Source organism: Panthera pardus, unplaced genomic scaffold, assembly GCF_024362965.1.
Source record: "Panthera pardus isolate Hobbes unplaced genomic scaffold, ASM2436296v1 HiC_scaffold_3, whole genome shotgun sequence".
Taxonomy (NCBI): Eukaryota; Metazoa; Chordata; class Mammalia; order Carnivora; family Felidae; genus Panthera; species Panthera pardus.
In genome coordinates, this window is record NW_026526876.1 from 39,410,640 (window position 1) to 40,564,072 (window position 1,153,433).

Genomic DNA, 1,153,433 nt, shown 5'->3' on the forward strand with positions numbered 1-1,153,433 from the left:
TTTTTAAATAGTGGGTTGGATTTCCCCCCAATTACAGACAGATGCATACTCACTATAGAAAATGTGCTCAGTGCAAAAAAGCACAGAGAAGAAAATTAAAATCACCCATACAATCCCATCTTCCAGACATCATATGGTTAACATTTGGCAATCTATAGGGCGATCCAGGACATCTTCAATGTCCTTGGGGAGAGGAGTCCAGTATGTACAAGGGGACTTGTTTTCTCTGGAGTAAGTAAGCATCCAGTGAGACTAGCTGCAAGAAACCTGAATTTTGGTCCCCACTCTACCCCCACTCCCTCACTTGAGTCTCCTAAGTAAATAGATGAGAAAGAAATAGATTAGAATTTTAGGAAACATCAGACAAACCCAAAGCCCATTTCCAAAAGTGTTTAAAAGATTTCATTGGGGATTACACTGCAAATTCATTTTGGTTGAGAAATTAATTTTGACACACTTATTAACAGGCATGCTAAGGAAAGGAATGGAGATGAGAAGAAATTATGTTTTCTAAACGCCAATTCATTTGTGTATATTATTTGGAGGAAGTTCTCAGTGATCCCAAACAACACTCTTGAAATTCACCATCTTTGAGAACTCAGTGCAATTCAGCCAACATTTGTTAGTAAATGCTGGGTCCTGTGCTAGACCCAGGGTGAAGGTTCTAGGCCAAGATTAAGATAAATACCTACACCCAGGAGTGCCTGGGTGGCTCAGTTGTTTGGGTGGCTCAGTCCAACTCTTGATTTTGGCTCAGGTCATGATCTCAGGGTCGTGGGATTAAGCCCTGTATCAGGCTCTGTGCTCAGCATGGAGTCTGCCTGAGATTCTCTCTCTCCCTCTGCCCCTCTCCCCCACTTGCACTCTCTCTCTTTAAAATAAAAATTTTGGGGGGGCACATGGGTGGCTCAGTTGGTTGGGTGGCCGACTTCAGCTCGGGTAATGATCTCGTGGCTTGTGGGTTCGAGCCCGGCATCTGGCTCTGTGCTGACAGCTCAGAGCCTGGATCCTGCTTCAGATCTGTGTCTCCCTCTCTCTCTGCCCCTAAACCCACTTGCATTCTGTCTCTGTCTCTCTCAAAAGTAAATAAACATTAAAAAATAATAATAAAATAAAATAAAAATATATTTTTTAAAAAGATAAATCAGGCATGGTACTTTCCCTTAAGATGAGCAGCCTAGGGGCGCCTGGGTGGCTCAGTCGGTTAAGCGTCTGACTTCGGCTCAGGTCATGATCTCACGGCTTGTGAGTTCGAGCCCCTCGTCGGGCTCTGTGCTGACAGCTCAGAGCCTGGAGCCTCTTCAGATTCTGTGTCCTTCTCTCTCTCTCTCTCTTCCCCTCCCCCACTCACACTCTGTCTCTCAAAAATAAATAAACATTAAAAAAATTAAAAAAAAAAAAAAAGATGTGCAGTCTAGTGAGGGAGGCAGGCCTGGGAAGCATAAACCACGTGCTTAGTGCAATCTAAATATGTACAAGGTATGGTGATGGTAAAGAGGGAAGAAAGTTCTCTCTGGAGGTTATTTAGGTGAAGGTATCCTGGAGGATTTTACCAAGGGGAAAGTAATCTGACAGAGATTTGACTAGGAGGTTAACTCACAGATTCAGATAAGCAGAGAAAAAATGATTTGTCTTGTCTGAACCTAAGCTGACCTACTTCCTGAGACCTCACTCACAGAACAGACCTAGGTCAAATGAAAGCTTGGTCTAAAGGGATTATTGAAACAGTCCCTTTAGGACCTAAGCGTGTGTGGTCAACCTTGCACAAGAATACGGAGACTTTTAGCTAACTCCTCCCCTGCCTGGTCGTCCCCTTAGGAGTCCTTAGAGTACGAGGGAGAAGCGTGTCTTTGGCCCACTTGATGGGCCAATTTCTTTTTTTTTTTTTTTTTTTTTTTTTAATTTTTTTTTTCAACGTTTTTTATTTATTTTTGGACAGAGAGAGACAGAGCATGAACGGGGGAGGGGCAGAGAGAGAGGGAGACACAGAATCGGAAACAGGCTCCAGGCTCCGAGCCATCAGCCCAGAGCCTGACGCGGGGCTCGAACTCACGGACCGCGAGATCGTGACCTGGCTGAAGTCGGACGCTTAACCGACTGCGCCACCCAGGCGCCCCTTGATGGGCCAATTTCTAAATGCCAATTCATTTGTGTATATTATTTGGAGGAAGTTCTCAGGGATTTGGAATCCACACAGGGACCTTTGCTCTCAGTCTTCTGGTCTCTTGCTGGTCTCAAGCAAGTGATATTCCTTGCTTTCCTGGTCTCTAGATACTCAGCTGGCCTTTAAAGTTGAAGTTTTGAACTACTGCAACTCAGGCCTCCCTCCCCACCCCCCCATGTATCACTCCCGGTCTCATCTGGCCTCTTTTGACTCCGATGTTATGTGAGATGTCTCTGAAGTCCGGCTGTGATGGCAGCCTTCCCTGCAGCCCTCACCTCAGAGCCACCTGCTGCCTACTATCCACTTCCGCCACCAAGTTCCCAGGCTAGGCTTGCAAAGCTAAGCCTAGCTTGCAAAGCTAGGCCTCCCAGGACCTAACCACGCAGCACAGGCAACTTGATGCACTTGTTCCCCAGGTTGCTATGGGGGGTCTTCAGGGTAGCATCTTCCTGAGCCCCAGAGGAGAGGAGGGTGGAGTCGTCAGTGGTACGTTCGTTTATTCGACACACCTCTTACTCCCTGGGACAAAACGTGGACTTCGAAAAATGTGGATTCTACATCTGATAGTTTTATTTTCTTCACACCTGTTCTCCTTCCCTCCGTCCTACCAATCTTCTAGTCCGAATAGTGAGGACTTTTCCCCTATGTTCTTTTTCTATCTCAACTCCTGGTTAAGTCTTAGCAGTGATTAAAAGTATTTTTTCTCGGAGCGCCTGGGTGGCTCAGCCGTTAAGCGTCCGACTTCGGCTTAGGTCATGATCTCACTGTTTGTGAGTTCGAGCCCCACATAGATAGGGCTCTGTGCTGACAGCTCAGAGCCTGGAGCGTGCTTCACATTCTGTGTCTCCCTCTCTCTCTGCCTGTCCCCTGCTCACACTCTGTCTCTCTCTCAAAAATAAATAAATGTAAAAAAAAAATTAAAATAAATAAATAAAAGTATTTTTTTTCCATCTTGGGAGCTCTGCAGGTGAAGCTACTGATATGTTGAGGGGGAAGCAGAATACTGTGGGTAGGGGACAAAAATGTTGTCTGGTTTGCCAGCTTAACGTCTTGGTGTATATGCTTCAACTGATCTCAGATATTTCTCTTAGCATTCCATCAGTATCTGTCTAATCTCCCTCCCTGCCTCCCCATCCCCATGTTAAGGTAATGGCAGTGGTTATGGGTGTGCAAAATATGTGAGAGAACCAATGGACAGAACTTGCTGGATTTAGAAGGTGACAGAAAGGGACTCACGGGTTTCTGGCTTGGGCAAATGAGTAGATGGTGATACCCCCAATCAAGAGAGCTAATTCAGGGAGGAAGTTTGCTTTTTAAAATAAAATGTTTGCTTTGGACACTTTTATTTGAAGACCTTCTGTACTGGATCACAAAGAAAGATGATAAGGGGAGGCACCTGGGTGGCTCAGTAGTTGAGTGACTCTTGGTTTCCACTTGAGTCATGATCTTGCAGTTCATGAGGTTGAGCCCTGCATTGGGCTCTGAGACATTAGTGCACCCTGCCTGGGATTCTCTTTCTTCCTCTCCCTTTGCCCCTCCCCCTCCAAAGTAAATAAATAACATTACAAAATATATTAAGTGGGCATGTGGGTGGCTCCGTTGGTTGAGCATCTGACTCTTGATTTCAGCTCAGGTCATGATCTTGGGGTTCATGAGTTTGAGCCCTTCATCTGGCTCCATGCTGACAATGTGGAGCCTGCTTGGGATTCTTTCTCTCTCCCCGTCTCTCTGTCCCTCCCAAATCACTCTCTCTACTTCAAAACAAAAACAAACAAACAAAAACAAAAAACAAAACTTAAAACATATATATATATATATATATATATATATATATATATATATATACACATATATATTCTAAAAAATAATAAAATAGAAAGATTCCCTTAAAACAAGACGTTACTTTACAAATTGCCTGGGATGGATCCTGTCCTGATAAGACTTTACCACCCTTAAAGAATGCCGGGAACCCATCGTCAGATTGCCACATCACCAGAGGCATGGCTGACTATTCCAAAGAAACCATGCATATGTATATATGCATATGCAATCACTGTGCAAACTATAAAGTTCAGTTACAAATGCTGTTAATATCAACCTCTGTTCCTCAGAAAAGCTAAAAAATAAGGACAAGGCCAATCCACAAGCAGAGAACAGGATATGCACAATCTAAAACATAATAACATATGGTCAAATATTTTTTCTATTTGAGGCATATGGCTTATCTGAAGTAAAACAAAAAAGAGGGGCTGGGTGTTGGGAACAAGGTGTGGTATCTGGTCAGAAGGGAAATCATCGTACACAGAGCCTCTATGACCTTTGTCACTTTTTTCCTCCACATATTCATGTATGAAAATGACTCAACCCCAACACTGGCAGCTTATTTTTAGTAGGGGCAACAGAGCCAGTGAAAAACCTAAGCATAGTAACCATTGCCAACTGACAGTCTCACACATCAGAAGCAGGGAACAGATACTCATTTGTTCATTTCAATTTGTTGTGTGTGACTCAAGGGGCACCGGAGAGCAGGCCTTTTTCAAGATACATGTTTGCTCTTTCCTTCTGCCGCAGTTCCCGGGAAACCCCCCCGCAGAGAGTTACTCTTTTGGACGTGAGATCTGAGCATTAGGAGATCCCTTAGCTAGCGCAGGGTGGAATCCAATGCCCTCCTTTTACAACTGAGGGATCACCCATGGTCACGTGTCAGCTTCTGACTGCATTGGACTTAGTATCCGGAACTCTGGACCCAGTTCAATGTCACATTCGACCTCTGTTTTTTCAAATTCTGAAGTCAGAAGCCAAATGATACGGTACATTGGATACAAGCTCATAAGTCTGGAAGAAGAGGACCTATGTCCCATTCTACTGCTGTGTAAATGTTGCTATAAGGGAATAATATTATTTACTATCAGATTAGCAGAAATCAAGACTGAGAGGAAGATATTCTTTACTGCTTTGTAACAATGCTAAAATTCAAAATCTTGGCCACGCACAAAACCACGAACCCCAGTGACTGAGAGAGTCCGAGCGGTCTGGAATTCGTTGCTGGGGTCTGAAATGTGCTACACACCAGCTGTGGCTGTCTTAGACAAGTTACTCTCTGCACCTCAGTTTCCTCTTCTGTAAAATGAGGTTGAGAATAAGAGTCCCCATCCCACAGGGCTGTAGTGAAGGTTCACTGAGATAATGCACACAAAGCGTTTTTGAATGGCGGCTGGCCCAGAAGTACTCGGTAAACGCGAGCTACATTATTAATTCCTGTTGAGTTATTTTTTTTTTTTTAATTCCTGTTGAATTATTAGCAAGGAGCCAAGTTCAGTTCCATCTCCTATGGGCATCTCTTCTTGTGACAAGTCCTGTGTCAAAATCACACCCTGTATGTCTATAGCAGTGTCTCCATTCTCTTGGAAGGATTTCTATGGGATTATATCCATTGAAAACTACAGAGGCCACGTATGTCCAGGGGACAAGTGGCACGGTTGGAGTTGGAACTTAAAACATGGACACAAGGGGCACCTGGGGGGCTCAGTGGGGTAAGCCTCCGACTCTTGACTGCGGGCTGAGGTCGTGATCACATGGTTTGTGGGTTCGAGCCCCACTTCAGGCTGCCAGCTCAGATCCTGCTTGGGATTCTTTCTCTCCCTCTCTCTGCCCCTCCCCTGCTCGCTCTCTCTCTCTCTCTCTCTCTCTCTCAAAAATAAGCATTAAAAAAAACCCAAACTGGCCACTAGAAGGATGCTCGAAGTAACTAAACCTGATTACCCTACTGAAGACAGCTTTTGAGGAGATTCCTTCAAATAGCATGTCCTCTACAGGAGGACTAGAGGTAGGATTATAAACAAACCTGTGAGGAAGTGCATTTTTTTCTAAGAAAAAAACCTTTAATTAAAAAAAAAACAACACCTTTTTTTTAAAATCTCAATAAAGCTGAAATTTATTTTTTTACTTTTTTTTAAAGTTGGAATTTAAAACAAAAAAGAAAATTTTTTTGAGTCAATAGAAGTTGTCCAAAAATGGCTTGGGAGCGGGGGTCCCTGGCTTGGAGAGAGCATGTGACTTTTCGAATTTTTTTTGATTTTTACTTTGTTTAAAGTTTATTCATTTTGGAGAGAGTGAGAGAGACAGAACGTGAGCAGGGGAGGGTCAGAGAAAGAGAGATACAGAATCTGAAGCAGGCTCCAGGCTCTGAGCTGTCAGCACAGAACCCGACGCGGGGCTAGAATTCACGAATGGTGAGATCATGACGTGAGCCAAAGTCGGATGCTTACCCCGCTGAGCCACCCAGGTGCCCCTAGCACGTGAATCTTGATCTCAGGGTTGTGAGTTCAAGCCCCACATTGGGTGTAGAGATTAAATAAATAAATAAATAAATAAATCTTTAAAACAATGGTTAGGGGGAATCTTGAGAAATAGCGGAGTCGCCAGCACTGGGGCTCTTCAAGCCTAGTGTGGGCAGCACGTATCAGGGATGCTGGAGCTGATGCTCAGGGCTATAAGTGAATGTCAAATGGATCTCGGAGTCATTCACAAGTTGGGTCTTGCTGACTGGGGCAGTCCTCCTTGTTAGAGGGGGAGTTTTGGTTCCCATCAGGGGATGCTTTGCCTTCAGGGTCTTCTGCCTGAGCCAAGAGACAAGCTGGAAAGAAGAACCCAAGAAAGTCTGAAGTCAAAATGGAGGCAGCCAGGGTCCTCCTTCAATATGGTCAAGGGAAACAAGAAGGGAGCTGGAATGGGTGAGTTTCAAGATCCTGTTCACTATATGTGTGATGTTAAAATTATTAGTCTGGCACAGGGCACCTGGATGGCTCAGTCGGTTAAACATCCAACTTGGGCTCAGGTCATGATCTCGTGTTTCGTGAGTTCAAGCCCCGCGTCAGGCTCTGTGCTGACAGCTCAGAGCCTGGAGCCTGCTTCGGATTCTGCGTCTCCCTCTTTCTCTGCCCCTCCCCCTCTCGCACTCTGTTGCTCTGTCTCTCTCAAAAGTAAATAAACATCAAAAAAAAATTTTTTAAGAGTCTGTTGTTTTAAACAATAAAATAAAATAAATAAAATAAAATAAAATAAAATAAAATAAAATAAAATAAAATAATTAGGCTGGCACGGGGCACCTGGGTGGCTCAGTTGGTTAAGCTTCCAACCTCAGCACAGGTCATGATCTCATGGTTTACCAGTTCGAGCCCTGCATTGGGCTCTGTGCTGACAGCACAGAGCCTGCTTGGGAGCCTTTGTCTCCCTTGCTCATTCTTCTCTCTTTCTCAAAATAAATACATTTTATTTTTTTTAATATTTATTTTTGAGAGAGCAAGAGAGAGAGAGACAGAGACAGACAGAGCGCTAACAGGGGAGGGGCAGAGAGAGAGGAAGACACAGAATCTGAAGTAGACTCCAGGCTCTGAGTGGTCAGCCCAGAGCCTATCACGGGGCTTGAACTCACGAACCCAGAGATCGTGACCTGAGCTGAAATCGTATGCTCAACCAACTGAGCCACCCAGGCACCCCGAAATAGATAAACTTAAAAAAAATTATTAGGTTGGCAAAATTTGCTTTTGGAGTCCACCATTTCCCTTTTTCCACTACTTTTAAAATTCGAATATTCTACTCTCATTGGCCCTCCATTCCCCAAGGCCCAGTGACTGCATGCTGCCATGGGCTACCCAAAGTCATATACCACAGTACTTCACAGAGACCCACCAGCTGCCTACACCTCCTTCTGTATCCAACCTTCAGTGATCCCAAGCAGCTGTTAAAAAAAAAAAAGGCTCCCCAAGCTAATTCTTACTAAAATATAAATGACTAAGTCATTCACTTTATGTGTTTTTTTTCTCAGTGATACATCCGTTTAAAAGAATTTGTTTGCAAGGTTATGGTCACTACGGTTGTTTATTTGTTTGTTTGTTTGTTTGCTAAGATATGTTTGGTATAATCACAAACATGTTGGGATGCCTGGCTGACTCATTCGAAAGAGCATGTGACTCTTGATCCCAGGGTCTCCATCTCAGGGTTGTAAGTTTGAGCCCCATGTTGGGTGTAGAGATTTCTTAAATGTTTATTTACTTATTTTTGAGAGGGAGAGAGAGAGTGTGCGTGCAAGTGGGGGAGGAGCAGAGAGAGAGGGAGACACAGAATCCAAAGCAGGCTCCAGGCTCTGCGCTGTCAGCACAGAGCCTGAAGTAGGGCTCGAACCCATGAACCATGAGATCATGACCTGAGCCAAAGTCGGACGCCCAACTGACTGAGCCACCCAGGCGCCTCTGATCTGTATTAAACTGTCCTAAGGAGGGGCGCCTGGGTGGCTCTGTTGGTTGAGCGTCCGACTTCGGCTCAGGTCGTGATCTCACGGTAGGTGAGTTCAAGCCCCGCGTCGGGCTCTGTGCTGACAGCTCCGAGGCTGGAGCCTGTTTCAGATTCTGTGTCTCCCTCTCTCTCTGACCCTCCCCCATTCGTGCTCTGTCTCTCTGTCTCAAAAATGAATAAAACATTAAAAAAATTAAAAAAAAAAAAACTGTCCTAGGGAGATAGTTGGGGACCAGGGGTGACTCCTGGCTCTGGCTTCCAGGCTCCGGGCTCTGGGCTTTCCACCCGTTTTTATCTTTTCAGTGTCCCCTCCATCTCCTTTTCTTTACTCCACTGAGAAAGAATGTTTCTTAGGCTTAATAACTTCAGGTGTGTTTTGGTTTTTTTTTTAGTGTTTATTTATTTTTGAGAGAGACAGTGAGAAAAAGAAAAGAGCAGGGGAGGGGCAGAGAGAGGGAGACAGAGAATCCAAAACAGGCTCTGCACTGTCAGCATAAAGCCCGCTGTGGGGCTTGAACCCATGAACCGTGAGATCATGACCTGAGCCAAAGTCCAATGCTCAACCGACTGAGTCAGCCAGGCACCCCAATAACTTCAGTTTTGATTTTAGAAAGTTTGGGGAGGTCTTTCCAGACCACTCTCGGAGGTGTGGCTCCTGGAAAATGACTAGATGCAAAATGAGACATGGGGATGAAGGAGAAAACATTCCGATCACGAGGCATATGCCAGGGAAAGGGCAGAGGCAGGGTCACTTGGCAGGAGTTAAAATACTCCAAAGAACAAGAACTGGAATAAACTATAATTTGTGGATTTAGAGGTCGAAGGTTAAAGTTCAAGGTACAGGCTGATGGCTGGGACCAGACTGGGAAAAGAAGAGATGGGATTACACTGTAGGATACAGGAATGAGAAGAAGGCAGAGACATTTCCTGCCCACAGAATGCTGTGTGGTCCTCCGTATTTTCTAGGGGTCTTAGAGTTATAGGGCCAATCGACTAGTTCTGGGGAATGGGTCGGAAGGAGCAGTGACCTCCAGGCCAAGGCAACCACTTTCTTTTTGTTCTTTTTTTTTCTTTAGTGTTTATTTATGTTTGAGAGAGAGAGAGAGATTGAGAGAGAGAGAACACAGGCCAGACGAGGGGCAGAGAGAGAGGGAGAGAGAAGCGGGCTCTACACTGACAGCAGAACTCATGAACGGCGAGATCATGACTTGAGCCAAAGTCAGGTACTCGACTCCTAAGCCAACCGTTTAAGAGCTACTGTAAGACACCCCCCACCTAGCTATCTCTGCCCTCTTGTGCTGCGTATAGGCTTTGTATTGAGATGACAGATTGGAAAAAAAACAGGTTCTCAGAATCCCTAGAAGAGGGGCATCTAACTGCAGAGGTGCTAGCCCTGCAGATTTTGGGTAAGTTTGGTTTTGTTCAGGGCAATGGAATCCATGTTTCCTCCAAAATTCATATAGTGAAATCTTAACCCCCCCAGGTGATGGGATTAGGAGGTGGAGCCTAGGGGCGCCTGGGTGGCTCAGTCGGTGAAGCGTTTGCTGGACCTCAGCTCAGGTCACAATCTCGTGGTTTGTGGGTTCGAGCCCCGCATCAGGCTCTGTGCTGACAGCTCAGAGCCTGGAGCCTGCATCAGATTCTGTGTCTCCCTCTCTCTCTGCCCCTCCCCCACTTGTGCTCTGTCTCTGTCTCTCTCAAAAATAAACATTAAAAAAATGTTGGGGGGCGTTCCTCGGTGGCTCAGTTGGTTAAGCATCCGACTCTTGGTTTCAGCTCAGGTCATGATCTCACTGTTTCTTGGGTTCAAGCCCGGTGTCAGGCTCTGTGCTGGCAGTGCTGAGCCTGCTTGGGATTTTCTCTCTCCCTCTTTCCCTTGCCCCTTCCCCACTCCTGCTGTCTCTGTCTCTGTCAAGAATAAATAAACATAAAAAAAAAAAAAATAGGAGGTGGACCCTTTGGGAGGTGATCAGGCCTGAGGGTGGACCCCTCATGAATGGGATTAGTGGTACAGGGGCCACCCCAAGGTGGACCATCTTAGCATGAATCTTTTTCTGAGCTGAAGGCAATATTGAGAGCCTGCAGGCTCAAGAGAAACTTTTTGCCCTTCCCTTAACTACATGGAAGAATCTAAAAGAAAAAAAAAATTCTAAAATTGGGGGTCTTTCCCAGAATAATGATTAGAAGCAGAGATAAATTTTATCTGAGTGACTCATCTGTAGGGCAAACATTTAATTAGCAAACATCTCTTTTTCTTACAGCCCTATAAATTGCATTCCTACTCTTCAAAGTCCCAGACCCCCTCCCCCTTTCTCCTGAGTTCAGGCTGACATATATACCTCATTTTGCCTGACTGTCTTTGGAGTTTCCATGTCTGTGTGGATTCCCCGTAGGCATGAAATGAAATTTGATTTTCTCCTCTTAATCCGTCTCGTGTCAATTTTGTTCTTTGTCCAGCCTTCAAAGGACTTTTGAAAGGGACAGGAAATTCTTGCTCCCCAGCAGTGCCAGTGTAAAAAAACCTCCTCGGAGAGAGCCCTCACCCCTTTTACCACGTGAGGTTGCAGTGGGAAGGGAAGAAGGGGCCTCTCACCAGACCACATGTAAACATTCAGTCCACTGCACTGAACTAAACCAAACTTACCGGAAATCTGCTGATGCTGAATCTGTCAGCATCATGATCTTGGACTTCCCGGTCTCCAAAACTGTGAGAAATGAAGTTGTTTGTTGTTTAGCAGTCACCCAGTCCATTGTGGTTTTTTATACAAGTCTGATGGACCAAGGCATTAAACCACTGAGCCTTGTGATTGATTTTCGGCTGTAGCACACGGTAGCCTATCCCGACAAATACAAAAGGCACTCCAATCATAGTATCAGAGGAATTACAGATCATGTGACATTCAACCGTAATCTGGAGAGACTGGGGAGACAAATCGAACCAGTCCCAGTGTCATGGTCATTGACAAAAGACACCAGGCCCGTGTCAAAGACTCCCACTAGGGGCCCTGGGGAATCAAACTACAAGAAAGCAAGAGGGAGACTAATGTGAAATCGCTGCTCAGAATGTGGAGCCTCTTCAGCCATGTAATCCTCCCCCCCAGAGAGTTTTAGTCGGAAAGACTAGACCCGGGTCAAGGCAAGTGGAAAGACTGTTACAGGCAAAGAGCCCATGTCTTTGCTAAAGGCTTTATTATATCTAAGTTTAGAAAGTGGAAACAAGAGGAGGGTTGTAAGAGAATGTAAAAATAAATGGGATTGAGGAGCTTACGGAGAAAGAAATCAATGGTATTAGAGTCATTGCTCGTAGTCAAGAGCAGAAAGTCGGAGGAAGGCGGTACAGTTGAATAGAAAGAAAAGAGATGACTGATATAATTTGGGTTGCATTGTAATCCTTGTGGTCTCACTGGGCCAGGGAAGTGTATAATTTCTGAGGACATGATGTCCCATGGCACAGCGTGGTAGTTAAGCATGTGAGCTGGAGCAAGAGTGAGATAGAGTCACAGCCAGTCTCTGCCGCTTAGGGGTTTTGTGGCCTCGGGCAAGTTATTGAACCTTCCTGTGCCTCATTTTCTCCATTTGTAAAATTGGAATTAGAATCAGACCCACCTCATACGGCTGTTGCATCAGACTACGTGAGAAGTCCCTTACGACTTCCTGTCCCCATCAGCAAATTTTGCAGGTTTCCCCCAAATCGCCTCCCCTCCCTCCCTCAAGGATCAGCACGTCGCTCAGAAGATTGAGGAGGCAGTTTTCTTATGCATATTGTAGAGCCAGAGACAGACAGATGACCTGTGTGTAGTTTTTGTGAAGCAGAGGCAATTACCTTCACTGAATGATCCTGCTGCTTGATTTGTAGTTTGACTCTGGAGTCAAAAGTGGGAGGCTTCATTCTTCATTCTTGATTATGGGCAGTGAAGATTCCCTCGGGACTCATTCCTAATTAGTATTATGAATGGCCTCTCTTTGCCCTGCATCCCAAGATGCCTTTCTGTTTCTCACACGTGGGCATAATGCATTAGTTGCTCTGATTCCATAAATCATTTATAGCAGGAAAGTCATGATCTGAATCAGTCCTATTCTTTGCCCCGTGTTAGAACTAGCTATCTCACTGGTTTCAAATTATGATTTCTTTGCACCTCACAGTGACTGGCTTTAAATCCTAGTTCCATTCCTCCTAGCTGTCTGAACTCGGGCAAATCACCTACCCGCCACGAGCTTCAGTTTCCCCACCTAAAAAAAATAATATTAACCTCATTATGCAGTTGTACACATTACAATACACAAAGCACTTTGCGCCTGGCACAGAGCAATCTTCTTCCAGTAAAGGTTGGCCATTATTACTCATGTTTGTGTAACGAATGGTAATTATTACTTCTTTTAAGATACTTTTTTTAAAAAGTTTATGTATTTATTTTGAGAGAGAGAAAGAAAGGGGGAGGGGCAGAGAGAGAATCCCAAGCAGATTCTCTGGGGCTGGATCTCATGAACGGTGACATCATGACTTGGGCTGAGACCAGGAGTCTGAGGCTTAATGAACTGAGTCACCCAGGTGCCCCCTAAGATACTGTGTAATAGGGGCACCTGGCTGGCTCAGTCGGTAAAGCATCCAACTCTTGATCTCAGGTTCATGAATTCAAGCCCCACCTTGAGTGTGGAGCCTACTAAAACTAAAAGATAATTTTTAATATCACAGGTCACCTTTTTTTCTAAGACTATTTTAATAGCAGTATAATTAATGTCAGTTTTATTTATTTTTTAATTAAATTTAAAAATGTTTATTTATTTATTTTGAGAGAGAGAGAGAGAGAGAGAGAGAGAGAGAGAGAAACCCAGAATCCGAAGCAGGCTCCAGGCTCCGAGCTGTCAACACAGAGCCCAATGTGGGGCTCGAACTCACAAACTGCGAGGTCAGGACCGGAGCCAAAGTCAGATGCTTGACCAACTGAGCCACCCAGACACCCCTGTCAGTTTTAGATAACGTACATTAGAATAGTAAAATAATTTAAAAATTTTTAGTTTTTTAAGTTAAAAAGTTAAAAAAATTTAAGTTAATTTATTTTTGAGACAGAGAGAGATAGAGCATGAACGGGGGAGGGTCAGCGAGAGAGGGAGACACAGAATCTGAAACAGGCTCCAGGCTCTGAGCTGTCAGCACAGAGCCCATTGCGGGGCTTAAACCCACGGACTGCGAGATCATGACCTGAGTTGAAGTCGGACGCTTAACCGTCTGAGCCACCCAAGCGCCCCCCAAAATTATTTCTAACATTTATTTATTTTTGAGAGACAGAGAAAGATAGAGCGTGAGTGGGGGAGGGGCAGAGAGAGAGGGAGAAAGAATCCAAAGCAGGCTCCAGGCTCTGAGCTGTTAGCACAGAGCCTGATGCAGGACTAGAACTCACGAAACGTGAGATCATGACCTGAGCCGAGGTTGGATGCTTAACCGACTGAGCCACCCAGGTGCCCCTAAAATAATTTTTTTTTAATAATTTCACTTCTAAAAGACTCTAGGCTCAGCAAATTATAGCACATAATGTATAATTGTATAAATGTGACATCTTGTTAGTATGCATGTTAGTTATAAAATATCATTGGAATTCATACCTGCACAACCACAAAAAAGTCTGCCTTTAAAAAAAAAAAAAGAATCTTGCCAATGCTTTGTGTTTAGCTTCAAGGCATTTACAGATCACTTTTATGCAAATAATCCCCTCATGTCTCTCCTAAGCCTTAGCGTCGCTTCTGACCCCCAGATAAATGTCTCCAATTGATTACTGTATATTTTCTCTCTTGTATCTCCCTGCATCAACTGCATTACACCAAACTCATTTTCCTCTAGCTGGCTTTTTCTAGTCTTCCCTATTTCTGTTAATATCATAATTGTCACAGTTCTTAGGTGTAAGATTCTGTCACCCTGAGCTATAAAAAAAAAAAAAAAAAAAAAGCCCAAACAGCTGACATTTATTATATACTATGTGCCAGACACTGCTAAAATTTTCATTGCATTACTTTATGTAATCCTCACAATACTCTCAAGATGTTGTGACTATTCTTACTCCCATTTAACAAACAGAAACTGAGATTTGCTTGGTGATGTTGAATATCTTGTCCAAGGTCACATAACTAACATGTGGTTGAGCTAAGAAGTGCCTCTACATCTTTTGAGAACAGATTCATAACCTTCAGCACTATCATTGCTGGGATAGAGTTTCTCTCCATCCTTTGTTAATTGTACTTAATCAGTTCCCAAATCTTGTGGGTTTATCCTATGAATTTTAGCACACACATTCCTTTGACCACTTCAGTCCTCATATCTTGATTATTGGTGATGCCGGTATCTTCCTTATGGGAGTCTTTGCTTCCAGCCTCTCCCCGTCCAATCTACCCTCCCAACTATAGCTAGATTCTTCGCTGTTCTAAAGCAGAACTTTCCCCATAAACACCTGTAATCTAGAATAAATTGAGTCATCTCTTTTGGTCTGTGTGTATCTCTGTAAAGGGAGTGAATTAGGCAGCTATGACGGGTTTTCTTTTTCTTTCTTTCTTTCTTTCTTTCTTTCTTTTTTTTTTTTTTTTTTGAGAGAGAGAGAGTGAGAGAGAGACAGAGAATGCATGCAAGTGGAGGGAGTAGAGAGAGAGAGAGAGAGAGAGAATCCCAAGCACGCTCTGCATTTCAATGCAGAGCCCAATGCAGGGCTTGAACCCATGAATTGTGGATCATGACCTGAGCTGAAACCAAGAGTCTGATGCTCAAGTAACTGAACCACCCAGGAACCCCTGAGTTCTAGAATTTTAAGATGTTTCTCGTGTCACTGTTTTACCCTCAAAGATTCTGTGAATTTCCATTAACTACAGTCCCAACTTTTTTGTAATGTTTATTTATTTTTGAGAGATAGAGAGAGACAGTGTGTGAGCAGGGGAGGAGCAGAGAGAGAGGGAGACACAGAATCTGACAGGCACCAGGCTCTGAGCTGTCAGCACAGAGCCTGACATGGGGGTCGAACTCACTACCTGTGAGATCATGACCTGAGCCGAAGTCGGTCACTCAACCGACTGAGCCACCCAGGCACCCCTGATTTTTTTTTTAAATTTTTTAACGTTTATTTAGTATTAAAAATTTTAAAAATGTTTCCTATTTATTTTTGAGAGAGAGAGACACAGCGTGAGCAGAGGAAAGCAGAGAGAGAGGGAGACACAGAATCTGAAGCAGATTTCAGCTCTGAGCTGTCAGCACAGAGCCTGATGTGGGGCTCAAACCCACGAAATGAGAACATGACCTGAGCCAAAAAGTCACGTGCTTAACCGACTGAGCCACCCAGGTGCCCCATTCCTCCTCTATCAAGGGAGCCCAGTGACCACTCTTTCCTTTCTCCACAATAGTTGATATCATTAGTGCAGTTCACTAAACATTACTCCTGTTATTAATTTGGGGGGCAGGTGAATATATTCAATTTGCAAGTTTATTGTTGTTGCTGTTTAAGCAAGGGGAGGGTGGAAGGCCGGGGATCAGATGTCTGAGGTAGTGAATTCCTATTCTTGGAGATTTCAAGCAGAAACTGGAACCCTTTGCCAGGGTTTCTGGAGAGATCGATCCATATGCCCATTCAGATTACTGTTAGTTTAGGGGCGCCTGGCTGGCTCAGCAGAAAAGCATGGGATTCTTGATCTCTGGGTCATGAGTTTGAGTCCATGCTGGGTGTAGAAATTCTTAAATGAATAAATAAAACTTAAAAAAAAAAAAGGTTACTGTTAGCTTTAAAGCTTGCTGTTTTCTGATTTGGTTTGCTGAAGCATTTACCTATGGAAGCCTGAAGGGTTGGGTTGGGAAAGGAAGGTGAGGCTGAGTCATGTAATTAGGATGGCTTCCAGGAAGAGATGAGATCTTCACATTTTTTACTGCCCGTTCCTCTTCCCCAGCATCTGCCTGGGCAAGATCCTCCCCACCTAATAAGGCTTAAACGTCTTTAAAAGAACCTGGCTCTAGGACACGGTCTTGTAGAGTTTATCAGTCAACAACATTTGAATCATCAAACTCTCAGGCTTCACTCTGGATCTACTGAATCAAGAGTTTGCATTTTAACAATTCCACAAATGACTTGTTTGTACATAGAGGTTTTAGAAGCATTACTGCACTGGACCCCAGCCACTTAAGAAGGACCTTTGTAGATAACTCTATTGAACTCATATTTAATGCATCCCTCCAAATAAAAGAAAAAGAAGAAACCTAGGGGACACCCGGCTGGCTCAGCCAGTAGAGCTTGTGACTCTTGATCTTGGGGTTACACATTCCAGTCCCACATTGGGTATAGAGATTACTTAAAAATAAAATCTTAAGGGTGCCTGGCTGGCTTAGTCAGTGGAGGGTGTGACTCTTGATCTCAGGGTTGTGGGTTTGAGACCCATGTTGGACGTAGAGATTGCTTAAAGATAAAAAGTTTAAAGGCAAAAACAAAACAAAACCACCCTTTAAAAAAACTAAAGTAAGGGTACCTGGGTGGTTCATTTGGCTAGGAGTTCAATTCTTGGTTTTGGCTCAGGTCATGGTCTCACGGTTTGTGAGTTTGAGTCCCACAATGGGCTCCAAGCTGACAATGCAGAGCCTGCTTGGAATTCTCTCTCTATTTCTATCTCTGCCCACTCCCCCTCCAAAGTAAATAAACTTAAAAAAAAAGTATAAAAAAAACTAAAATAAAATTGGGATGCCTGGGTGGCTCAGCTGGTTGAGTGTCCTACTCTTGATTTTGGCTCAGGTCATGATCCCAGGGTCATGGGATGGAGCCCCACATCAGGCTCTGCACTGAGGGTGGAGTGGAGCCTGTTTAAGATTCTCTCTCCCTCCCCCCTGCCCCTTTCCCCAGCTCACACACTCTCATTCTCTGTAAAATAAAATTTTTAAAATTTTTTAAAAAGCTTAAAAAAAAAAAAAAAAGGAAAGAAAACTAGGAGCCAACATCCATTTCCCCCCCCTCATATCCCATATCCTATCCATCAGTAAGACCTATGGGCTTAACCTTGAATATATATCCCGCACCAACCATTTGTCTCTCTCTCTCCTTTGTCATAACCATCATCTCCCACTTGGATTAACAGTGTAGTCTCAATCAGTTTTTCTCATTCCATTTAAAGATTTTTGGTGGTGGGGGGGACACCTGGGTGTTTCACTTGGTTGAACACTCTTGATTCAGGCTCAGGTCATGATCTCACAAGTCATGGGATCGAGCCCCACTTCAGGCTCTGAGCTGAGCATGGAGCCTGCTTAAGATTCTCTCTCTCTCTCTCTCTCTCTCTCCTTCTGCCCCTCTCCCAGCTCAAACTCTCTCTCTTTCTCTTAAAAAAAAATCAAAATATTACAAATAATTTTTTAAGTTCCCTTCTTTTTTAAAAAAAATGTTTATTTATTTCTGAGCAGTGGAGGGGCAGAGAGAGGGGGGGACAGAGGATCTGAAGTGGGCTCTGTGCTGACAGCAGAGAGCCTGATATGGGGCTCAAACTCATGAGCTTCAAGATCATGACCCAGGCTGTAGTCAGATGCTTTAACCAACTGAGCCCCAAGCACTTTTTCTTTCCTTCCACCCACCCACCCTCCCTCCCTCCCTCCCTCCCTCCCTCTTTTCTTCCTTCCTTCCCTCCCTCTCTTCTTTCTTTCTTTCTTTCTTTCTTTCTTTCTTTCTTTCTTTCTTTCCTTTCAATTAAGTGAGTTCTATGCCCAACATGGGGCTCAAACCCATGACCCCAAGCTCAAGAGTCACATCTTCTACTCACTGAGCCAGTCAGGTAACCCTAAGGTTTTATTATTTAATTTAATTTAATTTAATTTAATTTAATTTAATTTTATTTTATTAAGTTTATTTATTTTGGGGTCAGAGGGAGAGAGAGAGAGAGAGAGAGGGCTCGAACTCACCAACCCATGAGATCATGACCTGAGCAGAAACCAAGAATCAGATGCTCAATCAACTGAGCCACCCAGGCACCCCTAAGCTTTTATTTTTATTAAAAAAAAATTTAACATTTATTTATTTATTTTGAGAGAGAGAGAGAGAGAGGACACAGTGGGGTAGAGACAGAGAGAGGGAAACAGAACTCCAAGCAGACTCTGCACTGTCAGTGCAGAGCCAGGCTCAGGGCTCGAACTTATGAACTGTGAGATCGTGACCTGAGGTGAGATCCAGAGTCAGACACTTAATGGACTAAGCCACCCAGGCACCCCTCTAAGCTTTTATTCTTAAGTAATCTCTACATCCAAACTGAGGCAGCTCAAACTCACAATCCCAAGATCAAGAGTCACATGCTCTTCCGAGCCATCCAGGCACCCCCTTTTTTTAGTTTATGTATTTTTCTTAGTAATCTCTACACCCAATGGTGTGGCTTGATCTCACCACCCTGAGATCAAGAGTTGCACACTCTTCTAACTAAGTCAGCCAGGTGCCCCTGTAAACTTTAAAATTTTTTTGAAATAATTATAGATTTATGGGAAATTGTAGGGTGCCTGGCTGGCTCAGTCAGTGGAGCATGGGACTGTTGACCTCAAGGTTGTGAGTTCAAGCCCCATATTGGGTGTAGGGCTCACTTAAAAAAAAAAAAAAGAAAAGAAAAAGAAAAAAAAGAAAAGATTTATGGGAAGCTGCAAACAAAACAAAACAAAACATGTAGAAGGAAGTCCTATGTATCTTTTTTTTTTAACGTTTATTCATTTTTGAGACAGAGAGAGAGCATGAATAGGGGAAGGTCAGAGAGAGAGGGAGACACAGAATCCGAAACAGGCTCCAGGCTCCAAGTTGTCAGCACAGAGCCCGACGTGGGGCTCGAACTCACAGACTGCGAGATCACGACCTGAGCCGAAGTCGGACACCCAACCGACTGAGCCACCCAGGCACCCCAGAAGTCCTATGTATCTTTCACCCAGTGTCTTCTGATGCTAACATCTCGCATAACTATAGAACGATATCAAAACCAGGAAATTGACATTGGTATAATCCACAGAGTTTATTTGGATCTCATCAGTTTCACATGCATTCACTTGAGTGTGTGTGTAGTTCTATGCAACTTTATCACATGTGTAGATTCATGTAACTGTCACCACAATCAAGCATCAAGATACAGAACTAGTCCATCACTCCAAGGCTCCCTTGTACTACCCCGGTAGGAATATACTCATGCCTTCTCTCCCATCCTGAACTCCTAGACACCCCTCATGAATTCTTTATATTTAGAATTTTGAGAATTCAAGAACCTTATATAAATGCAATAATATAGTGTATGACCTTTTGTGATTGGCTTTTTTTTTCACTTAGCATAATCTCTCTTGAGATCTAGCCAAATTGCTGTGTGTCAATAGTTGTTTCTTTTTCTTTTTTCCTTTTTTTATTATTGAGTAGTGTTCCAGGGTATGGATGGACTGTAGTTTGTTTAAGCTTTCACTTGATGGACATTTGGGTTGTGTCTAGTCCTTGGCTATTACAAATAAAGCTGCTAGGAACATTTAAATACAGGTTTCTGTGTAAACAGAACAAAAATCTTTAATTTCTCAGGGATAAACAGCCAAGAGTGCAATTATTGGATCATGCGGTAAGTGCCTAGTTTTATAAGAAACTGCCAAACTTTTCTAGAATGGCCATACCATTCATTTTACATTCCCACCAGCAATATATGAGTAGGTCCAGTTTCTCCACCTCCTGGACAGCATTTTCACTATTTCTTTTTCTTTTTTAAAGTAAACGCTATACCCAATGCGGGTCTCAAACTCACAGTCTCACCACAGCGATTATCAAGAATGTCATGCTCTACCCACTAGGCCAGTGGGGCACTCTTACTATTTTTTTATTTTTTAGCCATTAGGATAGGTGTGTAGTGATATTTCATTGTGGTTTTAATTTAAAGTTTATGTATTCATTCTCTGAGAGAGAGAGAATCCCAAGCAGGCTTTGCACTGTCAGCACAGAGCCAGACTTGGAGCTGGAACTCACTAACCTAAGATCAAAACCAGAGTCTGAGTCTAAATCAAGAGCTGGAGGCTCAAGGGACTGAGTCACCCAGTCGCCCCTCCAATGGCATTTTCTATTACTGGATGCGCACTGCGATACTCTGCTGTCAGATAATCACTAGGCTTGTTCCCTCACTTCATGCAGCTCTATTCCATTGTCACTTCCTCGGAGACATTTTCCCCAACCAACCTTTTAAGATAGTCCACTCCTTCAATCTTTCTCCCTTGCCCTACTTTTTCTTAACAGCGCTAACATAATGCAAAGTATTACACATCAATTTGCTTATTTGTTTATTCTTTGTCCCTCACTCCCTACCCCGCCAGAAGCTCCTTAGAGGGTTTACTGTCATGCCCCCAGGCCGTGGAGTAGTGCCTGGCACATAGTAGGTACTCAATTAATAATGCAGTGCTTGATAGGCTGGAAAAAGTGAGTAAATGTAAAGTGAGAAAGACATGTCTACTTCTAAGTCAGGTGCCCGTTCAGACTTCATGCAAAGTGGGAGCGCCACCTCTCGGGAAGCCAAGTGACTCCAGAACGAAGGAAGTGAGTCACAGAATCTTAAAAAAAAAAAAAAAAAAAAAAAAAAAAAAAAGCAGCATGCCGGAAAAGCAAGAAAAAGCAGTGCCGGAAGTTAAACGTCGGAACGTTGCTCCTTAGAATGACACCCGACCCTCCAGAGGAAGCGTGGGCGAGTGGTGTTCTGCCAAAACGGACTCCCCGGCAGCCGAGCCGGAAAGAAGCGTTCCGCGCCTGCCGGCGCCAGGAACCACGTGGGGCCGGGGCGTGTTTCCGGTGCCGGCTTCCCCAGCCGGAGTTGCAGCTCGAGCATCTGGAGGGGTGAGATGGGTTCTGGGTCCTGAGAGGAGGGGGAGATCAGTGGGGTCGGGGTCGGGGGAGGCCAAGGGGTCGGATGAGTCCGGCTCTGAGAGGTGGCCAGAGGGATCGGTTGGGAGGGAAGGGCGGGGCAGCGCCGGTGGACAGGTGCAGACCTGTCAGCGCAGGTCCCACGCCACGTGGACTCGCCTTTGTCCGAGGCTACCTTTCCGAACATCGGGCCGCGACGACTGGGATTGTGCCTTATTTGTCTGTGTCGCGTGCAGTGCTGGGCACGGAGTTGGGGCTCAGTAAGTTCTTGCTGAATGAATGAATGAATGAATGAATGAATGAATGAATGACGGGTGTGTGTCTGGGTTTCTCCGTAAATTCTCCGAATTTATAGGAATTCACCGTATGGGTATAAGGAGTATTTTGGCTCCTTACCCCCATTTTCTCCTGTGGAATCTCTGCCTGTCTCGAGCTTCCATTGGGAGTTCTCCGCCAGCCTTTGGGCTTTGTCTCTTTTTCTCGGAGGTGCAGGGTGATTACCATTTAAGATATTTTCTTTGCTCTTATTGAGTGCTGGGCCAGGAGGCTAGGTGCCAGGGACAGACACAGCAGTAAACCATACGTGTATACAGGCCGCAGACCAGTGGGGAGACAGACCCACAAACAGAAAATTCAAATATGTTAAGGTGCTGTAATAAGAGGTTAAAGTACAGGAAGAGAGAGCCAGGAGGTGGTGTGGCGATCCACATTAGGGATTGTCTTTCAAGGTCAGGGGCCTCCTCCATTCTCATCTTGGGTAGACAGAGCAGGTCATGAGCCCAGTCTTCTCTGTAAAAGGCGAGGTCTGGGATAGACATTCTCTAGGCCTCTTTCCTGCACGATGTCCCATTTCACGTGGCCCTAGTTCTCTCAAGATCCACCTTTTACTGGTTTGTCAGAATCTTCATGATGTCTTATGATGGAGCATAAATTGCATCGGGAAATTGGGAATTTGGCCTTCATTCTGGTGCCCTAGATTTGTTTTCTCGTTCGTAAAATGAAAGGGATTCCAATGAAATAATCTCTAAACCCCCTTTCAGTCCTAATACCATGACTGTGGTAGTAGGTCAGACCGTTTCATTCTGCTTTTTGCCTGACACCACTTTATCCCTCTAGTTTCCCTTCTCTGGATTATTCACAAAATGTCTTCTTCCTTTTTTTTTTAACATCCCCTACCTTAGTTCTGCCACAGTGTTGGATACAAAATAGATGCTTAATGGAAGCTTATTAAGTCAAATGCCATAGAAATTATATGGTCCCTGCTTTTGCACGCTCCCCCATCCTGGGATATTAGTTCAGAATTAAGGGCACTGAGGAGGAATTGGGTTTTTGGGTTTCTTTGTTTTTTCTTTTAGGGAAAGTTCTTTTTTCCTTTAGGTACTTTTTTTTTTTAACAAAATGTCCTTTTTTTTTACATTTATTTTATTCTTGAGAGAGAGAGAGAGAATGAGTAGGGAGGGGCAGAGAGAGAGGGAGACGGAACCTGAAGGAGGCTCCAGTCTCTGAGCAGTCAGCACAGAGCCAGACAAGGGGCTTGAACTTATGAACTGTGAGATCATGAGCTGCACCAAAGTTGGCGCTCAACCGACTGAACGACCCAGGCCCCTCTCTTTTTAATTTATTTTGAGAGAGACAGAGTGCAAATGACGGGACGAGGAGCAGAGAGAGAGGGAGAATCCCAAGCAGGCTCCACGTGGTGAGCAGACAACCTGATGTGGGACTCGAACTTATGAAACTGAGATCATGACCTGAGCCTGACTGACTCAGGTGCCCCCTTTAGGAACATTTTTTATACGTGTGCTCTTCTAGAGTATTTTCAGTGCGGCACTTGTGGTGAACGCATTTTTTTTTTTACCAAAGAGACTTTTGGAGTTGGCTTGACAGATATAAACCAGCTTTATGGGGTAATCCGCTTGAGAAGGATAATGATGTAGGCAGGATATTCAGTGCTGTTTCATCCCTGCAGCTGTCTATCCTCAGGACCATGGCCAACAGCGAACGCACCTTCATTGCCATCAAGCCTGATGGGGTCCAGCGTGGCCTCGTGGGAGAGATCATCAAGCGTTTTGAGCAAAAGGGATTCCGCCTCGTTGCTATGAAATTAATTCAGGTAAGTGGACTTCATTCTTCATATTTCTGTTCTCTCGGAGTACAGGGCAACGTTGTACGTTAGCCTCTCGGATTCTCCCTTCCCCTCCTTTGTAGTCTTCCCCACGAAGGGTGAACACAGATGTCCTGAGACCTGGAAACAACTCGGTGGCTGGCGTTGTGGCTGAGTCTTGCAACAAACCAATTACTGGGACTTTGGAAATAGCCTCCCTTTCCCTTTAGCAATGCAGAGTTCCATATGTTACCGCAGCACTGTGATTTCTGACTCAAAGCCCTGGGCATGTTTGAGCTCCTGGTCTTGAACTTCTTGAGCAGATTATTTCAGAGAGCTTCTCCCCTCCCCCACCTCCCTCTCTGAGGCAGGTTGTTTGTCAGCAAGGAAATCTTTCTGTCCTTACTTACCGCCCACTTAGTGTGTAGCATATATTAGGCGCCATCAGGGGATGTTGGGGGGAAAGCTGTGGTTTTGGTCTTGGGGGAGCCCCCCCGAAAACAGTAGAGAACAGACGCATTTGCAACACACCTGCCAAGCAGTATTCCGGAAAAATGAAAAGAATTAATTGGCCAAGAACCCTTTTTCAGACAGGCCTGGGAAATGAGAATTCAAATTCTCAGAGCAGATAAATTAGGGGACAGTCTTTTTTCCCAGCACTAGAGTCATCTTTGGACTCTGCTGGTGCATTTTAAATGGAATTTGGTTTGCAGTGTAGTTCCCGCGTGGTGTTTTGGGAAAACCGCTTTAGTGTAAGGGGCGGGGTGGGGGGGGGGTAGATGGGTGTTAATGCAGAGGGGGGTACGTGATGGAGTCGTTAGTGCCGGGTATCGGGTCAGTACTGCTTTCCAGAGAGTTTGCATATTAAATTAGGTTTTGAAGGTAAAGCGAAATGAACAGTATTGTTGATCACATGTGCTGGACGCATGTGTTTTCTGTAGCCCTCACGATGACCCAGAGGTGTACTTATCTCTATGCCTGTGGTCGTTGGAACCTGGGGCTTGGAGAGGTTAAGTAATGAATCTGAAGGCATGCAGTCAGTGATGCAGGGAAGATTTTAACCCGGGTCTCTCTGACTCCTAAGTGTGTGCATTTTTCCTGTTATACCAAGTTCCCATCCAGGGTGTGGGCTTGGTGAAGAATGGGTCGAGGGATGACTGCCTTGAGTCTAGGGTTGTTTATAGGTGACTTGGAGGAGGAAAGACCTGATGTCCCCTCCTCCAGAAAAAAAAAAACAAACCACGCTGTAATCTGTTCTGCAGATTAAAGATAATCAGAAGCAATGACTAGAATTAAAAGAGTGTTCTGGTAAGGGAAGGTCAAGTCAGTGTGTCCGGAGGCTACCCCTACCAGTCTTCCATTTGGATTGGGGGTTGGTGGGAGAGGGTGAATTGCTAACATGGCGTGATCATGCGGCTGTGTGATTTTACTTTGGCAAGTAAGTATCAACCAGAGGCTGAGCGGCAGGATGTTCTGAATGTGCTTTTTGGCAGCAGATGTCCACGCTTGTGGGTATCCCTGCAGTGTGCCCTCCACAATGCAGTCCTACAGAACTGGGAAAACTAAGGGTCCTTGTTAGACCCTGAACAAGTGTGTGCGCAGTGGCAAAGAGAGAACACAGCTGGGTGAGTCGGGATTGCTAGGCAGGTGGTTTCCTCCCCAGCTAATTTGATTTGGTCCCACATACCGTCCTTGGCAGTGTGACAGTTTCTAGTTCCTTCTTCATCAAAATTATTTATTGCTAGATGTCATCTTTTTCCCCTCCCTTTTTTTTAAAGTTTTATTTATTTATTTTGAGAGAGAGACAGCGCTAGCAGGGGAGGGGCAGAGAGAGAGAGAGACAGAGAGAGAGAGAGAATCCCAAGCAGGCTCCATGCTGCCAACGCAGAGCCAGACGTGGGGCTCCAACCCATGAAACCGCAAGATCATGACCTGAGCTCATACCAGCAGTCAGACGCTTAACCATCTGAGCCACCCAGGGGCCCCAGATGTCACGCTCTTTTGAGTGGTTTGTGTGGAAATCGCATAGTTGCCATACCCGCCTTCATCTTCTGAATAAATCTGAAGTATCCCTGAGAAGTGGCCGGGTTCAATTTGCTTCTCATCCATTGCCAAGACCCCCCCAACCCTGACTTCCTTTTCACGTTTTAGTTGAGGCTTGCTCTCAATGAATGGAAATTCATTGTATTGTTAGTTTTCCTGTCTGAGTTGGGATGGCTGGATTCAATTCTAATGTTCTGTGGTTCTGTTCTGATCAGCCAAGGCCAGTAGGGGGGACATTGGTACAAAGCTGACGCACTTTTAGTCTCTGGCACAGCTCCCCTCTGGTAGTGTTGGGAAAGGTTTGGTTTGTAACAGAATCAGTGCGCTACGAGCTCACGTTTCAAACAGCAGCGAGTGGGAAATAACTAGATGGCTGATCCTTAGATAGTTTGAGGGTCAGTTCTCATCCTCTGTTCCGTGAAATAGGCTTCCGAAGACCTTCTCAAGGAACACTACATTGACCTGAAGGACCGTCCATTCTTTGCCGGCCTGGTGAAGTACATGCAATCAGGGCCTGTGGTTGCCATGGTGAGTGCCCACGTGTGGGGGCATTGACGCGAATGACTCAGTTGGGAGCCAAGAGTGTGCGCTGTGATTCTCGCCTCTGACACCAAGTCCTCACTTAATACAGAGGGAGTGGGGGCTGGGAGGATTGGACAGTTAGGATGTGAGTTGGCTCTCTGACCCACCAAACACAAAATACATTTGTTTGCTGAACTGAAGACTCATCGCGACTCAAAGCTGGGAGCGATCGGCAGAGTCTGCCTGATTCTGCACTTCTGGAGGGAGGCAGATTGTCTCTTGTTTATTGCAGTGTATATGGGTTGTCCTCATTGTGCCACACTCTCTTCCAGACGCTGGGGATATAGTCATGAATGAGACAACACAGGAACTTATTTTCATAGCTTTCCTTGCCTATACATCTTGAAGGGGAAGATGGGCACATAATGAAGAAACATATATACATATATATATATATATATATATACATATATATATATATACACATATACATGTGTATGTATATTTATTTATATTCATATATATATATATATGTATATCTATTAGCTAGTGATCAGTGATTTGCACAGAATGAAATAGGATGATGTGACAAGTGACCGCTTTAGATTGGGTGGTCAAGGAACATGCTTTTCAAGCTGAGATCTGAGTGAGAAGGAGCCAGACGTACACAAAATCACACTGAAGAGCATTCTCAGCAGGAAAACAGCATGTGCAGAGGGCCTGGGCTCTTGAAGGACAGAAGGAAGGTTGGGGTGGCTGAAGCCTGGTGGGTAGAAGAGAAGGTCAGATGACATGAGTTCAAAGATACGGGCAGGGGCCAGATCAGGCAGGGCTGTGTCGGCCATGTACTTCATGGGCTCTGGGACGAATGCCTGGGAGGTTTTACACTGGGCATTTTTAGAGACTGCTCTGTTCAGAAGGGATTATAGAAAGGCAGGAGTGGAGGCAGGGAGACTGGTATTCCCGTTGTTGGGATAAGCAGATGCTCCATAAACGTTTCTTCAATGTTAAGGGGGCTTTTTTGTTTTCTTGTTTTGAATTAATAGTTTTCAGATTTTCTGCTGAGATTGGTTTTCTTCCTTGACCATTTGTTCTTTTATCCTTGGAGGTCTGGGAGGGGCTGAATGTGGTGAAGACAGGCCGGGTGATGCTGGGAGAGACCAACCCTGCGGACTCCAAGCCCGGGACCATCCGTGGAGACTTTTGCATCCAAGTTGGCAGGTGAGAGTTGGTGCTTTTGCCTTCTTCCAAAATCTGAGTTAGGTGACACGAGAATGTGGGTTCCTCGGGTACCCGGCTGGCTCAGTTGGTAGAACATGTGACTCTTGATCTTGGGGTTGTAAGTTGGAGCCCCATGTTGGGTGCAGAGATTACTTTAAAAAAATCTTTTAAAAAGGCGGGGGTGGGCACCTGGGTGGCTTAGTCAGTTAAGTGTCCAACTCTTGATCTCAGCTCAGGTCTTGATCTCACAGTCGTGAGTTCAAGCCCCATGTTAGGTTTTGCACTGGGTATGAAGCCTACTTTAAAATAATAATAATAAAAAAAAACATTTGGGTTCCTGAGTCTGGGATGGACATGATGCCATATGCAGATGAATTTAAAATAAGTTCATTGTGTTTCTCCCTCTGAATTTGGAGTCTGGCCTGGTGAGCTCCCTGCCACCGGCCATCGACATCACTGTGGTTGTGCCTCTCTCGAGAGGGTAGGGCCTGGGACAGCATACCTTGTTGGCCGGAGCCCGTTCACTGCTGGCATCAGTGTTGCTAGGAGGGCCAGATATGGGGAGGGCATCCTTCATCCTGACCTTAACTGCAGCTGTGGGCTTTTTCTTTTAACACGAACTAATGTACACGGAGCTTTGGTTCTTTCTGCTGCAGTGGCTGCGAGCTGTCTGGCAGTGGGTGTCAGGGGGAGCTCCTGGGCAGTTTAATCCTTTGGGTCTCGGTAACGTGGCCATCTCTTCCCCCTTCCAGGAACATCATCCATGGCAGTGATTCCGTGGAAAGTGCGGAGAAGGAGATTGGCTTGTGGTTTCAGCCTGAAGAGCTGGTGGATTACAAGAGCTGTGCTCAGAACTGGATCTACGAGTGACGAGAGAGCAGACCTCAATGCTCTGCCCGTTCCAGCCCCTCTCCCTCCCGTGAGCAGGGGGCCAGCCTCTAGCAAATCCGGTTATTTTTGAGAACTTCCTTGTAATGCGGAGGGGAACTCCTGGAGCTGGGAGTGCTCCCTGAACAGTATTATGTACCACCATCAGATTAAAATATCTCATCCCAGTATAGGATCCATGGAGTTGGTTACTTTGTATCGCCTTACTGCTTTGGATTCTTTTTTCCTTTTCACGTACTCTGGATAACTGAGCTAATAGTGTAAATACTATATAAAATATTTTTATTGGCCTGAGAGATCTCTCTCTCTCTCTCTCTTTCCCTGTCCCTCTCTTCACCCTGTATCCCATCCACTTTTGACACTGAGCCAGTCAGCAGCCATCCAGGAAGGATCTGCTAGGATCTGCAGAGGATTCATTGGAAATAAAAGCCTTTCTGCTCTTGAGAAGCTCTCAGGGACTCAATGGATGGGGAGTGTGAGAAGTTGTAACTACTCCAAAACAGAAAGGCTGTGTGGACAGTGGGCCTGGGTCCCTGGGATGACCTTAAAAGAAGCAGGCGAGGGGCGCCTGGGTGGCACAGTCAGTTAAGCGTCTGACTGTTGGTCTCGGCTCAGGTCCTGATCTCACAGTTTGTGAGTTCAAGCCCTGCATGGGGCTCTGTGCTGATGGTGTGGAGCCTGCTTGGGATTCTGTCTCTCCTCCCTGCCCCTCCCCCACTCGTGTGTATGCTCTCTCAAATAAAACTTAAAAAAATTTTTTTTAACTTTTTATGTTTTTATTTTATTTTTGAGGGAGAGAGACAGTGTGAGTGGGGGAGGGAAGACAGAATCTGAAGTAGGCTCCAGGCTCTGAGCTGTCAGTGCAGAGCCTGACGTGGGGCTTGAACTCACAGGCTGCAAGATCGTGCCCTGAGCCGAAGGGACGCCCAACTGGCTGAGCCACCCAGGCACCCTGAAACTTAAAAAAATTTTTTTAAAAAAGGTAAAATCTTGTAAGTAGCTTTGATTTGTTAGGGCACTGATTTGGTTGCTTTAATGGGCAAGCTGGAAATTTACTTACCTTTTTTTTTTAATGTTTATTTATTTAAAGTTTATTTTTTATTTTTTAGAGAAAGAGAGGGGAGGAGACAGGATCCCAAGCAGGCTCTGCACTGTCAGCACAGAGCCCAGTGCAGGGCTTGAACTCAGAAACCATGAGATTATGACCAGAGCTGGGACCGAAAGTCGACGCTTAACCCACTGAGCCACCTAGGCGCCCTGGGACTTACTTACCCTTTTATTAAAAATGGACAGCATTGTGACTATAGTTCACAATACTGTATGTATACTTGAAATTTGCGAGGAGGGTAGATCTTAAGTGTGCTCACCACACAAAAATAAAGAGAAATGGTAACTATGTGAAGTGATCGATAACGTTCATTAGCTTCATTGTGGTGATATCACGCTAGATGTAAATTGAAACATCAAATCGTATACCTTAACTACATACAAGTTTTATTTGTCAGTTATACCTCAGTAAAGCTGTAAAAAGCCCAGAAAGTCCACATAGCTAAGTGGAGGCAGTGATGGTGAGGTTATGAGCCTTGAGGGGGTCCGGTGACTCCTTTCCTTCTAACCAACGTAACGTGGGTTACCACCCATGCCTAACAGCAAGTTGGGAAAGGGAGTGGAGCGTTCTTTCAAGAGGGTAATCCTGGATTTACCCCCTTTGCTCCCCGCCCCATCTCATTGGCCAGAACTTAGTCACGGGCAAGTGTCTCCCTGTAAGAGAAAGTGGAACCTTTTTTATTTGGTTTTTATTTGGGCGACCTTGTGCTTGGAGAATACTCAGAAATTCTCTGAGAAGGAGGCAAGTGAGAACAGATGTTGGGGACTATGACTTTTGCCACAAACTTGAGCGGCTTTTCTTTCTTGGTATTTTGCCTGTGCCCTGGCTTTGGTAGAGAGTAGGGAGGAGGGGAGTTGGGATGGGGGCTTCCGTGTCCTCCCAGTTTCCCTGGGGCATCCCTGACAAAACTAAGATTATTTAAAGTGCGCAATGAGAGTTGACCTTTGCATACTTCGTGGGAGGATTTCCTCCACGAGGGGCTACTGTTTTCTCGTCCAGCTGAGGACTAGAGGCATTTCTGTTGCACGCAAAGCCTGGCCTGTTTGTTTTGGGGGGAGTGAGATGAAGTGCCAGCCCTTTGGGGAATGAGTATATGTGTCGTGAGGCAGGGTCAGGGGTCACACCTCGCCCAGTTAAGGGCAGTCTTTGCAGGAAGGACAGAAAAGTGAGCAGAAGGCTGCCCCTGCAGGGAGGTATTAGTGACGGGGCCAAAGGGGCAAACAGCTCTCCAGAGAATTGTCCGGTGAGATTCCCAGCCTCCTTCCCACAGTTGACATTGGATAACTCCGAAAAAGAAGTCCAAATTAGGGCTTGGCCTCGAAGCCACAGGGAACACTAGTCGTCTCTTCTCCAGAATGAGGGCTGTGTGTTCATGCTCTGCGACCAGAAGTTTGGGAAGCCAGCAAGGTGTAACAGGGCTGGACTGTCTGTCGCCTTGCAGTCAGGACTCACGGGTGCAAAGGCACCCAGCTCGGAGGGGCCCATTCAGACCAGGTTCCACACAACCCAAAGGCAGAGGGGAGTCATGGTGAAACAAGAATGGGGTTTATTCCAGGGAGGCCACCACCAGGAAGACAGTGGACCCTCTCAAAGACTGTCTCCAAAGGACTGAAAATACCTTCCAGGTCTTATGTTGTTTTGCTTTTTGTTTGCTTTTGTTCTTTTAAACATTTTTTAGAAGTTTATTTGTTTTGAGACAGAGGGAGTGCGGGAGGGGCAGAGAGAGAATCCCAAGCGGCCTCCACGCTGTTAGCACAGAGCTGGCAGTGGGGCTCGATCTGATGAACAGGAGATCACGACTTGGGCTGAAATCAAGAAGCAGAGGCTTAACTGACCGAGCCACCCAGGCACCCCATTCATTGCTTTTTTGTTTTTAAAGCATCCACACACAGCGTGGAGCCCAGTGTGGGGCTCAGACTCACGGCCCTGAGATCAAGACCTGAGCAGAGACCAAGAGTTGGACCCTTAACCGATTCAGCCCTGCTTCTAGGTTCACATAAAGCTTACGTGGGACAAAGGTTGGTGCGTACCCACAAGTGAGCAGCGAAGGTCAAATCACTCACTGTCTTGCAGTCAGTCACCCTGGTCTTGCTGGCTCAGGGCAGTTCTTGTTGCTTGAGGGGGTGGTTTGTTTCCATCGCGGGATGCTTGCCTGCAGGGTTTTCTGTCTGAGTGAAGAGGGAAACTAAAAGGAAGAATTTAATCAATTAGCGAGTTTGAGGTCAAAATGGAGGTAGTTGAAGCCCAGTTTCAATCTAGCAGGTACAGCTTGTCAGTGCAGTGCCAGGAGCACTAGGGTGAGGACATAGGGCTCCTCTTGATCAGCTCACTGTCCTGAAGGGAGACAGACAGATACAGGGCTCTCACCATCTCGGGGTACAAGCGCTGCTGGATGGGGGTCTGGAAGGGCCGAGAGGAGGGGCCCGCCGCCTCCCCAGGGACCTGGGAGCCCCCCCAAGGGTGGAGAGCCCTCCGCAAACATGACAGGTCTGCTGTAAGACACTCGAGAATCTTGTCAGGGGTAGGTCTCAGGCTGAACTGGAGAACCTGACCGGAGTGTGTGTGCGTGTGTGTGTGTGTGTGTGTGTGTGTGTGTGTGTGTGTGTGTGTCGGCAGAAGGTACACAGTGTGTGTGCGTGTGCGCGCGCACGTGCCCGCGTGTGTGGCGGCAACAGGTACCGAAGGGAGGGTGCGGACTGGACGTGCGTAGCTGCGCCCCGGCCGCGGGACACCCGGGTGGAGAAGCCACTTCCCGCTCCGGAGACCCCACCCACTGCGGGCGAGCCCGGGGCGTGGACAGGGGCCCCGGGCCCCGGCGGCCTCGCGGGTTGGGCGGCGGGGCGTCCGGGGTGTGGCCGTCGCAGGGCCCTCCCCCCGAGCGGCTCCCGACCCCGCTGCCAGCTCCACGTCGCGCCTCCCGCCCCGCAGCGCAGCCAGCTTCCCGGTAAGACGCCGCGGGCGCGCTCCCCTGTCGCCCCCCGGCCCCTCCCCGCAGGCGCGCTCGCCCCCCCCCCCCCCCCCCCCCCCGCTCCTCTCCCCCCTCCTCCCCAGGCCCGGTGCCGGGTCCCTTCCGGCGGGGCGGCGGCGGCCGGGAGGCGCGTGTCCCCGCGGAGCGGGCGGAGGGGCCGGGGCGCCCGCGGGGTGGGGGGAGGCGCGGGCTGCGTCCCTTGTCCGCGCGGCCGCCGGGCCCTGAGCCGCCCTTGTCGCCCGCAGGCCATGGCCCACCAGGAGCGCACGTTCATCGCCGTCAAGCCGGACGGCGTGCAGCGCGGCCTGGTGGGCGAGATCATCAAGCGCTTCGAGCAGAAGGGCTTCCGCCTCGTGGCCATGAAGTTCCTGCAGGTAACGCGGCGCGCCGCCGGGGTGCTCCTGCTTCCGCTCCCCGCCGTGGCCCTCGCCTCCGCGGCGACACAGCCGCCCGAGCCCAGCCCCGAGGCCCGCGAGCCCCGGCGCCCTCCGCAAGGTTAAGCGGAGGTGACGTGTCGCCTGCCCGGGCTCGCTGCCTGCGGGGGAAGCCCGCCCCCGCCCGGGCCTATGCCCCGGCCCCCGTGGGCTGCAAGTGTGTGTGTGGGGGGTGAGGCTGCAAGTGCCCGGGGGGGGGGCGGTGGCGGGGGGAGCCCTCCCGCAGCCGGCTCCCTCCAGCTTAGGGCAGTGCCTGTCACTTCCACGCCACAGGTGGGGGCACAGATCTGGACCTTAAGGGATAAGTATTGAAATCTTAACCAGACCCATCTGGGAAGAATAGAACGTTCTCGGTTAACATCTGAAATGTTTACAAGGACACTGGGAACGGACCTCTCTCTGGCGTATTTCCTTCAACGGCAGACCCTCCACATCTAGATTTTCTTTTTCTAAAAAAAAAAATTTTTTTTTTTTTAACATTTATTCATTTTTGAGACAGAGAGAGACAGAGCATGAACAGGGGAGGGGCAGAGAGAGAGGGAGACACAGAATCTGAAACAGGCTCCAGGCTCTGAGCGGTCAGCACAGAGCCTGACGCGGGCTTGAACCCACGGACTGCGAGATCATGACCTGAGCCGAAGTCGCGGCTTAACCGACTGAGCCACCCAGGTGCCCCCCACATCTAGATTTTCAAATCACCTACTCTTTAGGGTTGTACCATCCCTAATGCCAGGGACATTATGAGGGTATCTTCATGATCTGAACAGTCTTTCTACTAAAAGAGTGTCAGGGTTTGGAGAGGATAATTATTTTATAGATATACGTGTATATATCTATACACATGTATGTATATGCGTATATGTATGTGTATATATATATATATGCACACATATTGCATACATGTATACACACTTACATATGAATGCGGGTTAACATATAACTGGACTTCTAGAAAAGCCGTCCTTTGAATGGGGGGTTCTGGGGATGGGATGGATCCATACTTGAGCCTCTCCAGTTTACTTCCTAACTGCAACCTCCTGTTCAATGCCAGGCCTCGGAGGAACTCCTGAAGCAGCACTACATTGACCTGAAGGACCGCCCGTTCTTCCCTGGGCTGGTGAAGTACATGAGTTCCGGGCCGGTTGTGGCCATGGCAAGTGCTTTTGGGGGGGTATGGAGGAAAATAAGGGCTGGTACAGGACTGGGCTTGCACAGTGCCCGTGTGTCTTTTTAGACATCGGCCCCAGCTACTCCAAATGCCTTGTTTTACAAACGGAGCCTGCTGGAGTTACTCAGTCGACAGAGCTGCTAGGAGCTTGGGAGGCAAAAGCAAGGGGAAAAAGTTGTCTAATCCAGTGCTAGAAATAGAGCAGTCGATTTCCTCCTGTGACATTTGTGTCCAGTTGGGAAGGAAGAGAACAGGGGGTACAATAAGGAGGCGCAGAGTCGTGGAGAAAGTGCACCTCCTTCCTGTTCTCTGAGGATGGCTTTGTTTCTGCTCTTCCCTGCAATGCACTTTTTGTTTTCATGCAAACCTAGTGTCCCGTGCTAAGAGTCTGATGCCCATCCCACTGCCCCTGTTCCAGTCTGATCACTTTTCTCCACCCTTCCGTCACCGTTTCTTGTCCGTGTTTGTGGCTGCAGAAGGGCCTTCAGTCCTGTTAGCCTTCCTCTCAGGCTGGGAAGTTCCTGGGTTGGGTAGGTGGTTTCTCTGTCTCCTCGCAGCGTGCCCGGGATGGAGTGCAAGCACCTTACACCGGCCCCTGCTGTCTGCTGGGGCCGGCTGGTTGGCCATGTCACTGACTGGTCTGATTGAAGTGTGCCATCAGGCAGGGCTGAGTGTTTGTTCCCGGTGGCCCCAAAGGACAGATCTGATGCAGTTCCTTTTCCCTCCTGTCCAGGTCTGGGAGGGACTGAACGTGGTAAAGACGGGGCGAGTGATGCTTGGGGAGACCAACCCAGCAGATTCTAAGCCCGGCACCATCCGTGGGGACTTCTGCATTCAAGTTGGCAGGTGAGTCCCGAGGGGGCGCCAATGATGTGTCCTCAAAGCCACTTAAAAAGGGTGGGGGGTGGGTACAAACCATTTGGGGCATATCCCAATTTTAGGAAGGCTTGAACTTTTAAAATTAGGTGGTAATGATCACTGGATGAAAGCTCCCTTAAAGAGTTACTTCCCCCTGGGCTACTTAAAATTTTAACCAAAACTTCACAGAAGGGAGCTGCATGTGGTAGGTCTCAGGGGACACAGCCAAAGAGCCTCTGCTCTGTGCGGTGCTGTGTCTGTAGGCGTGTCATTTAACCCTTTGGTTCCCTTGCTGTATAAAATCTGGGCAAAAACCTTACAGAGTTTAAGATCCAAGTGGAATAGAGGGGTTGGGCGTGTGAATGTCTTGGCGGAGCTTTGCAAATTAGTGTTGTAAGAAAATGCAACAGAAATGGCCCCCGATGGTGAATGTATCCCATCTCGTCTGGTTCTCGGTCTGGTTCTCCCTGTTTTTCAAAATGAGAGAAGTAATGTTTTGTGGCACAGCAGTCTTGGGGTACAAACACTCGTTTTGGAAGCGGGAGCATAACAGAGCTGATCCACGGGATGCTTTTGATCCAGTACTCTTAGAATTTTATAGTTGCTTTTAAGAGGAAATGCCTTGGGTCTCCTGCTTCAGGTGGCAGTTTGGCGGGAAAGGTCTGCAGCGACCATCCTTTGCTTCAGCCGCGAACAGACTTTTGCACTCTAAAATGTGGTAGCCAGTGATTGTTGTCTCTCTCAGGAACATCATTCATGGCAGTGATTCAGTAAAAAGTGCAGAGAAAGAAATCAGCCTGTGGTTTAAGCCTGAAGAATTGGTTGACTACAAGCCTTGTGCTTTTGACTGGATCTACGAATAAAAGGTGGATGGAGCATCAGTCCCCTTCGGCACCCCCTGATGCGTCCCCGGACACTGCTCTGCATTCCACTGACTTGGAAGCCAGAGAATCAATCTTTCTTTTCTAAAACTTACTAATAAAGCCCTCGGAAACTGGTGCAGCCTCCTGTGCTTACTTGATGCCAAACTGGAAGAAGTGACTTGGTCCCTTGGCTTTCATAGCATTATCCAGAAGCAAATGATCCTACTTGCGGTGGAAGAACGGTCTGCCCCTTGTCAGCATCTGGGTGCACTTGTAGACTCTAGGAGGGAAAGTAGTGAGGCGGACGAGGACAAGTGTGGCACTGGTTGTGTGAGTACGGAAACTGAAAAGGAAATAATGAAAATAAGTATCGCAGCTGCCTTAGAGGATGTAGAAAAAGGTGGGTTTCCGTACACAGAATTTGTTGAAACTCGCCAAGGGTGAAACGCGGACCAGTCAAGTCCAGAGTTACATCTTTGTTGACTGAAAACTGGGCGAGTTATGTCTGAAGAAATGGAAGTCTAAGGACATCTGTAAGAGGAGGATGATGCCCCTGCAATGCAGGTGTAAAAGAATGTGGGGCACCTGGGTGGCTCAGTCGGTTGAGCGTCCGACTTCGGCTCAGGTCACGATCTCGCGGTCCGTGAGTTCGAGCCCCGCGTCGGGCTCTGGGCTGACGGCTCAGAGCCTGGAGCCTGCTTCCGATTCTGTGTCTCCCTCTCTGTCTGCCCTCCCCCGTTCATGCTCTGTCTCTATCTGTCTCAAAAATAAATAAAACCTTAAAAAAAAAAAAATTGGAGGTTACAGGAATATGTGGGTTTATGAATAGCTATGTTCTGTTAGGCAACTGGTGAAAGTTGATATGCGACTTGCATATAAAAGACTCCGTATTATTTAAGAAAATTTTTTTTTCCCCTCGGGGCGCCAGGGTGGCTCAGTCGGTTAAGCTTCTTTCTGACTTCGGCTCAGGTCATGAGCTCACTTTCGTGAATTTGAGCCCCGCGTCAGGTTCTGTGCTGACAGCTCGAAGCCTGGAGCCTGCTTCGGATTCTGTGTCCCCTCTCTCTCTGCCCCTGCCCTGCTCGCACTCTGTTTCTCTCTCTCTCTCAAAAATAAAGATTAAAAAAAAATTAAAAAAATTATTTTTCTGTATTCTTTTTGAGAGAGAGTGAGAGAGCATGAGCAGGGGAGGGTCAGAGAGAGAGGGAGACACAGAATCTGAAGCAGGCTCCAGGCTCTGAGCTGTCAGCACAGAGCCCGACGTGGGGTTTGAACGTGCGAACCGTGAGGTCATGACCTGAGCCGGAGTTGGATGCCTGACAGACTGGGCCACCCAGGTGCCCCATTGTTACTTTTTTAAATGCATATTGCTAGACTAGAAAACAATGACAAAAATACATTGACAGTTTGGTGCAAAAAATGTTACAAGTCAACGAGTTCAACATTTTCTAAATTATTTTTCAGTGTCACATTTAATGTTTATATACGCTACGTGCTCTCACTACATTAAGTAGAAGTTTGATTATTAAAGTTACAGATGGGACAGTCCCGAGGTTCAGCATTTTTTTTTTTTAATTTTTTTTTTAACGTTTATTTATTTTTGAGACAGAGAGAGACAGAGCATGAATGGGGGAGGGTGAGAGAGAGGGAGACACAGAATCTGAAACAGGCTCCGGGCTCTGAGCGGTCAGCACAGAGCCCGACGCGGGGCTCGAACTCACGGACCACGAGATCATGACCTGAGCCGAAGTCGGCCGCTTAACCCACTGAGCCACCCAGGCGCCCCCCGAGGTTCAGCATTTTAATGTGTCCCCCGGTGATCCCTCTGCACACGGGCTGAGGTACTTGGATTAGCAGCAGCAGTTAATTATGGGCTTATTTTGTGTGAAGGCTGTTCTAACAACTTTACATCCATCAGTTTATTTACAGTCTTCACAACTCTTAGGAGGTTGGTATCCTCACTTTACGACTGAGGAAACGGAGCCAGATTACAGACTTAACCAGTAAAGGAGTAAGGTTTCAGTGCCGGCAGCTGGATTCGGACCCCACGCTCTTGGCCACTCTGCTTTACCTAGTTTTCCTTCCAAGTGACTCCAGAAAATTATAAGGTTGGAGGGTAACTGGAGTCAAATTTGGAGTGGGGAAAGCTGTGGACTTTACGGTGTGGACTTAAGGACTTACTTTGGTAGTGAATGAGAAAAGGTGGACTGTGGTGAGGGTAAATCCTATATACCAGCTAGGTGTGTGAAAGCAGTTAACTCCTTCAGAACCTTTTATGATTTCAGTACAACTTTTATTTGAACGTGTATTACACGCATTGTTTAAAATGCGTTACTTTAGGGGCCCTGGGTGGCTCGGTTGAATGTCCGACTCTTGTTTTTTGGCTTAGGTCACGATCCCAGGGTCATGGGATTCAAGCCCCACATCGGGCTCTGTGAGTGTGGAGCCTGCTTAAGATTCTCTCCCTTGGGGCGCCTGGGTGGCTCAGTCGGTTAAGCCGCCGACTTCGGCTCAGGTCATGATCTCGAGGTCCGTGAGTTCGAGCCCCGGGTCGGGCTCTGTGCTGACGGCTCAGAGCCTGGAGCCTGCTTCTGATTCTGTGTCTCCCTCTCTCTGACCCTCCCCCGTTCATGCTCTGTCTCTCTCTGTCTCAAAAATAAATAAACGTTAAAAAAAAAAAAAATTAAAAAAAAAAAAAAGATTCTCTCCCTCTCCCCTACTTGCTTGCCCTCTCTCTAAAATATATATACATATATATATATACACACATATATATGTATATAAAACCTTTAAAAAACCAAAATGCTTTATTTTTTTCATCATAATATGTTCTTTAATCTCCACCCCTTGGTTCCCTCGTGCCCCCACCCACCTCCCCTCTGGTAACGGTCAGTTGTTGTCCAGAGTTGAGTCTGCTTCCTGGTTTGTCTCTATTTTCCCTCCTTTGCTTGTTTTTTAAATTCCACATTGAGTGCAATCGTGGTATTTATCTTTCTCAGATTTATTTCACTTAGCATTATACTCTGCTCTATCCATGTTGTTGCAAATGGCAAGATTTCATGCTTTTTATTTATTTTTAAAGTGAGAGAGAGAGAGAGAGAGTGGGAGTGAGAATCTGAGCTGTCAGCACAGAGCCTGATGCAGGGCTTGATCCCACAAACCATGAGATCATGACTTGAGCCAAAATCAAGAGTCAGATACTTAACCAACTAGGCCACCCAGGCACCTCCCATTATTTTTTATAGTGTTTTATTATTTTTATTTATTTTTAAATTAAAAAACATTTTTTAAATGTTCATTTTAGAGAGAGTGTGTGTGTGAGCAGAGGAGGGGCAGAGAGAGAGGGAGACAGAATCCTAAGCAGGCTCCAGGCTCTGAGCTGTCAGTACAGAGCCCGACATGGGGCTCAAACCCATAAACTGTGAGATTATGACCTGAGCTGAAGTCAGACACTTAACTGAGCCGCCTAGGTGCCCCTATTAATTTATTTTTAAAGTTTATTTATTTTGAGAGAGAGCACACACAAGCGGAAGAGGAACAGAGAGAATCCCAAGCAGGCTCCACACCGTCAGCACAGAGTCCGACGCGGGGCTCAATCCCACAAACCGTGACATCATGACCTGAGCCGAAATCAAGAGATGCTTAACTGACTCAGCCACCCAGGCGGCCCTTTTTTATTTTTATGGCTGAATAATACTCCATTGTATTTATATATACACTGTATTTTCTTTACCCATTTATCTATGGATGGACACTTGGGCTGCTTCCATAGTTTGGCAATTCTAAATAATGCCGCAATAAATAACGGTGCGTGTATCCCTTTGAATTAGTGTTTTTGTATTCTTTGGGTAAATACCCAGTAGTGTGATTGCTGGATGGTAGTGTAGCTTTTTGTTTTTTAAGTTTATTTGAGAGACAGAGAGAGGGAGAGGTGGTTCTAGTTTTAACCTTGAGGAGCCTCCATACTGTGTTCAGTGGCTGCACCAGTTTGCATCCCCACCAGCGCATGAGGGTTCCTTTTTCTCCGCATCTTCGCCAACACTTGTTTCTTATGTTTTTGATTTTGGCCATTCTGACAGGTGTAAGGTGATATCTCATCGTAGTTTTGATTTGTATTTCCCTGATGGTAAGGGATGATGAGCATCTTTTCATGTGTCTGTTAGCCATCTGTGTTTCTTCTTTAAAATGCATTACTTTTTTACAGGGTTATTTGCTTTTTGTCAATAGGCAAACCCTATTTGGCCTGCTTGTGAGACCGGCCAAAGAGGGTTACGCCAGCCTCAGCAAGTCTGTAAGAGGAAATCCTTTACTGTTCTCCCTGATCTCACAAGGCTGGGTAAACAACACAGGGCTAAAAAGTTACTTATTTCTGGGAAACACTTGTTACTCTTAATGCATATGCTGGGCATAAAGCACACCAGAAAACTAGTTTCCTAAGAGGCTTAAAGAATAATATATATATGTTAAAGCTCATGGGACTGTAAATGAGAGCCAAGCTGGGAATTCCCATGTACTAGGCAACTATTCAAGCCATTTAAGGTAGAAAGCAGATACTGTTTTTCTTGGAATGTGTTCTATATTTCTAAAGTGTGATGATGAAATTAACCCGGGAAGAGACTCAATCCATTATCTTACATCCATAAAATTCTCTGCAGCTTTTTTAGTAAATGTTGAGTAACTTACCAAAGAGACTGTTGGTAAAGGAGGGTGTCTTGCATTTCCTCTTCATGTAAACAACAAGAGCTAGCTGGGATAATTTTTAATTTTTTTTAATTGATTTTTAAAAAAATTTATATCCAAGCTAGTTAGCATATAGTGCAACAATGATTCAGTAGATTCCTTAATGCCCCTTGCCCATTTAGCCCACCCCCCCTCCCACAACCCCTCCAGTAACCGTTTGTTCTCCGTATTTGTATCTCTTTTTTTGTCCCCCTCTGTTTTTATATTTTTGCTTTCCTTATGTTCATCTGTTTTGTATCTTGAAGTCTTCATAGGAGTGAAGTTATATTTGTCTCTCTAATTTCGCCTAGCATAATACCCTCTAGTTCCATCCACTTAGTTGCAAATGGCAAGATTTCATTCTTTTTGATTGCCGAGTAATATTACATTGTATATATACCACATCTTTATCCATTCATCCATCGATGGGACATTTGGGCTCTTTCCATACTTTGGTTATTGCTGATAGTGCTCTAGCTGGGATAATTTATATACAGCCTAGGAATTCTGTCTGCTGTTGAGGTTAAGGGAGCTTAGAAAAAAGTCCCCCATGGGGCACCTGGGTGGCTCAGGCAGTTAAGTGTCTGACTTTGGCTCACGTCATGATCTCACCGTTCATGGGTTTGGGCCCTGTGTCGGGCTCTGTGCTGACAGCTCAGAGCCTGGAACCTGGTTCAGATTCTGTTGTCTCCCTCTCTCTCTGCCCCTCCCCCACTCACATTCTGTCTCATTCTGTCTCTCAAAAATAAATAAATGTTAAGACTAAAAAATAATAAAAAATGAAAAAAAAAAAAAAAAGTCCTCTAGCAAGCATGCCGAGGCTGAAACAGCATGTTCTAAAGTGACGAAACCTCCCTGCCGGCGGTCGCACTCCCCTCTGCCCATGCCGTGCTTTTGCCATTTACCTTTCTATGAAATCCTGGCTCAAATGCAGCCACATCCACATATCCATCCATATTCTGTTCCTCCCTTGTCAGCTACCAGCAGATTCTTCCTCACTCATGTGCTTGCTTTCCCACAAGGGGCACAGGTTCTGGGAGGAAGGAACTGACCTGACTCTCTCAGAGACCTGTGATTGCTTACAGAAGGCACTAAGTACTTTGAATAAAAAAATGACACCCTTCAAAGACTAAAGCGTATTAAAGAACCGCTCCGATACGACTCAACTTTAACATTTTATTTTGTGTAAAAAAGGGCAAATTTAGTGAATTATTTTCATCTTGTACACAAAGTTATAATTTTAATGCTTTTCACATCCATGCTGAAAATTTGCAGTTTGGTAAAAATGAAAGGAACATAAGTTTCTCTGAAGGAATTTTTCACGCCATTATATACACTTCCTGAGAAAGTCTCAAACACTTTCTCAATGATCACAAGTTACCAAGAAAATAAAAGATTAAATTTGTACAGATATTGATCTATATATCAAATACATACAGAAATGATGTAAAAACCTTATGCAGTTTACTTTGACCTCTGTCCTCAAAAGATTTGCCCAGGGACAGATGCTTTTCTTTTGTATAAATGACTGTGGCTTTATTTAAAATATGAAAATCAAAGGAAGCAACCCAGTTTAATCACAGTATTTTTAAAATCCCTTCCCAATAGTAAAGGATCATTACCAAATATATAGCACCATAATACAAATATTGATGGGAGAGGGTATTCACATCACGCAAAATTAATATAATAAAAACAAACAAACACTGAAAACCCGTGTTAGTATCCGTAGAAGTTGTTGATAACAGCTTTAGCTTTCCTCATACACAGCAAGGAAAAGGTTAAAAGAGTTTAAACTACCAAAAATCCCCAAATAATCCTAACAGGAAAAAAATGAAAGCAAACCCAAGGTCAGCAGTACATTTTGAACCGTAAAAGAGAATGGGGCTATTGGGTTGTACGACTGGAGTTATGGCTAAGACACCAATCTCCTCTGCACTGACTTATTTCCTGTTTATCAGCGGCAGGAGTTAGAGCCTGAATGATGAGGAGGGCTTCAGATTGTGTTTAGGCTGCTAGGAAGTCCTTGCCAACCTTTAGCTGTTGGTCACGGGGTCAAGACAGGAAACACTTGGCGAACAGGTGGGAAATTCGAAAACACTCAGAGCCTGGTTTTGCTATATAATTGGAAGCTTACAGGACCTGGCTACAAATGAGCATTGTACACAACTCATTACCAGGCTCCAAATCAAATCCCTCCTGGGTTTCTCAGGTCCCTGCAGAGCCCCAAAGCCCAAGGTACTGGCAAAGCGCACCATGCAGCTGCTTCCTGTGCCCCTGTCACGTGTCATGGAACCAGAGCCTGAGAACGAAGGTCGTGGTAAGCCCTGCTTTGGAAGTCTTCCAGGCTTTAAGTTTATGGGAAGATTCTTTAAGTTAAAGATTTGGGAAGTGTGAGGATGTCACATTTACAGTAGGTCCCTCTCAGTAAGGTTGTTTAAGATAAATATCCAGTAACTTAACAGCTGAATTCACATATATTTGACACGTGAGAATCAACCTGGCGTTGATATGATCTGCATTTATGCCCCTAAAGAGTCAGTATTAAGAAATGTTGACATGCGATTCCATACATTCTTACACTATAAAGTAACAAATTTTACTTCCAGTAGCAACTACAAAACCTTATGTTATTAACCCCTCTTGCATAGAATGAGGTAAACCTGTGCGTATTACCAATGCTATTTATTCCCAAAAGTAGAGCAATATTTTAGAAAATAAATTGCTGGTTTTTAATGTTCTATGCATTTTAAAATTCAAACAAAAATCTCACCTAAAATGGTCTCCTGGGGCTTTCCATTACCGTTTTTTTAAAGCATTCCATAGGCTGAAGGACTTTAGAGGTTAATCATTTTGATTAATTTCTAATTAGCCCTACCTATATTCCAGAGGAGATGGCCAATGTTACCACTCTGAAGAGGCCAGGCTAAGACCCAGAAGCACTTCTAGAACAGATGCAATTAATTCCTGAGAGTTTAGTTTATGAACCTCACTGGTAAACGCTAGAGCTCTCTCATTCAGTCACAACTCAGAAGGTCTGAAAAATGCAGAGAGCAAACCTTTCACCAATTTACCCTTGTATCCTTTTTTTAAAGGAAGCCATGTGAATTTTAAAATAGGGAATGTCTGAAATGGTCCAAATCAGTTATTATTGTTAAAATTAATTTTGAATACAATTAAAAGACAATTCATACTATATATATATATATTTATATTTATATATATGGAATTTTAAGAAAATTAAATTCTCTTTCAAATTAGTTTTCTAACAAATCCAGGATAGTTAAAAGCAGAGCTGGAATGATTTTGAAATCTAAACGGATTTTTGGCTTTAAACAACTCTGAATTTGATTCCACTGGTAATACAGCAGAACATCTGTTTTGGGGTGTGGTTATACCAAGTATCATCTAACTGATGGAGGGAAACGGTAGAGGCCTGACCAGAATCCCTCATGTGGGGTATCTTTAGTAAGGAAAATAAAATGAACTACGGACAATATTGCATTTTCCCCAACCCCTCGACATGTAGACTGAGATCCTGTATATCTTGTCAACCATTCCAGTTTAACACTTTAGTGTTAGGATAATTTTAATCTTTTTTTTTTTTTAATTAAAAGAGAACATATAAAAGTATCCAGAGTTCTTCCAGTTTCATATAGAACTCCAAATAAATTTTCACAGAATGAAAAACATTTCTGTACAAACATTTAAAATGGGCTGCAATAAAATGCCAACAAGCAGAATTAATTACCCCTTCCATGATCCTATGTGGTGATGAACCCTCCCTGGGAGGGGGGTTCAGTTGCATATTTCTGCAGCAAAGGAAGCTGGAGATGTGACTGGCCTAACTTCTAAAATCCCAAAATCTCCCAACAGGTACCAAAAAGGTTCATTTGTAATGACAGTTCATTTGCATTTACAATTATATCCTTCTTTTAAATCATTTCCTTCAATCCTGCTACCTAAACTTTAATCTTACCAAAAAGTTAGAATTTCAGTTGTTAACAATGCACATAAATCCAAACTTGGAAAATATTACAAAATTCTTCCAAAAGCTTCAAATACAACACAAAAATTGTCCATCTTTATAAATTGAAAAATTTCCCCCCACGACTAAAATAGTTTCCCCACCCACCTGAAAAATCTGGAACTGAAATTTTCTATGTTTAGCAAAATGTCCCAGTGGAATAGCCCCGCTGTACAGCTCGGTTGATTATAAATCAGTCCTGTGTAAAACCCCTCCCCTCCCGCCCCTGGGTCCGGAGCCCGCCTCAGGGCTCCTGTTTGATGTAGAAGCTGGCAGAGCCATTGCTCTCCTGATCGGACGCTCCTTGGAGGAAATTATAATCCTCTCCATCTATCAACTCCTCCTTCAGCTGCAATGTAGTCACTGCATGAGAGAGATAAATGCGGGGGATGTGATTAAGCCTTTCTGGAAAATTCAGATTACTTTCAGTCTTCAGGTTCCACCAGCTTTATACAGTTAATAAGACTTCTTCATGTCTTCCGTAACTCTTAAAACTAACCCCCAGAAGTATGAACCTTTAATTCACTTTAATTCTTAAAATATATTGGCAGTTAAGAAAGTCCCAGAAAGGAACAATGCCGTAATCTAGACACTGCACAATGAACCTCTTCAATGAAGTGGTCAAGTTAATAGTGATCGCTGATTTGATGAGAATAATTTGAATTTTTCTTATAAGTAAGTATTCACTTTTATGTCAATGTCTATACAACAGTGACGCATTTCTTGCATGATTCTGAACTCTAATATTTAAAAGAAGTGACGTTAATAAATGACTTCAATATAATCTTATCGTCTCCAAGGAGTACCTTCATTAAAAAGACTCCCTGTAGAAAAAAGATATAAATTTGGTAATAATAGTAAAACAGTATTATAAATAATATAAAGTATGATATCATCTATGATAGACATGTTATGTTTATACATAATTTTCATATTCATAAAAATAAGTCATAAATCTGATATTGGATCAACACCTATGTTAAAACTAAAATCATGGAAAACTTGAACAATCATTTTAGGTAAAATAAAACTTTACTGACATCAGCAATGTGAAAATCATTGGTGCAAAATGGCTAATGATGGCAACAGCATCACCTAACAGCAGTACTGCCTGAGTCCTTATCGGAGGATCTGAGGACTTCCTTTTTTAAAATTTTAAGTAGGCTCCACGCCTAACATGGAACTTGAACACATGACCCTGAGACTGAGTTGCATGTTCTACCGACTGGGCCAGGCAGGTGCCCCTGATGACTTCCTTTTTAATGAAGACAAACCCAACAGTCTAGGCGGTCCTCGATTCATAAACAGGCCATGTTCTAGTAAGTCTTTATTTCTGTGGACAACTGTTTTTAAGTTTCTAGTATTTTCAGTGGGGTTTAGATTTCTTGACAGCCACTGAAGTCATGCTAGTCAGAGTCGTTAGGGACAGGAAGGCTTCTTTCTAATGCATGGGCAAAGATGAAGAAAAAATTGTCTTCTTTGCTGGGCCCAGCAGTGGCCTTGGGCAAAAACTTGAGGCTACTTAATACTGAAATTTTCCTTTTTTAAAAAAATAAATCCCTCTGAAGTTACTGTCCTTCAACACAATTATCCAGTAACTTCAGATTCCTCTGAATCCTTTCCTGGAGGTTCATGGTCTACCGTTACTTCCTACAGAACTCTCCTTCAAAAAATTACTTCCCTACTTTTTAAATAAAAATGGTCTCAGCTAGGTGCTAAAAACTAGTCTTAGTAACCACCAACTTCTCAGAAAGGTATTCAGGTTTCTTAAAGAAGTTACCGTTTAACCAAAACTGGGCTGGTCAAGCTCCAAATACTGGAAAGAATGGGTGGTCCTGTATGCTAACACACTGACTGGGATCCAATCCCACGGTGAGCAGTGCTCCCTTCCTTCTCCAATTTCTTCAGCACAAGGATGTGTTAAATCAGAGGTCACAAACTGTGTCCTTCCCACTCCCTCCTCCCATGGTTCTTTTAAATTTGACTGAATATTTGGAAGCAAGAGATTTCCCATTAAGACCCTGGAAAGTAGGGACACTTGGCCACAGACAGCCAGCTTTTCCAGGGGCTGTGGCTGGGGGAGCTGACTGCCAGCGCAAGCCTCCCTGGGCCGCGGTGCCTGCCACAATCGCGTTTGAGCAACGTGTGACTCCCACTCGTGCTGGCTGTGTTACTCTCTGAGATAACTCGTCTTCAAATCAAAGGTGCAAGTTTTGTTTTTTCCATTACGGATCTTTTCATTACAATTGGAACAAGACGATGTGCACATATATGGAATGGAAACTGGGAACTGCTTATACAGAAAGAAAAAAGTCCATTTATGAGAAGAATTAGGGCTCAGAGAGTATTTAGATGAACAGTAAGCCAACTGAGTTTACCTGAATCACTAACTAGATAGTACCACCATGTGGAACAATATTAAAATGGTTATATTTTTAAAGTCAAGTAGTGCAGTCACAGAAAAATACTTTCTTCCTGATCATATTTACAAAGATTAGTTTAAAAAATAGTGGTCTTTCGGGTGCCTGGCTGGCTCAGTTGGTAAGGCAATGGACTCTTGATCTCGGGGTGGTGAGTTTGAGCCCCACACTGGGTGTAGAGATTACTTAAAAAAAAATCTTTAAAAGAATAATGGTATTTGATATCTTAATAATTTAAAGAATACTCTTTTGAGAGAGGTCAATTCACTTCATTTTACTTTGGTATTTGTTTTGGTAGTGGTGTTAAAAAATTCAATAGTCCAAAGACAGAAAAGCGAATACACTAAGCCTATAATAACAGCAAAACAAACACCAATCAGATTGTTGGGAAACTCAAAGTAAACACGACTGTGCAGTTCTTCTTTTGCGTAATATAATTAACGATACTTTTATGGAGACTATCAAGAATATAATGGTTAACCTTTAAATCTAACCAACACATATTAATTGTTAAGGACATTTGAACAATACCATGAAAATAAATACATGGAAAAGAAAAAAAAAAAAACAAAACACAACAAACCATGTTTCATTAAAGGTGCAGTACCCACAATAAAAGGTTGGTTAAAACAGTATCTTGTTCTAGGATGATCAGATGGCTAAATGAATGAGAAAAGAGTTCCTGTGCTTCAGACCAAACGTTCCATTCAAATGGATGTTTGTTTTTTTGAAATGGGACAAAGGTAAGTCGAGATTCTAAAGCACATCCTGAAACTATCTGCATTTACTATAAACAACAAATTTCTGGAGTATGCTTCCACTCATGTTAAAATATGGAAATAATGTGCTTAAAAAAAAGTAACTCAAGAGAAAGGTGAAAGGCTCACTCAGATGTGGAATGCTTTGATGCACAGTCTGACGGTTTTCATGGAACCTAAAACAATGCCGGTCTGGTATCTTCACACGAATCATTTCTCCTTTCTAGGCCTTATACTCAATGAATGATGGATGAAATAAAATAGATCCTGTGGCTGAATGTGGCGCAAGTGCATTTTTCTAGCTCCGTTCTTAAAAGGAAGTCACTTTGCTGACTCTCATCACTAATATTTCAGGAGATGAACTAATGGAAATCCTATTTTCCTAGCTGGAAGTCCAGAAGTAATAAACTCTGAGTAGCTAATCAAACTGTAGCTTCCAGGTAGTTCAGATAGCAATGTAGTACCACAGTTTCACCAGAGTAAAATCACACCAAGTCCCACATGATGTGCCCCCAGCTCAGAAGACACTACAGACACCGGTGGAAGAAGGAAGTCACTTAGGAGACCCTGTGGTTTCCATCCCATGCATATACTCTTAAGTTCTTGGGTTCTGCCAATCCTAGAACTTAGGTTCTATTATACATGAATTAGTAACATCTTACAAAATGTGACACGCACCTTCTAAATTAGTCTAATTCTTAAAACCCGATAAAAATGCCAATAAATCCAACAAAACCCAATAAAAATTCAAACGTATTCAGAGCTCACAATATCTACAGTTAATTGCTTAAAGACTATTTCATAAATAACAAGGTCAAAACAAAAGAGACAAACAAGAAAAGAAACTGAAATGCTCTTTAGATAGACTTTAAATGTTTTTCCATTAAAGAGCAGATAAACTCATATTTGCAGTCCTCATCTACTTTTTATACAAAAGAAAGTAATTTCTTCTAGAAATAAGGATATTATTAGAGTGATCTTCAGAAAGACAGAGTAGGAAGAATGAAGATGACCTAATACCCTGGTAAGGAGACTAAAGCTAAAGAACGTATCTTAAAAATGGCACTCCTGTCCCCCACCCCCCAAAACCCCCAAGTCCCCCAAAACTTCAGGTATAAAGATATTACAAACAGAGGAGGAAGAAGAAGAAAACACAGCTAGGTATCAACACCCATCAGGGTTTTCAACATACAAAAGGCATTTTAAAGAATACAGATTAAATAAAACAAGGGAGTTTAAAAGCAATAATTAGGATATGGCAGAACATATGCCAAGGCTAAGACAACTCTGGCTTCTAAGTGCTCTCCTCCGCACTCCTGTCTGAGGTTCATCACACGCAAGTGAAACCTTTCTAGTATTTTATGGTGCTATGTTTGTTCTTAGCAATTACAAAGGGCAAAACATTTTGCATTCCTTACAAGCTAGTAGCTTCGCCAAACCAATTAAATTCAAATTAAATGTCACTTACTTAATCACTGTAAGTACATAAGCGTGAAATAATGGGAATTAAATTTTACTCAAATTCAACACCGAAATTACACAAGACTGTATTTCCAAGTCCATGTTATTCAACTAAGATTGTGGTAAATGTTACCACCAGAACCAAAATTCCATGGGCATGCAAAGCCTCATATTTGGCTCTGATTAATCAGACTGATCCCTAACGGTGTGCTTCTCCCCTGGTCAAGCTACATGGAATTCTGCAATGGAAAATGTTCAGCCATTTTAATGAAACCACGAACCAGGACATGCTGCCTCTCAATTCCACCAACTGGAATGATGAGCTTTCTCCTCATCTGAAGCTCAGAAGTGGTTTATAATAAAATAAAAACCCCTCCCTGATGACTTAACTTAGTGAAGTGACTACCAAGGACTAGTGAAGATGAAGTTTTTAGTTGAAAGAAAAATAAAAATTTAATGAGTCAGCATCTGTCACGCCAGACCATGCTTTGTCTCCCACCGCCCTGCCCAGACTTTCACCCCCTGTAGTACCTGAGGTGCTGACGGGACTATTACCTGTTTTGAGGCTGGGAATGAACTCTCGGCTAGTGCTGGGAGGTGGGAAGGCCTCCGGGGCTGTCTGTGCTGGAGGAGGAGTCAACTCTTCGTCACCAGAGAAGCTCCTCCGCACCCCACCTGTCATGGGCAGGCTCGACAAACTGACAGGCTTCTTCCCAACTGGCATCTTCCTCTCTAAATATCAAGTCAGACTAAAGTAAGCTTTTACTTACATGCGTGGTAAGAAAAGTGCAATATAACTAGGAAAGATTATGTTGCATAGGATACTCTGAAAAGAGAACCAACTATGCAAGGTCTGTGTTTCTGAAAACAAGGAGTGTGAGTGTGTGTACACGTGGGTGTGTATGTTGGGGGTGAATGGGGGGGGGGGGAGATTATTTCTGGTCTCTGAGAGCCTGGTAATCCTGGTTCCTGACTCTCTTCAAAAAAAAAAAAAAAGGATATACACACACGCTAATACGTAAATAAATTATATATATATATATATATATTTTTTTTTTTTTTTTAAATGTTTATTTATTTTTGAGAGAGAACATAAGTGCAAGTGGGGGAGGGGCAGAGAGAGAGACACACAGAGAGAGAGAGAGAGAGAGAGAGAGAGAGAGAGAGAGAGAGAGGGGGTGGGGGGGGGGAAGAGAAGGAGACAGAGAATCCAAAGCAGGCTCAGAGCTATCAGCGTAGAGCCTGAGGCAGGGATCAAACCCATGAACCATGAGATCATGACCCGAGCCAAAGTCAGACGCTTCACCCACTGACACACCCAGGTGCTCCTCTGGTTCCTGATTCTTAAATCAATTTAAAAAAACACAAAGCACGGTGCCTGGCTGGCTGTCAATGAAGCATGCTGACTCTTGATCTCAGGGTCATGAGTGTGAGCCCCATGTTGGGTGTAGAGATTACTTAAAAATAAAATACTTAAAAAAATATAAAATAAAACAAAATGAACTACAGAGAGCATTTTGTGTGGGGAATAGCTGGCTAACTTCCTTCAAGAAAATTTTAGCTTGAGGGGGTTGACAATCCAACAGGAGAGAAAGAAGGTTTTAAAACCCGACTGCAGGGTAGCATTCCACTGCCCAGACAAGGCCAAACACTGGCTTTCAGGGAGAATCAGTTGAATAAATGCAGTATCCAGGTGGCAGGATTGTACTGATATGAAATGTGCTCCCCTACCTTCTGGTTTACAGTCTAGTCTTTTAGATAACACTTGTAATTCTTACACTGAAAACCATTTCTAAAATATAAAGCTCGTTGCCCGCAAGTACTTAAGCAATCTAATATCTTCTGAAACGCCCTTTTGATTATAGTTTTCCTAAGCAAACATAAGCCTTCGAAGACTTATACAATGCTTTCACCAGCAAAAAAAGTACACTAAACTTTGCAAATAGTAAACCACCAACATATTCCATTAGTCAGGTTGAAAGCTAAAGGATACTTACATATCTCTGGGACTAGAAATTATACCTATTTTCTTCCAGAGTACACAAATGACTCAGGCAAGAGCAATCAGAACTTAGGCTTCATGAAATCAGGGCTACAAGATAAATCTAAGTTACACAGTACCTCCTATGTAAAATGGTCTGATAACTAAGCTAGAAGTAATCGCAAGTACACATTCAACTTGCAGCTGCCAAACCAAAATCATGTGCAGCAATCGTTTAGGCTTTTCCTCATGTCCCACACACATGCAAGTTAAAACGCAAGGAGGTTCTCCAACTCTCTCCTACCTATAACAGCCCCTGAAGATGGTTCAGAAATTAGTGCTGGGTTTCCTGCTCTAGAATTACTAAACCCTGAAAAAATTAAGGCTTTTCAGATTGGACAGATCACATGCATACAACGGTCTATATGATCCTCTTGGCAGAACATGACTCTATTTTCTAAAAGCACTAGAAGTTGTCCCTCTATAGAATGAACACAGATCATTACAAAACAAGCTAGAACAATGAAGCCAACCATCTATTTCTGTTTAAAAAAAAAAAAAAAAGACCAAACAAAAACACAACACTACCAAAGAACACACTGATGGAGGATTTTCAGGACAAAAAGACCAAAGAGCTAGAAGATGAAACCACAGAGCTGTAAGGAATCTGTAGGCAAATTTAAAAACAATAGGGTTTGTGGCCAATCTGCTGTTGACATTGCATATGCAATGGACAAATTAGGTTCATGGACCCCAAAATCTTTCTTATTGGGGCAAGTAAAGTTTTGTGGGAAAAATTTCTAATCAACTATCTGGTGAGCATTATAAAAAAATAAAAGGAACAGAGAGTACCCTCACAATGAAGACTGCTTCTTCTTCATTCACATGGCACTATATTCCTTATCCTCAATTCCAAAATCCACAGTTTTTCTGTAAAACTTTGGCAACAAAACCAGATCTCACTTGGTGATACTATTTATAATCTTTATTTGGCCCACTTAATGTAAACATTTACATATATTTTGTCTCAGAAAATGTGCCAGAGTCTGTAAGCAGTGTTACATAATATATGCTACATACTACACTTCTTTTCTAAAATCTGAAAAATTCTGAATTCCAAAACACATCTGGTCCCAAAGGTTTCTAATAAGGGACTGTGGGTTTATAGTCCTTTTCCTTCATATGTCCAAAGGACAAGTTAAAGGCATCAAAGATGATGCCTTTGCATTCAATATTGCTCTCAATATTGAGAGCTCTTGCAATGTTACAGTTAAAGAACATGTTATACATTTAAAGCTAAATTCCTTTTTCCAGCTAACCCAGAAATGTGGTACTATTAAATGTCACTATAAACTGGCATACTGATATCACTTCATTAGTTTCTTACTTCTTCCCATGGCCCATTAATCCAAAATAATTAAACCCCGTAAGCTGGAAACAAACCCGCAAGAGTCACAGTGAGGGAGGTGTGTGAATTGTGTACCCAGTGCTCAGAAATTAGTCCTAAAAATTATATGTCACATAGCCACGGAGTAATAAATGTTTGTAACACCTTGGGAAAAAAATTCTGAAATCTCTCTCAGTCTTGTCCAATAGAAAGTGAGGAGACAGGCCAAAGCAGGCTGTGCTATCCAATCTCACAGAAAGCTTAGGGATCACATGTGCTATGGTTAGTCCACTGACAAAGCTGCCTTGTGAATTCTTCCTCATCATTTCCAGATATGTTGGGGATCGCTTCCATCTGCCTGTCTGGCAATGCTCTCTAAAGTTCTTTTAGGTGAATATCAAACATGGCAAGCAGCTAGTGGGCAAAATAACTATGGGCAAATGGGAAACCTATACCTCTAATATAAAAGAGAGTGCGAGAGAAAGGCCTGGAGGTTATCCCTGTTGAATCTGACTTGGGTTCCATGCCGGGAGGACATGAGAGCGCCATGGCAGTGGGTGGGGAAAGTTTGTAGTCCCCAGTGAGAAAGGAATTATACATAAATGACGATAATCAGAAAGTAAGGGTATATTTGGTTCTTCATGCTGCTTCAGTCTCTTGGTTGTTAATGAGACAGATTAACACTTATTTGAACATATGGCAAGTCAGCTTGAAAAATCTGTTTTAGTTTTAATCCTCAAACATACTTGTTACTTTTAAAAATATCCTTACATAAAAATAATCTGATCTCAGAACGAAATATTCCATGACAAGTTTCGTGAAGAGAAAAACTTGTGGTTTCCTATGGTGGGGGACTTTGAAAAGAATCATATCTTTAGATATGATTACAGTTATCAATGTTATCAATAGAGTTATCAATATCAGTATCAGAGTTATTAATAGAGTTATCAACTCATATGAATAGAGTTATCAATATATTTTATTATGTTATTTTGGCTATTAATGGCCATAATCATTCACTGTAAGGTAAAACATAATGTAGAAAACACACTTTAAAAAAACATTCTTAAGCCTGACTTTGTTAGCCATCAACTTGAGTTTTATGTAAGTCTCATTCTAGAAAGATTGTTTTGGTTTATGAAGGATGGGTTTCCTAGGCTCCAAGTCTCTTGTAAGTATCAAGCATTTATTTTTTTAAAGTTTAAAAAAAAGAATTAATTTTCAGTAGGTTTGCATATTATTTTAAGAACTACTTGTATTCTCTTCTTTACCATATAGGTTTTAAAATATGATGGTAATCATGTTTCTTGTCAACTAAAACATAAGTGTTTCTCATTACTGAAAAGGTTTGCCTTTTATGGCATACTGCACCTTTAAGCATAATTTACATAATGCACAGTCATCAGCTCTTGTATGGTATATTCGTTTCTGTGCAAGAAAACCATGACCCCAACTGGTTAATAACTTAGAAAATGTATATAAACACCATGTGGTGACCCACTTTTCTTATGTCCTTTGTATTGCTGGGACTTAGCCTTTTTCTTCTGTTTTGATGAACCTGATTGGCTTTCTCTTGATGCTGAAAAATAAAAGGGAAAATTGGTACCAGATAAGCACTGCAAGCATACAACTCTAGATACAACTTAGATAGATTATCTTTACCAAGGCCATTATACTTATAAAAGTACATGATGCTTTGAAAATAAGGGTGCTTGTTCCTGTAAAACCCATGATACCACAGATTCCACTACTTAATCAATAAGCACTTATTTTATATATATATGTATATATATATACACACACACACACACACACACATATATGTATACCAATAAATTTTAGCTTATACTTTCAAACTCGTTAAAACAAGTCTAATTTGGTGGGTGCTCTTACTGTCGTGTCTCTACAGTCATCATGTAACCGACTACTGAGTTCACACTGCCATGGTACTCATGGTCTGATTCTGGGATATTGTTGGTGAATCTTAAGATCTTACCTGGCAACCAATCAGATAAAGGAATATTCTTGTCCTGTGAGCTCACAAGATGATTTATGTGAAATAGTCCTCTGGAGAATTGCTGATTTTTACAAAAGGACACCTTTTCTGTATACCAACTTACACTGTGATGCTGGAGGCTGTAGCTGATATCCAGTTAATTGACACCACCCTACAGGATAGAGGTCAGGGGACTCACAGTCTACCCACTGATCATACTCTTCTTCCCATCCATCAAAATGTATCCTCAAGAGACGATGAATAATTCGAGTGACTGTGGCTACACATATTAACCGTGGCTCCATGAGATCTACTGCTTCTAATTTCATTCCTACACGAAATCCGTGATTTGGAACATCCTGACATGGAGAAGCACAACAGGAACACTGGTGAGAAGAAGTATGCCCGAGTCCACCATCACTAAGAAACAAAAGCAGCGACGGATCCAAATAACCTAATTTAAACCAAAAAAAAATCGCAAATTCTTCTCTAATTATTAAGGCATGTGAAGGTGAAGCATTTCAGAACTAGTCAGGAAATGTATTAATTTCTGTTTTACTCAGATTAAAAATGAAGCAAAGTTTGAAAACAAGCTTCATTTCCTAGGTAAAGAAAATATATTGTTCTGTTTATACTAATCTCCATTAAGAAGTTCTAATATAAAGCAAACACATTTTGACCAACAATGATCTGCATTCGTGAGGCATCAAAAAAATTCCACATAATTATGCCATTATTTAAATTTACCTTATTAAATAGTTTTACTGGTGCTGCAATGGAGCCAGTTTCCCTGAGGTAGTCAAACCATTTAAAAGGAAGTTTTGTGTAACCTGAAAAAACACACCTGATTTAACTGGCAGTTCATTTAAAATTACCATCATATTAAAACGTAGATATAAAAGGTTAACTCAGTACACACTAAAATCTCGGGACTTTAGATTATATAATAAACTTTAACTCTTGCACTCACATTATTTAATGCAATAATTCCTCCATGTTATAAGGATTTCTTCTTTTTCTAGACAGACACAGGTGCACCTACTTACCCAATGCAAGAGTGTCTCTCTCCTGTCTACCAGAAGAATTATAAACTTTTGCTTTTGTAATCCTACGCTTAGGATAGTCTAGCATTTCATATGTCACAGTGATATTTTTCTGCTGGGCAAACGCTATTTTATAGGCCTCTGTTTTTAGTTTTCCCCCCTTCTTTTCTGAAGAGAAAAACCCAACGCTCAGATACTGAAATTAGGAAAGTCACTAGTTAAGACTTGAGAGCTATTTAAGGGTATGCCTTTAAAAAAAAAAAAAAAAGCCACATGGTATTCTAAAGATGGAAACTTGCTTTCCCTCAAAGGCTTTAGCCTGTATCTATTTTTAAAAAACGTTTATGTATGCCATAACCTACATCACCATCTCCACAGGGCTCGAGAATACCAATTCATATTACAAAATGTACAGATACACAGGAAAAATTCTATACTAATATAATTTATCAAAGGTAGCTAGAATATAGTGCTTTATGTGTGTATAGCACCCCACAGCTCTTGTTATGTGTATGTATGTTTGCATACAGGAACACATGTAAGATGTCCACACAGCAAAAAAAAAAACCCAGGGCTGTGTTAAATGATGTAAATAGATACCACGTAAAAAGAAGGCAAGGATAAAGACCCAGCGTTCACATTAGGATGAAATACCTCTAGGTGGAGTAAGTTCAATCATGTTAATTTCACAGAAACCAACAGGGAAAATAGAAGGGGAGGTTGCGTGATAACAGAACCAGTCAGATCCATCTGCTGCTTCTGAGCCATCGATCCCAATCATCAGGAATCCGTCAGCCAGCACCTTTCAAATTAAGAGAATTTCAAGTATTTGAAATTAGACACCACTATTGTAAAAGTGATCCTTTAAGTGACACTCTACAAGAAATGAAAATCTACCACATAACGGTCTCCTCACTGCATTACGCTAGCAACTCGAACGGGAAGAACCTATGCGGACTGCAGTGTGCACCAGCAACAAAAGCAGGGTTACACAGAGTGACCTCAGAGGCGTAGGAAAAGCGGTGCCTTTGCGGATGGCTGAGGTGCTGGCTGCTGTGGCCCATGAAACAGGGCTGAGTGCTCCTCTCCGATTTAACCGTCTAGTCTCAGCGCGGCTCTGCGTCCTACTCGGTAACTCTACTCCTTTCCTTCTGATTTCGCAGAGGAGTTTTTCCAAACCTTTTCTACCTTCGTCAAGCTTTCACTTTCCCTCTCCTATGCTACAGATACCCACGCTCCCGTATGACAGAAACGAAGGCCACCCCGTGCAAGGGTCCCCATATTCCTTCTTTGGCACCCCTGACTATTTTAAGAGGTAGTACCCCATCCCACAAAGTAACTTTTCCATCTTGTGCTATTACCACTGGTACCTGGCTCCAAAAACACTACCTTGTATAATCTAACGTCTCCCAATTTTCATTGCATTAAAAATATTGAAAAATATTTAATTTTGAAACAGTTCACACTTACAGAAAAGGTACAAAAATAGCACAGTGAACTCCTATATACTTCACCCAGAGACCCACTTCAAGGTTTATACTATGTAACTCTTTGCAGTCTGATTTCTGTCCTGATCCTGCTAAAATGCCAAATTTCACTAGTGACCTAGTTTGTCAAATCCAGAGCCTTTCTCCCAACACTTATCCTCCTCAAACCTCAGCCTCCCTGAAATATCTGATATCCACTGACTACTCTCAACTTTCTGCGACGTTTTTTCCCAGACTCTCATTACATTACAGTCTACTGCCCGACCTTCTCACCTCTTCTGATTGGTGAGGCTTCTTTTGGTAGTGTCCTTTCACATCCAATCCTTACATTTCTGATATTAGCCCTTTTCTCTCTGTTTTGCTGAGATCACCCACACCCAGTGCTTCAATAACTGACCTCTACACCCACAATTCCTCCATTGAAGTCAGGAGTTTGTCTCCCTTGCAGGGTCTCAGTCCTGCCTTTTCCCTGAGTGCTGCACACGCCCTCTCAGAGTCCATGCAGGCTGTCAAAGTCACCTTCAGAGGTAAGCAAGCACCAGACCCCACAACTCCCCTTAATGTTAGTTCCTCTCTCTGTGCCATGAATTCTGTCTCCACTGCACTGTTTGAGATCACTGCTTTCAGGCTTCCTTTTCGGACATTTCTCCTCTTACACAGTTTAACTTTCCTGTGTTATGACCTCTATTCACGCCAGAAAGCTTCTCCAACTCACCTGTTCACCAGAGAAAGCTCAGATGGTCCGACCGAGTATTCAAAGCCTGCATGCCTGGTTCTAAATCATCTTTTAGTCTCTGCCCCCAAGTGCCTTTTTTCTAGTGGTTTCTACTATAGTGGATGTGTATAATAACTTCCTCTTCCAGCTTAACAGCTCTGCCTATCCCTTTGGCAAGAGCTACCTCCATTCAGCACGGATTCTTTTTCCAAATACAGCTGACTGGGCTGGGGGCTAGTATCTAACCTTTAGGGGACGAAGCCAAAGGCTGGGCTCAGCTAGAATCTCTCGCAGTAATTACCATTAACAGACATAGAGGCTATTGTCAAATCATGGGTCAGAACTGGACCTGAAAGGCTGTGATACAGGATGGAGCTAGCAGCCACACAGGGAGACGGAGTGAGAGGAACACCAATCACAAGAGTGAAGGAAAATGGCAGAGACTCAGAGCAGGAAAGAGGTGGGACAAAGAGTCCCCAAGAGTTGGGGAGAATAACACTAGGTTTACAGCTTTCCAGTTCTTATCCCTGTGTCCTTGCATGTCTGTCTGTGAGACTGCCATGTCCTTAGGGTAACTTTCTTAGAGCTAACTTGCATGGGTCTCTGTTCCTGATGAAAGAAAAGCCTTGACCACCATACTCAGTATGACTTGTTTGATGTGTATTGTACGAACGACTCAGTCTCTTCCTAAACCTGGCCTGTGCTTTCCTATCTCGATGCTTTTGTGCACATTCTCTTTCCACAACAGTTTCCTCCCTGCATCTCTGCTGGGCTGTTTTTCCCAACCTACAAGGTGAAGTTTTCAAATAGCCTCCCTTCTATAGAGCTTTCCCCGATTCCTCTGAGACAATGTGCCCTTTTATGTGAATCCCAACAGTATTGTGTACATGTAAGTCATAGTCAATCCTGTATCAAACTTATTTTTATGTATCTTACCTTGTTCTACAAGACTGTAAGCTTTTTATTTAGAGTCCAAACCAAACCTAGTGTGGCGAGCATGAACTAAGTAATTCCCGCACGAAGTCTGACGCTCTACTCACTGGACGCTTCATTCTCATTTCATGGAACAGAGCATGGCATAATGGACGGGTTCCCAAACCTGACTGTCAGAATCACTTAGACAACTTTATCATTTTTAAAACAAATACATTATCCTGTGTAATACTTCTTGTGATTCCGCTCGAGTAGGTCTGGAGTAGGTCTTGGAAATCTATGTTTGAAATCATACCAGGTGACTCTGATCACTGGGTCAGGTAAAGAGGAAGAACAAAAACTTGGAGCCGGTTTGGTCTAGCTGTGTGACCTTGAGCTCAAGTGCCTGGGACACGGCAGCAACCATAACTGTTTTTAATTCTTTTGGCTCAAGGCTTTAAACTGTGCTGAATGCAAATCACAATTTAAGCTCCACCCTTATATAGGTAGACTCTGGACCAGTGGTTCTTAACCATGGCGGAACTGGAGAATTACCTGGGGACTTTTAAAAAATGCCAACGCAAGGGCCCCCCACCAGACTGATGAAATCGGAACAGGGTGGGGTAGGCATTTAAGAAGTGTGGTCACCTGTATTTTTTTAAGTTCCCCAGGGTGTTCTGATGCCTACTGAGAACTGAGAACCACTCTTCTAGACCTTTTCATAAACGCAGCTTCAGAAGAGAGAAAAAAAGAAGAAGTAAAGTACTACCAAAAGAAGAAAAAAGGCACAAAGGGAAAAACAGTAAACTGAAGATAAATTTGGCCTTGTTGCAATTCTGTGTTGGAGTAGCTTTGACCAGAAGTAATTTAGATAAATATTCTTCCTCTAACTCAGGATACATATTTCCATAACTAGAGGCAGCAGACTCAAGATGACAATCTTGACAACAAGCTACGTAGAAAGAGAACCACTGATAAGAGAACTGAAATTTATTTCAAAATTACTACCAACCCTCTCCCCAGTGAAGATCCAGATACATACATTTTATGTCAAAATGAGTATGTTAAGGGCCTCCTTCTCCTATTACCTTAAACCCGGTTCTTACAATTGCATTTCTATACTTTAAAACCTATTGTCTTACCTTTCTAATAGTCGCGACACATATTGTGGAAAGATTTAATGGGTCTATAGCTTCCAATTTCATTCCTTCCTTGAACCATTCCCCACTCTGGTCTACTTCTTTTACCTAAAGAATTACATGAAAGCACATCGGCTGTTACAAATGTTATCATTTTAATAATAAATATTACCACTTTGAAAATGTTTACCAGATGAAAAAACCAAATGCCTTCTCCTACCTACCTAGTACTGTAACTCAAACCTCCGTCGGAGGATAGAGAGAGTTCAGGCAAATGGACAGAATTTAAGAATAATTATAATCAATAGTTGTGACACCTATGGATCACAAGGTCTTAATCCTTTTAAGTGAACAAATGTAATTGTGATTTCCATAATGTTAGGAAAAAACCCACAACCCTCTTTCAAACCTAATTTACAAATGAGGGTTCTTATAAAAACTTCTTACCTTAGCAAATAAATGTGGTGGTGTATCAAAATGTCCATCCTGTTTCTTTGTAATATCTACAAGGAAAAGTTACATACTAATCTGTCAGCATTTGTGAGAAGACCAAAAACCACGTTTCTTTGAAGGTTTCAAACTCACAAGGTATGTATATTCTAAAACATGGCAGAAATACATGCCTTCTACATTTATGGTGAAAAATAATTCTTTAATAGAATGCTCTCTTCAGAGTACATGTGCTATGAAATACGCTCAGCCAATTAGAATGCTTGCAATTCCCTAGTGAGGGAATCACAGCTTCAGAAGTATGTTTTAATGTGTTCAGTATTAGGTCTAACCACATATAATTTTGCTATTTTGATTAAAACTGAATGCAAATGGAAAGGCTACCTTTGGATCTTCCAAATGGGCTGGATAAGAAAAGTAGAAGAGAACAAAATGTAGTTGTGACCAAAAGTGCATTATATTTTAATTGAGAACAAATGGAAGGAATATAAAGGAGTTAGCCGGGACACTCATATTCTGGTGTGAACATCCCCTAATTAAGGTAGAATAAGCAGCCCAGACAACTAGAATGCTATTTCGGATCTTTGCTATTCTGTAAAGAAAGATAACCACGGTAGTACAATTCAGCCTCAATGATGTTTTCAATAGGCGGGCTTGTGACAGGTGCTTACCAGATCTTTTGAATCGATGGCCTATGCTTCGAGACCAACCAATATGATGGATTAATGGGCTGTGCATATGGCACCAGAAGTCATCTGTTCTGTCTTCACTTTCTTCGTACACTAGTCTTAATCTTCCTCCGATGACACTTTCCACCACTGCCACTCGTGTGCGACACAAATGCCTCTTGTCAACCACTTCTACTCTCATGCAAGGTTTGAAAGGATACTGCATGCTCTCTGAAACCTTAAACAAAAGCAGACAAAAACTGTTCGGAATTCATGACAGAACTCTACAACTGATTTCAATTTTGTACCATTAAAAATACTGAGTGCACTCGATATTTAACTAGATCATCTGGCTCACTAAATGAAAACAATTCCTTTAAAAACTTCCAGGCTATTCCTTTTCAGAGCTCTCAATTGACACTTCAGTCCTTTCTAAGATCCTGTCTTTACCTTCTGTGAGAAATCGGGAGGAAGTGTTTTGGCACCAGTAAGTCGTTTCACTAGAAAAGCTTTCCAGTTTGTATACTTATGCTGAATAGCTAAAACAAAAGAAATAACCAGTTACACTTTAGCAAAGAGCAGAATTGCTTCATAAACTATTTTTAAAAAAATAACAATTTCCCCCTGCAATTCAGAGCATTAAGGTTATGAAGAAAAGTCACAAAAATAAAGAAAACGAGCATGTTTTGCCATCAGACAAGTTACTTAAAACCAAAAATGATTACTTTAATTTCTGTATCACTTGAATGTTACTACGTGTGACACTGCATTAAAGTACATATGTTTCAATGACAGTGAGGGTAAATAGGCCACCTACTTCTGGGAGGGACGAGAGGTTTGCCACTGGCTGCACACCAACCAACGGGATGGATGTCAGAACCACAGATATTGCACCAGAAGTCCAGCCCAGAGTCATTTTCAAATCCTTCATATCTTAAAAGGGCATTGTAACCTGAAACCAACAAATCAATCACCACACAGTAAGAAAAATGGAATGGGATCAAACAGGACACAGCTGCTGGTAGTGGGTGTCAAGTGTCAGGGTGCACCTGCAACAGAACCACGTGCAGGGCGCGTTAACACACGGAGGGCTGGGCCCTACCCCCAGGGATTCTGAGTGAGTCGATCTTGGGTAAGTCTGAGAACACGCATTTCTAACAAGTCCCCAGGTGAGGTACGATGCCAGTAGTTTAACTGTTTTCAGACATGGCTTCCCCCCTTAAATATTGAGTTCAATTTTACCCATAGTTTCTTAAATTTTCTAGAAAATAAATTCTTAGTGAAAACAAGGGTGGGAAAGTCCTACTAGAATATGTAGTTTTGAAAATAAACGAAAAAAGGTTATGGTTAAGTTAGGAAAATCTTGTCAAGACATCATAGAAATCCAGTTGAAGTCATTTCAAAGAAACTGCTTTGTCCAGCTGATTAGATGACCAATTATTTTGGGATGATTTGGATGTGGCTACCTCAAGAGCCCAAATTTTTCTGTCCTATTTATCTGGAAACAGAATGTGAAAATACTAAGTAAAAAAGTTCAATAAACACCAAAGAAAATATGTGAAATGACTTATTTCTTAGGAAGAACAAAAAGTGTATGATATATCCTATTTATAATTTAATAAACCTTCTGTTGGCAACATTACAGTTTAATTTAAGGCCCTCAGGGGAATAAAAAAGGCCCAACAAACTTATATTCCAGGCAGGGAGCTCAGTTCAGCAGCATTTTCACGTGTTAAGATCCATGGAGACAATTTATAGCATTAAACCTTTAGTTTCAAAATTCAACAATTTACAACATAATTCATGAGTTTGCCAACTGTTGCCGAGCTCTAGTTCATGATTAACATCAGGCTCGATTCTAAAACATCATTAAAGTGGCTTAAAATAAGATACATGGTGCAATGAGATAAAACAGAAATGTAAAATTGGAGATGGAAGGTAGAAATAATTCCTGGATATTAAACGCATTGATCTTTAGAGCTATTTAAATGCAACTAGCTTAAACATCTAGAACAGAAAGATTATGTTGTTTTAAATTATAGTATAGAGAATAATGCAAGATTTAGAGAAGGCTTAAACAGCCGGGGGAATGTTTCAAGGGAAAGGTGGGAATTGAACTGGGTAATATATTATGTGCAAAGGCACAGAGGTGACAATGTGTTCTATGAGGGAGGAGGGAGAGAACTAGCCTCATCGGGACATAGACAGCATTTATGGTGGGGAGCAACCAAAAATCTGGCTAGTGGTCTATGGTGCAACTCATCAATAACTGTAAATGCCAACCATCTTGATCCTTTAAGGACAAAGAAGCCATCAGAAGTGCTCGAGCAGAAAAACAGAAGATCATGTTTAGTAGATCAAGGCTGTCAGCAGTACATAGTGAGCAGTGGGCAGGGTGTTTGGGGGAGAATGGCTGGAGAGAAATAGGAAAAGTAGGATGCATGAGATATCGCTCACTAATTTAAGGACAACTTCTTATCTTTTGAATGGCTGTGCACCCCCACACGCCTGCCTGCCATAAAGTGCTACAGTGCCCCGAGCACCTCATCATAAAGGTAGTCCGCGTTTGGCAGATATCAGGTCATGGAATAAACTAGGTTTTACACTTCTGCACATCACTGTGCATCATCTCTAACACAGTAGACACCTAATGCATTTATGTGATGAGCCAGAGGGTAACAAGGACTAGGGTACATGGAAAGCAGTGGGGGTGAAGAAAAAGAACCTAAGATGTATGAAATTATCAACACTAGTTTACTTTTGGGTTATGGACCTTACCACTTTTCTTAGCACTTCAGGTTTTTGTTACCTTTCAAAGTATTTCCCTATACCAGAGGTTGGCCCACAGATCTGGTCTACTGTCTGACGTGACGTGTTTTACACTCTGCCATCTAAGAATGGTTTTACATTTTTACTTTTATTGGTTTTACGTTTTTAAATGGTTGCATGTCTTGATACATGACAGTTCTATAAAATTCAAATTTCAGTGCTCATAAATAAAGTGTCACCAGCTCACAGCCACGCCTATTCATTTATGTATCGCTATGGCTGCTTTCATGCTACAACTGCACGGCGGAGTAACCGTGACAGAGATTGTACTGCCCACAAAGCTAAAAATATTTACCACCTGGCTTTTATAGAAAAAAAATTTTTTTTGCTAACCTCTGCCCTGTTATCATATTTATTATTTATTTGGCAACAATTGCAAAATTTACAAATACGCTTTCTTAAAAGTTACAGATATAATTGGCATTTTCGGGTAAATTATTACATGTGCTTTCACCTGCTAATTTTACAATTCCAGCAATCCAGAAGACTTTGGTAGGTAGGCTGCAGTCTGTATTGGGAACTTCTACTCTCACATTTTCTGAGATATCACCCCAGCAGGTCCCCATAGGTGCCTGTCATATAAAAATTATTCAATTATCATCTTATTAACATAAAGCCTAAAACACGTTATTTAAAATAAGCATTACCATCAATAACGGAAATATTAAATTAAAAATGCCATTTAATTCATTCATTTTTCTCTAAAAATATAATTGTTATTTCCCTTTTCACAGAATTCTTTTGGGAAAAAGCCAGTGTCAGGGGCAAGCTCAAGATGAAGAGAATTCACATATATTAAAATAGATCCACATTAACTTCAAAATCCAATACTGTTCTAATATAAGACTTGAACAGCAATTTTTATAAAAGCTGAATCACAAACTCAACAGATTTCACAGGATAAAGCCGATTTAAGAAACTTGTTATTTTTAATATACACTCAATGAATGCACTTTACCTCAACCTCTAATTTTAAAGGATCTGGCTAATGAGCAGAAAGAAAAATAATTCCAATCAGCATGTGGTTTCTATTAACAGGAGAAACAAAACTTATCTATATTTTCAACTTAAGTTAAATTCGTAAAACAGAAATAGAGTCTGTTAAAACAGGTATGGCAAAAACATTGGCTAAAGTTATTAAAAAAGGTGGAGTTGAAGAGTTTTTGGAGCTGCACACCGTGGTAAATTGTCAAGTAACTTATTATTTCTAAATTTCTCATGCAGGAATTACTACAAACAAGAGAAAACTTTCAATGTTAGAACTGGTAATCATTAGCCTCCACACCACATGGTTATGATGGGGACTCAGGAAACTGATTAAAAGAGCATCATGAAGAGACTTTCCCAAATCTACCATGTTCCCAAATTATAATTTCCATTACATTTTAATCCTTACAACTTGAGGCCATTTACAATTATTTGAAGTTTATGCAATAGCTAATTAAGTCAAATAAGTGAATTTAGGAATATAAATGCTGATAATATTAAATAGTCTCTGTGGCCTTGATAATTGGCTCCTCATTAAATATAACTTAGAACCCTGAACACAGAGAAAAGGACTGGGTGAGGTTATAAAAGACCTGATAATATGAACAAATCAGGAAAAGACAAAACAGCTTCAGAGCTCAGAGATGACTAAACAAAGACATCTACGAGTTACACGATCTAGCCAATTTGAACAGTGGGCAAATGTCTTCCATGCAAGGCTTCTTATACTTTGGTAGATGCCAACCCAATAGGAGGATTAGCCTAAAACAGTACTCAACCCCTATCCTCTCAACAGTTCTGACGTTTCTGAAGGAGAGGAAGAAGAGGTCAAATTAATACCGAACTAGAGTAAGTCTGGAAACCAAAGACAGAATCAAATTATGGTGATTACTTTAAGTAGCAAGCAATGAATATACCTTAGTAACTTGGAGACAGTGGCCTACCTCAAATATTTGTGATTCTGGAAGAGTACATGTAAACTATCTCCCTGAGCCGTGCAAAAATAAAACAATACATCCAATACGACTACCTCTTGCTGCTGTTTTTGAACTGAAAGACTGGACTCTTCAGGTTCTGCTATCTCCCCCTATATCATTCTAGACTGTAGGGCCATCCCTATTGCCAGCAGATACGATCAGAAAAGGAGAGGCTGGAAGGATGATAGGTAACGTGGATTAAGCTACGATATAGTAACACCAAGACCATGTATTCATTTCTGTGAGGAAGAACCAATTAGAGCAGATAGATGCAGCTAAATGTATGCACTAAATTAAGGTAGGGTATCAATCCCTCTTTGTTTGGCTGCCAAATCTTGTGGAATGGGTTTAGTTTTTGTTGAGAAGAAAGAAGCATGGTTATGCCGATAAGCTGGGGGTGAGGTTGGCACACTGTTAAGTGAATTTGGCATACAGCACTCCTCTTTGAGCTAGATATGACAATGTCATACCAACTTTTTTTTTTTTTTCTCAGCCTTAACAATTGTTTGGAGAAAATAACTTTTAGTTACATTTTATTAAAGAAGATGAAGTGTCAATATATTGCTCACTTAAAAAATAGGTTAATATTCACTTTATTGGGGGATATTATGTTTTTGTCCCTACAGTCTGGATTGGTATAGGAGAAAGTAGCAGAAAGTGACATTTGTTCTTGCCTGTAAGGTTGTGGTTCTGCTAGGCCCTCTTAAACCAATCCATATGGTTCACTCTGAGAAACAAAACACGAAGAAACAAGAACAACAAACAAGAGCACCATAGTTACTACTACATAGTGTGTGCTCAACGTGTTGATATGATAAGGTAATTTCATAGATATATCTGCCCTTTTGTTTAAAATGAATACTCTTAAGTGTGGAAGACTAAATGACCCAGGGCTTGACAGCCATCTTCATCCAAGTCATCTGTCTTCTCTTGCTGGCAGGAGGGATACCTCTGAAAGTCTGGATTGGCATAGCATGAACTAGCAGAACCATAATTTACAGGTAACAACAAATTTACCTTCCAGACTCAGGACGAGAGGTCCACCTCAGGCTCCTCCCAAATCAGGAAGATCTGCTTCACCACTTCCTGCTCCAGGGCCACTCGTGAGGGCTATCTGGGAGCGACTCTCCTTCCCTGCAAGGTAAGCTGTCATCAGGTCCTGCAGGACATGGCCAAATCCACATGCTGAGGGCTCCCCAGCACAAATGAATGATAACCTACACCTGACTGTTGTCTGTCAAAAAACAATGGAGCGGGAAGTTTTATTTTCTGCACTTCAAGAACATTCCCAGATAGGCCAACAGCCCAGATGGCTAGTATTTAGACTCTCAGAGGGCTGATACACTGCCCATATATGATGTTTTATGGCAGAAATACAATTTCCCTCCACAGAACTGCCAACCTACTTTGATAACCGCCCACAAACTTCAACAAGTGGGCAGACGTTAGCCCTGAAATTGCACATAAGTAACCAAGAAAGAATCTATCCCACTGATGGATGATATGGCAAATGTACAAAAAGCCACCACTGAAACATCTTAAGACTAACAGGCACGTGATTATTAAAGTTCATCTAGTACAGAAAGATGAAATACTGTTTGGCCAAAAAGGGGAGAAAACATTACTGGAAATTAACTGGAAGGAAATTAGAACTCCTGAATGCTGCTTGGCTGGAATTGGTAGGAGATCGAAACAGGAAAAAAATTGTTCCCTCTTTCTCCAGAAAGTCCACTCACCTTTTGATTTGAGACCAGAATCTACTCTATGAGGTGGTGGCAGCAGCTGAGGGAAGGGTGCCAAGAGTATAAAAGGAAAATGGGATGCGTGGGGTAGAAGGTTAAGAATGGGAGAAGGCTATGAGTGTGTAAAAAGGGGTAGAAAGCAGTGACTGCTAATCTGAAAGGCATACAACAGTCCACAACTTAAAAAAAAATTATTAAACCAATACTGTTTAAGAATCAGGAGATCCCAACAGAAAAACAAGAGCCACTTTAGAAAACAGAGCAAAATTAAAATAATCTAGATTCTTTAGGCTTTCTTTAAAACATAAAAAACAGGTGAATTTTATAATACTAGAGCCCCCTGCTTTCCTGCAGAAACTCTACTTCGTGGCAACACCCACGACAGCTAAATCAGATGGAGCGCTAACAAGTACTGGGAACACACTGAAGTTTGATTTCCAGTAGGAAGAAATTCTGTGATCCCGGGTGACATACTGAAGGCTCTAACTTCAGTTAAAACGGACACGAATACTGGTCTCCAACTTTCAGGTAAGTCCTGGGTATGCGTAGTCAAGGCCAGGGAAAAAAGTCAAAAATAATTTTACTTGAAATGGATTATTTTAACTAATAAACACATACTTGAGAAGTTGAGAAGTGGATTATGAGTTTTTACGGTAAAGAAAAACTACCGTTGCTGTTCATACACAAACGAAGGACTTTCGCTTTTGACCTTAAAATACAAAAATATGCTTGTGATATATATTGCAAAGAAGTGTGAAGAAACACTTGTCTTCTCAAAACACCTGGCACACAGGTCAGGCGCCAGAGGATTAGAATAGAACACGTAAGTAATAGCAGGAATATCTGTGGAGGCAGGATGAACAAGCATAGTAAGCTCAGGTTTAAAGTGATTCCATGTATGTGTACAAAGGACCTTTTATTAAAAAAATCAAAACTGCAACTATTTTCAAGGGAGAAAAATGTAGGATGATTTTTGGTCTTAGTAAGGAGTCAACAAGACACCAGAGTACACAGTCCGGGTATCAAACGAAAGAAATCTTAAGTCTGTGAATATGTGTCTGAAGGACTGTGATGTATATGTTTCACGACCACTTGGGATTAGTGCATTTTGGCTTGTGCTGTAGTGTCTAGGAAAGGAATGTGTTACTCGATTTTATAAGGCAGATAATGGGAAACAGCACTGCTTCAATCTTAGACTACAGTCTTTAAAAAATTAAGAATGCTTTAAAGCTCAATGTTGTACATACACAGTGACCAACCGGAGGCTCTCTTGGTTTCAAACACAAATTACTAGAAGAAAATCACCTTGAATTTCATTAATGCCATGTACCTAACTGGCATGTGGTGCTGCAGTACCGTTTTGGGTTTTTCCACAGTTAGGATAGATACAGATACTGCTTTTAGGAGCTGTGAACCGGTAGGAAACAAAGGTAGGAAATACGTATCTGTATATCAGTCTCTGCCCCTGGTTCCTGGCACAGAGCTCTTAAAACCTTTGTAACTTCCTAAGTGGTAAGAGCACCACAAGCACCTTATGTTCTCACGTTTGGTCTCTGACCCTGGATCCCGACAAAGAGCTCCTAAATCCTTTGGAATCTCCTGAGTGATAGGAGCATCTTTTGTTCTAATGAGGAGACTCTGGGTAGGCTCCTAGATGGCCTCAGGATGTGGGCCGGTCACTAGAAAGACCGGGCTAGGAGTAGAAGCTTACAACTTTCAGCCCCAGTCCCCATCCTCCAGGAGAGGGTATGGAGACTGACTTCATGATTGATCATGCCTGTACGATGAAGCATTCATCAGAATCTCAAAATACAGGCTTCCCCTGCCATCTAAAAGTAGATAAAACCATAACTATAACCTTAAAAAAGCTGAAGAGGCATAATGTGAGGAAGCAGTAACATTCCCTAAAAGCAAAAATCCTTTTCTGATTTCGTTCTTAAGTGAAAAAATGTACTAACGCAGGCCTTTCGTAAAAGTAAAGTGGCATTAAGTCGACTTTCAGATGGCAAGAGAAATCTGTATATGGGATTCAGAGAGCTTCCAAGTTGGTGAGCATCTGGCAGTGCTGGGAGACGGATACGCCCAGAGAGGGTATGGAGGCTCTAGGTCCCTTCTCACAACCTCGCCTTACGTATCTTTTCATCTGGCTGTTCACCTGTATCCTTTATTATAACCTGTGTAATAAATGGGCAAATATTAAGTATTTGTTTTCCTGGGTGCTGTGAGCCATTCTACTGAATGGCTGGAATTACTGAACCCAAGAAGCAGGTCATGGGAACGCTGATTTAGAGCGTTCTGAGCTTCTGATTAGAGTCAGAAGCACAGGTAACAACCTAAAACTTTTGACTGGTATCTGAAGTGGGGGTAATCTCGTGGGACTGAGCCCTTAACTTGAGGGTGTGATGAACTCCAGGTAGACCACATCAGAAGTGAGCTGAATTTCAGATACCCAGCTGGTGTAAGAGAACTGCTTGATGTGTGGAAAACCTGCATATCTGGGGTCAGAAATATTATGTGGCGGTAGTGTGTGAGTAAAAGACAAACTATAAGAAAAGTGGTTTTCCTATAAGGGCTTAATTCAAAACCACATTAAAAAAATAAAATACTTTGCATTAGGAAAAGCAGGTTAAACCCCCACACTGAAATTATAATCCAGCTACTGAAAAAAGTAGCAAGAGTTTCATTTACAACAAGAGATGAATCAGATGAGCTAGATGATTTTTAAGACATTTTACAGTGTTGCGACATGATTTACGATTAATTAAAAGCGTTTTTACATAATTCAGTGGTTTCCAACCTCAGAGACTGCCACGGAAGGGGAGAGCCCAGGATCAGGGGCCAAGGCTCTGGCCACCCCATCCCACTCTTGCTAGACCGACTGGTGCAGCTTCCTCTTATCCCACCTAGACTAAGGGAAAAGAGCAGTAATTCTGAAGCTTAAAAAAAAAAGAAAAAGTCTCACAACTACCAAACTTTCACCTAGACAAAATGAAAGATATTATTAGTAGACATATTTATAACAGTTGAGACTCAACTTCCATTGCTAATTATAAAAAATGCCAAACATCGCTGTAACTGAGGGCCTGAGTATAAACCACTGCATAATTACAGCAATTACCAAAGAGGACCCAGTCCTATGCTGTACTTTGCAGAAACTTCGTTCTCAGAAGCTGAAAGACAGTGGAAAAGAGAATTCCTCTCTTGAAATCCTGTGATTTTAGAACAAATCACAATCATACTTAAGTGCCAGAAAATATAAAGTGTTTGTTTACCTGTGATCCTTACTCCAGATGAGGGTGGGTTGTGTTAGCGAAGCAAGGTAGTCAGGGCCCTGACACTGCTCCCACCCCTAATTCTTGGTTCATTCAGAACAGCTCTGCTTCCATGTTACACACTGGAGGTTTCTTAAAATTATTTTTTTTTAAGTTGATTTATTTATTTTTGAGAGAGAGAGAGAGAGAGAGCGCGCGCATGTGAGTGCACGCTGGGGAGGGGCAGAGAGAGGGGGGAAGAGAGAGAGAATCCTAAGCAGGCTCCATGCTGAGATCAGCTTGGGGCTCAATCTCAACAACTCTGAGGTCGTGACCTGTGCCGAAATCAAGAGTCAGATGCTTTACCGACTGAGCCACCCAGGTGCCAAGTAAAATTATGTTTGAAAAAGAATCTTCTAGGAGCAGGAAAAGGCCCCCAACCTGTGCTTCAGTTGGGGATAAGGCAGATGCAGAGTCTGGAGGAAGTGGGCCCTACTGATGAACCAGTGTTAGGGTGGGTGGTCTGACTCTTCGCAGAGGGCGGATGAAAAAAGGCAGGGCCTTGTGTTCCCAGCAGCTCCTGGCAACAGACTTTCTAAAGCCAAAGCCAGTGACTCTCCTTGGAGATCTAGAAAACTATTTTTTTTTTCCCTAATATTTATTTATTTTTTGAGAGACGGAGACAGAATGTGAGCAGGGGGAAGGGCAGAGAGAGAGAGGGAGTCACAGAATCAGAAGCAAGCTCCAGGCTCCCAGCTGTCAGCACAGAGACTGACGCGGGGCTTGAACTCAAGAACCATGAGATCATGATCTGAGCCGAAGCAGGATGTTTAACCGACTGAGCCACCCAGGCGCCCCTAGAAAACTATTCTGGGGAAGAACCAGGAAGCGTCAGCTCTAAAGGATAAAATCAACTGTAGCATGAGGTCTGACATAAACCAAATGGCTTCAAGTGAAGATGCTGGTTAAGGCAATAAAGCAAAGTCATTTGTACTAAAATACACTCATAAATTACCAGTATTAGTTGCTTTTCTACTTGGTGAGAAAAAGGCAGTAAAGAAAGACAAGTGGAATAAGAAGACAATGGGGGACAGATGCTTTACTTCTGAGCTAGAGACAGGAGCCTGCATGGTATCATTAATAATACAGTGAAGGCTAGCTGCTCTAACCTATATGATGGAACATTTTAATCTTAACAGCAAAGTTGAAAACAAAATCAATTTTGTTATTATAAAGGAGATTTTCTTATAAGGAACTTTAATATAGTATTATTCAAAGACATGGGCATGAAATAAAATATGCTTTTAAAAAAATACCTTGACTACTTACATAACACAGCTTTACATGGTTTATGACAGCAAAACAGGAAAAAACCGAAATATTAAAGACAGGAAAAGAGATAAAGACTATTCAGAAAGAGACAGCAAAGGTTCCAGGTATTTGGGATAAAAGAGTTATTATAACAGAACTTAATCTGATTTTGAGCTTCTGAAAAGCAGAAAGAAATATAGAGAGAAGAGTTAAACATTTGTTTTGCTGTTCTCTTTAATGTTGCTGTTGCCACGTATGTAATGTATTTCACAAAGTGACACTACTATCCACATTATGTAAAGCAAATTATCTACTTTACACCACGATAAAGTATCTAAGATTCTACTTAGCTTGGTTCAGAGGGTCAGCATGCCACCACATAAGGGCTGAACACTTATGCTTTCAGGAAAGAAAACTAGCAAATTAATGAACTCAAGCTTTATTTTATATTTCTACCACTGATTTCATTAGCTCAGGCTTGATCAAGATCCTTTATTGGCCGTGAACAAATGAAAATTCACTTGGGTTTCCACAGCAAGAACTCAAGGTCACTTGTCCACATGCTGTTATTTAAAAGTAAAGTGCTAACTTAACAAAATGTTTAGTATAAACAAAATTTCATTCATTCATTTTCCAAATTCTCTTTTCTTTTTGTACATAGTCAGTAGCAGATAGAACCTTTAAATACAAATTAAACTTGTAGAAAGGTACAAAAACGTATGGGAGAGAATCACAAATAATTGAATAAAAAGGAAGAGGATCAAAAGGAACGAACCTACTATCAGATAAAATTTTTAACATAATTCTGAATTACAACATATACTCTCTAAGAATCTACTTGCTAAAAAGAATATCCTGCAAAGGGGTTTCCACGATATATCATGTATTTCAGCCCACAATACTATGCTTCTAATAGTTCTTTTTTTGTTTTTCTGATTTTACCCTTGAGGACAAAACATAACTGGAAGAAAGATCCCTCCCTTTCTGAATTATCAGGTCAGATCACAAAGATTTAGGTAACATGCACGATGGATGCTTTGTGTTACACTGAACCACGTGACATTGCCAATACACATGATATACAAAACCAGCACTGGATATGGTTCAACTTAATATGAAAACTGGAGGAGACTAGTACTTTTCCCTATTCAAATAATTTCAAATTGTAATTTCTTTATAGGACGCGTTTACTTGTACAATCTCTACAAGTTATTACTAGGTACTAATAAGTATTATTTAAAAATTAGCACTTTTATGACAATGTCTAAAAAAAGAGATCTTCTAAAGGTAAGATGCTTAGGTGTTACTGTACCTTCAGATTTAAACAATGACAATGCATTTCAGTACAAGGTGAGAAATTCCATACTCACATGTTTAAAGCAGGTAACTGGAGCTGCTATAAAGCTATTGCTGTTGATGTAGTTACCCCAGCTGAAGCCTTCCATGGAGACTGCTGCTGAAAAAAAATAAATTTAGATCTATTACAATGCTCAAATCTTTTATTTATGAGAAAATGTGAAATGACATAAAACTAACGTATCATTTGGAGCACCTGGGTGGTTCAAGTGAGTTAACGGTCTCTTGGTTTTGGCTCAGGTCACAATCTCACGGAGAGATTGAGCCCCATGTTGGGTTCTGTGCGCAGCACAGAGCCTTCCTGGGATTGTTCTTTCTCCCTCTCTGTCTGCCCCTCCCCTGTTCTCTCTCTCTCTCAAAATAAATAAGTAAACTTAGAGAAAAAATAACATCATCTTGAAAGTTTTCTTTTCTCCTACAAAATTTTAAGAACTTTTCTAAATAAACATGAACTTTCACATAGATCATATTTGAAAACTAATATTAGCTTAAGTCTTCCATGTTCTAAGCAGCAAAGAACAGCTGAGCGCAGAACTGTTCAGAATAAGAAACACTACCATGGCTGCTTTTGGGTTTTTATTCCCATGTAGCTTTTACTGGGCATCTCAATGAGATTTCTTTCTTTCTTTTTTTTTTTTTTTTAAGTGTTTTTTTGGGGGGCACCTGGGTGGCTCAGTTGGTTAACCATTTGACTCTTGATTTTGGCTCAGGTGATGATCTCAGGGTCATGAGATGGGAGTCCTACAAAGGGCTCTGTGCTGGGCATGGAGCTTACTTAAGATTCTTAAGATTCTTTCTCTCCCTTTCTCCATGTCTTTTTTATAAAGTTTTATAAAAGTTTATTTATTTATTTTTGAGAGCGAGCACGAGCGAACATGAGTGGGGGAGTAGCAGAAAGAGAAAGAGAGAGAGAGAGAGAGAGAGAGAGAGAGAGAGAGAGAGAGAATCCCAAGCAGGCTCTGCACTGTCAGCGAAGAGCACAACATAGGGCTTGAACCCACGAACCATGAGATCACAACCTGAGCTGAAATCAAGAGTCAGACACTTAACTGACTGAGCCACCCAGGCTTCCCCTAAATTTTAAGTAATCTCTACACCCAATGTGGGGGTCGAACTCATGATCCTGAGACGAATAGTTGCCACTCTTCTGACTAAGGCAGCCAGGTGCCCCTTTCAGTGAGATTTCTCTCCAGTATCTGCCACTAATACCTTACCTTCACTAGGGTTTTTCATTGCTTCAGTCCCTACTATACTTCCTTGCTTCTGCCTTCCTGTTAAGAATCTTCTATCAGGGGCCCTAGATGGCTTAGTCAGTTAAGTGTCCGGCTCTTGGCTTTGGCTCAGATCATATCTCGTGGTTTGTGAATTTGAGGCCCCTGGCAGGTGCCGCACTGACAGCACAAAGCCTGCTTGGGATTCTCGCTCTCTGCCCCTCCCCCACTTGTGCTCTCTCTCTCTCTCTCTCTCAAAATAAACTTAAAAAAATCATTAGAAATGATCCTTTCTCAATCTCTTCCTTTTATGACTCTCATCTCGCCACTACCTTTGAAGCCTGCTAAACGTCCTATCATTTTGCTTATTATCTTCATAATGCTCCCCACCAGCCACAGCATAGAAGTGGAACACAGAAAATAACCAAATAAAAAATGTTTTTGAAATTATTATTTAAAAAAAATTTTTTTTTGATGTTTATTTATTTTTGAGAGAGAGGGCTAGCGAGGAGGGGAAGGGCAGAGAGAGAGGAGAGAGAGAATCCCAAGCAGGCTCTGTGTTGTCAGCAAGGAGTCTGATGTGGGGATCGATCTCACAAACTCTGACATAGTGACCTAGGCTGAAAGCAAGAGCCAGACGCTCAACTGACTGTGCCACTCAGGCACCCCAGAATTATTTTTTTATTTATTTTTGAGAGAGACAGGTGTGAGCAGGGGAGGGGCAGCGAGAGAGGGAGACACAGGATCTGAAACAGGCTCCAGGCTCTGAGCTGCTGGCACAGAGCCTGACGCAGGGCTCGAACTCACTAACCATGAGATCATGACCTGAGCCAAAGCTGGATGCGTAACCAACTGAGCCACCTAGGTGGCCCCCCAATAAAATACGTTAAGGATATTGCCACAAGCACTGTGAAACTGCCAACACAATTACTCTCTTCTAGAATTATTTGTGTATTTATTTATTTTTATGAAGTTTATTTGAAAGAGAGAGAGACAAGGCGAGCAGGGGTAAGGCAGAGAGAGAGAGAGAGAGAGAGAGAGAGAGAGAGAGAGAGAGAGAATCCCAAGCAGGCTCTGAGCTGCCAGCGCAGAGCCCACTGTGGGGCTTGAACTCTGAAACCGTGAGGTCATGACCTGAGCCAAAATCAAGAGTTGGACGCTTAACCGACTAAGCCACCCAGGTACCCCTAGAATAAATTACTGAAACCAAAACCATCATCAGGAAGCCTAATGTCATAATGTACTAGTAGGACAGAGAAATAGCTTAGTTAACAAAATTCAAAATTTAAATGTTGACTAAAACTAGGCGAATCATTATCAAACATTTCACTTCTACTATATTCACCAATATTACCTGCTTTAGTCTTTGCTTGATTTTGCAAGGTAGCTTGATACTGAGCATATGCAGCTAGTTTAGCAACTAAAGGTTGTTTCTGAAGAACTTTTGCTTTCTTTGTTGGAGGCTTACCCTAAAACAAGAAGAGTTAAGTAAATAGGATTCTTTTTCATTCATCCCCCTCCACCGAAAAAATTAACTTGATCGCATACTACTCATTCTGCTTAAGTAAACATCAAGGGTTTAGAAAATTATTAAAGCAGAGGAAACATACAAGGAATTTTAACATGAGAACTGTTTTTTGGAGTTCTGCTACAATGTAGACATCTATTATGGGTAGCAGAGCTGGCACAGACTAAAACAGCAATATGCAAATTAATATGTTAATAAAAAATTATATCCCATAAGATGTTAAAATATAGGCTGTGGTGGATACTTGATTCCTTCTTATACTAGATAAAACCAGTGGTTATTCACTCATGCAGGTTGCCAAGCATTGCTATTTTTATGGTAAGAGAAGATAATTTAATGTTTAAAGAGCAAGTGACCGAGGTTTATACCTTTAGTGCTAACGCAAAAGATCAATGACAAAATGATCATGGGCCAAATTCACAGTGTGACAAACTGCCATCCATTTGGGTACAGACCACTGCTCAGGATCTTAGGTACTGTCTATCTGAAATATAGAAATACATCTAAGTGATGTATTTCCTTAATTTGGGGAATTTTTATAAATCCTTTCAGTGTTATGTAAGGATCACAATCAATTACAGGAGAATAAGAAAAATGTGATCACTCAAATAAAATATATTACAAAAATCAGTTAAATGCCCTTAAAAACACTGTTTATATGCTACAATAGTTAACAACTTAGTCAAATGGTCGAATCTCCATTTTGTATTGTAGGCATTGATGTACATTTAAAGAAAGATGATTTTCTTTTTATACCATGAACGTTTTCAAAAAGGTTAGTTGGATTAACCAAACACAATCGTTCAAGGTATCAAATAGGCTGCAATCAAAAGTACAAAGCAGATATGATGGAGAAGTAGAACCACAGGGTATATCATTTCCCCCCAAATGCTGCATTGATTCTACCTTGATGTTAACTCAAAAGGAAACCAGGGGGGAAAAATGGCTTCAATTTCTGTATATAACAAGGCGTTTATTATATTTATACTTATTTAGAAAAAGAGTGTTTTTAATTCACTTAAACAGTTTCATCGTTTACTTTGGATAGTATGCCTTGTCTATTATAATAGCTGTTCAATTTTACAGGCTGAACAAACTTTGGGGATCACGTATTTCTGAAAAAATGTGGGGTATAAAATGGTAACTGGCCAACTGGGTAGAAGTGGAGTGCAGTGAATCACAATCCAATGACAGATAAACAGTGAAAGCCATAGAAATAACAGATATAAAGAAGAAGAAGGTTTCTGTACCGTTACCTGAAGTCTGGCCAAAATGCTTGCCTTCTTGGAGTTTGACGAATAGCTTCTTGAACATGAAACACTACAGAAACGCTTTGTTTTGGAGTAAAAAGCATCTCGCACACCAACCATCCCACACATTTCGCAGGTAGCTAATTAAGAGAACAAAAACAATGGTGTTATTATGATCATATAATAAAACCAATTTTTATCTAACAGTTTAATAATTACTTAAGTGTTAATTTAAATATTTGCCTTCTAACAGAAAATTTCTTCTGTTATACAAACGACAGAAAAGCCCACACAAAAGTTAGAGAAAATACTGGTATGATGCCATGGCCACGGCTCCAGAGGGTCTGACCGCAGCTCAAGGTTTAACAGAGGGTCTAAGCCCACAAACAAATCAGATTCAACTTACATTTCCTTAGTGCTCACTGTGTGCCAGGCATTTTCCTATACATTAAGAGCTCCAGCCTTTGAAAGGATTATAAACAAAAGAGGAAAAGAAGTGCAATGCAGCTAAGGAGTAACACAAAGGGCAAGCTAAAAAGAGCCAAGTCTTGGAAAAATGTTAAGGGTCATACAAAGATTCTTTCAAGTTATGTTCAGAGGACAAGGAGGAAAGGAGAGGGTCAAAGCCTGAGGTAGGTGCTTGATTACTCACTGATAACAGGAAAACAAAACCCTATTAATGTGCCTCTTTTGTAAATTAGCATAATAGACAATGATCTGAAAGGCAGAATTAGAAGAAGGGTCACAAGAACTGAAGTTCAGAATAGGTAAACAGATATATACGTGGGACTGGGACTGCTAGGTCATGACAGTTCTATTTTTAATTTTTTGGGGAACTGCCATATGGTGTTCCATAACGGATATACCAATTTACATTCCCACCAGCAGTATATAAGAGTTCCCTTTTTTCCACATCCTTACCAACATTATCTCTTATCTTTTTTTTTTTAATTTTTTTTTTTTAACGTTTATTTATTTTTGAGACAGAGAGGGACAGAGCATGAACAGGGGAGGGGCAGAGAGAGAGGGAGACACAGAATCTGAAACAGGCTCCAGGCTCTGAGCTGTCAGCACAGAGCCCGACGCGGGGCTCGAACTCATGGACCGTGAGATCATGACCTGAGCCGAAGTCGGACGCTTAACCGACCGAGCCACCCAGGTGCCCCTCTCTTATCTTTTTGATAATAGCAATCACAATAGGTGTAAGGTGGTATCTCATTGTGGTTTTGATGGGTATTTCCCTGATGATCAGTGTTGTGGAACACCTTTTCATGTACCTGTAGGCCAATTGTATGTCTTCTTAGGAAAAATGTCTACTCAGGTCTTTTTCACTTAGATTATTTGTTTTTTTGCTACTGAGTTGTAGGAGTTCTTTATCAGACATGGTTTGCAAATACTTCTTCCCATTCTGTAGGTTGGCTTTTCAATTTATTGTTTCCATTGCCGCGCAGACCTCTTTAGTTTGACGTAGGCCCATTTGTTTTTGTTCTCTTATCCAAGGAATCACTACAAGACCAGTGTCAAAAAGCTTTCTCCTATGTTTTCTTCTAGTTTTATATTTCTAGGTTTTACACTGAAGTCTAATCCAATTTTTAAATTCTTTTTGTTCTTTTTAAAGTTTATTTATTTTGAGAGAGAGGGGAGAGAGAATCCCAAGTAGGCTCTGCACTGTCAGCGCAGAGCCCAATGTGGGGCTCAAACCCACAAACCAGGAGATCATGAACTGAGCTGAAACCAAGAGTTGGCCCTTAACCAACTGAGCCACCCAGGTGCCCCTAAGTCTAATCCATTTTAAGTTAATTTTTGTTGAGTGGTGTAAGACAAGGATCCATTTTCATTCTTTTGCATGTGCATATCCAGTTTTGCCAACACCCTTTATTAAAGAGACTGTCCTTGCCCTATTCTGCATTCTTGGTGCCCTTGTCAAAAATTAGTTGACTGTAAATCAGTATCTTGAACAGATATCTGAATTCCCATGTTCACTCCAGCATTAGTCACAAGAGCCAAGAAAATGCAAACACTTAAATGTCCTTTGATAGCTGAATGGATGCATAAAGTGTGATATACATATATGAAGTATTATTCATTGTAGTGGAATATTATGCATCCACAAAAAAGAAGGAAATCCTGGCACTGTGACAACACGGTTGAACCTGGAGGGCAGGGCATATGCTAAGTGAAATACTGTATGGGATCATTTTCATGTGGAATCCTTAATAAAAAAAAAAAAAAAAAAAAAAAAAGCCGATTTCATAGAAACAGAAAATAGAATGGTGATTGCCAGGGATTGGGGGGAGGGGGACAGGTAGGTCAAAGGGTACGACATTTTAGTTATAAGAAGAGTAAATTATGAGACTCTAACATACAGCATGGTAACTACAGTTAATAATACTGTACTGCATACTAGGAAGTTGCTGAGAGTAGATACTGTGTTCTTCCCCACCACCCCAACACAAAGAGTTAACTATGTGAAACCATGGGTATTATTTATCTCAATCTTGGTAATCATCCCACAATGTATATCAAATCATCACACTGTACATGTTAAACATATGCAACTCTCTTTGTCAATTATTCCTGAGAAGAGTTAGGAAAAAACAAAAAACAAAAAATAAAACACCAGAAAGTAACAGAGCGAAAAACTGCCGGAGTGGGCTCAAATCTCCACCCAAACAGTTAAACTTAGAAGGGCTTATAGTTTTAACCAGTACTTATAAATCTATTGAGAAATCATGAAAGAAAGGTACCACAGGATTAGAGATGAAGAAAGGGTGTTTAAGGAGAGAAAAAAACTGAATGGTTTTCTGTTGAAAAAGTTACAGGGGTGCCTGGGTGGCTCAGTCGGTTGAGCATCCAATTCTTGATTTTGGCTCAGGTCACGACTTCAGGGTTCATGAGATGGAGCCCCTGCGTTGAGTTCTGTGTGGATAGCACGGAGGCTACTTGGGTTTCTCTGTCTCTCTCTCTCTCTCTCTCTCTGCCCCAACCCTGCTGGCACACACGTCCTCTCTCTCTCTCAAAATAAATAAGCATTTAAAAAAAAGGAGGGGCTCCTGGGTGGCTCAGTCTGTTGACAGCCTGTCAAGATCTCGCGGTCTGTGAGTTTGAGCCCCGCGTCGGGCTCTGTGCTGACAGCTCAGAGCCTGGAGCCTGTTTCAGATTCTGTGTTTCCCTCTCTCTCTGCCCCTCCCCCGCTATTGCTCTGTCTCTCTCTGTCAAAAATAAGTAAGCATTAAAAAAAAAGTTTAAAAAAAAGGAGAAAGAGTTATAGAACAGATTAAAAAGGTCTGTGACCATCTAGCTAAAGAAGCTGTGACCCAAAGGGGATAGTGTATCTTTGGCTCCACCAGGGCAGGGACTATTCTATATTGTTTTATCTCTGTATCTCTAGTATTTAAAACAGAGCCTGGCACATATAAAGCTTCAATAAACCTTATTTCCTTTTGTTATAATATTACTGGACTGGTATAACTAAACCATGGCAAGAGTAAACAATCGACCCTTGAACAACAGGGGTTTTGAACTGCATGGGTCCATCTATATGTGGGTTTTTTCCAATAAATAAGATACAGTGTTGTCAATGTGTTTTCCCTCTTACGATTTTCCTAAAAATATTTTTTCTTTACCTTACTCTATTGTAAGAATAGATTAAATAATACAAAAAACAAACAAAATATCATGTGTTAATCGACTATTAGTGTTACCAACAGTGGGCTATTAGTAATTAAGTTTTTGTTTATTTATTTTGAGAGAGAGAGAGAGAGAGAGAGAGAGAGAGAGAGAACCCCAAGGAGGTTCCACGCTCTGTGCTAACTCAAATGCCATGCTAGATCTCATGACTGTGAGATCATGACCTGAGCAGAAATCAAGGGTCAGACACCTTTCTAAAAAATATTTTTTATTTATTTTGAGATAGAGAGCACAAGCAAGGGAGGGGCAGAGAGAGAGGGAGAGAGAGAATCAGCACAGAGCCTGATACACGGCATGAACTTAGAAACCATAACTTGAGCTGAAATCAAGAGTTGGATGCTTAAAGGGCTGAGCCACCCAGGTGCCCCTAGTAATTAAGTTTTTGGGGAGTCAGAAGTTACACATAGATTTTCAACTGCATGGGAGATTGGCATTTCTAACCTATGTTGTTTGAGGGTCAACCATATATTAATAGGAGTTAATATGGGTTTTAAAAAAAAATTTTTTTTTTTAGGAGTTAAAACATTTGATAAAATCTCTCATGCAGCTTTGTCAATAAAGATTGAGAAATTTAAGGTCCTGATAAGTGAGTAGAAACTTTTTTTTTGTTTTTTTAATGTTTATTTATTTATTTATTTAGAGAGAGAGCAGGGGAGGGACAGAGAAAGAGGGAGACAGAGAATCCCAAGCAGGCCCAGCAGTGTCAGCACAGAGCCCAACGTGGGGCTCAAACCCATGAACCGTGAGATCATCACCTGTGCTGAACCCAAGACTCGGACTCTTAATCAGCTGAGCCACCCTGGGGTCCCAAGGAATTTTTTTTCTTTTAAAGTTTATTTATTTATTTACTTTTCAGTAATCTCTGCATGCAACTTGGGGCTTGAACTCACGACCCTGAGATCAAGAGGTGCACGCTCTTCCAAGTGAGTCAGCCAGGTGCCCCAATAATGGGAAGTATTTTGACACAGCCTACAAGATTCTGTACCAGGCCCTGTGCTGTTCAACTTTTTAAGACTAGAATACCTCCAGGGCATTATTATCAAATCTGCAAATGACATAAAACTAGAAGATTATGTAACACAACCTTCAATGTTAAATGAGAATTAGAAGTAAACAATTTCTAAGAAGATCAAAATTCAGTAAGAAAAAGGTTACATGGGATAATTTAAAGTTTTAAAAAATCCACTGCAGCTGGAAAAGGGCTGGAACTTAGCAGGTCTCAAAAGGAAAGCCCCCAGAAGATTCTTGTCTCCAGATCCAGAGCCTGTCCTGTTGCGGACTGAGGAGGTGCCTAATTCTCACCAGATACCTGCCACACTCAGGGACAGGCTTCCAGGACAGCACAGTGTGTAGCTCAACCAGTGTCCACAGGGGAAACCTCTGCAGCCACACCTGCTGTCCATCATCCTGGTGGACGGGCCCGGGGACGTCCACACCACTTTTCTGCCCTCAGACTGCGTCAGCCAGGCCTCTTAACCTGGCTTTGGGCTGCTGAGGTTCTAGGACAGTTATTCCAGCACGGATCACCTCCACTCCATTTCCTTTCATCAAGAGAGCCATTAAGAGAAACGTACAGCTGATTTCATCTATTAGGTCCACCTATAGGCCCAACTTGGGAGTAAGCTTGAAATCGCTCCTGGGCCCTCTTCAGGGCCCAAATCGTTTTTCAATTTTTACAATCAGAATGTTATCATGGCAGACTCACTCCTGAATCTAAGTGGTATCAAACAAGGCTGGATCCTGTTCTCATTCAGTATTCCCAGGCATCCATGGTGTAACTGCAGCCCCAGCTGGAGTTTTTGGGGATACTTTCTCTTATCCTTGTCCTCCGGCCACCCTGCCTAGCAGGTACCCACATCCCAACCGTACAGACGGAAAAACAGGCTCAGTGAGTTAGAGGCCTGCCCAAAGCCAAAAACTTAACTCCAAATCTTCCTGATCCACCTTCTTTCCCCTCTTCCCTAGTCTCTGCGATGTCCTTGGAAATGACCTTGTCTGGCTCCCAAGTGAAGTGGGAGCACGTCCTTCCACTTTTGCCAACAGGAAGCCTCTCTGCTGACGGCAAGTACCAGATGCCTGGACCCTGAAAGAGGCCCTCGGTGAACACTGACTGATTTAAAAATAAGCTTCAGACACTGCATGCCCAAAGACGGTTGTACCACCAGACCTTTCATCTCTCTGCAATGTTTCGTTTGGACAATCACTTACGTGCCTGCCACATCTGAATGGCTCAGCATGATTCCTTCAAAGTCCTACTTCCCAATCTTTGCTAGTATAGTTCCCTTCTTCCACAGGGTTCTCCCACAGCTTCCACCTTTGTCCTTCAAAGCCAGCTCAGATCTGCCTGCCCTGTGAAGCCCTCCCAGATTAGAATTCATCGCCTGCCCTTCATGTTCCCATAGCCCTTGCTCGTGCCTCTCCTAAGGTATTATTCAAATCAACCTCATATCGTTTATTAAAAAATAAAAAGTCGGAGCATCTGCCTGGCTCAGTCGGTGCAGCACGTGACTCTTGATCTTGGGGTTGTGAGTCTGAGTCCCATGTTGGGTGTAGAAATTACTCACAAATAAAATATCTTTTAAAAAGTCAACTGCTAACAGACAAGACTGGTTTAACTGGTTTAGTGGTGAATCTGTAGTAAAGACTAAAGGGTTTCAGTTATACATGAAATCAGTATTACTTTCAAAAAAGTTAAAGCAACTCTGTGGCCTACCTGCTGCCCTAATTACACAGGTGACCAGCTGCCCTTATTACACAGGTGACTAGCCATTTGCCTGAGGTGCTTCCCAGGATATGGGATTTTCAATCCTAAAAACAGGACAGTCTTGGGCAAGTCATGTAAGCTGTCACTCCAGCACCATGAAATCTGAAGCATGCCCAGAGGAAAGTGAGCAGGCTATTGAGGAATTAAAATCATTGTCACACTATGACAGATCGCTGAAGCAATTAGGGTCACTTGGGACTGTTCTGGTGTGAACAGTTATCATCATAACAAGGATTAGAATTCTTCTCTGTACCTTTAAGAGGCAAAATTAAGACCCAAAGACAAAATTGAGAACAAGGATAATTTTGGTTCAATACAAAGAATAATCTGGTAATTAGAGATACCCTATCATTGGAAGTGTTAAAATAGAAAGCTTCATAATCTTATAAGGAATTTTTGTAGAGGAGAGAAACTCATTCTGCAAGTGTATCAGCTCTATAAGCCTGTGATCCTACACACTTTCAGTTACACTGGGATTTATTACCTAATTACTGAATTTACGTCCACATTGTGTTTCTCAATAGCCTTTTGTTTTTATTTTGCTCTACTTGCTTTCTGCCAGAACACGGCAGGTAGGCAAGATGGATCAAATGGGAATCTAGTGATCTCATCTACAACTGTAAGTTTCAGACCGCGTTTCTTTTTCCCTTGAAAAATTCCAAGGAAGGGAAATGAAAGAAGAAATGAAATCAGAACATATCCTCCAATAAGAAGCTGCCTAACAGTGAAAGGCGGAATACTCACCCATGCCAGATTTGCCATCCGGGTATGTGTAGACTTGTCCATTGTTTTTGATAATTGGGAGGTTAGAAGGTAAAGGAGCAACTTCTTCTTCACTCTCCTCGGAGCTGGAGCTGCTACTTGTGTCCTCACTGCAGCTATCATAACCGTCAAACATCCCGAAAGAGTCTCTTCTTTTCCTTTCAGGGCGTGAAGAATGTTCAGTCTTAAAAGTAGAAAAAATCAATAATACATGACACAGCACAGATACACAACCACCACCCCAAAGAATTTAGTTCAAATTGTGATGATATTTGGAAAACGAAGATCTAGCCCTGACAAATGATAATTTTACTTTGTAACAAAATGTTTGTTTCAAAATGGAGCCTTTCCTTTCTACAGGGTGCAAATTTATTAGCCACCATGTTAGCTAATAAGAATACCGATGACAACAATAAACACGGAACACAATCAGAGGATCACCATGCAATTCAAATTCAAATAGTAATTGCTATAAACTAGGTAGGTCACTTCTCTATAGAAAGAATCAGAGGGGTGCCTGGGTGGCTCAGTTGGTTAAGTGTCTTGGGTCATGATCTCACAGTTCGTGGGATCGAGCCCTGCACGAGGCTCTGTGCTGACAGCTCAGAGCCTGGAGCTTGCTTCACCCTCTGTGTCTCCCTCTCTCTCTGCTCCTCCCCCCCTTGTTCGTGCGCATTCTCATGCTCTCTCTCTCAAAAAAATGAACATCAAAAAAAATTTTTAAAAATTAGATGATTTTTTTAAGTTGTTGTGAAATACACATAACAGATGGTTTCTTAATTTACCTTTCATCTCTAAAAGTGTAGATTTTTATTATAATTTAGAGCATCCAGGAAATATATAGATGCTTTTAAAAATCGCTGTGAATGGGGCGCCTGGGTGGCTCAGTCGGTTAAGCGTCCGACTTCGGCTCAGGTCACGATCTCGCGGTCCGTGAGTTCGAGCCCCGCGTCGGGCTCTGGGCTGACGGCTCAGAGCCTGGAGCCTGCTTCTGATTCTGTGTCTCCCTCTCTCTCTGCCCCTCCCCCGTTCATGCTCTCTCTCTCTCTGTCTCAAAAATAAATAAACATTAAAAAAAAAATTAAAAAAAAAAATCGGTGTGAAGAGTTCTGGAGTGATTAATTGGGAATTTTTAATTTTAGAGTTTTTAGATATTAACTATTTCAAATACTAGAGAAGATAACATTTGTACATTTGCAGTCTTATCTCATTTTTTTCTTTAGCATAAACAATGGTTAAAAAAACTCCAAGTATCTCAAGCTAAACATTATTTCCTTTTCAAAAGAAAAGCTACAAAGACACTACATCATCTTCAGTGAATGATACATGTTTGCTCTTCCAAAAGATATGCTCTCTCTCAAGCTGCCTAAATCCCCAAAAAGTAACACTGTCAACTCAACCTGTCTTGAAATAAATTGCAAAACTTCAAGTTTAGGGAGAAGAAACTAAAAAGAAAATAGGAAATAATAAAGAGGAAAAAAATCTCCAGAAAAAAGAATCTATAAGGAAACAGGACCAATGCAGGGAGCAAAGGAAAACTTCAAAAAAAAAAAAAAAAAATATGCGATGGGGCAACTAGAGTAAAAATTATCAGCTGGCACATTTCAATGTTTTGCTGCAGTTAGTATTTTTTGGTATCATTTTACACTTTATGCACAATGTCTCTTCTGGCTAGGGTAACTTCCTCCCATGACCAATACAAAGCCGAAATCTGTTGTGTAAAGTTTGACAAAATAAAATCATCCAAATGCATCTCTTAGTTTGAGAAGAGTAAGCTGTCTTTTTCAGAAGTGCAGTTACGAAACATTTGCAACTAAAGTGGACAACTGATTTTTCACTTGAATCAAGTATAACTATGAAAGCAACAAAAGTAGTTCCTTAATCCACACAATGGAAATATTTTATCCCCAGATGAATACTATCTTTTAAGAAGTCCCCTCATGAGGCTCTATTCGTGTTCTAATGCTGTTGCCACAACCTCCAACTTCTTACAGTATTCTTCCTTTAACCCAATTTTAAAAAGAAAACCCTACTGTTTCTGGCTACTTTGTAATTAATCCGTTTCCCTCAACAGTTTTCCCTAGCTTGACTACCCATCTTATTTAACAAATTTGGTTCTGAATAACTTGCAGGTATTTAAAAAAAAAAAAAAAAAAAGTCAAATGTGTTTTCAGGGTGCCTGAGTAGCTCACTTGGTTAAGCATTGGACTCTTGATTTCAGCTCAGGTCAAGATCTCATGGTTTGTGAATTCGAGCTGCAAACTGATGACAGCACAGAGCCTGCTTGGGATTCTCTCTCTCCCTTTCTCTGCCCTTCTCCCAATTGTGTGTGCTCTCTTTCTCAAAATAAGTAAGTAAACTTATAAAAAAAAAAATCAAATGTATTTTCAAAGAATCAAAATCGGCTACCACTGGATTTCAAAAGAATAAAATTTTGAAGGTGATGCCAAAAGTCAAGTCTAGCAACATTCTGAACTGATAAGGTGATAAGGAATGGGAGAGTCCTTGTTTGAACGAAGTGTGGTGCCAAGAGCTCGGAATTCTGATAGCCCTAAGTCTGAGTCCTGGTTTTGCCATTTATTAGCTGTCAACACTGGGCAAATTATGAGTTTCTTCTCTTACTCGTTCAACATTCAACAACTATCAAGCATCTGTGTGTCTCACAGTAGCAGAGGCTACAGATCGAGTGGTGTACAGAGCAGACAAGATGCATGCTTTTCACCAAGGTGACAGTTTACTGGCAGGAGGAACCCAAGTTAGACCATGTGAAGGCAGAGTCAAACTGAGACAGGAGTCGTCGACTCATGTTCAGTGGTGAGGAAAGGCACTGGTGAGTTAAGACCTCGAGGCCAAAAAGGGCAGCTGGGATGTTCTAGGCAAAGCAAACAACAAGACAAAGGCTTTCCAGTAGGAATATCCCTAGCCCATTGAAAGGCCAGTGTGGCTGGTGCCCAGAGTGACAGGTGTAAAAGATGAGGTTGGAGGAGGACACAGTGAGAGAACCCCAAGCAGGCTCTGCGCTGTCAGCACAGAACTAGTAGGACATGAGGGTCCTTGAAGGCCAGGGTATCGATTTTTTTTTTCCCCCGAGGGCAATGAAAAGACATTGTGAAATATTTATCACAGTGCCTGGAATACACACTTACAAACACTGGCTAGAATTCTAGTTCTAGTAGATTCATATAGCCTACTTCCATGCGAAGAAGATCTCTTGCAGTTTTCGTATAAGCTCGTCCACTTTACAGCCACCTCGGTTAGCAGCTAATGCATATTCATTGACCCTCAAATATCAACACAGAATATCTTACTCTGACTCTACTTGTCAGCAAATATAACCCTGAAATTTCAGGGGGTCAATAATTACGAACATCTTTGTTTCAATATTATAGACTGTTAACATTAAAAAATAAAAGTATTATGGTCAAATAAGAAAATTTTCCTTATTTCAAGGCCTCTTTAAGCTTTTAATATGCTTGTGAACATTATGACAACTTAAGAGAGACATATAGTATTCAGTCTTCTCCAAAGCAACTCCAAGAACTAATGATCTAGAAAAATGCTAACCTTTTGCATAGTTCCAGCACGCACAGAAAATGATCATCTATACAATGCAAGAGAAGTTGGCCCCTGAATGCACCCAGCCTGAGGCCTCAGACGGTCCCAAATATTGCAGGGATGAATTATCTTGACAAATCTAGAACACACTAGTTGGAAAGCTATATTCTACTCAGGAGAAAATGTTCCCTCAGCATTTTTTTCTTAGATTAGGACAGAATACTAATGAACTAATTCAATGTATGAATTGTAATCCATTTATTCCATGTAAAACTTACCGTTTACTGCAGGGAATGGAAATGCCTGCATCAGACCGAAACCCCTAAGAGGGCTACAACTTCAGTCAAAGGGCAGGTAGGAATCAAAAATCTGACTACATGCAGGCAAAATAAGACCTACATGTGGGTCTTTTCTGCCCATGCTCTGGGTGGAGAGGCTACTCTGAGATTGTATAATCATGGGCCTGCCCTTCTGAGTGACTCTGAGGATATACCTTAACTTGCCCTAAATGGTCAGAAAATACCCAGATCAAGACCTTAAAGGGCCACTAGTGCCCCTTGACACGCAGCAGAAGCATACTGGATCACTTCAGGAAATAATCACCTACACTTCAGGCCTTTCAGCATTCCTACAGATTTGATCAAGTAGGAGCACACAATCAATAACAAACATACAATAAGCAATCCGTCACAAGTGTCAGTAGACACAGATTAGGAATCCCAAATTGTTAGGTACTGAAATTGCCAGGCACAGAGTATAAAAGAACCATTCAAGAAATGTTTAAGAAGAAACAAAAATATTATTGAAAAATGGAATAAAGAAATAAAAAGCAACCAGGCAGATCTGAAAAGACCCAAATGTAACTTCTGTAAATAAAAAATGTAAGTGCTATAATTAAAAAAAAAAAAAAAGACACCACCACTAAAACACCTCAATGGATGGGATGAATAGATCAGCCATGGCTAAAAAAGAACTGGGGAAATGATAAACATTAAGAAAATACCCAGAACACTGCAAAGAAAAACAGAAACATAGAAAATAAGAGGTTCAAATGGCATAAAACATAAAGATCTAATAAAATGTCTAATAGGAATTCTCAAAGGAGAGGATACGGAGATGCTGAATGAAAGACTGGCTAAGAATTCTGCAGAAACACTGAAAACACAAATTCAGACAGAACTACCACATATATTAAACACAAGAAAAAAAACCACATTTAAATAGATCACAGTACCAGTGTAAAACACTAGGGAGAAGATTTAAAAAGGGACAAATAAAACCAAAAAAAAAAAAAAGTGGAGGGGGGCGCCTCAGTGGCTCAGTCGGCTCGGTGTCCGACTTCGGCTCAGGTCATCATCTCATAGTTTGTGAGTTCGAGCCCTGCGTCAGGCTCTGTACTGACAGCTCAGAGCCTGGAGCCTGTTTCGGATTCTGCGTCTCCCTGTCTCTCTGCACCTTCCCCACTCACACTGTCTCTCTCTCTCTCAAAAATAAACATTAAAACATTTTTTTAAAAAGGGATTAATTGCCACAGTGAATCTCACTAGTCAAAAAGCTTAACCTCCAGCTCATTCAGTCCAATCAGCTGCTTAGTAACTAATCCTTAGATATGAATAGACAAGTGAGGATCACCTACCATTTGAGAAAGACCTCTAAAAATGTGAAAGGCCAAGGGGTGCCTGGGTGGCTCAGTCGGTTAAGCACCCGACTTCGGCTCAGGTCATGATCTCGCGGTCCGTGAGTTTGAGCCCCGCGTCGGGCTCTGTGCTGACAGCTCAGAGCCTGGAGCCTGTTTCAGATTCTGTGTCTCCCTCTCTCTGACCCTCCCCTGTTCATGCTCTGTCTCTCCCTGTCTCAAAAATAAATAAAAAAACGTTAAAAAAAAAAAATTAAAAAAAAAAATGTGAAAGGCCAAAACAAACCCTCAGGAAAAAATAATCTATAAGGAAACAGAAGTAAGGCAGGGACCAAAAGAAAACTTCAAAAAATGAAATTAATTCTCCAGGGACATAAGGGTAGGATACCACTGGTGAACAAGATCTTGGAATTTAAAAACAAAAAAGGCAAAACAATAACTTCAATAAATGGACAGTAAAACCAAGGAAATCTTTCAAAAACCACGAGTGCATGTGTGTGGAGTGTGTACATGTGACAAAAAAGCTAGAAAATAAGAGAAAAAATAAGGGTTAAATCCAGAAGAACCAAAACCCAAAGCATAGAGATATACATGAGAATGAGAAACAAGTTATATAAAGAAAACACACACACACACACACACACACACACACACACACACACACACACTTCCAGGATCAAAAAACAGAGTTTCTATACTAAGACCAAGGAAGCCCAGCTTAATGACTTAAAAGCCTCGCCCAAACACCAAAACTACACCAAGGTGCATCATTATAAAAATTACAGAACTCTGCCAATGAAGATACTAAAAGCTTCAAGAAAAACACTATGCCATGTAAAAAAAAAGGTGGGGGGGGGAACTGGAATATCAGTGGGCTTTTCAACAACAGGATTGAAAGCAAGGCCTTCAAACTTTTCAAGGGAAAAAATATATAATTGGAAAATCTATACTTAATGTTTCAAGTGAAAAAAATCAATGAAATAAGAACAAAAAAAGATAAAAGCAAAAGTTGGTTCTTTGAATAGGTAAATAACTCTAATAATTTGAATAAAGAAACTAAAATCTTCACACAAAGAAAACCCCAGGCCCAAATGGCTTCACCGGGGAAGTCTACTTAAAAACTACTACTGGGGTCAAAAAGAATGAAATCATGCCATTTGCAACTACATGGATGGAACTAGAGGGGTATTATGCTAAGTGAAATTAGTCAGAGAAAGACAAAAATCATATGACTTCACTCATATGAAGACTTTAAAACACAGAACAGATGAACATAAGGGAAGGGAAGCAAAAACAATATAAAAACAGGGAGGGGCACAAAACAGAAGAGACTCTTAAATATGGAGAACAAACAGAGGGTTACTGGAGGGGTTGTGGGGGGGGATGGGCTAAATGGGTAAGAGGCATGAAGGAATCTACTCCTGAAACCATTGTTGCACTATATGCTAACTGACTTGGATGTAAATTAAAAAAATTTAAAAATAAATTAAAAAAATACCACTGGCGCACCAGGGTTGGCTCAGTCAGTTAAGCGTCTGACTCTTGATTTCTGCTCTGGTCGTGGTATCACAGTTCGTGGGATGGAGCCGCACCTTGGGGTTTATACTGACACCATGGAGCCTGCTTGGGATTCTCTTTTTCTCTCTTTCTCTCTGCTCCAAACCCAGGTGCACTCTTTCTCTCAAAATAAATAAACATTAAAAAACCCCTATAGCAACTTGTTCAGAAAACTGGAATATAGGCTAGTTTTCAACTCATTCTCTGAGGCTAACATTACTGATCCCAAACTAGACAAAGCCCTTACAAGAAAACTACAGAACAATATCCCTCATGTATGCAAATGTTCTTAACAAAATTTTAGTATCTAAATCAAACAATATATAATAATAATAATAAAAGTGACCAAGTGGGTTTATTCCAGGAACGCAAAGCTAATTCAACATTTGAAAATCAATACATTCATGGGGTACCTGGCTGGCTCAGTAGGTAGAGCATGCAACTCTTGATCTTGGGGTCCTGAGTTTGAGCCCCAAGATGGGCATAGGGATTACTTAAAAAAAAGGAAAGAAAGAAAATCAATACATTATATTAAGCCTAAAAAATAAATAAATAAAAGCCATAGGATTATCTCAAGAGATGCAGAAAAAGCATTTGACAAAATCCAACATCTATTCCTGATTAAAAAAAAAAAAACCCTCAGCAGAAGAGGAATAGGAAAGAACTTCCTCACCTGATAAAGAGCATTAGGAAAGTCCTAAAGCTAGCATCATATTTAATGGTGACAATATGGATGTTTTCTAAGACCAGGAACAAGATAAGGTGTATCTGCCTTTGCTACTTTTATTCAATAGTGTACTAGAGATTCTAAGACCATGTAGTAGGCAAAAAAGAAATAAAGGAATTCAGATTGGGGAAAAAAGTAATAAATAAATCTTTATTCCCAGACAACACTGTAGAAAATCTGATAAAATATACAAAGAGCTGCTTGGCTATATTAAGTGAGCTTAGCAAGGATACAGGATAGAATGTCAATATACAAAAATCAACCATATTTCCATATATTAGCAACAAGCAACCAGAGATTGATTAGAAAATACCATTTACAAAGCATCAAAAAAATATGGAATAAGGGGTGCTTGGGTGACTCAGTCGGTTAAGCATCCGACTCTTGATCTCAGCTCAGGTCTTGATCTCAGGGTCGTGACTTCAAGCCCCACATTGGGCTCCACGCTGGGCGTGAAGCCTACTTAAAAAAAGAAAAAGAAATAATTTGAGATAAATCTGGCAACAGATGTGCAAGGCTGATACCTTGAAAACTACTAAACGTTGCTTAAATAATTAAAGAAAGATCTAAATAAACGGGAAGATGCATAGTGTTCATGGATCAGAAGAACCAATAACGTTAAGTGATATTTTGGTGTGCCTGGGTGGCTCAGTTGGTTAAGCGTCCAACTCTTGGATCTTGGCTCAGTTCATGATTTGTGGTTTCGTGGGTTTGAGCCCCGTGTCGGGCTCTGTGCTGACAGCATGGAGCCTGCTTGGGATTCTCTGTCTCCCTCTCTCTCCCTCTCTCCCTCCCTCCCCCACTCATGCTTTCTCTCTCTCTCTCTCTCAAAATAAACAAATAAACTTAAAAAAAAAAAATTCTCCCCAACTTGATTTACAGATTCAACACGACCCAATCAAATCACAGATTTTTTTTTTTGTGGAAATCAACAAGCAGATTCTAAAATTCATATGGAACTGCAAAGGACCTAGAAGAGCCAAAACAAATTTGAAAAGAACAAAGCTGAAACACTTAATACTTCCTCTCCAAGGTGCATCATGAAGCTGCACTACTTTGACATAAAATATAGATAAACAGATCAACAGAAGGGAACGGAGCCCAGTAATAGATACATACATGTACGGTCAACTAATATTTGACAACGGTGAAAAATCAATTAACAGCATTGTATGGTGACAGATGGTAGCTACACTTATGGCGAGCACAGCACAATGTATAGAGAAGCTGAATGCTGTACACCTGAAACCAAGGTAACACTGTCAACTATATTCAAAAAAAAACAATTAAAAAGAAGAAAGAGGGGCGCCTGGGTGGCTCAGTTGGTTGGGCGTCCGACTTCAGCTCAGGTCATGATCTCGCGGTCCGTGAGCTCGAGCCCCGCATCAGGCTCTGTGCTGACAGCTCAGAGCCTGGAGCCTGTTTCAGATTCTGTGTCTCCCTCTCTCTCTGACCCTCCCCCATTCATGCTCTGTCTCTCTCTGTCTCAAAAAAAAAAAAAAAAAAAAATGTAAAAAGAAGAAAGAAAAAAACAAGAAGGCAATTCAGTGGAAAAAAGTCTTTTCAACAAAAGGTGTTGGATCAATACATTACTAAATTAAAAAAACAAAACAAAAACCAAACTCTGATCCATACCTCACATGTATAAAAATTAACTCAAAATGGGACACAGACCTAAATGTAAGAACTAAAACTATAAAACCTCTAGGAAAAAAAATAGGAGAAAATCTTCATGACCTTGGGTGGGCACAAAATTTTTAGGTATGACATCAAAACATAAGATCCATAAAAGAAAAATATTGACAAACTGGACTTTATTAAAATTAAAAACTGGTCCTAGGGAGCTACTATTAAGAGAATAAGACAAGCCACAGACTGGACAACAATATTTGCAAATCACGTGTGTCTGACAAAGGACTGGTATCTAGGATACATAAAGAACTATCAAGGGGTGTCTGGGTGGCTCAGTCAGTTACGTGGCCAGACTCTTGGTCTTGGCTCAGGTCATGATCTCACGGTTCATGAGATTGAGGCCCAGGTCTGACTCTGTGCAATCCAAGCTTGCTTGGGATTTTCTCTCTCCCTCTATGCTCCTCTCCCTATTGCACGTGCACACGCATTCTCTCTCTCTCTCTCTCTCTCTCTCTCTCTCTCTCTCTCTCAAAATAAATAAACATGAAAATAAAATAAAAAAATATAAAGAACTATCAAAACTCAGTAACTGAAACAATCCAATTAAAAAATAAAAAAGCACAACATCTAAACAGACAATTCATTTATATATGGATGGCAAATAAGGACATGAAAAGATGCTCAACATCACTGGTCATTAGGAAAATGCAAATTAAAACCACGAGACACTCTTATACATCTATAAGAATGCCTAAAATAGAAAAATAAAAAACCCTCTATGGTCTAGGCAGCAAATGGAACTCTCAAACACTGCAGATGGGAAGGTAAAATACTATAAAAGCATTTCAGAAAAGCAGTTTGCTAAAATGTTAAATATACACCACCAACTACCCACAGCATTTCTATTTGCCTAAGATAAATGAAAAGATACATCCACATAAAAACACATATATCACATGTACACACACACACACACATACACACAGGAATGGTCAAAACAGCTCAAAATTGGCAACAACCCAAATATCAACAGGTGAATGAATAAACAACTTATGGCATATCCATACAGTGATTCCATCTTGCTGCTCAGCTTAATAAAAAGTAATGAATTGATATATACAACAGCAGTAAGTCTCAAAATAATCACACTGCATGAAAATCCAGACAAGAGCACATGCTGTATGACTCCCATTTATATAAAATTATAGAAAATGCAAACTATTTTTGCATTTCCTTCATTTTTACTTAATGTTCTATTTCTATTCCAAGATTCCACATTACATTTAGTTTTCATGTCCCCTTAAGCTCCTTTCGGCTGTGACAATTTCTCAGGTTTTTCATGACCTTGACAGTTGTGAGGAGTACTGGTAGGTATTTTGTTGAATGACCCTCCACTGGGATTTGTCTCCTAATTTTCTAATGACCAGACTGGGGTTGTTTTTTGAAAAAAGATCAGAGGTACTGTGCAGCAACCTTTGTATCCAATTATACAAAGAAACATGTTATTAACCTGAGTCATCACTCTTGGTATTGACCTTGACCACCTCTACCTGAAGCAGTATTTTTTCAGGTTTCCCAGGTTACAAGATTACTCCTAACCCCTTTTCCATACTGTACTTTTCACAAGTACAGTGGCTTTGTGAAGCCCACACTTCCGAAGTAGGGAGTTACGCTCCCTCTTGACAGTGGCGCATCCACAAAAATAATTTGGAATTCTTCCACATAGATTCCCTCTCCTTTTCTAAAATAAGTATTTCCTCTTTCAGGGTTGGAGGTTTTTCTCTCAGGTTGTATATCTCCAGTTGAAATACCATCTAACTGATGCTCTCAGGGTAGCAAATCCAGATTACGTGATTTCCACCTGCCTCTTACCGGTGATGATACGTTTGAAGTACTGGTGTAGGTGTGGTCTGGTTCTCCATTGTTGTCTTACTATTTTCCCTTTTAGTAAGCAATCTGCAAGGAGATACTTAAAGACCATGCAAATATTCTGTTCAGCAAAATTTCACTATAGATTGAATACTCAGTGAGGATTTGCCCAATCCTATGACTTTCCAGGCTCAGAATTTCTTCATAGTTTCAGCTGGCATTCTTCTATAGGGAAGACCCCGCTCTTTTTTTTTTTTAAATTTTTTTTTAATGTTTATTTATTTTTGATTCAGAGAGAGACAGAGCATGAGCAGGGGAAGGGCAGAGAGAGAGAGGGAGACACAGAATCTGAAGCAGGCTCCAGGCTCTGAGCTGTCAGCACAGGGCCCGACGCAGGGCTCGAACTCACGGACCGTGAGATCATGACCTGAGCTGAAGCTGGACACTCAACCAACAGAGCCACCCAGGTGCCCCTCTTTTTTCTTATTAAGGGCATCAACTCATGGATTACTACTTTTATAATTTATAATTCATGATAGTCCTTAATTATCTGCAAGCTCAAACTGTCCCAGATTTAGCCGATGGGAGCCCCATCAAGCTGACTCCTGTGTCATTCTGACAAGCCCCTATCATTGTTTCAGCAATTCCTTTCTGGAATAGGAAGATATTCAAGCATATACTAATTTTCCTGTCCCAAGCCTAGAATCAACCATTTCTCCAAAGAGCCTTGGTTTCTTTTAGTGGAGAGTATTAGAAATAAAGATGTACGTACTCCACATGGTCATTGCTATTGAGACCTCTGTCTCTGGGCCCTTCGGTAGGCAGAGATGGAATATACATGTGTAGATATACGTATATATATGCATGTGACATGTCGTATGAATACACACATGTACCTTAGAATATCATGAATTCATATTTATAACTCCAATTCCTTTTTTTTTTTTTTAATTTTTTTTTTTTTAACATTTATTTATTTTTGAGACAGAGAGAGACAGAGCATTAACAGGGGAGGGGCAGAGAGAGAGGGAGACACAGAATTGGAGGCAGGCTCCAGGCTCTGAGCCATCAGCCCAGAGCCTGACGCGGGGCTCGAACTCACGGACCGTGAGATCATGACCTGAGCCGAAGTCGGACGCTCAACCGACTGAGCCACCCAGGCGCCCCTGTAACTCCAATTCCAACGCATCCCACAGGACTTTTTATTTTCCCATATCTGTATTTGTATCTCTCTTCTGCCACAGTAAAAACCTTGGCTCCCGCCCAAATTACATGTACCTATTTGCTCAATTCTTTCATACATTTAAATAGTTTCAGGAGCACTACTGCTAAAAAAAAAAAAAACAAACTTATGAGTCCAGAATTTCTTTGTAGTTCTATCTCCCTAAACTGAAGGACAGAGTATTAAGAGTTACTTGGGGGGCACTTGGGTGGCTTGGTTGGTTGGGCGTCCGACTTCAGCTAAGGTCGTGATCTCATGATCTCTGAGTTTGAGCCCCGTGTTGGGCTCTGTGCTGACAGCTCAGAGCCTGGAGCCTGTTTCAGATTCTGTGTCTCCCTCTCTTTCTGCCTCCCCGCCACCCCCTGCCCCCCGCCAACACTCTGTCTCCCTCAAAGATAAACATTAAAAAAAAAAAAGTTACTTGGATTATTTTCTCCTTCCTTCAATGTGACTGTTAATGATTTGAAGTAAGTTGACTTTGGTTTTTAGTCTTCCCTGCTATCCTTATTGAATTAATTTCATTTCTGGAGACTATCTAAAAAAATGGCTTTGCTTCCAAAGATAAAGAACTATATAAAAAGTTGTAACTTGGAAACATGTTGCTCCTTCCCTGCTTCACCATCCACCTTTGCAGGCAGGTCACCAACTTTATTGCTTTCTGGTTCATCCTTCTTGTGTGTTTTGAAAAGGTAAATAGGTATATTTTCTTATTCCTTCTTTCTTATAGAAAAGGCCACATGCTAAATTTCTCTGTCCTTTGCTTTTATTAACTTAGAAATATATCCTGGAAATCATTCCATTTCACAGTGCACAGACATCTTCTTCATTCTTTTTTCAACTGCACAGTACTCCACTGTGTGCATGTTTATTCTATCTTCTTTGGACAGTTTTCAATGTTTTACAATTACAAATACTGCTGCAATGAATGAACTTATGCATGTGTGAACCTATGTATATCTTTAAAACTGAGGATCACCTTCAGAATATATTCTTTGGGTAGAGGAGTGAATGTATATGTAATTTAGTTAGGTATTACCCAATTTCTTCCCACAGAAATTTTACCATTTTGCATTTGCATCAGCAACAGTGAGAGTGTGTGTTTCCCTACAGTCTCAGCATGTGATTTCTTTTTGCCAATATAACAGATGAAAATGGTATGTCTGTGTAGTCTTTCTTTTTTTTAAACTTTCTACTTGGAAAGAACTTCAAACTTCTAGGAAAGTTGGAAAAATCGTACAGTGAAATCCTGTGTACTCTATTCAGATTTGCCAACGACTAACATTTTGCCTCGTTGGTTTCATTCTTCTCTCTAGATATACTGACTTTTACTAAAACATTTAAGAGTAAGTTGCATAGATCACATCTTTTTGTCCTCCCCAAATTCAGTATGCATTTCCTAAGAATAAAATTGTTCTCTCATAACTACAGCATAGGTATCAGCTTCAGGAAATTTAACATTAATGTGATATTCTCCCCCAATTTACCATCCACAGTCCAGTGAACCCAATAATGTCCTTTATATAGCATTTGTTCCTTTCGGTCTCCAGGATCACATATCGTATTTGTTTGCTTAGTTTCTTCAATCTGGAAGATTACTTTTGAATAATGCAGGCTCCCTCCCCACCTTTAAAAATTTTTTTTAATGTTTATTTACTTTTTGAGAGAGAGAGACAGAGTGTGAGCAGGCGAGGGGCAGAGAGAGAGAGAGAGACAGACAGACAGACAAACACAGAATCCGAAGCAGGATCCGGGAGCACAGAGCCCGATGCAGGGCTCGAACTCACAAGCTGTGAGATCATGACCTGAGCTGAAGTCAGATGCTTAACTGACTGAGCTACCCAGGCGCCCTGCCTCCCCACCTTTTTAATAGACTGTTTCTCATTTGAGGCTCATGTTTCTCATTTGAGGCTCATGTTTCCTCATTAGATCAGGTTATGTATCCCCGTAATACTACATAAGTGATATAACCTTCTCAGAATATTACATCTAGAGGCAAAAGATGCCTATCTGTTCCTCATCGCTGATGCTAATTTTAATCATTCTTCAAGGTGTTGAAATTTTACACAGTACTTATCATATTTCTCCTTGCAACTAGCAAGCAATCTTGTAGACATATTTTAAAGTATGTGAATACTGTTTCTCATTGAAATCTCACCCCACCCAATCCCATCCCTAAATTTAACGTCCAATAGCTCTTGCCAAACCAAACATTACTGTGATGGCTGAAAAATGATTTTGTAATTCTAGTACTCTTCTACCAGTCAGCATAAAATTCTTCCATCTTCTCCTTAGGTTTACCTACCTACCTACCTACCTTTATAATCAGTATCAACTCATACTTCTTTTCTTCCCCAATGGTTTATAATTCACTACTGTCCTATTTTATTTTGGAGCTCAAATTATCCCATACTCAGCTACATGGATTCTTTTTAAAAAAATTTTCTTGGGGCGCCTGGGTGGCGCAGTCGGTTAAGCGTCCGACTTCAGCCAGGTCACGATCTCGCGGTCCGTGAGTTCGAGCCCCGCGTCGGGCTCTGGGCTGATGGCTCGGAGCCTGGAGCCTGTTTCCGATTCTGTGTCTCCCTCTCTCTCTGCCCCTCCCCCGTTCATGCTCTGTCTCTCTCTGTCCCAAAAATAAATAAAAAAAAAAAAGTTGAAAAAAAAAAATTAAAAAAAAAAAAAAATTTTTTCTTGTATTTATTTTGCTGGGGGGGTGGGGTGGGTAGGGGCAGAGAGAGAATCCCAAACAGGCTCCGTGCTGTTATTGTGGAGCCTGATATTGGGGCTCAATCCCATGAACTGCGAGAACATGACCTGAGCAAAAATCAAGAGTTGGACACCCAACCGACTGAGCCACCCAGGTGCCCATCAAACTACATGCATTCTTTTGAACTTGCTCCTGCATCATTTTCACATGATACAATCAATTTTTGAGTATTGACTTTCTGGCACATCAAGATATTCCAGGATCATTTTGTACCTACATTATTCCAGCCCTGAAATCAACCATTTCTCCAAGGAGCTCTCATTCTTTTCAGTGGGGAATGGTATTAACCACCAAGATGTGCTCAGCTGTTTTACACAGAGCCATTTCTATATCTTCTTTTCTGCATCTGTGTGATGTGTGTTCTTTTGTCCTTTTATCTTTAGGGTTTTTCGCCTTTTAAATATTTTTTTCAAAGTTCTTTGTATTTAGGAATTGACCCTTTGTAACATATGGCAAAATTTTATTTTGCTTATAAAGTGGTCATGAAATTAATTTTGTAAACACAGTAATATTTATCACTACTTTCATTGCAACTTGATTTTGACTCTTAGAAAATTTTTTCTTAGAACCAGTGTATACAAAAGTTTACCCATATCTTAACATATTTTTTAGTACTTATTTTTGAGAGCGTGCATGTGTGCAAGTGGGGGAAAGGCAGAGAGAGAGAGGATGAGAGAGAGAATCTAAAGCAGCCTCCACACAGGCAGACCAGAGCCTGACATGGGGCTTGATCCCACAACTGTGGGATCACGACCTGAGCCAAAATCAAGAGTCAGATGCTTAACTGAGACACCAGTTGACCCACCCCACTTTTTTTCTGGCTTACTTTTTTTGTTCTTTTTCCTTTCTGAGCTGGGAATTACTTATTTTCACTCTTTTGTTTTTACTGTGACAAAGTAACCAGATTATGGGCACCCGGGGGGGGGAGCTTAGTCGGTTAGGTGTCCAATTCTTCATTTTGGCTCAGGTGATGATCTCATGGTTCTGGAGTTTGAGCCCCAAGTCAGGCTCTGTGCTGATAGTGCAGAGCCTGCATGGAATTCTCTCTCTTTGTCCTTCCCCTGCATGTACACACATGTGCACTCTCTCTCTCTCTCAAAAAACAAAAGCAAAAACAATAATAATAAAATAAATAAATAAACAAAATAACCCAATAAAGCCTAAGATTTGCTCTGGCTAAGCCATCTCAGTAAATCAAGATTTAGTAACCAAGTTTCTATGCTCACCTCTGTGTAAAAAGGCAGGCTTATGTAAACTATCAGTGCTCACCCACTCAGCACACATTGCCTGACCCAGCTCTAATACTTCCCTTTGCTCCAGTAAGAAAACCAACCAGCAAAATGCCCAGTGTAACTTCCTTGTTCCTGCTTCCACTTTGGTCTACTATAAAAATCTCTTGCTTTGTAAAGCAATTTGGAGCTCCTTTCTATCTGCTAGATTGGATGCTGGCCAATTTATCAACTGCTAAATAAAGTCTGTAAGATTTTTAAAAAATTACTCAGTCGAATTTTGTTCTTTAATACGACAGAATTAGGACTATGAATTTTCCTCTGCTCACTGCCTTACATGTATCTCATAGATTTGTATATGCAGTATTTTCATTATCATAATTTTTTAGAAACTCTGTAACTTGTTTACAATACTCCTTGTACCCAAGAGGTTTTTTCCTTGACTGAGGAATAATTTTGAATGTGTATCAAGGCGCAGAATTTTTCTGTCACTCTAGAAAGCACCCTCATGTCCTTTCCCAGTCAATCCTTCTCCTCCCCCATTAAAGTTCTATTACTACTGGTTAATTTTGCATATGCTTATTTAAAAAAAATTTTTTTTAATGTTTATTTATTTTGGGAGACAGACAGTGCGAATGGGGGAGGGGCAAAGAGCGAGGGAGACACAGAATCTGAAGCAGGCTCCAGGCTCTGAGCTGTTAGCACAGAGCCCGACACGGGGCTCAAACTCACGAACTCTAAGATCATGACCTGAGCTGAAGTTGGGACACTTAACTGACTGAGCCACCCAGGTGTCCCTGCATATATTTATTTAAATAGAATATAACACCACGGACATTTTTATAACTAATTTAGCTCACTCAACATAGTATTTTTTTCAGCATATTTGAGATTTATGCATATTATTACACATGATTGGTTCATTGCTTTTTACTAATACTGCACTTTAACAATATTTGTTTATCCATTCTCCATCTAGATTTGACTACTTTGAATAAAGTCTCTATGAATATTCTCGAACAAGGCTTTCTAACATACAACAGAAGGCTTCTAAGTTTCGAAGTGGAAATGTCCTTTTGCTTTTTGTTTTCTTATATGGGACCTACTAATGTTTTCCTAACGTATAAACTATTTTTGTGAATATTTTGTGGTTGAGAGAATGTACAGTATTCTGGTTCTAGGATGCAGATATACTGGAAAATCTGCTTCATTAAGTTTTGATCTTTTATAGTCCTACTTTCTGTCTACTGTACCTATCCTGTGTTCAGTGTCAATCTCCAACTTAAAGTGCTTTTTATGATTTGCATTTCTCATAATTTTTGCTTTATAAAGATGGTTGCTGTATTTGGTATAGAACTATTATATCTTTGTTATGAATTATGGGTTTTAGTATTACAAGCTATCCTCCTTTGTCATTTAATGCTTTTTGGTTTGACTTCTAGTGTGGTATCAGCACTGCCGATCCTGCTTTCATATTACTTCTATTTGCTTGGTTTACCTTTGTCCATCTTTTTATTTTTCGCTGTTTTAAAGATCTCATGTTATAAAGTTAGATTTTGATTTTATTCTTATATAACTGACATAGATTAGTTTGTTGGGATTTGATTTTTGAGCTAATCTGAAAATCTTTTTATTGGTGAGGGAATCCTTACTGATATGACTGGTATGTTTGATTTCAATTCTGTCATATTATTTTGTTATAATTACTACGTGCATTATGGAACATTCATCACATGATTTTTCATGATGGTTTTCTTTGGCCTTTTAAATTAAATTTGCAGTGTTTTGAAAGGTTTATTTTTTTCTAATGCTTACCTTTGAATATTTTGTATTTCTTTAAAAACTTTTTTTAAATGTATGTTTATTTTTGAGAGAGAGAGACAGAGACAGAACCTGAGTGGGGAAGAGAGGGAGACAGAATCTGAAGCAGGTTCCAGGCTCTAAGCTGTCAGCACAGAGCCTGATGCGGGGCTCAAACTCACAAACCAGGAGATCATGACCTGAGCTGAAGTTGGATGCTTAACCGACTGAGCCACCCAGGTGCCCCTCCCTCTTTCATATTTCCATGTATCCTTTTTCTTACCTAACCTTTTTTTTCAGCTTCAAATGGTATCATTTTAATCCCTTGTAATAGTTAACCTACAGTCAATAGTGTTACTCTAGTTTTTCCCTCCTAGTTTTTTCAGCTCCCTTCTTTCCACTGTCGGATCCTGTAACATTTATGTACACCATTCCGCTACCTACACCCCTACTCCTGATTTTAACCTTAGTTCAAAAAGACATGGAAAATACTGTCAAACTTTTTGCAGAAAATTTCCCAAATATCTCTTTTAGATGCAGCTCATCCTTTAAGTTTCCTTGGGAAGGGCTCCTGAGAACAGTATTCTCTAAATTCTTGTCTGTTTAAAACGTTTTCTACAGTCTTGACATTCAAAAGACAGTTGACTGGATATAAAATCTTTGGTTAGAATTTTCTTTCCTTTTGCTACCACATTATTGTCTTGCTTTGTAGGTGATACCAGTTGAATTCTCTAGACCTTGTAAGGCACTTCATCTTTTACCTGTAAGCTTGGAAAATTTTTCTGTTTCTTTAAACTCATACAGCTTTACTAAAACACAGCCTGCAGTTCACCTTCTGGTATGAACTTCTGATGTATAGACCTAGATCTCTATAGCCAGAAAGTTTTCTTGATTATGGTTTTATTAAAAGATTTTATTAAAAAAAATCCCCCCCAATGTTTATTTTTGAGAGCGCACTTGCACACACACACGTGCAAGTGGGGGAGGAGAGAGAGAGGGAGTCACAGAATCTGAAGCAGGCTCCAGGCTCTGAGCTGTCAGTACAGAGCCCGATGCAGGGCTTGAACCTATGAACTGTGAGATCACAACCTGAGCCAAAGTCAGATGCTTAACCAATGGAGCCACCCAGGCGCCTCTAAAAGATTTTTCTTTTTCTAAAAAATATTTATTTTTGAGGGAGAGAGAGCTCAGGTAGGGAGGAGCAGAGAGAGACAGCGGGAGATCAAGGATCTGAAGCAGGCTCTGTGATGACAGCAGAGAGGCTGATAGGTTCAAACTCATGAATGGTAATGAGATCATGACCTGAACTGAAGTTGGGCGCTTAACCAACTGAGCCACCCAGGTGCCCCCCCCCCAATTTTTATTTTTTAAAGTAATCTTTACACCCAACATGGGGCTTGAACTCACAACTCTGAAATCAAGAGTCACATGTTCTACCAACTGAGCCAGTCCAGGTGCCCCTATTCTTTTTCCTTATTGAGGGACACTAAATACATGTTACTTTTTGGACCCCTCTTCCATTTAAAGTATCAGTTAGAAAAGAATTTCATTTTCATTCTCTTGACCATTTTCCTGCTTTGCTTCAATCTCTTTCATTATGTTTGCCTTTAAATCTACTGTTCGGGGAATACTTTATAATTCAGTCTTCATCTGATAGGATTTCTTCTTCTTTTCTCTAAGTGTAATCTACTCTGATTTTATTTCTTCCTGTTTTTTTTTTTTATTTTCCTTTCTTAGTTTTAGATTTCTGAATCATGGTTTTCTTTTCCTTGTATCTCTAACCAATGGTTTGATGGCGTTTTATTTCATTTTGAGTGTTGTGTCAATTTTTTTCTGCGTTTTTCTGGGTGGGGGAGAGGAAGATTTTCATTAGTTGAGATGTTCTGATTCACATTATTTTTTCCAATAGTTCTGTCTGCATGTATTCCACTCTTTCCTATTTCTATTTATTTCATGGTCAAGGGTTCCTGGTTCCAGAACACTCCTATGTTTACTTTCTCTTTCTTTTTCTGTAAGAGTTGTTAGTTTCTCCTTTTCCTTCTTTCTCTTCACTGCCATGTCTCCACCTCTTCCCTACGAGGCACTGGTTACTTTCAAGCTCTTCTCCATCGCTGAAGCTGCAAACTACCAAATTTCAAACCTGTGTTCAGTATTTTGGAACTTAGTGTTGGAGTCTTCTCTTTTGGAAGCGATACTCTGTGCTTCATCTAAGTGTTCCATGGCCTAAAACCCTATCACTGAACCCATTAAAACCATTAAGCCTTCTCTCTCTCATTCTTCACATCCTGCAGGACTTGGCAGAAGGAGCTCCTGGAATCTGACTATTTCCCTTAGAGGTAATCTGAAGGTTGTGATAATCTGCTTTTTTTTTTTTATTTAAAAAAAAAAAAAATTTTTTTTAACGTTTATTTATTTTTGAGACAGAGAGAGACAGAGCATGAATGGGGGAGGGTCAGAGAGAGGGAGACACAGAATCTGAAACAGGCTCCAGGCTCTGAGCTGTCAGCACAGAGCCCGACGCGGGGCTCTAACTCACGGACCGCGAGATCATGACCTGAGCCCAAGTCGGATGCTTAACCGACTGAGCCACCCAGGCGCCCCTGATAACCTGCTTATTAATAATGCTAAAGGCATGGGTGGTGTCTGATTGACATGTACTCTTTGTTGGCTTTATATAGATTTATAGAAAGGTGGGTGGGGAAATTGGATCAGGCTGCTGCCACTGTTCTCCAAAACTGAAGTTTACACATACATATTTACTCCTTTTTAGAAATACTGGTTTTGCCATTTTTTGAAACAGTTTGTCCTCATCAGATTCACTTTTTGTATCACCTAACAGTTTTACAGAGTAAGTCTTCTCCATATTTATCAAATCTGATTCAGAAGCACATTTTGCTGTATGGGAGTTTATTTTAAATTCCATAGAAATCCCTCACTGGACTGTTTTTACTAGTGATTTGTAAAGGTCTATTATGATTAATACAATACATACAAGATGCTTGGTATGTGGCAGGCACATTCTAAGCACTTGATGTGTAGTAATGCATTTAATCCTCATAAATGTTATTACTCCCATTTTACAGATGAGGAAGCAGAGGCTCTAATAGGCTAAGCAACTTGCCCAAGGTCACACTGCTAAAATGAACACTAGCCACATGAATCAAGAAAATAATCTTAAACCTATGTTAAATTTTAACCTGCTTTCTCTCTTTCTTCCCTTTAATTATCGTTGTCAGCTAACTTCTGTAAGCACAGATAACAAGGATCAAATAAAACTATTTCCAGTAGTGTGCCATTTTTTTTTTTTTTTTTTTTTTTTTTTTTTTAGCACTTTGCTCTTCAAAACGAAACTGAAAAATCATGTTCATTTGTTTACTATCTATTTGAGACCTTGAGTGTAAGGTGATGGGAAACTGCAGGTGGGAGAATATGTTACTTGGTATTTGGGCAAATGTGAAAACTCCTCACTCATCACAGAGAAAGTCAAAATATCTAGGATTCATACACTGGGTGATATAAGCCTAATCAGAATCATGGGAGATACATTCTAGGTGAAAAAGCTAAAGAATTAAAAGGACTTGTTTCATGAGAGCTATATTGGGAAGAGAAAGAGATTGTTATAAAGGATGCTGTTTTGGGGGCACTTTTAGCATGGTTTCACATTAGGCGCATGTATTATTCTTATAAAAATAAAGGTCAATTTCTATGAAGTGTAAATCACCTTCTTAAAATTCATTAAGCTGGTAAAAATGGAGAGGTTGATGATATTTGGCATTGGCAAATGTATGTGTGAAACAGCCCTGACACACCCTTCATAGGAGGGAAAATTTATGCCACCTTTTTGGAGGACAATTTGACATTATTTCTGAAATCTTACAAAAACAGGAGTATGCCTTTTGACCATGTAATTCTGCTTTTTGGAATCTGTCCTTCAGAAATACTCAAAGGACACAAGAATCTGTGTGGAAAAAGGTTTCTTGCAGCAATAATGTAGCAGTGAGAAACTGGAGGCAATCTAACCACCAGTAGGGAAATAAATACTAATAGGTAAAGTACTGAGGAAAAAAGCAAATTGCACGTAGGAATGGCATGACTCACTTTTTATTAAAAGAAACAATATATGCTGGTATGTGCACAGATTGATAGATCTATGTTTGTTTGTATATGCATTTAGGAAGATCCTAGAAGGAACAGCTAAACTATTAACAGGGTGAGAATGGGATGGAAGGATTATTAACTTTTCTATGGTTTTCATTTTCCTTTTTTTTTTTTTAAAGGGGGGGGAGGGGGCGGAAAGAATCTTAAGCAGGCTCCACGTTCAGCATGGAGTCCAACGTGGGGCTTGATCCCACAACCATGAGATCATGGCCTGAACTGAAATCAAGAGTCGGATGTACAACCAACTGAGCCACCCAGGTGCCCCCATTTTCCTTGTTTAAACAAAAAATGTGTAATACTTCTGTAGTGAAAAAAATAAAACAAGGTTTCTGTAGTGACAAAACGTAAGCAGGAGTGACAAATCACAGCAGAATTTCATTTCCCTACTGTAACTGTCACCTGATGAACCTCTCTCCCTATAAAGTCTACAAAGGAATTATAAAACTTTTCTAGGAGAAATTTTACAGAAAATATTTGAGATTCTAAATGCAAGCACAGATAAATATACAACCAGGTAATAGTCTAATTTCAATATGATTAAACTCATCATAAGTTAATCAACTCTCCATTATCCAAACCAACAGGGTACAGTAGCCCACCTCATTTTCTAGGTTTTATAGTCATGAAGTGTAAGTTTCCTAAAACCTTGCGTTTGAAAGCTGTGTGTGTAAACTCACAAAGTGAAAACTAAAGGAGTTAAGAGATCTATGATAACTGGACTCAGTAGGAGCTAGAGAGCTCTTTAGCCCTTGCTGGTTTTCCTCATTCTGCCATCAGGTGAAAAGCTGTCTGGCATAGGGCTACAATTCACTGGCCTAAACCGAAATGCATTTATTCTTGCTCAGCTTACTATTAGGAGGAAGATAAACGGTGAGGACTTGGGATTACTGGGCTTCTGTTTTCCACAAGTTCAATGAGAAAGAATAAATTCATGTCAATGATACAATCAAGAGGATACTGAAAGCAATAATATACTGAATCACCTTTTTAGACTGAAAAGTACCCTGGGAATAACAGCAGAGGACAATATTCTACATCCAACAGTGAACAAAAGAAAGCTGCTCTTGGATATGTAAGAAATACAAATTTCTATCTTTTGGGGTTCAAGTTCTGGTTCTACCACTTAAGACTTGGGATGGTAACAATTACTTTGGTCTCAGTTTCCCTCTCTTCTAAATAAGGAAAACATCACTTACCACACAGGAAGGATGTATGATTAAATAAAATAATTCACATGAATGGGCTTTCAGTTCTTCAGAAGAAAGCTATGAATCCTTAAGTATGAACCTGAAAAGCTAATTAAAAATAAGATGACCATGTCAAAATTAAATATGAAATGCAGTAGCCAAGACGGTCTTTAATATCATTACCAGCTATCTATTCTATCACAAATAACAGAATTCATACTAAGGCTGGGACTGTAGTACAAATGCAGTTTGAGCAATCAAATGAGATCATTTATTAATATGTAAATATGGCAAAAAAACAAGTTAAACAGCATGATGTTGATTTGATACAACCCAAAACACTGATGTACGGGCGCCTGGGTGGCTCAGTCAGTTAAACGTCCGACTTTGGCTCAGGTCATGACCTCACGTTTTGTGGGTTCGAGCCCTGCATTGGTCTCTGTGCTGACAGCTTGGGGCCTGGAGCCTGCTTCAGATTCTGTGTCTTCCTCACTCTCTCTTTGCCCCTCCCCCATTCATGCTCTCTTTCTTTCAAAAATAAACATTAAAAAAAAAAAAAACTTAATAAAAACACTGATGTAAGAAGATATTTTCTTGGTGTTTATCTTTTGAAAATATATCTGGAGCAGGTCGTACAAAAGATATATTATCACTGAACACTAATAACCATTGGGTATTAATAACGATACAATTAAAATATGGTTAAACACATATGTGTACATAAGGGGATTATTTCCTTGGTGTATAAAATAATTTGCAACCAGCTAACTAAAGTTTTGAGGTCTAAAAGTAAAGCAATAGATGACACATCAGCCAGTATTTATTGAGCAATATAGACAAATCATTATGCTAAGCAACAGAAATACAAAAATGTTTTAGATTTACTATGCATGTCCTACACACAGACTGCCAACTACGGAGAACAAGAAATAGTTGGGAGAACAAGAAATTACTGAAGTAATGAGTACTGCATACAATCTGTTCCATGAGAATAAGAGTAGTAATAGGTAACAGTGAAAAAAAAAAGAAAAAGGGATTTGGGGAGGATACTTAATACTTTACCATTCATAGCACCTTACAGTTTCTTATACACTGGCTGGTTTACAGAAATCTTGGGATTGAGGCAGCGCTGAAGCTCGGCCCACATTCAGGTGAGAAAGATGAAGACTGAAGCGGTTAAGCAACTTAAGATCACAGGTCAGAAGCAGCAGAGTGAGAGCCTGGCCAGTTTGCCAACTTTTCCCAGAAGCTCATTTCTAACTACACTCTAAGTTACCAACACTGAAGTGAGAACTAGGAGGGAGCCCAGAAATATTCAAATGCAGTGTTTCCCTAATCAATCTGAAAAAGTTTCTGGGGCATGCGTTAAAAACAGAGGCCCCACTGCACACCTACTGAATGCTAACCATCAGGAGAGAGGTTTTGTATTGCTGCAAGGGCCACAAGAGGTGGTTTTAATGATTAGTTAAGCCTGGAAAACACTCTTTATATATGCGTGTCCAACATGGCAGACTTGTGGCTATTTAAATTTACACTACTTAAATCAAAATAAAATACCCGGTCCTTCTGTTGTACTAGCTACCATTTAGGTGCTCGATAGCCACATGTGGCTAGCGGCTGCCATACTGCACAGCACATGTATAAAACATTCCAATCACTGCGCAAAGTTCTGTAGGACAGTGCTGATTCTAGACCAGCCCTTCAACAGGAGGATGAGCAAACAGAGCACAGGATCTCGTCTGACAAGTGCTATGAAGCTAGTCAGTGGCAGAACTGAAACGCTAACCTAGTCTGCTAGTGCCTCTCTTACTGTGTCGCTTCATCCCACCTCAAACCATGCTTTACTCAAATGGGAATTACTTTCTTTCCACCCCTTCTTCTCGGTTCCAGCAAAGAAAGAAAAAAAGTCTACATTTGTGTGTGTGCATGTCAGGGGGGAAGGTCATGAAAAAATCATGATTAAATCTAAACCAATCTGCAAATTTGTATAAAACTAAGAGTAGTGTCTGACAGTTAAGAATACTCTGGTGTTCGGAGGCATTTCTTAGCTTGCTTTAACCATTTTAACTCCTTCCTGGTCTACTGACCCGTTGTTTTTATCTTTCTCTTGGACTTGAAATCCTGAAACTAATGTTACATTTTAACTGGCTTACCTTAAAATTATAAACGTGAATAGGTTACATCTTATTCAGCAAACGTTTTAAAGATGAAAACTGAGAAATAAGGAGCAACCAAAAAATAGTACTTGTCTAATTTTAGAATGTGGTCACTCAAACCACTGAGCACTCTTGGCTTTCAGTAATCTAGTGGTTTCGTATTTATGACATTAATATGTTGTTTTCACTTGCAACTTACAGCTCTACCTTCTTTTGACTACTATGTTATATTTTCAAACAACTCCAGGGACTAGAAGCAACTGAACTGCAGGAAGATTTAGACACCAACATGTAACCACCCATTAAAAAAAAAAAAAAAAAAAAAAAAAATACAACAGTGTCTTCTTTAAAAATAAAACCAGTTGTTCCTGTCTAGTATGTTCAGAACGCAAATGTCTCCTAAGTCAATTTAAGTCATGACAGTTCATGTTTAAAGCAAGCAGGAAAATAACTTGGGACTCCATAGTAATTAAAACTTTAAAGACAGAATTACACAGCTCTGTCAGCTTTTTTCAGCACCTAGTATTCATTTCCATGTTAAATTCTAGTGACTACATTTGGATGAAATAGATGTCAAACTCTATCTGGATTAAACTAAAAATTAAAATTAAAAATTTGAAAGCTCAAAAACATGGCCCAATATAAAATACTTATGAACAAATACTTATTCAAGAGTTTTACCGTAATTTACAAGGCACCCAGAAGCCCTGAGATGGGTTCTATATAAATAGAAGCTACTTGTTATTCAGAGAAAGAGTGCAAAAAAAGACAGCTATTTTCTTTCTAAACACTCATTGGTGTTGAGGTAAGCAAATGAAAAAAAAAAAAACCAAACAGTCTAAGTAAGCATGGCAGAGAACAGCAAGAGTCTCTAAGTCAGAAGAGGGGGAGAGAAAAAAATGTTTCAATATTTTAAACAGGGCACTGGGAGTTTAAAAGGAAATTTATTCTTTGGTTTTTACACCAGATTCATTATTTCTACATCTTAGATAGTCTTGACTCCATTTCACTGTATTAGGAAGAGGAATGACAAGTGCCCTGCAGATTCTAATGCCAACAAAACTACTTTTGGGGGCAGCACAGCTCACCAATTGAAGGACAACATTAGGAAAACGTTAACTGACAACAGCAGAAACTGAACTATCTCAGCTCCTGAGTGATAAACAGCATACACGAAAATGAAGAACATAAAAACTAACACAAACTGTAAACAAATACGCAAGTGCTCCAAATCTCGTATAAGAACTGCACAAGAAAATAACAAAGAAACGAGAGCATTGCGAGGGAGGGGCCTTGAAAGGAAGCCCGGTTGGAAAGGAAGACACAGGTCAAAGTTGGGGGGAGGGGGGGAGTGGCTCTGACCACGTCTGCACCAGGAGATGCTTCTAACAGCTTCAGTACTATCCCCAAAGGCAATCTGAGGAATCCTTAGGGAGAGTGATTTAGGCAACAAGCTAATGTGCTTTGAGAGAGGAGACATAGAGAATGAAGCTGAGTTTTCCAAGTACAAAAAAGATGCACTCTAGTGACAGAGAACAGCCATGAAATCCCAGACTGTAATTCCCAAGCTTCCTGTAGAAAAATATCAACCGTCCTCAGACATGCAAGCCAGTGCATCTGAAAAATGACCCAGCAAAGTTTTCAGCTGGCCCTCACTATCTCCCAAACCCTCCTTCCTCCACTTCCCTGCTGTTCTTTCCTGGCACACAAAATATAGGCCAATGAGCGGTGGGTGGGTGAGGAGGATGTGAGAGAAAATTTGAGAAGTAAAAAAGGGAGCATCTGAACAAGGGCATGAATGAGACTGGAAGGTCTAACAGGGGCAGGCGAACAACGATACGAACGGCTGGAAAAGCGGAAGGGCTTTCCCGGGCGGCAGAGAGCGGTCAGGTTTGGGAAGGGTTTAGGCACAGGCCAGACTACCTACCACTTGTCAGAGAGGCTGCAGAGGGGACGGCTGCTTTGGGTGACCTCTAATGTCTCTTCCGACTCTGAAATGTTAGGATTCTTATTTCACAAAAGAGAACGCAACGGTCCCAGAAGCCCATCGACCTAGAACCCTTTTAAACAAGCGGCCCAGGCGGCTGCTGCCCAAAACACCACTCCCACCTCTCCCTCCCACACGTGCCCACCCCGCCCCCTTTCGCTATTTTCACCTCCACGTGCGAAATGCCTCGCGGCACTCGCCCCGGAGGGGACAGGCACCTTCCCCCGCAAAGCACCCGAATCTAGCCCCCGCCCCCGGGGCAAGTGAGGACTCCACTCTCCCACCCTGGACGGCTAAAAAAGGAAAAGTCTCAAACCCAGTCTCCCTCCCCCCACCAGCCAGGGCTGAAGGGGGAGGGGGGGCGGGACGCAGAGAAAAACTTTCTTCTAAAATTTTTCCTCCAAAGAGCGAAGGGAGCAGAGAGAACCCCGCGGAGTCCGGGGCTGAGGGGTGGGGGGAGGGGAACCCCCCGAATCGTTTAACGGCCGGTAGGGGGAGGGGGACTCTGGAGGTTGAGGGGGCGTGGGATGGAGAAGCAGGCCTGGGAGCGGGGTCAGGGAGCTGCAGGGGTTCCTGGGGTCGGGGAGCTGCAGGCGTCCCCCCCACCTGGCACACAAAGCGGCTGCCGCGCTCGGCTCTCACCAGATCCTTTGTGTTTTCCATCAGGGCCTCATGGGTAGGGGTTGTCCGTGCTCCCCGGGCCCGCGGCGCCCCCTCCCCGAGCTGGGGGCAGGCGCCTCTCCCCAGGACTACGGCGACTACAGGGGAGCCCCCGCTGGGCCCAGACCGGTGGCGGCTGCGGCAGCCCCCGGATTTCCCCCCTTTAACTCGGGTGGCCCCAGGATATCAACAACATTAGCATAGCCCTCCCTCCCCAGCGCGCCTGCGCCGTGACCCGCGCCCCGATTGGCCCACTTCCCTACATACCCTCCTCTCTCTCTCCTCCAGCGTGGGACCCTCTGCAGGCTCCGTACTCCAAGGGCTGTACCAAGACGAAGGGGTGGGAAAGGCAACCGCGGCTCGTGTGAAGTCGAGTGGTTAAAGAGTCAGGAAGAAAAGTAGAAGTTTGATTCAGTCATCCCACTCTATACTCTGGCTTTCTTGTGCTCCTTCCAATCAGTTGCAGCCGCGAAGTTGTGTTGGAAAAAATTTTCCACTCCAGTCACGCCGCTTCCCCCTCCACCCGGAAGATTGGTCCTCCCGGAGGAACTCCCCTACGGGGAGGGGTTGGTGAGGGGAGTGGGCGTTACGTAGGGAGAGAGTGTCGGTCACGTGCTAACAGGCCGCGCAGGCTCCTTCCGACCCCGCGGGGCCTCAGCGGCCGCGGAAACCGAACCGTCTCGGCGCACGCGCAGCGAGGTTCCACGTGAGCGCCTGCGTTTCTTCTCAAACCCAACGATGCCGCCGGAACGTAGAAGCCGAACGAGACCGGACCGGAGAACCGGAGTGAGGCTGGGCCGGAAGAGCCGAATGAAGCCGGACCGGAGAGCCGGAGCAGGGCCGGGCGGGCCGCCACGAAAGGCTGCTCCTTCATCCCAGCGGAAACCGCCGGCCCGGCCGAGCACAGCGGCCGCTGCGATCGCAGTCGCGGCGGAGGAAGAGAGACGGCTCCGGCAGCAGAACCGCCTGACGCTGGAGGAGGACAAGCCGGCCGTGGAGCGGTGCCTGGAGGAGCTGGTGTTCGGCGACGTCGAGGACGACGAGGACGCGCTGCTACGGCGTCTGCAGGGCCCGCGGGTGAGGGAGGCCGCGGCGCGCGGACTGGGCGCGCTCGGGCGGGGCGCGCGGTGGGCGGCGAGCCTCCGGGGGCGGAGCCTGGGCGACCTGCGGCGCCGGGAGCGCTCAGGTCGGCGGGCGCCCGAGAAGGCGGGCGCCGACGGGTGCCAGACTGGAAGTCTCAGCTGGGCGGGGACATCGCCTTTCTCCGCCCCCGGGGCAGCCCCTGCGCCTAGTATCCAGCAGGCGCTCTACACGTACGTTGAGCGAACTGCAGGCGCGAGCTTTTTTCGCGGCTCAGCCCCACCTCCTCTCCCCCAAATCATTGTTTCTTTCCTCGTCGTTCGATCCCCTGCCTCAGTACCTTGCCGTGATTTGGGAGTTGTGGAATCAGAATTCGTGGGCCCGGGCCTGGGAATGTGCGTTTTAACAGCTTCCCAAGTGATTGACTAGCCAAGTTTTGAGAATGATCGTGTATTTGCCTGCTGGGTCGTTGTTAGCCTGTTGGGAACCACGTAGTTTTCCTGGCAGTGAAAATCTTCCGTTCTTTTCATCATCCCTTTTCCTTTTGCACACTTTTTTATCAGTTTTTTTTTTTTTTTTGCACATTTGTAATCATCCCTTTTATGCTATAACTTTTTTTTTTTTTTTTTTGAGATAAGGAGAGTTCCAGAAATTGTTCTAGTCAGTGGAGGAGACACAGCAACGGACAAAACCTGACAAAAATTCCTGCTGTCTTGGAGCATGTGGACTAGAAGAAGATAAAATGCAAACATGTCAGGGACATGTGTTGAAGAGAAAAAAATGAAAGTACTAGGGAAAGGAAGATGAGTGTGTGTGGAGAGCTGTGAAATTTTACGTAGGATGGCCCAGCAAAGCCTCACAGAATACTCAGTTTGGGAAATGAATGCAGACCTACTAAGTGGCCAGTGTCAACTGATTGCCAGAATCTCCTTTGGGTGCTTATGAGAGAAGCTGCAGAAAACTAGTTGGGAAGTAGAGAACTGTTACTGGACAAATGCTGGCGGGTGGGACAGTTTTATAGTCCAGAAAAGGGACATTATGTGCGAGGTGGGATTTGTTGAGCTTTGAAGGATCACAGGCTGGTAATAGACCAGGGAGAAGTCAAGTGGACATGTCTAATATGGTCTTTGGAAAAGCTCAAGCTCATTTCTGGGAGCGTTCTATGGTCTAGATTTAGATTTGATAGTTGAGTGTAAGTTTTCTTTTTTTAAAATAAGCTAGCATGAGCAGGGGAGAGGCAGAGAGGGAGAGAGAGAGTCCCAAACAGGCTCAGTGCGGTCAGCATGGAGCCGGACACTGGGCTCCATCCCACAAACGCTGAGCTCATGACCTGAACTGATATCAAGAGTTGGACACTTACCCAACGGAGCCACCCAGGCACCCCTCAATCACGTTTTTGATGCTAGTCTGTCTCTCATCCCGTGATTTCTGTAGTTCCCGGATTTTTCCTGCTCCTTTCCTCACCTGTCAACTTACCTTTTGTGGTTCTTGTCTTACTTGATCTTTTCCTTTCAGCATGTCCGCGTGCTCTCATCCTACCTGCCCGTCCATCTTATGGTGCCGTTCTCTAATCTCTGCATTTTATGTTCTGTCTCTAGCATTTGCTTTGGTAGCATTGTCCCATTATTTCATCAGAGGGCCTACAAAGCATTCTTACAAGACATCTAACTAGTCTGCTGAAAAACTCGTGTTTGAAGGCAATTTTGTCATCTCTAGGTTCGAGTACAGGAAGACTCCGGTGACTCGGAAGTGGAGAATGAAGCAAAAGATAATTTTCTATTTCAAAAGAAGCCAGTTTGGGTGGATGAAGAGGATGAAGATGATGAAATGTAGGTTGCTGAGTTTTTCTTCCAGAATTCCTCTGTGTACTTTAAAAATTATTTTGCAAGTTTTAAAGTTTTCTTTTTTTTTAATTTTTTTTTTTTTTTTTTTTTTTTTTACCATTTATTTATTTTTGAGACAGAGAGAGACGGTTGGGGGGGGGGGGGTGGTCAGAGACAGAGGGAGACACAGAATCTGAAGCAGGCTCCAGGCTCCAGGCTGTCAGCACAGAGCCCGACGCGGGGCTCGAACTCACAAACCTTGAGATCATGGCCTGAGCCGAAGTCGGATGCTTAACTGACTGAGCCACCCAGGCGCCCCTTAAAGTTTTCTTTACAAGTTGGTGATTATGTGAAGATTTGAAAAATACTGTAAAGCAGAGAAAAGAAAAAGGTCATTCATGATCCCACAAGCAAGGGAGAACCAGTTAACACGCTGGCATTCTTTCCTGCTCTCTTCTCCTGTGTGCCGTATGGAATAGCAAAGAAAGCACGGTGTTTGGTGTCGTGTTTGAGTTTGCCTTTTTATTTGGCCACTTCCTAACTGACCAAGGGCAAGTTTGGAACTGCCTTTTCTCTTTTGAATGGAGGTAACAATAGTAACAATATCAGAAGGCTTTTGAGAATAAATGAAACGGTATATGTGAAGCTCTTAGCGCAATGCCTGAAACGAAAGGCTAGGGACAAGCACACAAAATATCTACTTTAATAAGTGAGAATGTCTTGTCTTGCGAGCATTTCTCCCCACTTAGGAGTAAAAGCTTTGTAAACATTTTAAAATGGGTAAAATACAGTCCATTTTGTGAACTAATTGTAATTTATCAAAGTATTATTGTTGGACAGGTAGGTTTTCTTATTTTTTCCTTAAATTCATAGTGAGACATATTTTTCTGTATAAATCTTTTTCCAGTTTCTAATTATTGAAGAAAGATTTTTTTGAGGTAGAATTACTTAAAGAGCATAGGCACGAGTATGGTTCTTGATAAATACTGCCAGATTGACTGTGAGGTTCTACCAACATACCTTCCCATTGAAAGGTGTGCATTGCACTCCATTCTTACAACCAATGCTTATCTTTTTTTCAGACTTTGTCAGTTTAATTGGGTGGGAAATATCTACTTAATCTGTGTTGAGAAAACATTTTTGTCATTAATCATTGGTATTTTTTCAGAGCGTTTTCTATTACGTGTATTTATTTTTTTAAAAAATAAACGTGTATGTGATGTTCCACACCTTACGAATGTTTGTATTTGGTTAAATGTGTTTTCAAATTATTAAAGGCAACAACTAGTTAGGACAAATCCTTAAACATCATTTAAAGTGTACTATTTTGTTTTTTATAGGGTTGACATGAAGAACAATCGGTTTCGGAAAGATATGATGAAAAATGCCAGTGAAAGTAAACTTTCAAAAGACAAACTTCAAAAGAGACTTAAGGAAGAGTAAGTGTGAAATCTTTTCCATGTGATTTACCAAGCTGTGTTTATAATCAGTGGTTTATTTGGATTCCCTGAGTCTTTGGCTCTCACAGCTTCTTGGGTAGTGAGATTTCCTTTTTTTTTTGGTTAGATTTCCATTTTGAAGATAGTAAGAGCACTGCTGTTGGAAGAAATGATTAAGTTTTAGTATTTTTATTTTTATTTTTATTTTTATTTTTTTTCCAGGTAGAAACGGTAGCATTTATTCAGAAGATGCTAACTTTGTCAAATTCTGGTATAACAAGATCTTTGGGACCTATTTAATATGTACTTTTGCAGGGCATCTGGGTGGCTCAGTCAGCCAAGCCTCTGACTTCAGCTCAGGTCGTGATCTTGCCGTTTGTGAATTCAAGCCCTGCCTCGGACTCTGTGCCGACAAGTATTTTTATTTTTTTAAGTAGGCTCCACCCAACGTGGAACCCAACACAGGGCTTGAACTAATGACCCTTAGATCAAGACCTGAGCTAAGATCAGGAGTCGGACACTTAACCGACTAAGCCACCCAGGTGCCCCAAGTGTTAGTTTTTTGGAGGGAGAGGGATTACAAGTACAAAAAAATTTTGGAAAAATTTTGTAATCCCACTACCCACTTATAAGCAGTGATAATATTGCTTACTTGCTTGTTCATTTCTATATGGTAAACTAAACTTCTAGGCTTTTAGTTGATCACAGCTGGGAAATGCACATATATTTTACATTTTATTTATTTTTGAGAGAGAGAGAGAGAGACAGAGCACAGTGGGGGAGGGGTAGAGAGAGGGAGACACAGAAGCCGAAGCAGGCTCCAGGCTCTGAGCTGTCAGCGCAGAGCCTGATGGGGGCTCAAACTCACAAACTGAGATCATAACCTGAGCTGAAGTTGGATGCTTAACTGACTGAGCCACCCACCCAGGTGCCCCAAATATACATATATTTTAAAATAATGATTTCATCTTGATTCTTCCAATTCCAACTTACAGATCTTCAAAAATATTTGAAAAATGAAAAATTTTTAGGGGCACCTAGCTGGGTCAGTCGGTAGAGCACGTGACTTTTGATCTCAGGGTCATGAGTTCAAGCCCCACTTTGGGTATAGAGCCTACTTTTAAACAAATAAATAAATGAAAATGAAAATTTTTACTTGTATTGACAACTTTTTTTTATGTATTCATATAGGTTCATTGTATTACTCATTTTTTTAAAGTAGGTTTATTGTATAATTTACATTAGGCGAAATTCATCGTTTTAAAGTATCTTTTTATGAATTTTGTTAAACACATATGGTAATGTAAATACCACAACAACTAAGATAGGGAATCAAGATACAGAATATGGCCATCACCCCAGAAAGTTATCTTATATCTCTTTGTAGTCAACCCTCTCTCAACTTTTTTTTTTTTTTTTAGAGGGAGAGAGTGAACAAGGGAGAGGGACAGAGAGAGAGAGAGAGAGAGAGAGAGAGAACCTTAAGGAGAAGGACGGAAAGAGAGCATCGTAGGAACGCTCCACACTGAGGGTGGAGCCCGAAGGAGAGCTAGATCCTACGATCCTGGTATCATGACCTGCGCTGAAATTGAGTCAGTTGCTCATCTGACTGAGCCACCCAGACACCCCTCTCCTCAACTTTTAAGTCTCTAGCCCCTGACAACCACTGATGTGTTTTCTGTTCTTACAGATTTGCCTTTTCCAAAATGTCACATAAGTGAAATCATACAGTAGATCGTCTTTTGAGGCTGTTAAATTCATTTAGTAACTCTGTTTTAAATATTACATTTTTCAGCTTTGGAGAAGGTCTTTTCAGCTTGAGACCTTTTGTTCTGGTTTGTTCCTACTTTCCCTTTTGTTATGTTCATATATAATTCCTTTAAATACTTAACTATATTTGTATTGGCTATTTCAAAGTCCTTGTATGCTAATTCTGTCACCGCTATCATTTCTGTGTCTTCCTATTGACTGATTTTTTTTCTGGTCATGGTTCATGCTTTTCTGCTTCTCTGCGTGTTTAGAAATTTTGATTGGATTTTTGGCAGTGTGAATGTTGGTCAGTGTCTGGGTTTTGGATTTTGCTTTTAATGATTATTGAATGAGTACTTGTTTTGAGGAGAGAGAGGGAGAGAAAGAGAGTGAGTGAGCAGGAGAGGGGCAGAGAGAGAGGGAGAGAGAGAATCCTAAATAGGCTCCGTGCAATCAGCACAGAACCCGATGAACTGTTAAGATCATGAGCTGAGCTGAAATCAAGAGTCAGACGCTTAACCAACTAAGCCACCCAGCAGCGCCCCATATTTTTTTATGTTTTTATTTTCATTTTTTTTATTTTTACTTAAAATTTTTTTTAATATGTATTTATTATTGAGAGACAGAGAGACGCAGAGTGTGAGCAGGGGAGGGGTAGAGAGAGGGGGAGGCATAGAACATGAGGTAGGCTCCAGGCTCTGAGCTGTCAGCACAGAGCCTGACTCAGGGCTCGAAGTCACAAACTGCAAGATCCTGACCTGAGCCACCCAGGCACCCCCATATTTTTTTATGTTTTTAAAGTATTTATTTAAGTAATCTCTACACCGAATGGGGGACTCAAACTCACCACCCCACGTTCACAGTTGCATGCTCTACTGACTTAGTGAGCCAGGCGCCCTGAGTGAGTGCTTTTAATGGGTTTGTCTTGGTGGACAATTAATTGGCTTGGAGATCAGTTTGATCCTTTCAAGGTTTTTTTTTAGCTTGCTTGTAGAGTAGCATTTATTCTAGGCTGGTTTAGCTCCATTTTTAAGGTATGATCTCTCTGCCATCTCTACTGAATGCCCTGAGTTTTCAATAAGGACCTTCCCTTGACGGGTTGGAACTCAAGTGTCTCATCTCTGGTGTTGTGCAACTTACAGCTCCGTTGTAGTTCTTTGCCTGACCTCATGGAGTTTCATCCTGTGAATGTGCAGCTTATTATTCAGCAAAAATATCTGTGGACCTCTGTGCAGATTTTTGGAGCTCTTTTTTTTCTTCTGTCCACTGCCCCTCAAATTCCAATTTTCTTAGCTCCTCTTAAGTCTGACTGTTTCTCATTGGTTCTGTGCCAGGGTCTCACAAAATTGTCTTCAGGGTAAAATTCCTGGGATAGAAGGGCTCATCTTGTTATTTCCTTCCTCCCAGGGATCACAATCCTTTGTTGCCTATTGTCCAATCGGAAAACAGTTTCATATATTTTGTCTAGTTTTTTAGTTTATGGCCAGTAGGCTTGAGTTTGGTGGTCTTGTCTATATTTCTGCATTAAACAATTAGAATGATTCTCTGCACTCTTCCCAAAACTAGCCCTTTAGAATATGCTTCTCATGCTTCTCTTTAAACTTACTTTTTCCAGAGTGAAATGCTCCAGTTTTATTCAAAGGATTGTGTTTTGTATGTCCTTACCAACCTGGTCATTTTCTTTCAGATGTGTTTTATCAAGTACTCTATTACTGTAGCATTGGTTTGTAATCACAGAGAGCTTTTACTTTGTCCCAAGATCTGAGATGCATTGATACAAGCAAGTGAGCAACCATGTAACTAGATGAAAGTAACTAACAAATATGTATCCAGGTGTCCTATATCTGAGAGTAGTTTATACGGTTAGAGAGGTTTATGAAAGTTTCCTGAATAAGTTGGGACTACTCTGTGTGAGTTGCCCTTTTGTTCTTAAAAGATAATTTCCGGGGCGCCTGGGTGGCGCAGTCGGTTAAGCGTCCGACTTCAGCCAGGTCACGATCTCGCGGTCCGTGAGTTCGAGCCCCGCGTCAGGCTCTGGGCTGATGGCTCGGAGCCTGGAGCCTGTTTCCGATTCTGTGTCTCCCTCTCTCTCTGCCCCTCCCCCGTTCATGCTCTGTCTCTCTCTGCCCCAAAAATAAATTAAAAAAAGTTGGAAAAAAAAAAAAAAAAAGATAATTTCCTTGGCAGAGATTCTATACATGCTCTAACGGGTGAGCTAATGTATACCATTTAAATCTCTCAAGCTCTGTGAACATTCATTAGTTGCCACAGAATTTCATTTTTGTGTTTTTGCTTAGATTCCAGCATGCCATGGGAGGAGTGCCTGCCTGGGCAGAGACTAAGAAGCGGAAAACATCTTCAGATGGTGAGTATTGATATTTCTGTTTAAGTTAGTAAATAAGCCTCTGTTCCTGTTTTGTTATTTGAGCTTTCTTATGAGGCTCGTTAAAACCTGGTGTTTCAAATATATATATTTTTTTCCCTGAAATGTCTGGTTTCGAAGTCTGCCATTTCTCTGAGGGAAGCCTTTTCACAATAGCGTAAGACTCATTTTATCACGTGTTCTCTGTAGTACGGACAGTAACTGATGAATTTTATGTTTCATTTTCAACAGAACTGTATTGCATTATGGGATTAAGGAAAGATGACTGTTATTCTTCATTCAGAGCCCCTTCTGAAGACATTGGCAGCTAGTCTAGCTTTCTACTAGGAAATGGGATATCTAGGGAGCACATGTCAGGTCAGGCCCAGATGATTAGTCACTTTGTAAAAACCTATTTTTCAACTCCAGGTTTTAAGTTTGGTTTGAACTATAATTGCTCTGTCCTTTTTAGATCCTTGAGTTTAGAGATTATAAATATGGATGGCTTACCAAGATTTGATTTGTGTGCTTGGAGTTACACATTTTAGACTTGGAATTGACTTTGGAAATCCTTTAGGGAGTCCAGAGTATATTCTCCCTCATAACGTAGGAGCTCTTTCCTTAGCATCCTTGATTTCTGATGAGCTTTTGTTCGATTGCCATCACCTCCCCTCCACCTCCTCCCCACCCCCCGCGTCCAGTCCTAATGATACTCCAGTACAGGGAGCCCATATAAAGATCCAGCTTTCTGTAATTCTGTTAGAAAACTCAATCTGTTATTAAGTCAGAATTTACCTTCTGATTTCCAGCCAGATACTTTTAGAGGTTGAAGGAATCTTAGTGATACAGCCTGACTTTATCCACAATGAGAATCTTCTCTACAGCATCTGTTAGATGGTAATTTAGTCTCTGCCTAAACATGTCAGATAATGTACTCTTTACTGGACTGTTTTTTCCTCTTTAAGAACTAACTGTTAGAATTTTTTCCAGTTTTGGGGCACCTGGGTGGCTCATTTGGTTGAGTGTCCGACTCTTAATTTCAGCTCAGGTCATGATCTCATGGTTTGTCATTTCAAGCCCTGAGTTGGGCTCTGTGCTGACACCACAGAGCCTGCATGAGATTCTCTCTCTTCCTCTCTCTGCATCCCCGCCCGCCCTGGGAACATGCTCTCTCTCAAGATAAATACTTAAATTTTTTTTTCCTTGGTGCCTGGGTTGCTCAGTCAGTTAAGCATCCAACTTTGGCTCAGGTCATGATCTCACAGTTAATAGGTTCGAGCCCCCCATTGGGCTCTGTGTGAACAGCTCAGAGCATGGAGCCTGCTTCAGATTCCGTGTCTCCTTCTCTGTCTGCCCCTCCCCCATTCATGCTCGCTCTCGCTCTCCCTCTCTCTCTTTCTCTCAAAACTAGAACAGTAAAAAAATTTTTTTTTAAATAATAAAATTTTTGCCCCAATTTTGAAATTTACCTCCTTATACTCTGTAGTTCTACTCTTTAAAAGTGTACAGTTTAAAAAAACTTAGAAATAAAAGTATGCAGTGTTTCTTATCTCTACTTAATGTAAAACTGTTGTTATTGGAGAAATGTATTTTCAAGTTTGTTTTTTAACAAGTTTCACATCTCTTATCTTTTAACCTTTTTTTGCGTTGAATGATTTCTACACCCTTGGTCACCAGTTTGCCCTTCTAGATGAAATGTAATTTTATTATCCATTTTAGAATGCTGCATTCATAGAATATTTTAGATAAGGTTATGCTAGCTGTTGAAACAAAACCTCTCAGATCTCAGGAGATTAATCCACTGGAAGTTTTTTTCTCATGCATGTGAAATTCCAGAGGTGAGAAGGGGATAGTGTCCTTTAGGGACCCAAGAGGTTCTGTCAACTACACGCTGGGTTTTTCAAAGTTGCCCAAGAGGTTGACATCCAGGCATCTTACAGGGGAAGAGTGAGCAGCTCATCCCAAAGAGATTTTTATTGGCCTGTCTTGGAAGAGGTACATGATACCTTGACTTAGATTTAATTGGCCAGAGCTCAGTCACATTGCCATACTAAGTGGAAATGTAATTTGTCTTTGTGCCCATTAAAAAAAAAAAAAAAAAAAAAAAAAGAAATGGGTTAGGTCAGCAATTAGCCAGTCTGCTACCATCTGGGATATCCCAGCCTTATACCTTTCCTTTATAGATGAGGGGAGTGAGGTTCAAAGAGGTAACAGTGACTTGTCCAAGGTATACTTCTCACTGGCACGGTGATGACTAGACCCCATCTTCATGGTTGTCCCAGCACGTTATTTTTATTGGTAAATACTACATTGGCTATCTTTAAAAGAGTAGTACCCTTCTCTTTAAACATAATTACAATATTATTGTCATAGACTTTCAAAATTTATCAACAGTAATTCCTTGATACTCTGGATTGTTTTATTGTTGCTGTTTTGTTTGTTTATTTCCTCCCCCCACCCCCCAGATCATTGTAGCTTTTGCTTTGTATCCTGCTTGGTCTTCACCATGCTTTTGAATCTGGCCTGATGTCGTTTTGTGTTAAGTTTTGGAAATTCTTCTCGACTGCCTTTTCAAACATTGTTTCTGTTCCAGTCTTCCTTTTCTTCTGGGATACCCATTACATGTATATTAAATGTTTTTATTTTTTTAAACATGTTGTGTCATTTCCCCCCCCCCCCCCCCCCCCCGCATTTTCTGTCCTTCTTGCTTTCTGTACCTTTGTCTGGATATGTTTTTCTGATCCGTTTTCCAGACCACTGATTGTCCCTCCATCTAATTTTTGTATATTGTTAAACACGACCACTGGGATCTTAATTTTAACTACTGTATATTTTAGTTCTAGAGTTTGCATTTGGTTCTTTTTTAATAGTCCATTTCTCTGGTTCAAGTCTGAATATTGTCTTTCATTGTTTTTGAACATACTAAACATATTCCTTTAGAAGTTTGTGTCTGAAAATCTGTTATCTAGATCTCCTATGGAGATTGTCTGTTATTCCTTAGGTTTTCATTCAGGTTACTTTATGTTGTCATTATTGACCTAGTTGTATTTCATTGAGTGTTGACACTGTGTGTGAAAGAATACTATTGTTTAATAAGAGGACGAGGATATCTTTCTCCAGAGAATTCGTATGTTTGTTTCTGGGTAGAGGCTGGGTAAGGGGCACTGGCAGTCCCAAGCATCTCCAGTGAGAGATTGTAAGGATTCAAAGCTGGGTTTCAGTTTATGGAGGATTTTCTTATGATTCTTTAATTTCACCCTTGATCCTTGGTGTATGTAGCCTTTTATGGCCCCATGCTGAAGCCTGGTGGTTTATTAGACTCCCTTCAGAACCTCAGAGGACTTTTAGTGCTGGTTTTTGCCCTCATCCCCATGAGTGTTTTGGAACTATTGCCCAGCTTCTTGGCTCTCTTTGCTAGAATCATCAGGAAAAAATCAGCCCTGTTAGGTCTCTTTGAAGTTATGATACACAATTTGCTGACCTTGATCTCTCCTACAACTAAAAGTGTTAATCTTTTTTCATGTGAATTAAGCTAGATCTGCTGTCTACCTTATTGCCAATTTGGCTGTAATTGTGAATTGTCCTTTTCAAATTGAATACTGACTTTTATTTTTTGCATCCTGTTTTAGTCACTGTGTGTGAATGTGTACCTTTCGTTCCAGAGTCAGGCTTTTATTTTAACCGTATAATTGAATTCTCTGTCATCCCCCCACCCTCAAATTTATTTTGCTGTTTTACTTTTACTAATTGCAGCTTAAATAAAGGGATTGAGATTGGAGGCTGGAGTGGGGGGGAATTGAAGTTTGGAATGCAGATGTTTGCGGAAGGTACTGGCCATCTCATTGATTCTAAAGATCAGCCTTGTGGGTTTGTTTGACTTAGATGAAAGTGAAGAGGATGAAGATGATTTGTTGCAAAGGACTGGGAATTTCATATCCACATCAACCTCTCTTCCTAAAGGAATCTTAAAGGTGAGAGTTGGTGAAGTTGGGTCTCTCCCGCCCAGTGTGCTTCCTGCTACAAACGTATGGATTCCTGTTATCTGTGGGATTAAACGTGTTGCTGTTATTTATTTTGCAGAGATGGTCAAGAAGATCAAATTATATCCCCAGGGATCTTTTGAAAGTTGTATTTGATTTCTCCTTTTGGGTTTCTCTTCATTTCCACGGGCACTAGCTTGGTTCCTGCCCTGTCCTCTCTTGCTTCGTGACTGGTTTCCTACTTCACTTTATTCTTCATTTAGTAGGAGCCGGGGGGGGGTCTTCAAAAAATGAAACCTCAGTCTTGTCACTTTTCCTTGCTTTTTGAAAACTTCTGAGCTCTTTATCACAGTCTACACTGCCCTTCGTAATCTCGCATCTGCCTACGTCTGAAACTTCATGTTAGAAGTTTTCCCCTTATTTCCTACCCAAGTTCCCTAGGCCTTCTTTCTGTTTCTTGAACATGCCAAATACTTTCTTGCCTCACACCTTCACTCTTCCTCCTGAGTGTCTGTTCTTTAAATACTGCTGGTGGCCAATCGATTTGTACCTTCCTCGTTAGATGACACTTACATCCTTCCTGGCTAGCTTGTCTGAAGTGGTCTATGTTAATTACTTTCCAACTCATCACTGTATCTAACTTGTTCGTTGCAGTAACGACGTGCCTACCCAACACAGTGCTTAAGTGTCTGTTAAATGACCAGATCCGTCTCTGCCATAGGTATTTTTCCCCATTATAAAATGGTGGCATGCTTTAGTTGGGGGAGGGAACCCTATTATGGCAAATCACTAGGAGACAGAGACTGTGTTTCCCCCCACCTTGTGAAGACAATTCATTCAGCTCTTCATATGGTAAATTTACCTCCACTGAAAATGCAGTTACATAAAAATCTAACTTCATTTGTTACAAACAAAACATCCATATAGTAATCGCTTTATTGTATTGTATACTTGTATGTATTGTATGTATACTTGTATAATTGAGTTTTTAAAAAAATGTTTAATTGTTTTGAGAGCGAGCGAGCAGGGGAGGGGCAGAGAGAGGGAGGGAGAGAATCCTAAGCTGACAGCACAGAGCTTGATGTGGGGCTTGAACTTAGGAATCATGAGATCATGACCTGAGATGAATTCAAGAGTCAGACGCTTAACCGACTGAGTCACCCAGGTGCCCCAGGATCATCGCTGCTTTAAACTAGTAACCCTGTTGGGGTGCCTGGGTGGCTCAGTTGGTTAAGTGTCCGACTTCAGCTCAGGTCATGATCTCACAGTTCATGAGTTCAAGCCCTGCATCGGGCTCTGTGCTGACAGCTCAGAGCCTAGAGCCTGCTTCGGATTCTGTGTCTCCCTCTCTGCTCCTGTCCTGCTCATGCTGTGTCTCTCAAAAAGTGGATAAATGTTAAAAAAAAAAAATAGTTTAAACTAGCAACCATGTATGCTGAGAGGAGAACATAAGCTGTCCATGCCAACCATAGAACCACGGGGATGATTACATAGTGCCTCTTATTTTGTGCCATGATTGCAAAGACGCTAGAGTAACGTTAGATGTTACTCTAGTAGACACTAGAGTTTTAAGTAAAATATCCCTGGAAGTCAAAGTCTGGTAACCTTTATGGGTATATCATGAGGAAATGACTGTATCCTGGTGCTCTAAGACCATAACGATTTCATCCCCTCACTTGAAAGATGGTAAAAATGGATCACTGCATAGTAGAATGACTTGCTAGTTGGTAGAGCTGGGGTCTTCTGGTTACCGTTCCAGTGCACTTTGTTCTATGTTATAAGCTATGTTACTGTATTTTTCCTCCATGCTTTGAAGAATGTAATGTCCACCCATTTGAATTGATAAAATTCCAGCTTTATTTTTCCCCAGATAAAGAATTGTCAACATGCTAACGCAGAACGTCCGACTACAGCCAGGATTTCGTCTGTGCAATTCCATCCTCGTGCGCAGGTTGTGATGGTTGCTGCTCTGGATAATGCCATATCGCTGTTTCAGGTGTGCATTTTTACGTGAAAAACTTGTAGTGAGACGTATTGACTCCCAGGATACAGTCTGTGGAAATAACCAAAAGGAATGTTTTGCATTTCCTTATAGGTTGATGGAAAAACAAATCCTAAAATCCAGAGCATCTATTTGGAAAAGTTTCCAATCTATAAGGCTTGTTTTAGTGCTAATGGAGAAGAGGTTTTAGCCACGAGTGTCCACAGCAAGGTTCTTTATGTTTATGATATGCTGGCCGGAAAGTTAATTCCTGTGCATCAAGTGAGAGGTAAGGTTTCTATTGAACAGGCAGCCGGTCACACACCTTCCCTGCCAGCCCACGACTGAGTTCACTTAACAGAATTTACAATCACTTCTTTCCCATAGGATTCTTAAAAAGAGTGCCATTAGTTTGGTATTTGGGAAATGTTATTGTGTTGAGATGATACGTTTGAATGAAAATAGGGAACTTTTTATTGAGCGCTTACAGGAAAATCATAATTTAGAAACATATGTCCCCCAGACCTGAAAAGCAGTTGCAAATACTTGGCTATAAAATTAGCAATTTATGCAGCTGAAAGAGCCTGGGAGCTAGAAAACCTGAGTTCCACGTCCTCGGATAAACTTTCTCCTCTCTGGTAGTCGGGAAATTTGGATACTCTTCTTGTTCTTCCAGTGTCTGTAATAGATTTTTGGTTTACGTTTAAAAGAAATAAAGCACTATTTTTGGAGGTTGCGATATATTTTATTTATTTATTTATTTATTTTTTTGATGTTCTACTCCTGTTTTATTTTTTTTAATGTTTATTTATTTATTTATTTATTTAATATATGAAATTTACTGTCAAATTGGTTTCCATACAACACCCAGTGCTCATCCCAAAAGGTGCCCTCCTCAATACCCATCACCCACCCTACCCTCCCTCCCACCCCCCATCAACCCTCAGTTTGTTCTCAGTTTTTAACAGTCTCTTATGCTTTGGCTCTCTCCCACTCTAACCTCTTTTTTTTTTTCCTTCCCCTCCCCCATGGGTTTCTGTTACGTTTCTCAGGATCCACATAAGAGTGAAACCATATGGTATCTGTCTTTCTCTGTATGGCTTATTTCACTTAGCATCACACTCTCCAGTTCCATCCACGTTGCTACAAAAGGCCATATTTCATTTTTTCTCATTGCCGGTTGTGATATATTTTAAAAACTATTTAAAAAATCTTTTAGGTGAAAATTTATCTTCCTCTGCCTTACCCATTCTTCCCCTGCATGCCCGACCCACATCACCACAAAATGCAGTGATGCAGTCATGAACCCTCTGTGAACTTTGGTTTCCCTCGTAGTGAGGTTGGCTGGGTTAGCATTTTAAGTCTTGAGAGGTGGTGCGAACAGCGCTGTGGCTCCATGACCATCTCCTTGTTAGACTGCGTGTATGTTTGGGGCTGTAAAGGACCGGGGTGGCTCTGTGTAGTCTTTTTTCTACTAATGGTTCCAAGTGAACAAGGCCAGCTTTAGAAACATTTATGGTGTTTGTGTTCAGTGTGCCCAATCTTCTGTTTCCTAAGTTTCCAGACACCTTCAGTGGATTCTTAGTTTAAGAATGCTTTAAACCAGTGGTTCTCAGACATTAATGTGCATATGAATTACCTGGGGATCTGGTTAAAGTGCAGATTGTGGTTCTGTGGGTCTGAGGTGGGCCTGATTCTGCATTACTTACAAGCTCTTAGTTGATGGTGCTGGTGCTGGTCCATGGACCTCACTTTGAGTTGAAAAGCCTTAAATAGTCCCCCCATGTTGTAGCAGAAAACAACACGTAGTGTTAGTGTTTTTACTTATTATTCCACTTATGAAAAGGAGTGGGCTTTTGTCCATCCTTGCCTTGCATCTTCTTGGGAAAAGCAAGCCCAGGGTTGGCCCACAGGCAGTTAGTGATGGTTACTGTGGATCTGCTGGTGCACAGGAGTGTGGATCTGACCACTAACTTTCTTCTAAGACGTGGTATTTATCTTTTGCTCTCAATATTTCCCCTCCTCTTTCCTCAGTAAGCATAACTTGGCGCATTAATGGTGATAATGATAAATTAAACTTTTTTTTTTTTTTGGTGGGGTTGGTTGTTGAACACTGTTTTCAGTCTATTACTATAAAACTGTAAATAACTCAAGAAACTAAGGACACTAGAATTAGAAAAATCACTGACTGGTTAGAATGTGCAAACTTATACACCTCAGAACTCTTTCATTGTCTTTTTTTTTTTATTATCTTTTTAATGTTTATTTTTGAGAGAGAGAGACAGAGCGTGAGCAGGGGAGGGGCAGAGAGGGAGGGAGACACAGAATCCGAAGCAGGCTCCAGGCTCCGAGCCATCAGCACAGAGCCCAACGTGGGGCTTAGACTCACAAGCTGTGAATCATGCCCTGAGCCAAAGTTGGACGCTTAACCGACTGAGCCACCCAGGCACACCAAACTCATTCACTGTCTTAAATGCAAGCTTGAAAAATGAAGAATGCAGAATTGGTGCATTCTGAAGAATTTTGAATTGATAGTTCCATTAACCGATGGGGTTCATAATGTCGGGTCCACGGACTCAAAATTCTGATAGAATTCAGGGGTATGTAAAATCAGATGGGAAAAACGTTACGTCTTTATTTTCACTAACCTATAACTGAAGTTTAGCATTTCCTTCAGTTAGAAAGTTTTGAACAACTGTTATTTTGAGAGGGGGATCATACGCTTCACGAGACTGACACACAAAAATTTTGAGAACCCCAGATTACTAGTTCAGATTCCAGAAACAGTTTCTGTTGATTCATTTATAAGGGTAATTCTTACGAGAGATATCTTGTTCCAGGTAAACGCATAAGGAATTTGACAATTTGGGAATTAAATTAGTTGCTCAGGCAGCCATTTTGATTATAGGCACTATGGTGTGTGATACCTGAGCTTCAGTTTTTTCTTTCTTTGAAATAGAGGGTCCTAAATATTGAAAGATACTTTTTTAAAAATTTTTTATTTTATTTCGTTTTTGTTTTGTTCTTATTTTAATTCCAGTTAACATACTGTGTTATATTAGTTTCAAGTGTACAATACAGTGATTCAACAGTTTGATACATCACCCTGTGCTCATCACAGGTGCACGTCTTAATCCCCGTCACCTATATTACTCCCTCCCCTCCCCTCTGGTAGCCTTCAGTTTGTTCAAAAGAGATAATTTTTTATAAGCTCCTAAATTAGCACCTGCCACATGGTAAATGCTCAGTGGTAACTGCCGCCATTGTTTGGAGCAGCATATCATTTATCTGATGACAGATCACAGCGAAGTCCACTTTCCATCCTATGGAATTTGGCACTATTATAATTAAATTGGCCTTTCCTTTTCTTATCAGTTGCTTATTAGTTGGCCTAAAAATCTCATTCACCGATCTATAAAAAGATTTATATCTGACACCTTTAAAGCATCGTATCTTCTTTCTCAAGGCCATTTTATAAATTTTATCTGGTTTCTATTTTGGAAGGTTCACCATTTGTAAGAAGCAATTGCAGTATTGATATTAGCATTTATTATCACTTTTTTGGGGGTTAAAATTAAAGTACTGTATACATATAGCTAGTATACTGCAAGTTTTGGATGAAAATATAGTTGTGTTTCTTATTTTCCCAATTAATTGCTAAAGCAGCTACCTATCCTTATTTGTTCTAAGTCCAGTATTTCCTTCTGGAAGACACTCCCCTCTCCTGAATTCCCTCAAAACAGCAAGCTTACTCAGGCTAAATGCATAAGGTCTTCTAGCCACCTATGTAATGAGCCCGCTGGCACTTTGCCACACTGGGTTTCTCTGCACAGTATGAGGGAACTTTGTTCTCTGTTGCTCTGATGATGCATGTGCAGTCCATATCCTTCCGTGGTCTGGTGGCCCTCAGCTGTAGGCTTTTTAGTTTTCTCTTGCATTTCTTCCACCCAGTTTTGTGTCAGTAGGATTGGGTCTGGGGGGGAAAGGGTTCCACCTGCAGCCTCACACTGTGCTAGAATCAGCCTCCCTTCCTGTTTCATCATGTAATGGTATTTTCCTTCTGTTTAGAGCTGTTTCTGTCTACGGTAGTCAGAACCTAAAGTTTGCCCAGATTTGGGGATGAAATGACCCTAGGTAGGAATAGGTTCATAGTTAAGAAGACTGGTCATCCCTAGCAGGAGTAACTCCAGTAATTGGAAATATGTGTCTGGATTGATTTCCATCAAGGAATATAGGGTATAGTCTGTGGAGGCAGGATTAGAGTAGGAGGCCCAGTTTGTAAGATTGTAAACCATCTGGATAAAGACTGTTAAAAGGGTAGAAGTGGTCTGTGGGAGCTTGCTAAACCAGCATTTTCTGGTAGGGGAACAAGGGTCTTCACTAGGTTTTTCTAAATTTATTTATTTTGATTAATGTTTTAATTTAGCAACTTTAAAACATGTTTTTCATTTTATTTTATTTATTTTTGAGAGAGACAAAGTATGAGCTGGGGAGGTGCAGAGAGAGAGGGAGGCACAGAATCCGAAGCAGGCTCCAGGCTCTGAGCTGCCAGCACAGAGCCTGACGCTGGGCTCGAACTCACGGACCATGAGATCATGACCTGAGCTGAAGTCGGACGCTCAACCAACAGAGCCACCCAGGCGGCCCTCATTTTATTTATTTTAGAGAGAGAGAGAGAAAGCGTGAGCCGGGGAGAGGGGCAGAGGGAGAAAGAGAATCTCAAGCAGGCTCCATGCTCAGTGTAGAGCCTGATGTGAGGGTCAGTCCCACAACCATGGGGTCATGACCTGAACCTAAATTGAGTTGGATGCGTAACTGACTGAGCCACCTAGGTGCCCCAAACATTTTTTTAAATCATTTTTTTTTGCGGGGGGTGGGTGCTTGGGTGGCTCAGTTGGTTAAGCACCCGACTGTGGCTCAGGCCATGATCTCACAGTTTGTGAGTTCAAGCCCCACATCAGGCTCTGTGCTGATAGCTCGGAGCCTGGAGTCTACTTCCAATTCTGTGTCTCCTCTCTTTCTCTCTCAAAAATAAATAAATATTAAAACGATTGAAAAATAATATTTTTTTTGACTAAACGATACATTCAAATGTACAAAAATCCAGTACATAGGAAAGAGCAGACGTGAAAAGTCTACTCCACTCTATCCCCCTGGCCACTTGCTTCCCTTCCCCCAGTTGTACCTATTCTTTAGGTATCCTTTCTATTAGGCACTTTTTTATTAAGTTTGTTCACTAAGCAGTCTTGTCGGAAAGAGTCTCTTGAATGGTTAATCTGAATCTTTTAGGCATGGAAAAGGAACATATCCCTTTGTAAATAAGTAAATTGACTCTCTGGTTTATATACTTAGCTCATGTGGTTTGGTTACATGAGTCACATTTTGAGAAGCTGATCGACCCTTGAATACAATGACACTTCGTGATTTTCTCTTTTCCTTTTTTTCCTTTTTGGATCCACAAAGTTAAGGACTGGACTCATTCATCATGGGATGTTTAGTAGGTGGCCAACAACTAGTTTCTATATGTTACTATGTTTTAGCAGTCTCTGATGTCTGTGTATTTCTCTTCTGGTAATGAACTTTGTGAGAAGGAGGTATAATTTATCCTTTTAGTTAATTACAGATGTCACCGTGTACATTTGGAAAATTAGTTGTTATGTTTACTGTTTGGAGAGCTGAATCTCTAGCCAGTCATTCAAATGGTGAATGTTAAACAAGACAGAGAAGAAAAGTGAGCACTTTGTAATGACCTTATACTTGGGTCATACTCAGTGATGCATGGGGTCAGACTTCTTCAGAGTCTGACCCTAGCTTTTTTTTTTAGTTTGAGGCACTTTTTATTTTAGAAGGTAAGGAACTCTCAGTTGCTAGTGAAAGATAATGTAACTGAAAATCATATTAATCCTTATTGATTCATCTCCTCTCTTAGGCTTGAAAGAGAAGATAGTGAGGAGCTTTGAAGTCTCTCCAGATGGGTCCTTCTTGCTGATAAATGGTGTTGCTGGATATCTTCATTTGCTGTCAATGAAGGTGAATGCTTATTGGTGGTTGCTTGTTCTTTTAGGATAAGACATTAGTGGAGGGATGGTCTTGAATCATCTCAAGCAGAGGGCAACAGTAGGACTTGGGGAGAACTTTTGACTATAGGGAAAAACAAAGTCAAATAGTTATAACAAAACAGACCTACATTGTTTTTATTCCCAGTGTGATTCTTCTGTGTACCTCCTAACAATTTGATAAGTAATGTTGTTTTTTCAGACTAAAGAACTGATTGGCAGCATGAAAATTAATGGAAGGGTTGCAGCATCCACGTTCTCTTCAGATAGTAAGAGAATGTATGCCTCTTCAGGTGGGTTAATTGACATGATCATCTAAAGCTTTTTTGAAGCTTTGGATATGTTTCATTTCAGATTTAACCAAAAACAGTGCTTGATTTTAGACTTTTTTATGTTAGTAAGAAAGTAATTTTTTATTTTTAGGATTTGTCATTACCATTTGCCTTTTTTAAAAAAAAACAATTTTTTTTTAACGTTTATTTTTGAGAGTGAGAGAGACAGCGTGTGAACAGGGGAGAAGCAGAGAGAGAGGGAGACACAGAATCTGAAGCAGGCTCCAGGCTCTGAGCGGTCAGCAGAGCACAGAGCCTGATGCAGGGCTCCAGCTCACAAATCATGACCTGAGCTGAAGTTGGCCGCTTAAATGACTGAACCACCCAGGCGCCCCCCATTTGCCTTCTTATTTACTGACTAGTGATAGTGAAGGGCTACACATTTAACATGCTAACATGTTAACGGTGAGGGGCCGGGACTCCTGGGTGGCTCAGTAGGTTAAGCATCCGACTCTTGATTTCGGCTAAGGTCACGATTTCACGGTTCATGCTGACATTGCAGAGCCTGCTTGGGGTTCTGTCTGTCCCCGTCTTTGCTTGTTCCCCGCTTGCACTCACACGCTTGCGCTCTCTCTCTCTCTCTCTCTCTCAAAATAAATAAACAAAATAGGGGCTAACCATATTTAATCATGTTAACATGTTTGGGGAGAAGATGGGAAGAAAACGCTTACTTAAAAAATGATTCATTCTCAGACTCCCTTTCTTTTTGAAAGTTACTTACAATCCTCACCTTTTTTCTTTTAACAGTACATTTTCACTTGGGTAATGTCTTGAATGTTCTTCATAATTGATTGAAAACAATTCAGAGCTCACCCTCTGACATTTCTGTGGTACAGTTGGCCAGTTGTCAGTCATCCTTGACAGACTCTAATCTTGCACTTTCCTGCTCTTCTGCCTTTCTGATCATCCTGTGCCTTTTTGGACTCTTGCTCCCTTTCCCACAGAATCTTGGGGCCATCCTAATCTCAGTGTAGCTCATGCTGCTGGGTAGGGGGAGGCATCAGGGTGGTTGTGTCAGTACTTACTCTGCAATCTCTGTGGGGCCTTTTTGCAGAATTTTTGCTATACCTCAGCTAAGAGCACTTGATAATATAGCATTAGTTTTGTTGTTTTTTTGAGGTGTAATGTGACCTATAACATTAAATTAGTCAGGTGTGCAGCATAATGATTTGATACTTGTATATGTTGCAAAATGATGACCACATTGTCTGGTTATCTGTCACCACACATAGTTAATTTTTTTCTTGTGATGAGAACTTTTAAGATCTACTCTCAGCAGCTTTCTTTTTTTTTTTTTTTTTTAAATTCTTTTTTTTTTTTTTAAATTTTTTTTTTCAACGTTTTTTATTTTATTTTTGGGACAGAGAGAGACAGAGCATGAACTGGGGAGGGGCAGAGAGAGAGGGAGACACAGAATCGGAAACAGGCTCCAGGCTCCGAGCCATCAGCCCAGAGCCTGATGCGGGGCTTGAACTCACGGACTGCGAGATCGTGACCTGGCTGAAGTCAGACGCTTAACCGACTGCGCCACCCAGGCGCCCCTACTCTCAGCAGCTTTCAAATAGGTAGTTCTGTGTTATTAACTATAGTCACCATGCTGTAAAGTACATCTACTTGACTTACAACTGGATTAAAAAGTTTTAAAAGCTTTTTTTAAAAAAAGGATTAACATTGGCATTAACTTTTGTTTAATTTTTGTTCTGTTTCTTTTTTCCTTTTTTTTTTTTTTAATTTATTGTCTGATAACATGCAGTGCAGTATTAGTTTCAGGAATAGAATTCAGTGATTCATCACCTACATACAACACCTGCTGCTCATCACAACAAGTGCTCTCCTTAGTACCCAGCACCCATCTAGCCCATCCCCCAGCCACCTCCCTCTATCAACCCATAGTTCTCTGTCATTAAGAGTCTCTTGTGGTTTGTTTCCCTCTCTTCTTCCTCCCCCTTCCCATATGTTTATCTGTTTTGTTTCTTAAATTCCACATGAGTGAAATCAGATGGTATTTGTTTTTCTCCTATTGACTTATTTCACTTAGCATAATACCCTAACTCCATTCACGTCATTGTAAATGGCAAGATTTCATTCTTTTTGATGGCTGAGTGATAGTCCAGTATGTGTGTGTATGTGTATGTATGTATATGCGCGCGCACACACACACACACACACACACACACACACACACCCCATATCTTTATTCATCAGTCAGTGGACATTTGGGCTCTCTCCATAGTTTGGCTATTGATAATGCTCCTATAAACATTAGGGGGTGTGTGCACCCCTTCGAATCTGTATTTTTGTATCCTTTGGGTAAATACCTAATAGTACAGTTGTTGGATTGTAGGGTAATTCTATTTTTAGTTTCTTGAGGAACCTCCATACTGTTTTCCAGAGTGGCCACAGCAGTTTGCATTCCCACCAACAGTGTAAGAGGGTTCCCCTTTCTCTGCAGCCTTGCCAACATCTGTTGTTTCCTGCATTGTTAATTTTAGCCATTCTGACAGGCGTGAGGTGATATTTTGTGGTTTTCATTTGTATTTCCATCATGATGAGTGATGTTGAGCGTGTTTTCATGTGTCTGTTAGCCATCTGGATGTCTTCTTTGGCAAGGTGTATATTCATGTTTTCTGCCATGTTCTGGTTTTGTCCTAGAATCAAACTTTCACAAAGTTGAGTTACTCACATTTGTATTTTTTTAATCAACTATTGTAATAGATTTCATGAGAGGTAAGGAATAAATACTGGTTCAGAGTGATGTTCCTAATGTAATGGCCCTTGGATCCTGAGGGGCCAGAGTCGGGGAGAAGAGGTGGAGGGTCAGAGATACTGAAATTTGGTATGTGAATTAGGTGCAGATGTGAAGTATTTACAAAATTGGTCATGATGGTGGAGGTCTTATTTTCTATAACAAAGGTCCTGTAAAAGCAGGGGGACGAGTAATCAAAAGTCCAGCTTTGGTAACATCTAGATGACCTTTCTGCCATCATTCCCTTCTCTTCCCATTTTAGTGTGTTGCTAGCTGGGCTAATCTGTAAATGCTTTCCTTTATCGTAACATTACTGTACAGGCAAACACAAAGAATTTCATGTTTGACCTTGTTCAGTTTTTCCAAATATATTTTATTACTGCTTAATCTAAACCTTTATGCCAGCCTGGAAAATCTTTGTCAAGGAAATATTTGAAACAGTGAGATTAATTGAATTCTCATTGGGAGGAGAAGAGTATAGAAAAGTGAACTTTAGCACAATATCTGCAGGAAAGACAGAGATGAAATGGGTGAGTGAGGAGACACTTTTGAGATAAGTGTAGGATCATTATACAAATCTGTAAATGGGGAGCCTGGGTGGCTTAGTCAGTTGAGCATCTGACTTCCGACTTGGGTCATGATCTTGCGGTTTGTGGGTTCAAGCCCCCATTGGGCTCTCTGCTGTCAGTGCGGAGTCTGCTTTGGATCCTCTGTCCCCCTCTCCCCATGCTCCTCCCCCTCCCTCTCAAAAATAAATAAAGATTAAAAAAAAAATCTGTAAATGGGTATGAAGAAGACTGATCATCAGTATTGTGCTTATAGGAGAGAGAAAAAAGAATAAGGACTGATTTTGGCAATAGTCCTTTCTTTTTATTTTTTGAAGTTTATTTATTTTTTTTAGTAATTCCTTTACCCGGTGTGGGGCTCAGAACCATGATCCCTGAGATCAAGAGTTGCATGATCTTCTGACAGCCAGCCAGGTGCCCCGATGGTCATTTCTATCATGAAAATATTTGTGTTCTTTTCAGGTTTAACATCCTCCTTGATCTTACCCACATTCTTCTTTCTCTAAACTATTTGTGTTTATTGCTCACAGTTAGCGTGTTAGCGTTTCTTATCATTTAAGTGACTTGGTAATAGATACGCTGTATGTATCATAAATTATAAATTTCTTGTGGTCTGGATCAGTTTATTTTCCGCTTTCTCTGTCATTGCCATCATCATCAGTTTGATATATTAATCAACTTACCCTACAAATAGGTGCTCTGCCTATTGATGGATATTGGAACTTATGATGATAAGTATTTTGTTTTTTGTTATTTTAAGTTTTTTGCTCTAATAACTCATCTGAGTGAAATGTAGAAGTTCTGTCTGAAAGCTCAACTCAAGCCAAGAGTTTGTGGTTTTCACTCTAAACTTAAAGATACTGTTTATTAATGGCTATTTGAGGATGCATTTTCTACATGTAGAAATGTATACAAGGAATCCTTTTAGGTCAGTTTTCTAGACCTAGGACATTTATAGGGAGTTTTTGTTTGTAGTCTCTTGTACTGTTAAAGTGGGGCGAAGAGGGGGCGCCTGGGTGGCTCAGTCAGTTAAGCGTCTTGACTTCAGCTCAGGTCATGATCTCACAGTTCATGAGTTCGAGCCCCGCATTGGGCTCTGTGCTGACAGCTTAGAGCCTGGAGCCTGCTTCAAATTCTACGTCTCCCTCTCTCTCTGCTCCTCCGCTGCTCATGCTCTGTTTGTCTCTCCTTCAAAAATAAATAAAAACATTTAAAAAAAATAAAAAAAAATAAAGTGTGGCTAAGAATGAATGGTCAGTTCACTTGGCTTTCAAGTTTAAAGCAACATTAACCAAACCCTTTTGGCTCTTTCTTTCAGGCGATGGGGAAGTGTATGTTTGGGATGTGAACTCTAGAAAGTGCCTTAACAGATTCGTTGATGAAGGCAGTTTATATGGATTAAGCATTGCCACATCTAGGAATGGACAGTATGTGGCTTGTGGGTAGGTAAAGAGAGGTTCTTATAACCTTAATCCCATTGTACTAATGAGAAAATATTAAAGAATTGAATATACTGCATGATGCTTAAGTGGTTTTGTTTATAAACTGTTCAGTAATAGAAAATCAGTAGACCCAGTTTTTTTTGCATTCTTAATGCAGTGTTTAGTAATGGTGGTTATAGCACTACTTTATATCATTGTAGTTTTTCTTATATTTGAAATATTCATTTGATCACATCAAGTTTTCTTGCTGTTTTAGTTTTCTTGCCATTGACAAGGATACAGAACAAGTTAAATTTGAAGCTACTTAAGGCATAGTTTGTTTTTTTTTTTAATTTTTTGTTTAATCTTTATTTATTTTTGAGAGAGAGACAGCGTGTGAGCAGGGGAGGGGCAGAGAGAGAGGGAGACAAGAATGCGAAGCAGGCTCCAGGCTCTGAGCTGTCAGCACAGAGCCTGACGCGGGGCTTGAACTCACAAACTGAGAACATGACCTGAGCTGAAGTCAGACGCTCAAGCTACTGAGCCACCCAGGCGCCCCTTAAGGCATAGTTTTCTTTGTCTGGCTAGTGGTATAAAGCAAATATATGTTCCTTAGAAATACTGTTTGTTAATATCGTAGACACCTCGAAAATACTACCTAGAGCATGCTATTGTATTATCATTGGGAAAAAAATGGTTATTACACTCGGGAAAAGATGACGCTATTCTCCTACTTGATTCTAAAGCTGCGTGGTGGGAGGAGGCATTGGATACATCTTACCTGTGTTTCTAAATCATCTTACCTACCAAACTACTCATTAGCACCTGTAACTTTAGAGCTTCCAACAGTGGATTTTTATGACTTTCTTAGACTGGACACCACTTCAGTCAAATCCTTCCTGAGTGAGAGATGAAGCGGGTCTTACCATCTGGAAGCACAGCATATTCCCCATTCTTTTTTCACTTCATTCCCTTCAGGGTTAAAATTGGGGAACATGCCCACCACCATTTGAAAATTGGTTACCTTTGGGGCCTGGAGGAAGGGAAAGTGGGACCATGCTGTGGAGCTTGGAGACCCAGCCGAAATAAAGGCTTAGAGGAAGGCCCCTCCCTGTCCTGTGTTCTCCCTGGTCACCACCCCTGTGGCACCTGTAGGGAGGGCTGTCTCAGTGTGAGCCCAGCATTTGTGCAGAGTGTGTGCACTGTGGCAGCAGTCGTGGTAAGCACAACTTCTGGGAATGAAGCTCCTTTAAAGCGAAGACTAGCATTGTCAAAATACTAATTTTGAGTAATTTTAAGCAGAACTGCCCAGAAATGATCTTCACTTAAATTTGTGAAGTTAGTGTTTTTCTGATCCTTGCCTTTTTTTTCTCTTTTCAAATTTTTATCTAAATTCTAGTTAGCGTACAGTGTAACATTGGTTTCAGGAGTAGAATTCAGTGATTGATCACTTACATACAGTGCCCAGTGCTCATCACAAGTGCCCTCCTCAGTGCCAATCACCTGTCTAGCCCATCCCCCACCCACCTCTCTCCATCAGCCCTCAGTTTGTTGTGTGTCTTTAAGAGTCTGATGGTTTAGGGCACCTGGGTGGCTTAGTTAAGCGTCTGACTCTTTATTTCGTTTCAAGTCATGATCTCACAGTTCATGATTTTGAGCCTGTGTCGGGTTCTGTGCTGGCAGTATGGAGCTTGCTTGGAGTCCTCTCTCTCCCCCTCTCCCCGCCCCCCTCTCCCCCCCCATTTGCTGTCTCTCTCTCCAAAAAAAAAAAAAAAAGTTCCTTCATGGTTTGTTTCCCTCTCTCTTTTCCCCCCTCCCATATCTATTTTGTTTCTTAAATTCCACGTGAGTGAAATCATACGGTATTTGTCTTTCCCTGATTGACTGACTTCGCTTAGCATTATACACTCTAGCTCCATTCACGTCATTGCAAATGGCAACATTTCATTCCTTTTAATGGCTGAGTAATACTTGATTATATATATGAATATACACACATACATGTACATACACTACACATTTTTTTTTTTAATGTTTTATTTTATACATAGAGAGCGAGCAAGTGAGAGTGTGAGCACGCAGGGGAGGGGCAGAGAGACAGGGACAGAGGATCCGAAGCAGGCTCTCTGGCTCTGCACTGACAGCAGAGAGCCCGATGCAGGGCTTGAACTTGCAGACTGTGAGATCATGACCTGACCTGTGACCTTAAGCCGAAGTCGGATGCTTAGCCACCTGAGCCACCCAGGTGCCCCACACCACATCTTGTTACTCCATTTATCAGTTGATGGACATTTGGGCTGTGTCCATAGTTTGGCTACTGTTGATAATGCTGCTGTAAACATTGTGGTGCGTGTGCCCCTTCGAAAAAGCACACCTGTATCCCGTGGATAAATGCCTAGTAGTGCAATTGCTGGGTCGTAGGGTAGTTCTGTTTTTTAACTTTCTGAAGAACCTCCATACTGTTCTCCAGAGTTTGCCTCTCTTTTTTGAATCACTTTTATCATTTTATTCATTGGGCCCTTTGAAGGACCCAAATAGGAAAAGTCTAATACTAGTTTAAACTGATTTGAGTTGCCCTCAGTGTAATGGAACTCTGATGTGCTTGGTCCAAGAACATAATTAGGTTGTTATTGTTATACTTGTAAAGCAGGGCCTTAATCTTAGAGGAATTTCTGGAGTTATTAGGGAGGTTGGGGAAGAGTTACTGGTGGTGGAGAAGCCAGAGGCAGGAGAGGCAGAGCCCCACTGGTGAGGTGTTGGCTCCCTTTCTCTCCTTTTCTCCTCCCCTTTCTTCCCGTCTCTCTGCCTCTCTTCTCCTCTCTCTGCCCTCTCCCGCCCTCTCCCTCCTCCTGCTGTACTGGTGTGAAACTCCTCTGTCTTGGCTCCTGCTGTTAGGAATTAACTCCTTTGATCTAAAAACTCATCTGTTTGTATCTGTTAATTCTTCTCATTCAGTGTCCTGACAGAAAGTAGATGCTTTCTTTGCTTTGCAGTTTTGCTCTGACAGAGCAGTAGGAAAGCTGAGTATGCTGTAAATAGAGATCACTTTTCACTTATATTACTGTTTTTTATGGCATTTGTTCCTGTAAGGAATGCTATATACTTTTAGAAAATTTGATGTTAATTCACACAGAACATCATTGTTAGAATGTACTTGGGACATCTCTGGACTGTCCTTCATTCTATAGACAGGGACTGATGCTCTGAAGCGTTCTGTCAGAGACCACTGAAAACATGGACAGAGTGGGGTCTGGAGGCCTGTGGTCTTACTTTTTCAGGTGCAGTGCCTCTCTCACTCCACTGGGTGGAATCTGTGGTTAAATCGTACCTTTGCTGCATCTTCTGTAAATGCAGTAGTGTTCTGTGACTTCCTAGCTGGTCTGGAAGTCCATCAGTAAAAAAAAGAAATAGACATATGAACGTCCTCTATGTACAAAGCACTGTATATTGAAGAATGGGAAAGAGGTGTGACAGCCCTTTGTGTGCAGAGGCCCTTATGACCTCACCAAATTCAAATGACCTCATAATGTGACTTGGAGAATCTCCTTTGTTTTATTTTATTTTCTGTGCTTACCATGAGGAAATTGGCAATGTCTCCTGTTGCAGCTGTGGCACAGATCGCTAGCTTAGGCTCCTGCCTTTACTTGGGGTGCAAGCTACAAACCGCTTTGGGGTCTTTGCATTTTGAGAATTTTAGGCGAACGCTATAGAAATATGTACTTTTGTATTTTCAGATCAAAGTCCTATCAGGTGGTTAGAGATTTGTTGATTCTACTCTTCATCAACTTCTTATAAATATACAAAATTGTCTTTTTATTATGGTTCCCATTTAAGTAATTTCAAACTTTGAATAATAATTAGAATAAAAAGATCGAGCACGAGCAGGAGAGGGAGAGAGAGAGAATCCCCAGCAGGCTCCGTGCTGTCAGCACACAGCCCAACATGGGGCTTGAACTCATAGACCATGAGGTCATGACCTCATGAAATCAAGAGTCAGATGCTTAACCAACTGAGCCACCTAGGGGCCCCTTACTTGCAAATGTTTTCCCAGCATTTACCATGTGCCAAGAATTGTTGTTTTCCATATGTTATTATACACGTATGTATGTGCGTGTATGTTAACTATACACATATATGTGTGTGTACATATATTTTTCATACGTAAACTATTTCTCATTTTCTACTTCACAGTATAGGTCCTACTGTCACCACTTTACAGGTGGAGAAGGGCGAGGTACTGGGAGTTAAATTACTTGGTTAAGGTCACACAAATAGTAAGTGGTAGAGCCAACATTACAACCCACATCTGGCTACAAAGCCTGAGCTCTTAACCATGCTGCTGCCTTTTTTTAAAGGTGTACCTCTCTGTGTTCATGTTTTTAAATATATGAAGGTACAGTTACTGAGAGTTCTGCTAATTAAGAAATCTCACAAGAAGAACATTTACAGTCCAGTTTGTCTTGTGTATGAATCCTTTTGTGCCAATATATAATCCCTTTGGAAAGTCGGCTTCAACCATTCGGTGCTTCAGCTTTTACATAGCTTTATCTTTTATCTCTTTAAGTCTCTAAATGACCTTGGCTTGCTATTTCTCCTACTTAAATCTGGATTTTAAACCCTTAGCTTAAGACTTGCTTCAGGATTTTTGTGATTTCAGTAACCTCTCTGGGTTTGAAGAATGTGGGAGCTAGTCTTCTGTAACTTAAAGCTAAATAAACAAAAGTTTTTCTTTCATCTTTGTATGGTAGTCTGATCCTGCATGTCCATCATGGTAGCCACTAGCCACATGTGGCTTGTTCAATTTAAATTAATTAAAATAAAAGTTTGTTCCTTTGTGACGCTAGCCACATTTTAAGTGTTCAGTAGCTGTGTGCATCTAGTGGCTTCCATCTAGGACAGTGCAGATACAGAGCATTCCCACCATCACAGAAAGGTGTAGACAGTGTGAGTCCAATCTAGTCATTTGAGCAGTAAGGAAACTGAGGCCTAAGAGTTGGGAATTTTAGTTTTGTTTATTGGTTGTTACTCATTAAACTGATTATTGGCAGAGCTGGATCTGGAACGCAGCTTGTCTGGTTCCCAGTTCAGTGTTCTTTCCACGCTGCCACTCCCCAGATATTTGGATTTTATATTTAAAAAATACTGGATAATTCAGGACTCCAGAAAAATACGAAATTCATTAGGTTTTAGGGCCTGGAGTTAATAGTTCTTTTATTTTAACATTCCCATTGAACATATGAAGTGGGTTTCATTTTACTTCATCTAGAGAATCTTCAAGCCATAGATGTTTTACAATGTGAGGAAAACCTGTTTTATTCGATGATGTGTTTCTGCCTTGGTTTTCTCATTTATAAAAACATTTACCATTTAGCTAGGGATTGTGAGGTAGTTAGTGGTCCCATGGTGGGGACACATGTATCCATGTACATCATGAGTCATCAAGAGGTCTGCAGTTGAGATGGTATTTCTTAAGAGTGTAAGGAATACGGGTGCTTGGTAGGCTTAGTTGTTAAGCATCGGACTTTGGCTCAGGTCATGATCTCATGGTTCATGAGTTTGAGTCCCACATTGGGTGAGCTCAAGCCCTGCTTCTCTCTCTCTCTCTCTCTCTCTCTCTCTCTCTCTCTCTGCCCCTTATTCACTTGTGCTTTCTCTCTCTCTCTCTCTCTCTGTTTCTCAAAAAATAAAAGACTGTAAGGAATGGTGAGGGCTGTTGTAAGGGCCATCAGGAGAGGTGTCATTGTAGGTATTGGCACTCCAGCTAAGCACTTGAGGGCCAGGTAGGGTTCAGAGAAAGGCACGGCAGGAAGTAGAAAGGAAGGGTGTGGAGGTGAGAAAGTTCCGGTTTGGATTCTGAGTGGAGTGCAGATGGATGACTCCTGAGGGCTTAGGCCACAAAGGAAAGCAGGAAGGGGACAACTTTTACCCTGTGTCGAAGAGTGTGGACATTATATTGAGTGGAAAGAGCAACCACCAAGGGTTTTTCCATAGAGGAGAATTGTGGTCACATCTGTATTTTAGGGTTTGAAGTAGATAATTCCCATGACAGCCTTTAGGGGGGCAGCAGAGATACAGGGAGCCTTGAAGTCATTGACATAACCTGGGTGGGGCCATCACTGGGGACAGTGGGAGCGGGAATATGGGAGAGACAGGAAGTGATGTTTGTGATGTATGTCATAGCTGCTTAGAAAATTGGGGTGGGAGAGAAGCAATGACACTCTCAGGCTGCAGGCCTGAGTGGCCAGAAGAGTAGACTTGTCATTGTATGAGGAGGAGGAGGAGTGGTGTCGGGAGAGGTGCATTCATGTCTACAGGCAGGTAGAAGTGTGGTGTGGTGTAAAGATGCTGATTTGGATGTGATAGGAGATGGGTGGCCCGTGGCCATAAATAAGGTGAGTGAGACATTAGAGGCAGGTGGCAAAGAGAACCTTGGGGTAAGAGTCCGTGGAGAAGGGTAACTGAGAATGAGACTAAACTCGGTAGAGTTCAGTCTTAGAGAATTCAACAGAGGAGAGCATTTGAGTTCTGTATTCAACCTGTTTGCTTTAAGTTCTGTAGGACATCCTTGGCTAAGGTGTCCCCCTAGTTGTGACCATTAAACTGTCTCCAGACATTGCCAAGTGTCCCCCCAGGGGCAGAACTGTTCCTGGTTGATAACTACTGTTCTACCTTACGATATCTTCTTGCTCATAATATTTATTTGTGGCCCCCGTGTGCCCTTTCTATGTGTCTTTTTTTTTTCTTTAATGTTTATTTAGCTTTAAGAGAGAGAGAGCAGGGGAGAAGCAGAGAGAGAGAGAGAGAGACAGACAGACAGACAGACAGAGGATCCGAAGCGGGCTCTGTGCTGACGGCAGAGAACCTGACGTGGGGCTCGAACTCATGAACCTTGAGACCATGACCTGAGCCGAAGTCAGACGCTTAACCGACTGAGTCACCCAGGCGCCTCTCTGTGTCTTTTAGCTTTGACACCAACTACCACTACCACCATCACCGTCCCAGTCCTAATTCATAAGACAAACATTGATCTGGCTAATTGCCACCATTCCTGTTTGTGGAGATTTTTGTGGGCCAGGACTCTGTGGTTGCTGATCTGCTAATGGGTTTACTGTCCCTGATTCAGGAACTTGCTTCTGCTCTGGTTGTGTGTGACTTGCCAGTCAGCTATGGTTGTGGGTGGAAGGATAATTATCAGGTCTGTTTCTTTAGTTACGAGTTCGGGGGTAAGCTAGTAAGCATGCTTATTTCTCTGTTTGTTCCTGTTCTCCTCCTTATCTGTGATACCTTGTTCTGTTCTGTTCTGTTTTGTTTTTTCACTTCATGTCTGCCTTCCCCAGCCTAAGTCCTTTGTCTTCCACAAAACTTCATTTGGCTGCAGCTTCACCTCATGCTGATTTTTCCTTTCTTCGAGGTTCTGGGTCACATACAGAGCTTAGTGTGCTGTGTTATATCCTCTTGTATTTCTGGCTATTTTATGCACGTATATTTTTTTCTGGGATAAATTCCTTTTGATATTCTGTATTCCTGTATTGCATACTGTTGGACACACAGTTCTCATTCAGTAAATACCACCCACTCTCAGTGGCATATTAGAATTAGTTATGGTCTTTGAGCAGAAATACCACTATAAGTAAGTTTCCATACATCAGAATGGTTAACATGTGCCACTTTTGTTCCATCAATTTAAGCAATAGTCAAATAAGAATGAATAGGCATTGTATAAGGAGCCTCTGATGTTCATGACGGTAAGATTTGATCTAAAGTTGATATTTAGAAGAGAGCCGTATGGATTATAACTTTTTGTCCTTAATTAAGGTGGATTTAGCTGTAAATTAGTTTTCAGCAAATAAGAGATTTGGTGTAAAATAAGTACAGTGAATAGACATTTTGATCCCAGCCAAAAATACAAATAAGGAGAAGAGGAAATTTGTCTTAGTTTGGGTTGCCATTGTAAAGACCCCCATAGACTAGGTAGCAGAAATTTATTTCTTCTATTCCTGGGGATGGGGAGTCTAAGGTCAGGGTACCACTGTCACTGGCTTCTGGTGAAGACCCTGTCCCAGGTTGCAGATTGTCGACTTCTTGTTGTGTCCTCGCATGGAAAGAGGGAGAGAGCCTCTGGGGTCTCTTTTAGGAGGGCTCTGATCCCATTCACGAGGGCTTCACCGACATGCCCTAATCGCCTCCCTCAGGCCCCACCTCCTAATAAAATAAGGTTTCATCATAGGAATTTTGGTGGGGCACAAATATTCAGTCCATAACAAAATTAAATCAAGGATGTATGTGGTGTCTCTTGAGTGGTTAGCATGGACTACACACGGTTAGCTCTACCGAAAGCGTTCTTAGGATCAAGTGAGAAAATGTGTATGTAAGGAATTTGAAGACTCGAAAGCACTACCATACTGTTTGTGTGGTTGGCTGTCGTTTCAGGCTACAGAACATGTGTGAACTGAATTGGTCTTGTTCATGCATCGTATCTGGTTCAGTGTAGGCAGTCGGTACACGTCTGGTAGGAATGAGAACACACTTCGTGGAATGCGTGTGTGTTACTCTTGTGACTTAATGTGTCACTCTTGTGACTTAATGCATCTTTCGAGTTTGTGTTGCATTTGCTGATAAAGTTTGAATTAAGTATCTATGTATTGCAAGTCCTTTATCCTTGTTCCTTATAAGTGGTGCCCATAGCAGGAGGTAGTCTGAACACTGAGGTCAAAACTTTTCCTGAAAGTTCTTGTCTCGGAGTGCCTTGGTGGCTCAGTTGGTCAAGTGTCCAGCTCTTGATTTCGGCTCAGGTCATGATGTTACAGTTCGTGAGTTTGAGCCCTGAGTCAGGCTCTGCGCTGACAGTACGGAGCATGCTTGGGATTCTCTCTCCCCCTCTCTCTGCCCCTGCCCGGCTCTTGTTCTCTCTCACGCTTGCTCTCTCAAAGCAAATAAATAAACTTTTTTTAAAAATCTTAAAAAAAAAAGTTCTTGTCTGTGAAATGATTCTGTTAATGGTAAGGTTGTCAGGATTTACTTTTTTTATAAATTTTTTTGTTTTAACATTTATTTATTTTTGAGAGACAGAGGCAGAGCATGAGCAGGGGAAGGGGAGAGAGAGAGAGAGATACAGAATCTGAAGCAGGCTCCAGGCTCTGAGCTGTTTGTTAGCACAGAGCCCGACACGAGGCTCAAATTCACAAACTGCAAGACCATGACCTGAGCCGAAGTCGGACGCTCAACCGACTGAGCCACCCAGGCACCCCGTCAGGATTTACTTTTTATGAGTATTGGGTGTAATTTGTTGCCGGTAAATATTTCTGTAAACTCAGAGTGCACATATTCCCAGGGGAGTAGAACGAAGAGACCTGCTGTTACAGCTGCTACTCGGCCGTTTTGACGGTTCCCACAAATATGATAGAAGGAAAAAGAAAGGCGCTCTAAATAGGGGAAGGACAGCTCTCAGGCACACTTCCGCATGTTAGGTTGGCCATACACACTGTGGGAGTGGCAGGCTTAGTCTCTCTTGTTCACCTCTGCACTTAATTCTGGTGCCTGGCCTAAAGGTGACATTCAGTGAGTATTTATTGAAGGAATGAATAATGGAGAGTCTGTGCTTTCTTGGGTTTTCTAGCTCGTAGTTGAAAAGCTGTCAGACTTAACAAGAGTTTAGGAAGGCTGCAGTAGAACCGGTAGAATGGGTCTAGTTTTTGCCTGGGAGGTACTCTTCAGCCCTGGTCCCTTTGTAACACAGGACCATACGATTCCTGCAAAAACCAGTTTGTGCGGTTCAATCTGTATTGATTTAGGTTGTGAAAGCCCTTCTGCTTGTTTTTTAATCTGTCGTATTCCCTTTTCTCTTTGCAGTTCTAATTGTGGAGTGGTAAACATATACAATCAAGATTCTTGTCTCCAAGAAACAAACCCAAAGCCGATAAAAGCTATAATGAACTTGGTTACAGGCGTTACTTCTCTGACCTTCAATCCTACTACAGAAATCTTGGCAGTTGCTTCAGAAGAAATGAAAGAAGCAGTCAGATTGGTAATATGTCTTTACCTTTAAAAACATTATTGATAATCTTAAAATGTAAGTTGAAGGCATGGAAGGATGGGAGGAAAGGGGCGTGTTGGGTTATTTTAAAAAGAGTAGCTTCTTTTGATGTAGACATTACTAGTATTGTGGCTTTTGGGTGTGGTTGTAGAAATGATGCACAGTAGCCACCAAATTTGTACTAAGGAACGTATTTGAGGCAAATTCTTCATGTTTCTACAGTTTTCTTTCCTTATCTCTGCTTTTTAAAGCGTGATTTTCTTAGATTTTGAAAATAAACTGAGCTTGAAAATAAATTATGTAAAAAGATTGCAGTTTAAAGGGCTCAGTACTACTTGTGAATATGCCTCTGTGCCAGGAGTCCCCAGGACCTTCTCCAGGTTTGGTGATTTACTAGGACTCCCAGAACTCCGTATATGGTCTTATTCACAGTGAAGAGTTATTACGGGGAAAGGATACACAGCGAAACCAGCCAAGGGAAGGGTGCATGGGGCAGTCTGGAGGAAGCCAGGCACAGACTTCCAAGAGTCCTCTCTTAGTGGAGTCACACACGACACGTTTAATTCCTCCGACAAGTTGTGTCCACATGTGTTTGGTGTTTTCTTCCGGGAAGTCCCTCATTAGGGACTTCGTGCCCAAGGTTTTTATTGCTGGTTGATCACGTAGCTACACTCTGCCTAGCATGTACCCAGATTCTAGGCTCCCGGAAGGAAAGACAGGTGTTGAGCAGAAACCGCATTATACAAATGCTTGAGGCCTGGTGAGCCATCCTTATCACTTAGGGAAAATGTCGCATCAGTGTAGGGAAACTGTTTACCAGTCAAGTTCCCAGACATGATCTAAGAGCCGTCCGTGCGAGCATGCCTTCCTGAGGATAGCAGCCTCGGGTCTGTGTTAACTCTTTTCTGCCCCACCTCAGAGCCCATTTTAAATGTCATCGCGTCTCTGTGAAGTTTCCTACTCTTCAGGCAGAACCAGTTTCTTTATTCATTTCACAGTTATTTGCTCTAGGCCCCAGGTAGACAGATGGCACAGAGCTTTGAATGGCAGCACTGGCTTGTGTTGTTACGTGTATGCTATCGCGTTATAAGCACTTTGCAGAAACTATTATTTTTACCTTGTTGACTTAGCAAAGCTTCGACCAAGTGTAATAGCGTATAGTTTCCAAAGGTTTATAAAGACTTCTCAAAAAAATGTTGAGCCAAATAACAGTCCTCAGAGGATTAACTCCCCCAAAGTCAGCAGCTAGTAAAGGGCAGAACTGTGCTTCTGGATTCTCCGTTCTTCGTAGAACTTTTGTGGTTTTCCATCTGAAATCCTCTGACCCCTAGAATGTGTGCAGAACTTGAGATGGCAAGTGGGGCAAGGAGGAGGCCAAGCTCTGCCTGTATCACATAGAGCAGCTCTGCTCTGATCTGTGCTGTATATTGGCATTCTGCATAAGATTTTCTTGGAAGGAAGAAAGAATTCTGTTGGAAAAGAGTGAAAAAATACAGCACTGTGTTTTATTGCCTCTGTGTCGAATGAATTGTTTGATAAATGAGAAGGTTCTAATTCAAGTCAGCTTTAAAATCCCCACTCCTCTAATGGGAGTGGTGGTCTAGCACACATTAACCTTTTATCATTTTAATGGTAGTAAATTGTTTTTAGAAAACCATGGGATCTATCTCCTGTTGACATAATATATTCTGCAAGACGCCTAGTAGTTAGTTCTGCCTAGTTTGCTTCAGTGATCATGGCAACATTTATGGTTCTTTACTGTGGCAAAATCACACAAGGAATTCATTAGTAACAGCCAAATCCCATTTTTTAAATGGTAGTCAACCATAATATCTAATGGAAAGTAGCCAGGCATAGCAGCTTCAGAATGCCTCGGTGAAACAGCGTTAGTATCATTAAATGCAGTCTCTTATAATGATCCAAACAGTTCTGTTATCCCAGCACAAAGCAGTGAATATAAATCTAAGCCATTGCACCAGTAAGAGACACAGAAGTTAAATTGTTATTGCATCTACAATCTTTGATGTAGTAGAAGGTTGTGGAACTGGTTATCCATTAAATTAAGGATGACTGAGCTTTTCACTTGTTGAATTTTGTTACTGGGGCCCTTAAATGTGATGACAGAAATGGTGTTGGAGGTAAAGGGAACTTTCTGAGGTAAAGAGGTTGGGTTTTTATGGGCTTTTTCTTCATTAACAGTTCACCTATAGTTTTGGATACAAGGGCCGTAAAGAGAGGTTAGAACACAGCTGACGTCTAAGCATGTGGGTGGGAGCCATTGGTCTGAGAAGAAAGTGCTAATGCAGTGAGAGAGTCCACTGGGGGACCTCACAGATACATACATGTGAGTCTCTTAGGAGACTGTTGTAAACGTGGTTTTGCTCCTCAGAATCAAGTCAATACAGGAGATAAAATATAAAAATACATTGTTGATAGGTTGGTGTTTGTCCTCCATTGGAAAAACACACGGTCCTCTTGTGTGAAGTCATGGCCACTGTATACGGTTGTGTAGGCTTTTTGTTGCCTGAGGGCACCGCATCTAAGGCGACACCGTTTACATCTTAAACTTTATTAAGAGTGTGTGTTTACCATAGTATTTCTGGCACTCTCTTCTCTTTATTTAGCTACAAAAATAAACAGCTCCCGTCTGGTGGAAATGAGCTTTAAAAAATTGATATGTGTCTTGTGCCCCAATTTTTGCCCCACAGTGAGCTCCCTGTTTGTAATAACGAGTTGACTTAAGTATGAAGTTACATTGAATCCAAATTAGGAGACTGTTTTTTCCAATTTAGGTTAGAAAATAAAAAGCATGATTTAATATAATTATCTTTAAGAAGTCATTCAAATACAATGGAATACTACCTGGCAATGAGAAGGAATGAAATCATGCCATTTGCAGCAATGTGGATGGAACTGGAGGGTATTCTGCTGAGTGAAATAAGTCAGTCAGAGAAAAACAGATATCCTGTGTTTTCACTCATATGTGGATCTTGAGAAACTTAACAGAAGATCATGGGGGAAGGGAAGGGGAAAAAATAGTTACAAACAGAGGGAGGGAGGCAAACCATAAGAGACTCTTAAATACAGAGAACAAACTGAGGGTTGATGGGGATGGGGGGAGAGCAGAAAGCGGGTGATGGGCACTGAGGAGGGCACTTGTTGGGATGAGCGCTGGGTGTTGTATGTAAGCCAATTTGACAATGAATTATATTTAAAAAAAAGTCATTGAAGTAGAAAGGTTGGTTCTGGTGTATTTTATTTTGGAAGAGTCACAAAAGACTTCAAAGTCCTGCCAGCAAAGTTAATGAGCAAGTGTCTGGAGCACGGTTTAAAAGTACCAGGTGACACATAGGATGGAGACCAAAGTTAGGTATAGGACAGTTCTGTTCTTGGCACTCGTAGGAAGTAGTTACTTCCTGATTTGCTCCTGTGATGCCTTGGATCACCTGTTCAAAGTTGGTGCGTGCCTAGAGGATGCAGACTTACAGTGGCCTAAGCAAAATGCAATTGAGAAGCCAGACCGCTTATCAAAAATGCATGTAATTTCCACATTTCCAAACTAAGAGTAAAAAGATTTTGCAATGTTCATATTGTGGCTCCTCTCCTAAAATAACTAGTCTGCTTTAAGTTGTTGTTGTTCTTTTTAAATATATTTTTCAAGGAACCTATGTAAAGAGTGGTGTTTAAGAAGTTTACAAGTTCGGATCAAGTCTGCCAGCTTCTTAGCTTTAATGGGTCAAGACCACTTCTCATTAGTACTAATGCCTGTGCATTGATGCCGTGCTGTGCAGGCAGAACCTGGTTCCTGGGAAAGTTGAGAATAATTGAAATTGCTTGCAGATCCGCAGTAAGCTTTACTTTCTTGACAAAATGGTCAATAGGTATATACCAGAAGGAATAGGGCCTAATAAGTGACTCACTGAAACCTGTTCCACAGACAGATGTGTACATCACTGGGTTTTACCTGGGGCTCGTCTACGAAATCACCTTGTTTGGACGGTTTAAAGCCTCATTTAAAAGTGTGGAGGATGACAGACTGCCAAAGGGAAATAGCTGAGTGAGGGCTCTCCACACATACTGGGACACTAAGGTCCTCTATTTGTTGGAAGAGCTGGAGAATCTTTGAAAGTGAGAGTTGTTAAAATCCTAGTGTACTTCGGGTAACTGCTTCCATGCTGGGGTTTTATTTACCCACAAATCGAGTGAGGACTGGTTGCATCGATCTTGGACTTGGCTCATTTTCCCCAACAGTGGAGTCTCTTGGAGAAAGAGACAGTGCCCCTCCTCATGTTTAGGCCTGGTGGTGAGCGTTTCATCTCTCTTTAAATCAGAACACAGTTTTCACTTGACAAACCAGGTTTCCATGATTTTGTCTTCCATGAGGGGAGATTGGAAAAGGCAGAGAATATATCATAAAGCAGAAAAGTAAAGTATGGAAAATAGATTATATGATACTGGAAGAATTTGTATGGCTTTGCTGGGCTTCAGTTACATAAAATCAGACTCTTTGTAACATTTAAAGTATCTGTTCCCTGTGACCAAATTTGAGTATTGTTTACTGTGGTCATTAAGTTAGAACATTATTGAGTACTGCTATTGAGTTTTTACTTTAGTGTATTCATTTATTTAGTCAGCAAACATTGGAATCTGGCAGGCGCCATGCTAGATGGTGCATTAGAAGCATCAAAGAAATGCTTTCTTCTCTTCCCTCCCTTCCCTCTAGGTTAATAGCACATTGAAAACCAAATTTTAATTTCAGAACACTCTGCTCCATTACGAGAGTTGTACATCATGTGTACTACAATCAAAATGAACTTTTTGTTCCAGCAAACAGGTAGAATGAAGACTAAAATTTAAGAAAGAAGAGTTTGCAGTTGTTGTGATTTAAAGCTTCATATTATTTCCTACAGGTGCACCTTCCTTCCTGTACGGTATTTTCAAACTTCCCAGTCATTAAAAAGAAGACAGTCTCTCTTGTTCATACCATGGATTTTTCTCCCAGAAGTGGGTACTTTGCCTTGGGGAATGAAAAAGGCAAAGCCCTGATATATAGGTGGGTGTTATTTATGTTTAAACGTCAGAAATACCCATAACGTTCTTTTGAAAGTATGAAGAGATACTCTTGTTACATTCCCAGTTCTCCACTTAACACGCAGTGTCTTAATCAACTACAATGATAAATTATTAATTGTAGAGTGTTTAGCCTGACTGTCCTCTTCATTATCTAACAAAATGCATTTCTCTACCATAAAATGTGACTAGAAGAAAAGTTCACCTGAGGATTTATTTATTAATTAAAAATAACTTTATTTATTTATTTGGGAGTAGTCAAGAGTAGCCACTTTAGTTTTTAATTTTTTTTTTTAAGCGTATTTATTTATTTTGAGAGAGGACAAGCAGGGGACGGGCACAGAGGATCCCAAGCAGACTCCATGCTGTCAGCACAGAGCCTGATGAGACTCAAACTCCCCAGCCGTGAGATCACGACCTGAGCTGAAATCAAAAGTTAGTTGCTTAACCGATTGAGCCACCCAGGCACCCCCAGTGTAGCCACTTTAATAATATTGCGGCTTTCTTGGTGCCTTATGTCTAGATGGACCTTTGTTGATCTGTTAATTCACTACCTACTTCACTTGATATAAGTGATTTTTTTTTTTTTTTGAAAAAGGTGCTGCTTTCTCTGTAGCTGTGAGCTGTAAATAAGAATGTCAGCCACAGAGATGTCTAAAAGTTACATTCTGTCCAGGTTCTTTTCTGCACTCAACTCACTTGGTTATAAGGCGGGAACAAATAAAATCTAACTGCACAGTTGCTAGAAGATGCAGGTGACAAGGTGGCTCTTCTGGGGTTGCTGACAAGCTGGAAGCTAGTGGCTTCCATCACAGCCCCCTGTCCCTTCTCCCTTGTGTTGGTGGCAAATGTGTGTAGGACCCTGTGTTTATGTTTGTATGCTTTAGGGAAGGCCTGCTTTCACAGACCTGGAATCTGGTTTGAAGAAGAGAAATGTAAATCAGTTTTAAGGAGATAGTTGTGAAGAGAGGTTATGGCAAAGAGTAATGGGGTCTCAAGTTCTGTTCAGAAAGGAAGATGGTTACACATTCCATCATTCCACCGTTGGAATGGTTGGTACATTCCATCATTCTCGCTTGCTTGCAGTCGTTTTTGGGGTGATTGTTTCAGTTTGGGTGTTCAAGAATGCAGATTCCTACTGCACTTACAGATTCTCTCCCAAAACTTTGGTTTATCTAATTGTATTTTCTTTTCTGAAGTTTAAGCACCGGAGGCCATTCACATTTTATCCAGAGCATTGCTGAGTGGGGAGACTGTTTCTAGCAAGTGTGTGGGACTGACAACCTTTGTGTTGGGTGTGGCTGGTCAGGTATTTCAAAGACTCCAATTCGATGCTTTGGAGCAAGCTTGATGCTTTTAGTAAAACCTGAGGTAGTAGCCTTAGGATCCTTCAGAATGTCACATTGAGGAGTCTTAACCTAGCTGCCTGGTGAGAATGATTATGAATACGTTGTTTACCCCCCAAAAATGCTTCTTCAGTGCCATTCTGTGATCTGATTGACCATACTCTGGGTAATCACAAAGTTGTTTGTTTAGATGATTTGTCTTTTACTTTTTCAGGTTGCACCATTACTCAGACTTCTAAAGAGATTATATGAAGTAAGAAAATCCTTTTTGATTGATTCTTCAGGTTTTAAGGTTACACTCGTTGCTGTCAGTTGGCAGAGGGACCACATGAGCTGACCTTTGTTTCCTTGCCCCAGGGTTGCTGTATCTTTAGATAGGGGAGCGGGATGGAAGTAGATCAGGAGCAGCGCAGTTGGACCTGAACCTTCCCTGGGAATTTTTATCCCAAATCACAACAGTCTGGTTCTCTCTTTCTGAGGTCAGATCTCTAATATACTGTTCAGTAGTGGTCATCAAAATTGTTATTACTGAACATTTAATCCACAAAGGCTAGACGTAATAGTGAGAGATGACGATCTTCACATATAATTGTAACTTCCATGAGCTCACACCCTCTTATTTTGTATGTGTTTCTTGAGAAATTAAAAGTGGCCTGCCCTGTGGCTAGTTGGTGGAAGCTTGTCACAGAGCTAGTTAGTGGCTGGTCATTAATTTTGCTGCCTAGTATTTCAAACAGTAAGACGTGCTTCCCTTTCCATGGCTTGATCTTTGATGTGGAAATATAGTAGTTCTGAGGTTGAGCTTTGCAGTTGGCCTGTTCCTCACAATTGACTAAGTTGGTCTTCTCTGAGATTCTTCCATGTTGAGGAGACTGTGGGAGTGCGTATCGCTTTACTGTTGAGCAAAACAGCCAAGAGGGGAAAACAGTCTAGGTTTCCTGCCTGCCCAAACTGTATAGCCAGCACATGTTTGTTGATGACCAGCAGCTATGAATCAAATGTATAATTTCTTCTGTTCTTTTCTCAGATCCAGTTGAGCCAGAAGAGAAGCCGTCTTGATCTTCCCAGAAACTTTCTGAATGTGTGATAATATATGGCTAATGATTTACTGAGCCAGCTGTATTATTTAAGTTAACAGAAACGTCTTAATAAACACATAGCAACTTTTGTTTGAAAACAAGTGTAAGTTGTTCTTCCCTTCCTACCTACACACAAGCACACTGACTTGGATGCATTTCTTTTCAGACCACACAGAGATTGGAAACACCTGTCTGCAGCCAGAAATAACACAGACAGATACTCTATTTCACAGTTTACCCTACTTAAGATTTCCCCCTTTCCCAGCATAGAGCTCTCCATGCTAAGCGAGGTTCTGATGAGCGATGGAGGTCAGTTGGCTTGACATGAGAGCAGTGAGGGCTCATGGGATTAATTTTGAACTTGCAAGTTTTCTTGGAAAGGTGATGATGGAAATGAGATTTTCCTGGGCTTGGTACTTCAAGTGGTTGTCATTGTTATTTGCGGGAGAGGGTCTCATAAGAGCCTGGTACTTGTGTCCTACTGATTAGCCACTCCATTCCCTGGAAGTATTTTTTTGTCTGTCTATTCAAAAACATTTTTTGGTTTATTTATTTATTTTGAAAGAGAGTGTTTGGGGGAGAGGCAGAGAGAGGGAGAGAGAGAATCTCGAGCAGGCTCTGCACTGTCAGCGCAGAGCCCGATGTGGGGCATGATCCCACAAACTGCAAGATCGTGACCTGAGCCGAAATCAAGAGTCGGACCCTTAACCAACTGAGCCACCCAGGCACTCCCTCTCATGTCAATTTAAATGTTTCATTTAATTTAGGTTCCAGGGTCGACAGTTGGTTGCATAATTCAGTTGTGGCATAACCTTGCTTTAAACCAGTCCCTACGTTTCTTAGGGAAAGCAGACACTAGACCATGTATCTAAGGAGGATTCGTTGTGAGAAGTATCAAGTAGGTGTGAGAGCCCTCACCCCACCTCCTTTCGGACACCTGGGAAAGTCCGGTTAGAGGAGGAAGTTCTCCCAGTGATGAAAAATGGCTCTGACTCTGCCCAAAGAATTAACAGATCCCACTTAACTCTAGTCCAGCCAACAGCTCAGTGAAGGGCATCTTCAGTGTCTTCAAGGTCCCGCCAGGTCTGCTGGCAATGACCTAGAGCAGCTCGATAGATAACTGTGTTCACGTATGCCGGCATCTTTCTGAAAACGCCTTTTATTAAGATGGGCTGTTGCTGTGTAATTGTAGAGGCCCTGCCCTGCCCCCCCCTCCACCCCGCAACTGCTTCCATAGTAAAAATGCTGGAGTGCAGTCCTGAAACCGGTTGGCTTGTCAGGGTTGATTCTCTCCTGAAGTGCTAGAGGGCAGCATTGGGCCGTGAGTAATCAAAGGCAAGGCTCTTGACAGCAGTTTACCATCTCTCTTAGCTACCTCATTGTTTAGCTCCGATACGGATACCGAGCCTTATATGTGCTTATTTTGGATACGATTTTCAGTTCCTAAGAGTGTAAAGATTTTCAGGAATTTACCATTCTAGAGAAAATGATGGAAGTAGGAGTTGAAATTTTAACTACTTCTTAACATCTCTACATCATTTTTATACTCTGCTAGAGACAGAGGAAAGAACTCCCAGTTCTAATCTCCAAGAGAGACAAATGTGCTATTTGTTCTACAGACAGAAATGCTACCAAACCTGTGTCTTGTCTTTTAATGTTTATTTCCCCTCGATGGGAGTTGGGGATTTGAGTCAGGGTCTCATTGCTTCTCATAGCAAGTGCCAAGTTAACTCCTCGAGGAGGTGAGAGCCACAGCCATGATCTCACTTACACAGTTCTTTATTGGCACTTGCTGTGATAGTGTGAATGTGGCTTATCTCTGTTCCGGGCGGGGGATGTGGTGGGCTGTGAGGTGATAGTTTGCCATCCAGAGCCTCATGGGACATAGGTTTACCCACAGTGACGACTTGTTGAAATCTGGTGCGCCTGCTCATTTCTCCCCTATCCCCACTAATAGGAAAGTAAAGAATTACTAGCCTATCGAAATTCTTCCTGTTGTTTGAACCAACTACAGGTGAGAAATCTTACGGGCATGTGTGTTGTCTCCGGTGAGGACTTGGAGACCTTCGTAAGTCTGCACAGAATGAAGTGACCTGCTACGGGGCTTGTGACCAGCATTTCTGGACTTTAGCTAAGGGGTGGGGTGGGGGGGGCAGGATGAAAGCAAGCAAATGCCCATGGAAGGAAGTGCTTGCCCACACTTGCAGTCAGCTAGCTCTTAGGCCTTCTTGGCATCCCGTTGACATGCATCTCCAAACTCATCTCAAAGAAAAGTCACGTGAGACACGAGCATGGTCTGTTCTGTTACTCTAAGGAGGAAATGGGCCTGGGGCAAGAGGTGTGGGGGAAAGGTAGAATGTGGGGTGGGAACAGAATTTCTGAGCCCCTGGCCCTGTACTTTTACCGACGTCTGTATGTACATGTAATCCCACAAAACTCTCCTGGTTCCTTTGTGAGGAAAGTAATACTTTCTTTTTACAGGAAAATAAATCGAGGGTCAGAGAGGTTGAACATGCCAGTCCCTAAAGCTGTCATCCTCACAGTGACCACTGATCCTCAACGCTGGGTGTGCACACTCTTTAACAGTAGACAGCTCATTAGACGGAAGGAATAGAACTCCTGTGCCGTGCATAAAGTATTTGTGCTACATATCATGTAGATGATTTATAAATAAATAGGCTTACGTGAGGGTATGTGCTCAAAGATTTTCTACGAAAGGGCCACTGGTTTGGAGACCCGGCCTCCTGCCACACCAAACTTGACACATCCCAAACTGCACAGGTTGCCACACCCTCTCCTCCATTCTTCCCAAACTTGGCTTTGTATTCTTTACAATGTTAATAGTTCCTCCACCATTAACCTAGTCACTTAAGCTAGGTGCCTGGGACTGACTTTAAACCTGAGATTTTTCTCTACCTCTGCTTCCCACCACAACGAGGAGTTGCCGAGTGCTTTTATTTTGCTCTCAAAAAGTCCTCCTTTTTTTTTTTTTTTTTCCCTCCTATCCTGTGGCTTCTCTGGCTCTAATCTGCTCTCACCTATTAATCCCCTGACTTGCTTCCCGCTTTTCAGTTGGATGTCCACACTGCAGCCAGGATTTTTTTTAACATTTATTATGGAAAACTTCAAACATATACAGAAAGAGAGATACTAATATAATAAACTTCTTTGGAGGGATCACCCAGCTTTGGCAATAATCAGCTCCTGGAGATTTTTATGTCCCCACCCACACACTCTCTGGTTATTTGGAAGCCAAGCCAAAATGTATCACTTCATTTGTAAATATTTGAGTATATATAGAGATGTGTTTTAAAATTACAAATCTCAACATGCTACTCTTGCTTGAAATCCTTCAACGGCTCCTCTCCCAAACCCTTTCGTTTCCCCATCTATGGAATAGGCGTAATAATAGACCTGCCTCGCAGGACTGGTTATCAGGCTCAGAACAGTACCTGGCCCAGAGCAAGCTAGCTCTCAGTGAATGTTAGCTGCTGCCATTATAATCATTGTGACCACAGTCCTGTACAAGATGATACTCAAGCTCCTTCCCTTGGTAGAGAGGCCCATTATCTCAGCCTCTTCCCTTCTCTCCAGCTTTCTCACTTACTTTGTGCTCCAGAAATCTTGAGCTACTTGAAATTTCCCTGAAGGAGCCAAGCTATTTTTCTTCCCCCTTCCTTTGTTCTTGCTGATGCTTCCTCCTTGCCTTTTCATTTTCTGCCTTTCAAATACTGTGCATCTAGCACGACAGAGATGAACTTCTATCATAGTACCTACACCCTTTGTCGCATTTGTTTCTTTGTTTATATGGTCTTTTCATGGAAGATTTGAAGTGGCTTTCCCAAACACAGTAAAGAGAAAAAAGAGAAATGAATCAGGTTCTGGGAAAATGAAGATAAGACCGGAGAAATTAGGACCCAAATATGTAGGCCATACGTGGTTAGTAAAGTTGAACTGTAATTTTTTTTTTTTTTAATTTTTAGCCTAAACAATGCTCAAATATATTTTTTGGAAAATAATGTATTTCAAGAAGAAGTGAAAGTTGTCTTTTTCCTCCCTATCCAAGGGAGCCTCTATTAATAGTTTGATGTATATCTTCCTAGTAGGTTTTGTTTCTGTCTTTGTCATTGAATCAATTATGTGTTTACATGCGAGACACAAATCCTGAAAAACAGTGGCTTGAATCATAAGGGTATTTAACGTATTTAAGATGTCTAGAGGTGGCTGACTGGCTTCGGAATCCATTTGGTGCCTCACCCATGTCCCATCTTTGGTCAGTGTGGTTTTGGTTCTCTTTGCCTGTTTCTCATGGTTGCAGAATGGCTGCTGTATACCTCAAGTCCCACATCCTCTCACAACACGAGAGCACCCTAAGCCAGAGTGAAGGGGATGGAGGAAAAACAGTCTCATTCCTGGCAGGATTCTTCCTTTTGATCAAAGGAGAAAGTTTCTCTAGAAGTCTCCCTGCAGACTTTCCCTAATGTTTCCTTGGCAGAACTGGGTCACAGGCCTCCAGACCACTGTCAAAAAGGAGGAATTTTCCATAAAACTGTTCAGGCTTCGTCCCAGGGACGGGCAGTGGGGCCTGCTGTCTCTGAGCACATAGCTATCTGCCTGTTGCTTGAAAAAAACAAAAACAAAAACAAAACTCTAGGCGTTCTGTTTGTAAGAGGAAGCAGAAGTAGGGAATGACTTTTGGGAGAAAAACAGCAGCGCTTGCCACAGGTACATGCGTGCCTGCTTTTTAATTTTTTAACATTATTGGTCCCAGATTTTAATATTCTCCAACAATTATTTTCATTTAATTTCACTTATCCGGTAGATGGGGTAGATAATGGATTTACCTCATTCTTAGACGTAACTTTTGCACAGTAGTGCAAATAATACTGGAGTTACTTTCTTTAAAAAAAAAATTTTTTTTAATGCTTATTTATGTTTGAGAGAGAGAGACAGACAGAGTGTGACTGAGGAAGGGTCAGAGAGAGAGAGGGAGACACAGAATCCCAAGCAGGTGCCAGGCTCTGAGCTGTCAGCACAGAGCCCGATGCAGGGCTCGAACCAATGGACCGCTAGATCGTGACCTGAGCCGAAGTCAGATGCTTAACCAACTGAGCCACCCAGGTGCCCCTGGAGTTACCTTCTTATACAGGTCTCTTTGTATGTGTGTATTTCTCCACAAGAGATACCTGAAGTAGAATGGCCATTTAAAATTTTGATTCACAATTTTGATAGGGGCACGTGGGTGACTCGGTTGAGTGTCCAACTTCAGTTCAGGTCATGATCTCGCGGTTAGTGAGTTCCAGCCCCGCATCAGGCTTGCTGCTGTCAGCACAGAGCCCACTTTGGATCTTCTGCCCCCCTTTCTCTCTCTCTCCCTCTCCCCCACTTGGCCTCTCTCAAAAACAAATAAACATTAAATTTTTTTAAATAAAATTCTTTTCTAAAATGGCTATGACAATGACATTCCCACCAACAGTAGATGAGAGAATCCCCTCCCCTCTTTCCCTTTGACATCCAAGCAGTGATAAAATTTTACCACTAGATATTATAACCTAATGAGTGAAAAATGATAGCTATAGTTTTAGTTTGCTTGTGCTGTAATTTTTATTTCTTCCATTGGAAAAGGGACAAGTTATATAATTCACAGTCTCTAAAAGAAGTTAATACTTCCATCTTTCTTGACTGTATTTGTTAATCTATTTCTCTCCTGTTAGCACTTTATTCATCTTCGTATCTTCAACATCTGCTTCAATGCTTGCTGCATATATTAGATATATAATTCTATGAGCTTAAAAAAAAATCTGACTTGATTATGGAGAGAACAAAGGGTAAATATGGGGGAATAATGACCAAGAGCGCATTTCCTGAAATCCAAATCAAGATACATGGATTGACTAAGGATTTTTGTGCCACTTTCAGATGTGAGAAGCCATCCTGGAGGTATAATATGAAATTAGAAATGATGAAACTTCTTCTAAGGTATTTTGATGGTTTGTACAGACAGCAGCAGGTCAGAATTTTTGGAACCGGGACTATTTTAGAGGTTAAATTGTAAAGTAGAGCTTAAGAGAGAATCCTGAGGCATAAGGAGAGATGAACTATAGGTAGCCAGAGGCGAAGCTCAAATCAGTAGTTTTTAAAATAGATGATGAGTTGAGAATAAACCGTGAAACTTTGAATCGGCCAGCAGCCGGCAAATGCATTTTCGCATTGACAGCCAAGCGGTGATAAAATTCCCCCATTGTAGGTCCTGCCTCTCCATCAGAAAGCACACATGGGCTTGGCATAGTAAAATGAAATAAAATTTCCAGAAGTTCCAATAAGATGGCCTACTGTTATTTTATATGCCGCCGTTCTCCCTCCAGCCCTTGCTTCTTCAAATGTAATTTCTTCCTCCTGTTGCCTTCACCTGGATTTTCAGATCGTCCATCCAACTCCTTACCTCCCCACCCATCCTAACCCCCAAGGAACCTCAGTTGAGCGCCTGTGTATGTCAGACACTATGTTGTTCATGCCGGCTTCCCAGCAGTCACGGGCGGACACAGTCCACGCCCGCAGGGAGGGAGACTCACACATTAGACAGGGAATTACAAGTTCAACCAGTGTGGCCAAAGGGGAAGGGCCGAATACTTGGGGAACATGGAGCAGGGAAACTTGACCTGGCCTGTTGGGTCCCTGAGGAGGCCATGTCAAAGTTGAGTTCGGAAGAGTGAGTAGGAGTTGGCCAGGGCAGGAGGAGTATTTCACCCCCGCCCTTCCAGTCTCACTCCCCTTCTCCCCGGGGCCTGCCTTCCATCATGTTCTATGGAATTCCCCAACTTTTTGTGACGACTCCCTGTGCATTCCCTGACTGCTTCTCCTTATGTGGAACCCTGGTCCTTCCTGAAACTCCTGAGTCTCCCTTGGACCTGAGAAAGAGAGAGAGAGAGAGAGCACACGAGGTGGGGAGGGACAGAGAGAGAGGGAGACAGAGAATCCCAAGCAGGCTCCACACTGTCAGTGCAGAGCCCGATGCAGGGCTCGAACTCACAAACTGTGAGATCATGACCTGAGCCTAAACCAAGAGTTGGAAGCTTAACCGACTGAGCCACTCAGGTGCCCTGGACCTCTGCCTCCTCTTTGATGGCTCTGCCCCACCTCGCCCCCCTCAGTTTGCTGAGGAAGGACTCTTGCTGCAGAAACTCTTCTTGGACGAGGCCTTAACATGACTTTGAAAGGGCATGGAGTAATCATTTTGTTTTATTTCCAAGTTTCGGATAACTTGCCTTAAGACATTCATAAGGCACTTTAGCACTGGGTCCGACACAGAGTAAGCTCTTGAAAAGTTTTATTACTGCTATTATTTTTTTTTTTTAAAGACTCAGATGGTACATCACACATTATAGGCACATCATAAGATCTGGGTCCCTTCATCTGTCCCAGGGCCCCATGGCCCAATCAGGGCAGGGAAGATGGGGCCATAGAAGTCATATGTTCAGTAGGGACCCTGGAGCTCGTTGGGTTTCAACAGTGGATGTTTAAAGTCACCTAACTTGTTAATGTCACATGAGACTTGGGACCAGTTCTCAGCTTGCATATAATTCACTTTCTACTGCAGTATCCCATGCTCTGCAGTCTCTGTGGGGATTGTTGGTGGGGCTCACCGTCTCTTATCACCGGAAGAGTAACAAAGGCCTTGGGTCTGAGCTCTGAGAAGGCTCCTCTTGTCTCCTTTGCAAAAAGTTGGCTCTCTAGTGCAGCCCCCGGAAATTCTCTCTTCTCGGGAGAGCATTGCTGGCTGTCTCTTGGGGAGGGGGTGGGATGGGGAGAACATACAGTGGCTACTCCGGACTGTTTGCAAGTCTGTCCAGTCGTGAGGGTCTGGAGGACCTATGTTCTTGGAGCTCCCTACATCCCTTAGTGTTGGCTTGGAGGTGTTTTTGAAGCCTCTCTTCAGCTTTGCTTGTGGAGAACACTTGTGTCTTTTGTCACACAGTTTTATTTATTTTTTTATTCTAAAAAAAAATATTTTTTTAATGTTTATTTTTTGAGAGAGAGAGACAGAGCATGAGCAGGGGAGGGGCAGAGAGAGAGGGAGACACAGAAACCGAAGCAGGCTCCAGGCTCTGAGCCACCAGCACAGAGCCCGACACGGGGCTTGAACCCAAAACAGTGAGATCATGACCTGAGCTGAAGTCAGACGCTTAACTGACTGAGCCACCCAGGCGCCCCCACTGTTGTACAGTTTTAAAGACACAGGGCCTTTTGGGGTGCCTGGATGGCTCCGTTGGTTAAGCATCCGACTTCAGCTCAGATCATGATCTTGTGGTTCATGAGTTCGAGCCCCGCATCGAGCTCTGTGCTGACAGCTCAGAGTCTGGAGCGTGCTTCGGATTCTGTGTCTCCCTCTATCTCTATCTCTGTCTCTGTCTCTCTCTCTCAAAAATAAATGAACATTAAAAAAAAAAAAAAAAAAAAGAGATACAGGGCCTTCGTAGAGATGTGCTCCGGGAGGCAGTATGGCATCATAGTAAAAAGCACAGAGCCCAGAGTCAATCAACTTGCTTTTATTTTATTTTTTTATTATTTATTTTTAATTTTAAAAATTTATTTATTTTAAGGGGGGGAGGGGCAGAGAGAGGGAAAGAGGGAATCCTAAGCAGGCTCTGTGCTGCCAATATGGAGCCCAATGAGGGGCTCTGAGCTTACAAACTGTGAGCTCGTGACCTCAGCCAAAATCAAGAATTGGGTGCTCAACTGAGCCACCCGGGTGCCCCAATCAGCTTGCATTTAAATAGCCCAGATCAGGGACACTCTCCAAGCCTCAAATTCTTCACCTGTAAAAGAGGGACAACAACAGAGCCCCTTCAGAGGGTTGGTGGAGAATTAAGAGGAACTACAGCATATAAAGCACGGGCCCTGTTGTCTGGCACGTAAATGCAAGCTGTTATTATTTTCTCATCTGGTTCCACAGCAGCTTGGGGAGGTAGGCAGGGCAGGTGTTATTAACCCTTTTATACCCTGGGAAGGCTCCGTTTCAGAAATGTTAAATGACTTGATCTGAGGTCACAAATGCAGTAAATGGCAGTCAGGACCCCAGGTGTCCTGACTCTGAGTTCAGTGTTCTTTCTGCTCTCAGAATGGCCTCTGGAATGAATGGTATTTCTCTTGGGGACCTGCCTGACCCACTTCCATGTCTGTGAATTCTCTCTTTTCTGCTTCTCCTCTGACCGCCAGGATTCTGTCTGCTGCTTGTCTGCAGAAATCCAAGGGCCAAACTTAGGCCTGTCGCTCAGAGGTCACCAGGATGGGATGCAGGTCTCTCTTAGGACAGATCAGGAAGAGTACTCAGTGGCCACGGCGCAGGTAGGTTCCCCCAGACAGAAGGGGCACGGAGTCCTCAGCTGGGCGTTCACTTAGCTGTCTGTTAAATGGAATTACTTTGAGTCCCTCCAAAGACCTATCTATATGTTCATGCATTTGAAGTTTGCAGAATTGTTTAATTCCTTGTAACAGATATTGTAAAATACATATACGAAATTGCTGAAAAGATACAAATGAATTTTACACCGTTGCTCTTTCTACAAAGGATCATGCCTCACGTAAGACCTCTGGCTTCTTGCATGTCACCAAGAACATGCCATTTTGTTTAATAAAAGCCTTGGGTTTCATCCTTCCTCGTTGCTTGTTGCATTGACGGGCAGATGCCAGTGTTTCCTTATTCTCTTACCTCTGGAGTGTTAATTTCTAAAGTGAAAAGTTCTTTCACCTGTTGGGTAGGTGACTTCGGGTAAGTCACGGAACCCCTCTGAGCCTTTGTTGCCACACTGGAAGGGATGATTATCTCGCAGAGATCATGTAAAGGGTTCAGTGAGAGGATGTGTCTAAAGTGCCTCCCGGGGGCGCCTGGGTGGCTCAGTCGGTTAAGCGGCCGACTTCGGCTCAGGTCACGATCTCACGGTCCGTGAGTTCGAGCCCCGCGTCGGGCTCTGGGCTGATGGCTCAGAGCCTGGAGCCTGCTTCCAATTCTGTGTCTCCCGCTCTCTCTGACCCTCCCCCGTTCATTCTCTGTCTCTGTCTCAAAAAAATAAATAAACGTTAAAAAAAAAATTAAAAAAAAAAAAAATAAAATAAAGTGCCTTCCATAGCACTGTCCCTGACATGTAGTGAGTACTCGCTTAGCCTGAGTTCATCTTTATCTTGTATTTCTGTAGACTTTCACATGTATTCATCCATAGCCACATTCATGATTGTATTTGCTTCTGACCCTGTGAAGCACAGGGGACCAGTGTTAGTTTGAAATATTGATAGATATGGTAAACGGCCTTACAAAAACCTTTATTGGTTAACACCTTCGTCGATCCTGCGTGAAAATCCCCAATTTGCTATCTTAAGCATATCGTAATTTTTTATTGAAAAACAGAACACAGAAAGGAAAAGCCACACACAACAAATGTATGGCTTCATGAATTATCATAAGGTCAACACCGCCCAGGTTAAGAAACAGAATTTTGCCCCCACTCCAGGGACCCCTCCACGTGCACTGTCCCAACCCCGACATCCTCTCTTCCTATAAATAATCTCTCTCTCAATTTGCATAGTTGCCACTTTTTTGCTTTTTTTTTATTAAAAAAATTTTTTTTAATGTTTATTTTATTTTTGAGACAGAGAGAGACAGAGCACGAATGGGGGAGGGTCAGAAAGACAGGGAGACACAGAATCCGAAGCAGGCTCCAGGCTCTGAGCTGTCAGTACAGAGCCCAATGCGGGGCTCAAACTCACAGACCATGATATCATGACCTGAGCCGAAGTCAGACGCCTAACCGACTGAGCCACCCAGGCGCCCCAACCACTTTTTTGCTTTTTTAAAGTTTTATTATACAAATGCACGCTCTGAGACAATATCGGTTAGTCTAGCCCATTTAAAAAAATGTGATATTTCTGGTTTGTGAGTTCGAGCCCCATGCCAGGCTCTGTGCTCACAGCACAGAACCTGCTTGGGATTATTTCTCTCCCTCTCTCTGCCCCTTTCCAGCTCGTGCTGTGTCTCTCTCTCTCAAAAATAAATATATAGATTTTTTTTAAATGAAAAAAATGTCATATTTCTTGTAAGTCTCTTTCAATCTGTAAGTTCCTCCTTTTTTTTTTTTTTTTTCTTTACAAGGATTGTAGAGAATTCAAGCCATGTGACTTGCAGAGTTTTGCACAGTCTGGGTTTTGCTGATGGTGTGCTCATGGTACAATTAAGCATATTCCTTGGTCTTCTATATTTCTTTTTTCTTTTTCTTTTTCTTTTTCTTTTTTTTTTTTGGTCTTCTATATTTCTTACAAACTGGCAGATAGATCAGAAACTGGCTCAGAACTCAGGGTCAGTTTCTTTAGCAAAACTGTAGGTGGTCTTAGACATGACTATGGGAGGTGGGTAATGTCTGATTTTCTTTTTATGCTTATGTTCATGAAAAGTTGCAAAATGGTGATATTCTAATTCTGTCATTTCTTTTTCATTTATTAGTGTTTATTTTTGAGAGAGAGACAGAGTGCGAGCAGGAGGGGGGCAGAGAGAGAGGGAGACACAGAATCTGAAGCAGGATCCAGGCTCTGAGCTGTCAGCGGGGCTCGAACCCACAAACTGTGAGATCATGACCTGAGCCAAAGTCGGACGCTTAACCGGCTGAGCCACCCAGTGCCCCTTTTTCATTTATTAGTTGGAATACCTTTATAAAGAGATACCCTCATTTACTATTTGGTTACCAAGTATTGGTAACCAGTCATTTAGGAATGGCAGGATAAATGCTGGATTATTTCCGTTTACTGACCAGTTTTCAAGACGAGTTAGTTTCCTATCATGCTCTGATGGTGACTCGTAGTTTAAAAAAAAAAAATATGTACATATTATTACAAACCTATGAACTTAAGTATCTGATGGGTTTTAATCTATTGCATTTATTGTCTTGGAGCAGTGGAAGCTTCTTCAAGTTTGTTGTGAGCCCTAGAGACATGCTCTAGTGGTTTTTTAATTGTTTCCTCGCTATTTGGTATGACAGGATGTTCCAGGTTCACCTTGCATATTTGCTGCCCCATACCTGGAAGGAGCCGTTTCTCTGAGAATCACTGATTTCTTTGAGTGAGACATTGTATTTCAGAACCACACACTCTGGTTGCCAGTGATGATCACTGCCACTGAGGTTGGTTACTGTGTCTAAACATTTTCGGTAGATAGAACTGGGTGGGGGGGGGGGGGTGGCGAATCTATTCCATGTTGATAAGTTTTGTCTGTGCCTTTGTTGGAAGAGGTCATGGAGAGGACATGACCACCGGTTGACCCAGGAACTGAACTCTGGTAACCGGAGGCTCGTCACCCCCTCCGCCGTCCTTGGAGTGTGCTTCCTGCTTGCGTTCCCCACGCTAGAAGCTGTCTGCAGGATGCAGCCCTGACTCAGCATCTGTTGGAATCTGGACGATCCATGTGGTTGAACCCCATCAAGGCCTCCACAGAAGCAGCTTTACAGATGCTGGTGGGTGTAGGTTGATATGGACTCTTCTTGAAGCCACCCTAGACCAGCCTGGGAAGTAAGTTCTCTTGCTTGTTCACCCCGCACCTGCCCAACTGGAGCTGCCTGCCTCTTTCTTCCGTCTCTCCTCGCCCAACCCGTCTGGGGGCTGGTTCAACTCCCACTTGGAAGCTCCTGGGTTCGACCACCAACAGCCTTTTCCACTTGAAGGTCAGTTTTACTAGATACAAAATTTTGGCCTCATACTTTCCTTCTGAGTATCTTAAATATGTTTCTCCTTTTCCTTTCGGTATAAAGTGTGGTTAGCAAGTCACATGTTCTTATTTTCTAGATGGTTAAAGAAGTTGTTTTTTTTTTTTTTTTTTTTCTTTTTTTCTTTATAAGTCCTGGGTAATTGTACTGGACTGTCTTGGTGCTAGTCATTCTGGGTCTGCATTTTCAGGTATGAGGTCTGCTCTTCCAATGTGAGGTTTTGAATTTTTTTTTTTTTATTTCAGGAAAGCCTTTCTTTCTTTCTTTCTTTCTTTCTTTCTTTCTTTCTTTCTTTCTTTCTTTCTCTTTCTTTCTTTTTTAAAAAAAATTTTTTTTTCAACGTTTTTTATTTATTTTTGGGACAGAGAGAGACAGAGCATGAACGGGGGAGGGGCAGAGAGAGAGGGAGACACAGAATTGGAAACAGGCTCCAGGCTCCGAGCCATCAGCCCAGAGCCTGACGCGGGGCTCGAACTCACGGACCGCGAGATCGTGACCTGGCTGAAGTCGGACGCTTAACCGACTGTGCCACCCAGGCGCCCCTCTTTCTCTTTCTTTCTTTCTAGCACGCAAGTGAGTGGGGAAGAGGGGCAGAGAGAGAGGGTGAGAGAGAGAATGCCAAGCGGGCTCCATACTGTCAGCATAGAGCTTGACGTGGGGTTTGAACTCACGAACAGTGAGATCATGACCTGAGCCGACATCAAGAGTCAGTTGCTTAACCAACTGAGCCACCCAGGTGCCCCTTTCTTTCTTTTTTTATTAAGTGTTATTGTTATTAATTAGGTAATTAATTAATGAATTGTATTTTAATTCCAGTGTAGTTAACATACAGTCTTTTATAAGTTTCAGGTGTACAATATAGTGACTCAGGAAAGTTTTCTTGAATTATGCTTTTCAGTATCTGTTTTGTTCCCTTGTGTGGGCTTTCTTCTTCAGGAGCTCTACTGTCTGTCTGATATTCTTTGCCTGTCTTTAATATTTATCAGTCTTGTTTTTGTATTTATTCTTTATATCTTTTAATTTTAATCATCCCCTCTCCCCATTTTCACCTATTTCTCTTAAGAAACACGTTGTGTCTGTCTGATCTTGTGTTCCCTCTGGTCTAGTCTTCATTTCTGAAATGGAGTGTTTCTTTCGTTTTCTGTTCTTTCCTGGGTATCTGTCACCTCACTTCTGAGTTTTTCCAATTCTGATCTATAATGTTCTTTTACGTCTTGTTGTTGAAAAATGTGTTTGAGCTTGATTGGAAACAGTCATAGTTTTATTTTGTTTTAAGGACCTGTCTTTCTGTGTGCAGTGTTTCCCGGGTATGGAGCCCCATGCTAGAAGTAAGCGAGCCCTCGGTCTTTACCGCAGACCCCTTCTGCTCACCCAGGGTGGGAGAGGGCTAGACTCTTCCCCATTTCAGCTGCTGTTTTGAGAAGGGCCCTCCATGTTTCCTAGAGAGGATCTGCGGCCTCTATCAAGGCGCTCCTGTTCTTGGGTGCTCCCCGGTGACTTCTCTGTACTGCCTCCTGCACGGATACTGATAGTGCTCAGGTCTTGTGGCCTTTGTGGTTTATCCCCACTCATTTGCATTTTGGGGTTCATGAGTACACCTGGTCACACTTTGATGTAAATGTTGTCTGTGTTTGATTTTGTTATTTGGTTGCTTTTTGTTTATTTGTTTGCTTTTGATATGGAGATAATTGAGAAATTATGATCCTGTGGCTGCCATTTTCCTAGAATCCTCTTTGTAACAATTTAAACATTTTCATGTTATATCAGAAATTAGGCCTGATGTAAAAAGAAATATGTATAAAATAGATATAAAAAGGTATCATATGTAACAATAATTATATAATATATAATCATATAATGTATGTATATTTGTAGACATATATACAATTTCACACTACAACAAAATGTGACAAAGGGAAAGAAAACAAACACCCAAAGCCCCCAGTCCCTGAGATGATTTGTGTTCTTCCTCAAGTCTTTGTCCATCGGATTTAGTGTTTCATGTCATACTTCACTTAGATTTAAAAATTTTTGAGAAAGCAGTAATATGCATGGTTTAGAAATCAAGTGATACCAAAAGTTTACAGTGAAAAAACGCCCCCTGCCTCACCCCTCCTAACCCTCAGTCCTACTTCTTGGAGGCTGCCATTCTTTTTTTTTTGTTTGTTTTTAAGGTTTGTTTATTTTTGAGAGAGAGAGAGTTGTGTGCAAACTGGGGAGGAGCAGAGAGAGAGGGAGACAGAGGATCTGAAGCAGGCAGGCTCTGTGCAGAAGTCAGGCACTCTACCGACTGAGCCACCCAGGTGCCCCTTGGAGGCTGCCATTTTGAGTCCCTTTAGCCCTTCCCTCTGGTAGTTACTTCTATAAGTAATACGCTCATGCTATTATTTCGTGATCTATCATCCTTAGACATTTTCTGTTTTCTTCCTGCTATAACAAATGAGGATTAGTATCTATTGCACTAGTCTCCCCTCCCCTGTACAATTCTTCCAATATGGCAGTTTTGTTATTTTCAGTTAAAGGGTATTTCCATTATTATGACTAAGTAAATATTATTTACTACAAAAGGAAGGGGTGTATTTTGATTACATTTAATTTCTTGCATTGCGTTCCTTTATATTCACCCCACCCCCACCCCCATCCCATGCTGTGCCATTAGATCAAGTATCTGCTTCCTGGGACCTTTCCTTCTGCCCTCATCTGGAATCTGGGATTCTCCATCTCCTTTCTTGGTTGTTATCCTCTGTTTCCTGGTCCCACGTCTTCCATTTTCTTGGTTTGGTTCCTTGTTTTGCTCTAGCACATTCTCAAATAACTTCTTAAAGTAAGGTGTATTAGATATAATTGTTTTAAGTTTATTTCTTTATTTCTTTTTATTTTTTTACTACATTTATTTATTTATTTATTTAAAAATTTACATCCAAATTAGCATATAGTGCAACAATGATTTCAGGAGTAGATTCCTTAGTGCCCCTATCCATTTAGCCCATCCCCCCTCCCATAACCCCTCCCGTAATCCTCAGCTTGTTCTCTGTATTTATGAGTCTCTTCTGTTTTGTCCCCCTGTTTTTATATTATTTTTGTTTCCCTTCCCTTATGTTCATCTGTTTTGTCTCTTAAAGTCCTCATATGAGTGAAGTCATGATTTTTGTGTTTCTCTAACTTCACTTAGCATAATACCCTCCAGTTCCATCCACATAGTTGCAAATGGCAAGATTTCATTCTTTTTGATTGCTGATTAATACTCCATTGTGTGTGTGTGTGTGTGTGTGTGTGTGTGTGTGTGTATGTGTATATGTATACCACATCTTCTTTGTCCATTCATCCATCGATGGACATTTGGGCTCTTTCCATACTTTGGCTATTGTTGATAGTGCTGCTATGAACATTGGGGTGCAAGTGTCCCTTCGAAACAGCACACTGTATCCCTTGGATAAATACCTAGTAGTGCAATTGCTGGGTTGTAGGGTAGTTCTATTTTTAGTTTTTTGAGGAACCTCCATACTGTTTTCCAGAGTGGCTGCACCAGCTTGCATTCCCACCAACAATGCAAAAGAGATCCTCTTTCTCCGCATCCTTGCCAACATCTGTTGTTGCCTGAGTTGTTAATGTTAGCCATTCTGACAGGTATAAAGTGATATCTCATTGTGGTTTTGGTTTATATTTCTCTGATGATGAGTGAAGTTGAGCATTTTTTCATGTGTTGGTTGGCCATCTGGATGTCTTCTTTGGAGAAGTGTCTATTCATGACTTTTGCCGATTTCTTCACTGGATTATTTGTTTTTGGGGTGTATTTCTTTTGAGAGAGGGAGAGTGCATGCGTGGGAAGGGCAGAGAGAGAGGAAGAGAAAGAGAGAATCCAAGCAGTCTCCCCGATGCAGACCTGGAACTCACAAATCATGAGATCATGACCTGAGCTGAAACTAAAAGTTGGATGCTTAACCAACTGAGCCACCCAGGTGCCCCAAGATAATTTTTTTTTTTAAGAATGTGTGTGTATGAAAATATCTACCTAAGTCTGAAAATTAACTCCTTTAGTATTTTGGGGCATTGTTCTTCTGACATACAGTGTTATTACTGAGAAATAGGATAATATTAAAATTCTATTTACTTTCAAGTTAACTTAAAAAATATTTTCCTGTGGGAACTTTTGGAGTACATTATTTTTGGTAAAACAGGGCTTTATAATGACATGCCTTGGTATGTGGCTTTTTGCATCCCTGTTCTTGGTACTCAGTGGAACTTTCTGTGTAGAAACATTAAGTCTGGGAATTATCTTGAACTATTCCATTAATAATTTCACTCCCTCTAGTTTCTCTGTTCCCCTTTTCCAAAACTCCTAAGTCAATAGGTAGACTTTGGACCTTTTGAGCACTTGCTGGGTCCAGGTACTCTGCTAGTTACTGGAGATAGTGAGGGATATGAGGTACCCCCCCCCCCCCCCCCCCCCCCGCCATTAAGAATCTCATTGAAGGCTGGGTGCCTGGGTGGCTTAGTTAAGCATCTGACTCTTGGTTTTGGCTTAGGTCATGGTCTCACGGTTTGTGGGTTTGAGCCCCCCACATTGAGCTCCTTTGACAGTGTGGAGGCTTCTTGGGATTCTCTCTCTCCCTCTCTCTGCCCCTTCCTTGCTTGCGATCTCTCTCAAAATAAATAAATAAACTTAAAAAAAAATCTCATTGAAGGCAAAAACCTTTGGAGAGGAATTTATGATCATATAGAACTTCTTGGAAGAAATACTAATAGGGAAACCCAGCAGCTCACCAGGTACTGTCTCATCAGGTATCTCGTTTGGGCATGTTCAGGGTCACAAGCCAGTAAGTGGCATTTGGGCATTGACTCCTAATTCCAAAGCATCACTGTTCCTAATATAATTCATTTACTCTTCCTGAGGACACCTGTTCAACTGTGGAGTCTTGGCCAGCAGGAATAGACTTCCTGGGTGTTCTCATGGTCTGATAGAAATCACTTGAAAAGGGGATTTATCTGCTCCCATTCCTCAAGAAGAAGTAGATCGGAACATGCCTTTGTAAAATAGCTTCTGGATATTTTCACAATTGGAAAGGATCAAGTTTTGGTGGTTCTGAAGACTCCACTTGGATTCTATTCTCCAGCTCTCAGGAATCTCAGGCCACCCCCACCCCCTTTCTTCCTGGGTCTCATTGTTCACTTTTTCCTTCCATGATGGGGAGGGATGTCTCCCCACCTCCATCTAGCCTGTGGGACACACTGAGCTTGGGGGAGGAAGCTCTGACCCGTAGTTTTGTGATTGGAAGCTGTGATCACTGCAAACCCTGGGGAGCTGGAGGAAGGTGGGGGGAGTGGGTGGCAGCTCTGTTAAGAAAGATGAAACATATATAATTGCCACTGACATTTGCTGCTACCGTAAATCCTCTCAGAGAGATACTGCATCCCTAATGGGATGCCTTCACAGGGAAATGGCACCCAGCTTGATGAATCAATTGTGGCTTCATTAGTCTCCCCCTGATATGTAATGGTAGCTGATACCTAGCCCTCCAGGGGCCAGTTCTGGCACTGACACCAAGGGGAAAACGTCAGGCTGGGAGCGTTCAAGTCAACAAGGGAGGGGGCTGGTTTTCCTCCTGTTGGGAACAAATCCATTTTCGTGCATCATCATTGAATCCGTTGCTACAAGGGAACATTAAATACAAAGTAAGAGAAACAAATGAAAAACAAAGGTAGAAAGACAGACTGTAAAAGCAAGAACAACTGGCACATGAAGCACTCCGGTTTCTCCCGAGCCCACCTATCTGGACTCTTCTGGAACTTGTGTTACAAACATCGCCTCACTTAATTTGCACCAACTTTCTCTGATTATCTTCATTTCAGGGAGAAGAAATGGAGACCCAGTGAGGTTAAAGATTTTGCCTGGCTTCCCAGGTGTAAGGACTATGGAAAGGCAGAGTTTATGTTCTTTGAACTATTTCAACATACCCCATCCTATTGCTCAAACTCAGAGGTGGGCAAACCACAGCTGCCAGGCTAAATCCACTCAGCTGCCTGTTTCTGGGCCGCTATGATCTAAGAATAGTTGTTACATTTTTTAATGGCTAAAGAGATCAAAAGAAGAATATTTCAGGACACATGAAAATTACATGAAATTCACATTCTGGTGTCCATAAACAAAGCGTTGTTGGAACGGGGACCTAGTCATTTGTTAATAGGTTATCTATGGCTGCTTTTGCCCTACCGTGACAGAGTTGAGTAGTTGTGGCAAAGACACCATGGCTAGCAAAACATAAACTATGAAAAAACATAAAAATCTGGACTTTGATAGAAAAACGTTGCCAACCCTGTTCAGTAGATTCCCGGACACCCTGAGTGACAGAGGCAGAGACAAATTGAGTTCAGACATGGATGCACACTTTATTGATAACCGACTTTGTTAGACATAATTAAGCACTTGCAATTTCAGAAACACCAAACGCTGTTCATTGCCAGCCAGGAATGGCCCCGTAAGGATTTTAGGATTTATAAGCATCATTAAATATTGCAGTAGAGATTGTTCAGCCACTTCAGTGATTTGCCTTGAAGGTACTTAATATTTTCAAGTAAATGACAGGGATGGGGTGTTGAATGTAACTTGAAGAGTTTGCTAATTTCTTTGTCTCTTGATTACGCTTGTGTGTGATTGCTGCAAAAAATATTTGCTTTCCCCAAATGTTGCTCAGCTTATGGTTTGTGGCTGTCTAATTTGTCAGTGTGGGTGGTATATATCATGTTTGTCCATTGCAGGTAAAAGGGGGAGCAAAGGAATTAAGAAACGAAGGCAACTCATCATAGGCTCCTACCAGGTCTTGGGTTTGGTCGCAACACACTTTGAAAAGAACATGCATGTGTGAATTGTCTCACTTTCCAATCCAGGAATGTTTGATTCCTCTGTGATGAAAAATACCCTACTTGACAGGAAACCACCCAGAGAGGAACATAAGGAGAAAATTCTTCCTGTCTCTCTATTTTCCAATATGGTTTCCTTTGATTTCAAGAAAGGCTGTCTTTTGTCGACATCTCTTTCCTGCTCCTGATCCCTGTGAAGATCACAGGTTGACTGTATTTGTCCCATGCCCTCTTCAAGTTTTACTTCTTCTGTGACTCTCTTGGATTCTGGATAAGCCTTCTTCCTCATGGTTGCCATTCTATCTTAAAAGCCCAACTGCCTTAAGGTACATGTCTTATCATGATACTTGTCTGTTGACCTAGCTGTTCCCACCCCCACCCCACCATGGGCTGCTTCTTTTTATTTATTTATTTTTAATGAGAGAGAGAGAGAGAGAGAGAGAGTGAGTCTTAAGCAGACTCCATGCTCAGTGTGGAGTCCCAGACAGGGCTTGATCCCATGACCCTGTGGTCATGACCTGGGCCAAAATTAAGAGTCAGAGCCTCAACCAACTGAACCACTTAGGTGCCCCCTGACCATGGGTTTCTTAAAGCATGCTGTCTTTAAAAAATATCTGCACCCCTAGCACCCAAATCATGGCCATCACAAAACTGATCCACACTAAATATTCACTGACTGAATGAATGGGTCAGGGTGCCTTGCCAGGGAGTGACCCTACTGGGCTGAAATTCTGGGACTGGAATGCATCACTCCCTTCTCCTCTGGATGAGAGAGAAGAAACAATATCTGTCAGGCCTCTGGAAAAGTCTTCTGCAGACCACAGTGCCCTGTTGAACAGAGGGCAGAGGAAATATGTCTGAAGAAGGTGGACACGAGGACAGAGGCTTTAAAATGAACCCATAGCCCTGCTGGCAGTAACGAGACCCGCTTGTGTGCAGTGGCTTGTGGTTGCCACAACCCTACGTGGACCTCATAATGACTTTGTTGGGTGGATGTTTTTTCTGTTTTACGGAGGAAAGAAACCAAATTCAGAAAGACTATCTAAATTCCCTGATACTGTTTACTTAAACAAACAGCTGAGTGGGGACTCAAGCTTGGTCTTCTTCTAGAACCTCGTAAATATTCCTTCACGAGAACATCTACCTGTCTTCACAGTGGTGATTTCACAGAAGAATGTAAACACTTTTCATTCTTGGGGCTCCTGGGTGGCTCAGTTGGTTAAGCGTCTGACTTTGGCTCAGGTCATGATCTCACGGTTCATGAGTTCGAGCTCCGCGTTGGGCTCTGTGCTGACAGTTCAGAGCCCGGAGCCTGCTTTGGAGTCTATGTCTCTCTCTCTCTGCCCCTTCTCCGCTCACAAATTCAGAAAGACTATCTAAATTCCCTGATACTGTTTACTTAAACAAACAGCTGAGTGGGGACTCAAGTCTCTCTGTCTCTCTGTCTCTCTCAAAAATAAACATTAAAAAAAATAAAAAAAAAAAAAAGCACTTTTCATTCTTGCTTTCTGGTAATCTTGAATGATGTAGATAATTGTCACATTCTCACACATTTACTGTTCTTCCCCCAAAACAAAACTAAAAATGGACACACTCATGTTCTTTGTCACAGGGATTTTAATCGCTCTCTTACAATTGTCTTAATTATAGAAGCCCGCCCTGTAAGGATAGTGGAAAGGGCCAGAGCAAGAACAGAGTCTGACCTCATGGTGTGCAAGAAGTGACACCAGAGGGGCCAAATACAGTCATCAATGATGCAGGCCCTAGATGAATGGATGATATGGGGGGAGGGGCGGGCAATGCATGAGAAGCTCATGGAAATTGGGACAGGATGGACGCTGACAGCAAGGTCACAAAAGTCAAAGGGGCTGAGACAGTGGCTGCAAATGGGGTTGTGGGTCAGCATGGGAAGGAAAGTCCTTTTCTGTTCCGTCTACTCTGAATCCAGAATGGGGCCTGGCATTTTCTGGGACAGAAAGAATGTGAGATTCCCTCTGGCTTGGGTTACAAGCACAGTCCAGGGAGCAGTGATAGCATCCAGTTCCCCAGATCCAAAGCCAACCGTTATCATGGCACCTCCTGTCACCCTCTGGTCAATGACATAACTGTGTCCATTGTTCTCCCCCCTGTAGCCATCACCCTTATCCAGGGGAATGTCACCTTCCTCTTGGAGTTCTGTGATAGCCTCCTGTCTGTTCTCCTCTTATTTCCTGGAGCACACACCCTCTCTGGCTGCCACCTTTCCCGACCTTTGTCCCAGAGCCTTTGTTCCAGCCCCATTCTTTAGATCTCATCTCTAACTTCACTTTCTCCAGCTGGGTCAGGTCCTTCTGTTATCTGCTTTTAGAGCACCATGGATTGTTCCTTCCAAGGCCCTAGCATGACTTCCTCATTTTATATATATAATATATTTATATATATATTTATATATATTATATATAATATATAAAAAATGTATATATATATACATGTATATATTTATGCATTTATATATTTATATACTTATATATTTATATGTAAGTATACTTTATATATACTTTATATACTTTATATATTTATATATTTATATATATTTATATACATGTATATATGCATATATTTATATACATATATATATACAATGTGTATATATATAAATATATATATAATATGTGATTAATATGTGAATAATATGTGATTAATTTCTTTCTCCTCCTCTAGACTTTAAGTTCCACAAGGAGAAGGATATTGTTTATTTTTTGCTCATCTATGACCATGTTTCCCAAGCAACCAACACAGACTATGACTTGGTAATTGTTAAATAAATAGATAAATACATTTTAGTGAATGAGGGAATTAACCAATAAATGAGTGGATGATGCAACAGGGAGCCTTGACTCAAGGCAGCATGCTGTGTGGGGATCAAGGGCAAAACTGAACAAGGCAGAACACCCGGTTGAGACCTCTTGCCTCCTGCAAGAAGATGGAGACTCATTTTTGAAGTACTTACTTAAAAACATGTTTCATTATTTTAAGATGCTTTCCTGAATGGATGCACTGAACTAAAACCAGGAATCACATAATGTAATCTGACAAAAAAAAAAAAAAAAAAAAAGAAGCAAAGTGGTTCCTACCTAGGCAAAAATAAACAAACTGGAAACTGAAATGTAACATTCATGGATCTTCTAGAACGGAGAGGTGGGGAGAGTGGGAGAGGAAGGCAGGCGTGTAAGATGAGCTTGTGCCGTCTCGTGTGAACTTTCTTTAGCCACTTGGCGCTTGAATGATTTTGGCTTCGGACCAAATGCACTTGCCTCGTGTGCTGCACCTCTCCAGAAACCACCTCCGCCCTCTGCCTGTGCGTCTCTAGGGTTAATTGCCTGCAGGGACGGTTGAGTTGACCACGCTTTAGGTTTCCGAATGGGACCACTGAAGCTGAGCCAGCACAGAAACTGGGTCAGAGGCAACAAATACATGTTTTCTCCCCAGTCCAAAGCCTCCTCAGGGCATACGTGCCACTCCATAAATGAGGACCATTCTTAGCTGTACCCTGGAATCCATCACTTCTTACCATAGCTGGTGGGGAGAAGAAGCACTCATCCCCCAAGCCCCTTCTATGTGTTGGTGCCCAAAGGACCGGTCTAGTTCCTAGCCCTGTTTCTCATCTCCCTTGAGTCGGTGCTTCAGCAGCAGCGTGGGAAGGGGATGGGTAGGGAGGTGGAGGGGTGGGGAAGAGGGGCACAGATGTGTCAATGAGTATTGATGAGGTGGTAGGAAAAAAAAATCCAAAGGCTTTGGAGGCAGAAACATCTAGGTCCAGACCACGGCTTATCTTGTGGCGATTTACTGACCCTTTCTGAAAGCTTTTGACTTCTCATCTGTGAAATGAGTATAATGAGAAATGCCCTACAGGATCCCTGTAAGCACTGAGCGTGCAAAGTGGCCAGCACAGACACTGCGCGTAGAGTTGGGACTCCTTCGTGTTTGCTCCCTCCTGTTTCTGTCATCTCTCCTTTAGAAAGTAGAGTGGTGCAGAGGACGGGTGTGAGTTTTGCAGCCAGACGGACTTAGCTGAGATCCTGGCTTGGCCGTGGACTAGCTGTGTGGTCCCGCGCCCGTGGCTTAACCTCTCAGACCTCCCTTTTCTCATTTGTGACGCGGGGACAGCAGGTGGGGGAAGGTCCCATGTCGCATGTTGAGCCTTATGAAAAATAATGCACGTGCAGTGCCCGGTGCGGAGTTGGGGGTGAATGGATTATATGCAAGTTTCCTCGTCCACATTCCTTTGTGGACTGATGGAGTGAATCGTGGCTATCCTTACAACACACACACATTTGCAGAAGGAAATGTGAGCCCAGGAGCAGCTCCGCAGAATACTGAGATGTCTGCTTTCACAGCCTGTCTGCAGACTGCTGTTTGTGGAGTCCGCGTACGTTGGTATGCCAACCGTGTACCAAAATGACGCCTCTGTACGAGGTGGAACTTCTGCTGTGGACGAACTCGGCTCTGTCAGACCCATGCAGCTTCCGAGATGTCCTGATGACAAAGCTCCCTCTCTGTTATTTCAGAAAGTGTAGCTCCTTTCATTTCATTTATAAAAAGGGCTATTAAAAGGAAACCAAACCTCCCACCCTAAGCTAACCCTGAGGGCATTTTTCTACATTTGTCCACCGATGGGATAAAAACGTTCCCTTTCTAGAGGTGTTCTTGGTGTCATGGTTTTTTCTGAAACGTGGGAAGGATGGAGTGTCCCACGTGCTGAAGAGGCAGGTGCCTTCCTCTCGCAATGCTAGTTCTCCAGAAGCTCCCAAAGCATCCATTTTTCATCACCTGTATGTGAAGGCAGAGAGAGGGGAGAGGGTTTCTATTAAACTTCTGCCTGCCCCAAACTGCATGTAGATGAATCCTGGGCTTTGGCCTCAGACCCACCTGCATGTAGAGTCTCGCTGTACCGTTTCCTTACCTTGAGAAGATGCCTTAATCTTTGTGAGCCTCCGTTTCCTCATCTGTAGAATGGGGGGAGGGAAGAGAGCATGGAACTGTGTAGCCACTGGTAATGTTCCTCCGTCCTTCCCCTCGTTTCTTTCGGGTCTGTTGAAAAGGTGAACTAATTAGGTGTGATGATGCTAAGCTGCCTCAAACAGGGAATGATTCTGGATGGCCCCTCAGCTTAAGAAGACAGCGGCTCTCCAGTTCATTTCTGGGCAGCACCTGCAGGGACTCAAGGCCCGTTTGGCCAAGCAAAGCAAAAAGGTAGGAAAGTTATGATTGCGTATGCCCAGACACAGGTCCCAGGACGCCTTCTCCCCTGCTCACCAGGCCACATGTCCCCACCCAGCCTTTCTCACCACACTCACTTTGTAGCAGTGGCCACTGGGGTTGAGACTTCTTTCTTTCCCACACTGCTCAGGTGACATCATCTGGGCCCTGAGGGCTCTGGGGTGTGGGGGGGGCGCTGGCTGCATTCTGATGGGTTGAGGTTAAAGTCATGCACAATGACCCGTCAACTGATGCTTCCTTCAGCCTATTTCTTCTCTACTGCCCAGGCTCAGCACTTTTATGTGTGACTTCTGACAATTATTTAGCCTTTCTGAGCCTCCGTTTCCTCGTCTGCAAAATGAAGGGAGTATACCTGTCTCAGGATTTTCCCAAAATGTCTTCTGTGGGATCCTGGTTTGGGAAAAGGCTACAGGTGTCACGTGAACAGAGTTATGTGATCAGGTAAATGTGGGCAAGGTAAAGACTCCTCTTTGCTATAAGACTTCTCTTCATGCAATTTGAATCTTCAAGAGGGGCCTGTAATATTCAACATTTTAAATTGTTCTTAGCCCTCGAATATCCCCTTAGACACGATAGGTGATGCAGTGTCTTGTAGTGGGGGAAGGATATGGACTTGGGAGCCAGATTCCCTGAGCCTAAGCCCCACCTTTGCTACTTACTAGTTGTATTCGTTATTTGCTGGTGTGACATATTACCACAAACCTAGGGGTTGAACATAACACAGATTTATCATCTCCCAGTTTCTGTGGGTCAGGAATCTGGGAAAGCGCAGCTGGGTCGTTGCTTCAGTGTCTCCCACAAGGCTGCAATCAAGGTTTTGGCCAGGGTTGGGGTGTCAGCTGAAGGCTTTGCTGGGGAAGGATGTGATTCCAAGCCTGTGTGGTTGTTGGCAGGATTGAGTTCCCTGGGGGCTATTGGCTGGGGGATGCCCTCAGTTTCTTACTATGCCTGCCTCTCCAGCATGGCAGTCTGCTTCCTCAAATCCAGCAGGGGAGGGGTGCCTGGGTGGCTCGGTTGATTCAGCGTCTGGCTCATGGTTTCAGCTTAAGTCATGACCTCACCGTTTGTGAGTTTGAACCCTACCTCAGGCTCTAGGCTGGCAACGAGGAGTCTGCTTGGGATTCTCTCTCTCTCTCTCTCTCTCTCTCTGTCTCTCCTCTCTCTCTGCCCCTCCTCCATTTGTGCTCACTCTCTCTCTCTCTCTCTCAAAATAAATAAATAAACTTAAAATAATGTTTTAATGTTTATTTATTTTTGAGAGAGAGAGAGGAGAGACAGAGCACAAGCGGGGGAGGGGCAGAGAGAGGGAGACACAGAATCAGAAGCAGGCTCCAGGCTCTGAGCTGTCAGCACAGAGCCCGACATGGGACTTGAACTCATGAAGCGCAAGATCATGACCTGAACCGAAGTTGGACGCCTAACCGACTGAGCCACTCAGGCGTCCAAATAAATAAATTAAAAAAAAAAAAAAATCCAGTCGGCTAGCGAGACGGAAGTCACAATCTTACGTAGCCTAATCGTGGAAGTGTGCATTTGCCAAATTCCCTTGGTTACAAGTAGTTACTTGACCAGCCCACACTCAAGGGGAGAGACTATGTAAAGGCACGAATACCAGGAGGCGGGGACCATCAGGGGCCTTCGGGAGTTCTGCCTGCCTGCCACCCTAGTTGTGTGACTTTGGACAATAACTTAACTCTGTGCTTTCATCTTCTCACCTGTCAAATTGGGGTGGCGATGCTAATATCTTCTTCATAAAGTTGTATTAAATGAGTTAACATATAGAGAAAGTGTGTGGCAAACAGCAGGGACTTTCTCTATTTGCTTTTACCGTTAACAAGACCAGTGCCTGGCGCAGAGAATACACAGTATACACACAGGTTGAATGAATGAATCAAGGACTGGGCCTGCACCACATGGAATGTGCTTCGGGGACCGCTGGCCTCCTCGGGGTGCTGTAAAGATTGGAGGCAGAGAGCCTGGCACTGGGAGCCCCGTCGATGGTAGTTTCTCTTCCCACTTCCCGATTCGGGCATCCAGTCTGGGACTTAGAGCCTCAGAGCGCTCCGGTCCAGTTTTCCCCTCCGTTCCACTCCCTGTACCTCCCGCCCCCCACCCCCTTTCTCCCACACCAATAGTAATTTTCTCGGTACAGTGGCTGGTATGGTGCCATGAGCAGTTAAATGCTTCTTAGGAGCTCTGGATGAGGCTGGCAATGACAATTAAGTGCATTTGAGGTGCCTGAGCAGCAATGGAAATGAGGTGAATGGGGAAAAAGAGAATAAAGGTCTAAAGAAGTGGAAAAAAAAGAGCCAGAAAGGACCACTTTGAAGAGCAGCGCTATTTTATTCTCAGTGTACCTAGGAGTTTGAGGTGTTTTAATATTCACACTTAAAATCTTAAAAACACTCTCCTACGTTCTTTTCTTCCCTCCTAGCTGCTCTTAATCACTGTATTCAAAGCAGGTATTCCTTCCCAGGCTTCTCCTCCGCAAATGTCTGCACAGCATCTACTTTTAAGTGAATTAAAATTGATTTGCTTTGCAACTTTCATGACACCTCCTGAGTTCATAGAAACAACTAGCATCTGCCCAGTGCTCTACATTTACAAAGCGCGTGGATGCACTTGTCCCAGCTGAACTTTGAAATGACCGGGTGAGGTTGGGGATTGCTACCGTTTTCATTTGAGGGTGGGGAGAAAACGAGGGCTGCTGAGATGAACGACCTTGAGTAGATGTCAGCACCACAACCTATACCACAGCTTCCACTTCCAGCCAAGACAGTCCTCTCATTTTATTGTCCACAGGCAGTTGATGCTGATGGGAGGTTAGTCATAAATGGTGGGAAATGGATGGAGGTCATTGTACAGCAACCTCACTTGTTGCCATTAGAGGAACAATCCCTTTTGAGGAAGAGCCCTGAAGCTCTTTTCGCTGGGCCTCCCTGAGTCTTCCAGGACATGTTGCTACTTTTTTCTTTTCTTAATTTTTTTTTAAATTTTTTTTTTTTAACGTTTATTTATTTTTGAGACAGAGAGAGACACAGTGTGAACAGGGGAGGGGCAGAGAGAGAGGGAGACACAGAATCTGAAACAGGCTCCAGGCTCTGGGCTGTCAGCACAGAGCCCGACGCGGGGCTCGAACTCACAGACCGTGAGATCATGACCTGAGCCGAAGTCGGCCGCTTAACCGACTGAGCCACCCAGGCGCCCCTCTTTTCTTAATGTTTTATTTATTTTTGAGACAGAGAGACAGAGACAGGGCATGAGCAGGGGAGGGGCAGAGAAAGAAGGAAACACAGAATCCGAAGCAAGCTCCAGGCTCCGAGCTGTCAGCACAGAGCCTGATGTGGGGCTCGAACCCACGAACCTCGGGATCATGATCTGAGCTGAAGTCAGATGCTTAACCAACCGAGCCACCCAGGTGTCCCTACTTTTTTCTTTTTTTAATGTTTATTTTTGAGAAAGAGGAGGCGGGGAGGGGCAGAGAGAGAGGAAGAAAGAGAATCCAAAGCAGGCTCTACCCTGTCAGTGCAGAGCCTACACAGGGCTCGAACCTGCGAACCATGAGATCATGACCTGAGCCAAAGTCGGCTGCTCAACTGACTGAGCCACCCAGATGCCTCATACTTTTTTTTCTTGCTTTTTAAAAGTAAACTCGGGGCGCTGGGGTGGCTCAGTCGGTTAAGTGTCCAACTTTGGTTCAGGTCATGATCTTGTGGTTCGTGGATTCAAGCCCCCTAGTCGGGCTCAGTGCTGACAGCTCAGAGTCTGGAGCCTGCTTTGGATTCTGTGTCTCCCTCATCTCTGCCCCTTCCTTTCTCTCTCTCTCTCTCTTTCTCAAAAATAAACATTAAAAAAAATAAATAAAGTAAACTGTACCCAACATGGGGCTCGAACTCATGACCTCAAGATCAAGAGTCACGTGCTTCACCGACTGAACCAGACAGGTACCCCTCGATACCTTTTTAGTTTAAGCTGCCTTTCTTCAATAGCACAGGAACGGTTGGTAGGGAAAGGGGAGAGGCTCCCTGGGATGGTTTCCTGGGCTTGTCAGGAGGGCTCCCTGACATCTGTCGGCTTCCATTCCCCATGATGGCTGCCCACTAAGAGCAGGTGCACTGTTAGGATGCCAGCCACTGGGCAGCATGTCCAGGGACTCAGGCTACCCCTGTTCTCCTCAGTGCCCAGACAAGTGACAGCCTCTGAATACCTTCCCCTTTGCTGTCTGGGAGAGGCCAGTCCTGAGCACAGTGTTCTCTTGGAGATGTGCTAGATCCAGGGACCTGGCCCATATTGCTTTAGTCCAGTGGTTCTCAACCGGGAGTGATTTTGCCTCACTTCCTACCCTGGGGACACTTGGCAATGTCTGGAGACGACTTGTGGGGCAGTGGGGGGTGTGACTGGCATATAGTGGATAGAGGTCAGGGAAGACAGTGTACAGGACAGCCCCGCCCCAACAAGGAATTACCCAACCCCAATGTCTGTAGTGCCAAGGTTGAGAAACCCTGCTTAGCCCTATTCTCTTAGGAGGTTCAATGAGACTAGGGGTTTGGGTAGAAGGAAACAGGATACCCTGTAGGGATGGGCTCCGGCTGCCAAGTAGGTACTTGTCTCCGGGGCACCCCATCACTCCCCGCCCCCTCCACTTATCTAGCTTTCCCTAGTTTGTTCTAATTCTGTTTGAAACCAGCGCTGTTTGACAGGGCAAAAATGCCTTCCCCGTACTTCCTATGCCTGGCCTGCTTTTGGCCATGGCCTTGAGGCTCTGGTTGGGAATTCATGTGTTACTGTTTGGAGAGAGTCATATTTTTTACAGCAACATAACCCATTTTACCTTTATAGTAATTGTTTTGGAATAAGAAGTAATCATCCAGGACTGACCAACTTGCTTTACTAAGCGTTCCTTTCTCACTCCTGGCAAATTGCTTTGAGAATTGAACAAAGCCCGGCTCAATCATGCAGGATATCCATTCCAAAGGATGCCGGGGAAGTAAATCTCTGTTAAGCCAGCCCGAGTCATGCCTCCTCCTCCTTCTGCCCAGAGATCAAATGGTGAGTGTGAGTTTCATTCCGCATGCCTGTAGTCTTGGGGATGGGCGCCTTAAGCCTGGGGCTTGACCGGGGCATTTGTGATGCTCATGGGGCCGCATAGGAAACTTGTAGCAATAGACTGTTCTATTAAAGAGCTTTTGGTCCTTGGGGCTGATGTCAGAGTGGGCACTCTCCACGTGGCTGTTGAAATTAATTTATGGCAGTCTTTCCCTGACATGGTTCTGTGGAGTATTAAATAGGTATGGCATGAGAAAAATAGTCGAATGATTTTGGAGAGCCCCTGTTCTTTACTGCAGGACTTATCAGGGTGTTTAAATTGTTAACAAGTTGTGAATTGTCAAGAAGAGGATATAACATGTGGTGTTTCCCATTTTATTTGGGTTCAGAGCTCTTATCATTATGGAGTGTTTTCCATGATTAGTGATCTGCAGAACAGAATTTTGGAATATTGGAAAGGGGAGGGATTAGATCTCTTCTCCTCTTTTTTTCTGCCCATCCCTGGCATTTATTTGGAGCCTAAGAAGAGGATGGTGATTATTAGGAGGTTGTAGAATGATGGCAAAGCTGGGAGTAGGTGACAAACCCCATTCATCACAGAGTCCTGTGCTATGTGTAGCTCTCTGCCTCCACAGCAGCCTCTGCCCCTGCCCGAGGGTGCAGGGAAAGAGCACTGGAAGGGGAGTCAGAGGTCCAGGGCTCCAAGCTAAGTTTTGAATACCTTCTCAAGGCCTGAGGTCTGTGATTATGCGAGAGCTGTAACACCTTGATCTCCTGAGTGAATTATTTCAATTTCTATGATCTCCCCACAAACACTATAATAGAGCCTGCTGTCGCCTTGGCTGTTAATTATGTGACTGGGGGTCAGAATGAACAGGTATAGCACGAACTAACCTCTGTGCATAAGGATTATGAATCAAATCTCAGCAGCCCCGTGAGCCTATTTTCTCCGGACGCTGCTGAAACCACAGCTGTTCTGTTCGTTCAGCAGATACTGCCTTGAACCTGAGCCAGGCTCTTTCCATGCTGGGGGCAGAGGACTCAGAAATGAATAAGACCCCTTCCTACTCATCCTCCAGGGGCATCATCCTCCATTTCTTGAAACCAGAAACTCTACTCTCTCCCCAACTGCAGCTCTAATCTGCAGCCAGATACCAGCAAACCTCTGGAATTCATTCACTTTCCATCTCTGCTCCTTGTTATTCTAGTCCATCCCCCCAGGCTTCTTGCCTCAGTGGTCCTGCCTGTTCTTTTACAGGTGAAGAAATTAAGGGGCTCTTTCTCTTTCTCTCCCCAAGTGCTCACCTTGGCCAGTAGTGGAGGGAACTTCCCCATCAGGGCTCTCCGCTCAGGAGAGTGAGGCTGTGGGAGCACCTTTGCCCTCTTACTTGTTTTTCTTCACCAAGGATTGGTTTTGTCATGTTATACTAGTGGGCAGGGTTCCTGGTGTCTCCACTCTGTCTTTTTGACCTGTCCACCCCAGGAACCAAAGAGCTCTCTTCTCAACCCATGCCTGGCCAAAGAGACATCCTCCTGTCCTGTGGGTTCTAAGCTCTAAATTTGGGAGGAGGTGGGAGGCTTCCACTTTGGCCTCTGTCCAATTGTATTTGCCCTTCCAGCTTTGACGGAGGGCTCTTTCTTTTGGGAGTTATTGGGTACAAAGCTGGCCATTAAGAAATCCATACCCTGGGATACCTTGGTGGCTCAGTCGGTTGAGCGTCTGACTTCGACTCAGGTTATGATCTCACGGTCGAGTGAGTTCGAGCCCCGCGTCGGGCTCTGTGCTGACAGCTCAGAGCCTGGAGCCTGCTTCCGATTCTGTGTTTCCCTCTCTCTCTGCCCCTCCCCTCCTCGCTCTCTCTCTCAAAAATAAATAAACATTAAAAAATTATAAAAAAAGAAAAAATCCATACCCTAGTTTTTCATGTGTCTTTGGTGGCTGGCCAGGTAGAGAGGAAGAAGGGAGGGTGTCAGTGTTCCAGCTCCACCCCTACGCCAGATCTCTAAACTCAGAGGCAGAGAGAGTGAGGGGCTCGCTCAAGGTCTTGGGGACTCTTGGCAGATGTGGGACTTGAACTGTGGTCTTCTGACTCTTGCCTGGTCCTCTTTCCTCGACATCTCCCTCCTCCAATGAGCAGAGTTCATCAGTGATGCTCTGCTTGCTGAAAAGAGAACGCAGCCGTCTAGATATAATAATACAAAATGGGCTCTGGACCTGGGGAGACCTGGATGTCTGACTTTCCAATCTCCCCCTTCAGCTCAGTTCTCTCCTCTGGAAACAGGGGTAGTAATGGCGCCTCCCACGTGGTGTCATGATAAAATTAGACAATCCACGTCAAGGGCACAGCACAGGGCCTGGCACAGAGTAATTGCCCAATAAATGTTACCGACTTTCATTTCCTACCAAATAAAACAATAAAAAACTTTCAAGACAGACAAATCTATGCCAAGAAAGGAAAAGAGAATCCAGCTGATGTAAGGTAGTAGCTGAGGTGTTTAACTGATGAACAGTAAGTATATCAGCTAGGTGTGTGAGGAGCTGTCATTCCCATCTGGAATTCGCCTGGGTATTGTAACTGTTCCCTGCTGGCTGTGTAGTGCAGGCCGAATGCTCTCAGTATATACATCTAGAACACCACAGGCGCTAATATCTATAAATAGGGAGGAAGCCATAAATGAGAGCTCATTAAGTTCTTACTGACTGCTGAAAAGTAAATTAGAAAAAATAAACGGAGCTGAACATTTGTGTAAACCTCAATCTTTTTGATGTTTTTCAATTAGCAGAGCCATTTTTCATGTGAAAAATTAATGGCTGTCATGTGCCACCTGGCTATAGAATCAAGTGACAAATTTATTTTAATGACCACTGTCATATCTCTGGGTTTAGAGAGGTAGGACTAGTTACAGGCCATCTGGGGTGGGAGGAGGCAGAAGGGAGGGGGTTTGCCTTTAGGGAGCACTCCCTATGTGTCAGACACTGCACCAGGCTAGGATGCACACCATGCCTTGAATTTTCTCCATGGCCCCGTGAAGCTGTTATCTTTATTTTATTTTATTTTATTTTATTTTATTTTATTTTATATTTTATTTTATTTTTTTAAAGTTTATTTGTTTGATTATTTATTTTTGAGAGAGAGATAGAGCATGAGCAGGGAAGGGGCAGAGAGAGAGGGAGACACACAATCTGAAGCAGGCTCCAGTCTCTGAGCTGTCAGCACAGAGCCTGACCCAGGGCTTGAACTCGGGAATGACGAGATCATGACCTGAGCAGAAGTTGGATGCCCAACCGACTGAACCACCCAGGTGCTCCAAAGTTTATTTATTTTGACAGAGAGAGAGACATAAAGAGAGAAAGAGCAAGCAGGGTAGGTGTAGAGAGACAATCCCAAAAGCAGAATCTTCATGCTGTCAGCTCAGAGCCCCACATGGGGCTTGATCTCACAAACTATGAGATCATGACCTGAGCTGCAACCAAGAGTCAGACGCTTAACTGACCGAGCCACCCAGACCCCCTGTTATCCTCGTTTTATAGATGAGGTTCAGAGAGGTGAAGGAACTCACCCAAGGTCACATAGTAGATGGACAGAGTAGTCTGATTCTATCACTAAGTTAACATGCTGCAGAAGGAGAGAGATTTGGCGGGAAGGCAGGAGGTGTTGGGTGAGCTCTGGCAGGCAGCCTGAAGCAGGGGTGGGGCTGGAATGAAGGGAAGAGGGGTGAAGTGGGCAGAATCCCGCTGCAGGAACCCTGATGTAGGAGATCCCTAGCATTCTGCTGGCATGGTGGCCTCCCGCTGAATAACAGAGCATCTTCCAGCCAACGGGGGCTCCCATCTCCGGGAGAGGGATGGCAAGAGCAAGGCAGGAGCCAGGCAGGATAGGGTGTCTGTTGGAGGAGGGTCCTGAGTCAGCAGGTGTTCAGGAAACATCCAGTAAAGCTATGAGGCTATTTATGAGAACAAGGTATTGCAGGCACACACGGGGGTCAAGGCCCACCCCCAGTGCTGGGACGACCCCGCGATGGGGGGATGGCAGCAAGGAAGGCTTGGTGGTGAGCCTGCTATTTCAGTCTGGAGCTGCCTTCACTCTGGGGCGTGAGGGAGGCATGGAGCCTACCCATGGTGCACATGTAGACTTCCTCAACTCGTGTGGGGCTGCTGGACCTGACCGTGGCAGCTCATTCTTCCTTTTGGTAATGCACCACTGGGTAAGACCGGGGATCTGCCAAAGGGATCCTTTAATTTTGGAGTGTTTCTGCAAGGCTCAGGGGTGAGCCTGTGGGACCTGAGCAGTAGTGAGCATCTGCCTTGGGGGAGGGTGGTTAGGAACAGCTCTGCCATGAGGCAGGGCTTCACTAGTGACCTTGGTAGGATTTCTTGCAGCTGCAGGCTCCTCTCAGTAGTTTCCATGATGGGTTTCAACTTGACTTTGAACCTGGTGGTAGATAGAGGTGTTAGGGTTTTTCATAGGTCTCTCTTTCCATTTGGCTTCCTCTTCTAACATTTTTTAAAAATGTTTATTTGTTTTTAAGAGAGAGAAAGAGACAGAGTGTGAGCAGGGGAGGGGCAGAGAGAGAGGGAGACACAGAATCTGAAGCAGGCTCCAGGCTCTGAACCATCAGCACAGAGACCGACGCAGGGCTTGAACTCACAAGCCGTGAGATCATGACCTGAGCCAAAGTCAGATGCTCAACCGACTGAGCCACCCAGGTGCCCCTATAATCATCCTGTTTGCCATTTTGTAGTTTGGTGACTGTTATTTTTTGCTGTTGCTATTTCTTTTGGCAATTCGCATATTTTTTGCTGGATACCCCAGTAGGTTCCTTGCAGCCACACTGTTCTTCCTGACATTTCTGGAGAGACAGTGTTTGTTCCAGCTCTGGCCTTGCAAGTTTCCTCTCCCTGTTTCTCTACCTCCTTCCCTCCTGGTATTATCTATCTACCAATTTATCCATCCACAGATTCCATCATTCATCTATCTAATCATTCCTCTATGCCTGCCATTGCTCTGAATTTGCAAAGGTTAAGATACTTAGTTAAGGGACAACCCTTGCAAATCACTCATGCTTTCCCGTGGTCGTAGAAAGCACAGAGAATTAAGAAAAAAAAGAAAGAAAAATTCAGCTAATCTTAAACTTTATTTGAATTTATAGACTCTTTTGCTTCCCCTAAAATGTTCTCTTCTTGTCTGTTGAAGATGGGGAGGAAGGAAGTCAGATTTATGCTGCCTGGGGTTTTAGTTGCATCTGTGGGAGGAGGTAAGCTTAGGTCCCCCTATTCCGCCATCTTCCCAGCCTCCTTTGTGGACTGGGGTTTTAGACCTCATATGTGAAGGTCAGATTTATAAAACTGAAGAAAGGAGGGGAGTCATCCAAAGATCCTGAGGTAAGATAATCAGAGGCCAGAGTCACTGTGAGGAACGAGGCTTGTTGATTTCTCCTGCCTGCCTGCATGCTAGGCCTCTGGGTCTTGTGCCCTACGTGAGGGTTTGGGAACCATTGGTCAAACTTGACCAGCTTGTCCCTGGTTTTTAGTATAGCTCCTTGATATATATTTCTGACTCTGCGACAAGTAGTCTTGGACCGGGAAACTCATGGAACCCTCTCCAGGCGTGGATCTGCCTCTCCTCATGGCCCAGCAAGAAGGCAGGACAATCCTAGGGGTTGTGGTTTCTTGGCTTCTGTCTGTTCTCCCAGAACATGCTGAGTTGAATGAAATAGTGTTACTTTATCTTTCTATTTCTATCAACAAGTGAAGCTGGATTTTATACAATGACTATTAAAAAAAAATCTTAAATATGTGAACTCTACTTCAGACAGTTTTGCCAAATTTAAAGCCCCATATTGTTGTTTTTTTTTGATAGTATAATATCAAAAAATAAAGTTTTATGGTGTAATTTTCTGCAGTTGAAAAAAGTGTATCTCTTTTATAAATATGTTGTTTAAAGTTGCAAACAGTTGTTTCTTGAAAGGGATCATTTTAAGAGTGAGGCTTTGAAGTCAGATCCTTCGGTTTCAAACCTTGACTCCACTTTTAATTTGCTGTGTTATCATGGGAAAATTACTTAACCATCTCCATGCCCCAGGGTCCTTGTCTGCAACATATAGAAATAGTTCTAATAACTGCCTCGGATTGGCTGGTGATGCTGTGGTTTAGCTTGCTCAATCTCTATTCCACCCTCCTTCCAGGCTGCCTTCCTGTACTACAGAGCTTGGAGAGCTCAAGTCTACATTCTCCAGATGCCTCTGCAGTGAGGGTTCACGTTGCAATGTAGGGTCTGCTAATTAGAGACCCTTGCCAGAGATATGGATGGCTAAGTGAGGAGGATGTGCAGAATTTCTTCCTGACTCTTCTGCTGGCAAAGCGAGGATATGAGAATGCAAGGTTTTGGGGCAACATCCTAGGGTCCTGTCACTAGCCTCTTGGGCCGAATGGTAGTTGTGGAGGCAGCAGTGGGGGCAGAGGGTCCTGGATTCTGGCTCATTGTGACGGGGCTGCGCCATGGACTCAGCGTTTCTAGTGTCAGCCTCAGGGAAGTCTCTCCTGACATTGACCAGTTCTTACTGTTCTAGAAATCAATTTTGGGCACCTAAAGGAGAGCCTACTCATCTCGACCTTCCAATGACTTTGCAGCATCGGATTTCCTTTGCGAGATCCCTCCCTCCTTAAAAGATCCAGAGTTGTTCCAGTTTCTTGTACCGAACCCTGACTGATCCAAGCGCCTCCCCCAGTTGGTGTGAAGATTCAGGGAGGTCACGAAAGAACCAAGTGGCCAGCTCGGCACATGGCGAGCAGAGCCAGGTTTAAGAAGCATCAGTTAGATCACTATCGCAATCATTATCATTCCATCCCAAGTGCCTGTCCTACCCGGCCCTGGGGGTGAAGCTGAAAACAGGCTTCATCCCCTGAAACATCTTACGATCCAGAGGACTTAAAACTTGAGATTCACTTTTATGAATTGATTTTAATGATTCATAGTGGTTCTTTAAAAAAGTTACCATATTCCTTTTATTTATTTCTTCATTTAAAAAAACCTGGCCAACCAATATCATCAGTTCCCATACTTTTTATGTTTAGAAAATTTTTTTTTTAATGTTTATTCATTTTTGAGAGACAGAGAGAGACAGAGCATGAGCGGGGAAAGGGCAGAGAGAGAGGGAGACACAGAATCTGAAGCAGGCTCCAGGCTCTGAGCTGTCAGCACAGAACCCAGCACGGGGCTCGAACCCATGGATCATGAGATCATGACCTGAGCCGAAGTCAGACGCTTAACCAACTGAGCCACCCAGGCGCCCCATGCAGTCTTTATTTTAAAATCTAGATCATCTAATAAAAGTATGGCTACTCCAGCTTTCTTTTGTTGACCATTAGCAAGATAGATGGTTCTCCATCCCCTTACTTTCAATCTGAAGGTGTCTTTAGGTCTACAGTGGGTCTCTTGTAAACAGCATATAGATGGATCTTATTTTCTTATCCATTCTGTTACCCTATGTCTTTTGATTGGAGCATTTAGTCCATTGACGTTTATAGTTAGTACTGAAAGATATGAATTTATTGCCATTAAGTTGCCTGTAGAGTTGGAGTTTCTGGTGGTGTTCTCTGGTCCTTTATAGTCTTTGTTGCTTTTGGTCTTTTTTTTTCTCCCCATATTTTCTCCCCTCAGAGAGTCCTCCTTAAAATTTCTTGCAGGGCTGGTTTAGTGGTCACGAACTCCTTTAATTTTTGTTTGGGAAAATTTTACTCTCCTTCTATTTTGAATGACAGCCTTGCTGGATAAAGGATTCTTGGCTGCATATTTTTCCGATTCTGAACATTGAATATATCCTACCACTCCTTTCTGGCCTACTAAATTTCTGTGGATAGGTCTGCGGCAAACCTGATCTGTCTTCCCTTGTAGGTTAAGGACCTTTTTTCCCTTGCCACTTTAATGATTCTTTCCTTGCCTGAGTATTTTGTGAATTTGACTATGATATGCCTTGCTGATGGTCGGTTTTTGTTGAATCTAATGGGAGTCCTCTGTGCTTCCTGGAGTTTGATGTCTGTGTCTTTCCCCAGGTTAGGAAAGTTTTCCTCTATGATTTGCTCACATAACCCTTCTACCCTTTTTCTCTCTCTTCATCTTCTGGGACCCCTATGATTCTGATGTTGTTCCTTTTTAATGGGTCACTGATTTCCCTAATTCTTAAATAGTGCTCTTTTGCCTTACTCTCCCTCTTTTTTTCTGCTTCATTGTTTTCCATAAGCTTGTCCTCTATATCGCTGATATGCTGCTGTGTCTCATCCATCCTTGCCGCTGTGGCATCCATTCGAGATTGCAGCTCAGTTAAAGCATTTTTTATTTTAACCTGACTAGCTTTTATCTCCGCAGAAAGGGATTCTAATCTGTTTTCAACCCCAGCTAGTAATCTTATTATTGTGATTATAAATTCTGGTTCAGACATCTTGTTTGTATCTGTGTTGATTAAGTCCCTGGCTGTCATTTCTTCCTGTTCTTTCTTTTGGGGTGAATTCCTTCATTTCATCATTTTGAAGGAAGAAAAGGAATTAATAAGGTAAAGAAAAAATTAAAATTAAAAAATTAAAAACGACACAAAAAATCAAATAAAGGGTGCTAGATCCTAGGTGTGTTCTAGTCTGGTTGTTGAAAGGAGCTTGATAGATTAGAGAAAAAAGGGAAAGATTAGAAAAGAAAAAAAAAAGGAAAATATTTAAAAATTTGAAAAAATGAATACAATGAAATAGAATCAAATGAAATGATGGAAGTAAAATAATAGAATTTGAAAAATTTACATAAAAGTAACAAATTTAGTAGAAAAAAATTAAAAAAATATTTTTAATAGAAATGGAAAATAAAAATAAATTTTTTCTCTTTCTGTATTCAAGAAAAGAAAAGAAAAAAATTGATAGATGGACCAGTAAACAGACTGAAGTACGATTGAAATAACATTGGTTTCGCCTAGAAGTTGAACTATGAAACACTTTATAGTCTGTAAACTAAGCAGGCAGAGAGACTTGTGGTGTTCCTGAAAAGCGAGGTTGGCCCAGTTGGTTGGGGCTTAGTGTAACAGCTCTGCTTTCCACTGGATGGTGCTGCTTAGCTTACAGGGGTGGATTGTCGTGCTCGTAGGTGTGTATGTGCATGCGTGGGAGGGGTGAAAATGGTGTCACCCAGCTACCCAGGCTCTAATATCGGAACTCTGTTCTCCCAAATCAGCAACTGTACATCCGTCCTTTGTCTCTGGCTTCTGTCCACTCCCCGCTTTTACACTGTGACTAAGCAGTCAGGTTGCCAGGCAGAACCTCCATTCTGTGTTTTATCTCAGATGTGGATGTGTTTCCGGATCCCTCACTTCTGAGGGACTGTGGGTATGACCCGCCCAGACCTTCTGGAGGTGGTCTCACCAAGCAATGGATAGGTGCCGGCCACACCCAGGAATGTTCACAGGACTGTGCTGCTGCCGACGCCCAGATACTTTGGCCAAGCCGCTGGCCCGCCCCAGAAAATTTCACGTGATTGTGTAGCAGCAGTGTTTCATGGATTATAGAAAATCACAACACACATCTGGCGCAGGGCTTCCCCTTAATGTCCTTGTTCCAGCACCAGTGAATGTGGTTGTTCTCCAGGATCCAATGGGACCTTTGCCTGTGGGGAGTCCGCACAGCCTCTACCAAATGTCCTCCCAGCAGGGGAACCGCCTCTCCCAGTGTGACCCAAGGACCCCCGGACTTCACTCTGCTCTTGGGAATTCGCCCTTCCCACCAGAGCACTGCCAGGTATCGAGCTGCAGAGTTTCAGATTCTGTGCTCCCCCTGTTTATAGAGTCTTAATGGAATTTAAACCCTCTCCTTTCTCCCTTTTTTGTTCAGTCCCTTGCATGCTCTTTCTTTTCCCTCCAGCTGCTTTGAGGCAGGTGGGATGCATTCCGTACTCTCCCCTCATCTCCATCCTCTCTCTGCAAGCAAAAACAATTCTCTGCCTTCCATGGCTTCTCTCTCCCCAAGTTCACCTCTCCGTGTGCCATGTACCTGCTGAGTTCTCTGGTTGAGGTTGTGAAGATTGTTGTGTTAATCCTCAAATCAGTTTTTTAGGTGTGCAGGATGGTTTAGTGTTGATCTGGCTGTATTTCAGGGATGAGAGCTGCAAAAAAACCTTCCATGCTCTTCCGCCATCTTGGCCCCTCCTGAGCTCTGTATTTTTTAAAGGCCTTTTGATTCCCTGCCTCCCACCACCAGCCTTACTAATCACTTCCTGCAGGACCCCACAATAACATGATTAACTGTAGGTATGTTAATCCTGTTAGAATCCATTGCTGTGGTCCCAGAGTCATCTGCTGAGAAGCAGCAACATTAACCAGTTTGATTTTGCTCGTCTTTCATTGCCTTTTCCACCCTTGGAGGGGTAGGCATCACAAGGTGTGGGGTGAAGATCCAACGACCCAGTGAGCTTATGGAGGTTCCCCTCCACTCCACTTTGAGTCTGCTCGGGGCCTTCACTGAGATAGTCCTTCTGGCATCTGCCAAAGAACTTGGCTCATTCTGACTTGTTGGGACTGGCAGGAGGGGAATCCTTGGGAAAGATGACCCCCTGCCCCTTGGGAACATGTAGACATCCTGCTATTACTGTTTAGGCATGATTATCACTGGAGCCTTTCATGTGTTCCTAATGCAGGGTGAGGAGTAGCTTTGCCAAGAGTCTGAATATTTGCATCTTGCTTCGGCAGGAATCTCTGGTTCTGGGAGGTGGCTCCCTTCATCTGTGAAGCTTGGTGGGCAGCAGCTGGAGTCTACTCCAGTCGCTGGAGCTAACCTTTTGCACCCGCTTTGGTGGGGGACTGGGGAGTCAAAGGTGGATAAGAGCCAGTTTCTGCCTCCTAGGCATTCAGGAGCCTGGTCCAAAAGGGCAGCAATTACAGGGAAGCTATGGCAACTGCCACCCTAGACACATTTATAGGGAAAGGCAGGGGTAGGGAGAATTGACTCACTCTTTCCAGGTTGAATAAAGCAAGAGTCTTAAAGGGAGAATGGACATTTGCCAAGTGCAGAAGGAGGGGAACGGCATGTCCAGCAGAGGGAACAGCATTGACAAAGTCACAGAGGCAAGGTGTAGGGTACAAAGTGGGAGGCACAGTAGCAGAAGTGGGAAGGAGCCAGGTTATGAGGATCTTTCCAGTCAGGCTCAGGAACTGGGATTCAGTCCTGGGGGAATGGGGAGCCACAGAAGGTGTTTTAAGCAAGGCAGTGGCATAATAGGATTTGCCTAATGGAGAGGTTCCAGGCAGAACTGGTGTGGCAGAGAGGCACAGGTTTGGATTTAGATCCCCCAGGTTCTTATCCTGGTTCTGCCGTGTAACTAACTGTTCTCAGATTAGTTGCCTTAACCACGGTGTCCTATAAAATGGGCATGACAATAAATTATAATATCTTCCCAAGGCTTCCAGAGGTCCCAGCAGGACATGTAAAGGGAATGTGAGATACTGTGTTTGAGCAATCAGGGCTATTCTTGGAGCTGAGATCCAGGGTTTAGAATCCTTCGCATTGCCAGAAAGGAAGAGGCAAAATGTGAAGTGAGCCAGCTCTGCTTGGTACAGGAGAAGGTGTGAGGCTGTCTAAATTCCTGTAAAATCCTCTCCACCCGTTTGCCTTTGTAAGGCTCCTGTCCCACAAGGTGGCTTGTCTGGGCCTTCTAGGCAGAGTTCACTTCCAGGTGGCACATTTTTCCTTCCCCGAGAGGGGTAGTGTGTGGGCAGTCTCCCCTTTGGAGCTTTCCATGACATGATTGTCTAGCCTGGTGTGACGAAGGCGTAAAAGGGATGTGCATGTGCCCAGAAGAACTTTATCATTCCAAGGATGCTTTCATCAATGTTAAAGGAAACCCTTGAGCTTCTGGATGAGGCCAGTGGTTTGTATTGTCACGCATGAGCCAGGGTGGCATGGGGAGGCCTCGTGGGCAGGTGGGACTGCTCCCATTTAGTCACACATCCCCATGTGAGGCATCATCTCAAGCTCCTGTCCTGCCACCTATTTTCCGTGTGACCTTAGGAAGGTCCCACAGCCTTTCTGGGCTTTTGTTTCTCCATTTGCAAATGGGGGTTTTGAGACTCTTTGTTGTTCTAATGATCTTTGATAAGAATAACTTCCCCTAGTAGTTGGAAATAACAACCGAACTTCAGGAATAAGAAATGATACACAAATGAAGACCCTGGAAATAATGACACCATTTCTTTTAATATGTTCTAGGGTCCTGATTCTTCACTATTTTCAATTCATCTCCCCTAGTCCTCTGAAAGGTCTCTAATTAGCTCATAGGCCTTTGGTATGATCCGTGATTGAACCCAACTTGTGTGAGAGGCATTTAGGCCCACAGAGAAGGGGGCCCGGTGGTTCTCAGATGGTAGCAAAAGCATCAGAGCAATAAATACCCAGTACTTGAGGGGGCCTAAGGGAAAGCTTACCATATTGACCTGCCAGGGCTGCGGTAACAAAATGCTACAGACAGGGTGGCTACGACACAGACATTTATCTTATCATAGTTCTGGAGGCTGGAGGTCCACATCAAGGGCTGGGATGGTTGGTTTCTCCTGAGCTTCTTCCCTGGGCTTGCCTCCACTTTCTTGCTGTATTTTCCCATGGCTTTTCCTCTGTACATGCCCTCTCCTGCTATCTCTCCCACTTCCTATCATGGACCTTATAAGGTCTATTGGATTAGGAGCCCACCCTAATGGCCTCATTTAACCATTCATTACCTCCATAAAGGCCTTACTCCAGGCATAGTCACACTGGGGGGTTAGGGCTTTAACCTGTGGATTTTGGGAGGACACATTTAGTTCATAACACCTGCAGCCAAAAAAATAGAGCTTTGTGCGGAAGTAGAATTAAAGCCAGAAGACCCGAGTTCCAGTTGATTCCATCCCTGACTCAGCCCTGCTCTTGGGAGAGCTCCTTCCCTTTCTGGGCTTAGCGTTCAGGGCGAAATGAGGGGGTTTGAGCAGAAGTCCCCCAAGGGCCCTCCTGGCCCAGCCATCCCAGCATCCTAAGGGTGAGGATGCAATCTAGGGTGGGGTTTCTTTCACATGCCCATAGCTTGATGGTTTGAGAGAGTCACTCCCAGTCAACCCAACTTGGACGCGACAATCTTATAAAGGCAAGGGAAGGAAGGGTTCTTCCAGGAATCCTGCAGCAGTCTGGGGCTTGGAAGTCTTAGGGCTTAGCTCTGTTGCATATTTACTTATACAGCCTTGGGAAGTCTTCCTGGCTTTGGGCCTCAGTGTCCCCATCTGTAAAATGATTTAAGTGAGCTCACTGGCCTCTCAACAGTGGGAATGGGAGATGGTTAGATGGGATATGGTTTATTGAGATACACAGTCATCTCCCTTTATCTGCAGCTTGTCACCTGTGGTCAACCATGGTCTGGCAGCAGAGGATCCTTCTGACATATGGTATGAAGGTCAGTAGTAACCTAACACTATGTCACAATGCCTATGACACTGACCTCACTTCATCTCATCACGTAGCATCTTATCATCTCACATCCACACAAGAAGAAGGGTGAATATAGTGCAGGAAGATATTTTGAGAGAGAGAAAGACAGCACATTCACACGACTTTTACTGTAGTATATTGTTATAGCTGTTCTATTTTATTATTAGTTGGTGTTAATCCCTTATTGTATCTAATTTAGAAATTAAACCTCACCGTAAACTTTATGCATAGGAAGAAACATAATACATATGAGGTTTGGTACCCCCTGTGGTTTCAGGCATCCGCTGGGGGGTCTTGGAATACGTCCCCCACAGATAAGGGGGAAGGCTACTGTAATCGACACATAACATTGTGCAAGTTTAAGGTGACACTTACATACTGTGATATGGTTACCACTGTAGCGTTAACACCTTCATCACATCACATCACATAACTACAATTTCTTTTTTATGGGGAGAACATTTATGATCTACTCTGTTGATAACTTTCAAGTACATAACACAGGATTATTAGATCTCCAAAACTTATTCATCTTGTAACTGGAAATTTATACCCTTTGACCAACATCTCCCCATTTCCCCCCTAACCTTACATAACCACCATTCTGCTCTCTGTTTCTATGAATCTGGCTTTTTATTTTTAATTTTTTTATTTGAGAAAGAGAGAGAGACAGAGAGACAGAGAGCTGCAGGGGAGGGGCAGAAGGAGACAGACAGAGAGAGAGAGAGAGAGAGAGAGAGAGAGAATCCTGAGCAGACTCCACACTCAGTGCAGAGCCTGATGCAGGGCTCACTACTAGGATCCTGGGATCATGACCTGAGCTGAAATCAAGAGTTGGACATTCAACCAACTGAGCCATCCAGGCACCCTGAGTTTGGATTCCATGTGAGTCCATACAGTATTTGTCTTTCTCTGGTTTATTTCACTTAGCATAACACCCTCAAGGTCAATCCATGTTGCTGAAGATGGCGAGATAACCCTTGCTCATGGCTGAATTATAGCCCACTGTATATATACCGCATCTCCTTTATCCATTCATCCGTGGACGGACACTGAGGTTGTTTCCATGTCTTGGCTATTGTGAATGATGCTGCAGCAAACATGATGGTGTGGACAGGGAGCCTCCTTTCACTGTGAATGTGTTAAGATTCTTCACTCACTCTAAGAGCACTTCTTTGCTCTTCCGATTCAAATATCCCTTGCATCTCTTTTCTCTTTTACCCCATCCAGTTGGCATCACTCAAAATTCCTTTTAAGATTTTATGGCTTTTCAGAAATTATTTTCCAACTCTGACTAGCTCTTTGATCCAGCCTTTGTGCTCTCCTTTGGCTGTGTGGGCAGGAGGGGGAGTGGGCTGTTCAGGGTGAAGGCTTCCTTCAGGTTTGCTGACAGTTGCTGTGGCCACGCAGGGGTCTCCTTGCCGCCCCTATCTCTGCACAGGCAGAGTTAGGTTTTGATCATATTGCCCTGGTTGGAGAGCTGTTGTCTGGCTGCTCATCGGACAAGGACTTTGAGTTTCTTCATGTATTTCCCTGCAAAGAATGTCCCCTGTCACTTTGCACTGGACCCTCTGCTCTGAAGGAATGGGCACCCACAGTGCCGTCATGTCTATGTAACGACAAAGGACTAGAAGGTCAAAAATTGGGATACAGGACATGATAGCCCTGTTTTATTGATACTTCCTATTTGTGCAACTCTCATGTTAGCGCCCTAACTCTTGAACCCTACTTATATTGGTTTCTCAGAACTGCTATAACAAAGGGCCACAAAGCGGGTAGTTTGGAACAACAGAAATCAAGGTGTCACAGGGCCACATTCTCTGAAACTGGGAGGAGAGAACCCTTTCTTGCCTCTACTTTCTAGAGGTCTGTGGCGGTCCGTGGCGTCCCTTGGCTGACAGCCACATCACTCCGATCCCTGCCTCCTTTGCCACATGTCATTCTCCCCTCATGCAACTGTGGTGTTTTCTTATAGACACCAGTCACATTGGATTAAGGGCCCATCCTACTCCAGTATGACCTCCTTTTAAGTATTTACATCTGCAATGACCCTAATATCAAATAAGTTCACATTTTCTGGTACTGGGGTTTAGGACGTGAGTATATGTTGGGGGTGTGTGTCACAACTGAATGCATAACATCACTATAAGCAAGGGTCTGATTTTTCTAGTTAAGAAAATAGAGTCAGAGAAGTTTATGACTCCTATAAATTCATATGTGTGACAAGTGGCAGAGTCAGAATTTGGGGTGTAATTCAACTGATCCCAATGCCCCTTTCCCCTCCACTCTAACAGAACGTTTCCTTTTCTTTTTAATTTTTATTTATTTATTTTGAGAGAGTGTTAGCATGTGCATGTGCGAGGGAGGGGCCGAGAGAGGGAGAGCGAGAATCCCATGCAGACGCTGTGCTATCAGCACAGAGCCCAGCATGGGGCTTGAACTCATGAAACTGTGAGATCATGACTTGAAGTGAAATCAAAAGTCAGCTGCTTAACTGACTGATCCACCCAGGCACCCCTAACAGAGAATTTCTACTCACAGCCTCTGGATCACCTGGATTAGAAGCACCTGAGGCAGGGAGTGCTTGTTAAACACATCTGTGCCCTGGGAATTTGTAATTTTTTTTTGTTTTATTGTTTTTTTTAAAATTTACATCCAAATTAGTCAGCATATAGTACAACAATAATTTCAGGAGTAGATTCCTTAATGCCCCTTACCCACTTAGCCCATTCCCCCTCCCACAACCCCTCCAGCAACCTTCAGTTTGTTCTCCATATTGAAGAGTCTCTTCTGTTTTGTCCCCCTCCCTGTTTTCATATTATTTTTGTTCCCCTTCCCTTATGTTTATCTGTTTTGTCTCTTAAAGTCCTCATGTGAGTGAAGTCATATGATGTTTGTCTTTCTCTGACTAATTTCACTTAGCATAATACCCTCCAGTTCCATCCACGTAGTTGCAAATGGCAAGATTTTATTCTTTTTGATTGCCGAGTAATACTCCATTGTATATATATCCCACATCTTCTTTATCCATTCATCTGTTGATGGACATTTGGGCTCTTTCCATGCTTTGGCTATTGTTGATAGTGCTGCTATAAACATGGGGGTGCATGTGTCCCTTCAAAACAGCACACCTGTATCCTGTGGATAAATGCCTAGTAGTGCAATTGCTGGGTCGTAGGGTAGTTCTATTTTTAGTTCTTTGAGGCACCTCCATACTGTTTTCCAGAGTGCACATACATCATCTAGCGATCTTGTGACAATGCAGATTCAGATTCAAGAGGTCCAGGGTGGGAACTGTGTTTCTGCATTTCTAGCAAGATCCCAGGTGACACTGATGCCAAATTTCCATGGAGCACACTTTCAGTCGCAGGGGTCATAGGGGCCGTCCTAGATGAATGAAGAATGGAGTCTCAGTTCGGGCTGTACATTTGGACCCCTAGTGAATTTTTGACATACCAATCTCAAGGCCCTGTCCCTAGAGAGAATTGGTATTTTGTAAAAGCCCCTTAGGTAATTCCATTGTGTGGCCAAGATTAGGGACCACTATTTTATTTTATTTTATTTTATTTTATTTTGTTTTATTTTATTTTATTGTTTGTTTATTTATTTATTTATTTATTTATTTATTTATTTATTTTTATATGAGATTTATTGTCAAATTGGTTTCCATACAACACCCAGTGCTCATGCCAACAGGTGTAGGGACCACTATTTTAAAACAAGGTGAGGTGCGGGACGCCTGGGTGGCTCGGTCAGTTAAGCGTCCGACTCTCTTGGTTTCGGCTCAGGCCATGACCTCGTGGTTGGTGGGATCAAGTGCTGTGTCCGACTCTGTGCTGAGAGTGCAGAGCCTGCTTGGGATTCTCTTTCTCTTCTTCTCTGCCCCTTCCCTGCTCACTCGAGAGCTCTCTCTCTCTCTCAAAAAGAATGAAAAGACTTAAAACTAACAAACAAGCAAAACCCAGGTTAAGTGCATGAGAAGTCACATGCAGAAGGGGATGCCAGCGTTTTTGTTGCACTGCACTTCTTCCTTTGGAGGGTCCTGGTCTGACCCCACCGACACCTGCTGCTGTCTTGAGGTTGAATTGGGAACCAAGGAACAAGGTCTGGTTCACCTGGCTGGAGGTGATGGGGCGAGGGGCTATCCCTGTACCCTACTGGTGTTTACGGCAGACCAGTGGGGCCAACTTGCAGGCTGGTGGGCATGTGAGTTTCCTCAGGGGTCCCGGAACTCAGAATATTGTTACTTCCTGGCTGGAGTCCAGGTGTCTGATTATCACTTTGAGGTATCACCTGCCTTGTCCACCAACCCTCCCCTCTCACATCCACCAACTCACTCCCCCCACTCTTGTCCCTGGGCAGCTTCTCAGATGAGCCCCACCACACCCAAGTGGTTCACGCTGGGTGGAGGCTGTGCCAATGTGCAATATACGGATTGTGATGCTTTAACACCTCTCCCTAACACCCCCAGCCCCAATTTACCTGGATTTCACCCCAAAGCCTCTGGTGTTAACCATCGTGTTATACTAAAATTGTGGGATACCATAGTGGGAAGTGGCTTAGAGCGGCATTTGAGAGCTTTGGCCTCAGGCCAGTCTCGGTTTTCAGCCCGGCTCTGCCTCTCTCTAGCTTGTGGTCTCGGGGGGACATTTTCAACCTGGGTTTCAGCTTCCTCGTCTGTAAAATGAGGCTAGTGGTATCCCTCTCTCATAGGGATAATGAGAATCGAGTGGGATGATTTATGGAAAGCATCCTTAGAACGGTGCCCATGCATGTAAATATGCGATTGTCCTCAGAGCACCCTCTGCCAGAGCCTGGGTGAGGCAGATCTTAAGAACCTGCTGCCCCAGTCTCAGGACACTGCTTCTCTGCTTCTGTCCCAGGAAAATGGCAAAACGGGCATGTTTGCGGAGGGGTCTTTGGGTCAACTCCTTTCTCATAAGATCCATTGGTTTCTTTCCGCTTTCCTCTCCTCTGCTTTTATTTTTATTTATTTATTTATTTATTTATTTATTTATTTATTTATTTATTTATTTATTTATTTTGTAAACCACACTTCTGGAATAAATTGTCACTCGGTGAGACAATATGGTATAGCGGTTAAGAACATTTTCTCTGGAGCCCACCATATGGCCCTGCCATTTAGAAACTGTGTCATTACGGGCAAATTCCTAGCTCCTCTGTGTCTCATACTCCTCATCTATGGAAACAAAGATTATAATAGTTAATACCTGTCTCCTAGGGTTGTTGAGAAAGTACAGGTAAAGTGCATGGGGCAGAGCCTGGCTCTCAGAGAACATGGTCTCTAAGAGCTTTTATTAACCTCTGCAAACCCTCTGGCAGGCCTATAATACATGGCTTCACATTTCCTTCAAATCCCTACCTATGAGGTAGGAAGTATCATCTCATTTCGTAGATGAGGAAACAGAAGATTAGGGATTTGGGAAAGTGACCCAAGGTCATATACTAGTAAGTGGTAGTGAAAAGACTTGAGCCTTGGACTCGTAACTAAAAAGCCCAAGGTCTTTCTTCTTAGGTGTTCTTAATCTGGGGTCCAAGAACACCTAGTAGATTATTTGTAGGTTTCATTGGGCTTGGGGATTCTTTGAAATAGTTTCAAAATCGGGTGTTTGTGTTTTGGGGGGACAGGGTCCATTGCTTTCTTTAGCTCCACAGAGCAAACCATTGCATTATGCTGACTTTCTTATAAGATAGAAAAGTTATTTAATTAACTCTAAATATATGAAACTGCCATTGCTGAGATCATGCAAATAATTGGGCTCTAATGCATCTGGATCCCTAGAATTAATAATTTCTGCATCCATACTCTGTGCATACTACCCTAGTGCCTCTAGCGCCATTTTGACCCCAGTGGTTCTGGGAAGTCTGATTCAGAAGATAGGGTGGCTGGAAAGCCTGAAGTCACTCCTGGAGGTAGACCCAGAGTCCTGGACTTCACTCGCAGACTTGCCTTTATCTTCCAGGGCTTTATCTCCCTTGTCTGTAAAATGTGGGGAATGGTCAGATGGCTACCAAATCTCCCCTGACCTTCTGTGGTCCATTTTGCTTATGTCTTTCTTCCTTTTTCTTTCTTTCTTTCTTTCTTTCTTTCTTTCTTTCTTTCTTTCTTTCTTTCTTCCTTTCACTTTCTTTCTTTCTTTCTTTCTTTCTTTCTTTCTTTCTTTCTTTCTTTCTTTCTTTCTTTCTTTCTTTCTGAAAGTTTATTTATCCTGAGAGAGAGAGAATACAAGCAGGGGAGGGGGAGAGAGAGAATCCCAAGCAGGTTCCATGTTGTCAGTTGCAGAGCCCAATGTGGGGCGCAATCCCACGAAGTGTGAGATCATGACCTGAGCTGAAATCGAGAGTTGGACACTTAACTGACTGAGCCACCCAGGCGCCCTTGTTTATGTCTTCCTTGTATGAAGTCAAGACAAAGATCAGGAGTCTCCTCCTCAATCCAAGTGCAGGCACATTTTGGTAGACAGGGTGAGTGAAAACACAGCCAGTCAGTCATTCATTTGCTACATCTGGGGACCAGCTCAGGTGAGCAGGAGACTCACATATAACTCCTCCTCTCCTTTTCCCCACTATGGTCACCACTGAGGACTGTGGAGTTAGATTTGGAAGAGGCCTGGAGGTAGGTCTTTGTTTATCCTCTCGTGCTCCCGAGCAAACTGAGACCCAGAGATGGGGAGTGCCTTGCATAAGGTCACATGGTTAGTAAGTGGCTGGATTGAGACTTGAACCCAAGTTTTCAGACTCCAGATCCAATGTCTGTTTACAAAGCCAAGTTAATAGGCAAAGAGATCTAGAGGCCTTCTCAGGGCTATAAATGTGACAAATCTGTGGGCCAGTGGGATTTCTAGGGATGTTGTTCTTCCCTTCCTGGTGTCTCATCATATGGATGTAGTCTTCGACTCAATGGAGGGAGGGAGGCAAGGATGAAGGGGCAGTATTAGCCCCAGGGAGTGTGTTCCTGTCCTGGGCAAGAGGGAGTGCCCACACGCTCAGCCCCTGGGGCTGTGAACAATGGCTGGCCATTGTTAAGAGCACATTTGTGTGCCAGTCTCCCTTTATCATAGGGCTAGGGGAACCATAAGGGGAACTGGATATAATCTTTCATGCCCCATTCCTAGCTGTCAGATCTCAGAGATCAGGGAGAAAAGACCCCCCCCCCCACCCCGCCTGCCCACCTCACCCCAGGAGCTTTCCTTCCAGCTCTGTGACTGTTCTGAGGGCCTCTTTTTCCTGCTTTGGAAACTCTGGGTCCATTCTACACGTTCTGGTTTGGAAGCTGGGGAGCTGGGAAGCACACTGGCCCCATTGGTCAGCTCTGCATCAATTGGCCATCCTGCCCACTGTTCAGAGTGGGAATGGGTCCGATCACCTGCCTCTGGATTCTAGGGTGGACAGAGCCAGGGAAGGCCCATGTTACACTTGGGGCTGGGAGGATACCTGCATTGAACCAGGCCCTGGGCAGTGGATGAGGGCCCTGATGAGGTACCACATACAAGATGCCTTTCACAGAGACAGGAATGACCCGTGATTTCTTTCACCCTCCTTGGCAACTTTGAAGCCATTGGACAGAGCAACATGTGGGTCTGGGTAGACTTTCTTCATGGATAGACTTTCTTCTAGACATTATTCCCTGAAGGTTTGGTTATTCTCCATCTGTTCTAAACAATTACCAGACATTTCTTGATCACCTATTGGACACCTGTGAAGGTGACCTAGGCAGCGCCCATTGTTTTAGCTGAACATGAAGGAGGGCATGATTAATTTTGTCCAAGTGGTATCAGAGAGAGCTTTCCAGGGGTAATCGTGTTGTTTTCTTTTTTGCTGGGCTTTGGTGTTTCTCAAGGAATTCCTGGTGTAGAAAATGGAAAAGGACTTCCAGGTAGAGGGAACAGCTTGGCTAAAGGCATGGGCTTATCCTGAGGAGGGTGTGCGGATGCGGTGGGTAAGGTAAATAGTGCAGGCTCCTGTGTGTCATGCAAGGGGTCTTAGGCCTTGTTCTTTAGTGATAGGGAGTCAAGGACAAATTTTAAGTGAGACAGTAAGCAAGGCGGGCTCTATGTTAGAGAAGGTTAAGTTATTTTGGTAGCTGTTAGACACTGAATGTTTGCGTCCCCAGTTCCGATGTTGAAACCTAATTCCCAATGTAATGATATTTGGAGGTGGAGGCTTTGGGAGATAATTAGATAATCTCATGAATGGGATTAATGTCCTTAAAAATTAAAAATTAGGGACTCCTGGGTGACTTAGTTAAGTGTCCGACCCTTGATCTCAGCTCAGGTCTTGATCTCAGGGTCATGAATTCAAGTCCCATGTTGGGCTCCACACTGGGCATGAAGCCTATTTAAAAAAAAAAATTAAAAGTTAGTGTCCATAAAAGGAACCCCAGAAAGTTCCTTTATGCCTTCAGCCTTGTGAAGACATAGTGAGAAAACAGCCATCATCTGTGAACCAGGAACTAGTTCTCACCAGAACTTGACCATAGTGATACACTGATCTTGGACTTCCAGCCTCCAGAACCATGAACTATGTAAGCCACCCCATCTATGGTGCTTTGTTATAGCCGCCCAAACTAAGGCAGTGGCTGTGTTAGCAATAGATTGTAGAGAAGAGAACAGAGGGAGAGGGTCACTCCTGTATCCATCATAGTTGCTTAGATGATCTGTGGTGACTATTTTTAATACCACTGTTTGAAAAATTTAGGGCTACCTCTTTGGTATGACCCAACTAACCAACCCACCCCAATTTCATAAGGACTCTAGATGGCCAAGATTTTACTCTGCAAGGTGCTTGTCAAAAGATGTAAGGATCAAAAAGCCAGCTTCTAATCGCCCTGGGATTCCTTGGCTAGACTGATTGTGTGTTGTGGCCAGATGTGGAAACTTCACAAGCAAGTGGGTTGATTATCACTTTCCCTTTGCTGTAAGAACAGGAGCAGTTGGAAGAACTTGGGAGGCAGACAGCACGGATCCTGAATTTAAACCCCAGCTCTGCTACTTACTGGCTATGTGCCCCTAAGTAAGGTTCTGTCTCTTTGACCCTCAGTGTGCCCAACTGCCAAATGGAGACAATAACATCTAACTCAGAGGTTAAGGTGACAGGTGTATCTCAGGTACTTCCTGCCAGCATTGGTCGGGAGCTCTCTATTATGGCCGACGTGTGTTAATAGAAAGCAGGAGTTCTGGCAGAGTGACTTCTTAGTGGGGAGCATCCCCTCGAGTGACTCTTTAGGTCTGGCCTTTCAGGTCCACCCGCCAGTCACTTGTTCCTTCAGTACATGCATGTGGCTGAGCATCCACGATAAGCCAGGTGAAGAGAGAGGAGCGGGGGCGACACGGTGCGTGAGAGCCAGCGTCCGCCCTCAAGGAACTCACAGATTTGTGCCGGCAGCACGATGGGTTTTCTCTCCCAGTTCTGTTTCTCCCTGGTTGGTTTTTAGCACTCCTTGTTCCTCCCGAGTGGGAATTGCTTAAGTGGGTACTGCTCTTGCTGGAGGCAGCATCCCTGGGGGCTTGCTGGTGGCTGGGGACAGAGAACCAGCCAGGAGACACATGGTTGGTCACCTGTGGACCCAGGGGGATTCAGGTACTCAGTTCTTAGCCTCTCCAATTATGGAGTCCCTATCCCCGCCTTTCCATGGTTCATCCTTTAAAAAAATTTTTTTTAATGCTTATTTATTTTTGAGAGAGGGAGACAGTATGAGTTGGGGGAGGGACAGAGAGAGAGGGAGACACAGAATCCGAAGCAGGCTCCAGGCTCTGAGCTGGCAGCACAGAGCCCAACGCAGGGCTCGAACCCACGAACCACGAGATCATGACCTGAGCTGAAGTTGGATGCTCAACGGACTGAGCCACGCAGGCACCCCCGTCCTTTTGTTTTTATTGCAGATAACATTCTGTCAGTTTCAGAGGCACAATATAATGGTTTGATATTTGTATATATTGTGAAACGATCCCCATAGTAGGTCTGTTTGCTGTCCATCCCCACTCATCCAGATTTTTGTGTGTGTGATGAGAACTTTTAAGATCTACTCCAAGCAACTTTCAAATATGCAATACAGTATTATTAGGTAGAGATGCCACACTGCACATCACATCTCCATGCAAGTCACATCTCCATGACTTACTTATTTTATAACTTTTAACTTATGTTATAACTTTATTTTTACCCCTTCACCCATTTTATGCATCCCCGACTCCCTGCCTTTGGCAGCCACCCATCTGTTCTCTGTATCTACGAGCTCGTTTTTGTTGTTTGTTTGTGGTTTTACATTACACGTAGAAGAGAGATCATACAGTATTTATCTTTCTCTGTCTGGCTTATTTCACTTAGCATAATGCCCTCAAGACTCATCTATGTTGTTGCAAATGGAGATTTCCTTTGTTTTTTAGTGGTTGAGTAATATTAAATTGTGTGTGTATATGTGTGTGTGTATATATATATATATGCAAATGGAGATTTCCTTTGTTTTTTAGTGGTTGAGTAATATTAAATTGTGTGTGTATATGTGTGTGTGTATATATATATATATACACACACACACATATACATCACATTTTCTTTATCCATTTATCTCTTGATGGACACTTCGGCTGTTTCCATATCTTAGCTATTGTGAATAATGCTGCAACGAACATGGGAGTGTGTATGTCTTTTCATTTTCTTCAGATTAATGCCCATAAGTGGAATTGATGAATCAAATGGTAGTTCTATTTTTAAATTATTTTATCTTATTTTTTTAAAGTGTATTTATTTAATTTGAAAGAGAAAGAGAGAGAGAGCTGAAGGGGCAGAGAGAGAGGGAGAGAGAGAGAATCCCAAGCAAGATCCCCACCATCAGGGCAGAGCCTTATGTGGGGCTCAAACTCACGAACTGAGAGATCATGACCTGAGCCGAAATCAACAGTCGTGAAATCAAGAGACGCTGAACTGACTGAGCCACCCAGGTGCCCTGGTAGTTCTATCTTTTTAATGCAAAAAGTAATGTACATAGTTAAATCTTCTTCTCCTAACAGTCTACCTTGCTATCTGCCTATTCACCCATCCACCATAATGATGGCTGACATTTGAAGGTTTCCCACGGACTGGGAACTGTGCTGAATATTTCAGGGTTGATTCCTCACAGTAATGCTGAGCGGGAGATGTGACTATCACCTCTGTTTTTAAGATGAGAAAACGAGATATACAAACGGTAAGTGGCTTGCCCAAGGAAGTGGCACAGCCAACCAGGGACCCCTGCAGCCTGGCGCCGCGGCCCAAGCCCTGCTAGAAGCCAGGCTGTTTCTCTCTTTGTGGGTAGCATGGAGAGACACCTACGGCGGCTTCTCCCAGGTACTAATGCTGGTGATTTCTGAGCGGTGGATTTGGGGTGATTTGTGACTGTCTTCTTTAAAATCCTCAGTCGTGTTTTAACTTTTGAATAAAGTGCATGTATCATTTTTATAACAATGAAATAAGCTAAAAGAGCTAGTTGCAGATAATCTGCAAAGCATATGATTTGCAGGAGGCTAAACAGGAAGCAGGCTTTTTTTTTTTTTTTTTTTTTTTTTGCCAGGCAAAGGAAAGGGCTTTGGGAGCCAGTGAGAAGAAGCAACATTGATCTTGGCCGTTGTCTTCTGGTGCTCTTTGGAGGCTGATTATCTGTTGGGTCCTCCCGAAGCCTACCAGGGACGCTCCACTGCCTTGAGCCCTTTCTGCCACAAGATGGCAATCACAGCACAATGAATGGACCAGCCTGCAGGCTCTTTGAGGGACACTGGAGCCTCCCCTGTGCACAGTGGGAGGAAGGGGCTTTTAGATAGGGACCAGGAAGCCGACATGCCCTGCCGACCCAAACCCTGGGCAGCCAGGCAGATGTGTCCAGACGCAGCAGCCGTGACTTCCCCTGAACAAGGCTGCATTATCCATTTTGCTTTCTGATGAAAGAGACATAGAGACAAAACAACATAGAGGTTTCTGGGCACGGAATGAGTGCTGGCGAGCTTGGAGAATGGGTTATTTGTAGTCTGTGGGGCTATTTATCTTGCGACTTCTGTAGATTCTTTTTTGCTCCATGGAAAGAAACTGGTGCCGGCCCTCCAGGTGCAGTGGCTACTGGGCGCGTCCCAGGACAGGAAGCTGGTAGCCTTCACCTGAGTCTTCCCAGGTGAGAGGCTGGGTGAAGCAGCTTCAGTTGAGCCTCAGCTTGGGGGCCAGTCCCCAGGGAGGAAGACTGCCAAGAACAAGACGGGGCCCCGGGCTCTGTGGTGAAACCGGTGGACACGCGCAGGTGACCAGGGATGGAAGCCTGGGGTGGAGGGGCCACTGCATTTCTACCATCTGAGATGCCCAGGAGGGACTGGATTCAAGGTGGGAAGTGGGGTCAGGATCCCTGGATCAGTCCACACTAGCTGCTGTAACAGATGTCACTTCAAATCTCAGCGGCTTACCACAAAAGGAGTTCATTTCCTCTTTGTGAAATGTTCAAAATGGGGGATCCTGACCGGCCAGGAGATAGCTCTTCTCCAAGTGGTGATTCAGGGACCCGGCCTCCTTCTAACTTGTGGCCCTGCCATTTTCAACACGTGCCTTCCAAGGACTCTTAGAAGCAGGGGAAGGAGCATGAAACAGCATGGATGGGAGGGTTCACGGGCCAGGCCCAGCCTGACACATTTTTCCCACCTCTATTCCAGTGGCCAGAAATGAGTCTTTGCCCACACCTAACTACTAAGGAGTCTGGGAAATGTAGCCTAGTGTGTGCCCAGGAGGACGAAGTGCGTTTTGTGTATGACTAGCCGGTCTCTGCCCCGAGACTCATTGTTGAAATAGACCATAGAGTCTATCCCAAAGAAATCATCAGATTTGCACACCCAGATATTCAAGCATGAAAATGTTCATTGCTCTGTTATTATAAAAGTGAACATTCAGAATCGACTTCAATATTTAACAATAAGGGATCAAAGACCTTACGGTCTGTTCACGCAATGGAATTCTATGCCGCCGCTAGAAATTGTGCTGTGGAAGGATGTGTTTTGGGCCCATGGTCATCAAGTGCTTTCTTCAGTAGTAATTCCAGGATGCCCAAGGCTCACGGGAATCAAGGATAAAATACGGTCAGGCATTATCTGTTAAACGTTCTACCACTCAGCGTCACATACAAAATATTTACCTTAAATGTAACTCTTTAAGAGAGTCTCTCTGCATTTTTAGGAACACAGTTCCTCAAAAGCAACGCGTACAATTGAATTATGCTGCAGACTTTGTCGGAGACTATTTCTCTTCTTATCTCCCTGGTTCAATGTCTGTCCCCCACCCTGAACCATAAGCCTCACAGGGCAGGGACTGTGTCAGGCTTGTTTACTGCTCTGCACACAGTGCAGGGCCGATAGTAGGCATGTGGCAAATATTTATTGACTAAGGTTGAACTGAGTGGGATGACGTCAAATGAAAAACAATTTGTGTGAAAAAAGCCGGAAAAAAAATCCCCCAAACATTCAGCCTGATGCCAGCTATGTGAAAAGAAGTTCATAGATGCGTAGAAAAAGATGGCAAGAGTCTATCTGTATACGCACATTGTGATTGTGTCCTGTTCTCTTATTTAGAATTTTCTCCATTTCCTATTTTTTTTTACAGTGAATCATTTGCCTCATCATTCACATCTATCCTTTGCATAGTCAAGATTAAAAGAAACAGTTATTCTTAGCCAAGACTGCTGTAGGGACCAGAAATGCAACTCCAAGACTGTGCCTTGGAGAAGATGGCATAGGGCGAGGGACCCAGTACCTCCTGGCAGTGACGGGTGAGGTGTGGGCAGCTATTTAAGTCACTTACGCTTAGACCCTTGGTCCGGGTGCTGGGGCAGAGCCCAGCCTGGGTGTGAGGAGCTGAGGAACACGGAGGTAGGGGATGCCGTGAGGAGCTGACACTTTTGTCTCTCGGATATCCATCCTGAGACCTTCTTGACGTTCTCTCTGAAGTGTGAGCGTGTCCCTCATCTGGGCTAAGAGTTGTGCTGGTTTAGTGTCTGATGAGAGACGTGGGGTAGGGGAGATGTCACCCCAGTCTGGGTAGTTGGTTCTGTATCTCTTCTGGGAGCTTCCCCACACTCTTAGGGTTGCTAGATAAAACGCAGGAGGCCCAGCTACACTTCGATTTCAAATAAACAATGAACCATATTTTAGTATAGACCTGGCCCAAATACTGCACCCTTCACATAACCCTACCAAGCTCAAGAGCCTTGTTTTGGTGATGTGGCCTGTTTTATAGGAAGGAAGGGAGTTGGAGTGTCTCCTATCATTGTGGAGACCTGAAACCCAGTAAAATTAACTTCCTCCCTCTCCTTATGCACTTCTTTTCTCTCTTCCCAACCTATGCCTTCTTCCTACAGGACTGCCAGCAGGGATGTCTAAACCCAGGGTGTTGGGGCACCTGGGTGGTTCAGTCGGTTAAGCGTCCGACTTTGGCTCAGGTCATGATCTCACAGTTTGTGAGTTCGAGCCCTGCGTCGGGCTCTGTGCTGACAGTTTGGAGCCTGGAGCCTGCTTCGGGTTCTGTGTCTCCCTATCTCTCTGCTTCTCCCCTGTTCATGCTCTGTTTCTCTCTATCAAAAATAAATAAACATTAAAAAAATAAAAAAAAAATAAAGTAAACCCAGGGTGTTCAGAGTGTTTTCCCTGGAAAAGCCTTCCAGAGGGGAATCAGACCTTGCAGACCCTTCTGGGAGTCTTTTCAGGGCTCAACCCTTTTACCACCCTTCTTCTGGTGGACTCGGCTCCTTTCTGGGTTGCCATCTACCAGGTCTCTCTTCCCTGGGTCCTCAACGAGGTTGCGAGGCTCCCAGCTTCCCCCTGAACCTCCTTTCCCTGAAAGCAGCATGCTGCCTATTTATCTGAGGCGTTCTCAAGACTGCCCACGTTTTTAGGAGAAGAGACCTGGAGAAAAATGACAAGCATTTTCACTGTGATACATTTCTGAGGCATTTAAAAGCAGTTGCAAAAGCCGTCCTGTGGTGTGTTGGTACTGACTGGGGCATAGCCAGGGAGTGAGGGAAGTGGAGGGGGCGGATGGAGGCAAGGGAGACACCCCCAGGCTGAGAAGCCGGGAGTGGGAGGGGGTCGCAGGCTGGGTGAGAGACCTGCGCTTGGATCCGTGGCTATGGTGGGGAGATGTGATAGTCTTGCCAGCAAATGGAGCAAACAGGGGGTCAGAGCAGAACCTGGAAGGGAGGGTCTGACTTGACTCCAGCAGGTGCAACGTCTAAAAGGCCAGCTGTAAGTGCAGCCCCCGCCCCCCTCCCTCCCCCGCCCACTGCAGGAGCCGCCAGGTCCTGGGTGTAATTGGGAGCAAGGCCTGCTTCTCCCAGGCCCCCCGTCTCGAACACTTGTCAAAAAAAACCCAAAGAATTCTTTTGTGTTGCTTGTTGGTTTTGAAAAGCAGATCTTCAGAGGAGGGTTGTGAATAAATCATCCACAAATATGGAGTTTTCCATTTTTCAAAAACATCAGGTCAAACCAAGTGAAATTGCCAGTAGCTTTGGACTTACAGAAACAGCCACTTAAATGCCATAATGATAAAACGATACACGTACACAGATACACACATGCACATCAACACGTACTGTCATGTACAGGGAGACTTACGATCCCGGGGGATGGCAAATGGGCTCAGAACGACCAGTCTGGCCACAGACAAGTGTTGTAGCTGACATTGTGACAGAGTATCTCCTGGCATTTTCCTCAGAATTGCAAATTGAATTGAACAAGTTTGCACAGTCTCCTCTGCTCACTTAGTGCCTTCTTCTGGAGAAACTTCTGGGGTCAAGTTCTCTTTGCTACAAAGCCTCTGACCCCTGGGGGTGTCCATGAGGGAGAAGGAAAACAGAGACAAGGCATCCCTGAGAATGTGGGCAAGATGTAGCAGCCCCATCCAGGCTGGTAAGGCAGGGTCAGGACCCATGCCAGTTAAAACAGCAGGAGGCACAACGTTTCAATGAGACTGAGAGTAGAATGATCTGGAAATTCCAGAAACCTGGGCAGGAGGGTGTGTGGTCTATGTGCATTCATGTGGAAAGCAGTCTGTTGGGATGGGGTGATTTCTTCTTTAACTGTCCCACCCTAGCTCCTTCATTTGCAAGCTGTGTGACCTGAGGTAATTCCTCAGCCCCTCTGAGCCTCAGCTTTCTCATCTGTAAAATGGACACAGAGTAATTCCTACTTCACAGAGTGGCAGTGAACATCTGATGAAGAAAGGTAAATGGAAGCATGTTATAAGCTCTGAAAGCTGTGTGTAAATGTCACGTGCCATGAACAGTGAGAATTCCATCCGTGGAGGGTAGATAAGGGCAGGCAGAGGTAGTTTCTCTGAGGCTTTGAGAATCAGACTATCAGGGAGCCATCCCAGTAGCCTAAGGAGGAAGAATGGACTGCAGTTCTGGTGGGTGGGCAGGGAGGGAGCAGAGTTGCTAGGGAACGAGGCTCAGCCCTGCTGGGATGAAGGATGTGATACAGGGCACCAAATGTTCATGATCAGTTCAGTCTGTTCTGAGCTGCCAGCGTTGACTGAGGGCTCTCCCTGCCCTCCCAAGACTGTGATGTGGCTCCAGCCTGCTGTTCTCCCAGGTTTCTGGAAACACCGAGGCCCTGGGAGTATCCGCCTTACAGACTGTTCTCTGATGGCTTACGGTAGGCTGTGGTGTAGTGTTTCTCAAGCATCATTGACCCTAAACATTTTAGAAACCATAATGTAGTGATTTACTGCAATAGGAGTTTGAGCATAAGTGTTCAGTAGTCAATACTGAAATCTCGAATATGTATGTAAATTACAGGACAAAGTACCTCATACAACCTGTGATCTTCACTGGATGCGCCTGCTGTGAGCTTCTCTGACACTCCCTACTTTACTTGCTGTAACACTTGTCCTCCTTCCAAGGAAAGAATCTTCAATAAGAGTGACGCAACACGGGGTGCCGGGGTGGCTCAGTCGCTTGAGTGTCCGACTCTTGATTCCTCCTTGGGTCACGATCTCGAGGTTCATGAATTGGAGCCCTGCATCAGGTTCTGTACTGACAGCATGGGGCCTGCCTGGGATGCTCCCTCTCCCTGTCTCTCTGCTTCTCATGAGAAGCAACTCATACATGCACTCTTGCTCTCTCTCTCTCAAAATGAATAAATAAACATTAAAAAAAAATTTTAAAGTGATGGACACAACTCAAACTAGCAATCCAAAAAGAAGAGACTTTCTTGGCTCGATCACTGGAAACATCAGTGGGGTAGCTCATTTCAGGGCTCCAGGTCTCTCTCTCACTTTCTTGGACTGGTCATCTCCACTGATGGGCAAGATGGCCAACATCCAATGCTTGCATCCTTCTGCTTAGCAACGTCAGGGCAAAGACAGGGTCTTTCAGGAGGGCAATGGCAGAAGAGTTCCAGGGAGATCTGATTGGCTCATGTTCTGCCATGTGTCCATTCCTGAACCAATGATCCTGGTGGTCAGGAGCACGGGGTTACCCTGATTGACCTCTTGAAGGAGTGGGTGGGCAGAATCCGCCTCCTTTCTGTACCACAAGGGAATGCATTCCCTGCTGGGAAGGGGGGTTCTCCTGCTGGAAGAAAAGGAAGAGCGGGTGCCAGAGGACAAAGCACTGGCCCCCCTGCTATACTCTAATGTTACAGCTTGTTAACTGTCCACTGCAATCCCTCACCACAGCACCCTCTGCCCAGTGGCATGCAGTCAACACTTAATATGTATTTGTTGAATTAACGAATAAATGAACAAATGAATGAGATACTTCAGCCAGTTAGGTGGTAAATTCTGCATCTCTAACGGGACTTCCAGTTATCCGTAGGTATAGCATACTGTTTCCTTTTGTTTTGTTTTGTTTTGTTTTTGAGGGGAAATTTACATAACATAAACATTAATCCTCTATAAAGATGTACAATTCAGTGGTATTTAGTACATTAATAACAGTGTTGTACAACCAGCACCTATATGAAGTTCTGAAACATTTTCATCACCCCAAAGAAAACCCCCTACCTATGAAAGCAGTCACTCCCATTAACCCCTCCCCTCCAGCCCCTGGCAACCACCAATCTGCTTTCTGTCTCTATGGATTTACCTGTTCTGGATATTTCATAAAGACATACTGTTTCTTAAGCATATTTATGGGGTATTTTTCTTATAGTTACCAAACTAATGGAAGAAAAGACATTTTTTTTTAGAAATTAAAAAAAAATGTTTATTCATTTTTTGAGAGAGAGAGAAAGAGAGAGAGAGAGAGAGAGAGAGAGAGTGTGGGGGAGGGCAGAGAGAGAAGGAGACAGATTCTGAAGCAGGCTCCAGGCTCTGAGCTGTCAGCACAGAGCCCGACGCAGGGCTTGAACTCACGGACTGTGAGATCATGACCTGAGCTGAAGTTGGACGCTTAACCAACTGAGCCTCCCAGGTGCCCTGAAAAGACATTATTTCTAATATTTGGCTGCAAACAACACAGATAGATCAGCTCGAGCCAGCTTAACTGAGAAAGGGGGGCGGATTCCCAACCCACCCGAAGTCAAGCCCAGTCAGAGGGTCTGGTTGCCAGGGTGTAAAGACTTGCCAGAACTCCCTCTTTTGTTTCTGCTTCTTTCCACCCACCAGCTGCTCTCTCTCTGCTCAGATGGGTTTCCTCTGCTTTTTTAGAGAATGTGGCAGGAGATACCCTCTCCCCAAATGCCAGGTTAATATCGCTTCTGTTCTCACCATTCAGAGGCTCTGTGTCTACTTTCTAATTTCTGGGAGAGGGAATCGGGGTGCACCGTGGACCGGGGTCTCACCCCATCCTGCTCCCAGCCCTATCACCTGCTGAGGGTCTCGAAGGCAGGGCCATCCTACAAGCTGACGTAAGTGCTCTGTGGAGGGCAGAGGGTGGCATGGATCCCAGTCAGCAGGGAGCTGACCAGCAGCCACTCAAAGGCCAGGGCTCCTCGTCTGGAGACCCGCCTGTTGCTCTGAAGCCAAAGGGCTGCCCTGGCCTCCCAGAGCCTGGCTGTAATTGATTTTGCTTCAGAGGATTTCCTGACCCTTCTTGAGATAATAAAAAGGACGCACACGAAATTCTCCCAAACAAAATCAATTGCTTTCCTTTTCCCACCAGCATTCAGAGGCCGTCTCTTGGTTCGTCCGAGTGAGCCGGCTCCTGAAGCGTGGAGCCCTGGGGCCCAGGGGAGGCAGGCTGCCTGGTCTGGGAGGTGTTTTTGCCGGGGCGAGACAGGTTTCAGGTGGTGGTCAGAGTCACGTGGGTCTGAGCTGCGCGCCCCTCCTCGACCTTTGCCCCATTTCTGCTTGGGTTTGATTTTCTGCACCCTCTGGCGGAAGTCTCTGAAGCTGGCTGGCTTCCCAGTGCCAGAGGAGGAAGGGGTGTGCATCGGAGGCCCGGGCGTGGTGGGGACTCCAGCTACTCCGTTCATCAAAGGCACCTTGTGGGCAGCGGTCAGGAGGATAGCCTCAGCATCTTCGAGTGGGCAGCAAGCGTCCATGCAGCTCAGCAGCAAGAGTTCTCTGCTCCGAAGAGCAAGGACCAGATGCCCGGCAGCCTACCTGGAACCGTACTTCCAAAATCCAGATGACCTTCAGCCTCCAGGCCGGGCCAACTGCGTGCCTCTAGGGACTCTGCACGTCAAAGAAGGAGAATGAGCATGAGCTTTGGAGCCAGGCGAAACTATGGACTCTGGTTCTGCTTCTCACTCGTCGTGTAACTTGGACAACTCAGTCTCAGCTTCCTCATCTATAAAATGGGGCTACGAATGTATGTCTTTTGTTCTATCGACATAGGATCGTATAAGGCCCGGGGCTTAGCTTGGGGATACAAGGGAATTATGTTTATCCCAAAGAAACAAAAAGTGTTACTATATTATTGTAGTCCGTTAGGAACCACACCCGCTGCTTTGGCTTATCCTGTGTCTCTCTTTGTCCTAGCTCAGACCTTGAATTGCTGGTTGTCTCTGGGCAAGGAGCTTCAACTCTTTTGGCCTCAGTTTTCCCATCTGTAAAATGAGGTTGTGAGATAAGACCATTTCCTAGGTCCCTCCTGGCATGAAAGCCCAGGTGCAGGGGGTCCTCTGGGAGAGAGCATGGGCTCCCCAGAGCCTAAGCCTCCCAGATGGAGCAGTCACAAGACTGCTAGAAGCCAAGGGTACCTCCCTCTGAATCCAGCAGCCTGGAAAGACCCAAGCAGGACGGAAGTGTTTTGTCAGTGTGTGTGAAGGAAAGAGACTGCCTTGCCGTTTGATTTTCCAGATTTCGTGCTCTGCTTATATAGCGTGAAGTTGCTGGTCCAGGAAGACTTGTGGATTATAAAGTGTTTTCCAATATCAAATGCCACTTGAATCTGATATCAAAGACGGCTTGTTCATACTGGCAGTTACTATGAGTATAGGAAATTATCCTTTTATAATGACTTTTCCATGCAGTTTCAGAGTGGAAAATCCAATATTGCAGAAGAGCGTTGACCAGAGAGCCTAGAGTAGCAGTGTTGCCTTAGCATCGTCTTTTCTTTGGACATCGATGAACCTTTGTTTGCAATACGCAGGAGATGGGTTTGGGTTTGGCTTATGCAAGAGCCAATTCATTTACTCCATGCCTCATAAAGCTCAATCCATGGTAGTCTTGTGATGTGGTCAGTCATTTTTCCTGGGACCCTAGGCTGACATCAAGCCTCTTGGCGTAGACTGTGTGTGGTGATGTAGTCATGTGTGTGCTGTCTGACCGGAACTTCTAGGCGCTGAATGAGGAGGCCACCCCATGTAGGGGAGAGCACACCAGAGCTGGAGACAGAAACTTTGTTTTAGTTCCTGCACATCTCCTTTTGCTGTGTGATTTTGGGCTAGTGACTTCGTCTCTCTGAGCTCCAGCTTCTCCGTCTGTAACACAGAGAGAGAGAGCCTTGTTATCCCTTCCCTCCCGTGGAAGGTGGTCAGGAGCAGGGCGTGAGGTAACTCTGGGCATGAAAATGCTCTGCAAAGTGTAAAGCTCTATACTTATACCTATTCTATGAGGTATTCTGTTTACTGCAATCACTGTTGCTAGTTGATTATTGTAGTTACTTGTCAGTGAGGATATACTGCCAATTTTTGGAATGAAAGCAAGGGTTCTGGGAGGATTTGGGAGGGGCACTCGGGGAAGGTTGTTACTCTGTTACATCATTTAATTTTTTTTAATGTTTATTTATTTTTGAGACAGAGAGAGAGCATGAGTGGAGGAGGGGTAGAGAGAGAGGGAGACACAGGATCCCAAGCAGGCTCCAGGCTCCGAGCTGTCAGCACACAGCCCGACGTGGGGCTCGAACTCACGGAGTGTGAGATCATGACCTGAGCCGAAGTCAGATGCCCAACCGACTGAGCCACCCAGGCGCCCCACTTTGTTACATCACTTATACATGGTCACCCAATGAGGAAGTGGTGGGGTCAGCCTTTGACCTTGCCTACACCCATGCAAACTCAAATTCCCCAGTGGTTTTTGAACTATGCTCTGTGGAACCTTCGATTGCTGTAGAGACTTCAGGGATTTCGTGAATATCCGATCATCATTGCTATAGAAGCTGGGGATATATCTGGTATTGTTACTTAATGCCCCAGTGATGGTTCTTATACCAGCTGGTGGAATTTGAATCCACAGGCACCTCTGTGTCCTTGGTTACCCCCAGATATGAATGTCCTGGAATGTCCATAGGCATCATGTTCAGGAAAAAGCCTCCAGACATCTCTGAATGCATAGGATTCCTCTCCTTCTCCCCTTCATGGGGTTTGGTGATCACAGGCTCAAACGATGCTGCTCTGAGTTCTTCAGGCAGGCAACGTCGGGAGACAGCAGAGCACTAGCTGGAAGCTTGTCCTTGCAAAGTGCAGGGGTAATGAACGTGGCCGGAGGAGGGAGTGGGGTAATTTGGACCTCATCACATGGCAGCTGTGCCTCCTGAGAATACCTTGTGCTTTGGGAAATGACCCTTTAGGCTCACTGTAGCATTTTTCTTTGAATAAATGACAAACATCCATCATGTAATACATCCCTTGCAACATTTCAGCCTGTCACTAATGACCTTATTGGAAAGAACATTTGATTTAAGATTTAAACCTTTCACGACAACCTCTCTTAGCTTGGATACATACATTGGAAATAAAATTAATATGGTTTTAGCCTGCGGTCAAGTAGTAAATCCGTGACTTTTCCAGAAAAGAATCAGCAATCTCCTCTCCCCACCTTCGATTCCTTAAAACAAATGTGCTTAAATCACCCCCCACCCCCTGGGTCCTGGAAATGGTTAGATGACTTCATCCATTTTTGACCAACTGATGGTATATTCTCTGAGGTGTCAAAAGAATTATTATCTTATTTTAGGAGTCAAGGTTGGAGCAGCTAGTGCCTGTTATTCTCTCGGATAGCTGTACATCAGACTCTAAACTGATGGTCTCTGTGGCTGAGGACATGATTTAAGTCTGGGGAAAAGACACTGAATATTGTAGTGGCATCTGATAGCTTCTGTTAAGCTGAGGAGATGCTGTTGCTTCTGATAGAACTTTTGCTTTAATATACATCCGTTTGCAACACCTTCGTGCAAATGTTTTAAATCTCCGATGGGAGAGAGGTGGCCCCGACCTTGGTATTCTTTGCTGAGGACGTGCAAGTGTGTGCATTTGTTGTTTCCCAGCTAGGCCTGTGTAGGGGTGACAGGTATACCAGTGTGGTGTTTGTCTGCCTTTGTGAAAGTACGGCCTCTTCTGGCTTCCTGCCAGCTCCTTGGGGAGGTCTCTGGCCCTGGAGGGCAGTGATGGTAAGGTACCTTCCCTGCGGAAGGTCCCTTGTTGACATGGGATTGAAATGGGGAGAGTGCCTGCACTTGTACCACGACGTTCTGGTTCTGTGCCAGGCACTGCTGCGGGTGCTACGCCTATACCAGTGGACGAGGCTGATGTGGTCCCCGAGCTCATGGTGGTGACGTCCAGCGGGGGAGGACAGATGAGTCAACAGGCAGTTGCTGGAAAGTTGATGAACTCAGAGAAGGAAGCATAGGGCCCTGTGGGAATATGTGGCAGGGGGAACTTAGCTAGTCTGGGGTGCCTGGAGGCCCTCCTGGAGGAGGTGACATTTATGCTGAGGCCTGTAGTCTGGATGCATGGAATGTAGGCTAAGAGGCAGAGCTGGCTTCTGCTCACATCACCTTGCAGAAACTGCCTCATGGCTCTTATTCCAGCCAACTGCTTTTCCCAGGGCTGTGGCCAGAAATGCCCCCCACCCCCAACCTTTCAAAGAAGTTTATAGACCTCACTTCCTCTTTTCTTAGGCGGAGATCCCTATCCCCCCACCCCAGGAGGCCCCCGTTTCTTCTTTGCACATGGATTGCTGGTGGGGTAGTGTCCCTGACTCTTCAGATTTTCCAGATGGACCTGAATCCTCTCTGCTGAGCCATTCTGACTAGGACCTCTGTCCCAGATGAAGAAAGCATACATCCCTGAGAGCTCAGACTTAACCGTCAGGTTATGGGACAAGAAGACTAACAGAAGGTCATCAGGGGCCTCACCGGGGAGGCTTTGGGACTGGCTGGGCCTAAGAGATGTGGCCAGGGTTGCATGGCCCCACAACAGCCAGCAGGGCACATATGCTTGGGCCATATGCAGGGCACATATGCTTCTTCAGGGCACATATGCTTGGGCCAGATGGTCCTTGGTTGTGAGGTTTTGCTGAGTTTGGGGTGCAGTGTTTCTTCTGTGTGGAGGAGAACAAATGGGGAGGGGGAGTTAAGATGGCGGAGAAGTAGGGCGACCGGGATTTCTCTCGCCACTCAAACACAGCTGTATTGAGGTCAGATCACTTGGGACACCCGGGAAATCAATCTGCGGAGTGGCAGAAGGATCTCCACAGGTGGAGGGAGACAGCTTGGCAGGATCGAGATGCGTGTGTGTGAATTGAGGGAGATAAGATGGCACAGGCACAGAGGGGAGGGGACACTTTCTGTGCAGACACAAAAGGGAGAGGAAGACAGAGGGGCCGTGAAATTGCAGTATTGAGTTAGCACAAGAGGAAGAACAAATGGGCCCAGCCTTTCAGAACTGATCACAAATGTTTATCCTGAGTCAGCCGAGGACCTCCTTTGCAGGCAGGCCATAGAAAACCCTCACTGCCCCGGGTAGGTGGGGGGGTGGGGGGTGGGGGGTGGAGGGATCGGGGCAGTCTTCTCCACGACCTTTCCCCAAGGGGCTTATTGCCTACCCTTGCCTTCCATCCTGCTTGGGCTCTGTCCCTGCTCCTTGCTTCTATTGGTCTGGCTTTTCCCTGGATTTCCAGTCACGCTCAAGTCCTGGAATCTGACACCAGGCCCTTCCCATGGCCAGCCCTTCATGCTGAGCCTCCAACCCTGTCCTGAGCATGGGGTCTTTGCTCTGGGAAGCCTGCGACAAGCTCTTGGGGACCGGTCACAGGCACGGGGTGCTGAGAGACCCCAAGTGGCAGAAGAACTCCGGGTGAAAGTGAGCACCTGCCCTGGAGACCCAGATGGCGGGGAGATGGGGACGTGGGGAGTGGGAGCAGGAGCTTGGCCACCAGAGGGCGCCGCTGCTGAGGAAGGGGCTGCGAGCCGAGGCTCAGGCCCAGGGAGGGAGGAGCCAGCGGGGAGCCAAGGGAACAACTTCTGACCCTCCAAGATGGGGCTCCTTCTTCCTCACCTGCTCCCCCTCTCAGCTCCAGCACACCCTCATTCGCTTACGGCTGAAGCAGGGGGCCTCCTTGCTGCGCCCTTCCTGGCCCCTCCCACATCCAGTCCATCCCTGGACTCTTCCCCAGAAGCTTCTGGAACCTGGTCACATCTCTTTACCCAGCTGCCTCTGGCTTGGCCCGCATCTCTGTCACCGTCACCTCTCCCCAGCCACCTGCCTGTGGCAGCCTCCTACAAGCCTCTGCCTCTCTGCTGCATTCTCCACTCCGCTCCCGGAGCGGTCTTCGCCAGGTGCAAACGTGCCCATGCCGATTGCTTTGGAAGCTTTTCTGCTCCTGTCACTGAGAATAAAATAGGAGATCCCCCTGCTTGGCCTAGGAGGCCCTTACAGTCTGGTTCTTGCTCATCTGTCCAGGCTTACCTCCCGGGGCCTCTCCAGCCACATTTTTCATTCCGCGTTTTCGTTTTTCTATCCCAAGAGGCCTCCTCAGTCTAAAGGAGAAGTCTTGGTTCTGCTGCCTTGTGCCAGCCCATCCTTTTCCTCCGTTGCATTTACCGTAATTCACAATAATATTCTCATTGGAGTGATGATTGTCTTGTCTCACCTACCTCTGTACACTTGGGACTAAAAAGACCAGGGGTGTTTTATTCAATAGCCCTGAACAGAACCTGGCACACAGTAGACCCTGATGTTTATAGAACGACAGACTGACTTAAGGAATGCCACTCGGCTCCACCATTCCCTACAGTAGGCACTAGCCACTCGTGGTTATTTACATTGAATTTTTTTTAATGTCTTATTTATTTTTGAGACAGAGAGAGACAGAGCATGAGCAGGGGAGGGGTAGAGAGAGAGGGAGACACAGAATCCAAAGCGGGCTCCAGGCTCTGAGCTGTCCGCGCAGAGCCTGATGCAGGGCTTGAACTCACGAACTGTGAGATCATGACCTGAGCCGAAGCCGGACGCCTAACCGACTGAGCCACCCAGGTGCCCCGGTTATTTACATTTAAATGATTAAAGTTAAATAAGATAAAAAGATGGAGTTCCTCACACCCATCGACCACATTTCAAGTGCTCTTCAGACACTTGTGACTAATGGCTACTGCCTTGGGCAGGTGCAGAATCTTTCCACCTGCAGAAGGTTCTTCGGGCCATGCCGAGAGCCAGTAGGATCCTCGGTCCATTCACACGGGTGGCTAAGAAATGTACTTTCAGGGGGTGCCTGAGTGGCTTAGTCGGTTAAGCATCTGACTTTGGCTCAGGTCATGATCTCACAGTTTGTGGGTTCGAGCCCCGTGTCGGGCTCTGTGCTGACAGCTCAGAGCCTGGAGCCTGCTTCGGATTCTGCGTCTCCCTCTCTCTCTGCCCCTCCCCCATTCGCTCTCTCTCTCAAAAATAAATAAACATTGAAAACAATAATAAAAAAAAAAGAAATGTAGTTTCACATTTGTGTGGCCGAAGTTAATTTTTAGCTCAAGCCCCTCTTCTGTTGGGTAAAGGACACCTTAGGTTCTGTTTGGGGTTCCTCTCCCTTTTCCCGTGATGCTAGGCGTCTCATGTAATGTCAGAGTTTCAGGTGGGGACTTGGTGCTGTCCATGCTGTCATTCTCGGGGAGTCCTCCTCTCATCTGGGTCCCCTCCCCATGAGAACAAATAGTGCTGAAAGTCTTGCAATGAAAAAGAAAAACACCAGCCTCCATCTCCCACTCCTTGACTTCTTCTCCTCCCCCAGAGGCATCCTTTTCCATTTGTAAAAAGCTCTTTTTCCAGGATCATAAATAATATGTGTTCATGGCTCTCTCTTGATTTGTCCACTTTAGACATTTTTTGCTTAATTCCTATTATGGTAGTTGAGAGGTTTTTTTGTTTGTTTTTTGTTTTTTGTTTTGTTTTTGTTTTTCTTTTGCTTTTGTTTGTCTCCTTCAACTTTCCCATTCTTTCAATTTTCTTGTGTTAGAGATTTTTTGTTTTTTGTGTTTTGACAGTCCAAGGTGTTCTTACACTGTTATTGTTCACTATTGAATGCACTATGAACCTATGTCCTTTTTTGAACAGCTCTTTTGAAAAGTTAATAATTGTGGCATTTTATTTGTTTTCTTGTTTTCTTTCCATTCCTGGCAAAACCTACTCACAGCCTCTAATAATTCACAGCCTCTAATAATTTGTACCAGTTTTTTAGTACGAATTTGCATATAAACCTTTATCCTCCCCCCTGCCCCCCCCCCCCCCCCCCCCCCCCCCCGGAGAAGAAAAGAGACTCTTAAGAGTCCTCTGTGCTGCTGTTCCACCCTGTCCTGGCCCACTGGATGGCCATCCTCCTGGGGTTCCCTTTACTTCTCACTTGTGCTGGGAACTCTGTTTCCTCAACCCCATGGCTCTGTTTGTCATGATTTAGTCCTTCACCTTGGCCAAGTACAGCTTCTGGTAGTTGTTGAGACAGGGGTACACGGAGGTAAACTTTTGGAGTCTATGAAGGTCGAAAAGTATCTTTGTCCTAGCCTCACACTTGATTGATAGTTTTGCTGGGGCAAGAATTTTAGGCTGAAAATAACTTTAAGTCAGAATGTTAAGGTGTTGCTTCATTATTTTCTAGCTTCCAGCATTGCTGTGAGAAGCCCCAGACTAGCGCATGGGGGTAGTGGTCTTTTATAACCTAATCTTGGAAGTGATTTACCCTTGCTTCTGCCGTGTTCTACTGACCACACAACTGAACCTGGTCCAGCGTGGGAGGACATAGTGCAAATGTGTGGGGAGCAGTGGATGGGGATCATTGGGAGCCATCTTAGATCGTGGCTATTATAAGGTCTATGTGTTCTTTATACAGATTTTCAAGAAGTGTGTCATTTCTGGTACCCCATGTTCCAGGCTATCTTTTGCCTTTGCTTTGGGTCTGAGGTGATGAACTGGTGTGCTTCTCATGATCTCTTGCTCTGGCACTCAGCTTTGACCTTTCTCTGTCATGCCATTTTTCACTCCTTTATTGTTCTCTATTTCTATATGTCATGGTTTGATTTTACAGATAACTTGTAGCCTCATTAACATGGAGTTTCTGTTTCTATATCTTGCTTTCCTTATTATCTTGGGATGATTTTTGAGAAGGGAGGGCGGGGGATAGAAAGAGTTTTGCTCTACCATTTTAAAGTCTGAAGGCTTTCCGGGAAATCCCCAGCAAGTCAGTGCAGCATGGTTCTTCTTCATGTGTCTTCTGTGCCCCAGATCCACTCAGGATTTATGAATTTTCAGTTCAAAAGCCAAGAATTGACTCCCTTGCTCTCTGTATTTTGCTATATGATCCTTTCCTGGAGATGGTTAGCATAAAATGAATGCTCAGATTTGTGAAGAGAAGAGGACAAAGGGTAAAAGAAGTGTACAGAGTTGGGGCATCCTGGTCATTTGTCAAAATGTGTTATTCTGTTATAGGAGTTAAAGATTAGAAAAATTAAAGATCGGGAACACTGAAAGCTTCAGAGAGAAGTTGGGCACTTAGTCATGAGAGAGACTTTCAAATTTAAAATGGACACCACAAGAAAACTCCAACTTGAATGTTAGAAACTATGAGAAGGAGAGCCTGGCAAGTTAATTATGGAACTCTAAGAAACCTTGACACGCCAGGGTTTGACGACTCAGGCAAAATCTAGCAAAGGCTAGCTATTCCACTCACTTTACAAATGGGGAAAACTGAGGTCAGGGAAGGGAAGGGACTTGACCAAGGTCGCTGAGTCACTTAAAAGCAGAGATGGAATCTGAACTTTGGTTTTAACTTTGGCGCTCTTTATTATTGTACCGTTAAGACTTTGACATTTTTGTGATATCTCTCCTTTCTTTATAATTTGGGAATGCTTTTGACAATTATCTATCTACCTCTTTATTTCTGAAGAGCAAGAACATAATTTTTACTGATATCCAGATGGCCTTTTCTCTGCCATCAGTCTTGATAATGGCAGTTGTGTGGAGGGAATACATACAGAAGTTTGGGAAATGCGGTTTAAAGGTAAACAGTCATCCTTATGGCAGGACCTCTCAGAGCCTTTACCTCATCAGTATATGTGGTAACTCTTTAAGGGATAAATGGCCAGTATATTAGTCTGCTTTGGCTGCCATAACCAAATACCACAGACCAGGTGGCTACACCAACAGAGATTTATTTTCTCACAGTATGTAGGCTGGAAGTCCAAGATCAAGTTGTTATCAGGGTTGGTTTCTTTCAAAGCCTTTCTCCTTGGCCTTCAGATGGTGACCTTCTTGCTGTGTCTGTCTTCACATGGTCTTTCCTCCGTGTGAGTAGCTCGGTGGTGTCTCTCTGCATATCCAAATGACTTCTTATAAGGACACCAGTCAGATTGGATTAGGGCCCATTGTAAAGGCTTCATTTTAACTGAATCACCTCTTAAGAGCCCCGGTCTCTAAATGCAGTCACATCCTGAGGTACTGGAGGTTAGGGCCTCAAAATAAGCATTTTGGAGGAGACGGAATTCAGCCCCTCACCATCAGTGTTTCCCCATCATAGTGGGTGGCAGAATCCTTTGTGGTGTTGAGGAATTTGTGGTGAAGGAACATTCTTCAGGAAATGGTGCTCTTGGGAAACAAACAGGCCACAGCTGAGAAGATGCATGACCTGCACCAATGTCCAAAATTTGCTATGACTGGTCTCATGATGAAAGTCAGAAGCATATGATGGTGGATGTCTAGGGGAAGGGAGCTGGCTAGAGTTGGCTAGAAACAACAGCTTTTTAAAAATTTTATTTATTTATTTAGTAAGAATATGGAGTAGTACATAGAAGGGAAGGCTGGAGGAGTGCCTGGGTGGCTCAGTCAGTTAAGTGTCCAGCTTTGGCTCAGGTCATGATCTCACAGTTCATGAGTTTGAGCCCTGCATCGGGCTCTGTGCTGATGGCTTAGAGCCTGGAGCCTGCTCTGGATTCTGTATCTCCCTCTCTTTTTGCCCCTCCCCTGCTTGTGCTCTTTCTCTCTCCCTTTCAAAAATAAATAATAAATAAAATAAATAAACATAAAAATAAAATAAACATTAAACAAAAATTAAAAAGAAAAAAAAAAAGAGGGGCACCTGAATGGCTTAGTCAGTTAAGGCTCTGACTCTTGCTAAGGTCATGATCTCCCAGTTCGTGGGTTCGAGCCCCGTGTCAGGCTCTGTGCTGACAGCTCAGAGCCTGGACCCTGCTTTGATTCTGTGTCTCCCCTTCTCTCTGCCCCTCCCCGGCTTGTGCTCTGTCTGTCTATCTCTCTCTCAAAAATAAACATTAAAAAATATTAAAAAATTAAAATTAAAATTAAATCACGGTAAAATGTACAAAGCATAAAATTAAAAAAAAAAGAAAAAAGAGAAAGCTGGACACCAGGAACTGAGGCCCTATTTCTCTGTCTCTCTAGGCCTCTTGGTATCTCTCTGATCTCTACCTCTCTCTGCTTGGCTTATTTGGTTTCATTCTCTTTTTGTGCAGGTGACTTTCTCCATGACCCCCCCCAAACAAGAGAGTATTTCTTGTCAGATCCAACATAAAAAGATTCTCATGGCCCCAGCTTGGGTCTCATCATGGAAGGATATTTTGTTCTTTTATTGGCTGTAGGCTGGATATAATCCAGAAGCAGGGAATGAAAGAGTATGGGGCAAATAAAGGAAACACCCAGTGCAGAGAAGGTAGAAAGCACCTTATCATGTTGCAATGACACTAGAGGAAGGGCACAGTGATCCACTCCTGGGGTGTGCAGAGCTGTGGGGGAAGAGAAGTCTCTTTCGGCATGTATGTTGTGTGAGTCAGAGCTTTTTGTGTGTGTTCTTTAGGTGACGGTCAATCAGGAATAGCCATGAGAGGAGATACAGGAGAGAGAGGCTCAGGAAAACAGTATATTATGCTCATAGGTCACAGAAATAGGAGGCATGTCATGCAAGGCCAAATGAGAAGGCACTAGGCCAAATGAGAAGGCACTGGTCGTAGTCAGGAGGTAGAAGGGCAGAAGCAAGCAGAAAGCCAAGGCCATGGCCTTTATTGGAGTTTCCATGGGAAAGGCAAGGCAGGACAGGATAAGCAGGTGAGGATTGGCTAGTTTAAAAATGTCGGTGGGCTCCAAGCTATAGAGGTAGTCCTTAGTTGCCAGGTACTGGGATGATTACAATAGAACCTTGCCTCCTGGGGTGTATGGGTCAGATAAGAGGGGGGATGGCTTTGGACAGGTTAGTTTGCATATCAAAGGTATGTTCCTGGCTGGTCCTTTGCTATCTCTAAGATTTGGCTAGTTTAGGCAAGAGGGTGGGCCCTGATAAGAGAAAATAAAGGCAATGAATTTCTGGGTAGCAGGTCAAAAACACTTTAGGTGCCAAAGAGTGGCTCTAGACAAAGGATTTGTGGCTAAGCTGTGGAGGGTCAACAGTTCCTCCCTCCCTTCCCTTCCTCCCTCCCTGCCTCCTTCCTTCCTTCCTTCCTTCCTTCCTTCCTTCCTTCCTTCCTTCCTTCCATTTTCTCCGTTCTTGTCTTCCAAATCCTCATCATGCTCAATAGCTTCTAAATTAGACAATACCACTTTCCATCTTTCTTTGTATCCAAGGGTAGATGGCCTCCATCATTCATCCATTCAACAGTTTTCTGAGAGCTGATTATATCTTCGGCTCTGTAGGAGGTTTTGGGAATACAGTTCTGACCCTTGGGAACACGTGATCGAATCAGAGGGCAGATCAAGTCTAGTGGTCCTGTTCAGTGGGGTGTGATTTTGGACTTTCTCTTAGTCTCCATTGCCATTTTCAGACCATTTCTCATTCATCCTCATTGAAAAACCCTTTCTCCTTCAGGGTTATCTTCATCTGGCCAAAATGCCAATGAAACTTTAGAGAGGAAGTGTCAGAGTGGCCAGTCCTGGAAGGATGGGTGGTTCTTCCAGCTGACAAAGATTGGGGGGTGGCTAAAGAGGGGCCATTGAAACAGAACAAAGAGTAGGTCAAGTATATCATTAGAATTTTAAGCTGCTGGGCACAGCCCTATCTCCCTTGGTTTCTAGTGAGATTACCCTCCTGATGCCAGAAAAATGCCCTGTTGCCCATCTCCTGGGAGAATATCTTCGAGTTGCAGCTTTTCTCAATCTACTTTGCAGAGTTGAGTCTCCTAGTAACCCTTTTCTAGGAAATTTTGTCCTTCAAGGCAGCAGAGAAAGAAATCAATGAACTGCAGGGGTCCATTTAGCATTGAGACCAATTTAAAGTGGGAAAAGTACAAGGATAAATGTCTTTGTGCAATTTGGGGTTCTTTTTCACAGTTATGTTTGCGTAGATGGCTTGTGGCCAAAGATTTCCCTCCAGAAAAGATCGAGTCTTTTTAAAAATATTTTTTGATTGATCAATCCCAGAGGAAGTGTAATTGACATGAAGTTTGTAGGTTCACTCAGTAGTCTAACCCATTTATCAAAGCAGATCGTAAATTAAAAAAAAAAAAAAAACACGGTTTGATATTTTCTGACTTGTGTGGTGGTTGATCACCCATAATTTCAGGAACACTGATGCAGTATGCAAGAGAAGAAGCCTTTGATTAGATTTAAACGGACATCTTGAATAGAGTCTAAAATGGGAAAAGAAAGCAGAACTGCCCTTTGATTCTACAAAAATAAAACCAATTTGCCTTGAAAAAACTTATCTCATTTTCTTTCTCTTTTTATGTTCGCAAGTTAAATAGGATTAAATCCCAATCAGCCATTCATTCTACACTTGCCAAATATGTAGACTTAGACCTGGCGGAGCGTCAGATCTCCTCATGGCCAAGTTGAGTGTCAGGTGCTTTGATTTACAGGGAACTTTAGGAGCTGCTTGTGGCATCATCTTTTCCTACTCAGAAAATGTGTCTTTTTTCCACCCCTCATAATTTAGAACTCCGTCTCTCACATCTGTAGACAGCATATCACTTTTGAGAATGCAGAACATGACCAAAGACATTAGAATGCATAATGTGAGGCACCGTAAAAGGAATATATAAATTCAAAGTATCTAAAATCAGTGGCTACTCACCACGTTCTAATGGTCTGTATTTTGATAATCATTTTAACTTCTATTACAATTTTGAGACCCCATAGAATGAGCATTTCATTTTTTTTTCTAAATGGAGAAGAATGTTTTGAAAATGAAGCGTCTGCTTTTGTGGTGGCCAAACTCCAGTGATAAGTAAAGTCCTTTCCTAACTTGGTCACCTGCGGACTGAGATGTCACAGTAGATAAGCTGTTTGAGAGGAAATGAAATTTCATCAACCACTCTGTGCCTCCAGAGCACGGTCAGATGGTCTTTATTGGATGGAAATAAAAATGGCTCTATCTTTTTTTTTTTTTTTTTTGGCATGAGAATTTTGGCTAAAATAAGACCAGGAGGACCTCTATGCTGAGGACGTGGTAAAGGAAACACAGGGATAAATGTACATACATAGCTGGTTCACTGTACCCAGAACTTGTTCTCTGTATTCATAACCTGTGACTGCCCTAAAGGGACAGATTGAAATTCAAAGCATACAGATCCTTGGCTGTTTGATTTCAGACACAAAATTGGAAACGGCCTGATAAACATACACAGCACGCATCCCTCATTCCCTCTGTGTTCCATTACACTGTGCTCAGCAGAGGCAGGGCCCTGTCAGCTCTGGCCCAGAAGGGTCCCCCCCTTTCCTCCCTGATGGCAGGAGTCTGGCTGTTCCAATAGAGTCTCTTAAACTATCTCCGTTTCTCCAGTGTGTTTGAAACAGGTGAGGTCTGGATGGAAGCAACCTCACATTTATTTCACTACCTTTCCATGGGCTGGGTGAAGCAGGGGAGGCTTATTCACACAGGGATATCCCGCCTCCCTTTTGGGAGAAGAGTCATGTGGTCATGAGACTCACAAGACCTTAGTGATAAGTGACACCATTGGTACTCTTACGACACACTGACTCCATCCCCCATGATTCAAGGGTGTGGCTAAGGTCTTTCATTGATCAGATTCTTTCTTTTTCTCTGCCTGCCTTTTAATTTTTGGCTTTCTGAGTTCAAGACTTACCTCCATATTTCCTTAAATGGGCAAATTTTGCATTAATCATTGAAAGCTCAGACATCAAGGCTTAGGTTACTTGTTTTGCTGGACAATGACTGTCTTAGGTCTAAGAGTATAATTTTTTTTAACGTTTATTTATTTTTGAAAGAGAGAAAGAGAGAGAGAGAGAGGCAGAATGTGAGCAGGGGAGGGGCAGAGAGAGAGGGAGACAGAATCCGAGGCAGGTTCCAGGCTCTGAGCTGTCAACACAGAGCCCGACGAGGGGCTCGAACTCATGAGCTGTGAGATCATGACCTGAGCGGAAGTCAGATGCTCAACTGACTGAGCCACCCAGGCACCTCAGGTCTAAGAGTATAGAAAGATGTTCCTAAAGTTCTGCGATCAGGCACTCTCATCCATGTTTTGAGGTTAATGGACCCTTGGAGGAAATGGACAACTTTGCTTTTACGGACAGAGCAGCCAGCAGCTTTAGATTCTGGGCCCTGTTGGTGTCTTTCCTATACCAGGTAAGGGCAAGGAAGTGGAGATTGTGATGAACAATTCATGGAGTTCTCATTCTTAATGACAAGGCAGTTTATTATTAATGATTCTCAGGTGTTCCAAGCACTAATGAAACTAATGATTACATTTGAATATTAGCAGAATTATGTGTCCCTTTTAGAGATGGGTGGTTGTCAGGTACATATGCTTTATAGTGAGTGTCCAGCCCAGACTGCCTTTTTGGAAACTGCTCTCTCCCCTTCTAAGAGCCTGTGATCTTGGCCCCTTAACCACACAGCTGATTGAATCTCTAGTGTACTCCTAACTTATGGAGATTATTAGGGACTGAGTGTGTCCCTACCAAAATTTGTGTTGGCTGTCTACCTCCCAGGTACCAGGAGGCAGATCCTTTGGGAGGTAATTGGGGTTAGATGAGGTCCTGAGGTGAAGGCTTCATGAATGGGATTCATGCCCATATAAGGGTTACAAAAGAGCTTGCTTCCTTCCTCCCTGCCATATGAGGATACAATAAGTAGTTGGCCCTCTGCAACCCAGAAAAGGGTTCTCACCACAGTCCAACCAGGCTGGCACCCATCATGGACTTCCAGCCTCCAGAGCTGTAAGAAAGAAATTTCTGTTGTGATAAGCCACCCAGGCTATCGTACTTTGCTACTGCAGCCTGAACTAAGACAGGGATCTATGATGCATTGGGCCAGTCCATTATTTCTATTGGTAAGTTGAACAAAGGGCTGTAGAGACTGGCTGGATGAGACACTAGGCAAAGGAAAACCACACGGTGTTGGGGCCAGAGTCGGTGCCAAGGCCAGCCAGACCCATGGGCAAGCTAGAGAGACTCTAGAGCTGGTCTTTGGGGAGCATGAACAGAGGGAAGTAGAGCTGCAAGAGCACGTGGCCCAGAGGGAGGGTTGTGGGGAGTGCCCTCCGTTTCCCGTGGCCCAGTTTCCTGTCCCTGGATGCTCCCTGCTTATTGTTGTCCTGCAGTGACCCCATCTAGTTTGAGTGTTTCTCTTCCTTGCAAGCAAATAGCTCCTGACCAGAAGAATGGCTTCTGATGGCCAGAGGTGACTCATCACAGGGCCAGGAATAGTCAGTCTCAGTAAGAGGATATGCAGCTTCCAAATGGGCCATAAAAGTCTGCATTGGTGCTGAAGTGCACCATTTACCCCATGCAGTCAGGGTAGGGCATGCCAGGTGACCATCCCTCTGGGCACAGGTGTCATATGTGAGGAGTGGGGAAGAGATGGAAAGTTACCATGGGCCTTTCGGATACCAGAAACTGTGTTAGGTGCTTTGCACATGTCTTCTTTTGTCCTTTATGGTTATGGTAGGTTGAATAATGGTCCCCCCCCCGCCCCCACCACTGTGTGTGTACATCCTAATCCTCAGAGTCTATACAATTTTATATGGTAAAAGGGACCTTGCAGATGTGATTAAGAATCGTGAGATTCTTTTTTTTTTTTTTTAACGTTTATTTCTTATTAAGAGACAGAGCATGAACAGGGAATGGGCGGAGAGAGAGGGAGACACAGAATCGGAAGAGTCTCTAGGCTCTGAGCCGTCAGCACAGAGCCCGACAAGGGGCTCGAGCTCACAAACCGCAAGATCATGACCCGAGCTGAGGTCGCACACTTAACCGACTGAGCCACCCAGGGACCCCAAGAATCGTGAGATTCTTAACCACACTGTCCAGGTGGGCCCAATGTAACCACAAGGGTTTTTATTTTTTTAATTTTTAAAAGTATTTATTTATTTTTGCGCATGTGAGAGAGACACAGCATGAGCAGGGGAGGGGCAGAGACAGAGGGAGACCCAGAATCTGAAGCAGGCTCCAGGCTCTGAGCTGTCAGCACAGAGCCCGAGACGGGGCTCGAACTCACAAACCAGGAGATCACGACCTGAACTGAATTCGGATGCTTAACCGACTGAGCCTCCCAGGTGCCCCACCACCAGGGTTTTTATAAGAGGGAGACAGTCAAGTCAGAGGCAGAAAAGGCAATGTGAGGAATCAGAGGTTGGAGTGATTTGCTTTCAAGATTGAGGCAGGGGCCACAAGCCAAGAAATATAAGCAGCCACTAAAAGCTGAAAAAAGCAAGGAACTGGGTCCTCCCCTCAGAACCTCCAGAAGGAACCAGTCCTGCTGACCACCTTGACTTTGATTTTTTTATCAAGTTGTAAATTTTAATTCCAGTATAGTTAACATGCGGTGTTATATCAGTTTCAGGTGCCCAATATAGTGACTCAGCAAATGTATACATTACTCAGTGCTTATCACGGTAAGTGTAGTCTTTAATCCCCACCACCCCATCACCTAGTTCACCCATCCCTTCATTCACCTCCCCTCTGGTAACCATCAGTTTGTTCTCTGTAGTTAAGAGTCTGTTTCTTGGCTCGTCTCTCTCTCTCTCTCTTTTTTTCCTTTGCTCACTTGTTTTGTTTCTTAAAGTCCACATATGAGTGAAATCATATGGTATTTGTCTTTCTATGAGTGACTTATTTCACTTAACATAATACTCTCTAGCTCCATCCATCTTGCAAATGGCAAGATTTAATTCTTTTAGGTGGCTGAATAATATTCCATTGTGTATATATACCACATCTTCTTTACCCATTCAGCTATTGATGGATACTTGGGCTGCTTCCATAATTTAGCTATTGCAAATAATACTGCAACAAACATTGGGGTGCATACATCACATTGAATTAATATTTTTGTATTCTTTGGGTAAATACCCAGTACTGTGATTGCTAGATCACAGGCAGTTCTATTTTTAACTTTTTGACGAACCTTTATACTATTTTCCATAGTGGCTGCACCAGTTTGCATTCCCACCAACAGTGCAGGAGGATTCCTTTCTCTCCACATCCTCGCCAACCCCTGTTGTTTCTTGTGTTTTAGATATTACCCATTCTGACAGGTATGAGGTGATATCTCATTTGATTTGCAACTCCCCGATGATGCATGATGTTGGGCATCTTTTCATGTGTTTGTTGGCCATGTAGATGTCTTCTTTGGAGAAATGTCTGTTCATGTCTTCTGCCATTTTTTTAATTGGATTATTTGCTTTTTGGATGTTAAGTTGTATCAGTTCTTTATATATTTTGGATACTAACCCTTTTTTGGATAGGTCATTTGCAAATGTTGTCTCCCGTTTAGTAGGTTGCCTTTTAGTTTTATTGATTGTTTCCTTCATTGTGCAGAAGCTTTTTATTTTGATGTAGTCCCAATAGTTTATTTTTACTTTTATTTTCCTTGCCTCAGAAGATACCTCTAGAAAAATGTTGCTACAGCCGATGTCAGAGAAGTTACTGCTTGTGCTCTCTTGTAGGATTTTTATGCTTCCAGGTCTCATATTTCAGTGTTTAATCCACCTTGGATTTAATCCACCTAGACCACCTTGACTTTAGCCTAGTGAATCAGAGTTCAGACTTCTGACCTCCAGAACTTTGAGAGAGTAAATCTGTGTTGTTTTAAGCCACTAAATTTGTGTCAGTTTGTTATAGAAGCAATTGGACACTAACACGATCATATTCTTACATTCCCCATTTCTACAAACAAGGAAGCTCAGTGTGCTTGAATAACTTTCCCAAGGACTCACAGCTAGTGAGAGATGGAACCAAGCTTTGGTTCCAACGCTGTCAGACTCAGAACCTGTGTTTCCTACCCTCTGATTTTGCTGCCTGAGGAGTCATCTTTCCGAAGTACACCTTCGAACACATCAAAAACTCAATCTGTGTGCAGCAGGTTAACGCAGGGCTACCTGGAGACAGAAAATAGGTGCGATGACCTCTCAATATCCTTCCTTTCAACATTTCCAGGAAGTGTATATTTGCCAACTGTGCAGAAGTGCATGTGATCCCCTGTGGCCCCACGGCTGGGCCCTCTCGGCTAGATCTGGCATCAGGGTCTCATAGGTGCCTGCTTCTTTGAGGATGCAGGAGAAGGTCTGATTTATTATGGTGCCTTCCCCAATTTCATGCCAAATGATTCAATTACGGTCACCCTCAGCACTCAGGAGAGGTTTCCTGCTGGCTTACAAAGATGAGACCTGGGTGGCCTGGAGCATGTTGGAAAATTTCACCTTATTATTTATTGGAGGGGAAGGTGGCATTTCTCCCACTTTAGAGTAGGTTAGTTAATCACCACGTATGGGAGAAGAGGAAGGAAAAAATCTCCGTTTCTAAAGCGAAGCCAGGTTTTAATGAGGAAATATGGCAGTGTTTTTACTTTATTTTCCCTGGCCACCCCATGCTTCTCAGCTTAGAGTTATTTCTGCTCTGCTGAAAGGGGTGAACGTTTATTGGCTTCTCACTAACATAAAAACAATGCTTTCCATTTATTAAGCACTTACTATGTGCCAGGCACGGTGCTGGGCAATTTACAAGTACCTTAACCTAAGCCTGCAAAGTAAGTATTACTATGCTCATCTCATAAATTGGGAAGCCAAGGCTCAGATAAATGAAGGAATCTGCCCCAAACACCCAACAGGTCAGCTACGATTCAAACCTACTTTTTTCTAAGACTGGAATGTTCTTTACAGAAGTGATGGCATGTTTTTTCACCTGGGTATTTTAATGCTCGCTGCTTTGCATCCTGCGGGTCTCAGATATCCCTTCCTTCATGTAGTCTGACCCCTCAAGGCTAGTCCTCCTTGGTACTGGGTGCTTGTCTACTCAGTGCTATGTTTCATGCTGTATTGTGATTGTCTGCTCGTTATCTGTGTCCCCACTCTCCCATAGACCCTTGAGGGCAAAGCCTTTGTCTTTTTCACCATTGCATGCCATGTGCCCAGCACAGAGCCTGCACTCAATAATTGCTTGTTGACTGTATAAAGGAATGTATGCCACACTCACTTACCCAAATGCTGTCACGTGAACTTTAGATATTATTTGGGGAAGGCACCATAATTTGCAAAGTGCATTCAAATATTATCACTTTAAAAATGTATGGAACTCATAAAATGTGATAGAAATGACTCATTATGATGAGTTTATTGGAACCACTTTTTGGCGTTCAGCTAAACCTTAAAAGACTTAGGGTAATTACCACATGCAAGAAAATTCCCTGCTTTTTGATGACAGTTTATCAAATTGGTTTCCTTAGCACCAAGATTCCCTACAGACTGGTGTAAAAAGGCTATAAAAAACATTACCTTGTTCCCAGAGTATATTTGGACATTTGTTTTCAAGGCCACCTTTTGGATGTGTTCATCCCAGTCGCTCACTCCATTTCTGGCTCCAAAGGCATTCCTCTGGGCCCATGTGAAAGCAAGTGCATTAAAGGCAGGGCTCTGTCTTATTCCCTGCCATGTGCCCCTGGCACCTAGGATGTGCCTAGCTCATAGGAGTCTCTCAATTAATATTTATTGCCTAACTGATGGGCTTTTCCTATTTAATATAGTGAAGAGGTCAGAGAAGGGAAAAAGGTCGCCTGCAGGAGGTGGGAACTTGTCAGGATCTCATTCCCTAATGTAATGGATGCTGCTTACCTGGTTTGTCTACTATCCCAGCCCACCCAGCCAGGTGGAATCATCCACCTGCCATGCCCCATACTCCTTTATACCAAACAAGTCCTGAACGCCAGCGTGTTCTAGGGAATTACTCAACTCCTCTCTCATTGCTCACTTTTGCCATGGACCTCTCCCTTTCATTTTGTCTCTTGGTGCCAAACTTCTGGACATGGCTGTAAGCTCTGGGCCTCAGCTTTATCCTGGCCCATGGTCTTTCATTGGAGTCAGAGTGCCTGAGTTTGAATTTAAGCTTGGCCTTCTGTCCAGCTGTGTGGCTTTGGGTAAATTCCTTCACCTCTCTGCTCTTCACTTTCCTCGTTAGTAAAATGAAGATAATAGGTGTGCCCCCTCAAAGGGCTGTTGAGAGGATGAGATGAGTTCATGTTTGTAAAGTGCTTAGACCAGCACCCAGCACACGGTATGCATCAAATCTCTGTTTGCGGTTATTATAATCCCTATTGATATTATTATAATAATGTCCTTCTTGAGCTCTCAATAGGCTGTCACAGAAAGGCAGGCAGAGTGTCAGCGCAGGAGGGAACCCTCGCTAATATCCATGACATCTGCAGGGGTGTGGTGATGCGGACTGTTGCCAGAAGGAAATTCTTCCCCACAGCCAACCAAGAAGAACACACCGAGGGCAAAAGCTGTTTCCTTTGCTGCTTTATTGGATCATTTCTCAGTCCACACTGAACTCTTTGTTGCCTGGAAGGCTCTTCTGTCTCTGACTGTCCCCCTTCTTCTCTGCTTCCACTCTGGGATCCTCCTGGTCTCTTCAGGTTCTTGCTTCTCCCCACAGAGTCCCGACTCCATCCTGAAGGGCCTCATCACGGTCCCAACCTTGGCCCTTCAGGTTCTGCTGAATCATCAGAGTGAAGCCTCCCGAAGACCAAAAACTTGTGCTTTGCATTATAGATGGCCTCTTACAGGAGAACCGGCGGCGGGTGTGGGGGGGGGGGTGGTCATTTGTCCAAGCAAAGTGCCTCTTTTTCTGCCTTCCCAAGGACCCACACTCAGGAAGGGATTAGAGTGGGCAGAAGAGAATGAGGGCACAGGTAAGGCAGTCCCTTCCCATCTAACAGAGCACAGGAAGAGAGCTTTCCTGGGGGTGATTGTGGGGGTGAGGTTTTCAGCCTGGAGGGGGTGAATTGTGTGGGATCAAGCTGCACCCTGGAGTTTAATTTCAAGCCATGCAGCTGGAGCCTGACTCTGCTACTAAAAACCACCTGCTCTCATCACCATGCAGACCCTGATGAAAAGAGGCATTAATTTACAAGAAGGGCATGAAGTAGCAGACGTGTGTCAATATGCGACTTTCGACTCAGGAGAGGAAATAAATCTCATTTTGGAATTGATGTCATGATTGACTTTAGAGCATATAAACTTGTTATGTAATTGATCTCTGAGCAAAGTGAGAATGTGGCGAGCAGGTACGGGTTGCTCGTCTGACATTTTGTTCGTGGCCTCTCTTCCCCATTTTGGCCTCTTTTCCTCTCTCCTGGGAAAGCTGGCCTGGACTAATGAGAACGGATCTGTTTTTCTTTTGCTTTTCTTTTCTTTTTTTTAAGTTTATTTATTTGTTTTGAGAGAAAGAGAGAGGGAGAGAGAGCACATGCATGCAAGTGGGGGAGGGGCAGAGAGAGAGAGGGAGAGAGAGAATCCCAGGTAGCCTCCACACTGTCAGTGCAGAGTCCAATATGGGGCTCGAACTCACAAACCATGAGATCATGCCCTGAGCCAAAGTCAGATGGTTAACTGACTGAGCCACCCAGGTGTCCCTATTTTTCTTTTTAAAGATATCCTGGGGAAAGGTATGCCAAACTAACTTTGACTCCTTAGTCTCCTGTTTGACCCATTGTTCTGGCCACCAACTTATGCTCTAGGTTGGCATCCTGCATGCTGTGTCCTGGGTCAGTTTCTATTAGTTTCAAATGGCTGAGGGGATGAACGGCGGTAGGTCTGAGTCCTTGAAAGGCTGTAGCAGTGGTTGTCTTGTGGTCTGTCCATCCCTAGACACATCCACCACCACTACCACCATCGTGCCCCTCCCTTCTGCTCACGGCCTCCCTTACTTCTGCCGTGATCCTTCTCACCCCCCCATCTTCATTAGACCGGCGAGCGGCGACAGAATAGTTGGGTCCTGTGGATGGGAGCATGGTGTTAGCTGTGAGGAGAAGCAAGCCACTAAATTTTAGGAGTCTGAATATCTTGGCTTTGAAGCTTGGTCTGATTTATTTATGGGCTGGCCTCTGTCACCAAGAGTACAGCATTATATCAGCCAGCGTGCTGAAGGTGCCCCCAGTGGTTTATGGCTGTGATAATGGAGTTGTTACGGGCCCCAGTGAGCTGAAATTTATCAAGGCCCAGGTTCTTCCCTGTGTGGCTGGCTCTGAGATGTCCCTTAACCTCCTTTAACAACAATAACGGTAATCATAATAAATAACAATAGTGTAGAAGTAATCATCATGATGATGATTATAATTATAATAATAAAATATCTCAAGCCTACCGATGTATGCCTGGCACATACATTAACACTTATACATTATTTTATGCTCCTCAGACCGTCCTTAAAGTAGACATTATTCGATCACTAACTTACAGGTGAGGAAACTGATGCATGTTGAGGTTAAGCAGTGTCCCCAAGGCCACGGAGTTGGTAGGATTTGAGCTGGGAATTTGAATCCAGTGGTTTTTATTTTGTTATTTATTATTGTTTTTAAAACTTGTTATGGGTATTATTCGGAGTGCTTTATTTGTTCCCCAGACCGATAGCCTCTGTGGAGATAAACGAAGATTCCTGAAGTGAGAACAAATGCTACTTCTGGACAGCAGCAGAGTCTGCCCCCACGACCACTTGCATTTGGCACTGCTCCCTTGGAAGCCACAAGGGTTCCTAATCTGAACTTTGTGTGCTCTGATAGCAAGGAGAGTTGTGTGCTGGTTAAGGGACCAGAATCTTGTGGTTACAAAAAGAGGAATTCTCACGTCCCCCCCTCCCCCCCTCCCCCCCCCCATGAAAAACAGGCATTCTGGCATTCTGATTTATAACTAGTTCGTTGTGAGTTTGGTTACTGGGAGTCTGTCCAGAGTGACGAGTTCACCAGCTCTTGGCCCTGCAAGCTGAGGGCCAGACCCAGAGATGTGGTGGTGAGGTTGAGGACCAATCTGGCCAGAGCTGGTCAGCTGCTTGCCTGCTGTGGTTTCCACTCCAGTATGGCCTTGGATCAGTCTAGAGAAGAGGTTGGCAAACTATGGTCCTGGGGCCAAGTCAGGCCCTTTGCTTGGTTTCGTAAGTAAAATTTATTGGCAAACAGCTAAGTTCATTCATTTTCCTATTGTCTATGACTCAGTAGCAGAGTTGAGCTTGAATGGCCCACAAAACTTACAATTTCTATTATTTGGTCCTCTGTAGAGAAGTTCACCAATTTGGGGTATAGAATGTCATTGCCTGCTTGGGTGGGAGGAATTTCAGAGTGGGCAATCACAGAGTCAGGAAAGTGAGGAAATCCCAAAAGGTTGAAGAGGAGAAGGATTGGGAGAAAACACTGGCTTCCAGAGAAAGGAGGGAGGGGAGTCAAAGGAGAATATAGACCTTCAGCAGACCTGGCAATAGCCCCAAAAGACGAGCCAGGAAATATTAGGAAATCGATAAATCTGCTCCCTTTAATTCCTTTGTCTCTGCTGGGGATGCAAAGCTGTTTGCAGAGATTATGTGAAAATATGTGTTGAATGTCTGGCAAAAGGCCAAGTCTCGAGATGGTCCTTCTGAAAGCCTGGCTGGCGACAAGTCTCTCATCTACTATTTGTCTTCTCTGCCTCTGGGCTCTGACTTTGGGACCCTGAACTTGATGTTTCTTGGAAATCCATCATCCTCTATAGCCAACTGGTCCCCAAACCCTGTCTACTCTGACTCCTTAAATATATCTTCAGTCTGTCCCTTCCTTTCCATCTCCACTGCCATAATCCTAAGGCCTCATCATCTCTCACTAGGATTACTATAATTATATCTGCCTGCCTATTTATCCATCCATCCATCCATCCATCCATCCATCCATCCATCCATCCAGTTGTACTGAGTGCCTGCTGTGTGGCATGTACTGAGCTAAGCCCTGGGATAGAATGCTGAGAACGATACAGTCCTTGTCTTCAAGGCCTCATAGCTAATGGTCTTTAATAACTGAATTTCTACTTCCAGACTCACCTCCACCCAGGTTTTTCTTCTTCCCTGTTTTCAGGGTGCTCTTTTGAAAGCACACATTTGATTCTGCTATTCTAGTTAAAACATCTTCATAATTTCCCAGTAATTTGCCTGTAGGACAAACTCCCCAGTCCTTAGTGAGGCTCCTTTGCAAATTGATCCCTATTTATCTTTTCAAGCTTTTCTCCCATAAATCTAAACTTTAGTGAATGATTTCCAATTATAGTTCAAGCCCAACAATGATGTTTAATACTGTGTTAATCAGGGTAAGTAATGCTGGGCTCTGCAGAGGTAACAAATAAATGCTGAAATGTCAGTGCCTTAATGCAGTAAAACTTTATATACCACTTATATACAGCCCGATGTGCTGTTCCTGGTTGGGTGGCTTTCCTGGGCAGCTCTCCTCCAAGCAATGACTTGGGGATCAAGGTTTCCTCTATCTCTAAAAGTGTCTGCAAACCCAGCCCAGAGTCATCCAACCAATAGCAGAGGAGAGGATGAAAGTGCCTGGAGGGGTACTCAAGAAGTGTTAGGAACCAGATCATATACCACTTTCATAGGCTAGAGCTCAATCACGTGACCCCAGTTAACTGCAGGGGATCCTGGGCAATGTAGTTTAGCTGTGTGCCCAAGAGGATGAAGAAATGGATTTGATGACTGAAGAGCATTGTCTCTATCATTTAAATCTTTGTGTCCTTGTCCCTGGTGTTTCTTCTGCCTAGACTCTCCTTCCCCTGCTGTTCTTGGCATGTGGACATCTCCTTATCCTTCCAGGCTTTGCCTCACATCAACACTCCTGGGAAGACGTTCCTGGCCCCACATGGGCCCTGGTCCATTTCTTTGCTTCCCCAGTGCTTTGTCTAATGTTAACACTGATCAGATTTTTCTATGTGCTAGACCCTGTTCTGAGCTCTTTACATGCATTAACCCTTATGACCCCCTCACACAAACTCTGTGAAGTAGGTACTATTATTCTCCCCAACTCAAAGATGAGGAAACTGAGGCTTAGGAGATATCACAGTTCATGGTTCTGATTCATTTTCCTGTCTGTCACTCCAGTGGAACCATGAAGAGGCAGGAGCCTGGTTTTATTCATCTTATTGCCTGAAAATGGTATGTCCTCAGCAGCTATTTATTGTACGAAGAAACATTACCACTCAATACATTAATATATATTGATGAATTTATTTCATATGGACCCATGATGGGGTATGTTCAACAAACGATCATTCCCGGTTGGCTCAAGAACTGAGTCATCAGTCAGTGATGGATAGCTCATTCCTTTAGAAGGAGCATATGACCAGCTGGACACTCCAGTGGTGTTTGCAGATGCTGCAGCAGAAATTGGCTGCTGACACAGCACTTGCTTTGCAAGCTGTTCTCTCCTGGTTGTTGGGGGCTTTGCATGGTGATCTTCAAACAGCTGGGCTCCATCGTGATCCATCACGTGCCAGGCTCACTCGCATTTGCTCCTGACCCCAAAACTTGAGACAAATCAGGTGTCAGTTACATGCCTTTAATTTGACCTTTGGAAAAGCCTTGGTTCCATCATTTTATAAGGTAACCAGCAGCACTTTTTGGCTCAAAGAACTAGCAGTGCAGTTAAATGGATCCAAATGAGCCGAGCCTGAATTATGTGCTAACCCTTGAGTGAGGTGTTGGTGATATGAAGATGAATAAGGTGTGTATGGTTCATGAATTGTAAGTGCTCACAGCCTGGGGCCAAAGGAGGAGATAGACGAACAATAATGCCTGTCTGAGAGGGTTGTTGTGCAGCCGCAGGTGGAGCCTTTGCACAGTATTGGACACATTAGTAAGTGCTCAATGAGTATTAACTGTTATATTATTATGAATAGGTGATGAATGTTATCTTGGTGACATGTATGAAACACTTTTGGAGCCAAATATCCAGTTGTGCCTGGGGAGTTCTGGGAGGCATTCACAGAGGGAGTAAGATTGGAATATGGCTCCAATGGGTGAGTAGGAATGCTTTTAGGAGAAGACAATGATAAGGGTGGGGACGGGCATTGGAGGCTGAGGAAACTAGGGGTATAGAACATATTTTCTTTTTCTCTGAGGACAGCAGGTAGGCTTTGGCAAAAAGTGTAGTGGGTACTATGGGAGAAAAGGAGGGGAAATGAGAAGTATGGTGTGGCAAGCAGAACATGGCTCCCCTGCTGTCAAATGCCTGCATCCTAATCTTTGGTACTTTGATTATGTCACCTCACATGGAGATGGGGAATTAAAATTGTCAATGGAATGAAGGTGGCTAATCAGCTGGTCTTAAAATGGGAGATTATCCTGTATTCCCTGGGTGGCCTTTGTATAATCACAAGTGTCCTTAAAAGCGGAGGCCGAAGAAGGAGTTAAAGTGATGCAGTGTGAGAAGGGTAAACAAAGGAGTCATGAGCCAAAGAATGTGGTGGCCTCTGGAAGCTGTAAAAGGAAAGGAAATGGATATTCCTCTATAGTCTCCAGAAATGAACCACAGCCCTGCTCACATCTTGCTTTTCCTTCCATGACACCTGTGTCAGACTTTTAACCTTCAGAATTGAAAAATAATAAATTGCAGTGTATTTGGACCTCATCAAGATAAAAAGCTTCTGCACAGTGAAAGAAACAGTCAACAAAACTAAAAGGCAGCTTACAGAATGGGAGAAGAGATTTGCAAATGACATATCAAATAAAGGGTTAGTATCCAAAATCTATAAAGAACTTACCAAACTCAACACCCCAAAAACGAATAATCCAGTGAAGAAATGGGCAAAAGACATGAACAGACACTTTTCCAGAGAAGACATCCAGATGGCTAATGGTCATATGAAAACATGCTCCACATCACTCATCATCAGGGAAATACAAATCAAAACTCCAATGAGATATCACTTCACACCCATCAGAATTGCTAAAATTAACAACTCAGGCAACAACACATGTTGGCAAGGATGAGAAGAAAGGGGAGCACTTTTGCACTGCTGGTGGGAATGCAAACTGGTGTAGCCTCTCTGGAAAACAGTATGGAGGTTCCTCAAAAAATTGAAAATAGAACTACCTTATGACCCAGGAATTGCACTATTAGGTATTTATCCAAAGGATACAAAAATGCTGATTCAAAGGAGTACATGCACCCCATGTTTATAGCAGCACTACCAACAATAGCCAAGTTATGGAAAGAGCCCAAATGTCCATTGATGGATGAAGGGATGAAGAAGATGTTGTACATGTATACAATGCAATATTCCTCAGCAACCAAAAAAGAATGAAATCTTGCCATTGGTGACAACATGGGTGGAACGAGAGTGTATTATGCTAAGTGATAGAAGTCAGAAAAAGACAAATACCATATGATTTCACTAATATGTGGAATTTAAGAAACAAAACAGACGGCCACAGGGGAAGGGAAGGAAAAATAAGATAAAAACAGAGAGGGAGACAAACCATAAGAGACTCTTAAATACAGAGAACAAACTGAGGGTTGCTGGGGGAGGGTGGCAGGGGATGAGCTAAATGGGTAATGGGTACTAAGGAGGGCACTTGTTGGAATGAACACTGGTGTTGTACATCAGTGATGAATCACTAAATTCTACTCCTGAAACCATTATTACACTATATGTTAACCAACTTGGATTAAATACAATTAAAACAAAACAAAACAAGACAATAAATTTGAAGTGTTTAAGACACCAAGGTTGTGGTAATCTGTTACTGTCACAGTAGGACATTAATACAGATCAGGAAGACAGAATGAACGAGAGGAGTCTGAGAGGTGGGCCGGGCCAGGTTATGAAAGGCTTCCTAGGTTTCATTATCTTTCCCTGTAGGACAGAGATTCCAAACAAGTGTTTTGTCCCTTGACATGCTCTGAGGTCCAAAGATCAAATAACTTTGGGTATCATCACATACTCTAGCCCTCATCTGAAAATTCATCATGAACATTCATAATTTAAAGTACCCAAGAAGTTCTTAACCAAATATTTCCCAAATTTACTTGATCATCAACTTCCCTCTCTCTCTCTCTTTTTTTTTTTTTACCTTAAGATCTGTTACCATCCCTGTTTTTTCACATAGGATCTGCTACTTTGGAAAATCCAGCTATAGATGATGAGAACCTATCAGAATTTTAATTTTAAGAAGTTAATTTGTTTGTTTGTTTTAGTTGAAAAGTAGTGTAACCTCATTATGAAAAATAGAGGGGCACCTGGGTGGCTCAGCTGGTTAAGCACTGAGTTCAGCTCAGGTCATGATCTCTGGTTCATGAGTTCAAGCCCCGCACTGGGCTCTGTGCTGACAGCTGAAAGCGTGGAGCCTGCTTCAGATTCTGTGTCTCCTTCTTTCTTTGCTGCAACCCTCCCCGCCCCCCCCCCCCCGCCACTCTCTCTCAAAAGAAAGAAAGAAAGAAAGAAAGAAAGAAAGAAAGAAAGAAAGAAAGAAAAGTAGAGACGCCTATTGTATAGCAGCAAGTTAAAGAATCATGACCTGGAACTGACCAGGGTTATGGCTGATTAGCACAGATCCTCCAGGAATGAGATGAACATCACAGAGTCACTTACTGAGGATGTCAAGACCCATATTGCAGGTAAGCAAGGAGGGAGGGAAGGGTTTGTTCTTTACTTTTGCCCCTGGGAGTAGGCATTGCTCTCTAGGGAGTAAGGTCTTTATAAGAGAACTTAACAGAATTTAAAAATCATTTGGTGATGAGGGTACAGTCAGCGGATGGCATGGCAGCCCAGAGAGGGTGTGGGATGATTAAGGACTGTGCCCAGTATGCATCTGTCTGCTCTGCTGAGGGGACCAGACAAAATCCTCTTTCTCAATTGTAGTGCGGGTGGCATGACCTTGGTGGATGGCATCTTGGATATTGAAATTTTGGAGCCAAACTGCTGCTAAAAGTATTGAGTCACAGCCTTTGTTTGTTTCCATGGGGTTGGCAAAAAGATCAAACCTGAGGTTGAGCAGCACTATCCTGTGGTTGAAGTAGGAGTGGGGGCTTGTGTATTAGTGCTTGACCAACTTGCTCTTGTGGATTCAGAGAGGTGTCAACTAAAAGGTCTTGCCTTGGGGCACCTGTGTGGCTCAGTCGGTTGAGCTTGGTTGAGCTTGGTTGAGCTTGGTTTCTTGACTCTTGGTTTCTGCTCAGGTCATGATCTCAAGGTGGTGAGATCAAGCCCCATGTTGGGCCCCACGCTGAGTGCAGAGCTTACTTAAGACTCTCTCTCTCTCTGTCTCTCTGTCTCTCTCTCTCTCTCTCTCCCCTTCACCTTGTTGTGACTTATCTAACCATCAGCAAACAATTTACAGTGCACCAATGAAAATACCTTCAGTGTATCTGTGTAACTACCTACATTGTACCAGTGCAACTGCCTACCATTGTAGGTAGTGTAACCGTCTACAGCGTCCCGGTGTAACTACCTCGAACGCACCAGTGTAACTATCTACAGTGTGCCAGTGGAACCAGCTAGAATGTACCGGTGTAACTACCTACATTGTACCTATGTGTGCCTACAGTGTGCCAGATTTTGTGTTTACTTCTGGGGATTTTGGAGGATGAATAAGGCATAGGCATCCTGCAAAGATCTCAGAATCCAGGATGCCTAGAAAATCTAGGAAATGGGGGTAACAACTTGTCTGACAAAGCTCTGGTATTTGGAGGACAAGATGGGGGCATGTAACATAATGTGGGAGTGTTGGGGAAGGTTTCCTGGGAGAGATGATGCCTGAACTAGGTTTTGAAGGATGTGCAAGCAGTAGCCAGAAGCATATTGGCAGATGAGCATAAAGGGGATTATTATTTTTTATATTAAATATAATTTACTGTCAGATTGGTTTCCATACAACACCCAGTGCACATCCCAACAGTGCCCTCCTCAATGCCCATCACCCACTTTCCCCTCCCTCCCACCCCCCCATCAACCCTCAGTTTGTTCTCAATATTTAAGTCTCTTATGGTTTGCCTCCCTCCCTCTCTGTAACTTTTTCACCCTTTCCCTCCCCCATGGTTCTCTGTTAAGTTTCTCAGGATCCACATATGAGTGAAAACATATGGTATCTGTCTTTCTCTGCCTGACTTATTTCACTTAGCATAATACTCTCCAGTTCCATCCACGTTTCTACAAATGGCCAGATTTCATTCTTTCTCATTACCAAGTTGTATTCCATTGTATATATAAACCACATCTTCTTTATCGATTTGTCAGTTGATGGACATTTAGGCTCTTTCCATAATGTGGCTATTGTTGAAAGTGCTACTATAAACATTGGGGTACAAGTGCCCCTATGCATCAGCACTCCTATATCCCTTGGATAAATTCCTAGCAATGCTATTGCTGGGTCACAGGGTAGATCTATTTTTAATTTTTTGAGGAACCTCCACACTGTTTTCCAGAGTGTCTGCACCAGTTTGCATTTCCACCAACAGTGCAAGAGGGTTCCTGTTTCTCCACATCCTCTCCAGCATCTATAGTCTCCTGATTTGTTCATTTTAGCCACTCTGACCGTGTGAGGTCATATCTCAGGGTGGTTTTGATTTGTATTTCCCTGATGAAGAGTGACACTGAGCGTCTTTTCATGTGTCTGTTGGCCATCTAGATGTCTTCTTTAGAAAAGTGTCTGTTCATGTCTTCTGCCCATTTCTTCACTGGATTATTTGTTTTTCGGGTGCGGAGTTTGGTGAGTTCTTTATTCTTTATAGATTTTGGATACTAGCCCTTAGCATAAAGGGCACTATGGGCACAGTTGAGAACAACAACGTTGAGAGGCAAGACAGTGAGTGGGAGACCAGAGGCTTGTCTACGTTGGTGGCAGGAAGTGTGATGTGGGAGAGGTGCAAAGTGAAGCTGGAGAGGTAAGAATCAGCTTATGAGGGGTCTGATTACTGTTCTAAGGAACTGGGGCTGCCCTTAGCCTGTGGTTAGTGTTTTTCAAAGTTTGATCCCCATGCCCTCTGCATCAGAATCATGTCTTAGGTGCTTGTTAAAAATTCAGGATCCACTGGATTAGAGCCTTTGGAGGAGGCATCAAGAAGTCTGTATTTTAGAGAAGCTCCCAGATGATTCTGGTGTATCACTTCAGGAGATAAGAGTCATTGAAGAGTTTCAAGTGGTGATGTTGTTGTTCCTGTGGTTTAGATCACTTGTTCTAGAGGGGAGTGTAGGGTGGATTAGATAAAAGCAAGGAGACTGGTTAGGAGTCTCTTGAGACTTGTCCAAGTTAAATAAAATACATTAGAAGGATGCATGTAGATGGTGAGAATCACCAACTAGCAGGATGCCTGTGGACACACATGTGCATGAAGGAGCAGAGGACGCCATCCTCACTTATAAAAGGGAAGAGGCTCAATGTTTATGGAAAAGGTTAGAGACTTCCCATGGGGAGAATGGGGCAAATCAGAATGAGCCTAATGCAGAAGTTCCCAAGTGGTGGGATCCAAGTTCTCTTCCTCCCCTGTCAAGCCCAGTCTCCTCTCAAGATGTATCTATTGTGAACAGTTTGGTGTCTAACCTTTCAGACCTTCTATGCATGTATGTATATATACTTCTGTGCAAATATATAGTTTTATTTTTCACTTGAAAAATATTCTTTATGGTCAATGTAAGAGATTTTCTTTCCTTATTAAACAATTCCCCCAGTTTTATTGAGATATAATTGACATATGACATTGTATTAGCAGAAGGTATACAAGGTGTATAAGGATTTGGTATATGGATATATTGTAAAATGATCACTACAATAAGTTTAGTTAACATTTATCATCTCACAAGTATAATGTTTTTGTTGTTGTTGTTGTAAGAACTTTTAAGATCTACTTTCTTAGCAACTTTCAAATATATCCCACAGCATTGTTAACTACAGTCAGCATGCGACACATTACATCTCTAGGACTTATTTATCTGGAAATTTGTATCTTTTTTTCAACTTCACCCAGTTCCCCTATTCTCCTCCCCACCTCTGGCAACAACCAATCTGTTCTCTGTTTCTATAAGCTTGGTTTTTTTAGATGCCTCATATAAGTGAGATCATAATAGTATTTGTCTTTTTTTGTCTGATTTATTCCACTTAGCATAATGCCTTCAAGGTCTGTTCATTTGTCACAAATGGCAGGATTTCCTTCATTGTTGAATAATATTCTATTATATCTCTATATATCCATATAGGTATATCATAACTTCTTTATCCACTCATCTGTTGATGGACACTTAGATTATTTTCTATGTCTTGGCTATTGTAAATAATGCTGCAATAAATGTGGAGGTACAGATATCTCCCTGAGACAGTGGTTTTGCTTCCTTTGGACATGCACTCACAGTTGGAGTTGCTGGAACATACAGTAGTTCTATTTTTAATTTTTTGAGGAACCTCCATACTGTTTTCCATAGTGGCTGTGCCAGTTTACATTCTTACTAACAATGCACAACAGTCCCCTTTTCTCCACACACTCGCCAACATGGATAGCCATTCTAACAGGTGTGAGGTGATACCTCATCGTGGTTTTGATTTGTGTTTCCCTGATGATGATGATGATGTTAAGCACATTTTCCTGTACCTGTTGGCCATTTGTATGTTTTCTGTGGAAAAATGTCTACTCTGTTCCTCTGCCTATTTTTAAATTGGATTATTATTATTATTATTATTATTATTATTATTATTATTTGCTATTGGGTTGTATGGGTTCTTTATATGTGTTGGATAATAACCCCTTATTGGATATATGATTTGCAAATATTTGCTTCCATTCCATAGGTTGCCTTCTCATTTTGTTGATAGTTTCCTCTGATGTGTAGAAGCTTTTTAGCTTGATGTAATCCCACTTGTTTATTTTTGCTTTTGTTGCCTTTGCTTTTGGGCCCAAATTATTGTGTGTCTTTTGCATGCATGGAATAGTGTAGATAAGTAGATAAACTGCAACTGGCTTTTTCTTTTCACAGTGTGTTTTGGAGATGTTTCCATGTTAGTTTATGCAGATCTGATTCATTGTTTTAAAAATGCTCCATTTTCCTCAGTACGGAGCTACCACTTTTCCCTTCCTTCCTTCCTTCCTTCCTTCCTTCCTTCCTTCCTTCCTTCCTTCCTTCTTTTAATTTTAATGTTTATTTATTTTTGAGACAGAGACAGAACATGAGCAGGGTAGGGACAGAGAGACAGGGAGACAGAATCCAAAGCAGGTTCCAGACTCTGAGCCATCAGCACAGAACCTGATGCAGGGCTCGAACTCATGAACCGTGAGATCATTACCTGAGCTGAAGTTGGACGCTTAACCAACTGAGCCACCCAGGCACCCCAGGAGCTGCCACTTTTCTATTTCATACTCAAGGCTGATCCAAATGCAGAGCACCTTCCCTTGCACCAGCTGGGACCAGGAACATCCTTGTCCTTTCCTCCCCATATCTCCCCTGACACCAAAGCTACGGTTTCCCTTCTTATTCCCTGAGATCTTCACCTTCACTGCAGTTATACCTCTTCCCCTGGCAGCCAGCCAAACCATACCTTTGAGATGCCACCTGGGTATATCTGAATGGGAACAAGAGGGCTTGATGTCTGCATTCCTGTTCTTGAAGAAAGCCCTCATGGGGAGAGATTTGGCGATCCTATCCATGGCGTGTTGACTTGTGATGTGCCTTCACAGCCATGGGGCTTTGAATATACACAGTATATCTGGCACATTCTCATCTGAACTGAGAAATCCCATTTCTATTCTTTTGCCACTTACTTTTCTGTAAGTCCAAGAATCTGCTAACAGAGAAAAGCTATTTATTGGAGAGAGAGCCCACTAGGAGAAAAATGAAAGGTACTTGATAAAGTATTTCATGATTTAGAAAAACATATTTATAATTTCCACCCTTGAAAGAGATGTTAAGGTTACAGCAGATTTGTCCTAACCACATCTCCTCACACAGATACTGGTGCAGGTTACTTATAATAATACCAGGCAAGGAGATGAGATATTAACTGAAAATAATTGGAAGGTCTAAGCGAACCATGGAACAAAGGTCACTGAGACATCTCTGGCTTCTCCACCCACATGCTAATGGAAGAGTTTTGTGGGATTTAATTTAATTGAACCAGTCAGAATTGAAACTGCTGAAAACCTGCTGCTTCTATTTATTCTGTGGGTTTCTATGGAGAGATGAGCTCTGAGTGGTGATTCTTCTCAAGAGGGCCATATGAGGAAAATAGTTCCCTGGTGGTCTGGGAGGACTTAGACTTGGGTGGAGTAGGCAGCTGCATTCAAAGGGTGATTTGAGGGGTGCTGTGTGGTGATGGGAAGGGGAGGAAAACAATTGATGTCCCCTTGAGTTTTGTTAATAATAATGAGAATAATAAAATAATAATCGCTCATACTTTTTAAAAAGTACCTACTGGGTTCTCTCACTGTCTTGCTTAATTCTCAGATAATCTAGAAGCGTTTTTCCCATTTTACTAACTGAAGCTTAGAAAAATTAAGTGAGTTGTTTGAGGTCACACAACTGGTAAGAGACAGTGCCCAAATTTGAAAATAGGTTATGTGATTCTATAACTTTTGCTTTTAATGTCTATGTTATATAGCCATAGATGTAGGAATCCAAATTAAGGGAGGAGAAAGCACAGAAGGACAACAAATTGACTGTAGGGGATCAGATTTAATCGACTACAAGGTTGTCGGTCATCATTTTGGACTCTCTGAATACACTGGTGGACAGGTGTGCAAGTCTCACAGTCAAGGAGCTTCTTCTAGGGGCTTGCAGTATTTCACTACCCTCTCCCACCACTTGACATCATGAGCAGCCTGGAAAATGTATTTTCCTTAGAGGTCATGGCTCAGGATTCCTGAGTTGTCCACTTTTTTTTTCTTATGAATCAGGAAGACATGAGAACTAAAGCATCTTGAAAGGAGTGTTTGACCATTCTGGGTCAGAGGGAGGCCCTGTATCATGTGGACTCAGGCAGCGTAGCCAGAGGTAGCCTGGCAACATCACAGAAGCAACATCATATCCAGGAAGGTTTTAAGTCTGAAGAGGGAGGAGAGAAAGAACAATGAGGTCAGGAGGACTTGGGATTTGGAGGAGGTTGGGATGGGGTGTGGGTGGAATAGGCAGTTCTGAGGTATGAATGGGCAGTGGATGTGAAGGATGTGCCTTTGATGGTATTGGCTGCATGTCATGGGAGATGGGATTGCTCCCTTAAAGGGCTGAGTGGGTGGACAGGGTCCAGGACAATGCCTTAAACACAACATTAATTATGCCTGCTAACTGTACGGTGTTTTAAAATTTCCAAAATAATTCCATGCAGTATATTTGCTGCATTAAACTGAATGAAGGGAGATCTTTGTTTTAAGGTATTACTTGAAAGTTCTCATGTGTCCATGACCATTATGATAATTTTGGAAGAAGTCACTGACTCTGATGAGGTTTGTCACACACCTCAACTTCAACTTTTGCAGTAGCTTATTATCGTGAAACAAAATGGCAGCAGGCGTGTTCCTGTAACTGCACTGGAGAAAGCCTACAGTCCAGAGAACCACAGAGGAACACACTAAGGCTGTCTTCTTCTTGGTGAGAGATAGTGAGCAGGCTAGAGTTCAGAACTACCTTTGATGCAAAAGGGAGATAAGAACTTCCTGGCACACTGTAGTCAACGGAGGGACAATCCCTGTCACTGGTGACCTCCTTCATCTCTAACTCCACCAGCCTTTCATCTGGTACTCTCTCTCTCTCTCTCTATGTTGAAGTAGAAATTCCTTGTTTTGGGCCCACACAGGCCCTTTCCTTCTTTTGGTAACAGGACCCAGAATTTCCTGTGGCGATCCTTCTCTCCCACTTTCAAGCACTCAAGCCATGGCTTTGGATGATGATACCTCCATTGCTGGCTTTGGAAGTGGGTCATGCGACCACACCTGGACAATCAGACCACTGAATTATTCTAGCTCCAGTGATTGGTTCGGGGATGGGCATGTGACCAGAATGTAGCGGGTACCTCACGGGCGAGAGGTACTCTCCATTGCCTTGCGCTGTGATGGTGCGAGGGTGGGAGGCTCTAGAGGCCAGTAGCCACCTTGCCCTGTGAGGAAAGATGGAATATTCAGAAGGGCTTAGATGAAAAGAGGCTAATGTCAGGACTATTTACAGAAGCGTTGGCAAGGTGTGGGGGTGGAGGATTAAGGAAACTGAGAAAGCACAGTGATTTACCCAGGGACCAGCAACAGTGGGGAGCTATTGGTAGCCTTAGTACTGAAGGGGTGACACAAGGGAGCAGTGTTATCAGAACCTGACCAGAGCTGGAGCCAGGGAACAGGGAATCAGTCGCTGCCAGACTGACAAGGCAGAGAGGAAGTGGGGATGCGCTGGGCGGAAGTAAATACTCCGACCTCACCCCCCTCAAGCCCTCCAGTCTCTTCTGCTGGTACTTGCATTGGCTGGGCACAATGAAAGAACGAGATCGAGCCCAGGCCAGCCTCCTGGATGCAGAGCAGGGGAGAGAAGGGCAGAGAACAGATCTGGGGTGGGGGCGGTAAATGGAGAAAACCCACACAAAGATGTTCTTGAGGGTTTATTAGTTAGGATAAACCCTTTTGCTTTAGCTGGGGTTGGGTGGCTGATCTCTCATTTGTACTGGACAGTCCCATGTGTAGCATGAAGCTTACTAGTTAACTATTGTAGTTAGTGGTTACATAGTCCTCCCCTCTCCCTGCACCTCCCCCCTCCTCCCCCCCCATCCATGGTTTTGCTTTGCATGGTTTCAGTTACCTGTGGTCAGCTGTGGTCCAGAAGCAGATGAACCTCCTTCTGACGTATTGTCAGAAGAGCAGAAATAGCCTAATGCTACATCACAAAGCCTCGTCATCCAGCTCACTTTTTCTCCTCAGGCAACATTTTATCTTCTGACACCATCACAGGAAAAAGGGTGAGTATAGTATAATAAGATCTTTTGAGAGTGAGGGAGACCACATACCCATAATTTTTCTTACAGTATATTGTTATAATAATTCTATTTGATTATTACTCATTGTTGTCACTCTTCTTATTGTGCCTAATTTAGAAGTTAAACTTCATCGTAGGTATGCATGCATAGGAAAACACTTAGTATTGATAGGGTTTGGTACTCTCCATGGTTTCAGGAATCTGCTGGGGGTCTTGGAACATATCCCTCCTGGATAAAGGGGGCTACTGAATGTTTCGTCTTCCCTACTGTATTCTCAGTGACATGTCTGGCCCAAAGTAGATGCTCCGTGAATGCGTGCTGAAGCAAATCAAACGGAATCCTAGGGCAGAGGGATGAGTTTATGCAAAGACACAAGGCACCCCCGCCGTGGCACACCTCCATGACAGTAAATGTGGGTGTTAGAGTGGGTGGCACTTAGTTGCAAGGTAGGAAGACATCCTGGGCTGCTTCACCCCTGCTGTGAAAGCAGAGAAGACTTCAGCGCCTTGAAGAAGAGTTTGGGCAAGAGTGTAGGAGGGTGGGAGGGGGCAAAGAGAAGAGCATCTGTGTTCCAGGCTTTGGCGGGGGTGGGGTGGGGGGGGGGGGTGGGTTGTAATTCAACCACATGGACTCTGATGTGAGGGAATCTCACCGGGACAGTGAAGTGTTCAGTAAGAAGAATTGGAGCAGCGCTTCCATGTTAAAAGAGGCTACAGAAATCATGATAGAATCCCCAACATGTGAACTGTAAGGGTGGGATTGAGGTGGGTGGGCAGGAGGAATGACTCTAAAGTGCCCGCATAAAGTTGATGATGCTAATACCTCAGGAGCAAAAGAAATTGCACGCCACGTGAAAAAAAGTGAAGGGAGGGTTCTGATTGGCCTAGCTGGCTCTGATATCTGTCCGTTCTACCAATCACAGAGGCCAGGAGATTGCAAGTTTCTTTCTGCGCCAGTTACCAGAACAGGTGGGGGAAAGGGAGCTGGGAAGACACAAACTATACCTGTTCTGATACTTTGAACCATTTCAGTCAGTCGGGAGCCAGTATGTGCATCTTGTTTTTGTGCAGATAGCATTGCTGAGATTGCATACCAGAGCGGGTAGTCTGGGGTTTTAAGGGACCGTGAAATGCTACAGGCAAGAAAGATGTGGGATATTCTAAAACAGTTCGTTGGAAACAGGAAGGAACACAGTCAAACCCTGAATGCGTTTTGGGCATTCAAATAAGTATGCTTAAGGCAATGTTTCGCCAAGTGTGGTCGGGGGATCCCTCGGGGGACTCTGAGACCATTTCCGTGGGTCCTCATGGTCAAAATCGTTTTATAATAATGTAGGGTGTTATTTGCTTCTTTCACTCCCGTGCTGTCACGAATGTACAGCGGAGAAGGAGAGCGAGATGTTCCGGGGACTGTGTGGCTTGTGATAATGCTACCCATCGAATGCAGAAGCAGGGATGAGAATCCTGTTCTATGAAGCCACACATCAAAGAAATCTGCAGGAATGTAAAACAGGGCCCCTCTTCCCTGTTCTTTTTTGTTTCCTTGTTGAAAGTGGTTACTGTACATAAAAATGAATTATTTAGGGGCGCCTGGGTGGCTCAGTCGGTTGAGCATTGGAATTGAGCTCAGGTCATGATCTCGCGGTTTGTGGGTTCCAGCCCCACGTCAGGCTCTTGTGCTGACAGCTCAGAGCCTGGAGCCTGCTTCGGATTCTGTGTCTCCTTCTCTCTCTGCCCCAACCCACTTGTGCTCTGTCTCTCAAAAATAAATAAATGTAAAAAAAATTTTTTTAATGAATTATTTATGTTAACCATGCAGTGGGTTCCTTGTTGTTATTGTTGAGATTAGTTGATCTCTCTCTCTCTCTCTCTTTCTCTCTCTCTCTCTCTCTCTCTATATATATATATATATATATATTTAAATTCTTAGTTTTAATTTCTCATATGGTAAGTGTTAATAGATATAACCCACGGAAACAAAAGCTCTTTGGAGTCCTCGTCAATTTTTAACAGTGTAAAGGCGTTCTGGGACCAAAAAGTTTAAGAATCATTCGCTTAAGTTGGCATTAAATCCCTGGTAATGAACAGGGGAGGGGAACACATGCTTTTCCAGCTCGCATTTTTGTTGCTGGTTTGTTGTGATACTGAGGTTACCCTGAAAGAATGATGAATACCTGTCATCCTGTGGAGATAGTCCCATGCAGGGAGGAGTGGAAGGATCACATATGGAATTTAGTCAGCCTATTTTGTCTTTAGCTTCCTGTTCCTTCGGGGGAAGGATCACGATCAAATTACTTACTGTTTCTGAACTCCAGTTTCTCATGGCTAAAACGTGGATGGTAACAGCTGCTCATCTCACTGGAATCTCACAAAGATGAAATGAGGTGTTTGTGGAAGCATCTAACCTGTTGCCAGGAATAACAGGTGTTCCGTAAATATTAGCCCCCTTTCCTCCCTCTCAGGTGACTCAAAGGATCAGTCAGTTCAGAGTCTCCAAAAAGAATTCTTGGTCTAAGTGGTTCCCAAAGATAGTTCTGCCTGTGTCTGGCCTTATCTGTCCTCATAAGTCTCTTGCCTCTGAAGAATCAATTCACTGGCTTGTGGGACCTCTTTTTTTTTTTTTTTTTTTTTTTTTTTTTTTTTTTTTTTTTAAACAAGGCCAGTGCCACTGCATTGTATTTCCTGGATTTGCGTACTCTTGGTGGATATAGTGAGGCCACAAGGGGAGTTTTACATGTAGCTATATCTTCAGTGGATTTTGCACAGCCACCTCGTCCTCTTCCTTTGGGATCCATTATTGGCCTGGAGGGGAGGGGAAAAGACCCCCAGAAAGTTACCTAGCAACAGTTGAAGTTCAGGTGAAATCTGCTAATTAGATTGGTATGAAGTGTGGTTGGCGAGGGATTGCCTAGCAACCAGCAGCTTCCTGGACCTCACTGCAGATTTTGGTGGAGGGGTAGCCATAACTTCCATAAGGGTTCCCCCCAAGTTGCCTGCTCATGGAAGATTTCAACCAAATTCATCCACCCTGACAGTCTTTCTCTGGTTCTCTTCATCTCTTTCTCTCTCTTACCCCGTCCCCCTTTCTCTGTTTCTCTTCATCAGTCAATCAACCTGGCAGCTAAAAGAAAGTTGGATTTTGGGGGGGGCACCAACAAGGTCTAGTGGGAAGAGCGTAAGTTCTGGAGCCAAATAAATACGGATTCCAAACCCACTGTGTCACTTAACTGGTTCTGTGGGTTAGATAAGCTGCCTCATCTCTCTGTGTGAGTTTCTTCATCTATGAAATAAGACATAATAGAGCCAGGCTCAGAAGGCTATGTTGGGGTTTAAATTAAATAAGACCCAGACTGCCTGGCACATGGTGATACTCACAAAACATTTCTCACTAAACATTTCTGCCGTGCCCTCTCTTTGCAAATTAGATATTCCCGACTCTGTTGGGGATCAATCAGAAGGATTAAAATATTAGAAATACACGCCTAAGGCATAAACATTACAGAGGAGATACGATAGTTATCCACACACAATACTATATATAAATATATTGAGAACGACTTCTCCCACCTGATCAAAACTGGACCTTCAGAAGTGGAAAGAGAGAACAATGTATGTTCCAACACTGGTGAAGGTTTTTTTTGTTTGCTTTTGTTTTCGTTTTGCCGTGTCCACAGAAGATGCTATCAGATCATGGATCTGCTCACATCAGAAACAGTAGGATGCTGTGGTAGATGGCAGAGTGGTCCCCAAAGATGCCCACATCTAACCCCCACAAGCTGTGTGTAGGTTTCTTTCCATGGCGAAAGGAATTTTGCAGGCGTGTTGAGTTAAGGAAATTGAGGAAATTATCTTGGATTGTCATCAGGGTCCTTACAAGGGAAAGAGGGAGACAGGAGAGGAGAGGACAGAAGCTGCTGCCGTGCTGGTTCTGAAGAAGGAAGGGGTCACAAGTCAAGGAACGCCGTGGCGTCTAGAAGCTGGAAAAGGGAACCAATTCTCCCCTACAGCCTCCAAAAGGAATCCAGCTCCATTAATGACTTTAGCTCAGCGAGAGTCCTTTTGGACTTTCCATCTCTGGAGCAGTAAGATAATAAATTCATGTTGCTTTTAAGCTAAGTTTACGACAATTTGTCACAGCAGCAAGAGGAAACTAATAAGATGCCTTTGAGAGGCATTTGAGAATTTGAGGGGCTCAGACACCTGGAAGCATGACCCCGCTGGGCTCCCACATCTGCCCTTGACTACTTGAGACAAGTTGATTGTTTTCTCTGAAGTTGTTTTTTAAAGCTGTTTACTGAAAGTATTGGACTAAGCCAGCATCTCTCCTGGGCCCCTTCCGGTGTGACTTTTGTATGGCTCTGTGCTCTGGGACTGTCTAGTGGAGACAGTTGCGCTGCATAACTAAAAGTGTTGCTAGGTTCTTTGGAGGGCTTGTGTTCATTCAACAAACTGGTTCTTAATAGGTGCCAGGTGCTGTGCTAATTGCCGGGAATATAAAGACAAATAGCCTGTTTCTGCTCTTGCGGAAATCATTGTCCAGTGGGAGAGGGAGACGAGGTAGGACACAGGTGCTGGGGCAGGGGGATTCATGGATGGGGGGTGGGGGGCTGGGGGCTGGGCTAAGGCACCTGACTTGTGTGAGGGTGGCAGCAAGACTGCCCAGAAGTGGTGAAGGATGGGGCCTGTTTAGCAGGGGTGGGGGGAGGAGGGAGGGTGTGTCCCATAGAGCCCGTGCAAAGGCATCGAGGCGGGGCGCTGGCTGCTGGGTTTCCGCAGAGGAAATTCGGCCAGATGAGTGGAGGAGGGTGGTGGGCTCAGGTGGGGGTCGGAGGCCTGGAGGGCCTCACAAGTCACACCAAGGGCACCAGGGAGCCAGGAAAAGCTTTCCATGGGGAGTGGCAAGGTATCTTTCATGCGCTGTGGTTATTTTTCACTTCGATATTTTAAAACTAGAGAGAGTATGGGATAAAGAGACTTGCCAACGAATGGCTATTCCATTGCAGATATTAAAAAAAGGGAAGACCTGGAGAAAAATCTTCAAAGCATTAACTCTGGGGCTAACATGCCTGGGTTTAGATCTAGGTTCTGTTGCTTGCTAGCTGTGTGACCTTGGGCAAATTGCTAAGCTCTTTGGTGCCTCAGTTTCCTTGTTTATAAAATGGGATAATAGCAGAATGCTTCAGATGATTACATGAGTATAATAAAATGCTTAGAACACCGCCTAGAATGTAGCTAATGTTCTATAAGTCTTTGCTGTTATAATTTCTGATAGGATCTTGCACATTAGAGTCCTTTTGAACATGACCCTCAAAAGCATGCTGTTTGGTAGTAAGGGAGGTGGTTCTCTGAGGCCACATCCAAGGGGCCTCGTTACTGCATATGGTAAGGTTACCAGGAAGGTCCTTGTTAAAATACCAATTCTCTTTTAATTCTGTTTGGCAGCAAAGACACCAAGGAGACCATTAAAGTGACACTCTGGGATATTTCAGGAATGTTGTCTGTATCCTGGTGCCCCCAGCTGGACCGGCCTGCCAGGGTAGCCCAAGGCAAAAGCTGTTTGGAGGCCAAGCTTACCTCTGGCCTCCTCTCCTCTCCCTTGAGAGGGTCTGCCAGGCTGTTTGACCTCAGGCAAGGCACTCCACCTCTTTGACGCCTAGCTTCCTCTCCCACAAACAGGGGATAATGATAATATGACTTTACCTAACTCAAAGAACCCGTCCTTCATTGTATTAGTTCCTACTGCTGCATGCCAAGTTATACCAAAATGTAGCGGCCTAAAACAACAAACATTTATTCTCTCTAGGTTTCTACTGGTCAGAAATTTGGACCCAGCTAATTGGGTGGCTCCGGCTTCTGGTCTATCATGAGGTTGTCATCAAGCTGGGGACCAAGGCTACAGTCATCTCAAGGCTCAACTGGGGCTGGAGAATCTGCTTTCAAGATTGCTCCCATGTCCTTGGTTCCTGTCTTAATCTGCTAGGAGTGCCGTAACAAAATGGGTGACGTCAACAGCAGAAATTCATTTTCTCACAATTATGAGGGCTAGAAGTCTAAGATCAAGGTGCCCGCGGGTCTCCTTTGTTCTGAGGCCTCTCTCCATGGCTTGCAGATAGCTGCTTTCTTGCCGTGTCCTTACATGGCCTTTTCTCTGGGTGCATGTGCGTCCTTGGTGTCCCTCTTTCTTATAAGGACAGCAGTCATATTGGGCTAGCGTTCCACCCTGTTATTACTATTTTTTTAAATGTTTATTTATTTTTGAGGGAGACAGAGACAGAGTGTGAGCAGGGGAGGGGCAGACACACACACACACACACACACACACACACAGAATCCAAAGTAGGCTTCGGGCTCTGAGCTGTCAGCACAGGGCCCGGTGAGGGACTCAAACTCACCAACTGCGAGATCATGACCTGAACTGAAGTCCGACGCTTAACCGACTGAGCCACCCAGGCGCCCGTCTTATTATTACAATTTAACCTTAATAACCCTTATTATTTTTTCACCTTAATGACCTCTTTAAAGACCCTATCTCCACATATAGCCATATATTAGGCTATAATAACTCAAACCTTGAATTTTGGGGGAACACAATTCAGTCCATAGCAGCTCCTCACAACATGGGCCTTTCCATAAGCTGCCTTGGTGTTCTCACTACATGGCAGTGGGGGATCCTCGAGGGTCAGAAAGTACACCCCGAACACAGTCTTTCTGTGACCTCATCTTGGAGGTGACCTCTTGTCACTTCAGCTGTATCCTATTAGTTAAAACTGAGGCACTCAGTGCAGCCCACACTCAAGGAGGAGAGATTACATGAGACGTGCAGACCAGGAGGAGGGATACACAGGGATATATTGCCAATCACAGTCATTCATACAACAGAAATTTACTGAGTGCCTACTATGTCCCTCGGTGCTGCAATAGCACGTAAGACACACAAGCATTCTGGTAGGAGAGATAGGCTATATATCTATAGCTATATCTAGAGAAATATCTAGATCTATATCTACTTCTCTAGATACAGATCTCTAGATAGAGCTAGATCTATCTACCTAGGTGTAGATAGGGATCTATCTGTATTTAGGGTCAGGCAGCAATCAGTGCTCTACAGACATAGAGAGCAGGATAGGGGATGGTGTAATGGACAGTCTCTTGTTGGGATGACAGAGGCCTGCATTAAGGGAAAGCGGGTATCTCGGAGGAGGAGCCTGTGCTGTTATGCTGTGCAGCTGAAGCAAAATCGCGTCTGAGATCATCAGTGGAGAAGGGTCCCCCAAATGTAACGTGGCGGTATTATTATTGTTAGCAGTTGCTGCCTGCCCGCTCACTCCCCACTTCATCCAGACTGCCTTGCTAAGAGATTAGCTAATAAATGCTTAGATGGTTATTTGTCCAGAGTTATTGATTTCTTTCTCCCTGTAGAGAGAACATCTTTGTTGTTTCTTCTGATTACATGATGATGCATACTCCGTATACATTGTAAACCAAATTCAAACAATATAGGCAGTTCAACTGTCAGAAGGATTTTGTGACCGACAAAGGCCTTGGCTAAATTTAGAAGAGAAATGAAACGTACTGGATGCTGCCGATTCTGGGCGCTGCTTAGGTAGAACATCACAGGTGAGCTTCCCCATGCTCTGAGAGCTGCGTGCGGTCACCCCGGCTTTACAGATGGGGCCAGGGGGGCTCTTGCACTCCACGTCCACAGTGTTGGGATGCAGACCATGGTGGTCTCCATCCATGTTGCTTCCTCCAAATGGTGCTGCTCTCAGTGAGTAGATGTCTGCAGACACGGACATGGGCAAGAGGTTAATTTGAACAGAGCTGGGCAGGGGACTTGTCAGTTCCCCTTAGCATTGATCTGCCCTCAGCTGGTCTCTGCTTCTCCTGAAAGGGAGACGGGAGGAAATGGCAGCAAGGTTTTACAGTTCGCACCCTGTTTTCTGATTTCTGATTTCGCCTAGTGGTTTATCCCCATTAAGATGTTTTCTGTTATTGTTCATAGAAAAAGACAGAAATCCTTAATGGGGGTGGGGGGTGATCACACTACTTGATCTGCTGTACAAGGTACATCATTAAAATACGAGACCATACAATACAGTGGGAGGGCTTGACTTCACCAAATCATCTGGCCCCTCTGCCATCAGCTCCTTTCTTTTGAAATAATAATTGTCAACATTTATTGAGCACACACTGTGTGTGCCAGGCGCTGTTCTAAACCCTTGTTAGGAATTAACTTATTAAGTCTTAGATAAATGCCTACAGATGGAAAGCCTGGATTAGAGGATAGATATATGTTTAAGTTTTTAAGAAACTGCCAACCATTTTTCTAAACTGGTTATGCCATTTTACATCTCACCAGCAACATATGAGAGTCCTGGTTACTTCACATCTTCTCCAACTTTAGGTGTTATCAATTGTTTTCATTTTATCAATTTTAGCAGGTATGTAATGGTATTTCATCATGGTTTTAGTTTCCCTGGGGACTAATGATATTGATTATTTTTACACGTGCTTATTATTTGTGCAAAATTCATTTTTAAATCTTTCTTATAATTAAAAAATAATTTAAGACTATGAATTTTCCTTTGAGTATAGGTTTAGCCATATCCCAAAGGGATTGAAAAGAAGGGCTCTAAATGTTTTTAGTCCTAAATAATTTTGTCATTTTATTTCTAATAATTGTTTCATTTGCTAAGTTATTTAAAGGATATTTTCCAGATTTACTCAGTGGTTAAAATGTTTTGCTTGCTTCTCTTTAGTATTTGCTTCTGAATTTATGACGTTGTTGTCAGTGAGTATGACCTGTAAACTATTAACTTCTGAGAAAAAACGTACAGTTGTGGCCAAGTACATGGTCACTACTTTTCAATCTTCTATACGCATGAAGAATATATTCTTTTTTTTTCAGTGTATATGATTCTCTTTCTACATCTCTATAAATCAAGATTGATAATTATGTTGTCAAAATAATTTACATACTTGTTCTTTTTTTTGTCTGTTTGATTAAAAAATTTAAACAGAGGCATTTTAGAGTGTCTTGCTGTGCTTTTCTTCCTTCCTTCCATCCTCCCTCCCTCCCACTTCCTTCTTTCCTTCCTTTCTCTCTCTTTTTCTTTCTAATGTTTATTTATTTTTAAGAGAGAGAGAGAGAGAGAGAGAGAGAGAGATAGCGCCAGCAGGGTAGGGTCAGAGACAGAGGGAGACACAGAATCTGAAGCAGGCTCCAGGCTCTGAGTTGTCAGCACAGAGCCCGACACGGGGTTTGAACCCAGGAACTGTGAGATCCTGACCTGAGTTGAAGTCAGATGCTTAACTGACTGAGCCACCCAGGCACCTCTTTTCTTTTCTTGTCTTGTCTTGTCTTGTCTTGTCTTTTCCTTTCTTTTCATTTTTTCCCTTTCTTTCTTTCTTTCTGAATTCTCTTTGCATTTCTAAGAGCCATTGCCTTGAATATTGTTTGCTGTATACATTTTCATGTATTTATCATTGTAGCTTCTTCATGGAGTGACCTTTCATCATTTATAATATCCTTCTTTAAACTGTTTAAATTTTTGGCCTAACACTTTCTTTGTAGCTCTTAATATTTATACCCCTGCTTCTTTTTGTTTGCTTTTATCTAATATCTGTTTGCTCATTTAATGTTTTACAACTCCGCTGTGTCATTTTGTTTTAGGTTCATCTTTTTTAAACAAAGCATAATTCCATTTTTGTTTTTCAAACCTGTTCTAAGGATCTTGAGTTTTTTATAGTAGAATTCAACTCTCTTAACATTTATTTGGCATCCAGGGTGCTTGGTCTTATTCTTGCTCTTTATGTTCTCTATTTATTATACTTTCTATTTGTTTTCTTATTTCCCCATTATTTATTTTTATTAAATTGATTAAATATTCTTTATTTCTTTTCTTTTTCTTTCCAGTTGGAAATTGGAAGTTCTAATATGCATTCATATTCTACTAGCGTTTATATTTAACTATTTAATATACATATATTTTTAAAAATGTTTATTTTTGGGAGAGAGAGAGAGAGAGAGAGAGAATATGAATGCAAGTATGAATGCAAGAGGGGTAGGGGCAGAATTACTGAGACACAGAATCTGAAACAGGCTCCAGGCTCTGAACTGTCAGTACAGAGCCTGATGCAGGGCTCAATCTCATGAACCATGAGATCATGATCTGAGCTGAAGTTGGATGCTTAACTGACTAAGTCACCCAGGCACCCCTGTTAACTCTTTTTCTTAGAGTATGTCTTATATTTCAGGAATTCATTAACAGTTGCATTGCAGTTTTAAGTCACATTTTTATTGTTTATTGAGATTAATTATTAAATTTAACTTAATAATTAATTAATTACTAAGAAATGTTTATTCAATTGATTGTAGGGGGCATTTTGGCCTCTTTGTTCATCTGCTTGAGAGTAGGGACCATTAAAAAATAGTTTCTTGGGGTGCCTGGGTGGCTCAGTTGGTTAAGCAACTGACTCTTGGTTTTGACTCAGGTCATGATCTCATGGTTCATGAGTTCGAGCCCCATATTGGGCTCTATGCTTGCAGCGTGGAGCCTGCTTGGGATTCTCTTTCTCTCTCTCTCTCTCTCTCTCTCTCTGCCTCTCCCCTGCTCACGTGCTCTCTCTGTCTCAAAATAAATAAACTTAAAAAATAGTTTCTTATATTCCCCCAGAGCCTTACACACAGTAAGTGTGACGTAGTGTGACATTGGAGACCAAGGATTGGCTCTGAAGCTTGACCCGTGTTTGTCTCAACTCTACCACTTGTCGGTGTCACGAGCTTACATAAACTATGACCTCAGCTTCCCCAGCTCTAAAATGGTAATAACTTGGCAGGCTAGTTAACAAGGATGAGAGGGTCAAATCTGCAATGGTTTTGAGATCCATTGTGTGCAGTTGCTCGATAAACCAATGGATGTGTGGGAAATGAAGAAAAACAGTCATAGCCTAGAGACTCAGATGTATCCTGAATGGGAAGACCTCTCCCTTGAGCCCTTCTCTGAAGCCTCTGCTTTTCAGGTGAAAGTGTTTTGGGTGAGCTTGGCCAAGAAGTGGCTGCATAATGTAGGTGGAGGCGTTGGCAAGAGCGTGGGGCTTTGTGAGCCCACCTTCCAACCCCGTTTATAGACAGCCTGCTTACCATGTGGGATGCCAGCCTGTGCTGTCCTGCTGTTCACTGGGGGTCAGGCTGGCAGAGAGCTGTGACTTGAGAAGGGTGACTTGGGGGCTTAGAAAGGGCGTACTTGGCTTCCAGTGGGTTTGGGCGCTCAGACTGATTTCTGCTTCTCCCTGACCTGAGGAGACTCCATGTTTGTCTTTCTCCCCTCCCCACCGTTTGTTTGCCTGACCCCTTGACTCTATTTTTAATGCTACTTTAAAATGTTAAGGTTTTCCTTTATTAAAAGACTCCCTCTTGTTTCAAACAGAGAGGAAGGCAAACCATAAGAGACTCTTTTTCAAAGAATTTTTTTAATGTTTATTTTTGAGAGAGAGCGAGAGAGTCAGAGCACGGGGGCGGGAAGGGGCAGACAGAGAGAGAGAGAGAGAGAGAGAGAGAGAGAGAGAGAATCTGAAGCAGGCTCCAGGCTCTGAACTGTCAGCACAGAGCCTGGTGCAGAGCTTGAACTCATGAGCACAAGATCATGACTCGATCTGAAGTCAGACACTCAACTGACTGAGCCACCCAGGCGCCCCCACCCCCCCCCCACCCAAGAGACTCTTAAATACAGAGAGCACACTGAGGGTTGATGGAGGGGTGGGGTGAGGGGAAAATGGGTGATGGCCACCGAGGAGGGCACTTGTTGGGATGAGCACTGGGTGTTGTATAGAAGTGATGAATCGTGGGAAGCTGCTCCTGAAACCAACACTGTGCTCCTGACACTGTGCACACTGTATGTTAGCTAACCCGATGATAAATTATATATATAAAAAAGCTCCCTCTTTCTCTCCATCTATATATGTGTATATATATGTATATACAAAATATATATATTAATATATAAATATCTAAAATATATTTATATACACAATATATATTATATGTTTATATATATCTTATATATTTATATATAGGACATAATATATATTATGTATTTATATATAAGATATATATTATGTATATACTGTATATATATATATTTTAATTTTTTTTAACGTTTATTCATTTTTGGGAGACAGAGACAGAGCATGAGCGGGGAAGGGGCAGAGAGAGGGAGACACAGAATCTGAAACAGGCTCCAGGCTCTGAGCTGTCAGCACAGAGCCCGACACGGGGTTCGAACCCACAAACTGTGAGATCCTGACCTGAGCCAAGGTCAGGCGCTCAACCGACTGAGCCACCCAGGAGCCCCAATACCGTATATATATTTTAATCTGGGAACTTAGCACCCAAACTGGTCCAGCTTGATGTTTATTTGCTTTCTGTTTCTCACCAGGAAGAGTGAAATCCCCACGGCAGGGAAGACACAGCCAGTTGACCTCCCTTGGCTTTATTGCTGGTGTTGCTTGCTCACCCCAGTATGTCTGTGCCCCTCCTTTTCCTTCTCTCTGGCATTTCTGCCGGAGTGCTTCTAAACACTCAGGGGCTGAGCGACCTTGAGCTAGATTTGCTATCCACTGTGCCTCACGTGAGCCTCCCGTTTACCCATTCTGCCCTTGGTATCAGTAGGTGGTACATCCTTTGCTCTACTTGAGACTCCCCCACCCCCCGATGAACTTTTAATTTTGGATCATCAGAAAAGTTGCAGGGGTGATATAGAGAGTTCTTTAATACCCTTCACGCAGCTCCTGTTAATATTAGCAATTTTTGGCCCGATATTATTGGCTAAACTACGTATTTCAGAATTCATTGGGTTTTCTGCTAACACCCCTTTTGTGTTTGAAGATCCAGTCTACGATTCCACGTTGCATGCAGTTATCATAGGCCCTGAGCCTCCTCCCATCTGTGATAGTTTCTCAGTCTTTTATTCCTTTTCACGATTTTGAAGGTTTTGAAGAGTACCTCATTGTAATTTAGGGGAACTCAAGTTCTCTTGCATTTAGAAAGGAGGAAGAACAATTAATTCATTCTTTTCCACGTTCTCAGATGAGAAATCTCCTCTCTTAAGCCATTTTCCTTGTAGTGGCATCAACATTCTCAGAGGATTACTTGCAAAGCATTTGGGGCCATAAGTTTCTTCCCTATCCGGAAGTTTGGGCGGTATTTAATTCTTTACCTCCATGACCCTGACTTAGTGTGTGAACAGAGAGTGCGCAGCGTGGACGGGTTAATGATGCCCCTGCAAGATGTTATGTATGGTTTTGCCCACGCTCCCCATAGGTTGCATATCGGGCTAGGATTTGCAAAGACCAGTATCTTTACAGGGACCACCTCCCTGGCATCTGGGGATACATATATTTCCCTCTGTCCTCACCCTGGCAGGTGGGGACACATATTTTCCTCTGTCTTCGCCTCTGTGGGGATGGAGAGTCTAAATTAAGACAACAAGCCATGGCAGCCCAAAGTTCACAATCTAGAAGACCAAGAGTCAATAAGGCTAGCTTTATCTGAGTGTGGCACTTGGGGATGTCTCATGGAGGGCACCCCAGACTTCCCCACATCAGGAACCACAGGAAAATGTGGTTATGGTGAACATCAAGGCCCCTGAAGAGGAAAGGATGGAAATGTACAACAAGGAAGCACCTCATGAGCTTGGGAGGAATATGGAGAAGGAGAAATGAGTGGAGAGCAATCCCTCTTGCCTTTCAGGTCCAATGTGTGCACATGGCTATCCTGCAGCTGGCCAAGGTTTCCCACTCTCTGCCTCCCCTCCACTTGTGCATGGCTGGGTCCTCAGGAGAGGGAGGCCCTACAAAGTCCAGAGTAGGATGATTGACCTGATTTTCTAGAAAGATCTTTGGACCTGCATGGAGTCCTGACTTGGGGTTTGGAATGGGTGGCAGTGCTTCTGGACGGTGAGTGAGGTTTCATACTGTGCAAGAAGCACTGGGTGGTGACGGCTGTGCTGCTAACTGGTGGTGACATTTGAGGTCACTCACTATCCTTAGTTTCCTTGTTTGTAAAAAAGAAAGGGGGAGTGGATAGATAATTCTCAGTTTCCTTCAAAATCTAGCAAACTGTGATTCTTTTTTTAATGTTTATTTATTTATTTATTTATTTATTTATTTATTCATTCAGAGTAGGGGAGGAGCAGAGAGAGAGGTAGAGAGAGAATCCCAAGCAGGCTCCACACTGTCGTCTTGGAGCCTGATCATGACCTGAGCTGAAATCAAGAGTTGGATGCTCAACCGATTGAGCCACCCAGGCGCGCTCCACAAGCTGTGACTTTTATTTAGCTCTGTCACACCCAAAACAGCTTGGCTTACCTCTCACTAAAGGACTCCTTTTCTCTACGTGCCATGAAGTGAGGACTTTGGGAAGCATCATGGTAGTGGAGGGGTTGCTTTTGGCCATCCAACATCCACTTTCCATTCCTAACAGCACCCCAAAATCTTTTTGGACAATTACCCTTCTCCAGCGACTTTAGTCTAGTGGCATCCTGTCCTTCTCTAAACATAGGGACATGTGGCTCAAACCAGGTCAATCAGATGATCCCTTTTAGGAATTTGAATCTTGACCAAATAGGAAAATGCTGCAAATGCCTGGTGTTGCCCCCTCCCCTGGTGGCATCTTAGTCTGGCCATTCCTCTACTTCCTGCTTCCAGGAGCTGTCTATGCCCTAGTGGTGTCCAGGCCTGGGTCCCAGCTCTCCAGTTGACTCTGAGAGGCCCTGATCTCCTTTGGTGTTACTCCCTTTTGCTTAAGCTAGGCAAAATTAGTTTCTGTTGTTTGCAACCATAGACCTGTAAATAGTAAAGGATTTTCTGCTTGACTTCTTAAATGTGTACTGATAGCAAGAATCTTTGCTTTGCATTTCAGATATTTTCAAAGTTTAGGGAAGTACTGGGCATGCCACCCAGTGATATTCAGGCTCTGGAATTAACCAGACCTAAGCCAAATTGGATGTGACATCTAGTGACTCCTTCGCCTACTGGTATCCTTGGATACACTCTCTGGAACACCCTAAGCCTTGGTTTTCTTGTCTATTAAATGGGCATAATAATAATACCAGTCATATAGAATGGTTGTAAAGATTAAAAAGATGTTTGTAGTAAGTTCTCAATAAACATTGAATCTGTTTTTGACTACAATTGTGAAAACGTGGGTGGATTATGGTGCTGTGTTGGATCTCATCCCCTCGACTTTACACATGAGGAATTGAGGCGTAGAACAGTTATATAACTTGCTCAAGGCCTCCTGGAGTACTTGATGTGCTCTGATGTTTTCTGACAGAGAGAAGGCTGGGCAGGCAGGCCAACATCACACGCACACTGTGGGATCTGTGTTCTTTCTCTGCATCCTTCTCCAGGTCTCGGGGAAGGCACTGCAGCTGGAGTCAGGGAGGGAGGCAGCCTCATCAGTAGGCATGACTCATAGCCTGTGCTCCTGGATTTGTTCTTGAAGTGAATTTTCATTGTGTTTATTGCAAACAGTCAGGCAGCTCCTGTTTCCCGTTGGCTCAACTTCCTTCTCATTAAGTTACCAAACTTCAAGGACTGGGGAGGGTGAACAGGAAGGGAGGGGAGACAGGGTTAAAAGAGGACTCTGTTTTCAGCAAGTAATGAATTTCCCAGCAGCTGTTCGCACTTAGTCCGGATGTATTGACAGGATGTGAAGATGGGCTTCATTGCTCTGCCCTGGTTGCAACTCTGAAGATAAAGATCAGCTCTTCTCTTGGGGAGCTGGCCCAGGGACTAGACATCCACTGCCAAGGCCAGAGGGAGGACTGGCCAGGGCTCTGGCCGCAGACTGGCACAGCCAAGAGAGCTGGAGCAGAGCCGTGGGGTGGGAACATGGGCTTGAACAAGTTGTCTAGTCAAGCAGCCAGAAGGGGCGGCATACTTAGAGAGTGGGGAGTGGCAACCCAACATCCACAGCCTGCTGGGAGAGGGAGACACAGCGACAGTCCCGTTCAATACTTACTTCAATTAATCTGCATGTCACCCCCTCCCCCCCGCAAACTTACCTTATTGTCTTACTCTATAGACAGGAAACCAAAGCTTGGGGCGATTATGTGAATTTGGGAAGGACATCTGGCAGAGTCAGGATTCTAGTGCAGATCAGCTTGACTCCAGAAATGTACCTTTCCTTTGGATCCTTGATAGGATGGCTGGGTCCTTTCTGCTATGATTTCTATCTCTGACCATCCCTTAAATGAAATACAAGAATGCAGATAATTGGCAAGACCCACAGATAGAGGGGTCCTTGTGTTGGATGTGGTTGTTGGAGAGGACATGACAGCTGACGTGAGGGGGTGTCTGTCTCAAGCATGAGAAGCCTGGACCAAAAGCTTGGTGCCTGGGCTGGAGATGCTGAGATAGGTTGGGGGTCCTTAGAAATCGTTTGGGGCAGTCGTTCTCAAATGGTGGTGATTTTGGTAATGTCTAGAAATGTTTTTGCTTGCGATGGGGGTGGAGGTGTGCTAGCCTTCCATGGGTAGGGGCCACAGATGGTGCTGAACATGTTACAGGGCACAGGATAGCCCTCCACATCACAGAATCATCTGACCTAGAAGGTCAATGGTGCTGAGACTGAGAAAGCCTGGTCTTGGTATTTACAGGTGTGTAAACAGCTTCCAAGAGGTGAGGTGTTCCCCACCCCCAGCCCCCCTGCCAGGTAACACAGCTCATGGGAGGTAGAGATGAGACCAAAGGCTGGTTTACTGCACCCCAGTGAGTGATGTTCATACTGAGCTGAGTGGTTTCAGTCAAGGAATATAGGAAGGGGCTTTTGATGGGAACGAGGGGGTCCCTTGTGGCTCCTTTCAGATTGCCAGGCTGGGTAGGGCCTGTATAGGTCTCTTCTTGGGGAAGAGATGCTTCCAGTCTGCTGATTTGTCCACTGGGCCAAGGGCCCATGGGAGGCAAGGGTGCTGTGGGGAGTCCTGGGAACCAGTGTGAGCTTGATGCTACTGAGAGAGGCTGGTATGAGATTCCAGTCAGATCTTTCTCACCTGGCCCTGAGATGCCACTTCCCCTGCTGGCCTGCGGTGACCTTTGTGTCCATCTGGTGGGAAAATGGGAGCCACTGTAGCCTTCGACTCCTGAATAGCTCTTGATAGCTAGAAAGCACTGTTCTTTTTTTTTTTTTTTTTTTTTAACATTTTAATTTATTTTTTGAGAGACAGAGAGAGACAGAGTATGAGCATGGGAGGGGCAGAGAGAGAGAGACACATACAGAATCCGAAGCAGGCTCCAGGCTCTGAGTTGTCAGCACAGAGCCCGACGTGGGGCTTGAACCCATGAACACAAGATCATGACCTGAGCTGAAGTCAGATGCTCAGCCGACTGAGTCACCCAGGCGCCCCCAAAGCACTTTTTTTTTTATTAATTTTTTTAACGTTTTATTTATTTTTGAGATAGAGAGAGACAGAGCATGAACGGGGGAGGGGCAGAGAGAGAAGGAGACACAGAATCGGAAGCAGGCTCCAGGCTCTGAGCCATCAGCCCAGAGCCTGACGCGGGGCTCGAACTCACGGACCGTGAGATCATGACCTGAGCCGAAGTCGGACGCCCAACCGACTGAGCCACCCAGGCGCCCCCCAAAGCACTTTTTAACATTGGGTCTCCTCCTTGACTGAATGTGCCTTGCCACAACTGTGTGCGGGAAGGCAGAACCCGCATGATTATTCCCATTTCAGAGACGATGGAAGTAGGGGTTGGGAGTTAACCCGCTGACCGCATCTCTCTAGAGGCCCTGCTGAACCAGAACCCCCGCCTTCTGAATCATGCCTGGCGCTCTTTCAACTATTTAACTGCTTCTGTCCGAGGGGGGAGATTTTGGGTGAGCACCATGCTAGGCCTTGCCTGGCTTTCTGTCCTGCTTTTCTATGTCCCTGTATGTCCTCTGTTTCTTGAGGGTGTGAATAGCTCAGCCTTCACACTCTAATTAATGAATACATTCAGTATTTAATTTTCTTTTTAATAAAGGAATCATGCAGTTGAGACATTGGGGTTTGTGAGGCCTGATGCAGCACAGCAGGGACACTGGGCTGACCGAGTGATAGTTCTGTCTCCTACACGCTCAGAGCTCGGGGAAGACAGAGACAGAGACGGAAATAGGCAGCGGTTGGACAGTAAGCAGAGGGGGCCACAGAATGGAGGTGAGCACCCAGCTCACCTTTCCGTGGCGGAAAACCACTGACCTCATGTTATTACTTTATAATTTGCCTTGTACAAACCCTTCCTCAGGAGACCTTACGCTTCCTCAGGGCAGAGAGCATTTCTACTCACTTCAGCCTCTCCAGCCCGTAGGAGAGTGCTTGGCATACTGTCGTAGCCTAATAAATGCTTGTTCCTTCCTGTTCCCTCCCAGGGGCAATGCAGAGCAGAGCTTTTGGAGTCTCGGTTCCATAATGTATTTGCTGTGTGACTTTGGGAAAATAAATTAATCTCTCTGAGCTCTAGGTTCCTCACTTGGAAAACGGGGATAGGAACAGTGGCTACCTCAGAGGCTTCCTGTGGAGATGATCTGCGCAAAGCATTCAGCACTGTCGCTGATGTGACACATGGGAAGATGTCCACAAGTGCAGCTACTATATTAGCGATGACATAATTGGCGTGGTGACGTCTATGCCTGCTCAGCACATGCACCAGCACTGCCTAGATCCTGATAACTGTTGGTTGATTGGAATGGTTGTAAGCATGTGGATTTCACTGCTTAACCCACTGACAGTGCTTTACAGTTGGAAGTGAGATGACTCGTTGATATGCTAAGAAGTGCCTTTAATGCCCCCCAGAACCCTAAAAATTGTTGCTGAACCGCCTTGGAGATGGGTCTGCTGCAGCTGAAAGAAGCCGGGGCCAGAAAGTCTTAGATCCACGTCTGGGGCTTGCTGCTTACTGACTTGCCTGTCCCTGCTGCCTGAACCTTTGAAGCTCATCTCTCATCAAGATATTCGAAGTGCTGAGTTCCGGAGTGCCCGGCCCCTGTGGGTGCCGACAGCCAGCTCAGGGGTAGTTCAGATACCCTGTGTCCTCAAGGCCTGGGATGCTAACATTCTCTGTCCATTTCTGGATCTGCCACAGTCCCTTTGCTAAGCACCGGAAGACAATTTGCCTGTTGGTCTGTAACCATCTCCACGGGTAGCCAAATATGAACAGGATTGCTGATTCTGGCTAAGTCTGTGCTGGGAGCCTTCTGACAGAGGTGCTGACCTCTCCCCACTCCCCTGAATCTTGAATGTCCAAGGCAGAACCCTAGAGGCCTGGTCACACCACCTTGATGCACCCGGGGACGGATGGCCGTCTGGAGCCAGTTCAGAATTCCCACACTGTCCCCACCAACTGTTTTCTGCACACACGTACAAAGAGATTATTTTCTCCTCTCTGTTGGTACACAGTCAAAATGTTAGCATCTGGGTGCCTGCTTCCCTCTGCATTTCCAACCACCTGTTTGAGTGTTGTTAGGCAGTCCGCCATGGGGACTGAGGCATTGAAGCTCTAAGGCAGCCATCGACTTTGAAGCCAGGGACTTGGAGACTGGCTGTCAGCAACACGCCTCTGCCTGGGGGCCCCGCCAGTGTTGTAACAACATCCGCAGAGCGTGTCTAACCACACGTTACAATGATCCTCTCTAGACCCTGCGCTGCCTTTAGTTAGGATTTCCCCTGTGTCTGTAGCATGTGTCTTCTACTGATGAGTCCATCGAGCCCCTGATTTCTTTCTGCACCTCATCAGCCAGTCTCCTCAGACGTGTGCCTTGGCAGGTAGAGCTGGGTAGGGATTTTTGATCAGTCCCAAACAGACTTCAACTCTTCAAGAAATCCTGTGTCTGATAGATGCTGATTTTTATGGCCAACTTCCAGGGGCTTCCTTGCCTGCCTTTACCAGAGGGAATTTTCTGGACCTCATACTATTCATGCTTGGCCCTTGGACAGGTTACCCATACCCACCTCCCACCTCATGCTCCCCGCCCCCCTGTTGTATGGTTGATCTCCAAGGAGTTTCACAACTTCCTTCTGATTTTTGGGAGATACTCCTATGGGGAGTTTCCAAAATGGTAGGAAAAAAGGGAAGGGAGGTGGGGTGTGGACAGTGAAGATGAAAATGAAAGAGGGACCAATGATACTCTTGAATGTGGAATCATACTTCCTGGGCACCCAATGATCTGAAGCTAAGTGTGGGGCCCCTTGGATGAGTCAATTGAACGAAGGCTTCTATGCAGATGAAGTAACATTAATGTCAGTGGCTGGAAAAAATCCCTCCAGAGGGCAATGAAGCAGGAGAGATGTCTCTATAGGGAGAGTTAGAAATTCATCCTTTATCTTGAATCAGTTTTAGATCCCATGAAGAATGAGATGAAGACATCATCCACATAGACCAGTGTTCTGGGCACAGTGGTCACCCTCTACTTCCACCTTGAGGCACCACCTGGGAAGTATCTGGATGCTTCAGCTGTACAGTGTGTTTTGGGGCCCCCAATATGTTACCATAAAGATGAGATCCAAAGAACATGACATTTTGTTGGGCAGAGTCTGTAAGTTCTCACATATACAAAGTAAATATGAGGAGGGTCTTGGGAGATACGGAAAGTTCCAGAGACTTGGCTGGAACCTTGAATCTGCTGAGAAAGGAATGAGGAAAAACCCCCACCGCTCGAGGGGGAGTGGCAAGGAGAGACCAGAGGATTTTCAAGAATGGGGATTTTTTATATGAAATTGCAAATCGTCTTTCTGTGAAAGAACTTCTAACCCTTTGCAACTGAACCCTCAGCAAATTCTTCTTGACATGTGGGTTGGGGTGGGGTTTGGGGCTAAGTCAGGAAAAAGGAACCCTGCTGCATGTTAGGATTTGTGTGAGTAGAGGAAAGAGGACGTGGGGGAGGGGATTCATAAACAGGATGGAGAACGTGGTCAGAGCAGGGATGGAGAGCCAGCAGAGGTCATGACAATGTGTTTTGGGGGATTCATGGAAATCTTGGGGAAGGCATTGGATCTCCTGCAGGATGTAAGGGCAGGTGCTGGTGCCAATTTTACTTAAATCCTAAAGCTGAGAAAAACCTTATCTAATACTTGAGTGTGTAGGGTTGCACATAGACAAAGGGCGAGAAGAAAATGTTCAGGAAGACCACTGTTCAGTTGCATTTGGGGAGTGTGGCTTTATGTGAGTGACTGGGAAGGTGAGGAACCTTCACTGTTCCCACCACATATACTTTAGTATTATTTCATTTAAAGACATGTGAATTTAAAAAATGGACCATGTTATAATTTAAAATGAAAAAAAAAGGTGCAAATTGCCCATGATCTTACTGCCCAGATGTGATAACTTTTTTTTTTTTTTTGGTAAGTTTATTTATTTATTTATTTGGAGAGAGAGAGAGAGAGGGAGGGAGAGGCAGAGAGAGAGAGAGAAAGAGAATCCCAAGCAGGCTCCATGCTGACAGTGTAGAGCCCGATGTGGGGCTCAGTGTCACAAATGGCAAGATCATGACCTGAGCTGAGAGACGGATGCTTAACTGACCGAGCCATCCAGGTGACCCCCAGATGTGATAACTTTCAACATTTGATGTGGATTCTTCCTAATGTGTTTCTATCCATGTGTAAACACGTGTACATTTTTGTTTAAAAAATGAGATCATACCAGCCTTTTGAAACCTAATAATAGGCCTTAGACATCTTTTCATGCCTTTGGAATATAGTTACATACCATCATCCTTTAATAGATGCATGATATTCCATCATATGTGTGTCCCATGCCTGATGGAACCGACATTAGGGCATTAAGGTTGTTTCCATTTTCCCCTACTATACATGGGGAATATCATCAAGGATGCCTCTTTTCACATTTTTAGTTCTGTCATAGAAAACATCCTGAGAGGTAGACTTACTGGATCAAAGAACAGAAATGTTAAACATTTTGATACATATCATCCAATAATCGCCCAGAAATGTCCCAGTTTCCACCTCTACCAGCTATCAGCTCTCACATATTTTTTGAGCTCGAACTCTGTTCCAGACAAATAGACATTATTTTTGCCCTGAGGGGGTTTACATTCTATTAGGTGGCTTGTTAGCATGTGCTAAGGTTCCCTCTGTATTTGACAGGCACTTATACAATCCTTACAATGTGTCAGAGAGTTTTCTGAGGACCTTAACATATTAAGTCATTTAATCCTTATGACAACCCTGTAAATCAGTAGTATCATTATTTCCATTTTACAAATGAAAAAGCTGAAGCAGAGAAGTTAAGTAGCTTGCTTAAGGTCTCACTGGTGATGACTGCCAGACCCAGGAGTCGAACCTATGAATCATCCTGGCTATAGAATCTGTGTTGTTAATCCTGTGCGCAACAGATAATAAACTTCTCAGCATTGAGATGTTAAACCAGCAGCTTGGAAACCCTACATTCAATCATGGAGGCTAACATGGAGATGGGCTTCCAGCTTGCCAAGACCATCCCTTTAGGGACAGAGCTGAAAGGGGCCTCTAGGAGCTCAATTGCCCCACATCTGGGCAGTTCAGGATGGAACAGAGGAATGAGGATCATGGAGTTTTCCCTGGAATTTTCCATTACAAGGGTAGCATTGGAGGAGACCCAGGGATGGGTAAATGACCTAGGGCCAGACACAGGAAAATGAACTCTTTTTGGAGGTCTGAATGGTGCATTGGTTGTGAAGAGGGAAGAGAGCTGGAGTATGATGAGGAGAGAGAGAGAAGAAGAGGCAGAGAGATAGACAGGATCAGGTGGGAACTCCAGCTTGGATGGAAGCTGGAAGGCCAAAGGGCAGGGTATGAGGGCGAGTTGTCCTGGGAAGGGATGATAAACCAATGGCTGGAAGCAAGCCACAGATGGGTTAGGTGGGACATAAGGAAGGGTAGTTGGTTTCAAATCTTGGAAAACTCTGAGCCCAGGCAAGAGGTTGGACTGAGGACAATAGAAAGCCATTACATTTTAGAGCAGAGATATGATGTGACCAGAGGTGTTTAGGAACATCTTGCAGAAAATATGGAAAGATTTATGAAAGGATGGACAGACCGGGATGAGAGATCACTGCAGCAGTCCATGCTAGAGGCATTTGGGGTTCCATTTAGGGAAGAGGCAACTTGAGCAGAAAGATGGGGATGATGCAAAGGCCACATGAAGCTGAGACTGAGAGGTTTGCATGACTGACTTTTGTGAAGCTGGCGGGTGAGTGAGTAAGGAGAAAACACGATCTTGTGATTTTCAGCGTGAGCATGTGGGAGGCTGCTTCTGCCCTTATCTGGGATGGGAGACCCAGGACGAGGGTAGGTTGAGGGTGTGGAGGAGAGAAAAGAGACTCCTGTTTTGGCTTTGTTGGTTCAAAGCTTTGTGAGCTATCCCAATGAGAGTGCCGAGCAGTAGAAGGATGCACACGTTTGGAGCTAGGGATGGAAGTTCATCCCAAAGGAGAGTCCTGGAGTCACCAGCCCAGGGGATGGCTGTGAAGCAATGAGTAGGGATGAGGTCCCACAGGGACAACATGCAGAGCAGGAGGACAGAGGGCTGGTCTTTGAGAAGTACTTTTATTTAGGGGAGTGGTTCTCAACCTTGGCCCTACATTGGAATCACTAGAGACTATAAAATCTCCTGATGCCTGGGTCCAATGCCAGATATTCTGATTTCGTTGACTTGGGAGGCAGTCAGGGCATCAAACACTGTAAAGCTCCCCAGGTAATTGTACTGTGCAGTTATTGATAGAAGGAGAGCTATTGATCGAAGGAGATGACAGGAGGGGGAATAAGATGGAGAGCCATCTCAGCAGAGCAGGTGAAAGTTTAGAAGTGTTTTCATTTGTTCAATAACACTTGCTGAGTACCTAATAATAATAATAACTACCTTGTATTGAAGGCTTTGCTCTGTCAGGCCCTGTGCTGAGTGCTTTACACACATTATCTCATTGGAATGCTTGCACAATACTATGAGATCGATATCTTTACCCACTTTCGCAGGTCAGGAAAGTAAGAATCAGAGAAATTCAGGAACTGTGGAAGGTCACACAATGTAAGTGGAGGAAGCAGGAATTAAATCTTGTATATTGATATTGTATATCGTCAAAAGCCTTGGAGTTAATCACTGTGCTACACTGCCCACCACCTGCTGGGCCTTGTGCTCAGAACTCTCCAGGGCCTTGTAATCTGATGGGTATTGGAACGGTCACTCATGATAAGGTAAGTGCTGTCACGGAAGAATGTGCAAAGTGTCATGGGTAAGCGGGGGGCGGGGGGAGTAAGCTCAGGTCAGTCTGGAGGCTCAAGGGAAGCTTTGCCTATGAGGTAACGCCCAGGACAACATTTTCTATTTATTCCTGCACCTACGAACAGGCTCCACAGCTTGAAGGGAGGGTGGCTTGTGTGTGCAGGGAGGAAGGAATTGATAGTGGCCATGCTGGAGTTACACAACTACAATCTTGATCAACACATGGGCACTTTTGAGAGAGGCTTGGGGACAGGGCTAACTTTCCTTTCAGACCCTTTGACTTCATGAAGGTGACAAAGCCTCTCTGGTGGATGGCAGCCCAATTGCTTTCTGTCTGTTTTTAAGTAGCCTTGGAACAAGAGCCACAACCACTGAGAAGGGGATTCTAACCTCAGTAACACTGAAAAATTCCACAAGGGGAGAGCAGCCAGCTGAGTCAACTGACCTAAGGAGAGAACCTCCTTGATAAAGTTTGACATCTGTCTTGGGAAGATGTCTTCTAAGCCAATGTGAATTTACAGTCTCTGGAAGGAGAAAGGGCACATGTAGGCTTTCGGCAAAGGTAAGGTAATAGTTGTCATCCTCTTATATATCAACATGGAGGTTGTGCTGATGTCATTCTTGACTACATGAATCAGAACACGATAAACTTTAAAATTGCCAGACCAAAGGTAGATGCTTAAGCCTAGGATTTATAACAAAAATAACAAGGTGCTTCATTAATCCCTCCACTGCCCATTTGCATCTGCATGAAACTCAAGGGGGGGGGGTGTGGGAAGAGAAGCCAAACTCTTTGTTAGACATGGTCAACAAGACTGTGGTTTCAGTGGGAACCAGGTTCACTCTCTACGTTTTAAGATCTGGTCCTGGGCATCTGGTCTTGACTGACAGTGACACCTCCGGGTTAATTACACTGACCCCTCTCTCTGCTCTGTCCCTGAAGCTTCTCAAGGGAATCAACTGGTAAACAGGTTTAATTGAAGTTCCTGAAAAGTCAGGGAGTGGAGAACTCTTTACCTGAATGCAATAACTATATCAATTTAAGACACAATTAGTGACTAAACATACAATCTGATACAAGTGGCCATTCCCAATTTGCAGAAATGTTTTTATTTAACTTAGTGGAATCATTCGAGGCTAAGAGAGAAGACGTTCAACACTAGGGATGATTGAAAGATGGTAAAAACATCATTATATTAAAATTAATCAGATATACACAGTGACAAAAATATAAATGAGGATAAAACTTCAAGGGATTAATGCAAATTCTGATGATTTTTCATCAAGTGATTCATGATTTGAAAAATCTCCCTAAACATTTTTCTTAACAGTCAATCACTGGGTGTCCACTATGGGTCACACACTGTGCTAAGTGCTGGAGATCCTGGCATGAACAAGATAGAAAGGCCCTGCCTTCAGGAGGCTTATGGTCCACTGTGGGAGAGCAGGAAGAATGGAGCCTTGTGAGGGGTACAAAATGCTATGATTGTTGAGAGGAGGGGCGTCTTCTCTGAGAAGAGACTTTGAAAGAACCACGTTAGATGAATGGTGGGAATGTGGAGGGTATTGAGGATTTACAGGGGATAAGAGCCAATGGACAACCCTTTTAAGAGGTTTGAGGGAGAGGATCAGAGGAGAAAGATAAGGGGGTCTTTGGAGGGGCATATTAGGAGGAGGGAAGAGGTTTGTTTATTTATATATTTATGTTATGAAAATGACATTTATTTATTTATTATTTATTTTTAATATAATTTATTGCCAAGTTAGCTAATATACAGTGTGTACCGTGTGCTCTTGGTTTGGGGAGTAGATTCCTATTATTTATCACTTACATACAACACCAAGTGCTCATCCCAACAAGTGCCCTCCTCAATGCCCATCATCCATTTTCCCCTCTCCCCTGCCCCTCCATCAACACTCAGGACGTTCTCTGTATTTAAGTATTATGCTAAGTGAAATAAGTTGGCCAGAGAAAGACAGATATCAAATGTTTTCACTCATATGTGGAAGTTGAGAAACTTAACAGAAGACCATGGGGGAAGAGAAGGGGAAAAAATAGTTACAAACAGCGAGGGAGGGAGGCAAACCATGGGAAGAGGGTTTTTTGAAGATTCTATAGGCTTGAGTGCATTTAAGTGTAGATGTGAAGGCGATAGGAGAGAGGTTGAGAGAGAAAGAGAGCACCAGTGAGCATGAGAGATTAATTGTAGGTCCCAAGTTGGTGAAAATAGTGGATAGGTCCGAGAGGATGGCATCTGGTGCATAGGTGGAGACATTTGTTAGGATGCTGTGGTTGTAATGCCCCCATGTTGCCTTACTCTCTTTCCTGCTCCATCAGCTGTAAGGGTTTGGGGCTCTTCCTGCCATTGCTGCTTCTAAGACATCTTAGAATTCCCTTTTGTCATTTCCAGTTACTTAGTTAACAGTTCTTTATGGTAAATTCTCTTTTGTACAAACAACTGATGTGGTTTGTGTCTTCTCCTGATACATTAGCAGACTCTTTCAGGAGAGCTTCAGGGTTGGTTCTGGTTGGAACTGGGGATTCTGGGGCTGGGGCAGACTGCCTTTCAAACCTTCCACTCCAGAGCCATCTTGCCACTTGCCATGGAAATCCCTGGTCAAGGGTGCCAACCAAGACTCAGCTTCTGTGGCCCTCTAGCTTCCCCTCCACTGGGCACAAGGGATTTTCTGGGTATTCTCCAACTGAGGTGCAATTGGCAAGGAACCAGGGGACATTCTTTGCCATTTCCTGTCTGGAACACCTGCTGCCATCTCTTCACTGTTACGTCCATGTCTTGTGCTCTGTGTGGCATTAGTGGGACTCTTGGTTTCTAATGTCAGTCAAGAAAGAGCACCTTGGTTCACCCATTTAAAGATAGACTCAAACTCCTGGGGATTCTCTCATAGTTTTCTTCCCTTTCCCCTGATTTCTTCTCATTAACTGAAAATCTCATCCACTAAACTCTAACTTGCTTCATCTTTTGTCAACCCTTGTCTTTCATTTCTAGCCCTTTCTATCTTGCCTTTGGGCAGAGGGAGGAAAAAAATCAATTCTTCCAGAATTTATTGGAATTGAATTGAATTGAATTGAATTGGATTGAAAAATCAATTCTCCCAATGCTCTCCACAAATTTGTCTCAGTGGCTCCCTGTCCACTGTATCTAGCACCTGGAGGCATACCCCACCCACTTTTTAAAAAAGATTCTTTGTAGGGGTTTTCTAGAAACATGATATTTGATGTCTTAGTTTACCAGTTGGCCACAAATGAATATGCCAGGTAGCACTCTGCTTTTATTATATTATGCTTTCAATGGTGGTGAGCAAGACAAGAAGTAGAAAGAAGGCCAGTGTAAGCCTAAGAATGTAGCAAATCTGTCACATGGGGCCTTACCTTTGGGTTCTGCCAGCCTGCTTCTGTGGATTTCTCCTCACTGTGGCAGAGCCCCCAACAAGATTGCAGACTCAGCTCCCCGAAGCACCCTAGCCAAAGCTCAGCCCTCCATTCCATCAGACAAAGTCCCCAGCTCAGCCTCTTTTCCACAGCACTTCTGCCCCAAATGCTAATTGCTTTTAACTAATCCACAAATGAAAGGTCCACACAGAATTCCATTTTAATTAGCATACCACACTCTTTGTGCAAATTTGCTCTCAGAGGAGTCCCATCGCAACCGCGTGGAGACAGTAATGGCAGGGCCCTGTGATGTTTTCCCGATAGCTTTTATCTGCAAAAGTGTTTGGGCACCATTCCATGAGTATCCTGTCCCATTGTATTACTGGGGACTACCTCATTGGCTACAAGTTTGTCCTGCTGCAACTTTCTGACTTTCTTCACACTTACTCTTGAACCCCAGATGTGCCACTTCTCATGAGGATGCCCTGAAAGGTAGCAGGATCCAGGATGAAAAGAAGAATCAGGCTATGGACTATTTTCTTTCCTCTGGGCCATGAAATTCCAACGCTGAAAAGAGGCTTTAAAATTCTTTTGTTCATTTTAGAGTTGGGAAAACTATGGTCCACATTCTTTTAGCTTGGACTGGGACTAGAATTTCCATTGAGGGTTCTCCCTGGTGGCTCTTGATGTTGGACACACAGTAGAGTCCCCTGGGAGTATTAAAAAAAAGTGCCAGTGTCCCACTAAATCAGGTTTTGTCGGGGCCCCGGTATTGCTGTTTTTCAAAGCTCCATATTATGGGTTGAATTGTTATCCCCTCAAAATAGAATAAATGATTGGGTCGATTTGTCCACGGACCATGAGACCTGAAAGGGATAGAGGGTCAGAGATTGGCCAACAGTGAAAACTCCAAACACATAGCTGACCAACTGCCTGAATAAATGAAGGAAGCTTACAGATAAATTGGTTCAATCAATTCATTTCATAGATGAGGAAACTAAGATCACATTCTTCAGAGGAGTAGCTGTGGCTCATCTTTCCATCTAAGTGAGTAAAGGGAGGTCATTAACACCCAAATTGAATATAAAATGCAAATACTGCAAGGCCCAACATCTATTAACACACAAGGCCCTTTCACTGGAAAGCTTCACGAATGCACGCGTTTGAGCAAGAATGCCTCTAGCAGCCCAGCCTTGGAGAGTGGAAAGATGGCTGAACTTGGTGACAGAAGACGTGGCTTCTGCTTGTTGACCTGTGACCTTGGGCTCTCTTTCACCTTTATCTCTATTTTTTCTAAACAAACAAACAAACAAACAAACACACACAACAAAACAGCAGAGGGTTTGGTCCTCCACTCTTCTCTCACTGTGGGTGTCGCCCAGGTGGGCATGCCTCCTTCCTGCTGGATTAATTCTATTTGTGAAAGGTCTCCGAAGCATGGTAAAGCCTTAGACTCACATGAATTCATCGCAAGAAAAAGTATGTAGCCTGCAGCTGTAGGAAGTAGAAAGACACTGCTTAGCCCGGGAGAGAGGGATGTGCATTGTACTGCAACGTTGGTTCACGTCTCTCTGTCCGTGCAAAGGGGTCAGCTAATGATTCGCTCCCAGGAGTCCGAGTTTGCCCATCCCCTAGGCAGTCATGGTACTTTTGTAGAGAAACGTGTGCCAACTCCTAGAATGATGGTCTGCAGAAACGGTCGCAGTGTCTGGCATGTAGTAGGTACTCAATAAATATTTGATGAATAAAAGATCCATTTGGGGTTTCTTTGACGATTCTCCTCACTCCGCCTGGGGAGACAAATAGCTGTTTCCTCTGCTGTCACTATGCAATTTGTGTCTGAGTGATTGGCCTCACGGCCCGCTGCTGCTTTTCACTCACAGAGGGAGGGTTTGAAGAAGTAGGTATGTTTGGGGGTGGGGTCAGGGTGGGTGCAGGGGCTTGGAGGGGCCAGGGTTCATACACGGGTTTCCTTGGAAAATCCCAACTACCATCAGTCTGAGAAAGGAAGTGGCTCTCATGAGAATCTCTTGAAAAGCAGCCTCTTCCCCCCAAAATACCTAGATCAAGCAGTCCCCCTTCAAATGACTTTCTCACTTTTTCTCCCCCTTTCTTTGTAGTATGTGCACATACTAATAAAGTGTGGCATAATATAGGCATCACCAGCGCTAGGTTATTCTATTAAAACAAAGTTCATCAGTGCCCCTTTCTTCACCGTGTGTCAATTATGATTGTGCATGTGGCACAACCAATCTCCCATTGGAAAAAAGAATTACTTGAAACACTAACACCTGAGGAATAACCATAACTGATTAGGAAGATTCCGGATCTCCCTCCAGCTTTATTTTTTAAAAGTTCTGATAAAAAACACATACTATAAACTTTACCATCTTAACCATTTTTAAGTGTACAGTTAAGTATATTTACATTATTAGTAACAGAGCTCTAGAACTTTTTCACCTTGTAAAAAGGATACTCTTATATGTCCCTTATACTTTTTAAAAAAAGTGTTTATTTATATGTATTTATTTAGAGAGAGAGAGAGAGAGATTGAGGCAGGGAGAGAGAGGGAGAGAGAAAATCCCAAGCGGGTTCTGCACTGTCAGTGTAGAGCCCGGTGTGGGGCTCGAATTCACAAACTGCGAGATAATGACCTGAGCCGAAATCAAGAGTTGGATGGCCAACTGGGATGGCCATCCAGGTGCCCCTATATCCCTTCTACTTTGAACACTGGAAAATGCATGAAAAATATGTTCTGAAGGGGATGAGTTAAGTATACAAACTTTGTGGGTCTGGTTTTACTCAAAAAGCAGAAAGGAGGAAATTAACCAAATTATTATTTATTGAACACCTGCTAATATTTTTCGAGTCCCCGCCACACAGCATATCCAGGAACTGAGATCCCACACTTCTCATTTTTGTTGATCTTGCTGATATGAGGAGGCTACAAGGGGCTATAATTTTTTTTGTGTGTTTTTGGCTAATGCCTGACTACTTGTGTGATATGTAGAATCTGGGACACTTGTCAGTTTTTTTATTCTTTTTTTTTTTTTTTGCAGGGCTCTGACCACAAGTTTTGTCCACTGGCCCTGTTCACCAGACCCACTGAGAAAGGAGCCTGGGGTGGGATGGCAGTGGTTGGGGAGGCAGGGCTCCTTGTCATAGCATCTGTGCTGACATAGGCAGTAGTCCTACGTTCAAGTCCTGGTTGTATGGCTTTTAACTAATTTACTCCTTGCTCCATTTCCAGAAAGCATTTGGATATGGCATGAGAAACAAATACTCATCAACAGTTTTAATTTTTTTTTAATGTTTATTTATTTTTGAGAGACGGGGAGAGAGACGGAGCACAAGCAGGGGTGGGGCGGAGAAAGAGGGGGACACAGAATCAGAAGCAGGCACCAGGCTCTGTGCTGACAGCTCAGAGGGGCTCCAACCCACGAACTGCGAGATTATGACCTGAGACGAAGTCAGACACTCAACCGACTGAGCCACTCAGGTGCCCTGATCAACAGTTTAAATAACTGATCTGGACATTTGGACAAAGGGGAAAAGATAAAGCAGAGTAAGGGTGCTTGCCATACATCCTGTGGACAGCTTTCTGGCTCTAGGGAGTTCATTTAAATCCTTCAACTCTCTCGTTTAAAAAATGGGAACCAAAGCTTACCTCAAAAGGTCACGAGAATTACACTAGAAATCACTCTATGAATGAATTATGGTTACCAAAGCTGAGATTCTTCCCTGCTCCCCCAAACCAGCCTAATCAGCTTCCACTACAAATGAGTTAGACAAGATTTTTAGGGTAAATTTGGAGTAGTGGGCTACTTCCTGAGCTTTTTTGAGTTATGACTGTTTCTCCTCATTTTAGGCTATTTAGAGAATGATCAGCAGAACAGAATTTACATTCTTTTGACAAATGATACAAAGAAACTGGGAGCAAGTTCTGAATATCGCAGCCTCCACTTTTCCAATATTTCCTGAAATTGTTTTATGGACGCTCTCTACACAGCTCTGTGAGGAAGAGATTTATGTTTCAGTGGAAAAATGTGTGTTGTTTGGAGCATAGCCTTTTAGATTATTTTATTCTGATTCTGTGGGGGCTTTGAGCCCATTATGGGTCAACTTTTGTCCCCCAGTTCCTACCCAATTCATCTGTTGGGAGTCCTAACTCCCAGGACCTCAGAATGTGACCTTGTTTGGAAATAGGGTCATTGTTGATGTAATTAAACTGAAGATGAGGTCATACTGGAGTAGGGTGGGCCCCTGATCCAAAGAGGACAGGTGTCTTTGAAGAAAGGGGAAATGTAGACATAGCCATGCATGGGTATGTCCATGGGACACAAGAAGGCAGAGACTGGGAGGATGAATCTACAAGCTGAGGAATGCTAAAGATTGCCAGCAAACCTCCAGAAGCCAGGTGAGAGGCACGGAACAGATCCTCCCTTACCATCCCTAGAAGGAACCAGCCCTGCTGACATCTTGATCTTGGCCTTTCAGCCTCCAAAACTGTGACACGATATGTTTCTATTTTTTAAGCCACCCAGTTTGTGGCACTTTGTTAAGGCAGCCTGGAAAACAAGTAACATATTTCATTGCCTTTGAGCTATTTTAAGGTCTGTGAATGGTCAATAGCTGATAATGGAAGGCAAAGATATTCTCGTCCATAGATATGCAAATTTTGTCCTGTCCACACAGAGGTTTAATTGGCTTCCTTCCCCTACTGCAAGAGAAACCAGTTTTGTTCCTATTTGCACACTGATGTCAATGTTCTTCATCTTGAAGTGTGTCTGTTCTTTGGTTTATTCTTTGAACTGGATGTAACATCTTACTGGGTTCCTCATTTGATAATGAGTTAAAATCATTAATGCGTGTTTATTTCATATCTGTAGGAGAGTCATGACTTTACTTTTGGGCAGAGGGGGTGGATTATCCTTTACCAATTCCTCATTATCAGTGAGTTCTTCCACATGTTCTATACACTGCTTTATTTAGCATTTTTCTCTTTTCTGCTTTTGATGATCATGTCCCAATGGGGTCAGAGATAGATCTATGCCAGATCGAGGAAGGGCAGTCTGTGGGACACAACAGTTTTTATAAAATACTTGTGGGGTGCCATGTGCAGGAGGGGCAGAGCCATTCATCCCATGGCTCCATCAGCAGCTGTCAGTTACAGGGAGGCAGGTTTGGGCTCCACAGGGAGACGAACTCCTAAATGAGCTCGTCATCACAATTGCCCAAAGACAAAAATGGCTGCCTTCTGAGTAGTGAGTTTTTGTGGTTGGGGTTGTACAGGCAGGTTCGGGTGGCTTTTGGTGGGATGTTATACCAGGATTGAAGGATAATGGATTGGCTTGCAGTTTTAGGTCCCTTCTAGTCATGAGGACTAAGAGTTCAAAGATTTAAGGATATAAAGATACCTCTTTTCCTTCTGCCATTTCTAGCCCTCTCTCGCCTGACCTACAAAATTCCAAATTCCTTCTTCTGTCTCCTCTAGTCCTGTTTCCAGCTTCTCGGGTATTCCGTCCTTCCCCCCTTCAGTCTTGAGATGTCTCTTTTGGGGGAGAGGCCCTGCTTTCTTTTCATTCATTTAGCTTCCCCTGGCGGCTCACCAGACAGAGGAAGGATGGAACGTTTAGAGTCTTCGTCCTCTGGACCTGGGCCTGGGGCCTTCTAGTGCTTATGTTGTGTTTGACAAAGATGTCAAGATGTCACCAGTAAGTGGCTGAGAGACACCGTGGATGGGGTGTTACTGCCTGACACACTGTCTGGGGCTGCAATCTAGCAAAACTCGGAGGGTATAATTAATGCCATACGCATATTGTCTAATGTCATCATCAATCTGCCTGTGATGGCTTCTCATGGGCGTTTTCTGACTCTCGGTGCCAAGCTTCATGAGTCCCAATCACTACTTTCCAGGCATGTCATCATTTTGCAGGTTGTAATTTGCAAAATGAGAGAGACACCTATTAGCACGGAGTCAGTTAAGGTTACACCGGCGACTTCATTATACACCATACACCTTGCAGGTTTGTAATTATGCAGTTAAAAAATGAAAAAAAAAATTGCCAAAGGCAGTCACTTGACATAGATATATGGTTCTAGTCCACAAGAATCATTGATATAATTTTGTTTTGCCTTCTTTTATTTAAAAAGAGAAGATTAAAAAATCAGCGAGCTCTACGTACAGTAGCCCCCCCACCCCCCCTTATCTCTTATCCTCTAGAATATGTTCCAAGACCCTTTGTGGATGCCTGAAACCAGGGATATATACTATGCTTTTTCCTAAGCATACATACCTATGATAAAGTTTAATTTATAATGAATTAGGCACAATAAGAGATTAACAGCAGTAGTAATAAAATAGAACAATTGTAACCATATACTGTAATAAAAGTTCCATGAATGTGGTCTCTCTCTCAAAATATCTTCCTGTACTGCACTCACCCTTCCGCTTGTGTTGATGTAAGATGATAAAATGCTCATGTGATGAGACCGAATGAGGTGAATTATGTAGGCATGTGATATGGCTTCAGGCTCCTGTTGACCTGACAGTAAGTCAGCAGGAGGATCTACTTTTGGATCACAGTTGACCATGGGTAACTGAAACCACGGATAAGGGAAGCACCACTGTCCATGGATATCCCAATGCAGTTTCAATGCCTGAACTTTATAGGTATAACATAGATTGTATCTTGGGTCTTAAAAAGTGCGAATTTGCTTCTCTTGCTTCAATGGAAGTTGAACACCCTCTTCATTTATTGTTGGGGATCTTAATTCTTTCAAGATGCTGTGGATGTAGATTGTATTGCAGATTCAAAAAGGTGATGGTTGAGCTATGCCCTTGACCAGGGGTGGGCAGCTGGTTCTGATTCCTCTCTGGGGGCAAGTGTGGGACTCTGTACCTAAATCCCAGCCTGTGAGCTGGAGTCCCATAGCACAGTGCTGCAAGCCCCCAGATCACCAGCAGGCCATTGAATCAGCCAGAAGACACTTAATCAGCAGTTCCATAGGCAGCTGACTGCCTTCTCTCATCACTTTATCCCCTCTGAGAACCTCTTGTGTCACCAGCCAGGGGTCCATAGTCAGTGCTAGCCCATCAGGGCTCAGTGGCCAGTGGGGAGTCTGCTTTACAGAGTCTTCATGACCAGAGGTCCCCCCTCCCTTCTTTCCTCCTACTCTTTCCCAGAAACTCCTGTCTATCAAGTCTCGGTCCCTGGGTACTTTCCCTTAATTTACTGTTTATTTCATCATGTCTCATTACACCTCAGCTACAATTAGAAAAGTCACTTGGAGGTTTATTCTCCCAGGAGATGGGTATTAAATCTTTTCCTGTGACTTCTGGCTATTCCATCAACTCAAGCAAAATTGCTGGCTCAAAGCATATTCACACTTTAAAACTCTTCTCTTTCTTTCACTTTTTAAATGAATGTTTAACTTAAATCATTATATCAAAAAGAATCATTTTCATATTTTATGAAGACCTAAAAATAAGATATTACACATTTTTGTCTTTGCAATTGGACTATATAGTTATCCCCTCAGGGGCCATGATTCTGAAAAAGCTCTGAGTAAATGGAATTCTTACAAACTATGTGTTATTACACTATGAGTTTACACTATCATATCTGACCTTACATTTTAGCTTAATTTCTCTCTAATGGTCATTCAGTGTGTGCCCCTAATATTCTGCTCCCAGGTCTCACTGTCAAGTAGTTAATGATCTGCCAAGCAGCCCTTTAATTTACCAAACACTTGTATTTTCCATGTAAAAACATTTTAAGGCAAAGAAGTGTTCTGTAATGCAACAGATCATGCCCGATTTCTGTCTGATAAACTCAGATGCATGTTGGTTGGATGTAATGGAATGTGTGAGCAACTGGGTGTCACAAGACCTGGGGTTTTGGCCTGACTTTGTGGCTAATTTGGAATAAAATCCGTATCTGCACATATTTGACATACCTCCTTCTCCTCCCTCTTCTTGTCCATGGCAGACAAAATGATTGGCTAATTGATTGGGGTTACTAGAGATGAAAACTATTTGCCACTCTAGCACAGAGCAATTGTTTCCTATCCAAAATTCTGTTATTGTGCATGAGGTATATCAATGTCCACTGTTTATCCTTTTAAAAAAGACAGAGTAACAGAAAAATGCAATTTCCTCCCATCTGAAGAACTCTCAATTTCCAGGAGTTACAGTTCTGATAGGATCTTCATGGGATAAACTGGAATCTCAGGAACTTGGATCCTGGGGAGGTGGAGGAAATCAGGGCTGAATAAGCAATCCTGCTGGCCCAGGGACCCAGTGGGAGACACTCCCTTCTGCAGTCTTGGACATTCTGAAAGGGCCCTAGACTAGGTCCCAAGCTTTCCAGCCACAGTCTGTAAGCAGTCCAGCTGGTGCAGGCACCCTGTGGGACACACTCCTGTCTGAGCCTCCAGAAATTCTGAAATTGCCCTGTAATCAGTTTCAGCTCCAGTCACTGTCAGGGAGCCATCCAGGCTGTCCAGGAATGCGGTGGGAGACACACCCATCTGTCTCCCAAAGCCAGGTCTGTAGACCTCAGTCATGGCTACCGATCCTAAAACAGCCTTGGGACTGGGGTCTAGCCCCTCTCAACCATGGTTCAGGGATAGTTTTGTCCACCCAGGGACCTACCCAGTGACTTGGCAGGAGCCTTCCCAGAGATGTGGTAGGAACCATACCTGTCCATGCAGCTGGTAATAGGTGAGCTGTTTAAGGACCCAGCTGTGGACTCTGAAGCAGACACTTGTCCCAGGGCCATCTTACTGAACAAGACCCTGGAGGTAGTGCCGCCCGTCCAGGGACTGAATGGGATTCATGCCTGCTTGAGCCTCTAGTGATATGACTGTGAATGCAGCAACAGCCTTGTAAGTCAGCCCCAGCCCAGTATGACTGTGATCCCAGAGGTAATCTCATCAGCCTGGGGAACTGACAGGAGAGGGTCTTTACCTGCCAAAACTAATCTGTAAACACTGGAAGAGGTGTTTGCTCTTACAAATGCACTGACACCAATGCAAGACTGCAAGGGTCATGAAGAATCAGGCAAATATAACACCATCAAAAGAAACTAATACAACTCCAGAATTGGGGATCCAGAAATTAACCCATGCATATATGACTAATATTTGACCAAGGAGCCAGGAATAGCCAATGCGAAGCTATAGTATTTTCTGTAAATAGTTGTGGGAAAACTAGATATTGGCATGCAAGAGTTATATTGGACCCAAAATTAACAAAAATTAACCCAAAATGGATTAAAGACTTAAACATAAGAACTGAAACTGTAAAACTCCTTTAAAAAAACACAGGGAAAAAAACTCCTGGACATTGGTCTTGGTAATTTTGGCCTATGACACCGAAGGTGCGAGGCACAATATATATATATATATATATATATATATATATATATATATATATATATTCTGCACAGCAAAAGAAACAATCAACAAAATGAGATGGCAACCTATGGAATGAAAGGAAATAGTTGCAAACCACCTGTTGATAAGGGGTTAAGGGGTTAATATCCAAAATATATTTGAAACTCATACAACTCAATATAAAAAAGACAACAACAGGTAATCCAATGAAAAAATGGGCACAGGACCTAATAGATATTTTTCCAAAATAGACCTACAAATGGCCAATAGGTACATGAAAAGGTACTCAACATCACTAGTTAATCAGAGAAATGCAAATCAAAACCACAATGAGCTATCAAGTCACACTTGTTAGGATATCTGTTACCAAAAAGACAAAAGATAACAAGCATTGGTGAGGATGTACAGAAAAGGGAACCCTTCTGTACTGCTGGGAATGTGAATTGGTGTAGCTACTATGGCAATCAGTATGTGTTTCTTCAAAAAATTGAAACGGGAACTACCATGTGATTCAGCAATCCCATATCTGGATATATATCCAAAGGAAATGTAATTTCTATCTTGAAGAGATAGCTACACTTCCGTGTTCATTGACGTATTATTTACAGTGGCCAAGATATAGAAATACAACCTAAGTGTCTGTGATGAATATGTGGAAAAAGAAAATGTAACACACAAACACACACACAGACAGACACACACACACACAGACACGCCCAGACATACACACAGTGGGGTGTTACTCAGCCATAAAAAAGAAGGAGGGCATTAATGATAAATAAAGTAAGTAGGACAGAGAAAGACAAATACTGTATGATTTCAATTATATGTAGAATCTAAAAAAACCCAATTCAGAGGAACTGAGAGTTGATTGTTAGTTTCCGGGGGTTGGGGGAAGTGTGGAGGAAAAGGGTTCTGGTGGTCAAAGGATACAAACTTCCAGTTATAAGATAACTAAGTTCTGGAGATACAATGTACAGCATTGTGACTATAGTTAACAATACTATATTGTATATTTGAAAGTAGCTAAGAGATTAGATCTAAATGTTCTCACCACACACACACACACAAAGAAACTATGTGAAGTGATGAATGTATTAACTCACTTTATTGTAATAATTTTGAAATATATACAGACATCAAATCATCATGTTGTACACCTTTTTAAAAAGAGGTTTTTTTTTTTTTTATTTTGAGAGAGAGAGAGAGAGAAGGTGGGGGAAGGACAGAGAGAGAGAGAGAGAGGGAGAGAGAGAGAGAATCCCAAACAGGCTCTGAGCTGTCAGCACAGAGCCCCACACGGAGCTTGAACTCAGCTGTGAGATCATGACTTGACCCAAAGTCGGACACTTGACTGACTGAGCCACCCAGGTGCCCCATCATGTTGTATACCTTAAACTTACATAATGTTATGTGTCAATAAAGCTAGAAAATGAAGACAGAAGACACAGGTCAAGGACACTGCCAAAACCATAGTGAATAGATTCAATAAGGGTGACTTAGAGATCCAACATCTATGTTAAAATGGCCATGAAACACTTGAGCTTGATGGAGCAGGTGTTGGAACTCAGCCTCGTGGACCTGTGAGCAGAAGGCAGCCAAGGATATTCAAGAGGGTAAGGTGCCCATTTTCATATTCCTCCAGAGCAAGTATTCAGTCAGTGAACAGGGACACAGGACATAGGATTTAGCTTCCAGAGGAAAGGAGTTTGCAAATATGAGACTGATGTCAGAGCCCCACCAAAGAGGATGGGCTTGAGTGAGGGTTAGAGTTCAGATGGGGAGCTAGAAAGGAAAAACTGCAATCTCCAGGGAATGCAGGAACTCAGGGCATAGCCCCAGGACACTCAACCCTGGGGCAAGGGCAGAGACACTAAACTTGATGTTAGACTCTACAGGGAGAATCTGAGAAAGCTGGGGCTGTCACCCAGGGCAAGGGTTTCATAACACTCATGTCCTGGGGGTGTGTACACCTAAAACCAAGGATCTGCCTGAGTTGCAAACATCTCCTGCAGTGTTGGGGGTATGGGTGTCTTCTCCAAGCTATTTCAGAGATGCTGAAGTCTGAGGACATGAAGTCTTATACATCTTGTGGGAAAAATTCTTTGATTGATTTGGGTAGGAGATTGAGTCCAATAGGAAGTGTGGATCATGGTTTTCTTTCCCCAGCTGTCTCTTGTGCTCTGGGGACCCAGCTCAATGGAGGATATGGGTCTGCCTGGAACACTTACACACCTTGACATGCTTTTTTGTAATCATTGCCGCTTCCCCCACTATGGCTAGTCTGGGAAAGGACTCCTCCTTTTTTGGACCCAATTTGGTGCTGCCCGATTGGGGTCTGTTTGCACTTGGGGATCAGGGGTCACTACCACATGTAATTGGTGCAGTGAATCTCAATCCTGGCTGCATATTACCATTACAGGAAGAGCTTTAAAAACAATTTTATGATTGAAGTAATCTCTTGTTATCATCCCTTCAACTTCTATAATTTGATTAATGAGAGCCCCAGGGAATTAATTTTTAAAGAGTAATAATATAAAACATTATATTTCTTAAGTATTGTCAGTGAACGTTTCTTCCCTTCCCACTGCTGTATTTTAACATCCCCTCCCTTCTAACAGGATTTCCCTTTCAGATGTTTACTGGGTATAAAGTCCAGAAAGTCCTTAACAGGAAAGTATCCAGTGAATATAAATATTAATATAATTAATATAATAAGCAAATTAGGGGCAGCTGGTTGGCTCAGGTAGTAGAGTGTGCGACTCTTGATCTCAGGGTTGGAAGTTTGAGCCCCACGTTAGGTGTAGAGACTACTTAAAAATAAAATCTTAAAAAATGTATAATCAAATTAGTACAGGCATTGAAAAAAAATTTTTCTGAAAAGAAAGTAAGAAGACCAACATTTGTTAAGTAAATTGAAAATAAAAACATTAAAATGGATACCTGCACATTTGCATTAATTAATATTCATTTTTATAAGCTTTGTATGAAATGGTTTATCTTAAAAAGGTATTTATTTATTTTTAAATTAAAAAATTAGAGAGAGAGAGCATGCACAAGCTGGGGAGAGAGGCAGAGGGAGAGAGAGAGAGAGAGAGAGAGAAAGACAGAGAGAGGGAGAGAGAGAGAGAATCTTAAGCAGGTTCTATGCTCAACACAGAACCCCATGCTGGGCTCAATCCCATGACCCTGCGATCCTGATCTGAGCCCAAATCAAGACTTGGCCACTCAGCCAACTGAGCCACCCAGGCACCCTTGAAAACAGTGGTTAGTTTTGACAAGGGATAGAGTTAATTATATGACAAAAAGATGTTAAAGGAGGCATTGTCCCCTATAGTCTGACCACCCTAATATGATGAGGGACTCATCTGAAACACAGTCAAACTTATTAGAATAAACAGCTTTATCTTATTTTCCCACAGTCTCCCACAGTGGCTGAGTGGTGGAGAAGACATTGTGGAAAAATTGTACTAGGCCATATCATAACTAACTTATTCTCGTGTTTCTCCTTCTTGTTCCAAATCAACACTTAAACCTCCCCCCTTTTCTTATGGTACTTCATTGAGGAAAAATTCACATACCAAAAATGCACACATTTTATTTTATTTTTTTAAAGAAGTAAAAGTTTATTGAATACACTGCAAGGAAGCTGCAGGCAGGACAGCAAAGGAGAGACTGTCTGCTGCACACATTCTAATTGTACAACTAGATGAATTTCTACAACGTGACCCCCACTCAGATCAAGATATGGAATATTTCCATCACCCCAGAAATTTCCCTTGTGTCCCTTTCCAGTTGGTAATAAATCCAGAAGTAACCACTTTCCTGATGAAAAACCTGTTTGTTTGAATTGGTTTTCCCCTATAGGCAAAGTGTTTTTTTCCTCTGGCTGCTTCCAGATTTTTTCTTTGTCTTCAGTTTTCAGAAATTTAATCATATTTCTTAGACTGGATTTCTTGGGGTTGTTTTATTTGGGTTTCACTTAGCCTCTTGAATATGCAGGTTGATAACTTTAATCAATTTTGGAAAATTCTTGACTATTGTCTCTTCAAACATTTTGAACATTCAAATGTTCTCTCTGCTCTCTTTCTGAGGCTCCAATTACATGTGACATTGTTCTAGAGGTCTTTCATGCTTTTTCTCCCCTCCACCCCCCTATTATTTTTTTCTCTTTATGCTTCAGCTTGGATGATGTCTACTGACCTGTCTTTAAGTTCATTAATCCTGTCTTCTGCTGTGTACAATCTGCTATGAAGCCAATCTGATAAGTTCTTTAGTTCATATATTTTATTTTTCAGTTGGGTTATTTTTTGGTTTTTATTTATCTGTGGAAATTCTCCATATTTTCATTCAATTTTTTGGTTTTTATTTTAATTTATTTACCGTATGTATAATAGTTATTTTATTTTATTTCATTTTATTTTATGTATTTTAATTTTTTAAGTTTATTTATTTTGACAGCACTAGTGGGGAAGGGACAGAGAGGGAGAGAGAATCCCAAGCAGGCTCAGAGCCTGATGCAGGGTTTGAACTCACGAAACTGCGATCATGACCTGAGCCAAAACCAAGAGTCAGACACTTAACTGACCGAGCCACCCAGACACCCCTGTGTAATAGTTATTTTAAAGATATTTCCTGCTTATTCTAATATCTCAGTCATCTGTGCGTTTGCTTGCATTGATCGCTTTTTCTCCTGATGATGGGACACATTATATAAAAGAAAATGGTGGAGTATGATAATATTTTCCCACAGAAGGGGGGAAATTTTTTCTCCATCAGGCAGCTTGGTAGAAGGCTGATCTCTTTTATCAACTCAGGAGATGAGTGGGGTTGGGGCTCATTTGTTGCTTAATTAGCTTCAGGTCTCCTCTGGTTTCAAGGGTCTTCACAGTGGGATCAAGTCCCTCCCTTCAGCAAAGTTTTGGAATATAAATACTATAAGTTCATGAAAGATCTGTCCCTGCTTTCCAGTCTAGCTCTTGCTCCTGCACCAACACTTCCTAAGCAAAATTCCCATGGAAAAAATTGGCTGGCTTAAAGAACTAGCTTAGCATGTGGAATTTCCCCATATTCCTATGTGCTCTATCAGCTCACATATGGCATTTGGCTGCTTATTATTATTATTTTCTTTACCCCAGAAAAGTCCCTCAATCTCTGGCTAATCTGATCCTCTCCTGCCCTGCCTTGACTTGGTTGATGCCTCCAGAAGCAAAAGCGATCACCAGTTTTTACTCCTCTAGTAAGGGCTTGTCCTTCTCTGGAATTTAATTCATTCAGACTTTTTGCATTCATAGCTTTTTGATGGTTTTAAAGAGTATTTTCCGATTGTTATGGCAAAAGCAATGGTTTCTACATCCTACCCATCTGTGTTGGGAAAAATTTTAGCCAAAGATCAGTGGACATTCTCTTTTTCTTTACAGTCCTCAAATTAAGTTAATAGATTCTTGAAATAAAGGAGTGAGTGAATGGTTCAGAATTCTAAGATAGAGCTACATAAGTGTTTTGAAATACTTTCTTCATTTTCTGCTTAAGATAATGTTAAATAATCAGGACTTGGCAACAGTGCATTCTCAGCTCTTTGTGGGTGTGATCTCTCTCCTTGAACTGTTTGCGGTATCTGCACAGAGTTGGAGAGCACCTTACCCTAGGTCCATTTTATGAAGGTAACATAGAAGGACAGCCCACCATCAGGTTCTGCAGACACAACCAAATCATTGCTGCCTCTTGATGTAACCTGCCTGTTGTATCCCGAGTGATGTCATCCCATTATAGATTTTTCTTTCTCTTTGGGTACTGAGAATTGATATTTCTGAATTCTCTATTAGAGATTTTACAAATTAACAAGGTCACAAAAGAAAAACTATTGAACTCACAGGCATCCGTTCAATTCCCTGCTGTAACTTATATGAATTAGTCTTTTGATCTAGTGAATATTTTACCAGGTTCACAGAGGGAAGAAATACTGTCTTGTGGCAAGGAGCCAAGGCTTCACAAAAGCCCCCTATATTGTCATTTACTACTTTCTGGATCCTTAGTAGACTTGAAGTTCCTTGATGTCAAGCACTGGATTTGGTTTGCTCTTACATTCCCTGTGCTTAAGTAGGGACTTGGTACATACCTACTGAGTAAGTGAATTGGCAAGAGACTAATTTTACTGTCTAGGAATAGTGATGGATATGAAATCGAGGTATCAACAGTTATGTAATACATGTAAAATTAAAGCTCAGACTGAGAGGGCAGCTGCAGAAGTGGACCAAGCAGCTCTGTACCCCGGAAGCACTATTGTGCATGGACTTTCTGATTGAGGACCAAATCCTATGCACAGGCATATTTCAGAAAAGATGAAACAGCCAAGATAATAACTAGCACATAATAGGAATGTGTTATAGGCCACTATATATTTCTATCCACAGTAACTAGAGAACCAAACATGAATCTGAACTAATCTGGCCCCAAAGCAGGCAAGATCCAGAAGGACACTGTGTTGTCCCAGGAGAAGTCTTGGACACATGTTTGCCAAAAGAGTTTTGAATATATTAGATGCTCTGGATAAGACCAAAAAGCTTATGTAGGATAAATATGTGAAGGTCTAAATTCCTTCCTATAACTGAAACAAGAATGATATGGCCAGAGGGAGTCATCTTACCATCTTAACAAGACAGTTACTTGCCTCAGTGTCCCTTTGTGGCATTTCTTTGTGGTCCCTTTACCCCTTTTCTCAGCCTTGGGGGGCACATAGATTGGGGAGGTGAGTACAAGTAATTAAAAAGCGTTCATCTATTACTTTTTTCCTTTTTTATAGTGTAATATTTTATTTATCATTGTTAATTTTACTGACATGATTTGAAAAAAATTTTTAACGCTTATTTATTTTGAGAGAGAGAGAGACAGAGACAGAGACAGAGACAGAGACAGAGAGACAGAGTGTGTGAACAGGGGAGGGGCAGAAAGAGAGGGAGATACAGAGTCTGAAGCAGGCTCCAGGCTCTGAGCTGTCAGCACAGAGCCTGACACAAGGCTCGAACTCATGAATGGCGAGATCATGACCTGAGCAGAAGTCAGACACTCAACTGACTGAACCACCCAGGTGCCCTACTGACATGATTTTATGCATACAAAACTCAATAGAAGAAATTTATTATTGCTTGCATTTGGCTATTATTGTCACTTGTTTTATTTATGATTATTACTGAAGATAATTTTCTTTTTGTAGAGGAGGGTGGTATTATAAAATAATCTGTCCCAGGTGTCAAATATGCTAAGCATGCCCTGCATAGGAGGAGATGGAACTAGTGAACCTTGGCCTGGCATGTGTGAAAATGGTAAAAAGGAGGAAGAAATTTTTTCTTCTTCTTTAAATTTATTTATTTATTTTGAGAGAGAGAGAGAGAGCGAGCTGTGGAAGGGCAGGGAGGGGGACAGAGAGTCTGAAGCAGGTTCTGTACTGACAGCAGTGAGCCCAATGAGGGGCTTAAACCCATGAACCGTGAGATCCTGACCTGAGCCAAAGTCAGACGCTTTACTGACGGAGCCAGCCAGGTACCCCAGAAGTTTCTTCTGAAGAGAGACAAAAACTTACAGGATTTGGTGGGTCTCAGGGAGTTAAGGTTAAGCCCATCAAGACTGTAGACTTTACCATTCCCAGACAATAATACATGTATGTGCACACAAAGGGTCTAGGGATAACTTATAAAGCAATTTGTTTTTCAAGATGATGAAGACCTATGCTGTTTATTTTTTAAGGGCCTAATACAAAAAGGAAAAATTTGTCAGTGAATGAACGAAGTGATGGAATAATCATGGTTAATTCTTCAGTGTTGTTACCCGGGGGTGTCAGGACATGGATTTTCTGCCTCAGGAGGGAGCTATTTTCAGTATGAACTCCAGGCAGGAAGAGCCCCCACCTAGGGAACATCCTCCTTGTTATGGACTGAATGCTTACATTGTCCCAGCATTCATATGTTGAATCCTTAATCCCTAATGTGATGCTATTGGGAGGTAGGTTCTTAGAGAGCTAATTAGATCATGAGAATTAGTGTCCTTATAAAAGAGGCATGAGAGAGATGGTCTTTCTCTCCTATATGTGAGGACACATCAAGAAGGCAGCTGCCTACAACCCCAGGAAGAGGCTCATTCCCAAACCTGATAATTCTGCCACTCTATCTTGGATTTCCAGCCCCTAGAACTATGAGAAAGAAATTTCTGTTGTTTAAGCTCACCCACTCTATTCTGTTTGTTAGAGCAGCCTGAGGCGACTGTGACACTACCCATCTCCTGAGTAAATGAGGGTGATACAGGGCAATGCCTACATCAGCACAGAGTCCTCGGGTGGGAGCAATGGCCAAGAGCTGCGACATCACAGACATGGCTATCACATGGTAGTGTGAGCTGGGGGAAAGAAAAACCCTTTCCAGCTGCCAGCTAATAAAGACCTATAGAACAGATGTTTGAGATATGTTTTTGCTCTTTGAGGTATGTCTCAAGAGCAACAAGAATCCCCAACGTTATAATGTCTACTTTTCTCCGTAAGTATAATGGAAAAATTTCAGTGACTCTTACAAAAATGATTTATTGCTCACTCATTGAGCAATTTTTACACTGGATGTAATAGGTCCTGAAGCAGTTTTACAAATTGCCTTTTGTTGTTTTTATATAGAAGGCATAGTAGAGTCCTTTCAGGGTGTGGGTGTGGCCAAATTTGACATTCTATCGTACACATATCCAACGTTTTGATCTCTGATAAGAACCAGTGCTTTCCCAGGTATCTTCACCTTTTCTTCATTTTTATCATTAGCACCAGCAGCTGACTTCTGGGAGCTACTTTTCACACAGAAAAAAAACTTAAGTCAGTTCATAAAGTTTATGGCATATAAGACAACAAAAGAGAGAATGAGTGAATTGTGTTGATAATTGGGGATTTGGTTAGGGTTATTCACTAGCTAGGTTGATGACTTGGTTCAGACTACTTATCTTACAGAATATAAGACTGCAAATTTGCGTCTTAAAGACACTACAAAATAATACGTGTTGTGGGCTTTCAGTGCTATTCAAGAATGGCCAAACCGAAAACTATAGAAAGCTTATGAAAGAAATTGAAGAAGACACAAAAATGGAAAAATATTCCATGCTATGGACTAGAAGAGCAAATATTGTTAAAATGTCGATACTACCCAAAGCAATTTACATATTCAATGCAATCCTTATCAAAATAACACCAGCATTCTTCACAGAGCTAGAACAAACAGTCGTAAAATTTGTATGGAACCAGAAAAGACCCCGAATGGCCAAAGCAATCCTGAAGAAGAAAATCAAAGTTGGAGGCATCACAATCTTGGACTTCAAGTTGTATTACAAAGCTGCAATCATCAAGACAGTATGGTACTGGCACAAAACCTGACACTCCAATCTTTGGAACAGAATAGAGAACCCAGAAATGGACCCACAAACATATGGCCAACTAATCTTTGACAAAGCAGGAAAGAATATCCAATGGAATAAAGACAGTCTCTTCAGCAAATGGTGCTGGGAAAACTGGACAGCGACATGCAGAAGAATGAACCTGGACCACTTTCTTACACCATACACAAAAATAAACTCTAAATGGATAAAAGACCTAAATGTAAGACAAGAAACCATCAAAGTCCTTGAGGAGAAAGCAGGCAGAAACTTCTTTGACCTTGGCAACAGCAACTTCTTACTCAACACATCTCCAGAGGCAAGGGAAACAAAAGCAAAAGTGAACTATTGGGACCTCATCAGGATAAAAAGCTTCTGCACAGCGAAGGAAACAAGCAGCAAAACTAAAAGGCAACCGACAGAATGGGAGAAGATATTTGCAAATGACATATAAGATAAAGGGTTAGTATCCAAAATCTATAAAGAACTTATCAAACTCAACACCCAAAAAATAAGTAATCCAGTGAAGAAATGGGCAAAAGACATGAATAGACACTTCTCCAAAGAAGACATCCAGATGTCATGAAAATATGACACAGGAAAATGTGTTCAACACATTTTGACACATGAAAAAATGTTCAACATCACTCATGATCAGGGAAATACAAATCAAAACCACAATGAGATACCCCCTCACACCTGTCAGAATGACTAATATTAACAACGTAGGCAACAACAGATGTTGGCGGGGATGCGGAGAAAGAGGATCTCTTTTGCACTGCTGGTGGGAATGCAAACTGGTGTGGCCACTCTGGAAAACAGTATGGAAGTTCCTCAAAAAATTAAAAATAGAACTACCTACAACCCAGCAATTGCTTTACTAGGTTTTTATCCAAGGGATACGGGTATGCTGTTTTGAAGGGGCACATGCACCCCATGTTTATAGCAGCACTATCAACAATAGCTAAAGTATGGAAAGAGCCCAAATGTCCATCGATGGATGAATGGATAAAGAAGATATGGTATGTATATACAATGGAGTATCACTCTGCAATCAAAAAGAATGAAATCTTGCCATTTGCAATAACATGGATGGAACTAGAGGGTATTATGCTAAGCGAAATTAGTGAGTCAGAGAAAGACAAATATCATATGACTTCACTCATATGTGGAATTTAAGATACAAAACAGGTGAGCATAAGGGAAGGGAAGCAAAAATAATATAAAAACAAGGAATGGGACAAAACATAAGAGACTCTTAAATACAGAGAACACACTGAAGGTTGATGGAGGGGTTGTGGGTGGAGGAAAGGGCTAAGTGGGTAAGGGGCATTAAGGAAGACACTTGTTAGGATGAGCATTGGGTGTTATACATAGGGGATGAAACACTGGAATCTACTCCTGAAATCATTATTGCACTATATGCTAACTAACTTGGATGTAAATTAAATAAATAAGATAAAATAAAGTAAAATAAAATAAAATAAAATAAAATAAAATAAAATAAAATAAGAATGGTCAAGACTGGAGAATGCTAAACCCAAAAGGCTTGTAGATGACAGAAGTCTTCTGTGCTTAGAAATTATATATTGAGTGGCTGTAAAGGTAGAGGATAAGTAACAAGCATCATTTGCCAAGAGCAATCTGAAATATAAACAAAGAGATTCGGGGCAAATATGCTTGCCCTTGAGCCTGCTGGTTGATAGTCACTTACCAGCTTTGCAATGCGGAGGAAATGGGAATTCAGGAGGAGAACCTCCTGCATATCCTGTCGTTTGTTGTGTACCAACAAGCAGAATAATCTGCATGGTGTCCTCACTACAGACAAGGAACTTAGGCATTCTCAAAAAATGATTTTGTCCCCCTCACAAAATTTCAAGTTAAAGAATGTTTTCAGGTATCCTATGCAGATAACCAAGCTGGGTGAGTCTGAAATGATCATTATAGTCAAGGTTCTGATCCTCATAACGATCAAATAAAAGGACCCCTCCCTTCCTCCTGCCCTGCAGAATTCTGCTTCCATGAGGTTTTTTCCTTGCTTGTCTGGGAGACGTAGCTCTTACATATACTCTCCCAACAGCAGGCAGGGTGCAAACTAGAAGCAGTCATTTCTATTTGCGTACTTGTTTGACTTGCTTCCAGAAATTCAAATATCCAGAGGTTTCAAGTTACACACAGTTCAAAGATTATTTATATTACAAGAGTTTCCTTTAAAAAATCATTGCTCTGTTAAAAAAAAATCACTGCTTAATATACTTTTTAAAAACCTTGGCTTACCAAAAATCGATTTTTGAAACACCTTTTGAGTGGTAAACCTTGCATGTTGGGTCCAGGACATGTTGATTCAGTGCTCCCCGTCTACTTCATTTTGGCCCATATGGGCTTCAACTCTTGATGACAATGATGTCAGCTGCCTTTTCAGCCACTCTGTTCTCTCCCTCCCCTCCCCCAAGTTCAGTGTGATTCAGTGCCCTCAATGATTCTCTTCCTGTTCAAGAGTGAGGCCCCAGAGGCTCTGGAAAGGTTTTCTTCCTGTGTGTCCAGGGAACTGCTCTTGGCACTGACTTCTGAACCTTCCTGCTGCGTCTGACCTGCATTTGGGTGGAGACCTCTCACCTTGATTCTGTTGTGGTCTCTCTGCCTGATTCCTTAAAACCAATGATCTAGAAGGCTTCCTGCTTCTGAGAGCTCTTTGTCCTTGGCACGTTGTCCCATTTCCTTCTGTCCTGCTTTTCACCACATGCACCAGCCTTGGCCTCTCACCCATCAGCATGCTCCAGCAGCCCCAGCCTGAGTGGGGGCCTCACTTGTCTGGGAGGGAGCTTAGACACCCTACGTGACCCTCCAGATGCTCGTGGGTTCCAGTTACATTGGCACTTTCCCAGGTGGGCACAAGACCACTCATGAGCATGCAGTTGAGGGAGGTGATAGAGCAGCTGCTCATCTGAATTCCCCTCAGGGGCATTGACCAGGCCGCTGGCAGCACTTAATTCATGCTCATTTCAAATCTGAACTCTGCTGGAAATGTTAAAGTGAATGGAATTCTGTGCCAGGGAGGATGTCCATTCTCAGTTCATTCACAGTGTTTGGATATTTAGTTGTATTTAAGGCTTGGTATGAAGTCAACTCCTCAAATCTTGGGAGAATTACTACCTATGGTTTGGTGTGTGTGTGTGTGTGTGTGTGTGTGTGTGTGTGTGTGTGTTGGAGTGTTCTTTCCTATATCCGAGATTTCATATCATTTCCTTTCCTACTGAATTGTCATGCCTGTGCCCTGGCTGCAAAGAAGCTGGGAAAGCAAGGTTCTGACTTCTCCCCTGGGGAGGCAGTAGTCCTAAGGTGGAAACTTTTCTAAACTCAGGAAGGCTATTCAAACAGTACTGGGTGCCAGAAACTATGAAAAATATCCTTGGTACTCACTGTTCAGGCTGTCGGGTCTATTCTGCATTTCAACAATGACTTTGAAATGGAGATAATGCCTTTCACCCCTCATTAGTGCCTTAGGCTCCTATCATCTTACATAGATTTATTAATATAATTAAAAAAATTACTAGATAGAAGAAAAAGAGCCTACAAAGAAGTCTTACTTTTTAAAGAGAGTATTGTTATTTTTTGTTTAAAAACTACATGCCCATAATTTTAAAAAGTCAAGCAGTGCTAAAAGACTTATTTGAAAAATACTTGGCTCTCCCTTGCTGAACAGCCCTTACTCCACCTCTCCAGAAGCAATGTCTTTGAACTTTTAAACTTTTCTTCTCTTAAATGGCTCTATATTTCTAAATATGGATACACTACTCTCTCTTGATTAATCACCTTTAGACATTATTTATTGGCTTCCCATTATGGGGAAATGAGAACTTTAAATCTCTGCTACTCCTTTTTCTCTTTTCACACTTCAAATATAATGAGAGCACTATACATTGTAACTATAATGAAGTCCATATTTTCCACTTTTTGTATAACTGTTTAATGTTGTCCTCTTCTGGATTAAGAGTATATTTTCTAATTCCTACTTGGGCAAGTTGTTTTTCTTAGAATTAATAGTGATCTCATTGATTTTTTACTTCTTTGACTTTGTGGGATTTCTGGCTAAATCTTCTTACATTTTCCCATAGTTCTATGAAATTCAACTCAATTCAGTTTTCTATGCACACATCTGTCAGATAATCTGTTGGTTAACAATTTAACCTTTCTTGGAGTCTGCTCTCCTGGGGCCTTCTTCCCTTGTTTTAATCATAGCTATTTGTTCCCTGGATGGTTTCCCATCCTGGACCTTCCTTTTGCCTTTCTTCTCTGTTGAATCTTCTATTTCCTGGATCCCATGCGCTCTGTTTTTTTGGTTAACTCCATTATTTTGATGAAGTACATTTTTCTGCAGTATTCTGAAAAAAAAATATGAGAGATAACTTGTATGAGGCTTTGTTTACCTTATTCTACTTTCAAAAAGGATTGATAGTTTAAATGGGTATAGAATTTTCTGTTGGAGATCATTTTACTCATTTATAAGGTATTCTAACTTCTTCCAGCTTATAGTATTGCTGTTTAAAAATCTAATGCCATTTGGGGGACGCCTGCATGGCTCAGTCAGTTAAGCGTCTGACTTCGGCTCAGGTCATGAAGTTGTGGTTCATGAGTTCGAGCCCTGCATCAGGCTCTGTGCTGACAGCTTAGAGCCTGGAGCCTGCTTCAGACTCTGTGTCTTGCTTTCTCTCTGCCCCTCCCCGACTCATGCTTTGTCTCTTTCTGTCTCTCAAAGATAAATAAACATTAAAAAAAATCTGATGCCATTTGGAGCACCTGGGTAGCTTGGTTTGGCTTTGGTTTCAGTTCAGAACATGATCTCACGGTTTGTGGGTTCCAGCCCCACATCAGGCTCTGCACTGACAGCTCAGAGCCTGGAGCCTGCTATGGATTCTATGTCTGCCTCTTTCTCTCTGCCCATCCCCATCTTGTGCTATCTCTCAAAAATAAATTAAACAACAACAACAAAAATCTGATGCCATTTTCATTTCCAGTTTTTTGTATGTGACTTGTTTTTTTCCTCTCTGGGATCTCTTAAGATCTTTTGAGATCTTCCCTTTATGCACGGTGTTCTGAAATTTCACAAATGATGTGCTTTTATTCATTAAGTATTGTATACTTGGTGAGCTCTTTTAATTGGAACAGTTGTGTCATTCAGTTCTGGGTATTTGCTGGCAGTATTTCTTTGAAGGAATTTTCCCTACCATTTTTGTTGTTGTTCATTCTTTTTGCAATTCCTATTAGGCAGATATTAGGCCTCTTGGACTGATCCTTTATTTTTATTATCTTTCCTTTCCTAGTGTCCATTTCTTCATCTTTTTGTTGAATAGTTTAAGGAAGCCAGACATAATATTTAAAATTTTAAGGTCTTATTACTGGAATCTGATTATTTAAGAAGATAGCAGGCTATATTTCTTCATTCTCTGAAGTCATTAATTATAACTTTCTTGAAATTTTTTCTCTTGCTTCATTTCTTTTTGTTTTGTTTTTCTTTTTCTAATGTCTTTTTTTCTGTTTGCTTTTGTCTTTGTCTTTCAAGTCTTCAGCTTTCCCCAAATGCCTAGTGTCCATTCATTTTTAATAATGAGGCACTAAAAAGGTAATTAGGCTTGGTTTGGCCTTGTTGACTTCTCTGGATTTCATGTAGGGAAATTTGTTGGCCAACCAGACTTCCTTCAAATGTCATTATTTATAGGTCTTCTTTCTCCCATGAGGGTGTTTATTTTTTTACATCTTTTTGAGGAATCAAGTTAGATAACAGTGTTCTAAAGCTGGAATAAGGAAGAAGGCTGCAGGTCTTACCTTCAAAATATAGTGTCCAGTTAATTCTTCTTGATGTGAGTCTGGCATCTCATGCACATCCTTCTCTGTGCTTGGCATCCCTGAGATGGAGGCAGTCTGATTTAATCCATCCAGAGAGTCTACATCTATCTCCCAACAAGATGGATGAGGGTAACTGCTTTGTAGCACATGGTGATGGTTTTACTCTTGCCATGTTGGTACTTGATGACTTCAGTTTCTTAATCTTTTGTAGGCTCTTCAGGTCAATTAGTTCTCTCTTCACTGGTTTCTCCCTTTGAAGATGTTTGGGTTTTACTTGACTGCTCTGCTAAGTGCACTCCTCTCTCTGCTTTCTGGATTCATATGTTGTGGTTCTGCTCTACAGATGTCTTCTAGTCTCATAAAAATGGGGCTTGTTTATGTTCCTTTGTCTTGTTCTCTTTGTTCTACAATATTTTCCAATAAGAGGCTCCCTTTATGAACACAAGGACCTTATGTGTCAGAAAACGAGTGTATGAGTTACCAAAATTTATCCCAACATAGTTCTTAGGACTAGGTGACCATGTAATTTGTTATCTGAACTGGGGCACTTTACAATTCATCTGGAAGAGGGAAGAAGTTTCCATCTTGAAACAACAGGTGTACACTTTGACTGTTCAGAAAAAACTGGGGTATATTGTCACCCTATATAGAACTCAAACTTTCCTGTAATCTCTAGAGTAACAACTTTATCATATATATGTTTATATAAACAAATACACACAAATGTGTATATATATAATTTTTAAAAAGAAAAACATATCCCTTTAAAAATTATTCTTTAATGTAGTGTGCAGTGTCCTTCATCTTGGTTTCTGGCATGCATCCATAAGGACTGGACTAGATAATGAGCTGAAAGACAGCCATTATGCTGTGCTCAAAATTGCCCCTCCCTTCCTGACTCATTATCCTCTTTAGTCCAGACTTGTTCACTTCAACTCCTTCCCTTCGGATGAATTATGTCTCAGGAGACTCCTTAGTGCTTCTTTCAGACTGACCCTTGGAAGGTTTGCCCCACCAACCTTCCTCTCATACCCGGAGGTGTTTGAATCACAGTGAATTCAGCTTAGGGTTTTAAGCCTGGACCTCTGTGAGTGTCATGCTTGTACTTTGCCTTGGGATCTGTGGGAAAAAAGGGATGGCAACAAGTTGAATTAACAGTTCCTCTTGGGAAGTTTATACCAGAGCCAGCCACACCTTGCTACCCTGGCTCTCTCTCTCTCTCTCTCTCTCTCTCTCTCTCTCTCTCTCTCTCACACACACACACACACACACACACAGCATTATATTATACTGGGACCTTGAGGGTCTTCTTTCACATCTAGCTCCCAAGCCCATATCACCATTCCTCAATTCAATATAAATCAGTTTATTTAATTCAGATGTATTTCAACACACATCAGTGCCTACTGAATGTCAGACACTAGGTGGGGAATAAATACATGAAGGTGAATTCTTGCTATCAGGGATGTTATAGTCTAGCTGTGTGTAGATGTAAGAGGGTCAATATTTTTAAAGAGACCTTCCTTAGAGGTAGTTCCTTTCATATTGACAGAGGAAGAAGAAAGACTCCATTCTGGTGTGGGAGGAAAGAATTTGGGGGTAGAGAGAAGAAGCTCCCAGAGGGGTTTGGGAAAAACCTAGTGCAGGAAACATCTTCCTTACTCTACATTTTCCAAGTCATAGCCTGAGAAAATTGTGGGACCCTTAGAGATGTTCCACTTTCACTGCCGTGCCTGATAACATGGTGCTGGTTGAGGGAGGAATGTATATTAGAAGTGGCTGGGGAAGTGTCCATATATCTGAACCTGAGACATTTTCCAGTACTCCAGGGTCCATGCATAACATCCAGGGAATCAGAGGTTCCTGAATATCTCAATGGGGGGTGGGGTAGGGTATGCAAATGCTAGAGAAGTGATGGGCTTAGAAGGCCTGATTCTGGGTCAAGGAGGCCATACCTCAGCTGTGAATGCCATTGGCATGCCCCAAATGAAATGGGCAGAATTAATCACGTGGTAGTACATGCCAGTATAGTACTCAGTGGCCAGACCAGGTCAGCCATTCTTAAGAGTATCTCATTCATCACATTAATGGTTGGATCAATGCTCAAGTTTGAGATAGAAGACAAGCCATGAGCTGGCAGATGGGTGTGGTAAGTTCTCATTAGACAGTGGTCTAGAGCAAGAGTACAGAGGAATGGTTTGGGGAACACAGAAGTCATATGAAGTGAGGCGTTGGATAGCAGAAGTATATGGTCTCAAAAAAGAGCTGGTTTGGGCATGAATGTGGGTCTGTGGGATTGTGATCAGAAGTACCCCCTTGGATCCCATGGTTGGATGTTGTTTTAGTTTCCTATTACTGCTGTACCAAACTACCACACACTTAGTATATTGTCTTACGTGTCTGGAGGTGAGATGTCCAAAATGATCTCACTGGGCTAAAATCAATATGTTCGCAGAAGTGCATTCTTTCTGGAGTCTTTAGTGGAGAATCCCATTTCTTGCTTTTCCAGCTTCTAGTGACCATACATTTTTAGCTTGTGGCCCCTTCCTCCATCTTTAAAGCCAGGAACATAGGGCCAAATATTTCTCATGGTGCCATATCTCTGATCTTTCTTCTGCCTCCCTCTTGTATTTATCTCCATGATTACATTGGGCCCACTGGATAATCTAGGTTAATATCCCCATTTCAATGTCAGCTGATAAGCAACCTTAATTCTGTCTGCAACTTTTACTTTCCTTTGCCATGGAACCTAACATAGCGAAAAGTTTTGGGACTTGAACGTGAGTATTTTCAGGGGAAGGCATTGCTCTAATTACCACATATATTCTCCCACAAGGCCACACACATGACTGGTGACTGGCTGATGGCTTTAGGAAAGAGGTGGCAACTTAGCTGTGTTTTGAAGGAAGGGTAGAGGTTAGTGAAGTTTGGAGATGAAGAGATAGAGTCCCAGGTAAGGGAGAAATGTGAGGAAAGTATCAGAGTTGGGAATGTGAAGAACAGAATGCAGGACAGTTTGATGAGAGCAGTAGGTACCTGTGGGGGAAGAGAGAGAGATGAGATTGGAAAGAATGGTAAAGGACAACAGGTTGGTGCCTTGAAGTTAATATGGAAGGCACTGGAGAGCCATTGAAATCTTGCATAGGATCAGGTAAGGAAAGACCACAAAATAAATATGTAAAGATATGTGGTCAGTCATTAAATCATTTGGTTCCCCTCACTCAGGCAATCTTTGATTTTATGCTTGTGACTTTTATTGAAATTGTCCAATAAGACTCACTTTCCATGATTTGCCAATATGTAGTTGAAGAAGCCCATTTTGTAGTTTCCCGAAGATGTGGATGAACTTTCCCTGCAATGAGTGCCAAAGTTTGTCTCTTGACATTTACGTACTTTCTAACTTAGATATTGTGAACGATACCAGCTATTGATTTGTTGCTTGTTTGTTTGGGTTCCATGAAGCTCAGAGCCAAATACTAAGTTAGTAAGTGCCTTAATTCTCTGTCTTGTACATTTATATATTTTCTAATTCCAAGTGGTCTCCAGTTTTTCTTTTATGTCTCTGTTAGGGGTAATGCTCTGAATTCCAGTGGCAGGTGAGGAAAGAAATGCAGGATTGTGTATGGGCTAGATCAGGAAATGGCAGCTAGATCAGGAAATGGCACACGTAACTTCTGCTCATGTTCCACTGACTAGAATTCAATCACACACAGCGCCTCCACCTAATAAGGGAAGCTGAGAACAGTTGACACATTGTGTGCTGGAAGAAAAGGAAACTTATTTGATGAATAGTCAACCTCTGTTATTATGGACTGAATGTCTGTGTTGACATGAAATTCATGTGTTGAAGCCTTAACTACCAATGTGAAGGTACTAGGTGTGCGGCCTTTGGGAGTTAATTAGGTTTAGATGAAATCATGAGGGTTGGTTCCTTATGATGGCATTAGTGTTCTTATATGAAGAGACCAAAGCATCCTCTCTCTCCCCTCACTGTGTGAGGATTCAGAAAAAAAAAAAAAAAAAAAAAGACAGTGGCCTGCACACCAGGGAGAGGGCTTTCACCAGGAACTGGAGCCAAATCAGCCAGCACCTTGATCTTAGACTACCTAGCTGGTCCAGAGCTGTGAGAAATAAATTTAATTTTCTGTTGTTTAAGCCACCCAGTTAATGGTATTTTGTTATAACATCCTGAGCCAACTAAGGCATTTGCCTATCTCTCCTCTGGTTACCAGGTACCCATTTTGTTCTTTCCACACACGGAAAACACTCTCCCCAAGAAAGACCATCCAAATTCTCACCCAGTCATTCCCTCAAACTCCAAGTGCAGGATCTCTGGCTGATGATATGCATTTGTCTCCCTTATGTCTGCAGGTGACTCCTGTGGATCTGAAAAGATGATTGTCATGTCCCATCCCAACTTCCAACATGCCATGTACAGCAGGGACTGGATACCTCACAAAAAAACTCTCATTCAAAAGAGGGCAAGGTGGGAACCACATGTGGCTGGTTCAAAGCAAGAAGGGGGTTTTGTCAGAGACGTGGGGTGAGGCCTGTCACTGCCTATTAGTGGGGAAGTTTCTTGAATTGACCTGACTCAGATTTGGTTGAAGAATTTCCTTATTTCCTTGTTCATTGTCCTGTATAACTCCTACTTCACCCTCTGTAAGAGTCTACCAAGTCCTTTTCCTCCACAGCCTTCTAAAGTAGGCTTTGGAAATTATGGAAAGAGCCTAAATGTCCATCAACTGATGAATGGATAAACTTGTGGTTTATATACACAATGGAATACTACTTGGCAATGAGAAAGAATGAAATATGGCCCTTTGTAGCAACGTGGATGGAACTGGAGAGTGTTATGCTAAGTGAAATAAGTCACATAGAGAAAGACAGATACCGCATGTTTTCACTCCTATGTGGATCCTGAGAAAGTTAACAGAAGACCATGGGGGAGGGGAAGGGAAAAAAAAGTTAGAGAGGGAGCCAAACCATAAGAGACTCTTAAAAACTGAGAACAAACTGAGGGTTGATGGGGGTGGGAGGGAGGGGAAAGTGGGTCATGGGTATTGAGGAGGGCACCTGTTGGGATGAGCACTGGGTGTCGTATGGAAACGAATTTGACAATAAATTTCATATTAAAAAAAGTAAAGTAGGCTTTGGGAGGATGCCCCCTCTTGGGGATTGTAGAGCTTTTCTGGCCTGGTACCCGATCACACAAATCTGGCCAGTCACACTTCTTTGGGGGAAAAAAATCCCCAAAACTCAATCAATTCTCGTCTTGTTTCTTTCCTCCCAGGCAGTCCCAATTACCAGGAGCCGTGTTCCAAATCCTTTCCAGCCAAAATTCCCTGATCTGGCTTATTTCTTTGCATACTTGTCATAATTGGATGCCATCTGCAAAAATATGCTTTGGTGGGAAGGTGCCTCTCCTGAATCTAAGCTTTATCCTAGGGCAGGGTCTTGCTGGGGCATATTTCTTTAAAAATTTTTTTTTGTTCTAAACTATGACTATCTGGGGTCTTGAAATGGTAAGCTTTTTCAGTCTTTAGAGGTTCCAAGTACGATCTCTCTTTCTACCCCCTCCCTCTCTCCTTATTAAAAACCAAAGATATCTGGGTCTTTTCTCAACTACTTATCTAGAGCTACAGGCTCATGATCCTTTGTACCTGATCTGCCATCCAGGTTATGGCATGTAACCATTTTAATGTTTTGCCATAGAGTATTATGGGCCTCACAGATTCCTCTCTGCCTGCCACCGGGTTGCTAAGCCAATGCGGTGTATTTTAGATTTTTGTTATGCCAATATTCCTCTCCAAGTTACCAAGTTCTGTGTTGAGTAATGCTAGCTGCTGTAACAAATAATCTTTCAAGTTCCAGTGGCTTATCACATTAAGAATTTCTTTCTCATGTAAAGTTCGAATGGGTATTCCCAGTCATCAGGTGGTTCTTCCACAAGCAGAGATCAGGGACTTAGGCTCATTCCACTTTGGGGCTTCAGAGTCCTCCGTATGTAGATGGAAGATGGAGAAAGGGTTTGGATGGTCAGGCTAGGGAGGTATTTACGGGCCAGTCCTGGAACTGGTGCACATACTTCTGCTCATGTTTTATTGGCTAGAACTCAGTCATTCCTACTTGCACAGGAGGAAATGTGGTCTAGTTTATATCTAGTAAGAAGAGGAAATGAGTTTGATGAAGAGTGAGCCAGACTTTGCCAAGAATCTTTATGTAACTACCTTGTGCATATACTTTAATATTATGACTTACTTTGGATCGTTTTGGAAACAGGCATGTTATAAATTAATTTTAAAAGACACACAATCTGCCTCTCTTCTTCCAGAATTTTTTTTTTTCCTATAAAATATAAGTCAGGGAAAAATTATTTAATGGTTTGTTCTCCGTTTGGGAAGCCTATCAGTTTGGGCCCACGTCAGTGGTGATGGTCAGACCATCAAAAGCCTTCTGAGCACCTAATTCCAGTTTAGAGGTTTTTCCAGGGTCACATTTCTCCTTCCTTTTTAAGTGGCCTCATTTTTCTGCATCCTCTTAGTCACCAACCAACCTCTCATCTAGCTTGGTTTGGATTCAAGGGTGAGGCTTCGATCTATGTACTTTCATTTTGATTAATCACTCTTCCTTGCAATTTCTTCTTAAACTCACAGCTTGCACCCAGTTAGCCCTGTGTCTTTGGTCCTGCTTATCTGGAGTAAAAGCGTGTGAAGGCTCTGGGGTTCCAAGATGACCTATCCTGGGCACAACCTTTGGCAGGCTGTGAACTAAGGAAGTCTGGTGGATGGCAAGATCCCTGTTCCCTGATCCCTGTTCTGGGCTCATCCTCCCCTCCTCCCCTCCGCCCTGTCCTTTAGTCTGGCTGCCCTTGCAGCACTCAGGGACTACCCAACTGCCTCCTGATGGGCCATCTGTAGGCACATTTGCTTTCTGGCAAACTTCTTTGCATAAGCGGCTTTTAAGCATGATTTGTGTGACTCATCCAGGTTTCTGATTTCAAATCACATCCTGAATATTTACTGTCCTTCTTGTGTTCACTATTTTCTGCAAAACTGGAACCTTTTTATTTCTCTCTGTCAATAGACTCTTCCTAGCCTTTTCCATAATAAAAAGCTCGGGTTTCAGCATTAATCATTGTGATTAATGTGATTCCACTAATAACCTTTTTCTACTTGGGAAGGCTCCAATTATGACTATATTTGTGTTTGGCCTTGGGCCAGTTTCTAACCCAATGATCCAGGTTTTCATTGGTTTCATGATTCCACAGCATGGACATTAACCTCTCCTGATCCACTTTCTCCTACATATTTCAGGCAGAGCCAGTCCTCCAGACCTTCTGCTGACCCACCCTTGGATATAATGAGGTTGACTGCTTGGGGAGGGAAGGTCTGCCTCTCTCACATTCTCAGTATGTTCAAACACAAGCCTAGTCAGTGATTCTTGATGTTTTCCCCAAAGGTGACATCAAGCCACATTTAGGCTTCGTAATTCTTTGGCTTACCATTCACCCTTATAATTAATAATGGAACCCTGCCAAAACTTAGAAAAAAAATAATGTTCTTCAAGGAGAATTTTCAAAGGACTCTTCAGTTTAAATTCTTCAAAAGCTCTGGGCTCCTTTCAGACACAGTAGAGGAAACAGTCTAGCTCTTCAGACATAATAGGGGAAAGAACATGATCTTCAAGGTCAGGATTAGTTGTGTGACCTTGAGAAAATTATTTAACTTCTGTGAGTCTCAATTTCCTCACTTGTGAAATGGGACTATGATTATCTATCTTGCAGGAATAGGATGAGAATTAAATTGAATAATGTATATAAAGAGACTTGTGGTTCCATTTTCAATAATATAATAAACTAAGTAGTCTGAAAAGCTTCCTACTAGAAAATGCCTAGAAATGCTGAGTAGACTATAACAAACATCCTTTCAAATGCCTAAAAAGTAAGAGGAAATTCCCAGGAGCTGAAAACAGAGGGGATAATGACAAGGACTGATGATGGTCCAGCAATGTTGAGAGGTGAGAGTTTACTGTTTCTGGTAAACAAGGGTTTTAGATTCCGAAGCTCACATAGAGACGGGAGATGAGATCTTGGGCTCTTGTGTGGCAGGGAATTGGAACTGAGACCTCTGAAAACATCTGGGGTACTTGAAAGGCTATGTACTTGGAGAAATGATTAGATATTATATTCCATGGTAGAGATACTGTAATGGAATTTATCTGTCTCCCGGGTTCTGAGTGGGGTTAATTTCCTCTTGAGAATTCATAACAGTATACATTTATAATAGACTCCTTGCACAACTTTGGGGTTCTAATGTATACTGCATGCAAGGTCTTGGAAACCCCCAAACCGAAAAATGAACATACCAATTGTTCCATGCAGGTGATACCCTCAGAATGACTATAGTTGCAAATATAAAACTACCTTAGGAAGCTGGGTAGATTTTTAATTCTGCCCACTTGGTGCTTCCATAGATGAAGCTCCACTAGAATAATCTCAAAAGCCAAATTACAAAATGCACAAGGAAGCCATCTGCCATATCTAAGGGTCATCAGGCAAAACATATAGTAGGGATGGAGCCCAGTAACATCCAATCACAGAGCTATTTGATGGAGACCATGAAATGAGTGTACTAAAAAATCATCAAAGTTATAACAGAAAGAAGTGAGAATGTGGGAAAAGAATAAAGCAGAACTTGTAGAAATGAAAAAATGTGGTCATTGAGATGAAAACGGTGGGCAGGATGAAGAGTGGGCTGGCCACAGTGGCAAGAATATGAGTCAACTCATATTGGAATGCTTCCAATCAGCAGGTGCTCAAAAATTTCCAGCAATCCCTTTTTGGGAAACATTGAGGTGTTTACTTTCTTTTCATGGCATACTTGGGAGGTGAGAAGGGGTTACAAATGACCAGGTCTATTTTCAGATCGGCAAATGAAATTGTGAGTTGAATGTGTCTTTAGTGTGGTTGACCACGACTGTGGTGCCATTTTCTCTCTGGTGGCTCTTTCTCTTTCATTTCCCTTCACTCTTAGCAACAACAGTACGTCATGGTATTACACTTTCACTCCACCCACCCCCCTCCCCGCCACAATGCCATCCCAGGAAAGGCGTTACAGATCTACATAGAGCATAGGGTGCTGAAAAGTGTTTAGGATTAGGAATCAGAAAGCTTGCGCTTGAGGTGTGCCTCCATCAATGAAGAGGTATCCATGAAATTGGAACCATATTCCCTTTTCTTATTCTACAGGGTGATTGACAAGACAAGATAGATCCTGTTGTGACAGTATATTGTAAATGGCAAAACATAACACAAAGTTATGAAGTTGCTATTGTGCTGCTCACACCAAGAAATAATTAGAAGGCTCAGGGCTTGTTTCTCTCATGACTATTTGCTTTCAACAGGGAAGTCTGTAAACTAAATGAATAGGTCTCCTATGGTGGGAGTTCAGACATTGGTGGGCAACATGGGAATCATTTTGGGGAGCCTTATTAACAATCCTGAAATCCCACCAAATAGACAATTATCTGCCTTGTTCAATCTGTAGCTCATCTATTTCACGTGTGATTTGGAGGTGGGCTCGTGTGGGGTGATAAGTTTTGGCAAAATGACTCTGAATACCAAAATTTATTTCTGAAAGACAGAGTTGGGCTTAGGGAGGAAAAGTGTGTCTGTTCCTCCCTAGCATAACTGAGCTCTCATAGTTGAGCATTTTAATGTTTGCTTTCTGTTTGTATTACCTACTCAGTGAACAGTCATGTTCTTATTCTTTGCCAGTTTTCTTTTTTTCTGCTGGATTGTTGGTCTTTTTCTTATTGGTTTTGCAGGTGCTTTTTATATATGAAGGGAATTATGTCTTTATCTGTAATACAGTTTGCACATTTCTCTCCAGTTTTCATTTATCTTTTGACTTGGCTAATGTTTCAAAGATTTAGAAACATTTTTACTGAGTTACAACTGGAAGTTATGACTTCCAGGCTTTGTGCCATTTTTATTTTCTCACATGGATTCTCATGAAACTTTTGTGGTTTCACTTTGGTGTGAGATGTGAAATAGTAGTCCAAAAAAGAGTGAAGAAATTCTTTGTATCTAGATGAAGTTTCTGTTATTTCTCTTTCTCTAATGAGTCCTTAGAGGTCTGGGCAATCTCTTTCCTTCCAGAAACTTCAGAGATCTCTCAGATACTTTGGTAGATCTGGTTCTAACGTGTGCAGTTTGCATGGGAAAAGGGCACTTGTTTATTCTTCTATTTGCCGTACTCCTTTGAGGATTATTTCCAGCAGAGACCAGCTTTCTCTCTTATTAAATACCTAAAAAAATTTAGTGGGTGATATAAAGCCACAGATGCATTGCAAAGCCCAATTTGTCAGCTAACCAGAGGCAGCTATGGAAAGTCTCTGTTCACCCATAAATCTGATGCAGTGAGAGGGTGGGTAGGCAGAGCTGAAAGAGGTGGAGGGCGAAACTTCTCTGGATTGAACAGTGTTCACCCACAACGGTGTAATTTTATTTTATTTATTTATTTTTTTTTCTTTTTTTTTTTTATTTTTTAATATATGAAATTTACTGTCAAATTGGTTTCCATACAACACCCAGTGCTCATCCCAAAAGGTGCCCTCCTCAATACCCATCACCCACCCTGCCCTCCCTCCCACCCTGCCCTCCCTCCCACCCCCCATCAACCCTCAGTTTGTTCTCAGTTTTTAACAGTCTCTAATGCTTTGGCTCTCTCCCACTCTAACCTCTTTTTTTTTTTTTTTTTTTTTCCTTCCCCTCCCCCATGGGTTTCTGTTATGTTTCTCAGGATCCACATAAGAGTGAAACCATATGGTATCTGTCTTTCTCTGTATGGCTTATTTCACTTAGCATCACACTCTCCAGTTCCATCCATGTTGCTACAAAAGGCCATATTTCATTTTTTCTCATTGCCACGTAGTATTCCATTGTGTATATAAACCACAATTTCTTTATCCATTCATCAGTTGATGGACATTTAGGCTCTTTCCATAATTTGGCTATTGTTGAGAGTGCCGCTATAAACATTGGGGTACAGGTGCCCCTATGCATCAGTACTCCTGTATCCCTTGGATAAATTCCTAGCAGTGCTATTGCTGGGTCATAGGGTAGGTCTATTTTTAATTTTCTGAGGAACCTCCACACTGCTTTCCAGAGCGGCTGCACCAATTTGCATTCCCACCAACAGTGCAAGAGGGTTCCTGTTTCTCCACATCCTCTCCAGCATCTATAGTCTCCTGATTTCTTCATTTTGGCCACTCTGACTGGCGTGAGGTGGTATCTGAGTGTGGTTTTGATTTGTATTTCCCTGATAAGGAGCGACGTTGAACATCTTTTCATGTGCCTGTTGGCCATCCGGATGTCTTCTTTAGAGAAGTGTCTATTCATGTTTTCTGCCCATTTCTTCACTGGGTTATTTGTTTTTCGGGTGTGGAGTTTGATGAGCTCTTTATAGATTTTGGATACTAGCCCTTTGTCCGATGTGTCATTTGCAAATATCTTTTCCCATTCCGTTGGTTGCCTTTTAGTTTTGTTGGTTGTTTCCTTTGCTGTGCAGAAGCTTTTTATCTTCATAAGGTCCCAGTAATTCACTTTTGCTTTTAATTCCCTTGCCTTTGGGGATGTGCCGAGTAAGAGATTGCTACGGCTGAGGTCAGAGAGGTCTTTTCCTGCTTTCTCCTCTAAGGTTTTGATGGTTTCCTGTCTCACATTCAGGTCCTTTATCCATTTTGAGTTTATTTTTGTGAATGGTGTGAGAAAGTGGTCTAGTTTCAACCTTCTGCATGTTGCTGTCCAGTTCTCCCAGCACCATTTGTTAAAGAGACTGTCTTTTTTCCATTGGATGTTCTTTCCTGCTTTGTCAAAGATGAGTTGGCCATACGTTTGTGGGTCTAGTTCTGGGGTTTCTATTCTATTCCATTGGTCTATGTGTCTGTTTTTATGCCAATACCATGCTGTCTTGATGATGACAGCTTTGTAGTAGAGGCTAAAGTCTGGGATTGTGATGCCTCCTGCTTTGGTCTTCTTCTTCAAAATTACTTTGGCTATTCGGGGCCTTTTGTGGTTCCATACGAATTTTAGGATTGCTTGTTCTAGTTTCGAGAAGAATGCTGGTGCAATTTTGATTGGGATTGCATTGAATGTGTAGATAGCTTTGGGTAGTATTGACATTTTGACAATATTTATTCTTCCAATCCATCAGCAGGGAATGTCTTTCCATTTCTTTATATCTTCTTCAATTACCTGCATAAGCTTTCTATAGTGTTCAGCATACAGATCTTTTACATCTTTGGTTAGATTTATTCCTAGGTATTTTATGCTTCTTGGTGCAATTGTGAATGGGATCAGTTTCTTCATTTGTCTTTCTGTTGCTTCATTGTTAGTGTATAAGAATGCAACTGATTTCTGCACATTGATTTTGTATCCTGCAACTTTGCTGAATTCATGTATCAGTTCTAGCAGACTTTTGGTGGAGTCTGTCGGATTTTCCATGTATAATATCATGTCATCTGCAAAAAGCGAAAGCTTGACTTCATCTTTGCCAATTTTGATGCCTTTGATTTCCTTTTGTTGTCTGATTGCTGATGCTAGAACTTCCAGCACTATATTAAACAACAGCGGTGACAGTGGGCATCCCTGTCGTGTTCCTGATCTCAGGGAAAAAGCTCTCAGTTTTTCCCCGTTGAGGATGATGTTAGCTGTGGGCTTTTCATAAATGGCCTTTATGATCTTTAAGTATGTTCCTTCTATCCCGACTTTCTCAAGGGTTTTTATTAAGAAAGGGTGCTGGATTTTGTCAAAGGCCTTTTCTGCATCGATTGACAGGATCATATGGTTCTTCTCTTTTTTTTTGTTAATGTGATGTATCACGTTGATCGATTTGCGAATGTTGAACCAGCCCTGCATCCCAGGAATGAATCCCACTTGATCATGGTGAATAATTCTTTTTATATGCTGTTGAATTCGATTTGCTAGTATCTTATTAAGAATTTTTGCATCCATATTCATCAGGGATATTGGCCTGTAGTTCTCTTTTTTTACTGGGTCTCTGTCTGGTTTAGGAATCAAAGTAATACTGGCTTCATAGAATGAGTCTGGAAGTTTTCCTTCCCTTTCTATTTCTTGGAATAGCTTGAGAAGGATAGGTATTATCTCTGCTTTAAATGTCTGGTAGAACTCCCCTGGGAAGCCATCTGGTCCTGGACTCTTATTTGTTGGGAGATTTTTGATAACCGATTCAATTTCTTCGCTGGTTATGGGTCTGTTCAAGCTTTCTATTTCCCCCTGATTGAGTTTTGGAAGAGTGTGGGTGTTTAGAAATTTGTCCATTTCTTCCAGGTTGTCCAATTTGCTGGCATATAATTTTTCATAGTATTCCCTGATAATTGTTTGTATCTCTGAGGGATTGGTTGTAATCATTCCATTTTCATTCATGATTTTATCTATTTGGGTCATCTCCCTTTTCTTTTTGAGAAGCCTGGCTAGAGGTTTGTCAATTTTGTTTATTTTTTCAAAAAACCAACTCTTGGTTTCGTTGATCTGCTCTACAGTTTTTTTAGATTCTATATTGTTTATTTCTGCTCTGATCTTTATTATTTCTCTTCTTCTGCTGGGTTTAGGCTGCCTTTGCTGTTCTGCTTCTATTTCCTTTAGGTGTGCTGTTAGATTTTGTATTTGGGATTTTTCTTGTTTCTTGAGATAGGCCTGGATTGCAATGTATTTTCCTCTCAGGACTGCCTTCGCTGCATCCCAAAGCGTTTGGATTGTTGTATTTTCATTTTCATTTGTTTCCATATATGTTTTAATTTCTTCTCTAATTGCCTGGTTGACCCACTCATTCGTTAGTAGGGTGTTCTTTAACCTCCATGCTTTTGGAGGTTTTCCAGACTTTTTCCTGTGGTTGATTTCAAGCTTCATAGCATTGTGGTCTGAAAGTATGCATGGTATAATTTCAATTCTTGTAAACTTATGAAGGGCTGTTTTGTGACCTAGTATATGATCTATCTTGGAGAATGTTCCATGTGCACTCGAGAAGAAAGTATATTCTGTTGCTTTGGGATGCAGAGTTCTAAATATATCTGTCAAGTCCATCTGATCCAATGTATCATTCAGGGCCCTTGTTTCTTTATTGACCGTGTGTCTAGATGATCTATCCATTTCTGTAAGTGGGGTGTTAAAGTCCCCTGCAATGACCACATTCTTATCAATAAGGTTGCTTATGTTTATGAGTAATTGTTTTATATATCTGGGGGCTCGGGTATTTGGCGCATAGACATTTATAATAGTTAGCTCTTCCTGGTGGATAGACCCTGTGATTATTATATAATGCCCTTCTTCATCTCTTGTTACAGCCTTTAATTTAAAGTCTAGTTTGTCTGATATAAGTATGGCTACTCCAGCTTTCTTTTGGCTTCCAGGAGCATGATAAATAGTTCTCCATCCCCTCACTCTCAATCTAAAGGTGTCCTCAGATCTAAAATGAGTCTCTTGTAGACAGCAAATAGATGGGTCTTGTTTTTTTATCCATTCTGATACCCTATGTCTTTTAGTTGGCGCATTTAATCCATTTACATTCAGTGTTATTATAGAAAGATATGGGTTTAGAGTCATTGTGATGTCTGTATGTTTTATGCTTGTAGTGATGTCTCTGGTACTTTGTCTCACAGGATCCCCCTTAGGATCTCTTGTAGGGCTGGTTTCGTGGTGACAAATTCCTTCAGTTTTTGTTTGTTTGGGAAGACCTTTATCTCTCCTTCTATTCTAAATGACAGACTTGCTGGATAAAGGATTCTCGGCTGCATATTTTTTCTGTTTAGCACACTGTAGGTATCGTGCCAAGCCTTTCTGGCCTGCCAAGTTTCAAAGGAGAGATCAGTCACGAGTCTTATAGGTCTCCCTTTATATGTGAGGGCACGTTTATCCCTTGCTGCTTTCAGAATTTTCTCTTTATCCTTGTATTTTGCCAGTTTCACTATGATATGTCGTGCAGAAGATCGATTCAAGTTACGTCTGAAGGGAGTTCTCTGTGCCTCTTGGATTTCATTGCCTTTTTCCTTCCCCAGTTCAGGGAAGTTCTCAGCTATAATTTGTTCAAGTACCCCTTCAGCACCCTTCCCTCTCTCTTCCTCCTCTGGGATACCAATTATGCGTATATTATTTTTTTTTAGTGTATCACTTAGTTCTCTAATTTTCCCCTCATACTCCTGGATTTTTTTATCTCTCTTTCTTTCAGCTTCCTCTTTCTCCATAACTTTATCTTCTAGTTCACCTATTCTCTCCTCTGCCTCTTCAAGCCGAGCCATCGTGGATTCCATTTTGTTTTGCAATTCGTTTAAAGCGTTTTTCAACTCCTCGTGACTGTTCCTTAGTCCCTCGATCTTTGTGGCAAGAGATTCTCTGCTGTCCTGTATACTGTTTTCAAGCCCAGCGATTAATTTTATGACTATTATTCTAAATTCACTTTCTGTTATATTATTTAAATCCTTTTTGATCAGTTCATTAGCTGTTGTTATTTCCTGGAGATTCTTCTGAGGGGAATTCTTCCGTTTGGTCATTTTGGAGAGTCCCTGGCGTGGTGAGGACCTGCAGTGCACTTCCCCTGTGCTGTGGTGTATAACTGGAGTTAGTGGGCGGGGCTGCAGTCCGACCCGATGTCTGCCCCCAGCCCACTGCTGGGGCCACAGTCAGACTGGTGTGTGCCTTCTCTTCCCCTCTCCTAGGGGCGGGATTCACTGTGGGGTGGCGTGTCCCGTCTGGGCTACTTGCACACTGCCAGGCTTGTGTTACTGGGGATCTGGCGTATTAGCTGGGGTGGGTAGGCAAGGTGCACGGGGGCTGGAGGGGCAGGCTTAGCTCGCTTCTCCTTAGGTGATCCACTTCAGGAGGAGCCCTGTGGCAGCGGGAGGGAGTCAGATCCGCTGCCGGAGGTTTGGCTCCGCAGAAGCACAGAGTTGGGTGTTTGCGCGGAGCGAGCAAGTTCTCTGGCAGGAACTGGTTCCCTTTGGGATTTTGGCTGGGGGATGGGCGGGGGAGATGGCGCTGGCGCCTTTGTTCCCTGCCAAGCTGAGCTCTGCCGTCCGGGGGCTCAGCAGCTCTCCCTCCCTTTGTCCTCCAGCCTTCCCGCTTTCCGAGCAGAGCTGTTAACTTATGACCTCCCAGAGGCTAAGTCGCGCTTGCTGTCGGAACACAGTCTGTCCGGCCCCTCCGCTTTTGCCAGCCAGACTCGGGGGCTCTGCTTGGCCGGCGAGCCGCCCCTCCGCCCCTGCTCCCTCCCGCCAGTCCGTGGAGCGCGCACCGCCTCGCCGCCCTTCCTACCCTCTTCCGTGGGCCTCTAGTCTGCGCTTGACTCCGGAGACTCCCTTCTGCTAATCCTCTGGCGGTTTTCTGGGTTCTTTAGGCAGGTGTAGGTGGAATCTAAGTGATCGGCAGGACGCGCTGTGAGCCCCGCGTCCTCCTACGCCGCCATCTTCCGGAACCCACAACGGTGTAATTTTAAAACAGGTTCCTGATGCAGAATGTAATTGGCCCCTCTTGCATGTAACAAATAGAACTCTCACCTTTTCTCCAGCTCACTGGAAAGGGGGTTTAGCTATGTGAGGATGAGGTTCCTGGATGGAGACAGCTTGAGGACAGAAAGCACCGTGGATGCCGTAGGGTTTGTATCTGAGCAAGACTTCACATGTCACCCTAAACTTTTCTCAATCCTCTCTTCTCATTTCCTTCCTGTTTGCTACTTCTTTTCTAGGAGCTTCCCCAGCAGTCCGCGTGCAGCGGTGGTGGCAGAGGTTGGTTCTGTCTTCCTCACTTCCAGCGGAGATCATTTTACCTCTGGCACAGGTGTGCTGGTCACACAGAGCCCGGGGGCCTTGCTGAAATGGATTAGGTATGTCACCTTAGAACCACCACTGCTTTCCAATCTTCTCTGTATAAGGGATACAAGGAGATAATTTCATTTCTCCAAAGCACTATGATTCCTGCAGCGATGCTCCTAGATCCTTGGAAGACTATCTCCCAGGAATAAAGGGTGGGGATCGGGGTTCAGGAGACCAATACCAGAGAACCTGGGTATATACCAGCTAAGGATGTAGCATGGAAGCATAGAATTTCAGGGTCTTTCCAATGATTGCTTTAAGTTATCTCATTTTACTAAGAAATAAAAGTAAATCACTTTGTTGTCCAAGGTCACAGAGTTAGTGGCCAGGCCAGCACGTGATCCCAAGTTTTTTGACTTGAATTCATTTAAAATAGTGACAGATGGTGTATGACTTGAAATCCTCAATTGAAAGCTGAATGATCATTGCTCTAAAAAACACCACGCCTTCTAGATGTGTTAGATGGGGAGGGAATATGGTAGTTGCTTACCCAATAACTCTTCTCCCTTCTTCATTAACCTAACCCCAGCTGAAAGGTAGTGGCATGTCCACTAAAAGAACACATTTCCCAGGAATGAGCATGTGAGTTGTAGACATGTAATGTCTACCTTCTGACTTGATGAAACCACTGTCGGTTGATCTTTCTGTTATTTGCATATTCCTATGATATCATCCAAGAAGAAAGAAATTTCTCCCTCCCTCCCTCTATCTTATCTATCTATCTATCTATCTATCTATCTATCTATCTATCTATCTCCTAATTCCCAGAAAATAAAGGCCCAGAAAATAGTCTTTTAACATTATTAAACAGCACTGAATATGTTAGCAAACAGATTTTTAGAAGGTGAAATTATTTACATTACCAGGAGATTTTCACATTACAAAAGGATCACAAGATCCATTTCAATTGCATGTTTTTAAGTGTTTGTTTATAGATCATTTCATACTTAACAGAGGAGAGACTAAAAGCTGAGTTGTTCCATGCTACTGCTAAGAATCAATCAGAAACAAAGATTAAACCAATCTGAAAGTATAATGTTCAAAAAAAGACATTCTTATTACTAATCAACACTCTTCCTCCTCTTCCTCCTCCTCCTTCCTCCTTTCTCCTTCCTCCTTCTTCCTTCCTCCTTCCCCCACCCCACATTCTTTTTCTCTTTTTTTTAACCAGGCAGGAAACTCAAACATGATGCGTCCTGGTTCAGTGCCAGACGCCTGGCTTTCTAGTAGAGTAAAATCAAATACATTTCTCACCAAGTGTCATTCTTTACATGAAACGTACTCTTCAAGTATTTAATAGTTTCTATTAAAAGCCCCTCTACCCTCCTGGATACCCAGACTTGAAAATCTCCACCTTTTCTCTCCCCACCCTTTGGTGGGTCAGATGGGGCCTAGAGAAAAAGATCCCCAAATGAATTTATTCAGTTGTTCTCTGTAACCTCAATCACACATGCTCTTTGGTCTGACCACTCATTAGCTGCTTGCATGGGAAATATCAATTTGTGTGATGGTGACATTTGAGGCTTACATGATTGCTTTGATATACTAGTTTTGGAGACCAAACATTCCAATTATAGCCAACAGAACACTTTTAATTGGGACTCAGAGGTAAAAGGACTTTCTGTTGCCATAGTTTCAGAGGCGCATATGTGGTCAAGCTGCCTAAAGCTGGATTTATTTTCAGATGTAAGATATTACTGACAGTGAGCTCTGGTGACTAAGGGACATCTGCTATTCTGGTAGGGGTGGGATGTGATCTTGAGGCTCAGCTAAAACCAAACTCTCAGGCAGAACATATTCTGTAACGGTCGCACCTTTCAATGACTTTGATTTCGTATCCTTGAATGGTAAGTATATGTCCGAAAGGGAAATATTAACCTATACCTCTACGAGTACTTTGCCAATAGGCTATTTGTTTTGAGCTTCAGAAAAAGAAAGAAAGAAGAAAGAAAGAAAGAGAGAAAGAAAGAAAGAAAGAGAAAGAGAAAAAGCTTGCCTAGAAGGTGAGTAGGGGAGACTTCTTCAGAATTCAGCAACGCTGCTTCACTCTGAGAGACGCCAACTAGACGCAAGGGTGGGCTGCAGGCAGTTCGTGTCCTATCTGAATCCTGCAAGAACTCATTAAGTGCCTTGTGCCCACGTGGTACCTACTTACAGATGGCACTTGGCCCAGATGTCCCCACGAGGCAAAACACTGGACACTCCCCAGCAACTCCTGGCGGCCACTCCAGCATGGCACAGAAGATTATGAACACAGAGATAAAACTTCCGCTGTGGTATTTTACAGCTTCAGCTTCTTCCCTCAGTCTGCTGGATCTCTGGAATTCTGCAGTAAATCGAAATTATTCTTTCTCCCCTTCATCAGGGTTAAAAGACTGTTTAAAAACTGGGCCATAAAACTGTCTCATGTTCTAAAATAGGGAAATCATGCAGGTCATATTTTCTAAGGACAACATTATTTTTTTTTTAATTTTTTTTAACGTTTATTTATTTTTGAGACAGAGAGAGACAAAGCATGAACGGGGGAGGGTCAGGGAGAGGGAGACACAGAATCTGAAACAGGCTCCAGGCTCTGAGCTGTCAGCACAGAGCCTGACGCGGGGCTCGAACTCACGGACCGTGACATCATGACCTGAGCCGAAGTCGGCCGCTTAACCGACTGAGCCACCCAGGCGCCCCTCTGAGGACGACATTATTGATAAAAAAAGAGTTGAACTAAAAACTCAACCACTCAAAAATTTAAAAAAAAAAAAAAACAAATGCAAAGCATTCACTTAAATAATGCTTAGGTCAGGGGGAATATAAGAGGTACAATTAGAGTATAATTAGACAATAACGACATTAAGGGCACTAGATATTAGAACTTACAGAATGACTAGCATTGTACTCAGAGAAAATGCATAGCCTGAAATACTTTGCTTTTCAATAAGAAATGACTGTATGCACGATTTAATTCAATAATTGGCAAACAAAATAGACTTATGTAAAGCAAACCAAAATTATGGCAGACTTAAAAAAATTGGTAAGATATTAAACAAGTTGCTAGCAACTCAAATCAAGAATTAGGAGAAAACATAATCACAGAAAATGAAGAATTAGAAAGAGGATTTAGTAACTGATATTAAAGTGGGATATTCAATTCCATTACACAGAGACAAATTTGAGATTCTAAGGAATGCACGATTTTCTGAGACAATATTATTTACAATAATCGACTCAAGAAGAAGTAGGGACTCTGAATAGCCCAGTAATCAGGAAGAAGTTTTATTGATTTTTTTTACAGATTTATTGAGATATTATTGACATACAGCATATATGTTTAAGGGACACAATATGATGATATATATCAAAATTATATGATAAAAATAAGGTTAGTTAACAGCTCCAACTTCTCACATATTTACAATTTTTTTTTTTACCTGTATAAAAGAGACTCCAGGGAGCAACCTGGCCCTTTCTGACATGTTGAGGACATAGTGAGAAGACAACTCTCTATGAACCAGAGTGGATTCTCAGCAGACACTGGATCTACCGACACTTTGATCTAGGACTTTCCAACTTCCAGAACTGTGAGAAATAAGTTTCTACTGTTTAAGCCACCTTGTCTATGGCATTTTTATTTTTATTTATTTCTTTTTTTAGAGAGAGAAAGAGCATGAGTGAGAGAGAAGAAAGAGGGGGAGAGAGAGAGAGAATCCCAAGCAGGCTTCATGTTCAGTGCAGAGCCTGATACAGGGCTTGATCCCATGACCTGAGTCAAAAAGAAGAGTCACATGCTCAACTGACTGAGCCACGCGGGCACCCCTATGGTATTTTTTTTTTTTTTAATTTTTTTTATTAAGTTCGTTTATTTATTTTGAGAGAGAGAGAGAGCACAAGCAGGGGAGGGACAGAGAGAGGGAGAGACAGAATCCCAAGCAGGCTCTGCACTGTCAGCACAGAGCCTGATGCGGGGCTCAAACTCACCAACTGTGAGATCATGACCTGGGCCGAGATCAAGAGTCGGATGCTTAACCAACTGCGCCACCCAGGCACCCCCCTATGGTATTTTTATTATAGCAGCAGCCCGAATGGACTCAGACATGGACATTAATGGGGAAATTGGTGAAATCCAAATACGGTCTGGAATTTGGTTAATAGTAACCTAACAATGTCAGTTGCTTAGTTTTGACAAATGTACCCTGGTGATGTTAAGAGATTGACAATGGGGAAAACTGTGGGAGGAATACACTGGAAATCTCTGCACTATCTTTGCAACTTTTCTAGATATCTAAAACAACTATAAAATTAAAAGTTTATTTAAAAATAGAGATGTCACCTTACTTTCACAGATATTGTGACCATTAAAGGTAATACCATAAGTAAGCACATAGCAGATGCTCAATAAGGAATAGCTGTGTTGAGATAGCTTTGCCTTAGGCTGGAGAGATATTTTTTCTCCCCTTTGGTGCCTCTCAGTAAACATCAGCGCAGGGAATAATTGCAATAGCTTTTCATCTCACCTTGAGTTCCTTTCTCCCTACTCCCTCTCCTGCCAAGCCCCTTCCCAAGAGGAGAGCAGTAGAAAACTTCTCACACAGTTCTGGCAACTTTTTAGTAGTTTTGGACCAAGATTTATTGACAACAACCACCAGCTTACTAACAGCTCTTTGCATTCCTTATCCTGCCACTGCCTCTTTTATTCTTTCTTTTCTGTGTTTTTTTTTAGATCCCATATCTAAGTGAGATCATAGAGTATTTGTCTTTCTCGGTCTGACTTATTCACTTAGCATAATGCCCTCAAGGCCCATCCAGGTTGTTGCAGGTGGAAGGATTTCCTTCTTCTTCTTCTTTTGTTTTGATGGCCGAATAATATCCTGTTGTATATAGACCACATTTATTTTCGCATTTGTCCATCAGTGGACACTTAGGTTGCTTCCACGTCTTAGCTATTCTAAATAATGTGGCAGTGAACACAGGAGTGTGTATATCTTTTTGAGTTGGGAGTTTTAATTTCCTTAAAACAAGTGGAATTGCTGGATCATGTGGTAGTTTTGTTTTTAATTTTTTGAGGAACCTCTGTATTGTTTTCCACAGTGGCTGCACCAATTTACATTCCCAGCAACAGTGCAAAAGGGTTCCCTTTTCTTCGCATCCTAGCTAACACTTGCTGTTTCTTGTCTTTTTGATAATAGCCATTTTGACATGTGTAAAGGTGATAGTTCATTGTGGTTTTGATTTGCATTCCCCTGATTATTAGTAATGTTGGGCACCTTTTAATGTACCTGTTGGCCATCTGTATGTCTTGTTTGGAAAACTCTCTATTCAGATTCTCTGCTTATTTTTTAATAAAAAAATTTTTTTTTGCTCTCGTTGTAAGAGTTCTTTTTTTAATTTTTTTTAATGTTTACTTATTTTTGAGAGAGAGACAGAGAGTGAGTGGGGGAGGAGCAAAGAGAGAGGGAGACACAGAATCCGAAGCAGGCTCCAGGCTCTGAGCTGTCAGCACAGGGCCCGAGGAGGGTCTCAAACTCACAAACCATGAGATCATGATCTGAGCTGAAGTCGGACGCTTACCGGCTGAGCCACCCATGCGCCCCTGTAAGAGTTCTTTACACATTTTGGATGTTAAGCTCTTATCTGATATATGATTTGCAAATATTTCCTCCCATTTGATACGTTGCTTTTTCGTTTTATTGATAATTTCCTTTGCTATGCAGAAGCTTTGTAGTTTGATGTAGTCCCACTTTTTGATTTTCCTTTTGTTGACTTTGCTTTTGTGAAGTCCAGAAAATCATTGCCAAGACCAATGTCAAGAAGTTTATCACCTATGTTTTCTTCTAGGAATGTTATGGTTTCAGGTCTTACATTCAAATCTTTAAGCCTTTTAGAATTAATTTTGTATGTGGTAGGAGACGGTGGTCCAGTTTCATTGTTTTGCATGTGGCTGTCCAGTTCTCCTAGTATCATTTATTGAAGGGACTGTTTATTGTCCATTGTCTATTCTTGGATTCTTTGTTATAGATTAATTGACCATATTTGTGTGGGTTTATTTCTGGGCTCTCAATCCTGTTCTATTGATCTGTGTGTCTAATTTTATGCCAATACCATACTGTTTCGATTACTGCAGCTCTGCAGTGTAGCTTGAACTCAGGAAACGTGATGCCTCCAGTTTTGTTCTTTCTCAAGATTACTTTGACTATTTGGGATATTCTATGGTTCCATACACATTTTTAAAAAAATTTTTTTTAACGTTTTACTTATTTTTGAGACAGGGAGAGACAGAGCATGAACAGGGGAGGGTCAGAGAGAGGGAGACACAGAATCTGAAACAGGCTCCAGGCTCTGTGCTGTCAGCACAGAGCCTGACGCGGGGCTCGAACCCACGGACTGCGAGATCATGACCTGAGCCGAAGTCGGCCACTTAACTGACTGAGCCACCCAGGAACCCCATGGTTCCATACACATTTTAAGATTATTTATACTATTTCTAGGAAAAATGACATTGGAATTTTGATAGAGACTGCCTTGAATCCATAGATTGCTTTAGGTAGTATGGACATCTGAACAATATCAATTCTTCTATTCCAGAAAACAGAATATATTTCTTTTTATTTGTGTCTTCTCCACATTGCCTTATAGTTTTCAGCACACAGGTCTTTCACCTCCTTGGTTAAATTTACTCTTGTGTATTTTATTCTTTTTGATGCAATTGTAAGTGAGATTGTTTTTTAATTTCTCTTTAAGTCCCCTTCACTAATTGTTTTCTGTGTGATCTTTAGCAAATTTGCTCATATGTTCAGAACGTGAATTTCATTTTTAAAAATGTGATAATAGTACCCACCTTACAGTGCTATTGTGAGAACTCATTAACGATATATGTTCATGCAACAACTTCTGTGCCTGCTACATAGTAGTCATTGAGCAAGGACAATCATGCCTCATAGACGCACCTAGTCAGATCCACAAAATATTGGTACTGTTTGCATGTGAGAGTATGACATCCCCAAAGGGGGAGGCTGTTAAGTCTGTGCTGCCTTCCAGGGGAGTGGGAATAAAACATTTCCACAAATGGTCCTGTACAGTGGTTGTTCTATGGGAAGAGTCTTGTGTGCAGAGTAGTGGATGTGTTTGTGAAAATGAATAAAGGAAACCTTGTTTAAAAGAGAGTAAAATGGCTGCAAACAGCAGCCTCCTTGGTAGTGTATGCGCCTGTTGATTGTACGGACTGCCCTCAGGGACCTTGGAGACAGCTTTTTCTGGTGGACATTGAAGTTTGGCCTCATGCCTTCTCCAATCTAGGCTCCAGACAGGTGTGTGCGGTGCCTTTGGAAAGACCTGGGGCACAGTGGCCAGGGTCCACATTGACCAAGTCATCATGTCCATCTGAACCAAGTTGCAGAACAAGGAGCATGTGATTGAGGTCCTACATATGGCCAAGTTCAAGTTTCCTGGCTGCCAGAAGATCCAAATTTCCAAGAAGGGGGGCTTTAATAAGTTTTTGTTTGTTTGTTTCTTTTGATTTTTTAAATGTTATTTACTTATTTATAAGTAATGTCTACACCCAACGTGGGGCTCAAACTCACGACTCTGTGACCCCAAGATCAAGAGTCACGTGCTGTTCCAACTTTACTTTTTTTAAAATTTAATTTAATTTTTTAAATTTACATCCAAGTTAGTTAGCATATAGTGCAACAATGATTTCAGGAGTAGATTCCTTAATGTCTCCTACCCATACCCCCTCCCCCAACCCCTCCAGTAACCTTCTGTTTGTTCTCCATATTTATGAGTCTCTTCTGTTTTGTCCCCCTCCCTGTTTTTATATTATTTTTCTTCCCTTCCCTTATGTCCACTCATATGAGTGAGGTCATATGATATTTGTCTTTCTCTGACTGACTAATTTCGCTTAGCATAATACCTTCTAGTTCCATCCACATAGTTGCAAATGGCAAGATTTCATTCTTTTTGATTGCCGAGTAATTCTCCATTGGGTGGAGATATATATATATATATATATATATATATATATATATATATATATCACATCTTCTTTATCCATTAATCCATCGATGGACATTTGGGCTCTTTCCATATTTTGGCTATTGTTGATAGTGCTGCTATAAACATGGGGGTGCATGTGCCCCTTAGAAACAGCATACCTGTATCCCTTGGATAAATACCTAGTAATGCAATTGCTGGGTTGTAGGTAGTTCTATTTTTAATTTTTTGAGTAGCCTCCATACCGTTTTCCAGAGTGGCTGCATCAGCCTGCATTCCCACCAGCAGTACAAAAGAGATCCTCTTTCTCTGCATCCTCGCTAACATCTGTTGTTGCCTACGTTGTTAATATTAGCCATTCTGACAGGTGTGAGGGGGTATCTCATTGTGGTTTTGATTTGTATTTCCCTGATCATGAGTGATGTTGAACATTTTTTCATGTGTCGGTTGACCATCTGGATGTCTTCTTTGGAGAAGTGTCTATTCATGTCTTCTGCCCATTTCTTTACTGCATTATTTGTTTTTTGGGTGTTGGGTTTGATAAGTTCTTTCTTGATTTTGGATACTAACCCTTTATCTGATATGTCATTTGCAAATATCTTCTCCCATTCTGTTGGTTGCCTTTTAGTTTTGCTGATTGTTTCCTTTGCTGTGCAGAAGTTTTTTATCCTGATGAGGTCCCAATAGTTCATTTTTGCTTTTGTTTCCCTTGCCTCTGGAGATGTGTTGAGTAAGAAGTTGCTGTTGCCAAGGTCAAAGAGGTTTCTGCCTGCTGTCTCCTTGACGATTTTGATGTTTTCCTGTCTTACATTTAGGTCTTTTATCCGTTTAGAGTTTATTTTTGTGTATGGTGTAAGAAGGTGGTCCAGTTTCATTCTTCTGCATGTTGCTGTCCACTTTTCCCAGCACCACTTGCTGAAGAGACTGTCTTTATTCCATTGGATATTCTTTCTTGCTTTGTCAAAGATTAGTTGGCCATACGTTTGTGGGTCCATTTCTGGGTTCTCTATTCTGTTCCATTGATCTGAGTGTCTGTTCTTGTGCCAGGGACTTTACTAAGTGTAATGTGGATGAATTTGAAGATATGGTGGCTGGAAAGCGACTCATCCCAGATGACTGTGGGGTCAAATACATCCCTAATCATGGCCCCTTGGACAAATGGCGGACTCTGCATTCATGAGAACCTCATCACTGCCTCTCCCTATTCATGCCCACCAAGAAATCCTGCTTCCTGTCAAAAAGCAAAAAAAACCCCACAAAGAACAAAAAAACCAAAAACAAAACCCTCCCAAACAAACAAACAAACAAACAAACAAACAAAATCAGAGTCGAGAAGTCCTGAAGGGGGAGCTCTCATGCACATCCCACTCATGGCAACCTGTGTGAGCAGCAGAAGGAAGATAAGATTATTTTGACAAGAGAGGACATTTTTCACATAGGAATTTCAAATCCTGCTTTTAGAAAAAGAAGGAAGACCCTTCCTGCCCCAGCAACAATGCACTGACCACCACTGGCAGCCAATCAGAAAACCTCCTCTACCTCAAACGTTTGTCCTTCTCCAATGAACTTTTATTCAGAACAATCAATTTCCTCCTAAAACCTAATAAAAGCTGGCCTTCCATTGGTCTCTTCAGACTTGCCTGTGGGTTCTCCATAGTTTGCTTGTCCCAAATTGCAATTCCTGTGTTATTCCTGAATAAACTCATTTTGCTAGTAAAAGAACTGGCTAATTTAAGGTTGACATGTTTTACCGGCAATGATATAGCTAATAAAATGAATCCCAATTCACAGCACGGTGGGGACCTCCCACATCAAGATGTTTTTCAGTTTTCTCTTAAATTCCACGACATTAGGGAGAGTGTCTTTTTTTTTTTTTAGTGTTTATTTTTGAGAGAGACAGAGCATGAGTAGGGGAGGGGAAGAGAGAGAGGGAGTCACAGAATCCGAAGCAGGCTCCAGGCTCCGAGCTGTCAGCACAGAGCCTGATGTGGGGCTTGAACTCACAAACTTGGAGATCGTGATCTGAGCCAAAGTCAGATGCTTAACCGACTGAGCCACCCAGGCGCCCCATGTGTCTTATTTTTTGATTGCCATTGATCCCTATTATTCTAGCACAGTTCCTGGAACATAGAAAGTGCTCAATCAATAAAATTTGTAGAGTTACATAATGGAATGAAGAGGATGGGGCTGTGAGAAGGGAGAAGTTGACTTGGAGACCTTCTTAGGAGCAAGACTGTACTGTCCAGCTCATATGGATAGGGAAGGAAAATCTCTCTTTTCTTGACATTTCTCCCATCATTTGGAAGCTCAGGATTGTTGTTGGTGGTGTCATTGGTGGTGGTCAGAGGAGGAAGTGGACTGCTGAGAAGTGTTTTCTCACTTTCATCTCCAGAGTGGAGCCAGATGTCACTGGTGACATCTAAGGGCACAGAAGGTTGTGTAGGGACCTTCTCACTCTAGACATGGTTGCAAGAGGCCCTCGCAATCCACAGGTCCCCAAGCAGTGCATCAGCAGGCTTTAGGTCATCACATGATTTGAGTAATTTCAGTTCCAGTAAAGTAGCTTTAGGATTTCCAGAGGATTGCGTGAACTATTTCTTGAAGGAATGAGTATTTTTATTTTTTGTCTTTCCTTTTCTGCCCTTAGTTAACTAAGCACTTTACTTGTTTCCAAGCAGTTATGGCAAAAGGACTCATATAAGGCTGCAGCTCAGCTATTTGAGAGCCATCTGGGTTTCCAAGTGCCTTTAAAAAAAATGTTGTGTTACTGGAAATTGATGGACCAACTATTGTGTTCTTTCATTTGCTGGACATGTGCACCCAGGTGGAACAGACAGTGTTTTTCTTTGAGATAATTGTCCACCTATTCCTTTGTTTTCCATTTATTCTAAGTTGCCAGCGGTTAGAGTGGAACAAGCTTTTCAAGAGACATAATCTGTCAATAGTGTCTTTGAAGGGAAAGAAAACAATATTTTATCATGGGTTTATAATGTCAGGGCATTTTACATGTAACGCAGTCAGCTGACTCTTCCAGCTCTTTTAAGATCTAGATACAATTGATTCAAAATGCTATTCCATGAAGTATGGAACATCCAAAGCCCTCCCCCAAACTTATGAAAATTTCCTGAAGGCTTAAGTTCTCATAGTCTGCTCTGGCTCTGAGCTCATTTTTCTGCTGAAAGTAAGTGTTGGTTGGATCATTCTTGTTGACTGTTAAGCACCATACCAAGCTGGCTGTGGGACAGTTCCCTCCACAGACTCCTCCCCACCCTGAAGTTACAAAGGGCCTTTCTGGGGCAAGAAAGGCAGAAGACTTTACTGAAAGTTGAGGAGAGGAGTTATATCACATCAATGTCAGTCATTTCAAATTTACTATTAAAATTCCCTATTTTTTATCTCTGTTGGCCACTACTATGAGGTTGCTGGCTAAGCCAGGCCACTCTGCACTTACATTCCTGCCAGCTCAAGATTCTTATCTCCAGGTAAGACTCCATTTATTTAAATGGTTTTAAACTTGCTGTTCTCCCTCATTTAATTACACACATGTTATCCCATTTAGCACATGACAACTGCATGAAATATGTACCATTAGTCTATTCTTGTAGATGATATCTTGGAACTCAGGTAAATAATTTAACTGAGGTCACATGGCTCATTGTTGAGAAATTGGATTTCAGAATGAGGTTTATCTCACTCCAAAGTCCATGCTTTTCTGTTTTTCTCTCTGTATTTATAAATGTGATTGCTTTTAAAAGCAACCACAAGAATTCTAAGACCCTACAGCATTTTATCATAAGGAACCCCTATCTTTAAAGTCACTGTTTGAACAACACTACTTTTTTGTGGGTGTGTGAGCTCATTTACCCTTTCATGCACTCATTCAACACAGTTCCTGAGTGCCTCTACCGAGTGATAAGTTTTGTGTTGGATGTTAGATGGACCAAACAGTCCAGAAATGGGACTGTGGAGAAAGGGCTCATGAGTTGGAGAAGATAATGTAAAGTTGGCTTCTTTTGGTCAGCAAAAGATCAACTCATCCTGCACCCTGCCTCTACACAAGACAGTGCATAATCAGAACAAGACCAAAGGGAGAGGATCTCAGTTCTTTAGGATTTTTAGTCATGCATTATCAGAAGAGGGTATAGTGGGCCAGTGGAGAGGATAATTCAGGGTATAATATGAAAGCTATGGTTGGAAGGGGACCCACATTTTTTGGTCAACCTAAGAAAGAGGAACCCTTAACACTAAGTCCCATCCCCATCCTCTCACTGTGCACCATGACTCTACCTGTTGGACATTGCCGACAGGGTTCTCTGAATAATGTGATGCTTTATGCACCAGTCCATAAGCCCTATAGCACAGTGGAAGTAAAAGCTGGATAAACTGTTGGGTACCTGGGCCTTGGAAGGCTTAAAGAAAGTTGAAAGTAGAGTCCTCCAGACAACTATAGGGTAGGAAAGAGGGAGGCCGATAAGAAGTGAGATTGTTTTGCCCGAGAAAAGTAGTGGTGTGACATGATTGACTGGATTCTAGTCCCTTCTTCACCCATTTCTTCAAGATCTTGGGTCAGCTGCTTTGTCCCTCTAAGCTTCAGTTTTATTTTCAAACCAAGAGTCTCTTGAACCCTTCCAGAGCTGACATTTTCTAATTTTCCCACAAGCTTTGGAGACAGGGTTCCTTGCTCACCATTGACTGGGAGCACTTGGCACTCTATTATTCTCTGGACACATTTGTCTTGTTCTCTGGTTGGCTCTTACTTATGCTCTCTTTTCCTTGCTGTCACTGGGTTGGATGTCTTATCTCTCTGCTGGAATTGCTTTCCATCTATTCCCCCCTTCGGTTCTTCCTTCTTTGTCCTCTGATTGACAAATGATGGAGAAACAGGCCCATGGTGGGAATTGGAGCAGCCTGTGGCTGAAGGGGGCTCTGCTCAAATCACCGCAAAAAAATTTTAAACTGTGTGCCTGTGGCAGTATTGATTCTGATTTTATTTTCTCCTTTTGGTGAGGAATCTTAAATGAACTGTGGGTAGTCACGATTACCACAGGCTCACCCCTATTAAGCCCCCAAACACACTCTCTTGAAATTTCTGCTCAATCAATACCACCTAGTTTCAATGAGAAGAGAAAGGTTACAAATTTTATATATAAAAGTGGGTATTGAAAAATTCCTTTGGTTGGCTCCAGGTCAGCATCCAATTCACAGCACTTTATGAGAGTAATTCTTTCAGAGAGAGATTTTTCAGCCCATGGAAGTGACTCTCATGAGATATGGGGGCCAGCTGGGATGTCAGCATAAAACTCTTCTTTGTATAAAAAGCTGATGGAAGTGGGAAGAATCAGCCAGGCCTGTCTGTGTCTGGCTGGGTTTGGAGAGAGGAAGAAGCTGATAGCTGTGTGGTCCCATGGACACTTAGATGGGAACTGCCAGATGCCTGGAGGAAATCTGCTTTTTGTTCCCTCCTCTGTTTTCTTTAACAACCAGAAGGAAATAAGCCTTTACTAAGTACCTCCTAGCTTAATGGTCATACAGGCTCCATTTCATTTCATTCATCCAGTAACTATTGAGTATCCACTGTAAGTCAGGTGAGGGACGTCTGGTGGTGTTTCATCTGTGACAGGAAGCTTAATCCTAAGGACAACCCTATACCTTAGGTATTATCATCTCAAAGACTCAGACTGCTCTTTTGTTGCAAAGCTTGTAAGAACTTTGCTTCCGGAGTAAGATGTGTTAGTTTGGGTCCTTCAAGAAGCAGATGCCGAGTAAGAGGTTCATTGGGGGAAATGAGAAGGGAGCCAGAGAAGGCTGGGAGAGCCATCTGACTGCTGCTGGTCTGGCCTCTATGAAGGAGAGAGGGAAGGATGGGAGGGAGGGAGGGAGGGAGCGAGGGAAGGAGGAAGACTGTAACAGTTCTCAAAGCCAGGTTGATGGGGAATCTTGAGAGTCACTCATGAGAGGAATGCCCATCTCCCAGGAATAAGCCTGTCTTTAGTACCCCTGCCATGCTCAGTCATTGACAAAGAGCAGCCCATGACATGCGTCGCCTTGTATGAAAGCACTGATAAATTCTAGAGTACAGCACTGGGGTTGCTGGCCAACCTCACTCCCAGCAACAGGGGATCTAAGAGGTACTGCCATAGTCCAACCCCCTGCTTTGGAACTCACTATCTGGGTGACTGTGGCCAAGTTAAGTAATCTCTCTAAGCCTCATCTTTCCTCTTCTCTAAAATAAGAGAATTCACATCTTATGGGATTATATGTATGGAGGACTAAATGAGATGATGCATATAAAAAAGCATTTTGCACAGTGCTGGGCACAGAGTAAACTCTTGAATGTTAAATAATCATTAGGTTTTATTAGAGTAAGCTTTTTTTTTTCTTCTCCAAGTAAGTGTTCTTTAAAAATAAACACACACAAAAAAAGTCATAGTGGAAGATTCTACTTGAAAGGGGATGGGAAGCCAGTCTGCTGGGCCTCCTCCCATATTTGTACTGTAGTCTTTGGGGCATCTGTGAGGAGCCTTGGGATTGAAGAAACATCAGGTGGAATCACATCATATAGATATTTTGTGTGTGTCAATGCATTTTTTATTTTTTATGTTGAGGAATTAAAAAGTGTTTTTATGATTAATATGCAGTTAATATTGACCTTTTAAGGGTGTACAGTCCTATGAGGTTTTATTGGGAGGGGGAAGAGAGAGAGAGCAAGTGAGTGAGTGAGAGAGAGAGAGAGAGAGAGAGAGAGTGGGGGAGGGAGCAGGGGGAGAGAGAGAGAAGCAGGCTCCACACTCAGCACTGAGCCTGATGCAGGGCTTGATCCCATGACCCTGGGATCATGACCTGAACCTGATCAAGAGTTAGATGCTCAACCAACTGAACCACCCAGGTGCCCCAGTCCTGTGAGTTTTAGATTTGTACAGATTTGTAGAACCACTACTATGATAGTAATATATAGATCAGTTTTATATTTATCAGTATCATCACAACCTCCCCCACTCTGAATCCCTGGCAACCACTGATTTGTTGTCCATCACTACGCTTTTGTCTTTCTGAGAATGTCAAATAAATAGAATCAAGTAGCATTTGATCTTTTGGGACTGGCTTGTTTCATTCAACAATAATGCCTTTGCACTTCATCCAAGTCATTGTGTGTATCAAAGGTTGCTTCTTCTTTTTTTTTTTTTGCTGAGTAATATTTCGATGTGTGGGTGCACCATAGTCTGTTTATTCATTGTGTTTGGTTGTTTCCAGTTAGAACAATGCCTGGCATGTGGTTGGGGGTCACAAGCAGGACTAAACCGTAACCCTGGCTGTAGCTGAATGCATACCGAGGACTGTAGGGCTGTAGCGTGTAGCACTTAACTTTCTCTCCCAGATGCTTCTAGTTTATATTCTTAAGCCACTCATCAAACAGTATGTGCTTTTATCCATCCCAGCTGACATTTTTTTCAAGCATTTTAGTGACTCTGACCTCATTCTTTATTTAGCAACTTCATCACTTCAGTCCCATGCTGTTAAAAATGTACCCTCACTAATATCAACAATCATTAGGTTTATTTGAATAATGAAGACACAAATACTATTTAAAACTGCAACTGGCATCTAAGGAAAGTGGAGCTGTTTAAATTGAAGTCCTTCCATATTTTAAAAAAACGTTTATTTTTGAGAAAGAGACAGAGAGAGAGAGAGAGAGAGAGTGCAAGCAAGGAGGGACAGAGAGAGAGGGAGACACAGAATCTGAAGCAGGCTCCAGGCTTCAAGCTGTCAGCACAGAGCCCGACATGGGGTTTGAACCCATGAACTGTGAGATCATGACCTGAGCTGAAGCAAGACACTTAACTGGCTGAGCTGCCCAGGAGCCCGAGAAGGTCTTCCCTCTTACTGAACTCCCAAGGGGTTTGGTCTGGCTATTCAAAGTCAGTCTGGAGCAGAGGTTGTTGTTAGGAGCTATGGAGAGTCAAAGACTCTACCTAATGGGATGAGAAGAATTTGGGTGTTCCAGTGGCAATTCTAGAGGTTGAGGACCAGAAGGAATAAAGGAAGGCTGAGCAAGAGAGAAGAACCCATGCTGTGCACTAGGCTTGGGACCGCATAGGATGAAGTAGCCAGTGAAAAATTCCCAGAGGTGAAATTTCACTACTTCTCCTGTTTACTCTGTGATACAGAACACACTTTACTATAGTGTTGGAGATATAAACAATTAACCACCCCTCCTGCCCTCTGGGCTCTAACTGGTTGAGAACAGATATCAGGAGTCAGATGTAGTAAGCATGCTCTCCTAAGGACAAGGCTGTCTGGAGTCCTATTTGAAATTGTTCATATAGACTCCGTTGCTCCCCCTTCTCTTCTTGGACTTCTTAGTAACATCTAACACACACCCACATGGCTTCTGAGAATAATCTTACCCTGGAAAATAGAAGAGCTGGCTCTCATTTCTATGTCAACAGGAAGTAGGGCGGAAAGAGTAGATGTTGGACGGACACAAGATTAATACGCTGGTTTAATCTGGTAATAGCAGGAGTTTGGAACCAGAGAGGTGCAGTTCCCCTCCTTGCTCCCCACTTATTTTCCACCACCAAGAACCGGTGTCATGTTGAGGAGTGCTTTACATTCCCGTAGGATGTGGAATGAGGGATATAATGGACTGAATTGTACCCTCCCCCCGAATTCCTATGTTGAGGTCCTAACCCCCAGTCCTTTAGAACGTATATTTGGAGACACAGTAATTAGGTTAGATAAACCCATAAGAGTGGTACCCTAATCCAACAGGACTGATGTCCTTATAAGAAGAGGAAGAAATACCAGGGACGATGTACACAGAGAAAAGGTCATGTGCAAGAAGGTGACCATCCACAAGTCAACAAGAGAGGCCTCTGGAGAAAACAACCTGCTGGCACCTTGATCTTGGACTTCCAGGCTCCAGAACTGTAAGGAATCAATTTCTACTGTTTAAGCCACTCAGCCTGTGGAATTTTTTTAATGGCAGCCCTAGCAAACTAATACAAGGAATTAGACCATCTTGCCTAGATCTCAAGAGCCAGGGAGCTCTCAGCTGACACCTGAAATAATTTTGGTAAGCAATGATGTATCCATCCCATTTATATAGTGCATGACAAAGGAGAGGCAGCAGAGGTGAAGGGGGCGAGGCACCAAGATACAGAACCAGGAGGCCCGGCTACTCTCTAGGCTTGGACACTCACCAGCGTTTGACCTCGGATAGCAATTACTCTGAGCCCCATTTCCCTCCAGCAGTGGCATGAGGCTAGTAAACCTTGCCATGACTGCTTTATGGAGCTTTGTGGCTTCAGGGAGAGTACACAAAAGCTTGTTATTCCTTGGGAAGAGTGACAACTTTTACCCAGGCTCTAGTGGAATCACTTGGAGGTTCGACCAGGAGTAGTGAGAAGCAAACGACTGTCACTGTAAGGATAACCAACTTGAGAAGTACCTCTGTTATTTCTTATGGAATGAAGACACCCCCTGAATGAAGGATAAAAGCAGAATCCTTTTTGCTGCTAAAGTATGTGAGGACAACCCTCTGAGTTGTCACTAGTAAAGAAGACTCCCGTGTTTTGGCTGTTTTCATAAATTATTATGGCTTCTGTTGGTAAAACCTTTTTCAAACAGCAATATGGAAAAACATATCAAGACCCTTAAAAATCTTTGTATTCCTTGACATAGGAATTCCATTTCTAATAACTTATTCTTTTTAAAAAAGTTTTTAATGTTTTTTTAAAATTTATTTTTAAGAGAGAGAGTGAGAAAGAGAGAGAATGAGCAGGGAAGGGGCAGAGAGAGAGAGAAGGAGACACAGAATCCCAAGCAGGCTCTGAGCTGTCAGCACAGAACCCAACATGGGGCTTGAACTCAAAACCCCAAGATCAAGAGTTGCACACTTTACTGAGTGAGTCAGTCAGGTGCCCCATTTTAATTTTAATTTTAATTTTAATTTAATTTAATTTAATTTAATTTAATTTTATATCTTGTTTAAAACATTTTTTATTTTATTTTATATTTTATTAAAAACATTTTTTAATGTTTTATTTATTCTTGAGAGAGGGAGAGAGACAGACTGTGAGTGGAGGAGGGGAGAGAGAGAGGGAGATACAGAATCAGAAGCAGGCTCCAGGCTCTGAGCTGTCAGCACAGAGCCCAACACGGGGCTCAAACTCACGAACGTGAGATCATGACCTGAGCTGAAGTTGACACTTAACCGACTGAACCACTCAGGCGCACCTCTAATAACTTATTCTATGGAAAAAAATGTGAAATGCAGAAAGCTGTATACTTAAGATGAGATGTTACTTGCAACTTTATTTACTCTGGTGTAAATTAGGAAATATTTTAGATACCTAACATTGGGTGAATAGCTCAGAAGTTGTGGTATATTCATGTGGTAGAAGATTATGTTGTCATTAAACGTATGTATACAAAAGTATATATAGTGAAAGGAAAGAGGCAGAATATAAATGAAATTGGAAGGAAATACAACAAAATAATAGCAGTGCCTGGTGCTAGAATTATGTATTTTTATGTTCTGCTTTCTGCTTTGTTTTTGTTAAATTACCCAGAATTACCACGTATATCTTTTATAATCAGATAAAAAGAAGCAAAGATCAAAGAGGAAGATAAGAATGATAATGTATAAATAATTTCCCTTCCCTGTGACACAGAGACCATTCTGTCTACCTGTATACCTCACAGGAAGTATTGTGAAATTCAAATGAAATAATGGGCAGCAACATTTATTCTCTTCCCACATATCTTCCTCAGCCCATAAGAGGATAAACAGAACACTCTTGCCTAGCTAGCAGGGAAGAGCTGAAAAGAAACCCTCTACTCATTCATTATTCACCTCTTTCCAAGGGGTGAGCAGTGTTAACCTGACTAATGAAGCAGGTGAAGCCACTGACATTCGTTAGCCTAGTTTATCAATTGGGTCAAGTTCACATTTCCTTCTGCCATCTTGGACTAATTGGGAGATTCTCAGCCCTGGTGGCACATTAAAATCACATGGAGGAGCTTTTAAAAACTATTGACACTAGGTCCCACCTCCAGCGATTCAAACTCCACTGGTCTTGGGTGAGGTTTGGGTAGCAATGTTTCCAAAGCTCCTAGGTGATTCTAACATGCAGTCGTGGCCAAGAACCACTGGATTGATGGAATCAGGCTCTTTGACAGTCCAGCCTCTAGAGGGTACACAGACCAGGTAGGACCTGCCTCTTGCTCAGCCTGCAGGTCTTGGCTCTTTCGGTTCCAGCTTCTCAGCCTGTGAATGGTGGAAGAAGATCATGTCAGGTCTTTACCAGAGACCGATTGTCTTCCATTTGTGAGGCAGGGAGAAGAAGGCTTCATGTAGGGCTCCATTCAAGCTATGTTCTCCAGCCTAGTTTTATCATTAATGAGGTTTATTTGACTGTGAACCCCATTTGACTCCTGGTATCTGTTCTCAATCAGTTAGAGCCAAGAGGGGAGGAAAGGGAGGTACTTGACAGTTTATATCTCCAACACCGTAATAAAGTCTGACTACTGTATCACCGAGAAAACAGGGAAATTAATGAAAAACTTTGCAAGGGAAACAAAAGAAGCATTCACCAGGCTGGAGCATACAAACCTGCTAGGCCAAGGAGGTAAAAGAGGAAGGATATTTCAGAGAGAAAGCATGAGGGAGATGTGAAAATCCTTTCAGGGTCCTGGATCAGCAGTGAGTCTTGTGATTGGAGCACAGAGTAAACATTTGGGGAATGTCACACAAGAATAGAAATATATTTTTGGAGTCTTGAGTGCCATGCTAATGAATCTAAATTCTGTCAAGAAGAAGCTTTATAGCCATTAGAAAATCTTATGCAAGAGTCACGTCTGTATTCACAAAGTCACAGGCAGTGGCGAAGGGGACATGGATGCCTGGGTTTTATGTGGGTTTAAAACCGGGTTGCTGTGTGTTGCCAGGCAGTCCTGGGGTTGGTATTTTTCATGTATAGCGTCTCACTTTTGCCTACCTGAAAATTCACTTTCATCTCTCCCCCTCCGTCTTCCTGTTCTTTCTGCAGAAGTTTGAGAAGTAGATGAGCCATCACAAGCAGGGTGCCTTGCAAGGCTGACTCCAGGCAAATCTTTCAAGTGGGCCATTCTGGTGGCACCTTCAGGCTCCTCCAGGCTTTTCACACCTGGTGGGCTCCTTCTCTCTCTTCAGATGGACAATGTACTATCACTCTCTATCAGCACCTTCTTTTTGTATGCATCCACCTGTATGTAAATTAAATTAACTGAGTTCATACTGATTTCTCTGACTTTGAAGTAGAATTACATGGATCATTCTAGCCACTTCCTTGCTTATCTGTAACCACTCACTCCAACAGTGAGAAACCCAGCCCCCACCATCTGCTATCTGTTCTCTTAATTGTTCAGTTCCAGTATTCATGTATAATGGCTTCAAGTTAGCTCACAGTTACATGGGAAACAACTTTATCAGCTGTCGTATACTGCTAATGTACAATTCCTTTTGTCTTTAGTTCTGCAGACAGTATTCATTTCCAGTGATTTAGTTCAACATCCTGTTCTCCCATCGCTTTCAGTGAGATTAATTCATACGTTTGTACAACAATACAACAGATCCATTCTGGGATCTCCCAACCTCCAAAATGAATTTTTAGAAATTTGATATATTAAGATTTATTCTGTGTTGTAAAGCTCTGTGTGTTTTGACAAATGTATAGTGTCATGTATCCACCATTAGAATACCATGAAATAGTTTCATTGCCCTAAAAAAAAAATCCCTTCCTCTTCCTGAACCTGTGATCTGTTTACCAACTTTTGCTTATATGACGTTCTAGGATGTCATAATAATGGAATTGCATAGTATGTAGTATTTTTAGACTGGCTTCTTTCACTTACCATGTGCATAAAGATTCATTCATGACTTTGGATGGCTTGATAGCTCATTATTATTATTATTTTTTATCACTGAATAGTACTCCATTGGATAGATGTATCACAGTTTGGGCAGCTCAGTCTGTTAAGTGTCCGACTTCGGCTCAGGTCATGATCTCATGGTTCCTGGGTTCGAGCCCCACATCGGTCTCTGTGCTGACAGCTCAGAGCCTGCAGCCTGCTTCAGATTCTGTGTCTCCTTCTCTCTCTGTTCCTCCCCTGCTCACGCTCTGTCTCTCTCTCTCGCTCTCTCTCAAAAATAAATAAAGATTAAAAAAAGTAAATAAAAGTAAAAGTAAGGAGAATTGTTATAAAAAATAAAAAATAAAAAAAGGACTATTGCAACTGGGGAGAGAGGTCGACCTCAATTCCAATAAAACACAAGGAGGGAGGATTTTTACATGCTGGGGTTCATTAGTGGAAAAGGAGGGGTTTGTTGGGGGAGATTTTTGGAGGGAGGCTGCTCAGTGTGACTAAGACTTCTGAATTTGCTGGTTTATTGATGTTAGACCTACCCTCCCACAGAGACTGGGAGATAGGGGACCTATCTGTCTTGATGATTACATCTCAATGGCATGGCTCCCACATCCTTGAGAAAGACATTCCTGGGTTGTAAAACTGGCAAAAGGCTGAGAGAAGATTTACATCTCAAAGGAGCAGAGAAAGAATTTACAATTGCAAGTTTTCTAAAGTAAATGCTCTAAGAAAAGTGGGGTCAGATGCTTGAGATCAGGAAGAAATCTGTCTAAAGCCTAGTTGAACTGAGGGGAATACCAAACTATTCTTGGTCAGTGTTTGTATGGACTTAAGTTTTCAAGTTATTTGAGTGGATACCTATGAGTGCAATTGTTGGGTTGTGTGATAAGGCTCTGGATTGTATAAGGCTCCGTCTAGCTTTGTAAGAAACTGCCAAAGTACCTTCCACAGCAGCTGTGACATTTTGCATTCTCACTAGCAACGATTAAGAGTTCCCATGGCTTGACATCCAGCCATTGGCATTGCCAGTTTTTTGGATTTTAGCCATTTAAATAGGTGTGAGACAGATATTCTTTTAAACAGGACACCAGCCTCCAATGCCTTGTGGATTCCCCTCTACCAGCCTCCCCTCTCCACACAGCCTCCTTTCTTCCAGGTGTCTGGTCTTCCCAGGCTCACTTTGTGAACGGCTTCTCCAACACTCTGCTGCTCTTAACATTGAGCCCCCAGACACATCCCTACCTACTCCAAGCCTAAGGCTAGATTTCTGAATGTATCATTTATATGCAGGCCAATGCACACCTCCTGCTGAAGTGAAGCAAAAGACCGTGAGCTGGTGCCTCTGTCTTCATGGAATGAGGGGACGTGACTAAGAGGTTTCTGAATGGTCAGATGAGTGAGGTTGAGGATGGCTGAGCCAAATGGCATGAGCTTTGGGGCAAAATGAGAAGGATAAAGTCTAGAAAGTGGCAGGGGATCCAGTGAAAGTCTGACTTCAATTTGATGTGAAGTGGGCTATCTGGGATTCTTAGGTGAGGGTCAGATTCTCATGAAGGTGCAATCGAGAAGGTTCTGCAAAGAGGCTGAGGATACGGGTGTGTTTGTTAACATTCATGATGGAGTGAGCTTTGCAGGGGGCATAGTTATGAGATTAGTTTGTTTGTATTTCATTTTTAGTAAGCAGGCTCAGGCTCTCCTTTTCTTTGGGTGATGGAGGATGAGATGTCTAGTGGCAGTGGCTTGCCTCCAACTACCTAATTTTGGCAAAAGCCAAAACATCTCACCAGGAGATTTGGTCCCAGGAAGGTCTGAGGATCCCACAGAGTATCTAGCCTGGTCTTGGGAAAGTAGTGAAGGCTGCCGCAGGGCTTGTGGAGAGAGACAGAAAGAGCCTAGTTCTGGGCCAACGTTGTCTCATAGTTTGAGATGTGATAGCAAAGGCCCAGGCTGGGGAAAGGCTCCTACAGGATGGAGCTGCATGTCTCCAGAAAGCTCGCGGGCAGCTGTGGCTGTGGTAGAGGATGTACCTCAAGAGGGTAAACTACAGGGAGAAGTGTTAACTGACAGCTTCCAGCTATAAGTCCGTGAATGTGGAGGCTGCCCGTCCCCCAGGCTGCTTCCAACCAATGATGAGCACAGCAGGCTTACTATTTTAGCCCAGTGCCGGATTCCTCTAATGGGCGGCTTTTGCTTGAGGATGCGCCATTGGGATGGTCAAGATTGTCCCAGAAATGCACCACAGTCTGTGGCTCTTCCTATGCAATTCTTCATTCTCTCTTTCCTTTCACAGATGTTGGCTTTGCACGGTGGACTTGTGTGCACTGCGTTGTTTACGGCTGCATTGCCCCTCATCCTGCACAGCCATTCACCTTGCACATTTACTCCTGGGTCGGTGGCTGCTTCTCAGGGGACCTGAACAGGCAAGGTAGGGGAGGGCCAGGAGGACTTTGTTCTAGGCAGAGCCTGCCTCAGAGGGTTCAGAGGGGCTTATTTCTGTTCATCCATTTGACTTTGTCATCCCCTAACCCTTCACATTTGACACTTGGCATTGTTCCTACAGCTACGACCATGACTTCTGTGCCCTGCATAATTTGTCCTGGGCAGCCTTTACTTGTGCAACCTGGCTGTGGAAAAGTCCTCCTACTTTGGCATCTTATTTGTGGGAGGCATTCTTTCCAACTCACAGGAACCCATGAGCAGGAATCAAATGCTTTTATTGAATGTGTGTAAGTCTTGCAGATCAAGGATTAAAGTGTTCACACCATATCAGCTAGAAGGCAAGCTGGTCCTACCACAGACCTCCAGCAGTCCTACTGCCTAGGCCTTAGGAGGTGGCACACCTTGGAAGGTGATGGGAAACTCTCAGGGGGATGCTGGGACATGTTGTGGTTCTCGAACCCAGTCATCATATTGGCACACAAGTAGGTCCCCAGAATGCTCAGGGGGTCCAGGAGAGACAAAACCCTACAATAGGGGCAGAAAGAGCTTCTCAAAGGACCTCATGGGATGGTTATCCCTCTGTTCTCATCCCCTCCACCCAGGGCCTGTGGTCCGACACCCTCCCAGCAAAAGCAATCGCCGGGGTGACATCTGAGGAATAATAGGGCCACTGATGGGAAATGGGCCACTAATTCAGAAACCACGGTTATTAGGGACAGAGGCAAATGGGCTGGTTCAGGAGCAGTTTCACCAGTTGTGACCCCCATGAAAGCACCAAGTTCTGGTGTACTGGCGGCTGGCTGCAAGCTGTGGGGATGGGCTTGTGGGCTGGAGGACTTGGGGAGGGGCAGAGGAGACAACGTATGCTAAGGCAGCCTGTAAACTGGAAGGGCCGTACAGAGTTAGCATCAAAAGTCCTGGGCCAGGCAGTCACCGGGGGGGGCACCTCTCATGAGCCATGGCACCTCTCTGCTTTGTTCCCCAGTCTGAAATTCTAGCTGCGACCCCTTCCTTCCTTGGAGCGAGGTTGAGAGGAGTCAGTGAGGTAGCAGGCAGAACAGAACATGGTTTTTCCCCTGCTCTTTTCCACAAACAGAAGCTCTGTGCAGACCAGGCATCCGTTACAGAAATGGTTAAAGGCTCTTGAAACAAATTAGACTCCACAGTGTGGGGCCTTTCTTCCTGCCAAGTGCGCAGGTGCGGTGTTGGCCACGTCTGGCCTCTGTGGTCTCCCAGAGGGAATCCCAGGGTCTGCAGAGAGGCCAGGGCAGTGTGAGCAGATGAGGCCACACCGGGCTTTGGGGAAGAGTGAAGGAAAAGATGCTCATATCTGGTGTTTGTTCCTTTCTACCACTTTCTGCCCCTTCATTCCTCTCTGCCAAGTTACTTTTCTTTTCCCCAAAATTATGTGTTCTAAGAGTTGTTATTGAGAAATAATCATAGTTGATATTTATTCAGTGCTTACTCTGTGCCAGAACTGGGCTAAGCACTTTACATGCACAAGGAACATTGGAAGGGAAAATTATTATTATGCCCATTTTACAGATGGGAAAAGTGTAACTTAGAAAACCCAGATAATTTGCTGATGACATAAGCTAGCATTGTAGAGGATGGAAATGACACTTTGCTTCAAAGGCCCTTCTTTTATCAAAATGCCTTAATGCCTTTTCCATGGATAGAAATCTAGGCTGTTATAAAGAGAGAAAGAGGGGCGCCCGGGTGGCTCAGTTGGGTTAGGCGTCTCAACTTCAGCTCGGGTCATGATCTCATGGTTTGTGAGTTCGAGCTCCACGTCAGGCTCTGTGCTGATGGCTCGGAGCCTGGAGCCTGCTTTGGATTCTGTGTATCCCTCTCTCTCCCCACCCTGCTCGTGCTCTCTCTCTCTCTCAAAAATAAAAAAAAACGTTAAAAATTTTTTTTAATGAAAAAAAAAAGAGAAAGAAAAGCATTCACAATTCCATCCATCAAAGGAAACTGTTAACATTTTGGCACATCGCCTTCCAGACATTTTCTATGCTGTTTTACAGTTTTTGAAGTTTTCTTTCATAATACTTTATGGACATGTTTTCATATCAATATATGTCATCTCAAATGAGGATTTTTTTAAAAAACTAACTGCATAGTGTTTCACGATATGAGTGCACCCTATTTTTTTTTTTTTTTTAGCCAATCCTCACTTCCTGGGTGCTGCCAATATTTTGCTCTTATTAACAATGCTGTGGGGTGCCTGGGTGGCTCAGTGGGTTAAGCGGCCGACTTGTCCGTGAGTTCGAGCCCCGCGTCGGGCTCTGTGCTGACAGCTCGGAGCCTGGAGCCTGTTTCAGATTCTGTGTCTCCCTCTCTCTGACCCTCCCCTGTTCATGCTCTGTCTCTGTCTCAAAAGTAAATAAACGTTAAAAAAAAAATTAAAAAAAAAAACCAATGCTGTGATGTACATTCTTGTTCATGTATCTTTGAACATCTGGGCAGCATTTTCCCAGAGCATATTTTGCTAGAAGTGGAATTGGGAGCAAAGTAGCAGTGCACTTCTTTTTTTTAAGTTCATTTCTTTATTTTGAGAGAGAGAGAACCTGCTGTGAGCACGTGGTGGGTGGGGGGAGGGGCAGAGAGTGAGAATCCCAATTGGACTCTGCACTATCAGCTTGGAGCTTGATGCGGGGCTGGGACTCACCAACTGTGAGGTCATGACCTGAGCTGAAATCAAGAGTCGGACGCTCAACCGACTGAGCCACCCAGGCACCCATAGCGGTATACATTTTAAGAGAGACCTGTGGACAGATGACCTTCCGGAGGGGACTTGTGGGTCACATTCCCACCAGCAGAGGGATGCTTTCTGAGAAAAGTTTGAGGAACACCTTTTAGAATGATCTCTCTTCTCTTCCACTTTCGTTGGACTCACTTGTCCTCACTTTGGTATTTTACTTTTCAACTTTGCAATTTTATCTTTGCCCCTTCTGGTTTTGAATCCACCTGAATGTTTTCCTAATGCTGTTTTTGTTTAAAAATGACTTCATTGGGGCGCCTGGGTGGCTCAGTCGGTTGAGTGTCCCACTTCAGCTCAGGTCATGATCTCATGGTTTGTGGGTTCAAGCCCTGCGTGGGGCTCTGTGCTGACAGCTCAGAGCCTGGAGCCTGCCTCAAATTCTTTGTCTCCCTCTATCTCTGCCCCTCCCCTGATCGTGCTCTGTCTCTCTTTCTCTCTCTCAAAAATAAACATTAAAAAATATTTAAAACTGACTTCATTGACGCATATTTTACTTATCACATAATTCATTCTTTTAAAGTACACAGTTCCATCATTTTTTGGTTAAATTTACTAAGTTGTGCCACCATCACCATAAATCAGAATATTCTCATCACTTCAATAGGATCCCTTATGCATTTTTACTGTTAATTCTCCTTTCCCCTCCTTCTCCGTCCTTGCCCCCAGGCAACCACTAATCTACTTTCTGTCTTTATAATGTTGCCTTTTCTGGACATTTCATATAAATGGAATCATACAATATGTAGTCTCTTGTCTCTGGCTTTTTTTATTGAGCATAATGTTTTAAAGGTCCTTCCATGCTGTAGCATATATCAGCGGCCCATTTGTTTTTATCACTGGATAGTTTGTCATTGTACGTTTACACCGCATTTTGTGTATCCATTTGCCAGTTGCTGGACATTTGAGTTGTTTCCAATTTTTTATTGTTATGAATAGTGCAGCAAAGAACATTCATGTGCAGATCTGTGCGCACATATGTTTTTATTTCTCTCGGGTAGATACTTAAGAGGGGAATTGCTAGATCGTACGGCAAATTTGTGTTTAACTTTTTAAGAAATTACAAACTATTTTCCAAAGTGGTTGTGCCATTTTATATTCCCACCAGTAATGAATTAGGGGTTTCCTGTTTCCCACATCCTTACCAACGTTTGTTATTGCCTGTCTTTTCCATGATAGCCATCAGTAAGTATGAAGTGGTATCTTGCTGTGCCTTTAATTTGCGCTTCCTTAATGACTAATGATGTTGAGCATTTTTATGCCCTTTAAATCATTTAAAATGAAAGATACCCATCGCAGAAAATTTAAAAAAAATACAGAAAAATCAAAGAAAAAATACCCCTTTGTATTTCCACAATCTAGATAGAACCATTAACCATTTGATGTTTCTTCAGTCCAAGTACCTGCTGTGCATGTTTTTCGTAAGTTGGTGTCTTACTGTATATACGGTTTTGAAGATTACTTTTTCTCTCCACATTTCTTCACATTGTTAGGTATTCCTCTACAACCTCTCCCTCCTCAATATAATCATTCTTACAAATGAAATCTTTTGTGGAATCTCAATCTACAGGATGGGAAGCAGAGCTTCTCTGGGTAGAAGTTGGGTGCAGTGGCTCCTGCCAGATCACTTGGCCCCCTTGTGTGCTTTTGAAGGCCACGTTTTCAAAGGGCTCTTAGAGATTATTAAAAAAAAATTTTTTTTTAAAAACATTTATTTATTTTTGAGGGAGAAAGACAGAGTGTGAGTAGAGGAGGGGCAGAGAGAGACAGGGAGACACAGAATCCAAAGCAGGCTCCAGGCTCTGAGCTGTCAGCGCAGAGCCCGATGTAGGGCTCGATCTCACAAACCATGAGATCATGACCTGAGCCGAAGTTGGACACTTAACCGACTGAGCCACCCCTGGCACCCCTGTTAGAGGTTATTTTTAATGGCTGCAACGAGTTCTCCACTGTTGAACCTTGAGATTACGAAGTGGCTAACAAAGTAGGAGCCAGCCTGCTGGGGTTTGAATCTCAGCTCTGCCACTTATTAGCTATGTATTCAACTGTGCCCCCGGCCTCAGTTTCCTTTTTTGTAAAATGGGAATAATAATAGTATCCACTGCCATAGGAGAGCTCTAGGGACACATATGCATAGGCTACAATGATTTTGCCTATCTCAGTTTTGAATTACTTAATTTCATATGTTTGCATAACAAAATTTAAGAATGATGACTTAAAAACCTGTCATTAAGTGAACATTCTAACAATCATTGCTTCTTTTGTAGGCCACATGAATTGGTCAATGGGGTAGTACAGACAGAAAATCAGTGTATATTCTAATTTGAATTTTCTGTACACAGATAGGATAGGAGGTCTTGGATAATTTATCTTTAGACCATCATAATTTCTGCAAAGGCATTTTTTTTTTTTTTGGTAACTTGTCAAAGAGGAGGGACTACAAGTGAGAAGGCATGATATTTAAATTCAGGAATGGCATTCAAAATGTAACTGTGTACATAATAAGATATTTTGAGGATAATGTGCCCAGAACACTATGATGCCCCACAGCAGTGATTATTCAAAATTTTCTTTTGAAGAGAAGGGTTTCCTATTAAAGAAGAGTTCTAATGCCAACACGTATGGTTTGTTTCGGAAGGAAATATAGTCTACATTTTTTACTCATTGTGTTTTACTATACATATTAATATTTAAACCGTATATATCCTTTAAATTGCTTCCCCTTTATTTTCTGTGAGACCTTGACTTTTCAACCAAGGGTCTGTTGATGAAATGAATAAATAATGTTATCCTTTATTCATATCTGCTTGTATGTCCCATAGTAACCATTTATCACTTATGTCATATGAATCCTGTATGTTCACTGGATTCCTGGATATTTTGCAGTTTTTGGCTAATATTATAAATGGAATATTTCCCCCATATTCCATTACATTTCCAACTGGTTGCTGTTGCTTTTGTTGATATGCAAATACAGCTGAACTGTATTCAGCTGAACTGCCTCGGGGCAGGTTTTAGCAGTGCCACATTGAACAGAACACAAGGGTGATATTCAAAAACACTGAAAAACAATTAAAATCTTCCCTGAAGGCTCACAGAATGGTGCAAGGGGAGCATTACATCGCATGGCGCACAGAAACACATGCTAAATTCCTCTTCATCTATCTCCCATCATGTCAGCTGTACCCCTCTCTTTCTCCATTTTCTTCTTCCAGATCTATTCTGTTCTTCCTTGGGTAGCTCCACGCCCTTTTTATGTCACCCAAACTAGTTATTTCTAGGTTTATTCCAACTCTATTATTCTGATCAGCACCACCCAAGCCAAGATCCTTGGTGGCTGGAGTGACAAAGAAGCCTGTATTAGTTATCTATTGCTGTGTGACAAATTACTCCAAACATATGCCTTAAAACATTTATTATCTCACAGTGTCTGTGGGTCAGGAATCTGGGAGCAGCTTAGCTTAGTGAATGTGGTCCAGGCTGTCTCATGAGGTTGCAGTCTCGTTGTTGACTGGGACTACGGTCACGGTCATCTCAAGACTCAACTAGGGGGAGGAGCTGGATCCAACCTTTCTGGTGTGGCTGCTGGTGGGCCGTATTTCTTTGCCATGTGGGCATCTCCACAGGCAGAGAGAGAGAGTAGAGAGAGAGGTAGGGAGGGAAAGAGAGAGAGAGAGATCGATCCCAAGTAAGAAGACAAAGAAAGTGGAATTAAGCCCCACCATTTTATTTTATTTTTTAAGTTTATTTATTTATTATTATTATTTTTTAATTTTTTTAACGTTTATTTATTTTTGAGACAGAGAGAGACAGAGCATGAACAGGGGAGGGGCAGAGAGAGAGAGGGAGACACAGAATCAGAAGCAGGCTCCAGGCTCTGAGCCATCAGCCCAGAGCCCTACACGGGGCTCGAACTCACGGACCGTGAGATCGTGACCTGAGCTGAAGTCGGATGCTTAACCGACTGAGCCACCCAGGCGCCCCAAGTTTATTTATTTTGAGAGAGAGAGAGTGCGAGCATGAGAGGGGGGATGGGCAGAGAGAGGGAGAGAGACTCCCATGTAGGCTCCACACTCAGCATGGAGCCAGACGCGGGTCTCCATCTCATGACCCTGGGATCATGACCTGAGCTGAAATCAGGAGTTGAACATTTAACCAGCTGTGCCACCCAGACACCCGTTAAGCCCCACCTCTTGAGAGAAGAGGTATCAAAGCATTGTGGAATATCTTGAAAACTATCATGAATCTTTTCTTATAATGGGTTGGGAAAGAATGAAAACTATTATAGGCTATCTTTCCATACTTCTCATGACTAGGAAAGCTATTGATTTTGCTGTTTGCATTTTTAATTAGCCCGCTTGCTAAACTCTTATTAAGTCAAAAAGCTTTTAGTTAATTCTTTTGGGGTTCCCAGGTAGATAATCATGTTTTTCTTTTCCTTTACTATTTATATGGGTTTTTTTTCTTCTCATTTTCCCTACCACTGACTAGAATTATCTGAATAATAACCATAAATAATAAAGATAAATAATGGTGGTGGTAGTGGGCATCCTAGTTTCATTCCTCACTATAATGGGAATGTCTTTAATGTTTCAGTGATAAGAACAATGTAGGCTGCTCTTGGTTTATTATGTTAAGGAAGCACCTTTCTTGTGCTAGTGTAAGAAGAATTTTTAACTCTTCCTGGTTTTCAGAGCTTGGTTTTACTGCAAGGCTTCAGGCATTGAACACACTTGGATTTCCTAAAGCTTCAAGTGAAGAGTTCCCGGCTCCCAGAGTCCTGGCACCGGGCTAGGCCAGGGCCCATTTCCACAGGGTAAGGCAGGGAGATTCAGACATTTTGCTTTGAACTTAGTGCTCCCAGGTTCCTTTCTTCCTCTGTTCTGCCACTCTCTTTAAAAGAACTCTTTGTCGGGGCACCTGGGTGGCTTCAGTTGGTTAAGCGCCCGACTCTTGATGTCTGCTCAGGTCATGATCTCATGGTTTGCATGTTCAAGCCCTGCGTCGGGCTCCTCGCTGTCAGGGTGGAGATTCTGTTTGGGATTCTCTCTCTCCCTCTCTCTGCTTGGTACTGAGGAAGAAAAGTGAAGAACTCTATGGACAGAAGACTGATCCTATCTTAGTTGACACAGTTAAGATCGGAGTCACCTATGGCAGTGCTCACCCCCTCTGTCTGTCCCCTGGAAGGAGTTGGGTGATTCTAGCTAATGCTGGAGATCCCCTCATATCATTGGGTAATTTATGGATCCCATGGCTAGCAGCATGGTATTCAGGGGAGCCGTGCAGGTGGCTTTTCCTACAAATCATTTTCCAGGAGACTGAATGGTGGGAATCCTGGCTTCTACAATTTGAAGCCTCCATGGTAGAAACTTTCTGTATCCTATCTACATGAACCATGTTAGCAAGTTTAACCGTTGCTATATGGTGATCCCCTCTTTGCTGACTCAGGGGGGAAACATTTGCTATAACAGTTGGATAAAATGACCCTCATGACTGGCCCAATTCAAAGCTGATCTTCAGCCTTTCTGCTCAAAGTGCTGGCCAGCAGCATCAGCATCCTCCGGGGTCTTGTTGGGAATACAGACTTTCAGGAGCCACCCAGACCCACAGAAATAAGAATCTACATTTTCATGAGATTCTGAGGCACAAGAAGGTTTGAGAAGCTCTAGCCTAAAGCACCTTGGCTGTACATCTAGAGAGCTTTTAAAAAAAACGACAGTGTTCACGTCATACCCCAGACCAGTGGATTTCAACCATGTTGATTTTACCTGTCCCAGCTCCCACACTTGCCAAAGTCTGGGGACAGTTTGGTTGTTATAACTGGTTGCAGGTGCTATTGGTATCCAGTGGGTAGAGGCTAGGCATGCTGATAAACTTCTTCCTGTGCACAGGGCAGTCCCTCAAAACAAAATATTATCTAGTCTAAAATGACAATAATACCAAAGTTGAGAATCTCTGCCCTGGGATTTCTGAGGGTAGGGAATAGGGACCACAAGTGTTTTTCAATTTTCCTGATGTTAAGAACCCCCCTGAGATACTTGTTAATTATATAGCTCCTCAGGCCCTTCCATGAATGATTCTCAGCCATTGGGTCTGGGATGGGGTAGGGATTCACAGTTTTAACAAGTTTCCCAGGGGATGCTTATCAGCACGGAAGTTTGGAAACATTAGTCCAGGGCCAGAGAGGGCACAGATGCCAAGTTACAATTAATTTAGAAAACACATCCCTAGATACGTACTAAAATTGAATGTGGGATGAAGATACAACTTGGAACCCAGTCATACATTCTCAGGAACTGGGGTGTAAGGGAAAAACACACTGCTTCTTGTCGAGCAGTTGGACTACATCCTGTATTCCAGCTCCATCTGAGGTGTGTGTGTGTGTGTGTGTGTGTGTGTGTGTGCGTGTGAGAGAGAGAGAGAGACAGATTCACCTAGAAATGGATTCAGAGGCATGGAAGACATGACCAAGACAAAAATAGTTCGGTGTCTAAGTATTCATAGCCTTGACCTCTCCAAGGCTTTCTGGGAGGATCCTGTAATCATCCACCTGGCTCCTGGCCTCCTTGAGCTGGTTAGGGTAAAGGATGGGGAGGCTCAGCAGGAGGCTGAAGAGCTGTTATATTGATTTACAAAGAGAGAGTGGTAGTGAGAGACAGGAGTGATAAACAAAGTAAAGACTTAACATTACTTTTCAGTGTGTATATTTTTTTGGTTACAGATTGGAAGTTTTTCTGAATGTAAAGTTGAAAATGGCCACAAGGTGGCCCTCTTATACTCAAACCCACTCCCGTGCAGGTGGATGATGGACTGCACCGACAGATCCAGGAGGGCCCAGTCACTCACAACATGGCCCTGTTTGAGGGATAGTGGTTGGGCTGGTTGGGGATGGGGGCCTTATGAAGGGGAGGGGTATCACAGTGAATGGCTGAGACACCCATATGGACTATATACACTTACTTCCCTTGGACTTGAGCAGTTCCTACTTTGATACCCATGACTTATCCATTTCTGAGAACCCTTTATACATTTGAAGGTTAAGGCTGCCAGTGAGGTTTCATACAGACAGAGGTAACTGTCCATGCTAGGATCCTGAAACCTTGATGTTGTTGCCATCCTAGGGAGTTTTCACTGGTGTTTAGGGGGATTCCCTGGTGTTTAGGGTGAAGTAGAACCTCTAGGGCTTCTATAAGCCCTTAATTAATCTGGATCAGAGAGGGAGATTAATAAAAGATGGCTTTGAAGATGATGCGACCTTCTAATACCCAGGGATGCCATCTGGAACATGTCCATGGCCTTTCAAAAGGTGATCAACAGGAAGCATTGTGATCTCTGGGCACTGGGATCCTACTGCTGATCTTGAGGACATCCTCAAACATGTTTTGGACCTGGACTTGACTGAACCACTGGTCAGGGAAATCATGAACGGATCATGACAACAGAAATCCTGAGAACCTAATTTTCTGAGGTGTCGATGATGCCTGACAGATCCTGACAGATTCCTGACGGATCTGTTGAGGCAGGACATCCGTTTGGCACTCCTCAAGGAGTCAGTTTTCTCGAACTGGAAGTCCTCAATCCCTCCTTCTGCTCACTTGTACTCTCTGAAGTTCATCTCCCAATTTTCCATGGTCTCTGACCCTATAATGGACTCTATAAAAGGAAGGAGGGGTGCCTGGGTGGCTCAGTCGGTTAAGCGTCCGACTTCAGCCCAGGTCATGATCTCGCGGTCTGTGATTTCAAGCCCCGCGTCCGGCTCTGTGCTGACAGCTTGGAGGCTGGAGCCTGCTTCAGATTCTGTGTCTCCCTCTCTTTCTGCCCCTCCCCTACTCATGCTCTGTCTCTGTCTCAGAAATAAATAAACATTAAAAAAAATTTTTTTAAAAAAGGAAGGGATATTGCAGGAGTTTAAAGCCCTATTTACTTCCATTTGACGCTGAGTCTTACCAAATAACCCACTGACTACTAAGACTGACGTCTCATTCCATGGTGTGGTAGACACAGAGATTCACCACCCAGGTCCCCCCTCAAGGATTTCCTTCTGACCATCAGCAACTTCAGGATCTGTCATTGCCGAAAAGCCACCGTACCTGATATATCTGGTGACTGAGAGAGGTTGGAATATAAGGGGATATCAAGGCCTGGACATGTTGTCCTGATGTGGACAGGCCAACAGGAAGTACACTGTTTTCTCTGTCTGATCCTGCACACCTCCCCTCTTTTGCCAGTGCTGATCCATAATAAACCACTTTCACCTCAAATTTCATCTCAGCATCTGCTTCTGGAGAAGCCAGCCTGGGACACACAGTGTGGACTGTATTGATGTAAGAGAGTGTGTGCCCCTGTGCTTACTTTTTGAGAAAGCTGATCCTAGCTGATGCCCATTTCCAAGCGCAGAGGTGGTAGTCCTGCCCATCAAGGATGTTTTGTAAGGGAAGGCATTTTTTTATCATGATGATGTTCAATGGGAATGTTGTCTGATTCTTGAAGCTGGGCCAGCCAAGGAAAACCCAGAGACCCTCTTTGCTATTAGCAGGTGAGGTGGGCTTTCTGAAACATTTTCCTAATGTAAAAATGTTCCAGAATTGAGCTAGGGGTCATCCCTGACCCTTCTTTTTCTTCTTTCCTTCTTTCTTTCTTTCTTTCTTTCTTTCTTTCTTTCTTTCTTTCTTTCTTTCTTTCTTTCTTCATCCATCTTTTTTTTCTGCCCTTTGTAATTTTCCTAGCCTGTATCCTGGCCTGTATCCTGTTTCTTCTTCCTTCTGTGAGGTGTGTGTATCGTTCCCATTTGCAATTTCAACATGGGATAAGGACTTTTCAAGTAAATCTGGGCTTAGTGAGACAAATTAAAATCCAATTAAAGAAATAAAATAGAGAACGGTGAAGTACCCATGAGAGGTTGTTGGGGGTAGGGGTGGGAGTTTGTTGGAGTTCACAGAAGAGCTGAAAATTACCCGCAGTGGCTGGACTCCACACTGCAGGCTTTTGAAGGCAAAGCTGGGGATGGGGTGATTGAAGGCAAGAGTTGGTGACCCATGCTGTGGAGAAGACAAGAGGAACAGGCAGTGAGGGAAATTCATTTGATTAAAAAGCAACTTAGCCTCTCCAAGAATGCTGATTTGGGGAAGAAAGAAAGAAAGAAAGAAAAGAAGAAAGAAAGAAAAGAGAGAGAGAGGGAGGGAGGAAGGAAGGAAGGGAAAAAGAAAAGAGAGAGAAAGAGAAAGGAAGAAAGAAAGAGAGAGAGAGAGGAGGGAGGGAGGAAGGAAGGAAGGAAGGAAACTATAAAGCTGCCATGAAACTCACCATGAGTTTGGGGAGAGGGGAATGAGAGAGGAACCGTGCAAGCAAATGTACTTGGTTGTATGTTCCCCCAGGAGCTCTCAGAGGCATGGAATTGGGTTTGACCACACTGCTTGAGATCCTGCCCTGTTCTAGGTGCTGTGCTAGGTGCTAGGGATATAGATGCTAACAAAGAAACACAGATCCCGTCCTCAAGAGCTTGCAGGCTGATGGGAGAGATGCCCTCACTCTCTGTTCTCAGAGGGGTGAGGGGTGAGTCTGGACTGGCTCAGGCCACACTCTCTCTGCCAAGCAGATGGACCCCTGAGTATCTGTTGGCAGGAGATGATGCAGGTCTGAGAGGAGGAGGCTTTGTGTGCAGGCTGCTGGGGAAGACACAGTGACACAGAGAAGCAGGATTTGATTAAGGTGCCTTGAAGGAGCTCGTGTGGCAAAAACTCAGGGATTGAGATAAGTAAGAATCTGATGCAACATTTTAAAACATAAAAATCAATGCCAAAAAGTCACGATGAACAAAATATCAGCATTTTAAATGAACATAGAATCAGCATTCATGATCTGTGTTTTGCCTCAGGCTTTAAGGTGGCCTTGGCAAGGCAGTTATTGACTTTGTTTAAAATTTCGGTGTTTTGTACCTCTTGCCATTTTTTGCATCAAATTTGATTTTTTAAAAAAATACAGCATCAAAATATTATTTGTCTTGAGTCCTGAGGTTTTTGGCACCCCCTTAAAATTTGTGCTCAAGGCCAGTCCCAGCCCCTTGTGGTAGATAAATGGTGTTTGACCCCAAGACAGCTCCATTCTGAGCCTTCTGGAGTAAGAAGAGGTATCAGTTTCAGGTGAAAGGACTGTTTTTACTAAGATGTCATGGGATTTGGAAAACAGAGAGGCTTTAGGCCCAGTGACAAAGTGTGACAGAGCTTTTGGCCAGGGGCATTCCCCCCTCTCTTGTAGGAGCCAGGGGGACTCGGCCTGCTAGGAACTGAGGGATACACAACATGTGGCCCCTGGAGGGGTTGGCAGTATTGGGAGCGTGGCCTCCCTGGAGTGAACCCACGATGTGTGGTTAATCTTTGCTGTTGAAGTTCTTAACATGTGGTTGCCACTCCGTGTCCATGCAGTAAAAGTATGAACATAATTCACAACACGTACCATGGTATGATTAGACTTCCTGGGTCCCCAAGAGGAGATTTTCAAAAGATCTGGCTATCTGCAAAAAATGTTATCTCTCCCAGTCCCTGAACTATAAGGAATACTTTTCCACTTTTCAAATTTTAGATCTATAATATAAAATTCACCATTACCATTTTTATTGTAATTTTTAAAATGTTTTTATTTATTTTTGAGAGAGAGAGAGAGCACGAGCAGAGGAGGGGCAGAGAGAGAGAGGGAGACACAGGATCCGAAGCAGGCTCCAGGCTCTGAGCTGTCAGCACAGACAGAACCTGATATGAGCCACCCAGGCACCCCGGCCTTCTGGACACTTTAGACCCTTTGAGGACCCACTGTGTCGTGGGTATTTCATTTGTTGCTGCAGATACAAAATCGACCAAGACATGCCGCTCCTCTCCAAGAACTTGGTTTAATGCAGGTTCAATTCATCAACAAATGACTCTGCTTGGATGTTGTTTTGCTAAGAGAAGCAATTGCTTCCGTTTATTCTTTTGGTTCTTGAATGAGCAGGTAACTCCCGTAAGAGAAGGTTTAGCTAAAGTATGTATTATAAGAAGTGTGGAGTCCTGATCAATATCCTCTTTTGACTTCTGAGATACAGAACTGGTGCCTCTAGTACTGTGGATAGAATGTTCTAATGAGCCACTTTTGGCTCTCCCTGCCCGGGTGGGGGGGGGGGTTTGCAAGTTGGGGAGACGAGGGGGCTGCCTAGGAGGGAACTTGGCCCATGCACCATGCCCCTGTTCTCTCTCGTAAACACACACACCTGTACCCTGAAGGGAGACGAGCTTCAGAAAGTCCTTGAAACCAGGAGTCTGTTGGCTGATTTCACGGGAATGCTTCATGGCTGAGGGAAAACCATCCAGCCTATTAAAAGTCATATACCCTCTTTAATGTGGATGATAAAACTTTAATTAAAGTGGTGATTAGAAACAGAGTAATAATGACCACTAATAAAGTAGTTTATAGGGATCGATAGCTTTACAAAGAGCAGTCCACCCGGGTGCTAGTGGGCGGCTGCTGGACGCCCCAGAGCATGAGCTCTGGGCAGGGTAAAAGGATTAGGGGAAGGGTTTACTGGAATAGAGAGATAACATAAAAGGCAATTTATAATGTGTGACTCCAAGCAATGAGCTAGGGAAAATGGAAAGCTGTGATGTGGATGGAATTCGTTGTACCTTTGCATTATGAATGAGCTTTACAAGATAGCAGGCTATAGCAAGGATTTGGTTACTTGTGTACAAATGAGCGTTATCTGCATTGTTTTTCTTTTTTGTTGTGGTCCACGTATCTTAGAGTGAAGGGAGGCAGAAAACCATGTCTGAGAAAGCCTTTAGCAATCAATGCCGTGCTAATAACGCTAACAGTAATAAAGGCCAGAGTAATAATAATAACAATAACAATAATAATAACAATACAGTGATAATGAGCATCTCAGTGCCAAGCACTTTCATATTTCATTCTTAATTCCGGTGTCTCTTCTGCCAAGTAAGGAATATCATCCTCCCTTTACCAAATGATGCAGAAGTCATATGTTGAGAAACTGGGTTGGAAAGGGAATCCAGGGAAGATTTTCTGGAGGGTGAATTTTTTTTAAGTTTATTTATTTATTTAAAGAGAGAGAGGGGTGGGAGGAGGGGTAGAGAGAGAGAGAGTCCCAGGCAGTCTCTGCACTGTCAGTGTGGGGTGCGATGCAGGGCTCAAACTCACAAACCGTGAGATCATGACATGAGCCCGAGTCAGATACTTAACTGATTGAGCCACCCAGGTGACCCAGGAGGGTGAAATTTTAATTTAGGATCTGAAAGTCAGGAGTGGGAACATGGGGAGGGCATTCTATGCTAGGAAGAATTTCAGGAAGTGCCCGCTTACCATCTCCTGTGCCTCCCCACCTAATTCCTCCTACTATAAATGCAGTGTGGGACATTGGAGTGTCTGATATCTGAAATCAGGCAGATCTGAGGTCAGATACTAACTCTGACGCTCCCTGGCTGCTAGACCCTGGGAAAGGCAGTAGACTCTTTAAGCCTCTGTATTGCCATCTATAAAATGGGGCAAATATTTGTCCCATGGGGTTCTTGTAAGGATCAAAGTAGAACTTCATAAGAGATACTGATAAGGCATTTAGCAGATAAAAGGTGCTTGAGGGTTATTGGTTTCCCAAACTAGTTTCCACTTCAGCTGGAGCAGAGGGCCTATGTCACAGAGCACCATGAATGCATCAGGGGCCCCTGTGGTATGGTGACTGAGGTCTTTATGGCTTGAGGTAGCCATGCTTTACTATCTCGCTGCCCTTTGTCACTTTGTCATTGTTTTATTTCTCATTAAAACTCACTATTCTTAGAGATTTTCCTGTTTACATACCTGTGTCTTTATTGTCTGTACCCTCGCATTTGCAAATAAGCTTTCAGAACAGCCTTGTCAGTTTTGCCAGGGAAGTGTCCTTGACCTTGTTCAAGGCTAATACATCTACCTGAACCCTGGATCCTGTCCTCTCTTGCCTCCTCAGGGACTCTGTTCCAGGATGATCTCTTTTTTTCTCTAGGTAATCGATTTCTCCCTCACTGTGGGGTTATATCCACCAGTACATAAACATACCATAATGTCACTCCTCTTTAAAACAAAAGTCCGTACCCTCCATTGACCCCACATCTCCCTCCAGCTATCATCCCATTTCTCTGCTTCTATTTGTAAGTAAGCGGTGCTGTCTTTCTTCACTGTCTCCAGTTTGTCACTGCCCGCTTTCTTCTCATTTCCCCTTGGTTGGGTGGTCACCCCCACCTCCTCTCCATGGACTCTTCCTTTAACAAGGTCATTAGCAACCACATCCAGCAAAAACCAGTGGTTGCTTCATAGAGACAACTTTATTGGGCCTCTCAGCAGCATCTGACGGGGCTAACCACTCTCTCCAGGCCTCTATGGGACCCCTTTCCCCACTTCACTCTCAGTGCCCTGGATTCTGACCTCAGTGGGCTTCCACCCTCTTTCTTGTGATTCCCTCCGTCCATGCTCCACGTGCTGAGGCATTATTGCAGGGCTCTCCCATGAGCACAGTCTTGTCTAAGTGCCTCCTCCTTGACATCTCCTCTTGGATAGCCAATTGTCATGTCAGAGGAAATGTGGCCAAATGCAGCTCTTGGACTTTCCTCCAACTCCACCCCCACCCAGGTCTCTCCACCTCCAGAAAGAGTTCTGCATCCATTTCATTGCTTAGGTCCCAAACCTGAGCTTTTCTATTCCTTCTCTTTTCATGCACTCACAAATGAAATCCATTAATACATTCCATGGACTCTGTGCCCGTGTTTTTCCATCTCCACGGGTCTTACGCAGTAGAAGTCATTATTATTTCTTGCTGGACTCTTGCAACAACTTCTTAATGGGTCTCTTTGGCTGTTTTTGCCTCTGTCCCCTCTACACCTCAAACCACCTTCCATATAACAGCCAGAATAATCTTCCCAAGGTGGGCATTGGCCATGAACTTTCCTGCTTAAAACCCTTGAATGGTGTCCATTTGGGAATCTCTCTCCCTTTCTCTCTCTCTCTCTCTCTCTCTCTCTCTCTCTCTCACGGATGCACACACACACACACACACACACACATTCTGTTCTATGACCTTCAAGGCCCTATAGGATCTGGCTCCTGCCTACTTCTCTAGTCTTATCTGTCTTTTGTCCTTATTCATCCACAGTGACTTTCTTTCTGGCCCTTGAACATGCCGAGTTCTTTCTTGCCTTTGTCTATACATACCTGCTGTGCCTCATCTAGAATACCCTTCCCTTGGACATTTTCACAGATCCCTTTCCCATCCTTCAGCTTTTAACCCAAATGTTCCATCAACCCTAATTGACCCTTTGTTCTCCCAATTTACTTTTTACCTTATTACTCCATTTTGTTTTCTTGATTGCACTTAGCACCTGAAAGTATTTCATTTACTCATTTTCACTTGTTTGATGTTTGCTTCCTTCTGTTAAAATATGCCTTTTGGGGAGGCTGTATCCCCAAGTTTTGAAATAATTAACACCCTGCACGAAGTAGGAGCTCAGTAAATGTTTGTAGAATGAATGTACAAAGGCTCTTGGAAGAACCTATTTACCCTGTGATGCAATATAAGATTCCTATTCACCTCTAACTATTCCCCTTGACTCTCCATGTTTTTCCTGCCCCCTCCGTATTCATTGAATACAAATTTCATAAGGATTTGGACCACAACACAGAAAGGCTTGGGAGGAAACACTCCATAATCCAGTGATTTTAAGAGTCCCTGAGTTCTAATTAGCATGGTGCATGGCAGTGATGCTAAATGAACTGTAATAGTCTTATCAGGTCAAAACCCAGCTTTGTAGGGCAGCCCAAAATAGAGGCTGTGATCCTTTTGTCTGTAGCAGGGCAGTCCATGGAGTCTTTAAAGATGTATCAAGGTTTAATAGGCAAATAATGTACTTGGTAGAATTGTACGGTGAGAGAGATGCTTGCAAACCCTCTGGGGCGTGGCTTCCGGATATTGAAGTTTCTTTCAGGTGCACTTGGGGCCTGGCTGGATGGTTTCAATTAGAATTCAATTAGCATCAATCAAGGTGAACTCCAGGGGCAGCCAATTCATTGCAAGTGCCCCAGCCCCACTCCCTCTCCTCTCTCAGGGCAGCTTTTTTTTTTTTTTTTTTCCTCAGGGCAGCTTTGAAAGAAGGCCCAGTGTAAGCATGGGCAAGAAGAGGAAGTACCTCTCAGTTCAGATCAGTGTGAAGCTATGAGACCTTGACCATCATAATTCATTGCCCTTGGGGGACCCACGGGCCTGTCCCTCTCTGACCACAGTAACTCTCTTCTAGCCCTTTGCTTGGTTGGGCCTGCTCGGGTTACACAGTCTGTAGCATGTAAAACTGTGCTCCCTGCACCTTCTCCCCATTCACAGCCAGACTTGTGAACCATTTATGGAAGGCATCCCATAACAACTTGCTGCTGGTCTCCCTGGCTTCTGACTTCAATATTGCCTCATTCCTAGATTTGACTCAGAAATCGCCTCTCACAGCTTTTGGGGTCCAGTGTTCCTGGACTTTGTGTCATCCTTAATAAATAACTATATATATGTGTGTGTGTGTCTAACTCTACCAGTGCCGTGTGATTTTGAGAGAGAAGCCTAATCCGTCTGCTCCTGTGGGGACTTTGGCTCCATGGAGCATGTTGCCAGGCATCCTGTCTATCTGGGGACTTTAGAGACCTCAGGGATATTAGAGAAGGGCACTTCAAAACTGATGGTTGAATCTTGGGAAGCCAAAACTGATGGTTGAATCTTTGTTGGTCTCACCAATACCCATCACTGCGGGAAGTTTCTGGCATAGGTTAGAAGTTCCCCTTGAAGGTAAGTCTCCTCTTGTCTTGTCTTGAGACACAGATTACTAACAAGGAGAGAGGCTTTGGGCATGGCAGACAGTGATGCTCAACTATCTTGCAACCCAGCTTCAGATGGAAACTTGTCTTGGGTTTCTTAGTGAAGAACAGACACAATGAGGCCTGTTTCTTGGAAATAGAGTGAAATTGCCTTACTGTTGGCAGAGAGAGGGCTTTCCCTCCCCCATCTCCATGGTAATACAGAAGTGATGGGTCAACAAATGAGGCATTCAAAGGATTTCCTGAAGTATTAGCAGCAGTTGATTATAATACCTTTCAGCACAACAGAGAGGGGCACCCTTAGCACAAGGCAGAAGATTTTAGTGGCCAGGAGGGGATGCTATCTTCCTAGAACCTGCTGGATGAAAGGATCCCATAGATTGTACAAGGTGAGGGTTTAAGGCTCTACTGGATTGCTCTCCCCCTCACCTTCACTATAGCTTTTGGAGATTTCTTAAGCAAGTTTGGCATCATAATGATATACATTTCTGCCTTTGCTGTGGTTGGAGGACTCTGGGTCCACTATCATGCCTGCACAGTTGCTTGTGAACAGAAAGACATCAAGCAATAAATGTATGTTAAATGCATGTTAAAGGCTTTTTGCCCAAGCTTTTCCCAATGCTCTCAGCATGTGTGAAAATGCCAGCTACATAGCTTGAAACGATGAGTCAGCTCCTGAAAGAGAGGTAGAAAGCAAGGGTTAGCAATTGAAGAGGAAATGTCAAGCCAGGCAGGGCGGGCCTGAAGGATCTGTGTTCTCAGTGGTGTAACTGTCCAGATTGAAGCCCTTGGCTGCCAGCCTGGCCCTGCCATCAGGTGACGAGGAACAGCACTCTTGACCTTTCAGTCCTGCAGCAGAGCCCTCTGCCTGAAGAACTGGAAAACCTAATGTGCTCCATGAGCTGAAGCCGCGGAGGGCGCCTGTGGGGACTGGAATTTCTCTCTGGCTTCCTCAGGGACATGTGTTTTCTCTCAGAAGCCAATCAGACCTCCAGTCCCAGAGTGGAAAAGGGTTGACCTTACCCCAGCCCAGGGCCCAGGGTGGTCTTTATTGAGCACCAATAGTTTCATTTATTTTTCTTCACCTCTCATTGGATAAAAGTCCTGTGTGCGTGAGGAGAACCAGCCCGAGATCAGAGGGACTTGGATTTGAATCCTAACCCTGCCGTGTAATAGCAGGATGACTTGGGCACATATCACTCTCAGCTAACATTTTCCCACCTGTAGAATGAGGAGAAAAGTAGAGAAGGGAAAGTGCATTGGTCATAGTGGGGGGTGGGGTGGGGAGGAAGTGCTGCTCCCTTTCCCCTCTTATGTGTTTTTCTTACTGTTATCAGAGCTGGCTCTTGATCCAATAAATGGTGAAGTCACCAGCTTGGCAGGCCTCTGCCTTCTTGCTAACAGGTTCTATACTCCATGTTGTTTTCTGCCTATTCAGGCACCTTCTCTGGCTTTTGGCTTCTTATGTGGAGCTTTCCTGCCCACTGCCCCTCATCAAAGCTGACCCATCCTATCTTGCGTTGTCTCAGATCCTTGGTCAAGAATGGAAATCATGTATCTTATTACATTTCCTGTAAGGGAGTGAAAGCTTCAATCTTTAGGTTAATAGGTAAGAGCCATCCATTTAAGACTTTGTTGGCAGGTAGGTGGCTCTGAGCCCACTGACAATCAGGCAGGATATGCCGAGGAGCTGGAGCCTGTGGCATTCAGAGGCACGGCCTTCCCCTAAGCTTAGCATCATTGCTCATTCTTCTTAGCTATTTCTGCATTGGTTTCCTGATCAGGTCTATTGTTATACTCTGGGGCTAGAGTCTGGTTCTGAATTCCAGTTTTGAAACGGGCTTTGATCCCCTTCCAGGTCTTGCCAACCCTTCCCCTGGAAGTCGGGTCCTCATCCCAGTAATTTCTCACCATTAGATGGGTTCTGTTCCTATGAGGCTCATTGCTGGGCTCTGCGTATTGCTGTTGTCTCGTTCCTCCTGCTGCTTCATCCACACTCTGGGTTTGGCTCCCTTGCATTGCAGCTACAACCCAGCCAAGCCTGAGGCCATGAGGTTCTGCTGGATCATGGCTTTGGACTGATGGCTTCCCCTTCAGCAGCCAGCCCTACTGCTGAGCCACTTTCAGTTCAAGACCCTTTTCATCTTGGCCCCTCCCTTTGCCCATACATCCATAGGGCCAAGTGCCCAGAACGCCTCATGCTTGTGCCTCATGGCTAAGCTCATAAGCAATTCCTACCAATAGCATTGATTTATGATTTATAGCCACTCTCTTCTGCATACACTTTCAAAAGCACTTCAGGCAGCTTTCAGTAAACAGTAGTTAAAATTGGTCTATACAAGACTGAACCACAAAGTGGAAGACGGGGTTGGAGCTGTGCTAGAAGCCTAGATTAAGGATATTTTTATCTTTGAGAACAACATTTTCAATTGAATTTTCTAGCAGCCAAAGCCAAAAAGAAAATGCAATGAATTGTATGGTTCCCTCTTCTGGTTAATGGTGGTTCTCTAAGATCTTGCTGAATATCACTTAATTTTATATCTTTAAGGTTTAATACAGTGCACTGTTTCAGTTAGAATTTCCTGGACATTCTTAAGGAATTATTCGAATGGCAAAGTCTTAAGCATCATGATAGATCAATTTAATTCAACCAACATTGATTTATTCTTTTAATTAAACAAGCTTCCTGAGTGCCTCATCCGTCAGCATGAAACATTATGGCATATGCTCTGGGAAAGAGGATACAGAACCTTTCCTTGAGAGGCTCACAGTGTAGAAAGGGAGATGATAGACACATCTATATGTCACAAAACAAGGTAGGAAGTGATAAGAACTCTAAGAGTGACAGGAACGTGATGCTGGAAAAGTCCAGAAAGGGGACAAGGGGCCCCAAGTTTCATGGAGAAATGTGCTTGAGGTCATTAGGGTCCGTGCAATGGTGAGAGGGACAAGTAAAAGGAAAGGGCATTTCAAGTTGAAGGGATAGTGTGATGTGGGACACTGCTATAAAAATCGTAGCCACCTGGGTGGCTCAGCTGGTTGAGCATCCGACTTCGGCTCAGGTCATGGTCTCCTGGTTTGTGGTTTTGAGCCCTGCATTGGGCTTGCTGCTGTCAGTGCAAAGCCTGCTTCAGATCCTCTGTCCTCCTCTCTCTGCCCTTCCCCCTGCTCACACTGTCTCTCAAAAATGACTAAACGTTGAAAAAGAAAATCAGACATCGTGTTCAGAGAAAAGTCAGTGTCAGGAATGCATGGGTGGTTGACTGGATGCTAGAACATCTGCCTGAAATCTGTAAAGGGAGATCAAGGACCACGAAGGCAGCTTGATAGGATGGAATGTGGAGGGTCTGCAATGCCATGCTTGGAAGTCAGTGAGCTGGTTGGGTAAGATAGGTAGTCTAGGACCCATGTTTCCTGAACTTGGGGTTTTATTCTGCAGGTGAGAGGAGCCAGGGGAGGGTTTTAAGCCAGAAAGGAATGCATCCAGAGTTGGGCTTTAAGCAAATTATTTTTGTCAGTTGAACACTGGACAAACTGAAGCCAAGGAGACAGGGGTGGGGTGGGGGGTGGGCAGGGAGAGCAGGGTTGAGGCTGTTGCTCTAGTTCAGGTGGGAGGTGAGGAGAGAATGAGCTGGAGCCAAGCAGTGAGGACCGAGGGGAGTGAGCGGATTCAAGAGACATCACGGCTCAGCGTCTTTCCCTGAATTCTGATCATGTATTTACGCGCCGTCCCTGCCTTCACTGTGCAGGACAAAGTGTAATGAAGAGGCTGAGGAGATGTGACAGCCAGAAAGGCAGAGGTTCAAATCCCACCTCTACCACTCACCAGTGGTATGATTTTGAGCAAAACAGCTCATTTTTTTCCCCCTGAGTCTCATTTCCAACGTGAGGGTGAGAGCACTGGCCTCACAGGGCTGTCTTCATGATTAAATGAGAGAGTGAGCGTGAAGCACTTCTTCCTATGATGCCTGGCCCAGAAGGTCCTAAATAAGGGGTTGTACCGAAATTTCTCTCTGCCACCCAGATGTTCTCCTGGATTGTGGTCTGCTCTGGCACTTTCCCAGATGCCTATAACTTGCCTGCGTCCCTCACCTTGGACCTGGCCTTTCTGTGTGACGCAGCCTGCCTCTTCCTGGTCTCCCTGGATCTGCTCTGAAGCCTGACTCTGATCTTTGACACCTGGACTCATCTTTGCTTGAGATCTGTGCTGTCTTATATATAGCCACTAGCTGCACGCGGCTCTTGAGCACTGGAAATGTGACATAAGCGTAAGATACACACTGAATCCCAAAGATTTAGTTTGAAAAACCAAATGTAAAAGACCCTTTTTTCCCCCAGATGTGAAATATCTGATAAATTATGTGCTGATATTGATTACCTATTGAAATGATACTTTGAACGTACTGAATTAAATAAAATATATAAAATTAACTTTACCTGTTTCCTTTATTTGAAATGGTGCCAATAAAGCTAAGTTTACTGGGGACTCAAGATGTGCTAGGCGCTGTTCCAAGCACATCACATGGCTTGAGTGATTAAATCTTCCCCCAAGTCCCATAAGTTACTGTTATTAGCCTGATTTTACAGTTAAGAAAACTGGGGTTTAAAGAGTTTAAGATAAATCCTTAAACACCTGTTTTATTTATTTATTTTATGTTTTAAAATCTGGCTGCTAGAAAAAAATTTTTTTTTAAATGTTTATTTATTTTTTGAGAGAGAGACAGAGCATGAACAGGGGAGGGAGACACAGAATCTGAAGCAGGTTCCAGGTTCTGAGCTGTCAGCACAGAGCCTGATGCGGGGCTCGAACTCATGAACTGTGAGATCATGACCTGAGCTGAAGTCGGATACTCAACCGATTGAGCCACCCAGGCACTCCTGGCTGCTAGAAAATTTTAAATTATGTGTGTGTCTCCTGCTTATGGATTATATTTATATTTAAATTATATTTCTGGTGGAGGGTGCTAAACTGCTCGTGTGTCAAATCTGGTTCTCTGCCTGCTTTGATGTGGTCTATAAGACAACAGTGGATTTTACATTTTATTTATTTATTTATTTATTTATTTAATGTTTATTTACTTATTTTGAGAGAGAGAGAGAGAGAGTGTGTAAGTGGGGGAAGGGGCAGAGAGAGAGGAGAGTGAGAATCCCATGAACCATGAGATCATGACCTGAGCTGAAATCAAGAGTCAGATGTTCAACTCACTGAGCCACTCAGGTGCCCCAGGTTTTACATTTTTAAGTGGCTGAAAAAAAAAAAATGAAAAGAAGACTATATTCAAGTTTCAGTGTTCCTAAATAAAGTTTTACTGGGACACAGACACACATATTCATTTATACTGTGTATGGCTGCTTTTGTTTTACAACCACAGATTTCGATGGTGGCTATAATGACCATGCAGCCCGCAAAGCCCACAAATATATACCATCTGGCTCTTTACAGAAAAAGTTTGCCAATCCCTGCTCTAGATCATTCTTCCAATTTTGGGACCTTCCTCTGTCCTGACCACTGGCCCCTGGATCCTATCCTGAATTAGTATCACTTCTCTATACCTTATCCTGGATTCTAGACTTCCCCAAGTGCCTGCCACATTGCTTTTTGGCTCTGAACCCCAATCTGTTTCTAGAGGTAATCCCAGCCTGGACCAAATGTCACTCCCTCTCAGTCACTTGTAGCTGCCACATGAGGCTCACACTAAGGTGACTTGTATGTGATTATTAAGTGAGCCATTCTGCTTTGGGCTTGTGTCCTTAATGGTGCCATCTTGGTGTTTTGCCTCGTGTGGGTGGTGATTTGCCATAAAACAAGCACATGCACTGAAAACACCAGCTTCCAAGGCTCACAAATTGCTGCAGAAGACAGACAGACGGCAATGCTGCCATCGTGATGGGAGCAGCCATCTGCTGTCACCAGTGTGGAGGATGTCGCTCAGGAAGCAGAATGTGGAGAGTGGAATGAAAACATCTGTTTCCAGGCTTGAATGTGGTGCCTCTGAAGAGAGCACAAGACAGTAACAGTGGACAAGAGGAGAGGTTCTGGGTCCCAGGAAAACTTCACAAAGGATACCTCCTTCAACCTTTGTAGATTACTAACAACATAAACTCCCTCCCTCCCTCCCTCCCTCTCCCTTCCTCCCTCTCCCTTCCTCCCTTCTTTCCTTCCTTTTTTCCTTCCTTCTTTCCTTCCTTCCTTCCTTCCTCCCTCCCTTCCTCCCTCCCTCTCTCTCTTCCTCCCTCCTTCCCTCCCTCCCTCTCTTCCTCCCTCCCTCCCTCCTTTTCTTCCTCCCTTCCTCCCTCTCTCCCTTCCTCTCTTCCTTATGTAAATTTCAGTTAGTTAACAAACAGTGCAATATTAGTTTCAGGAGTAGAATTCAGTGATTCATCACTTACATACAACACCCAGTTCTCATCACAACAAGTGCCCTCCTTAATGCCCATCCCCCATCTAGCCCATCCCCCACCCACCTCCCTCTGTCAACCCTCAGTTTGTTCTCTATCCTTAAGAGTCTCTGTGGTTTGTTTCCCTCTCTCCTCTTTTCGCCCCGCTCACCCCTGGCTTCCCATTTTTCATATGTTCATCTGTTTTGTTTCTTAAATTCCACATATGCATAAACTCTCTTTTTTTAAGAGAACTTTATTATTATTGTTGTTGTTATTATTATTACTATTACTATTACTATAATAGAAATACATGGTCATTGTTTTAAAAAAAAAAAGAAGTGGGGTGCCCGGGTGGCTCAGTCGGTTAAGCATCTGACTCTTGATTTTGGCTTAGGTCACGATCTCAAGGCTCATGAGTTCAAGCCCTGCATCAGGCTCTGCACTGATGGCACAGAGTCAGCTTGGGATTTTCTCTCTCTGCCTCTCTCTCTGCCCTTTCCCAGCTTGTGCTGTCTCTCTCACTCTCTTTATCTTTCTTAAAATAAATCAATAAACTTTTGAGAAAAATAAAAAGAAACAAACACCCTATAAGACTTGGATGTCATTTGAGCAGGGAGTGTGTGAGGACCTGAGTTGTATTTTCAAATAGATTATGCTGACTTTTAAATTATCGCCCTTTTTCAATAATCCAAAGATCCCTTACTAGTCCTGGCTTTTTTCCCTGGCTCTATTTCTGTAGGATGAATTCTTTCTCAGGGAATTTTTACAATCCAGTTCACTTAACTTCTCTGGGTTCCTCCAAATCCCAGGGATAGGCACAAATTAGGTTCGAGATTCTGACAAGCTTGGCTGTGAGGCCATTGAGGTCAGGAATTTCACTGTTCTAACTCGGTACAGTGATGCTGTGCCAAACAGAGTGCCGGTCCTTATAGAAGCACTCATATGTATGTGGGACTCTTACCCCCTCTAGATCTGGTGACCCAACCAGTAACCTGCAATTGTCCACATCCAGCTTCATTGTATCTTCCAACTATACATTCTTTCTCCCTTTATCCATTCTTTCCACTCTAATCTGTCCATAGCCTCCATCACCCTACTCATTCTTTCAGGGCACCCCAATCAAGTGCTCCTCTGGTCCTCAGGACCTGTCTCTTTAACTCTTACCTCCCCTTTGTCACACTTGCTCAGGGCCAAGGTCTTGATGAAGGAGTTGGAAAAATGACCAGAAGCTAAATTGCTAGTAAGCCAAATAAATGAAGATGCAACCACAGAGCTCCCGAGACATGGAGAGAATGGCTGTGGTTCCCGCCTCTGTGAAGCCTTACGTTTCTAGTTGCCTGTTGTTTGTACATTTTGAATAAACTCCTCTTTGCAGGGGCCACTTGAAATGGGTTTGTTCCTTGACACTCAATGCGCCTTTAGCAAAGCAATCCACATTCTCCCAAATAACAATAATTTCGGAGGCTCTTCTGTGCTTTTAGGTTTGACTGGAGTCCATTTTCTTTGGTAGTGAGAGCTGATGGTCTTGTTTAGTAGTATTATCCGGGTCAAAGGGAAGTTATCTTGTGTTTTTGTGATGCATCCTCTCTATAGCTCGAGGCAAGCACTTGAAGCTTCTGTTTTCTTCCTTGGAGAGAATGGGATTATCTCAGCATTTTTATCTGCATGGCTTTCTGACCATCTCAATTATTCATTCATTCAATCCTTTATTCGTTCAATGAATATCTATTGATACTGTCTATAAGTCAAAGACTATGCTGGGATGAAGGATACCCTGTTGAGAAGTTTCCAGTTCACGTGGGCATTCTGGTGGATGATGACAAATATTAAACCACAAGAAAAATATCAGGTAGAAATGAGGGAATGCAGAGAATGAAAACAGGGTGGTGGTGTAGTAGGTGGCTCTTTTTAATTGGGTAGCCAGGGAAGGCCCTTCTAAGAAGCCAGTGTCTGAAGGTCAAGGAGGGTTCGGCTATGTGGAGGGCAGGGGAGTTCAAACCTTAAGATGAGATCAACAATGGTATGTTCAAAGGACAGAAAGCAGGGCACTGGTGCTTGGGGTGTGGTGAATAGGGGAAGAGTGGAAAGTGAGAACAGAAATGTGGGTAGGGTCACATCATGTAGGGCTTTGTAAGTCAGGGGAAGACTGACTAAGTACTATGGATACCCTTGGAGGCCCCTTCTTTGTAAAAAACAGTTTTACTCAGGTATAATTTACATACTATAAAATTCACCTTCAGTGTATAATTAAATGCTTTGTAGTAAATTTGCAGAGGTATGCGGCCATCAGCACTATTCCGTTTTAGAAGGTTTTCATTATCCCAGAGAGAGCCCTCCTGCTCCTTTGCAGCTTCCTGTCCCCAGCACTTGGCAACTACTCATCTACTTTCTGTCTCTATAGATTTGCTTTTACCGGATCTTTCATGTAAAGGGAATCATATAATATGTAGTGTTTGTGTTTGGTTTCCTTTCATGAGCTTTTGAGATTCATCCATGCTGCAACCTATATCAGTACGTCATTACTTACCCCTCCACCTTTTTTTTTGACCGAGTAGCTCATTTTATGAATAGCCCAAGTTTTTTGTTTTTTTTTTTTGAAATACATTCACCAGTTGATGGATTTAGGCCTATTTCTAGTTTTTGGGTATTATAAATAATAACAAGTAAAAAAAAAAACCCTGGAAGGTTATATATATATATATATATATATATATATATATATATATAAATATATAATGTTTATTTATTTTTGAGAGAGAGAGAGAGGCAGGGGAGGGGCAGAGAGAGAGGGAGACACAGAATCTGAAGCAGGCTCCATGCTCTGAGCTGTCAGCACAGAGCCTGATGTGGGGCTCGAACTTACTAACCACAAGATCATGACCTGAGCCAAAGTCAGACGCTTAATCGACCGAGCCACCCAGGCACCCCTGTCTTTTTATTTTTTTTTTAAGTTTGTTTGTTTATTTATTTACTTATTTTTTACAGAGCCAGATGCAGAGCTTGAGCCTACCGACCGTGAGATCACGACCTGAGCCAAAGTCCGGCGCTTAACCAACTGAGCTACCCAGGCACCTCTATTTATTTATTTTTGAGAGAGAGAGAGCACAAGCAAAGGAGAGGCAGAGACAAAGGGAGACATGAATCCCAAGCAGGTTCCAGGCTCTGAGCTGTCAGTGCAGAGCCCAAAGGTGGGCTTGAACCAATGAACCAAGGTTTCATTAGGGACTGAATAACGTGATGTGATTTACATGTGGGAAGATCAGCATGGCTATTGTGTTGAGGACAGAGCAAAGAGAGGCAGCAATGGAAAGAGGTAGGGCAGTTAAGAAACTATTGCAGTTGATGGGACACCTGGGTGGTTCAGTCAGTTAAGCATCTGACTTTCGCTCAGGCCATGATCTCATGCTTTGTGAGTTTGAGCCCCACAGAGCCCACTTCAGGTCCTGTGTCTTCTTCTCTCTCTGCCCCTCCTCCCCTACTCTTTCTCTCAAAAATAAATAAATAAAACATTAAAAAAAAAAGAGAGAGAGAGAAATGATTACAGTGGCCTGGACGGGCAAGCATGATAGATTTGTCACAGAGGGATAACATCGTAGATGCAGAGAAAAGTGTATGGACTTGTGGTACACGAAGAATAGCGATTTCGTTTCAGTGCGTTCTTTTTCCTACTCATTGTTTCTTAAGTTACCAAAATTAAAAAACAAGGGAAATTTGTGATTAAGTTGATGACGTAAAGTCATTTTTTATCCCAGTTCCTTTTCCCCCCACGTTTGGAAAAACAACAAAAATTAAACAAAAATTGTAAATTTCCACCTTTGGTGAAATGGAGCCATGGCTGCAGCCCCGAATTATGAATATCAAGCACGCATGCCTTAAATGGAGCAATCTGGACCAAAATGAGAGGAGATGCTACAGTCTAACGCTTTCCCTCAGAGCTCAAGTAGGAAACAAATTGACAGACACTTTTTTAACATTTATTTTGAGAAAGGGAAGTGGGGGAAGAGGGGCAGAGAGAGAGAGAGAGAGAGAGAGACAGAATCTTAAGCAGGCTCCACACTCACCACAAGACCTTGATGCAGGGCTCGATTGCACGACCCTGGGATCACGACCTGAGCTGAAATCAAGAGCCGGGAGCTCAACAACAGGCACCCCGACAGACTCTTCTCTAATCATCTGACTGGAGCCCTGAGGTTTAGAATTCTCTACAGCTACACCAATGCCAGGGAAGTGTCTACTGAGATCTACAAGGAAAGCATGGGGACCCTCAAATTTCATACTCAGCCAAGATTTCTTTCACATATAAAGGCCATAGAGGGAAGGCAGCATATAAACATTTTAAGCCTGCATGAACCCAGTTTGTATAATCTCTCTTTATTCCTTTTTTAAAAAAGTTTGTTTTAACTAAAAATAACATGCATAACACAGCCTCATCTTGTTTATCTATGTGCCTATTTATCTATTCTGTCTGTCTGTCCATCTATCCTTTCATCCATATATATGCATGGTCATTACTAGAAATGATAGTCACCAAATAGCCACAGTGATGAGATGTGGCATCATTTTTAAGCTTCCTTGTTTATAATTCTCTGTACTCTTAATTTAAAAAAACAACTCGGGGCACCTGGGTGGCTTAGTTGGTTAAGCGGCCTACTTAGGCTCAGGTCGTGGTCTCACAGTTCGTGATTTCGAGCCCCATGTCGGGCTCTGTGCTGACAGCTCAGAGCCCGGAACCTGCTTCTGATTCTGTGTATTCCTCTCTCTCTACACCTCCCCTGCTCATGCTCTGGCTCTCTCTGTCTCTCAAAAAATGAAAAAACGTTAAAAAAATTTAAAAAAGCAACTAAATTGCTTGTTTATTTTTATGAAAGAAAAGTAAAATGTAAAATTGGGATGAGCTCAGTAGGTTATAACCACAGGGCGCTACATATCAAACGCAGTGGAACTAGAAGCTAGAAGGATCTAGGACCTTGTTGATTTCCTTCACTTAGCTGCACCAGCCCTGGACCATCCTCTTCTGGACTTCCTGTTATGTGGAAACAATCAGCTCTCTTAAGTTAAACCACGAACACCAGGTTTCTCTGAAATGCAGCACGTTAAGCATTGTCCCACCCTGCAGCCCACATCCTGAGCAGCATGGCTATGCACTACAGATTGATCACAGGGTACCCTAGGCTAGTGGTGAGAACCAGCTCAGACAAATAGGAGGTCACTTACATTCAGTTCCCTTAAACCATATTAATTCATACCGAGCTCTTGGGCCATGTGAACGTGTGACATCCCTCTCCTAAAGACAATAAAAATTCTTACTTGACCCAGCATTGTCACTTGCTTTCTTCTCTGTTCCTTATCTACCTGACCCTAACCTTATGGCTTTGTCTCTCTTTTTCCACCCTGTGCTCACAGCTTGGGCCAGGGCTTCTCAATGGGGGATGATTTTGTTTTCCCCTTCTACCCGCAGGGACATCTGGCAATGCCTGGAGATATTTTTGGTTGTTGCAACTTGGAGGGAAGTGCTACTGGCATCTAATGGGCAGAGCACAGAGTTGCTGATAAACACCCTGCAGGGCACAGAACATTCCCCACAATGGTAATTATCCAACCCAATATGTCACCAGCGTTGGCTTGAGAAGCCCTGCCTTAGACCTAGCAACTGCATCATTTTGGCTTAAATCCTTAAGCCAAATCTGTCTCTTAGCTTACACTCAACTCTGTCCCCAGTAACTCCTGGCTCTGAGGGATTCTACTAAATATAGCCCAGACCTGAGAATGCTACACTATTGGGTTATTGTTCCAACTAACTTGATCCTCGAAAAAGGGACTCAGATAGGGATGAGGTATGCCAGAGTGATTTATCTTGTTTTCCAGGCAAGCCCAGGGAGAAAGAAGCTGAGACAGAAATCATTAAGGTGAAGTGTAAGGGAGCCCTGTTTAAGTAGTAGAGGTGAAATAGGATCTTGACTGTGTCAGGTGGAAGGAACTAGGAGGCTCAGTTACAGGAAAGGATTGGAAGTGGGTAAATGGCTGTAAAAACCAAACCATAAAGGGTAATTGATACACAGTAGCATGCAAAGGAATCAGTTAGGGTGGCTTGATAGGAGATAAATGGAAGGGCAACACTGCTCAAGCTATCACGTTGCACAGAAAGTGGAAGACGATGCAGGGAGGAGAGCCCAGGAGATCTAGAGACAGAGGTGGACATGGGCCGGTGGAGGTCAGAGCGCTTGGAAATGGAGACAAAACTTGTCCTGCAAAGTCTCTAGAACTCTTCCAGGGTAGCAGAGAATAATCACTGGCTGTCCAGGGCCTTATTCGCCCATGGTCTGGAGGCAAAGTCCCCTGTAGGGTAGCACCTGTCTACACCTGCCAAGACCAGCAGTTCTCAACAAAGTCAAAAGGAATCTCCTCTCATCTACTCAGATCTGCTCTATCACCTTAAGTAAAAAGGCTGAACAATCAAATTTTTTTTGTTATTAATTGGACATTTTTGTTTATAAAGAATTAACATGAGGCTGCAGAATGGTGACAGAAGTCCTGGACTTAGAGTCCAAAGACATAGTTCTATTGTTTCTAGTGAGTCACAGCAATTTGCCGAGCTTCACGTTTTGAATTTGCTAAATGGGTGTCATACACCCGTCCTGTCTTGTCGGTGATGATTCAGTGATCAAGTGAGGTGACATGTGGAAGAGAGCTTTGCAAATGTAGGCACATGTATATGTAAGATGCTGTTTGTAGTCTTAACACATACACCAGCCATGAACTGCCAGTTCGAAAGCATTAGAATAGGATGAAGTACACATAAAGTTCAAACTGTGCAGAAGAGATTTTATTTCCTCATGATACAGAACATTTTTTGGTATCATGGAGAGAAGGCAACAGTGGAGAGAAAGTAAACGTGGGAATTCAAAGCCACTGTGCAGGGTTTGGGCTCTAAAGTGAAAAATCAGGAGTTGACCTCCTATTTAGTGAGACACTGAAGATGTTTTAGATCATGCAGAAGTACAGGTCATAGAGGTAAGCTCTTTGCCTAATAAAATGAGAGGGTTTTTGTGTCAGAAGGACCCCAAGAGGGAAGGGGGTGCAGACACTAAGATGCAGGGAATCTTTGGGGACAAGAAGGAACTGAACAACCTGGTGATAAGAAGCTCCTCACGGTGTCAGGTCCTCAAACATGTTTATTACTTCCTCAAATGACTTTAGAGGCTTGTTGTCACGTTGGGGCAGATGGCAGGTGTCACCACAGAAAAGGGGCCGAGTTCCAGATCTGCATCAGTGAGGGGCAGAAGAAAAAGAGCTGCTGTAGATAATAGGAATGAAACTAGATTTTCATCTGGAGCCAGAACGCTGTATCATGATGGAGAGTGACTGCTGGGGACTGTCTTGGTCCACATTCCAGAAAATCCCTCAATTCCTGACAGATCAGGATGATTGGGCACCCTTTTTTTTTTTTTAAATCTATGTATCTATGTATCTGTCTATCTATCTATCTATCTATCTTGAGCGGAGGCGGGGCAGAGAAAGAGGGAGAGAGAGAGAATTCGAAACAGGCTCCACTGTGTCCGCGCAGAGCACAACACTAGGGTTGAACTCATGAACCATGAGATCATGACCTGAGCTGAAATCAAGAGTTGGACTCTTAACTGACTGAGCCACCCAGGTGCCTCTGGGCATGTTGTAAGTGATACTGGAATGAGGAAATTCAGGATATTCAGGTTACTTGGGGGACAGCCATTGGACTCTTTTGCCAGGCAAGGATAGAGGAATGAGCCGATTAAAAAAGTCTCCAAGGACAGGGTGACATCCTGTTTTATACATGTGCCTGAATGGTTGGGTTAATAAAGACATTTGGTTGACAATGGAGGCAGAAGAGAGCATGGTGCTTGCTGTTTTCTCTAATGTTTATTAAATTCCACTAATGCCTGAATTTCCTGGGCTGTTGTTGCCTTGGTTCATCTTAAAAGAAGAACATCTCCAAGGCTCTTGCTTGTGAAATTCAGGGTAAATCAAGTAACAAGACTCCATAGGAACTCAGGAAAACAAGCCCCAAACCAAAATATACCCTTCATTTTATTTGGAAGTAGACTTACAGAAAAGCTGCAAGAAAATAGACTCATACAAAGACCACCAATATATCCTTTTATCTGGATTGCCTATTGTTAACATCTTACCTCATTTGTTTTATAACCTGGGCATTCTCATTTTCTCTCTCTCTCTCTATTTCTCACACACACGCAAGCATGCACATGCATAATTTTTTCTGAGTCATTTGATACTAGGTTGCGTACATCATGCCTTTTTACCCTTAAATGCCTTATCTCCTTAGAATAGAAATAGTCTCTTATATGTCACCTTTAGTAATTTAACATCAGTACAAGCCTTTCCTCCAATATTCCATTTTTGTCAATTGACTCAGTAATGTCCTGTAGAGCATCGCTTTTTTCCTCCAGCACAGGAACAAACGTAGGATCAAGTATTTCATTTATTTGTCATATCTGTCTCCTTGAATCTGGAAGAGTTTGCAGCGGTTTTACTTTTTTGGTCACTTGTGGCATTTTTGAAGGTATACTCCTGTTTCTGTGGCTAATAGAGAGTTTCTCATTTGAGGGTCCATCTGATGTTTCTTCATGGCTAGAATTGTGCATCCTGGATGGACGCTGTGTCTCTCTCAAGGTATCACATCTGGAGGCACCAAGTGTCCGTCTGCCCCTCATTGATGATGTTAATTTTGACTACCCAGTCAAGAGGTTGTCTGATCTCTATGCTGTAGCGTTCTATTATTTCCCGCATATATATTTAATCCATCCTACACAGAGATGTTAGCATCTCGCGTGATTTTCACACCTGCAATTCCTTAGCGACCATGGGCAGGTAGAAGGTGTTGTGCCATGCTTTGGTTTCTATTTGCACCAAAGGAGGAAGTTTTTATATTTTTATTTTCATGTTACATTTAATTTCTGAAGATTGCTTCTTACTTGAGCAAAGAGGTGAGAAATAAAACCGAAGCAAACCCAAGAGCCCATAAAGCAATTCCATCTTAGTTGCTCTGTTCTTTCCACCACAGGAGGTGACTGAATTTCACAGAGCCAACTATCCTGAAAACAGAATTTTGTTTACTGCCTCTCGAAGAGAATTTGACCAAAGATCCTTGGAAGAATGAGAGGGAACTGGGGTAACATCCCAGTGGCTGAACAGCAGAGAAAATATTACATTTCTCCTCGTTATAAGCTGGCACCACTTGTATCATGCTGACATGTGATAGGCAGAACAGCTTTAGAAAAGGTGAATGCAGAGGGCCAGTCTTTTAGTGGAAATGTTTGAGTCCAAGCAAGGATAGTATTGATCCAATATTCTTCCAAGTGTTAATTTGGACCTAGAAAATGCTTATAGATGTTCAACATCATAGAATAAAACATAAAACTGCTACAGGTGCACCTTTCTTTAGTTTGTGCCCTTCATGTTATCTACCTTTTCTATTGTCAGGCTTTTCTTTTATCTAAAATCTTCACCTTGTAGTGTCCTGTGTCTACCCTGGCTTTGTTCCCTGGTGTCTTTTTAAGATTTCTTCCCCTTTCTGTGCAGGTTTCATGGGAATTATCTCTAGGAGTAAGCCCCCTGTTTGGCATACATTGAGCTCATTTGATACTTGTGTATTTCCCCTTGTAGACAGCACAGCCCAACCCCATGGATGGACACCAGATGGGGAGAGGCAAGAAGTGCATTAGATTTTAACCCCTGAGCAGTGGACCATGTATAATTTTTCTCTCCCAAGGTGAAGATGGACAGGAAGTAGGCATACTACTTGGCTCCTGAATGGAATTACATAACAAGGAACCAACATTGCGCCCCCAAACAGTGCAGAGATCCAGCAAGACCTTAGGTGTGTAGTTAATGAAAGGTCACCACATGTGGGCCCAAGATTTAGAATCAAATGGGAGGTCAGAAAATGACAGGAGATGAAAATGTGGAGGGATAGGTTGGAATTAGTGAGCAAGGTGCTGCTTGGACTAATTCTGGAGTGGGGAATCTTAGTCTTGCGGAGTTTCTTTCTTCATGGCCCCTTGATGCCAAGCCACGGAAACAAAGACAGGGTCAATGTGAAGAATGACCAGGAGAAAGAGGATTTTAAGAGGTGTTAAGAAGTACTTCTCTGGATTATACACTGGATCTTTATTTATTTCTATTTTTTATTAATTCTTTAAGTGTTTGGTAAAATTCACCAGTGAAACCATCTGGCCCTGGGATTTTCTGTGTTTAGAGATTTTTTGGTTACTGATTTCAATTTTCTTCTTCTTCTTCTTCTTCTTCTTCTTCTTCTTCTTCTTCTTCTTCTGTTTATTTAGTTTTGAGAGAGAGAGAGTGCACGAGTCGGGGAGAAGCAGAGAGAAAGGGGGACAGAGGATATGAAGTGGGCTCTGCATTGACAGCAGTGAGCCCAATGCAGGGCTTGAAATCACGAACCATGAGATCATGACCTGAGCCAAAGTCAGACGTTCAACCGACTGAGCCACCCAGGGATCCCTGATTTCAATCTTCTTAGTAGTAAATGATTTATGCAGGTTTTCTATTTCTTCTTGACTCAGTCTTTGTAGATACTATGTTTCTAAGACTTATCCCATTTTCTTCTAAGTTGTGCAGTTTGTTGGTGTATAGTTGTTTATAGTAGCTTCTTTTTTTTTTTTTAATGTTTATTTATTTTCGAGAGAGAGAGTGAGACAGAGTGTGAGTGGAGGAAGGCCAGAGAGAGGGAGACACAGCATCAGAAGCAGGCTCCAGGCTCTGAGCTGTCAGCACAGAGCCTGACGCGGGGCTCGAACTCACGGACCGTGAGATCATGACCTTAGCTGAAGTCGGACGCCCAACCGACTGAGCCACCCAGGCACTCCATATAGTAGCTTCTTATAATCCTTTGTATTTCTGTAGTATCACTTGAAATGTCACCTCTTTCATTTAAAATTTTTTGATTTGGGTCCTCTTTTGTTCTTGGTTACTATAGTTAAATATGTGTCCCTTTTGCTTGTCTTTTCTAAGAATTAACTCTCACTTTTATCGATATTTTCTATTGTTTCCTATTCTCTATTTCATTTATTAATGCTAATCTTTATTATTTCCTTTCTTATGCTAAATTTTAGCTCAGTATATTCTTTTTTTAGTCCCCGTGACATTGAGTTAGGTTCTTTGAGATTTTTCTTGTTTTGTTAATGTAGATGATTCTCGCTATGAATTTACCCCTTATAACTGCTTTTGCTGCATCCCATAATTTTGGTATGTCATGTTTCCATTTTCATTTGTCTCAAGATACTTTCATATTTTTGTCTTTATTTTTTTCCTTTGATCTATTCGTTGTTAAGGTGAGTGTTGTTCAATTTCCATGTATTTATGCATTTTCTAGTTCTTTTTAAGTCTGTTTGAGAGAGAAAGAGAGAGAAAAAAAGCAGAAGAGGTGCAGAGAGAGAGAGAGGGAGAGAGAGAGGGGACCCCAATCAGGCTCTGTGCTGTCAGGGAAGAGCCCAACATGGAGCTCAAAGTCATAAACCATGAGATCATGATCTGAGCTGAAATCAAGAGTAGGACGCTTAACTGAGCCACCCAGGAGCCTTTATGCATTTTATAGTTTTACTCCTATTTTTATTTACAGTTATCATATAGAATGTTCTGTAGATGTGTGTTAGGTCCAAGGTCTTTAATTTTTTTCCCCAAGAGATGTATGTAGAGATTAAAATTGTTTTTGGTTGATGATCCATATTTTCTCTAAGACATCATACCATGGTGAGAATTTCCTTCTTTTGGCTTTAACAGTCCTTTTTACAGAATTTAAATTGGTGTTGGGGAACCACAGAGCTCTCTATGTATCACATCCTCTCTCACCCTCTAATACCCCCCATATATGAGCTCCTTGCATGATCCCTTCAAACGACACGATTTACAAGAAGAAGGATATAACAAGACCTGATTAGCCATTTCCCTGTAAGCCAGTGTTTTGCATATTATAGGGTCATGAAATCAATTTAATGGCTTGTGATCGCATATTGTGTTTTTAATACAAAAGAATAGACCAGAAAATAAACAGAATATGTGGCACACAGTGAGGGCAGACATTTGTTAAAGCCTTTGTGTCACTATGTGTATATGAGTGTAGTGCTATTGATATTATATTCTTGTATTTCTTATATTAGTATTTCTTATATGAGATGTTTCTTATTGTGAGTTTCAGTAAGAAACAATTGAAAGTCACTGCTCTAAGTGACCACAAAGCCAATCGTACCCTACGTTTACCTGTGTTTACTCTCCATAATTGGTAAGACTTTCAAGCTTCTCAGCTGACCCTTTGTCACCTGGACTCTCATACCCATGTGGATCTGTACATTTCCCAATCTGACCCAATACATCACCCATCCTGACTTCTCAGACCTTTCCACTCTGCCCTTGGGAACTCATGGTTTGGTCATTAGCAAAATTTCCAGTATTCTCTAACCCTCTTGGGACATGTCCTTCTTCTTGCTGTATCTGAAAACTGACCCTTCCCTGAGGCCACTGATTCCCCTATAGCCTCTCATGTGGTGGTTGTTTTTTCCCCTCACTTCCCACCCCCCATTGGAGGTGGGCCTAGGTGTCCTTTCTGTTCCTTTTCACCACTTCCAGATCACTCTTCCTTCCTCATTCCTAAATAAGCCAGCCTTTCAGACTGTACCACCCAGTACCCTTTCTTGTTGCAGTCATCTTCAGTTCTTATGGTTAAACTCATTCACTGAAAATCAAAGAACCTGGTTTTGTGACTTTTTTTTCCATTGCTAGTCCTGCCATCATTCTTGGTATTTTCAAAATCCACATGGATGATTCATCCATCTTCCTGGTCCCCCTGTTCCTTGACCTTCTCACCTCTATTAATTTTTTTCTTCACCACACTCAGCCACAATCCCCATGGTCATATGTTAGACCTGCATTGTCCAACACTGTAGCTGCTAGCCACAGGTTATTATTTAATTTGAATTCAATGAAATAACATTTAAAAATTAGCCCCTCAGTAGAACTAGCCACATTTCAAGTGTCCAATAGCCATTTGTGACAAGTGGCTACCATATTGGACTATGCAGATACAGAACATTTCCATCATTGCAAAAAGTCTATGGAATAGCACTACACTAAAAACTTGGCATGATAATAACCAGTTTCAAGAATTATGCTTCCAGACCACCATCTTATGTAGCTCACTCCCTCAAGTACCCGACTCTGATAATTCTTTGACTCTGCCAGGACCTTCAATCTACTGACCTCAGCACTTTTCACTGTCCATTAATTTCCTTGACATATCCTCAGTTTCTACCTTACCCAACTTCAGTTTCATGGTCCATCATTTCAACCCCTGGGATAAGTCCTCATCTTTCTTGCTCCCATTTCCCTCTGTCCTACTCAACCAGAAAAACACCACCCCAAGTGAAATCTCTCTTCAAACACCGTATCTACACCCAAGGAGTGGAATGCAGCCTAACAGACATTGGAACTGTACCGATTCTTACTTAAATTTCGGGGCCATGAGTCTCACATTGGCTCTCAGTGAACCCTACTATATGTCACAAGTCAATTCACAAATTTTAGGGTAATTAGAGGTCTGAATCTCAGCCTTGGTGGGAGGGCACGTTTTCTTAGCACTAGGGGCAGTAGCTACTCTTTACATTTTATATTTCTATCTTCTTTAGAGTTCTCTTTGAACTCTTCTAGCAATTAACCACTTTTTACTAGTTAATAATGATTAATATTAATTTTTCTCGATCCTAATTATGGTGTCATTTCTGTCTCCTGACTGTATCTTGACTGATACAGTGGTGTTGACACCAGGTAAGGTCAATAGACCAATAGAAGAGAATAGAGGGTGCCCATGTGGACCCAGGCCATTTGTGGACACTTAGTTTATGAGAAATTTGACCCTGCAGAGCAGTGGTGAGAAAATGGTCTTTTCTATAAATGGAGCTGCTCTCTGACCACACCTCCTACTACGCATCTGGCCTCTTTGTTGCTTGTTGGACACAGAGCTTCTGTGTTGCTATCCCTTTCCTTAGAATGTTCTTCCCTGGATATCTGCATGCTTCACCCTAGGCTCAAATCTCAGTCCCTCAGAAGGACTTTTCCTCTGAAAATTGGGAAATCCAAAATATCATTTCTAGCTACTCTTTAGTTTCTCACTTCATTCTATATTTCTTAACAGTTCTTGGCTAACTTTAAATATTTGTTTGTTTATTGGTGGTCTTGCTCTTAAAAGGTAAGATCCATCAGGAAATAACATTTTTTTCTTTCCTTCCTCTTTGTTTTTTTACTGCAGTATGCCTAGAATTTTGAACAGAGTTTGCAATAAATATTGGTCGAATGAACAAACAAATGAATGAATGAATCATACTGACACTGGGCCATGTGGGCCCTGGGGTTTATTTGAGTTACATGCACATATTCTCTAAACTGATGTTTTAGCCTCACTTGGGAAAACTCTGCTGCTTCCTGGCATCAGGCTCCTTCTCTAAGACTACCTGTCTTAAAGATTGACTGCCATTCTACTGAAGATTTTAAAACTGATGTTGAGAATGCAAATCAGATCATTTCACTTCCATGCTTAAACCCTCAAATGACTTCCTCTTGCATGTGGAGTAAAATTCAAACTCCCTTTCCTGGCCTACTGGTCTGGACACTATCTGTTCTCTTTGTACTTTTCTGGCCTCCTCTTTTACATTCGTTTCAGCTCTTTCTCCTACAGCCATACTTGGTTTCCTTCCATTCTTTGAACAACATCCTGGCCCATTCCTTAGGACTTTTAAACTTGGATTTCCCTCTGTTTAGAACACTGTCTTCAGATTTTCATTTGGGAATCTATTGTTGTTCAGTGCAGATTTCACCTTGCCAGAGAGGTCTTTTTTTTTCTTTTCTTTATTTTTCCCCAAATTTTTATTTAAATTCTAGTTAATCAACATTACAGTATATTGGTTTCAGGGGTTGAATTCAGTGGTTCATCACTTATATACAACACCCAGTGCTCATCCTAACAAGTGCCCTTCTTAATACCCAACACTCATCTAGCCCATCCCCTGCCCACCTCTCTTCATCAATTTGTTTTCTGTCTTTGAGTCTCTTATGGTTTGTTTCCCTCTCAGAAAGGTCTTTCTTTATCTTCTCCTCACCAGCCTGTTTTATTTTCCATGCAGCACTTGTCACATCCTAAAAATTGCCATTTGTGTGTTTAATTGTTTACTCTATCTCCCTTCTTCGTCAGAATCTTGCTTTATTTTATTTACTAGTATATTCCTGGTGTCTAGACAAACAGGACTGATACTTAATAGGTGCTCAATAAATATTTGCCAAATAAATGAATGTTTCATCAGTAATGTCATCTAACGGGTGAAATGCTAGCCTGAGGCAGGGACATTGATCCTCTTAGAAATAATGTGAGCACTTTGGGGAACTTGCTGTTTGTACTAACTTATAGTAAATGGACTTTCACATTCACCCACGCTTTTCTACAAAAGCCTTTCCTTATTAAGAAAGAGGACACTATAATTTCTAGCTTTTGCTTATAAGTAAGGCACATACTCTTTCTTTGAAGCCTGTTTTACTATGATCTGTCCTTATTAAAACATTGCCTCTCTTTTATGATTGAAGGTGGGTTGATATCTGTAGCTCATCTCCCAGGTCTTTTTACTTGGCTTCTGGTTTATCAGCTTCAGGCAGTGTTTGTTGCTGTTTAAGAAGAAAAATATTAATCTTTTTTATTTATTTTATGTATTATTTATGCCCCACCTGCTCTCAAGCCGATTTGAGGCAGCTAACTTCTCTTAATTACTTTCTACCCTGCCCTTTGAAGCTTTCAGACCTGGTGAGGTTTCCCAGTGGTGCCACTGGGTCTTTGATTCCTTTTTGAAGAATACGACGTTGGGTGGTTGGATTGGATGATCTCTAGGCTCTTTTATAGTTGTGACAGTTTGAACCACTCTTCACAAAGTAGAGGCAGTTAATGACCACTCATCTGGGGACCACTCCATACACACACACCCACTTCTTCCTGGGTAAATGTCTTCAACACTTTTAGCTGCACTTCTGAAGAAGACTAAGTTTAAAACATGCTATGTATAGATTTCCTTTTTTTTTCATTAAAATGTGAGCTTTTAAGTTGTTACATATAAAACATCTAATACCACTTGCTGAGTACCTACTATGTACCAGGCACTGTTAGTTACTTTATATAAGCTACTTCAATTAATGTCTATAAAATTTCTCTATGGTAGATATTAATACCCCTATTTTCCAGAAGAGAAAAACTGAGGATCAGAATAATAACTTACACAAGATGAAACAACTAATAAGGGGCAGTACTGGATTGGAACTCTGGTCTCTCTGGTCCCTCAATCAGATAGATACTCTGAGGCTGGCCTCTCTAGAAGTATATATTCCTATGAGGAATTATAAAGGGAGAGAAATTCAACCCAGATGTTGGGTTAGGGATGACTATAGGAAACTGAAACAGCTGTGGAGAGAAAAACTGCCTTCTCTGCCCTGAGTCACACCTGAAGATGTATATCGGACACAACCATTATGGCAACAGTAGGCAACCAAATGGACAGTTGGAGGAGGTCACATCTGACCAGGGTCTGAAAGGCTTCATAAGACTTAGCTCAGTCAACAGGGTGGAAGTTGAGGTGAAGAATTGGCTTTCCAGGCAGAAGAAACAGCATAGATGAATGCCTGAAGACATGATGCACTTGAAAACTGTGTAGTTGGGTGAGACCAGAGCATAGGGTCTGTCTGCAGGTTGGAGAAAGGCCTGGAAATGAGGCTGGGAAGGTCAAGAGAGGCCAGAGCATGAAGAGCCTTTGTGTTTTGCTAAGTAGTTTGGAATGAGTCCTGTAGGTGATGAAGGATCACTGAAGAATTAAAGGGGAGTGACATGATCTGGCTTTATTTCAGAAAGCTTTCTCTCCCTGTATATTGTCTCTAACTCTTCTGACATGACTAGTATCACTGGCCAGATATGCGGGGAGTACCCTTTGGGAGAACACCTTGTCTCTTTGGCGGGCCAGGATTCTCACTGTGCTTAGCCAGAGCCTGTGTATGAAAGGTGATACATCAAGGACAGATAATGTCAGAGCCTGAATGGGGTTCTGTGGGTGGAGGGCCCACCACTCAGTCTTGAAAGGTACTTTTCTACTGCACTTGAGATTAGAGGGAAAGCTGCCTTTGCCTCAAATGTCAAGACATTCTGTGGGTGAATTTTCTGCTGGAGGTAAATTGATGCCAATTTTGATTCATGCAATAAACTCTGGAAAACAAAATTAAATTATTGGCTCTCTTTCCCCTTGAAGCTGAAGTGAACTGAATACTTTGCCTCGTGTTCAGAAACCTGGAGGGGAGGACCAACAGCTTTAGGGGTGAAAGAGAAGTGAGTGGAGGGATGGGGAGAAGACCTGGAGGTGAAGGCTTTGTCTGTAGCTCCATGCTGGAGAGGATTCTAACACCAAACACTTTGGGGGTAGTGTTTTTCCAATGCAAGTGTAACTCACACTTGCAAACTGCCTGTCGTTGGGACAATGTTATACAAACACGTGGCCTAAGGTACTTTGTATGGTGGTCTTCGGTGATTAGATGCTAGAAGGAATATAGTCAAAAATGCTTCAAATGAAACCTTTCGAGTTGGGAATGTTTAAAAATTATTTTAGGGGTGCCTGGGTGTCTCAGTTGGTTAAGTGTCTGACTTCGGCTCAGGTCATGATCTCACGGTTTGTGAGTTTGAGCCCCACGTCAGGCTCTGTGCTGACAGCTCAGAGCCTGGATTCCTGCTTTGGATTTTGTCTCCCTCTCTCTCTGCCCCTCCCCTGCTCATGCTCTCTCTCACTTTCCCAAAAATAAATAGAACATTAAAAAAATTATTTTAGATTTATTTTTTTAAGTTTATTCATTTTGAGAGAGAGAGAGAGAGCATGCACGCAAACAGGGGAGATGCAGAGAGGGGGGAGAGAGAGAAAGCATGTGCGCACACATGATCAGGGGAGGGGCAGGAAGAGAGAATCCCAAACAGGCTCCGTGTGGTCAGCATGGAGCCCTATGTGGGGAGGTGAAATCAAGAGGGTGACTTGGCTGGTTAAGCGTCAGACTCTTGATTTTGGCTCAGGTCATGATCTCATGGTTCATGGGTTTGAACCCCATGTTGGGCTCTCCGCTGTCAGTACAGAGAAGGCTCCGGATTTTCTCTCTCCCTCTCTCTCTGCCCCTCCTGCTCTCTCATGTGCTCTCTCTCAAAAATACATAAACCTTAAAAAAAAAAAAAAAGAATCCTAGCTCGAAAACTTGTGTGTTCTTGGCCAAGTCACATCCTTTCTCTAAGCTTTAGTCTCTCATCTTTGAAATGGGATCAACACTACTTATCTCATAGGGTTGTTCTAAGGATAGAATCAGAGCGATTGTGAAGTGCTCAGTATTATATTTGGCATGTAATAAGCGCCCAATAAAAGGCAGTTGTGATCATTGTTGGGGTTCTTGAGACAGGTTTCCCAGCCCCAGTCCTGCTTCATCCTGATCTGCTATCCACACCTCTCCTGACTCTGGCCATCTCCTTACTGCTGACCCTAGTCCTTCTCTCCATCCTCACCTCTAATAAATACTTCCAGCCCTGTAGCCAACTTGCTCGAGCAGAGTGCTCAACTCTTGAGCCTTTAATTTTGATACTTTAATTTTAGTTCAGCCTTCTACTCTGATATTAGCACTTGCAGGTGTTCTGGTAATGACCCTCCCTGCCTCCATTATTTCCCACCTACCTCCTGCTCTGGCAGGTCCTGAGACCTCCTTCCATGTAGAGTGCCTGTGGTGGGCAGAATAATGTCCTCCTGTTCTGTTCTGATTTCCACAACCTGTGAATATGTTATGGTGTACGGTGAGGGGGAGTTACATTTGCAGATGGAATTAGGGATGCCAGTCAGCTGCTCCTGGATGGGGAGATGGTCCTGGATTCTCTGGGTGAGCCAATGTAATCACAAATGTCCATATATGGGAAAGAGGCAGGCAGGAGAGTCAGATCAGAGGGAGGTGTGTGAGAGAGATTCAAATGGCCATTGTTGTTGGTGATGAAGGTGGAAGGGACTGTGATCCAAGGAATAGGGGCAGTCTCTAGAAGCCAGAAAGACAAAAGAACAGATCTTCCCCTAGAGCCTCCAGAAGAAAACACAGTGCTGTCTCGATTTTAGCAGAACAAGACCATCTTCAGACTTCTGACCTCCAGAACTGTGAGGTTAATAAATCTGCATTGTGTCAAGCCACTAATCTGGTGGTAGTTTTTCACAGAAGCAATAGGAAATGAATGCTCTCTCTTTTCAGGTGAGCTGTGTGCTTTCCAGTGGCTTGGTCCAGTCATTTTTTTTCTCTCTCTTTTTCTACAGGATGCATGCTTTATTATTTTTCATATGTAATTTATTTATTTATTTATTTATTTATTAATATACATCCAAGTTAGTTAGCATATATTCGTTAGTTAGCAATGATTTCAGGAGTAGAATCTAGTGATTCACCCCCTACATATTACACCCAGTACTCATCCCAACAAGTGTCTTCCTTAATGCCCCTTGCCCATTTAGCCCATCCCCTCCACTGACAACCCCTCTAGAAACCCTCATTTTGTTCTCTGTATTTAAGAGTCTCTTATGTTTTGTCCCCCTCTCTGTTTTTATATTATTTTTGCTTCCTTTCTCTTATGCTCATCTGTTTTGTATCTTAAATTTGACATATGAATGAAGTCATATGATATTTGTCTTTCTCTGACTAATTTCACTCAGCATAATACATTCTAGTTCCATCCATGCTGTTGCAAATGGTGAGATTTCATTCTTTTTGATTGCTGAGTAATACTCCATTGTGTGTGTGTGTGTGTGTGTGTGTGTGTGTGTGTGTGTGTTTGTACCACATATTCTTTATCCATTCATCTGTTGATAGACATTTGGCTATTGTTGATAGTGCTGCTATAAACATTGGGGTGCATGTGCCCCTTTGAAACAGCACACCTGTATACTTGAGATAAATACCTAGTAGTGCAATTGTGGGGTTGTAGGGTAGTTCTATTTTTAACTTTTTGAGGAACCTCCATACTGTTTTCCAGAGTGGTTGCACCAGTTTGCATTCTTACCAAAAATTCAAAAGGGTTCCTCTTCCTCCACATCCTTGCCAGCATCTGTCATTGCCTGAGATATTAATTTTAGCTATTCTGACTAGTGTGGAATGGTATCTCATTGTGGTTTTGATTTGTATTTCCCTGATGATGACTGATGTTGAGCGCTTTTTCATGTGTCGGTTTGCCATCTGGATGTCTTCTTTGGAGAAGTGTCTATACATGTCTTTTGCCCATTTCTTCACTGAATTATTTGTTTTTTGGGTGTTGAGTTTGATAAGTTCTTTATAGATTTTGGATACTAGCCAAAATCTGATCTGTCATTATCTGATATGTCATTTGCAAGTATCTTCTTCCATTTCATTGGTTGCCTTTTAGTTTTGCTGATTGTTTCCTTTGCTGTGCAGAAGCTTTTTTATCTTGATAAGGTCTCAATAGTTCATTTTTGTTTTTGTTTCCCTTGCCTCTGGAGAGGTGTTGAGTAAGAAGTTGCTGTGGCCGAAGTCAAAGAGGTTTTTGCCTGCTTTCTCCTCGAGGATTTTGATTGTTTTTTGTCTTACATTCAGGTCTTTCATCCATTTGAGTTTATTTTTGTGTATGGTCTAAGAAAGTGGTTCAGGTTCATTCTTCCGCGTGTTGCTGTCCAGTTTTCCCAACACCATTTGCTGAAGGGACTGTCTTTATTCCATTGGGTATTCTTTCCTGCTTTGTCAAAGATTAGTTGGCAGTACATTTGTGGGTCCATTTCTGGGTTCTCTATTCTGTTCTGTTGATCTGAGTGTCTGTTCTTGTGTCAGTACAATAGATTACAACTTTGTAGTACATCTTGAAGTCTGGAATTATGATGCCTCCAACTTTGGTTTTCTTCTTCAGAATTGCTTTGGCTCTTTCAGGGTCTATTCTGGTTCCATACAAATTTTAGGATTGTTTGTTCTAGCTCTGTGAAGAATGCTGGTGTTATTTTTATAGGTATTTCATTGAATATGTAGATTGTTTTGGGTAGTATTGACATTTTAACAATATTTTTTCTTCCATGGCTTGGTCCAATCTTAAAGACAGGAAGATGAGGTAATATGGATTTCCAAGAAGACATGGTACACAGGCAATTTATTGCAAATAATATCAGTCCAGTGATCACCCCAGTTATCCACCACCATTTTGATGTGGAGAGAAAGAAAACCTTTTATTCTTATGATTTGTCACTAAATACCACATTTCAGTATTTAGTATTAAGTACCATACCATAATCTTCCATATATTCTCTTCTGCCTTTCAATTTTAACGTCAAATATTACATTTTTGTGTGACAATTTTTTTCAAATGATTAAAAAAATTCTCATGGTATAGAAGCATACAATATATTTTAAAAGTGTTATTTACGTAATCTCTACACCCAATGTGGGGCTCAAACTTATGATCAAGAGTCACATGCCCTTCCAACTGAGCCAGCCGGGCACTCTGGAAACATAGAATATCAATAGGGGTTTTACAACTTTTTATCTCTTTAAAGAATGGGTGTCTTTTATCAGATGAAATGTTAGGTGACCGGATAATTATAAAACAGATTATGGCAAATTGTTCAAGTAGAGATGCATTCCCAATGGGGAGAAGATGGCATCCCTAATATCCAGCCTCATCCTCTGTGGCTCCTGAAGCTTCTCACTGGAGCCTCAGAGAAAACATAGTTCTAGACTGGAGCTTTCCATTTGACAGATGGGAAAACTACGGCCCAGAAGGGGACCATAGTCAGCTCAAGGACACATACATGGCCAGTTACCACCAGAAGGACACTCACACCTGGGCTTCTGGACTTGGCTTTCAGATGGAGTTCTTTTCCACTTTGCTACATTAGCCTAAATCCAAATTTTTGTTTTGTTTGATTCCCCCTGCGCCCCCCCCCCCCCCTCACTGATAAGGTGAGAGATACAGGTGTTCTCTGCTGGGTGGGTGGAAGAATGCTTTCAACCAGAAAGTTCAGGTTCAAATGTGTATCTCATGTTGTCATCCTGTCTCAAACATGTGCCAGCTGCTAAAATAATTCCTTCATTCGGCTCCAATCATTCTTAGGTGAGGATACTGGGACTCAGAAGGATTAAGTGATACACCTTCTCTCCATTTTCAGCTCAGCTTTCAATCAGCAAATGTCTCTTCCTATTCGAAGACATGAAAGCCCTTTTATTGTCTCAGTGTGGGGACACCTGAAAGAGAGAGAAAATATGGAGATTTCTCACGGATAGAAACGCGGCCGACCACATTTTGTGCATGTTGGCTTACGTTAGAAGAAAGGCATGCCTTTCCTAGAAATCGATTAAAAATGACTGAATCCTTCAAGAGTTCTCTTGGATCAGGTGGGGTTAGTGATTAGGGCGTACAGTAAGAAGCCAACTTGGAAAAGATGGGGAAGATCTCCAAAACCCGAAGGAAGGAGGATCTACCCCAGGGCAGCACTGAGAGTTATCACCAGCCCTTCCTGAGAAGGAAGCACGAGCTGGTAACAAGTTCACAGCTTCTTCCTGGTCACTCACTACATGCCTACTGAGGAAGTAGTTCTCCCTTCAGAGGGATGCTCCGGTCATTCTTCACAAATCCACCCCGGCTGCTGCTGTGTGTGAGTACTTATCTGGTACACCCTTGTTGCGATTGGCATACCTGTCACTGGCTATTTTGAATAGTCACCCTGATAGAAATACCAGGATCAGTCAGGATTCTGGTCCCTATGGCGAGCCAAGCGAGGTAAGCAAGATCGCTTGTAGAATCTTTCACTAAGTGATTGGGAACCGGGTGCTGTAGCAAGCGTTGGAGCCAGAATCCAAAACCCTTCCTGTGTGGCTCCTGCGGCCCCACGCTCTTCAGCACAGTGTGCCGTGTTTCAAGTGATGAAAAGCATTTTTCAATTTGATGGGTTCCATCTGCATTTTATTAGTGTATTTCTGGAAAAAATACCATTTGTACATCATTTTGCTTGCAGACTTGTCTTTATTATTCCTCTCCCCGCCTCACGTGGTGGGCCGAGGATTTGATTTTCTGTCGGCTTTTGTCACATTTCTCATCCTCTCTCAGAGCAATTTACCCTCCGTGACAGTCCATCCGTTTCCCCTGCCCCCCACTTACGAATACTTTGCCTTTTCCAATTTTCCTTATTTCCTTTCAGTATCACCCACGTAGCGTGCCCTGACCTTTTCTGACTCTTCGGCTGTGCCGTTGTTCCTTCCGCACGTGGTGTGATTGGTTGGAATCCCACAGATGCCCTGACGGTATTTCTTTCATAACTTGCCCTCTCCCTCTCTCTTAACTGTCTCAGTGACCTTTAGTTGTATTTTAGCAGTTTGTGTTTTTCTCTTATTAAAAAAAAAAAAAAAAGAAAGAAAACTACAAACATTAAATGCACAGTCATTGTCTGCGTGTTAGCATTTGAGAAGGGATCTGGCTGTGTGTGTATCTCCCTTCTTGCACCTGCTGGAGCTGGAGGCAGCCACCACGTGGGCCTGTGACCTTCAGGAACCACCTCTGAAGCTCGTGGGGGTTTTTAGATGGGCAGATGGTCATTGTTGATGAGTGTCACCAAGGTGGGGGGAAGTATGCTTATTCTTGTATATCAGGGGTCAGCAAACTTTTTCTGTAAAGAACTGCTTAGTAAAATGTTCCTCTTCTCAAGTCATTTGGTTTTTGTGGCAACTACCCAACTCTGCTGTTGTGCAAAAGGGACCAAAGATGACACCTAAAGGAATAGGCAGGGCTGTGTTCCAATTATTAACAGAAACAGGCAGTGGGCCAGGTTTGGCTCAGGAACCTTAGTTTGTTGACGTTTGTTTTAGAGTAATTTTACCTTCTAGCTTCTTACCTTTCCTTGTATATTTGTGCATTTGTTGTTTGCTGGACTATGTCTTTTCAGACATAGGTTAGCAGTCTATCCTGGGATACTCTCAGAGGTCACCTTGTGAGGGAGAGAGGCAGGGGGAGAGGGAGTCTGGTGCAAGGAGATATCATGTGCTGTGTTTGGGCACTGACAGAGAGGGACCCTCATCCATGCTGGAGGAAGCTGGCCTCCTTTTTGTATTGGAGGTAACCTGAGTTGGGAGATGGAAATTTTAGTTTTGACTCAGGATATTTTCCTCAGGAGCTGGATATTTCAGGTAAGTCACTTCATGTCTTTGGATTTCAATGTTCTTATCTGCAAAATGGGATTATTATTATTGCCATGATCCTTATTATTATTAAATTTATTAAGATTTTATTTTATATCTCTGATAATCAGTTGCTGACTGGCACAAGAATTTTTAACTTAAGGGAGTTTTTGTCTTCTCATATCTTGAGGATAATGTAGTATATAAATTATAATGAAGTCTTCATGTAAGAGAAAATCCAAAAGTAGGGATTATGATACAGGTGTTTATTTTTCTCTCAACCAGTTATCTAGGGCTAATATGGTAGCTTGAGGATGTGAATTGGGACTTGGATCCTGCTATCTTTCTGTCCCACTACTCTCAGTATATGGATTTCATCCTCAAGTTTGCTTCATGGTGTCATTAAGGCCACTGTAGTTCCAGCCATCACACTCACATCCCAAGCATCAGATCAGAGGAAGGGGCAAAAGCAAAAAGGAAGTCTTTTAGGTAACTTCCCTGGAAACTCCACAAAATTAATTCTGTTTATGTGCCAGCAGCCACTCTCATCCTCCAGGAAATGCAGTGTTTTAGCTTGGCACATTGCTTCTCTGTAATATGTAGGACAAAAGGGAAGAATGGATATTAGGAAGGCAGTTTCTGCCACATGTAGATTTAGATAATGGCCCACGGTGAGTAGATAGATGCCCCAAACCACATCTGTGACACAGCATTTCTATCTCATCTTTGACATTTTTTCCAACAAGAAAATAGGTGAGTTTATATAATGGGCAGTGCAATCATATTATGATACATTTCATTAGGGAGGAATTTTATTTTATTTATTTTATTTTATTTTATTTTTTTTTAGAAGTCACATGATAGCTTTATTGTGAAGGATACTAATGAATGAATGATAATACTGAGTGTCTTCTGGGTGCTGTATGTAAGCCAATTTGACAATAAATTATATTAAAAAAAACTGAGTGTCTTTATTACAAGACTAATTAAATAGGGGCTGAGTTGTGGGTTCTCATGAAAAATGTAAGATGGTAAATGCATTTCTTGTTTTGATAATCTTTCTATTTTATATATATGTTTATATATACATATATATAAACATATATATAGGGAGGAATTTTATAAGTCAACATGTTCCCCTTAGTGTTTCTTATTATAGACACCAGAATCTTAACTGATCCTGGTATGCATATCAGGCCTGCTATTAAAAAACTAACCATGGGTCTGTCGTAGCCCTGACCATTTAAAACAGATACCAGCCAGCAAGACACGTAGGTCTATACCTGTTGCTCTAAAGTAACACATGGGAAAGATTTGTGAAAGATGATTGAAACCTCATTCTGGAATAAAAATTATTTACCATGCACACTCGATAGAAATGATCCCGAAAGATACGTAAATGATGCTACCAGTCTAGAGCGCCTCCTTAGGAGAGGGTTAGTAGTAACTCTCAGTGCTGGCCTAGGATGGTTCTTCTTCCCTTAGGTTTTAGGGATCATCCGTGTTTCCCAAATTGACTTCTTGCAAGAGGCTCTAATAATTAATCCCACCTGTTCAGAGAAATCTTTAAGGAGTTGGTCATTTTTCACTGACTTGCAAGGAAAGCAACACTTTTCTGTAATATAATCCAACAAGTGCAAAATGTGGACTGTCTGTGTCCCTATCAATGGGAAATCTTCCTATTTTTCTAACTGACTCTTTTTCTCCAGAGTGCTCAGGTCGGTGACAATGGTCCCTAAACTGTGCCAAAGGAAGAGGGTCTTCATCTTTTTTCAAGGAAGGATCTTTTTTCAAGGAAGAGTTACTCAGGTGGCTTTGAAGAGTATACAAATGGAAGTCTTAGTGGCTACTTTTCATCCTTGGGAAAGGGTATGAGACTGCTTTTGTCACCTAAGGGGCAGCTCCCTGCGGATACCCTTTGATATGCTTGGTTGGTGCTTTAGAAAAGGTGGATCCATTTGCAAAGGGGCGAAGGAGGCTTTGGGAAGAAAGGGGTCAAAGCTCTAGAGATTTCCTTTTTTAAAAAATTGAAATATATTTGACATATAGCCATGTGTAAGTTTCAGGTATACAACATGTTTATTTGATACATTTATTATTTTTTAAAAATGTTTATTTTTGAGAGAGAGAGAGAGAGAAAGAGAGAATCTCAAGCAGGCTCTGCACACTCAGTGCAGAGCCTGATGCAGGGATTGAACTCAGGAACCATAAGATCATGACCTGAGCCCAAACTGAGAGTCACTTAATGGACTGAGTCACTGAGCCCTGCTGATTTGACACATTTATATACTGCAATGTGATTGCCATTATGGGCTTAGCTAACGCCCCTCTCATGTCACATAACTATCATTTCTTTTTTTTGTTGTAGGAATAATTAAAATCTAGAGTCATAGCATGTTTGATGTTTGTAATACAGTATTATTGTCTATAATCATTATAGATAATAATATTTTACATTTAATCTACAGGATTTATTTATCTACTAGTTGCAAATTTGTATCTTTAAACAATATCTCTCCTATTTACCTACCCCCAAGTCCCTGGCAAGCACCATTCTACTCTCTGTTTTTATGAATTCATTTTTTTCTTAGTGATATCATACAGGATTTGTGTTTCCCTAAATTGCCTCACTTAGCATAATCTCCTTAAGGCCCATCCATATTCTCTCAAATGGTAGGAGACATTTTTTCTCATGGCTAATATTCCATCCCACATCTTCTTTATCCACTCATCTGTTGACAGACACTTGGGTTGTTTCTGTATCTTGGCTATTGTGATCAATGCTGCAGTGAATGCGAGAATGCAGATTATTTCTTTGAGATCCTGCTTTCAATTCCTTTGGATAAATGCCCAGAAGTGGGATTGCTGGATCACATGGTAGGCAGATTTTTAATTTTTTGAGGCGCCTCCATATTGTTTTCCATAGAGGCTGCACCAATTTGCATTCCCACCAACAGTGCATAAGGGTTCCCTTTTCTCCACATCCTCACCAGCACTTATTAGAAGGTAACAATAGCCATTCTAACAGGTGAGATGTGAAACTAGGTGCTTCCTTTTGAGGTTCAAAGTTAGTGGACGCTTTCAGATTTGTTGCAGTGGTCCCCAGGGAGATGCAGTGATTGGAAAGAAGAGCCAGGTTTCCAAGAGGTGCTCAAGAGAGATGGGCGTCTGGATAGGGATGGAGACCAGAACAAAGAATCTGTTTGTGAATGTGAGCTACAGATCTGGATCCCTGGGCACTCACATGTGGAGTACCTTAGCTGAGATACTATGGAGGGAGGGAATGGTCCTTCCTCAAAGGATACCCTTGGCTTGAGCAAAGGTGTGAGTCAGGGAGAGGTTCAATGGGGAAGCATCAAGACGAGCAAGCCCCGATTTTAGCAGCAACAGAAGACCAGTGTTTGTCAGAGATTTCTCTCTCTCCTCACGTAGTGGCAGGGAACAGAACTATGTAAGTCTGACCATTCCTGGACCATTCAGGAAGAGGGTCAAGCCCAGGACTGAGAAAATGGGCATTCTGCTAATGTGGGAATGTGCGAGTGATTAACTGACTTCTAAAAAAGCTCAAATAGAACTTACGTGTACCCTAACCTGGCAGGGTGGTTCATACCCAGCTACATCAGAAAATAAATTTGAGAAGAAAATTCACAAGACCTATGATAATTATTATAATACCTCAGCATATATCATCTTCTAGATTTTTCTGTCATAATTATACACATATGATGGGGCCTATTGTTTTTTTTTTTTTTTTTTTTTTTTTAGAAAGGTCGGCAGAGACCAAATCTTTTTTTTTTTTTTTTTTTTTTTAATTTTTTTTTCAACGTTTTTTATTTATTTTTGGGACAGAGACAGAGCATGAACGGGGGAGGGGCAGAGAGAGAGGGAGACACAGAATCGGAAACAGGCTCCAGGCTCTGAGCCATCAGCCCAGAGCCTGACGCGGGGCTCGAACTCACGGACCGCGAGATCGTGACCTGGCTGAAGTCGGACGCTTAACCGACTGCGCCACCCAGGCGCCCCACCTATTGTTTTTTAAATACCTGGTTTTCACTTAATAATATTTTATAAATAAGTCTCTTATCAATGAATATCCTAGCATCAGTTGTAAAAGCTGCAAACATCCTTCTTTTAGGCAAGGTATGTTTTATATACTGAAGGTGTACTCATGCTTTTTTTTCTCTATAAAGATAATTACATTACATTACATTACATTACATTACATTGCATTATATTACCCTGTTTAACTGTGGACCTGAGTTCAGGAAGAAGTACAGGGCAATGGGTCAGAGTAGTGGCTTTGGATTCAGGATGACCTTTGCATTATTTCTGGATCTGCCACTTACGTGCTATATGATGTTAGAGAATTCACTTAACTTCTCTTACCTTGAGTTCACCAGCAGTAAAATATTTATAATAGCCTCAACTTCACAGGGTTGTTTTGAGGATTTGATTATAGCAGGCATGTAAACTTCTAAGCACACGGCCTGACACAAAATAGTTATATAACCATGAGCAGGTGTAATTCATTCATGCATGAGTGCATTTGCTGAATAGCTATAGAGTTTCAGCCACAATGACAAATGCTCAGGTTAAGAAATTAGAATATGGACCCATCCTTACCCTCAGGAAGCTCACCAATAAATAAGAATATAGTTATAGAACAAGGAGATAAGAGCTGTGGAATTGACTAATGCTCACTGGACCAGGGGGTGCTTAGGTTTTCTGAATGGCTGTGTCACATAAAGGACACAGTTGTCATGTACTCTGAGGCATGTTGTTACTTCCTGCTTTCCCCAGGAAACAGAAGAAATCAGTGTCGGCCTCACAAGTGTGTCCGTTGTTCGCTTGCTCTGTGAAGGACCACCCCTCCTTCATCCCCTAGTTCCTTAACTGCTGGAGACATTGTTCAAGGCCAAAAAGAGACTCAATGTTCTGATGCCTGGGTCAGCCATGCTAACCAAAGGGCTATGAACAGACCTGATAGACAGTTCTCATAGGATGGAAATTACTAGAACAGAGCCCCACGAAGGGCCTCTTGGAGTTCTTAAGCCAGGGAAGAGGTCTGTAACTCAACTGAGAAATGGAGGCCCCATAGAGAATTCGTGTTTTTCTTGAGGCAGATGATTTCTGGCACACAGGGAGATAGCCTGTAGGACATTTGGAGGAGAATTAGAACAATCAGTTACATGCACAGAGCATTATTATTTGTATCAAGAAGACTGCATTCGATAGATCCCATTTCTGTTTGAAAGGAGAGAGCGGCTATTGTTTTTCTTTGACAACTAAATATGAATTGATCCACCTGGTGCAGGAGGGATGTTGGGGATAAGATAAACATTAGAGCTGGAACACAATACTGGTGTAGCGACACCTAAAGAAGGACCTCCTGGCCCTCATCTCAAGAGTGAGGATTGAGCAAGGAGTCTTGTACTTTGCTTTATTTCACACTTATCAGATAGACAGCAGGACTGGGATTGTTCTCTCGCACTAGGAGGAGCTCTGGAATACTTACCCAGAGATCACGGCCTGAGGGATGATGTTTCTTTGGACAGGGCCATGTTCACCATATACCATGTGTGTTTCACAGCTGATGTGGCAAATAGGTTTATGCTCTTGGGCCGGTTTGGGTGTATTCAGATTAGCCACCTGGATCGTTGCATTGACACAGATTCAAGGGCCATGTTCAGGCTCAGTGGGTTAAGGAAGGTCATGCTCATTTGGTGAGTCTATCACAGATACAGGAAGTGGCAATAGTGGTACCTATTGAGGGGTAAGTAACATGGGTATAGAAATATTTGTAGAGATTCTTTACATTTTTAAAAAAATTTATTTTGAGAGATAGAGATAGAGAGAGAGAGAGCAGGGGAGGGGCAGAGAGAGGGGAAGAGAGAGAGAATCCCAAGTAGGTTCTGTGCTGTCAGCAGGGAGCCTAGTGTGGGGCTCGAACTCATGAGAACTCACAGTGAGATGCTGACCTGAGCCGAAACCAAGTGTCGGATGCTTAACTGACAGAGCCACCCAGGCGCCCTGAGATTCTTTATGTATTACAAGAAATAATTCTGTATCCATTACAGATGCTTTGTACAGTCAAGCTTTCTGCTTAGGAAGTAAAAGGGGTGATGAAGAAACATATCTAATAGACACAAGATTATTCTTCCTAACATATAACAGACTCCTACAAATCAGTAAGAAAGACAACCCAATAGAAAGACAGACAAAGTGAGCAAACAGGTAACCCGCAAAAAACAAAATAAAGACTGCCAAAACATATTTGAAAAATTGCATACCCTCTCCTAATTAACCAGGGAAATACAAAGTCACGTGATACCTTTTTGAAAACCTCTCAGATCAGCAAATATTAGAAAGTGATCAAGTCTAGGACTGGATGGATTGTGAGGACATATGAAGAGTCATATAGTACAGGTGGAAGTACAAATTGTCTGTCTTAATGGGAGGCATTTTGGTAGTACCTATTAGAATTAGAAAAAAAAATTTTTTTAATGTTTGTTTATTTTTGAGAGAGAGAAAGAGACACAGAGTGGGAGCAGGGGAGGGGCAGAGAGAGAGGGAGACACAGAATCGGATGCAGGCTCCAGGCTCCGAGCTGTCAGCACAGAGGCCAATGCCGGGCTCGAACTCATGAACCCATGAGATCATGACCTGAGGTGAAGTCGGCCGCTTAACTGACTGAGCCACCCAGGCTCCCTGTTACCTATAGAATTTTAATGAACATACCCTTTAACCCAGAAATGCCAACTCAAAATTTTTGTTCTTGAGATATGTCTCTACATGTGCACAAATATGTATGAGGATACTCCTTGCAGAATTGTTGGCAATTGTGAAAAGCAATTAACAACCCCAACGTCCATCACATGGAAATTGATTAAATAATTTAATATATTCATAATATGAAAATCATGTAATTCTTTTATTTTAATTTTTTTTACATTTATTTATTTTTCAGAGACAGAAAGAGATAGAGCGTGAGCAGGGGAGGGGCAGAGAGAGAGGGAGACACAGAATCAGAAGCAGGCTCCAGGCTCCGAGCCGTCAGCACAGAGCCCATCATGAGGCTCGAACTCATGAGCTGTGAGATCATGACCTGAGCTGAAGTCTGATGCTCAACTGACTGAGCCACCCAGGCGCCCCCCAATGTAATTCTCTAGAGTAATGTACAGGCTGGGGAAGATCTCTAAGATATAAAGTGAAAAAATTATTTTTCATGTAATACATGTAGTATCATCTCATTAATTATTTTTTGACATCAAAAAATATATTCATATATATAATATGTAAGTATATATATTTTAATGTTTAAATATTTGTTTTTGAGAGAGAGAGAGACACAGAGAGAGAGAGAGAGAGAGAGAGAACGTAAGTGGGAGAGGGGCAGAGACAGGGAGACACAGAATCTGAAGCAGGGCTCCAGGCTCTGAGCTGTCAAAACAGAGCCTGATGCGGGGCTCAAACCCACGAACCATGCGATCATGACCTGAGCCGAATTCGGACGCTTAACCAACTGAACCACCCAGGCGCCCCATAAGTGTATTTTTTTAAATGTTTATTTATTTATTTTGAGAGAGAGCGAGAGAGCATGTTCACGTATATGGGGGAAAGGCAGAGAAAGAGGAAAGAGAATCCCAAGCAGGCTCTGTGCTGTCAGTATATACAGTGGGACTGTACAGTCCGTACATGGGACTGGATCCCAGGAACCTGTGAGATCACGACCTGGGTGAAATCAAGAGCCACCTGCTCAAGTGAGCCACCCAGCCGCCCCTATGAGTGTTTTTTTTTTTTTTATTTCTAAAGATAGAACCTAAATTGTTATGTAGTTACCTTTGGGAAGAGGACTGAAATTGGGGATCAGAGGTGTAGGGTGAAAATGAACTTTATTTCATTCCATATGTTATTTATTAAGATTTTAATCATGAGAGTGTATTCCTTAATTATTTTCTTAGAAGCCAGAGTTTCTTTTTTTTCTTTTCTTTTCTTTCTTTTCTTTTTTTTTTTTTTTTAAGGAAGCCAGAGTTTTGAGAGCACATGCTTCATTCCAGAAACTACAAAGGGGTTGTTGAAGCAATAGGCTGGCACCAGACTGTGAGAGCCCTGTATGTCAGGCTCCAGTTTAAATTAATTCTGTAGGCTATGGAGAGTTATTGAAGGGTTTAAGAAGAGAAGAAAGGGGATCATATGAGTATTTCTGATGGCTGTCCCTGGCAGCAGTTGGGGAATGGGGACAGGACTGATGCTCAGTATGTGTTTCTTGGATGGACAGCTGAGTGAATGACTGACTTCTTATGGAAAAGCCTGAGTGTGAAATCAGAAGTGCCAAATCTATGACTTTTTTCTCCTTTTCCAAGTCAATTCAGAGAATGTTGTGAATGGCTTTTAGGTAGCTTGAAAAATGAGGAAACTGGATTGAATACCATTCAGGAGGCAAATGTTATATATGCTGCACACGGTGATTTGCAACAGCCAGCTCTTGGTTTCTTGGTTAGGTTTATCACAGCCAATATTTTGGTAGTAACAAAGCAGTAATGCTTGCAAATTCTTTACTTAGTAAATAAAGAGTAGCCTCAAGACTATGCCTATAAAAGTGCCAACCCACTCATGGCATTGATGTGCTGTCTTCAGTGGAGGCAAAGAGATGGGTAAAGGCAGGGTGATTAGAAATCTGGCTGAGGCCAGAACACCCAGAGGAATGTGTCTTACCTGTGGTATGTGTGTTGGAATAGGAAAAAATTTAAAGAACGAACCCTTGTCATTTTTTTTCTTTTTTGAGAAAGAGAGAGGGGGTGAAGGGTAGAGAGAGAGGGAGAGACAGTCCCAAGCAGGCTCCGTGCTGTCAGCACAGAGCTCAGCTTGGGGTTCCATCTCAAGACCCTGGGATCATGAGTCAGATGACTGAGCCACCCAGGCGCCCCCAGGGAACGTCTGTCTTAAGGAAAGGAAAATGGCCCCCCCTGAAACTTAAAGTACCACAGAATTGAGTTGTTTTGACAGCTTCCCTGCCATTCATGCTATTCCCAGGGGATGGAATTCTTGGAACTAAACATGACCCTGATGCTGTGGTTAGTACCAAGCTGTTCAGGGGTGTGCTGGTAAGCTAGAACTCTGGAAACAACAGCACAAAACAAGCTGTGATATTGTGATTTATGACAAATGCGTATTTGGTCTTTGTCCTGTCCTGGCACAGAGCTCCTAATAACTTTGGACTTTCCTAAGTGATAGAGTAATAAATGTAAAATGAGCATCTTTTGTATTCAAGCCCCTTTCAACCACACCTCAGTTTACGTTAATAGGGTGACTTTTGGAAAGCACTTTAGGATGGCCTGCTGGTTGCCAGGGCAACCGATGGGCAATTAGAGGGTCAGAACTTTCAGACCTTGCCCCCCACCCCCAAACCTCTCAGGAGAGGAGAGGGGTCAAAGGTTGAGTCAGTCACCAGTGGGCAATGCGTCAATCGATGATGCTTGTGAAATGATGCCTCTACAAAGACCCTAGCTGAAGGGGGTTCCAAGAGCTCCTCTGGTGGGGTGCTGGGAGTGTGGTGTGTCCTGAGAGGGCAGAGGAGCTCCGTGCCCCTTCCCACACGCTTTGCCCCATGTATCTCTTCCATCTGGCTGTTCCTGTGTCACACCCTTTTGTAATAAACGGGTACTTTAGTAACTAAGATGTTATCTTGAGTTCTGTGAGCTGCCCTAGCAAATTATCGAACCTCAGGAGGGGTAGGGGAGCCTCTGATTTATAGCCAGTGGCCAGACGCACAGGGAACAACCTGGGCTTGCCATTAGAGTCTGACGTGGGGGCAGTGAAGTGAGGGACTGAGCCCTCAACCTGTGGGATTTGATGTTAACTCCAGGTAGGTAGTGTCAGAATGGGGTTAACTGGAGGACACCCGGCGGCTGAGAATTGCTTGATGCAAAAGCCCCAGACATTCAGGGACTGGCAGTGAAGTATTCTGTGAGTAGAGTGTTGTCGTGGAGTGCAGGGAAACAAAGTGCCAGGAGGAAAAACTGAGTTGCACAAACAAACCCTGACTTACAGGATTTGCCCCTTTATATGGTATCAACGCTTTCACCAGGGTCAGGTTTCAAATCATCATCAGTTTAAGCAACTGGCTTATAGAATTCCCGAACATTTATTTATTTATTTATTTTTTAAAAATGTTTGTTTATTTTTGAGAGAGAGAAAGACAGAGCATGAGCAAGGGAGAAGCAAAGAGAGGGAGACACAGAATCTGAAGCAAGCTCCAGGCTCTGAGCCGTCCCCCACCGAGGGCTCGAACTCATGAACCACGAGATCATGACCTGAGCCGAAGTCAGACGTTTAACCGACTGAGCCCTCCAGGCACCCCTAGAATTCCTGAACATTTAAAAATAGATCTCTGTGAGCTGGTAGGGCTTCTGTTCGACCCGGAACTTCATACAGGTGCAAATGAACAGCCTGGATTCTGGTCTGACTTAGGAAATGCCTGGCCTCTGGTTAAGAGGTATTTCTAAGCTACTTCTCTTCTGTATCTCTCCTCTGCTTGGATTCGGGAACTCTTTCCCAATGGCACAATAACCGATGTGGAAATAATCTCATTTTACAAATGAGAAAACTCAAATTCAGGAAGAAGTAACCTGCTCAAGATTCTTTTTTTTTTGTATATATAAGTTTTGTTTATTTAGGTCATCTCTACACCCAGTGTGGGGCTCAAACTCATGACTTCAAGATCAAGACTCACATGCTCCTCGGACTGAGCCAGGCAGGCATCCCACCAAGATTCTATATAAGGTAGTGCATGTGCCTCTTCTGTCTAGAAGAATGAGCCTCCTCCAAGGTGCAAGTGCATCAACACCTGGACAGACCCTTGAGATCAAATGGGGAAACTTGTGGGAGGTCGGTTTGTATGGTTCTCCATAGTTACAATAGCGGTAGGTGTGGCCGCAAAGATTTAATTCTCAGAGCAGCACATTCGCTGTTTATTAAAACACTAGGTGCAGGTGATTTGTTAAGTGCAAAGTGTTGAACAAATGCTAGTTAGTGACGGCTGACAATCACAAATAATCTCATAATCCTCAGGCCTATGTCACAGATAAGATTATCCCCAGGTTGGAAACCAGGCTAACCTGGGGCCTCGTAGCTTGGGAGGGGCTGGTCTGCCAGCTGTGACTTCTAAATCCAGCACGTTCTATCACATTGCTTCTTTGTGTGAGTCCTTTCTCCCCTCCCGTATCACAGCCCCTCTGAGGGGAAGATTCTTCTTTGCTTTGTATTTCACACTGTCAAAATGAGTTTTGATTTCCAGGAGGTTGTTTTTGTCCTGGCCTAGGTAACAGGCTTAGCTAATGCAGTCAACCAACTGATTCTCATACAAATGTTCAAGCTCTCTACAGGGAGAAACCCAGACAAACCTTTTATATCAGATAAGACACTTGGAAATTGCAAGCAAGTAAGAGAATGTTGTTTACTGAGTTCTCCCTGTCTGCATTACTGAAAGAGCACCCTACGTTTCTTGTAATAAGTGGAGCTCAAAGCATCATCTTTTCTATGGATAGCGGTGTGCCTGTCGCATCCCTGACTTGGGATGTCTGGTCCTGTGCTTCTGAGTCACCTGTCCACCCTGACACTGTTTACGGGCCCCATCCCGAGTCACTTGTCTGACCTGCTCACACTTTACTTTCCTACCTACATCCAGTTGATTCTCCAGCTTCTAAATCTGGGGCTCCTTTTCTGGCTCAGGGTCAGTCTTTAACAACCCCGCTAGAAAACAGAAGGCAGGCCAGAGTGTAGCAAGAGACGGGGAGGGTGGCAGGAGGTGAGCCTGGAGAGATTCATGGGGACAGTGTGTAGTGTGTATGGACTTGCATTAGAAAAATTTTTCTAGTATGTACATCTGTTTTTGTAACTATATTTTCAGTTCCTTGGGGGATGGAACCAATTTCTTTCCCTCAGAGTGAACAGCACAGTGAAGAAAGTAAATATTTATTGAGTGAAAACAGTGAGATAAGAGGTGAGAGCTAGCATGGCCCCAGCCAAATCACTTCACCTATCTTGGCCATCACTTTGATAATCTTAAAAAACAAAGGTTGAACTAAAAACTCTCCAGAGCAGCAGAGTCTAAGGCAGGGGTCAGGAAAATTTTCCTGGGAACGTCCAAAGAATATAAATATTTTAGGCTTTGCAGGCCATATGGTCTCTGTGGCAACTGCTCAACCTGGCCTTCCAGCCATCATCCAGTAGCAGGCACAGGAGGAGTGAACATGGCTGTGTTCCAATAAAACTTTATTTACAAAAATAGGCGACAGGCTGACTCTGTTAGTGGAAAGGCTTGAGTAGTAGGCTTAGACCCGCATGAGTTTGACCCCAGCTTGGACCCCAGCTGTGCAGCCTTGGGCAAGTTAATGCATTTTTCGTCTCCTGAGGTTGTTCTGCGGTAGAAATCAGGATGGTGTTCCTTGAGGGGTGGTTGCTGTGGGAATGAGGTGACCGTGCATCAAGTATTCATCCGGGGTCTGGTGGAGGTGGGATTGCAGCTTCTATCATCACTTTTACTCTTCCAGCTCTAATATTCAAGGCATCTAGGAGTTTCTGGATTCTGCTGCTATTTTTAGTTCAGGCTTTTCTGAGGCATACACTGACAGCTCGTAGGTGACATTTCCTCTGAGAAACAATAAACAATTTGAGTGGATTCCTTATCCAAACGGATGCCATGAGGATCGATAAAGAGAAGCTTTGGGGACAGTGTTCCAAGTGTTTTGGGAGCTTTACTTTCTAAAATGCTCAGCCTGCTGTTCCAGGCAGTCTGCACGCCAGGCGGCCTATGCGTCTCTTCCCTCCCGGGGCCCTTGCCTGCCCTCAGCATGTCACTTGCCCTTTGTTGCGTCACCCTGGCCCGTTCTCCTGTCTCAGGTGTTCATTCTCAAGGCCTCCATCAGAGGACCTCGGTCTGGCCTTTTGGGTGATGGGATGCACAGACCTTGCATGGATCAGGAGTTCAGGGAGCCTCACGTATTTTAAGGCAAGGATGGGAGACGCAGGCAAGTCTTTCCGGACCTGGGGAGCAGTGAGGAACCAGCTGATGGTGGTATCACTGAGTTGGGAGGCCTGCTGTGTCAGGGTTGGGTGTATCACTGTGAAGTCGAGTTGCCTGGATCTCGACTGATCTGAATCCTGTCTGCGTTACTGAAAGAGCACCCTACGTAACAAGTAGGAGCTCAAAGCGTCATCCATGGACAGCAGCATACCTGTCGCTGGGCAACAGTGCATGTTGGTTGCCCAACATGTAAAATGGAGGCTGTAATTGTACCCAGGGCACGAGACTGCGGTGAGGGCTAACTATGGCTATCTTCTACATCTAAGGAACTGCTTGATTACCCGCGAGTGCCAAGTGGCTGCTTCCCTCTTGTTCCAGCTTGCACATGACCCCAAATGCTCACCCCAGCCCCAGACTTTACGTGACCATTCTGTCGAATGAGTGAATGTATGTGGCTTGATTTCTGAATTGATTCTCTTAGCAGTCACTGAGTTATTATTTCATTCATTCACTCATTCATTCATTCATTCTGCACCAATTGGACATCTGCTATGTACCAGGCATTATGCCTGGTGCTCCGATGACAAATAAGACACGGTGCTTGTCTCAAAGGCGTTGCTAATCTAGTTGTTTATCTAGACAAGCAAGCAATTCCTGGACAGTACAAATGTGTTTGTGATATAGATACACATAGAGAAGGGCAGGTGGCTCAGCTGATAAAGTCAGGGGGGCTTCTGGGAGGAAGTGGTACTTAGAGTTAATTTTCAGTAAGTAGGTGAGAGGTGGATAAGTTGGGGAAGGATGTTCCAAGCAGAGGGGAAAGCATATACCATGGCTTGAAATACGGTGATTTGCTTAAGGTTTTCTAGGCAATTTGTGTGATGGGAGCATAGGTGGAGAGGAGAGTCTGGCGTCCTGGGATGGGGAGGAAGGTGGGGTAGGATAATGAGAGGCCTCATGCACCAGACTAAGTGGCTTGAGTTTCCTCTTTATTCTGAGGGCAACTGGGGACCTCGAACAGTCCAAGCGAGGAATGGCGAGTCACACGTGTCAGATAAGGGGGTACTACTACCCTGGGACTCCAGGGAAGCCTCCTGGAGGATTCCTCAATAAACCTACTGTTACCAGGGCCATTGGAAGCCCAGAGTGTAGAGCATTGTTGTTTTCCTTTCTTTTCACATTCTTTTTTATTTTTTGGACACACCATAAGAAAATGTCATTTACACTCTCAAGAGTGTTTGGCCCAGGGCAAAATTGGACGTCGGGCCCCAGCTGCCGTATGGTGACAGGTTGCTGTATGAAATGAGGTACTTGGTGTGAATAGGCAATTAGCGGTCCCAACTGTTTGATGGGAAACCCAGAACTTCAGAACTGTGCTCCTTCAGGACACGCTTTTCCATTTCCCAGGTTCATAATTGCCCCCTGCACTGTGCTCCCTTGGCGTGGGGTTCCGTCCTCTGTGCTCTCCCACCTGTGTGAGCAGCAGGTTGTGGGAACCTACGTGTCCTCACCTGTCCGGAAGCAAGCACCAGTCTGTCCCCCACAACACGCTGCAGAGTCTGCTTACACGTGGTAGCTGCTTGATTAAGGTGGTTGTTCCAAATCTGATGAAAACAATTCCTCTTTCTTTTAACAGGTGAGGAATTGAAGAGGGAGGGAGGGAGGAAGCTGACAGTGATCAAAGGCTCCTCTGTGGCTGGCATTGCACTCCATCTACATTGTTCACTGAGTCCTCATGATGGGATTAGGATCCCTCTGTTTTTACAGGTAAGGAAAATGAGACTCAGAGAGGCCAATGAATCTGCCCCTGTTTGTGACACAAAGTAGTGGCCCAAATGGGGTCTAGAACTCAGGGTTCTTTCTAGATCATGTCATTGCTTCCTGGGCCTGAGGCTGCAGTGAGGGGTCCACGTGGCATTGGGTCTTTCAGCCTTGGAGTCCACAGCCAATTCCTTCAGCATCTGGGGCTTTGGCGGGAACATAGCTCCTCTCCTTGGGTAGGTCACCGGATACCTGGGCAAGATAGAACCTTCATATACAATGTCAGTGCCTTAGTCAAGGGAGCATGGCGGACACACTTGTCATGGGCAAGTGGAACATGGGGCTGGGGATGGAGGAGTTGCCCTCTGAGACCAGTAACTCCAGGAGGGCACTGGTCACTGGAGCTGTGGCCTTCAACCAAAAGTGTAGACCCTGTCTGCCTCCCACCCAGGAGAGAGCTGTGGGAATACATCTTTCCATACCACTTCCTCCCTACCTCCAGTCTCCTGTTTGTGACCTACTGCAGGACCCAAATGGAAGTGAGAGGGTCGGGGAGCCTGCTAATGGGTCCCCATGGTCAGCCTCCTGCAGCACAGAGCAGGGTGAAGACGCGTAGAGAACGGATCTGAAAAAGAGACTCTGTGGCACCTGGGGAGGTGAGAGACTTCTGTCGTGGGACCTGTCTAGAGAGGGTGTGGGACCCAGTGTCTGAAGTCCCGTCCTTCCACTTCCACTCCTGGGTTTCCATTAGGAGGGAAGCCTTTGTTGTTATTGGACAGTATCTTTCTTTACACACTATCTTTCACATTCCTGAATTTGTTTTGCCATTCTTTCTCCCAAGGGCATAAAGATAGAAAGAAGTGGGTTGCTGAGATAGGAAACAGAGTTAGAGTGGTTTTAAATAAATGCTTTCTGTGTAGGGTGTCCATGGTAAGTGTACATGTCTCTGCAGAGACAACTGCTTTCACTGGTGTCCCCCCTGTAAGGTGAGTCAACTCTCCCTCTCTGAGGGCTTACACAAGCAGAGGGCTAGGCAAGTTGGTACTGAGTGAAATTCTCTCCTCCTGCCTGGGAGGCTCAGCCTTCTCTCTGTTGGACCAAGAGTAGGCAGAGCTTCTCAAGAGCAGGGTGGGCCCTAGCTGGGCTCTTGTCACAGCTGCTGTGTTTCTTGTTTTATTTTTTGTTTTTTGTTTTCAATTTTTTAAAAAATTAGTTATTGAGAGAGAGAAAGAGAGAGAGAGAGAGAGAGAGAGAGAGAGAGAGAGAGAATGACAAGAAGGCTCTACACCGAGGCGAGGGCTCGAACTCACAAACTGTGAGATCATGACTTGGGCCAAAATGGAGAGTTGGATGCTTACCTGACTGAGCTACCCAGGTGCCCCACAGCTGCTGTATTTCTCAAGGCAGTAGGTAGAGTGGGCTAACCCTCCTCCCTGCAACCCTGCATTGACTGTGTCAGGGGGAATGCCACATGCTTATCAAACCATTTCCATGTTCCTCTGGTCACACAAGGATACTACATTTCCCAGTTTCCCTTGCAGCTAGGGTGGGGCCATGTGACTAGGTTGTGGCCAATAGGATGTGGGGAGAAATGATCTATGATCCTTGCAGGACTAGCCTGAATGGAAGCAAACTGGATCCCTGAGTCACTCACTGCTTGGAGGAGGGCTACCAAGAAGACCTAATGTTGGCATTGAACTATGATGCACGAGAGACATAAATCTTTATTATGTGGAGCCCCTGAGATTTTGCGGGTTGATTGTTGCAGTGATTAGCTTTAATTAACCTCACCAATGTACCCTCCTCCTACTCACTGGCTAGACTCCCTCTCATCTATATCCCTATTGATGATGTCCCAAATGTGTGTTAATGTTGTCCAAGACCGACCTCTGTGCTCTGGTGCAGAAATATGTAACTCAAAGATAGAGTTTGGTATAAAGAAGAAAGATAGTTTATTACATTGCCAGGAAAAGGAGACTGCAGCAGGCTAAAGCCTTCAAAAACATCGTAATCCCCCTGGAAGAAGGGGCTTGGTTGGGGGGGGGGATTTATAGGGAAATTCAGGATCTAGCTGGTTTTGACAGAAATTGCATATAGGCTGCCAGCCTCGTGCTTCATGTCTTTAGGGTGGTATCACGTTCTTGAAATTAAAGGCCAAGAAGGGAGGAGGGGAGGTTTGCAGAAGAGAGGAAAAAGGTTACTTCATTTAAAATCCAGCCTCAAGGAAGCATTAGTGCAGCCATTTTGATTTTTGTTCAACCTTATGCTTTTAAGCAGTTTCATTAATGTGCCCTGAAATGGAGATATTCAGGGGAGAAATATCTACTATGTGTGTGGAGAGATATCACCCCTATTTTGGGGTTCCAGTTACAGGAAAAGATGAAAGTGACATTTTTATAGCCGTTTTTTTTTCATATGCTAGGCATTTTCACACATGTTAGTTCACTTAATCCTTTCAAAATCACGAGAGTTAGATATTATTTAGTATTCATTATTCCTGTTTTGCATGAGAAGACACTGTGGCTCAAAGAAATTAAATAACTCCTATCATCGCACAGCTGGGAAGCCATCAAGTTACTAATAATCTGGAGGGAGAGAGGTGACCCTCGGGTGAAAAACAGAAGAGTTTCAAAACGGCATATGAAGAAGACCAAGGCAATGTGAGGAAAGGCATTATCTGTTAATGCAGAGGGGACCCAGAGCAAAAGAGCTCTGAATTCTCAGCTTTGTCAGGCATCAGTAGAACACGTGTGTTCTCAGTGAAAACAATTTAAGAGAATAGAAGGTGATACCCTGCTGTTGTGGATGAGACACCGGAAGTTCACAGAGAGGAAATGCCACATCGAGGACATCTGGCTGGGAAGATGGGGCACTGGGATGGGAACCCGTGCCCACGTCCTTTGTCTTCTATGGAAAGTGTAAGTTCCCTTAGAAAGTGGTCAGCCCTTAATCAGAACTTCTAGAATCGTTGCAGCTTAATTTTATAAATAACCCACCACATGGCCACATTTCAACATTAGGGGAACCAAGCTTAGTGGTGGTGGTGGTGGGGGGGTGTCTGCATCTGTGATAGGTGGAGGGGGCTGACACATAAAAAGTTCCCAATTCTGACAAATTTCTCCACTCAAATGAAGTCATACCTTCACTTTGCTTCTAATATTTTTCATCACTGATTTAAGAATTATCAATATCAACCATTGACCTTAATTATTTTTTCCCCCAGAATTATTAATTTTATAGCATGTGCCCAAGGAAAGTCCAACCAGCTACATGTCTTTCTTTGGTATCAACATGGGCTGAAGTGTGGGGTATTTGTGGGTGGGGGGGGTTGGAGATTTCTGGTGCTCAGGGTCACCAGACTTCTCCTCATTTTCATCAAATTCTACTATCCTACTACTTCCCTTTTTGTCACCAATTCTTTTCTGGGAAGCCAGGGTTGTTTGCCACTCCGGTGAGGGTTGAGCTGTCTGAGTTCCTGGAATGGGGCTGTTTCCAGTGTTTTCTCCTTGTCAGTGCCCAGTTTCCTCTTGAAAAAATTTATTATCAATTCTTCATCCTCTGCGTCAGCTTGGGCATTTGACAGATCCTTAGTTATTTCCACGCTTTGGTACACTGCAGGAAGGAGTCTGGGTTCTCTCTGTTGCTGGGATTCTCACTGTAATTGGTTTAGGTCTTTAATCACGCAAACTTTTCTTCTGAATAATTCCATGGCAAGAGTGTGGAAGATGGCCGCAATGGTTTGACAGTTGTTTTAATTCACTAGAAACAAAACAATTGCCCTGAGCTCCAATGATTTCTCCTGTCCATCTCTGGTTGGGAAAGAAAATTGGAAATGGCATGGCCGAGCTGCCCACTGCTAGTTCAAACTCAGGCTGGGGGCTCTGGGACACACTGCTGTAGGGAAAATGAGCTCACTTCTCTTTGCCCGAAGGATGGTAACACACTGAGGGGAAGCATTGCTGGTGGTCTGCAGATCTCCCCAGTCCCAGAGTATCCCTGGTGGGCAGGGATTCTGAAGCTCTAGGGACAGACGGAGGAGTGAGTATACTAGGGTGGGCTGTGGCACAGTCTGAGAGACCTGGGTTTGAATCTTGGCTCTGCCAGTTACTAAAAGTAGGCTATTGAGCAAGTTACTCACACATTCTGGGCCCTCACTTGGCTCACTGTGCTTGGGGCCATCATGTGTGTATATTACAGAAGACTGTTGGAGGATTGGCTAAAATAATGTCTGCAAAGTGCTTAGCACAATCCCTCACATAGAGGAGGTATTCAGTGACTGTCAGACGTTGTTATCCACCATATTTTCTCACCAACCAAGTGATGCCACAAAGTTGGGCCTGAATAAGGCCTGTGGTGCACAAGTTAGACACTGGTTAGAATTTCTACACCTTGGGGCGCCTGGGTGGCGCAGTCGGTTAAGCGTCCGACTTCAGCCAGGTCACGATCTCGCGGTCCGTGAGTTCGAGCCCCGCGTCAGGCTCTGGGCTGATGGCTCGGAGCCTGGAGCCTGTTTCCGATTCTGTGTCTCCCTCTCTCTCTGCCCCTCCCCAGTTCATGCTCTGTCTCTCTCTGTCCCAAAAATAAAAAATAAAAAAAAAGTTGAAAAAAAAAAAAAAAAAGAATTTCTACACCTCTTGGGGCACCTGGGTGGCTCAGTTGGTAGAGTGTATGACTTTGGCTCAGGTCATCATCTCGCAGCTCGTGAGTTCGAGCCCCACATCGAGCTCTGTGCTGACAGCTCAGAGCCTGGAGCCTGCTTCAGATTCTGCGTCTCCCTCTCCCTCTGCCCCTCCCCTGCTTGTTCTCTGTCTCTCTCTGTCTCTAAAAAACAAATAAATGTTAAACAATTTAAATTCCACACCTCTCTATAATTCTCTTCCCACTCAAGCAGGTGCCTCCATCCCTAGCCTTGTTCATCCTGAGCTTTGGTTTCCTCCCCCTCCTCCTCTCCCTTCTCCTCCTTCCCCTCTTCCTTTCCTCCTCCTCTTTGCCCTTCTCCTTCCCACCTCCTTCTTGTTCTTGTTCTTGTTCTTCTTTTCCTCCTCTTTCTCCTCCCCCTCCTTCTTTTCACTTTGAAGTGAAATTGATGTAACATAAAGTGAACCATTTTAAAGTGAATCATTCAGTGGCATTGAGTACATTCACAATATTGTACAACCACACCTCTATGTAATTCCAAAACCTTTTGATCACCCCAAAAGAAAACCCTGTACCTGTTAAGCAGTTCCTCCCTATTTCCTCTGCTGCCTTTCCCAAGCCCCTGGTAACCACCAATCTGTGTTTTGTCTATATGGATTTCCTTAATCAGAATATTTAATATAAATAAAATATGTAGACTAGTGTCTGGCTTCTTTCACTCAGCATAATGTTTTCAAGTTTCATCCACGTTGTAGAATATGTCATTACTTCATTTCTTTTTATGAATGAATACTGTTCCATTATTCCATTGCATGGATATACCACATTTTGTTTATTCACACATCCATTGCTGGACATTTGGGCTGCATACACCTTCTGGGGATTGTGAATAGCACTGCTAGGAACATGTGTGTACATGTACTTGTTTGAGTCTCTGTTTTCAGTTCTTTTGGGTATATGCTGGTTACCTATTTTAATTCAGCTCTGCCACGCATTTCTTTTTTGTTTTTAATTATTTTTTAAATGTTTATTTATCTTGGAGAGACAGAGAGAGACAGAGCACGAGCTGGGGAGGGGCAGAGCGAGAGGGAGACACAGAATCCGAAGCAGGCTCCAGGCTCTGAGCTGTCAGCACAGAGCCCGATGTGGGGCTTGAACTCACAAACCATGAGATCATGACCTGAGCCGAAGCTGGACGCTTAAGCGACTGAGCCACCCAGGTGCCCCTGCCATGCGTTTCTTACCAGCACGTTTTCTTCAAGGAGCCATGACAGAGAGGTGAGGTATGAAGGCTCTGGTGCCAGGCTCTCTCCTCGGCTACTTACTAGTTGAGTGAGGGGCTTGACTTCTCTGCACCTCTGGTTCCCTTCTGTAAAATAGAGTCATAAACATTTCTTCCCTTACAGGAGGATTGTGATGATGAAATGGACTGATACCTGTGGAGCCCATAGTCTGTGCTTAGTGAACATTAGTCATCACTGCTAGCCTCTCCTTCCATTACTTCCTTCCTGGTGTCTCCCCCTTAAACCCCAGTTTTTTAGGGGCTCTCATATATTTCCTGGAGTACCAATGGCTGACATTTCTTCTTGGACAAGGTGGCTGAGCTACTAGGCTCTCCCTTAACACTGGGGGTCTTGGGACGCTGGAGGACCAGGGTCTCTGAAACAGGAAGAAGCTTTAGAAGAGGTGGCCTTTCAGTGTATTCCTGCTAGACCAATAGGAGTCTGAAGCTGCTTTCTTCCTCTCTCCCCCCAAACCCCCAGGTCCTATGGCTCCAGTGTATTCCTAGATTCCATATGACTATCTTCTCTCTAGGGGAGGTGTCCTTACTCAGAGTTGCCAGTTGACTCATAACTTTTTCATCTTCTTGTCATATCCCTGCTCAAGACTTATAATGGCTCCCTATTGCCCATTATACTAAGACTATTTCTCTACAACCTGGTGAAGTAGGTAGCTCTGTCCCCATTTTATTTCTGTGTATTTGCTTGCAAAACAAGTGTCCACCCCCCCTCCTTTTTTTTTTGGATGAGAAATCTTCGACTTGGAGGCATAATTGTCAGGGTCACCAGCAAGTAAATTGAAGAGCTCAGATTTGAGCACGCTAGCCAGGCCCACCTGGTTTGTACACAGCCACCCACACTGGCCTTCTGATATCAAACCCAGCTGAATTTTCCTTGGTCCATTTTCATCCAATCTGTACTAAGCCAGTGAAGTCTCATCTTGCAGAGAGCACCTGCCAAGCTTGTTCTAGCCTCAGATCTCAGTGCCAGCTGTTCTGCTTATCTGGAACACCATACCTCCCACCTATGCCAATCCTGCCACCTGGCAGGCCTAATTCAAACCTCTCTTCCTTCACTAAAGTTGCCCACTGAGCTTTTCAATCAAGATGTTCTTCATTTTGGAATCTCCCATCTCTCTTAAAGTTGTTGCCTTTCGGGGCTTCAGCTCTCACAAGCATTGCCTTTGTGTGAGTTACAAGAAAGCATTCTTTCTAAGTTACTGAATTGCAAAGAAGATGTCCCCAATCACTTTCCCAGGTGTTCACTTTTGTGCAGTGTACAGACTGTACAACCACACTTGGCCAACTTGCCTACCAGACAGTTTCAAAAATGATTGTCTTCTGAGTGTAAAATATTCCTAAGTCACATAGATTATAAGAGTTCCACATTCATTCATTGTCTCTGACAACTAGTTTTTAAACTTCTTGAAGGCAGGAACCATAATTTATCCTTCTGTGTCCCACCGCCTCCCCATTTAAGACCTCAGTGTCCAGCTGATGCAGGGACTCAGAGCAAGTGCTGTGTTAACCCTTGGCTCTGAAAGGACCCAGCAAAACTCTTGCAGGTTAGATTTGACTGACACCCACAGGTGAGCTCAGGGACTCTGCCCCACTCCAGCCACATGGGTCATTGCATAGGTTTGGAACACACCTAGCCTATTCCTTCAAGTTCCTTCCTTTCTGGAATGCCGGCTCCTTCTCTATTTGGCCAGACAGACTTGGAGCTTTGTCAGCCCAGATGTCACTTCCTCTGGGAGCCTTCTCTTTCAGAGGCCTCTGTTGAAATCAATTTCTCCCTCCACCAATTCCCTCAGTGTTTTCCCTTCTAACCCACCATTCCTGACTCTCAGAACTGTTTCTTCAGATGTAGCTCAAGTTTTCATTTCTCAAGTCAGTCGAAGAAAGACAAATATCATATGAATTCACTTATATGTGGAATTTAAGAAACAAAACAGATGAACATAGACGAAGGGAAGAAAAAATAAGATAAAAACAGAGAAAGAGGCAAACCATAAGATACTCTTTTTTTAGGGGTGCCTGGGTGGCTCATTTGGCTACGCTTCTGACTCTCGGTTTCTGCTCAGGTCCTGATCTCATGGTTTGTGGGTTTGAGCCCTGCATTAGGCTCCATGCTGATGGTGCAGAGCCTGCTTGTGATTCTCTCTCTCCCTCTCTCTCTGCCCCTCCCTGGCTCTCTCTCTCAAAATAAATAAATAAACCTTAAAAAAGACTTTTTAAGACTTTTTTTGGAGATTTCTTTATTTTCAGAAAGAGAGAGAGAGAGAGAGAGACAACATGAATAGGGGAGGGGCAGAGAGAGAGGGAGAAAGAGAGCATCCTAAGCAGGCTCCAACTGTAAGTGCAGAGACTGGTGTGGGGCTTGAAGCCATGAACTGTGAGATCATGATCTGAGCCGAAGTCAAGAGCCAGACACTTAACCGACTGAACCATCCAGGCACCCCAACCATAAGAGACTATTAAATACAGAGAAAAAAAACCTGAGGGTTGCTGGAGACAAGGTGGGTGGGGGATGAGCTATATGGGTGATGGGCATTAAAGAGGACACCTGTTGGGATGAGCACTGGGTGTTGTATGTAAGTGATGAATTACTGGGCTCTACTCCTGAAACCAATGCTATACTGTATGTTAACTAACTTGAATTTAAATAAATAAATAATAAAGTTTTCATTTCTGAAATCTGTTTGCATCAGGACGGTGTATCCCAAAACACACAGGAGCCTCATCTCCCCTTGTATACTAGGTTTTTTTGAGGACCGGACTTGTGCTGGGCACATAGTAGGCCCTCACTCAATGGCTGTTGAATTCGTTTCCAGCAGAGTGCCCTGGCTGCACACATTTGCCAGCAGTGCATCTTTATTCACAGAACAGAAACATTTGCATCCTTTCTATTAGCATTGCCTGACACGTGGTTGACACATTTCCCAAGTTTTTTTCACCTCTTCTCTGGTTTTGTTTTCACAACTTGTATACTACGTAAAAAGAAATGATTATATCCATTTCACTTGTGAGGCACCTTAAGTCCAGGAGGCAGACTCATTGTCTCACTATCTGGTGACAGGGGCACACTGCCACTCGCTTGGGTGTCGCAAGCCCAATGGACCACTGGGGAATGGTGACAGTTTGGGTCTGGTTTCATCCTAACTCTTGCCTGAAGTTAACCATTCATTATCCTTCGAATTCCCACTGAGTGTGAGCCTTGAGGTCAGGGGGCTGACTAGGCGGGAGGACTGAGTAGCCTTGTCAACTCCGAAATCCTATGAGCACAACTCATTGGAATGATGTGTCAGAACCCTGCATCCTAGGCACCCAAAGGGATCATGCTTTTCTCACATCTACTCTCCATTTATTCATTCTTTTTGAGCATCTCTACCAGGGGCAGGCAGCCTATACGTATTTGGAACTGTTTGGCAAATACCCTGTTATAGAGTGGTGGTTCTGTCTTGGCTGACGGTAGAGTCACCTGGGGCACTTTTAGAACCACCAATGCTTGGCGTCTTTCTAAGCTCCCCCCAGGTGACTCTTAAGGTCAGCCAATGTTGAGAATGGTTCTCAATGCTACTGATGGCCTGCGCTCATAGATACTCTGGTTTAATTGGTCTGGGGATGGGAACCATTAGCAGAACTCTGTGCCTTGGGTCCACTGTGAAGAATAAGGCTAGGGGCGCCTGGGTGGCTCGGTCGGTTAAGCGCCCGACTTCGGCTTAGGTCATGATCTCACAGTTCACGGGTTCGAGCCCCACAGTTCACAGGTTCGAGCCCCACATCAGGCTCTGTGCTGACCACTCAGAGCCTGGATCCTGCTTTGGATTCTGTGCCTCCTTCTCTCTCTGACCCTCCCCTGCTCATGCTATCTCTCTCTCTCTAAAATAAACATTAAGAATAAGACTAAATGACCATGGTCTTAGTGGGAAGAACCTTTCCATTCTAGCCCCAGCTGACAGCATATTCACCTGACGCTTCTCTAGAATCAGCCTTTGCTGGCTCTGATGCTCAACAACTGTGTCATCTAAGGTAACTTTCCCTAACTTCTTTATGTATAAAACAAAGCCAAGAACTACTTGGAAGAACCTCGATGAGCACCCAATAGAATAAAAAAATACATGTAAAATATATTTAAAGAACCCAGCACCATGCCTGGTGTATACCTGGCAGAGAAGGAGCCAAGCAGCCCCGAAGGAAAGGATCAAATCATTATCCTGCTTCTCATAGGAAAATTCTACATATCAACCACCTTTCTTGAGTACCTCCTATTTACAAAGAATAATGATATGATTTCTTTACCTTTTTCTCTCTGTGCATAGGAGGGAGAGATACAAAGATTAATGAAGGGATAATGTTGGAGAACTTTGGAGTGGCATGGGCAGATAGGAAAATACAGAACCACATGAAGTTCTCTATACACAACACACATCTATTTCTGTATCTGTATTTTCTAATACAGACCTGAATGAAGTACATGTGAATCAGACAAAATCAGGCTGTGTGAGCTCAGGGAGTTTTCCCTGGGGAGATCAGGGATGCCCGGGGTAGCATTTGAGCTGGGTTTCTTGAAAGGTGTGCATTTCCACAGGTGAGGAAGGACCAGAAAGCATTCTAAGCTGAGGGATAACCCGGACAGAGGTTGGGAGGCTGAGCTACGAATTTGCAGGCATCTGCTGAGAATCCATCAAGGGAAGGATTTGCCTGCTTTGCTCCAGAAGTTGAATGTTCAACCTGAAAACAAGTGGGGGATATTGGAAGTGGGCATCTTGGAGATGTGCTCCAGTTGGAGATTTCGTTTTGGTTCACTGATCCTAAGATGAGTTGGGAATGTGTTGGAAATGTCTTGGTCAGGCCATGACTCTCAATCTCTTCCTCCCCACCCTGCCCATGGCAGACACCCTATGAAGAGCAGCTGAGCCGATTTCCTGGGTTCTGCTTTCTAATCTGTATTCCAGGTATGACAAACAGGACGTGTCCTCTCGCATTGCTCCCGGAATCTGTTTATTAAATTAGTTTGGAGTGCTGCCCCATTGGATTATCTGCTTAGCTTTGTGTTTTGGTCTCTCTCCTGGAGAGTGTCTTAGATTATCCTCCCTCCCTCCCCCCCGCAGTGTGGACTCAAATTCCCCTGATCTGAGAGCAGAGTGTGGATATTTTTGGGGGTGTATCTTGACCTAGGGTCTTTCACAATTGGGAGACTGGAGACTGACGGATCTGCTGAGTGGATGTTACTATGGTCTGGGCTGAGAAGATGAGGGCAGGGACTGGGGCTTGTCACAGGGCTGCAGGGCTGTGGGGAGAGAGCACTGCATGGAAGAGACACCAAGACGTTGGAACTGACAAGGCTATAATTTGCCTGAGCCTTAATTATGCACCCAGTTTATCTTTCTGAACATCTGGTCTCCTGACTCACCGCCTGTTTTCATTCATTCATGATGGTCTGAAGTCTTGGAAACATTACCTATGATCTGAGTCATCATGAGTGATCACCTAGGGTGGGTTTTGGAAGGCTGGTGTCAAGCCAGTATTTCAATACTGATGCTTCTCTTATTTAAAACAGGGATATTTGTTATTCAAATGCTAGACCTGGTTAGCTGAAAATTTGGGGAAGGAAAACGGCCCGGAGACATTCTGAGACCATCCAAAAAAGTTACTGTGCACAAAGATTGGGATGTGATTCCGAAAAGAGAAGACTGATGAGATAATACTGGTCTCTGGGGTCCCACGGACGCACCTTACAGGCAAGCCTTTCTCTGAGCAGGTCCTTCAGACAACAGGCATGTGGTTCCCAACTTTGCTGCACGTTGGAATCATCTGGGGATTTTTACAAACACCGACAGTTGGCTTCCACTCTGACATTCTGACTTCAGTCGTACCCAGTGCAGCCTGGGCAAACAGGTTTTTAAAACATCCCAGGAGAGTCTAGTGTGTAGCAAAGATTGGAGGCTCCCGAGTAGGAGGGAGTGGAAGTGAGCACTCAATTTCCAGTAGCTCCTCACCTGAGTGAGCCCCAGAATCACCTGGAGGACTTGTGTAAACACACGCAGTTGGGCTCCTACCCCTAGAGTGCAGTGTAAGACTTTGCATTTCCACCCGGTTTCCCTCTGATGCTGAAAGGGCCACACTTGGAGAACCACTGGCTTAAAAGAGCGGGGTCTGGCTTTGCTGTTTATGAGCTGTGTGACCCTGTGTCACCCAATCTTAAGAAGTGCAGTTTCTGCTTTTATAACACACAGCAGCAATGGTGATTATCTGGCGGGTCTCTGTGTAGGTGAAGCGAAATGGCATTTGTAAGTTGTTTAGCACAGGGCTTGGCCCACAGGACACGTGCAGCCCAAGGTAGACTTTATTGGGGTGTTATCTTATGTTCAACCGTGCCAGCCGGTGGATGATGTCCAAGTGAGTTTCTGCTCCTGCGGGTCCTACTTTCAGGCTTTCTGGAAGAGGAAAACAGTCATTCTCCTGAGCTATGAGTGCTCTGGGGTCCAGCGGGGTAAGGACCCACCCTGGGGGCGCTGGCATATGTTAATTGAGGATTCTCGGTCAAACCTTTCGGCCTAAGCTGGGTGCCTATGGGCTGCGATGGGGGACTGCTCTCCTGACCAAACTCCGTGTTACATTCCAGACACATTTAGTGCAGCGAGTTGTGGCTGTCCCGGCGTCACCATGGAAACCAAACTGCTACCGAGGGAGGTGGGCACGAGGCTCTAAATCCTGTTGGACACCACAAAAGTTGTCCTTGAGAGGGGCACTGGGGATCTTCACACCAGGTCTTCTCTTTTTCTCATGCAATCTGCCCAGCGTTCTCTTCTCCATATATTTACCTCCCCTCCCCATTTTGCCAAGGAGGGAACTCGGGCATGGCATGCATATCCCTGCATGTAAGCCTGCAGCTCTGCCCGCAACCCAGCACTGCTGGCCACCTCCTTTCTGAGCACCCACGCACTTCACGTGGATAAATCTTTTTTTGTTTCTTCATGGCTTTACAGGTCAACTCTCACGGGCTTTTTGATATTTTTAAAATTTTTCTATTTTTTTTCCCTTAGAGTGGTACAAATCTAGCTAATCTTTATTGTTTCCACATGGTTTGAGGGCAAAGTACCTCTATTTCCATTTTGTAGTTTGGGCGACCCGGTGAGTGGGGAGAAGGCACATTTGGGACGGGCCCCAGGAGCTGGGAGACCGGTGAGTTCACTCCATTTCCGGTTCTGTGTGGCCAGAGTGAAATTCTGCCTGTGCCCAGGGACCCCAGGGTGCCAGGCCTGGGTTTTCTTCTGCTTTCCCTGGACTGAGAGCTGAATGAGAGCAGAGTTAGGGAATGACAGTGGAGAGGCCATGGGAGATTGCCATGCCCACGTTCTTTCTAGATAAGGACAGTGTCCCAGGAAGGGGAGTTGATTTGTATCAAAGAGGATGCTAGTAATGGAACAGAGTCTAGAAGCCCTGGCCCATCTTCTTCCTCACTGGTGCTCCTTCTGTGCCCTGACACACGTCAGGCATTTACCTATATGCGGTTTGCTGGGTACCTATTACTCTTGTTTGATATTAATTGATGGCTTTTTTGTGACTGGTGCTGACCCCTCCTTGTAGAGGGAGGTATGGTATGGTCCAGAGAAACCCTGACAGGGGGGCCACACACACACGGCCTCTAGGCACCATGTATAGAACCGTCACTGGTATTGGGCTAGCTGTTTAAAGGACCTGTGTTGCATTTAAGCCTCCCACCTCACAGAGGTGGTTACTAGCATCCCCAACATACAGATCAGAGAAGTAAAGCAAGTTGCCTAGGATCACACAGCAGGCAGACAAGTGACAGAGTGAAGGTCTGAAGCCAAGTTTGGTTGATTTACCAATATTCCCCAACCACTATATGAACTGTTGCCTGACCTTGCTGGCTAGGGAAGGTTCCGACTCAGAGAGAAAGCAGCAAGCTGCCACCTGCCTACCCTAAACCTTTGCAGATTTGCTGTTCTGGAAAAATACAATTGCTTGGAAACAGGCTCACATGTCATCACGCCTAAGGCCACCGTCTAACTAACATTGGTGTAAAAAGTGAAAAAAATTCAATTAAGCGTATTATTTCAAGTATGAACCATCTGGCTGTTCTTATTTTTATTTGTTTGTTTATTTTTGTCCTTAATATGGCTAATGCGTCACTTGGCTGAAGCTTCCCATGTGCTTGCGAAGTTTCCCATTCACACAGCCCCTTCATGCCTGTGCCTTCCCTCCTTCAGGAGACTGTGACAGAAAGGAGAGACGCGAGTTATTTTTAATTTCGCCACTGAACGAACATCCAGATCTTCCCTTCCAGCAGCTAAGCTTATATGTTTTCTCAACAGGGTATTAATTACCCGGCTCTGGGAATGGCCAGCCAGGCTGCTCTGAGGCTCTGCTGCCCTGCCAGCCACAGCGCAATTGCTCACGGACACAGCAGGATGCAGAGGCTTCAGCAGGGAGCATCCTCCTGCTCAATAAAGGCAGACATGGGTACCGGGTAACTTGTTAAACACATTTATTGATTTCTTGACAGTAACCAAACACAGTGAGTGACCATTATAAACAAGGAAAGAAAGGCATTCGTTTGTATTTTGTGAGATCCGGCTGCACCTGGAGAGAAAAGACACCCCCTTCCCAGGAATTTACAAGGCAAAGTGCATTCCTTCAAGGGAACATCACAGGGGGGATGGCAGTTTTGAAACGCAAGAAATCTGTCGCCTGCTATCTCAGGCTGAAGCTCACCTTGTATGAATGATCGAGCCATGGAGTGGAATTAAAGTTATACTTGCTTAGCAAATGCATTCCTGATTGCCACAAACTCAGTAAAAACTGGCTGCAAACGAACGGAACAGGTAGATGAAGGAATAAGTGAAATCAAAGAATGCAGTTGCATGGAGCCGAGGCTTCGCCTGTAAGGAAGGAGAACAGACTAAAGCCAGAAAAATGAAATGAACTCGTTAAACACATTTATTGAGCTGTTAACAATAACCAAACACAATGTATGACCTTTGGAAAACAAGAAACAGTGAATGGATCGATTCTGATCTTGGCAAATCCTACTACAGATATGTGACAAAGAGGGGAAATAATTCCATTTCTTTATAGTCTGCAGTGATATATATACAATGTGTATCTCTTCAATGTCTGTCCTTTTCTTTTTAAATTTTTGAGTAAACAGAAGAATCATAATCTAGAAATAAGTGTCCTTGGCCAACTTTGTCCTGGTTCACCTGTCACCAGCACCCTCAGAGGATCCTAGGACACCACCCGAGATCACTTGATGCCAAGAACAAAGTCCACTTGATGCTGTCGGAGCTGTGTTTCCTCCTCTCTCTCTTTTGGAAGAATTTTGTATGTACAAAGGCTGAAAAGTCTCATTGGGTAGATTTATTAGTTCAGGAAAACAGTATCAAAATTGTAATCAGGTTAACTGGTTATTTTCTTCTAAGACCTCTTATGAATGAGCCTGTTTTTTTTTCTGAAACTTGACTTCCCATCTTGGAGGCCATGTAAGTGTGTCTGTGTGTGAATACGTTTGCGTGTGTCCATGTGTGTGTGTGAGTGCTTGTGTGTGTGTGTTGGTGGGTGTGTGTAAGAGATGTGTTCCTCTGGCATGGTGTTGCAGACACTTTTCATGAAGAAAGGGCCAATCCAAAGAGTGGATGAAGCTTGAGGGAGGGAAGGAGAGAGAAGAAAGAAGGGGTATCTAGGTTACATCAATTCACAGTTGTAGCATTTCTTCTTGAGATTCTTCTTGGCCTCGTTCCTTACTTGAGGAGCCATTCATTTACTGGAAAGGAAGAAAAAAACACAGACACACACAGTACAAAACAAGGCATAGTTGAATTAATGTGAATGAAGTTGGGGGGGGGGTTACTCCAAAGGGGAAGGGACAGTTCTGGGAATTGTATGTATGTATCCCAACTACCTCATCCACTTCCTCATAAACCTCTAGGCCTGAGCTGTCCAATATGTTTGTTACCACTCACACGTAGCTAACATTAATTAAAATTAATTAAAATGAAATAAAACTAAAAATTTAGTGTGCATCACCATACTAGCCACGCTTCAAATGTTTGACAGCCACGTGTGGCTAGTCGAGACCATACTGAACAATGTAGATATAGAACATTTCCATAGTCACAGAAAGCTCTAGTGGATGGCAGTGTTCTAGACCAGGGGTGGGCAAATGACAGCCCATGGGCCAAATATAGCCTGTGATCTGTTTTTGTAAATAAAGTTTTATTGGAACATGGCCACACCCATTAATTTACATAATGTCTATGGCTGCTTTCACACTACAACATAAGAGTGTAGCAGAGACCATATGACTCAAAAGCCCAAAGTATTTAACAGCTGGCCCTTTACAGAAAAAGTTTGTGATCCCTGCTCCAGACTGTAAGCTCTGCATGGGTCATATCTGTCTTCCTCACCACTGTATTCCCATCACCTAGCTAAGTATGTGCCTGGCACCTAGTAGGTGCACAACAACTAGGTGTTGAATAAAGGGAACGTTCAATGAATGAGTTGAGTATTTTTCTGGTAGTTCTGGCTAGAAGGGAACAGAAAATTGTAGTTTGGACACTCTGCATATATCTGACAGAGAAAAAAGAGGGAAATGTGGGGGAAGCAGGAGAGCTCAAGTGGGGGACCTCGGGGCAGCAGTGGTAGCTGCTTCTAAAAGCTGCCTGATAACATCCGTAGCTCCCATATTTGGGCAGCACGTTATTGCTACAAAGGGCTTCCCCACCCAGGCTCTCATTTGCTCCTCACAAGTCATGAAGTAGATGGTATAGGGACTGTCATGAAAAAAGCCAGGCCCTGGGGGAAATGACTGTTGGGTTTACATGGCTTGGTAGTGACAGAACCAGGCCTGGAGCTCAGGTGTGTGGATTCCCTGCTGAAGGCATCTGCATGACTTTCTTCTGTCTCCATCTTCCTTTCCATGTTGAGGGTTTACCACAACGGCTGACAGTTACTGAGCATGCATAAGGGAAGAGAGGGAGCTGGATATGGACAACAGGGTTATAGGAGGCAGGAGTCATCTTAAATGTCCTCTTTAGTTGGGATAATAGTCACTTCTAGAAACACAGCACTGGAAAACGATGTGCTCACACATAGTTCCTCGTTGGATCCCATTGGCCTGGCATCCAGAACATTTGCTTGCCTTTTGGGAGAAAGGTGGGTGGAGACCACCGTGCACATAGCTAAAAACTTGAAGGCTTCTAGCTGTCCTGTTCTAACAAATAACACTGGAAAATCAGCCTTGCTGGGCCCTTGGTAAAATGGCAATAAAAACGTTGTCTTATGGCTAAGCAAAATCAGTCAGAGAAAGACAAACACCATATGATGTCACTCATATGTGGAATTTAAGAAACAAAACAAACAAGCAAAGGGAAAAAGAGAGGGGGGTGCAAACCAGGAAACAGACTCTTAACTACAGAGAGCAAACTGATGGTTACCACGGGGGGGAGGGGGTAAGTGGGGGGATGGGTGAAATAGGTGACGGGGATTAAGGAGTGCACTTGTTGTGATGAGCACAGGGTGACGTATGGAAGTGTTGAATCACTATACCATATACCAGAAACTAATATTACACTATAGGTTAACTAACTGGAATTTAAGTAAAAACTGAAAGAAATAGAAAAAGGAGAAAAACCTCCCTGGTTCCCGTAAGTTTAAAGTGATATGGCGCTGTAGATTCTAGAAGCTTGAGATAAGGTCTGCAATTTTGGGAAATGTCCTTAGTGTAATGACTTGTAACTATTTATATAAAAAATGCATATAACCCTACACCAAATGTTCCTTCATGGGAGCACTCTCTTCTTTGTGAAGATTGTATATACCTGGCAGCTGTCCTAACTTGGGCTCCGATAACACTTTCTTCCTTCCTTCCTTCTTTCCTTTTTTTTTTTTTTTTTTTTTAATGCTGTCTTGCTTGAACCAGAAGGGATTTGAAGGTTTGAGCATTCCCCCCACCCCCGGTGCCCCTGCCTCACCTCTCTATCTCTTTCCTTTCTCTTTCTTTCTTTTTCTTTCCCTATCTATCTCTATCCCTATCCCTAACTCTGTTGCTATCTCTAATATCTCTATCTCTACCTCTTTCTCTCTCTCTCTCTCTTTCTCTCTCTCTCTCTCTAATCTCTATCTCTAGTGATATATAGGTTTTACCAACAGGAAAACACGATACAAATGGAAGGTGGTGGTCTCATCGTCATTTGTAATCATGCTTCTTATATTGGGAGCTAACACCAGGCCTTTAAGAGCCAGCCTAAACAAGATGGCTGAGCTCTGGCTGGGGTCGACTGCCCTCGGAGCCACTGCACCCACCTCTATACTGAAGCTTCTGGGCTCGGTTGTTTGGACAGTCCTTCCCCTGTAAACTGAAGTTGATGTTGGTGCGGATGCAGCGGTTATTGAGCGGCTGCACAGGCCTGAAGTTGTCACTCATGCTCAGAAAGATCTGAGATGGCTGATTCTGGCTGAGCAGGCGTAAGGAATGCATCTGTGGAGAGAGACACAGCTGAGTCCGACCCATTCTCCTAAATGCACTAGGGAAAAAGGAGGACCGCGTAGACTGTGGCCACGCCTGGTGGTACTGGCTGCCTGGGAGAGGGCGTGTGAGCCCTGCAGAGACCCTTGTTTCATGGATTCAGTTGTGCTGCAGGCCCACTGATGCCTCCGTGCATGGAGTGAGCCTTGCTTCTATCTGACTAGGTCATACATGGCTCTGAACAAGTCCTTTTGCTCTCTCTTATCCTCAAATACACTCTCTGTCAAAGGAGGAAATCTATCTAGTTGTTCTCCAGTGTCCTTTTTTTTCCTCTGACACCTCATGGTTTGATAACTTTCACTAATTCAGGGAATCATTCCCCCACATGGGTATTAGCCAAACGGTAGTGATTGGTCCCAGGGTCGGAGCTACATTACGCTGGATCAATCTGGTTCATTTTCTGTGATTATCAGGACCAGGTGGCTGGACTGGAGCATTTTCTACCATGTTCCACCCCAGGACTGTGAAGCAAAGGAAGAGTCTCCAACAGAAAAGAAGAATAAAGCATATGTGCAACAAGGAGCAGAGAAGAACAGGGAGGATGGACTTCTCGTGAATTCCTGACAGCAATTTCTGATCTCAACTTCCATGAGATGCCCCCATATCTCTTGAATACATCCTTTTCCCTAAGTTTAAGTCATCTGGAGGGGGTGCCTTGTCACCTAAAGAATCTCAATCACTACAGATAGGATCAGAGCCTTCAAATGGTTCAGACTGTTGGCTTGTGAGAACATATTCTGTCAAGGAGACTGGATAAGGAGATTGGATTCTACTTCCTTTGCTCATCTATCTTCCTTTTGAGTTTTTATAGACGCTCACCATCAGAGAAGTCCAAACTCGAACAGATGTAATTTACCCCCCCTCGTTATAAGGAGGAGGAGTATTCCCTTCACATAAGTGGGGGTGACAGCTTTAGAAGCACACAGTTGAGCCATTAGCAAAGCTGGCACCAGGTGGCCACTGGTTCTCGTGCAGTTCAGAGGAATGCTAGTCCGGTGAGGTGCTCTAAAAAATCCCACATTCAAATAGGTTCGTGAAATGCTAAACATCCCGTGCCTTCCCTTGGAGACGGACACATGTATTATCAATTTAAAGGCCCTGAGAAGTTTCCCAATAAGAAAATCTATTTAACTTTTTTTTTTTTAATCCAGCTTTTTCAAACATATTTCGACATATCCATTTTGCTCACTTGCTGTCTGAACATCACAGCTGTCACACTTTGGGAACCCTGCTCTCTTTTCTCATTCAGACAGGTGGGATGGTTCTATCTATAATTAGTTCACGCTAAGCCTTTTCAGAGGCTGGTTCTTCAAACACAGGTGTGGTGATTTCAATTGTGTACCCCCAGAATTCATAAATTGAAGTCCTAACCCCAGCACCTCAGAATGTGACTTTATTTGGAAATGGGGTCATTACAGATGTAATTAGCTAAGGTCATAACGTGGGCCCTGATTCATTATGACTGGTGGCCTTATAGAAAAGGGGATTTGGACAGAGACACAGAGGAAGAATGCTATGTAAAGATGAAGGCAGAGCGGGCAATGCTTCTACAAGCCAAGGAGCACCAGAGATTGCCAGCAGCCCACCTGAAGGACAGGTGCGGAACAGTTTCTTCCTTACATCCCTTGGAATGGATCAACCCTGCTGACACCATCATCTTGGATTTACAGCTTCCAGAGCTGTGAGGCAGTACATTTCTGTTGTGTAAGCCACCAAGTCTATGATGCTTCATTGAAGCAGTCCTAGCAAACTGATAGAACAGGCGCTCCACAAACCCAGTCGGTCTTTATACCGTCTTCCCCATGAGCTAAAAGACCCCGGAAAAGCTCACCTGCATCCTGGTTATGTACACAGGTTTGTTCATTATTATCCAACTTGCTGTCTCATAGCAGGGTGGGATAGTCATCGACCCATCATAAGTAATGAAACTAGAGGTCTCTGGATATAGTTCCTCTATATTAAGTCCCTGTAGTAAATATGCATCATCTAGAGAAGAAAATAAGAAAGATTTAAGAGTTAGGTTTCTTGAGAAAGTGTGATATTGCTGATAATTGTTTTTTTTTCTTTTTCTTTTCAGACTCCAGAAGACCGTATCTGCTAGGACAGGCTATAGTAATGAACAGCTTCCTGTCCCCACCCCCCAATCTCAGTTATTTTTAAATTTTGTAATGTTGTATTTATTTTCAAGACAGAGAGAGACAGAGCATGAGCAGGGGAGGGGCAGAGAGAGAGGGAGACACAGAATCTGAAGCAGGCTCCAGGCTCTGAGCTATCAGCACAGAGCCTGACGCAGGGCTCAAACCTACGAATGGTGAGATCATGACCCGAGCCAAAGTTGGACACTCAACTGACTGAGCCACCCAGAGAATCTCAGTTATTTTAAACAACAAAGGTTTATTTCTTGCTTGTGTACATGTTCACCCTAGGTTGGCTGGGAGCTGCCTCCATGTCACTGCTGTTCACACTCAGGGACTCGGGCCCATAGAGCAGCTGCCATTTAAGACCCTTGTGAGTAGCAATGATAGAAAGCAAGCATGATGAAGCATATGTTGTCTCTTAAAACTTCCATCCTAGAAGGGACACATGTCACTTCTGCTCACACTTTGGCAGCCCAAGAAGTAATATGGTCAAGGTTGACAACGGGGATTCAAAGAAGCACATTTCTCCAGCAGGATGGGGGCAATGAATACTGGCGAACAGAAATGTGGTCACTATAAGGACACAGGAAAGAACCAAGTCCATGGTGATGGCCCCTGAGACCTAGACCCATAGCATTATAGTCATAATGAAATATACAATTAAAGGCTTCAGGACCTATTGAAACATTGCCTGGTCACCATTCTTATTTGTTTACATTGCTCAATTAAAAGGACGTTAAGAAAACACTTTTAGAAAGAAAAGCAAATCAGGCCAGATCCTACCATGAGATTCAACAGTTAAGTTCAACAATGGATTTCATTTTTGTGGATCTCCTCTCTATTGGGCCCATGTACATAGCCTTTTCTCTTTTTACACGTATTTGAGGTAGTCACACTCATATGTGTTTTAGTATTAAATATGCTTTTTCAATTATAAAAGTGACATAAGTATATATCAGACTATATGGAAAAAAGAGAGAAAACAAGAGGATAATAAGCACCTTGATCAACTAAAAACAGTTGCTGTTTTGGTTTGTTTCATTCTGATTTTTAAATTCAACACACTGGTTGTACTTTGTAAACACTGAATGTACTGAAGTTTTCAAATATCCACAAATTCCAATGAGCCTCTCTCACTCCTATCCTCTATGATCCCTCCCCTTCTTTCCGTGCACTCTTACTTTCTTCTCCTGGCTTCCAAAATGCCATGCTTGGTATTCCTATTTTTTTTGGTCATTCCTTCTCAGGTTCTGTTGCTGGCTCCTGATTTTCCACCTGCTTCTCTGTGTTGACATTTATTGGGGGACATGTCCAAGGCTTTTCCCCCCCCTCACTCTACAGTGAGAAGACCATTTACATTCATGGCTTCCACTGCCCTCTCTATCCTGGTGATTCCAGATCTAAGTGTCCAGGGGTCTTGCATTCCCAGTTTATCATAAGTGTCCACCACTGTGGCCAGTCCAGGAGGCCCAGAGAATGCACGACAGGAACCCAGTGCCTGGCAGGTGGAGGGATGAGCCTGGTTCCTCCAGTCCTCCTAGATCCTCTCATCCACGTTTCTAATGCCCAGTGGAAAAGGACCAACTCTTCAATAGTCGACATCATCTCTCAGGTTTAGTACTGTGCACATATAATGCTAAAAAAAGGACTTTCATATTCAGCTGGAAACTCACAGTGACCTGTAAAACTGGTCAGGCGGATAATAACTCCTCATTGACAAGAAGCTTAAGATCAGAGAGGCACAGTAACATGCCTAAGGTCACAGAGCTTGCTGGTGACTTCAGAGTGGGAACTGGAAGCCAGCTCTCCTGACTTCCAGACCAAAGTCATTCATTCACTCAACAAATGTTCACTAAGCACCTCTTTGTGCCAGGCATAGGGTTAGGGTCTGGGGATAGAGCAGTCAACAAAATAGATGCAGTGTCCACCCTCATTTTATTGAGGAGACAGTGCCCACCCTCATTTTATTGAGGAGACAGACAACAAATGGCAAAATAAATACATGTGGGCTCTTCTATCAGATGGTGGTGAGCGCACCTTGGTCAGGCCTGTTCCTACCTTCTGATCCTGAGAGCATCAAGGATGCTAATCCATTTTCCTGGGCAGAGGCCCCCTACCTTCTGCATCTCCAGAAATTTCTCACTCAAGTTTCTCTGATAAGAAAGAGTCATCTCTGTCAAGGGAACTTGAACTTCAGTGCTCCTTCCCTCGTCAACTGAATTAAGAACAAATCAACTGATTCAGTGGTTTGGAATGATGTAAATAAAACCACCATTTCCCTCCTCCTTCCCCAAATGCTCTGACTGCCCTGATGGGGGGAACTGAACATCTCTAGAGCTTTGTCCACAAAATGACCATAAGACAGACAGAGAGGCCAAGCTGGATTTGGAGACCGACCCTAGGAGAAAGGACTTTCTTTCAATTTCCATTTAAATGTATCTACCTTCCTGTCCAAACATGAAGGAATCAGGACAAGCCCGGAGAGGTGCAATGATTGGAGTATGGCTGGACTGGGTCTGTACCCTGCCCTGTATGGTCAGATGCTTCTCTAATAAAGCCATAGTGTCCAGAGCACATGCCAATGTGATGGTCCTTGAGAGTCAGATCAGGCCTCAACACAGTAAGCTTCTGTTGAATATCCATTATTTGGCTCTCACTGTTTCTTAAGCCCCTAATGTATGTCAAGCACTAAGCTAAGTGTAGGTGAGCAGGATGTAATTAAGTGAATGTAGCAAGGAGCCACAGAGACAGTGACATATATCTGTACTGTGTCCACTGAGAGGTTGTCAGTTCTGCCTAGGGGTGGGACTCGGGAGAGTATTAATGGAGGACCTGACCCGAACTGCATTTTGAATGACAGGAGGTAATCAGTGTAGCTGCCAGTGGGGTGAGTGTCAACGGCACTGTAGGGAAAGAACTGAGGATGGAGAGAGAGAGACTCCCCTTGGAAGAGGGCTGGAGTGCTGGTCAGGTGCAGAGGGAGGGAGGGGTGTTGTGCAAGATGAAGTCGGCCGCTGGCACAGGCCACACCCGGGAGGACCTTCTCTGCACTATTGGGAGTTTGGGCTTCATCCTGTAGGCAATGTGGAGGCACTGAAGGGTTTACAGCAGGGGAGTGGCAAGATCAGATCTGCACTTAATGATGCTTGCTCTGATGGCGGTTTGGCCTGAAGATTAACATACTGAATGAGAGAAGGAAGCATTCGGCACATCTTTATTAAAGGTCAATGCGATTTGTTTAACCAAGCTTGCACGCAGAGCATATTGGGTACTCTAGCGTGCTGCTATTATTGTATTTTATTTTATTTGGGGCGGTGGAGAGGAGGGAAGGAAGGAGGCAGCAGAATGAGTAGCATTGCAGGCATGGCTGGAAATAAGAAAAAGAACATTTATGTTTCTCTGAAACTGTCACCAGGCTCTGTGTTGCATCCATGTTGGAGGAAAGTGTCGGTGTGTGTGGGTGGTGGTGGGGGGGCAGGCTAGGAGCAAGACGCCCTGTTAGTGAATTTAACCCACACAGTAGGGTAACAGTGTGCTTCCAAAATACTGGCATGCCCGTATCCCAACTCCACCTGCTGGGGTCCTGCCAGGAGGTTCCTCTTCGCCCACATCCCTGAGAGATGCAACACTCTGTGAGAGAACTCAGTCAGCTTGTGGGTGCTTCCACTCTGCCCTGCTCCCCCTTTGCTGCTTTCTTTCCACGAATCTTGCTAATATTCATCCTTCACCTTTTGACCTTTTTGAAATAAAGATTTTATTTTCAAGTAAGCCCAAACCCAACGTGGGGCTTGAACTCAAAACCCCGAGATCAGAGTCACACCCTCTACTGTCTGAGCCCTCCAGGTGCTCCACCTTTTGCCCTTTTTATTTCCTCACACCACAGAAGTTGGGAAGACTGAGTGTGAAGCCTGTGAGGACTGGACTCAGACCTGTCTTGGGGAGTGCTGACATCACTGCTCACCTTCTGTGTGGCCTTGGATGTGCAGGTAACCACTCCAGCCTCAGTTTTCACATCTATAGTATGCAGATGGTTGGGGTAACCAATGGACTGAATGTGTGTGTCCCCCCCAAATTCGTATCTTGAAGTCCTAGCCCCTAATGTGACAGTATTAGGAGACAGGGCTTTGGGGAGATAATTAGATCATGAGGATGGGGCCCTCATGAATGGGATTAGCGCCCTTATTAAAGGGACTCCAGAGAACGCTCTCACCCCTTCTTCCATGTGAAGATGCAACAAAATTTCTGCAACCCAAGACAGGGTCCTCGCCAGAATCCAACCATGCTGGCTGGCATCTTGATCTTGGAATTCCAGCCTCTGGAGCTGTCAGAAGTAAATCTGTTTGTAAGCCACCTGTCTGTGGTAGTTTATGATAGCAGCCCAGACTAACTGAGACCGAGTACTTGCCTCAGAGTTGTTTGAAGAGTAAGATCACGCTTTTCGAGTACAGATGGTCTCTAACTTTGGATGGGTCAATTTACGATTCTTCAGCTTTGTAATGGTGTGAAAGTAATACTCATCCAGTAGAAACCATACTTTGAATTGTCCATTTGGATCTTTTCCCAGGCCAGCGATATACAGTATGATCCTCTCCCATGATGCCGGGCAGCGAGCTGAAGCTCCTAGTCATCCTCTCCATCACGAGGTTATGTAAACAACCATTCTGTACCCAGAATGGTAACCGCCAACCATTCTGTACCCAGATACAACCGTTTATATTCCGTTCTCCACTTTCAGTGCAGTATTCAATAAATTACATGGGATAATCAACACTTCATTATAAAATAGGCTTTGTGTCAGATGATTTTGCCCAACTGTGGGCTAATGTGAGTATTCTGGACATGTTTAAGGTCAGCGAGGCTAAGCGATGATGGTGGGTAGGTGGGGTGTATTAGCGGCATTTAAAAAATTTTTTTTAATATTTATTTATTTTTGACAGACAGAGAGAGAGAGACAGAGCATGAATGGGGGAGGGGCAGAGACAGAGAGGGAGACACAGAATCTGAAGCAGGCTCCAGGCTCTGAGCCATCAGCACAGAGCACGATTCGGGGCTGGAGCTCACAAACTGTGAGATCATGACCTGAGCTGAAGTCAGCCACTTAACTGACTGAGCCACCCAGGCGCCCCAATGTTTATTTATTTTTGAGAGAGAGAGAGAGAGAGAGAGAGAGAGAGAGAGAGAATGAGTGGGGGAGGGGCAGAGAGAGAGAGAGGGAGACACAGAATCTGAAGCAGACTCCAGGCTGCGAGCTGTCAGCACAGAGCCTGATGTGGGGCTTGAACTCATGGACTGAGTGATCATGATCTGAGCTGACGTTGGACACTCAACCGACTGAGACACCCAGGTGCCCCTAGTGGCATTTTTGACTTGGGATATTTTCAACTTATGATGGGTTTACTGAACACAGTCCCACGGTAAGTCGAGGAAGATTTGTACTTGGCACATGCTGTACTGGGTAGCATTGATGGCACTCCCGCTTCCTCACCCAGGATGACTACTTCCCCGGGATAACCACGCTTGACCTCCCTGAGGTCTCCTGACTCTCCCCAGCTGGGTTAGTGGTTCATTTTCCACCATATTTGCTGACTCTGCTTGCCAAGAATAACTTACTATTTAAACGTCCCCACTACCCTGTGAGCCTTTGGAGAAGGGCTTCTGTCTTTTACCTCTGAATCCCCAGGCCTCAGCATGAGGTCCACCACATAGTGGGTGCTCAACAAACACTGATGGGATGAATCAGCAAAAACGGTTTCTGCCCAGCAGCTCCACCTGGTAATGGTGCTGGGCAGAAACTAAAGGAAGAAGAGGAAATATCATTTGTCAGATGATGGAGAAAAATCTCTGAGGCTCCAGTTCGTACCATTAGCTTAAATACATACTGCTCACTACTACTCCCATATATATCACACCCCAAGATATCAGGGCGAGAGACCGGTGCCAGTCTTCAGCTGGCATTACTGTGTTTCTACACCAAACACGTCTATACCCTGTATTTACATTGCTGAAATTGGCATGCATTTAACATGTAATGTTTGTCCTCATGAATTCTCACTCTGCCTCAGGCTGCCTTTAAGTCAGGGTTCCATCTTTCAGGGAATAGAGTTTGAGAACCCCAGGCCACATTTTTACAGCTTCTTTTTTCCCCAAGGAGACTTGCTTGGTGTATTTGGCGGGATAAACATAAACAAGTTTACCCAAACAAATTTACCCTCAGTAGCTCAAACTTTTGTAATGTTTAATGTGTCGGCTATATCTTTATAGTACCGAAAGACCCCTTGGATACTCAATAGGTATAGAATAGTTACATGCGGTTCATAGCCCAATTTTATTCTTTCAAATGACTGGAGAAGTCAACAGCTGTGCTTTTTAATTTTATGACATGCCCTTGCTGAATCTGTGATTCATCTTCTACTGAGTTCTTGGTCATGGATACAATTCTCAAGCTGACTTTTTCTTACTTATTTTTATAAGTAAAACGTACGATGATGACACACCCAGGACTGCTTAGTGGGGGAATCGTTCCCTTCATCTGAGCTCCAACAGCAGCCTCTATTAAATGTGTCGTGTTTACTTATGTGGATCACTGAGAGATTTAACATCACCCGGTCCCTGCTTGTGAAGTTCCCATTCAAAGAGAATGACGCCAATGAGAAAAAGGCAAGGTGGTTCCAGAGATCGATCCTGGGCTTGCTTCTGATCAATAAGGAACTATTTGGCAATTTTCTCACATGGAATGACATTTCCTCTCATAATCTGCGGCAAATCCAAGTGAAATGAAAAAAGGCAATTACTAAAGAATAAAGTCATATGATTTTTTGTTTTATACAAACAATCAGTGAAAAACAGGGCCTCTAAGAATTGGATTCATGGAGGTAAGCCCCTCCTTTTCTGTGCCTCGCTTCCCTGAGTTACTGCTTAGATTGCAACATGGCAAGGAGTGTGCTGCATTTCTCATTCTGTGACAACATCTCCAAAGCCATTCTTTTCAAATGAAAGTACAAGTTCAATTAAGCATAGAGAGAGGCACCAGGAGCAATATGCTTAAACTCCCTGGTGATATTTCATCACATTTACCACTGCGTCCCTCTGAGGAGCGGGTGCCTGGAACACTTCCCAAGGAGCTGAGAGGTATGAGGCAGTCACAAGTTGGTCTCTCCTTTCCTATGCATTCATCTTCTAGCCGGGGTCAGGGTAAGGGACCAAAGCAAAGTTTTAAGCAGGAAAGACTGAAAACAGTGTTTTAAGGGGCTCGTACTGTGCGTCAAATCACCATGTTTAAAATCTCTCCTCTAAATGCCTTTGGTTGTGTGTCTTTATTTCCTTGGAGGAAATATATTAGGACAACAGCCAGAACTGTTAAAGTTTGGAATCTGTGATCTTTTGGATTCATAATGGGCTGAAGTTCAGTACTGTATTTACAATCTATGAAATGAATGGACTATGTGAGAGAGAATGAAGCTATCCAAATGATACTCTGTCCTAGGACATCGGAAGAAAGCCTTCATTTATACGTAATGTTCTAATAACTACTCCCTGTTCTCAATTTAAGAAGGCTCTTTGCACTCCATTAGTTTACTGGTTTCACCCTTGAAAATATCATAAAATTGCTTTTAAAAAAATAACACCAGCTTGATGAAGTCAGGTGGATACTAAAATGATAAGAATGTTACCTTTTATGTAATTGGGGCTGCTAATTAATTAACACAAGAAAAATGGAGGGATATTGGCATTCTTACACGATACTACATTAAAAAATTAAAATACTTCGCGTAAATTACTGATATCTCCTCCAGAAAATCCATTCAGAAAATCCATTTTTCAATGTCATGATTCCGGTCTTGACCCTCAATCTATTGAAGGGGAATTTCACTTTAATAAAATGGATTTTCTTTAGAAGACCTTCTAAATTCAGCCTGAAATTAATTCAGGCTGGTCTTTTCCATTGTTGGCCTGGGTTTGTGAGAGTGTTTTCTAAGATTTGCTCAGACATATGAAATCTAAGCTTCCAAGGAAAGTAGAACGTCACTAGGCCATTACTACCCACTGCATGGCTTCATATACAGGAGCTGTCCTTCGCTTAAAGTAAGCCGTATTGTGTGCCCAGCACTGTATTCACTGTGAATATAGTTTTTATTTGGCTTCATAGTGATCTTTCTCCCACTTGTCCTTTGGACAATTTAGGACCACACAAAATAATATAGCTAGTTTACACCAGTCATTGTCTAGGCAACAGACTACCTTGCTTAATCCTCACCCAACCCTCTCAATATCAGTCTGACTATCCTCCTTTTACTGACGAGGAAATCGTAATTTCGGAGATGTTATGAAAACTGCCTGAAGTCGCACAGCCAAGGAAGTGGTAGAGACAGGAGCCCAGGTCTGCTCAGTTCTCTCTCTCTTCACGAGAGCACGTTACTTTCTCTAAGTATGGTGGTTTCACCACCATGGTATCTGGCTTCCAAAATTTCTAGTCCTTTTGGTAAGATTCTCCTTCTGGTTGTCTTTTACCTATTCCCTGGCATTGATTTTCTTAACTGGCTCAATAGAATGACTTTGCACAATTCCTTTTTTCTGAGTCCTCTGATCTGTGACCAACTCAAGCAAATAGTTGCCATTTTGTGGTGATTGCACCCTGTGCTTCCATGCTTGCTCCCACTCACCCGCACCTCTTTAGCTAGTTGATGAGACAGACACACAAGAGCCTCTTCCAGGGTGGGATTTAAAAGATATCTTTAGAAATGATTTGCAATCCTAAGTCATGGGGATTTGAGCTGCTCTTTCAAAAACGAGGACATGTCCCGCCTCTCTTCTCTATTTATTCTCACTCATGATTTCACCCAGGTTTAAATGCCATCTGGATCCCAATGACTTCCACATTTATATCTTCAGTTCTCTCTCCTGAAATCCAGACTCATATCTAACTGCCCACTCCACACCTCTTCTTGGATGCCCAATAGACATCTCAAGCTTAACACATTAGAAAATTCTGATTCCTTTCCCCACCCACGAATATGCTTCATCTCAGTCTTCCCCATCTCCACTGATGAGAGTGTCCTCCCTTCAGTTGCTCGGGCTAAAAGCCTTACAGTCATCTTTGATTCCTCGCTTTCCCTCATATCACAAATCTGATCTATCAAGAAATCTTGTGGTTCTTCCTTCAAAATATACCCAAACATTTCTCACCACCCCATCCACATTGGCCTGGGATTACTATTGACATTGTCAAGTCACTTGGATTGTTGCAAATTATCTCCCAATGTTGACCTTTGCTCCTCTACTGTCTCCTTCCAATGAAGCGACCAGAGTGATCCTTATCAGCAGATGGTGTCACTGCTCCAAGTCTTAGACTGATTTCTCCTAACAATGGCCTCCAAGAGAAAGAATGATGGGGAAGATTGACCCCCATCTGGAACAAATGTCTATGCCTTCTCTGGTTACTCTGTTTGCCAATGATGGCAGTGCTGCTGTGTCCTTCTGGATGACGCTGATTTCCACTGGTGGTCCAATGCCAAGGCATAGGCAAGAGTTGCAGAGAGCTTAGGATGGAATGAACCTGAACTTTCTTTCTTTTTTTTACTATGAAATTCATTATCAGATTGGTTTCCATACAACATCCAGTGCTCATCCCAATAGGTGCCCTCCTCGATGCCTATCACCTGAACTTTCAATGTGCCCACAAGTTCTGTGGCTAGTGTATGTCCCTTCCAAGTGGAAACAAATGCAAAATGCGAGGAGATGACTCTTGACATAGAACCAAAGTTAGAATTAAGAAAAAAACATGCTGATGAGTTTCATGCAATGTGAAAGGATCAGCCTTACAACTAGTTCTAAGACCTCAGAGGTAAGGTTTTTCTCTATCCCTAGAGAGGAAGCATGATGGGAGGATGAGGGCATAGAAAAGTTCTTAGGAGGACTTATGTTTGAATCCTTGTTCCTTCACTATGGAGGACCAGATTACTGTTCAGGGAATGTTCACTCCCTTCCCATCCCCACCTCCATGGGAGGATTCTGAGGTTGGGCTTGGCCATGTCTCTTTCTTTGGCCAGTTAAAACTGGATAGAAGTGACAGTGTGTGAGTTTCAAGCCTACACCATAAGTAACATCACACATTTCTGACCTTCACCATCAGAAGTACTTGCCATGGGTATCTTCCTGATCCCAGAGAAGTGACAGCCAAGCCACCCAAGCTGCAGCAGGAAATATCAATGCTGCTTGTTGAATGTTTGTTTGTTATGCAGAAGTTGCTGACATACACAATCACTTACTAGATGTATGTCCTTGTCAAATCGTTTCACTTCCTGGGCCTTGGTTTCCTCATATGTACACTGGGATAGCAAATCATACCCACTTTGAAGGTGGGTACTTTGGGAACACTAGGTAAGGTGTTGCATGAAAGCTATTAGCACAGAGCCTGAAATGTTGAAGGTACTCAGTGTCGCTTCCCTACTCCTGATACTCAGCACATTGTGGAGTGCGTACCATGTCTAAGTGAGTGGGGCAAGTTGAAGTTATGCTGGGGTGTCATTTTGAGTAGCAGCAGAAGAATGGGCTGGTTGGGAGAGTGGGTGTGGGTCGGGGTCATGTGTCCCTGGGGAGTGTGGTTGGGTGGCAGTGGGGGAAGGGGTTGATTTCTTTCAATCTTACTTAGAAGTACAGAAGCAGGGTAGCCTGATGGATGTCCCTGATCAGGTGGTGGTGTCTCCACTGGAACTCAGCGGCTGATGCTAGCACGTCTCCAGAGCCTCTGGGGAGGCTTCCAGGCTTGTGTTTCCCACCCACTGCCTGCTTCCTAGTAAATGATTCCTGCTTCAGAACATCCCCCACTTGCTACCAGGCCAACTTTCCACAGGCTGGCTGCGTCAGAGAGTTTAGCGGATGGAAGAGTGCTGGTGCTCTCCTGCTGAGCAAATCAATCCCTTTTGGCCACAGTGTCCTGCACATAGCAGCGTCGAGGTCATTCCCACTGGTAGGGCCATCATTATCCCTGTGGCGCCTGATAAAGGTGCTACTGGGAATGCCTCCATTATTGCCCAGAGTGTAAGAGCACAAATACCTGTGATTATGGGGCCAAAAGCAGTTACCTCTCCCCATGTGGGGTCTCTTTATCTTGCTTTCATTCCCTTTCTCTTCCCTTCGCCATGACAGATAGATTATGAGGGACAGAAGGAGAAGGGGGTGCTCCCACTCTCTTCCATTTGCATTTCTAGGGGTGAGGGCGTTTATGCAAATCAGTCTTCTGCAGAAACTCCTCAGCCTGGCATCAAGACCCTTCGATATCTGGACCCAAATGACCTCTCCTGTCACTCTCTCTGCCCCTGTCACTAACACTGCAGGGGCCACTCATTCCTCTATTAATTCAAGCCTAACCCATGTTTATTGTGGGCGCTGCAATGGATAGCTGATGAAGGCAGAGTTCCTTCCTCTGAACCCTTCACAGTCCTTGTAATGCTCTTCTTGCTTTGGATGTGGCCCTCTGTGCTTGGAATGTCCTCCCTCCTTCCCTCTTTTTCCTTTCTGCCATCCCCCCCTCCTTCCTTCCTTCCCTCCCTCTTCCTCTTTTTCCTCCCTTGCTTCCTTCCTTCCTCCCTCTTTTCTTCTCTCCCCTCCCCCCCTTTCCCACATCTCTCTTTCTCCAGCAAAGTTATTCATTGATTCAGTCCTTATTTTAAAGGCACCTGCTTTGTGCACCCGTGCCATGTATTCTAGGCAGTTTTTCCATGATCCCAAAGAGTTCTCTCCAGTTTTTTTTTTTTTTTTGCATTATGTTTGTTACATAAATCTCTATAATGCACTACCGTATGTCTGTCTCCCGACCTAGAGTGAGGACCCTGTGGACAGAAAACACGTCCTGTTGATCTATCTTGTGGCACCTAGGATCCACTCAGTAAATATTTGTGGAGTGAGTGAACAACTGAATGAAGGTCTTGGGTTTTCACATTGTGATCCACTTCAGCTATTGTCAAAGTCGTCCTTCTCAATCCCCACGTTGCTGATGGGGCGGCAGTCAGCAGGGATGCCTCATTCAAAACAGATGAAACTGAAGTTTCCCTTACCCACAAAAGGGCCATCTGTCATTGGTTCTGACAAGATCTGTCCCCCTGGCTCTCCAGCCCCTTGTTTGCACAAGGATTGGTACCGGTTCCTGAGGAAGGCCACCTTTCTGTAGCTCAGACCCCCGTGGAGGGTTTCATTTTCGACAGCAGCCACATCACTTAATATTAATCAGACCTGTGCTGGGGGTGGGTTGGGGGAGGAAAGTCCCACTAATGAGTGACTCTGCAGCTGGCAATCTGTTAGATTGTGTGTTGGGGCTTAATGTGTGATTTCATGGCTTTTCACGGTCTCTAAACTGCAAATTCAAGATTATTTGAAAACATTGTATTTAATTTTCATGCTTTTTTAATCAAAAAAAGTTAAAAGACTAATAATATTTTATGGGCAGTTATAAAATGTGCTCTTTGCACACAAAATAGAAAAGCCTTCCTTAGATGAGTAACTTGAGTGTATACTGAGAGAGGACTCCATAGGGGCTCTGGTGAGGAAGGGCGGGTAGGTTTTGGAGACAACTCATTCTTCCAGGTGATGTCCATCTAGGGGGACTGTGATTCTCCAAGTTCATTCGTCACCCCCACTGCCCCACACCCCAACCTTTTCATATGGAAGTGACTTGGCAATGAGCACTTGTGGGGAGGGCTGGTGTCTGGCCATTTTTATACTTCGGGAGACTTGCCTGGTGTCTGTCATGGGCAGGTGTGTGGAAAATGTTTTCTGAATGCGTGAATAAATGAATGAGGGAAGGGTTCTCCATACTCTCCTTCCAGCAGTCCACGGAGACCCGAAAGCATTCACTCTGTCTTTCCCCCATCACCACTGGAAGCAGAAACAGCAGACAGAGCTGAGCTCCTGGCTTGGCGAAAGGGTGCTCCGCAAGGATGTGGGTATAAGAATGTTTGCATTTTGCTTTTTACTTCGGTGAAGTCATGATCTACCTATTGCTTAATTCAAAATCCCAGACCCAGAAGGACCCTAGAAACCTGAAGTTGAACTTCTTCACTTTATAGATGAAGAAACAGAGTTAACATGAAGAGGCTCCTTGCTTAAGGACAAAGTCAGGACCTGAATCCCACTTTTCTGCTCCTTCCTAATTAATTTAAAAAATAGTTTTTCCTGTCCTACTTCTTTCATCTCGAGGTGTGAGGTATAACTTTTCCTAGACCCTGCAACTTCTGGGATTGCTCTGGGGGACACAATAGTTCCCTTTTCCTTCTTCCCCTTTCAACTTTGCAATGTTCTTTCTTTTCTGCTTAAGGATCCTGGGGAGAAAACATTCTAGAAACCTGAAGGCATGGAAATGGACAGAGTCCTCTAGAGCAGGAGATCACACATAGCAATGAAGAAAGATGCCACCCTGCCTTGGCCTGAAAAGGGACTCAGTGACAGAGAGAGGGAGATGTGGTCCAGCTCTGGAAATGTTGAGGTTGGATCCAAACTACCTGGTGAATGCTTTTTCAATCACATAACTGGCAGAGCCCCAAATGTGGCCAGCTGACATGGTGGAGTTTGTGAGCTAGTGGAGTCCCCCAGCTCATTACCAATCCATGGGATAACGATGACCATCATCATAATAATCATTATCGCCTTAGACAGGCGTGGATGACAAAGACACCCCGGGGACGTCCTTTTGAAATGAGCTGCTTCTTAGCCAACCCTGACTCTCCAGAGTGACTTTCTAGAGAATTAAAGGATCATGAAGCTGAAAGAGGCCCTCTGAGATCATCAGTTCTGGCTTTCTGCCTTCAGACAGGACTAACCTTTATAGAATAGTTGCTGTATAGGAAATTGAACCAAACTTACTTTTATATGTTATTCTTGTGATAGTATCTCTGTTGAGCATTCGATTAAGAAATGGGTTTGATGAATCAGAAACCTAGGAGAGAAAAGAAAATATTAATGACTGGGCAGTACTATCCCAGGATGAACACTGCCTCCATGCATTCACGTATTCATTCATATTTACTGAGTGCCTACCATGTGCCAAACACCGTGGTGGCTGGAAATTCAGACATTAAATACACAGACTATGCTTTCAAGAAATCCCAGTCTAGAGAAAGAAGACAGGTGAGTAAATGAATGGTTATAATAGAATGTAAAGAGTGCTATGATAGAATCACAGGTGTGATGATATTAGAGGAAGTTCACTTACCTGGGGCATCTGGGGAGCTAAGGAATGAGATGAGTCTTGAAGGATGGGTGGAAGTTATAAGGTGCTTTGCTGGTAGAGTGTGCAAAAGGAGGGAAGGGTAAGGAAAAAAATTACATACAGAGAATATGTGCATACGGACATGAGGGAGTGAGAACTAGTTATACTTAGGCAAGTACTTCCGGGGGAAAGATGAAAGGTGAGGCTAGAGAGGTAGGTAGGCAGGGGTTAGCTCATATCAGGCTTTGAATGTCATGTGAGGACATTTTAAGCTTTATTCTGTAGGGATGAGGAACCATCAAAGAGTTTTAAGTAGAGGGTAGGGAATGACATTTCAGGAAAGGGACAGTTAATCTAAGTAGACAGAGAGAAAGAGTACCCAGAAGAGAGGTATTAGGAGATGAAAAAAAACTCTCGAAGACTATAGAACCTTATATCACTGCTTATTATCACAAGAATAAAATATACCATAAGCCATGCCATTCAGTCAACCAATCATCCATCCACGCGTCCATCCATACACCCACCCATCCATCCATCCATCCATGCATCTATCCATGCGCCCATACATCCAATCGATATTTACCAAGTGCTTATTACAAGCCAAACATTGTACTAGATGTTCAGGGATCAGTTCTCATTTTGTACCCATGCCCTCAGGTCTCCAAATTCCTTCATTGGGAGAACAAGGCAAGCTTCGAGGGTCTTAAGCCAGAGGACCACCATTTGGAGACTGTGATGTGCCCTCAAATAGCTGTGCACACTGTTTTATTTACCACCTCCCTTCTACTCAGTCTTTTCCAAAGTATGAGGATTCATCTAGTCATTTCTCTCCTACTTCTCTCAGTTCTGCAATTTACGCCTCAGCTGCTAATTGGATGCTGTGACACATCAGCATTTTAGATTTGATTTATTCTGAGGGCGGGAAAAATTGTAGCAGATGATGATTATTATTATTAGATAAGCAACAGGTAATTTTTAGTTTGGAGAAAGCACAGACTGTTTATTTTCCCTCCATCTGTCTCTCCTTTCCCACACAGTTTCCTGGGTGTGAGACAAACGCACACCGGCGGGGGGCTTGGTGAGTGACAATGCTCAGTGGAGTTCTTCAAAGCCACCCCCAAATGGAGAGAAGTCCCAAAGCAAACACTGCTGCTCCTCAGAAGCTTTTGTGGCAAATTTAGCTTCTCCTTTGACATCCTGTTTGGCCATTTAAAACATAGCTTGAAGCCACCTGTTTGTGCCAATTCACATGAAAAGAGAGATAAAAAGATACCGCCACGGCAGGTAAGGAATCTGCTGTCCCCCTTAAGTGGGTGCCCTGGGCTCCTGGTACCCGGTGAGTCTGGACAGCGCTAACGTTGGGACTGGACCCTTTTGAAAAGCTGATTAAAAATAACTGACAAATTTCCAAAGTGCACACAGATGATTTGTGGGCTCTAGTGTGTTCGCGGCGTGGGAGGGAGGATAAAGTATGTACTGGGTATAAGTGAGCTTAAGTGGGAAGTTAATGGTGTGTGATTGAGCAGTAATTACAGCCAAACCTCAGCTCCCTGTGGTCATGGGAAGGATGGGGGATTAGAAGGGGACAGAGATAAATAAAACCCCCAGACAAACAATTCCCTTATTTTAGCCAACAACTCCAACCTTTCAACGACTCAGCTTTCAGCAGGGTGCCATCTCTAGGGATCTGCTTACCTAGAGGTGGGGGCCTCTCGTTTTCTATGCCTGCCTACCAGGCAGGGAGCTGGGAAGAAGAGGCAGAAAAATCAGAAGGAGGGAAGGACCACCAGAGCCTGTGTGCCCTTAGTGCTAAGGGCTTAGGTTCACCTCATTTCTAGGCCCGTGCCAAGTACAGGACCCGCCTGTGTCCCACATTCAATCAGTGTTTCGGGATGAGTAAATGACAAGTCTCAGCTTGGATAACTCACTGTGAAGCATCTGGGAGTTGATTATGTTGGACAAAGATAGAAATGCTGTGGCTTATTTTGTTTGAGGTCTGGCCAGAAAGTGTCAGCTTTGCTCAGGAAAAGACTGGAAGCATCCCTAGGGGCCAAACTGGCCTGAGAAGGTGCAGGCGTTAGTCCTCACCTTTTCACTGACTGCAGGGGCAGAGGCGGAAGTTCCTCCAGCAACCCGCAGGGACGCAGCCAAGACCTGTGTCAGTATTCTTGGTGCACAGCGTGCTCCTGCCAGAGCTGGTGAAACACGCCCATAGTTTGCTGTTGAGGAGGCTGACTTCCTGGAGTATCAATCATCCTGTCAGCTGTAATGTGCCTGAGCTTCCAGGATGACATCTGCTGACTCAGGTGCTTTGAGCAAAGTGAGGCAGTCAAGGGCCAAGGCTGAAGCACCCACCAAAGGACGGGCATTGTTGGGCAGCCCAGGTTGGCTGACATGGAACCCTGGCATCGGGAAAGCCAATGAAGGAGGTGAGCTCCCAGGCATGCATGATGCAATATTGTGACACAGCAATGAGCATGGTCCAGGATGAACACACTAGCTGTTACCAATGTCATGACTGTGGCTGGTTGAGGGATATGGGAATTGGCCTTGTGCTTGTGGGTAGCATAGGGATGTGGGGGAGATGTTTATGAATATCATGTTCTGTCTTCTTCATCTCAGTTGCTTTCTCCATGCTCTGTTGCGGAGGCATATAGTGTGAATAAGGTCATAGTATTAAAATCAAGGAAGACCTGGTCTCCATTCCTGGATGGGCTGTTAAGAGCTACATACACTTGGGTGGAAAGCCAAGATTCTCTGAGCCATTTTCCTCATCTGCAAGATAAGGACACTAATGCCTACCCCACAGACTCATTATTTGGGTTAAGTAATAAAATCTCTGTAAAATACACATCTCCATTGCCTGGAATTCAGGAATCTGTGTTCATTATAACAGGGTCTGTGACAGCACCAAGAGGTGTAGGGCAGGGACTGGCAGGATTCGTGCTAGGATCAATTTTCCTTGGGGCATCACATCAGGTACTCAGAAGGCATGGCAGCCTAAAAATATGCTTCCTTGGCCAACAGCCCCTTCCTATATTTGCTGATGACAAGCTACAGGAGTTTGGTGGCCAACATGTCACAAATGCCTCTGCCCAATGTACAGTTCTGCCCAGGCCACAAAAAAGGCCTGATGGGAACCAGGTGAGGGAGAGGAACTCAGGAGGTGGCATGGGCTCTGGAGAAGGATGACCAGATGGCACAAAGTGCCTATTGCAAAGGGTGATGCTTTTGGGGAGGGAATAGTGGGTATAGTGCCTGGGGTACCCCCATGCCTATTGTCCTAAGCAGTGATGATGTCACCACGAGAACTCTGTTAAAAACCCCCAGTAGCAAATGCTGGATTTCTATTGATCATATCCACCAGATTCCAAGTTCCAACTGGGGCACCTCCTCTCACAATCTGGCCAAAACTTCCCAAGGGGCTGACACGGCAACTTCCAACTTTTGGAACTGTCACACATGCCTTTTGTTTTTTTTCTCTCTCTCTCTCTCTTTCTTTTTCCAATTGGAAAGACATTTCTTCTTTGTCCATTTTCTTTTAACTGTGCATACCTGCTTCACTCCATATCTGTCAAAATGCTCAAGGGGAGTATTTTTTTTTTTTTTAACAACTTAGAATTTTCACGGCTGGAGATCTGTCGTTGTCGTTGACTGTTAGGGAGGTGTAGAGTCTCCTAAGAATGTCATAAAGTCAGCCATGGTGATCTTTGCTTAATTTCTCCTGGGGATACTTATGAGGGAAAGGGGAGGATGGGAGGTGATGTTCAGAGCATCTTCAGGGAAGCTGGAGGGAGCTGTTCAGGGCAGTGCGGGAGGGGAGGGACATCCCACATTGCCCTTGCATCTCTGTTTCCAAGGGGCAACTGGTGGACAGGAGTGTGATCCTGTGGGCTGTCAGGGAGCCACCCCTCCCCTTCTGTTGCATCCTTTTGAATCTTTTGCATGATGTGGGACCTGAAGCCTGTCCCTGGATCTAGCACGCATTTTCTTTCTGAGACAAAGGCTGCCTAAATCCTCAGGCCCCTGATGCTATGAAATGGAAGAACCATCATTTTGTTGAGTCTTCATGAAAGAGACCTCTTTTTTCATAGATCTCATGGATATAAAAGTCACCACCCTGCAGCTTTTCCTGGGCATGGACATCACCCCTTTTGTTATTTCTAAGATCCAACAGAGACTAAGCTGGTATTCTGACCTGGGGTGGGAATGGCAAGAAAAGAACGAAAGAACGAAAGACACTTACTTTTATAAATATAGAAACTACCACCAATCCATTAGGGCTTTTTGCGGCTTCTGTGACATTTGTGTATAACTCATGGTTATAGTGGATGAGCTGCACCTGGCAGGAGGGAAAAACAGCAGTAAGAACAACAGTCTCACATGAAAAGGTGTGAGGCACAGCATAGCCACCCTACAGAAGGGTTCACCATAAGGTGTATTGTAGAACAATTGTAAAGGCAATCTTGTAATTGAAAGCAATTCAGGGAGGTGTGTGTGTGTGTGTGTGTGTGTGTGTGTGTGTGTATAATGCATGCACACACACACAGAAAAGAACCCATACATATTTGCAAATGTTTTCTGGTAATAATCATGCCTTTAATAAGCTCAGTGCCCATCTGGCTCTGGCTCCAACCCAGGACATTCCCCCTAAAGTGTGTGTAAAGTGAGTTTCCCTTATTAGGAGTAGAACTGCCCTGTAGGGGTGGACGCGCTCTCCCGGCTGCATCCACAGCTGTCACTGGCACTGAGTGAATCTTCCTCATGGCCTTGGGCAAGCAGGGAATGGTTAGGTTCTGAGTTAGCCCAGTGACTCTGAGAGGACAGTGGCCAGCCTATGAAATGTCGAAATCCTGACAGAGAGAGAGTGATGGCTGAAGCTCCTGATGCACCAATCTGCCAAGGTCATCTGACCGTGCGGGACTCAATTCCCTCCTTGCTCAGTGAAAGTCAGCACTCTGCTTGTTGAGCCTTTGTGCCATAGTTAGTGTGGGTAGCACATGGAGTCTTGGATCTTGGCTCCAGAAAACTAGGGTTTCCCTCTTTTACTTAATTTTTTGAAAATTATTTTCTAAGAAATTTTGAAACATAGCACACAAACATGTTCAACTAATGCCCCACCAATTTTTAGCCATATGAATAATTTACTCCACCTCACTGAGACTTGATTGCTTCCTCTGAAAAACAGGTGTGATTTTCTCCTTAGAATTCATCTCAGGCTGTGGTTTTAAAATAGATTTTTAAAAAAATCATGGAGGTATAATATTTGTAACAAGCTAAAAAAAGTTTCCCTCCACCTTTGTGTAATCCTAGCCCAAGCAATATGACTATTAACAGCTTAGCATCTATCCTTCCAGATATATATTTTTTATGCTTATAGATCACACACAGATACACATGTAGGGTTTAAGAAATCATATAGGTCTAAGATCTATAAATTCCTAGGATCATCTAGGATCCTAGAAATTTTCTAGGATTGATAAATTCCTAGAAACACACAACCTACCAACACTGAATCAAGAAGAAATAAAAACCTGAACAGATTAATACAAATAAAGAGAACTGAAGTAGTAATCAATCTCCCACCCCCCAACAAAGAAAAGCCCTGGACCAGATGGCTTTGTGGGTGAATTCCACCAGTCATTCAAAGAAGAACGCATACTGATCCTTTTTAAACTCTTCCAAAAAATTGAAGAGAGAATACTTGCAAATCTGTGAGGCCAGCATCATCCTGATACCAAACAAAGCCAAAAACTTTAAGAAAAGAGAATTATAGGCCAATATCCCTAATGAACACAGAGGCAAAAAACCTCACTAGAATTCTAGCAAACTGAATTCAATAACACATTGAAAGCATTATACATCAGGACCAAGTAGGATTTATTCCTGGGACGCAAGGATGGTTTAACATATGTAAATCAATTGGTGTGACCTACCACATTAACAGAATGAAAGATAAAAACCACATGACCATCTCAATAGATTTAGAAAAAGCATCTGGCAAAATTCGCCATCCATTCACGACAAAAACTCTCAACAAAAGCAGGTATAGAAGGAACTTACCTCCACACAATAAAGGCCATATATGAAAAGCCCATAGCTAACATCATAATCAATAGGGAAAAACTGAAAACTTTTTCTTTAAGATCCATTACAAGGCAATGATACCCAATCTTTCCACTTCTAGTCAACATAGTGCTGAATGTCCTAGGCATAGCAATTAGATAAGAAAAAGAAATAAAAGGCATCCAAATCAGAAAGAAAGGAGGAAAATTATCTCTCCAGATGAAATAATCATATATGTAGAACACACTGAAGATTCCCCCACAACAAAAAACTGTTAGCACTAATAAATGAATTCAGTAAAGTTGCAGGATACACATTCAGCACACAAAAATTGGTGGCATTTCTATACACTAACAATGAAGTATCTGAAAAGGGAATTAATAAAGTCAATCTCATTTACAATAGCAACAAAAAGAATAAAATACAGTTGACCTTGAACAACACAGGTTTGAACTGAGCTGGTCCACTTACATGCAGATTTGTTTTTTTTTTTTTTATAAATACAGTACAATATTGTAAATATTTTTTCTCTTCCTTATGATTTTCTTAATGACATTTTATTTACTCTAGCTTACACAGGTAAGCTTACCTGTTACCTTAACACAGGTATGTACAAAATATGTGTTACCTGACTTTATGTTATCTATAAGGCTTTTGGTCAATAGTAGGCTATTAGCAATTAAGTTTGTGTGAAGTCAAAAGTTCACAAGGATTTTTGACTTCATGGGGGTTGGTACCCTTAACCCTCACATTGTTCAAGGCTCAACTGTACTTAAGAATAAGCTTAACCAAAGAAGTGAAAGGGTTGTACACCAAAAACTATAAAGCAGTGATGAAAGAAAATTAAAGAAGACACAGATAAATGAAAAGTCATCCTGTGCTCATGGGCTGGAAAAATTAATATTAATATTGTTAATGTTCATACTACTATTCAATTAAGTCCCTATCAAAATTCCAATGGCATTCTTTACAGAAATAGAACAAACCTTCCTAAAATTAATATGGAACCACGTAAGACTCTGAAAGAGACAAAGCAATCTTGAATAAGAAGAACAAAGCTTCCTGATTCCACAATATACTTCAAAGCTATAATAATTTTATGTCAGTATAGTACTGACATAAAAACATGTATGGACTGGTGGAACAGAATGAAGGGCCCAGAAATAAATCCATACACTTATGGTTAACAGATCTTCAACAAGTATGCTAAGAATACACAATGGGCAAAGGATAGTCTCTTCAGTAAAAGATGTTGGGAAAATTGGATATCCCATGAAGAAGAATGAAATTGGACCCTATCTTACATCATATATCAAAGTTAACTTAAACTAAAGACTTATAGATAAGACCTGAAACAGTAATATAGTAGAAGAAGACACAGGGAAAAAGCTTCTTGGCAATTTTTGGTCATGACACCAAAAAGTACAGGCAATAAAAGCAAAAGCAGACAAGCAGGATTGTCTCCAACTAAAAAGCTTCTGCACAGCAAAGGAAACAATCAAACAGTGAAAAGGCAACCAATAGGATGGAGAAAATATTCTCAAACCATGTATCTAATGAGGGGTCAATATCCAAACTATATAGGAAACTCATACGACTCATTAGCAAAAAACCAAATAGCCTGGTTAAAAATAGGCAAAGGACTTGAATTGACATTTCTCAAAATAAGACACACAAATGGCCAATAGGTACCTGGAAAGGTACTCAACAGCAACCGTCATCAGGAAAATGCCAATCAAAACCACAATGAAATATCACTACACACTTGTTAGAATAGCTATGGTCCAAAAGACAAGAGATCACAAGTGTTGGTGAGGATACAGAGAAAAGGGAACCCTTGTAGTCCGTTGATAGGAATGTAAACTGGTATATCACCATCATGGAAAACACTATGGAGGTTCTTCAAAAAGTTAAAAATAGAACTACCATTTGATTCAGCAATACCATTCTGGGTATAGATCCAAAGCAAATCTGGATCTCAAACAGACATCTTCAGTCCTATGTTCATTGCAGCATTATTCACAATATCCAAGATATGGAGATAACCTGTTTCTATTGATGAATGAATGGATAAAGTAACTGTATAAAGGAAAATAAGATGGAATATTATTTATCCATAAAAATGAAAGAAATCCTGCCATTTGTGACAACACGGATGAACCAGAAGGACATCATTCTAAGTGAAATAAGGCAGACCCAGAAAGACAAATACTGTCTAATCTCACTTATGTAAAGCATCTAAAATAGTCAAACTCATAGAAACAAAGAATAGCTTGGTGGTTGTCAAGGGATGGGGGAGGGAGGGGAAATGAGAGGTTGGTCAAAGGGTTCAAAGTCTCAGTTATGCAAAATAAATGAGTTCAGGAGCTCTGAGTACAGCCCGGTGATGATAGTTAACAATAGTGCACTGTATACTTGAAATTTGCTAAGAGTACAGTTCTTAAATCTTTATACACGCACGCACAATAGTAACTATGTAGAGGTGATGGATATGTTATTTAATTTGTCTGTGGTGATCTTTCCAAAATATATTCACATATCAAAACATCAAGTTACACACCTTAAACATACACAATTTTTACATTTCAAAGAAAACTCAAAAAGTTGTTAAAAAAATGAATAAACCCAGTAACAATGGGATAATTTCTAAGTATGATTGTGGACTTGATTTGTTAAATTTAAAAATAGTTTGTGGCTGTCTTTATAAGTCAGTGTGTACAGAGCTACCTAAGTCTTTACAATAGCTGTACAATTTTCTGTTGCACGAATGCCCCACAACACATTTAACTAGCCTCTTACTAGCTTTCTGGTTGTTTCAATTTTTTCTTCTCTCTGATAAACAATGTCACAGCAAGCTGAGCATATATCTCTCTGTAGTGGTGTTAACATTTTCCACAGGCTGATTTGAGAATCTAGTAAGATAGTGTATGTAAAATGGTTTTGTGCCTCTGAAAAGTTTAAGTGTATTCATTATTACCAATATCCTGTAACACATTAAAAAAAAGGAAGTGAAGTTTCAGAAGCTAAGGAAGTCAATGATAAAAAAACAAAAAAAAAGGAAAAAGGTGCTTTTCTTTGATTTTTGAAAAAACCGGAGTGCCTGGGTGGTTCAGTTGGTTAAGTGTCTGGTTTGTGAGTTTGAATCCCGCATTGGGCTCTGCATTGGCAGTGTGGAGCTGGCTTGGAATTCTCTCTTCCTCTCTCTCTGTCCCTCCCTGGTTCATGCTCTCCCTCTCTCTCAAAATAAATAAATAAACTTAAAAAGATAAACCACCTCTAACACAGTGGTTTGCAACCTTCAGGGTGCATTCAAATCACCTGGGTGCTTTTAATACCCACCTGTGCTTGCTCCCCCAATTCTGATTTAATTGATTTGGGGTGGGGAAAGAGCTCTGGGATTTGTTAAATGCTCTCCAGCTAGTGGGCAGCTGAAGTGGAGAACCAGTGCAACATAAGCAATGAGCCTCCACATCCCATCAATGCCCAATCGCATGGATAGAACCTTGGATCTGAGAAAACCCTGAACATCTTGAGTCAGTAGAGCTTTTCATGGAGGGAGCACGGTATTGCTGCTCTTGAAATATCCTACGTGCGTATTGCTTTTTCACTTCTTGTGCGTTTTGCCAATGGTGGCAGATGGTCATACAGCAGCTCTTCTGCAATCAGAAAGTCAACCATAGGCAGGGGCTGGCAAGTGTGGTCTGCCAGTTTATCAGGCAGGTTGTTCAGGCCTATGCTTATCATTTGCCTTCCTCCCTCCCACTCACCCACACACACAGCCAGGACTTTCTGCAGGTGGAGAAGTGTTGCCATGTGGAAGAACCAGGAGCTGTAGGGGACCTGCCACACCCCCCTTCAGTGTTGAGTAAGCTTCTTAATGAGAATCAAAACACATCCTGCCATCTGCTAAGATCTTCCCACCAGGTGACCTACAAAGCCACCTGGGGATGTGCCAGTGCTACAGGGTATGCCTCGAAATTTCAGCGTGTTCTGAGAACCTGGCATTGGAGAGATGGGAAGTGGAAGGCAGTCCAGTGGAGTGGTTCTTCTCTCCAAATTACAAGACTGAAAAATGCAGGGAGAAGTCTCTTGAGCCACGAGGAGGCCCACAGGGTGGCATTCTGTAGGGGCCAGGGACTGTGAGAAAGGGGATGGTAAATATAGGTGTGAGGCTGTGCTCTGCTCTAAGCTTAAGTCGACACATCTGGCATCTTGATCTGATGTCTTGCCTCCTCTTTGTTCCAAGGTAACTTGGCTAGGATTCTGAGACCATGAGCTCTGGTTCCTATTAGGAGTCATTGATGGCCCGCTTCTTATGTTAGGTTGAACCATATGAAATTGACTTTTTGATCTACCAAAATGGTGATTTTACAGAATTAATATAATCTTAAAATAAAGCTATTTTGAATACAGCATATTCCCCCTCCCAAGGCATACAAATCAGATGTTAAAAAGATCCATAGTGCTTTCCTACTCAGTGTGTACTGCAGCGACCAGCAGCTCCATGGCCTCCAGAAGGGAACTTGTTAGAAATGTAGAGTCTTGAGCCCTACTCTAGATCTCCTGCATGAAAATCTGCATTTTAGAAAACCCCCAGTGATTTGAATGCACATGAAACTTGGAGAAACACTGGTTTAGCAGACACTGTTTGTTGGCTGGCGGAGCCCTGTCGTGTCTGGCTGTTCCCTGCTCTTCTGGTTCATTTAGACTGGGTTGAGGGGTATGTGAATTATGTATGTGAGGAGATGGGCTGAGTCCAGATCATAGAAGGCCCAGAAGATGACCTATGGAAGGGTTCTGAGCAGAGGGTAAGATAATCAGCATGGGCTGTAAGAAGGCAGATTAAAGCAGGGAGAGCCTGGAGGGAGGGAGGGCATACTTTCAGGAGGCAGCTATTTCAGGCAGACAGTGTTCCGTAGGAGCCTCAGAATGTGTATGTGTTTGGGATGAGTGGGAACTCCCAAGCCTCAGAACTGTCAGGAGCCCCAGAAGACCCTACGAGGCAGCTTGGCAGTGGCCAGGCTTCCTGTTTCCACTTGTCAGGACACAATTCTGGCATTAAAGCAAAGAGCAGAAGATGTATGGGGCCTGCACCAGCTCACGTACCACAAGTAGGGCTTCCCTGTGAAAAAGAGCTACCTTCCAGGTCCCTTCAGTGGCAATTATAGTTCCTGCAGCTGTTGCTTTGTTCGTCTGCAGCCAGGCACCGGGATGCCAATCAAGCACCCACTAACCACTCACGATGTGCATGGTGTGGGTGGAGGTGGGAGAAGAGGGTCTACTGTTGGTCCTGCTGTTGATTTGGGTTGGTGGGGGGAGCAGCCACGTACAGGGTGTAGCTTGCTAGTTAGATTGGCAGGTGGATTCTGAAAGGGATGTCTATGGATTACTTCTTGCCAGTTACAGGTAATATTTTAAAACCCAATGCCTACAAATTTAGAATTTTTAATAATTTGCATGAGCACTCAGGTATGGCCTGAGACTCAACTTTGGCATTTACTCAAGGTAATCAGTGTCTGACATGAAATAAGGGATAGCAAGTGGATGTTTGACCTCTTAGCAAGTGCAAGGACACGAAGATAAGAGGGGACAATGTGGAAACTGCTCACAAAAGCAAACTCTTTGGGGGCTATTAGTGACATGCTAATTAAGCACCAAGTTTAGTTATTCATTAAAGAGATGCCCCAAGGGCTTTTGCCAGCCTCATTGGAATTACCACGTGAAGTGTTAACTCTGGATTACAGGAAATTATTTTATAATCTTGACTTCTTATTAATTTAGATGGGTGCCCTCGTAGAGGGAAATGTAAGGCTGAGAAATAGCTATCTTAGAGGATGAAATAAGGTATTGTTGGTTTTTTCATGATGCTCAAGATGCGGCTCAGAGCCTGACACCAGGGTCCAGCACATTCTCTGTACTTAAGTCCTTCGTGAACTCATGGGACTCTTCCTTGTGGCACTAGCTTGAACCTTGTGTTCTCATCCCAGAACAAGCTGCTTCACTCAGACTTTTACAGGGACCTGGAATTCACTTGTTCAGAAAATCTTGGAAGGCCAACTGCATGCCGAGGCCAGCTGGGTAAGACAGATGAAGTCCTTGACCTCCTGGAGATGATTTCACATAGCATCAAGAGCTTTGAAGGAAACAAACAAGACTTTGGCTTGCAAAGTGGACGGCAGTAGTGGAGGAAATGGGGGCAGGGCATGTGGGAGCGGGGAAAAAGGTCAGGAAGTGTATTGTTGGTGAAGGCTTGTCTGCAGAGGCGACATCCAAGCTGCGTTCTGATGACGAAAAGCAGCTGGGCATACAAGACTAGAGGGAGGCTCCTAGCTGGCAGAGAGAACAGCCTATGCAAAGGGGTAGGGACAAATGGCTGAGTATGGCTGGGAAAGGGTGAAGGACCAGCTCATGGAGGGCTTTGCCGATAATGGTAAAGAGCTTTGATTTTATTCCAAGTGCAACTGGAAGTCACTGGTTTTAAGGAAGAAATCACTTGACCCAAAGTGCGTTTTTGAAAGATTTCCCAGGGCAGAGTGGAGACAGAGGAGATCTTGCCTACCCTTCTTTACCTTACAGCTCAGTTCTAGCCTCAGCTTCTCCAGGAGGACATCCTCCATGAATCACTGACCTTGAGCATCAAGTGCAGCTCCTCTCTGCTCCATGGCGCTCTCATCCAGGGTCAGGTTCAAAATATTTTACAGCTGGGATGGCCTAAGTACTGTGTGATCAGAACAGATGTAAGCCATAGACAGCTGGTACAATCGCATGGGCGCTGGATGTTATTGTTGACATTAGCCACCATCATCATTTGTTGATAATCATCACCAACACTTGCTGAACACTTATTTACGAGAGAGATAACACCAGCAGTAACATCACCTCATTTAACCCTTGCAAAATTCCATGAGTTGTGCCGTTAGGTCCATTTGAGTCATGGGGACACCGGGCCTCCATGAGATGCTTTGCTCAAAGGAGTGGTAAGAGTTGGGATTGCACGTAGTTCCTATGCCTGTAGAATTCACGCTCTACTCACATTCATGCACCATGTTATTTTGAAGCTCTTCTTTTCTCTACCTTTGAGTAAACATCTCATGGGCAGGAATGTCTTTCATCATATCATATCCTCTGTGCCTGCCATGGGACTTGCTTGGAGGAGATGTTGGCAGGTGTTTGCTGAATGAATCCCAATTTGCATACTACAGATTCTTCATCCTGGAAGGGGCCTCAGAGAAAACCCGGGCCAGCCACTTCTTTTAAAAATGAAGAAACTGAGGGGCTCCTGGGTGGCTCAGTCGGTTGGGCATCTGACTTCAGCTCAGGTCATGATCTCTTGGTCCATGAGTTCAAGCCCCGCATCAGGCTCTGTGCTGGCAGCTGAGAGTCTGGAGCCTGCTTCAGATTCTGTGTCTCCCACTCTCTCTGCCCCTCCCCCACTCATGCTCTGTGTCTCTCTCACCCTCAAAAATGAATAAATATTTTAAAAAATTAAAAAAATATAAAAATGAAGAAACTGAAACCAGAGAGGTGCCTGCCCAAGATCATATGGTCAATTATACATTGATTCATTCAAAAGCATTCAATGAGCAGCTACTAAGTGAGGGAGAAGAGTACGAGTTGGAGTTGAACAGGGAGGCAGACCAGACCATGGAGAGCCTGGCAGGCCATGCTCAAGGGTCTGGACTCCACTCTAAGGGTGGTGGAGAATTGTGTTTATGACTATACTCTTAAGACCACAGGCAAAGCTTCTGTGCCTCATAATGGAAGTGAGGAGGCTGACGTGTCTCTGGTGACAAGTATTCTCAGCTTCCAAGCTGGTAGGTCATCTTTACTAAATGAGCAGAACTGCTGCAAGCAAACTTCCAAGTCGACAGCAAGTTGTCCTTGTCACTGGTTAGGCTGAGAGCAGCCTGTGGTGTAAAGGTCTCAAACCGAGTTCACACTTTGCAGCAACGAGGTGACCTGCAGGCGCATGCCAGGCTGCTGCTTGTTCACCCTTCATGCCTCGGCATGGCTGGCCAGCTGTGTTCTCAGACTGACGTAGACACCTTAGTTCGTCTTTCTCAGTGTGGTGCTCCATTATCAGGAGCCCCTCAGTGAACCCAGGAAAGAGCAGCCTTGTAGCAGAAGACGACACACACAGCATTTGGAGTGATAACACCACCACTCTAATTTCCCCTGCTTAAATACCTCAGTGGTTTCCCAATGCTTCCGAGACAAAGACCCAAATCTGAGCACAAGCCTTGTGTGGTCCCTGGCTTGTGCAATCACGTCTCCTTGTTCTATGTGCTCTGGCCAGAGTGACCTTTTAGTCTCCCTTACACACCATGCTTCCTTCTAGGACACCATTCCCTCACCTCTGTGCCTGCCTTTTATTTACAAACTCCTTTAGATCTGAGCTTGAGGGCCACCTCTTGAGAGAGATCCCCATAACCTACCCTCATGGCATCCCGTGCCTTTCCTCTTTGAAACATATCACCGTTTTATTTCAATATATGGTGTGACTGATTAATGCTCATCACTTTCACTAGACTTTAAGCTTCATTCAGGCAAGGATGGTGTCTAATGGGTCCTGTGATGTCCCTTGTGTCCAGCACAGTACCTGGCACATATTAGCTGTAGCAAGGTAGAAACAATTGTAAAATGAGTGAATGAAGCCATGCAGGCTGGAGGTAATACAATCAAATGGGATGTCTGAGGGACAGGAAGAGCAAGGCACCTGGCTGAGCCGGTAAAGGGACAGCTTGGAATCCTAAAGGGTATCTCTAATGGGAACTCACCACTGGGTACCCCTGGGCAAGGCAGGCTCTCATTATGAACAGGGATAATAATATTAACTACTTCACAGAACTGTGCTGAGGATTTTATAAGACAAAATACAGAAAGCATTTAGCCCAAGGCCTGGCATCTAGTAAGCGCTCAGTAATTAGCTCTTCAGAATTACTAAACAAGCAATTGATAATAGAGCCCTCAGCTCCTGCAGAAACAGGGGTGATGTGTGTGCAGCCGCCTCTTCTGGGTCCTGACTTTGAGTCTGTTCACTCAGGAAGCTTGAGCAAGATGTTGCCTGTTCAGAACCTGGATCATTTTCCGATTTATCTTGTTCCGTTCAGACACCCCGTGTTCTGGAGCACCCCGTGTTCCAGGCACTGGATATGAGATGAGGGCTTTTAAAGAGAAACATATTCCCAGTAGCTCATACTATAATTGAGAGGTTGGCAGTCTTTCTGTAGAGTGAGATAGTAAATATATCCAGCTACGTGGGTTATATGGTCTCTGACACAACTCCTCAAGCCTGCTTTTGTATGAAAGCAGCCACGGACAAAATATAAAAGAATGGGTTCCAGCAAAACTCTCTGGGTTCCAGCAAAACTCTATTTTTATAAAAATGGGTGGCAGGTCGTAGCCTGCCAATCCTGCTAGCTTAAATTTGAGAGATGAATACAAAACTTCATGGGCATACGTTACCTGGTAAGTGTTCTATAAAGATAGGAAGAAAATACATGCTGAAGGAATATCAATATTAACCTCTCCTTTCTTTTTAGATGATATTGATTACCACTGTCACATTTCTATAGCCCTTTAAACATTTCAAGGACAGATTCAATTCAGGAGAGTCTGATTCGTTACAGTCAAGACACAAATTCCACCCAGCCTATACGAGACCCCAGGCATCCAGAGATGAATGGCGAATATTCGATTCCCTCAAGGAGCTCACCCATTGTACCCCATTTGTTCCCCAAATAGGCAAAAGATGAAACAAAGGCACAGAGAGGTTAGACAACTCTTCCAAGGTCACACAGCCAAGCGACTCTGGTCCACTTTGCTTTTGAGTGTACAAACATTTTCTTTCCACAAGAAAGGAAAGAGGAAAGGAAAGGTGTTTTGTATTTGAGAGCAGATCACATTTCAATATCAGTTGCTTGGAACAACAATTATAAGCTAGAACTTATTTATAGAGAGTCATTAACAAGTTTGTCTTTATGTGGAAGAGCACACGGTCTGCGGTGGAGAAGGCAGTTTGATATTTACCAACTGCCACATTCTCACCCTAAGGTTTGGCAATTATCACTGTCTGCCTGGTGACTGATCATTTCCTCCATTTTAAGACACAGAATGCAATTATGGCTAAAAATAAAAAGAAGTGCCTATAATTTCATTGACTAAAGACCCCCAAATATGGTCCAGTGATCACAGCAACCTATAAAACGTGAGTGAACTATGGTATTTTCTCCCAAAAGATAACACAACTTGGATTAAAAAATTTTTTTTAATGTTTATTTATTTCTGAGAGAGACAGAGTATGAGTGGGGGAGGGGTAGAGACACACACACACACACACACACACACAGAATCCGAAGCAGGCTCCAGGCTTTGAGCTGTCTGCACAGAGCCCAATGCGGGGCTCGAACCCACGAACTGTGAGATCATGACCTGAGCCAAAGTCGGACGCTCAACTGACTGAGCCACCCAGGTGCCTCTACACAACTTGGATTATTTGGTGTTTTGCACTGAGATGAACGATGGTTGACACAAGTGTTGAGTGCTATGTTTGGTTGCAGGAGGGTGCTGGAAAGGCAGCCCTTTGAATCCAGCCAAATGCCTCTTCTGTCCAAATAACCTCGGGCTAGTTGTCTATTCCCTTTGTGCCGTAGTTTCTTCATGTGTAATATGGGAATGCACCTAAGGATCGTCATGAGAATAAAATACAAAATGCACTACACTGTCTTTCAGGAACTAGGCAGGGTATAGTCAAACATGCAAAATAAACAAGGTGACGCATACAAAGTATCACACATATGAAAGACAGTTATTCAATGTCCCTCGTATTTCCTTCTGTGATGCAAAGACTGGACATACTTTCCTTCTTACTGGTTTCTGGACTTGAAATCTGTTGTCACAAAACAAATGGCATGCCAACAGTCTTCTAGAGAGTTCTCTCTTCTGAAGAGACATATTTCCCGCACCTTTACCAAGAACCAGTAAGCGAGGCTATTCCCTGATGCTTTTCTCCACCCCCTCCCACCATGAAGCATTCTGAAATAGCTGTTTCTAGGAGCCAAACCTTCTTCCCACGATCTTTTTTTTTCAAAGCATCTGTATCCCTTCCAATGCTCATGAAAAGAAGCTGCAGAAAGCCAGAGCAGGATGCTCTCCGGGAATGAGGTCTGGATCCTCCTGGAACTATTAGCCAGTGGTTGCTACCTGCCAGGATGGAAAGTGATGCTTGCAGGTGTGTTCTGAACCTTGGCTGATTTTAATTAATGCTCTCACCACTGGCACCCTACTACTTCCTGCCTGTGCTCCCATGACCTCCAATGCATCCCAGAGAAGGACATGGATGAGGATCATCCACTGGTTCTGGAGTTAAATGTCTTGGGTTCAAGTTCTGGGTTATTTAGTCTCTTTGAGCCTCGATTTCTTTGAGATTTCATTTGATTTCATTTGAGAAAATGTGATTCCAACATAACCTCGCAAAGAGTCAGGATGATTAAATGAGCTAAAGCATGTAAATGAGCTAAAGCAGGGCTTAGATACTGTGCCTGGCACAAAGCAAGTACTCATTAAATGGGAGTTTTGGTTATTACTATTAGACATGTCTGGCTGCTGGGGCTCAGATAAAGGGAAAAGAGGCCCAGAAGGATGAAGTGACTTGTTATATTCCATAGATAAAAGTGGAGCCAGGTCATGAACACTTGGAGACTATATTTCTTGAGGTCGAGGTTGGTCTATTATTCATTTTTGCACCTTACTTTACCTTATTGTCATCTGATGCCAAGAACCTTCTGACAGTCTTTTCTTTCTGTAGTTTGTATGATGAAAATGGTAGATGTACTTGCCATGTTGTCTCAAACTATCTATGCATTGACTCTCTTAGCCTCAACGTCATACTGTGGAAGAGCTTGTCCCCTGGGTGAAAACCCATGTTCCAGTATCTTCAGGTCATTTTTGTTCAATGTTTATTGAATAAGGAACTCCAGAGCCCACATAAATAGTATTAATGAAGGCTCATTTTGTTCTAATTATTGCAGGGATATCATGTTATATAGTTCCTTTGATTAAGACAAGAATCATTTTTCTACTTCTATTACCCAGAGAATAGCCTTGGTCAAATGGGTTTATAAGCATGTTCCATGAGACATTTAAAGGGCAATAGGTCAGTGTCTCTTATAATCATATTTTCAAGAAGACTAAACAAATGTTAGCCAGTGAAAAACAACATTATGTTAAAAATTATTTTTATTATTATTTTACTTTACATTTTTATTTTATGTATTTTGTTTTATTTTTTTATTATGATCAAGTAGGTTTTGTATCAGGAATCAAGAGTAGGTCAATATTGGAAAAAAAACCTTCCGATGTAATTTGGTTGAATGAAGTGGGGGAAAAAAGAACCATGAACATTTCAGGAAGGATTTACCTACATTTAAGTCACATCCATACCAACTTAATACCTATCTTAGTGGAATCATTTTTCATCTTGGCCCAAGAACATGGCTTTAACAGTTGACTCTTCTGACTTAACCAATGTGACGCTGGTTCTTCCATCTCTTAGACACCGTAGAAACTGGTAAGTTACTCCTGTTTTATTGTTATGCTTAAAATGACTTCAGTTTTGAACTTAAAAAAGAAGAGTCCAGTGCTTCAACCTGATGGCCAGCATGTCTCTGTCTGGGGTCTGACCTCTGGGCTTGAAAAAGGAACAGCCTCCAAATTATCGTGTCTGTCTGAGGTCTGATCTCTGGGCTTGAAGAAGGAACAGCCTCCAAATGATCGTGTCTGTCTGAGGTCTGATCTCTGGGCTTGAAGAAGGAACAGCCTCCCAATGATCATGTGATGACTTGAGCATATCCATGGGAGGCTGAGTCAGGCTCTGAAAGCTTCCTTCTCCATTGCTTTGGGGCCACTACCCACAGTGCAACGTGAATGACGTTCCAGGGGACCATGGTGTAAGGTTTCTGTCCTTTTGTAGCTGTTTGTGTTTATGCACTCACTAGTTTAGATATAATTAAGCAGTAGAGACACATGATCCGTCAAATATCCACAGGCAATGACCATTATTAGGTGCCCTGCAGCATGTGCATGCCAAGGCCTTAACCAAAAAGACTTCTGAGCCCCACTTTGCAGTTGGTCCTGGGATGAGCCAACCTCAGATCGGTGAGAAAAAGAGGAGCAATCAGACTCTTCCTGTTAATTAGAGGCAGCTGTGTGGTGCTGGATTGCGTGAGGGCCTCGGAATCTCAAATTCTGGTGCTCAAGATCCAAGTTCTCTGTCTTACTGCTGTGTGACCTCAGGTAATCACCTAATATTTTTCTGTCTCCGTTTCCTGATCTGTGATGTGAGGCCAACCACTTGTGCCTTCTAGGCTTTTGGGGGAAGGATTTGAGAAGTTAACGAATTATACATCTGGCTGTATTTTCAACGAGTGGCACAATGCCTGGCGTATTCTATGTGCTTAGATACTTGAAGGAAGCAATGCATGTATGGAAAATCCTTTATTGACGGTAATGCAATATATGCATAATGAAACATATACACATTTCCTTTTTATTCTGAACACTGGAGGACTCAATCTTTTCAGAAGTCTAACAAATGATTCCTACAGGTATCCTAGTGGGAATAGCTGGGGTGGGCAGGTTGGGGCTACCTGGATGATGTCTTTAGAAGAAAAAGAAGTCCTCTGAAGAATAGTGAGATAACAAAGGTTAAGTTAGGTGAATTATAGAGGCACAGAGCCCTATTGCTCCAGATTCTCAGACCAGAGCAAAGGAACCACCGGGCCAGACTCCAACTCTATAAGCAAGTAACTCTACCAAGACTTTGATGACACATTATTCAGTCACATCTGCTTTCTGCAGAGGCTGTAAACAAGCCATCATGGAGGAAGGAAGATGAAATCCTCACAGACCTCTTGCCAACCCCCCATGTTTAGTCAGTGTTAATTCAGAAGAGTCACTTTCGATGAGTGCTTTCCTGCCTGTCGTATTAAGGGAAATCGAAACACGACATCTCTTAGATAAGAGAGGAAAGTTTTCTCTCCTCTTGTAAATCAATCTGTGAAGCAGTTTGGAAACGACGTTCATAAAACTAGGCTTTATTTTGTACACGTTAATTGTGTAAAGTGTAATACTTCACTGGAAATGCACACTTTCAAAGCCATTAAATAGACATAAACACCATCCACAGTGGATTGACTCTAGGGACGAGGAGTAGAAAGAGCCCCAAGCTGGCAGTCAAGGGCACTGGGTTTCAAAGGACAGTTCTGCCACTCAGTAGTTGGGTGGGTCCTTGCTCCTGTTTAGACCTCAGGGTCTTTATCTGGAAACACAAAGATTTCAAGGACAGGGTTTTGTGCTTTCTAAAAAAAAAAAAGCACATTGGTGGGAGGTGTGGGCTGTTGCCTCCTGAGTTTTTGTCAAAGTCAATTAAGTCCCATAAAATTGAAATCAAATATTTATTTGAAATACTTAAATGAAAGGTTATATGGAATATTTAAATGAAAGTTGCAGTAGACAGCATGTTTAGGCCTGCAGTTGCAAATGGAATGATGATAGGGGGCCATGAAGGTTGACAAAACCAGGGGGATGATAGGGACCAAGATCAAAGAACACCTGTGTGCAAGTCAGGAACAGTTTCTGGGCCTCCTGGATGCCAGTCTGTGACCTCTGGTTTGATAGTGTTTAGGCCAAACAAAATCAAACCCAAGCAAAACAAAATATCACAAACCTGAGAACTGAATTCCATGTCTTCTCTCATTTATTCTTTCAATTATCATTTATTTGTGCCCCCTGTGCACCAGGCACTGTACTGGGCATGAGGTGATAAAAAGAAGGAAGCTGTCAGATGCAGAAGGAAGCACATGTACAAATGCCCTGTGGCACCAGGGAAGCATGTATAAGAAGAAACAGCTGGAGCCCAGGTTAGGGGGATGAAGGTAAAATGAGCCAGGAGAAAAATATAGGGACCACACCCATGCCCAGTCTTGGAGATCCTGTTAAGAATTTTGCCTTTATTCCAAGAAAAATGGAAAGTCACCAGAAGTTTTAAGACAACAGAAGGGGTATGTGAAGGGATGGGGAATGGTGATAACATCAGATTTGCTTTTTGCACAGATCACTCAACCAAAAACTATACAGAGAAGTCTGTAAGCACAGGGGACTCTTCACCAGGGCGCATTTCCTCACTATCATGTCAGACTCTGTAAGCCAGGCTTCTCTGTAAGCCAGGCTTTCCAGATCCTGGAATCTGATCACCGCAACTCAACAGCATATCTCACATCATGGTGCCAGACAAGTTAAAAGTCATTTGAATATGTGCTTACATTTTTTACTCATAAATGGCACTGAAAATTATTTAGTGATTTTTTTCCCTTTAAACATATAGAATTAAAAGAATAACATATCAACCCAGATCACAGGGCACAGGACACCCTCAGACAAGCTTCTGAAACACCAGGAAAAGTATTCAGGAAGATTATAAAAGATGAGTAATGACTACAAAACAACTTTTGGCAAACACAGAAAAGTATTAGCTTGTTCCAAGAAAAAAGAGAAGGTCAGCCAATCACTGAAAAACAAATAGAAAAAAAAAAAACAAAAAAAAACCACCAAGAAAGAGCTAATGCTTAAATGAAAAAGTACAAAAACAATAATTCAGGAACTAATTTGAATGATGCAAGGATGGCCATGTTGGTTCCAGACTCTTGCTGCAACTCACAATGAAACCAAATGCCAGAGGATAATGGGATCTGCTCTGGGGGTTCTCACACACCACACAGGAGGGAGGAAGCCACAGAGATATGGCATGTTGAAGAAGAAGGAAGAAATTACGGGTGCTGAGGGGTTTACTGGCTAGGTTGATACAGTCTTAGAATCCAGCCCTCTCTCTGCTACCCAGGCGGTGTTCTATAGGCAGGGAGCTGTGCACAGTTGGCTCTGATCAAGTCTTCAATGTGTGTGACTATCCCATACATTACAAGGCCTTTACAACCTTAGGGCCCCTCCCACTAATTGCTTGTAGTACCTCCCAATCGTGGTGACAATCCCAAATGCCTCCTGCACTTTTCTGAACAACCCCTCTGGTGCAAACAACTGGAGTGTGGCGGTGGGTGTGGATTGGTGGTACCGCTCTGACTGAGGGTCATGGCTGGGAAAGTCAGTTTCCTTATCTGTCAAGTGGAGCTTATGATGGGGTTCTCATGCTACATGTATGTGCAGTGTCTCAGGGGTGAAGCAAAAATGAGCTTGGGTTGCAATACCCTTCCTGCTACAGCCCTGTGTGGTCTGACTCTCACTCAGTGCCAATGCTTTGCAGGATGCACCTAGTTCCTTCCTCTCCTCTTGGGTCTTGTTTTATAGAAGGGTTCTGTTGTGGAGAGGTGGGTTGGTGCTGACAGTGGAGAAAAGGTGGCAGAGGAAGGGAAGCTGAATTAACCCTCGCTGTACGACAGGGGAGCCCAGATGGTGCTCTTGTCCTAGTCTCCCAAAATACACTCTTGGAGGGGAGCAGAGACAGCATTTTGCTGACAGCAATTGGGAAGAGGCATGTGGGCAGTTTATATTAAGGCTTCAATATCCATTCTAAGGGTTTCTGTGTGCATGTGAGAGCATCTTGGCTTTACTTGCAAACTACTCGGCCTAACATCCCAGGGAGAGACCACATTTCATTCTTTCCCTACTATCCTGTAAGCCAGGCCCAACCATTCAGTGAAGGGTTTGGCCTCAAATCATGGCTCCATCCTGGACGGGAAAAAGTAGTTACCAGCAGAACCAGGTCAGTGGGAGGGGAAGGTTTGATTCTCTTGCACAGTTGGTGTCTGGGACATTCCCAAGGGGGAGTGGAGACAGTGCAGTTCACATCCCCAGAGAGGTAGCACCCACTCTGTACCAGGAATGGTGTCAGGGTGGAGATTCCAAGATGGAAACTGAGTCTTGGTCTCAAGCCGTTCCCAGCCCACAGAGAGAGAAAACCAGCTCACACCTGGAGAGCTTTGTAATTTATCATGGATCTTCATATCCATTTCCTTACTGGACTCACATAATAGCCCTGCTGGAATTAGACCAAGAAGCCTTGAAACTACTTTCAAACAAGAGAGACTGAGGACTCAAAGACACTCAACTGGAAAGTGGTAGATCTTAGACTTGAATCCACGTCTCTTATTTTCCAAACACAGTCTATTTCCCATCCCTAGAATTTTGTTCAAGCTGCTTCTTTCATCTTGTGTAGATTCTCTAATTCTCTCCACCTATCCCTGCCTGGGATGATTATCAATTTAGAAAAGAATTAAAGGAGCTACCATACACAGAGAGTTTTCTACAGGCCAACAGGGTCTAGAATGCCCCATAGACATCATCTCATTCAAATCCTGTAACAGATATAGTGGCAGGAACTGTTGTTCCCACTTAACAGATGTGGAAACTGAGGTCAGAGAGGCAGGATGACTTTCTTGACTTCTCCCAGATGGTAAAAGGTGGAGTTATAGGTCAAGCTGTTCCTGGCCTGGGTGCCACAGGAACAGCTTCTGCTTCTGTAGAATTAGCACGGCTCCTCTGCCTGCTTAGGGCCTCTGGGACACCAACTCATGGGTGCACCTGGGGGAGTCACCTCCTGTAATTGGGCCCTGGTGAGGGGTTGGATGATTTCTGAGCTCCATTCCAGCTCTGCCTTTCTCCAGTTCTCTCTGTAGTGTCTACACCACCCCCAGATTTCTATGTTTCACATCCACAATGAGTAGCTGCAACAACTATAACATTAGTGACCGTTATTGAGCCCTTAGTGTGAACCAGGACTGTGCTAGCCAGTCATGTGCATTATCTCTTTCAATCCTCACAAAACCCTTCTGCACGAGGACCTCACCATTACCTCCAGTTTACAGATATGGTGTAGAGATGTTAAGTAATGTGGATGGGTCACATTAATGGATGGAACAAGGGCTGGTGCCCAATGGCAAAGCCAACATGTGGACTCCTGAGCTCTATAGCCTCCAAATGCATGGAAATGCTTTGGGACTCAGATGGTCAAGCACACCTGAGGAACAGTCTCAAGAAATGAATCCCTGTGGAATGGAGGCCTCATGCACTGGAGGGTTTTGTCTAGTGTCAGTTGCAGAGAAAAAGGCATGGAGGCTCGTTCTCTCTCTCTCTCTCTCTCTCTCTCTCTCTCTCTCTCTCTCTCTCCTTCCTCAGCTCCAGCTTCCCGGCATCCTGTCCTCTAAGGTTGGAGGGAGCTGGCCCAGTGTGTTGGTCACCTGTGAGTCTCAGGTTGTCTCTCCAGGTAGGAGCCACCCCAGATATACTGCTAACCCTTCCCCTGTGAGTTCCAGGCAGGGGCCAGCCTCTTGGCTTTTCCCAATTGTTAGAGCTGCTTGACCTTCCCTGCTCCGACCTCCCTGCCCTCTACTGCCAAATCCCCATGTTTTTGTCCTTCTCTTGCCACTTCTCTACAACATACAACTTATCGTTAAAGGGTTTCCTTTCTCTCTGTGCACATGCCTCATAATTTCATAATGTCTGGCCTTTGCTCAAGCTGTTTGTCTCCATCTGGAATGGCCACTCTTTTTAAAGCTGCCATTTCTGCCAATTGAAAGCCCCTCCTAATGCCAATGGAAAGCCATCTCCTCCATGCTGGCTTTCTGGATTTTTCCTCTGGATTTGCTGTATTCATTCTTTTGAATTCTCATAGTACTAAAATGTGTATTTTCCTGTGCTTTAAATAATAACTTTTTGTGTCCTTGTAGGAATTCCCCCTTAGCCTCTGAGTAGTAGAAAGAGTTGGAAATCTGACCCAAGTCCTGGCACTAAGTCTGTGACTTAAGGCCAGGGACTGTAACCTCTCTGAACTTGAGTTTCTTCATCTTTTAGATGGGGATAATACTACTTATTTTCCAATCATTATATAAATGAATGCATGTAAAACACTTAGCACATGCCAGACTGGCAATAGGCACTCACGGATTCTAATTTACCTTCTATCTCACTTTCCTTATTGCCTCCTCCTCCAAATATACATATACTCTCACACACACACATACACACACCCCACCCCCACCACTACCACGCCAGGAAGATGGCTCACTGCCAGCAAACATGGGACCACCGCATGTAAGAGCTGTTAGACTCATTAGTGGTCCATTGTTTGGGTCAGTGTTTTGCATATGAGTAAGGAACACCTGAGCTGGGGGTCCTTGCTCTCAGTTGCCCTTAGGTAGTATGGCTATACAGCTAACATTTATTGGTATCCTACAATATGCCAGGCATGTGCTTGGTGTTTTACAAGCCTTATCTTATTCGATCCTCCTGATAAATCCCCTAGGAGTTCAGGTAATAACAATTTCATCATCCCTATTTTATACAAGGGGGGAAACCCAAGCCTAAAGAAGTCAAGTTGCTTGGTCAATATCTCATTTTGCTAATAAATTGAAGAGTTAGAATCTGAACCCCAGAGCCCAATTCTAGAGGCTGGCTCTTAACCAGAAGCTTAAAACAAAAGTGGACCCTGGATACCCTGCATTCTTCCCAGAATCCTCTCCAGTGCATCAGGAGAGGATTCAGAAAAAGCTCATTTCCCAATTCTTCTGCCAAGGCTATTTCCCCAGCTCTGCCCAGTGGAGCTGCATTGAACAGAAATGAGTTCCACCAGCCAGACCCCTTGCCCTCCCAGTCTCCTCCCTCAATAGCTAGCATGAGCTGTCCAAGGGCCGGCTGCTTTCTGGTGGGGGGATTCCTGAGAGCTTTGCAGAGGAGGAGGACTGCCCTTAGGCCTGCCAGAGTCAGAGACTCTTAACTCTGTCTTGGGCTGACACAGAACACACACCTCTCTTGCTGGTCATTCTGAGCTGAGCAGGCTTGTGGCCTTAAGACCTGTTGAATTGCGTGGGTGCCAGAAAGGGCCATTCTTTGCTTTCTGGGACCTTGCATACAGAGCTGGGTAGAGCAGGGATAAGCAAACACGGCTTCCCAGTCCCTGCTCTGGAAGCTCTCGTGTTCGTTTTCTTTCTTTGGCATTTGGCAAGCAGGACCCCTGAAGACTGGATGGCTGAGATCCAAAGCTAACTCAAGGCAATCCCACACAGCTGCCGCAACTGGTTGTGGCGAATCACGGCGTATCAGCAAGGGAGACAACAAGCACTTGCAAGGAATTTTATACTCCAAATCTCAAGCTGTCTCAAGCCACACTCGGGGTCCTGCCACAGAACCTCCTTTTGGATCTGCCCCCTCCTGCACCTGCTCTAACAACGCCGCCATCTACCCAGCACCGTGCTTATGAACTTGGGACCTAGGAAGACTCTGCTGTCTTCCTTACTCCAGGGAGCCAATTAGTCACTGCGTCCCATGGATTTCCGTGATCTTTCTAATAGTTCTTGCAACTGTCCTCATCCCTATTTCTAGTGCCGCTGCTACAGTTCAGGGTCTCGCCTAATCTTACCTGGAATGTTTCACAACCTCCTAAGTGGCCTTGCACAATCTAGTCTTTGCACAGCAGTCATTGTGATGGCTCTAAGGGCAGACACTTCACTTCCCTGCTTAGGGAACCCTTCTGTGGCACCTCACTCTCCTTAGGGAAACGTCCAAGCCCTTTTGCATGGGCTGAGAGGCACTTCATGACCTCCAGATTTCACTTTCCTGTCCAACCACACATGCCAGTCACCCCAAGTGACTGCAGCTTCCTGGACAGACCCAACTGCTTGCACATCTGTATCTCTGACTAATGCCTTTCCCTCCACTCAACGTGCCCTTCACCCCTGTGTTCATCTGGCAGACTCTTACTCAGCCTTCAAAATCCTGCTCAGGCTTCACCTTCCAGGTACAAAGGCTCTCATATGCCTCTGTGCCACCTTCGTACCTACAGCATACCTCTAGTAAGGCCTTTACTGCTCTGCGTTACAATGATTGTTCATAAGAACATCCCCCAGATTTTCTAGAAGGCGACTGCCCAGGATCTAGCACAATCCCCGTCACATCATAGGGCCTAAATATACATACACTTTGTTGATATGGATGGTTTCCCCCAAATTGATCAAGCTGATTCCTCTCACCAAGCACAGCCACCATTGGGAAGAAAAACTGTCCTCTTACTTAGGAAAAAGGATTACTTGACATGTCTTAAAACTGTAAAACCCTTGAACAAGCACTTTATCCTTCTTTTTGCAGTTACTTTTTCTTTGTTACTGTGTGGCTGCAGCCTGGATAAGTTGCCTGAGTTTTATTCATTCTCCAAACTCTGATCATTATCTTGGGGGGGGGGAGGGCGGCGGGGGGGGGTGAAACAACAAACAATATATTGTAGCTTTTTTTCTTTCCCAGAGACATATATAGAGCAGCCTCTGAAGAAGTATTAATATTGAGGAAGATGCTATTATCTGCATTTTATTAATTAATCCATACATCTACCTGTCATTCTTTCTTTTCTATGGCCTTCCTCACAGCAGTGGTGCACACTTCTGCCGTTGGTAAATTGGCACGATAAATCTGGTGGGACCACCTCCATTTCCAGCCGTTCACTTAACATTTTATCACGCGGCTGTGGTCTCAGGATTGAAGTCAGTTAAAAAGATTAATACCATTTAATACCACCCAGAAGGAAGACGCCAGAAATCTGTTTAAAGTCTCGTTATTCATGTCTTCATTCCCTTTGTGTGTATATTGTGATAAGCATAGCCATCCTTTTTAGGCTGCTGCTAATAACTACTTAAAATGATTAAGGTAACTAGTTATTTCCTGTAAGAAAATTGCTCTGCTGTCATTAACACGGAATTAGAACGGCTCCCATTTTCATCTTCAGCACACAGTCTTTTGCCCCCCAGTTGCCTTAAATAAACAGAGAACCATCTCAAGGAGACTGTGTGCTCCTTTGTAAGAGATGAGCTCTGACTAGGCAAGGTGGAGAGGAAGTGTAGCTTCGCAGAGGACACGGCTATGGAGGTGGCCGCTGGGAAGGACTACTGGCTGACACCCATGTTGTAAACACATCCCCCTGACCTGCCACGGGGTTTTCGGGAGTATGATTCATATAACTGGCAAAACTGCCATTATTCCTGTGTGGCCTGAGCAATGTGAATGGGATCCGGGACTCTAAAACCTCCCAGTTCTCTGGTCCAGTGGTTCTAAAGTTTTCTCTCTCTTGGACACCTGTGGACATTCACCTGTGATACACACTCCCCTGGGAATCCTCTGCCTTTGGAGAAAGACCCACAGAGATCTTGTCGGGACAGAAAGCACCATGGTCATTTGCAGCTGCCCTAAGTAGTAATGGTAAGTGAGTAATGGTTGGTTATTGGGGGTTTTGGCACAAATAAGTTTGACCAGTGCTACTTAAGGTGGAATCTACAAGCCTACATTCTACGTGTTTGTTTGAGGACTCATTTTCAGTTCTGGATGTATACCTTTGAGTGGAATTGCAAGGTCATATGGCAATTGTATGTTTAACCTTTTAAGGACTTGCCAAACTGTTTTCCTACATTTTTATTTTTATTTAAAACATTTTTTAATGTTTATTTTTGAGAGAGAGAGAGAGAGCGAGAGCACAAGCAGGGGAGGGGCAGAGAGAGAGGGAGACACAGAACCCGAAGCAGGCTCCAGGCTCTGAGCTGTCAGCACAGAGCCTGACGTGGGGCTCAAACTCACAAACTGTGAGATCATGACCTGAGGTGAAGTCGGACGCCTAACTGACTGAGCCACCCAGGTGCCCCTGTTTTCCTACATTTTTAAATAGCACATGCCCGTCCAGGCATTGAGTAAGAATTCATAAGACAGCGCACTTGCACAACAGGAGACCCTCCTCCAGAGGGGCTGGTGGATTCCAAGCAGTCTTTATGTATCTGTCGCATTGTCCTTCTCACTCTCTTGTTAGCTCTTGCTGTCTCTCTCTCTCCCACCTTAACCATCTGCCATGAGTGGCTGCATCCAGCATCAATATCACCTAGGAGCTTGTTGGAAATGCAGAACCTGGGGCCCCATCCAGACCTACTGTGTCAGCATCCCTGGGGGCGAGGACCAGGAATCTGTGTTTAAGAAGCCGTCCAGGTGATTGTGATGATTTCTCAGGTGTGAGAAGCTCTGAGACAGACCTGGGCACAGACTTCCGGCCACCCTTCCAGCAGCAAAGTGAGTGAGGGAGATGCCACATTAGGGACAGCACTGAGTCTGCTCTAATTGATATAAAACCAATCATTTGCAACACTCTCCACTTTGAGTTGACTGTGTGTACCCCACTTCATTTATAATAATAATACCAGACCATTCTGGGCAGTCCTGCATGAAAAGCCACTGACAGTATGCGAGTGTCTGTCAACTGGTCCCTGCAGAAATAATCCTGGATCTTCTTAGTAATCCCAGAGGCTGTGCCCTTCCTCAGCACCAGGCCAACCTGTGAGTGTGATGACTGGTCTGCAGTGGAGTCAAATGCCCCACAGAGGGTTAGCCCTCTGTGGCTTCCTGACAGCCAATGTCAGTGTTGATGTGTGATATCTGGTGCTTGTATTAGGCCTTTCCCATCTCTGCTGGTCAAGAAATGGTTATGTTAGTGGACTGTTGAGACCATCTATTTTGTTGTCAGACAGACCAGGATTCCAACCTGCCACTTGAACTTGAACATGTTTCTTAATTCTTCAGGTAGTCAATACCCTGCCTGCAAAATGGGTTCATAATATCTATTGCATGGACTAGGTGTCCAGTAAATGGTGGTTATTATTGTTATTGATTCTTGCTGATGATACGTGTGGGAGCTCTCCATGGTGCTTCTGTCCTCCCTTCTTCTCTCCTTTTAATAATAAAAAAAGAAGTACATGGAAAGAGGCAGACGGTTAAGGTAAAGTAGAGCAAGAGAGATGCAACCATCATAGAACACTAAAAGCTTCTTAAAGTACTGCAACCCTCTGGTCTCCTCCTATCTCTGGATGTTTTTTCGTTCAAGTGCACTCTCCTGTGCGCTCTTAAACCCAGTGCCTGGTACAGGGTTAAATGCTCAATGTAAACATACAGAAAAACAGTTTGGCCATTCCTCAAAACGTTAAACATACAAATATCATATAGCTCAGCAATTCCACTCCCAGGTATACATCCGAAAGAACTGAAAGCAGGCATCCAAACAAAAACTTCTGCCTGTATATTTATAGCCACACTATTCACAACAGACCAGAGGTGGAAACAATCCGAATGTCCATCGATGGATAAATGAATAAACAAATTATGGTCAACCCATACCATGGAGTATTGGTCAGTCATGAAAAGGAATAAAACCCCCACACATGCTACAACAGAGGTGAACCTCAAAAACATCATTCTGAGTGAAAGAAGCCAGACACCAAGGAGTATACATGGTACAATTCCATTTATGTGCAATATCCAGAAAAGGGAAACCTATAGACAGAAAGCAGGTTGGTAGTAGCCAGGGGCTGGGGGTGGGGGGAAAGCCTGGGGAATGACTATTTAACAGGTATGGGTTTTTTTGGGGGGGGGATTAAGAAAGTGTTTTGGAATTAGATAAAGGTGGTGGTTGCATGACTTTGTTAATGTACTAAAAGCCATAGAATTGTCCACCTTAAAATAGTTAATGTCATGTTACTGAAATTTAAAAATAAATAAATAAACATATATGTCTAGATGTTTAAAGAGCAATAAAAAAATGAAAGGTTGAGCCTGAATGATTGATTTAGGTACTCTTAAAAGCACAGCCATTGAAAAAGATCTTCTGTTTCTGTTGCTTCTTGCTAGAACTAAAAATCCATCTGTCCACGTGGGGAACTCTGGTGAGGGATGTATGGCTCTCTGGCAAGTGTACGTGGTCATAAATTTGGCTTTGCTGGTGTCGGGGATTTCAGGTAAGAATCAGGAACTGCGAAAGTTGTTAACAACTCAGCTGTTTCCAAGACAGGTGAGCATCTAAGACAGGGCCCTGGGCAAGGTTTGAGTGCAGTCAGGAGAAACATGTGAAAGAAATGGATGTAGGCAAGCCCTCCTGAGAGACGGATTCAGGGGCATAAAATTGGCACTTCTTCTCTATTAAGCAATTTAGGATGATCTGAAGTCTTCTCCAAGTTCCTGTCTCTCTCTTTATCTTAATTAGCAAAGCAAAGTCTTAGGTACAGTAAGCTCTCTCCTTCCCTAACGGATTAGCCGGAAAATAGGAAACTAAGATTTTGGAAGAGTCTAATAACCAGGGAGTGAGGGAAAGAGGGAAGGGCAGCTTACAGACTAAGAGCTATGTACTGGTTGGTGAACAACACTTTCCCAACATTAATTCCCATATTAATTCCTTCACTCTCAAAAACAATTGCATTTCTTTTTTGTGTACTCGAAGGAAGCAAAGATATACGTGACATAGTCTCCCCCCTCAAGGAGTTTCCTATCTATCTATTGAGGGTTGAGGGGGAGACAAGAGCACCAGCAATTATTACACAAGCCAGGGTAGCACCTGTCACACTGTACTGCACACCCGAATCACTTGGGGATCTTGTTAAAATGCAGGTTTGATTTATTATGTCTGGAGCAGGGCCTGAGATTCTGGTCTGAGGACCCCATCTGGCACAGCAAGGAACCCATATGTTATAACAGGGTGATGATATAAAGCGGGGTTTGGCAAACTATGGCCTGTGGGCTACATGTGGCTTACTGGCCCATGAACTAAGGAAGGTTAGACATGTTTAAATGGAAAATAAAAGAAGAATGCTATTTCATGACATCTGAAAACTATATACAATTCAAATTTAGCGTCCACAAATAATGTTTTGTTGGAATGCAGATGCACCCATTTCTCTACACATTATCTATGACTGACTGCTTTCTCACTACAAAGACAGAATTGAGTAATTGCAGCTGAAACCATATGGCCCACAAAACCTAAAATATTCACTCTCTGGCCTTTTATGGGAAGTCTGTCTACCCCTGGCATAAAATAAGAAGGGATTTCATGTCAGAGGAAGAGACTAATTCCTGCTGGATTAGTCATGGGTAGAGTTCAAGGAGGAGGGGCATCTGAATGCCTTGACTGTGGGTGGAATCTGAATGGCAGCCTTTTGGGAAGAAAGAAATCCACTAGGTACAAAGTCGTGGACATGGGATACGTAGGAGATGTGACAGCAGATCTCAGTGTTAAAACCATGAACAAGGCCCTGAACAAATCAGGCCACTGTCAGGGTTGTCAATGTGGACTCATCCTGAAAGCTTCCCCCTGAATGTCAAAGAAAAATGGCCTGATACAAAGAAACCTGTTCCCAGCTCCAGGACGATGGAACCAGCTGGGCAAGTGTCTGGTGAACTACGTGTGTGTGTGTGCGTGAGTAACAATGAAGCCTAGGCAGAACGTTAATTAAGTATGAGTGAGGATTTGGGACCCAGTGGTTCTCAAAGTTGGAGAATGACACTGTCCCCCAGGGAGTGTTTGGAAATGTGTCCAAGTGTTTTGGGTTATCACAATAGCTGGGGAACATCTACTGACATCTATCGTCCAGGGAAGCTAAACAGATTTTTAACGAGATGCAGAGGACAGTAGTTCTTTGCAACATCGAACTGGTTTCTCCTAAATGCTGAAAGCACCCCCATTAAACAAAGTCAGGCTGGGGACTCTTCTGTGGTGCATAATGGCCATGGGCTGAGGAATGAAAAGACGGAATAAAAGGAATAAAGGTCCAGCCCTGTTTGGACACTGGCGGATGGAAAGCAGGCAGGAGGGTGTGTCGATGTGAACTGATATGCTTGGCCATTAGACTGGAAATCTTCCATTTCTCCACCAGATTCCAGAACAGCCAGAATGCCAGGCTAATGTAAAAATTCCAAGAAAATCTATGTTGTGGGGATACTTAGGGTGCTTCTTTTCATGATCATTTACCCACCCTACTCTTTCCGCCTTAATCTGCATGGTGGCGAGATTGCTGGTTTTGGAATCAGGAGGATCTGGGTATGATTTCTGCTTTGTCTCTTCCTAGACATTGATCCTAGGCAAGTTATTTCCACTCAACCTTACTTTCTTGACCTGTAAAATGTGTATGGTGAAGGGTTTTTGTAAAAGTTGATTAACATACTCTTCGGGGCAGACTTTGCACAATACTGGGGCCCATAGCGATGCCCAGTAAATATGTTTCCTTCTCTCTTTGCTTCAATGAGCATACACTAATTTCTGCTGCTAACGGTGCTACCATTGGCCAGTTGGGGAACCAGTTTTAGCCAAGCATGGCATTGATAAATAGAAAGCCAATTTCTCACCCTTGGCACTACAGACATTTTGGGCTGGATAATTCTTTGTTGTAGGGGTTGTCCAGTAGCATCCCCCAGTCATGACAACACAAACTGTCTCCAGACATTGCAAAATGTTCTCAGGGAGGCAAAATTGCCCTTGGTTTAAGAACCACTGGTTTAAGATGGGAGAAAAGTAAGTAATGGCTGTTTTGGATGAAGGGAGAAATGTGGGATTGCTTTGTTTTGTTTTCCAAGCAAAAATTCTGACCATAAACCTCCAGACTCTATAGTCTATAAACACTACAACATAGCACATTTCCACTCAATGCCAGGGAATGCACTAGGTCCTGGGGACAGACAGAAACAAGGCATGGTCCCTGCTTTCCAGGCATGAACAACCTGTTCTGCAGAGTCCCATCTGAGGAAGAAGGTTCTTGAAACTCTGGCCACCAAGTAGCCATTCATTTTCTAGGCAGAGTCTGCCATTGGGTCTCTGGAAAACAAGTGAACTGATAAGATGGGAGGCTGGGTGGATTTATGCTGGTGTTAATTTTGAAAGCTGAACCAAGCAAGGCACAGGTTGAACCTGCTGGCAAAAGGAAAATTCCTTTGCCACCGGAGGGAGGCCGGATTTATCTCAGGGGATACGGTTTGGTGACAAGACTGATTATATGGGGTGTATTGTTTATATGAGTGTAATGTACTCAGGGCTCAAGGCAGAAGGTGGGTTTTATAAATCAGCAGATAAGTAAAATAAATGCATTGGGCTAGATACTCCTGCTCTTTGGATAAAGGTGAAAGGAGATGGTGAAATACACTTATTCACAGGAATTCAATAAACTTACTGGATTCTCCCTTAAATGATCAGTTACCACCACTACCCAAAGGCTCCCCTGCACCCCAAGGTCATATTCTCTATGAGAAAGTTCTAGAATGTTGGCATTGGATATAAGATCTTGTCTTCTTGACATCAATGATTGAAAAGTAAAGAAATAGACAGCCAGGACACTCCCTGATGAGGGTGGGGAGAAGAGAGGAAACCCATTGTTTATGAAGAGCTACTCTGTGCCAGATACTTGATATTTACACATACACCATCTCAGTTCATTCAAATAAAAATCTTGTGGAACGATAATTTCCCATCCTGTCTGCTTATAAGAACCACCAGGCATCCTTACTACAAATCCAGAGATGTGTATCCCCCCCTTAAACTTTCTGAATCTGACTCTCTGGGGAAACAGGGAAATCTGTATTTTTAGACAGCACCTTCTAATGATCAGGGTCTCCAATGATCAGGCTAGTTTGGGAAACACTGCAGTAAACTGTAATTTATCATCCCAAAGTTATCGACATGGAAACCGGGCTTTGCCTGACCCCTAATTCTAAAGACTTTTTGTGTCTCTGTGCTGCCTCCTTGGAAATGACAGGTCCAATTAAGACTCAGACAAGACGGGCTTAAAATTTGTCTCTGCTTTGCATATTAGCTCCTTAGAGCTTTGAGAGCCAGCGTAGTGAAGAGGACAAAGCCTGTGACAGGAATTTGAGGACCTGAGTTACAGCTCTGGAGTTTATTAGCTCTGTGACCTTGGGCGAGTTACTAAAGCTCTCCTGGTCAGTTTTTTCATCTGTAAAATGGTGATAAAAAATAATACTTGCTCTGACTACTTCCAGAATCACTGTTCGGATCGAATGAGATAATAGATGTGAAAGAGTTTTGCAAATGGTAAAGCCGTCTGTGAGGTCTTACTATGATGGAGTCGATGCCCAATTATCCGCATAACCGGTTCCTATTTTGTGCAAAGCCTTTGTAAGGGTCTGACCTTTCCTTCTCATCTCTGGATCACTCCCCATTGTGTGGTCAATGTGAGGACAAGGAATTCACACTTACACTGACAGATTAAATTATGCATGAATAGCGCTCCCCGTCAAAGGCGGCTACTCAGTGTAGGCCACCCTCCAAGGGCATGTGTACATATGTTGTGAACTGATATGCCACAGCAAACGCGCCACTGGGTTCACTTAGATGATGGAATATTAACCAGGCCACCACCGTTTTAGCCGGGATAGCGGAGTGTTGCCTGCGTCATGTGAGGTCACCCTCTAGTGGCTGAGGCTGTCAGTGCACCTAGAGAGACCTAAACATGGCTCCACTCCCACCCACCCTACCCAGCCCTTTGCAGGGAGAAGACATGCCCCTTAAGATGTTCATGTTCCGATCCCTGGAACCCGTGGCTAGGTTACCTTACATAGAAAAAGAGACTTTGCAGATGTGATTAAGTGAAGGATCTTGAGATGAGCACATTATCCTGGATTATCCGGGTGAGCTCAATTTAACCACATGGGGTCTTGTAAGTGAAAGAGGAAAGGGGGAGAACAGAGGAGATGGGACGTGGGAGGCAGGGACTGGAGCCATCCAGTGTGAGAAAAGACTCAGCCGGCCATTGCCGGCTTTGAAGACAGACTCTTCCCCAGCGCCTCCAGAGGGAATGCAGCCTGACCAGCACCTTAATTTTACCCAGTGGAACCAATTTGGACTTCTGACCTCCAGAACTGTGAGACAAGAAATTACTGTTGTTTTGAGCCACGACGTTTGTGGGAATGTGTTAGAGCAGCCCCAGGAAACGAATGTACCTCCTCTCTCAGTGTTGAGCAGAGGGGTGCTTGAAAGCATGCCAGTGAAGCCTGGTCCCAAGCACCGTGGGGCACTGAGTACATGTCATTGTGTCCCCAAAGGCCCCATGGTGGGAGCTGGCATTGCCCAGGTTGAAAAGAACAGCTTATATGGATGGGACATCTGGCGGGGAAAAGAATATGTGGGATGGGACATCTGGGGGGGAAAGGAATATGTGAGAGCAGGCTTCCAAAATGCACAATTTAGGAAACACATTTAAAGCTCAATGGTCCTCATTAGCATTATCAGCTCACCACCGGACTGCAAGCTCTTATCCACACCTGCGTGTCCCCTACACATCAGGGCCCAGGGTAGGTGCGCTCTAAGTGTTTGTGAGGAAAATAAATGGGTTCTGTGATTAATTATTTCTCAGGCCTTCAAGAAGGATTTATGATGCCTTAAAATATTAACATGTGTAAGCTGAAAATAATGAACTAAAATCTCATTAAAAGGAGCATAGAGAGAGATGCCTGGGCACCTGGGGTGGGAGGTAGAGGGATGTAGGGGGATTGGGGTCCTGTGTCTGAATGCCACCTTTGGCTTTGAATTTCTGACTGCAAAAGTTAGATGGGCACCACTCACTTACACATCCCTTTGGGTCCCAGGCGGAGGTCCAAGGCGAATCCTTAGGAGGGTGTCAGGAAAGACATGTTTACCAGACATGGCCCCGTGGAGACTCGCACACTGGAAATGCAAATGTATGTTTGATCTTCACAAACGTCCCTTACCATTAGGCAAGAGATGGCTGGAAAACACACCCAGCTTGATTAGAGATAGCCAGAGGCGCGCTGGTGTGAGCGGTTTATTAAATTATTGAGATGTCTGGAGGCTAAGGATGCCGGAGAGGATGACGTGAAGAGTCAGAGTCTGCAAATCACTGGAGATACTCTCGTGTCCACGGCAGGACAGGAGGGGAAGCTGTGGATGGGGGAGGAGTGGAGGGGGCACTAGGTGTCACTGTGTCTTTCAGGCACAGAAAACAAACAAACCCAGGAGCGGTCCCTTGTGTCTCTTCCTGCCTCTGCGAAGCCACCAGGTACAGCTCCTCCGTGTTATTGATGCTAATGACCCACCTAATGGTCCTGCAAGAAGGATTTCAAATTTGCAAATGACAGCTTTTGCAGGCACCACAAATCATGGGGCCTTGCAATCAAACGCAAAGGGGCCCGGATCACTGAAGGACTTGGGATAATGGGTGATAAAATGCAGTTTAATGTGGACAAATGTGGAATAATATGTCTTGGAACAAACAATCAGAAGGGGGAACAGCTGGTAAATGAATTGCTTTGTATTACACTGACCAGGGAATAGAAATGGTCCTCAGCAGCAGCCAAAGTTGACAGAGGGATAGGCTGGAGAGAATGTACAAGAAGCCCAGAAAAGTCAGAGGGAGGAGAATGGCCAGCTTAACACCTGCCTTTCAGGTACTGATGCCTGAGTTAAGTGTTGGCGGCTGCCTCTTGGGCTTCTACTCACCCTCCCAATGTTGGGGTTTGGGGGTGCCCCCAGGCTTGGACCTTGGCCTTCTCTTCTCCAGTCCACTGTCTCTCCAGAGAATCTCAATCAGTCCCTTGACTTAAGTATCATCTACACCCTGAAGACACCCAAAATTTAAATCTTCAATTGACCTCTCCCCAGAACCCTAGCTCAGTGGATCTCAAAGGTTCCTACATATTAGAATCATCTGAAGAATTGTTGTAAAAAATCCCAATATCCAGGCCACACCCTAGACCAAGTAGTCAGAATCTGAACTCTACAAGTGATTCCCACATGTAGCCAAGTTTGAGAACCACCACTCTAGGCTTCTGTACCCAACTGCCTACCGATTTCTCTGACTGGATGTATACAAGTTAACATGGACAACAAACTTGATTATTACCCCCACGTCACACCTAGTCCTCATCATCCACCGATTGCTCAAGTCCCAAATCTAAGCTTTATTCTATTTTCCTCTCTTTCTTTCAGTACCTATACCTAATCCACCAGCAAATTCTTCAGCACCAATGTGAAAACATCCAGTGCCATCCTGTCAACGTCTAAACTGCAACATTGCGACCCTTTGCTTACATTTGACTTCTCTCCAATCCATTCTCCCTCTGGTACCCAAGGCGACCTTAAAACTAAAAACAGACCATGTCATACCTTGCTTAAAAGACTCTGATGGCTTCCATCCTGTGTAGAATAAAATCCAAGCTAATTACTCGGACTTCTGAAGCCCTATTCTGTGAAACCAATGGGGTACTGAGTAAATGACAGCGTGTGACTTCCCAGGCTACATAATAAAACATCACGACCTCCTCCTATGTTCTCTTGGATCACTTGCTCTCGGAAAAGGCGGCTACAATGTCACGAAGACACACAAGCAGCCCCATGGAGAAGAATGTGTGGTGAGGACCTGAGGCCTCCAGACACCAGCCAGTGCTGACTCCCAAGCCACATGAGTGTGCCATCTTGGAAATGGATCCCCCACCCCAGTCAAGCCCTCAGATGACTGAAATCCCAGCTGACATCTGTCTGCAACTTCTTGTGAGATTTCTAGCAGAACCACCCAGAACCCTGACCCATGGAAACTGGGCTATATAATAAATGTTTACTGTTTCAAAGCCACTAAGTTTTGGGATAATTTGTTATGGAGCAATGGATAACTGATATGTTGATTCATAAAAAATCCAAGAATCTGGAGACCTCTGCATTGCTCTAAACTATTCTGAACCATGGTTTGTATTGCTGACCAGTTTTATCACTGAGCATTTTAAGCTTCAGTTTTCTTGTCTGTAAAACGGGTATAATATTCATGCCTATCTCTTACGTTGCTGTGAAAGATTAAATGACATGATGCCTGTGTTTGGAACCATAATTGGTAATAATATTTTTTATCATTATTCTTGTATTTTATTATTGTTATGGGCTGTTTCACGCCTTCGTCAGTTTGTAGTACTGTTTTCTTTGTGTGATCTGCATCTTTCCCCCCATCTACCTGTCTTCTTCCAGAAGCATGTAATCAAAATAACAGCAGCTGTTTATCATCTGCGACATCACATGCTATGCTGGGACTTCACAGAGCAGGGATTTTTTAAGTCTCCATCTACAAATGAGAAACCCAGGGCTTGGGGAGGCTGAATAACCTCATGTGAGGTCCCCAGTGCTAACATGAGCAGCCAGGATCGCAGCCCAGGGCTATTCAATCCCAAAGGCCATTCTCTTTTCTTGACATCAGAGTATGCTCAGTAATTTCTGAATGAATGAGTGAATACGTGAGGGAACATCATTTGTTACACAAACAGCAAAGGGAAAAGGTAGATGATCTGTGTGCACTCACTTCCACTTTGAGATAAATACAATTACATGAGGAAATGGTGTCACAGGAAGTGGAATTTTGGCTTTGTAGCGGACAGCTTTTTGTTTCCTGTGACCTGGTGATTGCCAATGACAATTTCTAGTATACAGGCTGACGTCCTGTACATTCTAAACTGTCCCCACTCTCCACATGCCCCATGGTACAGAATGTATGCCCTTCCTTTCATATCGGCCTGAGTCATTTTCAGAGTTTGCTGAGAAAAAAAAAATCCCAAGTAGTGGGGGTGCTTATAAATGAAATGTGGCTCTGGAAACTTGATGTAAAAGTGTATGTGTATATGTCTATGTGTTTTGGCTATGGAGAATAGTTTAGTAAAGCATGTGATATCGATTTTAGCATACATACACCGGTAGGTTTCCAACAGGGGCCTCTAAGAGGTAATGATGCAATGTATTGGAAAATGCATCATGCTAGACCTGGACTATCCCGTCACCTATGTGTTGTATACATGTGGGCAAATTACTTAAATTCTCTGAACCTCCATCTTCTCATCTGTAAAATGGGGATGGTAACATCTATTTCAGTTTCACTGTGAGGATTAAGCATATATGAAGTCCTACCTGATCTGGGCCTCCGATTCCTCTCTGAGCTAATATCCTATGATACTACCCCACTGTACACCCCTTTTCAGCGGCATCAACCTCCTAACCATTCCTTAAAATCATCAGGCATGTGCCTACAACAGGGCCTTTGCACCAGCTCTTCTCTTTGCTTCAAATATTTCCCCTTCAGATACCCAATGGCTCACTCCTGCGAGTCATGGCTACCATGTCCCCTTTTCCATGAGGTCTGTTCTGACTAATTAGTTTTGCACTCTCCTCCAACCACTCCTGAGACCCCTTGGTCTGCTGTTTCTTTTTGCCATAGCATTCGGCATCTCCTTATATGCAAAGCAATGTATTTATTTATCTATTATTTATGATCCATCTTCTATTGCTAGAATATAAGCCACGCAAGGGCCACAATCTTTGTGCTTTACACACTGATGTATCCCCAGCAACCAGAACAGAGCCTGGCACGTAGTAGACATGCCATAAATATCTACTGCATGAATGAACAAACAAAAAAGTATATGAATAAATACGTGAGTGAAATCACTCAGTGCCATGCCTGCCATATTGTAGACATCCAGGAGAGTTAGGTCTTACTGTTGCAAACTGGATAACCCTAGTATTCTTCACTGCGGAGTTACGAATGGTTTTATATGCCTCAATTTTACTACCTACCAGCCCTGCACAACTGCACAACTGCACAACCTCATCCCTCTCCCCTGATACTCCTGTGCCTTCCAGTCATTTCTAAGACCCTGCAGGGGCCCAGGTAACCCATCTGTTTTGATTTTCCAGCTCCACACTTGCAGTGGGATGAGATACTTGGTCATGTGGAGGTAGCCCCCTCCTGGGTCGTAACCCTCTGTAGGATGCTGCTTCACTGCCTCCCTCCAGGCCCAGTGAGCTCTGGCACTGCTTATGCATTGCCCTCCCCTCCACCCCCGACTCCCCACACAGCAGATGCCACTACTGCTGCTCTACCATTGGCTCCGACCACCATCCCTACGTGCTCCCTGGAATTGGAGAAAATGTTCCCTCCTCTACTCTCTGCTGCGATGACTCACCCAGACCTGAAGCAAAACAGCTTGCAGTCCCAGCCACTGAAGGTTGCTGCTGGACAAAACAACTCCCCTTCAGTTTTCACAGAGGACCAGCATCTGGCAAAGAGACACCAACCTGCTCTCCATTATCTTGCTTTCCCTCTTGTCTTTGCTCCAAGCTTCCTCTGAACCAATCTCCTTCTTCTTCCTTCACCCAGAGGCATGCATGGCCCCCAGGCCCCTGATTCAGGCAGATGCCTGACTGCCAGCACGTGTCCTCTGACCCCCACCCCTCGCCCACCCAATCTTTGCTTCGCTTCAGCCAACACATCCCTCCAGAGCATCAGAAACAAAACCAGTCATCGTTAAAATGAAATTATGAAGCAAAAAAAAGCAGCATCGCAGAACAGAATGCTTTCAATTACTGCGTGTTGGTAGACTGCCGTTCCCTCCAAAGGTCCGGTTGTGCATGACAAGGCTACTGTCACAGCCCAACAGATGGCCCACGGTACCGGAGCAGCGCTGATCTTGTTACAGTGAAATCCATTAAATGCAAAACCCTCCCCAGCAGGTGTGCACATCAGCTTCGTACCCACGTGGGGATGTGTCTCTTCATGAAGACATTGCTTTGTTGGTATTTATCGGCTGATGGTTGTAGGGTGAAGAGAGGGGTGACTGATATTAGCATTAATTGCAATCATTGGCATTTATCTAGTGCTTTATGCTTTTTCAAAAATGCTTCCACAGCTGTTCCCTCATTCGATTCCTGTGATCTCTGTGAGGTGGACATGAGATCGAGGGCGGTGAACCCAGGAAGGCAGGCAAGTTTCCTTCCTTCTCTGTCTCAGAGTAAGTTTGCATCAAGTCCTCTGTGGCCGGAAGCCTGGTCTTTGGGTGGTGCACCTGCAGGCCGTGAGATGCTATAGAGAGAAGCAGAGCGGGAATCCCAGCCCTGCCTCCTCCCCCGCAGGGTGTCCTCGGGAACCTGGTGAAGGTGTCCATGAAGGTGGTGGTACCCTTCGCCGGGTTGTGGCAGGGCTCCCTGAACAGGTCCCCCCACCGCCTCCGTCCTTGCCCTGCTTCCATCTGTTCTCAACGCAGCAGCCAAAGGGAGCATTTCAAATCCTATTTCAGACTGTGTACTGCAGCGTCCCCCTCCCCCAGCCCCCCACCCCACTTCCAGTGAAGGTGGAACACCTGACAAGGGCCTCCCACTCACGGTCTGACCCTGCAACCCTCATGCCCCCGCCCCCACCTCTGCTTGTTCACACTTCTGCCACGCTGGCCTCCTTGGTGCTTCTCAAACACAGCTCATGTCACCTCAGGGCCTCCATGGCATCTGCTCTCTCTGCCTGCCACATTCCGCCCCATCTCTGCATGGCTCCTCCCTCTTCTTCTCAATAGGTCCTGCCCCGGCTTCTCCAGACCCCCGCTCATCTGCCCACCCTTCTTCTTCCTTCCTTATCCCTCTCGCTCTGCTCCGCGTATTGCTTTCTCTCTGTGACGCTTAGCTTCTTTTAACATAATATATGTGTTAACTTCCCCACGTGGCTATAGCGAATTACAACAAAACACATAAATGTATTCCCTCACAGTTCTGGAGGCTAGAAGTCCAAAATCAAGGTGTGGGGAGGGTTAGCTCCTTCTGGTGTCTCCGAGGGACAATCTGTCCCATGCCTCTCTCCTTAGCTCCTGCAGGCTGCCATCAGCCTTTGGCTTGTAGCAGCATGACTCTAGTCTTTGCCTCTGTGCTCATGTGGCCGTCTTCTGTGTGTGTGCGTGTCCACATTTTCCTCTTGTCACAAGGACGCCAGGCATTGGATCAGAGCCCACCTTAATAATCTCATCTTAATTCGCTTTGATGATATTTGCAAAGACTATTTCCAAATAAGGTCACATCCACAGGCACCTGGGGTTCAGATGTGAACATATCTTTTGGGGGAATGTAACTCAATCCCCAACAGGATAAATTTAAATATCATATTATGGTTCTTGGTTATGGTCTGTTTCCCTCTGCTAGGTAAGCTCTGTGAAGACAGGTGCCTTTGTTACATGGACTGGTTAGATCCTAAGATACTCAACTGGCTTCCTTCCCTCAAGATCTTCATCCTTTAAGTATTACTTATATCCCCAAATGAAAGTCTCATAATAGTTAATTCTCAATTATCCACCCATACTTGGGAATTGGCCAAGAAAGGTAATTTCACAGTTGTTTCTAATGTATTGCCAGAAGAACCCTACTCTGACAAATTGGATATTCTATCAAAATGACTGGCTTATATTCAAGTTCCACACACACAGAGGCTACCACAGAAGGCTATGACTTAGGATAGAGTCTTAGGTGTATTGTTTCTACTGCGACCCCTTCCTTCTGCAGACCTTACAGTCACCTGCCCTCCAACCACCTGTCCTGCCCTAGGTCTTGTTCAAAGTTTAGTACCTTGCCCAGATGTCACAAGCTGTTCCTTATAGAACCTGACAACCAATCCAAAGAATCAGATCCCTGTCATCTGAGAGCCAGAAGTTATCCTAGGAATCATTCGTTCATTCACTCACTCCATAATATATTTCTTGAGTACCTACCAAGTGTCAGGCATTATGAGTTTCCCTTTCTGTCCCCTTTAAGCCTCACAGCACCCTGTGAGGTGGGCAGTAGGGTCCCTGCCCTGCAGGTAAGGGCACGGAGGCAGAGGGAGGGTGAGGACTCACTGGGATTACTCACTGGTAGGTGGCAGATTCAGACCCAAATCCAGGATGCTTATGTTTGAAGCTCCTTGAATGACACTGCTTTATAACCCAGCTCCTCACCATTCAGTTCAAAGAGGAGAGACACAGATTCTATTCTGCTCGTCTTTTAGATTATAGATCACTCTCATCCCTGTCCTGGTGACACACTAAATAGCCTATAGAGGGCTACGACAGGTAGTTCTTATTCCCGGGTTAGTAAACAACTTTTTTTTTTTTAATCTCATTTTCCTAAGGTCACTTTGCTGCAGGTGGAACAGGCACTGTGTGACAGCAGACATATCTGCCTCCAGACTCCCTCTCCACCCTTCTCCTCTCTGCCTGGGGAGACTGTCTCTCATAGAGTTTGGCCAGTGGCAGCCACAGGGAGGATATAGGAGGGAGGAGGCCAGGGAGATCAGGGTTCTTCTGCCCTGTGAGGTTGGCTGTGTCCTACAAATCACTGACCCTCTCCAGGCTGCCAAACCCTACAAGAATCTCTCCTTCTAGCTTCTGGTCACTTCTCTTGCCCTTTGTCCCTCTGGACCTCAGGGTAGTAACAAACACGCTGTTTGTCTTATCCCTGGTGGTTCTCTCACACTCACACTGTTATAATTCGCTTCCCTCAAATTATCCAGTTGTGAGGGCACCATGTTCATCCTGTTGGGAATCTGTTGTATACAAATAACTGTGCCCATATGGTAGAGGAGGACCCCAAGGATCAGGAAGACCAAACGTCTTCCCCCAGGCCAGATGTGGAGAAAGCACATGACTGGGGGATGGAATGAAGTCCCTGGTCTAGTACTCTGAGGGCCAAGAGGAATGTCCAGTTGGCCTGAGATAAGCCTCTTGGTGGCACACGAAGCCCACAGAGGGCTGCTGACAGGTGGTTCTTGTTACACCCCTGTATACAGTAGGTTATCAATAAATGTTGGCTGACGACCAAGTTTTTTGCGCTCATTAGTTACGATGATTACGTTCTGAATAACCACAAGTAGGAAATCAGCCCATTTGGAAGATCATTCTCATGGAAGGAAGACTGGAAAAGTCCCTAGTAGGTGTGAGTCTGAATATTGGCCTGTGGTAGGCAAGGCCCTGAGGCCCTGTGCTCTCATGGTCCTTGTCTGTTAACACTGAGCCCAGGCCTCATTCTCCAGCATTTCTGTGAGAATTAATAGAGAAGATACCTGTCAGGGCTGTGTTTTGGCAACAGCCCCCGTGTCCCTCCAAGCAGCCCTGTGCTTATCGTCACTTGTGACAATATTTCTTCAGCATTTCACTCCGCGTCCTTAATGGGGGTGCATGATGAACGGGAGTAGTGGGGTGGCAAAGAATGAGCTCCTGGGGAAACACTTAGGAAACTGGGCTTTCTGCCATTAAAAGAGATAGATCTTTATGGTGACCTAATTAAAGTTTTTAAAATTCAATTTGGACAGTTAGCAAGCTAGGCTCCTTTCCAGGAGGAATAAGGAGTCGGTGCAATGACCTAAGTGATCCCAGGCTGCCTGCCATCTCAAACAGCAGAGTGGGTGTATCTGCTTCTTTCAGGGACCCAGGCTGCCTGGGCACAGTCTTTGGTAAGGAAGGTGTCCTGTGGGATCACACTGATGTCATGGTCCAAGAGTGGCTGCCATGACTTTGAGGAGGTGCTTTATGGGGGAGGAAAGTCATAAAGTACGGTTCTCACCAAGGGAAAAGTGATTTCTCTTTTGTAGCATAAGCCCTGACAGTTATTTTTTTTCCTTTTGTGTAATGCAAGTGCCTCACTAAAGCTTTGATTGCTGAGGCAATCAAATAAACACACGACGAGACAAAAAGCCAGGCCACCTGTCTCCACTGAAGCTCCTTTGTTTTAGAGATCTTGGTTGATTTCAATAACTTGACTATTTGGGCCCCTTGTCATTTCTCTTCCTGTGTGTTAAATTTCCACTCTTAATATTTAAATTCACCAAGAAAGACTGAGACTGTGAAACCCCAGCCCTCACCTTTAACCCCAATAAAAGCAGAACTCCAGGCCTGTGTGTGCTCTCCCTCTACCTGCAACCTGGCTGGGTGGCCCCAGGTGTACTGTGTAATTTCCAGGGCCTATAAGTAATAAGCCTACAGTTTTTCGAAATTTCCTAATGGTTATTGCTAAGCCATAAGGGCTGACCCAGCCACAACATTGGTTATTGATAGGCTGAGAATGATACAAAATATCTTTCCACTGTTGCTATGTAAGTTTATGGAGTCCAAAAGAAACAGCATCCTTCCAAATCACCCATCCATCTATCCTTCCATATTTCTGACCATCCGTCTGTCCGTGCGTCCATCCATCCATCCATCCATCCACTTACCTCTCTGTTCATCCATCTAACACATACTGACTACTTACTCCCATCAAATACTGGAGATACAATACTAAATATAACACAATTTATATGTATTATATTTGAAAGAGCTCAGTCTTTATGCAAACAGTTAACTAAAACAGTGTTTGCAAGCATAAGACTCTGAGTCACAAGACCTGGGTTTGAGTGATTCAAATGGCCACGTGCTCTTGGGCAAGTTGCTTCTCTCTCTACCAAATTCCTCCTATGTAAAATAATGCAGCTGGACTACAGGAATGCACTCAAAGACCTCTTCCAGTCCAGACATGCTAAGATTCTATGTCCAGGGAAATTCACTGTAAAGCAATTCATCTCGTGAGTGTACATGTCACCTAGTAAGGGGTCTCCTCTGTTCACCTCACCCCTCCAATGTGTCTTCTGTTCTTGTTAAAGAAAATGTATCATGTTTCTCTCTTTTCGTTTGTCTCCTGCAGGGTGGATTGCTATCCCTCAGGCTAAAGATCAACATTCTTCATTTTGTAATCTTGCCCAACTCTTCACCTCATTTTGTATCAAGCCTTGACTTGCTTTCTTTGCCCCTTAAGCTCATCATAGCTCCCCTTGCCTCCATCTGGACCACTTATTTTTTCCCCATCCTCCATCCAGGGAGATTTACCCATCCTTCAGATAGTAGCCTGCTCACATTTCTTCAGGGACACTTTCTCTTACCTCTCAGGTAAGGTCTGGCTCCTTTGTCATATATATACATAAAGCCATGTATCTTTCCTTTAGAGCACAAACCCCATGCCTGTTCTAAACCTTAATAAAGGGGTCTCTTGGTTTAATGTTTGGCTCCCCCATCAGCCTATAGCCTCATGAGAGCAGGAACTGAGTCTAGTTTGCTCGCCTGGCATTCCCTAAGACAGTGCCTGGCACATAGGGGGCGCTCAATACCCAGTTTTCTGAACAATAAAGAGACGATGGTTAGTGCCATAGGCTGCTAAATATGAAGTCCACCACACTTGGAAATGAGACCGGGAAATGGTATCTTCATTGGGGTAGTTCACCTGGGCAAAAAATGCCTCAGAAAAAGCCACTCATATGTTTTACACTTGCTGCATATAAGAGTAAGGTGATCACTAAATCCCATCAAATGATTAAGGGTGTCTCTGAAATCTTTTTTTTTTTTTAAGGTTTATTTATTTTGAGAGAGAGAGAGAGAGAGAGAAAGAGAGAGAGAGAGAGGGACAGCATGAGTGGGGGACGGGCATAGAGTGGGAGAGAGAGAATCCCAAGCAGGCTCTGCACTGCCAGCACAGACCCTGATGTGGGGCTTGAACCCACAAAACTGCGAGATCATGACCTGAAGCTGAAACCAAGCATTAAACAGATGCTTAACCTGTTGAGCCACCCAGGCACCCCAAGGGTGTCTTTCAAATCTTAAGGGAGAGGAGGACTCTGAACCACAATGGATGTCACACCAGGTGGGTGGGGAAGCCTGGGGCCCATCACCAGCCATGAAGCCACGGCAGAATGGCAGGCAGAGGATTTGGGCAACATGTAGGAAAGGATGTAAATAGAAGAACAGAGTCAGAATTTGATGAAGGGTCTCTGCCACTGGCAAATTTCGGGGCTGTTTTCAGTCTAGGAAACTGGTTCTGTAGCTTAAAAAACCTTAGAGGAAGAATGGCAACTGATAATTTTTCTTGAACTTGGTTAAAAAATATTGTGAACATGATTCTGAGTAGCACAGTGGTTGGGAACACGAGTCTGGAAGTCTAGCTGTGGAGTCATGGTTCTAGCACTGGGCAAGTCACTTTGCTCAAAGCCCCTATTTTCTCACATGAACACAATGGTATATTTATTACTGGGTTGTTGGAAACGGGAGTGGAGTTACGTAGGCTCAGTGGTTCACACTGCACCTGGCATGTATTTGGTGCTCTGTAAATGGAAACTGTTACCAATGAGATCAGTTAGTTCCTTTGTCATGATTCTGTGCTCACCTACAAGTCCATCTGGTGTTCCTGATTCTTGAGTGCACTCCTGTGCCAGGAGTGGGCTCCCATGGGAACTGTTGGCCTTCACACCCCCAAACCTTGATGCCTCTCCTTCTCCTCACAACATGCCAAGTCCGTCACCTACCAGAGATGGCCCTCTTTTCAAACTGTATCCAAAATCCACTGCTACCTTCTGGTCTAAGCTGCCAGCAACTCTCGCCCCGATGATTACAGTGGCCTCCTAATGGGTCTCCCTGCCTCTGCCCTTAACCCCTACCATTGTTTCTTGGTGCAACAGCCAGAACAAGGCTGTTAATATCTCAAATGGATCCTGCAACTCCTCTGAAAACCTTTCATGGCCGTCACATTTAGAATGAAATCCAAATCCAGACCCTGCCCTCCCAAAGCCTCCTGACCTTCCCAACCCTACTCACTCTCCTGGAACACAGGTCCCAATAACAGTGGCCTCCTTGCCACACAGTGTGCACACTCCTGCCTGAGGGTCAGAAACCTCTCCACCTGCCAACCTTCATGCCAGCCTCCCCATGGAGGGGAGGTCTTTCTTCACATGTTAACATTCTTGGCCAGGCCTTCTCTGACCGCCTTATTTAACACCGCCATCTCCACACAGGACCCTTTTTCTTATCAACTATCTCCTACTTCACTTTCTCCGTCACACTTATCACCATTTGATGTATTATACATTTTGCACATTTGCTGGTTGTCTGTCTTTTCCACTAAGTTCCAATATGAAGGAACTTTTGTTCTTTTTTTGTTCCCTGTGGTAGCCTCAGTGTCTAGATCCTGACAGAGGCAACATGCTGGGTGCTTAATAAATATGTATTGTATGAATATATGAATGAATGAGTGGTCAGCCCCAGTTCTTGAGGTGTGGATGCCTTCTGTGTATACTCAGAAATTGCCTTGGATTATATAGTGGCTGTGTCAGGATCCCTAAGCTTCTTCTTTATAGGAGGGCTCTGATATTGTCAACTTCCTGAATTTTCTGGGCTGCAGAGTCAATCCTGGACCTGAGATGTCCCTCATACCAGCCCAAGCTTCACGCATCGTGACACATTTTCACAACAGCAGAGAATGAGTCAGACTCTGATACAGTATAAATATTTAGCCACTTGCCTGCTGAAGGTGAATTAGTTGTCTCAGGTTACCAGAAGGAGCTCTTGGTTCTCTGACGCAGAAACACACTTTCTGGTGTGCATAAATAGCCAAGACAAGTAAGAAGAAGCTGTCTGATGCTTACCATCCTGGCCACCAAGCATTATGATAAGTGGGCAGGGAAGAAAATTGGATAAGTATGCATACATTTGTTTCTTGTACTCCTATCCTTAAGCAGAACAATGGAATCCCTCCTGGAAGACTGGCTGGCTTAATGTGGGGCTGTACTTCCTGTTTTAGAGAATAGTGGCTTAGCTTGTATAAGAAAATTGGAGGCAACTCTGGGGAAGGGGTAAATGGTGTTGTTGGTGGCACCCAGCACTACTCATCAGGTTTGTTCATGTTGGGACATGTGGTGGTCAAAGGGTGAGCCTTGGGAGATTCATGATAATGGTACTTTGCTGGGGTAAGCACCTAGGCAAATGTTTAAAGGAGGACATCACCCCAGGAAGGACCTGGGAGTGGAGACGAGCAGAAGACGGCACTAAAATTAATGGAGAATCCCAAGACATAATCATTCCTTGCTGCTTTGGTGATCATAAGTGGTCTTCAGTAGTTATTCTAATCAGATTCTACTGATGACCAGTATATTATCTAAATGCTCCTCTTGGAAGCTTAGACGGGAAGGCAAGAAAACAGGGAGGGGGAAATGCCTCCATTTAGGCTTGATAGTGGGAAGGGGTGAGTGCAGATGCAGGACAGTAAAACTTGACTTGCTGGCGATGGCCATGTATAGGACATGTAGGAGAGGACATTAAAATTCTACAGTTAATAGAATTTTTAATATTGATAAATTACTCACGATGTTGTGGTTATATAAATTTGTTGTTGTTGATCAGAATTTGATGATGGTTGTCTGTAAACATATTCTCCCCAGGTGTACTGAATCAGACTATTATCAAGGAAAGTATGCATCAAAAAATAGTCACTTGGACTCTAAGGACAGAAGCTCACTCACTCATTTACTCATTCATTCACTCATTTATATATCCGTTCATTCATTTACTCACCCCCCCAGCAAATATGTTTTGAGTACCTACTATGTATCAATATATGTCCTGATGATACAGAAGTCAACAAGATGAACATGATTCCTGCTATCTTAGAGCTTGAATTATGGCATGGGAAGACAATAAACTAATAAACAAACAAACAAACAACCCCAGAAAAGATAACTTTTGATAGTGATGAATATTGTAAAGATGATAAAATCAATGCATGGTGAAGAATTCTGTTGGTTAGTGTTTAGGCTACTTTAGAAGGGATAGGCAAGGAATCCTCCTTTGGGAAGCGATGTTGGAGCTGAGACCTGAACAATGAGGAGGCCCCAGTCCCATGAAGATCTAAGGTGATGGTTCACATGGAGCTTTTAAAAAAATACTGATGGTGGACTCTATCTCTACAGTGTAATCGACGTGGACATTAAACCCAAGATTATTCTAATATGTACCCAGGATTGCAAACCATGTATGTAGACTATAAGAAAAACTTACTAGATAGAATAGCATATGCAAATGCCCCGAGGTAGGGTAAAACTTGGCGTGTTCTCAAAGCAGAAAGATGAGTGTGGCTGGAAGGGAATAACTGAAGCAGACAGAAGTTAACAGAGAGGATTGGAGGAGGCAGGGATTATATTGGCCAGGGTGAGCTGGCAAGCTTGGCTTTGGAGCTGGACCCCTGAAGTACAGAGGGAAAAAAGGTTCCTGGCTACACGCAGAGGAGGGTATTGTTCTGAAGGCAGCCAGGGAGGCAGGATGGATGCTAGGGAGTGAAATGTGTCCCAGGGACACATTTCACTTCTTCAGTGTCATCAAATAGCAAACTAATCTTAACTGCAGAATTTCTCTGGTGATCAGTTGCCTGTTTTCCTGGGGTGATCAATCTATGAAAAGTTTCCAAATTGTGTTAAAACTGCCAGTTTTTCAGCAAACAGCACAGAGCATACTTTCCAGGGAGAGAAGTTCAATAATTAAAATGAGTCAGCACTGAAGGACTGGAGGGCGGTTTGATCTAGTTCAGCAGCCGACATTTTCTTAGCAGAAAAATGCGGTATCCATAATACATTATTTTGCACCGAACAGAAGTCAACTAGAACAGAATTGTCTCAGGAGAGGCCAACGGCAGCTTGCCAGAAAATCATTTTGAAATCAGCAACAGGAAACCGAGTCTTCAAAAGCTGAAGCTCGGGAGTGGTCTTGGGGGCCACTGTCTCAGGTGCTTGCAGGTCAGAGGTGCTCCCCAGAACTGTCCTGAGTTGCCTCTCTCTCCCCTCTTGCTCCCTCTGGTGGGACTCCAACGGGCACAGAAATACCATCCCCAGGCTGTCTGAACACCTGGAGTTCAAAAGCCTGGCGTCCGTCCTCACTACCAGCAGAAAGGTGTCCTCAGTGTGGGGCAGCTCTTACCCTAGGGGTCAGGTTTGTGTTTGCTTGGGGTGTTATTGCAGGAGGTGGAAGGCGGGGTGATTTTTTTGTTTTCCTGAGACAAGAAGAGCTGTTAAAAGAGAAAAGCGCTTTCTCTGGATGGCATGTGTCCCTGCAAACATCCCCCCACTGAGCTTCCATGAAGAGTGAAATCTGCCAAACCTGAAAGTGGCTTGGCTTGAAGTCTAAGTCCTGGTGAGAGGTTGCAAGAGTCTCTTCCCTGTGCCTGCTGCACAGTCTCTCTTCCTGGGGCTGGCTCTCCAGCTTCAAAGGAAACAGAAATTGGCTCCATTCTGTCCTCCTGAAGTTCATGCAATTATGGGCCCAACTAAATTTGTGTTAGATTATGCCAAAGACTAAGCAACATTTTGCTTTATTTTTTATTTTTTGCTTCACTGACAATAGTCCAAGAGAGGAAGTCTTCAATTAGAGTAGCAGAAAATACTGATTAGAATCAATCAACACCTCTAGAAGTTTAAACACTTAAGTTAATTAAATGGTTCAGTAAACTTGAAGCTAAACTTGCAAACAGAAATCGCAATGTATAAAAAGGATGCTTTGATTAAAAAAAAACCAGATAATTGCCCGACAAGCTCAACATCAACCTCACCAAAGGCTCTGTGGAAATGATCAGACAGTGCATTAATTTCCATTGTAGCTCACGCTTATGCTAACTCCAGTACTCAAAAGCAAAAACCCACCATTCCTACCAATGGGTGTGATGTTCCCCAAAGGAACTGGTTTAGACATAGACTATTGGGAAATTGGTAATGACCATGTGGCTTTTAAATGGTCCTGAATAGTATAAGAGACCACTGTTCCCTCACCTTCAATATAAATAAAACTATACAAACGCAACTAGATCTTGCTGATTTTGTTTAAATTTAGAAGAAGGACCAATCTGAATGTGTGAATGTGGCATGCATATTCTTTTCAAAGACCTGTATTTTGTAAACTCTTCTGCTACAAAATGAAGTCAAACTAGATGTCTTTGGTTGGGTGCCCTTAGATGAAGTCTGAGATGGGAAGTCTAGTTCAAGTGATTTATTGAGGATGTCTTCCCTAGACAAGGTGGGCTGGAGGAGCAGGACAGAGCAGGAAAAAATATCTAAGAAAGGATGTTGACTCAGATGGAGACTGTTTCAGTCTGAGCCCTTACGGAAGCATTGGAGTGTGGGTTATACAACAAGATCAGTACCGCCTAAGGCAAGGTCAACTCATTATGCCCTTGCCCTGTATACATCAGTCACTGACTATGGGCTTCTGCTGGGGATGGGTGGGAGTATTGGGGTGTGGTCTCATGGGAAATAACAGAAGGCAATTTCCCAGGAAGAGGGGCAGCTGTCAGGTTGATATGACAAAGTCACAGCCACTGGGGGACAGACACAGTGGCTACCAAACAGGATCTGGGTAGAGGGTCTACTCTACTGGACCCAGGAACTTCTACCTCATAGAAATCATTGGGTGATCTTAGGTAAGGGCAGGGCTGAAAGTTACCTTTGATGCACAGACCATTCTAGAGTGTGAGCTATACCAGCTCCAGATACTGTCTTGTTCATCTCCAAGCATATTGAGCCAACACATTAAATGAATAATGAATCAATCACTTAGAGTATCAACTTGAGATGGAGCAGTCTTCATGCCCTTTCCAGACATTTCACAAACACCCATTGGAGATAAACTGATAATATGCTACTTGAGGTTCAGTCTTATAAAGATACATAGGTTGGAGTCCCAGTGTAGCTTGTCATTAGGTATCTGGCTTTGGACTGCAGTTGTCAAATCTTTAAAACAGGGACAATACAATGTCACAGGCTCTCATGGGGATTAAGAGAAATGGCACAGGGAAATGTTTAGTAATTTGCTTTTTGTCACAAAATGCTGTCCTTTGACAGAGAGGCTGAAGTGAAGGAACAGAGACACTTAAAGCCAAAGTAGTGGAAGACTTTAATAATAAAAATCTACTGTGTATAGATAAAGCAACACTGGAACCATGCTGTAAGTCAATAGGCGGCATGAATTGATATTGATCCACAGAACACACTTTCAGGAACAAAGCTACTACATAGAGTGAGGTAGACCTAGAGCAAGTGTCTCCTTGTTTTATTTCCCAATCTAGTTTACAGCTTAGGCTCTGAACTCTTCTTAACTAGATTGTGAGTTGTAAGTAAAAGAGTTTCCCATGTGTTGGCCATTTGCAAATGCACAACACTTACTACTCCTTCTCAGACTATGTGGTGTTATTTACTTTTGTGGGTTGTCAAAACAAACACTTCCTACCAACAGTAAAGAAAGCAAAGGGAAAGTGAGAGGGCTTTTTGAGATAGACCATGGTAATGCAGGCACCCCATGCCATGGTGTTGCAGCTGTCTGGTGACCTATCTTGGCCTCGATAGACTCTCCTTTCCTGCCCCTGCTGGGCAACTGTTCATAGGTCCAGAATAGAAGTCATTGTAGAGACTCACCCAAACAATAAATCAGAGATCATATTTTAATTATTTGGGAACATGGAGACTTCAGTTGTCCAACTGAAGGACTTCTCAAGGGAGTTTTTTCCTGCCTATGTTAGAGTTCCTGGTGAATTGAGAGCTGCTACTCAACATGACCTTTTCTCACACTCGTTGAATGTTCTGAACAATGTTCTCCTCATTGACTAAGGGACTAGACTAATGGCTGGACTTCATGCATGGTCAGAAGAAGGAATGACTGGACATTTCTTGATTTGATCATGACCATAGTAAGGGAATAGCTGTCTAACAAGCAGGTGTAAGAGGACAATTAGAATCCTGCATTGACTGAACCTATCAAAGATGTCCATCAAAAATGAATCCATCAACGATGGGGACAATGTGGGGCACCTGAGGACATTGGTGATGGTAAGTCATACGAGAAGAGTATGGTGTGAAAGAATATAAATTTCAGTTCTGTGTCTTTTTCTGAATATGGCTCCCTAGCTATCACGTAGGCCTAGAACCAAAGGCAAGTTTCTGTGACCACTAGACTTACTTAGACTACAGCAAAAGATGGAGTGTGGGTAATGAGGGTTCACTGTTTTCCTGCCCAGCATCTATCTATTCCCCATTCTCTTGATGACACCATCCTTCCCTTCCTTTTGAGAAAGGCCCCTATCTTATTCCATATGGCCACTGGGGAAATGCCAATCCCTGGTACCCTGGCATCCATATCCTCACAATTTAAGCCAGATTCAATCCCCTGGGCATTTGAATTATAAGTGGAGTGAAATATGGATGGAAGATGACTCACTATTTGATGGCAGTACTCAGAGTCAGTCTGCGATCCTTGGTGTTGATCTGATGTTCCTGACCGTCTTGTGGCCCTTGAGTCTATAAGATACCTGGTATCATTTAAAAAAATAAATTTAATCCTTTAATTAGTTTCAGTGGCTTCCTGCTACTTATAACCAAGGAAAATCAAGTGCTCCAGTATAGAGGGCCATGGTGTTCCTAAGGAGAGAAATGTCAGTCTCTTTTTCTCCATCTCTCTTGCTCTCTCTGCATATGTGTGTACACGTGATGGTGTCATTTTGAGAGGAGAGGTGTGATACTATATGTTACGATCCATCTCAGTCTTAAAGAGGCAAAGTCTCATGGTGGAATGAGTACAGTTTTGCAATCAAAGAAAACTGGCTTTGACTGCCAATTCTACCATTTGCAATTCATGTAGCCCTGGGCAACCCTGGGTTATATACCCTTTTACTTCCAGCACCTGCAAAATGGGGACAACAATGCTATCTTCTCACAGGGTGGTGTGAGAATTAAATAAGTTAATGTATGTAAATGATCAAGTATTGTGATATTCCCTAGAACAAGTAATTCCCTCCCACCCTTGCAGCTCTATTGGGAGGTGGGTTGGGATCTTAATCACTATGGTTATTTTCCAATGCTGGGCCTTCTTAGGCTACTTGATGAGGGACACCCTCATTGGTGGGAGTGAGAGAGTCTGGTTTCAAACATGGGAGATAGAACTGAAAAGGTGATATGTGCCCTCGTTAAATGATGATGGGAGAAGCTCAGTATAGAGAAGTCTACAGGTTGAAGGAATCTGCAGACAGCACATTTCCACCTATATCTGGGAGGGACAGTTTCAGTGGTTTGAGAGGGGGCAGGGTGGAATGAGGACTCATGGGTCCCTTTCCACACTTGTGATCCTGGCGACATAAGGTGCTTAATATTCAGAGAATGAAGAACAGCCTAGCCGATCAACACAGAACCCTTTCCTCAAATTCTATTTTACGACTTCTGAGTTCTCAATAATCATACTTCTTTTAGTTCCCACTTTTAGATTATAAGTGAATTATAGCAAAAAGAATGAAGTGATGGCAGGGAGTATAAAACAATTTTTTTTTGAGGGGGACAGTTTCCGAGTAATTGTATTGAGGATTTTGTGTTTGTTGTCCTGAATCAATAAATATTACCCACAATAACGTAAAAAGGCTACTAATTTCTTCTCCTGCTCTCCTCCCGAGGACAGTCCCCAGAGCCACCTCACTCGGGGGTTCTTCCTCCAGGTGTGATCCAGCAAATGCGGTTGAGTGATCCATCACAGCCCCTTAAATCATTTTCAGAGGAATCTGGCTGGGTTGGGGGAAAGTTCTGGGTGTGGAAGTGACCAGTTAGGGAAATGGATTAGTATATTTTGGGGAGAAGGAATAAAAGAACGTCTAAACTGTTCACAGTTCCCTTTTTTGCCTCAAAAAGTGACACTTATTCAGAGATTAAAAAAAAAAAGAAAGAAGGAAAAAAAAAGCCAGGCTGTCCATCCCTTGACTCCTTTCCCTCCTGTCCCTCCTTACTGGAGTAAGGAGCAGAACCACCCCCTCAGGTGATGTCAGTACTGTGGGTTAAGTACTACCTCAACACTTAACTAAATGGATAAACTTGGGGACCTCATTTTGCCACTCTCCATATCTGGTAGGGGCATTACTCAAGCATACGCTGGTCTCCCCCATGGAATTGTAGGTTTCAGTAAATGCTGAATTGAATTCTTTCCCTTATAGACTCTTCAACTTGAGGGCCTGCTGCTGAAAAATGGGTTTTGCATTCAACGGAGAGCCCGAAGTTCACCAGGTTCGTGGTAGGACCAGCATCTGTTCATCAAGCTTATGGTCTTTGGGGCTTTAACTCTGCAGGCAAGGGGATCTCAAGTAGGAGGTGGACATAGAGAAATAATTTATGGTATTATCTGAATAATCTGTGAAATGGGTTGCTGCTGTCTTGGAAACCCATCTCTCTGAGGTAGTCTTCTGTATCTCCTTTTACACCACAACATTGTAAACTGTAAGTGGTGGGCACTTCCAAAAATGGTCACACTTCTTCCTTTGACCTCAACTCCTATCCCTCATTCTCCACTGAGGGCTCATTTGAGCATACTACACATTAGCATGTGCGCAAAACTACATTATAAAGAAGAGGGATTTGATGACTTATAAAATCTCATACAGTACTGGAGAAAGTCCAGGATAAATGAGCTTTGAATAAAATAATGCCACCAAACCCTTCACATAAATGATGCATGACATTGCCTGTAAACTGAGGCATGAAGTCATGAAAGTTTAAACTCCCATATGGCTCCCCCTCTGTTTCTTTTCAGCTGTCTTCACAAAACTTATGCAAGGGCTATATCACTCACCATTGAACTTAGATGACACTTGAACTCAGCCTGTTGCTGAAAAGTGGACTGGAAAGTTGAGTCATTGGGGGTTTGAAGGCAAGGTCCTCATTGTATGTGCCCCTGTAGTCCCAGCACCTCATACAGAATTGGGACACGGTAGATCTCAGTAAGTGTTTCCTGCATATATCTAAAAGGGAAGGAGAGCTGGCTCTAAGAGGGGTTAAGACTTCATCAGCACATGTGTTTCATTCATGATTTAAGGGGTTAAGTATGCACAGATAGGGATAAACCTGGGTTTTTTAGCCTTTTAAGGAGGCAATGAGGTGGGGTTTGAGCCCAGATAGGTTGGAGTTTGGGTCTCATGTCTGAAATATAATAGGCATGTAAATAAACTCGGAGCCCTGGTTTTCCACCACTGAGATGATGATGATGATGATGATGATGATGATGATAACAGCAATAGCTCTCATATTAATAATAATCACCATTATAACCAATTACACCTTCAAAGCATTATTTCAAAGACTGAGCTAATAATGCACCCCAAGGGACGAGCATATGAGACACCATATGCATGCTTGTTCTTGACTTCTCCAGCCTCTTCACTGATTTGGCCTGATTCCACTAGTCCCACTTTTTGCTCCAATATCAAGGTCTATTCCAACCATGTGGATGTGTGACATTTTACTCCTAACAAGCATCTTTTTAAAGGACAGATGTGGGTGTCCCTTTAATCCAGGTCTATTGTGTATGGTTTGAAAATTAAATTGAAGAAATGAGGAAGAGGGACGTACTTTACAGTCCCAGTTCGTGTAAGTGACTCCACTAACCTTTAGGCTCTGGGATGGCTTCAGGGCTTCCCATCCCCTGGCTCCCTTACCAAAATTAACAGGATGCCACGGACCTTCATACATTCTCTTATGTGACATTCATAATAGCCCTGGGAGGAAGTTTGGACTAGACAAATTGCCACTATTTTCCAAATGAGAAAATGGGATCCCAGAAAGACTTGTAATAAAAGAATCAAAGCATATTAAAGCTGGAGGGTGTCCTGGAGATCACGTGGCACAGTCCCGTTATTTTCCGATTGGAAAAGGAAGCTTGGATCAGAAAGTGACATGCCTGAGGCCACACTGTCATTGGTAGAGCTGGGATTGAAACCTATTTGTCTTGATTCTTAGTTTGGTGCTTGCCTTTTGGTTACAACTCTTAGGTCTCAAATGCAGACTTTTTTTCTTTTTTTTATAACAAATTTAGTGCTTAACCTCACCCCAACCCCTTAATACCACCATCTATGAAATACAGGCTCTTCCTGAGGTTAGTCCCCCTCCTTTTGAGACAAAGAGTGGCTAGTTGATTGAAAAAAAAATGTAATTCAACTGACAATACTAACTCAGCTTTATCAAGAAACCTTTCAAGATGCTGCCCTCGTTCTCACTTTTAGGACTGGGTCAAATGGGGATGCCTCATATCTGGGCATGTATTTATTCAAGCTATCCTACAGCATGTCATGGGTGGCAGAACGTGAACTGTTACAGGGAAACCGGGGTTACTGTAGCTGAAAAATTAGTGCCGAATGTCAAGTCCAAAGCATGAGGCTGGGGATAAAATTGGAGGGCAGGCCATGAGGTGATGCCTGGAGGTGATGGAGGGCAGGCCATGATGCTGAGAGGTTCAAGAACAGGATGGATTCAGCACGAAGAACAGTGGTTCAAAGCCAAGGATGTGAATGGCCACCACAAGCTATCAGTGCCTGGGATGTGGTGTGGGGACAAGCATGCTGCCTGGAGGTACCGTGAAGGACTGAACATGTCCAATGAGCAATTCCCTGCATGTCATTTATGGGAAAGACATATCTTTTAGGGAATTAACTAGTCATAATCTTAAAGAATTACATATATATAAAATTTTATATATAAACATATATATTTTTTAGGTGTCTGAGAAAGTTTTTTGAAACTCAGTTCATCTTCCCTTTGATGTGAGAAAAGCAGATTCAGACTGAAATCTTTTTTTCACCTACTTGCCATTCATATGGGGTGCTTGCTGACCCTTTTATCTTTACTGAAATCAGAATCCTTTATGTCTGATGAGTGTGCTTGTGCAATGCTATTTGGGCTTCAGTGTGAGGCTGTGTTCCCCCTCTGTCCCCTTCCCCCACTGACATTTCTGAGTACAGATAAAAGTCTGGCACTCATTAGCTGGGTACCGCTGTAGCAAGCCAGCCGTGTTTACCAGGTGCCCATGGGGTGCACAGCCTCGCCCTGGGCACCTGCGTGAGCAGCCGATGGCCCTGACATCTTCTGCCCTGAATCCTGGCTCCCAATGGTGCTGCAGGGCTGCGTGGGCCTGGTACACAACAGAAGCAGACAGACAGGCCTGGAGAATAGTAATCAGGGTACGAGGTGGCCTGGGAGTTTGGACTTTTGAGGGGGCTAGTGAGGAACAAGGTCTCGGTGGTTAGAGTTCGAAAGTGTGAATGATTTTGTAAACAGCCATTCTAAATGAAAGGAAGTGCAGTTTACATGGCTGTCCTCACAAAGCAGCAGGGACATCCCCTCCCACGCATGCTGTAATTGATACAATAGGAAAGAGTATGGTCACAAGAAAGGACATCCCTAGGTTGAGAGATGTGTTGAGATGATCTGGGCCTGACTGCTTATTTTCTACTTAAGGAAACTGTTTTCCATTCACATGCACAAACATTGGGAATGTGTTTTTTGTTTTGTTTTTTTTGTTTTTGTTTTGTTTTGTTTTGTTTCAGTAAACACTGGTCATTTGCAACAAAAGTGTAGGATGAGCTAAGATCTTCATCTTTTGGATGAAGAAAAAGAGGCCCCACTGCTTCTGAAGAAAACACTGTCTCTGTCTTTGCCTAACGAAATTTCACTCACCCTGAACTTGGGCAATCAAACATGGCTTGATTTGGGGGATGGAGAATTGTGGGCACATTTTTCCTTCTTTTTATTTATTTTGTTTTCTCAGAACATTGTTACGATGGCTGTGTAACGCAGAAAAACAATCACCTGCTCTCTCAAGGAATGAGTTTGCAACTGAAAACATGACATAAGAGAATATTTCCCTTCCTGATTTGAGAATGAAAGTAAACTGTGCCTATCCCTGATGATGTGGAGCAAATTCCATCTCCTCCATGGAAGTCCTCTCTTAAATATCTCTGTGTCTCCCCAGGGCCCAGCACATTGGTGGGAGCCCTGTGGTCATTCAGTGAATACTTGCTGAAGATGAAGGGCATGGTAATAGGGAGTAATAATAATAATGATGACCCTTTCCACTATTGAGTGTCTACCAGGAGCCAGCACTGGTGGGGGCAGCTTTGTAGTTGTCATCTCTGGTCCTTGTGACACGCCAGCAAGGAAGGAGTGACATTCCATTTTACAAATGGTCAGGCTGAAACTCCAAGAGAGTCAGCCTCATGTGGCCTCATGAAGGCCACACAGTTCATAAGTGGCAGGATTGGCACTTGATTCCAGCTTTGCTGGACTCCAAAGGCCCTGCCCCGGGAGGAGATCTTGGTGGCATCCTTGTGGGGACCAAACACGTATTAATGTGGTTGGCGAGTGTGCCCCTCTCTGTTCCCACTTGGATTCATGAGCATGCCAGAACCCCTTTGAAAACAGCTTCCCAATAACCCACATGAGAAAGGCCCAGTAAATCAGCCTGGTTTCTTGGGCTTCCCATTGCTCTAGCTTGAACTTTAATAGAATGCACATCTTCTCCCCTTTCAGTTTCACGAAATGTCAAAGTTTCATTAGTGCGAGCCATGCTTTTCAGGGAGGGAGTATGCACCAGCATACCAACAAGAGTGAGGAGTGCTTCCCTGGTAACCGCCATGTCCAGGTCAGGAGTGCGGCCCTCCTGGGGTCTGCACACATCCTGGCAAGTGGGAGCAGGTGCATGGAGGTACCCCACCACCACTTGCTGGCTGATAGGTGAAGGATGATTTTTGTTTTTTCTCTGCTTCCCCAGCATCAAAGAGGGTATGTTTGCTCATTAACAGGATTATTTTTCTCTTTATTCATCCTGCATATCTGTCCCTTGGGTTTGAGTAGAAGGCAGATGCTGGCAGCTGGTCTTTGCCCATATATTCATTCATTCATTCATTCATTCATTCTAGAATGCCTCTGATTTGCCGGAGATAGAGATATGATAAAGACAGGGACCTGGAACAATCTTGGGAACAGAGAGACTCTCTAGCTGTAAAAGAATGTGATATGCTGTAGGGACACATTTCCACATTCTGTGGGAGCCCCAAGGAGTGGAATTAGTGATGCTGGTGTGGCTGGGGGCACAGAGAAGTCTTCAGAAATGAGGTGCACATCTGAACAGGATCTTGAAGGAGAAGTGGGATGTGGTAGGCAGACAAGTGGGTTAGGAGGGCCAAATCTCCTGGCCAGAGAAACTGTCTATGTGAAGGCCTGGAGATGTAAACAAACATGTTGTTTTGGGAGGAGTGACTGGAAATCTACTCTTCTGTTTTCTGTTTATGTGAATATGATGCGTCCTTAAGGTCCATCTCAGTCTCATTTATGTAAGAGGCTGAGCTTGACTGCCCCAAGAGATACCCCAGCTTTCTTTTAAAATAATTTTATGAAATTATTTGCCTATAACTGTCAAGTGTCTTACGTTGTTACGTAGCTTTCAATGTGTGTCTGTTGTTTTTTTTTTTTTTCTGACTATACTGGTAGCTCTTACAAAGCATGGAGCATATCCTGTATCTGTTCTGTTCCCCTTCTAGGACAAGCATGGCACAGAGCACCTAGAAATATTTAATATACACCTTGAATGACCCAGAAAAAGACTTAGAGATTTTCCAGAGACTTGCCCTCGCTGGATGGAGGAGAGGCCAAGAAAGATAAAGTGAATTGCTTACATTTATGAAACCATTTGGTGGGATCAGAACTTCTGCTTCTCATGTATCAGCTGCTTCCCTATTTGTTGAGTAGATGGGGGGGGGGGGGTGTGTGGGTGGATGGATGGACACAATGGTGCGTGATGAGCATTAGCTGCAGCCTTGCCTCAGTGCTACCTACGCTCCAGCCATTTTCTAAGCCCTTCACCCTTCTCCCTGATGCCCCCACACTACCTTTGGGGAGGAGCATCTCTAGAAGCTGAGACTCTTCATCCATAGACTACCTTCCACCAGAGACTTCTAATGACCCCTTTCATTAGGGGCATTTAGGGGGTGGAGGGCAGAGGGAAGAGGACACAATCATCTGCTTTTATTTTCAATTCTTCAGAAAGATAGGTCTTCCCCCTGTCTTTGGTAAGTGTTTTCAGAAGTAAAAGGGGTGTCCCACACATTCTTAATCAACCCAGATTAACAAGTTATCACCAAGATGATGATTTTTCTTTTCTTTTAAAAAATTTTTTAAAGAAGTTTCTCTTGTCTCAGAGCCTTTGTGATGGAAAATCTTTATGAACAGAGTTGGCTGCATGTCATTGATGTCCAGTAGTGGCTTGATCACAAACAGTGGCTCCTAGTGGTCTTGAGCTAAGCTGTTCCTTTCTGCAGCTATGCCCCAGGGAGTTAGTCTTTAAATGGGGCAGTCTTTTCCCCCCACTAAAAAACCAAAATGGGATAATAACAATATTGTCTTATATTTCTAAAGAGCTACTTGCAAAGCACTTTAGTTGCCCCATGTATTTTTTAAGCTATCATTACTGAGCTGAGTATCCATCTTATTGATTTACCAGATATTTCTTGAGCTCCTATTACTATTCGTTTTTGAAAGTTTTTTTTTTTATTTGAGAGAGAGAGAGAGAGAGAGAGAGAGAGAGAGAGAGAAAGAATGCATGCAAATGGGGGAGAGGGGCAGAGGGAGAGAGAATCTCAAGCAAGCTCCATGCTCGGCGTGGAGCCTGATATAGTGTTCAATCCCACGACCCTGGGATCATGACCTGAGCTTAAATCAAGAGTTGGATGCTCAACTGACTGAGCCACCCAGGCATCCCTCCTATTACTATTCTAACCACCAGGGGCACAGCATTGAAAAAGAAGATGAACAATGTCCCTGACAATGTCTGACATCGTAGTGCTTGCTTTCCCCAGCTCCAAACTTTTTATTTTGAAATTATTTTGTATTCACGTAAGAGCTGTAAAAATAGTACAGGGAGTTCACGTATACCTTTCATCCACCTTCTCTTAGTGTTCCATAACCACGGGACTTTGATCAAAACGAAGACGTAAACATTGGCATAACATTCTTAAGTAGTTGGGGACTGTATTCAGATTCCCCCGGTTTTTACACCACTGACTGTTTTTTCTGTCCCAGGACCAACCTCGGATCCCGCTCCCCTCTGATCTCTGATAGTTATTCAGTCCTTCCCTGTTTTTCATGATCTAAATATTTCTGAAGGATGCTTATCAGATATTTCGTAGAAAATCCCTCCGTTTGGGTTTGTCTGATGTTCTCTCGTGATTATACCATGATTATGGGGGTTTTGAATGCATTTCAAAAGGTAAAGTGTCCTTCACATCACAATCTAGGAGCACCTGACGTCCTGTGGCATCCCTGGTGATGTGAGCCTTCACCGCTTGGTTCGGGTTTCTCCTCCGTAATGCTGTTTCCCCCTTTCCATTCTCTTTCTTTGGAAAGGAAGTCAGTAAGTCCTGCCCACACTCAACAGGGGAGGAATTAATGGAGCTTGCCTTTTAAGGAAGGGGCACAGAAGATATACAAGTAAATCTATACGTGAGGGAAATGGTCAGCAAGTGATAAATTCTGCACCGGGAACCAAAACAGGGTGATGTGACTGTGAGTGACCGCGTAGTTAGGGACAACAGCAGCTAAGATCTGGGTAACAAGGAGTCAGGCATGATAAGGCCAGGGGGAAGAACATTCTCAGGAAAGGGAATGGTTTCTGATGCAGGAACAAGCTTGGTGTCATCAGCCCATGTCACTCTGCTGCAGTGACTCCCTTCTTACCCAGAAGAAAGCCCAAGTCCTCACCTTGGCCCACAAAACCTGCATCATCCGCCTTCCCCGCCCCACCTCTCTGTCCTCGCATCCCTTCGGCTCCACCTCACTGGCTGCCTCCCTGTTCCCTGAATGCACCAGGCCACAATCCACACTTAGGCCTTGGTGCTGGCTGCTCCCTCTGGGGAAATTCTCTCCTGCCACCTGTGCTCACGGTCAGCCCCCTCACCTTTAAGGTTGTGCTCAAATGTCATCTTTTCACAGTGATACCCACCTCCACCTTCTTATTAGAAGAGCAGCATGTACCCACTGCTGGTACCTTCGAGCTGCTGAACCTGTTCTCTTTTTGTGCTTCCCCTTTACCTTGCAACACACACAACCACACGCACCCCAGACGCAAGGAGTGAGCAGGTAACCCCGTCACCAGGAACACCAGCACTGGGTTAGAAGGAAGGCCCTTGTATAGAATCATGTCATGGTCACTTTCTTTAGCTAAAGAGGCCCATGTGACAAGCCAATAGGCCTGCATGACTCTGTAATTTCTACCCCCTTAATACACTTTTCCCTGACAGTTACCACTGCCAAGTTTACCAGCAATGAACCCCCTCTCTCTTTGCTTTAGTCACTGCCTATGGTTCAGGCAATAGTGAATCCTGTAACTCCCTCTTCATTTGCTGGTGACTGAAGAGGCATCTGCTTCATGTTCCCCACCAGCCTATGCGTGAATAAAGCTATTTTGAGGAGAAACTGACATTTTGAGTGGAAGTTTCCAGTATTTCTGAAAGAAGTAAAATCCAGGATTTCTTAAACTTCCTTTAATGGTCATCTCTTCAGTCCATCTCTTGCCCACTCAGCAAATATTCAACTCCTGAAGCCCTCTTTGGAGGCATTCCAGTGGGGTAGACAAGCTGACCTGTTAGAAGCCATGCAGTGATGGCAGAGAAGGGGTGCCCAGAAAGACCGGGAAAGCAGACTAAGAACTACAGCTGTCTCGTGTTGTTCTGTATCATACCATTTCTGCTAAATCTCATAAATCCTCATTTTCTCTAATGATGGGGATACTGAGGTGACATTAATTTTCAGAAAACACGAAGGGTAAGCCAACCCATGTGGTCAGATAAGAGGAAGTAAGTATTCTTTTTAAAATTTTTAAAAAAAGTTTATATAGTTTTGAGAGACAGAGAGAGAGAGAGGGAGAGAGATTTTTGAGAGAGAGAGAGAGAGACAGAGAGCGCACAAGTGGGGAAGGGGCAGAGAGAAAGGGAGACACAGAATCCAAAGCAGGCTCCGGGCTCTGAGCTGTCAGCATAGAGCCTGATGCAGGGCTCAAACTCACCAACTGCGAGATCATGACCTGAGCCTAAGTTGGATGCTTAACCGACTGAGCCCCCCAGGTGCCCCAGAAGTAAATCTTGAATAGACATCTCTCTCAAAGGGCCCACAAATCAGGACAGAAGATGGATCAGTGAGGTGCAAGTTGGTGCCATTATTATTCCCATTTTACAGATGAGGAAACTGAGGCAGAGACTGGTAAATAACTTGCCAAGGCCTAGCACCAGCAGTAGAGCCAAGAGTCAATTCCAAGCAATCTACATGCACTCATGACCCTAGGCCCACAGCTTTCCTCTCTCTTCCCACCACAAGGAGTGCTGTCTCTTAGCACAGAACTCGATAAGAAAGACTGTCAATGTCGCCTTACTAGAACAGAAACTCCCCGAGGATATGGACTGTTCATTATTCACATTTGAACTCAACGGCTGGCAAAATTTTTCACACACTGAAAACTCAAATATGTGTCTACGAGGAATAAATGCAACTCATTATACAGAGTTTTTGGATTTTTCATTATTTTGAATTAGTCATTCTTGTGTTTCCTTGATGAGGAAGTTATTAAACACACCAATCAGACTTTGTCAGACCCTGTGATGCAAGAATTTTTTCTTCCTTGTTGGGCTCCCTTTCTGAACTCATTGGCTATTATTTCCTGGTAGAAATGTTTTGTAAATCTGGCCAGAAAAGCAACAGGGACTTGAGCAAGGTTAAGGGATTAACATGTATTTGCATGGAAGCAAATCATACTACAGCTAGGGAAGTAGCTGGTTTTGCAAATTTAACCCTGATCCCCAGCTCTTAACTCAAGCAAACATTCTTTTATTCTTTTCTGTTGAAAAAGAAATTGAATATATGCCAGTATGAAAAAAAAATGCATCTTCGATATTAAAGGTCCACTGTAAATGAACTTTTCTTTTAATTAAAATGAGCACCAAAATTAAATGATATAACCTACAATGCTGAACAAGCTATGCTTCTGCCTAAGAAAGCCATGCATTTCTCACCTGTTGGCATTTCCAGAACACTAATAATGAGAAACCTATCCCAATGGGGATATTCTGGACTTTGAAATTCAAAAGGCTTTTGGAGAGTGTCCTGTATCCAGGACTCTTTAAGAAGTTAAGTCAACACAAGAGACAGAATAATCTTTGGGTTGTTGCAGTGCCTTGGAAGGGACAGAGATTAGAGACACTTGTCGTAAGCTAATCACCTGTGCCCAGATAAGATGGTCCCTGACCGAGGTTGGGCAACAGTGAGCTAGGATGATTGGTCCCACTGGATGCCTCACTCGACAGGCTTAATACCAAGAAAGTGAAAGTGGTTCCAAGTCAGTGAGTAATTGTGAACAATGTAAACAATTCTTTCTTTTCTTGCTCTGAGTTCTGAAAACTGACAGGCAAGAGGTGAGGACACTGTAAAGGTCCACTGATTATGTTAGAAATGTTCCCATTTTGGGCGGGTGGGGGAGAGTCCTTATTTTAACTATTCTGTTCCATTGTTAGACCACATCCCTCCCAAGCCTGCATATTTTACCCAAGACATCTCATCAGCCCACTACTGGAGAAGACAACAGATAGAGAGGGAAGGGGCTGGGAACAAACATTCTTGATGCACATTCCCTTGTTTTACCCGAACCACAGCCCTCTGAGGTTGGTATTGTTGTCACCACTTTTCTCATCTTGGAGGAGCCAAAATATTTTTGAATGGCACACAGTAAGTGGCAGAGCTGGCATGTAAATGTGTTTGCTTGATGTCAATCCCTGGGAAACTTATTTGAGCCCACCCTGTGATTTATGTATTGGCAGAAAGGGAGGAGAGGTAGAGCAATGCCAGCAGCCAGGAAGGTGAGTGACATGGTTGTGATGTGCCACTGACGTCCCTGTGCTCAGTCAGATTGTTGTTGACAATCACGAGATGCTAAATTCTTTGAGAACACATTATGGGCTGACTACAATTATTCTTTCTATTAACAGGTGATATTCCTATTTGTCTGGGATGCTCTCAGCCTATGTGAGCCACATTCATACTTCTCTTTCAAGATCTTGCTCATGTCTGAAAGCCTTCTCTAACCCCTAGATTTGCATCCAATGTATCATGTGGACTTCATTGGGCTGAGCAGAAAAAAAAAATGATGTTCCCCATCACAGTTGACATTTTTGCAGGTGTCTATGTGGCTTACAGTGACCGCCTTCTCCATGTAATTGCTTTCCCTCCCATAGGGGCAGGTCCCCCAAGACCTGTTTGTCTACATGACCCCACCCCACATGCATAGCTGGTTGGGTCAGAGAGGACATCAGATGTAGGTTGAACAAATCAAACCTCTTCTTTGGAGAATATGGAATTGGGATGAAGAGCCAGTGAGTCCAGGATGGTCTTGATCCCAGGGGGTGTAAACTTGGGGGCTTAAGGGGGGTCATGTATGTGCTTCACATGCACAGAAAATCAGAAAAAAAGGACAGCTTCTGGAGAGAATGAGAATAAAGTGACCATACGGAGATAAGAAGTAGGGTTGGAGTAGTTCCTGGGGTCATGATCTTGTTTCAGTTCTGGATTCCAGTCTCTTCGCTGGCTCAGGTGACCTTGAGTCTTATGACATATCCTAGAGGCCTTCCATAGATTGCCCTTGTAGCTTAACTTAGCTTAACTCACTTGAGTGAGTTCCTGTTACATGTATCCCAAGCACCACACCTAAGATGCCCTCGGGAAGCTGAACTCCAATGAGGACAGTGGCCGGGTTTCTTCACCCGTGCAGCCCTAGGCTGGAAAACTTCTCTGCTCAACTCCATGTGTCTCTGTTGAATTGCACTAACTGATAATACAGCTTTTGTATCTAAGAGATAGAGCTAATACTACCTGGCCCTCCTCCAAACTGTCATATGCTCCAGGAAATTAAAAGAATTGAAACCCAGGGTTGGTTGATTTCACTGAAAGACAGGACTTCGTCTCACTGTTCCATCTCGTTTTCAGTTTGAGAAGGCAGGTGCAGTGAAAGCTGAAAAGCACCCAAAAAAGAGAACAGCAGGAAAAAAGTGACAAGTGAGACAAGCTACGAAGGGGTTTGTTTTGTTCTGTGTGCTTTGGAATCAACTTGTTCTTTAATTAAGGGGAGAAAAATCACCCTCCAGCTAGTAAAGACACCCCTAAGAAAATTAAAATAATGTAAATCAAGCTAAATGAATACTCTAGGAGCAACATTAGAGCTTGGTGGGATTGAGCGTTTGGATGCCCCCGAGGTTTTAAAAGCAAAGCCTGCAACTGTGTTTTGGAGCAGGAACACTCTCCCTTTTGTTTGAAGGCAAAGAGGACTAAATGCTGATGCCAACAGGGATTTACAGAGGAATTTAAGGTGACAGAATCTTCTGGCTGTTCTGGCTCTCTAAAGACCAGAATTGAAACAAAGCCTAAGTGGATGATGATGATAATTCCTGGGGTTTCTTCCTAGGGGTGTTCAGTGTAGAGAAATCACTTAAATTGTAATTAAAATATACAAAGCAAAATGGTTCAAAGGGAACCTCTAGTTTCTAGTAAAATACTCTACTAACCACAGGAGCATTTCACCTGGGATGTAGCTGGATGACCAAAGCCTTATAGAATGTGCGTGTATGTGTGTGTGTCTGTGTGTGTGTGTGTGCGCACGCATGCAGGCTTTAGTACTGCGATTGTGGTAACAGGGATACAAGTAGGAGGTTCATCGTTTCAGGCATTATAACAAGTAAAGGTGACATACCCAAGTCAAGAGAACAATTTCAGCCTCAATTTTTGGTGTCACATCAAATGTTTTAATTTCCTAAGCTTTTGCCTTGAAGGAGAATATGATGGTGGTCACTTACATAGTGTATACTTAACTTCTAGTGGCACCTGTCCAATGTAACATACGTTATTGCAGATCTATCTTTCAGACTCTCTACATGGCACAGTGACCCCTCTCTCTGTCAATGTTTATATGCAATGATAAAATTATGCAGGAAGATTTTACTTCCATGAGCCCCTTAGTTCTGGAAGGGCCCTGACAGAGCTACTCCAATCCTTTAATTTTCTGGATTGAGGGGCAGGAGATCCAGAGAGGTTAACCAGCTTGCCCAAGGTCTTCTAAGTGCAAGGTGACCATATGATTCATTGTACAGAGTGAGGCATTTTTGAGAGAAAAGTAGGTGCTATTTCAATGATACCAGGACCAACTGGTTTCAATCCAGACTGCCCTAGGTGCATGAGATCATCCTGTGTAGAGAGCTCAACGTTTGGCCTCAGACCCACAGAGTATGAGAAAATGTTGTACTTGCTGGTGACCTTTAGGGATGGGGAAAGGCGCTCCCAGAGGCCAGGATGGGAATTGCACTTCCTTGCACACGCTCTAGCTGATACTTCCCCCCACACTTCCAGGCTGGTGTTAGCAGGGGCCTGACTGGCCTAGAAGCACTTGTGTATTACAAGAGATGTAATGCTGAGGACAAACACCTCGGCCAGTGGGTGGCTCATCTGCAGCCCTACTTTAGGGGATATTGATATCGATAAGAAGTCAGCAAGCAAAAAAGGTGAAATGTAGGAATTTCACCCCCTGCATGATGTCACTCTGGATTCTTAGATGGAGAGAGGATAGAAATGCTGACCCTGAAAGACAGAGCTTGAAGAAGCATACTGTAGCCAAAAAAAAAAAAAAAAAAAAAAAGCTACCATTTTGGAGCACTCACTGTGTGCCAGGCACTGTTCCAAGCACTTGACATACATTGACCTTCCTAATCCTACAAACTACCTTATTGGGTGAACCTGTTCTGTATCCTGATCATGATAATGGTTATGAAAATCTGTATGTGCTGAAGTTCAGAGAACTGTATGCCATGCTAGAGAAGCAGTTAATCTCACTGTGTGATCATTTAAAAAATAAAGTAAAAAAGAAAAGTCTACATACTGTAGGAGTCCATTGATTGAAATTTGAAAAAAGCAAAACCAGAGTGATAGCAGACCAGTGGTTGCCAAGGGTCAGGGTTAGGTGGGGGAGGTGATTGCCGAGAGACATGAGGGCACTTTTCGTGGTGATGAAAGTTCTAGATCATGGTGGTAGTGATGGTTACATGACTATATGTTTATGAAAACACATCAAACTACACAGTTAAAATTGCTGACTTTTATCGTATATAAACTATGCCTCAATAAAGCTGGGGAGGGGAACCCTATGGCACAGGCATCGCTGTTAGTCTCATCAGAGGAAACTGAGACACAAGTAGGTTGAGTAACTTCCCCAAGGTCACAGGTGATAAATGACAAAGCCAGATTCAAACACAGGAATGAATAACTCTGTCGATTTTAACCTCTGCAACTAATCGCTGCTCCTGCAGTCGGTCCCAGCTCCTCAGCTGGGGTAGGAGAACACATCAACCCTAGACAGAAAGGTGCAACAGGCAGATGTGTGTGGTCCTCACCGAGGACCTTACAGAAACAGTAGTTGCTCTGGGTGGCCATTTGGGTCCACCACAATGATCGTTCCTGAAGCAGACACAGTTATTTGCTTGGAAAAAACTGGAGCAGGGGCACGAGTCCTGACGCAGGTATCTGGTGATCCCTGAGCCTTCCCCTTTTTCCTGGCTGGGAGGGTGATTTAAAACCTCCTGGCTAAGCTCATTCTGCCAAACAGCTCCTGCAGAATCCATTTTTAAGGCTCAATCCAGAAATTTCTAGCTCAGCAAACAGACCCACTGCAAGAAAATGTATTTCCCCAAGCTACCTCTGAGACCAAGGAATATGGTTTCTCATGCTTTGCAGAGGGAAACAGATGTATTTATACACAAACAATACAATACCTTGCTTATTATATTTCAAAGAAGCGAGAGACAAAAACATCACTGTCCATCTGTATGCGATGTCCCCGTTGCTGTCCATCTGAGAGGGGAAGGTGGATGAATCTACAGTCCTCAGCCGGTGCACAAAATGATGCTGTGTTATATTTCCCATTGTAATTTGTGCCACTTGGAGAAATAGGTTCCTGTCTCCCTTTACAGCCAAAGTGCAGGTTATTCCTAAGGCTGATGCAAAACTGGGAGGGGCTGAAATATCATTTCAGGCAACAAACAGGGCACTTGTGATTACAGAGAATGAACTTGCCTATGATCAAGCAGCTACTTGCAAGCAGAATCAGCTAGCTGCTATGACTTGTCCGAGTTCACTCAATGCATAAAGTCAGAGACCTGGGTTCAAATCCTAGCTCTTCCCTGTATGGACCATGTGATTGAAGGCAGGTTATTTAATGTCTCTTTCTTTTCCTTTTTGTGAAGTGGTGCTTATGAATGCTAGCTCACAGGCTTGTTGTGAGCATTGGGTGTGATAAGGCACTGAGCATGCCTGGGTCATTTATGTGCTCAGTAGATGAAAGCCCGTGGTAGTAATCTTTTGGGTACATTGTGATTATCTTTATGTGTCTTATCTGCAAAGATTCTGGAACAGATGACTGGCACAGCACTTTACAGCTTCAAAGGCCCTATCATAGGAGTGCTTTTTCACACTGCACAATCACCTTATCATGTATGTAGGCCTGGCATTATTAAACCCATATCGAGAGTTTAAAAAGGTGAAGGAAGGCTAAGCGATTTGCCCAGTTCTGCCCTTACTGAGATCACACAGCTAGTGAGTGACAGAATGGGGTCTTGAAGGCAGATCTTTTAAGCCAAAACGTTGCCCTCTATCCGGTGGCACAAGAGTCTGACTCCCAGGCCAACATCCCTTCCCCATGGTGTGCTGGTCTTTGCTTCCCAGCAGCCCTCTTCTGGGCCAAGCAACCACTGCTCTTGGAAACTGCCTCTAACAAGCTGATCCAATGAATAATCATGAGAGCAATCTTACTGTTGCCCTTTTACTGCTGAGATGGGGACAGATTTATAGAGGCTGACTCTGGCTGGTATTTGGGGATGGATAATTACCTTCACTTACTATATCCTAGGTTGCTTCGGCTAAATATTTACTGCCCAGAATTCTGCCCTTTCCAACCAATTCTGAACACGAGCTTGCCACAGGCAACTAAGTGGCATAATTCATTTGGGGCGATCATAAATCTAAGGCTTCCACCAGAAATGATGCAAAAAATTAATGGAACATGAAATCAAGTAAATGGAATTGAGTACAGTAATTAGTTCATATTTTAATCCTCAGGTCTGTTTATTATCCGTCAACTGGTGAGCAATTAAGTCGGCACCATTGAGATGATTAGCTTTGTTTTAGCAAAAGTTTATCGATATGTCAGAGCAAATGAATCTGGGGGTTTTAAACGGTTTTATTTTGAATTGTATAGGAGCACATCCATGGAGCGGCTAGACATCTAATGATTTAATTTTGCAATATTATTATCTAGATCACTTATATTTAATATTACTGAGCTGTTCTAGATGGTTATTAGGGAGAGCGGAAGGAATGGGGGATTCAAACTGTAGAAAAGCATGGCTTAATCTTAGGTTCTCATGAATGCCTTTTCCTATTAAAACCAAAAAAAGGATCTTTAAAGGAATTTTACTTTCTATTTTAGTCTTCCAGTCTTTTGTTTCCACATTTCTTGCAATTGGGCACTATTATGGTTCTCACATTGGTGGTATTTTTGTTGGGAGCGATGCAGTGACTTCTAGATCCATTTCCTCATGGATGCTTATGAGTGCTCATGTTTGTAAAATAATTTGCCAATAGCTTTACCTTTTGGAGGTTGGCTGTAAAAACATCTTTGTGATGGGTTCTGCTCACTAAGGCAGGAAATCTGATTACCAAGCTACACCTCCTCTATGGGGCAACTAAACCAGATGGTCTAGAAAAGGGCCTGTTGAATCTTGGGATTCAATATAATTTAAACTTTTATTTGAAAAATTTAAAGCACAAACTAGGGGTCTAAAAACTTGGGTTCTGGTCCTAATTCTGCCACTGACTAACTCTGCCAGTGACTTTGGCCAGGTCTCTTGTCTTCTCTGGTATCTGATTTTTCTTTTGTACAGGAAGTAGATTGGAGGAGATGACCTCCGCGGGGCCTCAATTTTAACACTTCAGATGGAGGCTTTGAGCAGACTTGTTATTTCCAATAGCAGTTGTATATTTGGAGGTGGGAGATGTGATCTTTGGTGGAACATCTACACATTTTAATGAACTGTTGACAGTGGTCGGAATGGTCGTGAATGGGTCATTCTTACTTCACACATTTCTTTTTCCAACTGATTTTATTCCTGTGGCTTTGGAAATGGATGGAAAAAGTACAGCTAGTTCACAAAAGTGCTGGACCCAGTACTCATCCCCCACTACAATGTCGTTAGTTACTACATAATGGAAGGCCACATTCAACACTTGTAAAGCTGTAGCAGTGATGGTGTCCATGGTGACAGGTTCCATGCTGAAACTTGATCAAGTCCCAGTTAATGCCTACCTCTAACAATGTCTTTGTAATATAATACCTCCTTCCCTGCTTTAGACAGGACACCAGGGGGGGAGATTAGAGTCAAACAGAGGAGGAGGATGGTGGATGTCACAATGCCATCCTGGCAGGACCAGGTCAGGGTTATGATGCAGGTTAGGATGGGAGTCGATGAGATAATGAGTTGACTTCAGCAAGCTGTCTTTAAATGCAGTGTCTTCTCTCTTTGGCTGCCCCATGATGTCCATCTAAAATTGCAATCCAGAGAGCTGCTGACTTGATTGGGTTGTCCCTTCCCAGAAGTAATTAGAAGAACGTCCAAAGGGAAGACTCTTTATCCTGGATCACAGTCCTCATCTGCTTGCTGGTATCATCATAATATGCCCTACCACTATCTGGGCTTCTGCCTTCTATTTGTTGTGCCTCTCAAAGGCCAGTTTGCTCACTCTGAATGGGACTGGCTCCTGGGATCCAGAACTTTGGCTGCTAGCATTGGCAAAGACATGTTCCCTGGTCTGATCCTGGGAGTAATTACAGTGTGAAATGAGCAATCTAAATGAATTATTCTAGCACACTGGCTATCAATTGTCCCATTCCTCCCCCCAGGTACCCTGAAGAATTCACTTACTCCATATTTGTGAATAATTTAACATAAAATGTCTAGAACTTCTGTTGATATTGACATTAACTTTATAAGGTTTGCCATTATGACAACAGAATTTAATTCACTATATACTGGGCATAATTTAGGCACTATGAAAGTTGCAATATTTTAAATTATTTTCAATATACTCATTCAATTTTTTTGATCAATAGTATCTATCAAGTGCCTGTAACATGTATGGGGAGACAGTAACAAGTAGAACTTACTTTGTGCCTGCAGGGAGCTAACAGTCTGGGAAGTTAGGGTCTTCTGCATGGCCTATATATAGGTCTTTGAATTCCCCCACTGGGATAAGGCCCAGAGTAGGTAAGCAGTCATCATTATGGGGTTTATGGATAAACCCTGGCTTATGTTAAGCAATGTTATGAATCAGAAGACCTGAGCTAAGCTGAACCTCAATCATTTATTGTCTGGATGGTGTTGGACCTTAGTTTCTCCAGGTAAGAAGAAGATAATACTAAGGGCAACTTCACTGAGCTAGTGTTTGGTGATTAAATGGGAGAATTTATGTTGTGCCCTAAATTCTCAGAGTAAAAGCCAAAGTCCATACAAAGTCCAGGCAAAGAGGACATGCTATGCAGCAGCCTCGCTCCACTCTTGCCTCTCTTGACTTCTCATGCCCTATCACTTACCCTGTGCTCATGCTGCTCCCCCTTTTTCCAGAACATTGACACCTCTCTCCCACTTCAAAGCCATGGTTCTGGCTGTTACCTCTTCCTGCAACGTCCTTCCCCTAAATATCTCTATGGCAACCTCATAAATGTCATCCTCTCCATACAGCTTACACTGACCACCCTTTTTACCCTTGTAATTCACTACCTCCACTCCTCATGCTCTGATACCTCCCCACCCTATTTCTTTTCCCATAGAATTTATCATATTCTAACTTACCATACACATTTACTCATTTATTATGTTTATTATTTATTATTTGTCCATTCTCACTAGACTGGAAGCACCATACAGGAAGGATTTTTATCTGTTTTCTTCACTGTAGCACATGGTAGGCACTCAATCAATATTTGTTAACTGAATGAATGAATGAATGAAAGCAAATCACAAAGCATGTAGAAAACAATGGCCGGATATTAGCAGTGAGATTCCATAGGCACCTGTGGATGTGACTGAGCAAGTTCTGGATTGTGTTGCATACAAATGTTTTCTCTTTCTTTTCTTTCTTCTCTCTCTCTCTCTTTCTTCCCTCCCTCCATACCTTCCTTCCTCCCTCCCTCTTTCTTCACTCCCTCCCTCCTTCCTTTTGTCCTTTCTTCCTTCTTCCTTCCTTCCTTTCCTTCTCTTTCTTTCTTTCTTGCTTGCTTCTTTTTCTTTCTTTTCCTTCCTTCCTTTCCTTTTATTTCTCTTTCTTTCTTTCTTTCTTTCTTTCTTTCTTTCTTTCTTTCTTTCTTTCCTTTTCCTCCCTCCCTCCCTCCCTCCCTCCCTCCCTCTTTCTCTCTCTCTCTCTTTCTTAAGCAGGCTTCACACCCAGCATGGGGCCCAAAGCATGCTTGAACTCAAGACCTTGAGATCAAGACCTGAGCTGAGATCAAGAGTAGGACGCTCAACCAACTGAGTCACTTAGGTGCCCCTATGTTGCATAGTAATTGATTCAAGTCTGTGCCTTGTTCCTCCAGGGTAACACTTAACAGTTCAATCCTTTTGTGTTCTTTGCCACATTGAGGATAGGGTTAGGTTAGTACCTTGTTACTACATTTTGAATTTCTCAAAGCATAATCCTTTCTCAAAGAAAGCCCAGAATACACCTTAGTGGCTACTGTGAACTAAAATACTCTTCCTCTTTTCCAGTTTCTAATAGAATTTGATGTTTTGGACAACCTTTATTGAAACACTCCATCTTCAATTTAAATGAGGCTTTATATTTGTGGTATAGTCAACAAGACAACACATCCAAAATTCCAGGGGAAAAGCCTATGAGTTTTGAATTCCTAGGAGCCAATAGTCGACTGAGTTATGGATTCAATGATTGAATGACTCATTCCACAAACATCAATTAAGCACCCACTGTATGTTGGGTACTGTGCTAGGTGTATGGTATACAAGATGAATAGCAAAAAAAATCCCCTGCCCTTAAGGAGTTTACCGAGATCATTTATCTTTCATTCAGTAAACACTTAATGAATCTGCCCTCATGTGTTAGACAATGTCCAAGGTGCTAGGAATACAGTGATGATCAGGTACAATCTCTATCAACAAAGAACTACAGTTCCAAGACAAGTGAGAGTGAACAGTTATAAAATCTACAGTGATGGGCAACTTAATAGATTGGGGTCAGCAACATTTTTCTGTAAAAGACCAGATATTTTGTAAATACATTGGCTTTTGCAGGCCACACATGATCTCTGTTGCATATTCTTCTTCTGTTTCAAAAAAAAAACAGTCCAGGGGCGCCTGGGTGGCTCAGGTGGTTAAGTGTTCAACTTTGGCTCAGATCATGATCTCATGGTTCATGAGTTCAACCCCTGCGTTGGGCTGTGTGCTGATAGCACTGAGCCTGCTTGGGATTCTCTCTCTCTCTGCTTCTCTTCCCTCCCTCCCTCCCTCTCTCTCAAAACAAACAAACAAACAAACATACAAACAAACAAAACAATCCTTTAAAAATGTAAACCATTCTTAGCTACACCACTGAATTTGGTTCATGAGCTACAGTTTATGGACTGTTGAAGTAAATAAATATAGAGGATTCTCTGGAAGTCAAGAAAGGAAATAACACGTTCCTGGCTCAGTCTAGGAAAGGAGGCTTGGAATGCTATGGGAGTTGGCGGGGGGTAGGGCTGTGCTGGAATGAGGCAGAGTGAGATAAAGCTGGCCTTCAGGACAGAGGAAACACCTTTACCATGGCACTCAAGTAGCTCTTCCATACATATTACCATGTACCTGTTATTCTTAAACATCCTAGTTCTCATTCCCCTTCAAAACTCCACTTGTACCAATGAACATCTCTACTAGGAGGTCCCAGCCTCCCAGCAAAGTGCTAATTAGATTGCCTGAGTACTTCCCCCCAGAGCCATGTTCAATAACTAACGGGGCCCTGGTTCTCAGTTATGTGCTCCTCAGCACTTTTCATACTCTAGCACACTTCAGGACAATTTGGTGTTGCTTATTACTACAAATTTGTATGTCTTTAGTGAAGCCAGTCTCTAAAGAAGGTAAATAATCCATTCCTTTAAGGGGACAGGGCCTGCATTTCTCAGTTGTTTGCACGGAGATAACTGCTTTCCCTACTCTGGTTCAGAGTAGGGAAACAAACAAACAAACATATGACTTTTATTCCCCCTTTTAATTAAACAATCTTATATACATTACCATAGCAATAGCTGTGGACTGCTTCCCTTGCTCGGATGTGTTTGGGCCGAATCAGTGACTGAAGAGGCTGAGCCTGGAACGGCTGCCATGTTTTTCTGCCTCACCTTCACGGGAGCAGCAACTATGTCAGGCCACACAGGTGTCCATCCATCCTCTCCTTAACACAATCCTAAGAGGGCTATTTCATAATCCCCTGCCAGGACAATCCTCAAATATAACCCATGTTACCCTGTATTTTAACTATATGTATCCCTCAATAGACTGTCTGCTTCTCTGGGCAGGAGCTGGGCTGTGGAGCTCAGCACACAGCAGAGGCAGTAGAGGCAGGTGAAGAGTGGATGAAATAAATGGGAGGATCTGGTACAGGTATCCTGTAAAGTGGCTGGTAGGAATCTCCCTATGCTCCCTTACTTCTCTGGAAAGAACAGCTTAAGGAAGATTTTTAAAATGAGTATTTCCAATCTGCACTCGATAAGAAAGATTCTTTTTGTCTAGCCTCACTACTAGAACTTGATCCATAGACAGGGTTCTTTTCAAATATTGTCTTTTGCCTGGTTAATGTATTTGTTTCTTTTCATAAATACCCTACTTTATAGTGGACATTAATCTAACCACTTAGACATGATTAGCAAGCTAAAGTCTTACTTATTAAAAACGGTTAATTTTCCCTTCTTAAAAAAAATTGAGACATTTGAATCCCTGAATATGCTCATTTATCACCAACCCCCAACAAGGCATCCAGGAGTTCTCCATGTAGGACATGAATAATTTTTACAAAAATGCAGTTGCTGACTGTGTCGTACATCCACACAGCTTTATAAAACAAAGCAAATGATTACCATCAATTACAATAACCTCACTAGACAAGACTGCAATTAATCTACAGCTCTTCAGATAACGACTGTTGTGCTGTGCCAAGGAAAATGCCTGGCATTAATTGACTTATCACGATCAGCAATGATAGATGGGACAGATGGCAATGTGATTATTCATTGTCAACAAAATAAACACACGCTCTGTTGCGAGAAGTGTCTACTTGGGTCCTCTCAGAGGATAGCCAGAAACAGAGACCAAAGGTAGCTTTGAACATAGCACAAAATAAAAGTAAGACATGAACCTACAGGATGGGACATAATTACTTTAACTGGGGCTAACACTCAGTGGAATCCAACTGGAGGACCTTTTCTATAAGGAAATCATAGATTGTGTGGAATTTCAGCACTAGACGATGCATGACAGCTAGTAGTCTACTTGTTCATTGGGATATGAGTCACTTTAATGAAGTCCTCAAATTCCACTCCATGCTTAATAATTTCAGTGATGGGAATTCACTATTTTCAGAGGCAAACTCATTCCATCGATGGATAGCTCTCATTGTTAGAACACATATTTATTTAGCTGAACTCCATCTTTCCAGGACTTTCATCCATGGACCCTAAGTTTTTTCCTTTACATCACAGAGAAGATGCCAGACTTTTCTTGTTCACTAAACTGTTTTAAATATCTCAAAAGCCAATACCTAGCCACATGACATCGTTTTGATGCTTCCAACGTTCTGATTTCTTGCACCTAAATCCACACCGGTTTAGAGACCACTCATACTGAGGGGCTTGGAATGAATTGTAACACAGATGATGTGGTCTGCCTCGGACAAGGTGTAACAGTACTTATGCTGAGGCCAATACTCTGGCTTGCCTTGGGGTAATGGCTGTGTATGGCTGTCCTGCTTGGGAAGCTGTTCCCCCAAATCCCACCAGCCTAGAAAGCACCCCAGCTCTGCCATTTGCAATGACACCTGGGTACCCTTTTTAATTTTTGTGCAGTATGGTTTTATTGATTAAGTCCTCATTGTTTAGAAAACTGGGGTAATTCAGGCAGAGCCTGAGCTAAAATTGGCACAGTGGTCACTAACCAAAATCTCTTGGGGGAATTTTTTACAAATGCTCATACCTGGACCCCACTCCCAGAGACTCTGATTCAATTGCCTTAGGGAAGGGTTCGAATGTAAATATTTTGAGTGTTCCCCAGTTAATTCTGATTTGCAACTCTGTTTAGATGCTTTATTCACTGAGTGTACTACTGAGAGAGTGCTTCACAAACCTAATAATCGACTCTCCTGGGGCATTAAAAATGCAGATTCCTTGGAGTGTCTGATACCTGTGGTCTGGGATTTCTAGGAAAACAAATACTCTGAGAGATCAAATTGTGATATATTTCCCTTAAGGATTCTGGAAACACTCATTTATTCCAAAATTGTAGTGTCCATACAAATTATAAAGCACCCTTATTACACATTGAAGAAAAAGAGCAATTCTAAGGAATGCTAAAACGTATAGATTTTGGCCAAGTAACCACCTACAGACTTTCACTCATTCATTTCATAAATTCATTAATACATTAATTTTTAGATAAGGATCAGAATAGAACAGTTCAGTGAGGGAGAAAGGCAAAGAAATAAAAGCAAATAAATGAGCAAGGAAGCCAACAATAAAATAGTTATAAATATTAAAATAATATGTATTTAAAAAGGAAGCATTTATCTAATTTAGAATAGTCTGTAATTCAGACTGGCAGTCTCTAGTCACTCTCAATTCGTGGATTTTCGCCCTGCTTTCATCACATTCCCTGCTAAACTCTAGCTCAGAATCTAAAACTCCAGGGAGTTTTTCCATTAAGGTGCCTTTGGCAGACACCCCTAATCGATCCTAGCATGTTTTCCCTACAGATCCAGGAAGGAGGCTCATTCCTGCTCAACCCTGTCCTCCTGCAGCCATTACTAATCGATCACAAGTGAGCTCTACCAGCCGCGTCCCCAATAAGCAAGGCCCTGACACACCTGGTGCCCTTAGTAGTCCCGCATTTCCCGCTTTATCTTTGTTGTTATCCACTCTTGAGTGCTCCAAGTGTTCCTTACATCTGGAATCCTACTTAATTTTCCAAAATAACCTTGAGAGTTATCTAAACTCGGCCTCAGACGGATCAAGAAACCATCTCAAGATCACCCAGTAAGCGTGCATCAAAGCAGGAGGTACAAACCCAGGTTCTTTGACTCCAAAGCTGATGTTCTTATAAATGATCCTACACTGCCTCTCTTCTCAGTCCAGTTCAGAGGGCACCTCCTCTGGGACTTCTCCTGACCCCTTCAGGTGAGTTGTGAGTTGGCCAGGGTCCCTCTACACCTCCAGAACAGAAGGGCACTATACTTCAATAGTTTCAATGATTTGAATAATGATTTGCATGAATGAATCAAACCTTTGAGCTCCTCTGTGGTAGGAGCTTTGTCTTTTTTTTTTTTTTCTTTAATTTTTAAACCTTTGTATCCCTGATATCTAGCAGAGTGCCTAGGCAGATTCTCAGTTGACCCACTTTGAACAGTCATTAAAATATGGCCACTGGACTCATTAAAGTTGGGTTCCCTTTCTCAGTGTATGGTCTTGCTATATTAAAAACAAAGAGAGTTCTAGAAATGATGTTGACTGAAAACAAAATTAAAAAGACCAAGTCGATAATGAGATACCTACTTCTGCTATTTCAAAGCTTTCTTGACATCGGTTACTGAGGACTTTGAAACAGAACATAGTTACAGGATATTTAGCATATAAGCACCCCGACCCCTAGCTGATAACCACCCTCAAGCGTAAGAGAAATTAAATGGGACAAATTAACTACACCCCACTTGTCAAGATGTCAGATGACATGTGTTTAAAGTACAACTTTCATCCTATAATTGAACCTGGTTTGGCTCACTGCTGTGGCCTGAACTCTCTCTGGGTTGATGGCGGAACACAGTGATACTCACCATTAATGGTGGCATACAATGACATTTCCAATCTGTAGAAAGTCAGGCAGACTATTTAGTTGTCTGACATTTGTTTCACGGTACATTATAGTTTTGTGCAAATAAGACCCAGTCTGCCAGAAGGGAGAATTATGGAAGCCATGCTCTCATATGGGAGCATAGCTGATGGTTCAGATAGGTGTGAGGGAAGGTGTGCATGAAAGGTGAGGGTCTAGGGTTAAAATGATGCTCCAGATATACTGTAGGGCATGAGGCATGAGAGGGGCACCAATGTCTCAGAATGAAATGCCCAGTTTCATTGTGGACTTTCCTGGAAAACACTGGAAGCACGTTTATAGGCTTCGCAAAAGACAGATGGAGAAAGGAGGCACTGACCTTCTCATTGCACAGATTTAAATGAAAGCTTTCCATCTGTTATCCCACCTTGGATATAAATAGGCACCAAACCTTATTAATTGGCACTCAGCTATAGTACTTCAACAGCCCCACATACCTCCCCAGAGAAGGCTTGTCCGTTGAGGAGGTGCTCCGACCCTTGGCTGTCCTCACTCCCAAAGTGTAGTCGGATCTCCTCCAGCCGGTGGCTGTATGTCATGGGCCCTCCTGATATGTTAACCAAGTGCTCCTTGTCCAGGCGCAGGGACACATGTCTTCCAGTGTTGTACATGGTCCCGCTCACCTGCAAGGCAATGTGCAACAGGTCAAGCAAGGCTCTCTTCCCATTTCTCACCAAACCCAGCATGGTCCTTAGACCATGCCTTTTGCCTCCCCTGGATGGGAACACATTAGGTTAAGTCCACATGTGGAGAATGGAGCATCAGTCTCCTGGGGAGCATTCCTGTCCTACCTACCTTACGTGTTACTTACCGTGAGGTATAAACCACATCTATGATCACATGATAATTTATAAATTTGAGGTATGAACTCAATGGAGACCTCAGCAACTGTGACTAATATTTAGGACACTGAACCTCATAAAAAATATAACCTGTTGCTCTTAACGACAGGGGTTGGCGAGGATGTGGAGAAAAAGGAACCCTCTTGCACTGCTGGAGGGAATGCACACTGGTGCAGCCACTATGAAAAACAGTTTGGAAGTTCCTCAAAAAGTTAAAAATACAGCTACCCTACGATCCAGCAATCACACTACTGGGTATTTACCCAAAGAATACCAAAACACTAATTCAAAGGGATACATGCACCCCTATGTTTACAGCAGCATTATTTACAATAGTCAAACTATGGAAGCAGCCCAAGTATCCATTGATAGATGAATGTACCAAAGAAGATGTGGTACAAATGTACAACAGAATATAACTCAGCTATAAAAAAAAAAAGAAATCTTGCCATCTGCAACAACGTGGATGGAGCCAGAGACTATGATGCAAAGCAATATAAGTCAGTCAGAGAAAGACAAATACCGTATGACTTCACCCAAATGTGGAATTTAAGAAACAAAACAAACGAGCAAAGGAAGGAGGGGGAGAGAGAGAGAGAGAGGGAGAGAGAGAGAGAGAGAGAAACCGAGAAACAGACTCTTAACTATAGAGAACAAACAGATGATTATGAGAGGGGGTGGGGGATGGGTGAAATGGGTGATGGGGATTAAGGAGTGTGTTTGTCATGAGGAGCACCAAGTGATACATGGAATTGTTGAATCCCTATCTTGTGCACCTGAAACTAGTATTACGCTGTATGTTCACTATGCTGGAATTAAAATTAAAACTTCCAAAAATAACTTGCCACTCTTACCATAAATATTTGAAATGTAGAGATACTGTGAAAGGTAAGATCTCAGGTGTGAGACACTGGAGAAAGCTAGAGATGCCACAAAGGCCAAATGAGAGACAAGGATATCACAATGGGTAAAAAGGAGCAACCCTAGTGGGAGGCTGAAGGCTATGGTCTGAAGTCTCCAGTGTGCTGCCCAGTGTGTCTGTTAGGTCCCTCTCCTGCCCCTGCCACCAGACGCTGCACAGAATGTGAGTGCTGATGCCTTCTCAGAGCTTGGGAATCCAGTGCTAAGCTAAAGAAGTTAATATAAGCTCCCTATTTCCCTTCTTCACTTCTGATTCTGTCTTGCTTCAGCCTCTCCAGCTGCTCACCTTACTGCTTTGTGTTCTTTTTCCCTTTTCCCTCCTTGAATTTGATATTCAGCTTCATTTTCTTAACTTAGCACCTCTCAATACTTGATCCGATAACCTTGATTCCCACCTGTGACTCTACTGCCTTAGTGCCCTGCGTCGACATAGCTCTCGGAGCAGAATGAAGCTTAAAGGAGACTTTGAATGGGTCTGAATGGAGCGCTTCTGGGCCCTCAGAGGCTGAGATAATTGGATTTTCTTCCTGCTTACTCTGACTCCTTTGGGCCTAGCTTTCTGCCCTAGGGATTCCTTAAGGGCTTCATGTAATGTCTGATACCTTCACTAGTCACAATTTTCATATATTTTCTCTACAGAACCATACTTACCTGCCCCTCAACCTTTCTGACATTAGCCTTGTGAATAATCAGATGGGTTTGTAGATTGCTCACTGTGTAGTAATGTCAACTAAATACTCCATTGACTCATTATTCTGCTATTTTGCTGTATGGTGGAGCTCATGTGACTGGTGTTGGCCATGGATTGTGAGGAGACATGACGAACATCACTTCCAGGGTGAAACAGTGAAAAATATATGCACATGTCTCCAGTCTCTCTCTCTCCCTGCTACACCAACCCCTGGGGCTATGTGGAAAGATGTAAATATGCTGAAGGTACAAGATGGAGCTCATGTCAGCATTGGAAGCTGGAAGATGAAAAGGCAGATTGCAAAAATGAGCAGAATTTTCCCCTCCCTGTAACTGCACTCTTTACAGTATGACTCTGTAGCTGCTCCCATCGAGATAGGGGTCTACTTCTCCACCTCTTAACTCTGGGCTGGACTTGTCACTTGCTTTGGCCAACAGTGGATATAACGTGTGCTCCGAGAAGAGGCCTTTGGGGTTCTTGCATATTTTCTCACTCCTTCTTGGAACGTTGAGACCACCACATAAACAGGCCTGGGCTAGCCTGCTAGAGGGTGACATGACACTGAAGAGAGTCATCCCAGGAGAAGCCATCTTAGACTGGCCATTCCATGGCTGACCTGTCAGCTGACTGCTCCAGCCAAGGTTAGCTTAGCCTGGCCCAGACCAGAAGAACTTCCCACAGACCCACAGACTTGGAAACTAAATAACAGGTGTTTTCTAAGTGCCTAAGTTTTGGAGGTAGTTTGTTATGTATCAAAAGCTAACTAATACACACTAAAGCAATGATCTTCCCTGTCCTGAATCTGGAACTATCAACAGAAACTCTGTTGAGTGCCTGGCAGTATTGAGTACCTGAACTGGAAAGTCACATGGGGGCCAGAGACTCAGCCTGCTAGGTATCTGAAGGTCAGACAGGGAGAAAAGAGAGAGAAGCAGATGTACCAACAGCAACAGAGGAAACCATGCACCGAGACAGAACAACTACTTGACCTTCAGAAACCTTTTCCCCTCCTTGTTTGCGGTTCCTTCATGAGGCCTGAGCTGCATTTTCTCAGATATTTTACATCTCACCAATAAATTTATTTTTTCTCAAGTTCTCCATTCTTTGTAACCAAATAACCCCTGTCAAAAATAAATGTATATGTAGTCGATACGAGATCATAAGAACTTGTCTTTTTTTCATGTCCCAGTTCGTGATTTTTTTTGCAGTAAAATGGTTAGATAGGTTTGTGTTTGACTCTGCATTCCTCGTTAAGTAAAATTTACTTTTTCTAAAATTAAGATAATATACAGATATTTTGTATAGTTAGAAAGATATAGAATGGCTCAAGGAAATAAATTCAGTAGAATTCCACAATTACCTCATATTTTGGTATATATATTCTTCATACTTATATATTTCCACTCATATTTTGGTATATATATCCTTCATACTTATAACTATATATACCCATATTTTAACAGGATCAGTTTATGGCTGTGTCTGTATATTCAGATAAGTGATTTTTCATACACATGTATATATGAGTTTGTGTACATAAATACATATTATTATTATAATATGTAAGTATAACATCAATATATTAACACTATAGTATAATATATATTTAATATATATTTATTACATTCATATATCAATTATAATTGTATTAATATATAAATAATATATTATAATATTTAGTGTATATATTAATTATATTGATTACAGTATTGATATTACTATATTATATTAATTATAGTAATTGCATATTAATATATGATATGCTATACCATAATAGACAAATGTCATATTTAATATGTAAATAAATATTATATATAATTATTGCATATATTTTACATGCACAAATAATTATATACATATTATATATACAAACATATTATGTATTACTTAACAATATATACATATCACATGTTATTATATATATTATATAAGTATATATAATTTTCACAAACATGAATATTTCCAGGTTATGAACCTGTTGTTCTGTATTATCACTTTGAATTGGTTGCATAATACTCCACTGCAAAAAATACATAACTTATTGTTGAATCTTATAGTCTTTTCACTTTTTCACGATTGCAAAAATAGATTTGCAATGAACCTCCTTGTGGATAAATATTTTTACTAATCTAGGGACATTTCACTTGGCAAATTCTGGGTCAAATGGTGTACACACGATTACAGTGCTTACTATCCATTGCCAAAGCCATCTACTATGGAGAGTAGATCCCACAGAGCAGAGCTGGATCCCTAGAATTCTCTTCAAATGATACGGAGAACAGAAGCATGAGATTCAACCGGTAACACCCCTGGGCACCTATGTATGTGAGGCAGAGTAAGAGGAACTGCTCTGAATTCTTAGAGGCTATATGCTCTGTCCCAGCAGGCAAGTATCTAGGGCCTTCCTGCACTTCTAGAAATCTTTCCATCTGTGTCTGTCTCATGTTCCTAAGTAAACTGTTGCACATTGAAATAAGGCAGGGACCATGCTGCATGCCTGTCTGCATTGTCCCAGGACTTAGAAAACATTGGCACATAGCAGGTGGAAGCATCAAGGACTCTTGATTCAAGAATCAAGTCAAAAGATTCCCAGACTGCCTCTTGGTGACCTTGGGAGGATCAGTTAATTTCCTGAAGCCTCAGTTTCCCGAAATGTAATGTAGAGATAAGAAAATCTCCCCTATAAAAACGGGAGATAGAAAACTATAATGCATACAGAAAACAAACATCAAAACGACAGAAGTAAATCCTTCCTTATCAGTAATTACTTTAAATGTAAGTCGATTCCACTTCTATGAGGAACCTAGAGTAGTCAGAATCGTAGAGACAGAAAGGAGAATGGTGGCTGCCAGGGGGTGGGGGGAGAGGAACAGGGAGTTAGTGCTTCATGGGCAGAGTCAGTTTTGCAAGATGCAAAGAGTTCTGGAGATTAGGTGGTGGTGACGGTTGCACGACAAAGTGAATGTACTGAATGCCACTGAAATGTATACAGAAGAATGGTTACTATGGTAATTTTATACATGTATTTGACCACAGTAAACAGTAATTGGGGAAGAATTCCCTCCTGAGCTCTGAGAATGAAATAAATAATACCTGTAACAGCCCAACATTTTCATTCTCTTCCTTCCCTCCCTTTTGACTGATGCGTGGGCACCTCTCGGATGTGGAGGGACCCCTGCTGATCTTCCCCACTTCCCAGGGCCTGGTGGAATACAGCTTTGCTTGCAAAACATCACATTGAAGGACTTCCACTGACTTCTGCTCTGTGATGCTTCACTTGCCCCTCATTTTGGATTTTAACGCTCCAGGGGGCGAGGAAGCATCCAGGATCATTAAAAAAATTGTTTTTTAATGTTTATTTATTTTTGAGAGAGACAGAGACAGAATGCGAGTGAGTTAGGGGCAGAGAGAGAGGGAGACACAGAATCGGAAGCAGGCTCCAGGCTCTGAGCTGTCAGCACAGAGCCCGACACAGGGCTTGAACTCACGAGCTGTGAGATCACGACCTGAGCTGAAGTTGGACACTCGACCGACTGAGCCACCCAGGTGGCCCCCCGGATCATTTTAAAGGCCACAAAGCAAACACAAAAAGGGGGTAATCAGGAGTAAATAAGCCACGGTACCTTCCAGTTCCTCCACTCTTCTCCCCTACTCCTTCTGCTTACACTGCTTTATCTTCATTCATTCACTCATTCCTCTTGTTAGTTATTCAGAAAATAATCAATGCCTCTAACTGTGTGCTAGGAGCTGAGGCTGGCATGGGGAGCGAAACCAGGTACAGTTCCTGCCCTCATAGAGCTCACACTCTCCACCATGTAGAGACCAGAGTGGAGGAGGGAAGTCATGGGGAATCCATAGGAAACTCTCCCATTTGCCTATGCGTTGTTCCGGATAGATGCAACACTCCCTCGTCCCCACCCTTTTCCCTAGACACTGAAATAACATTAATTTGTATTAATCAAAAAAAGCTGTGTAACCAGGGTATGGTTTGTTGCACTTTAATTTAAAAATAAAGGCTTGACAACATTATGTATGATATCTAATGGTACATCTGCACTGTAGTAATTAACATTGCAATGGTGCTATTTTAACTGGAATGCTAATTACAGTGTTTCCAATGAACTACTTTGGTGCAGGGAATGTTAGAAAAAGTTGTCTCACGCAGACCAGGAAGCAGAGCAGAGCTGCATAGAAAAGTTGAAGCAGCAGGGGAGATCCCGGTTGCCTCTGGCTGCCTCCTGGTTCTCCTGTACGTTTTATTTTAATCCACTGCAAAATGAGGCTAGAGGTGGAAGTGATAATCATTTTGCAAGTGAGGGAAGTGAGTGCGGTTGCTGAAGGCTCGGTGACTTATCTGGGGTCACACAACTGGCGGTGGTGGCAAAGCTAGGTCTTCCGGATTCCAAGTCTAATAGTCTTGATGTGAGCAAATGCGAGCCTCTCAGCCCATTTCAGAGGGAAGCTAGCTATGCTGGGATTTTGATTTCTCCTCCAGTCTGTAAATGCAGGGCTTAGGCAGGTGCAGAGACAGCGAGATTCTTTTTTTCAGGAAAATAGGGGCCTGGAGTGAACACTTTGCTGCTGAAGTTCTTCCCGGGAGGAGACCTGGAGAAATCTGAAGGTCAGGGAAGTCCCTTGATTTCCTTCTCTGCAGGCATTTACACTGGTTTGAGACAGGGTGGAGCTATATGTGTTGAATGAAGCAGGTGACAGGTGTTCCACAGAGAGGCCTGTCAAGAGTGTATGTCACTCAGTATTATCTTGATAACTTGAAAACCTCTAAAAGCCATGTGTTCTTTTGCAAAACAAAACAAAACAAAAAACAAAAAAAACACAACAAAACAACAAAACAAAACAAAACAAAACAAATCAAAAAAACAAAAAAAAACCCTCAGGTTATTCATTTTGTAAAATTGGATGTCTTCATATAGCAAATACAGAGATTTGTAGCAGCTCATGATTGGCCAGGTCCTGTTATTAATGGGCTCATCTCTTTTATTTTGATGGCACTGCTGCGTTAGAGGGAAATAAATTCAGTCAGTATGTTTTGGGGGTAAGGAGAAGTTTGATTCTCTGACAGTCAGTGATGATCTTATTCACAATAGCCGCCATCTTGGTTTGAACCCCTATTTGGTGTCAGATACCATGCTAAGTTCTGAACCTGAACTTAATTAATTATCACAGTGTATCCCTCACCAAACCCAGCAGCAAACAAGTATGGTACTTAGACCCATGCCATTTGCTTCCCCTTAGATGAGAAGATATTGGGCTCACCCCACTTGTGGAGTGGAGGCCTCCCACTCCTTCCAGGCCCCTATGGTGATTTTCCACCAAAAGGCAAACAGCCCATCAGTTGGGGAGCTGGGGCTTGGCCCCACATACTTCTGGCTCTAAAGCCTGTGCTTTTAGCTGCTGGAGATTATTAAATTGCACAGCTGACTACCTTAGCAATATGACAGGTCTTCTTTAAATATGAGTTGATAGTGTAGGAACCCCACAGTGGTTGAGAGCTGAGGGTGTTTGGGATTGTTTATTGTATTAGTTAGAGTTCTCCAGAGAAAAGGAATCAGTAAGATATAAATGGGAAGTCCAAATTCTGTAGGGTGGGCTTCAGGCTGGAGAACCAGAGAAGAGCCACTGCTGTAGCTTAAGTCCAGAGGCCGACTGCCACAGAATTCCTTCTGGCTCCGGGATGCCCAGTGTTTTTGTTCTAATCTGGTGTTCATCTGATTGGGTGTACCCACCCACATTATGGAGTGCAATCTGATATATTCCAAGTCCACTGATTTAAAAGTTTGTCTCATCCAAAAACACCCTCACAGAAACATCCAGAATAATGTTTGACCAAATATCTGGACACTGTGGCCCAGCCAAATTAACATGTAAAATTAACCATCACATTTATCTTAACCAAACAGTCATGCTGATACTATACCAACACATTGGTATATGGAATAAATATATCTTTTACATTCACATAATTTAAAAATTCAGCTGTCCTAAACTGTTCAACAAACCTCAGTCACATGGAAGGAGAACCACTTTGAAATAATGTATGTCTGAATTGCAGAAGAATTGTAAAGGAAAGCTTTGTCAAAAGCTATATGCACAACAAGGTAAATTTATCCTTAAGTCTGGAAGGGAATTCAGAGACAATTCTGGTGTAAGTCCCTCTTGTTTAACTTCCTATTTCCAGATTGGAAAAAAAAGAGAGGAAGTATATATATATATTTTAAAGACCCAATTCACAAAATAAACATATAGAAGATTTTTTGGTTTAATGGAGATCACACCTATAGGGTTGATGTTAGTTGAGGACAGCTAAGCATAAGTAAACCTTACCTTCAGAAATTCCAAAAGGTTCAAGAAGCAGTTACTTGCTTGGTGTGATACAAAGCTCGTGTGAGATTTCCTTTATATGCTCTCTCGAGGCGGCCTGACCCGAATCTCCTCTAATATACTCAAAAATAATTCCCTACAGCTTAAATGGAAATGTTAACACTACAAATGGTGTCTCTGAGAGGAAACAGAATCCCAATTGTGTAAAAGGAAGAGATGACCATGTTACTTACATAAAAGCTACAGCATTCTCAATGCAGTTCATTACGAAAGGCAGGAGGAATGCCCCGCGAATTCTGAGGACTAGGTAGGATGCTGTGCCAATGTTTTCAAAAGTTTTAATTCCAGTGTAGTTGACATACAGTGTTATCTCAGTTTCAGGTGCACAGTATAGTGATTCACCAATTCTATACAACACCCGGTGCTCATCACCACAAGCACACTCCGTAACCCGCTTCACCTGTTTCACCCATCCCCTCACCCACCTCCCCGCTGGTAACCATCAGTTTGTTCTCTATAGTGAAGAGTCTGCTTTTTGGTTTCTCTCTCTCTCTCTCTGTTTTCTTCTTTGCTGATTTGTTTTGTTTCTTAAATTCCACGTATGAGTGAGATTCTATGGTATCTGTTTTTCTCTGACTAGCTTATTTCGCTTAGCATTATCCTTTCTAGCTCTGTCCCTGGTGTTGCAAATGGCAACATTTCACTATTTTTTGTGGCTGAATAATATTCCATCACACACACACACACACACACACACACACACACACAAACACACACACCTTCTTTATCCATTCATCTATCGATGGACACTTTACTGCTTCCATAGTTTGGCTGTCATGAATAATGCTGCTATAAACATAGGGGTGCATATATCTAATAAGTGTTCTCATATTCTTTGGGTAAATAGCCAGCAGTAAGATTGCTGGATCATAGGGTAATTCCATTTTTCATTTTTTGAGGAACCTCCATACTGTCTTCCACAGTGGCTACACTGGTTTACATTCCCACCAACACAGCTGTGACACTTTTTAGATCAGGAAACTCGGTACAGATAGGCTAAGAACTCCACCCAGGGGAAGCAAGTAAGGGAACTACAGCTCAAAAGAAGCCTTGATGATCCAAAGTTCATGGTCGTCCAACTGTCTCAGAGAGCAACTTCAAAACCACCAATGAGAGGCTGCAGTCCGTTTCTTGTGACCCTGTAAATTTCAGAAATTTCATAATGGCAATTTTATTTATTTATTTTAGAGTTGGCGTATGAGCTCTCTTCACTCATAATGCAGGAGTGTTGGCATTCTTGCCTTTAAAATACAGTCTTACTCAGCAGATTATCTACTATAATATGAGTGAACACAATAGGCTAATGGATATTGCCATAATATCCACAATAAAAGTTGTGACTATATATATTTTAGGCCTTATACTTATTCCTTCACATACATTATCTTGTTTAATCCTTACGCTGCCCATGTGAGGAAGGTATTATTATCCATATTCTACAGAGAAGGAGATGGAGGTTCAAAGAGGTTCAAAGGGGTTCAGTGACTCCTAACTATAGCTCCAGAGTTAGAAATTGGCAGAGACAGAATTCCAGCCCACGCCTGTTTTTTTTTTCAAAATTTTTTAAACGTTTATTTATTTTTGAGAAACAGAGAGAGACAGAGCAGGAGCGGGGGAAGGGGAGGGAGAGAGGGAGAGAGAGAGAGAGAGAGAGAGAGAGAGAGAGAATCTGAAGCAGGCTCCAGGCTCTAAGCTGTCAGCACAGAGACCGATGTGGGGCTCGAACCCAGGAACTGTGAGATCATGACCTGAGCTGAAGTTGGGTGCTCCATCGACTGAGCCACCCAGGGGCCGCCAGCCCAGGCCTATTTGGTTCCAAGTTCTACAGCTCTTGAAACAGAAATCCGGAAGTTGATAAGAAAGAGCTTTGGGGAAATCCCATAGCTTATAAGTAGCTTCTGGGATCAAGGATAAACTGTTAAAGCCCAAATATGGTATCCCCATGGATATGCCAGAATGGGTTCAATTTGGCTAGTCCTAGCCTGAATACCCTTGGTGATTTCTTCTTCTTCTTTTCTTTTTTTAAGTTTATTTATTTATTTTGAGAGAAAGGGAGAGAAAGAGGGCAGAGACAGAGGGAGAGAGAGAATCCAAGAAGGCTTTGCACCATCATCACAGAGCTTGATGTGGGGCTTGAACCCACAAACCATGAGATCATGACCTGAGCTGAAATCAAGTGTGGGACGCTTAACCTATGGAGATACCAAAGCACCCCTACCCTTGGTTGTTTCTAGACCCAGAACGGCAGGGAAAATCCCAGCCCCTATTTGCCGGGGGTTGAGAGATGGGTTACACCTACCTATCTTATTGTTGGCTTAGCAAGTGGGTGGCCAAGCCCATAATGTTGGCTCAGTGCCTAGAAAGGTTAGTGAAGAAGGTCTGATGGCATGCTGTATAAATTAGGTGTCCTTTCATTGCAACTGAGGTTTTCTATTTTATGTCTCTGACCACTCTGCTGAGGTGTGTAATAGGTCTTCTTTGAATGTAATTAGTGAGCCTAAGAGATTTAAGAACACCGCTTAGTCTGATTTCCTGTAGAGTAGCTCGAGATGCCAAAGGGCTTATTTGTAAAGGCAGGATTCAAGAAGCCAGTGGGCTGCTTGCTCCCACGGGCACTCCGGAGGCATCACTCACTTCAAGAAAATGCAACACCGCAGAAAAAACTGGAGTCAAATCATGGCTTCACTGCAGCCATAGCACATACATAGATTTGCAAAATCTGGGTACTGTGGATTCCAAAGCTAAAAGGACTTCAGAGACAAGCCTAACCTCTTCCTCAAAAAACCATAAAACTCGGACACAGAGAAGTTGAGAAGCGTATCCAGGACTGCACAGCAAGAAACTGGCAGATTCAAGACTAGAAATCAACCAACTGACAATGTTCTTTGCTCTGGGAAGCACATCTCCTTTCCCTCTTATTCTTTTGTTTTTATTTTAAATTATTTTATGCTGAGTGTACCCAAGCATATGGACTCAGAGATTCAGGGCTGGAAATGCTGGGTGTGTATATGCGAACACCATAACCCATAGAAAATTAGAGAAGATTCAGCCTGACATCTGGACATCCCATTTAGATGATGTTATTCATCTGGATTCAGAGCTCTTCTCAGTGCTTTCCCAGACATTGTATGCTGTGTAGACTTCAGAGTAATAATTAGACATTGGAGGGATTAATTGTTGAGAGATGAAAGTAAAGGATATGGAGCATTAGGAAAAGGCTTTTATTTATTTATTTATTTTTTAACGCAGCTTTGAAAGAAAGCAGAGGAAAAGTATTTGGATTTGGAGCTCGTGGGTTGGGGCTGTTAGGAAGGAAGTGGCTGAGATGTGGGTAAGGAAGAAAATGGAACCCGACTGGAGAGTTCTGCTTTGAGTTACCATACATGGAGTTGTGGAGGAGGGCTGAAGGAGTACTTCCAAGATCTCACCCACCACTCTCAACCCTGCAGGGCAGATAGAAGTTTCTTCCTTAGCAAGGCTAAGTTTCCTCCAATCTTTCTCTATCCTGTCCATCTGACTCAGTCTGCTTTTCCTATATGAAGAGACCAGGCTCTTGGAGTCAATGTTGAAAAACCACATGAAATGATCACATGTTCTACTTGTTATTATATGAATCCTATTATTATTATTAAGAAAAAAATTAAAACTATGTACCATGGCAATAGTGACTCTTCAAATAACAGGTATGCAAATTCCATAGAGATGCTAGGCAGCATCACTGCAGTAAAGCATCTCTGGAACGTGACGGGCACTGGTGGTAATGGAGAGAGGAACAGAGAGCAGGTGTGAACAATGTTGTCTGGTCGTGTGGGCTATGCCCTTTATCCTTTAAAGGATAATGCCCTTTATCCTCCATTTTCCTCAAGGGAATGTATGGCAGGGGCCAACATTAGGCTAGGTATGTTCTGCCACTCATAGTTTTTGGCAATGAAACCCTTCACTTATACCTCAGCCCTGTCCAGTCTCTACCCAGGGAGGGGGACACCAGAGAATGGTGTCTGGGGTGAGTTTTTCCATTATAGTCCTGGATAGTCTTGGTATATGGGTTTTTAGATGTGAGTCCCATGTACTACTTGTCTGAGTCAGTGTTGCCAACTAATGATTTAATTAATTTAATATTATTTTACTAATTTGGGGGCACCTGGGTGGCTCAGTTGGTGGGGCATCCGGCTTTGGCTCAGGTCATGATCTCACCATTCCTGACTTCGGGCCCCACGTCAGGCTCTGTGCTGACAGCTCAGAGCCTAGAGTCTGTTTCAGATTCTGCGTCTCCCTCTCTCACTCTTCCCCCCCACCCCAGCTTGCATTCTCTCTCTGTCTCTCAAAAATAAATAAGCAATTAAAAATTATCTTACTAATTTAACATTATGAGAAAAATTTAAATTTAATAATCTGTCTTACACGTGTCTTTCTATGCTTTATGAACATTTTAAGTCCCTACATGAAATCGGCAAGATAGGTGTGATCTTCCCATTTTCTGGATGAGAAAACTGTCACAGAGAGGAGTTATGTGACCCATCCAGCATCTCACAGCTAGTGGGTTAAAGAGTCAGAGTTTGGACAAAGACTGATTTCAAAGACAGTCTCCTGCCTCACTGTCTTTCTCCTAATCCTCCACAAGCAGGCCTTGTCTGTGTGACCCTGGGTCAATTTTGGTTTCACGAATAGTTTCCCAATCCCCCTAGTTGGACCAGCACTCTGCTTTAAATCTTAGGCTGCCAGGACTTTGAGAGCCTGCAGAGTTCCTGCCAAGCCTCTCATGGTTGGTTATCTCGATCCAATTTTTTTTTAATTTTAATTAATTAATTTATTAATTTATTTATTTTTAAAAATTTTTTTGTTACATTTATTTATTTTTGAGAGACAGAGAGAGACAGAGCACAAGTGGGGGAGGGGCAGAGAGAGAAGGAGACACAGAATCCGAAGCAGGCTCCAGGCTCCTAGCTGACAGCACAGAGCCTGACGTGGGCTCGAACTCACAAACTGTGTGATCATGACCTGAGCCGAAGTCAGACGCTCAACCGACTGAGCCACCCAGGCGTCCCTAATTTTATTTATTTTTTAAAAAAATTTTAACATTTTATTTATTTTGAGGGAGAGGGAGAGACAGAGAGCAAGCAAGTGCGGGAGGGGCAGAGAGAGACAGAGAATCCCACGCAGGCTCTGCACTGTCAGTGTAGAGCCCAATGTGGGGCTCAAACTCATGAACCCTGATATCATGACCTGAGCTGAAGTTGGACACTTAACTGACTGAGCCACCTAGGCGCCCCTGGATCCAATTTTTATGACTCTCCAAGGAGAGGTCAATTGGAAAGAACCAGAATCCAGATAGTATCCGCTGATTTCTAGCAGTACTGCCTCCATGGAAGCCTCTGTTCCTTCTGTGCACCGGGGGCCCACCTTAGTAATCTGCACTGGTTCAAGTCAAGCTGGGTTAAGCTCCCTCTTATTTATTTAAATATATTTATACATTTTGGGAAAAGATAGCTTAGGCAAGTTTGCATTTACCTTTCCCATTTCCTGCTGTATCCTCAGCACCTGAATGATGCTTGATTTCTATTTGTTGCAAAAAAAAAAAAAAAATGGACAGGATGATGCCCAGCATCATCCAGGTGCCTGTCCCCAGCTCCATCCCCCAGTCTGACTTGGTGGGTCTGAGGTGGGACTCCTCTTCCAGTTTCTCCTGATGTTCTTTTTAACCTAGGCTGTCAGATATTCAATGCTGGGGACAGGGGCACAGTAATACAGGGTAATTTTCTTTATCATTTCCCTATCCTCCAAGCTTTAAGGGTTGCTTTAATAATTATAAAGACGATAGCCATTAACGCTCTCCCTAAACATGTAGTGAGCTATGAATGGATTCGTCTTTAGGCCCCTGTTTTTCCCTAAACCGTGAAAATTCAAGGTTAGGCCACCTTAATTAACACACTAAAACTTGCCTTAGGAAAGTTATTTCTAGCTTAATGTCGTTTAATTCAATCCCTGACACACAAGGCTTTAGGCAAATAACTCCCCATCTCCAGTCATTTCATCTCCAAAGAGGAAAATGCCTTTTGAGGGGAATCTGGGTGGGGGCACAATGGCACATGGGTGCTAGCAAGCAGAGCACAAAGATCACCTTCTTAGCATTCCCCGCTGTGGGTGTCGCTGGTCCCACCGGTCATACTAGAATCACTGATGCCAATTTTTCAAAGACATTAGAAATAGCAAATGTTTGGGAGATAATCAGATAATAAGCCCCTTGCTCATTCCTCACATCCTCATACCCAAGTTAATTATTCAACGTTTATCTCCCTCAGTGGCTTTGCTCTTATGGACTCTTGTCCACCGTGAGCTGTGCCACGCTCTAGGACACACTCAAATGCCCACAAGGGTCAGCAGTAATGTAAATAAGTGAGACAGGCCAGGTGGGAGACAACAGGGAGTGGTGGAGACTGGGGGGCACCATTTCTTGGATATCTCTGGAAGGCTGTACAGGACACTGAGGGGGGGTGGTGGTTGCCTCTGGGGAAGAAACCAAGAGGAATCAAAAAAAGGAGGGCCAGGGGTATATGACTAACTTTTCATCTTGTGCCCTTCGCATTGTTTGAATTTTAAAAGTAAACAAAATAATTTTTAAAGAAGACAAATTTAAAATTTTGAAATAAGATGCTCTACAGACAATCACATCTCATGCTTAAATCTGGGCTATGGTACGGTGGGTATGATGTTGGACCCAGGAGCCAGTCTAGAGCAGCTGTCCATAGAGAAAGAAAGCAAGTTTACATCTGCAATTTGAAATTTTCTAATAGTTACATTAAAAAAATAATGAAATTAACATTAAGAATATATTTCATTAAAACATTTTTAAATGTTTTTATTTATTTTTGAGAGACAGAGAGAAAGAGAGACACACACACAGTATGAGTGGGGGAGGACAGGGAGAGAGGGAGACAGAATCCGAAGCAGGCTCCAGGCTCTGAGCTGTCAGCGCAGAGCCCAATGCAGGGCTCGAACCCGTGAACAGCAAGATCATGACTTGCACCAAAGTCGGACGCTCAACTGACCGAGCCACCCAGGCACCCCAAGAATATACTTCATTTGACCCAAATATCCCAAATATTATTTCAACAGGTAATCTATACAGATAATTATTAATGAGATCATTTATGTTCTTTTTTCATAGTAAATTTTTGAAACTCAGAATATATTTTGTACTCAAAACACAGGCCAATTTGATCTTGAGGCATTTCAAGTACTCAAGAGCCACATACAGTTAGTGGCTACAATATTGGACAATGTAGCCTACTCCGTCTTCCTTTCTAATCTGTTTTCCCTCATGCAAACAGACCTACATGAAGGAGTGTGCCATCTGGGTAGCTGCTGAGGGTACCAGACTCTGAGGGGCACTGAACACCCCAGGAATAAATTAGGAATACAGTGCCAGTAATTTATATCTGTTACTCATTCAAGAACACAGTGCCTTATTTACTGAGGTTTTGTTTCATTTCGTTTCGTTTCGTTTCGTTTCCTTTTTCTTCTCTTCCCTTCCTTTCTCTTCTCCTTTTCCTTCCCTTCTTTCTTTGTGATTCATATCACAAATTTTGTGGGGCAACCATGCATGGGAGCAGACAAATGACAGTCTCCTGGTAGTTAGAATCTACTGACCTTGAAACCCAGTAAGGCATGGGCTAGTCCTATTTACTAGGAATGTATAACATGCCCCATTATCTAAATGACGAACCTCTTAATATTCCTCCTCAGATGTTGGATGAATCTGAAAATCATGACATAAACAGAGAAGATACATGACATGAAAGCAGGCAACCTTTTGCTCACAGGTGTATTTGTTGGGGGATCACAGAAGGATTCCCAAGTGCTTCCGGCCCACGGTTTCCTCTTTCTCCCAAGATGAGAGAGCCCCTGTTCCCATCTGGAAGGCTACTTATTCTATATTCACCAAAGCATTTCATCTTGTCATATTAAATGCAGTGCATTTGAGATTTCACATTGTTGTCCAGTCTTCACATGTTTTGCATTTCTCAGGGGCTCTGCAAGTGTCATGAATGCTTCCTGCCCAGGAAGGCAGGCTTAAGGCCGTGAGCTGATAAATAAACATTGTCCCTAATCAGAATCAGAATTGGACTCTGATGCATTTATTTTACTGGATTCATCACTGCTGCCGTGTATAAGTGCAGTGCCTAACCAGTGCGGGGTGACCATGAAAAAAGAGACCGATTTCTAGAAACAGCATGCATCCTTTCCAGAAGCAAGCAACCAAGGAAATGACATTTTCTGACTAGAGATCACATCTAGATATACTACTACGTCGACATCACTACCATCTATTGAGCTCTATGTGTCTGCCACTGGGCATGCATTAGGAACTTGATCCTTGCCACTGCCCCAGGAAGCAGCTATTTTTATGATCACTATTTTTATGAAGAAACTGAGGCTCAGCGAGGGTAAATAGGTCACAGAGCTATACGTGTCAGCGATAATGTATGTGGAAGAGCCCATGCGGACTGCACACTGAGCTGTTATTTTGGCTCTGAGGAGAGAGAAATGACTTCCATTCAGGAATGCCAGGGATGTTTCCCTCAGGAGCTGGCATTGGAAGTGGACCTCGGAGATGGGAGGATGTCCCAGAGATACCCAGGATAGAGGCCAGCATCAGCAGGGACTGGGGATGGGAAATACAGGTGGTGCAAAGGATGTGGCAGAGAGACTGTTCTGTGTTCTCGGAGTGATGGAGACTTGAGGGACCCAGCGTGGGGGTCGCACAGGGTGTCTGTGACAGGAGGTACCAGACACCTGCTGTGGGACGCACTCCTTGCTGGTGCTTTACAAAGGTCATTGCACTTACCTTTCAGCAAAACCTGTGCAGTACGGCGCACGACCATCTCTGACTCACAAATGAGGAGAACCGGGCTCTGAGAGGTTAAATGACTTGCCGAGGTCCCCAGCCAGCGAGCAAAGGAGGGAGGATTTGAGTGCACGGCTGTCCTAGTCTTTCTGAGACAACGCAAAATCATGCTAGGAAAGGACACTTTTCCTAAGAATTAATTTCCTGCCGACACTCTGTCCTACCACACTGATTCTCCAGATTTGCCACATTTCTTTATCAGAGAGAACGCTGCCCTCCCCCCACCCCTCCAGACTGTCCACCATCACTGCCTTTGCCACCCCACCATCCCTCTTCTCCCTCTTTCCAGTCCTTGTCTGTAGGAATAAGATCTAAAAATCAGCAACCACGAAAAGCCCAACCAAATGATTAAGTACCTGTCACCACCAACTAGAATCTCACCTTAGGGATGAGAAAATAAATACCGCAATAACCAAAACCTCGGAAATGTGTGGCTCCGTTTTATGCAACTGATATTCCATTTCATGGCTCCAAAGCAACAGTTACATCAGCCAGTCTGCATCCTTAATATGGTAAAATGCCTATGGAGGGAGGGCTGTGGAGCGTGCCTGCAGCACGGGGTGGGTGTTCTTGATTGAGGATCCTAGAATTGGCTTGCTGGGGATCCAGCATGGGCAAGCAAATGGTCCCCTTCCATCTCATCCGTGACAAACGTACTGTGTGGCTCTGAAGTTATCTGTACAATTGATCCGGCTGATATTAGGAGAGTGTATTTGCCAGAGAAGTTAGAGGAAATTAAATGCAGTGCTGTGCTCTTGTTTTCTACATGCAGAAGGCAATCTTAAACCCCAAAGGGGCCCAAAGAAATCATGTCGTCCCTTTCCAGACCCCCTCCCTGTCCTGCTTCCATCATTGTGGTCCATTGAAAACATGCACAGAATTTTATTCAGTGAGGTGACCTCATGGTGATGTTTTTGGTATGCAATTCTCCATACCTCTTTCATGGTCAAAGAACTTAAAATATTCACAGCAAACCCGTTTTTATTCATTTCTTCCAGGTGTTTACACACACACACACACACACACACACACACACACACCCCTCAGAGGAATTCTCTTCTTCATCCCTGACACGCAATCACTCAAAAATTATAAAAAAACTTCACCTCCATAATCTGTCTCTTTCTCTCTGTCTTTATAAAGCTACTACCTCATCTTGTTCCGCCCCTTTATTTTACGCTGTCCTGTCCTGTCCTCTCCATCCTCCCCAAACATTCTGCCTAATTTAAGCCCTTATTTTACTGTATTTCCTCAAATCTCAGATGCTACAGGCTGTAAAATGCACCGAGATTTTACGTCCCACCCCGAGCAGACAAAATACTACAATTGACAATCCACCGTTTGTAGAAGGCATCCCAAAGAGATGTTGAAAAACATGAAGAGAAAACGTACATCTTGAAAACTGACAGTCCAGACTATCTCAATGAGACTCTTACTGTTTCCTAACTGCTCACCCCTTCACTCTAGTCCTGGCGCAGGCCCTGAGCTACCTCTCTTTTTCCTCTGCCTGGCAACCCCCTCTCCTCCTTGCAGGTCACCTTCTCAGGGTCCCCTGAGACTTCACATGCATGGTGTAATGTACTCCCCTGGCATTCTGAACATGCTCACGTGTAATGACACAGACACATTGCTTTTAATTATCCGCCTATGTGTTTTCCCCTTCAAAGACTATGAAGAATTTGAGGACAGGCTGTGTGTCTGTCCACCCCAATATTCCCAAATATCCCCAGTACCCGGCACAGGGCGGGTCCTCCCTGAGACTGCTGACAAGCCGGTGGGGGCTGCGCGCCGCTGCTTGCTTCTGGGCACAGCCACTAGAGGGCAGTGTGGAACCACTCCATCACCCAGAACTGCAGTTCCCCAGAAACCTAGGTAGTAAAGGCTGAAGGAGCTGGCCTCCTGTGGGCAAGCTGGCTGAGAGCCTAGGAGGCTCTATAGCTCCAAGGGCGCCGTACCGCTCTGCAGAGTCTACTCTGAGGATGCTCCCTGCGTCTCCAGATCCCCTGCCAGCCCGCCCACTAGGAGCTTTCGCGTGGCTGCCTCAGCACATTCCTTTAACAAGAGCCAAGTGCTCTTCCCAGCTTTCCATCCTGGGTGGAAGGGGGAGGCCACCGAGAGGGAAAGAAATGCCTTCTTAGCATCCCCATCCTCCTTTCTAATAAAGACAGGCTTGCCGAGAAGGGCCTGCAGGATAATTGCTGTACTCTGAAGAACAACAGGTAGCAGCATCAATATTTGATTTTTAAAAGGTTGTGTGAACAGTTTTAAATATTAAAGATAGAGGCAAAGCCTCAGATTGCCTTTTCATCTTAGCAGTTGGAGCATTTTAAACGAAAAACGGTGCTAATGAGCAGAATAAGACTGTTGGCTCATCAAACGGTATCGGGTTGCAATAAAGCAAAATCATTTTGAGGTGGGGGGGAGGAGGCAAGGGGGGTGAAGCGGTATCTATGCCAGGGAAGTTTGCTGTTCATTATCTCCGTAATGAGAGCAAAATAATGCAACCCTGCCAGAGTAACTTTCTTCCATCTCATTGTGGGCTGTTTAGGTCCCTCAATGAGTGGTCTGGGACAGACTCTGAGGAAACCTCATAAATTAACTATCCAACTTCCTGGCTAATGAGCCCAATATGTCAATTTCCAGTGATCAAAATGATGCGATTCAATAGAGCGCAGTTCATTTTGTAAGGAAATATACTTTTAATAGGAAGAACTGTAGGGTCATGGTCCTCCCGAGATAATTATGGGCCAGAGGAATTAGAGGCATGGAGCTGTACTTACTGTCTGGAGATACCCCATGGGGTTTGTGTGGCAGATAGTGTCTTTCAGGGACAATAAACTCCTTCATTATATTTCCATTATTGCATTAATGCAGCAATCTCTGATTTACTTGTAACCAAGAAGGCTGGTTATTCCCGGAACTTGGCATTTAATGCTAATGAGCACTTGCAAGTCAGGCAGCTGTGTGTGTGTGTGTGTGTGTGTGTGTGTGTGTGTGTGCGTGCCCGCGCACGTGGATGTGTTGGGCTCAGGCAATCCAGCAAGAGAGTCAGGAACCCGGGAGGGGACTAAGGTAGGGTTCAGAGAGCTGACATGACTCAGGCCAGACAGACAGATGGGCACCTGGAAAAGTTAGAAGTGGATGGTTGAAATCACACCCGAGAAGTGGAGCTGAGGTCACCACAAGGCAAGTAGTACTAAGTGTGAGATCCAGACCTTTAGGTAAGGCAAACAGGACTCCCTTGAAAAACAGGAGTGCTGTGCGGCAAAACAGTGCAGGACCCAGGCTCAGAGGCAAGAAAGGCTGCTAGGAATTCATGCCAATCCAGAGTTTCCCATGCAGTGTAGGAAGAATTGGGTGCTTCATGGTGATGGGGCCAAGGGCAGCCCAGCACAATGGGTGTCTCTAAGAGGCTCCACCTGGATAGAGAAAGCTCCTGTAAGAGCAAGGACCCCATAGGCAGGCATGTTGGAAATGCTTGATTCTGCAGTCTGTACCCAACAGCAGAAAGGCACCAATTTGGTTCTGAAGACAGAAGTAGATGGAATGAATTTCACATCTCCATGCAAGAACAGATGATTGCCTCACATGCTACCCAAACAAGTTGGGAAGCTTTGCTTTGGAGGGAAAAACCAGTTGGGAAAGAGGAGTCCCACTAGCACTCTTCAACTTGATTCCAGTGGAGTGGACAGGCGACGTAGCAGGAGACAGGACAGTTCCTGGAATCAGGCTCAAGTTCTGACTCTTCTGCTCTCAGCTGGGTGGTAGTGGGCAGGTGGCTCAATGTCTCTGAGCTGTAGTTTCCTTAACTGACATTTAATTTGCTCGGCAATCTATCTATTTCAGGGGAGATGGGAAGATAAATGAATGTGTCAGTTTGCTTCCTTTTGTTTATTTTTTATGTATTTCTCCAACACCAGAGATAAGAAAAAATATGTTACAGACAGAATCAGAATTTTTTTTCCCTTGAAGCAATTCTTATCTATAATGGGACTTACCTAGGGAAGTAAGGTTGCTGTTAATTCAAGTAACTTGGGAAAACATTCGTAAAAAAAGGATTTTTCCATGAGTCAGAGGGCTGAAATGATTATGCATTAATTAGAGGTGTTTGCTTAAGGTGAGAAATGGATTGTGCCAAGTTCAACCTTCTGCAGAGTCTTGCCAGAGGTCCCTGATGGGCAATGACTGGCAGTGCTCATCCGCTTGCCCTGTCCTTGAAACGAGACTCCTGGTTGTTCAGAAGTTGTGAGAGGTGACTTGGCAAGGATTTTCTATTAAAAAAAAATAACTTTCTTTTTTTTGGCTTTTGACACTTGTCTTGGCCTTTAATTAAATTCAATTAATGGGGACTGAATATTTACTGCCTGTAAGTTTGTTTTCTATGCTCTGTCTTTTAATCATAATAATTACATAAAGAGGGTTTAATTGTGCCCAATTTTTAGAGACAAAGAAACTGAGGTTCAGGAAGGTTAAGAACTTAATTACAGGGATAGCTAGTTTGAGGACAGAGGACAGAGGACAGACAGGTCTCACATCCTTTTTTGTATTTCACCTCTTATTCTCAGTGACTTCTGGACTTGATTCTCTTCAATTTTTAAATTAACCTTTATATTTTGGAATAATTTTAGATTTAGAGAAAAGTTGCAAAGATAGTACAGAAACCCCTGACCCAGCTTTCCCTAATGTTGACATCTTATATCACCATTGTACATTGGTCACAACGAAGAAATGAACATTAGTACATTACTATCAACTCCACTACAGGTTTTATTTGGATTTCATCAGCTTTTCCATTTGTCTCCTTTTTCTGTTCCAGTATGCAATCCAGGATACCATACAACATTTAGGGATTCTCAGTTATAACTTGGTATTTGTTGCAACTTCATTTGGGAGGAGCTTGGCAAAGGGATAAAGTTTAAAGGCTAGCGTTTTTATAGGCTGTACCCACTTGTAAGGATATGCTCATTTTGTTGTTGTTGTTTGGTTTTGATTCCATCTTTGGTAGAGGCAGTTCTCAAAACTCCTCACAAGTGACACTTTCATTCTGGCGCACGATTTTGGCTTGCTTGTGCATGGCTACGAAGGTTCGGGATTGAGATTCAGCTTTCAAAAGCAACCCTCCATCACTGTCTTCTCTCAAGGACAGGAAATTTTGAATCAGCTTTAGGTTTCTGCATTCACTGTGCCAAACATTCCTGAAGTTTCAACGATTGCCAATAAATAAGACAGTCCATCATCTTTAAGGCGTCAAATTTTCTGATAAATTGAATTTCATAAGATATTGCTCTATTGATCTTAATGCTCAGCTTACAACAAGGCAAGCCAGCCAGAACTGCTAGCTGGAACTTTCTGCAAGGAGGGTGTGTTGTGTACTTACATGGGCAGGGACATTTGTGAGGTCAGGGTCTCTGACTCTAAATTTTAGTTTCTGGCCCTACGTCAAACCTGAACTGATCCACAGTGACCTTCTCTCCACTGCTGCCACCTGAAGTTTTATAGTAAAATTCCACTGATGCTTACTGTGCAGAGCAGCTCTGTGAATCTGCACTGGAGCTAATATGTGCTACACGGTGAGTGTGCCCATCCGTGTTCATGCTCCCTTTCCTTCTAGAACAAAAGGAAACCGAACCAGTCTCAGAACTCAATTTTGAGGGTGATCACGATTAAAGAAAGGAAAGGGACAAAGATGAAGACAGATGACACACAAGACCAAAAAGGAAAAAAGTCAAAGTGCAGTGTTGCCCCCATGCCAGCTTTCCCAGGGCCACTCTTGAAATAGTTTGCAGTTATGTGCGGGGTTCTTTTAGAAATTAAAAAAAAAAAACACACACACAAATAACATTTTCATGCTTTTATAATGACAACATGTCTTGAATGCCATCTGTTCCTGCCATTTGTTAAGGCAACTCAATGAGAAAAGAGTATTTGGATGACTAATATTTAGCCTGTTCATAGTCTTTTCATATGGGTGGACATCTTCGCTTGAGATAATATCCCAGGATCCATGGCAAAGTTTGTGGAATGGGAGAGCTGAAGGCAGGGCTTTGCCACCACTAGGCCAATTGGGTGGTCCATCCAACATTCCTTAAGCAACTACAATGTGCGAGATAGTGTGCTAGGACTAGAAAAAAAAAGGTCAAAGAGAGAGAGTCTCCTTAGGCTGGTGGAGACTGAGCTGCAAAACCATAATTATATATGAAATGTTAAGTGCCATGGAAAAGATTTGCAAAGAATGCCATTGGAATATATAAAGAGGCCCATAAGCCAGTCTGTGTGGGTAAGTGTGTGTGTGTGTGTGTGTGTGTGTGTGTGTGTGTGTGTGTATTTGGGAGGCAGTGTAGGGGGAGAAAGAGGTGTTCAGGAAAGTTTCCCTGAAGAAGATAAAACCTGATCTGAGTGTAGCAGAATTGGCAGGCATCAGCTACCTGTAAAAGTTGGGGGGGGGGTGCGCAACCTCAAATGAACCCTATGGAGTCAACATGGCACCATCAAGGACACACATATGGTCTTCCATCTATTTTAACTGGACCAGAGACCAAGAACATCCAATATAGCTAATAGGTTAAACACTGTTTCCTGGGCATTCGCTAGTACATCCTAAAAAGCTGATCAACAAGAATTGATTGCTCAGTCCCAGGGCAGTTGAAACAGAGGTGCAAGAGAAGACAATGTGGTCGATGATGGGAGGGTAGCCACAATTTCCCCTCGGGCAACTATCAAACAGCAATGTGAGGCAGTGCGTAAAATATGGGGATTCATTTGCGCTTAAGAGGCAGATAGATATATCCTATGTTAGCCTGAGGCCATGAAGTTGCTGCTTGGGTTGTGTGTGTGTGTGTGTGTTTGTTTTTATTTGCTTTTTGTTTTTTTTTGTTTTTTGTTTTTGTTTTTAGTCCAGTTACTGACAGATCTGGTGCAAGAGAGCAAGACAGGCTTCCTCTCAAATTTTAAGGTTATAGCTCCATTATTCTCTTAGAGGATCAAGGTTAAACCCTTTTAAAATAACCCTTGTAGTTTTGTTTTGTTTTGTAGCACTATTTGAGAGTGCCTGTCTTTTTTTTTTTTTAATGCATAGGAATGCACAGTAACCGCACATTGTAAAACTGCACCCCCTCCCCCGTCCCCCACCGAAATAAAAAGCTTTCCAGGCAAGACTTACATGTTCTCTAAATTATAGTTATCTGTGGTTGGCAGCAAATTATCACGTGTGGCTATAACACCCTGAGTTCTCTCCACATACTACAGAGGAACAAAGAATCCTAAAACAACAAAGCAAATAAGACACAAAGCCCCCAAGAGCTTGAAGGGTCACAAAATTACGCAAACATTACTCCTATTATTTGCTAAACTGTATTCAATGCTTCCTCTGTGCCAGAGTGTGCACTGAGCATAATATCTCATTGAATCATAAGAGCAATCCTATGAGCTGGTATTAATATTACATTTACTTTCTGGATATGAAACAGAGGCTCAGAGAAGATAACTGACGTGAGATCACACAGCTAGATGGTAATGAAACTGGGTTACCAATCCAGGCTCGTCCACTTGCAAAGCCTTCTATTATACCACCTCCCCAAAGTCAGTCAAGGGAGCCTCCCTCTGCTATACTTGACCATGCTGACTCTCTGTACTGGCTGTGGTAGATCTGGGGACCCTTTGACTTGCCATGAAACTCACAAGTCATCTTTTTGGAGCTCTTTGAAGTCCATCTTTTCTGCTCTTATCACAGGTGGCTTTCCTGCCACGTCCCAGCCTTGTCACTATGCTTCCTATATTCAAGAAAGTGAACATCAGCCAGCCTGGCTCTTTCCTGGCTCAGCTGGCAAAGCAATGACAGAGCAACCCTGTGCCAATGTTCTCCGAGGCCTGGGGTGGTGGAATGGGACCAGGACGGGGTAGGGGGGACCAGTGAGACCGGACTTGACCATGAGCCAGCAGCATCACCAGGGCCTCTTCCCTTTCACAGAGCTTGTTCACAGGCCTGTTCTCCTCTGGCTCCCACAGAGAATATTCTGCAGTGGGAGCATGCAGCCCATCTCACTGAGTTGAAGCCACTTGTCTATGGCCACACCGCCTGCAGAGTCAGGGCGGGACACCATGCACGCGATGCCACGCGGAGGGCTCTGCACTGCTGCTCAGTCCTCCTCCTCCTCCCGCTTCTCTTTTTCATTCTCACACACTCCTTACCCTCCTGGTGCCTCGCTTTCCTCCTCCGTGAAATGGGGAGAACAGCAGTAATACTGGTCTGCTGTGATGATAAGTAAGGTAATACACACAGTAATTACTTATCAAACACTAGGTACCAGCAGTTAGTTACTACTTACAGTTATTGGAGTCACTATTACCACTACTGTGATGATGTCCACACAACTACATAACACTTATAAAGAATATGTAAATCCAAGCAAATGAGCACTTGCTTATAAATGTAGTAATTGCTGCGTGATACGGGGTAAAAAAGTGATATAAAATACGGTTTTCCAAACTTGTTTTGATACATGGCTCAGACAGTGTATGCTTCAGTAACTAAGGCCACAGGGGGACTAAAATCCGGACTAAATCCTCAGGCCATACACAAATGGGAAAGACATAGAGGCGGACCCACACACACATGGTGAACAGGTTCACATGAGGTAAGGGCTACGGTTGTCACGGGAGCAGGGAGGAGGAGGAGAGGGGAAAGAAAAAAAGTAATTTCTTTTTACCGGACCAGAGAAAATACTCATGCAATTCAATCCCAATAACTGTCATGTCAAAGACACGTGGCACTGTGCCCATTTTACACGTGAAGACACTGAGACTCAGAGAGTTGGGCAACTTGTCAAGGTCACAGAATGGACACTGGACTCCAAAGCCCATACTTCTACCTCACCAGCAAACACCACCATAATCTGATTGTGGTTTCTCCCATCTCTGAACTTGTACAGCACTTGGTGTCTGGAATTTACACACTCACTTGCACATGCAACACTTACAGCTTGCACGGAGTTATTTGCACACTTGAGGGATCTCTACTATCAGGCTTTATAGAAGTCTCTTGAAGGCAGTTCAGTGCCTAGTTGCTTTTGTATTTCCCACCAACATGTGGTCTTGGACATGGTAAGTGTCTGTTGAATGGCCTGGTGGAAAGGACAAATTCTATGATGTGCAAGACTGGGGAGGAGGCAAGGACTTTCATAAGCAATGGAAACTTTTTTGCCAAAGCAGAGCCAGAGCCCTTGGCAATGACCTCGGTGTACAGAGCCCTCTGGAAGCCAGATTTGAGCAACAAGTTCCTCCCCGGGGCATAAGTGATTTGATCAAGGCTGGATCCCTTCCTGAAGCTGGGCTGTTCAGGTTCTCTTCTTCCTGATTTGTGACTAGGACAAGGACATTCATTCTGGGCTGGTCTCTTGGACCATGGGGATGTAAACTCAGGAACCATGGGCTGGTCATCTCCTGCCTGAGAAGCAGACAGAAAGATGAAGCACACATTCAGAGACAAGATGTCCTCACACCCTAAGGGAGAATCTGCTAGATTTCGGCAGGGGTGTGCATCATGGAAGGAGACCACGGAAGGAAACCAGAGGGTTTCTGGAGCCAGATTGCTTGGGTCCAAATCCTAGTTCTGCCCCTTTACAATCAGCGTGACCGGAAGAACACTGTTTATCTTCCCCGGGCCTCAGTTTCCCCCTCTGTAAAATGAGGATGGCCGTGCCTTCTTCGGGATCCCATGCCACCTGCTTCAGCACAGAGTTGGACGCATCATCCACCCTCAGTGAAGAGCAGCTACCATTTAAGATTGTATCTGCATTTGATTCTGCCAGGCTTCCCATCTGTACGTTTCGGGCATCTTGAATACTTTTCCTTCCTCATTTCAGAACTCTCGGAGGCTCAATTGATACTTGTAACACAAAGCAAATCAAAGCCCTCTCCATCGCCAGTAGAGAGACCTGCCTCTTCAACAGCTACATCCTGAGCATGTTTATTACCCACTAGCCAGAAACACACACATGTCTTCTCAACAGTGACATCCCAGGCTCCAGCACCTTTCAAAGCACAGACCTTTATCTCCTCCTATGCAGAAGGGGCTCTGCTTATTTGTTCTCTTTGATTCTTGGGGCTTCTTATTAATGGGGTACAGGGCTGGGGATATGAATGTCCTCCCTTTGTCAGGAACATTCTCCAAAGTCATGAATAATCATGTTGTCATGCCTGTGTGACTTAAAATGCAAAGGTGCCACTGATGCGAGTTTTAAAGTTACTTTTTCAAAAGGGTTCAACCAGTGTTGCTGTCAGACTGTCGGAATATGGGCACCAGGCTAGATCCTTAGCTGTTACTTATGAATTTTCAAAGGGCTTTAGCACATTTTTAATTGGAGTTGTTTTTCCCCCTCAGCCTGCAAACCAATCTGTTTGGCTATTACGTTCCATTGAGTGGGGTGGCAGTATAATGCTGGGTTGCTGGGAGGGTTGGGTGGGACGCTTGCTTCATTTCAAGGCTACCTTCTAGGCCCAAGGCCACAGGCCCGAGACTAGCTTTGTCAGACAATGAATGATTTTTGTTTATTTTTTTAAAGAAAGGTGAGCAAGGGAAGCAGGATGCCAGCCAGCTAGGTGTGTGTGGTGTGTGTGAAATTTCTTTCCTTTCCTTTTTTAAAAAATGTTTATTTATTTTGAGAGAGAGAGAGAGAGAGAGAGAGAGAGAGAGAGAGAGAGAGAGACACGAGGGGCAGACAGAGAGGGAAAGAATCCCGAGTAGGTTCTGCACTGTCAATACGAAGCTCCACATGAACCATGAGATCATGACCTGAGCCAAGATCAAGGGTCAGATGCTTAACCGACTGAGCCACTTGGGCACGCCTCAAGTTTCTTAATAAGAGCTTCTATTTTCACAGTACTTCTCAGATCACTTGCACATACCCCAGTGCCCTTGAGCCTCCCACCAGTGGTGTCTATTCTCATCCTCTTACAGAGGCATAAACATTTTTCTGGGTCTTGGGGAGACCTTGCTTCCCCATGCCTCCTGACTCATGAGGAGGGAGGAGGGACTCTTTCCAGACAAATATTTCTGGTCTGTCTGTCCCCTTCTCACTCCTTCCCAAGGAAGAGGAGGCCGACCTCTCTGCTTTGAGAGGGAGAAGTGAGTCTGGGAAGCTCAGTGCCTTACTCAGAATGACCTGCCTAAAGAGGGACGTGGCTCTCTTGGTCATGCTGGGGCCTCCATGGTAAAGACCTGTCCCCTCTGAGGTCAGGACTGTGTTTGGGAGGGTAAGCCCAATTTGAGGTGATGAAAGGGGTGAAGTTCTCAAATTCACTTTGTAGCACACGATAGCCACATCCCCCAACACAGTTTTCATCATGAAGAAAGCTGACATTTTAAGTCTCCAACTATCCAACTCCTGGGTTCATCTCTTACTTAATATGCACCATGTAAAGATGCAAGGTGTGTGGGTAGTGGTGATGGGGGTGAGTGAGGAATATTATTTATTAGCCTTCTCAAACACAAATAAGAAGAATCAAATCCAGGGGCACCTGGATGGCTCAGTCTGTTGAGCATCCAACTTCAGCTCAGGTCATGACCTTGTGGTTTGGTTCGTGAGTTCAAGCCCCCCCATCGGGCTCTCTGCTGTCAGCCTGTCAGTGCAGAGCCTGCTTTGGATCCTCTGTTCCCCTCTCTCTGCCCCTTCCCTGCTTGAGCTCCCCAAAATAAATGAATATTAAAAAAAGAATCAAATCCATGATTAAATAGTAAATGGTGAGTTTGTTCTTTTAGTTATTTCACACATATTCATTGGGTGTCTGCTCTATGTCAGGGCATAGGTTTTAAAACAAAGAATCCTCATCAAGTGTATATTTTAATGGTAGAGAAAGGCAGTCAATAATTAAATACACAATTACATGGTAATGAAGACTAAGCAAAGAAGGACAGGATGCTAAGAGAATGTATAATGGGGGCTCTGACATAGTTTTGTCTGGAAACGGAAGGTTGTCTTCTTTGAGCAAATAACATTTAAATTGGGCTCTAAAGAATGGGCAGGAGGAGGCTGGCCAAAGTATTTATGCAGAGAAGGGTCAATAATGACCTTAGCGCATGGTCCCTGGGACTCTGGAAGGCAGCAGGTGTGGATGAAACAGAAAAATGGAAAGGAATTGGGGTACACAGCAAGATCGGGCTGGTAAGATAGCCCAATGGTGCAGGATCTTGTGGGTCAGGTTGGGGATATCCTAGTTTTTTGCTAAGATCAACAAGAAGGCATTGAAAGGTCTTCGAGCAAGAGTGGGATTTGTTAAGACTTGTGTTTCGCAAAGATCACTGTAGCTGCTGTGTAACAAATGGAGTAAAGCAGAGTAAGAATGAAAGGTGGGAACCCAGTTAGGAGCCCGTTATAGTCCAAACATGATATTAGAGACAGGGATTCATCTTGTTGCATTGAGGGTAGTTTAGTTGTCTTAGTTCAGGTTGCCACAGATATTATAGTACAGTGACTTGTTAGGGAGGTGATTTCAGGAAACAGCAGGATGGAGAGGGGCTAGGGGACAGAAAAGGGAAGGAGGTCAATGAAAGTGAGTAATCAAGCTTCTTTGGGTAACTCATGCTTGTTCTTGCCCGCACACATGCCTGAGAGCAGCACTCTCCTACAAAATAGAGCACGAGCCACATGCATAACTTAAAATTTAATTAAAAATTAAATTAAAAAAATTAAAAAAAGCACATTAAAAAAAGCAAAGGAAAACAGGTAAAATTAGTTTTAAGAATATATATTGTTTAGTCTAATGTATACCAAAGATTATCATTTCAACATGTAGTCAGTCAAAATAAAAATTATGAATGAGATATTTTACATGCATTTTCTTATAGTAAATCTTCAAAATCCAGTGTGTATTCTATACTGACTGCACAGTGTGAACACTGAATTATCTTTGTACATACTTGATCTGTGTTTAGGGTTCATAGAGCTTCTGGTTGAAAAAGTAGATTCCTATATCTATGCTGTGCGACACTTATGTAAAAGTTTCCCAATAACTGAACTGAGTGTCAGCACTTGAACTTAAGTTAATTAAAATGAAATAAAATCAAAACTTCAGTTTCTCAATTGCACCAGCCACCTTACATGGGCTCAGTGGTCACACGTGGCTAGTGGCTACTATTACTGGATAGCTTGACCAGAGACTATCCTATCAAGGCGTGAGGCATGGGAGCTGGGATATTTATGCACCAACTGCAGTCAGTCATTGGATGAGGATTTCTCCTGTCACCCCAGGCCTGCCTCTGCTTGGTCACCAGAGTGGATTCTAGTAATCAGAGGAAGTCCCAGGCAGTTGGTAGTTGGGTGGTCATGCACTTTGAAGTAAAGCCCAATGAGGATTAAATCTTCTACAGAAGGACTGGTGTTGGACATAGAGTTTATAGGCTGTGCAAAATAAGGAGAGATAAAGAGGGAGAGAGAGATGGGGGGGTGCAGAGAGGGAGAGAGAAATCAAATATGATCTGTAGTTCATGGTTTACAGTTGTGTGGATAGTAGGAACATTTATTGAGATAGGGAAGTTGGAAGGAGGCCTTGGTTTGAGAATAAGACCATCAATTTAGTTTCAAATATTTGAGTTTGAAGTTCCTACAAAATATCTAAGTAGAGATGTTGAGTTGGTTTTGGGATAAATTGGCTGAGAGATCAAAAAATATGTCAGAATGGTAAACCTGAAATATTACAGTATAGCTCCTGGACTGAGAGTATGATGCAACAATAGCCAAAATGCAGATATCAACATTTTTAGAATGTGGCTCTTGGTGGGGTCTCATCTTTTGTGGTGCAGGATTGGTTCATGGGGCTCCTCTTAGCTTGGGCAGAAAAAAAAAGCCATCAGGAATGTATATTCCTCTTTGCCCTGAGTCCAGACTCCTCAGGTGTCTTTCCTTGGCAAGTAATAGTGGAGAGAGGCTGTTTTAGAGAAAGGAAATAGTTGTTTGAAAGGGTGTTCTGACTGTAAATAACAGCAGTTTTTGGGTTATATCACATTCTAGGTGTTTGTCCACCTTGGGCTGATCAATCTCCCTGGGACTCATCAACTCTGAGAGTCCTGGCCCATGGGACAATCCCAGTGCTAGGCACACAGATGGCTCTCACCCAAGACAACTGATGGATCAGAGGACCAGTGGCTCAGCTCACTGGTCCTTCAGATCCAGTATTGTTTGGAAGTCAAGCTTGGCTGTCTGGCTTGCAGGCTGGTTTGGGGGCATGAACTGGTGCATGTCTACTCTGCAGACAGGTTCCTAAGGACAGGGCCACTCCAGGTGATCCAGATGATGAGGTCCTACAGGATTTCACACTTTGTCAAGGGGTTTTGTTCCATTAGTTTAGGTCAGATTGCAGAAAACACACCTTGACCACACGCTAATAACTCTGATAACTGTAAAATCACACCTAAGACCTTTACTACAGAGGAAATAATGCAGTGCTCAATCATTTGTTCAACTTGAGGTTGTAAAAGTGCTGACATTTTCCCAGGCCTTGTGCTAGGAGAGGAGTCAGAAGTGAGCAGGGCACTGTTTCTGCTCCCACTTAGGAGGGAGGATCAGTAAACAATCAGGGTAGAATGTGCTAGAAGGTACGATGGCGGGGTCACAGAAATGAGGCATCTGGCTCAGGCTATGCAGGGAGGAGGAGATGGGGATGTTTCCCTGCAGAAAGCAACCTCTGTATTGGGCCTGCTGAGGGATCAGGGGCACGGAAACCCAAGCTCCTGCTCCTGGGTCAAAGAGTTGAGAGGGGTCCCTGGGAGCCACGAACTCAGTTTCCTGCCTCCTGATCCTGAAGCACTCTGCCCTAGTTGGCTGAGCTAAGAACCTTTTGATGCATTGCAAGATCAAGAGAGAGTCTGTGCTGGGAAGTACAGGGCCTGGAGTTCAGTAAACCGAAAACCAATAAGTGGTTAGTGCTGTGAGGGGCTTTCACAGGAATAATCGTGGCATAGGCATTTGGGGACTCGTAGGAAATGAGCTCTGTTTTCTTTTCCCCCAAAACTGGGGGAAAGATAAGTGGACGGTAGTAGCTGGAGTGAGACCCTTGCCAAGGGGCTTGGCATCTCAGGGATCCCTGCCTATCTGGCAGTCCCACTCTGACCCCAATCCCCAGACAGGATTCTGGCTTGCAGATGAACACTGGATGCTTTTTTAAAAATTTAATATTTCCCCCCCTAGAAGGATTCATTACAATTTTGTGTCCATGAGATGCATTAATATTGATTAAGAAACAGGTGCTCTCAGATTCAATTAGCAAAACTGCAATTATTCACAGAGGGTTATGCTGAAAATTTGGGCAAAATATGCAGGTGTGCAAATGAGCTCTACCTGGAGGCACTGCGGCAGGGCTTGAAAAATGCCTCCCCTCCAGCAAACGCTTTCCTCGCATTTCCTTTTGTTTGGGTGACAAATGGAGTTGCCATTTTGACTGAACAGTGATGATGAACCTCTGTGGCTCAGGAGCCAGGAGAACTTCACACTTGGAATCAGAGTCCCAAGTCAGGATTCCCAAACTAGCTCATCAAATCACTGCTTGTGAATACACAGATCCCTCAGCCCCATGCCAGGTGATTCAAGTTCAAGGAGTCGGGAGAGGGGCTCCAAATTTGTAACTTAAAAAAAGACTCATGGGACTCTTGTTATGAGACATGTTTAGGGAATGTGCTTCAGTGAAGGCTAAGGCTGAACCGGGACTGTGAAATGTTCTCTTTGGGGCTGGATGATGGTGGGACATGGGAGTGACATTCACTATCCCTTTTGGTTTGGCCTCGTCATATGTTGTACCCCAAGGGCTGTATCTCTCCATGGATGCTGAGTGAGTAGTGGTTTAATCCAATAGGCATGAAAACAAGAAGAGGGCATCACAATTTTCCAATTAATACTATTCTTTTATAAATAAGACAGAGAAAATAAATAGCTTTGGGAGTGTGATGATGGATACCCAGCCTGGAATTCTGGAATATTTTGGATATTCTTGCAAACAAAACCTCCCTTGACAACAAGACAGGATAGTTTGTGTCTTAGATGCCTTCCTGGCTAACTGTATTTCTTTTTTTTTTTTTTTTTAGTGTTTATTTATTTTTGAGAGAGAGAAAGAAAACACGCACACAAGCAGGGGAGGAACAGAGAGAGAGCGAGACACAGAATCCAAAGCAGGCTCCAGGCTCTGAGCTGTTAGTGCAGAGCCTGATGTGGGGCTTGAACTCACCTGAGATCATGACCTGAGCCGAAGCTGGATGCTTAACCGAGGGAACCACCCAGGCGGCCCTCCTCCCAACTTTTTTTTTTAAACGTTGGCTAACTGTATTTCTAACTGCTGACCCTCAGACACAGACATCAGAGTCTCATGGTATTTTTTAGGGCAGGAAGGATCTTCAAGATAATAAGTCCACCCCTTTAAAGCGCAGATGAGGGCATGCTGTCTCAGAGAGGTGGGGGGACATGCCACTCAGGTGATGACATATGAGATACCCGAAGATGGGAGAGAGCTGCCATCTTTCCTTTCCTAAACACTGGATTCTGGCTGCCAGCGCCCTCTTGTGCTACACCTCACTGCTTCTGAGACTCTCTCACTATATAGCTACAATAAGCCAGGGAGGAGGGAAAGCAGGAAGAACTCCAGTTTGTTTCATAAATGTTAAGTGAGAAGAACCCCATGTGTTCAAGGAATTGGGTGGCGTGAAAAGATGTAGAAAATAAGAGCCCCAAGAACCCCGTCGTTTAGGTCACACAGACCTGTAAATGAACAACTGAGGTATAATGTGACAAATACAAAGTAGTAGGTATACATAGTACAGTGGTGACTCCAGAGAGGAGACAACTAGCTCCTTGAGAAATTAGGGACATCTGATCAGGAGGGTTTGAGTCAAAAGTCAAAAGTCAAAAGTCATCCCATTCTCTCTGGCTCACATGAGGAAGACTGTCTATGATCAAGAATCTAGAGAAATTCATCCATGCCCCATAAAGAGATAAAGACTTATTCCTTATATGGGAATCATCAGCACTTAGTGCCACCAACTCAGATGACCAGACACAAATGAATTCTTCATGGTGGACTCAGCTCTTCTGGATCAACCACCTAAGTGAATATCCTCCTTCCCACATATTAGGATGCTGCTAGCCTTTGAAGACAATTTAAAGCCTTTCCATCCTTGGGATTAATTCCCTTTCCATGTGATGCTGTAGAACTTTGTTTGAACCTGTATTTTAGAGCCTATTTAATTATATCTTGTATCAAAATTACTTGTGTTTATTGTTCTTTTTTCCTACTAGATGGTAAGTTCTTGAAAATAATCACATATTCACCTTTACACAGGGGAACATCATGCATGATGTGTAGGAGAGAAACACTGAAAGATAAATAAATGGAAAAGTGCTACATCGTACCTACTCCTACTGCCTGTTATTATGCCAAGTGCTTTATGGATATCATGGGTAATTGTCACCTGAGCGACAGGTATTACTTCCTTAATTTTACCAAAGAGAAGACAGGCACAGAGAGGTTACACAATGATAAAGACAGCAGACGGGGGAGCTAGAGATAGAGCCCAATTCTGTTTTGCTTCAAAGTCTGTTCTTCCAGCTCTATCCTAGTGCTTTGCACGTAACAGAGCATCAGTAATTGTCAAACCATGACCTGATAAACCCAATAACGGACAGAGTGTATATGATCATGGCTAACCATAATCAAATCCCATTTCGCTTAACAGCTTCAAAGTACTTGAGCAGTAGAAGATGGGTGCCAGCATATGTTTGTCAGAATAACTACATTACAAGAAGCCAATTCATTTAAGTAAGAAGCCAAGATTGAATTAATGAATGATGATTAGTGTAGGAGCTCAGCCTCAGTTGTTGGATATGTGGAAAGCCATCATCATAGCATGCTGTTCATTATGTTCAAATCAAAAGTAAATTGACTGGTAGCTATTAATTATGTTTTCATACATCTGGAAATGAAAAAAAAAATAGGAAAATAAGCACTGGGATCAACAGATCCATTGGAGAGGCTGGCGTATGTTATGCAGATAGGGGCCACAAATCAGGTAGGAGTGAATTTTAGAAATGATCAATGTTTCACCCAACCACAACTATTACAATTATAACAATATCTTATGCTTATGCAGCTCTTTGCAGTTTAAACATAATCTCAACCCCCTCAGCAATGTTAAGTCTTAAATGAACACTACATGGTATGTACTATCTCTATTTCACAGGTGAAGAAACAGAAGTTCAGAGGTTCAAGCTCCTTACCTAAGGTTGCCCACAGTTAATGGGAAAAGCTAGAAGACAATGAAAATCTCTAAGGAACTACTTTTTTTTTTTTTAATGGTGTTACAGTTCCCAATAAGGTCCACAGAGAGAAACTGATTAGTCCAATCACTTTATTCCTAACTTATGCTTTTCTTCCTTCTCTCTGTGGTCCATACTGCTGAGGACCTAGCATGCCTTACATCTGAGCCCATCTGAGTCGAAGAAACAGGAAATGATACTTCATGGTTTAATTTTCTTTAATGTTTATTTATTTTTGAGAAAGAGAGAGAGAGAGAAAGAGCAGGGGAGGGGCAGAGAGAGAGGGAGACACAGAATCTGAAGCAGGCTCCAGGCTCTGAGCTGTCAGCACAGAGTCTGATGCAGGGCTCAAACCCATGAACCGTGAGATCATGACTTGAGCTGTCAGACACTTACCCGACTGAGCCACTCAGGCACCCCAATAATTCATGGTTTAAAATAAACTTGGGTGGAGGGGAGGGTGGAGAGCATTTGAGACCATGAACTTCCTATCGAGTCTGGAATTCCTGACAACTTCCTTGGGATCAGTGGCCATTGGGGGAAAAATTCAAAGACACAAAACCCAAGAATCCTATTAGGGAAACCTAATGGAAACCATATGGGTGTGGTTCCATGTGATGAGCGCAGGTCTAAGATTGTTTGCCCGACCCTGTTGTTTTACCACATGACACATACCTATTAAAGTCTAGAAGTCACTGCTGGTTAAAAACAAAGGAAAGGGGGGCCCTGGGTGGCTCAGTTGGTTAAACATCTGACTCTTGATTTTGGCTCCGGTCACGATCTCATGGTTTGTGAGATCAATCCCTGCATTGGGCTCACAAAGCCTGCTTAGGATTCTCTCTCTCCCTCTCTCTTTGCCCCTTCCCCACTTGTGCATACACACACACTCTCTCTCAAAATAAAGAAATAAACTTAAAAAAAAAGAAGACTACAGATTGCAACAACACTGAATAATGGGCCACAGTTGGAACCATAATTCTTGATGATATTTAATTTGGTGCAAATTATTACAATATTCCCCGGGAGGCTCAGTACCCCTCAGAAAGTTAGATTTTGCCCTGTGCTGAAGCTATTGGCTAAGACGAAGGATAAAACAGTTTTTGACTAGAGATTGGGCTTAGCGAAATTTGCTGTAGCTTGGTTATACACTTATCTCTCGTGTGGTGGACAGTGGAAACACTGAACAGCTGCTGATTGGTAAATTAGTACACAGACCCACATGGTATCCGTAGAGGAAAGACAATTTCTTTTCCCCTTGCGTGTTTTAGACAGATGTTTGGTGTTCCTTGTGCTTTCTTTCCTTACCATCTCATTTCTGACCTTTCCTTGTCAACTGCTCATTCAGTGTAGGGTTATCATTTATCCACCTGCTGTGCCTCCATCTGCCTTTAAATGCCTGCGCATGCTCAGATCCTGGACATCCGGTACCATCTGATGGGGATCTGCCTTTCAGAGTCCTTTTCTCTTTGTACACAATACATCAAACAGCAAACTGTGACCGTGGGACCCACCTCTGCAAAGTCAACAGATGCCCGGTAGTTGTTTGGAAAAAGGCGAATTGAACTAGGCAGTACAGATATTTGCAAATTACAACAACTGCCTTTTCTGCCAGGGTTTTTGTGGAGTCTCAAAAGGCACAAGAAGAGAAGTTAATTACACCAGTCACCTTGAATTTCCTGAGTATCACAAGAGGGAAAGGTGTAATTTTAGTTTGTTTCTGGCTCCATTGTTAACAAAAATGAGCGTGTAAATAGGACATTATGCTTCCTGGGCACCTGCATGTATAGACATCACCTGAGAGCTGGAAGGAAAGCTGCTGGAGGTGCCCCTTCTCCATGTAACCAGTAGAAAATTGAGGGTAGAGAGGTTACATGCTTGGCTCAAAGTCATACAGCTAATTGGTAACTGAGGTGAAGTGGAGATGAGGTCATTTTACCCCTGGTCAGCAGGTGTCATCCTACTATATTGTATTAACTTTAATTTCTGTGTATTGGGCTCTGAGACCTTCTCCTACTCAGGCAGGGATCTTTTTTATATCATAAATTCAATTGTATGATATTTAAAAATTTATACCAAACAAATAAAACCAAATAAGTACCATGTGTAATATATACACTAAATATAATATGCAATGTTATAAATTTCCTCTTTCTTTCAACAAATATTTATTTAAGACCTTTGTACAGCACTGGAATAGAGACGGAGTTTCAATAAAGGAAATTTATCACAGAGGGGAAAAAGTAGGGAAAGGAAGAAGTAGAGAGTGCAACTCAGGAAATGTATTCATTACAGCAAAATCAAGGATATTTCCACATATACAAGGCAAGACATTTGAGACTTTTTAAAAAAATATCCGGGGCAGCTCAGTGGGTGGCTCAGTAGGTTAAGCGTCCAACTTTGGCTCAGGTCGTGATCTGGCAGTTTGTGAGTTTGAGCCCCACGTCGGGCTCTGTGCTAAAAGCTCAGAGCAAGGAGCCTGCTTTGGATTCTGTGTCTCCCTCTCTCTCTGCCCCTCTCACTCATGCTCTCTCAAAAAATAAATAAACGTTAAAAAATTTACATTAAAAAATCTAAAAGTCCTCACTTTAAACAGGGCTTATAGTAAAAACTCAGTTAACTAGAAGATAATTAATTGTCTGAGACTCTCAGTTAATCAGAACTGGCTTGCCAGTTTCTCCCAGCTTTGGGAGAAAAAGACAAACCACAAAGCACATAAGGCGGGCAGGGTGGCATCTAGAAAGAGCCTGGGTCCAAACTGTAGGTTTTCCAGAAGACTTAACTTTTCTATCACTCAGTTTTGCCTCCTGCAAATGGCCAGTGTGAAGTGTCACTGACTGGGTGGGAAGATATAGCATATGTGGAACATCTGGCCCAGGGGTTGGCACATTACATCTGCTCAGTAAGTGTTCATTGTTTTCCTTCCTTCCTTCCTTCCTTCCTTCCTTCCTTCCTTCCTTCCTTCCCTCCTTCCTTCCTTCTTTCCTTCCTTCCTTCCTTCCTTCCTTCCTTCCTTCCTTCCTTCCCTCCTTCCCTCCTTTCTTCCTTCTTTACTTCCTTTAAAGTTATTTATTTTGAGAGAGAGAGCAAGAGAGAAAGAACACAAGCAGGGGAGGGGCAGAGAGAGGGAGAGAGAGAGAATCCCAAGCAGGCTCCGCACTGTCGGCCATGGAGCCCGATGCGGGGCTCTATCCCACAAACCATGAGATCATGACTAGAGCCCAAACCCAGAGTTGGATGCTCAGCCAGTTGATCCACCCAGGTACTCCTAAGCTTTTCTATTTTTATTTTCAATAATTTTTTAAGTTTATTTATTTATTTTGAGAGAGAGAGAGAGAGAGAGAAAGTGAGCACAAGTGGGGGAGGGGCCAAGAGAGAGGGAGAGAGAACTCCAAGCAGGGCCCACACTGTCAGTGCTGAGCCTGTCTCGGGGCTTGAACCCACGAGCCATGAGATCATGACCTGAGCCGAAATCAAGAGTCAGACACTCAACTGACTGAGCCACCCAGGCACCCCTTCCTTATTTCTTAAAAATGCACTTCCAGAGGACATTTCTGGATTTGGTCCATATTCAGAGCTGTCTCTGGCATCGTCTTCCTTGTAAGATGGAACAGTAAGGACCAATATTCGGGATGACGTGATGAGGTTCTAGGGAGCCACAGCCATCCATGATGATTCCATTGCTAACAACGTGTTCCACTTACCAAAGGAGAAAAATGGAATTACACAGTTTGGAAAGACTTAGGCAATGAAAAGTCAATGGGGAGAGTCAATTAATCAGAGCATGGCTGGTGTAAGAAATGGGTAAGATTAAGGTTTGTTTTATATTAACCTAACAAAGGCGCCTTTAGATGCAGGTCTGTGTTTCTTGGTATCAGCTTCCTCCAGGAGGTAAAGGACCTGAGTGCCCTTACTAAAAATAGCCTCCCCTGGATGGGACCAGTGCTGACGGAGCTCAGGGCTGACCCCAGGGAGGCACACAGTGTCCTCTGAAAGGCACTGCCCACACTCGTGGTGGTGACAGGGCAGTGCTGTGCTGGGCATATGCTAATGCTTCTGGATGTGTCAAATCCCCCTGCTTTCCAAAAACGGATTTGGAGGGTAGGTGGGAGTGGGGGAGAATCCAAAGCACAGGGAAATCATGGCCTAAAAAAGTCTTAGAAAGAAAGCTATCTGAAAAGGCTACAGACTGTATGATTCCAACTGTATGACATTCTGGAAAAGGCAAAATTATGGAGACAGTAAAAAGATCAGTGGTTGCCAGCAGTGGGGTGGGGAGGGTGGGAGAGATAAACAGGCAGAGCACAGAGGGTTTTTAGGGCAGTGAAAATACTCTATGACATTACAGTGGTAGATAAATGTCATTATACATCTGTCCAAACCCACAGAATGTACAACATCAAGAGGGGACTCTAAGGTACACTATATGATGTGTCAATGTAGATTCATTAATTGTAACAAATGGACCACTCTGGTGGGGGACATTGATAATTGGTAGGCTATGTATGTGGGGGGACAGGGGATGGGTATATGGGAAATTCTGTATCTTCCTCTCAATTTTGCTGTGGACCTAAAACTGCTTTAAAAAATAAAGTCTTTTTTTTTTTTTTAAAGGCCTAGGAGTCAGAGAGTGATTTTCCTGGATGCTTTATTTTATAGAATGAGAAACTACAGTCTAGAAAGGGACAGAGGTTTCCAGTAAATGGCAGCAGTGGGACTGGAGTCCAGGGGTGCTAATTTTTCATTCAGGATCATTCTGCCATCCCTCTGACAGCCTGGGTCTTGACTGACTTTCCTAGGGCATTTCTGGACCGCTAACATGGAGTTGGATGTTACGGACGGAAGGAACTGTGAGTTCAAGTGCCTTGTCTCCGGCATCATCTTCCTTGTAAGATGGAATAGTGAGGACATTCTAGAGCACCCTGCAGAGAAACCTATATCCTTTGGGGTGAAGAGATAGGAAGGGGATTAAGTCAACAGAATAGATAAGAAGACCTCCTATCCCCTGGTTTAAATCTGTTTAGATAATTCAAGTAATATTCATGAATCCCGGACCACCTTAGCCTGGGATTAAAGCTAAACTCACAAGAGTCATAGAATTTTTCTGCTCTGGGCTTTTTCTCTACCTGCAGTCAGGCTGCCTGGAGCATTTCAAGTCAGGAAAGCCATCTCCTACTTACAGTGTAGCATCTGTCATTCCATCCCCTTCCTCTCCCAACTCCCCAAAGTTCTGTCCATTGCCAAGGCCTCCAGCATCTGTGCCAATAACACTGGTGCTTTCCCTAAAGCCACCAAAGCCTGGGAAGGTCACTGCAAAGCCAGTTCTCACAGCTGTCAGGGACGCTGGCACTTTTTTTCTATGATCCATAGGATGAAGGTCTTTAAAGAAGAGGATGGTGACCTCATTAACAATTATCCAGTCATTAGCTGCATCTTTAAAGACATATCTCCCCCCCACCCTTTCCCCAGAAGCATCCCAGGTACACTAAGGCTCCTACCCACAGGCCATCTGCCATATGTGTCTGCCAGAACAGCTGCCCATCAGGTGGAGGAGGGACCCAGAGAGCCTCTGCATGGTTCCACAGTGCATCTCCAGCATCAGGGAGGTAGGCAGGCTTGTCACGGAAAGCCCCAGCTGTTAGTGGCTGACACAGCCAATTTGGGCATGGCATAGGTACTGAGGGCATTCAGGCAGTATGAAAATAAACATGCACTTGTCCACACTGTGCAAAGGGATGATGTTTCTGTGGACTTCCTAGGCTTAAGCTGCAAACTCCACCTATCCTAATTCATAACGCACACACACACACACACACACACACACACACACGATCACTGACTCCTGGAATGGTCGTTCTGGAAGTGATCTGAGGATCATTTAATCCAGTGGTCCTACATTTGACCATGCCTATTGACTATACTAACAACCTGGGGAACTTTTAGAAATCACAGATTCTTAGGCTCCACCCTCTGACCTAGTAAATAAGAATAAAGAATACCCAGAGGTAAAGCAAAATATATATACATACATACATACATACATACACACACACATATATATTTGAACAAGCTTTCCAAATAATTTGAATGTAACTGGCCTAGCATGCATCTATATATTAGCATTTAGGGTCTAGGGACTGTAGTTCAGATACCCTCCCTTTGCCGCTATAATGTTATAAAGGACATGATGGCCTAGGAGAGAAAGTGATTTGCCTTGAACCCATGGTAAAACCCTGATAGAAGCAGGTATAAAAGCAAATTGCTTGATTTCTTCTGTTTCCTCCTTCCTGCAGCTATACTCCCCTGTCCTTATGAATGGCGAAACCTTCGTTCTTGTTTTTTTTTATGTTCACAACAAGACACATGTACACTGGAATAGGCAACCACATTTACTGATAAAAAATATTTAATCTAACCCTGCTTCCCTTAGGAAGCTCAAATTCTCTCTACACATGAATCCTTTAAAGAGTCCTCAAGGCTTTAGAGAGACCCTGGGGCTTCAGAGAACAGTGTCTGAAAATGCATGTCAACTGTTGTGTACACACATCTGTGTTTGTTTTTTTTTTTTAAGAGGATTCATAGTGCCCATCAGATCGTCAAAGGCATCTATCTATATCTCTAAAATGGCTGAATTCTCTGGTTTATAATATCCCTGATAAGAGGTAGTTCACCTGCCATTTTGAAGGAGAAGGCTCAGAACTTTAAAAAAAGAAAGAAAAGAGGAAAAAAAAAAGTTCACTTTAGAGATCCAGCTTGACATACTGGTTTTTGGCACATCTAGCTGTACTAAGCATAGTGAAAGTGTTTGATAAAGTGTCAACGTAGAAGACATGATCATAAAAGCTAATGCAGCTTGAGAAAAAAAAAATTTGAAGTCGGCTTAAAGCTGCATTGTCACTAATGTGAAGCCAAACCAAAGTGCCTCAAGGAAAAGGCAAGAGAAGTGAGAGAGGCTTAAGACGTGAAAGGATAAGAAACCATTTTATCAGGGCAGGACTTGGGAGGAATATGAAGCAGTGACTTTTAATTAAAGTTATGCTAGTAGACTAATTTGGGCAACCAAGATCCATAATTAAAATTTTATGCCAACTCTGCGCATCACCAAACATTTTTAATGGCTCCAGGAAGAACATGATGTGGGTACAGGATACACTGCAGTGAATGTCGAGGGAGCCGGTCAAATGCACAAGGTGGAGATATTGGTGGGAAAAGCTAGGAAGCTTTGTCACTGATGCTCTCAAACCCTCCTTCTTCTGCAAAATGAGCAGGGATTTCTCCCTTGTCCAAGGAGTGTCCAAATGTCTTTCACAGAACAGAAAGAAGCGCATTATCACTCCTTGGTACTTTCCTGCCTTCCCTAGTTCGTTCAATATGGTTTCCTGAGGGTAGGGACTGTGTCTTTCATTTTTCTATCCTCAGTACTGAAGATACACCTTGTATTAGTTATCTGGCCCCACAATAATACTGAAAAACATCACAAACCATCAGTGGCAGATGACAATAAATATTTATTTAGTTTATGAGTCTTTGGGGTTCAGGTGATCTGGACTGGACTTGCTTGTGTATCTGTGATAAGCTACAAGATATCTAGACAGCTGTGTCAAGCTTGCTGGGCTCACTCTCATGTCTGGGGGCTGCCTGGCTATTGGCCAATCTGGGTAAGTCTTGGATGATGGGGTATGTCAGCCCCACACCATGTATCTATCTCATCTTCCAGGAGACTAGCTTTGCACAATCTCCTAACATCTCACCGGACAAAGCAAGACATATGGCTAAGTTCTGAGTATGAATGAGGCGGGTACTACCAAATTAGTTGGCAAAAGGTGTGGATACAGACAGCACGAAAGAATGGGGGCCTCTCACATGCCTCAAATCTGTTCAAAGTTCAATAAAAGTTTGTTGCAAAAAAATGAATGTTCTCCTAAGAAGATATACAAATGGCCAATAAGCACATTTGAAAATTAAACATAGTGTTATCACTTCACATAGAAATTCCACTCTAGGGATACACCCAAGAGAAATAAAAACTTGTACACCAGTGTTTGCAGCATCATTATTCATAAGAGCCAAAGTGTGGAAACCATCCAAATACCTGTCAATTGATGAATGGATATGTAAAATGTAGTGTACCTGTACAGCGGAATAACATCCATAAAAGGGAACAAAGAATTGACACATGCTACAAACAGGGATGAATCTTGAAAATGTTCTGCTAAACAGAAGAAGCCAGACACAAAAGGCCACGTATGCTATGATTCTATTCATATGAAATGTCCAGAATAGGCAAACCTACAGGGCTAGAGAGTAGACTGGTGGTTGGTTGCCTAGGGCCGATGGGCTGGGTGAACTGGAGATAGTTTCTACAGGTATAGGGTTTCTTATACGGTGACAAGAGTGTTCTACAAATGCATAATAGCTGCCCAACTCTGTCGATGTATAAAAAACAGTGAACTGTACGCTTTATGTGGACAAATTAGATGGCATCTTAATAAAGCTTTTATCAAAAAAGAGAATTAAATGAAATAACTCCTATAAAGGTACTCGGCCCAGTGCTTGGCCGTGTTAACTGTACTTTATGAAATCAGTGATGCTGTAGATTGTAAGTTGCGCCATTATTTTATGTACCACCAAGAGAGAAAACAACACTGCCAAATAAACTGTGACAGATCATCAATTATAAGACATATTCTAATTTTAGAGATGTTAAAATGTGGAAAAATGCGTGTCTTAGAACCAATGATATATGGTACACATTGAAGAAGTTAGTAGCATCTGAAATTAAATCTATTCAACAGAAAGACAGATGTTTCTGTCTTCAGATTCAAATTGGAGGCTCACGCACCTTTCCCAGATTAATGGTTTTCTGGGTATCCATTCTTGACTCCCACTCTCCATCAAATTCAGCAGGTGTGTCCAGGTGAATGTGTACCCTCCTGGGGCCAACCTGCTTTGCCATCCACACTCAGCCCTGTCTAGGAGTTCCTGGTCTGCTTGAGTATCTCTTTGTAGGGAGGGAGGCCTGGCCCTGGAATGAGCCTCTCCTTCCCTCTGGGACTGGAGGTCATTTCTACTCTTGAAGCCCTTCAGGCATCTTTTCTCTCCCCCATGATGGGATGTGACTGGGATAAACAAGGAGAGTGCTTTGTTGTGGTGAGAGATATCTGGCCCCCAGTGGCAGCTTCCACTGAGAAGGGAGTGAAAAACCACACACGTACGCTTTTGTTTGGGTGATGAGCAGTCAGAGCTGTTGACTGACGGACAATGGGTTGAATAAAAACACTGCCCATCCATCTTTTGGTTGTCAGTATATCTGTTTCCCTTGGGAACTGGGGAGAAGTCTTTTCTCCCTCTTGCAATTGACCAGTCTCATTTAGGAAGATAGCAGAATAGCTTCATTGTAGACAGGCTCTCATGCACTTTATTAGCTTTCTAATTTTCAAGCTAGAGGAAAAAAAAAAACCCAACCCTCTTCAGCCCTCTCTTCCATATATACGAACCTTATCTGAGCTATGGAATGTTCTTGTGGGGAAAGGCAATTCAGAAAAAGTAGTGTTTAGAAGCAATCTCTCTCAGAAACAAAACCTAGAAAGAGAACAGTGAGAAGCAGCATGGATACACCATGGCTACATGACGATACTTCTGGGCTGGTCTTTTGTTCTGAATGATTCCAGGTTCAGAGTATAACACCATGAAAACTCCAGTGACAAAAGAAGGCATTCTAGCAGCGTTTTATGGAAAGTATCTGGCCTGGTGACACCACAGTGTCTTTGATCATGGCGTCTGAGGTGTGTGACCCTCAGAGCGGTGTGTGTACTAAAAGCATGGGAGGCTGTTGTCCTGAAGTCTTAATTTCAGCCCCAACAGAGATACCGATCAGAGAACAATCCCAAATAGATCATAGTTGAAGCTTCAGGAGGGGAAGGATTGCAGGGTGTGGGTCACAGGCTCTGGATGCCTGACAGTGGGTTAGCACAACTCAGAGAAGGCAAATAGCTTCGTTTTCCCTCTGGATTCCAAATGATGGCAAGTGGCTGCTTAGCATACCATGTTGAGGGGGATTCAGAGGCTGCTTCAGAACATCAACTGGGAAAAGTGCACTATTATCCTGGATGTGCGCTGTCTGTTCTTTTAGCAGGGATTGGGGATATGGTAGGGTCAGTCTGTTATGATGCTTCTCTTTAGTTTCCTTCAGGGAGGCAGCATCCTAGGAGGGAACGACGTGAAGCCAGGCACACCAGGTTACCATCCTGGTTCTGCTTTTTGCCACATGACAGTGGTTCTGGTTCTCATCTGCAAATAGCAGTAATAATAACAATTGTGACCTCGTGTGTCTTGCACACTTGGTGCCAGGCATTGTTTAAAAGGGCTTTGGATTTTTTTATTAAAAATTTTTTTTAATGTTTTTATTTTTGAGACAGAGAGAGACAGAGCATGGGCAGGGGAGGGGCAGAGAGAAAGACACAGAATCTGAAACAGGCTCCAGGCTCTCAGCTGTCAGCACAGAGCCCGAGCAGGGCTCGAACTCATGGACTGTGAGATCATGACCTGAGCTGAAGTCGGACGCTTAACCAACTGAGCCACCCAGGTGCTAAAAGGGCTTTACATTTTTAACTCATGTGGTCCTTGTAAGTGCCCAGTGCAGTCAGATCCCTGACATTGTAGAAGGAAGATGTCTTCCATGAGGGAAAATTCTTCCTTCTCAGTCCATTGCCATAGCGAGAGAACGTGTGCATGAAATCTGAAAAACCAGGAGTGCTTCCTGCCTTTGAGCCAAAGGTCATCTGAAGATTAAGTCTAAAGTGAGAGGGAGTGCAATGGCTAGGGGCACCCATAGAGTCAGCTCTGGTTTATGTGCAGATGGCCTTGAGGGGTGTGGTGAGGAAGGACCCGGCCACTTCCGTTCCATGCCTTTTAGGACATGATGCCTAATAGCTAACACACAGCTCTGCAACCTGTGTCTGCCTTTAAGTCACCGAGTTGTAACGGCTTCCAGATTCTGCCCTTATTTCAGTACCCACCCCTTCACCAGTAACAACAAAACAGCTATCTCATGGGCATTAAATGCAGAGTAGCAGACAGCAAGACTCATATCCTAACGTCTCAGGACCCTGCCAGTGATGCTCAGATACCCTTCTGGCTAAACAATTAACACACTACTTGTGGTTTGCATGGGGAATCAGCCCATTGCAATACAAGCCAGTTTTTCCTTTACTGTCCCTGACATCACTTGAAACCCTACCAGAAAATGGACAGTCCCCAATTCTCCAACTGGTAGGCAACTGAGAAAGTCTAGCTAGAAGGCTGTACAGGATGGGGTGGGTTTGAGGGTTGGGTTCAGAGAGGCTGATGAAGATAAGGAACTCTGCCTCAGGTTTCCTGAAGCAGCAGCCCTGCCCTCCATCCTCCTAGGATTTAGTCTCCCCTTCCTGAGCCTTTGCTGTTTCAAAATGGCAGCTGGAAGCAGGCAACTTTCTCTGCTGCTTCTGCCCCCCCCAACCCACCGCATTCCTGCATTCCAGACCTCAGCCAGAGACCTCATTTCCTCTTTACTGCCTCTTCTCCCCAAATCCTGATTTCTGTACCTCTCTCCTAGCTTTAAGGATCTAATCTAACAATGAAAAATGTCTGGGAAATTTAAAATCATGAAAAAAGTTTTGGTTTATTTCTACCTTTTTACTATGTATGTATGTATGTATGTATGTATGTATGTTGTGTTTGGGCAAAAGAATAGCATGGAGGAATAAGCAAAAAAAACACCACATTTTAGGAAAAGTAGAAATCTACACAACGCCTATTTTTAAGGGCAAGTTTTAGTCAACTTAGGAGCATAAGGCTACTCTCTACAACGCGGTTTGCTAATTAAGTGGGGGATTGGTATATTAAATTTTAAAGTATAATTTAGCCAGACAATAATTACCAGTGAACTAATTAAATTGGCTTTTCCATGGTTTCAACTCTTGCCACAAATGGAGCTATAAGTTACTGAACTGTAAGGAATTTAGCATCTTTTCTTTTGTCAGTGAATAAAAAGCAGGAGAAACAGTGATAATAAAAAAGACTTTCTTTCTACGTTGTATTGTATATGCATCATATGGTTGGGCTCTGTAATCTTAACCAAGTTACTAAACCTCTCTGTGCCCCAGTTTCTTTATATTAGTACCAATCTCATAGAGTTTTCATGAGGAATAAATGAGTTGGCTCTTATAAAAATTTTAGAATGTTGCCTGGCACATGCTAAATTAGTGTTATTTGTGATGATTTTTTTAAACAATCCTTATGTTTTCTGAACCTATCTCCCCTAATGCCAAGCCCATTAGAAAATATAAATTTCTAGAAATGGATCTGGAGGAAAAAAGGGGACAAGAGCCTAAACTCACTGATGATAGCATCTGCCAATCATTCTTAATTTGTGACCTATCAGTGCCCACATTTCTGTGCCCAATGTTTCTCTCTCATCCCCTTCATAAATTCTGAACTGAAGTTTTGGAAATGACCAGAACCGCTAGTTCCTTTCTTGACTTGGGTCAGGTGAGGACCTTTCTGGGAACAGTAATAGAGGTCATGAGAAGAGAGAAGCATTAAAATAAAAAATGCTTGAGGTACTTGGATAATAGACCAGTTTCTTTCACATGTTTCAAAATACGGAGGAATGTGAAGTTGGCAGGAGGTGGGGAAAATGAAGTTGGTCAAAGACATGGGCTACCTTGCTCTGGGAGGTGCCTTGGGCAGAGTCACAGACTGCATTCCTAGTTGCATTCTTAGTCTTGGCTCTGGGAGGTAGCCTTCCAGCATTACGTGTGAGTATGTGGCTTGCTTGGTAATTCACAATCTAATTAATAGACAGTGTTTGCACAATCCAATTAACAGATAAAGACTCTCTGGCCCCAGAAGAGTTCAAGCCCTTTCTGACTAGCAGACTTGACCCTTGCCAACCTGTTTACCCTCGTAAAGACCATGGCATGATCACACCTGAATAGATTTGGGATATAATTTACCCATCTTCAGAAAGAGTATGTTTTTACTCCCTTCGAAAAATTGGTGCGGTATCACATATCCATAAAACTTGGATATATAAAACACGAAACCTTGGTCAGTTATTTTTTTTTCTTAACGCACTACATACAGACTCATGCTAATATTTTTCTTGAGGAGCAAATGGGCTTTATTTAGGCAAAGTTAGTCTTCTACTGATGGCTGTTACATTTGTTATTGTTTGTGAAAAACTTTTTGGGAATAATCAAAATCTTTGCAGCTTTCAATGACTTCTTCTTGGTGTTTTATTTGGCCTCGTGTGGGTTTAAGTTGCAGATTCTTAGTTCATGGCACAGTCAAAATCTGCATTGCAATTCCATTAAGAGACCTAGGATAAGTGTGTGTCCCCTTCTGAGAAATCAGATAACTATGTTAGCAACAGAGGGTTATACTGGGAAACCTCTTCTTGGCTTACATATTTACGATCTTAAATAACCTTGCAATCATCTTCATGCAAACTTTCCAGGCATAGAAAATCAAAAGACTGTCTTCTATGATGTCACAAACTAGGAGATGCTGAAACTGGCTGATGGTTGCCCCATATAGCTCTTCACACACATGACTTCTTGACTATCAACTATACCAAAAGTTAAAATCACTATTGGTCACAGACATCCTCCAAAACTGTATTCATGAATTCCGTTCAATAGATCAATTTGTTAGCATCCTTCTTGCACTCCTGCTTCTGAATTTTCAGCCCAAGTGGCCTATAGTAACATGACCTCAGGCAAGGAACCATTGAAAGCATTGGGATGCAGAGTGCCCCATGGGAATCACATTTGCAAGAAAGTAAGGCATCTGCTGTCTTGCTGAGCCCTGGGCAAACTCTACCCCCATCCTGCGTACCCCCATGTTCTCCCCAGCCCCAGACTCTCATTTCTGTCCACTGGGTCCTCTCCTTTGAAACCTGTCCCCCACAGCCCACTCATGGTCAACTTTCGACCTCAGGTTGGACATTTGGATTCTCCTTATTGAAATAAGCCTCTGTTTCTACCCTCACCTCCAGTCTTCACCCAGACGTGGCCCTAGTTGCCATTTTCATTCTTCCAACTTGGATAGAGCTCCAAAGGAAAAAAATTTTTTTTGCTTTCCCAGGAGAAAATGATCTGCAACAATACAAAATGAAGTTACACACATCTAATTGAAAATGGAGGAGGGAGAGCCTGAAAACTTCCTAGCCCATTTTTACTAATTAAATATGTATGCAGCATCATTTATATTTTATATTTTATTATTTAGCAATCTGTCTGTTGTTCTATCTTAGTGAATGCAAAAGCATCGATAAGGCCTGCATAGGTTTGTGGGTGGGAGCACTTTAAACTTTTTGCCATTGTAAGGTCTTTCTTCCCCCCTAGCTTGGAGATAGAATTGGCCTATAATGTTGTATAAGTTGAAGGTGTAAAACATAGTGCTTTCATATATGTAAATATTGCAAAATGATCACCATCGTCCGGTTGGTTAACATATCCAACACCTCTCCTAGTAACAAATTATGTTTGTGCTGCAAACTCTTAAGTTCTCTCTTCACTACTTTCAAATATACAGCACAATATTGTGAACTACAGTCACTGGGCTGTACATTATGTTCCCGGAAGTTTTTCATCATATAACTGGAAGTTTGTGCCCTTTGAGCACCTTCACTGTTCCCCCACCCCTTGCCTCTGGTCCTCACAATTACCAATCTGTTCTCTGTTTCTATGATTTTATTTTTTATTGTTTTTTTAAATTTGTTTTTAGATTCCACATATAAAGTGAGATCATACAGTATTTGTCTTTCCCTGACTTATTTCACTTAGCTAATGCCCTCAGGGCTCATCCATGTTGCTGCAAATGGCAGGAACTCCTTCTTTCTTATGGCTGAATAATATTTGATTGTATGTATGTTTATGTATCTATACATATATTCTACATTTTCTTTATCCACTCATCTGTCAATGAGGCTTAGCTTGTTTTCACATCTTGGCTATTGTGGGTAATGCTGCAATCAGTGAACATGGGAGTGCAGATGTCTCTTTGAGACTGTGACACAAGGTCCTGAATTCCTTAGTGGCAAACTTTTCCACGCTGAGGGTGCACAGTTAGGAAGGGGAGGGACAATACTTTCCCTGAATTGTCCATTCCATAGTTCTGGGTTCCTGTGCTGAATACCTCTAATTCCTGTGTTTGGGGTCTTTCTCCCTTGCTTTGCATGGTTACCTGACTATCCCTTTCAGCCCTGATGAATGATTTTCACAGATGCGTGGTTCCAGCCACACGGCCGCCATTCTGGGCAACTCTTCAGCAAACACGCTGTGTTAACACACCGTGTTCTTTCATGTTTCTGTGCCTTAGTAAGGGCTTTCCCTCTATCGTCCACTTTCTTAGCCATTTACTTAATAAACATATATTACATAGTTACCGTGTGCTACTTGCTGGACATTCACAGGTGATCCAGTAAATGTGCCTCCCGTAGGGAGCTTTTATTATGTGTGATCAGGACATAACCAAGTAAATGATTGAGTAAATAAGATAATTACCATGCTAGGGAGGCAATAAACAGGATGACAAGACGGAGCAGTGGTTCCCAGTCATGGCTATACATCCAAATTATACCTGAGCTTTAAATATTTATGGGTGCTTTGGCCCGTCCCCAGATCAATTAAATCAGAATTTCTGGGAGTGGGGTCCAAGTATCAGGATTATTTAAAAATTTTTTTAAATGTTTGTTTACTTTGGAGAGAGAGAGAGAGAGAGAGAGAGAGAGAGAGATGGATGCAGCATGAGTGGGGAAGGGGCAGAGAGAGAGGGGGACACAGAATCCAAAGCAGGCTCCAGGCTCCCAAGTGTCTGCATGGAGCCTGACATGGGGCTCAAACTCACGAACTGTGAGATCATGACCTGAACCGAAGTCGGATGCTTAACTGACTGAGCCACCCAAGCGCCCCCAGGACTAGTATTTACAGACTCAAGTAATTTTTAAAAATTTTATTGAAAACTCTATCAGAATGTATACACTTGTCTAATCACTATGTTGTACACCTGAAACTAATGTAACATTGTATATCAACTGTAGTCAAATAAAAAAAAACCCTTTATTATAAAAAGCTTTATTGAAGTATAATTTACATACTATAAGTTCACCCACCATAAGTGCACAGTTCGATGCTTTTTGGTGAGCTATAGCTGTGCAACCATCCCCACAGATTGGTTTTGAAATGTTTCCATCACTCCAAAAGATCCTTCCTGCCCATTTGTAGTAACTGTATACTCCTGTCCCCAGCCCCAGGCAGCCCCTGATCTTTCTGCAGACTTTCCTCTTCCACATGTTTCATTTGCCAGGTACTTTTGATGTACTTTGCTGGATTGAGCAAGGCCAACACCGAGTGATGAGGAGAGGGAGGGAGTGGCCAAGCTAGGTCTGCAGGATGAGAATAAACCGGCCATACAGGGCACATGGAGAAGGGCACTCCTGGCAGAGGGAACAGCGAGGGCAAAGGCTCAGAGGACGGAAAGAACTTGGTGTGGCCCAGGAGCAGAACAGAGGCCACTGCACACAGTGAGCAGGCTGAGAGCAGAGCAGGAAGCAGGATACAGAACACGCAGGGCTCTGAGGCATGGCAAGGAGCTGGGGTTTCCTTTGAGAGCAATGGGAGATCACTTATGTGGGAGTGGGACATGCTGTGATTTTCCTTTATTTGTTTTAACTTTTATTTATTTATTTTTGAGAGAGAGAGAGAGAGAGAGAGAGAGAATGAGTGGGGGAGGTGTAGAAAGAGACAGAGAGAGAGACAGAATCCCAAGCAGGTTTCATGCTGTCAGTGCAGAGCCCAATGTGGGGCTCGAACTCACAAACCAAGAGATCATGACCTGAGCTGAAATCGAGAGTCAGACACTTAACTGACTGAGCCACCCAGGCACCCTGTGATTTTCCTTTAAACCAGGCTTCTTTCTACAGACAGCTTTGTAGAGACTAGATGAGAGAGGGGCAAAAGAGAGAAGCAGGGAGACAGTCAGGGAGCTACCCCCATATGACCAGCTTCTGCTCTTCCTGAAGGGCTTGGATAAATGTGACCCACCTTAGGAGGCTTTCTCAGTGTCCCTGCTTTTCTCCCACAGAGCCCCAGTCACATTTCCATTAAAAACCAATTACAAGGGAATGTTAATAATCTGTTTACTTGTCTGTCTTCCCGATAGGGTATGAATGTCTTTGGTGGATCTCATGGGGGGAAAAAATCTCGCCCAATCAATAAATTAATGGAAAATACAACAAACAAAAATGAGGAAGAGAAAAGAATTATGTGTTATTTATCCTTCTATCCCTAGCACTTGGCAACGTGCCTGGTGCAGTAACAGGTGCTCAGGAAATAAATGTTTGTTGAATTGAATGATGCATCTCTTTAAGGGCTGTGACCATGCCTCATGTTTTGAATCCCCTCAGCAAGTAGCATGATTTAATGCACAAGACAGGCGATGTATAATTTCATGTTGCATAAATGAATCTCCCTTGAGATTTGATTCTATCAGCACATGGGATATATAATGTGCAATGATTATGAAAACTAACATTCTTGCAACAATGTAGAGTTCGCAAAGCACTTCCATTCATCCAGGAAATAGTTGCTGAGCACCTACTGCTAAGCAGACGCTGTGCTGGGTGTTGGTGGGTGGTACCTGTTTTGACAAGACAGGAAGAGTTTCCTTGCATGGGGCTATGGTCTTGCTGGAGAAAGCAGAGGGTCAGGGTATCATACAGCAGGCTTGAAGTGGGTGAATCAAACATCATTACCCCATTTTACACGTAAGGAAACCAAGGCAGATTGAGCTATCAGCTGAGACTCGAACCCATGTCTTCTGCCTGTAAGTCCCTTTGCTGGACAGTGGAAAGAACTGCCACATTCGGGACTTTCAGCATTTCCCTAAGGAAAATAACAATTGTCCCTGGGATGCAGACCATGTTGGATGCTTTTGAAACATGGCATTTACCGCTGGAAGGGACCTTGGGGAGCATTTGGTTCGACCACTTTATTTCACAGATAAGGAAATTGAGGCTCCGAGAAATGAAATGACTTTCATTCACATTACACAGGTATTTAGTCAGAAAGCCATAAGCTCTCAGAGCAAAAAGTCCTCAGACATTTTATATTGAGGGAATTCAGAGGCAGAGATGTAAAATGATTTGCATAAAATCACACAACTACGAATGGCAGTGCTGCAAAAAGAACCCAGCTCTTGGTTCACTGCTGTCACTACTATTTGCAAAGAAACCTAAAGGCTTATATCTGTTTTCCACCAGAAAACATACAAAAAGTGTCCATACAGCCCTTAATCATAATAGCCAAGAAGTACAAATAACAAAAATGTCCATCAATGGTAGAATACGCATGGGCACACAATGGAATACTATACATCAATGAGAAAGAATGACCTGTGTCACAAAACAAGGTGGGAAAATATTAACAGATATATTAATGTGCAAAAGAAGTTGTACCATACACTTTCACTTATATGAAGTTCAAGAATATGCCAACTAGTGACAGAGGTCCTGACAGGAGTTACACTGGGTAGGCTGCTGGCTGGGAGGAGGTCATGGGGGAGATGTCCAGGGTGCTGGAAATGTTCTCGGTCTTGATCTGATTGGAGACAACACAGGTGTAAACATGCATAATTCCTCAAGTTGTCCTCCTAAGATCTGTGCATGTTTCTGAATGTCAGTTACAGCTCAACAGATTTGATGAATGACACAAAAAAGTTTCTAATTGTCATCTTCTGCTCCTTACAACAGCTCTGAGAGGTAAGGCCAGCCTAGGAGTATTAGAGGATTTGCTAAGGGAATTTGCTGGCCAACCCCAAAGCCCAGGGAATGTGCCTGCCCAGCCACAGCTCCACTTGAAAATGCAGAGCGTTTCAAGCCTTCAGCCAACAGAGAGAACGTTTTAAGTTTCCGAGAGAGTTTATAAATGTGTTAATTACTGTCATCAAGATTTTGTATTGCAGTAAATGCTTATCTAATGGGCTTAGATTAGGCAATTTACTCAACTTGCTTGTTATTTCTCAATTAACTTCTGAAATCTTTTTCTGACTTCTCAACCTATACCAATGGAGCCACTGGAGTTTGAATTGAAGGGATTACTTTTAAGTACTATGTATAGTTTGATTTACCAGCAAAAAGTTCTGGAGGCAATTTCATATTTATACCTACATATCTGTTTCTTGAATTTTTGGTTTTGTTTGACTTTTAGAGAAGAATTTTTATCCACATGAACACTAATGCAGCTTTATTTACAACAGAAACTAGCAGGAAGCAAATAAATGTCTACTGATGAGGAATGCCTATGTGTACTATGGTCCATCTGCTAGATGGAATACAACATGGGCACTGAAATTAGAGAGTAGCTTGGAAAGTGCTTATGGTAGGTTAGGGGGGAAAAAAGCAAATTAAACTGTGCATGCAGTGGGTCTCATCTAAACAAAGTTACACATGTTTAAAAATATATACACATACTGAAATGTCCAACAGTGATTATATTTAGATAAGAGAACTAGGCCATTTTGATCTTCTTTCTCCTATATTTTTCAAATTTTCTTTAATGAGTGTGCACTCCATTTATAATTTAAAAATGGTACCTTTGAGGACAAAGCTAATTTTCAATGTCTTTGAGATGTACTTCCTATTGTCTTCTGTTTTTCAGAGCTTTTCAGTGCCTCATGCTACTAATAACATTGTTTTTTTTTAATGTTTTGGGTTAACATACAATGTTATATTAGTTTCAGGGGTACAACATAGTGATTTGACTATTCTACCCATGAAGCTATGCTCACCATAAGTAAAGTTAGCACCTGTCACCATATGACATTACTATATTATTGACTCGATTACCCTTGCAGTACTTTTCATCCCATGACTTATTTATTTTACAACTGGAAGTCTGTAGCCCTTAGTCCCCTGCTCCAACCCCAGCCCCTCTGGCAAACACCAGTTTGTTTTCTGTATTTATGATTCTGATTCTGTTATTTTGTTTTTTAGATTAATATATATGAGTGAAATAACATGGTATTTATCTTCCTTTGTCTGACTTGTTTCACTTAGCATAATACCCTGTAGGTTAGGTTGTAAATGGCAAGGTCTCATTCTTTTTCATAGCTGTGTGATATTTCCTTGATTATATATATACATACACACTCACACACATGTGCATGTGTATCTGTTATCTATATATCATCTTCTTTAGCCATTTATCTACTGATGGGATACTTAACCTGCTTCTATATCTTAGCTATCATAAATAATGCTGCAGTGAACATAGCAGTGCATACATTTTTTTCAAATTAGTGTTTTCATTTTCTTTGGGGAAATACCCAGCAGTGGAATACCTCAATCATATGGTATTTCTATTTTTAATTTTTTGAGGAACCTCCAAACTGTTTCCCACAGTGATTGTACCAATTTACATTCTTCAAGACAGATCACATGGTAGGCCACAAAATGTCTTTTTAAAAAAAAACATTTATTTTTTGAGAGACAGATAGAGCACAAGTGGGTGAGACAGGCGGAGAGAGAGAGACATATAGAATCCAAAGCAGGCTCCAGGCTCTGAGCACAGAGCCTGATGCAGGGCTTGAACCCATGAACCGCGAGATCATGACCTGAGCCTAAGTCAGCCGCTTAACTGACTGAGCCACCCAGGCGCTCTGGACACAAAATAAGTCTTAGTACATTTAAGAAGACTGAAATCATATCAAACGTCTTTTTGGACTATAACTATATGAAACTAGAAATCAATTGCAAGAAAAAAACAAACCCAGGAAAAACACAAACATGTGGAGGCTAACCAACACGTTACTGAGCAACCAACGAGTCAATGAAGAAATCAAAGAGGAAATGAAAGAATACATAGAGACTAATGAAAACGAAAACACAACAGTCTAAAATCTTTGGTATGCAGCAAAAGCAGTTCTAAGAGGCAAGTTCGTAGTAATAACACTATACTTTTAAACCAGTAAATTGAGGCTTATTAAGCCCTAACTTTGTGTCTGAGGCTCCTCACAACACTACGTGGGATAAAATAAAAGTGCAACAGTGCAAATAAAAGCAACAAAAGCAACAAGGGACAAACAGAGGCTAATGGAATAATGAAAACTAAGTTTATTTTGACCTATTTCCTATTAGATACTTAAAATCAGTTATTTTGAAAATATTCCTTGATGAAGGTGGATATGATCATGGCTATTCGTTTAATCCACTTACTGTTAGCCAGATCTGTGTTCCACGGTGGGGTTACAGTCCTAAGATACAGTCTTTATGGTTGCATACAGTTGTATGCAAATTCTACCTAAAGAAAAGATTACAGCCCTTTATCTCAAGAGAGCTCACCACTGGACAGATGTGAAAACCATTCAGACAACTTAAGTGACTTGTCGAAAGTCCCACAGAAAGCCAGTGCTGGAGCCAGGATTTTGGTTGTTCCTCTGTGACATCCTGGTCCTGCAGACCATTGAGTGATGTAGGTATAGATGCTGCAGGACGGACACTGAGTAGCTGGTAAAGGCTTCAGGGACCAGGGATGACCTCACTGGGCCTCGGTAGGATTCGGATACATGGAGATGACAGGGAATATATTCCAGCAGCTCAGAAAATCAGGGAGGTGAGAAGGGTCCCATGCTCTGATAGTCTTGTAAGGAAAGTGGGCCCATAATCAGACAATGAGGCTAGACCACAGGACAGGCTATCTTGTCAATTCAGATTTCGGTCTCAGTTTATCACCTCTGCAGAAAGGCTGAATCTGAAATAGCCATCCACTCATTTTCCATAAAATCCAATAAAAAATCTATACAGAACATTTATTAGTATTGGTTATGTTTCTTGTTTTGTAGACTTTAACAAAATCACCGCTTATTTCTTTCCATAGAATGTAAAATCCAAGAGAATGGGGACCATGTGTGTCTCATTCCTAGCTTAATTCTTAGAGCCTGAAGCAGAGCCTAGAAAAGAAAACATTCACTAAATATTTGCTGAATGCATTAATTGGCTTTATAGAAGCATCAAGATGGGTTCCTAGCCTGGATGGAAGTAGGGTGGCAGATGTCAGGGAAGGCTTCCTGAAGGTGGTGGCAGTGAGATGGGCCTTGAAGGATGTGAGTAGGTTCTTTCCAGACTCAGCGTAGGAGTGGGAGGGTTGAGGGAAGGGAGTAAAGACACTGCAGAGCACAGGCAAGACTCGGTGGAGAAGAATGGCATGGGAGAAGGTGGAAAGTGTAAAGCAGGGCATGCCTAAAGGTGAGGCTCAAAATGAGGCAGGGACCAGGCTCCAGCACGACCTGACCTGGAAGCTTCCATTTATTTGGAGGACAAGGGAGTTCAATTGGAGGGTTGTAAGTGGGATGTGACAAGATCAGATCTATGTTTTAGGAAGTCTGGCTGTACAGAAAGACACATTTGGATGTCACAAGCCTTGGGATGAGGATGCCTGGTCCCCAGGGGCTGGCCTGGAACTACCAGCCAGGCCTTGGTGTTCTCCTGATGAACATAAACCCTTTCACAGCTCATGGCAGATAAGGCCTCTCTACGACTGTGATGGGTCCATTCAAAAGCAAGCCCACTGCACAATGGTGTCTGAACACAAACAAAAGGCACACCCTCCAAACTACAAAAATGACCAGACACCTCCCTTTCGTGGCTGGTATGCGTGGCCGTGACTTTGGTACCCATTACGGTTCTAATGATCCCTCCTTCCTCCAGCTCTATTGGTAAGATTTACCGAAATATCTCATCTTAGAATTACCCCTGTCTCCCAGACAACAGGCCAGAGCCAGGCGCTGCTTCCTCGAACCCTCCTCCAAAGCACGGAACACAAATATCACTCCTGCAAGTCCCTCCTGGTGCCTCTTACTGAGATGCCTCATGACACCCCCCCCCCCCCGCCACGCATTCTCCCTCCCCGGAAGGACCAACAGATTTGCTCAATGGCAGTTGTTCCTGGTGGTCTTGGCTGGAAGGCAAGGATACTGCCCAAAAGTCGTAACAATCAACAGTGCTCTGTTACATTTCTAGGACTTTTGCAAACAAGCCAGTGGTTAAACACATCATTATTAATAATTCAGTGATATAAACTTTCAATTCAACCAGTTTAATTAGATCGAGACAATAGCGAGGCATCCTAAACACTCATTCCTTCTTTATTCTTTCATCATGCTTCACTCTCCTCTCTCCTCTGGAGACTATGCATATCTGTTTTATCTGCAGGGTGGAAATAGTATAAAATCATGTGCTACTGTGCCACGTTTAATGATGTCACGTTGCGAGTATTTACACCAGGGAAATTGGCAAACAGTACAAATCACACCTTCTCCTGCCCTCCTCCCTCCAGCTGGTTGGTAAGCCAGCATCCCTCCCTCCTACTAATCCATAAGTGTTGAGACCTCGCACAGAGGCACCAAGAACAGGGCAGACCAGTGGGTGGATTCAAGAACTACTTCCGTGGTAAGAGAGTTGACAGGGAAGGCAATTAATTATCTGAGTTTTCCCTCTGTCCTCCTGTGTGAAGAGTACAAAGCCTTGGGTTTCTTTTGCCTAAGGAGGCCTGTCTTTAGTACTGGAATATCCTTTCCCAATTCCCTCTACCCTGACCTGGGTCCTGCCTGCTCCTGGCTGATTTCTGGCCCTTGGCTTTAGAGCCATCGGGATGAGGGGACCCTGCTTAGCCATCTCCCAAGTGGCTCACCGTTATCAACTAAGAGAATAAGACAACCTGTGTGTTAAATTTGCTTCAAGGGATGGTTTGGAAGTGAAGATGCATAAAATTTATTTACTTTGAAAATTTTTTCAATCAGCATGAAAATTTCACTGAGACCAAAGCAGCTAATAGAAAAACACAGGGTGGATAGAAAACAAAAACGATTAAAAAGAGAGTCATACATACCATTAACAATCACGGCACTGGGAGAGGAATCTGTGAAGGAAGGGGCTTCCTCCAATGATGGTATCTGGCACCTTACTAGCCCAGGCAATCAATAGTTGTGAAATACTTCAGCAAAAAGCACTGCGTCAGTGCTGAGATCTAACTGTGCCACTATATCAGCTTCAGTGCACATGCTCACAGTGGGGGTTCTTAAATGGGAGACGCCAGTCACTACCAGAGCCCATTGGCTTCCACACGCAGAGGTGTATGAGAGGTTAGGCCCACTCTTATATGTGAAGCGAGAGCGAGTCTTCGCAAGTTCCAGTGCCTGCATGGGGCCCTTCTGGATCACCAGGCTTTTTGTCAGAACCCCAGCAGCTCTGCACCTGTAGGGTCAATGCTGCTTTGCATGGCCATTTGCATGCTTTGCTTGGAGGCCTGGCATTGTTCTCCCTGCTTCTCCTGCCCTCTGCATAGGGCCTGCCTTAGGGGATTCTCCATAAAGCTGTGTGCAATTGCACAGTGAGCGTGAAAGCTTTCTCCTCCAAACGGTCTCCACTGCCACACCAATCCTGGTAGCTCATGGAATATTCTAATTCTTCTACCCACTCTGGACGTCAGGTGTTTTATAAAACCTGTAGGCTGGAGAACAAAGGCTCAAAGGCTCAAAGGCTCCAGAAGGTCAAGCAGCTTGCAGAAGACCTCAAGCCTAGCTCCCACTCATTCTAGCACCCTTTCCTCATTGTTTCCAAACCTCTGTTTGATTTCCCACTTCCTGGCTTCCTCACTGCATTCAAAACCATAACCGTCTCAACTACAAACCCAGCTGCCATCACAGAGAGCTCCTTCCTGAGCTCAGAGCACTTCTGTGCTTGTCATATTAATTAATCTGCACCATGACTCCATTCCTAGCCTCGTGACCTTGGGCAGGACCTTCACCTCTCACGGCCTCTGTTACTTCAATTATCACATTCATCAATGCAACATCCAAGTGAGGCAGGGAAGATTTTATTAGTAGTAAATTATTAATAAGTATGCATTAATAATGACCTCTTAAACTTTTATAACTGTTCAGAGTTTACAAAGCACTTTCTCAAGCATTTTCTCCTTCCTTCTCCCAATTGCTCTGTAAGGTCAAAAAGGCAGATGGTACTGTCCCAATGTGAGGGTGAAGAAACTGAGGCGCAGAGCAGCATTTTACAAAGTGTGTTTTGGAAGCATATTAATCCCTGGAAATACTCAAGGAAAGAGGGCCTAGTGGGAAATAGCTGTATGCTATGTCCCCTGCTTAGAAAATTAAAAGTGCCCAGCACATGAAAGGCCTTGATAAGTCCCGCAGTAAGGAAACCTGCTGAATCTTGTTTAAACTACGGTTGCGTAAACTTACATAACCACAAAAGATACCCCGGTCTCTGAACAGTTGTTAGTATTTTGTGAAACTGGGTTCCTGTGGAGCTCCTGTTCTGTAGAATTGACCTTTACCGTGGTCTCGACTAAGCAATTTAATCAACACTGTGTGGCCGTGAGAACTGATCTTCTGTCTCTGAGTCAATATGCAGTTGATGTCATTAGCAGAAACAAATTGAAGCCCTCTGTTCATAATAAATTTAAGTACCTTTATGGCTCAGCTTCCTGTCTGCTTTGGCAAGTGAAAGTCATTGTTGCCAATGAAATGCTTTACATCACTGTGAAGCTGGCCCAGATTTCTCCCATGTCTGGGGCTGCACTCCTCCTTAAACTTCCAGCCACAGGGGTACAGGGGTGGGAGATTGGGAAAAGGTGTATTGAGGTTTCTGTGTTCCAGTCTTTCAAGTCTAAGATTGTGTAGTGTAGATATAACTTCTGGGGTCTTGTATATCTTGTAGACATAAACTTTGGGGTCTTTGTCAGTTGTTCTGAACATTTGAGATACTAGTTCAGATACCCAACACCAAACATTAGGTAGGGAGATTAAAACAGTTGTTCACAACCAGGAACAATCACCGGGGTTCTTTCTGCCAGGGGACATTTGGAAGTGTCTGGAGACATTCCTGGCTGTCACCTCTAGGAGGTGCATTAGTGGATAGAGGCAGAGGACTCTGCTAAATATCCAGTACACAAGACAGCCCCCCACAAGGAAGCATCCTGCTCCAAATGTCAACAGTGCTGAGGTAACAGAAATGCTGGCCTACAGATGTACCCCAAATTACTGAGGCAGTGAAGAATCGTGAAAAGAGCACAGACTGCTTGCCGAAAGCCAGGGCTCAAGTCCCGGCTCCCCCAGTGTGAAGGAGACTTCTAGGGCTCACTGCCATGCAGTTCTTGGCTCCTTCCAGGTACACAAATTTCAATTTCATACTGCGAGTCCCTCCCTGCTCTGTGTACCGCAGGTTGGTAAGCCCTGTGACTTAGCACCTGGCGGTGGAGCACAGGTGAAGCAGTGTGACCCCCTTCTGGGCCTAGCCCCTAAGCCATCCGTCCATGACACATTCCATTTGCCCTCTCTTCCATCACCTGCTGGCTGAGACCCCACTGGAGGATGCTGGGGTCCCACCTAGATACCAGATCAAGAGTTCTGAATCTTAGGCCCTTGAATCCCCAAGAAGTTCACGGATGCTGGAACTCGGGAGGGGAGCCATTATCTCTTTACTTTCACAAATCTCTCATCGAAGGACTGAATCTTTGAATCCCTCATTTTTTTTTTTTCAATTGCAGTGTTAACAGTACCTGTGACTTCTTTTCCATTAGGGATCAGAGAGATTTTCACATCACGTTGCAGCTGTTAAATCAATGTCTCAAAATGTCATGTTTGCTCATTGCTACTTTATAATTACAGTAGTTATCAGAGTGGCTGCTAGATCTTTAATAAGGCACTAATAAAGAAGCACACATATTATTCTATTATAATTCTCTTTATTTTACTATTTTGATAATCTTTTCAAATTTGGTTTCCTTTGTAATCCTGTGCATTTTGTTCTATTCACTGGCAAGCATTATGCAGAGAAGGGTTTCTAGGCTGCACCAGACTCCCAGAGGGATTCCTGGCACAAGAAGGTTCAGAGCCACTGCTCTCTGAATGGCAGTGTGAATCACAATCCTCCCTCCCATGACAGCCCCAACCCCTCCCTGGGAGGCCCTACCAACCCACACTGGGCCATAGTATGAGCCACTGAGATTTGGAGGATATCTGGCATAGCCCTCAGCCTATCCTGACCCTCACGGATTAATCCTGCTGAGCGTTTCCACTGCTCTAAACCTAGCTCCCAAACTTCTTGGGAAGAATCCTATCTATCCACACGGTGGCTCAGAAGAGTAAAGAGGAAAATGTCTGTGGTGTATGGCACCAATGAAGGGGTTATTATGAATCGCTAAGTGGGGCTGCTTTTCCCTGAGCCAGGAGTCAGCAAACTATGACCCACCTGTTTGTAAACAATGTTTTATTAGAATACAGTCCCACCCATTCATTTCTGGACCGTCTGTGGCTGCTTTCATGGAAGAGTGGGGTACTTGGGGCAGAGGCTGTATGTATGGCCTGTAAGCCTAAAATATTTACCATTCAGCTCTTTAAGAAAAAGTCTGCCCACCTCTGCCCTACCCCTAAGCCCTGCTTTTCTCATGTTGGTGGCGGGGGGAGGGAAAGTTATAGCCCCTTCGTGTGAATAAAAACCCTGGGGAAATGCTACCCTCTTCAGACCCAGTTGTGAGGTTGGGGTTGGGGGATGTGGGGACACAGAGCATGTCCTGCCACCTAAGGGCACCGACAGGATTACAAGCCCCAACTGGCAGCCTCTTTGGCATTTGCTTGAACCGGTTCAATATATTGAGGCTTCCATGGGGTTGATTCCTTTGATCAGGTGGACAGACAGCCTCATATCTGGAGGACGTGCATGAGGCAGAGTACCAAGGGCAGTTTGTTCCATATCCTTCCAGCAGTATTACTCTTTCTACCTAACCTGTGAAGAAACTATCACACCCAGTTTACGGATGAGGAAACTGAGTCATGGCGGGCTAAGGGAGTGTGCGAAGGAAGCTACCACATAATGGACAAGTGCCTTCAATTATCATGCACTTTCCTTAAAACCCCACCATGAGGAAGCAGGTTTTGAGGGGAGGGGTAGTCACAGGATTTGCCCAAGATGATGTAATCAGTAGGCGGCAAAGCTGGGCTTTCGACTCAGCTTGGTTTCATGGCCACCACAGTATACGCTGCTCCACACCGCTTCCTGCCATCACTTTTGCTGCCACTAGCATCAGTATTAAAGCACCTCTGTGCAGTGCATGTGGTTACTGAGTGAAGCTGTGGCCAGACCTCTGCCATAATCCCGTCTGGAATGGTCTTCCAAGCGATACCAAGTCAAGACTTGTTTGTCCTCTGCTGCTGAACTGCTGTGTGCTCCTAAGTAAGTCATTTAACCTCTCTGAGCCTCAGTTCATTCAACTGTCAAAACAGAATTATCATCTTTATCCTACTTCACTGGGTAATTTAGCACTCATTCAAAGAAAAAAGGAAAGCAATTAGTTGGGTAGATTTTTCTTTTTATAGTCTCATCACTAAAAAAAACAACAACAAAAGTATTTTTTCTTTGAAAGACTCCTAAAACTGACAGCTGCCAAGATTAGCATCTGGCTCTTTTCCTTTTATTTAAATACATCTTACTTGATTCCATTATTTTGGCACATCATAGAATGATATGATGCCAGAGCTAGAAGGGAGTTTAAGAGATTTTTTCGAAGCCAACCTTTAGTTCCGCAGTTGAGGGATCAGCGATTTGCTTTGGGCCACCCAGGAAGTGTGAGCTGAGGCTGGGACTCTGGTCCTTGACTTCCACGGGCTGTGTTCTCCCCGTGACTTTATTGCATCTCGGAGGTGGGGCTCCTTCCAGGTGCCAATTTCGTGATGATGGTTCTTCAAGCACAGAAGTCACCACTGACACATCCCTTTCCTTTGCAGGTAGGTGTGAGCTGTTACATCTGCCAGCTGTGGCTTAAAGATCTGGGTGTGAATGTTGCCTTTGCCACTGACAGATGATCGGACTGAGAGCTCATTTCTTACCCTTCCTGCAGAGCCCCTGTCTCCCTGCCTGTCAAATCAGAATAGCCATAGTACCTACCTCCTAGATGCTAAGAGGCTGGACAGGATGATGTAGAGAAAGCACGTATAATAAAGTCCCCAGCATACAGTAAGATGTAATAAATGCTACAATAGTGCTACATTGTTCTAGCAGCTAAGCTACGAATCCTACATCAAGTACTAACTGGCCTAATCCACTCATGGGGCAGGAAAGAGACTGTGATGTATCACCCCGAGGTCCTGAAAAAAGATGTTCAGAAACAAGGCATCAGTAGCCGTGGCTATTTGCCTGGTTTTATGATTGAGAACAACTGCATGCTAGACAGTCACTGGGAGTTAGGGTCCCTTACTCAAAGCTCACAAGATGTGAATTTAAATATATATTTATTTCACATTCTGATATTAGCGAGTAGTCAGAATACCGAGGAACTCACCCATAAACAACTTAAAGTTTCTCAGGTACATCTCCTGTGGGGAGGTTTTCGTGGCAGCAAACAGCTGGCCCTCAGCATTTGACTGAATCTGTACCTGGGGTCACCACGGTGGCAGCCTCCTTCCTGGCCACAGAGCCGGGGTTCAGCGCTTAGTGGCTCAGGGATCCAGGGCACCGCAAACGGGCACTAGCTGTGAGAAGTCTGTAAGCATCAGGCTTTGATGGTCGATGCCCAGGAACTAGGCCTTTCAGCCACTGCCTGAGGAGGTCACAGGCTTGCTGGTTTACACACAGCCAAGCTCTCGGCGGAAGCCTGCAGGGGTGGGATCTGTTTGGGGGCTAATTAGCCTCATTAAGAAACTGTGGATGAGCTAATGGAATCGAAATGTAGTCACAATCTGAAGTCACTTAGCAGATTTTGCAACCTAAAAATAAAGTAACTTTCTGGCACTTTCCCAAGGCCTCAAAGAACCATGTTTGTATTTCCTCTGGGAGAAATTGCAGGGGCTCTGGGTGCATTTTTGTACTTCTTTTCTTGGATTGAGGGGTCTGTCCAGCAGAGTTCCCTCCCCACTCTTCTCTTTGCATCTGGATCTCACCCCCAGAGCTCTGCTCAAATCTGACTCCCCACCTGAAGTGTGTTCTCTCTCTCTCTCTCTCTCTCTCTCTCTCTCTCTCTCTCTCTCTCTCTGTCTTTGTTTGATGATTTATTCTATGCTGGGTTACCATATGCTCTGTCTCATTTAATCACTAAAAGGACCTACCGTATGACACGGTCACTACCATCATTCCTGTTTTATAAATGAGACTCAGTGAGGTTAAGTGACTTTTCCCAAGTCCCACAGCTAGTAAGGGGCAGAGCCAGAATTTGAACCCCAAAGTCTGACTCCAGAACCTGAATTCTCCCATGTAAGACTGCTTTCAACTGTGAGCACTTAGAATGTTCTCAGTCTGCACCCACACCATTTCCCACTTCAATGTATTCTTGTCTTGTACACGTACGTGGCACGCCTCCCTGACCGGCACGCGGTAGGCGTTCAGTCAATATTTGCTGCATGACTCCACGGGTTATCAACTTCTTGAAAGTAATGATTTTGTCTTATATATCTGGGGACCCTCCCCTGCAAGTTCCTTGCACCATGTTGAGCTCATAGTTTGAAGCTATTACATTTTCACTGAATATCAGATAGTCCTGTTTATTTGGGCAAGTTCTTTCTCCTATCTAGATGAAATCTCTGACACAGCAATTTAAACTCATTTCCTTTAGGCTGAGACATGTTTGAAAATGTTCACCTGAACCCGAAGACTACTGAATACCGAGCCACCTGAATAGGAGAGAAGAGCATGGAGTTTAGAGTCAGAAGGCCTAAGTTTGAATCCCATCTGTCATCTATTAGCTGTGACCTTTGGCAACTGGCTCCAGATTCTTTAGTCTCAATTTTTCCTGATCACCCAGACCACCTCACAGAGCTGGTGTGGGGATTAAATTAGAGAACATACATTGCATCATTCTGTAGATCGGTTGTTCTTCTGACCACAAGCTGGTGGTGGAGTAATTGAGTTGTGGTTCCTTCTGGAGAGCAGTCAGCAGAAATCTTGAGGATGCCTTTCCCAGAGCAAATTACTAAGGACAAGGGGCTATGAATATGCTTAATTCCATCTAAAATTCTTCCTTCAAGTATTTATTATGCACTTACTGCATGGCAAGCATTCAGTGCTAAATGCTGGATGCCAGATATGCAAAGACCTGTGATACAGAACACCTGCCCCTCATGCTGCCTGTAGTCTGACCACTACAGTTGGTCAAGTTCGATGAAACAGGTGGAAGGAATGAGAGTCAGTGTCTCATGAATATCTACTAAGCCTTGGAATCATCCTTGCCTTTTGCATTTCTCTTACATCCCATGGCCCATCTCCCAGCAAATCATGTCAGCTCTACCCTCAAAATACATCACGAATATGACCACTTCTCATCCTAAACTTCCATTCTTGACCATTCTATCTACAATAGCATCTACATTCTCCTGTTATCACTACCTCTTGCTTAATTTGTCTTCAAAGGACTTCATGCTGCTGTACATATATTTAATTGTTGAGGTGTTCACTGTCCTTTATCCCATAGAATGGAAGTTCCATGATGGTTTGTCTGGTTTACTGATGTCTTCCTAGTATACAGAACTACACCTAGCACATAGTAGGTATTCAATAAATATGAAATAGAATGTAAAAAGGTGGTACGTGAAAAACACAGAGAAAGGGCATGTCACTGGACTTGGTGGGGCAAAGGAAGGGTGCATGAGTCCCTTTAGAAGAAAGTGCTACTTGCTTTGAGATCTGAAGAACTGAAGGGTATTAGCTACACAGAAATGAGGGGAAAGTGAATTTTTACTTGACCTTAGCCAAAAGGCTGAGCAGCAATGGGAAACGTGTATCTGATGGAGGGTCCAAATACAATGGAGGGTCTTTATTCAAAGAGTGAGAGACTATGATGAATTTGGGGAACTTTAAGTAGTTCTAGATGGGATGAAGTCCAGAATCCTTCTACAATGATCTCAGGAGGAGATTGCCATAATCTTCTTTCCTCCCTAATAACTCTGCAGGTTATATAACTGCAGGTGTTATGAACCGAGATATTTTTAAAGCCTTTTCCCAAGCTCTGCTCTTTCCAACCTGGGCAATACCTTATTTTCTTTACTTTTGTTTTCCTTTTTTTTGGTTTTGTTTTACTTAGTTTTTAACAGGCATAAAACATCCAGATGAAGGAAAGGAAACTTTCATTTCTTTCTTTACTGCTGCTTTCTTTCATGCTGCTTTGCTGGAACCCAAGCACCATGAAATGAGTTGGTGGAATGCCAGGATAGTCCCATCCAGAGCACTGGCGGAGGGCCATGTGGGCCAGGCCAGGCTGGATCAGCCGACCCTCAGAAAGCCGAGGAAGGATGCAGTCCAGAGCACAGGGTGGCCCCTCCAGCCCCAGCCAAGGACAATGGCTTCCCCTGATGTTTTCTGCCCACGGCTGGGTGCTGCTTGGGAAGTGAACCACGTTCATTTTGGAATACCAATTACCGTGGGGCTGTTTTCCAGTTCCTCTCATCCTTTTTACTTCCTCAGCACATATGGTCTTTCTCCTCTGTTCTCTCTGTAAAGAACAGGATGAAGCCCAAGTGTGCTCCCAATGGAGGGAGAAAAGGGTAAAACTTTCTTCAGATAATTGCATTTTCTGGGCCTCAGGGCCAGAAGATGCCATGTTCCTGGAGTTGAACCGAGGGATGAAGACAGCTGTTAACATGGCAAAACTGCTCTATCTGGGCTCCTAGTGGTAGAATTATCCAGAATCCTGGAGTTTCTGCTTCAAAAATGGCAGCATAGCCATGTCCATTGATCCAACCTGCCTTTCCAAACTTCTCTCTATGCACCCAAGATAAACAACCATTTATTAAGGCATTAAGAAGTGTCCAGCAATGTCCTGCACACTGGAGGCCATGACTTCCTTTATTCTTCCCTGTAACCCTTTTCCAAGCTAGTATCACCTCTTCCTCCCCACCCTCTGCTGCTATCACACTCAGTCGGCCTACCTTGCTTGACTGTCCTTCTAAGCGCTTTCCATAACTATCCTACATGATATAATGTACTTACTCTTATTATGCATTACTCTCCCAAATGAAAATAAAAACTGTCATAAGAACAGAGACTTTTAGGGGGTGCCTGGGTGGCTCAGTTGGTTAAGCATCCGACTTCGGCTCAGGTCATGAGCTCATGGTTCATGGGTTCGAGCCCTGCCTTGGGATCTGTGCTGACAGCTCAGAGTCTGGTGCCTGCTTTGGATTCTGTGGCTCCCTCTCTCTCTGCCCCTCCCCTGCTTGCACTCTGTCTCTCTCTCTATCTCTCTCTCTCTCAAAAATAAATTTTTAAAAAATTAAAAAAAAAAAGAACAGAGACTTTTAGTTTTGTTTTGATAACTGCTATATCCCCTCTGCCTCAAGCATGTAATAGGTGCTCAACAAATATTTGTTGGTGGGTGAATGAATAAACACGAGTTAGGTTTTATTACCCTTTTTACTGAGGAAGAAACAAACATTTAAAAGGGAGATAAATGGGGGCGCCTGGGTGGCTCAGCTGGTTGAGCATCCAACTCTTGATTTCAGCTCAGGTCATGGTCTCGTGGTTTGTGAGTTCAAGCCCTGCCTCAGGCTCCACACTGACAGCGCGGAGCCTGCTCTGGATTCTTTCTGTCTCCCTCCCTCTCTCTCTCTGCCTTCCTCTGCTCACACATGCGCTCTCTCTCTGAAAATAAATAAAAAACTTAACTTAAAACTTAAAAAAAAAAAAATAGAAGGGAAATGAATAGCCCAAGATAACACACTCAGAATGAAGTTGACAGTGAAGCTGGGCACCATTTGGTCCCAGGCCAGGGATCTTCAAAGACATCTTTTTTACTATATTCCTTCATGGCCCCTACACTCTACAGGGGCCAGGATTAGGGTGAGGCACGGGAGGCACTCATCTTCGTGCAAAATTTAAGGTGCTACTAAAAAATTTAGTAATTAGAATAGATAATGTTTTACTGCACTGTTTAAAAAAATTTTTTTAAATGTTTATTTTTGAGACAGAGAGAGACAGCATGCAAGCGGATGAGGGGCAGAGAGAAAAGGAGACACAGAATCCGAAGCAGGCTCCAGACTCTGAGCAGGTGGTCAGCACAGAGCCTGACGCGGGGCTGCTTGGACCCACAAACCATTAGATCACGACCTGAGCTGAAGTCTGGCGCTTAACCAACTGAGTCACCCAGGTGCCCCATAATGCACTGCTTTTTTTTTTTTTAAAGAATCACAAGTTTTAATGCCCTAAAACCATGATGAACAAAATTTCAAAATTATAAGTAAAGAAAGGATCCGTATTCCTGATTCTTTCTTTTGCCTCGGGCTCCATTGTGGTTCAGCCGGCACTGATGTGTCCTTATTTAAAATGCTGATATTACCCTGACCCCTGCCCTGGGCTCAGGCCAGTTATGTGTTGAACTTCCAGGCCTCTGCTCACATGTTGCTGGGCTTTCGGATCATTGCCTCCTGCACCATGTGCACTTTGTGTGTTTTACATGATATAATGTACTTATATCTCTCTCAGCCACAGATCTCTCTCAGCCACAGAGGAGTGGCACACACCATGGGTGATGTCTCTTATGCACTGGGGCTCAGCGGCTTGGGTCCCACTTATTCTGACTTCCTCACTTGGCTAACTAGTGACCATCTCAAAGGATGGTATTGGCATTGGTCACCAACTACTCGCTCAGTTTGTCAGAGCCACTGTCTGTTCTGCCATGTTGCTCATGGGCTGTTTTGTTGCATTTCCCTTGTTGTTTTGTGAAAGCATGGAAAACGGACAAACAAAAGGCTGAACCCGGCGAGAGGAAGCATAAATCTTATAATCTCATCTAATTGAAATAAAAATGGAAACAATTAGGCATGCCAACAGCAATGCTTTCTGAGCTTCAATCAGAGGTTTGCTGCAATTGCCTGTTGATTGTGTATCCACGTGGGGAAGAAAAGAACAGGATTAGAGAGTATGTAAGGAAATGCTACAGATCCATGATCAAAGATGGAGTCAAAAGGTGAGGTTTAGTCAGGTTGTGATGCTTTCTCTCCAATATCATTATACAGTTGACCCCCTGAACAATTCAGGGGTTTGGAGCACAGCTAAACATCCACATATAACTTCTGACTCCCCTCTCCCCCCCAACCTAACTCCTATAGCCTACCGCTGACTGGAAGCATTACCGATAGCATAAACAGTCAACACATACTCTGTATGTTGCATGTATTCTATATCATGTTCTTACAATAAGTTAAGCTAGAGAAAAGAAAATGCTATCAAGAAAACCATAAGGAAAAGAAAAACATTTACAGTATTACTGTATTCGTTGAAAAAAAATCCATATAAGTGGACCTGTGCAGTTCAAACCTGTGTTGTTCAAGGGTCAGCTGTAATTGTTAATCTAGAATGTACTCTGTGTCAGGCACTTTACATATGTTAATTCATGTAATCCACATAGAAACCCTAGGAGGTAAGTGCTAAGATTATCTATTTCATCTGTTTATCTAGTACAGGTAAGGAAACTGAGGCACAAAGAGACTAAGTGATTTGCCCAAGGCCACACAGCCAGTAATTGTCAGAGCCAGAAGATGAACCCAAGTAGTCTGGTTCCAGAATCCTAACTTTTAGGACACCAAACCTCTTGCATAACGTGTAGATGTATTGGACTTTATGTATTTTACTTTTGCACATATATTTTTGTTTTTAAATCCATAAGCATTACATATCGAAGGAGTGCCCTGCCCAAGGCCCTGTCCCATTTCTCCTGGCCCTAATCCTTGCCTTTTCCAGGGTATTGGTGAAAAGCTACCTCTTCATACTGCTTTCCTTGACATGCTAGAGTCTATCCTTCCAGAGTGCCCCACAGCACTTTAGTTTCTTCATCTCTCAGAGTTCTTTATTATTCTTTTACTCAACACAGTGTGTTCTCTCTCTTCATGGACTGTGTGGATTTCACATTGTGCAAAACAGCAAGTAAAAGTACTTGTTGAACAAGGAACAGAAGAATGGGCTTTATGCAGTAGAAATGGCCTCAGCTCCTGAAATCCAGAGATTCCCATGGATTTTCCATGACCTTTCTACGTAGCGGATGGAAACCATGAAGAGCTATACAATTATGGAAGAAGCAAAGGGTACAAACTACTGAAAAGTACAGCAGTCAGTGACTCATAATATCTTTTCATGGAGATGACCCTTCGGGGACATCGTCAGCAAAGTAGATCACTGACATGGTGGAATTAGCATTCCTGGTTGGTTCCAGGAAATTCCACCTTCAAGTCCCAGTCAGGCTTCTGAAGCTCGGATGTGGGGAAGGCAGCTTAATCATGCATAAAATATAGATAATCCCTCCTGCTCTGTGCTCCTTATGGGGTTGTTGTGATAGCAAAGGAACGAAGATATGCAAGGGGCCCATAAGCTCTAAAGGAATGAAGAGTCTAGGTGGTGATCGTATTTTCCCTGGGTGGATTTAATCATTCTCAGTCCATGTTCCACACATCTTTCAAAGCCATGCATGTGTTGGAAATGGCTTTATTGCTAAGTCCTGCCTCCGTCTGCCATTTCTACTTGTCTCTGCTCTAGAAGGATGGTTCTTATGGTCATCACTGGCTCCCTTGCTCTCTGGCTTCCATTTGGGTTTGGCCAATGAGGGACCCTGGCAGGAGACTGGAGCAAGGAAGGAGCAAAAGGCCAGGATATTTATTCTGTTCACCTGGATATTTTTTTAAGGCAGCTCTCTATACCTGGATGTCTCCTTAATTTGTCTCTTTAGGTCTTAGGGCAGTGACAGCCAGTGCTGGGCACTGTAGTCCCCCTGTGGTTTCCCTACCCTCCCCCAAACCTACATACACAGCCCCTCTACTAAACCCTCCTCCTCTTATCCTGACTTGTGCTATCATTTCCTACTGAGACTCTGATTGATTCCACTGCTTAAGGTCTTACACTTTCTTCATGAGGCTCTCCAATCCAGCTGAGAGCTAAGCCACCTAGCTCTGAAGCCAAAGATCTCATTTGTGGTTTAAACCAATTTTTGCCAGAGAGTGTAGCATGGAATATTCAGTCTAATGGATATCAGTAAGCGACATTTAAAAAAATTTCATTGGGAGGCACAGGTTGAACAGACCACACAACCATCGCCCTCCTTTTTTATCTGCAAGACTTTTTAGAGCATTTGCTATTATGCATATTATATACCAGTAGGAGAGAAGACACACACACACACACACACACACACACACACACAATGTAATTGTGAGAAGCCATCGACTATAAAATATTTTACTATTTCAGAGATATTATAATGTGAAAAAGAAAAATATGCTGATCTTAGAATTGATGGGATACAATAGTATGCAAACCTTCCAAATTTTCTTGTTTGAGGAACCAATTTTGGTAGAAAATCTCACCAGAATAGAGCTCTAAGGGATATATTTTGGCAAACCCTAGCCCATGCCTTTTATCAGCCAACAACAAACATAGCACCTGTGCACTTCTTTTATTATTGCATTATTGCATTTATTTATTATTACATTGTTGTTTAGCTATAAATTTACTAATCTCCTGCTGGCAGGTAATCACTATTAATTCCATCTCTAGACACAGAGATAACATCCCATCGGCTTCATAGGCACTCAGTGGTTACAGGGTTCTGTGCAGAGGCTGAGTTCAGTTTCCCCCTAGGCACAGGGCTCACACACTTCTCAGCCTTCCTCACAGTTAGGTGTGGCCATGTGAGTTCTGGCTAACAGACAGCAGTCAGAATAATGGGTGCCATGTTCAGGCTTGGCTCATGAAACTCTCCCCATCACGCTCTCTCCTCCCATCGGCTGGTGGGATATCACCCCCTGGATCACCCCCTGGCAAAGCTGGAGCCATGAACTGAGGATGGCAGACATCATAAGGTTAGATCTCTGAACACATGAGCTCCCTCTACATCCATTCTCACATCATTGCTGTGGGGCTATGAGTGAGCAAGAAATACATTTCTATCGTACACTTCACCCATGGACTTCATCTGTTACTGTGGCTGGTACTGCACAAGCTAACACAGCCTCTTTGTGACCAAAGAGTGTCTGGGGTTAGGAATGTGGCCTGTGGCTGCAGACTGCACATAGCCTTGGCCTCTAAAGTCAGAGCATCCCTTTTCCTCCAGCCTTCTCCTCTTGGAAGTCTTCCCTGTGTCCCACCTGCTGGCTGCTCCCTTCCCATTCTTCCTGCTTCTTTAATTTTTTTTTTCTTTTTTAATGTTTATTCGTTTTTGAGAGACAGAGTGAGAGGAGGGGAGGGGCAGAGAGAGAAGGAGACACAGAATCTACCAGGTTCCAGGCTCTGAGTGGTCAGTGCAGAGCCTGACATGGGGCTCGAACCCGTCAGATCACGAACTGAGCCCAAGTCGGACTCCTAACCACGACTAAACCACCCAGGCTCCCCTGAATTTTTCCTGCTTCTTTGGGCAGAACTTTACTAAAGTGCTTATTAAGTTGCATTTCATGCCTCTGTGTAGATGTTTACCTCCCTTATTTCATTACAAGTTCCATGAAGTCAGGACCTTGATGAATCAACATCCCTATTCTAAATGCCCTACATAGGGATGGCATTGGGTGCATAGTTAAAAAATATCTTATTGAATGAATGAGTTACTAGGACTTTGGATGGTTCAATAAGGCATCTTCCCCATATATTTAGAGCACCTCCAAGTAACTCCCAGCATTCAACCAAATAGGTAATAAAACTAATGCAAGATTCCCCCAGAGGAATCAAGAGTTTTGAGAAAAGGAGAGGTTAAAAGTAAAAGTGTCTTTTACCCACAAACTTCTCAAAAGGGCTCTTCTATTGTTAAATACATTTTGTTCACAAAATGAAATGAATCTTCCAAAGATATATTGTCGGTCGTGATTTAAAACTGGAGGTCTGGAAACCATTCAGCTGCATGACACTAAGTGGCTTGATCCTTTTTGCCTCCTTTTTTTCACTTGTAGTATGGGTATAATAATAAATAATACACAGTTATTATGAAGAGTGAATGTATATAAAGTGTGTCAAAAAGTACATAGCACATAGTAAATACTCCCTAAATGTTAGCTATTTTTATTATTTCATAGGCGAGCAGTTTTATTTTCTGATTTTGTTAATGTGTCTGATTCTCACCTGGGTTAGGAAACTATGGCCTGTAATTCAGGTCCAGCCCACAGCCTGTGTCTGTATGGCCTTGGAAGCTAAGAATGGCTGATATGTATGTGTATGTGCACCCACACACACATATTTTTAATGTGTATTTATTTTTGAGAGAGAGGCAGAGACAGAGCATGAGCAGGGGAAGGGCAGAGAGAGGGAGACACAGATCCAGAAGCAGCTCCAGGCTCTGAGACGTCAGCACAGACCAACGTGGGGCCTGAACTCATGAGCCTTGAGATCATGACCTGGGCCGAAGTTGGACACTTAACCAACTGAGCCACCCAGGCGCCCCGAATGACTGTTATATTTTGAAGGTGTAAAACAAAAACAAAGAAGAACAAAACAGAACATGGGATGGGCCATATGTGTCCGGCAAAGCCTAAAATATTTATTTTCCAGCCCTTTGCCAATCTCTGCTTTAGAGTAACAGTGATTTACTAGTGAGCACAACAGGGCTCTCTCTTCTTCTTGACAGCTAGTATGATAGAGTAGAGAGGGGCCTGAATAGTGGACTCAGACCCTTGGCCCTTTCTAGATATATTTGGTTGGACAAATTATGTCACTCTTCTTAGCCACGGTTTCCTGTAACATGCAAAATTTAATTTTGTCCCTGTACACCAGGGTGGGTGGGTGGTCATGCCCACCTCAAGGGATGTTTGAAGAATTTCACACAGACATGGATGTCCAGATACCCAGCCCAGTGCCTCCGACTAGGGGTTCAGTGGCTACTGTGTCTCTTCCTCTTCACATCAGTACTATTCTACTGGACCAGGAATTCCAAGATTCTTTTTAATAGGCAAAACTGTGGCTTCAGAGCACAGTATGAGCCCTGTGCGCATAGCCATCAGGCCCACGGAGGACTGGGGAAGCCCCATGTTAGTGTCCTGATGTTATAGGACCCAGGAGGGCAATGGAGTCCTGATCACACAGAAGGAGCCCCCTTTGAAAAACTGTGCTCCAGCTTTTCTTGGTTCTTCCCGATTCTCCTGGCACACGGAGCCCTGCCGGAGGGTCTAAGTGATTTTACAGGAATGAAGGCTGCAGGCAGGAGAAATTCATGTTATTCAAGGACTGCCCCCCACAGATGTGTTCCGCATCCTCTGAACAGCACATTGCAGCCTCCCTTTAATTTTTAAAGCATTTGAAATCTTTACCAAAGTTCAGTGACTTATAAACATTTGTAATATACAGGGACTGCCAGAGCCTCAATTCCTGCTCCCAAGAAACTCAAGAGCTGTGTGTGTGGAGCTGAGTGTCAGGGGCTGCACGGTGGGCAGCAGGGAGGTGCTGAGGCCGTGTTCAGTGGGGGTTGGGAGGACTGCTCCTCTGACATCTTGCAAAGACAGCTCCATGCAAATACGGGGTCACATGGGAGATACATGTGATTGGAAGCCACTGCAATCCCAGAGGAACCACAACGGGAAAGGGGAGAAGAAGGAGAACTAGCATCCATTAGGTGCCTACTATATGCCAGGCATTGTGCTAAATACCTTCATTAGTAGGTTGGCAATTCAGTTCCCATAGTGGCCCGGTGAGGCGGTTGCAGTCATGGCTCCCACTGGACAAAACTGGAAGCTCTGGTTTAGAGAGACAAGTGCCTATTTAAGGCCTCACTCAGATAGAACCAGAGCCCAGGCTATGTTGATTTCCAAGCCATTGTTTGTTCCTGGTACAGAAGGTGATTGAGACTCTGTTATGAGGCTCAGGAATGACCCTGACCCAAAGGGTCAACGTAGACATAAAGAAGTCGAGAGAGTACACACTAGGGGCTGAGGGTGAGTGTGGTCTGGGGTCTCAGAGCAGTGCCTTAACTTCAGAATGCATTAGATTCATGCACAGTAGAATAGGGATGCCTCTGTCTTCCTTCTCTCTGTAAGATGCACCTGATTTAGAAAGAGTAATGTGCTTTTTAAGAATCTGTTTCTGAGATCTATTCCAGCTTTATAATTCTATGCTTCTATGCTTTGTAGCTCCTGTTATCCTTATTCATGAAAGGTTTATGACCAGCTGGTGCCAATAAGCTGCAATTCTTGGAAACTTCAGGAATTCACCTCATTGGGAGTGGACACTGCTTCAGTGAGGGGAGCCAGCATGCAACCTTGCTGCCTACTCTGCATCAGTGGCGAGGAGAATGTTTGACTGACATTGGCTTAAGAGATGATGGCATGTGCCCATATCTCTCTGGTGGATTCTTTTCACTTGTGGCTGCCCCATAGCCCCCCTATATTTTGGTTGTCTCTCATATTACACGTCCTTCTTTCTCAAGGATAGAGACCAGAAAACTCATATCCCCAAACTCCCTTGTAGCTAGAGTACAGATCTGAGACTTGGTTTCTACCAGTTGGCCGCACTCATGTAAGACTTGGTTTCCAAAGTGGACAACTGAAGAGGCGGTCAGGTGTGGGGCACTTAAATATGCCAGTGATCGCTGTGGCTATGGCTTCTATTTCTTCAGAGATTTTAGCATCCAGGAATGATCAGAATTGGGGCTGAGGGGCAATGGCTGTGACAGTGATGTTTTCACTAAAGCAGTTCCCATGGCATGGTTGGACATTGTCATTATCTCTGTAGTTCTAATGCCTGGCTCCTTGGTCCTCCTTCAGAGTCTACAAGTCACCTAATATTCTTATAAAATTATTGTTTTTTTCTAAACTTAAACCAGCCACAGTGAATGCTGTTTTTGCAAGTCAAAACCCTGACCAGTGCTGTCAAGTGACAGTGGGCAGGTGGGTCCTGGTCAGTTCAGTGGCTCAAAGTATCCTTAAGGATTCAGCCTCTATCCTTTCAAGTTTTGTGTGTTCAGTTTTTATCTTAACATTGGTTGCCTTATGGTCATTCTCAATGACCAAGTTGACTATCAATGGCTCCCAATATCACATCTTCACATTTTATTGTTCCAAGTAGAAAAGAAATGAAAAGGCAGAAAAGGAGATTTCTTTCTTTCTTTAATGTTTTTTAAACTAAAGATGAGATATCTTGGGGTGCCTGGGTGGCTCAGTAGTTTAAATGTCTGATTTCAGCTCAGGTTGCTGAGTCTGAGCCTCGCATCGGGCTCTTTGCTGTCAGCGTAGAGCCCGCTTCTGATCCTCTGTCTCCCTCTCTCTCTGCCTCCCACTCTCAAAAATAAATAAACATTAAAAAGAAATAAAGATGAAATATTTTCTAGAAGTTCCTCCAGGCCATCCCTTAGTTTTCACTGGTCACAGGTGGGTCACCAGGCCACCACTAGTTGCAAAGGGAACAGCTGACAAAGAGCAACGTGGTAGCCACTGTAAGCTCAGACCAACAATGATGTGAGAGATGTTTCATCAGCCCTTTTAGCAGGTGAGGAATCTGGAGCCCATTTAATTTAAGGAGCTGGAAAGAAGCGGGGTGGTGGCTGCTGGATAGGCAACTCATGTCTAGCACCATTACATTCCAAGCTTCTCCTCTTCACCAGCCTGGCAGTGGGAACCTGCTCTTACAATAGGAAGATTTCCTAATGGATTCTGGTTTCCATTTCCCCCAGGCCAATGTCCAGGTGCTTCAGAACCTCCCAATGGACCCACTGTCAGAGAGATCTGGGTTTGAATCCTGGCTCTGTCATATGCCCCAGTGGGGCATGGGCGGGGACTTCCTCGTCACTCTTTCTTCACGTGCAAAATGGGGATAACAGTATGGCTGCCTTGTGCACTGCTGTGAAGACTGAAGCTGCAGTGGTGCATGATTCCTGGCACGTGGCTAGCGATAACTCTTTCAGAAAGGAGGAGGAGTACTAATGTCGAATGTTCTGACACATAATCCTTCGAGGGAGGGTGGCCTGACAATACATGCACATAACCTGGAGATTTCAGAATAGAGTTGTGGCCTACTGGGTGGCTCCATAGGTCAAGCATCCGATTCTTGATTTCGGCTCAGTCGTGATCTCACGGTTTGTGGGATCCAGCCCCATGCTGGGCTCTGCGCTGACAGCACGGAGCCTGCTTGGGATTCTCTGTCTCCCCTTCTCTCTGCCTCTCCCCCGCTCGTGTACATGCACAAGCATCCTTTACGCTCTCTCTTTAAAATAAATAAATAAATTTAGAAAAAGAATAGAGTTGGTTTGATACCAGTTACAAGGTTAGGTGCTCACCAAATGTGTTTATGTGTATGGAAATATTACACACATCATCTCACTTAATTGTCATACAACCCCTTTTTGCCGTTGAAGAATCAGAGGATGTTCACGGTGGACCTGACAGTACATCTGGAAGGGGCAGGGCCAGAATTCCTCATCCAGGTCTGCCTGTGCTTTTTGCATTCTACCCTGGAACCTGGAAACCGACCAGGAAGACCAGTAGCAGATCTCTTGAAAACCACTGAGGATTAATCTGGAGAAAGCTCAGGAGCATGATGCTGGTTGTCGTTAAATACCAGCAGCACTGGCTTGTGGAACAGTGATTTCATTGATATTTTTCGGCTCCAGAGATTAAAGACAGGGCAGAAGTTCTGACCAATAGGAGGAAAAATATGAAATATGAGCTAAGCAACAGAGGAATGAGTGACTTTGGTGTAATGTGAGTTTCCTGTCACTAGAGGTAATCAAATAGCCCTGGTCTCTTGTAGAGATAACTCTTGCATTGGATTGAGGCAGGGAAGTAAGGCTAGATGATTATGAGGACCTTTTCAGTTCTGAGATCAAGATTTTGGGAGAGATGGGGTCAAAGCGAACATTAGCCTCATGGGAGGTTCTGGGGTGAGTGGAATCTACCTGTCTGGCAGGAAGAGTTGCTGATCTTAGGCCATCTAGAGTCAAACACAGCTTGCCCTCTCCTTAGTACCTCTGCTGAGAGATGCCTGTAAGGTCCTTTGGGTATTCAGGTTTCTCCCTTGGGCATTAACAGGAGTGGCTTGTTCTGAAAGAAAGGTAGCTAACCATTCTCACTGGTGGATCTCAGTAATGTTACCACCCTAGAGGCCAAGAGAAACCAATGCATCCTGTCTTCCTATCAGCCTTCTTTCCTTCCTTGCAGATTAAGAGTTTGTTTTTCAACAGCCATTTATGCATTGTAAGCATTTGCCCTCAGGATTATTTCTCTTTCTCTCTCTCTCTTTTGTTCTCCCAACTTCTAGCCAGCTGATTAAAATTCTAGTTAAACTGAAATACTCTTTCAAATTGGGCCATTCAGAATTAAGCAAAAAGCACTGAATTTACTAGAGGTCTAGTACTTTTGATTAATCTTTAATACTTCACTTTAATTTTCAATGCTACCTTTAAAACACAGAGCTGTGTTCAAACCTCAAACTCATTATCCCATCATTTAGAAAAAGGCAGGAATGTTTGCTAGCGAATAAAAAAAAAGTGCTGTGTAGTAGTCTCCTCCTGAAAGTAGGCTTTGTAAAATCTGTATCGATAGACAGTAGCCCTGAAATAGATATCTTTTAGGAGACAACTGTTTTCTGAAAGATCTGACAAGAATCCGCTGGGAGAAAGTTACTGTAACACAGGGTAAAATAATATTGTACCATGTTGACATTAATTTATCTTTGTTATTTACCCTAATGATTTTATTGGTATGCTACATTGCCAAAAGTGTGGCTTATAATTTAATTTCCACTGCCGAGTCCAGAGAAGCCACTGGAGGCACCATAATGATGAAAGAATAGCCATGGTAAGAACATGGAAAAGGATACAAAGATGATTTATGTAACTTTCTTTTCCCATTTGCAGTTCATTAAGTCACTGTCTTCTCACAGTGACCAAGTGAAAATTAAAGCACTTCAGAGAAGAGCTTGGGGTTCAACATCATTAAAAGAAGAGAAATGGGCACCTGATGAACTTGACTGCAGAAATCTATAGAGCACAACTTAATCAGCCTCTACATTGATCCTAGATGCTCAGAGGCAGGTTTGAGACTGAACAAATCTCTTTAATGCATATTCTCTCCCTTTGAAAAGCAGCGTATGATGCATGAGAATGATTTAGAGATTATCCCAGACTTGAATTTCATGAAGCGAAATTGCACATAGCAACTTTCCAGGTTTTCATGGAGAAACAGGAAGAGAATGGATACTCTTCACGGAGCTGGCTCCTTCCTTGGATTCTCTGTCCATGCTCCTACAAACGATTGTCCATACAATGGCAATTGCTTAGAAGAGAGGGAGATTGCTTGTTGTCCAAATGATCATAATAACATTGGGCCACCAGTCTCTTACTTCTTTTTTAATGGAGGTTCAGAGAGACCAGCACAATCTGCACATCTGGGCTGGCAAGAGCTGTGAGAAGGATCCTTTTTTCCAGCAGTACATCATCTCCCAATCTGAATGGGTAGCTGCCACATGAGGCAGGTAGCAAAGGCACTAAGGCTTTGGTGTCAGACAAGATTGACCTGGACTCCTTGCTTCTCCATTTGCTGTGAGTCCTTGCGTCAATTCCTTAAATTAAATGGGCTCCAGATTCCTCACCTGCTAAAAGGGCTGATGAAACATCTCTCACATGGCTATGGACAGAACCAAAGATAGTCATGGATGGGAACTGGAGGTAATGGCAACTATCCCGCGTCATGCAAAAGTAGGCTTTATTGGGGAAATTTATAAGCAGAGGGTCTGCAAGACTGGTCACCCATTCTCCCCTCTGCCATAGAGAGGTGTGTAGGGGCCAAGCTGGCAGGGCATAGTGTAAGGCTGTGCTCTTACTTCACCCCCCCGCCCCCCCCGCCCCGCTACTCTCCTATCCTTTTATAGGCAGAGTGTGAGAGGGTTCTCAAAAGAGTGGCAAAACCAATCAGGCATTGTACCCCACTTGCTCAAGAGAGCTGTAGATAAGTATCTTGCAGCTGGACACTAGCTCCTCAGGGGGCTGTTCATTCCCAGGATAATATCAGCCTCACCTTGTGGGAAGTCCAATTCCCTCCCACTGGAAGAGGTAACAGTCAGCCACCAAGAGTGACATGTGCTGGAGTCACAGGGGAATCTCTGAGGAGACAGCGGCCAGGTTTGAATCTGAGTTGAGGCTATGCCTTGGATTATATAATATAGTTGAGAAGAGAGACCACTTTCTCTTGACCCCTCGGTTCTGTAAGTCAAGATTTACTTTGGGGCCCATCAGAAGTGTCACTGTGGTCTGCGGACAATACAGCTGTACTGCTTAAATATCCTAGAGATCTACGGCTTGCTACTCTCAGTCAGTACTGGCTTTCTCCCTCTGCTACAACACGAGTCCAGCACAGGCACTGAAAACAAATCAGCAGAAGGCAAGATGTAATTAGGTTTACAAGAAAGGTGTTTTTGTTGTGTTGTTTGTCTTTCAATTCAATAAAATAAACATTCACATCGTACCTTCTAGGCACCAGGGAACGTAGTAGTGGGGATGGTGTTACACCAACAACAGTAACTCCTAACAGTTAAGTTATCCTGCCTGCAGTCAGTACTCTAAGTACTTTACGTGCTTTATATTTAAAAAAAAAAACACTAATATATTACACCTGCCTTTGAGTTAGCTGGGGAGTCAGCCACTTAACCAACCGAATGGCCAATGCTAGTGCTAAGTGCTATAAGAGGGTAAGAGAGTGCCATGGGAGTCCAGAGAAGGACTGTGAGGAAAGGTTAAGTGCAAGTGAATTAGAGCTAGAAGGGTGAGTAAAAAAGAGCCAGGTAGAAGAGGGATGGAAGGAGGGTGCGGAGAAAGGCATGATGGTGGTGGTGATGATGATGGTGAACAAAATCCAAGGAGAAGGAGGGAAAAAGAGAAGGAGGAGTAGAAAGGGAAAAAATTAAATAAGATTTAAGAGACAAGAGACTCCCAGCCACCATCAGCACACCTCTCAGGACAGGTTTTCAACACACATTTTTCATTCATTGACTTGGAAGGGACCAGGAGAAGCGAACCCAAACAGGATGACTATGCCTTTTGCTGGATTTGCCAAAAAGTGAGTCATCCTCTCTGCAGGCTTCAGGTTGGCTCTGCATCTCTCACCTGTCATTCTTTTTTTAAGCTTTTATTTATTTACTTTTGAGGGGGGAGGGGCAGAGAGAGACAGAGAAAGAATCCTAAGCAGTCTCCATGCTGTCAGTGTAGAGCCCAATGAGGGGCTCCATCCCACAAACTGTGAGATCATGACCTGAGCCGAAATCAAGAGTCAGACACTCAATCCTCTGAGCCACCCAGGTGTCCCTCACCTACCATTCTTGTTGGCCAAGGCAAACACGCTGCAAAGGAAGAATGTCATAGCTTCTCCTGGGGTCTTTCTTCCCAAGATCCTATAATCTCTTTGTAAATCCAGCAAGATTCTCTATATAAAAGGACTTTGAGAAAGGTATCAAGACCCAGCACAAAGGTAAAGTTGGTTGTGTAAAGAAGTCAGGTTCCTCCTTTACAGTCAGAGCTCACAGGATGGAGACCACCATGGCCAAGCAGTCTAAGGACAGAGGACATTTCACACGGGTAACCCAGCTCTTCACACCAGCCTGCAGGGTGCCCCCTTAGTATTCTGTCCACACTCATCTCCAGCAGGAAGTAAAACACTCAGGGTGGAGAAAAATACATAGGTTCACTTAAATCATTCACTTGCAGGATAACATAAACGGAGAGCCTGTGCCAGGTGCTGTGGACACCATGGTCAAGGATCTCCTGGTGAATGAGGGAAACAGACCTGTAAAAAATAATCGTATATTACATGTGCCAAATGTTATGAAACTGTTGGTGGGATGAGGTTTGCCAAGGAGGGCTGTGGGCATAGGGAATCCTCTCAAAAGATGAACATACTCGAGTATGAAAGAAAAGAGGAAGGGGAACTTGTCTTATGTTTTCATTCTTACTGAATATATTTAGTTCCTTCCATTTTACCCAGGAGGTAAAACACTCAAGAGACAGTAAAGAGGTAATGAAGGAGGGTAATGTGAGGCTGGGGAGGAACACTGAAAAGTGAAATACTGTGTGAATATTTATAATGTCATAAGAAATGGTACCTATATACTGGTTTTCAGATCACACACACACACACACACACACAACTTGGGGAGAGAGTCAATGAAAGGATCCGGGTTGGTGCTGTGTAAGGTGTAAGCCTTCAGGGAAATTCTTCAAGGAAGAAGCATCAGAAGCTGAAGGTTAGCAGGACTTTGTACAGCTTTGCTTGGCAAGATGACTTTCTAGAAAATATGTCTCCTCGTTTAGCATTATCATGGCACCTGATATAAAAGTTGGACCCTCTTCTACCCAATTGTGACTTGGAGTTCTGAAACACTTTGTCTAAGGTCATACAGCTTACACAGGTCAGGCCTCTTTTATTCCAAAGCATATATTCTGTCCACTCTGTAACACTGCCCTGAAAACATCAGCCAACAGTATTACTTTAATAAATAGTGTCTTGTACACACATATGATCAAATGTGAAAAATATGCAAGATGATTTATATATGTCAAGTATATCCATGTGAAGGATTATCATGATTATTTGTCATTATTTTTATGTTATTCTTGCACTATTTACAATTTCTGAATTTTATTTTTGAGTCCATAGGAGCCTTGATGCTTAAGAGTTCCTAACCAGCTAATTATCTAATAGAAGTACAACAGAACACCTGCTCTTCAAGTTAATGCTTTTTTGTCTCCCGGCCAAGGACGAATTGGGATGATGAAAGAATCCATATATTCTGCAACTCTGAAGTCCTTAAAGTAATATTTATCACCACTGATTTAAAAATTGGAGTGGAAGTGTCTTGAAGCATTTTATCTTTTCAATGTATAATTAATTACCTTGTTTAAAGCTCTTATGAAGTAGGTGGCATAGGTATTATAATTTTCACCTTACATGCATCCATTAATTCATTCACTTTACAAATATTTATGAACATCTAAGTCCCAGAGAGAGAGAGTTGATATGCCTCTGGGTCAACAGAGGAAGCTAATGGCAGGCTGGAATCAGGGCTCTCCGTTTTGAATTTGGGGCATTTCTCACTAACCTGTCTTGCCTGAGTCTTCCTTCTTATCTAGGTCTTTTGGACATGTACTCTTGATGTTCTAGCTGATTTATTTTATTGTAGGAAAGATCCTAATGGAACCAGTACTTTCCAAATTAACTCCAATTTGCTCCCAACCCCCTACGGAAGTATGGCTCTTAGAACTGTAGCTTCAGGAATCCTGAGAAATGTCTGAGGTGGCCTGTGCTCTGACTCAACTATAGGGGATGGGTCTGCTTAATTGCCACTCAAAGTGAAAGAGCCCAATTTCTTATCTTCTTTGAAAACTGACAATTATCTTCTGGCATGACTTGATGCATTATCGAAACTTCCATAGAAATTCAGTAAGACATTCCACAAGAGAGCAAGTTTAATAGCAAATATCTCTGCATACATATTCTATACTTTTTTAAAATTTTTTTAACGTTTATTTATTTTTGAGACAGAGAGAGACAGAGCATGAATGGGGGAGGGGCAGAGAGAGAGGGAGACACATAATCTGAAGCAGGCTCCAGGCTCTGAGCTGTCAGCCCAGAGCCCGACGCGGGGCTCGAACTCAACGCACCGCGAGATCGTGACCTGAGCTGAAGTCGGACGCTTAACCGGCTGAGCCACGCAGGCGCCCCCATATTCTATACTTCTTAGAGAGTGGATGGTTAGAAATTACACAATTCTGCTCAAGGGAGTCTATGGATTAGCTCTCTGACACCATCTACCACTAATGGTCCCTTTACAGACCTCTACGATTAACAGCTATTTTGTTTATATCTCTTGTTTTTTCCCCCCTGCTAAATCATAGGCTTCCAAAAGGCAGAGATATTGTTTTATTGACAATTGTAGCCTTGATGCCTAACCCAGTGCCTGACCCTGGAAAATGCTTGTTGGAGGAAAACACAAATGCATGAAATCAGGAAAACTGATTAACTATATGTTCAATGTTGAGTAAAGAAACAACAGGTAACAAGCTTTGAATATATCTGGTGCTTTTTACCATTCACAGAACACTACAGCTAAAAGACTCTACATTATAGAAAATATAAATGAATATGTAAGTGATATAAAAATATCATTGATCTGTTCATCATATATAAGGTAAATCCATACTTTGGCATAGGCACCAGCTGCTGACTAGGTATACAAAGGAATGACAGGGACCCTTGAGGGGCTTACAGCTTGGAAGGAAGAGGCTGGGCTCTAACCAAGTAGCAAAAATAAAGTAAATCAATAGCCTAAATGAAAAGGAAGACTGAAACAGAAAGCTAGGAAATTTCAAAAAAGATATCAATATAGCTCTGGTACAGGAATTAACATGAAGATCAATTCTAGGAGTTAGCATCGTGATCTATGATCAGTGGAGTCCCTAGCACTGAGATGAAGTGTTATTGAATGTCAGAGAATATGGTGGGCATGTAATCTCTACTGAAAGACTATTCAACTTATTCCTTTCACTAGCCCTAACAAGTAAGCACCGGTCTAAAGAGAGAAACTTGGGATCAAGGAGAAAAAGCAAATAGAGTGTATGGGCTAAGAATACCAGCTTTGGCATTTGCAGAGCTGGGTTTGACTTATGGGTCCATCACTTACCTCTGTGACCTTGGACAAATCATGTCAAGCTTCAGGTTTTTACCTGGAATAGGGGCAAATGATAGCACCCACCTCACTGGTGAGGCAGGTAAGGTACTTATTAGCCCACTGCCTATTATAGAACCCACTAAGTGTTGACTACTTCTTTAGTTCAAGACCACATAGCTAGCTATTGTTGAAAGTGCTGCTATAAACATTGGGGTACAAGTGCCCCTATGCATCAGTACTCCTATATCCCTTGGGTAAATTCCTAGCAGTGCTATTGCTGGGTCATAGGGTAGATCTATTTTTAATTTTTTGAGGAAACTTCACACTGTTTTCCAGAGCGGCTGCACCAGTTTGCATTCCCACCAACAGTGCAAGAGGGTTCCCATTTCTCCACATCCTCGCCAGCATCTATAGTTTCCTGATTTGTTCATTTTAGCCACTCTGACTGGTGTGAGATGGTATCTCAGTGTGAGTGTTGGTATGGAAACCAATTTGACAATAAATTATATTTAACAAAAAAAAAATAGTTTCTGGGATTAGAAAAAAAAAAAAAAAAAAAGACCACACAGCTAGCAAGAGTCAAGGCAGGGCTTTATAACCAGGCCCTCTTAATTCCAAAGTTCATGTTCTTTCATGCTCGTTCCCTTTCTGGGAAGACTGCATGATTTGACATACATTCACTAGATGTCCGATATGGACCAAAAGGGAGGATGCAGCTCTTCTGATCACATTATTTCTGACCTAACTTGAACTGTCAACCCAATCCCAATATCTAATTGGGTTGAGTTCAGGTTGGGACAGTTCCTTGTGGAGACAACAATACAGAGCTGGTATATCATAGATAAAGGAAGGAAGAAATTACAAGTCTTTCCTATGTTTCTGACTTTGGAGAGTAAGTCTAAGCCTGAGGGTGGGAAGGGCGATTTTAATTTTGAATGTTTTGGGTCTGAGTTTTCTGTGGATATCATAAGAGCCAAGCACAGGAAGGTACAAATGGAAAAGACATCATGAAGCCATCGCCAGCAGGAGGCAACCACATGAGGGAGATAGCCAGGAGGTTTTGAGCAAGGAGGCAAAATATCAGAACCACAATAAAAAATGTGTGGGTGTTACTCAAGATATCTTGAACAAAACAGATCAACAATGAAACCAAAACAGCAGTAGAGGCAGACCTTGGGGAGAATAAACTCATAGTTTATCAGTCAAGAAACAGAAAGCAAAACAAAGTTGAGTCCACTTCAAGGGACCCATGTGATTGTTTGGAAGCAGAGTTATATTAACATCCTGAAGTGTTAAGTGACAGCAGTAGAGATTGATGGTGATGGCCTTCAATTCCATCAGCCAGGCAGTCAGGATCCTGATTTCCTGGAGAGGACCAGACTCTCACGTGACATAGGGTCCCTTTGCCTAATGTTAGGACGGACGTGCCCTTTGGGGTGTCTGCTCCCCCACTGCCCCCCACACTTCACCCACAGCAGCCAAAATCAGGACTTCACCATCTCACTCCCACATTAGGTCTTTAGTCCACATGTAATTCATATTTGCCACCCTAGGTGACTTAATGTGTATATATACTGAGAACTGGGTTTTATGGTCCCCTTTCTGGTTTCATGGCCTCCATACACATCAATGCCACTGTTATGATCTCTAACTCTGGCAGCATATTCTCCAATAAACCGGTGTGCACAACAGTGCATCATCTTTGCTGGTAAACATTTTGTTTAAGGGTGGTACTATTTCTATAGCACCTTGCTACTCTTTCTGGTGCAGATCTGACCCTTCTGCAAGACAACTCCCAACGTGAATGTGAGAAGACAAGCCTACAAACCTACAAAGAAGCTCCAGGATCCTAAAAAATAGGATACATAACAGGAAGTAGGCACAGGGATTCCTGGGAGACTGGATGAGGGACCGGTTCATTCCCCTCTGAAGAGTGGGCATCCTTGGCTAGTCTTCAAAATCACCAGGTAAGCTCAGGCAGAAGCCCCTTCCAAGCAGAAGCCACAGCATGCGTTGATTTATTATTTGGCTCCTATGTCTAACCACACTGGCAGTAAGGACCTGAAAACCTGGACTTGGTCAGCTTAAATTTAAGGAGATTTATGATCTCACAGAGTAAGCTGTCCACAGGTTGGGAAGGCTCCAGGCAAGGTACATCAGGGCTCTGACCCCACTTCACTGTGGCCCTGACTTCCTTTGTGGGTTTTGCTTTGTCAGCAGTTCCAGGCATCTCACTGATTAGGGACTGTCTCCTCCTAGTGCTTCTTTTTAGCAGCAAGGGGATAGTTCCCATTCGTGCCCTAACAGTTTCTCACTGGCCTGGACAGAATCATGTGCCTGCCTCTAAGCCAATCACTTTGAAGGGGTCTGAAACTTCTTCATGACAGTGTTAGGCCATCTGGGATTTGTCCCCTGAGCAGTCATGTTTTTATAGAGAGGCTTAGTACTCCACGCATGAAGAGAAAAAGAACAGATTCAAAGTGGGCAGCCAATGGGGTCCGCTCCGCGATCACTCTCTGCATGTAACACTTTCTATGTTACAAGAAAAAGAACAAAACTAAAAATGAAGAATGCTACTAGAATATGGCCAGGCTCAGGGAGGTAGGTTGATTCAGAAAAAGGGACTCTGGTTCCAGATGGCGTGATACTCTTTTAGAGAAAATCTGGAAATTTAAAGAGCCAGCTGCCTGTGTGCGGCAGCTGCAAGGGTATCAAAATATCTCCTGTGTATCCATTAGACATGACTGTGATTGAGCACCGCCATGTCAGGTAACTCTGTGCTCGCTTGCAATTGTGTGCAGTGTTAGGGTTGAAAGTCATTGTGCTACATTTTGTGTAGCTTCAAAGGGTTGACAGCTACTAAGCTTACCCGTTGGAAACATAACCCTATAGAAGATAAGGCATCACTGGCATGAAACTCTCGCTCACATATGCACTTACAAAAAATGTAACAAATCACTTATTTTTCATGCATATTAAACCATTTTTGTTTTAGTAAAAGTCACATCAATAAATCAATAAGTAATTAAAATTTAAGCATTCAGTCTGGGAAGACAAAGAGTATATGGAACCATATAACCCAACTCTCTATCCTCAGCTGGCTTTCAGACTTTACCAACAAACCTATGAGAGATGAGAAAAAATTCATTTCTGTTACAGAAAAATGAGCAGCGTGGGGGCTGCAAATGGGTATTTCCACAGGCTGAGCAAGAGGAAGGCTTACACAGAGATTTGTTAAGTAACCTGCGAATGGTTAAGTACTGTGGCTATATCCATTGCTGGAAAACCACCATTTACACGCTGAAGTTGGGATTGATGGAGATACCGAAGTGGCCAGCCAAATGCACCTACAGACAAGCTAAAAGTGATGGCAGAAAACTAGCTGCAGAAAAAATGAACCACAGAGACATCTGCAGCTGGGGAAGTCTGTTCCTTGAAGCTAGGAAGGAAATTCCAAGCATCTAGCACATTCCAAGCGGGTAGATGGGGTGTGGAGACGGTTGTCGTGGCAAAGAGCCATTCTGTTAAGGAGAGGGGCGCAGCTTATGTTGGCTCAGCTCCTAATATCTGGTTCAGAAAAGTTCTCTAATTGACATCTCTCCAATCATGCAGCCTCTGAATAAACCACTACATTTGTAAGATAAGACAGACTCATTTATTTTGTCACTCTAATTGTCTTGAACATTGGTTCAAGACTTCATCTGGAAAAGACCTTTAAAGAACAAATTCCAGATCTCTGCTACAGGGAAGGTTAAACTGGAATCATCCAATGCTACTTGACTTTTCTCCCACAGGAGGGCTCTCTTGGAACCAAGGCATCATACCTTCTCCTGGTTATCTGAAATGAGGTAGACCCATCTTAGGTAGAGAAGATCCTGATACAATGCAGTCCTAGTAAAAGTCTACACAACATCCTTTTCCTACACAAATATACCAAAGTAACTCTATCTAATGTTATTATTTTTATTTTTTACCTTATTGCTTTAAAGAAGATGGAAAGATCTTAATGATATCTTTAGTGGGATGGAGGCAGAGTTGCAGAAAGAAGAAAAAAAAAGTCAGGGAGTCCTTACTAATCTTGGTTTGCATGGCTGGAGTCTCTACAGTTGCAAGGTTTCAGAGGGAAGTAAATTCACAATAGCATGAACGTATTCTTTACTGAATTGACCACTTATAAAATCAGCCTCCATTCAAAATCAGTCTCCACTTAACACTGGAGCCTTAGCCAATGTCATTACAAATCTCTCATTGACTCTTGTAAAACACAGGCTTATAAATATACTTTGTAAATGGCTTATACATGTTAAAATTTTCCAAGAAACGGAAAATTTCCTGAAGTTAAAATAGGTGCTGTCGAAGAATGGCTGGAATCACATGCAGAATTACTGATGATGATGTGGCAGAAACACAACTAGGCATTTAAAGAAGAAAAAAAAAGATTCTCAAGGATAATGACAGCTTAGGCATTATGGAGAGAATGCCACAAATACCAAAGAGATTAGACAGTACTGATAAAATCCTTGAATTGTGCAAAAACAACCTCCTTTATGATTATGCTGAGAAAGTGAAAGGAAGGATCTGTTGTAAAATCATGTGATTTTTGTTGGAAAAATTAATCCAAAGGGGGAAGTAAAACAAGACAATTCATTCTTTGTTTTAAGAATTAGTGGTTCTATTTACAGCCTGATTCCCCCCCAAATTTAACCACACTTATTTTCCTAATGTTTCATGATAAAACATTTTTCATTCAAGTTTTAGAAATTCTGGCCTTCATTTTAGGAGAATTCACTTTATTTATTTATTTTTATTTTATTTATTTTGGGAAAGAGAGAGAGAGAAAGAGAACATGCACGTGAGCAGGGGAGGGGCAGAGAGAGAGAGAGACAGAGAGAGAGGGAAAGAGAACATGCACGTGATCAGGGGAGGGGCAGAGAGAGAGAGACAGAGAGAGATAGAGAATATCCCAGGCAGACGCTGCGCTCAGTGCAAAGCCAGACTTGGGGCTCAATCCCATGAACCAAGAGATCATGACCTGGGCTGAGATCAAGAGTCAGTTGCTTAATCAACTGAGCCACCCAGGTTCCCTGAGAATTCACTTTAAATGGCTGTTTCCAGGTGTCCCTTACTGTTAAATAAGATGGAACTTCTGTAAATGTTCTCTTGTCACTGGGCTACATTACCTCACGCAGGACTAGAAAAGTCTAGCATTAAGGGTATCTGGTGTGGTAGCTTTGTCCACACATTTCTGGACTCTTTAAAAGGCTGGACTCTTTTCTTGAGTGTGGGCTGGATCTAGTAATGTCCTTATGATGAAAAGACAAAAGAAGTGATGGCAGGGGAACTGGGTTGAATGTGTCCCTTTACTTCCTCAAAAATAAAGAAAATTCACATCCACATGGAATCCCTACTTGGAAATAGGGTCTTTGCAAGATGTAATTAGTTAAAATGTGGTCCTAGAGGATTAGGGTGGGTCCTAAATCCAATGACTGGTGCTCTTATGAGAAAGCAGACACACAGGGGAAAGAGAGTCATGTGAAGAGGAAGGTGGAAACTAATTCCTTATTCCTAATTCCTTAATTTAGGAATGCCAAGGATTGTTGGCAATTACCGGAAGCCAGGAATATGCAAGAAAAGATTCCTCCCCTAGGGTCTTCAGAGACAGTGTGGCCCTGCCGGCACCTTCATTCTGGACTTTTCACCTCCAGAAGCATCAAAAAATACATTCTTATAGTTTTTAAGCCACTTGATTTGTGGTACCTCATTATGGCAGCCTTAGGAGACTAATAAAGAGATAACTTCAGAGATTCTGTTACAACACTGCAGCTTCCTCTTTGCTCACTCCCTCTTGGGTCTCTCACTCTAGGGGAAGTTAGATGCCATATCATGAAGACACTCAAGCAGCCTCTAGAGAGGCCCCTGAGGTGAGGAACTGAGGCCTCCTGCCAATGGTCATGTGAGCGGGTCATCTTGAAAGTGGACCTTCCAGTCCTAGTCAAGCCTCTGTCTGTCAGACTCCAGCTCTGCCAACATGGTGACAGCACCCACCTGAGAAACCCTAGAGCCTGAACCCCAATTACGTTGCTTCCAAATTTCTGACCCACAGAAACCATATGATAATAAATATTCATTGTTTTAAACCACTGAGCCTTGGCATAGTTTTTTATGCAGCAACAAACACCTAATACCTTTGTTCCCTCAGATCTAATTTCCCTACCTTCAAAGTTCCCAAAGATCCAGCTACAAATAAAACACATTTAGAATTCAACAGAGATTTCTTCTCCCAAGGCTATTATAATTTTCCATAACTTTATTTCCACTGCTTATCCCCCTCCTATTTCTGATAGATTAAAAAAAATAGGCTTCTTCTTACATAGAGCTCTCTCCCCCACCCCCCCACAGAGCTCTATCATCTCTGAGATGTAAAGACTGAAAATAAAGGGTGGCTGCCACTTTTATAAATGAGTTATTAGTTTTATTACCTCAGATATTTAAAAATAATCTAAAGCTTCTCATATTCCCTTGGATGCATTCTACTCAGTAAGCTTCAGAGAATGTCCAAGGGGTGCATTCATGTGGGAAACAGCTGGTCTCTGGGCTCCCCCATTCCCCAGAAAGCTCACTTAAGGTGGTTCAGCTGCTCCAACAGCTTTATCAGTATGTATACAAAAGGAGGGAGGGGGTCCCCAAGAGAACAACTCCCACAAACATGCAACACAGGTGCACAGAGTTGGGCATTGGTCACTGCCTGATTTAACAGATTTATCTAATACCTACTAAGCACCAGGCACAGAATGTTAGACCTTTGGCAGCCAAGGGAGAATAGGATATGGTTCTACAGCTGTGGGACCATCTGATATGCCTACCCCACTCCCCCCAAGGCATTATGAGCACACCTAATCAATTGCATTCCAAAATAATCACATTAAACTTTAAAGTAATCCTAGTGATACATTGATCCAAGCCAGCCATTGGCATCTCAACCACTGCAGGGAAGGGTCACAAAACACAAAGCAGCTGAGTCTGCCTGGTGGGGTACACAGATCAGATGATGGTGGAACAGTATGGACAATTCGGTGTTATGTAATAAACCTGGGGCCATTCTACGAGGCTCTGCATGCCAGCTAGGGAATCTCGGCAGCTCATCACAGATTTACTTTAAACGGAAGTTGTGAAAGAAACCAGATTCTGAGTCTTGAGTCAGCTCTCCTGTGTCAGCCCTTCGCTCCCTAATCTGAGGCTCCAGATAATTCTGTAAGTAGATAAAATCCTTAACCCGTCCAAGAATAAAATAATCAGACAACTAAAAATGCAATCTTTCTCTCTTGGGGAAGTCTCTCCAGAGCGCAAATGAAGCAGACTCTTCCTAAGAATCCCCTGCCTTTTTGTTGGTTCAATTTTATCTCACTGCAGGAATCACGTCAGCTTTTGCTGAGCTGAGGGTGGTGAGTGGACTTCCAGATATTTGGAGATATACAGAACGCCCTAATCTTTCCATGCCTGTCATTGCAATGCACCCTTACACAGAGTCTCCCCAACCTTTTTTCAATGTCATGGCCATGTGGGATATGATAATGATGGAGTAATGTATTTTTATCCCTGTTTATCCCATCCTGAGACACACACCAAACATCCGATCATTTGTGCCTTCCAATAGCTGTCACTTTGGTAGCAGCAGTGATCATCATGCTGCTTCTTTCTGGCTGGAGTCTTCGGATGCCATGGACTGTGGTATTTGTGAAGCACGCTGGGGTAAGCTCATGGGGCTGCTTCTGGATTGGAGGCAGCCAGTGTGGGGGCTCCTGCAGCCCCAGGTTCTGGTCAGCACCCCTCGGGGGCTTATAGACTCAGTATCTCAGGTACACCTGTGACCCCTCTGTGACATTCCAAGAGGGCGCTGCCTCCTCAAGTCTCAGACACTCTGTCTATAAAACAGAAATCATAACAACACTTTTCTGATAAGAGGCTTGAGCAGGCCTTCTGTGAGTTTACATACATACAGCACATTCCTATACTATGACATCCAAGAAACTTAGTCACTGCTGTTCAGTTTTACAGGGCCAGGGTCAGGGTCAGAGGTGAGTGGGGGCATTCACCTTTGCTGAAAAACTTAAGGGGTTTCAGAATCTCAGTATAAATGATAAGGATACATAATATTTTCATGCAAAATTAAAAAATAAAATGAAAGAAAACAGATCAAACTTTTTAACAAAGACAGGGTCTGGATCTTTCCTGGATGACACCCCTCATTGCTTTACCCTAATCTCTGCCCTGTAGGATCCCATTTTTATTTTTTTTTACATATTGCATTAAAATATTATATATCTCAACTGTGAAGTTTTTTGGTGAGGCTAGTGCCTCATTTCCTTAACCCTAGTCCCGGCTCTGGTTACATCTCTGATGCTGGACTGTTTCTAAATGCAGTTAAAAAAATTTTTTTTTTCTAATGTTCTATTTATTTTAGAGAGAGAAGAGCCTGATGCAGGGCTTGAACTGGCGAACCGCGAGATAGTGACCTGAGCTGATGTCAGACGCTTAACCGACTGAGCCACCCAGGTGCCCCTGGACCATTTCTAATCATTAATGTTCTTGTCACTCAGGCACTCATTCAGCAAGCCTCTGATCTATGCTAAGTGCTGTGTCTCGTCACTGGGGATACACAGTGACGAGACACAGCACTGGCTTGTGGGAAACACTGAAATGCAAATACTATGTGTCATATATCCTTTAGGGGCGCCAGAGATGCATCCGTCCATTGATTCAGGCCACATTGTTCAGGGAATGCTTCCTCTGTATGTGCCAGGCACTCAGTATGTACCAGGTACAACAGGGGACTCAGGAAGAGAACGGTCACCTCTATGTGGGTCAATATTTCCTTGTAAAACACACATTTACCGTGGCCTACCAGGAGGCAGTGAGAAATCTTTTTGGAATTCAAAAATCGTTGTGGCTACTTTGGACGCACCACCTCCCACAGTGCCTACCACGTAAGACGCACTCAATAAGTAAATGTTTGTGAAATGTCTGTTCAAACTAATGGATTCCTGTAAGTAAGACGGAGATGATAAGTTACAGTCTCTCTACTTGGAATCCCTTTGTTTGCTTTGGATGCCGGAGGGCTTAGCACGGAGGGAACAATCAGACTTTGCAGCGATGGATCTGAACTTGAACTTGGCTCCACCACTGGTTAGCTCGTGACCTTGGTCAATGTACTTAATCCTTCTGAAACTATCTCCTCCAAGAAGGTTAATTCTACCAAACTTGCGGGTCTTTAATGAGACTCCGGGCCTGTACAGTGTTTCGTAAAGTCTGGCTCATTGGAGATATTGTGCACTTTTTTTCCCCTTTCCACTTTGCTCCAGAAATTGATGGAAGTGCGGGTCAGAAAGTCTAAGACAACCCCGGGCAAAGAAAACCATTTGGGAAAGGGGCAAGGAGATCTCATCGCGGCTGTCACGCCAAGGGCTCTGACCACACAAAGAATGGGAACGGTCTGTTTCTTCGCATCAATACCCCATAAGCAAGCTGCGTGAGGGGTTTGAATAATTCAAGCCCATTTCCACGAGACAGTCACAAATGGATTGGCTTCTCCAGGAAAGATGCCAAACCGGGATCTGAAGAGATGTGGACCCAAAGAAATGCTTCTTAGGACTGAAGAGACCTACGTGCCGTGAGCAGGAATGTCCTGAGTGCCGCTGCAGAGACGCAAATTGGGGCTGTGTCAGGAAAACACAACTTAAACCATAAAATGTCACTTCGCATACAATTTAAGAGAGATCTATGAGAAATAAACTTTAGAAAAGTGCTCACATATATCAATGCATTACAGGTGCCTGGCAAAACATTTCTATGAAAATATGTAGTATGGCGTATGTATAAATCTGTCCTGAGTTTTATGGTTCCATATACAGAGTCATAATGTATATAAAGTAGAGGAACACAGAGAACTGGTTCATTGCTTTAACCCATGCTGGCCAAACGGACTTGGAACAATCTGTTAAATTCATATAGCATCAAACAAGTACAACCACCATCTCTGAAGGATCCAAGAGGCAAAGGCAGCCCTGATCATATTCATGCTATAGAGGGGCAGGTGGGTGGGGAACAGACTGGCATTTCTTGACCTCCTGCGATGGGCCAGGTCTCTGTGAAGCACCTCACCTCTATTATCCCACTCAGCTTCTCCACAAAATCCTATGAGGCAGGTACTACTGTTCCCATTTCACAGATGGGAGAACTGAGACCCAGAGAGGCTGAATCACAAGGGTCTTGTTCTCTCAGCTCTTAGAACAATGCCTGACAACAAAATAAATTATTTGTTGAGAACAAGTGAGGGGAGATGGCAAATGCAGGTCCAGTTAACTCTATGCCTGGTGTGCTTCTCCTGGGCTCTGTGCAGTGGTGAGGGGAATAAAATGGCTCATCTGCACAGAACAGAGAAGGTTCTTGGGGGCTGGATGAGAGCTGGAACTTCCAAGAGGCAGGTTATGGAGATCTAGGAAAATCCCACAGTTTAAGAAGCAAGCTGCCGCTTTTCCCCAGTGTCTGCCCCTGCCACATCTCTAGACCTGGCTGAACTACATGCCCTGTCCCGATGCTCTTATAGTACCCACAAGGAGCAAAGTGGAGGCAGTGTGGAATCTAGAAACAGCACGATGCTTAGGGGCAGCAGACTCAGTTCCAAGCCTTAGCCCTGCCACTTATTAGAGATACGACCTTGGAGATGTCACCCGAGCCTTCTAAGCCTCAAGCTCCTTGTCTCTGCAAGGGCTGTATTCACCCTCTCTTATGATCTTCTGGGCTGGATGAAGCCTCGGAGGTCATATGCCGCACAACTGCACACCCCAGAGCCTGTGGTGTGAATGGCGACCCCTGGGGTTGTGCAACACAGCAGTTCTGCTCCCAGCGGGAACACAGGACAAAGAAGCCACGAATGGAGCCAGACAAACCTAAGCACAAATCAGCTCTGCCATGCTCAGGTGTACAGCCTTGCCTCAGTTTCCTCACCTGTAAATGGGAATAAGAGGAGTTTGTGCCTCATAGGCTTGTTTTGAGGACAAAATGAATGAATACATGTAAAGCACTTACATGTATGCAAAGCATTTAACATTTTGTTGCCATTACTTTATTATGCCATTTTACCATTTTTAAATGCTGTATTAAAGCAACCTATTTTAGGTCAAGTTGCCTGACTAGACGGGAAGCTTCTAGAAGGCAAGGATTGTGGCCACTCATCCATCTATCACCATTCTCCTGGTGCTGTGCATACACTGGACCCTTGACAAATATTTGTTGAGCCCCACTGAACCAGCCATTGGCAAAGTCTCAGTTCTTTGACCACGTCCCATCAAGGATTGTCTTCTTCTGTTTTGGACTTGAAACCTGAGCCAAGTACCTCTTAAATTATCTTAAAGGTTTCGATTGGACTAAACTTCAGATTTCAACTAAATCTTCCTTTCTCACCCTCAGACCCAACTCAAATCCTTTTACTTAGGGAGACATTAATAGAGAGCTTTCTATCTGGCTGTCAGCCAGAAACCCACACATAAGAAGGGCTATTTTAAAGGAATTTTTTCTCTGCTGTACTTTTTGGGGTCATACAATTAAGTAGATGAAATATATAGGCTACACCATCTACCCAGGACCCAGCATAATGCAGACTTTATACCTTTCAGGGCCAGAGTGAAAATCAGGGTCATGCAGCACTGGGCTTGTCCACGTTTGTAGGACAGTATGGAGATAAGCGGGCCCTCACTGATAACCACAGTCCAGCTCCATTCAAGCAGATTTCAGCTTCACTGAATTAAAAGGGAAGACTTCTCACTCACTATAGTGGTGAGTGGAGGTGACTGCCAGAGAAATTTCAGATGAAGAGAAAAAGCTCCCATTACTTTTCTGAATGATTTAGGAATTCAGACAACTTTTCTAAAGAAGTTTATTTATTTATTTTGAGAGAGACAGAGATAGTGCAAACGAGGGAGGGGCAGAGACAGAGGGAGAGAGAGAATCCCAAGCAGGCTCCACACTGCCCACACAGAGCCCAACGTGGGGCCTGAATTCACAAGCTGAGAGATCATGACCTGAACTGAAACCAAGAGTCAGACGCTTAACCAACTGAGCCACCCAGGTGCCTCTGGATGACAATTTTTAAGTAGTGAATACGTGCCAGTTATCGTACTTTTACAGTACTGAGCACTTGCTTATATATTATTTAATTTAGTCACCATGGAAATTAAGACAAGGACAATGAGCCTCCAGATCACAGACTCAGAGAGGTTAAGTAAATTGCCCAAAGTCACACAGCTGAAATTCCAGTCTAGCTCAAATTTAAATATGGTGTGCAGGGTTCATTGCTTGGGTTCTGAAATCAGATAAATCTAGGTTTAAATTCTAGGTCTGTTTCTCAAAAGCAGTGCTGTATTAGGGACCTATGGAAACTTTCTGAGTCTCCGCTCTATCCCATGTAAAACGAGAACAGCAGCTGTATTCACCTTACAGAGGTGTTGTCAAGGTTAAATGAAATAAGGCATCTGATTCACTTCGCGCAACGTCTACCACAAAGTAGGTGTTCCATCAAGTTTGGTTACTTATTACTACATTTTAAATGTACTCTTCCTACAGCATGCTATTTACCCATGATGTTCCCCATTCCCCCAATTCTTAAGAGAACAATGGCTTTACGGATTTTTCATTTAGAAATCCTAATCTTCCTCACCTGTTTTATGTAGGTGAGAAAGTATCCTATTTAGCTATAGGGGAACTTTATCATACGTCCTTGGAAAAATTGAAAGGCGTAAGTGGACAGCTTAATAAGCTTGAGTCTACTTTAACACAAGACATTAGCTTGAATACTGATATATCAGTTGTTTCATAAAAAAGAGAATATTAAAAAGGTCCTGATGATATTTAACTGTAATAAAACCCACAGAAACTGCCAGATAGAAAGTGGGTGATGAAATACTGTCATAAGCTAATAATTCTGGAATGTACTGTGTTGCCACTCAGACCAAGGCTGCTCAGGCTGCTTGGCAAGGGGCTGGAGACCCGTCAGCTGGGGCGTGGCCAGGAGCCCACTGTTGTCCCCACTCCTGTTGGTGGCCCCACGCCAAGAGCCAGAGAGCTGCCACTTGAATGCTCTCCCAGCGAGCCCTGTCAGCAGATGGGGTCTGCCCACACTGGATCGCCCCCAAGCCCCAACAGAGGTCCTTGGACATGACCCTGCTTAGCCCAGGTCACCACCTCCTGGTGGGTGTACCTCAGCCTGCCCTGGGCTCCACACTCTGTCCCCAGGCTCTTCATTCTGGTCAGTTCTTTGTTTCACTTCCGGCTCCCTGGCTTTGGTGACACGTTACACAGATGTGTTTTCTGACTCCATCTCTGCATCTGCCCTCTGGCACACTTCTCCATAGGTGACAGGCACCCTCTCTCCTCCAAGATTCCAAGGGAACGCTCGGTCAGTCAACCTGCTCACTTGGCGCCTTCATTCCTGATACCCTGGCCAACCTACCGTCCAGAATGAGGAACTGAGGCCAGGAGAATGAGCACGTGGTACAGCGAGGCAGCGGCTTCACCCCTGCTGGGCACACTGTTAATTTTCAGTGAGGTCAGACTGTTTCTGGCCATCCAGGGACATGGGATTCAGACCAGGAAGTGGGCAGCATTATGACTCATGGCTGGAAAACATTCCTCGAAGGGGGAGAGTGAGATACCTTTCCGTGCAGTTGTTAAATGGGCAACAGGCAATGAACCTCTTGGGTTTATTAGCACTAGCATGTGCAGATTCTAGAGGCTAATCCGGCGGGGAACTCCTTTTTGCTGGGAATATGGATGAATGGAGGGGCTGGCAGAGAAGTCACTTTGCGGTGACAGTAGCATCTGAGAAAGGCAAGGTCTGCTCAGGGCACCTTCCCAGGGCTACAGATGGGGGTCCTGGCAGGCAGAGTCTGCAGTCTGCTTCTGCTCTCTTGGAAGAGGGGATATGGTACAGGGCATCCAAGAAGCTTCTGGGCACACGGCTTATGGCCTGGGTAAAGGAGCTGAAGGCCATTTCTAAGCTTAAGATGATACCCACAGAGGATTCAGCAAAAACAGAGGACGATGTGATCACTTACATTTACTGAACTCTTGGTATGTGCTGGGTCCACTTCACCCTCCCAACTACTTATGGCAAGGTGTTATTTTCATCCCTACTTTACAGATGAGAAAACTGAGGCACAGAAAGGTCAAGAGACTTGCCCAAGGTCAATGGTGAGTCTGTTTTCTTATGCTGCCCACCTAGCCCTCCATTCAGCTCTGGGGGAGACCGAGAGCACAATCTGACAGGAAAGGAGGCAGAAGAAACATTGACTCTAGATTAAAACCGCCCTGGATGTGGCTATGGCCCTCATCCTATTGCTTTGTGACTCTGCAAAAAGTACTTTACCTTAGTTTCATCTTCTATGAAAAGGGGGACATGCCAGCTTGAAGAGTGAGTATGAGACGGGAATAAAATAATTGGTGTAAACACCGAGCCCACAGTGCCTGACACAAGGTGGGCATCTATATATGTTAGCTCTTATTATGTGGGAAAGCACTTTGCAAAATTGAAACTATCCTACACTTTTTGACTCCCTAATGGCAATGTTGTAACATGCACCGTTATTTAAGCAAGGACACAATATTGACAATTAAACTATCACACACCACTGACTGTAAGATACACCTCAATTTCAGGGATGCTAAAATGCTATATCTATGTACAGACAACCTAAAAAGAATGGAGGCCTCCCTGCCCACCCCCCCCCCCTCCCGCAAGGAAGGGAAGCAATGAAAAGAAACAAAGACAGAGTGCCAGTTTTAGGAGGAGCTCAGGACCCAGACCTCAAGGGAACTGAAGGGCCACACAACAGGTGTTCACAGGGCTGGCCCGTGGTGCATGAAGGCAGTTAGGCCTGGCTAGCCTCTTCATCACTTGTGGAGTTGCAGAGTTTAGTAATGGTGAACTCTGGCTCTACCTCAAAGTAAAAAGAGGTAAAACAAAGAGGCGTGATTAATTCCTCAAGTGAATCCTTAAAATGTCAACATGTGGACTGTGTGAATAATCCAGGCACAGGAAGAGGCCACAGGGTGCAGGAGAGGAAAGCGGAGGGGACACAGAGCCTGAAGACTTGTCTGGCCCCTACTTTCCTCCCTAATTATCTATAGGACTTGGGCTGGTCAGGTCACCTTTGGACCTCAATTACCCTGGCTACCAGGGAGGGCCCGGCGGAGAAGATAATGAGGTTTCTCTTGCTCTGAACCAGTATGTGTCTTTGCTGAAGGCAAATGTGCCAGGGTTAAGTTGAAGACGATACCAGGAATCTGGACTCTGCAGCACCTTGTGTGTTTCTGATCTGTCACCGGGACAATCCCGGCCCTGTGCTGCCTGAGCTTCCTGCCTGAAAAGAGGACTAGCACGCTGGGGTCAATGCCCTCCGAAAGCAGATCCAGTCCTAACGTACTCGAGATTTTTCTTTCACACCACCAACCAGCAATGGGAAAGACGCTGCGCTCCAAACTCTTGTTTCCGTTTCTTTCCCAATGTCCATTCTGGTTACTTAAGGGGTCGCCCATGGGAAAACAGATGCCAGAGACATTTCAGCAAAGCAGCAAACGGTAACTCCCCCCAAATCACCATGAGTGTCCAGAAACGCTTACTATGAAAGGAGAGATCGCTGTAAAGTAAGTGGCCACCAAGGAGCATGAAAATAATGACAAGACACACAAATCACAAATCACCAACTAGAAGATTCCGAAAAGCCATAGGAACGGCATAAATGCTAACCTTCAGCTCAAATCAACATCCACCTACTTGGTCCACAGTTGGGAGGTGACTATACCATAATTCCTGCACCCACTGGGTTCTCCCATTCCCATGGGGCTGAGAGAAAGTGTCAAGACCTCTTTTCTACAGAGCTGTCTGTGCCGGGGCACAGGAGGTTCCTTGGAGAAATGGGGACCCTGACTTGAACCAGAGGGTTTGTAAAAAGATCTGTGGAGGAGGGGGGCTGGAGTGGAAGAGTTTGATAACACGGTTCAGCAGGTGGAGAAAGGAGGAATCCACATTCCAGGTGACTGGGGTGGCAGGAACAAAATCCAGGCTTCAGGGCAATAATCCAGGATATGGTGACTATCCTGGATTTCACGCAGGTATGTGTGTGCGGTAAGAGACATGGAGGGACAAAAACAGAGATAGAGAAAGAGATTGACTTTAACCTATATGCTGTGCAAAGTAATCCATTTGTTTTATTTATTTATTTATTTATTTTTAAAAAATTTTTTAATGTTTATTTTTGAGACAGAGAGAGACAGAGCATGAACGGGGGAGGGTCAGAGAGAGGGAGACACAGAATCCGAAACAGGCTCCAGGCTCTGAGCAGTCAGCACAGAACCTGACACGGGGCTTGAACTCACGGACCGCAAGATCATGACCTGAGCTGAAGTCGGATGCTTAACCGACTAAGCCACCCAGGCGCCCCAATCCATTTGTTTTAAAGAGGGAAGTGACATGATAATTAGTTAGATCAGGTATTTAAAAAAATTATCTTCCAGGGGTGCCTGGGTGGCTCAGCCCGTTGAGCGTCTGACTTCGGCTCAGGTCATGATCTCGCAGTCCGTGAGTTTGAGCCCCGCGTCGGGCTCTGTGCTGACAGCTCAGAGCCTGGAGCTGCTTCGGATTCTGTGTCTCCCTCTCTCTCCGCCCCTCCCCCGCTCATGCTCTCTCTCTGTCTCAAAAATAAACATTAAAAAAATTTTTTTAAAAATATCTTCCAAGGGAATCAAAACCACTGCTTTTCCCCACAAAACCATACACTCCAGGATAACACTAATAAGCACCATATACTGAACATTTGCCATTGCCAGGCATTCCATACTTGTGATCTCGTTTATTCTTTGCTGTAACCTTAAATATGTATTATGGTTCCCATTTCACAGGTGAGGACACCGAAGTTCTAAGAAAGAACTTAATCTGCATATCAATGGTGGAGCAAGGGCCACAGAAAAGGCTCTCACGTTCTTTTTAAAAAAATTTTTTTAATGTTTATTTATTATTGAGAGACAGAGTGAGACAGAGCATGAGCATGGGAGGGGCAGAGAGAGGAGGAGACACAAAGAATCTGAAGCAGGCTCCAGGCTCTGAGCTGTCAGCACCGAGCCTGATGTGGGGCTCCAACCCACCAACTGCGAGATCATGACCTGAGCCGAAGTCAGACGCCCAACTGAGCCACGGAGGCGCCCTAAGGCTCTCACATTCTAAAGGCTGCTGGTCCCTACCTGCAGTAGATACCTTTCACCATATGCTACTGATTTTATCAAACAAAACAATGGCCCTGGATTTTAATAGAAAGAGCCTTGGACAAGAAACACCATTATCAGTCTAGCTCTTCAAGGTTCACTCTTAGGAATGCCAAGTGCCACACCATAAGACACTATACAAAAAATTGGTCCAGGTAACAACACTCGCCTGACCACCTACCATGATATGGCTGGGTCACACATGACTTCATTTTTCTCCTATTCTAGCAACAAACTGCTGTTGGGTTTGAGTGGGTAGAGCGACATTCCCACATTCTGTCCCTGGAGCCATTCCCATATGAAAAGGCTAAAAAGAGAATAGAATCTGTCTTTCTGATGTGAATGATGTAAGAGGCAGTGGATGACACAGGCACCATGTTCTGTTCCCATAATGTTCTGATTTCTGGTCTAGTCTGCAAGGAGCAAGCAGGAGAATCCTTCTGATTCTGTGATAGTGTCTCCCCTCAGAAAACACTCGTTTCTGGCACAGTTAGCATGGAGATTGGATGAGAAACTCAAGACTTTCTCTTTAGCTCCCACGGCTCAATCTGCTGAGTCCCATCTTCTGGAATTCAGGGGAAAAAGAGCTCAGTAACCTCACCTTGTCCTTCTCCTGAATATTCATAACTGCGACCTGCAACTATATTATTATGTAAATCGTGAAGCAGAGGAACAAAGAAATGACTCATCAAAAATCTCTCTGAGGACCTTCATCTGAAACGCAGATCACAGAAGTTTCTGGATTCCAGGTGGGCACCTGGAATCTCAGCTTGTAGTTTTCTTTGGGGGGAAGATTAAAACAAAAGATGAACCATACGTTCCACTTTAGTGAGCAAGAGTAAAGAGACGCAGGCATTAAGAATGCAAATTGGTGCAGCCGCTCTGGAAAGCAGTGTGGAGGTTCCTCAGAAAATTAAAACTAGACCTACCCTATGACCCAGCAATAGCACTGCTAGGAATTTATCCAAGGGATACAGGAGTACTGATGCATAGGGGCACCTGTACCCCAATGTTTATAGCGGCACTCTCAACAATAGCCAAATTATGGAAAGAGCCTAAATGTCCATCAACTGATGAATGGATAAAGAAATTGTGGTTTATATACACAATGGAATACTACGTGGCAATGAGAAAAAATGAAATATGGCCTTTTGTAGCAACATGGATGGAACTGGAGAGTGTGATGCTAAGTGAAATAAGCCATACAGAGAAAGACAGATACCATATGGTTTCACTCTTATGTGGATCCTGAGAAACATAACAGAAACCCATGGGGGAGGGGAAGGAAAAAAAAAAAAAAAAAAAAAAAAGAGGTTAGAGTGGGAGAGAGCCAAAGCATAAGAGACTGTTAAAAACTGAGAACAAACTGAGGGTTGATGGGGGGTGGGAGGGAGGGCAGGGTGGGTGATGGGTATTGAGGAGGGCACCTTTTGGGATGAGCACTGGGTGTTGTATGGAAACCAATTTGACAGTAAATTTCATATATTAAAAAATAAAAAAAATAAAATAAAAATTAAAAAAAAAAAAAAAAAGAGCAGCTAAGAGCTCCATTTTACACTGAGAAAGCAGGGTGTGAGTTCCGTGGTGCTCTTACGTGGCTGTGCTCTGTGCAGGCCACTCCTGCTGGCAGGATGGGGACAATGTGCCCTGCAGAGACGTGGAGTCCCCACAGCCCACTCTTTCCACCAATTTTCAGTGTTTTCCTGAACAGATTTCCAGCTACAAAACACTCAGCTGTTGTGTAATAGCTTCGGTTACAGCTGAAAATGTTAGTCATTTCATTATACACACTCCAAAAAGGGTATATAAAACTTGTTTACAAGGGCAGAGTCGTCGTTCTGAAAACTGGCTTTACGAGGTTCTTCCACCTTGCCATATTTTAATTCTTGAAACCTGCAGCTACGGTCACTTTTTTGTAACTGCTAGCACAGGAACTTATTAAAACACTTGGCTCTGGTGAGTCTTGGTCCCTGCCTCTGCTGGAATGCAGGGAATGGTTCCAGCTAGCAATCTGTGCAAGCCCACCGAGAGAAACATCATGTGGAAATACTTTCTGTGGCTAGGGAGGGGAAGTTAAGGACAGACATTGAATCTAGGCTATGTGAGGCAGTGATGGGGACGATGGGTGTTGGAATCCTAGTGTCTCTGAATCCCGGCGTGAACAAGTCCCTTAGCTTCTCCAAGTCAATGGATGCCCACCTGCACATGGGGACAATAACAATTCCCACCACATAGGATCTTGTGGGAATTAAATGAGACACGTAAGTGCCCAATAAAAATTAGGTATTATTGGGGCGCCTGGGTGGCTCAGTCGGTTAGACGTCCGACTTCAGCCCAGGTCACGATCTCGCGGTCTGTGAGTTTGAGCCCTGCGTCGGGCTCTGGGCTGATGGCTCAGAGCCTGGAGCCTGCTTCTGATTCTGTGTCTCCCTCTCTCTCTGCCCCTCCCCTGTTCATGCTCTGTCTCTCTCTGTCTCAAAAATAAATAAACGTTAAAAAAAAATTTAAAAAAATTAGGTGTTATTATTGTTGTTGAATTAATATCATTATCTTTTTTTGCATCAGAGCAGGGTTCTAGAATCTGTGACAAAGTGAGATTTTCCAACCATGTCCTTCTGTTGTAATCACTTACTCTTTGAAAAAACTTTAGTGAGAGATCTTTGATATATAAAAATTGTGTATATTTAAGGTGTACAACTGGATGTTTTGATATATCTATATGTTATGAAATGATCACCATAAGCTAAATAATTTATCCATCATCTCTACATAGTTATCATTTTTTTTTGGAGTGTGTATGTGTCTGCATGTTGAGATTAAGACTTCTCCTCTTAGCAAACTTCAAGCACACAATGCAGTATTCTTAACTATTGTCACCATGCTGTATATTAGATGTCCAGGACTCGTTCAGTTCTCGTCCAGAACTGCATAACTGAACCTTTTGCCATTTTTTTAATTAAAAAAATTTTTTTAAGTTTATTTATTTCAAGAGAGAGAGCACAAGTGGGGTAGGGGCAGAGAGAGGGGAAGAGAGAATTCCAAGCAGGCTCCATGCGGTCAGCACAGAGCCCCCCGTGAGGCTCGAACTCATGAACTGTGACATAGTGACCTGAGCCGAGATCAAAAGTCTGCCGCTTAACCGACTGAGCCACCCGGGTGCCCCTAAACCTTTTACCATTTGACCAACACCTCCTCATTAACCTCTCCTCCCCTCTTTCTTCCCTGAGCCCTGGCAACCACCATCCTACTCTCTGCTGTAAAGTAGTCAGTGTGACTATGTAAGGTTCCACATGTGGGATCATACAATATTTGTCTTTCTGTGTCTGGCTTATTTCACTCAGCATGATGTCCTCTTTGTTCTTTGTCCTCGTTGTCACAGATGTGAAGGTTTCCTTGATAATTCTATCATGTGTGTGTGTGTGTGTGTGTGTGTGTGTGCATGTGGTGTGTGTGCACGTATGTATGTGCACATGTGTGTGCATCACATTTCTTTATCCATTTGCCCACTGACATATAGGCTGTTTCCATATCTTGATTATCGTGAATAGTGCTGCAATAAACAAGGGGCTGCAGATGTCTCTCTGAGATCCAGATTTCATTTCCTATGAATCTACTCCCAGAAGTGGGATTGCTGGATCACATGGTAGTTCTATTTTTAACATTTTGAGGAACCTCCATGATACCTGTAAGCATTTTCTTAAGGGAACTGAAAGTGAACAATGGTGAACTCTACATTTTTCTGCCTTTACCAAAGGGGTCCAGCAAGATTAATACTCCCATTTGACCTTGTCTGTGAACAAGTAAAGGCAGGACTTGGCATAGAACTGTCAGCATCCTGCATTCGTAGGAGAGTACCTTCCAGATGCCATGTTTGTTAACAGACGTTTACCTCAGACTGGAAATTATTTGGCCCACAGGGCTATCCAAAATTATACTCTTGGGCTGCATTTGGAAATAACCTTGAGGGACCCACCTACCCAGTGAGCCACACAATTCCTTGTGCCACATTTCACACAGACCACTGCAAGGCTGCAAATAGTGGAGTCTGGAGAGCTGGATTTTAAGTCCCAAGTAATGATGATGTAATCTGGAAGAAATTACCTAAACTCTCCGGGCCTCAGTTTTCTCATCTAAAAAATGGAAATTACATTATTATTTATTTCAAAGAGTTTTCATGAAGACTAAAAGATGTAACAAAAAAAGAACATCATGTGTTGGTAAACCAAGAAGAGGATTACATAAAGGTTACTTGTTATTACTTTTGGTAAGCAGGGTCATGACCGTCTGATCAGTCCATTATATCATAAGAAGTCTGAGGGTTTCTGTGGCTGAAGATGATCAGGATACACCTAAAAATATTTGTTGTATCTCTTTAAGTTTATTTATTTTGAGAGAGAGAGAGAGAGAGAGAGAGAGACAGAAAGAGAGAATCCCAACAGGGATTGTCAGCACAGAGCCCAAAGCAGTGCTCCAACCCACAAACCACAAGATCATGACCAAGAGTTGGAGGCCCAACTGACTGAGCTACCGAGGTGCCCCTATTTGTTGTGTTTCTTACTCAAATGTCAGAGCAGTGGGAGTGGCTGAAGATAGGGTACGATGGGGAGAGACAGGGCCTCCTTGCACAGGGCCATGCCAGACTACGTGGCTATGGAAAGGCAAGTGAGCCAGGGAGACAGTAAGTTTGCTTTACTTCTGATTTATTGGAAGTGAATTTCTTTATATTTTTCTTCCTTCCTTACAGACATATCCCATTTCATCCTTAGGTTCTTTTCAAATCCCATTCCTGGAAACCCTTTCTCCTCCAGTCTCTTGAGACCCTTTGGAATTAGCACTCATCAAGTATTAATTTTTAAGTGGTAGAGGCTTTTAGGAGACCTACTACTGACCCCATGAAATTAGTCCTAACTATTTGGAGCCATCCCATTAGGGAGAGGCTCTACCCCAGCCCGCATTGCAATGCTCATGGCCTCACCGGTCTAGAGGCCTCATTTGTAGCCTTCTCTTGTTTTCCTCTCTGAAACACCCAGCAAATTGAGTGGCTGGAAGTCTGGCTGCAAGCACTAGTTAGGGGAGTGGGCCAAATATGCAGTGTGTGTGCGTGCGTGCGTGTGTGTGTGTGTATCCACAACTCTGAGATCAAGATCTGAGCTGAGATTAAGAGCTGGACCTTAACCGACTGAGCCACCCAGGTACCCCTTCAGTATATATTTTGAGGGCATGGGGGAGGCAGACCTGCTATTTCCTGCCGCAGATCTGCAAGGGGAACTGTCTGAGGGGAAGAGCTGGCTGGTAGGGGTTGTCGGCCACTGTCCATGCTCCACAGTTATCGTTCTGAGAGATGGTCTGGAGGATGGACGTGCTCCCCAATGTTAGCTGTCCCAAACAGTTCCTCATGACCCTGACTTTGGAGAACCAGCCGCAAGTAGGTTTCCTCTGCCTCCTCGACTTTTATCCATGCAGCAGAAACATGCTAAAGACTTGTACTGATATATATGCCAGTAACAGCATTGACTTCTCTACCCCATTAAAATATTAGGGGGGGGGGTGGCGGTATTCAGAATGTGAGTCCCAGCAACAGCCATCCTGATGGGCTGAGGTATGGAAAAAAGTAAATAAAGACTGAGAATGGGACCAAGAGACATTGCACTAGCTTCTTGATTTACTCGCCCTCCCTACTCCCCACTACTTGTGAGCTGTGTTGTGCTGATCCATTAAAGCCGAGCACAGACACTGGACTTTTTGAAATTTTAACATAAAACACGTTGCATGCCCCGTGTGAAGCTACTGCCACTCCGCTTCAAATCCAGCTTTCCACACTTTGTTTTGTGAGGCTGGGGCCAGGACCCCGCAAACCACATTCCGCCTTTGCTGGCTGCAGCCATGCCAGGTTCTGCCAGGAGGGGGCGCTGTCGGAGCCTGGGAGGCCAAGGACAGCGCGGTTCCCCGGTCCGCTGTGAGCTCCTGGCAACATGCTGCTGGCCTCTGCTTTCTCTGCTCCAGCAGCAGCAGTTTCGTCTGGTAACAGCAATTTAATCCAGTTTGCAGTTTTCGCAACGTCACGGAGCCAGCCTCATGGCGACCCTTCAGAGACATCAGCACCATCCAGGCTCCTCAGGGGGTTGGGTCCTCTCAGCGCAGAAATGTGAACATTGGCCAAACAACTCCCACTTCTCAGAGCTCTAAGTTTCAGCCACATCAGCCAAGCTTCTAGGCTTCACTCTTACTTTCCCTGCCTTAGAACTGTCATGCGCTCCATAAAACTGTTGGCTCTACGATACCTTCGTGCTATCTCTTTGCCTTTTCAGATATGCAAGACCTAGTTAACCCTCTTTTCTATTAAGCTCTCTCTGTTAAAATACTTGGTGTGGTTTCTGTCTCCGGATTGGACTCTGACAGATGCATCACTTTTGCTGTCTGGCATGCCTGGCATTGAGAGCTCACAGCATTTCTTTTTACTCAAAGACCCAATGCATGCTCTATGGGTTGTCTGTTGAAAGCCCATGAGAGACAGCTGATATTTGAGAGGGATAATCTAGGGACCATAGTAACTATTCACACTGGAAAAGTCTCCATTTTTCATTAAGCCAGAGCATCTAAAGCCACATGCTGGGATCATGGAGGTACATACTTATCTCCCTGAGCTACTGGGGATAGTAACTGAGACAGCCATATAAAGCACTCAGCAGATTATAAGTCTCCAAAAATACTAGACAATTGTGTGTGCGTGCAAATACTTTTTTAAGCAGGACAAGTGATTATGCTGTTTCCCGAAAAGTTGTTATAGGAAGGGACACCGTTGTATGTGGGGATTTAGGAAAATAAAATTGGAAGCTGTATCCCTTTGCCTGTTTTTGCTGTACAAAATTAGCAGGGATAAAAGGAGATGGCTCATATTCCTTTTAGCCCAAAGAAGAGAGAGGGCTTAAAGAGACTTAAGTCTCTTTAATTATCGTCAGAGATCTGAAGTAGGTGGGAAATATGGCACGTTTTCCACAGCCCAAGAGGTCAGACAAAGGATGGTAGGAGAAAAAGAATAATTTTTGCTTAAGATAAACAGAAATTTGATAAAAGTGAGAAATATCCAGAGGCCCACTGCCGGGGGAAGCAGTGAGATCTCCATCAGATGAAGAGACTAATCAAAGGTGGTTTCTGCTAGGCTGAGAAAGAGGGGCTTTGAGCAGCAGTAGAGATACTTGTGAAAGTTCTTTTCAAACCCAATGCTATTTAATCCTCTGGTTTTAGTCTAAGTTTTCTAGATTCACAGGTTAAAATTGCAAAGGTGGAAAAATAATGAGGATGTGAGAGAGAAAAAGAAAAGAATTTGAACAGATGCGAAGTATAAGGTTAGAAAGGCATCAGGAAAGCCCACACCTATGAAAAAACTCCCTCTTTTCTCCTATTATATTTTAAACCCAGTGAGTTGGAAAAATGAGAAATAGGTCATGATATGTGTGTCTTTTTTTTTTTTAAATGAGATGATTTGGGTCAATTTTCTATATACTAACTTTACATGCTATTGTTTCAAAGGCGACTCGGCATAGCAAAGAGAGAACATAATAAAAAATTCATGGAAAAAAAAAGTTGCAATCAATGTAGAATAAGCCTTTGAAAATTAGCTAATTAATCTGGCTTTGCTTTGTTTCCTCATATCCGGGGACTTGATTTACATAAAACAAGTCTAATGTGAACAATGAACGGACACACAGAAAATAAGAGCTGAATAAAAGATTACTTATGTATATGACTAGACACTTCAAACACTCATGGTGAATGATGAATCACTAAAGGCTACATCTAAAAAAGAACTCCAGAACCATGGCTTTCTTCAAACAAACGAGAATGGATCCCACAAGGCTAGAAAGGGTCCAAAATAGAGCTGCAAGACTTCATGTATGGTCCGCCATATACATCAGCTACCTTCTTGCTACTGGTACTATTTTTTCCTTAATTCTCTCACAGACAGAGCCAGGATCAATGAGTGGACAACAACACTGAAGTAATTTCAACTCCTTGAAGAAATTTTCATGGGATCTGATCTGCATGAAGGAGGTATCACGTGCCAGGAAACGTAGTCAAGCTGAAGTGTGAAGACTACCAGAATCTAGAATCAGACGGGGATACTCGCGTTGAGATTCTTAGGTTGTTCAGTAAGTAGTGCAGTGAGCAAGAACATGTTACAACAGACATTTAGAGCTTCAATTCATTCAGATTAGAGAGATTTTAGATAAAACCAGCACTTAACAGGACTCTATTGTTTTTTGGCCTCAACCCTAACACCATCCCCACTTGGCTCCAAAAGACACAGGATGTCTTCTACTGAAATATCATAAAACAAAATATCATAGACTAGGTGGCTTAAAACAACATAAATTTCTTTTCTCACAGTACTAGAGGCTGGAAGTCTGAGATCAGGGTGCCAGCCTGGTCAGGTTCTGAGGAGGGCTCTCTCCCCGTGCTCACATGTCCTTTCCTCAGCTCATGTGTGTGGAGAGAGTGCGAGCTCTCTGGTGTCTCTTCTTCTAAGGCCATGAGGGCTCCACCCTCATATCTTCATCTAACCCTAATTACCATGCAAATGCCCCATCTGCAAATACCACCTCACTGGGAGTTAGAGCGTCAACATATGAATTTTGAGGGGGAACACAAACACTCATTCCACAATAGAAACCTAAGTATGAAGCAAAGGTATGCCAACTTAGTAGCTATGTGACTTTAGCCACATTGTATATTTAAAAATTTTTATTTAATCTTTATTTTTGAGAGACAGAGAGAGAGAGAGAGAGAGAGAGAGAGAGAGAGAGAGTGTGAGTGGGGGAGGGGCAGAGAGAGAGGGAGACACAGAATCCGAAGCAGGCTCCAGGCTCTGAGCTGACAGCACAGAGCCCGACGTGGGCTCGAACTCACAAACCATGAGATCGTGACCTCAGCTGAAGTTGGATGCCCAACCGACTGTGCCACCCAGGCAACCCACCACATTGTATATTTAAATATCAGATGATTTTGGGGCGCCTGGGTGGCTCAGTCAGTTAAGCGTCCGACTTCGGCTCAGGTCATGATCCCGCGGTCCGTGGGTTCGAGCCCCGCGTCGGGCTCTGTGCTGACAGCTCAGAGCCTGGAGCCTGTTTCAGATTCTGTGTCCCCCTCTTTCTCTGACCCTCCCCTGTTCATGCTCTCTCTCTGTCTCAAAAATAAATAAATGTTAAAAAAAATTTAAAAATTAAAAATAAATAAATAAATAAATAAATAAATAAATATCAGATGATTTTGGAAAACAGAAACCCCAACAACTCCTTCCTGACAAAGGTGTTGTGGAGATTAAGTGAGTCAATACACACAAAGCACATTTCTCATACAAATAGTGCAAGAGATTTTAGTTGCTATTCCTTTTCTTATTATTAGCATTATTATCATTAATTCAGATGGCACAAAGTCGATTCTGAAAGTTGATCCATGTGTGTTCTCTGTCTTTGCCTTACTTTGCTAATTATAATATAGACTTGAATTCAGCTCACTCTGTGCAGAAGGCTACCTCGGATTATCCTCAATGAGTTAGATGGCACCTACTCTGCTCTCCCACGACTAAGCCTACACTTGTGAGCAGACAGTTTTCTCACTGCATTATGAAAGCAGTTTTGATCTTCATGACACTAGCTAGACTATGAGCTACTTGAGGGACTACCCAGAGGTAGCCAAACTTCAGCGCTAAGGTCAAGGGCACAGTGTTTCACAAGACTGCTGTCACTTCTGATACCAGCCACAAGTTCAGGGTCCCCTGAGCCACCCTCACTTCTGATTAGTTGGCCACACGTTCAGGGTGTCCCCACAGACTCCCTCAGGCTTGATAATTCACTAGAACAATTCACAGAACTCAGGAAAGCACTGTACTTATGATTAGAATATGAATCAGGAACCACCCAAAGAAGAGACACAAAGGGTAAAGTCTGGGAGGGTTTCAGATGAGAAGCTCCCATCATCTTTGGGATACATTACCCTCATGGCACGTCAGTGTGAGATAACATACAGAATGCATCCAAACACGAATGCTTACCCGAACTTTGGTGCCCAGGGTTTTTACTGAGGTTTCGTTATACCCGCACGATTGACTGAATCATTGGCTACGTGGCTGTACTCAATCTCTAGCCCTTCTTCCCTTCCCAGCGTTGGGCTGATATCAAGTGGATCAAAGCCAGTCACGTGGTGGGTTTTTCTGGTGTAGCCAGCTCCCATCCTGGGTCTCCATGTCAGCATAAGCTATCAGGTACAGGTGTGTGGTCCAAGGGGTCCACTATGAATAACAAAGGCACTCCTGTCACTCAGGGACTTCCAAGGATTAGTGGTTACCTCCCTGGAATGTGGGGCAAAGGTCAGCCAAATTCTTTATTACACAGGGATAGAGATTATGGATCCCGAGTGCTCAGTAGAGCACATGGTAGGTGGTCAGTAAATATTTGCTTAATAAATAACAGAATAAGGAGTAAAAGTCAAAACAAGACTACTGTTTTAACCCCACAGGAAAAAGAGTTGGGCAATTACCTTTATTTTGGGGGGGTAGATTTATTTCTGGCATTTGAAGCCCTCACATCCCTTATTCCATTCCTCTTCCACTTTCTCCTATTTTCACTGAGTTCTTCCCACTATCACCATTCCTTACTACCATGAAACTGACTTTGGGTTCCTCCTTAAAACTCTGGCTTTGCCTTTCACACCTTTTCAATGGGATTCTACAGGCTCAGAGCTGAGGAAGTGAGCCAGAAAACACCACGCAAGAAAATGAGGTTCCTCCCCCAGCGGCAGAGGTGTCTTGATGCATGACAGCATTTCAATCCTGGCGCTCACTCCTCTCCGCATTATATTAATGTCACTCCAGTTGCCACTCCATTACTTATTATTAGTTAAATCAATAAGCAACCTGCAGGTCTGGCACTTGCTGCCTGTCAAACTGAGGCATGCCAGTGGAGCTGTTAACGCAAACCGGTATTTCAGGTGTCAAACAGGCCCACTGGTTTCAGAGAGAGAGAGAGAGAGAGACAGACAGACAGACAGACAGACAGAGGTCTGAGGTTTATAGTTTGGTTCAACAAGCAGTTACTGAGTGCCTACTCTTGGGTCAGATGTTGTGCTGGGGAGGCGAGTACTAAGAAGGCACAGTTCCTTATTTATTTATTTAGAAAAAAGTTTTTTAATGTTTATTTTTGAGAGAGACAGATAGAGCACAAGCAGGGGAGGGGCAGAGAGAGAAGGGGACAGAGGATCCGAAGCCCGTTCTGTGTTGATGGCCTGATGCAGTGCTCGAACTCACAAACTGTGAGATCATGACTTGAGCCAAAGTAGGATGCTTAGCTGACTTAGCCACCCGGGAGTCCCTAGAAGGCATAGTTTCTTGCCTCAAGGAACCTAATACCTAACCTAACCTGTACCCTAGATGGGGTACAGGCAGAATGGATTCTCCCTCCTAGGTTCTTTCCACCCAGTAGAAACTCCTCAGGGGCCCTAAGTCACCTTCTGAGGTGTGACTGGTGTATCCAAGACTCGAATTCTTCCATTGCACTCTGGCACTCCTCATCTTTCCTCTCTGCTTTACTTTTCCCCATGGTATTTATTTATCACCATCCAGCATACTATCTAATTTGCCTATTTGTTGGCTTGCCCCCTCCCACTAGAATGTAAGCCCCGTGAGGATAAGGGTTTTCATCTACTTTTACTCATGGCTCTATCTCCAATTCCTAAATCTGTGCTTGGAATGTATCAATACCAATATCAATGTGTGTTCACTACCAATCTATAGGATGAATCTACAGGGAATTTTATTTTCTTTGTTTCAAATAAGACTCTTCTTTGCTAATGAAAAAATTTAAAAGATGTGTTTATGATAAGATCATCCCTCCAGAGTGGGCTAGAGATGTTCCTCAGGGTGCCAGGCCACGGGGAAGTGTCTGTGGCCACAGAAAGGAGGGAAAGGGAACCTATACGCACTCAAAGCCAGACCCTGAAGTGTGTACTTTGTGTGTGTTGTCTCATTTTAATCCTTAATGAGGAGAGGGGTAGTCAAATAGCTTGTTTATGGTCCCACATCTCATCAGTGCTAGAAGGTGAGCTTTTTTTGAAGTTTATTTATTTATTTTGAGAGAGAAAGAGAGAGAGAGAAGGCGCAAACATGAGTGGGGGAGGAACAGGAGATAGGGGGAGAGAGAGAATCCCAAGCAGGCTCCACACTGTCCGCACAGAGCCTGATGCAGGGATCAATCTCACGAACCATAAGATCACAACCTGAGGCAAAATCGAGAGTCGGATGCTTAATCAACTAAGCCATCCAGGAGCCCTAATGCTAGAGATGAGCTTTAAGACTAATACTTTGGAACTCCCTAGCCCATGTTCTTCCCATGTACAATGTCGTTAGGCTGTCTCTATACCAAGTCCTACTGATTGCCAAAAATGGGCAAGACCACAGGCACTGACAGAATAAACTGGACAAACCCGCACCTAAGAAACCACACTGGTCTGTAAGGTTGAGACTGTGCACCCCTTTACAACATTCACAGAAGGCTGGATGGGGTAGACAGAAAAATGCTGCAATGAATGAGCTGTTGGCTTCCCTCGTCTCCATGTTGACTGTGCCCCTGGAGACTCACTGTCAATAGAGATCAAAGGAGCAAAACTAGAGAGGAAAAAAAATAGGCTATTACCAAATAAAAAAAAAAGGCAATGTTTAAAAAATCTGTCATGTCCTGCTAGCTCATGACTGCTCCAGTAAACCCACTGCAACACTTCTTAATCCTAATCTGACTCCTCCTGATTAAACACCCCCTTTCCCCCCTACACTGTCTCCAGATCTGAGCCAATAAAGCCCCAGTGAGGAATTAGGTTAAGAACCATCCCTGTAGCAGAAAGAAAGCTCTGAAATTTGAATGCTGTCGCCATGCCTTGCTTCAAGATGGATCCGATCTCACAGAACAGCCTCTCCACGTAACTATCTTCCCTCTTTGCAGATATTCACCCTGGCAGCTGGTTTTATTCCAGTTCTTTCCAGTGTCCTCCTCATTTGGCTCTTGTCAGTCTCTCTTCAAGACTGGACCATCCTTCCAGCATATCCCCAGCCACCAGGTTTTTCTGCAAAGAGCAACTAAGAGATGCTAAGACCTCTCCTTCCTAAAATCCTTGCTCCCTCTGCACCCTGAAAAGCATTGCCCACCTGGACTGGACTGACACTAGGATACCCCCTGGATTTTCCGACTCCTCTGGAGAGAACAGGAGGGCACCGTTTTTGGCTTATTTAATTTTCAGGTCCTATCATACCACCTCCCCAGTGGCTAGCCAGACAGCAGGGAAACCAATGTCAGATGTCTTCTAACACAGTTTCATGGCTTATGATGTTTACTTTTTAAAACTGGGTAGAAATGTTGCCCCATTTAATGGTTTTAGACCCGGTGAAGAAATAATGAAAAAATACATATATTTTTTAATGTTTATTTATTTTTAAGAGACAGAGAGCATGTGCATGTGCATGAGCAGGGGAGGGGCAGAGAGAGAGAGAGGGAGACACAGAATCCAAAGGAGGCTTCAGGCTCTGAGCTGTCAGCACAGAGCCCGATGTGGGGCTCGAACTCACGAACCGTGAGATCATGACCTGAGCTGAAGTTGGACGCTTAACCAACTGAGCCACCCAGGCACCCCTGTGAAAATATTTTTAATGCAAGTTAGACAAGTATTAATAAAAAATTGAAGGGAAAAACTGAAAATAATGGTAGGAAGCAGAACTCCTCAGAAACAGTCCCCTTGACTGAAAAGTTAAAACTCAGAAATACCTGGGTTGCACTTGGCTGATGAATCTCCACTATGAGAAATGACTACAGTGGTTTATTTCTGTTTGGCTGGCAATAAGATTGACATATTTCCTTGGCTCCCCTGTGCTATTAGAAAGAGGGCCTCTAAAATTGAGACTACTGCCCATTTCAGTAAGAAATGAGGCCACATGTCAATAGAATATAGGTAACTAGACGTTTATAGCACTGGGCAGTGATGCAGAATTGATTAGCAAGTGTAATTGCAGTAAGTAAGATGCTCTCTGCTCCTGGTAATGATGACTCATGGCATATTGAGAGGAAAAAGCATGATTTGCAAGGAAATGAGATTCCCAATATTAAGACTGGGTCTAAAAGTGCCCAGAGAGAATTGGAAATAACCTAACTATTGAATGAGACTGTAGGGTGTCATGGTTAAGCACATGGGCTTTACAAGGAGACAGTTCTGACTTCAGAGATCAATTTCAACATGTGTTCGTTTTTTTGACAGGCAGCAAGTTCTTTAAACTCTCCAGGTCTCTGTCCTCCCTACAACGAAATGGGAATGCTAATAATGTTTACTGCTCTAGGTGACTGTAAGGATTAAAAGAAAATGCAAGTAGAGCAAAGTCTGTGTCTCTCACACAGCAAGTGCTCAACAAGGAAAAGAGAAAGTAAGAAAAAAAAAGCTATCTACAATGTTGTATTAGTTCACTAGAAACTCCTGATCCTAGGAAGCAACCACCCAGTGATCTATTGAAACTAAGTCGGCCTACGGACGAGATGCACTTTTGTAACTGATTAACTTCAGACCTGGAGGCAACTGACAATCTGTGGTCCCTCAGGACAGGATCTGAGATTCTGCCTTGTGAACCCAGGCTGCAAGGAGCAGGAAAAAGTCTTCACAGAACAGGAAATTTAAAAGGGAAGTGCCAAAGGTGCCTAATTATTTCCAACAAATTTTAAAAGCCTCTCAACATGCATTTTGCATAAATGTAAATGTAAACAGTTTGATGGCTTACAGTTTTTACATTATTCAGTCCTTTAAAAATAAATAACTCTGGGTTTTCCTTAAACAATTCTATAAAGATTCAAATAAAACAGGTATAAGATGCAAAAAAAAAAAAATGGAAAGGAAAGAATAAAAAAGAGAAAATTCAGGGAAAGGTATTCTATTTTGGCTTTCTATCTGGGAAACCATTCATCTTACGTGCCGCTCTCTCCTTCTCCCTCTCTCGTTTTTAGTAAACATTAATCCGCACAGATGGTGAACCATGGTAATCTCTGCTACCAGCTGCAGAGAGGAATTTTTAATGAAATGGGAATTTGAAGGTTTTTACACAAAGCACTAGAATCTCTTCTACTTTTTCTCATAATGCTCAAATTATTTTTACTGCCATGGGTTATAAATGTATGATTGTGACACTGCTTCTGGAACAAACTGACCCTCCGTGCAGAATGTGCTGATGCTTCAAGTGTGCTATCTCTTGCCCCACTCAGGATGAGCGTAACAAGTCCCCCATAAGAGGCACTCCATGTTTAAGACGACAAGACCTAGCCCTGCACTGTACAATCTTTGTCTGGCTTTTGTGTACACGCCCCCCAATCTGATGGCCTCCCTTTTAATAAACTCTACAGAGTTGTGCCCTTGATTTAGCGGCTTCTCTAATCTCCAACTGAAAGATTTAGTGCCTCACCCACATTTTTTTTTATCCTGGCCCAGCACTGCTCAGACTGACCACCTCGTACTTTGACATGTCTTGCTTGATGTCAAGATTCTCCTTTACATACAACACCTGTGGGCAACTTTGTTGGGACATGGCTCAGTCCAAGTGGCTTACAGTCACTTGACTTTCTCAGTGCTTGCCCAAGAGGGTCGATGCTAGACACTTATGGTCATTCTCAGAGAAATGTTATCAGAAGGAATTCCAAGTTAGCTATGAAGCCTAAGTCTTTTTATAAAAAGTCACATACACACACATACACAAGCATGCATGTATAAAACATAAAAGTCAAAACAATGTCTCATCTAAGTTATGTTTACTACTTTTAATAGGAACATAGTACTTTTAAAAAGAGTTATGCACCTCTAAAAACATTCCAAATATGGTGGCACAGGATGATGTTGATGCTTATAATAGTTTTAAAACAAACAAACAAAAAAAAAACACAAAAAGAAAAACATCAGAGAGAAACTCTAAAAAAAAAAAAAACAGGGGGAATTATTATCTGCTAATTAAGAATAGAAACAAAAGAATACCACAATCTCAAGGTTAAGAAGTTCATGTGTATTGAAGTTAAGTAGTGAAAACTTCAGTCTTGAACACTGAATTCTCTTGTGTACTCCTTTGATGACCACAAACCCAATCACAGACCATTTCAAATGCACAGGGAGAATCTTTGAAGACAAAGGGAGGAGATCAGAGGAAACTCGCTGCCCTGGAAAGACTAGCTGCATCGGGATCAGGAAGCCTGGGATCTGGTCTCCCTGGCCATGAACTACTTTGTGATCCAGGCTGAGTTACCAGACCTCTTAAAGCCTCAGTTTCCTGATATGTAAATTTACTGGTGTGGCCCTCACATCTGATCAATATAAGAGCTCATCAGGAAAGAATGCAAAACTCACCTGGAACTGTAACAGGAGACTCTTCCAGATCCTTGATACTATTTCATACGATGGTCACAGAAAAGGCAGGTTTCAGAACCCTGGACAGAGCCACTTGGACTCAGGAAGAGGTAAAGCAGGAAAATTAGCTTATCTGACAGGGCAGAAAAAGTGGGGGGATGAGAAAGGCTGGATATCAAATCTTTGGAAAGACTGGCCTTAAATACCCCAGATGGAGTTTGTCATGGACTCTCTGGGCTTCCCATAGCATGTGACGGAGATGTTTACATCCATGTTAACATCCATGGCAAGATCATAAGCTTCTTAAAGCAGGGCTCCTTGATGTTTAGGGCGCACTTGAGCCTTCTATCTAGAGATTCCCACATGCAGAAATGTGCATTTTTCACAGACCTTACTAGACTGTCAAAAAAGTATACTAAAAGAAGGCACGTGCTGAATGAATTAATGTGTTTCAGATTCTGCAATCCAGCATAAACACTGACCTTTACAGAACAAATTACTCTGGGCATCAGGCAAACTTCCATCCACTGTCACTACACCAAAGATGTTTTTAAATAAAGCCAGGTGACATCATCTGAGGTTACCCTATGGTGATAAGGATGGAAGGTTACACCACTACAAAGAAACTTTCGTTTCCTAGGGTACAAGGAATAAAACAAGCCAGGTAAAAACTAGGGCACCAAAAAGAGAAGGATGCAAACCTTGGCATTTAGGTCTGGTTTCTTAGATGGAGATAAAAGCAGAGGTCAGGAAGTATCCAAAATCAAGTCTCAGACCTTCCTTCCCTAATCTTTTTTTTAAATTAGCATTTATTACAACTGTTTCACTGCTGCACAATCATTTAGGATTCAAGAATCTGAACTACAGCCACTATGCTCTGTCTTACACTTTCTCTATAAGGAAGTTGAAAGCCAGAAGAAAAGAATCACAGGGAACTGAAGCCAATGATACAATTCTGGCAAGACTGACTATACTTACACAGTTAGCAGCCCCTCCTAGGAGATTGCCCTGCTGGTCCAGGAATCACCAATAGCTTTTCTTGGGCCATGGCTTTATAGGACATGCTGTGCTATTTTGCCCATCATGAAAGGGCTGGCGGTCCACAAATCACCTGAGGGCAGGATCACACTCTGAAGTGACTTGAGCAAATGATTTGTGTAAGTTAATGTGCACCTCCTATAGCCGTGCTGTCATCAAAACACTGGGTCAAATCAAATAAGTCCATCAAGGTGCTATAAAATATGCATGCAAAGAGAATGGATGTGATGTTGTTGAGAATAATAAAACAGTCCATAAAAGCTATGAAATAAATCAGCTGTTCTTTCAGGCATGGAATACCAAACACCACATACAGCCATATATATTATATATGCTGTAAGCACACATATATTATATATGAGCACTTATTGACACACTTGGAGAAACACAAAGTGATTAAGGTGTTTGCATCATGGAAGCATTTACTCTCAAGAAGGCACAGGCACATCGAATGAAACAATGCTTCAACTTCTGATCAATGGCTCTGCCAAGGACAATCTCTTTGGTGAATACCTCTCATGGGGAAAAATGTGTATCCCTAAAAAAGAATGACTCATAAATAGGAAATACAGAAAGATTACATTTACGTCATAAAAGAAGATTCTCAGGTAGGTAGCTCTAAGAGGTTTTAAAGTGATTCTCTTGTTTGCCTTCCTCCAAAGCCATGTTTTTAATCTCAGATCATGGTGGCAAAATGTACCCCCAACCTTCAGGCCAGACAATGAATAAGTTAAGAAGTAGAGGTCCCTGGGGCATCTGCGTGGCTCAGTTGGTTGAGCGTCCAACTTTGGCTCAGGTCATGATCTCACAGTTAGCGTTGGGCTCTGTGCTGATAGCTTGGAGCCTGGAGCCTGCTTTGGATTCTGTGTCGTCCTGTCTCTCTGCCCCTCCCCTGCTTGTGCTCACCCTCTCTCTCTCTCTCTTTCTCTATCTCAAAAATAAATAAACATTAAAAAAAAAGAAGTAGAGGTCCTCCCCTACCCTCCTTATATCCTTCCTTCCTTCCTTCCTTCCTTCCTTCCTTCCTTCCTTCCTTCCTTCCTTTTTTCTCACCTCTCTCTTTCCCTTCTCCCCCCTAACTCCCTCCCTGGAGTTTTGGGGGAAAAGCACACTCTAAGACCAGGTGCGTATTGCCAACACCAGTATTACTTAGTGAGCATCTGTAGGTGACAGGCTCTTTGTTATGCAAGCAGAGTTACCACCCTGCCCTCAAAGAGTTCATCATCTCCTGTCAGAAAAACATGGGTACACTATTGATGATAACGTCAAAAAAGAAGAAGTGTATAATTTAAAGGAGAATATAAGCAAAGGAAAGAAAAACTAATTCCAACTGTAGATATTTGGAGAAAGTATCTCATATAAGATGGAATAGGATTTTCATCAGGAGAAGAAAAGGACAAGCATCTTCAGCTAGGGAATAGCATGTTAAAGACCTAAGGAAGAGAAAGGCAGGGGTGATTTTTCTCTACAGAGCACCACTACAATGCTGTGCTCACATAAGCCTCTGGAATGGAAATACCTTCTACTCCTTTCAGCAAAGAAGGTAGGGGCTATTCCACAGGGTGACTTGGAACATTAAGCAATTCTTTCCACACTCCAACCCTCCTACCACTATGTAAGGAAAAGACCCAGCTCATCATGGCTTGTAATCAGCATAATCTGTTTTATGACCTTTCTGTCCAGCGTGTGGGGAAAATGTGGGGGTGTATTCACTCTCTGGGAAGCTAGAACACTGATCTAAGTCCATTTTTATATATGCAAATCCTCAAAGGATGCTAAACAATGTTATAAGACTGTGGCCTTCATGCACAGAACTATAGAGTAGTTGCTGAACTTAGGAGGTAAGACCATCCCTTCTGGAAACTGATAGAAGATGGCATGGCTTGGGAAAGTTTTCCATGGGATCCAAAAATTAGTTTTGCATTAATATATGACTATTCCTAGTGGAGGTGGTATCCAACCCCAACATTATCTTATTAACTCCATTTTAAAACATTGCTCTGTGAGCATCTACTCTGGGGGTAATTATTAAAAACAAAACAAAACTCAGTTCTCTTTCCTCTGCTCTTTTATTCAAGTCCTTTTCAAGTTGTTTTCTAAGAATTAGTCATTGTTTCAGTGATTAAAATTTCAGGAGGTGGGCACGGCTGATTAGAATAGCCTCTGATGGGGGCGCTTGGGTGGCTTAGGCAGTTAAGCGTCTGACTTTGGCTCAGGTCATGATCTCACGGTTCGTGGGTTCGAGCCCCACATTGGGCTCTGTGCTGTCAGCTCGGAGCCTGAAGCCCGCTTCAGGTTCTGTGTCTCCCTCTCTCTGTTCCTCCCCTGCTCACACTCTGTCTCTCTCAAAAATAAATAAAGATTAGAATAGCCTCTGACCACATGTACCAAGAAAGCCGTGTGTGAGAGAGCTACATTTGTGAGGATGACCTCATTATTAACATGGTGTATTATATTAACCTCAATGTAAAACGTGCTGCAAACACTGCTGCTCAGCTCTTCCTGGTTTTGTTTCTGACACCTCAGGCAACCGCTCACTATCACAGCTAAAAATTGCAAGAGTATTGCAAAATGAAGGCCTAGAAAATGAAACGGAGATGTGAGTTGGAATAACACTGCGACACGTAACTCAGTGGCTGCTCGATCACTCCTATAGAATGCCTGCTTTACCTAAGGGTACTGCATCTTGAACTGGGTCTCTCCCCATGGTGGCATGTCTCCATACTTACACTTGGGCATCCTGTGTGGGGTACAAAGAAGGCTAGTCAGGGTGGGGAGCCTGGTTTTAACCCATGTCTGGATTTGCATTCACAGGGAGACAGAGAGCCACCATATTATTACAAGGGTACGCAAGCCACCATTAGTAAACTTAACACTCTCGGCAGTCAATATGCCTGAACAACAAATACCTTCACCTTGAACGTCCTTTAAGCTCTGCTCATAGCTCATTGCCCTTCCCTGTGCAGACGGCTTTATGTAAAGGGAAGCAGTCATAACGGATCTGGGTTCTATTCCCTGCTCTATGACTTCAAGTTTTGTGTCACAGACAAGTCTCTCAGACCACATTCCTTCATGTTTTTTACTTTGTTTTTCAACTTTATTTACATATAATAAAATTCACTTTTGGGGGGGAGAGTTTAGTTCAATGTGTGGATTCATGTGAACACTGCCAAAAATCAGGACACAGGACAATTCCATCATCTCTGCCACATTTTACCCCTAGAAACCATTGATCTGTTCTTCATATTCTCCATCCCTGTAGTCGTGTCCTTTCTGAAACATCGTATAGATGAAATCATACAGTAAATAACTTTCTGAGACTGGTTTCCTTTGCTTAGTATAGTGCATTTCAGGTTCATCTATGTCATTGGACCCACCAGCAGCTCTTTATTTTTTATTGCTGAGTAGTATTCCACTGAATAGGTATATCCATTCATCCAATGAAGGACATTAAGTTGTTTCTAGTTATTATAAATAATGCTCTCATAAACTTTTATGGGAAAGTTTTCATGTGAATGTAAGTTTTCATTTCTCGAGTACAGAAGTTTTCAATGACTGCATATTGGGTGTTAGGCAGAATTTTAAGTGGGATAATTTTTTGATGTAGGAGGCTACTTGTGCTTTGTAAGATGTGTGGCAGCAGCACTGGATCTACCCATTAGATACCAGTGGTATCCTTTGACCCCATGTGATCACCAAAAATGTCTCCTCACGTTGCTGAATGTTCCAGGGAGGGCAGGGCAAAAATGCTCTCAGTAGAGGATCAATGCTCTAGGGTAAAAACTAAGACGAGATTGCTGGTCCATATGGTAAGTATATGTTTACCTTTAAAAGACACTGCTGGGCTATTTTTCAAGGTCATCTGTACCATTTGACATCCCTACCAGCAATGCATGAGATGTCACATTGCTCCCTGTCTTTGTCAGCACTTGGTGTTAGCAGGTTTTTTAAATTTTAGCCATTCGAACAGGCAGTTCCTTCATTTTAAAGTAAGGGATAAAAATACAATACTGTGTCAGATATTAGTGCAGCTCACCAATATTTTCAGTTCTGTGATGCCTGTCACTTGAGCAGATTTCATTTCCAGATCCCATTAAGTTCATTTCACTTTGTGAATTACCTTGACCAAAGAGTGGAAGTGAGCTGGGTCACTTCAGGATGGCCACATATAAGAGCTGGTGCACCTCTCTCTGTCTTCCCTTCTCCCAGCTTTGGCAACCAGTTACACTCCAGATGGTGAGGACTTCATCGGCCAATGTCCTTGAGTGAAAATGACATGGAATAGAGCTCCTGCCAAACCTCAAATGGACATGACGTATGAGCAGGAACTAAACCTTTGTTGTTTTAAGCCACTGATATTTTGAGTTCATTTGCTACCTCATCATATTTAGTCTATCTTGACTAAAACAAATTCTTATGTGATAGACACACTGTAAGCATTTACAAGATAAATGTGGTTAATGCATTCAGCACAGTTCTTGGCTCAAAATAAGTGCTCAGTAAATGGTTGCTATTATCATAACTATTTATTCTTCCCTGACCATCCTACCCCAGGGTGATTCTTCCATTTATAAATACAGCATTTATTCTCTATAATGCATTAACAGAATTACTTCAACTCCTTCAAGGTACTCTGTGAACAGATTGGTCTCAAAGAGACAGACTGGAGCAAGCACACATTTCACTGGCCACCTGCCCATCAAGTACACCATCCAGGGTTCAAGGACACAGCATCATTGTGATGCTGCAAACATATTCTTCTGAATGACAACTAACAAGTCATGTTAAAGCCTATCTCCTACAAGTCACTGTATGTTTTGAAGGTCTTTCATTGGTCAGCTAACCTTTTCACATTTTCTGTCCACTTATCCATTTTCCAAGAATGTAAAGAGGTATAAAAACACAATGGTTCCCAAAGCTGATGGTGCATCAGAATTACCTGTAGGAATCTGAAAAATCTGATTCTGAGACCTAACCCCACTGAGATTCTAAAGCAACAGATCCAAGGTAAGGTCTGGGACCTAATTTTTAATATTAATATTTAAAAATATTTTTAAAGAGTTCCCTATTATTAATTTTGATGAATAGACAAGTTTGGGGACCACTTCATTAGTTACAGAAGGGCAGTAGATGTGACCCCAAGAATCCTGGTAGGACTCAGAAAAACTGCTGAAATCATCCTAGCCATTCAGGAATGACAACAGTCCATACTACTCATTTGGAAGAATTATAAATTGTCATAGCAATTTTTTCATGTTCTTTCCCAATATTTATCTTTGGCTCTACTTTAACTTGGCAGAGAGACCTTAGGCAGAAAACAGCTCTTTGGGCACCAGGATCCACATTTGCAAAATGGGTGAGACCTACAAAAGCCCTTGATCTATTATCTTCTGTAATCCAAACATTTATTTTGATTACAACACAAGATTGTTGTATGAGTTGAGGACCTTCTCCTTTACTCTGGATTTTAATGCGTGATACGGTCCCAGTAAATGTTTTTCAAATTTGTAACTATTCATTCACTAACAAATGGGGTATCTGCCTAAGTGAAGTTCTCATCAGTTCAGGTCTTATTTGTATATCTGTCTGTATGTACTTCTCATTTACTAGATCTCCAGGTTATTATAAAATGATATAACTTGGGTTCAGCCAAATGGAAGAGAAGCACAGGGTGAAGTGTGGGGAAGAAGCACAGAGCTCCCATGCTCTCTCCGGGTGCCCCATTCTCCCAATACCTCCACATGCTCACCAACCTGGAAGCTCCAGGTTTTATTTTTAAAATAATATTTTTTATCATTCCAAATACAACGTGGGCTCATTATACAAGATCTGAAAAATACAAAGAACAGTAACATTTCATAATTCCAACATGCAGAAATACCCACTGTTAACAGCTTTGATTATTTCCTTCATATATTAAAATAAAATATGCCATATATACAGCTCTGTAACCTTTAAAAAATTTATCTCCATTGTAACATGAGAATTTTCTCATGATTCAACATTATTCAACACAGAACTTTAAGTATCTGGCATAGTATTTTATTAGATAGTTATCAGTCTTATGTAACCACCCCTCAGACGTCTTAGGTAGTTTCCAATTATTTTCCATTGAACATCATACAATGATGACTATTCTTTGTACGTGTATTTTCATGTGTAGCTCTGCTTATTTCTTTAGAATAAGCCAACAGAATTGGAATTATTGGGGAGTCAAATGCTGGAAACAGTTGCACGAGCCTTCTAAATGGTCTTCCTCTCTCTATTCTTTCCTTCCTCTACTCATCTTTGCTACTGCCAAGACTCTCTTTTCCAACATATGGATTTTGTCCCCTTTTTCTCCCATTAGACTAGATCTGTGACACGATCCCTGTTCAAGATGGTGGTTACCTCCCCTCAGCCTCCTAATATTCCAATGAACAAAAAGATACAAAGTAAAGAATTAAATCAATTCAAGCTCATGAAAATAGGAATGAGCAGAAATGTTGAAGAATTTCTGAATATAAAGAACAAATGTGATAGATTTGGCAGAAAGTGAAGACTATAGAGCAGAGTGACCCTAAACCTATAAAAAAAAAGACTCCCTGCAGATGGGAGAGCCAATTGTTCCCAAAAGAATCCTGAAGAAATTCCATGGGGATATCTACAAGTCTGAGGAGCAGGAATTGGAATATAAAGATGTCCTTCAAAGTTGTATTAGAGAGGGGAATTCTTTGAAAAAGAAAAGGCAGTGAAACATGTCCAGGAGTGAAATTCACTGATGGGTAGCGCTCTTTGAGTGAAGGTGTATTAATTATGTCTTTTATAATCTGTATTCTGATGCCTAAACATCTGAGGCTGGGCTGATCTTGGAGGGACTACCACTGCCAAAGTTAGCCAATTTCTAGACACAAACAACTTGCCTGAGAGTGTGCTTTTCATATTCAAACCAACCAATCCAGAGTCCACACTCTACCACCTCCTTTATTGGGCTTTCCTACTCTGGGCCACTATGCATTGGCCCAAATTACCCCACGGCCAGGTACCAGAAAACTAGGGACTGCCCCTATGCCCCAGAGCCCAGTGAAATTGTTCAAAGGACTCAATCCTAAACCTGGTTACCCTGACTCCCTGGTTCCTTCCCAAAGAAACCATAATAAAGCCTTTTGCCTTCCGTTCCCCTCTCCCCCCCTCTGCCCATGATAGACCCTCCTGCTTCCTGGGGTGGTCTCCCTTGGTGTGGCATGCCACCTCTTCTTGGCAACTATCACAAACTCTTTTCAATGGCAATCATCTTCTGATTGGTTGACCTCACTCTACCTTTCTATTATTGCACTATATTTAGGACAAAGGCTTCCTTACTGTGGTACTCTTGGTGTTCCCAACTCCCTGCCCAATCTAACATATAGAATAATAGGATGGTCCTGGTGCCTGAAGAAATCAGAGAAATTAAAAGAGAAATCATAGTAAAGGTCTATCCACATGCAGGAACTCAGCCGCATTTGAGATTAGTGGGGATAGATGATTTATTCAAGGAATTGAGTAACTGGAAAAATGTTAGATATATGTCTTTTGCAAAGATAGACTAAAAATAATCTTGAGATGGATTACAGACATAAATGCCAAAAAAAAAATCCCACCATAATTAAATTAATAGGATAATGTTTTCATAATCTGATGCTTTCCCAGGCAAGAACAAAACCCAGAAATCACAAAGGAAAAGATTTACAGATTTTGTATCATAAAAATGGAAGTTTCTGCATAACAGCAAAAGTCACTATAAACACACATAAAAGAAAAATGATAAAATGGAAAAAAATATTTTCAACATCTAAAACAGAAACTGGTTAATATTCATGATATGTATAACAAATTCATAAAAATCAATATGAAGTAGGCAGCGTATCTAATAGAAAAAAAAGAGTGAGGGCTATGAATAGGCAATTCACATAAAAACACAAAAGGCAAATAAACATATGAAAAGGTGATGAACCTCACTGGCAATCAGGGAAATGCAAATTCAGTCAACAATAAGATAGCCCTTTTCACATATCAGATTGGCAGAAATTTTAAAGACAGAATACCCAAAGATGGCAAAGCTAAGGGGGAAAAGGAACATTTTATACTGGTGTGGGAGGGAGACAGCTCTGGGGAGGACAATTTGGCAGAATCCTTTAAAATTACAAGTTTGTGACTTTGGGGCTCAGCAATTCCACTCCTAATACCATATCCTATTATAATCTTGCTCAAGCGCAGAAAGGCATGGGTGTAACATGTTAGATGCAATAGTGTTGGTAATAGTAAAAAAGTGGAAGCATTGTAGAGGCTCATTAATTAGGGGCATGGTCAAATACCTTAGAAAGCTTTCACAGTGGCTAAAAAGAAAAAGTAGACTTATGGCCTGACTTTAAAATAGACACCTATCTTAGAGTGTTGGTTAGAAAGAAAAAAAAAAAACAGAATGAAAGTTGCAAAATGGTGTAACATGTACAGTATTATCTATTGATATGTGCATGTTTTCATATATAAAAGATATGTTCATATCTTTAAAGGTGTGTATTTAAATTTTTTTTAATGTTTATTTATTTTTGAGAGAGAGAGACAGAACATGAGTGGGGAAGGTGCAGAGAGAGAGGGAGACACAGAATCTGAAGCAGCCTCCAGGCTCTAAGCTGTCAGCACAGAGACTGACACAGCGCTTAAACTCGAACTGTGAGATCATGACCTGAGCTGAAGTCAGATGCTTAATCGACTGAGCCACCCAGACACCCCTAAAGGTATGTATTTATACATGTATATACATATAAAGTAACTGATAAAAATCTTCATAACATCATAGTATTACATCATCATATCCTTTCTCATTTTCCCCAGATGATCATTTGAGCCCCCATATATCTTAGTACGAAGAAATCCAGGATCTCATTTGTGGTTGCCCATCCCCCAAACTGTCCAAAAACCCTTAGAGTCTCATGAATGCCAACTGTGAATCCTGTGTGTGTCTCTGTTCTGGGGAAGGATGTCAATCCAGCTTCCAGACCCAAAATATGCAGTAGAATGGGGCTGGCTTTCAGAAGATGCCACTGTGAAGACAGGCCTCCTCCAGTGTGGTCTGTGATGCTGACGCTTGGCTGTAATCATGCTCCCTGATCTAGGCATCTATCTGTACTTGGTCCTTGAAGGACATGCTCTCCATGCCTTTTGACCTAAGGCCAGCTGAGAGTGAGGCTCTCCATGCTCAGCTTTCTTAGTTCCCATGCAACCAACTTCCAGGGCCCCTGTCAGCCAGAGAGCATCGAGTCAAGACTGGAATCTTCCTGCTCAGAATCACAACACTGCCACCCTCCTTCGCTCTCTAAGAAATCCACCAAGGGGTTCAGGCAAGTTTTCATTTTTAAACCTCAGAAGTCATTATTCATTCACCTTTCCCAGAACAGAGCAATAGGTTAGCACTTCTCCCAGAAAGGAGAGCCTGTGCTTCCAACAAATATAATTCTTGTGGGGTCTACCTTAGTTAAAGTCCTGATGGAACAGTTCACTGATAGGATAGATGTGACGCGCACTGCACAGGTCTGGAGGGAGGCACATCAAACTATTATGGTTGGTCATTGCCTTGTAGGAAGGTGGGAATCATATGAAGTATGGTTCTATTTACTGCACAGGAATTTGAATAGACTAAATTTGGGGTTGACTGTATTTTGGGAGGATCAGGGAAGTTGTGTGTACACACACATACACATACACATTACATATATGCAAACTAACTTAAAAATAACCAAAACGTTTCTTTCTCTCACCTGGACTACTTCCATCATCCTACACCGATGCCATTATTCCTTTTGACTTAAAACAAATCCCCTCATGATCACCCTTCCCTCTTGAGCTATAACCGTATTTCTCTGCTGCCCTTTACAGCAAAAGTCTTCAAATTGTCTTTATAAATCACGCTGATGATGTTTTCTCCCTTCACTCATTGCTACTACTCTCATCAAGGTCACTAATGGGCTCCATAGTGTTGATTCAGTGGTCGGTTTCAGTATTCATCACACCTGACCCATGAGCAACTCCTTCCATTTTTGAGTATGTTCTTCTGGCTTCCAGAATAGCAGTACTTTGAGTTTTCCTGCTCCTTTGCTGGCAGAGCCATCTTAGTCTCCTTTACTGATTTTGCCTCAACTCCTTCCCATCTTGATATTGGGTGCTTCAGGACTTAGTCCTTGAGCTTCTTCTCTAGTGTGATTTCATCACGCATGACTTTCAATACCAGGTATGTGAACCATACCCCAATATTTTACTGTTAGCCTAGCCTGACATTCCTGAATTCTAGCGTCATGTATCCTGCTGCCCATTCAATATCTCCACTTAGAAGAGTGGTAACCATGTCAAATTCAGCATACCCAAAACTGAACTCATGATGTTCCCTCTCAAACCTGATCTTCTCCCCTTCTTCTCAAGATGATAAATGATAACTCCATCCTTTGAATGGCCCAAGCAAAAATCTCGGAGTCATCCTTGATCCCTCTCCTTTTCTCACATTCCGTAGGTAACCCACCAGCAAATCTTGTTGACTCTACCTTCAACTTCACTTGATCTTAGCCAAAAGGCCGAGAAGCGATACTACCTTCAACTTATATCCAGAATCTGAACACTTGTCACCAACTCTCATGCCACCTCTTTGGCTCAAGACACAATCACCTTTGCCCTGGATTGTTGTAACAGCCTTTTCACTGGCTGCTCTGACTCAGTTTTGAGTCCCTTCCATGATTCAACATAGGGTGATTCTGTTAAATCATAAGCAGATTGTCACTTTACTCACAACCCTACAAAAGTCCCTCATCTTTCTCAGAGTAAAGCAAAGTCCTTATAATGACCAACTAGACCTCACAAAACATGAGGGATGCCTCTGACCTCACTGCTCTTTCCTTCCTCTGTCCCTCACTTCAGCCTCCCAGTTTTCCCTAGGGCAGGCCAGGCAAGGCTTTGCCTCTGGACCTTTGCATTTGCGGTTCCCTTTCCCTTACTTGGAACACTCTTTCCCAAATATCTAATGGCTTGCAAATTTAATCCATGTAGGTGTTTGCCTTTATTCCCTATTCTTAGTGAGGCTTTCCATTACTACACTGTTTAGAACAGCATTCCTCCCAACCTCTTGGCATTTCCTATTTCCCTTTCCAGTCTTTTCTTCTTCATGGCTATTATTACCATCTGTATTTGTTTCCTAAGGTTCCCATAGCAAATAATTATAGACTGCGGCAGCGGGGGGGTGCTTAAAACAACAGAAACTTATTATCTCATAGTTCTGGAGGCTAGAAGTCTAAAATCAAGGCGCTGGCAGGCTTGGTTCCTCCTGGTGGCTCTGAGGGAGAATCTGTTCTAGGCTCTCATAACTGTGGTGGCTGCTGGCAAAACTTGGTGTTCTTTGACTTGTAAATATATCACTTTTATCCCTTTCTCTATCATCCCTTCTTCCTTGCGTGTCTGTGTCCCTGTGTCTTCACATGATTTTCTTATTAGGACATCAGCCGTTGGATTTCGGGATCACCTTAATCCAGTATGACTCCATCTTAACTTGATTGCATCTGCAAAGACTATTTCCAAATACATTCACCTGCCGAGGTACCAGGGGTTAGACTTCACATCTTTGGAGGACACAGTCAGCCCATAGCACCATCTGACATACAATTTATTTCACTTATTTTGTTTGTTTTTCAATTCATACAAGATGCAAGCTCTCAGAGGGCTGAGCTTTTTGTCTGATCTTTTTTTTTTTTCTTGCTGTTATCTTCTCAGGGACTAACACAGTGGGATGTGTCCCATAAAGACTTGTTGAATGACTGGAATCTTCCTGCTAGCTCGCCATGATGAAGAGGATAAAGGCCCCACCATTAACATGGCATTGACATGCCTCGACAATCCACCCTTCAGTTAACTTTTCATGTGTAGCTCTTGTCTTACAGCTCTTGTTTCTCAGGGTCCTAAATTTCTACTGAAGTGAAGTCCTGGCTCTTCTTCAAACAAGTCCTTCTGCAACTCCCCATATTTGTTCTTTCTTTCCCCATATCCTAAAATATGCTCCTTCTCTTCCTCACAACATTCATTACTCTGTTCAAATCTCAAACATCCTCCTAAGATCAGCTCAGTTCTCCATATGCAGGTGACAGCCTCCTCCCCTGGTCCCTCCTATTGTGCTAGCTTTTCCATTGGCAACTTAGTAGGATTTTCTTTTTATAACATGAATCTATTGGCTTGCTGTCATGACCACTCTGACCATTCCATTAAACTGAGAGACCCTTCTGGGAGTGACTGATGCCTTCCTTATCTTTCTATCTTCCCTTTGCTTCAACCTCCAAAATCCATCCAGCACTTGGACTATAATAGCTGAGAGGTAAAAACCTATAGATGGAATGAAAGAGGCAAACCAGATTCAAATCCTGGGATTTGAAGTGACAGCAGATATAGTGTTGGCCATGGGCCCCAGAACATCTGTCCTAGAGAGTCGGACAATGAGTAAAGTAGGAAAGATGAGGCTTCTAAGGCTTTTTAAAACAGTCACCACATGCCTTCCAGTAAAGTCCTCAGTTATGGGCAGAGAGTGCGGAGCTTAGCACTCAAACACTCAAAATAGATGGTGCAGGAGGCCAAAAGAGGGGCTTTGTCTCTCCAAACTGTCTACCAGTGATGGCCAATCCAGTAAGTGGAGGCAGGGTAGATCTTCCTCCAGTCATCTGCACTGTCTCCAAAGTCCATTTCCTTAGAGCCATTTCCAGAGGTATTTTCAGCATTGCGGGTGAATTTAGTAGTGTGGTCTTAGATGTAGATGAGCCAGAGTGGCTATAAAATCGCAGCTGCCAACTACACAAATTTCCTAGAGGAACAATCCTTCCCCCAAAGTAACCGAAAGGTACAATTGATCTGTTTCATCTTTAGGCAGCATTCCACAAAGTCTTAGAACTACTAAATTAGAATCATGTGAGTGCTTTTTGAAAATCCAATTCCTAGGGCCCATCTAAATTTCCCCTGAATCAGATTTTTGGGTGGACCCCTAAAATCTTCATTGTCAATGAACATCCCCCTGCCCCCGGAAAATACAATGCATAAGGAGTTTTAAGATTCCTGTCTAAAAGGAACCCACTGCTAGATCCATCTATAGGAGCTATCATGATTAACTGTATTTTTGACAAAGCTGGAGAGAGAAAAGAGGGAAACAAATAGGAAGTCTTTGGATCAAGCTGGGGTTTCTCTAAATACTCTACCATCTCCAAATAGAACTATTCTTAGAGAGTAGGTCCCCAGAAAGGAGCCTGTGGGCAGAAGCAAGTAGTCCCACAGGGCTGGGATACAGAACAAAAGAGCAATTCTTGACAGCTTATTATCAATCATACTCAAAGACAGGCAGGGATTCTGGGATGAAGAGGTACTCTGGATAGTTATTCTGTATACTTTTTCACAGCCCATGGAACTAAATATTGATTCCAGATGCAGGTGGTCTAGTGGAAACAACAAGGTCTTCGGAATAAGAAAGAACAAGGCTTTAATTCCTGTTCCATCAGTTATTTCTGGCTGAATTTGGGCAAGTTATTTAATTTCTCTCAGTCTCAGTTTCCTCAACTGCACAATAGGAACATTACCACTTGAGTGGTCTGTGGTAAAGATTAAATGAAATAAAATATCACCTACCATGACACTTGATACTTGTGAGGCCCTAGAATCTTCTTCTAGATTTGTTTCCCTTGTCCCAGGAAGAGACAATCAGAGGTTGGTATTAGAGGAAGAGGAAGAGGAAGAGGAAGAAGAAGAAGAAGAGGAGGAGGAGGAGGAGGAGGAGGAGGAAGAGGAGGAGGAGGAGGGAGGGAGAGGGAGAGGAGGAGGGGAGGAGTGGGGGAAGGGGAAGGAGAGAGAAAAAAAGGTGGATCCGGAGGAGGAAAGGAAAGGAGGGAAGAAGGGAGGAAGGAATCAAAGGGAAAGAGAGAATGAGAAAGAAAAGTAAAAGAAAAAAGAAAAAATATTAAAAGAAAAGAAAATTAGCTTGGTCCAGTTTTGCAGATATAAAGTAAGTTACCTGTATATAAAATGTTCTACTGAATATTTCAATTAATACCTTTAAAGGATCCATCATGTCACTGTAGATTGCTCCAAATAACTAGATAGTAGAATAAGACTGTTTTCTGCAGCTCGGAGTGAAATAATAGGGAAGTAAACATTGGAAAGCTTTTAAAGCATCCTAAATTGTTTTTTCTTCCCTCAAATGTCAAAATACGTGTCTCGATAGATACTTTTAAATTGCATTCCTTTTTCAAGATCTTTCTATCCCTAGTGTCTCGCTTAGGAATGAAAGAAATAACCTAGCTGGAAACAGCTCCATCTGGGGTGGGATAGGAAGGGAGTTTAAATAAATTTCAATTTGACCATCTCCTAGATCTTGGTATATATTGATTGTTTTACCACTGAGTTTTGTGGAAACTGGAGAGAAAAAAATAATCTTTTGATATTTTCTACTTCTCCCATTATCTACGGCTACATAACAAATCATCTCAAAACTCAGTGATTTAAAGTAACAATTTGTTATTGTCATCCAGGGTTCTTTAAATTGACTGGGCTCAGCTGGGTGGCTTTCCCTTGGGGTCTTTCATGTGGTTGCAGTCTGGGACTATAGACTATGAAGGCTCTCTGGGCTGGATGTGAAGCTGGATCATTCTCAAAACCAGCAGTTGATTTAAGAAGTTGGCTGGAGCTCAGCTGGGGCTGTCAACCAGAAAACCTACACATGGCCTCTCCAGGTGGCTCCAGCTTCTTGGGCATAGTGGCTAGGAGGGAACTAACTTGAGAGGGAAAGCCCCAAGAGTGAGCACTTCAAAAGAACCAGGAGGAGGCTGCAAGGCTTCTTACGATCTAGTCTTCAAGTCACCCAATGCCACTTCTGTATTCTATTGGTTACACAGGGCCAGTCAAGAATCAAAGTGTACCAGCACCTGATTCTGCAAGAGAATGACTCCTAGGAAGCAGAGTTTGTGGGGGCCACCTGGCAGACTAGCTGTCACATCCATTATCTTGTAATTAACTTTTCTGCTCATAGAGGCATTTCTACCTTTACAAAACAATTTTAATACAAATTCCAAATGGAAGTTTCACCTGAAAAGAAGGTTACTATCAAAGGTAACAAAACACATGACCAAACATAGCCTGCTAAAGCATCTGTGAAAGAGTTTCTACTAAATAGGGGTCCACTAGAGATATCCATCCTTTGAGAGTTTTTGGCCCCAATCCCTAGACGGAAAGGGAGTTGGAGTCTCCCAGATGCTAAGGAGTCCTGAGGGAGTAAGCTGGCACAGATGAACCATTTATGTTGAATATTTTGGGCAACTCACTTCCCCTAGTTCCTTCATCTGGAAAAAAATACTAGATGACTAGAGCAATACTAGATGATTTTTATGGTCTCCTCCCTCCTGACATTCCATTAATGTGCCAGTGGCTCAGGGAACTTCACAGAATAGAACATTTTAGTTAACTTATGGTTGTTGTAATGCATTTTCCTAAATCACCTCCTTTTTATCTTTTGGTTCATTCATGAGACTGGAGCAGGCAGGGTGCATAGAACCGTGGTTCCAACACAGTGTGGTGGAGATCAGAGTCCAGACATGGAAGCAGCAGGTACTGGGTTTGAGTCATCGGTTCTGATATTCACAAGGGTGAGACCTGTTCCCATGTGCATAACCTCCGATCCTAGGGCTTTCTCATTTCTAAAAAATATTGAGTCCACAGTTTTGTTGGCAGGAATAAATGAGATGCACTTTAAGATCCTACCCCAGGTCTTTTTAATACTGGGCCATTTTTGTTGTCTGGTTTTGTCTTTTAACTTCACTTGAATGGCTTAATGGTTATGGTGTACCTGTAGCTTTTAGTTACCACAAATCTGTTTGCAAAGTATCCCAGGTATGAATAATACACATAAATAATAAATGAATGAACCGTATTTCAAAGCAAAGCAAGCATATTTGACCATTTGGGCTCAAATCACAGTTTCAAACCAACCAAATCTATCTACTGGGTCACAAGCATTTGTAAGGCACTGTGCGAGTCTCCATAGAAGACAAGGTTCACTTTACGTCCCTGCATTCAAAGCTTCTTCCAGTCTACATACCCAGAATTAGTAAGTCTACTTACTCCCAATTGTTGAATTGGGAGCTGTTTGATGGTTAGGCCACCAGCACAGATCACTCTGCCTGCCAAGCAGAGAAGTGAAAGCTTCCTTCTGCTTAGTGCATAGTACTGGCTCAGAAAGACTCCTGCAAACCAAGCACTGAACACGAGGCCATGTCTCCTCCTTTCCAGGTTTTCACAAGTAGGTCAAGAGCAGTTCAAGAAAGATTTACTTTTGAATCAGAAAACTGTTTCAATTGACCAAGATTCAAATTTGTCCCTGGCAGTAGGGATAAATGAAGGATACCAATGATTGTCTTTGGTAGTTAAAACGAATGGTAAGAACTCAAAACTACCACCCACCCATCACCAAAGAGGTACTTAGGACCCACCTGAGCAAGATGCTATGGGGGGATTGAGGTGTGTGTGTGTGTGTGTGTGTGTGTGTGTGTGTGTTCACGTGCAGGCACTTGGATGAATAACAAGGCTTTTAGGAGCTCACAAAAGGGGGTTAGACACATACCTAAATAGCCATAATTCAAGAAAGTGCTAAGAGTTACAAAAGCTCAGGGTTCTGAGGACTGAGAAATGTCAGCAGTCAGATAAACAGGAGGAAGACTTGTTGGGAACGGAGGTCCCACTTCAGCCTGGCCATGAAGTAGAGGCAGAAGCAGTAAATGGGTTGGTTTAGAGGAATCACAGTTTAGGAATGAAAGAGGAGGAAGGAAAGTCTGTAAAGAAGGTTGATGCCAGACTCTAGAGCATTTTCAATACTGACCGAATGGGTCAAGTGACAGATAACCCCATAACAGATAGTGATGTAAATGAGAAGAAAGCTTGTTTATTCCATGCAGAAAAAGTCAGAGGGCAGGCAGGTAGTCCAGAGTCAGTATGCTGGCTCAACAATGGGTCTCACAGGTAGTTTTTGTCCTCCTGTTTGTCACGCCATAGTGGTAACATGGCTGTTCCACCTCGGGCCTCAGGTGTGTGCTACAGGCAGGAAGAAGGGTTTAGGGTAAAGTGACATGCTGGTCAAGCCCCTCCTAAGATTTTCACATACATCTCACTAGAAATTTGTGGTACCATCCCTCACTGCAGGGGAGGCTGAGAAGTTTTGAGTAGTTTACATTTCCTGCCTCTGAGGCAAAGAAAGCTAAGGGAAAAAAGACTTATTTCACAGTGTCTGCCATAGAACGACTGATGGTTTTGAACAGGGGAATGATAGAATTAAGACTGTGCTTCTTGATAACAAATTTGGCTGTAATATATAACCACACTTTGAGAAAATGGTGGAAGAGAGAAAGAACTCTAAGGCACAGAGATTAAGTGATGGATTCATAAGTGTTTGTATATTAGTAAATCATGAAATTGGTATCTGAATCCAGGCTGGTGGCTCCCAAAGCTCTTTTCACCCACCTTTCTAAGGACTCCAAGGATTGGAGCCTTATGATTGAGAGCCTATAGAGCCCTTAATAGAACTTTTTCATACATAGAGTCATAGGCATCAGCACCAAAACTAAAAAGCCATTCATCCATTCCTTCAGTCCTGCTTTATTTTTATTATTTTATTTTTTTATGTTTATTTATTTTGAGAGACAGAGCGCAGGTTGGGGAGGGCCAAAGACAGAGAGGAAGACACAGAATCTGAAGCAGGCTCTGGGCTCTGAGCTGTCAGCACAGAGCCTGATGTGGGGCTCGAACTCAGGGACCACGAGATCATGACCTGAGCTGAAGTCAGACACTTAACCGAGTGAGCCACCCAGGCACCCCTCTTCAGTGCTGCAGGTGTGTTAGGAACAGTCCAGAGAGAGAGTGTAATAAAGTGGAAAGAATGGAGTTCAAAGAAAGACGGAGGTGGGTTAAATCCCAGCTCTTATTCTTCTTCCCAATGGTATGATTTGGGGTTAGTCACATAAATTCTTTGACTTCTAGTATCTTCATGTGTACAGTGGGAAAGAGAATCACAATGAAAGAGATGTGCAAAATAAGAAAATGTGAGTCTGCCAAACATATGGCCAGCATGGGTTAGTTGGCCCTACCTGCATTCTTAAATTTCTTCTCCTAGACAATGGCAGCCAGGATTAGTTGTGTGTCACCAATTACACACAAGTGAGGTTGGCTGTATTTTTAGTAATGCATTTATTTTTCTGATGGAGATTCTTTCCTTTTACCCTTCCTTCCCGATGATAGCTGGAGCTGATATAGACATCCTACCACAATAAGGAAAAGGCCATGAGAATTCTAGTGATTTCACCATGGATAAAAATGAACAATTGGATCGGCTCTAAAAGCTGTCAACCCCCAGACCTCTCATTATGTGACAAAAATAGAGTACTTGTTGAAGAAACTATTCTATTACTTTCAGTTAAAAGCCCTTAAAATTGATATAGCGTACAAAAGCTCTTGGTGCCTAGTTGACAATAAATGATGCTTGTTACTATCATCATCGATATTATTGTTATTGTTATGGTAAGCATTGGAAAACATCAAGCTAATGTTAACTTGCAGATGAGAAGACTAATCAAAATACAAAAATGGATATGTGATATCCCCATGAAAAGATGAAAACAAAGTCACCACCAAGGATTGAGTATAACCTAAAACCAAGTTGATCCTGCAGGGGTGGAAACTGTCTGTACCTATGTTGGGAAAATCCAGGCTACAAGCCCAAGTCCAGGATTAAAGTCAAGGACTCTCTATCCAGATGTGGGAACAGAGTGCACACGGCAGGGGATTGGGGGGAGGGAAGAATTCTCTTCTGGAAGAATTCTTTTCTGGAGAATTCTGAGTGATGGTGACAAAATCAGTGCTCTGACTCTGGAAGAAAAATTCTTTCCATGGCTCTAACTTAAATTGAGTGCTCATGGGGATGGAGAGAATCAGACTGGCAAAGAGAGAGACTGGTTTCTGGAAAAGAATTTAGGAATCAGGGAAACCAAGGTCCATGGAAATGCATTTTCTGACCTACAGAATTCTCCAACCAGATATTGAGTGAGATAAACTTAATCTATAATGTAGGTTAAATGGGCAGATTTTCATGAAACTAAAGTGCAAAATTAAATGCTATGAACAATAAGCACCAAAACCAGAAAGGTTATTAAAAAAACAAACAACTCCAGTGCAGAGCATAGCCCTGGGCATATATATGTCTGCTAAGTAAGTGAATGATCAAATAAATAATATACAGTTGTTCAGACAAAATCAGAGATTCTATATTCATGAGATCAATAGATCAAAATTTCTGCCAGTCTATCTGCCACCTCTCTATATCACTTTTATTTATTTATACAGTTTCAAAAATATTTGCCACAATTTACAGAAACACATACACAGCAATAGAATAAACAATTGATAGAAGAATTTTGCAGTTCAAGATAGCAGACCATGTATGTCTCCTGCCTTGCATCTCATTAAACGACACGAGGTACATGCAAATGAGAACAAAATTATCACTGGAAAAACACAGGAATTTGCCATAGACAGATCAGAATATTCAGGAATTTCTGAAAGGTGTAGGGCAGATGGCAACATATCTAACAGGGAACAGACTAAATAACTCACAAAACAAACTGGAGAAAGGATAAGACCAAGAAAACAGGAGACTTCCCAGCTAAATTCTGGAAAGGCCCCAAGATCAGGGGCAGGAAAAGAGCGAGGGGTAACTGAATGAAGGAGCTGTACTGTCCGGAAGGCTGATGCATCATATGCCCACTCCCCTTGCCCGCGCTGAGTAAAGCTGAAGGAATTGGCTTGCTGATTAGGGTGAAATGACCTATAGGGGGCCCCCAAAGTGGGCAATAGGGTCCAAAAAAATGCAGTATTATGCTTCCAAGTAACTTTTGTTACCACTAACAACAGATAAATCCCCACACCTGCTAAGAAAAGGGCTTCCCAGTTAGTCCCCGCCTCCTGTAAGGAACCAGGGCCTTTCGCATCAGAGTCTGTACCCATTGCTGGCAAAACAATGAGTTTTGCACGTGATGAGAATGCCAAACTCAAGATACCCATTCTGTTCATCTAGATCCTGATTTGTAAATGTGAACATATGACCTCATCATTAATACTGAATGAAATATAATAGTCTGAAGTGATTCATAGGAGGAATAAATAGAAAAATCCCCTAGGAGGAGGAGTTAATGCATAAAATAGAAAAAAATTAAAGCAAGTAAAATTAGTATCTTCAGAAATAATTGTGAGTTTCCTCTCGGGTTTTTTTTAAAGATGAATCAGAATTCTTGAAAATTGAAACTATCATTGTGCAAATAAAATGTGTGAGACCTGAAAAAACAAGACAAAGAACTCTCACAGAAAACAACGCAAAAAGTCAAAGAGATGAACTTTGTGTAGAAAGTAATGAGACTGATATGGTAGGCAGGGTACCAGCCCTTCCAAAAATGCCCATATCTAATCTCTAAAAACTGTAAATACATTCTCTTATGTGGCAAAAGGGATTTCACCGCTGTGATTAAGTTAAGGATCTTGAGATGGGGACGGTCTCTGGATTATTCAGGTGGGCTCAAGATATCTTCCTTAACTTACAATGGGCATAACCATAACGTCCCAATAAACCCATCACACGTTGAAAGTACTGTCAGTTGAAAATGCATGTGATACTCTTAACCTCTGGAACACCACAGCTCAGCCTCGCCTACTTGAACCACGCTCAACACTTACAGTAGCCTACATTTGGGCAAAATCACATAACACGAAGCCTATTTGATGCTGAAGTATCGACTATCTCATGTAATTTATTGAATACTGCACTGAAAGCAAAAAACAGAATGGTGTGTGGGTCCAGGATGGTTGTTAAGTATGTTGTTTGTTTGCTCTCACGGTCGTGTGGCTGACTGGATGCTGCAGCTCACTGCCACTTCCCAGCATCTTGAGAGAGCACCATACCACCTGTCACCAGCCCAGGAGAAGATCCAAATTCACAACCTGAAGTGCAGTTTCTACAGAATGTGTGTCGCTTTTACACCATCGTAAAGTTGAAAAATTCTAAGTCAAGCCATCATAAATTAGAGACTATCTGTAGTCACAAGGGCACTTGCAAGTGAAAGAGGGAGGCAGGAGTACCAGTCAGAGAGAAACTTAAAGATGATGTGCAGCTAGGTTTGAAGATAAAGGAAGGGGGCACAAGCCAAGGAATGGAGTAGCTTCTGGAAGCTGGAGAAAGTCACCAAGTGGCTTCTCCCCAGAGCCTTCTGAAGGAATGCTGTACTGCGGGCACCTTGATTTTAGCCTAGTGAAACATTTCCGACTTTGCAGCTCCAGAGCTATAATATAATAGATTTGTTTTGTTTTAAGCCATGAAGTGTGTGGTCATGTGTTACAGAGGCCAAAGGAACGAATATACATGGAGAACAGGCAGCCGACCTGTTAGCTGTGTAGGGAGAGTTCAGGCGTAAAGAAAGATACATGGATGGAGGGAAGTATGCGACCAAATAAATAACTGAAGGAATATCTCTGAGCTGAAAGGGACTTGAGTTTTCAGAGAGAAAAAGGCCAATGGAGTCTTTGATGGCAAAATAGAAAATTGGGATCCTTGAGGAGAAAGAAAAATCCTAACAAGCTTCCAGAGAGGAAAGAAAAAATAAGGCTGGTAGAAAGAAACTGTGATCATTCTCATTAGTCAATCCATTGATTCAATGGTACTCAGGATTTTACTTTAATCTTTGCTGCACAAGGACCCTATACCACATGCTTATCTCATACATATGCATGAGAAAGAAGAGCCTCATTGACAGTAGGGGTTATGCAGTTGGTGGTAAAAATGGAATTACAACTCAGGTTGCCTATTTCTGATTATTCTGACCTTAGTTGCTCACTGAATCAAGCATTTCATCTATAATAAAGAAAGCAGAAAAACAACAGGCCAATGCTAAATATATAATACAAATATATTTATATTAATATAAGAGGTATATACAAAAATATAAGTACAAATATAAGGAGCTAAGGAAATAATACGTTCTGAAGGTGGAGTCCTATCATTAAGAGTATGGGGCAGAGGGAAAATGGCATTTTTTGACATGCAAGAATTTGGCAAGTTTACCATCCATGTAACCTTTTCTGAAAACAAAACAAACAAACAAAAAGACAAAATTTCTGGTTGTACTTCAGCAAAGTAAAGCTGAGAACAGAAATATAACATAAGATACCAATAAAATGAGCCATGATATCAGTAAAACTTATAGTTAATACCAAGTAATTGTTGAAAATATGGCAGTGAAATTTAATGGAATTGTTAAGTAGGTCTTCATAAAACAGAAGAGGCACAAAGTAAAAAATTAACAATCTGGAACCAAAATTGAAGATAATTTTAATAGTACAGAGGAGGCAGTAAGGAAGAAATAAAGGGAAGATATAAAATAACCAGTGATACAACTCTTTTATTTTGTTTCAGTGACGTGGCTATACATACAGCTTCATTTTTAGGGAGAAAGAAAAATAATTTCTGGTAGTGAAGCATTTCAGGATGATCACTAGCAGAAAAAAAACATAAGGTAAAACTTTAAAAGTACCAAAAGGTAATGGGGCACCTGGGTGGCTCAGTCGGTTAAGCATCTGACTTAGGCTCAGGTCATGATCTCAAGGTTCATGAGTTCAAGCCCCGCATTGGGCTCTGTGCTGACAGCTTGGAGCCTGGAGCCTGCTTTGGATTCTGTGTCTCCCTCCCCCCACTCACACTTGGTCTTTCTTTCTCTCTCTCTCTCTCTCTTTCTCTCTCTCTCAAAAATAAATGAACACTAAAAAATTTTTTTATAAGTACCAAAAGGTAAAATATGAAATAATGAAGAAAATATGATAAAGTATGGAAAACAGGAAATAACAAACATGGCAGACATTATAAAGAATGACCATCAGCTGAGTTTTTTCACTGAAAGGACTCTCAGGTTGGAGTGGGGGAAACAAAAGTATCCCACTACATTTAAGGAGAAATACATAAAATCATATAAAGAAGTTGAAAATAATAAAAAAAAAAGACAAAGATTTATCAGGCCAATGTCAGTACAAAAACAACTTGAGAGTTATAGACAAAGTAGCATTCAAGACAAAAAGCATTATACACACACATACACACAGAAGAGAGTAAATTTATATTGATAAAAATACATGTTCTAATAATATATTACCATAGCTATGAGCATTAATAACCAGGACAATACAATTGACCCTTGAACAGTGCATGGGTTAGGAGCACTGATGCCCCATGCAGTTGAAAACCCCCATGTATAACTTCTGACTCCTCAAAAACTTAACTACTAAAAGCCTACTGTTGACCAGAAGCCTTACTGAGAACGTAACACTCCACGGACACATTTTGTATGTTATATGCATTATATACCATATTCTTACCATAAAGTAAGCCAGAGAAAAGAAAATGTTATAAAGAAAATCATAAGGAAGAGAAAACACATTTACAGGACTACACTGTGAAAAATCCACATATAAGTGGACTCATGCAGTTCAAACCTGTGTTGTTCAAGGGTTAACTGTACATCAAGGGGAAAAAAAGATAATAAAAGGAGAGTTTTATTTAATGAAACACACCGAGATATTTTTTAATTGAATGAAGTAGACCCAAAAGTAAGGATTTAGAAGGTTTGAATAACATAGTTAACAATCTGTAAAGAATGAGAGAAACAGAGGGGAGAAGGAAGAAAGGAAGGAGTTGACAGAAAGAAGGGATGGAGGCAGGAGATAAGAAAGAATGAAGAAAGACAGGAAGGGGAAAAATCAGATTTTCTTCCAGACATACTGAGACAATGCATTCTTTTTATTAGACTATGAATTCTTTACAAAAATTGATCATGTACTTGGCCATAAAGAAACTCTGGACAAATATGCAAAAGATCAAGTCCTACAAGTTACATTCTCTGACCATTGTATGATAAAGCTGGGTATTAAAACCAAAGGCATAACAACAACAACAAAGAAAAGAAAATCAAAATCCTTGGACATTTTTTAAAGACTCATCTACGTAACATTTTGTGTAAAGTAAAAGTCAGCACTGACCTTGCAGCCTCCTTGGGCATGAGGGAAAATGAGAACACTATAAGAAACATGAGACACAAAAGTCATGAAGAACCTTGGGTTTGGTAACAGAAAATTAAACTTTATATGAAAAACCCACTGATTGGTTTAAAATGGAGGAGAAACACACTTGCATTCTATATAATAAAGGGTTAGCACATGTAACATACAAAAAGAATGTATAAATTCTGGAGGAAAAAAAATTAAGAAATGGCAACTCACCCAGGAAGAAACAGAAATGGCCAGTAAATATAACAACATATGTCCACACTGGTGATGGGGAAAATGCATGTCGAAATAAGATACTGTTTTTGTCCACTGGTTTGGAAAAATAATTTAAGTCTGCTAATAACCAGTTTGGTTAGGAGGCAGGGAAATAAACATTCTTACACTTTTTGGCTGGTTTTTAAGCAGGTTCAGATTTTTGAGGGCAATTTAGCAGTACTTATCAAACATTTTAAAACATAGATCCTTTGAAACAGTAAGATTAACCTCTAGGAATCTATCCTGCAAGGATACTCAATGTATGATTTTTTTGAAGAAAGAAAAACCTGAAGACAACTCCAACTGACAACAGAATGGCTAGATCGAGTACATCCCAGCTATTCCATACGATACCAAACAACTCTCCAATATAATGCAATAGGTCTTTACAAACTGCCATGGAAGAATGTCCATATATTGCTGAGTTAAGAAAAGGCTGTGTGTGTATACATGTGTGCCCCCCATGCATACATGTATGTATAAACATATATATGTACACATGTTACTTATATGTGACTATGTTTACAGAAAAGTCTAAAAGAATACATGCTGCTGAATTTTCAACAATGACTTTCCCTATGGCATGACATGTGGGACTTAATTTTATACAATTGTATATATATTTTTTTATTTAAACATGTAACATTACTTTAGAATCCACAACTAACAATAGATAAATTAACCAAGGTGGAAGTAAGATAAGATTATAGTAGTAAGAGGACACTGAGGGTAGGTGAGTTTACATAAATTCAGGGTATTCAGGGCTAGGTGGGCCATAAATCCAGCACTGAGATTCTCAGAAGCCAAAGCAAGAAGAAAAACATAACCAGTATATGGCTACAGAAACTATAGTAATTATGCAAAACAGTTGCCATATTCTTGAGAGGTACCATTTTCCCAGGTACTAAAAGAGATTCTCTTGGGGCTTCATATAAAGCATGGATGCAAATGAAATGAAAAACCCTACCCACAAGAAATATCATGATTTCTTAGACTGACCTCATAGACATTCATAGGATTAGTCCCAATGAGGAGCAAAGTCCTTCTTCTTTGAGAAAATATTAGTGAATCTCAGTTAAGTTCTTCAGACAGAAACATCCATAGCAGCAAAATCATTGAAAAAAAAAATCACTACCCACTTGTACAAAATGAAGAATAAAAGAATTAATGGCCAGTGGGATATTTGAGATGAAGCAAGCCTGTGATCCCACAAACTCCCCCCTCAAGAATTAGAGCTCTTTTTAAATCAAAGCCATTATGAAGCTGGATAAATAATATGATGATGATTTGGGGATGAACAGCTTATTCACACCTACATATAAGGTAAATATGAGTAATTCATTAATTTATGTCAGCAAGTGACAAATTTGTTCCTGGGCAGAACAAACAAAATGCAGTAATTTATTACTTAGAAAAAAAATCAGGCCAATAAATTCCAACAAAGGGACTTCTGTTATCTTAGGATGTTCTATCCTTAGTCTATTAAGGAGGTGGTAAGGGAAAACATGCTTCATGCCAAAGTGATGTGAAATGTTTACCTTGCCTTGTTTTAGGGTGGGATATAATCACTACCATCAATGTCACATTCGTTCCTTTGCCTGCCTAGCATATGAATCAAATTTGCCACTTCATGAAGCATGAAATTACCTTTTCAATACTAATTCAATAATAATGTTGAGTAAACCGTGAGCAATTATCACTTGAGTCAGGAAATACTGTCTTCTCACCTCTGTCACTTTCCAGTCACTAAGAATATAGCTCTGTTTGCTCACACCACATTGATGTGACGAGTATTTCCAAATCCAGGTAAGTAAGAACATTCCAAGGGCTATTGCTTAGAATCCCAAGACCCCCTTGCCTAGACATTTCCTGCATCCTTGGATCCATCAGGATGGTTATGGCATTGTTATCTTTATTAAGTAAAAAACATAAAAATCACTAAGTTATCCCCAGCAGTAGCAGACATTGTAAAGGAACGTAAATGAGATTCCTGGCTGCCTTTTAGTAAAACCATATACTTTGAGTATATCTTTTGGAGAGATCAGGGAATCAGATCACAGAATTTTTTGATAGAAAATATAATAATAATAATAATAATAATAATAATAATAATAATAATAATAAGTAGTAGTAGTAGTAGTGATAGTAATTTGATGGTAACTATGGCAATCCTAATAGCAAAAGTCATAGCTACCTTCCACGAATGCTCAATATTTTCCAGGCATTTTGCTAAGTGCTTCATTAGTGTTATTTTGTTTAATCCTCATGGCCATTCTAGGAGGTACAGATAACAAAACTGAGGGTCACAGAATTCAGAAGTTTCCCCAAGACTATAGAATTATTCAGTGGCATAGCTGAGACTTACACCAAGGTCTGTCTGAGCATACAGTTCATTCTGTTTCCACTCTTTTATACTAGCTGAAAAAGTCTAAGAAAATACCAAATTCATGACCATGCATTTCTGGAATAGTAGAAATATCAAGAGCCAAAAGTACTCAGGTCTCTGATTCTAAATGTTTACTCTGGCAGCCTTGCCTAGAACTAATGGCAGTGAGGGTGGAAAGTACTCCTAAAGATTTAACATGAGGATTTAGGTCACACCCACTTATTCAATACATTTTCTTTGGGTCAGCTGCTATTTGCTAAGTCATGTGTTGGGTAAAATTATGTGGTCCCTGACCCACTGGAGGTTGTAGTATAGTTGGGGAAGGCAGGTGTTATTTAAATAATCACATCAATGAAGGTAAAATTATAACTGTCATAATTGCTTCCAAAGAATGGTAAAAGGTTCAATGAGAGATTATAATATGGCCTGTGGTAAGGAATTTTGTTTTCATTCTAAACACTATGGGAAATTTTTGAAAAGTGTGAAACAGTGCTAGTGCTGGAGGTAGGGAAATTATAATTCAAAAATCTCTGGATAGAGTGAACAGATGATGAAGTAGAAAGTAAGTGTGTGTGGGGGGGGTGGTGGGAATAACAATTAGAAGATTATTAAATTGTCTTCAAAAGGGACAATGGTCTGGATTAGGATAAAGATGGGAGTATACAGAGAAGTGAATAGATTTGAGAAATACACAAGAGTTGACACTGACATTCATGTAGGCAAATCATTCTTCTGAAATCAAGCCTAGACTGGGCTCTTACCAAAGACTGATTTTCTTTCTTCTGATTTGTAATGGGGACTTGACCCATTTATTTGAATCTTAATTGATTTTAAACCCACTTAATATGCATTAAAAAAGTCTGTGTTTAATGGAATGCCAAGTGATTTTTTAATGTATTTTCTTCCCTGAGTAATTGTAATTAAAATCAAGAGGCAAAAACTACTCTTTTCAAATTGGCTTACTTCATGGTTTAGAGAGGTATGGGCTCTGTGGGTCTCTCAGATGTAGAGACAGAAACTCAACCCATAGTTTCTGCTCCTCAACAGGAAATAAAATGACACACTACTGATGGCTTTTCCTCAGTGTTTCTGGCTATGGGGTGGTGTATGTACTCTTCTCTTTTTCAGCCAATCTAGAACAAAGCTCTTCATACCAGATGTCTCCCCTAGATGGCTCACTTATATCCTATACCATACCATGTATAGGCTCTATATGCTACACCAGGCTGGATCATGCATTAAAGAACAATAGAACTATTTTTTATACCATACTACTAAATCTAAAACAAAATTAGCTCTAACCTATATGTATCACTGCCTTTAAGTTATGTTTAAGTTAAATAGTTTGTGTTTTGTCAATTGAGTCTTAGCAATATCTTCTATCTATCTATCTATCTATCTATCTATCTATCTATCTATCTATCTCTGTCCCTATATCTCCCCCCACAAACTTTCTCTATTTCTTTAAGTCACAAATGGACCGTACCAGTGAAGACTGGATCAGTTAGCCAATAGATCCACCTTTTGTCATGGTCCAAATAAAAGCCAGATGAAAACAAACCTGTGACATAAAGTTCTCACATTTTTTTCATAAATTTGGTCTCAAATTCTTTTTCATAAACTGAGCTACTCTTTAACTGTCATTCTTATAACAGATGCCTTTCCTCATGTTCTTACTATTAGCCTTACCCCACCCTTAAGATTTTATGCTTGAGAGGTGCCTGGGTAGCTTAGTTGGTTAAGAGTCCGACTTTGGCTCAGGTCATGATCTCGTGGTTCATGAGTTTGAGCTCGGTGTCGAGCTCTGTGCTGACATCTCGGATCCTGGAGCCCGCTTCAGATTCTGTGTCTCCCTCTCTCTCTGCCCCTCCCCTGCTCACACTCTGCACTCTGTCTCTCTCTCTATATAAAATAAATATTAAAAAAATTTCATACTTGGAACCACTTTCTGGCTACCATCTCAGCTCCTTTCGTTGATATTCCCTGATGTTCTGTCTTATAAATGCTACCTCAGGTCACTTAGAGAAGGAGGTGTAAGGGGAAGAAGCAGATTTGGGATCCCATGTGCACCCAGAGACCGTGTGCTTGACCACTGGTGAACTACCTCAATGAACATCCCTTGTGCTTTAGCCTGGCCCCTAAAACCTGCTCTTGAGGGCCCACTAGTCCCACAGGCCCCAGGTAAGGAGGAACTGTCTAGATATAGTTCTGTATGTACAATGAGGGCCTGGCCCAGAGTCAACTTCAAGTTAGTGTTGCTTACAAATAACGATGACATGAAGACTAAGGTCCACTGAAAGAGTAAATGCTCTAAGCTACAAGGCTGGCAGACACCCTTGTGAATATGAGCACCAAGAACATGATACATTCTCCCCGGCTTTCTGATACCCCAGCTGTAATACCTGTGTACTCTTGTGAATCTAGCGCAGCAAGGCTAAAAGGAAAAAGAATTATCAGTATCATCATTTTTTTTTAATTTTATGTTTCTTGCTTTTGGGTAGTTTTTAAACGATCATGACAACTCCTCAGCATTTGAGAGAAATTTATTAAAAAAGGAGTTAGGAGCCTAGAACTTACTCCTAATATCCAAGTTCAGAAACACTCTACATGGCCAACATAAGAGAACACTGAATAAACTATGGCAATATTAATAATGCTGACGATGATGTCATTGTTGATGGTAAGCAACAGCACACATTTCTCAAGTCTTCATTAGGAATATTAGGAATAGATCCACCCCCTCCTCCATTCATTTTCACAGCAATCTTATGAAGCTCAGTATAAGACACCGTTGGCAACAGTTTATGATACAGTGGAGCAAAAAAAGTAAGATAAAAATTCTTTCTTCTGCAGGAGAAAAACTACTTAATGAAAAAAAACATGGAAATAAATACAGTCTATTACTGGTGATTGATTCTTGAAGGTGGGGGTATATGCATCTTTTCTTCCTTCTTTTCCTTAATTTCTTGTCTCTCATAAGCCCTTGTTACTTCTCCACTGGGAAAACACATGCAACTTTATTTAAAATAAACAAGCGCTGTGTAATTTCTCTTCTGAAGATGACTAACTCGAAAATATTGGTTCTCAAATGGTCTTTGAGGGGCTCCACGGAACCTAGGTTAGATCTGGTCCTTCATCAGGTTGAAAAGCCATTTCCTACCATTTTTTTCTTGGAGGCACTATTTCAAAGTTCACCCAAAGAGGAACATAGTTAGAGACCTCTCAGAGACGGAAAAATGCTCCTGGTGAACCAAAAAGGAAGGAGAGCAGGCACCTTGGGTGTGTATGGTGATTTATACTTTTCTCAGTAACTTTATTTTCATCTCTTTTCACTTGCCCCTCACAAGACCCCCTAGAGATGGGAAAAACAGGCACCATGAATGTCCACGCTCCAGAAAATGAGGGGCAATGAGAACAGCTACCCACCAAGGCCACACAATGAGAAAGTAAACATCTGAGACTGGAACCCAATCTTGGCTCTCAATTCAGTGCTCTCTTTAAGGATAATGGCTACCTACATGGACTCCTGATTACCCTTGGCAGGAAAGACAAGCTTACCAGGCTATCAGCTATCTAAAACGTTCATGGTTGAAGGTTTTGTGTCATGTCTGCTGTAAATTCGGTCTGGTACAACCTCAGCAAAATAAAAGGAATACCAGTTGTTTCACAATGATTCAGCCATTCATGCAATATTCAGTTTTTGCATGCCAAGCACTACGGAAGTCCTGGGGATTCAGTGATGTCTGTCTTCAGGTAGCCTATCATGGGGAATTAAATCTAGTAATATAATACAATGGAATGAGTAATGTGAAAGAGACATAGCAAGATGTCACAAGCTCTCAAAAGAGGGGCACACTGCTCCTCATTCATTCACTCATTCATTCTAGAAATAACCATGGAGTGCCTTCTTGCTGCCATGCTTTGTGTTGGGTTCTGGGGACCCATAGTAAAAAACACATGATCTTTACCCGTGAGGATTATCTAATGGGGAAGACAGAATTATATTGATTATACAGACCTAAATTAAATGGAAATATGATCAATATGGCAAAGGATAATCAGTGCTGTCAAAAGCATACGATCTACATACAACACATACTTTTGATTCAAGAGAAAGTTTCTTTGCAACCCTTTACTAGAAACAGAAATTTTGTACTTCCTTGAAGGCTTGGGAATTCACAGGATAACTTTCAGGTGCTGATTGGAAGTAACCTACTCGATAATGCTTATCTCTTTATGATAATAATTTGATAGACTCTATTTCTTAACACACTGCTGCTCTGTTTTCCCCTCCCCACCACTGCCCAGAGTAAATGCTTGTTCTCTTGCCCTCAGTTTATGGAAGGAATGTAAAGTTGGAATGTTCCTCTCTTTCCAAATAAGCCAACCCTCACAGGGTTTGTTCCCGCCCGCCCAACCCCCCAGGAGGGGGAAAAAAAAACAACAACCCTGCAATCTTATCACATTATTCATAGTAAAGCATTAGCTCCTAACCTGAAGAGTCCTCTGCTGAGGGTAACAGATGGCATCGGGACGCCTATGCTAGAAGGAATGGAAACCTGATTATACTCCTTCTAATTTTTTTTTCCCCTCCTACATGAAGCACGCTATAGCCACCTCATCGAATATGGTGATGTGTCAAAACTTAATTAGCCAACACTTGTACCCCGTCTACATTATGCTGCAAACTATGTTTTCAAAAGCAAGAGAAAAGAGCTTAAAATATTCTGGCAGGAAGGGAATTCTTAGGACACAAAGGAGAAAGATTAATGCGATAAGCTATCTTATGTTACCAAGGCCTTAATCCTTTCTCAGACAAGCAAAGCAGTAGAAAGTTTCTTGGTTCCTGCAGTAGGGTTGGCATACTGTCTACACAAAAATGGGAAATTCTGGCATGTATGTGTGTAATTTTAGGGGATCAGGGGCTGGCACATTTGAATAAAGTACAGTTCCTGTGTATCGGGCATGCATCATAAGGTGCTCAACCATCCTGCTTTGCCTAGAACGGAGGGGTCTTTTGAGACGCAAACTTTCAGTGCTAAAACGAGGGAAGTCCCAGACAAATGGAGATGTGTCTATCACCTTTGATGCATGTAAACAATGGTCATAAAAAAATTTTATTGCAAACTTAGAAGGTCATATTGACCAAGTCAGTGGTTTCTGTTGCTCTCCTTTGGCCATTTGGAGGAACGAGGCAGACTGTTCATAGGAACATCAGAAAAGATGTTTTTGGTTCCTAACCAGGCTCCTCTGTCCAAATCCCATACTACTCTCTACCATCTTGCTTCTCTTCTGGCCCTGTTCCCTGTGGTCTAGCTCCCACCCTCACAGCTTCCGGGCTAAATACAGTCAATCGCTGACAGCAGCATGAGAAGATTCTCAGACTTATCTATCCCCTGTTTGCAAAGCAAGCCCAGAGCTTCGTTCACATTTTCTAGAGATTTTTAACCAGGGGACAGAAAAAAAAAAACATGAGATCAACATTCAAGTGATAAAGAGCCTCAAAAACGTCACAATAAAAATAACTTTTGGAATTCTCTAACACATACATGGAGCAACTTCTACCCTAGCATCCTTAGTTACTAATTGTGTGCCTGAGAGAGTCATTCCCACCTCTATTCCATCCCCAACCTCTCTCTTGGCCTCTACTATTTGCAGGCTTGGCAAAGAGGTCTCTATCCTAGGCTCCTCCCACTTCCCATGGCCATAGGGGGCAGTGAATGTACTATAAACCACGTGGATTTTAGGGTTCTCTGCCTGTTCAGAGCTGGTTTCAGATTCTGGCTCTGCCACTCTTTAGTTGAATATGCTCGAATGAATTATTGTATCCCTCTGAACCTCAGTTTACTCATTATATTGTCACAAAGATGTAAAAAGCATCAAAAAGTTAATATTTACATGTTTCCAGCCTTCTAAGGAGGCTGCTTTGTTTGCTCTAATGTTCAGCATGATAGATAGTTATGAGACACAAAGGAATCTCAACAATCAGAGAAAGATACAAGTAAGGTTTCTATGTTTTCTTCATTAAGGCAAGGAGGTGGCTGATGATTTGCTCCAAGATTGGAAATCCGAAGGGTTATGCATCAGTGACCCAGAAATTGCAGATGGCTCTCCCCTATGGCACAGAGAGAGCTGTACAATTGGGATATGAGACTTAGGCATGGAGTTAGAAGGGGTTGGGCAAACAGTTCACATTGCATCTTAGGTGGGGATAATTCCTCCTGACCTCACTGACTTGTGAGAATTAACTGAGAATAGATCTAAAAAACATGAGACACAGACCATGGGGCACAGACCAGGAATGTCCATTGGTTAAGTTGGGTAGACTTCTTTTTCCTTTCTGGTAAGGGGAATCAAAGGGTCGTATGGCTAGTAAGTAGTGTTTCTATCACTCTCTTGCTTCCCTTCTTCCTCGCTTAGAAACCACAGCCTATCACCATAATCAGCCCCTTCCCTACAGTTCAACTCCTTTATCACAGTCACCTGCCACAGGCTATAGCTGGCTGGAACTACCTCTCTGCCTACCTTGTTCCTGCCCCCAACTATAGAGTAAGTTTGGAAAAACAAAAACACATACCACTATATTTTCATTTGTAACCATAACTCTCAAGTATGCCCTCAGTACTCCCTAGCAATGCTTTGGTCAATTCATGATCCACATTCAGGGATATCTATTTTATACCTCCACCCCATCCTCCTCAAATTTCCCATTCCCATTTTTCACTCTTAGTTGATGACATTGATTATTTTACTGATAACAAAAAACAGCCAGACACAGAGCTACTTCGCCTTTCCATAACCAGACCCACTTCCCCAGCCCCATCTGCACCTAGGCTCTCCTCATCTCTCCAGTTATGGGGGTGAGATGTCCTCTCACCCACCTATGACCAACACCTCCTCTTTTGCATTGGATGCCACCTTCTCTTGCCTAAAGGAAGACTTGATGCCTGCGGGGAACTTGTCTTCCCTTAGCCTCACCAGTGAATTGGATTATTCCTATTAGCATATGAATACTTCATAATATCTCCTGTCTGAAATAAAAAACAACACCTTATTTTGATCCTTATTCTTCTCTAACTTGTCTTTCTGTCTCTAGTATGTATATTATGTATATACTCTATGTAGTGTGTGTGTGTGTGTGTATGTATATATATATACATGTCTGTTTCATGTCTGTTGCTGATCAGATCCCGAATCAAGGCTGTAGGACTTATCACCCCAACTGTTCTGAGTGCTACAGCTGGGAGTCCTCAGTTGCCAGCTCTCTCCCAGAATTGCTTTTAGCTGCTAAGAACCTCCTGCCCAAGGGCATGCCCCCTTCCCAGATAGCCCTCACTCGGGTCCCCCATGTTCCAATGGGGAATCATTCTGAAGGGCCATTCTTGCTTCAGAGCTCACCACAGGGTCGCCTACATTGCAACCCAACTTCTGTTCAGTCTTCCAGCCTTGCTTTTCCCCACAGGAGTTAAGCTTGGGAGCCATCCCCAGTCAACTTCCTGCACACAAATGCTCATCTCTTGAGTCTTTTCCTGGGAAAAGTGGCCTGTAATACCTTCACTAAAATGTTAAGTTCCACCAGTGCTGGGACCTTATCTGGCTGTTTTTCAGCTGGAGGCTGCAGTCTAGAACAGTGCCCGGTATACAGCAGATGTTCAATAGATAGCTGGGAAATGAATAGGAAAAGTGGCAGAGCTAGTATCAGACCCAGTTCTGCAAGATTCAAAGCCAGTGCTCTCTGCTCCGCAAATACTACCACAAAGAAACTTCCAACGTCTAACTTTGAGATCCAGTTCAATTTGAAACTCTGCCCTTGCGTCTGCATGCAACTGGTACCAGATGAAACTTGCAGTTAGCTAACGCACAGAGATTAATTGGAAGAACTCGCTCTCACAAATGGTAAACCTGGGAGAGCTCATGCGTAGCAGTGTAATTACTCTGGTGGCATCAACACATCAGAAGGCCCTGGAGGGTCCAGAAGCAGGCTCAGGCCGAGAGGTTTCCATCTTAACTTTGAATTTCCTTGGGCCTCTGTCTCTTGAAGTCAAACAACATCATTTTAACAAATTTTGAGTGTGTGAATAATTTCTCCTTTTCTTATGCCCTGGTATGTAAACTGATATTAAAGACTAGAATATTTATCATGTTGACAGCTCCCGCCTGCTAGATTAGATTTTGTTAAGGAGCTGAGTTTTCCTCAGAGAGCATTCAACTCCGTTATCTTCCTACTGTGGATTTCCACTATAGACGCTTTTGGTATTAGCTAAGCTCTACACCAGAATAAAATGGGAGGCAGCCAATAGAAATAGCTGAGTATATTGGCCACCTTCATTCCAGACTACTGGGGAAATACAAATTCAGTTACTAAATAAAAAGCCAATTCAGTTAAGGAATGATGCTGTATCTTCCCAATGACTCCTGTCACAACCACTGGATTAAAACTCACAGCACTGCAGCTCATTTTCCAGTGATGTGTTTGGTACTTACTTTACCAAATCACTAGGAAAGCTATGTGCCGTGACATTTGTCCAAATGCAGAGAGAATCACACTCTGATTATGTAAATCTGATACCAATGCAAGGACGTTAGTGAAACAGGCTACTCGCACTGAATAAAATGTCCTTGGCTTTCCTAAGTAATTTCTTGACTTGACTTCACCTGGTTCTCTGCAGAAGCCAGAGCTTCAGCTGCCCTTGTATTTCCGGGAAGACCGTAACTCAAGAAGAGAACGCATGCACAAGCACACACAATGTTTCAGAGCAGCCGTGCTGTCTTTTCCACAGCCGGAATAAATGTGCAGCCATTTCCTGGGGGAGACAGAAAGTAGAAGGTGCACTGAGGTAGCTCTTTCCTGGCCTTTGGGGAAGATAAAAAAAAAAATCATTTCCCCAGTTCAAGCAATACTAACACTGGATGCCACCTCTGCTCCTGCAAAATTCCAGTGAAGGGATGCTCAGGTTTCTCTGAAACTGGGGGTCGGGCCTATAGAATTAGTCACTGTTTATCTATAGACTAAGCATAGAACTTCCTATCATGATTTTCAGGAAATGAAAGCCACACAAATCAGGTGGAATTCAGAGGTAAACACTACCAGTTTGAAAGAGGGACACATGGGGTCCTCTGTGCTTTCTACTGGGTTATTTTGAGACATAGGAAGACAGTGGAGAAACATGGAAAGTATCAGAAATGAGAAGCAACACCCTTTAGAACAGCAAAATTATAGTGTCAGAGACCGAACCTGTCAATTTCCAATCATCATTTAAAGGACAAAGAGCCCATTTTAGGGAATCTTCTACAGATGTTCTTTTGATAGCTTTTTCTTTAATAGGCAACTGGAGGCTCAGCTTTTTATAATTTGGTTTCCTAGGAAAAGCATCATCTTCTCTTAGGAGTCTATTCAGTGCCTCTGAGAGTTGTAGAATTCACGATTGCGCAATGTGCTCACCTCATTGATGTTCACCTCAGAAGGTAACAAGAGAGCTAAGAACCCTCTCCTTCAACAGCCCGCAGGCTACCTCAGAGCACCCTCCTCTATTTTCAATGCACTGGGTGTTTTTAAATGATTGCAACTTCTTCTACTTTGTACACAACCAGGAATATTTTCCGCCTCAGCATTTAAAATTGTAGATATGTTATAAAAGGGGGCCCTGTGCTGTTTTGCTTAACTCAGATGGGTTAAGCTCCTGCTTCTGTCTGTTGTCCTTTCTTTTCAAATCCTGGTGACTGAACTATTTGAACCAGACCTACCAGTCAGAAGCAGGGTGACAGTAACTAACAGCAGAAGGGGAGGGAAGCACATGTCCTCTTGTGGGGTCAGGCTGGAGGGTGGGAAGAAGAGAGGCTTTGCGAGGGGGATGGTGTCAGAGGGGAGACTTACAGACAATGCACAGAATCCCCTTTGATCCTACCCTTAAGCTCTTTTAGAAAAACCTAATCTCCAAAGATTTAGTTTAATGTTGATTATAAACAAAATATCTTTCTATCAGTGGTAATGAATAAAGCTAGAAAGCAGAGAAACAGACCAGCTGGTTTCCCTCTTCTTAATTAGGTACCTCTGATTTATTTAACTATTTGTTTTGTTCTTCTTTCTATCTTCTAGATAAAAGTCTTCTAGAATTCATACGCCTTACAGAAAAAAAAATTATATATAACAAAAATATCAAAGCAGGTTAAAGACAGAATAGAATGGCAGGACCCAGAGAGTAATTCAGCAGGTTATAAAGGCCCACTAATTTTATTACGGGTGAAAATTTGGCTCTGAAGTTCTTTATACTTAAAAGGAAATGAACAACACAGTTCTCATGGAGGGAAAAGGCACATCAATTGTGCAGAGGGAGCAAGGCTTTTCCTAACACTTAGCGTTAAAGAAATTTCTTACCGAGGGCTTCATTCAGGAAGACACAATGACACGGTGTCCTTTACAAAATGCCAGCAGCAATTTAAAGGGTAGACACTTTCCACAGATTGTTCATAAATTTGAGTTTTGTAAGGCAAAATGAATCTTACAGGTGTTTGTCACTGGGGAGAGGGGACAAATTTTGGTCTGTAAGTTACCACCTTTTAATTTGTCACTTTTGTTAACTGCATTGTTTTACGTGAAATTTTCTCAATTAAAGGCCAATCTGGGTAGTGGTGTGAATGTAGTGGAAACTGCAGACGGCTACGCAACTTGGCCAGTGGAATGCGTGTAGAAGTGACAATGGCCCAATTTTGCACCTAAGGCTTATGTGGCATTGTGTGCTTCCACTGACCCCTCTAAGAACTTCTGATCTCATCTAAAAGGTCATGCTCTATGACCTTCAGTCTGGGCCACAAAGCATACCTGACCTTGACTTGAATGAGACCAGCTCCTGCAGACCTGAAGACCCATGGGTAAGCGATTAATGCTTATGTTTTATATCACCGAGATCCTGTAGCGATTTTGTTAAATAGCATTACTGCGGCAATAGCTTGCTAATACCCTGCCTTGACTATGCCACAAAGGCATTGTGAAGGTTAAGTGAGAGGATGATCAAGGATATTATTTGCATAACCAAACTTACTGGGTGTATTATGATCGTTTACGTCTCTGATGTCTACTCCAATATATGGCTTATAGAGTTTACAGTAGACCTGCCTTTTGCTTGCTGGCAAATGAACTGATGATTCTGGGACAGTCACATACCCAGCAAGTGAATAGTAGAGGAGGTGGTTCATTCTGCCTGGCATCACGAGGCCCATTGATCGGCATGTTATATGGACCCTTGTGTATTGCAACACATACTGTGTTTATTCGGTGCATCACGCATGGACAGGAGAGGGAGTTGGCTGCAGTGATGCCAAAGGACAATCCAGGAGAAGCTCGTAAGACTGGGATAAAATAGTAAAGAGCTACCAACTAGAGTTTGGAAACCCAAGTGCAAGTCTGGCTGATGTACTGTTAAACACTAAACATTTGATGTGATGGAGATGACTTTGTTCAGTTGGTAAAAATTTGAATTCTCTATTTGTCCTTTCCTGAGCGTAACCATAGGAATTATAATGACAATATCCACATTTCTGTATATCTTATTTAACCTACTTTGGCCATCTGAGCACGGATTAAATACAATAAACACTTCTCGAGTGGCTACCAATACATTTTAGTGTGTATTTTTGGGGCACCTACAATGAGCCAAATTATATGTTACTTCAGGAAGAAGCAAGACAGACCACTGGACAGAGTTAAATATATACCAGATTATAAAATACATGAGGACTGTATGTCACAAAGACTAAGAAGTACAGCTATCAATGATTGGGACCAGGACATGCCACCCTCAAATATACCATTTTGGCATAAGAATTATTTTGAGCTGAAGCATCTGAGTTCCTGAAATCCCTTGTCCTCCTAAAAGCAGGGTCTCCCCAAAGAACTCAACTGTCGTAAAGTCCCTGTCCTGAAGCAACTCTAATTTCTCTTCTGGGACGGCACCACACTCCCACAGCCATTGTCACAAATTATCATATCTCCCATCCAGTCTCCTAAGAGCCCATTTATCTTTCCAAAAGTCATTTGCTTTTCCATAAGTACCCTTCTCCCTCTTTCCCCTACTAACATCCCAAATTTGAACTACCCTTTTGAGTTACTCATTTCTTTTTTTTAAATTTTTTTAAATGTTTATTCATTTTTGAAAGACAGAGAGAGACAGAGCACAAGCAGGGGTGGGACAGAGAGAGAGGGGGACACAGAATCTGAAGCAGGCACAGAGCCCGACGCAGGGCTCAAACTCACGAACCGTGAGATCATGACCCGAGCCGAAGTCGGATGCTCAACGGACTGAGCCACCCAGGTGCCCCTGAGTTACTCATTTCTATCCATGTATTACTCCCATGTATTAAGAGGCACCATGCACCTGCTAATTAACTTGTTTTTCTCTTGTTAATTTGTCTTTTGTCAGCCTAATGTACAGGGCCCCAGCTGAAGAATCTAGGACAGGAGGAAAATGATATTTTTTTCAAAGCTTATCATCTACTATATATTTTAGCATAATATATGTAGTGCCTTTTACCTCTTTTTATGGACTAAAAAATATAGTAATGCTGATGGTATAAATAAAACTGACTTCAAATCATGAGCATATTATTACATGGGTACGTACTATTACATGGGTATCGTTACTATGTCGACATAATTTGCAGGGTCAGCTACTTCTCTGTTAAATTCAAATTAAATTGTGGAAACACTATTTGTGCCGTGCACAATAATGGGAGCATTCCAATAAACCGGGATCCTCACCATAAAATGCTTAATATTAACTCCAGTTTATAGATCAGGAAACAGGGGATAAAGTAACTTGCTTAAGGGCTGTCAGAATCCAAATGCATTCCTTTTTTTTCTCTGCATCCTTGCTACCCTCATAGTTTATTTACTGTGCTCCATATGGTGCAGTCAGTAAAAAGCAAATGGCAACTGGAAAAAAACACACACACACAACAACAACTTGCCTGCCATTTCTCTTCCTCATAGCTAGAGAAAGAGTTTACTAACATCAGTGTCAATGATCATAAAACGAAACGTCCTAAGCCTTAAATTTGCTTTTCAAATACCAGTATTTCAGAGGCAGATTACCTGACTCCAATAATATGGCTCAAACCTTGCACTGTATGTGCAATGAGAGGGAATATTTTCATCCATTATAAGAGGCTTGTCAGGGGAAAATATTTTCCTGATATCATACCCAAGAGAACAGCGTGTGGAGGAACATTATCATATTTTATTGAACTTTCATATACTCCATGCAGTATAATGTATATTTTATCTTTTGAGAAGCCTTGGTAACAAAAGAATAAAATATCTGTCTAACTCTCAAAGTACTTTCTAATAATGCTGCATGCACACTAATACCATTAAAAACAATTCACGGGGTTCTGGTAGCTCACCAGTCTGAGCCAGGAATGAATATCCCTCCATTACTGGACGAAGGGCTCAAGCCTGTGGCTTTGCTCACTCCTTATAGCAGAGGCTAGGTGGAAGCTAAGGGGCAGACTGGAGGGCATCCATTCATAAAGGCTTTCTCCCAATTGGCAAGATGGGGGAGGAATGTCCTGTGCCCTGGGAGTTAAGTACTAGCTTAGCTTAATTTGCATATTCTTCTAGAATCACAGGGGTGTTGAGTCTAGCCTCTGAGAAATAATTTACATAAAGGTTTCAGGGCATTTTTAGGAAACAACAAAGAGGATTTTGGAACTGACAAACACAGTCTCAAGAAAAGCAAGGAGAAAGGGGGCACCTGGGTGGCTCAAGGTTAAGTGTCTGACTCTTGATTTCGGCTCAGGCCATGATGTCACGGGTTCATGAGTTTGAGCCCTATGTTGGGCTCTGTGCTGACAGCACAAAGCCTGCTTGGGATTCTCTCTCCCTCTCTCTCTGCCCCTCACCTGCTCTCTCTCTCTCTCTCTCTCTCTCTCTCTCTCTCTCTCTCTGAAAAATAAATAAATAAACATTAAAACAAAAAGGCAAGGATAGTTGGGGGATTGGAAGCTGGGTGAATTACTTAGAGGTAGAAGAGAGTATAAAGACACATGTCTTGGGTAAGGCATCCTTCTGTTGGTGGCTGAGAGCTTCACTTATGATTTCCCCCAGGCACAGTCACTCAAATGGCTTCCAGACAAGTCCCTAGGATCCTGGTTTAAATTTTTTGTCAGAGGCTCCTATGAAATTAGAAAAGCCATGCCATCTTCTAGGTACTAAAAAGAAAGTTGAAGTCCCTTCAAGGTCAGACCATCTGGGCTCGGGAATAAAGGCCTTCAGAAGCTTTGGAGAAATACCACTGCCAGGATGGGAGAGAAAGACCATGTTCAGTGCCTACAAGAGCCAGGCAGAGTAACAGTGGGTGGGTGGAAGGGACAGGAATGACCCCGCCTGCACAGGTGTGCATCAGCCTCCCAGACAGCCCAAGTCACCCCGAACCACGCGAAAGGAGAGAGCAATGGTCTTGAGAGGGGACATGAACTAACTACCACTGCAATTTTAAGTCTTTGCTTTGCCCCATTCCCGACATGATTTGAGAACCGAGGGTCACCTCTGAAGACCTTTCAGTCTTAACACTGGATGTGGAGAAGAGCAAACCTAAAACCTCCATCCATTACCGTCATTATTATCCACAGAGAACTAAGGGCAGACCGAGAAATGAATGGCAGGGGTGTGCCAGCTTCGCCCCTGTTAAATTATGCACATCACATGGGGTGACTTACAGGATGACGGCCCACAGGAGACACAGGGACAGGCCATTTACACTGGCTGGTCCTCTGAGGCTCATGACTTTAGAAGTTTTTCTCGTGATCTGCTGTGAGCCTTGTGGTACATGGAAATGTGTCTATCGGGATTTCCACAGCGCGATTCATGTCTACGGGGGAGTACCCGTACACGCAGAAACACCACGGTGTGTACTCGGCACGAAGTGAAAGAGACAGAGCAAAGAGAGGAAACGGAGGAAGTCCAGCCACCTTCTACACGGAGAGAAAACACCCATGTCTGTGTCCTAGAAATTAAAACTATATGTCTTTCCCCTGACTCTACAGCTGCCAGATCTGGTGCAGTGACGACAATAAGTATCGGGGGCATTTTATGTGGCACTTTTTTGATGAAGGATGCAGGAGAATTAACTACCCATTTAGAAATGACATTCAGTACGTGCTCTGCCACCGTGCCAGGGAGGAGAAAGTGGCAGCCAGATAACAAAGCAGACTTACAGCATCACCTCGAAGGATAAAATATGTATGATGCTATGGCCAAAATAAACAGGCTGCAGAGATGCAATTAACAGGCAGAACGTGGCAGGAATCCAGCACGGGGCACCACCTCCCCTCATTCTCTCAAATGCTGGCAAAGAGATGGAAATTGGCTGAAGGTCAGGGCTCTTCTGATCCCCTGCCCTCTTCTTCCTAAATCCGTGCTATCATGGCAAATATTTTCCCCTGTCTTCAGCGTTCGTGCCGCATTCTGGAAAGGAACACAGTGTTTTGGGCAGACAAGCTGAGGCTGAAACTCAGCTCTTTTTCTTGTCATCCCTGTAACTCTAGGTGAATTATTTAACAACTGTACATTTTGGCTTCCTGGTCTGCACAACTGACCATCTCAGGTTGTTTGGGGAATTAAGTGAAATAAAATATGTATATATAAATGGATGTGGTAGATAGCCAATAAATTTAGTTGCTTTCCCTCTTCCATCCATTTGTAATTCCAGGATCTGGGGCATTTTTTTCACTTATCTGTTTATCATTTCATTCAATGAACATTTATTGAGTGCTGTCTTTGGGCCACATACTTTCCTGCTAACCAGAATTTGTCAGCCACAGCCATGACAGTTAAGTGGGCCAGATGAGCCCAGACTGCAGGTTGAAAGGGGCTACCCTCATTCAAGACCCTATGCCTCATAGCTGTTGGCGCGTTAAGCACACAACCCATGGGGGAAATGCCAGACCACGTGGTAATTAGCAAGAACAATGTGTTCATCCCAACAGATTTTGTTGCTCCCAACTGAATCTGCATCAAAGGACTCTGGTGGTGGTTAATTCACCTCTGAAAGGTGATCAAGGCATCCACTTTTCCCTTCACTACGCGGGTGCCAATCTGTGAAAGGCAAATTCAAGTTTCACCAGATGTGTGATTATGGATGTTTGTGTAACATTTGGCCTTCTTCTCTCTTCACAATCCTTTTAATTTTGTATTTCTAATCACCGAGCGTAGCAATCCAGAAGACACAGAACAGTTTGACTGTATTAGTGAAGTTACTTATTTATAGATTATCTGTGATCACTCGCTTTCCTCCATTACATTCTTCCAAGTGGGTACCTTACAGTTATTAACTTTCAGGAAGCCCCTATATATCATAGCATCATACCATTAAGCCTTTTGGAAATTCATCACAAATCAGTATCCGGATGACATTGATGTCTTATTGCTATTCATTCCTCCTGGGCCGTTTTTAGCAGTTCATTTTTTATATCCCTGCAGTGCTGAAATATGGCTCACTCCAGTATCTGTCCTTTTCGTAATCGCAAAAGGAAAGCTTGGCAGTTGTTGTATATTACACTCTTGAGAAAAATGCTAGTAATACTTCGAATTGATTGAACAGTGTGGACTTAAAACTGCCTGGCACAGGGCTGTTTCCTTACTCTTATTCAGATTTTTTTTTTTTAATCATACCCCTTAGGTTCAGAAACTGTGAACTCATCATCGCAAAGCAACGTGTTAAATAAGGATCACTTACTTGGAAAAGCCCAGAAGCGCCTCCCCATTTCTTCCCTTCAGACCTGCAAATATGTTTATAGCATGTGTTTAGAGTGTGGCCTACTGTTCTGCTGGAAGTGTACTATCAATGACAGGAAGCTGGGGGATGGGGTTGGGGAAGTGTGGTTGTGAAATAGCCCAGGGCATCCCTGATTCTGGAGCTTAACATGGAAAAGTTGTTGGTGACACTGCTTTGTGATCGCCAAGGCATTGGGAAAAAGCTGTCCCCACATGCTAGCCTTACCTGTACAACGACATGATCAGGAGGGATGTAGGCTTGTAGGAGGCAACCAAGTAAAGAAGATGTATTAAAAGGATGAAGGTAAGGAGAGTCAGAATTTCATAGAATTATTTCTATGCTTCCCACCTCCTCCCCAGGTAGTGGCAACGGGGCTTGGGGAGGGTAGAAGACAGGCCAGCCGGATGTGAGTGATATTTAAGGAGGCCAAAGCACAGTCATTGGAGTCACTTTCAGTAAGGGATATTTGTAACAAATCTAAAATTTTCTTTGCAACACGAGCTGTAATAGATGCTGCTGGCGATCCGCTCAGATCCCCCGGTCTGGGCTAGGGGGCAGGTCTCCCAGCCTCTACGAGTGTTGGCTGCAATCAACTCACCTTCCTCCTGGGAAGTGCCCTTAGCCTATAAGAACTGCGGTGTGCTGGTAAATGTTTATCAACCAGCTCTTCAGGAAAAAAAAGGCCCTGTTGTGTCGTGCCTGCAGATTTCCGTGGTGTAAACATACCTACCATGGGGGATTCCAAGATACCAGCTTGATGTTAGCGAGTGCAGATGTGGGAAGAGATGTTCAGGATGGGCTTTGGAAAGCCAGCCCTTCTCCAGTGTGCCAGTGCATGAGAGCCACCTTGCCTAGGAACCTCAGGGAGGTTATGCCCCTCCTCGGCCCCTGGCGGGGGAGTGGAAGACTTCTGGAATAGTGACACTCATTCATGCTCAAGAGCTTCCTGGGCGATCAGGCTGTATTTGGGCTCCAGGGGGACCCATACATTTGCTGATCTCCCCCGCTGTGCTCCCCCCACACATTTGCAGCTCACACTGAAGAACACTTCCTCTGCAACTCATTGGTATAAGAAGCTGCAGGTCGGGCTCTAAACTTGGGCTTGGGGGAGCAGCAGACTCTGAAGGGGTGACACAGCACTTAATTTGAACAGATCATTTTGCCCAAATCTTATTCTACCAGAGTCACTCAAGCTCAAAATAAACAATTTGGGAGTCATCAAGCACTGAGCTGATTTCTATATTCAAGCCTACCTAGCACACCAGCAATAAATAGTAGCAAGCTATACATACTGCATAATCCCTTTCTATCCCAGCACGAGTCATGCATACTGCTCCTGTTGAGAAATCAGTGAAAATAGCTACTTGGCTAAAAAAAAAAAAAAAAAAGACTTGCTTTCTCTCAACTAAAAAAATATGTTTTCTGAATATTTCAGAGGAAATGCAAATTAAGAAATATCTCTGCTCCCTAGAATGTGATGTGAGGCCTCTCTGAGATACGAAGGTAGGAGGAGATATTTTCAGGCAGGTGAGATGCTGCCACGTTGACAGGTTTCTATTGACTCTGACACACCAAACTGTGTGGGTGTGTATGTTTTCACTCCTTGGAAATCATGCACCTTCATCATATGATATCATATGATATCATAACATATGATATCATAGGTAAATATGTTTTGTACATGGTTAGAGCATGTGGGTTTCAGGGCTAACGGCCAATGACTAATGTTATATTAAGTGTCACGTCGGATGAAGAGCTTAGTAAACACAGGAAAAGGATCTGTTCAGAACCTGAAGTAGGTAAGGCTCACATTAACAAAATGAAATACCTTACTGAATAGACACTGGGTTTATTGTATGAAAAAAAAGAAAAAGAAAAAGAGATGCCAGGCTGAGCCAGCTAATCTCTTAAAATTTTTTATTTATCTTTTTAATAAAAATTGTATATAGTTAAGGTGTGCAACATGATGATTTGATATAGATAGACAGATAGATAGAGAGTGAAATGATTACCACAGTCAAACTAACGTTTCCATCTACTCAGAGTTAGCATTTTCTTATTGTTGGTGAGAACACCTGAAATCCACCATCTTTGCAAATTTCCAGCATTCAATATGGCATTATGCTCCTTATTTGATCTCTGCGCGTACTCATCTTATGTAACTATACACCGTGGTGGTGGCGGGTGGGGGTGCCTGGGTGGTGGCTCAGTTGGTTGAGCGTCCAATTCTTGATTTTGGCTCAGGTCATGATCTCACGGTTCATGAGATTGAGCCCTGCGTCAGGCTCCATGCTAAGCAGGCTTGGGATTCTCTCTCCTTCTCTCTGCTCTTTCCCCACTTGTGTGAGCACTTGCACTCTTTCTCTCTCTCTCTCAAAATAAATACACATTTAAAAATAGACAAACAGGGGTGCCTGGGTGGCTCAGTTGGTGGAGCGTCCAACTTCGGCTCAGGCCATGATCTCGTAGTCCATGAGTTTGAGCCCCGCGTCAGGCTCTGTGCTGACAGCTCAGAGCCTGGAGCCTGCTTGGGATTCTGTGTCTCCCTCTCTTTCTGACCCTCCCCCACTCATGCTCGCATGTACACTCTCTCTCTCTCTCTCTCATAAATAAACATTAAAAAAATTCAAAATAAATACAAAATAAAAACAAACAAACAAGCAAACTACAACATTGGGGTGGGGAGGTGGGGAAATGGAAGAATGAAATGGCTACTCTTAACATTTTGCACAATTTGGATCTTGGCCCTAACACAACAAGGGATTAGAATGCTGACATTCTAAAGTGATAAAAATATGAGATATTGGAAAGAAATGGATTGATGAATTATTCTTAATCCTTCAGGCAACATTAATAAAGTTGTTTCTATAGGACATTAAATTTTCATAAGAAAAATTAGAAGTCTGTAGTTGCTCATATGTTCAATGGCTCACGATGCTTACACTCCCCAATTCAGACCTTTTATTCTAGTTTTCTGGTTTTAATGTAGTTCTTTTGCTTCAGAAAAGCAGAACTAAGAAGAAAATTTGTATTTTCTTAAGTCCTTCAAACAGAATCTGCTTCGCTTTTTTCCCCTGCAGTGATGGGGAAATTATTATTTGTTTTTATTTTCAGACCAAAGGTACCTGGTTTCTAGGCAACGATAGAGCCCTTTAACAGGACTCAAGGTCTTGGAAGTTCAGGTAGGAGGAGCCTGGCCAATTTATGCAGTCAAATGAAAAGGCTTACCTGGAGTAGACAGAGCCTTCCTGGATAGAATACACAACTGATGTCAGACTTTTTAATATCAAAATCCAGAACTTCTCTTGGGTATACAACTGTTTCTATATCGCCCAGGTGTTCTATCAGTTTTATCTCCTTGACTGTGATGGAGACACTTCTTCTGGAATGTTTGAAAGATGAGGCAAGCTGGGAGAGGTCTGTAAAAATTAGGTCATGTCTTTCCCTTTTCTCCTGCTCTTCTCCCCCATTTTTAGGTGAATGGCAAGAGAGCTGAGTTCCAAGCAGCATATGCAAATAAGACACTTTGTCATCTATTTTTGGAAGGACAGTTAATTTGTAAAATGCCTGTTGGTTTCATCTGTGGAATCAATTAACCAGAAAACTAAACTACCATGTGGTTAACACCCATGAAATTCCTGGAAGAAATAATTCCTTCTAGAAATTCATTTGCCTGTAAATTCATTAGGCATCTTGACTTAATTCCCTTCATATTCTCATAAAAAATTGGACTCAGTCCCCAGATAACTTGAATTTTCTCTTATTTAAGTGTTGCTGCCCAGATCAGAGAACCGTCAGTCCTTCTAAAATGTGTGAAAGGGGAGTCCCTATTCCACTCTGATGCAGAGGAGAGAAGGCACACAGGTCGTCCCTCAGTCACCTGTACCCAACCAGGAGGAAGGAGGGAGGAAAGGAAAGGGGGACAGAGAAATGGGGCAAGGTGAACTGGAGAAAGGAGACTGGGGAGGGGAGCAAAGGGTAGGAGAGCAAGTCAGAGTGACAGAGAAGAGAAATGTAAATGAGGAGAGAGGGGGTGGTCAGGGAAGACCAAGAATCAGGAAAGGAAAGCAAAGACTTTTCTAATACTCACCAGAGGAATAAAGAATGAGACAGAACCAGATATATTTATAAACTACTAAAGCCAGCATCCAGGTGTTTCCTTCAAAGGCTTGCCTAATGACTGCATTGATTTTCTGCGTGATGTCAAGAGGGACACATTACAAGCAGCGGCCAAGAGAGTGAGCAGCAGTCCTGAGCCTCGCTCTAAGCTGGGCGACAGTGCAGGAGAGCCAGAAACCAACCACAGAGCGCCTTAGCCCCGAGCCCGTTTCCAACTTTCAAGACAGCGTCAGTCTCTTGCATTTTGCTTATCTCTCATCACTCTTCAGCACCGCGCACTGAACCTGCCACTGCCTGCGAAACGCTCTGCTCTGAGCATAAACACAATTACCTTGGCCTCATTTTCTTTATCTTGAATCAAAGTCCTTTCTTGGAACATTCCCCCATCCTAGCTATTCAGAGCAAAATATCCCAAAGGAGAAAGAGTCCTCTATTCAAAACTCTGAGGAGTAATTTTGATAGTGGATGAGAAAGACGAGAAGGCAGGTTAGTTCCAAACTAACGCTAGGGCTTTAAAGGGAGCTTTCCTTTGAGAGGGTGTACATCTTAGCTAAATCTGCATTTCGGGGGTCAGCCTCAAAGAAACATATTCCACGTGCCCGGCTAACCATTATTCATAATTGCCAGATGGGAAGAGGATTCCGGGCCAGGTCGAGGCTCCCCTCTGATGCTGGAGCTTTTCCACCACAGCCAGTGGACCTGGGAGCTTGCCGCAACTCTTTCTGTGCTGGGGGTTCTCAGCGAAACACAGGGAGGTCATTCACCCTCCACACTTTGAAATAAAGTCTGGTCCAAGCCATTTCCAGACACTAGCACTGGTTCTCTGTGTCTGAGGCTGCACGGGACAGGTACTGTTAGAAGACACCTGTAATTTACCTTCAAATACCGTCCTTTCAGAGAGAGAGAGAGAGAGAGGGAGAGAAACAGAAAGAGAATTGAACAGAGAATATACAGAATGTCTGCTCCTTCTCATCACTCTTTCCTGTGTCTCCTTCTGCACTTTGTCAACATTTTTCCATTAGTTATTCTAGCCATCAGCACGGAGGGATCCGACCGTAATATCCCAGATAGTCTCTTCTCGCTGAAGGTGATTACAGGACAGTGACCTCACTTATCGTGGAGCAGTACCTTATGTACTATGTAATTAGGTTGAATTTGTCTCCTGGTATCTTCCCCGTGCTATTTACGCATGCTGCACACATTATCCAGTAACTTCCTCTACCATTTCGCATGTAGCGATTTTACAACAAATGCAGCCCAGCCTGAATCTGTGCAGCTATTTATAAACATACACCTGAGAGGAAAGCTTTACCTTTATGCCTCCCGAATTTCAAACTTTTGGACAGGGGGCACTGGCGAGGTGGTTTGGGATTTTTAGTTTGCCGTCCACTTTACCTCTTGGCATATATGTTACAGATTTTAAAGTGAGTATGAGATTCTTTGACAGAGAAACCCAAGTGGGAGTTAAGTTGTGTTTTCTCGCTAACAGCCACAACATGTCTGATGGTCGCTGCCATGGTTTGAATGTTGGCGTCCCCCCAAAGTTCGTATGTTCGAATCTTAACCCCTAAGGTGGTGGTAACAAGAGGAGGGGTCTTTGGGAGGTGATTAGGTTACAAGGGCAGAGCCCTCGTGATCAGGATTGGAGCCACTATAAAAGAGGCCCCACAGAGCTTCCTGGTCCCTTCAGCATGTGAGGACTCAGCAAGAAGGAAGATGCCAGCAGGCAACCATGCCAGTGCCTTGATCTTGGACATCCTCCCCAGCCGCCAACACTGTGAGAGATAAATTTCCCTTCTTTAGAAGCCACCCAGTCACTGACAGTTGGTTACAGCAGCCTGAATGGATGAAGACAGTAGTTAACAATTGTGGTGTATCTCCTCTGCCAGCCACTGGCCCCATAACTTGCTTATAACCTGCCTAATAGGTTCGCTATTCCATGTACTTCCCTTCATCCCAGCCCTGCAAGAGGGGTACTGTTACAACCTCTCTTTTACAGGAGAGGGAACTAAAGCTCCGAGAGGTTAGGTTTCTCCTATCTAGGTGGTTGGTGATAAACCTAAAATCTAAACCCAAAGCAGAACATCTGTGGACATCTATCCTCCCCCAAACAAAGGTCTACGTTGTCTTATTTTTTTTTAAGTTTATTTATTTTTGAGAGAGAGAGAGTTCAGGGGAGGGGGGGCGGAGAGAATCCCAAGCAGGCTCTGTTCTGTCAGCATGGAGCCTGTCTCAGGACTGGAACTCATGAACCGTGAAATCATGACCTGAGCCAAAATCAAGAGTTTGGACGCCTAACCAAGTCACCCAGGTGCCCCAAGGTCAACATTGTCTTAATGTCCTTGCTTCCTCTAACTGTAACTTTAAAAAACCTTCCTGCTCTGCAATCCTACACTCATTCTGGGCCTTATTCTCCCTTAAACCATTTTCAAAGATTCCTTCCACTTTTGTCCCCCTCTGTGACTATAAGCCCTTTCTCTTACATCTTTTAGATGCCATTTTAACACATATTTTTGGCAAAACTCCCTGAACCACCATACCAGTATCTTTAGTCACTACCACTTCCTTTACTTGGTATCATCATTTGTAATTTTGTTACCATAATTTCATTGTTAAGAGCTTCTCAATCCTCTAGAGTTACCTTCCGTGAGGCAAAGAGATCACATCTATTCTAACTATATTACAAAAATTCACCTTTTGAAGGTTTAGGATCTATGTCTGACAACAGTTATTAGCTTTTTTTTTTTTAATATTAGCTACCGTATTTTCTAAGATAATACACCCACTTTCCTCTAGAATTTTATTGTCCATTCCATACCACCAAGCTGCTTTAGATCCAAATAAAGAGACCCTTTATTGCCTCCTTCTGAGAAAGGATATTATCAATGTGGCAAGTCAAGAAATTTATCAAGCCACAAAATACAAATGAGTAAGAATTACATTCACTTCTTCATCAGCTCTTACAGATCTGCTCTATCCCAGAAGCCTATGTGAAATTATGTGTATCATTTTCACACCAGAGCTTCAGTATAAAAAGACCCATGGTACTTAAAGATAGCTAATGAGTTCCAAATGGGAAGGAATACTTACCTATGAAAGTTTAATATCAGTTATCCAATAAAAACCAGCACCACTGTAACCCATTTAGATGGCAAAATGGATCTATCCTTATATTTCTGTAATCTTTCACACGTGGAGCCAGAACATTTAACATTTAAAGACCCTTCTGCAAACAGTATTTCATTCTACCTATCTTTCCATGCTAGCTCACATTCTAGCACCTCCATAAAGTCTGGTTTGGCCAACCCAACTTCTTACCACCATTAAATAGTAACGTCAAAATGACTGATTTGCTAATTAATCATTTCACTGCTGCCTTAGTATCTCTTCCACTATTATCTCAAATAGTTATTTAAATCAGTTACTATGATTTAACTTCTGTATATCTGTATTTTCTCCCCTAATATATCTCAAAGTCCTTGAAGGAACATAAATGCCTCACTCATAAAAGGTTTCTTAGCGTAGCAAATGTAGACATGCCATGAACTGCAATGATTAATTGTGGTCAACTATATTTTCCTATCAGGTTCATGGAGAAATTTAAAAATAGAGAAGTGATAAGATTTTAGGCACCAAACCAATCCACAGTCATTATTTTTCTCAACATATTTCAGGAAAAGTACTATAACTGAAAATTAGTTTCTAATGACAGATTCTGTTGATAGCAAGGTTACTCTTCATCATGGGACTTGCTCATATTTTTCCTGCCTTGAGTCAAAGCAACTTTTAACTAAGTCCACATAAACCATTTGTTTGGTAATCAAAGATAATCTCGGTTCAGTTCAAATCAACCAGCACTGTCACAGATAACCCCACAGATATAAAATGAAAATATGAAAGCACATTTATCATGAGGAGCCCTTAATTGAAGACAGGGAGACAAGGCAAGTAAAACTAATATACTATAGGCCAAGGTTAGGTCCTAAAAGAAATACAAGCAAGTTACTTAAGAAGTCAAATGATGAGAGATTTCACCATCCACTAAAGAGATCAAGAGGAGTATCATGGAGGAGGTAACACTGGTACCAGAGAGGTTGAATAATAAAAAGGTAGGGATGGGGATTGCTAAGGTACAGAGTTACATCAGGTGAAGGGTTATGTTGTGTCCAAAGCACAGGGGAAGGTGAGATACAGTCAATTAAAAAAAAAAAGTATTACAATCTCACTGAGAACAAAACATAGACATAACATGCAAGAGGAATAAGGCTCTGGAGGGGAGATCTGGGGCCATCTTACAAGGACTGTGAATGCCAGGCCGAGACATTTATACCTAATTTGATAGGTAATGATGAGTTTTATTACCTCATATTCATTTAATGGGAAATTTGGAAATGGTCACATAGATAAAATGTATAGCCTTGTGTTGGATGTTATCTGTTTGCCCCTTCCAATCTGCCTTCACCTTGCTCTGTGGCCTGGAGGCTGGCTTATGCAGACTGAGTCAACAGTCTTGTCTTGGTCTGTGACTTCTCCCTAGAGGGAGCCTGGCATAAATGGGGGTGGAGAGAAGTGCAGCTGAGGTCTTTAGTCCTCAGATCCATCCCAGTGGGTGGCATGGGCTAGCAATTAATCCTGCCTTATATTCTGGGTCATCTTACATTCTGGAAGTCAGAGGTAAAAAATCAGTTTTGCTGGGCTAAAATCCAGGATTTAGCAGGGCTGTGTTCCTTCTGGAGACTATAGGGAAGAATCTGTTTCTTTGCCCTTTTCAAGCTTCTAGAGGCTGCCCAGATTCTTTGGCTCATGGCAACACATCACTCTGACCTCTGCTTCCTTTGTCACATCCCCTTCTGTGCCTTGGATTCTCCTGCCTCTCTGTCTTTTCCTTGTAAGAACCCTGTGATTCCAATGGGTCTATCTGGATGATATCAGATGAACTTCCCATTTTAAGATGCTTAATTTAATCACACCTTCAAGATACCTTGTGCCATGTAAGATAACATATGTACAAATTCTGGGGATTAGAAGATGCATACCTTTAGGAGAGGGCATTATTCCAACTACCATATTTGCCAACTGTAAGTATATCTTTGCCTAAACTGAAAGGATAAGTAAAAAAAAAAAAACAAAAAAAAAAACAGGTGTTTTTCAGATTATTAAATTAATGCAAGCTTGTCATAGAAAATCTAGAAGCTTCAGGAAAGTAGAAAGAAAACAACATCACATTTAATCCTGGTCTCTTTTCTATGCATAGCATGGGTTTATTTATTTATTTATTTGTTTGTTTGTTTGTTTGTTTGTTTTTGAGAGACAGAGCACAAGCAGGAGAGGGGCAGAGAGAGAGGGAGACACAGAGTCTGAAGCAGGCTCCAGGCTCTGAGCTGTCAGCACAGAGCCCGACACGGGGCTTGAACTCACAAACTGAGATCATGACCTGAGCCGAAGTCGGACGCTTAAATGATTGAGTCATCCAGGCGCCCCATAGCATGGGTACTTTTTAAATGAAATTGGGATCATGAAGTGAATGACTTTAGATGCTATCTTTTACATTTAACATATCATGAGCAATTCCCATGTCACTAACTACTGAGATGTCCATTTTATCAAAAGAGCTAAAAGGTGAGGAAAAATGCCAAAACTAATTTTTGGTTAAAATGGCAGGATCGGCATGTGATTTTTGACTCAGTTTTAATACGTGTTTTCTTCTTTTACTACAAACCACGTCTTCCATGAAGGCTAACCCCACTTCTTAATCCAGAAACCCTCCAGCACTCACCTGTGTCAGAGAATACTCCAGGCACATATCTAGAGGAATTTCTGCACCCCCAAAATGATCAAGCCAACCACTCAGATTTTGCTGTGAATAACATTCACACTTTACACTGTTGTATGCAAATTACCAAGAAGCTGACTTACGTGAATAGCACATGAAAATTAATACACAAACACATATTGTACACTCACTTTGGTGTGGGGGAAAAAGACCACATGTGAATCTGTACATGCCCATTGACTACCAAGGGTGTCCATCTTTAAAACAGTCAATCAGGCTTGAACCCAGCTTAAAAACACATCATAATCCAATTTCCTACATATAGGGTGTTAAATGATCTGAGATCATGAGGGAAGAATTATCTCCACCCGCCCACTCTGATTCCTGAGTTGACTCAGGAGCTTTATCTAGAATAGATTAATTATCTCCAAGATTTTAAAAAACTGTTTAGACTGTTGGGAATTAAGTTGAATGGGGGTCAAGGGTGGGAGATGGATTCCAAGGTAAAATTGTTATGTCCATATGCAACCTAAACTTAAGTGAGTATTGTTTTTTTTAAACACTTTTTTAATGTTATTATTTATTTTTGAGACAGAGAGAGACAGAGCATGAGCAGTGGAGGGGCAGAGAGAGAGGGAGACACAGAATCTGAAGCAGGCTCCAGGCTCTCAGCTGTCAGCACAGAGCCCGATGCGGGGCTCGAACTCACAGACTGTGAGATCATGACCTGAGCTGACGTCAGACACTTAACTGACTGAGCCACCCAGGCGCCCCAAGTGAGTATTGTTTGAAAAGCACAGTCATTTTAAATTTTGCCCATAAGAATCCTATGTGTCAGATGCAAACAACTGGGTAACAAATACTCTCTTTCAAGAAAAAAAAAAAAAAACAAAAACACACACACACACACACAAAACACCAAACATTGCTTAAGAATTACCATTGAAAATAAGCAACCTAAAAAGAAGAACTATCACTGTTCAAGTATAATGAATATACTCTGTTGTATCCAAGACATCATATGTTTTGATTGTCATGTAACTATTATCATTCTTTGTATTCTTGCATTCGGGGTAAATTTCAGCCCTTGCTCATGCTAAGATAAGCCGTAATTCATCATCTGAACCCTATGTCAGGCCAAATACATGAAAAAAAACAAACATAGTAACACAAGTCAGAGATCACAGCAAGGGTACTTCATGGGCTTATTATGCATAAGGTACACTTAAACAGGAGCAAGAATAATGCTCATGGATAAAAATGTGACATAAAACACATAATGACTGGGATACACTTAACATGCTGATATCCAGCTGATCTCAGACTTCAAAATGTGGTACCTTGCCCAAAACCTCCCAGTCTTTTAAACCTTTTGAATTGGATACATATTTCTTCAAGGCAAAACTAAATTCACAGCAGTCATTTGAATACTCATTCCAAAATAAGTCTCCAAGTCATTAAACACCACCTTTAAAAAGCTTGCAAACGTGATTTAGCTATTGTCTATCAAGTTTAGACATTTCATTACCAGTTGGTCCTACTACTATCTCTATTCTATTTTCCACCTTTTGCTAATGCAAAGGAAACCATCAGACAGTTCTCAGCTTTTCAAACAGCTGACAACACAAATCGTGCCAGATATAAATATTTACATCGTCAAAAGTAAATGTTTCCAAAATTCCAAACTCCAGTGCTTTTGAAAATTGATTTGGATCAGGTACACTTTACTGAATTGGAAACATAAAAAAAAAATATATATATCACTTTCAACAACAACAAAAATATCAAACCAAAACATAGGAGTGCTTTTTAACACTAGGCTGTCTCCCCCATCTCTTCTTTCCCAATAAATTTAAGGGAGAAGCAGGCTTGAATTAGTTATTTTTTTCTTTCACATCAATATTTTCCTCTAAGATGGGCTGATAGAAAGTGAGAATTATGTATCCATTCCTGTGTTAGATCGCCACCTTTCCCATCCCGTGCCCAGTGTGCTCTTGACTGAACAATGCTTCATTCGCTTGCCATAACTCAGGAAAAAGATCCAGCTCCTTCACACAGCCTCTAGATCTGGCCTCCATCTTCCTTTTCCATCTGTTCCTCCTGCCTATACCTCTATGGTCTCTGGGCTTCAGTCTTGCTGGTTACCTTTCAGCTAATTTCTGGAACTCAGGTCCCACCTCTCATTCTGAATTTTTACTGCTTCTCCCTCTGTGTAGGACACAAATTATTCCCTCCATCATCCTCCCCAAGAAGGAAAGAAAGACTGAGTACTCAAAAGCTCAACTTGTCCTTTACTGGTCAGTGGACCTACCCATGTTCGTGACTTGAATAAGAGAGGTGTGTGTAGAACCCAGGTTAAGTTCCCTTTAGAGTTTGTAAAAATAAAACTTCAAATGGACCAATAATTTGGATAGGTTAATTTTTGTGGAATCAGAGCAATAAACTACATGACCTACATAGGACTTTTCTACACAAATGCTTCTCAAGTCCTATTTAAAATAACACACAGATACTACATAGAGAAATAGTTACAATCACGTGCAATGTCTTTAGAACTCACTTTGTGACTGGAGTCAAAGCCACTAACAACTCTTAAATAAGTCATTCGACGTTGGGTTTGTTTGTTTGGTTGGTTGGTGTTTTGGTGACAGGTAATAGGAAAAAACATATTCCAATACATCAGAAGGGGGCAAAAATTCTTATAGATTCCATGATAAGTGAGGTAAACAGGCTGCGGATGTAGAGAGCAGAGCCCAAGAAAGGCAAACCCTGGAGAATCAGCTGCCGGCAGTAACAAAGTTGTCCATAATTTTAATCCTAATTTCTTGGACACAAACGATTTTCCATTCCTCTTGAGTTCGCCATAACTAAATCACCTTCAAACACAATTTTCTGTGTGTGTGTGTTTTCCATTTTCAATGATCTACTCAACAGTAAAAGGTAGCCAAAAAGAAATTAGCCCACAAGAGAAACGCTAGAACCCAGTGACGAGAAGATCCCCATGGGCATCATGCCCTTCCACACATGAAGGCGGAGTGCATCGAGGGAGGTTGGTGGGGGGGAAGGGACACTGGTATGAGAATGACAAGGCACAACTCAGCATTTCTGTGCAGAAGTTAGGATTCTTAGCCAGCAAGATGCCCCTAGGAAGATTAATTATTGATTTTCTTATAAATCATCTAAGGTGATTTTTGTTTGTTTTTCTTTCCAAAATGATAAATATCTGATTTTACTTTTGTTAAACAAATTATTCTTTCACTTTGTTGAAGTTAAAAGAAGCCCCAGTAAAGAGGTTTCTGAGAGGAGAGATTTTCCCAGTGTGATATGCTTGGGAAGCAACACTGCTTTCTGACCTTCATGAGGTACTGAGGGATAGGGCCTCCGGCAACCTCCAGGGGGTACAAAGTAATTAGAGAAGCATGAGGGTTTGACCAGCTAGAGAGAGAAAGTACAATTTAGACATAATTATATTTGTTGGCAGTAAGCCTGAGGTCTTTGATTTCACTCCTAGGTGGAAAGACAAACTCATCACAGAGAAGGAGACCTGTAAGACTAGCTTTCAGAATCGGCATCTCTCGGTGCCCTCAACTTCACAATGGAAGCAACATGGCTGCTTACCTTCCTGCCCCCAGTATTGATACGAAGGGGCGTCAGAAAGGGGTCGAAGATCATGTGACTGGTCTCTATGTTGACTGGCGACTGCCGTTTACCCACAGAGCAAAGGTTCCAAGCTGAGTTCACCAATCCCCAGAAAGAAGGAACTAGAAACAAACAAACAAACAATTGTAGGATTAGTCCAGGTGGAAGGTTTGAGAAACAATGCAAAAGGGCCATGGCACAAAAAGGGTGACATCAGAGACAGACACCTAATGTTTCCCACCCATAAAGACCCCTGGGTGTTGTTATGGTATTTTCCTGACTTGGATCTTGGTCAATTTCTCTAAGGTCCACCTTCAGATTTTTTTGTGTCAGATCCATTCACCTTGTGGCCTCTTGGATGAGTACAGTTGGCATTAACACCTTAATGGGAAGACAGCATAGTCCACCTGCATCATCTTTTCATGTGGAGGTACACCAGAGTTTTAGTAATTCCTGAGCTGATGCTCCACTTTTCTGTGTGGCAGGAATGATGTGGGAATCAACCTTGTCCTATATAGTAGGTATTGAAAGCTTTTCAAAGAAAGTAGCATTCGACATATGCAAGGTATTATGTATTCTGTGGGTTGTCGAAACCAAACTGAGGGAGTGAATTACTTTTATGACCCCAATCAATGCCAGACAGGAGCTCAGCAACATGACTCTGTCTTTGTTTAGTCCAGCACTGTGTCACTAACCTAATGTACCAGCAGCTCAAGAATGCATTCACTTGATAGGAAGAGAAAAATGACTTGGGAGTACTGAGTCCAAATATCCAAAGGGGAAATGTCTACTCCTCTTCAGTATCACATTAAAACATTGACAGAAATAAATTTCTATGGCAATTTCCAGTTATTTTCTTCTGTTTAAGAAAGTCAGCAGAGCAGTGGGGAGCCAGTTACTAATTTCATGTCATGGAAGATCACAGACTATATCTTCAGCCTTTTCCTGCCCAACCCCCCACCCCCAGCTCAGTATTTCCACTGAGGCTCTGGATCCATCTCTACGTGGCCTTGAGATTATATGGTCATCATTAGCTCATCCACCCACAGCGTCCATCAACACTACAGTAAGCTCCTGGTGCATGTTCAGCCCTGGGTTAGGCTGAATTTAGAGGAAGGGAGTTACGTACAAGAACAATTATCACACTGTGGTGGTGGGTGGCTGCAGGATGAGGCAAGTGGGTTATAAATCTCGAGGTGAGGGCACTGAACCGGAAGCAGCGCAAGTGGAGTTCGGGAGTGATTCCTAGAGAAGATGAACCTAACAACCAAGTCACGACCCTCCCAGATGCACCTGTCCTCTCAGGAACTCAAGTTTAATTCAGCCTTTAATTTACGGTAGCCATCATTCCTTCTCATGTCACAGATGGAGAAAATTGAGGCAAGAGAGGAGTATGGTAAATACTTGCCAAAGATAGCCTATAAGAGACCCATAATTCAGGAGAAGAATTGGGCTGGATGGCACGTCTAGTACCACTGAAATCCAAAACTCTATGAACCTTTTATTTGTTACAGGCCATTGTTGGGCAGAAGTGGGAGGAAAGCCAAAAACAAGTTCCTCAGATTCTTAGAAGCCTGTTTCAACACCAAAATAAGGTGAGGTTCCTTGTGAAATAAGGAAAATATCTAATTTGGCTTAACCCATTCAATGAGCATATCTGCTGGTTCCATTCCCTTTAGTTTAAAGAGCTTGAACTGGTTTTCCAGCTATAACTGATTTTCAAAATGGCAGCCATGGCCAGAGTAAGAGGGGTAAAAGAGAAGAAGGTGGAGTAGAAAGAAGAACCTGTATGTGTGTTCCTTGGCACTTTCATTTCCCCTTATTATTTAAGTTCTATTATAGCTGCAAGTCACTTAACATCTTTAGAAAGTACCATGCCCTAGCCAAATTATAATATTTAAGGAAGCTCTTGAATTAAACATGTATTTAAAAAATATATAAACAGAAGTCTTCTCTAAACTATTTTTAAATCACCAAAAATCCTATATTTATTCCTCAATCATTTCCAGTTTTTTATGAAAATAAAACCTCCCTCAGTGCCTGCTCCCACCTATCTTTGTCAGCGATGCACATCAACGTGGAAACTGTGGGGATTCCAGGGATATAGCCATGGCACTGCCACAGATCAGTTGTGTGACTTTAGATAAGGCATTTATCCCTTGGGCTTTGGTTGGTCTCTACAGTCCGTGTGGTAGGCTGAATAATGGCCCTCCTTCAAAGATGTCCACATCCTAATATGTTACCTTCCATAGGCAATGGTGCTGTGCAGAAATGATTAAGTTAAGGGTACTGAGATGATTATCCTTGATTGTCTGGGTGGGCGCAATGTATTCAAAAGGATCTTTTTTAAGAGAGAGGGGTAGGAGGGTCAAAGATTTAGAGAAAAGCTCTAGGGATGGAAAGAGAGTCAGAGAGGAAAGAAGATACTGGCATGGAAGATGGAGGAAGAGGACAGGAGCTAAGGTGACTTCCAAAAGCTGGAACTGATGAAGCAACAGATTCTTCCCCTAGAGCCTCCAGAAGGAACCACCGGCATGCTGACCCTGGTTTTAACCCCATAAGACTCATTTGGGGCTCCCTCATCCCCTGAACTGTAAGATGATAAATTTGTGATGTGTTAAGTCCCTAAGTTGTGATTACTTATTACAGCCACAGTAGGAAATGAATACAGCCCCCTTTTATTTTTAACACTCTGTGAGACCAGAGCCTCTTGGACAGTCGGGCCACCTATGATGTGTGGGGGGCTTCCCCTGGAAGGCAGCTGCACAATAAATGTAGTTACAGCTATAGCACACAGTGCATTTCATCTATTCCCATGAAAATCATTAACAAAAATAATTCCAACCCTATAAATGGACTGCGAGACTGCTAATAGATGGCAGCACGTGTGGGCAGGTGCTGCTTTGCCTTCCTAACAAACCTCCCACCCCAAAAGCACCCCCACAAAAACATAAACAACAAAAACTTTATGCGAACATCTGCCTTTGCTTTTATTGGGCATAGCATTCTTTATGACAAACAGTTTCAGGGTTTTATATTCCCACTTCACCATCAAGGCCTAAGTGTCTGGTTCTAACCACCTGCTCAGACAATTGAGGAATGGCTTGGAGGCTGGGAGGCTGGGAGGCGCTCACCCCTGCTCCGCTCCTGAAGGGGTACCTGCGTTTGTTCCCCACTGGACCGCTCACTTGAAATCAGCCATGGATTCATTGTCTTTCAGAAACAGAAGCCATGTTAGAGATCATCTGGCCTAAACACATTCATGAAATCAAGGACTAAACAGCAGAGGGTGACGTCCTCAACCCGAGGCCACGCAGCCAAGGGAGAGGCAGGGGAGAACAAAGTAAGGACCAATGCCTGGGTCTCAAGATTCCTGGTACTTCTCCACCTCCCTTCCTTCCCAGCAGGCTCCATAGGAGGGCATATTACTGTAGCCAGGGAGTTTCAGAGTTAATTGTTGCCATGGCCAACTGTAGACTTTGCTACCCTTTCTTTTTTGGTAAATCAAAAGTAACATCAGTGCCCATTTGCTAGTTAAAATACATTTCAAGTGCCAAGGTTCAAATCAAACTGCTTTGAATGTCAACCATCCCAAATAAAATTAGGATTTTTAAAAAGCCATACAGGGGAGTGCTTGGGTGGCTCAGAAGTCTGTTAAATGTCCGACTTCAGCTCCGGTTATGATCTCATGGTTCATGAGTTCGAGCCCTGCATTGGGCTCTGTGCTATCAGCACAGAGCCCGCTTCAAATCCTCTGTCCCCCCCCCCCCCTGCTGCTCTTCCTCTCAAAAATAAATAAATGTTAAAAGCAAAAAAAAGCCATATATCTATGACTGTGTTAGGAAAAAAAAAAAAAAAAAAGGCTTCAATCCAGGAAAGAGCGGATGAGCTTGGGTCTCATCTGCAGGGCCCCAACGAAATCTAATGGGGATGACCGCTCATGAAGAGAGGCTCCAGGGGTTGTGTCCTGGGCCCAGCTGGACTGGGCCAGGTTCTACAGTCCAATGAAAGAAGCCAATGCTCTTAGAATCAGTGTTTGGTGTTGGGACAATAATGAAGGTGTCAAAACCAGTCCAGGGAACTCAGGTACCAAAAGGATCAACTCAAATGTCTGCAAATGTGGTGTAATCTAGGTTCTAGGGAAATGCATTAGGAGGAAGGCTCTGGAGACAGGAGGGCATGGAGATCCCTTATTGGGATCCCTTATGCTTATTGGGGCATGGGAGTAAGCCAGCACACTTTACCTGAAGAACAAGGCTGGACATGTGAACTAAGGCTTCAAGCGTTAGAGTCAGAAACTCTCCCTCTGGATTTGTGCAGACCATTATCCCCAGCATTCGGACACTTAACCATCCTCCATGTTATTGATCCTTCAGGTTAATAAACACCCCATGTCACCCCTGGGAGCAGAATTGCATTGCAGGATACTATGGCACAGCTTCTACTTCCGAATTTAGAGAACCGCTACAGAATTCTTTTTCTCTTAGTTTCTATGACTGTCCCCGTGACTCAAATTTGCAGACTTTCCATCATACTTTAAAAGCATCAGTTATTATGACTTATTGGCGAATGCTGTGTCTTTTTCTAGCTTGACTGTACACCTTATTAAGAAAATAATGTAAATGTACATAAAAGAAAACTGAGTGAGAATCACTCTAACCAATTAATGGACAAGTGGTCTGAAATTGAATGGCATCATCCGGGCCATCCTTTTCACACAATCTTCTAATTTACATATAAACTAGAACACACAACAGACCGGGATGTTTTTGCAAATTAATTTCTGCAGAGCCCAAACGATGGCACTTAACTGCTGCATCACAACCATGTGTTATCTGGCCAAAACATCTCCCCATGGCAATGCTGTATTGTTACCATAAACCACAAATCCCAAGCAGTCTCTTGGCTCAGGGTCCAGCGAGCTATGAAAGACTGGGATTTCAGCTGCTTAAAACATGAGCCTTGGAAAACCCAAAGCAAAACCTATCAGCTGCTCGTTCAAAACCAGTGAACCAAAAAAGCCCCAGTTTAGTTTATTAACACATCATGGTAACTCCCACACAATAACGAAAAAGTTCTCACCAAAACAAGAAATAGATCAGGAGAGCAAGGAACCAGAGGAATCAAGGCTGATATTGAGAGTTAAAATTTGTCCTGGGACTTTTTTTTTTTTTTAATCCTAGAAGGTTAGTCTTAGGCATCTCCTTCATTCATCTGTCCTCTTTTTATTTTTCATCTTAGCAGAATTTGCAGAGACCGTGCTGTCGCGGGCAGGGAGTTGGGCACTTGGAATTAATTTATGCGGCTTATGTGAATTTGCTAAATCCTATGGGAACAAGACAAACTCACTAAAAAAGTGTTTACTGACAGCCTATAACATGTCAGGCTTCAGGCTTGACAGTGAGAATTCGTGCAGCAAATATTTGCTGGGGACCTATTACAGGCCAGGCACTGTTAGCAGTCGTGGGTAGTTAGCGACTAACGGAAACAGCTCAAACAGCTCACGCTCTTAGGGGTCTTCCAGTCTAGTGGGGAATATGGGAGACCTTGTTTATCTGTGTCATTAGCACTTCTGATGACTTCCATGCAGAGACAATTAAGATGGTAATGGATTACAGAATAAAGCATGGATAGGGAGATAACCTAGAATGGCCAGGGATAATTTCTCTGGAAGGACTGAGAAGAGTTGTTCCTGAAGACTGGCAGAGAAAAGTGGGTCTTAGGCAGAGAAGTGTCACTGGTGTTGACAGAGAAGAGCCTGATATGTTCAAGGAACCCAGAGGAAGCCAGTTAACAAACCTGATGAACCAGATGAGAAAAAGAAAAAAAAAAAAAAGCTGGAGGAGAGGAGGCTGGCTGTCGAGACAAGGCACAGACGTTCCAGAGCTCTGCTGACCACAGTGAGGAGTTTGTATTTTACTCGAATGTATTAGAAAGCCACTGAGAGTTTTTAGGCCAGGGAGTACCGAGGTCTGATTGATGAATTAAAAGCATGTATCTGCTGCCTTGGCTGGAATACAGCCACATGTGAGCTTGATTATCCTTAGGGTAGTTTGAGTGGGGAAAGGATTGGTTCCCAAGCAACAGTTGGGTTTTTACGTGAATTTAATCCTACTGCTTTAGATAGGTTTAAATTCTGTCTCAAAGGCAGAACTAATTGAATGTTTTAAAAACTATTCTCTTCAACATATGTGCCAATAAAATAGCATTTTCCTGGGATCCAACTAGCACTTTAGAAGTCACCACTTGAAGCAAGGAATATTTTCATGAAGAGACTTGGCTAAGGCAATCTTTTCTTGCTTTCAAGCAATAAACTAAGGCCCCCAACTTTTCGGCCAAAAGAAAGCAAATGAAAGCTGGGAAAATGAATACTGGCATAAAACATATCTTTGGCGAATTCAATCCTACAAATAAAGCCTTCTACTTCAATATAGCTGTCTCTATTTCAGTGTTATAAAGCATATGAATACATTTTAAATAAGAACTCCTATCTTTCCCTTGCTCTTTTCCTCACCAATGCTGATTTACTGTCCCTTTCCCTATTCTCAACTGTAATAAATCTCCACTTTGAGCCATTATTAATAAGCATGTTTAAAATACCCACTGCTGCAGGCTTTTGGCCCCTTTCTGATTTCAGATTTATTTCATAGGAGGAATAGCATTTGAATAACTCTTTTGCTTCTGGATTCTTCTTCCTTTGCTGGGACTCTGATTCATACTACGTAAAGAGTGTCTAACTAGGGCTTCCCATTTTCTCACTTGGGGACCTTTCAGGGGTTGTGAGTAACACATATACTTAACACATAATCATTAGGTTGTGCATTCATTTTCAAACTAATGAAATATCCCCAATGAGTCAGATTTTTAAAAAATGTGCCACTCCTAAGTATATCCCATATGGTGGGAAGATAGGCAAACTAAGAAATAATTATAATAAAACATGGTAAGTGTTGTAATTAAGGTGTGTCCATATTAAGGCTTAAGTGACTCTGACCTTGACCCTTTTCTCAAGTGTTCAGATAAGCCTTCCTAATAGAGGGGATATTTGAGTTCAGCCGGCAAGTACGAATAGAGGTTACAAGCCACAAAAATCTTATAACTAGTTAAAAGTCTAAAGTTTTTCCTCAGAGAAACTTGACATTCCTAGCAATCAAGACAGACTATCACTGGAATCTAAATAACTATTATGCAAGGAGAGTTAAGCCACTGGGTCATCTAACTTGTCCAACTTGGGGGGGTGGTTAGTATTGCAGAGGAGAAAGATCACGAGCTGCCATATCCTCACCATGGAACCTTGAGTCTGTGGCTAAATTTCTGTAGTCTTAGTTTCTCCATTTGTAAAATGGGGGTGATAGTTACTTCACAGAGGTGCTGGGAAGATTAAGTGAGAACACGTTTATCAAAGGTCTAGCATCATGTGTTTTTTATAAGTATTCAAAGAGTATTGGAGAAAGAGCTGGGCGAGGGGATGGGGGAGGATGGTGTGTGGCTACCCATACTAGACGCACCACTGCAGCATTCTGGAGATGGAAAAGGCAGAATGGGGGGCGGGGGAGAGGCAGCTTTCAGATGCCCACACAACCCACCCTGGATTCAGAACAGGGAGCTGTCTAGATCATAGGATTGGCCACTTCCTGTCACACCCGGAACGCACCATGTGCAATTATTCCCCGAATCCAGAACTCTCCATGTCTGGATGAATGGGGGGACCGAGAAGTGATATGAATCATCCACAGTGGCTTTAACTCCAAAGAAAACCATTTTTATTTGGCTTTTGGAAGTTGCTGGATTAATTGTGTGCATTGCATCTTCATCTGCCCATTTGCACTTGGTTCCGGTGTGGGGACTCGCTTGCACTTCTGAAAACATATACCTTGAGGGTGAGGAGAAAGGAAGGAAGAGGGAGTCTGCGTCTGCTGATCATGCACCATAATCTCTGTGCAGCGAGCCTGACATATCTTATCTTGCTAATCCTCCCCACAACTCTGTGCGATACTTTTATCATTATTTTATAGATGTGAAAAGTTAAGACTTCAAGAGGTTATGTGACTTTCCAAGGTCACTTGGCTAGTAAGTAAAGTGCCTACAATGTGAGATCAGTTCCTTTCTTTAAAGCAGACAAACAACCAGACAAAAGCATGCATGTGTGATAGCATGTGAAGTGATACACAAGTGTGTAAAGCAAGGGGGTAATCATCTCCCTCTCCTTCCTTCCGGTGACACCCTTGAGGTAATCGGTGTGAACTCCTGGCCAGGCATCTTTCACTATGCTCACATAAACACACCCAAATACATATCCCTGTATTCAGAGAGGTTCTCTTTGTAAAAGTGCTTTTTGTTTAGGGTAACAATATGCCACGAATGTCTTCCATGTCAGTCTTTCCTAGAGCTTCTTGTTCACATGTAAGGCAACAGAACTCTCATAGTTTGGACGCACCTCCCTTTTCTCAGGCTTCCCTGAACATAAGACATTGAGGTTATTTACATCTTATTTTACTATGCTTTTGTATACTTTTCGCACTAACACTTTCATTTCAGCAGGAAAGATCCCTAACGGTAGTATTGTCCAGTCACGGTAGGCACCTGCTTTAACAGATGCTGCCAGGTTCCTTTAAAGGATACCGGCTGTGTCTGTAAATATTTATGCTATCAGCCATGAGTATGTCCACTTCCCCATAATCTCCATAGCATGGGATGTTATTTATTTATTTATTTATGGACATCTAACGGGAAAAATGAAATCTCATTGATTTAATTTGCATTTCCTAACCATTGCTGATGTTGAGCATGTTATGCTCATTAGCTATGTGCATTTCTCTTCTGATCACATTCTTCAGGCATTTTCCTCTGGGTTATTTACATTTTTCATGTAAATTTTTGTTGTAATTTGAACTGTAGACACACTTACTCTTTGTCATGTACAGTAAATGTTTTCTTCAAGCTTATTACCTAGCTTTTAACCTCACTTCGAGTGTTGGGCTATTTAGGGATTTTTTAATTTTATATGGTTGGTTATATTGATCTATTTCTTTACAAGATTTCTGAGCTTCCTCTGTTACTTAAGGTTGTATCTCCAAATGCAGATCATATAAATATTTTCTATATGATTAAAAACAATTTTTATCATGGCACCTGGGTGGCTCAGTCAGTTAAGCGTCTGACTTCGGCTCAGGTCATGATCTCACGGCTTGTGAGTTAAAGTTCCACATCAGGCTCTGTGCTGACAGCTCGGATCCTGGAGCCTGCTTCAGATTCTGTGTCTCCCTCTCTTTCTGCCACTCCCCCATTCATACTCACTCTCTCTCTCCCAAAAATAAGTAAACACTAAAAACAAACAAAAATTTTATCATTACAATTTTTGACTTTTAAAATCTATCAGAAATGAATCTGCATATGCTATGACAGTGGTCTAAGATTTTTCCCAGGTAGAAAGTAAATAATGCCAGCATTATTCATTAAATAAGTCCTCTTTCTCCACCAAAATGAATGTTACTTTGATTATATATTAGGTTTTGGTATAGATCACATTTGCCTCTCGACTTTTGAGACCGTTCCACATATTTGTCTATTTCTGTATCACTGCCATATTGTCTTGAGTATAGTAACATATTTATGGTAATTTATAAGATCAGACTTTCTGATCCAAAAGCCTACTCTTGTTCCCTGCTACCTCTAGGGGACCACAAAATGCCTGAGCTCCAGGGAAACCAGTGAGGATTACTGACTCTAGATATGGAACACAGATCTAGTATTCTTGGGAACACCAGGTCATTAGAGGTTATCTGACCCATCTTCCTATCTTCAGGTAGTTACGTATTTGAATCATACCTGATAGACAGGACAGTGCTTGTCCCTTTCCTCAAAAAGCCCTAGAAGTGCAAAAAGCATACTCAAACCCAGAATTGACTCCTTGGAAGACAGGGCATTGAGATGGAAATAGCACAGCATTTAGGTCCAGTAGAACCAGGTCCTGGTTCTACTAATAACAGTCACATCTACTGAGTGCTTACCATGTGTGGAACACCACACTAGACATTTTCTATTCATCAGCTCACTTAATATTCTAGGAGGTAGATCTTGCTATTATCCTCTTTCTTACCAGGTCTTATAGGTATCTGAGGCACAAAGACATTAATTAAATTGCCCAAGATATAAACAAACAGCCCAACTTGACAGTGGAGAAGTGAGGATTCCAGACTCAGGTTGTCTGGCCTGCAACCTTGACTTTCATCCCTGTGTTACACTTTCTTCTAATGCTGGTGCACTGGCTTGAGCCAAACACATTTTCTCTTGAGCTTTAGACCTCTCATTTGCAAAATCAAGATCATAAAAAATATACACTTCACTAGATACGTGTGTCCATCTAAGGAAAAATTAAAATCACACACACACACACAGAGCAAAGTCCATCACAGCCAGTCCATTTATGCACTGAGTCATGGATTATGCTACTGGTGGTAGACTGGAAAGAGGCTAGCTTTACATCAAATCATTCATAACTGTCATCCTCAGGGCTAGGTATTATTTATCCCATGTTATAAATGAGGAACTGAAGCTCACAGAACTGAGTCATTCAGTGAGGACATTTAGCTAATACGCAGCTGAGCTGGTGGTGACTCGAATCCAGGTCTGACTCCCACATCCCACATCCAGCACCGAGCTCAGTGGAACTCAACTGACACCATTATTTTCCCCTCAATATTTTGCTTTCTCAGAATTCATTGCTTTCTCTAGATGACTCATTCTTGAGAGCCCACAGGAAGGCATAAAACACAGTCTGGTCTATGTAGGCATTAAGCCCTGGGTGTCTGTCTTAGGGTTAAGATTTAAGCCTAACAATGGTGTTAAGCATTATCCGATCGTATTTCGGTGGACATTTTTCTTGCCCTGTATAATTACTGTTGCTTCAGATAAAATCTGAAATTAGTCTACTGAAGCCGGTAATTGAAACCACAAGGAGAAGAATGTCTCAATGCATGTCAATAATCCAGCCCATTAATTATTTCCACCTATTCAACTTGGAAGAAAATGACCAACCTGATGCCTCTGAAAAACCACATGACCTACTTGAAATTTATATAAGAGCTGCATCCTCTTGGCTCCAAGAAGTACAGATCTGTAATGCTGGAACCTGCTGGAGCATGAGGATTGAACGCCAGGTAAAAAACGTTTAGCTAGTGAAAGTAGGTGATCTTCCTCAGCCTTTGGAAATTCTGAAAATGTCACTGATAGATACAGGCAACAATTTCCTACAAATTCAAACATCTGGTGAAACACTGTTAAAATCCTGCAAAACATCTGGATATCTTGGAATATACCATCCTTTACCTATTTGAATCTGTAAACACCTCCTTTTCCCTCTCACTCCCTCTGTATATGTGCACAAATCCATCCCCTTATACAAATGTAAAAAGTAAGCAAACAACGAAAGCCCTGTGACCCAGATGTGTGGAGATCAGCTGAGCCTAGCCTTACAGCCCTCCCAGTGATGGGCAGCCTTTTACAACATCTCACTGGGTTCACATTTGTGTAATCCCACAGAAACATCCAGCTGTTCCAATCTGCCTGGAGTTTGGCATGTATTTAGAGCATTTATCACTTGCACAAATAACAGGTCTTTGTTATCTTCATGATACATCAGGAGACATAATCTTCATGCCAGCACTGAGTCTTGGGTCCCAAACACAAAAGAATCAGTCACTAAACAGGGAACAAAGACACACAAACGGCCTGCTGGTCTTCTGATTTTGTGCTAGGGTGGACTGACCAATATGTCTGCAACGTATTTTCTATCGAGACGCTAGATTTAGCTTCACCGATATAGTTACAGGACGGACACATTGAATTTCTCCTCGTAACTTCTCTATTTGACTTGTGCATTAACATGCTTCCTCTTAGCAGGTAAAAAACCATGCAGGCATCTCACGGATTGTAGATCTCTGTCAAAATCTTATCAACAGTCAAATCTAGGTGAGTTCTTTGTTTTGAAATGCCCCTTATCCAACCTTGGTACTTCTAGCCTAATCCAGGTTCCCACTGCCACCTACCTTAGTCTCTATAATAATTCCTTAAATAAATTCCCCAGAGCCGGGGTCAGTTCCACATCACAAATGGCATGACAGCTGAGCACACAAGGAAAAACCAGGACTGGAAACTGTGCCAGATCTGAGGTCCACGACAGAATTTAGTACACAGCAAGGGTCAGGATTAGGTTTCTTTAGATTTGTGTTTCCTTGTGACCCTAGGGCTCTCGTTTGATGCCACCATTATGTCCCCAATGCTTGGCACAGAGTAGTCACTCAATAACTACTTATGAAATGGGTAGATACATAAATGTATGGATGGAAGAGAGAGCACAGGACCATGCTGTCTGCCTTGTATACCATTTCTCCCTTTTGCTTGTTGTACTAGTCTTTTAATACAAGTTGTGGAATGAATGGATACTCATCATTCTGTTTCATTTCTATACTCCCGACAACAGAGTGTGCTCATTCCTACTTCAGTCCTCCTTTCCCTCCACCTTCACTGAGATATGGCTGACAAATAAAAATCACATATATTTAGGTTTATGATGTGATTTTTTAAGGTGTACAATGTGATGATTTTATATATATGTGTGTGTGTGTGTGTGTGTGTGTGTGTGTGTGTGTTGTAAAATGATTACAACCAAGTTAATTAACACATCCACAGTTATTTTTTGGGTGTGAGGTGAAAACAATTAAGATTTACTTTCCTAGAGGGCACCTGGATGACTCAGTCAGCTAAGCATCCAACTCTTGATTTTGGCTCAGGTCATGATCTTTCAGTTTGTGAGTTCAAGCCCTGCACTGGGCTCTGTGCTGACAGTATGGAGCCTGCTTGGGATACTCTCTCTCCCTTTCTCTCTGTCCCTCCTCTGCTTGCTCTCTCTCTCCCTCTTTCTCTTTCTCTCAAAAATAAATAAACTTAAAAAAATTACTTTCTTAGTAAATCTCAAGTACATAATATAGTTTATTAATAACCACCATGCTGTAAATTAGTTGTTCATCTCATAACTGAAATTATGTGTCGTGTGACTTACTTATTCCCATTCCCCCCTCTCCAGTCCCTAGCAACCACCTGTCTACTCTCTAGTTCTAAGAGTTAGAATTTTTAGATTCCATATTTTAGTTCTTCTTTTCTCTCTTGACCTTCTCATAATCAAATCCTACACATTCTCTAATTCCTAATGTAAATCCCAATCCCTCCATTAAGTCACTCTCTACTATTCAAGGCCATCATTCTGGATTTCTGGCGAAGCCAGTCAGATGCCAGACCATTTCGTACTTAACTATGCATGGCTATACTGTTCACAGTTTTACAAATGCATTAATGTCATCTCCTAAGTCAAAGCAAGCGCTTTAAGATCAGGTACTCAAACCGAGCACAGCACCTGATTATAGGGTCCAAACCCATAAAAGATGATTCATGAAGTGACTGACCAAAATTAAATCTCTCTAAGGGGCTTTTAATGGAGAGGATTTGTATTTGAAAAGACACCAGCAGGGAAATAGATTTAGTGATATTTTGACACTCCTCGCCACCCAGTGCCCAAACATATGCCCAGCCGTAGGAAGCTCCTGGCAGTTCCAACTAACACCCTGCCTGCAATGGCTTCATGCCTAGAATACCCTTTCCAATCGCCCATGCAGAGAGCGCATTCTTATCTTTCAAGATGCAGGCTGCCTCTTCATCCACTCCTCCCTCTACTCTCTACTCTTCCTGCTGGAGTCACATGCCCTACCCCTGTGCAGCTTGGGCACTCCTCTGTTCCAATCTTGCAATTTTGTACATGCCTGTCTCCCCAGTTACGATGGACATGATTAGAAAACCTTTGTCTCTAAATCACCATCACTAAGCACAATGCCTGGGATATAGTAAATTCATAGGCAATACTGTTTGAATTTTTAAAATTTTTAAAAAGGCATAAAAAGCAGTCAAGACCTGATATATACAAGTGAAAGAGAAGGCAAAGGGTGAGGAGTGGGGTGATCTGTCATTTTACTGAGCATTCACTGCGTGACAGCCTTGCTATTAGGCACTTACTCAGGATGTCTATTTCACGTCTGATCACTTTCCCCAGATGAAGTGGGAGATAAGGCCTGATGCCAGCAACACGGTCTTATTTATCCAGGTTGTGAAGTATGAATACCAGACATGGTGGGGATTTGATGGTATTGTGATCAAGGCAAACATCCAAAGTTGGCTTACCACACGGAATAAAGAAAAAAAGAATGATTCAAGATGTGAAACCAAAGGAAGAAAGTGGATGAGTGGCGAGATTTGCAGTGGGCAGTAGGAAGGAGAATAAAGGATTTCATGAGTCAGCCAATGAGGAGACAGAGATGCATTTTATTCATTTGTATGTCCATGAGCATGGTATGTTCTGAGCTTTCAAAAGTGTAGCCCTGGGGCCGATATTTGATCCATCCTTGTAACAATCATAAAAGGTGGATTGAAGGCTACATCAAATGATCAGACTGCAAAAAGAACTAGAATGTTACCACCATCGGAGATTCTGACATTGGTCAACATGGCTTTAGAACATTAAAGAATGCCTAACTCTGCTGGTACTTATGTTTCCATTTTGAAGGCATTTCTCATCTCCACAGGGTATTGTATAAAGATTCAATAATAAACGAATGCAGGAGTGCCTTGGAAACTGTTACACATTCTTCATTTCTTAATCATTCATGTTTGCATTTCAGTATGCCTACAAATGACCAGCACTCTCTTGGTCAGCTGGCTCTCTGAATTTCAGTACATACATTCTGGCTCTTCTGGCAGGACTACTCAGGTTCATGTACTAAACACAAGATCTAGATCTTTGTTGTAATGCTTGCTCAAACAGAGCACGGATGTTCGCCTTTTGCTTTATTATTGTTTCCTAAGGACAAAAGTGAGGTGCTTAACAAACTATACTCCAACTTTCAGCCTCCTCAGGAGATCCATGACAGTGCACCAAAAGAAATCCATGCTGATCTAAGTAAAGCTTTCTTTTAGAGACTGATCCAGTTTAGAAGAGTCTCTCAAATCAATGGCTTGGGACATTAAAGTCCGACATCTTCTTTTTGAAACAGTAAAAAATCTGAAGTTTCCTCATTATAGTTGGTGGCTCCCTGGGCTTTACTAAGAATGTGAATTGCCCCAAGGAAACACCAGTCCATGGTGACAAGACATTAAAAGATCATTTGAGTTTCAAAGTCCCCAATGCCCAAAAGAGTCAGCAAGGACTGCTCAGAAATTTAATCAGCAGTGAACACATCCTTAAAAGTTTCCTCTGTGAGTGACCTGAACCCCAGCTCTGGGTTCATCATAAGGCTGCCCTCTCCTGCCTTTCCTGTCTCTGCCTATGCATGGGGAAATCAGAAAAAATCAGCAGAGTTCTCACTTTTGCAACACTTGAAGGTTTATAAAGCATGTTCTCAAAACATGCACTTCTACTACTTCCTGGGGAGCAGTGCACAACTTCATCAGTGAGTTAGCAGTTCAACAAAAACCACTGTGCAAAAGTCTGGGTCACCAAATATAAGAATGCATACCCTCTTCTCTCAGCAGGAGGCACCCTTTTAAAATTTTCTGTGATCATGGGGTGCCTGGGTGGCTCAGTTGGTTGAACATCCTACTCTTGATTTCAGCTCAGGTCATGGTCCTAGGGTTTGGGGATCAAGCACCACGATGGGCTCTGTGCTGAGTGTGGAGCCTGCTTAATGTTGTCTCTCTCTCCCTCTGCCCCACCCTCTCTCTCTCTCTCTCTCTTGCACATGTGTTCCCTTGGTAAAATAAACATAAAAATAAAAATAAAAATAAAAATACAATTGTCTGTGATCTTCTAAGAAACAGGATGCTACACCCAAATCCAGAAGCAATCAGAGGTGATGGATTACTGGTCATTATAAATGTACACCAATGAAGTCTTAGAGTACTGATGAAGCATCAATGTCAGGGCATAGCAAGAAGCCATGAACATAGGAGGCACTGAGTTAATACTGGTTCAGTGAGGAAATGGGGGGTAGAAAATGTTCAAAAAGAAAGGGAAACAGAAAGGGGAAGCTGGCTAAAGGGTCAATGGTCTTTATAGGATGCTACGCAGAGAATCGACTAATACCATGGTTGAATAATTAACCTTTATTCGGTGCTAACTCCACTTTAGGCCCTGCTCTAAGTGTTTATATATGTATTAACTCACTTAATCCTCACAACAGCCATATCATGTGAATATAACCATTATCCCCATTAAACGGGTGAAGACAGTGAAGGAGAGGGAGCTTATGTCTCACGGATAGTAGGTTGTCAACTTGGGATTCAAAGCCAAGGCGTCTGGCTCTGGAACCTGCACCCCTTAAAAACCATGGCCACTTACTCACTTTGAGTTTTGATCTTTAAGGATACAAAACAATCAAGTGGGGAGCTTGTCAAAAGAGCTGATTAGGGAGCCCTAATATCAGAGATTCTGATAAAATAAATGTACTGTGGAGTCCAGAGATTTGTGTTATTAACAAGCATCCAAGGTGCTTCTTATGCTGGTTGCTCATAGACCATAATAATGGGAAAAATCAGCTGATAAAATTAACATATATTGGGAGAAAGTAGGTCTACCTACCAGATTCACAAGGTCAGCCATGTGACCCAAACAGTGACAGATCTAAGGAGAAAAACCTATCAACTGAAGGGTCAATAAGAAAGAATAAAACAGAGAAACACCCGGATTTTGCTTCCCATCCTGCCATGAGAGAATGGCACAAAAAGTTGTTTCTTAGTGGGCGGGGGAGGGGGATTAGGTAGTAATATTTCACCAACACTCACCTTCTTTTGTTCTAATTCTTTGTCCTCCAAGCAACCCTTGGAGAAACTTTCCCAAGTTCTAATCTCAAGAAACAAACAAAAAAAGAAGTTGTTTTAGCTGGTAGACAGAAATAGTTCTATTACTGAAAAGAGGGTGCTAATTTTCTCATTTTAAATTGTCATGATGGCTTATTTATCATCCTGTGCTATTTTTAAAAGTACCAGTCAGTTCCAACGGCCTGATCACCTGTGGATATACTGGGACTATCCTGTTTTTGCATTTGTGAATCTATGCACCAGACAAGACACCAGGCATGAGGTTTTGACCAGCATGTGGCTTCCGACATAGGCACTGCCAGCAACCAGACCATACCTCTTCATGGCCTGCCTCTGTAGCAGCTCCCCCTAACCTCCCCAGAACAAGCCACACTCTTCTCTACTTCAGAAACCTAAACTGCATTTAAAAACCAAAAATGATTTGCACACAGAGATGTTCACCAGAGCATAGTTTATAATAATGAAACACTGAAAACAAACTCAATGTACAACAACAGGGGTACCTGGGTGGTTCAGTCGGTTAAGCGTCTGATTTCAGCCCAGGTCATGATCTCACAGTTCATGAGTTCAAGCCCCGCGTCAGGCTCCGTGCTGACAGCTCAGAGCCTGGAGTCTGCTTCAGATATGTGTCTCCCTCTCTCTCTCTGCCCCTCCCCTGCTCATGCTCTGTCTCTCTCTCTTTCAAAAAGAAATAAACATTAAAAAAATTTTTTTAAGTAAAAAATAAAAAAAAATGTGCAACAATAACAGGGGAATGGTTTAGTAAATTAGGTACATTCACATAAAGAATACTTGTGCAGTTATTAACATAAATTTTAACTACACCACAAATTTTTATATAGATTATTGTTTCGAATATATACAACAATGGGCACTGGAGGGGAAAAATAACAGAAACATGGCTAGAAGTTATCTCTGGATAGTGAAATTATTGGCTAATACTAATGTATACATAGGTGTGATACTAATGTATACATAGGTGTGTTCACATGTGCCAAGCTTTCTATATGAAGGCATAGTACTTTCACAATTAACAACAACAACAACAACAATTACAAAACAAAGACTGTTTATCTGGGCCAAAGTTTAACCTTCCAAAGAATTCTATTCTGTTAAACTGAGATTAATTTTCTCATCACCTCTGTTTTGAGAGCAGGAATAATAAAGAAAAACTGCCTCCCTGCCCCCACTTTCCAAATTTCTGGGCCAACTGGGATGATCTGGTCACACCGAGGAATAAAATGCAGGGGATACTTCCCCTCATAAGTAAAGAGAGAATTGGTGATCATACTTAGCAACCACCAAACAGGAGACGCAAGAAACCTCAATATATTGAGCAAGAATTCTTCCTTTTCATCTCTGCCCTTGGACAAGAGACGTTAATGGGGATTTAGTTAATTGGCTGGTTTTCATTCTAATTGGCTAACGAATCTATTCCAATCTTGAGAAAAACCAAAGAAGAGGAAACAAATAACAGGAGGGGTTCAGCTGCCGATTGATGTTCAGAAGAGATAGCATTTTATGTGTCTGGAGGTCTGAGGTCCTGGGCTCAGAGCATTAGCTCCCTGGAGCGGGGGTGGGGGGGGGTGGGGGGGGGAGGGGGCTCCATCAAGGAAGGGGTGAGCGTCCCTACTGGGACACCCCCGGCCTTCCTGTCTCTTTAAAGACAAACTGAAACTGATGGCACCCGTTTGATTTTGTCATCTCACACTGAACTTAGCTTAAAGCAAAGGCAGGCTCACTCTGGGCTGGGAATAGAAGCTCTGGGAGAGCTGAATCTCTTATGCCACGTGGGTACTAGCATCTTATGGAAGGTATGAGTTAAATCCATCTGAGCTGAGTTTGCTCTTTCTTTCCTCACACCAATTAGTTCTGCCATTTAACACAGGGATTAACAATCTCATTTCCTGGGGCTGATTCGTCAAAGGATCAGGATCAAACTACTTAGCGGAACTAGCGTTCTGCAAAATTTCAAGGTAGGTGAAATTGGTTTTCCCTATCTTTTCACTGGCCTTTTACCCTCCTTCCCTCCCCATTCTTTCCCCAGGTCACCTGTGTTTCCTTTTCTCGCCCCCTTTCTACCTCTGCCGCTCCTGATAACAGGTACTGCATGTATCACAATCATACAGTCTGAGCCATAACTCAGCCCTGATGATCACACACTCACGAACACACTCGCAGGATGGATGACAGAATGTCTGAGACAGAATGTGCTGGATCAGAGAGTCAGAACAGATGAGAGCTGATGGAAGGAAAAGTATTAAACACACACACACACACACACACACACACACACACACACACACACACACAGTGGAAGGGAATATGGAAAAAAGCATATGGCGGGAAGAGCTAACATACCACCAATGCTGACCTCAAGACCAACTGATAAAGGCCCCAAGGCTCAGGCCATCAGCCACCACAGCAAAGGAAAGGATTCCAAAGGAAAGGAACCCAGGATTCACAAAACATGCAGAATGAAGTCTCTTCCATGTTTGTCCCTTTCCATTCCTCCTGTATATCTTTTGAACCTCCTGTCTTGTCTAGGATAATCACCTACTGGGAGATCTTAGAACATTCAGTTTCTCCTTGCTTTCTTTTCCCAGGCACGGAATATAACTGCTTCCTGGTCTGCTGGGGCCTCCTTCAGCGTGGCTTTCAAGACCCTCCATGGTCTGGAAGGAACCTGTCTTTGGGGCTTACCTCCCACTGGTCTTCCCGCTGCCCCTGAACAGCTGAACAAGAACTGTCATCCCCCATGTGTCCTGGGGCTTTCTCCTCTTCAGCAAAACTATGCTCTTTGCCTGATCCACCTACTCATTAAAACCCCACTCATTCTTCAAGTATCTCTTCCTCTGGGAATCTCCTTCGATGTCCCTTTCTGCCTCATGAAGTGGTACTCCCTTTTTCCTCTAAAATTCTGTTGTATCCTCGATCTCTGTTATGCCACGTCTTATAATGTCTCGAAAATAGTGGCAGAAGCCATGTTTTTATGTCCTAATATTCCTTGTAGCTTATGGTGTGATAATGGGGTATCAATGGTTTGATCAATGAATGAAGAATCCTGACTGCAAATCCTGAGTTAATGCCACCACACCATATGATGGCACTTTCTCTTATTCTTGCTTACTCTCTCTTGTTCTCATATGCACACACATATATACTCATACATTTCTGTCCATGAGAACAATTCAGATATCTTAATTGAAATATAAAAGATTGATAAGCAGAGGGAAAAATAGTAAAAAAAAAAAAAAGAAAGAAAGAAAGAGAGTGATTAATACTTCCATTGTCTCAATAAGACAGATCTTTTTCTACTCGTCTTTTAGAACATAATTATTTATGAATTTCTGTACGTGAAATCCACTTTGGTCCACAGAGGCCTTTGGGTGTGTTTTACACCAAAGTCTTGATTTTAGGATGCATCTTTGCATGGCAGAAAACACTTTGTCTAGACCTTCTGAGCTACCCTTATCAGTGTGGTGGTGAAAGACAGAAACAAATAGCCCAGATTTCTGTAGAAACTGGTAAATGGTAGAGTGGTACATGGGAAAGCCTCATTAAATCTGACGGTGGTTCACCTACCTGAGGTTTGTAAACAGAGCATATGTTCTTATTGGTATAGACATGACCTTGTGGGTCTCTTTGCCGACTATATTAGTGCTGTGCAAATATTCCTACTCAGTTGTGAAGGCACATTATACTCAGGGAAATTATTCTCCCAGCAAACAGACAGATGTTTAACTTCACTTAATATGACACTATAGTCTGAATTCTTAATGTGAGACAGGGGTCCTTTTTCAAGCTCGAGTAAAATTGCGAATGCCATATTTTAACACCACGGCTCTATGTAGCATAGATTAAGTCATTACCTCTTTCTCACTAAAAACTCTGCTTCTCTGAAGCTCCTCTCAGCAATGTCACTTGCAGAGGCCACTGTGTACCTAGCAGACCTTGGGAATTACAAGATGATGCAGGAGGTGTCTGTGATGGGCTTTTTCAGCCTCTCTGAGAACTTTCAAGCACTTCTGCTTGCAAACCCCTACGGGCTAACATAATGGTGACTTACTTCCAGTTGCAGAAGTCAGACCCAGAAGAATATGAAACAGGTCTTTTCCAAAGATTCAAGGAAAGCTTATGGAACTCAAGAGGGGACACAGGGGCGGGTGGGTTTAGATCACACACAACACATCTAGATTTATTCTTGGTGGCTTTGGCCTATCACAAACAGATCCACCTGTCTGCTGGTGGTTATCAAGGATAATTGTCCTTTGGAACTTGAGCAGAAAGGGGCCCGGGAAACTGAGCTAGACCTGAGTTTGACACAGTGGAATTTCCTTGAATGCTGGGACTTAGGAGGGCACGGCCACCTACACGAGGTTCTCACAGCTTCCACTGTGCCCTTCTACACTGTGTGAGGCTGCCGCGGGGCTCAACAGCCACATTTGTGCTTTACCAGCTGGCTTCTGCAGACTGCGCCAGAGGGAGATCTAGAGGGACACTGGAAGGCTGGCGTGAAGGACCCGCTCCTTCCTGTTTGCTTCCCTTCCCCCTCCTGCCGGTATTACCCCAGGCATGGGGCTTCATTCGCCCAGGCAGCACCATCTGGTTCTACTTTGCAGGTTTTCCATCCCCTGCTCCCAGAACCAGCTTCATCACACCCTCTTTGAGATATCAGCACCAACCAGCTGACTGTGCCCCCCAGAGGTGTGAGTCTCCCCTGAGCTCCTGACCCCTCAGCAGCCAGCCCCACTCCGAATCCCCACTTCTGGGGTCTCCTCCACTAAGCTTATAAATTCTCCCCCAATCTCTTCTCCTAGCCCTGGAGTGGAAGCTGATTACTTTTATCATGACTCCTGTCATACACTAGGGTCTCTTTTGTCCCCTTTCCAATCCTCTAATTAAACAATTATTTTCTATTAAATTATCTCTATTGAAATAATTATGTGGTTTCTGTTTTCTTGACTGGGCCCTAAGTGATATAATTTATTGCTCATCATGGAGTGACACAGACTTTTACTATATGGTTAATATGTTTATCTTTTGGAAGGGGCATCCATGTGCTAAAACTGCATTTGTTAAAAAGCACATGAAGGATCAATATTACAACCCTGAAAGATGCCCATGATAGATTGATAAAAGCAAATGCCTTTATAAGTGGCAAGCATCTGTCTTGTAATTGGAGATAAAGGAAATGTTTAAGAAGGATAAAATAACAGGATACTGTAATCTCTAAGAGAGTACTTTATTAACCCTGTTAAAATAACTCTTAAAATATCTTTAACATATGTAATCAGGACATGATTTTTTTTGCCCATATTTAGCTGGGATTGCAGTAACCATAAAACAATTAAGATGCAATTTTTTTGATGTGTCTGCCATAATATGAAACCCCAAACATTTACATAATACGCTTAATTCAAAGGCATACAGGCTACTGTATCTAAAATTTAACTTTTTAGCTAAATATAGCGAACACCAACTCACATTCAAGTCCACAGCTGGGAAGAAGAATTAGCAAAAACTTTCATTATGGTCTCATTGACACTTCTATTTTCAAGCCCATTCATGAATTAATTTTAACTCTGTGCCTCTGCCTTCAATCATACTGTAAGTACCTGCCAGAAAATGACACCGTTTGAATATCTGCACATATGTTCGAAATTTCTACATCTTGATTCCTTTGTCAACATTTCAACTTTGTGCCGCGTGGGGGAGGCTCTAAGGCAGAGGCAACAAGTCTGGTCTCTGAATGTGACCGAGATACCACATCCAGAGAGTGTTCGTTTGATATGTAAGCCAAAATAGAGCTCCTTCTTAAGAGAATTGACCTTCAACACATGATAAAGGAGGGGAGCCTCAGGTAAGGAAGCAAGCAATGAATAGAAACTTCAGGGGACCTGAGTTCAAGGCCACGTTCCATACTGTGACATTAGGCTAATCCCAATCTGTGAGTATGGGCATTGAACTAGGAGAGCTTTGTTGGCAACTATGCAGCCTGCCATTATAGTAATAAGATCATTTACCTTCAATGTCTTAAAGCCTTTTACCTTAGACTTAAAGCCTTAGTCTAAGGCAATGGTTGCCAAACCTTTGGATAGCCATAGCCCTCCCTATCGGTGAAAAAAAAAAGTTCAGAATGCAACCTCCATATAGAAACATTTATTCATAAGTTAGACACGTACACCATTGTACTAATTATTCCTAGCACTTGGTTTCTTACAAAACAATGAATAGCCAGCATCCTCTGATTCAGGTGCAGCCACATGGGCCTCCTATCTGACCCCTGACCTTGCCAAACATGTCCTGACCTCACCATCTCTGCCCTGGATGCCCCTTCTTCAGCTAGCCCCTTGGTTCATACCCTCAGTTACTTCAAGTCTTTGCTCAAGGGTCACTTTCTCAGCAGGCCTTCCCTGACTGCCTCATTTAAATTGAAAATCCTTCCCAGTTCTGCCCTTGCCCTCCTTCTCTCCACTCTTGCTTTATTTCTCTCCAGATCTCTTGCGCTGGGTGTTCTCTACTGACCCTGGAGATACCTCTTCCTCCTTCTGCACCCTTCTCTATGCCCTAAGAGCCTGTCCTGCAAGGATTACACCAACTGGGCTCTTCTGTACTCTGGCTTTCAGTTGAGTTTGGCCATAAGGGGCACAGCAGGGCACTGGAGAGAGAGAGAGAGAGAGAGAGAGAGAGAGAGAGAGAGAGAGAGAGAGGAGGGAGAAGCCTGGGGCTTATTCCCTCAGCAACTATCCTACAGGGCTGAGGACTGGAAAGGGCTGCTTCCCCTCCAGAGGCCACACCTCCTGTTGGGTATCCTTCTCTTCCATCCACAGCTGCTGCTCTGCCTTCTGAGCACCGGGACAGGGATCCCTCCTCTGGGAGAGACAACTCCGCACTACTGTAGCCCCTGAGGTGTTCCATCATTCCCTCCTGGTTTCTCTTAAACCCTGACTTGCCCTCTATAAAGAGCTCTTCATTAATCTCTCCTCAATTACTTACCTTGAGTGTGGCAAATGTTGCTTCCCAGGACGTTATCAGTTATTTCTATTGATAATCTGTTTCCTCTCATTAAAATGTAAAATTCCTGAGGACAGACATTTTTCATCTTGCTTTTTTTTTTTCTTTTTTTTTTTTTTTTTTTTTTTTTGCTGTTGATCACTGCTATCTGTGCAGTTCCCAGCTCACAGCAGGCACTCAGGTAAATAGACGAATAATATTTTTCTCCTGGATCTCTGTGGATTGTCTTACACCTCCTATTTTGACAATCACTAGCTGAAGGTGCAAATACATTGTTCTTTGCCTGATTTTACTAACTCTTGGATGAATTTAGCCTCCTTACCACTTAATACAGAGCTCTAATTATTTTTAAATGGTAAGAAATGTAATTTAGTATCAAATCCTCCTGGAGGCTCAAACTTGCCTCCCACAAGATTCCTATAATCATGTTCCCAACAGATATGGAGCCAATCACGGGAAAGTCTTTATTAGTTCACCTTTCTATGCTGTCTTTGAGTTAACAGATTTGTCCTTCTCCCTCCTGATTTCTGCTTTAAGATCCTGTCTTCCTTTTTCCAAACAGGAAGATAAAAACTGCCCAAGGAAGTATAGACATGGCTCGTTCATTTTGTCCCTATTCACAACAGGAGAAAAATCACTCAATATCTTGTTCCCCAGCTCAGTTACTTAATTTGCATACAATGCCCCATTATTTAATTAACTTATAACTTCTAGGGCTCAGTTGCCCAGATCAGACTTAACAATTGTCTTTAGTAACAACATCCCTTAGAGCAGAATAGCTAATTAAACAGGAATGATTTCTTTTTTTAAAATCAGAGGCACATACATTTCCTTTTTGTCCTTCAATGTGAACATTTGGGTAATTGCCTCTGACTGAATTACCTTATGCCTATTAAACACGCCAGGTACTTTGCTTTTGGATAAACCAGATCATTTTTCACATGCCTGAGTTTCTTTCTCTGTGTTAATCGATAAATGCAGCTGGGTTCTAAGAGTTGTTACTGTGCTGAAAAGAACCTGATCTTCAAGACAACCTCATGGAAGCTGCTGAGGTTGCTTTGGGAGGGAGGACAGAAGTACAAGAAACTGCTGAATCCTGCATCCAGGAAGAAACATTTTGTAAACACAATGACTGCCACGTGCGTGTGGCTCCATTTTAAATGCTGTGCTCATCTCTGGCTATATATAGTGGCATGAGTAAGTGTTTTCTTATGTGGTTTTAAGTTGTTCAAGCTGCGAGTCAAAACGTTGTGATGTTCAGTCTTTGGGAAGAAGAAATTAACTGCCAATATTATTAAAACGGAACTCCAGAGGCACCTGGGTGGCTCAGACAGTTGACCGTCCGACTCTTGGTTTCGGCTCAGGTCATGATCTCACGGTTCCTGAGTTCAAGCCCCACGTGGGGCTCTGGGCTGACAGCGTGGAGCCTGCTTGGGATTCTCTCTCTCCCTCTCTCTGCCCCTCCTCTGCTCATGCTCACTCTTTCTCTTTCAAAATAAATGACTAAACTTAAAAAAAATAAAATGGAACTCTGCTTTCTATTGCAACTGAAGCGGATGAGCTTGCACAAACAGGTACAGAGTAAGATAACAGCCTCTTTCACTGCAACATGAACGCCATTTATAGTTTCCCACCATTAGCAGTGGTCTGACTCTCCAGTGTTGTATTCGCTTTCTAGGTTTTCCATGCCTCTGCCTTAGCTTCTGGTGCTTTGCTGGCAATCTTTTGTGTTTCTTCGCTTCTCTGCATCACCCCTATCTCTGCCTTCACCTCCACTTGGCATTTTCTTGGTGTGCATGTCTGTGTCCAAACTCCCCTTTTTATAAGGACACCTATCATATTAGATTAGACGACCCCCCCCCCCCCCAACTCTGGTACGAATTCATTCTAATTTAAGTCAATACATCTGCAACAACTCTATTCCAAATAAGGTCACATTCTGAGGTACTGGGGATTAGGATTTCCACATGAGCTATTTGGGGGTGGGGAGAGGAGCCACAATTTAACCCATAACAATGGTAAAAATTAAATTATGTGTCAAGAAGATGCTAAGAGATCACTGTATCAAACCCCATTATTTTAGTAGGGAACAGAAAGATAAAGTGACTTGTTCAGGGCTTCCTGACAGTTAGTAGCGTAGGCAGACCCAGAACACAGGGCCTCTGGCTCTGCTTCTGGTGTTTTCCTAAGCACATGACACTGCCTTTAATTTTCTTCTTCCTGAAGCTGAGACTCATTTGCATTTGCAGAGGGGACGTTGCAGCCTTGACCATCCTATCTGGAAAAAGCTGCCCAAAGGCTGATGTAGCACGTCTACACAGCTTGCTTTAGGAGGGTGACCCCCAACAGGCAATTAAAAAAGGGAAAGCCAGGTGTGAGTACTGAAAAATAAACCTAACTGAGGGGCGGACACTCACCTGACAACTTGCACTGCATTCTGAGCAATTCTGAATTAATACGTTAAACTACTTTTAGTAGTACAAAGAATTACTCACAGCACTTAGAGCTTCGGTTGTATAAAGTGTTTTCAAATCCATTATCTATTTGTTCCCTGCCAACTCTGAGATATGCATTGTTTCTGTTTGACAGAAAGAGAAACTGAGGTTCAAAGACAAGCAATTTTGTTAAGCAAAAGTGTTACAGCCTGACTTGATAGAGCTTGTATTTTATCTCAAGTTTGGATTCAACTTCCAACGCGCTCTCTCCCAAATTCTTATTATTCTGAGCAAAACTAAGCAAAACATGTTTAAGGTTCATAAACTTCTTAGTATTTACATTTGAGTTTTTTTTTTCCTACTTTTCTCTTGAAATATAAATTTAAGACAACGCTTCACAGGCCAACCAAGTGATTTCGGCATCCACTGCTTTCCACTCAGCAGAAGGTCATAAAATATGAGCAAATGATGACAGTCCGTCTTCAGACCTTAGAGAGTCACAGAGTCACATAAGCTTAGGATTTGAACGAGCTTAGAGGATTTCTAAATAACACTTTTTTTTTTTCCAGACAAGGAACCTGTGTCTCTAGGTCCTGCAGTGAGTTAAAAACCCAGGATCCTGGGTTCTGATGACTCTCAGCCCAGTGTTCTGAGGACTTTAGGATCTATAGCCATTTCAAAAAGAGAAAGACAGGCTGGAAGAAAGACCCGATCAGACTGCTTTTATCCCACTCTCTCTGAAGGCAAGAAAGGTCATTAAAGATGCACGGGTGGGACCGTAAAAGAATACAATACTGTGCAAGAGTGATATTCAAAATTATTAAATTGGTGGCCGCAGTGCCCTTCGCAGGCACAAAGCAGCTCGTCTGTAAGGTTATAAAAAGAGGTTGCATGTTGAGGCACGAGGCTTCTTTCGACAGAGACCCCATTACAGCTCCAGAGGACAAGACATCAGTTCCTTCCAGGGGGTCTGTGTAAAGGTAGTGTATGCTTCTCTCCTGGCGTCAAGATTCACAAAAGAGATGGGAAGTTTGAGGCTATATTACCGACGACCTTCCCACAGAATATGCTGCATCTCGTTTTTAAAAATAGCCTCGCTCCTGTTGGGTGGAGTATTTGATGGCCTTCATAAAGAAACTGAAAGCTTTGCCAGAAGTCTTGAAAGGAATAAAGAGCAGAGCAGAGAGAGGGAAGGGAGAAGCCAAGAAGCTGGTCTCCCTGCTCCTGAATCTTTCTGGACCTCAATGGGGTCATGTCTTTGACCTCAGGGCCTCACTGCCTCTGAGTGGTGTTCTCCACGGCCTCAACTCGTCTCGGCCATTCTCCCCACTGCTAACCAGGTTGCGTTTTGCCATTACCCTCAGAAACCTCTATTTTCTCCACACTGTAAAGTCTACATTTCCCAGCATGAGATGGCAGGTGCTTGGAAACCCAGCACCTGCTCTGCCTCATTTCCTGCTTCTCTGTTCTACGTACTCACGTCTCTGCCACACTGGGGCACCTGCCGCTCCTCTGACAGGTCACCTGTTGCCTCTGCCTTGGGCATGACCTTGCTGTTCTCTTGTCAATCAAGATTCTCCCCGAGAACAAGGCTCAGCTCAGAAGCTCCGTTCTGTGGGAAATCTTCTAGTCAGAACAAATCGCTCCCCAGCCTGAGCTCTTTCTTCGGGCCTCAGCTCAAAGCCTCCTACTTTTAAGCTTTGGTTCTTTTGATTAAACCTAAACACAAAGGCATTTGTAAATCAATGCCAAATGTAGAAACTTAAAAAAAAACCTTTTTATTTCGGATTAATTTTATCTTTTTCGTTTTGTTTTGAGAGAGAGGACAGAGAGACAGAGCGTGTGAGCAGGGGAAGGGGCAGAGGGAGAGAGGGAGAGAGACATATCTCAAGCAGCCTCCACATCCCGCATGGAGCCCAACGTGGGGCTTGGTTTCATGACCGTGAGATCATTACCTGAGCCGAAATCAAGAGTGGGATGCTTGGGGTGCCTGAGTGGCTCAGTCAGTTAAGTGTCCGACTTTGGCTTAGGTCATGGTCTCACGGTCCGTGAGTTCGAGCCTCACGTCGGGCTCTGTGCTGACAGCTCAGAGCCTGGATTCTGCTTCGGGTTCTGTGTCTCCCTCTCTCTCTGCCCCTCCCCCACTCATACTCTGTCTCTCTTTCTCTCTTTCTCTAAAATAAATAAAACATAAAAAAAAAAAAAGAGTGGGATGCTCAACCAACTGAGCCACCCAAATGCCCCAGTTTTGGACTAATTTTAGATTTACAGAAAGGTTGCAGAGATAATACAGACAATTCCCACCTAATAACTTTTTAGAATAAAAAGTATTTTATAGAAACGTATAAAGAATAGTATTACAAACATATCCTTACCTCCATCTTTATCAAATCTTAACATTATGTCATTTGCTTCAGATTTTTTTTAAGATATAAAGCATTACTGCTATTTTTTTAAGTTTATTTATTTATTTTGAGAGGGTCGGGGAGGAACAGAGAGAGAGGGAAAGGGAGAATCCCAAGCAGTCTCCACACTGTCAGCACAGAGCCTGATGCAGGGCTTGATCTCACAGACCATTAGACCATGACCTGAACTGAAATCCAGGGTTGGACACTTAACCAATTGAGCCACCCAGGAACCTCAGCATTGCTGTTATTTTTAAATTCCTCTGTGCATATCTCCCTGTTCCCAATCTCTTTTCCTCCTCAGAATTAGTCACTCTTTATTTTGTGCTTATGATTAATTGGCACACTTCTGTATGTTTGCCACACATGTATGTATCCCAGAAATCATACTGGATTGTGTTGTATGTTGTCAAACTTGATATACATGTCATTGTTCTGTGTACATCAATCGGTTTTTATATATTTTGTTTTTTCACGTAACATGTGTTGGTGATTTTCTAGATCTAGTTCATTATTTTTTTTCTAATTTTTTTTTAACATTTTATTTATTTTTGAGACAGGGAGAGACAGAGCATGAACAGGGGAGGGTCAGAGAGAGGGAGACACAGAATCCGAAACAGGCTTCAGGCTCTGAGCTGTCAGCACAGAGCCCGGCGCGGGGCTCGAACTCACGGACCGCGAGATCATGACCTGAGCCGAAGTCGGCCGCTTAACCGACTGAGCCACCCAGGCGCCCCACTAGTTCATTATTTTAATAGGAATACACAACCATGTATTCTATTCAATTGCTCAGCATTTCAGTTTCTCATTTATTTACCGTGTGTGTGTGTGTGTGTGTGTGTGTGTGTGTGAACAAGGAGAAACATACAACAATGCACACTGCAGCTCTGGTTTTATTAGCAAAACCAGGATGTGGATCTGGATGGATTAAGCCATTAACTCATAAACTTTCCCACCCTAGAGCACTATTCAAGCTCTTACAAAAGAAAAAAATTAGAGATATCAAAATAATATTTTGACAGTGGTGAGAAGTGTCTCATTCATTTTTGTTCAGTAGAAATCTTTTTCTTCTTTAGAGCTATAAAAAAAAAGGAGGGGCACCCACCAGCATTTTTTAAGGAAAATACACATATAACAGAGGCACAGAGGCACCTCTTCCTCTGCCAAACTCTTCCAAATCTCAAAAATAGACGTAAAAGGTGTTGTTCATACTATTACACAAAAATCACTGAATTAAGTCCAAAGGGTACCTGGAGTCTTATCTCTCTAAATTCTAATTTCCTGTACCTAGCAGTGGCCCAGATTGCTTTAATATTCCCTTGAAATAATAAACTCTTTAAAAAAATCCAAACAAACAACCCAGGATATAGGTGATGTCATTGTTTTTTCCCCAAACAATTTTAAAATACGCCTATAAATAATTCTATAGAAAAGAGGGGAGTAGACAAGCTCAACTATTTTGTGGGCTAATGAAAGCAGAACTTGGGTTTTATTTCTTAATGATTTTACACAAATTGGCAGGAAGGTGAGACATGTTATTACAAGGTGGTCAGGCAGGAAAATAGATGCCTTATCTGAACTCAGAGATGCCCCGGGGCTCCACTGGGGTATTTGCATTTATTACCTTTCCCTTTCTGCTTACTCTGATAGTATATAATCTCATAGGCATGGTGGTAGGAATGGGGACATTGGGGTGAATACGATTAAGTCTGCTTTTAAGAAGCTATTAGCCACAGGGGCACCTGGGTGACTCAGTTGGTTGAGTGACTGACTTCAGCTCAGGTCATGATCTCGCGGTCCGTGAGTTCGAGCCCTGCGTCAGGCTCTGTACTGACAGCTCAGAGCCTGGAGCCTGCTTCAGATTCTGTGTTTCCCTCTCTCCCTGCCCCTCCCCTGCTCATGCTCTGTCTCTCTCTCTCTCAAAGAGTAAATAAAAATTAAAAAAAAAATTTTAAAAAGAAGCTATTAGCCACCCTGCAAATAGGTGAAAACATAATTGAAAGAGAGAGAGAGAGAGAGAGAGAGAGCAAGATGGCATGGTCCTTTGGAGGGAAGCAGGAGATTGAGTGGGAATGCCACACAGAGGGAGCTGGAGCAAAGGCACGGAGCAGTAATGAACTATCACTGCCCCCAAGGAACACCTGTGACAGTACATGTTCTTGGAACTTAAATCCTGGTTTCCATAGTTTTGTCAATTGCACCACTACCCAAACCATGATGCGGAAGAAATAATACAACCTGACTCAAAAATATAAAAACAAAATACAGTACACCACACACCAGCTACACTGAACTATTTTCTACCCCCGAAGAGTGCTGTGAATTTGCAAGCCACCCAGCCTTACCTACACCCCTACTTTGATGACATTCTCTGCATGCCCCACTTTCTTGTGGACTAATGCATCCTCAGAACTCATTTGAAACCTCACCTCCCTAGGAAACCTTCCTCACACCCCTCAGGAGGGGTGAATCATCCCTGTGTGTGCTTCCCGAGAAGGCAGCGTCTGTCCCTGTAAAGTAAGCACTCGGCACAGTCTGACAAATAGTCTCTTAATTGTGCGTGCCTCTGTGTCCTCCCCTCTTAGAAGACAGGGATTCATCTCATTCATCTTTGTGGTCCCCTCAGCACCTGGCACTGAGTGCCCATCATAGTAAGTGTTCAATACGAAGTTCATTAAATGACTTGCGTAGCTGAGAAGAAAACAGCACTGGGAACGAGAGTAAGCAGCGCATCCCAGGAGTGTACTTTGCCTTAAACTTCACGTGGATATGATTCCTTTGAAAATAACCGTGCTTTTCATTTTTTGTTTTTGATAATTGGCATTGATTCCCTTGGCTCCACGTGGAAGTCCAGGGTTCAATTCCCTGAGCAAGAAAGCAACTTGTGTATGTTTGAGTGCATATATGAGGGTAGTCCTCATGACCTTTCCTACAAATTGTGTTCAAAGTAAGTCATTTCCTACTAGATTCCTCACCTTTCCTAGATAGCATACAGTGAAATGCTTATTTTAATTAAAGTAAACAACTACTTCAAAAGTATGTCCAAGGAAGAAAATTGAAAAGGCAAGAAGAAAAACACTAGACATTGCATTTAAAAGGGTATTATTTTTCCTTCAACTTTATGGTTTGGTATGTAGTTATTATATTATATTATGTTATTTGTATTTATATAAATGTATTTATTATATTGAAGCAATTGCGAATGGGTTTTTCTTAGGTAATGTTAGGTATTTGGGTTTTTTTCCATTTTCTCTAGAAAATGTATAGGAAAAGAGAAACATACGTTAGCAAGGAAGGATGAGAATTATTTTAAAACTGAAACATCTCAGGCCAATATATTCATAATATAAAAACAAAGTAAGGCAAACAAACAGATGAACAAAAATAAAATGAGAGTACCAGTAAAAATTTTTTTAAAAAGTAATATAATTTTGTTTGGTTCCAGTTCTGGCTATGATGAAGTACATATCATTCTACATCTCCCACTGATTACTACTAAACACATAAAGGCATCTATCCGAGGACTCAGAAAAGTAAATGATAGCAGGTGAACTGGGGCAAGAAACCAAATCTGAAAATGTTGCCAATATGGGAGGGAGTTTATGAGTATTTTCTTTTTCTTCCTAATCTCCCAGTTTGGATTCCAGGAGAGCCGAAATTCCAGAACTACGTATCAGGCACAAAGAGGAAAATCTCCAAGAGAAATTGACTCCCCACTTTCTTTCCAGAGGACTGGGAAGGAAAAATATATGGGATGGAGACTGTGGAAGGAGATCCCCTCCTTCATGTGTTCTTTGTTTTGTTCACCTGGCTTAGTCCCAGACAAGTCATAGTTACAAAGTTGTATACTAGTGGATGCTATGCATATACCTAAAATTCTGAGGGAAATTATTTCTCTTGCAGAAGAAGAATTGGAAAACTGGTCCCTATGGTCCAAGGTCCAAAGAGAAAGTATGTTTGTGAGAAATTGTCATCAGTAATTTTCTTCCTTTTTTCCTTCTCACTGCTTTGCTCTCAAGGTGAACCAAGTCATGAAAAGTATGAAATAGCATAGGAATCTAAAACCCTGACTTTTAAGAAACCCTGGAGACTAGAGAGGAACCCTGGTGACTGCAGAGGAATGTGGTAGAGGAAAAGAGCTCCTAAATCTGTGTATAAATTCACAGGCTCATCATTGAGTTGCACATGCATTGAAATTATGTGACTGAACATACTCAGTGCTTCCAGAATTGGATTATGGTAAAACAAAGGGTTGACCCCTGGGATGTGTAGATATGGAGCCAACAGAATAGAGCTACAGATGTTTTGAAAACTAAACTGACATAGTAATCACAGCCTAATGCAGGTGTGGCAAGAACCACCCCATATTGATTACCTGAGAATACAAACAAACAAAGGAAAACGTTACGTAAAGCATTTGACAGGATGAATCACAAACGTAATTCTCAAAATGTCCATGATACCACCTAAAATTATTAGACATAAAAAGAACCAGAAAAATCTCATCAACTCTTCTAAGAAAAAACAATGCCTGAGATGTAACTACCAATCCCTGAAATGGCTCATATGTTGAAATTACTGGGCAAAGCTTTCAAAGTAGTTATAACTATACTCCATAAAGTAAGAGAAAAAAAATCTTTTGAAATGAGTGGAAAGATAGAAGTTCTGAGGCAAGAAATAGAAAATATAAAGGAGAAAAAAAAGAAAAGACAATATAAAGGAGAACCAAATGAAAATTTTTGAAATAAAAAATATGATGACTAAAATTTTTACCAGATAAACTTAACAGTACAGTGGAAATGTCAACAAAAAAGAGTCACTGAACTTGAAAAAAAAATAGTAGAAATGATCATTTCTGAAAAGGCAGACAAAAAAAAATAATTAACCAGAACCTCAGGGACCTATAGGAGAGGTCTTGCATTTGAGTTACTAGAATCCCAAAAAGAGAGAAAGAATGGTGCAGAAAAAATAAACCTGAAAATTTCTCAAATTTGGTTGAAAGCCATCAATGTACAGATTAAAGAGTCTGAAAGTACCTGTAAAAGGGAAAAAAAATCACATGCAGAGATAACGTAATCAAATTGCTGAAATATAAAGATAAAGTCCTAAAAGCAGCAAGTAAAGACTCTAACGCTTTACATATAAGAGAATAATTCAATGAAAGCATATTTCAACAGAAATCATGGAAGCCAAAAGATAGTATAATAACCTACTTAAAAGTGATGAAAAGCAAAGAACCATTAACTTGGAATTCTATATCCACCACAAATACCCTTCAGGAAAGAAAGGTGAAATAAAGACATTCTTGGGTGACAGAAAAAGCTAACAGAATTCATAGCGGCTAATCTTTAAGAGAAATGATGGAAGCTCTTCAGGAGGAGGAGGAGAAAAGATACCAAAGAGAAACTTGGCACCACCAGGAACAAAAGAAGAACAAAAGAAATGGCAATGCCCTGGGTAAACAGCCTGGTTATATTTCCCCCTTAAGTTCTTTAAAATATGTATGACTGTTGAAGGTAAAAATTACAACTCTGTGTGATAGGGTTTTCAATTTTTTTTTAACAGATGCACTGTGCTTGTTAACTACAGCATAGAGGCGGGAGCATAAAAATCCTATAAGTTTGCAGTGTTTCTATACTCTTCTTTAAGTGGTAAAATATGAACTCTATGTAGAGTGTGAAAAGATAGGTATGTAGATTTTAATCATTTGAGTAACCACTGAAAACTATAGACAGTCAAAAAGTAAGTAGACACACTAAAATTGAATACTAAAAACAATAATCAAAAGAAGGCAGAAAAAAATGGAAGAATGAAAAACAGAGCAAACAGAAAAACAAGATGATAGATCTAAATCTATCCCTATCAATAATTGCATTAAATGTAAATGTAGTAGGCAAATTAAAAGGCATTATGAGATTTGAAAAAAAAAGAATCAACTATATGCTGTCGGCAAGAAAAACACTTTAATATAGTGATATAGATAGGTTAAAAGTAAAAAGAAGGAAAAATAAACCACACAAACAGTATTCAAAAGAGAACTGGATGGGGTGCCTGAGTGGCTCAGTTGGCTAAGTGTTTGACTTCGGCTCATGGCATGGTCTCACAGTTCGTGAGTTCGAGCCCCGCGTCGGGCTCTGTGCTGACAGCTCAGAGCCTGGAGCCTGCTTTGATTCTGTGTCTCCCTCTCTCTCTGCCTCTCCCCCATTCTCTCTCTCTCTCTCTCTCTCTCTCTCTCTCTCTCAAAAATAAATAAACATTAAAAATTAAAAAAAAAAAAAGAACTGGGATGGCTGTATTAATATCAGATAAAGTATACTTCAGAACAAGGAAAATTACCAGGAATAAATGATGAAAGGATTTACCATAATGATGAAAGGATTAATTCACCAAGAAGACATAACAATTCTATATGTGTATATACCAAATAACGGAGCATTAAAATGCACAAAGTAAAAGTGGATGGAGGTAGGGGCTCCTGGCTGGCCCAGTCAGTTGAGTGTCCAACTTTGGCTCAGGTCATGATGTCCAGGTTTGTGAGGTTGAGACCCGTATCAGGATCACTGCTGTGAGAGCAGAGCTCACTTCAGATCCTCTGTCCTTATCTTTCTCTGCCCCTCCCCTGCTCACACACACTCTCTCTCTCTCTCTCAAAAATAAACATTAAAAAAAAAAGCAGATGAAGCTGGAAAAAATAGAAAAATAAAAAATTACAGTTAGATTAAAAACACTCCTCATTGTAATTAACAGAACAAGTAAACTATCAGCAGGGACATAGAAGTTTTGAACGAGACTTAACCAACTTGATGTATATTGAACATTCAACACAAGTGCAGAATACACATTCTTTTGAAGTGTTTATAGACAATATCTTGGGTCATAAAATGAACCTTAACAAATGTGAAGTGACTCAATTAATACCAAGTGTGTTCTCTAACCATAATGGAATTAAATGAGAAATCAGTAACAGAAAGATGTTCGGGGAAAAAAACCCACAAATATTTGAAAATTAAATAACACACTTATAAATAGTACCTCTGTGAGAAAGAAAGTGTCAAGGAACATTAGAAAATATTTTGAACTAAGTGAAAATGAAAACATTACAGGAGGTGATCAGTTTCATGTGACCAACTTAGCTAGGCTATTGTCGTTATTACTGAATCAAGCAGGAACCTAGGTGCTTCTGTGACGTAGATATGGTTAAAGTCTACAGTCATTTTACTGTAAATAAGGCAGATAATTAGTTGAAAAGGTAAAATAAAGATATTTTATAAAGGTGTCCCTCTAGGGGCAACTGGGTGGCTCAGTCCGGTAAGCATCCAACTTCAGCTCAGGTCATGATCTCATGGTTGGTGAGTTCAAGCCCCGCATTGGGCTCTGTGCTGATAGTTCAGAGCCTGAAGCCTGCTTCCAGTTCTGTTTCTCCCTCTCTCTTTGCCCCTCACTCACTCATGCTCTGTCTCTCTCTCTCTCAAAAATAAACATTAAAAAAATTAAAAAAAAAAAAAAAGGTGTTCCTCTAAAATACCTTCCCTGACCTGCTGTGAGCATTCTGCATGAAACAACAGATTTGAACCATAAGAAACAGGCCAGTTCTTATTGGAACTCAACTATATATTCACCCTTCCACCCAGATGGATATTTACTGATACCCTCTGTGTGCCAAGTCCTGTGATAAGCAATGAAGATTAGACCTAAAATTAACATAAATGAATGAATGAATCTTTAAGAAACTTTTGTGTGCAATTTAAAGAAGGAGTGGGGAATAAGCAGAAAAATCCAAAGAAACAGAAATAGAATCAGAAAAATTATGCTTTGAGATATTAATTACCTTTTCTGCCCCTCAAATGCCCTTTGCTTCCTTTAATGGGCCTCAGACAGTGGGGACTGGATTCATGACTCTAATGAGGCAGCCAAAGCATACAGAGTTACTGAGAGGGCTGTTTGTAGAGTAACAGATCACACAATAGCTACCTAGCCAGAGGAATGAAAACAGGAGCGATGGAACACACATCTCAGGCCAATGCAGATTTCATGCTCCCCAGTGGAATGTTCACAGCATCTTTAATTTAAAAAAATACAATGCAAGCCTGGGTGAAAACTTGTCCAATTCCAAGCTACGCAGGCTAAGTCTCGACTTCATTTAAATCCTATTAAAGCACAATCTTCTCAAATATCCTTTTATGATGTCTAGAAAGTCTAATTCTTCAATTTAATTTTATGGAGTATGGATTAAAAATGCTTATAGAGAACAAAGGGAATTACCCAAAGAAAGGCATTTCCTGGAGGAAGGAAAAAAAAGGCCTCCACAAAGCAAAAGGAATCTTTTAGTTTTATTATTTTTATGGGTTTTTTTTCTCTCTCTTACGTATGAGGGACAGAGACGAGGAGTCTAAAATCTGAATTTAAAGCTATCACTGAAGTATATATATATTTTTTTATTTCATGCTAGATGGCTTAAACAGACGAAAAGTGATTCTAGTACCACTCTGCACAATGTTTGTTGAGGAAGCATACATGCATCACTGCTTAAGTGCTGAAATGACTATTTGGCCTATTCAAAATTATTTGAACTATTAGCACGTGTAGGATAAGCATGATAAGCATTAATCCTTCCGTGATCTAATTAATCGGCCTTTCTAAAGTTACTAAGACAAATTCTCCAAAAATCCCTTTATTCTGAAAGCATTCACTGTTTTGATTCTGCTTATCCAAAATCACAGATAAGTTTTGTTTGTTCTATGACCGGGTCTTTTTAAAAGTAATGTAGGTAAAACATCCACATTCCAGGAATGAAACAGAAATAGAAAAGAGTGAAGAAGCAACCAGCAATAAGAGGCGGATGTGAGGGTGGGCCAAGAGGCATGGAGAAAATGGACAGGAAGTGATGAAAATGCACTTGACTACATCACGGACCTGCACAGGAAATACTGCTCTAAAAATTCCATATCAGAACAGGTATTACGTGGTAATTGGAGTCAATTTATGAAGGGGTGTGATCTAAACAAGGATTTAAAAATACACTATAAATTAGTTCTAGATAAGATTTTTGACTTGTCTGGAAAACTGTCACAAATGATTTAGTAGCTAAGGACCTAGAGCTGTTCATTTGTCTCAGATCGATGATGAAGAGAATCTAAAAATGAATCTGGAACACAACATGATATTTGCATGCAATGGTGGGCTTACAGTTTTGGTTTCCAGAAATGGCAACATTATGCTTATTGCCTGCATGTGCCTAGAAGCAGGAAAAACATATTCTACTTCTAAAATTTCTTACACACTGTTACAAAACAATTTCTTCCCTAAGAAGAACAAATACTTATTGAGACTGTGTTTAAATTTGCCCTTGGGCATGAGGAATAAAAATGTATCTGTGTGTGAGCTATGGATCCCTTATTACAGAAGGACTCTTTAGAAAGTCTAGCCTTTTCTTTGCAGGAGAAAGCTTCCTCAGCATTGTTTGGGAATGATCAATCTGGATAGAAACCACAATAGAAAAGTAACATCTGCTTATCGGAACTTGTAATGTTTCAGATTAACATTGATGTGGGAGTGAAAGTTACCCTTACCTAGCTCACTTTCAGTCACAGTTAAAAAATAGGGAATTTTAACAAGACAGTGGAACTGTTTAAAAATATTTACTGCTGTATTTTTGAGCTTTTTACTTATACCGTTTTCAAAAAACTCATATTTTACATAGAATCTTGTGTTAATAAAAAAGTTACTGTTACCTATTTATATATAGAATAAAGCCACTATAGATCTATTGATTTTTCAGATTATGCATTTAACCAAAGTAAAGGGGTATTTTAAAGAATCTAAGCATAGTTATTTATCTAAATACCTTATAATCTTGGAGGAAGAAAAATATATGGGCATATGGAATTATAGAACCAAATAGAATCAGAAATTATACAAAATGTGATATGAGAATTACATAAGGGAAGGATGCTATTTGAGGAATGAGAAAAAGAGCAAGGTTTCAAAAAAGATGTGAAATTTACTCTGGGTCCCCTCCCTTTTTTTCTGGTTGGTCCTAGAAAAGTTCGTTCATACTGTAGACTATAATACTTTATGGAGGCTAACTCTGAAAAAGAACAGTGTGAATATAATTTGCCTTCTGTCTTTATGTTCACTGATATTCATGAATCTCCAATCTTTATTCTTAGATTCTAGATCTATACCCTGAATGCCAAAGATTATAAGTGATACTTTTTTTTAAGTTTATTTATTTATTTTGAGAGAGAGAGAGGAAGGGGAGAATGAGTGAAGGAGGGGCAGAGAGACAGTGGGGGACAGAGGATCCAAAGCAGGCTCCATACCAACAGCAAATAGCAAAAAGCCCAATGCAGGGCTCAAACTCATGAACCATGAGATCATGACCTGAACTGAAGTCAGTTACTTAACCAACTGAGCCACCCAGGTACCCCTAAGTGATATTCTGAATCAAGTTTGTATATAGACTTTTCCAGATATTTAATTTTTTTTAACATTTATTTATTTTTGAGAGAGACAGAGCATGAACGGGGGAGGAGCAGAGAGAGAGGGAGACACAAAATCTGAAGCAGGCTCCAGGCTCTGAGCTGTTAGCACAGAGCCTGATGTGGGGCTCGAACTCACAAACTGTGAGATCATGACTTGAGCCAAAGTCAGACGCTAACCAACTGAGCCACACAGGCGCCCCTAAGTGACATTCTGAATTAAGTTTGTATATAAACATTGCCTAACATCTAAAAATCTGAAGAACAACAGTAGTGCCCACAAAGAGATTAATAAGACAAGACTCCTGTCTAAAGGGAGCAACCATCCTTTGTGGGAAACAGATTCAAGAACAGATATCAATTTAACATGCTGTGATAAAAAAAAAAAAAAAACAAGATACTAGGGGAGCAAAAGGAGGATATTGTTTGAAAATGTCACGCATTCCTGAAAACTGTATCTCGTAACAGACAGGCCAAGAGTGAAATACGCATGAAGTGTTTTCATCTCTGAAGACAATGAAGAAAAACGAAATGAGTAAATAAAGGCAAGAAGTGATGAAGAAAACAACAACAACAACAACAACAACAACAACAACAACAACAAAAACGAAATATTAAGCGGTACTGAAGGAATTTGACCATGATGGCCAGCTTAATCAATTTTGTGTGGTATCATCTATGGTATATGATTGTTTAAATGAAAACACCATCCAAATGCCTCCAAAACAAAAACAAAAACAAAGTGCAAGCACAGCTGTAAAAAAAAAACACAGGGAGGGACTTTCAGTCACTGCACTTCAGGCTGATGTGGCTCCCCGTTGCCTGGTCAAATAGGTTACAAAATGCTGCAAAATTGGGTGCAGGGAGAATGAGCCAAATGATGAGGCGGCATTCTACAGGATCTAAATCTAATAAAGCATCAGGATTTTCAGGTCCTGACATAACCAAGTAATGAATACTGGACAAACTTTCCTTCCATAAACAACTATATAATGGAACACAACTATTTTCAGGCACCGGCTAGATAGCATAACGTTGTGATCTTTGAGAGAAAACATACTCACAAAATGAGCTCCATATTTACCCTGAATTTCTGCCAGAGGGCACATTCCAAGCCCTGACATATGGAAGTGGAGCCGAAGCAGAGAATGACATTCTCAACTGGGTGAAGGGAACAGAGATTATGCTAATAGGGAAGGTGAGAAGGGTGGAATCTTCAGGGAAGGGTGCAGTTGAAGAGCAAGCTTTGAACATAAGTAGCCCCAGAATCTGCTTTGGTGTCTCCTACACATGTGCAGGGCTAGACTTTGTAAGGTTTACCAGAGAATAGCTTTTGGGGAATGTTGAGCTTAATGTAGTTTCTGAAGGTTGCTTAATGTGGGGAAACATTGGAATTCTGTCATTCAGAGTAGGAAGACTTCCCTAAATGTCCCAAGCATTCAGTTAAAATTTTGTAAAATTTGCAAATAAAGAGTCGGTTAAGTGTCTGACTCTTGTCAGTTGGTTAAGTGTCTGACTCTTGATTTCAGCTCAGGTCATGATCTCATGGTTTATGAGTTCGAGCCCTGCATCTGGCTCTGCACTGTCAGAATCTCCTCCCTTTTCTCTGTTCCTCTTCCACTTGTGGTCTCTCTCTCTCTCTCAAAATAAATTAATAAACCTAAAAAAAATAAAGAGTATGGATACATTAGCCTTAAAGTATCCTTAGATTCATCCTAATGAAGCTAAATAGCCTGGAGAGCATAAAGCTGATTCTCCACTAATTTAACTATTTTCTAGCAAAAAAAAAGTCAGTTTTATTTAAAGACAATAATATTTAAACTCTAAACATGAGTCAAACATACCATACAGCATATAATAAAAAATTTACTAGAAGACAAAGCAGGGAAATATAACACATAACTAGGAAGGAACATCAATATGAACAGACTCAGATATGACAATGATGTTGTAATTAGCAGGTAAAGATTTTAAAACTAGCTATTACAAATAGATTCAACTTTTTAAAAAAAACTGAGAATCTCAGCAAAGAGAAACTAAAAAAAGACCAGAAATTCTACAAGAGAAAATTACAATAGCTAAAATGAAAAAAAAAAAATTAGATGACCTAACAGTAGATGGACAATGCAAAAGAAAATATTAGTGAACTTGAAGACAGAATGAAAGAATCTATATTAATTAAAGCTCAAAAAGAAAATAAGCTTGAAAAAAGGAACAGAGCCTTAGTGAATTGTGGGACAACATCAAGCAGTCTAACGTGTAGTTGAAGTGCCAGAAGGAGAAGAGAGAATCAGGCAAACATATTTGAAGAATTAATGATTAAACATGTCCAAATTTGATGAAAAATTTCAAATCACAAATGCAATGAGAACAAACCCCAAGTTACATAAACACAAAGAAAATCAGCCATAGACACATACATCATAGTAAACTATTGAAAACCAATTTTACTATCTTACTGAAAATAAAAACAAAATAGTAAAAGCAGTAATAAAAGGCACATTACATACGAGGAAAAAATGATAGGAATTATCACTGACTTCTTACCAGAAATAATGCAAGCAAAAAGACATAAAAAAATGAAAAAGCTGCCAATATTAATTTCTATATTCAAAAAAATGTCTTTCAGATATGAGGGGAAAATAAAGACATTTCCATAAAAACTAAAGTGAAAAGAACTGTTAAGATTTTTGTTTAAAAACTTGGTACACAGATCTAGTTGAAAGAATAAAGAGCACAAGAAACGGTAAAATATGTCAGCAAACAGAACATCTTTCTTGTTTCTTGGAGAATTTATGGTTTTGAAGGTAAGTTACAATAAGTTAAACACACATATTATGATGCCCAGCTCAACAACTAAATAACACAAAGAGACATGACAGAAATGTCAACATAGGAGATGAAATAGAGGTGCCTGGGTGGCTCAGTTCGTTGAGCGTCCAACTCTTGATTTCAGCTCAGGTCATGATCTCAGGATTGTGAGATCGAGCCCCACATAGGGCTCCAAGCTGGGTATGGAGCCTGCTTGAGATTCTCCTTCTCTCTCCCTCTTCCTTGGTCCCTCCCCACTCATGCTCTTACTCTCTCTCTCTAAAAAAAAAAGAAAGGAAAAGAGGAAATGAAATACAATACTGAAGATTACTCATTTAATCATAAAGAAGGTAGGAAAGGTAGAAATGAAGTAAAAGAGCAAACAACAAACAGAAAACAAACATGAAATAACAAATAGAAAATATATGGGGTGCTTGGGTGGCTCAGTTGGTTAAGAGTCCAACTACAGCTCAGGTCATGATCTCACAGTTCATGGGTTTGAGCCCCAGGTTGGGCTCTGGAGCCTGCTTCAGATTCTGGGTCTCCCTCTCTCTCTGCTGCTGCCCCACTTGTGTTCTCTCTGTATCTCAAAAATGAACAAATAAACATTAAAAAAAAAAAAAGAAAATATGGGGCACCTGGGTGGCTTACTTGACTAAGCGTCTTACTCTTGAATTCAGCTCAAGTCACAGTCTCACAGTTCGTGATTTCAAGCCCCACGTCAGGCTCCACACTGACAGTGCAGGAAGTGTGATCAACCCTGTGGCCATTAACAAAATTTAATTTTAATTAAAAATTTTCCACTCAGGCATTAAAATCTTCACTGATGAATACATAAAATCTTTAAGAAATATTTGTGGGGCGCCTGGGTAGCTCAGTTGGTTAAGCAACCGACTTCGGCTCAGGTCATGATCTCGTGGTTCATGAGTTAGAGCCCCGCATCGGGCTCTGTGCTGACAGCTCGGAGCCCGGAGACTGCTTCTGTTTCTGTGTCTCCCTCTCTCTCTGCCCCTTCCCCATTCACACTCTGTCTCTCGCTGCCTTTCAAAAATGAATAAATGTTAAAAAAAATTTTAAAAAAGAAATATTTGATATCAATTTTATATGTACTTTTTCAGAAAACAGCTGAGATGGAATGGCTTTCCAGTGAAGTTTATGAGGCTAGCATATGGTTGATAACAAATCTATACAAGGGCATTATAAGAAAAAAAATGCAGACTTATACCTCTCATGAACCTAGATACAAAAAGCCTTACCAAAGTATTAGTAAACAAAACCCAGTAATAATTTTTTAAAAGATTGTACATAATGACTAAGTGATGCTTACTCTGGGAATTCAAGGTTGGTTAAACACACAAAAGGCAATGAAAATAATTACCACATTAAAAGATTATAATAGAAATTGCATATGATCATTTCAATTGCCACAAAAAAAACATTTTTAGATAAAATTCAACACTCTATCATTGAAAAATTCTCAGCAAACAATGACCAGAAGGATATGTCTTCAACTTAATAAAATACATCTGCTAGAACACCTATAGCTAATATCACATCTAATTATAAAATATGAAACCCTCCCTTAAGATTTGAAAAGGAAGTCCATTTGCAGCACTTTTATTTAAATATTTTACCGAAGAGGGGCACCTTGGTGGCTCATTTTTAAGCATAGGACTCTTGGTTTCAGCTCAAGTCATGATCTCATGGTTTGAGGGTTTGAGCCCCATGTCGGGCTCTGCACTGCCAGCACAGAGCCTGCTTGGGATTCTCTCTGTCTCCCTCTCTCTGCCCCTCTCCTGCTCACACTGTCTCTGTCTCTCTCAAAATAAATAAAATTAAAAGAAAAAAACTTTATAAATATTTTACTGAAGATACAAAAGTAGCACTTACAATAATCATACAAATCATAAAATATTTAGGGGAAAATTTAAGGAAAGCTGTGCAAGAGCTCTATGCTGACACTTAAAACATTACTCTAATAAACAGAAGAAGAGCTCAGTAAATGGCAAGATGTATCACGCTCTGGGATTAGAAGGCTCAATGTTATGAAAAAAGTCTTTTCTTTCCAAATAGGTCTGAAGATTCAATGCATTTCTACTTAAAGTCCAGTGAGCTTGTATTATTAATAGAAACAAGTCGATTCTCAAATTTATACAGAAAAGCAACGAATCTAGAATAACCAGAACAATCCTGAGAAAGAACAAAGTTGGAGAATTTCAAAACTTAGCATAAAGCTACAATAATCAAAATCATGAGGTATTGAAATAAATATAAACAAATAGATCAATGGAACAGAATTGAGATTCCAGAAACAGAACCACACTTATATGTAGACTTGCTTTTTCTTTTTTTTCTTTTCTTTCTTTTCTTTCTTTTCTTTCTTTTTCTTTCTTTCTTTCTTTCTTTTTCTTTCTTTCTTTCTTTTTCTTTCTTTCTTTCTTTCTTTCTTTCTTTCTTTCTTTCTTTCTTTCTTTCTTTCTTTTTTTGTCAAAGTCACCAAAGCAATGCAGAAAGAAAAAAAAAAGGAAAGGAAACAAACAAAAAAAAACCTATTTTCAACAAATGGTCCTGCTATAACTATATATTCATACAGGGGGAAATATCTCAACTTCTATCTCATATCATAAATAAAAATTGATTTTAGGCAATCATAGACTAGCTAAAATGATAAAAATCAGAGTATAAAATGTAGCAAAATTTCTTTTTGAACATACAGTAAGCAAAGATTTCTTAAATAGTATACAATAAAGGACTAATCATTAGGGAAAAAAAATTTATCAAAATAAAAAGTCTTCTGCTCATAAAAAGACCTTGTTGAGGGGTGCCTGGGTGGCTCAGTAGGTTAAGTGTCTGACTTCGGCTCAAGTCATGATCTCATGGTTTATGAGTTCGAGCCCTGCATTGGGCTCTTTGCTGTCAGTGTGGAGCCCGCTTTGGATCCTCTGTCCCCCTCTCACTCTGCCTTCCCCTGCTAATGCTCACTCTCTCTCTCTCTCTCTCTCTCTCTCAGAAATAAATAAACATTAAAAAAATTTTTTAAAGATCTTGTTGAGAAAATGAATAGGCAAGTAATAGATTGGGAAAATATTTGCAAAATATATATCTCGACCAAAGGACTTTTTATCCGACAAATTAAAAAGTGAATTTATAAATATCATGGATAAAACCAATATAAAAAGAGCAACTGGGTTCCATATAATGGCAATAAATGTTTGAAAAAGTAAAAATAAAAAATACCATTGACAATATCATCCCAAGTATAAACTATTTAGAGTTGAATTCAATGTAATGTTTAGGAATTCAATCAGGAATTCAAGATTGGTTAAATACACAAAATTCCACTCATGTAGCTCCATTAATCTCTCTAGAGTAGGTAAATAACCCAATAGTACAAACAACCCAACTTAAAAACATAAGGGAAAGACTTGAACAATCACTTCACAAGGGCTATGTACAAATGGACAATACACAGGTGAAAGTGTTCAACATCAATTGTAATCAAGGAAATACAATTAAAAGAGTGGTTTACCACTACCCACCCAATAGAATCAATACAATTAAAAACCTTGGCGACACCAAATGCTGGTGAGAAGGTGGAGCAACTCTAATACCCACACCCTGTTGGTGTAAGTATAAAATGGTACAATCGCTTTGTAAGAAGTTCTGATAGCTTCTTAAAAGGTTAATCGCATACCCATCACATGACTTAGCCTTCTCATTCTTAGGTATGTATCCAAGAAGAATGGAAACACATGTTCACAGAAAGACTGGTACATAAATGTTCACAGCAATCTTATTCATCACAGCTCCAAATTGGAAATACCCCAAATGACCATCAACAGAAGAAACGATACACTGTGACCCAGTTATACAAGGAAATATTGTCCAAGTATAAAAGGCAAAGAGCTATTTGTAACATGCTACAATATGAAGAAATCTCAAAAACATGACGTTGAGAAAAAAGTCAAACAGAAAAGAGTACATTACTAAATGACTCTACTATATGAAATTCTAGAAGAGGCAAAATTAAACTACGATGAAAGAAATGAGAACACGAGTTCTTTTTGGTGGGGGTGGAATATGATTGATGGGGAAGGTACACAAAGAAACTTCAGAGTGACAAAAATGGTTTATGATGGGGGTGGGTTATATATGTGTTCACACTTGTCAAAACTCACTGAACTTTATTTAGAGTTAAGGTATATACATTTTACTGTACATAGATTATATCTCAAGATTTTAAAAGGTTACACATGGGATTAGTAATGCAAGCTGATATTTACTTCTGCCTGCCCGGGACAGCATTTACTTTCTTTTTCTTTTTTCTTTTCTTTCTGTTGCTGAGATGTATAAATGATAATGAAAGTAGCAGATTTTGTCAATACTGAAATTGGTCTGACCACTGGGATATATCTTTTAAGATGAAAGAATTCATTTAAACATAAGAAGAAATGGGCTGGATTCAGAAAAATGAACTGAATTTATGTATTGTCTCTTTTCCCTAACACATTCTACAGGTAAGCAGGACATAATATGTAAAGGTATTAAAAATTTAAGCATGCTTGGAAAATTGCCATTCAACCTTACAAGCAACTAAACAAATATCAGAGGTAAAGCTGGATTCTCAATCATTAATTTTAATTTATAATTCACTGTCAGGCCACAAAAAATTCCTTTGAACATTTTCTCTCTCTTACCTCCAACACTAGAACTACGGTGGCTAGGTATACATCAAGGAAAAAATGATGCAGAAATAATACAGGCATTGTGTCTTTCCATGATTGTTTATCCTGGTATTTAACATCTGCCAGCACATCCCTTGTGCACAGACCTCCCCTGAGGATCTAACTGAGGTGGTCTTGGAGGTAGGTAAGTAGGAAAGATTCTAATCACGATCACCAACAACAATGTGCTCAGTGTCTTGATTGACTGAAATTGTGCTATCAGGGTCTATGCATGTATTCAGCTATATTTTGTCAAATGTTATAGCGTATTTTGCATCTGTAAGTTAAAGGTATCCAGGGAAAGAAATGTAATGCCTGATTCATTCCAACTTTCAAAGATAAAGCATTAAGAAGAGGAAATACTTACAAGAGATTCCAGGTCCATATTCAACCTTTGCTTGGACTGATTTATAACTGTAAGGGCTGTTCCAAGCCATGCATGGTACTAAACACTCTCCAGGGTCTTTTATCTCTTTTCCTCTGGACTGTTCTTTCCCCTTTTCTCTACTGGTTAAAGTCCTACTCTCCACTCAGGGCTGTGAAAATACCACATCTCCCTAATATATGACCTCACCAACTTTAGGTGTTTTAAATATATTTGCTCACGTCTCTGTCTTTTCTAGAAGATAGGGAACTCATTGAGGGAAGCACTTTGTAACATTAATCTTTGTGTCCTTGTTGTCTGGCTCACAATAGGTGCTAAATAACTTTGATAAGGACCAAATCAACTACATGAAGCAGAGATTTTGGAACACTGCCGCCCATATCATCTCATTTAGGTGTCAACTTCATGAAGGTATTTTAGCTCAAAATATTCAGTTGTTTTGGATTTTTTTTTTATTCCAGTAATATTGCTTTTTATCTCCAGCCTAATCTGGTTTCACATCTTTGAGTCGGCTTTCAATTTTGCTATAGGAAATGATATATTTTTTCTATTTTCTTGATTCCAAACTCTTTCGTGTTTTATATCTGGTCACCCTTAATAGAGTCTGTCATTTATCCAGCATGAAACTAACTCTGTCCAGATTACTCATCGTCTAATGTTCCCTGCCAGCTTTCTGGGTGTCAGGAAACCTGAACACTTTTCAAGCTATATTCCTATCTAAGACATTCATAACATAGAGTGCTTTCTGCCATCATGAATAACTTTTCTTTCTCTCCTAGAAACAAATTGGGGATAATGTACACAATCTCTCTCACATCAGGCTTTCTGATTTGTTAGACTGATTCCTTCCACTATACTGTGCAATATCAAAAGTACCATAGAAATCTCAATAAATTATCTGCACCTAGAATGCCTCTTCTCTGTCCCTTGAATCTGTAATAATACACTCTTCTTAAATAACTCTGAAAATGGATGGCAGGCCTTATTTATTTTCATGGGTCCTAGCTCCTCATTTTTTGCCAGATGACTGCATATGTATTTCGCCTCTTATTTGTTTATTTTATTGATTTAAAACATTATGCAAAGACAAAATAAGAGGTTGCCTATGGCTATACATCAGGCATGAAAAGAACACTGTAATTAGATAGAATTTCACCAAAGCCACAGCAACAAGAAGGTCTAGTTACTCAAAAATGGAACCAGAAGTCAATGACTATTGGTTATTCATTCACACCTTTATAACTGAAGATATATAGATATATATAGATAGATAGATATACACACACGCACACATACACATACACAGTTGATACTTGAACACTGGTTTGAACTGCATTGTTCCACTTACACATGGACTTTCTGTTTAGATAAATACACTACAGTGCTGTATTTTCTCTTCCTTATCATTTTCTTAATAACATTTCCTTTTCTCTAGCTTACTTTATTGTAAGAATTCAGTATATATTAAATATCACATACAAAATATGAATTAATTGGCTATTTCTTTTATTGGTAAAGCTCTGGTCAGCAGTAGGCTATTAGTAGTTAAGTTTGGGGAGAGTTAAAACTTATGCACAGATCTGGGGAGGATTTGCATTCCTAACCCAACCTCCATGTTGTTCAAGGGTCTACTATATAAACATATACACACACATATATACATAAATATGGGTATATATATATGTATATATATATATATATATGCTATATATATATAGTATATATATTTTAAATTTTTATATATTTTGTTATATATTTATACACATATATTTTAAGCTATGCCACAAATCAAGAACATTTAGCAGTACATTCACTGTCTGGGTGGCTCATTTTTCTATAAGGTCAAAAGAATGTTTTGTAGGACAATTTTCAGGGGCACATGTGCTGCCATGTCCTCCTGGATTACTGGGCACTGTCATTATTTTAGGAGCTTTGTGGCTGGAATATGGTGAACAACAGATTAAGAAAAGGAGGATTATGTGTAGGTGAAGCAAAATATCACCCACAGAAGAAAGAAATTGGACTGATGGGTGAGGGTGAAGACAAAATCAATTACATCACATGCAGAAACAGCCCGTTGGGCGTATAGAGCCTAGAGCTCAGAGAGGGAGGAGAGAGTTTGCCACGTAACAGGGTGCTTTGGCAGGAGAGCCATGACTTTTATTCTTAGCAAACATTCCTAACCTAAAGTCTCTACAAGAGCGTGGACTATGATTAGTATGACAATCATAGCTATCTCTTTTCAACTAGCTTTCCCCAAATTATTCTATTCTAGTACTTCTCAACCTTCAATGGCTTCTGGATCCTTTCAATGACTAACTTAATGGAAGCACTGCATGCTTTCACCAAAAAACATACATCCACCCACCTATGATAGTGTATACAATTTCAGGGACTGACAGAATGGACAAAAATACACAAAGCAAAATGCAAACAAAAAGAAAGTCAATGTCACAATACAAAAAGCAAACCAGGTTGGATTTAAGGAAAAAAGCATTGTGCTGAAAGAGGAGAGAATTTTGTAGGTAAAGTCAGAATTGGAACCATGGCTGTTTTGAACTTTTACGTACTCAATAACAATGCACTGAAATACCTAAAGTAAAATGACAGAGAATACAAGGAAGTTTTAGGGCAAAAGTTAGGGAAACAATATAATAAAGAAGAATTTCATATTTCTTTCTCAGTTTTTGATAAGAAAACAAAACAAAGGGAGAAAATGAAGCATGCAAATAACAATTTAAAAAAATTATCTAATATGTGTATGTGGTTGTGTGTATGTATAATTCTACACTCGGCAAGTACCTTCTATTTTAGTAGCCATGGAAGATTTGCAGAAATTTATCATAGGTTTTAGACCACAAATACCTTATATATATATATTTTTTTTCTTTTTTGGGGGTGTGTGTGGAAGGGTCAGAAGGAAAGGGAGGGAGAGAAACTTCACCAGGCTCCATGCTCAGCAAGGAGCCTGATGTAGGGCTCAATCCCATGACCATGAGATCATGACTTGAGTCAAAATCAAGAGTCAGACACTTAACTGAGCTACCCAGAGCCCCAAATAGATTTTTAAATGTAGAACTGGTTAAAACAGAAATGACAACAAGCTGTTCAGAATTAAATCTCTCTACCAGTTCTTAGGTCAAAAAGGAAATTAAACTCATTGAAGATTATCTGTAAAATGACTGAAATACTACGTATTTGACCTATGCAGTATATTTTAAGGTTCACTTAGAGAAAGTCTAGAAAATCCAATGAATAAATCATAATCTAAGAAGATACAAAAAGAGCAAAAAATAGACATGAAAAGATTTATTGAAAAATCTATTCAACAAACATTTATTGAGAATCTACTGTGTGCCAGATAAAGGCATAAAATGAGAAAATAGAAGACAGAGAAACTACAGATTTGAGGACTAAATCTGAGAATTTGTTCTATGGGAACAAAGAAACAGCAACAATAAAAATACAAAAATAGATTATTCACCAAGCTAATTAAGAAAGGGAAAGAGTAAAGCACAAATACAAAAAAAAAAAAAAAGTAAATTCGAAAGGAAAACAAAACTGGAGGGAATTTGTTGCCAGCAGATCTGCCTTGCAAACAATATTAAAAGAAGTTCCTTAGAAAAAGGAAACGATATAGGTCAGAAACTCAGAACTACATAAAGAAAGGAAGAGCATCAGAAAGGAATAGATGAAGGTAAAACAAAATCTTCCATTTTTCTTATTCTTAATCATGTTACCAAATAACATTTGTTCAAAATAATGTGTATATTACTTGAAAGTAGACTTGGACTAATTAGAAACGTAATTGGTGAACTTTAGGGCTAACACACACACACACACACACACACACACACACACACACACACACTCACAAGAAAGTCTAGGTAAGAGACAGAAATCAAGAATCAGGAGTTGGGTCTTAGACACATTAACTCTGAGAAACATTTTAAACAGTCAAGTCCACTGCGGGGGGGTGGGAGGATGAAGACACAGGCGGGGAGAAAATGAAAAGTAGCAACTGGTGAGCTAGGAAAAATCCAAGATAGGATGGTTTCCAGAGGACCAGTGAAGGAAGAGTCTCATAAAAGAAGATAAAAGTGTGTTTAAGATGCATAAAAATGTTGAGCAAATATAAAACAGAATGTTAGCAGTGGTTGCTTTGATGCAGTGGGTTTGTGGGCGATTTTATTTTGGTTTTTCTGTTTCTATCTTCAACAACTGTTCTGCAATAGGATAGCAACACCATAGTAATAAGAAATGAGACCATGAAAGTCATGTTAAAAAATATCAGGCCCCTTACTCTTACTCAAGAGTATACATTCTTTACGTCTACCTTTCCAGGAAAGTCAGTTCCTAGGTAAAATACTTACGGTGATGCACATGTTATAGGGAACCCTGTTGATAACATGCTCTGGGGGAGCATCATCCAATGGAAATACAATGGGGGCTGCATATATCATTTAAAACTTCTTATTGGGCATAACTGCAAAGCATTAAAAGGGGAAGATGAAATTAGTTTTAATAACATTTTTATTTAACCCAGGATGTCCAAAGTATTACCATTCCAACACCTAATCAATAAAAATATAAATGAGCTATCTCATCTTTTTCTCTGAAGTCTCTGAAGTCTGGTGTCTTTCACAATTGTACCACATCTCAACTCACACTCATTTCAAGGGCTCAGTGGCCACATGTAGCTAGTTACTACCATAATGGATAGTGAAATTCTAGATCCTTGTTATTCAAAGTATGGTCTAGAGGCCAGCAGCATTGGCATCACTGAGGAACTTGTAAGAAATGCCCCTCAGTCCCCACCCTGCACCTATCTGTTTCTAACAAATTGTCATATGATGTTGACCTACAGACCACACGCTGAGTAGCAAGACTGTATATTTCCAACTCAATCTTCCTCTAGAATATCTGCAGTGGTTCCCTAACCTATTTCCTGTCACTATTCTTTCTCTCTTCATCTCCATCATTTCTCCAAACAGCATTTATTATGTGTTGGTTACCTTGTGCTAATACTTTAGAAGTCCTATCATGCTCATTTTACAGAGGAGAAAACAGAGGCACTGAAAATTATGTATTGTCTATGTAATGTATATACACAATTACATTATGTAATGTGCCCAAGATCACCCAACCCAGGACTTACCTTGGCTAAGTGCCCAAGGCCACCTAGTAATCAGTAGGGCTGGGATTTGAAACCAGTCTGCTCCAAAGTCCTATGTCTTAATCAGCAATTATATGTTCACATATCTGTCTATTCTACCTGAGATACATCCAGCTCTTCAAGGACGTATACCATATCTTACACATCTTTGCTTCATAACACCTGTATAATACACTAAATGTTTTTGGAAGGAAGGGAAGGAGAACTCCTGTATGTTCTCCCACTAGGACTGTCCTTCCAGGACCAAATGCCCTGTAGTGTCTGCCATGCATGCTTCCATTACTGATGATCCCTATCTTTTTTTTTTTAATTTTTTTTTAACATTTATTTATTTTTGAGACAGAGAGAGACCATGAACAGGGGAGGATCAGAGAGAGGGAGACACAGAATCTGAAACAGGCTCTAGACTCTGAGCTGTCAGCACAGAGCCCGACGCGGGGCTTGAACTCACGGACCGCGAGATCATGACCTGAGCCGAAGTCGGCTGCTTAACCGACTGAGCCACCCAGGCGCCGCACTGATGATCCCTATCTTACGGAAGCTAGTAGATACAGTATAACTGTGGTAGGCTATTGTCCAAGCACCAGTTTTCTCTCTATTATTTCCCATTAATATTAAGCAAAGTGACTAATGCCACTTGGGGAAGTTGAGAAGGCTTTGAAATTGGAAGTAACAAATGGGGTTTCATATTTGAAAGTTATGGATAATATCCAAACACCATTTTTGCTTACAAAATTGTTTCTTCCTAAATATTTAGAAGATACATTTTGTCTCACTGGTAATCTAACTGGTCTGAATTCTATGAGTGGAAGTTGTGAAAACTAATGAAATGACCATAAAGTAAGATATTTAAGGGAGAAAGTAAGTTGAATGATTCTAAATCCAAACACTATCTTCTTGATATCCAGGTGATGACTTTTTTTTAACGTGTTTTGGTTTTTGTTTTTTGGTTTTTTTTTTGAGAGAGAGAGAGAGGGAGACACAAAATCTGAAGCAGGGTCCAGGGTCTGAGCTGTCAGAACAGAGCCTGATGTGGGGGTCGAACCCACGAACCATGAGATCATGACCTGAACCGAAGTCGGACGCTTAACTGACTGAGCCACCCAGGCAACCCTCCAGTTGCTAAGTTTCATTGTACATCCAGTACTGACCTTTTCAGATTCTCTTGCTTTTTGTTCTAACTGAATCAGTCCAGTTCTGTTTATATTTTCTCAGTTACCATCCTGCCCTTTGGAAAGGGACCAGTTCTTCTTCCTTTTGCACTTTTAACTCCCTGTTTCTCATCTTACCACACTCAAGTGGCTGAAATGCTCTCCAGGACATGGAGTTGTGGGTGGGGAAGCACCTTGTGCCCTTTTGCTAGAAGCTCACGCTGGCTGCCAACATCCAGCTGCTTTTCCAAGAAGATGCTGCCAAGTCAGGAGAACCACCTGCCTCACAGATGGTCCCGGTATCTGCTCCAACAATGGCAGACCCCAGAAAGGGAGAGAGGAGTCTGTTCCTTTCTGAGCAGGTGTAGAGACGGCTATCGTGTGATATACCTTCTACCACTCAAAAGCTGTGTGCTCTTGGGCACGTTACCCAGACTCTTTGCACCTTACTTTTCTTAAATGTGCAAACTTGGATGACAAGTTTACTATGAACCTCATGTTTCACTTATTATAATGTGGCATTAACTGCCTAGAGTTTCTAATACAATAGCTGAAAATAAAAGATACAAAAACATACAAGCCGGAGCCTGGCATCCGGTGAATAAGATCACATTATCATTCTGCTGTTATCCTTTCTTACTTAACTATGGAGTTTTGAGGCTTTGGTAGTGTCGGTATTTTAGACCTCTCAATGGCCAACCACACACTTCCATGCCACCCCCATCCAAGATGCATTTACCCTTCAGATGCATTCTGTGCTAAATAGTATTCGTATGCAAACACTCTACTTACTTACTCATCAGCACTATATTGTGAACAGATAGGGTCTGGGTCATATCACTTTCCTTCTCGGGTATCTAATACAATGCCAGGAACAAACAGGTGCTTGATAAAGGCTTTTTTATTGATAACAGGCACCCCCAATGTCTTTGGAAAACTATCCATGAACCCCACAGTTTGGTCACTACTCCAGCTCTACCCTCTGGTCCTACCCCGGGATCCTCCATCCCAGACCTTCCCTCACTTCTTTGCGAAGCGGATGTTATTATTACAAAACATTTCAAACACACAGGGAAGGAAAACCTCCATGCCTCTACCACTCAGATTTCATTAACATTGACCTTTTGTCATATTATTCAAGTTCTGGTTTGTAGAGATCTGTAAATGCTTCAGATACAGTCACAAACTTTTCAACCCTGTTCTCTTCCTCCTCCCTCTGAGGCAACTGCTGTCTTGTTATGTCTGTAAGTTTCATTTTTACTTCCTGTAAAAATGGAGTTACAATATCTGTCTTACAGGCTTATGAGGATTAAGTAAAATAAAACATATAATGTGGCCGATAATGAGCTAACTGCTCAATAGTTGGATCTATCAGCACCATCACCATCATTGCCCTCCCCATCATTATTGTCACCATTACTTTTCTCTGCATGTTTATCTGTCTCTTCCAGTAGAGTTATGCTTTTTTTTTTTTTTTTTTTAGATTTGGAACTGTCTTTCCCCTCTATATACCTACAGCATAGCCCAGTTCCCAATACATAGCCAACACACAAAATTTATAAATTAAACAAGTGTTATAAAGGCTGGACTGACTGCCGTTCATTCTCTAATTTTAGGCATTATCTTAAAACACTTTAGGCATGGTCCTTTACCAAGTGTCTAAATCAGAAAATTGACCATTATATGCAGACCGGAATTCATTCACTCATCTTGAAAACATCCAGAGTAACAATAATCTCTTAGTTCTTTCAAATGGCCCTGGTTACTCATTTGTTTGTATCCCTTATTCTTCTCGAGTCCCTGACTCAGAGGAGAATGGGACAAAATTAAGGTTTCTAAAGTTCAGAAGCTGAACTAAAAGATGGCCAGGTAATGGACAGATGTGCACCCAGTGTCCTGGCATCCTCAATATCCTCTCAAGATAAAAGCAGCCTTTTAGTTTGTTAAAACCCCACTTGCTGTCTCCTATTCAATTACTGAGATTTACAGACAGAAAAAAAAAGCAGAACTTGCCATTTTAAATTATTTGCAATAAAATTCGATTTTGTTTACTCGACACTAAACACCAATAGTCAAGGAAGCGGCAGGCAATCTTACTCGTTTTCCCCCATACACTAATTAAACATTTTAGTGCAGGGATCAGCATAATTAAAGAATTAGGAAACAATGAGAAGTGCTTGGGATAATTTGTAATATCAGTGCACTGATGCACTGGGTCCAGATACCAGAATTTGATTGGCAGGACTTTATTAAGTTTTGGCAGCGTTTAGGTAGGCTGGGAGCTCCTTCATGAGGCTCTTGCACATTAATCCAGGCTCCTGTTCTCGTTAATACTGATGAGTGAAGGCAGTTAATTGAATTATGTATGAAGCACTGCTGATTAAATAATATTTCACTCCCCACTATAGAATTAGGTCTGCTGGATTAACATCCACTGTTGTCTCTGACACTGAATGTCATGAGGACCTCTTCTCAAGCATACACTTTGATTCTTTTCCATCTGTTCAACTGACGCAGCATCTCAGTTACCACTGGAACCGACTACCCTTCAGCTTTGACATGAGGTCACTTTGGCGAAAAGAGAGTTATTTATTAGCCTCTGTGTAACCACGAGCAAAAATCCTCCCCCGTGCCTCCAGTATTCAAAGGATATTATTATTTAAATCCACTGTGGAATGTGAAGGAAAATTCTAATAATTTATAATTGTATTCATATTGCATAAGGTAACTGGAAGAGAAAATAACTTAGGGTCTTCCAAATCAGCCTTGAAAATTAAAGTCCTTTTGAGACGCAGTTCTGCCTACATTTTCTGCACCTTTCCTTTCTCGTGTGATCTCAATATCTGCTGTTGAGAAAACGGAAGCCTCTCCCGGTGAAAGATGCACTTGAGTGTCTTCCCTTTCTCCTGCCCTCCCTCCTTTCCCTCTTTCTTCCGATCCATCTCTTCCTTTACTATGATATTACTAAGTGACAGATGCTGTGATGGGCGCGAGTATGCAGAGATGAACAAACTGTGGTTACTCTCGTAGGCAAGTTGGCATCTTATCAGGCAATAATATAGGTATGTAGCAATTTAACAGCATGTGAGAAGTACACACTAGAGATATGAATGGGGCAGAAGAAGGATAACTAATCCTACTGGATTGGTCTAGAGGTATTGGAAGGCTTTTGAAACTGGAAGTAAGAAACAGGGTGAGTCTCCAAAGATGGAGTAGAATTTTCCAGATCCTGACTCCACCAGAAAGAAGAGAAAGAATACAGGGTGAACTAAATGGCATGTAGATGCATCATTCACTGAGGTACCAGAGTAGGGATTAGACTAACAAATAAGGTTTTGTTCACCCCCTAAGAGTTAGATAAAATGTATTGAATTATTTCCTCAGTTCTCCAAAGATTATGGCGTATTATGAGGCCATATTATGTAATGGAAGGAACAGATACCTGGCAAGAAGCCAAATTTGCATGTGACTTTTGTCAAGTCATTTGCATTGTCTGGGCTTTCATTTCTTCCACTGTAATATGCAGAGTTTGGCAAGGACACATCCTACTGAAGGTCTGCAAAAATTCGCCCAATAGTGGAGAATGAGGTTGGTCTATCTCCCTAAGAGGTGGCTCGTAGACTACCTTGGAGAATTCACTATAAATCAGGGTCTGGCTTCTCATTCTGCAAATCCGAAAACCCTCTTATCAGTGCTGGGCTTGAGTACCTGATTTATGCAGACTAGATTTATAAGAGACTGAGGTATATATATAAAGTTCTTAATCTATAATGAATGTTCTTGTCAGCCTACCTTGAAATTTTCTTCTTACAGGAAAAACTATAGGGAAAGCTATATTTTAATCAAAGCTTACTTAAGCATAAACTCAAAGCAAAGGGAATTGAATGATTTTAATCTTTCATGACATCAGATGCTGAAAGCACCTCTCTGAATGCATCCATCTCCATGGGAGGGTCTGTCCGTCAAGGGGAACTCTTTTCATAGAGGCTGGGACAGGAACTCCTGTTAAAGAGTCAGTGCCAATGTTCAGCTCCTGGCCTTTCTTTTCATCTAAACTTTCATTACTTACCATTCTTTGCCTTTCCTATAAGACTCAGTAAATATGTATTATCTACAACCACTGATGCCTCAATAAAGTCTCCACTACATTATGGGGCATTCATTCTCCTTAAGATGATTGCCTATTTCTACTGTTCCAAGAGTTGATTTGATAGTTCAAGTTGGAGAGCACAATCTTATCTCTCATATAGCTCAGTTCTGAGGTCCCTTGTTATTCCTTACCCACCTACATCCTCCAAGTCTAAAATTCTAAGACATAGAATAACTTATCTTTTCATGGTGTGTACAATATTAGACCTAACAGAAGATGCTTAAATGGAATTGAATGGTAACCCAGAAATAAACAAATAGGCACAGTCACATTTTTTTAAAAAAAGGAATAAAGCTGATAATATGTCAAGATCATGGCTGATACACAAAGCTAACTTACAAGAGTAAAAACATGTAATGCATTTTACCTCTCAAATCTCAAGTTCATAAAATACTTAATATAAACAAAGCAACCAAGAGAAGAAAATAAAGCTCAACACTCAGCATTTGGATTATTAGAAAAACATCATTCCTTAATTAAAATTGTTAATTGCTTTTATGCTGTGCTTCACTTATTGCAAATAAGTAAAAATATTCAGGAAATAAAATGCCTGAAACACAAATGCTGAATTTTCAACTAAGAATTCTGTTTATGTGCCTCAGCATTGCTTCCAAAAAAAAAAAAAACTTATGCAAATAATTGTTTAACCAAATAATTGAAGTCTGATCATTAGAAGACATTGTTCAACCATTAAAAAAATGTAAAAACCCTCAACAGGCCAAATTAACATTTTCATCAAAGTTATATCCAAGCCTTACATTCAGTGGCTTTCCCTAACTAAGGGAAATGGGTCTAACAAAAAAAGGATGTAAATGGAGAAAAGTATAGCTGAGGTTAATTCCAAAGTTTCTGTAATACCTAAGAAAGTTATGTGTTCTTTATGCAAAGGTTCTCTGTCTATCCAAGGCTAAGGATGACCCAACTGAGATGGCTGGATTTTCAGAACTCATTTCCTGTGTTATTCTTGCTTTCAAACCTTTCCCATGGCTGCCTTTCAGCAGTCGAGCCAAACTAGGTCAGCCATTGTATCCCCTCACATATTACGTTTCTCCTTCCCTTAGGAGCTGTCACTTTTCTTCTCCTTGAAAGAAATTCACCTGAAGAGTTAAAGCCATTTCTCTCAATCAACTGCCCATCCTTCTCTCTGGAGCCTTCAGAACTCACCATTACACTGTCAAAAGCATGTCAAAAACACAACCATTGAAAGCCAAATAATAATCATAGTTACTATTTACTGAACTGCTCAAATATGCCTTTGCCAGCTGTGCTGGGGATTCAGTGATAAATAAAGCATTTTTGCCCTTGAGGAGCTCCCAGTCCACCAAGAGAGGCAAACAGGTAAGCAGATGTTCCCTGCAGAGAAGGTCTGTGCTAGAAAAGTACAGAAGAGGGAGGATCAGTCCAACGGGAGAAAGGTGACTCTCCCACATCTCCTTTTCATGGTATCATCATCCACCCTTTCCCCGATGCTTCAATGTCACACCCATCTCCTCTCTTCTCTCTTCTCATCAAATGGGGATTTCTACTTCAGAAGTATCCCTGACATCTCTTCTCACTGCCAGTGAACTGGGCCCCCCACATCTCTTGCCTGAGTGACTCTACAATAACCTCTTTGCCACTCCGGTCTTTCCTCCAAAACTTGTGTATTATTTAATGTTAAGCAGCACGGATTCAAAAATTGCCACTGGGGGAGGTGGGTGGAGGGTGGGCAAAACAGATGAAGAGGAGGGACAGGCTTCTAGTTATGGAACGAAGAAATCATGGGAATAAAAGGCACCGCATAGGGCATACAGCCAATGGCGTTGTAATAGCGTTGCATGGTGACAGATGGTAGCTGCACTTGTGAGCACAGAGTTGTGGAATCACTATGCTGTACGTCTAAAACTAAGGTAACATTGTGTGTCAGCTACACCTCAGTAATAGTAGTAGGAGCACTCATAATACTGCTAATAGAAACTAGAAAGACCATCGTGGCTAATGTGAAGCCATTATAACATGATGCTAAACAGCTATACATTAGGAGCTCTTCCCAAGAGGCTAGAATTTTTGCTCAGGCAAGAGTCACGGGAACTTTTTAATGCCTTGTGGAAATTAACAAAGAGTTCGCCATTTTTATGGAATCATTGCTTAACTCAAGGAGCTAGCTAAATAATTGAATAAAAATGCGAACAATCCATTTTCCGTTCTTTTATGTTTCATTTTCTTCCTTGTCAGGCTCACTGTTTTGTGGAGTTAAAATGAAACTTCAAGAAATTTAAAAAAAAATTGCCATGGGCTCTGACTTGTTCATAAGATTAAGAAGTTCAATTTCTTCCACACGGCCCATGTAACTTTTCACAATCCGGCCCTCACATCCTTCTTCAGCCTCAGAGCCCACGTCGTTCCCCAGGTGACACCAAAATTTTCCTAATTCTCTCCACATGCCATGTTCTTTCCACTATCTATGGCTTTGAGCATGCCCTTTTCTCTGCTTGGCATACCTTTCTTTCTGAGCCCATCTTCGTGGGAAAATTCTTATCTAGCAGATCCATTCCCACTTGGCCTTTTCAGTACCCAGCTTGCGAAGGCTACCAGATGGCCACTCACCCAACAACCTCAGGCCACTCCATATAAAGGCAAAAACTTGACTTTTAAAGAACAGCTGAGGACCACATTTCAGCCAAGCACACAACATTCACATGTGGTAAAAATGTCACCAAGAGAGCTGCTATAATGTGCTTAACTATTTTCTACGGATTAAAAGATGTTATTATAACCCTCAAATTATCTACCTTCCTCATAGCCATCCTGGGGTTTCAGAGCATCAAGGTGACAGAGACTGAATTATACTCTAACCTTCCCAACTTCCAACCACTCTGTATTTTGGCTTATCCTTCAAATTTTGGCTCATATTCAGGCTCTTTAAGAAACATTTCTAGATATTCTTCCCAGGTTAGTCCCTGCTATCATCTCTCTTACAGAATCATGACAAAGATTCTTTTCATTTACATCACTTACCCCAATTTATTGTTATATTTTATTGTTTGATTTTCTCTTTTCCTGCACAAATTTGTGAAGTCCATAATGATAGGGAACACTTTTGTTTTATTCATCCATACCTACCCAGAACTAGCCTACTAGGCACAAAGTGAGCCTCAATAAATATGTGTTGAATGACAATTCTTCCACATTGTATTATGCCAGATGGCATGAAAGCAGAAAAAAAAGTAGATGACAGAGTTAGTCTAATTGCTGGAGAAATCAATTATTGATGAAGATCTATACATATCAGGGTAGCTAAGTGATTTCCAATAGTTTTGTGTACATGAAGACCCCAAGGAGGTGCTGAGAGGAAGAAGGGCAAAAGAAGAACTTTGAAATTTGCAGTCAAACTCTCTCAGGACAGAAAATACATCCTGACGTAGAAAAAAGTCAAGTTGCCCAGGTTTCTTCCATGAAACATGTTGATTTTTGGCAAGGAAGAAATCTTGTGAGATGAAACATAATGTGGGAGCAATTAAGTATTATCTGACTCAACCTGGGAGAAACTCTGTCATATTTAAAATAGCATGCTCCAAGAAACTAAAAGAATAGGGCAATATTTTAGGGATCCCCAAACAAAATTGACACCACTGAAGAAATACCTCACCTCACTCCCTGTGAGAGAAGCACTTGGGGTAACAGAAAGGAATCAATATAAGTTATGGTAACAATGTCAGCCTCCAATGGCAACCCCGAGGTCACCTTCCCATTGAGAACCACAGGGACAGAAGAATCTGGGCATTATGACCACCAAATGGCAAACTGAAGAGCGGCATGTTAACGGTAATGTCTGCCAAGGTAAAAGATGGGTCAGTCACCCTGGTCACCTAGACTGGTGAAGAAAGACAAAGAAGGCATTGGGAGACTCAGCTGTTTCTTTGGGTCAGGACCCAAGTGAAAGCACACATTCTTTACAGAAGCCATGGCCGGTCATGTTTTTTGTTCACCCATTCTAGACTGGTACATCCTGGGGAACAAGAACTATAAAGACATACCAGGTGAGAGAATGAAGGAACAATAAAAGCAGTGAAATAATTTTGTACTCAAATTACATGTACAGACTGCAGTGCTACAGATATTTTAGAGATGGTAGAAGGAGCATCTAGAAAAGGATGGGATACAAATATTTGCTCTCCTGCAATCCTTCATGTAGTGAGTCAGCCAAGGATAAATTTAGCTTTACTTTATTTTAAGTACCTGTCCCTGGGAATTCCTTATCCCATAAAATACCAACATAAAATTACAGCACCATCTCATCTTCCTTTGATGTATTTCTCTTCCTTCCCATTTTCTTTTTATCAATTAAAATGTACCACTCACAACTTTGACAGTGTCTCCTTTCATTCTGGGCTCCCCTGGGCCAACTTTTTGCACAGTGCATCAATTTATTTATATTTATTTGTACTGATACATATTTTTTCAATTGGCTTCTATTATGCAACACACCACAGGGAAAGAGCCTAGTATTAAGATCACACTGTGTGGTTTAATTTCACTTCATCGGCAGGACTCTGGTTTTAATCAACTTATTTTGGTCACAGAATAATTCTTGGTAATCACCCAGTGGTGTCAGGTAGGCCATGAGCTGAGAGTAATCAAATGAGTCCCTCCTCCCCATTCTTCTCTCTTCCAAATGGAACAGCACATTTCTTCCACTCCACATAAACTGGAGCTAAAGCCAGATTCTAAATTGGTCTGGTGAAATTGTCACTGACTGTCCATTACCCCTACTAGTAATGGGAATCGGTGGAGTGGATAATCCAAAATAATGGTTGGTTCTAAATCAATCATAGTTGTCTTGAGGAATACAATATATATATTTTTCTCCCTCTCAAAAGATTTACCTTTCTTATTAACTATATTTTCTTGGTCCCTAAGGAGATATCAAGGAAAAGAAGCTAGTACTTTTTAGAAGGTCAAGCATTTTGGGGGGTGCTTTATAAACACTATCTCGGGCAGTCACTTTATGAGGAAGGCATTACTATTTCCAGTTTGTAGAGGAGAAAATTCAGGGGCAGAAGAGCATTGTGTGAAATTCTCTGGGCAAAGAATTAGGGAAAACAGAGTTCAAGTTGTGGCTCACCCTACACTTCCTGAAAATGTTGGAAATGCTTCTTGCCCATGTAGCTGGTCAGGATTCAGCAAACTGTTTCTGCTGGACACTGTGTGTGTGGTTAGCACTGTGAAGAAAGGATGCCTGCCGGCTTTTCCTGCAGACAGATGAGTCCATCACCAAAGTTGAAGGTTTGGGGGATGTGAGAGAGCAGTGTGTGTTCAGGCTGTCCTAATGAGTTCCAGCCTGTCCATTTTGTCCTTGCTTCCCTCTCTTCACATCCATCTTTCCTTCCTCATGGCTTTCCGTGCGGACTTCTGGCTCCAGAGAAGCAGCAGCCTCACGTGGTCTGCTCACCTAGCCCCACGAGTGTGCAAGGTCCAATCCCTATAAGAATCTCTTACTCTCCAGAGTGTCAGTTAGATCTGCTTTTCTTATCAAACTCTGACCCATGCAATCCTAGGAAATCACTTCCTCTTTTGTATCAGTGAATTAGTCCCCTGACCAAAAATATGCTAAGGGGATTTTCTTTTTGTTGACAGACAAATCACAAAATAGGGAATTTGCATATGGACGATCACAAGGTAAATGAAAAGATGTTCTTGTGAAGATAAGAGTCACCACTAGGCCCGGGGTCTTGGACTTCATGATGGGAACAATGTTTCAAGGGAGCACTCAAGCCTGGAGCCACCTGCATGAAGAAGTGCATGAGAAGATGAAGGTCGAGAGCAAGATCTGAGGTTGTTGAGCCTCCTTTCATGTAGGTTCAGTGAAGGCAATAAATTCACTTGTGTAGCACCTCGCTTCTTTCAAGTGCTTTCACACTACTGCCCACTTATCAAAATGCCTGCCTTATGGAGATGCTGTGGGAAACACTGATAACAGAAGTGGAGACCTCAGGGTGAAGCGAGGCACAAAGCAGTGAATAAGTGGTTATTATTTCTTAAGTTTGTATGTTTATTTGATTTTTACTGGCTCTCCTCAGTGAACCCTCAGGACAATCTTGAAATGCTATTATCACCCACTTTACTTAGTAAGAAAAAAGGGTATATAAGCAAAGTATATAAATGCCTTGATCAAGGTCATGTGGCTAGCAAGGGCTTACAAGGACCAACAGCAAGTGATAGAACAGGGGCCAATAACTTGATCCACTGAAACAATGGTGATAAAGCTGATGAATATGGAACATATGTGATTCTATGGCACATCAGACAATGGCTACATATTAGCTTACTTCATCCTTACTAAGGAAAAAAAACCCCTAAACTCTATAATAAGCAATAATACTATCTTTTTTACAGATTATGAAAATGAAGTTTAAAGATTAAGGGGTTAAGTTATCTGCTTTACATCATACAGAGGTAAATGGTGAGTGGGGACCAAAAGCTGGATGGTTGATGAGCCAGGGCCTGAGAGGGGCTGGGGAGGGCACCCCCATCACCAGCTTCTTGGATCTGTACAGTACATCTCATAACGTTGCCCCAAAGACTGGACAAGGGAATATAAGAAAGCTTCTTGTATTATACCTGACATGTTCTAAGACCTTCTTACTCAGTCTAAGCAGAACTGGTGCTTTTATTGCTGATACCAAGGATTACAAAACTGTATCTTCTGGCCCAAATGCAGCGTGAGGGCTGTTTCCATATGGCCCATAAGAATGATTTTTATAGTTTCATGGGTTGCAACAAACAAACAAAGAAGTACAAACAACAAAGACCTATGTAGTTCACAAGCCCTGAAACATTTACTATCCAGCTTTTTACACAGAAAGTTTGCCAACCCATGGTCTTTCTCATGTTGCTTATTTGGCCTTGAGACACGGAAGTGAAAGAACCCAAAAGGCTACACTGATTTACTCTAAAAAAAAAAAAAAAAAAAAAGGAAGACTTTGCCTAGAGAATGAGCAGATCCTAGAAGACAGAAGGAGGAGGTGAAAGAGGCAGAAGAGAGCCATGTTTTGTGTTTTCCAGTGCAGCGAATAAAAATAATGAGAGGCCAGATGTCCTCTCTGCCATAGCAGCTCCACTGCCCCTCCCCCTATAGGCAAGTACAGCACAGTGACTGCAGGGGAGAGGGGTTTTCTAGAGGATCTTGCTATCTGTCATGACATGTGATCTCCTGCCATTTTTTTAAAGAGACTAAGAAAGATTTATATTACTTTTTGAAGGTGGAGTTGTAGATTATTTTAGGCTATTATGCTGTATGGAAATAGGCCATGAGGCAGCCCAGCTATATTAGGGTTGCATATATATCCTCCCCAAACTATCCAGCAACAGATTTTCAGCTTCCGTTCCTGACATCTTTCTCTGATAAAAGCGTTTGGGAGATGGCATGTATCCTCATGCAAGACACAAAAAAAGAGAAGCCAAGTCATTTACTGGAAGACCCTGGGCTTCAATCAGTGGGGTTAGTTGGGTTTTCCTGGGGATAAGAGGTACCTGGAAGTCCCAGGCTACTGGCTTGGTTTCCAGATCAAAGAAAAACAGAAGGGTCAAGAAGAGCTCAAGACATATAACCTGATAGCCACTGTAGGAGTGATTCTGGTTTTACCTGAAACCTGATCAAGGGGGTAAAGAGAGGCTGGGGAGATGGTCTCTCCATACGGTGTGACAAGTCACAGGGGCTGTGGAAGCTCAGAGCTGAATATGTGGGCAAGAGCCTATGTATTAAAGCAAGCATGTGCTTCTGAGGCTGTCATGCCATTTGAATTAAAAATATGAAGCTTCTGGAGACATATTTACCATAGAGGTTGACCTATTGCAGAGGTAAGGTATGTGAGAGCAAAAAGAAGCAATGATATTAGGGAGAGAGGAGAGGCCAGTGGGCAGGTAAAACAGGCCTAAGGATTCACTTGGGGCCAAAAAAAGACCAGTACTTTTGAGACCACATACAGGAGGTGCAACTGCAGGGGAGTGACCCATTTGGGGTCACGGAGCAGAAAAGTAGCAAAGGCCCGATATATACACAAATGGTGAGACTTCAGGGGTGCTCTACATTTATTCCCACACATAGATAATGAACATACAATATATCTAAGTTCATTTATTGTTTATTTTCCAGGCATGATTATTTTATTTGATCCTTAAGATGCAATTATGGAGGGGGGGCAGGAATCAAGTCCTCCATCTTAGAAATTAAGGAAAGAAAAGGAAAGGCAACGAATATGCATTAAGAACCTTTGCTGTATCCTGCACTCTCCAGACACGCCCACATTCTCTCATGTGGACATCATCACCGTATTATCATGCTTAACATATGAGAACACTGAGATTGAGATGTGTAGGAAAGGCTCACAAATGTCGGGTTCTGAAGGTGGAATGGGGACTCCATGTCTGGCTACAACCCTGACCTCTTGCTACCTGCCTTCCCTATGTCAGAACAGCTAGAAGATGCAGGACTATCCTACTTTCAAAACTAAGGAAAAGGAGTTTGGGGAAAGAATGAGGTTTTCCGTCTCCCAAGTCTTTTGCTCTTTCTAGATGCCAAGCTACTTCCACTTTGCTCCTGAAGTTGCATTTTGGACCATTCGAAAGACTTATCTCTTTTTAGATCCCTGCATGTGCTCCCTTTAACCAGTGGGCCATAACATGTGCCATTCCCCTTGAAGGGATATCCTTCCCTGCTCTTTATATCTTTTTTTTTCTTTATATCTTTAAAGATTCAGCTGGGGCATCATCCCCTCATGACCCCCCATCCTTGGCCCCCAGGATGCCCTCCAGTTTACATGCCTCGTCCTCTCCCTATAAAGCACACACCACACTACACTAACAATAATATCCGGTTAATACTATTACTAATAGTACTATTACTAAGAGTAGTACTATTAATATGAGTAATACTTTAATACTATTATTATTAATAATAGCCAGTTTAGATATTTTTTTTTTCTCTCACTTCATGGAACGCTCCTTGAAGGCAGGAGCTTCCCAGGCTCTTGCATGGTTCTTGACCTATAAGCGGTCAGTATCTGTTAATGAGGGGATGAAATTTATTTTTTTTCCTGTTTAATATTTATTTATTTATTTATTTATTTATTTATTTATTTATTTACTTATTTACTTGAGAGAGAGAGAGGCAGAATGAGAAAGAGACAGAATCCCAAGCGGGCTCCATGCCCGGTGCAGAGCCCGAAGCAGGGCTTGATCTCACAATCATGACCTGAGCCAAAATCAAGAGTTGGACATTTAACCAACTGAGCCAACCAGGAGCCCCTCCTGTTTAATACTTTCTAGGCCACAGTTTTGGATAGGAGTTGATAAAGGAAATACACATGAATGCTCATTACTCTTTCCATGATATTTGAGTAGGAAAAGCTGAAGACAGAGGGATTTGACGTGGAAGTCTGCAACTCAGTAGAAAATAAGACACCCGGAGTTTACTCATGGGGAAGGGGGAACATTTAGATGCAAGAACTTTCTTTAAAGGAAAAGGCAGAGAAAAGAGTCCTCCCAAATGCTCTGTTGAATTGTATCAGCTTTGAACTATGTGTTGGTATTGGGCTAATCCATTAGTATCCCATCCTACTTCCACGGGCAAGGAAACTTCTTTCTGAGGGAGTAAACTCTTCCCTAAAAAATCTAGAGTAGTCACTTCTGGGAACAAAATAACACAACACATAAATAAGTTAGCTGTCTCTTACCAGGACAACCACTGAAAATAACACCCACATCCCATGGGGCTGCTTCCTACTTATATTAATACATCAAAATATCTACTTATGATGATTTATTTGTAGATCTTGATGCTGAAAACTCATTTATCATTTGCAATGCAATTTGCCCATCTCTGCAGATCATAAAAATTCATTGAATTATGCTTCTTTTTATGGTATAATTTTCTATCTTGTTTTTCAGCACCAGAATAAATCCCCATGATAAGTATACAGTTTCCCTATGTGATCCTTTAGGAGCCCATCACAAAAAATGCATTTGATATTCACACATGCATTTCAGGAGTTAATGGAAGACATGTCTCACCTTGTAATTTCTTAAACCAAAAGGAACAAAGAGAAGTATCTAACCTAATTAGGAATCACAACAACAGAAATGCCCAGTTAACAACAAAGCCAGCTGTAGATTTCTGGAATAAGCGCAATATCTTGCTGATTCTACCAAAACTGTGATTCATAACCAATCCTGTGGAAAAGACACCTATATGTGCTTTCTTAGAAGGATGACTTTCTCAGAAGGGTGACAGTGGAGATTTTAAGGACCGCCATTCTGTGCCTTTGACATTAAAAAGAGTTACAGCTACTGAAATAAATGACATCCAACATCTGGAGTAGAGTTACGAATTTTGCATTAATTGACATGCCACCACTCTACATTGTTTTCACACCATTTCTGCAAAGAGATGTGTTTCAGTAATTAATAAGTTTTTCCCAATTTTTTAGAGGAGCTGAGGCATGGTGAGGTTCTAAGAATACCTCAAAATCTAGAATGAGATAGTGATAAACAGCGTTTGTTGTCGACCAGTCTAGTTCTTGTTTTACAAGATAACAGATAAATGGTATTCCTCAATAATGAAATAATTTCTATTTTTAATATAAAATTATGAAAATACCAACTTATTTTTAGTCTCTAAAGAAATTTGCTAATTGTTCCAAGACATCTCAAAGCCAGGTCAAGAACAAGGCTCTTATTTTTCTTACTCAAATCTTAAACTTGTACAAAACACAAAACAAAGCCTTAAGACTCTTGACTACTTAAATGTTTTTTTCAACTTCACTGGTGTATTAGCAATTTATTCTGAAGTATATAACGATGAAACATCAGAACCTGGACCTTCATAAATCCCCAAAGTTGTGAATATCTCTATAGCACATCTTTTCCCCCACAAAATGTAGTAAAGTATAACATAATAATTTAGTCGACCCTTGAGAACCTTAATGATTTTATATATATATATATATATATATATATATATATATATATATACACACATATACACTAATAAAATCATTTCTAAAGCCATAAAAATAATTTGTGCTTTTAAAATAAACTCTACACTTCATTATGCTTCCATGCTACTCTATAACATTAATTATAAACTTATGGAATTTTGAAATATTCTTTTGTTTTAAGTTTATTTATTTATTTTTATGTTTTTTAAATGTTTATTTATTTTTGAGACAGAGAGAGACAGAGCATGAATGGGGGAGGGTCAAAGAGAGGGAGACACAGAATCCGAAGCAGGCTCTAGGCTCCAAGCTGTCAGCACAGAGCCTGACGCAGGGCTCAAACTCACAGACTGTGAGATCATGACCTGAGCTGAAGTCAGATGTTTAACCGACGGAGTCACCCAGACATCTCTATTTATTTTTTGAGAAACAGAGGGAGAGAGAGAGAGAATCCCAGGCATGCTCCACACTGCCAGTGTGGAACCTGACACGGGGCTCAAACCTCCAATGACCTGAGCCAAAATCAAGAGTCAGACACTCAACTGACTGAGCCACCTAAGCACCCTAAACTTATGGAGTCTTTAAAGAACCTTTCTGTCTCCATTGGATATCTACCTTTTGGAGTTATTCTCTAAGCAGTAATAGATAACTTCAAGGTTCATTGAAACAAAAGGGTGTGCCATCCACTGGGGCCATTCCTTACCCAAGTGACTGGTTCCATTACCAGATGTCTAGCCCATCCTATTTGGCATTATACTTATCAAACATATGGCTCTTTAAGGCACTTTACAATAAAAAAACATAATGAGTGTTCCATCTAGCCCTAAAAAGAAATCTATTTCACTGGTTTGGAGAGCAGTTGTTAAAGCCATTTCATGGGTGACCAATTCCTTACCAGACTTTCATGGTATAGAGTAGATATAATGGATGATTGATGAAGATTTGATCTACAGTGTTGATGTAATAAGAAGCTTTCCAAAAAGAGCCTCTTATATCCTCACAAATTCTTGGTTTCAGGGAACTTTCTCTGAAATATATGGAGCTCTTGGCTCCATTGGTCTGTACTAAGTAGTCACATGAGAATTAACCAGGGGCTTGGAAGTTTGTGCCATAAGCCAGATTTACTTTTCATACTTGGACAAAGAAGGAGAAAATTGACAAATGAAGCAATAGGGAAAATGAGGGGAAACTGAGATTAAGGCTCAAGGAGAAAAGAGGATGAAAAAAAATGCCCTAAAGTAAAAAAAAAACAAAAAACCATCATACATAGAGCTTCCATGGGTCTTAGTGATAATGCCAGCTTGCAACTTTCATCATGTGATATAGACAGTAAGGTAATGAGTTCCATACAGAAAAAGACACATAAGGCACATACTCCAAAATCTCTGATGAATAGTGAAATGATCAGGCTTTGCCTCTATAGAAGGAAGTAGCCTGTGACAGGATTTCTGCTTTCACCTAAATTTGAACTTCCATATTGACTGTGCTTGAATGTTACAGGATGAAACCAGCAGCCACCATAAGAGAAAGGATGAAGTTATGACATACAACCCACTCTATTCACTGCCTCTTCATCCCAACCACTTAAACTCAAAAAGAAAATGGGGCACACTTGAGTCTAAAATTCATAACTACTGCAATAATTATTACAGAAAATAATTACAGGTGAAGAGGATTAAGAGGTACAAACTTCCAGTTATAAAATAAGTAAGTAACAAGGATGAAAAGTACATCATAGGGAATATAGTCAATAATATCGTAATAACTTTGTATGATGTCAGATGGTGACCACACTTACCATGGTGAGAACCATGTAATGTATAGAAATTGTCAAATCACTATTTTGCACACCTGAAACTAATATAACACTGTACGTCAACTATACCTCAATTAAAAATTACAGAATATACAAAAAATAGAAGTGCCATGTACCATCAGCCACACACCCGGATTAACCATTGTTAACATTTGCCATTCTTTCAACAGATCTCTCTTTGTGAAAAAATGCAAATGCAGTGGAAGATTCATTTTTGAATCATATAAAATTCTGCAACTTGCTTTTTCATACGAGATTGGTTGAGATGTATCAATGTTGATATGGGCATACTAGTTCATTTATTTTAAGTGTAGTAAAATACTCCTGCATAAATGTCTTTTCTAAAAATGTCATGGCAATTCTTGCACCCTCTTAGGGTTTTGATTAAAATGTTACTGAATTGATTAATCTGGGGAGAATGAGCTTCTTTATTATTTTAACTTTTGCCATTCACATACATTATGATTCTTTCCCTTTCATCCAATCTTCTAGATCTTTCCTTCATATATGATAAATTTTGTGGCTGTTGTTATAGGCCTTTGACACATACTTGTACAATGTAGATTCCTTGTAGTCACTGTGGTGAATGGTACTTTTTTTCCTCCTATTACATTCTGTTTTGTTATGACTGATATTATATAAATACTTTCAATTTTTGCCTATTGATATTATATCCAAAAAACCTGTTAAATGCTCTTTGTTTAAAAACTTAGCTGTAAATTCTCTTTCAAGTTTTTATATAATCATATGATATTCAAATATTAACAATTATTTTTTTCTTCTTTTCCAATCCTTCTACAGTTTATTTTTCTTATATTTTTATGGGTGGGACCTCCAGTAACAAATTTAAATGCTAGCTGTGGCACTGAATATCTTAGCAGATACCTGTCTTTAACGGAAATACTTTTTAACATTTCATCCATAAGTAAGGTGTTTGATATATGGTTTTGGTGGATACGTTCAATAGATTAAGGGGGTTTTATTTGATCCTTAGTTCAAAAAGAATTTTATTACAAATAATGCTAAAATTTGGATTTTTTTTTTCTGTTTCTCTTGAGATGACCATGTGATTTTTTTGTTGTTGTTAATCGGTGTAGTGAATTACACTGAGATATTTTTAGGATGTTGGCCAACTGTCACTTTCCCGGAAAAAAAGGATTTTTAAAAAAATACTACAGTGTATTTTTAACATTCTGTTGAATTAAATTTATATTTTCTTTTCTTTTTTTATCTGATTTTGGTGTTAATATTGTATTAGTCTCTGTGAGTTGGGCAGCTTTTCTTATTTTCCTATTGTCTGATACAGTTTGTATTATATGTGAACTATCTATTGCTCATAAATCCATTTATATCTATGGTTTTCTATTAAAAATTTTCTACAATGCTTACTGGTTCATTTTTTCAAGCATGCTTAATTACTTATATTTTTCTAGAAAATTATCCATCTCGTAAAATTTTAAATGTGATCAGAATAGTATCAAATTTTCTTTTATGTCTCCACTGTTTCTATGGTTACACTACTTGTTTGTTTTGTTTTTTTTTTTTTTGCTACTCATATTATTTATTCATGCAGCTTGTCTTATTTCTTAATCAATCTTGCTTATTTATTTTGTAATACAATCTAGTTTGTTTACTTTTCAGAGGGCAAGCTTTGGTTCTGTTGATGATCTCTTGTTTGTTTCCCATTTTATTACTGCTTCTTTCCAGAGGATTCCCTTGCAAGCAAAGGTGTAAAGCCCTCAAGGAGAGCTTCTACCAAGGAATTCAATAAAATCAGCAATTAGGATGTGAATATACTCCAGATGGAATGAAAATAATAGAGGAAACTAAAAATAGATTTAAGATGAGAAAGTTCAGGATCCTTGACTTGATAAAAATATCATAAGAACTGTGTCTTTTTTTATTGAAAAGATAAGGCTTTAGACAAAAATTACCAGGAAAGTGGGAGTGCAAAAAATACCTGATGCATAATTGTTTTTTGGTGGGAACATGGTAGAGAAAATAAATAATTTATACTTTGGTTAAGTATGTTAAAAATTTAAGGGAATAGGCTGCCTAAGCTGTTCTAATTTCTTTTTATAAAACGTGTGTGTGTGTGTGTGTGTGTGTGTGTGTGTGTGTGTGTGTGTTGTTACTCCCATGTGTTTGAAGCAGAGTGGGGCTCAAAATATGAACTTACAATGTCATTTTGACTTGATATCAGTAGCAGACATTATCAGAAGTTTCAGATCTCTCAGTACCCACTTTTACTTGAAGAAATTTTGAAAGACTCTCTCAGTCTCAAGTGTCAGGCAGACTTGATATACACAAAGCTCTTTGAACTTAACTAAATTAAAACACTGAATTTAAACATGAGTGTAGTGGCCTTCCTATGTGAGTTTTCTTCTATTCCTGCTTGGGCACAGTGTCCCCTTTTCCTAAACAGAACACAGTTAGCTGACCCTTCAACCATGAGGGGGATTAGGAGTGCCAACTCCTTGGCCGTTCGAAAAATCTACAGTGGAAAACCTGCATACAACTTTTGATTCCCCCAACTACTAATAGTCTAAGGTTCACTGGAAGCCTTACTTATAACACAAACTGTGGATTAACATATAATTTCGTTTGTCATATGCATTATATACTGTATTTTACAATAAAGTAAACTAAAGAAAATGTTAAGAAAAATCATAACAGAAAATACATTTACAATATTGTTTTGTATGTATCTAAAAAAATCTGCATATATGTAGACCCGCCCAGTTCAAACCCGTGTTGTTCAAGAGTCAACTGTACTTGATGTCCCTTTCTGCCTTTGTCCACACCTTCCACCTTCTCCCCAGTCCCACACCTGTACACTGGACTGGAGGCTCCTGGGATAGAAAGTGCATCTAGTACAGTGCCTGGCACAGAGCACTTAACCAATGTTTCTTGGATATATAAAAATGCTGCTTTCAGCCACTAATATTAGTCTGTCTCATCTCTAAAACTATGAATACCAGACCATAAAGACACTACAGGTCTAAATCTCACTCCTACAAGAATCAGCTGTCCTCTATAATAAAGCTTTCCTTTATACTCCCAACTGGAAATCATTTCATTTCTCTTTTAACCTGTAAAGGATTTTAATATAATTTTTATGCCACTTTATTTTCTATGTTAAAGGACAGTGATTTATGAACATAGACTCTCTTTTTTATAGGACACCAAAACTCTCTAGACCAGGATCTGATTTGTGTTTTATACATAGTAAAGCAAATTACAAATATTTGCTAAATAAAAAGTTTAAAATACAAAGATAAATTGTAAAAAAATGAAATTTCCATTTGTTCACTACTTAATCAATCACTATTTTATCAGGCCTTCATGAAGGTTCCTGAACTATGGTTTTGACATGGCATTTGGAGAGAAGACATCCTCTAGGCGTTAAATATTGTTTTCCTTCCTTTCAGAGCAGAATATACTCCTCAGCAGTGGCTTCATAGCAGGGCTATACACAATGCCCCAGCTTTTAGACAATATCTAAAGCAACAGTCAATTGTAATCTGCAAGAGCATTTATTTCTCTTCTGAACTTATTTGGAGATGTTTAATTTTATAAGATTAAGAAAAGTTTATGATTCAAAACTCACATTTTGAAACCCCAAACATTAAAAAACACCTATATTATTTTCACATTCTGTTCAAGGTGTATTTATTAGTATTTTTATTTCAGAAAAATGCACACTGTCCTATTTCAATTAGATTTAGCAAGGCTGATGTCATCAAATCGATGTCCTACATTCATTACTTCATTAGATATATAACTAATCAGATATATAACTGATCAGAGAATGAAGTCAAGTTTCAGTAAACTTTCTGTAGAGAATGAGAAATTACATGCAGAGTGGGATGTTGCATATGCACACACAGTGGGGCCAAGAAGACCAATGTCTTGGGCAAGTCAACTCCCAAGCTGGGAAGGTCATTTAAGCCTTTCTGAGCCTTGCTTTCTGTGCCAGAAGATTGGGAATTGTAATTCTGACCTTGCAGAATATTTGTGATGGTTATAGAAAAGTCTGCATGGGTCCTGTGTAGTATGCACCGATCATTCATTGTATAATTTATAATCATGACCATTTATCATGGTATTTATCATGATGATGATGATGGTGGTGATGATGCTGATAAATGTTCACGAGGTCAGCAGTGTCTCCTGAGCTTGTGGGCCATAGGATCAGCCTTGTAAACTTAGAATTGAGTTTCTGCTTTGATCAAGTGGAAATAAGTAGTTTGTTCTTAGGGTCATCAACATGACAATATGTTCTGGTGCAAATACTTTGGGCAATTTAAAAAATTACATTCTAAATGGCTTGGGCATTAATTTTTTATTAGCTGATCATGATAAAGTGGAATAGTTCATCACAACAGGAAGATGATACTAAATAATTTTATTCAGTATATTAACCAATATATAAAACATGAGATGCTTTATTAAAACAAATGAGAAAAAAGTCCACTTTGCAAAAGTACATTTAGATTTCCTCCTCCTCTTCTCCCCTCCCCTTCCCCTCAATCTCACCCCTTCCTCCTTTTCTTTCTTTTCCTTCTCTTCTTCTTCCTCTTTTTCTTTACAATATATCAATGATCTGTAACATGGGCTAGCTGGTTTCACATTTTATCATGGAAATGTTTGTGAAATACACATGGAACTCTGTAAGGACAACATACATTGTAAGGGACATGACGCAAGAAAAGCTATAGGGGAAAGAGAGAAGGGCTTATGGATTTGTGGGGAAGAGAGAGTCTTCGAGGGAACAGAATCAAGAAGTACACGTGGATAGAGAACTGACTTCAGCATCATGTAAGAGCAAAGTGAAAACTCAAGAAGAAATGATCATTGTTCCCTAGGTAACTAGCCTCAGGGACATGGCAGTACACACAGCTGTGTTTTCACATCATCCATGGTCAAGGAGGCAGACAGGACAGAAGGTGAGCCCACATCCAGGGTGAGCTGGCGGCTGCCTCAGGGAGCATGGACCTGGGCTGAGGAAGATAGAAGACCTTCTACCTTTCCACCCCGATACGTCATGAACTGAACTAGTGCCGGTAGCTTCTCATTTGTTACACACGATACTAAGCAATTTATTACAATTTCTTGTATAATTCTTACAGTTCAGTGATGATCATTATCTCAATTTTATAGATGAAAAAATTTAGGAACAGAGAGGTTAAGTAACTTGTCCCCAAATTCTTTCAAAACCCTGAATCCTCATAACGACCCTACAAAATCAGCACTATTAATCTTATTGACAGATGAGAGAATGTAAGACTGGAGACACTGAGTAACTTAACAGCAGATAAAAGAGCCAAAATCCGAACAAAGATCAGTGACCCCAAAGAGAAAATGCCACTTAGTAAATGTGGTATTGATTGAAAAGAGCTAATTCCACCTTTTTTTTTTTTTACAGATACTTGGACATTTTGGCAGTTTAAAGAGAGGGTCAGTTTTCTCATTGCCTTTATTCTCTTTAACAAAAAAGACAATCTTAGTGGTAAATTTATATATATTTTTTCACAGAATTCAATATAACCATTTGTCTTAATTTTGTAGATTATATTTTTATTTTGTTCTGCACTGACTCTGATGCCAAAAAGATTATGTGTCACCACTTCAGCCATTCTGAATACTGGGAGAGAAAAGTTAGGTTTTTTTGTTTGTTTATTTATGCAAATCCCCACAAACAGCTTTCGGCAGCTGAAAGCAATTTGGGGATTTTGTTTTTACAAGGAACAATCTAAAATATAAAAATATTATATTTTTAACTTAAAGGAATTGATATAGACTATACATGCAAAACAGTGCACAAACTACAGGTGTACAAAGACTGATGAATTTTTATATAATAAATAACTTTTGTATTTAGGATCTAAAATCTAGGTCTTTAGCCAAGAAATGGAAGAACACCAACATCCCAGAAGCCCCAGATGGAAGCAAGGAGAAGCAAGAAATAGTTTCAAATTGTCTCTGTAATTTATCTTTTGATCCTTGGGCTAGTCAGAAATGTGTTGCTTAGTTTTCTAACATTTGGGTATTTTCTACTTACATTTCTACCATTGATTTATATTATAGTTTAATCTCTCTATGAATAGAATATTCAATCTTTTATATCTTACCTGTTTTTATCTGTTTGCTTGCTTTTTAAAAAAGTTTTTATTTAAATTACAATTAGTTAACATACAGTGTAATATTAGTCTCAGGTGTACAATACAGTAATTCAACGCTTTTTTTTTTTTTCTTTCAACTTTTTTTTTTTTTTTTAATTTATTTATTTTTGGGACAGAGAGAGACAGAGCATGAACGGGGGAGGGGCAGAGAGAGAGGGAGACACAGAACCGGAAACAGGCTCCAGGCTCCGAGCCATCAGCCCAGAGCCTGACGCGGGGCTCGAACTCACGGACCGCGCGAGATCGTGACCTGGCTGAAGTCGGACGCTTAACCGACTGCGCCACCCAGGCGCCCCTAATTCAACGCTTTGACACAACACCAGGTGCTCATCACAAAAAGTGCACTACTTAATTCCCATCACCTGTTCACCCTTCCCCCACCCCCTCCCCTCTGGTAACCATCAGTTTGTTCTCTATAGTTAAAAGTCTGTTTCTTGGTTTGCCTCTCTCTCTTTTTCCCCCTTTGCTCATTTTTTTTTGTTTCTTAAATTTCATACATGAGTGAAATCATATGGTATTTCTCATTCTCTCACTGACTTATTTCACTTAGCATTATACTCTCTAGCTCCATCCACATTGTTGCAAATAGTAAGATTTCACTCTTTTTGATGTCTGAGTAATATTCCACTACATATATAGATATGGGGTGTGTGTGTGTGTGTGTGTGTGTGTGTGTGTGTGTGTGTGTGTGTATGCCGTATCTTCTTTTATCTGTTCCTCAGTTGATGGACACTTGGGCTGTTTCCATAATTTGGCTATTGTTGATAATGCTGCTATAAACATCAGGGTTCACGTATCCCTTTGAATTAATATTTTTGTATTCTTTGGGTAAATACCTAGTAGTTCAATTGCTGGATCACAGTACAGTTACACTTTTAGCTTTTTGAGGAACCTCCATATTGTTTTCCACAGTGGCTGCACCAGTTTGCATTCCCACCAACAGTGCACGAAGGTTCCCCTTTCTCCACATCCTTGCCAATACCTGTTGTTCTTCAACAGGTTTGGAATTTAGCCATTCTGACAGGTGTGAGTGATATTTCATTGCAGTTTTGATTTGCATTTCCCTAATGATGAGTGATGTTGAGCATCTTTTCATGTGTCTGTTGGCTATCTGTAGGTCTTCTGTTTGTTTTGTTATGTTTGTCATATCAGTTGTTGGGAGAGTGTTGATAAAGTCTCTTACTATGATTGTAGATGCCTCCATTTTTCTTGTAGTTTTGTCGATTTTTGCTTTAAGCTTGAAGCTATAGTTTTAGGTGAGCACGAATTTAGAACTGTTATATCTTCTTGGTGGACTGACCCTTTTATCATTATGAAATGTCCTCTTTCTCTCTAGTAATGCTTCTTGCCTTAAATTCTACATTATCTGATACTAAACTGTTTGGGGAGGTTTTTTTTCTAGTTTTCTATGTTCAGTCTTATCTTTCCTTATTTTTACGGAATTTCACTTGTTGGTTATATGATCTTCCTGCTCTTATAGTTGTTGAGATTATCACCTCAATACTTGACTTACTGAAGGCTAATATAAATTAGTGTTTCTGCCACCTCTTAAGCAATGCAAGGTTCTTAGAATATTACAATTCTAATGATTTCCTTCCTACACTTTCTGCTATTATTTTTGGGTATTGTAACTCTGCATACATCTTAAATCCAAAACAATACTGTTAGTATTTTATTTTCATTATTGCCTTGAAGAGTCAATATTTTTTTAAACTTTTTAATGTTTATTTATTTTTGAGAGAGAGAGAGAGAGAGACATGACTTGACGAGGGGCAGAGAGAGAGGGAGACACATAATCTGGAGCAGGCTCTAGGATCTGAGCTGTCTGCACAGAGCCCAACGTGGAGCTTGAACTCACAAACCTCAAGATCATGACGTGGGCCAAAGTTGTACACTTAAGTGACTGAGCCATTCAGGCATCCCTGGAGAGTCAATATTAACTTAGATGTACCTTTATTTTTCTTCACACATTACTGAATTTTCTTGCTTGCATACAGGACCATTTTTCTTTTGCCTAAAGCATTTCCTTGTGTTTTTTGCATTGCAATTTGGCTTCTAAAGATGTGTTTATTTGCCTTCATGTTGAAAGGATATTTTCACTTAGGAGACAATATCAGGATTTCTATAATTTTCTTTAATTCTTTAAAAATGTCATTCCATTTGCTCTGCCTTCCATAGCATCTGGTGAGAGGGGGAAGTCTGTTTTACTGCTCCTTCTTCGAAAGTAATATAGGTTTTCCCTCTGTATTTAAGATTTTCACTTTGTCTTTATTAACAATTTTGCTATGCTATCCCTAGATGTGTTTTTCTTTTCTTTTATTCTGCGTGCCATTTGTCAAGTGCCATTTGTCTTTGATCTGTGGGCTAGTGCATTATCAGGTTTAGAAAAGTCTCAGCCATGATCTCATCAAACTTCTACTTCTACTTCATTCTGCACTAAGCTTCTGTCTGGGCTCTTGGCCTTTTAGGCATTGGCAGCCTTGGCTCTATGATTCCTTCTGAGATATTTAAAAAAATATTTTATGCATGTTATCTAGCTCTCAGCAAAAGGACAGATTGGTAGGAGCTAATCCTCTAATAGCCAGAAGGAGAACAACTTCTTTTGAGGAGATGTTTTTTCTACTGTACTAATCCCAGTCATAAACTGAACACACAGTCTTCTTATTCTTACTTAGACACAGTCACATACATGAAATGGGAACCAAGTTGAAGGTATTAAGTAAGTAATAATGGCAAGCCTATTAAATACAATTTAGTTCTTCTGCTGTCCCAGCCACCAGTTGCTCTAAGGCTCATTCACGTAGGACTAGGGCACTGTGACCCCCCACTATAAGCCCACAGTGACGAGAGGGGCTGCCAAATCACAAGCTGGGGTCAGAGAAGCAGAGGAAGTAAACCAAGTCAAAGGAGAAGCAGAGTGATGTATCAGAAGATATCCAAATGCACTCTGGGATCCTTGACAAGCTACCTCCTCAACTATAGCTAAGGCTCAGGCCTCCCTCAAACAGCAGACAACTTCCTGTCTCTAAGGTTCAGTTTTCTTAAAATGATGATACTCACGAATAATTATCCTATAGGCTTGTAGTGATTGGAAATAATAAATATGTATGGTGGTTAGAATAGTGTCTCGTTCATAGTATCTGCTTAATAAGTCAGAGCCACGATAGGTGATGGTGGTAATGACAATGTGATGATGAGCATGAAATGAGAATGATCATCATTATTATCAGCAGGAAGTCAGAGGATATCAGAGTGCACAGTCCTAACATGTTACAGCTGACTTTCCATGGCATGTTTTTTTTTTCCCTTTTTTTAAGATAAATAGGAAGTCTAGTGTTTATTGATTTAAAATATTTGTTCTACCTGAAAGTGGTGACGCCCCTGAGGGTGCATCTGATTGAAAGGGTCAAGTTCTGTTTGGCGGACCAGTACCCCAAACAGATCTCATGGGACACGTGACATGTCACAACAATGGTCCTGCCCTATTGTCCCCCAAAACTCATAGTAACAAGGAGGGGAAAAAGCTAATTCACTTACTGTCATAGATCTGGCAAAAGGACTCAATGCTGGTTTATATGGCTTGGAATTTCACAATGATTAATACACAAGATCTCAAAGGAGAAACAGAAAACACTTCAGTATGGACACATTCCTCATTGTGGCTCTTGCTGAAAAATATTGATAATAGGAAGCAATTTCCTTAAGGCTCATTCACATACGACTAGATGGTTTTCTGCTTCGAATACACTGCATTTTTAAAAGGGGATAATTTGAAAAAAAAAAATCTGTCACTTGAACCAAATGGCTAAGGCACCTAGATGGGAAGAGACAAAATCAGAGCACTGCCATTTCTATTTGTGAACACCTTTCCTGTCCTCATTTATCTTAAAATATTTTTTGATTGTAGAGAAGTGAAACATGCATAAAATACGAGCCTTTTCAGAATGTGATAGGCAGCTTTGTTGAGACAAATGGAATTGATGATTGCTTTTCAAGCTGTGGGTAAAGAGGGGGATGGTGATAGCAGGGAAGGGAGACACAGGCACAGGGTAGTTGAGGAAATAGGTACCAAAAGGAGAAGTGTACGTTTACACTCTCTTTTGATGACCAGATAGGCTAAAAAAATAATAAAAATAAAAAATTTCACACAGTATATGTATATACATATATACGTCTATACATAAAAATGATAAAATAAAAATATTTAAAATATTATATAATATATATAGTATATATTTTAATGTAATATAATTATATAGTGTGTGTGTACATGTATATATATATATATGTATATATATATGTATAAAGGGAAAATATCTTTTTTTTAACTTTATTTATTTATTTTTGAGAGAGAGAGAGGTAGACAGAGAGAGGGAGAGAGACAGAATCCCAAGCTGACTCCACACCACCAGGGAGGAGTCCGATGCAGGGCTCGAACTCATGAATCACAAGATCATGACCTGAGCCGAAATCAAAAGCCAGATGTTTAACTCACTGAGCCACCCAAGTGCCCTGGGAAAAATATCTTTTAAACTAAGGGGAACACGGCAGTCTTTCTCCGGGTTGTCTGAGGTTAAGATTCTGGCAGATATGGGCCCCCAGTCTGAGTGGATTTGTCTCAGTGATGTGGGTTTGGGGGCCACATGTAGGTGCATATCCTGCTTCACAAAGTGGGGTGTGCACTTAGGCAAAATCCAATCATTCTGAGGCTCTGTCCCCTCAGACGTGGAGAGTCTTCCCCTCCCCAACAACAGAACTTCACACTCCTCTGCTCAATGACACCTACCACTGTCCCTTCTTTTCTACTTTAATCATCCCAATGACCTCAGGTTTTCATACACAAAGGCAGGTGCCAGAAGGAAAGAAACCTCCTCAAGGAAAGGAAATGCAACTAGCTGCCTTCCTTCTTGGAACTTCACCCCTGGATTTCTGTTTTGTTTATTTGTTTTCTGTAAAAGGAGGAGTCTGAACTATAATTCTCTCAAGCCTATCCCAGCTGGGAGCTCTGGGAGCCCAAATCCCACCTTTGTCTGGTTCTTCCCATTAAGTACAAAGACTAAAAATAATTCCAACCTTCCAGGAACAGGACACATTTTCAAAGTCCTGCTGCTCTAGGTTCTAGGATGGGATCATGAGAAAATTGATATATCCCACAATAAATTATCCCACAAGTAACTGATATAAAATAAATATATTTTATTTTTTAAAATAAATAAATAAAATATAAATATTTTTATATTTATATATAACTTTATATATAAAAATTTATATATAAATTTATATATAAATTTTTATATAAATATAAAATATATAAATATATTTATATAAATATATAAATATAAATTTATATATAAATAATTTATATAAATATATAAATATAAATTTATATATAAATAATTTATATAAATATATAAATATAAATTTATATATAAATAATTTATATATAAATATATATTTATATATTTATAAAAAATAAATATATCCCACAAATAATTGATATCCCACAATAAAACTGGGGAGAGAAGACACTCCCCTTAGAAGTTAACTTTGAAAAGTCTATCTAGGCAGGAAAGAACCCCTAAGGTCAGGATGGACTGACTTTGCCACATTCTGCAGAAAGCGCAGTTCTTTCCCTCACTCCTAATCTAACCCCGTGCCCATCTCTCTTGGGGAGGAATGTTCTCCTCCTGGAATTGAGGCAGATGTTATTCTCTGCACTCTTCCAATGGCATAGTTGTGAGTCAGAGGCATTGAGTGATTTGTCCACAGTCACACAGTGTCTCTACTAAGTGGCAGAGCAGGACAAGTAGGAGACAAGGGAAATCAGCTGATAGAACCTTGCTTTTCTTGGGCTTCTGTACCAAGGGCCTCCGGGATCAGAACTTCCAACAAACACTGGTGGGCTGGACTAATTTGTGCCCACCTGCGTTCTCTCTGGAGCCCTCTTGCTGACCATTGCTTTATGTTGGCTGACCTTTCAGAACTTCCCCCCTGTAAATGCAGGTTACAATATCTGACTTCGTGCCTCCCAGGGATGGGAAGATAAATGAGGTAATAAAGGTGAGAACCAGATGACCTCCTTTTAATGTCGGTGCTAAAAACCCCATGGAGTATTATGGTGTTATTAACAAAATGCAGGGGCTGCAGAGTTACATATGGCCAAAATCTCGTACCTCCAATTTTTTAGTAAGGAAACATAGATGTGGAATCCATGTTTACTAATAATGAAACTGACAGTCAGTATGCTTTCACTTCCAAACAAACCCATTATATGTAAACCGAATTAACAGCAAAAGTACATCAGAAGGTGACTTTATCAATCTATATATACCTTTAATGCAACTATTCTGGATTTAACTAAAAAGAGACTTCTGTGAGGGGCCTGGGTGGCTTAGTCAGTTAAACGTCCAACTTCGGCTCAGGTCACGAGCTCACGATTTTTGAGTTCGAGCCCTGCATCGGGCCCTGTACTGATGGCTCAGAGCCTGGACCCTGCTCCAGATTCTGTGTCTCCCTCTCTATCTGCCCCTCCCCCATTCATGCTCTGTCTCTCTTTCTTTCTCTCTCTCAAAAACAAATAAACATTTAAAAAAAAGAAGAGATATGAAACATATCTTTGATATGTTTCATGCTTTGTGGCATTTCAGTGATGCTGGAGTTGTAAAATTATGATTGAAACAAAGTCTTTCAAGGGCACATCTTTGTACTAAGTGAGGTACAACTGAAGTTACCACTTGAAATTCAGCAACGGGTCTCTCCTGGGATAAGATTCTACCAGCCGATTGCATTACTTGAAAATACTGGCAGCTGCTGCCTTGGGCTGCCTTTGGAACCCATAAAAGCATCTAGAATGAATATCTGGGCATGAGAATGGAGGCACACTTGTGCTGTGGGTCACTGCACTGCAAAGGGGCTGTGCTAGTCAAGATAGGACTGTGGATATAATCTTGAATTAAGTAGATTGTCCCCTTCTCTAACGTGCATCCACAAAATGTTGGCATTTTGGGTGCCCAGGAAACTTCTGCTTTGATGGCACGCCTTTTAGGGTCATGAAGAGCTGAAGGCTAACTTTTACATCTCAATTTTTACCTTTTCCCCCACATAGCTTGTCACTAAAACTCTCTTCCCAGATGGTAGCCTAGAGAACATATTTTTCTGGTTTTACATCATCCCCCGCCCCTGCCCTGCCAAAACCTGTTCAATTATATTCCTTTAGAATTACTGGATAATTCCTTTTGAGGGTGCTACAATGGCCCAAACATGTCAGCATTTACAGTTTTCCACTGGCAAACACTGAACATCTTCAGTTTTACATTGTAAGTTCATCAAATAACTTAATTGAGCCCTTTTATGTTTATTTGTTGTTGAGGGTCACCTCAAATCTTTCCGTCTCACGTCTCCTCTACAACATCCCAAGAAACAAAAGGGGCCCAGTTAGGCTTCCTGGATCCCTGCCTTGCCTAATTTAGGGGTGACCATCACAGGAGATGGACAATTAGCATCTCAAGATTATCTCAAAACATCCTTTGGTTGACAAATCCATATTTCAGCAACACTTGAGTACTTTTTCTGATTCTAGAATGAACAACACTGATATAGAGCATCACGTGGCCTCACCTTGTCCTATGGAGACGAAAGCTATAGTGTAGTAATAGAGCACAGGGACGGGGAAGTTAAAAGGCCTAAATCACACATCCTTGGGCAGGCTGCTTAGCCCCTCAAGGCCCTGTTTCTCAACTGTAAAATACCAAAGATTCTTATCCTATCACACAAATGATATTCCCCTCATTGTTGTGGGAGGCTAGTAAGGTGCAAAGTATTTGGCATGGTGTCTGGCCTTCAATGGGCACCTCACAGTCAGCTTGAATCTGAATCTCAGGAGGGGAGTCAAGAAATCAAGAAGTATGAGCCATTAAATCCTGTTCCCAAATACTTCCAAGAAACTCATAACTCCTTAGCCACTTGAAAGCCATATATATATATATATATATATTTATTTATTTTTGAGAGAGCTCAAGCGGGTGAGGGGCACAGAGAGGCATACAGAGGATCCAAAGTGGGCTCTGCACTGACAGCCGTGAGCCTGATGTGGGATTGAACCCATGAACTGCAAGATCATGACCTGAGCCAAAGTCAGACGAGCAAGTGACTGAGCCACCCAGCTGCCAGAAAGCCATATACTTTCAAACCCAAGTATAAAAAAGCCATGTGGCTGAACTAAAAAGTAGATTTATTCAATAGTTTATTGTATCACAGTATTACATGTGTATTTTTCCCACACAGTTTATAGGTATACTCTCAGAGAGAAAGACTTTTTTTTTTTTAAAGTTGAGAATTTTTATGTCAAGTAAGGGCAGCTGCTCATTTGCATAGAGTGTGCATTGCTTTGTTGCATAGTACAGAGTAATGACTTGCTCTTACACCCTCAAATTGAGTTCACCAATGATGGAAAACAGGCTTTTGGTGGCAGAGGCTTCTGTCCAGCTAAGCAGTAAATCTTAGCTGGTCCTAACGATTGTAGGGACTGGCTCCCGGTAATAATTCTGATGTCGTTATCCTCTCCCAGAAATGCATGAATGATTCTGGCCTTTAAAAACAGATTTAGGAGAATGCATTTATCTTGACATTATCAGCCTTTTAAAGATCATGCAGTAGGGCCTGTTGACCTTTCTGTCTTAATGATGAGTTGCAAAACCGTTGGATAACATTAATGGAATGAAGTGAGAAAGAGTGTGTACTCAGGACCTGTCCCTGTGGAGTGCAAGAGGTGAGAAAGAGATGTTCAGGATAATAATAGGAACTAGCTTTGGTCTTGTGGGGGGACTGAGGAGTCACATGTAAATGGAAGCAAACTGAACTCCATTTCTGTTTCTACTTCAAATACGAAATCCTTGGGCATACATCAAGGCATGAGCCAAGACTAAAATATCTGACTTATAATGAGGTGGTTGACAATGACTCCAACATGCTTTCTTTATACCCAATAATGTGAATGTCTATTAAAAAATAGGTGATGCTCATCAATTCACCACTATATACTGGGAACAGCACTGGATTCAATCACTAATCATACAAGAGATTGTATGCAAAGTGCCTCCCTTCTCTAGTACTGAATCCCTCCCCCCATTTTTTTTAAATCAAGGGTTTCTAACATCTTGGGGCACCTGGGTGGCTCTGTTGGTTAAACATCTGGCTGTTGATTTGGGCTCAGGTCATGATCTCACAGTTTGTGAGATCCAGTCCTGCGTCGGCCTCTGCATTGACAGAGCAGAGCAGAGCATGCTTGGAATTCTCTCTCCCTCTCTCTCTGCCTCCCCCCTGCTTGTATGTGCTCCCTTTCTCTCTCTCAAAATAAATAAACTTAAAATAAATCAAAGGTTTCTAACATCTTAAAGTTTGAAGAAAATAGTAATTGACAAATTCTTCATACAGTGCCTTTGTCCTACCAAGGGTTCAATAAATGCCAGGGTCTCTCCCTCTACCCCCAGACTCCCCTCTTTGTACTAAGTTGTTCAATCCACAAATCACAGGGTGGAACAAACTGATAAAGTTAAAAATTAGAAATTGAGATTATCTGACTCCCTTGTCATCTTTGAGATATAATTACGGTGAACACATTTTTGGTGCAATATAGAGTTTTAACAGAGGTACAGGAATTTAGAATTGGAAGCACTCTGAAAAATACAGGAGCCGCCATGGGCACAGCAAACATCTCTAATCTCATACACACAAATAAAAATGGATTAAGTTAAAAGCACTGACTGTTCTGCCTTCTAAACCCAACAGGGAGGTCATATCAATGCACAAGCTGAAATGCATAATTCTGTGCTTACCCACTAGCAGTACAGCCCAGTGAATGTTTTAAATCCCAGATACGGTTAAAAATATATCTGGGTATGTGATTTTCTTTGAAACCTAATATAGTGAAATGAACCACATACTAACAAGAGCAGATGAACTAGTATTTCCATGGCAACGAAAGACTATCAATATCACTTTATTATTATTATTTTCACTTTGCAAGTCACCTTCTTTGAAGAGCAATTCCCTTTCTGCCTGGGTCTACTTGATAGCTCCCTGAATAATTCTAGTCCATAGGCTTTGTATCTCTTTTTGAATGCTGGAAATACAATGGCTTATTCTAATTATCTCATGAAACTCAACTCTTAAATAAAACTTGAAGTAAAAACATAAAGCTATTCGTTCCATGGTGCCTTCTTCTTGGCAAAGTGCAAATAAGAAATGGGATATGCCTGTTGCAGACAAAGGGTTCTTCACACTTGCCCCTTGCAAGAAGGAGGATTTGGGCCAAGTCAGGCCTCATTAAAAAAGAGTAAGACATGAGTGACCAAAACCTTCCTTCTGGATGACAAAGGAGTGGCTGGCTGAAACAAACGTTTATTGGCAACAACTAGAAGTCAGGCCCTTTGGACGAAGCTATCAGTAGTCTAGGAGAACTCTGATTTGCAAGGGGGAAAAATAGGCAAACATGGACTGTCTATAAACTGCAGTTCAGGCCATGATGGAGTTAACATCAAGGTCACTAATGATTTGTTGTCCAAACTGGGTCAGTTTTGAGAGTGAAAGGGGCAATGTTAATAATTATGCAAGGACAACTGACATAAACATTACCCTAGCTAGGAAGAAAGGCCACCAGGAATTTCAGAGGAATTTTTGAGTTTGGGTCATCAAAGAAAAATACATGTCGTGAAGTGAAGAAATAGGAGAATATTCCAGGCATAATGAAACAGCAAGCACAAAGGTGTGAAGCAGTAAAATTGTATCGTGTGGCTCTACCCATCCAGATGAACCCAAAGAAAACAACCACAAGAGGCCATTTTGGTCTCATCATACTGAGAAAATGCAAAAGCCTGATAATACCAATAATACCCAGCATTGTATAACCACATTGATTAATATCCTATATTTGAGCACAATCAATTTGGTGACTGCCATGGAAGTATCTACTAAAATTGAAGCTATGTGTAACCTACTATCTAAAAATAAAATTGGTGGCATAAACCTACCGGTGTGCCCAAGAAGAAACATAGATGAATATTTACTGTACATTGTCTGTAATAGTGAAAAACTAGAAATACCCTGGGGCACCTGGGTGGCTCAGTCGGTTGAGCGTCAGACTTCAGCTCAGGTCATGACCTCACAATTCATGGTTCGAGCCCCATGTCAGGCTCTGTGCTGACAGCTCAGAGCCTGGAGCCTGCTTCAGATTCTGTGTCTCCCTCTCTCTCTGTCCCTCCCTCTCTCTGTCCCTCCTCCACTTGCACTCTGTTTCTCTCTCCCTGTCAAAAATAAGCAAACATTAAAAAAAAAAAAATTAAAAAAAAGAAATACCTTAGTTTCTCAACTGCAGAATGAAAAAAATATTGTAGTAAATCCATAAAAGGGACTGCTATTCAGCAGTTAAATGAACTAAAACCCAAAGCATCTGTCAATATAAATAAATCACACAAACATGTTTGGTGAAAAAAGGGGGGAAAAACCTACAGAAAGACTATGTATTATAGGATACCATACCCTTAAAGATTAACAGTATGGAAATCCTACTATACATTGTTTCATGGATACATATATACAAATACAGTAAAAATATATGATAAAAAGCTTGCATGGGAGTGAGAAATACAAAATATTGGATAGTGGTTTTACTTGAGGTAGGAAAGAAAAGGGAGAGAACAAGAGATGCACAGATGCCTTTGACTATAATCCAGCTTCATTCTTAGAAGAGAGAGAGATGAAACAAATGTGGCAGGAATTTTAGATGTGACTGCACTGGGTGACAGGTACGGGGGGCCAACGTATATTTGTGTGGTAATCAGTGCAGTCAAGCCTGAGTCCAATCTAATCCCCTGGCTCTACCATTTCACCAGTGTGTGACCTTGAGAGTATGATTTTTCTTCACGTCTCAACTCCTCACCTGTAAACTATGGCCAACAACAGCGCCCACATCATGGGGTGGCTATGAGGATTGAATGAATCAGTGTTTGAAAAGCCCTTAGAACACAAAGTAAGGATTGCATTTGTTAAATAAAAAACAATTCGTGTGGCGCACAGCTCAGCTGGATAGAGAACAGGATAGCTGGGCTGGGTGACGATGAATGACAGGCTGAAGCACAGGGCCTTGGAAGCCAGTAGTCCTCCTGGGAAGTCCCTGAGTTTGAGTGCCCATAGATGACACAAGAAGAGTCTGCACTTGGAACATTCCTGGAAGGACTGAAATTCAATCTATTATTGTATTTGAAAACAACGCCTGGGAAGTAAGTAGTGCCCAAAAAGCAAGTATGTTTCTTTCCTTTATTCTTCTCTCAACCTAAAATACAGGTTCCACCACTGCCCTGATATTTGGGGTCATGACTAAGACCATGTTTAGAGGATGGTTATGTTCTGTAGTATCTGGAGTGGCTATCAGAGGCCTGAGCAGACTCATGGCATGATCTATATAACCACATATTTACGTAATGCATTTCTTCATGGAGCGAAGGACCTGGAAGATCATCAGACTGACTGTGCTGCTTATTTGCCTGTCTCTCTCCATCCCCCTTTCCAAGACTCTCTGTCCCCCTTTTCCACTCTCTGTTCTGTGATGCTGGGACTCTATATGCTGCATTTCTCTCCCTTTTAGCTGGCTTCCTGTTAGGAGGCTGGGAGGGGGAGAGTATGGGCTCCTTCCACCTTCAGCATCAGTCAATGTTACTGTAGCAGTATTAGCAAGGAGCAGTTAGGAGTCTGCTCTTCAGCTTCCCCCAGCGCCCCCGGGGGTGAACCCCCTTGCCACAGTCTCCAGCTACAGAGCTGTATCCACCAGACTGTCCTCCTGGCATCTGCTGGACCATGGCTGCCTGACAGTCCAAGCACTCACTGGGCGACACTCTTTTACTCGTTCCTCAAACCATAAAGCTCTGCCTCCCTGGTCATCCAAGTACCAGCCATGGGGCACTGCCTTCTCAGCAGTATAAGCAGTGTGTCACCTGCCTCCGTAGACATGTAAGTCACAGTCCCTCAAGGCCCACCTCCTGGGTCCCAAATTCTTCCTTGTGGCCTCTTCCTTTCAGATCCTTGAGTTCTAACAGGGGGCACTGCTTTCTGTTTTTACTCATGCCAAGTTTCCTTGGCTCTCTCTTTTTGCACCTTTGCTTCCAAACATCTGCATAGCTTCCTGTATTAAATCCCCTTTGTGTGAATTAGCTGGCATGGTTTTTCTTTTTCCTAACCGGACTCTGACTGATTCAGCAAGCTTACCCTCATGTCATTTTTCAGGCTGAGAAGACTAAGCTTTGGAGAAAAGAAATAACTTATATTACAATGAGGTAAAACAGACAGTCTATAACCCAAGTCTTCCTGTCTGGCAGTCCACATCAATCAGAGAAAACACACTGGACTTATCACCAAGAAATGAGAACTAGAAGGTCCATCAGTGATCCTATCATTTACTGCAGGGCTTTTCTTTACAAAAATGGGCCTTGGGTGGGATTTGGCTCATGGGCCCCTGGTCCCTAGTTTTCCAGCCCCTAGTATGGTGGTTTTTAAATACTGCCATGCATTAGCATCACCCAGAGGGCTTGCTGAACAAGTTTATGCCATCCCCCCCACCCCCACCCACCCAGAGATTCTAATTCAGCAGGTCTGGGGGAAGAGCCCTAGAATTTTTATTTCCAGCAAGTTCCCAGGAGATCCTGATGCTGATACTACATACTTGGGGAACCACTGCTATGATCCAACTTCTTTACTTTATACATGAGGAGACTAACACCAGAGATACCGACTGAATTTCTTACCAGAGGTCTCACAGCCAGTAAGTGAGGGAATTGGGGCTTCGATTAAAATCTTATTTAGTCTGAAAGTATGTATGAAGCTCCAACCATATTCTGGGCACTGGGCTAGGTCCTGGGTATGAAAGGATGAATGTGATGTGGGCTAGCAGTCTAGTGGAAGAAAATGAAGTGAGAGATGAGAGCGTGTATGACTCCTGAAAGTACGGGAAGCAGTGGGACCACAGTGAAGAAGGGCCGGGCTTATTGAAGCAGGTGACATCGGAGGCATCCTGTCAAAATAAACAGGTGGTGGTGGGGGGCGCCTGGTGACTCAGTCAGTTGAGCGTCCGATTTCAGCTCAGGTCATGATCTCGCGGTTCTTGGGTTCAAGCCCTGCATAGGGCTCTGTGCTGACAGCTCAGAGCCTGGAGCCTGCTTCAGATTCTGTGTTTCCCTCTCTCTCTGCCCCTCCCCCCACTTGCACTCTGTCTCTCTCTCTCAAAAATAAATTAATTTAAAAAAAATAAATAAAATAAACGGGTAGAAGGAGGAAATTCCAGGCAGAGGGAACAGCTTTGTAAGATATTTGAGAAGCAACACAACATCATGCTTCGCAGTAGGAGTTCTACCTTTGGTTCTTATTAACTGCCAGCCTAGGTGAATTCTTTGATCTCCACACCTCTGTGTCCTCTTCTGAAAACAGGGACATGACACGTACCTACCTCATAGGGCTGATGCGTAGACCATATAAGATAATGAAGGTAAGATGCTTTGGCATAGTGTCTTAAACGCACCTGTCCCTGTATAAACAGGAACAACTGTTGTGGGCATTGTTATCACAGCACAGCAGTATGTCAGAACACCCCCACATTCACAAGCACGAACAGACCTGGAGTGTGAAGTGTAGGTAAAGGTACGGAGGCAGGCTAGGTTAGACAGTAAAGGACTGTCTGCAACCGTGTCTTTCAACGTGAAGGCAATGAACAGCCAGTGAAGAATTCAGGCAGAAGAGTGATGTACCAAGGTCTGCACTATAACCGGAGGAAAGAAGGATGACACTGATGGGTGATGTAGTGATCCAAGAGGTTGGGGCAGATTTAATGTTTATTTATTTTTGAGAGACACAGAGAGAGACAGGGCATGAGAAGGGAAGGAGCAGAGAGAGAGGGAGACACAGAATCCGAAACACGCTCCAGGCTGTGAGCTGTCAGCACAGAGCCTGACATGGGGCTCAAACTCACAAACCGTGAGATCATGACCTGAGCCGAAGCCAGACACTCAACTGACTGAGCCACCCAGGTGCCCCATTAAGAGGTAGGGGCAGATTTAGAAGAAAAGACAAGGAGGTCAATTTTTGAACCAAGTGGGGTGTTTAAATGGAACTCTCTAGAACTCAAATGAAACATCTCAGCTATGCAAATCTGGGATCTGTCAGTTGCCAGCTGAATCCACGGAAGTGGATGAAATGACCCAGTGTTACTATGTAGAGAGAAGAGTGTCCACAAGGTGCTTATACAGTCAGCATTGAGAAGTGGAAGGGAAGACTCATGAGATATTACCCCAGTGGTTCAGGGATAACAGCTTCAAGAAGACCCAGTCAACAATACAGATACTTCAGAAATCAAGCAATAGAAGGATCACAGAGTGACTCCTGGATTCAGAACCAGGAGACAGAGTTTTAAAATCTGCTTTATGCCAGATGGATTATATCACCTACATTTTATAAAGAACTATAATCTAACATGTAAGAAGATAAAGGGGATGGGTAGTGATTGGTCAAACAGCTAATATGATATTTTTCTTCAAAAACAAGCAGATAAAAACATCTGCTAAAAACCCGAAGAAAAATGATTTGAATATTTTACTCTCATTGTCCACTCAAGGTCGTGCATGGCCATTCCAGGCCCTCTGTGATCTGGCCACCGATGATGCCAGCGTCATCCCACCCCTATACCCCTACATTCGTCCATGAAGATTGTCCCAGCCACGGTGAGAGTATCTTCCTCATACATGCCATGACTTTATGAGCCTCCAGGCCTGTGGCCATTCTGTTCCTTATCCTCCTCTAAAATGATGAAAAATTATGAGTAAAAAAACATCCTACTTACACTTTAAGCTTAATTTCTGTGCCATGCCAGGCTCTCACCTTGCCCACCAACCATGATCCTCTGCCCCAACACTCTTTATTTCCTTCACAGCATGTTTTCACAAGCTACATTTCATATATTCACTTATCTCTTTAGTCCCTGTCTTTTCTCTGGAATGCAAGCATCACAGGTAAAGGGTCACACACCTGACTAGGTCTATGTTCTGTCCAGTTGTACCTATTATATTCAGGTGCCTGGTATGTGGAAGGAACTCAATGAATAGTTATGGAATGAACATAGGGAACAACATGTCATGCTTAAAAAAGCATTTTAAACTAATTTAGGACAAGTGTAAGAAAACTCATAACAAAGGAATGCATGTCTACTGGAGAGTTGAATGGGATCTCAGAGCTGAAGTTTGGGAAGAGCAAGTGGGAGTAGAGAAGGTTTATCAAGGGGAGAGAAGTCACCAGGTACCTATTAGAAACATCCCTCATTAGTAATTTTATCCTCCCATGAACAACACCACGTAAGTGGTATTTTTCTCATTTCATGAATGAGGGCACAGGAGCTTAAAGAGGCTACTAATGTGTTGCCCAACTCACACAGCTAATAAGTGGCAGCACGGAAATGAGCCTGATTGTACAACACCATGGCATTGTACGACAGTATGTTGCCCTCATGAATTAGAATGTGTAAGAGCAGACTAAATTAAAAATTAAACATGATATGAATAGAGACTTGGCGGCCATTAATTGATCTAGCAGAGGGTCACAGAACTGCCCACGTAGGAGCAGATAGACTTATAATTTAGGGATGGATCATAATTAATCACTGTGTGCAGAGAATTGTACAGTGAAAACAGTCCTGAACAAGGTTTAATAACCTAGACTTTACTCCTGACTCTGCCACTTAGACTTGGGTTGCCTTGTTTAAGCCACATCACCCACATCGTGCCTTTAGGTGCCACCTGCGTACTTAGCTCCCACAGTTGTAATGAGGAGCAAACAAGATAACACACTTTGCAAGCATTTTGAAAACTGAAACAAGCGATAGGTACCTAAGGGATAATTAATTCTAGGCACCCTGTCATCTTCTCCACCCTATACTCTTTGAGACATTTCTCTCATAGAATTTTTGCTTGTTCTTTCGTGTCTTAATTATATTAACGTGAATACAATTATGTATATACATACTGGTTTTCTGAGCCCTTTTTAGAAGTAATTTTGTTTGTTTATTTGAGAGACAGCACATGCATGTGAGCAAGGGAAGGGCAAAGGGAGAGACAGAGAATGTCAAGCAGGTTCCACTCACAGCACAGATGATATCACAACCACAAGATCATGACCTGAGCCCAAATCAAGAGTTGGACACTTAACCAACTGAACTACTACGCAGGGGCCCCGAGAAGTAGTTTTAAGAAACATTCCAAATAGGATAGAAGTTTGACTAGGATACCAGAAAGCCTGTTCTGCCACAAACCAACTATGTGACCATGTGGAAACAATTTTTCTTCTCTTGGTCTCATTTCCCGTACTTATCAAGTGAGTGGAATTCAATGATTTCTAAAATATTTTCCAACTCTCCAATTTAATGACTATTTACTCCTCTGAAATCAACTGATGTGTGAAACATGGTTTAACCTTTCCAACCTGGTTCTTAAGAATCTGGAGTCATCTTTATTTTCTTGACCTGCAATGGTTCTAGGAAAGGATATACCTATTAGGCCACTTTCTCTGACTATGAATATCCTGATTACAATATTGATGAGTAAGCTTCTGTCTAAATATTAGATTGACTCCACATTCTTACTGTTGACAGGTATTTTAAAAAATACTTCCATTGTTCATAGCACCTTTTGTCAGCTAGCAGCTGATAGGAAATTTCCAGGGAAAAGTGATCACCTCAAGCAGCAGACACCTGCTTTAGTTCAGGGAATAAAAGGTTACACTGATTTTTTGAAGTGATCTAAAACCAGCACATTTCTCTACCTAAAGCCCAGACAGATAGATGAACCAATGGGCTTCCTGTGATCACCCCTGCTCCCCATATATCAATGGGGTAAGGAAATAAATGTGTTTTAAATTACTTACGGTTTCAGATATACCTAAGAAATTAAGTCTATCCACATTTGACAAAAGTTAATACACCTTAATCTGCATTAATAGAAGTCTGGTTTCCTTGCCACGGGAAAGAATTGACCCATTCACTCTATATTTAAAGTAGAGTACTTACTTCTGGCTATCAGATGTTAAGCATAAAAGTAACACATTAGCATTTGTCCAGAGGATAAATGACTAATATGGGGAGAGGGTCTGAAAGCCATGCTCTCTGTAAGAGCAGCAGAGGATTTTAATCCAGATAAAAAAGACTTTAAGGAGATTTCAAAATGGTTGTCAGTAATTTAACACAATATATTCTAGTTATCCAGGAGGACAGAGCAGATAAATAGGAGGTACATAAAGGAAGAGATAGTTGGCTTTTTGATACAGAGAAGGTTGCAAATGACCAAGCACTTCTGTATTAGAACAGGTCCTTCCAGAAGGGCACTGCCTGGACACAGAACATGTGTAAACAGAGGGTGGGTGGCCATCTACCAGAGATGATATGGGTGGGAAATAGTAAAGGTTCCTTAGATCATTAAGATCCCTTTTTCTTTCCTTTTTGTTTTTTTTTTTTCCTGTTTTTGAGTTATTCTCAAGTGACTTTCAAAATCAATTCCTTAGAAAAATCACCACTTCCACTGAAGAGAAAGTGTGGCTTTTGAGGCTCATTTAGAATCATGGGATTCTAATTCCAAATCAATGTCAGGTACCTGGTCAATTTACCAGTGTTCACTCTTCTGCAACTAATCATGTCTTTTATAGTACAGATACTTGGGCCCTCAGATCCTCTTCCATCATAGTAATTTGCTTCTTGTTTTTACTTTAAAGTCTTTTCTGAATTCTACAGATGTCAAAGGTAGGGATCAAAATAGGAAATGGATAAAGAAACTTTTATTTCAGGCCTGATGGAATGGCAGGGATCAGATTACCCACCTGCCTTAAACAAGAAGAAAACTGGAATAGATCTATTTTAAAAATGGGTTTCAGACACTGGGCAACAAGCTGTGTAGGACAATAATTCCTGAAAGAAGGAAAACAAACAAGATGAGGCATGTGAATTCCCAGATCACTACCTGAAAAATGTTTCCAGGTCAAAGCTCTAGAGGGGGTTGCCCAAACAGAACCAGGTGGTCTTTCTGAGTTGAAGAGACAGAATTCAGTGTTTGGAGAGGCTAGGATGGCTAGGATTTGTGAGCTGTTTATTGAGAGGAGGAAACTATATTGGAGATAAGCAGAAGGGACCCCTGAGTCCTTGGCTTTACTAATCTTAGCATGCATAACAGGAAACTACCCACAGTCAGGGAAAGAACACTGGAAAGAAATAGTCACAACAATTTCTGAAGTTCATACAGGGCTGGGAGTAGTTTGTATTCCCAATATCCAAAGAGGAAATACACAGGTGTAGAATTCAGAGGGCATTAGGTAGAAGCCACAGAAGAGTTTAGTCTTGGTAGTGGAGCTAAAAAATTAACCCCCAAATAAAGGGTCCTCTGGCAAGGCTTCAAAAATGAAAAAGATTCCAAGTAACTTAACTGCATACTGGAGCAAAATCTAGCATCAGAAAGCGAATATAACAAAATCCAGCAATCAAAAATATACAATTTGCAGTTACCTGCCATCAACTCAGCATGGCAAGTCATTCAAAGAAACATAAAAAGACAACTCATCCCCTGGTGAAAAATTAATCAATGGTTGTAAACAATGCAGAGAAACACAAATGGTAGAATTTTTAGACAAAAACACAAAAATAACTATTATAATTATTTTCTATATGTTCAAGAGACTAGAGGAAAACATGAGCATGATGAGAAATGGAAGCTTTAAAAAATACACAAAGGGTCCTCCAGAGATGAGAAACAAAATATCTGAAAAGAAAAACACACTTTCTGAAATTAATAACAGATTAGACACTACAGAAGAAAAGATCCATGAACTTGAAGAAATAGCAGTAGAAATTTCAAACATTAAGCACACAGAGGGAAAAAAAAGAATTTAAAAATTGAACAGAGAAACTTAAAGACTTGTGAAATAATAGCAAGCAGTCTAAGAAACATATAACTGGAATCCCAGAGGGTTGAGGTGGATGAGGGCATGGTGGAATGAAGTGTGATGAAATAATGATAAAAAATGTCAGATGTTAGAAAGAAATACAATCCAAGAAGCTCATTGAGCTATGAGCAATTGAAACTAAAGAACACCATGATAGGAAGCATCATAACTAGGGGCACCTGGGTGGCTCAGTCGATTAAGTGTCCAACTTGATTTCGGCTCAGGTCACGATTTCAGCACAAAGGCTTCTTGGTATTCTCTCTCCCCCTCTCTTTCTGCCCTTTCTCCTGCCCACACACAAACACACACATGCTCTCTCTCTCTAAAATAAATAAATAAACATTAAAAAAAAGCATCATAACTTAAGTGATGACACCCAGCAATAAACAGAAAAATCTTAGTGGCCGGAGAAAAAAATGCTATTATATACAAAAAGTAAAGATAAGAATTATAGTGAACTTGGGGTACCTGGGTGGCTCAGGTGGTTGGGCATCAGACTCTCGGCTTTGGCTCAGGCTATGATCTCATGGTTTGTGAGTTCCAGCACTGCATCAGTCTCTGTGCTAGGGGTGCGGAACCTGCTTGGGATTCTCTCCCTCCCTCTCTTTCTCTGTCTCTCTCCCGCTCACTTGCTCTTGCTCTCTCTCTCTAAATAAACTTAAAAAAATAAAAAAAATTAAAAAAAAGAATTACAGTGAACTTATTTAAAGCCATGCAAGCCAAAAGTCAGTGGAGTGATATCAAACATTAAAAGAAAAAATATTAAAAAACACAAAACTCAGAATTTGTTATCCAGTGGAAATACATTCTAGAAACAATTGTTAAATAAAGTATTTTTTAGAAAAATAAAATATGAGAATATCCATTGCTAGGAGATCTGCTCTAAAGGAGGCTCTTCCATCAGAGGGAAAGTGATGAAAATTTGGATTTATGCAAAGAAATACAGAATATTGGAAATGGTAAATAGGTGGATAAATATGAAAGACTTCCCCCCCCCCCATTTTTAATCTCTTTAAAAGAAAACTGTTTTAAGCAAAAATATGACATATAATAAATAGGGTCTCTAACACATATAGGAGTAACATGTATGACATTGATAATACAAAGCCAGGAAGACAGAAATGATGTGTACTCTTGTTAGGTTTTCATAATAATAAGATAGCTTTAAAATGCACGGAACAAAAATTTATGGAACTGAAAGAAAATAGCTAAAAATCCACAATTACAATTGGAGATTTCCACACTCTTCTTTTAATAATTGATATAACAATAATAAAATCAATGAATACATGGAAAGTGTAGAATGACACTTTCAACAAATGGAAGCTAAATCACATTTATAAAACACTCCACGAAAATAGTATCAGAATACATATTCTTTTCAAGTGCACATTAAACATTTTCCAAGCAGACCTATTCTGAGACATAAACAAATCTTAATAAATTTAAGAAGTTTGAAAATATACGAAGTAGTATTTCTGATCACAACAGAAATGAACCAGAAATAAATAATGGAATGATACCTGGGAAAATTCTAAAATATCTGGAAATTAAACAGCATACTTCTAAACAATTGATGGATTAAATAAAAAAAATCACAGAGAAATCAGGAAATGGTTTGATTGGAATAAAAATTGAATCATATTATTTTTATATTAAAATCTCTGGGATGCCACTAAGGTAGGAAATTTGAACTATTAAATGCTTATATTAAAAAAGAATACAAGCAAGATCTTTAGCTTCTACCAAAAAGCAAAAACAAAAACTGAAACAAAACCCTAAGAAGAGGAAAGAAAATTGAAATGAAAATAAAGAAAAGGAATAAAGTAATAAATATTGGAGAGAAATCAGTGATATAGAATATAGGGAGAAAAAAGAAAGAAAATCAGCAATACCAAAACTGGCTCTGAGAAATGAACAAAATTGATAAGCCTCTAGTCAAACTGTTCTGGAAAAGAAAAAGGAAGAAAAGGCACAAATCATTAATAGCACAAAGGGAAGGAGGTCATCATTAAGATCCTACAGACACTGAAAAGTATAGTAAGCAACTTTATGCCCCTAAATCTGACAACAAAGATGAAAAGGATGAATTCCCTAAAAACACATTCTATGAAAGTTTGCTCAAGAAGAAACAGGTAATCCGAATAGCTCTATAATTATTCAAGAAATTGAATTAGTAGTTAAAAAATCTTCCTATTGAAACTCTCTAGGCCTGGATGGCCTCACTGATTACTTCTACCAAATATTCAGACTTTCAGAAAATAGAAGTTATGACACAATTCTAACCCATTCCATGAAATCAGAATCAAAATTACCCTGGCCCCCAAATGAGGGAAACATATTATACTAAAAGAAAATTTTAGACCAATATAACTCTTGAAGGTAAATACAAAGATCCTTAAGAAAATATTAACAAATAGAATCTAACAATATATTAAATGATAGCAGGCTATCACCAAGTATGGTTTATCCCATAAATACAAGGTTGGTTCCACATTCCAGAATCAATCAGTAATGAACCTTATTAACTGTGAAAATCAAAGGGCCACATGATTATATCAATAGATGCAGAAAAAAACTTTTGATAAAATTCAATTACTGTTCAAGCCAAAATTCTTAGTATACTCAAAATAGAAGGAAACTCCTTCAACTTGATAAAGGACATTTATTAAAAGCCTTTGACCATATCAGTCATAATTGATTAGAAAACACTGATTGTATTCTCCCTAATGTGAGAAACATGAGGGTAATATTTGCTTCCAAATCTTGTATTATACATTGACCTGGAAATAGTGGCTATGCAATAAGGCAAGAAAAAATAAATCAAAGTCATAACAATCAAAAGGAAAATGTAAAACTTTATTTATGTTACGAAGACATGATCATCTAATGTAAAGCAAAATATTTAGAATAAGTGAGTTTAGCAAGGCCACAGGGCAGGAAGTCCACACATAAAAATTATATTTCTATATAGTAAAAAAAAAAAACAAAAATTAAACATAGGAAATGAGTATAATTTATGATATCAAAAAAAATTTAGGTATAAATTTTAAAATATGAGAAAGACCTATACTATAAAGAATAGCATATTTCTAAGAAATATGTTTTTTAATATTTCTAAAAAAATTAAAAAGCCCTAAATAAATGTAAAGGCATATATTATGTTCATGGATCAGAAGGTTCAATAGTATTAAATCTGAATTTCCAAACTGATGTAGAGATTCAACTTGGTCAATGTCAAAGTCCCAAAGGACTTTTTCTTTTTTGTAGAACTTGATGTTATTTACATAATTTTATGGAAATGCAAAGATGTTAGAAAAGCCAAAATAATTTTGAAGAAGATAAACAAATTACAGGATTTATATCACTTGAGTTTAAGACTTCTTATAAAGCTACAGTCATTAAGATAATATTTATTCGGTGATAGACATCAGTTGACCAGAATAGAGGCCAGAAGTATATCTGCATAACAAAAGCCCCAAGCTGTTTCAGTGAGAAAGGATTAGATTTTTAATATATGAACTGGAACAACTTGAAATTCATATGCACCCTTACTTTGAATGATTTGTAAAAATTATCTCAAAATATAGCATAGTCATAAAAGCATGATAATAAGACAATAATAAAACTTACAGAAATAAGCATTTGAAGAAAATCTTTGTTATCTTGGATTAAATAAAAATGTCTTAGCTCATAAAAAGCATGAACCATAAAATAAAGGATTCTTTAGCTCACAATTAGCATGATAAATTGATATCCTCAAGATTAAAAAATCTGCCCTTCAAAACTAAGAAAATGAAAATACAAGCCACAGACCAAAAGAAATATGTTTTAAAATGTATCCAATAGATGACCTGTGACCAGACGACATAAAGGTCCCCCATAAATCAATAAAAATAAGGAAAACAACCCAATTTAAAAAAATGTTTATTTACATTTTAGAGAGAGAGCATGCATGTGCACAAGCAGGGGAGGAGCAGAGAGAGAGGGAGACAGAATCCCAAGCAGGTTCTACTCTGCCACTGCAGAGTCTGATGTGGGGCTTGAACTCAAGAACCTTGAGATCGTGAACTGAGCTGAAATCAAGAGTTGGATGCTTAACCAACTGAGCCACCAGTTTCTAAGATGAGCAAAATACTTGAACAGATACTTCACTAAAGAAGATATATGAATAGTAAATAAGCACATGAAAATTAATCATAAGGAAAATGCAAAATTATAAATATAAGAAGCTGTATTACTACACACTCACTAGAATAGCTAAAAATAAAAAGACTGATAATACCAAGTGTTGATGAGGATGTAGAGATACTGGAACTCTCACACATTGCTTGTGGGAATGTAAAATGGTAAGTCATTTTAGAAAACAGTTTGGTAGTTTCTTGTAAAATAAAATGCACTTACCAAATGACTCCGTAATCCCTCTCCTAGGTATTTAATAAAGATAAATAAATATATATATATCAGATAGGGACTTATACTGAATGTTCACAGCAGCTTTATTCCAAATAGCCTAAATCTGGCAACAATTCAAATGTCCATCAGTAAGTACATGTCATATATGTATACAATAAACTACTATTCAGCAAAATAAAGAGGTGAACTACTGATAGACTCAACAACATGGATGCAATTTACATTATTCTAAAGGAAAGAAACCGTGCACTAAAGAGTCTATACATACCTATAGTTTCATCAATATGGACCTCTAGAAAATGTAAAATGTTACTGATAGAAAGTTCACCAGTGGTTGTGAGGGAACAAGAGTTAGGAGGAGTGAGTCAACAAATTATACAGGGTTACAAAGAAACTTTTGGGGATGATAAAAATGTTATATATCATGATTGTGGTATTAGTTACAGTACTGTATACATTTGTCAAAAATCATGGACTTATACATTTAGACAATTTTACTATAAATTATACCTCAATAAAAGAGATTTTAAAAAGACTATGAGATTTTCAAAAGTCCTAAATTTCATATAGGGTTTCTAAATAAACCCTCACCACCACCTCCCTTTTCCACAACCCCCCTATTAGAAAAAAAGCTATATTTAAAATAAATTTTTAACATACTGGTAATATCTGCTAATTATTAAGCAATTAGAAAATACAGAAATGTAGAGAAAAGAAATAACCCATCACCCAAAGATATACTTTTTTTTTATTCTGCTGTTTTTCCTTCCAGGGCTTTGTTATATAGTTATGATAGAATATGAAAAAAATTGAATCATACTGTATATTTAATTTAATACCTTGTTTTTATCACGAAAACTATAATGTTAAAACTTAATTTTTGGTGTTTATTTTCCTGGTCAAAATATCTAGTTTATAACATTTATTATTAAAAATAAATTCCAGGGGCGTCTTGGGTGGCTCAGTTGGTTAAGTGTCCGACTTCGGCTCAGGTCATGATCTCGCAGTCCACGAGTTCGAGCCTCGTGCCGGGCTCTGTGCTGACAGCTCGGAGCCTGGAGCCTGCTTCAGATTCTGTGTCTCCCTCTCTGTCTGCCCCTCCCCACTCATGCTCTTTCTCTCTCTCTCTCTCTCTCTCTCTCTCTCTCTCTCTCTCTCTCAAATAAATAAATATTAAAAAACAAATAAATAAAAATAAAAATAAATGCCAGTTAGAAAATGTGTCTATAGTGGGGCACCTGGGTGGCTCAGTCAGTTCAGTGTTCAACTTCATCTCAGGTCATGATCTCACAGTTGATGAGTTTGAGCCCCACATCGGGCTCTCTCCTGTCAGTGTGGATCCCACTTCAGGTCCTCTGTCTCCCTCTCTCTGCCCCTTCCTCTCTCTCTTTCAAAATAAATAAGCATTTGAAAAATTCAAAAAATTAAAAGAAAATGTGTCTTATGGTAAAAAGAAATGTGTTAGTAAAACGAGAGACTGAAGAAGTTCCATTTGTTCTATTTAGATTAAAACACATGACTTTTCAGTACTTGGTTCCCATCTATAAACTGGTATCTCCACTCTCCTCAAAAAAATCCTTTTTTAAAACGTTTGTTTCTTTTCCTGAAGTATCTGAGAGGCAATTTCCCGAGAGGCAAACTAGGGGGAAAAATGTCACGCACAGAGTTCATCCTAACCTGCAAGTGGCTTAACTGGGGAGTCAGCCACTTAGCCTTCTTGGTTTTAACATGTGTTTGGGAAACACATGTAATAAAAATCACTGCATGATGCGAATGCATTTGGGAAGCAGAATCAGTCCAATGAAAAGCAAGACAAAGAGGCAGTGCTCTTCAGGTACTAATCAGACAGGAAAAAGCAGCTGAGTGGGAGAGACTGCATCTGTTTATGGGGTACTTAAACCCCTAAAGCACCAACTGTTGGCTAGGCACGGTGCAGGCATTCTAGATGGTGGTGGAAAGCTACAGACAACTTGCTCTCTAAGACTGGACAATCTGTACGCACAAATTCCCATAATATTTAGAATCCAATAACCAGTATAAAAGGAACAGGGTTTCTTTCAGAAGAGAATCTGACCAGTTCCAGCTGAAAATGATGCAATGGCGAAAGGGAGGACCCTGATACTGGGTTGTGTGGGATGAGTCAGATTCTAACTGGCAGCAGCAGGAACCTCTGGGGCGTGGCGGAGTAGGAAGAGAGGTTCTATGTATGCTGGGAAGCATGACAAAGTTGCTAAGCTGAGAATGCCCAGGACATACTCGGAATAATGAATTAGTCCTGGTTGAAAGCCACGACCACATGCTGGGGAATTGTAACTGATGAGCTTAGAAGTTAAGGCATATTACAGGTGACTTTGGATACCAGGAGAGGCTTGTGAACATTCTGTAAAAAATGTGAGGTCACGGAAGGTTTTTGATCTAGGAAATAATAGTATGTGGTCGTGCTTTGGTTAATCTGGTTGTAATGGGAAAACGTGATAGGAGCTGGAAAAAACCAAAAGCACTTAGGAGTTTATCATAATATTCTTTTTTAAAAGTTTATTTATCTTGAGAAAAGAGAAAGAATGTACATAGGGGTGGGGGAGGGGAAGAGAGAGGGAGAGAATCCCAAGTGGGCTCCCCACTGACAGCACAGACCCTAACGCCAGACTCAATCCCACAAACTGTGAGATCATGACCTGAGCCACAATCAAGAGTCAGACTCTCAACCCACTGAGCCACTCAGGCATCCCTATCACAATATTCTGAAAGTCTGAAATTCAAATGATACAAAAAATGTAACAAAATGACAGATGCAAGAGTTATTTTTGGAGTTAAAAGATATGAGTTTGGGCAACAGATTGGTTTATAGTGGCAAGAGTTAGAATCTAAGTCTACAAGGCCAACAAGAGCAAATATACTTCCATTCGCACCTGCCATATTCACTGATGACCCGGTCTCACTGAATCCAGGTGAGACAGCAGGATGCTGAGAGGTACCATGGCACAGTGCTCAAGAGTATGAATTCTAGAGGCAGTCTGCCTGGGTTTGAGACTTGGCCCTGTCATCTAATAGCTATGTGACCTTGGGTAAGATGCATCCACATGCCTCCATTTCTTTATTTGTAAAAATGGAGCTAATAACCATAACTACTTCATGGGGTGGTTGCAAGGAATCACTCAGTTAACATTCACAAAGTTTGTTTCCAAGTGAACATTTGAAATCATGCCTGGCACAAAGTAAGTGTGGCATAAATGTTTGTTAAAAAATACAAATGCTCATGTAGTCCTACACTAACGTGAGTTGTCACAGGAGGTGAAACTGCTTCCATGTCTGCCCATGTCCTGAAATGTTGGCTCTTCTCCGTGTCTAATCTTCTGTCTGTGAGCTATATTTTCTCTTTAGAAAATCTCATTCACTCAGTGGCTTTTAAATACCATTTGTACGTTGGCAGGAGGTAAATGCATATTTTCCCTCAGACATCTCTTGCCAACATGTTGCCTCCTCTTGAGTGTTTCGCGAGCGTGTAAAAATTAGCATGGCTGAAACAGAACACTGGACTCTGTACTCCAGACCTGCCTCTCCCATGGTTCACCAACTCAGATGATGGCACCATCATTTACTCCAAATTTAAGATTCATCCTCCATGACTCTCTTCCCATCCAATATATCAATGTCCAATCCCCACTACCTCCAGAACATTCCCAGCATGAGCACATTCGCCTCCACCTTCACTCTAGCCTCTGCAGCACTCTGCACCTGCCCTTCTGTAAGACTTTCCCTGAGTCCACTCTTTCCCTCTTACAGTCTACTCACTCTCTCCACAGTAGCTAAAAAGATCATTTAAAAAAATGTGTATCATGCATGTAGCTCCTCTGTTTAATACTGCCATTGCCTACTACTGAATAAAGATTTAAATCTCAATTCCTTACATGGCGTAGAGGCCCCTTACTCTCGGGTTTCATTCTTTTTTCATGTTGCTCTGCACTTCAATCCCATCCCTGGTTTTCTCTACTGGCCTCCAACATGCCAAACTCTTTCCCAACCCAAGGACTTCCAATGTTCATGCTCCATCTTATTGAAACCTTCTTTGCCCTTCTGCTGGCCAAATTCTACTTACCCTTCAGAGCTCACCTAAAATGGCATTTGACCAGTAAGGCCTTCTCACCCTTATTTCCTTCAAGGACTCTACCATACTTTGTAAATATGTATTTTCATTGTGTGCTTGTTTGGTTGATATTTTTCTCCCCCACTATTATAAGCTCTAAAAGCACAAGGCCATATTTGTTTGTTTACCCCTATATATCCAGCCCTTTTCCAGTGCCTCGATAGAAATACAGTTTTTAACAGGCATGAAGGATGGAAGGAAGGAAGAAAGGAAGGAAGGAAAAGAAAGGCAATCAGCAACACTGATCAACAGCCATTATCCTTTGCTTCTCTGAACTAGGGAGCCATTAAGATAATGGGAGAGTTGGAGTAGAAATGGGAGTGGAAAGAAGTGGAAAATAGAAGGTAGTAGAAGTAGCAGAAAGTAGAAAGAAGTAGAAAGAAATGGGAGTAGAAAAGAACTAGTTTGGTGAGAAAAGGTGACTTATTCAAGTTGTGGTTCATTATCATTCAGGACACACATATTTATTCTCTTCCACTATTACTTCCCAGATATAATTAAAGAAAAGATATTACAAAAGGAATAAATATATAACAACTCTGATAAATATGAACAAGTACCATTTGCAGGGCCAGGAATTTGGAGGAGTTTTCAGAAGCTATCAAGCAGATAAAATTGGATTTAATAGCAGGATAAATAAATAACTAGGAGGGAGAATAAACTCCTTGCAGTGGTGACAGTCTTCCTTCCTAATTTCTCACTGGCTTCCTTGAGAAAGGTCAAACCTGCAGACAGAAGAATAGGAAACGGGCACCGGCCAAACACAGGGCAATGATTAGAGTGCAGCCTATGGAAAGGTTCGGCTGCCTTGGCCGCTCCTCCTCTGCATATTTGTGCTAAGGCTGGAAATGGCATTTGCTCCTGTGTTAAAGCCATGAGAAGGCCCTTCCAAGGGAGCAGACATCAACTGTGTCTGTGTGTATGTGTGCGCAAGTGTGCACGTGTGCACACGTGTGAGGTAGTGGTGCCACTGGGGGTTCTCTGCCTGAGGCCAGAAAGAGAAGCTGACCAAACCTAAGGGAAATTCAGAACCACACAAGTGATGTGTGTTCATCTCTGAGATGAATAATAATAAGGGCAATTCTGTAACAGCATCAGCGATGACACACACCATCCCCTCAATAAAGGCGTCCTGATTTTGGAGGCCAAGATTCACCAGCTTCTCTTTTTTTATCTACTCCTCCTATACCTGGAAAAGATGGGCCATCGGCATTTTCCATTTTGACCCCCTCCTTCAAGGTTAGAGATTTATCATAGACACCGATGGGCATTAACAGCAGAGAAAACCATACCAGTTTCCAATACTAAACTACTGAATCCTTTGTTTAAAACATGGACAGCCAATGATAACCAGACATTTGAGGGAAGTCAGCAACAGAACAGAGAAGAACCGTGATTAACAAAGAGGGACAACATTGAAGAGAAAAGAAAACTTGAACAAAGTCAGGAAGATAACGAGTACATAAAACAAGATAAACCAGATAAACAAGATAAACATTAAAAAGATAAATCAGAAAACAAAAATAGTTTTTTAGAAATTAAAATATGATTGCCGGGGCGCCTGGGTGGCTCAGTCAGTTAAGCATCGGATTTCGGCTCAGGTTATGATCTCGCGGTCCCTGGGTTTGAGCCCCGCGTGGGGCTCTGTGCTGACAGCTCAGAGCCTGGAGCCTGCTTCAGACTGTGTCTCCCTCTCTCTCCCTGCACCTCCCCCACTCATGCTTTCTCTCTGTCTCTCAAAAATAAATAAATGTTAAAAAATATATGATTGCCAAACTTAAAAAGTTAATAAAAGATCCTGTCTAAAAGAACAGATACTGCCAAAGGCCAAAGTCGAGCAATGAAAAGGTAAGTAAATGAAACATTCTAGAACTTAAAATAAAAAGAGAATAAAATGATGAGAGAAAGCAAAGGACATAGAAGTTGTACATGGAAAGAAAAGAAAGGCTTAGAAAATAGATCCATACGTTCCCAAACCTGTCCAGAATGTGAGAGCAGAAGGAACAGATGGGGGAAATAATAGAAGAAATAATCAAAGACATAAAAGAAGAAAATTTCCCTAAAATAAGCAGAGACTTGAATACTAGTTCACTTAGCCAATAAGATTTAAGGAGCTCTTACTGTTTGTCAGGTACTCTTCCTAGCATTCATAGAACAGTGAACTAAACAGGAAAAAAAAAAACCCAAAAAACCCTCTGCTCTGTTAGACCCTAGATTACAGCATGCTGAGTGCAATTAATGAAAAAAGACATACACATTTGGACACGTCCCATGACATTTCTGAACTTCAAGGATAAAGATAATGTCCTAAAAGCCAGTAGGAGCCTGGGTTGGTGGGAGACAGTTATCTATAATAGCATCAGACTTCTCATCTTGGACACCATTTACAAGTTGACAGTGGAGTGGTACCAAGAAAAATCTGAAGGAAGGTAGTTTTGTAAATAAAATTTGATTACCAAAGAAACTATCACTCAAGTGTAAGGGCAAGAGAAAGGCCTCTTATTGGATATATGGAGACCCAGAATACTGATCACCCCTGTACCTTTAGTGCCAAAAAAAGAGAGAAAAACTTAAATATGGAGTTCAGAAAATTAGAAAGTGAATTCAAGAGTATACCACAACATCTGAGAAAGAATACAAATAACCTATGAAGTAAAACTCAAACTAAAACAAAAGTCAGTGTGACAGCTGAGCAACTTAGAATGCGATCAGTCTGAATTAGAAAAGAAAGAATATTAAAAGGCACCAAGGAGGATGTCCTCAAGAAAAAAAGCAGCTGCAATAACAAAATGCATAATTGAAAGTCAGTAAGTATATAATATGTTGTTATACTGGTACACTATGCTATGACATGTTGTATAAGGTATTATGATAATATGATACATTATTTATATATTTCCACCCTGCTGAGATGAGGGCAGAATTTCTTCTGATTAACCTGGGCGATATTTTTCCCAGGGAAACAAATGCAAGAAGGGTGTGATCTAAATAAACATTTTAAAAGGAGACAGGATTCTGGACAACTGCCGCAGTGTTAGATCACTTTGGGGGGAAAAAATCAGCTTTCTAGGAGTAAGGCAGATTGTCTGAAATAAAATAGAGTGTATAACTGATATTAGCTATACCTTGTGAAACTGTGGTGGTCAAAAGATGGGAAAGTAGAGCTGTTCAAAAGCTCGGACAATGAGGACAAAACTGGGAAGAGGCTAGAACCAGTGCTGGAGATGTTGGGAATTGTTTGCACCAAGCTGGGGGGCAGGCGGCGGGGGGGAGGGGTGCTGCGAGGCTGTGAGAAGAGTTTAGCGGGCAAAGAAAGAGGCTCTGGAACACCCAATCATGGACCATGGGTAGGCACAGAAGGTTGCAAAGGGGCCCTCATATCTAAGCTGTCGATATAGAAATGTGCACTCTTCCAGAAAGAAGCATCATCGGGGATCCGAGTCCAGGCTGAAAAGGAGCCAATGGTATGGCACCTGGCAGGAACTGGTGACCCAGTTCTGGTCAGTAAGGGGGGAAAAGACAGCTTGCAGGGTAAACTGGAGATGGAATACAAAAACAGCACAGCTGCCATGGGGTCCAGTCATACGGAGGCATGGAGTGTGTAAGGAGAGAAAGGATGCCCCCCACCCCCACCCTTCCAGCCCTTATCATCACATGGGGACACTGCAACCTAGGGAGTTGACGCCCTCCTATTGCCAAATCTTCAAAGAGCATTCTGTGCACACTTGAGGCATAAAAGCTTTTGCTGCATAGTTTGTCTTTTTGAGAATGTTGTCGAATGTTACAGTCTATAACAAAGTCCACAGGCACCTCCCTGTCATCCATTGGCAGGGAGAAGAAGGATTCCTGGTTGGGATTATAGTCTTGCTGCCTTTGATTATCTTCCACCTGACAAAGAGGTATAACCTGAGGGTGAAGAGGCAGCAGCCTGCTGCGTATTCTGTAAACAATCCCATTATCACACAACAACTCAATGAGCAGTATTTACCCTTACAAGGTACCTTTCAACAACTCACCAAGCTGCTTTTCAATAAAGCTATTACCTGTGGCTTGTGAAGGTAACCCAGGCTCATCTTTCAAATGGGAGGCCTTGCCAGGAGGAGGAAGGAGTGGATTTTCAGCTAGCTGGGATGGCCAACACCATGGATGTTAACCCAGTTAGCTTCACTCAAAGAAACCATGTGTTTCATGGCCAGGGAGCAGCCATTGAAAGGGCGGGCCTACGCCGGCCGACTCCATCTTGTTCTGTGTTCTCCACCTTGAGTGACTATGAACCCGACATGACCCCTTTTCCGGGAAAATCACAGAAACCTCAGACCGCGCTTCCTCCCCTTGAGTAACCTCCTGCTCACCCCTTCAAACTTCCTGATCAAAACACGCCCAGCGACCTGAGTAACAGGACTCCGACCCTTCCCCAGCCAATCGGCTGAGGCCACAGCCATTACCTCACCAACTGCCCCTAGACCCCTATAAAACCTTTGTGCTTTTGAAACTCGCTCTCTCTCCCTGGTATCTCACCACTGCGTCGGTGCAGGTAGGGGATTGAGCTCGAGCTAGCTCAAATAAAGGTTCTTTTGCTTTTGCATCGGACTCGGCTCCCTAGTGGTCTTTGGGGATCACGAATTCTGGGCATAACATTTGGGGGCTCGTCCGGGATCCCCAAGACCCCCGAGGGACCCCTGACCTGGAGAGCCTGACTGGCCACGGTTAGTGTCTGTCTGTTTGTTCTGTCTTTTCTGTGTGAGCTCACTTCTGGAGTTCTGGTAGTGCCCGACGCGGTCTAAGTGGACGCACTGGAGGACCACGGGCCGGGAGTTTCGGAAGACGTTCCGATTCTCCCTTCTGGAGGGACGTGGAATCCCCTCAAAGGTCTGAGACGAGGCGGGTCGCTCCCGCTGGTCGGCGTGAGGCCGTCGTCTTTGGAGGGACGTGGAATCCCCTCATCGGTTTTGGAGGGACGTGGAATCCCCTCATCGGTTTTGGAGGGACGTGGAATCCCCTCAAATGTCTAAGCTAGCTTTCAGTTTTGCTTCCATGGAGTTGGAAGATTTTCTAGGGGCCCTCTGTTTGTCTGTTTTTGTGTTTCTCTGTTTTGTTCTGTGGACTTACTGGACGGACGTTATGGGACAGACTCAGACTACTCCTCTAAGTATTATGATTGATCACTTTAAGGATGTGAGGGGAAGAGCTAACAACCTCAGTGTGGAAGTCCGAAAGGGTCGGTGGCAGTTTTTTTGTTCTAGCGAGTGGCCAACTTTCAATGTCGGATGGCCACCAGAGGGGACCTTCGACCTCCCTACCATCCACCGAGTCAGGAGTATCATCTCTCAGCCTAAGACGGGCCATCTTGATCAGCTCCCTTACATTATCACTTGGCAGGACCTTGTAGAAGACCCACCCTCTTGGCTTAAGCCCTTCCTAGCCCCGCTCCCTCCGGAGCCAAAACCCATTCTTGCTTTGCAGGGGACAAAGAAGAAGAAAAGTCTTATCCAGCCTTCAGCACCCCTCTACCCTGTCTTAAAGGGGGGTACTGAAGAAGAATTAATTTTTCCTCCCTCGTATAACCCCTCTAGGATGCTGGAAGAACACCATCCTCCCCCTCCGGGGGAGGCAGACGCTGTTCCGAGAGCGGGAGGCGGAAACGCTCCAGTGGGAAGCCCGCCCTTCACCAGACAAAGGGCTCAGAGGGAGCAATCTGCCTCCGTTGCCGACTCCACTGTTCTGCCCCTGCGAGCCACCGGACCCCCAGACGCGGAGGGGAATCAGCCCCATCACTATTGGCCTTTCGCCACTAGTGACCTCTACAATTGGAAAGCTCAGAATCCTAAGTTTTCCGAGAAACCGGCAGGGCTTATTGATTTATTAGACTCTGTTCTTTTTACCCATCAGCCCACGTGGGATGATTGCCAGCAGCTTTTGCAGGTCCTGTTCACGACTGAAGAAAGAGAAAGAATCGTCAACGAGGCCCGAAAACTAGTTCCGGGCACAGACGGGAGTCCCACCACCAACCAGGCTCAGATAGATGCCTCCTTCCCCTTAACTCGGCCCCAGTGGGATTTCAACATGGCAGAAGGTAAGGAGAGACTCCGGGTCTACCGCCAGACTCTAATGGGGGGTCTCCGAATGGCTGCTAGAAAGCCAACCAATTTGGCCAAGGTAGGAAATGTACAACAGGGAAAAGATGAATCTCCGGCTGCCTTTTTAGAACGGATCATGGAGGCATTCCGTACCTATACCCCCATGGATCCAGAGGCTCCGGAAAGCAAGGCAGCTGTTATCATGGCCTTTGTAAACCAATCGGCCATAGACATTAGGAGAAAATTACAGAAAATAGATAGACTAGGAGAAAAAAGTCTGCAGGACTTACTGGTGGTAGCCGAAAAGGTATATAATAACCGGGAGCCTCCTGAGGACAAGCAGGCTCGCGCCATGGCGGCTGCCAGCAGTAAGCAGACTCGAGACCTGGCCAGAATACTACTAGCTACCACTGCTGACTCCCCTGAGGAACGAGACTGCCGTCTCCGGCAGCTGGCAGACGACACAAGAAAAGGTAAAAGAACCACCAAGGGGGGGAAGCAGAGGCTGCAGAAGGATCAGTGCACATACTGCAAGGAGATAGGGCACTGGGCCCGAGATTGTCCAAAAAGGGCCGGTGGGAAGGGAAGCAAGACTGATCGAGTAAAAGTCCTAGAGCTAGATGAACTAAGTGATTAGGGGAGTCGGGGTTCGGACCCTCTCCCCGAACCCAGGGTAACTCTTAAAGTGGAGGGGACCCCTGTTGACTTCCTTGTCGACACCGGAGCACAACATTCGGTCCTCCGCACCCCACAAGGAAAACTAGCCAGCAAGAAGTCCTGGGTACAAGGGGCAACTGGTATGAGCCAGTATTCATGGACTACTGAAGAACAGTAGATTTGGGAATGGGCCGGGTATCCCACTCCTTTATGGTAATACCAGAATGCCCCTACCCGCTGTTAGGACGGGACTTACTGACCAAGATTGGAGCTCAGATAACTTTCAGACAAGGGGGGCCTCAGGTCACCGATGGCAAGGGCCACCCCATCCAGGTCCTGACCATGAAACTGGAGGATGAATACCTCCTCCACCAGGAGGCGCTCCCGAGAGAGGATAATATAGACAGATGGCTACAAGAATTCCCCTCGGTTTGGGCAGAGACTGGGGGGGGGATGGGACTAGCCGCTCATAGGACCCCAGTCCTGGTAGAGCTCAAGCCAGGAGAGAGTCCGGTAAGGATCAAACAATACCCCATGTCACAGGAGGCCCGAAAGGGGATCCAGCCACACATCCGGAGACTACGAAGCCTAGGGGTACTAGTTCCTTGCCAGTCTGCCTGGAACACCCCCTTACTGCTGGTCAAAAAGCCTCACACAAATGACTACCGACCGGTACAAGACCTCTAGGAAGTAAATAAGAGGGTCGCGGACATACACCCAACTGTTCCCAACCCATATACTCTCTTGAGCTCCTTGGCGCCCTCCAGGGTCTGGTATACTGTACTAGATTTAAAGGAAGCCTTCTTCAGTCTGCCGCTGGCACCCCAGAGCCAACCCCTGTTCGCCTTCGAGTGGCATGATCCGGAGGAGGGCTACAGTGGGCAACTCACCTGGACACGGCTACCTCAGGGATTCAAAAATTCACCCACCATCTTCGACGAGGCACTACACGAGGACCTGGGTGAGTACAGAAGGGAGCACCCTGGCCTCACCCTCCTACAGTACGTAGATGACATCCTGATTGCTGCCGACACGGCCAAAGACTGTGAGCGAGGGACCCAGGACCTGCTGGCTACCCTGGGGGCTTTAGGGTACCGGGCATCCGCGAAGAAGGCTCAGATATGCAGGGAGAGGGTAAGTTACCTGGGATATATCCTGGAGGGCGGACAGCGGCGGTTATCAGATGCCAGAAAAGAAACTGTCCTAAAGATCCCTACTCCCACCTCCCGAAGAGAAGTGAGGGAATTCCTAGGATCAGCCGGCTACTGCCGCCTCTGGGTTCCAGGTTTTGCTGAGATCGCCAGGCCCCTATATGAAGCTACCAAAGAGGGGAAAACATTTAAATGGACTGAAAAAGAAGAAATTGCCTTTAATCGGTTAAAAAAGGCCCTCCTAAGTGCCCCAGCCCTGGGCCTACCAGACATTATGAAACCCTTCCACCTCTTTGTAGACGAACATAAGGGAATAGCAAAAGGGGTTCTAACTCAAGCCTTAGGCCCCTGGAACCGCCCAGTGGCTTACCTGTCTAAGAAACTAGACCCAGTGGCTACCGGCTGGCCGCCATGCCTAAGAATTATTGCGGCGACAGCACTCCTAGTCAAGGATGCAGACAAACTAACCCTAGGACAGGAGATCTGGATCACAACCCCACACGCCATTGAAGGGGTCCTGAAACAGCCTCCTGATAGATGGATGAGCAATACACGTGTGACTCATTACCAGAGCCTCCTACTCAACCCTCCACGAGTGCGGTTCCACCCCAGTGCAGCCCTCAATCCTGCAACCCTGCTGCCCGACCCTGACCTAGGTGCTCCACTACATGACTGTGCGGGGATCCTGGAGCAAGTACATGGATTCCAAATGGACCTGACCGACCGGCCCCTCCCCAATGCCGAGGCTACTTGGTTCACTGATGGCAGCAGCTTTGTGCGAGATGGACACAGGTATGCGGGTGCAGCGGTGGTCACCGAAATGGACACCGTATGGGCGGAGGCTCTACCCTCCGGAACGTCAGCCCAGCGAGCGGAGCTCATAGCCCTCACCAAGGCGCTGATGCTGGGAGCTGGAAAACGGCTTAACATCTACACAGACAGCCGTTATGCATTTGCCACAGCTCATATTCATGGGGCAATTTATCAGGAGAGGGGGTTACTGACGGCAGAAGGACGGACTATAAAAAATAAGCAGGAGATACTTAACCTGCTTACGGCCTTATGGCTTCCTGCCAAGCTAGCCATTATCCACTGCCAAGGGCACCAAAAAGCTGATAACCCAGTAGCTAGAGGTAATCGAAAGGCTGACCAGGCAGCCAAGGCAGTAGCCCTTACTCCAGTCCCCACCATGACCATACAACTACCAGACCCGGGAGACCCAGTTTTACCAGACCAGCCCAAATACTCCCAGGAGGAGTTACAGCGGATCAAGAAACTCCCCATGGCCCAGGAGATAAAGGGATGGTGGTATACACCTAACAAGGAGCTCGTGCTGCCAGACCGGCTCGGAGTCTCAATATTAGAGCACATGCATCGGTCTACTCACATGGGGGCCCGAAAATTAAAAGACTTAATCCGACATGCCGGAATCAAGATTCACCAACAGGACACCAGAATAGAGCAAGTTGTATCTGCCTGCAAGACCTGCCAACTCACCAACGCGAAAGCCACATCAAATAAAAAAGGAACCAGGCTCAGAGGCACCAGACCGGGAGCCCAATGGGAAGTCGACTTCACTGAAGTCAAACCAGGAAAGTATGGTTATAAATATCTTTTAGTATTTACAGACACCTTCTCTGGCTGGGTGGAGGCATACCCAACCAAGCATGAAACGGCTCAGACGGTGGCTAAGAAGCTACTAGAAGACATCTTACCCAGGTATGGTTTTCCTGCCATGGTAGGATCAGACAATGGACCAGCTTTTATCTCTCAGGTAACACAGGCAGTAGCCAAGGCGGTGGGGGCAAACTGGAAATTACATTGTGCTTATAGGCCCCAGAGCTCAGGACAGGTAGAAAGAATGAATAGAACCCTAAAAGAGACCCTTACCAAATTAACCATGGAGACTGGCGGGGACTGGGTGACTCTCCTACCGTACGCCCTTTACCGGGTTAGAAACACTCCTTACACTCTGGGTTTTACTCCCTACGAGATCATGTTTGGCAGGCCACCCCCTGTTATTCCCAGCCTTCGAGCTGAACTTCTTGCAGAGTTTAAAGATCAAGAACTTTTTCTTTCCTTGAGAGGGCTCCAGAGGGCACACGAGGACATTTGGCCGCGCCTCCGTGCCATCTACGAGGCTGGCCCGACCCCGACACCTCATCAGTACAAGCCGGGAGACTGGGTCTATGTCAAGAGGCACCACCGAGAGACTCTCGAGCCGCGCTGGAAGGGACCCTACATTGTAGTGCTGACAACCCCCACCGCTCTCAAAGTAGACGGCATCGCGACCTGGGTCCATCACACCCACGTTTGGCCAGCGGACCCCTCCTCGATCCGGAAGGACTTCGTCACGCGATGGGCCATCAGTCGGGACCAACACAACCCGTTCAAGCTCAAGCTCAAGCTACAGCGCATTCGACCCACCTAATATTGGTAACTCTGTTAACTCTGCTTGTCATTGCTCATGCTGCCGGGAGTCCCCACGCCCCCCAAAACATCACCTGGCAGATCATAGATACCAGCTCAGGGACAATACTTAATTAGACCTCCCAGAGCCACCCCAGGGACACATGCTTCCCAGAACTTAGCGTAAACCTCCAAACTCTGTTCCCCTTGTCACCATAAATGCAGCCGGTCCCATGATTGGGTCCGTAAGTTACATGACAAGGGGGGAATGAAAGGGCGGGCCTACGCCGGCCGACTCCATCTTGTTCTGTGTTCTCCACCTTGAGTGACTATGTCCCCGACATGACCCCTTTTCCGGGAAAATCACAGAAACCTCAGACCGCGCTTCCTCCCCTTGAGTAACCTCCTGCTCACCCCTTCAAACTTCCTGATCAAAACACGCCCAGCGACCTGCGTAACAGGACTCCGACCCTTCCCCAGCCAATCGGCTGAGGCCACAGCCATTACCTCACCAACTGCCCCTAGACCCCTATAAAACCTTTGTGCTTTTGAAACTCGCTCTCTCTCCCTGGTATCTCACCACTGCGTCGGTACAGGTAGGGGATTGAGCTCGAGCTAGCTCGAATAAAGGTTCTTTTGCTTTTGCATCGGACTCGGCTCCCTAGTGGTCTTTGGGGATCACGAATTCTGGGCATAACACCATGAGCTCAGCTTTTGTGCTGTTTACTCAATGCGTGTACAGTTACTGAACCTAGGGCTGAATACAGGGGCAAACCTAAAGTATGTGACTTAAGAGCTTCTCATTTTTAGCACTCCCTGCTCTGAACAACACAATTATTCCCACTAGCAATCACAATAATTAATAATGTTTTTTTTCTTTAGCTTTAAAACACACAAATAAAACAGGTGGTAAAGACATGGCTCAGATTCAATAAAATAGTTTGCGTACGAGATTAAAACTGCACTTCCCAAAGAAAAAATTTTTTTACCTTTGCAGTTCACATTCTGGTTCCATGTTTTAAAAGTACAAATAAAAACTCCACAGAGTCATAGAGAATGACGTAATTGAAGGAATTCAAGTTCTGCTTCTTTGTGTGTACAAGCACAGTGCTATTGCTGTTCAACTGTTTAAATTCAGGAATATGTAGTACGACAGGGATCGGAGGCAGGGACTTTCTTACCAACAGTGAACTCCACCAATTCTGAACCCTCGGGACGGTTGTCTAGGAAGAAACATATGTCAGTGCGTCCCCGTGTGTTAGAAGCTAATTGAGTAACTGAGGGTTCCTCCAGTAACTTCCGTGTGGGATACAGTGCTCATTCAAGGGTAAGTAACAAAGACATGCTAACCTGAAGACCACACATATATTATTAAAACACAACAGCAACCACAGGAATTGTTTAGAGCTTAGGCCAACAAACGACTTTTTCAGGAGGAGTATTTTCTCACTGGCATCTCCAGAATTTTCAGCACATGAAGATAATAAAAAGCAGATCGAACTTTCAGCGGGTTTCATCATTTGTTTGAAATTCTCTACAGACAGGGTACCCCTTCCTGCCTGAACCCAGTGTGGCCCACTGCCACAGAGCCTGCCTGGGTCCACTCCCAACTGGGTAGGTCCTGAAGCTCCAGAAGTATTTCCAAAGTGGGTGACTGGCTAGAGCCATCTGTGCTGACTGGACTTGGAAGCAGTGTCATGGCACCAGGAAAGACATGTGCCTCTGAGAAGGCTTGGTGCAACAGCCCATCTGGCAGCAGCACTTTCTATGATGGCTACAACCGAACAGGCTTCCGTGGTGAAGTATACATACAAGCTTTATGTATACTTGTGCTCAAGTTGTATCTGTTTGCACAACGTGCTAACATGTCTTCAAAAGGCTTACCGTGCCTTTCTGGATTAGAACGATGTGTTAGGAACAGGAACGGAGAACAGCAGTACAAGCAGGGCCCTTCCTTGCAAAGGTAAAAAGCCCAATGCAAAATTACGGTAACACCAAGAGCAATACCTTTATAGTCTTTCTGAGTCTATAAGGCACCTCTAGGTCTAATATACGCAGGGCTCCCTCCTGACCCGCAGTTTCGTTTTCTGCAGTTTCTCCCACTGGCGGTCAACCACAGTCCGACAGCAAATGATCCGCCTTCTGAATTATCATCAAAAGATCCACAATAGCATAATGCGACACCACATGCCTACATTTACTTTGCTTCATCTCATCATGTAGGCATTTTATCGTTTCACCTCATCACAAGAACAAGGATGAGTTCAGTACACTAGTATATTTGGAGAGAAACCACATGCACATAACTTTTATTATAATGTATTATTATAATTATTCTATTTTATTACTCACTATTGTTTGTTGTTGACCTCTTACTGTGCCTAACATATAAAGTAAATTAAACAAAAAACTGTTTTGACATTTATTTATTTTTGAGAGAGGGATTGCCAGAGCATGAGCAGGGTAGGGGCAGAGAGAGAGGGAGACACAGAATCAGAAGCAGGCTCCAAGCTCCCAGCTGTCAGCACAGAGCTTGACGCGGGGCTTGAATTCATGAACCACGAGATCATGTCCTGAGCCGAAGTCTGACGCTCAACCGACTGAGCCACCCAGGTGCCTCTAAATTAAATTTTATTGTACGGGACGCCTGAGTGGCTCAGTCGGTTGAGCGTCTGACTTCGGCTCAGGTCATGATCTCACGGTTTGTGGTTTAAGCCCCATGTCGGGCTCTGTGCTGACGGCTCAGAGCCTGGAGCCTTCTTCAGATTCTGTGTCTCCATCTCTCTCTGGCCCTCCCCTGCTCGCGCTCTGTCTCACTCTCTGTCTCTCAAAAATAAATGAACATTAAAAAAATTTTTTTTTTAAATTTTATTGTAGGTATGTATGTATAAGAAAAACCACAGTATATATAGGGTTTGGTACAATCTGCATTTCAGGCATCCACTGGGGGTCTAGTACCTTGCATTCTCTACAGATAAGGAGCCAATTACTGTAAGTTTATTTTTACAAAAATATTTGAGACGTAAGTTTCATTGTCCTTATTTTACAAGTGAGTAAACTGAGGCTCTGAGAAGTTAGGTGATTTCTAAACATCACACAGCTGGTTCACAATGGAGTGGAACACAAAGAGTGATCTTCTGAGTCCAATGCACTTTCCACCACACAGCTTTGAAGTATGGTAATAATAGGGGCTGTCATACAGAGGACTAGAAAGAGAAACGCTTACTGCTCGCAAGAAGTTTACAATCTGTTATTTAGTGGCAGGTCAGATTCCATTACGCTTAATCCACCGGCAGTGACCTTTTCCATGGCGTCCACCTGGCAGACTCTTCCATATCTTTTAAGACCTATCTCAAGAGACGTCTTCATCTGCAAAGCCTTCTCTGACCGGAAGGCACAGTTAGGGGAAACTTTCTCCTTTGTCTCTCCACTCCAGTCTCACATCGCCTACCAGGCTAAACTGGAACCTGTGATTTGCCACCTGCCTCTAAATGTATCTGTGAACTCCTTAAGTTCAAGAGCATTATTCTTATTTGTAGCCCCAGTGTCTAGCAGGGTGTCTGGCATCTTTCAAGCTCAGAGCACATTTTAATCTCTACACATCCCAATTTCTGAGAAAAAACCATAAATGAAGGTATTTATAATTGAGGGTGAGTCAGCATAACATCACCCTCCTATACTGAGAAGAATTCATCCATTAAGTTCTATTTGCTTTCTCATAGAGACAAGAGATCAGAAATCTAGACAGACACGCTTACATCACCGACTCCATTTCAAAATACTGATACCGAGAACATAATAAAATTATCCTGTGAATGAAATCAATATTCTATTTCTTAATGCTGCTAAATGTATCTCCCAAACCAATCTTCTATCACATTAGCAAACTCTCAGAGAATATTGGAGCCAGAATGGGTCTCTGAAATTAATGCAGCCCAACACAGTGATTTTATATGTGAGGAAATCAAGAGCCTGAGATACTAAATGACTTGCCTAAAATTACACGTTTGGTTAGTGGACGAGCCAAGCCAGTAAGCACTTTCCCATAGTCTTCCTGCTGCTTCCGGGACCCAGAGAAGAAAGAAGATTGGTAATGACCAAAGCAAAGTCCAAGGGGAGAGCACTGCTGTGTGGACTCACCCACTCCCCGCTCTAGTAAATGAAACAGATAAAACACGAACATACACAGTAAGGAGCGACTACCTCCAACAGCAGAGGGTTATTTCCCTTGACCAAACAATATGGAACCAGGACTCTGTAAAATGCGAGTTTTACCTCAGAGAAATTAAAATGAAATTTTACACTCAAACAAAAAGGTGTGCACATACTTTTGTAGCAAAGAAACTGATGCCAAAGTGACATATCAAGAGGGGCTTGATTTTAGAATATCTACCTCCAGAATGCTAATAATTATATAATTACTGTGTCATTTTGAGCCACTGCTTGTGTAATTTGTTAAGGCAGTCACGTGAAACCAATGCAATGACTTTATCCAATACTCAACTGGGGTGTGTTAAAGGATGATGGAGGGCAGGTGATGTTTAGGGGCTGTGGCATCCTCTTCCCTTCCGCAGGAGACTGAGTGGGGCAGGCGTGGTCATGCAGTGAATTCCCGAAGGGAGAAAGCCTGAGCAATACCTGACCCCGGTGTCAACAGAGCCTGTCCGTTGGAAGTGGAGTGGGAGCTTGGGAAGATGGTGGCAAGCAAATGCTGAGTCTGAGCCAGCCGCCAAAAGGCAAGCTCGCCAAACACAAGGACAGAGGTCTGAGTAGGGAGAAGTATCAGAAGCCAGAGTCTGCGGCTGGAGGAGAGAAGGGCAGGGGAGATAAAAGCAGGGGGAGAATGGCTAGAGAGCAATTCGGGGTGGCGCCTGGATGAGCCCCTGAGGGGTGTTGTCCACTGGGAGCCTCTACGAGCCTTGTCCTGCCCACCTCACTGCTTCTTTCCTGTGTTTGCAATGGGGAACAATTCCACCCTCCAGCAAGTTGCCCAAACCAGAAACCTGGGAGTGTTGTATAAAATCCTTCCGTCTGTCTCCCTCACACTTTCCGTTGATTATAAATCTAGGAGCACTGGCTGAGAAATCAGGGGCGGGGTGGGGGAAGCTAGCTTTGGTTTTCTTCTGAGGATACTCTTCATGGAAAGGCAACAGACACAATATCCGATCCAAAAAATATTATTTCTCACCTCTCCTTTTGGAGATGTTAGCCTAGAACAATGTCTATTTCATCTTCAACTGTGACTGGTTTAGAATGAGCATTTTAGCAGCCTCGTACATATGAAGGAATGAGGGGCACAGCCCGGCACTGGTTACCATGTAGAGGAATGAAGGTCAAGGTGTTAGGGCCAAATTCCATGATGGCCCCCAAGATTCTCACCTGCTGGTGTACACACCACCTGAGCATGAATTGGATTTGTGTGAATAATGGAATTTCACTCCTGTGACTACGTTACGTGTTATGTCAGAGATGAAGGGACTTTGCAGATGTGAATGAGGCCCTCCATCAGCATAAGGAGAGTATCCTGGGTAGGTCTAACTTTTAAAAGAGAGTCCAAACCTTCCCAGAGGAGAAAGGAGAGATTCAAAGCAAGACAGTTTCTTCTTGGCCTTCAAACAGTCGGTCATGCTGTGAACTGTGGAGACGGGACAGCCTACAGGAGCTGAGGGCATCAGTCCTACAACCGCAAACAACTGAATTCTGCCTAGAACCTATGTGAGCTTGGTCCCAAATGAGAAGCAACGGGACTGACACCTTTCACAGCCTTATAAGACCCTGAGCAGAGGACCTAGCTGAGCCATGCCTGAACTCCCGTGGAAACTGCAAGACAATAAAATACGTGTCTGTTTACACACATTTAAACTCCTAGACGAATGGTGATTGGCTATGCAGCAATAGAAAACAAATATAGACACCATCTGCTTTATGGAGGAATAAGAGGCAGGTGTGACCCCTGGCAGGTCACCCCACATCACCAAGCACCCACCACCCAGCTTCCCTCCCTAGGAGGGCTGCAGGGAGAAAAGAGAGCTCACGTTCCTTACCCATGTCTATAGGAGCCTTTCCCAAGCCAAGAAACCTGGCCATTTGGAACAACGCAGGTAATTAGGTATCAGTGCTAAACTACAGGTAACGCCGGCAACAGATATTATTACTGTTATCTTCTAACAATCTTGAGGTTTTAAAACTCCCCAACAAGGAAGAGGTGGGAAGCTGTGCAGGCTGGGAGACTTTACTGTCCTGCGCGAACCATCTCTACTCGATTTTGAAGAATATACCATAACATGGTGAGCCATCCGGCTCTACCAGTGAGCCAAAGCAGCCTCCTAATCCCACCGATGATCACAAATGAAGCTTTGAGTTTCTCTATTCATCATTCAGACAGTTAGAAACTCACTTGCATGATCCCTTGGTGCTTGCCGGATCTCCGAGGAAGAGTGAATTGCTTACAACTGCTTACTCTCCTTCCATTGTTCCGGGATCCTCATGCAGAAACTTGAAGTGTGGCCCAACCAAGTGTGATCTGGCTCCTGACCACCTCCAGTCTCAAACCACTTTGCCTCTGACACTTTACACTCAGGCCACAGTGAAGTTTGCTCTGTTTCTAATGCACGCCATGCTCACACATGCATGCCTCTAAGACTTTATGCAGGTGCACTCTTCTGCCTGGGACACACCTCTAAGCCTATTTGTCACATCTAGGACTCCTGAAACCCTTCCATATTCCCAAAAGATACCAGCACTAGGAGCATCTCCAGTTCTAATGAGGCAACTTAAGGTGGGTTCCTGGATGGCCTCTGGATGGGGGCTGGTCAACAGAAAGACCAAGCCATGATTAGAAGCTTAGAATTTTCAGCTTCTCCACCCCACCAATTCCTCCATAATGTGGAGGGCAACTAGAAATAGAGTTAGCAATCGTTCGTGCTCACCTGATGAAGCCTCCATAAAAATCCCCATGGCGGGGTGTTTGGAGAGCTTCGAGGCTGGTGAACACGTTCATGTACTAGGAGGGTGTACACCCCAACTCCACAGGGACAGAAGCTCCTCTCCCTGTGTATTTCTTCAACTGGCTGCTCATCTGTATCCTTTATAACATCCTTTAATAAAGTGGTAAATATAAGTGAGTGTTTCCCTGAGTTCTGTGAGCCACTCTAGCAAATTAATTAAACTGGAAGAAGAGATGGTGGGGACTTTTGATTTGTAGCCCAATCAGGCAGAAGTTGTGGGTAACCTGGGGACCTATACAATGTGTAACTGGCATCTGCAGTGGGGTGGTGGCAGTCTCATGGGACTGAGCCCTTAAGCTGTGGGATCCGACACTAACTCCAGGTAGAAAGTGTTACAATTGAGTAAAAGACAATCAGTTGGCGTCATGGAGAATTACTTGCTGTGCGGAAAAAACCTCCACACATTTGGTGACCAGAAGTGTCAGCAGTAAAATGTGAGGAGGGGACACACGTGGGAAACTGGAGGTTTTCCCAATGCACCTTTATAGCCCATACAGCCCATATAGTTTGTCGTGCTGTGTTTATTTTGATGCTGCTGCTGGTGCTGTCCACCTAGCTTCAAGGAGCAGTAACTCCTCTGTTCTGATCCAAGTTGATTTAGCAAACATGGAGCCCCCCCCCCCCCCCGGCTGTATGCAACGTCTGTGCTATGTCCTGGAGGGGTAGGGGTAAAAGGACATGAGGCTCCTGTCCCTGGAGGCTAGACCCTCCTCAGAGCCCCCACTGCTCCTATGTTAGCTCCCATCTCCCTCATTCTGAATCTTGCACTAGTTTTCATCCCTCCCTTGCCCCCCCCCAAAACCTTTAGGGTGACATCTACACTGACAGCTGGTATGGCCTTCCATGACTGGACCCCTGCTGCCCTCCTCAGCCCTAACTCCCCCTGAGCTATCTGCACAGTGAGCCCCTCTCTTCCCAGACTCCTCCCCTTTCTGAAACACCATTTCTTCCCTTATTCCCCTAGCAGAATCATACATGTTACCCTTGGGGACTCAGTCCAGGCATTTCATCTGCTGGGAAGTCCCCTCTGTGCTTTCTCGAACTGGGTAGCCCCAAACACCCTCCATGGCAATCCTGGAAGTGCTATAGCATGATGGATCTCTCTCTCTCTCTCTCTCTCTCTGTCACTATCCTCGGCTCCTTTAAGCCACAGTGGAATGTTCTTTGTGTCTTTATCCACCAAGAATCAAGTATGGCCATGCTGAAAGCAGGCGTCCAGAGACAGATTGCAGAATGAGTGAGTTTAAGAGCTCACATTCAGCAACCTGAGAGCGACCCTTAGGTGGTGGTGAAATGGAAAAGAGGTTCTTCACCTGCTCCAGGGTTTCATAAAGTTCTAAAAATATATACCCCCAGTGTCATGATTTAAAGCTTTAAAATGGAAGCAACCCCTTGATTCTGATGTCCTAGTCTGAACAGAGAAAAAGAAACTTCCCATCCAAACATTGCCATGTGAAGCAGGTGTTGGGAGTGAGAAGCTACTTAGTACTTTTAGTGACTGTCTCTCCCACTAGATGGAAAGAAGTTAGAGGCCAACTCCTTTTTATTTTTATTTTTAAATGTTTATTTATTTATTGAGAGAGAGCACATGAATAGGGAAGAGGCAGAGAGAGAGAGAGAGAGAGAGAGAGAGAGAGAGAGAGAGAGAGAGAGAGAGAGAGAAAATCCCAGGCAGGCTCCATACTCAGCACGGAGCCCAACTCAAGGCTCAATCTAATGACCAGAACCATGAAATCAAGCCCTGACCCATGATCAAGAGTCAGACGCCTAACTGACTGAGCCACCCAGGTGCCCCAGAGGGCATCTCTTTTTTAAAACCCCAGGTTCCAGCATAGTGCCTCCTCCATAGAGAATGCCTGATTCCCCCACTGTTTTGGATAAATGGAATGTGAAAAGACAGTATTTGGCACAAATTTTTCTGAAATGTGTTAAATGTGTATATTTATGCTAAATGATAAATGTGTTATCTACATGTGTGAAAGAGAAATATACTTTAAATGTCACTAAACAAACCCTATGCTGAATCCTTCCATAACATGATTAACCCAGTTTTGGGGTTTTGTTTTTAGGATTTTTTTTTTTATTTCACAGTATTAGTACAGGTGCTTGCCATCTCTTGCCTGGATGATTAAAGAAGAAAGAAAGAAAGAAACCACCTTGAGGCGCTGGGGTGGCTCAGTCAGTTGAGCATCTGACTTCAGCTCAGGTCATGATCTCACAGTTCTTGAGTTCGAGCCCCGTGATGGGCTCTGTGCTGACAGCTCAGGGCCTGGAGCCTGCTTTGGATACTGTGTCTCCCTCTCTCTCTGCACCACCCCCCACCCCCCCACCCGCCCGCTCACACACTGTCTCTCTCTCTCTCTCTCTCTCTCTCTCAAAAATAAACATTAAAAACAAAACAAAATCACCTCACGAATCCTTTTGCCTCTGCTATTCTTTTCAAAATACAGTATACATCTTCATTACTATAGTCATAGCTGTTTTTTTTTTTTTTTAGAGGAGGGGGAGGGCAGAGAGAGAGGGAAAGACAGGATCTTTTTTTTTTTTATTTTTTTAAATCTTTATTTTTGAGAGAGAGAGAGAGCAAGCGTGAGACCAACACAGAGAGAGGGAGACACAGAATCCAAAGCAGGCTCCAGGCTCTGAGCTGTCAGCACAGAGCCTGACACGGGGCTTGAACTCATGATCCACGAGTTCAAGACCTGAGCCTAAGCCAGATGCTCAACTGACAGAGCTGCCCAGGCACCCTGAGAGAGGATGTTAAGTAGGCTCCATGCTCAGTGTGGAGCCTAACACAGGGCTCAATCCCATAACCCTGAGATGATGATCTAAGCCAAAACCAAGAGTCAGGTGCTTAACCAACTGAGCTACCTGTGTGCCCCAATAGCTGGCTTTTATTTTTTTTTATTTTTTTAATTTTTTTATTTTTTTTACCTCTCCTTCACTTTTATTTTTTTTCAATATATGAAATTTATTGTCAAATTGGTTTCCATACAACACCCAGTGCTCATCCCAAAAGGTGCCCTCCTCAATACCCATCACCCACCCTCCCCTCCCTCCCACCCCCCATTAACCCTCAGTTTGTTCTCAGTTTTTGAGAGTCTCTTATGCTTTGGCTCTCTCCCACTCTAACCTCTTTTTTTTTTCCCCTTCCCCTCCCCCATGGGTTTCTGTTAAGTTTCTCAGGATCCACATAAGAGTGGAAACATATGGTATCTGTCTTTCTCTGCATGGCTTATTTCACTTAGCATAACACTCTCCAGTTCCATCCACGTTGCTACAAAGGGCCATATTTCATTCTTTCTCATTGCCATGTAGTACTCCATTGTGTATATAAACCACAATTTCTTTATCCATTCATCAGTTGATGGACATTTAGACTCTTTCCATAATTTGGCTATTGTTAAGAGTGCTGCTATAAACATTGGGGTACAAGTGCCCCTGTGCATCAGTACTCCTGTATCCCTTGGGTAAATTCCTAGCAGTGCTACTACTGGGTCATAGGGTAGATCTATTTTTAATTTTCTGAGGAACCTCCACACTGTTTTCCAGAGTGGCTGCACCAGTTTGCATTCCCACCAACAGTGCAAGAGGGTTCCCGTTTCTCCACATCCTCTCCAGCATCTATAGTCTCCTGATTTGTTCATTTTGGCCACTCTGACTGGCGTGAGGTGATATCTGAGTGTGGTTTTGATTTGTATTTCCCTGATGAGGAGCGCCGTTGAGCATCTTTTCATGTGCCTGTTGATAGCTGGCTTTTTAAAATACACATCACTGTGTCTCTCTAGAGCTTAGGGGTGTCTTATAATTCCTCTACTTTTAAAGGGACTGCGTCTAAGCTCTTGAACACGAAACACAGAGTCCCATAGCCAGGCCCCCTTCTGGTCTCCTCACATATCAAGCTCCATGGTGTGCTCTGTCCTATAGACAGTGTCCGTATGCATGGTGCATTTCCACCCCTCTCTGCCAGTGCTATTTGCTCTGATGTTCCCCTCCCCCTTCTCCTCCTTTTCCACTGAGAATCCAGAAGCTGGAAGAATGCTTTGGGCTGCAAGTGACAGAAAGCCTGACTCAAAACAGCTCCAACAGTAAGAAGTCTGTTATCTCACTTAAGAAAATCAATGTTGAGGCAATTCCACGGTTGATTTAATGCTAAGTCAGCCATACAAGATCTGGGTTCATTCCAAGTTTCTGTTTTACCATCTTTGCTATAGCTTTTGTCCCCACCATGGGTAGAATTGTTTACCACAGGCTTATGTTTATATTAGTGAATCAGTCAGGGTTTTCCAGAGAAACAGAACCAATAGTGTGTGTGTGTGTGTGTGTGTGTGTGTGTGTGTGTGTGTACATGCACCCCATCTGTATGTGTCTATTTGTAAAGACAGATTTATTCTAAGGAATTGGCTCATTTGATTGTGGACACTGACAGATCTGTAACTTTCAGGGCAGGCTGGCAGGTTGGACATCCAGAGAGGAGATGGTGTAGTTTGAGGCCAAAAGGTTCTAGAAGCATAATTCCCTCTTCCTTGGGGGAACCTCAGTCTTCTTCTCTCAAGGCCTTCAACTGATTTGATGAGGCCCACTGCCATTAGGAAGAGTAGTCTGCTTCAGTTAAGCTCCACTGTTGTAAATGGTAATCTCATCTAAAAAAAATCTTCACGGAGACATCAAGGATAGTGTTTGACAAAGTATCTTGGTACTGCAGACCATCCAATCTGATGCAGGAAATTAGCCATCATGATGTCTAAATCCATCAGTCTCAAGAATAATATGAAATCACCATGATTGGGGTAGATAGTAATCAAGAGTAACTTTTTGGGGCTGGGGAAGGACTCCTTCTGAGCCCATGGCTGTCTGGGGGGGTGAACACAAATCAAATCGGGGCTCTGCCTGCAAAGTAGGCTGTAGTTAGGGGTGAGGCTAGATGAAGGTGTGGATTTGAGCAGGTAAACGAAGTCTACTAGTCAACAGGCAGACAGAATCACAACACTTTACAGGCTCCTTTACATGTTCTCTAGACCCTATTAGAGGCCTTGTTACACTGAGTCATGGGTTTATGGCTTATCTTCCTCTTTAGACAGTAGGTTCATCCTTGAATAATAACTGTGTACCCATTACCTCTTTATCAACAGCCCCATACATGGTTCTCAACACTAGGAGCCTACCCCATAGGTGCTTTGAACTGACCGAAGTGGGTTATTCTTGTGCTAAATCAACCCCAGGCTTGCCACTCTTAGAGAAGTCCTATATTTCTACGCACCACAAGCTGTTAAAATCACAGATTCACAACTGTTATGCCAACTGACAATTATTTCTAGATACTCTTGTAAAGAACTTACAGGGCAATAAAACTTGTCCAAATCGTCTCGTCATACAGAGTTCTCTTTTCTTTCACACATCCATACCATGAAAAAAAATCCCAGTGGCAAATCAAGGAACACTGTCAACCTTATATTCAGCAATGATAATAAGAGATAAAGGGTCTCTTTATTGCCCTAAGCACCAATTTAGATAAAGTAGGTCATTTGAAGTCTGTCAGATGTTAGGGCCTCAGGTCCAATTACTTAATTCAAAAATTCTCATGACTCTTATCTTTTTTTTAACAGAGCGGAGTGCCCCGAAGTTTAGGAAGTAAAATCATCAGCTACCAGTCTTCTGTACCAGGAAGCCAAAGGGCTTTGAGACCATTCAATGCAAAGGATGATCAAGTCACTTCTCAGTTGGTCACTGCGTCCAGACCAGTTGCGTTCACCCATCCCGGGAACAATTACTAAGCATCCCCCATGTTCTACGCATCATGAGAGACCTTCCCTTGCATAATTATATTTCCAGTTTATGGCTCTCTGCCTTTTCTGAAGCAGAGAAGTATCAGATATCCAACTACACTGCTACCGATAAAATAGTAATAGTTATATCAAGAACAACTGATATGTCCTGCCTCACACCATGCACCACACATTACCATAAGCACCTTATCTGCATTATCTAATTTAATCCTCACAAAACCTCATGAGGCTGACTGAGTCCTTATCTCCATTTTAGCAGATGGATAACCCAAGGATCTGAGAGTAGGCAGGCAACTTGCTGACAGAACTACCAATAGGAAGCCATAGAACCCAGACTCAATGCCAGGTCTGCCTGGCTCCAGATTCGACTCTCAGACCTCCGCACCTTACTGCTTACCATATAGCAGGTTTTATTCATAGTATCTCATATAAAGCTGGAAATGAGGGGAAGTTTGACTTTTTTTAAATCAACACGTAAAAGGAAAGATGAAACTTCTTTCCTGTGGCTGTCTGAGAAGCAACTGCCAAATCAAAAGAGGACCTTGCAAGCGTGTAGAGAAGGAATGTGTCAACAGAGCGGAAAACATCAAAAATAAAATGTGGGGCAGAAGAGCAAAACTTTGCACCGCCTCTTCCATATTATCCATCAACACTTCAGTCACTACTGAGGATATTATCAGTTTAGCAGGACTCATTATAACCTGAAGGGAATGCCCTTTGTGGCTCTACTCCCATAATCACAAAGCACATGAGTGTCATTATAAACACAACTTCTGGGATGTCTCGAATATGGGAAGCAGATTCCTTAGAAACACAATAAGCACTCCATTGGAAAGGGATGTCTCCAGTTGTTATGGATAAAATGCCATGTATCTATATCACACCATATGAATATAGCACGTGTCAATTAAGTTGTTCCAAGATTATTATTAGAAACCTGATCGTTTCTGGGTGAATTAATCAAGACCGGTTTCTATGCCCACTGGGCCAAGGGATAAATGTACCAGAGTAAATTTGTGCAGTTAATAATATCAATTTATGAGGCTATTTGGCAGCCAGCTGGCTTTTTTGTGGGTCACCCACTCTCCCCCACCAAGCTGTTTCCTCTTCTTGGAAAGCCCCAAGAGCGTGTATTACTGTCCCAGGGCACAACCGAGAAAGTGATGCTCCAAGGGCTTTAACAACTTGCTGAGCTCTGCACAGGTGATGTAATGAACTCTACAGAAGAACGGGCACAGGCCATATAGCAGCCAAGAATGAACCAGGGGCACTGTTCTTCCCACCTGCCACCAACTACAAAGATCTCCACTGACACTGGAGCTTTCTGTTCTTAGGGCCTAAGTGGGGGCCCATACTCGCTTCTCTCAAGAGCTTTCTTTCTTACCTTCCCACATCTCAGCAGTTTAAAATATTCTGACATATCTCACCTGCCTTCCCCTCCATCCTTCTCCTTACCATTCTTGCTCTTTCTCTCGCCTCTCTCCCCACGGAAGTCTGATACAGCAGAAGGATGAGGTGAGAGTGGTGGGGAAGACAGGAGAACTTTCCACCTTCCTTCGAAACTAGAGTCATGGCTTTAATTTCTGGCTCTGCCTTGTCTTCAGTTCTCTTCCCCCAATGCTGACGGCATCCACTCCGCCTGTTATTTTTAGCCTGTGCTTGGCTCAATGTGCTAAGTCCTGACCACAGATGCTACTGAAGTGACATCAATGACAGCATGCATCCCAGCAAGCCTCACTGTCATGGTCAGCCTTTCCAGCCTTCCTGTTTCATCAATGTTCAAAGATGGCTCTTTCTCACTTCACTGAACTCCAGCAGACAGAGCTTCAACACTCTGTCCTCCCCTGGCCTCTCCCTGGAAGAGCCACCTGCAGAGGGAAAGGCCTTGGCAGGTAGGCTCAGATGGAAAAAGGTGGTCTTGCCTAAACTGCCACTCCTGAACAAACCTTCCCCGGATGGAGCATTCACCTGCAGTGGCAGAGGAACCCTGCTGCTTCTGGCGATACCTTTCCTGCCATGTAGCAAATGCAAAATTCTGGAAATAATATTCTATTTCATTCAAATTCTTTTCTTAAAAATAAAATGACAAGAATAAATGTGTCTTTACCTGGAACAAAGCTTCCCTGGACCACCTCCTTATACGCCCACCAGCCTTCATGGATTTTTGGTGAATTCTGTTGAGCTAAAAGGGGGAAGAGAGGAAGAGAGATTAAGAGAATAGCAGACAATCCTTTGGTCCTGGCCACGTAAGAAGGGTGAATAGACATACAGTACTCCTTTTCTACCCACAAGCCATCCAGCATCCCTCCCTCTTCTTTTCTTTAAAACAGATTATTAACCTGTAAATATACTGTCATTGCGTTTTTATACAAAGCACTCAGGAGAGGTCTATTGAAGAGAAGTAGACAGTAATTATGTATTTAAGCCTATCTGAATTCCCCCATCACTTGTCTCTACCTCTGAATCACCTCTTTTCCACACCTGCCCCTACACTCATGTACACACACATGCACGTACACACACATACACACACACACACACACACACCACTCAGACTGAGGCTGATCCCATGCACAAGCCAGGCAAGAACTCTCCATGTGCACAGACCCCTTAGGAACAGAGAGGGCATAAGGCATTTGCTAAAATGGCTAGGCTAAAAGAGGGAAGGGTGCAATTGGCCAGCTTTCCTCAGGTTCCAGGAAAATGAAAACAAGAATATAAACAATCATGGTGAGAGGTTTTGACACCATGAAGAGAAAAAATGGAAAGCCCAAGTAACTGGGACAGAGCATAGGGATCTGTGAGCTCATGCTGACGTGATCTCAGGATAATCTCTGACCTTATGACAGATGGTGGGTGAATTGGGGCGATTCTATTACATGTGGGTATACACCCGAAAGTGCAGATAATACAGACTTGTGTGGATCCCTTTACTACTGAACAGTATTCATATTTCAGCTTCCCTTCACACTGGAAGAAAATAAGGTCATTTCAACCATATTTGTAATCTGGCAAGTAAATAGAAATGTTAAACCTTGACTTTTATTTCCTTTCTTTAAATCTTATTCTTTTTTTCAGTCTCCTTCAGACTCATCATTCTGGGTTAGAGATAATGACACAAGACAATGTGTCTGAAAGCACAGTTTTGTGTAGAGAAAGGATTTGCCAAATTAAACTTCATCTTCCATATGAGCTCCAATTGCTTAGATCCAAGTGTCTTCCCAGAGTAAAGATACTTTTTCTGCCTATGACCTTAAGGCCCCTGAGGCTTGCAGCTCTGTGATGAAGAAGGGTTTATAACACAGGATGAGTGAAAGAGAAGCCAACTCCTTCTGGAGTTGACAATGAGGTTTGGTGTCTTCAGACACGACCAGAACAGGAACAAAGAACCTATTGAAGGCTCTGGAAAGGTATCATCTTGGAAGTCACCCAGTACAAATCTAGGGCTTTGGGATGCATCAAAGTACCCTGGGTTACCCAGTACCCCACTTCCAGGTGGAGTGGATAGAGAACTCAGATGTTTCCACAGCCCTGGAGGAAGCCCTAAAGGCAGGGGAGTTGAAAGCCAGTGCATCTGTCCTGGGGCAGCAGGCAGGAAGTGGCCTCAAAGCAGAGGCTGCAATGGCTTTGTCCAGCCAAGGACAACAGAGTTAACAGAGACTCCACGTATTTGTGTCACTAGGGAAAGACAAGGAGATTTGAAGTCAGCCAGGAAACCTTTACATCTGATCAAGTTGAGAAACCAGATCAAGACTTACATGGTTGGAAAGTTTACCAAGTAGGTGGACAAAGGATACTTCTCAGGTTCAGCACAATCCTGATGCCTCCTCTGAGACCTGACATTGCCGGATCCACTCTTACCCTCCTTCCCAGCTCACGGGAGGGAAAGAAGGGAATGCCAAAGGCTCAGAAATCTATGAGATCAGATTCACCTAATGTACTCAGACCCAGGGGCTCATTTTTGAAACATTTTGTAACGCTCGCCTTGATAAGTAAATAAAACTTATAGGCAGTACATTCTAGAAAGAGAGAAAGAAAGAAAGAAAGAAAGAAAGAAAGAAAGAAAGAAAGAAAAGAAAGAAAGAAACAACTCTGATATTTCACTAAACCTCAGCTCAACTCTGCTGCACACGAAGCATGTCCCAAGCCTGGAAGAAATAACACACATCTGAAAGCCCAAAAGTATTGAATGGCAAACATCACCTAACAGCTTTGCATTATAGATAAGCCAGGATTGATTTTCCCTACCAAAAAAGACAAGAATTTCTGAGTTTTATAAAAAGGCACCAAATTTTATCCAATCAGGATTGTTGCCTGTCTTGAACAATTTTAACCATAAATGCAGCTTGCTTGCTCTTTCTTTTGCTTGCTTGCTTTTTAATATGGCCTTCTTTCTTTATTCTCAGAGGTAGTTGTTGGGATAACCATAGTCTCTTGTATATATTTATCATTACAAGTAAAGATCTGCACAGCACTAAAAACTGTTTTATATTAAATATTTTTACCAAGCTGTTTTACAAAAACCTTTGTTGCTAGTCCTTACACACACATCCATTTCAAAAACGAACATAGTGCTTTAGCTATAATGTAAAGGATAGATGAATGTAATTCGAAATAATATATATTTGTGTATGCTTGAGCCTGATGCATTAGAACGGACACTGGTAAATGATCATCTACTAAGCAAAGATGGCCCACTGACTGTTCTGGTACCAGTCAAGAGCGAAGAATGGTTTTGCATTTTTGAGTAGTTAAGAAAATGAAAAAGGATGTCTTGTGACATGTGAAAATTATATTAAATGGAAATTTCAGTGTCTATAAATAAAGTTTTATTGAAACACAGCCATGCCCACCTATTTACATATTGCCTCTGGCTGCTTTCTCACTAGAATGGCAGAGTTGAATAATTGTGACAGAAACCAAATGGCCCGCAAAACTTAAAGTATCTCCTATATGGCTCTTTACAGAAAGTTTGCTGATTGTTAATTTACACACATAATTTCAAAAAACAACACAGTGTAATGCTTTACCTGTAATACAAAGGATTAATGCATAATCTGTAATAAAAAAATATATATTTCAGTTTATAAATACTTGGTTGTTATGCACCAAAGAATGAAGAAGTTGGATGCTTGATTGAAACAGGAACAAAGGGGCGCCTGGGTGGCGCAGTCGGTTAAGCGCCCGACTTCAGCCAGGTCACGATCTCGCGGTCTGTGAGTTCGAGCCCCGCGTCAGGCTCTGGGCTGATGGCTCGGAGCCTGGAGCCTGTTTCCGATTCTGTGTCTCCCTCTCTCTCTGCCCCTCCCCCGTTCATGCTCTGTCTCTCTCTGTCCCAAAAATAAATAAAAAACGTTGAAAAAAAAATTAAAAAAAAAAAAAAAGAAACAGGAACAAATAATACGGTTGTACTGTATCTGGGAGGCCACGATCCACAGGTGGCATTGCTCTTGGTGGTCTTGAAAGGGCGGGCCTACGCCGGCCGACTCCATCTTGTTCTGTGTTCTCCACCTTGAGTGACTATGTCCCCGACATGACCCCTTTTCCCGGAAATTCACAGAAACCTCAGACTGCGCCTCCTCCCCTTGAGTAACCTCCCGCTCACCCGTTCAAACTTTCTGATCAAAACACGCCCAGCGACCTGCGTAACAGGACTCCGACCCTTCCCCAACCAATCGGCTGAGGCCACGACCCTTCCCCAGCCAATCGGCTGAGGCCACAGCCATTACCTCACCAACTGCCCCTAGACCCCTATAAAACCTTTGTGCTTTTGAAACTCGCTCTCTCTCCCTGGTATCTCACCGCTGCGTCGGTGCAGGTAGGGGATTGAGCTCGAGCTAGCTCGAATAAAGGTTCTTTTGCTTTTGCATCGGACTCGGCTCCCTAGTGGTCTTTGGGGATCACGAATTCTGGGCATAACAGTCTGATTTTCCAAAATACTCAACAACTCTTGGTAAAGTTCAGAACAAAATAAAGTACCATCTTCCCTTGATATAAAGTACCATCTTCCCTTGATATACACAGTATTTGCACTGCCGAAGAACAGGGTATACTAAAACTATGTAAGAGATATTCTGTTCACAGGCAACATGGAGTTTGTAAGTTCAGATAAATAAAAATTTGTCACTCACTTGAATGTCTGCTGGGACATGGGACAACGTATCACTGTCTGAAACCGTCAAATATGTTACAGAGCATATTCTCTGCCCACCCTGACCCAGTTGGTGTCAAATGCAGTATCTTTCATTAAAACAATCTCACCATGCCCTTCTTGACAGTCATCGACCTAATGGGATTATTTATAGCACTATTTACATATGCTAAATGAGTGAGGATAAAACATCATGTTGAATACTGATCAGAGGAGACTGTTTTCCCTAAAGGTCTATCTGAATTGTAGTGTCAAGTCCACATGTCATCACCGCGTTGTATATTCAAGTATTTTTTCTGCTTTTTCCTGCCATTTGACCATATCCTCAAGAAACTATCATTTCCAGTGAGGAAGAAAGAGAAAACAAAGATGTTTGCTCTTAAGACGACCACAAAGGAAAGCTAATTCCAACACAGTCCTGAGTAAACTAGTCGACTAAGTTTTCAGATTTGTAGATACATTCATATTCTCTCTCTCTCTTCTCTCCGTGCACACCCCCCCACCCCCCACGCCACACACAGAGGCTGTTTAAGGAAGACCTATCAGTCTGACTGAAGCACTGATTTAAGAGATGTGATTTAAAAGGTAGAAGAAAATAAAGTCTTTGGATAATTAAGGGTATTGCAACTGACAAAAGTATCACTGAAAGCTTCTGTCCCATTCAGAAGGCTGCAAAAAACCTTGCTCTCCCTTCATTCCTCCTCGGCCAGCCCATCCATTCAGAAGTGAAATTATGTAACACTTTAATAGGTGGGAAGACAATCAGATCATCTGAATGAAGTCTGTTATAATGATAGAACTGCATAGTCTCTGTTTGCTTTCTTTGACATGCCTTGTGAAGGATGCAAACTCGCCCTGCAAAAATCCATCAGCCTGAGCTGAGCCCACTTGCTGTCCATCAATTACAAAATACGATGCCTGCAGGCTAGATTTGAAGAAAAGCAAGGTGCTTTATATAATGTGTTTTCAAATGCCCTTGTATGCCCTGTCTGGCCTCATACTGTTGGGCAATGTGGAAAGACAGGACAGCACATTGTAAACGCACCTCATTTAAAGCCCTGCTACAGTAACCATGAGTGTTGCAACAGAGCTCAGAGAGAAATACTGGCTTTCCATTTTAAATCTTCCTAGCCAGATCCTCCATTATCACCTGTTGTTTACATCTGATACCCAGTGAGTGGAGAGCCGGTTGAGAATTCCTCACAGCAAACAGGTGAACAGAAAGCAGCCTTAGCTGCTGCAGCACTCTGCCGGTGGATAGGATTTCTTTACTTAACGTGCAGCCAGCCCTTGGGAAAGATCCAGGTGTCTAATCAAAAAAAATTGTGTTGACAGTAAAAGCTGTCATCCCTGCCAGATGAGGAGAGATATACATAGCAAGGGCCCCTCTCTTGATAGTAAGGAAAACATATTTCAATGTTATTCTCCTTTTTTTCATTGTGGCAGTTTGAGAACTTGTGAGTTTCAAAAGAAAACTCAGAATCCCCGCATTTGGAAAGAGACACAGAATTCATTGCTCCAATCTCCTTCTGGGCATTTGAGGAAATTGACGAACAGAGGAAGGCCGCCACTAAAAAGAAAAAAAAAATGTATATGGTGTCTTAGAACAAGAGTCAGCAAACTTTTTCTGTAAATGGCCAGATAATAAATATTGGAGGCTTTGAAGGCCATTCAGTCCCTGTCCCCACTACTCCTCTGTGCCACTGTAGTCCAAAAGCAGCCAGGGACTATATATAAATGAATGGCTGTAGCTATGTGCCAGTAAAATGCATTTACAAACACAGACAGAGGGCTGGATTTGGTCTGTGGTGGGCAGCACTGTGCTGATTCCTGTCTTAGAGCTAGGAACCATTTTTGTCATCTAGTTCTGCTTCCCTGCTCAAACATTCAGAGGTGAGCTACTTTAAAAGGAAAATTAGAAAGAATTTGGAAGGAAATGAGTTTCTAATTACAAGTAAATGGCATCTGATCAATAAGCACTGTAGAACGCATGTATAATCCTAAATCTTTTCCAAACTCCCTGAAATTGATCACCAGAGTCTACACAAAATACCACCATGCCCCATCCAAGTCCATTTCCTCTGGGCTAAACCATCAAACTTGTAGGGACCTCATATAAACATGCCAGTCCACACCCTCATGCTGGGTTTTTCAAACAGTCATTAAGGAACAGACTGATTCCTAAAACCCTTCTTACCCTTCCCATACATCTATAAAGCATGTTTCTGGATGACTCATGGGATTCTCAACTGTTTCCATAGATAGAGTAATTATGTTTTCACATGCTAATTCCCTCACATCATTTTGAGATGAACTTTTGCAACTCTCCCCTCTCTCTATATTTTCAATCCTATCACCACCTAACACCTAACACCTAACATCTTGTGTTCAGAGAAAACACAATCGTGGACCATCTCCATGTGGAAATTACAGTGGCTTCTTGACCTAATGGAAAAGAAAACTCAATGGCAACAATTGAGAGTATCCTGGTGTGGTGGGGGAGGAAATGGCACAAGATGGAACAGAAGAGCCCTCACCAAGGGATCTGCAGGAGAAGGGCAATGGCTTGATAAGACTCCAGTCAACAGGCACCTAACCGTAAGCATGCACATTGCAAAAAGTGCACTTCCAAGCCCTTGCTCAGTACAATGGTATCTGTGCCAGGTGGTCTAGGACAAGGGGAGATGGAACCAAATATAGGGGAGAGGCAGTTAGAGTCTAGGGACTACTGTGTTACTTAGTTTTAATGGGATGTGAGGAGTCCTGAAGAGTAGCTTCCTTAGGAAACTCCTTTTCTCTGCCTAGGAGGTAACATAAGGAAGGACACACCCAGCCTATTGGATCAGAACACCAGATGTTAGAAGGTGAAAAAAAAAGCCGTGCTATCACTGGATGCAGGATGCAAAATATCACACTCCCTATCCCCATGACAATCACGGTTTTCCCTTAAAGGGTCAAGTCTGTCCCCTACACGGGAAGCAGGAACAGAGAAGAGCATGGATCACCAGAAGAAATGGAAATGGCCATCCTGGTACACTGCACGGCCCCCCTGGACCTGCCAGGGATAATGCTCTTGCCAAGTGCTTGACTTTTATACATGGTGTAGGTCTCTCCCTTCTCCATGCACCTGTCATATTATGTTATCCTACATGTGGGCACTGAGATCGTGCTCCACACTTATCTGGTTCCATGTCATTCTTTCACAGTCAACTGTAGCTTTCTTGAGGCCAGAAAACATGTCTTCTCTTGAAATCCCATGACCTACGCAAATCTCGGTCCACAAGAGGTGCCCAACAAAGCTGGAGGAGTGCGTGAAAAATGCTGTGTCAAGCGGAACATGATATACAAAATTGTGGTACAGCTCAAATAGTCCTTGGGAGGTTGTAGTTTATATCCAAAGACTTGTTGGTGTGATGCCCGTATCTGTGGCAATGGGAACGTCCACAGAAGCGTGTTGAAGTTGGTTGACAGGCCCACACTCACTTGACAGATGGAAGGGCACCAGGAGCTGACACTCTGCCTAGAGAAATCAAAGCCACAGCAAACTGTTATCTGGCTCAATGTGTTTCATTGAAAAGTACGGTGGGGGTGGGGGTGATACTCTACCTGAGGGTACTTACATCTGTGCCATTCTTTACATTTTTTTAAGTTGTGAGAAAAGGGTGAGACTCCTCTCTATCCCCCTATCCGACGTGACCCCCATTTACCATAAAAACTAGACAGAACACTCAGACCAAGGATTGCACTGGCTAACAGAGCCACAAAATGACTGTTCCAAGCACAGAAATCACATATAAGCCAGAACCACCTTGCACATTTGGTCAGACTCAAGCAAGCTGGCATTAACATTGTATGTGCATTGGAAGAGTAAGAAAAAAAAAACTTGGTAGAACGGACTGTATTACTTTCACCTAAATGACTCAGAATGAAATGGCAATCAAGAGGTTCAAATGTAGCTGTAGTCAAAAATCAATGAAAGGAGGGTGTCTGGGTGGCTCAGTCAGTTAAGCATCTGACTCTTGATTTCAGCTTAGGTCATAATCATGAGATCAAGACCCGCATCTGGCTCTGTGCTGACAGCACAGAGCTTGCTTGGGATTCTTTCTCTCCCTCTCTCTGTCCTTCCCTTGCTTGCATGTGCAATCTCTCTCTCTCTCTCAAAATAAATAAACATTTTTAAAAAATCAACATGAGGAAAAGTCCCTAACATGGATGATTTTTAGCCCCTCTAACTGGTATTCTAGAATCCCTGCCATTTGGATTTACCAGTCTGAGCTCATTTCACATAATCTTTACAAAATTTCTGCTCTACCTGCTGTCCCCAAGTATTCCTGTTTACTACTCTTCTCACACCTTTGCTTTTGCCTTTTTGTTTTACTGCCTGGAATTCTCTCTTTATCTACTTCTTCTTGACTAGCCTTACTTGATTCTCAAAGCCTCACCAATTTGCCCTCTTTTCAAAAAATTATTCCTGATCATTTTAGTTCCACTGTGATCCCTCACTTCCCTGAATTTCAGCATGTTAGTGTCTCATTTGCACTTTCATTATTTCAACAAACGTCACTGAGTACCTGTGTTTGTGAGGCAGTGTTCTAAGCATCGAACATACAAAGTTCCTGTTTTCCAAGGACTTGTATTCTATTGGAGGGGATAGAAAAAAAAAACACAAGTAACTAAATTAAACTATAAGGAGAACATTATGTACAGAAAGCATTCTGCAGTATAATCAAAGATTAGGACAAGACAGACTTTAGATTGTGTGACAGTTGATGGCCTTTGAGATTATGATACTTAATCTGAGATTTAAATGACAAAAAAGATATGGCCTCCTGAAGATGAATAGCACTAGTATTTCAAGTGGATTCAAAGGCCCTAAGGAGGCAGAAGGAACTTTTCAAGAAACAGAAAAGTAGCCATTAGGGGTGAACGACAGATGCATGGAAAGAGAGGTTTAAGATGAAGCTGATGATTTAGGTTGTGGTCCAGAAGAAAGATGGTGGTGGCTTCAACTAGGATTATGTTGGTGAAAACAGAAGTGGATGGACACCATATGATTTAAAGGAAGACTGAAGAGAACAGCCTGATGGAAAGAATGAGGGAAGTTAAAGACCACAGATCAAAGAGAGCTCCTACCTTTCTAAAAAAGTTTTTTTTTAATGTTTATTTTTGAAAGAGAGAGACATCATGAGCAGGGGAGGAGTAGAGAGAGAGGGAGACACAGAATCCAAAGCAGGCTCCAGGCTCCCAGCTGTCAGCATAGAGACCAATGCAGGGCTCACACCCATGAACCATGAGATCATGACCTGAGCTGAAATCGGACACTTAAGTAAGCCACCCAGGCTCCCAGAGAGCTCCTACCTTTTTTGCCCTGAGTGATTCAATGTTGATAGTTATTGAGATAACAAAAGAGATGGGGGAGGAGTATCTTTGCAGCATGAAGGAAAGTCAAAAGTTCCATTTGAGTGGCACCTGGGTGGCTCAGTGGGTTAAGTGTCTGACTCTTGGTTTCAGCTCAGTTCACCATCTCACAGTTCGTGAGTTCAAGACCCACGTGGGGCTCTGCATTAACAGTGCAGAACCTGCCTGGATCCTCTCTCTCTCCCTCTCTCTCTGCCCCTTCCTCACTCGTTCTTTCTTTCTCTCTCTCTCAAAATAAACTTAAAAAAAAAAGGAGTTCCACTTGAGATGGTGAATGAGCATTTACACAGAGGTGTCAGGTAGGTGGCTGGATAGAAAATGAATTCTGAAGAGTCAAAGTGGGATATGCATTTATGACTCTTTGACATATAAATGATATTTAAAACACTGAGTTTAGAAGAGGTCACCAAGAAGAATATGAAATGTAACTACACATATGAAATGTGTAGACACTTTCCACATAAGCTCACACTCAATCTCTGTTATTATCTCTATCCTTCATCAGTATCTTTGTCACAATTAATGAAACAGTATCGATACGTTAGTAGTAACTAATGTCCACACTTTATTCAGATGTCCTGTATTGTCTAACCTGAAGCCCTTTCCCTGTTCCGGGATCCCATCAGGATCCCACATTCCACTTAGCTGTCATGTCTCCTTAGGCTTCTCATGGCTGCAGCAATTTCCTCATATACTTTTAATTTGTGGCTTCCGACGGCCCTGTCTCCCTAACTAAATTAAAACCAACTCAAGGGTAAATCTTGTGCCTCGTCAACTCTAACATAACGCATGTAATAGGTGCCCTGGGCATGCTGTTTAATAAATATCTGCTTAACAAACCTAGGAAGGGGCGAGAGAGACAGGTGAAGCTCCATTTAGAAATGCCATTCACAAGTTTTCTAGGAATACCCACCCTTCAGAATCCTTGCCATGTTCCCTAAGGTAAGTTTAATGGTAAAGAGTCATGAGAACTTAAGAACCATGTCACTCAAATAATAACAACAGTAGAACACAAAAGAAAAGGGATGAAAAAAATCTCTCATCTATGTGAGACTGTAGCTATAATTTCGTTTTCTGCCTCTCTCACCAAACATCACTTCCTGAGTTGTTTTCTTCTTGTTGTTAATGTCTTTTTTGATAGTCCTTGTAGTGGATATGCCATAATTCCTCCATTATGCCCTTCCAGTTGGCTATCTGGTTATTTGAATACTGCAGTTCTTTAAGTCCAGAGTTTCCCCTGCTCCCCTTTTAGAATCTTAATCTTCAAGTGCAGCATACCAAAATCAAGGTCAAAGGACAAAGGATACGTGTATTTGTTAACTTACCTGGTAAAAAAAATGTATAGCGATTTGCATTACCATAGTAATGTAAGTGGTTATTTTTAAGGGGAAATTCTGGGGTAACTTCAAGACAAATAAATAATGATAGAATAATGCTAATCTAACTGAAAAGCAAATTTGACCTCTGACAAATAGGCAACTATCAAGAAGCACTGTAACTCTGTCTAAAAAAGGATTGTTTTCCATCACAAATTCATGTTATGAACATTTCATTGAAGTCAGGACACATTTTGTATTCCATTTTTTTACTATTATTTATCATCTTGGAATCAGGTATAGATGTATTTTCCATAAATATTATAGATCAATTTGGTAGTAAGTTCCTGTCCATGTTTTAAAACAGTTGGAGGAAACTTCAGACCTCAAACGTTCAAGTCCACTCCCAGATTCACCCTGCATCCTCTGCCCCCCAACAGAAGAATGTGTGTGTGTTGTATTCAGAATACTAAAAGGGTATTGATACAATGAAACAATTTTTATTTTATTCTATTTTTTTAAAATTGTTTAATGTTTACTTATCTTTGAAAGAGAGAGAGAGAAACAGAGTGTAAGCAGGATAAGGGCAGAGGGAAAGGAAGACACAGAATCTGAAGCAGGCTCCAGGCTCTGAGCTGTAAGCACAAAGCCCGAGGCAGGGCTCTTAACCCACAAACCATGAGATAACGACGTGAGCTGAAGTTGGATGCTTAATCAACTGAGCCACCCAGGCACCCCATGCAATGAAACAATTTTTATTTTTTTTTCTTTCTTTTTTCAAAAGAAATAAATTTCAAATTTCAAATAAATTTCAATATATGAAATTTATTGTCAAATTGGTTTCCATACAACACCCAGTGCTCATCCCAAAAGGTGCCCTCCTCAATACCCATCACCCACCCTCCCCTCCCTCCCACCCCCCATCAACCCTTAGTTTGTTCTCAGTTTTTAACAGTCTCTTATGCTTTGGCTCTCTCCCACTCTAACCTCTTTTTTTTTTTTCCTTCCCCTCCCCCATGGGTTTCTGTTAAGTTTCTCAGGATCCACATAAGAGTGAAAACATATGGTATCTGTCTTTCTCTGTATGGCTTATTTCACTTAGCATCACACTCTCCAGTTCCATCCATGTTGCTACAAAAGGCCATATTTCATTCTTTCTCATTGCCACGTAGTACTCCATTGTGTATATAAACCACAATTTCTTTATCCATTCATCAGTTGATGGACATTTAGGCTCTTTCCATAATTTGGCTATTGTTGAGAGTGCTGCTATAAACATTGGGGTACAAGTGCCCCTATGCATCAGTACTCTTGTATCCCTTGGGTAAATTCCTAGCAGTGCTATTGCTGGGTCATAGGGTAGGTCTATTTTTAATTTTCTGAGGAACCTGCACACTGCTTTCCAGAGCGGCTGCACCAATTTGCATTCCCACCAACAGTGCAAGAGGGTTCCCGTTTCTCCACATCCTCTCCAGCATCTATAGTCTCCTGATTTGTTCATTTTGGCCACTCTGACTGGCGTGAGGTGGTATCTGAGTGTGGTTTTGATTTGTATTTCCCTGATGAGGAGCGACGTTGAACATCTTTCCATGTGCCTGTTGGCCATCCGGATGTCTTCTTTAGAGAAGTGTCTATTCATGTTTTCTGCCCATTTCTTCACTGGGTTATTTGTTTTTCGGGTGTGAAGTTTGGTGAGCTCTTTATAGATTTTGGATACTAGCCCTTTGTCCGATATGTCATTTGCAAATATCTTTTCCCATTCCGTTGGTTGCCTTTTAGTTTTGTTGGTTGTTTCCTTTGCTGTGCAGAAGCTTTTTATCTTCATAAGGTCCCAATAATTCACTTTTGCTTTTAATTCCCTTGTCTTTGGGGATGTGTCGAGTAAGAGATTGCTACAGCTGAGGTCAGAGAGGTCTTTTCCTGCTTTCTCCTCTAGGGTTTTGATGGTTTCCTGTCTCACATTCAGGTCCTTTATCCATTTTGAGTTTATTTTTGTGAATGGTGTGAGAAAGTGGTCTAGTTTCAACCTTCTGCATGTTGCTGTCCAGTTCTCCCAGCACCATTTGTTAAAGAGACTGTCTTTTTTCCATTGGATGTTCTTTCCTGCTTTGTCAAAGATGAGTTGGCCATACTTTTGTGGGTCTAGTTCTGGGGTTTCTATTCTATTCCATTGGTCTATGTGTCTGTTTTTGTGCCAATACCATGTTGTCTTGATGATTACAGCTTTGTAGTAGAGGCTAAAGTCTGGGATTGTGATGCCTCCTGCTTTGGTCTTCTTCTTCAAAATTACTTTGCCTATTCGGGGCCTTTTGTGGTTCCATATGAATTTTAGGAGTGCTTGTGCTAGTTTCGAGAAGAATGCTGGTGCAATTTTGATTGGGATTGCATTGAATACACGTGTAGATAACTTTGGGTAGTATTGACATTTTGACAATATTTATTCTTCCAATCCATGAGCAGGGAATATCTTTCCATTTCTTTATATCTTCTTCAATTACCTTCATAAGCTTTCTATAGTTTTCAGGATACAGATCTTTTACATCTTTGGTTAGATTTATTCCTAGGTATTTTATGCTTCTTGGTGCAATTGTGAATGGGATCAGTTTCTTTATTTGTCTTTCTGTTGCTTCATTGTTAGTGTATAAGAACGCAACTGATTTCTGTACATTGATTTTGTATCCTGCAACTTTGCTGAATTCATGTATCAGTTCTAGCAGACTTTTGGTGGAGTCTATCGGATTTTCCATGTATAATATCATGTCATCCGCAAAAAGCGAAAGCTGGACTTCATCTTTACCAATTTTGATGCCTTTGATTTCCTTTTGTTGTCTGATTGCTGATGCTAGAACTTCCAACACTATGTTAAACAACAGCGGTGAGAGTGGGCATCCCAGTCGTGTTCCTGATCTCAGGGAAAAAGCTCTGTTTTTCCCCGTTGAGGATGATGTTAGCTGTGGGCTTTTCATAAATGGCTTTTATGATGTTTAAGTATGTTCCTTCTATCCCGACTTTCTCAAGGGTTTTTATTAAGAAAGCGTGCTGGATTTTGTCAAAGGCCTTTTCTGCATCGATTGACAGGATCATATGGTTCTTCTCTTTTTTTTTTGTTAATGTGATATATCACGTTGATTGATTTGCGAATGTTGAACCAGCCCTGCATCCCAGGAATGAATCCCACTTGATCATGGTGAATAATTCTTTTTATATGCCGTTGAATTCGATTTGCTAGTATCTTATTGAGAATTTTTGCATCCATATTCATCAGGGATATTGGCCTGTGGTTCTCTTTTTTTACTGGGTCTCTGTCTGGTTTAGGAACGAAAGTAATACTGGCTTCATAGAATGAGTCTGGAAGTTTTCCTTCCCTTTCTATTTCTTGGAATAGCTTGAGAAGGATAGGTATTATCTCTGCTTTAAACGTCTGGTAGAACTCCCCTGGGAAGCCATCTGGTCCAGGACTCTTATTTGTTGGGAGATTTTTGATAACCGATTCAATTTCTTCACTGGTGATGGGTCTGTTCAAGCTTTCTATTTCCTCCTGATTGAGTTTTGGAAGAGTGTGGGTGTTTAGGAATTTGTCCATTTCTTCCAGGTTGTCCAATTTGTTGGCATATAATTTTTCATAGTATTCCCTGATAATTGTTTGCATCTCTGAGGGATTCGTTGTAATAATTCCATTTTCATTCATGATTTTATCTATTTGGGTCATCTCCCTTTTCTTTTTGAGAAGCCTGGCTAGTGGTTTGTCAATTTTGTTTATTTTTTCAAAAAACCAACTCTTGGTTTCGTTGATCTGCTCTACAGTTTTTTTAGATTCTATATTGTTTATTTCTGCTCTGATCTTTATTATTTCTCTTCTTCTGCTGGGTTTAGGCTGCCTTTGCTGTTCTGCTTCTATTTCCTTTAGGTGTGCTATTAGATTTTGTATTTGGGATTTTTCTTGTTTCTTGAGATAGGCCTGGATTGCAATGTATTTTCCTCTCAGGACTGCCTTCGCTGCGCCCAAAGCGTTTGGATTGTTGTATTTTCATTTTCATTCGTTTCCATATATTTTTTAATTTCTCCCCTAATTGCCTGGTTGACCCACTCATTCTTTAGTAGGGTGTTCTTTAACCTCCATGCTTTTGGAGGTTTTCCAGACTTTTTCCTGTGGTTGATTTCAAGCTTCATAGCATTGTGATCTGAAAGTATGCATGGTATAATTTCAATTCTTGTAAACTTATGAAGGGCTGTTTTGTGACCCAGTATATGATCTATCTTGGAGAATGTTCCATGTGCACTCAAGAAGAAAGTATATTCTGTTGCTTTGGGATGCAGAGTTCTAAATATATCTGTCAAGTCCATCTGATCCAATGTATCATTCGGGGCCCTTGTTTCTTTATTGACCGTGTGTCTAGATGATCTATCCATTTCTGTAAGTGGGGTGTTAAAGTCCCCTGCAATGACCACATTCTTATCAATAAGGTTGCTTATGTTTATGAGTAATTGTTTTATATATCTGGGGGCTCCGGTATTTGGCGCATAGACATTTATAATTGTTAGCTCTTCCTGATGGATAGACCCTGTAATGATTATATAATGCCCTTCTTCATCTCTTGTTACAGCCTTTAATTTAAAGTCTAGTTTGTCTGATATAAGTATGGCTACTCCAGCTTTCTTTTGGCTTCCAGGAGCATGAGAAATAGTTCTCCATCCCCTCACTCTCAATCTAAAGGTGTCCTCAGATCTAAAATGAGTCTCTTGTAGACAGCAAATAGATGGGTCTTGTTTTTTTATCCATTCTGATAGACTATGTCTTTTGGTTGGCGCATTTAATCCATTTACATTCAGTGTTATTATAGAAAGATACGGGTTTAGAGTCATTGTGATGTCTGTATGTTTTATGCTTGTAGTGATGTCTCTGGTACTTTGTCTCACAGGATCCCCCTTAGGATCTCTTGTAGGGCTGGTTTAGTGGTGACAAATTCCTTCAGTTTTTGTTTGTTTGGGAAGACCTTTATCTCTCCTTCTATTCTAAATGACAGACTTGCTGGATAAAGGATTCTCGGCTGCATATTTTTCCTGTTTAGCACACTGAAGATATCGTGCCAATCCTTTCTGGCCTGCCAAGTTTCAAAAGAGAGATCAGTCACGAGTCTTATAGGTCTCCCTTTATATGTGAGGGCACGTTTATCCCTTGCTGCTTTCAGAATTTTCTCTTTATCCTTGTATTTTGCCAGTTTGACTATGATATGTCGTGCAGAAGATCGATTCAAGTTACGTCTGAAGGGAGTTCTCTGTGCCTCTTGGATTTCAATGCCTTTTTCCTTCCCCAGTTCAGGGAAGTTCTCAGCTATTATTTCTTCAAGTACCCCTTCAGCACCTTTCCCTCTCTCTTCCTCCTCTGGGATACCAATTATGCATATATTATTTCTTTTTAGTGTATCACTTAGTTCTCTAATTTTTCCCTCATACTCCTGGATTTTTTTATCTCTCTTTCTCTCAGCTTCCTCTTTTTCCATAACTTTATCTTCTAGTTCACCTATTCTCTCCTCTGCCTCTTCAATCCAAGCCGTCGTCGTTTCCATTTTGTTTTGCATTTCCTTTAAAGTGTTTTTCAGCTCCTCGTGACTGTTCCTTAGTCCCTTGATCTCTGTGGCAAGAGATTCTCTGCTGTCCTCTATACTGTTTTCAAGCCCAGCGATTAATTTTATGACTATTATTCTAAATTCACTTTCTGTTACATTATTTAAATCCTTTTTGATCAGTTCATTAGCTGTTGTTATTTCCTGGAGATTCTTCTGAGGGGAATTCTTCCGTTTGGTCATTTTGGATAGTCCCTGGAGTGGTGCGGACCTGCAGGGCACTTCCCCTGTGCTGTGGTGTATAACTGGAGTTGGTGGGCGGGGCCGCAGTCCGACCTGATGTCTGCCCCCAGCCCACCGCTGGGGCCACAGTCAGACGGGTGTGTGCCTTCTCTTCCCCTCTTCTAGGGGCGGGATTCACTGTGGGGTGGCGTGGCCCGTCTGGGCTACTTGCACACTGCCAGGCTTGTGTTGCTGGGGATCTGGCGTATTAGCTGGGGTGGGTAGGCAAGGTGCATGGGGGCAGGAGGGGCAGGCTTAGCTCGCTTCTCCTTAGGTGATCCACTTCAGGAGGGGCCCTGTGGCGGCGGGAGGGAGTCAGATCCGCTGCCGGAGGTTTGGCTCCGCAGAAGCACAGAGTTGGGTGTTTGTGCGGAGCGAGCAAGTTCCCTGGCAGGAACTGGTTCCCTTTGGGATTTTGGCTGGGGGATGGGCGGGGGAGATGGCGCTGGCGAGCGCCTTTGTTCCCCACCAAACTGAGCTCTGTCGTCCAGGGGCTTGGCAACTCTCCCTCCCTTTGTCCTCCAGCCTTCCCGCTTTCCGAGCAGAGCTGTTAACTTATGACCTCCCAGACGCTAAGTCGCGCTTGCTGTCGGAACACAGTCTGTCCGGCCCCTCCGCTTTTGCCAGCCAGACTCGGGGGCTCTGCTTGGCCGGCGAGCCGCCCCTCCGCCCCGGCTCCCTCCCGCCAGTCCGTGGAGCGCGCACCACCTCGCCGCCCTTCCTACCCTCTTCCGTGGGTCTCTCCTCTGCGCTTGGCTCCGGAGACTCCGTTCTGCTAATCCTCTGGCGGTTTTCTGGGTTATTTAGGCAGGTGTAGGTGGAATCTAAGTGATCAGCAGTACGCGCGGTGAGCCCAGCGTCCTCCTACGCCGCCATCTTCCCTGATTCCTCATGAAACAATTTTTAAACTGTAGTTGATAAACGACTGGTAATTCCTAAAATCGATGAGTTAGTCAATTTTGGGATTAATCTCATGTCGTACAAAACTTTCAATCAAAACGAGTAGCTTTGATTGAGACTAAAACTTCCTCCTCTCTCTCTTTAACTTGAATTCAGCAGGGCTAAGTCAAATGAAAAGAAAGAAGCAGAGTTGTTGGTTGTCTTTTGAGAAATAGTGTGAAATCATGGAAAATGTGCAGCATCCTGGAGTTGAATCCCAAATTTACTACTAAATTTTGTGTCACTCTGGGCAAATTATTTCACTTTTAAATGTGCAGCTAAAATACACACACACACACACACACACACACACACACACACACACACACTCACACACTACATACCTCAGTGTCCTTATCTGAACATTGGGAATAAATATCTTGAAGGACTGTCAGAAATACTAAATATACTCATGTATATAAGACAATACTTTATGCTCAATAAGTAGCACCTAATCAATACTTGTATTATTTGATGGCAGTGGCATTGGTATTGGTGGGGAGGGGAGTGCAACCAGGGACAGCATGGGAATCTAGCAAAAGGAAAAAGGCAGAAAATGCTTGGGAAAAGGAATCAGAGGCTATGGCATAATTTCACTTGAATCTGGTTGAAATTTAAAAAAAAAATCACAGCCTAAAGAAGCATTGATCTGCATTCTCCATTCTCTAAATTCTGAGCCAACTCCTGGAAGGTAAAAGCCGGCCCTGCTAGACTGAGGAAGAGCTCAGGAGCACCTGAAGACACTTAGAACATTTGCAAGTCAAAGCGCAGCGAGCTAGCTGTCTGTGGAAACAGGGCAGGAGACCTGAAGCAGGAAAACACGGATTCTGGGAACTCATGTGGGGAGCCTATGCTATTCACTGGGGCAAAGCCTAGCCAAGCCCAAGGCCCAATGGGCTGTATGGAAAGCAGACAAAATGACCCTCCGCGATCAATTAGCCAGGGTGGGACAGAAGGTCAGGTCCAAACCTTAGGAAAAAGCCAGAATGGTTTTATTAATTTATTTTTCTCATGTAGAAGCAGCTCATTATCTTTTTGTGCTTCTTTTCCTTCTTTTCAGGTTCTGATCCACTGCCTGTGTGTTGATCATGCACTACGTAACAGGGACGGTCACATACTTTAAGTGGTGGGGCCAGTGAGTTAGGAGCAGATCTGGGCTGTGTAGATGGGCCAAACTAGAGTTTCATTGTTTAAGTTTATTTATTTATTTTGAGAGAGAGAGCGAGCAAGCGAGCGTGAGCAACGGTGGGGCAGAGAGAGGCGGAGACGGAGAGAATCCCAAGCAGAATCCAGATGCGGGGCTTGAACTCATGAACCTTGAGATCATGACCTGAGCTGAAGCCAAGAGTCAGACTCTTAAGGGATTGAAATTTTTTAAATTTCACCCTTCATTTGTTTGAGTTTCGTTATTGAAATAACAAAGATGAAAGTTAAGTGTGAAATTCCAATTGCCTAGAGAGTTGTAACTGGAAAGACTTGATCATTCTACCCACTGCAGCTACAATTTCAGTGAAACTCAAAAACTTCTATTCCTCTCCTGCATGTTTCATCCCGCTTTCACTCAACCTCTTCAGCGGCTCACTCAATAGTGTACTGCTTTCTTCCAGAATCTCATGACCACAACAGTTGTGTTTTGCAGCTATGGCAAACACAGTATAAATACTGTCCCAATATCCATTTTCCTTTTCTCCCTTTACAAGAGAAGCCTGGTTTTTAGAAAGGCACATGACTTCTCAGAATAAAGACATTCATTCCCCTTCCTCCCTTGTAGCTATGGACATGTGACTAAGTTCTGGCCAATGAGATCTTAGTGTGTAAGACATCCAGGAAATGTTAAACGGAAATGCTATGCCTCTTCTCACCCCTTCTGGCAGGCTTGAGTGTGCATTGGATGGCAAGACCTCAAGCTGCCCTCTGAACCATGAAACGAAAGCCCCACTTCCAGTAACAAGATAGAAGGAGCTGGAATCCTTATACTGACTACATTCACAAGGAAGGAAATTTCCATCTTATTTGGTATTTTCTGTCACTCACAGCCGAAATGAATCCCAACCTATACGTACCCACCTCCAATAAGAAGGAATTAAGACATTGATTCTACTCCCACTATAGCTCTAATTCATCCTTTCCTATACATTTATGGTGACCTGACACAAGTATTAGAAACAGGACCTCAATAATTACTTATATGGGCAATTACAACTGCCTCATCACATGACTTTCCCCATCTCTACCTACCCCACTATTAAGATCGCTCCCCCTAGAGCAATGTTTTGCTCCTGTCTTTTATTGACCCTTCAAAATTCAACAACTCCAACTATTTACAAAACAATGTCCAAACTAGATCACCACCACACCCCTTCAATGGCTCTCATCGGTTACACAGTAGTGGGGAGGTGTCCTAGTGAAACTTTCAATGCCCTGTGTGGTGTGATTAATTTATCTGTTCTTTTAACACTCCCTCTAATCCGGGGAGCCTGGGTGGCTCAGTCGGTTAAGCGTCCGACTTCGGCTTGGGTCATGATCTCACGGTTTGTGGGTTCAAGCCCCACATTGGGCTCTGTGCGGACAGCTCAGAGCCTGGAGCCTGCTTTGGATTCTGTGTCTCCCTCTCTCTCTACCCCAACCCTGCTCATACTCTGTCTCTCTCTCAAAAATAAATAAACGTTAAAAAAAACAACAACTCTAATCTCCTTTGGGGATCTTTCCTCTGTGCTCTCAGAGCATTTATTACATACTTTTGCTTCATCATATATACTATTTGCTTAATGTATCTCTTCATGGGTTTGTCTTCCAGTTCCCAATAAATATTTCTGAGCTGAAGTAAGTTTAGACATTTGTTTTTCACCTACTGCCTCTGTGTCTTAGACTTAGAACTATCTGCTCTTGTTTATGTGTGTCAAATGCTCATGCTCTTTATTTTCCCTATAACATCATTTTCTCCATGACATATCCAAAGTAAATCAATTCTTCAAATATCAGCTCAAAGACCACTTTGTCCTTGAAAACTTCCATGTTCCATCCAGCTGCAGGGAGGTTTTATCATCTGTGAAGTTTACTACCAGTGTATGTACAATTTATTTCATTTCTATCCAGTTCAACATGATTCAATTCAATCCAATCCAAAAAATGGTTAGAATGTAATCTGTATTTGACTACCTATTCTTGGTGTTTATTTTGGAGAGGCTCACAGTTCAATAAGAAAGAGATGTTTTTAATATATCTGAGGCTAACATTTATGCAGTGCATTCGTTAAGATAATGCTACTGATGATAATGTTAGTTTACCTACTATAACAGGTAATCTCTAAATTTTTTTTAATGTTTATTTATTTTTAAGGGAGAGAGCCAGCATGAGTGGGGGAGGGGCAGAGAAGGGAGACAGAGAATCTGAAGCAGGCCCCAGGCTCTGAGCTGTCAGCACAGAGCCCTACAAGGGGCTTGAACTCACACACTGCGAGATCATGACCTGACCCAAAGTTGGGCGCTTAACTGACTGAGCCACCCAGGCGCCCCATGTAACAGGTAATCTCTTAAACCTCAGTGGCGTAGTACAAATTCATTTTTCCCACGTGCGAAATCCTAAGCTGGGTGCAGGGACCAGGCTCCTTCTTCCTTGTAGCTCTGCTATTCTGCACTATCCACCATGCTGTGCCCATCAGGCCAGAAGGGAGAAGACCGTAGGATAGCTCTCATAAGCTCTTCTTGTGGCAGAAGCCTGGAAATGAGGCCTGTTCCTTCTGTGCACATTTCATTGACTAGAACTTCATCTTCTGAACATACCTAAACGTAAAGGGGGCCAGGGCAATGTTGTCTAGTTGTGGACTAAATCATGGTGTTTGACTGGATAGAACTCAGGTAAGTCTTGTGGAACCCTCCATATCCCTCAGGCATACTAAAGAGAATTTGAAAGCTTCTGCATTCCCTGAGATGAACTAAGAAGGGAAGGAAATACATTTGGGGGAATATATAGCCAGGATGGCTATAACTTTTAATTTGCTTAGGATATTCCCAATTTACCCTTGTTGTCTCAAAATAATTATAAGTAAGATCCTCTTTTTTAAGGTCCTAAAGATGTTCCAGTTTAGATGGTAAGTTACACGGTTGTCCATCCAGATAATAGCATCTGCCATATGTAGCGATGGCCACTGTGAGGAATCTGCCTACAGAGCATCTAGACTCGTGTGAGATCATCCACATATTGGCCAATATTTTGTCTTGTGTATGCTGTCCACCCTAAAGCAAGAATGTGTACCTTCTCCCTCCCCTCCTATACCCTCTTTCTCCTGCTTTCCTCATCACTATTTGCTACCTGACAAATCAACAAAACCAGTTTATCTGACCACAGAAAAGCCCCAATTACTGGCAACCTGATGACCCAGATCTTTTTCCTTTTATTTAAATGTTAGATGAAAGAAGCATATTTTAAAGAAATAAGCTTATTGAAGGTATTAAAGGCTGGGTTGTGACGGGGCTGAGTGGGGGGAGGGTTCTCCTTTCTCTGAGTAGCCTTTCTCCATCGGCAAATATTCAACATGAACCCCCGTTCCTTCCTCCTGTTCTATACAATGAGAATGGCTACTGGAATGAATTGTAGTGTAAGAGAGTAAATGTGATAAATTATAATTATTTTATAAACAAACTCCCTACTTATAACTTAATTTTCTTCTAATTATACAGGCTAACCTGTTCAGAAGAATGAAGATATGACATAGAATAAGAGATGTGGAAGAGAGCTTGGAAATCTTGTTTTTCTGCTTCCCTTGTTTATCAGATGGAGAAACCGAGGCCCAGAGGAGTTAAAGCCTTCAAAAGAGTGAATGGCAGGGAGCCAGTACTGTGACTTAAGACCTCTGGTGACCTATCTGTGGCTCTTCCAAACTTCATATAGAAGGATTTTCCATGATTTGTAAAAGGAAAGATTCGTTTGTCAGTCCAGCAGAACATCCAGCCTCAGTTATTCCAGATTATTGGTTTGGCAGTCAGCAAATCCAAGGTTTCACCCAAGAAATCTGCAGCAGTGAGATTTTGGTCTTGTTAAACCGGTGCCAACGGGGTCCTGAAGCAGAACATGCACTCCGTGCCTAGGAAAGCCGAGTGTGGGGATAGAGTTTGACGAGACAGCTTCCTTGGTTCTGTGATCATCGGCCTTCAGAACTCCGTGCAACACGCTCAAGGTCTACTCACTTCTAAATCACAGACAGATTATGATGAATGAAAAGAGACAATTGTGCTTTCTCTGAGATGCTTTCCAAAAGTTCATCTTTAAAGGAACAAAGGCAAATGTCCTTTAAAATGACTTCTTCCCCCCTCAGACGATAGGTTTTCTCAGACTTCCAGGAATACGGAGAACATCCTATCTCTACTACGGATGTTAGGTGCAGTCATTTAGTAACAAAAGCAAGAAAGGAAAACCCTTACAAACGAATACGGCTTTATCACACAAGCGAGGCAGATGCCATTCCTTAGAGCCGGGAGCACACTTGGCTTTCAGAAAGAAAGTCACTGAGCACAAACATGGAAAACTACACTAAGGATTATAAAGAGCTCAGTCAATAAAATCCCCCCATCATCCTGGCCAGATTTCCTCGGACCATATTTTGTTTAGAAAGGAAGCAAATGCCCTTTCATCATTAGTTAATGCTCTGCAATTCTACAAATCCGCTTCCTTTGGAACATCCAGGGGCATGCAACCATAAATTTCAAAAGGTGGGCAAAAACAGACACAGTCTGTGTGCTGCAGAAGCAAATGCTGTGCTCTAATTTTCAAGGTCGAAAAGATTGGATTGGAAGAGTGAAGACATTCACATGAAATACACCAATGTTGACCTTAGCTGAGTTTCTGTGTCACTACCTTGTGCATGTATAGCTGCTAAACAGACAGATGCTGGCTTGGGGCAGCGGAAGGTGCACGAAAGTGCCATTGAGGGGTCAGGGCTGGCTGGCATTAGGCTGTGGGCTTGAGTTGTACTGGAAGGTGACTTAGCAGTCAAGAGTCAGCCAAGAGAAGAAAAGGTCATAATAATAGCTAACATTTAAATAGCTTTTAAAACTAGGCACTATTTAAGCACTTCATGTATACTGACTCATTAAACTCACATAGATCCTCTTTACTGTTAACTTTCATCTTTCCCATTTTACAGGTGAGGAAACCAAAATTAAAGATGTTAAGTAATTTGCCCAGGGTCTCTCTAATAATAAATGGTAGAGCTGAGACTTAACACACTCGAGCAGTCTGGCTCCAATGATTGCGCTCTTAACCACTATGCCCATTGCTTTTCAAGAGTCACAGGAAAAATATCACATTTATCTTTAGAGAACTGTAATAAAAAGAGAGATTGAGAGCTTGAGAGAGAGACAGAGAAAAGCTCATCAAATGCCAAGAGGTAAAACAGGACTTGAGATGACAGTAGAGATAAGAGGTCACCAAGACAGAAGAAACAGTTAGAAAAAGGGCAGGTGGGAGGCAAGAGGCCTCTAGCAAATAGCTGGCTCGTGTTTAAAAAGGCCTCACGTAAGGGCGCCTGGGTGGCTCAGTTGGTTAAGCATCTGACTTGATCTCAGCTCAGGTCATGACCTTGCAGTCAAGGGATTGAGCCCCATGTGGGGCTCTGTACTGAGCGTGGAGCCTGCCTGGAATTCTTTCCCTTTCCCTCTGACCCTCCCTGACTCACACCCTTTCTCTCTCTCAAAATAAATAAATAAACATTTTTTAAAAAAGGCACAGGTGTAAAGGCACAGGTTCAGACGGGCACTCAAGAAAATTCCTATCGCCCCTTCACCAAAGCTGTCCTCTCCTTGTCAGACTATTCCCTCACAACTATTCAGAAAACTAGTCATTCTTGTGAATAAACCTTTACCGCACCTGTGCTTAATTCCTTCAAAAACATTTGAGAAGAACAGTTACTTGGGTCAAAGGGGAGAAGTAACTTAAATCAATGGGCATTCCAAATCTAATCAGAAATAAAACAAGGACGATTAAAATAATGATGAGAAAGTAAAATCTACCATTTACTTGGTGACTGTAGCATGCCAGACACTCTCCTGGGTACTTCATATATAGCACTTCACTCAATCAAGTCAAATCTACAACACAGAAAACATTCTGGAGATTAAAATTCAAATACGTTATGTAACTTATCCAAAGTCATAAGCCTCTCAATGGCAGATGCAGGATTTAAATAAAGCTCACGGGTTTTACTAGCTATATTGTCTGGAAGCTCTGAACAATCAATAGAGGAGGACTGGGAGCCATAACCATATCTATTGAAAAGAAGTGGGGAAAAAATCATTATTTGTACACCATATCTTGTCAAAAGAAATGTATTACTTCCAAAAAACCACCCAAAAAAAGCCATGAAGAAAATAATCTAGTAGAGTCAAGAACGGAGATAGAAGAACAGAGGGAGAGAGGCAGACAGAGAGAGACACACCCAGAGCAGGGGTCAGCGGAGGACCAAAGAAAATCATACAGATAGGAAAAAAAAACAAAATGGGAAAATAAATTTAAATTTATATTAGTCATAACTATAAATGTAAATGGATTACACTTAACTATTATAAGATACAGACTCTCACACTGGTTTAAAAATGAGACATTCTATATTCTAACAATATGCCTGAAATAAAATGACACAAAAAGACTGGAAGTTAAAGGGGCGCCTGGGTGGCTCAGTTAGTTAAGCTTCTGACTTTGGTTCAGGTCATGCATGATCTCACTCTTTGTGAGTTCAAGCCCCGTGTTGGGCTCTGTGCAGACAGTTCAGAGCCTGGAGTTGGCTTTGGATTCTGTGTCTCCCTCTCTCTCTCTGCCCCTTCCCAATTTGTGCCCCCCCCGTCTCCGTGTCTCAAAAGTAATTAAACATTAAAAAAAAAAAGACTGGAAGTGAACAATGAAAAGAACTTAAATACTCATCAATATAGCAATAGGTGAATCAACTGTCATATTTATATTCCAGAATGCCATACAGTAGTTCAAACAATTGAATTAGGTCTTTAAGTATCAGGATAGATCTAAAACTATATTAAATGAAAAAGCAATTGTAAATGATAGTGATTATTTAAAGATATATAAAATATAACTTATATATGCCTACCCTAAAACTCACAAAATAAAACTATAAATTTTATGCATGCATGCATATATAATAAAATTATAAAAACACAAATCCACACTAACTTCAAGGAAGTGATTATCTCAAGAGGAAGACAGAGAATGGGGAATGGAGTTGGAAAGGGGTATCCAGATTACTATAAATTTTACTTATTTAAAAGGATTTGAAGAAATATGGCAAAATGTTAATATTTGCTATTTCAGAGTGGTGGGTACATTACGGTTTGACATAGTCTTAGTAGTTTTGCAGTACGTTTAAAAGAATTACTAATTTTTATTTCATTTACTTAAAAAAATTTTTAATGTTTGTTTTTGAGAGAGAGAGAGACAGAACATGAGTGGGGGAGGGGCAGAGAGAGAATCACACACACAGAATCCGAAGCAGGCTCCAGGCTCTGAGCTGTCAACACAGAGCCGGATGTGGGGCTGAACTCACAAACCGTGAGATCATGACCTGAGCTGGAGTTGGACGCTCAACCAGTTGGGTCACCCAGGTGCCCCAAAAGAATTCCTAATTTTAGAATAGGTAAAGAGAAATAGGTAGGGTGGCAAATAAACATGTTATTATATAACCTTAAATACCTATTTTTTTTAAAATCAGCTGGGAAAAAACAACCTTAGAATAGATAAGTAATAATAGTCAGTAAGACAGAGATCAGTAAGAGCCTTTCGTGTTTCAGAAGCGGTAGAATGAACAGATGTCAATTCTTCCCAAATGGATGTGTAGTTTTAATGATAATCTACTTCAATATCAGAGATTCTTTTTAGTAGCCCAAATTATTCCCAAAGTTTATATGGAAAAAATAAATAAGACTTTAGAAAAAGAATACTGTTAGGGACTTATGTGTTCAGATATCAAAATTTTAAAGTTACGATAACTAATATGATGAATTATTGATAAGCAATTGGCAGACAGATCAATGAAATAGCACTGATTCTACTGGTGCAGAAACGTTCCTTAAAAACAAAAACACTAACTCAAAAAGCTATATGTATTCCAATGGTTCCTGACAATGATTTACAATAGTCAAGATATTGAAGCAACTCAAGTATCAGTTGACTGATGAACGGAAAAAGATGTGGCACATATTTACAATGGAATACTACTCAGTCACAACAAGGAGTGAAATCTTGCCATTTGTGAGAACATGGATGGGACTAAGGGTATAATGCTAAGTGAAACAGGTCAGAGAAAAAGCCAAATACTGTATGATTTCACTTATATGTAGAATCTAAAAAAAAACAAAACAAAACAAAACAAATGAAAAAAACAAATTGGAAACAGACTTGTTAAATACAAAGAACAAGGTGGTGGCTGCTGGGGGGTGGGAGGCGGGTGTGAGGGTTGGTGGATGAAATATGTGAAAGGGATTAAGAGGTACAAACTTCCAGGTGTAAAACAAACAAGTCACAGGGATGAAACATACAGTATTGTGAATAGCATCAATAATACTGTAATAACTTTGTATGGTGACAAACACTAACTACATTTATGGTGAGCATTTTGTAATGTATATAATTGCCAAATCACAATGTTGTAAACCCGAAACTAATAGAATATTGTATGACAACTATATGCCAAAAAAAATAAACAAGTAAAGCAATTTTAAGTTAATGTAGGTCACCCTCTTCCGCTAAACCTAGCTTGCTTATGAATTCTAGGTAGACCAGCAGCCTAACCCTCATAAAACATTCAGGGAAATGGAAACAAATATTGTCCATGCCATTATGGGAAATGAACTGGAACCTGGTCTAAAACTGGGCTACAGGCTTGTGTCGATTATCTGATGGACTGAGATGCCCCCCTTCCAGGAGATTACCATGAACCAGAGAAAACAAAGACTTATGTAAATGAGTGGTATCTACACATTCATTATTAACAAACTTGAAAAAAACTAAATGTTGAACAAAAGAGCATTAATAAATATGCTATGGATCATCCATACAGTGGAGGACTAAATCATGTTTTTTGAAGATTATTTAAAGACAGAAAAATCCTCACCAAATAACACTATGTGAAAAAAGCAGAATACAAAAAAAAAGAAGTACATAAAATATGATCTTGGTTTTGAGAAGGGACAATAAAACCTGGAAGAAAAAATGTTGAGCAATGTTATTTCCAGGAGGTAAGATTATGAAGTGAAATGAATTCTTAAGCTTTCATTTTTCTGTATTTTCCAACATTTTCCTGTAACCTGTTTATTTTGGATGATTAGGATATAAAAAGTGATTAAAAATTTAAAAGGTAAAACCTCCCACTGTGTGCTGAGCTTCCCAGAACTAGTGACCCAGATTTCAGAGAGGACCCTAACAACTTCTCTTCTTAGTCATAAAAATAATGAGTTTTCCAACATTAATATTTAATTTTTAGACCTATAGATAGGAGCAAGAAAACCCAAAAGACAATCATTCTTGAATATAATTTCTCACTCTTACGCACTGCCCACTACGCTGCTGGCTAAAACTATCTCCCCCGTTCTTGGTTACTCATTTTGACTCATGCATAAAAGATACATGTTAAATCAGAGAAACCTCCTTAAGGGCAATTATTAAGGAAGGGAGCCTGGAGTGTTGCTTCCAGCCCTAAGCTCAGGAAACGTGACAACGTTTTGGACTCCATTTTACTTTGCTCCTGTAAAATGACAGCAGACCTCACTCTGGGGAGCTTTGTTGTGTATGCCAGCATTCAATTTATCAGGAAATCCTGAATACTGTTAGCAAACCCAAAGCTCACTTCCATGACGTGAGGTCTCCCTACTAGGATATCAGCTGCATGATGATATCTGCTCTGGAAGGAACCATTCTCTGCACAGCTAATGATGTTTCGTGAGGCCCTTGTGAATAAGAGGCGCAAATGAGAGGTGCACAGGGAATGCCTGTAAAAGGTGAATGCTGTCTATGCTCTTCACACACCCTGGTGCTTCTAAAGCACTGCACAAACCCAGACATAGATCTCTAAGAGAGGGAGGCGTTAAAAAAACCTCCTCTGTCTCTATCAGCTCTGTTCCCTCCTGACTCTGTGTCTTTGATTCGTTGTGTCTCTCTCACGTCTCTTTGCATCACTGTGCTTTTCTGGGAGTCTGTCTCTCTGTATCTCAGTCTCTTTCTCTGTACAACATCCCTTCTCCTTGTTCATGGAATCTCAACAAAAAAGTTGGGGGTGGCTAATATACCTATTTTGCCTGGCACTCTGTTTGTTACTTTATTATTTCATTGAAGTCACTCAGGAACACTAAGAGGAAGAAATGGAGGCTCAGAGAAGGATTGTGTCCAATGTCGCAGGTGAGTGGTAGAGATGGGGTTTTGGACACTGGTCTGTCTGTCCTCTCTGCTCAAAGAAGGCAGAGTAAGCTATCTGGCAGTGAGCTGCTGTGGTCATCCTCTTGGAATAATACCTCTCTTGGTCTGTGGATACACTTGGAGCAGGCACGTTTTCTATGATAGAAGGGCTTAGTCTTCATAATCTACAAACTGGGGAATCCATGGCCAAGACGTTAGCCGACCTAGCCAAGGGTTTAGAGAGCACAGCAACCAGCTTCCCATCCCTCTCAGCTCCTCTGCCTTCCAACCTGCTGTTTTTAAACATCCTCCAACCTGATTTTTGTTCCTAAGGCAATATAGCCTTACCTTTTTCCAAGGGTCTTCTAATGTCCAAGACCCAATGGCCACAACCGAGTCTTTACTGTACTTGGCTCTCTCTAAAGACTGAGCACCATGAAACTCATTTTCTTAACTTACTTTGTCCTTAGCTGCTGTAAAATGGTATTATATTCAACCATTTTCTATTTATTCTCTTTTAAAGGTAAAATAACATATATAGACCTGTACACATATATATAACTAATATATATATAGACAGATACATATGTCTATATATTATATGTATATATTATTCTGTCTCTTCCTTTTTAAAATTTTTTTTTAACGTTTATTTATTTTTGAGACAGAGAGAGACAGAGCATGAACGGGGGAGGGTCAGAGAGAGGGAGACACAGAATCTGAAACAGGCTCCAGGCTCTGAGCTGTCAGCACAGAACCCGATGCGGGGCTTGAACTCACGGACCGCGAGATCATGACCTGAGCTGAAGTCGGCGGCTTAACCGACTGAGCCACCCAGGCGCCCCTGTCTCTTCCTTTTTAAAGACATTCGTGTATATATCCATATTATTCATATACTTACATATGTATGTGTGATATAGATACACACACAGAAACATATTAGGGAATTAAATGAGAGCATGTAGTTGGGAAAATCAAGTGTCATAGAGCTGGGCACATAGTAGGTGCTCAAAAAATATTTGTTGAATTAATGAATGAACCAATTGGCAGTATTATAATCCTTGTCTCGACAAATCTTCCACTCCAGCCAACTAGAAAAGTGCTGGCTACACATACCATTTACTGTCTTGCTTGCTGCAGCACACCCCCTTGAGAGAATGCCCTGTCTATTACAACTGCTGTTCACATCCTGGCTCGAATCACTGCACCCACTGAAAGTCTTCTTTGCTACTTTAGATTGAAAAACTACTCCTCTCAGAACAGTTCTGGCACTTTTTTCCTGTTGGAAATTTATCCAGTACTCTTCTGTGAATAGTCTTTAGTGCTTTCAGTGATGACCTACCTCCTGTATTGTGATTTCACATTTCCCTTGTTATTCTCCCTGCTACTGAGTGAAACTTAGTTTTTGTGTCTTTACTGTGTTCTTCTAACATCCTCAATAAGTAAGTACATACTCAACACATGTTTGATTAATACATTGAAATCAGGAGACAAATGTCTACCATTTATGTGACAGAATGGGGGAAAGGGGTAATGAAATTGGCTGAGATTCTCCTGTACGCTAGATGCTTTACATGCATATCCAGTTCTATTCTTGACATACATTTATTTATTTATTTATTTATTTATTTATTTATTTATTTATATTTTTATTTTAGACCACGAGAAAGAGAGTGAGTGAGTGCAAGTGGGGGAGGGGCAGAGGGAGAGAGAATCCTAATCAGGCTCCACATTCAGCACAGAGTCTGACATGGGGCTCAATTTCCGTGACCCTGGAATCATGACCTAAGCTGGAATCAAGAGTTGGGCCACTAAACCGACTGAACCACCTAGGCACCCCTCACCCTCGATTTATTAAGTGAGTTTTATCTCATCTACACTTGAGGAAACTGAATTACATGGTCAGGGTTATGCATCTGTTAAGTAGGGAAGCTGAGATTTGAAACCAAGATCCAACTAGAATCATGTGTTCAAAATTATGTCACAGTGAACAAGAAAACTCCAGAAGAATACATACAAGAGTATCTTCAGGACTGTGGAACAGGCCAAGGTTTCTTTAACAGGATGCAAATAGCCCTAACCACTGAGGAAAAAAGGTGGATAAATTGGACTTCATTAAAATCAAGAACTTCTATTCATCTTAAGATATCATTAAAAGGGCATAAAGGGAAGTCACGGGTTGGTAGAAAATACTTCCAGGCAAAAGATTTGTACCCAGAAAGTATGAAATACTTCCACAAACTAATAGGAAGAGGATAAGCAACCTGATTTTTTTTAAATGGGCAAAAGATTTGGGCCCCTGGTTGCCTCAGTAGGTGGAATGTGCAACTCTTGATCTCAGAGTTGTGGGTTCAAGTCCCAGGCTGGGTGTAGAGATTACTTTAAAAAATAGAAATGAGCAAAAGACTTGAACAGGACCTTCACAAAAGAGAACATCAAAATGAACCGTAACCATACAAAAACTTGCTCAAGGTCATTACTCATCAAGCAAATTAAAACCACAATGAAACGCCAATAACACCCACCAGAATGGCTAAAATTGAAACAACTGACAATACCAAGTATTGGCAAAGATATGGAGCAACTGGAATTCTCATATGCTGCTGGTGGGAGTATAAACTGGCACAAGTACTTTGGAAAAATGTTTGGCAGTATCTCCTAAAAGTTAAAACTACAGACTCCACCTACTCTACAACACTGCAATTTCACCTGTAGGCATACACACAAAAGAAATTAGTGTGCATGTCTACCAAAAGAAATGCACAAAAATGTTTACGGCAGCTTCACTCACACATAGCCAAAGACTGTAAACAACCAACATGCCAACATGGCCATTGACAGAATGAAATAAATATATATATTTGTATGTTCATACAATGGCATACCACACATCGATTAAAGAAAATGAACAGTTGGTGTCTGCAAAAACGTGGCTGAATCTCACAAATTGTTAAATGAAAGACGCAAGAAACAAAGCAGTTATTTATATCCAGTTTAAGGGCAGGCAAAACAAGTCAATGTTTATAATAGTCATCACAGTTTTTACCACTATGGGGTAGGAGTGGAGAGGTTGCTAATTGACTGGGAAGGAGTAGGAGTAAGAGGGACTCTACTGGGGGATTATAAAGATGTGGTGTGTGTATACACACACACACACACACACACACACACACACACACCAGTAGAATATTCTTCAGCCATAAAAAGGAATGAAATCTTGCCATTTTCAACAACATGGATGGAGCTGGACAGTATAATTCTAAGCAAAATAAGTCAGTCAGAGAAAGACAAATACCATATGATTTCACTTATATGTGGAATTTAAGAAACAAACAAGGCAAGGACTGGAAATATTCTCTATTTTTATATGGATGGTGGTTACATGGGAGATATATTTATATATAACATGTATAATATACAACATATAAATGGGTGTGTATTTATATATAACATATATACTTACATAACATATAAGTATATATACACCCATGTAACCATATAATGTAATGTAACATAGCCATATTAAAAAAATAATATATATTAACCCATACAATTAATATTTGCACATTTCATATATAGCTCAATAAAAATCAATAAAAAACACTGTCTCCCAGTGAGGATAGTATGGTAAATGAAACTATATTTGTAACTACAAATTTCCTTTATAAGGATTTATATCATCTTTCCCTTTTATAATCAAGGTCCAGGGGAAAACAGCAGACTCTCCTGTCACACTGTCAATCTTCCCTTTACCAGGCAATAAAACCATATATCCTGCCGTGTCTTACTTGTGTCAATAAGCACACACGAACTCAGTACTAAATTGATCACTTTCCTGGCCTGGGTTTTGGTATATTTACTTCTATTCCCTCTTTCTTCTGCCTACTCCCCAAATTCCAGCCCCATTTCCATTTGATAAATACCTTTCACGTATGCCTTTTGCCACTTCAAAACCACACAGGATGCATAACACAAATTATGTATCAAATGAATAAGGTGCTGAGGACAGTTGAAAGGTGGTAGAAAGAGGATAATATTCACTCAAAAAACTTTTGGTTTGGCCACTTCCTTTGTTGCCTGCAGGCTATAGAGCAAACCATTGAATTTTTTAAACCTCTGCCGCCTTGCCTCTCAAACCAGGATGCCGGGACCCATCCCACAGGTGTTGTGAATATCTCCCAGGATAGTGCCTGCAAAAGTTCCAGAAAGCAAGGTAGTAGCATTCACCTGGCTACCAATACGGGGTGCATGAGCTGAGGTCAGTGAAGTCTGAGTGTCCCTGCCACAGACTTAGGACCTCATCGCTCTCCATCTGCCACATTTCCTCTGACCTACATTTCCTTTCTGGAACTTGGTGCGTGTCCCCCCTAATGAAACACACCTCCTGCTGTCAGGAAGGAGAGTCTCCATAAGAAGCCTGTGAAAGTGTCTCGAAAGGCTTGGCTGGATAATGACCATGGAACTCAGAAGCTCAGGTCTACCTTCTTTTGTCTCCCCTTAGAGAGACAATCCCAGGCCACCCCTGCATGTCTGCTCACAGAAGAAAGAGACGGGAGACAGAGGACAAAGTGAACAAGCTTCCAACAGAATTTAACTGCTGCCTTATGTCCTCCACCCCCTTACTTCCATGACAATGGCTCCTTTTAGTTTTTAAAATTCATTATGCATTGTGGGATATCAAAAAGCTCAGGCAATGGTATGATAGACACCAATGTCTCCACTATCCTTTTGGAAGAGAAGTTGACAGTATGTTCAATGTGCTAGGATCTCTTTCTTTAAAAAAAAAAAATTAAGTATTACAGGTAGCGCTCAAGTTTGACTGCCATCCCTCCTTCTTATCTGTCCCCTCCCTTGAGGTACCTCTCGTCTGAAGCTGGTGTGCATCATTTGCAACCATCCTTTTGGTTTTCGACCCATAATCCCCCTCTACTACCGCTTGGGGGTGTCATTGAAGTCAAATAAAATGAATTCAGCCCATATCCATCCCTTCAAACTTGCTTTTTCCAATTTGTCATATTGGAGACTCCATTCATTCATTTCAACTGCTGTGCGGTGCAACACTGTATACATTCTCATTGCTTTGTTCCTTCCCCTACCGATAAACAGTTGGATTCCACCACCCCCTCTTTTTTAGCCATTTCAAATTGCGCTGCAATGAATACCCTTGGGTAGATCTTGTTTCTACTCTAGGATATCCCATTTAAAAAAAAAATCTAGAATGGATGCTGAAAAGTAGAATGGCTGAATTGTAGAGCAAGCTTATCTTGAAATAAATTAGAGCTTTCTAAAGTGGTTACAACAATTTAAACCACCATATCGTTTGCCCACAGTTGGTGTAATCAGATTTTAAAATGTGTGCCAGTATGATGGGTTTGAAATGGTAATCTACTGCAATTTTAATTTCCCCCGAATCCCAGCGAGACTGAGCACATTTTCGATATATTTATGGCTGTTTCAGTTTCTTCGTCTATAAACAGGCTTGTTTATACAGTTTGTACATGCAATGGTTTATCAGAATATTTGAATATATCTGGTGCCAGGGAATTGGACTCCTCCCAGGGAAGCTCAACCCATTTTCTCACAGCTCCAATTTTCAGAAGTTTCTTCTTTTTTTTTTAATTTTTTTTTAACGTTTATTTATGTTTGAGACAGAGAGAGACAAAGCATGAACGGGGGAGGGTCAGAGAGAGGGAGACACAGAATCTGAAACAGGCTCCAGGCTCTGAGCTGTCAGCACAGAGCCCGACGCGGGGCTCGAACTCACGGACCGCGAGATCATGACCTGGGCCGAAGTCGGCAGCTTAACTGACTGAGCCACCCAGGCGCCCCAGAAGTTTCTTCTTTAAGGTCAAACCCAAACCTGCATTGATATTTCCCCCCACACACCCGCCCCCAGTACACTGGGTTTGCATTCTGGGATGACACACAGTAAGTCTGACCTTTCTTTCACAAGGCTGCCTTACACATTCATTTGTTCACACACTCACTCATTCATTCATTTTGGCAAACGCTAATTATGTGGTCACCAAGGTCAGGAAGAAGACATGGGTCATGACATCAGGAGATACAGTTTAGAGGAAGAGACAGACACTGCACCAATTAATAATAACATGGTTAAGTCTAAGAATAGTGGTATATATAAGAAACAAAGATAGGGCAGAACAAGGATGATTTCAGAAGATACCATTTCAACACACGATTTATTAAAACATTAAGATATTTGCGTAAAAATTATCTATTATAAATATCTATTGTCTTAAGCCCTGTGTATCTCCTCCTTCAATCACCTGGCCACCCTGGCATCTTACAGGCACAACCCCCCCAACACCTCGACATTAAAGGGGTGGCATGGGTTGGGGGCTCTAGGACCCCACTCCACTGCTACAACAGGCCCCGGTTCCCACTGGTTGGTGCTTAGCCCTGTTGTTATATATTCTGACTGTCTCCCCTGGGAGGGGGCTACCTTCTTGTGGGACCTGGTTTCAGGTATTCTCACCATCCTCTTTTAGGCTTGTCTTTATCCTTCATAAATAATAACATCCCAAACAATATTTCCGTCTAGGAGGAAATGGTCTAAGCACCATTTTTGTCAAACTTCAATGTGTATGTGAAACATCTAAGGATCTTGTTAAAATGCACTGATTCAGAAGGTTTGGGGGTGGGGCCTGAGACCATATTTCTGACCACTTGCCAACTGAGGCCAGTGCTGCTGGTCTGGAAACCACATTTTGAGTAGCAAGGGCCTCATCAACTTGAAATACGGTGCAACTAACACCACCCTAATTTTCACACAACACTGTTAACAACCCAGCCCAGCATCACATCAGCTTTTTGGCAAAGACACCAATCACACGTATTGGCCTACATCACCCAAGTCTTTTTAAGAAGGGTGGAGGTTAAAGTCTACTCTTTCTCATCTCTCCTTTGTGCAAATATGCATTTTTGTGCATACATAATAATAAGAATCCATACTGATTTGGAGGCTAGTGAAACTGCATCCTGGCTGTTACTCAAACAGGTCAGTTTATAGAGAAGCTATATCCCATGTTGTGTCTGACAATGCACCTAAGTGTCTGCTAGCCTGTCAAAAGGTCCCCTGCTAAATGAAAGTAGCCTTCTAGGGACCTAAGGTTCAAAGGCATATCGTTATAATGTTTCGTTCATTACATTAACAAGGAGTTTTTGAGCACTCACACCTGGATGTCCCTGTTTTAGGGACTGAGACAAAGTCCCTTCTCTCATGGAACTGACATTCTTTTGAGGCCAGATATACTAAATAAACAAAACCAATCCGAATAAAGAAACAAGAAGAATTTCATATGCTGAGAACGAAGTAAGTGACAGGGTTGCTACCATGGATTGGGCGGTAAATAAAAGAAAAAAAGTCTCTCAGAAATGATCTCATTCAGGCCGAGATCTTCTGGATCTAGACTATAAGGAAGAAACCATACAGAGATTATAGGGGGGAAAAATTCAGGTGGAGAAAATAAACAGTACCAGACCTGGATGCAAGAAAGAAGCATGTTCACAGATCAAGAAGGCCAGTAAGCTGCCTGGGGCATAATAAGTTGGGTAGGGGGTAGTACTCCCCGACACTAAAGGTAGGGAGGGAAGGGGCCAGAGCCTGCTGCGCTACAGAAGTCAGAGTAAGGAGTTTAGATTTTATTTGAAGTGTGATGGGCAGCCATAAGAGATCCTTGAAATCTTTGGATTTGTTTTAGAAGTAGAGTCTGTAAGGCTTGCCTTCATTTTGTTGTGTTTTAATTTTTGAGCTTTAGCAATCCGTTGGGTGTTCAGTTCATTCACTTGGCTGAGGGGAATTGTAATATGGAGGGTATTTATGGGGGAAATGCAAGAGTTTCATTTAAACATGGTAAGCTTGAGATGCATGCTAAATATCCAAGATACTGTAGATGCCAAGTCAGCTGTGGGGCATCTACTAGAGAGCTAGTGAGCGATTAGGCTGGAGAGAAAGGCCCAGCATATCCAGCCGGTGGTTCCCTGGCAGACCTGTAAGAGATACCACACTTACAGACGGATTAGAGGTAGAAAGGCCAATTAAAAAGGAGGAAGAGTAAAGTAAGGACTTGGAGACCTGTGAGCTCTAAGAAATCATTCAAGGAGGCAGTGGGCCACTGTATCTGATGGTACTTTAAGGTCACAGTAGATAAGAACAGTTCATCGCCTGCCAAATTTGGCAATACAGAGATCACCAGTGACCTTGGCAGCCGTGTCCCCAGTGGAGTGAGGGGAGATAAGCCTATATGGTGAGTTGAAAAGAAAATTCTAGAGAGGAAATGGAAATAGTGATGGTAGACAAACAGCTCAAGACTTTATGTAAGGGAGCAGAGAGAGTAGAAGCCGGAGGGAAACAAAAGATTTTTTTTTTCCTGCAGGAGAGCCCAGAGCATATATGAATGATGACAGGAATGAACTAGTAGGGAAGGAATAATGAGGAAGAGTCAGGAGTGAAGGAAGATACAACTACAGCAGGAAAGACTTTAAGGTGAAAGAGACTGGGATCCAAACGAAAAGCAGTAGGATGGGATGTGGAGACACTGTCTCCATAGAAACAGGAGGGAAAGAAGGGTGTACAGAGTCAGAGAGGTGATTTTGGTGCTGACAATGGAGGGGTCCGTCGCCCTCCATTTTCTCTACGTTGGAGATCAAAAAGGCATAACCTATTCTCACATGCAAGAAAAACAGACAAGCCAACATTTGGCATGACCCCACCACAGCTACAAACAAACAAAAAAACAACTAACTCTGTGAAAGTGAGCAAGGGAGAGGTAGGTACCTTGTACCCTGAGAAGTCTGGGAGAGGAAATGTGATCTCCTTTAGAGGATTTAAACCTCTCAAAATTCTCAAAATATGTTCCATCATGTCCTACTTCCCCATGACCATTCCTGACACTTTGTTTTTTAATATTTTTTTAATGTTTATTTATTTTTGAGAGAGAGACAGACACAGAGTGTGAGCAGGGGAGGGGCAGAGAGAAAGGGAGACACAGAATCTGAAGCAGGCTCCGGGCTCCGAGCTGTCACCACAGAGCCTGAAACAGGGCCCAAACTCACAAACCATGAGATCATGACCTGAGCTGAAGTCGGACGCTTAACCAACTAAGCCACCCAGGCACCCCCATTCCTAACACTTTAATGTCCCCTTCCTGACAGACTTCTCCCCATATTCTGCTTCTCCTCTTGGTATGTTGAGAATTTCCTTCATCTTTAAAAGCTCACCTCATCAAGCCTTTCCTGATACCCACCCAATGCCCCCAACATTGGTACCTGTCCTGACCTCTTTGGATTTCTCAGTCTTACTACGTCACTCACCAAAGTCCTTCCTGTATTATAGTTTTGTACTCCCGGAAGGAAATAATGATGTGTCAATTGCCTGCTATGCCTTCCAAATATTATTTTGCTACTCTAACTCATGATCCCAGTATCAACTGCTCCCTTGTCTAGACAGCCTCACTCTCTTTTGGTTCTCTGCAAAACTCAGACCTAACAGAGTCCCCCAAGAAGTCTGGTCTCAACAAGCCTAAGAATGGTCTAAGCCAGTGTTGGCATTCACAGTTAGCAGGACCTCTGGGATGCATACCGATGTCTTCCTGCAACAAGATACAGGCTGGAGCTAGGTCCCCTCCCCAACCCTGGTGGGTGCTGCAATGTAAACACGTCCCTGATTTTTGCAACACACACAGACCTGGATTCATGAGCACGTATACAAAAGTTCGTGCTTCGTGAGCTGGGAAAGCACCATCTCTCTGTTCTCTGAGGCTCTCTCAAAAGGATCCTTGCTTGAAAGGGTTACTTGAGCCCAATGTGACACTGTATCAGCAGCAGAATCCAGCCAATCTTCTCTTAGAGTCAGGCAACCAAATCCTCAGATAATCTGCTGTATGCAGGACTTCATTGAAGCCCTACGTCAGCTGAAGGCACCACTAGAAAGGAGTGAAGGCTCTGGGGCTTGCTAGAACCTCAGACCTCATTCATCCTAGGGCGGGGGTGCCCCGATGATACCTCTAGCCTAATCCACAGGTTTTGAATGCCTTTCATTTTACCAATAAAAATTTATTGCTAATATCTCTTGTGCTAATCAACGTAACTTCTAGGCATAGATTTAGATATGGAGAGTTGACTGTTTGTCATGTCTTTGCCTTTGAACTGTTAACTCCCCATCAATATCTCCCAAATGCTACCCTCTGCAGTGTGTATCCTTTTCCAGGACACTTCAAATGTTAGCTGCTTCCAGGATATGGATAAAATCAACTTACACACACATAGCACAGGGTTTAAATAGGAATGCTCTAAAGTAACTTACACAGAAGTTAATAAATTCTTCCTCCCCACTCCATTTCCTCCCTTCCCTCTCTTCTTCTTCCCTCTCCCCCTCCTCCTCTGTCCCCCGCCCCCTTCCTCTCTCCCTCCTTCCTGCTCTTTTTTTTTCTTGGTAGTCCATACTGAAGAGTGAAGGCATCATAAGAAAGGATCATATTTTGGAGTGTGGAGCATTTCACTAAAAATTAAAATCCACAGACAACTCTGTTCTCCAAAATCCCTCTTAGCCACACTGCCACTCGTGGCTCTCTTTTCCTGCATCCTGTTCCCTCCCTTAGGAAATTTCAAATTACTTTCCTATAGAATTCTGCCTCCTAACACAGCACTCATTTAGTCCTTAACTTGCAAACCCAAACACCAAGATTCTTAGGAAAAACAAAGGCTCTTGCAGGGCACAGAGACTGGCCTCATTCAAAGGCTATTTGTGGAACATCTTTAATGCCTTAAATGTGTCCTTGTGGCCTCCACCTCCCCCCACCCTGTTCCTATGCCATATTTCTGAGCATTTCTCCAAAATAAATACAGTGTTTTCCTCAGGAAGAATGTTGGTAAATAAAATTTTCATCACTGCATTACAGATTTTCAGAATGAGAAATTATTCTTAATTATTAAAGTCTCAGGCAAAATCCAAAATGCATTTTATTCCAGATATGTACTCACCTACCCTCCATCTTTATGGAAGGCACTTACCCTTGATGCAAATATAATATAAATATTCCAGGGCTCTCCTGCATTAGATTTTGTTGTTGTTGTTGTTGTCTACATGCCTTCTTCATTTTTTTAAAATCTCAGCTTTACTGAGGTATAACTGACAAATATCTAAAGTATATGTTGTGATGATGTGATATATACACATACATTGTGAAAGGATCCCCCCCATCTACTTAATTAACACAGACATCACGTCACATATTTATCTCTTTTTTCAGTGAGAACATTTAAGTTCTATTCTCTTAGCAAATTTCAATTATACACTAGTGTTATCAACTATAGTCACCATGTTTTATTACATTTGATTCTCAGACCTTATTCATCTTACAGCTGGAAGTTTGTACCTTTTTACCAACCTTTCCTTATTTCCCCATCCCCCCTCCCAGCTCCTGGCAACCACTTTTCTACTCTGTTTCTGAGTTTGGCTTTTGTTTTTGTTTTTGTTTTTAGATTCCACATATAAGCGATACCACGCAGTATTTGTCTTTCCCTATCTAGCTGATTTCTCTTAGCATAATGCATCCATGTGGTGACAAATGGCAGGATTTCTTTGTCATGGCTGAATGATATTTCTTTATACACACACACATCTGTATCTCACATGTCTTTTTCCATTCATCTGTGGATGGACACAGTGTGTTTCCATGTCTCCGTTATTGTGAATAATGCTGTAACGAACCCGGGAGTGCAGATACAGCCTCCATATCGATTTCATTTCCTTTGGACACATGCCCCAAAGCAGATTGTGGGACCATCCTCCTCATTTCATTTTGTTGTCCCTGACTTTAAGTAGTTAGAATTGTAGCGCTCAGCCTACAGGGATCAGAAGACCTTGGAGAGATTTTGAAACTGCTCAAGAACATCTTAGATCTTCTAAATCAGTATCAGTGGGGCGACACCAAGAATCTGTGTTTTATAAAACCATCTTCAAAAGAAATTTTGGTGTCCAGCCCTGATTAAGTCTTCACCCCCAGGGAGGAACTTTACAAATGTCTTTGTGGGGGGCGCCAGAATACTGCTTCCTGTGGCGAGGCGGAGGCTTGAGGCTTCTGGTGACCCTACACACAACTCTGTCACTTGCTCCTGTAGTAACTTCTTCCTCATCACTTGCCCCGGTGTCCACAGCACAACCCACAGTGACAGCCATGTTTGTGCTCATCTGCATGTTCAGTAGTCATATCACTGGGGGTCACTCTGATTTCACTCTTGCGCCCCATCAAGGGGAGTCGGTCAGCCCCTTCCTACTGAGAGGGACTCGTAAACCTGTCTGTGCCTGAGACTCTGACCCTTAAACTTGACCTTCGCTGGTTCCCCCTTTGGATGTATAACTGGAGTGTTGTAGTGTGACCATGTGAGCAGCTGGGTGCTGCCTGTATGGACTGTCGGGATTTCAGCCTGGAAGTTTTCCTTCAGCCACAGACCTGGGGACTACCCCTTGGTGAGCTCCTCGCATAGACAAGATGAAGAACGAAGGTTAGCTTGTCCCTTCTTCCACTGGTTCTAGTTCTACCATCCACCATCAGGGTTTCTCCTTACCCCCACCCGGAGGCCCGCCCCCGAGGCCCTGGGGGTGGTCAGGCTGACAACATACCAGCACACCGGCACAGGTGCCACATCAGACGTGAAATGTGTCCACGTGGGCTGGGAGCCAGCCCCAAGGAGTGACACAAGCTCAGGCCCTGGAGCCAGACTGATCTGGGTTCAAATCTCAGCTCTGTCACATCAAGCATTGTGGCCTTGGGCCAACAACCACACCTGACTGAGAGTCCATTTGCTACCTATAAAATGGAGGTAGTGACACAGCAACTGCCTCAGGAGTCGAATGGAATGAAATAAGATGACCTGGGGTCCGTATGTCAGGCACGTAGCACGTGCTCCTTCTTCCCTTGGCTCCCCTCACAGAGGAGGGCAGAGTCCACACCACACCACACCCCTGCCTTCTTTTTATCCTCCTTCTTCCAACAAGGGCACAGATAATAATTATTGGGAGAGCTCTGTCAAGCATCCATTCCCCCATCTCTGGATCCAACCTCATCCAAACTCTCAACCTTATCTTTCCTGTCTTCCACTCTTTCAGTGACTTCAAATCGCTCTAAGGTGACAGACTCACGTGAGGCAAGCGTGGTGTCTGGGGTGCACAGTTTAAGGAGGCCCCCACTCCCGCACAATCCCGACAGCATGTGCTTCCTTACATCCGGCACGCTGGGTACCACACTCTAGTCCTGACCTGCTGGGGATTTCATTGCCTCAACTACCATGTGCCACATTGAGGACAATCATTTCCTTTCTCCTGGTAGTTTAGATATAGTTCAGGTTAGTTAACAATAAAGCTTAGGCAACTTTTCTCACTGGGGTGAAGGTAAAAAAAATACAGGTTTCCAAGCCTCATGTCAGACATTTGAAAGCAATTCAGCGCCCCCCCACCCCCACCCCACCTGACCTCCGGCTTCACATCAGACCCACCTCCAATGATTCTGGTTCAAATGATCTGGAGTGGGGCCAAGTGGGTAATTTAAAAAAGCTTTTCAGGTGATTTGTATTGGTGATTAGGGTGAAGTCACCAGAATGGGATCAAAGAATATGCTCCCAGGAAATTCTTACACTCACTACAACTTAAAAATCCACTGGTGTCCTGTTGGGCACTTACACCAGCTCTGGAGCCAAACTCGGGTTCAAATCCTTACCTTTGCACTTGCTACCACAGTATCTTGAGTGAGGTACTTACCCACATCCTAAATGGGTGGGTACCCTACTTTACCCACCTATAAAATGACAGTAGCAACAGTACCTGCCCCAAAAGTGTTTGTGGAATTAAACAAGATTTAAATCACTTAGCATAACTTAAGGCACATAGAAAATATCATTAAGTAGGGGCTATTATTTATTATTAGCATGTTATTAGCATTTGAAGCATTTATTTGTCTCTTACTGTGGGCAAGCAATGTATGTACGTGTGTGTACATATATATAAAATATATATAAATGGGGGTACCTGGGTGGCTCAGCTGGTTGAGTGTCCGACTTCAGCTCAGGTCATGATCTCACAGTTCAGGAGTTTGAGGCCCATATTGGGCTCAGTGCTGAGAGCTTGTCTGCACAAAGCCTGCTTCGGATCCTCTGTCCCCCTCTCTGTGCCCCTCCCCTGCTTATACTCTCTCAAAAATAAATAAAATAAATGAATTACATGAGCCAGTTACCTAATCCCCCTGTGCCTCTAGAAATCATAAACAGCATCTATAGACTAAGTATATCATGAGGATCCAATGAAATATTGCATGTAAAGTGTTCAGCAGAGGCCTGGCACACAGTAAACGATCAATAAATTTCAGATGTTATAACTACAAATAGAACATCAATAAAAGATAATATTCTTTTACCACTTTTTAATTTTTTTTTAGTTTTTAAGTATTTATTTATTTTTGAGATAGAGAAAGCACATGAGCGGGAAAGGTGCAGAGAGAGAGAGAGGGAGACACAGAATCCGAAGCAGGCTCCAGGCTCTGAGCTGACAACACAGAGCTTGATTCAGGCCTCCAACTCACAAACCGTGAGATCATGAGCTGAGCTGAAGTTGGACGCTCAACCGACTGAACCACCCAGGCGCCCCATTCCTTTAGCATTTTCAATACAATTATTATTCAAGAAGACGGTCCAACTTGGCTCCTTAAACAAAGCCAAATGTCTTACTCATATTTATTTCTCCAGATTTTAACCCAGTGGCTGGTCCTTGTCAGGAGTTCAACGCATGTTTTCCAAACATATGAATGCATGAATGAATGAATGAATGACCAGAGAATGTGCATGTGCCTTCACTCTCACACTGATCTTGCCCGTGTCCCAGGACTGTGAAAACCTCACTGACCACGGGCCATTCATTTTGTTTCCAAATGCTGCCGACCTGCCCACAGTTCTAATCAAGAGCAGACCTGATTTATGCTGCCTGTGGAGTCAGCCAGGGAGGTGGAATCCTCCACTGCTGATTTGTTTATCGCTGAGTCCTTGAAAATTGAATAGGGAGGGAGAGGGAGGGATGAAGAATGAATTAAGAGCTACTCCCCATCACATTTGATAAGAGGTCCTTTCACTGTGGCGGAGTATAGCTTTGTGTTGTTGTTAATATGAAAACTCTACAGCTGTTACAAAAACACATGGCAAGTTCCATGCCTGTGTCTTTCACCTGACGGCCACCACGGCCCTGACAGTGATGGAGGACAAGCCACCTGGATTTCAGGGGCTCGATTAATGAACTGTTACGGTCTATGCTATAACTCTGTAATACTCCTCGGTGAATGACTACAGTGTATAAAGCAGAATGCATTTCCCCCATTTAGTGGATATTGATTGAAGGGTTTGTTTTAAAACATTTAGGCTAACTTGGTTGTTTTATTTATTCATATCTGTACATTAATTGAAAGCTCAACAGCTCAGACAGATTGTATTAACTTGATCGCCCTCTACTGGCCATAAGATGGAGCACACACCTGGTTTTGACCAGGTCCTACAAAAGCGACAGCTATTTTTAGAAAGCAATGGGCTTTTAAACTCCAAAATACCTTCTATGGGTCAGTTATGAGTATAGTCGAGAGACCCAGCTACACTAAACCCCAAACTGTCTGCCTTATTTTTGAATATTCTGCTTCCTGAAAGGAGATGATCTGATATCATATGTTTGGTGATTAATGAAGAAACATGGCCAGGAGCCAGGACACCTGAGTTCATAGAAATCAGTCTTCTCATCTGTGAAAGGAGCAGGTTGAGGTAAGACAAGCCCAAGGTTCCTTTTGAGTCTCTCCAACTGCTGTGGTATAGACGGCACACATATACCCTGAGGTCTAGTCCTTATTCTAATGTTTACTCTTGGTGTAAAGTAAAAAAAAAAAAAAAAAAAAAAAAAGAGGGGATTAAATCTCTAGGGTTCCTTTGAATTCTGCCATGTTATTAACAAGTCATACTAAGCTTAAGCACATATAAATGACTGGGAGAAATTCCCAGAGGATAATTCCAGTTAAATCCCTTTGTGTTTTTGTATTTGTGGGGTTTTTTTTTCCTATGAATATTCCCTGGAAAATACAGGGTTTATCCCTCACAGAAACACTTAACACCTGTCACTGAAATGACTGTATCTCATGAACAGTCTGAATAAACCCTAACATTTTTATTGTATAGAAGATAGGGGAGGGAAAAAATTCAGACACTAGATTCTAGGCACAGGTTTTCATAAATTGAAACTATGACATGAAGAGGCCCTTTCAAGTCTAAGGAAGAAGAGCCACCTCTGAGTATTTGGAGACACTTGGGAAAAAACAAACTGGACTACCTCCCTCTACCAAGCAGACCTGTAATGTGGTCGGCAGGCAAGATTTTGCTTCCCTCGCTTTGTGTTGGACTCCTCAGCCCCTGGTCACCGTTCACAGGAGACAGCTGCTCAGGCAAAGTGAGCGTGATGTGATTCTCCATCCTTGAAACAAACACTGAGAGCATTTAAGAAAGTCAGAGCGAAGCAATGCTGGAAGAAGGTCTTTTTCTATCACGGGAAAAACAGAAAATGCCACCTAAATCAGCATGAAATCAATCGACCTAGCAGTGATCTGGCCTAGATAAAATGCACGAAGCTTCAAGAACTAAAAACAAAAATCATAACTTCCTTGCATCTAATTAGCCATTTATCTGACTGGGCACTTTCAAATGCATACTTTCACTTGCTTCTTAAAACAACCCTGGAGGGGGCAGGCAGGAGCATTATTACGCCCATTTCGTAGATGAAACTGGAGAGCATATGTACCTTGCCTATAAAGACCAAATCGCACAAACGATAAGCACAATCTTTAGATATTCAAAATCATGCTCTAACAGATTTATTTAGGAAAATATGCAAGTCATTCCAAAGATGTTAGGATTATATGCATGTATGTATGCATGTATGCATCTCCTTTTCCAAGGAGAGCAAAGGAGAAGTAAACCATTGATTCCCAGGGGAAAACCAGAGTCACAGAGCTGGGACAGGAAGTCTTTGAGTTTGACTGTGCACTGATGTCTCCAAATCAAGAGTTCTCTTCAATGTGAAGATCACCCTGAACGTTGACTGAGCACCTAAAAGGGACTGAGTGGGAAACATGGCTTCCCTTCCAAGTTCATTGCCTGGTTGGGGAACAAGCTATGCAGATGAATGCAGATTAAATTCTGTTTCCCATGCGGCTTGTGGACAAAATGGCAGCTATTAGTTCCCAGGGGTTGGAAAACAATGGAAAGGAAGCTTTGTGCAGGTCACGTCCAATCCCACAAGCAAGTCTTTAAAAAAATCTATCAGCTCTAGCTCAAAATACATCCCAAATCTCCTCATTCTCTGCGTCTCTACTATCACCATACTAGTGGTCTAAAACGTGGGAATAGGACCACGGAAGGTATGTTTCATGACTTTTAGGTGGCCAATGTCAGAGACAGGAGCATCAAAGAGGGGTCCTCTGCCGATGTACTTAAAAAACCCGACACCCTCTTCCTGTCATCTCTGGAATCAGGAGATAACATGCCCCATGTCTCCTTTGATGTCATGCTCACAAAGTTTTATCTGCAATAGGCTGATGCGGGAGTTCATACAACATAGCTATGTGTGTTCATACCTTCTCAATCTCATCCATGTGACTATTCTGCAAGTACAAAGCTTAAAATATACCAGACTAGACACCAGTGTGAGTCCAGTTGGAAAAATTCAGACATCAGCATGATCTCTGTGCAAGTATGTGACAAAATCTCCACAAACAGTCATGCTTTTCATCTGGATATGAGCTTTCCTCTCCCCCTAACCTTTCTTGCATCTCTCTGATAATATTTTGGCATTTTCTTTCTCTGTCTATTGAACTCAGGCTCCTGTGGGTAGAAAACATGCATGACCACGTCTCTTACCCTACTCAGGCAGTCAGATTCAGTGAGGTCTACAGAGTCTGAAAGACCTGTCCCAGGAAGCTGCTTCTCCTACCTGTGGAACCTGGAGCCCTTAATTAACCTCTTTGAGCCTCAATTCCAACAGCAAAATGGTAGTTTTAAAGATCAAATGAGCTGATACTTGTGAATTGCCTAGGCAATGCCTTGTCCCTAGTAACTGAGGCAATGCTCTGTGCCTTGAGTTAGGCTCCCTGGAGGAAAAATCTGAGATGAGGATATGGCTTAAGGATATGGCTTCATTGAAGGAGAGATCTCAGGAAGAAGGGAAAGCAAGATAGAGCAGGAAGAGAAGCTTTGCCGAAATCTAGCTCCAGCCTGATCTCAGGGGGAGCTCTGGAGGATAAATTGCACCAAAGTCTTGGATCCAACATGGATCCAATCCAAATCAACTTGGATCCAGTGCTTTGTACCCTCCCCCTATCCACATCCATCAGTCATCGGCTATGGGCTGTTCCCTTGAGGGCAGAGGAAGTCAGATCCTCTTCTCCAGGGCCAGGCAGTTCCCCTTTGGCTGAGGACAATTCTCTGGAGAAGACGGCACCTGTGGGCTGACAGCAGCCAATATTCACAGCAACTGTAAGAGAAATCTGGGCAGGGCATCAACAGCACCCACTACACTATTATTATCAATTTATATCATCCCATGTCTAGATCTGTGCTTTTGATATGACAGGGACTCAATAAACGGTTATTGCAATGAATTAAATTAAAGGCGCCAAACTATGAAGAGCATGCCAAACCAGCACGAATTGCTCAAGCCTCATCCATGGGTCCAGGAGCTTTGGAGACAGCTCTCATGCGTCTTCCCCCTCGCTGGCCCTCATAATTACCAAGACTACGCAAGATTGTAGCAGGTCCCTAAGTTCCTTGGCACACTGATTACGGCTAAAGGTAACTTAACTGTGAATTTCCTTGCTTTACTTGTTTCAGAGATTTTTTTTCTGGCGTTAATTACACCTATGCTTACATCCAAATATTTCATTGTGATGCAGATTATACTTGTAAGTGCATGAATTATTCTTCGAAGGCAAAAGGAATTAATAATGTTTCACCACTCACTGTGACATGTTTCCAAGCACGTAAGTGACAGATGCGTTTTTAAATGATGCACTTTCTTGTCTCCTTGACATGCAAGGACCCAGATTTAAAGAGATAGAAGATGTAAAGGCACTGCCTTCTGGATCTACTGATGTCATGCCTGGATTTCCATCCCAATCAGCAAATGCATGAATAAGTAATGTGCTCAGGTCCCAGTACCTGCTCAGATTAGATTGTATCAGCAGCCTTACACTCTAAAACACCATTAAAACAAATCCCCAAACACCCAGGGAGCAGAGGGAAGAGGAGGGCAGAGATGGGCTGGTCATTGATAGGAGTGGGGGGAAAGCATTTTGTAAATCATGAAGTGCTTTATAAAGGTCAGTTATTAGTATTATATTAATTCTTTTTCCATCAACCTTATGTTTGGTACTCAGCAAATCCTCTAACCCCACATTTCCTAATGAATCAATCAGTCCCTGGCAGAGATTTTGCTTCTGTTCCAGTGACTAGGGACAAATTAAAAGGAGCCCATCCAGGTTGAGTGACCAGCTCTTTTCGTGCACTTTCATCTGATACTCTATTGGTAGGGATCAAATTGAATTCAGAAAATAAGTCTCAGTACGTGCTAGACGAGCCTTAATGCTGAGTAGCCTCTGGGTATCATATGGAAAGGGAATGGGGATTCTAGAGACAATCATCACCATCATGACTTCAAAGAAATGAATGCCCAACAACCAGGTGTTGAGTTTGGGAAACAACTAGACCTACTGCTCTGATTCACCAGACTTCATTGTAGTTCTTTCAGGACCACAGGGTATTTGAGAAAGGAAGAAAAAGGAAAAAAAAAAAAACACCCACTTTTTGGCACAGATAATCCAAAAAATAATCAATCCCTCAATTACATATACATGTGAATTCACAGTAATGGAAAAAATGGTCTGGTGGGGGCAGGGGGTAGGCAGACTCTGGAAGGGCAAACAGTTGAGCTCTAGAGTAGGGGCTGGCAAACTATTGGCCAAATCTGGCCCTTTGTCTGTTTTTGTAAATCAAGTTTTATTGGAACACAGTGATGCCCATTCATTTACATACTCTCTAGACTGTTTTTACTCTACAATAGAAGAGCTAAGGAGGTGAGGCCATTTTGACCCACAATGCCAAAAATATATTCACTATTTGGCCCTTTCCAGAAAATGTTTGCTGAATCCTTGCTCTACCGTCAGACTTCTTGGGATTAAACTCTATCACTTACTTATTCATTGTGTTACCTTAAGAAAGTTCCTCAATCTCATCATGAGGAAACGAACACTACCTACCACATAGGGTTGATACAAAGAATGAATTAAAACTTTCAAGACACCTAGAACAGTGTCTAGCATATATTAATGAGAATCAAGAACTGGTAGCCACTGTTATTATAAACAGCAAGATCAAACCTCCTCCTTCTCCCCAGATATATCATTGGCTCTTCTGCCCAAAAGACCACCTAGACACCTTGCTTCCTTTTCTCATGCAGAAACTTGGAATTTCTTTCAGACACAACTTACTATGAATGCAAATGGATCACCCTCTAGGTATTCCATAACAGCCATTAAGAGAGGAAATAATTTTTTTCCCTTTCTTCAGTTTATTTCCGTAAGAGGCATCCAGTCCAAAGCTCATGCAGAGATTTGAAACCTCCTTCCTCTGTCTGCTACTAAAATATTCAATCACCAGTCTGACAACTGATAAAATAACAGTTTGCTTTCCCAACTAATAGCCTCTCTTCTCACCTTTAAAATCAGTCAGGGGCTCTAAAGATATTGTATAATCAAGGGACTATGGCTTAAAACACCAACGCCCAATTCCTAAGAGAGTTTATTAGCATGTACAGATTAGCTGCTCAAAATGCACAGAGGGCCCCGCCTCTGTAAAGCAGGAATGCAAAGGAGGAGGTAAACTTAGTACCAGTTGTGAATAACCCATCTCCTTGAAAAACACAGATGGACGAGTAGATGACTCCTTCCTCTCTTTTTCTCTCCTGCTCTTCTGTGACACCTTTCTCTCTCTCTTTTTCTCTCATTTTCTTTCTACCTCTCCTTCTGGAAGTTTTCAATAATAAAAAGATCAGTGTTGGTAAGTAAAAAAATTACACTGATACCCAGATGCACAAGGTACTGCCCTGGGGACCACAGGAAAAACCCACGAGTTTTAACTCCTGTCCTAGGGAGTTAGTACTTCCTTTGGGAAGACAAGACAAGCCCATGAAAAGCTAAATAGCAATTAATGAGTTCAATGACGGTACAAAACAACAGAAAATATATTGCCATGTAATAAGGAATTAGTTGCTAAATGCTTTCTTTAGATAGTGAACATTATAGAAACTTTAGAAGAGAATAAGATCCACATGACATGTGAATTTGAAATCCAAAACAGGAGAGAATGGCCCTCCTACTTCCTCCTACTCAAAGAAGATGAAATGCCAAAGTTAAATACGTATTTACATTTCAAGTGAGTAATTTAAGGTGTTTTAGTTTAAAATGAACATTAATTAACTAGCTTCTCCAGCTAACAACGTGTGTGAAGGAGCCACTGAACACTGTTTTCTAACTTCCATTGGAATGTTTTTGGCATAGGTTGGACCAAGTGGTATAGATAGAAATCAAGATGCATTATACAGAGGGGCTTTAGGTGAGGGAAGATGCGATGGGGTCCTGAACAGTGTTAGAAGACCCAAATGCTGAAGGAACACAGCAGAACTCAGGGGAGCGCCTCCCCAGAGTCAGCATGAATGAGCATGTGTGGCTGAATTCTAGAATGTTCTAGAAAGACCAAGCCCTGAACAGTGTCAAAAGACCCAAAAGCTGAAGGAATGTAGCAGAACTCAGGGGAGCACCTCCCCAGAGTCAGCATGAATGAGCATGGGTGGCTGAATTCTAGAATGTTCTAGAAAGACCAAGCTGAAACCTGTGAGCAAGGCTCATGGATGAAGCTTCTCTATTGCATTTACCAATTCACTGTAGGCATCCTTATTTCCCAGTTTGGGAAAGGTGTTTATTCCCAGACCTGTCACCAAATTCCAGTTTAACCACATACTCAGATCTCTATTTCTTTTGAACCACTGAAGTTGTAATTTGAGTGTTTCGATAACATGCTTACATAAACTCTATAGCACAGTGGTGAAGAATGTGGCTACAAAAGCAAAGTGTCTGAGTTCAAGCCCCAGGTCTGCCACTTTAATCTTGAGCAAGGTGCTTACCCCAATGGGGAGGAGGATACTACTGAATTCACAGTGTGTCAGTAGGGTCAAGTGAATTTGTACATGTGGGCCTTTAAAACCATCCCTGGTACAGACAGCCTAATAAGTATAAGCTGCCATACCCTTGTCATTGTCTTTGTTACTTAACCTTCCAGCCAAAGGTGGCAGTCCTCCCTCCTTCTCTGGAATGAACACGGGCCCTACGAAGGGGGACAATGAAGTCAGAGTTGATTTGGTAGCCCTCTTTCTGGCCCTGTGTGTATCTTTCTCCAACCCTGGTTCCACCCAGAGGACTTAATTTTAGTAACTTGATTCTAACGTTCTTATTCCACCTATCCTGAGTTCAACGTACCCCATTTTCTCTGTTGGGTGCCCTTTGTGTTGACCCGTGTCAGTCATTCTTAGACCTGGATGCAGTCTTACAACCAGGCCCCCTCCTGCTGCTGGGTCCCTCCAATGCTATGTTCTTCTCGCTCTCGGGATCTTTTCTGTGGCAGGACCACTCGGGTGATGACTGCATGTCTACTTGGATATCTTCCACTGTCCTGTTGAGACCTTCCCCCATCACCAGCTATGGCTCCAAGAATCTGACCGGTTTCGACATTTTGCATTTGTGGTTCGGCATCTAATCCACCAAGTACTGTTAGCGTTTCCTTATGGCAAGTATCCTCAAAAGGCTGGGTCATCAACTGTTCTTCAGACATTATGGCAAAGGCCATAATGAGTTTCTTCCAGGCACTCTCAAAGGATTCACCTTCTCCACGTTACCTCTTGTTCAGCTGGTTTGACAACATGAGAAGACAAGGTAGACATTCAGAGCTCCTCTCAATTCTGCTATAATCGGCAAATCTACTCACCGGCATTAACATGGGGAGAAGACACAAGTGATAGGGGACACTGCCTCTAGAATATACTGCTGATTCGAACATAAACTAAAGCCCGACCCTCAGTGTGTGTACACAACAAAAATGCTAAGTAACTCTTATCTAAATCACTCTGCAGAGCTTAGGTATGCGAAGCTATGAACCCATTGCACAATTCTCTTTAGAAAGAGACCTTCGTGGAGAAGGAACAATTGTAGCTTGTTGGTGGCATCCTCCAGCAATCACATCAAGGGAAAAAATTGAGGGCATTCTTGGCTATGTTACACACACACACACACACACACACACACACACACACGCACACTGTATGTACAGGCAAAATAAAATGTTGGGTATTAATTTCTAGCCACTGTTATGGCACCAGGTCTACCACAACTGGCAGCTCAGAACTCAGAGTCCAAGTTGCGTTTCCCTGGCAACACTCTTGCCCCTACTACACACCTGTGCTGCCCTCTCATCCAAAGGCCTCCAGGAGCCTGGAGGCAAAAAGCTGGTCACTGAGAGCCTTGACCTTCTCACTCCTCCCTGACCTCTAGTGCATGTCTGAGGATGTAACAATTACTATGCCAGCACTGGGATCTGCAGGCCGAAATCTCTTCCACAAATATGCTTCCTACTGCCTTTTATTCCATAGCAAATAGCACTTTTTGCAACTTCAATCGGAACTACCCAAGTAGGTGTTAAGATGGCTTGGACAGGGAGAAGAGTAAGAAAAAGTTAAAACACCAGACAACGCACTTCCAAGTCAGATCTGTATGAAGAACTTCACAGATGCTGGGGACTAACTACGGTGATGGAGTGAGGCAGGTGAGGTAGAACTCAGCCACTGAGCTGAATAATATTTCAATGCAATATTTTTAAAAATCAAAGTTAATGCAAAAACTCCATTGGGAACATAATATCCAAATTTTAAATAAGAAGAAAATTCAATAGTGCCATGATGAACCATTTTCACAGCCTAAGACAAAAGGAAAAATCAGTAATGCTGATCCTATCTTTATTAAAAATTTGGATTATTTCATCCATAGTGGGTTTTTTTTTTTCCTTCCTGTGCCAATTTTGATTTCTTAAAAATACTTCATTAAGGTAGAACTTGTCTTGATTTCTGTGGTTTTGGTACCCCCTCCCTTAGATTTGCACCCCAGGCAAGTGCCTCACTTAGCTTACCCTCATCTCTGTCCTTCTCCAAATGACTGAGAATCCTCATATCACTAGGAAAAGCAAGGGTACTGACTTCTGATACAGCCTTCTGGAACACGGCTACCCAGAATTAGTACAGTAGCACAGAGGCCAGTTCCTACTTAAGCATTATTAAACAGGTTAACCACTCCCCTTGGGTTCAAATGCCATGGATTAGATTCAAGAGAAATTATTATTGGAAAGCCCCCCAATTTAACATTAATTTACCCATTTCTGTTACATGATGGGTCTTGTTTTGCAAAGCCCTTTTTATTTTTCGAATTTTTAAAAAAAGTTTATTTGTTTTGAGACACACAGAGACAACACAAGTGGGGGAGGGACAAAGAAAGACAGCGAGAATTCTAGGCAAGCCCAGCACTGTCAGCGCAGAGCCTGACTGGGGGCTCAAATGCAAGAACTAGGAGATCATGACCTGAGCCGAAACCAAGAGTCGGATGCTTAACAGACTGAGCCACCCAGGCACCCCTGCAAAGTCCTTTTTCATCAGTAATTTGGTCTTTGCACCACTAAAGACATTATTTCTCCCCCCCTCCCCAACCAAGTCTGGAGTTTTAAAAAATGGTTTATTTTCCTGGATATTTATTAATACATTATCAATACCTCTGTCCACCATTTTAATAGGCCAAAACATCTACAGCTGCCAGCCTCATCTTCTGATGGGTGAGAGACAGTCTGTGACTGCCAGGCTGACCAAAGACAGAAATACCTGACCTTCAGGTTAGCCTGTGTGGCTTCATCAAGGATGTCAAGCTTTTTCTCAGATATTTCAAAATTTGGGGAATTCTCAAAAACGGTTACGATGAACTATTAATTAAAAGGAGTGACATAAAAACTAGTATGTATGCTACATTTTCCCTTAGGTTTATAAAAAGATAACAAACATGTGCAAAGAAAAACAGTTTGGTGTTCTAGTAATAGGATTACAGACCATTTGTTTAAAACTCATGTGGTGTTTCCATTTAAAAGTTGAAAAAGGATCCAGATCTCATTACCAAATTCCTGGTCTTCTTGAGGCCTGAGGGCTCCCAAGGAAGAACCACTGTTGTACTGAAAACAAATCAGCGGTGGGGGAAGATTACTACTAGAATAATAAACTTCTGAGCAAGAATTCATGAACAGAAGGCTCGTGAATATATGGTAAGCAGGGCGAGGGGCTAAGGGCCATTGACTGAAGCTTGATATCTTTCCTTAAGAATATGACATTTCCAGATACTTTTCAAGATTACCTGCCAGACTGTAAGCTCCCTGAGTCCATCCCTGTGTCCTAGTATCTGGCAGAGGCTCTCTCCCAGGGCACAGTCAGTAAGTATTTACTGAATAAATGAATGAATGAGTTGAGTTTTTATTTCACTGCCATTGTTTTAACATATGAATGCACTTCAAGAGGCATCAGGATTGGAGAAGTCTGCCTTCACAGGCCTTCCATGGAAGCATAGCCTTGGGCCCCTTTTTTAAAAAAGGCTTCTTGGAGGGGCACCTGGGTGGCTCAGTCGGTTAAGCAGGGTACTCCTCACTTCCAGTCAGGTCATGATCTCACGGTTCTTGAGTTCAATCCCTGCGTGGAGCTCTGTGCTGCCAGACTGGAGCCTGCTTGGGATTCTCTCTCTCCCTCTCTCTCTGCCCCTCCCCTCCCCTGCTTGCTTGCGCTCTCTCTCAAAAATAAAATAAACATTTAAAAAAGGCATCTTATCAAGAACAATCATCAAAAGACAGTATGGAACATATCTATTTATTCACACCTAATGACTAACAAACCAATGACCTATCCCATAGACTCTTCCCCTTTCATTTGTTTCCCATGGACTCTCCAGCCTCTTGTTTGGGCTATTATCCCACCCTGTCACACCCTCTTAATTTCTTCCTTTTAACTGTGTGGCTCCTTCCTGTACTTCCTGGCTCTCCAACAGCTGAGCTTGCCTCCTCTAATCTGTACTTACCCTCCTCTATTTCATCCCACCCCCTACCACACACACAGTCCAGTCCAGCTTAGACAGTTTTTTACACGCTTTTTTTTTTTTTTTTTTTTTTTTTTTTTGCTGGCCTTCACAACAATCCCACGAAGCTGGCAGAGCAATTGGAAATTGGTCCCATTTTCTCATTGGCAAAACTGAGAGTCACAGAAGTTAAGTGCATTGGCCCCAGATCTCAGTAAGTGATATATCCAGGATTCAGAACGGATCTCAGTAAGTGATATATCCAGGATTCAGAACAAGGCTTTCTTTCCCCAAGGCAAGCCTTTTACCATTACCTTCAAATGAGTACAGGATTCTCCTATGTCACCAAGAACTTCAGCCTTATATATAGCATGCAGTCAATTAGAGCCTAATGTAAGAAGTGGCATAACAAGTCATACAGAAAGGTCCAGAAGATACTGGAGAACACTGTATCTTTCTCTGCCTATGGAATCAAATAGTAATTCTTTAGCATGATTCACAAGATTCTCATAATTTGGACTGACTTCCCAGCTCCTTTTCCATCACTCCCCATGACTCACACAGTGCCCCAATCATGCTGACCTTGCAGGATCCCTCACATCTATCCTATCCTGCTCACCTGGCAAACTCCTATTCATCCTTCTAGAGCCTGCATAAGCAAGACTTAAGAAACTTTCCGGGTGAGGCCTGCTTTGCTCTGTACCTACAACACCATATCATTCAAGTAGCTCTCTGCAGCTCTCGGGATAAAGTCTGAGCTTTCATTCCACATGGCCTGCTAAGGCCCTCTGTGATCTGGCTCTTACTTACATCTTCAGCCTTGTATCTTCCTGCACTTCACACGCTCTCTCACACTATTCCCTTTCTACACTGAACAACCTTCAGTTTGCACATACACATCACTGGCTTTCTCTCCCATAAGCCCCTGCACATGCAGGCTCCCTGCTTTCTCTTCCCCTTTGCTGGGAAAATTCCAACTCAATCTTTCAGCTGAGTTGTCACTTCCTCCAGGAAGGTGTCCAGAGTCAGAATTGGTGGCCCTCTTCCTTGCACCTTGCTACCTCCTCACCATGATAAGTACTCTTTGACCAACTCCCCCAACGTCACCCCTGATTTTTTTCTTCTTTGATATATACCATGTCTGTCCCAGAAGAGAGTCTATAACCAGATCCTCCTGGATGTTCCTTATTGGAGACGCCTCCCCATCTTTACGATCATCACTAAAAGGTTTGGGGGTAAATGTTGTGGTGTAAAGAATGCTGAACTCGGTGCTGGCTCAGTCTCAGGTCCCATTCATTCATTCATCCGTTCACTCAATAGGTATTTATAGAGTACTTTCTATCTTTGTGCCCAGCACTATTCCAGGCAATGAAGAGAACAGGCAAAGCCCCTGCCCTCATAAAATTTTCATTCTAGTGGGGGCGTCAGATCAAAACAAAAAAGACAAACACACAATGTTACGCGTGTTAGGGATAAGTGCTGTGAGCAAAAGTGTGGCTATGATACTGCCGGTGCTAACCTGGACAAACCTATTAAATCTCTCTGAAACTCAGTGTCAGTTTATACAATGGTGTCAATAATATTTGCTCTAAATAAATGAGCAGGCTTTCTGTGAGGTTCTGGTAGGCAGAAACAGGAATGCAGTTTTGAAAACACACCAAGTATATGCTATTATAATTAGTAATTTTGAAGTAATGTGGTCTCTATTTACTCTCTCTAGCAGCCAATACATGAATAAAAAAGAAATGCATCAGTCATCTAGATATTTGAAAACGAACAAATGTCTGACTGACGGCTCAGTTCTGCATCTGCACGTTTAGTTAACGTACCTGCATGGTTGCAAAAGTCATGTGTTGGCTGCTGTGCATTTGAAGGCATCAACCTCTAGAATTATTATTTTTCCTCATACTATTGAGATAATGGTAATTTTCCTGTCTAAATGTAAATTTTAAATGGGCATTTTCATGCTCGTCTGGGAAAACAAGCTAAGCGGGACTGTCCATCTCACATAAACGTTATTTATACTTCTGTGTAGCTCATTTTTATTTAGGACATATGTGCATGCCAACGACGTGTGGGAGAACATTAAATCATTCCCCATGAAACTTAGGAGCCAAATTTAATTTTGCAACTGTTTGCAAAATTTTTAAAAAATGGCAACACACTTTTTTTTTTTACTAGCTTTAAAGGGGATAGTGCATGAGAATAAACGAAACCACGCTTTTTTTTTACATTGCATTTGCCAAAGAACCTGACATCCACCATTTTGAAAGGGACACAGGAGTGAGGTGAAGATGTAGCAAATGTGGGTAGACAACTGAAGCTTCCTTATATTACTTATGTGCTGTTTGTAATTATACAATAAAATGGGACTACGTCTCCCAGTCATTCTGACAGCACTTATAAGGCTCAGGTTTCTCTTCTCTCCTCCCCTCTGCCATCATAATTTCACCGTGTAGCCTTTGTAGACCTGTCAATACGTGTTTACAGACATACACATTGGTTTTTGTATGAATAGTGCACTGTACCTACTGTCCAGCAACTTTGTTTCTTCGCCTGTGTCCGGGGATCCCGCCACACAGCAAGGTCTTTATGTTCAAACTGTGCAACACTGAATACCTGGTATATGGCTCCCACTGCCCGTGTGTGCATTCTCTCCAGGGTGTTGGCGGAGAGGTGGACCCGTGGCTTCGGGGATATTCGCCTTTTTTTTCTTCATTTAAATTTTAACGGACACTGCAGACTTGCTCTCCAATAATGGAATCTCCATTTACACCCTCACCAACTAGCTCCACTCCCATTAGGAGGGCATCACTATGCTGTTCAGGGAGGAAGCAGGTGGGGAAGGAGAAGAGGGCTCTCTAGCCCTCTGGGAGTTACATACAAACATTCAACAGGTAAATCCTGAAGCAGTGGAAGGGGTTGAGCCCAGCAACAATTCTTTCTCTTCTATTACACTAGCGTGAATTCCTCCGTTACGTTACTTTGCTCTTTTATTCCATCTTCCGCTGACCTTAGGTCTCTGGCATCAGACATCCTGTGGCTTTATATTCCCCTGGGACGTGACCCTAATGACACAGTCCACTGGAATTAGCGGCAACTATCATTTATTGGCACACAGTTTGCACGCACTATGTCAGTCGGTCCGCGAGATAGTTCCGTTATGTAGGTGCCTTCTGATCCACAGTTCACAGATGAGGATACAGTCAAATGTACCTACCATTCAGGGTCACAACATACATCCCGTAGTGTAGAAACCTGGACCTGGGCTAGGTAGTTCCAATGTGGGTTCTGAGACTGTGAGCCATCAGGCTCCACAGCAAACAATCACTCCCCGCTAAGGCTCTCTATCTCCACCTCCCTTATGTCAGGCGCTGCTTTCTGCCTCGTGTTAGTTATTTGTCAATAGTATTTATCTTATCTTTTCGACTATTAGCTTCTGGAACGAAAGATGCATGGCTGAGTCACCTCTGTCTTCACCAATGTTTCAAAAACACAGTACCTCGAACACAGTAGAAACTTATTATTTTAAATGAAAGACATACTATTCAATCTCATAACATTTCTTCCTGTACATTCCCATATGACTGAATGCCCTCCATGCTTAATCTGATCATGGCCTTCATGGGTATCGTACCCTGGATCTGTCCTAGGGCTGATTCCCACATCGGACCATCAGTGCTCTATGCAAGGAAGCAGCCCTCATGTCAGTAAGACTAGACCATCACTTTCCCCTTGGCCTCTCTTCAGCCTACTCAGGCTGAAAGCCACAGTCAAGTTCCTCCTCCATAATGCCTTTCCCAATTTTCCCCAATAATTATTGAGAACCTCATTAGACATCTCATATCCATTTTCCAAACTAATATTTAATTATACATTGTCTCATTTTGTTTCATGTGATTTGAAGTCTGCCCTAACAGACCAAAAAGCTTCTTGAAACAGGTACCATATTGCCATTTTCTCCATAATCATTATCATCAATATAGCAAATGTTTATTTAAACAGGTACCATATTGCCATATTCTCTGTAATCACCATCATCAATATAGCAAATATTTATTTAACACTACATGAATTAACTCATTTAATCTTTATAAGAACCCTAAGAGAGAGGTACTACGATTATCCCCATTTTGCAGATGAGAATACTGAGGCATGGAGAGAATAAATAACTTGCTCAAGGTCACGTAGATATCAATGTGGTAAAGTAAGTTTTCAAGTCTGAGCAGTCTGGTCCTGGAGTCTATGGGCTTAACCACTGAGACCCCTCTTCCATGCAATCCCACGATAGTACCAAAAGCAGAGATATTGCACAATAAATACTCATTGGCTACTTGGTATACAAGTTGATATTAGTTGCCCTTTCAGTGTCCCTAAGTCCACTTTACAATCATTTCAGGACTCCCTTGTGCCTTACTTAATTGGTCGTTGTCTAATTGCAGAGGAAGGGCTCACACTGGAGCAAGATTTGCCCACAGAGCTATGAAAGCTTTGGAGAAAGCTGACCCAGAGGAAGCTGCTATTGAAAGCTGGTTTGGCTAGAGAGGCACGAAGCATGACAACGAGAGGTCAGGGTCCAGTTGAGGCAGACGGTGAAATGCATCCTGCTTAAGAAGATGGGGTTTAGGGCAAGGCTGCTGAGCTGGAATCCCGGCACCATGGAACACTTTTCTCCTGGAGCTAATTCTTCTCAAGTGCTCAGCACAGTAATGGGCAGAGTAGATGCTCCACGTGCATTAACTGCTGTATTATTCCTAATAATTAGAAGGAAGAACAATATCTGGTACCTGGGTTCCTGACTTCTATATGGGACACAGCAAGGGAATGAGGCACAGTGGCTATTCAGAATTCGGCATCTTTTTCTGGGGCTCTGGCAACCTGAGTCCTTGGGGCTTTAGAGAGCCTAGCCATAGGTAGTAGAGCCAAATTTCAGGAGGGCACTGGACCCTAAGCCTAGGGATTCCAAGGTCCCTGTGTAATGCCTATAGAAATTCAAGCCCTGGGTACAGGGAAAAGGTCCCCGAGTCAGGACCAGGCCACATACAGGATTTGGTGCCAGGCATAGGTGAAATCTCATGGGTCACCTGAGGTATAGGACTGGAGCAAGACAGCAGCAAGGGTATCTTGGGGCAGAGCCCAATCAAGATGGGGTGGAACAGCCTAAATCAGCCCTACCTCTGCTCAGGAATAGAGAACCACGGGCAGAATGAGCTTGCACTGAGGATCACAGGACAATGCAGGTAAGGAAAAGCTGGGAGTGGGTCTGGACCTGTTCCATGCTGCACGGGGCTGCCTCACGGCCCTATCTGGGCCTCACCCCGTTGGTGAGCCAGCAGTCTGGTGCCGTGCCCTTTGCTGAAGGCAGGTGCACAGCAGGTGACTGACCCTGGGAAGCGGAAACCAAGCTGTCAGTGGGCACAGCCCATGGTGCGAGACTTGACTGCAAGCCTCAGAGCCTCCGGGGCCCCAGCGGTGGGGCCTACGTCCTCCGGGCAGGGAGCGTCGATTCACACAGCACGAGAGCCATAACATAGCAGGAGACCCACAGAAGGCTTTTAAATGTCTATTTTTTAAAGTGGTTAGCAAAGCAGGGGAGAAACTGTCAGAGATCTGAAATGAAGAGTTTAATTCCGAGTCAGCAAAGAGGTGAAAGGAAGCAGAAACAAGACAGTGGAAGAAGAGGCCCCAGGATTTGGGGAGAGAAATACAAAGGTTGGGAACAAGGGGAAAAACATAATGGCCACATCTCAGAAATGGCTCAAGTCGACAATTGGGAACACTGTTTTCCATTCTCCAAATACCTGCTGCTTTTTCAGGCACGTTATTTCCTCTGCCTGAAAAGCCCCCTCCTCTATGCATCTGACAAATTTCTATGTGCTCTTAACCCTGGTTCAGAGATCACCTCCTTCAGGCAAAGCCACACTCTCTTTTGGTCTCTGTTTTCACCATTTGTTAATAGCATATTTCAAAGTCTAAAATAATGGGTTATGAAGTCTGTGCACTGTGGCCACGCACGATCTCCTTGAGGATGTCCATCTCTCTACCCCCAAGACCCCCCCCCAAGACTTAGTATAGTTCCTGGCACACAGTGGGTAGTCCATTTATGATACCTGAGGAAATGCGTGAAAAAGAATGAATAAAGGAAAAACAGGAAGGAAGGAACCACAGAAGGAAGGAGGAAGGGAGTGAAGAAAGACCTTTTATGGCTGTTAAGTACAGGGTGCATGGAGGGGTGGCAGGAAGTGAGTCCATAAACATTATCTCAGCATGTCCTAAGAGTCATGTGTACCAAGCTGAGTATTTACCTCATGGGCAAAGTAGCATAATCAAAAGTTATAAAGCAGAATGATATTTGAAAAAGCGGTCTCCAATGCCCTCTTCACCCTACATGTTATTAATCTCATTTATTTGCTCCCTACTTCAAATTAATGTTCTTGCGCCCAGAGATTTGGCATCTATGGCCTCATTCAAAACCAGCAGACCCCAACTCCTCCAAGAAATATTCTTAAAATGACCTCCTATCCGACTCTTCATTATCTCAGTACTTTTTTCTTAACTTACATCATTCCAACTCCGCACCTGTTTATTTGTCCCTCGGGGTAACAGTGTTCCCCTAGAAGTTATGAGTTTCTTCTTTAGAGCCAAACAAACTTAGGTTCAAATCATGGCTTGGCTATTTGCAAGCTTTCTCACTCCAACTAAATTACCTAATATCTCTGCGCCTCAGTCTGTTCAGCTATATTGGGGTGATGAATGACGCCTATCAACATGGTTTTTGTAAGAAGTGAAGGCTATTTAAGGTTTAGATATATCCTAAGCAATCAATAGCAGCTAGCAACAGTGGAGTCGCCAATATTAGTTTAAAATTGTAGTCACAGTAGATCTGTTTGTTCTTATGCCCTGCTCTACTCTCTGAGAGGGGACACTGTCTTCTCTTTCTCATGTTGTTATTTCCTTTTCTCCCCCTCCCCCAACTCTACATCACCTTCTCCCCTTCAAGGTGTCTTGCTATTCTCTGTAACTCAATGCAGAGTGTCTGCTATGCATCATGGTTCCCCTTTGCCACTGTGCCCTAGCTTCATGAATGACACGGTCATCCACCCAGTTCACAAGCCAGAAACCTGGGTCTTGTTCTGACTGGCCATTCTCCCTCATGCCCACCATATGCAATTCACTATGCTCTGTTGGCCCATGTCCTAAACAGCTCCTGATTCTCTACACTGCCTCTCCATATCCACCACCACCTTGATCTGCTGACCTCCATCTCTCAGACTGCCACCAGGGTCTCCTGACTGCCCCTCTCAAGATTACCTGTCTCCCTCACCCATCTTTGCTGCCAGTCAATTCTCGATCCTACAGCCAGAGAGGTCTTCTTAAAACTCAAATGCGATCATGTGACCCCCTCGCAGGCTCCCATTGCTCTTAGGGTAAACACACAACTTGCTAACCTGGTTGTTCTAGAATCAGACTTATTACCTGTGTTGGAATCACGCTGGTTTATATCAGGGCTCCTCTTCACATGGGTTGTTCTCTTTTCCTCCAACAAGCTCTCCAAAGAAACAAGCCTTGCACGACACGGGCTCAAAGACAAAGGTAAGCCCTGAACTCTGGACTAGGAAGGTCTCTTTTTGGTTCAGGATATTGTATGTAACTGATACAAAGCACTGGGCAAAGACAAGTCTCAGAGAAAAGGGCCAAGCTTGTAAAGTACAAGACAAAGTGATGGATGGAGGAGCTGGGTGCCTAAAAGCACTTCATTTCACTTTTCTAAATGTGCCCTGTCAAAGTGAAGGGAATAGACCCAGTAAGGCTTAAGTTAGTGGATGCACAATGAAGTAGAATATTTATCTTCACGCTCTTGAGCTGTAGACCATTCAGCATTAGAAAACACCATCAAGTCTGTCTCCCAACATGCCTGGGGCCCTTGGAGTGGGGAGGATTCTGATTTAATGAGCAAGGCACACCATCTGTCAACAGGACTGCTGAGCAGTAACTCAGCTAACAGCAGCTCTCAGACCTCAAGGAGGAGAACACTTGGGCGCCATTTGGGTAAGACGTAGCCCTTGGCTCTGTAGTCAAGAGACCTTACGTACCTTATCTACTCAACCTGGGAATGATAAGTGAAACCTGTGTTCTTGTTCACAGTCTAACCCAGCCTTAACATTTTATGCGTGGGTGCTTGATAAGCCATTGCAGAAGGAGACATCCAGCATAGAACAAGGTGTTAAGAGGGTTACATCCTTGACCATTACACTTTCCAGCAAGAAGCTTCCAGGGTATTAATGCAGACAATAACACCAGCCAAACCATTTACCTTAGCACACAACTATGGGGGTGGGGGGAGAGGAAAACAGAAAGAGTATGATTCATGTATATTCCTTATGGAGTATGATTTTAAAATTGAAATAATCCAGGAGAGTGCATTTTGTATCTTAATCAGTGAAAGCAATATAGGAGTGGCTCCTATCTCAATAGGAAAATAATATGATCTTTAACTAAACGGACCAGAAATTATGTATCCAAATGAGGGTTTTCTCCTTTAAAAGCAGTCACCTCAGAATGCTAAATAATTCTTTGTCTGCATTTCCATAGCTCATTTTACTTACTAAATTTCGAGGTTCACTTCTCTGGGCATTTTTTTCTCTTACACATGTGACTCTCTAGCCCTTAACCTAGTGCTTGGCACAAAAGCAGGCAGAACAGCCAGATACATGCGCCCAGGAGTCAGAAGACCCAAGGTTCAAATCCCAGCTCTGTTAAGCTAGCAATGTGAATTTGGTCCTATGCCCTGAGCCTCAGTTTCCTCATCTGTAAAATGGGGATGGTAATTGTCCACAACTCCTGGAGTTTCTATAATTATATGAAAATAACGCATATAAAATACTTAGTATTACCTTTAACACAGAGACAGCACTCGGAGTTGACTACTGTTATAAATAGGCATTTTTTTTAATGTTTATTTTTGAGAGAAAGAAACAGAGCACAAGCAGGGGAAGGGGCAGAGAGAGAGGGAGACACAGAATCCAAAGCAGGCTCCAGGCTCTGAGCTGTCAGCACAGAGTCCGACGCAGGGCTCAAACCCACGGACCACGAAATCACAACCTAAGCCGAAGTCAGATGCTTAACCCACTGAATCACCCAGGCGCCCCTAGGCATTACTGTTTTTTTTTTTTTTTAATTAGTTATTCCAATGATGATGTCTTATCCATAAATTGTTGGGGCTCCTCTTTCTGAAGTCACTAGGACATCCTAATTCCCATTCTTCAAAACCACCATAATGTAAGTTTTTAGTGGGATTTGATATGTAGAGACGACTGAAAATTGGTTAAACTTAATCCAGTGTCTATGAGCATCTCAAATGTTAGCTCAAAGTCTTATTCTTGTATTTGCTTTTATGACCATAATAGCTTTCACAGTTCTTGGCACTTAGCTCCAGTAAATGTTAATTTAATGAACGGGACATTTGCTGAGTAAATCACGGAATGAATAAGGTAGGGGAACAAGATGAATAATCACAAGCAATTACTCAACTTGTTCACCCAACTTAGCTTCAGGATTCTGGTGAAATGCTCTCAAAAAAATGGAGAGATGTGACCTATGAATAGGATGTGGGGAAACTATCTTTCTAGCCTTCCTTCTGTGGTGCTGTGCTGGACCTCTGTCATGCTTTCTAATCTCCTACCACCTTTTGAATGCTTTTTTGATGTGTATTAGTTTCCTATTGCTGCTGTAACAAATTACTACTTACTGGCTTTAAGGAATGCAAATTTATTATCTTAATATTTCTGGAGCTCAGAAGTCCGAAATGAGTGTTATGGGGCCAAGATCAAGGTGTCAACAGGCCTGTGTTAGTTGTCGAGGCTCCCAGGGGAGCCTTTCCAACCACTGGAGACCTTCTGCATTGTATAGCCTACAGCTCCCTTACTCCTTCTTCAGAGTAGATCACTTCACCCTCTGCTTCTATTATCACATCTCCTTTTTCTGACTCTGATCTTCCTGCCTCTCTCTTATATGGACTCTTGTGATTACACTGGGCCTGCCTGGATGATCCAGGAAAATCTCCCTATCTCAAGATCCGTAACTTGGTCATATATGCAAAGTCCCTTCTACTGTATATGGTAACACATACACAGGCTCCCAAGATTAGGATGTGGACAACTTTGGTGGGGGTCATTATTCAACCCACTCAACCAATCCACTGTGTTTGGAGTACTTCCTGCCTTTAGTGTTCAATCCTGCCCAGGCAGAATCCTGAACTTTGCTTTTAATAAAGCTTAGGCATGTGACTGAAGCTGGCCAATCTGGGATGCCAGACTCTTCAGTTCTGAAGTTAGCAGTATGAGGAAGGAGCATCCATTTTCTGGTGATGCTGATGGCAAAAGTGTCCAGCTCTATGGCCACCAGTGGTGCCTAGTGACCCCTCCACATCAGTGAAGGGACCTATCTCTGCCCAGTAGTGGCAAGAGGAGGAGTGCTTTCTAGAACAATCCTATAGTACATTCTTATAAGTCTACCCTCCAAGTCCAATTCTTTGGCTCACTCATAGATTCTGAGCACCTCAAATGCTTTAATGAACATCTTGTCTGCTTGCCTGAGTCTGAAAAGGGTTCTGTTATTTCAAACTAAGAACCTCAAGTGGACACAGCCTCCGGTCTTCGGTTATAAGGAGAGCCTGAAGAGAGGCTGGGAGTGTTCCTAGAAAATGGGGACAACAAAGAATTGTTTGGGGTGCCTTTTAAGGGCCGAGTACTTAGTAAAAGGGCTCTGAAGAAATGCTGTGACATCATTCTAACTAGGGGTTGGTAAACGACGCCATTCTTTATAATAGAAGGGGTGATGAGGAGGACCGAAAGGGAATACGCTATGTATCTGAGACTATGCTCTTTTCACCTCTTCCAAGGTAGATATAATGCTGTTTGTAAGGGAACAGGAAGAGATTTTGATTATTAATGTTGGTCAGCACGGATGTACCCTTCAGTGTTTTTCAAAATGCTTTACCACCATTACTTATTTATATTAAATTACATAGTCTTGGAATATCCATTAGTTTAGAAAACAAAAGTACATCTGGCTTAAGACTTCCTCTCACCCACCGCCACCCTCACCTCTGCATTATCTACAGCATGCTCACCCGGGGCTCTTAGTTCACCCCTTTGTAGGACGGGGGATTTTGATCTTTCAAAATAACATTTTTTTCAATTGCTCTCTGCTCTCTGCCTTTTGCTTGCCGTTAGCAGTTCAAATCCTGACTCTGGCAGTGAGTAGCTGGGTGACTTGGGAATGGTCACTTAACTCTCTGAGCTTTCTCTATCAAGTGCTGACACCTGCAAGCAGGTTTGCAGACAATACTGAGTAAGTGTATGGGATGCCACTGAGCTCAAGCTCTGGATCCAGACATATCAGAGTTCAAATCTTAAGCTACATCCTATCAGCTGTATGTCCTTCGGCAAGTTAGCCTGGTTGCCCTGATCAATAAAATGGGAGATGGGCAAGCACTCCCTTATAAAGGTAAAACCAATAAATGAGATGATAGGCGGAGAGCTCTTTGCACCATGCCTGTTAGCTACAAACAGTGAAGGAGTTGTCTGGAGTGAGTCTTTGTAGAGAGTTAAGGCATTTTCACATGGAAGAATAAAATCAACTTGTTTTCACACATCCCCAACCACCACCTTCTTGTGGTCTCTAGTGTTCTCAAATGCTCAGGAAACAGACATTTAAAAGCTGATGCTATTGGCAGAGATCAGATCTGCAGTTGCTTGAGTTCAAGGATGAACTCAGAGAGGACTGACTCTAAAGGGGCACAAGGAAATTAGGGGGATGATTGAAATGTTCTGGAGCTTGATGGTTGTGGTGGTTATGTAACTATATTCCTTCCCTAAACGCACCAAACAGCAGAGTTAAAATGAGTGCATTTTACAGGCACCTGGGAGGCTCAGCAGTTAAGCATCCCACTTCAGCTCGTGTCATGATCTCGTGGTTCATGAGTCCGAGCCCCACGTCGGGCTCTGTGCTGACAGCTCAGATCCTGAAGCCTGCTTCAGATTCTGTCTCTCTCTCTCTCTCAAAAATAAATACACATTAAAAAATTTTTAAATAAAATAAAACAAATGAGTACATTTTATATACAGTACACTTTGGTAAAGTTGATTTTAATTATTACGTTATAGGCACACTAGAGCAGGGGTTGGCAAGATTTTTTTCTGTGAAGGGCGAGAGAGTATTTTAGTCTTTGAAGGCTATATACAGGCTCTAATACTATAGGCTCAGGTCTGCTATTGTAATGCAGAGGCAGCCACAGAGGATAGGTAGCTAATATATAAATGAATGGGTGTAGCCGGATTTTGATACAATTTTATTTATGGATCAGAATGTGGTTTTGTATATTTTTCACGTTTCATGAAATCTTCTCCTTCTTTTGTTTTTATCGAATTCATTTAAAAATGTAAAAATCATTTTTAGCTCCAGGCTTTATAAAAACAGCCAGCAGGCTGGCTTTGGTCTGTGGGCCACTGTTTGCCAAGCCCTGCTCTAGAGTCCCAAAGAGCCCGTGTCAAGCAACATTCTGAAATCTGCTTTAGTGGCTTCTCAGTGCAAATGTCAGGTCTAAGAGCTGGGAATGCCAGAACCCACTCCCTCTGTGGCCAGGCTAAGCCTCTGCATCTTGACTTCAATTTCCCCATCTGTCCAGGATGGACGGCAACCATCTCCCAGAGCCCAGCAGAACTCATTCTGCTTGTTATTTGGGAGAAAATGCTCCCGTCCAAGTGCAGAAACTGATCATGGCTCAGGTTATGTGTCTGGCCTGTCTCAATCGTCAGGGGGAAAGGTTTGATTTTTCAGGTTGTCATTCCTAAAATTGCTTGCCTTTCCAGGTGATGTTCTTATTTCTGAATGTGGTCTGACCTTCACATTCCCTAAAGAGGAGAGTTATTTTTTCAAAGGACTGGCGGCAGAAGGTGCTCACAGAAAGCTTGCTCCTTCCCTGCCAAGCTGCCATCCCCGGCAGGAACCATCCCTTAGGGGACAGTGGCTTCCCCTCAGAATGTTTGTCTGGGCAGGGCCACAGCTACTCCAAGCTCCTCTGACAGTAAAGAAGGCTTTACAAATCCAACTCAGCACAAAATAAGAGTTCCTTTTTGGTTTCTGACAGTGGTAGGTGCTTAAGGAACCCCCTGGGGGTGGTAGAGACTGCCAAGATACCTACGGAAGTCAAGATAATCCTGTCGTTCAAAAACCTCAAGGCTTTAAAAACTTTTTTTTTTTTTTCACATTTTGTATATAATTTAATCTTTCATTGAAAAAAACAGATTGCCCAGGCACCTGGTTTCTTATTCTACCTGTTAGGAAGTATTCAAATTAATTGTTTGCATCAAGGGGTTGCAAACTTTTCCTGTAAAGGGCCAAACACTAAATATTTCAGGCATTTCAGGGAACAGAGTCTCTGTTGCAGCTACTCAAGCCCATTGCTGTATAAAAACAGCCAGAGACAAATGAATGAACAAGCGTGGCTGTGTTCCAAGAAAACTTCCTTTACAATGCAAGGCGGCAAGCCAGATTTGGCCCAGAGGCCGTTGTGTGCTGAGCCCTGTCCTAAGTGGTAGTATCTCTAAGAGGGACTAGGCAGAAAGAGGTAATACAACTTAAGTCAACAAACACTACTCAGCATATCTGCAAATAATCTTGCAATTATCACTACAGACTGGGGAGTAAAACCCACCCAACCAGCATGCTGTGCTAGGAGTGAGAACAGAACACACAAGCAGACTAGACAATTCTTGACCACAGTGAGTTTTCCATCTGACAGAGGAAGCAAGTCAGGTCAGTGATGAGTAGCACTGAAGACTGGAAGAGCCAATGGGGTGTAAAGAACCAAGAGAGGACTTCCAACTTGCGGGATCACAACAGCCTTCACAGAGAAGGAGCCCTCCGGCTGAACGTGTGACATGGGCAAGGTTCAGGTGGTTGAAAACCAGGTGGGGAAACACAACATGAACAACAGCACAGGTAAGGATGGGCAAAATGCATTCGCGGAATAGAGAGCAGCCAAGTTGGAGCAAAGCTGGAAAGGTGTTTACGGAGTATTACAGACGACTTTTAAACATCAGTTTTAACAGTGTGAACTCTTGTGGAGTCAGCGGGGGGTATGAAGTTTCTGAACTTCTACTGCAATGTTCCTTACAAAGGAGGTAACTCAAAGAATCCTCCTCCTTTACAAAGACCATGTGACTGGCCTCATCTCGCATGTTATGAACATGATGTTACTAATGAGCCACCTTTATTAAGCCATTATTATATGGCCAATAACGACACACTAAATGCTTTACTTTCATAATGCCATTTAACACACACAAAAAAATCACTGAGGTGGTTCTTTTTATCCCCATATTACAGATTAGAAAACAGATGCAGGAGAAGTCAACATCCCCAAAGCCTTCCAGGTTGGAAGAGGCAGTGTGTGGGTTTAAACCTAGGTCTGTCTGTCTGTAAGCTTTAAAATCACTCTCTCAAATAGTTTCCCGGTGCATTCAAACATATTTCTGTGTTTTAACAGTTAAATGATGTATTTTTTAAAACCTCATTTCTGAATTGTCTCTTCCAAATGTTTCCTACTCAAAAAATCCCCAATACTATGATTGCATGTCTCATCTTTTTATCTTCCTAATTATTTTTTTCAAGAGCAACAGATTCATAATTGAAGATTTAGAAATTTAAATTCTGTTCAAAGTTCATCTGATGTGAGTTCACTAATTTAGCATGAAATTGTGGTTTTCATCAATCCCACATCTATCCATCCACGTACATAATTATTTTCATATTGGTTTGGTCTACATGTTAGGCAGGACCTGCTTTAATGCACACAAACCATGCATTTATCTCATGTGCCTCTTGCTCAAACAGAATAGTGGAATAAAATTTCAAGTAACTAAAACCGCTTGTAAATAAAATTTTACAGGAGAACAAACTATTCGTAATAGTTACTTTCAGGTTATGGGATTATAGGTAATCTGTTTCCTCTTCTAGTCTTAAAAATTGGGTTATATTAGGGTTATAATTTTAAAACGTAATCATGTAAAAATATTCTCAGAAAAAAAGGTTAGGAAACAACACATTGGGAACTAAATGCAATTAATAAAAGAATTTCCTAGTGCAAAAAGGAGGTATGTCCCATGAAGTCAGCGATTCTTGCTTATGTGCACTTTAAGTTAGCAGGTCTCATTAATTCATGGGGCTCTAGTATCAGGTGTGGGTGTATCATCAGCTCCTCGAAACTCAATCAATTTAAGAGAAACAGGAGTAGGGGTTTAGTGGATTAGCCCCAACAGGCCATTAATCTGCACATTCTCCATTGTAATCCAGCCCCTACCAACGTGACTGGGGGAGGGGGGTGGTGGGGAGAATCCCACAAAAACACCCAAACACTCAGAAAAGCTCCCAAGCTGGCTCCCTAGAGACACACATGCTTAGGTCACAGTTTGCTTCTCTTTACTTAACATCAAGACAGCCTTTGTCATCTGTCAAATTTCTTGTTAGTTTTTCTTTTATGCCTTTTGCTGAAATTCTCAGATCAGATATATTTGAAAGGGAACCATGTCGCAATCCCAGGAATAGCTCAGCATTTAATTATCATTTTAAAAATCATTCTCTCGAGTGGCTATGAAGCATAAATCAGAACTATCATTTCATGTTGCAAATTTGTTGAAAAAACATAGGTTACCATCTGCATAAATTAGTGGTTGGGGAACCTGGCAAGACTGAGTAATGAAAAGAAAACAGAATAACCAAATTCCAGTAAAAAACGAGCAAGGGATAGTTTTAGAAGATGTAAATATTATATCTTTTATCATAAATGGATTAGTTCCTAATACCTCATTTCTTTATTGCTCTGGCCAATAAGCCAACATTTACATCAAGCAAGAAAACCTATGAGCAAATTCCTGACTCAGGGATTTGTTTATGCCACCAATCTCAAGGCCAAATATTTACTGGATTCCATGAGATCATATACCTATATACAGGCCTTGATAAGTCTAAACCCTAGTTGTAGAATGAAAAGGACGTGGCATTAAATACACATTTTTTTAATTATTAAAAAAAATGTGAGCCAGACTCAGTAGACTGCCTCTGAAGATCATTTTATGAAAAAGACATGATTGTCTTCTTTCTTATTACCTTTAAAATATTCCCCAAACACCCTAGCTTTCCCCTGGTGAATCAGATTCAACCAACCTCAACCGATTATATGTTATGTGCAGGCATTGTGCTAAACACTTTCACATGAATTGGCTCATTTAATCCCCATGTTTTACATGATATTGCCAAATTCCTTCCTAATTTTGCCCAACATCTTTTGTTCTTCTAGCTTCAGCCATAACAATACGAAACCATTTATCAAGTATATCCTATGTGCTAAGCACTAGGCTGTGTTTTAAAATTTCAGTCTCTCTTAACTGATGTTATAGATGTTATTGCTTCCAGTCTATGAAAGAGGATACTGAGGATTACTTAGAGATTTTAAGTGACTTCCCCAGGTCACAAAACAAGAGGTGAAATTCTAAGACTCCAATATATGGACCACATGGTTTTCAGTATATGCTTTTATGAAGCAATGATGCCCACCTGAGTCTTTCCAAGGGCCTCACTAGAGGGCTATAAGATCATCTTTCTACAAGCATAGTTCAGGCTATTCTCTTATCACCCCTTGTCTTATACTTGTCCATCTTTGAAATCATTGGCCACTTTCCCGCCTACTCACTGTCATGAAAGTTCTTCCTGCAATTTTTCTGCCTTAACGTTTCCCAAACTGGGAAAGTTTAGCATCACTGGACAACTGGACAGTAAACTTGGATAACTCTCGGTAAGAGCCTCTTAACATTATAAAATTCCGAGTTGGAAAGGGACCTAGAAATTACCTGTCCAATGTCCCTGTTTAAATGGAAAAAACTGGGGCCCAGGCCAGTAAAACAACTTCCCCCAGACCACAGAGCTGGTAGCAGCACTCACATCAACATTTTCTAACTTCCATCCCATTAATCTTTGCTGCCATCCACCTGATATGTTCTTCTGTACAATTTATAGAAATATGTTATTAGAACAATATTCCAGAAGTCTCAAAATTCTGGAGGCGCCTGGGTGGCTCAGTCCATTAAGTGTCCAACTCTTGATTTCAGCTCGGTTAACGTCTCGCCGTTCATGGAATCGAGCCCACAATGACAGTGCACAGCCTGCTTGGGATTCTCTCTCTGTCCCTCTCTCCTTCTGCCCCTTTCCTGTTCACACACACATGCACACACGCGCTCTCTCCCGCGCGCTCTCTCTCTCGAAATAAATAAATAAACATTGTTTTTAAAAAGTCTCAAAATTCTGGATTTAGGATAGTGATTTGCTTGTTCTTAACCATGGTTTCCTGTGTCTGATCTGACTTATTGAGCAGAACAACATTTTGAATACCAAAGCTATTTGGGTTTTGTCTAACAGTTTCTGGGGTGGGCCACTGTTGAAAGGATTTTTGAAAGTTTAATCACTGTTCTACATACTTGTTGACTTTCTCAAGGAATTTAGGCGTACTTCTGGAGACTTATAAAAAGGTTATGCATTACTTAAAGATGTAATATGGTCAAACCATAAAGAACTTCATACTGTTTTATCCATTTATCACAATACAGGGATGATTTTAAAGAAATAATTCAATATAAATAAATATCTATGCCTCTTTGACATCAGTTATAGCAACCGCCTTCTAGATATGTCTCTTGAGGCAAGGGACATAAAAGCCAAAATAAACTACTGGAACTTCATCAAAATAAAGAGCTTCTACAAAGAGACAGAAATAATTAATAAAACTAAAAGGCAACCTAAGCAACGGGAGAAGATATTGGCAAATGACATATCTGATAAAGGGTTAGTATCCAAAATATATAAAGAACTTACAAAACTCAACACCGAAAGAACAATTGAAAAGCATGCAGAAGACACAAATAGACATTTTCCAAAGAAGATATACGGATGGCTAACAGACACATGAAAAGATGTTCCACGTTACTCATCATCAGGGAAACACAAACCAAAACCACAGTGAGATGTCACTTCATACCTGTCCGAGTGGCTAAAATAAGCGCAAGAAACAAGTGCTGATGAGCACGTGGAGAAAAAGGAACCGCCTTGCCCTGTTGGTGGGAATGCAAACTGGTGCAGCCACTCTGGAAAACAGTATGCAGGTTCCTCAAAAAGTTAGAAGTAGAACTATCCTATGATTTAGCAACTGAACGAGTAGGGGTTTACCCAAAGAATACAGAAACATTAATTCAAAGGGATACATGCACCCTGATGTTCATAGCAGCATTATCAACAATAGCCAAATTACAGAAACAGCCCAAGTGTCCACTGATAGATGAATGGATAATGATAGATGATTATGATAATGATAATGATAGATGAATGTGTGTGTATATATATATATATATATATATATATATATATACACACATATATATATGGGTTTTGTTTATATATACATATATGTATATATGTATATACATATATATATGTGTGTATATATATATATATATATACACACATATAACAGAATATTACTCAGCCATCAAAAAGAATGAAACCTTGCTATTTGCAACGATGTGGATGGGACTAGAGAATATTATGCTAGGCAAAATAAGTCAGTCAGAGAAAGACAAACACCATATGATTTCACTCATAAATACAATTTCAGAAACAAAACAAATGAGCAAAAGGGGAAAAAAAGAGAGAGAGAGGCAAACGAAGAAACAGAGTCTTAATCATACAAAACAAACCTATGAGAGGTGGGAGGGGGAGGTGGGAGAAACAGGTGATGGGGAGTAAGAAACAGGTGTTATGATGAGCACTGGGTATTGTACGGAAGCATTGAATCACTATACTGTATACCTGAAGCTAATATTACTAACTAACTAGAATTTAAATGCTAACTAGAATTTAAATAAGAACTTAAAAAAGTATCTCTACAGACAAAAAACAAAACAAAACAAAACATATGCCCCCCCAAAATGGCCAAACGTAGAAACCTAGATCTCAAAAACAGGGAAAAAGATAAATATAAATGATGCTATTTTAGATGAATAAGTTACATGGAACTATTATAAAGAAAGACATGAACATTAAAGCGACAGACACCAACTAATGGTTTGCCAAACCGCTGTCCCTCTGCTCCTGGACACAAGGCTAGGGTACAATTCCCAAGCTCTTTGGCAATAAGATGGGGCCATGTGTCTGACCATAAGTGATGCACACAGCTTTCCTGCTAAGCCCATAAAACCTCTCCCATGATCCTTCTCCTTCTGCTCCATTTGCTGATACTGACCTAGGACAGCATTGGAAACCCTACCCTAGAGACAGCAGAGCCTCTGTCAGCCTGGAGACTTCCAAGTCACCACAAAGACAAGATTCCTTCCCTTCCATCCCTCCCCCCTCACCATGGCCATATGTACCTTATACATGCATATGCACACACACGCATTGACGCCAACGTCCAATTAATGTGAGCAGGAAGTAAGCTTCTATTGTGTTAGGTCACCAAGATTTTGGTGTTTATCTGTCACAAAGTCTAGGATTTCCTGAACTAACATAGTGAGGAAGCAAACAGGGAAATACTTCAGATACAATATAGAGTTAAAAAAAAAACTGTAAAGATTTAAGGTTGAAATGTTGTAATTGCAAATTTTGGTAAATAAAAACCTAGTCTATAAGGAATCCATTCGTTTTTTGCAATTTCCTTTGATGCTGTGATTTTTCATTAAAAGGAACTCAATGACTTCCACCATCACTCACATCTGTGACGCTGAAAACCTGCACACACAGTCCCCAACTTGCAAGGAACCCTGATCAAGGAGGAGCGTTTCAGTTGAACACGCCTTCAGCCCCAACAGCAAATGCACAAACACAACTCTCATTCATTAATTTGTTCAGCACGTCTTACCTTCAGATGGGGCACATTACAAGACTTTACCTGGCTCAGTCAAGCCGTAATTTCAGCAGTTCTAAGAGCAGGAGGAAAGAAAAGGGAGGGGGGTGCACCAACCCATGCAATTAAAATGCATACGACTCTCACTTAGCCGCAGCACAGCCCTTCAAAGACGTACCGCACAGTACGTCTTCAACATGGTGGAAAAACAGGGATGGAGTCTATTACAGACACAAAAAATAATGACTTCACTACTTCATATGTCATTCTACCGGGATTTGAGCCTCTGGGACTTAGAGCTGCTATCATCACAGTGATTATAAGAGTCAGCCATCCAGTGACATTCTTATTCACACCCGGGCCATACAGCAGAAGCTGACTGATCACTCATAGATGCCTCGCTTTCTAACTACTAGTATAATCTCCATATATCTACGGAGAAGTTAATAGGAGGGGCCTTTTTAAAATTAGGGGCCCTAATTTTTTTTCCCGAAATTAAATTAACAAGCAAACTGACCACAACAAACCATCCAACTGAGCATTTCCCCGCAGCTGTGGAGATCACCTAGAAGATTCTAAGCAGAATGTGCAGCCAGTTCTTTCCATTTCTGGGCCCCAGAGTCTCCCCGCTGGTAAGAACTAGTGGTTCAGTTACAGAAGGCCAGAGGGAGAAGTCAAGTTCTCTGATACAAAACTGGAAACACCTTAGGAACCAGAGTCATTTTCTGTATTAGTCTACACCCAGACTAAAGACTGGGTGGGCTTTTTCCCCCAAAGCACTCTAGTGCAATGCTATAGGGCAGTGAGCTTTCTCAAGTGCTGGCTTCTCGCAAACTGGAATCCAACAAGCACATGCCATATCCTAAGCAAACTCCTTTAATGGGAACAGAGACGACACAGAGAAAGGAACAACAACACATCCGCTGATCCTCAGTCTTCCTGGTGCAGGTGTTACAGTGTGGAATCAACACAAAGGAGCCAAAATACATTGTAAACAGCTAACAGTGGGTTTGTCAAATGCAGAGATGAGTTCAGTTTGAGAAGAAAATAGGAAGCTACCAAATATATGGCTCCCTGGGAAGGTTCCAGTCGGCTCCGCACGCTCAAAGACCCCCATGCGGTAGAAGCCAAAGGGCAGCCAACAGAGATCTTCTTCATCTCTCCTCCCTCCTGGCCTCACATCTTATCTCCCACTCTCCCACAAAAGCAAGAAAACCATTCTAACCCCACTCCTTGTTACTCATTTATGTAATAATCCAATCATTCATTATTGATCATCTACTAAATGCAAGGCACTGGGTTGAACAATGGGGGGAAAAACCCACGATATTTATGTATCACCTACCATACATTCTATAAGGGCAAAGATCATGGCTGATTTGTTCACTACATTGCCTGGCCGAGTGCCTCCCTCAAAGGAGGCATTCACTAACATTTCATTAATGAATGAACTGACACGTTAAACGCTAGGGGTGGGGGAAGGAGCCCTCCCCCAGATATGTCCCTTTTTTGTTCATTTCAAGAATCCCATTAAGCATTCATTATTATCCCAACCTCACAGAGGAAGAATGGCCTATGCTCACTCAATACACGCTGCCATCAAAACTGTTTTCCTTGAGGGTGAAAGGTAGCTGTGTGTGGTAGGAAGAGGGGGCAGCGGAAGGGGAATATGTTGACTCATATCCTTCAGTAAGTGTGTTTATTCCAATTCTAGCACTGCTGCCAAATGTGTTGTGAAACCAGCGGGACTTGGCTCTGGAAAACTTCACCTGAAAGTCACGGGCTTCATTTCCTACTGCCAGCCCCTTCAGCCATGGGGCATGAAGCATTGGACAAAGTTAAAGATTAATTCTGCATTTACTGTGACAAAGGTCACACCTCTCCCACATGAGGAGGAAAAGGCACTTGCAGGCTGTCTCCTTCACAGCCACGGATAATCTCTCCACTGCCATCCTGATGGTACCTTAATGCAAATGTAATCAAGCCCAAACACTGGCTACCCCATTACCAGACCAATCCTGCTAATAAAAAGCAATTATGGCTCTCTTAAAAAGGCAATCGTGGACCATCTCTTACCACTTACAGCTCCCCACCCCAACCCCTGCACGATGGAAATCCTCCAAAGCTTTGTGTAGGGTTTTATGAGACAGAAAACTGCAAAAAGGTAGAGGGAAGACTCAATTATCAAAGACAATAAGATGACAATTAGCATACTGCCCACTCCAGAGTCAGCCAGTGGGTTCTGGCTTTTTCCTAGGGTAGAAACACATGGGGGCAAACTAAGTCAGGAGATAAATTCTGCAATGTATATCTGGCTTATTTCAAAAGCTTCTGGGAAGCCACCTGGAACTACAGGTGACACTGGAAAATAACCAGTGATCTGGGCCAAATGAAGCAGAGCGGGTTCAAAGCTTTAACCCTGACTCATCTGTTCCTAATGAAAAGAAAGATGTAAGCTAGAGCTACTTCTTGGGCCTTTAAAGGACGCCTCCCCTGCACTGAGAGGCGCAAGGGTGGTTTTCACTGACAATTTTTGCTTGCAAGGTGTTACTGTTATTGGAATCCTATCTCCCCAACCTCCTCTATCTCAACCTCATCCATCACACCCCACTCTCTAGTGGTTGCTGTATTGACCTCTTGACAGCCCCTGCATTCATCGCGTCTTATCTAATACTCCTGCCTTTGCAAATGCTCTTTCCCGTGATCACCCTTCCCCCCGTTACACTCCTCCTGGTCAGTCGGCAAAAATCTTCCATTCTCGAGACTCGGCCCAAGAATCGTTTAACACTCCTTTCCTCCCTCCCTCCCACCCCCAGAATGAGTCAGGTGTCCCTTCTCAATACTTATCAGATTCTGCTGTAACTACTAATATTCTTTAAATTGGTCTCTTACTGGATTGTGAATTGCTGGAGGGAAAGGTCCATGTCTGACTCATTCCTGTAGGATCCCCAGGACCTCACGCATAGCACACCCTCCATAAATGCTGAGTGATTAAGTGGACAAAGGAAGCCATTTCGTTTTAGGTCTCTATACTTGCTCTACGGTAACTGGACCTTCGAGAGGGTAAAATGGGTATATAATTTAGTGGGCCATGAGGATACTCTCCCAAGTGAACAGAGTCTATTGGAAGTAGGAGTGCAGAGTGGAATAAGGGAAAACGGCTAGAAAATGCTTTGCAGTGCGTCAAGCATCCGTTTCATGTCAACTAGAGAATCTATTGCTTGGTGCATGATCTTCAACAGCACAAAAGCGTGCACGGATGATTCACTTCTCTTAGCCTGCCTCTAATGTTAAAGCCATCACTGTTAATGCTATCATTGTTATTCAAGTACAAAATTGGAGACATTTGCATTTGCTCCACATGAAAATACCAAATCTCAAAGATTAGGGTAAATCAGGTCCATAACAGATAGGACAACTGACTTTTTTTCTTTTTTAAGGTCTGTCACTCAGAATGTTCCATTAATGGCCTAATTGATCTATTAGACCAGTATTTCTTAATGGGTTTTGTGAGCAAGAATAAAGGCTGACAAGAAGACAAGGAATGGGGTTTCTAAGTTATTGCTTATTGCGATCAAAGTTTAAAAAGAATTGCACATAAACCTTTTTTATGTCCTTTTCCTTACCTCCACTTTAGCTCCTCATAACAAAAGATAAAGTCTGAACTTCTTATCTTGGCTTTCAAGCCCCCTTCACACTGGCCCCAGGTTATTCTTCCAGCCCTGTCTCTAGTCACTTACTCCGGCCCAGCCGCTCCCCATGCCCAGTTCGAAGCACTTCTGATACTTTGTTGGGGTTTTTTGACAGACTAACCTTGCCTCCTTGCGTGCCTTTTCCTTCCTATTCTTTTGAAATCTCATGTATTCTTCCAGCCTTATTCAAATGTCTTCTCCTCTATGAATCCTTCCCTCCCCCACTGGTATCCACCAACAAGAGTTAACTGCTCCTGCTTTACACTCCCACAGCACTTTGTGCCCAACTCTATCCCCTGGCAGGTACCATCTTGTAAGTACTAAGGACCAGGTGTTGTTCATTTTTGTGATTCCTATGCCCGACACCAAGCTAGCTGGCAATCCTGTTTTGCTGAACACTAAAGAAATGACTGAGTTGTTCACTGGAATTTACATGCACAGGTGCAAGGAGCCAATAACAAGTGATAAGTTATTGATGCCAATGGTGATTTTACAGGAGTAGCTCTAGTTCACTGAGTGACCACTACATGTTAGGCACCAGGGCAGGATCTTAAGCATATCTTTTCCAATCCTCATTTTATAGATTTTACAGAGGCTCCGAGAGCTTAAAGATGGTCTCTAAGACCACACACGGGGAGAGAATGCCAAAGGGAGGATTATTATGTACAGGCCTCTCTTCGTTCCAAGGCCTATACTTACTCCCCTTTGACAGGTGTCACTCGGCCCACGGTAAATGTATTCCGGACACCACGTTGGCATTTTACAAATAGTAAGTGACAATGACACGGTAGGATCAACAACCTTGGGGAATCAACCATTTTACAGACGAGAAAGCTGCAGTCTCCCCAAACTCAACCATCTACAATCCCAAATAGGCTACAAACCATGCAAAGTGCAGCAGTGGCTGGAGACTTGCAACACAGACTTACAACCCAAAGAAATGTTAGGATTTCACACAAATTTTAACCAAGTTCAGTCCATTGAAGGCATGCCAAGATCCATAATAAAAAAAAAAATAAAAATCATGAAGTAATTAAATATCTGAAGGCACTCTACATTCTCTCAGTTCAATAGCTCCCAATGTGAGCTCATCCCAACTTGCCATAAAAGTGAACCTTTTATTCCAACTGGGACTGTCTTCACTCTACATCACTCACTCCTTCTCCTCTCCTTTGGATGATGTGGTCCCCTCCATCCCTTCTCTCCAACCTCCAACATTTATCTAATATCCTCCTTTTCCTTTGCATCCGGACTTCTCTCTTCTGCAGCATGTATGTCCGTTAGCAAACAACAAGGCATTATTCTTAATGTTTTTGTATCACTATACACTTTGTGCATTACAACTCTGTTCTTCTATCTTAGCAGTCAAGCATTATTCTTATCATTTTACATCATTCTACATTATGCGTATGTACCTCAACTTTGACTTTCTAACTATACCTTAAGCATGGATCGTTCCATAATACAGTAAGGATACAGGTACTTTACATTTACATAACACAAAGAACATTCAGGATCACCCTCTGATGTTTCCCTCAACAATTCCTTGAAACGGGCAAAGAGGATATTGTTTCCATGTTACAGAAGAGGAAACTGAGACTCTAAGAGGCTAAGAGACTCACCAAAAGAAGTAATTAAGGAAGAGTCTGACTGCAGAGTGGGTCTTCTAATTTCTATACTCTTTGTATGAAGGCTTGCCACCATACACATTTATGGAACCTGGATCTATCTCTTCCTGACCTAAACCCCAGAGCTACATATGCAATGCTTAATCAAGGTGAAAAGTTGAGGTGTTAGGTGCTGATGGCCAAAGATGGCAAATCAAACCCCCTCTCCTCCCCACCCAAGAAAATGACTGTCCACATTGACACTTCTCTTTCCCCCAGGGGTTTTATATTACTCAGAAAGACTCGCATCTCACAGATAAGAAAGTCCCATCTGTGATGATGGTATCTGTCAGGGACTGGGCTATAGGACATCAAAATGGCAAACTGCATTTACAGGAACCATATTGCCAATAACATCATCAGATAAGTAGTCTTTGTTGGGGTGGGGCTCTTTTTGTGTGTAACAGAATGTTCTCTTTGAAGTCCTATTGACGGCATATGTAGTTTGCCATTTTGGAAGCACTTTAAAGCTGGGTTTATACAGAGTTATAATTTACAAGCAGAAAGAGGCTTATGGCCCCCTGGGTAATAAGTACTACGTTGTTCCCAGGTGATTTATTAAACTTTCCAAGCCTCACCTGAGTACTGGGCTCAAAGAGATGAAGTGGGTTTTACTCATAATATGCACCAAAGCCCAATACTACCAACCTCGTTTATATGAGAAAGTGAAGAGACATTTCAAAGTTGTGAAGCCAAGGCCTCCTTGAAAGTAGGATTCATACTCAGTGTTATAAAATGCGCTTGCTCATGATGTTCTTTTGCTTTTAAACAAGTTGAAGGAAGGAAGGTAAAGGCTCTGTTCTTTCCTGGCCTCACGAACCTGTGCAATGCCTGATTTGGAGGGAGAAAAAAAATAATTCTATTACTGCAAGCTTCCTGTGCCTCAGATACCGTGCTAAGTGAAAATCACTGAATACGTTATAATCCATGTAACGAAGGGGTGGGGTATGTACTATGATCCCCTTTCCATACATAAAGACACAGAAGTTGAACCATTTTAATTTTCCAATTAGGAAAAGAACGTATGAAATAATCCTTGCTTATAGGGATTGCTGACCACCAGGTGCAGGTGGCAAACCCAGGTAGTAGTATCCACTGTTTGACTGACAGTCATATACAACTCAAATGCTACCTGATTTCTAGTCCTGAACCGCAATCACCCTAAACATTCACTTCTAAACTCTCTAACTCACATCCATTTCACATAATTCATTCTTTCAGTCTGGAGACCTCGCAATAAAAAATACTTACAAAAAAACATTTACAAGAACTCTTGATCCCAAAAGAAATGAAATATCGAATTCTGACTCAGTTAGACCTGGGTGTGACCCCTCCATGCTGATCTGCTGTGGGCTTTGGCTGCCTCATCTATAAAACTACCCTACAAATTCTTAGATGAATTAAAATATGTGCAATATTATATAATACCCATGAAAGCACACATAATTTTAATTGCTATTGCTATTATTATGAATAAACTGACAAAAAAGTAAAGTTACATAGAGGCACGTAGGATGTGTTGTGGAAATTAAATCCGACAGCTGTCTTTGGACCTGGAAATTCTCTCCTGGCGCTGCTAAGCATTCATTCTCGCTGATCTGAGCTGCTTTTGTAAGACTGGAATGGTGCTCTTGCTAACATAGAAAAAAAACATCCTGGTTCTCCTCTCTCTCCCTCTCTCTTCCCCCCTCCCTCCCTCTCCCTCCCTCTCCCTCCCTCTCTCTCTCTCTCCCCTTCATTCCTCTTCACAGATTTTCGCTGCCTTACACTTTTGGGAAAATGACATCTGAGTCTGATGTGGAACAGAACTCCCAGATCGTGGCATTCCCTCTTAAACCTAGCTGTGCTGTCCTTTTAGTAGCCAAAATTGAAATGCTCTCTCAAACGGAAGGTACACATACTACAGCCCCAGCAGTTAGTTAAGCCTGGTCAAGGGGACCCCCAGTCCCCTCTGTTGACAGCTTCATCACAACCAAGTGATGAGTGCAGAGCCATCAAATACACGAAAACCAGGGCTCTGTATTTTAACAAATATAGCCACTCAGGCCCAGGCAAAAAAAATGCCTTGGGTACACTTAATTTGGGGAATGGGGAGGGGTGAGGGTAGGAATCTTTGGTTAACAAAGCACTAGGCACCAGAGTGTTCCTGAAAGTCAAGGCTACCAAGTGAAATGCAGTCACTACAGGCCAGATCTACCACCAAAATTTTCCTTCTGTAAAGTGTTTACACTGCAGATTTTTGCTGACCTTTTCTAGTCATGAAGTCAACCCCACCAATGCATCCATCACGGATGCCTGGTGACTCAGGAAGAATTAGTACCCATTTACTGGGTAGGGTAATTCATCCCAAGATAGAAGAGAGGTGCCTTGTTTTTTAAATTTTTTTAAATTTAAGATGTAGTAGGTTCTATGATCACAGGGTTATGTTCCTTTTGGTAAAAGCTCAGTCGTGAGTAAATTAAAACTGCAAATCATGGAAACAGAAATGAAAGACCCACTAAACTCTCCCTGAGCCGCAATTATTCAACCTTAGTGCACTGTATACCTATACCTCTTAAGGCTGCTAGATGGGGGGGGGATGTCCCCCAAACTGTGGCAACTGTGAGTCATAATTATATTATTAATCAGAATTAGGATGTACATGGATACCACTGAATGTGTAGTTGTTTTAGGAGGGAGGCCACCTTGGCCCTGGAGAAAGTACAGTCTTTGAAAATTAAGTTTATGGATGTGTAAATGTAGAGTACATAATGTTGCAACTCTGCCTAAATGTCTTCATACAGTGCAAATTAATGCAGAGCCTAACTAGGCATTTGGAACGCTAACCTAGTTTTCTGTGTTTAGCTAATAGCTAGCAATTTTGCTTACACTTTTATCCTCTCATTACATAGCAATGATGATCATTTAGTAAATACATGTGAAAGGCCACATACTCCATAGCACCTCTTCTGGGTTGGAAATAACCCCTTCCTAATACTTGTATTTATATAATTTAGTTACTGATACACCAAGTCAAGTACAGCTGTGATAAGGAGCCCACTAGTGCCTCTTTTGGAAGCTACCCATTCTCAAATGGTTCCTTTGTAATGGCCTGACCAAATAAATGCAGGGTAGGGGTGGGAGACAAAGGATTGTGGGGGGTCCAGAGCCTCAATGAATGTTAACCCTTTGTAAACCTTAAAGGGACTCAGTTGGCTTGTCTGCTTTGCAAATTATTCGTGATGGTGAAGAAAGGTAAGGAAAGGCTATTTTCTAACTAGTGAAATATTAAGGAACGAGAGAGTTTGGAATAGACATGTAGAAGAGAAAGACGTAAACTGTGGTCTTCTAAGGTGCCATCCAGTCCATTCCTGGACATATGACTGATATCAGCCCTTACAAGTCACCAGGGAATGTTTCCTTTCAGATGCAGAATGGGGTAAAACAGGTCCCACTAGAGGATTTGGGGTGGTCCCAGAGTACTTTTTCTTGTCTCTAAAGTATTACAGAGGCAAAATCCTTAGTTTGGTGGCAAAGCCCCAAACAGAATGATTTTGAATTCAAGATTCCCCATTCCTGCCCTAGGAAGAGAAAGTTGACACTGAGCAGTGGTATTTGGAACGAGGTCCAGGGTGTGCACAGACAAGGATTTCGAAGATCCAGAACCAGAACTAGCTTAGAGGGTGGGGATTGGCTGGGCCAGGGAAGATGCAGGAAACAGGTCCCTCCACCTCAGTGCTGCTCAAATGTGTCTGCTCACAGGGGCAAGGTTCCTGTTCTCCTCTTTTGGTGGCTTCAGCGGGAAGTTGGCTGAGTCCCCAATTCTGCAGAGGGAATGCAGGCTGGAGGGAGCGCTGGGAATGGGTCCCACCCTAGGCACTTTAATGACAGGTGTGAGGAGAAATGGGGTAGACACTCTCAGTGGGAGGAGACACTGAACTGAACTGGGAAATACTGCTGATCCTGGGGCTTTTTCTCATGGCTCCCCTCCACACAGCCAACTCCCTGCACCAACAAAGACACTGCTTGGAAATCAGAATCCCCTCCAACACGCAGACACACAGGCAGGCAGGCACAAACCCTACCCGATTCACCTCATCAACTCCTGAAACCACAGACTGACATAAGTGGCCTCAGGTCAGTGAGGCTGAGCTACCATTCCACTGGGAATTGGGAAAGGCTACCGTCTAGAGTGGTATTTCCCACAGAGTGTTGTTTCAGGCAGGCTTGGCTTTTACTTGATGTGGAGCATGGCATGCTAGCATGTTTTAGACCACCAGTTCTGATGTGCTTGGGGAAGGCACGGAGGACCTCCACATCCCTCTCGTCCCTGCTGGTGGCACTCTCCAGTCCCGCATCCTCCCGCAGTCTCTTGAAAGTGCCTAGATACCAGGGCAGGGCTCTGCATCCATTTTGCCTGCCGGGAACCTGCGAGTTTGGGAACTTTGAAAGCCAGGGGATGGGGGTGGGGGTTGCCAAGGCTCAGATTTGGGGACCAGAGTTCTCAGCAGGAAAGCCGTTGAAAATCAACACCCATCTGCCTCTTGTTTCTCATCCCCCACCCCTTCTATGTTCCAGGACTCCTAACAGATAATAACCATCTCTCTCTCTCTCTCTCTCTCTCTCTCTCTCTCTCTCTCACACACACACACACACACACACACACACACACACACACACCCTTGGGCTTAGAAGGTTTTTCATTCTCAAGGCAGCAAACCCTCAGAACTCAAAGGATCTCTGCCACCCCCCCCTTTCCCCTCCCACCCCGCGAGGCTACTTGAGCGCCTACACACAATAAAATCCCACACATTCCCAACAGCACAACAGAACCCCAACCCGCCAGGGGTTCCAGCGCGTCCCATACCTGATATGCAGACGATGAAATTGGCTTGAAGAAGAAAAAGCACCTCCCAGACTATTTCCATCCTCTGATTCTCATTCCAAGTGCATCACTCGACGGGAAAACAGGGGGGGAAGGGGAGAGCCCGACACGGCACACACACATACAAACACGCACACACTTGCGAGCGAGCGCACACTCGCACTCCCACCCGACAGCCGGCCAGGGACAGTCACCCCCAAGATCAATATCGCAGTTTGAATTGTTCCGGCAAATCTCCCCTCGGGCTCGACGGATGTGCGCCCCAGATGTGCTGACACATGTCCGATGCCTCGCTGCCCCGGAGGTCTCCCCGATCGCCGGTCTCCTCTCCTCCTCGCACGAGAGGCGGAAACAGCACTAGCAGCGGCGGCGGCAGCCACCTGAAGCCACCAGCGCCGGGCTCTTCCTGCAAAAACGAGACCCCGATCCGCCTGGCGCCCCAAGAAGACATAGACGATAGCCCCCCGCCGGGCCGCGCTGCACAGTTCCGGGCCCCCGGCGCTCGCAGCTCGCTGGCTAAGCCCAGGCAGTCCGCGACAAGTTGCCCTCGAAGTCCGCCCCCCTCACCGGGGCATGGTCAGAGGCCGGCTGCCGCGCTCCGGGGCCGCTCTCCTCCTGCTTCCGGGGGGCGGGGGGAGGAGACGCCACCGCAGACAGGGAGACAGAAAAAGAGAGGCAGGAATTATTGCCCGAAACCGCCGGCAGGCTCCGCCGACCCTCCCTGCTCCCCAAGTCGCGCGCAGCCCGCCGCCTCCGAGTCCGGCTCGGGCGGCGCATCCAGGGCGCCAAGCGCCGAAGGCGGGGAGCCGGGGACCCGGGCGCGTCGGGGGCCCGCGGGCTCCCCACGTCGCGCGCGCGCTTTCGGTCCCTCTGCTATTTTCCTAGGCTCCCCGGAACCCCCGTTGCCTCGCTTCCATCGCCCGCAACTAGCGCCGCCGCCGCCGCCGCGATTTTCCGCAATGCAACTGCAGGGGTCGTTATTTCCTCGCCTACGGAGCCCGACGCTGCCCGATTCGGAGGGGAGGAGGAGGGCAGGTGGGGCGGGAGGAGGGGGAGGAGGGGGCGGCCCGGCCAGGTGAGCGTCCCCGCCGCCGCCAGCCCCCGCGGCAGCCCCGCCACCCGGCGCCCGGGGGCGGAGGCAGGAGGCCGGGCTGGGGAGCCCAGGCTTAGCGCGGCCATAAGGAGGAGGCGAGGGCTGGGCGTCGGAGCCGCGGGCCAGCGCGGAGGCGCCTGGGCCCCGGCCGCTCGGTCGCCCACCAGGACTGGGGAGTTTCTCATCTCCTTGGAAAGAACTTCGCGCCCGCCGCTGGGGCGCGGGAGACCCGGGCGGGACTCAGCCGGGGCGCTGTGATGCGCTCTTCCCCTGCTGCGGAATACTGGGGATTTTTTTTTTTTTTTTTTTTTTTTTTTGCATAATTCATTCCCTGCCCTCTCCCGCTCGTCCCTCTCCTGCCCCCCCCCCTCCTTCCCCCTTTCCGCTCCAGTGCCAGAACACTACTTACCCCAGAGTTCTCCTCTGTGTACGTTCCTAGACCAGGTGCAACTCTCGCCCGCAAGTCCCTCACCTCCCTCCTCCCCGAAGGGGGAAAAACCGTCTTTCCAAGTCCGGGTGCGAGCAGTGGCCGCCGCCAAACTGCGCCTCCGCTCAGCTCCGGGCGGATCCGAGACTATTGGAAACCCGGGCTTGAGGGGAGCCGGCTTCCCTTCTTTTCGGTTTTTTTTTAGTCTGCTTTTCTTTCGGGAAGCTCAAGTGATTTGGAGGCTTTTACTGGGCTCCAGAATACTCTCTGCCAGCGATACTCAGCTGCTTCCACCGAAGGAGATTTCCCCACCAAATCCGCGCGCGCGCGCGCACACACACGCCCAGCGCGCGGCTTTCCGAGTCCCGGGGGGAAGGTGGGGGCGGCGTGAGCACCACCCACCGCCGCGGCCGAGGCCGAGGCCCAGGCCCGAGGCCGCGGGTGCGCAGAACGACTCGCCGCGACCCGGGGAAGGACGTGCGCCCGGGCGGCCGCTTGGAATGCAGATGCGGGGGAATTGGGAGGAAACCCTGCGCTCGGGACTGTTCGCCCGAGAAGAGGGCTGGGAGCGAGAGAAGAAAAGAAAAATTGTAGCACGTTTGCATCGCCCCTCTAGCCGCAGCAGCGGGTAGAGAAAGCCCCAGACCTACCTCTTTGGGAGAGCTGGAGAAGAGGAGGGCAGGGGAGGGGAATCCCTGGAAAGATCTCGGATTTCTCGGCGCACTTGTCCGGATTGCAAACTGTGACGTTTGGAGATTTTGCACAAGCGCGGATGGACACACACAACAAACACAAACACACACGTAACCCGCAGGGTATTATTTGCACTTTTTAATTTTTCGTGTTTAGAAGCCATTTCCGTGTGAGTCTCGGTCTAATCACCGCAGAAAGGGCGGATGAGTGGAGAGGGAGCAGGAGAGGGAAAGAGGGTACCGTGCCTCCGCACAGAGTCAATTTAGGGAGTCTTGCAGGCTGTGTGGCATGGGAGGGCGGGCAGGGTTGGAGCCAAAGGAGTAACACTGCGGCGCTCCAGGCTTCTTGAACCGACTTCAACTGCCCTGGAGTCTGGCGGGTCTTTTTGCGGAGTGGTAGGCGTGGAGGTGGGGGTAGGGGTAGGGTGGGAGGGAGCGGAGCCGAACAGCCTGGGCTGCCTGGGTTGGACAGACTTGGGGAGTTGCGTAGCCCTGCTACCTCTGGGGATTGGCAAAAGGAACCTCCGGCTGACTTGAACAAGGAGGTGTGGCCGAGGGATCTGTTCTCCGGTGACGGCCAAGGACTTGAGGTGGTCAGCACATGAAAAATCCCGGCCCAGATGAAGAAAGTCCAAGATTCTTACGTGGGGGGCTTCGAGGCTCGGCGGGGAAGTCACATTTAAAGAACCTGAGATAGTGGGAATTAGCACATTTGGGAAATATGTGGGGGATGTTTGTCTCCGTGCCTTGAAAGTCGACCGCGCGAAAAGAGATTTTTGAAGGGAAAGAAAGGAAAGCAGTTTGCCAAAGATGAAGAAATCCCACCCTAGCAGGGTTTGGAAACATGGGCAGTGACTGACCTTCTGCACTTGGGAGTGGAATTGGCTGCCAGCAGGAGACCTCTCTCTCTGGAAGCAGAAGCGGGGCGCCTGGATTTTTATACCACGACCCATTTATTTATTAATGAATTGTGCATATATTAAGCGAGCGCCTTATACGTGGCAAGCACTGTGGCGAGATGCTGGAGTTTCCTAATTGAAAAATCCATAAACCTTTCTTTCAGAATGCTTACAGGCCATATTCTACATTTTGCCTTAAGAGCCAATGCCAGTAAAATAATACTTAATCCCCCCCCCCTTTTCAACTTGTGCACCGACCTTCTGTACTCTCAAGGAATCGTTAATCTATGCTCTGCCACCAAGTCCTTTCAATAAAAAAAAAAAAAAAAATCAATTCATTTGATAGTATTTAAATAAAAATGGTGGCACACATCAATTTTTTTTTGCTATGTGTCATGTATTGCCAAATCCTTTTGTCATTACATCTATATGAGAGAGATATCATTATTACTTCCATTTTACAGATGATGAAAGAGAGCCCCAGAGTAGTTATTTGCCCAAGGTGTCACAGTTATTAATTGGTAGTGTAGAGGCATTTCTACAGGCATTTCAAACTCAGAGGACATGCCACACCAACTCCCTTCATGCTCTGCAAAATGAAAAGTAGCATCCTGGGGAGCTTATTTTGTATTTAGGTAAAGCAGGAGTCCTCACTAGACACAGCTAGAAATTAAACAAAGGCGGGGTGAAATGTAATGGCATCTTATGCAGTTGAGAACTTAACTACTGTAGAATTGAGAGAAAGACCAGATCACTGGGATTTAGAGGTAATCAAAGGCATTTCTAATGAAAGAATCCAAGAGCCTGCTAACTGCCAATTCTGTTCTCCACACTTGGAAGATAGCTCTGAACACAACGGTTCCTCAACATTTAGTTTCAATATTCTCATTTTCTAGAAGAAAAAAAAAACTTTTTTTAGTCATTTCTAGGCTTAACCTGTATGTCTTTTTAAGAAAATCTCCATGTTAATCCAGAAGATAACTCAGAAAAAGCATGCACTACTAAGTAGGAACCTTCTGTCTTCACTCTTTACTGAACTGTCTATTTTTTTAGTCTATAAAACAAAAGAAATGAAAAAATAAGTCTATGTAGGTAGGAATATTAATTCACAAGTTTTTTTCATATTTTAATGAGCTTGTGCCCATATCTTGATAAGGACAAAGAATCTCTCTCCTGTATATCTGCCTTCATCTTTTGTCTCTGTCCTGCTGTACATTTCTTCCCTATGAATTCAGTGCCAATATGTTACACATATAACAGAAAGTCTTCGCTAAGCCCAGGTGTGGGGGCCAGTTCCAGTTTCCCATGGAAAGCAGTGGATTACAATTCTCCCCAGGAAAAGACAATATTGAAATCCTTTGGATTCTTTGCCCGTGTTCTCTTTCTGTCAACCCCATAGAAAGAAGAGTGACTTACCTGATTGGTAAAATTTTGAGGAGCTTGATATCCATTAAGGCACATTCCCCAGAGTCTGGACATCTGTATTAGAAGCCAAAGCAGGTCCATCTGTCTCAGTGAACCTGCATTCGGGCACAATGGGCTCACTATTTCACTGGTCTCCATCCCACATCTAACTTGGAAAGAATAGTGGTTGCCTAAGGGGGGTGGAGGAATGGAGAGGGTGAGGAGGGTGGGGTTACAAAGGATAAAAAGGAAACTTTTTAGAGTAATGGATATGATCAGTATCTTAATTGTGTTGGTGGTTTATGGGTGTATAAATATGTCAAAAGTTATCAAATTGTGCACTTTAAACATGTGCAGTTGATTTTATGTCAATTAAATCTCAAGATTATCCATCCAGATGGATGATTCACTTTTGCAAACATAAGTCATAGACTGTAATCATAAATAATCATAAATAGATACATTTAATAAACCATGGCTGGGCTAGGCTTGGAACTCATTCTTAGTGTACTGTTATTGTTCTATGTGAATTGTTACTTACTACCAAATTGCTCAGACTTGTGAAATGTTAAAAATTAAAGGAGTTTTTCTTTCTTTAGTTTGGAAACTATTATGTAAAGTGGTGGTTCTGACACTGTATCTGTATCTTTGTTTTACAGGTATTGGAATATGATGTCATGAAATCATCCTCTTGGGAACATAGGATAAACTCTCCTTGTATTAAGTGGGGAGTATTCCCTTAAAGGCAATAGAAATCATTCATTCAGTCATTCCTGGAGAAAGGCAGATCTTGGAGCAGAAATGAAAACTTAGGAGATGCGTCTTAGAGTGAGTTGACCAAGGAATCCTTTTCTTCAGAGTTAGGATGAGAGGCAAAGGAGTCTGTACATTCAGGAGTGTGTTTAATGGTGATGGGAAATTGCATTCTGCCACTGAGACACAGGCTACGAGCTACCTGGGGAGGAAGCCTTTTGGTAAGGCATGAACATACCAGGAGCAAAACCAGTAAGATTGGCATGTAATTCTGTTATCTGAGAGCAGTCATATCTAGTAACCAGTTAAAAGTTAGTCTCTGAATGTTTTTCCTTTCTGCTATCCCTTCAGATGACTATTGATGAACATGATAACGTTGTGTGGGAAAATCTCTGTGCCAACACCCAATGCAGCCATTCCAAAACCAATATGGAGATGGTATCAGAAGCAGAAGCAAACTCTTGGTGGTACCCCAAACTGCAGAGTGTGATGGACAGTGACACAAAGAGCAGCCCATTGGCAGACCAGAGAGCTATGTGGGTGGTGGTAAAGACCCTGATGACAACATGGATTGTGAGCAGAGATGCGTTATCCCCTCAGGGACTCTTTAAGAGTTAGGTGGAGACCTGAAAAGGGGTGGGGGGGCAGGACTCTGCTATCCAGTGGGCAGGTTGAGGCCATGAAGCAGTATGTTAGTGTCCTATTGCTGTTGTGATAAATTAGGATAAATTTGAGTGGCTTAAAACACACACTTTTTGTCCTGTGGTTCTGAAGGTCAGAAGTCTGAAATGAGTCTTCTGGGGCTATAATCAAGGTGTCTGCAGGACTGTGTTCTTTCTGGAGGCTCAAGAAGAGGACCCCATTCCTTGCCTTTTCCAGGTTCAAGAGGTCATGTGCATTCCTTGGCTCGTGGTTTCTTTTCAGCAATGGCTTTACTCCAATCTCTGCTTTCATCTTTATTCCCTGTTTTCCTTCTAAGGATTCTTGTGGTTACGTTGGGTGGGCCCACTTAAGTAACGCAGGGTTGTCTCTCCATCTCAAAACCCTTCACTGAAGGGCGTCTAGAGAATCTCTTCTGCCATATAAGGTAACATATTTGTGGATTCTAGGGATTAGGGTGGGGGTGGGGGTGGGGGTGCATTAGTCTGCATACCACAAACAGGTAGATATTTGGGTCACATGAAAAGTGCCAAATGTAGATCAATGGAGCCTCTCAGGAAGTAATTGAAATAAAAGAAAAGCTTGACACTTTTCAATACCATTCAGTAATATACCTTATATTTTTCAACAGTGAGTTCATGTGGGTTGGTATGAGACCAAGGCGTTGGTATGAGACCTTGTTCTCTATAAATGAGTCAATCGGGAGGAGGTGTTAATGTGTCTGAGTGGATGCAGTTCACCTCTCTGGACACAGAATGTGAAGATGTTAAGATGGCATATACCACAGGACAACAGGTCAACATCTTCCTCTCTTTGACATCAGGCTGGATAACAGGTTTGTCACCACCAGTGTGCAGGATATTTTGTAACTAGGATTTCTTCTCATTCCTTTTTGTAATTTGTGACCAACATAAAGGAATTTTATTGTTTCAAAGGAGATAGCAGACATTTTATTCCTATCAAACATTATGCCTTATTTGGCACTTAACTTTAGGCAGATGAACAGTAACTAGGGATGATACACCCTAACTGGATGGCATTTTGGCCAATGATTTGGGCATCATTTTGGAAGTCAGTGAAACCCATTCTATACCTTTTCTCTTTTCATCAGTGTGAATTTCTCTTCCATATCCAATCTCCTGAACTCAGGCTCTTACACATGGAAGACTTGTTTGCAATGAAGAAACAGCAGGAACTTTGTCAATGATTGCTGGAGAATTGAATAGGTTTATTTGTTGATTTAAATAGCTCCATACTTTCTTGCATTTTTGTCACGGATTTGATGGTAGATGTTTTACAGTCCATTTCGAGTGCACACTAATAAAATTCTAGACATGATCTAACCCCTTAATTTCCGGGTGAGAAGATGAAGGGGTTAAGGTGTCCAAGTTCAAATATAAGCAGAAGCAGAGGCAGAGTTAGAACTTGACTCCAGCCTTCCTAATTATTTACGTTTAAACCTTCATTGGTTTGCAAACTGGTCCCGTACACAGAGGGCAAGGGGAAACTAAAGGGGCAGAGCACTCTGGACCAGTAGGTGGCAGGTTTGATGAGTAAAGGAACTTACACATGAGGCTCATCTTGTGGCAGCAAGCTGAATAGATCTCTGCACCCATCCAGAATCCTAAAAGTTTATAGAGAGGCCTTAACCAGATTCAGTCACGTGTTCAGTACAGAAGGTCTCAACAGCATCTTACTCTCTCCTTGAAACAGCTCCTATGATAGGATCTGTAGACAGAGCACATGAGCCAAGGGCAGGGGACGGGATAAGGAGTCTCTGATTGCCTGGTCCCGCTTTGAAGGTCAGCTAGAAGCCATGTCCTCTCGATGACCTTCTCCAACAACCTACCATGCCCATCCTTCTTTCTGTTGTTACTAAGTAACGCACTGCAGCAGCTGAAACACAGAAGATAAATAGATTATCCAAATCCATACAACTCAGTGGAAGATGCTTTTCCTGGATTTTCTGCTGCTTTCTGTCCAATGGACTTTCCACTCCACCCTGTCATTTGTGTGTGTGTGTGTCTGTGTGTGTACGTGTGTGTGTGTACACGTGTATTTTTTTACATTAAATGCTTTCTGGTGAAGTGTCATATCAATACAACTTCTCTCATCTTCTTAAGCCAGCTGCAGTAACTTCAGGTAGCAGTTATAGATCAATATAGAGGATTTTAGCTTCATAATGGTTCTAAGGTTTAAAGAAAGGCTTCAATTAGAACAACAGTATGCTCCTATCTCAGCTTGTATAATTTTGGAGTTAGCAACTAATGCATTAGGTTTTTAAATTATTTGCCAGGATTTTTTTCCCATCGCCTCCCCAATGATTAGCATTAAAATTATAAGTATTAAGTTTCGCTTTTTAGTTTGCCCTTGAAAAACACGTTCTGGTTCACTACTCAGCATTTTCTACAGGCTGAATTAGAGAGTCTTATGTCCCATTTATTTGTTAGAAAAAGCTACGAATAATGAGGGTGGCAGATAGACCCGCCCCAAATATTTGGAGGCTCAGGTCAAGAGTAAATCTGAGGGAGTCTTCCCTCCCCAAGCTATAGCCCTTGCTCTGTCTCTTCAGCAGCCAGACACCGTCTCCCATTGTCAGGGGCCTCATGTGGGGTCTTTCGTGCTTAAGTGAGACGCCTCAAGGTTAAGTGCTTCAAGCCTGTGTTTCTTCCACACACACTTCTTTAAAGAGCCATGTCTTGGCCACACCCTCAGTCCTGGGTAGGCACTCACCAGCACTGCAGTCACTCTTGGGAAAACAGACCTGCCCCCCTCAACAGTATTAGACATCAAATGCTTGTGCCCTTTTCTTCAAAGCATTGAAAATGTTTGATATTGAGGAATACTGCAACTGGAAGATTCTGAAAAGAATTCCATTTCTGTTTTTTTTTAGATTTTTTTAAAGTTTATTTATTATTGAGAGACAGAGAGAGACAGAGCCTCAGCACGGGAGGGGCAGAGAGAGGAGGAGACACAGAATCTGAAGGAGGCTCTAGGCTCTGAGCTGTCAGCACAGAGCCTGACACAGGGCTCGAACTCACAAACCATGAGGTCATGACCTGAGCCGAAGTCAGATGCTCAACTGACTGAGCCACCCAGGTGCCCCAAAAGAATCCCATTTTTAAATCAACACAGAGGAGACCTTGCTGTAAGGGGTCTCCACATCTCCCTTGTTTCCTTCTCCTGTACGTGGAATTTCTGGATTTTCAGCCAACTTCAGCAACAGATATATTTTTTTTCTTCCTGATACGACTGCGTGGATTTAATAAAGCAGGAGCTGGATTGCCATGGTAGGGAACCCACCAAGCTCTGTGTCTGTTCTCTGCTGCTGGACAGAGGAGAAAACTCATTAAAACAAAAAGAACTTCCTGCCAAGCAGAACAGGAGAGAGATGAGTAGCCATAACCCTACCACAGAGTTAACAACACTTGAGACCAAAGAGGGTTGTAAGACTAGAGCTTTTGTTACAAAGATGTAAACATGCCTTTGTCAGGGACTGTAACATATCAAGATTGTAGCAAATGTCACATAAACTTATAACCCAGCGATGGTTTTCATCTCATCGACTTGAATACTTTCTCTTAATGAATCTTTTAAGACCCTTATGAGCTGATGTTACCTTACCTTGAAATTCCTCTTGGGAGGGGAAAGAACATAAAAATATCACATGTGCAAACATATTTCCTTTTTATCTCCCTTAAGTTATTTTTAGGAAAATGGATTTTAAATGGATGTGAATGAGATCTTAAGTGTGTTTTAAATGATCAACTATTTTTTTTTCAATGTTTTTTATTTATTTTTGGGACAGAGAGAGACAGAGCATGAACGGGGGAGGGGCAGAGAGAGAGGGAGACACAGAATCGGAAACAGGCTCCAGGCTCCGAGCCATCAGCCCAGAGCCTGACGCGGGGCTCGAACTCACGGACCGCGAGATCGTGACCTGGCTGAAGTCGGACGCTTAACCGACTGCGCCACCCAGGCGCCCCTAAATGATCAACTATTAAAAAAGAGAGCATTCACTTCATGTCACTAATTTCTCTCGTAAGAAAATAGGAGTTCCTGGTGGCTGTTTCTCACTCTCCTACCTACAAAACGGGACACAGGTTTTCATCGTACCCTCTTCATTTCCGGTTTTTCATTAGAGAGAAAATGAGTGGAATGAGTCTTATTTTCTCCTCTCCTGTAAGTGACTTTCAGAAGGCGGCAGTGGTAACGTTTGGAGGTGTTGCCATAATAATTTTTGGATTCTTGCATTCCGCTCATCAATAACTAATTGAATTAGCTTGTTCAATAGTCCTCACTAACCAAAGAAAGAGAACCGGGCCCCTAATAAAGCAGAATGTGAGTGCCACTCTCAAAGATTTCTCATTTACATGCAGGAATTTCATAAAATTCTCAAAGAAAATTGATTTTAATATACTTGAATTGCAATGACTGTTAAGGAGGTGCGGGGTGATTGTGTCATAAAATCAAATGATGGAGAGCTTGGATAAGGCCCATTGGCAAAGGGAAGTCGGGTCGCTAATGGTGCAGACACTGATTTCGTTCCAAACCAGCCACGGAACACTGTCAAGAGAGCCTCTTCTGGCCACCTGCTCCCAGCTATCCACGTTACACCAGCAGGGTGCAACCTTGAGTCAGCCTGGATATGCCTTATCACTGTGGAAAAGCAATGGCCAGACTTGGAGGTAACTAGAGGTAAGGGGACCTAAGAGGGTCCCCCTACACCATTCCCCACTGAGGGGAAGACACGCCTAGCTACTCTAGAGGAAACCCAAGTTAGATAACGCGGACCCAGTGAACGAAGCAGGGTCCTGTCGGAACACAAAAACCACTCGGTATTTTTCTGAGAGAATTTAATGTAGAGAATTGGTTGAACAGGCATTGGATGACCGAATAGCCAACAGGAAACACTGAATTAACAGGGACAGAGTAAGTGTAGGGAACAGCCACCACCGTTATGACAGGGGAGACAAAGCAAAGATGTCAGGGTTATCAGAAGTCTTGGGGGAGGGGTCCCTGTTGGTCTAGCACCTGTACCCCTCAAGAGAAGGTGCTCTCCCATTGGTGCTGGTACCTGAGAAACTCTGAGGAGGGGTTGTCACTCAGACCCCTGAGGAGGGTATTGCTCCGCTGAGACTAATATCTTTTATCTCTGATGCGGTGCAAAGGGGGCAGTTTTTGACACTACTGGAAAAGACTGGAAATTGGAACAACTGCCCCTTTGCTGAAGCAAACGCTGGATGCAAAACTGAGTGGATCAAGTCCTTTCTCTGCTTCCCGCCTTCTAATCTCCCTCTACCACCCCCTGTTGGCAAAAACCTAGCAGAGAAGAGCCTGACAAAAGAGAAATGTGCTTGCTAAAGACTCAGCCACAGCATCGCAGAGGATGGAAGGAATTGAAAAGGAGGGATGATAGGTTAGTAACTGGCACCCTCTAATTACAACGACAGGACTTTGATGGAGGAAAATTATCCTCTCATGCTATAGAGTTACATAGGTTGCTGTCGTCCAGAATTTTGAAAATGAGGTGTTGCTTCTTGGCTGCTTTTCACAGGGCTTGATGAGACCTAACCAGTACTTTTCTGATTCACCAGCAGTTCTGATATGTTACACATAACTTCGTATATGCTGTATGCGATTTCCCAGAACCTGTTTCTGTGTTAATTTCCCATTGCCTTATGAGACTAAGCAGCCTATCCCAAAGTCTCTTCCGCTGCCTTCTAATATCATAACTTTGGCTTTTCCACCATAATCAAAGGCTAAGCCCTCCTCCTAAGAATGATTGGGACCAGCTTCCGAGTAGCCAGTGGCGCCAAAGATCATGCTTCACTTCCGTGTTCCTAGAACCTGCCAGATAACAGTATAGAGGCAAACAGAAAAGAGGTCTTCTAGTCTGGAGACTCGAGCCTAAGGTTGTCTGAATTGGATAGGCAATACATCTGACCTACAGACTTAGAAACCATTATAGGAACTCAGAAAAGAAATGTCCAGTATGAACCAAGCAAAGCTTGATGGCAGAGGTGAGTCACTCTAAATTCAAAAGTAGCTAACCTTGGCCCTGCAGAGAGCACAGTGGATGAAAAAGGACTGGACCTCAAATCGGAAGGCTGGTGTTTGAATCTGAGGTCTACCATTCACCATCTGTGAGATTTCAAAAGGCACTTGAGTGCTTTAAGCCACAGTTTCCTTTACAAAAGCAGAATAAAAACATCTTTCGTATAGAATTGTTGAGATAATTGCATGAATAGTATACATAAAAGCATTTAATGCATTATAGATACTTAATAATTATTAACCTAAATCTATAAGGACCTGTAATTGGAAAATGTAACCTGTGTTTTTTTTTTTAATTTCAATTTAAATTTATTTTTTTTTAATTTTTAGCGTTTTTTTTGTTTGTTTGTTTGTTTGTTTTTGAGACAGGGAGAGACAGAGCATGAACGGGGGAGGGTCACAGAGAGGGAGACACAGAATCTGAAACAGGCTCCAGGCTCTGAGCTGTCAGCACAGAGCCCGACGCGGGGCTCGAACTCAAAGACCACGAGGTCATGACCCGAGCCGAAGTCGGCCGCTCGACCGACTGAGCCACCCAGGCGCCCCTGTAACCTGTGGTTTTAAAAAAAACATGCCAGGGGCGCCTGGGTGGCGCAGTCGGTCGAGCGTCCGACTTCAGCCAGGTCACGATCTCGCGGTCCGTGAGTTCGAGCCCTGCGTCAGGCTCTGAGCTGATGGCTCGGAGCCTGGAGCCTGTTTCCGATTCTGTGTCTCCCTCTCTCTCTGCCCCTCCCCCGTTCATGCTCTGTCTCTCTCTGTCCCAAAAATAAATTAAAAACGTTGAAAAAAAAATTTAAAAAACAAAAAACAAAAAACATGCCAACCGGGAATTTTAAAACATCAGGTACCAGACACTCAGCATATACCAAGGTATGGCTCTCATGTACCCTGTTCTGTATCCCTTTCCACCCTAGCTACTATGGTGTGTCTGATTAGCTGGTGGGGTTCTGGGTTAGGAAAGTGACATAAAGTGGAGTGGATACTTATACAAACAGATATTTACATGTTAAGCAAATATTCGTTTGATGTTCACTAACTAAACTTTTCTTATTCTTATGGGGTGGGGGGGGGGGGGACACCAGGAAGATACTTGAAGGAGAACTGCAATAGGAATGAGAAGGTGTGGGTTGAAGTCACCACTGTGCCATTTAGAAGTGATGTGGGCAGGTTACTTGACATTTCCCCAGATAGGTTTGTGTTTTACTTGTTGTTTTTATTGTTTTGTTTTGTTTTGTTTTGTTTGATTCTGTAATAGGTGGATTAGTATCTACCCTACTGGGGTACTTTGAGAAATGTGTGAGGTAAGACATACAAAGTGCCTGGTGCACAGTCAGCCCTATATTCCTGGGGGCCATTACTTCTAGCTCCTAAGCTCTTCAGTTTTTATGGACAGATCGGTGCGATGGGGAATTTGAGTCTCAAGGCTTTGCCACTTAACTAGCTATGTGATCTTGGGTGATTGACTTAGTATCTTAGTTTCTTCATCTTTAAAACTAAGAGACAAATACTGAGTGTCCCAACTTCCCTGGGTAAATGGGTAGTGGGTCTGATGAAAAACTCAGTGCAAGACATCTTATATATGTGTATATATACATATATCTATATGTACACCTGTGTGTATGTGTATGACATGTGTACGTATATATGCATATGCTTGTATACACACACACATGTACAAATGTGTAAGCCTTAATTTGGACTTTGACTTGCAAATGTCTGAATATTACATAATTTATCTATGGTAGCCCTGGGATTGGAATTTACTAATTAACACAAGAGAAGGGCATCAAAATCCAGGCTGTGCTGTGACACTTGAGGAGAGCAAATGTAGCCTCTCATTTGTTACAGATAAACATTAATATCTTTATTCTATTTATTAATAATTAATTGCCCCAGGCTCTGATTCAAGTATAATTGTACCTTATGAAAGCCCACAGCAGAGAAATATTGTGCCAAATGCAAAACACCAATTTTATCATGAGTAATAAAAATTCAATTAAGTTTAGAATAAATGTGCGAGTTAGTAACCCAAGCTTAACATAAAGCCACGGAATGTAAATAGATTTTGGAAAACAAAATAACAAGGGTGTGACAATTTATAAAGTGTATGGAAAATCCATCATTGCCTTCTACACACTGGCAAGAAAAGGCCCACATTATGGGAGAGGAGAATAATTTTTGACATTTTTATTGTGCTTTATAGCTGGAACAGTCCAACAAGGAAGCTGAATAGGAGGTTTCTTATACAGTGTAGCTTGAGGGGAAATAAAAAGTAAATCTCCCAGACTTATTTCTTCCATGCACCTTTGCTGGGGCCTGGGATCCTGAAGTGTTGGTGAGGGTCTTCCCTTCAGAAAGCCCGGGTGGAAAATATGAGCACGAACATGGCATCAGAGGGTTCGGGACCTGGGCTCCGTACTTAATTTGCTCTGTAACTAAGGACAAGGCCACTTCACCTAAATGATCCTCAGTTTACACATCAGAAACATAAAATCACAGATAATATTATTACTAAACATGTTATGAGAGAATAAAATGAGATATTAATTAAAGCACTTTACATATATCATGGAGGTTAATGAAGGTTACACAAACAGCGACGTTATCATGCAATTTGAGGATGTTAGTATCTTTCGTTGTGTGTTTTTTTATTCCTGCAGAATTTTCATGTTCAGAAAATTTTGTTCTTCCAAAGAAGAGCCTCTAAAAAGAATTTTTCCAGCAGTTCCATCGTTTCTCCAAAGAGTATGGCAATTCTTATTTGAAAATGGAATTTAAGGGTCAGCTGGGTGGCTCACTCAGTTGAGCGTCCACTTTCGGCTCAGGTCACAATCTCGCGGTTTGTGGGTTCAAGCCCTGCGTTGGGCTCTGGGCTGACAGCTCAGAGCCTGGAGCCTGCTTCAGATTCTGTGTCTCCCTCTCTTTCTGCTCCTCCCCTTCTCTCTCTCTCTCTTTCTCTCTCTCTCTCCAAAATAAATAAACATTAAAAAACGGATTTTAAAAGTCATGCCAAAATAAAATGGCTAATTTACAGTCACAACCAATTTTTTTTTGAAACTCGAAAATGTATAAACAAGTTTTATCACTCACTTTCTTCAGAAAACTAGAGTTCATTCTTCATGAAGATATTCTAAGGAATAAGTCACAGATTTTGAAAGCAGTCTCTAAGAAAGACTCTCAGCAGTGTTCCGAATAGTGATATTATGGTAGACTCCCTGGATTAGAGCATCCTGGGGCTGGAAAGGACCACTCAGACCACCGCCCGCAGCTCTCTGTGTAATACTAAAACTCCTTCCATCGCCGTGCTCATCGCTGGTGGTCCAGGCTATGGTTGCATAGCCTAAGTGACACAGGACTCACCATTCCACATTGCAGTCCATACCGTCTTTGGTTATTTATGCCTTTTGAAAATCCTTCTAATAATGGAGTTGGAATCTGTTTTCCTGTCACATTTTTCTTCCAAAATTGCCATCTATCCTGGCTCTATCCATGCTCTGTTTACTCTTCTTTCAAGTTAAGCAAATTTTCAGGTTTTCAATGATGTTTTCATTATACTCAATCATTTTTTAATAGCCTGGCTTCTTCAGTCTATGAAAGTGTACCCAGAATTAAACGTATCTCTTCAAGTGTGTTCTGACCAGGGTAGGTCGTGCATTTGTGTGTTGGCACGTGTGTGTGTGTCTGTACTGTGTACGTATGCATATGACTGTATGTCCTCTTGCTTTTAACAGACTGTGTAGGAAATGATGGTGTTTATTTATTTACTCAATGAATATTAATTAAGGTCTTGACACGCAGGGTGCTGATGCTGCTACTCAGACATCAAAGACATGCACGGTAGATATATTTCCTGCTCTCGGGGGGCTAGTTGGAGAGAGACAAATATACCAATGTATAATTATCTAGGTAAATATTGAGAAGACGAAAGTAGAGTAAGGTAACAGGGAATGGCTGATGAAGAAAGGGTAGCTCTTTGAGATCAGGTGATCGGGATAGGCCTCGCTCATCATGTAACTTTTTATTTTAATCAGCATATCTTTTTAAAAATTTTTATTATGGAAGTACAATTGACATGCAATGTTATATTAGGTCCCAGGTAGGCAACGTATTGATTTGACAACTCTATACTTACTCAGTGCTCACCATGATGAGTGTAGCCACCATACAGAGTTATTACAATATTATTGACTATATTCCTTATTCTATAATTTTAATCCCTGTGACTTACTTTTTTTAATTGAAGTACAGTTGACACACAATGTTACATTAGTTTCAGGTGCACAACATAGGGATTCAACAAGTCTATACATCACGCGACTTGTTTATTTTATAACTGGAAATTTGTACCTCTTAATCCCCTTGATGTATTTCACCCATGTTTCCTAACACCCTCCCCTCTGGCAACCACCATTCTGTTCTCTGTAATGATGTAATATTTAACCTTTTTTTTTTTAAATGTTTATTTACTTTTGAGAGAGAGAGAGAGACAGAGCATGAGCAGAGAAGGGGCAGAGAGAGAGGGAGACACAGAATCTGAAGCAGGCGGGGCGCCTGGGTGGCTTAGTCGGTTGGGCGGCTGACTTCGGCTCAGGTCATGATCTCGCGGTCTGTGAGTTCGAGCCCCGCGTCGGGCTCTGTGCGGACAGCTCAGAGCCTGGAGCCTGTTTCAGATTCTGTGTCTCCCTCTCTCTGTCCCTTCCCCATTCATGCTCTGTCTCTCTCTGTCTCAAAAATAAATAAACGTTAAAAAAAAAAAAAAAAAAGAATCTGAAGCAGGCTCCAAGCTCTAAGCTGTCAGCACAGAGCCCAATGTGACGCTTAAACTCATGAACCATGAGATCATGCCCTGAGCCAAAGTCGGACGCTTAACTGACTGAGCCACCCAGGTGCCCCAATGATGTAACATTTAAATAGGAGGCAGAAAAAAAGCAAAGGAATGAACCAGTGGAATCTGAAGGAAGAGCATTTCTGGCAGAGCAAGTACAAAGGCTCAGAAGCAAGTGAGCTTGGCATGTCTGAGAAACCATAAGAGACCTGGGTGCCTCTGGTTAAATGTGCAAGAGGGAGGGTGGTAAGAGGTGAGGTCAGGGAGTTAGGCACAAATCATATGCTATCACACCTTGTAGGATTTGATAATAAATTGATTCTATGCCAAGAGGAATAGGGAATCCATTGGGTGTTTTCATCAAAGACTGTCATTTTGAGATCACTGACTTTGGCTCCAGGGTAGGGAATTGATCTGGGTGACAGTGGTAGGGAAGCCATGGAGAGAAGTGGGGAGATCACTTGGGATGAGTGATAGCTGAAGACTAGGCAGGTAAAATGGTGTTCTGATGACCAATTCCAGTGTGTATCTATGTGTGTGAGAGTGGTGGACGTCACCACACCAATAAGCAATGCTCAAGACACCAGCTGGGTGTCCCACAATTCAACCCAATTCTGACGCTATCCGTGTGAGTATCCGAGACAGTATCAGATTCCACAGGTTGAGGGCTGAGTCCCGCAAGTCTGCCCCCAACCCTAAGACTTCAGACTCCAGTCCAGTCCCAAGCTCAGATTGTGACCTGTACTTCTGATTCGCTGGCTATAGATCAGAGGTTCCCACAAGCCCCTGGGTGGTTGCAATTAATTTGCTAGAGTGGCTCACAGAACTCAGGACACCCTTTTACTTTCTGGATCACTGATTTATTATGAAAAGATATAACTCAGGAACAAGCAGATGAAAGGGATGTAGAGGGCAAGGCAGGGCGAAAGGGCTCCATGCTTCCTTGCCTTCTCCAGGCTGGGCTTTCCCAGCAGCTTCGTGTGTGAGTTCACCAACCCAGAATCTCTCTGAACTCTGCCCTTTTGGGGTTTTATGGGGCTTCAGTACACAGAACAGGACGGATACAACCTCCAGCCCAGGAAGTATGTGTGTTGGGAAGGAGAGAGGAGGGACCTTAATTTCCAACTCCCCAGTGGCTTCCAACCAGCCCTTCAAGCCACCTCATTAACATAACAAAAGGTAGGATAATTCCAAGAGCTTTTGGAGCTCTCTGCCAATGACAGGATGAAGACCAACTACATATTTCTTAGGATAAATCACAATATCACAGCCAAAGATGTTGGGGACTTGAACTAGGGCAAGTGGTTGAATGTGGAATCTACTTGAAGAGTAGTGTTCACAGGACTTGTTGATAATTATAAGGATGGAAAAACAGAGGGTTAAGGAATTCATTGTAGAACATGTGCATGACGGTTTTTACAAACAGGTAAAGAATCAGTGGGTCCAAAGAAAAGTTTCACTGATATGTGAAAAATTATATTCTGACACAGCCCATTCACAGCATGGCACAACCAATAATATAACACTGGACTAACTCATTTTTTTTTTTTTTTTTGAGCCTTGTTACTCATGATTTGGCCTTGAGCAAAAAAAAAAAAAAATTTCCCATCACTGGGCACCTCAGGTTTTTTTATATGTAGAAATTAAAGGGTAAAGTATATACTCTCTACAAGTCCATTTACTTCATTTGTGCAACGTCTCCAAGGATTAAACGCAACCTTTATTTGCTAATAGATATTCTGAACCCATTAGTGACTTTGCTGGTGACTTTACTTCCTAGGGGCCTGCAAGAGAAGTATTTCCCAAGGGAAAAGTGTATAGAATTCCATTAGGAGTGTACCCAATGAATTGAGATGTCATTTAAAGCTTACGCGGAATCCCATTCTGATGACCTGACCTAATAAAACAGACTGAATAAACAGAAATTTGCCTCACTAATGCCTTGGGCAGAGGGAAGAGGCTCAATCTAGTTATTATACTCTACTATGTGTTTGGCAATGTTGCGAGTTCTTCAGCCAAAAGATTAATCTAAAAAGTCAGTAAATGTTTGTTCAGTGGGGAAAGAAATGCATGATGATTGAATTACATATTATAGCTTCATTGATTGACAGCAAAAGTACTGAGATATTTGGCCTGGCAAATTGAAACTCTTGCATAGGAAGTAAAAAAAAAAGGAAGAAACCTTGATTGTGTAATCAGAGCATGTTAACACACTGTTATTATTTCAAATATGTGTTTTCTCCCTTTTGCAAGAAAAAAAAAATCTGAGAAAGAGCCTTGGTTTGTTTACACAAAAGATCCTATAGGCCAGGATCGTAAAATATAAATAGGCAAGCAGCCAGAACTAACAATGGAAGAAAGGTAGAAATGGGAAACATTTGGGCAAAGTGGGAGAAAAATGCAGGAGAAAGCCGGACAGAGGGCAAATTCAAACAACTCTTATCTTCAGTTACCCTGACTTGGTGAGGGAGGGGGAATAGGAAAACAAATTTCTCCATGAATCTTGCCAAATTCTTCTTATTAACTCTTTAACTGTTCCTGTCCAGAGAAAAAGTTCATTTGAAACCCTTCTTTTTAAAAGCATCCAAATAAATAAGAAACAAACTTAGTGTGCCTTTTCACTAGCCTTTTGGTCAGTGGTTCTCAAGCTCTAATGACTGTAGGAATCACCCAGGGAACTTGTTGAAAATGCACATGCCAGGGCTCCACTCCCCAAAGATGCAGACTTCACCTCTGAGGTGGAGCCCCCAGCCTACCTTTTTCCAAACATCTCAGCTGATTCTGATGCAGGTAGGTCCACAGACCACATTTGAATATCCATCTTTTTTGTTTTTTAATGTTTATTGATTTTTGAGAGAGAGAGAGAGCAGGGGAGGGGCAGAGAGAGAGAGTCAGAGACACAGAATCCGAAGCAGAATCTGATGCAGGGCTCCAACTCAGGAACTGTGAGATCATGACCTGGGCCAAATTGGCTCAACCGACTGAGCCACCCAGGTGCCCCTGAATAGCCATCTTCTTTTTTTTTTTTTTAACGTTTATTTATTTTTGAGACAGAGAGAGACAGAGCATGAGCAGGGGAGGGTCAGAGAGAGAGGGAGACACAGAATCTGAAACGGGCTCCAGGCTCTGAGCTGTCAGCACAGAGCCCGATGCGGGGCTCGAACTCACGGACTGTGAGATCATGACCTGAGCCGAAGTCGGCCACCTAACCGACTGAGCCACCCAGGCGCCCCGTGAATAGCCATCTTTTAAGAGGCCACAGAATATGTAGTCAGGCTATTTCCCTTTGTTGTATCAAAGTTGAGCTGAAAAGGGTAATTTTTCTGGTTTAGGGGCATTTATCTTTGGTGAAATTCTATAGGTAGAGGGGAACTATCATAAAATTTGCTGACTGGATAAAATGCAAAGTTCAAGCCTGTGCTGCTTAAGAGAAATGCACCAGGAAAACGGGCGCATGGGAGAAAATTTTTATTCCAGCTCAGTAGAACTCAAGGTAAGAAACATTCAATGGGAAAAGGCTGGTTATTTTATACTGCTGAAGCACAGTCTCTAATAAAGAGATAACAATTGTGAGCATTTATGCACCAATAAAACATCAAATATATAAAATGTAACTTTTCAAAATAGGGCACATTTTTAAAAATTGTGAGAGGTTTTAATATAAATTGTGTAATTGAAACGGCCTTGCAGCTGATTCTATCCAGTTTCCTCTGTATTTAATTTGTATTAAAGGCAACATAAACCTTTTATTGATTTTGGTAAAAGCATAAAAATTACCCCATGCTTAATTTGGTAGTGAAAAGTAGAGCACATAATGTGAGCAAAACAAAACAACTGAAAATACTATTTATTTGAAAACAAAAGATAAAATAAAAAGCCAATGAATGGCCACGTCTTTAAGTTAATCAGTAACATGTAACAGCAATTTTAAATGACAGTAGATTTAGGAGACCCTATGCCAGACATAAAGGGTACTTTTTATTTATCTAAATGGACTTTTCGTGGGTTTACTCTTTTCCTCCCTCCAAATGTAACCATGCTATGTTATCCACCATGAATTTATGGTATGTGTGTATGCGTGTGTGTGTGTTACACTAATGCAGGAGAAAATAGTAGAAACACAAAAATAGTGATTAACAAAAACACTTTTCTGTTTGTTTCCAAAATGTGTTAGTACATAAAACAGCAACACAGTCGTTGTGGGTTTTTTTGTTTTGTTTTGTTTTGTTTTTGTTTTTTATTTTTTGCAACATAGTACTTGAATACTTCTTTGTTTTATGATATAATGAAATATTATAAGCTAATCTTGTACAATTCTTGCTCAAGATCTAAAATTAAAAATTTCTCAGGGTGCTTGGGTGGCTCAGTTGGTTAAGCATCCAACTTCATCTCAGGTCATGATCTCACCGTTCATGGGTTCAAGCCCCAGGTCGGGCTCTGAGCTGACAGTTCTGAGCCCGGAGCCTGCTTCAGATCCTGTGTCTCCCTCTCTCTCTGCTCTTCTCCAACTTGCACATACTCTCTCTCTCAAAAATAAATAAACATTAAAAAAAGTTTTTTTAAGTTGTTTTTCAAAGACCCCAGGTATTTAAGACCAGAATCTGTGGTAGGGGCACTGGTTGCTACTTTGTTTCTGGGTCTTTTAGGTGGACAGCATAATAGGGGGAGGAAATATGTGTGTTTATGTACATCCACGTATACATGATGTATGTGTATATAAATATGAAAATGTGTGTCAGATACATGCATATTTATTTGCATGTATTTATAAAGATAGAATATATGCTTCCAATTAAAATTTAGGGTTACCAAGTTTTAACCTTAATTTCTTCAATCTTACGTCTATATAACATCCTGTTATGTCAAAAAGCTCGGTTTGCAGTGTCACCAGCTTAATGGTTAATGTGTGAAATTCCAAAATTCATGAGAGTCTCAGAATAACAATGTCAGTGCCACCTCGAAAGCATGGTCACTAAGACTTTCTAAAAGTAATCTTACTGTTGAGGTGCCTGGGTGGCTTAGTTGGTTGAGTGTCTGACTTTGGCTCAGGTCATGATCTCACAGCTCATGGGTTTGAGCCCCACATCGGGCTCTGTGCTGACAGCTCGGAGCCTGGAGCCTGCTTCAGATTCGGTGTCTCCTTTCTCTACTCCTTTCCTGCTAATGCTCTTCTCTCTCTCTCTCTCTCTCCCTGTCTCTGTCTCTCTCTCTCTCTCTCAAAAATAAATAAACATTAAAAAACTTTAAAAGTAATCTTACTGTTTAGGATATATGCCACTAGGGATATTCAGTATAATAAATGTTCTACATTGCTTGAAATAATTCTTCTATGTATGGCTATGCTACTAAGTCAATACACAGCTCGGTTCCTTTGTTTTACTATGCTTTTGATTTTTAGGAACTGCTTTTTAAATTTTATTTTTATTTTCTATTTATATTAAATATCTGATCCTGAGATAAAACATATAAAACAAGATATATTTAGATATTTCTAGCTTCAATCTCTGTCCCTTAGACCTTCTTCCTCCCTCCCATAGGTTACCATTTTATTTTTCAATTTATCAATTTAAAACAATTTTTATTTTTATTTTTATTTTATGTATTATGTTTTGAGACAGAGAGAAAGCAGGGGAGGGGCAGAGGGAGACAGAGAGAATCCTAAGCAGGCTCCAGGCCCAGTGCAGAGCCTGACTCAGGGCTCAATCTCACGACCATGAAATCATGACCTGAGCTGAAATCAAGAGTCAGACACTTAACCAACTGAGCCAACCATGTGCCCTCAATTATTTTTTAAAATGAGCAAACAGCACACATGTTTGTGTGCTCTCTTTTAAAACACTTCTCCCCACTGTGCATTTTTTTTTTCCCTTAATGGTACATCATAGAGACACCTCTGTAGTGGTGAATAGAAGAAATATTGCATTTCTTGTACTATCGTAATTTCACACCTGTAACACAAACCAATCTCAAAGTTAATAGATGATTTAAGTTAGGGACTCTGATCAAACTCGGTGCCCCCAGTATCCTAAAATTAGTAAACTGAACTGCGTTTGAATGGCTATGATTCTTGTCCTGAAATTCACACCAAGAACTCCAATTCTCTCTGCTCTTTCATAGAGAGGCTTTCTTGCTCAGCGCATTCGCTTTATTTTCTTTTGAATAAACAGATGCTTATGGAGAACTTGGTGTTAGTTACTAGGTATACCAAGATCCAGGAGATGCTTTCTGGCTTCATACAGTTGAAGTGTGAGCAGAGACTGGTGGTGACCATACTGTGTGATAAGTGCTTGGCTCATGGTGCTTAATTTCCCTTGATGGTTTCGGTGATGGTGCAGTCTGCAGGGGGCAAGTCGAGACACTTCAGGAGTGCCTATTTGGGCTCTCATGCTGGCTTGAAGGTACAGGGAGAAACACATCGTAGACATTTAATAAATAGTAATGATTCTCTTCTCCCCGCTCTCTTCTCCAAGTAATTTCCTTCCTGTAGAGCTAAGTGTCATCCCATCCTCTGACTCACTGTTCTTGGTAACGGTCATACTCTCTGCCTTGGGTATGATCTGCTCAGACAGTCACCCCATTTCAATCAGTTTATCATTTTGAACCTCTCCTTTCAGTGTCTCCCCTTCCTTCCTCCCCCCTCCCTGTCCTTTGCCTAATGCTTCTGTTTTATAGCTTTTCCAGTCATCTCCGCTGTTTACTCTCTTATTCTGATGTAACCAATCCCACTCGTGCAAACTCAATTCATTCCAAAAGGAGACTTAATGTGCCATAAAACTAACAGGGAGATTGCTCTCAAGGTGGGCAATAAGCTGACACAGCACACAGGTAATATTTATATGGCGATGCTACCTCAAGAAATACCAGCCACTGTACTGCTTGCAAATCACAGGGTAATTATCTGCCTTAGGTCCTTAATCACTGGAGCAAAGCCCTTCCTAAGTAAACACAAATAGGGGATGTGAAGCTGGATGCCGATGAAAAGTGAGACAAGCCAAGTGAGAGACCACCTCTGGGGATGAGGTTAGGAGGGGTGGCAGGGGCCCTCCCTGCAGTCTTTATGGAGGCAATAAAGTACGGCAGTCAATATCAGCGTCTCCGAACGCAGAGAGACACAGGTTTAAATAATGTTGTGATCGTGTGCCAGTTGCTTGAGCTTGGCGTGCGTTGGTTTTCTTCCACAGAAAATGGGCGTGATATTTCCGCCTTACTGATTAGTGACAGGGATCGAGTTACACAGTGTATTTAAAGCACTGGCATTCAGGCGCCCCTGGGTGGCTCAGTCAGTTAAGCATCAGATTCCTGATTTGGGCTCAGGTCATGATCTCATGGTTCACAGGTTCGAGCCCCATGTTAGGTTCTGGGCTGACAGTGTGGAGCCTGCTTGGGATCCTCTGTCATCCTCTCTCTCTGCCCCTCCCCTACTTGCTCTCTCTCTCTCAAAATAAATAAACATTAAAAAATAAAGTGCTGATACTTAATAAACACACGAATGTTTCTTCTTATCAACATCATCATTTATTCTAGGACTACCAAGCTTTCCTTACTACGGAACTCTTTTTATTTTGGGGGAGTCCCAGAAGAAACCACGATTCATGCTGGTCACCACGTATGCTCCTGTACTGTCTCTGCAGAGAAGGCCTGGGCTGTATGAATCACCCTTGAAGGAAGGAATGACCGAAGACACACTTTCCTGTTCTATTTTTTCTTTTTTAAGTGTATTTACTTATTTTGAGAGAGAGTGCAGGGTTGGGACAGAGAGAGAGAGAGAATCCCAAGCAGGCTCTGTGCTGTCAGAGCAGAGACCATAGGGGGCTCAATCTCACCAACTGTGAGATCAAGACCTGAGCAGAAACCAAGAGTTGGTAGCTCAACAGACAGAGCCACCCAGGCACCCCAGGAAATGCACACTGAGCTTGTTAGTGCCACCAACGTACAAATCGGGTGAAGGTCTAAAGTTTGCAGGGAGGCACAATGGTGTCTTCTCAGAAGATGCAGTTCAACCCCCAGAGCCTGCCTCAAGTCCTGGCCTGAATATCACTAAGAGCTAATGTCTAGGAGCTCACGGGAATTTTAAAGCCTGCTTAACAATGACCTTACCCCCACCCTTCCATTTTTCAGTGTAGAATCAGAAGCCTCATAATTTGTTCTAGCAGCTCCAAGACTTGCTTAAAAACTCTTAAATGCTTAAAATGCAAACAGAAAAAAAAAAAAAAACAATTTTAGCTCAACTAAGTTTTACCCCCACTGTTACAAGGAGTGCCCCTTTGTATGTGTTTTCTTTGTCTTCCCTGCTGTTATTTCTGCTGAAAATTTATTTGAGAAACCCAGGCATTTGGACACAGGACATGTAAATTCAAGAATGGGCCCTATGATCATCTCACAATGGTAGACTTTTCATTTATAAAAACTGAATCTGTAAATCTTGCAATAATAATAACTCATTTATTCGGGATTTGTTACATGTCTCACTGTGTAGTGAAAGTGCATTGTATTAATTCACCGACTGCACTCTGTTACTTGTGAGAGTGTTTTTATTATTTTACTTCGTCCAGGTTTTATTGAGATATTATTGACATATGTCCCCATATGTGTTTCAAGTATACGGCATGAGGGTTGGACTCACATACATTGTCACATGGTATCCATAGTGGGTTAACATCCATCGTCTCATATGGATACAATCAAAATAAATTATTGTCTCTATTTTGTAGCTGAGGGAACTGAAGCAGAAGGAGGCTAAGTGACCTTTCCACAATTATACAGCTACTAAGAGCCTGGACTTTGAATGCAGGTGGTCCAGTGCAGATAGCGCCTGCTTACCTGACAACATACGGCCTCTTCTGTGAAAGGAAATGTACTCTCTTTAAGAGCTCAGAGAAGTGATCTTTCAGAAGATAGGTTGTAAAAAGCAAAATGCAATTTTCCATAGCTAATAGTGAATATTACTATGTTATTTATTTATTTAACCGTTTACAATTGACGGGACGCCTGGGTGGCTCAATCGGTTAAGTCTGATTTTGATTTCGGCTGAGGTTCACGATCTCATGGTCCTGGGTTTCAGCCCCTGTGCTGACAATACGGAGCCTGCTTGGGATTCTCTGTTTCCCCTTCCTTTTAAAATTAAGATATAATTGACATATAGTTGCGGGTGTGCAACATAATGATTTGATATTTATATATGTTGTGAAATAATCTTTACAATAGGTCTAGTTAACACCCATTATTTGTGGGGGTTTTTTTGTATTTTTAGGATTTAAAAATTTTTTATTTTTGTGTGTTTTTAAGTATTAACAGATAGTTATTCCATTGGGTTCTGATTTAACAGGCAAATTCAATAAGAGTGAGGGATTTCTTTTTTTTTTTTTTTTTTTTTTTTTTTTTTAAGAGTGAGGGATTTCAAAATACTCTTTGGATTCTATATCTGACATAGTTAGTAATACATACACTTCCAGAACTAGAAGTTACCTAAGAAATTATTTTCTCTTCCCTCTTTCCTTTAGTAAATGAGAAAATCCTCTGGAATGAAGTGACATGCCCAAGGGCACAGGAAAAGTAGAGACTGGAACTTTGAGCCTCTGATCCCCAGTGCTTGCTTGCTTGCTTGCTTGCTTTCTTTCTTTCTTTTCTTTCTTTCTTTCTTTCTTTCTTTCTTTCTTTCTTTCTTTCTTTTTAAATGTTTATTTATTTCTGGGAGAAAGAGAGCATGAGTGGAGGAGGGGTGGGGGGGGTCGGGGACAGAGGATCCAGAGTGGGCTCTGAGCTGACGGCAGAGAGATGATGCTCAACCGGATGAGCCACCCAGGAAGGTAGGTTTGAATTTAGTAAATTAAACACAATGAATTTGGCTCTGATATAGACCAAATAAAAACAATTAGGACAAACCTTAATATGAAGATGATGGTTTCCATATTTTTTAGGAAGTCCTACTGGCCTGGCCATATCCAGCTAAATAGAATTTGGAGATGTGGATATGATGACCCATTAGGCAGAGAGGAATAATCCATGATTATTCACTTTAGTGACCCAAAGTGGAAGATTTCTGTTTTTGGTAAACTATTCCCATACTAGTAACACTGTACTTGGAGATGTCACTCAGATGTAAAGTACATGTCACACATCAGTAGACTTGGGTAATGAGTACTGTTTTCACTTTGTGCAAATGTTACAAACAACATGCTTAGTTAATTTGAAGAGTAGACGGAGTCTCTTCTTATAAACATTCAGACTGTGATTTCTGTATCCAAAACAAATTCTGTTGAAATCCTGTTAAAAATTATAGTAACAATGCTACGGCAGGCAGAGTAATGTCTCCCTTTTCCCAAATGTCTAGACTAGAATATCTGGAGCATATGACTATGTTACTTACATGGTGAAAGGGACTTTGCAGATCTGATTAAGGGTATGAACTCTGAGATTACCCTGGATTATCGAGGTGGGCCCAATCTAAGCACAAACATACTTAAATGTAGAAGAGGAAGACAGAAAAGTCAGACAGATTTGATGGAAGAAAAAAGAGAGGACGCTGCAAGCTTGAAAAGGACTCAACCCTATGTTGCTGGCTTTAATGATGGAGGAAGGGGGCCCCGAATTAAGGAATGCAGGCAATCTCTAGTAGCTGGGAATGGCCCTCAGCTGACATTCAGCCAAGAAATGGGGGCCACAGTCCTATAAACATAGGGAATTGAATTCTGCCAACGATTTGAATGAATAGGGAAATGGAATCTCTCCTATTGGCTTAAGCTACTCAGGGTCCATTGAGTAGGTGTGTGGTCAATCCAATCCAATCTGCAGGACTGGGAAAGGAGATGGGATAGTTTCCAAAGGAAATTCAGTGTCTTTTTTCCAAAAGGAGGAGAAATGAATGCAGGGATGATAATCACAGGCATCCTGGAAAGTCTACATCTCTGCTGTTCAAAATAAATCATACATCTACTTTTCCATACATAAAACTCACTCAAAGGGAGAAGGTTCAAGTCCAATATTCCTCCTTAGCTGATATGTAACTCTCTTGGCCCCGTGGGGATGTAACATCTCCTTGTCTTTTGATATATGTCTAGATTATAAATTTATCCACACCTGACTCATCCAGGACACTGTGGAGGTATAGATGGTATAAACCTTCTCTTTGGAGAAGAAAATACTGGTAAATAATATACAGTGGTCATCATATATCCATGATGATCATCACATACTATAGGTCTGAAGATGGGAATGTTGATCCCTGATAGGCTAGGGAATTTCTTGGTCAGTCTGGTAGCCCCAAGTTCTGTTGTTTGGTAGATTCTAGATTCTTCCTTTTCATTGAACTCTGTGGTTATATTTTAATATGGCCATTGTCTACAATTCCATTTTTATATGCAGTTTGCAGCCTATATGGCACAGTGTGAGTTCAGGGACAAGGGGATTTTTTTTTTTTTAGGGGTTAAACGATCACAGACAACAGACAAGCTTGGTTTTTTGTTTTTTTGTTTTGTTTTGTTTTGCTTTGTTTGGTTTTGTTTTTTTTTTTTTTCCCAACACAATTCCATGAAATGCTTGGGATATTTTTGTCTATTTACTTCATTCAAACCAGAGAGCATGGTGAGCCATAGTCTCCAAGCCCAGAACCTGAGAGGGGAATTGTGGTTTGTAGCAACTGACCTCAGACAGTGTCCTGCCTACTTTTCCGAACCTCGCTTCGCTGGCTTCCAAATTGGGCTGTGCTTTTGGACAATTGAAAGCAATAGGTTAGGGAAGGAGAGACCACGGATCTGCTCCGTGTCACAGACTCACCCCAGCTGTATCTTCACGTGGAGATAACGTGTTTTATGTTCCAGCGTTCCGCAACATACACTTGGGAAATCACTTGCAAATTTCTCTGGGCCTGCTCATTTTTTCCACCTGAAAAAGTTGGCTTTTCCTATTTGCCACCCACAGTGTGGGGTGGATATGAGGATGAGCGTGGGAAAATTCTACAGCGAGCTTAAAGGCCCTTCAAATCAAGATTTGAAGCAAAGTGCTTTCAAACACGAATAAAGTGTTATCATTAGAGCCAAACCTGAAGGTGGGGGGGAGAGTGGATATTTGTATTTGGTTAGCAATAAGGTGAAAAGCCTCCTTTGCTCTCATTTGTGTGTAACACATAAAGGTGTTATTATTTTAAAAACTGCGGCGGAGAATTTGTTTTCCCTGATGACTTTGGGGCATTTATTGTGACCATTCATATATTTGGGATTATTTCTACTATGACATTGTGTGTTTTCTATGCCCTAGTCTTTCTCTTTACCTCTTTTCCCCCTTCTTTTACACCTTTTTAAATGAATTAAGTCATCCTTGTTCCCTTTTTCTTTCCTATTGTTTTAGAATTTACATGTGCACACACACACACACACATACTCATATGCATACATGTATGTGCATGTTTTATGTAGGTGTATATGTATATACATATAGGTATATATGTATGTATATATTCTTAGAGGTGTAATGTGCTTCTTGAGTAAGTCTAACGTTAATGAATATTTTACCCTCCACTTAATCAATACAATAACCTTAAAATGCTTTAAGTCACTGACCTTACATATTGAGTTTGCCCAGTATTTTTATTCCTCCATGATTTCATATACCCAAAGTTATGATTTACTATGGTCTGTGGTCCATTAGATTATTGCTCAGTAAATATCCTGTCTTTCCCCACTACCTCCATGGACAAAGTATGATTCCCTGCCCCCATACATCATGTGGCATGCTTTGGCTCATGAGATATTCATAGATGCGATGTGAGTAGAGTTTGACAAGTTTGTGCAGTGGGCTCCTTTATTTATTTCCTTTTTTTTTTTTTTTTTTTTTTTTGAGATCGAATTCACTTACCTTAAATTCACCCTTTTAAAGTGTGCGTTGAATGGTTTTTAGGACATTCACAAAGTAGTGCAACCACCGCTGCTATCTAATTTGAGAACATTTTCATCACCCCAAAAGTAACACCATGTCCGTTAGCGGTCCTCAGTACCCTCTTCTACCAGCCCTTGGTGAACACTAATCCTTTCTAGGTCTGTATGGATTTGCTGATTGTGGTCATCACATATAAAAATGGTATCACACCATATGTGACTGTTGATTTTTTTTTCTGGCTTCTTTTACTCAGCACAATGTTTTCAAGGGTCATCCACACTGCAGCATGAGACAGCACTTCCTTTGCTATGGCTGAATAATATTTCATCATATGAACATGCCACATTTGCTTATCCATTCAACAGTCGATGGGCATTTGAATTGTTTCCACTTTTTGACTAACATAAATAATGCTGCTACGGGCATTCATGCATAAGCTTTCATGTAGACATGCTTTCAACTATTTTGTCTACGAGAGTGGAAAATTGCTACATAACAACATAACTCGATGTTTAACTTTTTGAAGAACTTCCAAACTATTGTCCAAAATGGCTACACTATTTTAAATTCCCACCAGTAGTGTGTGAGGGTTACAATTTCTGCATATTCTCATCTATACTTGTAATTGCCATTTTTTATTGTACATATTTTAGAAAGCATCAAGTAGTATCTCATGGTTTGGTTTCCATTTTCCCAGTGAATAATGATGTTGAGCATTTTTCATGTGCTTATTGGCCATTCGTGTATCATCTTTGGAGAAATATCAGCTTACATCCTTTGCACCATTTTAACATTGGGTTATCTTTTTATTGTTGAGTTTTGAGAATTATTTACATATTATGGCTTAGGTCCTTATCAGACACATGATTTGCAAATATTTTCTCCCATTTTGTGACTTCTTTCCATTTTCTTGTGTCTTTTAAAATACAAAAGTTTTAATTTTCATGAAATCCAGTGTGTCTGCTTTTCTTTGCTCACTGTACTTTTGATATCATATCTAAGAAATAATTGCTTAAATACAAGGTCACAAAGACCTATTTGTCTGGAAATTCTACAAGATATACAGAAAATCTTCTCTCTAACCCCATGTTTTTTAACTTTCCTTTTATATTTTTTTATCTTTTAATTTTTCAGTGTTTCTCTTCATTTTTCAGTAGGTTCCATGTCCAACATGGGGCTTGAACTCACAACCCTGAGACCAAGAGATTCATGCTCTCCTGGCTAAGCCATCCAGGTGCCCCATCAGTAATTCATGAGGAGTAATTTTCTTTCCTGTATTTTCCAGCTCTCTGAAATTGTTTCCAATTTGTTCTTTAACCCATTTGCTCTGTTTTAATTTAAATGATAAGGTTTTCTATCTCTGCAAGTGTTAGGTGTTTATTTCTCAAATATCTCTGTTCTTTTTTTTCATAAACTACTTATACGTCTTAATTCCTTATATTATATGATTAATAATTTTCAATAGAATTATTTATAATTTCAGATTATTCTACAATCTGATGTTCTTGGTAGCCTAATTCTGTGCGTGTGTGTGTGTATGTGTGTATGTGTGTAGATGTATGCGTGTGTATGTGTGTGTGTGCATGCATGTGTGTGTGTGTATACACTGACTCTTGCTCATGGTTTGTTGTTTCCTCATGACCTTTACATTTTTTAATGTGAAGCTTCCTTACACTGGCCTTCCCTGTGTAATCCTGTATGACTTGGCTAAAGGGCATGCTTTTCTAAGGTGGTTTCGAATTTTCTTTGCCAAGAGCTTTGAAGTATTACAAATTGGGATCAATTTAATATCCTTTTCTTTGTTCAAAAGTGCACACACCATGTAGATGCTCTACATTTGACCCCAAATCTATGTGGTACAGTTGCATCGTTATGAATTTTTAAGGGAATTCTGTTTTCTCATTCAAATACCAAGGAGACTCAGACAAAGTCTTTTTGATATATTTTACTAATCCAGCTGTCAAGGGTCTCAGCTTTATGTAGGAGTTCGTTTCCTTTCCCTGTTTCCCATTGGCCCAAGATTTCATCTACCATGGTAATAAAATATAAGAATATAAAACACATCATTGAAGCTGACGGCACCTCCTACGGCCATTGCAACCTCCTCTCACCTGCTGACATTTGTACTTTTCAATATTCTCTTCATATCTGATCCCTGAGAATCTCTGTTACTTAATCACAAGTTTAGCTATGAGTTTAAAGGATGTTCAATATATTTGTTTAGACCTCGTAATTGTTCTAAGTGAGGACATTTTCTGGTTATCTAGCCTATTGTTTTGGCAAAACTGGAAACCTGAGAAATGAGCTGCAGCCTGAATTTTGGCTGCAGGAATATTTCAGGATCAGGCTAGCTGTCTACAAATGTATACTAGTTGTTCTCCTATGAAAAGAAAGTTCATAGGTTTCCAATCCTTAAAGGGAAATCACTCAAGCTGAAAAGCCTATTATAGGATGTAGACTACAGGGTGAAGTGTCTTACTCAAACACCAATTTTGTGGGTTTTTTTTAATGACATTCATTTTTTTTAAGTTTATTTATTTATTTTGAGAGAGAGAGAGAGAGAGAGGCAGATAGAGAGGAAGAGAAGGAATCCCAAGCAGACTCCTTTGCTATCAGCAAGAAGCCCAACTTGGGGCTTGATCCCATGACCTGACTGGAAATCAAGAGTCTGATGCTTGACTGAGCCACCCAGGTGCCCCAGGTTCTTTTCTTAATATGTATCTTAAAACTACATGATAAACTACTTACAAACAATTGCACTGATTTGTTTGTTTTTTTTTAAATGTCTATTTATTTTTGAGAGCTAGAGGGAAACAGTGTGAGTGAGGTAGGGACAGAGAGAGAGAGGGAGACACAGAATCCAAAACAGGCTTCAGGCTCCCAGCTGTCAGCACAGAGCCCAACGCGGGGCTCGAACTCACAAGGTGTGAGATGGTGATGTGACCTGAGCTGAAGTCAGATGCTTAACCAACTGAGCCACCCAGGTGCCCCTGTTTTTGTTTTGTTTTGTTTTGTTTTGTTTTGTTTTTAAGGAAAGCGGATGAAAACTAATTCGGTGTGTCTCCTGTTAGGATCAGATCTGGAGTTCCTGTTCTCTGTGATCACTATCAGTATCAGAAATCATGTGGTTCCTAGGGGAGTGTCTCTTGTTATTCTATCTCTCTGTCTCTCTTTCTCTCTCACAAATTAGTGAGCTGGCAGTAATTCCGGTTTTAGCATCAAAAGGAGAGGTCCACTGAGATGGTTTCCCCTGATGGCTTCATCTGTTTGATTTTTTTTTAAACTAGAATATTAGAACTTATTATTTTAGGTTGGTATTTTAGATAATGTTGTGTTTGTTCATTTTTATGATGTCTTAAGAATGGGAGAGAATTATACTGAATCTAGGATTATAATGAACAAAGTACCATCTCCAAAGTAAGTCAAGGAGGATCTTCCAGTAGAGATGGACAAATGAGTTACTTCCCTCAATTGAGTCTCTTCCCTCAATTTTAAACAGATGGAAATGCTTGATGAAAATGATGAGATTACTATAATTATCACCGTCGTTTAAATATAGAACCAAGCCAAACTAAGAATTTTTAAAAACACGTATAAACTATTCCACCACAATGGAAGTGTAGTCTCAGAGGCACATGAAACTGCATGGCTCATAGGGCAATTGCACAAGATATGTGCCTTAACGGCTGATGTCTAAACACATTCATAGAAATTGGTATCAAAGTCTCAGACTCCTTATGTAACTGGAATAGGAACTATGGTTCCTTTTAAAATCTGGAAGACAAGAAAGGACTCCCTTTTGGAAAACTTTAACCTATCACTTCAAGGATGCTTCCAGAAAGTAAGTCAACTCCCCCAAGTCATGGCTATGAGCAGAGTTAATTGTGGGAAATTGAATAAAAAATGCTGAACCACATATGACTGTGTATGCCATCCTTTTGTGTAAAAGCCCATAGATGGAAACTAATGTAAACATTGGCCTGGGCTCTATTAGGCCCAAGCATGGGTGTTCACAAAACAGCCCCTTAAGGGCTTCTCCAAACACAGGAACATCTGCAGCACCCTTAGAAAACAATTCTGAGGGACCACTGAGGATCAGCCCACAGACAAAACTTATAAAGCACACACATTTTTTTTTCCAATATATGAAATTTATTGTCAAATTGGTTTCCATACAACACCCAGTGCTCATCCCAAAAGGTGCCCTCCTCAATACCCATCACCCACCCTCCCTCCCTCCCACCCCCCATCAACCCTCAGTTTGTTCTCAGTTTTTAAGAGTCTCTTATGCTTTGGCTCTCTCCCACTCTAACCTCTTTTTTTTTTTTTCCTTCCCCTCCCCCATGGGTTTCTGTTAAGTTTCTCAGGATCCACATAAGAGTGAAAACATATGGTATCTGTCTTTCTCTGTATGGCTTATTTCACTTAGCATCACACTCTCCAGTTCCATCCACGTTGCTACAAAAGGCCATATTTCATTCTTTCTCATTGCCACGTAGTATTCCATTGTGTATATAAACCACAATTTCTTTATCCATTCATCAGTTGATGGACATTTAGGCTCTTTCCATAATTTGGCTATTGTTGAGAGTGCTGCTATAAACATTGGGGTACAAGTGCCCCTATGCATCAGTACTCCTGTATCCCTTGGGTAAATTCCTAGCAGTGCTATTGCTGGGTCATAGGGTAGGTCTAGTTTTAATTTTCTGAGGAACCTCCACACTGCTTTCCAGAGCGGCTGCACCAATTTGCATTCCCACCAACAGTGCAAGAGGGTTCCCGTTTCTCCACATCCTCTCCAGCATCTATAGTCTCCTGATTTGTTCATTTTGGCCACTCTGACTGGCATGAGGTGATATCTGAGTATGGTTTTGATTTGTATTTCCCTGATGAGGAGCGACATTGAGCATCTTTCATGTGCCTGTTGGCCATCCAGATGTCTTCTTTAGAGAAGTGTCTATTCATGTTTTCTGCCCATTTCTTCACTGGGTTATTTGTTTTTCGGGTGTGGAGTTTGGTGAGCTCTTTATAGATTTTGGATACTAGCCCTTTGTCCGATATGTCATTTGCAAATATCTTTTCCCATTCTGTTGGTTGCCTTTTAGTTTTGTTGGTTGTTTCCTTTGCTGTAAAGCACATACATTTTTAAACAATGCTAGAAAAATAGTCAACTAATGGGGCTAATTAGAGAAATCATGGGCAATGAATTTTGGGAAATGGAACTCCAATACAGGTGTTAATTATGGGTAAATGTGCAAAGAGATAAAATAAGTTACAGAGACAATGGTGAGAAAGAGGCACTTATGAACAAAGATATATTTGGCAAGGAGCTAAATACACATTTACAAAAGATAGAATGAGGAAACAAACAAACAAAAAAACCCCTCAATAGACAGACCAAAGAGTAGCTTAAGCATAGCTTAAGAGAGAATTCACTGGGGCACCTGGGTAGCTCAGTTGGTTGAGCACTGAACTTCAGATCAGGTCATGGTCTTGTGGTTCATGAGTTTGGGACCCACATCGGGCTCTCTGCTGTCAGTGTGGAGCCCACTTGGCATCTTGTGGGCCCCTCCCCCACTCTCTCTCTCTCTCTCTCCTCTCTCTCTCAAAAATAGGTAAACATTTAAAAAAGAGAGAATTCATGGAATGGAAGACAAAGATTAGTAAGTAAATATTCCGTACTGGAACAGAGGGATGAGAGGATCAAAAATATAAGATCATTTGACAGATAAAGTGGAAGAAGTAAAATACCACAACATGATCTTTTTTTTTTAAATTTTTTTAATGTTTATTTATTTTTGAGGAAGAGACAGGGGCAGAGCACGAGCAGGGGGAGGGGCGGAGGGAGGGAGACAAAGAATCCGAAGCAGGTTCCAGGCTCTGAGCTGTCAGCCCCGATGTGGGGCCCGAACCCATAAACCGTGAGATCATGACCTGAGCGGAAGCCGGACACTCAACCGACTGAGCCACCCAGGTGCCCCACCACAACATGATTCTAATAGGGTTTTAGGAAATGGACTTTAGTTTAAATACTTGCAAAGGGGTAGAGCTAGCATTCAAATCTCAGTTTTCTAGACTGTACAGCTTGTACTCTTTTTTAAAGATGTTTATTCTTAAGAGAGAGACAGACAGACAGAGCATGAGTGGGGGAGGGACAGAATGAGAGAGGGAGACACAGAATCGGAAGCAGGCTTCAGGCTCTGAGCTGTCAGCATAGAGCCCAACGCGGGGTTCGAACTCATGAACCGTGAGATCATGACGTGGGCCGAAGTCGGACGCTTAACCGACTGAGCCACCCAGGCGCCCTTTAAAGCCTACACTCTTGAGTCTCGTGGGATACCTTCTCTTGGGTACTGGGCAGGCACATGGATTTGTAGAGACAAATCCAGAGGAGTTGTCTTTGCCTGGTGAGGCAGGATTTTTAGGTGATAGCTGTCAGTGATGACAACTTACACTCATACCCATCATTATAATTTACAATATTTTTCTCATTTGCTCTTCGCAACTATGTCTTTATTTTTCTCACGTCATACGGAAATACGCAAGAGAAAAATACCTCACGAGTAACCAAAGTTAACAATACGTTTTTACACCTTCAGTTAATGCTCTTTACATGGTTCATGGTACTTTATGGTCCTACTCCTCATTTTACACAGGAAGATGCTGAGTCTGATAACGGTTCTTTGGTTCCCAAAGTCACATTCTATGAAGCATCTAATCTGACTTGAATCAAGATCCTCAGTATCCAAACCGTAGGTTGTTTATATACACGACGTTGTAACCACTCCGGCATGCTACTTTACTCCAGCCTTGCTACTGAGTCATGCTGCTTCTGAAAGAAAAGTTCTGATTTGTTTAAGTTTATTTCTTTATTTTGAGAGAGAGAGAGAGAGAGAGAGCGAGCAGAGAGAGCAGGGGAGGGGCAGAGAGAGAGAGAGAGAGAGAGAGGGAGAAACAGAATCCCAGGCTTCGTGCTGTCATCGAGGAACCAGAGCGTGGCTCGAACCATGAGATCATGACCTGAGCTGAGATCAGGAGTCAGGCAGGTAATCGACGGAGCCACCCAGGTGCCACAGAAAAGTTGAGATTTTAAAACGAATTTCTGGAAGCCGTGTCCTAAATGGCAGCTCCCCAAATGGCCCCTGATGATGGTGAAATGATAAAGAAGGGGGGGAGTAAATCAGATGCCTCCATGTGCCTTTACTTAACTGCCTCTCACTCTGGCTCCAGTTACCCACAGAGCCCCCAGAAGTGATGTCTCCTTGTAATCTGGCACTGTGGGGACCGGAATCTGAATTTACATACTGTCTTAAGGATGACCCGTGTCCTTGGATCACACCTGAATTACTGGTTGAGATTAAAAGCAGCATTAGCAAAGAAACACTCGTCGGTGGACGCATGTGGCCTCAGGAGGTCATAGCTGGCAACAGGTGCCCTTCTACTCCTGGGGGATGACCAGGGCGATGCCTCCATGGCTAGAGAGGGTGCAAGCTCTGTCTACTGCTTTTTAGCTCTAGGAGCTTCGATTGATAAATCACTGAGGTTCTGTTTCCTCTTCTGTAATAGAGCCATCAACACTTTTACTTCAAAGAGTACTTGTGAGGGTCAAATAAGTGAGCTGGTATAAGCTTTGTAAACCATATGGTGCTATCTTATGTTGTCTCATGTCATTGTCTGTGTCCTGTGCATCAGTTTTGCCTTGCCAGCAAGGCTGTAAGACTCTGAGCTTATGCTTCAAATGTACTTTTGTTTCTCCTCCAAGATTCTGGACTAGAGGCTGGGTTCTCAATATTTACTTACTAAAATCATAGAACTGAACATTTGTGTTCTCATACTTGTTGACTATCTATCTTCCCCACCGGAATATCAACTTCACGAGGGAGACATCTACTTGTTTTGTTCTTTGCTGAATTGCAAACACCCTAAAACTTTGGTTGGCACATATGGACAGTCATTAAATATTTAGCCACGAATGAACGAATGAATGAATCATGTTCACGGAACTAGGAGTTTCTAGAGTGGGAATTTCTTTCTTATATTTTTAGCACCGAGTTATTTTTTCTGGCCCACTTGCACTTACCAATTGTTCCTGGATGGATTTTTAAAACCCTCCCGAACTGTGAATGTTTTCCCACCTTCCTGTCCATTCTCACTGCCTTCACTCTTGTTCAGGTGCAAGTAACGTCACACTCAGATGATTTTTGTAAATTTCCTGTTTCCTGTCTCCGCTCATTCTTCTCTAATCCGTAGTGCCCTATGCTGCCAGAACAATCTACTTGTGGCTTGGTCTGAGAATCTTCCACGGCTTCACATCATTAAAAATATCATTCCGACATTCAGAACCCTCCAAAGTAAATCCATCTGACTTTTCATTCCCTTCCCTACTACTGCCTCCCATATCTGAACCCCCGATTCCAGCTGGCTTAGTCACTCCTTACGTGTCTTTCGTTTCCCCACTGTTGCTTCTTTGATCATATTAGTCACTACCTAAAATGGACTTCTTCCACACCTTACCCAGCTATGAAGTCCAGCAACCTTTAGATGTGAATGTTCTGTCCTCAATCATATGACGTTTATCCCACAGTCCCTTTTGGTTCAACTTAAGATTTATTTTCAACAAGATCGCAGAGGATGGCAAACGAATCCTGCTGCTTGTTTGTTTGTGTTTTGCTTATTTATTTATAAACAAGCAATTTCAAAAGAGGTGAATTTCATTCTCAGTGTGGGGGCAAGCTGTTGGAGTGACTTAGGCACAAAAAGCAACATGATCTAACTCAGGTTTCGAAGTAGTTTCCCAAACTGCAGCATTATTGACATTTGGGGTCAGATAATTCTTACTTGTGGGGAGTGTTCCCCTGGGCTGTTTAGCAGCACCTGAGGCTTCTACCCGCCTGATGCCAGTAGAACGCCCATCCCCCAAGCCAAAATGTCTTCAGACAATGCCAGTTGTCTTGTGGAAGGTACCCTGCTGAGAACCATTGTCTTAAAGAATCCTGCAGGCTGCTCTGTGGAGAAGGGAACCAGGAAGAGTAGTAACTGTAAGGTACACGCCCCCCCCCCTTTCCTCTCACCTTGGATGTGAGGCAGGCAAGATGTCCATTAGCTTTACTGTGATCTGAGCAGACATGAATAATGTATCAATACCTAACTCTCCCCTGAAAGGTAAGGAAGAAAATATAGCAGGCCCAGACAGTATAATTAGGAAGTTTGTGCTATTACGTGAAAGCTACCTGTGTACACATATTGTGCTATAATCTGAACACAGAAAATATATATTTTTACAAGTGTTTATTTTCTGACTTGAAAACTCACCTTTGTCCCTCTCTGGGGGCAGGCTGGGACTTGGGAAGCAGTTTTCAAAGTTGAATTGGAGACTAAAATAATAACTTACATCCAAGAAACATTAAAAAAGTACCAGCACCATTGAAATCTTCAGAATTTATTTATTAATTATTATTATCTATATATTTATAATAAATATAATATTTATTAATATTTATTTACTTACTTATTTATTTAAAGTTTACTTATTTATTTTGAGAGAGAGAGTGCATGCACACAGAGGGGAGGGGCAGAGAGAGAGAGAGAGAGAGAGAGAGAATCCCAAACAGGCTCCATACTCAATCTTACCACCTTGAGATCATGACCTGACTCGAGATCATGAGTTGGCCAGTTAACTGACTGAGCCATCCACATGCCCCTAAAAGGTTGTATTCTTGATTGTTTTTGAGAGTTTTCTTCCTGGGGCATCAGGGTGGCTCAGCCGGTTAACCATAGGACTCTTGATCTCGGCTCAGGTCACAATCTCAAGGTTCATGAGGTGGAGCCCAGTCTCTGGTCGTGCACTAACAGGGAGGAGCCTGCTTGGGATTCTCTCTCTCCCTCTCTCTCTCTCTCTCTCTCTGCCCCTCCCCTGCTTGTGCTCTCTTTCTGTCTCTCTGTCTCTCTCTCTCTCTCTCAAAATAAATAAATAAAACTTAAAAAAGAGAGAGATTTCTTCCTGCAATCAAATGTGAACAAGGAATTCTCTCTCTCTCAAAATAAATAAATAAAACTTTTAAAAAAAAGAGAGATTTCTTCCTGCAATCAAATGTGAACAAGGAATTAATTCTTCATAACAAATGATGGTAATATCAGCTCTCCTTTCCTATAGCCTCTGACAGGGAGACCTATTTCTCTTTGATCCTACCCTGCAACGAAGGATGCCCTGGACCCCAAAACCAGTCCTGGCTCTGAACAGAACAGCCAGAAGGATCTCCATGCCATTTGCTTCTTGGCTCAGCTCTGCGTAGGTATTTCTTTCAGTTGTAAGCCAGCTTTGGAATCAGCTTTCCAATGCTCTGGTTTCTAATTTTTTTCTAATCTCTCCTAATGCTTGGATTTAATGTGTTATAAACCAATTCTCCTCACCTTGTTGAAATCCCTGCCACTGTTTTTCTGATACCGGCTACTGGATTACAGTACACTTTTTATAGTTTTTTTTTCCTTTTCATTTAGAAAATGAAGGCATTTTCTATAATAACTGAACTTTTGCAACCATAAAGGTTTCTGAGTTATTCACTAGGGGGAAAAAATGGAGACAAACATTTATTGTGGAAAGACACAGGCTTTTTCGAATCTTTGGAGTTTAGATCTGAGTGGGGGAGCTGTTATCTCCAGCTCCAATAATAAACACAGAGATAATAGTAATGATAGCAAGCATGACAGCAACAGTGATATGGCAGGGCATATTTTTATTTTCCACTCATCCTTCTTTGCTCTTTTTTATTCCTTATAGGATTGGAGGTGTCCAGCAAGAAAGATGATAAAACAGAGACAATGTTCATATAATAATAATACACTGGAGTATTGCTGTGAGAGGAAGGCAATACGGTGTAAGGAAGAGATTGTCTGTCTTGAATAGGATTCCCTGTTCAGCAGAAGAAGGACATGGGCCACCATCCAAAGCATTAAGTCTGAAAGACACTCTCTTTCCCTCTCTCCAGGATGGTGCTCTGACCCTGGTAGACAGAAGCCATGCTAAGGAAGAAGGGTGAGGGCCACCAGTAATGAAGCAGACTTCAGGGCACCAGTTGTATGAACTAACAGGTGATTGCATGACTAAAATAAAGGACCATTTTGCTCCACCTCTGGTCTCTGTGAGTTCAAGATTGCCTAACAGAGATTTCTTCTGCTGGTAACAGACGGAAATTACCCTCCCTCCCACTAGCTAAGAAGGAACCACTACTCCCATAAGAACAACTAACATTAACCAAAGGCTTATGCAAAGTCCCTGTGCCCTCACAATACCTGGTATTTTGCAGGCTTCCGTCTCGATAAATTGGAAAAGCCAGTGCCAGCTGCATGTACGGAAATACCTTGGAGACGCTGCTGCTAGGGGAGTTCATGAGCAGGGACCAAAATAAGGCAGACTATTTTTTCCTGGGAGTCTTGCCTACCAAGGGGCTGCCTGCTCAGAGCTGACACTGCTTTGTTAATTTCTCAGTGACAAGAGCCTGGTGGCTGCCAGGACAAGATCCTTGGAAGCCCAGAGCTGAATTAGAAGGCAGCTTTCCCCTTCCAGGCTCTAACGGAATCGTTGTTCTCTGAGGATCACCCTTGAACAAGCTCTGAGAGGGGACCGCCGGGCCGTGTGATTACTCACACTTGTCACAAGTGCGGAATTTCGCTTGGTGGCATAACCAGAAGGCCGATTAGAGGGGGTGCTGATGACACCTTGAAAGCCTGGGTTGCAGATGTTTTCAGCTGGCTCTGGGGATGCCTCCTATTCCAGAAATGGCACGGCACACACTCCTCTCCCTGCACACCGCACCCCGCCCTCCGCCCTCTCCCCATTACTGCTAATCACCACCTTGAAGTTTTATGACTTTACAACCACTGTTTGGTGAGCTGCATCTGAAGGGAGATAAATCCTCAAAGCGAAGGCAATTTGTCAGCGCAATATTAAAACGAAGTGTGAAGAAGAAACACTTCAGCAAAAGCCAAGCTCGCTAACCTTTCGAAAGTAAGTGTATTTAATTTGAGCTGAATCAGGAAGACTGTTTGGATGTCTTATGTATTTGTAAGCATTATGTGCAGGCTTCATGTTACCCCAAAGGCCGCTTGTAATCCTGTCCCCTCTGCAAAAATGTCTTCTCGAGCTGTAAGCTGGATTCTGAATTCTCACTAGTCTGGAGTGTTTGTGTGCTCAACCCACCTTAGGGCCATTTCCCAAATATCACTTCCTATCTCCATTTTCCTACCCCTTTCTCAGCCCTTACCACGTCACTCAAAAGGAGGCTGCTGGATACACCTCAGAGATGGGATTTTTAATATAACATCTTAACTCGCCTTCCTGTCTCCAGTTTCCACCTCTCTTGCCAAAAAGAAATACAAACTATTCTCCACATAGTTGCGAAAGTGATATTCCAAAAATATATATCTATTGCATTGCTCTCCTGCTTAAAACGTCTATGGCTCCCTATTGCCTATAGAATCAAGTCCAAACTACTTATAATGGAATTCATGGTTGTTCTCTATCTCTACCCACAGCTGTGCTTTTCATAGCTCCTTTGCCTTCCATGCCTCTGATTGGAATGCTGCAACTTTTTAATCTCAGGGCTGGGGATGTTCTAGTCATCCTTCAAACCCCATGCCAGCACCTCTTTTAGAATATCTTTTCTGACTTATTGTCTGTGTATTTAATCATTTCCTCCTCGCAATTATTTCTGTCTCTTGTACATGCCTGTATTGGTGCACTTACTGTATATTATAATTTGTTTATATCTCTCTCTTACTTAATTATAACTTCTTGAAGGCACAGACTATATCTTACTCATTTCTGTGTCTCCAGCATTTAGCATAGCACCTGCCACACAGTAAGCTTCCCACAGCTACCGCTTGGATTGATTTATGCTTATTCACATAACTAGTGGATGTTTGCTGGAAAATAAGACCACGTACAAACGTGAGAGAGGAAATAAGGCTTGAAGGGGTGGAATCATAAATCAAACAGGTCACACCAGATTGACACCATGGTTTCTTCTATTCAGATAAGCTGGAGGAGGTGACCTCCTACTTTTGAACTTGGTGAAAATGATCATGTTCCTCTTTTGGAATTCCTTCTTTTCTCTTTTTCTCTCAGTTTTTCTCTCTCTCTTTCTTAGAACTAGAGGGCACTGCTCTGAGTGCCTTCCTTCCTCACCCTCCATTTCCCTTGCTGGTCTCCTCCTCCTGAGAGCATGACTTCAGGTTAATGCATGAAAGGCTCAGTTTACACCTGTTGTGCGAGTCTCATCATGAAAAATGGACGCCTTCCTTCTCAAGGTTTAGGATTTGGACAAAGAAAATGTGTGGACGTTTGCAAACACACACACACATACAAATAGGGATGGAGAGAGCAGGGGCAGATGGAGGGGAGCAGGGGAGGCAAACAGGACGTGGTTAGCATTGTTTGGTGAAGAAAGGAAGAAAGAGAAGGCCACTTCTTGCAGTAATGGTGATGAGTAATACTCGGGATGTGATGTGGTTTTAAATTATTTTCATGTGCATGATCTCGTTGGATTTTCACAACCTGATGCAGTAGATGGGACAGGACATAGAATCCTTGTTTACAGACACGGAAGCTGAAGCCTCGGTTGGCCCAAGTTTATCCAGGAAGTAGCAGCAGCAAATTTGAATCTATAATGTTCTATCTATAAGTCGGCTACATTTTTGATGTCTCTATTGTGATTTCATAGCTGTGTATGTTTAATTTGCGATGAAATTCAGTGACTAAAGAATAGAGACTCTTTCTAGTAGTGTTCTGCCTAGAATTTATTCCGTTATGACTGAAGACTAGAGGGAGCTGTAGCTGTCCTTTCCCCACAACCCCACCCCCATCCTAAGAGTCTACTGTCCACAGTGCAGGAAGGAGTCTCAGACAGATCTTGCTGGGCACATGGACTTAAGAGAGACTCATTTCCCACATGTTCCAGACATGTGCACTATAAAATATAAACACTGATAGCAATTGAGAGATTCAGTTCATGAGCAGGAGCTTATAGTAGATACTATTTGTGTCTGGCCTCTATTACCTAAGCTTCCTCACTGCTGCCATCCATGACTTTCTGCCTGGAGCTTTCTTATCGATACAGGCATGCTTTAGCCCCCAAGCAGCCCAGAAGTGCCAGGGAGTTAACACCCCTGGGAGCAGAGTAAACCCCCTTGGGGGGTAGCTCTCATCAATGACTAACGGTAGATAAATATCTTGTTTCCTCCTCTCCTCATAGAGGGGGAGTCAACTCTAAGGCCTCTTAGGCTCCATTTCGTGGAGTTCCCCAAGGACACTGAACCTCAGCTCCCCACAGGGGGATCCTGCAATGGCTCCCTTGTCTTCTGCATTTCACTTCCTCATCTTCCTCTTGGTGCTTCCTGGTATCACCTCCTAAACAAACTACTCACACTAAAACTCAAATTTCAAGGTCTGCTTCCAGAGGAACCCAATTTAAGACATTCCTCTTTAAAATTTGAACTTTGAGCATGTGTGGAAAGAGAATGTTGGGGTTTTCCTTAGTTAATAAATCAGCTTGAAATCAGAGAGCAACTTGAAATCAGCAATTACAAACTAACTTCCCTCAGACTGAGCACACAAGGAGACTAGTGTCAATAGAGACCAATGGCCAATGACTGATGGTCATCGGCTATTGGAGAAGCTCTGTAACTCCCTAGCTGGATGTGTACTAATTCCAGGTTGTTATTTATATGTTTATGTTTGTCATCAAATTCTGCAGTTGCACACATTGCCTCCCACTGTTCTGAGGTGAACATGCGTCTTTCTTCCTATTCAGGGCTAACTTCCTCCACCAGTGTGGTGATCTCAATTTGCTTTCTTCAGGGATCCTTCTGCATTACTGTAATATCTCTTTTGTTCTTCTGCTTCTCTCTTTCTGCTCTTTCCTCCTAGGGAGAGTCTTTACTGTATTACAAAAATGATCCTGGGACCTTGGGGTGTTTTCTTTCTCTTCCAGTCAAGGTCCTTAAGAAGAATAGACACCCCTCCCTGTCTTCTGTTTCCTTACCTCCCACTCATCTCTCACCCCACTGCAGTCTGGCTTCTACTCTTACTTCTTGACTGAAACTCCCTTTTTGAGGTCATAGGTCACTAATGATTGGCCATGGTGAAACCCAACTGTAAATGTCCAGCCCTTATAACACTTACCCCCTTCAGAGTAACTGACAGTGCAGAGATGAAAAGTAATATTGCATGTATAGTAAGTGCTTATTAATGTCATCTGTTATTACTATATTATTGCTCACTCCTTAACTTTTTGAGACTATCCTAAGACTTTCTGGAAGCAACTTCGGTTTGTTTGCTTGCTTTTCTCCTACCCATCTGATCTTTCTCGGTTCATTTCCTTTACTGGGTCCTATGCCTTTGCTTACCTTTTTTTAATGTTTGTATTCTCCAGAGTTCCATCCTCTGCTTTTCTCTCCCTACACATGTCCCAGTGAGGTTCCATTTACTTCTATAACTTCAGAAAGTCATTTCTCTAGTTGCAAATTTTTTATTATATTGTGGATTCTTCTGATTCTTTTATGAATATCACTAGCTGGATGTTTTAACATATGCAATGTGGAATTTATTTCTTCTGTGACGCTTCTCTACTCCTTTCTGTGATTCCTTTAGCACTGCCTATCATGAATGGTGCTACCACCACCATAAAATCCCAAGTCAGAAACCTTCATGAATTCCTGTTTTCTTCTTTCTCACACAACACCCTCCCACCATATCTAGTTGCCTACAATCGCCCATAGATAATAATATCTGAATATCTCCCCAAACTGCTTCCTTCTATCCAGTTCATAGACGTTGCCTAAGTTTTAGGTCTCCTTATATCTTGCTGTTAAGATTGCCCCGGAAACCTTCTCATCCTTGTGTCCAGGCAATACTTTACCGCCTGATGCCAGAGGAGTATTCAAAAATATAATTCTTTATATAATATGATGTCTATAATATGGAATCTATTGATTGTAACCACACACATGAATACAGCACCGTAGGCCCTCCAAGAAATTTTATGACCTAGATGTGGTCAGCTTTGGAGCCTCATAAATTGCCACTTCCCCAAAATGTACGTGACCATACAGAACTGCTTAATGACACGCCCTGCATTTGTGTCCTTGTCACTCTCCTCCACTTACCCCTCGTCCCCACTCCCCCCAAAATAAGAAACCAGTATTCCCATACTACAATGTAAATATATCCCTTAAGGCCCATGATATGGCATATTTAAAATAAGTTATTTAAATGTTTGTCTTTCCTAGTGGCCTGTGAAATCCTTAAAATAGGATATTTTATACTATTCACCATTAAAACTACAGGGTTTATCACAGTGCCTCAGTTCACCCCAGACTATGTATTCAGTCATTTTTATCCAATTCCTGTTATCTGTCTAAAGACTTATTCACAGAAGTCTTTCAGGAATTGTTAAGAACATAATAAATATGTGAGGACAAGAGTTTGATCTCCAATACGAGCAGACTGGGCTCAACTGGGAGTTGGGGTCAGAGGCTAAGGGTTCAAGTCCTGAATTCCACCTGATTCTCTTATTGTGAGTTTAGACAAGTTATTTTTAAAAGCCCTCTGAGCTTAAATTGGCTCAGCTTTAAAGTTAGGCTAACAGTTCCTGCCTTACTATCCTATTGTGCAGATTAAATGAGATCGTATGTAGCAAATCAACCTTGTGAACTGAAGAATGCTTTAAAAATACAAGATAGTATGATCACCACACCTAAATTGTTTATTGATACTGAAAGCACAATTTTTCAGTCATTTGGAATGATTTCAACTGCAAGAAACAAAACCGGAAAAATGGTGGTTTAAGAAACAGAAGTCTATTTTTCTCATCAACAAGAAATATGGGAGTAAATAGTTGGTTCAGCTGATTCAGTAATGTATCAGGGACTCAGGGTCCGTTCTCTAGTTTTACTCCATCATCTTAAGCACACTGGTTTTTGTCTTCATGCTTGTTTCCTCAAAGATGGCTGCAGTAGTTACAGACTTGACATCTTCATTCATGGCAGGACAAAGGAAGATTAAGGAGGAAGCACAAGATCCACTTGTTCTCTTTGTTAAGAAGCACAGGCTTCTCAATCTCAATGCCTGGAACTCCCATGGCCACTTCACGTGCCACGGAAGACTAGAGACTTCAAGTGAGCAAGGAAGAAGGAGGTTGAGAGTGGATGCTGGGCTTGCCAGCCAACAGCGTTTGCCACAGATATTTTCTTGAACATATCAGTTTTTAATCAGTTGTTGAATGATCAAGCATAGCACTGAGTTCTCAAAGCAGCTTCCAGTGGGGGAGGAAGTCACCACTAAGGGTGATTAAGAGTCAGCATGTGTTTTTGGTTGTCTGGTCTTTTCTTCAGATATCCATAAACTATTTTATTTTATTTTAATTTATTTTATTTTATTTTATTTTATTTTATTAATATGGAATTTGTTGTCAAATTGGCTTCCATACAACACTCAGTGCTCATCCCCACAGGTGCCCTCCTCAATACCCATCACCCACACTCCTCTCCCTCCCACCCCCCCCCCCATCAACCCTCAGAAGATATCCATAAACTTTAAATAAAGATCATAGAGTTTTCCCTGGGGTGTAAAAGAAGGAAATGCACCCATTAGAAGCTGATCAAGGATGTTAAGAGAAGAAGGGGCCCCTGAAAAGTAGCATTCCACTGCAGTTTCCAATCCAGTCCAGTGTAGACAGTTAAACACAAAAACACTATAGTTGAGAGAAGATTTAGAAACAGGAAAGAGGTGCCAGAAGAAAGCAAAACACCCAAGAAGACAAAACAAAACAAATGAACAAATAAAATTAAAATAGTGTCATTTCTCCCTCTGTTCAAGTCCTAGCCTAGCATTTACTTTATGAAGAACAAGGCAATCTCTCTTCCTGGTCCCACCTCCTCGCTGGATAACTGTGGGAGACCCGGGTAGTCTTTAAGAATACTGGTGAGTTCTCTAGAGGTACTTACATCTTCTAGGTCTAAGATAATTATAAGCAGCCTCTTACTTTTCATTAGTTCTGTCAAATATAGATTGAAGGCATCGTAAAGAAGCATCTTAAGTAAGTTGCTTAAAGCCCACAGGGTTGCAACTCTGTCCAAGGATCAGTTTGGTCAAAGGGTGTACTTTGGGCAGCGTCTACAGTACTGGACCACACAGCACTTTAGAGTAGAGTAACTCTGCAGCCCCAGAAGTTGGCTACTTTCTGTTTCTAGAAGAGGCGACTTGGGCTGCCTTATGCATTTAATCTTGTTGAAAGGCGCTCTAAAAACTCAGAGCCTATCAATTGCTCTTCATCTTTCCCATTCAAGCTAGAGCAAAAATGCATTAAAATTAATTTATTATTTAAAATGGTAGGAATGGAATGTATAATGCCCTTCACAGAAATGTAGGAATTAATTCCAGCAATAAATCTGAGACCAGACTGCAAAATCATGGTGAACTATTCTGTCTGCACCCACCATCGTGTGAAAAATTACCCCATGGAAGCAGTTCATTATGTATTTCTGTCCAGTCTTCCCATACCCTCCTTCCCTTTCTTTATTTCCTCTCCATCTTCTATGTAGTTCTTAACTTAGGCCACAAAGGCAATGAGACAGGTGATTTTGTAACAACTGTAGGGTGGAAACATTCTGTGGCCTCCTCATTTTAAGGTCTGTGGATGGTTTTATCTGTAGTACCTTCTCTAGTGTTGCAGCTGCCACGGCTTTTGTGAAGAACATGACTAAGTCCAGTCTCCATTCTTCTCATCCAAATCATCTAAAGACATTTTCATGGCTAAAATGAAGACACCAGTCCCTTAACTTGAATTATCTGGAAAATCCATCTCTAGTTGAGGACAAGAATTGGACTTATTTATCAGGTATATTTATTTATTTTCATTGGTCAACAAGGCTTCAACTAGATCTTAGTTGTCAACTTCAAGTACTGTAACTGCTTTTTTCTTAAGTTGCATACAAATGAAAGACATTGATTAACTTGGGATATGCATACAGCTGGGAAATTTTTCTTTAAAAAATAAATTTGAAAAATAGAACTCAAATTCTTATGGCTCCTTTGCAAAAGGTAGCATTGAAATATATAAAGAGCATGTGCTCTGAAGAATTGGAAAGACCTTTAGACCTGGGAGAGTTAGAAGATACTGGTAGAGTTTAATTTTTGAGCTTCAACCTTCCCCACCACCCCTCAGTCTCAACTCCCTTTTTACAAATAAGGAAAATTTCCCAGACAAGTGAAGGTCTTCCCAAGGTCACATGGCTCATCGGCATGCATTCTCAAATCTTATTTCTGATCAGTGCTCATTCTGCTAAAATTGTTTTTCACTATGAAAAGTATTTTTAAAAAATGTTGAATGTGCAATATTCACATTCAACTCAAGTTGAAGGAAAGAGCTAATGTTTAATTGGTTGTATTAAGAACTTCACAAAGCAAAATTACATCAAAATGAATCATCCTTTTCAAAGATTTCTCAGAAGAATATAGTGTAAGATACACATACTTCGGAGCCAGACGGATCTGGGTTTACATCTCAGCCCTGTGTTCTGACCTTGAGTCAGTAACTTACCTCTTCCGACGATAAGGATACTGATTTGCAATGTTGTGAAAATTAGCAGCACAGCATGTGAAATACAGAGCACAGTACCTGAGATATAATAGGTACTCAAAAAATAGCAGCATTTATCAGGCAACATCAAACCTAACTTTTATAGAAGTGATGGTAAGGGTTACATAATCTTAGGAATAAAGAGAAAAATGGGCACTGTGCAGGTGTCTGTGTGAAGTGAATAGACAGATAAAATGAGTCTAGGCAAATCCAGTGTGCTCATAAATTAGTTCCTGTCTCTCTTGACATGAGTCAGTTCAGATACTGAAGACTATTTCAACTACCTCGTCGAGGTCCTCAGCCAAATGTGAGTAAGATAGGGGTCAGAACAGCAAAATCAACTGGTCTAGCTGCTGGGACCTGGAAATATTCTTTGAGTCCTGAAGCATATTAGCCAATATGCTTGCGAGCATGGTTTTCTACTTTCTTTCTTTTCATTAGTTTGTACAGCTTTGGTTCTCAACATCTGCCTTGGTGTCCTGATCTGCATGCTGGTTCCTCTAGTCGAGTTCAGGACACTTTGCTGAGACCGTGACAGCCTGCCTAGTCCTTAACACTCACCCCTTTCAGAAATGGGCGCTGTCATTTGGAGCCCTTGATACTGACTGGGTCCTGCTCCATGTAGATGGAGAACAGAATCAGAATAAGCCCAAGCTCACCTCATATTTCTGAATGTTGTGGTTGGACCCTGAGTCAACGCCATCAAGTGCCAATTCTCTACTTCAGTTAACACACCCACCTAGATTCTATACCGACCCAGCTCCTTTGTTTTCTCCTGCTGATAAGTTTCAATAGTTTCTTGCACCAAGCTGTCTTGATCTAACCAGTCTTTAGAAGATCTGCAGGTAAAAGAAAAGGTTGATGCAGATATCACAAGGAAACTGATCTGTGAAGGACATTAATATTCTCATATCATCTACCTTTTCCTTGAGCTATAACTCTCTGTTACTCTCTGATGTAAAGCTGTGAACAAGTTCTCAGATACTCATTGTGGGGTTTCAGTGATGCAACTCTTTCCCTTCCTGAGGTTTGGCAGAGCAGGGATTCATGGCTGGGGGTCAGCTCTTCCTTCTGATGGTGAGCCATGTTTCTTGGACAAGCTTTAGGCACCTCAAACTTTTCCTTTTGTTATTTATTTCATCATCCAAAGAGCCTTGCATATATACTTGCAAATGTCTGAAATACCACTAGATAAATCGACGAGGAACTCCTTCAGAGACACTTGATATAACACCACAAAGTAAAGCCAGTTCTAATTTTGACCTTTATTTACATAAATGATAACAGAACCAAAGAGGTCTTGGGTGCAATGTTTGGGCACTGATGGGCACTTGACCGAGAATGAGTGGCACACAGGGGATTAAGTTGTTGTGCACTACTGCCCACATTTAATATGTCCTTTCTCACAGGCAACAGAAATTGTTTTTGCTTCTATGAATGGTAGAAGCAGAAACTCTGAAGGACACCCTGAATGGCAATCATGGACTGCAAATATTAACTTCCAGGGATCTATATTTGCAATTTTTTTCTCAATATAGGCTGACTACTTTGACCCTCAGACTTGTTCCAGGGTATTTGCTACTACTTTGAGTTGTTTTTAAATTAGAGAATCAATCTGGCAGTCCATCATATCATTAAAAAAATTAGATGTACAAAGATCACAGGATAGACCCAGCATAGATAAAATGCATGCTTTTTATTGTTATTCCAGAAGGAGGGCTGTTTTTCTGCCCCAAACTCTTACTCTTTCTCCGAGTTCCTATTATGACCAACGACATGGATCGACAGGTGCCAGGAGTATCATCTGCAATCATGAGCCAGAAGAGATGGGATGAGATAAAGAACCAGAAGTGCACAATTGGGACATAGATCACTGCAGAGCCACCTGTAGTTGTTAAGGTTCTTTTGGTCACATGCACCGTAAAATAACCCAGGGAAGCTCAGGCACATTAAAAAACATTTTGTCATAATCATAGCGTGGTTCTTACAGAATTGAAGGAAGAGATGAATAACTGAGGCTCATAGGGGGAGGGAATGAAGGCAGCATGGATGCTTTATCAGCAGAAATTTAGGGTCTTTTTCTTGAGGTAACAACTGATCAGTTTCAATTGTTCTGTTTCCAAATATTGCCATTCCAAATGTCAAAACCCCAGCAGATCATTCTGGGTTAGGTGACTATCTTTGAATTAAACTGTTTTATTTTTAGTGGTTTTTAATGTTTATTTTTATTTTTGAGAGAGAGAGAGAGAGAGAGAGAGAGAGAGAAAGTGAGTGGAGGAGGGGCAGATTGAGAGGGAGACCCAGAATCCAAATCAGGCTCCAGGTTCTGAGCTGTCAGCACAGATCCCGATGTGGGGTTTGAACTCTCAAACCACGAGATCATGACCTGAGCCAGTTGGACGCATAGCTGACTGAGCCACCTAGGCTCCTCTGAATTAAACTGTTAGGTCAGGGGGTAGAGTCACACAGGATGGACAAAGCTTCTGGGACACATCCATGTGGCCTGGGTCAGTCTCAGACAAGAGTATTTGTTTTGAGTTGAATAGCCACCCACCCCATGCCCCCATACTGTTTGCCACACACCTTATATCCCAACCTTAACTCTCGCAATTATTCCCAAAGCTCAACTATAGATCACATGAAAAATGAAAATGAACTACACACATGTGCACACACACACACACACACACATACACAATCTGAAGAAGAAAAAAAATTGTATTACAGCGATTTTATGCTTATATATATATCAAAGATGCTGAAGCTTTGTTGCTGAAGAGAAAATTTGCTCTTTAGCTCATAGAATGTTGGTTCTGAGGCTCATAAGGGGAGGGATTCTATGAGGGATTCAATTCAAATTTGGGATTGTGTGTATCCCAAATTTGTATGTTGAAGTCCTGTCCCCCAATACCTCAGAATGTGACTTTATTTGGAGATAAGGACTTTACAGAGGTAATCAATTTCAAATGAGGTTATTAGGGTGGGATCTAATGCAATATGACTGATATTCTTATAAAAACTAGGTAATTTAAAAACAGGTGAGAGACACAACACACAGGGAGAACGCCATGTGTAGATAAAGGCAGGGATCCAGGTGGGTGATGCATCTACAAGCCAAGAGACGCCAAAGATTGCCAGCAACCTACCAGAAGATAAGCAACAGGCACAAACAGCTTCTTCACTGCCCTCAGAAGAAAGAAGCCCTGCCGACCTCTTGAAACTTGGACTTCTAGCCTCCAGATACGTGAGAGCACACATTTTTGTTTTTTGAGCCACCCAGTTTGTGGTACTTTTTACAAAACCCCACCAAACAAATACAGTGTTATCAGAATGGGAAAGGGTGATGATTATACCCTGAAAAATGAACTTTGAATTTTCAAAGAGAAAAATTATCTCATAAGAATCTTTTTATATTAGATTGTTGAATTGCTTTTCTGTTGAGGCTAGCCTTCACCTTCATTCCCATAGGACAAGATGTGAGCATTTAATTAAATTCTCAAATGTGTCACAGACAAGATAAGATTGAGTAAGTAAGCCGTTAAGTAAATGGGCTTATAGTCACATATAGAGATATGGCCTAGTATTCTTATGTTCTTAGGGAAATTTTCTAATGTTAAGTTATTCTTTTCTCAGTGTAATAATTAGGACTTGAACTAAACAGTCACTAGGAAGTTATAAAGAAATAGATTTTGTTGCATTTTTAGGTCAACAGTGGACTTTTTCCTCTCTGTAATTACTAACGTTAGCTCAGCCATCTGTCCTTTCTACCAGTGAACCCATACATTTCAAAGACTCCAGCTGAGAAAAGCTTGACTATCTCTCTTCTCCAGCAAAATATAATAATTTCCAGTAATTTATAAACGTTTGGAATAGAAAAAAGTCTTGTAGATATTACAATGGTTTGTGTTGAGGTTACCCAACCCCCAATTCACTGGCAAGTGTCATGGCTCAAAAGGAGAATGTTGTTCTGCTATTCAGAAAAAAAAAGGTAACTATACTCAGACTTTTGGTGATGAGCTCAATATGAAATTTTGTAACTCAGTACAAGTGGGTGCTGGGGCTATTTAGCATGTTGTTGTAGTGGTACTTATCACAATCTGTAATTATCTCTTTTATATGTTCAATGTTTATTGCCCCAATGTTATAAACCCCATAAGGACCAGGAATATATTTGTCTTGGTCCCCATTGCGTTCCACCAATCCAGGGAATTTAATACATATTGATTGGATAAAAGGATGATTAAGTATGAAAAATCAGTGATTATTGCAGGGTCTAGGCAAAATATTACTAGTATGAAACAGATGATAGATAGGTTTGTACTTCAGGAGATGGGTTTGTACCTCACCTTTACTGATATTTAACCTACTAATTAAAAAGAAATTCTCAGCTTGGCTATGCCCTATCTTGTCTTTATCATCTTTAATAGTTCTTCATTTCTTATAGCACAAAGTTCAAAGTCTACAGAGAACGATTCTCTTTACAATCTATTTGGATCAGCACATCTAGCCTCCCCTCTTCACATGCCTCAAGGCTTTGTCTTAGCTTTTTCCCTCACTACATTCCTTCTGGGCTAGCTAGACAGGGCTATTTTCAACCCCATATGTTCTTGTACTTTCCAAGCTATATGATGGTGTTCTTGCCTAGAATATGTGTCTCCTTCACCTCTATCTGCTGAAATTCTATGAATCTTGCGGGACTCATCTCTCTGCTTCCATAGAAACTTCCATAAACTCATTTCTTTTAATAAAATTAACCACTTTCTCATTAGTGCTCTCCCCCAAATAATCTTTTTGTAGCCAATGAATTACTTTTCCTTGACTGTCTGTATAGTTGTAGTGCTTTTGAGAAACCCTTTAAGGAATTTATTTATTCCTCAATCCTCTGAACCTAGCTCAGTGTGTGGAACATAGTAGGTGCCTAATGAATGTCAAATTGATCCTTTCTTGTTTTTCTCAGATTTCTTACTTTTGGTTCATTCTTCCAAAAAATTATGTTTACATTTGGTTCTACTTCCATAAATATATTTAACCCACACAGAAGTGCTTTGGTCACTTGACCAGAGGTGACTTAACGTTTTATAGGACAATTTAAGACTCAGACTATTGGACAAGTAGATCTTCTTTTCAACTCATTTAAAAATAACTTAAAGAAACCTACCCTTAATTGTTTAAAACAGCCTAGCATAGATGACACATCTCAATGTTGTGGGACTATTCAAATTTTACATTTCTTTCTTTCTTTCTATTTTTACAAAATGATCAAGGTAGTAAAATAATACAGTTTCTCATTCTTATTATACCCCCAGTCTAATTGACTTGGATTCTCCAGAGTCAGTTAAAGCTGAGTATGTTATCCCACTCAGTCATGGGAAATGGATGCATCTCTCTATTTTCTTTGTAGGTTTATATAATCTTCTGTGGGGAAATGCTCATGCTGTCTATCTACAAATACACTCGGTTTGGGAAAGAATTTGGTCAAAATTGAGAGTGGGGACTCCTGTGGATCTGTTGGGCAGCTGCCTTACTAATGTTACTGAGATGTTTCTAGATTCCTCTCAACATGCCAGTTGGGAATGAGTTCAGCAAACCCTGAAGGATAGCAGAGCCTCTGCCCCCGGGTCTGCTGTAGTTGCCCAGAGAAGTGTCTAATCAATTGAGAGAATGTAAATGGAGAGCTGAGTGCATCCATCACCTTGTAACTGAGTTTTCCTATAGATCACATGGTTTGAACTGGTGTTATTGATCTGGCACAAACTCTTCTGCATCTTTAATGGCCTCTTAATTGGGCAAAATGCTATTTTAAGAACATTCTAATGCAAGTACAGTTGTTATACAAAAGTGGGAAAAATTCAACAGTATGGTAAGCTATTAGAGCAACAGAAGTGTTTATTTCTTTGGTGAAATGGGTCTTCTCTTCACTGTGGATCCAGAGCAACAAATACAATGCAATCTCTGGTTCTTCTGCCCAGGAGCATGTAAATCATTTTTAGACAAAATTTCAAACTTCTATGCCAAATATCAGTCAGCTAGTGCCTGAATTATTATAACAACATTTAGCATTTGTGTGTTACAGTGTAATTTACTGAAATGTTTTCCTACACATTATATTTTTAGATTCTCATTGACCCCATGATTTGGATATAATTTAGAGTGATATAAAAGGTTTTGAGAGATTATGTAATTTAAGACCACATAACTACTAAGTAGTATTTCTGGCAGTCACACCTAGGTCTAAATTCCAAGTCCATACTTTTTTATTAAATCGTGTGAGATACGGTGCATAATTACACAGCAGGAGCACACATCCACTTATGGTTCTGACTTGAGAGAAATTGAAGAATGCCTATAATAAGCCATCTTTCCTAGTGGCCTTCGGGAGACATATACAGTTTAACCATGTGAAAGCCTTATGATACCTAAAAATGTTCCAGGATAAGAAGCTAAAACAATGGCACCGATTCAAGAGATGTTTCTTGAGTATGGTCTATATCCCAGGCACTATGTTAGGCTTTGGCATTGTAAAGATGAGTAGGACATGATCCTACCCATGAGCATCTAGCTCTAAACTCACCACACAGAGGACGCATGAGAATAGGGAAAAGTTCTTAAGGATCCCCTGTCATACCAAAGGAAGGTTAAGTCAGCATCTCACTCGAGTAAAGTTAAAAATCCTTGCAATAGCCCCCTGGTCTGCATATCTTATTCTTCTCATCTCTCTGACCTCATCTCCCCCACTCTCCCCTCCCATGACTCAGCTCCAACATCCCAGTTCTGTTCATTGTTCCCTGAATGAACCATTAGCAGTGACTGTTTCTTCTGGCCACAGACCTCTTCTTCCATATATCTGCTTGGCTAACTTTCTTAACTCTCTCAACCATTATCTTCTTTAATATTCCAACTATATCTCCTCCCTCACCCTTCCCTGCTCTCCTGATCTTCGTATTTATTCTCTACCTTCCCTTTATTTTTATCCATAGCACAAGTTCCTCTATAACGCAGTGTAGACTTTCCTAATTTGTCTGGTGTTTATTATCTGACTCCACATTCTAGAATAAAGTTCCAAGACTTTATGTTTACCAATGTATCCCAAAGCATTTAGAAGGGAGAGCATCTAGCACTCCCAGTATTTGTCGAGTAAATACGATTCATACAGCACTTGGCTTTGTGTCACAAGCCCTCTTGTATATATTATTGTCATAATCTTACACGCTTCTGGGCTGTAGCTTTTACTCTCCTCATGTCACGGATATGGAAACTGAGAGCCAGAGAGCTTCAATATCCTAAGTTCGTACAACTGGTCTGCTACATATTCCTTCCAGTACACCATGCTGCCTCAATCTGGCAAGGAGAAAGATTTAGACCATTGGTGCATAACTGCTATGTCTGGGTAAAAGGAGTAGGCAGCTCAGGGTGAAGAATGCTCAGGTACAGGCATGGCTAGTTAGCAGAGGGTGGAGGAGTACACTTCAATATTTGAGTCTAGGGGAAACAATTGGGTAATACGAAAAGGACCAGAAACATCCAGAGCAGAGCTGTGCCATTAAACCATGATAAGGATCATTCCATGTAGGAATTAGATGGAACAGGGTTGGAGGTAGGTCTCACAGGAAGCCAGACCAGAGTGAAAACACTGAAGTTGGTCTCAAACTGAAAGGTAAGCTACATAGGTCTTTAATAGATGGAGCTCCTTGATGGTGTCTTCTTCGTGCCTCAGCCTGGTGTGCATGCTAGACCATTCTTAAAAAAAATAAATTTTAACCACAAACATTATTCATTCTGTATATTATCTTCCCTTTGGATTAAAGCATACTTCTCCAGGTCTCTGTCTATCCACTGAGTCACAATCTTCCTTGCTATATCCATTCTTCAGAAAATTTCCAACAATATCTCCTGGCAGAAAACAATGAGCCAGGTGTCTGGGGGGCAGCAATGTGGTAAAGAGATCATGCAGACTCAGACCCGTCTATTCTGAATTCTAGCCTCACCAGTTGCTAGCTGTACAACCCAGGAAAATTTGCTTATGTATGGTAGCCTCAGTTTCCCGAACTGATAAATGGGCTTAATCATATAAAACTGTACAGTTGTGAAGAGTGAACATATATCAGATATTCAAGGGCACAGTATTGTGACCAGCAGATAACAGGTGCTAAACAAATGGTAGTTATTTTTTGCTATTTTTGCTCTCTTGAAAACGTATCACCAGGATTTGACCTTCCTGTTCAATTCCAAAAGTATTCAGGAAACTTAGCCACCATGCTAGGGACATAAAGAACAATCATAATTGGGAGCAGTGGGAGGTAGTGGTGGACACAAAAAAACCCCCAAAAAACAAAACCAGAACCAAAGAAACTTAAAGAAGAACTGTCCCTTACTTTTACTATTTACATCATCGAGGTGCTTGGAATTTTAATGTTTGGAATTTTAATGAGAAAGACATTTAAGGTTTGACCACAGGTGTTTAAACTGCAATTAAAAAGATTTAGAATTCTGACCAAAGAGAAAAGATGCAACCATTAAAGTTGAGACCCTTCATAACTTGAAATGAATCAGGTACCATTCAGATTTTTATGGGTCCAAAGTGAGACATGCCTTTTCTAGTTTCCCCTTTATCCTAAACTATACACATTAAAGAAGTCCAGAATGGTATCTGAACAGATGGCCATTTGCATAATTAAAAAAAAATTCCATGGTACATGTCACAGTTGACCTAATGCTTCACTTGGGGTCCAGTAGTCCTTTGGATGAAATTATCAAAATGCCCGACAGGTCCTTTTCCTGATTAGGGTGCTAAGTTCACGACAGAATCAGTGGAGAAAATGAAAATAAACTGATTCCAGTTTAGGCTTCATTTAAATGAAGCACCTTAAGGTGCTCATAGATAGATTTTTAGGAAGGAAAATAATGGGGTAAGTTGCTCATTCATTTCACATTTACTGAGCACCTATTATGGTATAGACATTATGTGGCAGGCACTGCACTAGACCTTGGTGCGTCAGAAATAAATAGAGCAGGCATGACTTTATCCTTGAGGAACTTAAAGGCTTCCTGGGGAAGAGAATAACAGACTCTGTGTTGTAAATCCAGGAAGTGTTGCTCATATACTGATAGATGTCGATATAAGATACGTTTGTGACTCAGAAGAGAGTTTTCAGTTTTCCCTGAAGAGTTGTTCAGGAACAGGCTTGGTAGCATGAGCTGAGTTTTTAAAAAGTAAAGAGGCACTCTGAGTGAATGAAATCATGGAGGGGATTCTGAGAGGGAGACATTTGAACAGGATGCATCCAGTGATCTGCATGTTACCCGGTTACCGGTGTGCCCGCAGCATAGAATTCAAGTAGGAGGTGGCGGGTCGCGGAGGTAAGACACAGGACTGGAGGGGTAAGAAGGGCCAGGTCATAGAGGGCTTCGCAGGCCCTGCCAAAAGACCAAGACATTATCCTGAAGGTTCCGGGAGCCATGCAGAGATCTACATTAGACATGCCAATCAGATTTGACATTTAGAGAGATGAGTCCCAGAGGAATGCTATGAAGTTCTGAAAGGTGTAAGCTTAGTGAAGGGGAACCTTATAGGACATTTTTAGAAGAATCTGGGTTAAAGATATTGAGGGCCTATACTAAAAACTGCCATTTTTTAATTGTTTCTAAAAATTCTCCCAGGTTTCTCTCCTTTTGGGGGTATTCCATGGGATGGTCCCCACTCTGCCTGTCTCTCGTTTGTCCTGACCAAACTGCCCTGGCAGGCGGGTAAAAAACAGGCGATAAGTTTTGACCAAGTCACCAGAACAGAACAAGGTACACAGAGACCCACTTCCAGCTCTCCAGCTCTCAGAGCCAGGGATCTGAGGAAGTACTGAGAGAAGAAAGCCATTGCAATTAGGTTTTTCATTAGTGGGATGGACAAGAAACAGCTGAGGCTAGAGGAAATGGTCTGTTGGTGAGGCCAACAACAACCAGAGAGGAGAGAAGAAAGAAATGCAAGCAAATGCTGAGGAATCCAGACACATGACCCTTACAGACCTTTGCATATGAGTGAGAGCCAGACAGGAGAGAAGTGGGGTTTGGAATCCTCACTTTTATTTTAGGAAATCTAAAATGGTCCGGCGAGAGACACCAGAAAAAAAAAAAAGTCCAATTGTTCCGCTGAGAAAAACAGGAACACTCAAGTCGAACAAAGTCACCCCGTGCCCCCCTCCCCCCCTCCCCAGTTCTTTCTTTCTTTGGAAAAGATTGCAGAGAGGGCATTTGCAAGTGATTCTGCTGGGTGTCTGTGAAATTAAGGAAAGAAAAAAAAAGAACAAGGAAATGAGAGAGAGCAACTATATTTGAAACAATGAGAAGTCTCTGGAGTTGTGCTTAATGGCCTTTGTCACCCTGCAGGGGCATGAGGAGGGCTGCTGATGAGTCAACTGTCCTGGAAACAGACCTGCGTTAAGTAGAGAGCCAGAGAGGCATCCGCAAAGATGAAAAGATTTCGTTTAAAACACAGAACGCTGGATTGCCCTGTGGCTCGCACGGTGCGTAACTTGGGTTTCCAATTTCTTGCTCCCCACCGCTCCTGCAGAAGTTCACGTATTTTATTGAAAAGGTATGAAGACATGCACACTGGGTAGTATCTACAGCAAAATATACACCATACGAAGCATCGGAGAGCAGAAATCCCCAGCAGATCTTGTAGATAAAATGCAGCCACGTTCAATTAACTGTACTAAAAATAAGCCAAAATGCGGAAGTGAATTTAACAACTCATTCACCCTTTAAAAGGCAGTGTATTTCAAGTAGCAACAGTGGAATAAGCAACGGCCTAGGACATTTTAAAGAGATCTATGTCAAAGTTTTCTATGTTACCCATGAAGGGGTGGAAGAGAAGGAGGAAGTACTTGGTATTTAAAAGCCAACAGCACTGGGTTTTGATTCTTCCTTATTCTCCTAATCATTAGAGATTTTGTTCCTTAATTATCTCCCGTGCACAGCTAGTTTTATCTTCTCTTGTAAATCCTGGAATATAAGACTGGAAAGGCCCCTCGAGGTCTCTGGGAAGTCTCTATAAATGAGAAAACAGAGGCCCAGAGAGAAGTGGCTAATTTTCAGAGTTTAATGATTGTCCTGGTAAGAGAATATTTACTGAATCTAGACTCAGAATTAATCTCAGAGCTGGGAATTTGCAGGTGAGGTGCGGATATATTTTATTTTCTTGTGCCTCTTCCTAATTCAGTTCATTGATAGCTTAAGCAGCCCTCTCAAGCAGCAGGTTAAAAGAAAATGCTGGGTTTTATATGTTTCCCTGATTATCAGAATAAGAGATGGCAACAGGTGTAGGTCAATCTGCTTGTTTGAAACCCTGAGACAGTTGTTTTCCAAGTTTAAAGAGAATGTAATCTTGCTCTCTTGCTGGCATCCATAAAAAATATATAGGCAGCTAACAACTTTGGCATGCAAAGAGGCCAAAAATGGTGCCTAGGGCATTAAGAGTCTGTCCCTTAAGGTTATAGAGATGAAGCATTGCGACCAAACTTCCAAACAAGAAATTGAAAGCCAAGGGAAGAAAATGAGTTCTCCTCTCAATATCTTCTCTTGTGTTTTACTTTTTGTAATAAAATACGGAGGAGGATAAATTATGCATTACTTTTTGCTTTCTTATCTCCCCTTTGACTTGTAGTGTTTACTGCTGAAATTTACCCAGATTATCTCAGCACAAGATTAAAAAAATGGTAAAACCATTGACATTCTAAGTTAAATTGTTCCTGCCATTGACATGCAACTTAATGAAATGCTGCCTCCAGTCATTGATGAAACCCATTCCCACCCTGACTGGCTGCTTCACTTCCTCCCTCAATATCGCCTTCTTGCTTGCCATGAAGAATTTGGTTCTTTGATGAAAATCTGGGGATCTTGGGTCATTTATGCAGTGTCTGATGTTAGTAATCCATTGATTCTACATGGATAAGCCAACATAAAAGAGAAGCTCCTTTTTTTTCTTATGTAAAGGTTAACTGTGACTTGCCCATCCCATGCACTTATTTAAGACATATTTACTGAGCCTACTGTGTGCCATACTTACTCTCCTTAACGTGTGCTCAGCCTTAGTTTCTTCCCCCATGCTGCCACAGTATGATTTTCTGAAAGCCCAATTGTGATTTTTCACTCTGTTAAAAACTCCCCAACGGCTTTTCATTGCCTACAGGAAAAACTCTAAAGTCTTTAGCATAACTTTCTGGGGTTTGATCCCTATTTAAGTCTTCAATTTCACCTCCTACCAATTCTGTTTCACATTTTCTATGCTTTTGTTCTACCATCACATTGGGTATTCTCACTGGCCATGCCAGTATTTCTGCTCTCATCCATCTGGGGAATCTCACCCCACGTGTGAGGGGAAAATCAAATGTCTCCGATTTTCCTTCACCACCCCATCCACGCTGTCTTTTCTTCTTGTCCTGTCACTATACCAGTTGCATTCTGTCCTTCAGCCAATAAGTACTCACTGGAAGCCAACCCCATGCTAACTACACTCTAGGTGTGGTGAACAGTGTTTGCAGGCAGAGTCATCCAGGAGACAAACCATCACTGATTAATTGCAATTATGGTAAATGCCACCAAGGAGAAGTGCAGGATTCTTTAAGAGCGTAAGGCAAGGAGGAGGCGCGTTATTAGGGTGTTGGTGACGGCTTCTATTATCACAGCTGTTAAACTAATATTACAGCTATTAAACTGGTACAACCGTCGACTTATTTTACTTTATCACTTACACACATGAATTCCTGGGGGTTAAGGACCCATCTTATTCATCTCTCTGTTCCCAGCGACTAGCAGAGTAACTGACATATTGTAGAAATACAGGATATGTTTTCAAACTCAACACCTTATGCAAATGGCCAGACATCAACCCTTGCCTTTCCTATTAAGTTTTGATATTTTCTCTGTGGAAAAACAAAGTATTTGTCCTGTGAGGTAGGTTTTATTATGCTCATTTGGTGTGTGACAGACTGGAACTTTGAGGAGGTAAGAATTTTTTTTCAAGTGTGTATGTCCCTAAAATACCTGGAGCTCTTACAAACTGATACATTTACGTACAAATAGGAAAAAAAAATGTAGGCTGGTGAAGTGAAGAAATATGATTGGCTCATGGCCATATGAAAGGATGCTGTACCTACCCCGAGAGTGATCAAGGAAATACTAATTAAAATGAGATGATAACATCAGATTGCATTATTTTCTAGTCACCACCCAACCTCACTTAAGGACTGGGTTTCTTTTCCAGATTCACACGATGCTTTCTTCTACTTGATTCTTATTTTGATGTCCATGCTTGTCTTCATCATGCCAGTTTTTTTTCTGCGTGTTATGGCCCCAGATGTAGCCTGGATACATTTTCTCTCTTTTTCTGTCTTATTATTTTTTAAAAAGGTGTTTAATTGATTATCTGTTTTTCAGCAATTTGAATTAGATTAAATAAGCAGATTTTGATTTCCATGTGTGTCTTCATCATGCCGATTTATTTTCTGCGTATTATGGCCCCAGATGTAGCCTGGATATATCTTCTCTTTTTCTGTCTTATTATTTTTTAAAAAGGTGTTTAATTGATTATCTGTTTTTCAGCAATTTGAAATAAATTAAAAAATCAAATTGAATCACTCAAGAACCACGAGTGTCCAAAGTAAAACAAATAGCCTCCCTCTCTCTTTTTTTTCCCCAAACCTGCTAACTTTGTTTACATAGTTATATATGTCCCACATTAAAAGCATTTTGATTTGATTCCTTTTCGTTTATGAAAAAGGATCAGATAATATTACTTTGTAGTTTTTTTTCTTTATGCTAAAGCAAACCGTGAACACGCTTCCAAGTCAATACAATTAAAGCTAGGTCTGCTTTCATAGATCTTAGTATTTTCTAGCATGATGTATTATTATGAAAATATGCCCCACGTGACTCAGATTGGTACCAGTGTTTTGCTTGTACATGCAATTCAGCAATTTGTCCTTATCTTTCTGTATTTGCTCACTAATATTGTATTTTATTATTATCAAAAGTTGTATTGTTGAACCAAAGTATGTACGCACTTTTAATTTCATTGTTTTATTTTTTTTGAGTGTGGCTGACACAATGTTACACTGCATTGTGTCAAGTGTACAACTGCTCCCTATGTCATGCTATGTTCAGCACACAGTGTTAGCACAATCTTCACTGCCTGTATTCCCCTCTGCTATGCCTTTGCTCCCATGACTGTACTTCTTCATTTTCATAAAAATTATCAGATTACTTTCCGTAAGTGTCTGGATATTTACCTTCTCACCCAAAATATATGAAAGTGCCCATTTCCCAACATCCTGACCAGCCCTTGATATTTACAATCTCCTTTCATTTTTGCCAATCTGATAAGCAAACAATTCCCATTAAATATTTGCTTTGAGGGGCGCCTGGGTGGCTTAGTCAGTTGAGCATCCGACTCAGCTCGGGTCTTGATCTCTGTTGAGTTTGAGCCCTGCGTCAGGCTTTGTGCTGACAGCTCAGAGCCTGGAATCTGCTTCAGATTCTGGGTCTCCCTCTCTCTCCGCCCCTCCCTTGCTCATGCTCTGTCTCTCTCTCTCAAAAATAAACATTAAAAAATATATATATACATATAATTTGGTTTGATTTTCATTTCTGTTGGTATCTATGAGATTGAACATCTTTTCAAGTGTTTATTATTAGTCATTTGTATGTTCTCTTCTATGAATTGCCAACTGTATTCTTAGCATTTTTTTTCCTGTTGGACAGTTGGAACATTAATCTTTTGTCTGTTGATACATTGTACATATTTTCCTTTATGTTTAGTGCTTTTATATTTTGTATTTAAAATTCTTAATTACTTCAAAGTCATAAAATATTTTCCTGTATTCATTTCTAAGTGGTTTAAGTTTGGCTTTTCTTATTTAAATCTTTATTTCTTTTATCTATTTTTTTCACTGGGTTTTATTTTTGGCTTTTTTTCTTTCTCTGAACACAGAGCTCTTAATGGTATCTATCACTTGTTACTTGTATTATGCTGTGCATCTCCAATATGGTCATTGAATCCTGGCAGCATTTTCAAGGTATTAATGGGGAACTGTTGAGGATTTCCAGCCAGGGGAAGGACACAATGATTGAGTTAATTATTATAATTTTCTACTATAGTAAACACAGCTCCCATTTATTGAATGCATATTATGTTCTAGGACCTTTATGAAAATAATGTATAATCTTCTTAGCAAGCCTGAATGGTGGTTGATACATTTAAGTGCAAATATAGGAAAAAAATATAGGCAGATGAATCAAAGAAATATGATTGGCTCCTGGCTATATGAAAGGATGCTCTACTTATCCCAAGAGTGATTGAGGAAATACTAATTCAAATGAGATGGTAATATCAGATTGCCCATTTTCCAGATGCAGAGATTGAAATTCACGATTTAAGCCCGGGCCTGGCATACAGAATGAAATGAACAGTGAAGCCAGATCTTGTGTTCAGGTCTGTCTGACTCCAAAAAGCAAACCACCCTGCCTCTTAACCACTGTTCAACTCAGGTAAATATCCTTGCCTTTCTCTTTCTGTCCACCATATACCACGCCGTTCCTATCTCTCTGCTTTTGCTCCCCAAATTCCCTTGGGTTGTAATTCTTTCTTCCTGGGGGCTGATACAGAAACAGAAGGATTAGAACAGGGGGCTGATACAGAAACAGAAAGGATTAGAGATTCAGTGGTCAGATGTGGGAGTCAGTAAGACCCCACGCTGGGCAAAGGAAGGGGGCACATGGAGTTAACATGGCAGACAAACATCCAGGGAGTGTGAGAATCCAGGGTCAAGAGCCACCTCCACCACATATGAGCTCTGTGAGGCCAGTGAAGGTGAATGCCATATTCTATATATTTGTAAATCTACAAAGTAAAAAGTCACTCTAAATGTGTACAGGTGTTTTATAACTCACTTGATAATTTTAGTGAAATATAAGGCACCTGAAAAATGTTTTTTAAGTGGTAAAATTTTTAAATTGACCATTCAACCCTTTTTAGGCGTGTGTCTTTTCTGTCTGTCTACACCCGTGCTGGCCAACACAGTGGACTCTAGCAAATGAGGCTACTGAGCTATTGAAACGTGGCCAGTGATCTGTTGTAAGTTTGAGATGCCTACCAGATTTTGACGACTTAGTACAAAAGGGAACATAAATAAACTTACTAATTTTTTAGTATTTATTGATGATAATATTATTGATATATTGGATTATATGCAACATACTAAAGTTAATTTAATCTGCTTCTTTTTACTTTTGTTTATGTGGCTACGAGAATTTTTTCTATGTATTTAAAAAAATTTTAATCTTTATTTATTTGTGAGGGAGAGAGACAAAGAGAGAGACAGAGTGCATGCAGGGGAGGAACAGAGAGAGAGAGGGAGACACAGAATCCAAAGCAGGCTCCAGGATCTGTCAGCACAGAGCTGTCCGCACAGAGCCCGGCACGGAGCTCGAACTCACGAACTGACTGATTCATCCAGGTGCTCCACAAGACTATTTTAAATTACGTATGTTGCCCTGCTTTCTATTTCAATTGGAAAGCACTGATATACATAATGCATTTCTGTGGGGCCTGAACCCTGAGTTTCACTGAATGAATTGGTCTCCTTGAGTCCAGTTTTTCCCTTCCTATAATCCATCCTTCCCTTTCCTGCCAGAGTTTACTTCCTTAAACACAGAGCTAGTTTCGTCCACTCTTCTGCTTAAACTCCTTTTGTTGGTGTCTCAATGCCTGATGAATAAAATCCAGCCCTCCCAATACCGCTACAAAGCTCACCCTGGCTTTCCGTGCTTCAGTCCTCAACTTTGCCACCTTAGGAAGGTAAGCCATTCTTACCCCTCTGTATATGTGCCTGATAATGAAGGTGACAACTAATTTTTTGTTCAAACAATGTGGGACACTTTCCCGATGGGAAGAGGGCACTGTCAGTGACAATATTGGGATAACATTGTTGGCATAAACTGGGATTGGCCCAAGAAAGCCCCTTTTGTAGTCCAGCTTTGCTGACCCACGAGTCAGGTGCATTTGCTTTTGTTGTTCCTTCTACCTAAAATACTCTTCCTTCTCTTTCCTGTCAGGGCTCCCTTCCAATCATTTCTCAGATTTCATTGTATGCATTTCTTTAACGGTCCCCCAAGACCACCACCCATTGGGCACTCCGCTGGAGTGATTTCCGGGCACACTGCCCTATCCCGCCCTCTCTCCTATATTATTAGGGCTTCTTCCCCATCCCTCCACTGTTTGTCTAGTTCTTGAGCACGTGAAACGTGTCTTTTTCTTGTTGTCTCCCCAGCACCCAGTGCATGGCCTTGCCTGGATTTGGCATTTGAAAAGTGTTTCCGGTATTAATTGGCTCTTCCCTCTCATCCCAGCTAAGAGCCACAGCTGCAGAGGTCTGCTTTGTGGGGAGATTGATGGGGATGCCACCATCTTCCATTAGGGATTTCTTCAGCTGCAACTTAACCTCTCTGAGAGTCCACATCTCTGCTTCTGCAAGTGCATGTGCAGTTGGTGATTGTAGGGAATTCTTATTCCCAGATCATATGACAGCGGGCCATACAGAGGGATGAGAGCATGAGAGGCAGCGGGGAGCTATTTGTTGGGACAGTCATAAAACTCCTCGCCTCTCTCTCCTTGGGACACACAGACGGAGGCCGCTCTGCCCTGGGACCTTTCATTAAGGCTTGTAAGCAAAGGACACTGGTGCTCAGCAGAGCTCCTATTGGCCCTGGCATCCTCCCCACACCAGGGATCCCTCTGTTACTGTGCCTGGTGGGGAGGCCCTGGGACTCCTCCTCCTGGCGGAGGTACGTTTACAAAGTAAAAACGGTATTTTATCGAACCTGGAAATCAGAAACCATAATCACTAATGAGATTTATGAAATTCAACCCAAGCTGACTTTGACTTTCCTAATAAAACATAGCTCGCCTTAGCCTGCCCACACTATTGTCATAGTGAAAGCCTCTGGGGGCTAAGGCATGTCCTCTTTGAATTATGGATTGATTAAAAGGAGCACAACGTGTTATTTGAAGGTTGTGTGAAGGCTAAATAATCCCATCTGTGTGAGACAGGATACGATATTTTATGCTGTCTACGGAGATTCGTCCAATTATGTTTTATGGTCTAGTCTCAAAGATTCCAGCCTCTTATTTTATTTAACTCTGCAGGTGAGCATTCAGCAGGACACACACTCCCCTGAGGTAGAGGAGATGGGGAAGTTGGGATCTGAAAGTCATAATTCAGCTTCAGCCTGAGGTCATTTTATGGGATGAGGAACTCCCTTTGAATTCTTCCACTGTACCAAATAAGAAAGAAAAAGATGGGTGCAGATCCTGGTCTGACCATGGAGGTGCTAAGCAGATCTGGTGGTGGTGCAACCAAGGGGGTCCTTTCTGCATCGTGAAAGCCTGACTCAAGTTGGAGGCGAGCTTTGCGGTCAATCATATTCTGTTTTTAGGGCCCCAAAGAGGCTGGTATTGGGTGAGACCTCTATCACACAAAACTTTCAGCAGTTGTCCTTCTTTTATTTTTTTAAAATGTTTATTTATTTATTTTGAGAGAGATAGTGTGATCAAGGGAAGGGCAGAGAGAGAGAGAACCCCAAGCAGGCTCCGTGCCGTCAGCCGAGAGCTGGACGTGGGCTCCATCCCACAAACCAAGAGATCATGACCTGAGTGGAGATCAAGAGTCAAACGCTTCACTGACTGAGCTACCCAGGCGCCCCAGCAGCCGTTGCCCTGCTTAATGCCACATGTATTTGTTTTGACCATTGTTTCCAGATATTTCAACTCAGTTGTTTCCTATATTTATCAGGCTGTGATTTGGCTATTTCCTAACAGAAGGTCCACATTCATAAATTATGGTTAAATAAGTAGATGAAGGCCTGATTTCTACAAACTCATTTAATGTCCTTGTTCCAGAAAATAGCAGACGAGGTGAGAAGGGCATTGATTTGTCCTATAGCTTATCTGCAGACAAGCACGCTCTTTTTCAGAAGCCTACACTTTATTTATTGTAAGATCTGAGTTCTGAGAAGCAGAATAAACAGTATCAAACTTTCTTCCCAAATGCTCTCATCTGTTTTCTGGGGCAAGTGAGGTGCTTGATTTCAAATGTAAATCATTGAGTAAATAATGAAATGGGAGTTACTATCTTCTTAGATATCCTTTTCTCTGCCAAGAATTCGTTGACCCCAGCATGGAGACCAGAGCTGAGCTAGGCCAGTCTGAGCATTTTTCCAGGTCTGTTGAATTTGGGAGAGGAAATCCCAGGTCCTCTCAGGAGGTGAAGTTGAGTGATGAGACGTGCCAAAGCTGTTGTGTCTGGTTTCTCTATCTTGTGGAGAAAGCTTCTGTAAAAGATGGAAGCTGGCCTGCAATAAATGCCAGGGGGCAGGAGAGAGAGAGAAAGAGAGAGAAGAGGAGAGAGAGAGAGAGAGAGAGAGAGAGAGAGAGAGAAGGAGAAGAAGAGGAAGAGGAAGGATAAAAGGAAGAGGGGAGGGGGTGGAGGAGAAGAGGACACCTTAGTTTCTTTTTTCATAGACGTTAGTTTTATCCCTGATCTTTCTTTGGTTGTGTGAACCAACACATCCCTGTTATATCCTAAGCTCATTGAGATCTGATTCTGTCACTTATAAGAACCAACTTCCACAACCAACATCAAAATGAAATCTTCTGCCCCTCTTAGCAAACCCTCTTCCAATTGCCCTGGGCATTTATAAATCAACTTAGTGGATTTAAAAAAAAAAATTCTGACTTCTTTTTCTCCGAAATCAATAGTCGACTTTCTCAGAAGGACAATGTCCCAAATTAGGCTTATTCTGTAGCTAAGAAATAGCCATATTTACTCTTCCCAACTTTTTCCACTTGGGCGATCTCTTTCAGTGGTCGCTAAGACAGACCTGTAAAAACCACAGAGGATACTTACAGCTTTCGTGTTTGATAGGGGTATATGTTGGGGCAAGGCCTTCTGAAATGTAGATGCCCAAGACAAAATAAATACTCAAGAATGATAGTCTCTCTCCCCTTTCCTTTTTTCCTCCTCTCTCTCTTTCATAGCAGTCCAGAAGGTCTATGCATCGTCAAACGAGCAACCGATGGGCAGCTTTACTCCATCAGGGGCTCGTGTTCCTTCTTTCTGATTATTCCACCATTCTTTAGAATGCTTGTTGAGCTGGCCCATCAGGAAGTACACTTTCTAGCTTATGGGAAAAGGGAAAGAGCTCACACAGAGGACAAGAACGTCTTACTTATGGAAGGGATGTGAAAGTTGCACATATTATTTTTAGACCATTAATGAGAATTGGCATACGGGAGGCTGCAGCCAGGAAGGCTGGGATGTGCAGTTTCTAGCTGGGCAGCCATGGGCCTTGCTGACACACAGGATGCTAGGAGTTTATTACTAAGAGGAAGAAGGGGAGGGGCCCCTGGGTGGCTCAATGAGTTAAGTGTCCAACTCTTGATTTCAACTCAGGTCATGATCTCAAGGTCATGAGATTGAGCCCTGCATTGGGCTCAATACTGAGTGTGAGGCCTGCTTGGGATTCTCTCTCTACCCCCCTCCCTCTGTGCCCCTCCCCTGCTTACTCTCTCTCTCTCTCTCTCTCTCTCTCTCTCTCTCTCAAAATAAATAAATAAATCAACATTAAAAAAGCAAAAGGAAGAGGGGAGAATGTGTACTGTGGGAAAATTACCAGTCTCTGCCATGTGGTGCTAGGGTATCACTATAGGGAAGTGAATGTGCTTTCTCCTTAGCTAATAGATCACTAACTAGAATTTCCCATGTGCTAAAAACACATGAATCGCAGTTTGCTATCCCCTCAGGCTACTGCCCTCTTTTCATTTTATTGAACACCAGAATTCTATAAAATAATCACTTATACTCAGTGCACCGACTTTCCTACCACCTGCTTTCTCTGTAACCCATGGCAATTCTGTGCCTACGTCTTTTATGAAAAATCTTTCTTTTAAAAAAAATCTTTAAAGTTTATTTATTTTTGAGAGAGAGAGAGTATGAGAGGGAGAAGGGCAGAGAGAGAGGGAGACACAGAATCTGAAACAGGCTCCAGGCTGAGCCATAGCAGAGCCCAATGCAGGACTCGAACCCACGGGCTGTGAGATCCTGACCTGAGCCGAAGTTGGAGGCTTAACCGACTGAGCCATCCAGGCGCCCCTGAAAAAGCTTTCTTATGGGTCGGAAATGGCCTCCAGTTCCCTTCACTTTGTCACCTGCATTGGCTGCTGTGGAAGATTTTTTCCCCTTTGGAAACACATTCATTAATTCCTATGACTCCGCACTTGTCTGATTCTTCTACTCTTTTGACCATGACTCCTCTGCCTTTCCCTTTGACCATCTTGTTCCTCTCACTTTATAAATGTGACATTACCTGTGGGTACCAATTCCAGAATTCTTCTTTACCTACCCTTCAGTGGTTTCCCCGGTGGCTTTGGCTAACTTCTAGGTTGACCTAAATTCCATGCCCATACTCCCTTTGTCTTATTACAATTTGCATTTCCCATGGTCATGCTTACAAAACGATCCTGATACACATCCAAGCACAGCCCCCGATTAGTTTCCAGTGACCCAGTGTACTCTCTGGTGTATCAGAGCTCTTTGGATCCCAAGGAACAAAAACTGCCTGAACAAAAGAAAAGGATTCAGAGAACTATTCTGGGGATACCCAAAGGTGGGCTGATGCGAGTAACAGACTGGAAAGAGGGGACAGAGCTATCTTTCCTCTTGCTGCTGCTCTGTATGCTCATCCCTGTCATGGCCTCCTTCTCCTCGGAGACTGAACAGGTCCAGGTAGGATATAGCCAATAACAGCTCCCAAGGTTCTTGATTCTCAATTTCCATTATCCAGGGTGAAACTGACTTTTCTCCCCTCTGTCTCTTTTTCCAAAATCCATGGAAAGAACTCCAGTGGAGGTGGGAGAATGGAAGTACTCAGAAGAAAGCAGAGGCATGGTATCCAGAGAGGAAGACATTTTGGGGAACCCACTCTAAACTATACCCAGTGAAGTCAGTTGTCTCTTAAATGCAAGCACTAACACGCATCAGAGCTATACCAGAGTGGAAAGAACATGGTGTTCTCAGACTCGGTGTTAAGAAATCTGCATTTTTTTTTTTTTAGCTTGCCATTATTTTAGCTGCATGATTTGGCAAGTTTATGAGTGCCAATATTTCCATCACATGGAGATCCTTACATCCTGTATTTCTTGTGATAAGTGAATGACATTATAGACACAAAACTGACTAGTTGAGTACCCAGCACGTATTAGATACCTAATAAATGTTAGTTGAATCTAGTTGGCCAAGAGGTCCCAAAGGGGAGAAAAGGACGCTGGTCCAGTAAATTTGGGCAATTGCTTTCCTCAAGGCTGGCATATAACACAAAAGTCCTCTTTCCAAATAATTCTCACCTACAAAAGACAGAGTATTAATGCGTGTAACTGTCTTCATCGGGTGAATTGGCTATGGATATTCTATGCAGTGCTTAATTGGCCTTGCCAGTTCATTAGGAATTGCAGAACGATGTCACAACCTTCCAAAGGAAGATGGATGGTGGCCTGCTTGCTCACATAATAGGAAGCTGCACATCAGCTGAAAAGTGCACAAAGAAAAGTTTCTCAGCTTTGTCTGGGCAGGAGAAATGTTTTGGTTCAATTCAAATCAGGCCCATGGCCTCTTTGCCATGTTGTGCTAGATATAATTCTGTGAACAATAGGGGTGTCTGGAAGACTGGGTGGGGGAATGCAAGAAAGATTATATCCTCAAACCTGAAGGTATTGATTATGTTTGTCTGAGAAGGAAAAGAACAAGGACCTATTACTTGGGAGTTCGTTTTTCTGAGGCTTTGGGTTCACAAATGGATGTTTCACTTGTACGCTTTCAATGTTTGACTTCTCCTAAACTCTGCTCCGAAATCCTGCTAAGGTTTTGGATGAGTCAAGGTGACACTGAGGTTTGGTAATGCACAAAGTGTATTCCATAAAGCTGGCAGGAGTTTCCACCGCTCTTGGGAACAGCGAGACAGAAGCACTGCCCATTTGTGTTCATAGAATTCTTATAGGCTCCCAGTTTGTTTGCTGACTGTGAGGGCATTGAGGACCAGGGGCCAGAGTTAATCACGTGGGCTCGTTAAGAGCACACATTTCACAAGTACTTGCCAGATAAAGCGGGCCAAGACCTCTAGAACACAGAAGTACAGTCAAATCTATTTTCCACGTGGATCTCTTTTGATCTGCAAAAGAAAATTCATAAAGTTCAATCACACATACATTTATGTGCAGACATATACATGTATGCATATATGTGCAATATTTTTACACAAAATATATACAATATTGTTTATATAATATATGTATGTACATGCATTACAGAAATATATATATACACACACACACACACACACACACACAACATACACACACACACAAGGAATTGCCATCTGGAGGACAGATCAGCAAGAAAGGCAGGCTGGAACTCTTAGGCATGAATGAAAGCTGCAATCCACAGGCAAAATTTCTTTTTCCTTAGGGAAACCGCAGCTCTACTTTTAAGGTCTTTCCAATGATTGAATCAAGCAACCCAGGTTATTAGGATAATCTCCTTAAATTTCAGCAAACTGATTATGGACTTTCTTCATCTACTTTTGTACCTTCACAGCAACTGCTGAGATTCGTGTTTGGTTGTGTAGCTGGTGTCATCCTTAAAAACAAAATTGTCATTTATTTTACTAGCAAAATGGGTTTATTCGGGAATAGTGGAGAAATTACATTTAGGAATGTTCAAGCTATAGAGAACCATAGGCGAATCTGAAAAGACAAAGGGAAGGTCGGCTTTTATTAGGTTTTGGGAGGAAATTGGCGGGGGGGGATTTTGTTCTGAACAAAATTTATTGGAGAAGACCAAGAGTTTAAAGTTGTGGCAACTTCTCATTGGCTGCCGGCTTCTCATTGGTTATTGCTGGGGCAGAGAGAGATATCCCTTCTTTTTCTTAAAAGCGGGGGATGAAATTCCTATGTGAAAAATGTCCTCTCTTGTCAAAGCAATTCTTCTCTTCCTTCTTCCTGCTGGTCACACAGGCTGCCATGAGTGAAATGTGTGTGAGAGCTCCCCCTTTCAGGGCTTCCCAGCACAATTTTTTTTTCCAGATTTTATTTTATTTTATTTCAAGTAATCTCTACACCCAACATGGGCCTCTAACTCACAGCCCAGAGATCAAGAGTCTCATGCTTTACAGACTGAGCCTGCTAGGTGCCATGTTGGCTCCAATTTAAATGAAGTTTCCTTTGGGACACCTGGGTGGCTCAGTCGATTAAGTGGGCTGACTTCAGCTCAGGTCATGATCTCACTGTTTGTGAGTTTGAGTCCCGTGACAGGCTCTGTGCTGATGGCTCAGAGCCTGGAGCCTGCTTCAGATTCTGTGTCTCCCTCTCTCTGTCTCTCTCTGCCACAACCCCACTTGTGCACTCTCTCTCTCTCTCTCAAAATAAACAAATAAACATTAAAAAATTAAAAAACAAATGAGGTTTCCTTTATTTTTACACTGGGGAGTATAGTCCAGGCAAACTGACACATCAAAAAGACCATCACAGAAATTTAGTTAATAAATTAAGTCAATAAAGCACAGTGAAGAAGAAATGTCTACCTCATTCAATTCTTTCATAACTTTATTAATATTTACATGCAATGTTCAAATGACATAGTATTTTGTTTAACTAAACAGAGAGTATTACTTCTAGTTTGGAAATATTTGGCCATTATGTTTCTGAATATATTGAAAGAATAAAAAATATGTAACTATGTTAGATATTTCAGACAAATTTTCCCCCCTATTTTATTTGAATTACTGAGGTGGGTTATCCATAGACTGCTTTGCAACTGACTTTGTGTAAAGGAAATAATAATTATTGGACTGTTTGGGGTTTTTTACATTTATCATCATTCAGTATTCCCAAGAATCCTGTGAGATGGGGGTTATTATACCAATTTTTGTAGTTGAATAAACTGAGGCTCAGAGAGATTAAATAACCTGCCCAAGGTCACAGAATAAGCAAATGGGGTCTGGCTGATTCCAAGGCTGGACCACGTTTACCTATGGCCATTGTCCACTGACCAACAGCAGGCTTATTATGCCATAGGGATTGTAGCAAATGACTACATCTAATATTGGTTGGTCCTCTTTGCTTTTCAATATCACTCTAGTCTAGTTTGAGAATTAGATTGAGTGAATAAAACAGAGTAAGCAGCTGCTAAAGGCATGTCCCCTCTGCCCAGAGTCAGTTAACAGGCCTCAGGAAGGGATGGTGGGAAGGAAGTGACCAGAGATTGAATGGGAAGAAGGAAGGGATGAACAGTAAGAATTTAATTAGTCGCATTTAGGCATTCTCCCTGAGGGGTTGTTACTAGACATGTCTGAGAAATTCACTAAGCTTCTGGAAGAAGGGTGACTTTCAAAAGCAGAGTCCTGGAGAAGTCCTAATTCTGAATTTGTTCTTGATTATTTGATTGACATTGGACAAATCACTTTATCTCTTTTTGCCTTCATTTCCTCCCTTGCGAAATGCAGCAAATTTCATGGATCTTGCTCTACACAGTCCTCAAGGGAAGGTGTGTGGATAAAATAAACTGAAAGTTGTGAAAATTCTGCAGCAAATGTCTTTCATTTTAAAGTGCTATGCAAATATGGTGTGCGATTATGGATGCAGGATACCGCCTTCATTTCTTATGGGTTGAATCATTTCCAGCCAAATCCTCTGACTGCCTGTACTCCATCCTTCTTTGACCCTGTGGCCTATCCATGACTGGGGTCTTTGAGATCCCCCAGTGTCACTGCAGCCAGCATGGCATCCCTTTTAGCTTAATGCTTCTGGAGTAAATTCATAAGCAGCTCTTTTGAAACTAGAGCCTGGTGCTCACTGTCTGAAATATCTTCTGTATCAAAATATCCAGGATAGAGCAGATTCACCAGGGGATAGCATATACAGTGCTCTTTTCCCCAAAGAAGAACTGTGTTTTTCAAAAGAGATGCCTTCAGATTCCCTCCTCTCACCCCCTCCAACCAGTTGCTTTTGGTTGCACTATTATTAGAACCAGCTATAGATGAAACGTTTGACGAGGCTATTTCTTCCACTTGAGCATTATTCTTATAATCCTCCCAACAAGAACAGCCTTAACCTTGATCTGTTGGAACTAAAGATTTTTTTGCCTCTACGTGTTGACTCCCAATTGCTTATGGAAACAACATTGGGGATGAGCCTTGATAAGTACAATTGTCAAGCTGCAAGCGTGATTTTAAACTTGTGATTTTCTGTAGCCAATAGAATACAATAGAAGTCATGGTGTGTTACTTCCAAGGCTAAGTGCCAGCACTTCCACTGGCTCTCTTGGAACCCTGCCATGTGAGCAAGCCCAGGCTTGCTGGAGAAAGAGAAGCATGTGGCTTGTTTCCATGCATCACACCAAATTTCAGCTGGCCACCTTCCAGGCACGTGAGTAAGATCATCACAGGGATGCCAAGCTCCAGCCACGCTGCCCATTGACACAGACTTAAAATCAAGCCCAGCCAAGATCAGCTGAGACTTCCCTAGATCGGCAGAACCACCCAGCTGACCTGTAAACTTGTAAGCATTAAGAAATGGCTGTTGGGGTACCTGGGTGGCTCCGTTGGTTGAGTGTCTGACTCTTGATTTTGGCTCGGATTGTGATTTTTGAGGTTCATGAGACAAAGCCCTGCATTGCTCTCCACGCTGACAGCAGAAGCCTGCTTGGAATTCTCTCTCTCTTTTTCTCTGCTCTTCCCCTCCTTGCACATGCACTCTCTTTCTCTAAAAATAAACTAAATACACTTTTTTTTGGAATAAAGATATGGCTATTGTTTTAATCCACTAGAGTCTTAGCCTAGTTATGCAACAACAGATGGCTGATGCAGAGGTCATCATTAACCAAAAATAATGTGAGCAGTTCAGGTATGGAGATGTTATAGCTCTGTTGTTGACATACACTTGGATTTTGCGTTCCTACCTTTCAGTCTAACTTGAGTTTGGCTGATGATCTTGAATGGGCTGTAGTGTGAATGTGAAGTTTTCCTTCACATGGAAACTTGCCTCTGATTCCCTGACTAGCACCAACACCCTTATTGGGAACCCCCAAGCACAGAGTTCCACTGATCAATACAGACTCTTTACGTGTTAGAGATATTATGCAAAGGCCATGCTTTATTTTTAGAGTAATGACATGCCCATATATCGGTAGCAATGGACACTTAAGCAAGGGTGATCTGTCCTACAGATATTGGCTTGGAATATAGAAGAATGTTTAGCCTTCTGTTTCAGCATGGTGAGAAGAACCCAATTCACTTCAACATAAATATAAATTTTAAAATAGAGAGGTGTCGAACTACATTTTTATAGATTATGAAAAATGTCATCTTCCATTAGTCTTGGCAGTGTTTAGAGTACAGATTTTGAAGAAATGGTAATAAACATGACCATTTAGTAATAACCTTAGCACATATTAAGTTCTTTGGTTCCCATGCACAGAATCAAAGACTGATGAAAGTCAAAGGAAACTATATTCTTATGTGGCTTTGAACAGATTTGTCCATAAAGCAAAAAAAGAGAGTAGTGGTTTGCAGTATGACTGTAATTATACCTAAAATATTAACAGCAAGAAACAATGAGTTCTATCAGGAGCTAGGGAAAAATTTCCAGAGGGGTGACATTCATATGGGTTATAGAAGCACGAGCAAGAGTCTTTGAGGTCCAGAAAAGAGGAAAGAGTCTCCAGGAAGAGGTATCAGTACATGTCAAGAATAGAAACATGCAAGAGAATGCTTAATTGCACCAAGAACAACAGTATCATGAACACAAACTACCGTGTGTGTGTGTGTGTGTGTGTGTGTATGTGCATGCCCGTGTACAAGTGTGTATTTATAGAAAGAAAAAAATATGCATGGGGATTAACAGTGGGGAAGATCAGTTAGCAACGTCATCAACCAGCATTTTTTAGGAAAAATTAGCTTAACTGAATGAAGCAAAGAGGTACATTAACTTTGTCAGGGCCCCAGCTCCCACGTAGGGCTTTGGACAAAGCCTCCAATAAAACCAGGTACGGTAAATAGTAGTGTGAACCAAAGGACTCATTGCCAGGGATTTCTTTTCACTCTCTTCGAGGAACCAGACACATTATTAGACCAGAGCCTGCTGGTGCTTTATTGTTATTGTCTAATGATGTGAATTATGGGAACTTAATCCTCTCACTATGAGTGACCGTATATTATTATTGCATTTGGGGCTGGGCATGCACACTCTGACCTTATTAGCTGCAAGCGGACTCCAGATCCAGCTCAGTTGTACTTCCCTCGGGAATGGCAACCAGCCCATTAAAAGCCCTGCCTTACAGTCCTTGAACACATGGAGGTAGACAGTGGGTTTTGAGTCAAGGAAAGGCAGGAAATAGAAAGCAAACTGTTTTTCTTACTTCTCATTAAATCTCTTACCTCATGCTGTCGTAAACATGGGTCAGACTCAGCCCTTGGTCAGGGCCCTATAATTGGCTTATTGTAATTGGCTGCCTGGAACGCCTGCCCCAGGTGTAGATGGAGTAATGACCTGAAATGCTGGCAGGGTCTCCTGGATTTTGACATTTGCTGCATGGGATCTCCGTATGCTACTGCCAGTTACTGACGCAGGAGGAGAAGGTACAGAAATTTCAAGTAAAATTAGCTGGAATTCCATAACTGGTTATTCATTGTCAGTTTTCTCTTTATTTCCTTTTTTTAAGTTTATTTATTTTGAGAGAGAGAGAGCACATGTGCACAGGAGAGAAAACGAGTGGTGGAGGGGCAGAGAGAGAAGGAGAGAAAGAGAATCCCAAGTAGGCTCCACGCTGTCAGCATGGAGCTTGATCCAGGGCTCAATCTCACAAACTGTGAGATCATGACCTGATCAGAAACCAAGAGTCAGACGCGTAACTGACTGAGCCACACAGGTGCTCTGTCAGTTTTCTCTTTCTTAAGGGAAAGGCTGAGGTAGGGTAGATTCAGGTGGTCTGAATCTTTTGGGGACTAGAATTGGGGTCGGGGGGGAAAAGGGATGTTCAAAGGTAAACTTAAGAGCTGAGTTGGAAAGGAAAGTCCAAAACAGAGTGTCGGAGGCAAATAGTGTTAAAGAAGCAATCAGAAATCAAGGTGGAGAGCCAGAGATGAACCTCAGAGAGACTGAAGTTCAAATCTTAATGTTGCCATGGATTAGCTTGGAACCTTGGTGAAGTTCTTATTCAGTCTTATTTCCGCCCATCTATTAAATGGGGAATAAAAATAGTACCTACCCCATAGCAATGTGTTCACTGAGATAAGTCATATAAAATGTCTGCTAAAGTGTCTGGCATAACATAAATGCTGCTTAGCTTGTTAATGGTGACAGTGATGAGGGTGATGATGATGGTGTTGAGAAAGAAAAATGAGTATTTATGGACACAAATTACACCGAAAGAATTTGTACACTTAAAGCGTCCAGCTAGGCAGTGTGAAGTTCCTGAGCTGTGAATTTACCTGGTGAAAGACCTTCAGTTTCTTTTACAGCAGATTCAGATCTCACGACATAATTATTTTTACGCATGAGTCACTGCTCTGGGTCTTCTTCTGTGGGTTTGAAATTGATCAGCAAAGACCTAAGTTGTAGGCAGTGCTTTCCCCGGCCCCTTATTATCAGGTTGTGTTACCTGCTGAGGCAGGATGAAGGCTGCTTCTGCCAGTGATTGTGTGTCCGTGCTGTGTGCTCCCAGGTACCCATCGGGATGCACATACAGCAGTGTGGACACAGATTTTCTCTTATTTCACCTTAACAGGTAAATGACCAAGTTCCCAAGACTGTTTTCTGTTCAAAAACTGTCACCCTTTCTCCACAGAGATATAAGCTGATGTCAGGCAGATTGAGGGCAAGGGGGAAGAGGCACTTGTTCCTGAATAATTCCTTTATAGCTTTGAGAATAAATTTAGGAACTGAGGGAGAAAGGTATGAGCTCACAACTCTCACTTTTTGCAGATGTTATTTGCAAACCTTCCTGATGTTCACTGCCATAGCTTTAGGGCCAGATCAGCATAGTGACATTTAAAAAAAAATGAGAATTTTAATTGTAACATTTGTGATGTTATTTTTTTTTCTGGTTCATTTGATCTCAGGCTGCCTGCTAATAAGACAGGTGTATCTACTCAGTGGTGTGCAAACACTTCTGTTAGGTAAACCAAGTTCTGGCATATTCATTATACTTCTACTTATGGCAAAAGGATCTCTGTCTTTTGATTAGCCTCATACCCTGATAATACTCCTTTACAACAAATTGGATTTACGTCATCTATGTCCTTAGCCTTGTCTCTCATTCCCCAATACACAAACCTTCTACTTGAACCAGACTTAGCTTTCTTTGCTGGCAGCAGGTGGAGTCACTGAGATTTGAACCACAGGTTCAGGGCTGACCCATTACTGAATTGGTCCTGCCTGGGTGAAGAAGTATGTTGTTAGCTCCACCTCTACCTATAGGTGGCATCAAGGAGCCATCTTGCTGTTCTAGGTTTCTCTACCTGCAGAGTTCTTTCGGACCTCCCAATTTCAGTAAGCTGCAACCTAACCACTGCCATGTCTGTTTCGTTCAGACATAGAAAAAATGTCTTTGGCCCTTCCCTGGTTGGGTAGCATGGTATTGTCTGAGCATTTAAGTGAGTTGTCGACATTTACAATGTGGGGTTCTGAGACAAAAAATATTCCGATTTCTAGATCAGATCTAGGAATACTCTTGCTTTCATTGTTGCAAATGGCATTAAGCAGATGGATCTGGGAGCCACCCTCTCGTTTAGAGGGGGTACATGCTCATTGATCCACTCTACACACACTTAGCTTGGTGCTGTAGATGGGTGAGTTCACCACCTCTGATCTGGTTCATATGATTCCATATATTTTGGACGATACATAGAAACCTATTGCATTGACATGGTTCGCATGTTACTTCTGGAGTCTTGTTCGGAAACTCAGCCCGCTTGGCTGGAACACTGGCCACTTGCTGAGCTCTTGCTGACTCTCTCTTCCAGGGTCAGCACAACTGTGATCTTTCTGTCCTGCTCAGGAAAGATACATTGCATTGAAATGAGACAGACTGTAATCTCTTCAGTTGGCAGACAGCTATCTAAGCCTTTTTCTCTCTCCCTCCACTCCCTTTGTGAGACCTTCTTGGGTACTGATATTGTATGAATACACAAAGCCTGTACACTCTCATTAGATTTTTGGACAATGCCTTCAAGAGTGTATCCTACAGGCTGGTCAATTCCCTAAGTCCAGTTAAGCCCATTCCCAGATCCCTTCCCTTGCTGCTCAGGCCACTACTGAAATCTCAGCAAGCCTTGTAACAAAGCTCAGGGAGTGGGACCCAGTCACAACACAGAGATGTGACCAGTGTTTTTATCCTGTTATGCCTCCCTAGAAAACACACCAACTCCCACTGTTTCCAGGCTACCCCAGGTCCTGGCATCCTTCCTAACTTAAATCCTAGCTCCCTTGTAGAGTTTTAGTTTTTATTTATTCAGTTAGCAAGTATATTTTGAGGGCTTCTATGTGATGGAGTAAACAGAGGTGACAGAGGTTTAGGGTAGAACAATACAGGTGAAATCTCTACTTTAATGGGAACGTCACTCTAGTGGAGGAATCAGCTAATGAGCGACAAAGCACATAAATAAAAAAACAATGATTTCAGAGACTTTAAAAAGTGCTGCTAATAAAATAAACAGGGCAATATAGTGGCCAATGGGGTTAGACTGAAACAACAGAAAATTTAGTGACTCTGTGTAGCGGTGACATTTGGATGGTGTGACCTTATATCAGTTAATGTGATTTCGGTTATAACAGCAAGCATTCAATCAGCTTAAATAATCGGATTTTCTTCTCACATGAGAAGATTGTGGAAATTAATAAAAGGAAACCTCATTTAAAATGGGGTCAGGAGGCCAGAAGGGGGAGCTCTCGGACACTACCACTCGTGGTCAACTGCAGACCCAAGAGGAAGACCTTGCAAGTCCCTACTATTTTAGCTCCTATGTTAGAATCCCAGCAGGAGCAAGACAGGCTTTTTTCAGCCCCCTCCCCGGTTGCCCCGGCAACAGCCCAGCCAATGAGAGACCGACACAACTCAGCCAATGAAAAGCCGCTATGCTTCCAACTCCCAATTTACTCCAGTGGACTTTTTGTTTTTAACAGCTTCCCAACTTCCCCCCTTTTCAATGTAAAAGAGCTTTTCTCTCCTTTGTTCTCAGAACTTGCCTTTGGTTTCCCTGTAGCTCGCTTGTCTGAGGTTGCAATTCTCTGCTATTCCCGAATAAACCCATTTTTGCTGGTAAACTAACTGGCAACAGTATTTTTTTAATTAAACAAATTTTTTTAATGTTTATTTATTTTTGAGAGAAGAGAGAGACAGAATGCGAGCAGGGGAGGGGCAGAGAGAGAGGGAGACACAGAATCCGAAGCAGGTTCCGGGCTCTGAGCTGTCAGCACAGAGCCTGCCGCGGGGCTGGAACTCATGAATCGGGCGATCAGGCCCTGAGCAGAAGTCAACGCTCTACAGACTGAGCCACCCAGGCTCCCCTGGCAATTGTATTTTTAAGGTTAAGGGGATATACATAGGTATGGCAGCCTCCAGACGTGGCACTTTGGGGATTTAGCGCCACTTTCCTGAAAATCTCCCAGCTCTGACTTCAGCCTCTTGGGTTCAGCCTCAGGCTGGTTGAAAGATGGCTGCAGTCAGTGTTCAGGCTATCCTATCCCCATACCTAGGTCATCGGGAAGACAAAGAAAAGTAGCAGCTCTCCCTGTGTGTCTCTTTCACCAGCTAAGAATTCTTAGGTTCTTAAGAGAGATGTCCCCTCACATTTCGTTGGCCAGGATTGGGTTCTATACACCTTCCTAAATCCATCACTGGCAGGGGGAATAGGGCAACTTTGATTGGCTTAGATCAGGAGTCAGCAAGCGTCTTCTGTAAAGGGCAAACTAATACAGTAAGTCCTCTCCCCATCCGCGGGTTTGCTTTCCACCGTTGTTACCCACCTTCAACCGTGGGTAATGACTCGTCTGATATATGTTCAGAAGGTCAGTAGAGCCTAACTAACCCTTGGACACAACACCAACGTCATTCACCTCACCTCATCTCATCACTAAGCATCTTATCATCTCACATCATCACAGGAAGGGTGAGTATAGTATAATAAGATATTTTGAAAGAGACCACACTCGCATAACTTTTATTATAGTATATTGTATACTTATTCTGTTTTATTATTAGTTGTTAGTCTCTTACTGTGCCTACTTTATAAATTAAGCTTTATCGGGAGCACCCTGGGTGACTCAGTTGGTTAAGCATCTGACTTTAGCTCAGGTCATGATCTTGGGGTTCAGGAGTTCGAGCTCCGTGTCGGGCTCTGTGCTGACAGCTCATAGCCTGGAGTCTGCTTCAGATTCTGTCTCCCTCTCTCTCTGCCCCTCCCACACTTGTGCACTGTCTCTCTCTCTCTCTCTCTCTCTCTCTCTCTCAAAAAATAAGTGAACATTAAAAAAATTAAATTAAGCTTTATTATAAGTATGTTTGTATAGGAAAAACATAGCATTTGGTACTATGTGGTTTCAGGCATTCCCTGAGGGTCTTGGAATGTATCCCTATGGATAAGGGGGGGGAGGTTCTGTAAATGTTTTCAGCATTGTGGACCATGAGATCTCTGTTGTAACCACTTATCTCTGTTGTTGTAGCACAAAAGTAGCCATAGACAGTATGCGCTGGGATGAGTGTGGCTGTGTCCAATAACATTTTATTTACAAAAGCAGGCATTGGGTTTGACCATCAGGCCACAGTTTGCTGACAGCTGGCTTGCACCTGGGATTTGCCCATGGATAGGGTGACTATACGATTTTTAGTCCAAACCAGGGTACTTTGACATTGAAGGGGGATGCCGTGACTTTTTAAACTTAAACAATAGGCATAAACTGGGACTATTCTAAAGTCATCCTGTGGGTCATGTGAAGGAAGGATGAATACCTGAACAACACTGGATCCTGACAGAAGTGGGGCCTTGCCGCTGAAGTGGCCAACAGTGTGTGCAACAGGTGAGAGGCAGGAGACGGGTCATGCAAGAGGTGAGGGAAAAACACAGGTGAGGAAAGAGCAAGTCCAAAGGAAGTGATGAGCCGACAGGGTGACGGAGACAGGGACAGGCCATCTGCCGGAGGGTGGTGACCACCAGGAGGGAGTTCAGATGCGTTCAAAGAGGAGCAGCTATTCAGACCACAGGGGGCATTCGGACCATGGTAAGAAAGTTAGCAGTTATTCTAAGTGCAGTCGGAAGCTGCTGGTTAGTTTAGAAGTGTGGCATCTCCTTCACATTAGGAAGATGCTCTCGCTGTGTGCAGAACGGATGGTAGGTGGCCAATGTGGAAACAAAGGGACTGGTTGGGACACAATTAGAGATGATCATGATGGACAAGGTAGCAGTGAAGACAGAAAAGTGGGTTCGTTTAGGAAATCTGTTTTGAGGAACATGAAAAGGATTCACTGAAAGATCATGTATATGTGCCTGTGGGGACTGTTGTGGGTGGGGCAGGTATGAGGAAGAGAGTAATTATATTTGTATAACATTTATTTCCTGCCAGGTGTTTGCACATATTAAATCATTTGGCTCTTTTTAACAACTCTGTACTTTATTATTCTCATTTTTTTAAAGTAAAGAGTGGAGGCACAGAGTGGTCAAGCTACCTGTCCAAAGACACACAGCTGGTAAATGGCAGAGCCATGATCTGAACTTGGACATCTGTCTGGCTGCAGAATCCATGCTTGCCCTTCTTATGCTGTTCTGTTTTTTGTGCTACATGTGCTGTCCTTATGACATTCCTGTGACCTAAGGATGTGGGTTGAGCCATTAGAAGGAGCTATACTCTACTGAGATGGGTGGAAACAGCACTGCCCCAGGAATAGCCTGTCCCACAGGCTATCTGTGAGCCTGTCCCGCAGATCAGAAAGATGCATTTGGCAATGTCACCAAATAAGGTCATCTCTTAATTCTTCTTTAATTGTGTTTGATCACTACTTGATAGTTGTCGAGTTTATCGCATTATGTTAGGTCTTGACTCTTTATTGGCCTCACTTTATTTTCTAGCCATTTAATTATTTAACCTGAGGCTTGCTAAAATTTTACACATTGCCTTTTAGTAGGAGCCTAGAGAGAAAACACTACTGATTTGAAAGCCTTTTCTGAATGTCATGATATTCTTAAATTTAATTTTACCTGTTCGCAGTTTTTAAGGTTTTTAAACACTTGAGTTTTAAATTTGCTTTTCAAATGTTAACTTTTCATTGCGAAACAATTTCAATTTCCAAAAAAAGTCACAAAAATAGTGCAGGGAATTCCCTTGTACTCCTCACCCAGACAGCTTGAATGTTTGCATCTTACAACCACAGGTACAACTCATTATGACTGATGAGCTCTCCTTCCTCTGGAGAGGCTGCTTTACTGTGCTGATTATTTTTCACTCTCCTGTTTTCCCCCTGTCTCTGTGGACGCTCCTCTCAGACTCTCTTGCTGGCTCCTTTCTAATCCTGTAACTTCTTGGTCCTCCTCGGGGCTTCATGCTCATTCCTCTCCTCCTCTCTAGTGACTTCATTCCCTTGATGATATCATGCAGGCTCTTTTAAACATCATTTACCCTTGAATTTATATCTACCATTCTGGCATCTCCCCTGAGCTCCAGATTTCTATATCAGCCTCCTTACTTGACTTTTCCACCACTGTTGCCTGACAGATATCATGTATTTAATATGCCCAAATATGACCTGTGACCCCTTCAACCAAACCTTCACCATATTTCTCATTTCATTAAATAACACCATCATTTACCATATTACTGAGGCCCCAAACCTCTGCTTCAATGTCCACGTATTCTGAGAAGTCTTTCCTGACTACTCGATCTGGATATCTGGATCCTTTTATTGCAACATGAACAAGGTGTCAGCTCCATAGCTGTAAGGACCTTGTTGATTTTGCCCAGTGCCTGCCAGACTGCCTGCCATATAGCATCACCCCCATATTGTTCGTAAGTGAATGGTTGATGACGGAGCATGCATTGGACAAAATAAAATTCAATAGATTAGTAACTCTTAGGGGGTTTTTAAAAATTTGGGTAATCTGTTCTGAAGGCAGTTTCCAAAGCCAATGTATGTTAGTTGTAAATAATGTAAAAATGCATATACAGTTAATGCAAAGAAATTTGCTTTTACTCTTCTGTAAAGCTTTGTAAAGCATATAGCTTTGATACTTTCTTAAGATACTATGAATGATATTCTTCTAGGACCATAAAAAATGTATACTACCAACAACTAATGGTGAAAGAAAGCCTCAATGGTAAAACGTGAGAAACGTAGCAATAAAAAAAAAATAGCCACTAAAACTATTGTTATATAGCATTTTCCAGGAAGTTCTGGCAAATGTGATAATACATGAGGAAAACAAGAAAAACAAATATGTGTGTGTGTGTATGTATATACATACATATATGTATGTATATATATATACATATATACACACATACACATATAATTCTGTATTTATATTTATATATAAATATAGATAAATATTTATATATTTATATATTTCACATATATATGTGTATATTCATATTATATATTTATAATTTATAATAAGATATATAATATTTTCTTTATATTTATTTATAAATATATATGTCATTATTATATATATTATTTAGATATCATTATTATATCTATCTATATCTATGTCTATATCTATATCTATATCTATATCTATATATCTATATATCTATATCAGACTAAAAAAAGTAATGAGACTACCAGCTAAAGACATTCACCCACAATAATAAAGAACATGGACGATCTTTTGGAAGCATAAAAGGTTAAGGTTGATCATCTCTCATGCAAAATTCACTTATAGACCCAAGAAATGTGAACTCTAGGCCTCCAGAAGGAAAAATAGTGAAGCAAACTAATTTTTACTGTGGATCCATCAAAAGGCTCAGAAATGGGAGGCAGTAGGTATGGGTGATATGGACCTTAAAACAGGAAGAGGGATTAAAAGGCTGTGTAATCTGCCCAGGCTCTCCCCATCCTTGCCCACATACATGATTGCCCTTGACTACTGTGGTAGCAGAAGACTGAATGTTTTCTCTGCAGAGGATATCTGTGGAAGCTCACAGCCTCAGTGAAGAGGGTTAGTACAAGAAGGACATAGGTATACATTCATTCACCAACTACGGAGATCTTTACCTTTCCTCTCTCTTGGTGGCCCTTGAAGACAGAGGACCAGTTAGTTTACATCCTCCAGTCTGGAGACCATAAGAGGCTTTTGTAGTGAATTTGACCAGTTCAAGAGGAAAGACTAAAACGTATAACACTGGGGAGTTCCAAAAGAACTGGTTCAATCAGATCATCCCACTGTGAAGACATCTACTGGTGTCCACAGTGTTTCCAATCAATTTTTTAGTTTTTGTTTCTAAAATATGAGGGAACACAAAGATCACATCTACTGCAAACGTTAAAGGAACTTGAAAGAAACAAATTGTTTCAAGAGATATTTTTATTTATTTTTAATTTAAAATTTTTTTAATTTACTTTTTTCTTCACGTATAATTAACATGCAGTGTTAAATTTGTTTTAGGTGTCAACATGATGATTCAATAATTCTATACATTTCTCAGTGCTCATCATGATGATAAATGCACTCTAATCCCCTTTATCTATTTCACCCATCCCCCCACCCCCCTCCCCTCTGGCAGCCACTAGTTTGTTCTATTTAAGAGTCTGTTTTTTTGTTTGTTCATTTGCTTTGTTTCTTAAATTCCATGTATGAGTTAAGTCATATGGTATTTGTCTTTCTCTGACTGACTTATTTCACTTAGCATAACACTTTCTAGATCTATCCATGTTGTTGCAAATGGCAAGCTTTCATTGTGTGTGTGTGTGTGTGTGTGTGTGTGTGTGTGTGTGTCTGAGTAATATTCTATCGTATATATATGCCACATCTTCTTTTTCCATTCATCTATCAGTGGACACTTGGGTTGCTTCCATATCTTGGATATTATAAATAGCCAACTATAAATAGTTGATTAAGTGTCTCACTCTTGATTTTGGCTCAGGTCATGATCTCAAAATCTGTGAGTTCAAGACCTGCATTGGGCTCCACACTGATAGCATGGAATGTGCTTGGGATTCTCCCTCTCCCTCTCTCTCTGCCCCTCCCCTGCTCTCTCTCTCTCAAAATAAATAAAGTTAAAAATAAATAAAAAATTAAAAAACCCACCCAACCCTAAAGAATGGGAGTAAAATCAAATAACATTTTGTGAGCAAAACAGAGCTGTAGGAAATTAAAACTATAATTGCAGAAAGGCAAAATTTAAAAGAGGAATTGGACAATAGAATTGAGGCTGTATCTCAGAAAGTAGAGTCAAATCTCAGATGAGGAGAGAGGAAAAGAATTCGAGGAAAAGACTAATAAGTACAACAGTGGATGAGAGCTTCAGAAAAACAGAAAAAATGGACAAGGAGATGAAACATGAAATAATTCAAGAAAATGAAAGAAGATCTAGAATGGAAGTGTTCATGAGCGACTCATGATGCCAGAGTTGAAAGGCCCACTGAGTACCCTGCAAAATGGATGAAAAAAAACCCCTCATCTTATTGTAAAATTTCATAACACAAGGGAAAAAGAGGAAGTCTTACAAGCTTTCCCAGGAAATAAAAGAGGTTTATGCAAAGGACCAAGAGTCCGCCTGGCAAAGTCCGTTTCCACAGAGACACTAGAAACTGGGAGACCTGCGTAGAAATGCCTTCAAAATTTCTGAATGAAAATAATTTCTAATTTAGAATTCTATACCCAATGTCATTATCAATGAAGTGTGAGGGTAGAATAAAGGCATTTATAGACAGGCAAAAATTATTTCCTTTGCTTCAGGAAGCTACTGGCAGATATGCTTTGCCAAAATACAATAATAAAGCAAAAGGAGGAAGAGATGGAATCCAGGAGACAATGGATCCAACATACCAGAGAGAGATCATCAATGGAAGAGAAAGACAAAACAAAACAAAACCAAAAAAACAAAACAAAACAAAACAAACACTATAGGTAGAGAGATCACACCTGAAGTAGACCTAAAGAGCAGACATCTCTAGTAAAAACTTCTCGAAAAAAACGAACATGAAAGAACGCTTTATGTTTTTGGATATCTCGAGAGGATTTCACTCCACCAGGAAAGAAAATGATGACAAAGAGTAGCACATGGAAAACTATGCCTGCCTCACCCCCTCTAAAAAACCCCACCCTGGGACGCCTAGGTGGCTCAGTTAGGCTTTCGACTTCTGCTCGGGTCATGCAGGATCTCACGGTTCCGAGTTTGAGCCCTGTGTGGGGCTCTGTGCTGACAGCTCAGAGCCTGGAGCCTGCTTCAGATTCTGTGTCTCCTTCTCTCTGCTCCTCCCCCACTTGTGCTCACTCTCTCTCTCTCTCTCTCTCAAAAATAAACATTAAAATTTTTAAAAAATTTAAAAAAAATCCCCACACAAACAAATAAATAGAAACAAAACAATGATAATGTCAGAATGAAAAGCTGACCAGGGAAGTTAAACTACTGTTTAGCTCTCAGTAGCATTTACATACAAATAACAATGTAAGCATTGCTCAAATAAAAATTAAGAGACTGAGCAAAATGGGTAAAGGGAGTCAAAAGTTATAAAATAAGTCATGGGGATGTAATATACAGCATGGTGGCTGTATTTAACAATACTGTATTGTGTATTTGAAAGTCGCTGAGAGAGAGGATCTTAAAAGTGCCCAGCACAAGAAAAAAGATTTTTTGTAACTATTTGTGGTGACAGATGTTAACTACACTTATTGTGGTAACTATTTTGCAATATACAAATATTTGTATATATCATTGTGTTTGTACACTCGAAAGAAATAGAATGTTAAATGTCAATTATATCTCAAAACATTTTGAAGGATGGAACGAAGGGATTGTAAAAGAAAGCTTAATTAGACTTTTTATGGGAGAAAAATCAGTAGATAGTCCTTAAAACTAAAATGCTCAGTAAATAGTAATGTAAGCAGGTTATCTAGAAATGTGGAGTTAACTACGAAAGAACCAGCTCAAACATTTGAAGGTTACTGCTAGGAATGAGGAAATGTGTAGGTGGGTGGCATGAGAGTGTTTTTAGGTGTAGCAGGATTTGTAGATGTATTTGACCCCTTTAGCCTCTGTATGTGTATATGTTGTGATAACAATAAAAATTTAATGACAACAGCTAAAAAAGAATTACTAGAGAGAAATATCATTTCACAGTAGTAAGAGAACCAAAAATACCTGACGATAACCATGAAGAAAAATGTTTTGCTGTTATGTGAAGAAAACGGCAAAATTTTACCAGAAGGAAAAATGTATATAAATTAATAAAGAGACATAGTGTGTTCCTGAGTAGGAAGACTAAATATTTTAATATTGTCTATTCTTTATTTATAGTTTTAAGAAAATATCAATTGAAATATTATGAGAGGTTTTAGAGGCTTTGGTGAAATGTTATTAAATTTAATCTGGGAAATAAACAGGATAATTCTGAAAAACAATAAAGTAAAGATAATACAATAACAATACAATAATAAGTTTGAAAAACAATAAAATAATAACTCTTTTCAAATATTAAAAGGTATTTTGAGGTTAAAATTAAAGCAGAGTGGAATTGACACATTATAGTAAAATGGAAAAGAGTAAATAGCTTTTGAAAAACTCCATAGTTTACATAAAAACATATGGGGTGCCTGGGTGGCTCCATCTGTTAAGCGTCCAGCTTCAGCTCAGGTCATGATCTTGCCGTTCATGAGTTCAAGCCCCGCATTGGGCTCTGTGCTGACAGCTCAGAGCCTGGAGCCTGCTTCAGATTCTGTGTCTGCCTCTCTCTCTCTCTCTCTCTCTGTTCCTATCTCCCTCCCTCTCTCTCTCTGTCTCTAATAATAATAATAATAATAATGATAATTTAAAACATCAAAAATGATGTTTTAAAATTTGATATTCAAATATTGAAAGGGTGGGCCTACGCCGGCCGACTCCATCTTGTTCTGTGTTCTCCACCTTGAGTGACTATGTCCCCGACATGACCCCTTTTCCCGGAAATTCACAGAAACCTCAGACTGCGCCTCCTCCCCTTGAGTAACCTCCCGCTCACCCGTTCAAATTTTCTGATCAAAACACGCCCAGCGACCTGCGTAACAGGACTCCGACCCTTCCCCAACCAATCGGCTGAGGCCACGACCCTTCCCCAGCCAATCGGCTGAGGCCACAGCCATTACCTCACCAACTGCCCCTAGACCCCTATAAAACCTTTGTGCTTTTGAAACTCGCTCTCTCTCCCTGGTATCTCACCGCTGCGTCGGTGCAGGTAGGGGATTGAGCTCGAGCTAGCTCGAATAAAGGTTCTTTTGCTTTTGCATCGGACTCGGCTCCCTAGTGGTCTTTGGGGATCACGAATTCTGGGCATAACATTTGGGGGCTCGTCCGGGATCCCCAAGACCCCCGAGGAACCCCCGACCCGGAGAGCCTGACTGGCCACGGTTAGTGTCTGTCTGTTTGTTCTGTCTTTTCTGTGTGAGCTCACTTCTGGAATTCTGGTAGTGCCCGACGCGGTCTAAGTGGACGCACTGGAGGACCACGGGCCGGGAGTTTCGGAAGACGTTCCGATTCTCCCTTCTGGAGGGACGTGGAATCCCCTCAAAGGTCTGAGACGAGGCGGGTCGCTCCCGCTGGTCGGCGTGAGGCCGTCGTCTTTGGAGGGACGTGGAATCCCCTCATCGGTTTTGGAGGGACGTGGAATCCCCTCAAATGTCTAAGCTAGCTTTCAGTTTTGCTTCCATGGAGTTGGAAGATTTTCTAGGGGCCCTCTGTTTGTCTGTTTTTGTGTTTCTCTGTTTTGTTCTGTGGACTTACTGGACGGACGTTATGGGACAGACTCAGACTACTCCTCTAAGTATTATGATTGATCACTTTAAGGATGTGAGGGGAAGAGCTAACAACCTCAGTGTGGAAGTCCGAAAGGGTCGGTGGCAGTTTTTTTGTTCTAGCGAGTGGCCAACTTTCAATGTCGGATGGCCACCAGAGGGGACCTTCAACCTCCCTACCATCCACCGAGTCAGGAGTATCATCTCTCAGCCTAAGACGGGCCATCTTGATCAGCTCCCTTACATTATCACTTGGCAGGACCTTGTGGAAGACCCACCCTCTTGGCTTAAGCCCTTCCTAGCCCCGCTCCCTCCGGAGCCAAAACCCATTCTTGCTTTGCAGGGGACAAAGAAGAAGAAAAGTCTTATCCAGCCTTCAGCACCCCTCTACCCTGTCTTACAGGGGGGTACTGAAGAAGAATTAATTTTTCCTCCCTCGTATAACCCCTCTAGGATGCTGGAAGAACACCATCCTCCCCCCCCGGGGGAGGCAGACGCTGTTCCGAGAGCGGGAGGCGGAAACGCTCCAGTGGGAAGCCCGCCCTTCACCAGACAAAGGGCTCAGAGGGAGCAATCCGCCTCCGCCGCCGACTCCACTATTCTGCCCCTGCGAGCCACCGGACCCCCAGACGCGGAGGGGAACCAGCCCCATCACTATTGGCCTTTTGCCACTAGTGACCTCTACAATTGGAAAGCTCAGAATCCTAAGTTTTCCGAGAAACCGGCAGGGCTTATTGATTTATTAGACTCTGTTCTTTTTACCCATCAGCCCACGTGGGACGATTGCCAGCAGCTTTTGCAGGTCCTGTTCACGACTGAAGAAAGAGAAAGAATCGTCAACGAGGCCCGAAAACTAGTTCCGGGCACAGACGGGAATCCCACCACCAACCAGGCTCAGATAGATGCCTCCTTCCCCTTAACTCGGCCCCAGTGGGATTTCAACACGGCAGAAGGTAAGGAGAGGCTCCGGGTCTACCGCCAGACTCTAATGGGGGGTCTCCGAATGGCTGCTAGAAAGCCAACCAATTTGGCCAAGGTAGGAAATGTACAACAGGGAAAAGATGAATCTCCGGCTGCCTTTTTTAGAACGGATCATGGAGGCATTCCGTACCTATACCCCCATGGATCCAGAGGCTCCGGAAAGCAAGGCAGCTGTTATCATGGCCTTTGTAAACCAATCGGCCATAGACATTAGGAGAAAATTACAGAAAATAGATAGACTAGGAGAAAAAAGTCTGCAGGACTTACTGGTGGTAGCCGAAAAGGTATATAATAACCGGGAGCTTCCTGAGGACAAGCAGTCTCGCGCCATGGCGGCTGCCAGCAGTAAGCAGACTCGAGACCTGGCCAGAATACTACTAGCTACCACTGCTGACTCCCCTGAGGAACGAGACCACCGTCTCCGGCAGCTGGCAGACGACGCAAGAAAAGGTAAAAGAACCACCAAGGGGGGGAAGCAGAGGCTGCAGAAGGATCAGTGCGCATACTGCAAGGAGATAGGGCATTGGGCCCGAGATTGTCCGAAAAAGGCCGGCAGGAAGGGAAGCAAGACTGATCGAGTAAAAGTCCTAGAGCTAGATGAACTGAGTGATTAGGGGAGTCGGGGTTCGGACCCTCTCCCCGAACCCAGGGTAACTCTTAAAGTGGAGGGGACCCCTGTTGACTTCCTCATCGACACTGGAGCACAACATTTGGTCCTCGGCACCCCACAAGGAAAACTAGCTAGCAAGAAGTCCTGGGTACAAGGGGCAACTGGTATGAGCCAGTATTCATGGACTACCCGAAGAACGGTAGATTTGGGAACAGGCCAGGTATCCCACTCCTTTATGGTAATACCAGAATGCCCCTACCCGCTGTTAGGACGGGACTTACTGACCAAGATTGGAGCTCAGATAACTTTCAGACAAGGGGGGGCCTCAGGTCACCGATGGCAAGGGCCACCCCATCCAGGTACTGACCATGAAACTGGAGGATGAATACCTCCTCCACCAGGAGGCGCTCCTGAGAGAGGATAATATAGACAGATGGCTACAAGAATTCCCCTCGGTTTGGGCAGAGACTGGGGGGGGGATGGGACTAGCCGCTCATAGGACCCCAGTCCTGGTAGAGCTCAAGCCAGGAGAGAGTCCGGTAAGGATCAAACAATACCCCATGTCACAGGAGGCCCGGAAGGGGATCCAGCCACACATCCGGAGACTACGAAGCCTAGGGGTACTAGTTCCTTGCCAGTCTGCCTGGAACACCCCCTTACTGCTGGTCAAAAAGCCTCACACAAATGACTACCGACCGGTACAAGACCTCCGGGAAGTAAATAAGAGGGTCGTGGACATACACCCAACTGTTCCCAACCCATATACTCTCTTGAGCTCCTTGGCGCCCTCCAGGGTCTGGTATACTGTACTAGATTTAAAGGACGCCTTCTTCAGTCTGCCGCTGGCACCCCAGAGCCAACCCCTGTTCGCCTTCGAGTGGCATGATCCGGAGGAGGGCTACAATGGACAACTCACCTGGACACGGCTACCTCAGGGATTCAAAAATTCACCCACCATCTTCGACGAGGCACTACACGAGGACCTGGGTGAGTACAGAAGGGAGCACCCTGGCCTCACCCTCCTACAGTACGTAGATGACATCCTGATTGCTGCTGACACGGCCAAAGACTGTGAGCAAGGGACCCAGGACCTGCTGGCTACCCTGGGGGCTTTAGGGTACCGGGCATCCGCGAAGAAGGCTCAGATATGCAGGGAGAGGGTAAGTTACCTGGGATATATCCTGGAGGGCGGACAGCGGCGGTTATCAGATGCCAGAAAAGAAACTGTCCTAAAGATCCCTACTCCCACCTCCCGAAGAGAAGTGAGGGAATTCCTAGGATCAGCCGGCTACTGCCGCCTCTGGGTTCCAGGTTTTGCTGAGATCGCCAGGCCCCTATATGAAGCTACCAAAGAGGGGAAAACATTTAAATGGACTGAAAAAGAAGAAATTGCCTTTAATCGGTTAAAAAAGGCCCTCCTAAGTGCCCCAGCCCTGGGCCTACCAGACATTACGAAACCCTTCCACCTCTTTGTAGACGAACATAAGGGAATAGCAAAAGGGGTTCTAACTCAAGCCTTAGGCCCCTGGAACCGCCCAGTGGCTTACCTGTCTAAGAAACTAGACCCAGTGGCTGCCGGCTGGCCGCCATGCCTAAGAATTATTGCGGCGACAGCACTTCTAGTCAAGGATGCAGACAAACTGACCCTAGGACAGGAGATCTGGATCACGACCCCACACGCCATTGAAGGGGTCCTGAAACAGCCTCCTGATAGATGGATGAGCAATACACGTATGACTCATTACCAGAGCCTCCTACTCAACCCTCCACAAGTGCAGTTCCACCCCAGTGCAGCCCTCAATCCTGCAACCCTGCTGCCCGACCCTGACCTAGGTGCTCCACTACATGACTGTGCAGGAATCCTGGAACAAGTACATGGATTCCGGATGGACCTGACCGACCAGCCCCTCCCCGATGCCGAGGCTACTTGGTTCACTGATGGCAGCAGCTTTGTGCAAGACGGACACAGGTATGCGGGTGCAGCGGTGGTCACCGAAACGGACACCGTATGGGCGGAGGCTCTACCCTCCGGAACGTCAGCCCAGCGAGCGGAGCTCATAGCCCTCACCAAGGCGCTGATGCCGGGAGCTGGAAAACGGCTTAACATCTACACAGACAGCCGTTATGCATTTGCCACCGCTCATATTCATGGGGCAATTTATCAGGAGAGGGGGTTACTGACGGCAGAAGGACGGACTATAAAAAATAAGCAGGAGATACTTAACCTGCTTACGGCCTTATGGCTTCCTGCCAAGCTAGCCATTATCCACTGCCAAGGGCACCAAAAAGCTGATAACCCAGTAGCTAGAGGTAATCGAAAGGCTGACCAGGCAGCCAAGGCAGTAGCCCTTACTCCAGTCCCCACCATGACCATACAACTACCAGACCCGGGAGACCCAGTTTTACCAGACCAGCCCAAATACTCCCAGGAGGAGTTACAGCGGATCAAGAAACTCCCCATGGCCCAGGAGATAAAGGGATGGTGGTATACACCTAACAAGGAGCTCGTGCTGCCAGACCAGCTCGGAGTCTCAATATTAGAGCACATGCATCGGTCTACTCACATGGGGGCCCGAAAATTAAAAGACTTAATCCGACATGCCGGAATCAAGATTCACCAACAGGACACCAAAATAGAGCAAGTTGTATCTGCCTGCAAGACCTGCCAACTCACCAACGCGAAAGCCACATCAAATAAAAAAGGAACCAGGCTCAGAGGCACCAGACCGGGAGCCCAATGGGAAGTCGACTTCACTGAAGTCAAACCAGGAAAGTATGGTTATAAATATCTTTTAGTATTTACAGACACCTTCTCTGGCTGGGTGGAGGCATACCCAACCAAGCATGAAACGGCTCAGACGGTGGCTAAGAAGCTACTAGAAGACATCTTACCCAGGTATGGTTTTCCTGCCATGGTAGGATCAGACAATGGACCAGCTTTTATCTCTCAGGTAACACAGGCAGTAGCCAAGGCGGTGGGGGCAAACTGGAAATTACATTGTGCTTATAGGCCCCAGAGCTCAGGACAGGTAGAAAGAATGAATAGAACCCTAAAAGAGACCCTTACCAAATTAACCATGGAGACTGGCGGGGACTGGGTGACTCTCCTACCGTACGCCCTTTACCGGGTTAGAAACACTCCTTACACTCTGGGTTTTACTCCCTACGAGATCATGTTTGGCAGGCCACCCCCTGTTATTCCCAGCCTTCGAGCTGAACTTCTTGCAGAGTTTAAAGATCAAGAACTTTTTCTTTCCTTGAGAGGGCTCCAGAGGGCGCACGAGGATATTTGGCCGCGCCTCCGTGCCATCTACGAGGCTGGCCCGACCCCGACACCTCATCAGTACAAGCCGGGAGACTGGGTCTATGTCAAGAGGCACCACCGAGAGACTCTCGAGCCGCGCTGGAAGGGACCTTACATTGTAGTGCTGACAACCCCCACCGCTCTCAAAGTAGACGGCATCGCGACCTGGGTCCATCACACCCACGTTCGGCCAGCGGACCCCTCCTCAATCCAGAAGGACTTCGTCACGCGATGGGCCATCAGTCGGGACCAACACAACCCGCTCAAGCTCAAGCTCAAGCTACAGCACATTTGACCCACCTAATATTGGTAACTCTGTTAACTCTGCTTGTCATTGCTCATGCTACCGGGAGTCCCCACACCCCCCAAAACATCACCTGGCAGATCATAGATACCAGCTCAGGGACAATACTTAATTAGACCTCCCAGAGCCACCCCAGGGACACATGCTTCCCAGAACTTAGCGTAAACTTCCAAACTCTGTTCCCCTTGTCACCATAAATGCAGCCGGTCCCATGATTGGGTCCGTAAGTTACATGACAAGGGGGGAATGAAAGGGTGGGCCTACGCCGGCCGACTCCATCTTGTTCTGTGTTCTCCACCTTGAGTGACTATGTCCCCGACATGACCCCTTTTCCCGGAAATTCACAGAAACCTCAGACTGCGCCTCCTCCCCTTGAGTAACCTCCCGCTCACCCGTTCAAATTTTCTGATCAAAACACGCCCAGCGACCTGCGTAACAGGACTCCGACCCTTCCCCAACCAATCGGCTGAGGCCACGACCCTTCCCCAGCCATTCGGCTGAGGCCACAGCCATTACCTCACCAACTGCCCCTAGACCCCTATAAAACCTTTGTGCTTTTGAAACTCGCTCTCTCTCCCTGGTATCTCACCGCTGCGTCGGTGCAGGTAGGGGATTGAGCTCGAGCTAGCTCGAATAAAGGTTCTTTTGCTTTTGCATCGGACTCGGCTCCCTAGTGGTCTTTGGGGATCACGAATTCTGGGCATAACAATATTAGGTTAGATCTTATGATATATTAGAAAATACATTTTTGAGGGATTAAAGCATGAAATGTTTCAATATTAGAGAATATTTAGAAATGTTTAAATATTAGAAAATATTGGAGAAAAGATAAGCAATAATTAAATTGACCATGAGTTTAAGTGATTTTTCTAAGCATTAAAACCAATGGCAGGAATCCCCCCATAAGGATAAAGAGTTTGTACTATATAAAAATGAGGTTTTGAGTGTTAAAACAGAATGCCCTATGCTTGCTGAGTCTATCAGGCATGTCTTTAGGGTGAGGAGCCAGGGACTGACTGTTATGCTGGTGACCCTACCCCCATCAGTGACGTGCGTTTTACTAGGGCTTGTACTGCCCCCTCCCAGTCCCTACTTCTCCGCCCCCCAGCAGCCTTAGCTTTCCCAGGTTACCTACTTAATTTCTTTATTTTAAAATTTTCAAATAATTGAATTTTTAAATAAAAATTATATATATTTGAAGTATGCAACATGATGATTTGATATGCATACACATAGTGACATGATTACTACAGTCAAGCTAATTAACAGATCATCTCCTCACATAGTTACCGTGTGTGTGTGTGTAGTTACAGCCTCTGAAACCCAATCTTTCAACAAATTTCCAGTATTCACTACTCTCTTGTGAACTATGATCATGGTGCTGTGCATTAGATTTCTAGATTCATTCTAGATTTCTTCTACATAACTGCAACTTTGTACATTTTAATCAACATCTACCATTTCCCCTACCTCATCATCCCTCGTAACCACTGTTGTACTTTCTGCTTCTGTATATCCAAATTTTTATATTCCATATTTAAGTGAGATCGTGCAGATTTTTTTTTTCTTTCTGCATCTGGCTTGTTTCGCTTAGCATAGTGTTCTCCAGATTCTGTTTGTTTGATTGGGCATAAACACTCGGCTATCTCTTACTGTAGACAGGCATGGGGAAGGGGGTGCGGATGACCCTCGGAGTTTTTCTGGGAACAGAGGTAGTCTTCCTCTTCACATTTACCCTTCCTCTCATCAGCCTGACCCTCTCTGGAGGTCTCCTGGGCAGATGGGGTTCCTCTTCTGCTTATTCCCTTCTTGATTTTGGGGGCTGTGGGTCCTCCAGACTGTTTCCATTATCAACATGCTTCCATCTCCTTTTAATTTTTTTAACTAATTCTTTAAAGCCTTATTGAAATATAATTGATAGGTAAAAAATGGCACCTATTGGGGCGCCTGGGCAGCTCAGTCGGTTAAGCGTCCGACTTCGGCTCAGGTCATGATCTCATGGTCCCTGAGTTCGAGCCCCGCATCGGGCTCTGTGCTGACAGCTCAGAGCCTGGAGTCCATTTCAGATTCTGTGTCTCCCTCTCTCTCTGCCCCTCCTCTGTTCATGCTCTGTCTCTCTCTGTCTCAAAAATAAATAAACGTTAAAACAAATTTTTTTTTTAAATGGCACCTATCTAAAGTATGCGTTTTGAGGAGTTTGGGCGTATACAAATACCCGTGATATGCTTCCATGTATTTTTGATAGAAAAAAAAATCTGTTGCAATTTCTCCTCTGCTGATGCTCCGCTTGTGTTCTTTTTGTCCCTCTGATTTTATTTCCGTTTTTTCCTACTGTATCATAATTTTAGTGGAAACACAATAGAGACGGAGAAAAACACTGTTGGCTCAGTCAATCATCTGGAACTAGTAGTCTTTCAATAAATGTTGTAGGAATATTTGATTTAATGGAAATGGAAGCATACTTTACAATTTTAAATAAAATGCCAAATAATGAAATGTTTCCTATCAAAATTAACATTTCATAGAGAGATGCTTTTATAAATAGATATAAAAAATAGTAATGACTCAGTGGGCTACAAGGGCAAAGAAATAAACTAAAGAAATTCAAATAACCAATAAGTCTTTGGGAATATTTTAAACCTTGTTAATAATCAAATGAAGGGAAGTTTATGTAACAAAGTATTCTTTTCCATGTGTTAAATTGAATCTTTAAAAATTTTATGTTACTTAATACTGAGTGCTGGGAGGTAGCCCCTTTATAGACTGCCAGTGAGCATGCACATTTGAAACTTGTGAAAAGCACTTTAGCAAGATGTGTTACGGACACTTTCCTATGTTTCTTTTTTTGAATCAGAAGATCAGCTTCTAGGCATGTACCTTATAAGTACAATAAGAAATGTGGATAGGGGCACCTGGGTGGCTCAGTCAGTTGAGCATCTGACTTCAGCTCAGGTCATGATCTCATGGTTTGTGGGTTCAAGCCCTGCGTTGGGCTCTGTCCTAACAGCTCAGAGCCTGGAGCCTAGTTCGGATTCTGTGTCTCCCTCTCTCTCTGCCTCTCCCCTGCTTGCAGTCTGTCTCTCAAAAATGAACATTAACAAATTTTTTTTTAAATGTGGATAAATCATTGCAACATTACTAGTCTAATAGAGGAAAAAATGGAAACAACCTCTGTGACCAACAGGGGTAGAATTTAAAAATAAATTATAATAAATCCATGCACTGACTATTATGTAGTCATTAAAAGAATATTTCAAAGAATATTTCATCTCATTAGAAAATATGCATGATAAATTAGATTTTAAAGAGTTACTTAGGATCCAAATTAAGTAAACAAGGTTTTCACTTTTGGAAAAAATATGTATGTAGAGAGATGTCTCTGTTTCCATGAAATGGAATGCCCAATGTTTTTGCTTCCTAGGCCTGTTTACACTTCTACTGTGTTTGTCTTGATTGACGATGAACTCTTTCATAGACGGGAGGGTATGTGATTCTCATCAGGGGGCCTGACACATAATATATGTTTTATAGGTATTTGTTGAATTATTAAATGAAGGGATTAATGTATGAATGATTGGTTGAATGAATAAATGTATAATATAGTCCTAGAAATAGAGAGCTAGTCAGATGGTACAGGTGGAAGAGGGAGGTAAAAAGAAAGAGATGAAAGGAATAGGAGTGAAGATATATCACTGGGCAGAGGGCCAAAGAAAGGAAATTCAGTTAAGCCGGGCTATATAGAGAAATAAAGGCAAAGAGACCAAAAAAGAATAATAGAAATGTGCCACGATATTGTAGAAATTAAGTCAGAACTATCTGGACTTAAATTTTAAGTTCACGTCTTATTGGCTATGTAATCATGCAGTAGAAAATAGGACAGTTCTTCCCTAGTGGATGAAATGAGATAACATAAACATTTCTTGGTACTGAAGAGGCCCATGACAGAGAAAAAAGCAACAGATTCAAGGAGACAGAGAGACAAAGAAAGAAAACTCTTTTGATGGGGTGCGGTATCAACGCAAAGTATTGGGAATAAAACATATTATTTCAGGGGAGAGGTGATACAAAAGCCACTCTCTTGGGAGCTAAAAAGGAAGCATGCATTTTCGCTACTGTGCTATCCTGTTCTCAATACTGCCATTTGTCTGCTGGCGGTGCACTTAAATTATATCAGCAGCTAATAGGTAAAAATCAACTTCACAAAGAGCCAAGTCTATAAAACAAAATCCTTTTAAAGTAGGCTTCATTGCCTGTCGCGGTGTTTACTCAAATTATATCTTGCTGGAGTTCAAAAAATATTAAAAATAATTATTTACGGTTCTTGATTTTTTTAAATGGGAATAGAGAATACGGTGTGTCTTTTGATTGGTTCAAGGGGCAGTGGGACGGAGAGATAAAATGTTGGTTATGGTTTTGAGCCCAGCCAAGTGTTCAAGACTGTATCTTGCAGTCATCCCACATCCTTGTCAGTGAGATGGTTTGGTTGAGCCTGGGCTTTGAAGACACATGTGTTTGGGTTTGAATCTCAACTCCAGTACTTACTAGCTCAGTAACCTTGAGACTGACTGTGAAACTATGAAGTCATATTGCTTCCCATCTGGGAAGATCATTAATGATGGTAATTTCCTAAGGTATTTTAGGAGTTAGTGAAATTTGTATAATCTTCCTAAACATTCCCAATATTACTTGGCTTTAGTGAGAATTTTGGGTTTCCTATATTCTTTGGGAGTTTGGGTGGCTAACAGGTATTTGAAGAGAAATTGTTTAAAAATGTTTATCCATGTATCATTACATTTGATGCATTTCTCCAGTTTTGGTCTGGATTTTTCTATGCAAGCCTGCAAGGGATTTTTGCCTGCTTCCTTAGGATTTTATGATGACTGTCTTGCTTGCTTGTTCTCTAGTTGAGACAAAGGCAGTCAGGAAATATTTCACCAGTGTGGAAAAATGAGCATCCAGTTCTGACAAGCAGCAATTCCCTTCTTCAAGTGCATCTTTTGGACGTAAACAGAAGAGTTAGAAAAGTACATATACCTCATTCATCACAGCTTCAGAGAAGCAGATTCTGTCATTCTAGAATCAAAAATGAGCATTCAACTCCAGGAGAAAGAAAGAAATCAATTATACCAGTGGCATTAAAGAATCATAACAAAGAAACTAAGAAGCACAGAATGAGATCTTATATTTTCTTTAAGTTGGAGAAGCCAAACTTCCATTTTTTATACTTGGAAAGAACATCAATGAGATTGATTGGGAAAGGCTAGTAGAATGTTAAAATTATACAGCATTTTTGCAGCCTGACTGTAATTTGCACACACAATGGGCTATTATCTATGCATTGTTCAAAGGAAGAAAAAAAAATAAATTAATTGCTTCTTCCCTTCCCTCCTTCCTAAAAGCCTGATCAAGTGATTTGTCTTTAAACTTAGTGCAATGAATGGTTTCATTATCATTTTTAAATTTTTGGTTGTTTTCTTTAGGGAAGGTGATAAAAAATTGACAAAGAAGTTGTTGGTTTTCAAAATTCTCTCTGGGCATGGCGGCTGCTGGAATATTAGTATGATTCATACCAAAACTTCCTCTGGACAGTCTGTTAGAGTTCAGATTTTTAAGAGAACACATTAGCATCTGCATGACCCAGTGTTTGGAATAACAAAGAATTGGGTTTAAGAGTTTTCATCATCAAATGTACTCACCAGCGTATGAGTCTATCAAGTATATCCAACAAGTACAGTTTATTCTTGCTAATCTTGGTTGCAGTCTTAGCACTTCATCTTGACATACCTCATGACAATCCTCTCGTGGAGAATTTTGGAAAATCACTGAAACAACAAGCTTTTACTAAGGATCCACTATATTCCCTGTGCTCGGTGAAGGAAATGAGCCGGTCCACTATACTTGACACATAACTCCTTCTATTTTAGCCCCAAGAGTGATCTTTTCCCTATGGATATCCCTTAATGCCAACCATAAGTGGTGCGACGGAGGTCTAAAGGATCTATAATCCCAGGCAGACACGTGCTCCAGTACTGACAAAAAAACTTACTGCTCTGTGGCATCGGGGAAATTATTAGTGGAAAGTGCAGGAAGTATTAACTGTTTGGCAAGTAGGTCTTCATTAGAGTCTGAATTAAATGACCGTCCTCTGTACTCCATTAGGAACTTATAAATACCTTTATCACATGCACTTATGGTTTATTGAAGTTGTTAATTTCCAAGACTAGGTCTTCTTTTAAACCGTAAGATCCCTGAGACTCAGGTCTGTGCCTTATTCATCTTTGTAACCTGAGCGCTTAGTGCAGTGATATTGTACCCTCTAGGTCCTGAAACATCTTGGAAATTGAATGTTAGTGTAAATCAGGTTGCTGGAATTCAGAGCCATGGAGTGTTAGCGCTGGACATGACTGAGGGTCCGTTGTTGTTATGTATAATGATATATAACCAGTTTCCTACTGAGGCATATTTATGTTTTGTTAATTTTCTTACTCTTACAGATAATACCATACTGAATATATTTGTGTTTATATTTTTGCGAACATGTGTAATGATTTCACAATATACATTTTGTGTGTGCGTGAGCAGTGGTATGTTTGGGTCTAGTGATTGACAATATAAACTATTGATGTAAATAATCACTCCAAAAGCCTTATATACTCCCACTAAAAGTGCAGACTGTTTCTCTACACTTCAAAAAAAATCAACATTAGGCATTTTAAATAATTTACTTTTCCAAACTCATAAATACAAATGGTAACATTTTGCGTTTTTATGTGTACTTTCTAAATATATTTGACTGACATATATTTATTGGCACTGACATTCTTTCGTGAATTTGCACTCTTCACCTGGTTTTCCTCTTTTAATTGGGGTCTATCTTTCTGTCACTGACTTGTCATCATATAAATGGAATCGTACGATATGTCCAAGTTTTTGGTTGGACTTCTTTCACTTAGGAAAATGCATTTGAGGTTCACCCCGGTGTATGTAAATCAATCGTTTCTTGTTTTTGTTTTTGATAAATAGGACTCTTTGTATGGCTATATTAAAATTGGGTCATACATTTACCAGTGGAAGGACCTGGGGGTGTTCCCAACTTGTGGCTGTACAGATAAAGGTGCTGCAAACCTCTGTGTAAATTTTTTGTGTGTGAATATAAGTTTTTATTTATTTGGGGGAAATACCTAGGAGAGTTTTTTCTGGATCATATCATAAATGTATCTAACTTTATAAGAAGCTGCCAGAGAGGTTTTTGAATGGCTATATAATTTTACACTTCTACCAGCAGCATCTGAGAGTTCCTTGTGCCTCATCCTTGCTTTGGTATAGTAATTAAAAACATTATTATTATTATTATTATTATTTAGTTACTATAATGGGTGTTAGTGGTATCTCATTGTGGGTTTAATTTAAATGTCCCTAATGAGTAATAATGTGGGACATCTTTTCATATACTTTCTTGCCATCCGTGTATCTATTTTGGCAGGGTTTCTACTTAAATCTTTTGTCTGTTTTCTTTAATTGGGTTGTTTTCTTATTTTTTTTTTGAGTTTTGAGGGTTGTTTATATATTTTCAAGACAAGTCTTTTGTTAGAAATATGATCTGCAAATATTTTCTTTCAGTCTGTTGTTTGTTTTCTCATTCTCTGACTGGTGTCTTTTAAAAAACTTGAAGTGTAGCTGACACGCAATGTGCACAACGTTCAGGTGTACAACATAGTGATTGCACAAGTCTCTACATTATGCTATGCTCATCACAAGTGTAGCTACCATCTGTCACCATACAATGCTACTGCAGTGCTATTGACTATATTCCCTGTGCTGTGCCTTTTATTCCCATGCCTAATTCATTTCATAACCAGAAGCCTGTATCTCTCACTCCTCTTCACTCTTTCTGTCCATCCCCCCATCTCCTCCCCTCTGGCTACTATCAGTTTATTCTCTGTATTTGTGAGTCTATTTCTGCTTTCTGTTCATTTTATTTTTTAGAATCCACGTAGAAGTTAAATCATAGGGCATTTGTCTTTCTCTGACTTATTTCATTTAGCATAATACCCTCTAGGTCCATCCATGTTATTGCAAATGGCAAGATCTCATCATTTATTAGAGCTGAGTAATATTCCACTGTGTGTGTGTGTGTGTGTGTGTGTGTGTGTGTGTGTGTGTGTGTGTATCCACCTTCCTTATCTATTTATCTATTGATGGACACTAAGGTTGTTCCCAGATCTTGGCTATGGTAAATAATGCTGCAATAAACATAAGGGTGCATACATCTTTTTGAATTAGTGTTTTATTTTCTATGGATGAATACTCAGTAGATGAATTACTGGATCATGTGGTATTTCTATTTATAGTTTTTTGAGGAAATTCCATGCTGTTTTCCACAGCGGCTGCAACAGTTTGCATTCCCACCAAAGGTCACGAGGGTTCCTTTTTCTCTACCTCCTCACCAACACTTGTTATTTCTTGTCTTTTTTTTTTTTTTTATTTATTTTTGATGTTAACCATTCTAACATGTATAAGGTGATATCCTCATTGTGGTTTTGATTTGCATTTCCCTGATGATTAGTTATGTTGACTCTCTTTTCATGTGTCTGTTGGCCATCTGTATGTCTTCTTTGGAAAAATGTCTATTCAAGTTCTCAGCCCATTTCTTAATTGGATTCTTTGTCTTTTTGGTGTTGAGTTTTATCAGTTCTTTATATATTTTAGATACACAACCTTCTATCAGATATTATTTATAAATATCTATCATTTGTAAATATCTTCTCCCACTCAGTAGGTTGTCTTTTCATTTTATTGATGGTTTCCCTTATGATACAAGAGATTTTTATTTTGATGGAGTCCCAATAGTTTATTTTTGCTCTGATTTCCCTTGCCTTAGGAGATAGATTAGAAAAATGTGGTGACAGCGATGTTAAAGAAATTACCGCCTATATTTTCTTCTAAGAGTTTTATGGTTTCAGGTCTCACATTTAGGTATTTAATCCATTTTGAGATTATCTCTGATTTATAGTGTAAGAAAGTGGTCCAATGTCATTCTTTTGCATGTAGCTGTCCAGTTTTCCCAACACTATTTGTTGAAGGACTGTTTTTCCCTCATTGTATGTTCTTGCCTCCTTTGTCATAGATTAATTGACTATATAAGTGTGAGTTTATTTCTCTGCTTTCTGTTCTGCTCCGTTGATCTATGTGTCTGTTTGTGTCAGTACCATAGTGTTTTGATTCGTAGTATATCTTAAAATCTGGGATTCTGATACCTCCAGCTTTGTTCTTCTTTTTCAAGATTGCTTTGGCCCTTGGGGTCTTTTGTGATTCCATACAAATATTAGTATTATTCTAATTCTGTGAAAAATGCTATTGATATTTTGATAGGAATTGCATTGAATCTGTAAATTGTTTTCAGTAGTACAGACATTTTAACAATATTAATTCTTCCAATCCATGAGCATGGAATATCTTTGCATTTGTTTGGGTCACCTTAAATATTTTTTATCAGTGTTTTATAGTTCTTGTGGTACAAGTCTTTCACACCTCCTTGGTTAAGTTTATTCCCAGGTATTTTATTCTTTTGGGTTCAATTTTAAACAGAATTGTTTTCTTAATTTTTCTTTTTGCTATTTCATTATTAGTGTATAAAGGTACAATTCAGTATCCTGGTAGTTACTATCCCTGTACTACTATCCTAGCAGCTTTTGGGGGGAGTCTTTAGGGTTTCCTATGCACAGTATCATTGAATGGTGTCTTTTGCATAGCCAAATTGCCAATTTTGAAAAGCTCCAATTTACCTTCATGTTTTTCTTTTTGGATCATGCTTTTGGTTTCAAATTTAAAAATTACTTGTCTACCTCAAGGTCATAAAAATTTTCTCCTATGTTCTCTTCTAAAAGTGGTATAGGTATTAGATGTTACATTTAGGTGTATGGCCCATTTTGACTTAATTTTTACATATAAAGTGCGAGATATGGGTTGAGGTTAAATTTTGTTTGCATATGGATGTCCAATTGGCCCAACACTATTTGTTGAAAAGACTATCTTTTGTCCATTAAATCGAACCTTGGTCAAAAATCAGTTGACCATATTTGTATGGATCTTTATCTCAACTCTGTATCCAATTGCTTTATCTATACTTTTACCAATATTACACTGTTTTGATTATTTTAACTTTATAAAAAAACCCTTGAAATCAGATAGTGTGTGTTCTCTAACTTTATTCTTCTTTTTCAAAGATGTTTTGAATTCAGTTTGAATTAAGGTAAGGGAGTGACATCATCAAGATGGCAACATAGGACGCTCACTGACTTCAGTCCCCTTCATAAGAGTAAAGTTGGAGGCATCACTCTTCCTGATTTCAAACTATATTATAAATCTATAGTAGCGATCAAAATAGCATGGTGTTGGCATACAAACAGACACATAGTAACTATCCAGAGGCAGAACACCATTATGAAAATCCCAGAACCCTTGGATGTAAGGCTGAAGCACCTCTGTGGATAGCACAGACTGAGGAGCAGCTACACTTTGACCAGGTTGCCCCTCCCCCAGGCTGGACCAATGCAGTACCACATAGCTCCCATGGGCCTACAGTTTCTCCAGTGGGAAAATGAGAACCCAAGCCTTGAGGGACACTTCATCTCAAAAGGATCCATGACAATGGGGATCAGATAGAGACTGGAATGGGGGTTGGGCTTATAGCCCAGATCCCCAGCCAGCAGCATTGCCCATCTGCAGAGCAGAACCAGTGCCCCATCTGGCCAGGGACCTCAGTTGGTGGATTTCCCTGATTTGGATACCCAGCCAGTGGGAAATACCAGCTGTAGAGCCCATCCTAACGTCATGACTGGGCAGGGGAGCAAATATGTACCTTGTCCAACTACTGAGCATAATTTCTGCTGTTACCCCTCCAGGAAACATGGCCACAGACATCCAGCAGCTGTAGAGCACATCAGGTGCCCACTCAGGTGGGCAGTCAAGCCAGCAGCCTGGTCCAGCTGTTGAAAATAACCTCTGGTCCTCATAACCAGGGAGCCTGAACAGTGACCCTAAGTAGCCATGGAGCACAGCCTATGGTACCACTCAGCCATGGAGTCAGGACTACAACCCTACCAAGCAGTGGAGTCCAGCATACAACCTTGTCTGATTGCTGAACACAGCCTGTGGCTTTCCCCTAGGCAGGGAGTCCATCTAGAGAACCCTGCCCAACCAGAGAGCCCAGCCAGCAACTTCACCCAATAGTTTACCACAGCCAAAGGTCTACACAATCACAAAGCCCACTCAATTTGGGGACACAGTCTGTGACCCTGTTCTGTCATTTGCAACAACTTGGATAAATATTGAGGGTATTATGTTATGTGAAATAAACCAGAAAGAGAAACCCAAATATTATGTAATCTCACTTACATAGGAACTCATAGAAACAGAACATAGATTGGTGGTGGCCAGGGTTGAGAAGGTGGGGGATATGGGTGAAGTTGGTCAAAGGGTGCAAATTCCCATTTATGAGCTGAATATGTTCTGAGGGCTTAATGTACAGCATGGTGACTAAAGCTAATGATACTGTATTATAAACTTGAAAGTTTCTAAAAGAGTAAATCTTAAAAGTTCTCACCAAAAAAAAAAAAAATGTAATTACATGAGATGATGGGTGTTTTAATTTACCTTATTGTGGTAATCATTCACAATATATACATTTATCAAATAATCACATTGAACACTTTAAACTTATATAATGTTATGTGTTAACTATATCTCAATAAATCTGGAAAAAAACAAATTAAGATGGGATCAAAATTATTTTATTATTACTTATTAAAAATACCAGTTTCCCCCCAGTGAATTGCAGTGGTATATTTGCCATTAGGTGACCTTATATGAATGGTTCTGTGTCTAGATTCAGCATTTTCTTCCATTGCCTTGTCTATCATTGTACCAATACCTGTGCGATTATTTTTAATTGCTCTCCTTTCACACTAGATTGGTTTATTTCTGGGATTTCTATTCTGTTCCATTGATCTCTATGTCTGTTTTTATGCCTGTACCTTGCTATTTTGATTAATGCTATAGATTTATAATGTATTTTGAAATCTGGAAGTGTGATGCCTCCAGCTTTGTTCTTGCTGAGATTGCTTTGGCTATTTGGGGTCTTGTGGTTCCATATGAACTTTAGGATTGTTTTTCTATTTCTGAGAAAAATACAATTGGAATTTTAATAGGTATTGCATTGAATCTGTAGATTGCTTTGGGTAATGCAAACATTTTAACAATATTAATTCTTCTAATCCATGAACACGGATGTTTTTCTGTTTATTTGTGTCTTCTTTAATTTTTTCAACAATATGTACATACAAGTAAGGAAAGCTAATACTAGATAATCTATTTATTATATTCTGTGCTCAGTATTGAATTAAAATGCATCAGGTAAAATGCATGCAAAAGAGTAAGCATGAGTGGATTTGGTTTTGCCAATATTCAGCTTCTGGGAAGTCACATAGCCTCATTGGATCCCAGGTTTTGTTTTTGTTTGCTGGTTTGTATGTTTGTTTTTTTGTTTGTTTATATCTAGAATGGTAATGTATCTGGCATACATACCTTACTGGATTTTTATGATAATCAGATGAATAAAAGCTAATTTTAAATACACACACACACACACACACACACACACACACTTATATACACTTTGTAAATGGCAAAGCCCTATGCCAAATTAACATGCCAATGGCAAAGATAACTTTCCTTTTACTAATTTCTGGACCCAGGTGTCTAGAGACTTTTCTTAACCTTATTTTGCTGCTGTCTCTCTTATTTGATAACAGAATTAGATCTAGAAAGCCAAGGTGGTGTAAGAAGGTAGAAGGTAGATTATATGCACTTTTTCTTCTATCAGATGCTCCTTTTCATGAACAAGAGTACATATTTCCCTGAAACTGAATCTGGGGGAATAGTACACATGTTTTCCCAAATAAAGCTGTGTGGGACGTAATTTCAGACCTCCTGTTTGTCAGCCAGTTCATCTCCATAATTCAGAAACCCCTGGCATGGTTAGTATCATTCATTTGTGCCAATAAAGTCCAGTACATCCTGCCACAGAATTCTTCCTGCTGTCATAAAGGGACTCAGGTACCTTTGAATACCATATGCTGACAATAAGTCTAACCTAATAGCCAAGCTCATGGTCCCCTCATTGCTTTTAAGTCATTCCTCAGCATCACAGGGACCCCTTCAAAACTACCATTTAGCTGTCACACATGTCAGCAGACAAGAGCTAAGGGATGATAAATAACAGCATCACCAAACACAACTTGGGCCAGCATGATCTCTGCCAACTTTCTCTGAAAATGCTGATCTTTTGCTGCATTAAGATGGTGAAGTCCAAGGCAAAACAGTCAATGAAACTTCCCTAGCAGACCTTTTCTCTCTTCAACAGCCCCACCTACTTGGCTCACGAGACCAAGGATTCTAGTCTTCTTGAAGACACAGGTTGACAGATTTAGGAAGGAGCAGCTGGTCAGGGCCCTGGCAATTAGCAAAGGGAATTCAGACTCTCCTACAAAACTCTTTATTTGTGGAAGATATTTCACATGGCCTGAAATGGGTCTGTTGCCCTTGCTGGTATCAGCTATTAGATAGTGTTGCTGGTCATGCCCTGAACTTTATCCAAGTGATCTTTTGACCTAAAATATCCTTTCTCCATTGCTTCAAGCTCATAATCTCCCCATCACTTCTCTGACCTTATCTCTTACCAGACAGTTTGCCCCAGCCACATTGGCCTCTTTGTCAGTCTCCAGACCCACCAACCTGCTTTTGCCCCGGAGTCTTCACTATTGTTCTTCAGTTGAAATGCTCTTCTCCGGGTATGTATAATGAGACTTGCTCTGTTTGTGGCCTGTTGATGTGTCAGAAACACCACCCTCTCCTCCATCTCTCTTTCCCTGTTTTATTTTTCTCCTTAGCAGTCATCACTGCTCACTTATATATTAATTATTAATTAATTAATTACTAATTATTTATTAATTGCTTTGTTTGTCACTTGTTTGTCACTGTCCCTGTATTTGGAATGTGAGTTCCACTAGAGTAGGGGTTGTGTCTATGTGGGCGCTGCTCCTATAGAGAAGCAATTCAAATATTGTCGAAACTGATGGCAATGCAACCCCTCCCCCAAATCTCAGTTAAAATGTGCCCCGTACTTCATTAAGCCATCTCTCATCCCTAACCTCTAACTTTGGTTCTCTCCTCTCTTCCTCTGCTTCTATAACCCTTTATTAGGACATTGAACATAGGGCATGTGGGTGGCTCAGTTGGTTAAGCTTCTGACTTTGGCTCAGGTCATGATTTCACGGCTCATGAGATCGAGCCTCACCATCAGGCTCTGCCCTGACAGGGTGAAGCCTGCTTGGATCTTCTGTCCCCTGTCTCTTTGCCCTTTCCCCCTCCCCTCAAAATAAATAAACATTTAAGATATTGAACACTTTTTTACCTGATCACATACCTAGTTGTTCTACATATAATAGGCATTATAATTTCATCTTCTTGATTAGACTATAAGCTCCTCAAGGATGTGGGCTATTTTATTAAAGTTTGAATCCCCCAAATTACTGTGACTTATGTTAATTAAGTATTTGGGGAATAAATGAGTGGCTTTAACATAGTAAATTCCTTCCTTCCTTCCTTCCTTCACTCATTTGTTTAACAACAGACTACCAGTCTCATCTCTGGGTGCTGGGGAACAGCAATGAACAAAACAAAGAAAAAACAACATTGGTAAGTCATATATTGAGTTACCTATGTGTTACTGAATATTTTACATAAGTTATTGTTACCTGCATTTAATCTTCATGATAGTTCTATATGATGGATGTTATTATTCCTATTTAAAGTTTGAGGAAACTGAATATACTAAGCTGTTGAAGGGTATTTTTCTGGATTCAGTTGCCATCTCTCCAATCCCAATGTACACATTCTAAGCAATATGCCATGTATTCAGGCTTTGTGCAGAATTCTGATGTCTGAGGACAGTGGTCACTCTGGGGCATTTGATGACTATGGTTGGATGACATTGACACAAGCCTGTTGTTGGCAGAGGATATTTGCTGATTTGGAATAGTTTCTTCAACATACCCCTTCCCAGAGCCCCTGTGAGGAGGCACAGCCCTGCTGCTGGGAGGCAGGTGTGCTTTCTGGAGGACACTCCCCATGTTTCAAATCACATCTCTTCTGCTTCTGTTTCCAGCCCCTCTCTAGGCTTCTGTGAGCTTCTGCCTTCAATGGCTTGTGCCTGTGGCTCCTCTTTGGAGGCCACTTTTAAGCCACTGGAGCCACTTGTGCTTCAAGTACAAAAAGTGGGAAGCACCTGAGTTTGTCTCCTCTCCACTCCTGTTTCCAGGGGTGGTCAGGATGAGTGTAAGTTCTGGAAACCTGCCTGAAATTGTACCCTTGCTTGACCTTTTTGGATTTCCCAGTCTCCTACTGGGTTTTCTTCAAATTTACATAATAAAATCACTTGCTCATAAATCCTCATCTCAGGGTCTGGCTTGAGGAAGCCAACTGAAAGTAGTCTCCTACTTGAAAGCATCTAGAAAATGTTTTCCCTAGGAAAGGAAGAGTATTTGCCACCTGGACTCAGTTCTGCCCTTTTGGAGAAAGCTGCTTGCTGCTGGGTCAGGACTGGTCCTTGACAGTGTCTCTGGGCTGCCTCTTAGATTGGGGTCCTAATCTAACCCAGATTGGCAGGAAAAATAAGTTTGGCTTATTTATTTAGATGTTGTGTATGGTTGCCCCAAATACACACACACACACACACACACACACACACACACACACAAATATATACATATATGTAGTCCAATGAAATAAGTGTTGAAAAAACTTATTTTTAAGCCCATTCATTCCATGTAGCATTTATTGAGCCTTCATTATTTTACAGCATTATACAAAAATAATATATATATTTTTTACCCTTGAGGAACTCATAATATGTAAGGCAGGACAGACATGGTTAATAAAAACACAGTGCAGCTGGGTAAGTGCCACAGAAAGGTTGGTATAAAGTGCCAGAGGCCAGAAGAGGGAGCTATAACTTCTGGTAGGGAAAAAAAAGGTACAAAGATTTCACTGAGAAGATAACATTTGAGCTCCTTTTGGAAGAAGGGAGAGAAATTACCAGAAGGAGAGAGAGTGTTGCCTAGGACGAGAGAACACTGGAAGTATAAGAAGCATAGTTTATTAACGGATTAATTTGTAGTGCTTATTGTTGTTGTTGTTCCACACTCCCACAACACTTCCTTTCCACTTCTTTTTTTTTTAATGTTTATTCATTTATTTAGAGAGAGAGCATGAACACACACATGCTTGAGCTGGGGAGGAGCAGAGAGAGAGGCAGACATGCAGGGCTTTGAACCCATGAACCATGAGATCATGGCCTGAGCTGAGATCAAGAGTCAGACACTTAACCAATTGAGCCATCCAGGTGCCACTCCTTTTCATTTCTAAGATGAAGGCCAAAGAGACAAATGAATAAATAAATCAGGGGAGCTCCGTGTTTGGGGCTTAAAGGTGATATCTGGAAGCAACCTCCTTCCAATGGATGCCGAGGGGACAGTGGGATATGTGAGAAGGGAGGTGCACAGCTGGGGTGTAGGGGGGAGGGGGAGAAGGGGAAGCTGAGGTCTGTAGACCTCCTGGGTTTGGACCGCAGTCATGTCACCCGTGAGTGTGGACAGCACCTCTGAATACTCTGCTCAGTATACTATACAGTTTATACCCTGAAGTATAAAATTGTAAAGAGCCCTAGAGGAGGGGGTGGGTAAGGAGGCAGCACCATATTGACTAAGACTGAATTTCCCTTCAACCGGGTTAAAATGGGTGCAACATTAGATCTAATCAGTTCAGAGAGAACAAAGAAATAAGATATTTCTTGCATATAAGTTTTCAGAGTGAAATTCAATACTTATTTCTGGCTTGATACACATGGGGAACTTTGAGTGGTTTGCATGGCTCACATATAGGATGAAAGGGGAGTTAGGGAGGTTGGATGGGAGGCAGGTTATAAAGCTTTTGTGTGTTGTGATTGTTTTATGCACTGATAAGAAACATTACATATCTTTAAATAGAAAATTTTAACAGGCTCACGACAATGCTTGGGAGGGAGTCAAGATTGGGTGGAAGGCCTCTGCACAGTGGCCACAGTGACAGGCAGATGTGATGTAGAAAAGCAGAAGATCTGTCCTTGCCTCAAGGGCTTCCTATTTTTTCCAGGGAAATGAGACTTAATCTAAGGAAAAGTGTGTAACTATGCTCTAGGAAAGAGTGGCCATCAGAGGCTACTTTCAGATCCTGATTTATTTTCTATCCTTTCGTTGCACTATTAGAATTGGCCACGGTAGTAGAATCAACCCTACTTTGGTGGCTTCATTAGACTTAGCTGTTTGTTGAAAGCTTGGATAAAGTCATATTCCCCAATCCTTGGATGTAAGGGCTGAGCCATGACCTATGGGCCCCTTCATGACTTGCCATATCCTTGTTCTATCTGAGTCTCCCTCTGCCAACCTGACCAAGACTCAACTATTGAATAAATGGTAGACAAACACATGGCTCGGCTCCCATTCTGTACCACTCTCTACCTTCTGGGTCAATTCACTCCTATAGACTGGGTCTTTATCCCTTTACACCCATAGACTACCCTTTTTCCTGGAGCAGACTTCTACTTTTATTCTAGAACTTGGGTTCCCATTATACAATCCCAAACACTTGGTTGGTATTCTAATACCCAACTTAACTTCCCCCTGACTGCTAAATTCTATATTCCACGTTCTTACCATGTTTCCTGGTGAATGGACACATATGAGAAAATCATTCATTCATTCTGATCCATGAATCAGGAGTGCTTGGCTCTTAAATTTGTGTTGCTGCCTTGGTCTTTGGAGCATTGACTTGATGTGATGTTCCAGCACTGACTGTTTTTAGGATTTGGAGATGATAATATCATCATACTCACTTTAAATTCTTCATCTCCCCAAAGCCTCCTTTACAACTGAATAGACTTCTTGGACCCTGATTATCTAGAGTATTTTTTGTTGCCCCTCCACACAAGTTGAGAACATGGAAAGAATCCATGTAAGAGCTAATGAGGTATAAGATTAGAGCTGTGGAAGAGGAACCACAAGAAAAAGAGATGCAGAGAAGAGATATTCCAGACATCACCATACATTTAAGTTTCCCCCCAAAATTCATATTTTTGTTTTTATTTGATCTGAACACATATAAACAAAAGCACTCCAGTCTTCCCAGGATAAAGAGGTTATGAAGGCTTTGAAGAAGCTGTGGCAGGAGCTGACCCTGCAGTGGGACCATCACATTGCATGGTGACAGAATGAAAAGTGGTACTTGTGGGCAGGGTGCTGAGTAAGAGAATGATTGAGAGCATCTCTGTGGTGATATTTTGCCATTTTAAAAGGATTTGATGCTGGTTCTTAAGAGCAGTGTTTTGTTTTTTTTTAACCTCTTAAAAATTCAGCATTGAAACCCTTCTGTCAAGGGAAACTTATGTAGAAAATTAATATGGAAAGCATCCAAGACAGAGCTGCTCAGGTTGAAGCAATTGTGGAGTGCCTGAGCCCTGGCCACCATCTTTCCTCTCCAACCCTCTCACTATGGCAGCACCCAAGGCTGGCAAAGCTCTCAGTGTCATGTCCACAGAGCAGAGACCACAAACGGACGTCCCTAGAGCTGGATCTGGCACATGGATGTCTGGCTTGGATCTCACAATGTTTTACAAAAACTTGAGTCATTATTTAAAAACATTTTTTTGAATGTTTCTTATTTATTTTTGAGAAGGGTAGGGGAGTGGCAGGGAGAGAGGGAGACACAAAATCCAAAGCAGGCTCCAGGCTCTGAGCTGTCAGCACAGAGGCCCGCGCAGGGCTCAAACTTATGGACTGTGAGATCATGACCTGAGTCAAAGTCCGGTGCTTAACCAACTGAGTCACCCAGGCGCCCCTTTAAATGTTGTAATTCACATTAAATGGTTTAGTTTTCTGTCTCTCCTGAATATTGGAGTTCATTCAATATGGAACCTGAATTCTCACCCAATAATACTAGTTTATAAAAGAAAAACAGTGTAGGGCCACCTGGGTAGCTCAGTCATTAAGCGTCCACTTTTGATTTCGGCTCAGGACATGGTCTCGAGGTTCGTGAGATAAAGCCTCATCTCGGGCTCTGTGTTGCCAGCATGGAGCCTGCTTGGAATTCTCTCTCTCTCTCTCTCTCTCTCTCTCTCCTCTCTCTCTCTCTCTCTGCTCCAACCCTGCTTGCATGCTCTCTCTCTCAAAATAAATGACCATTTAAAAAAAAGAAGAGCAGTGTTTTAGAGTTCTTCAGAAAATAGGACCAGTAGGATGGATACATACATTCCTATATCCATGTATCTCCACGTCTATCTATCTATCTATCTATCTATCTATCTATCTATCGAGAGACTAATTTTAAGGAATTGGCTCACACAATTTGGCTCAGAGAAGAATTGTAGCTTGCCTCTGGAGGCATCTGATGAAGGTAATCTTCATATTATGGAGGGTAATCTGCTTTACTTAATTTTCTGATTAAATGTAATCTCATCTAAACATCTCATCTACAAAATGCCTTCACAGAACCATCTAGAATAATATTTGGTCAAATATCTAGGGACTGTGACTTAGCCAAATTGACATCTAAAATTTCAAGCAGCTTGTGACATATCATAAGAAGCTATCTTTTTTTAAAAGAAATAAGGCCTTTATTTTATTTTACTTTTCTAATGTTTATTTATTTTGAGAGAGAGAGAGTGTGTGCATGACTCAGCTAGGGGCAGAGAGAGAATCCCAAGCGGACTCTGCACTGTCAGCACAGAGCCTGATGTGAGGATTGATCTCATGAACCGAACCATGAGATCATGACCTGAGCTAAAATTAAGAGTTGGATGCTTAACCAACTGAGCTACCCAGGCACCCCAAGTATCCCCATAATGTTTCATATGTCAAAAGGATCCTACTCAGGATCAGGTATTGCATGCAGTTCCCATGTCTCTTTAGTCTCCAGTCTGGAAGAGCTACTCTCTCCTTTTGAAGAGAACAGGTCAATTTTGTAGAATGACCCTTAATTTGGGTTTGTTTAGTGTTTCAAATTAGATTCATTTCATGTATCTTTGGCAGGAATAATACAGAAATGCTGCTTATTCCCCTCACTGCATCCTGTCAGGTGGACGGAGGGTTATCTGAAATCAGAGAGAAAGTTGTACGACCAGATGTGGATGGATGAGGCTTCTAACAATGAACTGAAGCAGCTGCAGATCTTTGCAATCTATTTGTCCGTGTGTGGATATGCCATATTTTATGTATTTCTCCTTGACTGGGTTCAGGTTCAACTCAGTGTGGTTTTCTGCACTCGCTGAATTTCTTCCTGATAAAATCACAAATAAGCAAATGTGACATTTGAGGTATGCTTAAATTATTCCTTAATATATCAATCACGTTGGAACAAATTTATATTTTCACAGCAAGTATTACAGCAAAACTGGTTATAAGATGAATCTGAATAAATCTTTTACTTTATTTGGATGATTTAGCAGACTTAACATCTTTTCTCTCTCTCTGTCTTTTTTTTTTTTTTTTTTTTTGGCAAAGACTTGAAAAAGAAGAATCTTAGAGTAGTGCTGGGATCAGCCAAAATTCTTTTCAAAGATGCAATAATGCCCATTAACAGAGAAGACTCGTGATGTTGGTTGATATATACCCTACTATCTTTGTCTTAGTACTTTTCCTGGAACATTTTATACACACGGTTACTCTCAGGGTTATCTATTTACCATGCAGGCAATGGTAGCAGAGTACTCTCTCTCTGCAACATAGGCACAATCTGCCTGATAAATATCTACAGGGAAACAGAATATTTCTGCATGGGAAAAATACAAGGAAAGAGCAACCACATAAAAAATATTGCTAGAATTTGATTCTCAAAGAATATGCATTATGTAAAAGGAGTGTCATGAAGAATTTCCATGATAGAAGAAACCATATGAGATGATACACTGCTGGATAGCTAGAGTCATTAACACAGACACTGTAGGCTTGCCCATTAATTTCCCAAAATGTCCAGAAATAGAAATTTATATAAATACCAAAAAAAAGAAGGAGCAGACTTTTTAAACTTTTTTGAGTTTTGATTTCTGCACCTCTGAGAGCTTCCTTTCTCTCCTTTCCAGCTGATTTCAATAGCCCTGTCTTTTCTCTGGGCTTTTGACAAGTGATGAGACTCACGATTCTTGACAGCCCTCAAGCTTGGATTTTACTGAACAAAGTAAGGCTTTAGCCGAACAAGTGGATTTCATATTTAGAGCTTCCTCGGGTAGAGATGCCAGTTTAGGGAAAAATCAGAGACTGTAATTGTTCTTTTAGCACCCTACATCCACCCTTTTAATACTTCAGACTTCCCCTGAAAAGAGAAAACACGTTTCATTCTAGGCTTGAGTCACAGCCCATCTTTGTGCTGGCTGATATAGCATTTTTTTTAAAGCATATGACTTATCTCTTAGAGAAAAAGAGAGAGCTATCAGCCTCTTGGCCAAAAGGTGCACTTTCAAAGAGCAGGCTAAATTGAGCGAGGCACAGACCTGCTGTCTCATTCTATGATTTGGATTGTAGCATTAAAAATATTGCTGGACAAGTATGCTCATTAAAGCATTATTTGTCATTGGAAGAAAAGGTCCCACAAAATCTGGAAGCAAACTGAATGTCTATCAAGAGATTAAGTTATTTTTATCCAATGGAATGATATGCACCCATTTAAAGTTATCAGTTTCTTTACATAGAAATAAGTTCATAACATTGTGGAAGGAAAAAAGAGGATGGAGGGGAGTATTCAAATTAATAGCATGAGTGTGTGAGTGTGTGTGTGTGTGTGTGTGTGTGTACATGCATGGTTATGTAAGTGCTTAAAAGATGTTCACCAAATTGCTGGTGAACAGTACAAATTGGTACAAATTTTGATTGGTGAGATTTGTAGTGATAGATTTTTATTTATGTAAAAACATTTTAACAAGGAACATATATATTTCTAGAATAAGAATAAAAAGTAAAACAGAATTCCCCTGAAGGACATAAATAAACTATTTATTCCACTGGTCCTGAAACTATAATAAATAAATGATTGAAACCCATATTAGGGAATAAAACATCATCATTGAATAACAACAAGAAGTAACTGAGACTTTGGTCCCTAAGCTATGAAAAGTCCTTGCAATACAGTGACTTTTCTCTCAAATCAAGAAGGCTGTCAAGTGTCTTCATACCTCTCCAGATTTCAAATAAAATGTATGTAACCTTGAAAGTTAAACTATCCTGGAAGGCCAAATGAGTAAGCATCTTGTAATGATGCAGGGGTATAAGGAGCCTGTGAATGCCCACTGTGTGCCAGAAACTTCCCTAAGTATTTTATGTATACTGGTTTATTTCATCATATTATATCACTAAGCCAGGTACTGTTAGTATCCCCATTTTATGGATGAGGTAATGTCTATAAAGCAGAGAGGCAAGCCAACTTGCTTAAGAGACACAGGTGAAGCCAGTAGTCAGTTGAGACCATCTGACTCCTGAGCCTGTGGTCACAATCATATGTGGGGAATACATTTGGGGAAGCCAAATCCACATTTCAGATTGGTGGAAGAGGCAAGGAGGAAGGAGGGGCAGGGCAAAGTGACATCTGTGTTTTATCAGATCTACATTTGGTAGAGAAGAGATGGAAAAATGTCAATGCTGTTGGTAGTTCCTGAACAATGGTAATTGAGGAGAGCTAAATTGGTAGTTTATCATTAAAAATCCCTGTAAGCTATAGAAATTTGCTGATTAAAACTAATCCCGTTGGGGCACCGGGGTGGTTCAGTCAGTTAAGTGTCCACCTTTGGCTCAGGTCATGATCTCACGGTCCATGAGTTCAACCCTGTGTTGGGCTCTGGGCTGACAGGTCAGAGGCTGGAGCCTGCTTCAGATTCTGTGTCTCCCTCTCTCCCCTCCCCCGCTCATACTCTCTCTTTCTCTCTCTCTCTCTCTCTCTCTCTCAAAAATAAATAAACATTAAAAATTTTTTTTAAAAAGCATAATCCCCTCTTTGATATGATGACCCATAAAAGAAGGAACTCTAAACCCCGAGAGGGAGTATACTCACAGAATATATTACAGTTTGGATAAGATAGTATTCTCAGCCAACAAATCAGAAATGAGGGACTGTCTGCTCCAAATTATCCTACTGTTCCCTCCTGTTGAGAAAAATAGAGGTCGCAAATGAACTATTCTTATTCAGAAAACAAGCAAAACTAACCTAATAAAAAGGAGATTTAAAACTTAAAAGACAAATGGAAAATATGTATCTTAAAAAAGTTATTTAATGAATAAAAGGATATTTTAGATAACTACTGTCATACTCTCAAATCATTAAAGAAACATAAGCATTTCAAAAATTATAAGGAATCAAAGAAAAGCTATTAAGTCTACAGAAAGAGAGTTAAGAGTGAGCTGCCATATGTCAGAGGAGACAAAAATAAGATATTTTGTGTAAATGACAACCACACAAAAATGTAGAAGGAGTTTGAATAGATACTGATAAAACATAGGGGCATGGTGAATTGGATTGTGAAAATTATATAATATAGAAGGTAATAATTACAGCAGTTAGAGAGAGGTAGGAATATTTGGAGGACACAAAAAATATATTCAACATATAGATAATCACCATCCTCATTGCTGAAACAGAAAAAACAACACACAACACATGTTGCATATGAACCAGGAAAAAAATATGCAGGGATATAATACAAGAAAGCTTTTCTAAAAGGAATAAAGCCATAAATGCAGAGATTGAAAGAATACTATGTGACCCAAGGGAGAAAAACTGCTAAAGAATGACAATCACTGAAACATATCCTGATCAAGTTACTATAATTCCTGGATATGAAAATTAACACAACTGTTATCTAAGTAGAACAGATATATCTAAACAAAGAAAAAAATCAGATTGGCTTCACAATTCTCCTTAGCCACACTTCAACAGAACAATACATCAGAATGATATTTTCAGAATTGTGAGAAAAGCAAATGTAAGAATTCCATACCCTGATACGTTTTTGTTCTTTTAAAATGGCATGGAAATTTAATGTCTGTAATTTAAGAATTTAGAGAAAAGTTGCACTCAGCTAGATTGATTGGATAAATATATTTTTGAAATCTAGCCAATCAGAAGAAAGAGGAGGAGGAGGAGAATCAAAATGAATAAACCAGAAATTCGGGAGCTGAATGATAAAAAGAATTGATCATTGAATGTACATAAATACAAAAATTAGACTTTAGAATCTGTATTTAATGGTTTACAGAATACAATGCGAGGGGTATCAGACCTGACAATGTAAAATTTTATACTAATAAAAATCAAAGAAAGGAAGACACTATAGGTAGGAGGCATTTTAAGTATAATATTGTCCATATTTTTTCAGGGCAAGTTATCAATAGATATTGTTGAAGTCGCTAAACTAGCAAATAAAATTTTGCTGTATTATTTTAAAGTTGGAAAATATTAAAAGGGCCACTGGAAAACCTACAATTTTATTTCAAAGCTTTGAAATTACCAAAAGGGGGAAAAGGCAAAAAAGACAGCAAGAAAGAAACCTACATTACAAAGCAAACATTTAAAAATAATACCCACTAAAAACAAAACAAAAAGCAAGCACCTGAAAATTAAATGAAAAACAGTTCTCTCCAGTAGGTCTCTAGTAGTTTTCCACAGGAAAACTTTGAAACATTCAGAACCTTAAACACTCATATTACCATAGCGGATTTTTCTGGTGGTAAATCTGGATATATTCTGCCTTTTCTTCTTACTAGAAACTAGATGTTGCTACCCTTCAGATCTGCAGTTCTGTTTCTCAGAGCAAGCTAGGGAATGGCCTGATGGATACATTGGAACTCTCACCTCCCCTGCCAGGGGCGTGGTGAGGAATGACCATGCAAACCAATTCTGGCTAACAATATGGGAGAAGAGGCATGCTACAGACTTCCGGGAAAGTTCTTCCTCGTGTTTGAGTGAGCCAAAGAATGCCAATTGTGAATGAGGAAATATGGATCTCTAACTGCTACAGGAGCAAGGAAATTCATCTTAGGACACAGCCTTTACTGGGGACCACAGAGTAGGGAGACGTGGAAAGTCTAGGGCCTTGAAAACATCCTGGAGCTGCCCATAAATCAACCTGAATCCACTCTTCAGATGAGCTTCTTTTAAGGTGAGCTAGTAGGTGTTCTCATCTCCAGTCAATTTGACGTTATTTTTTGTTTGCTTTGTTTATATTCAGTAGTATGCATTTAATTGATACAATTAATAAAAAGAATAAGTTAGTCAACTCAATTATTCTATAAGCATTTATTAAATGATTATGTACTATGCATAGACATAGTTTAATACATGTATGCAGCAAATGTATACACACACACACAAATTATATATATACAGCAACCTTATACATGTACACATATATGAGGACAGAAGGTGGAGAGGAAAAAAGTAGGAGTGATCTGGAAGGATATAGGACAAAATGCTGACAGTGTATAACATTTCGTGCAAATTGCATTCTTTACAAGCACATATGACTTTAACAACAAAATATTCTTTGAAATTTTTAAATATTAAAAAAAAATCTATTTTCATTTTGACAATAAAGAAATCCCTGCTGCTCTAGTATCTGCCCTCACAAAAAAATGTCAACATTGTGTCTTTGGCTATAATCCACTGGTGAGAAGGTCTCAGCAGGAATACAGCAGAATTCTGTAGTCTGGCTGGGCTTAGATTTCCTATTTCATCAGAAAAAAAAAATCATAGAACAAAATGCTTCAACAGCCCAACATTTCTGGAACATTCATATCTGCAGAAGAAAGAGACTAAACCTCACTTTAAAAGAAAAAAGCTATCCCAAAAGCACATTCTGCAGAGCGATAGCTCTGTAGGCACACACATCGTACTGGTCTGTAATAAAGATCTTGTTTATCAAGGGCAACATGTTTTAATGGCTTGGGAATTAAAATCTGGTTTCAGCCACCCCTTTGCCCCGTCGCAGTAAATTAAATTTAATGCTGACAGGAGTAATACCCATTAGACTCCAGAGCAATAAATTTAAGCACCAAATTAATGAAACTGGACTGAAATGAAGGGTCTGGAAAGAACATTATGGACAGAGCAGACTCCCTTAATGATTGTTCTTTTCATAATGGAGAAAATCAGATCTCAGAAGTAAAATGCAAAACCACCCACATTCTCAACAGCCCCAGGTATTGCTGGTGCTTGTTTGTACATTTCTGTGGAACCTCCACTAGCAGCATTTCCTGAATATCTTGCTAGTCCTTTTGGGTAGAGCAGTGCCATCTGAAGAGAAGAGTGGATATGATCAAGAAGACAATGGGAACTTGTACTGAAAAGCTCAGGGGAAAACCGAAGGGCAATATTTCCTCAGTAAGAGGCAAAACCTTCGCTTTCCCCCCACCCCCGCATCATTAATATAAACCATCTCACAGCTTTAAATTTGTTTTTTAGAACAACATAAATTTCAAAACACTGCAGATCCTGGGTTTATAGGAGTTAAGAGTTCTACCAAAACTTCTTGATGGTTTTCTTAAGTGTTATTGAGATGTAATTGACATGCATCACCGTATACGTTTAAGGTGACTTAAATTATTTATTGTGAAATGATCGTCACAAAGTTTAGTTAGCATCTATTGGATACAGACACAGTGAAAAGAGAAAGCAAAAGCAGCATTGGGGTGGTTCCGTTGGTTGAGCGTCCAATTCTTGATTTTGGCTTAGGTCATATCTCGTGGTTGAGGGATTGAGCTCTGCATCAGGCTCTGCACTGAGTGTGGAGCCTGCTTAAGATTCTCTCTCCCCCTCTCTCTATGTCTCCCACCCTCTATCTCTCTCTTTAGAAAAAAAAAGAGATAAAGCAATGAAGAAAGAAAATTTTCTGATGGTGAGAACTCTGAGGATTTATTTTAACAACTTTCATGTGTATCATACAGCAGTGTTAGCTCTAGTCATCATGTTGCACATTACATTCTGAACCTTCCTAGAACTTATTTATCTTGTAACTGGAAATTTGTACATTTTGACCACCTTTCTCCAATTCCCTGTTGCCCTACCTCTGGTAACTACAAGCCTGATCTCTTTTTCTATGAGTTTTTTGTTTGTTTTATTTCATATATAAGTGAGACCATACAGTATTTGTCTTTCTCTGTCTGGCTTATTTCACTTAACATAATGCCCTTAAGATCCATCCAAGGTGTCACAAATGGCAGGCTATCATCATTTTTTTATGGCTGAAAAATACACACAGACATACACACACACACACACACACACACACACACACACCTTTATCCATTTATCTATTGATGGACACTTAGGTTGTTTCCATGTTTTGGCTGTTGTAAATAATGTTGCTGTGAACATGGGGGTGTGGATATATTTTCAAAACTTTTAGATTATAATCAGGGTACTCAGAGGTGAAAATGATCTTTTTGCTATTCTATATCAATAATGCTTCCATTTTATCATTGATATACCTGTCGCATCTCATTGAATATTGCAGCATCTGCATTGTGATGTCTAGAATTGTGGTCAGCATGCGGGTACCATTAGGGAGGATAGCTCAAGAAGAGCCTCAGTACTTGATAACAATCAATGTTGACATACAGTTGGAACTACTCTGCATCCTGACTCCTGGATATGTAAGATAAAACATCTCTGTGTTTTGTAAGCCTTTGAAGTTACTATTTTTCTAGTACATGGAGTCAAAATGATCCTTAATAAAGAGGATCAAGAACCAGAGCTTTATTCAGCCACTTAGAATGATTTTGATTTAGTTCCTACTATGTGTGAGTCAGACATTGTCCCACTTTCATGGAGCCTACAGCTTAGTGAAGATTTCAGACATTTAAAATACAAGCAGGATCTCAAGGGTCCTGAGATCGTGCTGAGTAAAAAAAAGCCAATTTCGGGAAATGATTCCATACAGTATGATTTTGTTTAAATGCATTTTTAAAGTAACAAAATGATGGAAATGGAGAACATGCTAGTGATTGTCAGGGGTTAGGGATGGGGGTTGTGGGGGTGACTATAAAGTAGGTCTGTGGTATTGGAATATTTCTGTATCATATATGATAGAATCACATGCACACACACACACACACACACACACACACTAGAGCATGAAATAATGAGGCTAAATAGTGTCTATGGGTTGTATCCATGTCAAATTCCTGGTTTTGATATTTTACTAGCTAATACGAGGTGTTACCATTGAAGGTAAATGGGTAAAGAGTACATGAGACCTCTCTGTACATTTTTGGGTCAGCCTCCTATAAATCTATGATTATTTCAAAATAAAAGTAAAAACACAGAGTTATAAAATAATAATAATGGGAATTCCCCGTTAGGATGACAGACTGAACACATTCATCTAATATCTAATTTCTCCTTCTCCAAAAGCACCATTAAAACTACTGGAAACATTTATTTTCCTTAGGAGTTCAATCCAAAAGTGCAGGGAAAACAGAAGCAAAGTAACATTAATGGTGTTTTGGAACCTGAAAAGCAGATGAGCCAGTTATAATGGGCTTAGTACCCCAAAGAAAGGCAAATCCTGAGCCAGCATTACAGCTGGAAAGCAACTCAATACTACAAAACCTCTAAAAGGTTTACGTTCTGGCAGTTCCAGGAACTTTTAGAATTAGGGGAAAGGGGTGTGGGGAAAGCTAAAACATATTTTCTTGAGTAAAGTATTTTTGAAAATTAGAAATCTAAGTCTTCTCCCCTATCCCATGATGCTGAGTGACAGCCCATCCTCCTCCTTGGCAGAAGAATGGATATTTATTTTTTGGGGAAACTCATTTTCACCAGGATCGAGGGGAAGAGTTGAGAACATGAGTACCAGCTGAAATATAAGTAGGGGATGGGGGGTGTAACTGACCATGTGCATACTGAATGCTGAGACCTTCTTCCAGTTAGGTCTCAGAGTATAGGCTGATAAACATTGACTTCCAGATAGGGGTTTGAAAAACTCCTTCCTGGAAATCTAACAAGCCCCACCCCCCTCAAAAAAAAGCTAACTACACTGACTCTTTAAATTATCTAATGTTGTGTAACAAACCACTGGAAAACTTGGTGGCTTAAAGTAACAGCTTATTATTTCTCAAAATTCTGTGGATTCAGTGAGCAGTTCTTCTGCTTCTCTGGGATTGGCTGAGGTACTAGGATGGGTGGAATCCTATGAAGTCTCAACTGGGTGCTCAGTTGGAGCTCCCCTCCCTGTGGGTCTCTCCACGTGGCTGCTTGGGCTGCCTTCCACCATGGAGTTTCCAAGTAGTGTTTCAAGAGGAAGCAGTTTAAAAGGGAAGCCCGGAAAGGTTGAGAACTAGCACAGTATTCACTTCTGCCATATTCTATTTATGAAATTAGTCATAAGCCCAGCTCAGAGTCAGTGTGGACATCCATGAATTCCAGGAGACATCATTCATTAGAGGTCACCAATGGAAGAGTCCACTGCACCCCATCAAGGGCTCCCCAACAAAAAGCCCACCAGGATCATCCTAAAGCAAAGCCCAAATTACATATCCTCTCAGAGATTCCAATCAGATTTTAGTTGCTTGCTATTAACTATGTGCAGACCACAGTCCATTGATACCTGAGACAACTGAAGAAAGCCTCGAACAGAGGAGACAAGAACAAGAAAAAAAAGGGGGGGGGAGGGAAGCAAATTGGAGGAATTAGAAACTATATATACACACACATATATTAGATTATGTATAGGAAACTACATGTGTAAATATATGCATGCATATAAAAAGATGTAGGAATTGAAAATATACTGCAAAATTTAAAAACCAACTGGATGATTTGGAAGATAAAATTGGAGATATCTCTTTAAAGCAAAAAGACAGAGTTAGGGAAAGATATGAAGCAAATTAAAAAAAAAATAACAACAACAAGAAATAATCAGTTCCAGGACATCTGAATCACAGGCACTCTGGAAGGGAAAATTGAGGAGTTGGAATAGGGATTATCAATAAAAAATTATAGTAAGTCTCTAGAACTGAAGGACTTGAATTCTCAGAATGAAAGAGATCACTGAATGCCCAGAATAAAGGATGAAAATACATCCACACCAAGACAAATCATTCTATAATTTCAGAGTACAGAGGACAAATGAGCTTTCTGTCCTAAAACAGAAATCCAGATGGCTTCAGCTTTCTCAAAGCAAAGCTGGACCCATGAAGATAATGGATCTATGTCTTAAAATTAAAAAAGAAGATTATTTCACACTTAAAATCCTATTTAGCCAAATACCAATTAAATGTACGGGTAGAATAATGGCATTTTTAACGTCTTAAGAAATAATCTCCCATGAACTCCTTCTCTGGAAACTCCGGGAGGATTTCTTCCACTACAATGAGTAGAGCAAGAAGGCAAGAAGAAGAGGGGATATAGGAGCAATGCAGAAGGCATCCCTAGGATGTTGGTGCAGCGAAAATGCCTGAGAACAGCTGGGACCCCGCTATGGAGGGGAACCAGTCCAACTGGAGAACGTGACTCAAGATCCAAGGACTGTCATTATCATCCCCTCTTCCAGGGTGCCATCTTTTTAACCTGAGAAACAAACTAGAAAAAGTACTCCATGCAAATAAGAAAATAAATCCTGGAAGAGAAAAAAAAAAAAAAAAGGACATAATCAAAATCTAAGCCAGTATCAAGGAAGCAGAGAATGCAACCTAAGAGGCAGGCCAAGGGAATTAAAAAAATAACAGCAGAAGGGAAACCAGGGATAACAGCTGTGTCCTGCATCCACTCTATGGGCCTGGAGAGCCACCAACCCAGATGGAAGAAGAACAGAAGTCTATCTGAGGAATGACTTTGAGAAAAATAAAACTTAGATCTGATGGTGCCTCTGATAGGACTGAGTTTATGGAAAAATATCATGAAAACTTACTGAGAGGTGGGAAGAATTGTAAATAGACACAAAGGACTTTTTTAAATGAAAAAATGAGACTATTATTTTTTTTAAAAAGAAGGGAAATCTAATTGTTATACCCAACATTGCTTGGCTGTGAACAGTTTTTGTCTAGCCATAGGAACACAAATATTGCATATTTTTTAACCAAGAGGTATATTATAATTTTATCAAGAGGATGAGGGGACATAGAAAAAAAAAATGGCAGTGTAAGAGTGCTAAAAATTTTCATTTCCCCTAATAGTAAGTTAATAGATAAGAAAGAGGTATAAGCCTATTATTTAGAAATAATTATCTGCTTAAATTAGTTTGATTCCATAAAATTGGTTTAAAATAATTGACATTAAGGAAAAAAAGTTTGCTATTACTAAGAAAAGTATGTGGTGTGCAGCCTAGTTGAAGGACCAGGGATGGTTTCCCTAAGGAAATGTTCACTATGAGATTTTCCCAGTGACTAGGAATTAGTAGGAAAGAGAGGGTGGGGATAAGGAAGAAAGCATTCCAAGCAGTATGGACTAGCATGTGTAAGAACCCTTCAGAGGGAAAAAGCCAGACATAATCAAGATCCTAGAAAAATGCCTTTATGGTTTGAGCGGAAAAGACATTTGTGACATATGTTAAATCTAAAGAAATGATAAATCACCAGAGCATATGGAGCCTTGTGAATTCATTGGCTGGTTTTAAACAAGGAGGACTCACTTTTAAAGCACTACTTTGGCTGGTGTTTTGGAGACTGGATTGTAGGAGGCAAGGGATCATGCAGAGATGATAATTAGGAAGATGGTTCAGTAGGTAAGGCAGGAGAATATGGCGAAAGGAAAGGCCCAAAGCCACTCAACATGTAACATGCAGAGTGGCATCTACAGCAGCCACCTGGCTGGCTCAGTTGGTAGAGAAGCGTGTGACTCTTGATTTCAGGGTCATGAGTTGGAGCCCCACATTTCAACCTCTACAGCCAAGATCCTGTATCCACAGGCTAGTGCTTGTCCTCTACACTGCACTGAAAGATGGTAATTTTAGCCTTAGTGTGAATGTTAGGATAAAATAATAGGAATGGAAGTAAGATGGAAAAGAAAAAACTGTTTATTAGCTCATGTTGAGACTTGGAGTTGCCGATTCATTCATCCATTCGGTAAGTATTTTTAAGCACCAGCTATTTGCCAGGCACTGCTCCTGGGAATACAGCTAACAAACAAACAAACAAAAGTCTCTGATATCTTCCATTATAGAGTTTTCATTTTACCTAGGTAGACAATAAAAACTCTGAGGAAAAATCAGTTCAGATTAGGGAGATAGAGTTGCCAGGGTGGAGGGTGTAAGGTACTACCATAGATAGGGTGGTTAGAGAGGCTCCCTAATAACGTGATGTGTGACGGGATGCTTAAATGAAGTGGGGGGAGCCAGTCAGTTATCTAGGAGAAGAGTATTCTGCTCAGAGAATAGCTTTCCAGGAAGAATCAAAGAGCAAAAGTCTTGCATCAAGAGTTTTACTAGACCTGTTGAAGATGCAGCAAGGCTGGACTGGAGTAAGCAAGAGGGTGAATGGTTGAAGAGGAAGTTAGAGAAGTAGCTGGGACAAGACAAAATAAGGCTTTGCTCATACTAAGTCTTAATTAATTAAAGATCAAAGGCCATATAGTAAAGGCAGTATTTCTATGTCTGTACTGTGGTAATAGACCCCTGGTTGATTCTCCTGCCTCTACTCAGCCATCACACACAAGATTGTCAGATAGATCTTCCTAAGGCACAGATTTTATCACATGCCTTTCCTCTTCTCCAAAACCTTTACTACTTTGCCAGCTCAAAAGTAAAGTCCTCGGGTCTAATATGTATCTACTAACCACTTCTCAGCCAGCCCTCATTTTCCTACACAAACTTATCTCCCAGTATACCCCAAAATGGGTTCCTTGGTTCAGCCTCTCTGAACCTCTACTGTTCCCTGCAGGCATTCTGTGACTCCTGTTACTGTATCCTTTGATGCTTATTTCAATTCATGTTCATCACTGATTCAACCAATGTGTTCGATATCCCTTTTTTAACGTCTGATGCAAGCAGTGCACTTTACTAGGCCATTTGGAGGACACTAAAATGAAAACAATATAGTTCCTGCTCTCAGAGCACTTAAAACAAAAAGGAGAAGATACCAATCCCTATGCTGTAGTGCTAGAAATTAGAAGAAACATTGAAAAGGAACCGCTTGTTGCTAGGACAATTTACAAAATGGGGAGAAGGACGATCACTTTGAGTTGAAACGCTCTGAGACAACTGTACCCCTTGATAACCTTTATTACCATGAATTCTTGGGGCACTGTTATAGAACACTTTGGACTTTCTTTCTCATGGGTGTTTGTTTTGCCCCCACCAAATAGCCTATAGCCTTCCTGAGGTCTGGAATGTTTTCTTCTGCTATTTTCCAGTGGTTACCAAGACTTCCCACAGAGTCTGGTACATACCAGGTCATCTCTAAATGTTGACGGTGTGAAGGTAGATTGAATTCAAATCCAGTTTACCTACTGCATGATTACACTATTATATGATCTGGCTCAAAGCAACTTCTCTACACCATAGTCACCACCCAGTGGACTAACTGGGAATTGGAGTTTAAAATCTCATTAATGAAGAATGTCTGAGCACCATATACATTTTTGGTCTTTCGGTTTGGATGGACAGCCCATCTGCAATGCTTGTATTAAATTTAAGTGAGCAAATCACAGTTCATTATCGTACCAATGTTGGGTATATTTGAATTGAAAGAATATTCAATCTGAGTGATAATATGGTCAAAAGTAGCTGTTATGTTCAAGTAAGGTATGTGAGCTACAGTGGTGTTGTGGATGACATACCAGGAACTTTGAACATGATGCTTTTCATTTTTGAACTACTGTCAAGATTTCACAAGACCTCACAATTATGGAGTTACACTGAGAATCCATACAATTATTTGGTAACAAAAATGGAGTTAGAGCCTTTGTCAATTGCTCTTGTGCTGACCCTTTCTATTACATAGCACAGCTTCTTCGGAGGGACGGATGCTTACGAAAATGATAATTCATATTACTTTGTCTCCACTCACTGCCACTGTTTCCTATCAGTGGGCACCACCTGGAAAAAAGGCAGCAGGGCAGCCCAGTGCACAAGGTTTTTTCCATTTTACCAACAGATTGCTCTCATGCTTTTGGGGAAAGAGTAACCTTAAAATGATGAATGTTTGTCCTATTAAAAGCTCCTCCAGCACAGGCATTATTGATAGTGTGTAAAAAGGCCATCCATTTTAGTGCAAATGAAAATTGAAATGGAGAGAACATCATGTCTTTTTTTCTAATATATGATGCTAGCTCAGGAGCTGTGTGATTGGTGTAAGCTGAAAACAGCTGTCCAAAGTCCTTGTGACCTTCACCTTATTCCTCCCCACTGGTGATCCCAGGGACACTTGATCGGAAAGGAAGCTAGCTTCCAAACATCTATATAATAATGTCTGCAGCCTTCAGCAGGGCATTCAAGGACCCTCCTAATCTGGTATCAATCTACTCCTTGCATTTATCTTCCATCACTTTCAGTCTCCAAATCAACCTACCAGTTATCTGAGATAATTACCATTATTATTTCTAGGTCACTGTATCTTCTTCCAGTCTCCTACATACGATGTGTTTCTCTGCCTTTTGAGCCCTTCCCATTTTTCCTGCAAGGCTAAGTAATTTCTCTTATTTCCTAGTTCAGCCCAGTGACAGCACTGGGTCCTTCTCCACCCCTTTCATTCCTCGGGCTGCATGAACTGTTGCCTTTCCTCTAGCAGGTGTACCTACTGAGAGCAGAGACCCGATGCATCTTTGTATCTCCAATGCCCAGCACAGCGCTTAGAAGAGCAATTAAATATTTGCCTAAAGAAGGAAACTATCAATGAGTGGTGAGTGAATGAGTCACACATGTGAGACCAGAAACCTTCACCCTTATCGGTACTTCTTCTTTGAGCAGACAGTCTCAGCTCTAGACTCCATCGTAGCCATAATCAGTTCCAATGATCAGGAACTGAGAGCCTTTGCCTGGCTGTCACCTCAAAGCCAATATTTGTGTCATCTGCCTATCACCAAGCAATAGCTTTCCAGGAGTAATATGGTGCTCACCTGAGAGAGGTTCATCTTTTAAAATGAAGTAATCTTTGGGCGCCTGGGTGGCGCAGTCGGTTAAGCGTCCGACTTCATCCAGGTCACGATCTCGCGGTCCGTGAGTTCGAGCCCCGCGTCAGGCTCTGGGCTGACGGCTCGGAGCCTGGAGCCTGTTTCCGATTCTGTGTCTCCCTCTCTCTCTGCCCCTCCCCCGTTCATGCTCTGTCTCTCTCTGTCCCTGAAAAAAAACATCTTCGCTTAAAATGAAGTAATCTTTTTTTTTTTGGTGACAGGAGAGAACACTTGGTATCCTCCACGCTGCGTAATTAACATCCACACATTAATCTTTCTACTTTGTCATGGGGTTCGAATCCTTCGCTGGTGATCATTATCTGGTGGTGGGAGAATTTCAGAGTAAACTGGCAGTTAAGTTAACAGCATTTAGAACTAATGAGAGTAAAGATGTCAGAATGAAATAACACGTTTCTTTGAAAATTCAGGCAACTATTTTGAAATCTGGTTAAGCATACAAACCTCAACAGCAGCAGGATGAAAGAGAAGCCGAACTGTGATTTAGTTCAGACAGGGAACCATTAGGGAGGCAGCATGGAAAAATGAAAAAAAAAGGATTAGGCTTAGAGCCAGAAGGTCTGGTCTGGATTTGAAATCCCTGGTTCACCTGTTCTCAGCTCTGCCTTCGTAGCTGCCTCTCCACTTCTTTTGTCCATAAACTGTACATATTAATTTCTACATTGCAGCACTGTTGGTAATAAAATGAAATAATAGATATGTAAGCTTCAAATCTGGCGTGCAATTGGTGCTCAATAAATGTCCCTTCATTTCTCCTTCAAAAAAGAGAACGTTCTGACAGGACATTTATTATACCTCTGTGTCCTTCATGAGCATGGAAAAAAAAAAAAAACCCAGCTGATTCAGAAATGGGGATGAAGTGGAATCAAATATGCATAAGGAGGTAAGATAACTCAGGAGCTTACTAAACCACTTGAGACTTATTTCAGATTGAGAGGAATCAGAGGGTCTACTTAATTTTCCCGCCCAACGGGTGCAGCTGCTAACACCTCCAGATAGATCAAATGAATAGAGCATGTCTGATACCTAGACTAGCCTCTGAACTCGTAACTCAGACTTATCATGGTGGAAAGATCAGGGGATTTTGTAACCAGGAAGAACTAGGTTCAAATTCTGGCTCAGCTACTTCCTAACCCCATGACTCTGAGAGTCATTTAATCTCTTTGAAATGAAATGACCAACCCCTTTGAATACAGTTATTTTGTTGGTATAACTAGAGTATAGTACTTCTCTCCTAAGGTGGCTCTAAGTATTGAATTTGAGAATGTACTTAAGCAGCTAATGCAGTACCTGCCACCTACTGGATGCGTGACCTTCTACTTTTCTTCCCAACTTGGATGGTTTTCCCTAATAGACTGGGAATTAATCACTTTTAAGTATTACAGCAGTACGGGCTCATGGGACTCATCTCCCCCAGAATTTTGAAGTTCTATCGTATGAATCCCTGGGGTTTCTCAGAGTTGTCCTCAACATCACCTGAGGGATGGAAGAGTTCTCCATTTTCATCTGTTTTGTGTTGAAAAGAACTGGTGATACTATTAAAGCACATATCAACAGAACAGAGATCTGCAAACCAGTGATCTGTCGAAACCCCTCATTTGATACTTGAATGAACTCAAGGGTTAGGGTTAGGGTTGCCAGAAAGGGTTAGGGCTTGCCAGAAACCATCCCACCAGGGAGGTCGAATATCAGATATTTAACACAGAATTATGTTGTGTTGTTCTAATATCCATGATGCCATGTAAGATAAATGAGTAGAAACTCTTACGTGAAAAATTCAATGTCTCCTACCTACCATGAAACTTTCTTCAAAGTCCCCTCTTCTCTCTATCCAAAATAACCTCACAGTTTTGCCTAAAACTACTTCTGTTTACAAAGCAATTTGTATAAGAGATACTCGAGTATTTCTATCATATTATTTAAAGGAAAAAGGAAAGTGACCCGTGTCATGGCTGAAATCTAGAAAGGTGGGAATGGGCATTTGGATCTGGGATGAAGGTGGAGAAATAATAAACCAGTGAGCAATCTTTCTCGGGCAGTTGAAGATCGTGTTCCATGAACTGTGGAATATGGTAAAAGCAGCTTTCTGCCGAAAGAAGCATGTAATCAATCATATGAGTGTAACTACACCAGGTTTGGGAGTCAGAGCTGAGTTCTAAATCTGGCTCTGCCCCTCACTTGCTGTGGATTCAGCAAGTAACTTCACCTGTTAGTCCTTCCCTACCTGTACAATGAGACACATGAACAGGTATTTTGATGGTCCCTCCAAATTCGATCATTCTCTGATGGTAGCTAAAAATGACATCTTTTTCCACGCCTCACTTCTCATATACCAAAAGCAGAGAAGGTTTGTAATAGAGGGCCACTCAGGTGTATTCACCCCCAAGACTTTTATTAAAGTGAATTTTATTTAAGTATTTGACTCTGTTGCTGGGATATCAGTCTACCAGAGGATGCTAGATTTTGTCCCTGGTCCTGTCCTTTGTAACAGCAGCAGCAGCAGCAGCAGCAGCAGCAGCAGCAATAAAATGGGTCAATTAGCCTATGAAAGTTATTTTACTAAATTTGCTCTGGTTCCCACACAGTCACAGCCCATCAGCTTTGTTTCCTCCTCCTACAGCACTTAGCTCCTGTTTTGAAATTCACCAAACGTTCCTCCCCCAACAGAATTCCATGTTCTTGTTCTTACCATCAGCCCCTGCAGCCTGCAACTCAGCAAGGTTTATTCTGGATCACTCTGGCACATTACAAGGAAAGCAGTTCTTCTAATGTCACCTACACTATTTAGAGATGCTAAATATCATTACCGGTTCCATTATATGTTTAGCTGGATGATTGCAAGACTGCGATTTGATACTGGATGTCAGTTTATTGTCTAATGGTTCTTTCTTTGGCATTTCGTTCAGTGCCATGCGTTGTAACGCTGCGGTTTGGTTCACACACCCAAACTGGGATTCTGGTAAGGCAGTTTGGCCTACAGCTGGGGGGGCATGATTGTCTTGGAAGAATGAAATATTTTACACATTGTGGCAGGCTTACATGAAATAGATACTCCTTTAGAGGTTGACCAAGTATCTTGGATAATGTGCTATTACAAATGACTTCTATTTTACTTTCTGGGTGTTTGTGGGGAGTGAGGACGAGAACATGAAGGATCAGTATTTTCCTACTTTATGAATACGTAAAACCATTTATTAAAAACCAGCCAGAGGTCAAAACTCATAAAAAAGCTATCCAGACCAGAAATGAAGGGCATTGGGTTTATGACTTGCAATCTCCCTCCACAGAGTAACCTCCGAAAGATTCCAAATGATCTGGCTTTGTCTCCTTCCTCCATTGTGTTTGCGGTTTCTCCCCTGCTCACGTACACATTGGCTTCTTCTCTTTCAGACTTGACTTCTTTGCACAGACTGCTTCTGTTCCTGTTTCCGCTCTTTCACCCGCTTCGCCATGTCTGACCAGCCTCTAACCTCTGACCTCAGTCTCAGCTGATGTGCCACTTTCTCAAAGAGGACCTTGCCCTTTCCAGGGGAGATCCACTGTCTTCTCTATTTTCCCGTCTCATATCACCATATGCTCTTACTCTGTAGTTTTCATGTAATTATTTAAAATACATCCCACCTTTTTCTCAGTGGTTAAAAACTATGTCAGGGACCACGTTTATTTGGTTTTACATATCCCACATCCAGGATATAATGGAAATTCAGTAAATATTTCTGTGTGAATAAATATTTGCCCTCCCATTACTCATTCAACTCTGGACTCAGCCTTGTACAACTATTGCACATCTTTGGGTGCATTGGGTACCAACTTACTATAAAAATGGCAATTGATGGGGTGCTTGGATGGCTCAGTTGTTTGAGCATCTGACTTCAGTTCACGTCATAATCTCGTCATCCATGAGTTCAAGCCTTGCATTAGGCTCTGTACTGACAGCTCAGAGCCTGGAGCCTGCTTCAGATTCTGTCTGCTCTCTCTCTCTGCTCCTCCCCTGCTCACACTCTGTCTCTCAAAAATGAATAAATGTTAAAAAAAATTTTTTAATGGCAACTGATGAAAAATTTAATTTTATAATAAACAGTGATCATATTAATTTACACATTAATTTACATATTAATTTACTAATATTAATATATTAGTATAGTCTTCATTACTTATATTAATATAAATACTTCATTATAGTTCAAATGAATATTACTAATTCTTTTTTTAAATGTTTATTTTTAAGAAAGAGGGAGAGAGTGAGGGAGACCCAGGGCAAGTAGGGGGTGCAGAGAGAGAGGGAGGCACAGAATCCTAAGCAAGCTCCAGGCTCTGAGCTGTCAGCACAGAGCCTGATGTGGGGCTCAAACTCATTAACTAGGAGATCATGACCTGAGCCGAAGTTGGACGCTTAACCGACTGAGCCAGCCTGGAGCCCCAATATTACTAATTGTTATTTAGGGATTGTTTGGTAGCAAAGATAAGGTAGCCACTCAATGATACCCAATAAAGGCTCTATGAGAATCTAATGGAACCAACTGCAGAAAACAGAACTGCATGTCATGGGACTGAAAAGTCTTTAGGCAACCTCTCTCTCTCTTCTCTTTTTCTGGCTGTATGGTAAAATTTGTTTTGCCTCTTTCCAAACATGTCATGATTGTCTTTGTTTCATGTTTTTGTCAGTGAGACTCTTAATTTCTTTTCCCATAATTGTGCCTTGCACAGACAATAGCTTGTCATGAGTCTGATTCTCTCTCTAACTGTATGTGACTTTGCAACTCCAGTGCATTGTCTTAGTCAGCCTCTTTGAGCCTGATTGGCTCACACTCTCAAGAGGCATATGTGGTCATTGGTTGTTGTGTATTCATGAGTGTTTCCTTAGGACCTTGCTATAAAGGTCTTTGTAAAGTCCTGCAGTGTGAATCCAGAGCCCTGAAGCAGATGTTCATGCTCAGTATACTGCTTTGAATAAGAAAATAGAGAGGTAAAGAAACTTTAGACATTTCCCTATCCAAGTAGTTAATGATGCAATCTTGGTGTTGACTTTGGAAATATATATTTATCTGGGTTATTCTTCTATGTGAAATAATTTATTCACATGGTGTTATGAGTGTTATGATAATATAAAACCAGAGGCAGAAGCAAGTCCTCATTCTTGGGTTCGACTTTTCTTCCCCAGGGCATGGATAGTGTCTATTAATCAGAATCTATCCTGAGTGTTTCTGAACACTTGGTAGGGGCTCAGTAAACATTTAGGTGGCTGGCCCCTTGTAGAAGTGTGGAAGCTTCCATAGTTAGTGCAGGTTGTCCAAATGATGCCCTTACTTCAGGCTTCTGAATGTGAGTCACGTAATAGGAACTTAAGTGGTAGGGTTTGGGGGCAGGAATGCTGATAAATGACAGGCCCATTTTCCTTTTCTGAGTTCTGAATCAATTGAGATAGACAAAAGATTAAGGAAGAAGGGGAAATGCATCATTTTATTACTTGTTAAAGCCAAAGTTGAGACTATGACATAGTTATGGCACACAATGGGCTTTCCTTTGCATCCCTCTTCCGTTCCCTTCCCTCCTCCTCTTTGAAGTGTAGACCCATTGTCAGAATTGGACTAATGAAAGTACCAGCTCCAGACTGAAAACTTCAAGGAATTGCTAACTCCAATCTTATTCAAATTGCCCTAGAGATGAAAAAAATGATGAAAAGCTACCTGACTTATTTTATGATGATAGTACGATCTTAAGGAAAATGTGAGTGAAGCAAATTATAGGGCAATTTCATTTTCTAACATAAATAATAGGATTTTAAATAAATATTGAGCAAACAGAATCTAGTTGATCATACACAGACAGAAGTGGATTTACCATGGCAATAATGAAATTTAAGCCTCAGAGTCCTTCTAAGTCATATTGTTTAATTTGGGTTTTTTAATTTAATTTGTGATCTTTATCTTGAAGAGGGTCCACAAATAGTGTAGGTTTCAGGTCCTATAGAACCTGGATCATCTCCTTACATACACATATACACAAGTATACACACACAGTAAAAATATACCATGAATGATTAGGATTGATTCAAAGAATGCAAGAATCTATTAGCATAATTAACCATAATAATAGGAAAGAAGAGAAAAATATGATCATCTCAAGAGAGAACAAAACACTGGATAAAATTCAACATCTAGTCTTGATAACAGAATAGAATATACTTAATCTGGTAAGGGTTACCACCAATAATTTCCATCAAGCATTGTACTTTATTGAGTAATGTTGGCAGTCTTCCCTCAAAGGAACAAGGCAACCATACCCACTATTGCTATTTCTCTTCTCTACCACCCTGTGGTCATGTCAATCCATTAAGACATCATAAACAAATAGTACAAAAGTAGAAAAGAAAACATGAAACAGATTTTATTTGAAGAGAAATAATTGCGTCTATAGAAGTTCGGTAAAGAATCTAAAGAAAAACAGAATTGATAAAAAGTTTGGTAAGTTTATCTGTTGCAAGTTTAATATGCCAAAATCAACAATGTTCTGATTCAGAAGCAAAAACCAATTAGAAAATTTTAATGAAAAGATATAATTAAAAGAATAAAAAATTGTTATAAATCAATGCATTTAATACAGTTTCACCTGAAATCATACCATGGGTTGATAAATGAGGAAAATTTATGTGGAAGGACCAAAAATAACCGAAACAAGAAAAATAGTAAAAAGTGGCATTCACTCTGCAAGACGTTGACCTATTATAAAGGTCTAGTAATGAAAACCATACAGTAGTATGCAAAATTGCCAAGTAGATGAATAGAACACAATGGAACATCCAAACAGAAACCTGTATAAATAGGGAATATTGGTATATGAGATAGCAGCCTTAATGAGTGAGAAAGTCAGGGGCTGTTCAAGAGCGGTCCTGCGACAACTGGGTTAAATATTGGGAGAAAAAAATCCAGTCTCTTTCTCCCATGAGAAAGTCCATTCTAGATAGAATAATGATACAAATGTGAACAATAAAACTTCAATTTTTGGAAAAAATATAGAAAAATATTCACATGGAGAAAGATTTCATAAATAACTCACACAAAGCACAGGATATAGAGGAAAAGATTGATAAATCTGAATCTGAATGTAAAGCTACTACATACCAAAAAAATATCATAAAACAGAGTTAAAAGATGAGCCACTGACAAGAAATAGATATTTTTATCACATATAGGCCACAACTGATTAGCGAGGTGGGCATTAGCCATGCCTGGAATGTTTTGCTCACCCTTCCTGATATTTGGCAAATTTCCCATCATGTGGGTGCTGCTTCCCCAAGGCAGAAACCAGCTAGGGCAAAGGGAGGGGGCCTAGATGTCAATGATCAGATGTGCCGGGCAAGAGTCTGATTAGGAGCAAAGTCCCAGCTGTAGGGGACAGCAAGCAATTTTTTCAGCCTTCAGTCTTCAGGTTCATTAATGGCACACACAGTGTTTGGTTCCAGCTGTACCGCAGGGAAGGCTTTGCTGTGACAATCCTGCAATGTGACTTGAGTGAACCATAGATCCTCCAAGCTTGACCCTCTGGTCCTTCCAGAGATCCTATTAACTGCCCAATATCCTTCTACTACAGAACTTTTCTGCTTAAACTGGCTCAAGTGTGTTCTTCTGTCTGCAGGTAAGAACAGCGACTAATACAATTCATATCCAAACTATATAAAGAACACTTACCAAATCCATAAAAGAATTTATAAATGACCAGGCATTTCAGAGGAGAAAACCTGAACCGAATGGCTAACTAGGATATGAAAAGATGCTCAACAGCACTAGTATTCAGGGCAATGCAAATTAAACAATGAGATAATTCTTCACGCTCATCACAGAAGACAACGTTAAACATCTACTAAGACCAGCTGAAGGAGCAATGGTAAAAGATAACTTATCACTACTGCTGATGAAATTGTGATGTAAATGGACTTGCTCTATGCCAATTGCTGATGTAAATAGGTACAGCTATGTGGCAGAGTACTTATTAGATCAAATGGAAGCCACACATACCTATGACCTGACAAGTAGGTAGTCTGGAGATGCCCTTTCTAAATGCTCAGCGAGGTGTGTACAAAGATGTTTGTAACATTTAAGTCTTGACAGCAACCCAGGAAGTCAATAGAAGGATAAATATATAAATGATTCCAGTTTTAGTCAATGAAACTCCACGTAGTTAAAATGGATTAACAAAACAAATATGCACCAGGGATGTCAAAACAATGTTGGGTGGCCAAAAATTGAAATGGCATGCTGAATTGTGTCATGTCTTGTTTGCATTAAAAAAGAAAACATTCTGGGGCACCTGAGTGGCTCAGTAGGTTAAGTGTCCGACTTCACCTCAGATCATGACCTCGCGGTCTGTGAGTTTGAGTGCCACATAGGACTCTGTGCTGACAGCTCAGAGCCTGGAGCCTACTTCGGATTCTGTGATTATCCCTCTCTCTCTGCCCCTTCCCGTGTGTGTACATGTTCTCTCTCAAAAATAAACACTTAAAAATTTTTTTAAATGAAAGAAATAATAAAAAAGAAAACATTCTTGAGCGCCTGGGAGGCTCAGTCAGTTAAGCTTCTGACTTAATTTCAGCTCAGTCATGATCTCACAGTTCATGGGTTTGAGACCCACGTTGGGCTCTGTGCTGACAGTGCAGAGACTGCTTGCAATTCTGTCTCTCCCTCCCTTTCTGCCACTCTCCCTCCCCCACTCATATTGCTCTCTTTCTCTCTCTCTCTCAAAATAAATAAACTTAAAAAAACATTCGGTGTAGTTTGGGGATATATATGTAGTGAAAGTAATGACATCATGGATATAAAGCGTAGACACCAATTTTGAAATCATGTTTACCTCCACAGAGGAAAGGGTAAAGGGAAGGGTTCCATTTTCATTGTTACTTCTTTCAAAATATGTTCTGAAACAAGTGTGCCAAAATGATAAAGTGTTAAATCAAGCATTGCGAATATGTGTGTCCATAGCATTATTCCCATTCTTGTTTGTGCGCCATATTTCCTGCTTGAGTTTATACTTGAGAACTTTATACATGTTGAAGTAAAAGAAGACAAAGAGGAGGAGGAGGTGCAGAAGACTCGGAACCTGACACCAAAAGCCGGGTGGTCATATCTCTGAGAGATTTCAGCCTTCAAATACTGCAGGGGAATATATCACAGCACCTTCCTTATCACTCTCCCCAGGGGGGAGGTATCAATCCTCCTTCTTAGTCTCCAAATCAGTTCAACTGGTGTGCAACATGGGATTCCGTGTAAGAAAACTGAGTTCCTTGAAGCTCTACTACCCCAAACAAGCATATAGCAGATATTAAAATATGCTGGTTCAGGGGCACCTGGCTGGCTCAGTCAAAGGAGCATATGACTCAATCTCCGGGTTGCGAGTTTGAGCCCCGTGTTGGATGCAGAAGTACTTAAATAAAACCTAGCAACAACAACAAAAATCGCTGGTACCCTGACTAAATCAATAAACCACTAGCAAGGTGGGGAAATAACCAACATAGTAGCAGCAAATATACTGTATGGTGGGGTAACAACTTGGTCAAAAAAAAATGAAAGGTAGCCCAAACTTCCCTTGAAAATCCTGTAGACAGTCTCATTGAGACTGAGCACAGCATCTAACCTCCTGCTTTGGAAACTTTCTTTTTTTCCAGTTAAAATGTCATATATAAAGTATATAAAGGAGTTGTCTTATATTTAAGGATGGAATTATACTAAAAATTGTATCTGTAAATGTCATAATCACTCAGAGAGGTAAGAAGTCTCTGCTGTCAGAAGCATGAGGAACCTGTGCTTAAGAGACCAGCAGATCTTCATCCCCCACACCAAGGTTGCTGTTGGGTGTGCACTCAGTGAGTGGAAAAGCAGATGGAATCACGTGCTATTTAAATCTCTCCTTTGTCTTTACAGACCACACAAGTATGATAGAATTTACATGAGTTAATTAAGAATATGATGTGACTCAACTTTAAATGGAATGATTTCATTATTACCAAAGTAATCATAATAAACTAAAGTATGCTAGAAGCCTGTGGGTTTAGCAATTGAACATCATCCTAACATGCCCATATTAATGGCTTCATGCTCATTTGTTTATTTTGGATCAATTCACAAGAGGACAACATCCTTCTAAAACTTCGCCATTACAACTCATTTGTCCAAATGGCTGCACCTGTGCCTGAAAAATTCTCAGTTCATCATAATTTTCCACTGTGTATGTGCCTGCCACATAGTATATTTCAAATGTCAACCCAGGAAACAGGCGTTTTTTAAGAGCATGATACAGAGTTTTGTCTACAGCCCTGACCTCTTCAGAGTTTTATGCCAAATTGAGGGCAGGCTTACCAAATTTTCAAATAACAAGAGCTAAAAAATATTAAAAAATACTTTCAATTGCAAAAAACATAAAGAAAAAAGAAACTTGACAGTTTGGGATGATACATGAATAAAACAACATGGAATTTATTTATTATTTAAAAAACTCTTTTTAATTTTTATTTATTTATGTATTTATGTATTTATGTATTTATTTTTAACGTTTATTTATTTTTGAGACAGAGAGAGACAGAGCATGAATGGGGGAGGGTCAGAGAGAGAGAGGGAGACACAGAATCTGAAACAGGCTCCAGGCTCTGAGCTATCAGCACAGAGCCCGATGCGGGGCTTGAACTCATGGACCGTGAGATCATGACCTGAGCCGAAGTCGGATGCTTAACCAACTGAGCCGCCCAGGCACCCCCAAAGAAACTTTTTTTAATTTGAGTATAGTTGATACACAACATTACATTAGTTTCAGCTTTCATTCGACAAGCTTATATATTATGTTATGCTCACCACAAGTGCAGATACAACATGGAATTTAAAAGAACTAAATGTTAGAAGTTGGATCTGAGTTGAAAAACCAACAGTTCAAATGTAAAATGGGGCAGATAGGTGTCAGGAACACCACATCTGAGAAAGAATTAGACATTTTAATCAATAAGGTCATCAGAGTAATGGCATGGCTTGGGACGTCACACAGAAAATAAATGTTTTAATGGGAACGAATGAGCCCAAATTCAGGAGAGTACATAAAACATATAAGCTTGAATGGTGCTACTAATGTAAGCATACGAATATGTCACAGTCTGGAAGTATTGGACAGTTGCATTTCAATGCATACCCTTTTTAACAAAAGGGTTTAATCCATCCACATACGGCTGAAAGGATAGTGTTTCCATTGTCCGTTGCTGTGTAAAAAACCAGCCCCAAACTTAGTGACTTCGATGTGGTATTTTCCACAATCCTGTAGTATGGGAGTTTGGTCAGCATTCTTCTCCAAGTTGGGTCCGCTGAGGTATTTCACTCTTTGAATTTCATTTAACCACCACCAGGGCTGAGCAAGAAGAAGGTCCAGTAAATCTTCTGCTCAAAGCTTTGGTGTCTCAGTTGGTGCTCCAGGTGGCCTCTCTTCCACATTCATGCTGTTGTCATTTGTAGTCTAAGCCAGGGCTACTCAGCTTCTGTACTACTGACGTTTTGGGCTGAACAGTTTTTTTGCTGCCAAGAGCTGTTCTGTGCTCTGGAGCAGCCTCCCTGGCCTCTACCCACCAGATGCCAGCGACAGCCCTTTCTCCTCTCCCCCAAGTCCTGACAATCAAATATATTTCCAGACATTGCCAAATGTCCTGAGGCAAATTTGTCCCCGGATTGAGAAGAATCAGTCTGGCCCAACCAAGATTTTTAAACATGGTAGCTGGCTTCCGAGAAAGGGAAAGAGGAAGCTCCCAACTGTTTTAGGGCTTGGGCCCAGAAGGCCCATTTCACTACTTTTGCCACATCCTTTCAGTCAAAGTGAGTCACACACCAGGCCAGACCGAAGGAGAGGGAAAATAGTGCTACCTCTTAAGGGAAGATAGGCAAAGAATTTTCGGCTGATCTTAATCCACTACATGTAGCCTTTCTTTTGGTCTTGTCTGGGATCCTCTTTCCTGTTCTGCGATGATCCCTTTCTGTGCCCCACCCTATTCTTATGCTGTTGTGGGATGTCACTTCCCACATTGTGAGATAACGTGATGTCCAAGAGTCAGAGTCAAAGACTCTGGATCACACATACCTGGGTTTTAATCCCAGCTCTGACACTTACTGATTATGTGACTTTGGTGAAATTCTAAAATCACTGTGCCTCCATTTCTTCATTTGACCTACTTTGTCATCTTACTCCCTGTAAGAGTTGTTGCAGATATTAAATGAGATAATAAATGCAAAGCACCACACACAGCTCTGGGTGCTTAGTAAATACACAATAAATGTTTATTATTACTATTACAGGATTACCAGGGCCTTCACGTCAGCTTCTACTTATGAACTTGCCCAAGATTCATTTTAAGGATGGCCATTATGAAGTGATTTCTAGAGAAGTTTGTGGCCTGTAAGGCTCCCTGAAAAATGCTTGCTCTCATGTAGGTTAACCTGGAAATGACATCTCTGGGGGTACAGTTTTGCTGTCTCTGGTATCCACATGGAATACATGGTGACCCAAACTATGGTGTCCCTTGTGCTATCTCTACTGCTGTGGGAAAGAGTAATTTTGGTAGAAGGAATTACTCCCCAATTTCATTTCAAGCAGAAATAAGTTGTTTTTCTGTTGAGTGTGAGCATGATAACCATATTATTTATCCATAAATCAATAATCATCCTGTCTGGACTACAGCAGTTCACAGTTAACAAGTTTGCTGTGTGCTTCTACTGTCCAATTAAAAGCCATGTATACAATTTTTGTAGAGGAGATTTATTCTTCAAAGAGTAGTCAGATGAAATGAAATTTAAATCGCTTAAAATACTGAAATACTGTAATTTTATTTTAATATGTGTACACTTTTCAAGGTCTATTCAATCATATTAGGACTATTTGGAAATGACCATATAGAGGAGGACTAAAAATTTCATGAATTTATGCCCACAGGGAATATAATTTTGTAAGGCATTAAAATTATGCAAACATATTTTAATGGTGATGCTCTTGGACAGGCAGTCCTTAATATGTTTGTAAGGCAGTACTTAAAATTCACTTGAACTTGAACAATAAAATTCTAATAAAAATACCCAATGAGTATCCAGGTGAAATCAGCTTTCTGTTCTGTTGGAAACTGTCACCTACACAGTGGGCTTTCAACTTTTCCTTAGATGTGTGGGATAGGAACCTTATCTAAATAACAAAGCGAAGAAGAGAAACAGAATTCGGTGTAGGGAGTGTGACAGGGTTGAAGAGCTGGCCAGAGTTTTGGAAATGTGATTTGCCCAAGAATGATAAGAACAAAGACATGATTATAGCAAGTCCCTCAAAGACATCTTAGATGTGGCAAAGTCTGGGATTAAAATGAATGGATCTGTTTAGCTGCATCTAGCATAAGATAAGATGTCTTTCCATGTTGATGGAATTGGAAGATGAAAAAGGAAAAAAGCATCACCAACCTGCTTTTGGATAGATGAGAGAATACAATGATTAGAACTAAGTCATTTTCGGGTGCTGTGTGCTCTGAAGAAACTCGGCAAGAAGACGGCTGCAGTAGGAAGGCACCCTGTGAGCCAGTTTCAACCCGGAAGTCTCAAAGTGATTAAAAGAACATCTTGGCTGGGGTTTGTCTCTTAGAATTCTGTTATAGGCATGCTGCTTTCTGTTCGGCCATTTTAATACATAGCCCAACCAGGCCGTTAGGTGTTTTGTGGGGGATTTGGGTGGACAGAACTTGGAGGTTCCCATACCTTAATAGACACAAATTCTCTTTCTCCTTTCCCTTACCAGTTCTCATCAGTGTGACTCAAGACCCCACTACTCTACTGAAATGATCCCAAATATCACTGAGAAACTACTTTTGAAAATTTCAGTCTCTTTTCCTAACCATCACTATCTTCAATGGTTTTAAGGCACTGAATGCTATTAATCATACATTGCTTCTTTAAACCTCTCTGAAATGTTTTGCTCCGTCATCTTCTCTTTCCTGTTATGTAGCTATTAATGTCTACTCACACCCCACCTTTCATGCCTTGATTTCTGGGCACTCCCTCCCTCCCTCGGAAAGCTTATCTTCTGTTGTTTCCTCAACCATTACTACCTGGCAAATGGGTTCCAAATCTAAATCTCAAAGTATGGTTCTAGTTATGTACTATCCATACTGATGAACAGTTACTGACTGTTCATACATATCCAGCACTGTCTATAGGTTGTGTCTCCTTAGATGGCACATCTACAAGAGCCAGGGCAAAACAAACTCTGTGGCACAACAGATAAGCCTGGAAGATTAGTGACAATACAACTAAGTTTTATTGCTACCCATTTCATGCCCAGTGGGGGGCAGATTGCTTTCTTCTAAGCAGTGACTCAAGGATCCAAAACCTTTCCTTTTTAAACATGTGGCATCCAGCTCAGACCAGAGGAGTAAGTGGCATACATCTCTTCCAAACATACCCAACTGGCTGGAACCCGGTCACATGATCCCAGCCTAACTTGAGGGAGACTCATAAATGTAGTCTTCATGTGAGCACCAAAGGAAACAAAGAATATTTTTTTCTACAACAGCATTCTCCCTCAAATCCAATCTAACTCCAATCTAATTTATCATTTTCCTTTCCAAACAGTAGCTAACCAATTATAACAAACTATTTCCAATAGTTACCCATTACTTTTTCGTAAGTATCTCAAACTTAAAAGCATTATCTTTAACAAATCATCCTACTTTATTCCTTATATAAAATTTGACACCAAATCTTATCATTTCTTCTTTTAAAATATCAGTCAGACATTTTCAGTATTGCTACCTTAGACCACCGAGTCATAAACTTCTGCTGGTATCACTTCAGACATCTCTTTATTTCTTTTTTCAGTTTATCCTGTATTGTTTTTCTGGAAATATCTTCCTAAAACAAAGTTTTTCCCCCCCACATTTCTTCCCTGCATAAATGGCTTTTTTATTTTTCTCAGTATCAAGTCCAAACACTCATGGATCTCAGAGTTTTGCATCAGCTGGTCCCATACCATCCAGAGGACTTAATTTTCTATTGCTGTATTAGTCAGGGCTCCCCAGAGAATCAGAACCAATAGAATGTCTACAGATAGGTCTGTGTCTATGTCTGTGTCAGTATCTGTGTCTGTGTCTGTGTCTCCACCTCCACCTCCAATCTATCTAGAAAGAGATTTATTATATTGTATCAGCTCACATGACTATGGAGGCTGAGAATTCCCACCATCTGCTGTCTGCAAACTGGAGACCCAGGAAAGCTTGTGGTATAGTTCAAAAGCCTGAGACTCAGGTAGCCAACAGTGTAGATCCTAGTGTGGGTCTGAAGGCCTGAGAGCCAGGAGTGCTGTGAGAAAAAGGTGAAAGATAGATGTCCCATCCTGAGCAGTGGGGCAGAGAGTAAATTCCATTTTCATTTGTTTTTTTGTTCTATTCAGGCCCTCAGTGGATTGGATGATGTCAATTCACATTGGGGAGGACCATCTGCTTTACTCAGTCCATCAATTCAAATGCTAATCTTTTCTAAAGATACCCTCACTGACACCTATAACTAATGTTTAACCAATTATCTGGATGTCCTGTGGCCTAGTCAAGTTGATGAGTAATATCTACCATTATGACTGCTCTCCAGTATGTTCCCCATAGTCTGGACAGGCCATTTCTCTCATCATTTCCACCATCTTCTTCCACCTTCCATACATATAGGCCATGCTCTTATTGGCTTGGTGATATTTTCCTAGCCTAAATGGCATCAACTCTTTTATTCATCTACCTAGATCCTATTTACCCTTTGAGAACCAAGCTCTATGACTTCTGTGAAACATTCTTTGTGTATCCAGGACATGCTAATCCCTTCATTCCCCATGCTCAGTTTAGCATTTTGCTTGGTTTTTCCTTGATTCATCTTTGAGTTTTCTCCTAAATTAGTAGATAAATACTTAATTCAGGACTCACAGTGTTTTCCTGATTGCACAATTCAACTCATATGTGCTCATTTGTGTCCTATTTTTCACTTAACTCTTGCAGAGCCTAAGAGAGTGATAGGCATATAGTCAACTCTAAATAAAATAAAAAATGTTACAAGGTTTAGAAAATTGCTTTTAGGGTCCTGTTTTTAGGGTCTGGTTCTGATTTTCAATATCCACAGCTGTCCAAGGAAGCAGGAAACCCAGTTTTAGGCCCAAGGAGGGTTGTTTATTTCTGTTGCACATTTTTCCATGGATATTTACATGAATTCTATCATGTTGTTATTTTCATGGGATATTGTCTAGCATATAAAATTTTTACAGGACTCCTAAAGAGCTTCAATTTAATGTAAGCACTCTTACCATAAACCTGCATTAAGACATTTAATTAACCAAAAATATTACATAACACATTTATTTAATATTAAGCACACAGGCTATATATAGACACTAACAATTTCTGGGCAACTTCAGTCTCTAAAATCAATTCACCTCATCTACTTGCAGAATTTGAAGTTTGTACATTAAAATTTTCCTGAAGATTTAGTTCTTCCTTGAACATACATAGCTCTTCTTTTTACTATTTGTACTTTGGTAAAGTTCAATTATGAGCTTTCAGGATTTGATGACTCCTGTCATTATTTCAGGCTGCTTCTATGGTTTTTCTTCACCTTGCAGCTTCCTATCAATGAATTCTTGGTTGTCCTGCAGGAGTGGCAAGAATCAAATCCACTTCGCAGACAATAGTCGTATTTTTTTCTTCCTTTACATCCTTTTGTCTCTGGAGAGTTATTTTCTGTGCCCATATGTTTCTCCATGAGGTACTCTGCCCCTTGGTTCGCTAGCCCCCTCTGTGGGACATTCTTATTTAAAAATCCTGTAACTCTCATTTCACTCTCAAACAGGTACTTAAGACTATGAAAACTTAAATCAACTTTGCCTGTATGTACACTCACCTAAAATGAGTTGACTTACAACAAAATTATTCAGGGAATTTACAAACATCACCTTTCTGTGCTATTTCCAGTTTTGTTCCATATATGTTAATTCACTAGGGTCTCTGGCTTCCCTGTCATCTGTATCATCTTACATATTTTCCAAGCAGCCTGACAATGGTATGGAGACATCTAAGAAAACCTCTCTTTTAAGAATAGTGCTATTTTGTGTGTGATAAACTGGATGAGACACTTGAGAAAAATCCTGTTTTTAGGGTCAGATTTAAATATCCACAGCCGCCCTAGAAGGCAGGAAACCCCTGAGCTGGTCCCAGCACTGTTGCTGACCCTGTATGACCATGGACAAACCAATGAATCTCTCTCTACCTCAGGTTCCTCATTTGTAAAGTGACAGAGTCAGACCAGATGATTTCTGAGATCCATTTGCAATCTTCTATGCTGTAATTTTTTTTCATCATTGATATTCATTGTGATTTGCAAAGAGATGAGAATTTTGAGCAAAGCTTTTGATTTAAAGTCTGTGTTCAGAAGTGCTGCTCATCGGGTTTGGTGAATACTAATGAGGGCATTTAGATATTTCATAGGATGAGCTCCAATGACTACCAGGATCTTCCTTCTCCTGAGCTCCAGGTCCAAGAATATTCTTTCTCAGATCCATGGCTCATTCTTCAGGGTGATCGTGGATAACACTAAGAATCTGTTTTGTTTTGTTTTGTTTTGTTTTGTTTTGTTTTGTTTTGAGGAAAGCCAAGATAATATAGACCAGCCTTTTAAATAGGAATCACATATTTATCAGGCCACCAAGAATATTTTCAATCATCTTTCTACCCAGGTCTGCCTGGAAAGGGAACAATTAGTTTGTTACTTGCTTTCCAAAATCCTTAAAAATGTCTAAAATAAATGTAAAAAAAAAAACATGGCAGGAATTACCTACCCAAATAGTTAATAGAATATAATAAAACCCTGTCCCTGACTCGGAAAAAGCCCAGCTTAAGCCATATTTCTTATGAATCTTGATTTCTAGCCCCTTGCAAGTTTATCTAAATGGAAGGCAGTGGTTATCAAGCTTTAGTGAGCATCAAAATTGCCTAGAAAAAAATTTTAAGATTATTTATTTACTTTGAGTGAGAGAGAGAGAACAAGTGAGGGAGGGACAGAGAGAGAGAATTCCAAGCAGGCTCTTCACTGCTGGCACAGAGCCTGATTCAGGCCTGGAACTCACAAACCATGAGATCATGACCTGAGCCGAATCAAAAGTTGGCCCCTTAACTGACTGAGCCAGCCAGGCGCTCCCTCTAGAAAAATTTTCAAAACATGAATTCCTAACCCCAAATCCAGCCATTCTGATTCAACTCACCAGGAGTGGAATCCAAATAGTTGCATTTCCAACAAGTGCTCAGGTGATGTTGCTGCTGGCCTAAAGGGTACAGTGAGAAGTACTGTTCTAAAGTGCTACTGTGTTATTGTCTATTAATTTGCTCACAGGTTATGTTAAGTAAGTATTGGCTAAGCTAATAGAGTATACAGCAAACAAATATATTATTTTCTCTGACTAAGAATCTTTCACTCTGATTCTCATGTTTCTAGTTTCTAATATAATGGAAATTGCACATAATAACACCTACCTTTTATAGTTTTTATGAGGATTGGGTGAGATGGTCCATGTGCAAGAACTTTCTAAAATGAGAAGTTTTATTCAACTGTGAAATGTGGTAGTAATTATCGTGCTAATGGTGATAGCACTCACTGAATTTTGATAGTATGGATTTTGGACAGGGAGGTGAGTCCTCAATTCTTATCTGGTTTGTGTAGGCTAGCAGGGGACCTAATTCCAATATATAATAGGGTACCGTGTCCAAAATTGTTTCTGTCTATGGGAAAATACATCCCAAATTCTAAAGTCAGTTTTTCGAATACACCTATGTATGAATTGGAAAGATATAGTATATGGTTAAAAACACAGACTCTATAGGTTTCTTACTGTTACAGAACTTACATAGGAGCAAGGGGAAAAAAAGATCAGAATAATCCCTTTGGTACTGGGTTACAATCAGAAATATCAGTATAAACTCATATTTATAGATAAATAGTGATAAATAGATGGATAGATGCAGATATGTGTGGATATGTGGATTATTATGTGTATGTGTATGTGCATTTCTTGGCTCTGTCTCCTGAGGAGGCCTAGAAACAGTAATAGCTCAGCAGAAGCAAGCACCCTCAGCATCTGGATCTTGGTTTCTAAACACCATACTCCAATCAAAGAAGTCAGAGCACCTTGGAGAAGTGGCTGGTGCTAGTGGTTATGGCACAGAAAACATAAGGTAGACCAGGAGCGTGTTATAATGCCAAAAAAGTAAGAAAATGATATAAACACACACACACATACATACTACATTCAGTATTGAGTTATAATCCAAAGAACAAAATAAGTAAAACTGAAAATAAGTTTAACAAATTAAAAAAGAATACCCTACTCATTAACATCCTAAAGACTTCTCCAAGATCATGATGAAAGGCACTGTTTAATGTTATGTGAAGGATAAAGGAATCGAAATCAGAAACCTTCCTTTTAAAATGTGGTTCTGATATTTATAGTGTGTCCTTAAGCAAGCTCTTTTGCCCAAGCTTTGATCTCCCAGTTTGCTATATACTTTTCCTAAATTGCTGTCAGCACCACATGGGATGATGCAAAAGTAGTGTGAAATTATAAAATGATATAAAAATACGAGTCATTACCTATTAGTTTTATTAGCCTATTGCAGCGATTTCTCAAAGCATGGTCTGGGGACCCTGAGGGGTTCCAAAAACCCTTTTACTAGGCCTATGAGGCCAATTTATTTTCATCATAAATATAAGGTGCTTGTTTCACACACTATCATTCTTTCCTGAGAGAACAGTGGAGTTTCCTGTTGTGTGATATGTGATGACATCATCATTGCAGTGCATCATTAATGTGTATTGTTCGTCTTTAAACAATTTCTCAGTTTTAATTTCCAATATGGCAAATATCGATAGACAACCCATACGAACAGGAGCTTTTCGGGTCTTTAGTTAGTTTTATGAATACAAAGGTTTTTTGAGACCAAGATATTTGAGATAACTATTTTATGACTCAAATAGGAGTTAAAACAAATTTTAAAATCTAAAATCAGCCATTTTTAGGAAAGACTTCTCCTTAGAGTAGTTGAATGACTGTTTAACTATTCTGAATTTGAGAAATCATTTAATTTGGTGAACAGGGGCTTTAGTCAGTGTGTCTGACTGAGATGCTGCAATGAAAATGTGGTCAGAATCTCCAACCCCGAGTCAAGTGAAATGATACAGAAGCATAAACAAGTAATTCTAATATAATATGAGAGAAAATCTAGAAATAAGAATTTTAGTCCAGAATTCCAAAACATTCCAGAATTCAGTGGTCATACTAACAAAGGAATGGCAGCACAGAAGAGCAATGTATCCTTAAGAGTGGCTAGACAGGGTGCCTGGGTGGTTAAACATCTGACTTCGGCTCAGGTCACGATCTCACAGTGTGTGGGTTCGAGCCTTCCTTTGGGATATCTGCTGTCAGCACAGAGCCCCCTTGGGGTCCTCTCTCCCCGTCTCTCTCTGCCCCTCCCCTGACTGTGCTCTCTCTAATCTGTCTCAAAATAAATAAACTTAAAAAAAGGGTGGCTAGAAGTTCATCAGGACTGATTTTCCTTCGAAATATGGGTTTTGTTTCCCTGGTTTTACTATTATTCTTTGAAAGATTCCCATTGATGTATAAATGGAAGTTTTATGGGTGATATGTCAGCAGAGGTCAAAACAGCAAGCATCTTTTTTTTTTTTAAGAAATTTTTAAACAAGAAAAAAGAAGAAATAACAAGGATTTTTTTTCATGGAAGGTATAGAATATTCTTATATTGTTTATTGTGTTAAAAGTTCTTTTCATGGCCAGCTCAAGTGAGCCATACTTTGGTAGTTTGTCTGATTTCCATATCTCAAATCATATTGTATTGAAGCTTCAAAGCTCTGTTTCTATTATTTCTCTCTTAAGAAGTTGACAAAGACTGAAAGGTTTACAGTACAAGCAAACATGATGTGCATTTCACATACATCATCTTGTGTTAAAAGAAGGAAGTAAATGATCTTTTGATGGCCAGCTGACTGCATGTGTATGTGGAAAGGATGCTTTTCTCCTTTTCACACATTGTCTGAACTTAATTATCTGCCTTAAACTCTGAAGATTTTTGTTCTCTGGGGTTTGATAATCATGCAGTGTTCTCTACCATTTCTTTGGCTTAAATATACCACTCTCCTGGACTATTTTTATTTTGCTCATTCAGTTTTTCCCAGTTCAGAATATCAATGATAATTTTACATTTTCAAAAATTCAACTATTTTGTGAGGCATTTTGCTCATCAATTTCAACAATTGTGAAGATTTTCAAATTGATAAAGAGAAGGGTGACACTCGGACTTCAGGGCCTTTAGTTAATTTTTGTAGATACTTGTTTTGTATATCTGGACAAATATTCTGGCATTTCACAAAGGCCAATGTGTCAATTTTTTTAAGTCAATTTTTATGTCCATTGATTCTAGATTAGACCATAGCTAGTGATACAGTCTACATTTCAAATAGCAAAATGGTTCCCAATTTATCCAGGTAAGTCTAGACATAACCCCACACAGGGTAATGGGCAATGTCAAGATATATAAGATATAAGGAGCTTCGGCTTTCTTCCCTTTTCAAATTGATCATCTGCCTGAATAACATAATTATGGAACACAGCTCCAGCAAGAAAACCAGCGACCTATACGAGATCCCTGATCCTTAAAAATGCAACTCATTGATTTACAGATTGCTGTTGACAATTTAAAAACAAATGCCTTAATAAAGCAAGTTGTTTTTGAATGTTAACATAATAACCATGATAGGCAGCTCTTTATAATCAGGGGCTAATCATTATTAATTCCTTTGACATTCAGTGCAGTGACATTAATTATAACAAATTCTTTCAGTGAGCATCTAATGTAGTCCAGAGCTCAATAGCAAATGTGTTGCCATTTGGAATTCATTGTGGTGCACTCACTGGGAAGTCTTGCTGTATCATCCAATTTTGAATATCTTATTAATCAAAGTGAATATCTTTACTGTAGATTTAAAAAATCCTATATCTGAAATGTTTGATAATTATGCCTTATGTTTTCCTGTTATGAAGTTTTGTTTGACCTAAAGAAAAAGTTTATTTTATCTTCCATCTCTAGATGTTTTTCCCCCAGATTTGTCCATTTGATTTATGCACATTCTCATTTACTTTTTTATTTTTCCTGACTCATGAAAACTTAAAAAAAAAAAGAATGTTATAACCATTTACTATATGTAGTAAGCCGAATGGAGAACAACAATGCGAATCATCTCTTTGCTTTCAAAATTCAGTTGTAATAGAAGAGAAAATCTCCCACGAAAATATGAATACTTGAAATTAGTGCTAATTTATTTTGTCTCAGGCATATGGGTTTAGTTACATCATCATCCTTTTGTTATCTTTTTTTTTTTTTCTGAATTGCTTCTGTTAGTAGGGTCTTATTTTAGGGATAGTGATATAGCATAAGGCATGCAGGCTTTGGAATCAGACAGCTCTGTTGTTTATTTGTTGGATGATCTTGATAAAAAGATGGTATTCAGTCTAATGGGAGAAAGAATTTTAGGCATGTTGTAAGGACTGGTTATAAGGGAGCTCAGAGCCCATAGTAGATGCTTAACTAATGATGAGTAATCAGAGCTAACATACATTCATCAATTTGTGTTGGGACAGTGTACAGCTTACATGTATCATCTCATCCAATATTCAGAACCCAGTATGGTAAATGAACCTCTTACCCTTGCTTTAAAGGCAATTCAACTTATAAAGGTTTAATATTTGGCTCAAGGTCATATAGCTAGTAAGTGATGAAAGAATTAGTGGATTGGGGATGTGAACCTAGGAAGTCTGATCTTAGAATCTGATTTTTTATCCTGAGTTGTTTCTTCACTAGTATAGCTATTACTTTGATTATTAAATTTATGCCACAGAATTTAGTTTTTCAGCAACAGACTCCCTTTTAGGAATTCTGAAACAAGATAAGAGTCTTGTGCTAGGAATATTCTTTACTCTCAAGCTGCTTTAAGTAAGTTTTGGCTGGAGGTCCTTTGGAGTTCCCGGTATAAGTAGGTTTCCTTTCCTTCCTTCTTCCTCTCCTTCTACTTCTCTTCTGGTTTTTTTTTTCTCTCTTTATTTCTTTCTCTCTTTTGTTACATTCTCCCACCTTCCTTATTTCTATTTTTCTTTTTTTAAATTTCAGCTTTATTGAGAACAGAAATAGAAATTGTATATATTTAATGTATACAACTTGATGTTTTGATGTGCTATATATATGTTGTGAAATGGTCACCACAATCAAGCTAATCAACATACCTACCACCTCCTATAACTAAAATTTCTTTTCTTTTCTTTCTTTCTTTCTTTCTTTCTTTCTTTCTTTCTTTCTTCCTTTCTTTCTTCATTTCTTTCTTCTTTGTAGTGAGAATACTTAAGGTCATCCTCTTAGCAAATTTCAAATATACACATCAGTATTGTTAACTACAGTCACAGTGTTGTACATCAGATCAATGGAATTTATTCTTCTTGTATAAATACAACTTTGTGCCCTTTGACCAATACCTCCTCTCTCCCCCCTCCACTGCACCCCTGGTAATCACTACCCTGCTCTGTTTTCATGAGTCTGACTATTTTAGATTCCACATATAAGTGAGGTCATGCCTTGTTTATCTCTGTCTATCTGGCTTATTTCACTTAGCATAATGTCTTCCAGGTTCATCTAAGTTGTCCACATATGGCAGGATTTCCTTCTTTTTTGAAGTTGAATAATATTTAATTTTCAGTATAATCCACGTTTTCTTTACATATTCATCTGCCAATGGACATTTAGGTTGTGTCTATATCTTGGCTATTGTGAATAATGCTGTAAAGAAAGTGTAAGTACAGGTATCTCTTTCAGATCCTGCTTTCATTTCCTTTGAATATATACACCCAGAAGTGGGATTGCTGGCTCATATGGTAGTGCTGTTTTAAGATTGTGAGGAATCTTCATCTTATTTCCCATAGTGGCATCAATTTACATTCCCACCAACAGTGCACTAGAGTTTCCCTTTCTCCACACCCTTCTAAACACTTGTTTTGTAATGCAGAGCCCCTAGCCTGTTCTGACTGGCTGAATTTAGCATCATGCTGTGATCCTGGGGGCTATGCAGAGCTAACCAGAGTGGAGACATTTGTCCTCCTCTTTGGGGCATAGACTATTCTCATAACCACCTCCATCACTCTGTCACTTCTTGTTCCACTTTTAAGAGTGAAAGTAAAAGAGAAATAGAATGAATAAAATAAAATAAGCTAAAAGATCTCTACATAAAGTGGCAATGATAAAATAGTTAAAAATATGCAGCTATAATAAAAACACACACACAAAAGCCCCATCTAGGCAAAACCAATTCAGAAGATTAATTAGAGCCAATAATGTAAATCATAAATTTCTAAAATACAACAAGAGACATCCCGAGTTGGCTGCTTATTCAAAGAATGGGACGCTTCCCATAGGACAGTCAGTAGAGGGTACCACTGGCTGTACTTTTTTTCTACCTTCCTCAACTTCTCCCAGCTGAGTCTCCCCTTTACAAAGCTCAGTCCTGCCTTGAGGTTACTGGTCTATGCCACTGATTCCCCCAACTGGTTGATTACAAGAATCCCTTAGGGAATGTTCCCATCGCACACTTGGCTCTTCGTTTTCCTTGAGGGCAGAGGAGTCTGTGGTCAGTGAAGCTTGAGACAGTTTCTAGGTGATTTTAAACTGCAATTCCCTTCTTGCTGCCCTGATTACTTGAGTCATAGTTATAGATATTTTGAAGTAGGACTGAATCCTTTCACTTTATTTACTGATAAAAGGATCAAACAAGATCAAACTGTCTTGGATCAGCATTCTGTTGGTGACTGGACAGGAATCCATGAAGGAGGAAGACCTGTGGTATCTGGAGACATTCTCTGCTTCCTCAATAAAATAATTCTTATGTGTATGGGTACACTAGAGGTTTCTTCTATTTAGAATCCTGAAAGTTAAGAGTTGGAAAAAACCCACTAAAGTGATTCATAATTTAGTTCAGTGGATCCATTGTAAAGACCAGTCAATGGGGTCTAGGGGAAGAAAATGACTGGACCTCCCAAGTCCCAGAGCTTGACAGGCGGCTAAGACAGGACTAGATTCCAGTTTTTCTTGTTTAAAAAGCACTCTGTGCAGGTTGGAAGTCATTCTAAAGAAAATTCTTGTATATCAACAAGCTGCTAATATTTTCCCCTCCTTGATCCTCTTTTTGAAATGTCCAGAACAATCATTTGGGCACTAGAACCTTGGTGCATCTCGTTCTCAAACAATGTGACTCTTCTCACCTATGTGAACCTTCTCAGGTTCCAGGAAAATGTGATCCTGGTTTGTTTTTTTGTTTTTTTTTTGTTTTTTTTTTTTTCTGGTACTTTATTAATCACATCACACTTTGTACTTGAAAGTAAGAGTAAGTCTTCCCCTTTATCCCTGGTTGACTCCTTGAGTTTTCCAATTCCAAAACCTTCTGCCAATTCTGGATAGCAATATACAACATTGCCTTGTAATAATCCTGTGTAAGCAAGTGCAGGAAAGAAGGGGCTGTGGTCGCTGAGAGTTTGAAGACAAATTTTAAGATAAAGACTTGTGCTTCTCAGTGTTCAGACTCAATTTCAGACTCAATGTCAAGGGTGGGGGTGGGGGAGTCATGATAGCTGGAAAGGGAACGGGGAAGTTAAGGAAGGCAATGAGAATGTCCACGTATACGCACATTAAGATCTTGTGAGCCTGGCTTTACCCCTCAGTACCTGTGTGACCTTGATCAAGAATCTTAAGCTCTCTGGGTGATAAAGAAATATTAACACTTACTACTCTAAAAATAATTATTAAAAAATTTTTTCTCAAGAAAGATGGAATGTGAGGTTTTCTGAGTTCGCTCTAAATCCTATGTCTCTACTGTTTGATGTCACTGTGATTAAACAGATGGTTTCCAAGAGTTTTTAAAACCAAAAGTTTTGCTTTCAAATGAGTAATGGCATGTTACTTGTTTGTATATACTTAGGATGGTGCTAATGTTTATATTCATGCCCCTAATATTATTTGTTCAATCATTTTCTGAATTACTATTTGTTAGTAGGATTGATAGTATTTTTACCAAATCCATGTCTAAAGAACATTAGATTGCTCAATTTTATCTTATTTATTTTTTAAAGAGTTCTTTACTTTTCTTTTTTTTTTTAAACAAGCTTTACACCCAATGTGGGGCTAAACTCATGACCCTAAATTCAAGAGAAGCATGTTCTACTGACTGAGCCAGCCAGGAGTCCCAGATTGCTCACCTTTAAGTAGAAATGCTTGTACATACCTAGGTAAGTCCTTCTGGGCATGAAGGCACCAGTGGGACATTTTGGAATTCAAACTGACTTAGCCGGGCTCTTAGGATGACATTCAACCCTGAATAAAGACTCAGCAATTGATATTTAGTACAGATTAAAGAATGAATGGAATAGAACTATCTTGATCTCTAATTCCTCCCTTTGGCCTAAATGTCTATACTACCCAATTTTATCCAGTGTTATAGGTCCCTCATAGAGGTGAGTCTAGCTATGATTTGGCCCTGGATAACTAGGGAACTTGTGGTTTTCTGGATATTCTACAAATACTGAATTCAATCGCAAATGTGCAGATTGAAAGTCAGGCTGTGGTAAATCTTTGGTTACAAACTTACAGAAGCTGCAAAGGAATGAAGACAAAATATAACAACATAAAAAAGCACATCTATTTCCTTTGGGTATTTTAGCCTTCAGATTTAGAATTCTAAGTTTTCAGAGATGGACCTGGAAAGCTAAAGATTCTATTGATGAAGCAGAGAGCAATACGTATAATTTTATTTGGTGATCCACTAGAAGACAGGCATGAAACCCACTATTCTCCACTGGAACGATATCAGCACAGACAAATGCATTTGTCTTCTTGGGGTCATACTCAGCGTGGGGGGGGATGCTCTTCCAGCTCTCCTCCTGCTTACTCAGAGCCTCAGTTCATCTTCTAAGGAATTGCACCTCACAACTTTGAGATTGTACCAGGACAGCTTTCCTAGGCTGTAGTCTAGAGGTGAGACACGATTCAGTGTTAGCTTTGTACTTAGTAGCTGTATTAAGCCTCAATGAAGGAAAGTTGGACTATTTTACCCTCCTGCAGTGGTTCTTGTGAGTTCTTCCAGTAGCTCCCCTAATGAGTTCTTCCAGTGGTTCCCCTAATGTCCAGCAACTCATGTAGCTGGCAAAGCCTTCCGAGTCTTGCTTGTGTTCACCTCTAGTAGCCTACGATGCTGTACCTTTTGTTGGTCCTACACAACCACCTCTCAACCTCTTGCAGTTCTCTGTGCCAACTCATGTTTCTAATACCTGCCTTGCGTTATTTCTCTTTGGAAATTAATTCCCACCCTTATTCAACTCCTAGTCACTTTTCAGTATCAGCCTTACTGTCACTTCTACCAGAAATTCCTTTCTATGGAAGAAATGAGCATCCCTCTTTTATTTCCAACACTGTACGTACAACAATCACAACACTTACAATTCTTACTATGATGGTCTTTGTTTATGTGTCTGTCTTCCCTACTGCATTTCTTGAATGGAAGATTAGGTCTATGTTCCTTTAAAGTGCAGTCCATAGAGAACATGCAAGTTTCTTGGGCCCCACTCCAGATTTACTAAGTCAGATTAATTGGAGATAGGGAGAAAATCTCCCAAATCTGCATCTTTTGCAACAAACGTGTAATTTGGTGCAAACAAGTTTGAGCAGCACTGGACTGTGACTTATTATTTCTCTACTCAGATTATTTAGCATAGTGACCACAACAGGTGTTGAGTGAATGAGTAAATGAATGAAAAGGTTAATGGGTAAGAAATCTGTATAGATTCATATGTAATCCATATGTGACAGGAAGGACTCCTTTTCTAAGAGATCTAGTTAAAATTGGTTCTAACTACAGAATTCACGCAGTGTGGAAGTCTAAAGACCCTCTTTTTTTGGTAAGTTTATTTGTTTATTTTGAGAGAGAGAGAGAGGGAGAGGGGGGGAGAGAGAGAGAATCCTAAGCAGGCTCCCTGCTGTCAGTACAGAGCCTGGCCCAGGGTTTTATCTCATGAACACTGAGATCATGACCTGAGCTCAATCAAGAGTTGGGACGCTTAACCGACTGAGCCATGCAGGCACCCCTAAAGACCTTCCTACTCTAGCATTGATAACTTACTTTCTGTTGTGTTCCACATCAACTCAGACACAAAGCTTAATGCTGCTACCAGTTTCTAAGACAAATCTACTCACACAGTGCTTTGTAAGGTTAGTAGACTTGCAGAAGATTGTGGAGGTTACAGAGGACAAGTCACATCATGGAATCTTCTCCTTTCAGGTCCTCTCCCTCTTCTGCCCAATTACTCCCAAATATTTTTTCTTCTTAAGTGTAGCTCTCCAGTTCTCCTCAGCACCTCAAACTTACCCAATCAAGCTCAACTCTAGCTGCTCAGTAGAACTACATAGGCTGTTTCATTGACTCACCATCCCAGCAAGGCAGATGGAGGTTTATTTTTTGTTCTGGACTTAATACTTACTGTCTTTTATACTTCTCCACACCCTGCAGGATCGATGGAGAGAGGCTGTCTTTCAATCACATGGCTGAATTCCTTGTGGTGTCCTGGTGTAGACAGGAGGGTGGTTTAGCAGGTTAAAATTTAAAGCTTACAAGGTGCATGTATGGGACAGCACAACAGGGATTTGAGGATGGGTTTCCGTGTTGGTAAGAAGAATAGGGAGGGGAAAGGATAGGAAATAGCAAATTGCTGCCTTCTCTAATAGGATGCTGAGCCTTCAGTTCTATTTTCAACCTTCATTTCTTACACAATGCTTGGTTCACTTTTCTTGTCAGGCTTTCCTCGCATTTGGCTGAGCCCAGAAATCCAGATCTGCACATCAAAAGTTGATGAGTCCAGACGTGTAGTGGAAATTGGTTTAGTCATCACTCTGACTGTGTAATTCACAAGGCTGGTGAGCCCTGGTGTACACCAGCTACAATGAAAAGTTTTCATTGTTCTCTATTATGATTGTGATTATGATTATTATTTTGTTCAACAAGGCATAGAAAGAGAAAAAGCACAGGTTTGGGTAATTAAACATACTGGAGCCTAAACCAAGCTCTACCATTTAGCAGTCTGTGACTCTGGGCAAATTAACTTACCTACTTATGCTTCAGCTTCCTCATTTGAACAAAGGGATAATAATAATAAATTAGATTATATGGTTTATGACATAATTGCATGAAAAGCACCCAGCATGATACTAGCGGAGAGATAACTCCACCTACCTTCCCCTTTAGTTTTGAGATCATTTTGTCAACTAGGCCTATCCTCTGTCTATGGAATACGGAGGCTATGCTCAGGTATAGAGATGGCCAAGAAAGAGAGTTCTGTGTGTATGTGTATGTGTGTGTGCACACATATACATGGATACGGGCAAAGGGATTGCCTTTTCATTTGATTCAAAACATATTTGCGCATATAATAGATTAAGCGGTTATCATAGTTTAGGTGTTTATTGTCCATATATGTTATTTATAGTTTTCAAAATGATTTCATGTCCATTAGTTTAATTATCTTACAATAACTCTCCAAGGTATACAGGGCAGGAGTTTCCACTATTTTATAAAAGAAGAAATTGAGACTCAATGGTTTTTCCAAGTTCATCCTTCAAGGAAGTGATGGAGACCACTCAATCCATTTCTAACCAGTGAAGAATTGCTTCACACTCAACTGCGAGATGATAACTTTCTTTGTTTAAATTAAACCTGCTCAAGTATCTCTCCAAGGCTGTCAGGCAGTGCAGGGGCCATCACCTTTCAAGGTTGCCTTCCCTTGAACTCTTTGGAGAGTATCTTTGGTCATAGTGGTCACCACTGTCATTGCTCCTTGGCCAGGCCTGAGTGATCTCCTTGAGGATAGGAAGCTTCCCTGGAGCACTTTTACCTCCTTAACGGGTTCAGCCATGAGACCCTTTGCCTAACCTCTCAAGGCCATACCATCATGGACACCTTCATAGGCTTCCCCATTGGTTATCTACTGCCATGGTACAAACTACCCCAAAACATGGTTCTGCTGAGCTGATTCAAATGGCTGAATCTGGGACAACTGAAAACTGGCCAGAACTCTCTCTCTCTGTCTCCTCACACCCCTGTCTTACCTTTTTATGTGGCTACCCTGGGCTTTCTCATAGCAGGACAGCTCCTGGGTAAATAGGGCTCCATGTTCCAAAAGTGTTCCAAAAGATAGGCTCTATAAACTGTTCCTAAGGCCTGGGTCCACGTGATGTGGCACAGCATAACTTTCTTTTTTAATTGTTTTTAACGATTATTTATTATTGACAGAGAGAGACAGAGTGCGAGCAGGGGACAGGCAGAGAGAGGGAGACACAGAATCTGAAGCAGGCTCCGGGCTCTGAGCTGTCAGCACAGAGCCCAACGTGGGGCTCGAACTCACAAACCACGAGATCATGACCTGAGCCGAAGTCAGACACTTAACCCACTGAGCCACCCAGGTGCCCCAGAGCATCACTTTCTAATGATCAAAACAGCCCCACATCCTGCCCAGATTCTAAAGGAGAGGGCATAGTCCACGCTTCTAAGTGGAAGGAGTGTCCAAGAATTTGTGACCATCTTTAATTTGCCACCCCAAATTTCTGAGATCCTCACACTTTTACAGGGAATTACATTCCATTTCACTCAGGTGTCTACTCACCACAGATGAGTTATCTTTAAATCATGTTTATCCTTGAGGTATAATTCCCTCTATTCTAACACTAGGTCCTCTGTTTCATGACCAAGGTGAATGAGGTTTAATCACTTATTAAGACTTACCCGATAGTTACATATCCAGGTCTCATTTCCTAAAACTGCAAAAGCCTTAGCCATACTGACAGGTGTGAGATGACATCTCATTGTGGTTTCAATTTGCATTTCCCTGCTGATTAATGATGTTGAGCATCTTTTCATGTGTCTGTTGACATCTTCTTTGGGAAGATGTCTATTCAGGTTTTCTGCCCATTTTTTAATTGCCTTTTTTGGTGTTGAGTTGTGTTAGATTTTTGGAGGTTTTGGGGTGTTTTTTTGTTTTGTCTTGTTTTGTTTTTTTTTGTTAACATAAGGTGTAATATTAGTTTCAGGAGTAGAATTTAGTGATTCATCACTTATGTATAATACCTAGTGCTCATCACAGCAAGAGCCCTCCTTAATACCCATCACCCATTTAACTCACCACGCCCGCCCACCTCCCCTCCAGCAACCCTCAGTTTGATCTCTATAGTTAAGAATGTGTGTTATGGTTTGCCTCTCTTTCCTCCACCATGTTCATCTGTTTTGTTTCTTAATTCCACATATGAGTGAAATCATATGGTATTTGTCTTTCTCTGACTGACTTATTTCAGTTAGCAAAATACACTGTAGTTCCATCCATGTCTTTACGAATGGCAAGATTCATTTTTTATGGCTGAGTAATATTCTACAAATTCTTTATCCATTCATCAGTCGATGGAAATTTGGGCTCTTTCCATAATTTGGCTATTGTTAATAATGCTTCTATAAACACTGGAATTCATGTGTCCCTTCAAATTAGCATTTTTGTATCCTTTGGGTAAATACCTACTAGTGCAATTGCTGGATCATAGGGTAGTTCTATAGCTAATATAATCCTCAATGAGGAAAAACTGAGAGTTTTTCCTCTATAGTTAGGAACAATACAGGGATGTCCACTCTCACCATTGTTATTTAACAAAGTACTGGAAGTTCTAGCCTCAGCAATCAGACAACAAAAAGAAATACAAGGCATCCATATCAGCAAGGAAGAGGTCAAACTTTCATTATTCACAGATGACATGATACTCTCTGTAGAAAAGCCAGAAGACTCCACCAAAAAATTGCTAGAACTGATACACGAATTCAGTAAAGTCACAGGATACAAAATCACTGTATGGAAATCCTTTTTGTTGAATTTTGCGTGTTGCATCTTGCATTTCTATACACCAACTATGAAGCATCAGAAAGAAAAATCAAGGAATTTGTCCCACTTACAGTTGTACCCAAAACTATAAGATATCTAGGAATAAACCTAATCAAAGAAGAAAAAGATCTATACTCTGGAAACTACAAAACACTTATGAAAGAAATTGAAGAGGACACAAAGAAATGAAAAAACATTCCATGCTCATGGATTGGGAGAACAAATATTGTTAAAATGTCTACCCAAAAGCAATCTAAACATTTGATGCAATCCCTATCAAAATACCACCAGCATTTTTCACAGACCTAGAACAAATAATCCTAAAATTTTTATGGAATCACAACTACCCTGACTAACCAAAGCAATTTTGAAAAGAAAATTAAAAATAGACCTACCCTATGACCCAGCAATAGCACTGCTAGGAATTTACCCAAGGGATATAGGAGTGCTGGGGCACTTGTACCCCAATGTTTATAGCAGCATTTTCAACAATAGCCAAACTATGGAAAGAGCCTAAATGTCCATCAACTGATGAATGGATAAAGAAATTGTGGTTTACAGACAGAGACCCAATAGACAAGAGAACTAAACAATATAGAATAAATAAACAATATAGAATCTAAAAAAACTGTAGAGCAGATCAACGAAACCAAGAGTTGGTTTTTTGAAAAAATAAACAAAATTGACAAACCTCTAGCCAGGCTTCTCAAAAAGAAAAGGGAGATGACCCAAATAGATAAAATCATGAATGAAAATGGAATTATTACAACCAATCCCTCAGAGATACAAACAATTATCAGGGAATACTATGAAAAATTATATGCCAACAAATTGGACAACCTGGAAGAAATGGACAAATTCCTAAACACCCACACTCTTCCAAAACTCAATCAGGAGGAAATAGAAAGCTTGAACAGACCCATAACCAGCGAAGAAATTGAATCGGTTATCAAAAATCTCCCAACAAATAAGAGTCCAGGACCAGATGGCTTCCCAGGGGAGTTCTACCAGACGTTTAAAGCAGAGATAATACCTATCCTTCTCAAGCTATTCCAAGAAATAGAAAGGGAAGGAAAACTTCCAGACTCATTCTATGAAGCCAGTATTACTTTGATTCCTAAACCAGACAGAGACCCAGTAAAAAAAGAGAACTACAGGCCAATATCCCTGATGAATATGGATGCAAAAATTCTCAATAAGATACTAGCAAATCGAATTCAACAGCATATAAAAACAATTATTCACCATGATCAAGTGGGATTCATTCCTGGGATGCAGGGCTGGTTCAACATTCGCAAATCAATCAATGTGATACATCACATTAATAAAAAAAAAGAGAAGAACCATATGATCCTGTCAATCATGCAGAAAAGGCCTTTGACAAAATCCAGCACGCTTTCTTAATAAAAACCCTTGAGAAAGTCGGGATAGAAGGAACATACTTAAACATCATAAAAGCCATTTATGAAAAGTCCACAGCTAACATCATCCTCAATGGGGAAAAACTGAGAGCTTTTTCCCTGAGATCAGGAACACGACTGGGATGCCCACTCTCACCGCTGTTGTTTAACATAGTGTTGGAAGTTCTAGCATCAGCAATCAGACAACAAAAGGAAATCAAAGTCATCCAAATTGGCAAAGATGAAGTCAAGCTTTTGCTTTTTGCAGATGACATGATATTATACATGGAAAATCCGATAGACTCCACCAAAAGTCTGCTAGAACTGATACATGAATTCAGCAAAGTTGCAGGATACAAAATCAATGTACAGAAATCAGTTGCATTCTTATACACTAACAATGAAGCAACAGAAAGACAAATAAAGAAACTGATCCCATTCACAATTGCACCAAGAAGCATAAAATACCTAGGAATAAATCTAACCAAAGATGTAAAAGATCTGTATGCTGAAAACTATAGAAAGCTTATGAAGGAAATTTAAGAAGATATAAAGAAATGGAAAGACGATCTCATGGATTGGAAGAATAAATATTGTCAAAATGTCAATACTACCCAAAGCTATCTACACATTCAATGCAATCCCAATCAAAATTGTACCAGCATTCTTCTCAAAACTAGAACTGGCAATCCTAAAATTCATATGGAACCACCAAAGGCCCCGAATAGCCAAAGTAATTTTGAAGAAGACAAAAGCAGGAGGCATCACAATCCCAGACTTTAGCCTCTACTACAAAGCTGTAATCATCAAGATAGCATGGTATTGGCACAAAAACAGACACATAGACCAATGGAATGGAATAGAAACCCCAGAACTAGACCCACAAACGTATGGCCAAATAATCTTTGACAAAGCAGGAAAGAACATCCAATGGAAAAAAAGACAGTCTCTTTAACAAATGGTGCTGGGAGACCTGGACAGCAACATGCAGAAGGTTGAAACTAGACCACTTTCTCACACCATTCACAAAAACAAACTCAAAATGGTTAAAGGACCTGAATGTGAGGCAGGAAACCATCAAAACCCTAGAGGAGAAAGCAGGAAAAGACCTCTCTGACCTCAGCCATAGCAATCTCTTACTCGACACATCCCCAAAAGCAAGGGTATTAAAAGCAAAAGTGAATTATTGGGACCTTATGAAGATAAAAAGCTTCTGCACAGCAAAGGAAACAATCAGCAAAACTAAAAGACAACTGATAGAATGGGAAAAGACATTTGCAAATGACATATCAGACAAAGGGCTAGTATCCAAAATCTATAAAGAACTCACCAAACTCCACACCCGAAAAACAAAAAATCCAGTGAAGAAATGGGCAGAAGACACGAATAGACACTTTTCATATTAAAATGAAAAAATAAAAAAATAAATAAATGAAAACCAAAGCTGGAGGCATCACAATTCTGGACCTCAAGTTATTTTACAAAGCTGTAGTGATCAAGATAGTACGGTACTAGAACAAAAACAGATATATAGATCAATGGAACAGAATAGAAAACACAGAAATGGATCCATGACTATATGGTCAACTAATTTTTTTCATAAGGTATTTCTATTTTTAATTTATTTTTATTTTTATTTCTATTTTTTTAATGAAATTTATTGTCAAATTGGTTTCCGTACAACACCCAGTGCTCATCCCAACAGGTGCCCTCCTCAATGCCCATCACCCACTTTCGCCTCCCTCCCACCCCCCATCAACCCTCAGTTTATTCGCAGTTTTTAGCAGTCTCTTATGACTTGGCTCCCTCCCTCTCTAACTTTTTTTTTCCTTCCCCTCCCCCATGGTCTTCTGTTAAGTTTCTAAGGATTATGGTCAACTAATTTTTGACAAAGCAGGAAAGAATATCCATTGGAAAAAAGACAGTCTCTTCAACACATGGTGTTGGGAAAACTGGACAGCAACATGCAAAAGAATAAGCCTGGACTGCTTTCTTATTCCATACACAGAAATAAATTCAAAATGGATGAAAGACCTAAATGTGGGACAGGAAATCATCAAAATCCTAGGGAAGAATATTGGCAGCAACCTCTTCAACTTTGGCCCTAGCAACTTCTTAGTAGACATGTCTCTGGAGACAGGGGAAACAAAAGCAAAAATGAACTATAGGGACTTCATCAAGACAAAAGCTTCTGCACAGCAAAAGAACCAATCCACAAAACTAAAAGGCAAACTTCAGAATGGGAAAAGATATTTTCAAGTTTCATATCTGATAAAAGGCTAGTATCCAAAATCTATAAACAACTTACCAAAGTCAACACCCAAAAAACAAATAACCTAATTAAGAAATGAGTAGAAGACATGAATAGATATTTTTCCAAAGAAGACATACAGATGGCTAACACATACATGAAAAGATGCTCAGTATCACTCATCAGGGAAATGCACATCAAAGCTATATTGAGCTATTACCTCATACCTGTCAGAATGGCTAAAATTAACAACACAGGAAACAACAGATGCTGTCAAAGGGGGAACCCTCTTATACTGTTTGTGGGAATGCAAACTCATACAGCCACTCTAGGAAATAGTATGGAGGTTTCTCAAAGAGTTGTATAAACTCTTTACATATTTTTGGATATTAACCCCTTATTGGAAATATCATTTCCATATATTATACGGAATAATATTCCATTATATTATACATATGGAATATATATATATACATATATATATAATATTATGCAGCCATAAAAATGATAAAATTATGCCATTTGAGACAACATGGATGGGCCTAGAAGGTAGAACACTAAGTGAAATAAGTCAGATTGTAAAAGGCAAATACCATATGACTTCATTCATAAGTGGAATATAAGAAAACAAAAATGAATAAACAAAAAAAAAGCAGAGTCAGATCTATAAATACAGAGAACAGACTGGTGGTTGCCAGAGTAGAGGGAGGTGGGGGTCTGAGTGAAATTTGTGAAGTGGAGTGGGAGATACAGTCTTCTAGTTATGAAATGAGTAAACCATGGGGATAAAAGTCACAGCATAAGGAATACTGTAGGAATACTGTAATAATGATATACTGGGACAGATGGTAACTACCATTGTATTAACCATAACATAATGTATATGCTTGGTGGGTCATTAAATTGTACACCTGAAAGTAATGTAACATTGTGTGTCAATTGTAGTAAAAAAAAAAAAAAAGAGAGAGAGAGAAAAGAAAAGAAAAGAAAAGAAAAGAAGAAAAGAAAGAAAAAAAAAAAAAAAAGAAATCCTGCAAAAGGTCCTCCCTGCTTCCTGGGGTTGGGGTTGGCAGAGGGAGATATTTTATTGTGTTGTGGTAAGTCAACTTTCTTCAAAAAAATGTTTGTCCAAATTAGGCACATATGTCTCATCCTAGCAAGCCCAAAACTTCTGTGTTTTTATGTCCTGCTAATTTTAATTCTCATTAAATCCTCCTACTGTATATTATATATATAATATAATATATATGAGATATATATATGTATATACATATATATATATATATATATATATATATATATATATATATATAAGTTTCATGGGTGTTGACTGACTGAATGAGTACATGAGTGAATACATAATATTGAACACATGCATATCTGTCTTTCCTAACAAGGATAGCATTAATTGACAGCATTCTGTACTAAGCTTACTATGTCAACACGGACACCCTGTCCTTAAGGGACTTTGACATTCATAGTTTCCTAATGGTAAAACACAGCAATTCAGGTGCAGGGTGCTAAGTGAATGGACTCCCAAGAAATGGCAGCTGGCTTTGTTTTCTCTCCTATGATAAGACTTTAAATGGCAGCTCACTGTGATAATGAAGTCATTGTTAATTCTTACGTGGGAGCCCCTCAGGCAAATCTCTTTAAAGCACTAATTTCTGAGATAACTCAAATCACACATCAAATTGTACTTTTCATAAAAATTCAATGAAACATCAAGCCAAAGGCAGGACAGATGTTGCCCTTATGAAATGATCAGTGGATTGCTTGCTAAAAGTTCATTTATAGGTACATCATTTTGTGTAATATGCTTGTTAGTAATGTTCAGAATATCTAGCTAATGAGGTCTTTCAGTATTTTCCAGGTCTGGGGCCAGGCCCTGGCACCTGTATTTTTAACAAGATTCTTAGGAGATGTTGTTACATATCGATGCTTGAGACGCAATCTATCTGGTATACATGCACACACATATACGTACATATATATGTACACACACATATATACATTGACACATACCTTTCCCAAAAATACAGAAGTAAAGAAGCCAAGAATTTGAGAAGTGAGATAGTGAGAAGGTTAAGGAGAGAGAGAGGGAGTAAAAAGAAAACCTCTAATTGGTCTGTTCTTCTGGCTTTAATTTTATCTTATCTCTAGCACATTCTCAATTATGCCAGGATAGTCACTTTTTTAAACCACAAATCTAGTCATTCTCTTTTGCTAAAAAAATACTTGACAGTTTTTTATTACATGTGGAACAAAGTCTAAATTATGGATCATGACTTTGAATGGGGACCCTCCCACCTTCTGAACCCATATTTTCCATTTTTTGCCTCATGTTTTGTGTAGCCATTCTTAGCTTCTTTCCCACTTGTTAAAAAAGCCTCTTAGTTCCACATTTCCATGCCTTGCTCTACGTTTTCTTCCTAGAATGCTCTTCTCTCAACCTGGATTAAGAGATATTCATGCTTTAATACTAAGCTACACCTCAAGTTATTGACCTTTCTTGACACTATCTAATATTTTAAAAGACAATATTTAAGAAAATCTGCCTTACAGGTCAATACTTACAGGTTTTGGGGGTCCACATTTTGAGGCAAAATCATCCTTCCAGGGGATTACTAGAAGGCAATGTTACTGAAAATTATATGGCCTATAGGCACGACACTGGGATTTTCTTTTCTTTTTTTAAATTTTTTAAAAACTTTATTTTTTTTTTTAATTTTTTAAAAAGTTTTTATTTATTTTTGAGAGAGACAGAGTGTGAGTGGGGGAGGAGCAGAGAGAGAGGGAGACACAGAATCTGAAGCAGGCTCCAGGCTCTGAGCTGTCAGCACAGAGCCCGACGCGGGGCTGGAACCCACAAACCGTGAGATCATGACCTGAGCCGAAGCTGGATGCCTAACCAATGGAGCCACCCAGACGCCCCTACACTGCGATTTTCTTAACTCAAACTTGCTAATGGTTAATATTTATTTTAAATATGTGCAGAACAGAGACTTTTCATTTCTACTTTATGATAAAAACTTTTAGGGCCTGAGAATGTGCATCCAGGTTTTAAACAGGTGAATGTTCTTTTTTCTGGAAAAAAATCATGTAGCTCTGCTTCCATACAAACCACCTCCATGCATTTTCAATGCTGATAGAAGGAAATCAGGACTTTCTAGCTTTCCCCAATCATCTCATGATAAAAATTATGAAACGTGTAGGAAAGTTGAAAGAATTATATAGTGGACACTCGTATACCTACGATCTGGATGCTACAATTGCTCACATTTTGTTGTGTTTGCTTTGTCACATTACCCATCCTTCTATCTGTCTATCCGTTGATCCGTCTTACTTTCCATGCATCTCAGAGTAAGTTGCCAACATGAGTACACCTCAGATCCTTCTCCCGCTAATGCAGAATGTGAAGACTTCCTTGTGAAAGCTTAGTAATTCAAGCGTATGTACTCCCTTCCGTCATTAACACACAATATCTACACTATAATCTTAAACTGCATGTGGTTTGTTTTCTGTCAAAAGCATGGTTAAACTGACTAATATTTGAGCAAACTCACCTATTTCTCTGGTGTCTCACCAAATTCTGTCAGGTCACAGCACCAGAATGCAAAGCATTTTTAGCTTAGGTATTGGAGAGATTCTGTGAGGAAAGTGATTTGATGCTATGCTATTACTATTTATTTGAAGCTAATACAAAATTTTGCTGGATAGCTTATGGGTTTTTTTTCCAGCTTCTATAGATTTATTGTAAATGATCATTTCCTTAATATGACTTATTATCTTTACAGTATGAGTCAAACGATAATGCCTGGGTTGGATGAATGAGTATTGAATGCTTAGGCAGCCAGTCCTTGAAATTACTGAATTGCTCAGTGGAGGATAGAGAACATGACCCAGGAATAGAAGGTGGAGGAGGGTTGGTAAGTTGATGAATCAAATGTTTTAATGTTATTTAGCTCTGTGAAATTAACAACCAGATGTACTAAACCTGGAAATAGTTAAAAATGGGGACCTCTTGGGAGCTGGACTGGACAGGAGAAGGTTGTGGAAAGAAAGTGGTGATTTCCATCATGACGATAAAAAAATAATAGTAATAATAGAACATACAGTGCTTATTATGTGCCAAGAACTATTGTAAGTTCTTCACTTTTATATTACATCACACTTTTACATTTTACTTAATTTTCTTTTAATCTTTATAATAAAGTTCTATGAGGTAGATGTTGTTACTGTCATTTTGCAGATGTGGAAACTGAGTCTCAAAGGAAGACTTGGTTCTTTGAACCCAGGAGGTGTGTGCATGTTTTTCACAGTGGCATCTTGATACTCCTTGTGAAAGAAAAAAAATTTCTATGAGATATTTTTAGCCTTTAGTGGCAGGAAAACTTTCTATTTTAAAAAATCTTGTAAGCTTTTTATCAGATAATAAAACCCATGTAAGATCTTGTGCAAAGACCTCTTCCCTGTTTTGTTTGGGAAGCCCAGACATCAATATATTGCTCAAATACTATAATTATTCCTCTCTTGTTTTGGTTTCTGATCTCACCTTTATGTTTACCCTCTGTGCATATAGTCAAAATACCCAAAGTAAATAAACAAGTGCACAGGCAAATGTGACAATAAATTATTCCTTAACTTAGTCGTTTGCTTCTACTCTGATGATTTTATTTAAAATTCTACACCTTTCATAATTTTTGGCATTGTTATGACTTCTCTAAGAATGCTCCCTGAGGATTCAAAATAGTCATCAAGCCATTGACTAATAAAAATTCATGTAGCGTTGAAAATGCAACATGAAAATCTTTACTCAGGGTACATTAAAATTGATACATCATTTGTTTTCCACTAATGAGAGATTTGCAGTAGTGGTGGATTCTGGGTAGAAAACCTGATACCAAGTCAGTGCCTGCCTCTCCAAAGGTGTAAGAAGATCATGGGTCTTACATTTTCTCTCTGGATTAATGCTTCCTCGTATAGAGTATCATATTCTGACCCTATCAGTTTTGATCATTCAACCTTCTTGAATGAATTTGTTCTTCAGCATTCTAATGGACTGCTGTGGCTCCCAAGGATTATTAAGATGTGACTCTGGTCACACAGCACTAGACCTCTGAACAAAAGCTGTCAAGGAAGAGAACTGGGAACCTTCAGAGTAAGATCCACACAGACATAACGATGATTTAACTTTTCATCTCTGGTGTCAAGTAACTTTCATTTCAAAAGGGATCAATGTGTTAAAGTAGACTTAAAAAAATCTTTTTAAGTAGTATATCCTGCACTAAAATATATGTATCCTCCTCTTCTTTCCCAGGATTGATGGATTTTTCAGTCTCTAGAACCAAGGTGAACTAAGAAAATGCTTGTATTCAAGCTAAAACCAAACAAACAAACAAAAACCTGCCAGAGAACATATAGTTGCAGCCTGAATCTATCTCAAAACAATCAAAGGAGAAACTCCCCTGTTATTGCTACAAAACCAGCTCCCAGTAGAGTTGAAGTGTAAGATGTGAGCAACTGTGCCTGATTTCATGGGGTGTTTGTACCTGAGCTAGAAATATCATGCTGCTGTTCCTAACATAATAGGAGGAGAGGATTTTAGGAATCAAAATGTAGAAGGAAACAAAAAGTGTTTGAGATGATGTTATTTTTAAAGCAATCAACAAATGGATGCATTGAATGGTGTTAAGGGTTAAAGTAGAGAAGAGACAATATATGAATTATATTTAAAAGACAAAGGAAGACTTGATTTGGCTACCATGTAGAGAAAATATGGAGTGGCACAGGAACAGAAGCAGTGATCAATGAGGTGGTTATTACCACCAGATGTCAGGTGGTAGTGGGGTAGATTATGGTGGAGGAAATGAAATTGGAGGGAAGTATGTATTTGTGGTGCATGTTGTGGACACGGAGCACTGAAAGATGAACAGGTGGATTATATGGGTGATGGGATTATGGGTTGGAAAGGAAAGAATCAGTGATGACTTCTAGGTTTTTGGCTTGAGCAACTGGATGATGGTGGTGCCGTTCACTGAGTTGGAAAACTTGGGATTGTCACAGTTTAGGGATAAAAATAGGGGCTTTCGTTTCATTTTATTAAATGTTTATTCATTTTTGAGAGAGAATGTGAGCAGGGGAGGAGTAGAGAGAGGGAGACAGAGGATCTGAAGCGGGCTCTGCGCTGACAGCAGAGCCTGATGTGGGGGCTCAAACTCATAAACCGTGAGATCAGGACCTGAACCAAAATTGGATGCTCAACTGACTGAACCACCCAGGTGCCCCAGGGCTTTCATTTTAATTTTTTAAAATGTTTTATTTATTTTTGAGACAGAGAGAGACAGAGCATGAGCAGGGGAGGGGTAGAGAGAGAGGGAGACACAGAATCCGAAGCAGGCTCCAGGCTCCAAGCTGTCAGCACAGAGCCTGACGCGGGACTCGAACTCATGAACCGTGAGATCATGACCTGAGCCAAAGTCAGACGCCCAACCCACTGAGCCACCCAGATGCCCCCACCCTCCAGGGCATTCATTTTAGAGACAATAAATACATTATTGATTCCCAAGTGGTGTATGAAAAAGAACTTGAAAAACAAAAAGAAAAAGAGCTATTTTAACCAAAGAGACAATAGATATGTAACATATATGTATAAACATATGTAAGGGAGAACGAGAAAATGCATGAATTGGGTTTCCCCTTAAATGTCTATGAGCAACTCTTGTGTTTTAAGTTAAATCCAAGGGTATGATTAAGTTTGCAAGCATCAGAAGGTGATCACTTCTTGGAAAATTTCATGCTTTAGTTTATTACTAATAGTTCTGAAGAAAAAAAATTTTATTGAAATGGATTTTTAAAACATAAATGATTTTATTTGTCCACAAAAGAACAAAAGAAGCAAATTTCTGAATTTCTCATCGCAATGGATATAAATCACAATTATTATTGACTCGTATTTTTCTCCACTTTTATGAAACACTGTTCATTACAAAGGCCTAAAAATATTTGTAGAATGAATGACCATTTTCATATCTTGTGTTTTCAATTAGGCTATAATCTCTTGACAATAGGATGTCTTATATTTCTTGGAATCCACCCAAGAAACTAGGAACATAGTATAATAAAAAGAACGGAGATTTTGGATTATAGAAGGTATGGATATGAATTACAGTGCTACTGCTTATCCTTTGTTTGACATTGAGATAGTTATTTAGCCTTGATAAATTTATACTTCTTCATCTGTAAACCATAATGATAATACCTGTTCTCATGTGGCTGCTGTAAAGATTAAATAGGAAAGGTTTAGCAACAGCCTAACACAATTCTTGGCATATATTGAAGTGCTTAGTCAATGTTGGTTTCCATTCCCTAAGCATGGTTCTGTGGACAGACTCAATAAATATTTGTCAAACGAATGAATGACATTATCTTTAGAATATCATTACCATTAATTCCTAATGGGCCTTGCATTTTGGGTCAAAAGGACATGCTTTCAACCCTTTCATATTTGGTGTTAATAGCCGTATAGTGTCACAGATCACAAAACCATACTTAATGTTTGTTGCTATTATCAATCAGTACAGCTGAACACAGCCCACAGAATATAATTGAGTCAGATTAATTTTAATAACTGAAAGTGAACATTAGCATTCGTGGGAATGGGAATAAAATTGTCCCCATCACAAGTTAAATTACTGCTGCTGTTCATAAATTTTAAAACAGCTGACTCTGAATTTCCACCTGCATCTTTTAAAATGATCTTTCTATCTTCCCATTATTTTTTTAATAGACACTTAGGCAGAATTTCATTTCAGTAGTACTTAGAGTAAAACTAGAAAGTAGCTGGGGGGAAAAAATACAACCCAGTTTCTTATGGAACTATTTATACCAGTATTATTTACATCTTAAGTAGGAAATTAGGTGATGCTAAAAATAGTTTTCCTCAAATTTCGTTCTGCTTTTGTATTTTGAATGATTATTCTTCTCTTGAAATACTAGTTTATAGGTTACCTTAATATCAAATACTATATCATAATGCATATACGTTATTAAACTCTAGGTCCTGGGTAGAAATTTGAGAACTACTCATTGATCAATACATAGAATTTCTCAGGTTTTTCTAGCTTCCATAGAGGTACACCTGTTCTAATTTCTAATCAGCCAAAAGCACTCCTAATAGCATTCATATAGAGAGAGATCTGTAGATTCTTCTTTGCCACTGAGTTAAGAAAACCGGGGTTTATATTTTAAAACCTCCCCCCAACAGAAAATTACACATACTTGAGCTGCATATACTGGTGGCGGGGGGTAGGCCTACTCAGTCTACCAAGGATCAGAGTTTTGGGTCAGAACACTAGGTTCTGAGTGTTCAAACAGCACTTCATTTTTTCTCCCCATTTCGGTGTTTCAAGGGGTTTCTAGATACAAGGTGAAGTAGCTGGCTTTATTGGAGAAGGTAAACATAGCAAAGATGCATTCTTAGGAATAAGTGAAAAAAAATCTCAAAAATGCAGGCTAAATCATTTGCAATGACATGGATGGATCTAGGGGGGTATAATGCTAAATGAGATAAGTCAATCAGAGAAAGCTAAATACCACATGATTTCACTCATATGTGGAATTTAAGAAACAAAACAAATGAACAAAGAGAAAAAGAGACAAACCAAAAATAGACTCTTAACTCTAGAGAACAAACTGATGGTTACTAGAGGAGGGGTGAATGGAGGGATGGGTGAAATAGGTCAAGGGATTAAGAGTACATGTATCATGATGAGCACTGAGTCATCGAGAGAATTCTTGAATCATTATATTGTACGCCTGGAACTAACCTAACACTGTATGTTAACTATATTGGAATTTTTCTTTTAAAAAGTAGAAATACAAAGCCATTTCAAAAAAAAAAATGAAGGCTAACTTAAAAATAAGCAAAGCACAGGAAAACACTCTTAGGAAGGATGACTTTAATACACAGAAGACTTTTACATGGATCGTTTGAGATAAAGAAAGTAAAACAGGGCAGATGCTATCGTTTGAGATAAAGTAAAACAGGGCAGATGCTAGGGAATATGCATACCAACACATCAGCTAAGGCCATAGAAGACTTACCTCTTATAAGGAGGGGTGATAAATAATGAGAACAGTAAAGAAACTGTCTACTTCTTGAAACTTGGCCCTGTATCATCTAAGATGAGTATTTGTTTTCATTGTTTTATAATGACACAGGAAATTATAATTAAAGAGCTGCCCCTGCTTCTGTTCTGAAACTTAAGAAAGTACATTCATCATCAAAAGAGAGAGAGAGAGCACATTTAATGTGTATTTAACATATTAATAGGCAAAAGGGGTAAATCTATATTTACTTTAGTACATGCTAAAATTGGGGGAAAATACACCCATTCTCTATTTATGGTATAAGTTATAGAGTAATAGGAAGATACTTTTTAACCTAAAGGAAAAAAAATCTACTTATGGTCAATATCATGCTTCCTGAAGGATCACTAGACATTTTCTTTATACAGGGATAGTGTTGTTACTTAAAAGCATGGGCCTTGGAACTAGGCTGCCCTGAACTAAATCCAGTTCTGCCACTTATTAGCTGTATGATCTTGGACAAGTTTCTACACCTTTTTATATCACTTTCCTATCCTGGGAATAATAATGCTAACTATTTCACAAGATTGTTGTGGGGATTAACTGAATCCATTTAGAAACATGTAGAACCGTGCCTGCCATATTTGTTAACTGCTATATATTTGTTAGCCATTTTCATTCTAGAAATTAAAACATGAATATCTATCTGTAACAGTACTACTTGGCATATATTAAAAATACCAGATATCAGTAAGTAAGGAGAAATCGAAATTATCATTATACTTAGGTTATATTGTTTATCTGTGGAGATAAAAAAGAAGAACCAACTGAAAACCACTATAAAAATGAAAAGTTTAATTTTTTAAAAATGTTTTATTTATTTTCGAGACAGAGAGAGAGAGAGAGAGAGAGAGACAGAGTATGAGTGGGGGAGGGGAAGAAAGAGAGAGAGACGCAGAATCTGAGGCAGGCTCCAGGCTCGGAGCTGTCAGCACAGAGCCTGACATGGGGTTGAACTCATGAACCATGAGATCATGACCTGAGCTGAAGTTGGATGCTTAACCGACTGAGCCACCCAGGCCCCCCAAAAATGAGAAGTTTAAACAGCAAATGAGACTAATGGAAAACAAATAGCAAAATGGTGTATTTAAATCCAACTAAATGTAAATGGACTTAACATTCTGATGGTAGAGATTGTAAGACTGGATAAAAAAGGTCAAGATCAAACTATTTGCTGTCTATAGGACCTCTGTTTCCAATAAATGACACAGATTAAATGTAGATAGATGCAAAAAAAAAAAAAAAAAGCATTGCAAGCTAATACTAATAAATAAAAGCTAGAGTAGCTAGACTAATATTAGACAAGGTAGATTTTTAGACAAAGGGATATTACCTGAAATAATAAGAACAATTTCATGATGAGAAAGTGAATATCGGTTAAGTGTTAGACTCTTGATTTTGGCTCAAGTCATGATCTCATAGTTCGTGAGATGGAGCCCCACATCGAGCTCTGTTCAGTCAGGAGCCTGCTTGGGATTCTCTCTCTGTCCCTCTCCTGCTGTCTCTCGCTCTCTCAAAATCAATAAATACCTTTTTTAAAGCCTACAAAACTTCATAGTATGATCTAGTTTTTCTAAATAGATAGGCATTCTACCTATTATGAATATACTTGCATATATATTCATGGAATAAGTTCTGAGGGGTTATTAGGGTGACCATGGGTCTTGATTCACCTGGAACAGTCTATTGTCCCAAAGTAGTTATTAATACACTCCTTCATTCTAAAAAATGTCCCAGTTTGGATAACAAATAATACAGCCAAGTTAGTTATATGTGATTTTTTTCACTGTCTTAATTATTTACATCTATATTTAATTAAGTCATGAAATGAGCACATATTTAATAAATCAGGCATGGGAGAAACAATAATGAAGCTATTTCAATATGGAGGAGCCCCAAAACAACAGTAAACCCATTTCTAAAAAGTGTTCTGTAAAGGAAACTGCCTTTCTATGAAAGGAGGAAAATAATCAGTTCCTATCAGTAGGAAGTAAGATGATAAAAAAAAATCTCTAAAACTTGAAGAGGATTTGCAGAGAGCAGTTACATATTCAATAAGCAATAAGTGTTCTAAGAGGAGGAAGAGACTAGAGGGGTATGAGACATGAGAAAGTCTCCAACATGGTTCTTTCTTGGTCAAAAGACATCTTGGGAGGATCTTACTGTGTTGACCACAACGTGTGCTTTTTCTTTTTTTGTATCTGAGTTTGTCATGAGAGGTTTACAAAGAATTGGAACAAAAATCTCTCACTAGTATGATAGGGATGGTGGCAGGATCAGGGTTTTCAAATTGGGGTGAAAATTTTCAATTAATTGAGATCTAGCTAGAGAAGCTAGCATCTGCCTCTTGATGCAGTGGAGGGGTGTGGGGTGGAGAGAGGGATTGTTCTTACTGATTTGAATAGAAGTTTGAATCAGCATAACTCAGAAGATCTCTGACCTTAAGTGTAGAGTCATGATGACGTTAACTCAAGTCCTTAGAGAATACAGAGCTATATTTAGCAGGAACTGGTATTGTTGAATTTTGAGTTATAAGATGCACCAGTACCTGATCAAATTTGAACCCTAAATGTCAGCTGAGGTGAATCTATGACATTTAAATATGACTATCTACCTACCCACCACCACACTGCCAGCATTCTATGATTTGTGGAAAGTCCAAGGCTCTCCCCATGAAGGCTACAAATTCCCAGGGGAATTCTTTTCTCAAGTTCATCTTTGATCTGAGTTCTTGCTTCTGTTCACCATCCTATGCATGTGCCTTTCTTCACATAAGTCCACAAATAGACTATATTACACACACACACACACACACACACACACACACACACACCACACCACTCAGTGAAGACATTTGTGGGTACAGCTACTGGAAATCTGGGAATAAGCAGAGGTTTGCAACCACACAAACATTCTTAAATGATTATTGGACCCTTTGCATTTTCTTTTTTTTTTTTTTGACTTTATTTTTTTTTCAATATATGAAATTTATCGTCAAATTGGTTTCCATACAACACCCAGTGCTCATCCCAAAGGGTGCCCTCCTCAATACCCATCACCCACCCTCCCCTCCCTCCCACCTCCCATCAACCCTCAGTTTGTTCTCAGTTTTTAAGAGTCTCTTATGCTTTGGTCTCTCCCACTCTAACCTCTTTTTTTTTTTTTCTTCCCCTCCCCCATGGGTTTCTGTTAAGTTTCTCAGGATCCACATAAGAGTGAAAACGTATGGTATCTGTCTTTCTCTGTATGGCTTATTTCACTTAGCATCACACTCTCCAGTTCCATCCACGTTGCTACAAAGGGCCATATTTCGTTCTTTCTCATTGCCATGTAGTACTCCATTGTGTATCTCCATTGTGTATATAAACCACAATTTCTTTATCCATTCATCAGTTGATGGAAATTTAGGCTCTTTCCATAATTTGGCTATTGTTGAGAGTGCCGCTATAAACATTGGGGTACAAGTGCCCCTATGCACCAGTACTCCTGTATCCCTTGGGTAAATTCTTAGCAGTGCTATTGCTGGGTCATAGGGTAGGTCTATTTTTAATTTTCTGAGGAACCTCCACACTGTTTTCCAGAGTGGCTGCACCAGTTTGCATTCCCACCAACAGTGCAAGAGGGTTCCTGTTTCTCCACTCCTCTCCAGCATCTATAGTCTCCTGATTTGTTCATTTTGGCCACTCTGACTGGCGTGAGGTGATATCTGAGTGTGGACCCTTTGCATTTTCAAGTGTCTTAGCCATTCCTACAAATCCAGATCCTGCTTCTTGCCATCTCTACAGCCCACCTCTCCTTCTCTTTCTTTCTCTCCACATCTTTTCTATCCTTTGCTTCTTTTTTCTCAGACAAAAACAAATACTTTCTGCTCTCTTATACAGAGCCAGTTGGCTTTTTTCTAGTCCCTTCACACAGGCTTATTTTGGGGCTCCTTTTGTGAATTTAAGCCTTAAAATTACTCTGGTCTAATTAAATTCTTAGACAATGTGTCTTATTCTCCATTACCCATCTGCGTGAGATGAAGATTTTGTTTTACAGTTTTAATTGTATTTCTCAATTTGCTACCAGTTCACAGAAGTTTTACATTTTTTTATGGTGGGCAGATAAATAATTCATATTCCATTTTAATAAATAGCCCATTATAATAAAGAGTCATTGAAAAAAGAAGAATATTTTCATCATATCTGTAGCAGTTATTCATGTTTGTAGTAAATCTAAGCATTTTGATTATATTTAAAAACTCAAGGCAGTATTCTTTATCTGGTGTATTGAGCCAAGTTGTAGGCATTGGAGAAAGTTTGGGTAAGTAATATAAGTAACTAACATATGCTGAATCCCAGAAAACTGGCTAGGGTTCCTTACAATAGTATGCTTGGCTTTTTATTTATGCATCAGTTGGGTTTATGAAAGGTATAAAGAAGTTAAGAAAACACTCAAATGTAAATATATATTCTGATGAGAAATAAAATAATATATTAAGCAGCATCTGTGTTACAGTGGGTTGGAAAAATGTTAGGTCGATGTTGTTTTCATATTTGCTTTTTGCCACATTTACTTATTGTAATGATAAATACACAGATTTGGGAGGAAATAAATGCATGCAAACCTGTATTCTCCAAAACAATTAAAGAAAAGTTTGAGGCGGTGGTCAATTCAGCTGCAGAATAAAACTATGAATTCTCTTATTCTCCATCTTCTCTGTCATAGAAACTCCTGCATAGGAAGTTCTTTGCATGTTCCAGACTTTGCACATCCCTAGCAGTTCTGTCAAATATCTCTGTAACTGGGCTTTTTTTCTGTGTTGACAGTGATCCTTTCACCCTTTCCAGTGGTTCTTCATCTGAAGGGTTCCTCGAGACATTAACTGGCGTTTTCCTAGACAAGGATTTATTTAAGAGTGAAATAACAACAACCGTAAATCCCCAGAAACACAAGAATTCGAGGGTGCACAGCCTCAGATGTGAACAGTACAGACAAACTGGTCAGAGCTTGCTTCCCACCAGTGGCCTCATGTCCTTACTCAAAACGGTGCTTGTTAAGTCCCCAGTTGCACCAGTGGAAACTTGCCACCACCAGTAAACAATTTCCAAAACTTTGGGGATGTATTTTTTCCTCATATTAATATGTATACGTTTTAAGTTATTTACTGAATTATCACCTAGCCCCAAAATACATAAATTGATTACAAGTATGTTAATTGACCCCAAATTGGAAAGTAGGTGTAGTTTATTGAATTCTTTCCACTGAGCTTCCGAGGTAGGGGCTACTGTCTTTACAATAAATTCTTTGATTTTTCTCCAGAAGTTTAATTCCTCAGACTTTAATTATTGCTCGCCTATGTTTCTACAACTCTTGTCATGAATGGGGATTCCAAATAGTGCATCTGGATGGGGCTAATGCTACACATGTGTTTTCATCTCAACATCATGCCAGCATGACTTGCAAATTTCCTATTTTGCTAACTCACAACTTGCAGAAGATTAGATCTGTCATGATGGAGAACAGCCGGAATCCAGAACAGTCTGATGTTGTCCCGTGGTGAATTTTTCCTCCTTTGAAGTCATTTAGTCCATTCATCCTCTTGGGTGTGATACGGTGTTGGGCATCATATCATCATATGACCTAGGTTTATTTAGTGTGGTGCGTTGCCTTTCTCAGATGCAGACTCTTAGATTCAGATTCGTGAACAAGGTGCTTATTAGCAGGTGTTCTGAGGGTGTAGATGTGGGGAGTGAAAGGGAGCAGAATTGGGTGGAAGAAACTGTGATGCTGTCCTCATGAAGGGCTCAGTTGACCCCTTGGGGGGCAATGGGTTGGCTCTTCAAAGTTGTCTCGAATTGAGGCAAGAGAGCCAGGCCTTTCTACACTCATATAGATTAGACATTGGGTAGGGACTTTCCCTGGGAGGAGGCCGACTGGCCCCGGCAGCTTTCCATGACTGACACAATCCTCAAGGATGGATGGCAGCTGAGGGTCATCTTCTGACAGCACTCGCAACATCTGAGAGGAAGGCTTTCTCATTCCTGAAGATCACATCACAGTATCTATCATACACTTTGATGGTCACTCAATTTACATGGAGTCCCTAGACCAGTGGATTACAAACTTTTTTTTTTTTTTAAGAAACAGCACTTTTTGTTCCAAGCAATAGCTTACACAAATCTTTCTATAGGGAAGAGACAAAAGCAGCTACTTTTCCAGAATGCCCAAGAAATGGCTCGTAAGATACCTCTACTTAGATACCCAGGGTTTCTTGGGACATGTTGGAAAACCTACTAGGTAAATAGTTGTAAAACTTGACTGATCATCAGAATCAGCTGAAAAACTTTTAAAAAAGTGCAACCACATACACAGATTCTTGGGCTTCTTATCTAGAGTCTCTGGTTCAATAGGTCTAGGGTTGGGTATTAGGATATAAATACATTAACACACACACACACACATTACTGATGTGATTCTTCTAGAATTGTGCTCTTGGATAAGAGCTTCTGTTAAAATCAGGTTTTTCCATTAGAAGAAAAAAATATATATGAATTTCTATTTATTATTCAAAGATGAAGGAGACCAGGGTATATAGACTAGGAGGTGAACAGGGGTAGGAGCCCTGCTATGCTGCAATTTTCTTCTGTTCTTAAGCTTCTTTCCTTAGCCACATGTTGTTGAAGTTTATGGATTTGTGTTATTCCTCAAAAAGTAACTTAATGACTCTTTTTCTAGGTGCTGACTTTATTGACTCATTTGGTTAGGTCTTGGGGAAAGGAAGTTCTGAGATGACTCAGCCTACCATCTTTACATTGATTTCCCTGGTATGTGCATCTCCAAGTATAAGTGACAAAGCCAAATTCCTCTCCAAAGTGACACAGTCCACCAGCAGTTTATGAGTGATTCTGCTACTCTACATTCTGATTAGCACTGGGGGTTGTTTATTTACTTATTACTAACTACTGCAATATTCTAAGTGTTTGGGATAGATCAGCGAACAAAACAAGACATTCTAGCAGGCTGATAATAGACAATACAGCATGATAAATAACTAAATTGTATTGGTTCTTAGAAGATCGTGAGCACAATGGAATAAATAAAGAGAGCAAAATAAGAGAGATCAGGAGTGTCATGGAAGAAGGAATTGAGGTGGTAATTTTAAAAAGAGAGGTTCAGAGCACTCTTTCTGAGGAGGTGATACTTGGAACAGATTTGGAAGGTGATAAAGGAGTTAACTGTGTGGTTTTTCTGGAGGAAGCCACTTCCAGTCAAAACTGGGTTTCTCAAGTAGAGGCACTGGGCACTGTTGACATTTTGGGCTAGATAATCCTGTGTTGTGGGAGCTGCCCTGTGTTTTGTAGGATGTTCAGCATGACCCCTGGCCTCTACCCACTAGATGCTAATTGTATGTTCCCCTCTAGTTGTTGCAAGCAAGAATGACCCAAACATTGCCAAATGTCCTGTGGGGGCCAAAGTCACCCTGATTGAGAAGCACTGGTATAAAGCATATAAATAATTTTGTCTTGGGGCACCTGGGTGGCTCAGTCAGTTAAGTGTCCAACTTCAGCTCAGGTCATGATCTCACGGTCCGTGAGTTCAAGCCCTGTGCCAGGCTGTGTGCTGACATGTTGGAGCCTGGAGTCTGCTTTGGAGTCTGTGTCTCCCTCTCTCTATGCCTGTCCCCCAGTTGTTCTCGGTCTCTCTCTCTCAAAAATAAACAAACATTTAAAAAATAAAAATAAATAAATAAGTAAATAAATAATTTTGTCTTTTTCTATATGGATCCTAATTGTCTCAGCTACCTGTTATAAAATCCATCCTCCTGCTGAATTATAAAATACTGACTTTGTCAAACAGAAAGTTTTCATATTTTTGAGGGTCAGAGTCTATTACTCTATTATGTTTCTAAAATATATTTATTTATTTTTGAATATATAGTATCTTAAAAACTGTAACTCTTTAAGTCTTGATATCTGGTAGGGTAAATTCTTCCTACTCATTCTTATTTTAAATTAACTTAATCATTCTTTGCTATATACCCTCTTCCATATGCAATTTCAGACCAGCTTGTCACAGTCTATAAAAAAGTGTGATGGGATTATGATAGGAATTCATTAAATTTATAGATTAATTTAGAGGGAATTGACACCTTTATGAAATTGATTTTTCCCATCCATGACCAAAAGTATCTCTTTCCATTTATTTAGGGCTCTTTTTATGTCCTTCAATAAAGATATTATTCATTTTCTCCATATAGGTCTTGGACCTTTCCTGATAGATTTATTTCTGGCTATGTGATAGGTTCTGTTGCTAATGTGAACAGTGCTTTAAAAATAATTATTACATTTTCTTAATCGCTGTTTCTAATGCATAGCGTTATAATTAATTTTTGTATCTTTACTACAACAATCTTGCTTATTGTTTCTAGCAATTTCCTGCAGATTGAATTTAATAGCCCAGGAGGACAATCATATAATATGTGGATTAAGAAAAAAAATTTCCTTTCCAATCCTTTTATCTCTTATTGCCTTTTGTTGTCTTTTTGCTTTGGTTAGCAGTATGGTGGCGGTTTTTCATTTGCTTCCTCATCCTAAAGTGATTGATTCTAATATTCTACCTGAAGTGCAGTCAGTGCTATAGCCTTTTGGTAGGTAGCCTTTATCAGGTTAAGGATGATCCCTTCCATTTTCAATTCACTATGCGTTTTACCTCCATGGGTATTAAATTTTATCCAATATATTTTTTGGATCTACTAAGATGATCATATGATTTTTCTCCTTTAATCAACAAATGGAGTAACTACATTCACAGATTTTTCTGAAGTTAGCCATTCTTACATTCCTGGAACCAACCCTATTTCATGTTTTCTGGAAAGAACAACTCCACTCTGCAATAAGGGAGTGTCTGTTCCATTTCTAAAACCTCACTCCTAGATGGAGTTACCCACAGAGGCAGATCCAGCTGTATAGGGACCTGAAACTATTTAATTTGGGATCCGTTTATAAGAATAAACATTCAGATTTATGAATACAAATTAGCTATAGAAGTGAATACCTATTTAAAATTGAAAAAAAAACCTAATTATAAATTTCATTAAGCTGTTGGATATCATAAATATCACAAAATTTAGAAAGGTAACCTAACAGTTTTATTCATGAATTACTTGGTGATACACCACACTAACACTGTTTTTTGTTTGTTTGTTTTGGTTTCTGGTTTTTTTGGACAACTTTGGCTGCATAATCTTAAAACCACCTCTTTATGAGAAAATGATTTTTAAATATTTTCTATGCAGATTCTGGAAAAGAATTCAGTCTTTCCTTTAGTATAAACAACTGACACTGGTTTTTAAAACATTATTGATATTGGGGATTCATAAAATGTGCAAATTCCCATGCAAAAATCCTGTTTTATATTTCTGCAGCATATCTGTCCCTTATAAATACCAGAATTCTGATAAGTTCTATTTTGCCTGATTTACATAAAAATGACTGATACATTTATAAGTGTATAAGCTGCTTTATTAGTATACTCATGGCATAAGAAAGTTTCTGCTTTGAATAGACATGTTATGAAACAAATCTTCTGCTTATAATTTTACACCCATGATACCTGGAAGGAATTTCCAGAGACTAGCTTCCGGCTCCAAAAATTCAAGCTTTGTTTCTTTTCCACTGTTCACATACCTTCAGATTGTGATAACACCTGTGGCTCTATACTTTCACATCATTATTAGCTTCATGGTTAACCCACCATGGTAGGGACCACATATGAAAAACATTCTTTAGAAAGAAACACAACTGAAAATATAATATATGGCATTAGTAAACTTGTGTGACATCTTTCACAGTTTTTTTCCCCTTGCAGCCTTGTGAAATGAGGACATACACTCAACTTTTCACAGAACATTTATTTCCACGCTGCTAATTAAAATAAGATGCTCTCTGATGAAGAGCTAGTTCACTGAGACAAAGGCAAGGAAAATTAACTTTAAGAAAATGTCTGATAATTAAGCTTTAGTTTTCCTTCCCATTGCGAAAATTTGCTTTCTTTTCCTACAGATAGAAATCGGTTGCCCTTTCTCCAAATTCACGTAACTCCCACTAATATTTGCTATAAATGAAATAGATGCTTCGCTGAATAGTCTTGCATGTGATATTTCTCCACCTACTCGTAGATGGGTAACAACACTTTCAAGTGTTTTGATCTCCAAACTGTTAATTCGTATTTGTTTATATAATGAAGTCTTTGGAAATATTGAATGGATGTTCTTGAACTTGCCCTATGTGGCCAAACAGTTCCACCTCCTAAAAATCAAAACATCTGCTCTATGTTCTTCTCCCCAGAATATATTCCTAATTATGAGAATTTGGGGGGAACTCAAGCAGGGGGATCATTCTAAGGAACTAAAGAACAGATAATGTTGTCTTTTACTCCAAATTTCTCTTGCTGTGCCTTCTCCCTCCTTCCCTTCTAGGCTGGCTCCATATGGGTCCCCACAGCTTTCATACCCTTCCAGGTCCTTCTCAATCTGATTTAGGGAAAGTTCTGATAGAGTTTTGTCCCTTGATTCATTCCTGATAGTTTGCTTTTCACATTTCTGATAGGATTTGTGAAGCTTAACACACAAACAACAACACAGAGAATGATTAGCTAAGAAAGTGCTCAGAACAAGGAAATAAATGTTGGTTCCTAATGCAACCGTAAAGCATTTAAAATAAAATAGTTCTGATTTATTAAAAGAAGGAAGAAGGATAAGCAACAAAGAGGCATTTTTTAAACAGAGGGTAAGAAAAATTAAAACTTGAGAAAGATATTGAGGTAATCACAGCCTTTTAAAGTCAAAGGAAATTTAAAGCTTCAGTGATGAATCAGCCCCAATTCCAAAATATTCAGAATGTCTAGGATAAATAAACCTTTTCAAATAATAAGTTTTGAAAATAGAAAATTAAATAGCTGATGAGGGGAATTCATTTTGCTCATTTTTATCCAAGACACTGTAAGTTCTAGTGAAGGAGAGGCAGATTCCCTCTTTCCCAAGGATAAGGTTGTATACAATACCTGACGTTTTTACTAAGCACTCCAACCCTTTGCTCCTGGGGATAAAAATCAATGCACCTAGTGGGGGAAAAACACATTGGGATTGAAAGATTGTTGGTATGATGTACCCCAGATGTGGCTGAGCATCGACAGCCCCTGAGGAGCTTGTTAAACTGCAAATGCCAGGATGCACGGCCAGTACTTGGAACTGCTGGCCTGTTACAAGTAGGGCAGAGGAAAGAGGTTGAATTGGCCGCCCTTAAGGAAAGGAATGGATGTGTATCTACATCTATATCGATATCGATATAGATATTTAAATGTTTATTTATTTACTTTGAGATAGAGTGTGTAAGCGTGGAGGGACGGGGCGGGGGGGGGGGGGGAGAGAATCCAAGGAGGCTCCATGCCCAGGGCAGAGTCCAATGTGGAGCTCGATCTCACAACTGTGAGATCATGACCTGAGCCAAAATCAAGAGTCAGACATTTGACTGAGCCACGCAGGTGCCCCTATATATACATATTTTTTTAATCAAGTTGTGGTAATAAGTCACACTCCACCACTAAACATAATCTGGCCAAGGTGTCCAGATGGTCACAGAGTAAACCCTTGAGCCAGTGCTGGAGTCTTCAACTCTCATTTGTTTCTCTCAGCAAAGACTACCCTCCTTTCGCACCTGCCATTTTAAAACCAACCTTTTTCATGGTGGCAGACTCATCTAAAGTGTCATAAAAGTTTGTGGGGATTGAGAATATGAGTCTTGGAATTGGATCAGGACCTAAATCCTGACTCTGCTACTTATCTGTCTGGTGAACCTGGACAAACCACCTAATCTTTGAAGTTTTTTACTGCATCTGTCAAATGAAGACAATGGCACCTAATTTGTAGGAATTTATTCGATGTAGTGATGTACACAAAAGTGCTTTATGAAGTACCAGACATTTTTAGTTATAAGTTGTAACTGCTTCCTGCTCATGTTTAAAATAAACACCAATCCCTTTAGTGAACTATTCACATATTGTATCATCAGATATGTTACTCTTCTCAAAGTTTCATTAAAAAACAACCTGATTTTCTTGACCAATTTTTCATTATTTTCTGAAGTATATCTACTTGTAACCACATCTATGATTTCTAGAACACAATATGTATCCAGGCATTATAGAATAGTGGGAACATTATTTATCTTTCCAAAGGAAATATTGATTAGTTCCTTCCTATGGGGTCTACCTCACTCTGATGTCATAATAGTCTTTATCAGATCCCGTACACCCCTTACCAGACCATCTCAACAATGGATACCACACTTATTTTAGGGATGGGCATGCTGTACAAGTCAGACCTAGGGTCCTTTCCTATACCTTATTGAGAAAGGAGTTTATTGAGAACGGAGTTTGTTGTTTAACATCCTCCAGGATCAAAACTGCAAGGGATATGCAAGCCTGAAACTGCCGGTTGTTCTCTTTCCCATCAAGGGGACGAACTCCCTGAAAATAAAGGCAATACAGATGGGGAGTATAGAAAAGGAGACAAATCAAGGATACCACACGAACACCTGGTTTCAGTCATACCTGAATAGTGAATAAATAGGATGGATGGATAGACAGATAGATAGATAGATAGATAATAGATAGAATTAATAAGTGAATGGTGAATGTTGGATACCTTCATGGATATTCTATTTTTATAAGCTAATAAGCTTTCCTCCATCCCCAAGTTAGTAGGTACTGGTTATTTACCCTACTTCCAACCAGAAGAGTTCTCTGACCAGTAAAAAACATGTCTATGTATGCATCTGTGGAATCTCAGTTTATGAATTCCACTGTAAAGCCTTTCTGAACCATTTTCTCATTTCCATCCTGGCTGAATTAATGGTTTCACCCTTTGGGCTTGCCTCCAGTGTTGGTTAATTTAGCTGTCTTACATGTGAGGCTTCCTCATAGACTATAAACTCCCCAGGATATGGACTGTGTCTTAATTCAACTTTATAATTCAGCATCTTGCAGATTACCTAACGTCTAGTAGGATCTTAATGATATCTGTTGTACAATCTAATGACTAAATGACTATAATAAGTCTGTTGCAATTTTCAAATGCAAAGACAAAATTTTATTTCTTTATTTCTATACCCTCATATAACTTACTCAAGGACTATTCGATCACAGCATTAATTTATTGGGAATATGGGAATCTGGGAGACAGAATACATCTTCCATGATGGGAAATATTGAGCTAATACAGTCAACTACTTTGCTTTCTGATAATGTAACAACCTGGAAAATCTAGAAGCAGAGATTGTTTACACCATACATTAGATTCTCTGTCTAACATCATCTCTCTTAAATAATCCTTTAGCAGATACTGGCTTGCCATCAATTTATGACTGAATTCTCTAGCAAATGCCTGTGGTGCAGATGGTCTCTCAAGCAAGTTTCCCCACTGCGAAGGGAACGCACTGATCTGCTGTTGTGGATAGCTGGAATCCCAACAGTCAAATTTTCCTTGTAATTTATTAAAGTGGTTTTCTAGTACCAATTAATCCCATGTAGGTTTGATTGGTGTGAGCAGGTTTCCTAGGGCTAGGTTACTATAAGTAGACCATTCAGGCTGAGTACCTGGAAGATCAGTGGGCACAGACCCACATCTGCAGGAGGCCTGCCCAGTGGTAGCTGTCAGCCTTCTGTTGCTCTCCATTCCTTTAAGTTCTGTCTTGTCTTGATGGAGGTACACACTGAGCACATCAATATTCCATCAGGACATGCATATCATTTTCCTTTAAGGGTGGTATTTGCTAAATCCTCAACACAGTTTTGATTGATTATGTGTTGGGGTCACTTTTGCCTTGGATGATGCTTATTTCTGAAATTCAAATTTAATTTTTTAAAAATTTGATTTTTTTTTACTAATTTTAAGAACAAATATATCTTAAAGGTTGGAGAAACTGTAGATTTTCTAGTGGCTAGTGGTTATAAAAGTCCCCCAAACTCCAGAGACTTTAGCCCCCTTCTCCTGCTCTTGATTTTAGGGTTCATATATTTCATCACTAACAAAGACATTTTTTTCCAACATCCTACTTAATACTGTGTGTGTTAAAAGAACGGGTGTCATTCTTTGGTCTACGAATCTCTTTAAGATAAAACAATGCTAACCTTTAGTATAATTACTGAGCAATTGCTCTCAGTGGGTATTAATCATAGTTTGTTTTGCAAACTTTGGCTTGAGTTTTTTCAGAAGGATCTTCAGTGCAGCAGGGACTCTAATAAGGATTTAGGCGAGAAGGGGAAGATTTCTTTACCAAACAAAGGCAAAAGGCAAACATTAACATTTTCTGAACATGCACTACAAAGCCAGTGTGTCAAATATGCTCTTTCGGCAAAATTCACTTGAAACTATAGGATGCCAGTAAGCACAGCAATTAGGAGGTCAAGGCCAGTGGGATCAAGTTACAATTCTGTCCTTTACTAACTGAATAACCTTAGGCAAATTACTGAACCATCCAGAACTTCCATTTCCTTATTTGTAAAATAGTATTAATAATAATACCTCAATTTATAGTTTTCTAAAAATGAGACTTAAATAAGACAATGCCTACAGTTGTTTCCTTCAGAACTTATTAGGGTGTAATGGTTTTTATTATTATAAATTTATCATTATTTATTATTTAATTAAACCAGATTAAGCAATTGAGTCTCAAGTAAGATTCGCAAGGCCATTTATACAGGCAGGCTGACCTTCTCCCTGGCAACCCTATTTTTTTGTCTATGGAGAGAGAAGTGATGAGAACTGGGGAGGGGGTGTGTGCATTCCAGAGGTGGAGAGATAGGGTGAGGACTTTTGTGGAGCCTTGCACGACGGGATGAGGACAGCAGGGCTCACCCACCGTTCTTTAAGTATTATATTATGATTGCAGCTGCTCAGCCTACCATTATTTTTTATAGTCTATTTTAGAGCCTTTGCCATTTTTAGGCTTGCTTACCACATGTCTCAGTTTTTTGGATGTCAGAAATGGCTTTGAAAAGTTATACAATACTGTAGCAACCTTGGCCATTCATCAGCTCTCAACATCCAAAGTGCTGCCACTATTGTTCAGCAACATTGAAGAAAGGGAATTCACCCCTTGGGACTCGCTTTTGATTGCTATTAGATTTTTAGTCATAGCTATTGCTCTCATAAGAAAAATCCACACCACCTGGGCTTCCCTGCAGTTTTTCATTATAGTGCCCAAGCTGTTCACTGAGATACAGTGAGAGGCTAAGCAACGCCATCCATCCCGGTCTTGTTTGACTTGAAAGTAAAACCTGGTGTCTGAAATCTCTGCCTCTTGCCATCCTAAAACTGGACCCATCAATCTTTCTTCTCATCAGTTCTAGCAAAGATGACAGAGACAGACATTTTCCTCCTCGCTTCTCAAGTTAAGGCAACGGAAGTGACTTTGAGACGCGCCACCGCTATCGCCTTACGCAGCTGGAGCAGAGCCTTAGCTGCTCCGGGATGAAGGTGCGTGTTGCCTATGACCTTGTTTTGGGAGGCAGTTTCCTGTTTTCACACAGTCCTTGGAGAATAGATAAACTGAAGCGTAAATCACTCAAACATCGTTTCATAGATCCCACTGTGCTCATTGGCCACTAGAGAATCTCAGTATGCTAACGCAAGTAGAGGTATTTGATGTTTTGGCTTCAGATCCAAACTGAAGCTGAATCAGTAGGAGGGAAGAACCATTATCCAGTTCCTCAGGTTTTGATAATTCTCTCTCTTTTTTTACATTTATTTATTTATTTATTTATTTATTTATTTATTTATTTTGAGAGAGAGAGAATCCCAAGCAGGCTTCAGGCTGTAAGCATAGGTCCTGTCGTGGGGCTCGATCTCACAAACCATGAGATCATAACCTGAGCAGAAATCAAGAGTTGGTCGCTCAACCAATTGTGCCACTCAGGCACCCCTTGATAATTATTTTCTTATAAATTATAGTCATTTGTTAGCTTATATAAACTTCAAAATCTTTAGGATAAAAATATTTTGAAGTTTATTTAGTTTTGAGAGAAAGAGACAGCATGTGTGAGGGGCAGGGCAGAGAGAGGGGGGTGGACAGGGGATCTGAAGCAGACTCTGTGCTGACAGCAGAGAGCCTGATGTGGGGCCCAAACTCATGAACCATGAGATCATGACCTGAACTGAAGTCAGATGCTTAACTGAGCCACCCAGGTGCCCCTAGGATAATATCACTGGTGAAACTATGCCTGAGTGCTTGTCTCTATTTTTTTTCACTATGGCCAGACAATTTCAAGTTCATCGGACAAGTAGTCAATATTGTTGAGGAACTACAGTGATAAAAACAGGGTAGATATTCTGTCTCAAGGAAACTACTTTCAGACAAAATCTTATAAAATTGCATGAGACACTTGTCTTAGGTATGCAAGGTAAAGCTTTATCAGAATATGCCCTATAAGGGCAGAGATAGAACTAAATCCTTAATCTTTTTAATGCTATAGGAGCTTCCAGGGATGATATATGACTATCCATGTCTTGAGAGTCCGCTAGATCAGGTTTTAGGACTGTTCAGGGAGTAGAATATAAAAATGGGAGACCCGGATGACTTAGCTACTTAAGCTTCTGACTCTTGATTTTGGCTCAGGTCATGATCTTGTGGTTTGTAGGATTGACTCTACGCTGACAGTGTGGAGACTGCTTGAGATTCTCTCCCTCTCCGCTTCTTCCCTGTTCGTACTCTCTCTCTCTTAAAATTAATAAATAAACATAAAAAAAATAAATTGGAGGGATTTTATTTATTTCCCCCGAATAAATTGGTGGGAAATCCTAGACTGACTAGGTGGGTGTTTCCAGAAGGGATGCCATCTTGTCCAGATGGAGGGCTGCTTGGGTGGACAGCATATGGCCCAGAACCTCTATATCAGAGATCTCAAATACCCAATGCCACAGGCTAGCATTGGCCTGTGAGTGATGGTCAGAAGGCAACTAAGAAGTGATCGGACTAAGGACACATGGAATACCAGGTCTAGAAACTGTGCCAGGTGTTTTCCAAAGTAACTCACAACTACTGAATCTCATGGGCCATGGGAAGTGCTGACTATCATGTATCATAAGTTAACAGGAATATTGTAGTGGCCAAAAGGAATCACAACCTTCTGGTAAAAGTGAGTCTGGAAGCTTTCATACCTTGTCACCTCCTCACATAAGGACAATATCAATACTTGCGTTGTCCCTAAAGTCCAGTTTTGGTACAAAATTAACTTAAGAGTCATGGGAAGTAACAGAAGTCTCAGTTTATAAACATTTTTATTCCAAAAGAGCATCAGGGGATGACAAGATAAACAAAATGTAGTATGTCCCTACAGTGGGACACTATTTGGCCATAAAAAGAAACAATGTGCTAACACGTGCTACAACATGTGTGAACCTCAAAGATACTATGCTATGTGAAGAAGCCGGATGAAAGACTGTACCTTGTATATAAAATGTCTAGAACAGGTAGATTAGTGGTAGCTGATGGCAGCGGATGGGAATGAGCACAAAGTTTCTTTCTGGGGTGGTGGAACTGTTCTAAAATGGCATTGTGGTGATTATTGCAGAACTCTAAATTTACTGAAAAACACTGGCTTAGTCACCTGAAATGGGTGAATTTTATTATTATTTTTTTTTAACGTTTATTTATTTTTGGGACAGAGAGAGACAGAGCATGAACAGGGGAGGGGCAGAGAGAGAGGGAGACACAGAATCGGAAGCAGGCTCCAGGCTCTGAGCCATCAGCCCAGAGCCCGACGCGGGGCTCGAACTCACAGACCGTGAGATCGTGACCTGAGCTGAAGTCGGATGCTTAACCGACTGAGCCACCCAGGCGCCCCTGAAATGGGTGAATTTTAATGGCATGTAAATTTTATCTCAGTAAAACTGTTTAAAAAAAAAAGCACAAGGGGTCTTTGCAGAGGAAGAACAGACCTAAAGAATGCTGAAAGACACCAACCACTGGCTCATTAAGAGAGCACTTGTCTTGGACATAAGCCCCAGGCATCAAGTCATTATAGCATTTCTTTTTCAGCAGAGAAAAAAAGAGGCTCAACCAGCCTCAGGTTCACATCACAGCCTCTGGGACACAGTTAGTTCAGTTGTCACTAGAGGGCACTATTATGCCATTGCTGTTAGGGGCAATACTTGGATGTCTTTTATTTTTTATTATTATTTTTTTTTGGATTAACTCCCTGTTGCAGCTGCAGGGACACAGCAGGCACAGGGCTCCAGGGGACACATTCACATGGTACTTCATATAGATGACCAACTCTGGACTTGGGCCCTTGTTCTAGCTGTTAGTCCTTCAGGTTGTGTTGGAGGGAGCTGGAAGGTAGGGAAAGCTCTGAAAGTCTCAGATATTTATTTCCTACTCACAAGGATAAGGAGAGCTTCTAGATGAAAACCAAACTCAGCATATTCCCCCAGGACTGCATTGCTAGTATGAGCTCAGGGAATCAAAATAAATAGGAGCTCTAAAAAAGTCCAGACTTCAGGAGATAACTTTTGGACACTCGCTGATGATCTAGGCTGGTTCTCTGTGGGCCTCAGGGAGAGGGGGTTTTGTCAGAGGACTTCACAGCAGCAGCACAGGGAAAAGTTGACTATTTCCCTGAGTGGAAAGATTCTGCAGCTGTAGGGGCTTAGGACAAAAGGGAACTTGTGTCAGTGATCTGGATGAAGGTGGGCAGGATGATGCCAGATGGGCAGGGCTGCAAACAGCCTCTAACATTTGATGGACAATATGTTAAATGAAAAAAAAAAAAATCAGAGGAATTAAAAGTCAACAGGGTGCATAAGGGGTGCCTGGGTGGCTCAGTCAGTTAAGCTCCCTGCTTTGGCTCAGGTCATGATCTTGCAGTTCACGAGTTCGAGCCCATGTCGGGCCCTGTGCTGACAGCTCAGAGCCTGGAGGCTGCTTCGGATTCTGTGTCTCCCTCTCTCTGTAACCCTCCCCTGCTTGCACTCTGTCTCTCAATAAACAAATAAATAAACATTAAAAAAAAATTTTTTTTAACTTTTATTCATTTTTGAGAGATGGAGAGAGACAGAGCATGAGTGGGGGAGGGCAGAGAGTGAGGAAGACAGAGAATCTGATGCAGGCTCCAGGCTCTGAGCTGTCAGCACAGAGCCTGATGTGGGTCTCAAACCCATGGACCACAAGATCATGACCTGAGGTGAAGTCGGGCACTTAACTGACTGAACCACCAGGCACCCCGTAAAAAATAAATAAAAAAATAAATAAATAAATAAATAAATAGATAAATAAAGTCAACAAGGTGCATAATACACTCCACATAATACAAAAGACTTGTTTTGGGGAGCAGCACCAGAAATTACTCTAGCTAATTTGGAAGGAGGGGAAGTTGGCTAAAGACGTTGTAACTCAGCTAACAGTTTGCTCCTTGGTGAGTTTCAGGTGGAGACTGCACCAGGTGGAGTTGTCACACCAAAGAAACTTTATCTGCAGCAAATAAGAAGATCATGGGGGGATAACTTCCAAAGCTGTAGCTCTCCAAGTGGGGGTTCATGGGTTTCTTTTATTTAGGGCTAGGATGAGTATTCAGAAAGGGGAGTTTTTGTCATCACATGGAGAGGTGGGCATACGATGGCACATGTATCTTAAGAAAACATGCCTATATATACATTGTATGTTATGTTAATGAGGTTTGAGTTCCTCCTTGGGTGGAGCAGAGGTAACTGTCGGGCAAGCAAGCGGGAGGGGTCTGGGCATGCTCTGAGAGCACTGGATGGGGTCTTGGGCTCCTTATCTCAGGTAAGGAATGCAGGGCCTTGCTTGCTTTTGAAAGAGCACTGTAAGTTTTTGCCACTGATTTGTCTGTGATAAAGTTTAGGCTGTTTCCAGGCCTGGAAGAGACTGTTCGTTTTTGCATTCTCTTTGTTCCCTTAATATGCTTAACTATTGAGATTTTTGCATTTCTTTATTGCAAGAAGCGTGCTTGGACAGGTAGGGCATATAGATCACTGAAAATAGCTGAGGGCCTAAAATGAGTTTTCTTGGGTCAGTAAAGCTTTATTTCATCTTTCTTTTTTGGGGGGGCGGGCCCATAACTTTCTGCTTACAGCCTGAGGATAATCCAAAAATTTGGGATAGCTCTAAGCTTGGAGTCTGGACAGGCTACCACCTAAGCCTAAATCAAGTTGTTACTTAGCAGTGATGTTCTTTTTGAATGTAGTAGAGCAGGGGAAAAAAACAAAAAACAAAACTGCTGACTATTCATAATTTCTTTCAGATAACCCAGGAAGAGACAAGCTGTCAAAGTAAGTTCTTATTTACTGAATAACTAATATCTCATGGTGACATACACTTTTATATTTCATGTGTTAACGAGTTTCCTTGAAGTTTTCAGATTTATGTAAAAAAAAAGAACAATTGCCAGTAATTTCCCCTTAATTTTTTTCAGAGACAATTGGAATTAAAATAAAGTTCCTAGGAACATTGCCACCAATGCTAACATTATACCGGGGCTGTTGTCATTGATTCGGCTCACAGAGCTAAACCACAGATGCGTCTTTATGCTTCTGCAAACACAGTGTATTCGCCTGGAGAAAGCGTGATAGGAGTGGCCTTTATGGCTTGCTAGCCGGGAGTCCTGTGTTTTAGTGACGTGGACCTTTGGTCTGGGGTACAAGAGGTTTATGTTATTCACATATTCTATTGCTCTCATAAATCAAGGACTAACAGGTTTTATGGTGCTGTCATTGTTGCTGTGTCTCCTGGCTTTCTTTGTTGGTAATTGAGAGTTTTTTGTTTTTTTGTTGTTTGGTTGGAAATTCACACGGAGAGTCTTTCTGAGCCAAATGGCTGAGCTTTTGTAGAGAAACATAGAGAAAGTCATGTTTGCTTGAATCACAAAATTTATTTTGCATTTATTTATTTATTTTTTTTTGTAGTGTCTTTGTCTGATTTTGGAATCAAAGTAATGTCTTCCTAGAAATGAGTTAGGATGTGTTCCCTCTTCTATTTTCTGGAAGGATGTGGGTGGAGCTGGTTTCTTTATTTCTCTTTGGGTTTATTTCATGGCTGATCATTCACTGTTTACATCTTTGTTGTTGCAGAGAGGATTTGTTTGGGGGTAGAAACCCTAAGACTCAGGTAGAAACTCTCACATTCTTTATTAGTTCCCACCTGGGGAAACCCTATTCTCATTTCCCAAAGGCCCTGAGTGCCCTTTTGGTTTCTTCCTATGGCACAATCTTTCATATAGACAGGTCTGGGTTCTGATTCTAGCTTGGCTTCTGATTTTTTAAAAAGACTTAATTTTTTAGAACATTTTTGAGGTTTACAGGAAAAATTGCTCAGAAAGTGTGAAGGGTTCCCATTGATTCCTTTTCTTCTCCCTCCACAGTTTCCCCTATCTCTAACATCTTGCTTTAGTGTAGTCCATTTGCTAGAATTGGTAAGCATACAATAATATAGAATTATTAATTAGGGTCCATAGTTTAAGTTAGAGTTCACTCTGGGACTGCACCATTGTTTGGGTTGGACAAATGTTTAATGTTATATATTGACCATTATAGGATCATATAGCAATTTCACTATTCTAACTAAACATGCCCTATGATACATTTATTCATTCTGCCCTCTCTGTTACTGAACCCCTGAAAACCACTGATCTTTGTATTGTCTCCATACTTTTGCGTTTTTTGGAAGGCCATAGAGTTGGAGTCATGCAGTACATAACTTTCTCAGATTGACTTCTTTCTCTTAGCAGTACATTTTTACGTTTCTTCCATGTCTTTTCATGGCTTGATAGCTCATTTCTTTTTAGTGCTAAATAATATTCTATTGTCTGAATGTACTAGTTTATTTATCCACTCACCTACTGAAGAACATCATGTTGTATTTACATTTTGACAATTATGAATTATGAATAAAGCTGCTATAAACTTCTATGTGGACATAAACTTTCAATTTATTTGGATAAGTGTCTAGGCATGTGACTGCTGGATTATATGGTAAGACTATGTTTAGCTTTATAAGAAACTGTTTTTTCCAGTGTGACTATACCATTTTTCTATTCTCATCAGCAAAGAATGAAAGTTCCTGTGGTTCTACGTTCTTGCCAACATTTGGTGTCGTGTTTTCAGATTTAGCCATCCTAGTGGGTGTATGGTGGTATCTCATTGTTGTTTTAATTTGCAATTCCTTAGTGATATGTGATATTGAACGTCTTTTTATACACCTATTTGCCATCTGTATGTCTTTGTTGAAGTGTCCATTCAGATCCCTTGCCCATTTCTTGAATTGGGTTGTTTTCTTAATGGTGAGTTTTAAGGTTCTTTGTATATTTTGCATACATGCCCTTTATCGGCTATATGCTTTTTAAATTTTTATTTATTTATTTTGAGAGAAAGAGAGAGTGCATGAGCAGATGAGGGGCAGAGAGAGGTGGAGAGAGAGAGTCCCAAGCAGGCTCCAAGCTGTCAGCATGGAACCCAATGTGGGGCTCAATCTCACGGATAATGAGATCATGCCCTGAGCCGTAATCAAGAGTTGGACACTTAACCAACTGAGCCACCGAGGCACACCTGGATATATGCTTTTTTGCAAATAGGTTTTCTCATCCATGCCTCTTTCTCTGGACACATATGATCTGGGCCATAGCTCTTAATTTTTCTTAGTATTCTCTTCTCAGAAAAATGAGTATAACAACATCCAACTTACTTGGAGGATGGTTTTAAGAGGTAAAGAGGACAAGTTATGTGGAAGAACCCAGTCCACAGCCTTTTGGCCTTGCACCTTTTTCTCCCATTCTCCGAGAATATGTCCATTTAATACTTCTCATGTTTTATATGTGGTTGTTTTCATCAGTGATTTTCACACTTTAATAAGCGTAAGAACTGTAGACTCTGATTCAGTAGATGTGGGTGGAACCTGAGATTCTGCATTTCTAACAAGCTCCAGGTGATGTTGGCACTACTGATCCACAGAGCACACTTTGAATAGTAAGGGGTCACATGTCCGTCTCCTCCTTCAAATCAGTGCTCCCAAACCTCTGTGTTGACCTATTAGTGGGCTATGACATCAGTTTTGTGGATTAGCAGTCATCATTTTTACACATATAGAATACAATAGAAAGATCACAGGGAGTTCACCATTAAGAACATTGTTTCATGTAAAAAGCCTTATAGGGACACACACGCGCGCGCACACACACACACACACACACACACACACAATATGAATACTGAGGTCCAGGTAAAGGATATTAAAATTTACTGTATTACATTGAAAGAAGGCTAAAAACTTTGCTTATTCATCAATGTATTGCCACCTTCTAAAATATGTGTCTGCAACTGATAGGTAAATTTATTCTTGTTTATTGCAACTGGGGTGTAGAGAAAAGTAAGATGGGTAAGTTTTGAAGTAGTCTGAGTACTCCTCATGATGAAGCGAAGACGTGGATTGGGCTTTGAGGAATATAGGTAGGATGACTCTTGTTAGAAAACGAGGTGGGTGGGAATGACCCTTGAGCTTTAGATAGAAAGTGTTCAGTGGACGGCTTACTTCCAGTGGGGAGCCAAAAGGCAAAGGATGGTCCAGGTATGGGAGGAAACAGGGAGCCAGTGAAAGTTTCTAGTTGTGTGTTTAGAATTGAAAGGTAAGAGCAGAAACACACTGTGGATTAGACAGAGTGGTGACAGTAAAAGGAAATGGGGCAGGAAGCCCAGGTAAATTTCTTTGTTATATTAATACAGGAGTGTGCTGATAAGAGCCTCAGGTAAGTTAATGGCAGAGAAAATGAGGATCACAAATCATTCCAAAGGATAGTTTAGTGCCCTAAGCTCACCCTCTATCCATGCTGCTGTGGGGTATCCCCATTAAGTGAAGGAAGCAGATTCGTCAGCCTCTTGGCTTACCTTATCAGAGGTCCCATGATGACTGTCATTACTCTACTTCCATCCCTAGGGTAGACTTAGTGTGTCAGTAGAAAATGAAGGAGAGAAGGGAGGGGGGCGGTGGGAATCAGAGGCTCTAATCCACCTCTTTACCTCTGATGCACTCTTTCCAAACTGGTCCCCCACAGCTCTCACACCACCAAATCAATAAAGACCTACATCTCAACAAGCAGCCAGTACCAAGGTTGACCATCTTCATGAGCTTCTTGTTATGCAGCCAGGAATGTAAGAGCTGGAAAACACCTAAGAGATTTCCCAGTCTGACCATTTCATGTCACAGGGAAGGAGAGGGATGGTGAGCATTCACATAGGCAGTGGCGCAACTGGCAAGGGATAAGCACTCCACAGACGTTTTCTGAATGAAATGGAGATACTTGCAGGGAAAGGACTGGAACCCAGAACCTCTGACCTCTAGACCACTCTCCTCTTCTACTTGTCCCTCAGCTGGCTCTTCCAAAACCCTTGCTACCTGAGAAAAATCTAAGCTGCAAATGTTGGAACCACACAGGGAAACTGGGGTTCATCCTAAGACTCTGCGACTGTGCATGCTGCCTTTTAGTAAAAGGTGTGCAAAGGAGGAAGACGAGTAAATGGGAAAGCCAGGACATTAGATTCATTAAGATGTCAGAGCCCTGAAACACTGAAATAAAATAATGGGTTGGGCTGGCCACAGGGGACCAAGGGTTCACAGACACAGATGAGTACTAAAAGTACCAAGAAGAAAAACAACTCCAGGAATCCCTCAAAGCCAGTGGTACTTGGTTTCCTACAACTCCATTTTAGCCTGGCTGTGTTTTTTTTTTTTGTTTTTTACATTGTTTTTGGGCTATTTTATTAACCCCATGGATCCCTCAGACAGGTATATAGCAAAAGGGTGAAATAAAAGGAGGAGAAATATTTGCTACGCAATGGAGAGAATAAAGAAAATGATGATCTTTTGTGGGGAGACTCTGGAAACCTCAGGTCCCTATATCTACCCCGATCTCTTTCTTCTCAATTTCCAGAAGTTAAAACAATGGGCAACAGGTAGCCCATGGGAAAGTTCTGACGAGGATGTGATCCTTGCTGCTGTGTTGGAAATAACTGGATTAGCGAATCAGGATGAAAGCAGAGGGAGCAGCGCTTGGCTATAAGAATGTGAGATTTACATCCCTGGGTCCTAAAATCAAATAGACCAGGGCTGAATGTTGGCGGCCCTTTCATCTTGGGCAGGTTCTTGACCTCCTCATTCGGTTTGCATTTCACAAATGAAGACAATGAGCATTCCTCTTTCACAGCCTGTTTTGAGAATTAAGTGGTATAATTTCTGTAATCTGTTGAGCACAGCCTAGTGCACAAGGAGCACACAGCAAATGATGAGAACGATCATCATCATTACTAGGGATTATTATTATATGCAAGGAAGCTTCTTGGAGCAGCACTGAGGGTGGCAAATGTGACAGTGTGGCTGCAGCATTGGTCCCACATGCCAGTGGAAGAGGATGATAAACCAAGAGTCTGGCCTCCAGCACTCTGGGCTTCCATCCGAGCTCTAACACTTCCCGGTTACACTGACCTTGGAAAAGGCCCCAGTCCCTTCCTGGTCTTGGTTTATTCATCTCAGAAGTTGGGAAAAATTATAATAAAAACCCCAGGGAAATTATGGGCTGGCTAGAAAACTCCATACACTGAACTATTATACAAATGAATGATTGTTTTGTTCCTTGTAGCAGATGTGGTCAGCTCCTTGCCTCGCACCTCCATCCAATCCCTGCCTTGCTCATCTCTGAAGCTAATCTCAGGGTGCTACCGGTGATCACAATCGTTAAACTGAAAATTGGTTAGAATGTCCCATTTGCTTGCTGTGGTGAACTCCACTGAGATTTTGGCCAAGTTTATTGTCACAGCATACGTCTTCCAGAGGAGATGTTGATCAGTCAATCTCCTACTTTCCCACCTTTCCAACATCTTCCAGCTGCAGCATCCAAATGGCATGGGGACACCACTCTGCTGCCTAGGAACCAGTCTCATGTCACATGGGAGGGGGCTCAGTCACTTGGAAAACCAGGAACAAGGAGGGGCCCTTAGGGAGTACCACTCAATACAGTACTGCGAGTTATAGGCACTCCTCCTCTCCCTCCCCCTCCTGCTCTTTCCCCCACTTCTCCCTCTCCTCCTCTTCCTCTTCCTCCTCCTCCTCCTCCTCCTCCTCCTCCTCCTCCTCCTCCTCCTCCTCCTACCAGTGGGGGCAAGAGAAAACTTTTATATACATTAAATATGTCCACCTCTTTGCATGTCAATCAGATCTTAATAAAGTGGATAAAAGGTTTTTTTAAAAAAAGAATGCCATCCTGCATTGTGACTGCAGAAGTGTGGGCTCACTTCTCCTTGGCTGGTGTATGTAGTCTCTTCAGATCTGTTTCTGAGTCCCTGAGAAGGAGAATAAAAGCAGAGAGACACTTTTCCCTGGGGGGAAAAACAAAGCTTGAAGATTGAGTCTTGTGTTCAGGTAACACCTTGCCAGGCAAATTGTACCTGTTTGCATAGGTCCTCAGATTGGATTCCTCAGAGGCCAGTCTGCATGGGATTCTTCAGTCCCTGAGCCTGCATCTGGGAGCTTGGGATGACTATACAGCACAGAGACTGCTTCTTGAACAAGGATTCCAGCACACAAGCATCCAAAATAATGGTGCTCTTCAAACCAGATGCTCCTGGAGACTAGTACTTACTCCCTTGTTGTTATGTACCCACTGTGTTAATTCCTACTATGCAAAATCTTGGGGATTCTTCCTTTGGGATGATCCCAGAAGTAGTTCTAAATTAAAAACAGGAAAAAAACTTGCTCATCTTACATTTAGTTGCTGAATTGTATTGCCCAACTTTATCAGTCTTGTGATTTGTTTTTACATTTTTTTTCATGAAAACAATAATGGATAGGACTTATTAAGCATGTTAAATCCCTGAGCTGTGTGTTTTCCAACAACTTTCAAGGTGGGAGCAGTCATCCTGGAGATAATCCCCAGTTTTTAGTTGTCATTCCAATAAGCTTCTCAGTGTAAAGTCACACTCAGAATTGTTTAATTCCAAAGTCAATAAAATTTCCATTAGGGCAAAGTGATTGTTTTCCAAGTTTCAATCCATCTTTAAATGGCCAAAAATTGCCAGAGCATGTGCTATGGGTAATTCTAAAAGAGGCTGTCTGACCTACAACTTGGCCAGCCCTATTAAAATAAATTTATATACTCCCATATAATGTATAATGACTCTGAAGGAGGGGTGATCTCTCATTTCCCAGCACACATTTCATGTTTATTTGGGAAAATGATTCCCATCTCAACTCTAATCAATGGGTTCTCTTCTTACTCTGTATTTCTTTTTATTTTTAGCCTGAAAGGAATTTCTAGAATGTTTACGAGCATATATCTGGTTGCCTGTGTGTTTACTGCCTGGCTCAGGGAAGCCTGGTGAAGCTGTCATTAATTCAGCACACCAGCATGCCCAGGTGCCTACTGTGGCTGCGAGTCAGGTCCAAAACAGCTTTTCATATCTTCCAGAATCCTTCTAGTTACTCTTCATCTGATGGTTGAGTAGCCTGCCACCTCAGTGATACCATTGACAGTTTGCTCACCATTTACAATAGAAATCCTAGCTTGTTAAATGTCCAAAGGTCATGTATACTGCACCAAAGAATAGGGCTTTAAGCTCTCACCAGAGAGCATAACCCAAACTTAATGAAAGAATCTATACAGTGCTTAACACAGAGAAAATGCTCTACAGATATTAATATCTTCATTTTCTTCCTTGAGTTGCCTGAGTTGCATCTCCTGTGTATACATGGGCTAACAGAAGTGTTATTTCAGGAAAAATAGTCTAAAGGTCATGTACTTTTCTAGATATTCTGAACTGTATTGCAGCACCACTTAGATGGATTGTAAATTCACTTCACAGAGTCTCTGACCAGTGATTATCTGCTGTTTCAAGAAACTACAGATTCACAAGTCCTCTTCCAGAGTTTCCCAAAAGGCTTAATGGCTTTAAAAAACCATAGATCTTTACTCTGTCTCATGACTCTGGGATAAAAATCATAGGTCCTTTGAAACAACCTGTTATGTTGGAAAGGCAGTGAGTCTTGAACATCCAGCTGACCTCTGTTCAAATTCCAATTTTGCCCACTTAACTACTGTATGATCTTAGTAAAGCTATTGTACTTCTTTATGTACCAGTATCCTCTTTTTGTAAAATGTAGATATTTTTCTTAGTTCCCCTGGGCTATTGTTATAAGGATTAAATTTTAAATATATATATATTGCACTATATATATATGTGTGTGTGTGTGTGTGTGTGTGTGTGTACATACATATACACATATTTATATATACATACAGATTTTATATACATATATCAGATAGACAGAAAAGATATGATAAGGAGATAATGGAGTGAGGAGAGAGATTGGCACATAAAAGCCTACTCAAAAACGTGTTTCTTTCATTTTTTTTTGTTTGCTCTACCACTAGCTCTCTAATTAGTTTATAGCTAGCTCATTATATATTCTGAATATCAGCCCCTTATCAATTATGTAATTTGAAAATATATCTTTCCATTCTATAGGTTGCCTTTTTACTCTGGTGATTGTCTCTATTGCACAAAAATTCCTAAGTTTGATGTAGACCCATTAGTCTATGTTTGTTTTTATTGCCTTTGCTTTTGGTATCATGGCCAAGAAATCATTGCCAAATCCAATGTCATGAAACTTTTCTCCTATGTTTTCTGCAAGGAGTTTTATAGTCTGGAGTCTTACATTTACATCTTTAACCCATTTTGAGTTACTTTTTCTGTACGATGTTAGATAGGGTCCAACTTAATTCTTTTGCAGGTGGCTGTCTAGTTTTCGTAACTCCAAGGGACATAATTCTTTAGTTGGCAACAGAACTCAACTGCATGGCTCACATATCAGGGCTGGTATTTATTTCATGTAGTACATGTGTATTTGACATTTTTTCATATTCTAATGTCAAATGAATCTGCAGTCATTCATAGCTGCTGCATCTGCTTGAAGGGCCAATGGATAAATTTTGCCTCTGGTTCCTTGTCTGTGGATTCCCAGCCAGTTGGATTTCGCTAGGATACAGAATAGCATACCTCTGCCCCTGTTATTCTCCTGGTTTGAGCCAGTATATGTTTGTGTACATACGAAGATTATAATTTTTGTTTATCTCTTCTCAATGGATTTGTAATCGTAGGTGATTTCTTTGGCCAGTGTCCTGGATCCTTATGCCTTTCCCTACCAACACTATAGATCACTGTGTTTTTTTGTTTTGGTTTTTTTTGAGATTTTGTTTTTAAGGAATCTCCACACCTAATGCGGGGCTTGAACTCACAACAACCCTGCTATCAAGAGTTACACATTCCACTGACTGAGCCAGCCGGGCATCCCATTATAGACAACTCTTAACTGAGAACTCTCTTTTTGACCTTTTCAGATCTTTAACTCCCCAAATATTTTAAGGAGCATGGTGTCCTTAAAATAAAGAGGAACCTAACTACTCAAAAAATGTGGATCCCTAATATTTTTATAATTAGAAATATTTAGAAGAGCCAATTTTGTAAAAAAGAAAGAATAGGAAATTGCCATTTACCTTAACTTATATTAAGATTAGTTATAAAAAATATGATACAATTATTCCACAAGTTTATATGATGACACCACTTTAGACCCTTGGCAATTTTAGTGTGCACTTAACTTAAGCCTCTATTCAATACTGGTATTTACCAATTTTACAGAATTGGTGTTTTTAATCTTATTATTTTGCTTTACTTTCTGTACCAATTCTAACTTGGCTCACTCACTGAGCCATTGTTTCTCAAAATGGGATCCATGGACTGGCTTCATATGAATCATCTGAGTTACAAAATTCGCATCCTGGGTGCACCCTATGATGGACGTCTTGGTTTAGAACCATCACATCTCAGTGAAATTTTGAAGGCCCAGCACCTTAAATTTTGTCTTACAAGCACCATTGTCCCTAATTTTTTTAAATAATTACTTGTTCTTTAACTTGACTTGGAGTTTCATCTGAACTCTAGCCATTATTGTATGTATTGATCTTGTGGACTGATCCCTGACACTTTATTTTCTCTTCCTGCAGTATCAGAATTCCCTGGATCTGAGGCAAATCTCCGCTCATCTTCACTTGTCCCACACAGTGTACGCTCTCTTTCAAAAGTTACCTGTCTCTCCATTCTATTAACAGTTGGCAGTGTCTCCATCTCTTTCTTGGACTTGGCATGAGTTGTCATGTGGTGCAAGCATTCTCTAATCATTGAACAGCCAGAATATTATTGAATATTGATTATTGAATGTACTCTTCTGTATTCCTCAGGCCCCTTGAAATCAGGCAGGGCCATGCGATTCTCTGGCTAATGAAATATGGGGGAAATGACTAATGTCACTTTCAGGATGAAATTCTTAAGGGTTTGTGCTCAACCCTTCATTTTCTCTTTTTTTTTTTCCCACAGAATGACATGCAGATATGGCGTCCTAACAAGTTCAAAACAGCCAGAATCAAAGAATCACCTCAACCAGGGCCACTTCTTTAAAGATCTTATCTTCCAACTTCAGAATTTACAAGAGTCAACAATATATCTTTATTGTGTTAAGCCACAGACATTTAAGGACAAATGCTACTACAGCTCACCCTAGCCTACACTCACAAACACAGTTGATGCCCATATTTATCTATTTGTTTTGCTACATTAAAGCTTTGCGGTTCTACTGAGTTTGCGATACAGGTGGGTCTTTCCCACTTTTCGTTGGCCATTTAACTTTGAACACATTGATATGAGACATATCCAATCTGTAAGGTATTAGCAGTAATTTCGACTTGTAAGCATGTATAATTATAGTAGGCCTTGCCAAGTTCCATATAGACTGCAGCATCAGTTACAAAACTTAACTTCTTTTTGTTTATATGAGTTTCTCGATGTCTTTGATGAGCACTGGCTTCTGTGTTGCCACTTCCCAATTCTAAGAGAAATCCTCTCTTGGCCACTTTAAACAAGGCCACTATACACAAAGGAGTCAATTTTACCCAAGTGGACAAATAGTATATAGTAGAAATTAGGTATCCTTCCTATCAAAGCAATGTTTGCAATAATCAGGTTATTTTTACCTCACTGGTATAGATCTTAATATGGTGCTTTAGAAACAACAGGTACTTAATGTATGTTGATTGGAATAAGCTTGTAAATGTATTCATCTTTTCTTTTGGATTATTTGCCTCTTGAGGGGAAGGGCTATGTTTCATTTTACCTTTATGTTCTTTCTACACAATGCTTTGTTCGTATTAAGAGTTTGGCAAACATTTAATTTAAATTTAGCAAGTAAGTCTGGCAATGATGAAATTGGAGAAGGGTAGTACTTGAGCTATCAGGTATGACTAGTGAGGCTCCATCTGTTTTTGACCCTGATGAATTAGTGTCAATGAAATATTCAGCAACATCATCTCAGTGAGCCATTTATTTACTATATTTCATGTTCCCCACATTTAATATTTAGTCATAACATTTATGGACAATGAGAATAGCAAACAAATATTTAAGGCCTCTGATTTCAGCATGGCCTGCTTCTGAAAATTAACACTATGCTTTTTATATGTCAGTGAGATCAATACAGTCTCATAACCACACTTTATAAGATGGATTCAACTCTTGGGTTGAAAAAACATATCCATTTATTCAAATTAAATTAATTCTGCTTTAACATTAAAAAAAATTTAATTCTGTTAAGGAAAGTTTCCACCATTAAAATGTTATTCTTCTTGGGGAAAAAAAAGAACTTTTTTTCCTGTACTTTTAGTATTTGAACTGATTTGCAAATTATTGTGATTAATTTCTGTTGCAACTAGAATTTCTTTGGTCATATTTTTCTCATGTAACTGAAGAAAGATTTTCTCACTCATTTATCTACTGAATGGCCATTGCTCTGTTGACATGAACTTCATAATTAGCAATTCAATATGTCTTCTTTATCTAGAATCAATTAATTATAGTATTTGGTAACATGTTTTACTCCACTTTGGGACATTCTTCCTTCTTGATGAATAGTGATTTTAAAAAAACCCATAAAACAGCTTAAACGTTTTCCTATAATTTCTACTCATATAGGCCCTTGAAAATAATACATTTTAACATGAATATTAGAAGTCCAGACAGTGATCATTATTTAAAAAAATAAAATTAAAAATATTTCTTGGTAGAGTTTGTAATACTTTTGAAGATTTTAAGCACCAGATTGTTGCCTATTCAAGTTGATCACATGTTTATTAAATTCCTACTAGGCACCCAGTACTGTTCTAGGCTCCAGGAGTGCAAAACAAGATTATATAGAAACCCCTACTTTCAAGGAATTCATGATCTAGTCAATAAGATGTGCTTGCATTCAAAATGTCATTATCATGGCAAATACTCTCTCTGGGTTACTTGCGGGTTTTTTTAATGTTTATTTATTTTTGAGAGAGAGAGAGAGAGAGAGAGAGCGAGAGGCAGAGCATGAACAGGGGAGAGGCAGAGAGAGAGGCATAGAATCTGAAGCAAGCTCCAGGCTCTGAGCTGTCAGCACAGAGCCTAATGCAGGGCTTGCGCTCACAAACCACAAGATCACTACCTGAGCCAAAACTGGTCACTTAACTGACTGAGCCACCCAGGTGCCCCTCTTTGGGTTGCTTGAGAGAGGAAATGTTAGGCCTAACACCATACAAGCAGATTGAGTCAGAAAGGAGTGAACGAAGAAGAAGTGGGGTAAAAAAAAAAGGTAAAAACTGAGTTTTTTTTTTTTTTTTTCTGAGTTGTTTTTTGATGCATGAAAAAGATGATACCACACTGAAGGATTTAGAGCTGGTGTAGCATCCCAAGGAGAGAGAAGAGCATATTTAAAAGTATGAAGGCAAACACACTGTGTGTTCCTTAACATGCATTCAGACTGTTTCAGGATATATAGGAGAAAGAAGAAGGAAATCAGACAAGAGAGAGATGCAGGGGTCAGGCCACAGGGATACAATGCCAACTCAGTTAAACCTCTACCTTCTAGGAAATAAGTGAATTATGAAGGATCTTACACACAAAGTTGCATCATCAGGAGAATTTGTAGCAAGCATCAAGTTTCATGATTAGGAAATAGAAAATCATATAATAAACCATGCTATAGTTTTTACCATCTTTAAACCCTATAAAATGATATTAAACTTTAACTCAAACATCACAGATGTCACTAGCTGGTGATTAAAACTGTGGCCACATTGCAGTAAGAAACCCAATTGATGGGTTCTGAGTCCATACATACTGACTAGCAGGAAGATCATTATTTTTTAGGAAATTCCTTCTGTTGATCTTCTCTCCAATTTGGCCACCAGTGAAGGCTACTTTCTTCTGTTGTATCCTCTGGTGTTCAGTGGGGCACAGAGATGTCTTACCACATACTGTTCCGTGGCTCCTCTGCTTGTTTGGTCAGTGTTACTTCTCCCCACCAATGCTGTTTTCCCTAGATGGCTGATCAATCCCCAGATAGTCCCAGGACGTGTTTGTTACTGCAGACTCTTTGCCACTTCTACTTTTCATTGAAGTGTATAACGGCAAAGCTGCTTGGGATCTCAGGGACAGTTACATTTGTATGTGATAGTTACTCTCTTCCCACAGGGCATGATCTTTTAGGCTAGGTAGGGCTGGTCTGAGAGTACGCATAAACATATGTAGTCACATAGGTCAGGGAAGTGAATCTTGCCCTACCCTGGAAGTCTCCTTAGTTTATAATGGTGTCTGTGTGTGTGTGTGTGTGTGTGTGTGTGTGTGTGTGTGTGTTCTGAATCATCTGCTTCTCCAGTTGTGGAGGGAAAATAGAATACAGTTTATCAGAAGTGATGGTAATTACAGATAGGTTTCAAAAACCTTTGCCATCTGGCTCCTAGGCTCCAGTTAAAGAAATGGATATTTCTGGAGACCTGTTTCACTATTTCCATAACTTCTTGGAAGTTAGGATATCCTAAGGTATCTTGGGGAAAGGTATTACCTTAGTCTATATAATGGCCAACTTAGCGCTAGTCCAGCTAACAAAATCTACACATATAACACATTCGATAGATACAAGATGTCTATCGGTCCTTAGTATTTCAAGAAATATTTGTTAAACTTTCACAATGTGTTGAGTAATGCTTCTACTGGGTAAGATGATTATTATGAATCCTTTACCTTTTCTAGTAGGTCACTTCCGGGGGAGAGAGCTCCCGGGTGAGAAGGGTATGTCTTGTTCCTGGTTCTCTTCTTCAGTTTTCTGACAGTAACTACAGGCAGGTCCCTGGGATGTGTGCATTTGAAATGACATAGAAAACTATACTTTCACCCCTCAAAAAGGGTAGGATTTGCCATTTGTGACTGAAAACAAAGAAAAAGTTTTGTATGTGATAGATGCCAGATACTTGGCCTGTTCTGTCATTTGTGCTTTTGTGTTTGGAACTTTTCCTATTCCATGTGATCTTAGTAGAAAGGTCAGCTATGTATTTCCTAAAATATTATTTCCTAAAATAAGGATGAGCCTATGACATGTGGCATGCTGACAGTCTGCCTTTCCAAATGAGGAAGTCCTGATTAGTTGAAGTCACATTGGTTGCCTCTACAGCCTTCCCATCATGGCTGACCTATGTCCCAACATGACATCACTAAATGTGGAGCTGGGGAGAGAAGCATGGAATTGGCTCTCGAAAGTTGATAGACGTTCCACTTCAGGTCACTGCCAGCAGGTTGATCCTGATATCTTACACCCCTCTGAACACCATTATTGGTCCAGGATCAAGTCCATAAATCCAAACAATGCTGATGAACACCATTATGAAAGATTGGTATAGCAGCTTGTGAGGAGAGTGCCTCATATTACCCTGGGTAGGTAACATATTACCCTGGGACTAAGACTGTGAGGAATATATAAACTTAGGGCTACTCATCACCACCTTGTTACCATATGAAGAAAGTATGGTAAAACTTTGGTTTGTGAGCATAATTCATTCTGGAAACATGCTTATAATCCAAAGCACTTGTATATCAAAGCAAATTTCCCCATAAGAAATAATGGAAACTCAGATGATTTGTTCTACAACCCAAAAATATTCATATAAAATGATTACAATACTGTAATATAATATGAAATAATAAAGAAAATACAAAACATAAAGAAAAACAAATTAACCTGAACTTACCTTTGAAAACCTTTGTGGCTGGTGTGAGGGAGACGAGAGGAGGGTTATTGTATAGGATGTATTGTATAGGATGATTTTCACTATCACTAATGGAATCACGCCTATCTATTGGCTCAGGTGGAATCTTTTTCTTTTCATGCAGCTTTAACAAGGAACCTATCCAATGACACCTGCTTTTGCCTCCTTTTGAGGATTTTGCGGAAATGTGACATTGCATTGTCGTTAAACCGAACCATCAATCGCAGTGTTACAACCTTATTTGGGTGGTGCTTTTCTATAAAATTTTTCACTGTTTCCCACATTTTACACATCTCCCTAATCTCATTTGAAGTATGGGATTCCTCCACCTTTTCCTTCTCTGCCTCTGCAGACAAGATGCAGACATCTTATAAAATCTTGCAGTTTCGGCCACTTGAATACTTCGTTTGTACTTCTCGATGATTTTCTTCTTAACTTCCACCATAATTGTATCCTTCTTCTTACAGCCTTTCTTTTCAACCTTTTTCTGCCTGGGGGCCATTGTATATGCTCACACAGATGTTCACTACAATACAGTATAAATAAACTCTTGTCATATACCATATTTAATGTAACTGGGGATAAAGCAGCAGAGGAAAGGGTCTACATCTATAGGCAGCCTGATCTAGAATGAAGCAAAGTGTTTCTAAACTTACTCTTATATGGAAAAGCAAAGGACTGTCCATTGGTGCTTTGACATGACAAAAAATACACTAGTGTCAGTTGTGGGCACCTTCCAACATTCTGAAAAATCACTGATTTCTGCCAAACACTGTGCCCTGAGACCAAGCATCAAAGCATGGGAGACAATCACCCACAGTCCTGTGCGCATGCGAGAGAAGAACTGCTGGCTCAGTTGTGATCATGTGACAATTGACGTCATGTACTCTTATTGCCAGACAGTGCTCGTTTATCAAGTTAAAATTTATTGGAAATGTTTGCTTGTCTTGCAGAACACTCACAGAACAAATTATTCACAATCCAAGGTTTTACTGTATGTGAAAGTAAGGCAAGATGATGGTAGAACCAAAAAGTGAAGAGAGAAAGTCCAGGTGACAGTTTGAAATCCTGGTCCTACTTTTACCTGGCCAGATTCAGCCCTCTGGGCCCTTCTGATTACATAAGAAAATGAATTCACTTTTTTTTTTTTACATAAGCTAATTGGCTTTCTATCACTTGCAAGCAAAATAACCCTCATCCTAACAAAGAGTGTCTTAGAATAGGAGATTTATATTTTTGTATACTGAGAATGGAAAGCTTAGAAATCTTTGGGGACCCAGAGAAGGATGATTAGGCTTTCCTTAAATAGAGGGTGTGCAAAAGAAAACCGGAAATTTCTTTGGGAAATAAAACAAGTGAGGAGACCGCAAGGGTAAAGAGAGAGTGACCTGGACCAAAAAGACTCAGAAACCAGGGAACTTGGCCAGAGACTTTGTGCATCACCACACAGTGGGGGCTTCCCCCACCTTTTTTTTTTTTAATTAACTGTGTGTTCAAAGAGGGGAGGAGTAATGACAGACTCCTGGACGCTAAGCTCGATCTACTCTAAAAATTCTGTCCTTTATGCTATTGCCAGAGTTATCCTTATGACTGGGTATTTGATTATTTCATCTTAAAAGTAAGGTTTTTTTTCACTGATATACACAGGCTAATAATTATATTCGCTTTGTAGGTTTGCTGTGACAATGAGAGTGAAAGCATTTAGCACAGAAGTTCCCACAATGTGAATCCCCAGTAAAGGTTCTCTCTTATTATCATTAAATGCTCTTTATGCTCTGGAGAGCTTTTGAAGAATTTTAAGAGGAGGGTGATAAGAGCAGGTTTTATTTCTTTAAGATGCTACAGGGCTATCGGCATGTTAGGGTCCCCAGAAAGTCATCTTTCCTGATTTTTTTCTGGTCTCTTTTGATCAGGGGTGAACAAAACTCCTTGAAAAATATCGGTGATTTCAAAGAGAGGCATAGAAACTATCAGTCAATATTAAGATATATAATAGTTTTAATAATAGCAATTAATAATATCATTGCTTGCAGAGACTCTTTTAGCCTGGAGGAGGACAATAACAGCTCGGTAACAGGACTGAGAGTTAGAAAGGCCAGTGTTAAATATCAGGTTTAATTGGGTGTAGAACAGGTAAGGGGAATGAGAGAAAATGACTAAATGGCCAATAAGAGTTACCAGAGGGAGAAAATGCATTAAAACGTGTATCTCTTACACTGTCCACCTCTATCCCTCTTAAGGACACCTGCAAACTCTTGCATACACACAGGTAGGATAACTGCAGCCATGGATGGAGTGATTTTGGCTGGAAGCCTGAGTTGGATTGGAACAGGATGGGGAAGAACTGGAGACCAGGCACGGAGCTCCGTAGCCACTTCCCACAACTCTGACTTGAGTCCTTTGACTCTGGCTGGTGTTCTAACAGTTCGTTAGTGCTTTGGTGACTGGGATAAACAAAAGTCATCATTTCTGGCAACTATACTCCTCCATCTAAGAATCCCATCGCACATCTATGAGACCTAGTTGTTGGAACCAGCATCTCAGTGGTAGTAAAGACTGTGCTTGGAGTAATGGTGTCAAGGCTGTTCCTTGGAGGTTCTGTGAGATATTAATCCATGGTCTGTGAAAAAGTGATTCTGTGGCCATTATTCGTTTGGAAACAGCAACTTAAGCATAATGAGATCAGTTTATTCACTGTAGGATTCTCAGATGCTTAATAAGCTAATGTTAGTTGTTAACCTAGAAGAAAGATCCAGACAGATGGGAAGATGGTGGACATTGAATAAAGAGTTCTGCTTTCAATGTGGCCAGTCTAGTGAGAGATACAGAGAAGTAATCCACCTAGAGAAATAGCTTGTGAATACTTCTGCTGAGTGGAATACCCTGCTTATTACTTACCCACTTCGTTTATGCCACTCCATTCTCTCAATACCAAAACCAAACCATGGACCTTGTCCTACTGGTATTTACTTCATGTCTGACTTGTGACATTAGGAATTGGCTAAATACCTACATAGACTCCTAGGCATGCAGGGGGGCAGCTTAGGCTTACATCTAGCCCTACATTTCATGACCGGTTCTGTGTTATTGCTCCTCAGTCTTCTAGATTCAAAGCTGTGCACAAGGCAAAGTCATAAGCTGTTTATTTCAAGTGTATAGAATTCCTACCATCAGAGACATTAGAACAGGAAGAAATATTAGCTCTTATCACATCCAATCTCTTCATTAGATATCATCATGTTCAATGCCTTATTTTTATAGGAGAGTTCCACTAAAGTAGGTAGACTATCATATCTAACAACTGCCCAAGTTGTGCACTGCACAACTGCAAGGTGTCTTTCATCAGATGATGATGTGAATAGCATCCTCTGGAATAATCTATGCAGCCATAGACAGCAGCCCTGGTTAGCAATGTTTAATTTAGTTTCCTCTATAAGAGGTAGCTGTGTGTTCTAAGGAGGCTGGGAATAGTAATTAAAGTGTAATAATCAAAAGAGTATAAATCTTGAAGCCTGAAAGTTATCTCATGTTTCTAAAACACAATGTTCCATTATAAAATAAATTGCTAGGGTGAACATGTTACAGTTATCTAGAAAAAACTTGTATTATATCCCTAATTTCAAAACTCGGCCTTCTCTATAGAGTAAATGATTAAAACCTAATAGAAAAAGAGGCCAGGGACAGAGAGTCAGCACGAATGACACTAATGTTTAGAAGAGGATCAAGGCAGAGGGAAATATGCCCAGAAACACCTGATGGAAACCAGACGTCCGAATAACAAGGAAGTGCATATACATACAATCTGAGGTCTATATAATTCTCCTTGGTGACTCATCTCAAGTGGCTTGCTAAATTGCAAAAGGAGTAGCCCAAGTATTTTAGTTTTATACACAAGAGAATTGAGGAAGAGGAAGCTTTAATGTGTTTTCTACTATCCCTTGGGGGGTTAATTTCCTGAATGTGTCACCCAGGCAGCATCCCATTCAGCGTCAGTCCCATGCCTGCTCCAGCCTTGTGATCTGCCTCCATTTGGCTTGCTGAGGTGTTCAGAACATATTTAAGTGGCCTCAGGAATAGTAACTCTTCTGTGTCCCGCTGTGAGGTTTACCTTGTCAGGCAGGACTTGGATCTTAGTCTCTGGAGGGGATTTCAAAGCATTGCGATGGTTGCTTTTCTTCCTTCACTTGCTTTACTTATTTCTCCTGCTACACTGTGACAATATTGAACATAGGGACTCTGCATTCTATCCTCAACATCCCTCATTTCTAACCCAGTGCCTGCGACACAGTAGACAATCAATAAATAATTGTCAAGGGAGGGAGAGCTGTGGCCTCCCTCACCCATCATTCGAGAGAATCTCAGCTCTAGTCCCCATAAGCTGTTTTTTCATGCCTATTAAGCCCCAAGCCCGTTAGTGCCCTACAAGGTCCAAAAGGCTATTTTAGCCAAGATAGATGTTTGCACATCTTCCTCACTGCCCTGGCAAGTGTGGGGGTGGACGACACTTATATTCACTCTGGATCAAAATCAGGAATTTCTGTTTGCTTAGGTTCCAGGGGTAAATCTTCCTGTACATAGAAATGTATCATGTCGGGGCTCTTGATGGGCAGGCTGCCCGGAGCTTCATTGAGTTATCAATGTTTCTACTTGATCTATTGACAATGGAGGCTTGAAAGTAAACAGCTTTGCCAACTCCAAATAGGTGGTTTGAGGCTGGGCAAACAGGAAAGCTTTGCACAAAGCCGAGAGCTGGCATGGGGCTTGGGGTTTTCAGTAAGTTTCGGCAGTTGGCTTCTGGAAGGGAAAAAGAAGCTTGGATTCTGCAATCAGAGCAGGAAATGAGACCTTGAATTCAGTGTGTTTGGAGGCATTGACCACATGTAGGTAACCGGGGAGTGCTGTACAAGAAGGAGAAGGAAGTAGATTTTAAATTTAAGTCTACCCCTTGGGCAAGCCACCTGACTTCTCTGACATGACATTTCTGCATTTTCATATCTCTCAGAAGGATAGAGTGACAGCAGAGGTGACTTGATAGAAAGGGAGGTTGAAGTACTGACATGAAAATGAAATAAAGCTGGATTCCATTCATGGATCTACAAAGCCCTGCCTGTGAAGACTCAAGACACTACTCAGCTTCACTTTGTTCCCTTCATCTGTAAAGTGGAAATGATACCACAGAGGGTGAGCCACAAATACAAGCTTGATAGTCACAAAGCAATTTAGACAGAGCTCTGACAATAATCAGAATACATAATGTGCTGTGTGTGTGTGTTTGTGCACACGTGTGTGTGTTTGGATAAATATATGGGGGGAGTCACCTGGGTGGGTCATTCGGTTAAGCATTCAACTCTTGATATCGGCTCAGGTCATGATCTCCCAGTTCGTGAGTTTAAGTCCTGTGTCAGGCTCTGCACTAACAATATGGAGGCTTCTTGGGATTTTCTCTCTCCCTCTCTCTCTCTCTCTGCCCCTCCCCTGCTCTCTCTCTCTCTCTCTCTCTCTTTCTCTCTCTCAAAATAAATAAACTTTGCAAAAATATGTAGGGAAAATTGAAGAGACACCCTTAAAATGGATTAGAGTGAGGGGGTATGGAGCAAGGGGAGAAATGAGTGAAAACAATGATGGAGGATAAAAGTAAAAGAAAAGAATTGGCTGGCATGGACTGCACATAATTGTACTCCTGAACTGAGGAATGTGAATATTTCAATTCAGTGGTCCATGAAGGGGACAAAAAAGTTGTCATGCAAATAAATATAGAACCACAAACATAGGTGGTGTGAACAGAATAAAAATGTGCCCTAAGAACAAGGGAAGTAGGGGTGTCACATCCTAACATAGATGTGAAGGTGAGCTGGGTGAAGAGTGGAGAAAAGGACATTCCAGGCTGCAAGAACAGCCCACGCAAGGTCCATGGCGCTATAAAGAGCTTGGTGTATTCAAGGCACTGAGAGTGTGAGGCTAACCAGGGTGGAAGTGGTTAGAGAGGAGCCTGAAGTGGTAGACAGAACTAAGTTCTGCAAGATTGTGTGGATTGAATGAAAAATTTGCCTTGTCTTAACTTAAATGCAATGGGAAGCCATTAAGAAGTTTTAAAAGCAGGGACTGGTGGATAGTGATGGATTTGATGGGAATAGAATGTATGTGACATTCTACAAATTTTTGTTGAATATTCTAACTGCTGTCAAGGAGCCAGAGTGGATGTAGACAGATCTAAGAACTTTCTTGCAGCTGTCCAGATGGGCCTCGAGAGTGGTTTGGACAGCAGTGTGGGCAGTAGAAATGCAGAAAAGTAGCTGGTTGGAAAAGTAGTTAGAGATAGTATCAACAGGTCATTTAAGACTAATATGTATGTCTTTGGCAGGAATTATGTGTTAAGATTACTTATTGCCATTCTTTGTTGTAGGATTATACACCCCTTTCTGATTGGCATCAGAAATAGCCATGTACATTTCTTTAGTCAGTGAATGTGAACTGAAGTAGTACATGTCCCTTCTAGGTAGAATTTTTAAGAGCTAGAGGATGCTTTGATATGTTGCCCATTTCCTTTGGCATGAGACTAGAAATGGCCTTGGATAGAGGCTGCCTCACCAAGCTAGGTCTCAGGATGATAATAGGTGACAGAGCCGTAAGTGACCAGTGATGAAATTAATGAGAAATTAATCTTCTTGCTCAAGTGTACATCAAATTATTAATGAGATACACTATATTATAGGCCATTAAAAAAATCTCAGCATGTTTTAAAGGAGCAAAATAACACTTAGAATATTTTCTTATTTTTTTTAATGTTTATTTTTGAGAGAGAGACAGAGCACGAACAGGGGAGGGGCAGAGAGAGAGGGAAACACAGAATCAGGAGCAGGCTCCAGGCTCTGAGCTGTCAGCACAGAGCCTGATGCGGAGCTCAAACCCACGAACTGTGAGATCATGACCTGAGCCGAAGTCGGACACCCAACCGACTGAGCCACCCAGGCGCCCCTTTGTTTGTTTGTTTGTTTGTTTGTTTGTTTTTAATGCACTTAGAATATTTCCTTAGTGCAATGGTATTAAGTTGGAATCAATAACAGAAGAATATCTGAAAATCCTCAAATATTTGGAAATTAAACAACTCATTATAGAATAACCTATGGATCAAATAAGAAACAATTAGGGCAATTAGAATATTGAAGGAATAAAAATGAAAATTTAGTATGTCAAAATTTATGGGAAGAAGCTGAGGGAAATGTAAATTTTAAATGAATATATTAGAAAGAAAAAAATATAAATCACTGATCCGTGATCCCACTTTAAGAAGATAGGAAAAAGAAAACTAATTAAACTCAAAGGAAATGGAAGACATCTTTAATAAAATATGTATGGAAATCAATAAAATAGATAATGGACAAGAAATTGAGAAAATCAACAAAAAATTGGTTCTTTGAAAAGTTTTAAAAAATGGATAATGCTTAACAAGATTGATTAAGAAAAAAATGATAGAAAACATAAACTACCAATATCAGAAATGAAAGATAAAACATCATCACAGATCCTAGAAACACTGAAAAGATAATAAGGGGAATGTAGTATGAGACAAACTTTATTCCAAGAAATTCAGCAACTTAGATGAAATGAAAAAAAAATATTTGAAAAGCACAAGGTACGAAGGCTGCCATTAGAAGAAATTTTTTAAAAAAATCCGAGTGGTCTAGGGACGACTGGGTGGCTCACTTAGTTAAGTGTCTGACTCTTGATTTCAGCTCAGGTCATGATCTCAAGGTTCTCTTTCTCCTCTCTCTCACTGCCGCATCCCTTCTCTCTGTCTCAAAATAAATAAACATTTTAACAAATCTGAGTTGTCTATATCTATTGAAGAAAATGAATTTAAACTTTAAAATCTTTCCACAAAGGAAATTTTAAAGAATTTTTTCTGAAGGTTGCATGGGAATGTACAGGACCCTACATAGACCCTTAAAAAATCTTGGGGAGGAAAATGTGGGTTACTTATGCTGTCTGATTTTAAGATTTACCATAGAGCTGATGTAATCAAGGAGAACTGATACTGTCAAAAAATATAAATCTATGCAATAGAATAGAAGTTCTATCAATGGAATCATGTATATATGGTAAAAATATAGGGGCACCTGGGTGGTATAGTCAGTGAAGTGTCCAACACTTGATCTCGGCTCAGGTTATGATCTCACAGTTTGTGAGTTCGAGCCCTGTGTTGGGCTGTGTGCTGATGGTGTGGACCTGCTTGGGATTCTGTGTCTCCTCTCTCTCCCCTATTGTGCTTTCCTCTCTTAAAGTAAATAAACAAACTAAAAAATAATAAAAAACATACAAGGGTGCCTAAGCAACTCAATGGTTAATGAAAGTGTTCTCATAAATAGTACTAGAGCAACTGCACACATGCATGGAAAAAATGAAACTCAACACATACTTTATGTGTATAATACAATTTATTGGAGATGTAGCATACACCTAAACATGAGCTATATTCAAATAACACAGAGAAGACTATTTTCACAACTTTGTAAAAGCCAAAGATTTATTTTCCCTTAATACAAAAAAACACAGGCACCAAAAGGAATATATTGATAAATTGAACTTCATCAAAATTAAAAACCTATGCACATCAAGAGAGCAAAAAGGCAAGGCATAGATTGGGTGAAAACATTCACAATGTATATATTTGCAAAGGACTTATATCTAGAATATATAAAGAAGTCCTATAACTCATTAATAAGAAAAATGCAATTAAAAATAGCAAAAGATTTCAAGAGACACTTCACAAAAGAAGATATTCTAGTGGTCAGTGAACATATGAAAAACTGTTCAACATCATTAGTCATCAGGGAAATGTAAATTAAAGCAAATGAAGGGTGCCTGGGTGGCTCAAATGGTTAAGTGTCAGATTCGCGATTTCGGCTTAGGTCATGATTTCATGGTTGTGAGATCTAGCCCTGCATCAGGGTTCTGCACTGGGTATGGAGCCTGCTTAGGATTCTCTCTCTCCCTCTCCCTCTGCCCCTCCCTCGCTTGGGCACACACATGTTTTTAAATCAACCAATCAATCAATCAATAAAACAAATGAGATACCGCTATATACCCACTAGCATGGTTAAAAGGAAAATTTGGGCATGTATGTGGAGCAACTAGAATCTTAAATATTGTTGGTAGGGTTGTAAAATGGCACAACTGCATCAGAAAACTGCTGAACTGTTCAGCAGTTTTTTACATTCATCTATTCTATGACTCAGCAATTATACTCCGACGGAAATGAAATCACACATACACTAAAGACTTAGATGTAAGTGTTCATAGCAGCTTTGTTTATAATAACTAAAGACTGGAAGCAATCCAAATGTACATCCATGGGAAACTGAATAAGCAAACTGGTACATTTTATATAATTCAATACTACTCAGCAATAAAAAGTATGAGCTAGTGATACATTGTGAAAACTAACCTTTATATGGCCTTTCTGATCCAACCCTACATTGTCAAAACCGTTGACCTCTAGTCTTGACCTTGTTATGCCTATCTCCCCTTTAGTCACTATACTCCAGCCATACTGTCTTTCCTTCAATTGCTCATGAGACTTATAAAACTTGACAAATGAATGAGGATTGAGTAGCATGGACTATGTTCCTGTATCAAGAATGCCTTCACTCACCATTCCACCGTTTCCAGTCTTCCTGAAATCACATTCTATTTTCTTCAACATTCTACCATGGAAATTTTCAAAAGTTGAAAAACTTTACAGTAAATACTTGTATACCTACCACTAAGATTCTGCCCATAACAATTTATTATGCTTGTTTTATCACATATCTGTCCATTATCCATCTCTCTGTACAATGGCCCATTTTTATTCCATCATTTCTTCAAGGAAGCTTCCTTTGAATCTTCAAAGAGGCAAACACCTTATATCCTGTTCTGATACCTTCCCTTACAATTTCTTACTCTTCTCTTATGACACTTGATTTAATTACCATGAATAACTTCATTTAATATTTGTCTTCTCTGCTGGACCAGTGATTCTCAAATTGAACATGTATCAGAATCACTGGAGAGGCTTTCTAAAACACAGATTACTGAGCCCCATCGCCCAAATTTCTGAGAGAGCAGGTTTTGGCTGGGAGTTCAAAATTTGATTTCTCACAAGTTCCAGGTGATGCTGATACCATTGATCCACAGACCACACTTTGAGAACCACTGAGATTGTATTGAAAGCACCATGGTTTCAGAGATCAGATCTGTTGTAATTGTTGCTGATCCCCACCAGCTATCATAGGGACAGAGTGGGTAGCCAGGATGTAGTATGAATTTTCTGAGTGAATGAATATATATATATATATATATATATATATATATATATATATATATATATATATATATATATATAATGCTTTTCATTTACTGTATCATAGGGATTCCTCATAACCATTATTGTCAATAAACAGCTTAATCAGTCAGCATATCCTGTTTACTTATCTTCCCCTGTTCTTAGACATTAACATTGTTCCTAATTTTATTGTTATGCTTATTATAATTCTTTTCTAAATAGGTTTTGATATTCACAGGGGTTCCCTTAACATCAGAAAAACAGAATTGTCGCTAATAAAGGACACCTTCGGGTTGTATGTATTTTTCTTGTGGTCTCAGGTATAGTAAAATCAGCGTATCATTTCCCACTTAAATGAGGTAGGAATTCTGACTTCAAAAAGTACATTTCTCAAGGGAAGAAGCAAAACAAACCAAACCAAAACAAAACAGAAACAAAAGCAAAAAACAACAAACCCTAACACACTTGGACTAATTGCAGACGAGGTAATGTTTGTGTGAGGTTTGATGCACAGGTGTGAAGGTGAGACGTGAGGCCACAGAATTTGCCTGGAGCCAACAGTGTGCATTATCCTAACTGAAAGCACCTGGTTCTAAATGACTGAAGGGGCCCACTGTAACTAAAGGAATTGCCTGGCCCCAGCTTTGAGTTCTTCAGAAAAAGGAAGCAAAACGAATGGCCTTGAGGTGAATGTGACATTTAAAGAAAAAATAAACTTTATCTATTAGAGCAATTCTTGGTTTACAGCAAAATTGAGAAGGTACAGAGATTTCTCATTTATCCTCAGCCCCCACACGTGCAGAGTCTTCCCTCTCATCAACATTCTCCACCAGAGTGGTACAGTTGTTACAGTTGGTCAACCTACATGGGTATCACCTACAAGTCCATAGTGGACATTAGGGTTCACTCCTGGTGGTGTACATTCTGTGGGTTTGGACAATGTGGAATGACACATACCCACCATTATAGTATCATGCAGAATATTTTCACTGCCCTAAAACCCTATGGGATCCACCTTATTCACCTCTCACCCCAACCGTTGTTAACCATTGATCTTTTTACTGTATTGATAGTTTTGCCTTTTACAAAATGTCATATAGTTGGAATCATACCACGTCTAGTCTTTTTAGATTGGCTTTTTCACTTACTAAATATGCATTTAAGTTTCCTCCATGTCTTTGCATGGCTTGATAAATTTTTTCTTTTTAGCATTGAATTAATATTCCATTTTCTGAGTGTAAGGGAGTTAATCCATTCACCTACTGAATAACATCTTTGTTCCTTCCAAATTTTGGCAAGTTTGAATAAAGCTACTATCAGCATACATGTGCAGATTTTTGTGTACATGTAAGTCTTCAACTCCTTTGGGTAAATACTAAGGGGCACTATTGCTAGGTTGTATGATAAGAGTAGGTTTAATTTTGCAAGAAACTACCAAACTGTCTTCCGAAGCAGCTGTACCATTTTGTATTCCCACCAGTGATGAATGAGAGTTTCTATTGCTCCATATCATTGCCAGCATTTGGAATTCCAAGTGTTGTGGATCTTGGCCATGCTAAATAGGTATGTCCTGTTATATCATTGTTATTTTAATTTGCAATTCCCTGATGATGTGTGGTGTGGGACATCTTTTTATATGCTTATTTACCATCTCTGTATGGTCTTCTGATGAGGTGTCTGCTAATTTTTTCATTGTATTTTTGTCTTCTTGCGTTTTAAGAGTTCTTTGTATATTTTGGATAATAATCCTTTATCAGATGTGTCTTAGAAACATTTTTCCAAGTCTGTGTGTGTGTGTGTGTGTGTGTGTGTGTGTGTGTGTTTTCATTCTCTTCACAGTATCTTTCTCAGGGTAGATATTTCAAATTTGAATGAAGTCTAGCTGCCTTGTCATTTTTTTGTCGCTAGCTGGACATGATATACTGGGTAAAAGGAATTGCAATAAATAGGCCTTTAGGAATGTGGTGGTGAGGTGTAAGGGGAGGAGGTGCATGCGTTCTATAGCCATAAGATTAGGTCTCAATCTTTTAGTGGACTGTGGACTTCACAAGTGCTTCTCACCGCTCCCCTTCATTTTGGTGAGACAGGATGGCTAGAGTGGACTGAATTTCAGTCTCCTTCCTTCACATGGAAGGCTAGAGGCAGCTGGTATTGGGTATTTCCTTTCCCTGGGGCCATTTAGGCTCTGATAAATCTCTAGCAGGTTAGGCTTTAGTTAACTAGTTTTTCCTGAGGGCAGAGCTTACTAGGAAAAACCAAGTGCTCTGGCGTCTTTCAAAATGGCTCCTTTTACCCTCCCCCTACTGGAAGCACTGTAAGAACCTGGTGGAGTTTCTGTGAGTAAAACTCATAAAAGTGTGGGGTCTCTCCCAGGGGTCTTTTACCTCTCAGACTTCTCCACACTGAGCCTCCAGCAATTCATCAATTATAACTCAGATTTTCCTTTTGGAGCCCAGTTCCTGTGGAGCTTTCTGCTCCGATAAGTTGTGCTTCTCTATACTCACCTGTTTGTCTATCTAGTTTGAGGGGTAAAGTTGTTTGCTTTGTGATATACTCTTACAGATCTAAAAAGGGTTGTTGATTTTCCAATTTGTTTAGCTGTTTACTCGTTAGGACAGAGGAACGACTTACAAGCTTTTCACATGATGGTTTGGAAGCCTCAGTAGGACTTTTAAGTCTGCTTTTGTTGTGGTTCCTTGGCTACAATATGGGGGGTGGAAGGGAGGTGGTCATTGCAAAATAGCTTCGAAGTTTGGTAATTATTTCTGCCTGATTCAAATGATGAAAAATTTCTGAAATTATTTTTATCGTTTTTATCAGTTACCTGCATTGGAATGAGGGGAAATAGTCACCCTAGGCACCATTCTTTTTATTTATTTATTTATTTATTTATTTATTTATTTATTTATTTATATTTGAGAGAGAGGCAGGGAGAGCATGAGTGGGGGAGAGGCAGAGAGAGCATGAGTGGGGGAGGGGCAGAGAGAGAGGAAGACACAGAATCCAAAGCGGCTCCAGGCTCTACGCTGTCAGCACAGAGCTTGATGCAGGGCTCAAATTCATGAACTGTGAGATTACAACCTGAGTTGAAGTCGGATTCTTAACTGACTGTGCCACCCAGGCACCCCAGAACCATTCTTGCCTGATAGTAGAAGCTTCCCCTTCATCTGGAAGCTGCCATGAACCTCCTTATATTGTTCTTTATTTAACACAAGATAAAACTTGTTGAAGTAGAAGGCATAACATTCATCTGTCCGTAAATGCATCCAACTCCCTTTACTGAGTGCCTTTGTTCCAGGTAGTATGGGAAAACAAATTACATAAACATTGTCTTCCCTCAAAGAATTTAGAGTCTAGCGGGGAGTAGAGCTAATAATCTCCATGTAATGTGATATTATCTGCAAGTATATTATGCATGAGTCTTGTGACGGAAAGATTAGTGTTTGAATGAGGCTGGGGCATCAGGGGGAGGCACTTAACTGAGTTTTGAAAACAAAGTACCTTTAGTATAAGAAAGGTGGCCATGTACACCTTAAACTTACATATGTTACATATCAATATTTCAATCAAGCTGGGGAAAAATAGAGAAGTGGCCAAAGCAATTTTAAGTGGAGGTACCATCTAGGAAGACAGGAGGTATAAGCAGAAGAAAGCTTTCCAAGGAACAAGAGTCCTTCAGTGTGGGATTGCTTGTTTGTGACCGTTCAGAAATTATCAAAGAGGTTGGCCAAGATCAGATCATGAATTGCTGAGAAACTGACCAATCAAGTTGGCCCATGCCTATCTTTTCAGCTTTATTTTACCACTTCCTCCTTACTATCTATGTTCCAGCCTCACTGTTTTAGATCATTCTCCTAAATCTCTCTGTGTCCCCCTTCCTCTGGACCTTTTCACACAGCCTGGAAGTTTTTCTCATGCATCCTTCTTTATCCAGGTGATGATGACTATTTCTTCCAATCTGGCCTTCAATCCTGTTTTCTCAGGGAAGACTCATTGACCCTTAGATGAAATCTGTCTCTACTTGCATTTTCTCTATTCCCTACACTCTTCCCATAGCGCCCGTGTCTTAGTAGATATTTATGAACATAGTCACTCCCCCACTATTCTGGAAGCTCAAGCAGGGGAGATGTCCTGTCTGTTCTCTTTAATATCGTATCTCTTTTGTGAGAAGAATTTCTGGAATATAATGAGAGTTTAACACATTCTGAATTAAAGAAAACAAAAACTACTATTTATTCAATATCTATAATATGCCTTGCTGTGTGTGTGTGTGTGTGTACATGAAAAACTTTTTTTCACTTAATCCTAACCCAAACTCTTGAAGTTGGTAAAGTTATTTCTATTTTATAATTAAGATGCATTGGGTTAATGAGAGTCAGTGTCCTTAAAGTTGCAGTATGCCCTCACATCATCATTCATTGTGTGTTATCCTCTCTGTCAACACATGACCTCCAAAGTCTACCCAGAAAAAAAAGCAATGATTTTATCATCTGAGATCTTTATCCTTTTGTTGGACTCTCTCAGATTCTTTCTTTACCACAAGCAGGAGAGTCTCAGCCATTTTCCTTTGGATTTCCACTTGGCCCCGTAGATCCTTCTAAATTTGGCGCCAACATTGTTTACTTATCTGTCCCCCCACCCCCAATCTGTGCTGTGAGGCCCTTAAAAACAGGAGTTTTGTCCTGTTCGTTGTATTAGTTCTGCCTCTCAAGTACCTGGTACAGAACAAGTACTCAAAGTAGAGCCATGGCAGCTTGTATAAAACAGGTTAAAAATTATCAGAGATGTTCAAGATTGGGTTATAAACTGCAGAGAAACTGACAAAGTCCCTCACCTATCTACCTTTAAAATGAAATTAAATGGCCAAGTTGTATGTATCAATTCTATATGTATGTATCAAGTACTTACTATGTGACAGGTACTGTTCTAGGCTCTGGGAATATAGCAGTGAGTAATACCAGCCAGGTCCAAATTCCTGTTTTCATGGAGTTAATACTGTAGTGAGACGTCAATGATACCCCAAAGATCTAGAACTCAGAAGATGCAGAACCAGCCTTTAAATTTAGGTCTACTTGTCTCTGACATCTTTTACTGGCTGCTGCTCAATGCAGTTTCCCTAATACAGGCTCCAAAATAGTAAACATATTTTCTCCCATGATCACATTCAGCCTACTGTAAGCCTTGAGCATTACTCTTTTCCTGAGAGCACACCTATCAGTTTGTGAGGTGATCCAAACTTTTTTGGCCATCTTGAAGAGAAAATATTGCTTGGCTACTTGGCATTTATTTTATTCCAAAAGCAATTAAAATACTGTTCTTATAGTTCAACAAATATCCCAGCTCTAGAGGAATTAGTTGTGGGTATCTTTAACTTCTTGTATAATGGCATATGACATAAATTAAGTGTTTTGTTTTGAACTTATTTACTAGAATTTTGGCTACTTAGCCTCGTAAGTACATATGTCTTTTCCTAGACACGTAGTTAATAATCTGCTTCTGACACTGCCCTCTAGACCAAATTCAGAGAAGATGCTTCATCTTTAAATGCTATTTTCCTTTTATGCACATTTATAATTCTGATGCTTCTATTACCTCATATACATTTTCCTACTCAGAACTCCTGTCTCTTCAATGTCCTATATTGTTTTAAACAATGCACTTAGCCGTATTCCTCTTTCTTCTTTCATTGACCATCACAAGTATCATAAAGTTAGTCCTGTTGTGGGGGAAAAAGTAACAAACAAAACAAAAAGCACTCCCACTGATTTGTATAGACCTAGTGTTGTCCCCAGAGCTCTCTGTAGGTTACAACTCTAAACCTCAATAGTCTTCTGTTGCCTGCATGATAGTGTACTAGGGGATGAGTCCTCACAAGCATTTCTGCAATTTTAGTTTACTCATCTAGCATCGTGGCCATCCTTCTTTTTTTCCCCTTTGACATTTCTCTTTGTTCCTTTTCTGATTATCAGTTTCTGCAGGCCAAGTTAATCTAAGACTCAGGTTTCTCAAGCAAGGACCTCCTCTCCAAATTATCTTTGGCATTCCCCTTTAGATTCATTGTCCTACCTCCTCCTTCTTCTTTTTCACCCTCTTTGTAAACTATAGCCAAGGCTGAGTTTTGTAAAACCTTCCCTCATCTTTCTGCTTCAGAATGAGACTTGTTTCTGCTATTTTCATATTGTACTCTTTGCTCAAGTGTTGCAATTATATTTCTCTTCACTACTTCCTGAAATTTACCTTTACTTTTATTCTATTTTTATCAGCAAGACACTTTCATTCTCCCCCCTTTCACACCCAGAAATATTTCTTGTATATTTTAGGGGAAGATGTTAGGACTACTTCATGAGTCAGCCTCGCAGCTTTTCTTGCTGCTTTTGTAAACTTTGCTTACTCCTTACGAGGTTTATGCCTCTTTTTCCACTAGGGTGACACAACTAGTCCCTTTTTGTAAGGGCACAGCTGTGTTCTTCTTTCTCTCACATCACCTTTTTAAAAAAAGTTTTTGTAATGTTTATTTATAAGAGAGAGAGACAGAATGTGAGCAGGGGAGAGGCAGAGAGAGAGGGAGACAAAGAATCTGAAGCAGGCTCCAGGCTCGGAGCTGTTAGCGCAGAGCTCAATTTGGGGCTCAAACTCACCAACCATGAGATCATGACCCAAGCTGAAATCAGATGCTTAACTGATTGAGCCATCCAGGTGTTCCACTCTTTTTTTTGGGGGGGGGGGGATTATGCATTACAGTGATCTTATGTCACATTCATAACATGTGTTTTCTTAATTCTAGGACTAGCCATTGTCTTTTAGAAAACTTAAAAATGGCATTTAATAATTGTTTATGTTATTTTATTTCATCTCAGAATAACCCTATGCTGTATTCATCTTATGTCCATTTTATAGATTTAAAAATATAGACCTTTTTGTCCCTAGAAATATTATAAAGCTGATATAAACTATTTAATCCCAGGCATTTGATTTTTTAAAAAAATATGTTACTTTGGTTATTCTTTTACTTCTATGAGTATCTAAATATTCCAGATAGTGTGCTATGTTCTGGAAAAAGAAAAGTAAATTTCCTGCTTAAAATGTTTACTCAAAATTTCACAGAAACAGTAGAGTATAAATAATTTTGATTCATGTGGTAAATAAAACTATGTGATAGAGTTATGGGAACATAGAGGAGACAGAAATTCATCTAGAGAATAAGAGATAGCTTCATATATTTGAATTGTGTATGAAAAAAGTGAATAACAACACAGAATATCAAAAGGATATGAGAGAGATGTCCATGTTGCAGGAATATATATAATACGTAGAAGTAAAAGGTATAAAAGAGCATGGTACAACTAGAGAGAGGAAACCAGTATGGCTTGAATCAAGTATAGTTATGTGAAGAGGGGAGATATAAGTCTAATGGGCAAAGTATGTTAGGAATAGATCATGTGGATGTGTTTTGCCAGAGTGTGAGCTATTGTCAGAGGTGAATGCAATTAAGCCCTGGGAACATGCTAGGTTAACACAGAGATGTCTATTTGTTGGGACTGTTATATTCAAGTAACTGAGTGTTCTCGTTTAGCAGCAGGCCAGGTTCTTTTGCTTTGTACGATTGTGTGGGTATCCCCACTGAAACAGACTCTGCCATCTTTACTTCCCTGGACATCAGTATCTATCCAGCAGAGGGAGAGGCAAAGAGACAATAGAGGACAGCACAGGAGGTATTTTTTGTTGTTGTTTTGTTTTTTAATTTTTTTAATGTTTATTTTTGAGAGAGAGAGAGACGTGAGCGGGGAGGGGCAGAGAGCAAGGGAGACACAGAATCCGAAACAGGCTTCAGGCTCTGAGCCATCAGTACAGAGCCTGATACAGGGCTTGAACACACCAGCTGTGAGATTGTGACCTGAGCTGAAGTCTGACACTTAGCCAACTAAGCCACCCAAGTGCCCCAGTATAAGAGGTTTTCATAAACCAGTCTTGGAGATAGTGCTCTTTACCTTTATCCATATCTTATTGGGTAGAACTATATATCTACCTGAAAAGGACACTGGGGAACATAGTGGAGCTGTGTGCCCAGGATAAAAGCCTCTGCTCCAGCAATGCAAACATTTTAAGGTGGTGGGAGTTTTCAAGAAGGGAAATGACATACCTAGATTCTCACTTGGATGAAGAATACGAAGAAAGCAAGTTCAGAAGAAATAAAGCAAGTTGAAGATTGTATATATTGAGTTTGAGATGGCTTTAGCCTAGGAATTTAAAAGGAAGGTAAGCCTGAAGCTTGGAAACACTTAAAAGTATTGTTA

The 1,153,433-nt window shown here is 42.1% G+C and overlaps 7 protein-coding genes, 2 long non-coding RNA genes and 1 pseudogene across 31 annotated transcripts; 6 read left to right on the plus strand and 4 right to left on the minus strand.

Annotated features, from left to right (window-relative positions):
* The first annotated feature begins 21,170 nt into the window (after positions 1–21,170).
* On the plus strand, positions 21,171–28,250 carry NME1 (NME/NM23 nucleoside diphosphate kinase 1). 2 transcript variants are annotated; one of them, XM_019415750.2, is made up of 5 exons: positions 21,171–21,273; positions 23,267–23,410; positions 25,871–25,972; positions 27,075–27,187; positions 27,940–28,250. In XM_019415750.2, the coding sequence occupies exons 2-5, from the start codon at positions 23,285–23,287 to the stop codon at positions 28,055–28,057; spliced, it is 459 nt and encodes a 152-aa protein (XP_019271295.1). In that variant the 5' UTR covers positions 21,171–21,273; positions 23,267–23,284; the 3' UTR covers positions 28,058–28,250. The 2 variants fall into 2 exon arrangements, with proteins under 2 accessions (XP_019271295.1, XP_019271296.1); XM_019415751.2 differs by lacking the exon at positions 21,171–21,273 and adding an exon at positions 21,443–21,560.
* Positions 28,251–30,712: 2,462 nt separating this feature from the next.
* LOC109247268 (uncharacterized) lies at positions 30,713–31,647 on the minus strand. Its single transcript, XR_002071667.2, has 2 exons — positions 31,214–31,647; positions 30,713–30,988 (listed from the first exon to the last, which is right to left on the minus strand). It is a non-coding gene; the product is annotated as an uncharacterized LOC109247268 (long non-coding RNA).
* Positions 31,648–31,996: 349 nt separating this feature from the next.
* LOC109247265 (nucleoside diphosphate kinase B) lies at positions 31,997–35,609 on the plus strand. Its single transcript, XM_019415748.2, has 5 exons — positions 31,997–32,127; positions 32,397–32,525; positions 33,637–33,738; positions 34,487–34,599; positions 35,357–35,609. Exons 2-5 carry the CDS (start codon positions 32,400–32,402, stop codon positions 35,472–35,474), a joined length of 459 nt encoding a protein of 152 aa, XP_019271293.1. The 5' UTR covers positions 31,997–32,127; positions 32,397–32,399; the 3' UTR covers positions 35,475–35,609.
* A 5,746-nt stretch (positions 35,610–41,355) lies between these two features.
* Positions 41,356–112,818, minus strand: MBTD1 (mbt domain containing 1). 19 transcript variants are annotated; one of them, XM_053893036.1, is made up of 20 exons: positions 112,705–112,818; positions 111,718–111,781; positions 107,644–107,742; positions 91,457–91,536; positions 84,278–84,479; positions 77,080–77,219; positions 75,656–75,770; positions 73,105–73,190; positions 63,921–64,038; positions 61,455–61,589; positions 61,088–61,176; positions 60,641–60,875; positions 59,967–60,022; positions 59,523–59,627; positions 55,921–56,068; positions 54,971–55,053; positions 54,348–54,582; positions 53,729–53,806; positions 49,415–49,591; positions 41,356–44,583 (listed from the first exon to the last, which is right to left on the minus strand). In XM_053893036.1, exons 5-20 carry the CDS (start codon positions 84,429–84,431, stop codon positions 44,465–44,467), a joined length of 2,073 nt encoding a protein of 690 aa, XP_053749011.1. In that variant the 5' UTR covers positions 84,432–84,479; positions 91,457–91,536; positions 107,644–107,742; positions 111,718–111,781; positions 112,705–112,818; the 3' UTR covers positions 41,356–44,464. The 19 variants fall into 19 exon arrangements, 18 of the variants coding, with proteins under 18 accessions (XP_053749011.1, XP_053749009.1, XP_053749012.1 ...); XM_053893034.1 differs by lacking the exon at positions 112,705–112,818 and adding an exon at positions 112,420–112,666; XM_053893037.1 differs by lacking the exon at positions 107,644–107,742.
* Positions 112,819–113,175: 357 nt separating this feature from the next.
* UTP18 (UTP18 small subunit processome component) lies at positions 113,176–155,601 on the plus strand. Of its 2 annotated transcripts, XM_019415746.2 has the most exons (14): positions 113,176–113,514; positions 115,234–115,346; positions 116,681–116,779; positions 120,826–120,893; positions 124,773–124,861; positions 126,741–126,866; positions 126,966–127,140; positions 132,781–132,881; positions 133,110–133,200; positions 137,870–137,993; positions 147,822–147,996; positions 152,916–153,058; positions 154,636–154,674; positions 155,449–155,601. In XM_019415746.2, exons 1-13 carry the CDS (start codon positions 113,176–113,178, stop codon positions 154,658–154,660), a joined length of 1,668 nt encoding a protein of 555 aa, XP_019271291.1. In that variant the 3' UTR covers positions 154,661–154,674; positions 155,449–155,601. The 2 variants fall into 2 exon arrangements, with proteins under 2 accessions (XP_019271291.1, XP_019271292.1); XM_019415747.2 differs by lacking the exon at positions 154,636–154,674.
* On the minus strand, positions 126,704–141,449 carry LOC128774268 (uncharacterized). Its single transcript, XR_008418816.1, has 2 exons — positions 141,301–141,449; positions 126,704–126,923 (listed from the first exon to the last, which is right to left on the minus strand). It is a non-coding gene; the product is annotated as an uncharacterized LOC128774268 (long non-coding RNA).
* A 176,378-nt stretch (positions 155,602–331,979) lies between the features above and the next one.
* Positions 331,980–332,077, plus strand: LOC128774353 (small nucleolar RNA SNORA70; annotated as a pseudogene).
* A 94,534-nt stretch (positions 332,078–426,611) lies between these two features.
* On the minus strand, positions 426,612–924,799 carry CA10 (carbonic anhydrase 10). Of its 3 annotated transcripts, none has more exons than XM_053892841.1 (10): positions 924,395–924,799; positions 922,875–923,507; positions 837,480–837,554; positions 707,126–707,268; positions 529,040–529,225; positions 451,254–451,349; positions 446,659–446,731; positions 432,498–432,652; positions 430,444–430,618; positions 426,612–427,903 (listed from the first exon to the last, which is right to left on the minus strand). In XM_053892841.1, exons 2-10 carry the CDS (start codon positions 922,933–922,935, stop codon positions 427,881–427,883), a joined length of 987 nt encoding a protein of 328 aa, XP_053748816.1. In that variant the 5' UTR covers positions 922,936–923,507; positions 924,395–924,799; the 3' UTR covers positions 426,612–427,880. The 3 variants fall into 3 exon arrangements, with proteins under 3 accessions (XP_053748816.1, XP_053748817.1, XP_053748815.1); XM_053892842.1 differs by having other exon boundaries at positions 922,875–923,510; XM_053892840.1 differs by lacking the exon at positions 924,395–924,799 and having other exon boundaries at positions 922,875–923,556.
* Positions 817,022–823,037, plus strand: LOC128774236 (uncharacterized). The gene is given in 2 exon segments (XM_053892839.1): positions 817,022–819,183; positions 819,186–823,037. Coding segments are annotated over 2 exon segments (5,310 nt in total). The 5' UTR covers positions 817,022–817,289; the 3' UTR covers positions 822,602–823,037.
* Positions 924,800–1,013,846: 89,047 nt separating the features above from the next.
* Positions 1,013,847–1,019,480, plus strand: LOC128774227 (uncharacterized). Its single transcript, XM_053892809.1, is given in 3 exon segments — positions 1,013,847–1,015,353; positions 1,015,355–1,016,182; positions 1,016,184–1,019,480. Coding segments are annotated over 3 exon segments (5,304 nt in total). The 5' UTR covers positions 1,013,847–1,014,159; the 3' UTR covers positions 1,019,466–1,019,480.
* The last annotated feature ends 133,953 nt before the right edge of the window (positions 1,019,481–1,153,433 follow it).

Excerpts from the sequence above, each read along its gene's own strand:
- NME1 (XM_019415750.2), top strand. The coding sequence starts at position 23,285 with ATGGCCAACAGCGAACGCACCTTCATTGCCATCAAGCCTGATGGGGTC. Across the intron at positions 23,411-25,870 it reads TTGCTATGAAATTAATTCAG|GCTTCCGAAGACCTTCTCAA; the intron begins GTAAGTGGACTT and ends TCCGTGAAATAG. Across the intron at positions 25,973-27,074 it reads CAGGGCCTGTGGTTGCCATG|GTCTGGGAGGGGCTGAATGT; the intron begins GTGAGTGCCCAC and ends TTATCCTTGGAG.
- LOC109247265 (XM_019415748.2), top strand. The coding sequence starts at position 32,400 with ATGGCCCACCAGGAGCGCACGTTCATCGCCGTCAAGCCGGACGGCGTG. Across the intron at positions 33,739-34,486 it reads CCGGGCCGGTTGTGGCCATG|GTCTGGGAGGGACTGAACGT; the intron begins GCAAGTGCTTTT and ends CCTCCTGTCCAG. Across the intron at positions 34,600-35,356 it reads TTCTGCATTCAAGTTGGCAG|GAACATCATTCATGGCAGTG; the intron begins GTGAGTCCCGAG and ends TGTCTCTCTCAG.
- MBTD1 (XM_019415723.2), bottom strand. The coding sequence starts at position 112,440 with ATGGAAAACACAAAGGATCTG. Across the intron at positions 84,480-112,419 it reads TGGAAAACACAAAGGATCTG|ACTGAACATTCTTCACGCCC; the intron begins GTGAGAGCCGAG and ends TCTACTTTTAAG. Across the intron at positions 73,191-75,655 it reads TCAAGCAAAGACTAAAGCAG|CAGCAGTCTCCATGGAAGGC; the intron begins GTAATATTGGTG and ends ATTTTTTTTCAG.
- UTP18 (XM_019415746.2), top strand. The coding sequence starts at position 113,176 with ATGCCGCCGGAACGTAGAAGCCGAACGAGACCGGACCGGAGAACCGGA. Across the intron at positions 115,347-116,680 it reads GAGGATGAAGATGATGAAAT|GGTTGACATGAAGAACAATC; the intron begins GTAGGTTGCTGA and ends TGTTTTTTATAG. Across the intron at positions 133,201-137,869 it reads GAGAATGTATGCCTCTTCAG|GCGATGGGGAAGTGTATGTT; the intron begins GTGGGTTAATTG and ends TCTTTCTTTCAG.
- CA10 (XM_053892841.1), bottom strand. The coding sequence starts at position 922,935 with ATGGAAATAGTCTGGGAGGTGCTTTTTCTTCTTCAAGCCAATTTCATC. Across the intron at positions 451,350-529,039 it reads GACAAGCCTTCTCTGGGGAG|GTGCAGCTCATCCACTATAA; the intron begins GTATGTGGGGCT and ends CCCTCCTGCCAG. Across the intron at positions 430,619-432,497 it reads TGTACATAACCAGGATGCAG|ATGCATTCCTTACGCCTGCT; the intron begins GTGAGCTTTTCC and ends CTCTCTCCACAG.